This window comes from Corvus moneduloides, chromosome 2, assembly GCF_009650955.1.
Source record: "Corvus moneduloides isolate bCorMon1 chromosome 2, bCorMon1.pri, whole genome shotgun sequence".
NCBI lineage: Eukaryota > Metazoa > Chordata > Aves > Passeriformes > Corvidae > Corvus > Corvus moneduloides.
This window is the reverse complement of record NC_045477.1, coordinates 9,016,129-10,031,734: the sequence shown is the minus strand read 5'-3', so window position 1 is coordinate 10,031,734 and position 1,015,606 is coordinate 9,016,129. Positions and strand designations below refer to the sequence as shown.

The window sequence follows — 1,015,606 nt, the reverse complement described above, 5'->3', positions numbered from 1 at the left end:
AGCAAAATTAAAAACAAAACAAGGCATTTCAGATTCAGGGCACCTTAATGAGATATTGATGGCACAGAAATTGCCTACTCCTATGCAAGAGAAAAGGAGACTGAGAAACACAAAAACAATTAGGAAACAGATTTGGCCATCTAGGGTTTAATAGAAAGAGATGTGGCATAGCAGAGTACAATTAATCACCAATTGCCTGAAACACTTTCCCAAGCTACTGCAGACCTGTCTCCCCTGCTCCCAATCTTAAAATGACAGTCACCCAATCCAGTTTGTAGTGAAAATAAACCTCTCTGCCATTCCTTTCCCAGTCCCTCAGATCTTCCAGTGAATTGCAGACACTGATAAGTAAATATGTTTTATTTACTCTGGTGTCACAGGCTTCAAACTATCTTCAGCCTACCCACCCCCTTCTTCCTTCTCTTTTCCCACCAGGCATAAACTTGATCTGCATATTTTCCACCTTGTTGTTAGGCACATAATGAGGCTTTTCTATTTTTGTCCTTCTTTGCCCAGAAAGCTGTCTTAGCCACGTCATGCTTAGGGATGTATAAAAGTTCACTTTATATTAGATCTATGTGGGATGTGAGGTTTAAGTTTAAACTAGGTCACTGGGTGCCTTTAGAGCATTTGTAACTAAGGGAGAGCCACTGGCTGATGAGTCCTGATTTGAGTGGCTCAGCCCTGTGTGCAGAGCCTGAGAAACTCCAGGGGAATGATCACAGTTGCAGAGAGATTTCGGCAGTGTGTCACGACCCGGCTGTGCTGTGCCACGCGTGATTCCCTGCCTCAGCGTGCAGGTATTCACAGCAGCACAGAAATGCACCTCAAAACAGCTGAAACAGTAAGTCACTCTGAACAGTGATGACCTGCAAGCAGATCATGGGCCTGGCAAAATCTGTGGGAAAATTTTAGTATTTTCTTTAATCAAGATGAAGGATTAGTTTCTGTCGTGTATGAGCAGATTTTTGCCCGTCAAAGGACTGCCTTTCTACTCTGTGCACCTTGCAGCCCTGGGACATTCAAACATATTCTGATTTTCTCTACAAGGATGTTTGGGCACATAAAAACCTGTTTCCAAACATGGGGCTTTGAATTCCCTTCCATCACAGTCCATATGTTCTTTTAGATCTTTTGAGGGTTACCCAAATCCCAAGTGTTCTCAAAAGCACTTATGACTAAATAAGAATATCCAAATAACCCATTCCATATTTTCATATACTTTGCAGTCTCCTCCAGACCCATGAAAGAGAACAGATATGAATTTCAGCTTTTGATTGCTGATATGTTACACTTTGGATTTCATGGAGGGATTTAGGAGGCATGATTTTCATAGAAACTGATGTCAATTAGTTAATTGGAAGCTGAGAGTAAAAATACTAGACCTCTGAGATCTGGTAAGTACCCTTGTACTCTAGCTGAGAGTAAAACCTTTCAGTACTTGTACAACTACTTCTTCCTTAATTAATTGGATCATAGAATTACAGCATTTTGTAATATTTCTGGTAGAGTTTTCTGGGTGAAGAAACTTTACTTTGAAACTGAGTTGCTTTGATCAGAAACTCCTGCTTGGACCAATATATGGACTTTTTGTGGGACAAGTGAATCTCACATGCCTTTATAGCAGTAGCAGCACTCTTGGAGAAAAAAAAATAAAAGAGCAAAATCCAGGTAAACTCAGCACCCTTCAGTGAATTCCTGAAGTTTCCTTGATTTTGTTCTCTGCAGGTCACAAACCAGGAAATGTTTGTTTTGGCAGGGATGTCTTGTGCCTGCCCTGGCACCTCTCACCTCACTGGAGACACTCAGAGCTGGAGCAGCCATGGGAGTGGAGGGCAAGGAGAAGAAAAGGAAAGTGAGGGGAGAATAAAAGGACACGTAGTATTTCAACAACAGTTTTCAGGACAAAAAATAATTCCCAATTTTTCCAGATAGTTCTGTAGCACATTATGGATCTAGTGCACAGAATACTCCTTTTGCCCACAGCCCCTTCTCTCTCTTTAGATTTGGATGAATTTAAATACTCTCTCAGAAAAGAAAATTTCAGAAAAAAACCTTATGTTAAAAAACAAAACACTGTGGTTCTCAGTGCAGGCCTCTGACTACCAATATGAGGATATGTCAGTGAATTGATTATTGTTCATAAACTGTTCTAGTGCTGACAATAATAATGACAGAATGCTCTTAATTGGTCCCAGGGAACAAAAAAGAAATACAAAATTCTCCCTCTTTTTTTTTCTTTTTAATGGTAAATAGCTGCTTTTTTTTTCCTCTACTACTCAATATTTTCATTGTAGTCTTAAGGGTGTTTTGAAGCATCTTATGCTGTTCACTTTCTTAAATCTGTTTATTAAACTGAATGTTGTTGAACATGAGGCTGACATTTGGTGATTCTCACGCAGTTTCTAATAGCTGCAGGGTGCTCATTTTTGGAAGCAGTTTTATGAATGTCTTCTCTGCTTTTGCTGGCACATTTCATACCATATAGCTGAAGCTGGAGCTGTCAGGACAGCGTGTCTCCATTTAGCAGACCATTGTTTGTCATCGAACAGATATTCTTGGAGTTTTTTCAACTATAGCATTGTTGCCAATGGTTAAAATTTCAAAGCTTCATAAATGACTGTGCACAGGAAGATGAATCCAGCTGGCAAACTTTCTACTTTTACGATTTTTGTAAAAGTCATGAACAGGGATGCCAATAATTTTCACTCTCTGATGAAGCCTTCATTATGAAGTATCTGAAACCTTGTTGTAACGTGGATGACTTTGACTTTATATCTGCAGTTATGTGCTTGCACATCTAGTAGCACTCATGCAATGGGAATTGAGCACCACAAAGAGCCTCTGGAAACAGAGCAACTAAATTTTCCTCTGCGTTTATACAGTGAACAGGTTTAGGGAGATTCTCTCATGTTATTTACAATGTCTTTGTCAGATTCTTTTTATTTTAATTCCCAGGTATATAAAACCTGGCAAATGTCAGCACTTGTAACTATCAGCTCTCAATAAACATGATCTACAGGGATGTGAGTCATGTAGGACACGGAAAAGAGTAGGTCACTCCATAATGAACAACTGCAAAGGAAGGACAAGTTAGCTCAAGACACTTTCTGTGTTTGTCAGGTTTAATTTGAGGTTTTGTCTGTGCACAGATTCAGAAACATTTGTCACAAGTGGTCAAGACATGCGAAGAACAACTACAGTGAATAATAAGGTTGTTGTTCTATAATGGCATCATAACACCTGAAGCAGCCATGGTAGCTGTTGTTTCATCATTCTTCAGCATTGATGTTTTCATTCTGAAATGAAATTGTTACAACTTTGACCTGCTAGTGGATTCTGTGATATTGAGGAAATGTTAATAACTTTTTTCCCTCTGTTCCTCTTTTTTTTTTTCCCTTCTACTCCCCTGCAATACACTCAGGTTCATTTTACCTGAGGTGCAGCCAATTATCAGCACAATCCTGCTGATAAAGCACTCCTGGATGGCTGCACTGGAAAAAGAAACCAACAACAATAACAATTGGCCAGTACTGCTGAAAGAAGCTGTATCTCCTGTTTCTCTTTATAGAACTTGAACTTTTGTCAATTTTCACATCTCTTCAGAAAGGAATTTCTTATTCAGAAAAACAAATAAAGTTTTCCTTCAGAGAAATAATGTAGTCTAGGCATTAATTCACTGGCAGACAGGATCTGATCCTTATTCTTTCATATACTTTTACCAGCATCTTGCCTCCAGCAGTCCCAAACAATAAGTACGGTATACTCAGAGTGCAAAGTCTGTCTCATGCTGCTCACACAAGCCACCTGGACCTTCCTTATTCATGTAATTCACTTTTCACACCACTATTCTTAAATTTATTATTTCCTGCAGTCTGGACTGTAGCATTTGTAATGTATTCTGGCTTCAGTATTCTTAATTTTCTTACCCTTGGTTTTCCTTTTTTTTTTTTTTGTTAAAGACATGATTTTGTTCTTTGATCCCCCTCTACAGATTATACATGACTTCTTTGCTGTTTTCTTAAGGAAAATCAGAGCCTAATGTTCACCCAGAGCAGACTAATTTACAGGTTGCCTGCACCTGTGTATCTGTTAGGATACCTGTTGCCACTTTTACAGGTGTATCTGGTATGTGTGCAGATGTTCCTTCCTTAGGTAACTCATGTGATGTGAAAAATCCGGCCAAATAAAATTCTGACTTTGAGAAGCTTTTTCACATTTCCTTGACAAGCCTATCTCCTTTTGTGATATGTTATATTTGCTAAGTGCAACACAGCTCTGAAGAGTTTCACATTTTCTCCTCCAAAATTTTCCTTCAAGTAAAAGAGTTATACCTGGAAATTCAATAAACAGCTTCAGCCACTCTGAGCATGCATCCACATAGCCCATAAGGGATTTGGGATGGCTTGAGTTCAACACAGCTAGTTAGGGAGAGACAGAACATGGCCAGCATCCTCACTCAGCTGTGGTCATAAATCATCATACAACCTGGCATTGACAAATTGATCTTGGCCTAGAGCATCCAGGAGCTTTGTGAGAAACCTGTCCAGAGCAGGAGCTAAAACATTAGCAGCAGGCATCATGGGATATGCTTTCAAACTTCTGTATGGAGGAGATGTAAACAATATGCTTTGTAGGCAAATTTCCAGGAAAATCTATTGAAATTTTTAATTCATCTTCAATTACTTTTCCTTGAATTTTCTTTCAGTTCAGTTGCTGTCTTTGTTGTCCAAATGAGCGTGAGCAAGATGGATCTCGGGTGATAATCAGGCTCATCTGTCAGCACTCATATGAGAAAAATAGCAGGCCCACTGCAGTTCAGTGCACCAAACATGGCTGTTAAAGGGTAACCAGCTCATCAAACTTTGCTGAAAATGATGAGGCTTTTGGGTGGCAGTTTAGGCTGCTGGTAGCTGGAAAACTGTTCTAATCTGGCTCTGAGGCTGAGTAGCTGTCACATATGGTAAATCTCCACAGAGACTGAAAATAAGCTGAGAATTAATGAGCTGCTAATATCAAGACTGATGTCGCTTGAATATCTCCTTTCTTTCCCAGAGATTTTTTCCTTATCCCTTCTCTCCCCCTCCCCAATCTTATGCTTTCCTTTATACAAATTCCTTATCTCCCAAGCAGCCATTGCAGCACTTTTCTGCTCATGTGCCTGTGTGTGTACAATAGAGCTTAACCTGAATGGTACAAGGAGGCATTTTGGTATCTTAATCTACCAGCAAGTGATTGGCACAACTGGAGGGCTGGGGGGCCACAGCCCCAGTAAGCTATTCTGTGAGAAAATGCCATCAACTTTGCCCATAACAACACATTTCTTATTAATTAGTGTCATTGAAATGCTGCTATCTGAACATTTGAATTTTTCTGCCAGCTGCTAATCTTTGTCTCTCCACTTCAGCTTTCCCCCAGATTCTTTATTACATCTTCCAGTCTTCTCTTCTATGGGAGTTTTTCCTTCTTTTTCTAACTTCATGTTTTTGTTTTTGCCATTCTGCCTCCCCTCTACTAACCTTCTTCTCTGCTTTATCTAGGATTTCCAGCTCTCATCCTACTCTCCAACACCAGCCTTCCCACCATCTAATTTTCCAAGATTATTCGTTCCTCCATCTGCATTGCTAATGCGAAATTCACTGCTTCAAATATGTCATTCTAATATGTGAATAGCTAAATCTCTGAGCATGCACAGAGAAACTAGATGTCTTCAGAAAAATGAGGAGACTCAAATTCCCTTGACTGTGAATGTGACTGATGGCCCTGTTTTATCATCTTATTTCTGCTTGCTACAAAACCTTAAAGGATTTTCTTCCACCCTGTGTGTAGGTGTACTACCATAGGAGAGGAATTAACAATTTGCTACAAACACACCTGTTCTTAAAAAAGGTCTTGCAGGAAAACATCAATCTTTTTGAGGGGTGGAGGCAGAGCATGCTAGTAATGCCTATTTCTTTTTTGTGATCTCCATGGTGCTGTTACAGAAATATTTAGAATTGCTTACAGGTCTATTGGCTGGATGGTGTAAGACATGAGTACAGTAAAACAGTATTCTTTTTCCTCATTAAAGTATTGTGAGTCCCCTTTGACATAAAATCCATAAAACGTGTGGATTTGGGGAACTCTGAACCATTAATAACACAATGCTTGTTTGTGGAATAAATATAGGGAAGAGATGAAGTGGAAATTAAATGTAATTGAAAAGGAAGTTAATTTTTGCAAAGATAATATACCTTACCAGTATGTTTTAGTCTACTGGTTTAACTATAAAGGAGCAGAGATTAGCATCGTATTTTCACCCAGGTGATTTCAAGCATAGCTGAAAATACTGTTCTCATCCGCTGAGATTTTTTTGAAAATCAGCAGGCAAATTACCCCAGATTTGGGGCAGAGTTCAACTGGTGATGATTGGTGTCGCGGGTTCAGTTTGTAACCGGGCGGAAACGCCAATTTAGTGTAGTGGTTTGGTCCAAAATACTCATTACTGTTTATCTGCTGTGAGATAAGAATTAGGAGAAATGCAAAACAGGCACCAAACTTGAAAGAATATAAAGAAGTTTATTAACAGACCTAAAAGAAGAAAAAAAAAATTATACCACCTTCAGAACTCTCCTCCTCCCCCCACCTTCCTCCCTTCTCCCACTGACAATGTTCAAAGACAACCCTTAAGATGTTCAGTCTGTTTACCACTTCCATAATAACCTTGTTCAGTCCATTTAGAAAGAGAAGTCTCTTCTTGCTCATGCTATGAAAACATTATCACAATGAGACAGCCGCCCACTTCCAAATATTGTTCAGTCCATTTAGGAAGAGGAGTCTCTCTGCCTGCGTGTGAGTCCTTTCCCCCGACTTGCAGCTTTTCCTGCAACTGCTTTCGAGGGTCCACTCTTGAAGTTTTTTGGGGTACAATTTTAAGGTTGAGCCGTTCAGAAACAAAAACAGAGGCCCTTCTCCTTCCCTGGGAGCAAAGGGTCTTCATCATCTTCATCTTTAGGACTATCTCTGGGAGCATCTCTAGGAACTGAGGTTTTCTCCTTTCCCATCTGGAGCAAAAGTCCTCATCTGGTTCATCTCTACGGACTGAGGTTTTCTCCTTTCCCGTTTGGAGCAAAAGTCCTCATCTGGTTCATCTCTCCCTGTCCAAACTTCTCATGAAATTACAGCTGCGTCAGCATCTGCCTATCTCAGCGCAGGTGCTTCTGCTCACGAGTTGAACACTCCACCCCCCAGATCTTCATGAAATTACAACAGGATACTCTGATATATCATAGCTTCACAACAGACTTTCAGCTTTAAGCATCTCCTCTCTCTCTTCCCTCAGGTTTTCAGCTCTTCACAGCAATAAAAGGGTTAGTCTCACCTCAGCCTTGCAGCTTTACAGCTGGAATGTTGAATTTTTCTTATCGCAGTGGAGAGGGGGGAGAGCCGAGCCGCTCCGGCTGCCCACGGCAAGGCAGTGGGGGGGGGGTTCCACGGCTGGAACAGGTCCATCGGCTTCAGGATGGCCGTGGCCCGGCCCGGCCTGGCCCAAGCAGGGCCTGGCCGGGCCCGCTGGCCCCCGCACGGGGCCTGCAGCCGCCTGCCCCAGCGCCGGAAACGAGAGAGAGCTTGGAGGGGGAGTTTGCCTATTCTTAAATGTGGATCACAGAGGTGATCACAACTTTAAGTGGCTTAGAGAATTGTCCATATTCAAACTGGCCAGCTGATAGGTTCTATCAGTTCCCAGAGGAAACTGTAAGCACCCCTTAGCAAGGACGTCCCTTCCGGGACTATGCTTGCTAACCTATGACATTCTCCACCCCTCACCTCTGTGAAGACACATTTAAGAATTATTATCAAAATTACATTCAACTTCTACTATATTCCACCCCTAGATAGTTCAATACAATTACAATATAAGTTTCTCAATATCATGCTACTTAACTTACGACTTAATACTTGCTTTGCCCAGTATTCCTCCTAATTAATCATTATCTCACAGTTCTCATCAATTGCCCGCATTCTCCACCATTTTGTCGCGGGTTCAGTTTGTAACCGGGCGGAAACGCCAATTTAGTGTAGTGGTTTGGTCCAAAATACTCATTACTGTTTATCTGCTGTGAGATAAGAATTAGGAGAAATGCAAAACAGGCACCAAACTTGAAAGAATATAAAGAAGTTTATTAACAGACCTAAAAGAAGAAAAAAAAAAATTATACCACCTTCAGAACTCTCCTCCTCCCCCCACCTTCCTCCCTTCTCCCACTGACAATGTTCAAAGACAACCCTTAAGATGTTCAGTCTGTTTACCACTTCCATAATAACCTTGTTCAGTCCATTTAGAAAGAGAAGTCTCTTCTTGCTCATGCTATGAAAACATTATCACAATGAGACAGCCGCCCACTTCCAAATATTGTTCAGTCCATTTAGGAAGAGGAGTCTCTCTGCCTGCGTGTGAGTCCTTTCCCCCGACTTGCAGCTTTTCCTGCAACTGCTTTCGAGGGTCCACTCTTGAAGTTTTTTGGGGTACAATTTTAAGGTTGAGCCGTTCAGAAACAAAAACAGAGGCCCTTCTCCTTCCCTGGGAGCAAAGGGTCTTCATCATCTTCATCTTTAGGACTATCTCTGGGAGCATCTCTAGGAACTGAGGTTTTCTCCTTTCCCATCTGGAGCAAAAGTCCTCATCTGGTTCATCTCTACGGACTGAGGTTTTCTCCTTTCCCGTTTGGAGCAAAAGTCCTCATCTGGTTCATCTCTCCCTGTCCAAACTTCTCATGAAATTACAGCTGCGTCAGCATCTGCCTATCTCAGCGCAGGTGCTTCTGCTCACGAGTTGAACACTCCACCCCCCAGATCTTCATGAAATTACAACAGGATACTCTGATATATCATAGCTTCACAACAGACTTTCAGCTTTAAGCATCTCCTCTCTCTCTTCCCTCAGGTTTTCAGCTCTTCACAGCAATAAAAGGGTTAGTCTCACCTCAGCCTTGCAGCTTTACAGCTGGAATGTTGAATTTTTCTTATCGCAGTGGAGAGGGGGGAGAGCCGAGCCGCTCCGGCTGCCCACGGCAAGGCAGTGGGGGGGGGGTTCCACGGCTGGAACAGGTCCATCGGCTTCAGGATGGCCGTGGCCCGGCCCGGCCTGGCCCAAGCAGGGCCTGGCCGGGCCCGCTGGCCCCCGCACGGGGCCTGCAGCCGCCTGCCCCAGCGCCGGAAACGAGAGAGAGCTTGGAGGGGGAGTTTGCCTATTCTTAAATGTGGATCACAGAGGTGATCACAACTTTAAGTGGCTTAGAGAATTGTCCATATTCAAACTGGCCAGCTGATAGGTTCTATCAGTTCCCAGAGGAAACTGTAAGCACCCCTTAGCAAGGACGTCCCTTCCGGGACTATGCTTGCTAACCTATGACAATTGGACAGTCAGGTCTCTTGACAGTACCATGATCATCAGCAGGGCCACACAGGTAGTGGAGGAGTTACAGGACAACCTACGGGGCTTTAGCTCAGTTGTGTCAGGTTCCTATACACTGACTGCTCATTTGCTTCTCTTGGGCAAGGGGGAAGACAGTCTGAGCTTCTGTGTGTCCTGCATAATGCTGAGACAGGAAATGCCAGGTTTTGGTTTAATCCTTCTCCCTTCTGAGAGTTTGAAGAGTTGCTGTGGTTTTCATGGAAAAAGAGAGGCTTCTGCAAGTCTCCATCAGCTTCTTTGGTGTCTTTTGTCCCTGTAAGGCTGGATAAGGTGGAAAAGGGGGAAATACCTCAAATCAGGTTTTCTTTCCCTCATGCTACTTGCAGAGGCACCCAGGGTAAACCTGTAGAATAAGGAGGGCAATAAAATACTGGTTTTTGGGGGGACTGAGAGGCTATAGGGGTGCTGGAAACAAGGAAGCTGGATCTCCTTCCCTTTGTCCCATTTGCCAGGTCTTTCTTCTTCACTCCCACTGACTTCCAGGTTCTGTGGTGTGTGTGCCAATTGGTGTAAATTATGGAAATATTTCTTCTTTTGATTTTTTGCTGTTTGGGTGCTGAAAGGTAAGCCTCCTTGGTACAAAGATAAACAAAATAAATCACAGTATAGAGATGCTGTGTTCCCGTTTTCCTTTTTCCAGCATGAGATAATGGTTTCTGTGTAGACTGGGACCACAAAATTGCATTGACAGTTTCTGGGGTGCTCTTATCCTCTGGCACTGCTGGCTGGGAACACAGAGATTCCGCAAGCAAATCTTCATTTCCACGAGGTATTTAAATAATCTGCTAAAACATTTTATATCAGTGGGTAATGGGATTTTTTGACCATTTATTTTTTTGAGAGCTGCACTGCTGAACTTGAAGATTGGATGGATTTGTTGCTGGTATTTGTTGTTACATCAATTGCCTTATTCCAACCCTTCTGAAAAGTCCAAACGACTTTTCAGATGTGTGTATTGCAAATTGCTGGGCAAGTGTTTTCTGTTGACACCAGACTAGTGAAATGGAAGGTGGGTTGTTTCACAGAGTAGATTACAGACTGGCAGCACTGTATGGAAGGCTAGCAGAGTTACAGAAGTAGCCAGCTGATATTCACAGCATCATTTACCAGTAGTGGATGGGATCAGGTTAAACTGGGTCCCTCAAATTGGTTTTGGTCAAGGTTATACCATGAATTTATACCAAATCATGAAGATAAAGGAAGATTATACTACTAAAAATTACTTATTAAAAACATGCATTCTGTCTAATACATATCTGAATAATATAATATATGAATACACCAGCATTTTACAAAGATTCAGGGATAAAGTATGAAATAAAAATTGTTCCTCTCTGTTAGTTTGCTGTCAAGACTAAAACTAACAAAAACATGTTGAAGAGAGCCCTCACAACCTGAGCAAAATTCATATTTTGACAAAATAAGGCTCCTAGAAGCAGGTTTCATGAACCAATAAAGTAATCCAAGGATGTGTGAATTATAGAATTACCTATTAAATGAAAAAATAAACGCTAGAGGTTTTAGGGAACATTATGTTTCGTGTCATTGTCTGATAAATCTGTTTTAAAATGTAAAAGGATTTAAAAAGATCATTACTTAGGCTAGGATTAGTAATAAATAAGCAAAAGCTTTTTTGCTAAAGCCCTAGGTGAACAATGGCACTTGAAAATTGAACACTGGCAAGATGCCCATCTCCTCTGGGAAAAGGCGGGAGAGCCAGCAGTTCCTCTTCGTAAGCAAACAACCCACAGAACGCCAGCGTCTTCCTGGTGCATTAAGAGCGTGTCAACAGGGCACACTTTTTGTGTGGGTTTGTGATTACCTGTTTAATCATAAGTGATGGCTAAATTCAGAGGCAAATACAGGGCTGGTGTGTTTTTTCCATCTGCTCTTCGAGGGTCGTATGTTTACATCTAAGCTCATTTTTCCCTCTTCTCTGTGTATTTGGTTTTGGTTTCTTAATTTCCTCTTCCAAATGTGTCTCGCAAGAATGAAAAGATTGAAATGTGACCACAGACTTTAAGAACTGATTTTTCTCCCGCATGGTTTTAATTTTTTTTAAGATATGTCTTACTGGAATCAGGCACATTCCAGCACACACACGTACACACACACAGAGGGCAGAATTTCCTCCTGCCGTAGTTCTGGCACAAGATACGTGCACAGCTCCTCATAATCATCTGCCTGAATGGGGTGAAGAGGATCCACACATTAAAATAGATACAATGCCAAATTCAGCATTTTGAGTATGAAATATTTAATATTAGGAAGAAATTCTTTACTGTGAGTCATAGGAAGATGTTGCCCGTAGGAGTTGTGGATGCCCCATCCCTGGAAGTGTTCAAAGCCAGGTTGGATGGAGCTTGGAGCAACCTGGTCTGGTGGAAGGTGTCCCTGACTATGGCAGGAGAATTGGAACTAGATGGTCTTTAAGGTCCCTTCCAACACAAACCTTTCTATGATACTATGGAATGGGAAAAAGTTGATCATCCTGTGGTTTTTGGCAAAATGTAACTTGGATTGTGACTTGCATCCATAATTCCAGGTTAGGTTTTTGTGCAGAAGTAGGTTTTTTACGATCATGTATTTAAGTTTTTGATTAAAACAGCTAAAAGGTCATTTGATGCATACCCTTGAAAAGATCAGTGGCACCATAGCACGTATAAACATGGCAACAAGTCTCTGGAGTGCTCCCATATGGAATACAAACAGCCCTGTTTCACCAGTGTATGTCACTGGTGTTTAAACCCCATGAAATTAAAGACATCGCTTGCATCCATCATCTGTTATTTATGCCTGGTACTATTTAAAAGAAACTTGAGAGCTTAAAGACCAGGTCCCTCAGGGAGCTGAAGACCAGAGGAAGGAGCTCCACTACCCTGTAGTTCCTGCTGGCCCTCGAGAGCCTGAGGAAACCAACTGCACAGGTTTTTTTGGCAGCCATGGCCATTGGGCCAGAGCAGCGTAGAAGCAGCAGCAAGAGGAGTTCACTTCACAGTCTCTAAGGATTGTAGGGCAGGAGGAGTTGGTTTATCCTGGCCTGGCTAACCCATCAGCCTGGGGCAAGGACTGCTGGGTTGCTGTGCTCAGGCCAAGAGGGGGTCTGGAGGGAAGGATCCCCATGAGCATGGGTCACACACAGAGCATGTTGCACCTGTGGTGGTTCTCAGAGCAGGAGCTCTCTGGTTTCTTACGTGGAAATCTGAGCCAGAGTTTTCAACCTTGTTTGGCTTTTCAAGAAAAAAGTGGGTTTGTTTCTGCTTCCTGTGGGGTTCTGAGCCTCTGCTGATGCTGTAGAATCACCTCTACAAGGGTAACCAAAGAAGTATTGCTTTAATGCTTGGGATCTGGTTTGGGGAAAGACTGCATTTATTTCTACATGAAAAAAGCTCTTGGGAGGCTCATGCTTGTGACTTGCATACAAAAGAGGGGGTATGCTACCTTGGCTGTAAAAGTGGCTTGTGCTGAGGATCTGCACTGGGCACATCAGCACTGGGAACTGCATCTAGGACCAGCAATTCCCTGTCCTCTGGGCCAAGTGATGCAGAACGTTTGTATTTGTGCTGCTCTGCACCAGCGTCCTGCAGAGCCTGCTGACTGCTCCGCTTGGCTTCCTGTGGTATCTCCACAGTGCTGAAAGCTAATTATTTTCTGCAGGTTTCTTCTTGAGTTTACAGTGTCTGAAACACTGTGAGAATTGTGCTGTACCATGGACAACTTTATAGCCCAAAACTGAGGTACTTTGTGGGAGCATGGGACCTACAAGGCAGCAGAGGCACTTGGGACAGTGGTGAGAATATGTGTTTGTTTCAGAGGGAATTTTGTTTATATTGCTTAACTCTGATATGGAACAGAGTAGCAATATATTTAGATTATCCCTACAGCAAAAAAACAACAATTTCAAACCTCCCTGAAGTCAAAATACATCTTTTTCTAAATTTCTAGTGACAGATGGGAGGCTGTGTTACCCTCCTGGCTTTGACGGGGCCTCTGAGGATGTCCAGGCTCTGCAGTAATAAGGCTCTGAGTAACCTCAGAGGGGTGTCTGGCTCTGCAATAGTAGTCTGAATGCAACAGTGCTTTGGTCACCGCTGCTCCTGTTCCCCAAAATTGCTCCTATTTTAAGCTGTCAATTTTCAGACTTATACCACACTGGCTTTGTAATGGATACATATACTCTCCAAGCAGAAAATGTTTTCAGATAGGACGTCTCATCCACTTTCTGAGCCCAAAACACCTGGGTGACAGTGGCGTGACAATGCATAACAGCAGATTTTAGATTACCCCTAATAACTTCTGTAACTGGGTGCTTTAGCTACCCCAAACCAAGGAACAAGCACAGGGTTTTTGCATTCCAGGAAAATGGGTAGATCTCTTTTACTCTGTGTGTGTGTGGCACATTTGTAGTTTCTAAGGAACAGATCAGCGGAATGCTGTTATTATGCTCATGGAAAAAAAATTATATTTTCCACATGCCTCTGGTCCTATGGATTAAGAGAAAGTTTTAACATTTTTTTTTTCTGTTAAATTCAAACAGTTAGTTGCTTGTTGTGTCGTTTGTTGGGTTTTTTTTTTTAAATGGAACAGAATAATTTCTGTATTTATATCCTGCATTTCGTGTCTGAAGCTTTTGGTGTTAAGTATGCGTTGTGTGTGTGTTTTCCAATGACTGCCCCAACACACACACTCCACATATGTTTCCTCTCCTGATTTGAATAGAAATCTAACACTGCAAGTGAAGTATACTGAACTACTGTTTCACAAGCTGTCATTTAAGTGATAGATGGTAAATTGGAATTTTGCCATGCAAATTAGTTAATGCTCAGATGAAGCCAGTGTTTAACTATTCAAATAAGATCTCAGTCTTGATCAGCTGTTTCAGCTTATATCTCCACTGAAGCAGACAGCCAGCTTTTAACTGGAGCAGACAACTAGAACTCCACAAAACCATCAACTCCGCTCACTTAGAGCCATCTCAGTAGATCAAATGATGTTCAAACAGCACTGATCTGTAGCTATCAGCTGGAAACAGCCAGAGATGCTGTTTCTTCAGGCAAAAAATTGTGATAGTTGGTAGGATTTTGAAGGGAAAATTTACGTCTCTGGAATCCACTACATCCAGAAATGTAAAAATACAACAAAATCACAGTGTGACCTTTCTTTTAACAAGAACATATATAAAATTCACACACAAAGAATAGTATATTTAGAATCTTAGTGGGAGCCAGGAATAACTCCTATAGCAAAGTTCCCTAAGCCTACATTTTAAATGCACGTAACCTTTCTTTCAGCAGTTTGCTACTGCTTTTGTGCACAGGAGACCTTTGAAATCTGGGAGGAAGAAAGCCCCTTGGCTATACAAAATGCCCTGTCTTTACCTGAGAAAACTCGACGCTGTTCCACATTTATAGCACTTCATTTCAACTTATTTTTCTTGGATTCCTTAGGGAAATTTCAGCAACCTGTCAAGTAACTGAGAAGGAGACATCTACAGAGCCAATCCTACTTCCTCACCAGGAGACCTGCAGCAGCCTTGCTTGTCCTTGAGAGGTACCAAAGTCATTATAAGGATGGGGGGAAGGACAGCATCTTTCCCAGTGCAGATCTTCCTCATGGCCCTTCACTGGAGTCTCCTGGAAAGAACTGCCACAATCTTTTGGAGGTGAGGAAAAACTACAGCTGAATTTAACTGCTCCTGGCTCCTCATAGCTATTCTCAGCAGTTCAAGTGTTTGTCTTTCTCATGGGCCAGAGCGACAGCTGCTTTTCCAGCCTAGGCACTTGATCCTGCAGTACAGGCGATAGTGATCTGCGCTGGGAGTTCATAGTACGCCGCAGGTGATGATGGATGATGGGGAGTACAGCAAAAGTGTTGTGCTATTTCAAGAAAAGAGGGCACAGGAAAAAGGGGTTTCTCTCCTCTGTGAAAAAAATGAAATCTCATCACCTCTGCCTCCAACAGTGTGAGTGCCATGATGCATGTGACAGTGAGGGTGACATTTTGTCATCAATGCTGCTTTTTTTTCAACCTCCTCAAAAAACATTCAGATTTTCTCTAGAGAGGTTTATAGCATATATCGTCTAAAATTTTTAAGATATTGCCCACAGGAGAGACACACCTGGTCTTCTCTTAGGTCCCTCAAGACAACATCAAAAAGATGCCACAGAGTTTGGCAGGGACAGAAGGACCGGTCCCACCCACTCATTCTTCCTGAGGGGATGGGGTGTGCTGGCTGCCTCGGCTACTGTCAGCAGGGACAAGCCAAACAAGTTTCTGAAGCAGGACAGAGTGCTGGATTTTCCAGAAGAAGGGACCACTGAGGGAATCATGACAGAAAAAAAAATGCGGTGTCCATGAGTGGGCAGAGGTGGGAGGAGGAAGGCAAAGAGTGGGAGAAGCACCAGAAGAAAGGACTTACAGAGTGTGTGGTTAAGGGAATCAGCTCCAGGTTTTGTAAGCCTCCAAGGGGAGGGAGGAGACAAAGCAAATGATGCTTGGAAGGGGACACTGAACTCTATTTAAAGAGGAAGGCTGTTAGTTTATACAGTTAGCAATCCTAGCAATGTCCTTTGAACCATTCTTTTTTATGTAGTTTTATGTGTGTATGTATGGAATAGGCCATTTTCCTTTTCACTAACGTGTATTCTCATCACATCCCATTCTTTATAGGCATCTTAGCAGCATCTACACTCCAAAGACATCTGCTGAAAGTGATGTAGGTACCCAAATCAGTTTGGGCTAGCCTGGCATTTCTCCCAGTGTTCTGACTCAAAGATGAAATGTGTTGCTATCGTTTACAAGATATTCACAAAGCAACTCTGTACAAAAGGAGACTGTACAGCGTGCCACCATTTGAAATCTCTTTACAGTGTTTTTCCATTAAAACAACAAACCTTGGCAGCTACCATCTACTCTTTTCTGATTTGTAGCCAGCCAATTATATCACTTAGAATGCACTAGATTAGCAAGGATTCAAGTTCAAGGCACTGCCTTTGTGTAGTTCTAGTCATGCCTTAGGAAAAATTTACTTTTTTCTTCCCTTCTCTATGTTTATTTCCTTCACTGTTTTGGTTAATCCCTGCTACATACAACAGCTCCCTTGTAAGCATTATTTTAGCACTAACCGCAGAGCATTCTGAGTGCCTTCTAAAAGTCAGATATTAAAAGAATTCAGTTGCCTCAATCTCTTAGTGTGACCTTCAGCCATGGGAATAGGTCTGATGGTTTCAGTGGAAAGATCTGCAAGAGTGAAAACTGCTCCAGTGAATCAGAGCCTGACAAACCATATTCCGGTTTTTGTGGATTACCAGATGGAAGAGCTACTGTAAGGTCTGCAGTCAGGAGGGCAGACACACTGGCTATAAAGGGGATGGAAACAATAGGATGGCCTTCGGCATGGTCTAACCATCCAAGCACAGCCAAATGACCTTGTTGAGCATTTATGACGCATCGAGCCCACAGCAGAAGCCTGGTTTCTTTGTTCCCAAACCATAACTGCTCTATCTGGTGGGATGTGTCACCCTGTAAAGCTCAGTGAAGAGGAGGCTCACTGGGATTTAAGTGGCTCTGCCCCACAAACACACACACAAACACACATGCATCCCACGAACTGTGTTAGAATTGATGCCTGGCATAGTTATAGATACTAGGCTGTGGTTCAAAATTGTCATGCAAATATCACCGTTCAGGGCAGCTCTACATGAAAGGCTTTCTCGTTATAATGGGTTTTTTTCTCTTGGTGAAGTCATAATAATGATAAATTTCTTATGGCACAGACATTTTTATGGTTAACAAAGTGAGTGAAGATCAGAACTTCGTTTTCATGTAGTTTCAGTAAAAACAAGATCATAGATTGTGAAGAAAAAACCACATATATGTGTAGTGAGTGTTAACAAAATTTAGCAAAACAATGAAAGTTTCAATTTGGTGTTATTCAATATGATTTACTGAATCAAGGGGTTTAAGATTTTGCCTTGAGTCCTACAGATAAAATAAAAAAATACAGGTCTTCAGGTTTACTCTTTATCTAATCTGTTTTATGAAAATACATTTTTTTCCCCTCAAAAAAGCTCGTAAATATGTGCTTTCCTGCTCTACTGTCTTGTCTGATACATCTGGCATTCATGCCACATGAGATTTCAGTTTTGCAGTGGGAATTCTGCTTTTAACTTTGCTTGAGTATGTTCAAGACTTTCTGATTTAAACCTAATTCTCCTGCTTCTAAATAAGATTTAAGTATTAAACACTCTTAATCAAAACTGTATTTTCAACAGGGGGTCCCTGGCCAACTTTTTCTTTATGCATGTTCAGATTATATCACAGCGGCCCCAGGCCCTGACTGGTGACTGCCATAGGAAAATATGATAACAGTAATAAATTTCAGCTATGCATTCAGTCCTCCATGAAACCTTTCATTAGTCTCTCTCCCTGCTGTAGCACTGCAATTGGAAATGCCAGAATGAGAGCTGCCAGGAGGAGTAGGAACTAAAGTCTTGACAAGAGCCATAGAACTGCTTGACAGCGGACGGTGGCAGGAGTGAGGGGAGAGGTGGTTGGCAGTGGTGCTGCCTCCATGGGGTTTGCTTTGCACTTATTCCAACCAGACACCACAGACACACTGTCTGACCCACATGGTTTTGTCTCCTTCCCCTCTGCCCCACAGCAGTAAGTACAATATTCTCTGATTTCACACAATCACACAACAGGTGAGGCTGGAAGGGAACACTGTCTAGCTTCCCTGCTCAAGCAGGATTATCCTGGAGCTCACGGCACAGGATTGTGACCAATGGTTCTTTATTTCCAGTGAGGGAGACTCCACATCCTTTCTGGACAATCTGTTCCAGTGCTCAGTCACTGCATAGGAAAGACGTTCTTCCTCATGTTCAGGTGGAACTTCCTGGGCATCAGTTCCTGCCCAGTGCCTGGCACCACTGATCAGAGCCTGGCTCCATCCTCTTGACACCCTCCCTTCAGATACTGGTACAGTTCTACCTCCTTTTGTGCTGCTCATCTTCTTCAGTTGATGTGCTTTAGGAAAGAGCAGTGTGAGTCTGAAAATGTTATTTTCATGAAAATTGTTAACAACACTGTTAAAGACACCATCGAGCTTTCAGATGGAAAGTATAACCTGCATGAAAAGTATATGCAGAAAATAATTCAGGTGCTGATTCCTTTCTTAGTTCATGACACCTTTCTTTTGTCTTCAGCAGCAAGAACACTCTGCAGTGTGAAGTTTTCCTTTGTTTGTGGCTGCCTTCTGTACCATTTTTGTTTCATGTTGCCACACCCAAGAACAAATATGTTTGCAAGGAAAGGAGGGAAATAGACTGGATGTTTTTGGTTTTAAGCTAAATTTTTTCAGAAGTCCAAGCATCATAAAGAGTCCAATTTTAGGATTAAATCTGACTTGATTTTATCTCATTAAAAGGTTCAGTCAATTGATTTAGGGTGTCTTCTTCTATACTTGCTTTAGAGGTATTTTCTCAACAGATGGACATGACACTTTTCCATTTTATCTAATGTTTCTCATGAAGACTGTAGTAGTATGATCAATTGTCACTAGAAATAACTTTGAATTTTCTCATTACTGCAAGACATTAAGATGTCAGGGTATGATTTACTATGGCAAGTGACTTTTATGTCACCTATTTTTCCGAAATCCTGTGACTAGTTTAAATTTCCATTTCCCTGGCATGGTATCTATGTGTGTAGTGAAATAAAGAAAGAATTTACTAACACACTGAAAGCATTAAGCATTTGAATCTGCCCTGCTAGACAAATGCAACAGCAGCACAGTGCACCACATGAAACTGGAAGAGAAGGAGAGAAGAGCTCAGGCTATTAGCACAATCTTTGAAATCATTTTATCAGGAAAATACTTTTCTTTAGTTTGACTGCAAAGATAAGGAGTGACATGAAAGTGAAAAAAATTGAACATCCAGACACCTTAAAAGTCTGAAAATATGCAGTGTATTTCTTCTGGTCTTTTGCATCTGATATAACTTTTGTTGACTTCTGGGCAACAGAAATTTCTCCTTGATTATTAAAAGTGCAGTGAATGGCTATGTAAGAGCCAAACCATACCCATGAGTTAGCACACACCATACATCACACTCTGGAGTGGCTGTACTGTAGATTCCTCATGTTGCTGTTTGCTGGAGGAGGGCTCTGACAGATTAAGCTGGTGGTGACTGGTGGGTCTACCACACCAGGTACATGATATTTAACTGAGTTCACACAGGTAAAATGCAGTGGTGTGGCAGGAGTCAGGTGGGATTGGTGCTATTCATATCCAAAAAATTATTCCAACCAGACACCACAGACACACTGTCTGACCCACATGGTTTTGTCTCCTTCCCCTCTGCCCCACAGCAGTAAGTACAATATTCTCTGACTTCACACAATCACACAACAGGTGAGGCTGGAAGGGAACACTGTCTAGCTTCCCTGCTCAAGCAGGATTATCCTGGAGCTCATGGCACAGGATTGTGACCAGTGGTTCATTTCCAGTGAGGGAGACTCACTGAGAAATGACTCTGAGGAGAAAAACTTTAAATGAGTGAGTTATTTCTTGATTTAAACTCAGACCTCAATAGCTGCAAAATCTCTTGCTGATTTGAAAACCAAGGACATTCTGTTGCCTGACAGTCTGGTGTGTTCCCATGGGCACCTCCTTCAGCATCTCAGCCATGAAGCAGTTCCCCTTGGCTGCCTGGAAGAGGCATCCCTCCTGTCTGGGCATGTGTGGAGAACTGCTCTGCCAGCGGCAGTGCTGGCCATCCCTTCTGGAAGGGGATGTGTGGTTTCAGTCACTGGGCAAGACAGAGGTGGCTGTGGCAGTAATAAAGAGAAGAGTGTTGTTCCTGGCACCCAAAGGTGTTTTGTCAGGGGGTTTCATTTAGGAAACCGGCGGGGCACTGGTGTGTGGTGGGATGCGGCACCTGTCTGAAACCAATAAACAGATAAACAGATTTTCTGTTCAGGGTCACTTTCAGAAAGAGGAGCTCAAGTGCTGTTAGATTTCTGTGACTATTTAGCAATTAACTCGGCAATGAATTTTCATATCTACCTCTGTAATACTTGCATATCTGCTTTATTTTGCTTAAAGAGTTTAAGTCCCAAACCATAGGCAGCACCTTTACAATCTGAGCAAAGCATTATTTTAAATCATTTAACAGTTTCCTAGTGAGTGTTTTAAAAACAGACTTATAGCATTTAGGATTAATAGGCAAGAAAACTTCGTGTCAGCCAGATATAAAGCAACTATAATAGCACAAAAACCTCCTGGAACACAGAACGTTGTACCCTTAATTGGGTTGCAGGTGTACCTCAATAACTGATGGATTGCTCTGGATGCTGCTTGCATAGCAAGTTTCCCCTGCAGCTAGTGGAGAAAACGGCTTTCTGTCCCTAGTCTCTGTTTTGGTGAGACTGCACAGCTACCTGTGCAAAGACATATATTAAAACAAGGTGGAATTAGTCACTGAATGATGAAAGGATGCTCCACGGTGCAGTGTATCCAGAAGAAAAGCTGGATGAGATCTGTGCTCTCTGACAAATGGGCAGTGTTAGCAATTGGAACAAATAAATGTTTCCTTCTGAAACAAAAGTGGACATGAAGGGCACTTTCAGGTTTCTTCTCTCCATCAGATTCCCAGCCAGGAATGAGAACTGCAGGGTTTGTCATGGAGCAACACCTACTGCACAGCATGGACAGAGAACATTTGTGGCTTACTTGGAGCCGCCCAAATTGACCTGCCAAAAGAGCACCTGGGATAGTGAATATCTTATATGTTTCCCTTGCTTTTTATTTTCTCCCTGACACTTACCTTTTTCACAGAAATACCACACAAAAAACAAAAGCTGTCTCTTCACATAATTTTAGTGTTAACATGGCCCTGAACAGTTATTTTATAATGTACATTTTAAAGTGTTTAAACAGTCGGAAATACTGTGATAATCTGATGACTCTCTGGATATGTTTAGCTCGCCCAAAATATGGTCAAAGTAACAATTTAGACATATTTAGGGGAAAAATCGGCCATTAAAAGAGAATTAGAGTGTTATCATAGATAATATGGAAGAGTCTTGCAGAATATCAAGGCAGTACCTAGGCTTCATATACTGTTCATGAGGAGCTTTGTGTGCTGTTAAAATGCAGGACAATGAGTCAGTCACCTACAGAAGCTAGTGGGAAATACTGCTCTTGGGTAGGACATAATTAATGCACAGCTTTTTCTTCCCCTTGCACCCTTGAAATATCCCACAGAGGTTGGGTGAAAGTCTCTCCTTTTTAAAACCAGTGAGGAATTAGGACTATATTGTGAAACACTGGTGTGGGTGCTCCTTTTGTATGGTCTCTGGCTGATAAGGACACTCAGGATGCTCTTCAGCATTCTTTATCTGAGAGGATTTGAACTGAAACCTCCCAGGGGAGTGCCCTAATTAGCGCCCCGTGGGCTGGGCTGAGGTTTCACACACTCATTACCTTTTGGTGGAGCTGCTCTGACATCTGACAGATTTTATGTTTACGGAATTTACGTTTAAGCACCTGGACATGTCCTGACCATCAGGCCAGATGGTTGAGGTGTGAGACTGCTGCCTCATATCAAGGTATGTAGGGGATTATTCTGCTGGAAAGTTTGGGTTGCATGGCTGCGCAGTGTCATTAGGGCTAGGGGTGGTTTCTGAAGATATAAATCAGGCGCCTAATTGATAACTTTAGATGCCCAAATCTCTTTTAATTCCCCATGGGACATATTCTTGAGGTTTTCCCAAGAAAGACCTTCTTTTTCAGCCGAGTAAGAAAATTATGCAGAGAAACATTACCTACATGCTCATTATAAAGTCCTGACTGTGCAGTATAGATGCAGCTGCTTGCAATTCATCATCTAACTTTCCTGAAGTTCTGTTGGTGGGTGGCTTTAATAGACACATTTCTGCCAGTAGATGTAACACTGCTGTATTTATTTGCAATATTTAAAAATACATATGTACCTGGATAAAGCACACAGGGTCTATGTCTGTTGTGCTCTGTTTGAGGGGTTTTTTTGGGTTGGTTTGTTTTTGGCTTTGTTTGCTTTTTCTAATGTAAAAACGGCAGAAAATGGCACATTTTTGTCCACTTACAAAATGAAGCTCTAATTTTGTGGTCTATATGGAAAACCTGATTGGTATCAGTGAGATGCTATGGAGGCCTGGCTGTGTTTAAGACCATCTTCCCTCACTATTACCCTTATGCATGATATATGTTCTGTTTATTCTAGTTGAGGTGAGCAAAGCCTTCTAGTCAGCCTTATACTGAGGTGCTTTTTTGATTAGAATGGACTAACCAGATGACAAAAATTTATTGTACTGATACACCCTTGTGAACCAGTGGCCGGTTTTGAAATTTGAAAAAATAACTCAATAATTATTACATAATTTTGGTAATAATTTGTTAAGAACTTTCCTGCTGAATGACAGCACTTAAAAACAAGACATAATTCCTACCTTTGCCTCTGTGACTTAGATGACTTGTGAAAACTCCCATGCCGTGCTTCAAAATGGTTTCTCTCTGCATGTGCTGAACCAAGAGACTCCATTGCTCAGTCAGTTGAAAGTAATATGGAGAGAAACGCCATTCTTTTTCTTACAGGAAGTCTGAGCCTTTGACTATAGTAGTGACTTCTACACATGATGAGCTAAATCCTTGTTTTGATTGGTTATGAAAGAGGAAGTGCTTGTGGATGCAAAATTGGGCGTATTTTTCTGTTTAGAAAAAAGCTATGTTCGTTCCTCTTGCAGCCCTTGCTCATTTAGCACAGCCACAAGATAAATGGAGGGTAATGGCAAATAACTTACATGTGCAAGCTTCCTTTTTTCTCTTAGTGCAATGCACAGTGTATAAACTGGAGCTTCAGAGAGCTTGACTGATAAAGGACTTCATCTTGACCAGAAAAAAAACCTGAAATTGCCAATTATCTTTGGATGAAGCGTTTTCAGTATAGATTACGACTTATTCAGAAATCAACCCCAAACTTAATTTCTGTAATTAATCCTTTATGGATTTTCTTTTGTTATGCAATGCAACTGGCTAATGATTAATACCACCTGGGAGAAGGAGATTATGCAACACTAGAGTGGCATGGTGTCCATACACACTAGGTCTGTGTTAATTCACCATGCAGCTGTCCAGAAAAAAGCCAACCCAGCAAAAAGGCATATGGGTATGTATGTGGAAGGGAGGAGGGGAATAATGACAATTGTTTTGACAAGAAATAAAGTAAAGCTTTTGACATCTATGTATGCTTCTCCTGGGTAGGCAACCACTACACAGTGACATGTCATCAGTGGTTTCTTGGTATAGAGGAACATTTATACTCTCCAAATACCTGCAACATTTGTTCTTACACTGACTATGTAACAAGCATCTTACCCCACAACTTTTCCTGCAAAAGAAAAACACAATTCAGCCACAACTTCTACAGTAGCCAATGTACAATAAGCAATAAGCATTGTATAGCATTTCTATTGTGAGGAAAACCACTTATTGTCACGCAGCCTTAGTTTTAAAATCTCAGAACAGATGGCCATACTTCGAAATCATGAGTATTCTCCACAGACAAAGGGCTTTTGTCCAAATGGATCTGAGTGCAGAAGCAGGGCCTATATATATGGAAATACAAACTTGTACAATATTACACAACAGGGTCTGTTGATACACAGGGAGTGTAAGAACAGAACACAGCGCCACAGTCTAGATGACAGTATAAATGCCTTGAAGACTGTGCAAAGCTTATTTTTGTTTCAATATAAAGTCTCTTCATCCAGGGAAAAGTCTTACTGTGAGCTAAAAATTAGGGAAGAAGTCTTGCTGAGGAATTTTCTCCTCTCAAAACCAGTTCAATTATGCCAGAATTTGACTTACGGAATTAAGTCTATAGCAATTATGAAGAATAAAAGGGAATCTTGAGATTATAAATATGAAGGTTTTATGCAAAAATGAATACCATCATTTTTCACACTCATTTATTCTGGACTTCAGTCTCTTGAGTGAAAATGATATAAAGCCCTTAGGTGGTTTTTTTGTTATCCCCTTTTCATTTTGATCAAAGAAGTCATTATTCACCACAAATGTCAAGTTTTGCTCAGTGTGGTTTTCCCAGCTTTATTGGGGAATTAGAAATTACCTCAATTTTTAAATTTACATAGAAAACTGCCCAGATGTTTGGTGGGGTTTTGTTTGTTTGCTTGTGTTACGTTGTATAGCAGGGCTCAAGAAGGACAGATGAAGGAAATATTTGGAAAGTAGAGGGAATAGGAACTGGTGAATAACAAGGGGGGCAGTCCAAGCTCCCCAAATTGTGACTCTCTGAGGCAACTGCATGGTTAATATTCCTATTACAGGCGTACTCTTTTCTCTCCTTGTTGTCTCTTAAACATATCATAAACCAGTGATATTTTGGGAGAACAGTTCCTACCACTGATCCTGCTTTAAAATTTCTAAATAAAAACACATAAAAATTACTGGATCTGTGATTCCTGTTAAATTAGTAACCAACATCAAAATGCAAAGGGGAATGTGTGACTAAAAAATGTTTGAAGGTATTATAAGGCAAACATCTCCTGATAGATGGAGAGAAGAAATGAGTTGCCTTGTCTGTAAGTTTGTTTTTAAGTTGTAGAACTGCAAAAGACAGAATGACAAGTCAGTTTAAAGCTTTAGACAACTTCACAAAGTGTTTCCAAAGAGTAAGCTACATGCTTGTGTCCATTCTTACCAAGAAAATCATATAAACACCTGACAACATTTTTGTCACGTTCATAATTCTGTGAACTCCATATATACTTCAAATATTGGCTTTTAGTGATATGTGAATTTGGGAAGAACTTCTGATTTGGGACTCAGTTGAAGAAATTAACATTTACAGTTATTTTTACAGCACGGAGAACAATGTTCATACTTTTGGGAAATTACTGGAATAATCTGTTGTGATCTTCCAATAGAACAGCATTTTGTAGAGTTTTAATATTTTGTCAAAATAACTGAAGTACTTTCTTGTCCCATGGAAAATGTCTGAGAATTTGCTGCTTTTTAACGATGACAAACTAAATAGGATCTGCTAGTTTTATTTCAGGAACACAGTCCTTAAAATGTCAATTCACAAGATGTCTTACTGAAAAAAAAATGAATAAAAATGAGTATAGGATACAAGTCAGTGGGTATTCAACATCAGGCAGTTAATTTGATCGAAAGCTATTAATATTATCTCATTAGAAGCATTAGAAGAAACAACTCCCATTATTAGACTTCTAGATTTTCAAAAGGACTATGGCTAGGCAAGAGACACTCTTTTCCACTCCTGCATTTATTAAAATCTTCACTGAATACCTGTTTCTATATTTAGGTGATGATATCACAGCTCATTACCAGTGAACAAATTAGTTTGAATCAGAATCCAATCTACCTGTCGTTCAAGGGAATAGCGTGCATGGGAAGTGTTCTCCGTGGTGCTCTGCAAGGGATCACCTGCATTTTTGCTCACTAGAATAAGTCAGTAAGGGACAGGAGAGCACCAGCGATGTACTGGTTTTTTCCTCTGACCTGGGATGTGAACATTTTGAATGGAGAAAGTATTGCTGTTTTTTCATTAGCGTGAACTTTTTCTCTTCAAACTCTCCCTCTTAACATTTTCAGGATCAATCAAATCCTTTTTCAGAGCAAATGTTTTAGTCCTATGTGAGGAGTCTTTAATTAATGCTAACCAGCAGAGCAAAGACATGGCTATAGGTGCTGTGACAAAGCTGTAGGAGGTTTGATCAGCCTAGAACTGAGGTTGTTAAAAAGTAGGAGACTCAAATTCATTGAGCCCAGGCTTGGGGCACTGACACTTCAGCAACTCCAGTGCTGGGGCCACTTGTCATTGCTGAGAGAGATATTTTCATTCCTCTGGGCCCCAGTAAATATGTTACTACATCACACCATGTAGGAAAGCTATAAGCAGGGGGTCTTGGGAGAGATCATGGAGCCTGACGGCTGGGGCCTACCAGGAGCAGAAGATACGGGTCTAAGCAGAAGAGCAAAATAAACTTTTGTTCCTTCCATTTCCACCATGACTGTCCCAACCACAGTACTATTAAAACTGAGTCCCAGGCCTTCTGGCTTTCACAGGGAATGTGTATGTGTATGTATGTGTGTGTGTGTGAGAGAGAGAGAAATCCAGTAGAAATATTTGATGGATTTGACCCAGTTTTGGAACTATTTTTCAGGTCAGCTGAAGCTGTTCTTTTTTGATGAATAAATCATTTGTATACATTCCTCTGCTCTGCTCTAATGGGGTGAACAATTGATGGCGGTGAGGTGATGTATAACACCCATCCATCTTACTAGATGGTCACAATAACTGAGCTAAGTAGTTAATTAAGGTAGATGTGCCCCAGCACTGCATCCACTTCCACCAGTACAGCTTCACCCTTGAGCAAAGGCGAATGAAGGAATAGTGGAGGGCTGCTGAATGTTTTGGAGCTTTTGAAGGTTTCTTCAAGAGTGAGTGAACATCTTGACCAAGACCTTCCCAGTCTAAGCCAGCTGTCAGATGTCATACCACAGAAAATACTCAGAGGTCCAACTTTTCCTGAGCAATTGATTATTTGCAATCAAAGAAAATTTCTCTTTGAAATGCTCCTTCTCTCTTAATTGATGAAAAAATAAAGTATTTTAGTCATGCAATGAGTAAGACACTTGCTGAAAGATGACCACAATTTAAACATTTTGGGTTTTGGCTAAGTCACTGTGCATTGCAGATCATCCCAATTGAGTAACCAATTTCCTTTTCTGAGGTTTTGTATTTCTTTTACCTTGAAGTTTTGGGATAAAATAATCCTGGGAGAAAAAAAATGCAGAAAAATGATGATTTTTTTTCACTTAGTTCCAAGTAGCAGCAACTGGATTAGGGTCTTAGTCAAAACCTGAGACAAAAACAAAAGAAAAACAGGAAAGCAGGCACAATCGGTGTTGGGGGTTTTTCTAACAGGCTATTATTTAAAGTGAATGTGTGTTGTAATTGACAATCACATCTTACGTATACACAAACTTGAAATTGTTATGAAGATGTTTAGGCCTTATCACACCTTAATTTTCCTTTTTTCAGTTACAATGTAATGATGCATATCATGCAGTGATGAACAATGCAGATGGATTAGTCTTAAAATTGATGGACTAGTATTGTGAGAACACAGTGGGTTTTTTATGCCAAGCAAGTTATGAAACTATCATGATAAAGATGACTTATAGATTCATTAGTTTTTTGCAAGTGCTGTCTGTCAGGTAATGTCTAGTCAAAATAGACTCAAAATGAAAATAACAACAACAGCAATCTTTGCAATAAGAATTCTCTTAGAAGGGTAAAGGTACTTTGTTGACTAACTCAGGTAGACTACTCGTATTGGAATGCTCTTGGTTCATGCCCCTTCTTTGCCAAGGAGGGATTAGGCTAGCTGCTCAAAACAAAAGAATTATTTGAATCTGGATTTCCATCTCTCTTTGAGTTTGATTAATCTGCTCCTGTAGTAAAAAACGTTGATCTTTTGTGCTTTCCTATCACAAAAACGTAAATGTGTTTCAGGCTCAAATCTTAATGCAGGATATTTTCAGGCCATGCAGAAAGAAAAAAGTGACAATAAATTTGGTAACAATATCACCGATGTTGTGTTTCATGATCTTTTATATTAGTATTTAATTTGCATCCAGAGGTCTTATTTAAGGACAGCACTGTGGAAAGCACAGTATGAACACATGGCACTGTCCAAAAAGAGGTTATTATCTAAATAAAAATGTCAATAAAGAATGAAATGACTAGCCATAGGCCAGCTACCAGGGTTTTTGATTTCCATTTGTGTACTCTGACTCTCATCAGCTTTTGCAGCACACACCTCATATCTGCTCTGACTAATTTCTTCTGGGGAGGCAGGGGTAGCGTGAAATCATCTGTGCATTGCACGAGTGATCCAACCGTGGCTCATTTCTCTGATTTCCCTGAAAATAATTTTGATGTGATTACCCAAGCATGTAAAATGGTCAATAAGTAGAACATAGAAAATGTAGTTTTGGATACCAAATTCAGTTGTTCTGGTGATTATGAATAAACTTCTGAGTGAAATGAAATTATTTAGGTTTCTCTTGAGAACAGACCCAAAGTAAAACAATTAGCAGCATTCCAGAGAATGCAGAATTTGGAACATGTGAAGAATGGGAATTAGTTGTTGATGTTCCAAGAGCAATTGCTCCCAGGGACCCCATATCTCTTAAATCAGCTAGAAGACCATCTGCTCCAAAAGATTTATCAATTACTATATTTCTGTTTAAAGCAGTTTAAAGGATACAGTTTTACTTCTCTATGTCTCCTTTCTGTTGAAAAGCTTTATAGCTTTCGTGAAAGTTTTTAATGAAAAACTTCCATGATGAGCATCCAACTGACTGTGACTTGTCATTACCCACCCAGATGCAGGCTCCATTTTATAATGATTCCAAAATCTGTAGTGTCTGAAACATAAAATGTATAAAACTTATAACTGTTGTGAACTAAAAAAATACCACATTCCTATTGCATTTTGTCTTGTGTTAGGCAGTAGTGCAAGGAAAACAGGGCCAGCTTCTTGATTGGGTGCCTGGCTTATAATTCTTAAATACACAGGAAAGTCTATGTTTTCAAGCATCTGCTATTAAACTAATATTGGAAATTTTTCCACAAAACTTCTGCCCCAAAATGATTTCAGCCCACAATTATAAGATTTATACATTCTTACAAACTTACTTAAGCTGGACTTCTGGCCTCTTGTCAGTATTGAATATTATAGGTCATATAACTGAATTATGAAGGACATCTTTACATCCTACCGCTAGATCTCAGGGAACTAGGGGATTGGGCAGTAATGAAAGCACAGTCCTAAAAGCATTTATTACATAAACCATGTATTTTATATATATAGATCTGTTGTTTCTGCATGTAATCGTTACATCAAAATCTTTGCTATAAACACTTCATCTTTAGGATATCTCTCTTTCATCAAAGTTTTTGTGCTTGATCTCACTTCTTGTTTTAGCAGAACAGCAAAGGCATGTGTCCGTCCATACTGCTCGGGGCTGCGCTCTGGACTGCACCAGGAAATCCAGAGCCATCTGTCCTGGCACTTGGAGGATTTCATCCCAACCCATGTTGCTGGTTGGTTGTTTTCTGTTAAAAAACCATTTCTATTTATTAGGAAATGCGTGTTAGACACTTTGACACTAGAATTTGGCGCATATCTTTGGGTTAACTTGGCCAAAATGATATATAGCTGTTTGTTCATGACCAGCATCCATTAGTGGAAAATGCTGTCCAAGTAAAATCCCATGGGAGAGGAGCACAATGGGGCCTTGTTAGAAGCTATCTGCACAGCCAGCACCCCAGCCACCACTGAGTGCAGGCACAGTTACCTGACAGCCTTGCTCTGGACATGCAACTATACAGTTAGCGACCTTTTAAATTCTCTTCCTATTCTTATTTTGCCTTCCTGAATTTTCAGAGATGGATAGAATTCAGTCAGCAGCACTGAATAGCTGCTCTGCAGAAGGGGTGAGCCAAATTACAGACTGCAATCTGATGCTGTTCCAGCGATTAGCACCTGATCCTCGCGTAGTCCCATTAAAACTTCCTAATGTAGTAAGCATGAGTAAGCATATCATTATCCAATCCTGGCTGAACATGCACCCTTCACATCTGATGGCATCTCTCATTTAGTACAAATGAATGCTTCGTCCTGTACATTAAGTATGAGATGAGGGAGGGAGGAAAAGGGGCAGTAAATGGTCTTCCCCATGGTAGGCTGAAGAGAATGATTGGATCATAGCCTCTTTATCCTGTGGTAAAGTACTTTGTAAATAATATAGGAGCTAAAGTACGCTACAGGAAATTGGGGAGTTAAGAATGAAAATGGACCTCCTGAATAGATGCACATTACAGTAAGTGCTGACTGCCAATTTTGAGACAAGCTAGGTCATGACTGCCTTTTTACTTTCACTGTTTCATGACTAGGTAAAAGATTCCAGCAACATTGGAATATGTTCAGTGTCTTATAATGGAGTTTTCTCCTGCAGAATTGTGAAAGCAAATGGACTGATGCCTTGCCTACATTGATGGGAAACTTCTGACATGACAGGGCACTTTACATCCAGGATTATAGCTACTGGGCCTTGGGAATAAACAGGCAGAAGGGAAACACTGGCACCACCATTTTCAGTTCTATGACAAGTTATTAGTCTGAAAATAAGGATAGCAAGGTCCATCTCTGTAAAATTTAGTAATTTATGAAAGCTGTGGGTTTGGGATTTTGTTTTGTTTTGGATTTTTGTTGTTGTTTGGGTTTTGTTTGTTTTTGGGGGTTTTTGGTGGTTTTTTTTTTTGTTTGTTTTTGGGGTTTGTTTGTTTGGTTGGTTCATTGGGTTTTGGTTTTTTGGGTTCTTAAACTTGTTTGGGAATTTCTTAGCCAGAAAAATTACTTTGATCCCAACACCTTTAACCCTCTTATGTTTAACTCCCCTGCTAATCAATACTACTCTGGTTTCCAATTTACTTATTGGAGCTACAGAGATGTTTTGAAACCACAGTACATGTGGTTTTACCTAAGAATTTAAAACCAGACTTAAAAGATTTAACAAAAAAGGGTGTGTCAAGTGTCACAGTGGCCGCTAGTGACCGCTGCTGTCCACTGCCCAGGCTAGCGCCAGTGGTGTGTGACAGGAGTGGGGAGCAGCTGGAGGCACGGAGCTTTAGAGCTGCTCCTCTGAAGCCTCTGCTCTACCCTGCGGAGCACCGGCTCCAGACACTGTAGCAGCCAGCAGCCCTCGGTGAAGGGAGAGATAAAAAGTAGTGAGGAGGCTTGCCCCGAGGGCTAATCCAACTTTACTGAAGGGAATCCACAGAGGACAAGCAACAGTTTCAATGCTACCAAGCCAACACCAACTAGGGACCAATAAGCGGGTTAGGAGGGAGGGACGCCGGAGGGATGGACTCACACCTGGTCCAATGGTCTTGGTGGGTGGAGGGAGAGGGGTCACATGCCCCAATGGGGCGTCGAGGTTACTGACGGGGACCATATAAAGGTAATTATGGAGGGCTCAGGTGATGGATACCGAACTTTTGGGAACAACAGGAGGGGTTTGGGTGATTGATAGGGAAAGAGCCAGAACAAGGGGAGGGGATAACCACATTGGGAACACCGGGGGAGCGGCTTGGGTCTGGGGCAAACACACTGGGAGTGGGAGTGGGGAAGGTAGGGATGAACCATTGGGGTACAAAGAATATACAAAGAACATATAAAAACACAATAAAAATATCACATCACCGCAGTCAAGGAAGGAAAAAAAAAAACCCCTAACCTTCTATTGCCCTTCTCTCCTGGGCAAAGCTTTCACGCCATAACACTGGCCAGCTTACCTTGTATTCAGACATTTCTGTAAGTATTAAAACATATCTGTGCATAATAATACAGAAATATTGTAATAAGGAAAACAATTTAGAAGTTCACTAAAGAGAACCGCTTAAATATCTGCAACAAATATCTATATTTCACTTTTTTTCTACAGTTCCTTTATATTTAAGAAAGCATGCTGTACTTGAAAAAATTTATAAGGGTTTTTAAATGTCTTTAGCCTCAGTTCAAGGAAGTATATTCATATTTATAGTTATAGTTATATTTTTACGTATATGGTAGTTTCTTAACTGATAAAATCAGTTGTATTAGACCTGTGGTCTAATACAATAAGAAAAGCATGCACATGAATGCCAAAATACTTTTTTTTCTGTACTGTGGTCAAAGAAGTCCTCTCTATGTCATATGATATAGTTTCAGCATCTGTTTTTGATGTCTGAAAACGTTTCTTTCTCCAATGTCTGTCTCTTCCCTTGCTCTCTCCTCACACCTGAAGAAAAGCATTGACAGTAATTCATCTTGGTGTTCATTTTAAAAGCAACAGATTTTTTTTCTTTTTGGCTTCATAGAACAAAGTTTAATTAAAAAGGGAAAAAAAACCCAGTTGAAACTACTCAGTAAATACTTGGTGCACACAATAAATGCCTCTTGTGTGCACGAAAAAGGGAGAGAACAACTGGAATGGTTTCAAAAGGCCACCACATGAATAAAGGTGTCATCAAGAAACAGCAAATCACTTTGAGTACATTACAGGAATACTTCACCTTTCTCAGAAACACTAAGCATAGGCCATTTTCAAGAACCTCCCCAGAACTTGTTAATCTTAATTATGTGCCTTAGCCTACTTGCTAGGAAGACAGAGTCTTCAGAAATGTTTGCAACTGATGGCAATCACAAAACGGGAACAACTTGCACATGAATGTTTTGTAGCCTTGCAGTGTGAAAGGCTCTGATACTTTCAGTGGAAGATTAGTCTTTATTTTCAAATAGAATCAAGAAAGCTGTTATTGCTATTATTACATACACTTGCTGACTATGTGACAGCATAAAAATTGCATGGGAGTTTTATGGTATGTTGTGGCAGAAAACATAATTTTCAGCACAACAGATGAACAGTGTGTGTATCATATTACTTTGGTATGCAATTAATAGAAAACCTTGTGCTGTGTGTTTGATTTAGTGAGTTGTAATGCTTTGTAGCAGATAACTGGCTCACGAAGCCTTGCCCATGAAGTCCTGCTAGAAGTAGGTGCAGTGGTAAATCTCACTTTTGTCAATGAAACCTATTTAGGAGGAAAGATTTATGTTAAACTGCTTTGTGCTTGTAGCCCTTCTCAAAATTATAACCAGGTTTTCCTTGTTACCTGCTTTTCACATTGGAGTAGGTGTTGCTATCATAACCCCCCATTCCTGCCCCTTCCCCTCTGCTGTCTATTGTCTGTTTCCACACTCCTCCCTGCTTCATAATCGCTCACTCACACTCATTTATCACTGGCTTACTCTGTCCTGCCTACACTATCTCCCATTTTTGTCATGGTGCACTGGTACATTACAAATACAATTAAACCTTTTACGATACCGCAGCTTTTGGCTAATGCATCCCAGCTTCAAGGTTGAAAGATTTCTGATATTACCACTGATATCAGTTCTTTCCCATTTATCGGCAGTGTCCGGACTAATGCAGAAGTGTTGCATTAATTAAAGGAAGCATCCAGTAATGCTGCTGTTTTTGCCAGTCTGACACTGAATTGGAGCTTGATGCCTGCTCATGTTTTAAGAGCCATTCATCACACATGTCATCCCCAAGCAGCCAGCTGTCTGAGAAAAGCCTCATTTGCATTTCATCAGCTACACTCTCCCTCTTCTCCCTACCTTTTGTATGGAGCTTTGGCTTTTTTTAAAAGAGCATAGTCTTCAAAAGCAGCTTAGCTAAAATTAGTATTCCATTTAGAAAGATGATTTTCTTTAGTTCAGAGGTCTTAGAATTGATCTGAGTGGGAAAAAAGTGTCATACAAACATAGCCATGCAATCTGTCTGTATAAAGAAATTAATGCATTATGGGAGAAGACAAAGATTTTTATGATGATAATAGACTACACGTCTATTAGTTCTGTACATTAAGCTGTTAGAATTAATAAAACATTTCATTTATTTTGAAAGTTTCTCAAAGGGCATGGGATTTTAAAATCCCAGCAGCTCTGAATGATTCTGCATTTTGTATTTTGATTTCCTTTATTGTTAGACTGAAATTGTCTGTGTCAGGTTATATCGAAGCCATTTTAGGAGTCCAAGGAACATGTGAAACTCTCTCAGTGTGCTCAAACCAGCTGGAGAAAAGAGAAAAAAATGAAATTATATGCTCACACTTTCATTCAGTGACTGACTTGATGAACTAATTTTTTGCTTTTGTTGCCTTACTGAATAGTGCAGAATCTGTAAGCAAACATATCTACCATACAGCAAAATGGCCAAAATGCAAATCTGTCTGAAAACATCTTTATATTTTAAACACAAATGTTGTGAACCTATAGATACATGTATATGGTTATGTGTCTTAACTTCAATTTTTGTGCACTGTCAGGACTTGTTTAGGGGAAAAAAAAAATGGTTCAAATTTGGCTCCTATGTCCCTTTAGCTAAACAGCAATTATACAGAGAGGTTGTAGTTCAACATTATGTAGTTCCCAGTCTAAAATAAGGGTATACCTGTTTCTGCACTGTTTAAGATTTACAAATATTTTTTTCTCCTTTTCAGAAGCACTGAATATCTATTCTTCCACCCGGCAGAGGAGATGCATCACCCACAACCATTATGATTGAAGTTGTTATCTGTCACCAGTGGAGACAGACAGGGCTGTGTATGTACAATAGGTGTCTACAACTGAATCTAATTGGGGGGTTGGAACTAGATGATATTTAAGGTCCCTTCCAACCCAGACCATTCTGTGATTCTGTAATTCTAGGGGGAGGTGCTTTAGGGAGTGCTGGGCTGTGAGATGCGCCTTCCGGTTTGTCGGTCCAGAATGTACCTCCAGTCCAAACTAGCATGCAGAGGGGTATCTCAGTTCACCTGGATCTTACTCTGACTGCCTCTGGAAATGGCTGGTGTATGCATTTGGAAAGATCCTGAAGTTTTTACATAACTTGGACTAGATGTTTAACTGTTAAAGAACTCAAGATTCATTGTGTATTGTGTATGTTTTATGCTGAGCTATTGGTCAAAAACCCAATGCTTACCTGAATCTAGGTTAATATTAGCCAACAAATCCCTAACTTTATGTGTATATACTTAAGCCCTGTTCATCTTAATAAGGTTTACAAAGTGTTTTGCTGCATAGGCTGTATGGTTGAACCATTAAAAAGAAAATGTGTGTTTGAATTGGCAGTACAAATGTAACTTTTATTTATTCCGATTTTTCTTATTTTAGCTGTCCCATTTTACACTGAATTTTAAATAGCTGCTTTTAAATCCTAGCAAAACTTACTAGTTTTGGGATTACTAGTCAATGTCCAATCCCAGCAGAAGTAAAGGAAATGTAAACATTTCAGAAGTCTGACTTGTAATAATAAGTGTGCAAGGGATTCGCAGTTCAGAGCAGCTTTGTGGTGGGGTTCTCTGTGCTTTCTTGGTCACAGAGCAAATACAGGAAAGGGAATCTTGCTTCTCTCTTCTTCACAAACATGGCTTATTTAATTCTGTCTCCATGCTGACCAGTCAAGCACTGGGACCACCCTCAGGAAGCCAGAGAAGGGACTGGCAATGAAGTGAGATGTAGAGGAGGGAAGGTGTGGAAACAACCAGGAGCCCATGCCATTTCTTCTTTCCAGAAGTTCCAGAGTCAGAAGGTCGTGGTCATAGGTAGTGTCTCCTTTCCAGAGCTATGTTTATGATGCATTTAAGCATAGAGTTGCATCAGGGACATAGCTGTGTATGGAGATGATTTAGCTGTGTGCTTTGTCAGCCTTGGGAAAAGATCTCCACCTTAGTCAGGTGAGCACTGGACTCCGTCGCTGTTCCAAGTATAACAGCTTATTGTGCATGAGGTATGGGAATATTGTGCCTGCAATTCCAGGAGAAATTTCGACAAATTAAAAAAAGTAAAGGCAAGAAATATGTCTATACACAACTACAAGGTTTGCTCTGTTTATATTTCAGAGTGAGCAAACCGGAAAGAAGCATAGGTCTCACATATATTTTTTATAGCTTTTGATTTCTTTAAAGAATCATTTATCATTTTTAGTCAATAGGAAAAAGGACCCTCAGAGATATAATTTTTCTATGGTACATTTGGTTGCAGCCACTCCCTGTCCTATTCTTTCTTTTGTACAGTACCACAGCTGTTCTTTGTGTGACACTGTAGCTGCTCCTGCTATTTCTACCACAGACCTGGAAAAACAGCAATAGTTGGCTTAGGTTTTGTACATGGTTAAAATTTAATACATTTGTATCTGTTATTCCTTATATAGCTTCTCCACAAAGTTATTTAATATCACATTTGGGAGTGTGAAGGGCAAAAACTTGAACGTGCACTATAATACTTTAATGTTTCTTGTAATTTTTCAAATGAATGTCTTTTAAGTAGTATAGAGATAAAGATTTTTAAATAAAATTGATTTCAGTTTCCTGGTTTTAGCATATTATGGACTACCTCACCAATACCTTTAAACTAACCATGGGTACATGTACATCTTTATTGTAAAATAGTAAAAAGTATCATAGTGTCGTCTTTGGGGTTTGACACCTGTGTGAATTTAGAGCTTTTTCAGATTTTTTTTAACCAAGTCATCTCACTGGGTTAATCACTTATCTATCCCCCAAATTATACAACTTCTCCCTTGCTCTGACGTGCACTTAATTTGCTTTGCACTTTACAGATTATTTTCTGCTAATATGATTAGTGGGGGTTTTTTTAGGGATTATTACCGGAATCAGATCTGGTTTTAAATTCTTTAAAAGTTGTCATCTCTCTTTTGTCCAATTTATCAGATACACAATTATAGAACCATTTTGTTTTTCAATCTCAGAGCAAAATATATATACACGCAGGCTTATCTCTATTTCCAGATGGAAAATGGGAATTATTTGTAAAAGTAATTAAGAAGGATTGATTCCTAATCAAATTAAAATACTTGGAAGCCATATTCTGTGAACCCAATTGTCATTTAAATAGCATCTGGATTGGTACCTGAATAGACTAATAGTTCTGAAGGCAAAGAAATGAATTTTGGTCCTTTATAAAGCAATGACTTATAGGCCTGAGCAAATACGTGACAGCAGCAGCATCGTATATGAAGAGTTTACAGTCCCTGTGCAGACAAAGCATAGGGGCTTAGGGCCCGTCTGAGAGACAGAGTGGAGACAGCCTGGGAGGGAGAAGAATGAGCAGCAACTTCGGGAGCAATGTGTGGGGAAGCCACTTTCCATATAAAAGGGGGTCTGGAGAGGGAAGAGGGGGGTCCAGGGGGAGGGTGTCTGGCAGAGACCAGCTGGGAGGACAGTGAAGTGACCTGGACTGGGAGGAGAGGCAGACACCAGGATGTGAGCAGAAGAGAAGAATCAGGAGGAGCCACAGAACTCTTGTGGATGTCCCTGAGCGCTGCAGGTTTCAGCATGAGGTGATGTTTGTCTGGAAAGTGTTCCCACTGCCTAAAAAGACAGTGCTCCCTCCTAAAGAACTGATGCAGGGCAGCAAGGGAAGGTCACATGTACTCAGGGTCCCTCACATCATAGAGGGGTAAGAGGAAACTGTGGGTTGCCCCTGAAATGAGGAGGAACTGGTCAGAAATGCTCGTGCGTTTGCAATCCTAGAGAAATTTGCTGTGTTCCCATCCAAGCAATTTTATAGTGAGGTTTGTGGGGGGATTTCCCTGTTAAAGATCAAAGAATCAAAAGGTGTTGAAATGGCAATGGAAGGAACAACAACTGAGAGCGAGGGTGAGCCACAGGCACTGCGGTGTAGCCTGAGGCCTCTGAGATAAAGGAGGGGAAGAGAAGTGTCAAGGTCTGTGCCTGGCACCCAAAGAAGAGCATCAAGGACTTGTGGAACGAGTGCAGTAGCACTTTCTTCCTGCCTTCATACAGATTTATTTTTTTCCTCTCTCTCCAGCTTTGCCCATCCTCCATCTCTTTGACTGCTGAGGAATGAGGGTAGCCTGGACACTCAGGCAACACAGGGAAAGTATGACCGAGGGAGGCTGAGACGAGGTAAGAAAAGAACCTACACTGTGACAAGATGAACCAGGAAAATACAGCTGCTAGGAATCCTACAATCAGCTTTATGCAGCTGTTTCTTGTGCCCTACCCCGAGGGTGCTGTTTGGCCCAAATCTGCAAGCTCTTTGTATGTCGCTGTACTTACCAGCTTCTCACTTCCACCCTTCTGTTATCTTTCTCTCCTTGTATTTCCATCATCATATTTTTCTGGTTCTCCTTGATATTTATTTTTTTCTGATTCTTCAGAAAGAAGACCATAGGAGGCAGAGGTAGATAGAAACACGTAAAATTTTGCTGATTTTGGCCTAGATCAATTTCCCTTGGGTATATCCTCTTGTAAGTTTTCTTTCTAAAGAAAACTTTAGATTTCCAACTCCTGATTGTGCAATATGTAAATATAAAAGAGACTGTTGACAAAGAGGATTGGAAAGACTTAATTTATGTGAACAAAAAATTTGTGGATTAAATTGTCTTAAAAGCTTCTGCTTCTGTTTACATTTACATTTCATTCAGAATAAATTTTAGAAATTAAAACTTATATTAAACTATTAGGAATGAAACTACAACTCTGAATGATTGTCATGGAAATTTATTTTCTTCATAATTATATTTGTTTCAGTAGGAGACACAAAAATAAAAGTTGGAAAAAACCTCTTTCATTTGACAAAGCAAAACAGTTGCCATGACTTCTATAGGATAGTGGTCCAGACTGGTTAAAGCTCTGGAACAGTGAGATAATTTGCAAAGTAAAATGCATATGCAAATTAGTTGATCAAATCAGTACACTATTTTTCCATGTGTTTGAAGTGAAAGAAAGAAAGGGCAAGACAAACAGTAGCAGCATGACATAATATATGTTATTATTGTTAATGTAATTTAATAAATGTAATAAACACGAGGAAAATGAAATTTCCAGCCCTCGCGAGGCTATGGACAGCAGCAATTTCAGTGAAAATGCAGGGTATAGCTGAGATTGTACCTGGTGCACAAGCAACTAGGGATGGCATTTACTCCATCTGACTAACATCATCGGCAGTGTTGTCATCTGGGCTTCTCTTGCAGGCAACAGAGAGAAAACAGCTCATACAGGACAACAGCTCAGGCTGCACACGGCAGCTTGGTCCTCACAACCCTTGCTGGTTCTCAGTAGAATATTAGTAACTAGATTAATTCCAGCAACCTGGCAAATGTTAGGTGTTAATTACTGTTTGTTAGACTTTCACACCTTTATATGTAATGTCCTGGAGGTTTTTCTGGATCTTGCTATAAGGAAAACTTTCAATGAGCAGAAGGCCTATACTCATGTGACATTTCTATCTGCAATGAACAAGTCACTACTGAGATTAATTCCTTTTATTTTGAAACAAATGCCTACATTTTGTAGAAGAAAAAGCATATCTAGATTCCTAAAATTTGCTAAAATCAATTAATGTTTGGCAATATGCTCAGAAAATGATATTTTTGGTTTTATCTATACTAGGTCAAAAAGATGGCAGGTATTTATTGAAGTAGCTTTGGCTTGACTGGTATGTATGCTGAGGTATCTTATTGTGAAATTAAAATTGGTACTGGAGAGTGATCAATGGAGAACAATAAAAATGCCCATTTTGAGTAACAGACATGTTTATATTTTTATCTAGTGTCTGTTTTCCACTCCAGAAGTGGAATATGGCCAGGGAATTTTTATCTTTTGTTTGAAGACTTAAATAGCTACCTGGACATAATTAAATAAATAGTAATACTGTATTAATTTAAAAAACAATAGACTTCCAGGTCTCCACAACTGAAAAAATGTAGTTGTTGCAATTTTTAATGAAAATCCTTCTGCTCCACTGTTTACTCAATATGTTGTATCAGGTCCTTAAAAAAAGGTCTTTGGAGCTGAACTTAAAATCTCTGGAAAGCATTGTATCTGTATGGGGTTCTACAAACAGGATAAGATAATTTCTCATGCTGTGTACATGCCAAATGAATTAGCATTACTGACTTAAAAATTTTAATGGCACAAAAGGATGAGGTTCAGTTCTCCTGAGAAAACTCAGGGAAGGAAGTGGCCATCAAGCCAGACTTCATCACAGAAACAACTCTCATTAATTTTAAAAATCTGCTGACTTTTTGGAATGGTTACAGCAAATGACTTATGAAATGAAAAATTCTTTCCCAACCCAGTGAGCTTTTCAATCAATGTTCTCCATGATGTGCTGTTTGCTAGCTGTCGCAACTCAGCAATCCTAAAAATATTTAGCAATATAAATGTACATTTTAATAGCTTGCTCTGATCTCTCTTTTGATATCTGACTTTCATGATCTGCCTCTATTCATCCACAATCTCTGGTGCCATCAGCCGAAAAGTCACTTTCTCTCCAGGGTTCACCTGAAGGCGTTTGAACTACTCAGCTCCCCCCAGCCCCCACCTCAGCACTGCTTCACATCCCCATCAGTCTCACCAAATTTTCTTTACTTTTTTTTCCTCTCTCATGAAAAATATAATAACAGTTTCTTCCTGTGCATACTCCATGCCCTGAGGAGAAGATTAAATTAAATTAAAACTTAAAAGAGGCTTTACCGATGGCTTAAATTTCTAGTTAAACTGCCTGAGCTACAAATAAGTTTTATGGAGGTTATTGTTCTTTAGCTAAAGCACCGTTACTGTAAGCCTTTGTGGCAGACAGACTAATCACTGCTGAGGGAGAGAGGGTTTGTTTACTGGCTGGCCACAATGCTCCTTGCTGACTAACTTTTCCACCTTTTTCTGACTGTTTAACTCGTTCTTTTCTCAGTGGCCAAACAAGTAAGATCTGGGAAACCATCAGGTTCTGTCACTCTGGGGAAGGAGGGCATCTTGCACCAGGAATTAAGCTATTTGGGGCATATCCTTTACACAATTCACAGGAATCATCAGGGTCATGAAACAAGGTTTCCTATGTGTTTGCTCTGTGTTTTATTAATCGTTGCTGTTGGAGAGGTGTTTGTTTCTCAGCCAAACAATACAGGAGCCTGAACCAGCCTGGTGTAACCCCCAGCATCACAACTTCTGGTTTAGAGAAGCAGCAGGGAAGAGCAAAACCCCGTGGAGATGCTTTGAACAGGCCTGTGCTGTGCCGTGCACGAGCCCTGTAGCAAAGCTGGCTGCTTCAGCAGGAATCTCTCTGCCCCTGAATGGCACAGCTCCTCATCCTGGCAGGGAGGGAGACAGCCTTGCTGGGGTAACAGCACTGCTGGGGTGACAGCCCTGTGTGCTGAGGGAGCACACAGAGCAGAGGTGAGTACTTCAGATACAAAGGAGTTACAGCTTACATTTTCTCTTTGATTCTCTATTTCTTTTTCAGTAGTTTGTGGGATAAGCTAAGGTTCCCCAAGGCTAAGAGTGTCAGGGCCAGTCCTGTTCAATGCCTTTATTGATGATCTGGATGAGGGGATTGAATGTACCCTTCAGTAAGTTCACAGACAACACTAAGTTAGGTGAGAATGTTGATCTGCTGTAGGGTAGGAAGACTCTGCAGAGGGATCTGGACATGCTGGATTGATGGACCAAGGCCAACAGTGTAAAGTTCAGCAAGGTCAAGTGCTGGGTCCCACACTTGAGTCACAACAACCCAGGCAGCACTACAGGCTTGGAGAAGACTAGCTGGAAATCTGCCTAGTGGAAAAGGAGCTGGGGGTGCTGGTCAACAGCAGCTGAACACGAGCCAGCAGTGCCCAGGTGGCCAAGAGGGCCAATGGCACCTGTATCAGCAATAATGTGGCAGCAGGACCAGGGCAGTGATTGTCCCCCTGTGCTGGGCACTGGTGAGGCCAAACTTCAAATCCTGTGTCCAGCTGTGGGCCCCTCACTACAAGAAAGAGGTTGAGGGGCTGGAGCATGTCCAGAGAAGGGCAACAGAGCTAGGGAAGGGTCTGGAGCACAAGTCAAGAGCAGCTGAGGGAGCTGGGGGTGCTTAGCCTGGAGAAAAGGAGGACCTTATGACTCTCAACAACTCGCTCAAAGGAGGGTCTCTTCTACCAGGAAACAAATGATAGGGCTAGGAATTGGCCTCAAGTTGTGCCAGGGGAGGTTCAGGTCAGACATCAGGAATAATTTCTTCAAAGGAAGGGTTGAAAACCACTGGAACATGCTCCCCAAGGAGGTGGTGGAGTCACCATCCCTAAAGGTGTTCAAGAAATGACTGGACATGGCACTCAGTGCCTTGGCCTGGTTGACAAGGTGATCAGTCAAAGGTTAGACTCAATGATCTTGGAGCTCTTTTCTAACAAAATGATTCTGTGATTCTGTGTGTACATTGGAGGAAGACACTGGAGGATTATGTACCTTCAACACACAAAACCTGTGGAACAAATTTTTGCTGTGTAACACAGACCGGTTTCAGGTGCTGGGGGGTCTCAGAATTTTGCACTTGATTGCTGTGTATGTAGACTTCTGTCAGTCACCTTGGCTCTGGATGGTACGGGAAGACCACAGTCCTCCTTTTCTCACAAACATCAAAGGTATTTCTGCACTGATAAAAAATGAAAGCACATAGAGTTATGCCACTCTAATGAATAATAGAAATGTGTACCATTTGTGTATGTAATAAATATTACCTTTCTGTGCTAGGTAAATAAAACTGATTTTCTTGCAATGACTTACATCCTAGGCCATCATAAAAGAACATGTTAATAATAAATATGAACTGAGAAAATCTGAAGCAATAGGGATTGTCAGATAACTTTCAACAAAGTGAGCAAGCAAGATGAATTTTAAAACTTGCCCTAGTGTTTCAGTTATTCTGTGTATGAAGGATAAAATTTCGAACAATAGCTCCTTGATTGCATATCCCTGTAAGATGCATAGGAAGGTCAAAAGAGGCATGGAAAATTCAGGAATAAAAGAGCACAGAAGTTTGCACCTTTGCAATTTGTTGGCATGAAACTGAAGCAGAATCCTAAAAGTCTGCACTTGTTTGTCAGTGAGAAGAGTCTGTTTGGAAGTATAGCATGTGATAATATAATCCTTGTTATTAGTACAACGTGAATGATGTTCTGCTGTGGATTAAAGAGAAATGAGGAGAAACAGCAGGTTTCAGAGCTGCTGGCCGTGGCAGCATCAATTACCTGTCCTGCTTTGGTCCCAGGAGGTCTGGCATTTTCCCAGCTATAACTCCTTTTAGGCAACATCTCTGTGTTGGAGCTGAGAAGCATCACTGTGCTACCTGCCTGATGTGTGACAAAGTCCTTGTGCAACAAGTTAAGCTCGGTGTAAAATTATGCTGAAGGCAGCATGTGAGGCAGCACAAAATGATCTTAATGAAGTGGATTTTTTTCTCTTTTTTTGTGACAGCAATGGCCAGACGTTTTATCAAATCAAAAAAATGGCATTCAATAGACTGAGCCGGAATTTAAGCCTCACAGAATGTTTTGAGATTAATTGATTCAAACAACTGGTCTTTTTTTTCCTTTATCTTGTATATGAGCATACACAACAGCAAATACTAAATCCCCGAACTTGAACTGCTGGTTTAACCTTGTTGAAAAACACGAAACTTGATGCTGCTTACCTTTCCCTTGTTTCACAAAGGTGTTCTCTTACATAGGACACAACCTTAAAGTAAGAAAAAAGGATACCAGGTGTGGTTTGAAATGGTATCATCACATTTTAAAAGAATTTAGAGGGATATCATGTTCCAGGAGAAGAAATGTAAATCTGTCCCTGGACTTCGGATGACAGATCCCTTCCTGAGAAAAATGTCAGAGTCTATGCCAGTGATAATTTTCTCCAGAAATCTCCACTTGGTGTTTCTTTAAGTCTGGTGCTAACATTTTTTCTGTATCCTTTCCATTCTCTTTCATGATCCCTGAACTCCATGTTTCAGTCTCATCAGTCTTGCATTATGCTTACATATGTGCTACAGTAAACACATGCAGTGTTTTGTCCAAAGTCTTCCAGATTCTTGCAGTCTCGGGAGAGGAACATGAGGATGGCCTCAGGAAAGGAATCATAAATAGGTGCATATTTGCTCTTGTGACTGTATACTTTAATCTAATTGAGCATTCATGGAAAAAAAGATCTGCTTTATTACTTACCATAAATCCAAGATAATTCTATTTAATGTTCCTTTAACTGACAAAAAAGGATAAACATTGCTAACTATAAACATGACATAAATAAAATCTGGCATTCGTCCCATTCCCCACCCATTGTCCCAGCTGGCTATTTTATCATATCACTCGATATAAAATTTAACAGTATGGTATATAAATGATCCTTTTTTTTTTATTCTTTTGCATAATAATTGGATGGTTTCCAGTAATAAAGAATAGTAAAGCTACAATTTATTCCAAATCATAAACATCTTTTTTTTATATGTGTTTCTTTGTTTTTATTGTGGAGAAAACAATACAGCAGCCAACAGAGAGCTACATCAGTAGAAAGCAATAGTTGTTTGAAAAGAACTAGAGCCACTTGAATTCTCTCTGAATTTAGCTGACTTGGTGCCTTACTCCTTGGCTCAGGGAAGTAGAGGAAATGCTAAAATGGTGACACAAATTGATGTTAATAAATCAGTACGCTCATAAAAGGGGACTCCCAATTTTAGTGCTAACAGCACACCATTATATGCAGCATAATGTAGTTTAAAAGGCACACTGATAAGTGGCTGTATTCAAATCCATTTCTGTGCCCTTTTGTGTTCTTATCTACTCTGGTCCAGCAGACAATCCAGCTTTTCACTAACCTTTGGCACTCCACCATCAGCAATAATCCGTGCTCTCCTTTATATCCCCGTAGCTCCCGTAACGAGCATCACCTGTGGTATGTGACATTTGGAGCTGCAGCAGCAGCAAAAGGGACCTGCTCTGGTGCCTGCTGGTGGAAGAGGCTCCATTTCTCAGGGCCCATGGGAACCTGTCTGTGTGCCCCAAAGCAACACCAGGGAAATGGCTAAATACCCCTCATCTCCACCGAGCTGAGCCCCGGCCCCTAATCCTTGTAATTGCTGCTTGCTAAAAGGAAATCACCACACCGGGTCCTGAACTCACACAGGGTGCTTGGCCTGCCTCTGACAAAACTATAAGACAGCTTGCATTTGAGATAAATTCCTTATTTGAATCAAATAGATTACCATGGCAGAATCTCAGTTTTAAAGGACTTGATTTCCTTTAAATATTAATTTTAAGCGGGTATTTTTGCAATCATATGTATTTCTAAATTCCTCTTGTAATCATTCCTTTTGCAATCATATGTATTTTTAAATTCCTCCTCCACTGAAATTGGAGACTTTTTTCCTCTAGGAATTTATATATATTTATCAATAAATATGAGCATGAACATTCATGTGTATGTAAACAACTTTGAATTGTAGCAGCTCAGCAAGGGAATAAGTGGCCTTGTAATTTTTTTCAAAATAACAGTTGATAATGAACAGCACTTTGAAAATAATAGGTTTTATAGAGCTATAAGCAGAATACCAAAACCTAAGAAACAATAAAGCAGAATAAGAAAGCAGAAGAATAAGAAGCTGAATAAGAAAATAAGCAGAATACCAAAACCAGAAATATATACAGAAATGTCATTCCAATTGTCTGAACAGAGTGCTTTTAAATCCTTTCATTTTTTGTTTGGTGGGTTATTGTTTTGGTTTTTTTTTTCAGAAGAAAATCTAGCTGAGAAGTTTAATAAATATATTTTCTTAAAGCAAAGGTCAGTTTAGCACCAAGACTGTTATACTCATCTGTAAAATTAGAGACATGGTGTCAGGATTTTCAACATGGCAGCAAACATTCTTCCAAAACCACAAGCTTACCAAAATAAAAGCTTTTTGTTGCTGGACTGATATGTCGAAAGAAGTGGAATTCAAGTCAAGAAATGTCCCAGACTAAAACCAATTTCTCTAGTAGTAGAAATACAAGATTACCAGGGCTACAGAACAAAACTATTCTGTCTCATAATACAATTTGCAATAGAGGACGTAATATTATTTTCTCTTTCAGAAATTCACTGAGACAGACAGCAAAGAAATAATGTATTTTGAACTGTCAGATATGCTTACCATATTTTAGCATCTCATTTATGTATGTCTGACATCTGCTTTTGCTCTGGACTTCCCCAAAGAAATAGATGTATGGTCTCAAAATATTGCCTTTTAAAAAGAGAAAAATATTCAGTCATGCGATGAATCAGCAGATAACACAGGCAGAATATTCTGCCTCTTGAAACTGAGTGACTGACTGGTAATACTCCATAAATTGTAACCCTGCTCTGCACATCCTTTATTTTTTACTGGAGGAAGTGAACTAGTTGTCATGTTACAAGTACCACGTTAACTACTATCTATTGGTTGGTCGGGTTTTTTTGGGCTTGGGGTTTTTTTTTTAACTCATAGCAAGATAAGTGTATGGGGGTAAAAAACATAACAGAAGGACCACTCTGTGAACATGAAAATCTAAAATCTTTTACTAACTAAAGGAACTTGCTCCCTTACAGCTCGGAGTCCTGGACATTACTCATCAGAGAACACAAACAATAATACCAGGATTATAATGCCACCCACCAGTATTGAGGATTAGTATGGCAAAGGTTTGGTTCCCCCATACTGGTGCAAAATAATTCTGCCTAGCAGGAAAAAACAGACCTCTTTTAGCTAATGTGCTCATCTGCAAAGCAATTTATATAATTTATGTTGCTTCAGACTTTGCCCCTGGCTTGTGAGTACAGGAGTTGGGGCTCCTAATTATTTTAAAGACATTAAAAAAAAAGCTTTCTGTTAGATCACTTTGTTTTCTCATTTTTTATGACCACCTGACCGTTTTGAAAAGGTATAGGAGGGCTATAAAAACAGCCATCAAATGCAGCAGTGTTGCATTGCAAGGCCAGCCATGTTGCTATAGCACAGGGAGACATCCACTTACCACACGAATCTCAGAAAAGTCTCCTGAAACGTGGGGAAAATGGTTCTCTAGAAAAGAAAGGTAACAACAAAGAAAATATGTAGAGACCTGTCAAGAGTGTAGTCCCGTTGTGAGTGACTCTGGCTGTCCTGTGGTCAGTGATGTGTCTCTTAGCCTGACCAAGTTTTTTGACCGAATTTAGTGGAATACTTCAGATTTAGCTGTTCACAGGAATCAATCCAGATCACAATCAGTTGCTCCTTCAATTCCATGTGAGCAGGTGCAGCCACGAAGAAGGCATGATGGGGTGACAGTTGAAAGGAGATTCAGAGCCCCTTGATACTGGTTTCCACTTCTTGGTAAAAATTCAAGATTACAGTTTATGCGCTAACCCCTCTGTCCTTCTGAAACAGGAGAATTGGAGCTGCTCACACATAGCAAGCCTGCAGTCACAGTCAGTCACCAAATGCTGCCTGCAGCACACGAGCAGCAGGGCTGGGTGAAGCTGGATGTCCACAGAGATCCCTGGAGAAGGACACAACTGAGGTGGGTGTGAGAGGTTTTGTACATGGGACAGGAGGCTGATTGTCGCTAGTGGAGTTTTCTTCTCTTGTTGGTTAACTGCACAGAAATTTGTTCCTTTCACAAAGATCTACTTCCTTGGACCTTACTGATTTGTTAGGAGCCTCCTTCTCATGCATGGGATTTCTTTCGTGGGAGAAGAGACAAGAGTAGAAGGAATGGGAAATTGTTGTGTAAGCTGGGGTTGTGCAAAAATTGCAGGGTTCCAGTGCTGTTGTTACTTTAATTATTCAAATAAACAAGAGACATAAATTATCTTGACAGTGCCTGCTGGCCACCTGCCTAGCCAAATGTTGGAGAAAATATGTATGATATTCAAGGAGGAAATACAGTTGAAAATGGCATAGTACTCTTCCAGTAAGCTTTATCTGCTATTAGTGTTTAATTAGTAAAGAGATTTCTTCCTTAGCTATTGAGTGGGATTTTTAAATAGTGACTATACTAGGTAAGGATAATTAAGGGACTTTTCTGAGTATAATCTTGGCCTTAGTAAAGGTAGTAGGAATGTTTCTTCTTTCCTTCCCTTGTTTTTGGGTTGAAAGAAGCAAAATAAACGAAAATATGCTTAGTAAGCTTAATGAGACTTTAGTGGAAATACTTTTATCCTTAATAAAGAAAATAATTTCATTCAGTCAAAAACAAGCTGTAGACTTAAACTAATAGTTTTGCTACTGTTACACATTTATGTTTTTTCACCACTTCCCTGTATAAGTTGCCTCAAAATACTGAGGGGCTTTGTTAATTCTAGGAAGCCCCTACCCCCTGAACTCTTCTTTCTTGCTTACATCAACCTTTCAGTCTCATTGGTACCCTCATCCAGTATCCTTGCACAGACCAGGGAAAAGGTTCATTCTTGAAGTGCTGCTTCCTGCTGTCTTGTCCTCTCTCAGCTCACAAAGCTGGCTGCTCGTGCTGGAAAAATGGAGGATTTCTGTGGTGCAGCTGAAACAAAAGCCATACACAGTAAAACAACAAGATGACCTGCAGCAGCAGTATGCTTCTGTTGAGTTGAATAGCCTGACACGTGGTGATGGTTTTTGGCCAAATTAGCAGTGGCATGTCTTCTGGAAAGGGGGAAATCCTGTATTTTTATTATGAATATCAATAAAGAACTTTGCCTGCTTATCTTAACAATGTTGAAATGAGAAGAACAACAAGGCCAGGGTAGAAGAGAGAACCTTTAAGTGGAAACACTTTAGAGACTTAAATTATTTCCATTTCTAGACTTAGCTGTGAGCATATATTTGCTTATTAGAGATGCATGGGAGCAAAAATAAGCTGAGGTGGTTTTAGAATAAGCTGCCCAGAAGTAAATAGCTTTTGAATCTCTGTTTTTAAATATTAAAATTCCTCTCAGTTGTATTTGAAGTGTTTAATGAGAGAGAAAAAAAATGTAGTCTATTTCAATCTTTTCCCCAGCTGAGCTACAAATTTGCTTACAAACTTATTGTTATCATGAAGTTAATAATCACAGTGACAGCAGAGAACAGTTGGAGTGTGTGAGGCTTTCGTTTCTGCTGGGTTCAGAATCCTGCTAATGACTCCAATTCGCTCTTTCCTTCCCTCCTCTTCTGGAGCTGTGTCAGATGCCCACCACCTCTCAGAGCACATTAAACCTAATGTAGGATTCGAGAGCGTGCAGAGTGCTGCCCAATGTCAGAGCTCTCTGGCAGAGGAGTTGTTTGAATTAATATCACACATTAATTCTTTGGTGGAATTAAAATAAAAGTTAGAAAAAGAGAGGAAGAGAGCCTGACTGATTTCTTCCCAAGGGCTTTGGCAGCTCAGCGTCTGCACGCAGCCGTCAGACACGGCAGGTGCCTGACAGCAAGGGGAGCAGGAGAGAGCAGGAGTCAGGACTTCTGACTCTGAGAAATCTCTGATCACACTTGGTTCCACAACACGTGATCAAAATTATTTCGTGAAAACCCATAAACAAGTTGGAAAGTAAAAGAAAGGCTGGCTGGAGCCAAGCTGACCCCCTTCAATCACCTAGTAAAGTATACATGACTTGTATTCAAAAAGTTTCAGTCAACCCTGTAGCTGCTAGACCTTTCATATCACAAGTGAGAATTTTTAGTGATGAAGAAATATCTATGGTCTTTCATGTATGAAATGGAAATACTGCGTATTGAAATAAAAAGCAACCAACAACCGTGCAACCAATAAAAACATCCTGAGGTGTTCATGAATACAGCAGATATTTTTCCTCACTTAGGGAAAATGTTGTTGTAACATTCAAGTGAATGTCCTCTTTGTCTCATTCAGGAGCCAGCTCAGCTGATAGCGTACTAAAATTAAAACCTTTTTCCAGGATTATGACAGTAAATACAGCAGTTAGGAGCAGACTAAAGGTGCTTCCAACCCAGTATCTGGCCTCTAACAGGGTCAAATTAGGAGTGCTTTGGGAAAGGTCTTAAGAAACGGAAAACATGGGGTAATTTTTTCTCCAATATAGTCTCCAAATTCTGTAATTGGTCATTCATTTGCAAGTAAACTGTAGTTTGTGATTTGATGAACCAGAAGTTCAATTACATCACTGCATTTTATAGGTATTCATGGAGCTTTCTTTTATTTGATCTCATTTCTTTTTTACTCATTCACATTCTAAGCAGATTTAAAAAATGCTACTGCAATGAGTAACATCATCTAATTATAGCATGAGCAGTACTTTCTTTCACTGACTTCCCTCTCAATCTCATATTACAAACATGAATGTTTTCTTTTTTACTTTATCCAAGCCATTCATGATTTTGCGGCTGTTTGATTGTATTTTATTATTGTATTATAGTTGTTTTAGTTTATATTATATTATCTCATGCATGTTCTTTCATTTATCTCATTTCTAAACTGTAGGGTTATAGTTGACCTCAGTTCCCCTATAGAAAAGAAAGCATGACAGCCATTCTTTCTGCCCCTTCCCTGTACCTGGTCTTGCACTAAAATGTAGATTTTGAAATGGCATGACCAGGTTTGCACATGCCAGTCAGAACATGGACAGTCTTTGCTAGAAGAGGTGCAGTTTTACAAGGGAGTCCAATCCATTGTAGAAAATATGTTCTCAGACTATTATCCTGATTTGACTATGGCAAATAGATGATAGCAGGAGGGGACGAGGCATCAGCTGAAGACAAATCCTTCAATTTTTTGTTATGATTGCTTGATTTTACAACCTTAGTAATAATGTTCTAACACCTATTTTCATACCAGAAGGAGTTGTGACTTTTACAAAATGTGATGATTCACCAGAAGAGAAGTGTAATAAGAGGCTTAATGATCAGATTTTAAAAGCACTATTTCAGATCAATTCAACAAAAGTAAATATTCTGAATTTGGGGGTTAAAAAAAATGTAAGATGAGTAAGTTCCAACTGGAAGACAAATTTCAATTCTGCAGAAATTTAATTTCTCTGAAATTCTGAAGATTCATGTTGAATATGAACATTTATCTTGAATACATACAAAAGTATGATAAACTTGTCAAATCCACTATTCAGAAGTCAGGAAACAAAAAAGCCAAGATTGTGACTTGGTCCCTCTGCTATATATTTAGTAATATACTAATCTGTAATTGCATGAACATGTAAATTATGTCCATAGGATCCTTTCTTTATTCAGTGTACAAAATTAACAGCACTCCCTTACTGATTCAATATTTTGTTTCATCTTCCATCGTCAATACAAGGTCATAGGCTTTACTTAACTGCAGTCCATTAAAACTCTGCTCCAAAGCAAAAATTATTAATTCCTGAAGAGCTTTTCTCTCCTATCACCATTCTAATGTTTTAGTGTTTTAGACACATTAATGAATGTATCTTGCCTGTGCAGTCACTGAGGGATGTTGGGAGCTGGCTCACAGAGATAAAAGTTTAAAGTGTGCTCTCACTTTGGGGTTAAACTTCACATTTATAACTGGCTTTTGAGAGTGCTTAATGCTATTTTGGGTGTTAAAGCAAGAAAAATGTGGATTCAGCTGCAACTGTAGGGCTCAGTTCCATCTCCAAGAAGAAATGTCCAGCTAATCCTGGTCAACTGCTTGCCTAGGGCATGCAGGCAGGGCATGCACATCCTGGACAGGGCATTTCTCTCCACCCTGAACATGAAATTCACTTTGTCTCCCTGGCAAAAGGTTTATAGAAAAGTTGTTGATGCACTCCCAGAACAGGGGTTGTCCTCTGAGAACTTTGTTTCTGCTCTGCAAGGCTCAACATTCAACGTATTTTAGTTAAGTGAAGTCACACTTGCATTTACAAAAGTTATTTATTTGTGTAAATTGCTGTTGAATTGCAGAGGAAAAGCAAAAGAGATATCCAGTAAAATTGAAATCCAGTAATCAGTAAACCCCTTTCTAGCTATCATAAAACTGCTCTAAAAAACTGCAGATATCATTGGTGTTCAAAGAACCTTCACCAAGTTTTTCAGCTGGGTGAAGTATTATGTATCTTGCTGTAGAAATGGAAGAGATCTTTTCTATGAGAATTCAACTAGAATGGGAAAAACTCAATTTCGTTGGTTAAAGTTCAGCAAAATTACATGCTACTCAACAGGTATTACCATGGAAAATGAGAAAAAGCTTGAGCAGTGAGCAGTATTAACATGCTTAGCAATGAAAAATCATTGGAGTTCCGTGTGACTTTCTCTGGATGACGAACTTGATTTCCTGTGAAAAGTGTCCTATTGCAGCATTTAATTCAAACAAAGAGCTTCCGTATTTTCTACCCCCTCCAGGCGTTAGAATGTGCCCTTGAATTTTTGTGTTGTGTATTATGTAAATTTATTTGCTTATGGTTATATTTACGTCCTTATATTCTGTCTGAATCATCTAAATTACAAGCTGTAATTAATTCACTATTACTGCATTATGTGCTGAAAACATACATAAATAATGAATATATTTTGGATGTGTCTTGTTTGTTTTAAGCATTTCACCCAAGCCTTCAGAATTTCCTCAGGCCATCACTTGTGCTTTTGCTTCTTGCCAAGAAAATGTAATATTTAATAGTAGTATTCTTTTTTTTACTTCATTTGTTGCTGAGTTTTATGTTAGAAACTATGAGAGTTTTAGCACAGGAGTTGTTGATTTATTGGATTTGAATTTGAACACTGACTTACATTAAAACAGAAATGTTTTAATCAATTGCTCTAGAATTTCACAGGTAAATTTCAGAGTCATCTAATTTTCACAGAAATTAACCATGAACTAACTCAACTCACTTCCAAACATTTCAAATTACAAACATGGGCATAAATTAGGCTATGGCACACCTACTATAGCCTTTACTCCTGTAAAAACACCAGGACTCAAGCAGAAAAGATCTTCCCCTCCTGCAGTTGTTGGTCACCCCTCTCAATCAGGTTTCAACAAGCATGGCCACGATGAGTGCAAACCCCCCACACTGTGTTTTACACTCTCCAGTGTAGGGCTGTCTGGTTTTCCACCAGCAGAGAATTCCCCTGGCTTTCCTGCCCACCACATTATCCTGCTGCTTTGTTCGCTCTATTGTTTTTTCCTGCAGAGTGATGCATTGCTGTATCTTCTCTTGCTGCAACTGAAGTAGAGCCATCCATCATCCCAATCACTGGAACTAAGGACCTTATGGACTGGGAGTAAATTATGTAGCTTTGGGGAGGGAGAGAGGAAAAGAGCAAGAGTTTTTTTGTGTTTGGGCTGTGGGTTTTGTTTTGTTTATTTTCTCTCCCTGAACCTGCTTTTTTGTATTACTGTTTCCTTTTACGTTATAATTCTGCCTTGCTTAGGATCATGATAAGGTAAATGCAGCAGAAGTAGTTTCATTATTTCCAGAATGTAAGTTTAATCAATACAAATGCAGTTAGCAGCTCCATAGCTGACTCGACTGTTGCTTGGGCCTGAATTTGAGTTTCATTTGTGTCTTTCCCTTCAACTTTAATGTAATGCAGATGCAGACTTCACTAAAATAAATGCCCAGTAAACCATAAAATAATGCTGTATAGGTGTTGAGTCCAATTTGCTGTTACAAGCAAGCTCCTCTTCCCATTCAGATAAAATAAAATCCAAGAGAGGCTCCTGGTTTTAATTTTAAAGGCTACAAATTATTGAAACCTGAAACTTTGCCCTCAATCTAAGTCATATCTTGGCACTTAAAATTAAGTCTTAAATCTAACTCATAAACTAAACCAGAGCCCAAAATCTCAGCAGTATATCCTAGCTAACTAGGACCACTGAAAACAAAGGAGATGATTAGGCCTAATTTTCACTCCTATTCCTGAGTATTCCCGAGTGTCTCTTCCTTTTGCAGCCTTACAATATCTCTGGCCTTTCACTTCAAACTTCTGGCTTCACATCCCTCTCTCCACCTTGTCATCTCCCTGACAGGAGAAATGAAAAGTACTTCTTACCCTTCGAAATTTTTCAATGCTTTAAAGGGATTTTTCCAATTTGAATTAAGCTTCAAGTTTATACCAATTAAATTGCTTATAAGGATCCAAGGGACAGAGCTACATAGAGCACTGTAAGGTCTGGGTATTGAAGTGAGGATTTTTACTTCTAGCAAGGCCACACTAGGTTTGATATCCCAGTTACTCTTCAGATTGGCTCTTGATGTTCAAGTACATGTCTGAAATGATGGAACAAAGGAATAACGAAACTGCAGTTTAATGATAGAAGCACCTTGTTTTTCATAGCCTTTTCATGGAAATTGTGTAAAAATAAATTTGAGCAAGCTTTGTTAGTATACTTAATGAAACAATCAGAGATGCTCCTATAATCTCTTTGATAATTAACTGACAAGTCTTAATGTCATCGTCTATTCAGAGAACAATGAAATATCCTTTCTAGTGTTTCAAAGTAAAATGAATTTGCTCTGCATTTGGTAAACTTAGTTAGAATATCTGTTTCAAAATATGCTCAGAGGAGTTTCTTGTAAGTCCATCAGCTTTCATCTAAACCTTTCAGGAGAGACTGTACAAGGAGCTGCCCTGCTCTCACAGGTGATTTAAGCTTAGGTCCATCTGGGAAAAATTTGACTGGAAAATCACCTTCTCTGTGCCTTAAAGTCTGTTTTGTTGTGGGATGAGGCTGAGGAACTGGGTGCTGGTGGGCCATGAGGGAATCACGCCTCCATACTGAAGCTTTGGCATAATGTGTGAGGAATCATCTGTACATCTGGTTGCACACCAAGTGCTGGCATATTTACCTGAGAATTTACTTTCTTCTTTGTGGAAGGAAGTACATTTCTCTGGGGCTTTGTACAGCTTATAAAATGAACAGTACCATGAAATTGGCATTAGTTTCTTCTTTGCTAGAGTATGAGTAAAAACTATGTGCATGATGTCAAGGGGTTTTTTTTAATTCTCCTATAAAACTAAGATCTTTAGGTGGGTAAAACCTTTTTTCCCAGCTGTGATATTTTACACTTTTACTCAAATTCACTCTGGTTGACAGAACATAATGAGCCATGTTTGCTCCAGCCAAGGAATGCTACAGATATACTCAGACCCACAGAATGTGACCTAGTACCTCTGTGAAGTTGTACCTAGCTCCAAGGCCATGTCTAAGGATAGAGTATTGCTTTAAGGAATAAAACCAAGTACATCTACTTCTGTGATGGGTGTCATGCCTGTTGCTGATTCCTGAAAGAGAAGCTGGTAAAATGAGATTGTGCCTCTTCAATGTGTACAAGTTCTAGTCTAGATGCAGTATGCCTACCATTGGAGAGGTGGCAGTTACCTGTGGGGTTATAATGAAAAGTGATGGAGAATTTCACACAGTGGCCATCAATGTGTGTTAATTACCCACATGTATATAGTAGACTAAATTATATGCCGTCAATTAATTTCTCATATTAAGCCAAAAATATTTACTCTAAACTACTTAGAATTTATTTTTGTTAATGTCAATTCATGGGTGTAATTTCCAGAGAGAAATCCCTGAAGTCATTTCACACCCCCCACTGAACAGTCATCAGACTGTTTTGCTGATATTCTGGGCTAGATTTGGTGGTAAAAGCTGCCATGAAACACAGTTCGTGTCATTCACTGGATTCACTAGTCATCACATTTCCTCTTCAGTTGTCAAAGGCCGATATTTCCATTTCCTCGCCTTGTTCCTTGATGTCAGAAATGAAATTTGTTGTTTTACACTGATTGTTGGGCCCATATTTCCTTTTTTTACTTAATAAGAGTGGTTTGGTTTTTGTTGGTTTCTTTGGTTTTGTTTTGGTTTTTGTGGGTTTTTTTTCCTGACAATGTGTTTGTTTTGAATATTCATTTCTTTGCAGAATCTTGCAAATATACTTCTTACTGAAAACAGAATAATTACATCTCTTTCTGTTCCAGCTCTGCTGTTCTTGGACTCATTCTGTTTCTGAATTGACCTGACATATTCTTAGCTAAGTAAGGAATTCTAATGTGCTTCATTTGAAATCCACATGAAGAAGGAAAAAGTTTTAAAAGTATAAGGAAGAGTAAAATACTGATCCCTATAGGATAATCACTTTCAAAACAGAGGGAACATCATCACAGTTAGTCTTTTTCTTCTGGAAATCATTTTGCTTGAGAGAACAAAAGGATAAGGAGAAACAAGAGCTATTTAGCTTTATTTCTTTGTTTTCACACTGGTTTTCAGCCATTGTTCCCACAATGTTCCAGTTCCATAATCAGTACTCAATTATTACTCTTTCTGGTTTGGATTTATGTTTTCTATGTTCTTATGTGCTTTACAGTAAATTGTCCTGTGACACTCATTTTCCCCTTAAAGTGTCAGCTCCTGGGGTCAGGTTATTGTGTGAAACACACAAATGCATGAAACTTTTTTTTCCCTTTCTTTTCCTTTTTTTTTCCTTTCCTCTTTTTTTAAAGCAACTTTATCATCTCTCCCAGGTTGTTCTAAAAAGCTTTAAATGGTGAAGTTTCGTGCTCCCAGGACTCAAACTCAACATTTTCAGATTTTAAGACCCAAACCATAATTTGGGGACCTATGAGTACCTTAAATTTTTAAAACCTGGCATCTCTCTTGTCATCTACTGCATGTCTCTTTTGCCCATGAATGGCTGAATGGTAGAAGTTGTCATCATCATCATCAGTACCAAAATAAAGGGGTTATTATGCCATTTCTGATTTCAGGTGTGGCCATAAACACAGAGGAGGACTGGGGGAACTTGAGGTACCCTCTTGAGTTAATTTCTGTTGGCTCAGCTGGAAGCTCCTGCAAGAATTCGGGAAAATAATCTTTTTATCCACATCTAAAAAGACATTTTTATGGTGTTGAGTAACTAAGTTGTCTTCACATACCCTGTCTGGAATTTGGGCCAAGGGGAAGCCAGGCAAAGGGATAATCTTGCCAGTGTGTGAAAAAGAAAAAAGAGATTAATATTATTATATATGTCACTATTCTTTATTAATATTTCTATTTTTATTTTAGATCTGCCACCAGTTCAAATTTGCATATTTTGCTTATATGAAATTCTGACAAGACTCCTTTGTGACAGATGTATTTTGGTATTGACTAGAATTTCTTGTTTGCACCTTTTTTTCTGAATACAGAATGAAAATCAACATTTTAAGCCATAAATAGAAGCACTCTGATAATGCTCAGCTGGAAGAAGTGAGGGAGTAGAATGGTTTTATGAGGAAGTGTTCAGGTAATGAATACCTTGTGCTTCTCTGTTGCATTTAATGTCTAGACAGGGAGAACATACCAGTAGATATTTTTTATGTCTTTTTTTTTTTTCTCTCCTAAAGGCATATAGGTGTGTTTAGACCATGCAGACCCTTCTTTGATCTCTGCTGCCTACAGAAACTCACTGTTTTAGCTTCTGGTGCCTCATAAACTTTAACGCTTCCAACTTCAAATATCTCCATTCACTCCTCCTTTCCCCAGCAAGGATGGCACTTCTTTAATCCTTTTAAATATGGGGAGCTGAGTTTGGATTTTAACATCCTTGATTCCCAGAAACAAAAAAGAACAGCCTGGAGGGAAGGAATTCTGGCTTAGATTATTTTGTCTTAAATACAAACAGAACGAATGAATGGTATAGCACTAGGGACACACCTTTGGTTTGCCTCTCTCCATCCAGCAGCTGTCTTCAATATGAACAGCAACAATTTCAGCAGTAGTTTACAGCTCCCAAAAATTCTCAAGAGTGAACAGAAACTGACTTTTCTTATAAGTCACAGATAGACACTAGCTGCTGGACAAAAGTCCGGGGAAAGCTGATCTGGGATGAAGAGAGGAACATGCAGGGAGGAGAGGGGCTCAGAGACTGAGTCTTGCTGCTGTGTCACTGATGTGGGACTAGGGAAGAACCCTGGAGGCAGTGATCCAGCTGCTGCAATGGGTTCCTCCCTGGAAGCATGGATCCTCTGTCCTTCAGCTGCTGCTACCCACCCAGCTCTGGGTGACAGGGCAGTGCACGTTGCACTTTTCCAGAGTAGTTTTACTGGCTTAAGCATTGCCTGTTTTGCCTTTCACACAGCTGGCTTGAACAGTTTAGTAGGGAAATTGTTTTGTGGATGCATCAGGACCACATGGAGCAATTCCTATATTCACACAGCATCTCTGGGACAACTCCAGCCATTGTTCAAGGCAACTTCATATTAGGAGATGTTTAATGTCTTTTAGCTCTTTTTAATGTGATTTGGCACGAGAAAACAACTGAGACAGGATGCCATCAGCCAGTTCACTGCACCAGGGTTTGGAAATCTTGGCTATGTGGCACCTTTTGTCTCACACATGCACCTCCCAGCTTCAGTGAGCTCTGCCTGACCTGGCTCCTTTCACCCTCTGGACGGTGCCACAGCTTCTACTTCCCAAGCTGAAGTGGGCAACAGGACTCTGGTGTATTGGCTGGTGGCCCTGGGACCCCTTGGGGCTGCAGCTGAGCTCAGACCATGCCTTACCAGGTTTCTAAGCCCGTGCCTCATTGTCCTCACTGGGAAAGAGTAAGTATTCAGTTGGCTCATGTAGTTACAGCATGTTGTGCAGTTTACAGACTGTAATTTCTATTTGTTTGTGCCTGGTGTGACGTCCAGCTCTGGCTGGCTGTTATTTTGCCTACAATGGCAGATCTGAAGAGGGCTCAAGAGCCAGGTGCTCATCTGGGATAGATCAGCACTGATGTGTTTACATCAATGAAATGTTACTGTTTCAACATAGCTACAACATAACCCCTTTCTGAAAGTGTTTGTTCTAGGTAGAACCCATGGTGGTAATCACAGCATAGCTGTGCCTTGTTACTCACAAAGTGTCTTGCTTGCATTTATTACAGCCTTTCCACGTCCCACTCCCTGCTCCTGCTGTTTGGCTGTCGTTATTTATACAGCTCAGGAATGTTTTTCAACAAAACTTGTCTTTCCGAAACAGTCATTTAGGTTTGCCTGAGTTTTATGAGACTGACTCGGAAACGCTGAATAAAATTCTGACTTGCAATGCTGTCTGGACCTCTACTAAACCTACAGGGCATTGTGGATGAGAAGTGACAGCTTCTAAGATGAACTTTCTCTAAATAAGGTGTTTAATCCTCCTAAGAAAACCCTTACAAATCCAAAATGGTTATGTATTTCCTTAAACTGTTTGATCTATAAGCTTTTCTGGGTTCTTGTTCTCTGCAGGAAAGGGTTTGCCTCACATGTATTTACACTTTCATTTTTTCGCTCATGTTTCCTTGAATTTTTCACAGTAATGGCTTTGAAATGTGTGAAGATAACTAACTGTTGAGAGGTCTAACTACATATTCGGGGACTAAAGTACATGTAAAGTACGTGTTATTTAAAAGTTTGATTGTTTGCTAGAGAAGAGTGCTTTTTTCCCCTCTGAATTAATTAATTCTTTCAAGTAGCTGTGCAGGCAGGAAGGCCTTTCCCTGACTGAACTGCAGTTTAGGCTTTTTAATAATTTCGGCACGAGAATAGGTGAAGTGTAAATGCTTTATTGGTTTGACTGCTCTGTCTGCAATTTTATGCCCAAAATACGTTATCCAAAAAGTATTTTTTTTTTTTCTGAAAACTATGAATAGGCTGATCTGTAACACCCTATCCTGTAAAAGGAGCAGTGAGATGAACTCGCAGCCCAGAGAAACTTCTAGTTCCAGCAAGATAGTGCAGATCAGCTCAAGCTGGCCTGCTTTGCAGCGCCTGGAATATTTCTGTGGGGGGTCTCTGCTTGCCTTGATGAGAGGCAGAGGCTCCCCAGGATGCTGATGTTCAAAACAAAGCGGTGGTGGCATGGCACGGTGCTGCACAAAGGGCACCCACCTGAGCAGTGAAGAGTGCTGCGCTGATTTGTGACTGCTGGTGAGTGATGCAGCCCCACATCGCTCTGTATCAGCACTGCTCAGCTTTCCATCTGAATGAGGGTAGGAAAAAAGCCCCAATCCCATACCCACCCCTGCCCCTTTCCCCAGATAAAATGTTTCTTTTTAAGCTTTCAGGAGTCCCTGTTTTGAAGCAATACCCCACTGTGCCCAAGTTGCCTGCCCTCTGTACACACAGCAGAGACTTCAGCTGGCAAAAATCTGTTAGGATTGCTTTTCCATTGCACATCCTTGAGAGTCTCCCAGCTCATATTTTCCAGGCAGAAATAAATGCACCCAAAAAGTGCACATACACTGGGAATCTGAAGTGCTCAGGATGTGTCAGGACCTCTGCACAAGCTACGCAGGTTACAAAAGCGTGTGTAGCAAGGCAAAAACATCGCGGACAGACTGAATTTCCTGTGCATACACAAATTGTCTCCACAGCACACAGGAACTAGATGATCTGTCACAGATGAGCTATTGTCACTACACTTGCACTGCTGTGTTGAGATCTGGCTGGCTGTCAGCTCCCTCTAAGCTCATGCTTCTGGGAACCGCTGGCTGAAATAGATGAATGGAAAGTGCTGCCACGGCAGCAGAGGCTCAGAGCGTGGGCTCAGAGACTCAGAGGACTACCAGAGCCATAATAGGGACTAACAAAAATTCTCAGCTTCCCAAATTCTGATTAAATAGCTTACCCACTGGATTGTCTTGTGAAGATACATAATATCACAGTCTTTTGTTGTGTGTTCTAAAATACTTGGTGCAAAAGTAATTATTATGTACTGGGGAAAATACCACGTGGTAAGGATGCCATAAGAGAAATCAAGAGTCAGCAGCTCCTGTGATCTGTGGGATAGGGGGTGATTAACTGGAACAGATGCCTTCGGGAATCTTGCAAGGAACTTTTACGATGCTGAACAAAAAGGGAAAGAGCTGAGAACCGGGTATACTTTTTAAAGAAAGTTTTGCTGTGCCTTTTTCTTATGCTAGTTCCAGAAAAGTCAATAAGGAATGACCATAAACAGCTATTTATGATATCCCTTCTGCCTACAGATGGAGACACTAAAAGGACTCACCCTGCCACTGTAGGGCAAGTCACTTAGGTTCCTCTCCGCTCCACCACTCTATGGTGACACTGTGATGACTCTGTAAGTCTGTATGTCTGTTTTTGGGGTGTCTGCTCCTTCTTGGTCAGTCCCTTATAGCTGAGGGATACTCCTTTGTGTAAACTGTTGTTTCACTAGCGTGCTTCATAATTCTGTTTCAGATGTACATTTAGCAGAGCTTGAAGGCAAAAGCAAAACAGTCCCACTGGTCTAACATATCCTAATACCAAAATTAATGCTGTAGTTAAAACTTCATTCCTACACGGAGACTGCATGGAGGCATGTACAATGAAAAGCCAGCTGTCCAGAGTTCACCAATTTTTCAGAAAGGAGATTATCAACTCTGCATGCCAATACAAATAAAATAAATTGATACAGCAACCTCTGTTTAAATTACTTTTAAAACGTAAGTGTTGAGGGGATAAGGTGTAGATGGAAGTAGGCCCCTGCCTCAGAAACAGTCAACCCATCAGAATACAGAATACTGAAAAGGTCATCCTGAAATGGCATAGGACTGTATTTCATAAAATATAGGCATTACATTTCTGGAACCTCATTTGTGTAACAAAAACTGTGACAAGAACAGAGGTTGGCACAAAATCAATATACTCGGGCAAGGATGTAATAAATAATAAAAGTGAAGAACAGCATAAATTTTAACCAGTTTTCATTACAAGTTAAAGCTGGTCTGATTTCCTATGTGATCTCTTGAAGCTACATAATTTCCAAAGAAACATCAGCAGAGGTCTATTATTCATTTTGGATGAAAGCTGCTAAGGCAAATATCAGAGGGAGAGAGAGAGCGATGTGTATCACCTTTACTTGCACTTGGGTGTTACCAGCAGGACTGGAGGTGTGGAGGAAGGGGTAGGAGACAGGTGGGGGCTACCAAACTCCTTCCCAGTCAGAATTCTAGGGGGACTAAGGAACTTTGGCTGTTTTGGTGTTCTTCACCCCCAAGTAGTTTGTTTTACATAAGGCTGAGAAACTTCTCACCCATGAGCGGCTGTGCCATAGCAAAAGCCCCAATTTCAACCCTCTGTTTACAGAGACAGCTCAGCATCCACATCCTGATGCCTTCATTTTCTAGTCAAATGTACCAGAAATATCAATTAACAAGCATAATCCTCTTGTCATAATCTGTTGCTACTGCTGCAAAAGGATAAACCCATTAGTTGCAATTTTATCAGCCCAAATGGACACGAGCTCCTCCACTTGGCTCAGCCAAGGAGGCAATTGTCTCACTAAGGACTCCTTGGGCTGGAGGAGTGACTCAGCTCCTGTGGTATCCCTCCCTCGGGAAGGCCGGGAAAGCTGAGCCTGGTCCCTCCACAATATGTCTCCATTAAGATTGACAACTTCCCCTGACTGTGGGTTAACCTTGTTATGACAGCACAGCTGCAGTTGCCATCTCTCCCCTTCGCACACGAGAGCTCAGCCTTCCCCAAGTAACAGCAGCTCTCAGAATCATGGATTACAGTGTTTCATCTCTGTGTTCATCTCTGTCTGCTGTTGTTAGTTTGCCCCAAATCACTCTGGCATCAGTTTCTAATGGGGCAGATGTCCTTTTTACTGTTTTCTCTTGAGCAAGGGGCTAGCAGGGGACAGCGCCTGTTATACTGGCTCTGTTTTGTTACTTTCTAGTGAAAAATATGAACTGGTATCCAATCTCATGTATCTATTCGATAAGTGCTTTTTCACTTGAACACCATTTCTATCCTGGCATCAACAGTAATGGTGCTCAGTGTCATCTGTACATCACCATACATTGCATTTATTTCTGCCTGGACAAATTACATCTGTAATAAAAATCCTGTTTCAAAATTTTGTTTTTACTTGGCTTTCACAATTTTTTTTTTTAAAGTTAAAAGAGGGTTTGTTCATATTTTTGGTAGACAGAAAATAATGTGACAGACTGGTGGTACCTGTGAACAGTGGAGTTTTTATAGTGAAAATATTTCAGATAAAGGGCATGTTTAATTATAATCCTCATTTTTCAAATTACCCTTTAATATTTTCCTTCCATCACATTACAACCCTTGTCAAACACAACTCAGCTTTGCAAGATTTGAGCTCTGACCATTGATCATTTTCTACAAATGTTAGCAGACCACTGTGTTCTCTCTTTACCTTCTGGATATCTCCCTAGATAAATACACTTTCTGGATAAACATCACTCTACCTTCTGAGCAACTATTACATGATGTTCATAACTGCCCAAATGTCTATACAACGATTTTATGCACAAAAATCTGATAGTAACTCTGTGCCTTAGGACTGACTAATATTGGACAGAAATAACTTTTCTGAGTGGATATTTTTTAGAGTTGACAAATGTAGAGTGCAGCATTATTAAATTTGTTCGGTTGCCCTCTGTGTCTCAGGAATGTGCCAGACCCAGTGCAGTTTTTAATTGCTTCACTCTCTACTCAGTAATTTTCCTGCTGTTATGAGTGCAGGCTGCTCAGCAGCCACTTGGAGCCAAGACATTTGTAGGACATTTCCTTTGTGTAGTGTCTGTGTCCTGCCTCGTGCTCTGTAACACAGTTCTGCACATGGATTTCTGCTCTGCACCATAACTGGTTCCAACTGGCATTTCCAAGAACTTAGGGAAACCAATTTGCTTCATGAAACAGGACTTTTAGTTATAACTGAGCCTTATTTCTTAGATGAAGTGTGCAAGAAGAGCTGAAAATATTTGGGAGATCTGTTAACACGCTGCAGACATGTGGTGTTCAATCACATGGGTAGGGAAGAAACAGGAAGGGGAATAACACCACCCTGGGTTGGAGAATATTGGCCTGTACAGTCTTATCCATTGTACAGGTGTCTATATCTATCTATCTATCTCATGTAGAGTTGTAGTCTTTATAGCTATATTAAATGCAGAGGGGCATAAAATTCATCCAAATAAGGGCAAGTAAAGTACTAGAATATTTTTATACAATATAGCTAGGTTTCATTAAGTTTCAGATAACGTTCAGTTTATTGGAAGATGCAAATCTATACAACTCTCCTGACATAACCTCCTGTGGGAACATAATGATTAAGACTGATTTACAACAATATCCAAGCAATGGATGCACAGTAGTTGGACCAAATTCAATTTTTATTGTGAAGTTCAATGTTAGAAAAATGGGTCTACATAGCAGGGGGTACTGACTCAGCTGACAGCTTGTTGTCACTGTTCTGGACATAGTGTTGAATTCAGAGTGTCACAGCCTTTGGATTGTGGCAAATTATTTCAGTGCAGAATGGACAACAGGCTATGGAAGGACACAGCTGTGTGTCTCTGAAAAGCTGTAAAGCTCCCTCATATTGGAGGGAGGAAGGAAGGATTGGTTTCTTTCCTTGAGGCAACCAACACAAGCCAAAATGTAAATAAGAGAGCTTAGGCATTTTGGAGAGGTCCTTCAGAAATGCATATCATAATAGCAATGTCTTCTCTAATTGATTATGCAGTCTGAATCCTTGGCATTAAGTGCTTGGCAAAAGTATTACGCTCTAGCTCTCCCTACTGGATTATTATCATCACACAATTTCTGTGTTTAATGGGTGCAGTGTATTCCTGTGTTAAACAATTAAATAGATAATACAAGTATCTCACCACACTGTATAAATGCTTCATGCTTCATGTGCATTTCAACAGATATGGCTATGGTTTTTTACCTTTGCTTTGCTAAATCTTCTTATTTTGTAATATATCAGAAAGAATATGCTGGTGTCTCCTGCTGCACTTTTTGAGAAGTCATTAGAGAACATGAGAATACTTCTTTTGGCTATAATTTCCAAAACTACTCTTTGATTTTTAAAACTTAAGGTAATTTTCAAAAATTATTTAGGATCTTAGAAGCCTAAACATCAGTGGTTTTCACTGAAGCTTGGTTGTCGGTCTGAAAAATCCTTTAGTTATGTTTAACTGCTCTATTTCAATTGATTTTTCAAGGTTAATAGAGAGCCTAGTCCATACAGATTTCATGTTTCTGCCATGCCAGTTGTGGTTATCTACTTTTTCCAAGAGAAAAAGCAAGCAGAGTATTTTTAAGCGAGTTAAAAATGCATAGGGTGTAATTCACCTTTCTGTCCCAGTATGGCATTTGACATATCAGGACTAAGCTAAGGGAAGGTAAATTCTTCACTGATAAATATTTGATTGCAATATGTTTACCCACATTCTGCAATAAATTGGCCTTTACTGGCAGCAAGACCTCTTTGTGACTTATGCCGAAGAAAAAGGTGTGTATATACTTTTACCTGTATGCTGAGACATCACATCCACTGAGAAAGTTACAAATAATATAGTCATCTACTGTGGGTTGTAAATGCAACAATTCACTCTATAAGATGATTGAGGAGAAAAATTTCATTGTTTTTTCATTAATTGCTGCTTCACTGCAAAAACCTGTACAACAAAGAAAGCAAAACTTTTTTTGTGTGCACCTATGGTCCATAGTAAATATCACTTGAAGAACTGGAGCAATTTTATTATCACCATAAATCCATAGGCTTGAATTCACCAAGACTAAATCAAATAAGTAACCATGCTAAATTTAAAAAAAGACCAGAGACCAAGCCTATGTCTGAAAATTAAAAAACGGTCTAAAATAATGAAGAATATGGCAAGTGTGATCTAGGCAGTTTGATGGTGAGTGTTGAAACAAACTAAGGGAGTGAGAAAATTATGAAGAGTGGTGAGATCAGGTTCAGGTTTACTCTTTTAATCCTTTTTGGGTTTTTTGGGTTTGGATTTGTTTTTTGGTGCAGGGAGGAAGAAAGGGGCTTTTGTTTTTCTTTGGTTCTGATTAGTTGTTGGGGTTTTTTTTGTTTATTGTTTTGGGGATTTTGGTTTAGGTTTTGATTTATTTTTAAAGCACATTAGATATTCATAGGATCCCTAGAGGATTAAACCTTTAAATCTACACCATCAGATGACTGAGACCCTGATGCAGCCCTGTCCTCCTTATCATGCACAATGCAAGGCTGTCTTTCACAGCGAATCACCTCATTCCTTTTGGGAGGAAAACATGTTGCAGCTCTGGGAAATGGTCCTAGAACCACCCCTCTATCATATGGATGCAACTGCAGTAGCTTGGACTCCTTCAGCTCTCTGCACACCTCCAGCATGATTCCTGCAGTCTCTACGTTCTTATCAACTCATTCATAACTTGATGCTGCACCCAAAGAATTTTAGCTAAACCCTAGAAGGGATAATAATCTCGTGCAGTGTGGACATGGACCTTTTACCTGAGAGGGACATGGTCCATCCTGGGTAGTCAGGGGTCTCTCTGTGAATGGGCACCAAGAATTTTGCAGCGGAGTGAGTGCTTTCCATAGTATGAGTTTAGCCACAGGAAATGCCAGGTACAAACTGGGATTTTAGGTGGGCTGAATTTCTGAGAAGTCTGTTTCTCCATAAGCAGAACAAGGGCCCTTCTAGTTCAGGTGCTTTAGTTTGCTACTGGAGGACACATTTCCTGAATTTGGGCTATTGTAAAATTCAGCTCCTACACTAAAATTTCATTTATGTTTTACCTGATATGATTCTGTTTTAGCCTCAAAATATCTTAGCAGTGACATTACTGAAAAACATCAGGACCTATAAATGACTAGGTCTGTATAGAGACTCTAGTCCATTCTCTCTTTTTTAAATTTGCCTTGCCCCTTTAAATGTCTATTACATGTATTAACATGTTTTACTGGTAGAGGAAATTTGCATAAAATAAATCAGTCCATTAGCTCAATCAAAAAGATTTTTATTGCACCTCAATGTTTTTAAGATGTATTCAATAGTGCTAAAATATTGCTTTGGAGGACTGAGCTTTACCTCTGAAAAAATATTGTTTATCTACCATAGGTTTGTTCTAACAAGAGCAAGACATTAAAAAGCTAGAGAAGACACAGAGAAAGGAGAGGAAATAAAGCTAAACACTGAGTAAAAAAGTGCTGTGTATTTTGAAACATTATAGAAAACAACTTTAATTTGTGGGAAAGGAGTTTGAGAGATTGCCCTGATTATATTGATAATCTCTTCCAGTGGAAAAATGCCTACAGGTACTAAGTCCTCTGTAATAGGTAAAATGGAAAAGAGCCATATGTGCAAGCTATAGTTGCATGGATTAGCATGAGAAGTCACAGAAGTTTTGATGCAAAGGTGATTAATATGCATAATAAATCCATATGTAAGTGATAGGTTTCCATTTTCTGTTGTCTTTATTTTAGTCCTTATGAAAGAACCACGTGGCTTAAAGGCATTCACCTCAGCAGAGCTCTGCATTAGCACAGCTATGCCACCTCTGTGACAGCTGTTTCACTGCTGTTGGGCAGTACAGAAATGGATCCAAACCAATAATGAAATTAGTTTTGAGCCATAGTCATATGTTTGAGAGGAGAATCCAGCCTGGAGAGCAAATATATGAAGTCATCTTTCAAGACAGGCAGCTGAACTTGAAATGGGGTGTGTACATTTCTTGGCTGTTCCCAAACTGTAGGTCCTTAGCACCTTCCAGCTGATCTCATCATTATAATACCAGGTGCATGAAGAGGAAGTATAGATATAGGGCTATCACAAAAAGATATTAACTAGTACTTGATGATGAGCTTGGACTTTTTTTTTTTGAAGAATTTAAAAGTTGTTCCAAGCCTGTCTGTTGTCAATTGGGCAAGTTCCCTATGGATCCAGGAAAACTCCATTTGGTCTTTTTTTTTTGTCATTCTCCTTTCCAACTCCTTATTTTTTTTGCCTTAAGAATACTTTCCTCTCTTGGCATTCAAAGAGTAATATAACATTTATTCTGACCCAATCAGGATAAAGAGAGAGAAAGTAAATGGGGCAGAAAGGTTGCCATCCTACATAGGAGTTGTGCATGCGTAGAATTCGAGAGAATAATAACTAATTTTATTGCAAAGGAAAAAAATAAAGCCTGTGCTCTGAGTCTGAGCCTTTCCTTTCCTTTCCTTTCCTTTTCCTTTCCTTTACTTTCCTTTCCTTTTCCTTTCCTTTCCTTTCCTTCCTTTCCTTTCCTTTCCTTTCCTTCCTTTCTTCCTTTCCTTTCCTTTTCCTTTCCTTTCCTTTCCTTTCCTTTCCTTCCTTTCCTTTCCTTTCCTTTCCTTTCCTTTCCTTTCCTTTCCTTTCCTTTCCTTTCCTTTCCTCCTGTTCCTTTCCTTTCCTTTCCTTTCCTTTCCTTTCCATTTCCTTTCCTTTTCCTTTCCTTTCCTTTTCCCTTTCCTTTTCTTTTCCTTTCCTTTCCTTTCCTTCCTCCTTTTCCTTTCCTTTCCTTTCCTTTTCCTTTCCTTTCCTTTCTTCCTTCCTTTCCTTTCCTTTCCCTTTCCTTTCCCTTTCCCTTTCCCTTTCCCTTTCCCTTTCCCTTTCCTTTCCTTTCCCTTTCCTTTCCTTTTCCCTTTCCCTTTCCCTTTCCCTTTCCCTTTTTATTATGACTATGAGCTTCTGGATGAATGTGAAAATAATGAAGAGCTATGTTGAGCTGAAAGGAGCAAAGGCACCCCAACTAGAGTAATATGAAGAACCACCCACAGATATTATGGCTTTATTGAACAGACCCCCTAAGCTTGCACACAAACTCATCTGACATAGAATTATAGTGTTTAAAAGCAAAACTGTACACCTGCAAGAAATTGATGAGTGGAAGGACAGGTCCATGGAGCACTTCATCAACTGCCTGCCACTTTCAGTATAGCAACCAGTAAAAATGTCACTCATCCTGACAAAGAAAGAATAATTAAAAATATATACATCTGGTGGGGAACTGGGCTTAAGATGGCCTCCTAATGGCATCATATATCACTGCATGGCCTGGTGGTGGAAGAACGACCTGCAGAAAACACCCCTTTAAGAATATTTATAGGAGCTAAAGGAACTTTATTATATCATCAGAGATGTCATAAACACATCATAACAAGCATTTAGATAACCTATTTAAGGGAAATACTATTTTTAATGGTGTAATCTAAAAGAAAACAGTTAATGTGGACTTGAATTGAAACAATATTCAACAAAATAAGCCTATGAGAGCTGGACAATCACTTTGCTTTCAAAATCTCCCTGTCGCACTTTTATGATTAATATATTCTACTGTTGAATTGAGCCGATTTTATGATCCTTATATGTATTTATATAAAACCCACCTGCATGATGCTTATACCTATTTTGTGGAAAGCCTGGTAAATGACAAATTTTTGGTCTTCTTCTGCATGTAAGATATGGAAATGAAATATCTGTTGCCTGCTGGCTGATCTTTGATCCACGATCCCGAGTTGTAGAGCAGATTTGGACTTCAGTAAACAGAAATAGCAATCTGTGTGGGCTGTGACTAAACTCATTTCAACACATTTGGAGGGTGCTAAACAAGTCAGTCCTCATTTGCCGAGTTTCTGACTGGAGTCAGGAAAAGTGAGACAATGAGAAACAAGAACAAAATGTCCCTAAAACATATGCATGAGGCTTTTTTTTTCCCCTTTCTGCCATGGCTTACTGACAGAAGTGATGTGATTTATTACCACTGGTCATTCCAGTAAGTTCAAACAATATGTTTCTCACACAGTGAAAAAACGATAGCACATAAATATGTGGGTGTGCATTTGTTCTGAGCATAGACACAAAATATACAATGAATATATTAATCCAAATCAATCTTCCTTGAGAAGGAAAATGTGCTGTCAGCCAAGGACCATGTGCCTGTTCGACAGTTGTTCACAGGAGGGATGCTTCTAACACACCAGTCCAAGAGAATGGGAATTATTTGGCCCATTTCTTCAAGCTGTGGTTTTCTGGTGTGTTTGTTTCCTTTTTTTTCTTGTCTCCCTTTTAGCATATTGAAGATGGACACCAGGAACCGCTGTGCTGCTCACTCTATTCTACCACAAGTTTTGCAACAGTTTTGTTTCTCCTAAAGTCCTAATTAGCTGAAGGCCTATGATTATAATAAAATGTCAGCATTTATTTTATAGAGAAAAGAGAGATTTGAAGTCCTGTAGCAGCAGGAAGCACTTCAAAATAAGATCCTTCTGGCTTTAAAATGGAATGAGAGTAAAGTAAATGAAGTTCAGAAATTATTACAAAATTTTTGAGTGTACAACAGTCAAATGAATTTAGAGTAGGAAAAGAGAATAAAAATAATTTTATTTATCATTTTAAAAACTCTGGTGTATTGTAAGTCAGCCAAAGAAGAAGATCCAGAAGAAAGCAATCTGAAAAGATGCCTGAAGAGTTAAGGACATGGAAAAAAATACATGCCAGCCAGGGGACTGATAATGAACCCAGGGTACAGAAAGTGTTTGTATTCTTGTCCCAATCCATTACTCTGACCATATTTCTGATCTTTACCATCCTTAAAATAAAGCATGAAGACTCACTATATCCCAAATAAAACCTTGAAAGAAATGGTGAAGTAAGCCTGAGGGAAAGGAAGAAATAGTTGGGAGGCTTTTTGTCAAGTATCTAGTCTGGTACAGGAAAGAGAAAAAAATTGTTTTAAATTTTTCTGGGAAGGAAATGCAAGGTACCTTTACTCTGTGCATTTCCCCCTTTAGCAGAATAAGAGAGGAAGGGTAGACTGAGAGGAAGAATCACATTCTTATGCCACTCAGTGCAATATTAGACTGAGGCAAAACTTCTGTTTTTTTCCAGGTGTTCAAGTGGCCTTTCTCACTGATATGCAGGCATAGGTCCGAGAAGTGATGCTCTCCAGATATTAATTTCTCATTTGTGTATCCTGAAGTTTCAAGCATTCTTGGACAGGCAGAAAACTTCTTTTTAAAATTCACTGTCCTAGAATATTGTTCTGATATTTTACAGGGAAAGGAAATTCACTTTTCATGAATGAGGAGAAGAATTGCCTGATTTTGATACTTATTTTTCATTATCTATCTTTAAGGCCCACTAGTATTGGTGTGGTGCATGAGGACTGGTTGTATAGTTAAGTTTGTAGTACTAGAAATAGAAATTTCTGGCCTATGGCACATGAAGGAAGCAGTGAGGAAGTGCTTCTCACTGGCAGCCAAGTCATCAGAACACACCCATGATTTTCTTTAACGCTACTAAATTTAGAGAAGGAATGTGAAAAAACTGGCTTCCTGGCATGGTGTACCCTCTAAGGGACAAAATAAAAATGTAGATTGGACAGAAATAATTCACTTTCCTACTTTTTAGCCTGGGCTGCTAAAGAGGAAGTTTGTTTTTGCATGCTGTCCTGTGTCTCTGCTCTCCTTTCTGTTTTCCATTAACAATCTGAACCCATGGGTCAGTTTAACTAAACGGAAAGGCAGAGCTTTCCAAGATTATTTCAATTCTACAAGTTCATGATAACTGACAACTGTTGGGGGAGAGGTACTCAAATAAGTACTTCTAACCCAGGAAAACTTTGGATAACTTGTCTGTCTGTCCATATCTGTGTATGAATGTAATCAGCAATGTGTTGCTCCACATTCACCCAGTCCACCCTCACAAGGATATGGAAAAGGAGAGGGACAAGGAAGAGAGAGGAGCAGCAGCAAAAGCAATTTTCATGACAGTGTGCAAATATAAAGGGAATCAATCTCCAACACAGCAGCAGCTTACCAGTGTTTTTATTCAATTTTATATTCCCTTTATCATGTATATAGAACTGAATCTTCTACAGCGATTGGGGGTTTTAAACAGGGTTTTAGAAGAAGCTCCTCTTCTGAAGCCCAAGATCTTTGCCCTGTTGGTTCTGGAAAAAAATGAGTTTTGTTGTCATGTTTTTATTAAAACAAAACAACTTTAAAATGTTGATTTTAAATCAGTTCGTAAAAGAAACATACAGGCACATAAAGTCTATACAAGGTCTCAATAGTCTTTCTATTGACAATGGTTGTAAATATTTATTTTTATTTTACTAATACTGTTTACAAAACTTAGGGTAATGCCTGGTCATTCTTATTTGTGTAGTGTGTGCTGTCAGGACTAAATTAGGAATTCAGAAGACACCCTCTGCATCAGAATATTTCCTAAGGAAAATTGGGAAAGGTGGCACTGTGAGTTAATAACTCCTCTCAGCTTTTGTCAACGATTATTAAAAATGAAGGGGAATGTTGAAATTTGGACTTGGTTTAAATTGAAGTATTGAGGGGGAAGGAAAAATGTTTACCACCTGTGGTTCAGGGTAGGGAAGCACACTCAGAGATGGCTGAGAGCATTAGATTAGTGACTGCAGTGATATCTAGGGAATTTTAATTTGTATAATTTATTCAGTCATTAATAAGGAGGACTAGAGTTTCATGTAGAACTCATTTTTATATCAGTATGTGTTACAGGCAACTCAGCAAGGAAAAACTTCAGACTGAATTTTATTAAGTAAAATGGATATGGTAAGTACCATGATCATTAGGGATGGATTTTGGATACAAATACAGGTGTATTAACATGTAAATGTTCCAATTTAATACAATCAGAAATGTATTAAGTAAAATAGATTGGCAGTGTTTATGAGCGAAGAACTCTTGAGGACAAAAAAAAAAAGAGAATAATTTGCAAAAGGCTTGGGAGGGAAATACTGTTGAAGCAAAACCTGAAATATAAATTATTTAAAGCCTCTGTGGATGAGTGATAAGTTGTTAAGCTAATTGCAAGTAACAACAGAGAAGTAGAAAACCTCACAGAAGTCAAAAAACTTTGGTATAGATATAATGTTGTTAGAAGGGACAGAGGAAGTGTAGAAAAGAGCATTTGCAGAATGAGATAGAAAAATGAGTTTCTGTTGTCTGCCCTGGAGAGATGACCAGGGGGTGAAATATCACTGTGATTGAGCTGCCTTCAGTGAGTGGAGGATGAAGCAAGAAAAAGAATTAAAATGAGTAATAAAATAGAAAATGCAAGAGAAATTTAACCTTTTCCATAACCTAGGGGTCCTTGGTTACAACATTGCTTTTTGAGTCACTGTCTTCCTATAAAACTACAAACCACCATAGGGAAAGACTTATTCTTTTAAAGCATCACAGCATTTCTGTGTCTGTCCCAGTCAGGGATGTGCACCTCTAGGCAACTCTTTGAGTTTGAGGTTCTTAGACATCTGGAGATGAAAACCAGAAAACAATGTTTCGTGTGGTAAAGACGGCTTTCTTCCCCAAAGGGGAGGAGAAGTTGATCCAATTATTGCTGGGAACAAACACAGAGAGGAAACATTAGAGGTCTATGTATTTTCCAATATGTTCTTAAAAAAACCCAAACCCCACTCAGCAGTTGAAATGCATTTAGGGAAATACTGAATATCAAACTACTGAAAAGACATTGGACATAATCTCTTTAGTGCTTGACAAAGTTTTGCATGAGTCTTTTTGTATCTTTCCATGATTAAAAAAGAAGATGTTAAACATCTATAACAAAATGGGTTTTTCCAGGGTTCTAAGATGACAAATAAAGTTGTCAAACTCTAGCAGAGAACACAGGTACTTCTCATTTTTTTGCCACATCTAAATTGGTTTACTAGTGCTGGGCGTAAAGTGGAACACAACATAAAAGTTTTTTGCCATTCTCATTTTTGATTTTTTTTTTCTTTTTTGAAGCAGCATGCATTATAATAAAATTCAATGTCTGGAGACAAAAGCTGGATGTGGAGGAATTGGTAAAATTCCTATTTATTTCCAAAAGAGTCTTGAAGGGTATTCCTGATAGGAGCACAAGCTCTTCCTCCCTGTTCTCCAGGTTCTGTGACCAGGAGTGTGTTAGTTGGGGAGATAATGAATCTTGAGGTTATCTCTGCTTTTTTCTTAGCCAGCTTCTTGGACAGCACCTTATGGTCACTGGAAATGAAGTATTAATTAATGAAACATGGCCTGTATTGGAAATAAAATAAATAAAGTAGCAAGTTAAAGAGTGTGTACTGTATTGGATAATTGTGCTAATATCTTGGCAGATGTCTTGCTAATGCTAAATCAAATCATACCTAGGAGGGATTTTCCTTTAATCTTAGGAGAAGCTTCAGCTGCAGCCTTGTAAGAGGAGTGAGCTGTTTCTGTTCTGGCAGTAAGCATGGTCATATTTAATACGAAAAATATTAGGGAAAAAATTGTGTTTTTAGAAGGAAATAACTGGGAAATTTAGGCAATGAGTAAGGTTTTTACAATTGGAAGGAATGAAGAAGAGCCAGAAAAAGTTCTCATTTTAAAGGGTGTGAGGGAGGTGTTTTGTGAGAGTTTAATTCTGATATTCCAGATGAAAATTATGAAAGCTCAATTTGCCTGTTGTAATCTAAGTTTTAGCTGTGCAATAGACCTTGAGATTGCTGTTATGACCAAGAAACAAGGAAAATTTTGCATATCTCGAATGTGAATTTTCCAAGGCTTTAGTACCCCGATGACAAGCCAATGCTCTTCACAGAATTATTCAAGCTGCCCTCACAGCATCTTTTATCACATTTGTCTGCTTCACTGGTGCTTTTGCTCACTCTGTCATTCAGCTCATGTCTGTGCTGCAGGTGATCAGCAGGCAGCGACCCGAGCCTGCCCTGGCTCCATCCCCCTCCCAGGCTGGAGCCTTCCCTGCAGCACAGCCTGCGGCCAGCGGGGCCGTGGCCACGAGGATGGATGGTTAGATCTCCATCAGAGAGCAGGGACCCTGCAGCCATATATCCTCAGAGGAGAGGTCCCCACAGCAGGCGTGCCGAGTGCTGGGCTTCACAGTCACCAGGAGGTGGATTCCCTGTGGGGAAAAATAATAGTTACGTGGCTTGCAGTGCCCCAAATCAATTGTCTGTGACAGCCTTCACTGCTTCAGGCAGAAAATGGCAACATGCTGCTGCTCTGAAATTGTGCTGTCAGCTAGGCACACTGCTCCTTTAGAGCCCTTCATGCCCTGGCAAAGGTGGCAGGAATCCTGGATAGAGGACAAGGTCCTGACTTAAACATAAAAGATGTGTGAGGCATGGAAGCAGGGGCAGATGACCCGGGGTGAATATAGAGACACTGCCTAGGTGTGCAGAGACAGGGCTGGGATAGCCAAAGCTCACCAGGAGCTGGACCTGATAAGGGATTTGAATGGCCACAGAAAGGGTGTCTATAGATAATTCAACATGAAAATGTGGATCTGTTGCAAAAATGGCACAGGGGACCTGCTGACAGGACACATGGAAAACAGTGAGGTTCTCAGTGCCTTCTTCACCTTGATCTTCACTGGTAAGTTTTGCTCACTGGAATCCCAGGCCCCTGAGACCTGAGAAAAAGTCTGGGGCAAGCAGACTTACTCTTGTTGAGGAGCACCTGGTAAAGGAACACCTAAACAACCTGGATGTACACAAGTCCCTGGAACCTGATGGGATACAGCCAGGAGGTGCTGAGGGAGCTGTCCCATATCACTGCCAGTTCTCTGTCCATTAGTTGTGAAAGGTTGTGCCAATGATTAAGACTTCTAAGAATGGGAAGAAAACAAATATCACCTCTTTCTTCAAGGAGGATGCAGACTTCAATTCAGTCTTTCAGAAATCATTTCCAAACAAGGTGCTTTGGAGTAGCCAGTGTGGATTCATGAAGGGCAAATCATACCTGACCAACCTGAGAACCTTTCATGATGAAGTGATGGACTCAGTGAACAAGGGCGAGCAGTGGGTGTTGTTTACCTTGACTTCAGCAGGGCTTTTATCAGTGCGTATTGATTATATATATCTATATAAAATGTATATAAAAACCTGTTGAGGAAGTAAAGAAGGCAGAGTCAGACTTTTCTTGGTGTCTCCTACTAACAGGTCAAGGGCAACAGGCACCAGCTGAGATACAGCAAATCCCATGCAGCCATAAGAAAACACTTTATTTTGTGAAAGTGGTGGTTGGGCTGTGTCACAAGTTGCCCACAAAGGCTATGGAATCTCCATCCTTGGACATATTAAGAAGCCAACTTGACATGGTCCTCAGCAACCCCTGTAGGTGACCCTGCTCCAAGCAGGGATTTGGAGGTGCCTTCCCGTCCCTGTAGTTCTGTGGTTCTGTAATATAGCAAAGACATACCCTGGTTCAAATAACTTTTGTTTCTGCCTTTGGGAGCCTTATAAACTCTTAAAGGGAATGTATGAAAAATAAATGAATGAAATATTTTCATAATTAATTTTAATCATGGAAATATTTTTTTGTATAAAGAAATAAGCTGCCTGCAATCAAACAAGGCATGCATGTTTTTAAGAGCTGGAAATAGGGCTGAAAATTCCTGTGTTTAAAAGTTTCCATGCTGTCATTGCAATAAATTAAGTTTCTAATTAAACACATGCTCACATACACACTCTTGGATGGGAATGCTATGCTTGATCAATAGCCCCAGGCTACACAGTAGCAGGCAGAATTATAGCAAATGGAACTGGATGAATGGGTTTACTTAATGACCACAATATGATTTATTTCATTGGTGGGAAAGGGGGTAGGAAGACATCAAATTGCTAAAAATATTACCCGAGCAAATTAAGATATGATCTTACAGGAGATAGATTCCCCTGAGATCCTGTGTGAGTACAGTGGATCAGAGCTCAGACCACTGTAAAAGAATCATACTTGATGAAAGTGTATCAGCTAATCTGCATTCAGCTTGTTCGCCATTTATAATTAAGAAGGCTTTTTTGTTATGTTTTAATGTAGATGGCTTAACCGTGGACAACTGCTGACTTAATCCACCCATTTTCACAGCGTCATGGTTTTAGCTGTTGGAGGAGTCTTGGTACAAGGAACAAAATTAATGCAGATAATTCTCCATACAGTAAAACAGATCAAAATTCCATCTTTGAGTAAAGCTTCACGGAATTTAATATTTTGACCATAGCCCCTTTTTATTTGGCATTGGCACTCAGAGTTGAAGCAGCAGCCCCTGCAAGGCATGCCAGTGTGGGAATGTGCTGGAATCTTCTGGTGGTGAATCTAGGACTGGCAGCTGCATGCTTGTCCCTGCCACTGGGGATCTGCCACTGACCCTTTGACCAGTTACTTACCTTCCCAGTGAAGCCAATAAACCCAACCAGAGCTGAGACACAGAGAGACAGACTATGCAGTTTTCTGAGTTTTGACTTTGCTGTAAAGAAAGGTTTGTGTCATATGGCTTATGACTTAAAGTGAGCCAAAATTGAAAGACCTGACAAAACTGGCAGCAGAAGAAATCTTCTTCAGTCCCCCAAAACACAGTCACATACATATAGTAATTTTGGTTCTGGCTATTTTCAAATGTTCCTTCAGTTTCTCTTTCTCCCTGCTTATTTATCTGTGAAAAATGCAGAAACTGAATATAAATCAGGTTTTGACTTTTTCTATAATTGTGCTTTTCAAAGGAGATAATTAAATTTCTGCCTCTTTGGGAAAAGGTCAGTGTGTTGGGGTAACAAATATTCGTATCTCTAGGGCATTTGCCCTTATTAGCCATGAATCACTGTTTCATAAGCTTGGAGCCTTGGCTAGAATCCATCTAGCCTGAAATACTTTGAAAACCAATGAATTAACTGAGATCCACTTTAATAGTTCAACTTTATTACTAATTAACCTGTATATGCCCCTGTTTGTTATGCTGTAATTCAGAAACTAACACTATGGCTATTGTCTAGACATATATTAAATGTACAGTGCTACTTCTCCATTTACTTTAAGGATTTGTTGCTATGCTGATCACTTGTTTTGTACACAAGTTAAGGCTGTAGACAGTCTAAAGAGGTTAGTGAAGAAGCCTTTGAAAGGCTGATGGTTGACTTAATGTTGACCTCCAAATCAACTGGCTCATCTGCAGGGTACAGCCTGCATTTTTGATGCTGGAAAGCTTAGTCACAAACTGACAAACAGAGCAACTGTGGGAGAACACAGGGTTTGTGTCTTTTTTTATTTTACACAATTATTTCTGTGATTTTAACTCACAGTTTCTGTTAAGATTTTCAACAACTTTTGAGCTTTTGGGATGGCAAAGTTGCTTTTTTTTTCTCACCTGCAATTTCAGACAAGTATCATGACCAATCTCCATTTTCCTGTGGCTTGGACCAGATCCTTAAAACCTCTCCAGGCCTTCTGAAGTCTGCTGAGATGGCGCTGGAGCTGACACCAAGCTGGGAATTGCATATCTGTGCTGTTGGAAAACAGCTGGCACTCAATCACCCTGTGGGCAGTGGGACCAGCCTGGAGGGCTGCAGATGAGAGCCCAGAGCGTTGTGCTGGCCCAGCTGGAAGCATGGTGACACAAGCATGGCTTTGTGTGTCTTTGGCAGCAGGCCCCTGCTCATCTTAAGTGCTTAGACCTATCATGATTTAATGTGAAGTTTAGATAGTCAGGTGACCCCCACTCAGCTGCATCCTTTGCAGCAGGAGGTCACTAATTGCCATGGGGTTCTACTTAAGGGCTCAGAGACATGTAACTCTCTGGCTGCTTAGCCCAATTTAAAGCCCACTGACGTTGAAACTCTGAGTTGTCCTCACTTCTCTCACTGGTTGAGACTCTTCCTTAGAAGATACTTCTATATTCTGTTTGTGCAAAGCAAGAAAAAATAAATCTCCTCATATTCTGACCCTCATTTCCTCTGTGGATTAGCCACGTATGCTTCCAACAGTAACAGGTTTTGACACTTGAATCTTTCCTTTCTTCTTCTTTCCTTTTTGATTAATTACTTCACATAAGACTTAAACCCTGGTCTTTATGGTACTCTTCAGTCTTCATCCTTCCTGCTGAAACAGTTCTATGTGGTGTGGACCGCAGCTGGAGAGCTGTAAGCACACCTTGTACATTGTTATGACAGTGTTTGCTAAGAAGTCTGGTGTCCCTGTTGAAAATGCCAGCACAAGTTTAAGAGTTTTAAGTATGGATTGTAGCAGGAAGAGTAACAGCATGCCCTTTTTTTTCTAGACCCTAAGAGCGAACATATTGGGTCATGTTTCTGTTCAGGTGCTTGTTCACCCTCTCCTTCTGCTCTACTGAATATGGAATATTAATATTATATTTAATATTAAAATGGAGCAATCACAATAAGAGGGCATGAGAGCATCTGCTCTCACATAAGCCTGTCATATACTGATTCAAACCTTTATCTGCAAGGCGAGAGAAGTGGGTTCATGGCCCTTCAGAGGAAGGAATTGAAGCTGGGAGCATTAAACTTACATGTGTGAGAGCTCTTTCATGCAGGATTTCTATATTAAATGTGACAGTAACACATAGGTCATAAAAAGAACTGAAAATTTTGGTGATAGAGAACAAATAAAAGTGTGAGTGTGCCTAGTCATGCAAAGGAAGCAGATGTTAGCAATACATTAAATTTCAACTCCAGCACAGGCATACTCTGTCTTTTTTTAAATTTGCTATCGATCTTCAGACCACATAAAGCAAAAGCTTTCTCATAGTAATTTAGTATTTTTTCAAGTTCTGCCAAAGATATGACAAAATGCAATGAGTCTCTGATAATACGTAAGTGTGACTTTATCTGAACACTTAAAATGATCCCAATGTATGACATTAACTGAGCCGTAGAGCTGCCTAAAAGAATATAGGCCTCCTCACGGGGAGCAGAGGAAAATTTAGGTAAATTCAGGAGAAAATTTTGTACGTGTGACCTCACAGGAACAAAACTTACATCTTAAACCAACTTATTTAGAGCAGACCAACAGAAAACAGAAGTTGGTGCAAACCAACAGGTTTATGGAGCATGATATCCAGTATGGCAAAGTGTCCAGAAGCAATTGCTTCATAGAATGGAGAAGAAAATCTGAAATAAGAGGCTGTATAGGAAAATGGCTTAGTCATCTTTTCTAACCATACCAATAATTTCACTATTTCAATCCCATTTTCACTAGCTGTGCCTTCTCTATGTAAGGAGAAAAGGTGAAAAGAAGTCTTGATGTATACTCCACACAATTTACTATTTTGTTTGTTTTTATTACTTCTCCTATAATTTATCTCTGCTCAAAGATTCATGCTCTCCAGCCCTCTTTCCCAGAAGGAAAATAGAAATGGATTTTTCAATTTAAAGAAGCAAACAAACCCAAATCTTCCTCTGTGAAGACAACATTGAAAGTATACATAACTGATGCCAAGTAAATGGAGTTAAAAAAATAATCATCTCAGCTCCACTTCTGTGACTGGAAGGCCTTCAGTATACACCAGCATCTATATGTATTTATGTTTATGTACTTTAAAGAGAGGTGTGTGGGGTTTTTTGGTTCTGTTGGTTTTGGTATTTTTTTTCTATTTGGAGTATAACCTGAAGATTTTTGATAAACCCATAAAAACTTTTTCTATTTGAACGTTGCATAGTGAAGCACAATAAAATGAAAGAATTCTTCCTAATGGAAGTTTTGCTATACAGATGAAAAAGGAAGGATGAGAAAAGTGTTTTTCCCTTTAAAAGCATCCCTAGCAATGCATAGCTTGTCTTTCAGTGGTGCTAATTTAATATTTAGAGTGCTCTGATATCCGACTGTGTGACGTTCTCATTCGAAGGCATAGGGACTCACTGAACTTGGTGTCACAAGCCCTTTCCCTCACATTCACTTCTGACTGGACTCTGTCTTATACTGCTGGGAAAAAAGGGGCAATAATGCCACAGTTTTTTGGAGGATTAAAGGAAATGAAGAAAGCAAAGACAATAGCCCATCAGAGTTTGAAAGAGTTCTTTTTAAATATTCCCATGGGCTGTGTATCTTTGTAGACCAAGGCAGACTCAGAAATGTGTTGTGTTATAAGTTAATGATCTGTTAGAAGAAAAGAAGAATAAACATCAACAGTCATAAATCCAAATATTTTTTTTCTACTATTTGAATGTTACTTCCTTGTTAAAAAAGGGCTACAATTTTTTTGGCATTAAGATGCTGGGAAAACTTCTCTAACAGTAATGTTTTTCTACCCAAATTTTTATATAATATTTTCTTTTAAAGATTTACATATATAATTAAGCTTGACTTTTATAACTTCCTCTGTCCACCCAACCCTGTTCTTATCAACACTAGAGATGTTGAATCACTTCATAAAGTAAAAGCCATAATTTTCCATTTTGACTTTTCATGTAGCTCTCTGATGGTTACCTTGATGAAATTAAGCAATCTAGGATATTTTTCCAAACCCCTGTCTGCTTTTTGGACTATCCTTCAGGGCTCCATTGTGATAAAGCAACCAGTGTTCTCTAACCGCTTTCTGCAACACCTCCAGGGAAGTGAAATGACTTTTTCATGTCTGAAAAAAGTCCCAGTTCCTTATCCTATTGCCCTTGCCATGAGACAGGGCTTTGGCAATGCCTGTCAAAGCAGCCTTGTCTATGGTATCAGAAATATCAGTGTAAAAGCTGCCAGATTTTTGATCCTGTTGGCTGTGGGCATTTCTATTACCTCGTGGGGGTGTGTATTTTTTCAGCATATCCTTCATCTTAATGGAGTGTGATAGTTTATGAAAGCCAGCTTGACATTCATTACCACACAGATTTTTTTCCTTTGTCCACCAATAATATCTCCGTGATGGGAGTAGAAACTGTTTACATAAGAAAAGAATTGGAAAATGTTGATGATTTTGTAGGTACTTAGGGCAGTACATCCTTTTATTCATTGGAAGCAATAATATCGGGCATGCCCCTGTAAGAGTTCATACTCCTGCCATCTTAGGCTAACAAATTAACAACCCTTTGTCCTGCATAAGTCCTTCATTTACCTTGTATATGGCACAAAGCTGAAGCTTAGAAAATGAAATGTTCATCAATGGCCTCAGTACTGAGTGTTTAAATCCAACCCTTTCTGATAAAACACAGATGAAGAGATGGATTTCCCTGTCAATCTAACAATGAAAACATTTGTTCTGAATGCAGGAAATACAGGAACACATGTTTCAGGATCGTCACATGCCCAGTCTAACCTATTGGGCAATAAAACATTCCCTCAATTGTTTGCTACTCTGTTTTAGTACACACTGGAATATCAGTCTTGACTACTTCTTTACAATTTCTCTACACTTTTCTAATGATCTTTTATTCTGTCTTGTGAGGACTCAATTATTTCATGCACACTGAAAAATTTCAGCAGTGGAAGTGCCTCACATGCAATTTCCTGAGCCAGGCCACATCAAAACAGGGCTTGTAAAATCTGACAGCAGTGTTGCTTGAGGTTGCCTGCATGTTCAGGAGGAGGTCTTGTGACTGGCTGCTGACTGTAGTTACACACATCTTTCTGATTTTGTCCCTTAGCTTTCAAAGACAAGGTACAGGGCCTGGGGTTTATGTATTCAAAAACGGTGGGTAACTATAATTTGGGTAATGGCATGCTGACACCTTTGTGTCACGGAGGAAAAACATATTTAAATGGTGGAAAAGTATTCAAATAGGTGGGTAGAGAACACTTAATCGAAATGTCCTAGAACACAGATAAATGCTCTGTTGCTATGCTGTTGGGCAAAAGCATTCCCTTCCACATATCATCAAACCTTTTTATGGTGGGATGCAAGCAGTCAGTGCAGTTTTGCTCTTAGTTGCTTTTCCACTAGCAATACTTCAGGAATAGGGTTTAGGAATTTTTGAAATCCCAGCTTTGAGCTTTGTAGTTTTCTTGGGGTTTTGCCCCCAAGGCACTGTTGAGGATTTAGACTTTAGTGAACAATAGAAGTGAGCAACAGTCCTGCTGAATCAAGAGAGATGACCCTGTATTTAGGGGAACAATTTCTTGGCTTTGTATCCCATCCGGTGTGTTAGGGAAGCCAAATCAGTGCTTTTAAATTGATTTGTCACAGACCAAGGAACAGAATAAGACTCAGAACCTGCTACTTCAAATCCATCTCCCTCTGATACCTTCCCTAGACATTTTAATTAATATTCCTAAATGCTTAAAGATAAATGAAAGAAATCATGCCCTTTTAAAGTAAATAAATAAATGCAGTATTAGAATTTCCAACTGTCCCATTTAAGAGCAAGCAGATGGCTCATTGTGGTACTTTATTTTGTTATTTACAGAACAGCTAGCTTGTACTACAGTATCTCTTCATCTCCAGAATTTCTCTTCCAAGATTATGTATAGGCTCTGTCTTACTAGTAATATTTTAATTCATCACCATATATTTAGCCAACTCCTTCTTTTATCGCATGATGACAGAAGGGATTTTTTTCTCTGACATTTATTGCTTTTTAAACTGTATTTCTGGTAGGGTGCCAGGTTTCTCCCAAAATATTGTAAATAAATGTGAGTAATACAAATTTGGATTTATGAAGCATAATGGTTGGATGCTTTAGCTGTGAAGAGATGGTTCATCATAGTCTGCCAATATGTGGGGAAACTTTTTAAGACTTGCTTTCCTGCTTTATTTTACTACTATCCTTATAGGTTTTAAACCAAGTTGCTCTGAGGCTTGAACACAATTATAGTAACCAATCTGACATACACACAATGTGAATAAAATGCTTAATTATATACAGGCATTTTAACACTGATACATTCTACACACATAAAATAAAGGCACCTTGAAATAAAACTCTTATCTCCCTCACCTCACTTATCTACTAATTACATATAAACTCACACAATACAAAAAAAAAAAAGATTCCTGTATGTGTATCATTAAGGAATATAAAAGAAAGGCTTGTTATCTTCCTTCATGCTTATCTATAAGGCTCAGTAATGTTCCTATCTGTAAGAGTATATACTCTCTCTATATGTGTATGTTCATATATAGTTTATATATACAAATATAGCTCCCTTCAGACTCTGAATGATTAATACACTGGCTGGGGAACCGTTCTGTATTCACACTTTCTGCAATCAGAAATTCTTTATATGGAAAGCCCCCATTTCTTCCTTTGTAGGCGCTGCTTCATGAGACCATGAAATCAATCCTGCCACCCTTTTGGTTAAATTTTGATTCAAAATGAAAAATTGCCTCTCCTTTAATATCCTTATTCTCTTTCAGTCATTTATTTTTTTGTATGGTGGATTAAATGTGCTGGTAACAAAATTTGAAAAAATGGTGGCTAAGCAAAACCATCACTCCTTTGCATCACATTCCTTACATTTTCTTCACAGTGATACATTGTGTGGTTTACCTTGAAGAACATGAATGAACTTCAGTCCTGAAAAGAAAGCAAGTGCTTGGGAAAAAAAAGGGACATTTGTAAACAGTGCAAACTAAAGCCCCTGCCCAGCAACATGTGTAACATTCCCCTCCCACTCATGATATAGGTCTAGTTAACCTCTGAGCCCAGTGTGCTGCTGCTGAAGATGAACAGTATCAGCTTGGGCTGTGGTGGGTTCTGACAGAACCAGTCCGGGAATCCGGATTTGCCCCACTCCTGCCCCAGGGAAGAATAAAGGGCCTCTTGTGCTGCTGCCTGCTGGGGCTGGCGTCGCTTTTCATCCGCTCAGAGGACATATGCCACACGTCAGACATGATGCAGGAATGCAGGCAGCAGATCCCTTATCTGCTTTCCATTCTGATATTTAATGATTTCTCACTGGATCCAAATGTTGCATAAGACTTCCAAGCAGAAGAATGACCCAGATCAGAGAGATACCATCCAGCAACATTTCCCAAGTGCCTGTTTCATGGGGATGGGAAAGGAAGCAGATGTTTTCCATCAACAACTAATGCTGAAGAGCTACTATTACTCCCTCCCTAACCACAAGCTCTGTGCCATAATCATCTACTCCCTTCTTCTGCTTCTATAGATGTAACAGCAGCATGTGATAATTCAAATTCTGTCTTGTTGACACAGCTTCCTTGAGCTGTACAGAAAGCAAGTTGTTTGTTCACCAAATCTGTGGACACATCAGCACTTTGAAGAGAGTCTAAGAGGAGTTGCTGCTTACTTGATGGCAATTGCCTGCTTTCATCCAAGCCTCCTGGAAATCTGGGGCAGCACACTGGAATAGCCACACGAATTAAATTTCTGTCAATGTGGCATTATTATTTTTGTTAGACAGGACCAAAATTTCCCCCTGAAATATTCCCTGGAATAATCCATATTAAAAAAAATAAATAAATAAAAATCTTTCTTTAATTCAGGAAGCTGATCTCAAAAAATACTTCTTCATTTGCCTTGAGTAATTATGCTGGTATGAATTTGTAGGGCAGTTGTAGGAATTGCTTCAGTTGGGTCTGTGTCTCTGATGGGGAATGATCTATCATACACATCTGGCTTTGTAGAGAGGGGGAATAACAGGTATTCTGATGTATCAAGGTGGAAACTAATTGAATAAATATGAGGCCTAATGGATTACATTGGATTTAAAATACAGGCATGTGTGCAAGAATGTCCCATAGGGAATATGAAAGATTGAAAATAATGAAAAAAGTTAACAGGCATTAGTATATTAAAAGGGGACTAGGTCACCTGTTGAACTGAAAAAGTTTAGCTGAGGGACTAAAAAAATTAATTTTTGAATATAAACATGGTCGAGATGTCTATTCTGTGAGGATGAGCACTTTAATATTCTGTTTGGACAATTCAGCCAATATGATAGTTGTTATATATTTCCTCTCCTAAGGCACAGCTGTAGATCTTCCAAACTGGAAAGCAAAATCCTTAAGACCTCTCCCTTTGCAACCTCATAGAGACCTGCTACTCACAGAATCCTATGGAATCATGGAATCATAGAAAAACCCTGGTTGGGAAGGACCTTGAAAGATCCTCTTGTCCAATCTTTCATAGGAAAGGGAGCCTAGCTCAGATGATTATTCAGTCTTGTCCAACCACAGCTTGAGGACCTCCAGTGATGGGTAGTCCACCACGTCCCTGGGGAGGTTGCTGGAGTGAATGATAATTCTCACTAAAAAAATACTCTCTTACAACAGGAAGAAAACTTATTTAAAATCTCTGAAATGTTCCACAGTACAAAGCTTTGCTTTTCTTTTTTTTTTTCCTATCAAAAGGCTGCAGCTTAAAGTCAATGAGCCAAAGTTGACCCTAAATTCCTAGGAATCTTTGTCCACAGTGCAGGAAAGTCAGGACAATCCTGAGGTCACGTATAGGGGATGATACTATTCCTTCCATAGTGAGAGTTTTGGAAGAGACTGAACTCAGTATGTCACTATAAATATGAAGGATGTGAGACTGAGGAATGCCATGGGACTGTAAACCCTTCAGAAAAATGAGGGCTCCTCTTTGCTGCAACTGCATTATGTGTCTTGGATACCAATCCTGAAGAACAAGGAAGGATGATTAGTACTTTTACATATCTAGAATAAATCTAAAACCGCCATCTCATGAGAAAGTGAAGAAAAGGATGCTCAGAAAGAAAGGATAGGAGGGGAAGTTTTACCGCAGAGGAAAGGAAAGGAATACTTAGATGCTCCTGAAGCAAAGCAGATGGGGTGAAGAAGGCTATGCCACCAGCTCCCTACATTCATTTTAGAGGTCAGCTTTAAATGCTAGGAGTCAGGTGAGGAGGACTTTTTTCCCTCTTAAGACATACCACCAAGAAATCTTAGGAGACAGCAAGGAAAGGTGGTTGATGATGGGGTTTGTGGATTTTTTTTGCAGTATTTTTGTTTTTGTAATATTTTCCCCTAGATTTAACCATTACTTTGTAAGAATAAATCTTTCTAAGTTTCAGCTTTATTCGGGGGTCACAAATCTAAAATGTTCTTTTTTCTTGGGGCTAAAACTCCACTGGTTTCCAAGGAAACCCTTGTAGGAGCAATTCTTATGGAGGAAGGTTCCCTCAAAACTATGAAAGTTTGAGGACCTACAGGATCAAATGCTAGGATAAATTCTCTCCAGGCACACACAACCCAGGATCTTCCTTGTAAAAGATAGGAAAGGGGGGGGCAGCCTCTGTGCTGAATACTCCCAAATTTCTACAGCTGATCAGTGCAAATTTTCTTTGGTGGAAAGGTATGACAAGTGACAAGAGGGAGTGAAATGTTGCTTTGTTATTCTGATTTATCACTGACAAACGCAGATCAGCAGCATGTGTGAAAGGAACCTCAGAGCCTATGAAACAGGAGAGAGCTCAAGATATGATGTATAGACTTTTTTTCTTGCTTCATGGGGCTGCTGGGATATGAAAATGCCATTTTGGGGAAAGCTAATTGCCTGTTCAGCAACTAAAAGCAAGATACCTTTGTTCAGTGAGTTACAATTCCCTGAAGTACACTGCAGCAGCAAAGCAGTAATTACAATGCAGCATGTCTTAAAAGAGCACCATTATACGTTTCATGAAGAAAAGGGTAACTTAAGCATTGCTGCTCCCTGGTTAAAGAAGAAGATTTAAAACATCTTGAGCATGATCTTGTATGTTTTATGAATATAAATTTGTCTTCATGTCTCTTTCTAATGTTAAAACTGTGCTTGAAGCTTACTTACCCTTCTCAGACTGCTACCAAGCCAGGTTATGAGCTATTTTGTGCTGCTGGCAACAGTCCAATAATATAAAACACATTTTTAATTTTCTTCATTTACCCCATCCCCATCCCCACCCCCACCCCCCTTTTAATGTTTTCTTTCTGTCTCCAGAAAGAGAGCAAAAAGATATTGTCTCACCAGAATGGAATGACGTGGATAAGGTGGCCTGTATAAATTAAACCGGAGTCCTTGGCTGAAGAAGCACAATGAAGGTTCAGAAAATGATGGTGAAAAAGAGGAGTGCGAGCAGACAAAGGAAACCGGGCAAAAAATACAAAAGAATATGGATTTAATATATTTTTGATATCCAAAACAGAGTGAGCAAGGTTGCAGCATTCTGGAAATCATAAACACCTTAGAGAGTTAAGGCTACCTCATAAATGGGAATAGGTAATTTCTTGGGGATTATTTCTAAATCAGACTTTAATTAAAATGTTAGGAAAAGATGAACATATGCTTTAATAAATAGTTCATTATTAAATGTTAAATAATCACTTATTGATGACTACAATCATGCTATAACTATAGCATTTCTTAACCACTAATTATTTATTAACTTTTGACAAATGGAACATTTTCTATGCAGTATGAAATTGCCGAAGGAAGCTGGAAAGAAACAAGATATGAAATAGGATTTTGACAGAAATCAGTAAAGAAGGTAACTTGCACACCAATTACGTTGTGTTGCATTATAGGTTCCATACTCTCTCCTAACAACTATGTAATTTTCTCATGTCTCCATGGCACATATTTTGTGACTTTTTCGTTAAAAACCAACACAAACCCAATAATCTTTTGCCACATAATACATTATTAGAAGAACCATAAGGAGGGAGGATAAAGGAGCAATTTTAATAAATGCTGCAAAGCATACTACTGCTCCTGATGTTTGTGTTGGATTTCACATGATGTATGAGAAGCTGACATGTCCTGTGGGGGCTAGTTTACATTTTTTTTAATGAAAGGTTACAGTATTCTGGACCTATAGTTTATTTAGTTTTGCACTAGAGATGTAAATATTTATTAAGGCTTTGACTCATTACATTTTGTGCAAACCTTGCACTCCAAATCTCTGTGATTCACAGTATACTGAAAATAGAAGTAATACCCCTAAATCACACCTGTCTGTGAAGAGAAAATCTGCCAGTTCTTTCACTCCCAACTCATCACCTTGCGACAGGCAAGGAAAAAAAAAAGCCAGAAAGAAAACTAGCTGCTACTTAGAAATGAATTCACTGGAAAAATGTTCCTTTGTTAAGAAGTGCTTGGCTGGGACAGCTGGGGAAATGCAGGACTCAAAGGAGTCAACATGTTCTCAGGTCACCTAGCCCCTTATTTTGAAAAATAGCTGTACCCCTCCCTTTGTTTTACTATTTTTTTATTTACTTGTTTGGGAGTTTTGGAGGCTTGTTTGTTTGCTTGCTTGCTTATAGAGACATGTGTTCAAATTCTTTTATGTTAGGCAGATGTAAATCATGGCCTTATACCTCTTACTGCATCCATCTTTTAAACAAGTGTGTTTTCCACCTTATTTTGTGGTGAGATTGACCCTGTCATACTCTAAAAATACTTTGATGAGTCTCTTTCTAAATAAAAGATTACAGCCTTTGTGGAGCTCAAGTGGTCTCAAGGTTATGCAGTGTTAATCAGTTTTGTGGTTCTTAATTCTATTTTCAAATTTGGCTGTAGTAGTCTTTCAATTCACTTTTGTGGCACTTGATTGATTTTGTTATTAACATTACAAGTCATGGGATCAGATAGCAGTATGTTGAACAGATATGCACCAACAGTCTACTGAAACATATATTGATTTGCATCAGTGTTTTTAGTCTAGGAAAGTGTTTAAATTTGGGGGTTAAAATTACTCTTTATGTATTAAACAAAGATAAAAGTATTACAAGTATTTATGTGAATGCAATATATAAGAATAGGTATTATGTATCTTTCTGTTAAATGACATCTACTTACAGTTCTGCACTGTTACCTTATGCCTCCATAAAAACCGCAAAGCTGCTTTTCCCGAGTACAAGAAAATCCATCTTGAAACTTTAATTAAAGAATAATCTATCAATGACAAATTACCAGAGGATGGATATGTCACTCACAGTGTTGGCATGTCATTTCAAAGAACACAACTGAAATCACAGGAGATTAACAGATCTGGGTATTTGTTTGCACTTAACAGACAAGGGGAACAAAACTGATATAAAGCAATTTCTAGTGAGGTTCTATATTAAGATATTAGTCTGAAATTCCTTCACTCTGAAAGAAAAAGCAGCACTAGAGAAAATCTGCACCTCCTGTGAAGTCTGTAAAACCTCTACGAAAACAAGTAATCACTTGACATGGTTAAAACTACTAGTTTGTTTTTTTAAATTTTGCTCATGAAGTCTCCACACTGGATGAAAGCCTGAGTAGCTTTTTATTTGACTTCATGGAAACACTTCTTGTAACCCTATTTCAACTTATCTTTTAAAATAGTGTGAGAAGAGGCAGCTGTGAGAATTAGGAGCTTTTTTCCCTCAGTTCTGTAATTCAAATAAAATTAATCCTTACATCTGCTCCCAGTCAGCTGCATGTGCATTTTCTTGCATAGAGCCATTTATAAAATAGTGGCTCTATGTAGAGATCCTATGTAAATGATAGTAAAAGATCTTTAAAAAAACTAATTTTACAATTTACAATTACTCAATTTCCCATGAAACTGGGATTTTTTTTGTCCATGGGTTATTACTATAAGGCCTGTAACAAGATAGATTTCAAATGAGAGGCCTATGACCTCAGTATCAATAACCCTAATTTTAGCTTCTCCTGCTTAAGAGAAAACACCAGCATAGTAAAAATCATAGTGAACAATGATTATCAGTTTTTTATTCCTTCTCCACAGAGTATAGTTTTACCTTTATCTCATCCAGGAGAGATAAATCAGGTGGGACAATACTTCCATCAGAATCATATGGGAATTTCATATAACCTGAAAGCCACTTGCTGGCAAGACATAAACCTATTATCCTGGGCTATCTACCATCCCCTGATCACATCATGCACACATATCCCTTGGCTATAATACTGTATGTTTTCTGGTTATCATTATTTATTTTTAACTTTTTGTTGGATTGATTGGCTTCTCTTTTTGATTGCCAGATACCAGCTTTTTTTCTTATTTTTACCCCTGAAACATATCCAACCTTCTGTACCCCTCCAAGGATGTTAAGTATAAAATAAAAGCATAGAAATTCACATCTAAAGGTCAGAGCTACAATTCTATATTTAGAGTTGGTTGGAGTATATTTCTTTCAGGAACTACTTTTTAGTCTCCACCCAAAGGGATCCATTTATTCTCTATCATGTCCTTTGGCACAAATGCAGTTGTATTATGTTTCTCCCAAAATCTATTCATTTTTTCTATGTGAAGAAGGTATTGGAATAAAAAACTGAAATATTATAAAACTAATGAATTTAGCTCTCTTAATTAACTGCAGTGTTAATCAGGTTGTCGATTAGACTATTATTGACCAGAAACTCCCAGTCAAAGCGTTGACTGTCCAGCCACTGCTTACAAAACTTTCCATTATTTTGGCCTCAAGTCCTTGGTGAACTTCAAGTCATAGCCTTTCTTTTGGATCATTCACAATGCACGTGTGATATTTATGGGATCAAAAGCACAACAAAAGTGCAATATTGGAAGTTGTCAGAGTTGATTGTGTTCTGATGACTGCCTCCCTTCTTAGGTATTTTATCACATATTTTGGTACTTTCTGTACTGCTTTAACTGAATGGTACATAACTTTGTGATATTCTTCAAAAAGGAATTGTTTCTTTCAGCAGAGGAAACCATAGATATTATTCTGGAATTATCAATCTATCAAACCTCTACTCTTTGCCTAATGGCAGTCTCTTCCTTTCAGTTTTGAGGATTCCTTCCAGTCTGTGGCTTTCAGTGCAGAGGATGTTTAATGCCTTACAACAAATATTCCCTGTGTTTCAGACATCTGAGAGGACAACAGCTTAGTTTTCTGAATCTTCTGGAAAGAAATGGGATGGCTTATTTTTAAGGTTTTGCTTTTTTGTCTTGTTGATTCTTCTAACTTTCTTTATTACAGATTTCACTGGCTGATGATAAATACATGTCTTTGCAAACAAGACTCAGTGTTTGGGCAGAATAGCCAAACCTGAGCAACTCTAAATGGACTTTTTGTTCCTGAATAATCTTTTATTTACTAAATCCTCTAGAAAAATTGGTTTCAGGCTGAGAGTTACTTTTCACTTAAATTATTTTAATAGTAGTATCTTTATGTTACACATAGCACTATAAAAGGTCTTCAATAACAATCCCATAGTGCTTAAATAATTAATGAATTATATGGGAAAGAGCTTCCTAACAATGATATTATTCCATTGCATGACGAACATAATAGACCACAATTCTAGCAGGCTAGGCAATTTTAACAGCAAGCTTTGCTATGATCACTGGCTTTTGATTATTAGGAATTTTAATTTAACTATAAATAATAGTGTCAACACATATTGAGAGGGACAAAATTAGACTTTTAGAAAATAAAAAACCTCAGAGCAGTTATATAGCATTTAGTATAAATGATTTGAACTGGTAACATTTTGGTTCCAGGACTAAAATATCTTGATAGGATATAATTGCTTCTATTAAGGATATGGAAGGACTTTGTATGTGTAAATCAATACAAAACAAATAAGAAATACTGGTGGTCCTTCACTATGCAAAAAAAGACAAGCTACTATTTTCAGCTAAAAGCATTCTCACGGCTTATGATGAGTGACAGTACACAATAATGATGCCACTTATTGCTTGAAATCAAGATCAGAGGCTCAGGCTCAGGAGATTTCATAGAACTTTTGTTACGTGGCAAACAATTCTTAAGTTCACCTATGCATTCAGAGATGTTTGTCTTCATTTAAAAATGCAGAGGTGAAAAGGAAATGGATAGAAGTCGTGGAAATACCGTACTGATTTTAGTGGCACACACTATCCACCATGAACATCTAGCATACAGAGTCACACCTAAATACACTTTGTTACCTCTCTCTGCAGGACAGACTGTCTCAGGCTGTAGGCGGGCCTGCTTTCTTTTGTGAAATGTCTGTTTTGAAGTTGGCACAGTGGTAAGATTGGCTTATCTAGTTCTCTCTGTGCAGCCCAAATACACTTTTTTTGCTTGAAAACTGAGGGATGGTCCCTTCCTCGGGGGAAATTTTTTCTCTAGATGAATGAACTGTTTTCTTTTCCTGGGAACTATTTCCAAAGAGAATCACTTCAAACAGGTTACAGGAAAATATTAACTCTCAAGTCTGGCTGATTCCTTCAGGTGAGCAGCTCTGTGTTTGCCTGTTGAAGTGAACACTTCTGTAGGGTCTCAAGTCTGTTCATCTGAACAATCCTTATCTTGGAGAAGCCTGACCTGCCCTTTGCTCATATGCCCAGTTTCCTTCTGCCCACTTCCTCCATTTTTTTTCTGTAAGAAGGGAACAAAATCAGTATAAAATATGTATCTGGATTGTTTGAGCACAATTTTCTTTGGAAACTACTTGGCTGCCTTCCTGTGTTGCTCTTCAACAATTCATTTTTCCACCTAGGATGGCCAGTTACCAAATTCAAGTATTTATGGCATGATTATAAAATGTACAGAAGGTTTACTTTTTCCTCTGTCCTCCATGAGGACTTTAGAAGTTTTGAAAATTCAAACTCTAGATTGTCTAAACTGGACAGATAAAATTAATGCACAGGGGAGTTTTGTTTGTTTGTTTGGGTTTTATGGTGGGGTTTCTGCCACAAGTGGTTTGCCTGAAGTTACAGAGGGAAATGATGTTAGAGTCAGTCAGTATTCAAACATTTTCTTAAGAAAGATGTCAGAGTTTGCGATCTTGACATCTGGTCATCATTAACCATCGCTGTTCACACATGATATTTTACTTAGACTCAACCAGGAGGCAGACAGTAATTTATATCCTGCAGCCAGTGGGAAAAAGTCTGGTAAAACATATAAGTGATCATGAATAGAAGCCTCTAGCAGGTTCAGCTGAGGGGTAAGGTACGTGAGGAGACAGATTTAAAAAAGGAAATCACACTTTGGTGATTTTCCTGGCTTAGGATAAGGAGGCTCCACCTCAGCTCATCAGATGAGAAGTGGTGTTAAGGTACCTTTTTGACAGAATGTTGGGCTGTATGGAAAGAAATTTTGCAATACAAATGTTGAGCTTCTTTGTGGTTATCTTTTCTGTTATTTTTCTATGTCTATCTCTCTAAAATTTCTTGGGGAAAAAGATCTACAGCATTATTTCATTCAATTTCAGTTGGCATTGTGAAATGTTAGATTAATAGCTGTCAGGCAGTCAGTCAAATATCCCAAAAGTTTGCCTGCGTACTTCCTTAATTTTTCCAAAGATTAAAATGTCATCACTGCCACTAGGGACATTGGGCATGCTCTAAATTATTCTGTGGATTATACTTTTAAAAGTTTCAGCAGCTAAGTCTATTTCAAACATTCATTTCTTGTTCTCGGTATTTCAAAACTTTATTAATTTTCTTCCTGAACTCAGGTTAATAACTGATCAAAGACCACTAATTTAGCAGACCTCCACTTCAGAAATCCTATTTTAAACTTTAATTCCTTGTATCCATACCTTTTTAGTTTTTCATACCTTTACAGTCTTCAAGAGCTTTCTAAATTTGTACAAAGTTCAGGAAAGTCTCTGATACTGACACAGACTTGGGGAAAAGGATTAAACAGTGAGACTGATAAAGTGATCTTGTGGGATAAAAGAAGAGGTGGATGACATTGAAACTGAAAATGTTTCAAAATTCTGAAAAGTTTTTAAAAGGGAAGGGAAGGGAAGGGAAGGGAAGGGAAGGGAAGGGAAGGGAAGGGAAGGGAAGGGAAGGGAAGGGAAGGGAAGGGAAGGGAAGGGAAGGGAAGGGAAGGGAAGGGAAGGGAAGGGAAGGGAAGGGAAGGGAAGGGAAGGGAAGGGAAGGGAAGGGAAGGGAAGGGAAGGGATCCCACTGTTACCTTTCAGTATGAAGACAGCTATGGAAGTATAAGAAGGCAGGAGGGGGAGAAAATTAACGCATCTTTGTTTTCAGTTCTAAGAAATTTCAGTGCAAGGTGTAATGTCTCCACAAAGGTGTTCTCTACCCAACCCATCTTTTTGCTTCTGTGCACACCTAAACACCTGTATGTTGCCAGCTGTGCAAACTGGTGTGAGGGCACATCCTTGTATAGAGGCTTTTGAGAGTTTTGCTTTGCTTCCTTTCCAGAGAAGCAGTTCATGGCTTTCACTGTTTCAACTCGGTGTTGAAAAAAGCCTTCAAAATTTGTCCCCATATCTATTACAGAAGGAAAACACTCAAATGCCTCAGTATCTGATCAGTGTACCTATTTCATTGTCTTTACTCATAAACTGTGTCCTAATTTCATTAATATCTGGGCTTTTGGGGAGAACTATATTTGCATTCAATCATATTCTCCATACAGGCAAAATAGACATTGAAATTAATTTTGTTCCACTTCTCAGTGTTTTCCCTGTCGGCCTGACAGTCGGAAAAAATCTCACTGAGGTTGTGAACATACAGACTTTCCTCCAACTGTGATACACATATGAAGCAATTCTCTTTCCAGTGATCATCTCTGAGTGCACAGACACAGCAGATATAGGCAGCTAGAAACAGTTGAGGATCACTTGCAGAATAAACCCAAGGGGAAAAAAAAAATCTTTCTGGATATCGCGCTGCTGAAAACCTACCCCTAAAGAACCCCAAAACCACCCAACCTAACAAAGACAAACCTAACAAAGTCAGCTCTGGTGAGATTTCTGTGTTTAAGAAAGATTGGGGTTTACTGTGTTTTTTGTAAAATAAATATGATTATTGTAATTAATATTACCTTCTAACAGGAACAGCAGCAACTAGAACACCACCAAATGTTGACAAACAGCTAATATGGAAAGAACCAAAGGATTTTCATATTACAGACATTTTTGTTTCTGTGGTACTGGGCAATTTCATTTTCATTTTGAGTTTTTAGCTCATTCAGTGTCAAAAAAGTAGCACATTTTCAGCTGAAGAAACAAATGCACTTTATGACAAAGATGACATTAAGAAGTCCACCTTAAGAGTTAACAGTAGAAATTTTACTTGGAGCAGAAGGGTTGCTTCCGAAACTGAAATTATTAATGTAAGCTATTCAAAATAAAAGCAAACTCTGGTAAAAAAATTATATGATGGAATTGTGGATTTTTAAACTTTAGTTTTCACTTTGAAACAGTTTTCTTCTAATCTATATTCAAACTCACTACATGACAGTCAGAGCTCTTCATGTGTCTTCACATCCTGTATTTCCATTCCTCATCTAAGCATGAATATTTACAAGGTTAATCTTCAGCACAAAGAACATACAAAAAACTTTTTTTCAAGTATCAAGGAATTGTAGATAAGCCATGGTACTCCAGCAAAAACTATTAACTTTCAGCATCCTTAACACTGATTAGCTCTAAGGCAATTGAGATCAGTTAATGTCTCACTGGGACAAGAACCTTATTTTTTTCAAAGTCTATCATCAAAACTTCTGTCTGCATTGAGAACTCCAGGAACTGAATGGGATTCCATCTCATCTTCTGCATGTATTTTTTATAATTTTAAATTTAAATCTCTCTGGGATAGTCTCATTAAAATAGAGTGTTTCATTGGCTGTATAAGGGAGTAACAAAGCTGTTACCCCTTTCTGGTCAATTACATCGATTGCAATTCTGACATTTTCAAATGTATTTCTCCATTTACTCCAATTATACTAAGCAGATTGTTAAGAAGATTGTCTTGGACTTCGAAAGACATGCAATGAGCCAGCTCACTTGTACTTGTGTCAAAGTTAATTAATTTTTCTAAATCTAAAATGACCAGGGATGCATTCTGCTTTCTGTTTTGAATTAAAATCACTTTTTCACTGCTGTGTTATTCTGAGTTTGTATTGATTTTAGGTTCAAAGACCATTAACTTCAATTCTAAATTTTCTTTTAACCTGTAGAGAACATGGAGGCATCAGAAGCTCTGCTTAGAAATTCCCCCAAGGGGCTTATCCAAAGCTTAACAAAACATTTTCAGTAACTTAATTTCACTTGATGTCTTTGAAGAACTTTCTCTTTTATCCATCAGGGTCAATTTTTTGGGAATGCTTTTATTCAAATGCAAAACATCCCAAGCTAAGAGTAGTCTTCTTTTAGCTGGAATTATTTGAATATTTGCAAATGCCACAGAGTAAAAACAACAACAAAAAAAAACCCCAAAGTAGGTATTTTAGAGTAATTTTCATATTAAAAAAAAATCTGTGGTGGGTTCGCCTTGGCTGACAGCCAAAATCCCACCCAGCAGCTCAGTTAGCTCACTCAGTAGGTTGAGGGGAAGAAAACAGAAAGAACAAGAATAAGACAGCTCCTGTGTTCAGATAGGGACAGGGACATCAATTACCTTTGTGGACAGACACAAACTGCGTAATTTATTGTCAATTAAAATAAATATTTAATTGCTGACGCAGGTACTGGTAAAAAAAAAATATATATATATATATACAAACTTGAAAACAACAATTCCCCTGCTTTTCCCAGGGTCAGCTTCACATGTTCTCCCCAGACTCCACCACGTGAGCAGTGCAGACAGGCCAGGGGGGTCACAGAAAAAGCACGGCTGTTCCTCTCTGAGGTTTTCTCCTTCTCACATCTTTCCCCTGCTCCAGCTTGGGTTTTCCATGGAGGCAGCTCCTTTGGGAATGGCCATTTGCACAGGCTGAAGTGGGTGCCTTGTCTGGTGCCAGGTAGAAACTTCTCTTCTTCCTCCTCCTGCTGCTCCTCTGACCTTGCCTCTTCTGTTTCTGACTCTTTGTTCTCCGCCTCCATTTGTCCCTTTCAGCCCCTTCTATGTGGCTGCCACACTGGGTCAGTTGGAGTTGTCTGGAATCAGCTGTGTTGGGCACGGACAGCTCCAGCCAGTACTCACAGAGACTCATCCTTGACACCTGCACTCAGTACAAATTCAAAGGAAATATTTAAATCAAACCTTATTGCTCCAGCAGTTCTTCAAGATTTGGCTCCTATGGTGTTTTTGCACCTGCAGCTAATTCCAGCCAACAGGATCTGTAGCTGAAGGGGTGTGGAGGAGCCAGGACACTCAGCCTTCCAGCTTGCACCAGCAGCATGTCTTTTAGGAGGCTAATTTAGGGATCACCCCAATGTACTGTGCCATGGCTCACACTGTAGTGCAGGCTCAGAGTACCCAATCCAGGTTCCTTTGCAGCAGCGCCTCATCCTCAAGGGACAGCCCAGGATATCCCTGGCCCGGGCCCAGCCTCAGCACAGCCCTGGAGCAGGGCTCAGCTGGTCTGAGCAGCTGCGTGCACGACCAGGACACAGGCAGGGCATGAGCATGGACGCAGTCATGGACATGGGCATGGCATGGGCACGGCATGGACACAGGATGTCTGTCCACAGCTTTGCTGCTGTGCTGCACCCCTGGCCATGCACAGATGCACTGAGAGCAACAATCATGCCAGGGTTTGGTCTGGGATCTGTCAACTCCCCAAAGCATTCTGGCCAGTGTGATATGTTGCCTGCTTGCTGGACTAAATGCAAAGAGCTCAACAGTATCAATCTAAAATCCAGTGAGGCAGAAGCCCTGTGACCAAAAAAAGATAAAAAATACGAGTAGGTTTGACGCAGTAATTACCTCTGTGATAGCTCTTTCTAGGTAAAGTGAATTGATGATGACAACGTAGGGAAATTTGCCTTTCTAGTACTGTTTTCTGAATAAAATTCCCCACAGCTGTCAATCAGGTCATTTTATCCTCACACTAAATTAGCACCATTTATTTTAACAGTGTCTTTTGTACTGAAAGGTGAAACCATATTTTAATTCAACCTTGAGAATATTCTGGTGTGTTAAAAGTTCTTATTTTTGTGTAGTCTTTATTTATTTAAAAAAGGTGTTGGACATATGAGCTTCCCTCTCTCAACCTGGTCCTGGTCTGAAGACCATAACCTAGAAAGCACTTTTTATTCTTTTTACTTTATAAGTGAATTGTATTTTTCCTTTCATCATGGTTACATGATTTCATTTTCATCTTACTGTGTAGCTGGAAGATGCTGTCTCTTTCATATAGCACTTACCATACTTGGATATTTTATTTTATTAAAACAGTAAATGCCTTTTGAAATTAGTCTTGTGTCTCTCCTGTACTGTCAATAAAATGTTGTAAGATTGACTGATGCATGGGACCTTGCATAGACTTGTTACCACTACAGGCAATTTTGCAAAGAAGCTATGGCAACATAAAGCTGAGCATTTCAAAGGTGGTTCTCAGGCAAATGACTTTTCTTCTTGAAATAGGAGCTACAAAATACCGTGTGCTAAAGTATGCTAGGAAGTGGTCACTGAGTTCAAGGATGATTTTAAATTCCAATCCATCATGAAGGTTTAAATATTTTCATGAAAAGAGTGAAAGCTTGGATTTTCATTCCTATTCCAAGGACTTCTTTTATCTAATAATATTCATAGTTACTGCTTCAGGCAAAGACTGTACCCCGTGTTTCATCTTTCAGTGCCCTGATCCCTTGGCTGAAGACTCATGCTCCCTAAGGAGCAAGGAGAAGCTTTTCCAGGAAGCAGTACTGTGCCCACTGTTCTCCTCTTGTCTGACCCACAGTACATGAGCTGTGTTTGACAAAAAACCATGAAAGCTGGCAAAGTTTCTGTGTCACAAGTTAGGCCCTCCCAGACTTGTCTATAATCTACTGTGAAGGATGCTCTGAAACATAAGTGGGTTCCAGACCTGGAAATGCAACAGACTCGTCCTGGGTCTTTCAGTTTAGAAGGGCACAGCTTTGGGAAAGTGAAAACAGAAGGTAAGCACTTAACATTACTAGGTTTATAATAGATTAATAACCTTGAATATGTCTTTTTATTATTATTTTAAACACTTACGGTTGTCTCAGATCTGCTGGCTTTTCCTTGTACTAATATCAGGTGATCAGTTCCCATGAAATAAACTGAACCATTATGATGAGATTTGTACACAGTATGTTTAATCCAGTGCTTAAGTCTTCTGTGTCTGCCACATTCTTCCAGAGCTATCCACATGCACAGATTATGGATTTTATAAGCTTGAAAGTGTCTCAATGCCTGAGATTCCCTCATCTTCAGGCACAGATGCAGATGCCTGCGACTCACTGGAGCTACTTGGTGAGCCCAGGCAGAATTTAGCAGTAACACTGTGTTTCCTGAGGAGGCAGTGCCAGGTTCACATCTGGAGCCTGCTCAGCATGTCACAAACTGAATCACTTAGGGTTTGAAATGGTGGTGGTGTCATCACTACCTGCTAGTGAAGAATAAAAAAGACACACATAGTTCGAAAATGGTTTATAAATTGCTCCACATGGCCACTGCCTTCTCTGAGACAGAAAGAAAAACACGTCCAGAGCTTTCCCCGTGCTCACTCCCAACGCACATACAGGCAGGATCCACACTGGGTGCAGCTGGGGAGCAGGAGCATCTGCTGGCACAAGGACAAGCAAACCAGATAGTGGCTGATGGAAAAGAGAGGTGAGGCATCTTGCTATCACAGTGCAGGGATGGGGATCCCCTGCCTAGACAGATGTTTGAAGGTGTCCAGGGGGCAAGGAGGAGCAGCTGTTTGCCCCACACAGGCAGGTAGGTGTCTGCATTTCTATGAACAGGGGAAGGATCAGGCATCCTTGTGGGAATGGAGGGGAGAAGAGGCGCTGGCAGGGAGGTGAGGCAGGGGCTGCTCTGCAGGCAGCAGTAGGAAGGAGTCCCAGGGGCACACTTGGCACCAGATGTGAGTTGGACCACCCTGGACCTTATAAACTGTTGGTTTACTGAACTGTACAACCTCCATCCTGAACAGTCTGAGCTCTTCCTTAAAGCTCATCTTAACCGCTCTGGCCCCAGCTGAGCTTCACATAACCGCTTGGCGACAGGCTTGTGTGATTAAGGAAATTTGGTAGAGTCTCAGAGGTATCAGATAAACCTGAAAGTACTTTAAATTTGTAACTTAAGAAGGCTCTTCTTTCTGGTCTCTTGGTTAGAAAAAATAATGTTTAAAGAAAATTTCATTTGGATTTTTTTTTTCACTTTGTGAACACTCAGATTTCATTCCACACCACTTCCCTTTAATGAAACTTTTCATCAGACATACAAATTGGATAATGTCAGGCCTCCCTTTAAAAACTGAAATAAATGAGTGAGCCTTGGCTAGTGAGCAAACCTATTCAATCAGCTTCTGTGTAGAAGCAGTTTTCAACATTAGGAACTGGATACCTCCCGTTAGCATGACTTAGTGCAGCTGTGAAATGCTGCCAAACTTATGTAATACAATTATTATGTGGTGGCATTGCATAAAAAAAACCAGGGCTGCCACTGTAAGCTCTCATTTGTAACAATTCTGGTTTTAAAAGCTGATGAAGAACATCAGGCAATTCTGTGGTAAAAGGTAGATCTGGGAAAGCTCAAAGAGTCCCATGAGGATAAATAAAAAATTGCAGTACAAGACATCTTATCAAATTTACAGCCTGTCGCATTTCTGTGTTGGTTCTTGCTTTCCTAGAGAAAAATGGCAAAACATTCTTTTCTCTGCAATTAAATAAACATGAATTCTCAATGTAAGAAATCAGGCTGCAGAAACTTATTGTAATGCCTTAACAACTGCTCTGATTACAATAATGTACAAAAGCTTGTTCATTTAAATAAAATAAACTTTCTATTAGTCTAATCCTTTAAGCAAGGAGGCAAAAAGCAGAGAAGGTGTGGTTTAAATTATGGTGGGGTTTTTTCTACAAAAGTCAGGAGTCCAGAGAGTGCATGGGTAAATAGATGATTCAGAACAAACTCACCTGATGATGACTTTAAAAAAATATGTGAATCCAGCCAGGACTTCAGAAATTGTGTTTAAGACTAATAAATTGTGTTAATCCACGAAATCTTTACAATGCAGGTCATTCCAAGGCATTGACTCAGCTATGCAATTCTAACATTTAAAGATATGAATTTATTTCCCCCACATTAAAGTAATAACAAAAGGTATGCTCCCTCCCCACCTGTTAGCTCATTTAAGGTTTTAAGCTTTGTGGCCATATTTTGGAAGCATTGCTTAGGGCAGACCCCATTTGCTGCTGCAAATAAATCTTAATCTGTAACTTAGTGGAATTTTAGCAGCTCTGTTCCCTCTTTCTTTATTTTCTAAGTCTTTCCTCGTAGACCTTGTGTCTTTCACCATTCACTTAACTACCAAATATCACCTGAAAAGACAGATGAACTAAAAAAAATGTTCATTCAGTATGGATTTTTTTGCAAAATCACAACATTTATCTTTCTTTTTTTGGCTTTTGCTTTTCTTCATTTTTTTGATCCTTACTAAATAACACTGCTAGCTAGAGAATGTATCATTTAACTCTGTTTCTCACTGAAACCTTTCACTCCTTTACCGGATAAGTCCTTCACAGCACACTGTTTTCACTACCCTCATGTATTAAGAGGTAGAGATATGAGAAACAGTCATCTTGTGTTGAAGTGCCACATCCTGAAACTTAATATTTTGCTCTTTTTCTGCTCCCACTGTAGGATGAGCAGGATCACTTTGCTGTTAAGCCTTGCAAATTCTTACATGACCCACTTAATTTTCAGGACACAATACAGGGATCTCCAGGGGTCAAAACCTGGATAGCTCCATTGTTAGGCCCAGCTTGTTTCTGGAGCACTGCTATATTCTTCCTAAAAAGACCACACAACTTTTAGCTGAAAAGCAGAAGTGCTGGCTGTGGAGTTCTTTCTGCAGTCAGTTTGTCAAAAAAGGCTCTTTGTGCAAACCCTTGTGATTGAGCAGATGTGATCTCGTGGTTTGCTGCCAGATACTTTTCCACCACCCCCTGAGGCTGTAGAGTCCTGCCAGTCAACTTTTGCCACTTACAGACCACTGTGTGAGTCACTTTAACTCACTAAACAACGGGAACAGGATGTGGATTGATTTCTGCTGCGTTTGTGAACTCCAAGGAATGAAGCACAGCAACCCGGGCAGGGGCAGGGATTGTTTAATGGATAGGTGAAGGAAAAAAAATGGAGTTGAAGCAAGCTCACATCAGCCTGGGATCTTTCACAATTGTTTGTGAAAGAATTTAGGTACTAATTTACTCCTTAATCTGCTCAAAAAACCCCCAAAACAATCACATACCTCCTGACCCCCCCACCCCCCCAAAAAACCCTCATACAAAAACACTACCAAAAAACCCCACGATGACAAAAAAACCTTCAACAAGGATTTTGTGCTTTTATTCTCTGTGAGGGCTCCTGAAGCACAGTCTGTTATGTGTTTAGGAAGAATTAAAATGAGATGCAGAAAGAGGGAGGGTTAGCAGGGAATTATGTTTACTGTTTCATCACCATCACCTGGTTGCACTTATTTTCCCCATTTGAAGTCCATACTGTATGAGTTCTGTAAAGGTCAATTACTATGATCGTTTCTCTATTTTAATTAGCTTTGGTTTACATATTTGCATTTTTGTGAAATTTTACTATAATTGTTTCCTGCAATCTGGCAACTTCTCACCATCCCAGCTGCACAGTTGCTGAAGAGTCAAACTTGACAGGAAACCTGGCAGTTAATTTTGTCTATAGGGTGTCCTAAGTTGCCATAGAGATGGTGAGAGTTCTGGCCCTTAATATTTAACTGAAAAACCCCAGGAAAATGTTATGAGCATAAGGAACTGTGTTGTTCCAATGATCCCTAAAAGCTAGAATGGTCCCATGGGCCAAGGGCAGCCAGGTGCATCTTACATTTTGTCAGGAAACAGTGGTAGTAGGTCACTTTACTCACAAGTTTTGATGGCTTCAGTTTCTGGTAACTGTAAGAGTGGTGAAAAATCAGCTGGCCTTCAGACACGAGACTTCTCTAGCCATGGAGGAAACATGATGCAATTAAATCTCAGAACAAAAATATTTTAGAAACCCTTGTTGATTTACTGGAATAAACCTCTGAAATTCTGAACCATGGAAGTTTGGTCAGAAGATACAGTAATTGGTACTCCTTTTTTAGATTGCCTTTTTGTTACTTTCCAAACTTTGATTGACAAAACACATTTCCGGTCATACACATTGCACTGGGTTTGTGCTCATAAAAATAAAATAGTGGGGGGCTATGTTGCATATATGCTGAAGTTGAAGGAAGATCAAAATTGTAACTGAATACTGAGAATTTGGACCCTCAGAAAAACTTTGTCACAGAGTTTTGAAAAAAGACACATTTTTGAAAAGATATGCAGTCTACATATATTCTGCTTGCTGACTGTTCAGAGTTAAACTAGTTTACAGAAAATATATCTGTTTAAGTACTTGTTAGTGATAAAGTTATTTATAAGGTTATATTTGACTTAAATTTTGTTTTGGCAAACAACACAAGAAGCGGATCAGTTTTCGAACTGCTCTCCAAGGTGACAGGTTGGGGGACCTTTTGGAGATTGCCTTTACCCTGGCAATCTCTTGCTTCACATCCATGGACACAGCCTATTTTTAAAAAATTAGATTAGTGGGCTACCATAGATCTTTGATAGACCACACCACAGACCAAGCTACACCTTTGATGTTTCCTTTTGCTCTCAGGATGTTTGGTTATCTAAGTGAACTTTAGAAAATGCTCCCGATTTCTCTAATTTTCATGTCTAGCATTTCTCAAATGGTGAGTTTAATATGCTCTTACTACTTGGAAGACCTCCTAGACTCTAATGCTTTATAACAGCTGTGGACTCAACCTTGGGAAACTTTATTTTAAACTACAGGTTTGGTGTAATGATCACACATAGGCAAATACAAATACTTGGCAGAAATCAATAGGCCAAACACTGTTTTTTCATGTAAGTCTTCCAGCCCAAAACACACACTTTGAAATCAATGTGTTTATTATGAATTTACTGCTTATTCCATGGGTAGTCTGATGCAAAGATGTAGGATTGGGATTTGTTAGGGTTTATGTGTTGTGTCACTTGCCATACAATGCAGTTTAGGTGTCACTCCATAACATGTTCAGAGTAAAAAATCAGAACAGGTAAATCAAGCCTCTAAACATTTAAAATTAAACCTATTTGTAAATACTCTAAATAACTAGATTGAGATGGAAGCAATGGCATAACTACAGCAGATAGGATGGTATCCACAACTAATTCTTTAAGTTACTGCATGAAGAATGGTATCCACTAAAGCTCCTTTGTAATACAGATTTTTTTTTTTATTGTTAGGATAATTTAAGAGAATAAAACAGATATTTATCTATTCAACAAAAGAAATATCAGACTTGATACCTCATCCTTTTGTAATACATACTAAATTGCTCGTGCAATGTTTTCATACAATACTATCAGAAACCAAATTAAGAAAAATTGAATTCTAGATCAATATAAATTGTATTTGCAAGATATGATTTAACGGATTAGAAATGCAGTTAAAACAGTGTTACAGAACAATGATAAATCCAGGAGGACAAAACCCAGTCTCCATTAAATGGGGAAGTGCTACATGAGATAGATAAAGATTCGGAAGTTACGATCATGTATCAATAACTAAACAGGCCTTGGACCTGCCAATGTTTAGGTAGAAGAGCTCTAAGAAAAGCCAATTTGCTGCAGGAAATTTGAGTCACTGACCCTCTGAGACATCACTGGAACAAAGTTGCAACACTGGGCTAGGGAGTATACTAGGGAGCTGTGATTTGTCAGCATTCACAGATGTTATTGAAAATACTATTGATTTGTGTGCTGGGTTTATTTTTTCTTCAGCAGTCAAGTGTGTTAATTCTGTTTTCCTGCATAATTTCAAACCGCTAGTTACACTGAAGGCTATATAGAATAAAAGATGTGACTCATTTTACCCTGAAATATTGACTTTTTTCTGCCTTGTTTCAAAATTGTTATTGCAAAGTCAGATCAAGTTAGGCAAACTGATCTTATCACTCTTTTAAGAAAACTTTTTCTTACCTTTTCTGCACAAGGAAGAGCCAAGATGTTCTAATGCTACAGAGGTTCTTTTATAAAAGGAAAATATATTATTTTAAAACCCTAGCATTCTCATCACTTGGAAGCTAGATCGACAGATAGACTGGCCTTTATCAGAAATTTGCTTTACCTGTTAAAGACTTCTCAAACTTGCTGCATTTTTGGGAAATCACTGTGCATTCTTGGCAGGGATTTGTTAAATATTATAACAGTTACATATTCCCAAAAGTGACCATCTACACTGGCAATGCTCCTGCTGGGGATAAGAATGACTTTGGATCATCTTCTGAGACACTTCAGGTCATACCTGGTGCAGCCGATGCCTGAAATCTGAGTCTGTTCTGGTTCTCTCAGTGACATCCTGATAAGGACTCAGGGGGGATGCAGAAGGAAACCTCCCAGATCCAAATACAGGGATCATAAAATTGAGCAGTAGGATGAGAGGAAAGATCCCAGGGTCAAATAGGGAGAGACAGTGATGGAAATGGCAGTCCTGTGTGGAAAGGACTGTGGTTCTTAGGGAGCAATGGGAGAAGGGTGTGCGCCTGCAAGGTTACTGATGGTGGGACAAAGCCTGAGACACACGGACAGTGAGATGTGATAAAGGTCCCAAAGGGAAAGTCTGGGACTGGAGGCTACAAAGAGCATGGGGAAAGGGAGAGCAAGAGAGAAAGCGAATGAGAAAGCAGAGATGGAAACTGTGTATGCCTTATGAAACAAGCTTATTGTGTGACCTCGAGGTCAGGTAACATCCACACACTGAATCAGTTCCTGCAGCTTTAATGAACTCGACACTGGAGGAGAGACCACAAGCACCAAATCTAATCTTAGCTTCTTTATTTCTGAGCCTGGTACTCTAATCCCATTGGGATATCTCACCATCATTTAACCAGATCTGCCTTTCTTCCCCTAGGACCTCCTCTTAGAGGTTGACCTACCTCTTTCCTGGCCTTGAATGATTCATCCTCCCCAGAATTTTTCTACTTTTTGTCCATGAATCTCCCAGCAGACCTGGCTCCAAGTCAGATGTTCCATCTCACAACTTTTACACTCATTTCATTCTCTTTACTTGTGAAAACACTGCTGACACTGACACAGGCAATGCTTGGACATCCACACAACTCCTGGTGGCTTTATATTCAAAAAATATATTATGTTTATATTTATATTCAGTCTATTTTGCTGTGGACCACACAAAAATCCCCACAACTATCAGAAAATGACAACTAATAAATACATCCAAATTCTCCTTAAAAACAAACGAACAAAAATGTTCTTTTAAAGGTAGAAGGAGTAACTGTAATCTAGTTAAAGTAACTTCCAGAATTTAAGCGTACAACAGCTACTTACTGTAAATTCTTTTTCAGGTAACATATTCCCTTTAGAAAGCCAGACAGATGGAACCAACTGATGGCAATTTTCTTTTCTTTCTTTTCTTTTCTTTTTTTTTTTTCCCCCATGTCTGAGGAGAAGGAAAAACACACAGAGAAAGATGCAAAAATTCTAGACAGGTTACGGCTTGTTAGGCAAGAAGTACAAACTATATGACACAGAAGTGGGAATTCCATTCCTCACTTTTGAGCATAATTGTGAGCAAGCCCACTGACTTCTCTACACCTCTTTTCCTCCACCAACTTTGTTCTTTCTGCCTTCATTCAGCTGTGTGGAAAGCAGAGATGCATTTGGGGAATGTGTTGGGAGGCATTTGTAAGTAGATAACTTGCACATGACTGAAACAAAGCTCACTCTCAGCCTGTGGTGCCAACCTCTCCCTGCTCGTATTGCCTGAGATTTGAGAAGGAACTTAGCAGCAAACTTTGAAAACATTTACAGCAACTACATGGAAGTGAATAAAAAATCACTTCTGATAATCTTGCAGAAGAGGTGAGGACTGATGGCATGGAAAAAAAAATGACTGCGGGAGCTACTTTACTTGGCAAATGGGTACCCTTCAATCAAAACGTGTTTCATTCTGTCTCACCAAATGTCAGATAACAGACTGAGAAGTACAAGTTAAGCCTAGAGAATGGAGCAGTTTGCCTCAGAAAACAGTGACTCTAAAAGGAATTTAGGGGTCACAGTAGATATATGACTCCAAAATACTATTTGCAGAGCTGTTGGAAAAGGGTTAATGCCATCCATGGGTGTATAAACACAGGAGGAGAGGGAGGTGAACTTACCTCTGTGTGGTTGTTATTCTAACACTCTCTGCTGCTCTGGTCTCTGTATTTTTAAAGGATGTTGGCGAGGGTGTTAAAAAGAGCCATAAAAAGTATTTAATGGCTGGAGATGTAATGACTTACAGTGAGAAATTTAAAGCACTCATTTTGTTAAGCTTATAAAAAGAAAGATTGAAAGGTGATTTGATAATGGTTTATAACCATATGCATGGGGAAAAAAACACCGGGGAATAAAGGATTCTTCGATCTACTGGAGGAAAAAAAGAAATGTAGAAGGCGTTGATGACTGAAAGCTGAAACTGAAAATAAAAAAATACAATATATATTTTTAGCAGGAAAGGTAAAAATTAATGAAAATTAGCAGTGAAAATGGTGAACACTCTATCTCCTGGTGATTTTATATCAATCTCCTTCTGAAGCTGGCTGTAACTGAAGAAAATATTTAATTTTTAATTATGTTAATACAAGGAGGAAAATAGAAAAAAAATAAGGTCCTCATCAACTTCCAGTATTTTAGTTTGTTGGATTTTTTAAAATCAGCTTAGTAGGTTGCTTGAACCTCAGGATCATAGGCCTCTAGTGAATAGACAGTGCTGAGGGTCAACATCCAAATCATCTGGCTACAAACTTGAATTTAGCTCTGCAGAATAAACTGGGTAAGACAAGGATTTGTACGTAAATGGATATCAGCAAAAGTTTGTCACCACATTTATAGAACTTGTTGTAAGATATGCAGCAAATGACATCTCCCACTCCAACATTTATTTTGGAGGAATTTTCCCCAGCTGTCCAAAAAGCAAGAGGCAAAATGATATTTAGACTGAGCATTCCCTAATGGAGTTCATGAAGTTAAAGGACATTAAACTAAAATATCAGAGGAAAAATTCATAAAAGAAAACCCCTTAATATTTGAAAATAATTTCATGGGCACTTTGGTCTGACTTTGGATTTTACTTGCTGGTTTGCTTGTTCTCACCTTTCCCTTTTTGCTTCCTTTCTTCCCCATTTTTCTGGGTATTTCTATATGTCCTACACAAGGAAACCAGGCTGGAAAAGGTCCCTGACAGAGTCTGCTCTTGTTACAGCTCCTATTCCCCAGGCTGTCTACGATGCTGGCTGACTGCACCTCACCCTGCTTTAGAGACTGGAAGAGACCCTGGTCCTTGTTATTCTCCTTTAAGAGTGAGCAAATAATTCATAATGTATTGCTGATTGGGTTAATTTCACTCCCTCCTCCCTGTTTGTGAGTTATTTATGATTCTCATAAATACACTTGTTGAATAGTTCCTATTAACAATCGCGGCCTGCATCTCATTTCAGAGCACTTCACTGCAAGGCTTCCATGTGTGACATTTGAGCTGTGTTATCTGGTTTAAAGTAAGGATTCCTGGTATCCTTTTCCATCAGATGACTGAATTCCTGGGGTTTGCTTTTCTTAACAGCTTAGGATAGTCTATCAAAGGACAGCAAGGCTCCTCCCGTCACACACACTGTGATCTCTGACAACTATCGTCACCTTTCCCTGGCCTAGGTGTAAATTGGAGACAATACTTTCCTACTCAGCTTTCAAGCAGGTATTTTTGCCATAAAGTAATGTTCTCTTTATAAGCAGTGTGTTAAATGAAGCCTTTTCTGCTCTAGAAAATGATACCAGCTTTTTGTTTGTTTTGTTTTTTTCGTTCTGAGTTCCTCCATGTATTCCTGATGTTTCCCTGGATCTCCAGGTCCTTTTTCACCTGGCACCAGAGGAGGTGCTGCCTCCTTGCTTATTTCTTTACTGTAGTCACAATTTCTTTCCAATGCAGGAAAACAGGGGCAGACTCTAAACAAATTGCATGAAATCGTGCCCATAACATATTCCTCCAACAAGGAACAGAATATATCAGTGGTTTATGAACCTTGGGCCAGATTTTACTATGTGAGTTGCTGTGTAGTGCATTTATAGTGACCACAGTGTCACTGCTCATGTACCACTGAAACTCAGGGCATCTGAGAGCCCGAGGAACCAGAGCTGTAATACCTCCTCTGATGAAAATGGTAAATAGACCACCACCATATTTCTTCCCTGTTTTTCAGCCTGCAAGGAAAATGTGGCCCTGGCAAAAAAGCACAGGAAGAGGATTTATTCTCATAGGTTTGTCCTTCAGATTCATTGCAGTAATCACACGGTCCGTTCTTGCCACAATTCATGCTTCGTAAGATGGTTTCTGTCCCACATTTCCTGGTTTTATTCTCAAACATCACCTGCTAACAATGTTAGTGGGAGGGAAGACAAATATGTGTCAGAATCCAGGTGATACATGGGTGGAAAAGAACAAGGAAATTAATTGCTTGTTCATTGGTTCTAAACATCAAGGTAATAAGCACAAAGAACTGGAAATTCTCCTTGTAGAGAGGTGATCTGTTCTAACTTGCTGTGCTGAAAGCCAGTGAGAACAGTTGTATGGTTGTAAAGTGAAAAAAACACCCAAAAATACTGGCTACAATGTTTTTAGGAAGGACAAGACAGGAAGAATTTTCTGTGCTAAAAAACATTGCTAGTTCTCATTCAGAACTGGAGGGGCAGGAACACATAAATTAGTGCACAGTCTAGCAAGGTGAAGGGTGGCTGCTTGTTACAGATAAAAATTAAACCAGCAAAGAAAATGAGCTACAGTTTCAGCAGTTGTGTGAACAGAACCAAGTGATGTTACAAATCAAACCGCAGTGGGATAGACATGAATATTTCAGATAATTAAAGATAGTTTCCTTTAATAAAACTACAACATTAAGATTAACTAACCTCCTGTTCATCATGACAATGGACAAAGGTGAATTGATCCTCACACTGAAATTACAGTAGTTGCCCAAAACCTGCCCAGTTCTAGCCTGATAACATTCAATAAAGATGAACAGAGGCCTTTTTTTTAACTTTCTCACTTAAATTTGACAACTGAATTATCCAAATATTAAGAATGTTATATGTAAGGATTGGGAGGAAAAAGAAAGAAGTAAACCTCAACAAATAACAGTAAGGAATAGATATTTGCCAGTAGTTAGAAAGTAGCTTCTCTGCAAAGATATGGGCCTACCCTAAAGAATGCTTGTATTTAAATGACAGTTTAATCATTTGTTGTTCTTCATGTATTTATCAAAGGTACTGTTTGCAGAATGAGTCATAAGTAAGTTATAAGGAGCTTCTTATTAAAGTAATTTAGTTTCCATCACTTTTTATACCAACTTTTAACTTCTTTCTAATAACCCAGATAATAATTTACATATTATTATATTAATAAACTGAGTTCTTACATTATTGTTGCTATCCTCCCTGGAGCTTTTCTGTACTAACAAGTATTTTGGACCGTGGCAGATATCTCTGGGCTGTTTCCAGTGAAGAGAAAACCTACTAAAATGAATAGTTTCTCTAAATGCACTGTCTGAGCACATTCAGTAGAGTTATGTGAGATTTTACCTGCTAAAGTACCCTAGGCCTAATATAAATGTGGTGAAATAACTTTTGGAGGATTCTCTCATTTGTTACCTCTATCTCTTTGTTGATTGCAGGAGTCAGCCTTGTCAAACTGACCTAAAACTAGGTGTCTGAAAGATGTTTTTGTCAATTTACCCCCCCAATAAATAATTGCAATAAAAATGAATTTAACACATTATTTAAGTCCTAGCATAAAGCATTTAAAGTCTAGAAAGTAATAATACAAAATTCTGGTGAAAATTTCTTGTATTTTGACATAAATTATATGACATGTCTAAATTGCGTGGTCGTATTTTCCTTTTTCCTCTATGAGCTGTTTGCTGCAGCACTCACATAATCAGCAATTATTCAAGATGTCTTTAGTCGTTATTGCCCAATATATGTCTCTAGGATTTATTCACTGTACTCTGAAAAATCCTTTTTTGAAATCAGAAATATTAATTGCCCTGTGTAGTTTCTTTGATCTGATCTTTAGTTTAGCATCTGAATACTTCATAAACCATACCACAACCGATTTTTACAGCTGGAAATAGCATCAGAATTCAGAGATCAAAATAAAAATATTCTGTAATTTTAGAATAGCCAAATTTTACCTTATTCTTTGGGTGGTGGTATATTATCTACAAAATCAGTTGTACCACACACAGCTATGCCTGAGTCCTCTCAGTACTGTCAGTGGTGCTTATATATCTCTGCTCTGTCACCTCCCAGAAGTAATCTCTCCATGTCAGATTTAGGTCAGTTTAATGCTACTGAGAAATAGTTGCACTCTCACACTGCTCAGAAAATGAAGTCATATGCAAATGAATGGGAATCAGATTGCAGTGAAAGTCTTCAGACAAAATTTATTAGTCTCTGGCACATCAATCAGTGGCTGTGCATAAAAGATACATATCAGATTGAACCTTTCATAAAGCATGAAATTTACAGTACCTATAACATCCTTATGCATAAACTTAAACGTGAATTGTGAATGTTTGCAATTATCTAGGAAATGGCCTGCTCTTATAATTATTAAGGCAAATGTATAAACCCTGCATGAGAGAAAACACGGTTTTACTGCTATTAAGAGACAATTTAATGTATGAAATGACATTAGCATGCTCAAAAGATGGCTTTCAATCATTCACATGAATGTTACAAGCCCGTTGTATGAAACTTCAAAAAGAGGGTGGGCAATTTTGCAGGATAAACCTTAATGAGTACATTACTTGCACATTGCAAGTAGAGCACAACAGCTATCTCCTGTCCTAAGAAACCACCAACTGTACAAATTTCCTTCATATATCAAGGAGTGAAGCTACTTCTATAAAGCTGATACAAAAATTTTGTTTGAAAAACTAATGCCGATTTTCAAGTCTCATTACTTAATATTGCTTAGATGTTTCTCTCCCACTTCAGGAGCTGGGAGTCTGGGAAGAACAGGAGGGGAAGGAGTTTTGTTCCTGGGGCCTCTCAGCGCTCTGCAACAGAATGAGAGATGACTTAGACTCCCAGTTTCCTCTGGCTGGGTGAGCTAAAACCAGGGGCCAGACTGGTAACCAAACACTGGATACCTGGAGGGGACAGTGCAAACACGTGGAGTACAGACCTGTCTGAAAATGTCTGGGTTTATGTGCCTGTCTTTCTTCAGATGCCTCTCCCATAGCCACAGTCATCTTCCTCAGTTTTATCAAGAAGACTTCATCCTCTCTTTGAGGGTGAATACTTCAAAATTTTCATGCACTTCATCCTCAAAGAGAAGTTTAGAAAACTTCCCAGAGCTATTCCCTCTTTCCATGTGCCCTCCTGCCATACAGCTCCATAACTATTCCAGTTGGTACAACAGCTACAGTTTTTATCATAGCTCTAAGGCTGATGTCTGCTTTTTGGAAATGTACTTCCAAGTCCAGAAATAACAACAGCAGGAAAATCTACTTCTGACAGCATAGACCTGATCCTGAATTTTGAGGATTGGCTGGCTGTTAGTGTATTTTCACTAGAATGTTGCTTCTGCGAAAGTGACACATTTTCTTGGTTCAAGAGAGCCTGCATCAAATTCATAGGAAGGTATCCAGAGGGTAAGTGTGGAAAACCAGAGACCTCCTATAATTGAACATATTTCATATTGTCTTTTCTGTAAATACTTTGCCTTTTTCATTATGGATTATTTAATGTCTGTCAGAAGTCAAGAGCCAGTTGTGCTGTAGCTGTATTTCTGACTGCCTGATAAATATGAAATCCAGTTTAATTTATGAGAGGACAGGTAAGTGCAAGACCTTGATATAGAAGATACATGAATGACCAAGGTCAAAACCAGTAATCGACTTTTGTGTTTAGAGCTTAAATAATAACTCATAATCAGTAGAGATAGGAGAGGAAATGGAGGTCAAATACTGGTAGAAAGACTGTAGCAGCAAGTGCAGTTGTTATTCAAACTGACAAAATAAATATTATCTCAGTGAATGGTATTCACCTTTTTTTTCCCAGTTCCCATTTTTGATATGCAATAAAATGTTACCAGCCTGAACTAGAACTGCTTATCTGTTAAGTGAGGGAAAAGTGTTCATTTGAGACTCATACAGACACAACCTGAGAGGGAAATCTCATTTGTCTAGACAGGTTCCACCACTGAAAAATAACACCCAAGCTCAGTTTTCATTGTTGCATAAACATGGACAGATTTCAACTTCCATTTTCTACTTGAATTATCATCTATATCTCCAACCATAAAAAATTAAAATTATTTCCACATTATTAAAAAAAAATTCTGTCTTTCTGTGCTAGGGACTTCCATAGTTTCATATTCTCTGAACTTTGATAAGTCTCTATTTGAAAGAAATTTCTATTAGGAGGGAACCCCAGAGACTATCTGCCTCTGAAATTTTCTAGTGTTGTGAGATGGTATAGTTTAGATTCAATTAAGTTCATGAAAGAAGAGGTGCACGTCTTACCAAAGAAAATAGAATTAAGAGTATTTGTTCGTATTGTTTTCTTGGCCCATACATTGAATAAAGAGATTCAAATCTGTAGGAAGCCATTCTCAATCTGGTTGGTGCCTATATCAAGATGGACATTTATGATCCATAGCATAAGACCCCAGGAGAAAGACAAAGCCTCAAGCTAAAGTCTAGGTGTAATAGGCTATGAAAAGACCAAGGTGGAGCAACATAGAACAAAATCTATCTTTAGTCAGGGAAAAATCTGGAAAGATAAAGGATTTCTGAAGTGTTGGCTGAGTTGCAGACAGATATGCACAAGGATGAAGTGGTGCTTGAAGTGGTGCTCTGTTACTCAGAGTCGAGGCAAGAGAGGAGTATGAGCAAAAGTAGAATTAATACACTCACCTGGACACATCCCATAGGGCCTGCAAACATTGGAAGATCACTGAAAAATATGGAACAAAACCCAAGAAAATTATAAGAACAGAGAAGAGAGCAATAGGGCTCACTAACTCTCTGTATGTCACCCAGCAGCATGGCTGATATTCCCATTCAGAATGTGCTCAACAAAATATTTATAAAGGGAGCTTGGTCATTTATGCTTAAATAGCATAGGAAGAGATAAAGATTTGGAATTGATATAATGTCAAAATGCTTCTTCCTGGTATGTTGCCTCGTGCATTTTGGTTGAGATTTATTGCAAACATTAATATCAAACACATAAATTGTATGTGGAAAGTTCCAACAATAGAAAGAAAAGCTCTGCTGCCTTATGGATGGCGGTCTACTCTCTTCAGATTCTTGGTCACATAACGCAAAACAAAAACCCCAAACCAACACATTGCTGACCTGAATTACAATGAAAATAATCTCTTCACTGTGCAACTCTATCTACATGAAACATAGGATCCCTTAACCAAATATCAGAATGAGGGAATCAATCAATCAAATATTAATTGAGGAGAAGGATAAGAGTTATTTTGTCTGCAGTCAGTGCTTTAAAAGCAGATACAAACTGTATATCAGCAATATGGATGTCTGATATAATTGAATTTAACAGTCTTTTTCTTGTATCCAACATGCTGACAAGGTAAGACAAAAATCTGACCCAAATTTATTAGAATTAATAAAGTCATATCCTTGTTTGAGCTTAGAATATGGAGTGTATTGTGGACCAGTGTCACTTCTGGCATCACTCTACTGCTGATATCCTTTTAAATAAAGGAAATCAGAGAACACTAAAACTTGCACAAAAAGAAGCCCAGAGTAGACGAGCACAGAACACCAATCCAATAAGCTGTGGCAGGACAGCTGACATCAAAAGGAAATGCTTTGCTTCATTTTTGATGTCATCAGCTCTCCAAGCTGTCCTGGAGTTTATGAAAAGCAACTTGTATAATCAGTGAATATACACTGATTAGTAATGGATCCAACTCTACCCATCGAAAATTAATGATAAGATGTACAGAAGTGCACAAAATTGTTTGAGTGATGACTTGTGTGGAGAAGGGAATCATGATGATGTCTGAAATGCACATGTACTTTCCTTTGACTGCTTTCCAAATTATCCAAAACATCTTCAGGATACTTGCCAGCAGAAAAGTATTGTGCTATTTTTGACTGGCATATTCAAACAATAAGTTTCTCTCCTAAATAACAGAAGTTTGGAAAGCTAAGGTATAATGCAGAGTGGAGACCATCATCAGTAAGAACATCACAACCCATACTCTCAGTGAAGTTAGATCAAAACAGAATAATGGAATAATTCAGTCAGATTCAGAAGTCATAGAGTCCTGCTCCTCCACTTCAGGCAAGGTCATCTTCAAGTAATAATTAATTGCATTTTTGGAGAAGAGAGCTTCCTAAAATATCTCTGTATTCAGTGGCAAGGAAAAGAGTGGGAGTGCAAAAGAGAGAGAGGATCCTCCTTTCAGTCAAAATAGGGCTTCCTTTTATTTATTTCCACCTGTTCCAAGAAGGTCTTTTGCAAATTAGAGTTTAGTCTCTTAATGACTAAAGCTAATCTTTGTGAATATCTCCTCATGTTCCTAATATGTCGAGGATTTCAGAAAAAAAGTAGTTTTCAAACTATTAATTTTTTCTCATCTTTTAACAAAAACAAACAAGCAAACAAAAAATCCACAAAAAATCTTATTCTGATTTTTTTTTTTTTTTAATATTGTAGGTTCATTACTAATTTCATGCCCCCAAACTCCAAATGGGAGAATATTTTAATATTTAAGTAAAGGCAATGAAGGGAAGTTTGTGGCCTCCTTAACTTTTTGTAAGACTGCACTGTACAGTGGTTCCATGTACCAGGAATTCCAGAGAAGATACATCAAGTGGGGAAAACAAATTAGTATGGATATTATAGGCTAAGATGCTGATGACAGGTACAGTTAAGCATTTCCAGTGGGATTTAGGGTAGCAGTAGTCCAGAAGCTGTAAAAATTCTTACAGGATACTAATGGAAATCACACAGCTGGATCCTTCCAGAGAAATTCAGAAAACATAACCCTAAGAGCGGATTAAATTACTACTTTTAAGATATCTCTTATTGCTGTGCATTTTTCACATCTCTGGACAACAATATTAATGCTGTTGCCCCTGAGCCACACTTAGTGGAGCACCATTAACCTTCTTGTATCCTAGGAATCTGATCCCTGGCTCCCTGGTGGAGACCAGAGCACACATACATGCACGTGTACACACAGACACCTTTCACAGGCACACACACTCTTACAAGACCGTTGAAACAATGTGAGCAAAGTTTAAAATTTTTACCAGAGGCAGGCATTGTACTCAGATGGCAGCCAATAGATCTAATGCTGCTATCAAGTACACAAAGTGCATTTAATAAATCTTCAGTTTTCAAATTAATTTCAGGCAGCACTGCACACTCTTGCATCTACCACTCTCTTATGTACCTGGATTGTTTCTTTCTTTGACATAATGAATGCCAGAAAGTAACCCTGAAGCACTCATTTTGCATCATAAATCACAGTATCTTTTTAAAAGGGAAAGATAATTACAACAAAATAGCAGTTCAAAACTGCTTGGAATTTACTTCTTACCTTTGACAAATAGCAGAGAAAATAATTGCCTAAAGACAATGTACAACATTGATTTAAATGACTTGTTATGTACACATAGTGTATTCTGTGAAAACAACCTTCTTTCCAAAAAAAACCACCAAACCCAAAAACAACAAAAAAACCCCCACCAAACATGAGAACTCTTCAAGCTCCTGACAAATTAATTTGTTGAGGGCAAAACACTGCACATTTGTTATTCCTTCTCTATTTCTTAAAAGCCTGTGTGTCACATCTCTTCTACCCACTGTATGTATATCTGTGCTGCAGTTTATTTTAAAAAATGCTTCTTTTTTTCAGTCTGCTTTCTTATTGCTGCTCTTATTTTTCATAAGGGTTGGCTTTCCTTGGCTTTTTTCCTCTGTAGCTCTTTTAGTTTTGATGAAGATGCAACAAGATGCCATGGTTATATGAACCACTGTGTTCTTGTACTGTTTTGTTTGTTTACTCTCCTTCTGGTGTGGAATCTGTCTTTACAGATTCTGCTGCTTTTGCTGAAAGCTGTTTGAGGTCATATAAAGTTAAACTCGAATATACAATGATCTCCTCCAATTGCTGCCCCAGACAATGCAATATTATTTGAATCCCATAATAGCCATCAGATGGTACAAGACTTCCCATTATGAGCAGCCAAGGAGTGTTGCCTTGGTCTTATTTTAAAGGACTATGAGGGAAACAGAGGCAAAGTAATCACTGTCCAAGATTTCTAGCTTGAAGATAGTTCAGGTTTGTCTGTATGAGTCGTTGTTACTTTTGTAATTACTTCAGCTGTTATTTTTAGACAGCTGTGAAGACATACCCTGCATTATGTAGGGGTGGTGTTTTGCCTTTCCTCTGCTGTTCTTCATCCCCAGTCCTTTCTCTCCACCTTTCAGATCCCACATACAATGCCTGAAGTCTGTTTCTCTAGGCCAGCAGCTCCATTAAAATCACTGAGGTTTGCATCTTCAAGGAGTCTGGGCAAACACTCTGCTTTACAGGGCCAAGGTTTATGAGAAAAAGTTGTTCAGTGGCTCTTCAAGAGCTATCAGAGTGTGGCTGCTACTTAATCTGAAGGTCTTCAGATGCTGCTGAAGTGGAAACTACACAAAGGATGGAAAGGGCATACACAAAGTAGGTAAGAAGGTCCGCCTGCTACTTCCCTGAAGTGGGATATGGTCTGAGGGACCTGAACATAACTCTGTTCTCTTCCAAATGTTCTCTTTGCTTTCTTCCCCACAAGAAAACTCTCTTTGACCTCTTTTGTGGATTTGATCCTTAGGGGCAACCAACTTCATTCATGCACATACCAAGCTACCCAAACCTTCTTCCTCATCCACCCTTCTGTACAATGAATTTGCCACGGCAGATCCACCATACTCCGGAAACAATACTCAAACTGCAAAATAAAGAACATAAAGTAGTCTTTAGCATGTCAAGGTTTCACAAAATACTCTCAGCAGAGATTATTTAATTGTAATATTTTATTTTTCATAGAGGAAAACTACATGTGCCAATTAAAAAGACGAGAGGCCCTGGGCAGAAACAGATGCACAGGAAGTTCCACCTGAACATGAGGAAGAACTTCTTCCCTGTGCAGTGACCAAGCACTGGAACAGATTATCCAGAGAGGGTGTGGAGTCTCCCTCACTGTAGATATTCCAGAACCATCTGGGTGCAATCCTTTTCCATGTGCTCTGGGGTGACCCTGCTTGAGCAGAGAGATGGGACCTGATGACCAATTGTTGTGCCTTCCATCCTGACCCATTCTGTGATTCTGAGACAGCAACACAATGAAATACCTCTAAGAATTACACTTAGGTTTATGACTTATTAACCTAGTAGATTTATGTAATGAATTTACAAATGGTCTATAAATTCTTACAAACCGTTGAGTAACTATGAATTTAATAGTGATTACAAAATTATCTCTTACAATTTACACTATTATTCCTTTTAAACTTTACATGTGGTATTAAAAAATTATTACCCCTTCAAATTAGGAAAAAAAAAGACATTTTGAATTTATTATTATAACATCTACCCAAAGTAAATTTTGATTATGCAAGTACTTCTGGTTGGAGCAAGAGAAAATCATAAATATCAGTTTCTGCTAAACAGCTTGGTGTTACAGAGAAAAGCATCAAACTAGGCTTCATTTCCTGGACTGAAAATCAGAGGGGCAGGAATGTACTACCACAGGCATCAGTGAGAGAAGGAACTAAATTTTCTTCTTTGGGGGTCACTGAACAAAAGGGAAAAAAAAAAGGTACCCCATGGCACATGCACAAAGTTGGGTAATTTTGGAGATGAGCATTGTTGTAAATCCAGTGTTCACTGGAAGAGAATGCAGAGGGCAGGAAGGTGAGCTGATTAACCACCATGGGACAGTATTGAACAAAATAAATGTTGCAAAGGAAATTACTGAAAAATCCAGGAAGGGCAGAAGAACCAAACTTTAAAACCCAGCTGACAATCTTTTTCTGTTTAAGGTTTCATTAAATTCTTTTTAATCTTTTAATCTGTCCTTCCATAGTAATACTCTCAACATCCTACTGTTCTGTCAATGCACAGAAATCAAGCTTTATTAAAAAAAACAAGAAAATGGTTCATTGTCAGTATGCTCACAAGAGAAGAGTGTTCTACTTACAGTGAAACACAGTTGAAATAAAGCCCATTTTAAAGACTTTTTTTTTTAACAAAACAGCAACAGTCAAACAGAAGTGACAACAGTCAGAATACTAAAGTCACAATGGAAATGAGAGCTCCCAAATAATCTGCAAATATGGAAAGCAAAATTTATGTCCTTAGACATAGTACTACAAAATTCATCATTGCTGAGGCATCATTTTGGTGACATTTTGTAGCACAGCTTTTCATTAACAGGATGTTTCTTTTCCTTTGTTTATTTATTAGTTGTGTGGTTTAGCAACAACTATTATAAAAAAGTTCTCCAGAACAAAGTATCACATATTTTCTATTTTTTTTTTTTTTTTTTTTTTTTTTTTTGGGTATTAGAAGCAAACATAAATGAGGGTCTTTCTCCTTAGCTGTACAACTAATACTCAAAATAAGAAATTAACTGACAAATCAATGGCTCCTCTTGGACTGGGTCCCAGGGAACCCCTCTCTAGCACTGGCCACTTTCTGAGGCTAAATGCTCAGAAAAGAAACAGAATGACTTGCCTTAGACAAAGCTTCCTCCAGTCTGTGTTTTATGTCTGAAAGCGCAGGAGGGTTTTGCTTCCCCTCAAAAAAAAGCCAAACCAAACCAACCAACCAACCAAAAAAAGCCCCCACAAAGCAAATATACAATGTCACAGGATGCCTTTGTGACCTCTCTCAAAAACACCATAAAATACCTAATTTTGTGTCACAAAGCTCTCTGGCCTTACTGTGATCACGACAACATATTTTGACAGATACTTTGATCAGTGTAAATGTGTCACTCATCTAATAATTATGTTTGTGGAAACAATTTCTTGAAATCAAGTTAGGCGACAAATTAGAATTGGAAGTCAGTGCAGCAAGAAGTGGACATTAACCAAACAAAAAACAAAGGATCTAAACAAGTCTGAACTGCACATGGAGTTTAATTTCTGTACTTGAATCCAAATACTAACTCCACTACTATAAAGGACTGAAGAAGCATTCAAAGTGAGTATACTCAGACCTTGGAGCTCAGATTTTAAATTCATGCCTATAGGATTTAAACTGTCGTTCCTACAAGGTTAAGTGAAAACACTTCAAGTGACTTTCAGACAGGCATTACTTTGTTGAACATTGCTGCAGTGATTTCAGCAACAATAACAAAGAGAACATTCATGCTTGGCTGAAAACCTTCTAAGATTTACATGAATGATGTGCAAAAATGGTTGAGAAGAGAAACACTTGAACCAAATATATCTAAATCCTGATCTCCTGAGAATAGACAGACACCTTCGGGTTATGCCTGAATGATATTGAAAGGAATATTCTGTAGAATGTCCCCTCCTTCTCATATTGCAGAATGCTCTTTGACAAAGTGTTACTGTTACCTTCTCAGTCTCAAGTAGGTTAGGCATGTGTTTTTAACATATTGTTTGCATTTGAAGTGTTTTTAACACATATACAAGCACAGAATTACATCAGTAACCATGTTACATAAAATACAGGCCACACACCTTGATACAGGTTTGGCTAAGTAGTTCTGACAGGGAATAAAACAGCAGGAAAACTATCAGGAGTGGCAGAAAAAGTACAGCTTTCTGCAAGAACATATAGCAAAATGAATTATTCTGCAGTCAATAAAAATAGTATATATATTTCTTTGCCTTATTTAACTTCACCTGAAGACTACCTGGAATACCTGGCTCTTGAGTTTATGCTTATTGTTTCCAGCTGGCAAACCATTCCCATGCAAAACAAACAAAAAATTTGTTTCCTTGTAAGTTTATATACCATAGCAAACAAATTTCTATCCAGTCAATGTCACTTATTTCCTCCTAATTATGAAACGCTAAATAAGGCTGTTATTCTCTCCCACTCTGCTACCCAAAAGCCAAATTTACTAATTAAAGGATCCTTAACAAAACCAATTCTCCTTTTCTTAATCAGTTGGTTTCATAACGAATTTTTCTATCACATTCCAGATAACCCATTCTGACCCCAAATAAAATGTTCAGTTCTGTCCCCAGCATTCAGTAGTTCTCAGCCAGTTCAGCTTGTCAGTTCTTCCAGCTCCCCTTCCCTCCTCACACAATTATATCCAAGGCCACTTGTTCCCAAAGGAGTCAGCATCCAAAACTCCCACCTATGAAAACTTTACTCATGTAAGTAGTTTTTTGCAGCAAGATAAAACTAGGATACCAGGCATCTAGAAGGAAGTGAAACTGCAGCTAACTCTAAAAATACATATACTCTCAAACGACGTAAAATTTAAAGAGCATTTAGCTTCTTAAAAGCATGGCAAAATTATTCAACTAGAAGAAACAGGTCTCTATTAACTACCAGACAGTATAAAAGAAACTTTTCAGACCTACACAGAAACGATAAAAAGGCTTCGATCTTGGAGGAAATAAAACCACAGACTTCCTACTGTTTAAGAACAAAGTATGACAATCATGAGCAGTAGAGAAAATGTCATTGAAGTTCTATGTGGGAAAAGCCCTAAGTGTGTATCAATCAAGACAGTATCAGGGGGAAAATGGCTTCAAACCTCCAGTGGCTAAAACCCACAAGGTATACTTAGAAACAAATGCTCACCTTGAAAATCTAATGCAGAAAGGAAAAAGGTTTAAATAATCAGTTTGCATGCTTAGGGATTCCCAGAAAGGTTTTCAGCCCATCCTGTGTGAAAGTCTATGCTGGAGCATAGCTATGGCTCTTGCTGTCAGGGTGCATTCTCATGGAAATTTCTCACTGAATCACTCAGTGGGCACATTTACATGGCAAAAAGCTGTAGAAAAATCTCCCAAAGCCAGAGGGAAGTTATACTGCCAAAACTGTTAAGCCCTAAGTGGGTTTCCAAATAAAATTCAGTTGCTCTATTGGGTGCCACTTGAATGAGTCAACAATAAACTAAGACGCTAGTTAAAAAAAGGCTTTTTAATGTGGAAAAGTATCTTTCAGTTTCTGAATCAGCAATCCCCTTGGGAATAAACTGAAAGGTGAGACTTGTGAAAGGCTTTGTCCAGTTTCAGCCCAGTGCCTTTCATATATTTAGAGATGCATTCTACTGTTGCTGCATATCAAGTTTGCGGCTTTAGTGTCTTTTTCATCAGTTGCACAGAGCAAAAGAAACATTTCTTTGGACTTTAGACAGCTTTTTAACGTTTGCTGTATTGTGAGTAAACTTCTAACATACAGGCCCATTCATGGACCACTTTCACTCCCTCTCTGTTAACTTCATCTCACGCCTTTTCCCTCACAAGTTCGCCTGTTTGAGTACATGAAAAGTTCGCAGAAGGTAAGTTTAAAATGAACTTCCTTCAGTGAAGGGTTGTTGTGGAGTTCGCAATTAATTCCATATAGTAATGACTCTTTGGAGGCTCACTGTTTTTTCATAATGATCTTCATCATTGGTTTTGATCTGTAATACTTTATGGAAGTAAGGTTAAAAAGACTTTTTTTTCTAAGACCCAAACATCTGGGATCTCTGGTTGATATATTGTTGATGGCGACTTTATAAAACAAAAAAAAACACAATAAAAAATGCCAAAAAAACACCAAACAAAAAAACACCAACCAACCAAAAAACCCCAGAACCAACCCCCCCCCCAAAAAAAACCTCAAAAAATCAACCATGTACGCACAGCACTGTTGTTTGCAATGAATGCTACAAGACACTGGAGTTGAAAATACGTGCTGGGTTAAATTCTTCTCTAAAAATACCAGTAAAGTACTCAATATGAATCGTGAATCTTAAGGAATGCACTTATGTTAGCTCATCAAAATATTCCAAAATATTATTTCAACATTATTAAACAGTTAAAGAATTGGCCTTCCTACCCTTTACCTCTAACAGATATGTTATGTAAGAATATTTTCTCTTTGGTAACTTAAATAGTAAGAGCATTTAATCTTATCAAGGACTTCCAGCAGCTACAACCTAACATGAACAACTCCCTTGGTCTGCTGAAGTTCACCCTTAAAGACCACAAACACAGACTTCCATGGAGAATTTGCCCATGTGACTCTATGTTTCTCTCTGTGATATTTCATGTGCACTGTGACATTATTTCACATGTGTTAACCAGGCTGCCTACTTGTCATGTTTTACTAAGTTAGCAAGGCTGTAATTGGAGGGATGGCTCCTAAGAGATGCGAGATGTGGCCACATGTGAAGCCTAGTCTGGTTTGAGAAGGGGGCAATATTTGTGACAAATGCACATTTCAACCTCCCACAACATGATAAGTGTCAAAATCTCAAATTTCCTATTAAATGAAAAGCTTCATATGCAATATTACCCTATTTTATACTTAAATATATATATCTAAGTGTTTATTTATGACCTTTTCTTTCCATATAGGAAAGAATATTTTACATCAGTTACAATTGTGCAACTGGCCTTACATTCTGCCTAATATTCCATTTCATTACAACTTGGTTCTTTATAATCCTTTGTTTTCTGTTTAAATGTTTTGTTGCTATTTAAATTTCCCATTTACAGAACATAAAGTCTGGCTAATAACAGCAAGAATTGACATATACCCACATAAGAATAGGGCTGTATACATCATCCTTTCAAGCACAAATAAAATCCACTGCCAAATCTTCTTGATACTCACAGCAAGAGTTGAAAAAAGAAACCACCCATCTGCCATGAAAGGAATTTCTCATGTTGATTATTTCCCAGTCAAACAGGATAGATGGATAATAGCACTGAAAACAGTGAGTGAAAAAGGGACTAAGTTTTAAATAGCATAAATGATAGCAGCAGAGAGACAAGGTGGCTTTAATCAGTCAGCCAGCACTAGGCAATTTTAAAACCTGGCAGCTTGCAGTGGTTTTCTTAGCTTGTGGTATTTGAAGGACATTGATATACACATCAAACAGAATTTAGGACATGCATTGTGGAGGTGCCAGTTGAAGCTTTATGTGCAAGCTAAAGTTGGAATTCAATCCTTTTATCATACACAAGACACACAAAATCTCTCCTACCAACTTTCCACTCCTTTTGAATGAAGAACAATTTTTGTTGGAGGATTTACAGGTAAATGTGTTCATTAAAATCTGTTCTCTAAACCAAAAATTGTCACATACTCTACACCAAAGATTTAGTATGGCTCAAATTACAGGGCAAGCTTGCAGTGCTCGTGTCATTTTATTATTCATAAAATTTAACATTAATAATAAAGAAATGCCAAATTTCTTAAAGTGGCCCTATTAAAAACCACAAAAACACCCCGACCTCTTTTCCAGAGGTGGAAGGCATGAACAAATATAAATTCCCAAATCTTGTCTTCTATTTTCTTGTCTGCTTTAACCTTCCTGTTGCTTTCACCCTGCTCTTTCCACTTTGCATGTTTGAGCGCACACATACCCAAACCCTCTCCTCTTAGTGGTCACATTACCTCACTGGAAAATATTTCAACTCAAATCCTTCTGTCTTCCTGAGTGTGACCCTTACTGAAACAATAATTTTTGCCATCATTTTTAATAGTTAATCAGCCAATCAGCAGGAGTGGTTGCATAATCTCTTCTCCAGGAGACTGTCACAAAGGCTGTCTCCAACAGGTCTAAGGAAAATAGCAAAATTTCCTGTCCTCCTACAATAACCTCCTGAAAGCAAGTTGGTAACATCACTAGTATTGTTGAAAATGGAAGATGACAACCATTTTGAAATGTATTTCTTTGTGTACAATCTGTAAAACATCATTTTCCTGAAAACTACTGCTTAGGGGATGACAATGAAAGACTTAATGCATGTGTTCAGGTGGCTATGTTGTCCCATTTTCTCACGCTTATGAAGAAATGACATATTTCTCCTTGCATGGGAATTGCAAGATATCTTCCTGAAGGGATACATGCTAATGACAAACAAATAGAAGTCCCTGAAAATGAAGAAAGGCTCCAGCCCAAGCAGCCATTTCCCCAATCTGTGAACTGAACTCTTAAATCATCATATGCAGTCTTTATAGAAAAGCTGTGGTGCACCAAAAGTTATAAACTAAACCCTGTTGCTTCACATTTTATGTATTTTGCATTTGAAATATCAGGAAATATTTTTAATTTGTTTTTAATACTATCTGAGGGGAAAGAGTGGGTAAAAAATTTAACGCAACACACTTTAGGAAGAAAGGTAAGAATGATTTGGAAACAGACTTATAATGAATGCTTGAAAGATGAAAGATAATTACTTCTAGCTATGTTCTGAATGCTTCACCTGCCATGAAAGGGAGCAATAAACCTCTGGCAAATATGCTTGGGAAGATGTGACTAAGCGAAAGGGTTTGCCTCTAGAAATAAATTTAGGATATTGAGGTGCTTTGAAGATAGGAAATCCCATCATAGTTGCAGGTACAGTTGATCCCTGGGGGGGACTTGCAGCCCAAGATGTGGAGGGGGAACAGTGTCTCGTGCCAAAGTGTGCAGAGTGGGTGGAGGCTGGTCCTGCTGGTACCAGGCTCTGAAATGGGATTCCCCTCCATAGGCAGTGACCAGCAACCTCCTGCAAGGGCAACTGGCAGCCAACATCCACTTCTAGGCAAATGCACTACAAATTCCAAAATACTAAAAGTCTTTTTTTCAATATATTTAATGAGTCCTTCGTGACTCTTTTAAGCAGCCAAAGGATTTCAGTCAGGACTGCAGAGCAGTGGTTTTATATGTATGTAAAACTTTACTCCTTTCCCCAGGGGGGTAGCTGCTGCCCTCACCGTCAACAGGAGCCACAGGTGCTTCAACAGCAAATGCAAAGCTGTAGTCTTTTGAAAAGGAAATATAAATGCCTGAGTTTATTTCTGGCCTTTACCTTAGGCAACTGTTTCTGTAGATGTTTGTACCACCATGCTGCATAAAACTGGTGAAAAGCTAAGGAGTCTTTTGGATGGAAGGCATGATACAATTGTTAGAAATTATTATCTTTGTTCCCCAAATGTCACATAATCAGGAAGGGAAAATTTTCTGTGAGAAATATTACTGCTTCTAAAAGATCAACACTGATTAAAGAGAATAGCCAAACAAGACCCTAGCTATTCTAAATATGTTTTAACTTCCTGAGATCATGATTCTTGAACCTATACTATGAATACATTTTCTTATGCATATCAGCAGTACAGACTCAAGGGGAAGGGAAAAAGAAGAGAGAAAAGAGAAGAGAAGAGAAGAGAAGAGAAGAGAAGAGAAGAGATTAATTCCTTCCATCAAAACATAACATTTTGTACTGACTGCAGTACTTGGAAAACCAACGACTGTTAAAAAAATGAAACTTTCTGATTAGTCACAGACTCTAGTTACTGTGCAGTAAACTAGATTAGGCATTCATGGTGTGTTGGCTACTCCATTGAAATTTCTCAAGTTTTCAGCTTGCAAATGTTTAGCCTACAAAAAATGTGACAAGTAAGTTACCTGACTTGTTTGGATAGTAGCATGCACAGAGTTATTTCAAAGTCACTGATCTGTAACTTGTTTATCCTGTGGTGACTTAGAGTAGTTTGGAACAGTTTTGCTAGTTTGTCTGGTGGAGATCACTCAAAAAAAATTGATCTAAAGAAATTAAATACCTTTACTGTGGCTTTGATAAATCTCACTAAGTATTCACAGCTAACTGAAAATATTCATTTTAACTAAGTTGAATTTAATTTTTTTCACTTCCAAGAAAAGATCAGATTAAAAGCTATATAGAAATTGTTTCACTTACATAAACCGAGACAAAGATCAGATGAAGGAATAATCCTAAAACAAAACACTTTACAAGTGTATACTTTTGTCTCTTTAATTATCAGAAATCTTTATGGTTTCTCCTAAACTATCCTTACCTTCAGAGCACTGAGACATTTATTTGATTACTGTATGACTAACAGCAGCAAATAGTGCTGGATAAAAGCTAACTGGACAATAACTGCTGCGCTTCTCCCATCCTTCAAAGGAATGACTTGTCTTTAGGAGAGTCAAATTTATATTCACCAGCAACACAATCAATATTTGAAAATTTGCCAGTCTTTTTAATATTAGATTTGCTAAGGACAAGGCAGAAACACCCAGAGCCTGCAGCAGAAATGTGTGTAGTGTCCTCTAGCCTTTAAGAAGTCTGTTAACTACCTTAAGTCACTGGTGACCAATTAACCGATTTCAGAAAGGTCTCATGAAAAAATCCTCATCATGATACATCTGAAATATTTGCGCCTAGAACCATTTTCTCTGCAGAATGTATGGGTTTAAATATCACTGAAGCTCAGATAAACTTAAAGATTGGCTTTGGAACACAGCAAAATCATATTGTGGTGGTTAGGTGGCAAGACATTAGCAGAGGTTATCAATGTCAGCTGCTGTTATCCAGCACAAGTAGCTGCGAGGACAGAGCCCAGGTTTCCAAAAACATGCAGAGAATGTGCACAAACCTGGGCAGACACACAGAGTCATAGATACAGACCTATGTGAAGGCACATGCACACATTGCACATATCTGCATGGCCAAAAATGCACAGAGACTCATGCACACAGATGCACAAACACATACCCCATCCAGAAAGGCAGCAGAGGTTCTGGATCTGCCACAGAAGAATTCTGAACAGCATCCAATAGGCCTAAAATCCATAGAAAACCATGGTTCCTTTTGTGTCCCAATAAGTAAAAAAAAAACCACCACAAAAGAAAAAAAATTCAACCAACCAATCCAAAACAAACAAACAAGAAAAAGAACCAGAAATAAAAGCAAAATTACAGAACAAGTGGGGCACTTGTTTTTCCCATTTTTATACTATCTCTAGTGGCTGTCCCAAGTGATTTCTTTTTTTTTTTTTTTGTGATCTCTGTACTTGTGTCAGCCTGCACAGCTCCTTCCTTTAGTAGTCTTCATTTTAGTATGGAAAAGAATTACTTACTTTGCCTTTGGCTGTGGTTTCGCTTTTCAGAGGAAAACTGAATCTCATGCCAAATCTATTGCCCAACACACAGATCAGTAAAGGTGATGTGGCCAGTGACACTGATAAGGAGGGGCTGCAGGAGCCCTTCTGCTGTGCTGCTGGGCCCAGGAGTCCAGCCAGAGCTACAGCAGAAATGGCAGAAATGGGGAAACTGTGGCAGGACTGGGGAAACTCACAGAAATGGGAAAATGTAGCAGGACACAGCAGGCACCACAGGGAGAATTTCAGTGCTTGGGCTGATGTCACTGCCCTTGCAATCAGTCCTGATCTTTCCTAGGGAAAAGGCAGAGCACCAGAGGGAAGCAGTTCCTGGGTTTGATCCATGACATAACCTTGACCTAGACTATCCAGCTTTCACAAGAACAGCAGACAAGATTAGATACTTGAGAAAATTAATAAAAGCCCTAGTTTAATTGGCAGCTGCTACTGTTATTAAATAGATCATTTTAAAGAATGTGTTTCTGAATCAGTAAGGTTGAAATGTAATTGTGAATGTGCTTATGAGAAACATTTTTTGCAAAGCCTGTAAAACTGTGACGATTAGGCTGAAGTATCCAATGTGATCAATATCTTGCAATCGCATTAAGGCCTGAGGCGGCAGGGGCCTTCCTTCCTTTTCATTTCCCGTTTTCTGTTCCTAGGCACCATCATAGGCAATCAGAAATGAACAGAAAATGAATTTGCTACAAGCTAGTAGTATTGTAAGTGGCTTTGATATAAGTGGAACAAGGGTCGGTAACTTCTAAGCCCCAGTAGCCTGATAAGAATATTAAGTCTACCATTTATCCCCAATGAGTGCTTGATTAGCCATACAGTGCTCTGCTGACAGAGTTCACTAAAAATACATTATGCTAATAACACTTGAGTGCCAGCAAAACTGGGGAAGCCCCAGATTCAACACAAAGAATGAGTCATTATGGTATTTACCTGGCAGATACAGTTAGAGGTGAAAATATGGGCAAAAGAATGACGTTTCAGTCCTGTTTGCAAAGGCACAAATAGAAATAGAGGTGACTTCCTGAAGAATATTAGGATCAAAATCAATAGAAATAAATATCCCACATTGTCATGCCAGCATTTGGGAAATAAAGATGCTTAGTTTTTTAGAGCAGGCAGCTGTTAATGGAGGCAAATCACTTCTATGTATTTTTCTTTGTCTAAACTTTGTCGTGTGGCTCTACACCGGTGTATCTTTCTGCCTGGTTTAACACCAAATGTGTTCCCTCCTTGCTGCGTGCTTGGACCACAGTCTGGGATACCCACTGCACTCTCACAGCTTCCTCCTGTTCCCAACCCACTGCCATTGCCCCAGCACAGCGTTTACTCTCGTCTAAGGGAAGGATTTGTAGGCTTTCCTTCTGAGCATCAGCTACAGGTGTCACACATCCCAGCAACAATCCAAACCTTATTGAAAGTACAGGAGACAAGGGGATGGTCCACTGCTACTTCAAATTAACTCAATGAATCTGCTTTTTCCAGGCGCTGAACACCCCCGTCCTTCTCCCAGCTCTCCTGCCCTCTGCCAGCCTGCAATTAGCACCCTGCCTAGCGGGGCTCTGGGCTCCTCCACACAGACATTCTGCAGCCAGCCTGGCTGCCAGCTCCTGCACAGGCGAATTGGTGCACAGCACTTGGCCACGGCTCACAGCAAGAGCAAGCAATCATTTCACAGACATACAACTGAGAGCTTTGCAAAAAAAGGATCAAGCTTGGAAAAAAAAAAAAAGGCGTGATTAATCTGGCCATTAGAGCTGGTCATTTTTTTCCTCTCCAAATCTTTTACTAGCCAAGAATACTTTCTAAGCCCAGCCAAAATTAAGTCAAAAACAGTTTCAAAGAGCAAAGAAGACATTTCAAAAGACAGTAGAATGTCTCCTCAATTTTCAAAAGATTTGATTTTTTATATATTTTAGATCTGCCATATTAATGTTTTTAAGAGGTGTTAAAAGTTAAAACCAGAGGTGTACCTGAAACTTACCTTTATTGTTAGTGCTTCATTTTGCCCAGAGAATGGAAGATCAAAAAAATAGCTTGGGCCTCTACCAACTCTGAAAAATGCTGACAGTGAGCCAAAACCCTCAGCTACTCACAGTCAACTATTACAAGCCACCAAACAGTTTAAATGCAAAGGTACTAAAGAGCTAAGTAATCTGATCTATTGTAGCTGCTTGTGCATGAAGCAGTAATGTGAGAAAGGTCCAGGCAATGGAGAAAAGCAGGCACTTCCATGCCACAATTTGTCTCCTGCTGTTGTAAATGCCTAAAATAGCTCAGATGAATCATGCCTTAAAAATACCCATTTCTCTTCACTGACTAGGGGGGAAACAGGTGACTAGTGCTGGTGTAGCCTTCCACCTTATCAATGTCATCAGTGGGTGAGATGAATTTCTATATTTTAATCATTCGCAAAAAACTAAAATTTTGGTATGAAAGCCCTAAAACCTGGGTCCAGAAGCTGGGAAGATGGACCAATGGAGAGGAAATAAATTCTTTTTGCTTACCCTGGCATTCAACACTTCATGATCTACTTATTCTCCTGTGTTTGTCCTTGGTTTTTCTCTTTTCTTTCATTTAATGCTCTTATCTTCCTTTTTATCCATCCATCTTCTCTGTCTCTTTTTTCAAACCACACAGCCTTAGGATCTACTGTTGACAGTGTCCACCTGCTTCTGTCATCTGCTGGCTGTCTTTCATCACCATTGGAGAAGGAAAGGGAACACTTTAAAGACCATGAGCACTTATGCATGGTAGGATATGGGAATTCTCCCAAACTGGCAAACTGTATCCTCAGCAGGAGCTTACATTAGATGTGGCTCCAAGCAAGGATTGCTGTTTTTTCAGACTTTAACCCTGAAATTCTACTTTCGTTGCCCTCCATTTTTCAATTTATTTTCGGGACCCAGACCTCCCTTTGAAGTACTCAAATCAAGTATTCCAGGAATCTCAACCTCATTTTATTCGTGTCTTGCCCTTCAAAGGCCTCCTGTGAATTCCATATGCAATATTTTAAGTTTTAAATTCATCTAGCTTCCTTGCAAGCAAGAAAAAAACGTCCTTAATGGGCCCTTAGAATATCTTTTAATTGGTCCAAATCTGGCCAGTGATTTCACTGACTTCCATGTTAAGAGGACAGCAAGCAAATTAGAAAAATATAACTGATGAACCTAAGCAGAAGAGAATAATGTGTGGAGTTACTAACAATAGTATAGTGTTCATTCATTATATATGCATATGTATGTGTGCATTTAAATATGCAAATACTGCATCTACCTCTTAAATTTCATTTTACTTTTAGCTAGAGGTTTCTGATGCTTCTCACTATACCCTACAAAAGTAATCATAACAAAAATTAAAGGTAAACTATATTATTTCTAGCTGTAAATAATCATGTATTTGACAACAGCTCTGAGGAAAAAGAACTAAACCTGCATCATCCCACTCCATAAAAGCAGTTTACAGGCACCAGACAACTAATAAGAAAATATAATTCTGAAGGAACTCACTGTACTCCTGGATGACTGAACAGTTGATCACTTTGTCTGGCTGTACAGAAAGTTAAAGCAAGCTGAAAGTTTTCAATTTATAGTGAAGACTGTACTTAAGCAGCAGAAAATTATATACTTACTGTTCCACTCCAACTGTGTGCAATATATGAAGTACAATGAGCTCCAGTAAAAAAAGAAATGAAACCAGGTGGTAAATAATCAAACTATACTCTTCATTAGCCTTGGTATTTATTCTGCCATTGTGAAAGCATTAAGAAGCCACATGCAGTGTTAGTGCCTTTCATTTTCTACTGTCCTTTATTTTTTGCCATTTGTATTACTAATATTTTCCCTTGCATTTTCCATATCGTTCCTTTTTTTCTCCCCCTTCTGGGATTCTGACATTGTTATTCACCAAATTTACTTTCATGTTTAAAATTGCTTTGGTTTATAAAGTTAATTATCCGTCACTACAAACTTGCCAATGAGAGTTCTGTAGCTAATCACATGAAAGTCTGTCCTGTTAACCAAATAGTTATTTCCAGGAGTACAGGACAGGGCAGGAATTTTTGCTGAGCACTTCTGAATCTGATTTTTGGCAGTGGAAGGATGCATTTGGTTACATGCAAACCACATATGAGGCACAATAGTTGCATTCAGGTAAAATCCTGCCACTGATACCTCAGAATTTCATAATGGTGAGTCTGCAGAGACTTCAGTAGGTACTGAACATGAAGCAAATTAAAGACACTGCAGAATGAGGTTTCATGAAAGCAATCTATCATTCTACTTTCAGTTAAACGTGTAAAATGACTTTTGTGAAAATTTGTGACTCTGGCCCCTTTTTTGATTATTTAAAATCTCTTATCGTCTGTCTTTTTCACAATTCTGTGCTGTGCTCTTGGCAATAGCAGTGAGCATGTTACACTCAGAATCAGTAATTAGTATCTGTTCATACAAATGTTCTGGCCTGTTTTTTCTCATTACTCAAACTCCATACACAAGACATGTTTAGAAGCATAAATTGTTTCCCTACTGGGCTCCTAATTAACACTTCCATTAAGACCTAGGCAGAGAGCATGGAACATACTGAAAGAAACTGCTGTTTACAGAAACGGTGATAAAATGTATACAAATATGTCCTGCAAAGTGCAATCAAGCCAGCTTGCATGACATGTGGATGTGTTTCTCTGTATGTAGGCACAAACAGATGTGCTACACTCACATGCAAGACTAATTTCTTCATTAACATTAAAAAAAAACCCCTAGATGAATAACAGTCCGTTAATTTTTATAATTGCTTCTTGCATGCCCATATCATTGCTCAATTTAGTTTCTGAAGCCCTTGGTAGCTTCATATTTACTTCTTGGCATGATCACACTGGATACTTGAGTTCTCTTGCACTGGTTAGTAGATTGGATTTGCTTGGATTTTTATATATTTATACTTGATAATCCTCCACCCCTCTTCTTCTTCTATGGGAAATTTGAACAGCCTTAAACTAAGATAAAAGTAACAATTTATGTTTTTTCTTTTTTTTTTCTTGAAAGGCAGAATGAATCAATCAAATGGCTTGCTAAGCATCATAAATAGTTCTGGAATCCTAGAAGGTTTGCCTTAAGCCTTCGAATAAAAACACGCATAATCTTTTCAATTTTGCATATGTTCAGAGCAAGACCGAGAGAAAAAAACCTGGCAGCGGTAACTGAATTTCACCTGCAGAAATCCCATTGTGAGACTCAGAAGAGTCAATCCACGAGGAAAGAGATTACACAAATAGTCTTGTGACCTAAAGTGCAATAAGCTTTACACTGTGAGAGTAAGTTGGAAAGCCTGACAATTAACTGCAGCTCAGGGTTGGTGATAGGGGGATGTCGCTTTTGTTTTTAATTACATTTTATTGAACAACCAAGTGATAAGCATCAAAAGACAAGATTGTCTTGGATCATCAAAGATGGAGTGGGGGAGGTTGTTTGTTCTGTGAATTCAGGCAAGCTAAAAGAGCTTTTTCTATGTTTACCTGAGTAATTAATGAAAGACCAAATTGCTTTTGAGCCAGCAGGCTGCAGTTAATTGGAGTTATGTGCATTCAGTGAACTTAGTGATTTGGCTTAAAAAGGATTTACAGTGTAGGTGACAACCCTTTTCAGGGAAATACTGCAGCAAAGGCTGAATATTAGAAGACAGATTCCAGATGATGTAATTTATGTGGAGAGCTTTCTCTTTCAGTTAAAGTTTGAATGTGGAAGAAGTACTGGCTTATATGAGCAAAATGCTTGGAAAAAGCTCAATTAATAATAAGTTTAAATAGTGGGATACAGACATTCAGACTGTTACTATAATTTTTTAACTGGTAAGATCAGTGAATCCAGAGAGGATTGCCAGTCTACCCTAAGGAAAATTATGTTTGTAGGGACAGACATGCTCTAATTTCTGAAGTCCTTACCATGACTATTTTTCTAATATATCTCACTAAGGACTGGAGGCATACTGTGATGCTTTTTATCAGATGTAGTAACACCTAATGTTCTACCACTGTTACCAAATAAGAAGATGACAATTTGCTTTTAAGCGTACCATTCAAAATGCCAAGAATTATCAGCATTTGTCATTCTGTCAGTTATTTATTTTCTTTTTCAGACCTGGCTGAATGGATTCCCTGAAGTGTTCTTAGATACACCTGTGGACAGGTGGTCACATACTGCCTGATGGATAATCCTGCTGGGCTAAAGGACAAAGAGAAGGGGTGTTCCCCTTCACCCTTATGAATACTGTTAAGTTAAACAGAGAAGGTTCCTCTTGCTGTTTGCTTGCTCGAGTAAAACTAGAGTTGTTTTCTCTTCTTTCTCTTAACCAAAGAATTTTTCACTTATGCAAGAGCAAATCTAAAATAAAAAGGAGGAAGTGATCTGCCTTTCTTCCTGAAGGAATGAACTTTAAAGTATGTACACACTTTTGGATCCAGTTCTCACAAAGTAACCATGAGATGATCAGACCTCAGTCTCAGTACCCCTCATGAATTTATGCACTAAATATTTATATTATTAATCTGGATATCAAATTCAAGTTTTTCTCCTTCACCCCCTTTTTTTGCTTTCAAGGTTCAAAACAACCTGAGTTCTTTTGCCAAATAATTCCATTATATATTGTTGTAGGAGAAATGAATTCCCAGTTCTCACTGATCTGTGCCTAAAAACCTCTTATCCAGATTTCTAGGAGTCCAGAGTACTGCTGACTGGTGTCTCTTTCCATATAATTTTAATAATAAAAAATTTGAAATGTCATAATTGGTTCAATTTCACATGACCTTAAATGGACTTTTAAGCTTTATATTTTATCCATCTGAAATAAGAGAAGATAAAACATAGTCATTGTTCTCTGCTTTGAAAATTCATCATTTTACTCAGTCTTCCAGCCATGATTTTTTACAGGCAGTTTCAGAATTCTTTGTTCAAAGACAGTAATTGTAGTTCTCCCTCCCTATCTCACTTCCTTCTTTGTCTTCCTTGTCCTTTTCCAGTAGAAGTGCTGATGAGCTGTACTGGTATTTCCACATGCTTTCAAACATAAAGTGTAATCAAAGTAACATATGAAATCTCGTTGTCATCACTGGGTTAGGGATCAGGCCTGAATGCCTTTACCCTGAGTCCTGCTACTAAAATATCTGCAACACTTTGTGGGAGGCACTAAGATAATTCGACAGTTTTATTTTTAGACTCTCTGTTGGGACTAAAATTGTGCAGTGCATTAGAAAGCTTCTCTCAGCCTCAAGCTCTGTGTCTGTCTGCAGAGGCTGCAGTAGAATCTGTGTTTAAGTCGGTATGGGATAGATTTCCAGTAGTTTCCTTTCTAATTTAGTAAATCTAAGAGATCCTTTACATTTTAATACACATTTCAGGATTTAATAGAAAAACCTGGCATTTTCATAGAATTGTAACTGTATTGCCACTTTTGCCAGCATAATTATATCAGTTTTAGTGTGTACAATATTATTATTACAAAGAAGGTTCATAAATGACATTTGTTAAACCAAGGAATTCAGAAGAAGTAGCTGATACAGGTGAATACTGAATATTTAAGCACTCTGAAAAGCCAGATTTACTCTGAATAGCCAAACAGTTTTTGCAAGTCAGAGTTCTTGCAAACTACGCTCAGAGAAAAGAGATTTCATTGAATAATTTATTGCAGGGGGTTTTTTTACACAGAACTAATATTTGATATTATTAATCCTGTGAATATATTACTTCCCAACATAACACTTCTGCAGAATCTGTTGAATACGTGTTTCTAAGCTCATGCAAAAAAAAAATACATACACAAAGGAATTTTGTACTTTTCATGATCCAAAATCAGTGTAAAAGGCAATGTTTTTGATTCCCAGTCATCCACATACACGAGACTTCAGATATTTCTCTCCTGAAACTATCATGATATGTGGAATTAGCTGACAACTTATGGAAATGTTTCTTTTGTAATTATTTGCAATCATTACATTCTTCCCTTAGGTTCTACATAGAATTATATTTCCCATGCCACATGTTGAAGGTATATAGACAGGCCAGCAACAGTGAATTCAAAGAAGTGGAAACAGTTCAATTCAAAATGTGAACTGTGGGACCAGAATCCTAATTCTGAAATCCTAGGACAATAAACCTACAAACCAAATGACCTGATAGGCTACTGGGCTTACCATATCCCAAAGAGAAATGTAGAACTGCTGGCCTTTACCAAATAGATCCAGAAATTTAACTGAAAAATGCAACCTTTAGGGATTTGCATGCCCATTCCTTGCCCATTCTGCTGCATCACACAGGAATTAGGCTCTGGAGAGATGTCTTGGTGTTACAGCTTCCTTGCACAGAGGGTGAGGGTTGGAGAGAGGAGAGGAGAGGAGAGGAGAGGAGAGGAGAGGAGAGGAGAGGAGAGGAGAGGAGAGGAGAGGAGAGGAGAGGAGAGGGAGAGGGAGAGGGAGAGGGAGAGGGAGAGGGAGAGGGAGAGGGAGAGGGAGAGGGAGAGGGAGAGGAGAGGAGAGGAGAGGAGAGGAGAGGAGAGGAGAGGAGAGGAGAGGAGAGGAGAATCAATACATGGAATATGAATTCCAGGCACAAAATCCAGCTAGCAGGCTCATTTTCTTGTATGGCTTGTATAGGCCCATGTAGATGATTCAGAAATCATACTGCCAAGCCACATAATAAATAAAGCCCCAATTATACTCATCACCTCATATTTTGGCCAGTGCAACATTTGGTCTCATTCCATCCTATGGGATCATTTACATGTGAAACAAGCCAGAAGGCTTTGCAAAGGAGAAGTAGTTCCTAGGATGAAAGATTTGCAGAGTCCCAGAGTTCCTTTAAAGGCCTAACAATATGAGAAGTTACTCCAAAAGTGATTTGGGGATAAATATTTTTGTGGCTGCCTGATTTGTAGTGTAGAAAGAAACAAGAGACACAAGGGGTTTCTCTCACACACACCTACAGATCTCAACACATAATTTTGCTCCATACCTTCATAGGAAGCAAATGATGCTTCCTCAGTTATATTAAGAAAAGGAAAACACATGCAAAAGAAATTTTAAGTTCACAAAACAGTACAAGTGTGAAGAATTCTGTACATTTTCTGTACGTTTAAAAAGGAACCAGGAAAATACAATCCTTCTGAAGTTTTTCTGTCCTCCAAATCATGAAATATTTGAGAGACAAAGAAGGAGACAATGCAAGAAGGACAATTAATACATTAATAGTGCTGTCGTCATGGTAGAATTCAAATTTCTGCCCCATCAAAGATAGTTAAGTTTTTTATAAAATGTACAAAGGATTCAACAAGACAGATTGCAAGAGCCTTGAATCAGAATATGCTGCAATATGGTGATCAGAAAACGCAATCCAGTGTAGAAAAAATGAGCTGAAGTAACTGCAATATAATTTTACAGATAAGTTCTATAATCATTGAACTTTTGGGTAAAAAGAAGAAACCCTGCTCATCTCAGGTTTGTTTTCTGCCGATTTGGAATTTTTTGGGCACTGCTTACCAGATCAATTCCTCAAGTGGTCCACACAAAGATGCATCTACATTTGCAATTCTCTAGCTAGAAAGGGTTCAGTCTTGGCCTCTCTTTCCTTTTATACTTGAAAGAATATGTCTCTAATGTCCCAATGACAAAAGCTGTTTCTAAATCCCTCACATTAAGGCTATCAGATTTTTTTTTTTTTTTTTTTTCCATATAAATGAGTTTCCTGAAATTTAATGGAATGTAAAGGAAGAAGCTGTTCCTTCTCAGAAGCAAATTCTCAAATAATTTTCAATGGGCTATTATAGCACTCTATATGCAAAGTTGTAACAAACCAAATATTTAAAACCATTTAAATTTCTCATGTTACAGAAGTTTTAAAATTAAATCAATGCATTTGACAGAGGCTGTACGGAGAGGAAAGCAGCCCGAAGCCTAAAGCTAGGAATCTACTAATTAAGATATGCAATAAAAATGTTAATCAAGTAAACTTAGGGAGGATGGGGGAAAGCGATTACATAATCCTCTTGGCACTGTATAATGTCTCAGTGCTCTCACACAGGAAAATGATGAGTAGGTAAACAAGAGAGAAAAAAACCCAGGTCCTTTGATTGTGGGCCAAAGAAGAAACTGTTCCAAATGGCCTCTCTAACCAACATTAGCTGCTCAAGTAGAAAACATTCAGATCTAAGAGCTCTCTCTAGTGTGCCAGACTGGGGACAGCCAACAGAAACTAACAAAAGAGCCTGAGAAACTGGAGTATTTAAGATAATTCTTGGTAAGTGCGGCCATAGCAATGTCTTTTGTTATCCAAATTATAACTCTATTCCACATTTCAAAACTGTAAGTAAACAAGATACTTGACTCTGTGCTCTGTATTATAGATGTTGCTCTGCTAGCCAACAAGTAGGTACTTCATTCAGACTTGCACAGATCCTTAAAGTGAAGCCTTTGGAGTTAGGACAGTCGGTGGCCGTGTTGTCCTGTAGAGTGTTGTTTTTAACAGGCTTTGAGCTAGGATAATAACAAAACTCAGGCTCTGTCTGGACTTCTTTTGGCCTAGCTGGAGCCATATTTAGTCTTGTTTAGTAAGAACAACAATTATCTGCTAATCTGGAGACTATTATTTACTTTGTTTTAGCTTGTGAACAGCTGTATGGGGTAATATCAAGCAGGTACTCAGTGTAGAATGAGCTGTTTATGACTTTAGAATAAAACAAAGAAAAGGAGTACTGACAGGGGCTGATTGCAGGGGTGTTGAAACTATGGGCACAGGATGACACCAGGGGCCACAGGGCTATAAACATGTCACCAGCGGTCAGTTAACCCTAATTAAAGGAATGCAGCCATGGGAGCAGGGTAAAGATAGTTTTAAGGATAACAAAGAGGATAATGACCATGTCTCTAACATAAAAGTTAAATGTACTACGCACAAAGTAATGTGGAAATGTGAACCAGTGAAGAATCAGCAGGGCAAAGATCATATAAAACATATAAAATTTCTCCATCCAGACTCAAATGTGAGGAGGAAGGAAATCTACATTGATAGTCTTCCCAAAAAGGGGACTGTGATACTGATTCTTCTCTCTGTAGTCCTTCTCTCCTGCCCTGAACCAATGCCTCAACCTTAGGACCCAGAAACACGGTGGAAGGATGACAGTAATCCACGAGAAATGTGGAGTTACCAGACTGTTTATGTATACCAACCTTAACTGCAATTTGAACCATAAGTGTCAATACAATTGTATGTGGACTAAAGCAGGCATTCCAAAAAGGTGAAAAGACTCATATCCGCCAAGTTGTTTAGCCATTGTCTTGGGGTGACTTTGTGATGTATATCCCCTATTGCTGCCCCATGCCCTGAAAATAATTTTGTGCCTTTCTGTGTCTTTAAGCTGAGCCTGAGACGGGGGGAGAGACAAAACCGAGGGAACTTTCTAAGCAGTTTGTTTTCATGTTTTCAAGGACACAGAGACAGCGACGGCTTTGTGTTCAGCTGCGGCAGCAGAGCGAGAGTGGGGAAGGCACCCTGCTTGCTTTCGGCCAGTTTCTCAGCTCCTTTTTCTTTCTCTGGAGGGAGACAGAGAGTTGAACTTTTCTTTTCCTGGGACTTACATTTTTTCCTTTATTTTTTCCTCTGCTAGATGGTTTCAACATCAGAATACATCTGGAGGAATTTCCACCGAGGCCTTGGCCCTGGAGGTGGGCCCACCACGACCCAGCTCCAAGGAGGGGGAGAGAGAGATCTACAGAAGGACTCTGAAATTTTCCCAGGTTTTTCTCTCCACAGAGAGTAGTTTTATTATTATTTAGCATCATTATCCTTTTCCTGTGTGTTTGTTAAATAAATAGCTTTTATCTCTTTCGCCTTCCTTCGAGGAAAATTTATTCTTCCCGAACCTGGCAGGGGAGGGATGGCTGTAACCTGCCTTCTCTCAGAGGATATATTTCTAAATTTGGCCAAACCAGAACAGCCATTTTAGGAGATAAAAATAATATAAAATGCATACATAGAGAGAAGGCATCATCTCAAATTACCCAAGAATCCCTTGATTTGGAAGTAGGATAATAATGAAGAGCAAAACTGAAGGTTGTCCAAATTTCTTAATAGATGTGCAACTGCTGCCTTTGGCATCTGCAGCTCAAAGCGTGATGCTGGACTGAGGAGTGCTTAGAACCATCCGTCTGTCACAAATTCATATATTCATAAAATTCTTACCAAATTGTACAAGCATACATTTCAGAACACTTATCATTTTTTAATATAAATTATTTTTATTTAGAAAGTAAAACATTTAATCACAGCAACAGGCTGATTTCTGGCAGAAAATAAACTCTTTGGTACTAATTTTGATAAATTTCTTTTGTTACATTACTAACAGTGCAGCTTTAAACTTCCTGACCTGTTTTTTTTTTTTTTCATTATACTTATACTGAATTATTTTGTCCAATAGAAAAAATATTAAGAATTAGGCTTAAAGATATTATTCAGGTTGGGTGTAAGTCACTCTGTAAAGCTCCCACACTGTATTTATTCATTACCTGACTAAAGGTGCCTGCTGTTTAGGGGTCCTGTATATGGATTTCAGAGAGTTTGCCTTTTTAATTTATTCTAACAAACCTTCCAATTCTATCACTTATTTATCAAAATGGTAATAATGACTTGCAATGTGCAATTTTGGTTGCATTGGTGAAACTAGTATAGCTAATAGACATAATTATTTGCATGTGACCTCTCGCCTGGAAAACCCCCAAAAGTACGAGCAGTTTGACTTCATGAAACAAATTTGTGTGGGACCTGATTTTTTTTTAATATGAAAATATTCATACTTATATGGAAAGATTCCTTTTGTTTAGGTGTGGCAATGCAGTATCAGAATAATGAACAAAGAATTATATGAATTAAACATGACTTTCTAATACCTATGTGGAGATCACTCCTCATTATTTTTTTTAATCAACGTATTTTAAAGAAAAATATTGAAAGAGGGAAAAGAAAAATTAAATCTACACATTACATATACTGTAAAAAGAAAAAAAAACCCGTATGGTTTTTGTATCCAAGATAGTGAAATATGTATATCTTCTGCTAAAATTTAAAGGGATATGTCATAAAATCTATGAAAGTAGGGAAATGAAACAAATTAAAAATTTATCATTTTTTCCCCTAAGTATTAAAGTTAGCTATAATTATTGCTGTTTTATAAAGAAGGTACCCTAGGAACAGAAGAGGTATGTGAATGAATTGTTTACAGGCTTTTAATGCCCATTCATCCTGGTGCACAAAGGCAGTTCAGAAAGTCCATCTGAGCCATTGCACAATCTTACTTTTGATTTCAGTATCTTGGCTTTGTTTTGATTGGCAAAATGTAAAGTTTTCTGTACACAGGTGGTGTTTTTCATGCAGTCTTCAAGCAGATATGGATTTCAGCACAATGCAGGTATTTCCACAGGTGAAATACAGCCCCAATAGCATGAGGTTGGAAACAAATCATGTATATCAAGGAGAAGTCTGAAGAATTAGGCTATAAATACACAGAAACAATGACAAACCTCTAACCCTTAACTGTGTAGCACTACAGCCCAATACAATAATTTATGGTATCAATAAAACTGGATGGAATATCAGCTAAAAATGCCTGTAAGAAAGAAAAAAATTCTCTTCCCAAAAATATCAGTGACAAAGAAAAGGTTAAACTGAAATGAACATGCCTTTTTCCCTTTTCAATCTGGAGTTTTGAAGGAAAAAAAAAAAAGAAATTTACTCCACTAGCTAGTCAGTGATGTATATAATTAAATAGAAAGGTTTTGGAGGATGTGATTTTATGGTTACCGTAGCAACTAACACCTAGATGGTCCATATTCCTGTGCTCTTCTACCATGAAAAAAAAAAATCCATCTATGACCTACTTGAAAACAAATAGGTTTGTACTGCTCAAAGCCCCATTGTTCTTTGCAGGCATCTACTTTCACTCAGAATCAGGGGTAATCTTACGCTGGAAATATTCCAGTGGTTTTACCAAACAGCAATATGCACGTGGCTTGACCTATAGCCTAGCACTGGAAATCCTGTGCACAGTCACATGCCGCTTAATTTGGCCATGCATCTAATTCTGTATTGGGGAGAAAAAAGGAAGGGTTGAAATGGCTGATGAATTTCAGTAACTTAAGCTACTTATATATAGAAAAGTTTTCGATTTTGTTACCAGTGCACTCAACTACTTTTATCCCATCCCTTTAAGAACAACAAACCTTTGAAACCTTATTTATAGTGAGCAGAAGCAGAAAGTTTTCCCCCAAGCTCACCTTGGTGTTGTTCTAGCGTGAACTGAAGATGAACTAAAGCAGAAGTGCTGGTATTGCCAGAGAGAATTTTCTGGTGTTCCTGTTGCTAAGAAAATCTCCTCCCTTCTCTTAGGTTAAGAGAAAAGGGTCAGCAGAAGTGTGACAAAGTTATTATCTGTTGTGAACACTATTTAAATTATTTGCGCGGGGCTTAGAAGTTCTCTAATTTCAAATCTTTCTCATGTGAGTTTTTCAAAGGATACAATAATATTCAAGCATGAGAACAGAAATTCAGCCCAACAAATTACCATTTTATTAAGCTATCTGTTCTTCCAAAGGCCTCCAAGTGGTACTCCTAATTTTAAACGTAGTCTTTGACTCACCAGTAGCTCGCTTCTACTGTATGCACATGTGAAAGACATGTTAACGTTGTCAAAAAGGGAGAAAGATTTTGTTTTCTGTTTTCTATTCAAGTGTCTGGATATAACTACAAACAAATTTGAGAGCAATTTCTTAAAATATCTCTCTCTCCCTCTTTTAAATAAACATTTATTTCTGAAGTATCAGAGATGGAAAAATTCAAATAAACCAACATAGAGCACCTCTTTTATCACACATTAGTTTTAGGTCTTCTAATAATTGATGATAGAACACATCCAAATGTAATAGACTTTATTTATTTATTTATTAGCTACACATTTCTTGTTAGAATGACGGCCTCTCTTTTCACATTCCTTCACTGTTTTCCCTGTGGGCCTTCCAATTCTCACTTCTAGACATCTTAACTTTAAATCATAATAATTTCCACTCTGTGATCAGAATATAAATTCTCTGTACTGCCAAGTAGGCATACAAGAGACTACCTTGTTCTCCTCAATCAGTTCATCCTTTTAGAATAGCAGTGGGAAAAGGTCCAGTTTTAGAAATAGGACTGGGGAGAGGTTTTATACAGTGAATATATTTGCAAACTTCTCCATAAGCCTCCATGTACTCCAAGTCTTCACTGTACCTGCCAATCCATATGCAGGAGACAGGTGTTCATCTTTCCACTTTGTTAACTACCTTGTCACAATACATCACCATTTATGCATTATTTTGTGGAGGTTTGGTTTGCACAATTTAGTCTGCGTTTCCACCTGTGCTTGAGCAGGATTGGAGAAGTGCCTGTTAAAGCTACTGTATTACCTTAAGTTTACATAGCTGGTTTTAATCATCACATTTAATATTCATATTACATAGCAAATATTTCAAGCCTCTTCTGTGCTCACTGCAGGTAGCAAGTTTGCTGTTCTAAAACAGGGATCACCTGGCTGCCTGCAGGGGTTAGGCAATGTTTGCATTGTATTTTCCCTTGGGTAGACAGCTGGGATGGGTTACCTGTAAGTATGGAGAAACGACCAAGCCTCTGGCAGCCTTTTTGGCCTCACTCAGATGCACTCAGCTGTACCATGTATAGGCTCATCTGTGAATTTAAGGGAGATCACTGAGTCCCTGCACAGGAATTTGAAGAGTCATCATGTGTTATAAACTTACACCAGGATCAGTGTGTGGAATTTGATCCTAGCAGAGTGCTAGCAGAGACAACCTGTATAAAGTATCACAGAATCATGGAATATTTTAGGTTGGAAGGGACCTTAAAGATCATCTAATTCCAATTCGCCTTCCATGGACAGGGACACCTCCCACTAGACCAGGTTGCTCAGAGCCCCATCCAACCTGGCCTTGGACACTCCCAGGGATGGAGCAGACACAGCTTCTCTGGGCACCCTGTGCCAGGGCCTCACCACTGTCATAGTAAAGAATTTCTTTCTTATATCCAGTCTAGACCTGCCCTCTTTCAGTTTGCAGACATTCCCCCTTGTCCTGTCACACTCATAAATAGTCTCTCTCCGTCTTTCTCGTGGGTTCCCTTCAGGTACTGAAAAGGCTGCAATAAGGTCACCACAAAGTCTTTTTTTTCCAGCCAGAACAATCCCAGTTCTCTCAGCCTTTCCTCATGGCAGAGCTGCTCCATCCCTCTGATCATCTTTGTGGCCTCCTCTGGGCTGGCTCCAGCAGGTCCCTGTCCTTGCTGTGCTGGGACCCCAGAGCTGGATGCAGCACTGCAGGTGGGGTCTCAGCAGAGCGGGGCAGAGGGGCAGAATCCCCTCCCTGCCCTGCTGCCCACAGGGCTTTGGATGCAGCCCAGCACACGGGGGGTTTCTGGGCTCCCTGAGCACATTGTGTGCTCATGTCCAGCCTCTCACCCACCAGCACCCTCAAGACTTTCTCGGTGTCTGCTCTCGATCCGCTCATCCCCCAGCTTGTGTTGAAATTCAAAATAACTGGGTGAGGTGATCTTGGGCTCTCCTGTGACAGTGGTCAGCACAACACATGAGAGCCCAGCCCATGCACTGACATCAGGCATCAACTGACCAGATTCAGACCAAAAACTTAATGTTGTTCACACGCTTTACAGGACTCCTAAGGAGGGTTTGAAACCTTTGGTCTCGCTTTAATACAAATGTTATCGCTTTCCACCGTACCAAATAAAAATGCAAAATAAACAGCTCACATGGTTAATAAACAAAGGCAGATTTTCTGATACAGGCTGTTATTTGTCTTAGGTAAACTGCTTCTTATCTTTGACATATGTCCAGCACTACAGAAATGTGAAACATGCCGTGCCTCCTGACTTGCACTGCTGTGACTGAAAGTGGAATTGGAATTATGTGAGGGGAGTTTCAGATGCTTCACCTCCATTAAAACATACCCTGCCCTTTTTCTCATCAACATCAAATAGAACTCCAAATAGGAGGCTATTTAGCCTATGGAGTCATAAAACACAGACATAAATCACAGATATATGAAGAAATGCCAGAATTTCTGAAGCATGTCAACACTCCCTAAAGTATTCCTAACATTACCCTGTGCACAGTCAGATTCCAACCAAAATAAGAAAGGGGAAGTTGGGAGGCATGATGTTCACACACCATCAGTCCAAAGTTATTTAACACAATTGTTTCTGTAATTGCAGCTCCCTGAAATGTTCAGTGTTCAATGGTCCTCAAAAATCAGACTTCCAATTGGCTGATGATGGGTTTTGTTAAATGCACATGCTGAGTTGAGAAATTCAGCTGCACACATCAAGACCAGAGATTTTTCAACACTGTCACAGGTTTTGAGGTGAAGAGGGTCTTAACAGGACCTAAGGTATTTTTCTTCACACAAAGACACATCTCTCTCGCTGAATTAGTAACACATATGTAGGAATCTTAGCTACTGAAACTCAGTAACTGTTTTACACTGGAGTGAGAGAAAAAATTATGGTGGCAATAGGAAATACATTTTCTAAGAACAGTCTTAAGGAACTTAAAATTAGCCATTTATATACCATTAGCCTTGATGAGATAGTTAAGTCTAACTGGATATAACAGACATTAAAAAACTGAGGTTTTAGAAAAAACTTTGCAGACACATTTTTGTTTTAATTAGCAACATTTAAAAATCATCCCTCAATTCCTAATCAAGTTAAATGAGTTGACTTCAGGCTTTATCAACAAGAGTGGTGACATCCTCACAGGTGAGATAGCAGAGAAACTATAGGGCATTTTCTGCTGCAGGGGACATCTGATGGCAAGAGTCCTGCTTTAGTGGGGGAGACAGTGTCTTGGGACTGTAGACATAAACAAGAACATATCCCTTTCCCGGATCACAGACTGTCTCCACATCTGATGAATGGAGAAATCTCAGCAGGAACAAAGGAAAAAGTGGTGGACTGGTGCAAAGCTCCTCGAGGTTCTCCTGTATCCTAGCCCCTTCTAAATGCAAGATACAAAAATGACAAATCAGGGTGACAATTAAAGGTTACTTTACAGAGGCTTCCTTTCTGCAGCAACATAAAGTATTGCAGTCAATAACTTTGTTGCTTCAGGAAATATTGTGCTGGGCAAAATCATATCCTTGGGAGAACAGAACTCTGTGTTCAGACACTAGATCTTACTTTATAAATGAGGCAGTTCTGTGGCAGAAAAGAAAATTACAGTCCCTGTGTAGGAGCTGTTTGAAAGAGCATGTTATGAGTCTCAGGCAGGGGCTGAGGAGCTCTGCTGACCCTGGCAAGCAGGCTGTTGGAGGTAACTGAGATCTCTGTGGGTTCAGAGCTGCTGCTTTGACTTGGTGATAATACTCTGGAATATCAGCTCTGCAGGGTGAGGATGCTGATTCAACCTCCTTGTCAGGTGGAGCAATGGCAGCCGTGGAGGCCAGGGCATCGGCTCTGGAAATGAGATGCCCAGCTGTGCCAGAGATGTGATCTGTGAGCACACACAGCCTGAGAGAGGCAACACCAACACCTGCACCCTCCAATGAAAGAGTTCCAAATAGGCCACGATATGCACTTTGTTGGGCTAGTGCTTTAATAGCCATTATTCTTCCCAAAACAGATCACATCTATGTGTTACAGAGATGTGCCAGAGCAATAGACTGCCAAAAGGGGTCAAGCTCATAGGCACTCCCTAAACAATCTCTCCTGTTGCCTCCACAGTGAGACTGGCTACTGTGGCAGATGATCACAACAGCCAGGATATTCTTTTCCTTTTCCCGTCAGTCAAAACCTTCAACAGTAGTAAAAGCCATAGCAAAGACACCGGCAAATCAAATCCATTACTGATTGGTATATGAAGTTTAACAGAGACAACTTTGCCAAGAAATAAGCTGTGCAAACAAAGCTTTGTCTATCACCATCCCCTGCACGCTGCCTGTGTAATCTGCATATTTAACAAAGCTTCCTAGTATTCATGCCTGAAAGTACATACCGAGGGAAACTGGAGCCAGATGGTTGGATGTCACAGTGACTAAAAAACTGCTTTTAAAAAGGTAGGCTTCCAATAATTAATAGTCTGGATCTTCAGATAATGTAAATCACTGAAATGAATTGCACAGTTCTGATTTACACTGCCACGTAATCTAGTTGTGTGTGTTCAACCTTTATTCTCAAAACCACTTGGCACAGATTGCTTGGATAACTGATTCTCGAGGTGGGGAGGGGGGAACCTCACATCCGTTCGCTGAAAGCCGTTAAGGATGTGACATATTCTGAAGCACTCTAAAACATAACTATAACTATTGCTAATTAAAATTTCATAATTTTAAATAATATAGCAGGGAAAAGATATAACTCCAGCTGGAATGAGCATCCCACTCCACAGCGCAGACAGGGCAGATTTTCCAAAGGTACAAATGGCAGTAAGGCACCTCCCATTGAGAACAGGTGACAGCAGGTCGGGTCAGACATTCTACACTCCTCCTGTATCCTAATGGAAAGCTGTCAGAAAGCTTCTGAAGACAAAATGAGTGTCATAATTCTTTGCTGATCAAAGAAAAATTTACAGTTTAAGTTTCAGCTTAATTCTTAGCACTTGTAGAATGGTTAAAAGATATTATGCCTCTTCCCACCTGCTGAACTCTTGTGTTACACTATGCATGGCACTAATGAAGACAGATTAATGCTATTTATTTGCTGACACTGACAAGAGTAACCTGTCTTTTTTTTCCTGTATTTTATCATTGAAGTCTTGTTTTTCTTCCCCAAATAGCCCCAAGACAATGCACTGTATTAATTAAGCAGGAACAACATTAAAAAAAAAAAAAAAAACAGCCAAGAAAACCCCACCAACAATATTAATAGGCTGGATGAAATCAACAAAAAGCAACAAATTCTATTCAGTGCTGACAATCCAGCTTTAACATACTACCGAGGTAGGAAACAATAGAAGAAGATGGGTCTGGCTTTTTATAAAGGTTTCCCTCCTTTGAATTAATTTTCAGGGATCCCTGGATATCAGGCACTATAGGTGAATAATTAAAAAAAAACCATCCAAACCAAAACAATAACAGCAAAGCTGTGTGGGTTGTGCAGCACGGGAGCACATTGCACAGGGAGGCTGTCAAATCTGCAAATTAGTTTTTCACAACCCAGCTAGGCTAAGGAAGAGCTGATCTGATCCCACAGTGGCTACAGTCCTGATTTGTGCTGGGATTTTGACTAAAACACCTTCAATGCTCACTTCCCAGTGGTGTTTTGATGATTTGATGATTCTATGAAAACAGCTGAAAGATGCTATCCTGACACAGGATGTGCTTGGGCAGCCTAAACCTTGATAAGAGAAGAGTGCCACTGTGCCTTTATAATCTATGTGCACCCTGAGACTTTCCCTGTCTGCCAGGGGTGGTATAACTCTTACTGAAACTAGCAGGCAAAACATCCCCCAATGAAAATAGTCATACGTTTAAGTACAGTTTTAATTACAAAGACAAAGATCATTGATTTTCACCCATGGAAATAAATTTACTCTGATGCTTGTGCTTACAAGACCCAGACCATAAGTATGAAATTCTTGACTTGCTTCTTCTAAGTTCTTGAGCTGGCTGCTTTCATCTGTTTTATTTTTCTTTTATTAAAAATTAATTAAAGCTATCAAGCTTATCTTTCTGACTAAAGTCAACCTCCTCTGCTTGGGTAAGTATAGGCAATACTTAACAGCTGCAAGCAGTGTAAAGTCTATTTTAAAACAATTTTTGATTTTAAAGGGTCACTGCCAAGGTGATTAGCATGAAATCTAAATGAGCTTTCAACATCCCTGCTTCACTCTGACACTGATTTAACTAGTAAAATCTGGCCAGCAATACCAGTTTTAAAACCCAGCCTTCGAAGCCATGACACGGCAAGAGGCCTCTTGAAGTCCAAGGAGATTATGTCTGCTGTGGCACTCCTGTCAGCTGTCATTGCCCCTTCTTAGGAGAAGTTAATCAAATTTGTTCAGGCTGACCTCTACTTCAGCCAGCCTGGACCTGTCTAAGGCTACACGTGCCCGGTGCTCCCTGTCAGGGTCCTGCTCACCGCTGCAGCCAGGCTTGGCTCCCTCCCAAACAGGGGTGCCCGGTCAGCTCCCCTCCCTGCCTGGCCTCTCAGCTGCCTCCTCCAGCTGGCAGGGAGTCCAGCCTTTCTGCATCTTCTGTCCCTCTCCTTCCTCATCTAACTTAGGGATAATGGGCATTTCTGCTTAAATTTTTCCTCTGTGTGACAGGGTGGGTATGTATATCTTTCCCAAATTCAGTGGTTTCATGATTTCCACCACCACTGGCTGAAATAGGGCTGCAGGGACTAGGGGGACGGGAGGGCTGAAGACCTCCCCCAGCACTAGGTTGTAAAATCTTCCTTTCGTTTCAAATGCTTATTCACCATTAACTTCATTTTCTCTTGCTGAGATCAAGTGTGTTTATTATGTGGAGAGATGGTAGTGATGTTTTTAATTAAGGTTGTCTAATAATTTCCTTCATAGCATTTGGTTTTCAGTATAGTTTATAACCCCAGGAATGTTAATCATTTTGGGCGAAATTTTGCATGCTTTGTTTTTGCCTAAAGTGGAACTGAATATGAGATCATCAGCTACTCTGCTCCTGCATCCTATTTTTCTTCCCCAAAATATTCTCTTGCTGTAATAAAGTGCAGTAGTCTGGGAGCCAGATGATCATAAATTGCGCTTTCATAATTTCTACTCCATAATGCTAATAATTCTGTGCAATTGTATGTCTAATCAAGCAAGGTGTTATGCATTTTTTGCATAGAAAGCAGAAAACCATCAGTCCATCAGCTTAATCAGTGAAGCAATGGAGGTTTTCAAAGATTGTGCAAGGTCACCAGTGCAAACTAGGATTAAAACTTCATGGAACAAATATGATGTTGTCTGCCATACACAGTGCCTCTAGACTGCTTGCTTTTGCAAAATATTAAGCAGAAGAAGCCAAGACATGAAAAGAGCTTGTGTAGCCATCAGAGTTTTACACTGACAGCAGAGGACGTCATGCATACTATATAACACATCAGAGACTCCTAGCTGAGGTGGGGCTACTAGGCTTTTCCAGCACTTGAGATAGCCAGCTGAAAGCTAAAAGCAAGTTTGCCAGATCAGCATGGGGAGTAACATATCATTTCTAAAGGTTTAAACAGAAAAGTTATTGCAATTAAAAAAAAAAAATTCTAAATTTCCATTCTACTGGACATTTCAGTAGCAATGTTAAGCTGGAGTCTTGATAACCTTTCCCTTTTCCCTTTCCATTCCCCTCCTCCCTTTGTCTCTCTTTCCTTTTTTTACAAGGTTAAAATTACATGCAAAATGGAAATCCAGGATTTCAGATAAAATCTCACTCTTTTTTTTTTCTTCACTGTGTCCCCTTTGGGAAGAAGACTGCCCTCAAAAACTCTCCAGAACCTGTAAGATTCACTGCATTCTGGGGCAGACACAACTCTTAGGGCTTCTCAGCACCAGTAGTTTGGGTCTGAGCTCCAGCGAGAACTGTTCAGTTCTCAGAACTCCAAGAGTGAGGCTGCTCTCTTTTATTCTATTTACTTCTCATGTCTTCAAAGTATTGGCAGAAAGGCTTTCAAGCCTAGCCTATATTCTCCCAGCATCCACCAGTTCAGGTGTCTCACACCTTTCTTCTTTCAGTATTTGGGTGCTCAGAGGTCTAAAGGGGCAGAAATAGCTCAGCCAATGCTGAGCACTTCTGCTCTCGGTGGTGAAGCATGTGCAGCTGTGGCCCAACCCCATTTGCCTCAGCCACGAAGCAGTTTCATTGAAGTTACTCTTAAAGCACACAGGCTTTGCCCATTGTGAGGAAAGCTGCCTTCACCTTTGGCACCGAATGCAAGATCATTCACTCTCCTGCTTCTCCTATAATACTCAGGTCCAATGGATAAGGAAGACAGCCCAACTCGAAAGTCCTCCTATTCTGTGAGGTTAACCTCTACTTTAATCCTCATACTTTCCATTCATTTTGTGAGTGTGATTTCTTGAATATATCAGGTCACAATCTTCAGCAGCAGAAAGAGAAGGGATGAAAACCATTGTTAGACAAGAATGCTAATTCTGAGAGCGAGCATCGAAAGGTTGAGTCAGCCTGTGCCACATTGTGAGAGCTCGGCAATGCTCCATTCATTTGTGTGACAATCCTCATTATGAGGAAGCTTTTTAAAAGCAATTCATTCTGAGGAAGCTTTGGATACAGTTCCAAGAGCAGAAAATAAAACCTAGGAGAACAGGGGAAAGCAAAAAGAGCAGGCAGAAGAATCAGGCAGGAAGGCATACAGAAATCAGCTCTTTTGCAAGTTCATTTTTTCATTATGTTTGACATACTTTGGGAGACAGAACTGCTCTGCACACTTGTGGCCTCAGGCAGTGAAGCTGGAAGAAGATATTTCAAGAGCTGCAGAACACACACATAGCTGTATAGCAAAGAAAAGATATACAAATTGAATTGACAAGATTGTGATGCTAATTTGCTCCTGAATTACATCAGCCAAGGTAGCCTATTTTGAAGTAGAAAATTGCACATGGTTCTATTTTGCCACTTATTTGGACCTTTGGCTAGTGATGAAAAGATGTGGTATCTAGAGTTCAGCTGAAAAATAAAATTCAAGCCCAATACAAAGAGATTAGACAGATTTCCTGACGAAAACAAGCAGTACCTGCAAGTTGTGTGTGATTTTCTGGGAGATGAAAGATACCATCAGCAACAGTTCTGATCAGACAGCTAAAAAAATATATAACTTGATGAAGCCCTATGGGTTCTATCAACCTTTGTGACTGTCATTTTTAAGTTAATCTCACAATTACCAAGAAATTAGAAGAAAACAAAGTGTTCTGTGCTCCCTCTGCTGTTCTGGAGCAGCAGGTAGCTGACAAATGCTATATCCAGAGCTCTGATATTTGACAAAATTCAGTGATGAAGAAGCAGAAACATCAAACTCAGACTTTCAGCATGGTTTTGTATGTAGCTGGTTTTGTCGTTATTAAACAAGTGAACTAGAAAGGCAAAATATATTTTAGCTCCCTTTTAGAAGAAAAGACCATTTCTCTTTTTGAGATTGATAGAAAAATAATTTCTAATGTTTGTTGAACTACAAGGGACCTTTTAAAAATCCCTTTCTGGCCGATGCTTGGGGCAAGGCTGTGAGACTGAGTGGCAAATTGAATTGGCAAATTCTCTCCAAATACTTGTTATTAAGGTTTTCAATCTCAGTCTAAGCTAATGATTTCTTAGGCCTCAGCTAGACTTATTAGTCAAGTAGAATTGAGGATTTAACTCAGATGCTCAGAGAAGGCAAATACAAAAGACTTCCTATTAAAAATAATTTGAAAGATAAATAAATAAAATAGTGTTTTCATAAAAATGAAATTTGTGCTCATTGGGTTTACAGGAAAATACAAATGAGTTTGAGATAGGTTAAAGTGTTAAAGACCAGGCTGGATGGGGGCCTGAACACAGTTTAGTCCATGGCAGTGAGAACTAAATGGTCTTTAAGGTCCCTGCCAACCCAAGTCATTCTGTGATTCTCTGGTGTTCTGGCTTTGGTGCAAAGAAAGTTTTTTCTGTCCTTCACAGCATCCACATGTACTACCTTGAGGGATAATTCCTCTCACACAGCAGTGATGCTTCTGCTGTAGTTCCTGCAGGAAGAGGAAAGAGTGATGTCAGAGTAGAGGGTGACCTCATTAGTCTTTTTGGTAAAAAATGAAAAGAGATCAGAAGTCCGATGGGACTTCTGAGATGAGATAGATTTGATTTATACTGAAGGAAGCACCTCTTAACTTTCAGAAGAACAGAAGCTAACCTTCCTCACATTAAAATTGTACCAGTAGATTTTTTATATCTGATTAAAGATGGGTTTTGGTTCCATCAATAACTCAAGGGAAAATATTCATTGTAAATACAAAGTAGAATAAGGAAAGTACGTGCATAAATATCAGTGACACATATAACCCCAGCTTCCTCCCTGGGAACTTGTAATGTTCTAAAGCACCAAAATAACAACCAGCTTGATATTTGAATACATTCTTATGGTCCTAAAGCTATAAAATAGTATTCCTCTACCAGCACATGCATAATTGTACTACTTGGTCCTTTTTTGCTACTGTGTTCTACTACTTCTGCTCTGGAACTGCATTCATGCAATCCTTCTACATGGGCCGCAGTAGCAGAGGTCAGCTGGGGAGGTCTCCTTTGGTGGCATAACTGAAAACCAGCCTCGTCCCAAGGCAGACACAAGGCCCCCAAGGACAACAGGATCACATTAGCAGAGCACCTGTGTAAACAACTGGAGAACAAGGCCACCTTCTTGCTGCATCCCACACTTCTGACCTTATCACACTCTTCATCACTTATAGAATTGCTCTTAAAGGCAATTTCAGAGGGACATAAAATATCTTCCTTCAGCAAAGAAACTTGCATAAAATGACGTGAGAAAATTCTGCTGGCCTTTTGATTAACTCTAAGGAAGAGAACTTCCTAACATAATGAAGCATGACACATCATCAGGACACTGCATTTATCTGGAGAGGTGTCAAACAGCACAGTTTCATGAAGCATGAATAGTGTGCATTACGGAAAGAGAAAAAGATTTAAGTTTTATTTCAACCTCAGCTACCAGCCCACCAGCCCTAGGGTAGAGATACTTCCATATCCAAGATTGCATAGTTTAGAAAGCCACATAAAATGTTACAGCATGAATTACAATGAAAGCATCAAACCCAGACTTCTTGTTGTTGGAAAGAATAGGTAAATTCCATCCTTTCTCTGATAGTAGTTTTCTTTCTTTCTTTAAGGATATATTAAGAAAAATTGATGCACTCCTTAAAATAAAATGGACAATGAATAACATGAGAACTACTTACATTATTAATTTGATTCAATTTTATAAGAGAAAGGTAGGTTCAGGGAATATTTTCCTAGTGATTCTCTGAAAAATGTGTTTTTAATGGGATGTATATGCTTAAATGTTCTGGAGAGTTCAGGGTGATGATGTACAGCTGTGTCCTATTTCCGTCTGTGAAAATTACAACATCTATGAATTATGTTTGTAACATCCCAAAGCCAGAGAGAGAGATCAGATCTTGCAGCATTAGGGTCTAATTTTAGAATGCACCCAGATGCCTGATAATAATTTACACCAGAGAGGCTACTATGCTTTCTTATGAACTGCAGCTTATTGGTAATATAGTACAGAAAATAAACCCTTTCCTCATTTCTGCAATGATTTTGAATGTCTAGAGCCAGTAGAAAGGAGCCTGAGCTTCTGGAAAAACAGCTTTGATTCCAGGACTAAGATTCAGCTCAGGTCTTAAACCAGGTGATGGAAGTCACCTCACTGGGTCTGGGCCAGCTGCTGGCCTATTCTCCCCAAGAGACTGCAGAGGCTGTAACCTTCATGGTCACTTTTGGGCCATCCTCCCCTTCCTGTAGTACCACTTTCAGTCTGGTTTGGAACCCTGCTCCTGGCTTTTATTCCTTCTAAGCAGTGCCGTATTTAAAAATTATCTGGTTCCACACTTGTTTTTTTTTCTAGTCCCTTTTTACTCATCAGACATCACTATTTCTTATGAAAATATCCTTTACTGTCTTGAAGACTCTATATTTGGCTTTAGCACCACCCCAAAATGATGCAATGAGTCATTTTAATGAGAAAAGTCTCTACCAAATAGGCAACAGAGCTGCTAATATCTCCTTCTTAGCATTGTCACAATATTCATCAGGACTATGTAAAGATTTGGAATTAATTATTTCAAAGAGGTTTTGCTTCTGGAATTTTCAAGTGTCTTCATCACGGTTTGAGTAAAATATTCTTAGGTCATTACCTGAATTTCATCTTCTTAGAAACAAAAATTACACAACTGGAATAATAATAAGCAAAATTAAAAGGAGAAAAAAACCCCAAGCAACAAAGCAACAACCAAACCACAACTGTATATAGAGCAGGAACTAAGACTCTTTTTCACCTGAAATAATCAGACCAATTTCATTCCTTTTGTACCTAATCTACAACAAGTGGAAAGAAAACTTACATACCATCCTGAAAAGCTGCAGAAGAATTATGAGGGTAGCGATACTTGATCACGGTGCCCAGCTATTTTCTACGTATCAATTCCTGCACAGCATGGTCTGCTTGAGAGGTGTGAAAGATCAACAGCTGTAAAAACAGAGCAATAGCTGCACTGAAGTTTCACACCTGCATGCAGAGACTCCTTCATCAACTGCATGAACTTTGTCCTGTAACTATAAGGCAAAGGGGCTTTTTAAGTGTCATGCTGCTGTTTCCTTAGTAAACAATGGGCATAATTAAAGCTATTAAGTATCCTTCAGGAAAAAGGGTACCAGTATTAACTTGGAAAAAATATGACTTAACTGGCTAGATTTGTAATTCTTCTACTGGAGATGATAAAACACTACCAAATTAAAAAAAAATAGGTAGTAAATTTTTGTTAATCCGTGGAAAACAGCTACCATGCTCAGCTGTAAATGTAGTTCATAATGAAGTTTTATTAGTAAATAGGCTTTTGACAAGAAAAATTTAGTTTAGTACAGCATAATGTTTCACTGGATGGCATTACAGTTGGTAAACAGAGCTACCTACAGACCTGAAATAACTGTAGCTGGGAAAAAACGTGTGAGTTAGCAGGAGCACTTTGACACTGTGACTTTAAAACTAGAACTCCGTGATATAGCAATCACTTGCTGTTCTCAAAGGAGACTAAGAAGTAGAAGAAAAAGAGGTGTAATTTATCATTCTCTGAGCATTCTTTTTTAGTAGAAAAATGATGCCGACTGGAAGAATTTAGTTTGGGTTTTTCTTTTTTTTTCCAAAGCCATCAGCTATGTAAATGATACAGACCATATTGATAAACGGTTAAAATGGAATGGAACAAACCCAAAAATAGGAATCTGTAGCAACAGCTGTCCAAAACAGAATATCTTCATCTTTCATTTAGAAACCTCCAGCAGGTTGAGTGAGTTATTCCATGCTGCAGAAATGCCTTTGGGATGTGCTCCTACTGGAATCCCTGTACCACCTGCTTGGGAAGTGCTGTGCCATGGGCCTTAGCATTTGCACAGACTTCTGTGAGAGGAAAATGTCAGGTTCCATCTGATGTCTCAGTTTGTAGCTACAAGAGCTGTGCCTGCACGAGCTCTGGCCAGGTTTACGGAGGCAAGACGTACACGCAGAGAGAGCTCTGTGACTCTTATTTCAGGGAGGCAGGGAGCTGCATCCTGACTTTTCCATCCAGTAAAGTGATTATGTGGTGAATAAACAGTAGATTTCATGCATGTGAAATGAGACCTATTCTATACTAGCTACTAAATGGGGCTCCAGGAACGTTTCCCCCTCAACTTCAGCCTTAAGGCTTTAAAAGCTTCCTATTAGAAACACTTTTTTCCCCCCAAAATCTATTCAGTTACTGATATGTCTTCCTTTTAAAAATATTTCCCATGTCATGACTGAAATGATTTATGCAATGATAGACCTTATGTTCTCCCCCTGCTCTTTTTATAAACAATATTTTTACATTTCAGGGAAAGTGGTCTGAAAAAAAGGTTTATGTAGAGGGGAATTATTAGAGATAAGGTACCTGGAGAATAAAACTAACTGCACCCTACAGATTATAGAAAAACAAAAATATATAAAAAATAATCATTGAGAATTGGAGGGGCCAACAGAACTGAAATTGAAACTTAACACTTTAGGTAGAAAAAATGTGTACAACAATCCTGTATTGTGAGGGAACTATACTAAACTGTTATGGAAGCAGGTGGCTAGTGAAGTAAATAGTTTTCCATTTTGGTTATTACATTATCTTTGATGAAAAAATAATTTGTTTAGCACAGAATATCTTATAAGGAAGGCCACCAAAGCTCATATATACCAGTGTTTTACTGACATGGGACTTGTTCTTTCACCACAGGAAATATTTTACCTCTTTAACAGTAACATTTGGTCTGCTCTTTGATGCATCTGTGCCACATCTTATCCAGGACATCTACTGGTGTGTGCCCCATAATACTGAGTGCTGTAGCCAATTGCACTTCTATCACTAAACAACAGTTACTTCCTTCTCAGAGCAGGTGGCAGTGACAACTGAGAGTTTGAGAATCAGTATTTTAACTGAATCAGTATTTCAGAAATCTTACCATCTCCTTTGAGTACCCCTGACAGGACACAAAGCTCAGTATTCAGGGATGCAGTCAGGCAATCCTCTAAAAAATGAGTGTTTGTTAGGTATGGAATCATGGAATCATTTAGGTTGGAAATACCCTGTAAGATCATTGAGTCCAGCTATAAATCTGGCAGTGCCAAGTCCAACACTAAACCTTGTCCCCCAGTGCTATATCTACACCTCTTTTAGATACCTCCAAGGACGGCAACTCTACCGCTTCCCTGGGCAGACTCTTCCAATGCTTGGCAACCCTTTCTACAAAGAAATTTTCCATAAAATCTGACCTAAATCTCCCCGGGCACAACTTGAAGTGATTCCCTCTTGTCCTATTACCAGGAGATGAGACCAACCCCCACCTGGCTCCACCCTCCTTCCAGGGAGTTGTAGAGAGTGATAAGGTTCCCTCTGAATCTCCTTTTCTCCAGGCTGAGTCCCCCCAGCTCCCTCAGATGCTTCTCACAGGATTTGTGCTCCAGACCCTTCCCCAGCTCCATTTCCCTCCTCTGGACCTCCATGCCCCTCACCTCAATGTCTTTCCTGTAGTGAGGAGCCCAGAACAAAACACAGGATTCAAGGCGCTGCATCACCAGTGCCCAATACAGGGGACAAATAAGCATAGAATAAACAACAAAAAGGGAGGCCTGAACGCCTCTGAATGCCTCAAAGACATTAAAAAAGCCCAAACAACAAAACACATTGAATCCTCCTAGGAATACATAAGCTACCACACTAAAAGATAGTTTCTAAGCTTGGTACTTTATTGCAGAGAGAGCATGGGAGCAGATCCATCCTAGTAAGTAGTTACTTAATTTTTATGTTTTCCTGCTGTTCATTCCAATGAATTTACAGCAACTCACTTAAACTACATTCACTCTGAAAAATTAAGCCCTGGTGCTGCATTTCAATCTTAAGAATTTATTTCACTGCCAGATGTTAGAAGGACACAGGAAATAAACACTTGAAAGTAGACAGAAGCTGTTTGTGGCTGGCTTACTTTACAGCTCTAAGATTTTCTTTTTTGCACGTGCCATAAGCCTGTAAATCCCATATTCCAAGATTCCTAGAAATAATTTCCAAGTACCTGAGTATTTTTCTAAGATTCTGGTTACTTCTTTGTTGCTGGCAGCTGTGGTTTATTGCATTTAAGAAATAAACAAAGCAGTTTTAAACAACATAATTTTAAAGACAAATTACCTTTCTGAATCTCCAAAGAAGCAATCTCACTCAGACACAGGAAGATCTATCGTCCTCTCATCCCTAGGCACAACTTCTATTAAAGCAGATCAAGGAGGGAATACATTTTCTCGTAGTTAGATTTTTAAAACTATCTCAAATAAGGCCCATGAAGAATATTAAGGCCATTCTAGTGGACAAGCCATTGAAACAGAGAGCAAAGCACATGCATTTCATTGAGCAGAAATAGCAGTATGTGACACACAGGTTGCTATACTAGCACAACTCCATTTTACTGGCTTCAGCGTATTACCTTTGTCCAACAACACTGAGGTGAAAAACAAAAATAAAGCAAAAGAAAAAAAATCAGGGTGTTAGACTCTGGCCTGCAGCAGAAGACCAGCCATGGGTCTTATTGTGGGATCTCTGCAGGTAAATAGAAAAATCGTGGAAAGAAGTAAGAGGCGTAGATCTGTCAGGAACAATGTCCCATTCTCCTTGTAGATAATCTCCATTTAAAGCCCACTAACCTGGTCTGCCTCAGAATCCATAACACAGAAATTTTAACTTCTGTGATACAGTAAACATGAATATTAGGCTAATACAGAAATTTTTCTTCTTCCACCCTACAAGCCACAGATGTTTGTGGTTTTGTGTGCAACAGCTTCACAATCAGCTTCAGACAGAATTGGAACAGGTAGGAACTTCAAAAATGTATCACCACCAATTTGTACCCCAGGAAATGCTGACTTAATTTAGAAACATTCAGGGGAAAATAAGATAATGTCACCTTCTGCTTTTCTCACTTTTTAATGTGCTCCCAGAACAACCAGCAATGAATATACACACATAACATACAAATATACCCTACATACCCTTGTAATCTCTCTGCACTATTTCTTCCAAGAGGTGAACAAAGACCATTCAGTACTCTAAGCCTGACAGATATTCTCAGCACCCCAGAGTAACTGCCCTCCATGAGCTCCATTTGTTTTGGAATGGAGCCAGATAAAACACTCAAAGCTTAAGTTCATTTTTTCCCCCCAAATGCTTCTGTATTCTTTTACACTGTTATAAAGAAGAAAACACATTGTGTAGTGTCCTATTAATACTGTGGGTTCATTGTTCACAGACAGATTGAAAACTGTCTGGGAATAAATCAAAATAAAGATTTTTTACCAAGTCACTGAAATCTAAACATTTTTTGTTACAACTTTATACTTGACATATAGATCATTTATTTTATATAATATCAGTGTTCAAACTCTTTTATCCCCTGCTTCAGTTACCACATTTCAGAAGGGACAACAAAGCCCAATGTGTTCTAGCTTTTGACCAGCTTCCTTTGTGTTTATAGTACTTCATGTCGTACCTTTTGGGTTTGGATATGTTATTGAGAAAGAAAATTTTGCCCCATCCTGCTGGTACTTCTGTCTTTTGGCTCAACCAGTTAAATATTATCTTCTCTGGTGGATACACTCAACTCCTTAACCAAACTAGGAGCAGAACAACAAGCTCCATAGGAGGCAAAGGGCTGAGCTGTAACCAGGCCAAGAACATCTCCAGTTCCAATCTGTTGTCTGAAAACCCTCTCAGGAGCAGAGTGACACAGTGATCATCAATGCAGATGGGCTTGGAACAGGATCACGCGATCAGCACATAAATAGCGGGTGGCTTTTCCCAGACTCATTGATCAAGGAACAAAGAAACTTGTGGATGCAAGGAGTCTGATGCATACCTTTTCCACCCCATGTAATTTGACTACAAGCCAACCACTTTATTCCATAATTATGACAGTCTAAGTGAGTCTGAGTTCTCCCCGCTAAGTAGCCTGGCTGCACCAGTGATCTCCCCTTGAGCTGGGACACCTCTCAAGGTTCTCCTTGAAGCAGAGAGACCTTCTACCAACAGCAAGTCTTTGGTAAGGGACCAATATACTTGATAACCTTGTATTGTAGTGCAGTATGATTTTGTCTTTTTCTAATTTTGATTTTTGTCTTGTTCAAATGATTGTGCAATACAATAATGGTAATAACACCATTAAACTTTGTTAAGCCATGCTTTAACACCATATTTCAATTTAATAAAAAAGTCTGTGACACAGTAGCTTAACTGCTGGGAAGAATTACATATAATGACAGTTCGTTATTTCTTAGGTGAAATGTATTTAGCTTAGCCATTTAAAAAAAAAATTCACATAAAGAATTATTTCCCCAGAACTAGATGGCAAGAAGGAAAAAAATCATTTTCCTTCCAAACCATTTCCAAGCCTGTTTCTTAACAGCTTCTGTGTTCGAGAATAGCCCTCTTTCTCCAACAATAACAACAATCTCTTTTATATGAGAATTTTCTTCTCTCCAACCCATGAACAGGGCAGATTTATCTCCTTGTCTTCTGACTCTCTACTTCTGTATTGTGGTGTATAATATACAGCAAAATATTACTTATGTTCATCAAAGCCATTCCCATTTTACTCCCAATTCAGCACAGTGGTGGGATTAATAGCTGCTCTCATGCAACCACTCAACAAGTAGCCAGAAAAAAAAATGTTTTCAATTTCTAATGTCAATAGTGATTTTTTTTTGTCCAGTCTCTAACCCAGTCAGTGGTTGGCATGTAGGAGTGTGTGTATTTGCTGTAGACTGTGAAGTGTAAAGGACTTGTGATAACTTATTTGCATGGCCTCACCTGCTGATCTGATTTTGTAGTAACTCTGTGGACTAAGTTGTTTTGGTAAAACTCTCCCCAAGGATATTAAAATATGAGCAACTGTACCATTTGGTGCAATTCTTTATCTGAATCAGTCATATTAGCATATCATAAAATATTCCCTGACTTTTCACATGCATTATTTTCTTCATTGCATCATTCAAGAAAAGAGAACATACATATGAACAGTAAAATTAGAGACCTGAGCTTTGTTTAAGGTTCTTTCCGTAACTTCTGTGCTCTTTATGTTTGTCTTTTCTTTTTCTCCTAGGACAGGGAGCAGAAAAGACAGACAAGAGATTGAAATGAGAATGGATTACAAAAAGTAAAAGTATTATCCTTACATATAATTGGACACTATTGGCTTTTCTGCAGTGCTGGTGTTTTTTTTCAGATAGAAACAGTAGAGTTTTAATACCAAACCATATAGCTGAAAAGATATTATTTTTAAATATGGCTAAACTGCTTTGAAGTTTGACATTGTGGATACAGGTGTCTCATGCATACCTTTTCCACCCCATGTAATCTAACTGCAAGCCAACCACTTTATTCCATAATTATGCTAGTCTTTTGCCTCCTAAGTGGTTTAAGGGTTAAGAGATTTTTGGTATAAGGACAAATGCTGGTTAGTTGAAGTCACCTCATTGCTTTAAGTCAGGCATGAAAACGTTTCTCAAAAATGCCCCAGTGGCTTCAGCGTGAAGGCTTTCACTGCTAAAGAAGCACTGGGAAGAAATACTTGTTTAAGTGATCAAACCACAAATCTTTCTGTGTTAGAGCAATCCATAAGAAAACATTTTCATCACCCTTGGTCATACAGAAGAATTCAAGAGAGCTGGTCACATGGGACTTGGTGCTATTGCCTATTGCCATTGAAACAGTGGCTGTTTTGCTAATATGCTACAGATTTTGCCTTTGTGTTCCATGAGTTGCCTTTAACAGTAGGATTTAAAAAGACAAATCACATACTAAAGAACTGGCCCTTTTCCCTGGATGGGGAAGGTCTCATAGCTTAAGCAGTGACCCTGTTCCCAATACAGGGGGGCAGAGACATTCTGCCTTCACCAGCAGAAAGAAATTATACACCACCTTCCCCAGTACTGCCACTTAACACAAATATCCAGAAAATCATTATTTAAACCATATTAAACCATATTAACCATACATATTTTCCTCAGCTTTGCATTATATGCACTGTGCTAAACTGAATCCATTTCTTTTTATAATATGTAGTCCCATCTTCTGACTTGAGTTCTCTGGCAATTTTTTTTCTTTGTTGCAATATGATCCCTCCCAGTAAAGAAGGCTTCAGACTTTTTTAAAGAGGATGAAATTCTAGGTACTTTCATAAATAGAAATACTTCAACTATTCTTTGATTCTTTTGCACCTCTGTAACATGCTGGAATTTCATTTAGCAGACCATCTCTGTATAAAAACATATCATTTAGCAACCTCGATGCAGACTTTTCTTCTGTTTTGTGAAATATGCAGCTATTTCACCTATGTATTTTAACTCTACATTCTTTACCATCATTCTTTGGTTCACAAGCTTAAAAAAAAACGTTTTTAGATCTATTTCCCTGCTGTCATATTTTCCTTCAGATATATTCTGAAGAAAGCTTCTTTTTGTGAACTGAAAAATGTCATTGCATGCTTTGTACTGTCTAATTTTTCATCTTATTAATACCAATAGTATAATGCATTTGAACACCGCAATATTTTCATAAGATTCATTGGGGGTCTACCTTTTTCCAGCACTACTCTAATGTTCAGATAATGAAGCATGGGGGCTGAAATAGATAGCCTGCTGACCACCTGAACCCAGAAAGATTAAAATGTATGATTCAAAGCTGTTTGAGGGCTATACCTTCTGGAAGAAAGATTCCTGTAGTGCTCTATCATTAACATCTAGACACTTCGTACTGGAAAACTCTGATGAAAGCAGGAATTCAATTGCTTCACATAGCCAAAAATACAAATTCAGGCAAAATGCTAGGGAAAGGAATACGGGTCCTTCAAATAGCTATTAAGCTATTTGAAGACATTTATTTTCCTTCTGTAAAGATTAAACATTTAGGTAGCTCAAAAATGAACAAGTAACTGAAGCAAAATACCACCTCCGGTATTTCTCGTAAAAGAGGCAGAAAATGGCACCAACAAATATCAAACAGGAGAACAAATGCAATATGCTGATGATAATACTTCCTATGAAATTTTAACCTCTGGAAATTAGGTGTCAAGAAAAAGGAATAATTAATGAATTGTAATACAGGCAGTGGTAAGATCAACTACAGTAAATACATTGTTATCAGAAATTACTTTTTGCAAACATACCGGTGATAGAGAAGCGCAGGGGATTTTCAAAATTTCAGTTTGCAGGTTTTATGAGAGCTATGAAGTAGGTGGGAAACACAAAAGATTCAACAACAGTCATTTTCATCAAAATTGTGTTTAATAATGGAAGTAGTCAAAAACCTTAAAAGCAGAAAATTTTGTGCATGTCTAATTACTTTGAAATAGCTGTAGTCAATGAATTTGGAGGCAATACCTTGTCTTTGGTTTCTTCAAGACTCTTAGAAATTAAAGACTGTGTCCTGTGTCATAGCCTAAGTATTTTCTACAGACTGTCAGAAGGGATCCCCTCTCTCTTCCAACAGTCAAAGTCAAAAAACTCTTGGCTCTTTGTCAGGTGGCTTATTGACTTCACTGAGGCTGAGGCTTTACTGAATTTTCAAAATAAAATTTACAGACAGCTGAACAAGAGTATGACCTGTACTACTTTAAGGACATACTTGATTGTAAAAACACAACAACGTTAATAAATGCTATTTTGTTCCGAATGTAACTGTCCTTGGTTATATTAAATATTCTTTGTATCTCCTTGCCTTCTCACATCAAACACACATTGGGATTGCAAAGTGCAATCCTTCTGGCTTACTTCCTCAATGTTACGTCCAGATGTATTGCACAAACTCTCTGATGAGGACCATTTATTGTACCTGGAAGCCCTGAGAATTTGCTTCTGTATGGAATATTGCTGCCAAGACAGAGTCATCTGCACTTCATAGGAATATAAAGTGGTAAAAATCAAATTCTGTTTGACACCTTGATCGTGCCTTGAGGCTACAAATCTGATGGTTTTTGATTAGTGAAAAACATTATGGTTGTGAGAACAGGTGGAGTATGACAATTCAAGATGTTCCTAAAATGTAGTAAAAGATAAATAGACTTCAGTGTCTTTGACAGGTACTTCTAAGAGATAACTATAACCACTTCAGTCTCGAAGGCTTTTTGGCCACGAATGAAACTTTTGGTAATCCATAGGAATTATGACAAATCATCAGCTCTCCTGCATTATTTTTAGGCACACTGGAGTTCAACCTACCCTCTCTGCTCTGCGGGCTATTGGGAGACTTCTTTGGCAGTTGCAAAGTTGGATGGGTTGCTATTTATTTTGCTGTGAAATGGAGTTTTCTCACATAGCAAATCATCCTACAAGGTGTTAACATTTCCTGTTCCCACTCATCAAAACACTTACCACAAAACAGATGCACCAAAGACGAATCAAGTTTGAACTCATACTTTAGTTACCAGGCTTGACTCTCAACAGATCTATGTAGACCTGTTTAGACACAATTCAGATGAGCAGATAAAGCTGAGCAGACCAAAGAACAGAGACCTGCTGTCCTCTAAGTACAGCTTAAGTAAAGTTCTTTCTCTCCTGTATACTGAGACTGTATGCTGTTTTGCCCTGGCCAATCACAAGGAGAGGATACCAAGATTTGCTCTATTTTTATTAGCTGTTCATGGCCCCATGAGTTATTCCCTCCTACAGCACCAGTGCAGAATTTAAATGTTCTTTATGTAGGAGAGTTTTCACCGCTTCTGTGCCCTACCTCAGAGTAGGAACTCTCTGTTATGTGCAGAGCCACCAAGGAAAGACTGTGCTAAAAGATGGGGAGGAAATGCAAACAGTACAAAAACACGCAGTTGGATAGGTTTTCAAGGTAAAAAATGTGCTTATGAGTGAAAGAAAACAAAAAGTAACATCCAAGTTTAGTACCACCACCTAATATTCTCTTATTTGTAATAATTCATCTTGAAAGAGGCAAAAGATTTTGTTTGCCATAGCTGAACTGTTCTTGCTTCTTTTGAAGCATTTGTCCTGTTAATCCTCATAAACTCTTAGTAGTCTAAAATGATCATTATTGCCAGGTACATTAGCACATTATTACGAGGATGAATCCTTTCAGTTGTGAGTCCTCCAGGAATTATAGCAAAAAATGTTTGTCTAGGAAAGATCACAAATCAAAGCACCTTCTTTTCACTAATAAATTCACTAGGAATATCTTTCTTCAAAGCATAATAAGTAGTCATGAGCTTTTATCACTATGAGACTAAAGAGAACTAATTTGACAGTTCTGCCTTCAGTCCTCTTTGCACTTTTATATCAAAATAACTCCTCTGACTTCGCTGAGATTGCTGCTGCTTTGTACCAGGTTTTGAAAATTATCACATCCAAATTCTTTTATTTCAACAATGTCCTCATCCTTCTTACACATTTTATGAAATCCTGAAGGAACTCTGACTGGGACCACCCTTGGTATGTGTGTGCTCCTTTGAGCTGAAAAGCTAAGTTATACGCTGTGCAAACCCTCCATGGCTTGACAAGAAGGGGTATAATTTAGGCGTGCTTTTTTGGAAGATGTCTCTCTAACTTAAGGCCTTTCATTAGTACTAAGCAATCTTTTAATCAGTGCCTTCTGTCACTTACTTCTCATGTAAGTAAGTAAAAAACTCATCTGAGAAGCTGGTTGAGGATAGAGAGGACTGGCTTTTGCCAGCTCTGCAGTTACATGCCTGCATAACTTCTCTGCTTTGCTGCTTTGTGCACATGCACCTGAAGAGAAAAAGATGTCTCTGTAGGAGGTACTGCAGCCAATGCCATACCCAAAATACACCCAGGCACCTCAAGTGTCAGCACAGAGAAAGGGAACATTTCAGACTGTATCCTGGGCTGCATACAAGAGCTTGCTAACTATATTTATGCTTGATTAGTACATGTATAGGGTACTATTGATATAAATCAAACTGTAACAGGGCTGGATATTAATGCTGAAGCATTTAATATTAACATAAAGGGAAAAGGTTTACCTGGGAACTCTGAATGTAAAAAAACATGTTGAGAAACAGACTGCAGTCCTCATAGTTGAGAGAGCACATGGATGCATCTGTGCCTGTCCATGACGTGGGGACTCCCAAAGGAGTGTCCCCGTGATCCCCTGGTGGATTCATGCAGGTGCTGTTGCAAATTTCCTTCACTTTAGAAAGACATGCTTTATTGCCAGCAAATCCTCACTCTGTCTCTTCATATCAAATACCAAGCATTTAGGCCAAATATGCAATATGTCTGAAATTAGGAGAAAACCCCATAATTTGCCTAGCTTTTGTGGGGGCTGCTTACAATAATTTTAAGCCTAATATTATTTGATAACTATTTTCTTTCCACTGCTTTATGAAAAGACTCTCAAACAAAGCAGAGCTGGTGAAATTTCTTGTCTACAATCACTTCAGATAAATCAAATAAATTACATGGCCAAAAGGTTACACAAATTATTTAAACATGTGAGTTAAATCTTATGGGACTCATAAACATTTCTCAATGATGAAACATAACAATAAGAGTTTTCTTTGTGGAGGTTATGCTGAGGTTCTCTTGGATTCTTTATATATAAAACCATAAAAAGTGATTCCTGGGACATATATATTAAATGAGGTTCCCTCCACTCCTTACTCATAGCTAATATTTCACTAAAATCTAACAGCATTATAGCTATAAACAATACAATATTCTCCATACAGGGATATATTGAATGCTTACTAAAGCTCTGAAAAAATACTATTTGGTTATCTGACACAAAACAAAATAATAATGGAATATGAGCTACATATTATGATTTCTTTGAAACATTATCCGTCTATTTTTCAGTGTCTGAGTAGTGTGCAACACAAAAGGATTTTTAAACAGTAAAATACAATGGGAAATTCAAAAATTCAAAAATTAAAGCTGTTGCAGAACAGTTCATTTAAATTTCTATTCCTGTTCTTATTTCAAAGTTCCCAAGCATGGCATCATTTCCCTTTGTAGATGCAGTTTCCTCAGTAAGTACAAGCTAACATCCATCAAACATCATATGATGAATAAATGGCTTTAAAAACACCTTTCCCTTCTTCCCAGGCTAAATAGTTCCGTGGCTCACGAAATAAGATTAACAACACTAGCACATTAAACATGTTCTGCAACATCTAAACATTGGATTTGGATGTACAATAGGTATATGCAGAGATGGTGGTGAATGTTCAGATTACTACTTCCCAGAACCTGATCCTGCATCTTTGAAGAAAATAAGAACTAAATCACCATGTTTCCTGCAGAAAATGTCTGTCTTGTAAGGTCTTTATGCAGGATTAGTTGTTTTGTAGTCTTTGTAAGGGGTGAGGAGACTTGTGTCTCCAGCCACTGTTAACATATACACTCAGAGGTATTTATTCTTTTTATTTATAGACTTGATCACTTGCTCAGTGATTACTACAGATTTCAATATGTAGATGTTACAGTATCAATTATTTATGGAAGGAAATATTGAGAATAAATAACAAAACACAAGCAATCATGGAAAGATGTATAGAATCAACAAAGCTACTAAACTTTTTCTTGTTGCCTTGGACAAAAATTGCAAATAGAAAATAGTCACAAAATTAAAACCACTAAAATTCAAGCCCTAGTAAATGAAACTATTTTTTCTTGTCATCCCTCAGGACCACAATGTTATTACATAAGGGAAACAGAGGAATAAGACATATTGTTTCTACAACTAATTCTCAGAAACTATTTATGTATTTTATAAAAATCAGATCACCAAGGGGTTATTTTTCTCTAGATAGTAACATTAAATTTATTCACTCTAAATATATGTTTCCAATATTCTTGCTTTGAATAGACTGCTACATCTCACAAAAAAAATGTTTGAATGTCAGCTATTTTGTGTCATCCTGTTGATAATTTGCCACTTTTACTGTTGCACTTTCACACACAGGAACAAAGGAATTATTTCAATTGTTTATTTCTTGTCTAAAGCTAAATAATCTTTTGTGAAGGAAAGAAAACTTTTTCAGGAGGGTAAAATGTAGCAGGAGCTATATTGTCGCTAAATCATTTGGAAGTACCATATGTAAAGGTCATTTATCAGCAGAACATGTGCAGTAAAGCTGTACAATACTTGGCCTTTTTATTATTATTATTATTATTTCATTGCCTGTAAGATTCTAAAAATGAACTATTAGGTTCATCTATCTCATGAGCTAATTGAAACACTCAATGTTGCTGTAGTTGATGCACGCTCCTTTTCAGGTGGCCGCACCAGACTGTCACGTGCTCTGTTCAACACATTAAAATACACACCTTGGATTCTCTTTCAGGCAAGCAATTTACTGAGCAGATACTACCATTAAATTTCTTTGAAAGAGCATTAAATAGAGAAAGCATGAAGAAAAAACACTTAGTGTTTGAAATATGCAGAGTTTTTTCATTCAAATCTAGAACTAAATCCTATTCCTAAAATCTTATTGCCAAAATCTGGCTCAGAAGCATGAAAATACTTCTTTTGGATTAGAGATGCTTTGTGTCTGGCTCCTTAATGTGGCCACAACCCTACAGATCCTAATAACAAAGTGTACCTGATTTTTAGATCAGGATGAGCTTATTTTTAGTTTCCCTGTAGTTGTAAAACAGGAGTTTACATTGGTTACTGCTCTCTGACTCCTTGAAGCCCTTCACCTCATGAACACACAACTGTAATCCTTCACATAATTCTCATTTTTGCAACTGGCAATCTGTCAGTCAACAAGTCCCCACACTAGGATGAGTGTAGGAATTCAGTGAGAGAAGAGCTTTTCCCCATTCATCCAGATGACAACGATCCTGGCTTGATTTTACTCTACATCTTAAATGCTGGCCATACAGGTATAACAATGCATGAAAAAAACCAAACTGACACACTCACAGGTAGTTCTATCTATTTTTGGGTGGAATTGGGGCAGGGGATTTGTTGTTTTGTTTGTTTGTAATTCTTTTGTCATTGTTTTGTTTGTCAAGCCTTGATTCTAGCCAAGTGTTTTACATTAAGCAAGGACCTCACACTTGTTTGATAGCAAGCACAGCTGTCGCAAATATAACCAATCTTAACCTAAACATACCTGTAAATTTCCTTGTTAATATTACCAGGTTTGTGTAAAAGATTTAACTGTAAACAGAATCAGCTCAGCTCATCATCTACAGCAAAATATATCTCTAGTCAGTGGAGATGCAGGATTTCCATGCAGATTTTCTCTTTGCTTCTTACTTGGGAGGGACTCACTCAACCTTTGTCCATTCTGTCTTTGGCTTTCCAGCTGCATAGTAATTTTTCTGTCACTCCTACTCTTTGCAAACAACGCTGGGATGAACTGTTCCACTCATATTTGAACAATGAAAAAGATTGTTTTGTTTTGTTTTGCTTTTCACCAACCTGGCTATTTTATAACAGCTGGTGACAACCTCCAAAAAGCTTAGATCCAGCTGCCAATCTCACCAACTACCTTGTCCTTAGGTCCATTCATTAGTGGAAAAGCAGCATGTGAGTGCTGGTGTTTTTCTATAGCTCACATCCCCAAATACAATGAAAGCTGATGAATTTACTATATTGTCAAACTAATCTATTTTAATGAGCTGAATATAAATGTTTTACTTAAAACAGCTGTTTACCAGTTATGGCAATAGAGTTTTAGTGAATATTGAAAATGTGTACAATAAAAGGCAAGAACAAGGAAAGAAATCGTACAAGGGTTTTACCAAAAAGGTCTCCTGAGGCAGCACAAAGGAGCCACAATCACCCTCAGGAGCTCACCTTTTATGGATACATCCTCTATGGTGCATGCATGCCTTCCGTGGGAAACAAAACAGCCTGGAAAAATTAATCTGGAGACCACCAATACAGTCAAAGACATTTTTGAACAAGGTTTGCTTCTCATTGTCAAAATGTTTATGATCGTGTATCTCCTAAGCTAAAAATATTCCTGTTGCATGTGCAATGCACTTGGGGGAAAGGCAGGATGAAAACCAAGCATGCTGCTTCCTGGAAGAATTTGACCCAACCAAAGGATTTCCGGTTTCTTAAAAATTATTATTTTGGCTTGCCAGCTTTAGCATGGGATCCAGCCTGCTGACTACAAGTGATCCTACACTGGGGCAGTACTTGGTATTCAGTATCTTGGTGTACAGGGGGGAAACTGTACCACAGTCTGCCAAAAAAGGGAAGCTTATAACCCCAGCAAGAAGAAGCTGTTCCAGCGCATCATTGCCATCAGGCAATGATAATTGTTTTCCCATGGAATCCAGAACTCTCTGACAGCAGCATGAAATGAAACTGGCTCAAAACACAAGTTGTCCTGTGGTTCGCTTGGTTTCCTGATGAAATAGGCAGCCCCGTGCCACAAAAAAGTCTGTCTGCACATACACTGCAAACCCTTCTATTTACTTAGCTCTGGACAAATTATTTTCCTGTGGGCAGATTTTGAATATGAATTGAAGTCCAGATCTGGCATTCTTTGATGTGAGTAATCAGCACCGAGGCCAATTGCAGTTTCCTAGTAGAACTAAAAGAGCAGTACACAACCAACATCCTTAGCATCTGAAAGCTTTACCTTTAAGGAGCAGAAATTTATAGTGACAAGCTGTCACAGCTTGAGGAGCACCACAAAGGAAAATGGGAGATGAATGTCTCTGCACTTCTCCTGAAGTCAGAGAGCTGATACCACGCTGCATCCAGTGCTTATGTTGCCTATGAATCCACACTGTGCCTAACCCTACACTAGTCCTGCCATCAATAGGAAAAATATTCCAGAGTGGATAGAACAGCAGTTTTGGTATTACTGTCCTGATAGAAACACCTTTATATGTGGGTAGAGAGAGCATGGCACAGAATTGAAGAATAGTTGAGGCTGGAAGGGACCTTTTGAAATCAGCTAGTTCAAACCCTTGCTAAAGCAAGATCAGCTTGGGATTTTTCATTGTCTTAGGGATTTTTGTGTGTGTGTGCTTTGGTTTTGTTTAAACAAGTAACGCAGGATGCTTTCATGAGAAAAAATGAAATATCTGAGCATAGAGTCTGCAAGGATGGTACTGGAAGCTTGAGAAGAGAGGGTAAAACCCCACAGCTTCATCTGTATTATCTAAAAAAAAGTGCTCATGAAGAGTGATTCAGCCTGTCACGAGAACAAACCTGGATTCCTTCAAGAGCAGTCCTGGAATGAACCAGTGGAACAGACAACATGGGCTTCAAAATCCAGGGGTGACTGTTGTCAGTGCTCCAGGATTTTACCCCACAGACTCGTGGGGATGCACGACAGGGGCCTGCTGATGCACCAGCACCCATCTCCCTCTGCAAAAAGGGCTTTTCTCACTCTGACTGAGCTCTGTGTGAGCTTGATGCTTCCTGAGCATTTGTTACCCTCCGTGTGTGCTCACACAAGATGCCAGGGGCCTCAGTGCCAGAACAAGTGTCTTACTTGCTCTTCTGTCACCACAGCTTTGCCTTCACACTCCTGACTGAAATAGCTGTGCTGGCAGAATCCAGGGTAGATCTGTGCTTAGTTCCTGGAAACAAAGGAAAAGCACTTAAGGGAAAAGAATGTTTGAATAAATTTGAAACGTGCTGAAGACTGAAATACAGGATAAAATTTAGATCTCTATTGTTGTTGCATAGCTTGACATCTGAATTCTTGCTACTCTATTCAGGTTGAAAATCCCCCACCTCTTTGTGATCACTGAGTGCTTGTTGGCACAGGCTGAGATTTTCAAAGGACTGTAAGGAAGGACAAGTTTCAGTGAGATTTGCGCAGCTGATTCTTCCACAATACCTTGATAATGCCAGTACACAAAATAAATTTTTATTATTTTTTTAATTAGTTCTTATTTTATTCTGATTTTTTTTTTAAATGTTGTTAGGTTTCTAGCAGCAGAAATCAGTCCATGACACCGAGAAATTAATTTTGATGTTAAATCCCTTTCTAAAATTAACAACTGCATCACCAAACACGCAAGCACACACAGGACATACTGCTCTTATGAAAATCACAGTCCATTTGAGGGTAAGGAGAGATAATATTAAATAAACAGAAAAGGCCACTTTCAACAGTTTTTCCCCAGACTAAAATGCAGGACTAAGTTTGGGGAAAAAAAAAAAAAAAAAAAAATCACAGATGGAAAGGCTCCGGCTAAAGAAAATCTAGTTATAGCAAAGGAGGAAAACATACATTCCAAATACATCCTATAAATAGACTAGGTACTCTTATGGGATATTTCAGCATTCAAAACAGCAGCAATAGAAAAGACCAGGATAAATGTGCAGGTTTTAGGGGTTTTTTTGAGTCCCATCAGTCTCCTGCATGCATCTAGTGGTATTAAAGAAAGGTTTTTTTAATTTCATCATGTGTTTTAAAATTTAGTGTTTGATTCAGAATAAAGCTAATTTACATTGGCATAGTGACTTAACTCACTGGTGTACTGTTACTGTGTAAGCAGGTGTACCAGCAACTGCAAATAAAAGCTTGCTGATGGAATCCCAGCAGGATTTCTGATGAGTTTTCATTTTGTTGAACCTCACCCAGAAAATTATTGTGCAAAAAGCTTTGCTCTTAGTTCTTTGCCTGAAATATTATTTAGCTACACCTGGCCAAATTCATGGCAATTATAGTAACTATCCATAGAGGACAAAGGAAAAATCCCATCCCTTTTTAAATCATTGTCTCAAAACCCACGTATGAGCAGTGAAAATATCCCCCTCAGATTAATATGCACAATGAGATTTCTGATCCAAGTGCTGTTCACTCTATAACCTACATAGAGAACGATAAAACGAAAGCTTTAAGGTGGAATCTAGGATACTCACCACTGGAATATTCTAAGTGAAAGTATTTTAGAGTAAAATATGTCATTCAAAGCAAAAGTATTTCTTACTATGATGGTTTTGGCAAGAAATTTGATCGTGTTATTAGAGTTCATTTTCATTTCATTATTTGTTCGGAGAGCATCTCTGATTATTTTGCTCTTTGAGGCTTATTTGATTCAATTCAGAATACCTAAGAAACGCTGCAATGGGCACTGCATGTCCCACATTCTACAGTTTCCCGTGAAAGAGTTATTTAGGTCAATCTTTCTTACCTACAGTAAAAAGGAGGAAAAAAGTTTTCAGTAAAAGGCTGAAGAATAGCTATTGATGCTTTCATATAGATCCACAAGACTAACCACATACAAAGTCCACTGCTAATATTATATAAAGATTTGAAAGTCACCTTCAAACATTACCAGGGTGATTATTTGAAAGTCAACAAACAAGAATAAAATAAATATTTCCCTTTCCTTCACTAGCAAGTGACCATTTACCAAAGAGTTGGAATTGAAATAAATTTTCCTATTGCCATGAATGTTTATGAACTCTTCTAAGTGATAACGATGAAAATTACCATCCAGTGTAAAAAAATTGATGAAGTTCCTTTAAAAAGACTGCTATGAAAGGTTCTATAGAGGAACTGCACCAATATTTGCAAAGCATACTGACCTACTTTTTTTAAATTCCGCTCTAAAAAAAAAATTATACACTCAAGGCAATACAATTTTTTTTCCAGCTTAAAGCTAAATTTACCTTCCCGCTTAATTCCAAGATGACATTCTATTGTACAAAACTACTTACCAGTGATGTGTGAACGTCACTGGGCAGAGTTCCTGCAGCATCAGGAAGGGACCAGCATTAGGTGTTGCCTGCCAGCAGCTGGGGGAACTGGTGCCTTGGTATGATCTATAAGGGTGCCATTCTGTTCCATTCCATTCAGCATACCAAATTAAACAAAAAACGTAAAACATCTATTCTGTAAAATCTCTGCTTCACAGCTCAGCTTTTAGTACTTACAACTTTCAATACTACGGGAAGATTCACAGAACCATCTCACCTTGCTGAGAAACCCTGATTTGGAAGGACTACCTCCCTGAATCAGAGCAGAGATTATCGCAGGGGTCAAGCTTCTGGATATCCCTTCAAGATGCTTTTCAGCTGTGGAAATACTTATGCATGGCCAAAGGAAGAGAGGGAGTCTCTTCAATATCTACATACAGACCTAACTTCTTTGAAAACCTGTATGGAATACTTTGAGGAGGTTCCTACGTGCATAAAAAAAGTCACCATTTACTTTGGAAATGTAGAAGTCTCATATCTCAACTTCTTTTTCAAGGTTTATCATTGACTTGCCTTTCATTTTAAACAAGAAGCAGCATGTGAAGCAGAATATAGAGCACAAGGTGTTTTCAGGAAGCCATTATGTGGGTACTACCATTTCTAGGATGTGAATCGGGGTTTTTAACTTCATGGTGCCACCGCCACTCGACTGGGGAATAGTGCTGTAGGTGCCATCCTACAGGTGCCTTGGAAGGGCCTCTCCTGGGAGTCACCTGTGATTGCAGTCTCTCATCCCTCTAACAAGTACCAGCTTCTGTTTTTCAGCTCCTGCTGACCTCAGCACTCAGCTAAATGCCCTGTTCCCTGCAGGGGCTAGAATTCCATTTTCCCCAGAAAAACAGGCTCCTGATACCTTCTGGCTGCTGACTTGGATCTGCGGGAAACTTTCTCCCAGCTCTGTGATCCCATTCGCCTGCAAGTGGAGCAGGAGCAGGAACTGCTACGGCTCCTGCAAGTATAATTTCCATCTATTTACAGAGCCATGATTCACAAATCATGAGAACTCCAGATTTAGCAGAGCAAATTATAGAAAAACAGAAGTCCTGCCCCTTCTTCCCACTTTCCTTCAGGTCTCAAGAGAAGCCTGGGCCTCAGCAAAGGCATAAACCCACCAACTCACCAGGAGCCATGTGTGGGCTGGGGAAACCTTGCTTTAGAAGCAAATTTGGTTGTCTGGGTGGGGTGGGGGGGAGGGGGCGGGGGGTGCTGTGTGTGATTTCGCCTTTTTTTTAGTAGTTGGGGTTTTTTTTTAGTTTAATTAGTAAAGTAATGAGAAAGCAAGCATGTGAAACATACAGTTCATTTAAGAAGAAACATATAAACAGAAGATGTGATTGTTACCTGGACAAAAATGCTTTATCTCCCTCACTGGGATCTGCACGATAGACTGACTGGCAGAGCTATTAATTGATTCTTTGTATTTCTGATCTCACTAGGGCCAGCAAGCATTCCTAATGGTTTCTAATTCCTCATCATGACACCCATTATGTTCACCTCTGAGATGTCTGAATGAATTCCGTGTATAATGGCAATGTTATGTAAAATGCAACATGACAGGAATACTTAGAATTGTTCAAAGCTGTGCTGCGGAAACCAGCCTTATTTGTGCTAGCCTTCCAATACGGGATCTGCATGTTTAGGTTTTCTACAGGCACATTGAGAAACTCGACAGTGTAAGGGTTTAGACATTGCAGGTGGGATAGTGTTGTATCCCTTGTGGCTCCACAGAAAAACCAAACACAAACTAAAATAATCTATACAGGAAGAACAGGCATGCTGACTGAGATTGTTTGACATTAGAAAGGCACAGCTACAGCTGCCTACTCTTTGTTAAAATGTCTACAGTAAATCTGGGCTAATGCTCACACACGAAACAAAGAACTACCACAGGACACTTAAATAGGAGAAATAGATTCTGAAAGGTGTCAATTTAAGTAATTTAACTACAGCAAAGGAAAAATAAAACAGTCCTCTAAAATTTGAGCCTTTCAATTACAGAAAGCAGCTGTGAGAAAATCTCGCCTTTCTTTGAAGCAGAAAAACAGGACAACTGTATGATATAGGCAAGAAACTGTATTCCTAAAATATATTCCTTTGCTTATGTATTAAAATGTCAATAAAAGAATTCAAATCTATTCTTCCTTAACCCGAACTCTCAAGACACCAGGGTTGGACTAGATAATCTTTAAAAGTCTTTTCCAACCTAAGTCATGATTCTGTGAATCTATGCTATAGTTTCTAGCATGGAAAAATGACCTCTGTTCATAGAAACACACACAACTCATTGATTTATTTGCTCTGGTGCCAAACAGGAGCTCCCTCATGGGTCTTCCCAGCCTGGGAACGTAGGAGAAGAACCACCCACCATGTGAACAAATGGTAAAGTCCACAGGGCCTCTGCAGGTCATGGTTTCATAGGAAAATTGGCAAGACACCGTTTCAGGACTTGTAGGACTTGTAACTCAAAAGGTGCCCCAAACTATGCTGAAAATAAACTTAATTTATTCTTCTCCACTGAGAGGAGGGGATCCAAGTTTCTTTTGGGTTTACCAAACATCTGAGAACAACTTCCTGGTCTGAAAAACGCAATGTGAAGAACAAGATAAACACAAAATGAATATCTGTGATGCAACTTGAGTTCATATCTGAGAAAGAGACCCACAACATTGTTGACACTCCCGATTCATTCAGAAATAGATTAACTAGTAGAATAACTATATGAACATAGACAAACATTCCTTTTTGGTTTTATACTAATGTGTATGATCGCCCACGTATCTGCAAGCCATAACTTTTTTTTTGTCAGACAAACTGCTATTAAAAGGCTCCTTATTGAATTGAGAAAGAGATATTAAACCTATGCTACTTTAAGAGCACCTAGATCATTGGTTCCTTCATATCATCACCAAAAAAAATAGATCCTTTCCTAAAATATATCAAAGCAGAAATCTGTGAAGAACATCTGAGGGGCAGAACTGGAAAAATGTAAAGTGAGAGCAGAAAGATTAAATGATTTTTTCTGTATTTTGTTTTTTATTACAAATTTCGGAATTTCAATCTCACTGTAGTCTTTATCAGCAGAAGACCTGAATCAAATCAAAGTGCAGATAGAATAGCAGCAAATTGTCAGGTTCTTATGATATTTAGACAGCAATTTAACTGGAATTTTAATAATAAAATACCTTTGCTAAAACTAATAGTGTTGTATCATTTCTTTGCATTTCCATTGGATTACTGGGATGTAGCCAAATATCAAAAGGATTTGAGGATCTGACATCCATGAAAACTTCAAATTGATAAACCTACCAGGAAAATGAGTAGAAGCATTACCAAGGAGCAGATGGACTGCTGCACACACAGGAAAAGAAAAATCAACACACCCTTTGAAGGGGAAGTCCAGACTCACAGATTGTTAGATTTTTTTGGAGGAGTGAAAAGCATATGGATAAAAGAGGTGTTGTTGATGTTAATCTTCATGGCTCCCAGAAAAGTTCTCACCATAGGCTCTTAAGGAAAATATAAAATCATGAAATAAGAGAAAAGGTTCTTCCATAGATAAATAATCATTCAAAAGAAAGGAAAAAGGTAAGAGTAAATGGGAAGTTTTCATAGCAAATTAAAAGTCCACAGGGTTCTATCCTTTTGCTTTCCAGCATATTCATAAGTGATCTGGAAAAAGGCCATGACAAAATTTGCTGATGATACCAAATTATTAAGGATGGTCATACAGATTAAGTCTGAGTGAACCAAATGAGGCACTAACTAATAACAATGGCAGTTGAAATTCAAGACAGGTAAATGCAAAGCCTTGCACAATAATAATTCTAGCTTGATATACGAAATGTTCAGTTCTAAGATGCCTCTACTGTTCAGGAATGAGAAGTTGGAGGGATAGCAGTGTTTAACTGAATGCTTGCCAGTCTGTGGAAAAAAAAAAAAAAAAAACCCAAACAAATAGAAAAGAGAGCAAACCTGTATAAATCTGTAATACACATTCCATTAGGAATTATGTACAGGTCTGATCTTCTGTATCCTGTAAAGAATAACATGGAAGATATAAAGATTCAGGCAGGGACAAAAAGGAATGTGAAATGTGTGAAATTGTTTCTACAAAGGGATTTAATCATCTAGGACTCCTGAGTCTGAAAAATTGAAAACAATAGAAGATACAATCAATAAAATCATGAGTGGCATAAATAGAATTATGAAGAAATCATCATAACTTCCTACATAAGAAATAGGAAAGTAAATATTGAGTGAAAAACACAAAACAAAAGATCCTCTCCCCATTAAGGTGTGGGACCTAATGAAACAGGATGATGTGAATGGTGAAAATTCAGATGCCTCCTACAGGTTAAATTCTTGAGAGAAAGAAATTCCTTATATGAAAAGAAATAGCCTCTGACATAGGTAGTCCTTCAGCCACAAACTTTTAGAGTTTGAAAAGAAATTCTGCATTTAATGTAGAATTACTACACCCTTCAATTCACATATCATGGCCAGTGTCAAATGCTACCTCATTGAGCTGAAGTATTACACAGTATGACTATTCTTATGTCCTTATCCTAAAAATTTCTCAGGCAAATGAGGAAAATGAATCCAAGAAAGGGTAACAAATTAACCAGAGATTACAGAGCTGAAATGAAACATGTAAGATAAATGTAATTGTAAGACTATTTTAGTTTACTAGACATACTTCCCAAATAATTTGTATTGGATGTTTAATGACATTTATTTACTTCTTTTTTCAATATTTCTTAGCAGGAAGAAGTTGAATCTGGAGGTGAAGATGCTAAGGAAGGTCAGGTAAAGATCACAAAGAAAAGCAGCAAAGAAGATTTCCAGAACAGCTAGCTTATTCTGAGTTTAAAAGACCACGTGAAATGTAAGAATAGACGAAATATACAAATGCACAGCTGAGATTTATAAACAGAAAGGGTGAAGGAATTGTTAAAAAAACCCCGTTTTTTATCATTCTTTAGAATTGTGAATCTGAAACTACTTACATAAGAAAGGACAGACTAAACCCTTTCTTTTACCCTTCTCTTAAAAGCTTCAAGAAGATGCCTACAAAATTATTGAGGTAAATTGTTTCAAGAGCTTTCAGAGAAATCAAATTAAAACTTCAAATTTTAATGTATTCACACTTTCAACATTTGAGGACTAGAAACAAGTAAATCCGGCTTAGCAAATCCAGGCTTTATTTTTCCTTCCAGCTGCAATGTTCTTTTTGTCAAACACTTTTTAAAAATAGATTTCTGCAAGATTCTCTGCATAATCACATCACTGAAAATCCTGCTGGGCAGCTGCATAAGATAGTCACTTAAACTATCCTGCACAGGCACTGTGGGCTCTGTATATGTGTCATTTTCTACATCAAATTAATAGAAAAAAATAATTTTCATAGTCATTAGAGGTTTGATTGATGACAACAAAAACATTTAGTTTCTATTAAGTGAAGAATTATTGCATATATCTTTTGTAAAGACTAAAATCCTGTATATTTCATTAAAGCTGAAAAGGCAGAATCAGAACAGACACTGGAAATGTAAGGCTTTTTTTTTTTCCAAATACAAAGTCCTTGAATTAAGGAAAAGAAAAAAAGGAGAAACTTCTTAATTGTTACCTTGACAAACTCCCTGTATAGAATCAGAAAGAGAAAAACCTACAAGGAAGGAAGAAAATGGAAGACAATTGTCATAGCAACCAGTTAAGAATATATTCAACACAGGAAACAATCTGATTAATCTCCTTTTTTAAGAACCACAGGACATACAGAACCACCCAACTAAGTAACATGACATTTTTTTAGGATAGGATATTAAATCTCACTTTAAAATGTGTAGTTTATGTGCAGAGCTTTTGACTTATTCACTGCATATGCAGCCTATAGGGCCACAAACAAAAATAAAAGTAGCAAGGTCTTCTGTTTGTTTAAATTTTCTAGATCATAATTAAGGCCAAATACTTTTGTCAGGCAACAAAGAAAAGGTGATAATACTTTTTAAAATCAGTAGATACTTTTGCACTGAAAATAAGGGTATTAGAAGATTAAACTAGTCCAGGTGTAGAGACTAAAAGTATAATCCCAATTATCCTTTCCCATTTTGTTGCAAGCCAACCTCCTATGCTACAAAACTCTTGGTAGCTTGGAGTAATACCTTCAGTTCATAAAACCCCACTTTTGTTTCACTATTGACCTTCACTAAGCCATTGCCTTAGTTTCAGTCTCAGTTTTACCACATGCATTAATCAAACACTGCTACGTTTCGAGGTTTAAGATAAAACACAGACACTTATTTACTTTCCCTTTGGGTATAGTCCTGCTCCTAGTAACACTTTATGAGCTGTGCTTCTGAAGGACATACTTGCAGTCACTACACGTTCAAAGACTCATTAGCAGGTCTGGATGGAGAACATTGTTGCTCATTAGTGAAGCTTTATTGCAAACAGAAGAACAGGAGACAGCAAATATATAATAAATTTTTCCACCCTTCTCAAACAAAGCCAAAGTATTAAATATAGAAGAAGCCTATTCTTCTAAGAGAAAGCTAAAAATCTTGAAAAAAGGGAACAATTTATTCTGCTAGTAAATATTTTTGATATTTTTCCTATTTTTTCAGCACAGGAGAAGTTGCTCCAATAATAGACCATTTGCTATGCCTCAAGTTTTTAAAAACAAACTGCATTTTCTACAAATCCTTTCCACTGTGTAGCTATTAATACTTAAAAAGTCAAGCAAAAATACTGCATGAACTAAATAAAAAGGGTGTTTATTACATAATTGAAGGCTGCAATTACTTTCTAGTAAGTTAAATGCATCTATTTCAGATCCTTCAGGAAAAAGCCCTATTATTGCAACTATTAAACCCTGCATATTTCTGAAGCCTAAATTTTTCCCCTTAGGACTTTCTTCTTCAGCTGCAAGAAATCAAAAATGCATAAGGTTATTCCAGGAGAAAGGATGGGTTATAAATTTGATCTCATTCATTCATTTGCTCTAAAATGCTTTAACAGATCCTAAATTTTAAACCTCATTCTCAAATTCAACCCCAGGGCAGAGCCAGAGTGTTTACTGAAGCGGGAGGTTACATCCACTCATCTTCCCTCTCCTATACAAACCTCCTCTTTTTCCCTCCCCACTCCTATACTCGTATTCATCTCCCACATCTTTATTCTTGACCAGTCCTGGAAAGGAATTGAGTCGTGTTCTTGGAACTATCTAAGGCTCAGTTTTGAACTGAAACTTGAATCTGACTCAAAAAAGTGCCAATAAAGTACTATGATGGTAGCAGCTGAAACATGCATCATAAAATAGAAAAAGCTGTGGTTTCCGCTGATTCCTGACAAGTTCCATCATGCTTTTCTGTGAGTGAGCAGGGTGCTGGCCTAAAAGCACCAAGGCAGGAGTGGGAGGTTGGGAAAATCCATGGGGAAGTGCACGAGTGCATGAGTTGGGAGTGGAATGGCCATTTCAGTGGCAAAGAGAGTACTTAAGAAATCACTGTGAATTTCAGCAAAAATCCCAGTAATCTCACTCCCCAAGAACACACAGAGAATGGGAACAGGCTCTGGGCCTAGAGTTTGTCCATCACATGGAGTGAATGTAAAGACTTGTAAATACTTACGGCTCATACTCTAAACTGTCGGGTGCCTAAGACTCCTTCTGGTATTTTATATTCCCAACAAGAATAGTTCTTACTTAATGTGTTTAGCCTTTCATCTTGGAATAACTAATTCGTAAGTCAAATGCTCACTTATTGGATTTCAGTTTCATCATTTGTTGTTTCATGTCTTCTGAGGATTTTGTCAAATCTCTTGATAAAAAGTTCATGCTATTTTACTTTTGATACTTGACTGCATTTAATGAAGTTGCAACAAAGAATGTGTTTAAAGAACACTCATCTTCAACTATTGTTACTTCGTATTGTCCTCACCTTTCATGAGGGATAAAATGCTATTATTTATTTTCTGTGTAAACGCATTGATTTATGATAGATTTATGTTGTGCTTATACAAAATCAGGAATAGCTGAACATACTAGAGGGACAAAATGTCAGGCACAGAAGAAAAGAATTAAATTGCACAAGTGCCAAAATTGCAAATTGTTACCGGGGGAAAAAAAAAAGATTTAAAAAATCAAAAGCAATAATATTTTCTGCTTATTTCCCATAGTGGGAACTATGTATTATATATGAACACATACAGTGTAGATGAATCTCCAACCTGGAAACCCACAGGAAATTGAACTTACTTTCCAAAACCCTCAAAAGTTGGTGTTTTTTATTCTTTCATTTTGTTATTTTTATAAACTACAATACAGTAATTATTCTCCTTAGCTGCAGTTAGCCTAAGGATTATTGTAAACAAAAGCATCAGCAGAAATCTGTAATCAGCTCTAGAAGAATCCACATGAATTTATCTCCTGAAACTAAACAGAGGTTAATGAATGAACAGTCCTTGAACCTACATTGTATCTTGAGCATACTTGCAAATGAGGGAGACCTGCAAAACAGCAGAACACATTGGAACAACTTCCAAAGGGACTCAGAGAATTCCTGTGCCAAACAGTTCTCAGAACCAAAAGTCACACAAAGTCCAGCTGTAAAGAACATGGCCACTTTAAAGTGGTCACTAATAACAAACTTCCTACAGACATTTCTGTGAGAGCCTTGGAATACTTCAGGCCTATGAGTCCAGAAATTAATTAAGTTATGTACTTGTACATTGTCACAGCAAAGATCACTTGTAGGAACAAATCAGTGACCTATGACACTATTCACTGGCAAAATAATTTTTTAACAAAGCATGACTAGAGAGCTAATCAATGAAGGATTTGGCCTTTATATCTAAGGTCTAAGTTCTATGTATATGTCCTTTACCTCAAGTTTGTACTTTGTTTTTAAATGGTTAGCCATTTACACTTCCAGAAATAACAGAGAGATACAGTAAAAGAATCAATAAAAGGTGTATCATTTATTCCTCTGAGATTTCTATGTATTCTAGTTAGATCTTGTTAATATTTCTTCACTGATAACATTATAATCCATTAATTTAGCTTTCTGTAGTAATTTTTTTTTCTAAAACAGATACTATTTTCTGAAAAATAACCTAATAATCATCAAAGCAGTGAAATTTCAGTGTTCTGTGACTGGGAGAAATAACATCTGGAGCAAAACAGACAATGGAAAACTTATTATGTCACTACCTATATGGGATAAGTAAAAATACATTATAGTTTCAAATAAGCAGTAAAAAAAATCATATTATTTAAAAGAACATAATTACCAAGGATCTTGATTAAATGCTTATAAAAAGGTATGTGAAAACTTTCTGAAAAGTGAACCAAAATGCAGCATAAGGAAATAATCACAGTATTTGTTTTAAAACCCCACTGCTGTTACAACCTCTCAAAAAACCTGATGGAGGCACAACATTTAACCTTTTGTGGACACGGTCCCTACAGAAAAACTTTTTTACATATGTGTATATGTATGCAAGCATGTCTCTAATACCAACACACGATAAAATACTGGCTACTTTTAACCTAGAAAAAGTGAACTATCACTCAAAACATAGCACCAAAAGTGTTTAGAAACCAACCCATTTTTCTGTGTCATATAACCTTGCTCAGAGCAGGGTTTACTAATGGAGGTGAGGAGAGAGAAAAAAACCAGTATATTAGCATGAACAGTGTTGCATGCTACAAAATAGAATGGAAATATTTTTAAAAAGTCAGTAGGAACAGAGCATTACCACAGTGGCTCCATGGGCTGGATTAATAAAAACTGATTTCTTACTGTCCCTCATAGTACACGAATGCAGAAACAACAAAGAAACTTGGGAAGTAACAGATTTAAAACTGTGACAAGGAAGATGCTGCTCATACAATGTGGGCAAGAATTGCAGTATGTTGTTCCAAGGTGCTAAGGGTGCTTAAGGTTCATTTGAATTCAAAGGACAACTGAATAAATTCATAGAAGACATAGTGGTTGAGGGCTATTAAATATAGGAAAATATTTCACCAGTTTTGGAAGTCTCAACCACATACTGCAAAATAGTGTGCTGAAGTATTAAATTAAACTCCTGGAGATTTCCTACACAGAGGTCAAATCAACCTGTTTCAAGTGGGCTTTAGAAGACACAGGTCCAAATCCAATATAATATGAGTTTAAATATTCTTGTCTTTAGAATAATACTGTAAGCAAGTCTCATTTCAGGAGCATATTTTGAAGTTTTAAAACAGAGAAGTGTGCTGTCCTTTATTTTTTTTGGTACAACCGAACATAAAGTCACATTTTCTGAGCTAAATCAAAACCAAAAGAACAAAAGCAACTTGTTTTGTTTGGAGGCTTTGGTTGCTGGGAAGCGCTGGAGAGCTGAGACACTTGACTAAGTCAGACAGCACAATTCATGGTTCATTATGTCTCCTCTGTGCCACTGTGACAGCTCAGTCATATGTCTTTAAATCAGCAAGCAAGAAAAATATGTAGTTTTGTGAGTAGTAAAATTTAAGAAACTCACCTTCCTGTGTCTTCTTGTTTTATTTTTGAATTTTCCCAATCTGTCAGTTGTTTTTCCTTTTTCAGTGGGGCATTCACACTTCCACTGTAGAATCTGGTGTCTGATAAGGCAGTTGAGCTGGTGTGACAGTCTTTATCAGAACATATGGGTTCACAAAACTGTTTTGGAAAGATGCTCCAGAATTTAAGGTGAAGGAAGCCAACAGGTTTATAGAGGAACAATTCAAGCTATATCTATATGGTCCTTTTTGTGGGATTTTTTTGTTTGTTTGTTGATTTGTTTGGGATATTTTATCCATGACAACTGGTAGAAGATCCTGGGTCTAATTTCGCAGGACTAGAAGCATGGTACTATCTCTCAAAACAAAAAGCTGTGGTAAAGTTGTGCACAGGTGAACAGGAAAAATCCATGGGAAACAGTGTCAAAGGCTTTACTAAGGTTCAGGTAGAAACCATCCACAGCCTTTCTATCTTGCACTAATTGGGTCACCCAGTTGTAGAAGGAGATCAGAGGAGAAAAGATTCTACATAGTTATGTTTTTAATACATTTATATTTACAGAAATTTATAGAATGAAGCCACATGAGCCTAGCTTACCTACAGTAAAAACACATGCGCATACATACCTTTAAATCAAGAGTTCCAGGACAAAGGTCTGTTTATGGATTAAGCCCATTTTTACTAGGCTGTATGTCCAATTACTGTTATGTAATCTCCTGTCCTAGATTAATAAACTAATAATAGAAGCAGAAAAGTAAAGAATAAAATCTCTCTGTGTGAGAGTGTTTGAAAATCTTTCTGTATTTAGGCATGTTGGGAGTACTGGGCAGTGATTTGATTTCACAACACAAGTTGGACTGACAGCAGAGAACTCATTTATCCTTAACACGGAGCACAGAGTAAATATTCAGCCTTGTTGTTTGAATGTTCTGTCTGGACACACTGCTCACTTACTACATCTGACTGCATTGCTTTGAACAAGCTCAGCTACAACTACCAACAAACCTTTGCAATTTAAATTCCTCAATCATTTTTCTCTTTGTATCCTCCCCCACCACCCTTGGTATGGTTGTGGTGGGGTCTGCAACCCCCTGAACTGAGGAGGATGAGTCTGGGAACAAGATCAGCTCCTCTCCCAGTCTCAATCCTGTGTGATGGCAGTGCTGAAGAGCAGTACATTCACACTGAGCTGGGGACACACCACGATGCCACCGTGAGAAGGTTTGGTTTGCTGAAGGCTTAACAAGTTTTGTGGAAGGGCCTGAATGCCCTGGCCTGGTTTGAAAGCGAGAGACCTCCTCAAACCCTCTGGTCACCTCTGACACTTTCATGTTGGCACAACTCTAGGTGGGACCCTCTGTAGCAACTCCAGCTGGGCCTGAGATCTGCTGCTCCAGCAGGACTGCAAGCTCCCTCCTCCCTCCATCCCAGCCTCCTCCCACAGACTGGTAATTAGTGTGAGTGTAGGATTGTATTAATTGCAGCAATTGTCATGTTTAGATTCATGGGTTAATTGGTAATATCTGGTGTAATGTTTTCCCCTCTGGATATTTTTGATCACAGTAATTAACCTCCCCCATCCAGGGAAACAGATGCTCATTGCTGCACTCTCCAGCAGCCCCCAGTGAGGGTCCGGGGGGGATCCCTCTCCACAGGTGCCACAGTGGGCTCTGTGCTGCAGGGTGAGGATGCCCTGTGGCATGTCCCATCCATAGATTTACATGACATTTTCTCAGGAAGCTCAGGAAAGCAGCCATGCTATCTTGCCTTCGAACCAGGAGCTATAAAGTCACTGCCAGTGATGCATATATTTTGGAAGAGGTTGAATTGTTATGGCCAGCTCTGCTTTCTTATTATTTCTGTCAAGACAAATGGTAGTGGAGATGGGACCAGGAGTGCCTTCTGCTTCCCCTCCTGCAGTATTGATGGTAAATATTGATGAATGTCCCTCTCTGGCTGTAGCTGGGATTGGAGAGCAGGAGATGGGGGAAAAAATCAGGTTTGAAAAGGTCAGCTCAGCATTCCAGCATGCCTTACTGTCTACCCTGTGATAGGATCTGTAAAGGCAGGTTTGCTCTTCCCACATTTCCAAACCTACTCCCTCTTCCCAGCGTGGGGTACATCTCTGAGCAACACGTGCTCAGTGGCCAGAAAACCACCTCTTCAGCCAGCAGGTCTGCCTGGGTGATTTTTCTGTATTGCTAACAAGGATCTGGATTTTATTACATTTCCTCCCACCAGGCACAAACCAGGAACTGTAACTATGGCAGGAGAATGGATAACCCAGGACTATGGCTGTCGGCCTGGGCAGGAAAATCATCCTTTGGCATTCCTTGTGCTTCTAACTCAAGCCCAGGTGAAAGGCTGGGGTTTTCAAAGGTGTTGAACAGGGACCACTACAGGGCTTTCTTGCTCTTCAGTTCCAAGAGAGTGGGGGAACATCTTCTGAAAGCCCCAGCTTAATCTGAAAAAAGCACAACTTGCTTCTGCTTCACTTTCTAATTGCAGCTTTAGCCATTTTCTATCGTAAATTGGAGGTAAAGTGACAAATCATAGGAGCAGCTGTAATGGTATGGGCTGGGTATGCATCAGTGAGGGCTACAGTTCACAAAATTCTAGAAAATTCCATCAAAATAGCCCAAAATTCTGTCAGAATGATCCCAAAATCCCATGAAAATAGCCAAAAACTCCTCAAAATCCCATCAAAATAGCTCAAAAATCAGCAGAAATGACACCAAATACACATAAATCCACACCAAAACATCCTAAAATATCTCCAAATTCCCCAACATTCCATCAAATTTAACAAAATTCAACCAAAATACCCCAACTTCCCATCAAAATGCCCCCAAATAGACAAAAATCCCCATCCAAAATGTCCCAACATCCACACGAATTCACATAAACTTTCATAAACATATCCCAAAATATCCCAAGACTCCCATAAAAATCCACCAAATTCCATTCAAAATCCCATCAAATTCTCACCAAAATGCCCCTAAGTCACCCCAAATGTACAAAAAGGTCCTTAAAAATCACACAAATTCCCCCAAATCTATCTTAAACATTTCCAAATTCACATAAAATATTCCCAGTTCACTCCAAAATCCTACAAAATCCCCAAATTCCACCAACATCTGCTCAAAATACCACCAAATCCACCTAAAATCAGCAAAATCCATATAAAATTTCCCCAGGTTCACCACAAATATCTGAAAATTCATTTATAATATGTGAAAATTCCCAAAAAATCTCCCCACGTTCACCTAAAATGCCCCCAAATTTACCACAAATCTACATATAATTCCCCAAGTCATGAAAATTTCAACTAACTCCCCAAATTTCCCCCAAATATCTCAAAATCTCATGAAAAACCACCCAAATACCCTAAAATCACCAAAATTTGCCTCAGTCCCCTCAAATTCACCCCATTTCCTCCCCACCCCCCAATTTGGGCTCTAAAAATAAGGATTTCAGCCTTCAAACCAGTTTGAACCAGATGAATCAGTCAAATCCAGTTTGAACCAGCTGGAACTGGTTTGATAGGTTTAATCTTGTTTGACACAATTGGATTCAGTTTTAACTAGTTTGGAACTGACTGGATCAAGTTTGAACCTGTTGGATCAGGTGTGAACTGGTAGGATCTGGTTATATTGTGTCTGAGCCAGTTTGAACCTCTTCAAACTGGTTTTATCCCCTTTGAACCAGTGAGATACGATTAGAACTGGATTGAACTGGTTGGAGCTGGTTGGAATCGGCTGGAACCGGAAATAAAAAGTGAATGTGCCTGGAGCAAATAAAAAATACTCTTAATAAGATTGAGTTATAAATGCATTTAAGTGATTGATTTTCACATGTGTTTACCATCTAACCATACAGGCTGCTCATTAAAAAATGTGTGTCCCAAGAGTCCAGGTCTCCATATGAAATGCCAGCAAACACACCTTGGCACAAATGCCGAGTGACAAATACGAAAAGAAATTAGCCATCTAAATAGCATTTAATGAGGCTTAGATGACTAAAAGAAAAACAGTAGTAGTTGGAGAAGGTCAGGAAAAAAAGTCAGGCAAATCTCCATCTGGCTTTAGTACATGAAATAAAAATAACAGGTAAACAGAAATTCAGCAAAGAATAATCAATGAGCTGGAAGACAGAAGGTGGTTGGAGAGTAAGAAACGTCTGAGCTGTTTGTGTATGGTGTAAATGAAACAGAAAAATGAAATACCATTGTAAGGTGGAAGAGCGGGTAACAAAAAAACCCAGAACTATAATCAAGCATTGCAGGATTTCTTTTTAATTGGTTAGCATGATTAAACACTGGATTTCTCCTGGGCTTGGCTGTTTCTGAGTTTCTAGGATACCTATTTTGTGATTATAATTTCTGGACAATACAGCACCAGCTGTGGACTTCTAGAGAGAAAGTTCTGAGTCTACAAACCTGCCCAAGGAAAGAAAGGCTAAAACTGCTAAAACTAAAATTACAGTCACTAATAAGCATCAGCCATCAAACCTTGGTTTTAGACATAATTTTAAAGAAAAAATACAAAGTTTAATCCTAAAAAGCTTAATTATAACACAATTGTCAAAGTTTATATGCACTAGAAAGTAAAATGTGGAAGTAACAGAAACAGGGCAAGTAGTACAGACTGACTAATTAATGCTAAGTACAATTATAAAGTGCACGTATTTCAGGATGCAGTTGTAAATAGACCACCAAATACCTCCTGAGTCAGCAAGAGATGATTCTGTGGTATTTTTAGATGATGTTTTGGTAAGTGGCAAGGACAGAAAAGGAAAGCTAATTGCAGAAAATAACCTTGCATGGGGTGATCACGAGTGAATTCAGTTTAAACTGAGACTAATAAACTGTGGATTTCCATTTCGAAAAAACAGACTTTTGGATAGCAGAATCATCTGTGCTGCACTGATGACTGAATGTAGGAAATTCAGAACTTCTTTCAGTCAAACAGTGAAAGAAAAAATGCAGAATTTATGCCCTAAGGACAGGGTAGAACTCCAAACACAAAGGGTCTTCTCCCATTTGCACCAATTTGAATAGCTGCATCAAATCCCATGAGGATCCAAGATGTAATGTACCCACAACAGTTCTGTGTTTGCAGTGCTCTCTGTTTGTTTGTGTTTGTTCCTCTCAGAATGGCAAGATTGCTCTCAGAAAGCCCAAGATCTCTGTACTCTGTAAATAGGTTGGTTTTTTCTTAATATTAAAAAGCCTGATCTTGGCAAGTGTGTTCATGAGGCAGAGAGCCAGTCTTTGGAAAACAGTTAGTATTCATCATTTTCCACTTTACTGTGTCCTTGCATACTCACAAAGTAGTGGATGTTGAAAATATTCTCATGACTGACCACAAAGAAAGATTTTTTTTCCACTTCAATATATTAGACAGAAATGAAATGTCTGGAAACCATCTCTAGGCTGCACAGATTTTCCTGTATTCCAGTTGTTGCCATGAGACCTCTGGATTAACTGACCACATGCCAAAAATTCTCAAAACCCACTAATAGGCTAAAGCTGAATGGAAAAACTTGCTCTAAACAAATACATTATTAGCAGATGGAACATCACAAATCAGTAACAGAAGAGGATGATAACTTCTAAATGAACTCATTTATATTATATCAGTTTGCTCTGGGCTGTCAGGAAAAATTCTGTCATCTACCTGCCTGCCTTGTGAAGACCTGAGTGTGTAAGAAATACCGTTTGTGCCTACCTGACACAAATGTATACACAGCCAGAAAGTGACACTCTGCAGTAAGGGCCTTGATTACTTGTTTTTTTAAGTCAGAGACTATAAAGAAGAAAACAGGAATTCTGAATTACTGGACAATTGGTAGGCTGAATTAAAGTAGAACAGAAAGTAGAGGAACATATTTAGCCATTATCAGAGAAGTAGGAAAAAACCATTAGCTTGAAACCAGACACAAATTTATATTTTCTTTTTTACATAAGTTGTTATTCGTTGTTGTTGTTTTGAGGAAGCACTGTTTTGGGTAACAAATTTCCTGTCATTATCAAAGAAAAGGCAAGTGTGTTCACACAGGAGTGGACAAACTATGTGCCAAAAATGGCATCCAAACTAAGGGAGTTTGTTTTTCTTCACATTAAAAGGACATTTCAGTACAGTTTTGTATTTCTCCCAAATGGAAAAAATGCTAAATTCTGTATGAAACTATAAAAACATTTCACAGCTCAGGTACCAGTTCAAGATAGAACAGAATCACTGTCCTCTGGAAATCTCAAAATTAAGAAATAATCACTTTTTCTGTTATTTCATTATGCTGACATAACATCAATAAGAGTAAGTGTGAAGCCAAATATATTAATACAGCTGATACATCTTACTGTTACAACATCAATAAGTAATTGTGTCCCAGCTTTAATATATCAAATTGATAAAATATCAGTGACTAAACCATCACTGTAACCATCCTCTCTTGTAACTACAAACCTGTACTTGAGTTGAAACCTTCTCACAATTCACTGACTTTTCCTAGGATTATATATATTAAAAAAAAAAAAGAAAAAAATTGAAAAGATAAATAAATAAATAAATAAATGCTACAGACTTCAATACCAGCTATTTAATTCCATACTAAGGTTGCATGCCAAGCAGCCTTGACTTTTTCTTGACTATAGATGTATTTACAGGTCTTGTTATATAGTTTGCCATAATTTTAATAAATTATGCTAAAATATCAGGTTACTTGCTTTCAAAATTGTCAACTTTGGTATTAGCAGTAATGGCATAATTCCCACAGATTTAATAGACAGTCCAAAGCTCAGTGGCCAATCTGTCATTAATTTTAACAGGCAGTATGTCAGACCTCTGATGATGTAAACACCATATACGAAAACATTTTATCTCATAACCTAGAAACATAAAATGAGTAAATAGGATCCTGTCTTTTTTACTGTCATCCTCCTGATACCAAAAGAAAATCCTTTTACACTTTCCTGTCTTAATAATATAAATTAATTTACCATTTTATGCAACTGAAGCTGTGTGTCATATTTTCTATTCCTCTGTAAGCCAAATGTGAATATGGTTAAACTCACAGAGGGCATTTTAAGCTTATCTTTACAATCATAGCTGTGAGTGGCCTGAATGTAAAATTGCAAGCAAGAACATTGTCCTTATTTTGTGAAAAACTAAGCAATTCTCCTCAGCAGATGCTTTCAAAGGTGTGAATGAAACAGGTTTTTTTTCAATTGTTCAACATTTACTACTAAACCTTAAGTTAATCAACCAAAAAAAGCCCCTGTAAGCAGGCCATGGTCTCTAGGTTATTACTCCAGTTTATCTCCAGTGTGAAACGATCATCCTTGAAAGTACTCACTGTCTTCCTTCCAAATTGCCCTCAATGTTGTTTGCTCGAGATGTTCAGAAAACTGAGACTACTGCCTACCCTTTTCCTCTAAAAGAGCTGTACACTAATCTTTATTGCACTGCCTTGATTCACCTCTTTTTCATTTCAATCACTTCTCATTATTCTTAATACTTACAACATTTGGTTTTGAAACAGCAGTCTTGTGTTTTTCTGTTTTATGATCATCTTTTCAAGCTAAGGTACTGAACAAAGTCACTACATGACGGTGTAGTTCAGAAATCTTTTCCCCCCATGTGTAGATAGGCACAAATCATGTATCATATGCTTCTTTTAGAAATAAATATGTAACCAAGTTCCAAAACTACATCAGTGTTACCCACTTTTCATCTCTTGCACTGCTTAATACTTAGATTAGGACAGGGATTAGATGCCAATTTTGATGTAAATGGCTATTATTGTAATGCGTTTAGGAGAATTACAGATTCAGGAGAGCAAGGCAAGCAGCTCTGAGAACATAAGGAAAGAAGGAGCGAGAGGGTACTAAGCAGCCCCCAGAATGAAGTAAACTAGGTTGGGAACCAATAAGGAGAGACAAGGTGATTTGTTTCCATGTGCTGGGGAAGATATCTTCTCTCATTTAGTACAAACCCATCAGAAGAGACTGAAAGGAGGATTTTGCTTTCACTTGGATGTCAGTGTGAGGAAGAGGAACTGGTCTGGAAGATGTTCAAGTAGCTGCTCACCGGTAGTAGCCCACAGGTCCCACTAATGGAGGATTATGAGTTCCTAATGAAAACCGGATTTCTTCACTTCTCAGTGTGGTTTTACACAGCCAGAAAGAGCCCTACCAGCAACTTCTGCTTATTCATCATCTCTCCTTGATAGGGGGGAGAGAGAGGTCAAGAGGTCCTCAAGGATATGAAGAGGAAAATAAATGATGTGTTAGATAGGTGAATGCAGTCCTATACAGTTAGCCATGGCCTGTGAGCCCAGCCCCTCTGCTGTAACCCTGTCAGCACTCTGAGGCAGGGGATGGATTCCACCTGGGAAGAGTGTGCCACAGAGGAGCTGTGCTCCCCTGGGAATGCCTCTGCTGTCCATGGCCAGTGGGAATCCTCCCAGGGGAAAAGGGAGAAGGAATTCCTGCTCCTTAGTGAGCACAGGGGTGGTAACTGCTCACACAGGTGGAAGAAAACCCTTCAGGCACTCTTTGCATTCTCTTTCCCTTCTGACATTTTGTGTCGATAAAAAGTCTGCACAAAATGAGGCTCTTAAAAATGAAGCTGAGGATTTAAAATGAAGCAGTTACTATTACAGTCACGTTCCCACAGCTTCTGTCCTCACCCAGTAGCATTTCTTTGGAAAAGAACTTTGTGATACCTTGCTTGTAAATTGTGTGATATAAAATTAAGTTCTTTGCCCTTCCTTGGCAAAAGGAAATATAAAAATCACTACTATAAATACTGCATCCATCATTTAAAAAATGTATAGCTTTTAAGACTGTATCACACATGGTGAAAACAGATCAGGAAAACAGATTGGGGCTTTTTAAACCATTGGTTTTATCCTGCCAGCTGCACTTATTCCCACTGTCATTTACTATCAGCATTTTAGTGTTAAAAAAAAAGTGTAAAGGCTCAAACATATTCTTGAAAATAGTATAAGCTGCATGCTAATGAAGCCACTCTTCCTGAGGGTCTGTCTCCTGCTATTTGTCAATAAAGACATTTAAGTTTCTATAGTAAATAACGTCTGCTCCTAAGAACATATTGCAAAGAAGCAATAAGAAATAGGAGGATAACAAGTACCAGGCATTGTCACTTTGTTAAGAGAAACACTAGTGACTCCCTCCATCAATCACCACCTCTGTCCCTCCCGATCTCCTGAAATTAGCATCTAATTAATTGATGTATCATTCAAAAATTCCACAATATGGCAACACAAATATTATATAGAGGACAGATCATTATAACAGCAGAAATATTTGTGAACTGTAAATAATGAAAGAGAGAATAGGATTTTGCCATCATTCTCAGCAGCACATAGAGTAATTTTAAGAAGCTGAAGCTGACATCTGACTGACTTCTTAGCAAATATTACCCCTGGCTGCACTGGCAGATTCCACTGGAATGTCTGAGACTGAAACACTAACTGACTGCTGCCAAGCCAGGACTGAGCCTTGGCTTTTATATTGCTACTTGCTGTGTTTTGCTCTGGTTTTGTTTGTTGGTTGGTTGTTTTTCTTCAAAAATTAATAATTCGTGAAAGTACTTGCATTTCTGCTTTACTTTATCTCAACACATAGTAACTAAGAAAAATTAAAAAAACATGCAAATGCTCTCCAGTGGCCCAAATAAGATTTATATACTCTTATCTCTCAGCATTGTTGTTCTGTGCCATAAAAGCCATGAGAAATATGGGAGGGTATGAAGGAAGGGATAGCCAAGAGGATATACTAGTAATTTAATATTTATCCCAAAAATAAACAGCATCGTTGCAGTGTGCATAGATAAGCACTGCTCCGACTCCTTCAGGGGGTTATGCTGCTCTCTATATGGCATGATATTTATCATTCATTCAATGACCTTCAACCATTTGCTTTGCTACACTACCTTGGCTCCTTCCTAGAATAAAGGCCAAGTTTTACAAAATTAGAAAATATTAGTCTTTCTCTTCAGTAGCTTTACAGAGGTCCACATTTGCCCTTAGGGTAAAGCAGGACAACACACTTTCACTCGGATGCATCCACTCAGAGACCAAATGTTTCATTAGTAACCACAGGACTAAATACTGTCTTTAAAGTACTGATTGGAAATTTGTGTTACTCTGGGAATGAGGCACACATCCCCAGGGTGTTTGAGTACTGCAGGACTGGAAACAGCAAGTATTCATTCTGGTTCAGATGAATATATATGGGCATATCCAAGTGCATTTTAAACCCTTGCACAGTGGTTTGCTCCTGAAGCTCTCTGGAACTGTCCCAGAAGGATGAGCTGGCTTGCAGGAAGGTCCCACCTCTCCTTGGGTAGCAGTAGGACATTTCTGTCACTTGAGGACGTCACCTGGCTGAAGGCAGGTCTGTGAGTCACTCCTACTGAAATGACTTGTGTCAGCTGCACCTCTGTAAGAAGGGAAAGATAAAGCCATACGTGCTGGGATTTGAACAGAGAGATGTGATGTTGCCCTCAGGAGACTGCATGAAGCTGTTTTACTGAGATTAAAAGGAAGGGGAAAAAAAAGGCACACCAAACCACTTGGAACATATGAAGAAGTACAGCCTTTGCAGTCCCACTAGGTAGGATAACACTTACAAGGGCTATTAGCCTCCATATAAGAGATCAGCAGAAGAGGTCAGGGACATATTTCAGCAAAGCAGTATATCTCATCTCGGCAGAAGGAAGCATTTTAATCTTCTTTGGGCCATTCACTGGGCTAAATCAAAGGATATAAGCAATCATTACAGAGTTTAGGGAACAGGGCTGCACTTTAAGTCCCTGGATTTCTGCAGCTGTTGCCAGAAGTAAATCAAAATTAGGGGGCATCCCGAGTGCTAGAGAGAGTTTCCTTGAGAAAGACTGGGGGATTACTTTGGATGTTGGAAGTCAAAGAGAGGAGTCAGTCTGTTTCTGCAAGAGTTGAACAGACCTGCAATGGGGCTGAAAAGACAAAGAAATATTTAGAGAGGTTGTTTGTACTCTTTAATTTTAGTGATAGTGGTAAAATCATGAAAGAGCTTTTGTGTCATTTTTTTTTAAATCAAATTTACATTCAAACATAAGACTCAGAGAAGAGTTAAAAACAGACAATGAGGATATGTAAAGTATTTCATATTCCTCTAGTATTTAATTTAGGTTTTAAATAAAAAATTGCAAGGTTCAAAGTCAAATCACTGGTTTCAACATAATCTAATTTTATGCAATTTAGATCATTGTATGGATGCAAATTCTACTTTTCGACCCTCTCCAAATTGTAGGTGAGGGCAGGTAGGAGGGAGGGAAGATTTAGGGAGGGATAACAATCTAGCTAAACTGTCCCTCTGATTGGGGGAGCTGGGGGAAATATCCTCTCTGCAATGTCAAGAAAAGGCAGAAATCAAAATTACAATATTAAAAATAAATGTGACTCATACATTTTGAGAGGGATGATTTTGTCCTAGAGAAATGCAATAATATGAATTCCTGGTCAGTCCGGGATATTTATAAAGGTGTCTGTGTTTTTGTTTTCCTTTATGCATACTCATTGCCTGTTAGGAACATTTATTCAGTATCACAATAAACATTTCATGCCTGTGTGTCCTGCAAGGTCAACTCAGCTTATGAAAACCAAGCTGCCGTCTGTCTCCCTTACCTCATCACCAAATTCCCAGACAGAGCAGAAACTCCAAAACTCATCAAAACACTATCAGTTAGACTGGAGAGAATTAGAGCTGAATACTAATTTTAATACCTCTATTATGTATGCACAAGATAACTATACTTGAGGTAGAAATAAGCAATGCATCTTGAAGGACTCTTGTTTATTCAGTCTTCCCCAAAAGAAAAAAAGTAACGATTCCATCTAATGAAGTGAGAAGGTGAAGGTAGTTTTACTTTGAAAGTGAGATACTTAATGAGGCAATATCCTCTTGAATCTTTGAGATAAGCCCTAGGTCAAAAGTAGACAAATTAGCATAACATTCATATTAATATATTTCAGAATCAGATACAGAAACAACCTGCACTCTGAAACCTGCCTAATCACAGACAGCTAATTTTCAAAGGAGTTTTGGCACTCATTATGGTGATGGATGACAGAACTAAAAACATCAACATTTCCTTGAGATCTGCCATGCTTTGTAGGCACTTCTCTTATGTATTTCATGAATTGTATTTTATATTTTTCATAATTTATTTAGATAGTCAGAGAAGTAAAGAGAGATTCCTTGAGAAGGATATTTTGGCATGCTGCAACACTGCCTTTGTGTACTTGCAACACGGATAATCCAGCATGGTACCGTATTCCAATACCCAGAAGTTGCATTGCTGCTATTCTAAAGTTCTTATTATCTCATCACAAGGAGGAATACACACAGACATTTCTACAAACACACCCACATGCAAAATATTCTGTACAAGAAAGAAGCTGCTATTATTTATGAGCTTCATCATGCACTCATATATAGATGGATGCACACAAACACCTCTGCTCCCATAGCTGTGTACACAGACAGTAGCCACTAAATACAAATTATTAAATTACCTTCCTTTCCTCTGAAATGAATTTAAACATTGGTATGCCCCAAAACGTTGACAGCTACGGGTTAGCACTGCTGATGTTGTCCAGCAAAAACCAAAGAGGAGGGAAAGAATGTGTGGAAGACGCTACTAAAAAAAACCTCAAATAACAAAATCCAGGAGTGAAAACAAAAGGACTCCTATAATTGTTTCCTTAAGTTTTCTTAAGGAATAAATTCTGTTGATGAGACAGATTTAGGCTGCCTGCAGTTCTGTGGAGCTCATCTGGACTAGTCAACATAGTGATCTTGATTCTAGGACAAAGTGTATTCCTTGCAGCCTTAAAATTCACTGCTGCTGGAGAAAACTAATTTTTAAATATAGTATTAATCCTCAATAAGAATGAAATGCAGCTTTTTGCACTACAGGCACTGGGTTTGGATAAATAAGTATTCAGGGCTTCATCTCCAGAAGTGTGTTAAACATCTTTGGAGTCAATGAACACACTCAGTTTATGCTGCCTACAAGGGAAACTGATGTGTTTTGGCATCTTCTGCGCTCAGGCTCTTTTTGATTACAGTGAAAAGGAACACAAAGGGCTCATGCCTCAGGCAGCACAGATTGGCCAAAAGCGCATATGCCTAAAAATAAGAAATGACTGGAGAGTGCAAGGCAATGGCAGGGATGATGGGAAGATCTATCCTGCAACTTACTGGAAGACAAGCTGGCCATGGGCCTACAAGCAGCAGAAGCCAAGCCAAGGGAAGGGAGCATGTCTTATCAGACATGAGAGCAGACAGCGTGCTGACAGCTGCGGACCCAAACGTGACAGCTGTGACTCAGGTTACAGCTTCCCCTCTCCTGCCCCAGGACCTCCACTCTGCCTCTCCTTTGTGATAGGAGGAAAATGCAGCTCTCTGGGTGCCACAGCGATCGATGCTGCCACGGTGTTTGTTACAGTGGGCACCACTGGAAATGGCTTTAGCACCTAAATACTATTTCTGCACAGTTTCACAGCACTGTTTCTCTTGTCTGACCTTAAGACTCCTCCTCTTGCTGACTGTTTTCTGAACAAGTTCTAGCTATGGTCACCTGTGCCTTGGCTGTTGTAGTGCTGAGCAAGATACAGCACAACATAGTAGGTGAGACATCTCTAGGCCCCTTCAGGCACGGCCACACCAGTGAAACCATTGTACGGTGCCAAGAGCTCACCTCTGCTGGTACCTTCCTAATCTCTAATCTAATTGTTGTACTGGGTTTGCAGGACAAGGCTGTGACAGTAGAGAGGCTACAGGGGTCGCCTACCCTGGGAAAAAAAACCAAACAAACCAAACCCAAAGAAATCCCAACAAAAAAGCATTACTACACCAGAAAAAAATAAATTCAATAAATCTGATTCCCCCTTCCTGTGAAATTTCTCTGTGGCTAAAAAAATCGTTTGTGAAAACCATTCATTCTCCTCAGAGAGTAAATACTCACCCTTACTATAGGTGAGTAGAAATTTCCTATCAGTTATCTAGAAAGCTTGTAACACAGCAGAAAGAAAAACTCAGTTAATGGTTTAGGGATAGGTGGTGGCTTTTTTCCTCACTGTCTTTACAGTGTGTTTCATCTTGTATCTTTAAGCATTATAGATTCACAAGCATTATGCAAAACATTATGAGGATAATCGGCACAATGGGGGTTCACTATTTAATGAAAGTAACTCTCTTGTTTTTAATTATAGCATTTAAGATCATCTTATTGTCAAGTGAAATGCAGCCTTGTCTTTTTGTGGTTTGCCTAAGATTTAGGAAATATCCCATCACCTACTTCTTTAACAGTAAAGATCATCTCCCACATTTTCAGGTAACTTATATACATGTTAAACACTTTGGGAGCTATCTAAAGCCAGGACTAAAAAGCAAATAAATCAAAGGCCTTGTACAAACTTCCTACTGGAAAATATTTTACTAAGCTTAAAATACGGTAAAAGAAGTAGGGCAGAAGTTCAGTTTTAGGTATCTCATTCCAAGATGTTTTTAATTTCTGGAAAATATTGTTCCCCATTTTTTCCTCCTAAAAAGTAAGTTCCATGAATAAAACAGCCCCGGTGCTAGACTACTTGGAGCAGACACTTCAGCAGCAGGTAATTAGATTTCACACATTTTATATTTTCAATTATTTCATTTACACTATAATCAATGTTTTTCTCATGTAAGGAACACTATATTAGACTAGAGATTTGTATCTTGAAAGAAAAAAACAGCAAACAAAAGAACAAAAACCGTTATTAACAAAATGTTCCAAATCCTGTTTGCATAGAGATACGCACTATAATTCAGCACCAGAGGAAAGGAATTGTACCCAGACACACACACGTTTCAAGACCAAAAAGAAAACCATAATTGCTGTGTTTAATGCTTGTATCTTTTGTGTATATTTTAACCATATTTGCAATTTGCAGAGCTGTTTGCCTGATGGCATTATTATAAATCTATTAAATCCATCCTTTGAACAGATGGTGCTATAAAACACTATTGTATCTGGGAAGAGGTGTTTGAAGACATAGTATATGTGTAGGCATACATGTGATGACACCTAGAAAACCACAAAAGCTATGTAAAACAGATAAGTACACCAACTGGGAGGCCCAGTTTCCCAGCATGGCTGATCAGTGTGTCTTTTTCATAATATCAAATGCCATCTTTGCAGTGCTTGTAAAATAATACCCACTGGGTTTTGGAATAAAGATCTCTACTGGTACTTCAGCAGTATCTTTTTCCTGAAACTTCTATATTCCCTATGGATGATCTGTTTCAGCAGCAAAGAGATAAACAATGTGTCATGTTATTTAGTTTCTCAGCATTTTCAAGTGGATTTCCTTTAAAAAAAAAAATTGAATGATCTTTATTGGTATAAAAACCCAGTAAAAGTTTAAATATTTCTTTTCATCATAACAGTAGCAGTAACAATATTTACTCGTTGTCTTTGACACTATTTTTTTTCATGCAAATATGCAACAGAAATAATAAAAAGCCAATAGTATATTATTTGATTTGATGTATATAAGAAGCTGGCTCCAAGTGTTGAAATTTGTACAACATGTTGGCATAGTTCAAGGAGAGCAAATTTGCAATGAATGATGATAATTTGCACTGAAAGAAATTAGTGCCTATTTTGATTAGGAATTAGCCTTCTGTTCAAATTTCAGCAGAGTAATGTATTCATTCCTGGCTAGAGCATTAGCTGGGTTGAAAGGGTGAGAGAAAAGCTTATGGACAAAGGGAAAATTAAAAAGTAAAAAGGTCAAAGAGCTATTTCTGTAGTTCAGTAATAAGGTAACTTCTATGGTTCCAAAAAGCCACTACCAGTGTGTTACACTGAAATGCACATTTACTGTGGCACCCAACCTTTTCTGAGGTAGGAACTCCTATTGTTCTGTTTTTAGGATTACATTGTCCAGTTTTTGGGATTACATCATTCATTCTGCATTTTTGCACCTAATCACACCCAAATTGCTCAGTTTGAGAGGCAGGTAGAAATGCTGCCATAGGACAACATGCAGCAGTTGAGGATGGGGTGTAATAATTACATGCATACATACAAATACTGCACAGCTAAAATTTTGCTTCCTTCTCCCTAGCCCTGGTATGGAAAAACAATTCATCAATCATCTTAAAGCAATTCAAGTTAAACCTACAGAAGCAGGCTTCAGAGCTACTGAAATCTTCAGCTGCCCTGCTACAGTTGTTACCCAGGGAGCCACACTGGCCAGGGCTACAATTCTTTCAATTTCTATCCAGGAAAAACACATTTCCAGAAAGAACTGGCTTGAAATTCAGCTCTATGCATTAAAAATGCAGCAGAGAACAAATGAATCCTGAGCAATCTCTCCTCAGAAAAAGTCAAAGTGTTGACTATGATGAAGTGTAATCTGGAAGGGTTTGCCACTCAAGTGTGAAAGCTCTTTGAGGAGTTAATCTATGAGAAAAGCTTTAAAAAACACCAGTGTTTCTGTTGTGGTGCCAGCTGTCAGGGCTCTGACAGTTTACCTTGGCACTGAATCTTCAGAACAAAGGAACTAGGTCATGAAACAGAAAATTTAAGCATATTCCTCATGAAACTCACCTTAAAAGATGAGCATTCAGGTTACTAAGTCAAGGACTGAAAAGTCAGAAAATGACAAATCCAGGGCTGCATGTTCAATTTTAACTCTTCCTCTTTGTATATCTGCACTGTTGAACTACTTATTATATGACTGCAGAAATAATTGTATGTAAAGACCATACTTCAGCTGATGGCAAAAAGGACTGGTGTTATTTAATTTCAAACAATTAATCAAAACAGGGGCTTAAAATATCTCATTGAACACAGTACTTGTCCACCAGTGTTTGTATACCCTCCCCCACAGCCCTGATAAGTCTCTACCACCCCCAAGCTCCTTGCTGTAGTCACCCACCTGTCCTCTTTCACAGCCTCAGTTTCCCCACTGTCTCCGATCACAGTTCTGTTCTCTGGAGACCAGATCACTCTAACTCCAGTGCTGAGCAACACCTCTAAATCTGTTACTTTTTATTCTCTGTCCTGCTCTTTCTTCATCACTCCTACTGAAAGACAAAGGAAGGGGCAGCAGCAGAGGAAAGGGAATGCTCCCTCTGGAGGGAGCTGAGCTGATAGATCTCCTTTGCATTGTCTCCCTTGGACGACAAGTTCAGGAAAGCCAAGGCAAGGACTTTGACTGCCAACAGGGAGAGACATCCTTTTTCTGAAGACAAAATCATCGATTGCTCATAGCCAAAGGCTTTGACACAGGTCTCCCTCATTCAGTGTGAGCCAACTTCAATTTCCTTATGCAGATACACTTCAGTGGACAGCTCCCAGAGTAATTAAGAAGTTTGTAGTCAAGAGAGCGCAAGTTTCTAAATGCTACTCTCCACAAGAGTAGCAGTGCTCCTGGTTCCCTTCTGTCATGCTCCAGATGGCAAAGGAAAGACACAGTCTGTATTTCCCCTTGTATCTCAAAGTTAGCACAATGCATTTGCCTTGTTCCGCTTTCTACCTCACCACAAAATTTGTGTACTTGGCAAACACACCTAAGTTTTGCAAAGTTCTTTTCTCTGTGGGAAAAAATAATGCAGTGCTCCCATAAGTCAAACCTCATCCTTTAATGAATGGGCCATTTCAAAAGGAGGGACAAAATCTTTCATGAGGATAACAAAGCTGGGGAAAAAAACCAAAACATGGAAGCTTTCAGGAGTACATTCTACACACCACAATTTCTTTGGGTCATGGATTTATGGGTCAAGATATTTAAAAACACCAACAATGAGTGTATGGTACCATGTACAAGGCACAGAGAAGTGAGGCAGATTAGATCTACTATGTATTTACAAAGCCATTGCTCATAAACTGTTCAGAGAATAAATGTTTCCTAAAGCCATTTCAAGCATGCTGAAATATGCTCCCTGACAAACACATCCTTTACAACTTCTTCCAAGTCAGAAATGCTTTTCAATTCAAAAATAGGAGGTACAGTTTTCTAAAGCAGTCCAGAAGTGGCATATCCTTCTGCATAAAGTGCTTGCTTAGTGGAGATAATTGAGGATAGAAAATACATTATTTTTCTGTTCTATCTACAATAGCAATTAAAAACAACAATTAATTGTGTCAAGGTGCAAAATGATGATTTTAATTACACTACCAGAGTAACATAAGAGCCTCACATGCAGTGACTACTCCCTTGATTGGTCTACTACAGAGGAAAAGATAGGATTGCTTCCCTAGGGCAATGTTCTCCACCTCATTCAGGTTGATTTACTTCACAAATAACCTCAGTAACTTATTTTATTGACCTCCCTAGTAGCAGGTTTTTGAAAGTAAAACCAGGATGTCTTTTCTTGTTATGGAATTATTTTATTATTTTATTCTATTTTTAAACACTACTGAGAGAAGTGCCATATAGAGCATCATATTTTACAGTCTGTCTTGTAATTTAAAATTGCTTATGAATGTAACAGAAATAATCCTAAAAGAATGAAAAAGCTGATTTTCAACAACAATCACAGTACCATTCAGGTCTCGTGAAGTCCAGATATCTCGCTCCCGCAGCTATGGCACTGAAGCACACTCAGAAAGCAGAACACCAAAAAGACCCTCCTTTCTTTAATTATGCCTTTACCTCTCCCATCATTGAATAGCACACCCTGAGGCACTGTAGGAAGAAACAGCAAACTCTTTCCTGAAAAGTTCATAAAGCAAACATGATCCATATATCTAAGACTCTATTCCCCTTGTACCTTCAGGGAGAGAGGAATATTATTGAAATTATTAAGTTCATTTTACTGTCTAGTGCCTTTGAATAGTATTGTTAAATTGGAAAAAGAATGTCACTGCGGTCTTGAAGTCAGAGTCTCTAATCCAGTGCTAGAGGCACAGGGAACTGTACCCACATGCTGCAGAAGATAGATATATTCAGATTTATATTAGACATTTCAAACTGAAGAGGGCAGTTTCACACTAATGCAATATCCTAGCTTAAATGGCTTTGTCAAAAAAAGGTTTCCTCTGGTTTCTGACCTTTATTTTGGTTGAACAAAAACACAAATACAGAGATTGTCTTAATCCGTCTTGTTTTTATTCAAACACCTGTGCTGGGCCATATTCATAAAGATGCTTCTTATCCCATCATGCATCTTCCAGATGGTTTTTATTAAAGGTCTTTGGGAAGATTTTCCTCTTACCCCCTTCCTTGCTTCCTCAGAACAGTTAATTAAAATACTTCCATGGAGATGCACGACATGGACCCACCAACTAGTGTCAGTCATTGTGCAAAAAATGAGCCTGTTTGTTGGGTAACTGGTTATTGCAACCATTTTTTTTGTCATGGCAGCCTGTGTTCTTATTGTGATTCAGTAGAACTGCTGAGACATCAATTAGTGTGGTTTCTAAAAGCTTCTATAACTCATGTTTAAAATGCCAGCCTCAACCACAAAGCACAGCAGTCCCATAATCTACAAAATCAAATTTGGGGCTCAGTTTCCATTTACCTAAACTTCTGCAATAATAAAAGTGCGTCTGCTGAAGACATCTGTTAGAACTCGGTAACATCTAATTTTTATGGCAAATAATAGAGTTCAACTCCATAAGATTAGAGGTTATAGGCTCAGCCTTTTGCCTGGCTTGGCATTCCTGTTGAAATGTTCTGCCAGCCAACTTAATGTATGCATTAAAAAATCCCAATGACTTGATGATTTCCTCCTCCTCCTAAGATTCAAAATAAAACAATAGTTTCGTCTCCTAATGCTTTGCTCCATGGCATTGTTGAGCCTATGGCAGTGTCTGTTTGATGGGACTGACAATAATATTATTTCTTTTCACTAAAAATAGAGGCTTAATGAGGCGAAATCCAGAGTTAATTATATGTTGGAAACATACACTCTGCTGGAGAGGAGGTGGAGTTGCAAAAATCACTGTATTTCAGGCCAGCCCTGCTTGCATTCTGGGTTTCAGATACTGAACTTTGTCAATCCAAAGCTTGAGATTCAGGTTTTTTTCAGATCAAATTCAGTCTTCTAGCCCATGTGAATTGCAACATAGCACACAGCTATTGTAGAGGATGTTTCTGGAAAATAAAAATAACAACATTACCATTCATAAAAATCAAACCATATGTGACTTTTAACCAAAGTTTTGCATTCCTTTTTAATCCAAAACCCTGTGAGAGATATTTATGATTCCCCTGGGCAATATATACTAGTGAAATAAACAAATCTGAAATTTCTGTGAAAATAATGAGCAGAAAAAGGATAGTGTCATTTCATCTAGCTTCTAACAGAGAAGCCAGTGAACGACTAAGTAGAACTGCTCACTGGCACATGCATGCACAACACTGTGGAGAGCCATTCACCAAAGACTCAAATACTACTAAATAGGTCTCTGAAGACTCAGAAGAATCTGGGAAGATTGTGCCATTAAAATTAACATAACCTCTAGGAAGACTGGGTATCAGAAGCACAAGATTGGAACAAAAATGATCAGCCACCCTACAGACTTACTGCTGGTATTGCAGAGATCTAAGTGGCCTGCTGGGATTTTTGAAAGATAGGAGAGCATGGGCCAGGTCATGGTTTGCATTTTACTATCCTTCTGTGCCCAGCTTTCCCTTGGGGAATGAGCCCTTACTCCAACTGGCCCTTTCCCAGCTCAGCAGCTTTCATTCCTTCTCCTTCCTTTCTAGAAGGACTTACTACTCTGCTGTTTCTAAGAGACTATCCATGTACAGACAGTGATAAGGGGCGGAAGAATTATCAAATCTGCCACTTGAATGATTCATAAAATAAATAAATTGCAGTCCAGGAATGGGTGAGTGCCTGGAATAATTTCATAGACCTACTCCCCATCTATTGCCGTCCTTTCCTCAGCTATCACTCATTAGTAGCACTTTAGTATGCTATGGTCCTAGTTCCTCACTTTATCTCTTCTGGTACAGTTATGTGCAGCTCTACAAATTGAGTGAAAACCCAGTGGCAGATATTTTTATTTAATTTTAGTGGTGCTTTATGAACAAACCTATACTATAATGATTGGAAGTAATTTTGACCAAAACAACCAAAACCACCCATTTTTTTAAATTAAAGCTATAATCTAAACTATATAATCTATAAACTAAATCTATAGAGCAATCACACACCTCTCCAGAGCCTATTGGTCCTTCCTGTCTTCTTCTCTGTATTAGGACAAGGGCTAACCATGGGCACCCATGTCATCATGATGACACAGCTGATTGTGTGACCACAGGCACAAAAGGGGCAAGGGGACTGCAACCAAGGACAAAAGGATCCACAGTTACAGCAGTTTAGAGGCTCAGTAGGTTTAGTTTCAGACTTGAAACAGAACCAACCGAGCGCTCACCTCCATGGAAAGGGCTCGTACACCCACCCACACCACACCTCCCTTCTACTGGATCTGACACTCACCCAATCTCGAGGTACATGAGTTGTTGAGTATTTCCCTCTCTTTTAGGAAGTTACTGCACGTTCTCCTGATTCCTCCACCATGCTAAAGAAAAACAGCAGGAGCATGAGCCTGACAGGGAAGAGGTGGATGTGAGGAAGGGAGGAACCCCTTTTCAGAGATCACAATCAATTACATTACACGAAGACATGTCATGAAAACACATCTCCAGAGACTGGGGGATAATCCTGCAGATTTAGCTAAACAGTCAGGAGGATAAGAAATACTTACCTGCTATTCACTCTTCCCAGTGCAAGGCTAGGAAGCAGAAGAGGAGGAAAAGACAAGTGGGAGAAGCTCTGGTAATCTCTCTCTCTCTCTCTCTCTCTCTCTCTCTCTAGTCCTTAGGTAGAACAGCTGAAAACAGTGTTTACCAAATGGGATAAAACACTTACTCAGCACCCCAGAGCGGTGAAGGTTAAGAGAATATTGAAATCACAGACACAGTCACAGTCCATTCTCTCCTCTGCCCAGGGGTTAATTACCCATCTCCGTTTTATTTAGGACATGTTGTAAAACAACAGGCAACTCTTTACAAGTGGAGGATTATTTTTATCATTGTGGTTTTTTTAATGAACAAATATTAAGAAATACTGTTGTTTTCTTAGTGCTCCTCTGCTGTCTTTAATGAAGCTCTCTGTGTGCTGGATACACCTGCAGAGCTCTTTAGGAATGGAAGATTGGTCATCATCAAGCAAATCTTTCTTCACCTCTCATGGCTCTATTTATGATATACTGATTAATCAATCATCTGAGAGATTAAAGGCCATCTTTACAAAACAAATGGCTTATGGCTGCAGCAAATCATGGCTTTGAAATTTATTGGAAAAGGCTGTAAATTGTCAGTCATGTTATTACACAAATAAATCAGATAGTTACTGCAAATTGATTAACTGATTCCAATTTTTTTAGGAACAAATTGTTGCTCCAAACTATTTTTCTCTCTTCTTGGACACGATGATTGCTTTGTAGTCTGAGTGAATGATTGCCTGTGTGTCCAAGGCCACAGTTATTGCTTTAAGTTGCTTCACACACATTAATGTTTTTTTGAGTGTTGTTCACCACAATTTGTCTTCACATGAGCACCACTCTCTGTTTGAAAAGACTGAAAGGTACAACGGCTGTTTGAGATGTTGAAAATAACACTGCAACAGCATAATTAGCATTATATTAGGGTATGGAATGACCATACAATTAATTCAGATAGGTTTTTTCAAGTTTCACCATAAAAGTAGAGAATCAAAGTTAATTTCCTACACTGACAGAGACACATTTAAGAGCATCTCATTGTATATGGTTTGCTGTATCAGTGCTGTGGGGTGAAGAGTTTTAAAATTAAAAAACCAAGAATTTTAAAAAGTTTTTTAATTGAATGTTTCAGTAATGGAAAATAAAGTTGCCTGAAATTCAGGACTTTCATTGCTGAGATTACAATGAATTTTCTTAGTGAAAATAATGACATAGAGTAACATGAAATTAGAGATTAAGAGTTAACTAAGCATGTTTAATTTACTCTTATTCTCACTCCAGTTGCACCATCTGCATGTCTCTAATAAATCCCTCTGGATCGCATCTAGTGGACACATCAGTGGAATTTCCACTCTCAATTCAGATGCCTCTTTGTTTCATTTCAGTGTCTTCTTGCTGTGACCAACCACTCTGCAAGTCTGTGGGATCCCTTCTGGAGAAAAACAGGTAAATTCCTCTGACCAGAAAAACCCAGGCATGTCGCCATGGCTGGATCAGCCTAGGCACTGCTTAGACACACAGACAGGTCTGCAGCAGGTTTTTCTCCTGCTGCAGAAAGCTGTCCTATGCCTCTACCAAGTCCTGTACCCCCATGAATTTTCTTGTCATGTCGTGCCACAGGCACAGCATAAGTGTCACCTTATCAGAGCACAAATGCAAAAGGCTGTCATCTCTGCCCTATTGAAAGAAGTATAAAGTATTAAAATTCCTTAAAACAGCTAAAACATCTCAGGATCAGAGAATGCTTTTGCAGGGTCATGAGGCTCCTGCCTCAAAACACCCCAGAACTGGGCAGGAGGAAGAGGCATTCATAAACACAAGAGCCCTCGTGGCCACTTAGGGGAGGATGTATCAGCTCAGCTTATTGCTGAGAATTTTAGAATAGGCCACTGAAATCTGAAAAACTATAGGCATCCCACTTGAAGGTACATCCTGAAAATTAGTATGGATATATGAAAAGGATGGAACAGGCAAGTTTTATACACAGATTATATGACAGGCTACAGGAGCCTATGAGTGAAATACAGAAAGCTGTGTGATAGGTGTGAGCCTGGGATCATTCCATGTGCCATCCTCCGGCATTAGACAGGTCTCTCTAAAAGAGGCACACTTGTGCCACGTCTTCAATAAAAGGGACTTCATCATCTTGAATGTAATGTATCACTTTGTCATTGTGTATGTGATTGCAGTCATAAGATCAGTGGAAGGCTCAGATTAACAATGAAATATGCTATTCTGGTGTCAGGAAAAGTTTTGGCCCTTTAGGGCACAAGCTGTCAGTGTCACTGAAGTATGTTTCTGAAACACTTCCGTGAGAATACAAGGAGGTCTGTTGCCATTTCCTTCTCTCAGTGAGCAAGAAGAAAGCTACAATTCTTTAAAACAATGGTAGAATACAAAAAGAGTTCAACATATAAAGATGAAGCAGTTAAAGCAGGAAGAGGATCTTGAACAAAAATGGCTGGGGAAAATGTTTATGCTATCACGAAGCATCAGCTCTGGCAACGTGGACAGCAGACCTGATTAGCAAGTCTGATTCATCCCAGTACCTAATTAGAGTCTTACCTCTTTGCATATACAGTAACACAATAGCTCCTAAAACATCCACTTTGCCAACATGAATGCAGCTGAAAAGGAGATGTTGTTTGCTCTCCTACATGTTGGAGTTCCTGGTCTCTTGATACTGGAATGGCCTCAGCAGCTATGGGTTGTTAGTCATAAGACAGACAGGCTTGAGGATAAATATTTTATGGCAAAGATTTAACTGGCACCTGGTAGGCCCCGAAAGAAGAAGCAGAAAGATAACAGAAATGTCACATTTTCCCTTTTGAGCCTGCACAAAGCACAGTTCAGGCAAAACAGAGAACCTGGGCCAGACATTTAAAAAGTCTGGTCACCTCCCATCTAGGAAGGCAAAGCAAGGTATCAGGCATGCTGTGTCACCAACCACTGCTTGCCCTCCACTAAAGTGTTAATCTGTTTAGGAACTCTTGTTTTCAAGGAGGCACTGTGGGGAATTTGCTGCTGATTTTTCTGTAAACAAATTGATCTAAGGCCAGTTATTGACTTGGTTACTATGCAACAGCTTATAATTATTAAGGGGGCTAAAAATGTCCCCCAAAATGCTACACATTTGTTAATGTATTTAAAAACCAAAAGGCCATAGTGTTATCCATTGAAAAGATTCATCCGGTTAGGAGTTCATGTCATAAACACTAATGATTAAAAAAACAAGTCAAAATTTGCTGGTCTTAAAGAGTCAATAATACCTAGTAATTCCATTTAGGAATTTTTTAGGTCATTTCTTCCTGTGTACTGTCTCACATGCATCCTATACGCCTTATCTAGATACTTACTAAGATACTTCTCTGTTGTAAATGAGCCCTCTCCCATCAACTCAAAAGAGTCTGCCATTAGTTGGAGCTAGGCCTGCTGATGCCTGCAACACCAGCCAGCCAGTGTAAGGTTGCTGAATTCAATAGAGCAAGGCTGATTATCACCAGCTGAAAGCCCAATCCTTCCTATAAGGGTGACCAGGTATTTTGGGTAATATTTTTTTAGCTGTATCCTGAATACCTTTACAAAGTTTGACAAAAGTTTCGTGCTTTTTACAATGGATTGTAAAACATTTAAAATCTCTATAAATGTTTTAAAGATTTAACAAAGACAAATAAAAAAAAAAATCTCCACAGGTTGATCCGTTCCTATTCTGAAGTTCTCTGTGGGCACCCTGCTTCATAGAAATTCTTTTCCCAGTGTCACCGAGTATCCTTTTAATGCAAAAAGCTGTATTGTTATTCTTAACTCTTGGGCCAATATTTGCTTTAGTTACATCATAATGAAACCCTTTCTATAGAAGTCATCTGGGGCAAAAAAATTCCCCATGGAACTGTAACAAACAGAATGTGCCACCTAGCTCACTAATTTTAAAAGATCGCAGTTATTTTTTCTGATAAATCTAGTATGATGCCTGTAATATACTTTCAAGTAGCACCAAACAGAGCTGTTGAACTTTGCTTTTCAACACTCTTCTTTTCTTTTCTTTTTCCTGTTTTGCCCTGAACTTCTGAACTTTGGCAAGTATATGAAAGTCCTCAGAATCCCCATGATTTTCTCACTGTTTTTTCTGCTACACACCATTTTCTGGGTTACCACGAAAGAAAGTCACGCTGTTGTAAGCCAGCTATAAGTGCTCTACTGTCTCTTGACAATCAGTGACCCAAAGAGCTGAGCGAATATAACTGCAACTGAGCTCCCTTTAAGGTGTGCAAATATAGAAACATCCTTCAAAAGACCAGCAATAGAAAAAGCAAAATATTTTACTTAAAGAGAGGCTTCATTAACTTATTGCTCTGAATATTTAAAGGATAGGGAATAAGCAAAGCCATAATGTATTAGATTCCTGATATTGCTCAAGCAGCTTGAAGTCCAGTGGACCTATAAAACCCACTCATAAATGTTGCCAGAGAAGGGCATCTTTGGATGCATTGTCTGAATTTAGAAATTTAAATGCCATATTGTACAGTTATGATGCTATGATTTGATCATTTGAATGAGAGATTCACATGTCCTACTGACATATTCCAGGCTGAAAACTAAAAGTGCAGAAATAAATCCTAAGGCTGTTGAAGTCAATGGACAAATTTCCATTGCTTTCCAAAAGGATAAAGTATAAAGTTAACTAGGCTCTAACACACTGCAGAAACAACCATAGAGAAACAAGTTACAAAAGCTACTCTTCATTTGGCTTCAGACCACTCTACAATGACACACAATTTTTGTATTCCTTTGTTTAGCAAATGCATATCCTATTATTTTAATATAAAATCCAGCCAATCTTTAATATATCTCACTACTCCATGAAAGAGTTTGTCAGTTTAAAGAAAAATATTGTCTTTCCTTTAGTACAATTGGTTTTAATACTGTGTTAAGCTGTTTAAAAAAAAAGTCATAATAGCCTTTCTTAGGTTCTCTTCTTGGTGGCATTGCCACCACTGAGTTATTATGCAAATTATTGCAATCTGGTTAGCTCCTTCCATCTCTTTTCTTAACAAAAGGGGTCTGCAAGTGCTAATCAAAATGTTGTAATTTACATATTAATGAAGTTTTCATAATGGCATTTGCTTCATATGTAATATGAATGGTATAGAGACTTTTCACTCTTCTTTTGAGCAACCACTACATTTTGATTTCCTGAAGTAGCTGAGCTACATCTGAAAACAAACTGAGTGCATCACAGTACATCTCTTTATATCTATATATAAATATTTCTACATATCTTTGATATCAGAATGATACACTCCAGTGTTTGAATCTTAAATGTAGCCTCACTTATCCCTGTGAACTATTATTTACTCACATTCCTTTGAAGACTTTAGTTGCAATCATTCTGCAAAATGCTAAAGGCATATTTTTCTGCTGAGAGTGCAGAGCACAAATAAGCAGTGATTTTTTTTTTTTTTTTGTGGTTTCGAATAAGAGAATAAAGAGGAAGAGGGGGATGGATAGAGACAGAGAGAGAGAAAGTTTTAAAAATACAACCCACTCCTATGGAAAGTTGAAAGGTAAAAAACGTCCCTGCTGTGACAAATATCACATTAAAAAAAGCTGGATAGGGAAGAACATTGACTTTCTATTTTCCATTCTATTTTCTACTTTGCTGTTATTTTAAAATACAGCAACCACAAAAACTCTGTTTCATATTACATCTTTAAAGCTTTCTAATTAAAGATCTGGAATCACACCTGTTTGTGAATCAATACAGAGAACTGTCTCAATTTCTACTTTCACCTGAATAGTCAGTGTGAACAATGTTATGCCCCTTAAATTTAACATGTAAATTATTATGAAATCTCAAACAATATGTGGTATTCCAAGGGAAAAAATGACATCCATAGTCAAATTGAATGTCCAGTTGGTTCTTTTTATGGCTTTCAGTCATGGGATCTTGTTCTTTAACAAATCCCACCAAAAAAAAGGGAGATGAGATTAAATGTCTATTTGCTAAACGAAATGGACCATATAGAATCTCTCAGAACAATCCATTTTCTTTATTCTTATCTGAACCTTTTCCAGAATTTAACTGTTTCCTTCAGGAGTGGACCGTAAACTTGATCATTCCAGAAATGTCTATTCTCGGTCAGAAAACAATCATAATCTTCATCTGTTCCCCACGTTTCTGCTCTAAACCATCCCATTTTTTGGCTATAATTTCATCTGGGAGCTCATTTTCATTGGCACAGATACTTAGTTTCCTGAATTTGTAAGTCTAGGAGACTTTTTTTTTAAAGATGTTTTCAACACTCCAAGATAAAAGATTCTTTGTCATTATGAGACCTGATATTGGATTAGTTCCATCCTGGATGTTAAGTATTTTGAGCTTTAAACATTACTTAGATTTAAGACTTCATCAAAACAGAGATTTACCTGGGTTTTAATAAAACACTGTGAATGTGATTGATAGGTGTTCACAGAATTTTGCTATCATCCCCAGCTGGAGCAGGAGTTAGAGCTTTATCTGAGAACACTGACCCAGGAGCTTAAAAAAAAATTTCTCTCCAAATTTTCAGGAACAAAAATGAGGAATAAATTTTTTGTACAGAATTTCACTCATTATTTCTACTCACTCAATCCACAATTTGTCTTTTAAAGTCTAATCCAGAGCAAACAGATCCAACATTAAGACAGGTCTAATGGAAGATTGGATTTACATGGAAGATGTTTTCTATCATTGAAAAAGAGACCCTACTAATGGCTGTATCTAAAGTTTCATGATAAACACTTCAAAAGCAGATTAAAGACATGTGGGAGGCATGAAACAATATTAAAAAAAGGATAATTTACACTGAATCTCAGGAAAGCACTTGAGAATAAGATTGATTCAGCTACAGGGAATATTCCCAGGGGTGTTGATAAGTGTTTCATTGCTTTGAGTATTTAGAACTGATGCTAAAGAAAAAATATTATTTTTCTTTTTAGTTCAAAGCATTTGAAATTAAAGTCATGTTCATTTTTCTTTTTTGTTCTTCGTTTTGGAAACTGACGTATGATCAATATTTTTAATTTACTGAAATAGCTAGTGTTTGAAAAATGATATATTTCAATAACAATCATATATATTGCAATCGTATTTTCACTAAGCAGATCAGAATTAATTCAGAAAGGGCACACAAAATTGTCAGTCAAAATTTAATATTAAGATTTTAATTCCGTAGTTTTGAAAGTGACTTTTTTCACCCAGAAAACCCAACACATGAAAATGTAGAACATCTACATTTAGAATGAAGTTAAGCAATGCCTTGGAGATCATGCCTGCTCTCTGCATCTCCTATGCTGTTCTCAACATTTTATTCCCTGAAGGGAGAGGCAGGGACAATGTACAATGACAGCCATCGTGTCTCTGTCTCATAATGTTGTGCAAGGGAAAGATGAAAATGTTTTTGTGTACCTGTTCTCCTTACCAAGACAACTTATGACCCAATCAGAGACAGACAACTCTTCTAGCCACATGACCTTCGTACTAAAAACAAATAAAAACTCAGAAGCTGCAAGTTGGCCATCCTGATCTAACTCAGCACCAGCACCTAAAGCAGGAAATAACACAACCAGCATAATTTAGCACACATATTGCACAGAATGTCCGACAACATATAAGGAAGCAAACACTGAAATAGTGCTTTGAAACCTGTTTTTTTCCTCTATAAAACCTTGGTGAGGTGCATTCCAACCTTGTATAATTTCTGTGAAGACTTTTGGCAAGATGTTAATGCATCCTCATCTTATGGGCAGTTTATTTATCTTTAGAGACAGAAAATTACTAAATTTCCTGTTTTAATGAAGAAAATGCTCTCCCCTGTAAAGAGAGGAGTTCTGGTGTTTTAGTGGTCAGTGAAGAACTGTGTTGACTTTCTTTGCTATTTGGAACCAGAGGGAAAATTATATATGTTTATATACATGGCATCCATGCGCAGCAGCCCTCCTGTTCATATCCAGTTTACTAGCACAGATAAAACCATGTAGATATCCAAGGAGGAGAAGGATATTGGATGGTCTGTTTTCATAAAACCTAGGGTGGTTTTTTTTCTAGGATTCCCCCATCTTTAAAGGATTTTGAGTACTTTTTCCTGTCTGTAATGTACTCTTGAATATGGAGAGTCTTTTTATTTTTATTTATTTTCTTCCCCTTCATTTTTTTGCACACTTGGTGGCTTTTTCAAATATAAACCCAACCAGAATAAGGGGTTGCATGACTGCTGTGAAACAAAGAATTAACCTGAGAAAGTAGATATCACTCTGATTTCATGAGAGTAGTGGAAGTATTCTTCTCAAAACTGAAAGGCTCAGTTTTGAGGCATATCAATAATTTTTTGCAGCTTGCTCTTTATTCCAGAACACATGGCACATATTTCAAATCCTGGAAAACAAATTAAAAATTCACCTTTTGCTGTGATTACAGGGAAATATCAAACACAACAGTGTATAGGTACCCAGAGAAACAAAACACACAGTTTTGAGAAAAGTTCTCAATCAAGCATTCCTAAAGGGAAAAAATTCACTGATCCATACAGTCTCTGGTACTTCTCATCCCAGATCAAATGACCCACCAGAATTCTTTGTACAGATACTCTAAAAGACTTTACAGATAAAATGATTTTGAACCGAGCAGAACTGCCTTACAAAATTTTCTATTTTTGTACAGATCTGCACTACATTCTGCCTCTCAGAAAACTCCAGCAGAGTTCTTTCTGTAACATCAGCTATCTATCAGATTTGATCTGCTTAGAACAGATTTAGAAAGAAGTGGAAGAAAAACAGTGAAAGGTTTAAAAGCATTCCCTGGGAAATACACTCTACAGGGCAGCAGCATGAAATTACAGGGGAGGAAGGAAATGGGAGAGAGACACATTTTTAGGAAGGTGTTTCCTCTATGGCATGGATGGCTGAGGTGTGGGAGGGAACAATAAAGATTCACACTGGCCAGTCTTTACCCAAGAAGGCTCAAATAATTAAGCAATCCATTTGTGTGAGTATTGTAAAGATTAAAGGGTATGTGGTACAGAAGTGGTAGAAGTGGAAGGGAAGAGACAAAAGAGTGGGGCATGGTGGGGAACCTGGATCTGTAGTGGTGAGAGCAGCCTGGCTGGTGAAAGCAAAAACCCTTGTTAGGAAGTAATGAACCTCTCTGCACTTAGGAATTACAGGATATTAAGGTACATGTAACTAGTTCTGTGAAGCTCTGCTAGGGAAGATAACATAAACCTGGACCACCTGCGTTGACAATTTTCCTCACCATGGGAAATTTATCCCCCACTAAGTGTTGAAGCATATCTAGTACCAAATCCACCTCTGAAACAGGAATTTAAAAGTTCTCAGTAAACATATTTCTTACTTCTGTTACCCACCCTTCATATTTCATAAAGATAAATAAGTGATTTGAAGCTAGGTGCCATGGATTGGAAATGAGTCCTACGTTCCTCTCTGCTTTTACATGTAATGAAAGACAACTCCATGTTTCAATAAGATTAAGCTTGGAGTCCAGCCAGAAACTTTTTCTGTGCTGCAATTTCATTTAATTTAAGAGAGAGGTGCTTCTAGTTATAGCTTTGCAGCTATGGCCAGGAACACAAGGAAGAAAACAGAAGACTGACACTTAGAAGGGATATATGTCACTAGGACACCTGCTTGAGCAGGAAGATTGGACCAGATGACTCACTGTGGTCCCTTCCAACCTGACCCATTCTGCAATTCTGTGACTTGGGGTGAGCAGCAATGGCAGTCTGTTAATATACTCTCCTTGTAATTCAGCAGAAGTTCTTGTGTTTTCACATTTTAAAAATTGGCAAGTCTAATTTATGAGCAATGAGGAATTATGGCAGAAAATGTCAGTGAGCAAAAGGTGGTATTTGGAATTTATGATAAGAATTTGAAAAAGAGAATTTACCTGGAATCCTGAATGAACAGATTCTCTTTAAGGTGTTTGTCAGTCCCCCAGCTCTGGCTGGGGGATGCAGCTCTCTGACTTGGCTCTACATTTCAAATATATAAGCAAACAGAGAAGCATTTTGGGCCCATCCATCTGGAGACCAGTTGCTGTCCAAGACAATCACTTTCTCCCTTTTCTCTAACACTTCCCAAGTAAAGCTAAAAAGCCTATTTCAAGGCACCTCGCACCAGCTGCTGACAGAAATTTCTTGCTTTTCTATAGTATTTCTCTTGGAAACAATTGCCAAAGTGTCCAGACTTTTCAATCACAGGGAAGTTGAGGTTTAACCTTGGCAAGAAGCCATGTGATTGACATTTCCATTGCCAGAGTTTGTCCAAGTCATTTCGAGAGCCAGCTAGATTTCAGTTTGTCTTATCTGTGGGTTATCATTCTTACAAGAATCATCTCATTCTGGCAGGATCTTGATTTAAGGCTTTAAAAGTCAGCTAGGCTCAAACTGATTTTGCAAGGTCACAAACACTGCAGGTTTCTCTCCATAGTATGGAATTAGAAGATTGAGTGCCAGTCCTTTCAAGGTCCTAGCAACAGTTAGATGTGCCTTACAGTCTCATTCTCAATTAGGGCAATTTTTAAGGCTGTCAGCAGCTCACAATTTTAGCCCATGGTTCTCACCTCCATATTTTTTCCAGGTGCACAATCCTGAAAAAAAAATTTGCTTCCCTTCCATATGCAAGCTACTTGGAGTGCATTCCTTTGTGTCATATTTAGATAAGTACATACTCCAAATTTTCATCCAATCAAATAAAATTTCCCTTTTCAAAAAATATCTGCTGTTATAATTGCCTCTCTCACCCACGGGGGCACATAAGATGGAATGCCTGCTTGCATCACACTTGCTTATGAAGGATCAGCCATGCAAAATTGTTACCATGTTGGTTTTAATTGCCAATTGTTCTATTAATTGACAATAATTAGTTATTGTCAAATATATTGCTGCTTTTTACACTAAGCTGTTCCCCATAGAAACAAAATAAGCACTGAACTGTTGGTAAGTAATTGCAGGACATGGCTGTAATGGGCTTACTATGAAAACACTGTGAGTTAACTTGTAGATTTTGCCATTCTATGGTAAATGATTAGCCCCTTTGGCTAGTCATTTTTAAATTAATTTCTTTGAAAGATGGTAGGTCACACTAGATCCTAGGCAAGGAGTTGTCATACATGTGTGAAGTGGCTCTGAAATGCAGAAGTCCCACTGTGAGTGCAGCTCTGAACTGACACAGACTGCATGAATATGAGCCACAGATGTGATTAGGGGGTCCTGGAGTGGACTTCTTGTAGGTGAATCTGTCTGTGTTGGATCAATTATGTGGAGTAGGCACTGCATGGCTAGTCAGTCCTGGACATGAGAAACACTTCTAATGTGTCATATGTTTTGTGAACACCCTTTCTGGGTTAAAAAACTGAGACAAAAATCAGAGAGCCTTTTACTTAATAGATTTTTAGTTGGTGTTTATTTTTTTTAATTTCAAGCATTGGATAACAAACTTTAGTTGGACATTTCATGCCGACATACAGTTCTGTATACATGAGAAGTGTTATGTGAGGTAATGCCATTTACAGGGATGGGGGAAAGCCCAGTCCTATCAGATCTTAACTTTTGAGGTTAACAGTTATTTTTAAATCCCTTTGTTTATATTTACCATTGTTAATTTTTACTGCTTGATCTCTTCCCTTTTAGTTGTCCTGCTAATTGCTACTTGCAAGATGCTCATTAAGACCAAAAGAGAAAAATTGCAGGAAATAGTTTATTAACATTGTTTCAGAGCCTTGAAAGAGCCAGGCAAATCTATATAACCTAAAGTACCAAAAAGATGGTTTCTAACCAAAGGAGTCAACAAGCTACATAAAGTTTTATTTTGATAATGACTGTGAAATGGCACAATAATTACTACTACTCACTCTTTGCACTGCAGTAAAATCAACAGAAAGTTACAAATCCTTCCCCACAGAGCTTTGGTCCCAGTCCAGACATGCACTTAAATAAATATACAACTTCAGGTAAACGTACAGAATTCAAAATGCAACTCACATGCTTCATGTTAAATGATGTATTTAATAACTTTCCTCAGGAACTTAAAACCTTATGAATCTCTTTTTGGAGTTGATCAGTAATCAGCTATAAGATGCTTTATCTAATGAAGAATAAAAAAGGAAACTTCATTTATATTTTTCCTTCAGTCTTTTCCAGTAAGAGTAATTTCCATTTAGGTAAAAAATAGCTTCTTCCTAAAAAATACCCCACAAACATACATGTCAGGGACATCTACTGGATCATAAATATAACTATGCACAATACAGCCAGCCAGGCATAGTCCTGTTATTTATTATATACCATAAAGAACATCTTCTTCCTATCACTTTGAATTATACTTGATGTCATGCTCTGTACCTTCAGCAGGGCACTACTCTTTGTTAGAAAAAGACACTGAACCCAAATACGGTGAGCAAACTGAAGCCTAGCCAGGAGCCTGTATTCCAAACAATAGCATTTCAATTCCAGTATGCTGATGGAGACACCTCTATAGCTCGCTTATCTTTTCCAGTGCCATTCCATGCAGTTAGAAATTCAAGGACTGTTAGACAATAAAACTCCTTATTTGCTCTTTTCCCTTCAGTTTCCTATAGCTGTTATTATTTGTCATCCATTTCCTCTCACACACAAGCAAGCACTTTAGCCTTCTTGGGGCAGCTTCAGAAACAGGGGAAAAGGGGATATCAAGGCCATATTCACCATTATGAAGTTTTCTGAAGACAAAAATGTCTGAAGACAAAAATTAAAAATAGTATTTTTGGTGTTCTAACTAAATAAGTTAGATAATGTTTTCATCTGTTTGGACCAGTAATATGATATCTTCTGATCCTATTGCTAACCATTCCTTAAAATTTGCTTTGTTCATAGATTTGCTACCAGTAGTAAACTGTGCTAGAATAACCAGCGTTGCAACTGGCCAGTGTTCATCAGTCACATGGAAGAAGAGTTAGTCCATACTAACAGAACCCAGAGATGTTTCTGAGTGGAGTTCAGCTTAGAGACACTGCATGGGAGAAACAACTCTACCCCAGCCAAAACCAGCACATTATCCCCTCCTTTATTTCATACAACTTACATCACACTTAGGTCTCACACGTTTCAATGCAACCTCATTAACCACATCCCCACTTCCCATCCCTTCATATCATACATGTCATTCCCCTTAGTCTATGGAGCACCCCTGCAAAGTGTCCATAGAATGTCCATAGAATTCATTTAGTCCATGACTTTGGGCTCCCTCTGTTCCGGTGGTCACTCAGGACCACCACAGGAGAGGTGTGTGTTACGTGGAGCACCAAAACCAGCTCAGGCTGGGTCACTGCTGCACTTTCGCTGCTTCTTGTGAGGCTTGTTCTCCACTGGTTCAGGTGGCTCCTGCTACAGCAATTCCTGTAACACGCAACTCAAATCACGTGTTACAACAATTCAAAGCCATACCCATTGCAATCTCCACTCCTGGTCCTTTTGGGCCAAGTGTTATATATTGCAATTAACCCTTTCCCTTTCTCCCAGCCTGGCTGCAACAAGGGGTTCCTGCTACAGTAATTGCAGTCTCCAGTGTTAGTCCCCATGGGCTGCAGGGGGAGAGCCTGCTTCAGCTCATACATCTGGAAGCTTCACCTCATCGAATGGGAACATGCTCAGTCTTCAAAGGAAGAGGATAAGAATATCTTTGCTTTCTTCAGCAAGATAATTCCTGTGTGAAATTAATCACTGTCAAGGTAAAAATGGTATACATTAAAAAATAAAATTATGTCAATTCTTTCTATACCGAATGCAGACAAGGCTACATAATAAAAAATGGGGGGGAAATGACAATTGAATTAAGCCATATCAAACCCTCATAAATTTATGTTACATGTCTCTAAAGAAATTAAGTACCACAGCATGCTCCATCACTGACCCTACACATTTTTGCTAATATTTTTCCATAATTGATGTCACAGACCTATCTCAGACTAATGACATTATGTTTGCAAGTTTCTAGTGCTCTCATCAAGGAACTTGGAAAGTAATTTCCAAAAGACTTCATCTGTTTCTATCTTAATTTTCTTGAACTCTCATAACTGTGAATTATTTGCATTCTAGTAATTATCTTTCTCAAGATACTAGGAATTTTCCTTTATGATCAGGTTTATATCACAACGACTACGACCCTGAATCATTTAAGAACACCAACTTGTTCTCAAATTGAAGAAGATTAGTTGCCTTTTTGATACTGCTGGAAAAATTCACAGGAAAGAATTATAATTTTAAGTGATACATGTGTTTTACAAACCAAGGTCTGAATTTTTTCTCCTGGACTGTACAAGTCAGCTGGTGGTAGGAACACAGAAAGGAGGGTGGAAGAACAAAAGGAAGGATAGATGGAACCCTGCTTGCAGCTCAGACACACAGGTTGGGCTCTGTACGACACCCGCACATGCATTGGCTCTCCCCTAGTGAGTATGACCAGGTTGTCACCTCCTCAGATATCCCAAACTATTTCACGTGTTCCTGATTCCTACAGGAACCCGACATCCACTTCCTGCAAAGTACTACCATTAGGTGGGAACCTGCCCAATGGCTGGCACCACTGTGGCTGTGAAAGCTGTCTGCCAGTGTGGAAAGATTTGTAAGAAATGGAGAATTTATTCAATGTGACGTTAAGTGTTCATAATTGCTTTAATTAGGAAATGTAATCCTGACTCTGAGCAGCTTGCCATCTCCTGTCTCTTCTCAAAACCTGTTATTTTTTTATTTTTGGTTCTCCAATCTCCGTTTTAAGTAAATCACTTTCCCATTTTCTTTTTCATTTACTGTAAATACAACAGCAGAATTCTTTGTTAGTTGAAATACCCTTTACAATTCAACATTCAGTACTGCTAATTATGTTCTTGACTTACTTATTTTTAGAGATTTCCCAATCCACCTCTCACTACTTTTTGCATATATTTTTAAAGAAGCCTTCTGTTTATAATTATTTTTACATTGCCACTTGAACAAACTTGCATCTGTTGCCTTTTTTCCCTCTAGACTAAACCAGGATGGATTTTAATTGCATCACCAACTGTTTCTAAAACTCTTCTTAGAGTCTCCACTAGACTCCCTCTGCAAAATAAAATCTTGACCAACAAAATAATAACCAAAACCTGCTGGGGCAGTTCATGTTTTCTCAAAGTTAACTTTCTTGTGGTCCAGAATGTTCGCTTGGCTTCCACCAGCTCCCAAGAATAATTTGAACTAATGATACTGTAATGTCTGGGTGTTTCCTTGCTTCAGTCCTATTAATCATACTTGGTATATATCCTAGGACTTGGTCCAAAATAGCCTCTAACCATCTGAATGCTTCAATAAGCTGTGGAAGAAAGCAATCCTGAAATGCCTCTTAAAATGTGTTCCTCCTCTTCATTTTTTTTATTGAGTGGCATCCAAGTCAACATCTGAGTAATTAAAACTCTGCCAGGATCAAGCATCCTGCCTTGTTATAGAAATCTCCAATGTATAAAGACATTTGCTGATTCTGTGTTATTTTATTTTAACTACCCTAGAAATGTAAACTCTCTCTGTAGCATCCTAGAATCAACTTACCATTTCATGGCTCTAATTTCTATACAGATTTCTATGTCAGCCATAATATTTCCTTTCACAAATCAATCTTCTACCTAACCAGTTCACCTACCTACTGCTTTAATTTATTTAACCCTTTGACAGGTTCTGTATTCTTAATGTTATAAGATATTTCTTTGTAAAATTATTTTAAAATGTATCTTACTTATAAAATTGTATATATGTATATAAAGTATACAAAACATAAAAGCATAAGTGCACAGAAAAATATTGGCAAGATGTGCACACACAACAGAAAAGAATCTGAATAACAGCTTCAGAGTTTAATTTGATAGCCATGCTAAAGTCTCCCTGACTTCCTTAGTTGAATTACAGGGTTTGCAGTTACAGACTTATGATTCTTCCTCGCTGTTGGTAGAGATGGATATCTGTTTACCCTTTCAAGTGGAAAATGGGTGTTGATAGATCAGACAGACAGAGAAACAGAGATCAGAAGACAGTTTAATTAGATTTTAGAACGCAGAGTCATTGAAAAATGGGGGTGCATCTCTCAGGGTGCAATGCATCAGTGAGGGAGTCAGGGTATGGAGAGAGAAAAATATCCCAATCACTGAAGTAGGGCAGAGCTGAGAGCTGTCTCAGGCAGTGGAAGAGTGCGAAGACAGCTGGAATTGGAGGGAAGTTACCTGTCTGGGTAGGATGAAAAGCTTGCATAAAATCATGGGGGTTTTTGCAAGATTCAGTGCAAAATGAGCCAAATTTCAGAGGTTGATAAAAATGCTTGAAGTTGTGTACCCTGTGGTCCCTGACCATACTCGTGATTCTTCCCTACATTAATGCCATTTTCTTCTTTTGCTTTACCTACCATCAGCAAATAGGAATTTCTAAAGTAATTTTATTTGCATATTTTCCCTGTACTGCTCATTTCAGGAATCAAAATGGGCTGCAGGTTCATTCTTCTTGTTTCTTTCAACTCACTAATCAACCTTCTCATTATCTTCACTAGTATTTGGCCTGTGCTGAATAATCATCTTCCAATTAGGCTTATGTTTCTTTCTTAATTGGCTATCCATACACTAATCAGTTAACTCTGTTCTGGCAGAACTTCCACAGTGCCCATCTTGGCTCATGACATAATTCCAACCTTTTCTTCCTTCACTGCATGCATTCCCTTCCTCTGAGTTACTCACAAATGGCTACAAACTCTTCAGCCACTTGGACAATGAAGCTTTTTGCATCACTTTGCTAACCAGTGTCTCAGAGTCCAGCGATAGAGACGGATTTGGAAATAAAGCTTCAGATGAGTTCTGAATTTCAGGGAAATATCAGATCATTTTCATTCAGATACAGATGTTCCAAACTGATCACATTTTAAATCTTTAAAAATCCCATGACTTTAACGGGATAAGAACATCTTAGAAATACACTTGGAGAATTTCAGCATTGGGAATCCCCTACTTGGGACAGGCAACCTTTTTTTGCTTTTCTGGAGCTTGATCCTCCATGATCTGCCACTGCTCCTCCATGACACCTCTTCACTTTATTATGATTTTACCAACCTGAATGCTGATGGTAGTTTCAAACACACTGAAAAAAAAGATCTTGATAAATGTCTCAAATATAAACATCTTCCATGGAGCTTAGTTCACTTCTTCCAGAAAATAAAATAAAAAAAAAAACAAACACCAAAGAAACACCAAAAAACACCCCCAAAGACTCCTATACTGACAAAAATAAAACCACTGAACTTTGCCTTTACTCTGATCTAGTTAAATCGACTACATTTACTAGGTGCTAAAAACAAATGCTGGGTGGCAAGGGAGAGTCATCAAGAATCCTTTTTGGTTTTTATCACTGGCCTTTGTTCACATCATGATCATGGTGTAGACATGACCATGGAGCTCCCAGTCTGCAAATGCCCTGAAAATTACATTAATTGTCCACATTGTTCTTTTATCTATGCTAGCAAATTATCCACATCGAGTGGATGAATACTTATAAAACCAAAATCTAGCTGTCTTTGAAATTCTCATTTTTACTGTGATTTTAATTCAGTGTATACACTGGGGTTGAGAATACAGGACGAATTCATTTAAATTACTGCATTTCTTTTTATGTTACTGTTCAGGCTACCTGACAGTTATAACAGCTTTTAGTTGATTTTTTTTTTTATAATCCAGCAGGGAAAAAAATTGTCTTTTTAGCCTTTTGACTAAGTATTTTCTGCAAAATACAGATGCTGGGAAAAGTATTTCCCACATTTTGCCTCCTCTAATTTTTATAGCTATATTATAGCAAAGCACTTGTCTTCCTTTGATGAAAAAAAGGAAGGAGTAAAAAGGGAAGAAAGACATCTGGATTGCCTTCACATTTTACAGTATTATTGTTGGAAAGCCTTGTTATTTCAGCAAAGCTTATTTTAGTTAATTGTCAGTTTTGCCAGGACAGGACAACAGAGTCCAGAGATGTGGCACAGATACAGGAGGTCCCTACTCATTTTCAGCACTCTCAGTGCTAAGGCTTAGCAAAGGTCTTTCTGAGATGATTAATGGCAGGTTTGACTCTGGGAGGTAATTATAGGTTTTGACAAGAAGTTTGAGACTTTGGGGATGAAAGTGTCTGTGAAGGTTTCACTGAGGAAACCAACCCCTGACAGGCACAACATGCTCATTACAGAAATTCTGAAAAAGCACAGATATCTATAAAATAAGCTAGATGCAGAAGAACACATTTTTATTAACCCCACTGCTGCTGATGGCATATGCATCCTCCTTGTTGTTGGGGGCTAATGTGATTTTTAACCTCAGTAACTGCAGTCTTTTGAAGATACAGAGGTTCATTTGCTTATGAACTCCTTCTCATCCTCCCTCTTTCTCCCCTTTTCCTTCAAGGGTTAGGTGGAGGGAGTGGAGGGAGGGTATATCATAAGATAGTGTCATGAAAAATAAATTATGAGTGATCAGAAAGTTCTTCCCATAATACAACTAGTTTATTTGCTGCTATCTTTATTATTATTATTGTTGTTTGGGTTTCAGCACTTCTGTGAATAAAGAAAATATTGAAGTGGTATATGCACTTCTGATTGTCAGAACATTTATATTTAGTATTCTGAAACGTAACATCTGAGAACTGGAGCAAAGCCTAATTAAAGGACTTCCTCCAAGAAAAAGGTCCTTAAAGGCAGCAGGACTTCTGGTAGGAGCTCTTAGTGTCTTTAAGTGGTTTAGGCTCTTCAGAACAGCATCACACAGCTGCCTCAAACTGCTGTGGGGACTGACCATCAAACTAGAAAACTGAAAAATGCACTGACCAGAGTTTTACTACGGACTCCCTGACTTCCCAGCTCCTTTAGGGATGGAGTGGGATCAATCTGCATCACACAGCAGAGAGCAGAGCTCTGTGTCAATTCAGAACAGAACTTTTCCCCAAATAAATGTGGGGTTTTTTTAAATTCCAGTGAACATGAGCATCTAGCTCTAGGAAAGAGCCATGAGAAGACTTACTGTCAAATCTAAATGTATTTACAATTCATACACTGCTTTATACATCATGCCACTATGAGCTACAGACCTCGTTTCAGTAGTACTGTCTGGCTCCTTTGTGCCTTTTTGTCAACATAAAGCAGCTGTAAACCTGCCTGCTCTGGCCAATTAAGTTGTTTTGTATTTCTGGAGTGGCACAAAGGAAAGCTACCCCTCCTTCTCAGTATGGTTTCATAAAATAGGGATATATGGGGCACACAGGAATCACAAAAGTCAGAGTGGAACAAGAGTCATGGGCCAGATTCTTGAGCTGCAATAAAACAGTGTCAATCCAAGGGAGAGATGGCAAATTATGCTAGCTAGGAGTCTGCCTCTGAGATTCCACAAATGCTCTTCTGTCACAAAATAAAATGACATTACCAGGATGCTTGTTACCAACATTACCAAAAATATGTCTTCTCAAACCATTTGTGGAAGTCTATGCAAAGGGGGAGTAACTCCAAATTAATTTTATGAGCTCATTTGTATTACTTTGTATTAATTGTGAACAAATGCCCCCATGCAGCAGGGGCATATTAAGAGAGCCTGGGAACTGTCAAGTACCAAGAGGATATACCCTGGATCAGAGAGGCAGCATGGGGTCATTTTAGGAGGTTTTTAGTTAAAAACAAATCAGAAATTCGGCCTGGACTTGAGACCAGGAATTTATCTTACCTGCAAGTTCAATTAAAACTCTCATAAGCAGCAGTGAGGTAAGTAGCAGAGCTGACCCAGTGAAGCAACATAAATTTTGCTTCTCCAGGCAGAATTGGGTCCTTTTTGTTACTATCCAAACTCACATACTCTGCATATAAAAAAGACTGTGATGTAGATTAACTTATTGCATTTATTCATTTAACCTAAATTCAGATATCGGCAATGTAGAAATTTCCCCTTGAGCTGGCCACCTTAGCATTGCACTGCTTCAGGATAAAAAAGAGCATTGTCTAGAAATGCCCATTTCATTGGATCCTCTACATTTCAATTAGAGAAATTGTGGATTTGGCCTCCTGGTCTTCACCTGCAGTAAGCAATGAGAGCAAGCAAGGAGATCTAAAGAATAACCCAGAGTACTTGTAATCCGAATTCTCCCTGTGTGGTTCTTGTCTCTCTTTGTACTGACTGAAAAGAGAACCAAAACTGGCTGTTATCATGAAATAAACATTTTGAGAGTGAGGCTTACCTCTTGAGGCTCATGTAAAATTCTCAGTTAGGTGTCTGGAATTATGTGGTCAGTACCTTCTGTTCAATATAACTTGTGGACTACATAACTTGCATATGTTAATGATCTGTCTTTATAGAAAACACGTGAAGAACAAGAACAGATGAAGTATTGCAGCACCTAATTGTTTTTTGTGGTTCACCAGTGACCTTTAGTTTCACCTTCACTCCACAGTGAAGAAGCAGCTACTGGAAGATAATCATCTCAGGACCAGGAATGTGAACACGAGGACAAAGCAGATCACAGCATAAAGAGTAGGGAAAACTATGCAAAATGTGAAGCATCCAAGGCGAACTTAGTTAAAAACCTGAAAAGAATGTAAGTTTGAAATTTTAGAGAAAGTTATTTCATTCTGTACCTGCAGCAGCTTTCCACAGCTGACTAATATATTCTTTGGAAGTAACTTCAAAGTTATATACTTAATTGGCAGAAACCAACTTTTATGCCTGTACATAAAATGCTCACTTAAGAATTGCTTGTATTCTCATGCAGGCAGGGCACAAAGTACCATGGGATTCATGAGGCCAATTGCAGCTAATCAAGGATCAGATAAAAAGCATCCCATTTATTCCAGCAGAATTACAGTACATAGCTGCATTTTCAAATAGTCACTGTCAAGACATAAAATAAAAACTCAAAAAGACATCTGTCAAATAAAATTTTAATAACATATGAATCCGAATAAGTTGTGGCCTATTGTTTGAATATTCCAGCAGTAGAAAAGGAGGTTAAATTCAAATAAATTATTCATCAAGACTAGTTGCATATCCCTAGTATGCATCTGTATAATTTAAACAAAAACAAAAGTGTGCCACAGAATAAAATGAGATTTTATGGAAATACTTCCTTGAATCTGGATGATGCAATTCTCTATCTCATTCCAAAATAATTATTAAACACGTGGAAAACTGCTAATAGAGCATGAAAAATATATTCAATTGGCAGAAGACAAATACATTATTTATTACCTCAAGTTATTGATGAGCTTTCATGCCAACTCGTCATTCTGTTTTGCTCTGTCACTCATGAACTATAAGATTATCCGTACCTCATAATAAATAATTTATCTACAGCCAGTCTGTACCTTTGGGTAGCTGCCCTTATTTATCTGGATATATGCACCCAGATATGCACTTTTCTCACCAAGAGAAATGGTCAGCACATTAAACAATGCTGATTTGCAGAGGTTTCAAACTTACAAGAAGAGAATGAAAACAAGGGATTGAGGATATTACAGGGATTTTTTGTCTGTGTGGGTTTTTTCATGCTAAGAATGCATTGCTGAATGATATGCAAATAGGGGAGGTTATAAAGGATCTGTTCAAAGCATATGTATGGTAATTCAAAATCATAATGAAACTCTATTTTAACAGATTTGATACAAGCAAAGGGGGCAAAATTAATACAGAGATTGGTGTGACTATTGCACCAAAGAGCTGTACACCTTTGAATTTATGAATAATATTTGGTAAAGGTTAATAAAGGAAAATAAATTCAAGATGCAAGTAATTCTTACAAAAATGACAATTACCCACATTATTGAGTTGAACAGATGATATTAGTAAGAATAGATGGATTCTGCTACAATAACATCATTTATAAGTAAATCTCTTACACTGTTTCATCTGTAGTACAAGTATTCTTGAACATGTGCACTGAAACGCTGACACAGAGTGATCACTGATGAAAATGCCCTTTGTTTTGACCTGCACAGTATTTCAAAATTATATACAGTGCAGTTATTAACTCTTTTTCCAACTAATGAAGAATTAGGTTGCTTCCTGTCAACTATACAATAGTATTCAAAATGGTTAACCTGTTAACCTGAATTATAATTTGCATTTTCAAAAAGCAGCTGGAAGAGACATTTTCTACATGCTTTGTCTTTTAGGGAAAAGAATTGCTGGGGCCGGGTGCTAGAGTCTCCAACTCTATATGCTGTGTGCTGGATTACATATTTTTCTATTGTTCATCTACATTGCTTTATAACTTACTGTGCACAGTTAGTGTTTCTGAATGATGGAGGAGAAAATATGGGTATACTAACTACATAAGCTGGATGAATTGATTAAATGTATAAGTGGAATGACCATGAACGATCAGGGCATTTCCTATTTTAAAAAGGCTAATATGATCACATAACAATGTAAACCAAATATTTCCATAGGGAGATGCAATATTAAGCCTATCTTATAAGGTTTTGACAGCAATTTATGTAGAATATTGTAGTGATACTTTGCATAGTTCCAGTCACGTACATGCAAGGGAGACAGCTTCATACTGGAATAGAAAGAAGGATGTCTAGGTTTATAGGAGGACTAAAAGATCTTTCTTCTGTTTAGAGAACACAATTACTGTTCAAGTAAGTAGATATGTATATTTTGCAAGTGGGTGGGTGTGGGTGTGCGTGTGTGTGTGTTAGGGGCAGAGAAGAACAAATATTCAAAAGAAAAGCTATTTACACTAAAAGACAGTCTAGTCTTTGGCACATGAACAAAGAGGAGGAAAGCATGGTCAGGAATAAGCTTGCTCTGAAAATGAGGGGAATTCCAGAGGAGAGAAGTTTTAAAGCAAATTTCTAGTAGAAGTAAGAGGCAGCACAAGGAGTCTAACTGGAAAGGGAATTCAGCAAACCTGTGAATGTCATTAGATAGCACAATGCAGGCTGTGTCTGCCCCTGACAACCCCAGGAGTCTTTCCTATGCTCTTAGAGACCACCATATGGTTTCTCCTGAATAAAGGCTAACACAATTACATACAGAACCACAAGGTCTCATCTCTAAGTGGCCACAGGAAAAAATAAAAAAAGGAATCATTAAAAGAATTGCCTAATAAAAACAAATCAACCAAAGAAACAGCGAACCTCCCGGCTCTCAGCTGCTTTCTCCGTGCCCAGCACTCAGCCATATGGCTGGTGTCTTATCCTAGCAAGGCACAAAGAGCTACACTACCAATTTATTCTTTTCGTACAGCACCTTTCACCACAACTGAGAGGTGAGAGGTTGCTCAACAAGAAGAAACAAATACATAGGGCTTTTATATATTAAAAGAGGTGCTTATGGAAACAACAGTGACTCGCACCCACCGAAGTCAGCCGGTGCAGTAGCTGAACGCACAGAAATAAAGACTGCCATGCCAAAACCCCTCAGTGCTTCCCACTGACTTCAAAGACTTGTGTTAGGAGAAGGTCCAAATTAATTTTGTACGTGTTATTAAAGTTTTCCATCATCCAGGACAGAGATAGGCTGAGGCCTCAGGGCTGCAGTGAGCTCTATGCAGAATGTGTTCGCAGACTCGTTGAAGCTGGGAGGGGTCTGAGCACCCCGATCCAGACATTCCTGATGGAAACCTTGGCTTGTAAAGGCTTAGGGGCTGTGACACGCTGGAAATCAGAAACCAACCTGTGCTTTAGCAAAGTGGAGCAGCACAGTCCCCACACAGGAGCTCACTTCACACGGTGTGCATAAAGCAACCAGTTACAGCAGCAAGGCAGCTAAGTGTCTGTGCTTCTTCTTCGTAAGAATGAAACGAGCTACTTCAGTCCCCCACAGAATCTCATTCTTCTCCTTTTTGAATCTGATATCTGCTGTCATACCCAAAATTTTACTGTAGAAAACAGCAGCCTGGAATTTCTGAAATGTGTAAATTTTTCATCTTGCTCTGAGACTGCAGCAGCCTCACCTAACCAGCTGGATCTATCTGTCAGCTGCCAAGCAGCACTTGCAATTTGTTTACAGTCAACTGCAAGGAGATATATAAACTCCCCCAGATGAGGAAGATGTTGAATTTACAGAGACAAGTGACAAATGAGCTCGGAATGAGAATGCGTATAAGAATAGCCTACAGTGTGTCATTATATCATGACATAAATATATGACAACTACTCCAATCAGTGCCCACGGCAAATGTTTCTGAGTGTTACTGCCACTAGAGTAATTTCTCTGTTTCAGTTTTTTTCCCTTACTTTCTTTTTTCCTTGAATGAGGCATTCATTCTAAAGTAATAATAAGTACAAGAGGCATCTATTAAAACAGATCATAATGTACTGAATGAGTTTTGGGACAACAATCTGATTAATGCAGTTGATGCATCTCATTTCTCATGGAACAGTGTCCAGATACAAGTAATATGCTCCACCAGAAATACATATACACCCTGTGACATGTTATGAGATAAACTACAATCTCACTATGTCTATCATTACATCTAGGCTCAAATGATAACAAACAGAACAGCCCATCATACGCATCCGTAGAGTAATACAAACCAAAGCTTTCAGCACACATGGACAGCAGTCCTTTGTGAAAGGAGTGGATTCTGCACAAGTGTTAGCATGGTATTCGGGCTTCCTTCCGGCAAGTGGCATTTCCAGTTCTTTCAAAGCTCGAAAATCATGCCTCTGCAGAGAAACAAAACATAAATCCTCCGGGCACGAGTCAAATCTTCCCTGATCGCTCCATATCAAGCTTACATCACAAGAGAAGTTTCACAGATCTTGGGCTTATCTGCTGGAAGTGAAGGGCTGTCTTTGAACACAAGGAAAAAGTGACACCAACCATGGCAGCTTCCCCAGTCTCTACAGATTGTTTTTGGAGGTAAGACAGTTCCTTGTTCCAACCTCTGATACATTTAAGAGTCATCTTTCTGTGTTAGAGGGGGAACGTGTAGCCTATAAAATCTTCTATCCAGCACACACCACCCAGGAGTTTCAAAGAAAGGATCCCACCTTTTCTGATTGAAGCCCATCCCTGGTATTGACTATTCATCTCATTGCACTGTTCTACTAGGAACTTAAAATTTACTTGAAGATGGTTGAAAAAGCAGCACACCGTTGTTCAGAACAAATATATAAACCAAGTTTCTCTGCCAGAGAGAGCTGAAGCAGGAGTCACTGCCCAAATGCAGGCCAGCCAATAGTGGCTGAAATCTAATTAGTCATGAGTGAATGAGTTTGTTTGTTTTTGTTGTCAGAAGAATCCAAAACATCACATCAGGAAGTGGAAAAGGCAGCAAGAAAATAATCTGTTTCTCAAGAACACAAGTGGTAAAACCTAGAGAATGAAACCTCTAGATTAGATACTTGTAGGAAACAAGGTACTGTAAGCAAGGAGAATGAAACATAGATTTGAATCCTAAAGAACACAGAAAACTTGTCTCTCTCTCTTTTTTTTTCCTTTTTTTTTCTTTTTATCAAAGGAGGACACAGAAGAGAATGGACTAAGTCCATCAAGCACTTCCATCTCTAATGAATATAATACAGAGAACATATTTGGTTTAAAAGAGTTAGTTTTCTTCCCTGCCAGTAGACATGTCATTGATTTTTGATGTCTCATGCAACTGTCTACTAAAGACAAAGGAAAAGAGATCTGGAACTGTCCCCAAGTATCAGACAAGACACCTTCTCCGTGCCAAACATATCACAGGCTGCTGCCTGGTCTTTCTACTCTCATGCTACAGACAAATAATCAGGAAAGGCACTTGGGAAGGTGACATGACACATTTGGACCAAGATCTTATTGTGGTTAACCAGAGGTCTGGAACTTTATATTCAGCCTTGTTGTTTATTGTCCATTCAGTAAAGATCTGACTGTGGTTCAAGACACACATCTTGCATTGCTGTTTACTCACACTAACAGTTATGGTCTACACATGCAAACGGTGCAACAGAATCATCATTTCTGCCACAAAAGAACCCAAAAAACCCCCAAACCAAACGAAAAAACCAATAAGCTAGAAGATGGACAAGAGTGGCCTCAATTTATTCTAATAAAAAATATGCACTGAGGAGAAAGAAGCTTCATCATGCCCTTATACAAGTCATTGCAGGGAGCAATTTTCAGCTCCAAGAATAATATAATTTACATTTAGCCTTTCATAGTCCAGAAGAGCTGTCCCAGTTGCCAGGAAAAATCAGGGTAACTCAGGCACTCACTATCTTAGATACCCTTGAGTATTACCTCCAGCCTCGCCTCCAGCTGCCATGGATCTTCCCTAGTCTTATACCACATTCTCTGCCCTTGTGAAGGCGTCTCAGGTTTCTAAGGGCTTCTATCTGAAACACTCTACACACTTATGTCCAGTTTTGTTGTATTTTTTTGGGACTGTATTCCGACATCAATTGGTGAATCCCACTCATTACATTTTCCCTGTTTTTATGCTGGGTCAGTAAAGAAGATTATAGTCCATGCTCCTCGACAGCCTTGGGATATGTTCTATGTAAAAAAAGAACACTTTCTCCATCTCAACAACCCCTCTGTGTAAGAAGCAGCATAAAGAGGTCATATCAGAGCTGAAAATTGGGCCAAAGAGAGTATATTTTCCTCTGGATGCACAGTTATAATTGCTATTATGTTTAGGGAATTGGTCTTGATCACTGAATGGAAAACACTTTGCAATTAAGAGGGTTGAAAGCATAACTAGATTTGAATAATTGATGTTAATTTCCATTTGCAGAGATGACTATCACAATGTTGAATCCAAATGCCATGCAATCTTCTGGTCCATTCCCTCATTTCTTGTTTCCATAAATTGCAAGGTAATGCTAACTGGAGGGCCTTGTACAGAATTGCTATATGGATCACATCCCATTATACCTCTGAAATCAGGAAGAATCCATGCTTGCATCTCTCATGCTCACAAAGCAAGTTCTTTCCTTATTTGGCCATACAATTAACTTAAATGAAACTGAATGTAATGCCTTGAAAACAATACTAAATTAAATGGTAATGCAGTAATCCATCAATTACAACAGGGCAACTAATGGCTTGAAATAGCTTTGTACAAGAGTTTCTAGTTGGATTAATAATATAATTAATGCTATGTACTCACCATTAAAGTAGGAAATAAAATATTGTTTTAGTTAATCTCTTCTTGTCATTGATGCGGAAGTGCAATGCAACCAAAATTAATATTCATTGTAACATAGTGCCTAAGTATGCCAATATCTATCAAAAAAACCCCACCAAAACTTCAAAATTTGACAACCATTAAAACATAGTTCCTACTGGGATTGCTGTAAGTATCAGAAATGGTGAACAGATTTTTAATAATCTTATCTGTCCTAAATGCAATAATAGTTACAGTAGCTTTGTACAGGTTAGAGAGAGAAAGCAAGAACTGAGTGAGGCTGTGAGTCTGTAACCTCAGCATTCAGTCCGCTCAAGTCTTTCAAGGACACTCCCAGAAGCACAGAAAGTCGAAAAAAGATAGATGCAAATTATCTGGCCAGCTGTAGTGAGAAGGAACAGAACAGAATCTATATTTGGAGGACTGGAGGGAAGCTTGCTCCTCTGCTTTCTGATGTTACAGATGCAGATGATCAGTTACTTTAGATTTTCACACTTCCTACTGACATCAAACAAAGCCTGAGAACTGCAGGAATCCAAAGGCATGTGCATGTGTTTAGTGCTCTTCCCATGAGATTCATGCAAAGGGGTGCACGGCAGGCATCACCCTTTCTAGTCTCTTCCATCTGAACCTGGATCTGAGTTATGCCCGTCACCCTCCTGGTTTATTTAATTTACCAAGCAATCTGTTCCAGTGCTGGCAGTTGTGAAACAGCCACCAGTGCCACGGTACAGAGCAGAGTATCCATAGTTACTCAGCATACCCTGCAGCTTGACCACCACTGCCATCAGCCAAAGGCAGGTCCTGGGAGTGGAAGAAGGGTCAGGAGTGTAAAGGGAGGATGAGTGACCTCTCCCACCTGGATCCCACCACAGGGATGTGCTTTCAGGCCTTCAGGGAGGGAAGGGAGGCTTTTCTTCCCTTTATTTTGTCTCTCCTGTGGTTTGTGCTGCCATGCAGGGCTGCTCCCTTATGGCCAAAGCCAAGGGCACAGGGCTGCTCTCCAAGTGCTCCTGAGGGGGCAGAGGGGTGGGGGCCAAAGCCAGAGGGTGAACAGATGAGCCCACCCCATGACCCACTGCTAAAGCCGTCCTGCTCAAGTGATCCACAGATGGCAGAACTCCTAACGTTCACAGGGAAAGCCATTCTGAAGTGTGTGATGTGCATTTGCGTACTGGGACTGTAAAGCCTTACAACCCACTCCTTTGAATACCTTTAGATCAGAAAGCTGTTCACATAAGGCTGTATTTCACCAGTTGTTTAACACTTCCTATGCATCTCAAACATAGCAAGAAAAAGGAATTCAAAGCTCTGATTTCATGCTTTTTATGGAAAATTTACCCAAAAACCTGTTAGTATATGATGTGAGCTAAGGGCTCCAAGGTTTAAATGCTGTATCTATAAATAGAAGTAGGACAAAATATACATGCAGAGACATTACAATTCACCATTCTGTGTTTACAGTGGCCTCTGAAGCAGACATAAAAAATCTCCATTGCAATAGGAATTGCTCAGAGGCTCCCCAGGAGAAATGACTTTCTCCTACATGGCTTTGCACCGATGAACTGGAAAGCAAAGATAAGGGTACTGGCTCCTCCTTCTTTCACCTTTCCTTCTCCCAGGTTTTGTCTGGCCCAGTAGTTGAATAGAAACAGTTGTTTCTGGGCTGTGGAAAAGCAAGGGAATGGCTGTACTTCTTTGCTTTCCTAATGGTTTCCCCTGACTCCAGCAAAAGACCCTGTGGGCAAATATATTCAAATAGACTGTTAGCACATGCTACAGAGGTCACTTACAGAGTAAAAAGCTATCTTGTATTATTTACAAGAAGTATTAGATAACATTTTGGCCACAGAGACACAAAGAAGCACCGTGAGCTCATTAAAGCTCTAAAGTGCATGTAAAGCAGAAGGGTGTCTTTTTAAGAGGTTATCAAAGGATCCCACGTGTATCAAGCCGACTCCAATGGAAGCAAAAAGAAATATGCCTGTTAACATTAAAGGGAACTGCAGAGTAAGGAGAAAGGCATTCAATCCCAGTCTCTCTGAAAGCCAGAGGATGAGTATTTCAGTCATGCTGAGAGTTTAACTTGTGATTTAAAGGAATCTACACATTTAAGACAGGAAGCATACCTATTAGACATCATGCCTAATAATTTGAAAGCATTTAACATATCCATACAGATAGATTAGTCTTGTTGCTTTCTTTTAGAAGGGGGAAGGGTAGTGAGAAAAATCAGCTTTTCTTGCTGTATTTATTTTATGCTTGTTAGGGAAATGGAAGAAAACAACACAGGATACCATAAAACCCAAGGGGCCACTAGGAAAAAAAGGTTAAAATAACTGTATGGGACAGAGTCTTCATTGACCTTGTGCATTCTGTCCTTTAAATGTAAACACTGCCTTCCGAGCCAACATTATTTTGTATTTCATTAATGCCTGAGGAAGAACAATAAAAATGCAGAAAGTGTAAAAATCAGTCTTCTTCAAGAGAGCTTGAATGAGCTAAAATTAAGAGAATAACCTAGCCAATTAAGGGTTTCTTTTGTGCTACAGTCATGCCTAAGCATTTTCAAATATTGAAGGAGATGTTTATGGATATTTGTGGCTATACTTCTGTGTCACTCAAGAAGAAGAGAAACTGCATGAGAAGCTTGGGTTTGTGGGGAACCAGCACAGAAAAGGAAATGTAATGAAAAAAAGGAGGGTGGTAAGTGGAGGGAGAAAGAAGACATGAAGAGGGAGAAAAAAAGTAATTTTGAAGTCATTTGGTTTTGAGGAAAGATAAGGGAATTGCTTAAGGTTTGTTATTTTTTCTAATTGTTTGACTGCCTACAACACTCCTAGGTGTCCTCATGTCTGGAAAAGATTTGAATTATTAAGCATTAATAACTAGCAAAACAAACCCTCATTAAATTATAGAGGAATGTGTTTTAACCCTCCTTAGCATAAAAATATTCATTCTAGGAGAAATCTGTTCAAGTGTAGAACAGTGCCACTCAGAAAACACAATTCTCCTGCACTGCCTGGGATCTGTGAATAGTGGGATTCAGGGATGGGAAACTGGGAACAATCCTGTGTGACCACCTTCTACTATAATTTATTGAGTGCTGTCATGGCATGTGGTACTGTGCAAACACTGCCCTAGGGTGTTTATCCCCTAAATCAGACACAGATAATAGAAGTCAGACACAAAGTACCAGGGGAGAGGCTGAACCAGATGGAGATAATCCATTTTACATCAGATGTGGCTGTGACTTTCTCTTGTGCTGATTACTTCTCTTTAGAAGAGCTTCTTGCTCAAGCATCTAATTGAAAAGTGGCCGTCAGTCCTATCCAGACAAAGAGCTCCCTTGCAGGAGGTGCAGAGTGAGTGCAACAAGGTAAATGAGGCACAGGGAGACTACTCAGGGATACCCAGGGACTAAAGAGAGTTTGGCTGAAATTCTGGATGCAGCACGGCCACATCGTGTAGGGCCACCCTTGAGTAATTACTCCACTACAGAGTGGCTGGTTTTCATCTGCACAGCACAGAAAGCACTCTACACCAACCTGCTGCCTTGCTCAGAGCCAGCTTTTGTTTCTGTGCCTGGTTTTACACTGCACAGGCTGTATTCTACTCAGGAGAGAAGAAGGAAACTGAGTTATACTAGTGCAGTCTTGTGCCTGCCTCAGCTGTTTAGACTGCAAGCTCTTCATGGGTCTGACCATGTTTATGTATAGGAGGAGGATGTCACAATCTGACATGTGCTGAATAATTCCAGACCATAAATTTTGGAAAACTTGCTGACACACCTTTAAAATAATCATAATAAATATCCCCCAAACAGAGACATCAGGAACCCAGGGTCTGACAACTGCATTTCCCTCTGCACCAAAAGTCTTCACCAAGACAGTAACACACTAAAATTAACTCCTGGGAGATTATTAAAGTACAGAGAGCCCAAGTGACTCAAATGAGAGTATTTTCCGCAGAGCAACCACTCTCTCAGTGAACGCCCAGCCATGATCTCAGGAGGAATGTGTAAAACATTTCCAGACATGAACTTGGAAACTAAAGTTTTTGTAAATCTACTGAAAATTTCATAGCTCACACAGTTGTTAGTTTAAAAATTTTCCCAGCCTCATGCTCACTTGCATTTGTACAAATCTCTTTAAGTTCTGGAGGGTATGAACAATCCTTTTCTGTGTACTACCAGTGTTAGTAGAAGATGTTATCTGTCTCTGACTAAAAACTTACAGGGCAGAAAACTAAGCTCATCAAGAATTTCTGGAGGGGAAACTTTCAATTTATCCAGTTTTTCCACACATATATACCTTCATGAAAAGCAAAATAAATACTATTTCAAATATTTCCACTCTGTAAATGTTTCCTGTTACTGAACAGAGACAATACACTAGGCTGTATTTAGCCCATGAAGGAATTTCAACTCCAGTGTCATAAGGTCTCATCCTCCCTGATCAGCTCAGGTTTTTTTGCCAAATCACATATTTTCTGGCATACAGCCCTTCTTGTTCAAGAGCCCAGTGACTCTACACGGGACTCACATCCAGCCATTATGCACTAAAGGAGAAGTCATCAAAACAAAATGTATTTATTTGCTTCAATAATCACTGCAAACTGGATTCCTTGAATCCTCATTCACATTTGGCCTATTTTGCTCTGCAATTAGTTTCACTGGGAAGAATGGGACACTTGAAGTCTAATGCATGCCTCAGTGGGGGTAAGTATAGTGGAATCAGGCCACAGTGATGGATAAAGTAAACACATTCTTTTGTTGCCATCCATCCCGTTCTTAAAAACCCTCTTTAAAATAGCCATCAGACAAAGAAGATGATGAAAAGACACAAAATGAGGCCATGAATAACAACATAATTCCGATTAAGAATTCTAACCCAAATGGCCTTCAGAATTAATAGGCTATTCAAGGAAACAGAATACCCTCAATAAAAACAACTATTTGTGTGGAATCCTCCCTTTATACCCTTAATTTAGGCAGAGCTTTTCCTCCTGAGCTTCTGTTTTGCGTGAATCAATGTGCTGCAGTCCAGAAGGAAAGAGAAACGATGTGTTGTACATACTAGCAGATACAAAATTAGTAAGAAGCACTGCTGCAGTTACAGGACACTAAATCTGAGTTATGAAAACTGCATGGTTTATTTTGATTAGTGGCATATTAATACCTAGATAATCACAATATTTGGAAAATAATGACATTTATTTTGCAAGCAACTGGTAGCAAGAGAGAGTGTATGTTATGCATAAAGAAAATATTCAGGCATCTGTAAAGCATAATATTAAACTTTGTACTTACATACAAAAATCATTTCAATGCACGTTTTTCCCTTTATAATGCAGGTTAATTATAAAGTTTGCAAAATGATGCCATAATACTTTGGAAGATTGGGTGACTCACACTTTGTTGCAGGGCAGCAAAGACTCACTCTCAGTGGTGGCATTTTCCTGGAAAAGACTTTCACCAGCTGCTCTCAACTCTGTAATGATTGACAGTGTCCACACCATAGACTCTCGAGCAACTGGCTACTAAAATATCTTTTCTAACCATTTGCTGTGTTTTATCCCTGCAGTGTCTTATTCTTTATCTTTCTGAAAATCCTCTAGCCACAAAAAGTCTGTACAGCCTTACTGTTAGCAGGATTTTGTTCAAGTTGCACTGTCTTTTATTTGAGGAATGACTGATATTATTTCTGGTAACAGCTATGACATTCCTGATATACTTGAATTTTCTTAAAAGTTTTCTAGTTAATGCAGGTGAAAGAGAATAAGAATGAAAATCACTTAAAAAAACCAAAACAGCAAAATAGAGACTTAGTATGAAGCAAAGTGGGTTGTGTTTTGACTTGTTTTTCCCCACCATGTTGTTTCTCTATTTAAAAGCACTTGAATGTCTGAATATCTGAAAAATCATTTCAGAACTGGGGAAAAAATAAAGAAGAAGTGAGAAACTGTACTGAATCTGGAACTATGATTTCATCCAAAGAAAAGACCCAACTTGAAAAAGCAGGAAGTCTTTCAGAGTGAATTAACCAGGAACAGCAGTTGATAGAAAGAGCTCAGAAATCAAATAATTCATCCAAAATACTACAAGATGAGGCATCTGATGAAAAGAATCTCATATGCTGTGCAAAGCTGGAGTCTGTAAAAGATTGCACATGCTGCTGCAAAAGGAAAATGCCAAGGCAATATCCCTTAGTTAAAAGACAGAGCTGCATAAATTTTTTCAACACAGCAGGAATTTGTTAAATATACCAAGGGCAGAGTTCATGACCATTAAAGCAGATTATGCACGACATTCCTGAAAAGGAATAAGAAAAGATAAAACTCAGAATAATCTCAAAGGAGAAAACGTGCTTTTGTGGGTTAAGAACAAGCCAGTCCTTGGTCCACTAGAATCTTCAAGGTGCAATAAAGTCACTGGAGAAATTATCAGAAAGGCATAGAAATCATCTCAACAAATTATTGAGGGGATGTGAAGAATTAAGTGCTAAAGTCAATGGGCAAGTCCTCCTTTTTCTTGTGGCTTCAAGAAACAGAAAATAAAGACAAGGATCAAGACACTCAGTACCCTCCATGATCACTAAAATGTGGGAAGATTAAAAAAGTATAAAATACATATATAAAAAATTATATACATTGATAAATAGTCAAAAGCAGATACCTGAAACTGATTTTTTTCCTGACACCTTGAGCGTCAGGAATGACCTAGGAAGCACAAAGGATGAGATGCTGAAATATGAAATGAATTCTCATGAAGAGGGTAAGTTGGAGGATTCTAAGGCATTGGAAATAAAGGTGTCTAAAAGAAATTGTGAAATCTATTAGGGACTGAAACAAAACAAAACTATGAAAAGAAGGCTACAAGGTTCTGTGTTCATTTCAAATATACAAGAGATATTTTACAGCAAAAAATGAATCATGAATGGAGGTCTTTTTTTTACAAGAAAAATAGAAGGTAGTGGTTGACATTTTTATATCAATTGTAAGAGAGTGTGTCCTTGTCCAAGACTACTTAGACTCGCTTCTTTTAGTCAGCCTTACTAGACAATACTTCAATTCAACAGTTATTTTTGCTACCAGCTGTCCCTGAAATAGTGGGTATGACTATGCAATTTTCAGCAAATTGCATGTTCTGACACAAGCTACTGAAAATCTAAATACGAAACTTGGAAAACCACTCTAAAGCCAGACTTTTCTCCATATTTAGCAGTGCTGGATTACAGTTTGGGACTGGTGAAATATAGGTTGCAAGCTGATAACATCTGGTTTGACAGAAATCATAAAACAAGAATGTCTGCTCTTATGTGAGAAGTACTAGAGACTTCCAGATGCACAAGACAAAACTCTCACTGTGATTTGGAGGTGAGGAAACTTTCATTAATTCCTAGAAAAAGACAGTGAGTAGTTCTAAGGCCATGGACAGCAGAGACACCTGGGAATTAGCACCAGAGGCCCACGGATTGCTGTTCCAGTCTCACAGGCACTCCTGGAACAAGCAAATATCCCTTTCCACAGGGGGACAGGGGGGAAAGACCAGCAGTGATGTTCCTGCCATTCTGTCCAGCACAACAAACAGACACTGCTTGCCCTCAGGGCTTGGAGAGACCAGAAAAATAACACTGCTGGAGTTCATAGAGAAACAGAAATGTCTGTAGAGCAACATGTGGCACTTCAGAGGCTGCGAGAACGTTCCTGGTTTATGGGGGGGAACGTGTCTGTGAAATCCCAGCCTCCTGTTGGCTGTTGCTAGTTACCATCAGTGTGTTTGCCTGCAGAAAGCAGGAGTGGGAAGCTGCACCTGTAGAAAGCCACTGCTGGAGCTGGACCACTGGAGCTGAACTGCTGGAGCTATTGTGCTGTTTGGAGTGTAGGATTACACCAGAGCCAGCAGGCAGACTCTGCATGAAGCAAAGGCATCCCATCCTCTGGTTCAGAGGGACTATTGGCCAGATGTGCCATTAGCAAGCGGGCGGCAGCTCCGGGGACAGCTTAGCTCATCCAAAGCACATTGCTCCCATGAGGGGAAGGGCCCAAGGGCTCCTCCCCTTCCCCAGGGATCCATCCAGGGTTTTGTGGGAATTGCTAGCCATCCCTTATCCCTTAAGAAAGATATGTGGGTGGGGGTTTCTGAGGAAACCACGGGGTTAATTCTCCAGACAAGCTAAGGAGCGGGAACCCAGGCCCAGGATTACCAGGGGGAGTAGGAAAGGTGGGAATGAGGCCCCCACCCCCTTTCAGCAGCAAGGAGCTATTAATTTGCCTCAGCCATGTCTTGTGGAACAACAGCCCGCAATCAATCTCTGCTCAGCATTAACTGCAGCAGCAGAGCGTTTCTGACACACTAAATGCACACAATGAATGGCAAGCAGAGATAGCAGGCGCTTTTGCCATGCAGTTCTCCAACCTCCAAGTTCTGGAAATGGAAATACCAAGTGTTGCCGCACCCTGTTTCTGGAAAAAGGCCTCACATTCCTCTGACCAACGCAAACCCACGGAACACTGACATTTTTCACTGGGACAGAAGCAGCAGATAGTAATTATTAAGCATTACTCAGTATGGTTGCTGGCTCAACCACATCCATTCAGCAGAGGACGTGCTGCATTTGTGTGTGGGAGGCAGACATTGCTCTGCCACGGGACTGCACCGAGTGTCAAGTAACGCATATTCTTGTCACACCCTCTGAACAGATGTCATTTTGTCATAGCTGCTGACATAATTTTGAAGATAAGAAGATTTGGAGATTTAGACTGTGATGTTTTAAAGCTAAACACAGACAGGATTAAAGCTTTAAATTTAAACATAAGCTAGATATGGCCTTGCGACACAGGGTTGTATCAAACCTATCCCAAAAAACGTGGAAAAAAATCACCGAACAATTTTAATTTATTGTAATTGTGGTACTAATGTTACTTCAATTATTATTTTACCATCTCATACATTATTAACCACTCTTTTCACAGAATAATATAGCCAGAAAATCTGACCTAAGATTGCTGTTCTGGAAAAAAAAAGTAGAACTAATGAGGCTTGGTTTCCTTGGATTAAGTTTTATCGACTTTCACGTCTAGGATGATGTAAACTCCAATACAAGCTTTTCACTGGGAGTGGAACTGCTTAAATGAACATCTCCTGTGTGGATTCTCTGGTGTCTGGTGCGGTATGAGCTCATGCTCTAGTATTTTTTTTCAATCAAGGATATTACAGAGTTTCTCTTTTCCACATGCCTCAGACTCGTATTTCCAAACAGCTCCGAAGCATTAACAACTTTCAAATTTATGAATTGTGTTCAGTTTTGACTGGATTAGCCCAACAGTTTTGAATCTATTTGGTGTGAGAAAAGAGACATGGGCCCGTATCTGAAGACACAACGGTCACTGAAATACTATTTTGAATAGGAGACTTTTCGTAGGTTTATATTGAAAAGAGAAATACTATATAACAAATAAAGATGCAGTAGGAATTTTTTCAGCAATCTCCAAGTTACTTTTAAGCTAACTAGCTTGGGTAAGGTTATGGCTAGAGATAAAATGTGGAAATAAGTGCACAGATCAGGCAAACTAGAGGAAGGATAGCCCGTCCTGCTCTCTGGCTTACTACAGTTAACATACTGACACTCAAACTAATTTAGACCAGTTCCAAGGTTAGATATATCTTCATATCCAGATTAGTTGAACTTACACTTTTGACAACAATAGAGTTTGTACACACAAAGCTACGTCCCATTGTAGTCCCAATGTGTATCATCATCATATAAGTAAAATAATTTCAATAAAAGGAAATAATAGTCACTTCAGGGAAATGAGTCCAACTCAGACATGAGAATTTAAACTCTTATTGTAAAATAACTCTACTCTGTAATTCTGTGTCCAGGGAAAAGGAAATACTAAATACAGTTGTGACAAGTCTTTAAATACTGCTTGAAATTTTTCTTTACTCATTAAATAAACTTAGCAGAGAATTCTGTCTAGTTATCTAGAGTCTACATCAGACCAGCATTAGCTTTCTAATGAGGTTTGGTCATGCCCACATATACTATGACAGATTTCAAATACATCAAACCATGCCCGAGACAAATATTTCAGAATCAAATTAAAGTTTCACATTTGAAAGAGTAAAAGAAGGAGTCCTATTGCTTTTAACAGTGTCTGAACAGGTCTTGTGGGAGCTTTCAAATTATTTACTGATATCTACTCAAACCTCTTCTTCTAGACACAGAATCACTATTGAAAAAAATACTGCAAATTCTTCTCAGTGTCCATCACTTTTGATTCCTTTAACAAGACTTTCAAATGAAGACCTCACACAATCATGCCAATGGCCTAAGCTAATAAAAATAGTTTTATAAAACCTACAGTGAATAAGCCAAGCCCTCTGATTATCCTGCCTGTCATTAGACAGTTTAGTAACTTGTCCATGATCTCCTGACCACAGAGATCTTCATTGTTCATGATTATTTCTAGGGTGGAAAGTTTATCCTTCATGTTACTTTGTGTCTGCACCATTGCAACTGCAGTCCAGACAGTTTTGCAACTTACTGAAATATTAAGGGTAGATTTCTTATGGTGTAAAAGGCATTTCCTTTTGGGGGCTTCTAGGTACTGGGGTGAAGGTGAAAGAAACTGTTGTGTTGTTCTACAGAACTACTAATCCCTCAGGTGACTATCATCTCTCTGAGCTCAATACACAAGTAAAGGCTTGTATGCTGAATCTTAATTCATGTTTCTCTCTATTGATTTCTTGTTATTGAATTTTCAGAAACATGTGAATTAAGAGAAGCCTGTAGCTGTCATTTTATACTCAGGCAGATAAATGGTTAAAAATGAAACCATGACACAGTGAAAGCCTCATAATCTTAAGAAATGATTGTAAACTAAAATGTTTTTGACCTTAATTTGATTTTCAGGGTTCTTTTAATATCATTTTGGTCAGAGATGTTCTTTTCAGGAAAACAGATGAAGGTCTGAGAAAAGAAGCTCTGCAGTCTTGTTACCCTGCCTAGGATATGAAAGCTGTTTGCTAGTACAAAAAGGACAAACCAGTGTCTCCAAACTCCAGTTTTCACTGGGGTCATCACTCTCCAGTGTCCTAGCTGTAGCGGGAGAAGCATCACCTTTATTTGTTGCTGGTACCTCCATGGGAGGGTAGCATGTGTTTGGCCAAAAGGCAGGCTGGGGTTGTGTACACTGACCCCTGGATGGATCCTTACTTGTGTGTGCATGTGGCATCTGTGCAGCTCCAAGAATTCCTTTCTCCTCCATGTGTGCTGGTAGGGAGGAGAAAGGAGGCACATCCCCTGAAGGGACCCTGCTGTGGAACAGAGACTGAGGAATATTCAAGAAGTATCAACAGCAGGTACACATCCAGACCTTTAAAAGACAGCAGAGAACCCAGATGTTAACCTCCCAGATGTGGAGGTTTTCTGTACTGAAGAAGTCTAGGAAACCTTTCTGAACTGAGAACAAAGATGGCCTTCTTTGCAAGGGCACAATGGGTGAGACCTTGTCCTGCAGATCCTGTGTAAAATGAAAAAATTTTAGGTTGTCCTCCAGAAAAGCTTTGGTTTTGATGGTCAAAATTCCCATGATATGAAAATATTTTTTTCTTGAAGAGGGATTGGCAGGCCTACATTGTATTTGCCTTTTAAATGTTGTCCATCTATAGAAGCAGCTGAGCCAAAGGACTGGATTTTCATTTGTGGTGTTTTTGTCTTTCTGGATTGTTCAACATTTTTATGTTTTCCCCTTAATTAAGGAAATAGTACCTACTTACTACTATTTTATGACCAAAAAAGAACCATTTCTTTGGAATTGTGACTGTTGTCTTAGTATTACATCACACACATCACTGGACTCCAGTCCTTTTGAACAGAAGAATGTGATGCAAAATTATCTAAGTCCACAGGGTTAAAATCGTCCTTAACAGAAACACTCAGAGAAAGCAACCTGCTGTTCTCGGGAATCCCTCATAGAGGATAGACCTGGGTGAGGGTAGGAGACCACTGTCAGTGACAAGACTGAGTACACCAAGCATAGGCCTTTTGTTTCTTACGTTAGTTCTGTCTACCAGAAATAGCCTGGAAAGTGGAGTCAAACATGATGGCTGCAAGTTGCTTTGCATCTCTCTTATCCTGTGGGATACTGAAGAATTCCTTTTTTTTTTTTTTTTAAACCGTAAGTATTAAATAAGAATACAACCCCCAACAGCAAAGTGAAAGAATTCTTTTTCTGGGAAATAACACAGTGTTTTATAAATGATACTGTCTTAAGAACAAATAAATATGATCAAATGCTTCCACATACTGCTAAATTGAAAATATTTTGCTGTTCATGGGAAAAGAGCACTTCACCTTTTCATCATGCACCTCTGAACATGCCTGTCTACACACACTGATTTACGTGTCCATGTACATAACTCTGTACACATATACACAGAGAGCACACATTTGCAACAGTCAGCACAACATACTCATGTTTCCCATGACTTCCTATTGCCCAAGAGCAGACTGAATACATGTGGCTTCATAATAGCAAGCATAAAAATGACAACCGTTTTTTTATTGTAGAATAACACATTGTCAGATGTACCACCATCTGTGTTATTCAGGACTACTGCTCACTGCCTGCTGCCACCAGCATTGGCCCATTATTGGAAAAAATTACAGGAGGAGATGCCTGGCTTTATGAGAGAGCTTGAAACTGGTCCCAGAGTCAAGTGTGACATAGACCCCAAAACTGGACTTATGCATGTATTCAAATGGTGTCCCCCACTGTTACACAACCACAGAGATAGCCCAAGGGGATGGTCTCTGCTATTTCCTTGTCAGAGATCAATGAGTTAAAATAATCAAGGGCAGAAAATGATTTGCATGGTTGTGAGAGAGGAATTAAAAGATCCCAGTGACTCGTGCTTACTTTCAACATTTGCCTCTGCAGCTGTCATCACTGCAGAACTGCAGAAACACTCCTCACACCAAGCAAGAATCAGATGTCAAACCTGCATCAGCTCCCACAGCACTGCCAGATTCCAGTTATTATTGGGTGAATCATCACAACCCCAAAACCTCTGTCACAATCTGGGAACTGTCCTCTTCATTTTCTGTTACCAATTTCATTTACAATCATGCACTTATAAATGCTGGACAACAGCAATGTTAAAATAGACATGCTCAGTGCAGAGTAATAACTAAGGGGATGTTAAGACCTTCTATTCCTGTGTTCAGCTCTTTCTTTTCTTCTCTTTTCCCTCACAGCTCCATTGCTAACAAAGAATGCTTTCTGAAATGACAAATACTGTGGGTGGCAGTTTCATTTCTAGTAGACTAGTACCTGATTTTACTTTATTGCAGCAACTTCTGTTTTGAGAATGAAAAGGTTATAAAACCCATTATAAAATTAAAACATTGCAATACAGAGGGATATTTCCATAATCATAACATTTTAAATACCTAGGACAAAATCTAACCAAACAATTACCTTCAGTGAAAATACAGCGTAGTCAACAAAGATTCTGCAAGCCTTTGTTTGGCCTTTTTATTCATATGCATTCCTAATTAAACCCATCTCCTGCATAAAAAATAAAACCTGCCAGATGGACTAAAGATTTGAGGTAATAATTGCAGATTACACATGGACTAGGTATGGTCCCAGTTGTCCCATTCCACCTATGAGGGCCTGACAAAATGTAGGAGTGGTTCCTACACAGATAGTGCTTCCACGGTGTTAAAAAGGTACTTCAAGGCCATAATATTTTGATGTGGTTTTATCAGTGAAACCATAGCATAAAACTTCAGAATGGCTTAGCAGTGAGGCTACTTGCTATGAGCTCTCCATGGACTGGATAATTTTCACATAGCTTCCAAACAGTGCTATGGTATTAGCCTTCACCCATTCCTACATACTCCTCATCTGTGACAAGCTATATTCTTTTTTTTGTCATCCAGGTCTGAGCCCTTGAAAATTCTCAAGTCAATTGGCCTATGTTGTTCATCCACCACCAGTTTATCTAATGAGATACTTTATGATATATTGTAATAATAAATTCATGTAATAATTTCATACGATAATGCAATTTGATGCCCTCTTTTTCTTTGCTCTGAAAGAATTTATGAGTGAGGGCTGAAGTTTGATTTCAAAGTTTTGTATTTCGAATCTCTCTTTACTCTCTCCATCCAGCCCTGACATATGTCAAGAAAGTAGGGCAGTGTAGCTAGAGACACCTGTGTTATTTTCTTCCTTACAAGGTGTAATAATCTGACAATAATGGTATCCGTTTCATTGTCCATTCTCCTATTCAGAACAAATTTTAATTTCTTCAAACTGCTGTGAAAACCTTTCATATACTTGATAGAATCATGATAATATATCAACACCTCTTAGAATTAGGAAAAAAAAAGAAAAAGAAATAAAAATCTGAGCATGCAGTAAGCACGGTAAGCCATGTCTGAAATGACAAAACTGCAATCGATGTGGATCATAAGCCTGGAAGAAGGATGCATCAAGAACATAAGCAGGCATAAAAATCATGACCTCTGAAAATGCTTTAAATAGGTATAAAATTTCCATTATAATATTGAAACATATATATTTGATTGCTTTGTCTTTCGCTTTCTTATGTCTATTGCTATGGATAAAAAAGAAATGGATTTTAAAAGAGAAATCAAGAAAGCATAAAGCAGAAGATTAAATTACCCTTTTTTGGTTTAGTCTTACACAAACCCATCAAATTAAAGATATTAAAAGCTTTGTTGAATTTCCTTGAAAAAATAAAAGTAACTTTTGGTTAAAAAAAATTGACTAGCTAAATGAACTGAATGTAAAATCTTGAACCTGGTGTTTCTCACTGATATTTTAAAAGGAGACTCCAGGCATTAGAATGTCCAAAACCTTCCTTTAGGTTGTACATTGTTATGCTGTAGCTATTCCAATTCCATTTCTTTGTTTAAAAAATGGTTCTTCATCTCTATTCCTATTAGTAGAAAAGCATATGCAAACAATTGCACTTCTGCATTCTTAAAAATTTATGCATTTATTAAAAATGAAGTCCTGGTAAATCTGGAATATATTTAAAACGAATTTAGCTGTAAGAACGGAAAAAATAATACTAAGAACTTCACAGAGCATGAAAATTAACCATGTTATGTTAATTGAAGTTGGATTTCAAACAGAACATGGACTCTTGCAGAGCTTCAATTACGAAAATGGTACATTCAGTTCAGCATAATAACAGTGTTCATTCTACCCCACACTGAAGGGTTTTTGAACTCAAAAGTCAAGAATTGCTGAGAAATGTGAGCATCACATCTCACACAGTGTCTGCTGAGTATGGGTGTTTTCCAAGCACGAATAGGAGCAGTGTATTGTGTCAGTAGGAGAGGCTTAGCGAGCATCTTGCCACGGGAATCCATCTACTGCAGACTGCAAACATTACCACATTTAGAACAAATATTTGTCAAGGTTACTTCTACCAGCAGGTGTCTTTCAGGGCTGGATTGACAGTTTGACTAAGTCCATAATTTTCACAGCTGGAGTTTCATGATTTGTCATGCAATGATGGCCAGCCTGGCGCAGTGGGAAAGCCCATGATCCTGCAAATGCGCCAGAGGGTGTACCAGGATTTACCATGGATGTGCTGATCTGCTGGGACAGGGTCCAAGACACAAATCATTCTTTTCACAGGCAGGACAATATTGCTGCTCAACAACAGTACAAGGATACCATTCCAATCTGGAGGCTTACCTCTTGTTGTGCTGCAGTTTTTCTGTTTCTTTATACGTGTATATATATGTGGTGGCCGATACAGATACATGCTTGCATAGCTTATTGTGTTGACAGTGCAGGTACAGACAAGAAAATATTTAGCTCTGGAGTGAAAATAGCTCCTTGCATGCTCTTTGGTCTATAAGCTCAGCTAGTATTAATTCTGTGGGCTGTTAAGCAACCCCATCTCTACCAAGATAACTAAGAGAAAAGGGTGGTTGGCACCTGGCAGGTCTGGGATTTAAATGATTTATGAAAGCACAGTAGCTGCTTCTCTAATTCAGAACAATTTGTATTAAGTATGATTTTATGTGTGAAAAGGATTTACTGGTCATTATAAAGACAAAACATTGGACTGTAATGAGGATTGGCAAGGAAAGTAAGGAGAAAGAGCACAGTATAACGGAAAAGAAAATGGAAAAAGTGAAATATGTAAAAGAGTGAGGATGGCAGAGGGAAAAGAATCATTCCAGTTTTCTTTTAAAATGTCTTCTAGTGGGGTTTCCTTATGCCAGCTACAACATACTCATACAGCATCCCAAAACCCTTTTTCTTAGCAACCCCCATTGAAAGTTGTTGTTAGCAATGTGGTGATGACTAAAAATCCAATATTCTCCGGAGGCTGGTTAGGTTCCCAGCCTTACAGCTATTATTTCATCTTTCATTGTTACTCTGCTCATTTATGTGCACTTCTTTATTTTTCTTCTGGCAACATATCTCCTCCGCTCTAGGTTCATTTCAGTTCATGGACCAAGGAATCCTACATCATCTTCTTAAGTGGAACTCAGAGTAGTAGCTGAGACTACCAATTTACTCTTTTGACACAAATATTTCCTCTGGCCCAGGAGCCAACAGGAGCAAACTGCAGTGCAAAGGGGAGAGAAAGCAGAGGGAGGACAAAAAGTCAGGGAAATAAATGGCTGATAAACAAGTGCAACCCAAAGGTGAAACAAATTTGTGGGTAGCTGTTGCTCGATTAATGGAAGAAATAAAGTTAAAATACCAGCTCCAAGACAGAGAGCTGTCACAATGTCAGAGCTCAGGAAAGGCTTTTCCCAGACAGAACATAAAATAACTTCTCCCTTTCATAACAGGGACATCTTTGCAAGCTTTGTGTTACAAAGGAAGTCTGTTTCTTTAGGAGAAGAACAACATGCTTTTGTGACACAAAGACAGTACTGGAAGCTCCGGGGTAGGTAAAAGGGATGGCAACTCCAACCCTCCTTATTTTTATATTCCCCAAACTGCATCTGAGCAACTACTCAGCATCCCACTCTGCCTACTGGGGAGGGCTGCATTTTGGACTGAAAACTTACTAAGAGCCAAACCTATAAGTAGCTACCAAAAACATTATTCTTTCTTTCATCTCTGCATTGCTTACTGAATATTTATGTGGCTCTGACTTTCTACCACGATCAAAATTCCCCAGCCATATCCTGGCAACAAACCCCTGTTTCAGGATTTTTGACCTCATTTCTGCTCTGACAATTTCCTGGTGCCTTTTTATTCAATACATCACTCTACCATATTCTTTTTGTGGGGACAGGTTAAGTGCGCTCCTGTTCCATTATAGAGCTCCAGCGTAATACTACTCTTCCATAATTAAATATCTGCAAAAGAAGTGGACAGGCACGATGATGGATGCATCAGAGCATGGAGGAGCAATGGTGGGGTGGGCGCATCAGCAAGCAGCCAGTACTGGTGGGAGCCTACTCATGTGGGAAAACCAGAACGAGGAGAGATGCAGAAGTACTGTGGTTTGGTAGAAATGACTGTGCAGTCATTATTCAGATGAGATCTCTCCAGCCAAACAGAGTACTATAAATTACATAGCTGTGAAATAAGTGTACGGTTATGGGTCATTAAGCCAACAATATCTCTGTTCTCTGATGGGGGCAATATCATCTGACTGTAATTTTTAGAATGTTTGTGGTCACAGGAAGATTAGATTTTGTATTTGTCAGATCAATTGTTTCTTTCTTCCTTTCTTTGTTTTCTCTGTGAAGAAAGAAGTGTAAAATATTCCTGACCCAAGTATGTTGCGGTGACCCAGTCCACTGCGGGGCTGGGGCAGCGTGATGCTAATCAATCCCAGCCCATCCCCTGGATTGAGTTTCCCGAAGAGGCAGACTCAGAGGGTGGGTCGAGGGGCGGCTCAGAAGCCTAAGCTGCACCCCCCTGAGCGGTACCCGGGTACAAGCCGCCTCCCCCGGTTCGGGAAAATTCCCTGTTACTGGGTTGTTCACTGGTTCTCTGTTATAACTCCCGCCTCTTGGTTTCCCCCAGTGGCTCTTGTTACACTGTATCCTCCCCCTGGCTTGTACCTCATTGGTTGTTTTCCCCTTTCACCGCGGTTTTCAAATTCCCTATAAAACTGAGGACAAGCCTTGGGGGAGCATCCCATCGCATTCCATCCCTTCTGAGCTTGTTCGGGTTGCAAAACTTCTGACAATAAACCTGTTAGGAGTCGGACCAGAACAGCCTCTCTCTTCCTGCGTCTCCGAGCTAACGTGAGCAGATAGCATCAGCTCCTGCCGTGTTCCCTCTGCACAGAAGCCAGCGAGCTAGCTCAGCCAGCTGCTCTTTTCCTGATGCTGAGGTCACTTCTGCGATGCACAGAAGTAACGCAGTTGGGCTCTCTCTGACCTGGGGCACGCCAGAGCTCATTCCTCAAGCACAAGTACTGTGTTACAAATATAGATAGATAGCTAAAGTAGAGCTCAGATGTTTTCTTCAGCATCACGTGGTACTGTGTGAGTATGTTTTACTTAGGTTAATATAAGAAAGGGTGGAACAGCAGAACTGACCCTTTCCCTGCAGGTCAATAATTTATTATTGACAGTAACTTTTATTCAAGTACTACCTCTACCAACAAAGCTGTTTCTTGATCTAAGCAAAAACTACAGATGCTCATGGTTGGGAACTTCTAAAGATTTTGACCTTTCAGGGTAAAACAGCTTTCTCTTTTTTTTTTTTTTTTTTTTTTTTTTTAAATTAGGTATATCTAAATGTGATAGACTCTTGTCCATCATCACCTCACTTCTAAGTACTGCACAGCCAAACGCATGATTTAGTGTATTAAATTTTAAATAATTAAAATTTTGATTCATATCACTTGGGAAGAGAGATTTCTTCTCATGTCTTTATCACTTCAGAATCACAGTGCATATCTCATGCTGTACTAGTCTAGTTTGTCGAGGTTTGTGCCCTCATACCACTGTATCCTTGTGGTATGACTGTATCCTGTATGACTTATGCAAATATGGGAAAAAAACCCCAGCTCACTATTTGGGATTCAAAGTGTTTAGCTCATCAGTCTTGAAAACCCAAAGAGGCAAATCTCCTTAAGTTTTCCATGCTACACAAATGTGCACTAAGCTTACAGTTCTTACAGGGAAATTTTTAGCTTTACGAAACATTAATTTCTCTTTTGGATAAGAGTCACATAAACATTTTCAACTCCCTTATCTTTTCTGTCCCTCAGAAGAAGGAAACATCTTTCAGCTCTAGATGCAGGGCAGTACCACTAAGGGATTTCAGTATTGTGATAGCTCCCCAAAGCCCACCCATCAGTGCAGCAATGAAACACAAATCTTTGCATTATTAGTAATTCAGAATAACAATCAGCATGACCATTTTAATGGCTCCTACAGCTCTCAATTGGAACTTTGCTTGCCATCCATTCCTGTCAATCACCATGGAAAAGCTTTGCCTGAAAGCAGAACTGATTCTGCTCAGCGTGGAAGCTGAAAAATTCAGCTACAAGGCAGTTAGTGCCAATATGCTGCTAGAAATGACATTAAGACAGTGAAAAGTTCTGATAAATAAGAGTAAACAAATTAAAAGCCATGACAAAAACATGCTCATACATATACTTACAGTGGCTTAATTGACTGAGTAATATGTGACTTTTAGAAACACAGGGAAAACTGGCCTGCTTTTAAAGCCATACAAACAGATGTTTTAAAGTAAAAAACCCAGGGCCCTTCTGCAAGCTTTGTTTCACGGTTTTCTGTCTGTCCAGTCCTCATTTGTTCCATAAGATGCACCTTAAAATGCAATTGCCAGGATAAAGGATAGGATCTTTAACATAAACAAAGTCTTAAACAGATCTTCAGCCCTATTCTCTTGTTCCTGTGCTACATGTTCACTGGCTCATCTCAGACTGCAGTGATTATCAGTTAGTTACACCCTGCATTAGTCTGCACATAAGAAGCAAAAGAAAACTCTTCCCCTCAAGAGAAAGAGCAGAAATCGTTTTTTGCCCTCCGCCTCTCCTCCCTCTGGAAGTAGCAAGCATAGCTTCCCTCTTAGCTCAGGAGAAGAAGAGACAGTGAAAATTGCCCCTACAATTTGCTGCTGCAGTACCAGGGTTGCTTCAGTCTTCCCTTCAGGGGACCTGAGGGAGCACGGCTGGAGGGCAGTGAGGCCATGGAGGTGCACGAGGCAGACCAACCCTTTGGGACATTTTCTGTAATTGCCTCTTAAATGAAGAATCCAGAAGCGACAGGGTCTCTGCTAACTGGGTTAGACCTTGCTTCCTCCAGTACATTGCAGTGATGTCTTTACACCTTATGGATAGAGAAGTTTCTTCCTTTCCCTTGCTCTTGCTCTTCTGCTCACACTTTTCCTCTTTCCCTGCTGTCTTCCCTTCTCCCTTTCTCATCCTTTCTCTTTCATATCCTGATTCTCTTTCTGTTCCCTTCTCTTCTTTTTTTAGCTTGGTGTGGGATATATTCACGTCCCCCTTTCAACAGAGAAGAAATCACCGCCGTGAGTGCAAAAAGATTCTTTGATGCTGCTGCTAAGATGTTCAAGGGCACAGAAACATTTTGCTAAGTCTGTAGCAGCTCTTTTCCCTAGCAGGAGTAAAAGCAACTGGGGTAAAAAATACAGTGGAGATCCCTGCAGTTCATTCAGTGTTCTGGAAATTCGCTTGCAGTGGCTTATCTCACAGTTGTGCCTAAGTTCCAGGTAAGCTGGAAAAAGTAAGAAGACATACAAACCTCCTCTGTCTTCATCACCACCCACTAGATGAATGTTTATCCAACTATGGAAAATTCCCAGTTCAACTTTTTTGGAGAACAAATAAAACTATTACTTGATCGTTAATTCGTACAATACACCAAACCTGTGCCTGGAGCAAATTTTTACAGCTTGGTTATGAAACTTGAAAGGCAGAATCCATAAAGAAAATTATGACAGTGCCATTGTTCTGCTAATAATATAGTAATTTCAACCACTTAAAATAATACTGTGGCACAAAACCCCATAGAACTGCACCACCAGACAGCAAGCATGAGCGAGCACAGGTCAGTACAACCATATCATCAGACTCAATTGCTTGCTGCATGGTAAATATTTGAAATAATATAGATGGGATTCAGCCACATGATGACGACATTAATGGGACCCCACACAGCTAAATCCCCCCATGCAGCTACCCCCATATTTCTGATATGATAATTAAGCAGTGGGTTGCTCTGCTGCCTTCATTCCTGCCTATCCCGTGCACCTCACAATGGAAGCCAAGTCCCTCCAGCACAACCAGGTTCAGGGCACCAATACACAAATCTTGTACTCCTGCACGCTGTTGCTATTGGAAAATGAAAGCTGGGAACATTTACAGAGCTACCTGAGCACTGATGTTCTAGGCCGTAGCTGTGCTCAGCCCCATTATCTCCAGGCAAGTTCAGGGATGTGGATGGTGCTCGTAGCTCATGGATGGTTTGCTCAAGGCTTCCAGTCTGTCACAGATGACACAGATGATACAGGAGCTCATGACCTTTTTATAATCATGCAACGGTCCATTAAATAGAACTTTCACCAAAAATCCAGTAAATAATGTTCTGATTTTCCTTACGTTGTGCAACTAACCCTCCACCACCAGGTTTCCACCTGGAACCTCCTACCTCACCAGAGACGAATTTGGCTCAAATTCCCCAGACTTATAAAGATGCATTTTACTTCAATATTACTTCTGTGTTATTTTCTGTGTATTATTGAGGGTATCAGGCCTTCACAGAAAAGTTAGAAATAATTCTATATTTTAAAACGCACAAATCCATTTCTTTTTAAACAAGCTTTATTGATGTTTATTAGACTCTATTTTAGCTTCAAAACAGTGTATAGGCCACAAAAATCTGCCTATGCTAATACAGAAATGCCATAAGCCTAGAAAGTAAAAGCAACATAGATATTCTTCAAGCATTCACTAGGGATGAAATAACTTTGTTTCCATGATCACTAAATTAAAAAAAAAAATAAATAAAAAAAAAAAAAAAAAAAGAAAAGAAAAAAAGTCAAAATACCAAAATGTCAAATGTAACAGTAATCACCATCACCACTAATCAATGATAATCCACAGGAGCTCAAGTTCTTCTGAAACTAAGTAGAGGATTGTCTTCTAAGACTGCTTTGCTGTCCCTGCTAGGTGACTAATACAAGTGAGGAAGTACATGGGATAACAGGTCCAAAAGCAGATAGACAATATCTGAGCAGCAGAGTCTCTGACCCCAAGAGATTTGTAGGCAGAGACAGACCTAGACAAGACCAAAAAAAAATCTGAGATCAAAGAGTGGTAGAGAAGCTACAAGCTTGTCCTGCTTGCACAACTTGACATTAATACACAATATTTATTCATCACTAGGTATAAATCTGAATGATTCTGAGTGAGCTTAGCAGCAAGAGATTACTTGTCATTTAGCTATGTAGCTGACTCAAAAGGATTATTTTAATACTGATATCAGTATTACTTGGTTCACACAGGCTGAGTGTTTGCCATGCTGTGACTGGAATTGGGGACTACAGAGTGTATCTTGCTCTCCTAATGCCAGTTCCATGGCTTGTTTCTGTCAAAGAGGACTTGTCATTGTAAATTCTTGCTGTGATTGCAATGGGAACTATTATTACAAAGGCATGAGGGGAGAAGAGTACTGCTTTGCACTACTTGGAATCCAAATTGAGATCTGTTCAGTCAGAATTATTCTACTGGTAAACAGGTTTTTTTATCCATTAGTTTTTATGGCCTGAACATAGGAAATTATTAACAGAAGATGCACACAACTAGGGACTGCCACCCAGTTATTGAACCCAGTTGTGAAACAAAAATCGTGGGTGAGTGAGAAACAGAAAATGTGAGCTTTCTGCCCAGAGCAGAAAACACCAAAGCAACACTCACTGCCTGCTATAAAAGGTAATAATCTCTGTACCTCTTAGAAGAAATGTAAACAATAAATTAAATATCCACAATGATGAGCAGGGACTATATCAATAAGAAAATAACCAACCTAGAAAACAATCAAAGGCAGAAAAAAATCAAATTCTCAAAACCAGAAAAGCAGAATATTTGTGGAATAAAGGTACAATAAATATCCAGGGAGCATAGAGAACCTACGAAGTGCTGTCAGGTATATATATATAAATATATATATATATGCCTGACATATATGTATACGTGTGTGTGAGTGTGTGTGTATATATATATATAAAGATTTTTCTTCAGATCGACTGCTTTCTTGCTTGTGCAGCTTTCAGCTACAGATGTTATGTCAAGCATTTAGCAGACATTCTCATGACAGGAAATGTATTAAAAATAAATAAAGAAAACCTCTGTAAAAGTGACTAATGAATGCTGGCAGGTCTGTAAATATCACTGAATTACTATTTTGTAGTAAGCCCACACACCACAGCCAACAAATGAAATGCCTACATGCTATTGAAATATATTAACAAATATTTTGCTTTCCTATTGTCATGATGTTCAAAGCCATTTTGTGTTCAAGCACTGTGACTCTCTATCAAGGACCTCTACTGGTAATTTGGAGGGAAATCATCTATGCTTTAGTTTAGACAAAGCATTAATTTTTACATTCATGTAAAGGTCAACTATCATAGCCAGGTGCAGCTGTAAGGCAAACGTGTTCTGCTGAACAGTGAAATAGTTCTTTCCATATCCCATGTCAAACGCCTCTTTAAATGAGCTATATTAAAATTGCACCAAAAAAAAAGCAGCCACTAATCCTTCAACTGCCAGGTATGAGAGGGAATTAGTGAGATGTGAATTGCAGGACTCAAAACCCAGGAAAACAGCCCCAGAAAGAAAACACTTGAAAAATCTGATTTGTAATGAAGGTTGGGATTGCTTAAAGATAGTAAGGACTAAACTGTTATGGATAGCATTTTAATTGTGTACCAGATCTGTAGGTATTTATAGGGTTTATAGAATTTCAGCCACTGAACAGAACTTTTTAGAACAGAAGAGTAAAAAATTATTAACAGATTGGTAATAATGAAGAATTGAGAGAAATTTGAGCTTAAAATACCAGAGTGTTTGCAGTGTCCTGAAAGTAAAGGGTCTGCTCTAGTTTTTCTGTAACTTTGATGACCTCCTCATGAACTAGCCTCTCATAATCAGTTTGATGTGATACTAAGAACTGGGACAAAATTATTTATGAACGTGATTCAAATTTAGTAACATTAGGATCTCATTTTCCAGCTCTAAGTGAAAACATATTCTGAGCACTTAAAAAACGTTTTAAAAGTTATGGTCTATGTCACTAAGTGCTATGCATAATTGATAAATGTGTGTCTTATAATTGCCAAGTTCACACTGACTTTTAACAAAGTCATACTGAAGTATTTGCACAAGGAAATAAAAATTATGTTAAAATCTGAACTCTTGCTTAAGAGACAAAAACATTACCTGCTATAGTGTTTTTCTTCAGAAATAAACCTACCGAATTTGTACAGATTTGCTGTTAGAAACGTCTGTCTCCCTGTTGTCCTTGATGCCTTATTACAGATTATGATTCAGTTCAGTTTGAAGGGTAGCCTAAAAGACAGAGACATGGATCCAAGCAGCCTTCACATCATGAGAGTCTGGGAGCCACGCAGACATAGATTTTGAATGAAAACTCTGCTTAGAGGCCGTCAACCAAGATCAAGATTTCAATAGTATTTGCATTTGTAGAAAGCCAGAAGGGTTCAGCTGAAATTGTAGGCTTTCCTAAGCCAGCATTTTTAAGCTTCAGTGTCTCAAGAAATCCACAGCTAGACAGGAAACAGAATTCTTTTTGAGTTTATTTTAGTTCCCTGCAAGAACCAAGGGTTAGTTCACAAATTTTCCGCTGACGGGATTTGAGAAAACCCTCTAATAGCCCAGAGAATGTTGAAATCTTTCAAACCAATAGTGTTTCATTTTTGCTATGTTAACATGTAGTGACAAACCAGAATTGATACAAATGAGAAATTCTAAATAACTCATTTCAGCATTTTCCAAGAAAAATTGTCTTGAAACACAGCTCCATAAAACTTTCACCTCTCAGTAAACTAATGCTTCTGTTGCGTTTTTTTTTAGAATAGCAATTCTCATTATCCTAAGAAGAATGAAGGCAAAATAAGCAGCTTCAAAAAATAAAGTAAAATCAAAGTTCTTTTGAAGGAACTACTTGAGATGCTCAAATGTGAGTGTTTTGAAGTGCAGGGCTAAAAAGAAAGTTTGTATCTCAACACTGGAACTTTTTTTTAAGTAAAGATGAGAGGAACATCCAAGTTCAGTCATCAGGAGTGCAGATAGTAAAATTTGAGCTGGTCCTCCTGGGCTCCTGGCATAGACCATCAGTCAAGAGGAAAACACAGAGCCAGAGCATACTTTGGATATGGATCTTAGGATGAAATGGATCATACCAGGAAGGGGACATTTTCTCTCTCATACTGGGAGGCAGAACCTGGTCCCAGTACAGGTGCAGACTGCTGTGCTCATGCCAGAAGACTCTGATCCATGGGGTATAGATGACAACAAGAAAAGAAAGAGGAAGGTATGGCTGTCCTACTCGTTGAGCATGGATTTAATCCTGGCAATTAAAAAAGGTATGTGTCACCCACGCATGGAAATGCCCAGTTTACGTGAGGTTATTGCCTCAACACAGCAGCTGGAATGAAAAAACTCTTTTAGACAAGTTTGCCTTCTCCTTTGCTTTTTTCTTTCTCCTGAAGGACAACATAAGATGTAGCTTTGCAATTTAATTAAATGTGACATGTATTGCTATAAGCCGCATACTAGCAAGTACAGTATTTATGCCAAGTATGAGCAGTCCTGGAGTAATTATGGTTTGTGTTTTACTGAGGGCATGTCACTCAGCAGACAAGTTTCATGAAAGGACTGAGAAAAAGAAATGCCAAAAAAAGAAAAGGAAATTATGGGCCAGAGGATTTAAAGCTCCCAGATGAATAAAGTGAAACTGGAAAGTCTCTTAATGACAGAGAAGCAGATATGACAATAATGATAATAAAAAACTAGAGGTTAGAGTTTAAGGTCAGACTGCCAAACCAGACACTGTGCTCAGGCTGCTGAGAGGCAATTACTCCAAGACTTGCCAGGAAAAGTACTTTTTCCAAAGATCTGCTCCAGAGCCCTTGGGGTGTAATTCCCTTTCAATGCTACAAGCTGGATACGAAAGCCAATTTCAAGAGGTGGAGAAAGAGAAGCAATGTCTGCCAGGGGGATGCCTGGATGAGTTCATAGGTAGACTCTGTCTGAAAAATCCTGCTACAGCTTTCGTGTTCTGGTGCATAACATTGCTGGCTAAAGCCAGGTGAGAGATCGTGACAATCAAGAAAATACATATTTTGGTAGTGAGCACAATTTTCAAAAAGACTTAAATGCAAAATACACTTTTTAAATTTTTTTTTTTTTTGTCACAGAGTGAATATTCAATTCAGACTGGTTTATGAACTGCTTTATAAATTACTGTGATTACAATTGCACAGGCATTTAAGTATCATGCCACTGTACGGTACTCCAATATCAATAAAACTATTATAAATTATTGTAAGTCTTCTTCCCATTTCTATGTGACATTCAGCTGCGCAGGTAGTGACACTGCTACACTGAAATACTTGGAGAGGAGGTTATCTCGAACTACATTGAGATAGTAAATTGCACAACCATCATGTGAAGGGGCCTAAAATATTTGAATGCAGCATAGTGTGCTCAGGGGCTAAATCCTAGGCTTCTAAAGAATTCAAATATATTTGAAAATTATTTCTTTTCACACTTAACACCTCGGGTGAAAAAGATGTGCTCTCAGACACTGAATCACTTTAGCAGTCTCACAGAAAGGAATCAAAGCAATATATAACACCATGCAAAAAAACCCCACCAGAGTACAAAATTGCAGGTGGAGCCCAGGTGCCTTGATTATCTGCATTAAACTAACAAGTTTAAACCCTCCAGTTTGTGTATGGCAGTTACTTTCACAGTATTTACTCTCCCCAGATTCCTGGGGACTTCCATAATCTCAGAGTTGTCTTCTTTTGGTCTTCTGGACCATGCCACTGAGTGGTGTTCTTTCAGCTTTACTTTTGGAGGACTCATTTTTCTCCCTTCTCATATTCTCATTTTCACTTACATTTTTTCTCTGAGCTATCTCAGACATTCAAATTGGTCACAGCTGTCACCTTTGCAAACAGATTAAAATACCTCTAGTTTACATTCAATTTAGGGTGAAACATTCCACTTTGGATCCATCTCCAAAATATCAGTTACTACAGGAATGAAGTTCATTATTTTCTATCTATCCATTCAATTGTCTGAATAGTGAAACCAGGTTGACCACCATAGTTTATCTCAAGATATTGGTACTCTGCCATTTTTCTAAAACTGTTCAGATTTCTCTGTCTTTAAGGTTTAGATGGAAAAGCCTGACTCAAGTATTAACCTTAATGCCTTGCTCTGAAAGTGAACGTGATAATCACTTCAGCCAGTTTCAGAAGCAGAGTTTCAGATGTCAGGGGAAAAGCTGCATCCTGTGCTTTCATGACTTTCCTGATGAGTCCAGCTATCAACAGATTGCTACTGAAGAGTGAGCTTTCACTGAAATTTTAGACCAATTACACTGAAACCAAAGAGGAATCATTCTGGATTTTTCACACATAAACACATCAAAGAGCTGGTTTTTCCATGTGTTTATAATAGCTCCTACTAAAAAGTTGCACCATGCTATGGATGAAAGTCACTCCACTACAATCTTTCTGTTTACAAGGAGCAGATCTAATTATAGATCACAGATACTTGCAATTTTCTATAATTTCCCTGCAGCATCAGCTCCACAAACATCTAGATTTGGGCAGAGCATCCCATTTGTGTTTTTATAAGGGCTGAGACAATGACATCTGCATTTCTCTCTTTCTACTGGAACTATATTTTATTGGATATCTCAGGTTTACATTTATTTTGCTTTGTTTTTATTGGCATAATCTCAATGGGAGCTTCTAGAATTTTCAGTGATCAACAAATACGTCAGGCTTTTTTCTTCCTCACTGTTGTTTACAACTGATGAATTTCCAGCATATAATGGACATTTGTATTAATCCCTAAGAGCATGACTTTGCATAGTGAACTGCCTAATTTCCTGCTTTTTTGATCCTCCAGCCCTCAAGGTGACCCATTGCTCCCCCATAACGACAATTGCTCACAACTTCTGTGATCAGCACATTTCATTATCGGACTCCTACTTTTGAGCTAAGTACTCTAATGAAAATATTAAATAAGACTGCCCCAAAATTGATCCTCAAGGGGATCCACTGATAGTCTCCAAATATCATTAGGCCTTACATTTTAATACTAATTATATTGTAGCATTTGCATCAGGGCAGCAATGCTCCTGTAGCGCTGCTCCTGTACGGACTCATGGGAGAGAGCCCCTGCCTGTCCAAAGGAGCCAACCACCTGAACTGGCCAGACAAATGGAGCCAGGCTGGAAGCAGCATCCTACTGCTATGGGAGGCCAGGACCCAGACAATGTTATGGTAGAGTAATGAAGATTATCTAATAATATCAAATTGTTTAAAATTTTGATTTTTGCCACTTGCAGACTAAAGGAGTGGGAAAATACCCTGCCGTATCTTACTGAACTGCAGAAATGATGATCTAAAGTTAATAGGATATTGAAGCTTCAAAGCAGCTGATTAGAAAAGAGAAAGTGATAAAGATACTTTGCTGCCCATTATAATGCTTGAAAAAATATTCAGAATATTTCCTTTATGTTCTTCACAAATCTGTCACACAAGGCTTCTCTGGACGTCTTGAATGAGATTCTTAACCATTTAATAGAAACAGTTTTTAACATTAGTTTCAGTTTTTCTGGGAAAAAAATCTAACATGCCATCTTTCACCAACACAAAATTGGTTTGATGACAGCAATCAGAAATCCATGAAGAACTGTTTTCTTCCAATTGCTGAAGTATTTCTACCAGCATATACTTAAGGGAAAGTTCAATTTATATTTTTCATCTCAGTTATTTTCTTATCCTTTCTATAAATTGACGGCAATATAGAGATTATTTATTTTAAAAATTGATTAATTGAATCACAGACTCTGTTAAGAATTTGGTCAGTGTATCACTGATAGCAGCAAAGTTTTCCCTTTATAAGCTGGACTAACATCCTCCATAGTTTGCTGTCAACAAGAAGTATAAAGCAACTGAAATTAGTACATATGTGTTTTCCTGGCACTTGGAATCTGCATTTCCCCAGTGTGGGCATGATGTCAAAACATAGTGACAGTGTGCATGCATCCAAGAAAGCAAGCCTACAAGCAGTGAGCATGGAACAAAAAAAGAGAATCCACATAAAATCTATTTTTTGTTTTCTTTTTTTTTTTTCTGTAGTGCAGATTTATTGCACTTCAGTGGACTGGTTAACTAACTCAATAAAAGCTCTCCAAAAGCTATAGAGAAAACAGCCTGGCTGATTGCAAAGCAAAACTGACAGAAGTGCTCCTACTACTTACGGCTTACACAGAAACGTTCATATTCAGAGTGCTTGACAGACATTAAATTAATCCCACTGTATCTTAATTCTAATTGCCACAGGGATTCAGACTGTTCTGAGGCATATCTGCTGCAGAAGCTAAGTGTCTGTAGCACCCTCCTACTGCAGGAAATACAGTTAAGCTCATTTGTTATTTCAGTGAGAATATTCCTCCAAGGTTCTTTTCCTGCCTACATTTTAAAATGGGGCTCAGAGGTGCTCGTTGGTATCTTGTCAGCACAGCCTCTTTAATCTGTTAGCTCTGTAAAAAATGGATGTGGCTGAAATGTCTCATTTGAGAGTTTTATGATGGTTACTGTGGTAGCCAAAAATGGCAATCTCACCAGTTACTTGGTTTTTATGTTACTCCTGAGCTTTCATGTATGATAAAGTAGGAACGTAACAGCCTTTACTTGTTCTTCTTCCAGGGGAAAAAAAAAAATCCACCAAAACAAACCACAAAACATATGTCAGCGCAGTTTTAACCCCCCCTTTTCACTTCCCTTTTTCAACTTCAGACTCAAGGTTCAGTACATGTAACATTTCTGACCAACTCCTTTCCAAGCTCTTGCACACTCAATCACCTTACTGCAGGAGGACCAAACATTTTTGGGTTTGACAACCCAATTTTTCTCATGGTCCAAGACTAATATTATGGAAGTAAGTTTATTCAGCCCCTGTCACCTTAAATTGAGCTTCACATTGCTGTCCTACCTAACCTCCTCCTCAGAGCACAGTGGGCAAAGCCCTGTGACAGCCAAAGAATTACAAATGTCCACGTGGATGGAATAAAGAAGTGTAGCGGGTGCTGCATTCCCAGAGCATCAGTGGACTGAGCTTGTACTTGTGGCATTTATTAATGTGGAAAAAAGGAAAACGTTGCAGTCCTTCAGAAACTGAGCATCAGCCTTCTGCTAGCCTTTGTGATTTTGATAAATTCTCTGAAGTGCGACGTAGGCAGGACAGAGTGTCTGTAGCGTGTGCTCTGGATTTACTGCCTGCCTTCATGTTAGCCGGCCAAAGTGAGCTCACAAGGATTAGGTTCCCAGTGAAGATATGGTTTTAGTTTCACAGGACTATGCAGACTTTCAATGGAAAAATTAAATATTTCCCCTAAAGAGAAGCATTTGAAAAATACTCACCAAAATCAAACAGGTGCTCAACAAACATAAAGGGTTTTAGCAAACCAGACAGTCACAACCTGTGACTCAGGTTTTGTAGGAAAAAAGATATAGTGTGAGTGAAGAATGTCAAAATGCAAGCATAGAAGGGCAGGAAAATTTAGGTTGATGAACAAATGTACGTTCTTTTCCTTTACACCTTGTGCACATAAAGCTGATGATGATTCTTGTAAAGTCCTGCCAAAGAATTTAACCTACAGCAGCAGAAGCATAAAAATATACACGTCCCTCCTAAAGGAATCATGTAAGAATGAAATTATCTCCAGGAACTGACAGATAAAGCTATCTCTGTAGCCATTTGGCACTTATGAATTGTTTACGTGTCCCGAAATTGATTTTGCTTCCTGTAAGACTGGAGTCCATTGGCACCTTGCATTGTTACACTATTCCAGGTATTAGTACCCAAGAAATACAAACTTTGGGACTATGATGGGTTGTAAATTTTAAACTGCCTAAGCCATCAAATGCTGCCACCTTTGTAACATGATTAACAAAGGCTATGGGAACTAACACTTTGTTTCTATTTTAATTAGTAAGGTGAGCAGTCAGTGGGATAAAGACTTGGCATGCTGCTGACAACATTGTGGTCAGCTTCACTTTTTTCAGGCTTTTATGAGGTATGAGGAACTGCACTGCTCTGTACTCAGCTCAGTAGAACGCAATTTCTCGTACAAACATCATTTTCAGGGATATAATGAAATCTTTGATATTACGACAATTAACATAGCAGAAATAAAGGTTTTTGGCCATTATTTTCATGCTATCCGAATGCTTTAGAAATATCCTATTAGCTACCATTTGCTGAAAAAAGGGGTGGAGGGTTTTTCTTTTAATTTTTTTTATTTATTTTGCTTTTGTCCTTCTATGGATCAAAGCCCCTAAGGGCTCCTTTCCTGTTATCCCTTGCTGCTGACTTTGAACCACATCTGTGCTTTAAAACTGGTGGGAAGCCACAGAATAAAAGTCAATACTAAGTAGTTTTATTCTACATTTCCTGATGTTGCTTTTGCTAAAAATATCTTAGGCTTAAAAAAAAAAATCAATAAACACCATTTTTATCCTCATGGCTTTGATTGTCATGCTCCAAGAAAAATCTGAAAAGCAATTGGCTCCACTTTATGCCAGAGACTAGAACTGAGTAGGTCCCATCCTCTTCATCTCATGTGACAAACTGAAAACCATGGTGAATTAAAACCTCACTGTTTCTTCTAGTAGCTTAAAATGAGGCCATTTGGTGCATATTTAGCAAGGACTCTGAAAAAAATAAGCATGAAGCAAGGATTTCACTCTTCTTCCAGTGCTCATTGCACTGTGATGGCTATTCTTTGCCATTCTGTAAGAAGGTAATTCACTTCCAGAACAGTTCAATTCAACAGTACTTTGGCCATTAGTCTCAATGACATCTGAGTTCTTCGGTGCCTCAATTTTTTTTTCTCTTTATGTCCCTTGATTCATCTTCTCCAGCCTGCCTTCCTGCTTTTTAGCTTTCATAGAGACTGGATTCCAGTTTCATCAATTCCTCTTCCTTTTCTGAATAGGATGGAATTTTTTCACATCCTCAATATGGACAGCAAATGTAAAAGGATCCTCATTTCCATGGTGTCATCTCAAAATCTTTGAATGTTTCTGTGATCCAAAATTCAGTGGCTTGATAAAAAGAAAGGAGCAGTTTAAAAAAATAATAACCTTAATCTTCAAATGTTTCACTGCCACAGACAGCACTGACTTTTATGAAGAACATATTTATAGGCAACAGGAAAATCATCATAGACAAGGAAAAAAAAAAAACTAAAGGAAATCAAATCTGCGTAAACAGTTCACACTGAGATCCAAGTTGTTGCCAAGTTTAAAGATTCATTGTGTGACCTAAATTCTCAACTTTTCAGTCAGCCCAATACAAAACGAAGCTGTTGAAGGGCATGTCCAGTGAGGATGATGTCCATGGCAATACTGGGAGTTACTCACGTGTGGGCAAATCTCAAACACCCATAAACAAGTTTGCCTTTCATCTGAGTGTTTGGAAGACTCTCAGTTCCCAATCTTAATCTCAGCAAATAAAAAACTCCATACACATAAAAATCTGCATTTGCAAACATCAGTATCTCCCTGTGTACACACTAAACATATTATAATATACATAAGCAGTAGGACTTCCATTTGCTAAGAATTTTCATCTGTAACATAAGCAAAAACACTGTATAAAATAATTTTCTCCACTTGAAAGTAGATGCTTTAGTTAATTTGTAAACCTCGCAGAGGGGATATAGCATTTTTAATTTTTAATAGGTAGTTCTCTTGCTGACAGAAAATCTTTTAGGAGCTACGAATACAGAGGTGGGATGTTAGCTTTCAAAAACCATATTGCAGAACAGATGCTATGTTCGGCAGACCCTCCAGTTTTCCCATGGAAGCTCTTTCTTCATTAAGTTTTGAGGGAAGATAATAGATTAAAGAAAAATAAAGTAGTTAAAAACAAAACATTGTGTAAAATTTACATGCTAACTAAAGCTATAAATTAACCAGGTTGTTATTTTAACAAATAGCTGGTTCTGGAATACAAGAAGTGAGGTGGTATATACTTCAAATATATTTACAAGAATTGAAGCAAATTACATTGCTTAGGTTTCATGATCAGTTGCAGCTAACCTACTCCTCCTGTACAATTTTTGCAAATACAGATCTAGGGCATATTTGCATTATCTTAAAATAAAAGCACTTTGTCATTTATACATCAGAATAATTACTCATTGGAAAATAAACTCACTGGATAAAAAAATGATAAATACATGCAAGGCATTTGATACAATTTTATGAATGTTATTTTAGACCTCTTTCATAGTATAATAGTATTATTTTACTCCAAGTAAAGTCCAATTTAACAGGAACTCATACAGGATTTCAAAGGAAAAACTACAAGAAAAATAAAACGTCTACAACCATGATATTAACTCAGCACACAGAAGCTATGGATTTTCCACTAGAATACTTGCTTTTTCAGGTATAGAGCATAATCAAAACCTCTGAACACTACTTTGGTTGTGTTGGCTTTCCAATCACTTCATAATTCTTTGGGAAATGTAGCTATGTGCAAATGACCTCATTTTACTGTACCTCAATGGCAAAGACTAAACCAGGTGTGTCTCAATATTGACTAGCAGGAGTCATAATTTCAAGATCAAGCTTGTAAATATTTTCCTTAATGACATTGGTTTTGGAAAGACCAGAGTGCACCGAGAACCCAGTGTGGGTGCAAGAACCCTTGACAACTCTGTGACACACTGTTCAAGACACTGCCAGCTACAAGTGAATGCAATCAAAAAACAACCCAAAAAACCTCTTAGGGAACACCCACCAACAAATTTATAACAACTTCATATAAAACCTCATAGGGCAACATTTCCCACTTACTGCTGGCTGAGGTCAGAACTTCCAGTGAAACTACGCAGACGGACATGGATATGGCTGGGGATCCAGCATGGGATTTCCATTTTGTCACCGTGCCAGCAGAGAGTGAAGTGAGTACTTGTTATTTCAGTCATGCAGCACCAGGGTTTCTGGTCAGATACACCTTAGAGAGGTCTGCACAGGTCCCAGTATTGAGATGCAACAGAACACCTTTGGCAGCAAGTTAAGGTTTTGTGCCAAGGGGCTGACACACTCAGGGACACTTCTTCGAGCTCCACCTTGCCCCCTTCACCCTGCTGTGAGAATGGCTCACCTCAAACCAAAAGGCTGTTTCTGGTGCCAGGAAAGACATTCAGCTGTGCCCATGAAACCCACCTCTCCTGCCTCCTCCAAAGGAAAGGTGCAGGCAGGCCACATAGGTATCTCCTATCTGTGGGCTCCAGCCTGGATAATGTGGGCTCTAACACATGCTGCTCTGAGGTACGAGGACTGAAGACATCCGAAAAAAGTCAACACAGAAAGGTTACACATTTAACAATTCTACCTAATCTTCCTATGTGCTTCAAAGCTGCAGTTATGAAAAAACCTGTACCTGAGGCTCGTGCCTGGTAAGGCTCTAGCAGTGTTCTGTGGCTAGACAGCAGAGAAGTGTGTCAGTCAAAATCAGCAATTTTTACCTGGGGAGATGGGTAGAGGATAAGGAAAGGGTCATCAGTATGCAGGCTTATGAAAACAGAAGAGTGGAAAAGGGGCCATCACCTCCTTCACCATGATCCACAGCAGGGCTCTGCCAGCCACAGAATGGCTACAGCACAGGCCAGCAGGCAGGTCAGGAAACTTGGGATTTGTGCAGGTCCCAACAAACATATGACTTGTACCATTCATTCTCTTCAGTTACTTGGAACTTACTCCCTTTGCAGACAACGTGTCTCACCCCTGAGGTGAACACTTTTGTTGGTACAGATTTTCTTCATCAGCTCTCTCTGGAAATTGGCAGGCTGAGAGAAGTTTTCATTATCACAGTTCATGAAGTACCCAGAAATCAGATCTTTAAGGCAATCAATTGTAATTATGCAAAATCTTAGGCTGCATCCAGCTCTCCCACCTTGCTCATGCTACTGTAGCTGCATGATTACAGTGGAACAGATCCTGGCTCTTGCCAATAGAAACAAGATTAGAGTTGCCCCCAAAATTATGCTTCAGGGAACACAAGAAATTACGCAGGAAAGATAATGTATTTGAGAACATTTTTAATAAATAATGTGACAAAAATTACTTTTCTGATTATTGGATCCTCAGTATGCAAAATTATGGCTAAAATATGAGGTTTCTTACATGAACATAATGAAAACATTAATCACATGGATTTTTCCTTTAGTACTGCACACCCTTTCTATGGAACCTTTCTTTAAAAATTAGCTAAATGAAAAATTTCAGTCCTCGGTAAACACCAAAACACTTTTTTTTCTTTTTTTTTTCTTTTTTTTTTTTTTTCATTGGGGCTAGTCCTGATAGCTGTCAATAAACAAACACACATTTTTCCATTAGCACCAATGACAAAGAAATTTTATAATTACAAAAAAGATCAGAAAAATCTACAGACAGAGGACATCATTTGGCAAATTCAATGCAACTAATGCCTCTATTTCAGCTTTAATGATAATCCAATGTTGAGAGAGGACACAGAAAAATTGGTAATTTTCTGTAAGTCCAGGAAAAGTGAGAAGTGTTTTGATTATGGCCCACATTTACGTTTGTTACTTTACCATCTGTCATCATTCAAATATTCAAAATACAAACATAGAGCATTAACAAAAAGATGAAAAATATCCCAAAACAAATGCTTAACATTTTCAATAAGACAAAAAAAAAGATTAATAGTTACAATGGTTTACAAACAAAGTTTAGTGATTGTGCTTTTAAAACCAAAAAAAAAAAAAAGATAAGCAGTGCATTACAAAAAAATTCATTGCCAAGATCAAACAAAACTTCTTTAAGTGGCACTTCTTCTTTAAGGTGAATTGACACAAGTAGAGGTCTGAGATTTGGGCCAGTAACAGTTGATGATATTACCTAATCATTATTAAAAATGTCCATTGGTTTTCTTTTCATAAGCATTGTTGAGGCTGAAAATTAGAAAAAAGTTTCAGATAAACTTGCTCATGCTATGATTAGGCAAATAGCAATCACACTGGCTTACCTCCTACCTATCCCAAAGGACATTTTTAATAAGAATGTATTTAATGATGAAAATGGAAAGACAAATCAAAGTACCACAGGGGTTTAAAATGAGTACATATTTACAATAAGAGCCACCTTGTCCCAAATTAATTTTACTTTCATTTGTCAAACTGTATCATCTGCAAAAGGTTAGCAAGAGACTGGCAGAAAACAAGACACACAGTCTGTATTAAAACTGCAAGATACCATTTGCACTGGCTGCAGACTACAGTGAAACCCCGAGAACCACAGAATGTTCTGCAGCTCGTTCACTCTGGGGACCTCTCTGATCGCTGCCGTGTCACTTGCGCTGTTACCGACTGGCTCACTGGTGAGCAGGCAGTGCACTGAGCACCGCCTCGCTGGGGAGAAACCTTGGAGTGCCAGGCCCTGGCATTCCCTTCTGTTCTAATCCTGAAGCAGCAGCTGGCCCAAGCACCTCGAAGAGCAGCTTCCCTGCCTGCTCGGGCAGCAAAGGTGATGCGCTCATGGTTACGGAATAGGCGAGGGCCCTTCCTAGTGAGGAGGGTTTACAAAGAAAGAATAAAACAAAAACTAGCATTCTGATGGCATGAGGAAAAAGGAAAAATTGTACACTCTGATTGCACTGAACATTATTTCTGGCGTCAAACATCATCAGACTTGAGGCATCTTAAGTGATTTATTTTTTTTCTGATTAGATTTTAAAAGCCTGTTACAGTACATGTTGTTGTCTTCAGCTTTCTGTTTCCTGTATTAAAAAAAAGAGGACAAAAATTACTACATGTTAAACTTTATTATTTAAAATTTGGTTTACATACTTCTTAGAGATTTGCTACCTTTAAATGATAATTACTAATTTTAATTATGCACAGCAGTGTGACTGTATGTTGGCCACCCTATCTACAACCAGTATTTAAATTGAATCAATATCATCAGGCAGAAAAAGAAAAAAGTTCATGTCTCAATATCTAATAAAATCTACAATGATAAACTGTCAAAAGATGTGAAAAGCAATGTCATGGTATTCTTAGATGCTCTAGTTCTATATTTTCAGTTTTGAAAGAATCTGGGTAATGTGCTCTTCAAAATACTGTATTTCTGCAAGTTCTGTTCCATAAATTTTAGCGTGGTGACAATTACATTATACTATGTATTACTTGGTTTTTATGGTTTTGGCACATTCTTGAAGTTTATTTACTTGGATTGGGCACAACATTAATGGACAGCTAAATGCACTTATTTTCCTGAACAGAAATATTTCTGCTTCTAAAGTGTTTTTTCCTGGCATCTGTCTAAAAACAAAACCAGCCTTATTGTAGTCATCTTCAGTATTAAAACTGCAGTTACCTCCATCTCTTCTTCTTCTTCCTCTTCTCCTTGTTCATAGGCTCCCAGTACTTGCATTTCTGCAACATTCCTTCGGGCTAGATTTGCTTGATCCCTCTGTCTGCCTCCTGACCCTCTCGATGACATGGAGCTGGAGGAGCTGGGATCTCTCGGATTATTTGATGTTGGAAACGTTGGTCTAGAATATGGCAGGATGTCCTCTGTATAATTAAATGCACACATTGTTATGTTTACAAGCCCAGAGATAGTGAACCTAAAATTTCTGCATGCAGCTGATTTACTTTTTATGATTCTCAGGCGGTTGGAAGTGATGCCTGACAAGAACATGAAATATGCTGCTTCCATAACAGCATTACAGAAGCTTTCTCAAGGAAATTTATAGTCTTTACATGGTAACGTTCACCACAGAAAAACTAATTCATGATTAGTGTCCATTTCATTTCAATTTAGGATCCCTGGTCTGTGTTCTACAGGAAAATGAAAAGAACCCCACTCCCTGCAGTATATATTCAATGTGACAGAGTAAGAGGAAATGAGAATACACATATGATACAAGGAACTCAATCCACCTAAATACTGGACCCTGCATTTCTCAGGCTGAATTTGAGACACAATTAGTCACCATGCTTTAAAATTTCACCACCATCCTCTGTGGTAGCATTCTAATAACTTTTCTCTGTAGCAACCCACTGTAATCAAACTTCTATTCATGCACCCATTTAACCAACTTACTACCCAAATTCCCCTGATATTATCCCTAAATACCTGTAGGTAGAAAGGACCAGTCATTTGTATCAATCTGTGCTCTTAGTGAACACTTGGCACGTTCCATTAATGAGTAAACTTACCACTTTCCATATATAAGAGATTACTTTGCTCAGGGCTGGCTCGTATAATGCCATGCCAGTTAGTATTTATAATTAATCCACAACTACTAGGGCTTTCTTACTTTTGAAACAGGACCAGGCATCATTCTGGCCCTTTTGTCCTCTACAAATTGGCAAAATGGGCTAAGTGCTAATCCTTTTGTAGAAAAGTTAAGTTTCTTTCTTACAGATCTACGGTCTGACTTCACTCAGTTCCCTTATAAAGCAGATCATAATGAGAAACATTAAATATAACTAGACTACAAATGTGTGGTAGGAGCAGGGACACTGATCCTTACAACTCTTAAGGAATATTTCTTTCTGCTTTCCCCAGCATTAGCTTTAATACATGATGGGTCTGAGGGCAGCAAGATAGAAAAAGAATGTTTTGTAAGCTTGTAATGAGCTTGTATTTCTGTTCTCCCCCAACAAGAACCTGCCGTGTGACCCACATTAACTCTAGTGGCAATTCAGCAGCTCTAACTTCTCTTCAGCAGCCTGCCAAGTTCCCAGTGACCAACACCCAGCACCCCAGATAACCCCGAGCGGGCAGAATGACCTTGAAGAAGATGAGTTTTTGCTGGTGTGCCGTCTCGTTTTGGTGCTTTGCTTGCTCGCAGTTTGCCGTCGCCGGGCTGCTCCTGGGCTTCCCTGCGCTCCCCCGAGTGCGTGCGCCCGTCGGGATGCTGCCTGCCCTCCGCCCCGTCCCTCCCCTTGTAGCTCGCTCCTTTCCTCTCGGCCGACCTGTCTGTCCTCGCGTCCATGGCAGCGAGCTTGGGCAGCACGACCGGCCGCACCTCCAGCTGCGCCTTGGACTGGGCCGTCGGGGATTTTATGGCTGGAGGTGGCACAGGAGGAGGTGGCAAGTCTAGGAAGGTGAGAGAGAAGAGTCATTGCGGTGACATCACGCACCAGTGAAATGAAGAAATAATATTTAACTTGAACTGAAGAAACAGATGCTCTTGGTTATTTTCAGCCCTCCCTCTGCCCTTCTCTCTCCACCCCAAAAAGTATTATGCTACTGTTAAAACTGCTGATGGGTATTTTTTCAAAAGCTTGAGCTTTAAAAACACAAAGGAAGACCTCTAACTGCCTTTTCAAATCACAATATTTTCTTAAAAACCATTACTAAAAACTGCAATAAACTTTAGGCACTTGGATATTAACACCAGTTATGGGTATCAACAAAGAGTTAAGGATAATAACATATCCTTCCTGATATTTATCATATTTTGCTAAGTCCATTCAAGAATACAGCAGCTTGTGCTGCAGGTGCTCAAGGTCTTCAGTGTAGTGAGCATTAAAGCAAACAGGCTGGGATGTAAGAATGTGTATCAGATGCATTGCTGACATATGCAAGGATAAACTATATGTGGTATTGCACTCTTCTTTTAAAACAATAGGTTAAACTAACACACATATCCTTGGTGTCTGAGGGTATGTCATGACATACTAAAGAAAAAACCACAGTCAGTCAATGAAGTAATAAACTCTCAGAAAAAAACAAAAAAAGAAGAAAAGACACACAAAGACTTTGAATTTGGCTCTGTAAATTAGCACAACTTAAGGGGTTCTAAAATTCTGTATATTTTAAAATACTATTTATAAAACACACATATAATTTACTTAGTTATATTTTTCTATTCTTGCATTAGGACATAAAACTAGAATATGTAAAATGTTCATCAAGATACAACAGTGCTCTGTGGAATGTAAAATGTGAAGAAAAAAATATAGGAGCCAAGCAAGAAGTGGCAATACAAAAGCAGTTCACAATAAAGCTGTAGGCACAATTCACAGGGATATAAGAGAACAACAGGTTAAAAAAAGTGAGATGAGGTTAATATTCTCAACTGAAATTACTAGAAAAAAACCCTTCACTATTAAAAATTGTAACTTCAGCATTTTGTAATAGTGTGCATTTCTATTTCCACAAAAATCTGGAAGCAGCTGTGTTTTTCAAACACAATCACTATATATACAGTTAATTCTCAGTCTATTCAAGAGAATATTTCAACTGACATTTACATAAAATGGGTCAAAAATAAAGGTAACACTCCTGAGTAAGACAAAACAAGTCTCTAATATATACATATAAGTTCAGATATGGCACATGCCAGACATTTTTGAGAGGTTTTCCAGTGACACAAAGCATGAGTGACTTGAATCTGCCCTTTGGAAAGGTGAAGCAATGCAGAATTCCGTGCTCTGCAAGCTTACTAGGAACCATCAACCACGTTCACCTGGTGACATATCTTGGAATTATCCTTGACCTGTTTTAAACAAGACAGGAAATTTTATCAATTGGCTGGATTGGAATGATGAGGAAGAAAGATATCAAAAGGTATGGTTCATAAGGTTGGACATACTTCAGGGAAATGATATCCTGCTGCAGTAACTCCACTGTGTTGGTGGAAAAAAACCCAAAACAAACCAACCAAACAAAAAATCCCATCAGGGTAGTTTGTTTGTTGAACTTGAGCAGTTAGGGGAACATCAGTCTTGGAGAGCAGCTAAAGGTAAACAATTGAAATACTGAGACTTAATTTTAAGTATCTACTTAACACTCACTATTTGCAGATATATTTTAAGAAAAAGGACTGTCATTTTCAAAACCTAAGAAGGCATAATGTAAGCTTGGATAAACTAAGTGGCTGAATCAAAATGAAGGGGAGGTTTAGACTGGAAATGCTCTTTACCCAGAGAGTGGTTGGGCACTGGAACAGGCTCACAGGGAAGTGGTCACAGCACCAAGACTTACAACATACTTGTCAAGAAAGCACGGGATCAGTTATGTTGCATTCCTTTGTTATCTGTAACTGTTAAACATGGTTTAGAGAGGCAACCTCTGCTCAGTACACAGCCTCAGCAGTGAAAGTCTGTAATTCCAGCCATCAGAGTAGCACTCAGGCTACCTCTTCTAAAAATGGCCTGCGAGGTCCTGCCACCAAAGAGCAAACCAAACTACTTCTACTGGGCTGCCCAGCCCTGTAGATGCAAATTTGAATTTCTGGATCACAAAGACCCACAGCCAGATGATCTTAAGTGTCAGTATCTACTGCAAAAAGTGTTGGTCTGAAGAAGTATATAACCTCTTACAATTCAGCAACCACATGAAAATTCACGTGAAGTCTGCCTAAGGTCTCAGAGTTGTGTGTAGTATGCTCCTTGAAAGCCCAGTGCGTAAGACCATGTCAATCCAGACTAAAGCTTATTGAGCACAAGAACTGTTCTGCAAAAGCAAGGCTGGAGATGGACCTCATCTCTCACAGAACACTGATAGTGATTACAGAACTTGGACAAGGCTTAAAAGATAACACAAATTCTGAATTAGCCTGTGGAGATTCCAACAATACTTTCGTTCTTGAGGAAAATTTCCTTCTCACAGCATGTCTTCCCTCCGAAGAGGACACACTGATTTAGAAGTGGATGAAGATACTCAAACTCAGAAGTGTAGGCTTCTGGAACCACAGATGCTTTTCTTTAAACATACTCTTGTTGGATTTGTCCTTTTCTCAACCCTTTGGGGTGCATGTTGGGCACTAAAAACTACTGTCATGGTTTTAAACCCAGCTGGAGATGAATCTCCTCTCAGCTGCTCACTCGACCTCCCACCTCTCTTCTCCCACCCCAGTGGAATGGGGAGGAGAATCAAAGTAAAACTCGTATGTTGAGATAAGAATAGTTTAATAATTGAAAATAAAAGTAAAATAATATAATAATGGTAAACAATAATAATAATGATAATAATAAGGGAAAAAACAGGTGATACACAATGCAATTGCTCACCACCCACTGGTCACCCAATTGGTCACCACCCACTGACCAATGCCAGACCCCCTTCCTGAACCCAGATGGGCCCCTCTGGGTAAATCCCCAGTTTCTATACTGGACATGATGTTCTGTGGTGTGGAATATCCCTTGGGTCAGTTCGGGCCACCTGTCTGAGCTATGCTCCCTCCCAGTTTCTTCTGTGCACCTCCTCACCGGCAGAGCATGAGACAAGGAAAAAAAAAAAGGCTTTGACTTAGGATAAACACAGCTTGGCAAAAAACCATCATCACCACCATTCTCATTCTAAATCCAAAACAAAGCACCTTAACAGCTGCTGAGAAGAAATTAACTCTACCCCAGCAATGCAATATCATGTGTCTCAACATGCTCCACTAACTTTCTCTGTAATAAAGCACTGAATAGCCCTTCTCTTGAGCCTGCTGATGTAAAGGGAGCGTAGATATCCAACATCAGCCTTTTCAGCCACCCTAAGAGCCAGTGTCCAGCAGATGTGGCTTGGCGGTGCACTGGATAAATGAATACCAAAGGGAAGGAACATTCCTGTAGCCTATAAAATACAGCTTGGAACAAACTACTCTGTTCAAGAATCCTATCTGGCTACACAGGACAATGAACAAAGTGGTGTTGAATCTTGACTATGGAAAGGGAAGATGCATTGATATAAAAAGTTTCATAAACTGGCAGCAGCTCTATGGTACAGTAATAACTAAAGAAAATTGATATTCTCTTTCAAGAACATTTTTGCAACCTGCAGGGAAACTATAAAAATCTTCATTATAACACAGTACTTCTGACAGAGAAGAATCCTTTACAGAGGAAAAAAAAATCCCTTTCAGAGGTCAACACTATTACACCCCTGTGGTATTTATTTTAACAGCTCAGATCACAGAGAAAATCCAGATTCAATCTGCCTCCTCGAGTACAAACTGGCACACTTCTTATTAAAAGCAAAATGGAAGCTTCCATTGTAAGGAATAAAAAATAAATCACAAAGCAACATCAAACCAATACAAAGAACTCAGAAGTATTTGTTAAAGGTCAGCTGTGCTCACATGTTTCATTCATGTCTATGTATTGCTGTTACCCTGCTTCCCACGTAACTCAAACAATTAATGGATGCCATTTTGCAGCACAGCCTACAGCAGAAACCTTCCATGTGTGTCTTTTGAAAGGAGAGACCATAATTTTCTAAATGAGAACACATACAGGAACCACGGGATAAGCAAAACAGTATTGAGGAAAAATAATCTGCTAAATTAGTTTGATACTAAAGTGGAGAAGCCACAAATAAACACAAAAAAATTGTTAAGTAGTGACCAATGAGGGAATTAGGCTTCATAAGACAACTCTCTCTTTTAAACTCTATCAGCCCGCAGATTTTCAGAGTCACACCCTGAAGAAAACAGCAGCTACAGATTTGATGCAATACTGAAGACGATCCCTGGAAGTGTTCAAGGCCAGGCTGGATGGGGCTCTGAGCAACCTGGTCTAGTGGGAGCTGTCCCTGCCCATGGCAGGGGGGTTGGAAGCAGATAACCTTTGAGGTTCCTTCTAACCTAGGCCATTCTATCATTCTCTAAGATACAAAGTGACTTTTTTGCCTATTGCACATTCATGCCGGTGTGCAAAACTCAAGATTGTTCCTGACTTTAAAAAAACTTAGACAGCATTTAAGATTCCCAGACACGTCATAATCTGAGCTATTATTCATGTACTGAAGTTGTTTTCATGCTTTGTCTCTCAAGAAATATGGCTCACACTGTACAGAATAATTGGATGAACAAATCAATACAGCAAAACCCAAAGTGATGCATAAAAGCTGAGGGCTGTTGCTTTTTTTTTTTCTTTTAAGTACATTTGCATAATTATCAAAACAATTTTCACTCCAAAAAACCTCCCTCAAGTAACAAAATCAGTATTTACAAAATATCTCATAATGCACTCAGAAGTAAGGACTGAGAAGAGGGCAAGCATCTGAAAATTATTAAAATTCAATAACAAGCTGATTTTTAGCAGAGGTAAGAAATGCATTCCTCCTTATTTTCTACCTTGCTAAAATTTGCTTCATACAGAGTAGATTTTTTTGTACTGCACAGGCAGAGGGAGACAAAAGTACAAATGGTGTTGGCATGCATAAAGGCTTAACATTTCCAAGTGAATATTCGAGGAATATCTGGCAGATGTTCAATTGCCTTTTGTGAGAAATTCAGCTGCCCTCACATCATGTGATTGATAACACAGCTAAATAAATCAGTTACAGTCTCAGCCAGTTAGCTGAAAAACTGGTTAGTATTTTTTGTCACTCAGAGATTTAAAGAAGCATCAGGATTTAAAATCTCATGTGAACTGTGAATGGCATAACTTCTATTGAAAGACCTACTGAATCAGAACAATGGGAAAGTACTTTTATCCTTTTTATCTAAACACTTACAATTCTGAGGGCTTGTAACAACTGATAAATCAATTCAAGACAGTTCAGAAGAGACTCTCATATATATATATTTAGAAAAAACAAACGTATTTTTTAAAGTTTGGTTTTCTAAATTAAATATGTAAGTAGGTCAGACAAGGTTGAGAAGGAGGGTACATCTGCTAGTTGGTTCTTGTAATGCATTCTTAGTAAACTGTCTTAAAAGGCTAGATGAAGAGCAATTAAAAATGCATACATTTTAATCCTTACCACCTACTGAGCAAAGATTTTTAGCAACAAATATGAAGAACATTTCACTGCCTGGATGACTGTCAAGGAACAAAACAAGTGAGCTGAAATCCCATCCCACATGAAGGAGCAACTGACTTGAACCAGTGCTCACAGAAAATACATAATTTTTACTACTTGGACAATGCAGAGTAGATCATAGAGCACCCTCCTTTATTTAAAAATAGGTAGTAGTAGGTCTTTTATTGCTATGTTATTAAGAAACACACACCTTCAGAAAGACCAACCTCTTTCACAAATTTTTCTGTATGAAGAAAATAAAATAGAGAATTTTTTAAGACATATATATTGCTATTGATAATACTCCTAGCATTTTCAACCATTCATGAAAATCTTTAATTTATTTATATATCCTCCCTGTCAACTAATCGTTTAAATTCTTCATTACACCCGTATTTCATAGAAGCGTTAGCAAGTAATAATTCAGGTAATTTGGGAACAGTAGAAAATTCTTTATATACAATTCTTTAAAATTCCATTTTAAAGGCTGAGAAGGTAAAGAAGGAATGTATTTTTGTGTTTTTAGTATTTCTTGAATGCTTCTGCTTTTTTCCCCCTACTACTGCAAAAACATGCATGTTCACTCATTATGAGGAAAAAAAAGCAACTCTGTATGAGGCACTCCTTTATAAAAAAGATAAATAATAGTGTAACATCAATCCAGTATAAAAACCTAAGTATATCTCAGAAAGGTCAATTGTGCTGAAATGTTTCATTCATGCATCCATATGACTTTTCTCCACCTAAGGAAAACAATCAGTAGATGTTATTTTATAACTAATTCTGAAGGGTCACAATATTCTAGATGTGGCTATTAAAGTGAATGGTTAGAATCAACAGTAAGGTTCCAAATATGCTTATGCAAACAGACTGAGGGGGAAAAATAATAATTAAAAAGAAAAAATCTAAACCAAAAAAATCCTTCAACCTTTGAACTGATCTTATTAGATCTGCAGGAATTAAAGCCGTAATTTGCTATTCCCTGAATGACCACACTGTATTTCACTATAAAGAGGTTAGTGGAAATTCTTACCTAATTAGAAAATATGCTGAAGTAAGCAGGTGCTACATAACACAAAACAAATATTGATCATGATTGTCAAATCTATATTGCAATATCTAATAACAATGGCTCTATGATTTAGCTTTGTATAACTACTTTGACAAAAACCTGTCATCAAATACAGGTCCATCTCTCATTTATCCCTGTGTTAGAAGCAAATGGCCACATAAAACACCTTTATTTATTTATTTCTGATGTCCTAGCTATTGTGTTTGTATTGAGGCTTGATGCTTTGCCAATTACTCAGTTAAGAGCATTCTCTTCAAGAGAATAAAAGCTGATAAAATGTCAATAAAATCCTGTGAAACGCCATTACGAGAGTCTCATAAACGTAACGTTTCTGGTACAGTTTTGGGATTTACACCTTGTGTTGTCCTTTCACAGAAGCAAACATGCACAAAACCACTGTAATAACCCCTTGAAATCAGATAATATTCCAACAGCTCAGTTTCGCTGACAGAAGGGGCCTGGGCACAAGCCAAGAGGCCCAGGTGCACCGTGTCATGCCAGCATTTAACGCAGTCTAATATCAGATAGATGCTACTGAGAGAAAATACTCGGAATAAAGTACAGATAATGGCACGGACAACCACTCATTGCTAAATTACTTCTGCTCATCGTGCTTTGAGCTTTGTATTAAATTTTTTCGTCAAGTGGCAGGAATCACAGGGAGAAGTGGTTTCAAAACTCCCTTCTTGTAACCCTGGATAAGGATCTATAATATTAGGCTTTCATATGATAATGGCAAATGATGCCCCTCTTTGAAAAATTTCAGACTGGTAATGAAAGTCCTAATCAGATTGTTGTTGCAGAGAAGCAGGAGGTGGGGAGCTCTGCCCTTCTTTCCTTTTCCCTTCCCTCCCCTCCCCTTCCCCCACATCTCCCTCCTGTTAGCAAATTCAGCAAACTTGACAAGATGGGTTAAGTCTTGGGGAATTTATCTTACATGAATTTCCAACAAAGCCCACGGATTGTTTTATACAACTGGAAGGCAGTGCTTTAATAAAAGCTGCACCACCTGAGGCATTTTCATTAAAGGCTCTCTCTAGACAACATCACAATGTTTGCATTATCATCCTACACCCCCAAGAGAATACAAGCACTGCCTTTTCAGCAAGAGTTGATATTGTGTGTGAAGGCACGAGAGAAGATGATTAGATTTTGCTTTCACTCACAAAGTAACTGCTTGCAACAATGCTGTGGTCAGGATTACAATTCGCTGACCTGTGTTGTCCACCATTTGAATGGTGATTTGGTTTTTTTTCAGGAAAAGACACATACTGAAGGTTTTAATAGTCAGTCACATGAATGAAGATTTTAATCCTAACCACACATTATTCTCAATGACTGTACTATTTAAGCTATCTGGGCTCTTAAATAATGGCGGTAATTAGCCGATTAGGACACTATAGAAAACAGGTGCAAGGCTCTGGAGTGGAAGCATCAATGTACAGTATTAAGGAACTCTGGCATTTAAAATGATTAAACTGTTCAGTGTGTTTAGCAACAGGAAACACAAATCACTGAATTCTGAAACACAGCGTTATCTCTGTGGAAAAATTTCACACACACGCACTGAATGGATATTTAGAAAGGTTCACTGAGGCTCTCACCCATTTCAGTGGACTCACCATCTGTGTAGACTTCTCTGCGCAGATGTCCTGGCTGGTGTTTTTGCTTTTTGGCAGGTCGGACCTTCTGTATGACAACAGCACTCATGTTGCTGTCGGTGGATACAGGGCTGGTGGGTCTGGGACAGTGTGATGCATGAAAATGTCTACGGCCTGCAAGTGGTTATAGGACAATAGAAGTTATTTTTCTTACCTAAAATAAAACCTTTCATACTTTCTCTTTTCACATCAGAATGCTGTAGCTGTACAAAACCTAAAAATACACTGTCGAAACAATAGTAAAGCTCATCCAGTTTTAGAATGAGCTGTAACTAAATCGAAGCATTTGCTATCCTATCATTAGGCAGGCTGGCTTGGTTGAACAGAAATTATCCAGCTGCTTGGTAGCTGGTAGTTCCTGCCCCAGGAGCACGAAATCCATCAGCAGGCAAGCACGAGCAGGATTCCTACCCTGCCAGTTTCTGGAAAGAGCAGAATGTTTCCCTTTCAAGACAGGTTCCCCCTTCCCTAGCTCAGGCCACATGAGGTCATTCCCTGTCAAAAGCAGAGCAAGTCACCAGCAGGTCTCAGGTACTGAAGTCCCTGCTGCCACTTTGAGTGAATTTTCAGGAATGCATTGAGCCTGGATGACTGGCATTTTATCATAGATTATTTGCAGTAAGAAGGGTCACATTTTAAGGATATGCAGTCAGGCACATGTAATACCAATGTATACAAACTGCTGCATAGTATGAGCTTAACTGTTGCAAAAATATCAGCAACCAGATGTAAAAAGACCTTTTCTAAATACGTAAGTCTCTACACGTATTTATAGGAATTTCTGTGTACAAAATGGATTAAAATCCTGGCCCCGTGGGTACAAATGGGAGTTTTGCCACCTACTTCAACTGGTCAGGATTTAATCCAGAATTACTAAATTACCTCCCCTCTCACTCTTCATGATGAACAGCTGTGTTGAAATGAAACAAAGGACTGTTAACCGGGAGAGGATGTCAGAGATGGCAGGAAGGTTGAAAATCTGTGGAGTCAGGGTGGACACAGTTGTGACAGAGTACCTCTTCTCCAGGCCTGGCAGTTTAATAGGATTGATTGTCAAAACATTCATGGATCTGCCTGTAACTTGTATCCCAGCCTGCTGTGTTCTTATTTCTTAGTTGAACTATAAAAATATCCATTTGGCCTAGTCAGGTTACTGATTACCTGTATATAGCCAGTGTTACTAGTATCCAGCATGTTGTAAAAATGAAATATTTCAAATATCATGTCTTATATGTTCAGTGGTGATTCAGGAGAAAGGAAAAAGGAAAAAACCAAACATATGCATAAGGCTCTGCTGCATATGCACAACCTACAATCTAAAATGCTACTCATAACAGCTGTCAAAATATGAAACCAACACAAAGCCAGCTCATCCCAATAATACAACAGTAAAAGCCTGAACAGAATTCCTCAAAAGAAAAAAAAATTCCAATCCAGCGAAAATAGAACTCTAAAGGTTTACTATTTATTTGGACACTTCAATAGACAGGGATTAAATCTTCTCTTGTAGAGTGACTGAAAACACTGGGAGCCTTATACTGGGAAAAGATAGAATTCTGTAATCCTTTTTCTTTTCCCTTTCCTTCAGTTCTGAGTGTAAATCCACCAGCAGGATGGATGTTTGTCCACGATCAATGAGACCAAAGAACTAGGAACTACTTATGAAAAACAATGCAGAGCAGCAATTTATTTGAACTATTTCACCAAAACTCCTTTTCTGGCTCTTCCTGACTTATAAACACCCTAAGAACAGCAGTTCAGAACACGTCTGTGGACAGATTCATTTCACAATGGCCACTTTTTCAATTCTCCCATCGAGCAGAGGACCACTCACCTCCTGCTGCCTCGTGCATTTGCCGTCTGGCTACTTTGAGCCCTGCGTACTCCGCAGCTGCTGCCACAGCCTGTGCAAAATCGGCGTCGGTGAAAAACGATCCGTCAGAGGAGCTCACGCTGGAGCGCCCGCTGGAGATGTTGTCTTCTTCAGAGGCTGAACCCCAGCCATTGATCATGGACCCCGTCACGGAGCTCTCCAGATCCCCCACGCTGGAGGCAGGGGTCTGCTCCAGGCCACGCAAAAGGAGCCTCCTGTTCTGCATCTTGGCAACCTCGATGTCTGCCTCATCCTCCTCCTCTTCTGGGGCATCCGTATCCATGTCAGAGACCAAGGGCCCTGAGATGTATCCGTAGGTATGAGGTGGGGAGATGGGCCGTGGAGGGGGTGGAGGACTCACAGGTTGACGTCTGCATAAAAATACAAGGGCGAGAAGAATTGAAATCACATAATGAAGTCAGAGGAAATAGTAGATTGATGAAAATACTTCCTTTATTTCCCAGCAAGCTTGACCTGCCTTTTTAAATCAATCTAATTTATATCTGAAATGCTCGGGTTTGTTTTTTTAGTTTATATTTTTGCTGTAAATCAGAACTGACAGCTATGTACTTTGAAATCTATCACAAAGAAAGCTGATTTTTTTAAATACGGTTCCTTTATCACTGACTTTAATGATAAAGCTGTTCATTTTCCCTAAATAACACATGTAGAGCTAAGCAAAGAGCTGTTTGCAGGTCATGTGACTATTAAAAAAAACTATTTGTGCACCCTTGAGAGTATAAGCAAGAGAAATAATTGTAAACATATAGCTTGAAACTATCGATGCCAAGAGATGCATCTATCCAAACAGATTGCTCCATTAACATTATCTTCCCTCCACCCATCCTGGTGATTCAGAAAGATATGAAAAGAGAGACTGCAATTTCATTATTTTTTAAATTGATCTAGGTGGTGAAATAGAAGAATTTTCTACTGCAACGTTAGTTCTAGGCCTTAGGGGTACCAACATGCATATAGATCTATAGGTTAACTTATTTTGATCTTTATTTGTCAGTAATGGTATCTCCAGCTTAAGGAGGCAAAGTATAAGATATCAGATCAATGTTCAAGATTGGTTAATATTTCACTCAGAAGTTCCAGGTAGCAACATTGTCAACACGGGGCCACAGACACGCTCTTTGATTGCCATTTGTCTGGCAGGAAAACACACTTTCTGCAGTAATGGTTCTCCTGTTGGCTGTGCTCACCAGGAATTTCTACTTCAGTCTGCTTTGAAAAAAATTTCAAAGTAATTTTCCTTTGTCAACTTTGCTCTCTTATGATCTTATTGAGAAATGGTGACTCTCATAGTTAAATCGTCTCTTTCGTGAGGGCAATTTCGCAATTCTGGTTTTCTTTAAATTTTAATAAATGGGAATACATATTAATTCTGGAAAGAAATGTTAGCAAGGAAAAACCTAATACTGTATAGCAAGAGAAAATTGGATCTTCCCTGGACTACATAATCTAGCCACTGTTTTTCACTTGCTATATTAAGTACTGAACAGAATGAAGAATATCCAATAATCAATTTATAAAAGCACCCCCAAATCCCAGAATTTGTTGCTGCCTGGAATCTGTACTTGCTTTGACTAGAGACCTTGCCCAATAAAGTTTTACTGTCTTAATTTAAAGCTCTTGTGACAAATGTCCTTGTGATATATTTGCCTATTCTCTAGGTTTTGGTATTAGAAGACAGGCAACTGGTTACAAAATATGTTAGGGTTCTTGAAAATGTAGTTTGGCTGCCAGCCTTTAAGGATAGGTTAATTGAGAGCAGCTAGTTCACGGGTATAGAGAATTAACAATACTTCTTCCCCTTTATCTGATGCAGGTTCTCGCTTTAACAGTGACATTGTCTCCTATCTCAGCTCTGGCTTTAACACTGGTATCACCTGCTATCCCACTAAATCTTTAGTTTCTTGCTCTCCTTGTTGACTCTTCCAGAGCACAGGTTTCTATTTCAGTTTGCTATATTTCTAGCAAGCTCACCAGACAGAGAAATATTACAGTACACCATCACCACCAGAATCCTATTCTAGATGCCTGGTTCTGACCAGCAAATGAAATAATACCCACCAGAACTACGAGTAAACCTAATAAAAAGTATGACAAACAGTATTTCAGGCATTATTTTCACTATAAACCCACCATTTACAAGACACCCCAAATCAGTATGGGAAGGCACCACTTGGAATGTATTCTTAGTTTGAAGGTATTGCCACACCACATTTGAAACAGAACCCCACCCCTACCAGAACGGGTTACAGCTGTTGAGCACAGTACACCCAATTCCTCAACAGCAGCCCTGGGTCATATCAACACCAGTAGATGGAACAGGTAGTCAGGAAAGCCTTACAAATCAAATAAATAGAATTATATGACTCTTTTTAAACTGATGAGATGGATGCGGCAAAAAGGAAAGAAACAACGTTTGAAAAAGTAAAGTGGAAAAGACAAATTTAGTCACTAACAAATTCTAAGACTTTCAGCAAAGCTAGACTTAACCATGGTAGGAGGGACAAAATAAATATACATTTCATTTTTTCAGTCCACAAAGAGAGTAAGTTGTACGTCCTAGGAGCTTAAATTGGAGCATCCTTCCAGCTCCTTATGCCACTACTTTTTGATGGCATTGATGGTGACCAGCCATGAGTATTTGTGTTGAGCAAACTTTCTACTTTCCAGGCAGCTGCTGACTGGTTATGCATGTTTGTATACATCTGCTTTTTGTCTACTCCATTCTGTATGTCAGGACACATATCCTAATCTCCAGAAAATCACAGAGATTCTGGAAAGTCACTCATGACTATCGGTCACTTAGCTTCTCCCTTTTCCATTTGTGTCCAGCTACTTTAACCTCTTTAATATCCCAGAAAATGTAAGTGATTAAAATGAACACTTCTGCGGACCAGCGTACCAGGGCCAATGGAAACTACAGGAAATCAGCCATCCACTAATAAACAGAGTGATTTTAAAGACACAGGAAGATAGAGGAAAAGATGCACGGTACAAGTGTTACCATAAACAGTAAAGGAAACAAACCAAGGCAGATCAAGTAGTGGGGAGCTAAAGTAAAAGCAGATATAGGCTCCTTAAAAAAAAGATGCATAACTACTGCCTACTTAAAAAATGGGAGCCATAAAGATGAGCTAAATTTTAAAAAACATTCTGGAAAATACATCCATAAATATCCAGTAAGATATGTTGATAAAATCAGAGCTCTACAGTCTACTCAGAAAAATCATATAAATTTCATTGTAATAGGCTTGCATTTTACTAAAAATAGAAATTCTACACAGAATACTGCAGGTAAGTGTATATATTTGTGACAATAAACAATATGTGCAAACCACTGGCAGAAAAAAATAATAAAAGCTCATAATTTGGGATGGAAAAGCTGTGCCTTCTTAACAAAAGCCAAGAGAAGTAAGCACCATACATAAAAGGGCTCATTCAGAATTCACTGTTTTATGGGAGAGAAGCTGTGAGAGTTTATATGCAAAACAGTTGTAAAAGCAACTCAGAGAAGAAACAAGATTTCCCTGTAGCAAATATCTATCTTTATTAATGTTGGTCATTCCTTTAAATAAGGTTAGATGGAAATGTTAAGAAAATTTTGCAAGCAGTAATTTCCTGTATTAGGATTTATGAGAGGAGGAAAATCTATAGGTTATATAAATTGTATATTTATATATATTCATACATATTGGTGACAACTTAATTGCACAGTTACTGTGAAATAATGCATGCTATTTTATGGTAATAATGCAGTAAATCTATTGGAAACAATGGAACTGTAATTATATGGTAAGCTGTGTTAACGATACCACTTTAATAACCTGATGACTGTGAATTTAACTTATGTCAGCATCGTACGTACCCTAAAGTGATATACTGCATTCCTTCCCATGGTACAGTAATAAAGCAACTTAATTACCTATTTCTTAGGTTAAAATAGTTCTAGCATCCTGAATTAGAAGTTAAAGAGTAACAGAATAATGGGGAAATTGTTGGCCTCACTAAATTCAACAGGAGTTTTCAGTGGGGCTCAGACGACTCTTGTCACATCTCTCTCGCTACATTTGCATTCACACACCTCCGGTCAGGTTGGTGTTGTGTGTGTCCCAGATCCTCCTGACAGTCCTGTAACATGGGCTGGAGTTCTTCCTGGGGAGAGGGGGTGAGAGTGGCAGTTGACTGATGGCTATAGGAGACAGCGGCTGGAGAGGAAGCTGCTCCTCGGACAGGTGGAGTAGGACCTCGCTCATCTTCTTCCTCTTCCTCTAGCTCATCCTGCTGCAGATACATCCTTGCAGGTGGCACAGGACAAGGAATTTCTTGGTCATAGCTAAAATTAATTTTTTAAGAAAATAAGGACTTAAATTTGTACTGTGTAATTAGCATATCTGATACATGTATTAATAGCCCAGAAACAAACCATTGTTCTCTGTGCTCTTGAGAACAGCTCAGTGAGGATGTGCTGAGTGGACGCACACCACTGTCAGTAAGTGCTCTCCAAATTGCCACGCTACAGCTCAATGAGCAGCACCAGAACAGTGCTGGAGGAAGGTCTCACTGCCAGCTTGTAGGGCAAATTACAGTTCAATTAACTAGTGATTAAAGCAGGAGATGGAGGATGTCTTCATCTTTCTTACCTTTCATCCACTGAAAGACTGTAATCTTCACTGTTGCTGTGAGGAGGTGGATGTGCTGGAGGGGGTGGGAGAAGATCTGCCCAGTTCATGCCCGCTTGCTTGGGAGCCTTTGGGGTCCGAGCACCCTTCTTGTGCCCTTGACTCCCTGTGAATAAAAAGCAGCACACATGTGTAATGCTTTTAAGTCTCTCCTCAGCACCAGCTATGAAAACGGAAATAACTGTAGTCCCTCCCAGATGCTCTTGCATTCTTTGAGAATTTACTGTTTTGCTCAGTTTGGAGCAAACAGGCATTCCTCTTTTTTACACCAGTTTGTACTTGTAGCTTCTTCGTAGAATTAATCTACATTTTAAGCGGTTGAATTTAGCCAGAAACTTTACATAGCATGGAAAAAACCACATGGGATACAAAACTTTGATTTTTAAAATAAACAGTCAAAATGCGATAAAACCGTAAATGAATTTTACAAGCAATGTCATTAAGAGTGAGCTTCCTACTTCTGTTAATTACATTAAAGATTATCATCTAAAACAAATGAGCTGTAGACATATTTTCTGAAGTGCCTTTATCCTACTTAATTGCCAGAACCTAAAATACAATATGATACAGATATGATCTATTAAAGTTCTACTGTTGCATTAAGTCGCTGAATATAGGTAATTTGTACTTGTCCACTGAAACATTTTAGGCACAATGAAATTACTACTTTTAGTCTAAATGGCAGGTGCAGTTGAAAATAATTACTGGAAGAACTAAAATAACAGAAAAAAAAAATAAAGATCAATGAAGTATTTCACAAATGTTTTCAACTACTTTACTGGAAAATTACAGCTCATAATAGAGCAATGCACTTTAACAGTTCAAATAATTTTGAATAAGACCAATTATTCAGGTGGTCTCAAATTTTAAGTTTGGACATGGCTATGATGAGAACTGGCTCAACAATTGTTCCTTAGTATATATACATTTTAATTCTTTGCTATTGTAACTCCTTTATTGTAGATAAAGCTGCTGTAGTTCCGAGTATGTTTTAGACTCCTTCACATTTCTCTCTTAAACTGAGGCATGATTTTATATTATCACAGTAAAGCCTTATGCACATGATTAAATATGCTGCAGTGAGATTTAGGAAGCTTGTTTTTTTAACTTCTGCTGTCTCAGATTTTCCACTCTTACAGACAGCAGTTCTGTTTATTATTGTCCCACACTAGGTGCCAGATACACGTTTTAGCGACATAAAATTATTCTTCCGCTATCTCAGTATGTCAAGCAAGACCCTAACTATCCCAAGGCGACCTGCATTCTGTACCCTGAGCACCATGATATATACACAGTTCAACACAATTTATTTATTCCTTTGGTCACCTTGCTTCATTCCTCCTGGAGTCCTTAGCACAGGACTATAAATTGTTAGTTATGAATAACCCTAATAAGCGTCAGCATGGAGAACACCACCCTCTCATTTTTAATTTGAGTGGGTTCATACCCCTGAGATGTTTCATGCTGGATTTCAAGTCTTAACAGAGCATAGGCTCAGAACCACATCCTGATCTTGTAGACCTGGGAATGGGCAAAAGGCTGTCTCCCAGAACAAAACCACTGAGCAGCTGGGCGAATTGTGAGCTGTGCTTATCTCACCCCAGCCACTGAGAACTCAGATCATCCAGAAGCACAGCAGGGCTCATCAACATATTTATGTCTACTGTGCCTTGGTCAGAACTGGTCGGGACAAAGCATAGGCTGGGCTTAAGGCAACTGGACTATCAAAGGCAACAGCAGAACAGAATGGGAGAAGTCCTCATCTTGATTAGTAGATGTAAAGTTCAGGGCACTCATGGCTGTAACTCACCCTGTAACTGGTTTGATGTAAATAAACACAGCCTAACTACCAGACTTACAGTAAAGCCCCAAACCAAGCCCATGCGTAGTTTCTAGTTTAGCTCATATACCCCAACCAGAAATCAAACCTGGAAGTGAACAGGTAATACCACAATGATAAAGCATAACTTTTGAATTAAAACATATTCAGTGGTCCCAAAGTACAGAGTGCAATTTCAGTGCTCTGGTCAACACAAAAAGCTGTTTTGTTTCAAGATTTTTACAAAGGATTTTTTACATCATTTGTAGAGGAGATGCCAAAAAGAAACAAAATTTGTCTACTGTCTATATCTAAACAATGTACAAGAATAAATTTGACATAAAGGGACTGAAACCTATAAAAATTTTATGTATGCCTGAATGCTTTTTTACTCAATAAAATACATGGGTTTAATTTAAAAAGTGAAAAACTTCTTAAAGCAGCTCTGTTGGGTTATCACTCAGCTGCTGTGGTATCTTCAGCTGGTTCATGAACTGGGTAAGTAGACACAAGAGATGGGAAAAAACGACACTGAAGTACCAGGAAGGTAACACATAAATTAAAATCCTTTTTTTTTTTTTTTTTGGTGACAGTTGAGAAGAAATTTCTATGACTTGCTCATCTGGAAAATATAACATTAACCAGGAGGCCATTAGCATTTGGAAATCCAACCTCTATCCGAGTTCATGACTTTCACAACTTTGGAAAATCAGTCACTAACTGACATTTAGATGACATTAAGCAATCACGAGGATGCAACAGAAATATAGGCACCTATCGGGAGGACAGTTTTTGTGCTGTTCAACGTCTACTGTCAGTGGATTTCTCCCCATCACTCCTTCTCTAAGCCCAGTAAATATTGCCAATTACAGCTACAGCATCCAAACACCACAAAGCCTAAGGCTTGGAAAACCCTGCAGGTACTCACCAGACGTACTACTGCCTCTGTCTGAGCTGTTGTAGGATCCACCTGTATTCTGGTCATATGACTGGTTGTAGGGAATAGTTGGAGCAATGTTGTCATTTACTCGGTAATCTGCAAGTTTAATGGTATGGTTAATGCTGCCCTTCAGGAACACAACTACTTTTATATACTTGCTTTGTAACACAGAGTAAGATCTGAAAATAGCGAGGAAGAAACAAATTCATTTTTTGGAAGAAAAACCATCCTGCAATCATGTTTTAATTTTAGCTTGTCTCTAATTGAAAAATTAGGGGAAATCATGGGAACTTAGTAGCTGCACAGCTAAAATGCAGTAAAATGGAATTCTATGCACAGGGTTTTCACAAAGCCTCTGCAATGATCAAGTCTCAACAAATATATTTATGTATCTATATATATATATATGACCTGTGTGAGCATTTTGCATACAAATACTGTCACCTTGATTGATTTTCCATGGTCTCTGCCTAATTTAGGCACGCAGGGCAACCAATGGACTGCGGTAGCTACTTTTGGTCTTTCAAAGGTGACAAACCCACATAGGAGTCAGCCCTGTATAACAAGGGCTGCATGATCTGCTGGAGTAACGATGCAGCTCCAGCTGAATTTGGTTTACAGCAGAAGAGGTCTTTGTTTCAGGTCTGCTGGCTCCAAGAATATTTTTATTTACACTGGATCATGCAGGTTCTACAGGCAAAGCCTTTTTTGCTGATGGCTGTCACCATAACTTTCCTCTCCAGTTCTAAAGCACTTGGTACATACACTTAGTACTTTTAAATCTAGATTTGGCAACCAGATCTGTAAAACTTCATCAGGAAGTAAAATATTCATCTGGCAGAACAATACTCTCGTGCTAAAAAGCAATTGCAATTTACAGAGAACAGAAAGGAGGTAAGTTACTCTTCATACAGCAAATAAAACTGTGTCATAAACAGAACCACTGGACGTAAGGTAGTGACAGTGAAGCACAGCATGTAACTCATCAAAATGGTTACTCTCCATCACAAAAGCTAGAGGTATAATCAGCAGCAAGATGGCTTTGACTTAGGAAATGAGAAAACCAGGATCAGAATATCGACTCATAAAATAGCAAATCAAAACAAAAATAAACAAAACTAAGAATTCAGTCCCCATCTGCTGCAGAAATGCTTGTGATAATGTAAGCATGGGAAAAAGAGCAAAATGATAGATTCCACACCAGAGTGTATTCTGTAATAGTTTCTCAGCCTAGTTGCATTCCACAGACCACGCTGAAGCCCTACATACCACATATGTTTACACAGAGGATAAACAGTAAATCAGCACTCTGAAATATGTATATATGACTGTCAGCAGACAAGGCTTTAAGGGGGCCTTTCCACACTACAATATGCTAGAGAATATGCAGCTGTAATATACACACTTTGAAAGATGCAGTATCTCCCAGCACATAAAAACCAAACATGTTTTAATTCCCAAAGATGTACGTAATACACAGTTCATGGAAGAGAACAATTACAAAAAAATACAGCTTTCACCCTCTAGTAAGGAGTCAAACCCCTTGAATTTTCTTTTGGCATGTTTATGTCAAGGGAAGGTGTGACATTTTAAACTGCCCTTTGAACTCCTCTGTGAGTAGATGGGTCCGGTAGAGAAATCAACATTCCTGCAATGAAATGTTTCTTTTTACTGGATCACTTATCACTGTGTGATCACTTGAGTTACAACAATCAATGCAAAAAGTTCCAAGTTAGAATGGGTCCAGCTCCTAGGGACGCTGTTTTGCAAATCAGGTTATTAAAAGAGGTTGCATGGTAGCCTGGAGGACTAGAAAGAAGAAATCACATACCTATTTCTTTCAGCTCCCACACAGTATATTAAAGAAACATGCCTTCAAGGCCTCAAAAGCACATTCTGATGCTTCCCGTTAACACTGAAATCAATTTATTTTTAGCTTCTGGATCCACAGACTTCAGTCAGGGTAACACAGGAATTTAGTTTCCCAAATTATGTGCAGTAGCATTGCCTCTCAATATGAGAATTGAAGGCTTGCTAGGAACAAGTCTAAAATGAATTGGATCGCTCCATTTGTGTCCCCAGTGTACAACACAATACAATTTTACAGAGTTTGATATGCAAAATTTCATTCGTTTACACGAACATGTAGATTTAATGAGTCTCCATCCACGACTGGGAAGAGTGGGTTGACCTACTTAAAATTTAAGGTAGAGTATAATGTGACTACCATGCATCTGGCTTATGAATAAAATATCTGGCCTCTGTCCTAACCAATCCCTTAACTACTATTAAATTTAAATTAATCTCATATCCATAGGAAATGTATTTTATTTAACTCTTTTCTAAAGATACAGCTTGTTATTTTTTACAATAAATTCAGTATCTGAAAGGTTATTGTGGTGCTAATTAACTTTCTGACACTGCTAACCATGTATTTCTATATCTAAAGAGGCAGAAGTCTAAAAGCACCACAGAAGCCTGTAATTGCTGAACCCGAAAGCTTTAGACTCCTGGAACCAGAAGGTCAAAACTCCTCTGATGCCTAAAGAGGAGAAACAAGCTAAAAGCTCTTCACCTTTGTTTAATTTGTTTTGCTCCATAATGTTGTACTGTATGGGTGGAACCTCTTGCTTTTGCTGAACAGAGGGTTTCCAGTGTTTCTCATTCGTGTCCCCGCTGCCATTGTTAACATTATTGCTGATATTGGACTGGATGAGCTGAGTGGTGGCATAAGGAGTGGGCTGCCCAGGCTGGCTGACAAATCTTCCATCCTTTAGATTTGGACTATTGAAGGTTTTCATCTCATTGATTTTGTTGCTGAGGTCCACGTCCCCATACACAGTTGACTCAGGCAACATCAGGTTTGTCTGCTTGTTGTCCAGCTGATTGTTGTAATTTGCTATACAATCGGCTAACCACAGAGGAGAGAAAAGAGAAAAGGTCATTCTGTTCGCTCACACCAGACTTTCCATGAAACCCCCTCTAACATTTCCTTACTGCATAACTACATGGCTTGAATCCATGTAGCAGACACACTGAGGCAGAGATACTGCCATTAACTATAGAATTTACAGAATATTATTTACCTTATAAACTACTTCTCCAAAAGTAGGGTTCACTGTTCTGATTCACTGTAAATTCAGACCTTCTGAATTGTATTTACAATGACTTACCTTGCTGGGCTCTTCCGTAGTGGCCATATAAACATTTGTATTTTTGGACATTATTCTCATAGCAGTATAGATATTCAATTCATAATTTTGATTAAAATCATTTGAATTGCAAGGAAAATTCAACCAAAACTTAATAGCAGGAGTAACTAAAGAAGACAGGTCATTTCATGTCACCTAAACAGTATCTAGACACTCTTGTATTTGTCATAAGAAATAGATGTACAACAGGTTTTTATGAAACAGACTGAGAAATGATTACATATAAGAGAATTAAAGAAAAACAGCACAATGTAAAAAGGTAACTCAGTACCCAGTAGCAAGTCTTTATTTGATCATTGTTTCCTTGTACAATCTTATATTTTAACTTGAAACAAAAAGACAGAAAAGCAAGCTGGAACTTTTGCTGATTCTCATTTGCTTTGGATATTGCAAAATACATAATACCACAGTAATACCATTTTCCTGCATGCTAAAGATATATCGCATAGACAGCATGAATTCATTCTTCTGACATTGACTGCATCCTGAGATCACCACTTATTGCAGACAGGAAAACAACATGTGCTGATGCTCGGGCCACTGCTGCAATGTCCCTGCCTTGCCCCGATCTTTTGCCACTGTGTGACAGCAAGCCCACACATTTTTTCTTCTCCACATCCAGTCCACTGGGAGATACTGAATGAAGTAAAATAGTCTGTGGGTCAGCAGTTAGAAGACTCAGTGGAACTAGCATTCAATGATCCTTAAGCAGAAACTTTAATTTTCTAGTTGATTAATGCATCAATAATTACATAACACTCACTAGGAATACAGTTTTCCTCTTTTAAAAGATGTTGTATTTACGCTAAAGAATTTGATTCAAAACCTGAAGTCCGTTACCTGTGTCTACAACGAATTTACTGGAGAGGATGCCAAGTAAAACTGCATACAGAATTCAAGATTTCACCATTCTCTAAATGAAATAACTAGCAAACATACAGGATGTTCAATTTCAAAAATATTCCCTAACACATACATATTTTTAGAGATATATTACCTGAGAAAGGGGAATAAAATAATGCTTGTGTAAGAAAACCACCGATGCACATTTTCAGTGACTAACAAACAGTATCAGAACATGCCACATAGAACTTATCACTGCACATTTCATGCCCCCCAGCCTGTGGTTTTTTTGAAGGTTTTACTGTTTGATATATTTTTCTTTCTTATGTGAGGTGTTATTTATTGCCTCTGTTATTTATTGCTTCACAGTCTTCAACTTCTTGATTTCTAGTGTTTAAATTTTTTCATTTCTCTCACCTACTGAAACCATACTAGTCTTTCCTCCTTTCTAAGTCTATTGTATCATACTGGGCAATTATATACACAGTATATTCTTCACTCCTGATACCTCATGCTTTGCTACAATATCCTTGCAGAGTCACTTGTAACATATATTTTTACCTCCTTTCATTTGCAGCTACCTCTGATTTGTGTGTAAGGCAATATAATCAATACAGTATATGCAGTAGGTACATTTTTTACATAGACACATTAGAATTCCTCACAACAAGTACTTAAAACTGGTTTACCTACACAACAGAAGATTTATCCTGTCAGATCTTTTTTTATGGCATCTACTTTTGGAACAATACATTCCCATTCTGTAGACTTGGAAGACAGTGCTATACTTAAAATTAAAAATGCAGCTACTTTGCATTTTCACAGCTACTGAGGGGATATCCATCGCTGCTGCTTCACAGCATTAACCAGCCCACGATGACAGAATTAAGAATATTTGGCAGAATTTCCAGGAAAGAAGACACCACTCTGAACATACTGTCTGACCCACAAACTTCAGAGTTCTACTTGAAAGGAAAGAAACACTTTGCAACAGAACCAAGCTTAATCTGAAAGCTAAAATGAGGGAGAATCCCCTGCAGTTCAATACAAGATGTTATAATAGGCTGCAACCATCAAAAATGTGCATTCTCTTCCTTTTCTGAATTTGTTAAGTTTCAGTTACCAGAACTTGCTATGTCTGTTCTTGTAAGCCATCCCTGAATCACAAACCTTTTTTATACAGGTACTGGTGGACGTGATATCCTCAGCCAGAGTGAGATACAAGTCTCTAACGCCAAAATCTCTCACCTTGCTCCGAAGCACCTGGCAGTGCTCATTGTCAGGCAGCATTACTGCAGGAGATGAATTGCCATCACCACCACTCATGAATTACCAGCCATTAGAGCTGGCTTCACACAAATTACAGGAGGTAATGCTGCTTGGCACTTATGCAACTTTACATACTCCCTCTCTGAAATGCTAGGACATACTATTACCAAAACCAGCAAGAGGTGCTTGTAGTGGAAAAGCTTCATTTCATTCCTCACCAGTAATGCAAACTGGGTTAAACCAAAAGGAGCCTAAGGGCTGTTTAAAGCAAAATGTGCAACAATTAGAACTCTGATATATATTTCACAGATGTGTTACCATGGAACTCATGAGGTTTTCTTTCAGAGCTCTCTGAGTCCTACTCAAGCTCCCAGGAACTACTATTTAACCTAACATTTTGTAATTGCTTTAAGTGTATGAAGCTAACTTCTTTATTCACACACCCTACACAGAACACCAGCTATCCAATTTTGTACAGAATGGCACTGAAAGGGAAGTTCTGAGTGTGCCAAAACAGACTGACTTGTTGCAAGCACTGTAGCAATCTTTTATTTCTTGCTTCCCATCACATCCAAACCAGAAGGAAAATCTCATTAGCATTATTTTGGTATTTCTCCTCCATCCAAGCAACAAGGATGTACAGAACAACCTAAAAATGACCTTATCTGCTCTATTCAGAAGCTGAAACATATCAGTTCAGTGTGACTTTGGGGAGCATCAAACTGTGCAGGGGCTCCTTAAGCCTGCTACAACTATCCAAAGGGGACCGAGAAAGGATCCAGAAAGGGACCACAAGAATAATCATGACATAGAGGAGACATTACATTAAGTCTAAAACCACTGGAAATAAAAACCCAAACAAACCTGTACGCTCTCTCAGGTATTTAGAAGCACACACTCTGTAAAGAAGATTCCTTAGCAAGGTAGAAACATATCTAACCTGGTCGACTGTACGTTGTAAGGTTGCCATCACTGTTGCCATTGCCAGAGGTGCAGCAGTTGATGGAGCAGTCATTGTGATTGTTCCCTGTGTTAGGCCAAGTATCTGCTAACCATGGCTGAGTGGCTGGTTCACTGATGTTTAGGAGTCCAGGCCTTTAAAAACAAAGCTTGGTCACTTCAAAAATCAAACAAAAGCATTTTCACATTGCAGTTACACTCTTCTCAAACGGTGAGATATTACAAAATAATACCACGTATCGAAAGGCTTGAGCACTGAAAACACAGCTTGATTCAATTATTTAGACTTCTCTAGTCTCCTGTTTAACCTGTTCCTTGCTAAAACACTCAGGAGTGAGCAGTCAAGGGCAGTTCATTTTGCTGGACTATGCTGTATGCTGGTGTGCAACATTTACCTGACACTTTGGTTTTCATTCTTTAATTTGTTTTTCCTTAAGAGGTTACACTTTTATTTTTCTGCCTCTTCACCCTTTCTTAAAGAATGCAAGGTAAAAAAGAGGAAATTGGAAAGTCAAATAAACAAAAAAACTCACACATGGAAGCAGGATGGATGTGCATAAGAGCCAAATTTAAATATGAATACTCTCAAATTCTTGGTTATTTATGGAGCAAGTTCTCCTCCCCATCAGACAGTACTACTGTGGTGCATCAAAGGGAACAGCAGGGTAATAGAAACTTCTGTGGCTCGGGAGCATTTGGATTTCACCAACCATGCTGAGTAGGTGACACACAATTCTTCATGAGTAAGCCACTCAGCTCCTAAGAGATTTTAAGGTAATTGGGAATACTGACCACCTGAAAAATATCCAGATATGAATGCTGCATTTGGAATAAAGTGTATTCCTGCCATCAGCAGAAAGGAACAGGGTTCCCTGTTTTCCAAGCTGCTGAATTTTTGTAGTGAGTGTTGATGAATGTTCTGTAGAATTTTTGGTGGTTCTTCAGTTTCCACACTAACAATGCAGCGGCATGTTACAGTCCCTCACAATTTAAAATTGCCTTTGATACCTAAGGTCCTTTAAAAAAATAGATAATTTTAGCTACTGTCATATATACACAGTCCCCTCCTCATGGGATTTAACAGGCAACTTTCCATTTGAAAAAGTGCAGAAACTATTTTCCATAATATTAGATGTGATGATCTTCAAAAACAAAATATGCTAATCCTCCTTAACTGCAAGTTGAAAATACAAGCTGCATGCAGTTTTTTTTGGGGGGGTAGAGTCTGGCAGTGCTGCAGGCTTAAGTCATAGACTTAGAATGACATTTAAAAGATCTATACATATATGTGTGTATATATATTTCTGTACTGCATATGTCATCTGCCAATTTAACATAGGAGGTGATGAGGCTTGACTTGCTGTCAGGCTTACAAACCAGCCAATATGCATTCAGTAAAGAAGTTTTTTTTTTTTTTTTTTTTAAATCTGAAATAAATATACAGCTGTGTAGGCCTGTGAGCAGGCCAGCTGATTTGAAATTCCCTGTTTTTTTTCCCTACACTCTACTCTTACAATAAACCTACACCTGAAGGCATTTGGAGGAGACAAAGCATTCCAGAATGTTTCAGCACTTTAAAGACCTGTGTACTCGATTTTTGCATAGGGAGCTAAAGATCCTTTGTTTCTAAAATGTACTTTGCATTCACACCTGCTGTCATGTAAGAAATGTGGTGTGAGGTATATAAGCAGATGAGAATTCTACTAATTGGAGCCATTTATGTGGAAGTGTAGGCAAGAGATGCTTGCATTACAGCTCCATAGCCTGGTGATGATTTGAGATCATAATTTCCAAAGATCTCTAACCTTGGCAGCAAATTTCTTGAGTCCCTGAATTTCTGGACTGGGTCTGAGGCAGGGGTGGACAGAGCAAGTGGCTGTGGGGGTGCTGGCTGGAGTCAATCCAACACAATTACCATTACTCAAATCCTGTCTAGAAAAGGGATTGCCACAGAAATGGGTATTTTTTCAGCACCACACAAGTGGGGATTATGCTGAAATATATCACTGTGACATTTTGAAATCTGAAAAATGCTTTAACGTGCTCACATAACTGCACTTGGCAAAAATGCTAAACCTTTCCAAAACACTGCAAATATAAAGTAAGGAAGTGAAAACCTTAGGTTTGGATATCAAAGGATGGTTTCATATGCAAAAATAACTTTTTTTTTTTAACTCTGCCGAACTATGTTTCATATCCTACAAAATAAGTTACATCACACATGCTGTCAATGCTATATATGCAAATGAACAAAAGCAGCATAGATGTTTGCACCTTGAATCAATTACATTGTTAGATTCTGGCACTGCTGCTGACAACTAGGACAGCAAAATTGAAGTTCATTTTCTAGAAGTACCGAAATTACTGTGTACGATGTAGACATTTGTGGGTTCATTTCTGTCCTCTGTGTGAGTGTGCTCCATCTAGCCCGTGCTATGGGACGAGTGAGAAAGCACAGTGGCACAAACAACACAAGGGATGTTAGCTGAGTATCTTTCTGAACAACTCTCAGGGAAAGAGAGGGTTCATCTCTCTCCTCTCCTATTTTCTCACTATCCTGGAGTAAGGGCAGCAACCCAGCGATTTACAGATTTGTCCACTCAAAAATCACATAGTGACTGTTCTAGAGGCTTCCCTCCATGCTTCAATGGCCATGACAGCACAGCAGCACACCGTGCTGGGAGAGATATCTGCCATTGCTCAAAATATACCAGGTCCAGGTGCAGCAGGAGCTGAATAGCCTCACCTCTGCACAGCGCTCAGGTAGACTGGGAATGCTTTATTTTATGCCTAATCTTCACAATTACCAAATTTTTGCACAGTGTTGCAAATTAGGAATCACAAGATGACACTTGTGAACAGGCGTTGTTACAGGACTTTGTTGCCCAGCTGGTCTCTGAGATCTTAGCTTTTATTTCAGCATCATGCTGAATCTTTGAACGTGACCTAGAAAAAAAATGGTGTGCTACTAAAGCACCACTGCCCTGACCTGTCTTTTTTGCTAAACCACAATTTTTCTTCCTGAAGAAAACTTCACCTCTACAGAGGAAATGTAAATTACTGTTTTCTCCATGGCCATTCATTAAGTAATAACATAAACCCAGTGAACACGCCTTAGTTAAATCCTCAATGTGGAATGGGCTCGGTTCTCAGAGTGGGGGGCTGTAAATTTAAAACCTGTTTCCCTCTCCTTCAGTGCCTCATCTATTTTAAGCAATACTTTAACTGTTTTGCATTCACAGAAAGATTTTTTTTCTTAAGATGTCACCTTATAAGCCGTTTTTGTCTTCAACAATATTTTCCAATAAACATTTTCTTTCTTTGTAGTATTTGTGAAGCAGCTATATTTCTTAATCTTCATAAATGCCGCGACTTAATTACTTTTACTCCCTTAATCAGGTGGTAAGCCAGGTCTTTATTCTGAAGTTAAAGCACTCCCTCTGCTGCTCATTTTTTGAGATGCAGTTTTTACAGGTTAACAAAGCTGAAAGTATTTCAAAAAATGTTTTGGAAATCAACCTAAACATTCGAACCATATACCCTCCTTCTAAACAGAAAATATATGGCCAAAATGTATAAATTAATATATGAACTAAAACAACATATTTTTGCAGGCGATTATTCTGCCATCACTTACAAGGACAACTGAACTCCTGGAATCCTTGAATTTATTTGCACACAATTTATACCTATAAGAATAAAGCACATAATTACCTGCCTCCACTGCTTACGGCCTCTCCTCCTCTCTGATATGTTACTGAAATAGTTAAAGATAAAAAGAAGGAAAAAATTTAAAAATCATACAAGACTCCTTCAATAACAGTATTTATTTTGCCTTTGTTTCACTTTAGCTAAGACGATAGTTGTGCATTGTTTATACGTTAATCCTGAGTCTCATTCTGCAAGCTATTGCTTCAAATCCAAGTTTAGACACAGTACTTGTGTTGCTTGATAACTGCTAGTCCTAGCCCCAACAGGGTTTTATATTTCAGTTCTGTCCTGAACACACACACGCACACATGTATCGCTTAGGAAAGCAGGAAGCCATACATCAGGTTGAACTTATTCTTAACATAACTCTGCTGACTTCAGTGGAGTTACTCTGTGGAAGAATTTAGGTCATATATTTATTTCATGAATGGCTGGATGTTACAGCTTTGCTGTACCTTACTATTTTGGCAAGGTTAAAGAGGTAGCATGATTCTATAACAGACCTTACTTCCAATGTAAATAATGGCTCATTACAGCTGAAGCTACTGCAAAAACAAATGCTCTTTCTGAATGTTAGTGCAGTACACTCAGGGAACAAGCACACTCTAGAAGTTTGCAGAAGCTCCACATTTTATAACATTGTACAACTGGATTTATAAATTACACTAAATAATCTAAAATTTTAAATATATAAATCTTGGTTTAAAAACAGTCAAGCAGAAAGAATACTTTCCAAACTAGAAGGAATAGTCTTTCTAGCATTTCAGAATTACTCTACATTAACACAGTGGATGTCCACATGCATTTGTTTGGCTTGCACATCCTTCACAGGAAGGAAGATGTTTGAGAAGTTAGCTTTTCGGATGCAAACATCCAAGAAGAAACAGTGCTATAAATTTTGCACATTTGCATTGGGTTTGGCAAAGGGTTAAGGAGACTGCCTCCCTGCAAATGCTGATGGATTCTACACTTCCCAGCTAGGAATGTGCTGAAAACAAGCAGCCAAATTCTGCTCTTTAGAAGAACTCCAAACTGGGAGCCTGCAAGAGAGAGATAAATGCTGGCAGTGATTACAATAACAGGATTAAAATGTAGGATGCATTCCTACAGGTAAGTCTTTTACTGTAGGTAATGCTAAAGAGGAGGGCCTGGTTCCATTTAAAGTCAAAGTATGACTGAGATTCTGGATTGAAAAAAAAGGATTTTTTTCCTTTAAGTGTTTTACATGCTTTATGTTTTTCCCAATTTCTTCTTTAAAAATCTCAGGACTATTTATTTTGCAGCTCTGACATATCTGAAGAAACCCTGATAATTTCTTTTAATGTTAAGAATCCAACGGAGAGAATAGATGTTAGCTTCCAACCTCTGCAGAATTTCAGTGGCGTGCTACAGTGGAGATTACAATAGAGGCCCTCTGTTTAGCCAATTAAAGTAACAGCAAAATAATAAGAGTTTGAATTATTCTCCACTGAGGTACTCAAAGGCCTTCAGAAACTGAACTGAGGGCCACTCTGGCTCATGCTGAACAGGAAGCAACTCCAGTGAACAGAACAGGATGACTTCTGAGAGCAGGCACTCCTCAGTTTGATTAAAAGCACGTGGCTGAGACTCTAACCCAGCCCAGCCCGGTGTGTGTGGACGAGTGCAGGCACACAGGGTTTGCCTCCCCTGTGGTCCAGCCTGAAGGATGCAACTCAGCTGCTGCACAGAGGCCAAATCAGTACAGTGCTGATTACGAGCTAATATTCCCTGGGAAACTGCGTGTGCAGAGGAGGGGGTGGGTGGTTTCTACCCTGTCTGGATATACATGTCCTGCAAATCTCATAGCTCTCTTGTGAAAACGCAGGACTTAGAACAAAGGAGGAAGAAACAACCTGTCTGTTCACTCAGGCTGTAGCTAAAAGAAATGCACAATACTGGTGGGTACAGAATGTGTTGGATTTTATCTACTGTAGGGGATGAGCTTCTCAGCTGCCAGACTGTAGGACCCACTGAAGGTCAGCTCTACAGGATGGAAAGGCTCTCATGGGCACTGGTGGGCTATGGTTCAGATTATGTCATATTTTGCAAATTTCCAAACAAAACAAACCAGAAGGTGATTTTAAACTCACACTGAATTTGAAATGCACCTCTGTTTAAGCTGAACAGGGTAATTTAAAATTTCATAGCAAAATACCATTTAAGGCAGCAAGCAAAGAAATCTAACTGCTCTAACACTTTGATTTTCTGTATCTTCCAAAGCAGACAACTCCGAGGTCACTGGATTAATGCAGATTCAGAGGAAAGAAAAGGAGCAAATATTTCACCAACTATAATCCCACTGAATCCCTTTCAAGTCAGCATCTGAGCTCTGCTAAGTTATTCCTCCTCCATCAGAAGCACCTTTTGCATCACTAGATGTTGGAGGTCACACTACTCCATTGGAATATGCAGGAAGAGAGCCCAGGTTGTACAAACTGACAGGGTCATGCTACAAAATGGCATGCTGGCGTGGAATGGTGTGCTATGAAATGGTACACACAAATAGAAAACATTGTCAGCCACAAAGCAAATGCACACTACTTAGAGAACAAATAATGATACCTGTCATTAATGACATTGTTTAAAAAAAGCCCTTCAGAACAGCTGGGCTGGTTGGTTATGTCAGAGAAAGAGAAAAAGTACCACAAACACATGCTTAAGTAACAAAGAAGGGGGGAAAAGTGCAAATATATACCTGTTGGTGTGAAGGTAAAAGACGGGACTGAAAAATCAAAACAAAATACAAACTGGTTATTAAGCTGAAGAGAGAAAGGGAAACATACCACATTAGTATAAATCTAGCAGACAGCTGAACATAAAACAAATACATATAACTAATCCACTAGTTCAGTCACACTGATATAAAAATAAAACTAAAATTACAATTCAGAAAGAAGATTTTCTCTGCAGGTACTAGTCTGGAAAAAAAAAAAAAAAAAAGGCAAAAAAAGGCAAAAGCTTGATATTCTATTGTGCTCCTGAGGGGATGAGACTGTGGTGTAGCCTTTCAAATATCTTTCAGTTTGGTATTTTAAGTTTTTTCTGAAAATCCTAGCACAAACAAAACCCCCACACTTAATCATTCTAGAATGCAGAATGAAAAATTCCTTAACAAAGCCTTATCAAGGTCCTATTGAATCTTATCTGCAGTTCACTAAGTAAATGCTCATTACACTGAACTAATAGGCTCACTTAAGTATTCAGTAAGGAAATAATAATCATAAAAAGGAACAAAGAGAACTGCTGTTTTACTGCCTCTGAATCAAGAATGGCACCAACTCTCACTGTAATAAAGGCCCTAAAATCTACTGCAGCAATTAATTTTTGTTTTCAGAGATGAGACTGTTAAACAGAGTTATTATCTTTCTTTCTTAAATAATCACCAAAAAAAAAAAAAAAAAATCTCCCTAGACATAACACGTTCTACCTTTCAACCCTTGGCTTTAAGAGAGAAAGGTTAACAACAGAACAATGACACTGCTTGACAATCTTCTCTCTCACAGCTACTATAAATCCTCTTTGGATCAATAGGGTATCTAATCCAAATACAGAGCACCAGCATCTGCTCTTCCTATTAGCACATGCTCCCCCTCCTGTTGACAAGACAGTATCGTTTTCCTCTCACTGATGGCAGAACAAGGCTAACATCGCCCTTTCTGATCTAATGACAGCAAAAGGTAAGAGAAACAATCAAATATTCACTAAAACAGCCTGGAGAGAGGAGTTGATCAGCAAAGCCAGCACAGACAGAAAAGATTCTGGCAAAGAGAACAACTTCTTAATCTTATTTTTTTAATAACTCTAAAGTTTGCGGGGAGTGCAGTGTGTCTTGTTATAATTTAGGATATGTGGTAGATTTGCCCCCTTTTTACCAAGCCAATTTATTTCCAGGGATATGACACTATGCAAAGAAAGAAAAATGGAGCATTTGCCCACTTCAGGCTGCATTTGCAGCAAAGCTCTTTATCTTGGGAATACCATTGTATTTTCTTTGAGTTAGGCCTTTTCACATAGTCAAATTTAATTTAGTTACATTCAAAATATAGAACCATAGCAACAAGCTTTCATTAAAATAGAACGGGCATTTAAACCTGAGCTATTCAAAAGAGGATCAAGAATCTCAAAATTAATTTGCAATCACAGGGACATGAAAAATCCTAAACTACTGCCTCATTACTCTTCTGTGAGCTAAGTCCTAAACCTAGTTTAGTTTCTTAAGGAACTGAGGAACAGAGGTTCAACTAAAAGAAATCTTACTGCTACCATATGAAAGAATGACTTAATTCTTAGAGCTTCTATTAATAAACTCTTCCGAGTGTGTAAGACTGCTAGTAGAGTACGTATGTGTGGGAGTAGTGAAGTATTTTAACAGATGACAGGACTGAAGCTAAATATAAAAATAAATAAATGCAAGCCTGAAGAAAGTTTGGGCTTGCAGTGATGACTTGATGAACTGCAGAGTGGCAAACTACTTTGCAATTCATATTTCACTAAAGATAGGTTTTGTCTTTGAAGAATACTTGATACCAGAGATACAGACCCTACTTTTTTGTATACTTTCATTTAAATTCCCCCCAAATTACACAAAAGATATTTTTACAGATATTGAAAAACACAGCTGTTTTGAACAATAACTGATGTCACTGAAGTAACCAGTTTTAAGGACAAATTGTATGCCTTTTGCTTAATCATAGGTAGTGGTGAAAGCACAGTGATGTTAGTGTGATAGAGCTGTAGAAAGGCAGTGTGGCAGCATGCTATTAGTAAAACAAAACAGCACAGGCCAGTGCAGCACTACGTGGGGGGCTGTCCTACCTAAGAAATCCCAGCAGAACAGAATCAAGGGTGGAATTCCTTCCCCATTTCCTTGGCTGCAACTCCACTACAACCACTGTGCCTGGAGTCTATAGTGAGCATTGGTACTTTAGCAGCACGGAGGACATCTCAACTCTGCAACACTCTGGACTTAGTTCCATGTTTTCACTCACTCATTTGCTATTTTTAGCACTGCTTCTTTTACATGGCAACACATTGCTGCTGTTTAAAACCATTTGTGTTTGATTTGCCTGTGTTGCCCATAACACATTCATTCTTGAAGGGACTAAAGAATGTAATCTCATGATGCCGTTCATACATGAAGATGTGTCCACCTTTTAAACCTAGGCCTAACTTCTGACTGCTAAATGTCAAATATAATCCCTCTAGTTCTTCAAAAGAAGGATCTCCCATTTTCTGATTAATTCCAAAATTTACAGTTCTCACTCTACGAGTGCCTATGAGGGACTGCTTTGAGATGTAATGAACTGTAGGCTCAATGAATTCAGCTTTCATTTCCAGGATTAACCTGGAAATTATTTAATCTGGAGGAGTCAAGTTTGTTCCAGAAGATTTTCCAGGTAGAGATTCTAGTTTTGCTTGTCAGAGAGTATACTGCAAAGCACTGCTTGACCACTGACAATGTGATATATAAGAAGTATCAATAACGTGAAATAGCAGGAAAATGAGTGCTTTAAATTAGCCCCACTGCTGCCATTCTAACCAAATGCAGACGCAGGATGTGATAGTCCCAGAACTCAGTCCCAGCCAAGGGTCTCACAACAGCATTTATGAAAGGAGTCTTGGAAAGCAGACTGACTGTTGTGCTTTTGCAAACAGCCACACTCCCCCGGAACAGAAGAAATTCAAGTACACGCACCCAAAGTGTTACTGCAATGTACACCACTGTTAGCACTCCCAGCAGCAGGCAAAGCACTGAACAGGGGGACAAGGAGCTACCATCCACCTCGCTCCTCTTCAGATGGCAGAGTGTCAGAGAGCAAGGACCTATTGGAAGCTCCCAGCCTTAAACCCATCTTTACATTTCTCATTTGTAGGGGCATCTTTATTAAAAGCTACTCCAGGCATTCAGTTTAAGACTTAGGCTCTAAAGCCAGACTTAGCACATCATGTAAATATTGCTGCTCTCTGCACTGGCTCCCAACCCCCACTTCATGAAAGTGCTGAAGTAAGCTCATAATTCCTTATTCAAGCCTTAGGAGAACAAGAGACTGATAACAAACTAAATAGGCAGCAAACAGGCATTCAGCAGCCAGCAGACTGAAATAGATAACAGGGCACCTTTTCTGATACCAGCGTAAGTACTCGTGAGCCCGTTCCTCTTCTTCCTATGGCGATACAACCAGATGCTGAAGACCATGAGGATAATCCAACAGGCTGCACCAATTCCAGCAATAAAGGCAGGCTGCTTTACTACATCAGAAATCTGCTGGGCTAAACTGACTTGATCTTCTGAAGACACAGGGTTTCCACGAGAATCTGGAACAGAGACACCCGTAACAGCCAATTAATTTGAATGGACAGCTGTAAAAGGCTGCACGAAAAGAGCTGACATAACTGCAGTCCAGTTTCTCAAGGCAAAATCCTTAAGACTGCTCTTCAAATTCTCTTATTTACAGGCCTAAACAGAAATGGTTTTCCATACAAGACAGGTACCTCTGATATCACTGACTTTTGTTTGCTTACAAAAGCTGCAAAAATCAGGTACACAAATAGAAAGGCTCATACACTACACACTTGTGGACTGCTGCTTTTTCATTTTTCCTTCATTTTAGCAAAGGAACATCAGCTTCAGAAAATTATTCAAAAAATCTGCAAAGAACACACCAAGTAAAAGAAAGCTGTAGTATGAAACATGAGTAATGTGAATGGGTACAAGTCAGCTCCCCAAACATCTGCTCTCAGAACTGACAGTCACAGTTACAAATTTAAACTACATTCACATGAGGTTCATATTGAGGGAGATATTTTAGTTCCTGACAGATTACTTAAATCATGTATTACACAGTTTAATGTACTGCTTGCAGTCTCTCAGTCTCTCACTTTGACCTCAATTTAAAAAAGACTGAATATTTAAAAGTATGTAGAAAAGTAAAACTACAAAATAACCAATCCTTCCCCCTTAAATACGGATGAAAAACCAAAAGGATAACTAAAAAATTATTCATGAATTGCTAAAAACGGCCAAGGAGTCTCATTAGTAATGAACAAGCAGTGCTTTTCAAAGAAGTTTAGCCTTAAATATCCCACATCAAAATAAAGAACAGGTGTTTTTCCACATATTATTAATTTGTTTTTTTTTAATGAGACAGCACCTTTAAGAACTGGTCTTTTCTGCTCTTTCTGTACTGAACTTTTGCAGGAACCTTCTAGGAACAGCAGTACGAAGATCCAGTTAGTGACCAAGCTTTCTAACTGAAGTGAAGCAACTCAAAGCCAAAATACTGCCTTCCTGATGCTGTACCACCACAGAGAGTGCTCACTGGAAATTTCATTACTGCACAGGGCAAGGGCAAGAATTCAAAACTTTTACTCAGAGCAAATATTGCTTTACACATTCCACAGCCTGGTCTTTGAAATACCCACTTTTACTCCTGCATAGATCCAAGAGATAGTTGCTTTATACTATTGACAGTAGTGACATCAAATTCAGAATGAGAGATCAGTGTTTTAAGGAGAAAGGCGCTGTTATCAATCTAATTAATATGAACTATATAAGAAATGAAAACCTATTTGCTTAAAACCAGTATCTTTTCTCTATGAACTAAGCAGTGAATAGAATTTTTTTTTTTTGATGATGACATCTTGCATTATGCCAAAATATGCATAAATAAAATACAAGAAATTGCAATACAAACAAGAGATGGAATCACAACAAATGATACAAATAACAAACCTCCTCTGGAAAAGGATGCCTTTTTGAATGGAAATAGTTAAATTAATAACAGCTTTTTCCAGTGAAGGATTCCAAATTCCAGTTTTTGTGACCTTGAAGTCAAATATCTATTTTGCCGAGAAATCACCCCCGCCTTTGACTGCTACCTTATTGGAAATTTTATTTCATATTTCAGCTCTCTCTATCTTCTGTGATCCTAAGTGCACTGCCTAGTCTGAAAGTTCACCAGGCAGACTCATTCTTTTCTTACTAATACACTCTTTGTGTCTGCTGGGTTTATGAATTTCATGCCTATTTGTGCAAGGTTAAGATGGGTTGCTTCAGATTTTATGGAGACAGCCAAGTGAAGTTCCACACAAGTGGCCAGATGGGCTTAAATGTATAAAGTATACTGTGACCAATGAATTAAAGCTGTCATCTCATCTTTTGTCTCTCTGCAGCTGAGACCATATTAAGATATGAAAACTTGCATCATCAGTCTCCTTTTCAAAATGAGTAATTTCTGTGTTTTTAAACAGCTACAGTCCCTTATACAGCTTAATGGAATAGAATAAAACATTTATGGAGAGCCTCTGGTCCTGAATAAATAAGAGTGATAAATATTTTTTGTCTCATCCTTAAAATATATATTTTAAAACAATAAACCCAGGAGAAAAAATAATCACAAACTCAAAAAGCAAATAAGAATGTGTTCTAAACATGCCAGCAATTTATCTATACAGAAAGACAATATTTTTATACACATTTTGCATTGATCAGTCAACATGTGTCTGAATATTATAAAATCCTGAAGAATCTCTTCAAATGTTTATTATTCTGATTTTTAATTAACATTAATTTCATGCTGTGGTTTTACTTGCCATTGCAAGCGTTTGAACAGCATAATAATATAGTTGTTTTTAGGAAATCAGGCTCATGGTGCATAGAATATGGGTGGACTATTAGAGCCATTTCGTAAGCTGGTATATATCTATGCACATGGGAAAGAGAAAAATGCATCTATGTTCACATACAGTCAGACAAGCAGCATCAGAGAAGAGGAGATGGAAGGGCTTTCAAGAGGTCACATTTGACTACATCCTACTCCTCTTATAATTCAAAAATAGGAAGTAAGCTACATATAAAGAGAATGAAATTTAGTGACATCTTCATCACTAAAAACTTCCAGGAACATTATCTTGGAAGCCTTTCTTTAAGAAGGGCATCTTCCCTCTCCCTATTAGCCCTGTGAGATCCTGAATGATCAGTCATGAAAACAACTCTTGAACTTAAAAAAAAAAACAAAACCCCAAAACCCTACTTTTTCTTCATCCCAGGAAATTTCTGGAACTTTGATTTATAAATGGCTCATAATGAACATTCCTGTTCCTGCTTGTACTCTTCAGGAAGATGTGCCAAAATAATAAGCGAACATAAACATTCTATGGCAAAGTGCATCCTACTGCCAGAGCAGCAGCCGCAGCATTTAATGTACTTGAAAATGCCCCAGGAGTTGTTGGAGCAGGCTGATCCCACAACTCCCTGAAACCAGCATATTATCACAGTGACTCATCCCTTCTTCTACCCCAAGATAAGAGCTTTCTTTTTAATCACAGATAATGTTGCTATGGCAGTTGCTCACAAGCAACTTGATTTGAATGTCTTGAAGCTCCAAGTTTCAAACTTCAATGAAAACTAATTAGAATTTATATAGAGAAGGACTGGAACCTCTAATCCTCCAATATTAAATATTCATATAAATAATAATAATAATGTGATAGCCAACATTTAAGTTGCTAAATGATAAATAAAAGATTAATATCCATTTAAGATTGGAATGACAAAGATTCAAAATAGACAGGAAATTCCAGGTTCACAGGTGTGCAAGCAACCTTAACTTTGCTTTGTGCACGTACAAGAGCCTATGGAATGGTACTTTTCCATATGCGTGCCTCATTCAGTATACAAACTGTACAAACAGTGAGTAGGAATATCTAAATGGTGGTGACATTGTTAATTTGGGCAATCAAAAACTTGAAAAACACCTGAAACCTGTAACATGTTGTCTGAGTGTGTTCTCAAATATATGTGCATGATGCACTATAAAAATTATTTGATAAGATATTAGCAAGGTAAGGATATGCTATTTTGTCTGCTTTCTAGATGTATGTTTCCCAAACTGATAAAATACCTTTTGTGCACTTCAGTCTTATACAGCTTGAGGAGACAGCACCAAACTGATTTGGAAGGGTTTGCCGTGAGGGTGAAAAATAAAGATTACTTTCTTGAAGTTGTTTGCAGGCCACAAACAAAAATATCAACAAAAAAACCCATACAACTATCACACTCACAGTACCTTAAGGGCTGACAGAGTAATATCCTGCAGGCATGCTAGCTAGTTCACAAATCACATCTCCTAAATGAAGCAATTAGAATAATAAAGATTCAATGAGACTTTCTTGTGTTTTGTACACTTGAGACATCTACTGGTTGAATAATACACTCAACATTCACAGTAACTGTGCAGACATCTCCTAATAAGTAACTGCATACCATATATTCACACAAATTATGTGTTTAAGAGTAACATTAGCTGTAGTTGTGGGACTTCTCAGAGCTGGTACTGGAAACAAAGTACGTCACAACCTGTTCCAGTGTCACTCCTTATTTGTCAACAAGCATAGGTAATACTGCCAAGCTATCACAGGTAGTGTCCCATCACTCTACAAAAGCTAGGCTAGAGATCAGTGAAAAAATTGCTTGCTAATTCTCATCTTTCTGTACACAGAATTTTTGTAAACAATGTCTTTAAGTTACATGTTGTAACAAGAAAAAAAAAAGTTCTATTGAAATTGTATGATTTTGTTTCTCCACAGCACATTGTTGTAGGCATAATGTAATGAGCTTTGGTTAGGTCTCACAAAGCTTTTTTCCTTAACACCAAAGCTTTTGCAGTCTTTCTTTATGTAAAACATCATCTTTTCTTTTAAAACAAACAAACAAACAAACATACATACATTTCTTCAGTCCTTGGTATTCCACAGAAAGCTTTAAAAGGTCATTCAAAAAGCCAAGAGGCAAATTCAGAAGCTTCATGCAGGGTGTTTTAAGAAGACACATAATTTTTCAGTTGATCTCATGATTTTATGAATAACAAGCAAATTATTTCGTTGGCTTGTCCCTGGTGGCACGGGAAGTCTGGGGTACCACAGCTCACTGAGCTGCTTCGTGTCAGCAGAGACGTGGAAAATGAAAGAGCTTCGAGATTACAATTTGTACCTGTCTTTGTAACAGGTTAAGTGTGTGCACAGGGTCATTTATCACAGCTCAGCTGATGCGTGGGACTGCGATTGCACGCCTCAGCTCCCAGGGAATCCAATGTCTCCTGTCCTCCCCTCTCGCTCTGGAAGGCGGCCCCCGAAAGGTGAAGCTTCCTCCTGTCACACACCCGGCTGAGACTCTGCCCAGGCATGTCCCGTAGCCACAAACCTGCGAGCATCCTCACAGAGGAGACCCAGAGCCAGCCAGTCGCATGTTCTCGTATGAAAAACACATTATAAGGAGATAGATGCGGGATTGTACTGAAAAGTACTTGTTAAAAAAGGGAACCTCAGAATCACACTGTATATGCTGTGTCAGAAATGCTGTAGCTGGAAGCTGTCCCACAGTTCTTAGAGCACACATGTACCGGCTGTCAGGACTGTTTCAAACCTTCTACAAGGAGCATCCGCAGTCCTCTTTCCTCCCCCTCCCTGGCCTCCCTTCCCTCCTTCTGTAACAATGTAATCTATTGCTGGTGAAAAGTGCCAATTGATGACATCAACAAATTAATTTTCTTTCCTCAGAAAGCTACCCAGAAAACTCTGCTCCACCCCCATGCTGGGAGCACTTCTAAGATCTAAGAATCTAATTCCTTGAGGGGGCTGGAGGAGAACTTGCATCACAGAGCAGAGCTGGATAATCTGCAGCCATTTTTCTACCTGGATGATTTTAGGTTGATCTGTACTACCAAAGAGTGCTACCTGTTAAATTTAAGCACTAATTTTCAGCAGCCTCCTGCAGTTGCTGAAAGGGTTGCAACACCATCTAGATACTTCTTTGTTCAGTTTCTTGTGGCATGGATCTCCACAGGACTCCTGTCTCCACATCTTTGCCATGTAACAACCAAATTATGGGATTTACTACAGTACACACAGATTTGGCCATTCCACTTACTTAGAGGCAAGCAGTGAAAGCAAACTCCAACCATGAGGAAATACGTGTATTCTACCAGACTTGCACATCTGAACACCTTTCAAGGTGTGGGATCACTTCTCGTTTTTATAATATAATGCCAATAAAGGCCAGGAACACAGAAGTGGGCAAAACCCTTACCCTGACAGTCTCATTTGTTTCTCTTCTCACTTAACAAAACCTTGAAGTTGTTATCATCAGACAAAAGGGGGAAAAAAAAGAGTGGTTATAGGGCCTCTGGCTTTGAACATTTGAAATTATCCTCATAAACCTCAGTAATGCAGCATATTCAAAAGCTAAGTTATACAGAATAAACTTGATTTTGACCGGTTATAGAAAGCTGTGGATGGTGGGAGGAACAATCTAACAAATAACTACAGGGTTTTCCAGTAATAATTCCATATTAAAGGAATATCATACAAGCTGTGTGCAATTTCATTGTAAAATCTCCGTCACTGTAATTGCGAATCATATACCTGTCAAATTTAAGTAAGATAAAGATGGCCTTTGTCTTAACACCTAAGGAAATGTACATGTAATTTTCCACATTAGTTGCTCTGTCTTGTTTCCACATGCTCTCAATTATAGATTTTTAAATACAACAAGTGAAATAAGAAGGTAGATCTACTAATGATACAGAGATAACGGGACATGAAGTCCAAAGCAACATGCTGAGCTTGCTTTCATAATTATATACTGTAATGATAAGGTATTTTGCTCCAGGCATACTAGTAAAGCAGCATATGACTATACTTAAAGCTACTTTAAATAATCTTCAACTAGCCAACAGCAAAGACGCATTTTTCCCAGAAATATTCAGGAGCAATGTCCCTGGTCAGCATTTATGACAGAGATGTTTGGTGTAAATGACATTAGAAGGTTGAATTATAGTAAATCATTTGTGTACATCTTTTTTCCTGTACTCAGATTATTTACTAGCTTTCACACATAGTTGATATTTATTGTGCCTAATTTTAGGACACTTGTTTTTTGCATCAATAATGATAAAATCTGATCAAGACAAATTACATCCCTAAAGTGAATCAACACCTAGTGATTCATACTCCCCTCCAAGTTTTATTTCACCAGTCTTAAGGGTGAAAATTCACTTTGAAAAGCCAACAAATGAAAAGCACTGCTGAACTGGGAGATTGAAAAAAAAACCAACCCTGTGTTGTTTTAATCCCATCTTTAGAATGCAGTTCTAAGGCAAGTTTAAAACCAGAAATGCCAAATCCTGCTATTCCAGAGATCAAGTAACACTATCTATTTCACTTGCCTTGAGAGTATTTCTGGTGCCATAAAAGATGAACGTAAACAGAAATCACCCAAACCAATAGGCAGGATTACCAGGAAGCTTACCTAACTGGATAAACTGGGGATCGCTTTTCACTCCAGGTCCTGCCCCAGTGCTTGCTGCCACTTCCACACTGTACCGGATACCAGGAACGAGGGAGGGGATGACTACGGAGAAGGTGGTTCCATCCACTGTCTTGTTTATATGGTATCGACTTTCATTGCCAAGGCACCAGACCTGCAGGGAAGTAAATGCATGGTACATGTAAATGTTCAAAATTCAGTGCTGAAGGATGAGAAGAAGGACAGTTGGCACATTCTTTTCTCCTGGATAAAGAAATTTACACTTTGTCACTGTTCTAACATCTGCAGCTGTGGACTGCTGTCCTAGGCACTCTATGAATACTGACAAGGTACTTCTTGTTCCAAAGAGCAGCTCCAACTACTACCATTATTGATGAGTTTATCACAATTCATTTAGAGTTCAACAAGTGCTAACGAAACTACAAGCATTCATACTAGAGAAGAAATGAGGGAAGCCCCACAGCCAAGAACTATTCACATGAACAACAAAGTAAGAGCATTCAGTTAAATGAATTTGCAATTCTCTTCTTCAGGAATTGTGTGTTGCTCAAGTGCACAAGCAAGTCTTTCATCACATGACACCCTAAGAGAACTGATGTCACGCTGGAATCCAAAAGGTTTTGGTTTTTCTTTTTTTTTTTTTTAGATGGCAGCAAGAGGCAAATATGGAATGGTATGCTGTCTTCTAATTGAGACAACAGCATGACATCAGATTTCAGTTTTTGGTTGAGTCCAACATACAGGTCTAGTGACTTCAAATCACTACATTATATATTACATCAGTGACATTAAATGGCTGGGGGAAACAATATGATGAGATATCTTTATCTCTTTAGGCCTGAAGCATTGATGTGGCAAATGCTTTTAGGAGGATGGTTGAACTCCCAACTGCTATTTAAGGCGAGGTAGCAGCTAATCTACATCTGCTAAAAAAACCCGTGAAGCTTTATTATTTCCTTTTTGTCCCCTTTTCACAAGAGTATTCCTCCACAAAGAACATTTATCCAGAAAGTTAAATGAGTTAAATTCAATACTTTATCTGTAAAGAAGCAAACTTGGCTGAGAACAACAGCGTATCTGAACCTGGGCTGATTGTAGACAGGAGGGAAGATTTTGCTTTCAACATATGGAGCTCCTAAAAGATTTAGTACCCAGATAGCTGCTTTAAATCCCTTGTGCAATTCTGCTGCTGTGGAGATTGCCAGGTGAGGGGGATAGACTTTCACATGTAGAACAATTGCTACAGGCCTTTCTGTGCAGCCCTTTCTGCCTGGACACTGGAAATTTTATCTCACCTTCAGGACATTGTAAAGACCCTCTTTCCTTCTCTGGATGCCAGACTGAAGCAAGGCTAGTGGGACACTGTGAGGATGTGAAATGTATTTTAAGTTCCTTTAAAATCGAATCCCAACACAGGATACACGTAAATGCTGCTGCAGAGCAGGTCAGAGCAAATGAAGAGAAACTCCTCTTTGTATTCTGATACTGTACAGAGACTGTTTCAATCTAGGAGTAAAACTATTACTAATACTGCTCTTGTATCCTAAACGATGGTCATGAAAATGCTCTTATGTAAATAAGAACTCAATTAAGTGAGGAACAAAAGACTTAAATCTCCATTTTGATTTAGGTAATTTTCACAGAAATTAATACTGCCACCTTGTAAAATGCTGCATGTGCAAACAATGAAAACCATTTGTTTTGTACTTGTAATCATGAATTACTAATTCAGAAAAAAAGTTTTTGTTCTTAGGCACTCAAGTGCATGGGGAAGTGCATGAAATGAGACTGTCAGGTTAAACATCAAGTTGTTCAGCACTTGCCCTCCTACATTTCATTGCATATATAAATAGGCAAGTGAAAATGAACATTTGGAAAATTATAAAAGAAGAATGAATTATAACAGGCACATAAGGAAGAATTAGTATAACGAGTTTTCTAACTTTGTGTTAGGGCAAGAGAAAATTACTTATATGCTATGCATTTGAATTTCTGGGGGTTTGCGTGTGCTACTGACACTTCTTCAATTAAGACAGTACCCTTCTTCCTATTTATTTTATCCTTTAAAGTAGGTACACTCTTGCCTTTGATCTGGGGTGCTGAGAAAATAATGAACTGCCCCACATATGCATATCTTTTTATTCTTTATTTTCTAAGAGAAAACAGAAGATAGAAAAACAAAAATGAAAGAAAAAAGATAAAATTTCACAAGACTTCCATTTGAATTTTTTCTTGGTATTAGTTTTTAATCTCAAATCAGTAGTTCTGCATTTATTTCATTTTCTTGACAAAACCTGTAATTACATATAGCAACGTGAGTAGAAATGGAATATATATTTTCACATATATATTTTTTATGTCTGTTTTCTGTCCATGGTGAAAAGCACAAAGGAAAATACGGGCATCAGTGCAACAAATATAGATGCAAAAAGTGGCAGTGTGCCATCTGCTGCTACACAAGCACTACAAGGTGCTTGCTCCAGCACCTGGTAGCCTGTCACCTCAAAATCCTCGGAGGTGGGGTAGGGATTATATCCACTCAGAAATGTAAATTTCCTGACTTTTATCGTTGTGTCCTTGCAACTGTAACATTCCTCTGATTCAGTTTCTTACTGGAAATAATTCCATCTCTCCAGCTCAAGGTCTATCTTTAAATGGAAAAACTTCCCAAGTATTTTTTTCCGATTACATTATATTATATACCTGAAACTAGGCCATAAACAGATTTTTTTTACCAGTTGACCAGGTTCTGAAAAGGGTTTTATTATTCTAAATTGACCTTGAAGCTTAGCAATCTCTTCCCTTTCCCATTTTTACTGAGAGGAGAAAAAAAATTAGAATGAGTTTTGATAGCTAGGAATATGTTTATAGCACCGTGTTTAAACCTGAAAAATAGCCAAGATATTCTCATTTAGAAGATTTTCTCAAAAATGTGCATTTTTGGTTTCAGCACAGGGGCTGAAACCAAAGTTCCTGCCTCTCCATGGCTACAAAGCTTACTTGATATCCACAACTAAACATTTAAAACATCTCTAGCTTGCTTAAGAAAATAAACATCATTTACTTTGCTATGTAAATTATCACCAAAAAATTTGAACTGCAAACAGTCTATGTTCATAAATGAATAGCAAACAATAAATATTTTTAATGCACTTTCAATTTGTTAAAAATTAAACAACATAATGAGAACTGTGTTTGGAAGAAAAGAAAAATTTCTATGCACTAATAGATTTATTATCATAGAAGCACATTCTTGCCTTGAAAGTTTTCCATTTGTTTTAACTACCCAGTTACGCGTAATTTACTCAGATCTTAACACTGTTAATTATTATCCCTGAGCTTTTCAACTCATTAAGCCTGTTTATATTTACTACCTACCTTGGCCAATGTCTTAAGAGTCACAAAATGGTTCTCCAACAGGTATGGTTCCCTCTCTCCTTGTGTGTGCATTTCCCAAGTTATAAAGAAGGCAAGGAGGGAGCTGTTTTAATTAAGTGTTGACCCCTTGCTTTGATTTATGGAGGCTATTTTAATTGCCTTCCACCACCTAGGCAGAATCACTAAATACGGAGTTTGATTCCAAGCAGTGATTTTTCTCTCCCATTTTCTCTGAGTAACCAGAAGATGGAGCCAAGCATCCACGAACAGCCCATCTCCTCACTACCTGGCCACGCTCCCTCTGCCAGGGGACCAAGCCATGGCAGCAGTACCTTATATTCTTGAACCATCCCGTTCTGGTTGTCCTCGGGGGGTGGCTGCCAGGTGACCACGATTGCTGTCCCGTTCCCATCGTTCTTAGTTACTGAAACACTCTGAGGTGGAGCGCTAGGAGCTGTTTGTTCAGAAAGAAAGACTGAATGGTTATGCTTGCCACACCCACAAGAGAGTTTGTTTAAGTGGAAGATGGTTTCTGGGGTCTACAAATGCAATCTTTTATGCCTCACCCTTCACCGAGGGCAGTTTGTGCCCACAAGATAAAATGATACAGAAGGAAAATGTATAAACCAACAACGAGGCTCTGAGTTCTGCCGTAGTCTTGCTGTGCAGGCCAGGAAAAGTAACACTCCAAATTACACTTTCCAAGCTCAGACACCCGTTACCTGCATGTCACAGTCCCAAGCACTGAGTTCCTCACTGCTCTCAAATCACCTCACCTAGGATCAACAGTTTTGAAAAATAAATCCTATAAATAGTCCCCTGATCTAGTTCCTTTAATGTGTAAAAAATAATGAGTAATACAAAAATTTTTAAAGTCAGGGCGAAATGTGTTAGTATTAACATATTTATAATAATAATTTATGTTTTGCATTTGAAATAGTCCTTCTAAAAAGTGGATGCTTAGCTGATGCTTAGGATGAATGCAGCTATGCACACCTTTTGAACCACTTGCAGCAATAAACTGGAGCTGCACAGCACTTCTAATGGAGAAGGAAGATAGAAAGGGGAAGGTTGCTCATCCTAGCAGAAGCACCAAAATCCCTATTCAGAGGCAGTGGCCACCTTGCATACTTGCCTGTGCAGCAACAAAAGGAAGAGCTTTATGAACCTTGTCTTTTTAGCACATGTATGAGATAGAAATACATAATTTAGGCCACTATATCTGTTGCCCTCATTCATCTTTCCATTTGGTCTCGCTGATTGATCCAGATATAAAAGCCTTCTAAAAACCATGGTCTCCATTCCCCAGCTACACTGCTTTGATGATTTCTGTACTGTCTGCTATCTACTCAAGATAGTGATTAGCAAGTGCTTGAATCTGACAGAAGTCACTTGTGACCAGCCCATGAACTCAGCAGGGAGGAGTGCACACACTGCAGGGAAGATAAAAAAGCGGATTTCCCATTGTGTGTTGGAGGGATTTTTTGCACATCCTTCTCTCTCTGTCTCTCATGCCTGGCTCAGAATATTTACTTCTGTGTCACCAAACAATTCACATAATGATCAGTCCGACACAGCCTCCTCTGCCACAGATTGCTGCTCTCAAACAGCATGCACTTCAAACAAGATCAAATAATGAACATATCAGAGGGAAGCCGGCCAGGCTGCTACTTCAAAAAGGAAAGATGAAGACAGTCTAGCTCCTACTTGCCTTCTTCCAGGGTCTTTGCAAATTTGACTTCACTATCTGCTCCCTGAAACTCATTAAAGAAAGGGCGGGCCTTGATTTCGTAGTTTACACCTTTCTTCAGCTCCGGAATGATAACACTGTTTTTGGTTGGAGTCCTCACTTCAAAGATTAACCACTCTGATTCTCCATAAGATGCTGGTGTAGGCCGGTACAGAATTTTATATCCTTGAATATACTGGGATTGCTGATCCACCTGGCAAGACAGCAGAACACAGAACACATCCATAAACAGACAGGAACCAGGGGTGATGCCCGTGACACCGTGCACGGCTCCTGGACTATCCCTCATGTTATTCAAAGTAAACATCACTGCCAAAGCAGATAAAGGCTCCTTGCATTACAACAAATTACAGGCCTGATTCACAAGTGCATTAATCTCTTTGATGCTGGTAGAACTGTGCTGGTTTCCCTGAATTTAGGAAGGCATTAAAGGGGGATAACAGAGTTGTATAATATGCCCCAGCTCCATGAAATGAACAGTCTTCGTATCCATGGAGCAAAAGAGCTCAGCACAGGTCAGACTGCTGCCCACCTGAATCTGCACAGCAGGGCTGGGGGCACATGGGGAAAGGGAGATTTATAGTGCCACAGCTCAGGGTGATGAATATGGAGATCAAAGAGAGAGCCTGTCAACTCTCCTGACGTGTGGAAGCTTCCCAAAACCCGTGAAATGAGCACTGCTTCCTGCCTGCTTCTTTTTGGAGAAAGCAAATTGAGAGGGTGGCCAGCTGGCACTGTCTCCATTGCTGTGGCTGGGCTCTGTCAGAGGGCAGATCTCTCCAAAGACTTCCCCCACATCCACCCACTCAGTGGGAGGCTCTCTGCTGGAAAGAAAGGGCCAGGTTCCAGGAGGGAACATAAAACTCAGTACAGCAGCATGGATGAGACTTGGAAAAGTGGATCAAGCTGATGGCTCAATGGTCCGGAGCACTTTGTTCAAACTAAGGCAATTTTATACCAAATATATGGAGAAAGAGATCTGAATGGAAACAAGGGCAGATCCAATATGTTTGCCTATAGCTGAAATAGAAAGCTACCTTATTCAAGTGATCTGTTATGGAGCATTCACTATCTTTTTAACTACTGGTTTCAATTTCTGATGAATAAGGAAGCCCAATAACAACCACAATAAAGTTTTTAAAATGCATCAGATTTTCCCTGTTTTCAAAAATCTCATACAGTGGTGTAGTAAAACCATGTGGCTGCAATTTTACTCCAAAGAGCAACACATTTCATTTTTAATAATCACATAAAGAATGCATGTGTTAGCTGAAACTGAGGTAATGCTTATTTTTGAAATTGCAGAGAAGCCACAGGCCACCCAAGAGACTGACAAAAGCTGCCTGTCTGAAAAGGTTGTTCTGTAAGTAAAGGTCAAAAAGAATTAGCAAGGAACCTCAAAGATGTTTTAATGTATTAGTTAAAACAGGAGATTGCCTGCTGCAGGTGGCCATACTGCAGGTGGGAGTGTAATTACTGTGCAACATAGCAGATACTATTGGTGTTCTTGCAGCATTGAGGAGCCCTGGTTGTGGATCAGGACTCCTTTGGGCTACAGCTCTTCTACAAAGTCAAAATGCCTTTTGTTCCTGTTCAAAATATTCTGCCATGGCATGGCAGGAGCTACAGCCCATGCTGTCCCACACTATCCCTGCCAATATACTGGAATGTTCAGATGGAAGTCACACAAAGACCTCAAAGCTCACTCCTTATGGCTTTATTTCTGTACGTGGCATAATTATATCCCCAACTTTTTCTTAATTCTGCATTCCATTTTAAAACTGATCTTTGAGTTACATTCCTCAATCCCTCATTTCCTCTGCTATATCCTCCACGTGGCCAAATTCCTGCTTTCCTGCTGCCAGAGCAACATCAATATCACATTGCCTTTTACATCTCTTCTCCCTGCACCACGTGTACTCAGCGCACGGTAGGAAAGGATAGGTTCAGATGAGGCTATCTGATTTGGGTGTGTTTGTCAGTGTGTCTGTAGGCTGGAGGTAACACTTTCAAACAGAATTATGCAGTATTTCTCTCTGCAGGTGACTGACAGACAGGGAATTGCCCATGTTATCTCATTAAGGGACTGATACACGTCCTACTGAAAACAGTGCAAAGGCTTCAAATGATATGACTTAGGAGGGCTTTGATCACTCCTTTAGCTTCCAGAGGAGGACTCTGAAACCCTCACCATATTGTAAACAGCACTCTCTATGGAGACAAAGATGGAGAAAATGGGACAAAATTTAATGAAGTAGAAAAGCAGAGCACAAGCAGCACTCTTCCCGGAGAAAACCATTTGCAATCATACAAACTACACAGCTTCTTAAAGTGTGTCCCCACTGCAGCCAAAGCAGTACATCCCAGCAGCACACAGATTTATACTCACAGTCCAATGAACTTCAATTGAGGAGGAAGAAAGGATAGTAGGGTTGTGCAGATGTAGCACCACGTCACCCAGCTCTCTCTGGACCTGCTTGTGATCCACACCTTGACTTGTTGGCGGAACATCTGCAACAATTTAAGATTCCATTCTCACAAGTACACACGATTGGTGAAATAAGTACATGTAAATACAAATGGGTATGTCAGAAAGTATGTGATGCTATCACTAATAAAGTTTACCCCAAGTACTTCCTAATCATGTAAGAAAAAACCACATGAAGTATTTTCTTGAGCAAATCACCAATGCTTAGGTAATACCAACTCAAGTCACTGCACTTCCTTTGACAGAGAGAAACATGAGGGTAATGAGCACAAAAAGACACACCACGTTCATGGATTTGGTAAAGAGCTACAGCAGCATATCTTTATTCTTTCCTGCTGGGAAGAGAAAATGTTCTGTTGCCCACTGCCCATTCCAAGAGACCAGGAAACCTATACAGAACAGGAAAAGCAGAAGCTGTATCTTTAGATAAATTCATGACAAACTTACTTGGAGTTACTACAAAATAATGTTAACAACCAGAGAAAACAAAAATTAGTCATATGGCTGCAGCTTCTCTAATGGCAAGAGGCTTCTGTAAACGGGAGGCAGAGCACAGCTGAGGGCTGTCTGGATCGTCTGATATTTGGTCTATCCTATAGCTGGAAGGATTATTCATATGCATGAAGGGACAAATTCCTCTCAAAACACACAATGGTACAATGAAAACACATAGTTTTTGCATATTGAGCCCTTGGAAAGCATTTAACTGAAATTGAATGACTGTCAGATGTGTAAAATTTACAGGGTAATCACTAAGAGGGCATCTAAAACGTACTGTGGAAAGCAGAGTAACATAGTTTCTGTTTTGAGTTCACATCTCAACTCCTTGATCACTTCATTTTAAACAAATACCATGCTGACTATGGCTAAAATGCTATGACTGGAAATTCATGAAAAGTACTTGTAGTGATTTCTGCTGAGGTTAATGTGTAGTCAGTGAGTGACAAATCTGGATTCTTAGCAAGCAACATCAGTAAAAACAAAACCAAAAAAAAAGCCTCTACTGTGTCCCTGCTATATCCTCATGCAGTATGTTCTGCAAACAGTCCACAGTCACAGTATTTCCCTCCTCCCAAAGTTTGAAAGCATTAAAAATAAAAGCTTCTGTTTGGGAGCATTGCCTAAATATCACCCTTCTCAGAACAGGGAACAGTAACAGGAAAGCCAGTGGAATACTTAGTTCTAGCTTTGCTAGTCAAAAAAGATGAGTCATCCACAAAAAAAAAATCAAACTATTCCCAGGCTCAGCCACTTGTACATCTGTGCTATACAATGACACTTGTGCTCTCTTGTTTAAGCTCCAAGCTTCCAAGACAGGGACTGCCAGTGAAAACACCTAAGAATGTGGTTGTTAATGTTTGTAAAGTGCAAAGATGAAGGCAGTAGGAAGGCAGTACTGAAGGGATGAAGGCACTGAAGGTAGTAACCTACATTCATCTTCGTTCGTGGACTGAACATGCATTTAGGACTACACCACCCTCTAGACAAAAGTGAACTGGGAAATTGTTGCTTAGAGAGACCACAACTTAAACAAAAATGAAATGGTATTGGAAGAGGAGTAGAACTGCTTTAAAGAACTTGACACTTGATTACATTTCCTACGATTGGAGAAAATTTTATGTGTTAGTTGTTATTGTCACTGATGTATTATGTGGCTCCTGGGTTTTCAGCTCTACTAGGTGCCCAGAGAACAGTGAAGCTTTTCCACGTCATTATAAACCATTCAGTTGAGTGAACAGAACATTTACTGTTTCTCAGAATCAGCTCAGTAATCAGTTAGTTTGGGACAGACACAATACCTCTTCTCATCTCCAAAAATGAAACTACACTACATGAGAAACAGGCTCGTGCAGTTCTATTCCCAGAAATCAGGAATCACTAAAAGGTTACTAAATCTTTCCTTGGTAGCAGACTTGGGAACCTGCACAATCCTGATTTTCCATGGGGCTGTGACTCTGCTGTCTATACATATCCACTGAAATTGTCACCCATCAGGAGAAATGCATAATACCAAAAGACAGCAATGTGAAACTGGTCACTCCCCAGGGGAGATAAGACAGACTTGCTTTCAGACCAACTACACAAAACATGAGAAGTCACCAAAGAAAAACGCTTTGTTTCCTTTAGACAACTTCCTTTCAAAAACCAACATGTTCTTACTTGTGCAAACAAAGAAACAAACATACAACACAGACACTCTTAATAAGCCAGTGGGTCAATTTCTCCAGTAAGTAGGAAGATCAGAAAAACAAACAAACAAAAAAAAAATACGATCTCTATCACTTTTCTTTGAAAAAGAGTGTGTCTAGTTTTCCCCTTCTTAAGAATCTAAGCTTTTCTACTGGAAAAATGCAGGCTTCAGAGCTGCAATGCATTATTCCCTGTACATCACCCTAAGTATCATTTATTGGCTAGAGTGAACACAAAGATAGCTTTAATTTTACGTAGCTGGACTCAGCCCATAGCTGGACTTCAGTCACAGCTGGAGTCAGTGGATGACTCCTTCATTCACTTCTACCCAGACTTTTCTCCCACTTGGCTGTGTGTAAGCACTGCTTTCTACCCTGTTTTACTTCCAACAGTTGTACTATGGAAATACGTCTAACATACTGCCAAAACCTCTTTACAGGTTCATGATGCCAAATTTCTTCAAATTTTCAACTTTTCTCTTTCCTAATACAGCAGAAATCAACTTAGTTTACATGCTGTTTCTCCCCCTGTCTCAGTCTTAAGCCTTATTTGATTCACTGGACATAGTAATAACATTTCCATGGAATTTGAGGATTTGTGTGGGAACTCAAAAAAACCAGGGATTACCTTGGTTGCTAGCAAGAGCTATTCTGCAAGTTGGAACTATCTTTGGATAAGAGATACTAGAGTTCCCTTAGGCAATGCAACATGCTGTCAGAGTCTGTGTTATAGAGAAATACAAGTTTAAACTCTGTATTTTATGTAGTATATATTATAGCCAGGCTAGGTAGACAGTCCAAAGCTACCAGAATTCCTGCATCTGGTATTGCTTAGCCAACTTGTGACAGCTGCTGTGGACACCCAAAATGTTCAGTATCAAGAAGTTACCTTGAGTTTTCACTGGATCAGATATTTGGCTTGGGTCGCTCAGCCCGTACGCATTGGCTGCTCTCACAAGGAAGAGATAAATTGCATTTGGTTTTAGCCCTTTAACTGCAAAACTCTCCGTTTTCACATTTTCAGCCACAGTTTGCCAGCTGCTCCCTGATGCATGGCTAGAGATAAAACACACAACAGCAGGTTAGCATGTGGTTCTTTAGCAACGCATTACACGTAAAGATACAGACAGCAAGATCACACAAGACTCATATACCTGAAGGCCTCAATTATGTAAGAGGTTGGTGTTGCACCTGAATTCAAATTAGGTTGCCATGACAACGTTACTGTATTTCTGCTGACATCTGTAACCTCAGGCTTTGATGGAGCACTAGGAATCAAGTTTGGGTCAGTGGGTCTTGGTGGCTGCACTGGGACTCCAAACTCTAACAAAAGGAGAGAGAAATGCTGAGTATGGACAGGAAGCAGCTGTCAGCTAAATGCTGCTCATATCTGCACCGGCAATTTATGACAGAGTCAGATAAGTTCTGCATTTCAATTGCTGTTTTTTCTTCATGTACTTTCTCCACAGAGAGGAACCCTAATGGATTTACCTTGAACCTCTATGTATGCACTCCATGTCGCTTCGCCACTCGGGGTTGAAGCAATGCAGGTGTACCGGCCGGTGTCGCCCAGCTGAACGGGAGAGGAGAAGAATAAATATTTGCAACAATCAGGCACTCAGGGTGCTAGAGAAGTAATTATGGCTCTTTGTGTTCCCCCATGAATATGGATAAATGTATTAGCCCGCAAAAACTTCGCACCAGAAACTTCTTCCATTAGAAGTTACGATTTTGACAAAACAAAAATGGGTATTTATTTCTGAGCAGTCACAAAATAAATGCTGCAGATTCTAATTTAATATTAACTAATCTGTGATGAGCAAACTGAAGGCCATTTCCTGTAGCATTTATTCCTTACTCTGCAGAGGTCCTAACAAATAAATTGAGAAGGAACTCAGATGACAAGACCTCATGCAACTGTCAACCTTCTACATAAATAATGCCAGGGGATTTATCGGGACTGGAGCACCGGAGAACATGTCATCCTTAAAGCAAAGCTTAAATATTGCAGAGGCTACATATGGGGCTCCCTGTGTTAGTATAAATTTCACTCTGCAGCAGACCCGAAAAAGAATCTCCATATGCTATCCTCATCCAGTTCTGAATGTTTGATTATTTGTCCATATGTGACTTAATCACATTTCAAAAGAGTTTCTTTTTTTGCTCCCAAAAAAGAAATGCTATCCTCCTCAGGTCCCAGCCTCAGCAGACAAACTGAATGGAAGTGATCAAAAATCAGAGGTTCTAAGCCAGTCTAACTTGTAATTGGCAGCAGGACAACTCAAGGGAATGTGGTAAAGTGATGTATTCAGCCTAATTTAAAACAAACTTACTACATTTCAAACCACAGATAAGATAGCAGAGAACAGCCAGGATGCTACAACTTCACATTTTAGAACATTTTAGACCGTGCAATGCATGACTAGCAGCAATACTGGCCAGGTACTATAACTCCCTGAGGAAGCCAGGTATTTGACAGGTGGTTAACCATCTTAAGCTTTGTTACACTGTACTAGTGAGCATGTTTAAACACTGAAAACTCCTCTGAAAAAGCTGTGTACAGGGCTCTATTACTGCATATGCTAAACAAAGATTTTCTTTAACAACATTTGAATTAACTACATCATTTTAATCTATTAGTGCTAAAGCCCAAATAATGTAATGATTTGTCTTACTGAAATATTCCCCTTCATGTTTTAAGTACCAAGTAATTCCCTTAATTAATACCTCTAAAGAGCATTTTTCCTTATGAAATCAGAAATAATGTGCCCTAGGCAGGTGTTACGCATAAAGAATATACTATCTGAAAACATGAAGTATCAAATATTTTAGTACATTTATGTAACATTTCATTAATTCTAAATGTAGGGTTTACTACATCAGAAATGCCTGGAGGTGAAGGCACAAACTGAAACAACCAACCAGAAAACCCATTTGCCAGTTCAGGCTACCTTGGCATATCGGATCTGCAGTGCTCCTGTCTCCAGCTGCTTGATGCGAGAGTCTTGGGTGGAAATGAGGATCCCATCCTTCTTCCAGAGGATAGTGGGCATTAAAGTGCCTGTGGCCACACAGTTCAGTACTAAAGTACCATCTACAGCTACAGTCTGATTCACAGGACCCTGCCGAATGACAGGGGGAGGCCGGTCTGCAATCACTGCCAGGAGGAACAACAGGAAAGACATTTCTGAAACTGGAAGCAATTTTCTAATCATCTAAGCAACAGCAGTTGCTCGAGGCTTTGAAACAAACTAAAAATAATTAAACAAGTAATTAAAGTGGGAGGCATGCATTATTCAGGGCAGGGTGCATTATAATGATGCGCAGCTACGGAAGTTTAAAATGATACACAACACAGTATTTTCAGAACAGAGAAGTATTGCATATTATACACTGGTATCCTCCAGGCATTCTCCAAGCCCAATGTCTTTATGAAGCGATAATGGGAAAAGAAAGGACTTCCCAGATTCTTTGGCAAGGCACAGACTTCACCTTTTCCACCTTTTACCACTGGCAGGCCTGTATAACACAGCTCATACTTCCAGCATTTAAAGACAGAGAAAAAGGAGGTAGGCAATCAGGGGAAAACCTGACAAATACCTACTGCTTAAATAACCATTTTTTATGTGGCACCAACTCATCTTGGTGCTGTTCCTTAATCGTGAGATGCCAAGCAGTAGGGTAAAGCAAACGCAAATGGATAGAACCGTATCGGAAAAATCTCATCTACAAAAGATTTTTCCAGTAGTTTCTGACTTTTATGATGACTTCAAAGCCACAAAGAAAATCCCACAGTGTGTCTATGTCAATTATAATGCATCTTTCACACAATGGAAATTAAATGCTATTGATAGGCTATTTAATTCTACTGCACAGAAAAATATAAACCGGTCTCAGCATTCACAGAAAAAAGAATGACTGTCTTCCATTATCCAAAAAAAAGAGGTAAAAGTTATCTTGTGTTTTGGGAATCTGCTCTACCTGTACCATCCAAGATGACATGGATTGATGACCTGAAAATAGCCATAATTTTAAATGTCATAAATCTGCTCAGCAGTGGCATGGGGCTCATGTAACTTAAAAACTGGTTTGGTGGCTGAAATAGAAACCTGAAGTTCTGATAACTTGTGAACATCAGATATTTCTCAATTACTTTTCATAACAACAGACAGGATGTTAGCACTGCTTTTTTTGGCTAAATTCCAACTCCCATAATTTCATTTGCATGTTCAAACAACACTCTGTTTTCAACTGCTTTATTTATCCATTAGTTCTTGTCCCAGCCTGTTGGTACACACTTTGAGGCCATTACGACTTTTCTCTGTAGAGACAGTCAAAATAAGCCCACTTATAATTTGTACTTGACTTTGACAAGTTTGTCAAGAGCTTTGCAGCTGGCAAAGGTAAGGAGTTGATTGATCTGTACTTTATAGAAGAAATCTAATGACACTGAAATTCATGGCTAGTTTTAGTGCCACTGAAGCTGACGACAACTCCTCCTACCTTTAGGAAAACCATTCATAAAGGTATTCTAATACCTTTAGGAATATTCAGCATATTCTGCCTTCACTTTTATAGAAGTACCAGAAACTGTCCCAAGACACTACAAAAAACAACTACTCACCAGATCAATCCAGAGCATATAGTAAAAAAAATGCATTTAAATTGATTATTTCCAAGTTCAGATGGCGTAAGTCATTAGCAGAAAACCATTTTAACATCCTTAATTTTCTATTTTAAATTTATTTCTCACCTTCCCATGGCCTTCTCCCCATTGAAAAAATGGAAAGAAGAGGATTAGGAAATGTGGCTTACAACTTGTGAGGAAGCAGAAGGGATGTAGTCCTATTCCTCCAATCTCAATCCAGGGGGAGGGGGAGATAAATAAACAATTTAATCCTACAGGCTCACTGCATGTTTCTAGAATTTTACTAGTTTTGTTTTCTATAGGGCGAAGGGCTACTTTATGGAAACTCTTCTCAGACAAGAGCTTCCCTCTGCTCAAATTCTCTGCTCTTACCCTCCTTCTCTGTAAATGCTAAGATTAGTATTTTCCCTGTGTATATACTCTGCTGTTAAAAATAAGAAGTATTTCTGATAATTGGCAAACTGGCCTCACATCAGCACCTATTACTGCTTGTAGACATGCTCCCTGTAGCTTTTTCATCTTATATTTTTTCCCAACCACTCCTTAAAAAGGATGTACAATTTCTATGTTTTTCTGCTGATCTCCATACAGGTTGATATTTTTTCCTTGCTAAAACATAATATTAAGAAACAAGGAAAAAACCAGGTAAATGGAAATGCTATGCAAATGGCCACACAATAAAAGGGATAAAGAACCAGGCAGTAAGCAATCTGAAAGTAAATTAAATCCAGTGGGGGAAGCTAAAAAGGAGTCAGATAAAAATTAACAGATCCGACCAAAATCCATAAACTGAATATACTTACCAATATAAAACGGAAATATAGTGTTACACATTATCCAGAATTTTAAACCCCTGACAGAGGTGGCTAAAACAGGATTTTTATGTTCAAAGAAACATGAAATCCACATTTATGCAAAACAGATTTCAAAGTAGTGTCACATAACCGCACTGCTGTCTTCAAATAAAAATAAAAAACTTGGAAATGATAAAATGAATCTATGATTACCATCTGTAACTTCCAAGTAGGCTTTTGTTATGATACTTCCTGCAACATTTAAAGTCTGGCAGATGTAGTACCCAACATCAGATCTCTGGACATTGGTGATGGTGAGGTCTCCTGTCTGGGAAACTGAAAATCGGCTGGATGACTGAGGGGGCTGGTATGAGAAAAGCAGATTCTAAAAGATGTACAGGAAAGAAAGAGGGGAAAAAACAAGTTAAATAAGTTCAAACATCAATAAGCATAACTTCAATATAACTAAACAAATGAATCTTTTCACATTATACAGAAAACATTCTGCTCTTCATGTCTTAAGCATGTCTATACCACAATGGGAATAGCTGCTGTAGGATTTTTTTATGATAAAATAGGTGCAGATATGCACATAGAATTGTGTAAGACTTCTTGGATTGCAATAACACTCTCTAGGATCAATACTGGACTTTGCACAAAGTATAACAGAGTCTAGTGAAGATGTGAAATGTACAGATACCGCAATGGTGCAAGCAACTGTGGTGAACCTCAGTCATTTGCTTTAATGTTCTTTTTAGAACTTGCTCCAAGGCATTCGTTTTCTTTCATTTAAATGCAGATGGTGGTTTATTTATCTGTATTTTAACATTTGCCTTCCTACCAATGGAGCAGTTTTTAAAAAAGAGATGTTCTGTAGGTCTCTCTGAACAGAGTGCTTGTGTTTTATGAGAAGTCTTATAACACAGAATTAAATCCTATGCCTATTTAGATAGTTTGTGTATAAAGTACGTAGTATTTACCAAAAATCAGTTGAGGGTTGAATTCCTACCTCTGGCTGAACAACTTGTGAACGAGAATACTTCAGGATCACAGAGGTTATATTTATCTCTTTTTCTTGGCTAACTAAATTTTGCATTTTCAAAAACTGTCCAAAAGAATTGGACACAATATTCTCCATATCAGCAAACCCTATTCATTGACCTCCTCTTTCATTTCTCTCAATCATCACAAGTGGTCACCACTCAGCAGAGTCAAAAATGAGAAAAAAAAACCAAAACCAAACAAAGATGTACTAGACAACATATGGCTAAATAAATAAATAAATAAATGGAATAGAAGCATAATATACTGCTATAAATACACCACTGAAGATTACCATCTAAATTTAGTTAGCAGTCTAGTTGTACTTAGGTATTCAGACAGAAATGTTGCAAATGGAGTAAAGAAGCCCATTTCCAAGTGTTCTCAATTTCTCTGCCCTATTGTTTCGTAACACAAAGAACCCTGTCATATACTCTTGCACCATTCATTCCTTCATTCACAGGAGAACCAGAATCCCATATTCCTTCTTTCCTTCCAATAAAGAATACTTTGTGTCACATCCCTCCTTCAAAAGATGACTTTGAAAGAAAACTGCAATTCTCTTTCTGTGCTGTATTGTGTTTCATCCACTGGCTTTCAAGATCCTTTACAAAGAAGATGAAAATAATTTTCCCTCCCATTCAAATAAGGAACCTGGGAGAAAAAGTGACCTATTCAGGTATGGTCTGTCAGTCAACTGATAGAGTGGGAAAGTAGTTCTCCTCAGCCCAGAACTAGAGTCCTACCCATGCAGTGATGGAGATCAATGGAGCAAATGGTTTAGTTTGCCAGAAACTCAAAAACACGTGGCAAACTAACAGCTGCACCATAAACCCAAAGCCAAACTTTCTGAAAATCTGGCAGTGTTTGGGGGTTCAACCAATTTCAGCATAAGTCATCTCTCCATTTCTTAGAAGTTCTCCCTGTTAGGTGAAAGACATTATCGGAGTAGTGAAACATGGAATGTTTCCAGTTGATTCACAGATTTATTTTTACATTCATGGAGAAAATGGGAGACAGCAAAACATAGATAACCTTTCCACTAAGGCTGACATCACTTAGCATGCATGTGACTTAGAAGTAAAGAATAAGTATCCAGCATCTCCAAGCTCTAAGCTTGTTTTCCACATCTTTAAAACAATAATTAAAATACTCTTCTCTCATGTGAAATCATCTCTTCAAGAAACTGCCAGGAAGGAGGACAGAAGGGCTTTTTTACCTGACTCCCTTCTCTCCGCCAGAAGATGGCTGGCTGAGGGTTTCCAGTTGCTTCACACTGGAAAGTCACTGTTCTCCCCAGTGCAGCTACCTGGTCTCGAGGCTTTACAACAAACTGTGGAGGCTCTGAAAGGAAAACACCAAAAAAGAAATAAATCACACTGCCATCAGCTCATTTGAAAGAACAATTTTCCTCCTGACTTTAAATGGTATAAACCAGAACAGTGAAGTCTCTTTAATAAGGAGAGGCAGCACAAAGACACCACCAGTCTCTAACAGCCACAGCTTCAGCACCAGTCAGATCATCTTTTCTGTGTCTGGACCTCCCAGTTAAAACTCTGACTGTGCAACATGTGCTTTTAGTGCTGACCCGGGGTACACGGAAATAAGTCCCACCAGCTTGATGAGACAACTTGCAGAGCAACAGTCACCAATACAAACAAATCTGTTACAATTTGGTTCTTAAAGGAGGAATAGGGCTGCAAGCCAGAATGGAGAAATCTTTGAGAGACAACTGGCCCAGGGGCCATACTTTGTTAAGGGCTGCAAGACACACTGCTGAGTAACTATGAATTCAGGCTTACACACACAAAACTCATCATCTCTGGCTTAGGAAAGTTGAGCAGAGAAAAAGCCCTTAAGTGCTTATATAACAGACTTTTGATGTAGTCATAGTCTCAAAAAAACTTGAAGTCAAAAGCCCAAGAAATACTATTCAAATTATAACCACTTAAAATCTCCAGTTCAAACACACTGAGAAGGACTGAATTTAAAGGAACAGCAGAGCTAAATGTCTTCCTCATTTACATAGGTAAGAGCATGTTCAAACAAAATATAAATGCAAATGAAGGCAAATTTGAAACATCTGCTCAGCCTAACATTATAAATACTGCCAGTATTGTTTGATTTATACTGACTTCAACAACCCCTTCATCCAGTAGTAAAGAGAATGTCAAAAAATCGTGTCAGTCACATGAAAAAAAAAAATCAGCATAGATGATATTAGATAGCTTGGTGATGCTAGCAGAGGAAAAAATCTAGCGTGTTCTATAGGCTGTTAACTCCTGCTTCTTGAAAAAATGTGCATTAAATGAAAGCCCATTTATTTATTAATTTCCAATTCCTTCTGATCATCTGTCTGAAACTAATTATGCTCTCCCTCTTCTCTGGATTGAGAATAAAGGGCATGTTTTGTATCTGACTTTAAGAAATCAAGCGATTTTTGTTTAATTCCTTTTTTTTCCCTTGTGAACAATGATGTTTCCACAAGATTTTCCCTTAAAAACAACGTAACATATGTAATGCAAAGATGTGTTTTATAAACACCCAGCAGTAGTAGCTTTATCTAGAATAGATTCAATAACACTTAAGTCTTTAAAAAAAAAAATCTCTTTCAGTGTTTCTGTGGGCCAATTTTTGCAGTTATCTGTTCCCCATGCCTTGTTTCTGCTTCCTGGCGAGTTCATATCAGAATATATTCTTCCTACGACACTCCTGCTTTGAGAGGAATTTTTGAAGCATAAAACTGCTGTCTACATTTGGATGCAAATGCTTCCTTTCCTAGCATTTCCTTAGATAAGAAACTATGCATGTTTGCCAAGTGAAGCCAAGATTGACCTACTGTAATTAGCAGACTTCAAAACATTTAGCTCCGAGACATTCAACCAGTACTTTGGAAGAAGATGTGGGAAGGCTTTGACATGACAGCACGTTTCATTTGGAAGGGAGGGAGAACTGGCTGGGGGTTTGCCACAGGGTTGTGAGGCATGAGGGGGAAATGGAGATGAGGGTGAAGCACCTTTGTTATGCTGCTAGATTCTAATAACAAGAATAAATTTAGCATATAGTTAAATTTAGGGCTTGGCTGGTTCTGCACTAGTCTGTGACACAATGCCACACAATATGGAACTGAGGGTTTCTAAATCCTGTGCTAGTGCAGAGGATTGATGAGGTTTCAGATTTCATTGAACTTCAGGACAGGTGCAACTATAAAGAGATTGAAATGGTTCTGACCACCGGAGAAATAGTTGAATGGTTGTGGTTACAGTACCTCAAGATGACCATTCAGGGACTACTTAACACAAAAAAGAAGGGGGAATTTAGTCTCTCATAGGCAGCCATGGTAGAATTTATGAAATGTAAGTAGGTACATCTTTCTCTTATTTTAAATACATATTTTGTATGGATACTACTCTAAATATATATGCATATTGCCCATATGCGTATTATTCTAAATCTATTGCCATTAAGGTAAATAATAAAAATCTTACTAGCTTCAATGTTAGAAGAATTAAACAGGGTTAAGTGAAACTATTATTAAATTCCATTCTATGTTAACTGTACTGGAAACTTTTTCATTGCCTTTTGTTTTTAATATCAGTCTGATTTCACACCTTGGGTCACATACATGTGGTATGCAATGATGAGACTTTAAAAGATGCCAAGAAATTAATCTCTATAAGAAAAGAACAACTTTTATCCCAGAAAACTTTTAACCAAATGCGATTTTTTTAGCACACTCTGAAGCTCAACCCGTGCAGTCACTGAAAAGAGGAGGCATTAGGATTTGACTCGTTACATCATATAAAAACAGACAGAAAGTTTGCAACCCATTACCTTTCTCTTTGCCATTAAGTTACCCATACTTCATGCAGAATTTATTCTGTTCGATGTGTCTTGCCAATAACAAGTAAAGGATGGGAGCTGACTGGTTGGAGGACATGGAGGGGGATGGATGGGAAGGGGAGGAGAAGTTCCCGTCACAGTGATACGATGACTAGAAGATGGCCAATAAAATTTCAACTTACCAGACACAACTAAAAACAAAAACAAAACAAAAAGAAAACATGGAATAAATAAAATTGAACAGACATGAAACAAAGCAAAGAATAAAGCAAAATTTGAAAAAAAAAAAAAAAAAAAATGGATCCTTGGTAAGGACCTTAGAAAGCAAACATATATTCTGATATATGAAAAATAGGTTTAAAATGTTGAACAACATATTTTCAATTTGATTTTTAAGCAGCAGTCTCTATCAAATACTGAAAGTAGGTGGTAGAGGAAAATGGGGGACTGAAATACTCGTCAGTCAGTCTGGGTTCTACTCCAAGCCTTTCTAATGAACTGATGTGTACCTGGAGTATCTTTTTTTCCACATTATCATTATTTCTCTGCACCAAGATCTTTCTACGGTAAAATTAACTTAAAATCTCCAGTAAGTATCAATCTGCAACATTGCTGAAATAGAACAGTAACATTTACAGCCTTTCTTAAGCATCCAAACATTTACAAATGGAATATATTTTTCTGAGGTTAATATCTATTAAAAAAGAAAGTTTATTAAAAAAATTAATAATATGCTAAGGCATTTAGGCCACACATGAATCTCTTTAGTATAGGATTGCTGTGTCACAGTCATAAGGCTCACTATTAAATTGTAAATGCAAAGTAAACCACAATTAAAACTAGTTTGAAAAGATTCTTAACCCTTTTTTTTTGTCCCCAAAATCTGAATGTCATTAAAATATTCAAAACCAAACATTTACTGCAAAATACTAGATTTTTCAATGGAAATCGTCACTGGTAAATTATAAAATGTTAAATTATTCTTCAACCATCATAGTTCAAAATTTTCATAAACTTTGCAATGGCTCAGATCCTGGTAAGGTAACTTTGCTTATAAAAGAAAGGCCTGTTAGAAAGTATTCCAACTTCATCTTAGTGACAGAAAGAACAGATAGAAAATCAAAAGCAAGAAGCAATGCATTTTGAAAACATACACTAACCAAAAAAAAAAAAAAAAAAAGTAAATAAAATAAGGTTAATTGGTGATAGTTGCAGTAAAGGTCAAAAAATATATAGTTTTTAAAAGCATGCTTCACTTTGGTCTTATCATTTTATGCTGAGAGTAAACCCACTCTTGTTCAGCAAGGGCACACTTTCGCATTGAGTAGCTAAGCACCCTCAAATCACCATCCCCTGATAAACACATATAGAAAATCAGTAACATCCACTTTGCCAACATTCATCAGGCATGAGGAATCCTGGCCTCCTGCTTTGATAAATACAGAGGACTCCAGCTGTATTATGAAAATGAAGCAGAAAGAGAATCAGATATAATATTGGAATTTGGAACATGCTGAACACAAGAAGCTGCAACTGCATATGCCAAACCCAGATCAAATAGATTTGAGTTTTATATCATAAGAGACTTTTTTTTTAGGGAAATAATCTGAAATAGAGGAAGATGAAATTACCATTTTCCAAAGATTTGAGTTTTAAAGAATTGTTCTGGATGTGCACTAGCCTTAAGTGGTATTTCTCAAAAAGAAAATCAGCATGCATTACTCTGCTTGGATTATCTGCAAGTCTGCAATTCCTAAGAGCAATGGCCAAGAAATACTACACACGAATTCCTGAGAGAAATCTGCTCTTCCCAAGGTTCAGCTCCCAGGTGCTCTTGTTCTTGTGTAACTCTATTTCCCAGTAATCATTACTTTTTAACTGAAAAACTCTTTGCTAAACTTGCAATTGCAATCTGACGTACTCTGGAATTAGAAATGATTCTCCATAAAACACAACTCATTGTACATGAAACAGCCTGATAAGAGACTTAATGGAATGCAATTCTTCCACAGAGGAAACAACTCTGAATTATCTGGTTTCCATTAGTTAAGTAGTGCCAAGAAAAGTTCAGCCTCCTCAGTAGCAATGCAGAGCTGCTCAAGTCCTCTTCTGAAAACTCACTGGAAAAGGCCTAACAGAGAGAAACCTTTCTTGGGTGCTCAATTATATTTCTACAAATTAAATTAACTTTGAAGTGCTGAATTTCCCCTTTTCTTTTTATTAGACATTTCTTACTATAGGCCAAAAATAACCCTGTCAAGCAAATGTTTTTTTGCCCACCTGTGAAAACAGAGGGGATACTGATACATGAAAGTAAATCCCTGTAGAAACAGGGAATCACATTGGTTGCAAATCTGTGGAAAGGGTGAAGTTTCATAGAAAAATTTAAACAATTCTGTCAGAGGGATATCATGTGGTTTAAAAGAACAACAATAATAGCAACATCTACAACAAAGACCACATTCTTAGTTTGATTTGCAGGCTATTGATATCTAAGGTTACTAAAACTGAGAAACGAATAGCTTTTCCTCTATTATAGCATATTTTATTTGACACCACTTTCAATTACAAAGTAAATTAATTTTCCCTGTGTTAATCATGGCTTTTCACATGGCAATTAGGTGGAATAACCTGTTTGTAAAGACAGGAAGTCAGCATGTGAAACCACAACTACCAAAGGAATAGTATTTTTGGCCTTTCATATAATTTCCTTGACATGCAAGGCTTTTCAGGGAAGACGTGTCCAGTCACTGAACAAAAACCAAAAGAAAAGTGGTTTCCAGACCAGTGACGTGATCTTTTAATGCCTTATTCTTTCCAGCAATCCCATCAACCTCACTGGGACTATTGGTATCATTAAATCCGCTCACAGGAGTAGGGATTTGCAGTTTTAGGACTTAAACTATAGCCTAGTACAGTTGCCAGATGTTAATGGAGCAACTATTAAATTTGACAGATGTAGCTTTGCAGGTTCCTATGATAATCAGGTTGGAAGCAACCTCAGAGGTCTCCATTCCAACCTCCTGCTCAAGAGGGTCAGATACAGGGTGAGTCAGGGATTGATCCAGTCAGGGCCTGAAAAATTTCAAGGAATAACAATGCACAGACTCTGGCAACCCACTCTGCTGCTTGGCTGTCCAGCCAGTGAAGAAATGCCTTCTCATGTGCAGCCTCAATCTGCCTTGTTTCAACTTAAATCCATTGTCTCTTGTGCTCCCTCCATGCATGGCTGGGATGAGCCTGGGTCTGTCTCACCCTGGGTGTCTCTCATATGAGACCTCAACATGCTGTGTGCAATGCCTACATCTCAAAAAGACATGTTTTGTAGCTCTCCTGACAGAGGTGAATGCAAATGTTGGTCTAGTGTTTCTCAAGAACTCACTGGTTTCCTTATATTTAGAACAAAACATTACAGTGTTGCGTCCATTTCTTAGTCTGACATTAGGCAAGCTAGAAACCTCAAGTACCCCATACTTGATAGCTGTGGCAGCAATTATCTGTCTCAAAAGGAGTAAAATTACAGGAATTTTCATTTCTGTATACTAATAAGATGCTTTTGAGATCTTAAGATCCAAGGTGGTACTTAACCACTAAAGAGTATTTTGTTCAGCATGTTAAATACTCATTAATTACTGTTCTCACTATTACTATTTACAAATACCTTCCAGGTGCTCAGGAGATACCCTGTTATTTAACTGACACAAGCTGAATACTTTTGATTTAAGATCCATGTGTTTCACTTCTGATTATTAAAAAAAAATCTTCATGTCTTCAAGGACTGCTGGACATTCATAGAGGTTATTATAAAAGAAGCAAGGAAGTATAACTGTGCACCAGAGAAACTAAACATTTTCCATTTTCAGGCCAGTAATGACCTACAACAATCATACCAAATCATTAGCTTATGTATCAATCCTTGGCCATTGTGACTAATCTAGGAACTGGTAGTCACAATGAAATTCAGATTCCTTTCAAGTAATTTTGTGATACATTAATCCCAGTTCAAGTGAAATATAGCAGAGATTGAATGTGCTGTAGAAACAAAGTGGTAGGAGATGGAAGAGGAGCATGAGCAGATGTGCTGGAGTACACAGGGGAATGAGGAGCTGGAATTTCCAATGGGATTGGCTGGGTACAGACTAGACAGTGAGAGGGGAGAAACTGCAGAGCTAGAAACAGAGATAGCACCGAGATTGCTGTGTTATCCGTCAGGGAGCTGAAACTCAGCTGTCTGTCATCGTCATATGAAATAAACATCTGAGAAACCCACAGTTTATGACCTCTGTCTGAAATGTGTGGGTACAGAAAATTTGGGTACTAGAGTCACATGTAGAGGAAATGTGAGAGTCTGAGTATGTTCAGCAAACTGGTCAAACTGACTTTTCACCCCTTAAAAAACCAACAAACAAAAAATTCTGAACAATCCCGAACAAAAACTCAGCAAAAAAGCTGCCAACATCTTATATTCAAAAATAAGTTTAATTGCTAATCCTGCTAAACTCTGAAATCTAATGAAATACTTTTTATGTTCAAGTATCTGAATGAGGACCGTTGAGTGCCTCCCTGCAACATGACTAACAGATATTTATGTTGGTGTTTTGCAAAAACTATTATTAAGGGAGATAGTTTAAGACAATGTGCCATGTTCCATTTCCTATCTGGTGATTTGTAGGCTATTTGTTCTTATCAAAGCAATCTGAAACTCTCAATATCCTTGATATGCACATCTCTCTGCAGTCATTTATGGGAAGTATCACTTTCTACAGAGAAATAAACAAAGGCCTGAATCTCTTGTCCTGAAAAAAGATATAAATGCTGCCATTCAGCTGCCTCCTGGCTTCAGCCTGTGAAAAATACAGGAAAGTAACACCAGGTACAGTACACAAGAATCGGGGTGTATCACTTTTCATCCTAACTGGACTCTCTATTTTCAGCTGTCACTTCTTGAGGTGCACATACATATACACACAGTTCATATTTTCCCAGATTTTCTGCTAAAGTTCACGTTCATGTAAGACAGCCTGGGCCATCCTTACTCACCATGAATGCTTTCACAGTGCATGGTCCCAGAGCATCAAGTCTGACACAGTGCAGCACAAACTTCTGAGGAAAGGTCTGTCTCACAGTCTGGCGCCAAGCACGCCACAGCCACAGAGCTGAGGCAAAATGTTTACATGAGATTTTTGATGTCTCAAATCAAAAGTGATGACATGTAACTCCAAACCCCCAGCAAGGGAGTGATCGTGGTTTATTCTATTTATGATGAGTGGAAAAATTCTACTTTAGATTGCTGATTTGTCAAACAAGCACTTCTTAAGTTTAAAGGAATAAGTGACTACAGCAACTTCAAATTTACCAAACCCAAGAAGATAAAAATCTGATCGGAACAAAAAGAGATTAATTGTCTTCTGTAATTGTAATGTGAAGAATGAAATTAAGAGAGAAACAGGTGACTTATCAGTTGGAAAAATAATTCCGATATTAAGGTCACCTTTAGAATTAAATCTAGAAACCTATAAAAATGTTTCAGGTTTAGACAGAAAAGTTAACACAGGGAAAATACCAGTATCAATTAGGTGCTGCTTTCCTCAACATACTTCCCAGGAGTTTTGTAGGGTTTTTTTAAATTTGTATTTATTTATTTTTGTTTACAATTGATCCACATTTCCTCTTCTGTCTGAACACTGAAGACCAGTCAGGTTGTCCTGGTTCTGGCTGGGATTGAGTTAATTTTCTTCTTAGTGGCTGGTGCAGTGCGGAGTTTTGGATTCAGTATGAGAGTAATGCTGATAACACAGCGATGCTTTGGTTGTTGCTGAGCAGTGCTTATCCCAAGTCAAGGGCTTCTCAGTGTCTCATGCTCTGCCTGTGAGGAGGGGCACAAGAAGCTGGGAGGGAGCATGGACAGGACAGCTGACCTGAACTGGCCAAAGGGATGCTGTATGATATAGAACATGATGCCCAGTATTTAAACTGGTGACAACTGGGTGGGAGCTGCTGACTGCTGTTCAGGGGGAAGTTGGTCATCAGTCAGCAGATGGTGAGCAATTGTACTGTGCATCACTTGATTCTCTTGGATTTTATTTTTTTCTCTCTCTTCATTGCTATTATTGGTTTTGTTATCATTAGTATTATTAGCATATTTTACTTTGTTTCAATTATTAAAGTGTTCTTAACTCACGAATTTCTGGGTTTTGTTTGTTTGCTTGATATGTTTTTTTCTGATTCCCCTCCCCATCCCACTTGGTGGAGGGGCATTGAGGAGCTGTGTGGTACTTTGTTGTCAGCTGGGTTAAACCACAACACTTGTGCTGGGCAGTAACACAGAGACAGACTGGGTCGAGTTTATGCCCTGCACTGAAAGTGCCACTCTCAGGGTACTGGGGGGCTGCCAGCTGCACTTGTCACTGTGCACTTCCTCCAGAAGCCTCAAGGCAGCTGCAGTCTGGAAACTCGCTAGTCACATCATCATCCTGACACTGCCTCTGACCATGTGGACAGAATACACAGTCTCCTTCTCAGCACATGGCACATGCCTGGATTTAGTCTGCGCCTCTGGACTTGAAACCCAAAGGAAAAGAGCCGGCGCCTGTGTGCACTCAGGAGAGCTGGTGTGCTCCAGGGGAAAGTGGTCTGACCAGGAAAAAAGGCAAGTGTCGCTCCTTGGTGCTGACAGGACAGACAGAGCCTTGGAAATATAAGTGCTTCTGGAGCTGCTGCACATACCACAGAGAGAGACAGACCAGGCTAAGGCTTTGAAACACCCCTAAACATGGACAACTTAACACATGCAGCCTGGCGGCTCAACATCATCAACTCCAGAAACAATTTGAGAGATGAGCTTCAAGCACCATGGATCCAAAATCAGTGATTCTCTCTCCTGTGCCTGCTCCCAGCTTTGCAGCAGAAGCAAAAAGCAATTGTTTTCAAGAGCTTTTAGTTTTCCCTATTGACATTAAATTGTCTCAAAGCTCCTCTTCTCTCTTTGGTGGTTTAAACCCCACCCTCTGCTAATAAACACCACAAGATCTGTGCATTAATCAAACCTCCTTCTTGGGTGCTATTCTCATTTTAAGAGCAATCAAATGGCATTGACTCCTTATGGATTTCTGGCCATTCTGAGACTTAACTTAAGCTGAGAGGTGTTTCCTTCTTCAACTCTGATTCAAGGGGCTGGACAGTAAAATCTGGCTCTATTTCAGCTGTGTATCAATCATGTAACTGTATTATCTTAAAATCTGATTCACAGCAGGGTAATAAATTTTCCCTTTAAAAAATCACAATGAAAAGGGCTACACAAGTGTGCCTGTTTGTCCACACATGTGTGAGAGGAACCTTCAGAGAAAAATTTGTATGAAGATAACAGCGTGTGAAATGTACTCATATGAGACTTTTTGCTTTGCAATTGATACTAGCAAAAAAATAAGACGGATCATAATCTGTCCTCCTGCAAGATTCAGTGAAGATTTCTATGATAAAAACCAAAAAAGTGGAAATAGGCTTTGCAATGCAGCCTACAGGCAGCACTTCTCAGGTTAATACATGTAGTACACAATTTAAAACGTGTATAGATCCTGTAGTCATTGCCTTGACGTGACAAATGGAAATCTGAAACACAGAGGGTAGAAGAAAGAGAGGGAGAGAGGGGGATTTAAGATTTTCCAGAAGTTCTTCTCTTAGTCTGCCTTCCCCCTTCCTTGCTCTGGATCCTCCTAAAGCACACTGTAAACCAAGTATAACTTAGAGAGCACTCTTATGAGGAGTCTGATTCTATCTATTTAAAAACTAGAGTAATGTGGTAAACTGTGAAGTCCTGTTTCCCAGGCTTCTCTTTTCAGTTGTCTTCCCCCGAGTTCTAAATGAACTGAGGTAATTTTAGGCACTGGTGCAATCTAAGTAGTCGTGACTACAAATATTTATACTAAAGCCTTTTAAAAGAGTGAAAAAAGATGAATTTTAAATAAACTGTGTAGAAGTACAAAAAGATTATGATAGATAGATACTATTTGAAGAATTCTTAGGAGCTTCCTACTGCATTTTTTTGACTTATAGTTAAAGATAGTAGAGCTGAAAAGGAAACTGAGTAGGATTTTTTCCCCAGCTGTTTATGATAGCACAGAGCACTTCTTGGAAAGGAGAACTTGAAATCCATAGCAACCTTCTTATAACAAGTTAAAGCTATTTGTGAAAAGTGGCCAAGGCCCATGATCAACGGATACCAACACACTCTAAAAATGGAAGGACAATAAATCTCTGCAGTGCACTAACTTGTGATCATTAAAAAATGTTGTTTTGGGCATGCAATACTCAGTGAGGAATACCGTCAACTGAAACATATTATTTCAAAATAAATCTGGATTTCTTCTCATGGGGATGCCATACCCCCCACATAGAAACAACCCAAGCCTACACTAACAGCCCAACTTACTTTTCAATAATGTTAACAGGAAGGTAACCGTGACATATTAACAAATTTTAATTATAGGTAGCAAAAATTACCACATACAAGAATTCTATGCAAGCCAGACTACCCACCACATACCAGGAAGTTTTACTGTCATAGAGGCAGAAATGGGAAATGGGAAGATGCTTTAGGAAATAAGGATGATCAGCAAAAACAAAGTAAAACTAAAAAATCCAGGGACAGTTAGCCTGATTTTCATACAGCTCTCTGTCAAAAGATGACAATGCTATCCAAAGTTGCTGGTAGTCTGAAACAAAAGTGTTGCTGCAGCTATGATGGTCTAGAGACACTAGCAAAGATATTCTGCACTTTAGACTTTAGTTAGGTTATATGCTTCAAAGAAAATATCTGGCAAGTTCTTAGCAGTGAAGAACTCTGGAAGAAGAGGTACAGAAAGGGCCATCAGACCTTGCTGGTGGTGGACAGCTGGACAAAACCAGAACTCTCAGGTGACTTCCTTCTCTGTACTGAGACCCAATGTGTGACCTTAACTGTGTCAAAAGAGAGCAGCTGTCTAATTTGAGGAGGTGCAATTCCTAAGTGGGCTCTCACAGGCCAGAGAACGATGAAAAGAGAACAAGATCCCCTTTAGTGCTGTGTTTAGAGAGCACAGAGCATTTATGAGAACAAAACAAGCAATCTGGTCCATCCAGACAGTTTTGTTTTTCTGTTTCTCTGTCCTGTCACCCTATTTCATACTTAAAAGGATTTTAAAAAACAGTCATCCCAAACTTTGGGAATTAGTGTGTGGTCATAGGGACAAGAAGAGCATGAAAATACCTGCTGCAGAAAATAATAATTTATATTTAAAAATTTAGCCTGACCAAGGAATTTCTTTTCTTACACTGGAAGATTCTGATACTGAGCATACGCGGCAATCAAGTCCACATATAAAGACAGCAAAATTCTTTACTACCAGTTCTTCAGTGTTATTCAGCACCTAGCAACAAAGCATTTTAGTGTTCAAACAAAACACAACTTATACTAACAAATGGCACTCAAAACAGCTTATTAAAATAATGTTTGAATGCACTGTCATTCAGCATTTTTAATTTTTTTTCTTAAAACCAGTTTAGAGATGACTGACTTCACTGATGCATGTAAACTAACAAAAGTAAGGGAATGTACTGCAATCACTGTATTACTCACAGGCTATGACCAAGGCAAAAATAAAGTGTGTATTACCTTTTTATGGATGTTCAGCACAATTTAATAAAGCCGATGTTTACTTCAGAAAGAACGTATGGCAGAAGTACTGTTTACTGAACAACCAATTTAAGTTATTATTCCTTGCATTCTATTTAATTTTATTCATAAAATCAAAAATCTTTAAACTCAACAACTTGTAGTAAAATTCTACTTTGTCTATTCCAAAGACAGAATTATTGAAATGTGACTGTGAACAGCAGTCAGAAAGTAAAGTCTGCAGCAGTGAAACCTGATACAAAAACAATTGCTTTTTCCATAGCCATGGGATTTAGGAAATTTCAGACACTAGAAAAAAACCTTCAGATTTTTGTTGCTACTTTTTTTTTAATTGAGTGCTGAAGTATGCTACACAAACCTACTTGCTTCAATTCTCTTCACTGAGTGATTAAAATGCACAAATTTTGAGAACTATACAGTAAATAAACCCCTTCCAGCAGGAAATAGCCTCTAGCTTCAACTTATTTCTGTAGTAACATTTCTCCAAATTATTTGGAGTCCTTCTGTTCTACTTTTTCAGAAACATCTGTCTCAAGTCCTTGTTTCAAAGTACCAAACTGCAGGAATGAATCTCAAAAGTTTTTATGTGTTATATTCCTGTATGATATTGTTATCACTGTTGCATGACTCTACGTAAAAAAACCAAACCAAACCAAATAAAAAAAGCCAACATCCATTTAAAACATAAAAAACATAGATGCAGTTATTTATTAAAATATTTACAGATTCCTCCTTTTATCCCTATTTTAGAAATGCTTCAGGAATCTTAGTGTTCATCGCTTGCACCAGTAATACAAGAACCTTCAGGGTTCTAATCTCTTCTTCAGACAGTTCTCTCATTTCCTCCTAATTAACTTTTAAGATTTCTATTCTTTCACCAGAAATTGGTGCCAGTCAAACTCCTCAGATCCTTGATGGAAATCTGACATGCTATCAGGGTTTACAGCAGTCATTAAGGGGGAAATGGGCTCTTTAAGCTATAGCAATCACAGGAGATGGTCTCCTCCATTCATCCTACTAAAAGTTTACTAATTAAAAAAATCCTGAAGTTCATTGGACAATCATTATTCTTCCTTCCTTTTTCACAGGACTGAAGACAGAATATGGCATCAAATCAGTTCTTTCAAAGGAAGAAACACTGATTTAAAAAGAGAACACGTAGACGAGTTCAGATTTAAATCCAAATCCTAGTTTTAAAATTCCACTGGTTAAATTCACCCCTGATACTGTGAGGGGTTCACTACAATACATAATAATTGCTGTACACCTCAACAGCATTTCTGTAATCCCATAAAATTCTGAATTTTGTCCTTGTTGTTTTAATGTTTAATGTAATTACATTTACAGCCGACTTATAATGTGTAGCAGCAGCCTGACACAGTGGAAACATTTATATGCTATCAGACAGATGAAAGAGCAAACCTTATTCCTTTTCATTCCAGGTGGTATTCTCAGCCCTTCCCAATAGCCTTATCAAATAGATGTCTTTTACTGTGTGCCTTGAAGCTACTTTGCACAAAGAGGAGGTGGAAGGAGGAGGAAATTCCAGACCTGAAGCATGTGCCACCTTTTCAGATTAAAATTCCTTGTGATTTGACTCGTACAGTAAAATCACAGCTGGGAGTCACTTATCAAAAGTTCCACTCACTATCTACCTTGCAGACAAGCTCTGTTGACCCTAAAATTAAAGACATCATAATCTAAAAAGGCTTGGTATCAGAGACTGCCACTGTAAAATATGAACTGGCCGGTATAATTTCCATAGGAATTCTTCTTTTTTCCTGCCAAACTGATAACACCAAATGTGTTTAGTGCCTTTGAATGGCAAAATTTACATTTTACAGTTCAGTCGCTGCTGCTGCAGCTATAGCTGTGTATTAGGCAGGGCCCTGTACCAAGTATTGCACGCTCCTCCAGAGCCTCTACTCGAGGAAGGAGAGCTAAGAAGACCTCAAAGATTACTGCTCACTACCAGTCTGCTGCTGACTGACCACAGTCACCTACAGCCACGGTTTTGGTGTCACTCTTGTGAAGTCCTGAAGTCAACTGACCCACTCAAGCTGTTTCTCCCAACTCCTGCTGAGTCTTACCTACACTGTCACTGCAATAATGGCTCCTGGCCAGCTGCACAGTAGGGCTGCCACTGGAGCCATGACTTACACTTGTTTCAGAAAGAACAGCTTGTTTCACCAGAAATTATAAACTTATTATAAAATTAGATGTCAGAAAAGCCCAATTAAGTACTGCAAATGGGAGCAAAGCAAATGGAAGTAGGTGAAAATATGTAAAACCTTTGGTTCTTAGATTTGCTTGAAAGCATTTTCATGGTTAAATGTGAAATTTGCAGATTCTTGAAGAAGCCCTAATTCTATTTGCATTAATGGTAAAACTAATTCTCTTTTAGTACTGAAGTTCTGAAGTCTGCATTTTTGGTAATTTTGTGTGTCTTAGGAACATTGTTTTCAATTATATATGTAATAATGAAATATATAATATTATACTTCTTACAGTCCTGCTTTGAGGCATAAAACTAAGCAAGTCACATAATAGAAACCTACACAAAACATGAAAAGCATATGCATCAAATACAATACAATATAAATACAATAAATATACCCAGTTTGCTTAGTGCTAGAGCAAGAGAGAAGTCCACTGGTTCCAGTAATGCCATTTTTCTGGCATTTTTTTCCTTTTCTGAAGCACATCAGCTACTTGGTAAAATATAATGTGTTGGCAAAATATAATGTATTGTACTCCGGGCTGCTTCCTGGCATTATGTATTGACTGAGGTATTTATTTAATAATTAATCATCTCCTGAACGAAACGTTTCCACATGTATTTAGCAATGTCTCTGGATGCCTTACAGATGCAGTACACATTGCTGCAAAACGAAAACAGAGGGCTCAACTCTCCAATTTTAGGTATATGGAAACAACATCAGGATTACATTTCCTTAACTATTTAATTTTCCGAGGAGACAATAAGATAACTTGACAGTTTTAGGGATGGAAATGCTTCCTAGCTGCAGGACTAGAACACTAAATGAAGGGTTCAAACTTCACTATGTCAATACAGAACTCCAAATCTGGCTTATGGATATGGCTGAAGTCACAATAAAAATACAACATCTGCATATAGGAAACACTTATGATCCCCAAAGTTAGGAGCCTGTATAGAAGAAAACAGTAATTCCAGCAACCAGCATCTGTGACACCAGTGCCATGAGCAGGAAGAACAATAAAAAGGAACTGATATTCCCACCCCTCTCCTGTATTTTCTACAGTTAACAGTTTATTATAGAGAAAGAGGGAGAATTGAGCTATCTGAGCTGACAGTTCCTAGTCCAGGGACATGGCCTGGACCAGCTCCCAGCTCAGAGGCAGCGCCGTGGCTGTGCAGCATTCCCAAGAGCATTCCCGAGACAGAGAACCATGCATGGACCATGCAGGGTCTGCTCCACGGAGCAGAGGCAGAGCTGAGCAGGAGGAAGGGGTCCTGCTGGAGCCAGGGCAGCTCCCTGTGAGACCCCAGGCTAGCTGTTTACCACATCCCATCCACACCTCTCTGACAGCTGCGTATCTCAATTGCCCTGGTGCTGCACGCTGCGCCTTTTAGAACCCCAGATAACCCCCCACAGGAGAAAGCACACACGGGTCAGTCACAGTGTGAGTGGAAATGATGAGTAGGGAAGAAGATTAATCCTTTTCTTAGCAGTGCTGCCAGCCCTGAGGATCTGAAGAGCACTGCTCACAGCCCTGTCTGCTGGGGTGCCACGTTTCACTCTCTGCCACAGCCCTACAGTGCAGACACTTGACAGATGGGGACGGTCTCTTTCCTGCCACGGACACACATCTGGGGTCACCACTGACAGCTCTCATATTCCTTCTCTGGCATAGAAACACCACAGCTTGTTGCTGAGATACTGAAGAGGAAAAAACCCAAACCAAAGCTCCACAAATAACCCTAACCCATTCAAACCCATGCCAAGACCCCTCCTTGCCCTTTGCTTAATCTAACATGCCTGCACAGTGGCAGCTCAAATGTCTGAGGCTGTGATTTCTAATGCAGCCCTCTGTTTACAAATATGTAACAAAAATAACTCAATTTGGCACAGCAGAGCACACATTTACTAAACTCTACAGTCAACAGATCATGTGATGATAACCAGAAATGCAGAAAAGACTTGTCATTTCCATTCCTTAAATCACAACCCCAAAAAATCATAAAATTATAAAAAACAAACAACCAACCAAAAATTCAAAGACCCGTGTGTGCACAGTCAGGACAATGTTATTTTGGTATTGAAACAAGATCAGTCTACTTTTCTAGATGGAGCATAGTCAAAAAGCTGGCCCTTTAGGAAAAAAAACAAAAAAAGTTATAACAAGGGAAGAGGAGAGGAGGGAAAAAGAGGAGAAGGCAAAAAAAGGAGGAAAAATGTGAAAAAATCTGAATGGAAAATGCATTTTCTAGAGGAGTATTTTTTCCTCCCATAAAACTCGGTCTCTCAGATACGCTAATAAATGGATTTTGATCGTAATTTATTTCATTACCAACTACAAATTGTCCTTATACATTACAGTTTCTCACATCAATCCCTCCTACGAAGACATTAGTGCAGACAAATGGCTCAGGAGGCAATCCATTCACACTGGGAAACAAATCATCCCATAACAATATCCTCAGAGCAAAGCTGCCACAATGTAAATATCTACTGGGTAATACGAGCACTTAAAAAATCTTGATGAATCAGGACTTAGGCTATGATCTTAAAAATACCTTAAAAATACCAGTTTATTATCAAAGATCTCACTCGATTTCTAACATCTGCATACTTATGTCATTTTATATCTATTAGCACCATTAACCTAAATGGGATTTCAAGTATCTTTTTGTTTATTATTTTGAATAGACTATGAAAGATTAGGGCTACCAAGAGCTTATTTCCAGAAATGTAACTGCACAACCAGTCATTAAAGCAAATTTTCTTAATAGTAACATTTTACAGGATTAAGTTAATTTAAGACACGATCTTCAGAACAAATCACCATTTAAAAAAATAATTCAGCCTTCTTCCTTTGAATGAACTGTGCTTACTGCTCACAAGTTTATCTTTTATTCTACAACACTGAGCATGAGAGCTGGTTATTTTACAAACATAAGGTATCAGTTTTGATGTATAAACATCATGGTGACGAACAAAACAGAACATCTCAAAATTCTTGGTTTTATGAGAGCCTCAACAAAAGAATTCAATACTTTCCTAACAGAGGGACACCAAATGTTTCTGGTGGAATAAAGGAGAGCAGGGTAAGGACAAGACCTTTCCTGTTACAGTAAATGTGTCAAAATAGAGGCCTGTTACCAAATAAAATACTTTTAAGCCTATACTTCCCCAGAACTCCATAATCACTAATTCCCACTGAACAGAGAAAAGGACAGAAGGACCATCAGTGCCTAGAAAAAAGCACCAGGATGACATCATTGCCTGTCTGCTAGCCAGAAAAGGAAGAGAGGGATTATCTGAATAGTGAACATCTGGATTGTGTATACAAAGGCAGCGAAGGATTTTTATACATATTAGTTCACTGAGCTCTACTGAATTTTTATCTTACAAAGAAACAGTAGTGCTACGATACGCTTCTATAATGAAAAAGCAACAGGAATTCCAGTGGTCTGGGTTAGTGTATTAAAAGACACACAAACAGATTTATCATTCACTGCTTCTCTACTATATTTAATTGAAAAAACTTGGCAGATACTTGAACTTGCAACTCCTTGAATTAAAACAATGCATCTTATAACACTGACCTTCTTCTTTCTGTTAGCTTTTCAGATACAAAGATTGCAAATGACATGATTCTGAACTTGAAGAACTGAAATTCAAAACATACTCAGTTCCCCATCCCAGTATTGTAAAGACTGCTTAAAAAAATCTTACACGTGAAGTGTTTCCATTTCCTTGGAATACAACCCAAGCCAAATTTGTATTTTCACATTTTTTATTTCTACAGTTGTTGCAAAAAAAAAAAAAAAAAAAAAAAAAAAAAAAAAAAAAAAAAAAAAAAATCAACTTTATTCTAATACAACTTTATTCAACTTTATTCTTGTACAACTTTATTCAACTTTATTCTTTGCAAAGAAACATTCTTACCTTGAACTGTTAAAGTTGCTGACGCCTCAGCTTTTCCAACCATATTTTCTGCAACACAAGTATACGATCCCATGTCTCCTGCCATAACTTTCTTGATTTTCAAGGTATGATCATCACGGATTTCGTATCTTTAAATATAGATAGCAGTTAACAATGAATAGGAATAACAGAACTTTGTACAATTTCTGCAAAGGGTAAAAATATGGGGGATTTGCTCTCAAATATTCTTATTTCTGTATTTCCCATAAGGGAAAAAAAGTATCAATACTTATTAACTGATAATGTAAAATAAAGTTTTAAAAACAAAATATATCCAAGCATTTGAAAACCTTATTCTGATATTATATGCACACAATCACAAAGCCCTAATGCAGAACATCTTGTTAGAATTCTTTTAACAAGTAAATATAATAATAGCTATTACTCCTCAACTGAATGAAAGATTTTTATTAATATGGTTGACAAGAAAATACTGTTCCCAAGAAGGTCAGAATTGCTTGAAAGCCAAGATAAATCACAATTCATTTTTTTTGTTCTTCCTAAAGAACATAGTGGCCTTTTACCAATTTCTCTCCCTTCATCACCTTTCTCTCTTTTTTGTATAATGCAGTCACTGTGTTTCTGTTTATGGTAAGTCGATTTTTCTCCTAAAAACGGTAGTTTTCATTAAAGCTATAGACTAAACTATCAAGAAGTTGGATTGGTTGGCTGAATCCAACTGTTAAAGGGTTTCTTCTTTCAATCCATTCCCCTGAAAGTTTTTAAACAGATAATTAGCATTTCAAGGTAAGTAAATAACTATTTAATCTATCTCTATATCTATCTATCACAGGATGTATTTATTTTTAATAAGATGTTTTACTTTTTGGCCTTAATTACAGCAATGACAAAAAAATAAGTTAATTGCAAACCTAGTAACAAATACATGTATAACCAAGGCAGCTCTTTACATTACCAGACTACATTTTATATCCGTTGCAATTCCAATACATACCTCTTGATGTTGAAATGTCTTTTACTATTACACATTCTCCAAAACTTTTAGTAATCACAAGAGACTCTTCAGGTGAAGAATTAATCTGTATCTGACATTACTGACTGAACTTGGTTATTTTATGTTATATTTGCCATGTGTTGTTACAACAAAAAACTTGAGACCAGGATGTTCTTAAGTTTCAAAATAAATTGTAGCTTCAACTAGAGCACAATGGTAATTAGAAATGTCTTACTGGATCAAGCCAGGCCTTTTGTATTCAAGACAAAGAAATGCTAGCTGTCAATCACTGAATGGCCCCATCATATACCAAACTAGATGTCATAAAAAGGGTAACTCCAAGTACTGCACCTTGCTTTTGGTAGCTCCCCATCATCTTTTCTCCATCTCACTGTAGGGACTGGGTCACCTCTTGCCTCACACTTGAACTCCGCACTGTCATCCACAGTTACCGCCAAATTGCTTGGTCTCTTCACAAAAGATGGCCTCTCTAAAGGGAAAGGAAAGGAAAACAAGGATTAATCCAGCAGCTCTGTGTCTGAGTTGCACAGGATCTCTGTGAGGCTGCTCGCAGGTGTCAGTAGGAGCAAGTGTTCCATGCAATAATTTCCAGTGCTGCATTAGAAAGGCAACATTTTCTTTCACCAGCACACATGAAGTAAAACAAGTCAAAAAAGCCCCAGAATGTCCTCTTTGTAGTTTTTGTTTATAAAAACTGCTGCTATCCCTGACTTAATTTGCAGGACATGGATGATCCAAGTCCTGGCTCACCAGAGTCAGATTAATTGCTGCATACTTATGCTCAGACTTTCTGGAACAAAAGGGGATCTCAGTACAGGCTGTGTCATTTTGGCAAACCCTGCAAATTTCAGGAAAGGTATTGATACACTTTCATACCTGTAACAGGTTCAAAGCTGTAGGTTGCTGGACTATTGATACATTCATAGTTCTACACCAGGCTGCAGTACAGTGAGGTTTGCACACTCCCAAGGAAAAAAGCAGTTTTAAACAATTTCTGGAATATTCCAGGAATGACCCATCTAGAAGAGCAGCACTAGATGACAACAGCATGTCCATAAAAGAACTGGGAAAGTTTAACAGGAGAGTGTTTGGCAGGTTCCTTTGCCTAAGGCAGATGAACTTTTTGTCTATAAACCTGTGAAAGCTCTGAGGGAGTTGAGAAGGCAGTTGCATGTTTTGACTTGTATGTATTAAAGATATAAATATCATCCCCCTGGAACTGGAAGAGTCTGAAGCCATTGGCACCATCAGGAAGCGTGAATACCCAAAAATACACCACAAATTTCTCACAGGAGTACAAAACGACCAGACAGAAGGATAAAGAGAAAATCCCATGCTCTTCATGTCTCACATTTGTGTTTGAAAAAAGCAGTTCTAAATATTACTCTGGCTTTGCAGATATAGAGATTCAGTATTGCAAAAAGTTAATGGTTCAAAAAAGATATGTGAACTGAACAAAACCTCATTAAAAAAACCCTTTATTCTCAAGGATGTCCAGACCAGCTGAACACTTGTGTGGTAGAAAACTTAACTTTGCTGGCAATGCCAGGAAACAATGTTAAATGAAACAGCAAGATGATCTTTAAGCTGTCAGTTCTAGCCTGGGTTCACATACAAGAAGTGAGAAATAAAACAGATCTACAGGCATAAATCTAACTGGGCATTAAAAAGATACAAATATAGACCATCCCCTGTCCTGGCCCCTTTCTTGTAGATGCCGAAAAAACGAAACCTGAATGTAAGAAAAGAACATTCCAGATTAAACGTCAGGGTAGGAGCAGTTTGGGGAAGAATATTTAACTTAACTATGCAAGAGAAAAAGGACTGATCTGGTAAGCCCAGGACTGCCGCGCAACTGCAAAACCCACAAGAGGTGCATTGTTCTCCAGATCAGTTTCCTAAAGGAAGAGTAATGGACTTCCAGGAGTTTTTGTCTGCCCATTCATAACACTCTTATTCAAATGCAGAAACGGATAAGGGAAATCAGCACTGATTTAAGGATCTATCTTTGTCACACAATTATTTGGTACATACAAGGAAAGCTTAGCAAGGATCACTTTGAAACTTTCTAATATTACAGTTTCTGGCACGCAATCCTCCCTCTGATCTAAAGCAGAGACCTAAAAGCAAAAGTTCAACTTCTAAATAACCAAACTTCATAAATAGAAGATTAATGTAGAAAAATTTTAATATATGAAGTCAGCATATTTCTCGTGCTTTTTCACGCATATCCAAGTCTGAGTTGAAAGAATAAGGCATATTAAAGATTTCTAGACATAGACTAGTAAGACATTCAAAGCTTTACTGCCCCATTTGAAAACAAAACCTCACTAGTCTCCCCAGGCTGAAAATCTGAAATATGTCTGAAAGGAACAAGAGATGAGGAAAAAGCCAGACAGAGCTCTGCCTGCAATGCATCCCTCTTACAGGTGTTTAGCAGGAGTGGTGTTTTTTCAGCCTAAATTACCAAACGGTCCAGCCCATGATTCCTTGGCTGGCAGCAGACTCGTGATGAGCTATTAACTGGTACAGTTAATTAGGAGCCTGGTGCTGCAGGACTTTACTCATGACTTTCAAGTTTAGATTTTGCTTGAAAGTTCTGAAAGTCTATTTGACAATAAACTCCCTCCCCTAGAGCTTCAAAAGTGTTTATACAAAACCAAAATAAAACAGTACAGGGGATCAGAAAGTCTTCCTCAGTTTCTAAAGGGTTACGCACTACTTTCTTCCTGGATACTCAGTTTGAACAATTTTAAGATGGTGTAAAAGCTTGTTTCATTAAGGAAACCCCTGCTTCACATGAAACTCTGAACAGTGATCCAGCCATGGACACTGGAATTATTTTCAGTTTGAGAATTAAGTACAAAAGCATCTTCTGATAGGAAAATTGTCCCAGCTGGGCTGCAGAGCCATTAACTTCCTCTTAATTTGCTAGAACACAACCACGAGAAAAACATTTTCAACACAGAAAAGGAAACAGATAAGAATGATCTCTTAAAAAAAAAGCTCACTAGGAAAAACAAAAGTTGGACAATTTCACCAACATTTGCATTTTAAAGGAGTTCTTACCTAAAACAGTGAGCTCTGCAACTTCGCTTTCACGTTCTCCCACCATATTTGTTCCAACACAAACGTATTTGCCAGCGTCATTCTTTCTTGTGTATGTGATCATAAGCTTTCCTCCTCTGATCTAGGACAAGTCAAGGATAACAAAAACACTTTAATATGAATTATCAATTTAATAATAATAACAACTTGAAAAATATTTTGTTACAGATAATGAAACAGAACAAGCCATCAGTAATTCTCCATATCACATAAAAAAGTGGAAAAAAATTAATTTTGGCTTAATTTCCTTCTCTTATGCAAAAACCTCGTGTTTTAGTTCCACATCAGTATTTTAAAATCTCTGAGATTTGGACCCTTGTTAGTTTTTTCTTCATTCTGTGTAATGTAATGCTGGCTGTTCACCAGTCTGTTTAATGCCTGTTAGCCAGAAGGACTACAACTCCTTCCCATGTACTGATACAATCAGGTGGAGAGTAAAATTAGCACGAGACATAAATCTCATTTTTACGTCAAGTGCTGCAATTACTTTTTCTTGACAAGAAATATGTGCACGCTATCCTGCTGCTGTCGTGCTCATTATTATTCATGCATTTTGTGTTTGTTTTGGTTTTCATTTCTAAAGGAAGTGAAGGAAATTATTTATTCTTTAGTTCTTCTCACCTTTAAATAAGTAACTTTTAAGGCTGATAAGCAGATGAGCGGAAGCAATTAAATTCTTACAGGGAAATGAATAACATTCTGCTCTTAATTTTGAATTCAACTTTTGGGAGATAATGGAATTCCAATGATCCCCAAATCACAAAACACACTTACCTTTGTGATTCTGAATCTTATTACGTTATATAAAAATATACATTAAATGCTTATGAAAGTATCTTATCTTCCTTTAAAAGGATTTATTCTCCTGTTTTATTGACCAAATGGTCGAACAAGTTTCAGTTCACCAAATGCAGCAAAATTTGCGTAGGCAGCTGAGTAAGTACCATGTTTACTTTGACATACAAAGAAAGTTTCTTAATTACATAAACTACATTTTGAAGTGCACATATGCTTATGGGCCAAATCACTTATGAAAACCACTGCTGTTCAAGGCAGGAGCGGAAGTGGACAATAAATAAAAGCCACATATGAAGCTACAGGAAAGGGTCTAATGTGGTCAGTGACAAGGAGGAGAGTGTTCTCAATATGAGGTATTTAGCTTGAGTTGCCTGCAGCTAGAAATCTGTCCCTGGAAATTTGACATCTTGAGCAGCGTTGGGCTCTGATTGTCATTGTAGGATGTACAGGCACAAAGATGACAGTCAGTTATTGAGATAAATGGACACACACGTGGAACATAGATAGTGTTGCATACAAATTTCATTCTGTTGCCTTTGGCACTCATTGCTTGAGAGCACAAGATATACGTCCTTTATCATTCAGAAAGCTGGTAATGCTGAAATTTCAATGGAGATTTGAGGCATGAGGAATGAAAAAATAAAGGTGACCTGCAAACACACATTTTTCAAGAATCTATGTGCATTTTAAGATTGCTGACTGCCTGAACTGGTAAGCAGGAAAAGGGAATGCAAAATATAACTAGAAGTCTATCTATATTGCTGTTTTACATCTCCCTAAATCACATAAAGCAATTTATTTTCCAAATAATGTATGCAAAGGATTTAAAAATCCCACAATTTTTGAATGACTTCCACTTGCATTTTGGGATTGTTGTATATCCAGATACATATGCAGAAATATATACGTTTTATGTGTATAAATACTGACCACACTGGCTATAACAAAGAAATGTATTTATGTATCACAAGAATTTGCCAACTTAAAAACCCATGTAAACTGAAATCAGTGATGTTCGTGCATGTCTTCAGAGCCTAAATCCTAAAGACATCCAGTAGCATTTGTGCTCCTCTGTTATTTTATCACTTTAGAAAATCCCATTCAAATCCACCACAATACGACACAACTGCGTATCTTGCACAAATTGTAACCTTAAGCAGGAACAATCCTAGGAATTTCTTGCAAGAATCGCTACAAGACTCTCTTCAAAGCATAGATGGAGAGAAGCATTAAAGCAGAAACATAGAAAAACTAAAAAGTCATTGAAAGCTTCTTTTCTTGCAAGTTATTTGAGATTTAGATAAAGGAGACACAGAGGAAACATTCCCTCATGGATGTTGAGGCAGACTTCCTAAGATGTGACATGCATGCTGAAGGAAGCTGTGCGTACAAGATAGAATTCTGAATGCATTTACAAAGGGGTTTCTTTTGTTTGCTTGGTTGGTTTTCTTAAAACATGAGAAGGGTTTAGAACTTTAGCTACAATGATGGCTATTCCACGTGGAATTCTGATGAATTACACAGCTACAATAAAATGTGCTACCACTAGATATGGAATTACACATGTCTGCAACTGGAGCAGTCACAGATGGCTACAAGGAAGTGAACATCCCCAGGTGGGTAACTACCAAAATTCTTCATTGCATTTTAAACAATTAGGTACTCACCATTTCAATAAGACTCGTCAGTACCTTCAGTTTATTAACATGACATTGCAAATGAAAACTGCAAATGAAAACTATGCAGCTGTGAAAAACTTATGCTGTCTATGTGCAATATTTCTTCTCAATAGGCAATCCCAGAAATACCCATGGACTGTAGACCAATGGCTTTAAGTAAAAAAAGTACACAATGAAAGACATCCATGTGAAATTTGGTAGGAACACATAAAGAAACTCTGCTGAGTTTGTCTTACTAAGTTCATACCCAGTAAGTCCACTTCACATCCAGTATTTAGAGATGTAAGCAGTCAAATCACCTTTGGAGACAATATATGAAATCTTGCAAATTAGAACTATTCATAGTCTGTGTATACTTAACAGTTAATGAAAGCATTTTAATTTGAGTGCTCTGGCTCTTCTCACATTTTTACCCCTGCTCCAGAATACACCAGCTGGACTTTATAGCAGCAAATGATATAATGGTTTGCAAAAGTGACAGGCAGTGTACCATTATACCCCAAACCTCTTGAAGAGTTGTGACGATGCTGAATACCAAGAGAAGTCCTTTCTTCCTAGTAAGCAAGATACAGAAAACAGTTTTGTTCCACCACTCTAGTAGATATGGTTGTGTCGTGGGAAAAGAATGGCTTTGCTAACTGCCAGAGCTTAAAGTCTAATTCTGAAACTAAGTGTCATGTTTCATTTATACCAAAATGAAGACAAGGCACTTTTTGACTTTTCATGCCTCTTCAGGATTTTGTTCTGCGCCTACCAGCAAATCTATCAGGGCTTTGCAAGTAGGATAATACAAGAATAGCACTGAATTCTAATAAGAGAAAAAGATTGTGATCAGCATTTCACAGATGATCTTCAGCTGCCTGTAACATGTATGGATTATTGTATGTATGCAAACAAAATATATGATGGTATGGTGACTTACAAAGACTTATTGAAAGCTGTTTTCTATGACCTGCCTGCCTGACCATATTTTGCTCCTCATCAGTAAATTGTTCATTCAAGCAAGTCCACTTCATTTATTTCTTTAAACAATAGTTGGAGATGTTCATACAGAAAACTCTAGGCACCCACAGAGTTAACTAGGTCCAGAATTGTAAATTATGGCCACCCAGCAGCAAAAAATCATATACAAATCATGAATCAACTCAGCCAATAAATCAAATCCATAAAAACTTACCCAAGGGTTCTACAACATACCACCAAGAATTCAGTATAGCTGTACACACATATATTCTTATTCTAAGACCGTATTTTATATACCTATGTGCGTTGTGTATATGTGTGTAAATTTCTGTATGTATAAATCCATGCCCATCTGTTTGTGTTATGAAATATTTTTATATATGTGGGTGATTCATTTGCTTTTCACAGAAATGTGGTATGAAATATGAGACAGAATGAAGCCATAAGAGAAATGCTTGGGAAGTCCAAATATAAATGTGAATGACATTTTTTTTAAACTTTCTTTCAGTTCCTAGTTTAATTCTATTTAATAAATGAAATCTGCTCTGTTGCAAAATAATTCTAAAGCAAACAAATTCATAGGAAAATCAAATTTAGACTGCAGAATGAAATACTGACTTTTGGTTGTATAGCCAGGGTTTCTGCATATGTGATATCACAAATTTCATATATTTCAGTCTTCTAGAGTACAGCATACACAACAACTCATTTTCTTTAAATTGAAAGTGGTGGGCATGTGATATTAACTTGCTGCTTTAAAAGTGTACCATTTAATTACAAATAACAATATAACAGTCGAAGTACGAGGTGAGTTCAGGCAATTGCAATTAATAGTGTCACCAGCTGGTATATCCAGCTTTTATTTCTTAGTTAAGAAACAAGAGAGTTTGTTCATTTCCCTCTGTCTGGGTCTAGCATCCCAAAATATCCATATGACAACTCACCACTGCGACAGAGGCTCTGAGGCATGGAACGTCAGCAATAGAAGGCAGCTTTGCAGTTTGAACAAAGTTAAACAAAAAAGAGTACAAATGACTATCTATCTCAAATTTCTATTTAAAAATTCATATCTTGTTCCAAGCCTTGTGAATCCCATGTATTCTTCCCTACCTATTATAGCATGCTTAAATATCAGACACTAGACATCAAAATGTGTTTGGAGCAGGTCTTCGACAATGATTAAAGTTTGTTCTTGTTTAACTTCAAAGTTCAGACAGAGGAGTCTGTCCTGCTTTCTGTTCCATTCTCTGGGACCCCAGGAAGGTACATGCTGCCTCCTCCAGATCAAACACATGAAAAATTCTATTTGAAAGTAGTCTGAAACATTCTTTCAAGTGGTCTTCCTGTGCTGTAAATCTGTCATGACAAAGTGCAAGCCAATTGTTCCCCCCACCATACAGACCAACAAAACAGCTTTGCAATACAGACAGGCCTGAAGGTAGCCTAAAGGAAGGTGCAAAATGCATAGGAAGGTGGCTTTACGTAAAAAGAAAGTACTTAAGGGAGATAAAATGACAATAGATTCAAGCTGCTGCCTCTGGCACCCCTGCCAATCCAGCTAGGATACATCAGAGGCAGAATCAGATTCAAGTCCGCTCATAAGACTCCTTTTCTCACTTTTCTGGCCTCATTATTAATGGCTGTAACTACAAGAAGATGGATATCTACAAAGGCATAAGGGTTATCTGTGTCCTGAATTGCTTGGTGAATTCAGAGGCAGCTGAGAGTTATTCAGCCCTTGGCATTAATCACAAGTCACCAAATATCAGAATTACCATATGTATTTGATACTTCACCCATTGAAACTGTAGAAACGGCCAAGATACATGCAGAATGTCATAAATGAAATTCAGAAAAGAAAAATCCATGCCTCAGCATATGCAATTTTCAGAAGTTTAAAACTGTAACAATTCCAAATTAACTTTCTACAAACATTTGGCTTTTGTTAATCACAAAGGAAGATTTAATTCCTAGTAATCCGTATTGGCTCACATTAGTCAAAACTCATTTCTGAACAGACAGCTATGTTTATATGACAATATTTGAACCAGTAAAATACTTCCCTGAAATGCTTTCATAGCTACAGTACAAAACATTTTCTATGCAATACTTCCTTTCTTATTATAAACCAAGATTAAAATCTTACGACAAAAGCATGTTACAATTATCTTCATGGTCTTGAATCTGTTCTACAAGGATCACAAAAAAAAGACAAAAAAGAAGCAAAGGCTTCATAAAGTGTTTTTTACATCGTTATTTACTAAGTACAGAAAACACACTAAACTTAACTAATGGTCAACACATAGGAACATTCTACGGGTCACTTAAATTATATCTGGAACTAGCAATCTTTCTGCAACATCCAAAGGCCCAGCATGGGAATGATGTGTTTACAATGACAACTGTGAAATTTCTGTAAAACTGTAAATTTAACCCCATGCATAAATCTCCCCTGGATGCACTGCTGCATATGTAGCTTTCACTACAATCAGTGATTGAAATCAGAAATAAAAGTGAACTTGAACTGAACTCCATGTCTGGTATGTCTTCATTTCTCTCCCCTTAAGCAAGTCAGATGATTTGAAGTATCAGTTACACATGAATTTTCTTTTAAGCATCCCCACTACTGTGCTATTCACACACTTCCAAGGATAAAATCTCAGACTAGCCAGGGTTAATTTGCCATACAAAATCTCTCAGTTTTTAATTACGTTACCTAAAGAATCACAAATGCAATAAGGAATAATACTAACATAATAATAATACTAACAATCCACAAATTTAAAAACATATTTAAAAATCCTACCTGGTAACCATAAAAGAAACAACATAACCCAAATCTCCAGGGGAATTTAGCAGCCTGTTTCCCACTGAGAGCGCCCACACTGTAAAAGACAGACTAAGGTCACTCTGAGGGGCTGTGTTAAAGTCACCAAGGATGAAGCCAAGGGCCCACCTACATGACCAGACCTGACTCTGCATGTGGCAGATCACACCTAAACCCTGCAGACAGCACCAGGGGTGGAGTGAGGAGAGTACAACCACCATGACTTTCCAAGGGGGTCCAGATTCTGCTGCTGATTCCAAGGGGATTTCATTTCCTGACTGTCATTGCAGATATTGACAATATTGCCTTACTTTTCTGAGTCTGGAGCTAATGTTGGCAGGGTGAAAACATGGATGGATTTAAGACAACTGTATATCGTGGGGTGTATTTCATCAATAGGAAATTTCCTACTTTCCCCTAAGAAAAGAGCAGCTGTGCAGAGCGTGAGTCTTCAACAGCAGAACCCTAACTTTCAATTTCAAACTTTAGAAGGACGGGTAGGTGAAACTTCACCAAGACTTGTAATCTGATGAAAGACATTTCTCAGAGATCTCTCACAGCCACTGTGCTAAAATATGGGATTTTTCAGGGTCCTTATGCAGGGTTTTCTGAAGGGAACTTTTCTGACAGGACTCAAGTTATCAAGAGATTTGAAGCAGAAGTTCATAGGTCTTCTTTAACCGTGAGCTCCCACAAGAAAATGAAAGTCCTTCAAGATGCAAAACCAAGGTTCTCCTAGACTTACAAGTACAATTGTGAAGCAACAACAACATCCTCACAGTTTGAGAGGAGGGAATAGAAATGAATTATTCACATTTTTTTCCTGGCTGGTCTGTGCAGCAGGTCATTATTTTCAGCTGTGGCTTCATTCACTCAGTGACCTTCTGAGATGCAGCAGCTTTGGCTCAGACTCCCACTTGTCTCGAAGAGAAGGCACATCCCCTCTCAGCCTGGCTGCCCACTGCTGGCTCCTCACTCAAGGGATGCAAATCTCAGGCTCCCGGATCCTTCCCGTGACCGCTGCACTTCCTGCACTAAATTGCCTGTGAAAGCTTTCCTCCCTGGAGCTGGCACAGCAGCTTCCCAAGGGAAGAAGGATTTTCTGAGTTCCTCTGGGGCTAAACCTGAGCTCTTTATGGCAGAGAACATGAACTGAGAACCAAACTAAGCAAATAAAATTAGTCACAGGTGACTAAAATGCAGTGGATTCTTTTATACATGTCCAAGTTTGTATTTTAACAGTTTTAAATTTTGAGACAGACTTGACTTCTCATTCAAAATATTTTCTTTCAAAACTTTATAATCAAGTTAACTTACAAAGACGTTTTGGCCCTGCCAACTAAACACTACAAATAAACTAGTATTTTGCAAAACTAACCTTGAAAAAAATATAAAATGTTTTCTAACATAACTAAAAACCTAGTGATTCTCTGTCTTTTGACCAAGATGACGTGCCATGGAAATGAGACCACACTTCAAAAGGAGCATATTAGATAACAGGGTTAACTCACGTTAAGTTTCTATTGCATTTATCTCTGACTGAGCCTAAGCTTAGTAGAACTCTTTTATAGTAAATGCTGGACACACAAAGTTGTGAAAACATTAAACCTTTCCCATCATTTGTGGAGCACTGTCAAAAAGAGGAGCATATGCACCACAATGCTGATTTTTCATGAACAGTTAAACACAAAAGTCATATATTAATCTGCCACATTTCACTCTTCCATCACCGTTCACTACAGCTCTCGTGACTGCAGCACATGCAAATCATAAATCACAGATTTCCTTGTGTTTTTTGTGGTCTGCACACAAGCCTCGTGTTACAGGACTGAGGTGAAAACCTGCAGTCATAGGCAACCACAAGCAAATCTTGAGTGTAACTTTCATTTCTATTGAAGGAGCACTGAAAAACCCCTGGGCTAGACATTAGTGATACAGAAAGGCCTCTCTGCTTGGAAGATGCTAAAATTTAAACTTACAAAGAACAAGGAGGAGAATGTATGCACAGAGAAGCAAAGAGCAAATCCCCCAATTTCCCCAGCTCACAGAGCAGCCCAGAACCATTATTTTTATGCTCAACTTCAGATCCTCCAGAGAGACTCCACAGGCAGGGAATGACCTGCCGCTCTTGGTCTGCTCGCAAACATTCAGCCCTCTGTTGCCACAGACTTTACAACACAGGCTGATCTTCAGCAACACACAGCGAAGCCAGGAGCTACTCGGAGTTTCTCTGACTCATAAAATAAGGCAGCACAGGTTGCAGTCAAGCAGAACAAAGCACACACTGTTCCCATTCTCTATCTGCACTGGGAGCAGCGCTCCCTGATGCTCGCGCGCTTCTCGCTGCTGTCCTTGGACTGTGATACCCCGTGAGCGCTGCTGTTCGTGGGCTGCTGCCGGGCTGGACACTGAGGAACACGCTCCAGTGGCAGCAGGAACAGGCTGCCATCCAGTCAGGCTCTTCTCACTCAGCCCTTGCCTTTGGAGCTGCAAACCCTTACTGCTCAGTGCATAAATGGAAGTGGTTACCTTATGAAAAAGCCGAGAATGAAGAGACTGAAGCCTGAAAAGCAAAGCCTCTTGCCTTGCCTTGTCTGCTCGCGGCTGGGGGCTGCCTGAGCTATTCAGGGGGGCTTTGGAGCCCTGCTGGGATAATTGCTTCCTTTGCAGCAGTTCCTGGCTATTCTTCTCAGATGCCACAGTGGGTTTAAACTCCTGGCACAGTTCTTGTTGTTGTTAAAAGGGTATTGTAAACTGCACCAATGGAAAAGGCTGAGACAGAAATGTGGCTGGAAGGGGGGGAGAAAGTGTTCTGGACACTGAAAATACTAGCTGCTTGACTTTTCACATTTGTATTTGCAAAGTAAAGTGAACTACAATCTAGCCAGGCAGGTTCTGTATGGAAATCAGTCTCCTGTTTGCTGATGTTTGCTATTATTGGAACAGGCTTGTAAAAATGGCAGAGAAATTTAAATTACTCTGCACTTTATTTTCCTGTTTTATCTTGTGTCTATGTGCGTGCCTTTTTTAGAATTAGTACTATCCTAACATAAATGAGAAGCTTTGATGTCTTCTGTGTGAGCAGCGTAAAAAGAACATCATGAATAAGAAGCAATCTTTACAGAAAACTAAAAGTGTTACTTGATCAGATTTCAGTTCACTTGGTACAAATTACCTTTTTTATGACAGTGACAGGAAGTTAAAATCTGCAATATGCACTCCCACAGTATACTTTCTTCCCCCAAAAACACAGAAAGAGCCCACACTATGCTTCCAAAACATACAAACACAAATATTGAGACTGAAGTAAACACTTAACTTTTAAAGACATTACTGCTTCTTTACCAGCTACTTAGCATGACAAACAGAAAAAAAAAAAAAAAAAAAGTTATACTTTTGCACTTAAAAGACTCATCTACATCACATTCTGGCTGAATTTTTCAAAAGAAGATGGCAAAATTTAGGAGTCCATGGCTGCTGCAGAAGGTGTGGGGTAGACAGCATTTCTGCCTGTCAGATGGACAAACTGATATGTCCAGGTAGTTGAATTTGCAATTCCACTTTCCAAACCTGGTCCTGAATGTTGATCACCAAAAACATGCTGCCTGTAGCCCTTGGCATGCAATGCACTGAGTGCCACTGTGACCCATGGAGACCATTTACAAATGGGACAACTGGGAGCTGCCCTCCGCAGAAAGTCTGAACTCACCACTCCTGAGACACTCTCTGACTCCAATCAGTGTCCCAAATATGTACAAATATTTACAGGGAAAATATTTTAGAGCAGCATTTCTTTGTGTTGTAAGAAAAATGATGCAAAAAACCACACTAAAGAGTGCCAGGGAAAGTTGACCCATGTGAACAGGCAAGGAAGACAGTTTCTAAAGGACTGTCTTGATAACATCCATGCAAACAAAAGACCTTATCAATAAACTTCCTTAGTCTTCTTGTCTCCTTTTCCAACACAAGTACTAACAGGATCGACCCCTATTGCAATTACAGTATGTCACATCAATACCCTGATGTCTGCACCAAGGTATAAGCTTAGAGAAAAGTTTGTTGACAATAAAGATCACCCTTGTTTATCTTAGAGGATACAGATCCACTGTTTTCATTTATTTATATCTAGAAAAGATAAATAATTGATATTTGCTACTCTTGCCAATTAATTTTTAATGGAAGACTCACAATATGGTTTTCAACTTTGAATAAACATTCAGAATTAAAAGGAAAAGATCTGATCTAAGAAATATTCAGCTAATCTAAGAAATAATCAAGTAGGCATAGTATATTGCATTGCACTATTAGTGACTATCCTTCATGAGTTTCAATCAGACTTTTTCTAAGACAGCCATACTGATGACTTTGGAAGACAAAAGAAAGCCAAGTTCTACTGAAAATGGAAGTTAATCATAACCAGAAAATAATAATTTCAGAGAACGTTTGATGAAGAGGGTAAAAGAAGTGTTCTGATGATTCTCTTCTCCTTTCAAGTAGTTCCATGTGTTATTGCACATTTGACCGAAGTGCCATAAAATCTTAAATAGTTTTGTCCTTTGATGAGATTCACTTTCAGTGGATTGCAATGAAATACTGCATGTTTTCCCAGATCTAAAGTTTGGCAAACAATGTTTAGTAGAATATATCATGAATATTTTTACTGTATTTCAGAAGAATGCTTAAATATTCTGAAAGTTTCTGAAAACAGGAATTCTGGACAATCCTACTAGATTCAAAATTTTGTTTGAGATCTGGCAGAACTAATGCATAAATGCTGTATTACAGATATTATTACTGGCACTTTCAAACATGCATGCCAAGAACAATCTGATATGCAGGCCATTCTATGCATGGAATATTAAAATATTTGCTGTATTTAGAGCCTTTAATAATGTGTTAGATTTGGATCTTGGCTCACTGTGCAAACTAATTTCATAGTGAGATTGCCTGGAAATTTACCACAAAGGTATTACTTTATGATCCTTTAGTTTATGATTAGTTTATGAACTTTTCAACAAATGCTTAAAAGAAATTCACCTTGAGGCAGAGGACTGGGCCTGACATACTTGCAGCCCAAGCAGCAACTCTGTCCCTGAGGCATGAGAGGAGGCAAAAACCAAAGCAGAAAGAGGGATTTAACGAGATGCACACTTCCTTGAGGAGCAAAAGAACAGAAGCTCATTAAGTGTGGACTTGGAAGAAAGAAGGTATACACACAGGATTCCACTGGAAAGGAATTTCATATACTAAGTTAGTCAGGTAGGCACACAGATATCAGAGTAGCTTCAAGTGTTTCTTTTTCTGTACAATCATGTGGCTGAAAAAACAATACTTTGCCTTTTCAGAAATCTCTTTCGTGGAACTGTCAACTACTCTTCCAACACTTCCCAAGGGAAAAACCTTTGGATCACACCTAACTGGAGTTAGCATAATCGTTACACTATTCAAAGTTTTCAGACAAGTCTAAGAGAAGGAAAATTACATAAATCTAATTGAAAGGAGTGTTTTTTAAGGCTTTTTACCTAAAAGACTGTGTTCAAAGTGTTAATAGAGAGGACAGAATAGGATACAACCCTGTGCCAGTATCATCTCAGCTCTCCCAGCTGAATGTAAAGTGGACAGAGACAACTTTGTAAATAATTTGAATGCTGCAGACTGGTACCTAGGTACAATGTTTGTAGACTTATTTTCAAGACTGCATTTTGTAGCAAGTAAGATGCAAAGAATACAAAGGCAAAAACTATTAGACTGTGGGCTGCTTGGGGTTAAGAGTAATCTCCTCTATGAGCAGAAACAAAAAATCCCTTTGCATTTTCCACAGCACCTGAATAAATACATCATCTTTACCTTATAAAACTTGTCAACACTAGTACTATCAATTCTCCAATGAGAATTTGTGGAAGTCCTTTGAAACAATGCTCAGAGAGAGAATTAATTGATTTTGGCGTCTCTTGGTTTCATTGTTTCATGAACACAAAACTGATGGCCATTAACAGCATCCAGAAGTAGGTCTGGCCAATCAAACGGCCTACGTGTTTTATCAGAGGACAATCTCAGAAAAAAAAAAATGAACTCTGCTAAGAGCACATGAGCACATTAAGAATCATAAAATTGTTAAGGTTGGAAAAGATCTTCAAGATCAGTGAGTCCAACTGTTAGCATAGAATATATTAAAACAGTATTGTAATACAACTTGGAAAATCTGTGTCAACAGGCTTCTCTTATGAAAGAGCTCCCTTGGCTAGTTATCAGTGCCACAGACAAGTATTTGTAGATACCATTTTCTGGATTAGGAAAACCAATCCTGTTTTAATTAAAATCAGTTTATTAGCCAGTGTGATACCTTGGTAAGAAAATTCCAAATAAAAGGTCCTTAACCTGTCAGTAACTAGAACTTATTCCACAGAACCAATACTTAATGCTGTTATTTTGTCTGGCACCACACACTTTTTTGCACTGTGCAGTAGGTATGAACATGCCCATTTTCAAATTTAAATAGAAAATGCTTCTTCACCTTTTTATTTTTATTTGTAGTCATACGGTTGCTGTTTTGATAATTAAGGAAAAGCAGAGCTAAAGCTGGAAGTTTTAAAATTTCACATCTATTTTAACACAAAATTAGGAAGAAATACAATTCTCTCTCAAAAATCAACAAGACATATTCCTATGAGAAAGCAATGAGGGACTGAGATGGGTGTTTAAGTTGTGTGAAAGAGTGTAGGTTGATAAAGGCTCCAAATGCACAAGTATCCCTAACATCACAAGCTGTAATGATGTGTTAACCTTGGTGACAGTCAGAAGAGAAGGGTCAAAGGTTCAGCTGGCATCCCTGGGGGGGATCCTTCAAGGTGAATTTGAGACTCATTGACAGGGCAGCACAGTAAAACTGACACTGCCGTCTGAGAAACGTACATGCTACAAAGAGCAAGAACTGCCTTTTTCTTGAACTTGCTGTTCACAGCAGTAGAAAAAATGGTCTTTGTTGAGATGGTTAAAGCAGGGAGAACACAGCTCGCTACCAGATGAGATCCTAAAAGAGAAGAGTTATAAAGATTACGCCTCTTTTTGAACTGAAAATAATTATTAGAGCAGGTTTGCCATTTAATTTATTCTGGTTGATCCAGCTACTCTTAATTTTGCCTATTTTAGAAGTTATTTCCCCATGTCCTACTTAAAAAGGTTCAGATTGCTAAATTTAAAATTTCACCTCCTGCTGAAAAACCCATTACAACTACCTACCTTTATCAATTTCAAGAATAACAGATACAACAGATGACCTCTTACAACACCAAAGCCTTGGATTATCCATGGCAAAAGCAGAGCAACAATAGTCACCGCCAGTTGCGTAATTTCTAATATTCAAGAATGACAATGCAAAAGATACTGGCAAGACATGGGAATTTTCTCAGCAGACAGTCTCACTAGAACAAAAATTGAGAATCAATATGCACTATGTCCACAAAACTCCAGCTGGAATACCTTAAGTAAAGTCCTTTAACAACAAACAAGTCAATAAAAACAAGTGAAGCAGTAACAACATTAGCAACAAAAAAGAGAAGAACGTAGATTCCTTTAGCACTTCAAAAAGAGGCTTCTCTCTCACTATAAATGATACTGTGTATTTTCTTGGAAAGTATTAGTCTCAGGAAAGACAGTGGTAAAACTCCCACTGATTTCAGTAATGCCAGAATTCCACCCTGAGAGTTCAGGATGTGTGCAAAGAGTATTCCAGTGAAATATGCTAACCATGCAAATTTCCCAGGAGTTATAATCATGCAAAGTACCTGCTCTGTAGACATTCCTAAATTATTACAAACCCTTGAGATCCTTGAATACAAGGGACAATAATCTCAAAACCACTCCAACACCTCAGCATATAGCTTGAATGATAGAGATGTTTTCTTTATGATCACAGAAGACCTCCAAGTATTTGTAGCTGGGCTAGATCCTGCAAGTATTACACAATCACAAACACCTGGAGTGGAGCATGGCCTGAATATGAAAGTGAGGATATGATGCTACTGTTGTGTCTAGAGAGCCTATTTATGATTTAGGATGCAATAACACTTTGCAAGGTGGCACAACACAGCTTTGTTGCAAGTGTCAGGCTGCTTTACATGTATGAAATAATTCAGGTCCACAACTCATGAAATGCTGAATAAGAAGAACTGAACAACTTCAAGGTTTGTCCAAAATCACACAGGAAAATTGCAGCAGCCCAGCAATCTGCTCTGCTTAGCTTGCAGACTCTCTACCTCCAGGCAACCTTTCACTTACTGCACAATAATTTTCTCCGTAGGAAAATGTTCTGCAGTGCACTGCTAGAAATCTTGTTGCAATGACTGTATAGTCTCATGGCAAAAACAGGTCTTCTGTGATTCTATCCAGTGTACAGGTCTGCCAGAGAGCACAAACACTCATTTCTGGAATACCTGCTATGCACCATGAAATTGCTTCAATCAGGTACCTGCAGCTTCTGCGGTAACACTTTATCCGGAACGAGCAATTTTTTTTTTTTTTCCTTCTTGATTTTCATTAGGTCTTACTCCAAGAGAAATGCTCAAACTGAACGCCAGAGTTCAAAGAAGTCCTAAGAGACAAATGATTTCATATGAATGGGGAGAGCAAGATGTGCAGAGTTTGAAATGTGAGGCATGCTGGAGTGAACCCCAAACCATCATGTCAACATCTTTCACTTTCAAAAACTTTACATTCTGAATGGCATAGACACTCTGGAAAACAGTGATGCAAAACTCCCCCAAACTTACAGTTAAGAGATCTTGATTCATCATCCTTTTGTTCAAGGAACCAAATTTCTTATTTTGTGAGGGAAGGCAAATTACTTAAGCATAGTTATCTCTATGGCTAGTTTCAAAATTCAATATATTCCATGTAGCAGTAGAAATATTTTGAGATATACACCAGGAAAGCTTTTCACTTGCTCATGCTTTACTTTTTTAACAGCATTATTTCCTCCCCTGCCAAATTTGTGGGGTTTATTTACTCTTAAACTTATTCACTTTTGGCCTTCTTCTCTCTGCGTTATTTATTCTTCCCTGTGCAGCCAGAACCAGGAGGCTGAGCAGAGGCAAGCAGACAATTGACAACAGCAGCAGAGGCAAAAGCAAAGCTGCTGAGTTAGAAAAAATCAAGATGAGTATAAATATATCCAAGTTTAACTAACCACCCACACTTCCATGTTAAACAAAGCAACAATCTTCAACAATCTCCATGTGCCAAATAGATTCTTGTTAGATAATGATTTTTCAGAAGGAAAAAAAAAAAAATCAATTAATTGCTCAGTACAACATGAGTATTAGCAAGAATTATCCTATAGCTAGATAAAGAGAAAAAGCAGCTTTTTTTTTCCCCTTTCCCTTTTAAGGAGGACAACCTCAAGCAGGCAGACTTGGCCCTGCATAATATTACACAGGAGTCTGGAATAAGACCCTGCAATATGTGTGTGAATCCCCCACTACTGCACGTGGTGAATATCTGAACTTGGCAGTAAGTAATTGTGAGTATATTATTACCTGGAGAGAGAGAAGTACTCTGTTGGGTTGAGGAAACCCAAGAAATGAAAAATTATTATTTTTGAAGTGCTGTGATTTGGACTAGACTTTTCATATAACCAGAAGCATCACAGGAAACTCAGTAAGGCAAAACTATCCAAACAAAGTGAAATAAGCAAAAGTGAAGTTGACAGAACTTTCAAAAAGTAGACCAAAAAATCAAAGCAAACCAAACAAGAAGCTCTAATCACTTACAGCTGTTCAAGGCTCCAAAAACGGGCACTGTTCTTCTCTATTATTTTTATTCTACATTTTTCTTTTGATTATGAGAACATAATATGTGCAAACTCAGCACACAGATTGTTGAGGCTTTATTAAACATGCTTTTAGCGTTAGTGTCATTTTTACTTTACAAAAGTAATTCCTAAAATAAGCATGATACACAATAAAGTCTCAGTTAGCAGTTATCCGATATTTAGATTTTAAGTGACAACATGTGGCTGCTGTGGTGTGCAAGCAGCTAGGAATATCAAAAATGCCAAGTACAATCAAACTTATAAGGTCCACTAGAGACTGTCAAGAAAAAAAATGTACCTTTTTTTTTTTTCTCTCTCCCATCCCCCAAAATGGAGAGGGTTTCAGTGTTTGGAAAAGAGTGAACACAGTGAGGAGCTGGGTTGCTTCACTTCACTGTACAGACTTGCCACAAATAATACATTGATTTCTGCAGGATATCTGCTTATTAGACGGTCTTTCATGCTTTACCAATGGAAATATCTCTGTATAAGAGTATAAAATAAACCTCAATACAGTAAAAATAAAGGCTGACAGGTCCAGGAGTCTGCAGGAAAGAACCTTGGAAGACAGGAAATTTGTAGTGCTGTTCTGCACATTTGATCTGTAGGGATCCTAAGTCCCATGTGCAGTGGAATCTACTCCGAACACTTTTTCTGCCTGTACACAGGTTGCCCACTTCCACTGTGAGTCCTAATGTTAGGTGTGTCAGACTCCTAAAAACCTCTGAAAGCCTATTTTTTTCAGTATTGCTTTGCCACTCATTGTTTTTGCTCCTGAGGAGGAATCAGAGATGACACAGCAGTCATTAAGGGGCTGGAGAGAACAGTGTTTCCCAGGGGATTTTTAACTTAGAGGAAGATGTCCACAGTCTACATGTAAGATTTCCCTGCAGCTGATGAAGGGAGGGGAAGAGAAGAATTAGCTTTCTAAGCCCAGTCTTCATCTTTATTGTCTGTAATATAAGCAAAGGCTCCTCTCCTGACTGCTTAAAAAAACTAACCAAACAAAAATGTTTCTTTTTCATTAGCAGAATAAAATGAATGAAGAAATAATTTCCCTCCCACATCCTTTTTTTCATCTTTCTTATTCATCCAAAAAACCCCCAACAACGAGATTGTCAGCCAAACAAAACAAAGAATTTACTTTCTCAGCATAATAAATCACCTTTGCTCCTAACCATCCAAATCATAAAGTCCTACACACCCTGGATAGCTCAAGTAATCTAGTCTGAGATAACAACCACCTGGCTTTTTATTATTTTTTAGGGAGAAGCTTCCCAGACACCATTTCTATAATTTCAGATGGTCCCAGAGGTTCAAAACTCTCAATAAGCCATTTTAACAAGAAAATCCTGATAGTCTAATATCTAGGTCTGTGAATGTCCCAAAACTCAGATATCTTACACATACTCTATTTGCTCCAGGCATTTATTTTCTTTTACTATCTAGGTCATCAGTTCATGAGTAGGGACAAAAGAAATCCATAGAGAATTTTGACTCAATGAGAAGTTTTCAAATTCTTTTAAGTCCACAGAGTATCTGCAAAAGAGCCCCATTCTTCTTTCCTTTGCTTTCACAATTGAAAGTAGGAATCGGTCTAAAACAAAGCTGACCGTAGAAAAAGACACTTAATTCAGGTTAAAGGAGTGTTTTTCACTGCTGCTGGGTGAAACAATACTGCGAAACCATAGTTATGCATGTCTAATGCTGAACTTCTTAAGTGGTGAGAAGAGAAATATAGCTGGAGCAAAGGACATCACTGATGCAAAAGAACATTTTTGAAAGTTGCGAGAAAAACCAGAAGGAACAGATACCCTTCCAGCTCTAGGGTCAAATATGATCAGCAGTTACTTGGTTTAAAATGCCAGCAAATGAACGACCATAGGAGCCTTTTAATCTAACACTGAATTATGATGAGTTTTAATTCCAGTACTTTTGTTTAGCGTGAGCACACTCTATAAATCTGATAACCTCACATAGTGGATTGCACTACTACCAGGCATGCCCTTGGGAACAGAGGAGGTCAGTTTGGTCCTAAACACAAAATCTAGTCCCTGTGATAGCCAGCACAAGCCTACAGACCGTGGTGTTCTCCTCAGCCCACAGATGTTAGATGTTGGGCCACCTTTTGCCCTGTGTCATGAGGCTCCTTCCCTTTCCCCTAATTCCAGAGACCAACATTATTCTTTGGAGATGTCTGCTGGGAAGACATAATCACATCAAGCGTCAACCTATGCATGGTTTACCCTATCCAGCACAGAAGATTCAGGGTTAATAATGAGCCATTTAAACCACATTAGAACAATGCTGGGCATTGAGCATGTCCCAAACACTTGAGACTGATGGGCTTTTTGCTCACCATTTTCTTACAGCAAATGGAGAAAGCACCTCATCCCCCAGAGAAGCATTCGGGACTGTTGACTGTAAGAGCTGCAGAGAAGAAGGGAACATGCACACGGGCATTTTCACGACGTGTGCCTTGGTTTGGCACGTGGATGGAGACGTCAAGCCCCTCTCCCCTCGGTGCCACAGGAGCTGTGTGGCCGCGTTAGCCCCGTGCGGTGCTGGCGCGCTCGAGCCTGTCTCGCAGCAGGCCTCATTAGCCCGGGCTCGGCGCCACATTAACCGCTGCCATATGGCTGCCGGGCGAGCCACAGCGAGCCGAGAGCTCACATCTGCCTGACAGCATCTGCACAGCTACGCCCCTTCAAATGGCAAACCTGAAATGCAATCTGCCAGGGGAGAATCTTGTAATAGGTTAGGATTTCCAATCCACACCGACATGTAGAATTCGAGCTCTTGCTCTTGGCAGCTGTGGTCACGGCTGGAAAGTGCTTGTGGATGTGTTAGAGATGAGAAGTTTTGTTTCAAGGAGCTGAGTCTGAAAAATGAAGTGAGGATGGTCAGACTCCAAGTCGGATGGAAGAAGCGAAAGAGGAAAATGGATACAAAAATAAAAGCCTGTGTGATATTCCTCCACTTCATGTTAGCCCAGGCTATTAATCAGATTTTTTACAACCTTCCAAAGTAAGCGCAGTCCTCTGTAGAAAGTAAAGTTCTTTAGGGCTCAGACAAAAACCCCACATACAACACACAAAACGATGTGACAAATGATAATCAAAGAGTAATGCACGACTGAAAAGAGCTTGGGTATGCCTATGATAATAAAAAAAAAAAACGTTACATGGGAAGTAGCAGTATAGCAGAAGATTCCCTGAGAACCCTTTGTCTTAACAGAGAGTGGTTGTGCAGATGTGGAAACCTGAGTGGTTTAGACACAGCAGGGGAAGAGGCAGGCATGCACACAGAACTGAGGGGAAAAATGGGAAAGGTGTCCTCATGATAAGGCAGGAGACAGCACAAGCACATGGCACAGAAAAGAAGGGAGAGGTGATCCAGAAGACACATTTTGAAAGATTTGTGGAATCTGGAGAGCAGAGAGATTTCAGCAGGAGCAACAGGGACCTTGAAACAGAGCTTTAAGTGGGAACACAGAACAACAATGTCACATTTTGGAAAAACCAAGGGGAAGAAACAGCAGGGTTTAGAGGCATTCTCAGTATCCTCTGGGACAGCTGTGTGGTTTCAAATTATTTTTCACAATTTTTTACATTTTTTTCCCTCTTGGGGTGCCAAGTTAACTCACAGCGGCTCCAGCTGTGTCACCCGGGGAAACTATATTGAGAGCAGAAGAAATATAAATCAGCAAAAAAACTACTCTTAATCCTTGAGTAAGCCACCATTGCAGGGATCAGCATCTGAAGTAAAAAGAGAGGTAAGAGTGGGAAGCCAACCCTCCCAGGGAGTAAGAAAAAGGACTTGGAAGAAAGGAAATTGCTGGGGGGCAGCAAATACATACTGGGAATCAGAAGAAAAAATACACTTCTCTTTCTAACCCTCTTGGGGCCTATAGGAAATTGCTGCTTGCCCTTTAATCTGCCCCAAAAAAGAAAAACAATTAAAATGAAATAAAACCCTGAACTGCAAGTCCTTGCTGCCTGCCTTCCCCTCACCCCCATTGCTTTGTGTGCTGGGCACCCAGGCCATGATCTCTCATGCAGATCTCCATAGCAGAGACAACATTACCATCAGAATTACAGTTTCTGCAGGAATGTGCATTCTTTTGCTGTGTATCTAAAGTACGTAATTTGGGGAAACGAAGGTGTTAAGCAATCAATAAATCAATGAAAAAGAGAGGAGGCTTAAAAAAAAACCCAAAGAGAAATGGAGAAGAAAGAAATAAGGATAAACATCTTGAATTAATTTGTATTGGCACTGCAACCGTATGGTTTCTGTCAGGAACATTGCTGCAGTAATGGGTTAAGACTGTTACACCACACAAAACACCCCAACAAATTCAATCAGTTTTTGTTTCATTTCTATTGATTCATCTCCCCATTGCAATTCTTCCCTGCAATTTAACTTTGGAAAGAAAGACCGTTTCCTAAAGAGGGAATTAATTTCAGCTCTTTCCACTGTTCCCTCCAATACTAACAACACTTTCTCTTTTCCTTTTTAACTGACAGTCATAGCACTTTCTTCCACTTCCTTGTTTCTTTCTTCTTATGATCAAGGTGATGCTGGGATCCACCTATGTAGTTTTAGACTTGCCAAAGCACAGTGAGGCTATGACTGGTCTCCACCAAGAAAAACGAACACAGTTCTCTTCGACAATTCATTAAGAGAAAGATTGGGGCAAACACATGAAACACCTTCCTGTGGATGGTACTGTTAAGGAGGTTTTCCTGTCATGACAGAATATCAGAAGGCTTTGTTTCCACACTTTGTAAAAACATTTTCATCACTCACTCATGTAAAAATAGCATTGTGTAAGATGCAACAAATGCTGTGCATTTGTGATGTACTATTTAAGGGCCAGGAAAGGAGATGGGAATTGGAAATTTAAGTTGCAACTCATCTAAAATAAGAGTGTAAGTCATTCAAAACTGCTGATGTCACAAGACAGCCACACAAAAAAGGAATGAAAACCTGTATGCATTATTCATCTTGTAACTTTGATCTTTAAAGCTAAGAAACTTGAACAAGGAAAGATAAATGGCTTCTCAAGCTTTTTCTTTTAAAAATCAAATGAGGATGATTCAGGATAAATGAGAGATAAGAGTTAATACGAAAGAGGGGGAAATTGCAATCACACTGCTGCATGGAAGTTTCAATGCAAAGGCTTTGCTTTTTGTATTCAATTACAAAGGATTTCTTTCTTAGGTACCAGCATCCTTTTTCATGTATATGTAAAAGATTTTACCTATTAAAATTTAATGTTCACTATGCATAGCTTTTTTCTTCTACCACCTATACCATGACTTGATGTGAGCAATTAGGAAGCTTTCTGAAGCATGGGCTACTAGTGGTCATGGGGCAGGAACAGACCCAGCTATGAAATCCTGACCCCCAAACCTGGCTCAAACATCAGCTTGGTCTGGAACTTATGCAAGATATGTATATTTTCTCCCACTGGGAAAGCACTGATAATTACAGGCACTCTGACTGCATCTTGATTTCACTGAGGCGTAGTCAATTATGCAGGCATTGCTGCTAAAATATAAGACAAATTGATAGATCCAAAAGCACATGGAGGTTACCCTGTCTAGATGGCAGAGCCAAAAAATCCTCTTTGAACACTTTGCGCTCCTGAGAGTCTGTAATTATTGCCAGTTTTTGCCTAAAGATATGCTCAAAGGCCCCACCATCTTGGTTAGATTACTGGAGTCAGCATCTTACAGAGAGGCAGCTGTATTTGGGATTCACAAAGAAGACAGAGCAGCAACACAGCTCCTTGACGGAGGCTCTGAGCAAACCTAACACAGGCAGACACCGCCACAGCCATCAGAAATCACAGCACTCCAGCCATTTCCAGCAACAGCAAAGCCCAGGGAAGAATGCCTTGACTTCACAGCATGCTGCTGCAGGGGGGTTTGCTTATCTGAGCTTCCAAATTGTTACCTCCACACAAGCAGGTATCACTAATCAGGTGACAGAGCCAGACAGGCTGGACGGATGTGAGCACACGTTGTGAGATGGAAGAAATGGTCAGGGAACGAGGTGAAAATTTCATGGTGTGGTGTGTGGTAGGAAGGCACTGAAAACAGCATTTGAAAAGTAGTGGGAGGCTTCTGGAGTACAGCAGGAAAATGGGTGAGAAGTGAATGGAGGCACACTGAATTCACAGGCCTACAAGCAACCAATACTCACTGTGATTACTGCGAGTGCCTGAGCAAGTCATTGCTAATGGCACTCGCAGCCACTGACACTCTGCCAACTGCATCCAGACAAAATACATTTGGAAAGACCGAACCCAGAATTACAGCAGTCAGCAGAAACTACACTGATTGCACTTCCTCCTCAGCCCCAGGGAATGCAAACTCACAGCTTTTGGCACCAAGGTGACACACGTGGCTCCCTCCTAATGACACTGTGCTGCCATGCAGAAAGGATGGCTAGACTGGTGGGGCTGGGAGCAGGGCTGTTCCTGGTGAGGATGCCTGGAGCCCTGGCCTAGATCCTTGCTCCAGGCAACGGGCGGGTCTGCGAATTTCACCACTGCCAAACATGTAAACACCATGAACAGCTGGAAACAGAACCAGGAACTTCCCCACCCTGGTGCTCTCCCTTTCTCTCTTGCTCACAGACAAGGCCTTGCACCTTCTTTCTCCACCAAGTCTCAGCTCCAAGAGGAGTGTCACACAGCCTCTCCTAGTGCAGATGGATCATATAAGAAATTAGAAAAATACATTTAAGCTTTACAATGTTTGCACTGAAAAGTTAGAGCTATTCACAGGATTGAGCTGAGGCTCTCCTTTTCAGATGTGTATATATATATATATATATATACATATATTACAGGAGGGATTCCTCATTCCACAGTAATCCCAGGAGAAAAATTAACTAGATGAGCACAGAATCACACTAGTTCTGCTCTGTCCTCATGATAACTGCTTTTCAAATCAATAAATTAAGCTAAAGGTAAGTGATTGCTTCACAGGCAAGACTGTTCCAGCTTCGTTTGTAATATTGGGAGAGGGATTAGCCAGATCAAGCATTTGCTTTCATAAGCCCTAATGCACTGAGAAAACTATTTATAGACAACACACTCAAGAGTAGAGAGAAAAAATAGTTTGGTGATGATTCTCCATCAGGTGCACCCAGTAGACATTTGTGCACTGAAGAGCCTACACCAGGTCTCTGAAACTGAGCACTGCTGGGAGAGCTGTGCTCAAATAAAATCTCTGCTTCTATAATCCCCTTCACAGATGGCTCTGCCCTCACCCTTAACTTTCATTTCCTATTTGTTCCATTCACTAGTTTGTAACCTGACAGACATACAAAATTTTTTCTCCAAATTGCATTTATTTGCCCTACCAATGGACCAAAAATATGAAAAGGCTGATTTTTATTATCTCACCTACATAAACACATTGATTTCCTTAACTCTACCCAGGATAAAATAATATCTTCTTTTTATTGCATTCCTGAGGAAGTCATGCCTTAACTTGGATCTTATTTATCTGCTATTTAGCTACATCTTTTACTTCAAACTCTCAGCCAGGAATGGAGCTTCCAGCTCTGTTTCTCTGGCACTCTTAGTGCTCATTCTGAAAAGTCCAGTTTTTCTGTCTCATAGATGATACTGTCATCTATGAGTAGAGAAGAAAAAAAGCTTCCAAATATTAAAAATAAGGTTGCTTCATGAAGATATCATCTTTTTGAAGAAAATATAGATATGAACAGAAAAAGAGATGTCAAGCATCACTCCTTATTCAGAAAAAGTACTGTCTTAATGTTTATTTTAAATCTCTTGTCAGAAAGAAAAGCATTAATATGAAATGCTTCTAATAGCCTTTGACACTTACAGAACTCTTAAAACTGCAAGGAGTCAAAGATCAACAAACCTATAAGAATGAAAACAATTGGAAATGCTTTAGAAGTGGAGCCACCAAAGCTTTTTCATTTGTTAAAGGTCTACTGGTATTACGTATGTATTGAACACCAAGACATATAGTTTGACATTTCCTGATATGCTAATTTCATGGCTTAGAAAGAGGAAAGTCACACTTGTATTACGGAAATGTACTGCCACTGAGTCAATCAAAATTTTGCTGCCACATGAAGGTAGGTGCTCATTTTATATATAGATGCTTAATTAGAAAAAGAAAAGAAACCTGTCACTTAAAACCCATCAAATTCATCCTTATTTCAGCTTTTGTACTCTTGTAGGGGTTTTTTATTCGTGTTGCCAAACTGAAATAGAAATGCCTTTAAAGAGATAAATGAACAGAAATGGAATAATTCTAAGTCAAGTTTCACAATTAGCATTTCATTCCCATCTGCCCTTTAGCAGGTTGTCCATTCCAGGTCCCAGTCTCCCCTCCCTGCCCAGCCACTAGCAAGATCATACAGATGTTGCTGCAAAGCTGTAAAGAGGTACATCTGAATGCAGATTCATCCACTTGGCAAGATCCTGCTACAGCTGTAAGAAGGTGCAAATCTGCATCACAATGTTGCTTCAGGCTCTCTCTTGCCTGTGTGAGGAAGCACCCATGGTATCAAGAGCACTGCTCAGGACAATGCCAGGCACATACGATGTCAATGGACACGGCTAAGCTGGGCTGTGGCAGCTCTGTTGTTTACACCTCTGGAAACAAGCACTCATTTGGGTACCTGAAACAAGTGTGTATCTACACCTACATCAAAACTCACTTCCATTTGTTTGTTTTTGGCAGGAGATGCTGATAACACACGATAGCTCTGCCAGATGACATGGTGAAAGAATACTGTGTGGGTGAGTATTTGAAACAAACACCAGAAAATAAAACCAAACTGACGGGCTTTATTTCATCCTAAGAGCAGCTTTAATGACTACAGGTGACACTGCCAGTCAGTGATAGCTACTCTTGTTCTGGGTATGTCTTTGTTCCAGCAGCTGGAACAGTTTTCATGTATAACAAAAGAAATGTACTTAATAGGCAACACCTGAAAAATCCTTCAAGAGAATACACTATAGCAATAGAAAATGCAAGTTTAGAAAGCACTTCCTGGGGAAAAAAACCCCACAGGTAGCACTGGAATCTTCTCTTTATCTCAGGTCAATTGACTTGTCATGGTTGGAAGGAGATTTGAAAAGGAAATTGCAAGTTCTTAGCAAGTAAGATTGGAGGAACAGAGTTAATAGCCAGCAATCAGTATAGGTTGGGTAGGGTACTTAAAAATTGAAATGTATGCATACGCCACAACAGCAGAATGCCTGGGCTTTGTCTTGTTTGTAAAACATAAATGGAATAACAGGCAATTTCGATCTCAAATCAAACTGGTAATTTTATACTTAGGTGGCTGGGGTTTAAGAGTACTTTCATTAAACATTTCCCTCATTTCAGTATGTGATTGAGGCATGTAAATGGTATGTGCCTCTGATCTTGCTTTACACTAGTGATCTTTCTAGCACCAACAGGATGGTATGTGCTTTCAGATGATACAGTTACTCTCCTGTGGAAACATGTTTCTTGCGTCTTCAAGCTGGCAGCAAATACGAGATTTTTGAACTCAATTTTTCATTGCCATTTCTGCAAGACATTAGGCTCACTAGCTTATTGCTTCACATGTCAGAAACTAAAAAGAAAAAGATAGTTTTATGATTTGAGAAGCTGCTTTATCCATACTCTTGAATAGTCATGCACTGTATTCAGCAAGCTACAGATACAACACTTCTAATGAGAAAACAGATTTATTTGAGATGGCAGGATAAGCCATTATCTCTCCAAAGAAATGTGTCTATATCCCCAAACCCTTTTTATCCTTTCTAATACAATGCACAACTTTTCTGCGTGTATTATTTTCAACAGAACTACAACAGAATATCTCAACAAGACTACTCGTAGTTGCTCTTTCCAACCAAAGAAGGCAGGTATTACAGGTTGAAGAAATTTGTAGGTGGATAAAAGGTAAGAAAATTACAGGACAGTGATGAGTATAATGAATTTCATTTCCACAAGCTTCTAATTCTTCTGAGGAAGAGAAGAACACAGGTTTTGCTTAGGCCTCTTTAACAAACATGCATACCCTGCAATGAAGTACCATGAGATGAGAGGTTACATTCCAAGCTAAATGCAGACTAGCCCTTGCCTCTGAGGCAAGGAAAGAACATATCCTAGAAAAGACAGCACAGCCAGATGCTCACATGCTCAAGACACAAGTAATTTTAGATTAGTTGATTCTCATGTTGTTTGGAAAAACTTTTTATACTTACTGTAATTCTCTCATCTTTGTCATCTAGAGGGGTCCCATCTTTCTTCCATGATATAGTGGGTTCTGGGTGACCTCTAGGGGGCTGGCATTCCATCACTGCAGGTTCCCCCACAGCTACCATGACATCTGATGGATTTTGTCTAAAGTCATCCCGTAGAACTGAAAGAATAAAGACAATGAAGCAAAAAAATTACTCAACAATATACTAATGGCACAGCAAAGTGTTTTGTATTGGCCTTTAATGGTGTCTGTTGTCATTGTATTTTATATTAATGAACAGATCAGTTAATCAATATCATCTGTTGATGGTCTCTAGTACTTCCATGCAGTAACACAGAAAACCCATGTGCAACCCTAATTTAACTTCCAACATACAAGCCGAGTAAAAGAGGCTGAGAGAGCTCCCACAGAAGAGCTGCCTCACTGGTAGCACTTGGCATAAAGTCTGTGAGCACAGAAGTCAGTCTCACCCCTGTGCCCACCAGGATCATGGAGCAGATCATCCTGGAAACTATGCTAAGGCACAGGGAAAATAAGGAGGTGACATGGTAACATTGTTTCACTAAGGGCAAATCACACCACAAATTTGGTGGCCTTCTACAATGGGGTTACAGCAGTGGTGAATTAGGGGAGAGCAATGGACGTCATCTACTAGACTTGTGCAAAGCATTTGACACTGGCCTACATGACATCCTGGTCTCCAAACTGGAGAGACATGGATTTGACAGATGGACCACTCTGTATACAAGGAATTGGCTGGATGGTGGCACTCAAAGATTTGCAGTCAATGGCTCAATGTCCAAGTGGAGACTGGTGACAAATCCTGTTCTTCAGGGTCAGTACTGGGACCAGCACTTTTTAACATCTTTGTTGGTGATATGGACAATGGGATCAATGGGTGGGATTGGGCACCCCCAGCAAGTTTGCCAATGACACTTTGAACTGAAAGAGAACAGGTTTTAATTAGATATTAGGAAGAAATTCTTTACTGTGAGGATGATGAGGCCCTGGCACAGGTTGCCCGGAGAAGCTGTGGATGCCCCAGCCCTGGAAGTGTCCAAGGTTGGATGAATCTCTGAGCAACCTGGTCTAGTGGAAGGTGTCCCTGCCTATGGCAGGGGGTTGGAACGAGATGACCTTTAAGGTCCATTCCAAAACAAAACATTTAGTGATTCCTATCACAGTTGAAGATGGCACAGTAACTTCTGCTCAGGTAGAATGTGACTTGGGGGTAAGAATTGCAGAGGTTGCTCTCTGTCCCTTTTTTCCTGAGACACAAGGTCAGCCTGCCAGTAACTCAGAGGTTTATGGTTAAAGATTGGCCACTGGCCATATGAATTGTACCCATCCCTGAATTTAGGGCAAAAATTAATGAACTAACTAAACTTCCCAGTTCTTTGATGACATTACAAATCACTAAACATTGGCCCAGCCTTAGCCAAACTCATCTTTGCAATTTGGCTTGTGTCTTTTTAAAGCAAAAATATTAAAAATCTTTCCTGATCTCTGGCAGTCATCACTTAGTCTAAGCCAGGATCACATCCTTTATTTAGAAGTCAATTTTACCACCTTTACACAGCAAGAAACGTTTTTATTGCACCTTCATTACTAGAATTTGTTCTTTCTCATCATTTGGCCCAGCCCAGGCCTAGGAAACTCCTCGTTTCCTCCAGTCATCTACTATGAATTTTATCAATAGCTGTGTGATTATTTTTCTTTCTAGGAGAGGAGAGACCTCATACTGTGCCCAGAAGACCACTACACAAGGACACGTTTAACAGAAGAACGGCATTCCTAAGCCTTGCCAAGTAAGTGGCATTAGGTTTAATCTAAAAATAAATAACACAAATGATAACAAATACAACGTTCTAGTCCTCTCCACTGCCCTTCCTCCATCCACACTGAACAAAGGATAGGCTAATGGAAAAGCACACTACAACCAAAGGGCTCTCAGGATTTTTACAGAGCTGTATGTCACTCGTGCTACCTGCAACAATCTTGTGTCAACAGTAAATAATGCCAAGAAGCTTCAGCAAAAAATACATCTATACCTCCCAAGCCATGGACCCCAGATACATGGACATTCACTACCGAATAGGGGCTTGGTTGTTAATGCTGCTTCAAAGGGAGGTGAGATTTATTGTCAGCTGTTAAGGAATGTGGTTGTTCTTACAGGTACAGTGCTACCACCAAACCATCCCTCTCTGTAAGGTCCTTCATGCCGGTCTGAGGGCAAATGGGTCACCTGCTTTGGGAGAGAGGTATATATACCTTGCTCACACCTGCTTTTATTATAACGTAATACACGACAGAGAAAGTTCCACATTGATACAGAAGTGTAGGCCGGAATCAAAAACAATAAATAAAGAATATTTCGCCACTATTGTAGAAAAAGGACATAAATTCCAGAAGTAACAAAGAACATCTGTGTGTCAAAAAGACTTAAATATAGTACAGATCTCACCAAACATTTGAATTTACTAATCCCCTTCCATTCTGAAGCACACACATTTCTAATATTTCAGTTCAATTATTGAAACTCCTGGATGCCCTGGAAGCAGTACTTACTGTTGCTCTGAAAGAGTATAATCAAGGATAACATGTCTATATCACTTTAACAATACATACTAATAGAACAGAATTATAGGACTTAAGGAAGAAATTATGGAATAATTTAGATTGGAAGGAACCCCTGGAGGTCAAGTCTACAGCGAGGTGCTCTTGAATGAACATGTTCTCTTGGACAGACTAGGTCTCTTGAACAAACCTAGTGCAGAGAGTTTATTAAAAAAACAACCCAAAACCCAACCCAACAAATAAAACATGCACCTATTGCTTAGTGTACAAAAGCCTGAGAAAGCATGCTCCAATCAAGAGCAAAGTATTTCTCTCTCTAAAAGGCAAAATGCATGGATATTTTCCTTCTGTGAACTTGGGAAAAAATTGAAAATATTTTCAGCTATAACATCATGTTTTTAAAAAGGGGAATGATGTCATTTTAAGTTATTCAGAAAGGTAGGTCAAAAGACGAATCCTTTGAATTCCCCTCTGCTTTCAACAAAACTTTGTTAAGTTTAACCCACATTCCCTTATATCCTCCTTACTATATCCCCCTATATATTGATGCACGAAAATTGGATAGTTCGGATTAATTTTTGGTTATGGAAGTGTTAAAACACTTCTCCCAGACACTGAAAACATTAAATATCCTTGTTCCGCTTACACTGAATGTGGTGTTAACAGCCAGAGACAATTTCTTGTGTTCCCAAGCAACCCTCAAGACATCCAGACACATGGATCACTGTAAACCATATCCTGCAAATGGATAGCTGGACACTGCTTCTACTGAAGTCCAAGAATTTTTTTCTATTTAATACCGTAGAGACTTAATCTGGCTTGGAGCCACTGAACATATTATTACTTCTTTTTTATTTTTTTTTAATCACTTCTCCAAATTAAAGAACATTAAAAGAAGAGGACACAGAAGTTGCCCTAAGTTACTAACCCCTCCCTCCCATAGCTCCAGTTCCCAGTGCCAACAGCACATGAAAGTGCAGAAGAGGTTGCTACGCCACAGTTCTTTTGCAACACAAAAAAGTGTTTTGACCATGAGTAAGAAGCCTCTCATTACTGCTGAAGATTGTATCATTTGGATAAATTTAAGATACATATAAAAAGAAGCAGCCTGAAGTTTAATAAAAATTAAATCAAGTGATCTTAATAAAGCATAAGTGCTTTTCAAGTCTGAAAGACCTCATAAATCTAAGAGAAAAGACTATCAGATAGCACCTCAGATGGCTTTAGCACCCCTGAAGAAACAAAGAAGTCCAGTACTTACATAATAAAACCAAATTACTTCTGTAATTTCTACACTCCTTAGTCTTATAATAGCTTTACAAGCATAGTACCTTGCCTGCAAACCAAGACCTTTCACAAATTAACCAGTTCTTAGGAGAATGCCTAGGAGGACATCAAAGGTCCAGGCCACAGATACTTCAAAACAAGTATTTTTTTTCCCATTTACTATAAATTATTTTGGCTCTAACATCACATCATGAAATGCTAACAAAATGTAATCCATTAGAGATTACTCCACAGATAGTCATCGCAATTATTTTCGCAGCTGTAAAGTAGATACATGCTCTGTTTTGTTTGCCTCAGGCCCTGGCAATATTGCATAAAGTTATAAATCTAAAATTTTCATCCCTTACTGAAAAAACCCTTATTTTTTCTTTGCTGTCCTTCACAGTCAAGGCTCACTGTAAATTGAGAAAACATTTCCTTTTTAAGTTATATTAGAAGCATACTTTGCAATCCACTAAAGCAAATGCTTTCTGTCACCCAACAGTGAAATTTCACCTCTTTCTACATATATGCAGCTGGAATGAAAAAAAGATATATCAAGAGGACATTTGCCTTTTTTTTTTTTTTTTTTTTTAAAGAATCTTCATAGATGTAACACCCTCCTCCCCATTTCTGACAGACCTTGGTTACGGTTTTCTAGCATTTTACCTAATATTTTCTGAAATACAATGAAGAATGACTGTAACCATCATCACAGCACAGCTGGGACAACTCCATGATCTTGCTGTGTGAACATGCTGAACTAATCAGGTTCAAAAGCTCCATGTAAAAGTCAACTTCTCACACAACTACTTCATATCGTGTACTCTTCAATTCATTAAAGAGTTTTACCTTCCCCAGAGACTCTTTCTCAGAGAATAAGGGAACTGGCAACCACTTGAGGATAAATTTTTATTGCTAAGTAGAGATGGCACCAAAACACTGCTTTGCAAAATGCAGCACCCAGTGCTTTTTTTTCCTTTGTTGCCTTCTATGAAAAAGAGTAGGGAGACACTACTGGGTGAAATGAGAGGAAGGTAGGCAGGATTGTTTTTGCCTATATAAACTGTAGATAATTCAGAAAGATTATTGTTGCAGTAATCTTTAAGTAACTGTGATTCGAAAGGGATATAGAAAACACAAGATAAAATAAACCAACCAGAAAGTTCTAGTCAATACCTGAAAAGAATGAATTTGTAAGGTAATTACCATCAGACATTGTGGATATCATGCCTTAACAGGTGGTATCTTTTAAGATCTGGAAATCAGAAAATTTCCTGAAAATTTTGATTACAGGTCTATTCTAGTCCAGACACCTCGTGCACAGTTCAAAGCACTGCAGCAAAATATATCCAGGATCCCTAATCAACCAAGATCTTATAGCCATGGTCAACTCAGTGAACAGAGGAAGAGGGAAATGATGATGCTTGTGGTGCAAGTTTCTGAATCAGACCAAAGCAATTTTAATCCATTTCAATTCTTTTAAAAAGGCATCACTCAGACTTGCTTTCCATTAACTCTCTTGCACCATCCCACACAAAACACACTATTTTGCAAGTCTACTTCTTAGAGAGAGATGGTGAGCCAAAGTATGAAACAATTATTTAACAGAAGAGATCCCAACAAGCTCCACTCTTTCAGCATGAAGATAATTTGAATCTTTCTTTGAATAAGAGCAGGTGCCTCAAAAATGGTGGAAAAAGAAAGTGAAATAAATGGAAGAAATACTCATCACATTTCTTTGAAAAACAACTAGACCTCAGCTAATGAGCAAGTTTCCAACAGCAAACAAAACCCTCCTGACATCAAACAAGCTAAAGCTGAGCTATGCAACCTTAATGGCCCGCTGCCCTGCCTTTTTGGCTAATTTTGTTAAAAACTGAAATAGATTTTAAATCTTTTTTAATACCCACCAATTCTATTATTTTCATTCCTTTACATATATATAAAGTATTTCCATGTTTCCCTTTTCCTCCCCAACAAAAGAGCAGTATTTACAAACTAAGTTCTCACCTAATACTTCATCTGACTAATAAAATATGATGAACAAAACAACAAAAATGAGAGCTTGCTTTAAAAACCTATAAAATTAGGAAAACAAAAATAGGATTCAGGAGGTTATATAAGTCATCTAATCCCATGAAGCTGTAATCAAAGAGAAACTAATTATTGCTTAGTCAGGATTGAGCTGTTATTCAAAAGCAGAACTCTTCCTGTAATTTAGGATCAGCAATGTTCCCTTTTCCCCACTACCTACTGAACATGTACTTCAAATTTACTGAGAAGCACCAGACATGTTTGGCATTCAAATATAAGATGGTTGTCAGTTGGAACAGTGCTTCAAACCAGGTGCTTAATTTTAATTACAACTAACTTAAGCATCAGCCAGAATTACGGTACCTTGTTTAAAGACTTTGCTGGCATGAAATTTATACAGATGTCAGGATATAATTTTTAATACATGCGTGCCACTAACAGGAAAGTGTTAGAGCACCTAATTAAGCAAAAATGAAACAAAAAAAGGTATGCATTATCGAATTTAAGTCAGCCCATGTGTTACCATATAATATTTTAGACCTCATTAAACTGTTACCTGGTTTGACCAAAAAACTTGATCATTTACACAAATGAGAAATATTTTTTTGGAAGAGACCTCCCTAAAAGTCTCCATACAGTCATAAAAAGTTAAAGGAAAAACTTATTCCCTGAAAAAATGCTTTCTTTTCCTTTCTGAAGGTGTTAAAACCAGGTTAACATTGGTGTTAAACAGTCATTAAAATGGAACAGAAGGAGTAGGGCTATAAATAGTCAGAAATTACTGTTGTGATCATCTAACAAGACCACTCATGTAATGCAGGCAATAATTTTATGCAGTGACCGAGTCCAGCAGCGCTGTATGGAATGTTTCAAAAGATGTCTACACTTCTACAAGGCTCCAAGAGGCTGGAAGTCTCATCCAGCACGCCTAGGGCTCCTCACTTCCCATCATTTCCAGTTCTCTTATGTTGCTCCTACCTTGCAGCACTTTGACCTCTTGCTACCCCTTGCTCAGTCAGACTGAAAGCCTTCTACAGACAAGCAGATGCCAATCAGTTCAGTATCCACATCTCTAATATTCCCTCAGCCTTCTCTGAGCTTCAAAAGCTACAGAAGCACTGGACACGAGGCCACTGCTCCAACCACAGCAGCTCTGACTGCACAGTCTGAGAATCCACATCAAACAGGTCTCCAGACAGAGGAGGCTGCTCATGGCAAAGAGGCCAGTTATAAAGCAATGACCACCACTTCACATCATCACAGCAGAAATCTATTTTTAAGCCTTGGCTCTACATTTATGACAACACATTCAACATCATGCATTCATACAGTGCTGTCCTGCTTGGCTTTGAACTCTGCCCATTAGCAAACCCTACCACCCTCAGAGTCTGAAGAAACAAAAGCACTTTAAAATCAAATGGCTTTTTGCTTAGTAGTCATATGTATATGTATGAGTTAGTTCAGACCTTTACCTGGGTCTACATAATTGATATCACAACATTATATATATTTCTATCTCAAGATCTCCTTTAGTGAAAGGAAACAACCATTAAAACTGCTCAGTAAAACAACTGTTTTTTCTACTTTATTACCACTGAAATCAACTAATTTAGTTTATACAGCTCGCTCATAAATGCTTCCTCCATGATGTCACTATGGAAGATACTGAAGGGTTAATGAATGCAAGAAAAGTTTTCCAAAGGCCTTTCTTCGAGACATTGAAACAATTTAAGAAATGCCTTTTATTATTACGCTCATTCTCATATTGCCAAGGATTTATTTTTAAATTTGAAATTACACCACTTTTAAGATTTTGGTAGACATTTCAAGAGGCATGTAGAAATTTTAACAGTGATTTAAATTTGGAAGAGTTAAAGAGTGCTGAAGAATAGCATTACTTAACTTGAATGAGTGAAAAAGAATTACTTAAAGAATTAATGAAAGCATGAATGGCATACATGGAACGTTTTAGTTCAGAAAATTTGCATTCCTACTACCCAGCAGAGTAACACAGAATTTCCAGCAATGGGAAATTGCCTATTACTCATGAAACATGAAGATCTGCTAAAGATTTTACTGAATCTTGTACCACATTCTACTGCAAGGATGTTAACAGATTAAAGGTGTCAGAAAGCAGCACTAAGTTCGTGTTACCAGCCTATGTAATTTAGTACTAACATTATTAGTACCACCTGGCTGATGACATCAGCAGAGAGCACAGACAGTCAAAGCAAAAAAGAAACATGGCTTTGTTTTAGCACTGACAAACAGAACCAAGACAATAGAGTTAAATAGTAGTGATAGATGTACAAAACAGCAGCAGTGAAATTAGATCACACTTCTAAAATGTTAGCAAAATGTACTGTCTCCATTACTGTAACCTTTAAGTTGTTGTAAAACAGATTCTCTCTAAAGAATTATGGTTTTGATTGCCTTTTCTCTGCCCATCGAAGAAGGACCTGGGGGATGCTGGTTGACAGCAGCTGAACTTGAGCCAGTTTGTGCTCAGATGGCCAAGAAGGCCAATGGCATCTGGCCTGAATAAGGAACAGTGACCAGCAGGATCAGGGCAGTGACTGTCCCCCTGTACATGGCAATGACGATGACGTGGCACCTTGAATCCTGTGTCCAGTCTTGGGCCCCTCACTCCAAGAAGGGCATTGAGGGTCTGGAGAGTGTCCAGAGAAGGGCAGTGGAGCTGGGGAAGGGTCTGGAGCACAAGTCTGATGAGGAGCAGCCGAGGGAGCTGGCGGGGCTCAGCCTGGAGAAAAGGAGGCTGGGGGGGGGGAAACCTTATCACTCTACAGCTCCCTGACAGGAGGGTGGAGCCAGGTGGGGGGTGGGTTCTGCTCCAGGTAACAAGAGACAGGACAACAGGAAATGGCCTCAAATTGCACCAGGGGAAGGTTTGGGCTGAGTATTGGGAAAGAGATTCTTCACTGAAATGGTGTTCAGACATTGGAATATGCTGCTCAGGGCAGTGGTGGAGTCACCATGCCTGGGGGGATTTAGAAGACGTGCACATGTGGCACTTGGGACATGGTTTAGTGGTGAACTTGTCAGTGCTGAGTTAACAGCTGGATTCAATGATCTTAAAGGTCTTTTCCAACCTAAACCATTTGATGATTCAGCACAGCATCATCAAATTAGGATCTTCATATCTACTGAAGGTTAATAATTACCATCTCTGGAAAAGTGTCCTTCCCTAAGACACTCAGCAACACATATCAGCAAATAAAAGACCAGCCTGCTTCTAATCCATTAAAATAGAAGGAAATCAAGGACTGCTGCACCACTTGGATCACACATTTAAAAGGTGCTGATGGCAAATACAAGTCATATGCTTGAATCAAGCAGTATGTTACACTGCAAAAGCAATTAAATATTTAGGCATTTGGCAATAAACTTACGACTGCACAGAAAGAGTTTAAAGTAAATATATTTATTGTGATTCATTACTGCCATTAAGAAACTTGCAATTGTTAATAGAAAGAAAGGCAGGCTTAAGAAGCAGGATCCAAAAAAAAAAAAAAAAAAAAAAGAAAAGGAAAGAAAAAGAAAAAAGACTTCTGTAAAAACCATTGGCTGAAGTTACTGAAAACCATTACAAAAATTTATGGAAACCACTCAAGAGTGTCTGAATTTATTTCACTCATTTAAGATTTGGGTTTTAAGTACTGCCTGGAATCTTACTGGGCAACATAGTTGTCAGCCTATAACAGCATTTCCACATGTGGAAAGGAAATTGTAAATGGATTAGATGATGAATTGAGAATCAATTAAATGACCAAATCTGATAAGTCATATAAAGAGTAATTTTAACTCCTGGGAGAAAGGGTAACTGACAGGCCTCAGAGAGCATGCTGCAGCACTGGGAAACCTAATTAAATCCTGAAGGATCTGTGATGCCTCAGGCACGCAGCTCTGAGAGTATCCCTTAGTTTGATTGAAAATTGAAAATAGATAAGGAGAAGGGACCTAATTATTAATTTGACTGACTGTGTAGGAAAAGTAATCCCTCTCAACATCTTCCGCATATTATGCTCCAGGACAAGGCATCTACTACCTGTAACTAAGAATTTACCTCCTGGAAGAATAGATTAATTTCTACAGACTGCAGAGATTATTTCCCTTCACTTGTCCTAAATATGAAATATTTTCGGGCATTTTCTGGTAGTAGTAGTAGTACATTTTGCATTTTGTATTGGGGTTATTTGAATCATGCTGGATTACAGACAATATTTTCAGCATGACTAACACAGCACATTTCCAAACTTATGGACACAAACCAAGGGGTTTTAGACACAGCTCAGCCAAGAACTGTCTTTCAGACATCACAAATTAGTTTTCATAAGGCAAAGAAGAGTGTGCATCTTTAGATCCAAGGATTTGACGGCATTCTGTAAATAAAAATTTCTCTCTCGACACTCCAAAGTAAGATTCTGATGTTTAGTTTGCAAGGAACTGTTGGCTGCACTGGCCTTCTTTCAAATCGGATTATAATGGAGAAAAAGAACCAGATTACTTGCTGCAGCAAGACCCTGTCTTGGCCACCCAAATTCCATCATAAAGAGATAACTGAAATCAAAGAAGAGATATAATGACCAGACAAGGAAAGAGAAATGGTGAGAACACACTTCACCAGAGCTCCAATGTCTTCCTTAACTACTCACCAAACTTATTTCACAAGCAGAACAGAATTCTTTTTAAAGAAAGAGTACAAGAACCAACCCAGAAATGCCTCTGTCATCTAACTCAGCATAAAGGAATACAGGTAGCAAGGACAGAAGAAAACATTTAGCCAGTTTACAATGAAAGGTTAAAGCTAAGATGGCAAATGAAGCTAGATTGCAATTGATTTAAAATGTGTTGCTCTCCAATAGCAAGTGACACTGGGTTGTGTTGTGAAAAACTTACTCTCATCCCATAGTTCCTAAGATGGAAAATCCCTCAGCTGGCCAAATCCAAAGGAACCGCATTTGTTGTAATCTGTGCTGTTAAAATGGCAGAAGCAACTGCTCCAGAGACCTGCCAATGGAACTGGCAGCACTTCCTGTAGTACGGGAAAGACTTAAATGCTGACCATACTTGTATATTTGCTTACAATCATCCTTTCACTCTGAAGGAGTCAAAAACTTATCAGAGGAGACATTTGCAAAGAAATAAAGATTTCCATGCCCTTGATAAGAAGTTTTCTGCAGTAGTTCTAAATCTGCATATGCCCTATGTTATTGTTCTGCTAAAGATGCTGCCTCCACACAACAATTTTAGCCCTGTCCTTCTGCTTAGCATGCAAATTCTAGGGTGTTATAGCTATACCACTACCATCAACATTTTTTTGAAAGAACTCTTATTTCCATGAAAAAAATCCCCATTATGCTCTTAAAGTGGTTGAAAAAAATGACACTTTAATATCAGAGAATATACAGTATCATTATCACACTCAAACAGCTAAGTCGCTTCTTTAATATTCCGGAAAATTATATTCCCCCATTACACATGAGGTCAAGCCTGAAACATCAGTCAGAAGGGGCAAGATGCAGGCACTTCATATGGCTGAGTGGCTCACTCTAAATAACAGCAGAGCTAAGAACAGCATTTGTTGGCGCCACACACTACAGCAAGGCCACACAGCTCAGAAATGTTGCTGAACTATTACATACACTTTCATTCTGTTCTATTTTTCTCTTATTGTATACCATTTTATTGTCTTGGCAGAATCTACAGACCACAGAGCTCCACTGTCTTTGTTCAGCTCTCCAGACTGCTGTACGGCAGGACATACCTCAGTTAGATAGTAGATGTTTCATCAGTTATACCCTGCATTCCCAAATGCGTGAATGCGTCATCCTTATGGTAATGCTATCTTGGTTTTTTACCTCCTAATACATTCGAGATGTAAATTGACAAGAGATTGCCACAGCAGAAATGGATAAACCATTTCAAAATTACATTTATGCCAAATATCATGTACTTTCCAAATTACTTTTGCTGGTTTTAGAAAACAATGCAGGGAATCACCTCAGGGGAAAATGGCAGACAGCCTTACACAGAGGTCATAGAGAAATAGAGTCTTCATCTAATTCAATTAACTGCTTTCAGTTAGATCCCAAATGGTACAGGCAAACATTTGTTCTATTTCAGGCATATTCTAAGAAATGAATCATTCTCCTTTCCCACTACACACAGGCACGGCAAAATATCACACACTCAATTATTTTATTGTTCAGAATTTGAAAAATCTCAAGACAGACGTCTTTATGATTTACAGTGACATCTCATAATTTAGGAAACCATCTGAAGGCTTCAAATATTGTAAAATTCTACAAAGAGCATTACAAAAAGTAGCAAAGTTAATAGCTACAACAATGAAAAATGGTTTTGAAAGCAAATAGACACACCAAATTCACCAAGCTGGAACTCTGAATTACAGCTTTTGGAGATTTATACGCTATCATAAATGGCAAAAGACAGTAAAATCACACAGAAAAGTACTTCTGCATTTGGACCCTCATGCTGGCTTCAATCCCTATGAGATATTCGAAGGCAAAGTGCCAATTGATCAATATGTTACTATTTAATGTGCAGTAAGTGCTACTGAGGAAAAATCAGAGAAACATTGCCTGTTAGCAGAGTCTGCTGTACTGCTGGCAGGAAGGAGTGCACGAAGTTGTGGATCACCCCATGTGGTAAGACAGCAGCCAGAAGTCTGATTCAGAATTAACAAAAGGAAACAGAGGGCGATGCTCAGCGTGAACACAAACGCGTATAAAGCCAGGCAGATTTCATTACTGAAGATTTTAATTTTGATTAAATGCTTCCTTTTATATCAGGTCACATTCATTGTTTTCTACCCTGTGTTTTCTTTAATACTTTAATACACAGGGAACATTAAGTTGCATAACTTCAGTGTTGCAGCGGAAGATAGCATCTTTAATAACAGCAACAAAAGAGGTGCTGGCATCCACCACTGTCCAACTTTGGGATGCTCTGAGGCAGTGTGGGCTGGCAGGGGCTTTGTGGCATGCAGGACAACACATCAGCACTAACCACCAAAGCAAAAGGAAAGTGGATGACTGCAAGGTGAGCTTAGGCTGTTTGAAATGGGAACTTGCAAATGCATCCAAGGCAAAGCAAACCAACGTGATGGAAAGGGCTGTGAAAGGCAGAAAGTATCAAGGTGGTGAGTACATTTGGGGGAAATACTGCATTTCCCTTTCTTTCACAGCCTGTGAGAAACTGCAGTACAGGGCAAATCCTCAAAAACTTCCCAGGAAACTATGGCAGTAAAGAAATTTTAACATGTAATTTTAGTAATTTGACAGTTGTCTTTTTTCCCCCTTGTTTTTGGTGTTTCTACCTACACACAATGAAACTTAAGTCTGGATAAAATTCAACAGACAACATTCTTCTTGATTCCATATGAGTATGGGTACCCTCAGCAGTACCTACACTCAATTTCCCTTGCCCCTACAAACCTGAGCTGTGGAGTGCATGGTGCACTCACTCTTACAAAGACCCACCAACTCTGTTAATTAAATTCCCACCCATGCTGAGCAGCCCCTAAAGGTTAATTTCCTAGATTTCCATTCAGAATTGTTATAGAGAAAAAAAGCAAAAGTCTTATTGTGCGAGACGAGGATCCTTTCAATTCTCCATGAACTCTGAATTAATTCTCAAGTCAGTTCAGTGGCCTGGTTCTTTTCTGTATGTTTAAGCACAAAAAGTAAGGTTGAAAACATTATGAGACTTGGTCTAGACTGCCAGTACATGCATAAAAATTAATGCCATATGTTTTCAAGACCGTTTTAAAAAAGTAAATTAACTGCTATTAATTTTGGTAAAGAGGATATGTAGAAGCCACTAAACTTGCAAGATAAAGCTACTGATATCTTCTAATAGTTCACTCAGAAACAACAGAGTTAAGGGAAGAAAAACCAAAACAACCACCCCCAAAAAGTATCTGGATTGCCAAAATCCTTACACTTGTTTTTCTGATACACAATGTGACAACAGGTTTTTGTTGTTACAGGACTTTCTAGTAAATGAAAACTCCAGTGGGTGATGGATGAAACTAGAGCAGAAGATGAACAGACCCCCAACAGACCCCAACTGGAGTCTTCCTGAAATGTGCGCAGTGTGGACATTGCTTCTCAGGAAAACTGTTTCTCTCTATAAGTACACCTCTTTTGGGTTGGAGTACTTGAAACTCCTTTCTGCACACATAACGAATATACAGTAGAGCTAACAATACCTGATATCTTAAAAATTCCTTATTAATAGCCACTGTAACAATCTCAGAAATGTCAGATTAAGTTTTAAGTTCACATTACAGTGCATTTATTTCTTAGACTTTGGGTAGTGATTACAAAACCACCAGGAGCAAGAGGGCTATGCAAGCCTTATCTTGTCAGGAAACAAGAAAACACAAGTCAGCAAATAAGAATCTTCAAAGTCACCCTGTTCATTTATATATGAGAATCTAAAGCAAAAAAAAAAAAAAAAGATTTATTCTCTTTTCTAAAGAAAGTGCTTTGCTTCTGTTTGTGTGCTTGAATGCAATTGTTTGCCATCTTTCAGTGGGTTACCATGACAAGTCACCACTAAGAAGCTTTCCTGAACTTTCAGACTGAGGCACTACAGCTACTTCGTTCAGAAAATGCTTTTAAATAGTGAACGTTCCTAGTGTTTATACAAACTGTAAGGTGCATATAAGTATACTTATATATAATATAAGTGGTCTTCTTTGCTGTATTTCTTGTTGGCTTCACTGCAATGAGATACTTGTCTCAGAACTGAAATACTTAGAATGCTATGTAGTACCAAACCCACAATTTATGTGCACTACTGCTGCATGTTAAAACCTATTTGTGTATCTTGGATTTTTTAGGGGTAAGAAGCTGTGTCCTTATTAAAGCCACTGAAATAATATTATATACCCACAAATCCACTGAATTGATGTACTTGGTCTAAAATGGGAACCCTTAAGAGTATAACAGTAAGCAGGGAAAAACAGAGTTATAAAAGAGTTACCAAAGAGTTTATAAAAGTTATAAAGACACCAGCTATCAGAAGTAAGAAGTGTCGCTAGCATTTATTCCCATTATCGTGTCAAACTTCTCTTATCACTATGTCTGTACACATAATGCCTCGGTAGCCTTTGCTATTCTAACATATAAAACTGTATGACAGGCAAAACGATCTAATCTCTCAGAGGAAAACAATTTAAAGAGGAAAGGGGTAACTCTATACATATTCATCTAAAAAAAGCCAGTACTAAATACCTCACTAAACTCTGCCAAGGCTCATGGAAACAATTGGGATTTGTATATACATCATTTGGATATAGGCCATTATCAAACTATCTAGAGAATTAATCAAGAGAGGACACTCTCAGCAAAAGAAGACTGATGCTACATAATCAGAAACACCAGAGCTGTAAACAATGGGAATGCACATTATTCCCAAACAGCATAAATAATTTAAGACTTCCAGAACTGAAATTAATCTACATACCATTTGAAGCACACAGATCCACCAATTCAGACAGAATAATGAAAGGTAAGGGGAAAACAGATGGATAATTAAAAAGATACTTTTCAAGTGGGAATAGTCTTAGCTTCACACTGCTGGTACCAAGAAATAAATATCAAGAAAATCCTATTACATGCATGTATATATTTTATATGATTGGGTTTTTTTCCAGAAGGGATTGGTTTTGAGTTTTTTTTTCCCTACAGTCTGATTGGACAGTGAACCTGCTATATCTATCAACATCTGTCTGATTAACTCTTCATCTCTTTGAAGCATCATTGTTTTATAGGGCACTATTTGCAGAGAGATGGAAACAATCTCATTTGCCCGTATTTGAGATGGGCATTCTTCCCTCAAACCCCCACTGCCCTACAAGTCAGCACCCTTTCATCCCCAGATGAAGTCTCCACAGTGTACTTCAAAGGAAAAAGATACTTATGGTGTCTTAACCTTTCCTTTGAAACTGAATCTGTAGATCCAATATCACCTAGCAAGGCTAATTGCATAGTATGCAAGGGAATTACTATTATTTCAATATAACCCACCACAGAGAAATGATGAAAGCTGAGGCACTGTTGTAACAGGCTTTACATAAAGACAGCACCACAAACACACTATCAAAGGCAAGTACCTTGCACAAACACAAGCACAACAGGAAAATGTCACAAATTATCTGTATAATCTGAAAAATTACTTTCAAATATCAGCCAGCTTACCCTGCAAAGAAAACCTTGGGAGGAGAGGAAAAATAGTGAAGAAAAGAAAAGAGAGAGGGTATGTGATTTCACGGTTAGATGTTACCATACTTCTTTCATCTTATTAACTTGCTATACTCCGTGTTTTATGTTCTAATCTCCTTACCCTCTGCAAGTTTTACATTTTCCTATAACACAGATCTAAATTAATTTAAAAGCTGATTTAAAATAAAGTAGAAAAACATGGAAATCCAACGGAGGAACTAATAGGAGCATTTAATCATTTAAAAAAATATATATTTCTCATGCAGAAAGCAACAGTGCTAAAAAAGAGTAGCATGTGCAAAAGTAGAAGTATGACCTAAACAGTTTGGAAAACTTTTACTGCATGAAACAGCTTCTACTGCAAGAATGCAAAGGAAAGGTAACTAATTTGGAGACAACTATCATTTTTAAATTAGAAGAACAGTAACCTTCTATGCCTCATCACGAAAATTCATATATTCCATTAGTTCCATTAATGCAAAAATAAAACAGAAATATTGAAAACTAAGTTAGAAAAGTGCTTAAGCATGTCCCAGTGTTTCTGGAGCAATAATAAGTTAAAGATAATGCTTAAAAGTTTTCTTCAGTCAGGGAGAGGTTGGTCAGTTCTCCCTCTAAATGCCAAAAGCAGAGAAAAGGTCTTGAATCTGGTAAAAGTGCATGAACAGTGTTCAGGTGAAAACCCAAACTAAGCCAAAACCCGTCAAAACCAAAACACAACAGAAAAATAAAACCCTCAAAAACCTTAAATAACACTACCAACCGTATTTTTTATAGGATGGGAGCTATCTTCTCTATTACTTCCTTACCAAAGAGTGGAGAGGTGCAATTACATGACCTGCATTCAGCATTGCTTTGTGTCACCTGTGATTTTACACCAGGGACCACCTGAGTCAGAATGCAGCAGTTAAGCCTAAATTCACCACAGCCTAGAATGCAGTAAGAGGATCCAGCCCCACGTGAGGTACCAGGGATTGAAAACAGCTTTGTCCATTTATGAAATACAGCACACAATATTTATTTTTGTTGTTACATTTACCATATGAGGTTGGAAATCAGTACAGTAGTACTTTTTGCACACACACATCGATATATATATATATATATATGTATTTATGTATTTCCACACTGTCCACATACTCTATCAAGATAAACACCTTTTGTTTCCCACATTCCCAAATAAATGTAGAGTACTAACGTGTGTATGTGTTGTTTATCCCTAAATAAAATGCATCTAGAATTTATATATGTTTACTTTAGGCAACATGATCAGTCAGTAGCAATCAGTCATGTTTTCAAATGCAGCCAGATTCTTCAGGAACGGGCTGGATGTTACTCAGTAACTTCAATTATTTTTCCACGTGAGCCTATTAGTAGCACCTACATTCAGCCAACACTGAAACAATCATCGAGTATTTTTAAAGATATCTGATGTCAGATGTAAAAGTTTCAGAGGCAACAACTATGAAAAAGAGCACAGAAAATAAGGTTACTTTTAATTATACACAGAAATAATTATCTAGCAGAGAATAACACTATATTGATGTGGTAATTAAAATATTGTATTCTGAAAGATAAATATATTAGCAAGCCAGAAGGACCTGGTCTGATTTTATTATACTTTAATAGAGAGGAAATAGAGTTAAACAGATGGCACTCAGTATTTCTCAATGAATTCAGCATCTGTGAGTACATGTTGCATAAATGCCAATTAAAATGTGTCCGAGTAAATTTAATTCCCTTGCTGATAGAATGTAAGCCAACCTAGCTGGCTAAAGATCAAGGTTAACCTTAATCGTCTGCTCAACTTGTAGCAAGTTGCTCTAAAATTGTACAGAAATTCCCAGTGAAATAATAAAACAGTGTTCCTATTGATTTGTGTTCATTTACATTCATAATTCTCTTCTCAAGTGTTGGGCCAACGCACAAAGGGGAAAAAAATATAGTACTCTGTGAATCGTTTGACAAGTCTAAACTGAAAAAATATTTCTTTGGTTTAAAAAGCTTCTGCAGAAATATTCTGCAGAACTTCTCCTTTGGGTAATTTTATGAAGTAATTATTTTAGAAGTGACCTGATTATTTTTATGAACTACACAAGACACTTTTTAATTTCCTCTGCTCTATTACTGGCAAACTACCACTATCTTATATTAGGTTGTCATCTAATTTTGTCATAGAATGCAAAGTGAATTTCTAGTATTATACAATCAAATACAAATTAAAAAGACTATATTGAAAAGATAAAGCAATACTGTTATGCAACCCTATAGCAGTTCTAATTTAATTTAGCATTTTAGTGTCTTGTAATAAGGCAGAGAAGAACAGAACACCTTAGGTATAAAAAAAAGAAAAAAACCCCACCAAACACCATCCAAAGGCAAAACTCTGAAAACTTGGAGATTTTGCCATATATTTCAAGAATTGCAAAGTGCAGTGTAGTGGGTTTGCACCCAGGAAAACTAGGCATCCACCCTTATGAGAAAAAAGAAGGCAATTTTGTGATGTGCTGAGCCATCCATAAAAATTTGTTATCATTGACTAAACTGGGGCAAATGTACACCAAGCAAAGCTTGGATCTTTTGCAAAGCTAATCAATTAAGTCCCTTTATACATAATCCATGTGTGCAGTCTTTTCCCATACCAATTATTTCATGCTGGCAGCATTCTGTTGAGGGAAAAGCCAGTCAGAAACTATAAAACATACAGCCCAACAGCAAATGAAATTAAATGCCAGAAGTGCAAATTACTATCTAGGAAATGAAATCTGAACTATTCATGCATGTATACATACTAGCAATAAATTAAATTACGGCAGTCAGGGAAAAGACTGAAATGTCATCAGAAAGAGTGCAATGGAAACAGTGGTGCCACAATCAGCAAGAATAAAAGAAAAGCTTTCCCTGAAAGTGGGAAAACAAAAGGTTTACCTCTGTTCTCTACAACAGCAGGAATAAAATGACTCAGCAAGACCTCAACGCATTTTTAGATTACAGAAATCATACTGGATTTTGAACAGTTCACTAATTCAGCAAAATCCACTTCTTGGGCAGTTCTGCAAGATGGCATCATCATGTCTTTTATAGGAGGTCAGTGCTCAACAATGCCCAAAAGGAGCCTCATTTTCAGACCTATTAATCAGTGCTGAGGAGCACCTTGGAAAATCAGGTCCCTAACCATTTTAAGAACCACAGATAGTGGTACAGGAGAAGAAAGGAAATAAAAATAAAAACACCCAACGCAAAGCCAGGGTCAACAACAGACATGCTTCCTAAATTAAATTATGAATGGGGTAATGTCAGCAGAATTTTCAGATAATGATTTAAATAAGTAGGGACAGTGCCCTACTCCTGACTGCTTTTTCACTGGTAGTCCTTTATTGCAACAGAGACCACAGAAGGAACAGTAAAATACTAAAATCTTGAGGTAGTCAGAGGTTCTGTAGTACATGTCTGACTATATAATGTACTGGGGAAAGACTCACATGGTCCAAAAATCAGAAAACTTGTCATTTAAAATACCACTAGAAGGTAAGATAAATTCAGAGCACAGTCAGCATTCAGCACAGGGGAAGGCTGATGAAAAGGAAGACAGATGGACAGGGCAACTTGAGGGTGAGCAAACAAATAATGGTGTCCACTTCAAGCCCTTCCTGGTTGCTACCTTTACCTTTAGGGAGAAGCATTTTTGCTTGACTTACCTGAAAAGAGGATTTGTGGGGAAGAACAAATTCCAAGGGACAAATGAACAGCCCCCAATCATCAGATTTGTTTTAATCCCCTGCAGGAGTGCACCAGCAAAGAGGAAGAAGAGGCCTGTGTTCTGTGTCCTCCTTTTGTACCTCTTTGGCTGTGCAGTTATTATTCCTGATTGCACCTGTGCTTGATTTCTGCACCTGGCTAAGTTTCCAACCCTTTTCAGAGGCTTTATATCCTTGAACTTAAAAGTTTCAAAGACAGGATGGGTCCGTTCCCCCAATCAGTTGACAACACTGAATGTCACGTACATCACAGCAAACTACAAGACTTTTGAGAGTGGATTCTGAGCTTTTGATAGCAGAAGTATCTCCAGCTTCACACATAAGATTCGCTACTGTTGATTCAGACATATTTTTCTCAAAGTTCTTGGAAAACAAAAGGCAGACAGACCACCTAACAGGATGGATCAGGCCCTACCAAGCAATAATCCTCACGATGATTGTAGTGATACTTAGATTAGATTCTTTACTCCAGCTTGCAATGTGTGAAATAATATGATTCAACAGTTGCTGTAATTTGCACAAAAACTAAGCACTTAAAGATTCAACTGAGCAGCTTTCATTGTCTTCTACTGTAACTATTACTCCATTTAGTCAGAAGAGGTGACCTTCTAGTAACCTTGTACAGTGGCTATAAATGAATGGAAATTTGACCTCACTTTAAGACCTCCATAAAAAGAATTATACTGCAATGATTTTGCATCTTTATGTCAGCATGTCAGATAAATATTTTATTCAGTTGCTAACTGGATAATGCATTTTCAAAACAACTCTCAGTGCTGAATGCATTTTTTAAATATATTGCTAAATGAAGCACAAATTCAACTAATTTTTAAATATTTAAATATATTTGACATTTAAGAAATATTGGACATATTTTCCTTAGTACAAACGCATTACGCATTTAAAAAGTTTTAGCTGCCATTAGGAAGAAGTCCCTATGAATAATACATCTTTTTCTAACGTCTTTTTACGTACACAAAAACATCATTTTGTACCTGGCTTAAAAGAAATCTAAATTACAGGTAAGCCATCTAATGTGTCCCTTACTACCTTTTGGCAAGATTAGTCTAATCAGACTTTTTCCACTAAATTACCCAGATCAACAGAAACCCTGCACAATTGTATCCTGCTCTCTAAAACAGCACATGATCTTTGCTCATGTGGGTAATTGCCAGGGTGGAAAATTGCAGTGAGGATGATGGTACAGATGTTCTTTTTCAGTTGACCAAACAAAATGAAAGAAAACAAGGAATTCCTGTTTCATAATGAATTATATTTAAAATGCACTGGTTTATACACATTTGCACACACATAAACAAATATAATGGGGATTTTCAACAGATTTTTCTAATGGAAGATTACATTCTTCTGTTGATGGTATAGGAAAAGATTAGGTTTGAAGGAAGGGAAAGTATTAAGAAAGCATCAACATGTGAAAAACAAATGTTCAATGTTGACAACTTACAAGAATGCACACTAGGATACTTATTAAGATGAAGTTCTTGAAGGGGATTTCAAAGCAGGATAGTTACACTGGAGCCAGTCTTGTTCACTTGTGTGCAAGGACAAAAGAAAAGCAACCTTATCACTGACAGGAGAAAAAAATGATTTGCCTGCACCCGTTATTAGTGCTGCATTTACTGATCCCCATGGCTGAAACCAGCAATGGCACTTCAGGGGAATGAAGGGAGGTCACTGAGTGATGTCCTCTGTATTCACCAGAGACTGCTGCAGAGCCACGCTCACAGAAAGGACAGCCCATGAAATCTGTTTTCCAGACCTCACAACCCCCTGCCCTCCTCCCATCTTGCTCTCCTCTCCCCACAGGTACTCCTGGCTCTGTACGCCTTTGGGAGCAGTTCTCTGTTATATATTTGTTCAGTGAGGTTTTACCAAATCGTGGTGGTGTTCTGCTTTTTTTTTCCTTACCATTAACTGTTTTAAATTGTACCCAACGCCTATCCTTAAGCAAAACTGCTGTTACAGCTGAGCATTTTTAACATTTAGGTTATTTCCAGAACTGCCCTGCCCCTCTCAAATACAAGTCAAGCAAACAAACAAGGCCTAGCAATTTCTTTGCACTGGTTGCACCAATGGCAATACAGAGTGATAGAGGTTTTTCTACATTACAAGGACTCCCAACAACAAAAAAAAGGAGACATGGAACCAGGCAATGGTGGTGGAGAGCTTAGAAGAGCACCTATCTGAAGCCAGAACTCCACAGAATTGCTTAATGTAAGTGACATGATTTTGCAATATTATATGCACTGTTATGTATGCATATCCTGTATAATCTCTAACCAGGAACAGCGATGGAACTGTTCTTCCTATCAACCTCAAGAATGTGTTTTATTTATCCTCAGTTAGAAAAAAGTAATTGAAAACATCTGAGAAGTGCTTTAACAGTAACAAAGAAATAATTACTGAGAGTTACAGATGGAAAGTGTAAATACACTATTTTCGAGCACTTCCTAGTGTTACCTGTAGGGAGGAGAGTCAGTTCCCATTTGTTTCCTCTACTGAGCACATAGCCATAATTACAGGCTGGGCTCACTCTCTTTTTTGCAGTTCAGCTTTATGGGCAACTAAGACAAAAGCATTGCATGTTTTGGGCTACGTTTGTCTCTAAACCAGCCTGTCAAGGATCCATCACACAGGGCAGGTTCCTGAGATTGCTGACCATCTCTCAAATCAGCAAGTGACAAAGAGTCAGAAAACCCATTTCATTTCTATGTAAAAGCCTAACACCAAGAGACTTAGTTGATGACTACAGGATCTATCATCCTCTTACACTTTCAAATATTTGCTGCAAGAGAAAGGAAGAGAGAAGGACAACGTAGAGAGTGACTTATTCACTGCCTCATAATGAAAGAAAGTAATTTGGATTATCTTTCCCTCTTCCCCAATCCAAACCCCAGCCTGTGGTGCAGGATTTTAGCCACTTGTGTCTGGTTGAGCTAAACACTGAATAGTGTGTTTCCCGTTGCCTTGCCCTGGCTACAGCTCTGAGAAGAGCTGAAAAAAACCTTTTTCTGCAAAAGATATCGGACTATTTGTGAACTATTTCTTGATCTGAATTGAATCACTGAATAACTTGAACAAATATATGTTTAAATTTCAAGAATGTCATAATAATAATATTTTAACTGTCCCCCATGCAACACTGGGAAGGAAAGGGTATTAGAACTGGCACCCACAATATATATGTTGGTGGCACACACAGGTTACCTCTCATACCCAAGAGGTCAGCAATTAAATTTATTTCTACATGTGATTCATGGAGAAACTTTTAATACTTTTAATGTCTTTCTGAACAATGTCTCAAACACCAAGCATTTGGTTTATGTAAGCAATAAAATTGGCAGCTCCATCCTATGCTTATTTGTGAGTTGTGTTCTCCACAAAAAGTTAGGCATCCTACCAGAGTAATTTAGTTTGCAGCAGATTTAGGCTTCAAGCTGCTCTAAGTATATGGTGTTGAAAATAATCTTGTTTTACAGTGATACTGTCAAAATTCTTTCCCTTACCAAACATGTCAGCATTTAATTTACTAAGTAGTACTTGTAGCTTATAATAAAACTATCACATTTTTGATGCCATGTTCATAGGAACAGCTGGATGTGCACACTACAGAATTCACCAGTATTCACATGATGCTTCACGATGCAAAGATGAACTAAAAATTTGGTTCTTTCAATAAAAGTGAAGTTTAATCAAGAAGTATATAATTATCCATACCAAAATGAGAATACTAGGACTCATTCAGGTTAATTTACTGATGTTTCATGGTTTTGTCTAAAAGATTGCAAAAAATCAGCAATGGTAGAAATGGATCATGTGGGGTTATTGTCCAGGTCCAAAATCTGTGACGCCCTGTAACTCAGCACCTGAAGTGACAAAACCACTTGTCAGCATTTGCAAACAGAACCACACTGATTGACTGTATTGTGCAAACCTGCCCTTGCTTTCCCTAGTCCCAGTTTCCTGGCTGAAATAAACACATGGCTTTCCACACAGCCAAAGGTCACAAAACATTAGAAACATGAAGGCTGTATGAAAACCTCAAATAGATGTAGAGCATGACCTAGATCTAGACGTAAATACTGAGAGGATTTAGCTCACTGAGCCCTTCAGAAACTAAAATGGGTTTATGTTAATGAAAATCCTTCCATCCTCTTCATACTGCCACAAGTCTATTCACATATGTTAAGAAATTCAACTTATGCATAGCTTTCTGTTCTTAGTGTCCTATGGTTGCCACAGACAGATACATCTTGAACACATTATTGATGTTAACCTGAGAAAATATTAACAAGATACTTCCACAGTATTTTTATACCCACATTAAATTCTGAAATGAAAGTCTCAAACCAAACCATTAAACAGATTTAAATAATACTGAAATTGTACAACTAAGATTTTTCTGTGGCCTGTTTATAACATAAAAAGCATTTAGATATGGATCCGGTAATTTCCATTCACCTGTTCTAATGGGAGCATGAGGTTAATAAAAGATGCAGATTTAAATAAGAAGTACCATAATTGGAACCTCATCTTTAGGTTTGCTCTCATACTATCAAATCCCGAAGAGAAAATGGCTGTCAGATTCCTGGGGCAAAATATATAAGGACTTCATATCACTGACTTTTATTGGATAATGAGGCTGCTGTCATACCTGGGTCTAGGCAACCATTTTATGTGCGCTCAAATTAAATTTACATTCTTTAACAAGCTCCTTGAAGCCCTGTTGACATTAGGTGTACTCTAATTATTGCTGGACTTTAAAGTTTTAAGTAATCGCATTAGCTTGAATTCAAGTCAGATTGTTAAAGTTAAGGAACAGCTACAAGAGATGACAGGAAGAAAGAGGACTGCAGCTCAAAATATTCACAGAGATGTACTACACACAAGCAATATACTCTTCCATAGGTTTCTATGTTTTCAAATTGCCTAAATATTGATAATTTTCAGTGAAAAGACAAAAAATTTAAATCTTCTCAGAATCTGCACCCACTATTCAATTCCGACCACAAGCTGAAGAAATCATTTTATTGCCTCCCATCCCTTTCTCACAAACAAAACCCCCAAACTAAGAATCAACAGTTCCACATACTTAAAAATTACATATTTATATATGCATATTTATACACAAACAAATATGCACATGCTCACTACTTGTTTGTCAGCAGTCCTAAAAAATCAGGAGATCCCCCAAAAGTCCTGGCACCTCCCAAGATCTCGACAGTGGCTCTGTGCCCTGATTTCAGATGAGGCCTTGGGGTTGTAACAACTACGCAAGGACCAATACAAGCATCTGATTCTAAGCAAACCTGCCTGCAAGCATATTGTGGGTTTTTTTGGTTTGTTTTTTTTTTTTTTCCCCTGGTTTGCTGTTGATTTTATAAAAATAATTTTAAAAGCCTCATTCACAGGCCAGCTCCTATGTAATTTACCTGAGAGCACTTTTCAGCTAAATCATGACTGCTCCCATGGTTGTGGCTGTGACTCTGTAACACTGCTGCAAACTGATTGCAAGACACTGTAATGCAGGATTTTCATTTAAAGAAAGGCATGGAGAAGAAAAGAGGAACTGATAAAGTAATGCCAATCACCAAACTTATGCCAACAAAGCAAATTCAAAATCGAAGATGAAATGTAATTCCTTGTTTATTGCATAGAATAATTATCTATGATTTTATAATTGGGCACACTCATAGAGACGATACCAAATTTAAAAGCATTGTATAAAACCACCTCCACAAAACAGACAGATGTTCTTTTACAGCTGTTCTTTTTGTTTCCTTTGGTGGAAAAGGTTAGCCTGTTATGATTTTGAAGTGGTTAAGAACTGTTTCCTTACACAAACTTGTAGCCCAAGGACAAATGCATTCTTATGTGTAGTAAGTGCAATGTGTTTCTAACAAAACCAATAAACTTTCGTGCTAAAGTGTTTTACCACCACTAACAGATGATTCCAATATTCTATGAATTAATTCATTTTACTTATGCTAGTACGTATTCTTATGGATTTTTAAAAACTCAGACTCTGGTCTACCATTAGTTTTGCATCAGGCAGTTGTAATCAAGCGATCAAATAGTTTTCTGAACTAAAATTAAGCTAATACCTAGATAAAATGAGTGAATCTTCGGTTTGTAACAGCGGAATCTCCACAGAAAGAGAGCCAAACCAGTAACTTGTAAAACTCAACTCCATTTCAGTGACACTGAAATAACACAAGGATTTATGAATAGTTTCTCTCCTTGTTACACCCAGATTACTGTGTCATCTGGGTAAGGCTGAAGACTTAAAGAACATTTCATCTAAACTAATAAAGCTATTTACTGATTCTGAACTAAGTGCTGAAGTTTACTTCTAATGAGTGTTGACTGATCTTGGCAAAGAAAGTGAATTAGAATACACATAGCTGAGCCAGACAAGTCATCACTAGTCAGTAAGACCCCCGGGACAGAATGAAGAAAAATTGTCTCTCAGCTTATTTTTTTTCTGAAGGATCACCACAAACGCTCGTGTTGATAGTAGCACTATCTTGACATCCTTTCAGAGCTGTTCTTAGCACTGGTAATATCTTGCCCTGATGAGAATTTTTTTACAAGTTAAAAAATGAAGCCATTTTAACAGTTCATTTTTTTTTTATCTACCCAAACACTTATAACACACTCATCACCCCCATGTTTGCAAGCCTGAGATTTGAGTGTTGTCACACAAAGAATTAGTGTGCAAATCCCTCAGGGCCTCGAGTGCTCCATGTCAAACTGGCTTCCAGTGAAGCAGCTCTGGGGTGGCAAAGGGCTCTGCTCCAAGGGGTGCTGGACTGGTGGTCTGAGGATCCAGCTGGTTTGACTCAGCTTTTCCTGACACCCTCAACAACTCAAGTCTCATCTCTCTGCCTTAGTCTCCAAACAGAACAGAAGCAGTGATCTCTCTCAAAACCTGTGTCTAGAAAGCCTAAATAAAAACTCTGTCTCCATGAGCATTCTCAATAAAAATGAACTAAATATCACTCAAAGGTTCAAGGTGTTATCATATCTAATTGCGTCCACGAAAAAGCAATGCTGTAAGGATTTTATGAATGTCACCAGCACTGTCACTCTCGTGAAATGAAAATATGAAAAATAATCCCAACCTAACAAACATGAAGTACCCTGCAGATGAAAGCTTTGCTCCTTTCACTCAGTTAAAGTTCATGAAACTCTCAAAGAACAGCAAGGCAGAGGGACAACGCTCTGATGTTGTCACTTGATTTACAGTTTCATGTGTGCTTACATTTGTTCTGTTTTAATTTTAGTTTTGGTAAATTTAACATCCACTGACCTCTCATAATTTTCTCCACAGTTCAGCTGTATTTAAAATAAAGAAATTTCATGTACAGTGCAATAGAGAAGTGTTGCTAGAGCCAGATAAATCAAGCCTTCTGTAAAACTTTTCAGGTGTGAAATCAGAATGAAAACAAGACAAATTCTCCCAAAACAATATTTAAAGGTTTAGTCTTATATTTCATTTGTGTAAGTTGCAGGCTCCAATGACATTTGGCTAAAACAAAGCAAAACAAAACCACAGTAAAAAAAACCCCAAACGCCTCAAACCCTCTATTTGGCAATGACAGGTATTAGAGGCAGATGATTTGGAACACAACATTTCTGGGATCGCATTATTCTACTGACCTTAGCACCACACAGGAAGCTGGAACTGCTCAAAAACTATTTTAGAGACATCAAAAACATTCTCAGCCTAATATTATGATGATAATAATAATAAAAAAAGTATTTCCCTTAAATAATAAAAACAGTATTTCCCTTAAAGTAAGCGTGCATCTGCTTAGCCTCTCTGTGCAAAGGACTCAGCTCCTTTGCTCCCTGGAGATTTTCAGCCGAGCCATGTATTTGCTTGAATACTCATAGAAATAAGCAATTATCACCTGCCATGAATCTTTTTAAAATACATTTTGAGATGGTCCTGGTTCTCTTTAACTATGCTTTTTGTTACCCCTCTGTTTCCCAGATTAGGATCCAAGACCAAAAGATTTTGGTTAAAAATAAAAAGCCCCTCAATGTTGGTGAAGTGTTGGAGAAGGTAATTAGCATGCCCTTTGCATACAAGTTTCAGAGAACCTGGGAAAAGAAGAAGGAATTGGGTTCTCCTCTAATTGAAACCTAGTATCCAGATAAACTTGCATACATCTAACCTTTGTTCTCTTACTACAAAGCTGCTCAATTACACATGGAAAATGGGGCACAATAAAAGCTATGGCATCTACTCACACCACAGGAATCCAGTTTAATTATTCCCACTAGCAGATATAAAGTATTTCCTAATGCAAACACTGGACTTTCAGTACACTGACATCAAGGACCTGCACTTCACAGGGATGAGGTATAAAAAGGGTTGCATTTTACACTCAGTTTAAGCACAGCATTCTTCGATGATTCTGCTATGGAATTGAAAAGACAAATATCTAAGTTTTCAGTAAAGTCCTTGCAGATTTTCTAACAGGACATATGAATATGCATATCAGATTACAGCAAAATGTATCCATTTCTGTAAACAGCCACAGAAACATAACACAGTACACTCTGTATTCATTCATTCATGGATCTGCCATTGAGATACAAGGACCTTCCTGCAGGCCTCAAGCATTTTAGTGCTTTCATGAATGTTTTAAACAAGAGAGTAAATTGATTTGTATCAACAAGTCAAAAGATCTTTATGGCATAAAATTGAGAACTGGAGATTCAACCTGAGTCAAATTCTTATCTTTAAAGTCCCTTCCAACCCAAACCATCCTATGACTCTGACTTATGGCAAACACTGAATGAAACCTCTAAGTAGAGGAGTTCCATCCCTGCTTTCTGCCAGTGCTCCACATTTGACCTCGCCCATGGGCACCTCTATGTTCCCTCTCATCAGCTGCTCTCACAGGCCTCCTTTTCTGCTCTCAAGTCATCTCCAGCGTCTTCTCAGGTGAGTACACAGAGGCAGTCTCCAGGCAGTGACTACAGGATGGTAACCGCAAGTACTGGAGAAATTCAAATTTATTATTGTCTGTTATTTTAAACTAAATAGATAAAAATAAATATGAGGGGAATAAGGTCCTGAATTTACAGACTGCCTTGAATCTTCTCAGAGTCTGTGGATTCTATGTGAAGTCCCCTGAAGCAGTGACTGAGTGCCAAGGCACACATCTGCCATGAGCAAAAGCTTTTATTCCAGTGACAGAATGGGAAATAGATTTTAGGAAAATATCTGTGTATTTTCATTAAAAGCACGTGTGTCATATGATCCTGGGAGGAAAAAGGATCATGATTAGGCTATACTAAAAAAAAAGTCACAAAGTTTAATTTCAGAGGAAAATCGGGATTTACACAGTCCTCCATTCTGTGCTGGCAATCCAAACATTCTCCCTTGTACCAGAAATGGTTTGGTTGCAGATCACACTTATAAAAGTAAATTTATTCTCAGTGTCTGTGGTGAACAAAATATATGCATATGTAAATTATATATGTGCATATATATTTCTTCATCCAAAATATGAGAGCTAATATAGGGTCTCTGTTGAGAACCATGTTCAAAGGTACACTTAAACACAAAGAAGCCTTTTAAATATTACATTTTTAACTTGATATATAATTCAAAAAGATGTTGGATAAATGAAATGTTTTAGACAAATGTGTAAGATTCACCAGTTTAACTTCTGTACAGAGATATATACACATCTTTGCCATACACACATCTTTGCCATACACACATCTTAAAATTACTACCATGTGCCAAATAAACTTTTACAGATGTTCAGCAGCAGAGTTCAAAGAAACTGCATTGTGTCTTCATTGATATATACCAGCCAAATATGTAAAAACAAAGAGATGTCAAGATATCAAATGAAGTGTCCATTTGCTGACGTTCAGATAAATGAGAGATGCAGGGCTGCTAATATTCTTTCTTTCCCATTACTTGAATTACATTCAAACGATACTCTGCAGCTATTTTGAGCTTCCATCATGAAGCATTCCAGCTAAGCTATGACATGTTTTAAAGTGACTTTTTCTACAAAAACTGGGTATTTCTACATGTGTGAAATCCTCCTCTGAGAAACTTTTGTGTGCACACATAGAAACTGTCTCTCAGCATTATATGCATTCTTGAGGGAAAAACACACTCCTTTTGGGGTGCAGTCACTTCTTGAAATTTGATCACAAAAAACAATTAGGGTTTTTGCTTGGTAAAACCAGTAATATCCTAGAAAAGGTAAGCCTTAATAAGGCATCACCTCTGCTTTTATTTTTTATTGCTTTGAAGGCAATTACTCTGCAAATTCATGTAATAAATCTAAAAATCTTCTAATTAAGCCTGTAACTGTACATTAAGTTTAATTCATCATGTCCTGTTGACCACTCACGTGTTCCATACTTGTGTTCCCATTAATGCATTTTCCCTAAGGCCTTTTCTAACATTCCTACCTTTTGAACATTTCAGCATCTCCGATTACTTAAAAAAAATATATATAAAAAAACCCCACGAAACTTTCCCCCTTCACCAGGAAATGTTTCCTTTCTTTCTCTTCACTGTGGATTTCCCACTTGTATTTCTATCCCTAAAACACCCCCATGCACACACATTTCCCTGAGGTACAGGACAAGCAAGATTCAGTCTCAGAATAGTGACAGGTTTAAAGTATAATATTTCACAGCCTGTCAGGGCTGGAAAGAAAGGCTTTTTTGCATTTAGTGAGCTACAAATTCTCTTTTCAATAGGAAAGATCCTTCTGCTACTCTGTTATTCACTTTCTCACTCTCTATACCCATGTACATATATATATAGATATAGGTATGAACTCAATCTAATATACATCTCAATCACAGGTAGATTAGGCAACTTTTAAAGATTTCTACAATTTATTGCTTACAATTTTCCTTTATTTTCTAGTATCACACAGGTGGATTTGTTCCATAGGAGAGAAAAGATGAGAAATAACACCGATGCAACCATGAAATAATTCAAGGGAGTTTTCTGAAGCTAGATTTTTCTTTCATGCAAGTTTTCTGGTACGTAGCAAATTCATGTAACATAAAAGATGTAACTTAATGGTTTTATTCTCCTTTCCTTAGGATGAACTGCAGAAGTAATTTACGGCTTTCACACCCAATACCAGCCAAAGCTTTTGCCAATAAAAACTAGCACTAACCCTTCATGCTTTCTTCCTCTCTTAAATCTAAAATTTCTTCTCCTAAGACACAGACTACAGTTATTAATACTGAAAAAATGCCCTTTTCTTTTATGTTTGGGTTTTTTTTTAATAAAATGACAATTCATTAGAAACCACAGTTTTGTGAACAGTTAAATTAATGAAGTCAGATTCCTTGCAGATTTCCCTCTCACAGCCAGTTCCTCCAGTACCCAACAAGGTAGCCTTCCATTCGTTTGGTAATTTCCAACATCTCTGTTCCCTGGTGCCTCACAAGGGCTGAACTCCTGCACACTACTTCCTCCAAAGTCTCTCATTCTCCATCTGTCTTTCCTAGGTGCCTGCATTTCAGGAAATTTGTAGAAACAGATTGTCTCAGCAACTAGGCCTTGTCTTCAGATTTGGCTGAAATTGGCCAGTGAGTTAAAAACTGTCCTTGTGGGAAACACTCACATTCATGTGGATGCACGTGTGCACGCACACCCAGGCACACACAGTATAATCACATAAAACTCATTTCCTTCGGAAACCAGGCTAAAAACGATTTAGCAACAGCAGATGTGAACACGGTTATGAAAAGCAGCTGCATGAGCTTTCCGTGAAACAAACAAACATAAGGTCAACACACATGCAGGCTCCTTTAACAAAGCTCAACTGGCAAGCCTTTGAAATATTTACATAGATATTTTAAATACCCTCTTTCTGTGGGGCAGAGGGCATACATCTTGACATCAGTTCATGTAAGGCATGTTTCTTATTTTCTCTGGGTCAAATTCTTACCAACTGAAGTCAACAGAAGCTTTATCTTTGACTTTTAGATCTACAGTCAGGATTTCTTTTTCTGAGTATATTGATATAATTTATCTGGGTGTGCTCATACCTCCCCTTTCTCTGACTGCACTTATACAAAGAATGTTTTCATATATATTTCATGCAATGAATATATTTGAGCTATTCCAAAATCTATCACTGACAAAATACGTAAGAAAATCTTTGTAAAAAAATGAATTAGAACCCAGAGACATTTGGAAAAAAGTATCCCCACAAAACAGCCCTGTGGTTTTAACTAGGGAGATGAGCTTTTCACTGCTTGTGACAATGGAACACAGTTTGGGCTCTCTTCTGAGAGCCATTTAGCAAATACTTTGTTACATCCAACTTCAAAAGCCATCTGGAAATTATACTGGGGCATGTGTCATGCTGGTAACACAAAAACAGAAAGCTGTGAGGGATCCTGAGGGGCAACAGAATCCAGCCCTATTGTCTCCTCTTTCACTATGCATGAGACATTTAATCCAGAGAAGTCCACAGTACACCCACCTTTTATACTCCACAGTTCTCTCATCAAGGAAAAGAAACCAAAGCAAGGCTCTAATTGACCACCCCCCTCAAGATATCTCATGCTCAAGAAGCTGTGCCAAGTATTAGTTTATACTTGGTTTGACAATATTGGGTCCCAGTACCACATGAGCTACATTTCCTTTTCAAGTGTTCCTCAAGGAAAGGAAGTTCCTGCACTGAACTTCCAAATTTTGAATGCTTCACCTAACAACAGCACCACTTGCTGGATTTATACCACTTCCAGAGGTAAGAAGGGTTATCTTAATCTATGACAAATGCAAGAAAACATAGAAAAATTGCAACTACATTTTGAAATACTTTACTACTAAGGGCTCAGTTTTGCAATGTACTGACCAGTTTCATAGGAGATGAGAGGGTTTGGGCTGTTACTTTTAGCTCTGTGGCTGATGTCTTGATGAATAAAATACCTACCCCCCTCTCCCAACTGGATCTAGAAATAATAACAATTTTTAAAAAATAAACAACCAGAATTTTAACAGCTACCTCAGTTATGGGGTGCTTTCCCAAATCTCCTTTTTGTACTAAGTGAGACCCAAATAAAACTTAAATCACCTCTGCAATGTAGATCTGGGTAAAAGTTAAAAGAGATGAAGAGAGAAATGCACCCACTATTGAGTGCACTGCCAATCACATCTCCTCAGCCTACAACCTGAAAATAACAACCATTATTAGGATTTACAGTGAAGCACAGATAACCTATAATACCACAACTTCTCAGTCTCAGAAAACAAATAGTCTAAGTTTAGAACAACCTGGGTGATTACCAGCCATAGTTAACTGGGATCAGTTATCTAAACTGAAATATATTCAGCTCACTCTGAAGTTTCCAAACACTGCTTTGCTCTTTTAAAAAGAAAAAAAGGGCCATGTGCTTTTACTGGTCCAATTTCTATTTGGTAGAACAGACAGTATTTTTCCAGATTTGAATGAATAAACCAGTTGTTGAGACAAGGCCTCTGAAACTGAGTGAAACCCTCTTAAGTGCCTGCATATATCCCTGCTTGAAACACCATTCTCAGTTTTACTCCTTTTTCCCATTCTGTCACATTTGATCTTTCACGTAAGAATTAGAATAGTAAACATTTCTTAACAACATGTGAGATTTAAAGTACTTCAGCAGAGTCAGTAGAGATGACAATGCAGTAAGAGCTTTGCCTGGTAAAATGCATGCCACCTCCAAGGTGAGCACTTGCTGCTCCCTTTACTTAGGAAGGGGAGGGAAAGGCAAGTTCAAGTCAGAAAACGAAGATATGAAATGTATACAACAACATTAACTCCATCTAGGATGACCTACTAACGTTTTAATTGCATTTTCAGCAAAACACAACTCATCATTAATGAGGCCACCAAATTTGCAGAGACACAAGTAGAGTGCCCAGAGTAGCTCTGAAGGCTTGTTTGCTGCCAGTGTTTATCTGATGTATCAGGAACATAATTAGAAGCCAGTAATCATGGAAGGAGGTCGATCTGAGAACTTGGTCTGCAGTGTGCATACTTGAGAGATGTTATCAGTGCTCCCTGTTGAGGAAGATTACTAGTACCCAATATTGTTTAGTGTTCAGGATAATAATTGTGTTCTAATGACATCTTCTTGACTTTTTTTTCAAATGGAGATTCTAATTTTGTAAGCATGTGCCTATTTTTTTACTTTGCTAGAAGAATATACTTTGTGTCTGTAATCATGTAAGATAAGAGAAAGACTAATGTGATCTGACAGTCATCAAACACATTATTTCCTAGAAAGATATCCCCACCACACCTTGAAACATGTTAATATTATCAGGTGACTTTTGTCCTCCCAGATGTGTTCTGGATTCTTGGAATCAGGGTGTGGCTTTTAGTTTGAGACTGCTGTCAGAGCGATGAAATGCTGCCTCCACTGCAGCACACAAACTGATACACAGCTGCATGTACTGGAGAACAAAGCCAGGTCACAATGCCAGCAGCACCACTTTGACCTTGCAAGGCAGTTGTTTACCTCATTGAAAAGTTTAGCAATACTTCCTACAGTTTATTTGAAAGAAGAGGAAAAAAAAATCTGCCCCCAATTGTTTTGGTCAGCTTTATTCTGGGTACTCATGCATACAGAAAGTATTAAAAATTGTCCTAGTATGCATTTCTCTGCAGCAGAACTCACACAAAATGGTTTTTTTTGGTCATCCAAATGTTAGTCCAGCCCCTATCTAAAGAAGTAATGGCTACACATTTTTCCTAGTTTACAAAAGCAAAAGTAAACCAAAACTTAAAATGAAGGAAAAGTTCTGCTTCCTTAAGTGACTCCTTAAGGTAAAGAAAATAAAACTGATTTTCTTTTTTTTTTTCCCCCCACATCTGCCTCAGGATTGGCACATTCTGGCAGCTTGCCAGTGCTTGGCTGCTTAGTTGACTAGATGGAAAAAATTAAAAAATAATTAAAAAAAAATATATTAAAAAAAAGGAATTAAAAAAAAACCTCTTTGGTTCTAGCAAAGGTTTTTCCCTCCTGGAAGCCTTCCCAATAGTTGTGAGTCCTGATATCTTTTTGTATGGAGAGCTCAGACGTCTCTGGACTAGCCCACCTTCTGCAGTCCTCTCTGTTTCTTTGCTCTGCTTCTTGGATCAAGCTCCCAAACTCTTACATTCCTAAGCATTCTCACAATTCAGCCTTTTGCATGGCTTCTGGGCTGATTCTGGCACCGTTTTTTTCTCAGTTCTTTTCCAGCCATGAGTCAATCTGTGGTGCAGCACAAGTCTCAGCACAGCAGCTGCCCTCATCTTCCTCGTATTTTAACAAGCAATACTCTGCTTAGCATCTCACACAAGGCCAAGCTTTAAAATGAGTTGTAGAGCCCAGCAGCAGCTTTTGTCTGGAGTTCAGGATTCCTCCAAGGCTTGTTCCTCCTTCTCAAGTAGTGCTCCAACACGGAGAGATTTTCTTTACCTTTCCAGCAAGTTTTTAAATGTAGGTGCCTACTTAGATGGCAGAGCCAACAGCTGAGATGTTTGCAGTTTGATAAGAAAATATGGCACAGCATACTTGAAAGATGGGAGGTTGCTTTAGATTTCATCTACCAAAAAACAGTACTCACCTGCACATGCACATTTCTCTATTTTTTTTAACTTGAAAATTCAGTGTAGGCATGGAATGAATCTAATTTTGTATCCTAATGGCCCCAATAGTATAAACCTGGTTTCTTCTGATTTGCATCTGCTCAACCTTAATGAATTTAAGGAAGACAGGAATTCTTCTATGAAACCTATGATGTTAGTATGATACAGAAACTAGAGGAAAAATAACTTCATAGGAGGTAGAAAAGAAAATTTATTGTTGTACAGACAAGATACCTGACTTATAAATCCAGAAATATGTATGTATAATACTTTTGTTTGCTGCTGTTACAGAATGACCTCTTAGAAGAAAAAATCTTAAAGAAAGACCTTAAAGAAAGACCACTTAAAGGCAGTTCTTCCGTATAATTTAGAACAAAACCCACACATCCTATTATTTTCCTGTGCCATCACATATCCATTCACTTTGGAATTCAGCAATAGTCACAAAGCCACTGCTGAAGCCCTGAGATAACAAGGAACATCACGCACCAAACTTCAAGAATGGAAGGAGCCCATTTATCTTAATGTGGAGCACAGGTGTCACTGGCCCATGTTATCAGTTCAACGTGCTATTTTATGCTTTCAAATATTGAAGATACCAGTGCCACCATGAAGATGGAAACAAGTCTTCCTTTATAGTTCCTTACACAGCTTTTTCCTTTTTTGTGCACTACAATGCAACAGTTCATATCCTATCAATCCTGCTTTCATGCCTTCCTTATTAAAATACCTTTTCCCGGATAAAATATTTTTTTAATTAGTCAATCTTTTCGGATACCCTGAATTGTCATATCACAAGAAGATGTGTATGAGATTAGGAGTTGAAGTGGAAGCCAACATTGGATTCTGGCATTTGAAGGTTATTTGTCATATGGAGATTCATGCCATATCAGCCATTTTATGCATGGCTACAAGGGAAACATCTGCAAGGTCTAAGAGTGATAAGGAGTAACCTGCCCTGCTGCTAAAAAAAAAGGGAAGACTGCATTCTATTCAAAGGCTGTAGATAAGACTTAATGAACTGAGATTTCATAATGAAGAAATGATGGATAATGTAGACCTAATATATTCCACATTCACAAAAGCATCAAGAAAATATGTCAAAAAGAGAATCTTAAGCTCTTTTTTTTTCCTTCCCCTCAGAGGTATTTGCAGCCCAGAATAAAATAGGCTAAAACAATTTTAAACAAGTCTCAATATCAACTTTTCCAGAGATTCTATTTTTAAATTCTGATCTTGTGATTCCACTCCCTCTCCTACACATGCTTTTGCAAGCATTACTAAAACACACTATTTTAAACCACAATGGAGAATGCAGAAAGGGCACTGAAATATTAGCTTTGCTGGCCATTTTCACAGAGAAGAGGTTAAGCCACATAAATTTTAATTGTACTCTAGCTGGTCATTTCAGAAAGAAACAAAGCTAGTTGGTGGCATGGAAAAGAAGGATGGTATTAGAAGCTAAAGGACGAGAAAACAGAAAAACCTTTTCACTGACAATAAACAACAAGCTTGACCTTTAGGAGGAGGGTACTCGTTCCTAACACTGCATCTCAAATGAGCTGAAAAGAAGATCTTAGCAGCACAGAATGATTTATAAAATGGTGAATCCTGCAGCAGGAGAGAAGAGGGAGCCCAAATGACAATGGACAAAGGAATTAATCCCCAGGACTGCGGGCAGTGCTTCACTTCTAGTGAAGTCTGCAATCAAAGGCAATTGCATCTGCATCCTGACTGAAGTCCTTTGCAGCTCTGTTTAGCAAAGGCCTCACTTTGCATCTCCACTGGAATGAAATGAAACCCAGATATTGCTAAGTAAGTCCCTCACACTTCATCTGGCTACAGCCAGTACTGTATAGGCTGGTTTTAGTTTTGGAGGTATAGAGACATGTGAGTTTCAAAGCCAACAGAAATCTCGGAAACAAACAGAACTTCCATTCCTGATCAAGCCCGTTGCACCACAGCCCTTCAAAATACTTTGCAGCCTTGTCAACAGTTTTCCTTTCAAAATATATTGCCGAATCCAAGAGTTAATCTAAAACATTTTAGTTGGCCGGGAACTGCTACTTCTCAACCCAACCCTAATTGCGCCAACATTTTTTTTTCTTGTCTCAGTAACTTCGAGCTATATTCTTGAAAAGATTGTTAAAATATGTTACAAGACTTGTCCTTCACAGCAGTGATATCAGAGTAGTAAGCAAAGAGGCTTTCATCATGTAACAACTCTTAGCTGCCAGCTTGCTTCACTGCAGAGTAGTGAATAAAATGGGATAACCACGTGTTGTACAAGTATAATTGGCTGAAGTGATCAATATGATTGGCTTCCACTCGTGTGGTTTTTGTAGCCACACAAATCAGTTTGCATTTGCCTAATCTCTCAGTTGGCGTTAAATAACCAAATGTGTAATTTGGGATTGGCGTTTAAAAAACATTAAAACCAATTAAGGGCAATAAATGCTCCTAGGAATGCCAAAGGAAAAGCTTGGTACCAAGATTTCTAAATCAGACATTAAAGACATAAAACAAAAAACAAAACAAACCAAAAAAACCAAGGAAAAAACCTTATGTAAGCAAATGTATCTGGTGAAAAAATTATTCTGTAAAATGCATTGGAAAAGTTACTTTGTTTTGTAACTACTTTCATAATTCAGCTCTTATGTTACCCGTAATGCTCCCAGGTCTGTGTAGGACAAAGGGAACTCTGCATCCAAAAAAGTGATACATATGGTTTTAATTGCTTTTCGCAGGAAAGTCAGGGTCCAATGTAAAGAAAAGTTATTCCAAACTCCAGCTTGCAAACCAGGTTTTCATGTGAAAATTTCCAGTTAAAAAGCAGCAACAGATGTCGCTGGGGCTATAAACTGGCTTGGGACATTTTTTTTCAGTCTGTCCACTCCCAGTCAACTACCATCCACTTCTGCCTAATCAACACTGGTTTCACTCAGCGCAGTCAAGGCTTCCCTCACAAAATCTCAGAAAGAATCAGCTGTACTTACAGCAATGTCCAATACCTTCCTTTTCCTTCAGTTCTCTTTTTTAAAAGTCGTATATGCCTGATTCTGTCTGAAATCATTCACTCCTGAAATCATAGATTTGATATATAGTATCATTTTAAAATAAGGTGGTGGAATACAGAAAGCTACTGCACAGCAATGAAGCTGTCTCTTGTGACACTAAGCAGAGCAAAAGAAATCAACTTTGAACGTCTATAAAATGTAACCAGCGTTTTCCTAATTTGATTCCTTGGTCTTGGCTACAGTCAGGGCATTAGGCAGTGAGTAAACCTTCACTTACAGGAATCGTATGCAAGTACACAGTACAGCTTTAATGCCCTCAGAATAAATGCTACCTTTTTAAAAAATAAATTAATCTAAGAATTTCCAAAAGTGAGGAGTGTCTGCTGTTATGTCCTCTACTCTTCCAACTACCTGTAATGTGTTTAATTCTTCACTTCACTCTTCTGTGAAGGGAAAGCAGAGGAATGTAGACTATGCAAAGCTAAATGTTGGGGCCAGTGTAAAGGTTAGCAGAGGAAATGGGAAGAAGTATTTCAAACTGCAAGAAAGAAGAAAGATGATGTAAGAGATAATAAAGGTATTAACATAGCAAGAAGAAGGTAAATATCGTATTACGAATGAAAGATAAGGTTTCTTAGGTCTAATAAATAGAATAAGCACACCAGAATGAAATAAAAATATATATAAATAATAAAAATAACAATAAACAAACCTGCTCAGCTTGTTGAAATTTTACAAAGCACTGACAACTAAATTTATAGAAGATAGTTACTATTTGGTAAAAATTTCCTGTCAAACTATATTTTGGTTTGTCATGATTCACAGAAGGTCTGAATTGTTAGCATCTGTGATGGATACAGAACAAGCAACTACAGCACAAGAATTCAGTTAAAATGCTAATACATTTTGTGGTTGCAAGCAGCCACTACAAAATGGCATCTGAATGAACTCCCTCCAGAACAAATCTTCGCTTGTATTTTCAATAAAAGTATGGATGTGATGGTAAAAGTATGGAGTGGAGGAAACATTTGCTGTAAAGGTGCATTTATTCAGGCTTTTGTTTTTCTGTGATTGGATTCTTTAACTGTTACATACATAGGAATGGAATTATACACTTCTCAGGTACTTTTAATCTATTTTTCTGACATGTTATTAAATATGTTCAAAATTTAGACTTTCAAAACAACATTCCATTTATAACCAAGGAATAACCCCCCCCCCAAAAAAAACAAACAAAAAACCAAAGCCCAAAGAAAAGAAAACCAAACAGAAATGAAAACATGGTAAATGCTGACTTAATATGCAACCCCCTGAAAATGTATAAAAAGAGGTTTATTTTAACCTATAGTCAACTTAATGTAACTTAGGTATCTTGCATTTTATGAAAGAGCATTTACCAGTTACATCCAAGTGAACTGGAGAGTATGAAATTCCCTAAAAAGCAATGAGGCTTTCCTTTCCTGCATACTACTACACCACTATGTAGGTGGCTCAGCACGAGAGAGCTTTTCACACGAGAACACCTGAACAGACCCTTTAGATACACAATGCTTTTTCTGTGATCAAAATTTTTGGTAGTCATCTCAATAACAAAACACCAGAGTTTTTCAATTTGAAACAGAACTCAGAGAGTATTATATGTGAAAAGGTAGCCCAAAATTGATCTGATGAGTTGTGCAGTCCAGCAAGTTGAATCAATAGCAGTGATATATTTAAAGACAATCTGAGAAACAGTTTTTGCCATTCCTCTTAAGTAAGTTTGCACTCGGTTCTCTTAAGGCTTAGAATAAAAAGCAAGAAAAGAAAGGAACAGACAAAATTCCCAAGGCTTTCAGATACTTTTCATGTTAACATTTCTAGTTCTTCAAGGGCCATTCACAATCTATGTATAATTCTTCTACAATTCAATGACCTAAAATCGTGAATCCTACCTATGACTGCATCTTCAATCTGAAAGAAAAAACTCTCAGCTGCCAATACATATGTTGTTAACTATGTCTTTTCAGTTGGTTTTAAAGCACAGTAATGGTATTAACTCAAATTAATAGATGTTGGCATGTAAAAAAACAAAAACCAAAAAACAAAGCAGTCTAACATAGCCATCTTTAAGGTTGTTCAAGAAACATTCCTAGTAAATTTAACACACTTTTAAAAGGAATTTCCTGGATGTAACTGGTGATAGCCAGCTCTTTGGAGACTGCAGAAATGTGTATCCTCTTGAGCATTAATTTGGCTGGAGGTTGGAAATATCAACAGTTTATGGACGAAAGCACAAGAACGAGAAAAAAGAAATCTTGTTTATAAGAACACAGCAGCCATCAGACATTTGTTAATGTTCTATAAAGGGCTCCCAAAGTTCATTAAAAAGTATATAAGCCTTTCTGCTCCCTTTTTGAGAAAAGGCATGTTGCCTCTGTACGTGATGACAAGGGTGTACTGGAAAGGTTTTTTTGGTATCTACAAATTCTTCCAAGAAGAACAGTAACAATGACTCCATCGTGCTCTCAGAGAGAGGTTGCTTATTAATTGGCCAATGGGATTTGCGTAACAACTGATAACATTAAAAAACTTTTGCAATACATCCCTGCTGTTACTTTCATTTTCTGTGCCTCTGTTTCTCCTCTGTCTGCCTCTGCAGCAACATTTAAATAGCCCTTCTCCTAGTAGGAAAGTGTCACACAGGAGCAGACTTTGGATCTGAAAGTACAATAGGTGTGTGGGCAAGTGTCTTATCCTTGTGCTTTACAGTCACCAGGGCCAAACATATAAAATTACAGAATAATGTTATGTCATGCAAGTTCTACAACTGCCCCACACCACCTGTGAGGCTGGTGGTTTAATATTTACAGTGCTTGCCTAGAGGATTTCTTGGGACAAACAGCAGCAGAAGCCAGAGAAGAGACTTTTATAGCAAGAAACTTTGCAGGGTCTAAATCTGAGGAAGGGAACCAGGCTATCTTCTGTCTATGGGAGCCTCTACTGACTTCCAGGGAAAACGGGCAAACAAGAAATCTTGCTCCAATACCTTCACATTTTATTTTAAGACAATTCCTCAACTCCATGTTCTTATTTTATTTGAATACAGGCACTTTTATTTCATATGAGATGAAAATAAATATCTGGAAAGAAAAAATAATGTCCTATGGTCTAGAGAAAAGTCAAAAAGACTTGACCTTCACCTGTGTGAAAGGCTTAGGTTAAAGAACCTCTATGCAGTAAGTCATGTGTACAAATACGTACATTTTCAACTCTTCCTTTAATACAAATCGAATTTCTAAACATCTAAAATGTGTGTAACTTCACCATGTGAGGTCTTCTGATGTGAATGTTCCTAAAGTCAGCATTGTGCCTGAGAAATTCTCTGAAACCCACTCTTAATAAAAGCCATGAACTGAAGTATACTAAGAAAGTGCTTAATTTTACTCACATATGATAGAAAACTTTTTATTGAACAAAGGAACAGAAGCAGTTCAGATAATTCCCCCCAAAATAATTACAAAACATTGGTGTTACCATGGGGCAATAACAGAGTGGCTGAAATGATGACAAATTTGCATTTGTTCAACTGAAATGAATAATTTAAAATCCTGATTCTGCTACTCTGAACACTTGGTTGTGGGATCTTGCTACTTTCTGTAAGTAAGTTTCAGGACATGTGTGGGGTGACCACTTTACAATTTTTTTGTTTTCTGCTAAAAAGGAATTGCTTTCTTTTTTTCTTTCAATGGAAGTTTTTCTATGCCAATTTATTCACAATGATTTTATATTCCAACTACATGATCTACATGATTTACTTGCAGAGCCTATTTCAATTATCCAAGCATGATGTTTTCCTTCTAACTTCTGAAACTCACAGTCCTCATTACAACATGTACATCAACATTAAAGAATTTACTTTATCTTTTGTTATAAAATAAAAAAAAATTCTACAATGCTGTCTTTATTGTTTTTGGGTTTTTTTTAGTTAACACTCAAGATTCTAACAATATCGTTTTTCTTTCCCTAATTTTCTTTCCTATCTGAAAAACCTAATACCATAGCATTTCTCTATTTCTCATGTGGCTGCAACAAAATACAGTGGGAAATATTTGATTTTATAGCTTCACAATTAAGATAAGTGAAGCTGAATAAAGAATTGGTCCTATAAAACTAAAGAAAACCAAAGAAAGATATGTAATTAGTATGGGCTCATAACGATACTACAGAGAAAAGTACATTTTTGTACATTATAAAACATTCTTCTAAGGCCAATGCAAATTAATATTTACAAATTGTTCTGAATCTTTTTTTCTAAGTATACAATAGTTCACTTGTTAACACTGACATATTTATCTGGCCTCTCCCAGTTGTAGGAAAAAATTATGTCAATTTTCCCTCAGACTGCCTTCCTATTCTGTCACACACATTATTTCATGAAACATGAATCCAAATGTTCTGTTTCTTTTCAATTTCCTTTCACCACAAATTCCAGAGTCCCCCTCTTCATGGCTTTTAGTAACAATTCAGCCTTTCTAGTCTAATGGCAAAAACTCAATACTGCTGTCTTTAATCAGGCTACTTTTCACTTCAATGTCTTCAATACCGAAGATTCAACCCTTTGTTAGAACTACTTTTTTTCCAGGTCAGATGTTATGTCTGTGATTCCACATTAAGGGTCTATTCTCATAACAAACAGCAAGCCTTGACAACATGTCTGAAAAACACAGACACAGAAGAAAATAAAGTAATAAGATTTTATTAAAGAACATCTTTTAAAAGTTGCAATAATCAAGTAGTCAGGCACTTTTAAAAGACTCAGGTGATTTTGGATATGGATAAGGATGGACATTACAATTATAGTTCATGCAAAGCTAACCCATATTACTTGGAAAAGAAAAAAGAAAAAAAAGTGATGTTTAACTAATTAGAGGGAGTGGAGTATGTTTGTCTCTTTCCTTTCTAAATCAAAGATCCATTGGTTAGTTGGTTCAAACCAGCTATGACCACAAGTTCGTGTCAGACTTGTGACAGCTGAATAAAGTCCAAAGAAGCTGCGCTCAAATTATGATCACAAAACTGGCATGATCCTGATACTTTCTATCCTAATGAGCTCACTAACAGAAGATGTGACAGACTGTACAAAAAAGGGGACACCATTTACTCATGCACTGAGGACAAAAACAAGTATGTGGATTTTCTTATTTCACAAGCTGTGGCTTCTGAATGGTGTGTTCTGTGGGCACCGTACTGCAAACTGTAACCTCAGTGTGACCACATGAGCCACAGTACACAGGCAAATCTCTCTGAAAGCAAAGAACAGAAAATCATTTGATGAGAAGAAATAGCTGCCTTTCACATACTGCAAAAAGCCAAGTCCCCAGCCTGCGACAGATTTTGATAGAGGCTGAATAGGCAGCTCCTACTGTGTAACTCATCTATGAGCATCCTTGACTGCGAAGAACAACCTCCCTCGATCATCCATGTCTCTCGATCCCAAGGAATGAAATACTCCAAAGAAATATCACATACCTCCAGAAAGTCCACATACGAATAGAACATAGTAGCAACCAGTATGTAAGAGACATAAAAAAGTCTATACTACAAACTGAAAATAGCCTAAGTAGCAGACCTCAGGATAACTCAACATAAAAAACCCCAGGGACATTGTCTGTTCCTTTGGATTGTGTACATGCTGAGATTCTGCTCCAGAAGAACCAGATGTCTGGTATTAATACCGATATATTAAGCTCAAAATTGGTTACATAATGAACAGCAGTGCTGATTCAGATGTGTTTATAAACACAGAGGTTATGCTGAAAGATACACGGGCATTTAGAAATGCTATGTATATTTGTGTATGATTATCTGCATGTAAACTGGCCTCAAGTGTTATGCTTTGATTAATCCCTCTAAGTCACACTTTCAAAACTAAGGACAATTTACAGTAACAGAAACCATAGAAATGATACAGGAAAATAAAAGGTTTACCTATGGAAAATATTTGTTTCTTTAAAACTAAGGATTCAAGTCAGATATCCTTCTGCAGTATCATGCCCTTCTAAGGACACAGGTGGTAGGAACAGATTTGCTTCAGCAGTGTCAATATCAGTAGAAGATTAGGAAAATCATGATAAATATGGCTCTTCAGCATTCAAAACATGTAGCACCTCACAGAGCCACTAGCAAACAAAAACCACAGTTTGTGTCTTAAATGGGTAGGACTACATACTGGTTGGAAATCAGCTAAACTCTTCTGGGTTTTATCTAACCAGGTGACCTGGAGTCTGTTCAAATCAAACTATTACTTCATCGGATATAAGCAGTATGTTTTAAAACTGCAGCACATTAGGCATCACAAATATTCACCACACTCACCCTGTCCCAAGGGATCATCAGGCAAAACAAGAACACAGCTGAAAAGATTCTAAGATAACTCATCAGGGAAAACTAAATACCAGTTTCTTAAGGGGGCACACAAATTACCTCTCAGTCACTGGTGTGCAGATAGACTTGATTTTCAGTGGTTCGAAATTCTTGCCTTTGATGGCAATTGGTTGCTTTAGGATTGAGTTTTAAAATCAGGTATATGACCCTAATGCATAGCCATAGCTCCTTTTCACATATTGATCATTATTGGCCCAGTTAATTTGTTTATATAGCTGTAGTTTTGGAACAGCAACAATGAATGGTTCCACTTTTCTACATTCTCCAATGGCAAAGATATTTTCATATATTTAAAACAAAGGAAGAAAAAATAAATATGGAACTCTGGAAGCTGTCTTGGACTGAAAAGGACTCCTGAGGTCACTGCTATATTAGAAACACGACTCTCATGAGTCAAAGAATTAAGGCAAAGTAAGTGACATACTGTAACCAGGTTACTGCACTTAGATCTGATCCTAAAGATGACAGAGAAAAAAACTTTTGAAATGCTAGCATCAATAACGTTGAAGGCAGTTATTAAAAGGTAGAGAACTTGTACGGAATTATATAAGAAGGCTGTAATGGAATATACCACGATTCCCTATTTCCTATTAAAAGATTTAAGGGATATTTGAAAAGACCAAGCACCTTTTGTTGCTATGTTTAAGCAGATTCTCACGTTTCCAATCCCCTGTTAGAAATTAAAGTGCCAAAGTTCCTGGTAAATCTTAATAAGACCATACAATCAAATTCATCTCCAGGTGAACAAATGGGAAGGAAATATTCATCTCACAGTGAACAAATGGGAACAGAAAGGAAGGGAAATATTATGCTAGGAATGCTATTCAGTTCTTAGAGCTTTCCAGAAGACAGATGTCTGAGTACTGTATTTAGGGCCAAGAAGGATTTTCACAACATACATCCAGGGTGTGCAAAACTCACTGTGTATGATAGGAAAAGGGCATTGCTCTGATCTTCCTTGTCACGTACTTGCAGGCTGCAAAATAGTATTATGGCTAAGAAAACAGTTTTGTATGTTTTCTACAGACAGAGAGGTCTGAAGCACATGGGATCCAACATGTCCACAGTCACACAAATTGTTGATGAATAGGGAAATCAGGACAACCAAGCATCAGATGAGCCTTCCAACTCTTCTGTTTTGGAGACCCCAGAAGAGCTTCTCAGCACTCACAGAGAACCAAGTCTGGAGAGTACCCACTGTGCTATTTTAATTCACTTTACGGTAAGTTTTGTACTATCCTAATCTGAAGATAAATTAGATGTAAAAGTGATGACTGCAAAAAGGATCTGTTAGTCTATTAAGGATTGAATTAAGCACTCTATTTGGAACAAGACTGAACAGATTTTTTCACAGGGTAAAGTTCCATGTTCTGTTGATCATACAAACCCAAACCCAACTAAAATTTCACCCAGAGTTTTTAGCATATTCAGCCATGACAAGTTTCAAGCACAAGAACCTGTTTTGTCTCTCTATCTGCCTGGCATCATATGAATGCACAGTACACCTTGTGCATTGAGATCCATGTATGACTGAGTCTCAAAATTTTACATTGTCTAACAGGCATGGACAGAGGCTTCCTATTTAACTTGATCCAGAAAGCTACAACCTCACCTTATTTACATATGCACAGCTTAACTGAAATCAGTGCAGCTCCCTCTGTTTGCTCAGGCTAAGAATAGGGGCTAAGATTTATACTATAATAAGCCTCCAAGTGCCTCACCTCAGCTGTGCAAACCCACTTTTACCAGATACACTGATCATTGATTCTTTTTCGAAGTGTTAGGCTGTGCCTACACAAATGACCCCATTCTGCTTCCTCGCTTTTCCTTAGATTTTGCTGCTAGCAACCCAAAACTCCCTCCCACCATCTCTTACTCATGTTTCTGGTACCAGCAATCCCAGATCCACTCCATAAAACTCAACCCATGTCAAAGACCTACTCTGAGTGCTCTGACTTGGCTTTAAGCCAATAAGATTATTTTGCAGGAAACAGACAAAACTGGAACATATTTTCTATTTACACTGACAAAGTCAGTCAGCTGGAACATATTACAGAATTTGCTGCTGCTAAATTAAATTTTCTAGTAACTGCATCACCTGAATGGAAGCAACAGAATTTCTCAAATTGTAATGGTTTTATCTGTAGACCTGTTTCTTTCAGATTTTATGACCAAAATGATGAGAAAACTTCAACCCTGCTTGGTGCTCTACAGCTCAAAATCAAGCTTATGCTCTTTTGTGGCTTGGAGTGAAACTGCACTCAATTTTAAATTATCTATGATAAGAAGTATTTGCTAGTATACTTGTCAGCATTACTCTGTTTACAGCAAGAGTGAAAGTAAGGGTTTTTTTCAATAATTAATTCATATTTACAGATGCTGAGTTTTAATTTTCATATACATTATTAGAAGAAGTGAAATGCGATAAATGTAATAGAAGATTTGATTTTTTAAGAAATAAATTACAGTCCTCTAGGAAAAATATGGAGCTACTGAGACAAATTGCAGTAGACATGCTACTGAATAAAGATTTTTAAATTTTCCAGCCTAATTTCTAACTTTTCTATCTACCTGTATAGCTGAAAGTAATTTAAAATATTGGAAGACATACACTAGTAAAAAAAAAAAAAAAAAAGAAGGCCGGAAAAAGAAAAGCCAAGAAAATACTATTAAGCAGTAAAACCCCAAATACTCAAACCTTGGAAAGTATAAACAAGTAAAGTATATTCATTGTTCTAAGAATAAGTACTTAGGGCCTACAAATATCAATAATGTCAACCAGCAGGACTAGCAACCAATCTGTTATACTTTTGTGATGGTGTTAGTGGTCTCTGTTGTGTCGATATCTTAGATTTTCATTTCCAACTTAATAGCTGAGCTTGATTTTATTAAATACTTGCATTATATATTTTCTTTTTTATGCCTTTTTGGCTCACAAAGAACAAAAAGAAGTGCTTTAAGGTCCCTAGCGACCTGTTCTTAGTACATTGCTATTTCCAACTGGTTTGGTTGTGGGTTTGATTTGTTGGGTTCATTGTTGGGTGGCTTTTTTTTTTTGTTGGAAACAATGATCTAAACATAAAATCCCTATTGAGAGCATGCAGATGACAGAGAGCTTAGTAAGTACATAAATAATTAAAGAGTTAAAGCAACTTGGCTACTGCTACAATATAACCTACCAGGTTAAACAAATGCAACTCAGCATAATATACTTTATACTGACAAATAAAAAATAACAGTTTGAGATTAAAATATAACTCATGTAACAAGAGAATAAAAAACTAAAGCTTGGAAGGTCTTCACAGAGCACAACTAAAACAATATAGACTGCAAGCCCCCAAATAAACTACTGCTGGATGGGGAAGAAGCCCAGTCACAGTGGCGTGGCTCCGAGCCAGAGCCAAACTAACCTTGGCACAGAACGCTGGGAGAGACAATCTGGTCACCAGCAAGTGAGACTAATCCAGCATTACACCACCGCTGTAAAAGAGTTACAAATTTCTCCACTTCTGGCCAGGAGGCAGCTGCAGTGCTCCTCGTGGGGCCTCGGATCAGCTCGGCGAGTCCAATGGAGACAAGGGCGGTTTTATTTCTTCCCTGGTAGATTTGGTCAGATGAGCAGACTTGATTCACCATGAGAGTGCAAGAGCCAAGGCAAGCAGGAGAAATGGGAACATCTAGCTGTGGCTGAGGCAAGAACAGCCCGTTCCCTTCAGCAGCAGCACAGGCTTTGACCAGCTTCTGAGCCAACAAATAGCTACACTGCTTCCAGAACCACATCAAGACAAACACGCCGTGCAGCAATGCTTGGAGACCACTGCCATAACATGTGTTTCTGATGTAAAACTGACCAAAAAAGAAGGGGAACAAAAAAAAAAAGATGCAGCAATACAGCAATCACTGGTTGTACACAAAGAGAAGCTGCAAATGCAAGTGAAGAACTGGCTACACCTTTACATAATGGTAGAAGACAACCCACCAGTTCTGGCTCGCCAAGCTCCAGCCAGAGAGGCAGTCCTCACGTTAAAGTCTTAAGAGAGAATCTATTTTCCCAGGCTAAACTTACAGCTTTAAGGAAATCCCATTTCATTCCCAGCAAATCTATGTAAAAGTGATCATACACATTCTGGTCTAATTGATAAAATTTTTCACCTTTTATTATTCTTCTTAATTTCTGGGAGGTGGAAAGAAAGAATTAAAGGAAAAACCTTAATTCCTTTATGATTTTATATATTGGTCACCAAGTACTGAAGAAATACTGTTCCTAGATAGATGCCTGTGTGCACTGCTTGCCCATGGGGGGTCATGGTGATCCCCCCATGTATAATCAGATGGGATGCATACCACAGGTCTGACTGACAGGAAGGGAGGGAGGAAACAAATCATCTCCCCTTTCAGCATGCACGAGGGCACACCTGCTGAGATCATCCTAGCAAACTAATCACCTGGCACAGACCCCGAAAACTACTAATGTTCTACTCTCTGCTTAAAAAAATAATTTTATTTATATAAAGTTGCCAGTCTTAGCATGCAAAGGTGGGTGAAATTTCACTGGGTGAAATTTAGCAGATGTGACATGCAAGGTCCCGATGAGACTAAATGGTTTATTGATCCTTTCCAGTCCTAAACATTATGAAAGCCAGACCCTGTGTGCATGGCAGACAGATCTGAATTATGATGAATTCCCAGGTGAAAACAACAATTGTGGCTAATGAGAATTGGGGGGTGGAGGTGGGGGGGGAATCAATGCAATATAAAATAATTTCCACTTTAAGTAATTTCATTTGCCTGAGCATGCAGCCAGATGGATCCCATGGAGTTTGAGAAGCTTTTTGCTGCCTGTACACTTAGAGGAGTACATGGAGATATGTGTGCCATCAGGGGGAATTCACAAACCACTGCGTGTCCCTCGCTTCCTCTAATGACACTCATCAAATTAAAATAGCTGAGTCACAGTCAGCGGCACAGGGGACAGCAAAAGACTGAATATATGCCAGTTTGGTTTGGTTCAACATGTACAAATTAAGAAAAAAAAAAAAAAATTAAACCAGAAAAGGACAATTTCCATAAACATTTTCCTTGCTCCTGTTTTGACATCACACAGGCCGTGCACTGTTCTTGCTGCATTGGTACAGGATTGAGCACAACAACGTCCTGGCCATACAGAAATCCCTAAGGCCTGCTGTAATATATGTAATGAGTGGTAATGCAGTCTCCTGCTGTTTCCTGAGTCTCGAGCTGCTACACTGACCTTCTTCTCTTGATACTGCACATGTCAGCTGGCTCCATTTGCTTCTGGAATTAGCATTAAAATGGCAATCCTTAGAGATTATGCTACAGCCACAGCAATGACAATGGAGATTTTTAAATATTTTCTAGGGGGTTTTGTTGCATATTTTAAAAATACAACACTTTTCCTATGAACATAGGAAGCAAAGCTAAAACTCACTGTTTTCTTTAAAAATAATAAAAGATTACTTTTAGAAATTTATGTCAGGATATATATTTCTCCATCTCCATCCCTTGTTGCCAAGACAGCCTGTGAATATATTTATCAGAGCAATAACTAGATTTTATTGTGAGTTTATTTTAATTAAAAGAAAGAGTGTTTTTTTCCTTTCTAAAATAACTGCAACAGACATGAAAATTCCTGTAATCTTTCATCAGATATTAAAATAAAGAGACAGATTAGATTAGTTTAAAAATCTGATCAGTACTTCTAAGAGAGGTGGAAGGAACATAATACTTGATAAACAATAATTTTCAGGTACTGAAGTGATTGGCTAATGAGATTTTGCACAGGCATTGCATTTAGAAGGATTCCTGTCATGCTATATGTCAAAGTTGTTCTATATTAAATCTAATTCCTTCTATTGCACTAAACTGCGTTTCTTACATTTGTATTGCCTGCCCTTTACCTGAAACTCAGTAGGAAATATTGTCACAACAGATTTATAAGACCATATAAAAGTTCAGGGAGAAATACGATTAAGAAATAGAACACAACAAAGCCTGTAAAACAAAACCTTTTTTGCTCTAAAATGAACCTTATTGTTTAAAACTCTGAAATTAATCTTATTCTGTATATTCCTTTTTTCTTGTGAATATATATATTTCTTTTTCATATATTTATGATGTATGGAAAATAAAAGCAAACACACTGAATTTGCACCACAAGATATTAACAATTTAAAGAAATACAGTGATGCAGTTAAATACTGCACTTACTGAATTTTTTTAACATCATCATCATTATGTTTGCAGCATGTCAAACCTAAACCACTATTTCCTAGTGAAGTATCAGAAAACAGGAATATTTCTAGTTAAACAAACAAAAAAGTATAATCTGGCAAACAGAAAGATAAAGTCCAGTTGCTGAAAGTTGTAATTGGTCGAATTCAGTCCAGAAAATAGAGATCACTCCACAGTCAAGGAATGTAGTAGATTCTCCCTTATTTTAAATCTTTTAATTAAGACTGGATGTCTGTCTTTAAGATATGCCCTAGCTCAACCACAAATTGCAGGTTGGATGTTGAAATTACTGAGTGACATTCTAAAGCCTGTGTTATTCAGGAGGTCCATTTCTGGTCTACATTTCCACTGAGATGAAAGGCACTCTAAAACTAAGTAGCACTTAATTTGATTTCTGTGAATTCTGAAGTCAATGCATGTTCTCAGGGGTCAGAAGGAGAGAAAGGATGCAGGCACACACACTGCAGTTTCTTTCTCCTAAATGAACAGGGCATTTTGCCCTTCTTTAAAGACAACACTATTATGATTGTAGTAGCAGTAGTATATATGCTTTAGGAAATGTGTTAGTTCATGAGAAAAACCCATTGGCAGCATTTTTAAAACGGGAATATATGTTACTTATCTGATTTGTCATTGTGTCATTCAGGCACCATCTCAGCTAACTACTCTACCAACCTGAGGAACAGCTTAGAGCAATATTTCTGCTTTAAAGACCATGGGATTACCACTTTAAATACTTGTAGGTATGCATTTTCTTTTCCATTAACAGAAAACAGAATTAAACTGGATTTCTAATAAATGCACGCAAGATACAAGGATTATAATCTCTTTCTATACAGTGCTGAGTGTGTTATGGAGAGAACATTCCACGCAATAAGTCAGAAGTATCCCAATAAATACCAATAAGAATTTGAGGGCAACAATAAAAATCTATCTAAAGACTTAAGAGGAACTTTTATGCAGAAGTATGCACACACACAGACCAACCTCTTCCTTCGCTAAGACAAGAGGGAATGGAACTACCATGAAAACTCTCTGGGTGTCCAGGGCAGAAAGGAGAGGGCTTGCTTAGACTGCACGAGTCCAGTAGCCTTATTTACAGCCACAGACACGCTGAGCTTTGAACTTTAGGCTGAGGCTCAGAAGTCCCATCCACTCTTAAAGGCTGGCTGTGGCTCAGGGAGCCCCCAGACGCCGTGAGGCCGGAGGGGATCCCGGCTGGACTGACTCAGCTCTGTGCTGTGTACATGGCTGCCCTCAGCCCCACGGGTTACAACACCCTGGCCTCCCCCTCCACTCCTGTCCTCTGACTGTGGGCCGGCACCAGGCTGGCAGCTGCAGGCAGCTCAGCCCTATTCAGCTATCAGAAGGATGTGGAGACAGGATAAGCAACACCAGTCTTGCAGGAGACTGTGCCCATGTAATTAGCAGCACTCCAGAAACAGCCAGCTCAGGATAACCTGTTCTCCCAGGTTAACTTCCCATGCTGCTCGCCAGCCTCTGTAGCTCATCTCCGAGCCACTGTGGCCCAAAAGCCCTCCTTTTCATCCCCTCCATCCAGCACTTGTTTGTTTTTCCCTGCTGCTTCCCATCTCTGGCCTCTGCTTCTTGATATGTCAGCTTCTGAAATATCCACCGGAGCACAGAGAGAGGGAATTTGCTGTGCAGACAAAAGAATAATGAAGAGAAAGAACAAGGTTTAGGGTTGACTATGTGTGCAAGTCCTCAGCCCTGGCCCAGCCTGTGTGGACACGCCAGCAGTAAAAGCCTGGCTGCAGTTGCTGTCTTATCAACAACTCCTGGGCCAACACTGTCCCCAGCCCTGGCCAGCCCTACCAAACTGTCCCCAGCACCAGCAGCCCCCTCAAGCACATGGACCCATGGGACCCAGTCTGCCAGGAGCCACGGGCTGTGCAGAGCATCCCGCTCCTGAGGGCAGGGCAGAGGACTCTCACATAATGTGCAATCAGCCTGTGGAAAGCTGCTCCAGTGATGTGAAAGATGCACTGATGTTTAAGTAATTTAAACATCAATTTAATTACTTTCCCTTGGGAAGTAACTGCACTGGTGATGGGACGATCTAACAAGTTTCTCTCTCCTCTGTGAGCCTTTGGAAGGAAAAGCATCATATTTTAAAATGCTTGCTTGCCAGTGCTATGGTATTATCACCTCTGATCATTGTTACGTTACCAGCACCGTTTCCCTATTCCTACTCAACTTTTAACTAAGGCGTCAAAACTGTAATTTTCACCAATAAATAAAAATGCAATGCATTTTGAAATGGCAGAATTACTCATTAACTTCACAGACTCCCTTATCTACTACTGAATGGCCATCCCTGAGCTGTCTAACTGAGATCGCCTTAGGGAGTTGCTCCACTATCAGCTGAAGTCACAAAGTCTTTGAAGTCCTTCTCTTGTAACATCAAGTTAAAAAGAAAACATTGCCTCCAAGGAATTCTAATTACAGTATTTCATTTCCAGGAACATAGTTTTATACTGACCCAATGGTTCAAGGTACCCAGATCTTTTTCTTGTCACTATGACAAATTAACAAAGCAAAATATATTTTAAATGTTTCCCAGGCCAGAAGGCTTTAAATACATGGGTTTAAAAAAAAAAAAAAAAAAAAAAAAAAAAATTCAAGGTCAGAAACCATCTCCAATAAAAGAAATTAAACTGTAATGAGGATTAAAAATGAGGTCATTCATCCGCTTTGCAGTTCTATTTACAGTGTGTCTAGGTAGAATATTTACTAAAGTGGGTATACAAACAGATTAATGGGAGTGGAAAAGAATACCATAAAATCAGTAACAAGGAGAATGTCGAAAGTTTGGGTTACGGTTTTTGTTGCTATAGCTAAATACAAAACACTTAAACAGGTTGTATAAAGCTTTATTTCTTTATGAAAGGCTACTTTAGCCTTTTTTTAACTGCAATCAAATAATGGAAATATGTCTCACTAAAATCTACATTCGTTAATTTGGTAGTTGGGAATGCATTTTAAGGATTCTGCCTTTCTGAACAACTCAAAGAAAAACTTTTCATTAAATCTTCAGCAATGACTTTGTGTGGACAGGTTCTAGTGAACAGAAGCAAAAGTTCCCAGAGAAAACATTATTCCTGTTTAGAAAATTTTGTCCACTGACTTTAAAAAAAGTGATTCAGTGTCATATGCTTCACAATCATTTTTATGAATATGGCAGAAACACAAAGAAGACTGAACTAACGCTATATAAGACTATATTGTTTACGTTACGAGACGACACTCTAATTTTTCTACAGGGAGCACTTAGTGTTAAATTATAAAGCAATAATTTTTTACATAAAAATCCTACTGGGAAATGATATGAGCTGAGTATTACAGAGGCAGTGTGCCTAACTGATTAATTGTACCAACTTGAGAATTCTAAGTTGCCTGTATGTAACCGACTGGGAAATGCACATTTCATTGTATTTTTAATGCTGTATTAATCTCCAGTATTTCCATTTACTCAGGCAGTCAAATTAAACATTTTGGAACAGTGCAGTGATAGATCTTAAAACTGCATTAAAGATATTCCCTCCTGTGAAAGCTTTAGTATTTATTAGGAAGTCAGGTGCAGTAGAAAGAACCGATTAATTAAAAAACAAAAGGTATTTGGTTTGACTACTTTTTGGAAAGAAAGAGGAAAAAAGAAAGCAACAGAAGACAATGGGATGTGCTCAGTAATAGTTAGTTGCCACTTTTACAACAAGTTACTTACATGACAAGTATGACAAGTTCTGCTGAGCAAACCCAGCTCCCCAAAAATTCCATCTCACTCCCACTATTCTTCTGGTCTTAAAACCTGCATCAGCCTGGGCACAACAAGAAGCCATTTGTGTTTCACAAGATTTAGGAACAAAACTTCTCTTTACTGCCCCACTGCCTCAAACGGACTTGGGTATCAGCAGGTGTCCTTTTGTGAAAACGTCACATGTAGAAGAGCTGTGGGACAGCCCCACAGAACCCAGATCACGGACAGAACAATGTTAGACAATGGAGGAAATGAAGAAGAAAAAGGGAGAAAGTTCAGCAATCCCTGTTTCTGGAGACATTTTCCTACACAGATGTTCATGAACCCAGGTGTAAATGGCCCACTAGTCATAAATTTTCCACAAATTCTGACTTGAGTAGGTGGCAGTGTTTGCCAGCTATGATATTATTCATATTATTTAGATATGTTCCTATGTATTTAGGAACCTACCAACCAACAACACATATTTGAAGAGTAATATTTCATAAAAGAATACCAGAAAGTAGATTAACAAAACCAGGAAATTTCCATCAACTTTGTAAAAGCAATAGTCCTTTTCATCTCTCCCCTCCATACTGTTCTCTCAACTAAAGAATTCAGTAAATATATCCATATCTCATCCAACTTTGTCATAAATTCAAAAACTCTAGTTGTCTCCTGAAACATCTTAAACACTAATCAATTAGTCTGGCAGGGTTCTAGCTGGAAATTGAGCTTTGCCATCATACTTTAGAAAAGATATCAGCTAAATATAGAGTTTAAAAGAGAGCAGAAAAGGATAACATAGAAGTCTAGATGTGTCTTTAGAAGAAAAGAAGCAACAGTGCTCTAAAGAACGGGTAAGACTGAAAGGGAGACATGGTAAGCCCTTGTTTATGCAAAAATTCCATTCCTGTAACCCGGTAATATATCAGAGAGATTTCAGTTTGTTAAACACTGCTCAGAAGTATTACTTGGACACAGTTATCTGTAGTGAGATTCAGGAGCAGACCCAATGGGAAGGGTGGAAGACAAGTTATCTTAGGCCTTCTGCATCTTATTACAAAGCATGCCTCGTCTGACTCACATGCAAAATGTGAAGAGTAAAATTACTGTACAGCCAAACTTATTTTGGATCCTCAAGTGTCAAAACCTTTGCTTAATTTTAATTCTTCAAGTTCAAACTTTCTGTCAGAATGACCCCTTGAGGCTTGGTCTTTTTGAAGGTATGGATAAGAAGAATGACCCAAAAATGCTGCCATAAAATTAATTAAACTTTTGAATTGTGTAATGCAGAAAATGTGGCTTCTGTGATATTTTCTTTAAGTGTTTTTCATAGCTTTATTTTGAATCACAAACTAAAAAAAAAAATCTAAACCCATATTTTTTTCATAAACAAGTCACTGATAGAGTTAGTCTCAACTTCCATGAACTGGATCCCATAATGCTTTGCAATGACTCCAAGTAAACTCAGTTTTGCCTGTCATGACAGTATCTGGAGACAGAAGACTGATTTTTTTATTATTATTATTTTTACTTATTTCTTAATTTATTCTGGATTAACCTGAAGATATGTCAGCAAGTTAACAGATGTTAAATGCTAATTTCAGACATTTCACAATAGTTTGAAAAATCACTATATTGAAAGGTTTAACAAGTTTTATGCAGAGAGATATGTAATGCAACAGACCTGACAGGGATGAGAATTCCAAAGACTTTCTTCATATTAGAAGTCATTGCAGACTGACATTTCACATTTGCATGTGCATGTGCACGTATGTGTGTGAGAGTGATTAAAAAGTCCTCAAACATCAGCAATACGATGACGGAAAAACACAGGTCTAGACAAATATGCCTGAAGGAACAATATTTATGTCAATGGTAGAATCAAAGTTACCTGAAGAAGTGAACTTTTTCCAAGTACAGTACTATTCCTATGAGGCCCCTTTGCATCCAAACGTGTTTTCACCAGGCATTTTCCTCTTTATTGCAAACATACAATAAAAAGGAATTCATAAGAATAACCAAGTCAAATATGATACTGCTACATCATCCTTTCAGTAAGGGGTTACGAGAAACACACTCTGTGACTTTGCCTAATGCAAAACTCTGAGACGCTTCAATGGTAAAGGCACTCCAAAAACATACACAAGGCAGAACTTTCCGTAATGAAGACTTAAAATATTGCCATTGCTGCAGGGGATATTTCCACCCTACAGGATACTGTCTGTAAGAACAAGTTCCTACACATTTCCTACCTATTATAGCTGCAGGACATAATGAGATTTCAAAGACTTGGTGTTGTGTGAGTGATGCTTTCAAACAGAAGCAGCGTTCTTAAAGCAGGAAGGTTTATATGGATAGATTGCCTACCTGTCTGCTTACCTGTCTCCTTCTAACAACTTTGTGGAATACAGTAACTTTCAAACAAATTTAACATCAAGCCATAGTGTCCAAGATAATCACGCTCCTTCAAGTTCTGTGAAAATGAGCAGCTAGAGCCAGAAAAATCTGTATCAGTGTTTCCAGCAAGAAAAGTGCAATCAGAGCTTTGGCTCAGCAACCAGCAGGCACATATATCAATCACAACAGCCTCATGGCTCACCTGGGCATCACAGAACACACAGCATTTAAGTGGAGTCACATGTGCACACGGTGAGAAAGAATCAGTAAACAACCATCAGAATTTGTTTTTCCTCTCAACAGTATTTTTGCCTGTGATTGCCTGTAGATTTGGGGTTTTAACAGCAGAGCTCTGGACACCAGGACAGAGCATTCCAGTGTAAAACTGATGTTGGAAAGTTTTCCATGATGCTTCTTTACAGCCACCAGGAGAGGCAGAAAACGCCTCTGACTAACCTCTCTTCCCAACACCTTTCTCTGCTGCTATAGGAAGCTCAGCTCCATTCAGAGTAACAGATTCTACAGCAAATGCAAGGTAAAATTAAATAAACATAAGATACTACTGACATTTCAAAAGCATCAAACCAATAGAATAGTAACATTTTGGGTTTAATGGATTGACTACTTTGTGTTATTGTGCTGTAAATGGTACCGCGTTTCAGTGAGCACATGAAATGAGAAAAGGATAGGCCAACAAGGAAATCTTGTGTACCTTTAAATGCAATTATACATACAACAGTCCACATCTACCTAGACCAGTTTTCCAATTTTCTTAATTAAAAGCAGCAAATTACGACAGTCAATTGACACGCTTTGTTGGGGTCATTTTCCAAAGAAGAATGTTTTGTCTTACTAGTTTGACATGTTCAGCATCAGTTAACAATTGGACCTCAAAAGGGCATCTTCTGCTACAAAGTTCAATTTCAGATCCCTTCCAAAGCCTAATAACAAAAAACCTGTGGACCGAAACCTTGCTTATGTTCAAAATGTAAAGCAACAAGCCTGATAGAGATAGCTACATTTTATCCAAAAAGGACTGGGAAATAATTAAACAGCAGATTTGAGTAAAAGTATTACTTGCTTTTTAGCATGTCACGCTCCATCTTTCTCAAAGACTATGGAAGATACTCATAAACTATCCCTGAATCAAATGATCCTGTCAAACCCACAGCATGAAACACTAGAGATGCCACTTTTTGTCTTGAAAGCAAGAGTGTGCCTCATAGCTGCAGCACTGTGCCCACAAGGATAATTCTATCCTCTCCATGAGAATACAGATTATTTTAAGGCCATACAGTACAACCATTGATGCACTATACCCCATCATACAGATGTTATTCAAAGGGGTTTTTTCTTAATATAGATTTAATTTTAACCATAATTAAGCAATTTACATTAATAGTAGAAAATAAGAATAGGAGAAAACTATTTCCGTCAAGTTTAATACTTGTAATACTTATATCCTCTTAAGATCACGGATAGAGTTTCATTCAACTGTTGAACTAAACCACTGCTTTACAGCCCATGAAAAACTATCAGTTTAAAAATATGTCTGGAGTATCACTGATTGTCTTTTTTTCTTTTCTATCTACACGCGAAAAACTGTATCAGGATCTCGTGCTGTATTTTAGTTAACTTTTAAATTACTTTTAAATATGCACTATCTCTACCATGGCCATGACTTGGAAATTTCTATTATTAAGGAACACAATGAAGTTAGATTAAAGCAGTAAAATGACTTCATACCTTAGTGCTATAGCATTCGAAAAAAGCCTGTTTCAAGAACTTTCAATTTTACCACGCCTGATAAGCCTTTGCAGAAAAAAATGAAGATTAAAGCAAAGCACAGTAAGTAGCCAAAAGACGTGAATTTGCTCAAGGTGCAAAAAGATCTATGCTACTCATTAGAGCAAACACAGGGCTCATTTTCCAGGTCCCTTAATGAGTAAGTGTTCAAGGAGCTGAAACCAGTTTTAGTCATTTGACTCTGGTTACAGTCAAGTAGAGTCTTGTTGCTAAAACCTCAATTACCACTTTGAGAATTGAAGTGTTGATGGAGGCTTCGTTTATGCCGTGTGCCTTCTGAAGGCTGTCTGTAGCAAGACACTGTCTTCTTCATGGAGCAAACAACTTGGACCCAAACAGCAGGACAATGACCATGGTACTTTTCTTGAGCTTTTAACTGCTCTGGTCAATGCTGAGTATCTCGATATAAATTATAACCCTGGAATTCTAACAGGAATACAACATTTTGAAATTGCATTGTTAAGGTGAAATGTCCTTTTTGCTTCTGGTCTGTCTCGAATAGAAAGCTTTAGTAGTGGCAGTGGTCCAAACACATGGCAAACCCCTTCTAACAGAGAATATATACAAGTTAAGAAGTGACCCAAAATATGTATTTTACACCACCCCAAACCCAAAATATTTGGGTACAAAGGCTGAAATAGGCAGTAACTACAGTACTTGACTACTTACCAATTTAGCAAATATTTCTACAGCAGTGCAATGAAATTAAGCATTTGGCCTTTTATCTTAATTCTCTGATAAGCCAATTAGAATGATTCCAAAAGGCAAAATTACTTTCACACAATTTCTTATGCCATACCAAAGATCATTTCATTCCTGCTGTAACATACATTCCCTTATTCAGCTGTTGTAGAGTGATAAAGACAAATATATATGGACAATAGCTAAAACCACCTGAACTATGTCTAACAGACACATGAAAATATATGTATAGACAATGACAGCAAGACAGCTTGATGTGGTTCTGTGATCCTACCTACTGCTGTAATAAAAATAAAACATCCAAGTATTATCCTTGTTATGTCAGAAAGAAATTTCTGTATGTACCAACATACACCACAACCCCCAAATACCTATTCTTTGTGTACTTGGCTACACACACAAAACCTGATTGTAAAGCTGTGATTTGAGACAGGGTAAAGTAATACTACATTATTTAAGAATATTAAAGAATATCAAGAAAACTGAAAAAAAAAATCTACACATCATCATGCACATGATATATTAGATAGAAAAGAAGGTGTCATTACAAAGGACAGGGGGAACCTAGACTGATGCCTTGTTATTTTTAACTCCTCTTTGACATCTACTGTTTATACAGTCAGAGTATTTGCTACCAAATTAGGATGGGGTTTTCAAAAGCTCTCAATGTTGGTTAAATCTGCTACCACTGAAGTTAATGGGGGCCAGATTCACAGATGGTGTAAAGCGGCTTAATCCTATAAAATCCAGCTTTGAGTATTTTATCACTAACTTCACTGAGTACAGATGAGGCCACTGCTGAGTCTTTTGAAAATCCCACTCCTTAATTCTTCTGCACACAGTAAATTTAAAGCCCAGTAATTAAAAAAAAAAAAAAAAAAAATTAAAAAATTCTAGGCGAAACAAGGCTACTAGCTCCAGAGGACTCCACTTGTCCTCTCAATGAGCATCTCAGCTGAAGCCTGTAATCCCAGTTTTCAAAGACACACACCTATATATATATTATTATTAAATAGAATCCTGGCCTTTTCTAAGGGAAGTAGAAATATGCTGACAAATTCACAATCAGCTACACACTTGTGAACTAAATATTCTCAAAGTTATTTGATAAAATCAAGGGAGGGCAACAACAAGTACAATAGCTAGTTTTTATACTCTTTATCTGATTCAAATTAAACTGTAATTATAATGTATTCATCTCATGATGCAACTGCACAACTGAAAATACTCGTTCACTTCATTTACCATCAACTTTAAGAAGGTGTAAATCCCTTTGTAAATAATAAATTGAAAGCAAAGAAAGGGTCTGTTTGTCATAATAGCAAGAGGGATGATGTCCTCTGTGAGGGTATCAACCTTTGGGGGAATAAATTTCACAGTGCAGAAGGAGAAGTGAACATTGCACGTGTACTGTTAATTTTCACTTCTATAGTGTAATAGCAAAACCAATGGCTTCAACTAGGCCACAACACTTCCCTTTATTAGAAACAATTTTGTTCCACAGACAAAGAACTGGAGAGATTGAACTGCTTGCTGAAGTACTGAAATGTCAATGAACAGATTAGGTAACCTGATCAGGACTCTATTGGGCATAGTTTATATTTCACACTGTTTGGAAAAGCAAAACCCTTTTTGCAATCCCTCCCTGTTACAGCAGGCCACACCTTCCCACCTTGTTTGCAAACCCTTACTCTGCATGTTCAATCATTTTCATCTTAAGTATTAGATTATAGGGTACCAACCAGATTTGTAGGAAGTGTGGGTTTGGTCCCATCACAGTGCTCAATGCCTCTCTCTGAAGATATTTTGATATTCCAGACCCAAAGTGGAAAATGAATAACAAAGAATAAAATGCATTTGATCATGTGTGTATCAGGGAACAGTCTAAGCTCCTGGCTGAGTGAGAACAGTCATTGACTGAAGGGTCAGGCTTATGAGAAGGCTGGAGGCAACACAAGAAACTCTATTCTCCCCAGGGCCCCTGAAGCAAATGCAAGTATTTCCCAGGGCTGTCTCTCTTGGGAAAAACATAATGTCAATTGTAAGCATTGCAAACCAAGGTGTTTTCTCGCAGTTCGAAGGACACTGCTCCCGCTCTATACACATGTGACTTCCTTACTCTTCTGTGACATTTTCTCCATGCTAAATGTCTCCAAAATAAGTGAGAAAGTTATACAGATGACTTGGAGGTTTTCATGTTATAAAAACACGGAACATGATAGGAAAACTGATTCTGAGGTTTTCACACTAATTTAGTTAAATGCTGTCAGATGGTGTATCATCATCATCGTATGTCAGTGGCACATCATCATGGCTCTGGCACAGAAAAACAAAGTATTCCTTAACTGAGACTGAAGATATGAAATGACAATTTCAACCTCATCATTCTATGAGGCTGAAACCTGTCCCACAACCTGTTTTACAATAGGAGTCAGATAATCTAGCCTCTCCCTCTTTATCCCCTCTTGAGTTTAGTCACACAATTGAAGGGTGCATGTGTCATTTTTGCAGTTTTATTATGACAACAGCTCAAATGTTATTCTCTGTCATAACTTTTGAGGCCCCTTAACATCTTACACATCCATCTGTCCTCTGCTTAATGAATAGTCCCTTTACTCTATTTTTCCCCACAGACAACTTAACTGTGACTTCTAAATAGCATCCCTATAAAAAGTAATGCTTCACACAAAACATGCTCAAAGTCACAAAGTGCTTTTATTGAAGTTGTGCTGTTGCAATACTTACACAGAACTCAAAAATTGCTGGGCTGCTGATGGGCTGACATCATCACATACCATTTACTTCTTTCATTATTAGCTTGTATTCCCTCTGATTGTTTTCTCTTTATCCATCTACTACTACCTGACATTACCTGTACTCTGCATGGTCTCATACACAGCACACACAGCATTAAGTTTCTCCTCCTGTTTTCCTTCTCTCTTTAGCAATTGAAATGACTAAACTACAGCAACTGTTCATTGCAGTGCTAATAAATGATAGCAGGGCAAGTGCCCCTCCCAAAATCAAGAACCATCTTTAACACCCACATTCAAATTGCATTGTCTAACCTGTTGGCAAGTAAAACTTCTGAAATCTATCACACGAGGAGGTCATACCAAACTAGAGCAGGAAGAGGTGTTTGATTTTCATTTGTAAGTGTACCTTTGCACCTAACTCCAGTGAATAACAGACTCCTTGATTTCAGTGCTTTCAGAGCTTGTAGTCCATAGCAACACATAGTAATGAACATTCAAGTTCCTTCTTCTTTGCCTTCCAGGGAAATAATGAAGAAGGGGCAAATCTAGTTGCAAAGGAATCAAACAAGATCTCTACCATGATGCACTGCTTGTTAACTACATGTGTTCCAAAGCTGCTTATTAAAGGTGAGATTTCAGAACTCTGTTGAATGTTGGTCTCCATAGGAAGTACAATAAACTTTGCTATAGTGTTCATAGGGATTTACATACAAAATCCAGAACAGAAATTAAAAAAAAAAAAAAAAAAAAAAACAAACCTCTCTCAGGCGTTAAATCTTTAATCCTTGATTATTTGTCCAGCAAGGTGACAGATGGCAAATCTACTGCTATTATTAAAGCTCTTCCTCTGCATTGGCATCTGTTTTCCCTGGGGTGAGTAGGATGAGGGAGTTTGCCTGCCTAACCAAATCAGCCAAGGCTAGATATGACTCCTCCAGTATATTAATACTGCACAGAGCTACATATCCTCACACTGTCTTCTAGCACTGTGACTGCTAGTTATATATTGGATTGTCATGGTAGTCTGTTCCAGTCTTTCCATAAAGGAGAATCTAAACTGATACTAATTTAAACCTATCTACATATTCCTAGTACATGAATTGCTGACACAAGTAGGCATCAAATTTACCAATCTCAGAGACCTGCAATTGTAGTCATGGAAACAAGAGCCAAGCATCAATTTGAATTTGGAATTCAAAACGAATTATCATTAAAAGAAGGTTAGTATTGACAAACTCTTTGATACAGCCGTGTGTTCCTGCAAGCGTATCTAATCCCCTATCATACAGACCTAGACTGAGTCCTAGGTAAAAATGAAGCTGCAAGGATTCATCCATTGATGAATCTATGGATGGGCAATCTGAGGTGGGGGTAATGCAGTGCCCAGGTTTCAGAACTGCATTAATAACAGAGTCATTTTCAATAGCAAGAGTATTCCTGAAGGTACTAGGAGAGTTACCTGTGCTTTATAAGAAGATTTGCCATACAACTTAAAGGAAACAAGAGAACACTTGTTTCTTCATGTAAACTATGTAAAAAAAGCCAGTGAAATAAAACAAACCTGGTGAGTTTTTCCTCACAGTCAATCCTTTTACTTCTGTTGAGGCATATGCAAACTCTGGGTGGTGTCTGGCAGGAGTATGGAATAGTTCTGTTATCTATTGTTTCAGAAGGAGAAACTACGATCAAGTTCAGAAGTCTGCCAGTTAAAGGTTCTGTTTCTCTAAATTACATTCTTCCCTTCAAAATACAAAAGTTAAATTTTGCTCTAAATGATGCATAGCAATGATGGAAATTTTGTCCACATTATAATGAAAGTATTTTTCACTCCTAAATGTGTAATGTTAGAATAAAATCATAAACTAAAAGATACTAAGCTTTGAGATGCTGATGATTATTACATGCATAATGCTACATTTCCACACAACCCCAACTATAATACTGTAACCTACTTTCCAGAAACAAACAACTGGTATTCAATGTACAAAATCACTCTTTTTTTTCTTTTGTGGGGGGGGAGGAGAGGGGAGAGAGCAGGGCAAGGACTATAATTCATTCCCATCAGTTCCATTAACAGCCTTTTACAAACAATTTCAAACAAACCAAATAGAGACAAAGCAAAGCAAAGAAGCCATCTGCACAATTAAATGGTCGGTCAGCACATTTAATTTATATAAGCCATATTACTGCACAATGTAAACACTATCTCCCTGGGCTGATGTCCTGGCAAAAAAAAAATACGCATCTTTCATGTGTTGGAGGTTAAAGCTGCTGTGAAGTGGTCTACCTTGCTTTAGAGAAGAGGGCAAACATTACTTTATCTGTGAAGAAGAAATGGGAAGGAAACAGATCCTCTCAGCGGTGTTCTGTTTGTGGGCAAGATTAAAAAGAGGGAAGCTTAAAACATGAAAAAAACGCAGCAATCAGGATCTTGTCTACCTTTTATTTTTCCCCCCCACTTGGTACAGATGTGAGATGAAAGACAAGTAAGAAGGAAGAAAAATGCACATGGTAACAGAAGGCAGCTACCCATTGTGAAACATGCACATTTTACGGTCTCCTGAAAAAACTCATTGTTCAATTCTGAGAAACACTTCTGGCAGTCAGGTTTTCTGAACTTCTTAATTATGGACAATTTGCTTTCTCCTGACACTTAGATTATTAAACTGGCTGATTTATTTAGAATGAGTCTTCTGGCCTTTTGCATATCGAAAAAAAACCTATGAAGCAGTAGGACTCAAGCATGTGTCATAATTTTTCCAGCAACAATACAAAAGGTCAAAGGCTGAGCTTAGAATTGACAGGTTAGCTGTGCTGTAAATCAATACCAGCCTTTGTTGACCACAGCGATCGCTTTATGGATAAAGGTCAAATCATTTAGAAGGTTCAAAGAATAGTAATGAAACCTTGTGCTTAAATCCATACATTTTTCTACGCTCCCAAAATACACTTTTCCTTTATTGGTCCTTTGTTGAATGGGAATATGACGTGATTAGCGATAAATCATTCTGTTACCAGTCATAAATGGGAGAGAGACAGAAATCATCATCCATAAACTCCAAAAGTTCCCCTGACACCAGAAATTAAGAGGATGATGCCTTTTCCTGCTGGCCTAAGAGAGTGACTACGAGTGCTGTGCTAGCGCTGTAAAATACCACTTAATTTGGAATTCACCATGAGACTACTAATTGGGTCAATAGCCAGAAAGTGAAAGTCAGCAGTGACAGTCTGTCAGTCAAGCATGCTTTTGCTATGTGCTCAGAGACATTTCATGCATCTGAAAGAAGCCACCAGCAATGGGATGCAGCTGCAATGACAGGAGGAGAAGCAGAGACTGAAGCAATAGTGGCTGAACCTGTATGGAGGATGTGGGGTCTGTACACTGCAAACCTCCTGGTACCCAGCTCATGTTTTCCATAGCACTGCCTCCCTGATCATCCCAGCACAAAGCAGTGCTCTGAGCCAAACAGGGGAAAGTTCATGGCTGGGCTAGAAGACAATTTATTTTGAAAACAGAAGGGTCTCAGTGAACCCAGAGTGGCTCCGACTGTCCTTTGTGGGACAGAAACATGTTCATTGTCTACACTGGAAAGATAGAGCTAATTCACACATATCTTTTCAAACAGACTCATCTTGAGATAAAGTGCTGCAAATAATTAGATAAAATTAAATCCTGAAACATTTAATTATATAACCTTCAGAGAGTCATCACTGGTTCCTATCCGTACAAATGCTGTTTCTGGGGTTTCCAGTGTTTACTTTGCAAATACATTCAGAAAAGCAGCACCTTGTCTGATCATTTCTTTTGATCTATTAAAGTTTGATAAATTTCAACAATTTTTTGCTTGTGGCTTAGCATCCTGATTAGTTACCACTCAGTCACTAGCCCACTGACACATTCCTATTAGCAAGAGTTTAAGCCACTTTGTCACTACACTGCAGGGAGAGGCTTTCTCCTGTATTTCGTCAGCTTGGTAATCACAGATTTAGGAATTGGAAGAAAAGACAGATGCTTTTCTCTGTTTTGATGAAGGTCAGCAGCAGGAATTTATCCCTTCCTGGAAAGTCTGGTACTACTACTATTTTACACTTCACTGGAGTCAGTCAAGAAAGGTTAAAAAGTCTGAGATTCCCTCTGAGGTCAGAAACATCAAGAAGCAAGTAAAGCACATGGTCTTACCATGAGGTCTCAAAAGCTCTCCTCCCACTGCTTCACTTTTGTTTAATGCATTTCTGCCCATCCTGACAATGCAACTTCTAAATGTTTGTATGTCTTTAAGGAAGGTTTTCTTCTCTTTAAAGCAAAACTGTGTCTGAAATACAATTCTGCATGCAACCCGACTCAAAGGTCATACCCTTATATGCGACTACCAAAAAGATTTAAACAAACCTCCTAAGCTCAGTCTTTACATGCCATCTGCCCTGCTGGAATCACTGCCTTTTCTTCCTCATTTAAAAAAGAGCAACAAAATTCCTAACCTGGCTGTAGGATGGGTCTGCCAGTTGACAACAAACATCATGCACAGACTACCTTAAAATGGAAGCATTCGTTTCAAACAGACAACACTATCTAAAAAATAATAATAGTACGAAAAAAACCCAAAACCACGAACCAATCTTCCCTAAAACCTTCCTGCGGTTTTCCAAAAGCATTCCAACGAGGTTACTTACACTGCTTTGAAATTGGTTTGAGTTATGGGAAGGCCACAGCCCGAGACCGGCAGCTGAGACAGCAACAGAGATGAAAGTTTTTTAGCTTCCAGATCCAAGGGGGAACGCAGCTGCTCCAGCTGGTCCCCTCAGATCTCAACACTTACTAGAGCGATCGAGAAAGCGATAAAGTTTTATGTCTCAGTTTGAAGAATGCATTAATAAAACCAGTCCTGAAATAGAATGAAAAAAACTCCAAAATAATTAATCAAACCCTAAGCTTTCAGCTCTGGAAATTGAAGTGGGCTGATTTTAGGGAAGCTTGGTTTTGTTACATACAGAATTACCCCCTCTGCATGAAGCTCCAGTTGGTGTGAGTCAGCACTAATTTTTTTTTTTAATGATAGTCACTTGTTACTGTTAACCTCACAAATGAATTTAATTGAAATTGAGCAGCAGCATATATGTGAAATGATCACAGAAGTTTTTTTACAGAATACTAGGGGGAAAAAAAAAAATGATGCCATTAGATGGACCAAGGCAGAAATAATAGGCAAGAGTGATATGAAGCACATTTTCAAAGAAAACCAGCAGTAATAACCTAAAGGAAAAGGACTGGAGATCTCAAAGATCAACAGTGATTCTGTGATATTTTTACAATCCCCTCTGAGAACTTCATGAGAAAGCTGGAAGATGAGAGAGTGAAAATACACAAATTTTGGAGAATACAAGCATCCTATTTCCGATGCATAATTTCAACAACACTGCTAATTTCAGAATTTACCAACAACCAACCACCTGTTTAAAAATAAAATGGCATCGTGGTTACAGTTGTTGTTGAAGTATCCAGCTCTATTTAAACTCAATTTATCCAGATTCTGGAACAGAAAACATCTTTTTTAAAGCATAGAGGAAAGTAAGAAGCCAGAAACTCAAATTCAAATTTTCAGGCTTGGTTTACAAAAAGGTTTTAGTTCCCAACTGAGGGCAATGTAAACCACTGAACACAAAGTAAAAATGATAATGATGATGATATTAGTTCAATTTAGGAGTTTAAAAATGAACAGAGCATCTTTGGGAACTTGCTTTCTGTACTGCTGTGTTCTTGGTCAGTGGTTTTGGCTGGGACAGAGTTCATTTTCCTCAGTGCAGCCAGTACAGGGCTGTGTTTTGGATTTGTGGCCAAAAGTGTTGATAACACAGGGACATTCCAGCTGAGCTGCACTTACACAACGCCAAGGCGCCTTCTGCTCCTCCCCTGGCCCACCAAAGAGTGGGCTTGGGGTACACAAGGTCTTGGGAGGGGACAGGTGACCCCACATGACCCCAGGGATATCCCAGACCATCTGGCATTGTGCTCAGCACAGCAAGCCAGGGGAAGAAGGAGGAACACAAGGACATAGGGAGTGATGCCGTTTGTCTTCCCCCGTCATTGTGATGCGTGATGGAGCTCTGCTCTCCCGGGGATGGCTGAACACCTGCCCAGCCATGGCAGGTGGGGAATCAATTCCTTATTTTGCTTTACTTGCCCACGCACTTTTTGCTTTACTTATTGAACTGCCTTTATCTCAACCCACAAGTTTTCTCACTTTTACCCTTCCAAATCTCTCCCACATCCCTCTGAGGGGAATGAACAAGTTGCTGGGTGCCTGCCGGGATTAACCCACAACAGTCAGGAACAAAGTACCTTTAAAGAATAAACAGTCTTCAAAAACGTAATACTGCTAGAATTATTTCATACTGTATTGTAAACAACTTTATGAAGAAGAATGTATTTCAAATGTGGCGTCCTTTTTTAACACAAAAACTGTTCTTTTAAAGGAGATTAAAAATTATTTTTGTATGGAAGTTTTTTTGGAAGAATACTATCCAGCCAAAATTCTGGAAAAACTTGAGGACTGAAATTCAACAGTACTTGAAGGATGATATGATGACATTGCATCAGATCTATCAGAAAACTGTATTTTCTTTCTTCAGTCATCTCGTCTATCATGTAATACTTAGGAAGCTGAAGATTCCTCTGCCATCAGCTGAATTAACAACATTTTATTGTATCTGAACTTACCCCTAATTAATTTATTAATTTTAAGGGCCTTTTTTTTTTTTTTTTCCATAAACTCATCAGTGGCTATGAGAAAAGGTATCCTTCAAGACTTTATTCAGAAATTCTCTCTTTCCCAATAGTGGAAAAGCTGAAAGCAAATGACCATTTGTATCAAAGCAGTTACAGTTCTATTGAGTTAGCTAAACCACAAAGGCAGCTGGAAATCAATAGGAACTAAGAGATGAGAGTCAGTATGCAGGAAAGCACACATTTAGACAGTCAAGGCTCCAAAACTATTTACTGACAATTTGCTTGTTAACTGTAATATGATCAGCGTTGCTTTACGTCACAGGATGGATAATGGAATTGTACAAAATCATCACTCTTGCTTCATGATGATTAATTAACACAGTAAACAAATGAAAAGTCCCTCTCCACAGTAAACCTCATTTAAGAATCACCAGGCAACAGGTATGGCATAAAGTACTGCTTTAACACAAACAAACCTGATATGTTTAATTATGTACCACACACATAAATCTTAAGCTGTTTTGTTTGAATATCCTGTAATCTGTCTTGTCTGAAACGAATCCAATCATGTTTTTTTCCCCTCCATAAAGCAGGCTTTAAAATAAACAGAAATTAGCCTTTTTTCCCCTTTTCTAAATTACATACCTTTTTTTTATAAAGCAGAATCTCTGTGTCTACAAAAGGATTTTGTACATTTTATTGCAAATGCTCAAGAAATTAAGTTCACAAAGAAGTTAGTGCTAATTATTATATGCTTTCAAATGCAGGTGCAAATTCTGAAGCTTTTGTTTCAGCATTGTGGGAAGTGATTCATTTTTGTGTTGGTTTTAATCAGCCTATATTTGGAAAATGGATTTCAGAGCTTTCATACACAACCTCCAATTTTAAGAGTTAGTCAGGGAAAAAAAAAACACACACAACCTTCCTGAGTAAAGTGGGCATAGGAAGTAAATATTAATTAATTTACAGTAGGATTTCAGGATGTAATTAAGTCAACAATTGGCTATTGTGGGCCTAGAATTTCCTTCTAACCTTCAAAAGTATATTTCTTTCTAAGCTCACCTCTAAACCTCATATTTTGGACTCTCTTACTTTAGACTTCAGAAGCTTCCTGTATCAATATGGCAGCACTGCGGGTACTTCGCTGCGAAAGACAAAGCATCCACAGAAGGGGATTTATCCCATCCAGCAGTCTGTAGAAAAGTACAATATTGTTTATTTCAGTTGTTATCTATAACAAACCGTGCCAATACCTAAGCAGAGGTCACAAGGCACCAGCCAGAAAGAAGAGAGTGTCACAGAAGAGCTGGGCAGGTCCTACAGAGCAGAGAGCATCTGGCTCTGACAGGGAAAAAAACCTGGGGAAGTCTGCAGAAGTTCCATTTCCCGTAGGATACATGTGCAGTTCACACTGCTCATGTTCTAACTCCCCTGGGAGTTAGAAACCTGGCAAAAAGCCTGGCAAAAGACCAGTCACACCCAAGAGCTCTTAAGTCTTACGGAAGACTGCTGCTCTACCTAAATTTTCAGTAAGGGTCACACTCAGTTCTCACCACTTGAATTCCTGGGCAGCCAGTGATCCCATCTTAGAACAATATTACGGCAGCAGATATTAATGAAAATCAAAAAAAGAACCCCAAAAACCCAAACTATTTTTTCAATCTCATACACTGTGCTGTACATCCAGGCACAGCTTCAAATCTTATCTGAGGAATAAATACCACAAAAAGTATTTGAATTCAGAGGGCCAGAACATTAACATGTCATACCCTTAATAATTCCTTTGAACACCTGACATTAAAATACTATTCCTTAAATGTGCAGTGGCTGAACAGGTTTGAAAAAATTACCGTTCTGCCTTACCAAAAATAACTGTTACATCGATTTTATATTCCTTGTAAATCAAGGGTGGCAGCAGCAGGTAATTCTATTTGGCTACTGAACATTAAATGTGATATTTTCAGTTAGGAATGCTTCAAGACAATTACATTACCTCCTTCAGAACTCACATTTGGGATACACCCAACAGTTTACTACCACAACAACAGTAAGAGTACTTAGAATTAAGAACCAAAAGAAAATCCCCACGACTTCAATGTAAGAATTGGTAAATAAAATAGCAATAAATACTCTTTTATTTTCTCAATACTTACTTAGATCTATTTATATTAATGTAATATATTATTATTAGATCACTTATTTGCAACAACAGTTTAAGTTTCTAAAATAAAGCAACTAATTTTCCTAATCTTAAAATAACTGAAAACAATGAGGTTATTGTATATGATAGTGAAATTGATTTACTGGAGTGTCAAACATGCCAGAAAAATCCTAACTTCAGAAAATTTGGTAAAACTACCTGTGAAACTTAGATGAAATAATGGAAAGAACTAGTCTAAAATTATGCCACTTAATTTAATCAGTTATAAGATAGAATTCAGCAATTAGTATCAGGTAATTTTAGGAAAATTATCCTATTAATTACACATTTACTGGAATTTAGGTCAGAATTACATATTACATGAAGCACTATCAGCAAAAAGACAAGAGCTCATACCATTTATATTAAGAACAAAAGCACTGCTCTACCTGAGAGTTTGTAAACTAGAGCACAGAGCTTTTTTTTAAAAGGTTTTATACTTTCCTACTAAAAACATGCAGCTATTTTTCTTAAATAAGGCCTTTGCAATTCAAGTGCTTGCTCGAAAAGTGTTAGACTTCCAGTAACTCTCTAGGATTCACAGGAGACTCAAACTCATCTCTCCTACATCTTACAATCTTCCTGAGCAAGCATTCTAGTATACCAATGAAAATTGGCTTTTACAGACATTATCATTCTAAAATGAGGGTCATTATTGATGAAGATGCCATGCTTTAGGACCCATCCCACATAAAGGGGATAATCCCAGGCACCAGATTTTCAGACAGCACAGCAGCATTTAGTTTGCATTTCCCAAGCAACTGTAGACATAAACTCAAAATCAGATGCTCAGCAGTTGTGAGTCCCCACTATAGTAAAAAAGTAGACAGCTGATAAAAGCATGGGCTACCAGCAACTTGGCAGAGCTTTTCTGGAAATATTTATATGGGTTAAGAACAAAAACTCTGGTGAAATTTTGTAGATTCAGCTCTCAGATATCACCAATACAATTTAAGTAATTGTTTTAAAATATTTGTACTGCTTTCCCTTTTGGTAAGTACCAGCATGATAATAATTAAACTGCACATTACCATCAGCTACAGCACATAGTTTGCCAGCACTTTTTCTATGAAGTTAAGATGCATCTTCAAGCTTTGTGATTGCTTTTACAGCATCTTGTGGGCAGCAGAAAAACTCTCCCTAATTAAACCAATGCCACACTACTGCTGAGTCAAATGCCTGAAAATAAATCCAAACCTTAAGAAAGTCAGGAAATCCCATTATTTGTGGAAAAATATGACCTCAATTCTGGTATTATTCATGACCAAAAACTTGAAACTGGGGGCAAAAAAGTCATGTACTGGGAGATGGAGATGAATACCAGAGACAGAACTTTGTCTTCCTTCTTTAGTTCTCAGGAGGCTTTGCCATGGGAAAGCAGTTGAAAGCTCCTTCTCATCTCACCCTCAGTGTCAAAAGACAAATACTGGCTAAGCCCAAACCTGTGATGGACTGAAGAAGGATCTGATCAGTGCTAGATGCCAAACCTAACAATTGGGATCACGAGGACACTGGTCTTTGCATGAGGTTATGGCCCCCAGACTTTTATCTACCATGTTTTGAAGTTCTTCCCATAAAACTACACTTTTTATTCAGACCAAGCAGATCATTCTCCAAGTGGATGATCCCAATGTTTCTTTTCTAGGATAATTCATTAAAATAACAGTTTCTGTAATGATATAGACTGAAGTTTAACAAGCTAATGAAGAACTTGAACTGAAGTCAATGCTAAAGGAACGACTTTATCAGATTTTTGCTTGCGATCATACAAAATCTGCTAACTCTAAACAGGTTCCAAAAGCAAGTGAATGGGATAAGCCAATCTGCCACAGACCTTACAACCACACTCCAAATCTGTGCGTGAAGGACAGAAAAATAAAAGGTGTCAATCAAACGTTAGGCAAAAGGTAGAACTATAGTCAGAACAACTTCTTCATTAAGTAATCTTCATTTACTTTTTTCCTCCTCTGAAAAGCCTAAAATACTGAGATATTCTAAGTGCCCCAGCCTCATTTCCAGGCAGCACAGAATCAATCTGAAATACCATACCTTTTAAAAAGTCATCTGTAAAAGAAAGCCATATAAAGAACTAAATGCATGAGAATCTCATTGGTTAACATCTGTAACTAATTTTTTTTTTCCCAAGTAAGTTCTTCAAAAAAACCTGTAACATTAAACAGGTCTATTTCTTTCATAACTAAGAATTTCTTATAAATATTACAACTTACTCACAAATGTTCTGCATTATATATATTACATGATACTAAAGCCTCTTGCTATGGTTCAAATGGCCTTTCTGCAAATCAATAATGGATTTTAATCTGGTGCAAGAAGCTGGCAAAGGAGACGCTTCTGGTAAGCAGTCCAACCTTTTGATGCTTTCTACCAATTTGCAGCCACCCTTGAAGCCATGTCAGGTTCTTATTTAGAACTATGCCATATTTATATTTAATGTAAATGATTTAGTATGTTTTATAGAAGGTTGAAAAAATCATTTATCAAAACACTCTTTTCCTCTCAAAATATATTTGTCTGATTCATTTCCAATTAAATCCCATTGATTATCACCCTGAATGTTCCCTTTTTTTAGCTGTTACATTTGTTTTTATTGCGTGATGAATATTTTTAAAGTAACATTAAGACTGTAAATGATACAGTAAATATTTTTAGCACACTAACAACAAAACAACCTATATATGTTTTCAAGGGAAACAAATTCTGAGAGAAGATTATATCTACAAGTGATCCAAAAGTCATCAAAATGAATAGCAATACTATGGCTCAGGTCCCTGACTTCAATCCTGGAAAATAAAAATATTTAAAGTCTTCTAAGTCATTCTTTTTGCCCTCCTTTCAACAATTCTCTCACAATGACTGCAGCTATTTGATGAAAGCCCGGAAATGAGCATTTTCTATTCACTCATTTACATCCAAAAGTTTATCATCATCTAAATAAATAAACCGTGTGCTTTCACTAGAGATAATAAAACTATCATTAATTTCAATCAACAATGAATTTTAATCATGTAGACCTGCAGTTGTTTCAAAACTCACTTGCAATTTCAAAAGCATTTATCACTGTCATCATTTGTATATATTTTTAGACTTCAGTCCTGTAAAAATTTACTCATGAGAAACGTGTTCCAGTGCTGGTTTTTAATTCCATTAGAAAAAAGTCATGATCTGTACTTAAAGTCTGTAGCATGTACTTAAAACTCCAAAATATAATTAAATTATAATGGAGTTGTTCCAGTTTTTTAAAGCAAACTAAGGCAAAATCAGTAAACTATTTGTAGTGTTTTCTTGGTTTAAAACATTTAAAAGGTCTATTACCCCTTTTTGTGGTTTGATATGAGAATGTAGACATGGAGACCATGTCAGCTTTTGCCTACGTAGAGAAGTAATGACCAATGGTTTAGTGCAGGCTCTAAAATTTACAGGCTGGAGCATACCTTGTATAAACAAGTATAAACAAGAAAACCAGTTAAAGAATCAGGTAGGTGTTGCCTTTCCAGCCTGGACAGGTGAGTTGCTGGTCAGACGACAGAGCAGTGCTGGCAACTGGCTCAGAGGGCTGTGGCAGCCATCTCTTCCTACCTGGGAGGAAATCACCTCACAGTCAGCTCTTGAGAAACAAAATTCGCCCTTTTGTTATTTACAGGCAGGCTCTTTTTCCCTCCAGGTACTCTCTGATGATAGCCCAGGACTCCTGATCTCATTGAGCCACATGTTAAGTGACTACACTGTCCTTATCAAGACAAACATGGTAGTTCATTGTGGACTAACTGATACGAAGTTATATATATTTATTTTATATACTATAAACTAATGTAAATTAGGATTTGTGTACAGTCTATTACATCATTCATAAGACATCAGCGATACCATGTTATCAAAATAAACATTCTGTTTAAATGAACAAAATATCAGCATTCATATAGAACCATTATAGATATTTAAAAATATAATAGTTCAAGTCCAACCAAACTCCTTTGAAGTACGCGAGTAATGTTTTGCTAGTACGCAAAAAGAAAAAGAGAAAACAAATGTGAATTTGGACATGCTGTTTCTTCTATTTTATACCTCAGCTGAAGTTCAGCCCTGTGGAGCACTATGGTGCAGACAGGTGAACATAACCATACCAGAATAACCACTTAAAGAAATACCAAAAGGAGAGAGAAACATTACATGACTGTTTCAGGAAAACAAGTCTGACCATCTCTCATAATTACCTGTACAACTCAACCAGATAAGAAGATAGAAACTGCATTGTCTAACAAAGGTATTACACTCTTTGCTTCATACTTCTGAAATAAACGGATAAAGAAATTTTAATTTTATTAAAAACTATGTGTAGCATTAGCCTGAGGTACTTAAGGGCTTTTATGTATTTAAGATGGTTTTGTAAAGCATTAAAATAAAAAACCATGTAATTTAAATTATATATAATTTACAAATAATCATATAGCAGAAATTATATTCAAAAGAAGGCGCAATCAAAGTCCTCATTGTGAACATGTCAACAGCAGTGTTTTTTATTATTTTTTATGTTTTTAAATAAAGGGTTTGTAGACTGTGGGGCAAAGATTTAAAGGGTAAAAATGGAGAGGAAGACTTGGCAAAATGGAGAGTGGTTCATTGGAACACAAGGAACTAAGAGGGAAAGTAAATTCTGCCATGGAAACAGGATGCCCGCTAACAAGATGCAGAGAAAAGGACAGTAAGTGTGTTTAGAAATGAGGTAACAGACTTGGAAAGAAACCACAGAATGACAATTGATAAAAAGACTGAATACTAATATTTTCTTTGGCTGTGAGACACTCCCAGAAAAATTACAAGTAATGTCTCTTCCCTCCTAAAAAGCACACTAATGTGATTAATCTGTACAATTTTAAAACCAATCCAAATCAAACCAAACATAGTCAAAAATAGATCAGATATTTGAGCACTCTCCTACATGAGAGTAATAAATTCTCATTTTTTAGACGTTGAAGCTTGGAGTAATAGCAATTGAGCTGTAAGGCTTACATTTTTCATGTGTAGAAGAGCAAGTGCTTGTACTGATTTGAGGAGACCGCTAAGTGAAAGTTGTAGCACTTTCATTAAAATGTGTCATGGCTATTGTCCAAAAGGACTTGAGCACTGCTCTTATCTCTAATTAAAATGTAACAATTTATTCACTGTATCTGTCAGTTCAGAAAGGATAGGATCCTTGTGAAGGATCAAAGGACACCGCAACTAGAAAATGCATGAGGGTTCAGAAACAGCAACAACTGCCAAAGAGCCGCCCTGCAGTTCATCATCTCTGGGTTAGTACGTTGTCATTGCAGCAGCAGAGTACAGGGAGCGTACTTGCAAAAAATAAACCAGGCAAAAAAATACTTCAGGAAACAAATGACAGTTGACAACATATTTCTCTTCCATGTGCATGTACAAGAGAGCAAGAGAGATGGAAGACACAACATCCTAAGAGGAATGGGAGCGTGAATATTTTGCTTGACACTCAGGGTAATGTTTCCTTCCTAGAAGGCTGTCTCAGTTGTACAACTCATTTGTGGAATTTTGCCAAAGACTAATGAGGCAAAACTTTCACCCACTGGGATACCATTCTTTTTGGGTTGAAAAGAAAGAAAAAACTGAAAAGTGGTAAAACCCCTCTGATCCTCCAGCCAGTCTTCCACAACATCCCTACTGCAGGACACATCAGGGTGTACTTTGCCATAATATGTAACAATTTTGTGTGCAAAGCACCACATGTGTCTACAAAGTATTAGGCTGTGGCTTTAATTACTGGTAATTACTTTCTGTAAAAACATATTTCTTAATATTATAATGTTGCACAAGAGTATTTTATAATTATGTAAATATCTGAACCTAAAGGTGTTTTTATATTGCACAAAAGTACAATGGAACTGCTACAAAAGCACCCTGGTCTACCAGCAGGAAGTGGGTCTCTGTCTCCAGGCAAGACTTACCAATCTCTGATGTTCAAAATGGGTAAACACCATTTTTCCCACTACTAAAAGGTTCAATTCATTTACAGATCAGCAATTTTACACAAAATATCTGAAGTCAAATCACACACCATCACGGATGTGCACAGATATTTCAAGACTTACTCCATGACTGCCTGGAGGACTCCTCCCTTATCCAGGAACTGGTTAGAGAGAAATGCTGCAATATTTACATTTGCTGAGATGATGAAAGAGCAGTGAGGCATGATGGAGTGTATGACTTTGGAATTCAGACTGTGATTTAGTGGATTTTGCATGAACAAAGCATTCTGAAATCAGCGCCTGCCACATGGATCACTGATGACTCAGAAAATATTTCAGTGGAAATGATACACATAGGCCCTTGTTAACATTTTGGCAACAGACCACTGCAGTTTTTCTGCCAGACGTGCAGAAGCTGAACTGGCACAACATCATGCTACACCCTGTACATCCTGCACGTATCTTTCAGCTGTGATTGCTCTGCTATAACAAATGGCATCTGAGAGCCCATAAATATCAGTAAACAGTTCCAGCCTATTAATAGCTTGTCTCCCTCTTTAATTTGGCATTTCATACAAATAACATCAGGCTATTTCTGCTGCTCTGAATAGAGGGTATTTGCTTTTGGGAAAGACAGAAAGAAGGACATTAAAAAGAATACTCAAATGAAAAAGAAGAATGACACACAGCTTGCTTTTTCTAATACCACTGAATATATGAAGGATTTAACTCCTTGGTCATTGCTTTACATATGTAACTGAGTGATTGAGTGCAACTAGGATAGAACAAACACTTAAATTTTTGCCACTACTTCCAGACAGGAAGCTGTAAAGCCACATGCACTCCACAGGCTGTGAGGAAACCCAGTCAAGACGTGTGGCAAAGCCTCTACTGCTTTATCACATACATTCATTTTTACCTGCATTGCTGTTGCAAACCCAGCAGCCAGTGTACAAAAAGTCTAAATCTCCTTCCATCCAGTGCTCAACGTCATTAAATGTCATAAAATGTTTCCAAACGGAGAAAGCGGAAAGGGCAAGGTTCATAATAGGATTTACAGAACAAAACATCCCTTTCATTCACTGTAACTTGGGACAACATTTGTACCGAAAAAAGAAACAAACCCACCACCAAACAACTCCCTAAACGATCTGTGGAAGAAGTTCAGTCATCTGACTGCCCTAAACGCTGTTAAACAAACCCCATAAAGCCAACCTATTAATCCTCCAGCAGGGCTACTGTAGAAAATAATAATTTATGCAAGCCCCCTGGTTACTCTGATGTCTTTATCTGTGGAAGTGCAGTGACCCCTGAACGTCTCTGACCTGCTAAGTGCTAACAAATCAAACACTCAACGGCTTTTAATATATTTTCAGGCTGGAGTCCTTCTAATCAGATGCTGACTCTTGAATTCTCCAGCAATGAATATTTCATAATATTCAGCCAAATAGTGTTAGAGTCAGAAAGTATCAGCTCCTGTGGATTATATGCAATCTATTCTCTGCATACAATTATAATAATTTTGTTTCCTAAGTTCTTATCATTTGGCAATATCAAGTGAATGGCAGGAATGAGACCAGGCATGGCAATAATACTTAAATAATAAATCACTATGAAAAATATATGGAAATTTTCAGTCTGTAGAATTACATACAGTTATTTCTTAAGCAATTTTTCTTTATACCTGAAAGGTACGTTTGATATATTACATTCAGAAGTTTACACTGACAGGAAGTATGAAGTGAAAATACTAAACTTTTTTCCACTGCAATTCCATGTCTATGCATTTATCATATTGGCAAGGAAATACACTACTCTTAGTGTACAGCCCCAAATGTGATATCATTTTCCAAAAAATAAAGACATTTAATTATAAATTTACCAACTCTACTTTATCAAAATGTAAAAAAAAGATAGAAGTGCAATAAAACAAAAGCTGAGTGGAAATTAATGATAAAAGATTATCCAGCACAAAAAACTAATGACTGTAAAAGAGATTATTTTCTTAGGTTGTTGTCTTCAATTGCCAAAGCCAAAGCAATCAATTTAACTGGTCCCAAACATTATAAATTTTGTTAATTATTTAGTTATGAAGGTTTCCTTTATCTTATGACCCAGGGTATAAAAAGGGCTTTGTAAGGAAGAATTTAGAAAAGACCACAACAAAAGTTCATTGGAAGCTACTTAAATGTGCAATGAAAAGTAAGAATTGCCATTCCCCATACTAAACACAACCCAGCAGATCATCCTTCCTTCACTTCACTGTTACTGTCATGGGAAGCACCCTGTTATTTCAAGCTTGTCTCTACCTAGCAGAAATTAAATGCTAATAATGTTTAATGACTCATTTTCCAGTTAATCTACTACTTGAATGCAAAAATACTACACTAAGTAAAATCCTTCCGAACGTGCATATTAAATAAAGCCACAGCATTCAAAACCGGGATTGAGAAGGCAAACATAATTTGCAATGTGTGCCAGTAAGTAGCTTACCTTCTCATGAACTCAGATTTGATGATTGTTTCATTGGTTTCTCAAGCCAAAAATGGCTTGTGCTTTAGCAGTTTGCCAGAGGGAAAACAAACTACAGTATTTTGTGAAGTGCAACAACAGAAGAACAAGCAAGTGCTAATTTGAACAGTCACTAAGCTGAGTTATCAATAAATCATCAATCCTCTCTAAAAAGACACATTATTGGTCTCTCATTTTAATATGGAAAGTATATTAACTTTTGAACAACCTCTTACTGAATTAGTTTTGTCCATTCAAGTTTTAACAATGCAGCTTAAAATGGAAAAAAATGAACTTGAACTTTGGGCTTTGTTTCCCTTCCATGCACACACTGGGATGATTATAAAAAATTCACAGCCTGACTTATCCTTATTGTCTCATCCTGCTGAAACCTAACTGCCCACATTCACTCACAACATCTGTCCAAAAGGAAAGCTGCTACAGGAGACAACCTTCAACACATCATTTGCTACTCATACCTCACATTATGACTTGCATTGAACAGGTTTGCAGGCTCAGCTGAACCTCCTTCCCCCTAACCTCCCCCCCTGTAGAAATACGGTCCCAGAGAAAAGGAACAGGCAGCAGCAGCCATATTCTCTTTTCCTAATGCATGGAATAACCATTTCTTAGGAGCCAGAAGGGGAACTCAAGTTTTGATCTCTAGCTGAAGAATGCCCTTTTTGAAACATGGATTTCTAGCTCTTTTCAAACCATTAAAGCTGTCCCAAGTTGCTCTAGATGAAGTTGTACTTTCTATGATGGTAGCATCTCCTGCATTTCTGGAATTTATATAGAGTGAGAAAATAGCAGGAAGCACAAATAAGTAAGTCCTTTGAGACCTACTTATGAACAACAGTTACACCTTCACAGTAATTAAATAATATTCACAGTTAGTGCAATAAAACTAACAATGTGAAAAGTAGCCCATGAAAATGATTGGGCTTTCCACAGCTAACTCAACACTTCACATTGTTTGTGTTCAAAATCTAAACTTGCTTTTCATTGTTAGTGTTTGATTAAAAGAAAGATTTCCCAACTCAACATTGCCAGTTGCATGGGATGATTTTCTAAGGTATAAGGGGAACTTTTACTGAAAACAGGGGGCAGATAAGTACAGCCTCCATTTATGCATTTGAAAGTATCCCTCTTGTAAAGCCTTGATAAAAACAAATGTGAAATACTCCTGAACATTGCTGTTCACTGCTGAGAAGAAGGGAAATAATGTATTTCACTAGTGCTGCAAATGCAACGATTCTCATAATGACCTAAAGGAAGCCTGATAGAGAAGACTTGTCTCATGAAAAGTATAATAGCTAAAGTCCAGGCCCTCTAATTGTTCTCCTATGAGTACCACCCTCCACTGAGGCCAAATTTGTAAGCTTCTGGCTAAAAGGAAGCTGTGTTTTTCTGGCTCATTCGAGATGAGCCTGTAGGACTCCGTTGCAGCTGGCAGGAGACTAAACTGAAGCCTCTCCAAACATTTCAATTCAGAAAATATTCGTTTGGACTTGAAAGAATGTACTTTCCAAATCCTGGGGGAAAAATGGCTTTTCCTCTAGATGAAAGAAGCAAAGCTTAGAACAGAGCAACAGACCTGAAATATTTGGCTTTTCTGTCTAACAAGTAGAGGTTTTCTGAAGTATTGCTAGAGTGTAAAAGACAGTCTGGCAAGTACCAGCATCACAAGCAACTGGTTGAACCTGTGACCTTGGCCAAACATCTTACAGCAAGTCCTAGAAGGCAGTATGACAGAATACCAGAGCAAAGTTCCTGTTTTCCCATGTGTTAAATCTCATCCCATATCCAAACTGGTTTTATTTCCCATTTAAAAGCTGTCAGAAACAAATAATACCTATCATTTTTAACATCTCTACTCAGCAAAGACCTTTGATTACCTTTTTGCTACCTTAGCATGAAGACTGATATTGAAACAAGACGTACCACAAAGCTTGTTGGCACTGCATGCGAAGCAATGCCTTTAGCTCAAAAGCATAAAATGTGTAATACCATAAACTACACAGGAACCACATCTCTTTTGTGCTGTTTTTGATTAACCCCTCATGATGTGGAAATAAGAAAATGCTTTCTCAGTGCTTATGTGCTAATACCAGTTTCTGCCAGAAATACGTTCAGATGTACCTTGTTGAGATTCAGATGTACCTTGTTAACCTTTAGGTAACAGACTTGCATCTTTATCCATAGTAGAAGGTATTAATTCATTGATATACAAATTACCATGAACCATCTCTCTGAAATAAGTATGAAAGACAGAAGCTAAATTGTACCAATACTACTTTTATTTGTCTCCATGCAGAAACACTTTTAAAATAGGCTTTAAATAATTTAAATACCATGGAAAATAATTAGGAAAGAAAAGAAATGAGTAATCTATGGCACTAAAAAAGATTTATCTTTATTAAAACAAAATTATTTAACTGTATTAAATGAAATTGCAAACATCTGATTCAACATTTTAGAGACAACTTTCATGAAAGGCCCATGGCAGAGATTTGGATAGGTTCAGTGTTCTCTACATTATTCCAATTTCGCAGCAAACACAGTAGAATTATTCTTTATTCTTCTAGTAAGAAATAAAAACCATATATATTTCTGAATAATTGAGTCTGGAAAATGGATCTGAACTATTATGTGCTTTGTCTTCCTCACAGTTTTTCAATTTCCAAAGAAGCATAGAACAGAACACCATGTTGGAAGGGAACTTAAGGATCATCTTGTCCTAACCTTCTTGGGAAAAAAAAAAAAAAATCATACTACAATTTAAAAAACCATACTATCATTTTCTACTCCTACTGTAAAATAAACATGAAATGCCTTCATGTGACATTTAGCTTAAGTGAAACCCTTCAGATGTGAATAGCTACTGTTGAGATTTTCCTCTTCACTGCAGCAGATGATGACAAGTCAGGCAGAAGAGAAATTGCAGTTGCAATTCCACACATGTTGGAATTGCAACCAATGTACTTCAGGGCCTGCAGGGTTTACACCGTAGCATCAACTTTATTATTATAATATCATTATCAAAATTCAAAACACAACCCTGAGGTTCTTCAGACACGGATCCTTAACATAAATAGTAACACTTTGTGGTAAGTTGTATATTTTTATAACAAACCTAAGCACTAAAAACGTATTAAAATCTTGAGATAACTTCTTTATTCTTGTCAAAGGCAAAGATATTTCCCTCTTGGATGAGGCCAACAAACCCAGAAAGAATGAGAAGCTTAAAAGCCATAAATTTAGCAGAGGTGAAGAGTGGCTATTCTCAGTTTGAAAGGATATGCACATGTGCACAGGCACACACACACACACACAAAATCTTTTCTTTATTAGGTTCATCCTTTCTTCTCCAGCCTCGAAGAAGGTGCCTCACTAACCAACAGAGTGACAAGCCATCACATCAAGATACAAGGTCCCCAGATACATTTGCCCTACCAAATACTGCACACACTTGGAACTGCCAGAAAATAGTTTCTGCAAGATGAAAGTCTACCTCAAATTGCTGGTTGAAAATTCCATCTCACGCTCAGTGAGCAGACAAAAAAATGCTGAACATGCTGGAAAATGAGCACATTCAGCTGCATCTTCCCTGCATTATTTTACATAAATATTGGATTTGGGGTTTTGACAGTGCCTTTGTGGGGGTTTCAGCCAAAAAAAAAAAAAAAAAAAGAAGAAAAAGTCATTAAGTTGAGAGGAGGATGGGAGACAGAGATGGACCAAACATATACGTGTTCTTATAAGCTGGAATCCACTACTGGAATGCACAGCATTAGCCGGGAAGAGGAGACATCCTCTGATTCTCACTGGATTGTTTCGTACCACAGCATCTTCCAAGCTTTATCCAATTCCTTGCTACGCAAGTTTTTACACTTCAATAATGAGAAACAGCCTATCTACTTGGTCCAAGATGAGTGCCAGTCAGGTGCTGGCTGAGAGCCCTGGGAAGAGGCTGACAAAAACCTGAATATTTCTATGGGCTTGAATGCTGATCAGTTGGCAACACACTTTTAGAAGTATTTTTGTCCGACTTAGATAATTATCCACTCACCTAAATGCCCACTAAGGCATTTTTGAAGTCACACATGACATCTACCCACATATAGCAGAAGGTCCCTAAGTGTCTTTAAATATCTCAACATTCTACATTACAGGTCACTTTTGTGTAAAGCATTTGTGAAAAGCCATGACTACACCTTCAGAAATTTAGTTATCAACAATGCTTCAACTACAGGGATAAATACAATTCAATCAATCAACCTAATTACTGGAGCTGCAAAATCAAACTGGAATCTGACATGCAAGCTCTAGATTCTTCACCTTGCATACGCTAATCCAAGTTTTATAATTTATTGTGGTTTTTTTCCCCCTCAGTGATAACTGTATAACTGTATAACTGTACTGTCCACAAAGGCATTCCCTTGTGATGCTGGGAATAGCATCCTTGATATCAATGAAGTTAACTGTCTAAAATTCATGTTAATTTTGCAGGCCAAAACCAACCAACACACCTGTGACATACCATCTCCAAATCTACAGAGCAGATTTGAAAAGACAAGTCCACTTTTCTGAGAGAACAGATCTACACATGTACTGCGATGTACTCAGACTCAAAACTCTGAGAAGTTCATAAAAGCAGTACATAGGAAGAGAAAGTTAAAAAAAAAAAAAAAAGGCAAGACAGGCTGCAACATTTAAATTTAGGAAGACTTCAAAACAGTAATAGGTCTAACAGAACAATGGCACCTTACTGTGCATGGAAGTACCATCCATATTAACATTGTGAACAGCCTAAAATTAGTTATTACTTGAAAGATATATGAGCAAAACCTTCAAATGTAACCTGCATGCATTAAATTAGGTAAGCAATTACTATGACGTTAACACAAGTTCTGTCTGTAATTTTCATTATCTTACTGTGCAAGTTCTTCCTTCTCTTAATAACCAATCATGCATTCTGAAAAGAACATAGGAAAACTTTTCCAATCCACTTCCTACAAAACGTGTGAAATGCAGTAGTGAAAACAAGATTTTATATTGTTTTATATTTATATATATTCTATTAAGTATATTTATATTATATATATGTGTGTGTGTGTATATACACACATATATGAAAGCTTAATAGTATGTTTTCTACCTTAAAACTTTTATCTTCTTTAGGCTGAACACCTATGTTACTCCCATCCTTTAAGGAGAGAACACAAAGTGGGAGGGAAGAAGGGAAAGTAGGAGGGAAATAATGAAAGACTGAGGGAGGGAACTAAGCAAAAATTCCAGTGTTTGTAGCCTTTTCACCTCGATGGGAAGGAGAAGGAACTTTCTGGCTTTGTTTTTTCCCTTCAGTTGTGACTGATTTAGCTGCAAAGAAAATAACCACATGTGCCTGTACATATTTCATGTTTTATGTATCAACAAGCACACACCTCGATGCTTAGGGACGCATTTAACATTCCCAGATGTCTTCTGTTATAATTGCTGCTCAAAAACATATCCCACTGATTTTAGCATCCATATCAGTAGCTGTAACAAAAGGCCTGGATCTCATGAAGATTTCTCTTCTTTTCTAAACTCTCACGGCATAATCCTCCCAGCAATGAGCTATTCAACAAAACAATTCTCCCTCCCTCTAGAAAGATACCAGTCAGGAAGTCAGATATTTCATCAGGCAGCCCCTAAACCAGACCACCCTCCTAGCCACCACATTAGATACCAGTTCTTTGGAAGCCACTACTAAAATGCTAAAAGCCCAATCTGCAAAAAATTGGTTCCAGGAGACAGGAACGGAAACATCTGACTTAGCCTGTCTGTGGTACATAGAACTGAGATTTTCCCTGTCATCTCAGCCGAGTCCATGCTGTGCTGGCAGACAATGGGACTATTCTGAGAATGCCTCTATTAAGCTGTGCAATTATAGCAAACTGCCAAGTGAAAAACAGATTTGTTTATGTGCAAGCCTAAACATTATTTATCAATCAGATGGGAAGTATCCTGCAGTTAAGTTTCCTCTCTAACTAGGTTTGCTCTTTGCAGAAGAGTTTCCAAGTGCTCCTGTTAATGTGATCAAAATACAGCATTTCTTTTTTTCTGTCCTTAAACTCTGTTCTGCTTTGTAAGGCAGCTGACAAAGTCAGCTTACAGCACTACTGTCAGCTCTCGCTTTGCTTTCTTCACAAGTGCAAGACAAAACCCAAGTAAGCTGCTCTTTGAGCTGGTGTTAAACACATCACGGTGCTACAAAAAAAGGCTTCAGCTCTGAGATGATGCTTTATTATGTTCCTTTATACAATTTCAGTAACAGTTCAGTTCTTGCTGGGATTGTCCACGAGCTGTCCTCTCCAACTCTGCATGTTTCCTTCTATGTTGCTCTCAAGAAACAAGCTCACAAGACTCCAGCTCATCAAACCAACTAACAAACAATTACTTGTCTTACTAAAACAAGCACCTTCTCATGGCATTCAGCAAGGTGAATTCCTAGGCATAAACTACTCTTTTTAGTAGAGAAAAAAGCAGGTTTTTGAAAACTGAAGTTCAGCCTAATTCTTTTCTACATCTCCCTATAAACTTTGTCTTACTCAGATTTTCATCTCTAGAGGTCAAAGATATTCTATTCTAGTGGTTGGGTTTCAGCCAGGCACACCACCAAACACTGTGAACATTCATTAAATAACCAACAATATAAGCCATTTCTCTTCAGAAATGACCATTTATGACACTGGCTGACACAAGGGATTTAATAGTTTAATTTTAATTAAACAATTGCATTAAAAAAATCCCTATTAAACCTTGAAAAATATTCATTGGAACAAGATTAGTAATAAAAGGACAGACTTTCGAAGAAAGTTTTCTTCTCAAGTGAGTTCCCTACCACTTATTTCTGCTTCTGAAGTTTCAATTTTGACATATAATTAATCAAGCAAAGGCCCACAGTAAATATAAAATAGGAATGAATGGCACTTGTGAGGTGAAAAGTGTAAATACAAACACAAAGGGACAGTCTCAGCACTAAGTGAAGCTATTTATCATTACCACTTTGTCATACTAGACTATCCTGATATGCAGAGAGAGTAACAGCTTCCCTACATTTAACCTGAAACTTTAGCTGAATTTGTGAAAGGGAGTTCTTAAAAATATCCAAAAAACTCAAAAAAAACCCATCAAAAAATCTGATGCATATGGGTTTTTCATCAAAAACTGCTAAACAAAACAAAACCCAAGTACCAAGCCTATGCCTGCCTGAAACTTTCTCATTTATATATCCTTATCATAAAAACTTGTTACCTTCCCCTTCTAAAAAAACTAAGGAAATCACCACAACTGAACTACATTTGCTGTCATGAACAGCTGAATACAACTGTGAATTTAGCAGTGTGCTTCCCCCTGCTTTGGAGGAAACAGGATAGGAAGACTTCGGTACTTTTTCCATTTCAGTTCTTGTGCACGAACTGAAAGCTGCATTAGAATCAGAATTACTTTTTTTGAGAGTACCACCCTCTCAGCTAGAAAATGCTATATGCAGGAAAGCTATCAGGATACAACCATTAAAATGCTCAATAGAGAGTTTTACATGAAACTTTATGAAATGGTGATTACAAAGAAACCAGCAACCATACTAAACAAATTATACTTAATGTTCAGCGATAAATAGGAACAATCAGCTCAAATTTTACCTACATATGATATTTTTCTTCGAGGTTTTAATGTCTAGAATATGTGTTTGTTGGATTGGATCCATTTAAGTAAACTCTCCTTCCAGAAAGCCTATTAACTCACATTAATAACTTAGTTAATCAATTAACTAAGACTCACGTGCATCTGCAATAGAGTCACATATAACCATCCACGGCAAACTTACAGTCGGGTAAGACAGAATAAATAAATACTTTGATTAATGGATCATTTTCTTTCTACAAACACAGAAAATTAAAAGCACCTGGAATCTGCAGGATGGCTCTGTACATAAGGCAGTCTTACTACAAGTTCCATCAATGCAGAAAGAATTTATCCTGCACTTTATTTGACAGAGGTGACTAAACTTTCTGACTGAGGTGACCAGGTTACTCAAACAGTTATCCAGACTTCCATTAGCATGAAACAAAAGAAATACTGGGCCCCTCATATCTCTGGAGTTTTTTTAAAGGATGGACACCAAAGTTTGACTAGACATACAGAGTAGATAAATACACGAAAAGCAGAAACAAATTGAAAAAATTATTGAATTTATTTACTTGAATATGCACCATAAGCATCTCAGAGCTACCCAACAAAACAGGCATATAAGGAATATGACGGTGCCAAAGACAGTGCCATCTTCTTTCAAAATGAAATGTCTCTATTAAAAAAAGAGTAATTATAAAATGACCTGTGCGTGTAGGGTCTCACAGACCACTACCCCAAAATTTTAAAGTGTGCTATTAAAAGACAAAGCAAAAAATAGCAAACCTGTTAAAGGCAGCAGAAGAAAAATAAGAAGGAAATACTGGGCTTACAATGGAATTTTAGTTGTACCTTTAAGTACAGGTTTTACACTCGGACAGAAGATAAAAGGGATGCTTGGTACATCACTGCTGCTTTCCATTACCTGTAATTATCCGTGTTCAGACCACACAGGGAAAAAGACAGATACATGGGACAACTGTTACTCTTTCCAATACATGGTGCTCACTTACCCATGAAAATCCTCCTTGAAGGATACAAGGTTTTGCTTTACAGTGTGTATGTTTTAACTAAATGCAAGTTAAATAAGGCAAGTTTTAAAAAGTCTATTGTTTTTTAGATAGGTCCCTTGTTAAATTTTATTCAAGGATGTATCCTTACAATCATGTACTTCATAACAACAGCCAATTAGTACAGATGCTCTGAATCAATGAGGCTAGATCTCAGTTTCAAAACTAAGTATGCCAACTTTCTAATATAATTATTGAGATCTGTTTTAGAAAGCAACACTTCTGTCCTCGATATTTTAGGCAAAAAATCGGCTTCAAAATGCTCACATCTTTTATAATTAAACCTCCATTCTGAAGTTCCAGTCAGGTTTTATTTAGAATCGTTTTCTATTCATTTGTTTTTAGGTAAAATCTGGGGGTTTTAACTGTAAGGAAATACCTTCCTTTTCTACATCAGTCATACAATATAGATTTTTTAGCTCTCAATTTCACTAGGCCAAGCAAAGCTGCTCTTACAGTATCTTCTTACAACCCTAATTCATCATGCTTCCAGTCATTCTTGTAGCTCTCCTTAGTATTAGTTCTATTCACAATTCATGTCTCCGGAACACGTGAGATAAAAGTTGTACACAGTATTTCAGACGAGTTCTCACCCAGTCTTTCTACAATGGCACAAATGTGTCCTTACCTACTTAACAGTAACGTTTTAAGCTGATTTCCAACAGATGACCAGTCATCTTTTGATACCCTCACAGACCTAATTTTCAGTCACTTTTGCTTCCTAAGATCATTGATTGTATTTGACAATCTGTTATTCCCCTTAAATGCACACATTTCTGTTCATCATTCGAGCACAGGGCTAGAAGTTTTGAACAATACTGAATTTAATCTGTTTTTACCCTATCTGCTGGATGAAGTCCTAATCTGTAGATTCATGTTCTTATGTAAAACCAAAGCTGAAAATGTTCTGAAGCTAAAATTAGGGGGGAAATGGCATTTAATGACAGACTAACATGTCTTTTCCTTAAAATATACCATCATTAAGAGGAAGAGGTAATAAAGTATGATTAAGTTTCCACCTGTTAATTTTGTTTAACATCCCAAACAATTTCCAAAACTGAAAGCCTAAGACCTTATACACTGACTCTCCCTCCCACCTCTGTATGATTTGATAGTGCCACTGCCATACTCACTATTGAAACAAAACCCCAAAAACAAGGGTTATGGTAACTCAGACATCTTCAATGCTGGGTTAATCTCTTTCCCTTAAAGTAAAATGCAGCAGTTTTCACCAGACACTACCGATAGAGTAAAAACATCTTTGTGGTAGGAGGCCAAGAAGTCATTATACTGAATAAAAAAACAACAACAAAAAAAAGTTAACATGTTCAGCAGAGAAAGTTCCCTGTCACTAAGTAACAGAAATGCTGAGGAAAACAATCTTAAGCCCCACCACTAAAGCAGGCACCTTGGATTCTCCTTTTGCAAGGAAGATTCTGGCCAGCAGCTTACAAAGACTCCAATTCATAATAACGGCTCACTACTATAAACCACAGACTAATTTAAAGACAGACTGGCCTTTTGGGGTTTGGTTCACTCTTGAGAACATAAACCTCACATTTTTCATGCTATCACTGCTGTAGAGCAGAGGAGGATTTGTATGTAACATCACCTCTTCTCAAGCTACAATTGCAAGACGTCCTTTCCATAAAATTCCGACCTACTTCGTGGTTTCAAACTTGGCCTTCCCACTTGTAGAACTATGTCCCAGCTTCTGCTGTGGCAAATCAAAGGCATTCAATTCAATGTCTAGCATACTGAGAGAATTACAGAAATCATGTGCAGGATAACTATTCCTTCTCACATTTAAAGTAGATTTTAAAGTTTTCCTACCAGGAACTATTTCTGCTGATGCTGTACACTTTTCAAACTCTGCTTTTTAAAACCAGTTTCTTTATAGCTTTCCTTGCTGTTGCGTAAGGCTGAAAATACTTTTCTCCTCTTCCTAATTTACACAGCAACAGCCATAAAGTTTCCTTTTTCTGTAGATGATTTTATAAGTTAGCTATCTAATTTTACTTCAGTTTTCCTGTAATATCCTTCAGTACTGTGGGAGAAAGGACACAGAGCTAAAATATTTGGCCATAGTCCCCTTCTCACTTCATCTTTCCTCAAAAATTCTTTAAACATTAAATTATTCATAAAACCATCGGATTAAACCATCAGACCCAATTAAAAATATCTTCCCTCTTCCCATTTTCTTCTATCTGAATGTTCTCCTTCCTTTACAAGAGATAAACCACTCGACAAAGAGTGTTATTCTTACGTGTCTGATTTATTTTATTCACCTTTCAAGAGAACTGAGGTAACTGTGACTTTCAGAAGGATTTATTGTCTCGTTTGCACTATTATCTCCCTCTGGAGATATCAAATTTTGCTGTCTCTCTTCCACCAAAATAGAAGTAGATGGGCTAGCTGAACTCTTAGATCTGATTTCTGGCTTGTCCGTATTCCTTTGTCCATCGACTGAAGCTCTGTCTGCAGCAGCAAGCCTGCACCAGGTCTCCTTCTTTTCCCAGGCTACTGTATAAGCATTTCAATACCACTGGGACCACTGAACAATTGCCTGAAAAGTTCATCAGTTTCAAGGTTCCTATCATGCTTATATCCAGCCCTGAGAGTTCTTTACTTAGATTAAAAATCAGACACCTAAATAGCAAAGGCCTGGTCAACAACCTTCCAAATCAGCAGCATGTGACATCCAACACAGTGTAGAGATCTTCCTCTCGCCCAGTATGACCACATTCAAATGTCCTAAATCACCTTCATTCAATATGCTCATTACATAATACAAGTATTTTACCCCCCCAGTGAATGATTCTACAATTCTGGCATAGTCCCATGCTTGTTACTGTGCCGTAAGTTTTGCTATTTTTTCACTTCCATTGTTTCCAAACAGTTTTTTAATGCTTAAAAGTGAGCTAAGAAAGCCTTTGCAGTTCCACTCACCAGCTCACTATACTGGGATCTTTTTGACAAAACAGATTCCACTGGAATGATTTCAGTACTGGTATATCACACAAGCAGAATATTCTGGAGGGATACTGAATGGTAATACTATGAAAGAGAATGCTACATCCCTCTTTTGCCTCACCGAAAGCCCATTGTTTCTCACATCTTCCCAGATGATCACAATTACAAACCAGAGCTGTGCTTTCAAAAGTTTACTTATCTATGCAAAAAATGTGTTCCTGCTTTTGCTATTGTAACCACTGCACAAGACTTGTGAAATCAGATTGATGCAAATTATATTAATCTTTCAAAATGTCTCAGTAGCTGGGAGAAAAGTGATGTAGGGCCATGACAGCAGTTTTCAAATATGCCAACGTTGCTGCAAAGAGAATGAGGACAATTCTCAGTGCCCCTAGTGGACTGGACAAAGAGTAAAGCACTGAAATTAGAGCAAGGATAATTCAGAAGAGATGCCAGGGAATGAAATAATGAAACAATAGAATGTACTGCACTTGGGAAACAGTGGAGTCTCCAACACTGCCAGTCTTTCAGAACAGACAGTAACTCCTGTTGGCACTTTCTCCCAGGCTTACCCTTCAGCTAGGTGAAAAAATATGGCATTTCTGGAGGTACTTAAAAGACAAGTAGATGTGGAACTTAAGAGACATGGTTTAGTGGAGGATTTGGCAGTGTTGGGTTAACGACTGAACTCTTGAAGGGTCTTTTCCAACCAAAATGATTCTAAAATGTATTCTTATGACTGTAAAGGATTTAATGGTAACCACAAACACTCTATTTGTGAATCTGGTCATTTAAATGGCAGTTTATTTATTTTTTTACCTATTCTAATTGCAGTTCTACACAGTTCAAAAAGTCTAGAACATCACTGTGTTACACATTCTCATGAGATACCGTTATAGCCTTCAACTTCCTGGTATTTTTGGCACAATATCTAAATTTTACAGGTGATAAGACTGGTGTCCACATCCCTTTTGCCCTGACCCCTACACTACAACTGCTCTTTCTGCCTCACTGTTAAGTACAATAACACTCATCTTTCTTACCTGCAGCAGGACATCTGTTAATGCCACTCTTTTTCTCAACATGCATCACTACTTCTCTGTTCATCCAGAAACTCCACACTCTATTGTTAAAAAATACCAGAACCTAAATAATTTTCTCAAATTCTGCTAGTACTGGATTCAGGACATTTGGTTACAACTGTTATTTCTTGGATTGTCTTTACCTCTCCTTTTCTTCTGCTTCTGCCCTCTGGATGTTCCTTGCATGTCTTTTTTTTCCCTTTTATTTGTTCCTTTGAAGTTCTTATGAGAATCTCTCTGACACTTCAAGTATGTTCAGTAACAGTAACAAAACTCGGTAAATCAGTGTTTTATCAAAACAATGTGGAAAAATCCAATTTCATTTACTCAAAGGCCATGTTGGACAATTTAAAGGCTGCAACTTGATTCCAACTGCACCCTATAAATGCCAGACAGTACAAGGAACTGCCACTATAATTGGCAAGTTTGATATAAATATAAACACAGCAAGCCTCTGCTTTTATAATGGCTCACTTCTTTGTTATCTCTTGGTTCTGTGGGTGTTGCACAAGAAAATGAAAAACACTGCCACCAGTGGAGTAATTTTTAAGGCAAGTATGTAATTTTTCTTATACATAAAATTGAGGCCATTTACGTGATAAGATTACCAGATGACTTCCCAATGCAAGTGCTTTACAATAATGCATCTCCCTCTAACACCTACATTATATAATCCCTTTGTCCAAAATGCTTTAATTAGTCTAGAGGAGATTATATCTTTATAATTTTATTTATTATTTATCTTTAAAATACCATATATTTTAAAGCTGCAAACTCAGTATGTCTTTATCAGCATATATTATTCAAAACAAAACTAAAACATAGCTTCTTTATATACATACTCTTGGATAAACCATTGGGATGAGTGCAACAATACAAGCTTTACTGAATTTTCCTACTTGGGGTCAATGACTGAGATAATGAAAAACTTGTTGCGCTGTCACAAATACCACTACAGTGGTGCAATGCATTTACTAATTTATTGCATACTGCAAAATGATTTGGTAAGAACTCCACTGTGTACTTAGGTTCAATTTCACATTTGTTTCCATCCAGTGGTCTGGCCCAAGCGCAAGGTTAAGAAATATGCAAGCAAAACCTACATAGCATGTTTGATCTTATAAAAAATTCATGAATATTGTTACCACATGCTTTCTTCACACAGAAAAAGGAATCTAAATACCATCTGTGCAAGACAGTCTAATTAGAGGATTAGGACCACAGAAGTTCTGCTTGCTTACGTGTTCCAGCTCCTGCTCCCTCAGCCACTGAGGCAAAAATGTAAGAGAAGAAAAGGGACAGCAGCACCCTTCTGGCTCCAGTGCAGACAGGAGTTAACTACCCTCCCAGAATTAAGTTGTGCAGCTCTACCCACGGGAGTTTGCATTTTTCTCCCTTGATGTATAATGCCTGGCCCAGCACAAGGCCTGTGAATAAACTTGGCACCAGATGAATCACATTTTAATAAGTTCAAATGATATTCCGCAACCAACTGGTATTTAATGGCTGCAGCATACCACTGGGACCAATTTTTCAGGATTTGGCAGCAACAAGAGAAAACTAAATGATAAAAGCACATAAGTAGTTCTTAAACAAAATAAATGAGGTATAAACATAAGTAAAGGCTGTACTGAATATATAAAAAGTCTGACTACACACGAAACCAAAGATCCATTTGGAACCACACAACTTTAGAAATAGAAGTGATAAATGTACAAAGCAATGCTCTACTACAATAGTCCCTAACATGCTTCCCCATCACTTTAAAACTGTTTGTTTCCCATGTCATTTTTCTTAATCACAGGACAATTTATGAATGCTAGTAACAACACGCAACCAAAACCCTTAAAGGAAAATCAGATCCTTTTATTTTGAACATGAATTCTGACAAGTTTCAACAGCTTATATCATATTTAACAATTTGACTGAAATTTGTAGACCTAAGCAATGAACTGCCCCAGAAAAATGTATTCAAAACTTTTTTTTTTGTTCCTTTGGCTCACCAAGTGCTCACAAACAGATGGATTCTATTTGTTTAACATATTTAATACTTTTATTTTCTTGTTTATTTTTTTTTTTTTACCATTTCTGTAGTGGCTGCTGATAGTCCACCTCGACTAAAGAAAAATCAAAATGTGAGGCTGGTCATGAATCATAATTATGCAACTAGTCTGCTTTTTGACTGAATGCACATGCGTATCTCATGTATCACCAACTACCATTTGTATTCTCAAAACATTTTCCAAAATGAAGCTAAGTCAGAATATCTTTGTGAAGTAGTATATTTTTTCCAGACTGTGGAAATATTAGCTGTCATGCCCACTGCTGGGCTGATCTTAGGGTTAGGAGAATGCCTATGGAAAGTCAAAGTGATACAGCAACGTTGTACAGGATAACCAAGCAGGGAGGGAACACCAGGTCTCCAGGACCTTGCAGTAGTACTGCCAAGATTGGATCAGGTCTTTACCACTGCTCAAATAAAGCACAAATACCTTTTAAAAGCACAGCTTAATAATAAAGATGATCAGTGTTGTGTAATAATTATGTTGGAGAAGGAAATTACTCAACTCAGTAAGTGTTGAGGTATTTAACATGATTACATCACTGACCCGAATTTTGATTTTCAATGCTCTCTTGTTTAGTCTAGCACTGCTGTGGAAAAGCAAAGACTGATTACAAGGAATAATGTCTTAAAGTGATTTGCCAAGATCCAGCTGGCCATCCAGAGGAAAAGCAAATCCCCAAACATTATTTATTTAATTACTTAAGCTAGATTTTAAAGTAGCTCTGAAATATCAGGGCTCTACTAACTTTCCTGGAAAAATTTGCTTTGATTGGAATTTCGGTAAATTCACTAAAACCCCCCAAAAAGCCCCAATTCTTTAATCAAGTAAATATTAAGTAATTGGCCAAGCCAGAATAGACAGGCTTTTCCCAGCATAATGATCTTAGGTTTTCCAGCTGAATTCCACAAGTACTGGAGAAAGAGAAGACAACAAATATCATATCCATATTCTACCATGTGAGCAGTTGACTCAAAGCGCCCACATCCAGAGCTCTCACTTGTTAGTGACTGGTGCTCCTGCTCCCATTCCGGACAGTCTGATGTCTCCTCAGACACCGGATTCCTTACGGCACTCACGCTGCCAACAGATGTGAGGGTGCTGCTTACTCAGCTTATGAACGCTTGCCAGAACTGCTCTGCCGCTTCAGGCTGCACTAAATTAACCCCAGCAAAGGCAAGGTTTATTTGCTTCTCCAAGAGTTTCAACAAAACACTGATGGCACAGTTCTGAGCAAGGCTAAGGCTAACTGAGCGCTGGAGATAGCCTTGGAAAAGCCAGAGCTCTGCTGGAATGCTCTTTCAAGTCCACATTACCTATAGGGTATTCACCTCAGAAAATCCACTTACCCTTTACAAGATACTGCTGTTTGCTCTTCAAATGTTTACACAGAGAAAATTCTTAGTAACAGTGCATATACACATTGAAGTCAAGGACACAGAGGTAGCCAGTGAGGGTAATAAAATCAAACAAAGGGCAAGCTACGGAACCTTTTTCCCAAAGCTCTAAACTAGAAGGAAGACAACATTTTTTTCAGCAGAAATTCTTTTCAAGATGACTGCCATTCTCACAAATTCAACTTTTGCAAAATTGAGTTTGTTTTGGATTTTTATGATCATAAAATCAAATCTAAAATAACAAAGGCAGACCAGCTTTGCTTCCATTTTCACCTAGAAGAAAAGTCCTGCTCTATACTGGGAAAGCGAAGTTTTCCTGTCTGTTCTGAAAGCCAGTAACACTCCTGGTGTTACTAAACTCATTCTTCTTCCCTTTTACCTGCCTGGTGAATCCTGCTACAAATGGAGCTCTGGATGCTGCTTTCCTGTCTTTTGCCTACCAGATTGCATATGTTGAAATACCTTACATATCTACACCACAGCAAAATTCTAACAGGCACCTGAAAAAGCCACCACAGCAATAAGTTGAGGCTTGTTAACCTAATACAACTTAATTATTTTAAATACGATTTTTAGTTGGACAGTCAGAATCAGCAACACAGGAAAGAAATATGAAGAACATACAACAAACTCTGAATAATTGCAAATAACTCGTATTAAGAAAGCTGAAATCTGATATTTCAAACTGCAAGTACTGCCTGTGAGAAAGAACTTCTCTCCAGCAACATTTATCATATGCTGATAAAGGGATTACTACCAGTGTGAGACTCAAATGCTCAAATGTAGGCTAGGCAACATTAAAAAGCTACTCTGCTCCAGCGGAAGGAAGGATGGAAGGAAGGACAGAAGGATGGAAGGAAGGAAGGATAGTTCTATGCTCAACTTTTATTTTATTAATGTACACATGGATTTTCTACACCCAAGCTACACAAAACGTATTTGAACAATATCCAACAGTGCAATATAGAACTTGTACAATATTTTTGGTTCCAGGAAATTTTCAGCTTCCTGAGTAGTACTTTTTTTGGGTTGTTGTTTTTTTGTTTTTTTTTTTTTTTTGGTTCAGCCTTGACCTGCATTTGCAGCTTTTCCATGGCCACTTATAAAAAATATTCTCACAGAGCAAAAATTTCTGAAGGGCACTCTGAGAGCTGACATGTGGGAAGAAATGGAACTCTAAGTTCTGTCTGCGAGATAACTGAAGGGCAAATCTTTTCAATCTTTTAAATAATTATCTTCAGTGCTGAAGATACAAAATAATGTCATGTTTATTCATAAATAACATGAAATAAACATAAACATTATGAATGTTTATTCACAAATAAATTTTTAGTCAGTAGTTTTTGGACTTCATATTAAAAAAACCCATCTTAACCGGTCTTGAAATATCCACTAACTCAAACCAGCACCTTATTCAGAAACCTGTTGGAAGTCATTATTTCTAAATTCTTAAGTTTCAACAGAAAGAAATATTCTACAGGTGAGCTGGATCCTAATTATTTCTTTTTTTTCTGATCCTGCCAAGCGTGCTTTTCAACTGACACACTCAGTTTTACACTTATCTTCAAGGAATTGCTCATTACAATCTTTTTCAGCCCGAGCTTCCTGATATTTACAACTTCATATAATTATTTTCTCAGAAATACAGCAGTAAAAAAGTTTTCAAGCTAGATAAATGAACTATTTACAGCTGAAACAAATCTGACAGATTCTACTTCCTCCACCAACACTGTTTGTTGGAGTTCCACAGTCATGAGTTTGCCACAGAGGGCCTCAGCAGGGTTTAATGAGAATGTCAAGTGTTGGTACTCAAGCCTCGTGGCAGGAGCAGTGAGAATGAGTGGAAAACAAAGCAACAAGACAGTGTTGCCTTATTTTCCCTTCTCCCAAAGGCAAATTGGTATAAGGAAGATGAGTTAGGCTGAAGTTATCAAGCTACAGGAAATTAAATTCATGAACAACAGAAACATGGGAGAATTTCACCACTTCTCCCTGTAGATCGCCTCTAGAAGTCACCAACTCCTAAATTTTAATAATATACCCCATCTCTTTTCAATCATGTTTCTGAAACACTAGCTCTGAACTTTCTTTTAAAAATGCTACTGTGTTTAGTTCAGTAGCTGAGAATGCTGTATGGAGGCTCCTGAAATTCTGCACCCTTGGGAAAACTGGCACAGCAGTGGACCCAGCAGGAGAGCTCAGGAATGAAACAGAGCCCAAGGCGATGGAGGGTCGGAAACCTCAAAGACCTTCTAAAGCCACTTCACTTTGACTCCAGGCTCTTTATGCCCCTTTTTGAACTCTCCTGAATATTTAAAAAATGCCACATACTTAAAGTTTCCTTTTTTGTTTCTCCATTAACCTCTGCAGAAAAATATCTCTCCCAACAAAACATCAGAACATAAAATATTTCATCCCTTGCAGGACTAGGCTCAAATTCTGCTTTCCCTCAGTACTGCATCCCCATCAGTGGTGAGCTGCAGATGCTTGAGTAACAGATTTAATAGAATTATTGTTTTCCTAATACACAGAGTTAGGCTTCTGGCAGCCAGAAACTGTGGTTTGAAAGAGTTTGCATCTGGACTTACGTATTTAGTAGCCATTGACAGACCTATTCCTCAGTTATTTATTTCCTTTAGGAAACAGTTTGTACCAGTATATTGCACCATTTCATCATGCCAGAAGGAGAAAAAAAAGCAGGCTGAGATTTTCCAATTCACTAAGCTGGCAATTTTTTTTCAGAGTTTCTCCAGAACAATGCCTCAATTAAGCAAAATGATAAATCATTCTCTATTTAATGGGAGTGAGAGAATAGGCACAAAAACCATTTTCTGACAGTCATCTCAGAAAACATGCAATCTTTAAACATTACATTCTAATTAGAAATGATAACTCAAAAGAAGCAATGGAATTTTTCTTGATTTTCACATGCTGGTTGTCAAAACACAGGAAAACCTTAGAAAATGTGCTTTTGCGTTCCGCACCCATATTGGACCCTTAAGCCTTTTGCTCCTTAAACTGCTTAATCTGGCCAAATGAACAAAATCTCCCTTTCCAAGGCATTTCCAAGAAGCAAATTCTACAAGCTCCTCCTTGAATAGAGCTTTTTGAAAAATGTTACCATGGTTGTTATTCCAATGAAAAAGAATCTTATCAATTTACCCGGAAGTAGGCAGTCAATAAATCATTCATCACATTGCTTTGCAACAGCCATTTCATATATTAAAATTTTAGGGTTTATGAGGCAATCCCCAGTAAAGGGGAGGATGAGCAGACAATGAAGACAAGAAGGTCTTAATCATAATTCTACCATATACATAGCTCGGCTGCTCTCTGACTTTCTTTAAAAGCAAATATGCAGAAAAACACAAAAAAAACCCACACCAAACAAATAAGCAAATAAAACTAGCTCAGCTATGGGGCACAATGGTCTAATGCTTCACACAGCAGAATCATCCAAAATATTTTGGTGGTCTTCTTCCAGAAGAGAGAGAGGAAACAAAGGAAAGGCAACAAAATTTTATCAAAGGTTTAAGAAAAATTGATGACATCTTCCCTAAAAAAAAAAAATCTCATTTCTCTCAATTGAATAATTGATAGGAATGTTAATTTTTTATTGAAGATGTGTCATTCAAATTTATACACTTATTACTGGCTAGTTTAACTGCCAGTATGTCTGGCAAGGGGTCAGTGCTACCAAAAATCCTTCATCTCATAGTAGCCTAGAATTTCGACTACAAGAGCTGATAGAATTACTACAACTGAAACACCTCTGTAAAATCCCCTCAGCTCCAGAGCTAATTTGGAATAATAACTGTCCCTGTTCTTCCATGCCAGGACCTATCCCCTGTTCCCTACTAGTACATCCTATTCATTTTCTTACTGCTTTTCCATCAACAATACAACTGTTTCTATCCTCAGCTTCTTTGTGATGTAGATGTGTAGCAGTCTCAAAACCAATGTGCTTCACAGATACTCCCTTAGACCAGGTGTAATTAATTTTCATACACTGGACAAATCCTGAAGTGAGTTCCTTAGAAAGCACTAGCTAATTTAAAAGAAAGAAAGAAAACCCTTCAGAGGGTTTGACCTTCCTAGAACCTTGCTTTTTCTTTACAAATCTAGTGCAAGCAACAAAGAAAGGAGGACAGTTCATCAGCTGCCTTCCTGGACACATAAAGAGTTATCTGAAAACTTTATCAACATTTTTGAAGAGACTTCTCTTTAAAAACCAAGTTCCCACCACTTCCTTTGTGGTTCCACTCAAACAGTGGGAAACAGCATTAATTAAAACCAGTCAGCCAGATTTAGAGTATGCGCTCTGTTTGTTGTTTTAAATTGTTGAATATCAATTACCTTATTATTTTGTGATTAGCATCAAACATATGCATCTATGTCTTGTGGCTTTTGGCAGTGACTTAAAAAAAATTCAGCAACTTTGCATAAGGCTGTAAACCAGCATGTTTCCAGGCATTTTTAGCGCTGACTAGAGCCATTCTCAATCTGCTCACCAGCATGAAGTTAATTAGGAGAGGCATGAAGCTTATGGCTGGGTGCAGAAATCAGCAATGGAGCAAAATTATCCTTTTTTTGGCATCAACCAGTAACTGCCACTGTGTCTACATGATTTTTTTTTTTTTTTAAAACGCTTTCACTGTTAAGTATCAGTTTAAGCTTTAACTTTGTATCTTATCCAATTTCCTAAATCCTTCAATGAATGTAAATTGATGAACATATGAAAATGTAGAGAGCTAATTATGTGGAGCTGAGGGAGGTACAATAATGTACTAATTTCCAGAAAATCCAGTTTCAGACATGGCCTTGGGATTCCTTTATCTGCAGCTCATTTTTGACCAGAGTGCAACTGGCCACTTTTATTCACAGAATGCCAAGCCAAGCTTGAGCTGCAACACAAACCCCTTACCAGAATATCCATGTAAAAGGGAAACTCCCTGAATGCATCATTACAGTCCACGCAGGATAAAAATATCCTTGCACCCTTGGATAAGTGGATTTCATCAAGGCCCCATCTATTTTTCTTGTTACAAGATCGCAGTGAAAGCAGAGGAAAATGATGAAAGAGACGTAGATAGGAAAATCTTCCTACAGGTGTCCCTAGTAAAATATTTTATTCCTTATATCATATTAGATCAGGGATTTATTAGGAGAGAGGGTGCATTAAACAAACAAACAATAATCTAGGACTAGATGAAACTCAAACTCCTTTGTTTTAAATTTATTTTGCAAACTAAGGATGAATTTCCCTGGCTAGGTCATCTTTTACAGTAAAAAGGACCTCTCAGCTACATAATAAGGCATTTGTTACCCCGATACGCCTCAAAATGTGTGCATATGTTAGTTTTTCAATTTAGACAGTCTGCTTTTGAAATTACTCCCAAACATCCCCCTCCGTACTGTATTTCAGTTTGGTGTGGGGCAGTCCTGCAGCATGTGAACTGGATTCCCTGCAGATGAAGCCAAGACAGAGGACAAGGTCCTGGAGAGCAGCTAAGGTCATTCAGGCCAAACATCTGGACACGACCTTGTTTAAAGCAGAAGCCCCAAAAGCCACAAACAGCTGATGGATGCTGGGGCCTTACCCCAACCCGTTCACTACTATTGCAATGAGCATTTGTCAACATCAATATAAACTGGATCTTGTTAGTTGTCCTTTGGTTTATGCTGGCAGAGTTTCATCAGAGAAGGCTGAACCTCGTATCCAATACAGTTCTCACACATCAAGGAGACAACATCAGCTGGGTGCATGAGGGCACATGGGAGGATGGAGTAACAGGAGTTCAGATGCATTCAACAGGAAGAGAACTGGGGTATTCCAAGTCAGCCCCTTTGCTGTCTTCTTTAGAAAAGAAATATTATAATGGCTTTTTTTTTGAAAAGTGCTGTTGTCTCTTCCAACACTGAAATGTTTCTATTCAGAGTACTTCTTTAGGAAGTGCCATGAGCTTATCACATTCGAAAAAAGACCATTTTGTTAAGTCAACCTTTCTCTGATTGTTTAATCCTCAAAACAGTTCTCTGAAAGAGGATCCACACTCTTTGGAACATTGATTCCAAATGACACAGAGTACTAAATACCAAAACCCAGGAGATTTAAGATGGAGTCCCAGCCTCTCAAAGCAAAATGTATTCAGCACGTTGACATCTCTTGCATCAACCACTACCTGTGTACTTCAAAGCACAAAACAGGACTTGGACTTTGAAACTAGATACAAGTTCAGACAGAACCACCAGGTTATTTCAAAACTTCATAATTACAGCATTCCATCATGTCAAATTCACATTAAAACATAATTAGAACATTAACATTTTGCTAGATAAATACAAAAGATGAATTTTATAATGGGCACATCAATCAAATATTGGTATGTCTGACCTTAAATTTTTCTCTACTTTGAAGAAGATTTAAAGACACAAGTCAGGATATCACAAGCAAAAAAACTCCAAAATGTTACCCACAAGTGGGAACTAAGATAGCCCTACAAAACATGTGGGTTTCCAAAGGAAAAAATGTCACCAATAAAGCAGATGAATACTGAAGACTAGGAGAGCAAAAGGAATCAGAATTTTGAGTTACAAATTACATTAAATCCCATTATTTTTACTGTGTCTTGATTGTGGTAAAAACAGGCTTATCTCTGATAAAGTTTTGCAAAGAAATACAAATAATTTTCCCTCTTTTACTGATTATTCAAACAAGGAATCATTGATGAATTCTGGATTTGGGGACAAGATAAACACACAGAGGAAGCTGCTGCATTTTTCTAAATTCAAAATTAACATTAGAGCTTTGAAGAAGAACAAATTAATTAAATAGTGAAAGCGCATTCCTGAAACAATGAAAACTGTGGAACCCAGTGAAACTTCGGGCTCTAATTTAAAACACCTTGATATTGTTAATTCTTCTGAAGGCAGAGATAATAAAAAATATTCATGTGTACTCAAGACAATAATATAAATATATGTCCCATGAGTGACTAAATAGAAAGAAAACACACCATATTTACCACTATAGTTACCAATTCCAGCAGAAATGTTTGCCTACAAATATGATGGAAATGCAGTAATTAACACAATTTGAGTACTGTACAAATACTGCATCAAGTACATTATAAATACACCCAAAATACAAACAAGCATGCACGTTACTGATCATAGAAAAATCACATTAGACTGCAGGCATTTCTATGCATATGAGGGGTTTTTAAAGATACTATCCCCTTATTTCTTCTTCTGTCAGATGAAACAATTTTTTGACAACTTCTTGATTTTTTTTGTCAAGCAAAAGGAAGGATTCAAGCTGCTTGCTGGTAAGGTAAAAAGTTTTTATACTACATTCTTGGCATTTTGAAAAAACAGTTTTCTCTATCCTGGCTCTAACATTAAGTTTGAGATTAGCTGATTTTACTAAGTAGTCAGTGCTTTGTAGTAATCATTTTATATTCAGGAAGGAGCTGTCATTTTATAGCTATTTTTACACAACCTTAAATTCTATATGAAGACAATTACAAATAAGGTAGTGGAAAGCATGGACGGGTTTTAAAAAGGGTAACAATACTCTTCTGTTCTGTGTTGGCTTTGCTCCACTAATTGGCTGAATTGTGCAGGATTGCTGGGAAGATTAATTGAGGCTAATGAACTGAGGTGCCTGCAAAGGGCAGGAAAGGCCCAACTCTCCAAGGCTGGTCACAGGGGCTGCTTTCAGAGCAGCAGGAACATACAAATAACCCCAAGTTAGGAACAGGAACTCGTCACAAGGTGAGAGAATAACCCAATTTGCATAACCCCATTCCTTACCTCTACATGCTTTTCCAAACCTAAAATGAAAATTGGGGAAAAAAAAAAAAAAAAAATTCTAACCAAAACCAACCAGCTCGCTCTGAATTTAGTCTAAGTCATGTAGTCACCTGCCAGCTGAAGCTGTTCATCCATTTAGACCTATGAGGCTTAGATTATGTATCAAATACTGCTTGGGAGCCCTGGCTGCAGGTGGCCTGGTGGCTGTGAGGACCATGGCTGGAACACGTGCCACCAGCTCTCCAGAGCAGAGAGCCAGATTCCCAAAGGCTCTCATCAGCCCTTCAGGTTGAGGCCAAAGAGCTGCCTGAAGTTCTGCTAATCAATTAGCCCAGCTCCAGCCCAGCCCAGAAAGGGAATGATTCAAAGGGAAGGGTGGGGAGCAGCAAGACAAAGCTACCTCTTGCACTAGAAGAGTGCAATTTCACGTGTCTCTGTGCCTCGAGCATTGTTCTGCCACCAAAAAGCTGCATTAATCAATGTTCAGGGCTGCTTTAAGTACAGAAGTACAGAGCTGGCTATTCACTGGTGATTTACTGCCAGGCCCAACATGCAGCCAACATGAAACGCACTGGTCCTTGGGAAGCTGCCACCAACAGACGGGAGGAGAAGGGGGACGAGGCACCTCCGTGGGACAGCCACGCGAGGGGAGCGCAGCATCAGCCACCGCCTCACAGAGCGTCCCCAGGGAACGGGGCCTCGCTTGGATTAGCAGAATTGTAGAATTGCTGAGAATCCACAAAACTAAAGCTCGTGCAGCCACGAATGCTGCCATTATATACACATAATGTCCTCAGTGTCATTTAGAAGTGCCTGGAACTGAGGCTATAAATTAAAATATCCACATCTCCCTCTGAACGTTATGGATGTTTTAGGGCTGTGGGTCCTTATCTAGAGGAAAATAAAACCAGTTTTCCATGTTTCTGTGGCTCTAGACATATTCTATAAGCTGTTTTAATTTAACCCTGAGAGAGGAGTTTCAAAAGCATCTTTCATTGATGAGGGAATTTCTATTTAAAACTTTAACCAAAATTATCTCGGTTATCTCTGAAACCTTTTCTCTGGTCATATACCCCAGAGCACATATGACAATGGAGTATCTTCTCAACAAATCCAGTCCTCTTAAATATTACTCAAGATGAGGGACAAAGAGCACTCTGACCTAAATGACTTTGAAATTCTAATTTCTTATTTTTCCTCATGAATGCTAGAAATAACAATTGCACATTTCTTATTATATTGTTATTACAGGGCAGTTAGTACTTATATTTTATGCTGAGATATACAGATACATTCAAAACAAAAGTAGTACTGCAGCAGACCTCATATTTAGGGTGTTCTTGCATAAGATACAAATTATTACCATGCAAACAAAAAGAACATAAATGACATGGCAGAATTCTTAACACACATTCATTGCTCAAAGAAGAAACAATGAGAAGCTGTTCCAGGAAGAAGAAGGAAATCACTGCAACTCAAAATACAAAGACCATGACAGCAGCCAAAGGTCACAAGTTTAAAAGTGTGCCAAAAAAGCTCTGACACCAGCCCAAAATAGGCATGCTGCAAAGTGCCATCTGTGCAATGTATGTAAATGTAAATGTTTTTGTGATCTGTCTGAAAACTCAAAGGAAATATAACCACAGCCTGTGGACAATTACACTTTGCTATTTCTAGGAAATTCAGGTGTGGGATCTCTATTCAAGGAGTGAGTCTTCACACTGGCTTGTATTTTATTTTAAAGGACACAACCCCTCTGATAATTCTGCTTTGAATACAACACACACACAGAATCTTCAGTGCCTTTGCTGGCTGTCAAAAAAAACACTGCAAAACTAGATGTAGCATTTGGCTGTACAGCATTAAACCTACTAATATTACATTAACTGGATCTGCCTCAGTGTCTACTGAGTGTCCTTAAAATAAATCTAAAATTTTTAGAACGCACTCTTCTTCCCAAATTCCACATCATCTGATCCAATGTTTTCATCCAATAAAGTACTCTGAGTTTTTGTGTTAAGTCCTCACAATACATTTATTTCCACAAAGCTTTAGAGGAATACTTTATATCCTAAATAAATACGGCTTCAGAAAAAAAATCTGAAAACTTTTCTTAAAACAACAGCAATGAATTTCTTAGCCTGAAGAGCTCATTCATGAATTTTCATCCAAAATTCTCTTTCAAGATATTTTACACAAAAGAAAAAAAAAAAAAAAGGAACGAAACCCTGAAACCTTCTCTAGGCTTTTTATTTCTAAGTTTTACTTGAAAAAACATTGTAAGTAGACACAAGTGTATATAAAGCATAATACATAATACACCAATTTTTTTAAATTGCACTGCAACTCTATTGACTCAGAGTCCTACAATTACAACATTAACCCAAGTACTAAGTTTCAGCGCAATGGCTGGTTAGAGTAATACTGTACTTCAACTGACCTGAAGGTTTAAAATATTCCCCCAAGAAAGGACGTCACTCAGAATTAAAGACTAAAGCAATTTAAATTTTATGGCATTTTTCTAAAATTACCCAAATTAAATATGAGAAAGTGAAAAAGTATGTCAAGGACTTGGCTACGAAAGTTACATCACAATTTATCAGTAAATCTTAATATATACACACACACATATATATACATATGCTTTTAAATACCTTAACCTACTTGTCAGGGGAAGCATAAAACAAGGTATAGTAATTTAAAAAATAATAATAAACATGAGTTGCAGAAATTAGAAAAAATTATCTCCCTGGGGAACAGCAAATTTAGGTCTTACAAAGCCCTGGAAGAAAGGAGGACTGTAGTCATATTTGCAAATGATGTGGAATCAAGGAAAATAAAAGCATTGAAGAACAAAAGCAGAAAATCATCAGCTCTGAAGAAATGTATGAACAAAATCAAGCATGTGGGTGGAATACATTCTGCATTGAGGTTAAAGAAACATATTCACTTTAACTATGAACTATAGGGGGAAAACTGGAATGAGCCTGGAAAACGTTCAGCATATTCACAAGAAAAACTTGCATGAAGAAAAGAGTGGTGATTCCAGGAGGATTACAGGCTTCAGGCAGCCATTAGTAAAATTATAAAGTATTCTAGAGGAGGATTCATTAGCTAAAATAGTATTTACTTGGTTCAAAGAGAAACGAGAAAGGACACAAGTGTAAGATCCTCTACTACAACTGAGTGTACAAATTGGAATCATTATGAGACAAAATGCAGAGAGTATTATTTGGGTCAATTTGCAGTTGATGCAAATCTGGATGGAGTTACTTACTATGGTGTTTATTTAAATAATCTAGTTTTTGAATGATGGAAACACAAAAAAAAAGGGAAGAAAACCAGAGCAAGTCTCAGGCCTATCATGTATAAAGTACACAGACTTTGAAATCAGCCATAAAGAATATGTATTAATTACTCCAGTGACAGCAGTCTGAGAGGGGGAAAAAGGCAAGAAGGAAAAGGATTATAAAAGGCCAAGAATCCATTGTTTAGCTAAGCATGAAGCAATTTAAAAACAAGTGTCCTTTTCAAAACCAGATCACAGGATGAAGTATGAAAACAGAGGATAAAATTTATTAAATCTCTTGTAATGCTTCGAAATCAAAGCTCCAGCCATAAGAAATCATGGTAATTCAATCTAAGTTCTCCAAATAAAAAGATGTTTACCTCACTTAACTAGATAAGTTAGTCTATAGCCTTAGCTGGTTCTGTAGCTCCCTGCTGGAATTAAGGGTGCAGGACAGGAAACTCAAGGCTGAAGCTTTGGATGCACACACAGTTTGCTGTTTTACTATAAAAAGATGTTTTACAGCTAAATGCACATCAGTGTTTCAGGGAGACTTGAAGGGGAGTGGTCTGGTTCAGTTCTAGACCAAGCAGACCATGTCCACTGTACGGAGCCCAGTGAGAAATAAGGCAGTGAGGCAGCTGCTGGGCTGTGCAGCCCTTCCAGCCAGCTCATGGTCTCTTAAACAGCTCAATTAAAAACTTAAAATTATCAGTGGGACCACTGGTCCTTGGGAAATCCAGATGGTTCATAACTGGCCATTACCCTTACAGTTCAATTTACTGATGCAAAAGTTGTAGGGACAAGTGACCATCACAACCTCCCCTAAACAAACTCAGACATGGCTCAATGTATGTGCTGTTTTTCCAATGTCATTAAATCTTACCCAGAAATATGGGGTGGGGGAACCCACTCTTAATCTCATCTATTTGTCTTGCCTACTCTGTATTTGGGTTGATCTAATTTTTCTGGAAGAAATGCACCCATCATTTGAAGGGAAAACACATGGATCTGTCATTGAAGTAGTTCAGGATTGTAGAACCTACAAATAACATCTGAGGAAACACTTTACTAAGAAAAAAAAAAAAAACCTATGATGTATTCAAATGGGCATGAGATTATTTTTTTCCTGTGCCATATACACAAGCATGGTTTTAGCTCAGTAATGGATGAAGAAATTGTAAGCGAATTTTTTTGGTTAGTTTTTGGGTTTTTTAATGGGAGTCTCTTTACTATTCTGAATCTTTAAAGAACTGTGATTGCAGCCTCCCAATTTCAGAACTGTTATTAGTTCTTGAAACAACGTCAGTAATTCATAAAAGCTGCAACACAGTCTTTATTGCCTGGGCTGTCATGGGAGAAGCATTACAAAAGCTCTCACCGCAGGCACATGCTTCAGTCACAAAACAATTCAGATGATTTTACTGATACTACTCAGAGGAGTAAGAGTTACAGGAAGACTGCTAACCCTGCCTGTAAATCAAGACTACCATAACATTTCTATCTGTAAGAAACACAGAAATAAATTAAGTAATAAAAAATAATCTTTCAAAAACAGAACAAGAGCAGCTACTGGCCTTGCCTCATATCCTGCTAGCGTAAAGAATTCCCGCTCACAAGAAAAACAGTCCATGTTGGAAGCAAGCAGAGAGGCCTGTGGGAATTTCAAAAGTGTAAGGCTATTATTTCTAGGCTTTCATTGCCAGAAATGTGATCAGAGCTCCAGGAAAACGCAGAAACCAGAAGACCAGGCAGTTTCAATGTTAACCACAAGAACTCCAAAAGTCTAGTTATGCATAGCTGTGGCTCTTGAAATCATATCAGCATTACCACATAAGCCTTCATAAAACAGATAAATATTTAATTTTAGTCCAAGAAAGGTCCCTTCTTGGCAAGGCAGCCAGTTCTCCAAAATGCATAGAATGAACTCAGGTATGTATCCAGAAAAAAACCAACTAATCTATTTGCTGGTTAGTAAATGGATGATTTTTTTATTTTCCTACCTGAAGATTAACACAAAAATATGTTGAAAAGTACAGATTTGAATTCATTATTTCATTCTCAGTTCTGGTACTACTAGCAAAGATTTGAAGGGTGAGGAGGCAGACAAGTTGTCCAAAGAACATCCTTAAAGAAACAGCAGTCTAGTCCACATACAGAGTTGGACTGTTTTAATAAATCAGTTCAACTTCACATGTTGACACGTTTTAATGGCTCTACCACTGACTTGTATATTTTAACATGTGCCCGTAAATACACAGAAATAAGCCAAGCTGACACAGGCAGTTTGAAACCAGTACAAATATTCAGCTGGGATACTAAACTTATTCAGTTAAGTCAGCTTCAAAGCCTACTTTAAAAAGTAAACAAAGCTTAGCAAGTGCATATGCGTGACTGTAAAACACTTATAAACCCCCCATGAGTCCAAATCCTAAATGTGCCAGAAGTCCAGCTAGGGTGCAGCTTCTACAAAAAAAGTGAGAAAGGGTTTTTGGGTTTGAGCACGTTTCAAATGTATTTGAATAGAAAAACACCAGTACATGACATCCTTGTTTCTTTAATTTACTGTTAAAAGGCTACCAAAAAAAAAATTATTTCAAGTTTCTCTTCAAAACAGCTGTGCTAACAAGCCTTTGACAAAATATCATCCCTAACTACACAAAATAATTATGCAAAGTGACATCAACAGTAGGCCCCTGTCTCTCCTGCACACTGCTCTACTTTACTGAAACCCCCTCAATCCTCCATGGTACTGGTATGTATTCCTCATGATGTCTCCTGACTTCACATATAATCATGCTTTTTTTTTTTTTTTAATCTCAGAAGACAGACAATGTTTCCTCCTCTTATCAGCTGGCTTTAAAAAACCAAAAAACAAATCAAAGTAATTTAAAAACACACACAAAAACCAACAACAAAAAAAAACTTTATACAGATGGTTCCTGAGTTTGAAAATGTGACCTGCAAGACCAACCAAACCAAAAACCTAGGACTGACTGACCAAAGGAGAATTCCATTCACCTAGTGTAACAAAGACAAAACTATTTCATTATTATTCACTTTTAACAAGTGCAAAGGATTTTTCCAAATTACGCTAATCTAGGAAAAATTATTTTACATTATTAAATTAAAACAACAGTAGAAATCTATTACCTGAAACCTCAGAACAAATGTTTGTATTTTCTATGTAATCTAACCAAAAAGAAGACAGAAATAAATAAGAATAGGGACCTTCATAAATATTTGCTTTATTGTCTTACATTTTCTCTTTCTTTCACAATATCCTCCCCTCCAATTATTGTCATATCATTAGAGTGGAAATTGCTTCCTATATAAATCATTATTTAAGGTAAAATCATAGATGTATCTTTTAGGTTAATTGCTGATATGAAAACCTAATACTGCAGATATTGTAGTGTAGATATTCCAGCAGGATCCCCAGGACCCAGAGGCATCAAGTCAGCATGGGATCTCAGAAGTTCCCTGTGACAGGAGCTCACACCCAGAGCTGTGTCAGGACTTGATGGCCATGAGAAGTGACAGTCATTTCTGCACGTCATGGAGAGCTGATCAACCAGCTCCACTTCATTAAAGTACAGCCTTGCAATGCCATTCATTATCAGAACAGAAGGGAAAAACCCTGCCTCATGTTAAACACAATACTTTGCAAAAGAAGAAATTTTGAGAAGATTGCAGCAAAGACAAAAAAATCTTTTGTTACAGGACTCAAATTTGAAAAGTCGTTTTCAAAACGATGGAACAGCAGCATCTAGAAACTAAAATCCAGCTCAACACAGAATTCTCGTTGAGGCGGGGGAAAACATTCTCGCACAGAAATTCTTTAAACCCCAAAAATGTCAGCCTGACAAGCATGAATTGGCTCCGGCCTTCTGATATGTACGAGACACGAGCCATCATTTCTTCACCAGTACCTTTGGTAAATTAGGCCACATCAAGTGTCTCCTGTAATAACTTTTCTGATAGCCCAATTTCCCCTCTGTGATGGCCATTTTCATGCTTGTTTTCTTTCTCTCATTATGTCAGTTTTTCCCTTGTCGGCATCATCCTCCCCCAGTGCTGGTTTAATAATAAAGAAAGAAATAAAGAAATAAATTCAATAGTTGATGGCCACGTCCAAGGGAAAGTGAATAGCTATTTGATTTGCTTATCAACATTTTAAAAACAGAACACAGAAAATACTTACTCTTTTTCTAGTCACCAGGCCAACCTTTGTAGACTAAACACTTTTCCTATTAATTAATCTTTCACGTAAAGATCCACCAAGCTCAAGAAGAAAAAAAAGTAAATCAAGTTTTCAGAAAAAGTCCAAAACATCGAGAAAGAATCATTAAAAATTAAACACACCTATTAACTGTACCATCCTATAAATATTAAATTGGTCTAAATATAACCTATTTATTGACCAGAATTTTTAGAGATGGATTTTTTTTTTTTTAAATCTAGTTAGAGTGCACATACTAGAACAGGATGTACTTAGTATTAAGCAACCCTATATCAGATCAAAGGATTTCAGAGCCATTTCTAGCCAGAGAATGACATTATTTATACTACTGTCTCCACAGAGGATAAATCCATTTCTTGTTTGAAAAGGTTAGGCAATAAAGGGAGATTTATAAAACTAGTACAAATAATTGGTTTCCTTTTCCTTATCCCCTGTTGGCTTCAGTACTTGTTGGATAACCTTAAACCTCCACCCAGTCTGAAGCAAAAATATTTTTACTGAGATTTTACAGTACTGTTTTTCTAAAAGATCTACATAATTATCATTATGTTTCTACTGAATCAAGCCCCTATTTTAAGGGGAGGTCCATCTACATATACTTTTTCCACAGTGTCCCAAAATTCTCATTCTATAAAACTGATTTTTCACAAAGTCAGCTGTACTATTTCACTCTTCTCTGGAAAATAACAGTTACAAGTATGCAAGAGACAAAAGATGGGAAGATATTTCTAGTTTATAAACACTGATTTTAAGAATTTATTTAGAAGACAGTGAAAGGCTGCAAAAAATAAGAAGATAAACAGAGACCTTCATTATCTCTGAAATCTGTAAACTCATACTAGGTTTTATTACAGTTTACTTTTTAGTTTAGTTCTTGCTTAACATCAGTGTTAGAGACAATTAAAACAAAACAGAACAAAAATTTAATTTGTTAGCTAGAGGTAGCCCTTTGGAAAAAAAAAAAAAAAAGGTTTGACATGCTGTGGCAGCCATTAAGAAAATTTCCGAATAACATTTGTAAATCAAGAGTTCCAAGATTTTATTGCATTTCACACAATGTCAACTGATATTATCACCAATAGCTACAACCTATTTTTAAAAGCATGTCAGACTTGATGACTATCACCGAATGCACTACATGAATAAAATCACTGAAAATTGCTTTTAAATAAATATGAAGAGATGAGACTCTGAATGAAAGTTTGTGTTCTATTTATCCATAACGGAGGCAGAACAATGCCAGCAAAGAACAAGAATTCTTTTTCTGTGTAATTAAAAATGAAGTCCAGCTAAACCATAATTGTACAGGAGGAATATCTCAGCAAAATGGCTCCGTGCTAGTTTTCATGATCTCATTCAGCAATTTGATCCTGCTCAGCAAAAGACCTGGATACTTACTTATTTAGAAGTTTCACATACTTAAAACTTTTTGATTTCCAAGCGACAGAAGAATGAACTTCAAAATTTTGCAAAATTGCTACTTAAATATTTGCTGTTTCACTGATGACAGGTTGTGAATTAATGCAAATTACTACAGCACTTAATGCACAACTTTAACACCTGGGCACCAGAAATCAGGGAATATTCACTTACTTCACACAGGCCTTGAAGCAATAAATCAGGCACAATGGCTAGAGTGCAACTTCTTACTTAAAATGGACAAATGGAATAGAACAAAAGAACAAAAGAATAACTTGCCTATAAATAAATGCAGTTTTTGAAGATTTATTACTCTCTATTGGAAATACTCAATGAATATCCAGCCAAAGGAATGATGCAAAAATCACAGATGTTAGGAGTGAGAGTGTCCCCTTATTCTTCTCAACTAAATATGTGAATATTCAATTCCCCCATATAATATATATAACAAATTGCAAACTAACCATAGGTTAGTGAAACTAATAGAAATCTAGTCAAGCACATTTGACATTAGGCTCAGAATCCTGAAAGAAAGTGCTATTATTCCAAAAAATGTGAAGAAGCAACTGTGGAGTTGGTCACAAGCACAGGAGAATCTCTGAAGAACTACTTAAATACAGTGACCATGACAAAATACATTTCACATGCAAAGGGGGAAATAATGAACGAGAATGAAGAGGTGTACTACAGAAATCAAAGAGAAGTGTATTTTTGCAAAAAGAACATCAGGACAGAACTTGGACAGGTAAAATGCTTGTACCTGACACAGAACTATTCAAAGATCCCACGACAGATTCCTCTTATTTTGGCACTTTTAACCGAATAACTGTGTATGCCAACAAAAACACCAGAGAGGACAGATGCTCTTTTCTTTTTCAAAGTAAGTTTTGTGGGTTTGTTTTGTTTGTAATCACTTTACATTCTGTCAACAGCTCTACAATGCCAATAGGCACAGAGGGTGGAAGACACCTCTCAAATCTTCCAGTCCAACCTTCCTGATGAAGCATGGTCAGCTTGAACAGGGTGCTCAGGTCAACTACATCCAGTCAGGTTTGGAGTATCTCCACAGACAGAGACTTCACAACCTCTCCAGGCATCCTGCTTCCCCCTCACAGTAGAAGTGTGAGTTCTTCTGTTCAGACGGAATTTTGTGTGCTTTCGTTTGTGCCATTGTCTCTTCTCCTGTCACTGGGCACTACTGAGAAGAGTTTGGCTTCCTCTTACTCATTCCTTTCCAGCAGGTATATTCAAACATGGATAAAAAAAGATCCTCCTGAGCCTGCAGGCCTAATCTCTTCTGAAATAGAACAGCTCTCCCACATTTTTAGTGGTAACAGTCCTACCTGATCTCCACTTTCCAACTCTCTCAGTAATAACTCCTACTGACCCTACTATTTACCTGAATTATTGAAGCCTCTTCTCACTCATTCAGCTGTTCAATACTGGAAAATATCTACAGTGGCTTTCCAGTGCTATACAATTCTATTCCAGTCTACTTTCTTCAAAGTATTATTAAGTCATCAAATCTGAACAAAACCTCTGAAACTGTAACCAGCAGCATATTACACAGTACCTCCAGTATATTACACATGGGACCTATTTCTGATATTACCTTTCCCTTGAAGTACTCCACCATTCAGACAGAAGCATGCAGCACAGTTTCTAGCTGTATGTTTAGTTTTGCTCAAATATAAATTGATTAAATGGACCATTTTTAAACTCAGAATCAAAACCATCAAACTTGATAGTAAAGCATTTTTTTCTGAGCAAGACTACCAAGCAAAACAAACAACAAACAAACAAACCCCCTAAAATCACCTTTTTTTCTTCTTTAATCCCCTTTTAATTATCTTCCAGCTAATGGAAGTCTACTCCAAATTCTATTTTCTTCTATTGTGTTTCCTTTCAGCTAAACTGCAGTGCTCATCTTGGCTAATAGATGTCTGCAAATCAACCAGGCTGTCTGTCTCTCCCAGTATCTACTGACCAGAAGGTATAACCCAAAAGCTAATGAGCTGCTAAACATTGCTGCCGTTGAAGAGAGATGGATTGTGAATTTGCAACTTTGCCAAACACCACGCACATAACTGATGATTCCTGTCAGTAGCTGTAGTGTGAGCTCACGATTGACTCCAAGATAACAATTAAAATGGAATACATTAAGCAACTCGTTAGGGATAGGAGCAGCAGAAAGCTTGTCACTGACTATGGCTTCATTTCTCTGATGCAGACACCTCATGAAAGCCTTAATGATTTGCCAGGTATTATAGATGATCAGTCCATGTATAAAACTTATTTGGAATAGTCTATAGCTTTGTTCTACTGCAGGGAAATCACTTTTTTTTTTATTTTGGCATATAAATCTCCTTCATGCCCAGACAGAATAATGGCTAAATCATTCAGAAGAAAAGTATTACCATACAGTCATTTTGCTCATACAATTAAAGACCTGATTTACAAAAGGACTTCTTATTTTCCAAGAGTTTGAATTCCACACTGGACTTTACTGCCATGTGCCTTAGTTCCCATTTTACTGCAGAAGAGGAAAAGAACCAGACTCACACCAAAGGGTTTTGATAAATGCACTCCTGGACTCAGTACACAAATCCTGGTTATAACTTTCTTTAAACACCAAAGCCCTTTCATGAAGCTACATGTTCACTAAAACTTTCACGACAGGAGAAGCTGCGCAAGCAGAACATGAAATTTCATAATTTTAGACATTTTTCACTGTATTCATACACCATAACTGTCTAGTTTTAGATGCTAAAGATGCATCTTTTGCAAGAAAAAGGGAGAGATTCTTTCCAAATATAGCAATATTTGAAAGTGTCCTTTATTTACATTCAGTAACTCGGCGGTCAAAGCTCGTGCCATATGTCATTGCATCCTCAGAGACTATCTCCCTAATCATCTGGACTGCTACAAGAAAGGGTCAGAGATGTTTATTTTTGTTTATTCATTTAAAATAAACAAATAATTACAATTTTTAAAAGATAGTTCATTCATGACCACTTCAAAATAATATTCACATTCACTTTGCACTCTGTCAGTGAACCTGTCCAGAATGTCAGGCTGCAGATTTCAGTATGTTCTTCCAATTATAACTTTTCATGCCACTTGAGTTCTGAGGTGCAGTGGATTTTACATAATGAAAAGAAAGCTGCAATGGCACAAAGCTCAGGCTTCTTTGGAAGGCTGCTAGTTTAAAATGAGAAATGAAAACAAGACAGAAACAAAACCAGACACATTTCAAATCAGAGGTAAAAAATAAAGCCATACACCAAGGTGACTTCAGAAATTTTCTCTTTATAATGTACTTTAACTCCTCAAACTAGAGCTGATAGATCTGGAGGTCCTAAAATTGTGTATTTTTAAAATGATTATTCTTAGTACTAGTTTGCTGTGCTTCATCAGATAAATTCCAATCTTGACTTTTTGCACCTAACAAAGCATAAAAGACTAAATCTATGAACCACTGCTTTCATTATACTCTCCCTTATAAGGCCAAAACCCAGCTTTCAAGCAGCACTGAACATTATCTAAGTGCAGTGGTTCATGAAATACTGGACATTAAAATCAATCAGTTTATCCTGGGAGTCTAGACATAAAGTGAGATGTTTCTCATGTAACTTTTAGAAATGAAAAAGAAGAATTTTCATCATTGTAGCTGATCATCACTGCATGGGTGAAAAACACACGGACAGAACAGTACAGACATTCTTCTGCTTAGGAAATACCTGTTAAATGTGGATCTGTGAACAGTAATCAGACGGGGGAAAAAAAAAGCATTCTCCAAGGATACATACAATTAACAAGCTGGAACCAATTAAAGTCAAGTGAAATCCATTAGAACAGAAGTTCCTCAAAGTTCTGTTCATGCCTCTCTGAGTGGCCATGTGCTGCCTAGATACGTACCTGCAAAAATCTAATGTTTCAAGTAATACTACAAAACCACCCTAGATGATACTCTGTGCTGGAACTTTAATTTCAGCGTGTTTGAAAAGCAAAAATCACTCTTTGGTGACATGAACTTAAAAAAAAAAGCCATCCACAAACCCCAATATTTCTATTTATTTAATCAGACAATATTTTTCATAGATGTTCTTTTTATTCCACGATGATTTGTAATAAAGATATATATTGGAAAAAAAAAAAAATCTGTCTTTGGTAATATCTTTAAAAGGTTAACTTGAAAAATCAGAAATCCATACCTAAACTTGAAAATAATGTTGGCATTTTCTAACTTAACTTGTTTAGAAGAAAATCATATCTACAGTGGTCTTTTATTCTGAAGGTTAGTTGCAACAGTTCTTTTATCTGATGTTTCTTCTACCCTAAGTTTAAAAGAAAAAAAAAGGTTTTACCAAATTACAATTAACCAGACAAAATGCTGCCAAATTTTGTTAACTTTGCAAAGAAATTTCATTTTATCTCCTCTATTACAGACTCTCTAGGTAATCATTTCACTCTAGCAAAGCCATCAAAACACCTTTTCCAACTCTTCTGCAGGGTACTACATGTGGCAGCTCACGAAGACTTCAAAGTTGAGGCCACTTTCTTGACTGATATGAAGGTTTCCAGTTCTAAAGTTAACACACCGTAATTTCTGCAGAATTTCTGGTTTTGCCTGTCTCCTCTCCATTGGAAACTCAAGCTTCAACAGCACTCTGCTAGGCTACAACTGCACAAAGCTCATGCTCCTCTTCCGGACAGAATCTTTCTGCTGTTGCTTCGAATCTGGGGAGGGTTTTTTTTCCTTCAAGTTTATTACATTCATTTTTATTAATAGTCAAAAAAAATTTAAAAAAACCAATATCCAACCATAAACATGGTTTCTAAAACAACAAGCACTACCACTAGTGGTCCATTCAGATGAAGACATGAAATTATTTTTAGTTGGGGATAAAAAAGAAACTGTCTGAACACCGACCTCCCTCAGACTCTGCAGTAGCTGCATTTCCCTCACATCCTCTGTCTCATCCATCCTTCAGTAGGTGTTCCCTTCTCCCTTCCACCATGACTGGTGTCAGCTGATCTCACAGACATGGCTTTAAAGACCACTTCTGTGATGGTAATTCCTAGAGCTTCCTCCCACTCCTTACCCATCCACGCCATCTCCTGTAACACTACGGCAGCTCAACATTACCCAAGCTCATCTGGGGCTCCAACCACAACATTAGGTGTGATGAAATAATCCAAGGCTGGATCATTTTATCAATTAACTGAACACAGCCACATGTAGAGACTGGCAAATGTGGCTCTCACTGGCCAGGGCCCAGAAGCAGTGGCAGAGTCTCACGGGAGCTGTGTCCGCTGCCTTTCATGGAGCATCAATACCTGTTTGCCCCACAGCCTAGAGAGTTGCTAAATGTTTAAGAGAAAAAACAGCTCTGACTAATAAAGTTCTCCTTAGAAAGAAGTGGAAAAAAAAAAAAAAAAAAAAAAAAAAAAGAAAGCATCATACTCACGCTGGGAACCAAATTAGTGTGTTCAGAAAGGAGAAGTTACACATAGCTGAATATTAAGCAATATGGCTGGAAGTAAATACAAGTGAAGCTACAAAACAGTTTTATTTCTCTTTCATAAGACCTTTCAGATTCTCCTGAACTAAATGAAAGAGGCTTGATTCTCAAACCATCCTTCAGTACGGAACTTTATCAGACATTTACAACAAAAAACCTACATGAATTATAAACTTAAGATTTTTATCTACCATCTGCTGATAAATATCATCACAGTGGTCAGAAAGCCAAGATGAACACAGCTCTGTTACTAGAAATATTAAATCACCAAGCTTACACACAGGTAGTCTGACACTTCCCCCTTTGGAAATCAAACAGAAGTAGATCAAAGGGTTAATATACACTTGGTATTGTTCTAACAAGCGGGATATCAGCTGGTAGGTGAGACCAGAAAGGCAGTACAGAAAGGCAGCACTGACGCCCAAGAAAAATACCAGCTGTCTCTGCTCAGAGAAGACAGATTACCACCTGTCCCCGTTATCTTCCACACACAATACAAGGCACGTTGGCCATTTTAACAGGGATAACTGCACCCATATGCTGTTTAATTTTGAACTGCACTCTCCCTACTTGTAAATACTCGTGATGGATCAGTCTAAATTGTAGATTAGCTCAGTGGTGATGTTTAGCTAGAGGCTGAACTTCACACTTTAGCTCCCAAAGCCTTAATGTGCAGTGCGCTGTATTAGCATCACCACTTTAGGCAAACAGCAGAAAGCAAACACATATGCACACGTTTGTGCACACACATACATGCACAAAGAGGAGAAAAGAATTCAAAAGAATATTAGTATTTTAAAAATACTTTGTAGAAATATTGTTTTAAGCAGCATTCTGGCAAAAGAGCTTTGTTTTATGTACTGTGAGAAGCCCTGCTTACCTTTTAAGCAATACATGAAATAGTGGTGTTACAAAATCATAAATATTGCTAGAGATTTCAAAACAAGAAAAAAAAGACAAAAAAGAAAATCTTCCCGCAATCTATACAATTAGGAAAAAAAATATGTCTGTTCCAGTAAGTTTTACAGAGGCATTTATGGCACAAATGCATAAATGGCCTTTTTTTTAAAAGAGCAAATAACTAGAATCTCAGCAACAACTTTCTGTTGGTTTGGACATTTGATTCTTGCAAGTTAACTGGGTGTTTTTATGTTTGAAACATGGCTCTGAATAATTACCTTTATGACACAATTTGAGTTTATAAAGAAATAAGAAAAAGAACAACAAGAATCATCTACACTGCCACCTTCACAATCACAGCTCTTCCAAAAAAAAAAAAAAAAAAAGCAGACTCAACCCAAATCCTCAAGTCCCATAGGAGCAGCAAACTTTATTAGAATATTCTGGCTCTTCTTTTTATTCTGTTTCAGCCATTCTGTGTGTTGAAGCCACACAAAAAAACCAGCCAACCAACCAAAAATCGACACCAAAAACTCACCGAACAAACAAATGAAAAAAACCTCCAAGAATAAAAGCACTTCAGAATTGCTGGCATGGAACACAGCTGCCTGCTGTCCATCAGCCAGATGTCAGTGGCCAAAAGCTCCATCACTTGCAGGGAATAGCAAGGATGTATGACTAGCAGGCAGGAATACATCAACGAGCAGTGGGATGAAGGACCTCAAATTGTGAGTGCCTCTGAAGCTTCAGAGATTTGCAGAGCTCTCTAGTCTTGCTCAACGCCTGTGAATACTTTGCCCTAGCAGCTGTCCAGATGTTTGTTTGAATAAATTTTTCTAAAAATGTTGAAATAATTATTTTATATAAAGCACTTGCATCATGGTCTAGGCTGCTAGTTATTGCAGGGCTCTGAGACAATGCACTGTGGTTTTGACCCAGAATCAAGTATTCACTTACGCTGCTTTTTGTTTTAGAAAAAGTTGAAAGACTCAGAGACATGAAAGATTCACACTGAAAGCAAAGGATCACAGATTTCCTCTGGTCACTCACTCCTTCAACTCACTCTATTCCATCAGGCGTGAAATTCGTGATAGTTGAGCAGAAACTTTACACCATATCCATCTCCATTTTTTTTTGCTAAAAAACCAACACACATCAAAAATCCACCACTAATCTTTTCAGTATTTCAAAGTTCTCAATTTTTCAAACAATAAATTTTTCACCACGTTAGTTCATAATAAACATTTTAACGCCTTCCATGTTGGCACTTACTTGGTATTAAATTGCTGAGCAAACATGGGAAAAAAAAAAAATTAAAGAATTCCTACCTAAAAATCCCAAACCTACAGAACAACATGATTTTCAACAGTGACATATGATTTCTTATTAGAAATTCACTGGCTAGAAAACTTAAATTTTTTATAAAATTAAACGAAGGGAACTTTTAATTTTTAAACATGATTGAAGAGATGCACAATTTATTGATGAATTGTCTAAAGACAGCTACTCATTTAATTAGCTCCCACTTCACTGAAGCTGGTGAAAATTTATTTTACTCTCAGATGAAGCAAGCCAAGGCTTTTCTTGTGCTGATCTACAGAAAACTGTGTTGCCTTTAATGAAGACTCAAATGCTCTGAAGATGTGTTTCTTTAAATATAAATGAATTTACCTTCTTAAATTTGTTCCCCTGTCTTGCAGAGGAAGTATACAACCCTTAAATTAAATTTTTAAATAGTATTTGTAAATCTACCGAAAGAGTATTCATATCTGAACTTCAGACACATCATTCATTTATACTCTATGTCCAGAAAAATTAGGTTGACCATTAAAAAATTTATATTATTTCACAAGTTTCATATGTAAGTGTTTATTCCCTATAGAAGAGTCCTATTAATTTGACCTAAATCCCTGCAGTGCGATGCAACATCATTATACTAAACAGTAAATACTGTAAACACAGATTTATTCTGTTAGCTACTACAGTAAATGTTTTTACAGTTGGTCCTAACAAACTCTCTTTCCACATGGTTTTATGAATTGACAAATTCTTTTTAGTTTAGGCACTCTGAGAGAATAAATCTTTCATACAGTGAAAATTTGACTGCCTCAGCCTAATTAGACTTTTGTTTCAAATAAGCAAACACAGTTGTGTAATCCAGCCAAAAAACATTAGTCTCTATGAAATGTCATTACTTAAGGTTTATATAGCAGGTGAAAATAGCAGGAACATCAATAGGTGGAATTCTAAAAGTTCAGTTGATCATTAGGCTAAAGTCAAAAAAAGAAAATGCACTCATAGGCATAAATACTGCATTGAAAGAGAGAAGTCACCAAAAAGATGACAGAGCCTGAAGGCATATTATTTTTTCACACCTTTACCAAGTACATACTTACAGTGTGGCAGCAATATGCCACAGACCTCCCTGCTTGTAGCAGTATTTTTCTGTGAGAAATGCCTGGAATCCACCACCTATATTACACTGGTAATTAAGGAAGAATACTGCATGCAAACTTAGTATCCTTATTTATGAAAGAATGCTGAAGAAATGCAAAATGTGAAGAAGTACTGCAAAATAAACCCTCAAAAATCAATGAAGTCCCCACAAAAGTCACTGTGCCAGAAGTCAGAATTTCATCCAGTTTCCTCAAAAGAAGAATGAGGGGGCAATGACCTAGTTCCAGTCATGGAGAAATGCTGGATATTAAATGGTTCTTCTGACTTGGAGAAAGCATAACAGTAAAGTGTTTCCTAGCCTGGAATTGAAATCCAAGAAAGATATACAGGAGGCCAATTTATAAATTTTACATGGAAAGAGATTAATCTAAGGGAAGTGAGAGAATATATAAATGTGTTCTGGTTGTCTCAGGCACATGGAGTTTTTTCTTTCTAAAATTGTTTGAGAACAACCCAAGTTATTAAATTCAATAGAGCACATGGTGTGATTCTTGCAGTGTCCCGTGCAGGATCAGGAGCTGGACTTCATGATCCTTGTGGGTCCCTTCCAGCTCATGATATCCTATGATTCTATGCAACTCTCGACAGCAAGATGAGATTCCCACCTTCATCTTCTTATTCATACTCCTTTACCAGGAGCTCTGCTCCCTGATAAATACGTGTTGAAATACGTTAGCCTAAATGCAGGCTAAGTATCAGCCAGCACACAGCCTTTTCCTAACTATGTTGTGTCAAAACAATTCTGTACAGTTTACATAGGATGATTCAACTCAGATTTTCTCAAAACAGGTTGCCTTGACAAGCAGCTGCACATGCAGTCAGGCTGCCTCCAAGCAGGGATGTTATAATGGTAGGGAAGGACAGAGGCAAAGAGCTGGAACCAAGACCTCTTAACTTGGCTAAGCTGTATCCATAAGAGCACATCTGACCTAATCTGACAAAAAAAACCAGTTGATGTCCCATCAGCCAGCTCTCCACCTCCGTGGGGCTGCACATACAGAGGAAAGGGATGAGGTTATCCTGCACTCCCCACTTTCTGAGCCACGCAGTAACAAGAGCAACTGCAGGACAGGGATAATGCAGCCTAATACTTCAGCAGCTGCAATCCAGAGAAGTGAACTCCACAGTACTAGAATTGCTTGTGCACTCAAAATAGTCTGTGCTGGCTGCACATTTCTACATGTAAGAAATCCCTTTTTGTTTTTTTTTATTCTTTGAGAAGACCTACAAAGAAAGGGTAAGCATCTGAAAAAGAATAGTCTGCTTCTGCTGCAGCTCTTTTTTAAGCCTATATAAACTCTCAAATATTTAATTACCTCTTATATTGTGCATATATATAATTACCTATTATATAGATTACACCAGGTTTATGTGTTGTGAGTGAGATAGAGCAACCCAGAGCAGCAGGAGGCTACACCCAGTCCCTTTACTGGTAGGTATTCATTGCAGCCTTGACAAAGTGCACAGACATCCACACTGAGCTCTCTCACATGAAACTAGTAACAAAATAAACCTTTCCAAACTATAGTCAGGTTATTTATTTTAGATCATTCCCATTAAATCTCCTCTATCTTCTTCTCATTCATGACAATGTCCATGTGCACAAACTGCACAAGGAATTGCTGATCTTGCCACACACAAAGCGAGACCTGCAACAGTAGGGTGGTTTAGTCTGCATCTGAGCTGAAAAATCCTGCAGATCCAAGCAGTAAACCAGCTCTGGACCATGTCTGGGACTCACTTCAGGTGAGAAGCACAATTGGCTGAAAACTGGCGGGAAGAATTTAAAGGGCAAAGCCCAAGTTCAATATCCAAAGGCTGGAACTTGGTACCTCTGCCTGGGAAAGTGTCTACAACAGCGCTTTTAAAGTACAACACAGCCACTCCCTGCAGCTTATTCAACTCTCCCTTACCCTCTCCTTCAACATGTTCATTCCCAGTCTAGGCTGTAAGCTCTTTTTGATCCTGGGAATGCTGGATTTCATTCTATGGTCAGTACAGAGAAGGGTGAAAACCAAGCAAGTTGTCTTAATGCTTTCTTGACTTGCTCAGTTATCTATACCTATGAACTGAAGGGGAGGAGAGGGGGTGGTGGTACATGTTTGACATACTAATTAATACTCTTTTAGGAGGGAAACTAAAAACAAAACCAAAAATGCATTAGAAGACAGTTCTTAAAATTATATTTTCATACTGAAGAATTTTCTTACAGATAGATAAGAAGAGAATTAACAGTTTTGTCAGATATCATAATATGAACACAATCAAGTAAACATAAATAAGCCAACAAAAGACATTACAACCAGAGTAAAGGCAATGATTTTTTCCTTGTAATATGTGACTTTTGAAACTCTGGGAAAGGTTATATGTCATATTTTTACAAAACTTCACCTAGGAAATTAAGTATTTTCTCCTGTTGCCCAGTATAACATAGGCAGAAGAAAAATATATTTGTAAGTGGTTTATACTTTTGTCTATTTAATTTCTTTGAAATAATCATTATACATTTTCAAACAAAAATTTAATATCTTTTTAAAGAATCTCATTTAATTAGCAGAAAAGGGAAGGCAATCTCACACTGCATTTACCAGAACTTTCATTTTCTCAAAAGCAACTGTGTGCACAAATAAAAAAATCCACTAAGAAAAGTCTGAGAGAGTACAACTCTAAAAAGACCTCCTGGAACAATATCGACTTTCATCAGTGCATCTCTTGATTTCCCCGCTAAGAAAGAAAGTAGTGAAGTAAGCTATGAGGAACAGCTAAGAGAGTTGCTTTATTGCATCAGATTTATGACAACCTGAAAGCTATTACTTTCCCTTATAAACTCAGGCATAGTTTGGCACTGACATTATTTTGAACTCTTTCCATATGATTAAAAGCTGACAGGCTTTGAGGAAGGGGGGGCTGGACGACACATTCTCCAGAGAAACCTTTCAACCATGGTGATTCTGAGGCCACTAAAGATACATCTTAAAACACGTTACTAAAAGTACTTCTGGATTTATTTTCAACTACTATTCTTAATAAACAAACCTTGCTGCAAAGACCTTCATGCACACTAGGAAACAGATTATTCAGTGATGTTCAAAGGCTAGAAACATGCAAGGCCACATCACACCAACTTGAATCAATGACCTTCACTAGCTGTCTGTAGAAAGAGACAATGCACAACCAACCTCTGTAAATGTCACAGTGAGAGCATTTGCTTATTTCAAATATAAAACAAACTAAACTGAAATTTGTACTAATGGTGTACAAATGAGAAAACAGGCCAGTGCTGACCACTCTGAAAACACAGACTGCAAAGTATCTAGGATATTTTTGCTAACCATCTAAAATGGAAAATATCTCCATTACTTGGCTTGCTAAATGCTGACTGATGGGATCAAAAATTACCCTGAGCTTTCCAAAGTCAAGTAAGCGAGGTAAGTAACTGAGCACTGCCCTTCCAGCAGGTGATCTGCTGCTTCAGGAAACTGTCTGTCAATGTGCCACCTAATAGAGATGTTTACAGCCCACCTGGAGTAACAAACAGCCCAGAGATCTGATACAACACTGCCTCTGTAACGATATGTAATGACAGAGGCTATGAATGTGCAGCAGTTTGATTGAACTTTGGTGCAGACACAGCCTTCCTTCTCAGGTAATTTATGTTTCTTTTGCAAATATTCCATATCAAACCAAGATAATAGTTTGTAGACTTCGTACCAGTCTATTTATACGGACTAATTTAATATAGATCACTTCATGGAGAGATAAACCCCAGCTGGGGGAACAAAAATATGTAAAGAAAGAAAAATAGCAAATGAAAGTGAACCTTAAGGATAGACAAGTTTCTCAAGATAACTAGGTCTTCAAAAGACAAATGAAAAATAGTAGTAATAATAGAGATTAACAGTTCCTTTACTGGAAGTGTGCCCAAGGCTGAGGTAAAAGCAAGGTACAGGATTCCATGAATAAAAGCCAAATATTCTCCCCATCATTAAAATAAATTAAAATCTTTCACATTAGAATTTCCCTTTCTTAACTAAAGAGGAAAAAACCTCAGGCTATTTCTCTATCCTACTTACCAGAAAACGATTAAATAAATGAAAAGTTACTGGATTTAAAATTAACTTTCTCTCCCCTCACTAACAGGAAGAACATCTTTGTATCACCTAATGACTGAACACAAATCAGTTTTGTCCTCATCTACAGCCTTTTCTCCTCCCATCTTGAACCAGAATCCAGGAATTCTGAACAGTAAGATTTCCTGCCTCCTTAAATTTATCCTAACATCTATGCTGAAATGGCAGCCAAAGGAGAATCCACATTACACTTCCCCCAAAATCTTCCTGTGCATTACAAACACTCGATGCAGAACTGCAGGGATTTGGCCTCTGCTGCACTAATGAACAAGTTCAGGTGCCCACAGTCACACCATAAAGCCAACTTTCCCCAGGACATACTCAGTACATCCCATAGAGACTTTTATTGGCTAACAAGTCTTATTTCACACCACCACTAATCCTTACCCCAGAACAAAGCTGCAAGAGAAACAGTAATGCTCTACCCGGGAACCTTTTATTAGGAATCAGCTCCAAATTATCATGACTATTTTTCTAAACAAAATGGCAAAGCATGCTCCAAAAGCATTTGTGGAATTTGACCATCCTAACAACCACCACTGAAATTGCATGCTAAACAATATTTAGAAAAAATTTTACTACACTACCCAAAGAAATCATCCTACCTTATATTCCACGGCTGTCACAAAGAAACAATTACCTTCCCACCACCATAAAGCCACTTCTCCCCACTGTAACAAAGCACAGCATCTGCCAGCATTAACTTTATTTCAATCCATAAAAAGGGTGAGGGCTTTCAGACAGTGCTTTCCGATATATTTTGAATAAAATCCTCTTTCATAATGAGTGCTTCTCTCCCTCTAATGAGCCCTAGTGTAGCACTACTCCTTTCCAAGTCTTGTTGCAGAGGCTCTCTTATTTCCACGCACACCTTGAACTTCCTCAAGAAGGTGAAATCTGTACCATTTCCCAGTCAGTGCCTTAAAAATAAAGCTGCAAAGCCTGCCATAACTTTTTATAGTGACCATATTACTTCTTTTATAGGTGATACAGTAAATCTAAGATACAAAAATAAAATGCACAGGCTCATAAAAGATCTTTATTGCATGCAGTAATCGAAAATACATTTTGTGTTTTATTTTTTTAAGGTAGAATTTCTCTGTGTATTAAATTAACAGAGTTTTGAACAAGATGCCTGAATAAATTTCTGCAGAATTTTTATTTCAAGTGAGATATACGCAAAACTTACATAACGCACACATGTATGTTTAATTAAACAATTTAAATCATAATGCTAGTATATGTTTAATTTAGAAGATCAAAGGTATAAAGTTAAAATGTTTATTACTTCAAGCAATTGAATCTATATGAACACTGACATACCTTAATGTTCCATTCAGTTGCTTCCCTTGTAATTAAAAAAGCAATGCCATGTGTTCCAAAGTTTGACACTCTGCTAGGCTTATAGAACAGCCTACCTGTGATTTTTTATTCCCACTATGCACGTATATTTCACGTTCAGTTTCTACTCATCAACCAGAAGAGTCTCCAATACATCTACAGTGGGAACAATTAGATGCAAATAATCATCAGGCATTAGGCACACTAAGCTATGTATCTCAACAAATCATCTTAGCCAAACTAATACCCTCCAAGGGAAGTTATTTTCTCTCCAAATCATTTAAACAGAAAGACAGAAGCTCAAATAATTAAAAGTCAGGAATAAAGAGATCATTACTCTTAATGTACTTTCCTGTGCTTTAGGTCTCAGCCACAACCCAGTGCTGAACTTAGAGCCATCACCACACATCATCAGGAACAATAACCTGTTCACTTTTATAGGGGTAGAAGTTACCAAATTCCAGAAGGGCTGTTGACACAGCTTCAAAAAATACAAATCCTTGAAAATAACAGATGCACAAAATTTTACCTCGCTTGGACAGATCCATTAAAAATAGTTTCCTTGGTTTCTTGCAGGTAACAATCTCATTTTCAGGCCTGCCCTCTGAGTAGCTTTCCCTTCTCTCCCTAAACCCTCTGGGCAGCATCTGCTTCAGGAGCCCTTGTCCCAAGTTAAGCCACTGCAACTGCAGGGCAGCCAAGTCACATTTCTACACTCCAAAGAACACCAAAAACCCTGAGATCCAGAAGAGAAGGCATAAGGTGCCTCATTAAGGACTGAAACTGCAGGTAAAACAAACAGCACTGACAGAAAACAGGTAAAATTTTAAGAGCCCCCAGAAAAAGGGGAAGAGGTGAGAAAAGTGAGGAGACATGGAGCCCTGAGGGACTGGCACCTTCTGCCACTGGGCAAGACTCTTCGTTTTCTTACACAATCCCAGCTGGCAGATCTGATGAAGCTGAGTGCCCACAGGCTGAGGAATAAAAAAACTTTACCTGCTTTGTGCTGCGCACACATCAAGACACTTTTAAACAAAATCTGCTGAGCAAGACTAGCGTGTAACCAGCTCCTTTCAACTGTTTCCTGCTCTTTTGGTGGTCTATGGCTTTTACAAGATGCCATCAAGATGAATTACAGACAGAGACAGTAACTAAAGTCTGGTGAATACCTAATGTCTTTGGATATAGACCAGAGACCAATTCAAGCTTTCTGCTCTCCTCTAACTCTAAAGATACCACACAGAGCTTCATCCAGTCTTGTGTATCAGTTCATTTCAATATAGGAATACTTCAAGCAAACGTTTGAAAAACAAAACAAACCCAAAGACTTAAAAATGCACATTTCCTCATTTCAGTATGATACGGCCTAAGGAATTAACATCTCCCATAAAACAAAAGCTTATTAAAAGCTACCACTCTTTTCCAGCAAGTTGTGTTTCAAGTTCTCTTCTGCCCCTTCTGCTTTGCTTAGATTCACTAAAGAATAACCATGTATTTCTTCAACAAATGAATGTTTCTTAGGAAGCCTAAGTAGTCTGAGCATCAAACTGTACACCTCTTTTCTCATCCTGTGACTTCCCTTACTGTATTCTTAATTGAAGAATAAATAACAGTAGTGAAATAAACTCCAGTGCTGATTTAAATTCCCAAAGCAGTATGAAAGCTTAAGTACAGCAAAGTAAACAGTGTTTTACCTACTGACTGACTTCGTAGGCACACGAAGTTATACCTTCTTCAAGCTGTAGCTGTGGTCAGGGTAGCACACATATATATATACAGCTTAATAGACACAGAATCCCTGCATCTATGGTCATGAAATTATAGTCCCCACTGGCACTTCTATTCAGTATGAGTTGACTTGTAGCCTCAGGTTAACTCTGAACATTTGCTTTAATAAAACTATACTAGGTTGAGCAGAAGTCTCATGTATCCCAAGCTTTTCAGATCTGGAATAATCTGTGCAACTTTTCTGAGCCCGTTCCAACGTCCTTTTTTTTATACATTTGAGTGGATTCACATTCCAGTAATGGTCTCACTGATGAGTCAGCTGTACCTTACCTCTCTGCTTGTATTTCACAGCTCAACTAAACATCTAGTTAGACTATCTAATGTGATTCCAAGTCCTTTTCAGCATCATCATTTCCTTACAGATTATGGTCCCATAATGCAAAACTTCTGAACATATACTTTTCATATTCAGACATATGATGTGGCATTTTAATGCAAGCATACACTTGCCAGGCCATTCAGTTCAAATACAGAGAGTGGACTTAGCTTTACCACTACTGGTTTATCTGGGTTCTTTATCTTGTTAATCTTACTTGTCTTATGTGCAAATCCTGCAAATTGTGACTGATGATTATTGGGTAAATGCATTTTGAGCTATGTCAATGTACTCTTTCCACCTCTACTAACCCAGTGGGTCTGTGTGTGTCTTTAGGGGAAAGGGTCACTGCTTGACTCTTTCTGCAAAGCAGTCAGATAATTTGAAGAAAAGTAAATCGGTATTTTTACTGTTAGTTTACACTGCTCTTCTACAGACGAGCTCTCCTCACACTCATCTAATCCTCTAGGAAGACTGGTTTAAATCAGATTTCTTTTTTGTCATAATTGAAGTCAGGAAAAAATTAAGCTTACTTTCTTCTTTCCAGCAACAAAACATTTAAATGATGACAGCACACTGAAGGAGCAAAACCAGGGACTGTAACTGCTAATTACTGCTGCCATTTTCTACCCTCCTAACTTTGAAGCTCTGCATCTATTCCATGACATAGAGCAGAAATATGCATGAGTTGCAATTCTCCCTCTACGACAGGGATAACTAACTGACAGCCTGAAGGCTGAATCCAGCTCTGCAAGATGGTTTTACTTGGATCCCACGATGGCCTAGAGCAAAGACTGCACATCATGTACTGTGCTAAACAATTTGCTTAGCCCACAGGAGAGAGGGAAAGAAAGAAAGGGAGTGAGGAGAAGTAGGGAGTGGGAGGAACAAAAGAACGTGGGTGATGGCTGAGGGGCTAGAATGGAAGTGCAACAGTTCCAGCACTTTCCCACCTTCCCAAGTTGCCTGTCCAGAGAGCAGCTTGAGTGGGGCAGAGCTGGAGCAGGCTGGGTCCTTCAGAGCATCTGCCCCTAGCTGGGCTAAGCCAGAGGAGGGACCACAACCTCATCAGGCTCTCGAGCTCAGACACCTTTTGTGACGAGCTTTTCAGAGATAGTTTTGCCACATCTACTACATAAGCAGGGAAGAGCATGCGTAAACTGGTGCCCCAAGAAGCCCTAGAACAGGGGAGGAAAGCAGCACCACTCCCTCATGGGAGCTACAATCTCTGCAACAGGAGGTCACACAGCTGGAGCAGATAGTCTGGAAGGCCTGGTCTAGGCACAAAATCTTCGCATCCTCTACCACAGAATGAACTAGGTTGGAAAAGACCTTTGAGATCATTAAATCCAACCTGACCTAACATTACCTTAATAGCTAAACCATGGCACTGAGTGCCTCATTGAGTCTATGTAGTAAAGCAACGGGCCTAAATTTGAATTTAGACGCTATCCCTGAGCATCAGTGAAATTAAAATCAGTGACTCTCATCTGCTTCTGCAGGAACATTCCTGAGCCCAGGAGGAACACAGTAAACTGAAGGCAGAAAAACAAGTGTCCCTGTTTCCAGCATCTCCTACACCACCTACATATTGTGCTCTTTTGGCCTTTGCTCTCTGGGCAACAGAAGGTTAAAGACTCAATCATCTTGAGATATTCATCTGAGACATGAGCAGCTGGCAGGGAGAAAACAAAAAAAATAAGATAACAGAAAAACAGGCTCTAGAGGAATAAATCCAGGAAAATGGAAAATTACAAGTTAGAGAACTCATTTTTTTATCCCAGCACCACCCAAATGGGGTAATTTTTGGAACATTTCAAAGGGTTTCCAAAGTTATTTGTAATTAGTGCTAAAAATTGCTATGAACCATTTCACTTAGTCCTTAAAACACAGCAATGAAAAGCAGTCTTGTGAGGAACAAACAGAACTGCAAGAGAACTCCCAGTCTCTCCAGAGCTGACAGATTTTTTTTGTGATCCTCTGAGATCAAGATTTAATTTCTTCCTGCCTCAGTTTTTCTGTCTAGGAAACAGCAAGACCACCTTCATTCCCAAATATGGGCACATTTAAATATTATAAAATGCCTTTAAGAACTTCTTTTGAAACACCTACTTATAGATAGAGGAGAGAGGACTTTTCATGGTATTCTTGCAAAAGGAAAACAACGCTAAGGTGCTGGAATTGAAGTATCCCTTGGTCCTTTTTCTTCTATATAGAGACAAAATTTACTAAAGTAAGCTGACCTTTATGATTTTGTTTTCTTACTTTGGGAAAATATTGTGACTATTTTTGGGTATAAAAACCTAATTAATTCAGTTACCACATTAAAATGAAATAATTTGCAATGCTTACCATCACACCTTTTATTAATATCAAAGGACTGGTTCAGCCCATTAAGAGTGAGAGAGCTACAAATTGAGGAGATTTTTATTGTATTTTACTAGCTAATTCTATTATGGCAGTTTTGAATATTTCAGTGTCCACTTCTTCAATAATTATTATTACATGTCTAATACATTTTATTTTATAAAGAAACTTTGCCATCATATCAAGTATTTTGCCGAAAATTACCTTTACACTGGATTTTATGTTTATTTAGAAAGAGAAACATCTGTAAGTTTTCATATATTTTGAGGAAAACTTGACCTATTAATAAACCAAAATCATAGGTATTACAAAGAGCAGTCTAGAAGACACCACTTTAACTGAGATTTTTTTTAAGTCACTTTATCAGTGGAGCCTTTCTTGTTTTAAAACCACACCACATAATACACCAAAGAACTAATTCCACTAATAAAACTGGAGCCATACAAATTCTCTTCAGATAAAGATGTCTACAAGAGAGACTTGCTAGTGTCTGATGAAAAATTTAAGAACAGCATGGTATTCAAGGAATCTGCTTAATTATTGCCATCTTACTCTTGCAGAATTTTTAGTCTACATATTCTGTCTACTTGCAGGTGAAGAAAGTAATCAATTTCTTTTAACATCAGAGAAAAGCCTGCAGGTTTTTTATGAAACAGTCTATCAGTAGTACTATTGTTGAGTAAGGATAAGGCATTGAGTTGAAAACCAGACTTTTAACACTAATAGTTTCTGCCAGAAAAGCATTTACTAACAGGAACTGAGGAACAAAAGCAACCAAAAATGCCTTTGCATCTGGAAATGGTTACCAAAATGGCAACTATGTATAAAGTAGCACAATCACATAACCCTAAGACTTTTTTTTTTCTTTTAAAAACAAGCGTTACAAAAATATTTGACACTTCCCCATTTTTTCCCCCCCTTAAACTAAAATACTTTAAAATTTTAAATTAATTAAAAACTAACAAACAAGGGGTTTTTTTGTGTGTTTTTTTCCCCTCCTACTTATTGTGACATTTTGGAACTGAATTATATAGCATATATATAGGTAACTAATTACATTTCAGTCTAGCCAGTTCTAACGCACAGCTCCTCTCCCCAATCAATTTTGATAGCATAGAAGCACAAAGAAGCCCAGTTTAGAGAGTCCACATGTGTTTAATCTTTGATTAATTGAACCAAAACTAAGCGCCTCCAGACATATTTCTTTTAATCACAGGAAAGATATCTTTTCAGTCGCTTTGCTAGTAGGACAGAGTCAGCAGATGTCTGCCAGGTCTAAAGGGAATTTCTCTTTCTCTGGAGAAAACAGTTTAAATAGGAGAGGAACAGACATATGCTGACTATGCACTGCTTAACAGATGACGTAGAGAAGCATCTACTACCTCAGGGAGTGGAAAGGGGCAGTTTTCAAATTAAATTTCTTTCAAATTCAAAGTGATCAGCTGAAATCAATTTACATACAGGATACAAGTCAAGTCAGACAATTCTCACCAAAAGAGCTCACAGACACAAAGATGCAAATCTGTCTTTGTCAGCAGTATGATCTCAAAGAAAGGTTTTAACCTGATGACAGTAAAAAAGAAAAACCAAAATGAATTTCTTCATCATTTTAAACACAGAAGATACTTTTGTTTCCTGGGGAATGAGAATTCAAAATAATGTTTCGTTAATATGGAGTATTTACCAAATATTCTCAATTTGTATGCAAAATATATTGGCACACTGCAAATTTATCTCCAAATACCAGCTCAGAAGCAAGTCTTCCAAAACTTCAGAAAAACTTTTTTCAAAGTGTCATACTGGGGAAGAAAGCATCAGAACAACCAATACATGAGGATTACGAGTCAGCATTTTACTTGTCTGACTTTATACTTCTCCTCCAGGCGTACGTCCTGCATCACCAGCTAGGAAATGGAAACACTCGTAAAAATAGGAACGCTCTTCGCTTTGTCTAGTTCTACCACCATGTCTTGGGGGAGGGAGAAGGAGGAGCGGTGGAGGTGGGGGAAGAGAGATCAAGACTCTAAAGCAGAAACTGGGAGAAAATCTATTGGACATCTATTAGACAAAAACACCATATAAAGACTCCCTTGGACCTGAGGAAGCTCACAAGCAGGAAAAAAGAGGAGATAGCCAGTGGTGCCAGTGAATTTGATAACTTGCACCAAGGAGTTCCCTCCAAACTCTGCTTGAGGCTCAGCCATGGGCACACAGGCTGGAGGCCTATTAAACAGCACATCACTTAGTGCTGTGGGAAAGGAGAAGCAGCAGCATCAGACACCGAAAATAGACTGTAGTACCAAAGCCTCCTTTTCCTTCTTCATGCAATTAGGATACCTGTTGTTATTCGCATTTATACTTGATGCTAGCAGTCCAAATTGTCTTCCACAGGCCTCTGAAAAGCAAAACTAAGGAGAACTTCGGTATCAATTCACTATGTTGGCTGGAGTCAAGAAAAATACCTCAATAGTTGTCTCAGGCTCATGCTTGAAATAGTAGAGCCCTTCAACCAGAACAACTCTGATTCAATTTTTTTCTCTAAAACTAACAACTTGATGATGAAATGTGCAAAGCACAGCTTTCACCTCATTTTAAGAGCCAAATCCCCCAGTTTTGGTTCAAGGTTTCAGATAATCTTTTACCCATAAGAGCTGCCATTCCACAAAAAGACTGCCACCACGTTGTTTGATTTATGAATTTGCTGAGCAGCACAGCAATTTCTGGCAAGAGTATAAAACATCCAATTTTGCTTAATCATCCATCCCAGCATGGCCATCATAACACCCTAAATTAGTCATCAGTTTAAGAATAATCTGTTTATTCACAGTATCACAACCCATCAAGAACTCTACTCCTAATTTCCTACGCAGTTTCTGAGAAAACACAGACATGTAAAAACAGTTTTCAGGCAAGGTGTGCATTATTTTGCCCTGACTTGGCATGATTGCATTGAATAGGACCCTTTTATTTATGTGCTCTGTTTTCACAGTGGTTGAAAGTCTCATGTAACAGCATTCATGACAAATTTTCATTTTTCAAGTATTGTTGTTATCCACTGACAATAACACTCACCTGTGAACTCTTTTGATACAGAATTAGCTATAATGCTCAAATATGTTGATGCACATCCTCAGTGAAAGTCCTCACAGTCTGCTTCCAAAATCTAGTGAAACTTAGCACTTCAGATGTAGTATGAACAGGCTTCCAAACATCCCCACAGAACAACCAAAACCCTGAAATACGAATCTTACAACTCATGATTTTTAAGACTTTTAAGAACTAATCTTACAAATTTCCAAATACATACAAGCTGCATTTTAGATAATAAACATGGAAATTTCCTTTAATAATAGACTTAGATGTTCTAACTGTAAAATGAAGTTCTGCCATACCAAACTTAGAAGCACATTTAAGTTACGGCATTTCCAGTCAAACTTCACTGCTTTGGTTTTCTCTAGGTTCTGTTTTGGTTTTTTTTTTAATCTCTAGGGTTTTGTTTTTTTAAATCTGTACATAAGTTTATTCCTTAATGCAAAAATTAATCTTGTAACCCTCTCTAAAGCATGCACAGCCTGTAATTCTATTATTTTATCCATTTATTTCATGAGTGCAGCCAAAAGACCCCAAAAAGAAAGACCTTTTGTGACACCTTAGAACTAACCACATACTTGAAACAAAGCCCTGACTTTTGGGAGGCTTTGCCAAGTAAAATTGTAAGCAACATAAACAGCACATGTTTGCCATGCACATGGGTGCCTCAAATGATGGAAGTTCTGATGCGCATCCAAAATGTTTTATTCATTGTCATGCAGCTGAAGGGAGTCACCTGTTGTTTGTCCCATTCTCTTAACACACCAGTGGATTACACATAAGGTCCATTTACACAAATTTAATTGTTTGACTTTTGACAATGTTACATAACTTGAAGGTAGTAACACAAACAATAACACAGGAAGACTGTATATTGCCTAAAATTAATGCAAAGTGAGGAAGAATTTTGCAGCTATTTGAGGAGCTCATATTCTGCCTAACAGGAAAGTGAACTACAGGGAAATCATCACTGATCTTCAGATTCTATAATCTTAAAACTGTAACAAAGCATTTTTAAAACTAAACCAGTCATCTAGTATATATTGAAGATTATGTTATGATGATGACAAAGCTACACGTGAAAGAATCATGCCAAGTACCCTGGTCATAAATATACCCCTTCTCTAAAAACTCACTCTGACAAGGCAAGGGGTGAGAGGAAAAAACTTTTGTGGTAAAAGAGAAATATGTTTGTCTCAGAGAAATATGATTTGCAAAACAGATTTGCAGAGCCCCTGACTAGCAAACATAACCAGCTTCATTTGCATTTTATTTTTTCTTAACAGCCCAGAAAATCTCTACAGCGGGGAAAGGAAGATGAATATACTCCTTGCAGCTATTGCTGCCACTCTCGACATGAGTAGGCTTCTACAAAATTGTTACTCAACAGATATCTGCACGATCCAGAGGTACAATTTTTCTCAAAAAGGAATTACAGAAAAAAAAAAATTAAACACTTGCATCAAACTATCACACACCAATAGCTGAATTTGGTGTTAATCAGGTGGATCCATTCACCAGACAGTCCTGAGAGATTCAAACATATGAAGCAGCTTGCAGCCACTTTCCAGTCGGATAATGCACTTTTTCAAAACTGTATTTCTCTACTCTGAAAAATGACTTTGTTTTCCAGCTGTTTATGTGATAGCCAAAACAGTCTTCAGCCTTTACTCTGAGGATGTATGATTCCACTTTCTTCTCCCACCTGACATTTATAGAGAGAATTAGCCAGCTTCATTTTGACAGGGACATGCCCTTTCCACATTCTTTGGGACCTTTCACCACCAGAGAACGTGTCACTGGTAGGCAGTAACCCAAAACCAGCTACATTCCTCCAAAACAAAACATGGAGATAATTTAAGCAGGTCTCCAGTGATCAAAAGGCTGAGTTCAGGAAGTCAGGAAGAGGGAGGGAAATGGGACTTGGAAGAGCCTCAGTCTGGAGGATGCCTCCAGCCTGTTACCTGATTATCCCATCGCTCTCCCCTTCTGGGCTACACTGCAGAAACTGCATGCTTCTGGAAATTAACTCTGAACACATACAGCCAGTCTCCATTTCAAAAAAATTCTGGAAATGGGATTTCAAATACAAATGAAACCAGTCAACTTAAAAAAAAAAATTAAAAATCCCCCAGTTAAAAAGGAGTTACATCCCTTGTTTGACTGACTTGCAATTCCCATTTCTGTTGCGTTCCTTTTTATGCCAATTGATCTCCTTCCCATTTATGAAGATATTACAGATCCAAATTGCAAAGAAAATGTCACGTAATATTAAATTACAAAGCTTCTTTGCACAGAGCTGTGTAACAGAGAGCAGTTTTACTACTCTCTAAAGTGTCTGAAAGATTTTAATTCCTGAAATATCAAGTGGCTGGCTAAAGAACATGTTTGGTAGATTTAGGATACCACTCTTCGCCAGCCAGAGGATCACCTTGTTTTTTAAGGATTTTTAGGGGATGGGGCATAGTTTCAAAGAAATAACCATAGAAACTTAAGGAAATACAGCTGCACAAATACTTTTATATAAAATAAAATAGCATTATGGAGAAGATATAACAAATCCTCAATGCTGTGAGTAGACACACGACATCTTCAAACATTCTGGAAGGGCCACAAGAGGCAGAGACTGAATACGAGACTTATTTAATTCAATTTGCTGATAATAAATGGTATTTAGGTCATGTTCAATGGTATTAATTGAGGACTAACACTATCATTACTGAGATATATATCAGTGGAAGAAAATGCAGCACCCTCTGGATTAAATGACATGCAAATGTCAGTCAAGTCACCAAAGAGAGGTTGATGACTAGAAAGTGACAAAGCACAGGGAAAACTACCTTCAGTTCTATGATTTAAGTCCCTACTCCCTTGTGGTAATCAAATCTAATGCTGTTTCGCAAGTTCTTAAAATACACAGGTATTTAAAAAGATAAAATGGCTTTTAATACAGTGCAATCTTCTGAAATCTTTGTAGCTTTGAAATCCCACTACATTTCCTTCTTTGCTACTACGGAATCTATGCACAGTGCTATTAAGGAAAATGTCCACCTAATCAAATAGGCAACAAATTCTCTTTGTGGGCAAATCTCAAAAGATGAGCATTGGAACTGCTTAAAAAGCTAAAAAATAATTGCAGGAAGGCATACAGACATGAAAATTTACTTTAATATTAACCTGAATCTAAAGTCAAATGTAAAACATCCATTGAAAATGTTATTATATGAGATGATGGAAGAAGGGTGATAAATTGCCTATCATGTTGTGAAACAAACTGGTGCAGACATGAGCTGCCTCTTCCAGGGAGAGTTAGCAGCTACACTGCAAAACATGATGCTGTTTCCTGTTTCACAAAAGGTTTTTGGGTAAAATTGCAGCATCAAAGCAAATAACGAGTACTCAATGATCTTCTGTACTTTGTGGAAAGTAGACATCAAATAAAGGCAATTTGGCTCTGTAAACATACAAAAATTAAACTGTAACATAAGGATTTCTAAACCAGCAACTGTGTATGACTAGAGGTATACAAATGTAAATGCTCTGGTGCTCAGAACAGGTGTGCTGAGAACTAATCAGAGCAGTTTGCTGATTTGCAGCAATCCGCTGTGAACCTAGCTCCAGTTTATAATGACGATAGCATTACCCCTATAATGCAGAGCTTTTTAATTTAATGCAAATTTATTCCAGCAGCCTTCAACTCTTTCCTTGTTCCTCACCTCTTCTGCGCTATTTAAAGTGTTTTGGTGCTATTGCACTGTCACATCACTACCTTTTCTACTAAAATAATAACCTTTACTGTTAAAATTCTTTGTCTATGGTGTCCTGGTATGCAATTAAAACTGTATGCCATAATACCTACAAATTTTATTTCCAAATATTAATTGTGATTTTCTTTTTTCCCTGACAGCACTGTTGGTGGTTATTTTTTGATACTACCCCTTCATACAAGAGCTAGTGAGATCCACTTTGAGGTGGATTAAGAATTTACTGCTACACTATTGTTAAATGGTGTACATTTACATGCTTGTAAGAAGATACTTTTTTGTCTTGAGTGTTGGCAGAAACTCTCAAAAAACTTGTGACAATATCGGTATTTTGCATTCAGATCCTGTTGGTCAGACTGTAGTATAATCACATGAAAATTACTTGAGCCAGGGGTGACAAACACATTTAACAATTATGTACCAGTTGAATTGCTGCATGCCACAGTGCATCAGCCATTGAAGAGTCCACCTCACGTTTCTGGGTTCTGATGAAAAGTTGTCGAAGACACAGAAACACTACGTGTATTTCACACATTGCTTCAAGGTACATCACAAACCAAAAGAATGTGAAATAAGCACAGAACATTAAAACCCATTCTAAGAACCAACATGAAGTGCTATAAATGAAATAGCAATTAGATAAAAATCAAGATCTTAGACATTAAATGCCCACTCAAAATTACACTTAACAAGATTACACTTTTACTGGATAAGCATCCTTCCAGCTACCCAGACACTGATTACTTTTATCACTAGAAGTGGTTAACGAGGAAACAGCATGATCTTAGTCATGTATATCCACTTTGTTATATGTGAAGCTTGAAATCCTTCTGGTGTAGTTATTAAAGTCCTTGGGATTGTCTTAAATATGCAAGACTAGATGGAGGGCTCAAGCAAATGCACAAATTTATAGTTTATTCCTTGGCCTTCGGTGAGACTTATGAAAATTTAACCTTTCTTCCAAAATTATACACCAAGGGTGGCACTTAACGTATCTAAGAGATAAGAGCCTCTTCAGAGCTAGTTAACAACATGAATCATTCAGTCAACAGAGATCACTGTTTTCAGAGTGACTCACCCAGTTCTGTGCTGCTCTTCAACAGGACACCAGGTGAATTGCTACACATTACAAAGGAAGCCTATAAAAGCCACTTCAAAACAGATACCTAACTTTGAATTGCAAGGTTTCCTCTCATACTTCAGTAACCCCCAAAACTGATTTTTTTTGACCTACACTTGGCCCTCCATACAAATGCTTAAACCACTTTAATGCACACTCTCTTCCTCTAAAACAAGTAGAGTTTAAAGGATACACAGGAAGAGATAAGCATTACAAAGTGATGCGAACATACTTGACTGCTCCTTCCGTTGGCCAAATACTTAAAACCAGAAAGATAATTTTGTGGGCCAGTTCCTTCAGAGAAAAAAAAAAAAAAATTGTTTCTAAATCTGCCATTCTTCCTAGTGTTTATTTGTGCAACAACAATTACCCTGTTAGATCAAATCGTGGCTATCCTACCTCCTATTACACACTGTAAATTGCATGGTTATCTGGAGAGGAAAAAACATGTATAAATTGAAACTAAGTGTACAGGATGTTACAAACAGTAAGCAATCATAATTTCATGGAAGCATAAAAGTAGTGAGCACAAAATCATCTGAACTTCTCCAGTGCTATGATACATCTTCTGACTCTCCTATTTTCCTATCTCAGTATAAATAATAATTAACCGTGTAATTCCTTCATTGCTTTTAAGTCACTGCCTCAGAGGCAGCTCACACTTATTTTTATCTTCAAGTAACATCAAAGCAAGCGGCTCTTACCAAAGAGTGGGGGGGGGGGAATGTACTTACTTGCCACCTCCAGTGATGCATTGTGACTTACAGCTTCCCCGAGGTAATTCCTTGCCACACACACATAGACCCCTTCATCCGGCCGGCTCTTGCGCCCGTGCACGATGCGCAGGAAAAATAAAGATCCGCTGGGCAGCAGCATCCGGTGGGAGCGCGGATCATCCTTGTCCGTTTCCACCCGCTCGCCCCCCTTGTACCACTCGATGGTGGGGGTCGGCCTTCCCTCTGCTTTGCAGTTCAGAGTGGCTGGTTCTCCTTTGGAAACAATCAAATCGGAGGGGTGTTCCACAATTCGAGGTGGGAAATCTTCCTGTCGAAGACGGGAACCTGCAAGGTAAAAATGTAAAGTTTTCTTAGGGAATCACTGCCAGGTACAGTCACGGTCTCGTAGCATAGCATTTGATAAGAGCAGCTATTAACATCCCGAAGTGTACAAAAGAAAAATGCACTTCACTGTGTGCAAGGTTCTCCCAGGTGAGTATGTTCAAAAGCATTTTTTCAACAGGGGACTTATGTTAGTGAACTGCCATATTCCTAAATCACATCAATCTTTACATGGATCTATTCATGTACATAAATTTATACATACATGCATATGCATATCTAGAATTACAAAAACTAGTCCTACAGATACTCCACAGAGATCAGACCATCTCAACCAGCAGAACTGGAACTGCTCTAATCCATAACCCAAAGCCATAGCCAACCTCATGCAGCCTTTCAAAAAGGCCATTAATTCATGCAGCGTCTACAGAGTAACTTAACATTTCTACTGCCCACAAAGTTGCTTTATTTCACTACTACTACTACTTTATTTCACTCTGAAGTTCCCTGTTACGTAGTGCATAGAGATGTAAATGCATGGAGGGCCTGAGGGCTTCTTATGCCTCCTGCATCAAGGAAAATTTTACTTTATAAAATTCTAGATATCTCCAACCTAGAAAAAACTGAGACAAGAGTATCCAGAAGAAAAGCTACAAACAAAGAAGATACTCTTCCAGACAAGCTACTCCTAAACAAGATGCTCTTCTAGAAAAGCATTCCATTTCAAACTATTTCAAAATTCAAGCTGATAACTGGCATATCAAAAAAAAAAAAAAACAAACCAAAACCACCCAAAAATGAACAAAACAACCAAAAAAGACCAGCCAAACAAAACAAAACAAAACCCCAACCAACAAACAATAACAGTCTTCATAGATATATACTACAGATGAACATAACAACCAACTGGGTACTCAAGAATTCCAAACTGGGAATAAACAGCTATCAAAACTTTCAGGGTTTTAAAATGTTGACTCATATTCAAATTACTGTTTTCCTTATTTCTCTAAGCACAACTTTGCCATGGATAAAAATTAGTCTCTTGGGTCACTAATTCCTGATTATTAAAATCTCAGATGCCAAGATTCTTTATTAACATTAATAACATGGGGTTTGAACAGCTGCGAAGCACCAGAAAGAAACACAAGATCTATTCACTGCAGGTTAATAGACCATAAATTGATATGGAAACAGGGAAGGGAGACAAGAAGAGGAGTGGTCAAGGGACTTCTGTTTTAAATATATGCCAAATATGTCCCATATATATACATATATATATTTATGTATATGAAATGAAAATATTCTAAAATGTACAATTTTCATTTTATTTCACATTTTCTTCATCTCAAGATAATTATATGTTAAACTAATCAGCTAGCACTGCCACACACTCTCAAATCTCTCACAGTATGGCCAGACTACACTGAAATACATTTGCATTCTGTATGTAGTAAAACAGGGTAGTTTTACATGAACATTACAGATCATTAAATACAAAACATTTCAAACAGCAATAAACCTACTCTTCAGATAAGGTTTGGGTAGAGAGAACAGAGGCAAGGAGCTTCCAAACCCTTTTGCTGGCTACACACCCCTGCACAGCCCAAGTCTGCACATCGCTCCAAACCCAGATTTTAAGCAGCATCTCCAAGAGGTTTGGCACAGGCCAAACCCAGTGAAAGGAGAGCTAAGAGCACAAGTAAAGAAAATTGTGCCTACCAGCACTGGCCTTTTGCAGCAGCTAAAAAAGCCTCTAATATACTTCTGTGTTCCCAGAGAACACGTCCCAGTCACTGCAAAGCTGCATTTGTGTCCATTCATCCTGAACTTTTACACAGCTTTTGTGAAAAGCCCCTCATTCAATACTTCTGCCCTCACATTTGGGCTCGCCAATTTCAAATCCCTCTTTCCAAGGTAGAAATGCCTAGAGAGCGATTAAAAACCTTATTTTGTTTGTATTTTTACTCTCTTCCTATGTAACTCCCAAGGAAAGGCATAGAAACAAAGGATTACAGAGCTAAAATCAATTGCTCTAAGTCACTCTGGAAAAATAAAAAGCCAATTTCAATGTAAGATGTTTAAAGGCAGTTAAGAATTCGTTTAAAAACCAAAGTTTTGACATATGCTCATATGTACCATGTTTGTATTTTCACAGGCAATGCTAGCCAGCCAGCACACAATACAGTACAAGCCTCCTATTGTTTCTTCCAGCCTGGCCCAGACCACAAATAAATGAAATACCATTTTCAGACATATTGTATGCAAGCTTTCCACACTGACATTTAACTGGCTGTACATGTACTTCAAGTACTGTACAGAATGAAAGCATAAAGACTGACCTCTAAACTTTCTTGAAAACTGAGATTCAAAACCCTAAGCGGGGGGAAAAAAAAATCCTTCAGGATCATCCAGGAATGCTCATATATATTTTTATCTTTGCTGGATATTACTGGAGAAGATAAATGACAGAAATGTCCACTAAATTAATGGGGTTTTTTTTTTAATCTTAGCATTTTATAAAGTAACATTTCTCTAGCAAATTTCATAAAACTGCTTAAATCGGGAAGGGACAAAAGTAGCATGATTAGTTGACTGGCACATAGTGAGCATTAACCACAGATTCAGTGACAACTGCCTGAGGGGTATAATGGCCTTGACAGGCAAGTTACAATCTTTCTACATATCTACACATTTTTCTTTTTCTTTTTTTAATCTTTCTTTTCTTTTAGCTAGTTATTTAAGCTGCATTTACGTTTTATTGAGAAGAAGCAGCTTCAATTATCAACATAAATCTTAGAGTGGGCACCAATCCTGTAATTTTCCTGTCAAAAATCCTTCCCAGAGGATATTTGATAAAAAAAAAAAAAACCACCTCTAGAAGCTGAGCACCTAATACATACTGGATCTGCCATTAAAAATACAACAGAGCTGCTTTTTCTTTCCCCCAAAGATGACAGCACTGGGTTATAGGAACTAACCAACTTGTGTTCTCTGCTTTTATTACAATTCAAGTATTTCATAAAAAGTCAACTGGATGCCACCAATTAAAGCATGCCATACTAATTATTTCATGCTGCTACTTAAAAGAACAATTATATGAAATCATGTTCCCAGTTTCTTGGACTGTGTCACAACACTTTTTACAAGAATTCAAACAATGACATAAACAGATGTGAAGGTTCAAAGACAACTTGCATTAAATGAATAGCAAACTCACAGAAGCTAAGATTTGCCTTTATTCCCACCTTAAAACTTCTTGTTGGTAGCATATGCAAACAAAACTTACTGAAAAACAGCAGAGAGTGTATTTAAATATGAAAGCTGCTGCTACCAGGGGTTCAAACACTGTGTACCCCTTGTGTACAAACACTTTCTCCTTCAGGGGGAAAACAAAAAAGTTTTGTGCTATTGGAACAAACTGCATCAGTCCATCTAAACCTGAGCTCATATGCATATGGAAAACCTCATTTCCCAAGATCTATATATCTAAATAGTAATTTATCATAAGTATTATAAAATACTGTGTGACAGACTGCATCCTTAGCCAAATTCCTGAGGGCCAGTATAGTCTTGGCCCAAGTTCTTTTCCACTGCACAAATACAGCATTAACACTGATTTTCAAAGCACGAGAACCTTGCTCTTTTTTTCTCATTACTGAAACCCTATGTAAGATCTGAGTAACTGGCCTAATTGCTATCAAAGTTATTAGTAAAATGCTAACAAACAAAACCACAAGTTAAACAGCAGTGTTAGGTGATCCTTGCAAACAATTATACTTATTTAGAACCTAAGAGTTTCCCCAATTCCCCAGTGTTTCCTGTACTAACTTAACATATTTCAGAAACTTTTCAGGAAGTGGAGGGGAGTATCTTTGTGGTTTTATGTAAGTTGACTGGAGAGATGTTCCATAAGTCTCTCACTCTAGTGGTTAGAAATCTTTGCCTAATCCTCAGGTTAAACATATCCCCAAATAGTAAATATCTCGTTCTCCCTGTGCTGAATTATAATTATAAAGTGCCCTATAATTCAGATCTCTCCACAAACTTCTTGAAATTTTATGCCTTTGACATGCAATTGCAACCTTTTCCTTTTTTACCATCCTCTTGGATTCTGTGTTGCTGCTGCTCTTAAAAGTCACAAACCTAATTTCATCTGGTTTTCCCCTCATAAGATTTGCTCCCCCTTTTCGTTGTCTTAAATTCTAGTTTGAGTTTCTCCTTTTTGAAGATGGAAAACCCAAACCATATACACTCCAGAGGCAAGCAGACTTTGAGTACCATTTCAAGCACACACTGCAAACCAATATCACATCATGCTACAGGGCAAAAAATAACTACAAGATAAATCAAAGTACTTTTCTGAAAGTGGCTTTTCCACCCCTATACCTGCAGCTAACCTAACCTACTGGGTTTGCCTTGTTGCACAGACAACAAATAATTTTCAAGGAGAAACAACAGAAGTAGGAAGATCCACTGAGATTTTGTCCCATTCATTTTCTTTCTCTCAACTTCTCCATTCTTTTAATATTCCTATGCTTTGTATACTACCCTTGTGCAGCTTCAATAAAACACCTGATTTCCTGAGCTTTGATGTCTACAAGAACATCACATATCAAAAAGCAACCATTTTGACATTTCCTTTTCAGGTGTTGCAGTCGTACCTTCATAACCAAAGATATGAAGTAATTAATAAAGACAGTGATGCTGGGCCTATTTGAATTTTCCCAAAGTAGTCAGCTGCATTGGAAGAGAAATTTCACTGTCTAATTCTACTTTGCTATAAAGCAAAAGAGTAAAAACTGCATTTAACTGATATTTCTGAAACACTGATTGGAGAATAGCACTGGTGTCACTTTGGACTGAGGAAGTAGGTCTTTGACAGAGTTTTATTTACAACAGCTGTTCATTTCTAACAGCAGAGCATTAAACATATATTCTAGAAAAACAAAGTTACACTTTTTACCTAAATCCTGCCATTATTTTGCACAGTCATAACTGTGAACATTTCCAAAACTCTTTCAAAAGGATGCCACCTTTACAAACAAAAATGTTCACCTGCAAGTGAGAGAGTATTCGCACACTAAGGAGGAAAAGGCATAGTTGGAATGTAACAGCACTGTCGCATCAGCTGATTAATGCCTACCCGGGACTACAGGATTATTGAAATGCATTTCAAGACATGGTAAATGGTTCTAAATACTGATCTGGGAATAGGTCCAGCTCTTTTCAACAGATATCATAAAATGTGACAAGCAAGGCTCTGACTTTGGATCAGGAGAACCTGCAATTTCCCTACATCTTCCCAATGAAGAGAAATGCCCCATTTCTTTTGCTGAGAACACAGAGGAAAAGAGGTGAGCAAGATGTAACTGAAAAGAAAAGCCCTGAACACTACCTGATCACTCCCACCAGGAAACCACACTGATGTTCCCTGAAAAAGAAGTTGTTCTTATCTCAGTTTACATCAATATGTCAAGGAATCCTTTTGTTTCCCTCCCTTAATCGCTACTGAAATTTCTGTTCCTAATAATAGATGAAATTATTAAAATATTTTCCTTTTAATTATTTCTTCCACTAAGGGATATTTTGGGGTAAAGCAAGTTGTACTTTAAATATGAAATCTGATTACAAAATGTGGGCCATGGTTTTTAAAATAAATTTGTAGACACCCACAAAATGTTTTTCCTGCTTAAAAAGACAGCAACAAAAAACACTTCAAGGTTAAGACACCATGAATTACAATTGCATTTCTGTCATAGCAACCACACTATCAGGAGATGTCAGAAACCAATAATTTACTGTACACTTTTGGCTGGAAAAAAACCCAGGGTAATGACAGAGCGCCTGGAGTTTTAAGCCACGTCTGTCTGTCTCTTTGAAATAAGAGATTAAACGGGAGCTGTACTAAAAATGCCTCAAATCCAGACTGATCTCGTGCCTGGCTCTTACACTGAGAGATGTAACCCAAACACTGGAAGCTAGAGACATTCAATTTGCACAATATTCATGACCTGGTCAACTGAACAGGAGCTAGTTGCAGTATTGTAGCAATAGGCTAAATAAACAAAGACAAAAGATAATTTTTTAAGAAGTTTATATATCATTGGTGTAAATGGTTTGTTTCTGTTCCTTATTCTGCAGTAATTCTGGACATATGTGATTACGTCAGAAAAAGCCGTAAGTGTCAAGGCAAAAAGTCTTCTGGAAAGAGGTATATTATCTTAGAGTTATTTAAATACTGTGCCTGGTGGGAATGGGGAAAAAAACCTGGCAAATACGGCATTGCTCAGATATTAACACTGAGTCTCCATTTTAGTTCCTAAAGACATATTTCCCAGGGGATGCTAAGAGAGACTTGCTCTCTGAAATAATCACTTTTAACAAAGGAGCCCGAAGTGGCAACAGTAAGAGTCATGCTTCAGTTTCTTAATCCAAAATTAAATTCAACTCTTCCAAATTGCTCTCGAACAAACCACTTATTTTCAAGAGACTCAGCTTTACACTCAATCTTTGTTACACAAACACATGCTACTGGTTTGTGCAGCAGTTAGCATAAATAAGTCCTGACCTGGTTATTCATTAAATTAACTAGAATATAAATTTAAAATAATAATATTTATATTGCGTCATGTAAGAGGCTGACATTTACATAAAGCCCCAGGCAATAGTTAATGTTCCCAGGGTAAGAAACTGGTCAGTTTTATTTTTTCTTTCCCTCAGTTTTGTTTTCTGGTATGGTATTTATCTCTTCTGACTTTGGTGGATGCTGGAATAGTCTGAGATATCAGTATCTAGAGCAGTGACTTTTGAAACTAAAACTCCCTCAATAAAAACAACAACATCCCACACCAAACTGCTAAGTTGGGAATAGTATTTTCCCTTAAGGGAAACGTTAATGAAATTACAGAAATACCTTCATTAATAATGCAGAATTAACTATGACCCAGTGAGCAACTCCACTATATTCAAAAACAAAACCAAGCACAATGGTAATAAAGCCTATTTCATTACTCCTTTTGTCTTTGAAAGGGCTGGAGTGATGCTGGGAGATATTTTCCACACTGGGATGACACTGAGAAGTGCATTGCAGCAAGACTGAGAATGGCTGAGCTGTATGTGAAGGCAAGCTGGTCTCTGGAGATTTGGATGTGACAAGCTGGCAATGACCACACCAAACTGCAGGATGAGTGAGGCAGCGAGGTCAGGCAGGTACACAAAGAGCATGACACTGTGGGAGCTGCACAGGCCCTGCAATGGCTCTCAAGAGCGTAAGGGAAAAGAAGTGGCAAAGGATTATGGAAAGGATGCAAATGTTAAGTAGAGCTGAAGTAAAGAGACACTGGAAGACCACTAGGGAAACAGATACTTGAACTATATTAAAGTAATAGGATTTGATGATAATTGAATAATTCTGTGGACAACAGAGCTAGAAAGATACTGAAAATGACCACTGGTTAAACAGAGGACTGGGGACACAGTGGGAAGATCTGAGACAGCTCAGAGCAATCACTTCTGCCCTGCCCTCCTCCTTCCCTGGCAGATGGCATTCCCTACAAAGGCAGGACTGACAGCTCTGGTCTGCTGTCAGCAGCTTGGGAAGAGACAAGAGAGTAAATGGGAAAGTGCAGGGACTGAGGCTGGTGTGAGTTACATAAGAATTGCCAGTCCCAGGGCTTGGTTTTCTATTGAGCAGGGAGGGAGGGAGGATTAGGAAACAAAGAAGAGGCAGTCAGGCTCTCCTCTATCTTCAGTCGTTGTCCTTGATCATGTTCCACCCCAGACTAGAAGAGTATCTCGTTGGCTGTGAGTCACTGGTTTGCCATTTGGGACAGGAAAACAGAACTTGAGGAAAAACAATGAGAGTGCACCAAACCAAAGGAGGACTCGTAGCTGCACTGAAGGAGCCAAACGAACTTCCAATTGAGTAACAATGCCTACAACTCAAAATTATGTAGATACATTATATAAACAATTATTACATTAATATAGTTATATGTTTTACATAGTATAGATTTTCTTCGTATTGTGTTGATAAATCAGATTTCAGACATACTGATGCAGAAATTTTTTACTTCACCTGTAGGTTTGTCCGTAATCAGTGTCAAAGATTTCACCTATTTGTGGCATGATTACAGCATATTAGGCTATTTTATTCCAAAACTTAACCTATATGGACAAACAAAACACAAAATATCCTTTTGGATGATCATACTCATCCAAAAAAAAAAGATCTAAAGATATATGTGGTTTGGGGGTTACTCTTTTCTAAAGTCATGCAGTCACAAAAACTCAATGCTTTCTCTTTGTTGTATTTCAGATGAGTTGCCCCCACATTCTTCCAGACTTTTCAAAGTCACCTCCTACCATCCTTCGAAACTAATTTCCACTTCCAGATAGTGTGAGATTGAATCTGATATTGATCAACTGCATGTTCAAATGTCTGAGATGCTGAGAGAAGGGAAAAAGGATCCTCATTTCTCCAGGGCTATTGGGAAGCCAGAGAAACAGCAATTCTCAATAGGACCAGGGGTTTTCTCTTCTCAGCAACATTCCTCAACTCTGAGACAGCACAAGTATTGTAACACCCCAGCCAACAGCACTCCTAGGCTGTGCCTGGGCCCATTTTGCTACATCTCATACAACTGATACTGCCTTTTTTTTTCTTGTTCCCAAACTGGATTTAAAGAGAAATAATGATTCAAAACACCTGTCCAAAATCACACTTTTTAAGATGATTGTAAATCTGTTTCAGATGCAAGGGTGAATGAATGAATGAAACATGAAAACTGCCCTCATGAATCCTAATGTTAGGTATTTACAGGAGATGTATGCCAGCTGAGAAATAAGTTTGAATTTAAATACTCAGTGATTAATTAATTTAGAAATTATTAATGAGGAAACAAAAAGAATTATAATTAAGCAGTTCAGTTTCCCTATTCTTAATATTATTTTAATGGCCTAAAAATTTGAATTAAAACAGCTTTCTTTCACTCTATTTAATACATTTGACTTTTTGCATGACATTAAGTTTGGACAATTAAAAAAGTCCAGATATTTTGAATTACAAGTTGTTACTGATGTAACAACATTGGCATGTTTGAGTTGCAAAAGCAAGGATGGAAGTTTACATCCAAATTAAAAAAAAAATTTTCAATGAGTTGTGTACAATTACATAAAATGTACAGATCACTATAAATTAGAACTATTTTATCATAGTTTAAAAAATTTAAATCAAATAACCCCTTACTGAAAACTTGTCTATCCCTACCCTTTTTTTAATACATACTTTTATTCAAATATAAAGCTAAGGAAATAAGCATGAAAAGCACGGAAGATAGCATGCTTTCAGAGAAACGCAATAAATACCTCCTCCCAAGTTACTCTGCATAGCAATCAACATGGTGTATTCACTGAAGGATGACTGAAGATATTTTTTTATTCCTACTTTTCCCAAATACAAAGATTTGTCAAAACAGCAAAATTTGACCACTTCTATCCATCAATACCATCAAAATAATATTTTGCCGAGAAAAAGTGTGAAGTTTTCCCTTTGACTGTGATTGAATTTCTTGTCCCTCAAAAGGCCAGAAAATCACACAATCACAGAATCTTTTGGGTTGGGAAAGACCTCTGAGATCATCAAGTCCAACTTAGGACCGACCTCCACCTCGTCAACCAGACCACGGCACTGCACGTAGTCTTTTGTTGAAGACCTCCAGGGTTGGTGACTCCACCACCTCCCTGGGCAGCCCATTCCAATGTTTAACAGCCCTTTCAGTGAAGAAATTCCTCCTAAAGTCCAGCCTGAACCTACGTGGGTGCAGCTTGAAACTGTCCTCTTGTCCTGTCAATTGTAACCTGGGAGAAGAGACTGACCCCCACCTGGCTACAACCTCCTGTCAGGGAGTTCTACAGATGGATAAGGTCTCCCCTGAGCTGCTTCTCTCCAGGCGGAACACCCCCAGCTCCCTCAGCTGCTCCCCATCAGACTTGGGCACCAGGCCCTTCCCTGAAGCTTTGCTGCCCTTCTCTGGACTCATGCCAGCACATCAGTTTCTTTGTCTTGAGAGGTCCAAAACTGAACACAGCACTCAAGGTGTGACCTCACCGATGCTGAGTACAAGGGGAGTCCACTGGGTTTGGTTTTTGTTCCTTCAAAAGGTTTCTTTGGTTCCAAAATCAAACCTGAAATCTTCCACATGGCTGTTTCTTTTACCACTGTTCCCACTTACACCTTTGCATAAAGCATCACTTTGCAATGCTCAGTTGAATCCAGCTGCAGGTGGATGGCATCACACGCAGAAAGCCACATCCCAGGACTTCCTTAAATGTACAAAAGTATGGGCCCAGAAGACTATCATGCACCGAGTTTTCTTCTCTGATGGATGAAGAACCATTACTATCTACAAGTCTGAATTCCTACCCCACAGCAGGACTGCTGAAAACCTGGTGAAAAATCATCAAAAAAGTCATCCAATGTCTCTGCCACCCTTTTCTCTTTCCAGCTGGATTTTAGTTCTGCTTGTGTGAAAATTGTACAGCCACCTGAATACACCACAGTGGCTGAAAACAGGGCCTCTATATTAAATTGACACACAAAAAAAATGCATATTTATCAAGTTGTTTTGGATGAAAGAAATGGGAAAAAGAATTATTACCAGATTATTTTCCTGAATATTCATAGTGAATTCTTCAGAAAACTTGTGGCTAATAGCCTAGGTGTTCAGCCTAGTATATTTAAACATGTAAAGCAAAGCTTTTGAGATGTTCTATATGGTAAGCATACTCAAGGAAGATATTTAAGTAACACCAGTTTTCAGCAAGTTATTGACTTTTTCAAGACAAAGTAGTGAGCCACAATTTAAGGGATAGTTGTCTGAAGTAATTTATACTTTAAAGAAAACAAAATATTTGAAATGGCCTTTTAAAGGATTAGTAACAAATCCCTAGAGGAATGCAGCCCACCTCAGTCAATTTTCACCCTTAAAAGCAAATTCTGACATATCCAGAACATTAATGAAGACAATGTTTATGCCTTACATAGCAAGCTAAGTGTGAGAACTCTACAGATAAACAAAAATGCTGTTGAATGTCTACTGAAGCTCAGAATGGAATGCAAAAAAAAGTTGAAAAACGGCAGTAGCTTATGGTTGTTGATAAGATTTAGGGAAATGAAGAACATTATTAACAGTAGGAGAAAAAGTTAAAAATTAAATTATTTGATTAAGTTTAAAAAGTCAGGGGTCTATTTCCCATTATTTTAATTATTTTATAATTATTTTTTAATAGCTCACTCAACGATTAGCTTTTGAATAACTATTATAAGGGGTTCCGGTGAAAGGATCAGAGAGAAACACAGATCAATATTCAGTGGTCATAAATGGAAACAGGAAGGAGAAGGGAGAGGTAAGAGAAAAATAGTGCTACACAACCATGAGGCTGAGTCAAAAGCACAGAGGAATACTCAAGCATGGAAAAAGACACAGACCTCAAGAGTTCTGTCGATCTGTGCAAGAAAGATTAAAAAAAAACCCAGTAAGTGAAATGAGAAGAATGGAGCTGTATGATATGAGAGCATTTTAATGCATAATGTAACATCACCACAAGCAAGCAGGCAGAGGTTTGTGTGGTTTACACATATAAATGCAAATGCTGACAAAGCCTTCAAAATTATTAAGGAGAATAGCTGTTTGAAAACAAGGGAAAAGAATAATTACTTTTATTATTACTTCTAGCAGCAATCCCTGTGACAGGGGTGAGGGTTCAACCAGCAAAAAATAGGTCATTGCCAGAAATGAATAAACCTTAGAGGAATCTGTGTGCCCAGAAATGTTATCTTTCTTTTTTTTCAACTTTATCAATAGTTCTGGTAGAAGAGATTACTACTCTGCATAAGGCTTGTTTCACTAGTTAAGATATCCCCACACAGGGAGGCAAGTAGAAAAACAGTAGCAGCCACCTATAAAAACAGGCAGCTAGATTAAAAGAATTCAACTAAGTATGCTCCATCAGCTGAGGAAAGCTATCACTCTCCATTCTGCAAGACTATAAGGTATGATTATATTTTGGAGTTTCCCTTCTATAAAATTAAACTGTATTTTACAAGGATGTAGAAATGCTGATTAAAAAAAAAAAAAAAGCTACTTGTATTTATTCATATAAAGAAACAAATTTTATCTTGTGTACAAGTATCTCTGCTTGGGATTATGGTAATACTTCTAGTATGCAGGAAGCTACCTGTTCACTAAATTTGTAATAAACTGGAGAGGAGAATGCAAAGTGGACTACTTTTAATTACCACCTCCATGCCCTGCTTCTGTCTCTCCTTTCTCCTATGGTTAGTTACTCCATGTAGGATTTGGTCAGTGCTTCCTGAGAGGTGGAAGCTGGCTGGGACCTTTACTGCCAGCATGTAATATAAATATCACTACAAACTGACACTGTTCAAGCAGCTACATCCATCTCTGCTACCGCCCTGTCCAGCATGGCTGGGCAGGTGGGTACAAGGAACCAGAGGATTTGTTTGTTTTTATCCTTGCAAAGCACTATCCAAGGTTTTAAGTATTCTTTTTTTTTTTTTGCAACAGGGTTTTCAAGGCTAAACTGCTTTTTCTTTCTGTACCATGATTATAATTACAGCATAGTTTCCAAATGTTAAAAAGCAACCAGTATACAGACTTTTCCACTTTGTGTAAAGAGCTATTTGAAACAAAACCCTAAATTAAGGCTTCCTGAAAGCTGAAAGTCTTCAGTGGGACTAATTAGACAGAACCACTAGGCCTTGAGGCTCACAGCTGCTCACCAGTACCCTCTGCAAAGACTGAGAATTAAACACATGGTTAGGGGTTTAAATTGATTAACGGGCATCAGTTGTTCCTCCTCTACAGGTAAAACCCTAATATCAATCTTTTTATTTTCTAATATACCATTATGTGACTAATTAGTAGGCATTATGGCACATCTATCAGTTTAAATGAATTTTTAATGACAATTAATCTTCCCTCTTTTAAAATTCTTATTTTAAATAAATGGGCAATTCTCCTCTAGTGTTTTGATTAAAAACAAAAGCTAAGCAGTGCTAAAAAAAAAGTCAATTAAAAATGAATGGATCTTTTTGTGAGAGACTGTACTGCAAATTGTCAGTCTTCTATGTGTTACACGGGAATTCTACTCTTAATTTGTTCTATAATTTTGTGGTTGCTGCAAGTATTTATAAGCTGATATATCTGCATTAGGAACACCACACTGGAATAGCTGCAGGACTTTACAAACAGAAGTGAATTATAAGTAGTCAAGATACACAGGACACAAGATTAGACAGTATTTGATTCTTCACAAGGACAGTGGTAAACCACTCACTATCAAGACTATCAGGTAGGAAACACCGGGGAAGGGCTTGGAAATCTTTATTTCCATCAACTGCATCAATCTGCCAACACAGCACACCATGATCACTGAGAAACACTATCAAGAGAGCAACTGGGTTAATTAATCAACTTTGAAAATAATGATCTAACAAAAAATAAATGAAGAAGAAACCAGTGCATAAGACTTAGAAGAAGGGAAGAAAAAGGTCTCTAAAATACATCAGCCCAAATCCCGTATTTTATCATTGGGTTTCAAGGATAGTTCAAAGCTCTCACAAAAGATTGTGTGCCACTCAACCCCATGTTCTTCTTTCAGCTCGAGAGTGATGTGGTGAAAAGCCACTCCATGTCCTCTCATGATAATGCCCCTAAGGGGAACCACTGTATGCAAACACCAGGTGCATGGCCTTGGCAGTATGTTTTTTTTAAGTGTCTATATATAAAAATAAAATAATTTAGATTTTCTACTAGGTACATGTAATGCCTACAGAGTGCAGAGGAAAGACAAAATGACTCATTATAAAACATATATATTTTTTTAACATTCTAAGCAGAAAATTATGCAGAATTAGCCTGCTTGGTGTGAAACTGCCTAACCAAGCCAAAATCAAATCTCTCGTTTCTTCATGCCTTGCCACTTTAGTAATGGTAAATTAGTCACTTCCTTCCATCTGGAATGAGCAGTCCACAGACTTCAGGTGTCTTTGGGGTGTTTAAGCCCTTTCCTTCAAACCCAGACAAGAATACTTATTCCCAAGAAGGATTTGAGAAAGGTGATGGGGGGCTGTTTGTATCAACCATTACAGAAGTCCAGCAAATAGAGAAATTTCTGCACTAAGGGTATTAATCAATTTTACCCAAAGCAATCAAAACACCAATTTTAGAAGAAAGCAGTTGTGACTTTTTACAAAACCCAGTCTGGTAGGTCTGAGGCAGTTACAGAATGTGCTAGTGGATAGAATGTCCTCAAGACCATAAGAATAATAGCAGGCATGTGGGGAATGTGAAGCTCAAAGGCAGCCTGGGCTGCAGTGACCATGAAATTGTGGAGTCTGAGATCCTTGGGGCAGTAAGGAGGGTGAGAAGTGTGCTCACTACCCTGGACTTCAGGAGAGCAGAGGGTATCTTCAAGGATCTCCTTGGCAGAGTGCCAGGGGATAGAGCCCTGGTGGGAAGAGGGGCCCAAGAGAGCTGGAAGACGCTCAAGGACTGCCTCCTCCAGGCTCAAGAACAATGCACCCCTACAAAGAAAGTCAGGGAAGATTGCCAGGAGGTCTCCATGGTGAACAAGGAGCTCCCAGACAAACACAGACAGGTAGCTTAGTGAGGGTGGAAGCAGGGATCATTAGGAAAGTTAAAGCACTGGCAGAAGCAAATCTGGCCCAGGACACCAACAGTAACAAAAAAAAAACCTTTTAAGGTGTATCAGCAATAAAAGAAAGACTAGGAAAAATGTTGAGTCCCCTCAGGACGAATATGGGACACCTGGCTACCCAGGACATGGAGAAGGCTGAGGAACTCAACAACCTTTTTTTCCCCAGTCTTCACCTGCAAGTTTTCCAGCCACAGTGACTAAATTGCAGAAGGTGAAAGCAGGGACTGGGAGAATGAAGTACCACCCACTGTAGAAGACCAGGTCTGAGAATGTCAAAGAAACCTGAAGGTGCACAAGTCCACGGGACCTGATGAGATACATCCTTGGGTCCTAAGGGAACTGGTGGATGATGCGGCTAAGCCACTATATTTGAGAATACAGCAGTCTACTGAAGCTCCCACTGACTAGAAAAGGGGAAACAACCCTCGTTTTTGAAAAGGGAAATAGGGGAGAACCAGGGAAACTCAGGCCAGTCAGTATCATGTCAGTGCCTGGCAAGATCATGGAGCAGATCCTCCTGGAAACTATGCTAAGGTACAGGGAGAATAAGGAGGTGATTGGTGACAACCAACATGGCTTCACTAATGGCAAATCATTCCTGACAAATTTGGTGACTTTCTACAGTGGGGTTTACAGCAGTGATGGGCAAGGAAAGGACAAGAGATGTCATCTTCCTGACTTGTGCAAAGCATTTTACAGTGTGCCACATGAGATCCTTGTCTCTGAGCTGGAGAGCCATGGATTTGACAGATAGACCTCTTGGTGGATAAGGAATGGTCTGGATGGTCACAATCAAGAGCTGCAGTCAATGTTTAAATGCCCAGATTGAAAGTAGTGACCAGTGATGTTCCTCAGGGGTCCGACTGCTGTTTAAAATCTTTGTTGGTGACACAGACAGTAGAATTGATATGTACCCATAAATCCAACTTTATAACTAAACACAAACTTAATCACTACTTTAAAGCAAAGCAACAGATCCCAAAAATGTCTTCCATCCTAGTTTAAGTAAATGTCTTTAATGTTTAAAAGCAAAAGGAATGCTCATATAAACACATAGCACTACGCCATAGTAGAGATCATCCCTGACCTTGAAAAAAGCCTTTCTTCGTATACTTCAGGAGGAAAAAAAGGACCATTTTCCTGTTAATGCTGTCATAAAGCCCACAGTGAATTACTAAAAATCATTACTTTTATGTTAAAAGCTCTCACAATGACAAGAATGAATTAGCAGGGGATGGCAAGTAAAAAGACAAGTAATGCTTAAGAGGCCATCTCCACAAAACACTGCTGGGAATGCAAATGTCTAAAGCTTTGCGCGCTTATTAATATTGCTCATTGTAGTCCCTTCTCTTTGCAACAATTTACCTGCTCTCCTTTGCTAATGTACAATCTCCTTCCCCCCCACACCCATTAGGAAGACTCCCTTCCTTATAAATATCTGTCACTCACCCCACAGCATGCTGGCTCTCCACTGACACAGAACTCTGCTAATAATGCTATTAATAACTACTGGTGAAAAAAAACCTGCAGGGGTAGACAAAATTGTAGTGGCAAATAATGCATTGTTTCCAGCGTAGATAAGACAGTACCCTACTAGGGACAATAAGCCAGAGGAACTGAAGTTTAAGTCCTGGAAAAAGGAATCTACTCCTAAGAATTATTTCATGTGAGGGGGAGAAGGAAAAGACAAATTCCAGCAACTGAATACAGGACCTGTTCAAAATTTGAAGTAATTAGTATCCTTCCTCCACTGAGTATTACAAAACCAAACTTCTGTAAGAAATTCTGCAAAGAAGCCTGTACACGTTCACCAGAAACTACTATTGAATAGTAATCCATACAACTTAAGAGATTTCTATAAATCATAAAAGGTAAACATTACTAAAGTAAAACATAACCTAGTGACAGTAAAGCTTTTTTCCTCCAAGTAAATATGTTTTTAAGTTGATGTTTCAATCAGAATATGATAGATGGCATTATAATTAGGTATTGTTTTCAGGATGAAAGATGTCTTCACACAGCTGAAAAAAGAACAGACATTCACAACAGGGAATCCTTTAAAAAAAACCCCTAAAATTTCCTTTATACACTTTCCATTTCTATTTTTAAGGTCAACAAATTGCTGCATTCACTTATCTGCAAAAAAGATTTTTATTCATTACACCAAAGCTTTATACTTTAAAAACCCACATTTTTTCTTGTCCTCCCCAAAAGCACTCCCAAAACAATTGTTATAGGACCTTCTCAGTTCTGTAGAACCAAATGCAGAGAGAGATCAGACCCATACATTTTTTTCATACCAATGTCCAAAATATAATGTCTGCTTAAACAAACAAGGGGAAAAGACGTAAGATGGAGCTACAAAGACATCTATTATGTCTTCATATTGCTCCTGTCATCATGCCCAGTAGCTAATTTTAGTGCCATAGATGAGTGAATTTAGCACAGTAGCTTTCCAAATCTAGCAGGACGAAGAAATCCCATGAACTGTCGGCAGGAACAGCAGGTCAACCAATTCTCTGGGACAGGAGAACAAGAACCCAGGGATAGTGTAACATTGTCATGAGGAAGATCAGTACAGGAACCCCAGAAAGAATTTATAATTTGGTTGTTTGCCTGTGATCCTTGAAGAAACTCGATGGAAACAAACAACAGCCATTTTCAAGTAATTTACTGCAAATAACATTCATAGGGTTAGAACAGACTTGTGGAATAGAGTTGTGCACAGTACTAATAAATACTTGTTATCCTTGTATTTTTGTTAAGAAACAAGTACAGTCTTGCAGAACTTGTCAGCAGATGAACTTAGATTTCTCATTACCATTAAATTACATGGGTCAGGTGGCTCATTTCAATTGAACAAGTACCTACAACATCACTATTACAGACTTCCTAACTTAAAGACTCAGATTGTCTAATATTAACCCAAGTTAAACATTATAAAAGAATCACACAACAGCCAAACACATGAAACTTGTTCATAATGAACAATTAAACCCGAAGTCATTACCTGAGAGAAGCTGTCTCCCCTTCCCATAACCTCCAGCACTCACAATGGCATCATCACCTCACTGCCACTGAGCATAGTTGCCATAGGTTGGACCTTTATCTAACTTGCTTTTCTTCTGCTTTACCCCCCACCCCTTTTTTTTTTTTTAAATAAAACTCCTCAGATAAATTCACAATAGAACTATTCTCCTGTCTTTATTCTCCTACCTTGACCAAGTCCTCCTTTGCAAAGCACAAATTTTGCTTGGACTGGACTCAAGTTTCAGCAAAAAGAAGTGATCATTATTGCTCTGGAGACTGATCTTCTATTACTTTCATTTCATAGATATTGGTAAATGGCTCAGTGAACCACAAACAAAAGCACCACCATGCTTCAGCACATCCTCTTTACACAAGTATACATTTTAATAAAAATGTATTTAAATATCCCTCTAAATCATCACCGTTAATAACAAAATTTGCTTAGAGCTTTAAGGTGTTTCTGCCAGCCACAAATGGCAAGACTGAGCAGTGTTGGTTACTACTGGAACCATATCAACCTACGTGTGCTCTCCTCCTCTCCCACATCCTTACTCTCAACTAGAATAATTTTTGAAGAAATGGATATTCCAACTCCCACTGGCCAAAATAGGTCTTTCTGCCACTGAACAGAAACATTTCAGAAGACACACTATTAAATCTGGTTAATGCACCATCAGTCAGTTGTAAAAACTTTTATCTACATACATCAAATAGTTTCCAAAAGAACGAAACAATTTAAAAGAATTATCTGCAAAATTAGCTATTCATGTTTTATTTCTGTCCAGATTGCCCTACAGCTTCTATAGTGTGACATAACTTGCCAACATATCATACAATACTGGAGGATCAACAGAGAAATTTACTGGATGTACAAAAGGAAAGGGAAGTTGAGGGAAATTCCAGTGTGAATCACCACTGAGGATCCTTGGGAGGGGAAGGGGAACAGAAGGGTAAAGAGGAACAGAAATAGTTTCTCCTATAAAGAATGCTTTTCAATTGAAAACTAAACCAGAGTTGGAAAGAGTGGCAGTGGATTCCTCAGACAGATGGTGTCAATAGATCTGTCTATTAGTCACTTTGGCAGCAACAGTATGGTGATGGGGCTCACAAAAAGCCACTTAAAAACTCCATATAAACAAAAGAGAAGTACATGAAGAAGTTAATTCAACTTTCCAGTATGAGACATTGTTTCCCACATATCGCATAAAACCAGCTACTGTTCATTCCAGTTCGCAGTTTCTGCTGCAGTTTTACAGACTCTGGTAGATGTGGACTCAAAGTAAATCCCCATGTGAGGCAGTTGGGCTTCCCAGATGAAAAGCTGAGGGCTTTCCTAAGTCCTTCTGCACCTTTGTTTTTGTGTAGGAACTCACAATACGCAGTGCTCTTTCCTCAGTGATGTGACGCTTCAAATCGGAAGTCATGGTGGCCAGTGCTTCTCCCTCTGATACTGAAGGATGTTTAGTTCCTACTAATGTGATCCCAGAATCATTTAAGTTGAAAAAGACCTTTAAGAACATCGAGTCCAGCTAGCACTGCCAAGTCCACCACTAAACTATGTCCCTAAGTGCCACATCTACACATCTTTTAAATACCTCCAGGGATGGCAAGTCCACCACCTCCCCAGACAGCCTGTTCTGCCCTTTCTGTGAAAAATTTTTCCTAGTAGCCAATCTAAACCTTCTCTGTCCCAGTTTGAGGCCATTTCACCTTGTCCTATCTTTTGTGACCTGAGGGAAGAGACCCACTCCCTAAATAAAAAAATTAAAAAAAATTAGGATTACAATATTACTATTGTAAAAAAAAAAAAATTTCATGTAACATGGTAGGTTAAAAATAGCTAAGTCTGACAAAATAGCTAAATCCATTAGGAACAAATTAAACTTTGTATTACAAATTCAGCTTTGACTTATGCATTAGCTATTAATTGGCATCCATCTGTTTCAGTTCAACAAGTATATCTTACTCTATCAGAAATTAAATATACTTTAAAAATACATATTCTTAGGATTACTCTCTTCCTCTCTGTTGGTTCGCTGATTAAAATAAGCTGTAGCAATAATGTTAAACAGTCCTTTTGGTGGCAAGGAACTCAAAGATGCATTTTTAATTCTCAGAAATATTTAGAACATTCAGGAAGTCAGAGTCCATCCCACTGCCCTACTTTATCCCTCCAATAAGAAATTTAACTGAGAGAAGCAGTAGTTGAATCCTGGTTTGGTTTTTTTAAGCAGAGGCAGATGTTTAACACACATCACCCATCCTCAGAGAGGACAGACATCTAGTTCCAACAATCTCGGTTGCCAGGCATGTAGAAAGGAATGCCTAAGTCAAACAAAGACAAGGTTGGTCTTATCACAGGTGATGCCTATGGTCAGAAAACTTCTTGGAAAACGATCAAGAACTAAGAGCCGAAGAAGTATAATTTAATTACCCGCAACAAAGCATTCCACCTGCCTAGCACAAAATCTGAGTCATGCAGTTGCTGCTTTAATTAAAGAAGATTCATTGGTTTTAACTCTGCCTGCACTAGCATGGCAAATGTATCTTCAAGAACATCTTCCCTCTCTTTGCTACTGTGCTAGAAGGGAAAGCTCCTCTGAAAGAATCCACAAGGCACACTTGAAGACAGGCCATAGCTCCTGGAGGTGAGCACAGAGTCACACTCAGGCTAAGGAAGGCTGCAAGACCTTAGCCTGCTTGTAAGATCTAAGTCTGACCAAACAACAGATACTCATGGAGAAAACACAGTATGTAAAGTAGCGGTGACATAGGTCTCCAAAAGTCCTTTCTGCCACTCTCTGTCACTGAAGTCCATCTTTGGTCTTTTCTTGAAGTTGGATCCCGACCTGCAAGCCCCACACGAGGCTATTCTTAGAGAATCAGTCTGATAATGGGGAACCATCATCACCTTTACAGTGTTTTTCATTAAAACTAATTATAAGGGGTTTATATAGTCATGTACCGGATTTGTTTGCATTTACATAGGATGTTAATCCAAGAAAGGTAAAAAACACTTTCTATACTTTAAGACTATCGCTATAAACAATTTGTGAAATACTACACTGCTACTTTCATCAATCATCTTACAAAACTTAATTCCAGGCTTTGTGTGTCTTTTGAAGCCAACTATGTTTACCTGAAAAATAATTTGGTTTCTACTGAACCACAACCTGAAAGAGACACACACACACACACACACAAAAGGCAGCTGCTGGCATTTCCTGCTGTTTATACTAAAGGTAAAAGCAACACTGCTCTGTAACCAGTGTTATGCTAAATTGCAATTCATTCAGTTTTATGCTGTTGGACATGCACTTCCTTTAGGGAAAGGGAAGGAATATGAGCAGCGTGGCCTTAAGTCCACACAGCAGAATCAAGCCAGGTAGAGCAGTAAGAGAAGAGGATGTGGATGCAGGGGGAAGAGCGGCATTTCCTGAGCAAACTGCAGCATTACCATAGCAATGCTCCAATTAGTGCCTCAAACAGATGTAAAAGGAATCAAACAAAAAATGCTTAGCAATGTGGATGGGAGGGACAATGAAGTGCTTGCCATTATATATATATATTTAAATGGCATCTTCTATTCGAAGGGAAGAGAAATTTCATTTCATAAACAACATTCTCCTCTCTGAAATGTCCCGAAATTGTAGCAAGCTGTTTAAATATACATATTCAAGCTACACCTTTTTTTTCTAAATAAACATAAGCTTCATTATTTTAATAACACTCTTCTTTTTTTCTTTAAGGCTGAATATTTTCTCAGAGAAAACATTCCCCCCCCTCTAGCATGCCTAAACCTGTGTTTGTAATGAAGGAGACAGGCAGTAGTAGAGGATTAAAGGCTTGTCTAAAAGGAGTTGCTGAGAATTGTCAAAACTATTGGCTATTCATGAGAAAGATAAATGTGCTAGGGTAAAAAAAAAAGAATGACAACAGACTTATTTGTATGCTGTGCAAGGATGAATCTATTTCACACTAAATAACGGGGTATCATGAACATAAAATATGGCAGTTTGTGATCTGGAAGAACAAGTACAACCTCACACCTATCTCAGAGAAAAGAATTTGAAGCAAGACAAAGATTTTGGAAGTAAAATATAGAAACTTTTACCTCAGGACAATGGATTTGCATTCAGGATTCAAGGATCCAATAAATAACCTAGCTCCACAGCTAGAACACTAGTGCACCAAAGAAGTAAGAAATATAATTGCCTATTATCTTTAAGAAACATTCCTTATAATATAGTAAGCTCTGCTACTTCAATGTATTACAAACAATATATTTGTATGCTCAGGAAATACCAAAATAAACCAGCAAAATTTATTTCCTTTCTACAAAAGCCTTTGGATAAAAGACAACAGGTGAAGAAAGCTGCCCAAGACAAAGTCATGAGCATCTGCATTCACCAATCAAAAAAAATCCATATAACAGAGGGAAAGCTGAAACTTACAAAGGACTCGAAACAGGCAATAGACCAATAACTGGCTATTTATGTACCTGTTAAAAAATACTAGAAAGCTTCAGCTATCTACCCTGAAATATCTTGGACCTGAAAACTCATACTAGATTAGTCATGTTAGCAATTCCCAAAACCAGCTCTCTCTCAATTCTGACACACACTGAAATATGAGTGCATCAAAACAAACTGCCATATGGAGCCTCTGACTTGACTGTTCTAACAAGTACTTAATGATTTTTGCATGATTTTATTTATCAAAATTACAAACTGAACTTTGAAGTCTATTCCCACGACAAATTGTTTTCATTTCATAGAAGGCAAGGAGAGAAAGAGCTTATCTTTAGAAACTAATATAATTCCTGCTTACCAGGTTTACTCCTTAAGACTGTGCAGAGTGAAAAAGTAAGATGAAAAAATATAATCAAAATAGTTAAGATTTTATCACTGTGGTGAGGGTATGTTAATACAGTGAGAGGAAATATATTACTAAATATAACCTAGAGAATTCTTGTCTTCTTGCTGCTCTTGAAATTGAAAAATGCTCTTTTATAATTATGTTGAGAAATGTGTAATTTTGTAGACTTCAATCACAAATATTGTAGTAAAAGTTACATGATTAGTACCAACACATTCCAAGCAGATGTGACACTTCCTACACAATTCCAAAATGATAAGGTAGTAACAAATATTACTACATAAAAGCTAGAATTTTTGCTGTTGGAAGCTGTTCTAACTATTGTAAACCAAACGTCATGCCAGCACTCCTATCACGGACAAATCAATCCAATCCATATTTCCAACTACACGTGAAAGTATCCAAACATTACCACAGGAAGAGCACTTGTAACATTTTAACAATCCAATGTCATGTTTCCTCTAATACAAATCAGCAGGGAAGATTAAGTGAATATTCAATACTTCTCAATAATCCCTAATAGAAGATAAATGCAGTGAGGATAGATAAAGAATTCTGTGGCGTTTTTATTGTTTTTCAGGGGTCTTTTTGTTGTTTTTCTTTTTAAATATTTAAAAGCACACACATACACAGAAAAACAAACTGAACTAGTGCTTCATTGTTAAAGGATATAAAAAATATTTATCCCTAGCACAACATTCCTTCAACTGCGAGACTGAAACCACTTCCTTATGATGGCAAGATAACATTGGCTACACTCTAATTTTCCATTCAAGTTGCTGAATGGAGTCTTGTTCCAGGGCTACACCCAAAAAGGTAGAATTATTTCAGAAGTCAGTATGTAGCTATTTTAATAAATCTTGTTCTTCAGACTCTCTATCAAGTTCTTTCATGCTAGGAATATTTCCTTAAAAACCAAATACAGCTAGAGAAGCACCTACTTTTTAGGGAATGCACATAATTAAAGGTGGCCACTGTATCAGAGAGGCCTAATACAGAGGAATTAATTAGCTCAAGTGTTGAATACTTCCCAGATTACTATTGCTTCTGATGGCTGGGTGCTGTGATCTTCTTCCATGGCTTTCATGGCATTCTAATTGGTGATTATTTAATCCCATTAAAACAAACACACACAGTAACCCCAAAGAAAACCCCCCAAAAACAACAACAACAATCACCAAACCACAACACAACCACAAAAAGCAACACAAAAGCAACCTGAATCTTAGGTTAAACAGGTGGCTATTTACACCAGGTCAAACCAAAAGAGCCCATAAAATCATCTTTATTCAGTCAATGCAAAACAAAAGTGAAGAAAAATCCTGAATGATTAATCTTTCTAGATTGCAGCTAATTAAAACATACGCTCCTTAAATTACAGCTCTGTTGACATCCCACACATAACACACTAGCAAGAAGAGGTGAATACATGACATCAACAGCTGTTTAAATGCACAGTTTCCAAAATAATCTGTTTGAAAATTCTGACGCCCTGTATCAGGTTCCAATTCAGAAATAAACTTCAATTCACTCTTCACCTTTTTCCCCTAATTTCTTTTCATTGATGAGGAGAATTTTTTTAAAGTTTCATGGTTTTTAAGTCTATATGCTTTACAAGCCTAACATATTCTCTGAAACTGAATCATATCTATGGAAACCGAGAAACTCTCTATGCAATCTTTCAGGTGTGTGAACACACTAGCACACACCTTTTGACACTTGTCACACCCAAACTGTGGAAACATTCATAGAATGGCCTGGGTTTGAAGGAACCTTCAACAACATCCTGTTCCAGTTGCCTGCCATGGGCAGGGACACCTTCCCACTAGACCAGGTTGATCAGAGCCCCATCCATCCTGGCCTTGAACACTGCTTCCTTTAGTTTAATTCACCCCAGAAACAAACAGGCCTCTAATACTCTTACTTGGTGTGTAATGACACAGAAAACAAAGTTTGGGAGGAAAGGAGTTTGGTTTGACACCTGCCCTGAAAATGGGTATTAGTCCTCAAGACAGACAAGTCATTTCACTGGCTACAAATATTAGCAAAATAGCAGTATTAACACCGACAATATTTAACCCAACTTCTTAAATAGAAATGGCTTTTGATCGTACTTTATCCCCAAGGGTATTGCTTCATATTTAAAAAAAAATAATTAACTTGGTATGTAACTTAAGACTAAAATAATAATTTCCTACACTACAATATACATAAAGGCATAATTTTGCTTAACAGTTGCCAGGGAACTATGTACGTTCCAAAACATACCAGATACATTATATAATATCTGACTTTCAAAACAAAATACATATGTATTTCAGAGACATACCTTAACATGTTCAAAGAAAAGTTAACTCAAGCTGTAATTAAAATAAGTAGGGCAGGGCAAGCAAGACGTCTGGAATAGACTGCTTAAAAGAAAAAAAACAAAACTAAGTGAAGCACTAAATGACAGAGCAATCACACAACCAACAAGCCAAACCAAGAAATTTTTCTGTTGTTATCTCCCACAACATTATCCATGCTAAGGAGCCTCAGATCAGGAAGGAAGTAACTGTCGAGGAAGTCCTGCACACAAGGCTTGTTTCTGACTAATTAGCGGAGATCACGTGTCGCTGAGGTCCTCTCTGTCTCTAACCCTCTGTCACCCTTCCATCACACTTGCTGTGTTAAGCACTGCTTCACAATCTGCTGACATCCAGCTGCCTTCAAATCCCCACTGGTCTGGAGCTAGAAAATTACTTCCTAATCAGCAGGCACACAGCTCAGGGCAGACCTTTGGACCACCACCACTGCTGCTGTCCAGTTGATGTACAGAAGGCAAGAGAATTCTCATGCTGTGAAGAAGACACCAAACAAAACAGGTACCTGTGCTGGAGGATGTGCCCTCATTACAGACAAATGTCATAGAGACCTGACTTAGCTCTGACTGCAGCCCTTGCGAATTTAAGGCCATGCTTAGGTTACCCAAAACACAAAACTACATAGAATCCGGCTTCCTTATATATACAAAGCACATTACAGAGCTGGGAAAAAAGAAATATTGAGGAGACTCTCTTTGCATTTGACTTTCTTTACAACCTTGAATTCATACAGCCACCAGATTAAATGTCTGTGACTCAAAGATTCTCTTACGAGTCCCAAATACAAATGGCAACTAGTCTTACACAGTCAACCAGGGTGCAATTCACAAAAAAACCCCACCAAAAAAAAAAAAACCCCAAACAAAACACAAAAACAAAACCCCCACAACATGATATTCTCGATACCATTTTGAATTATCCAGAAAAAAATTCAGGCTAAACATTTAATTTGAAGTGCTTGTGGAAGGGGGAAAGTAGCAAAGCTCCTGATTATGTGTTTATGAATGTTTAAAAAGTAAAACGATGCCATATTCCCAGAGCTATTTGATCACAAAAACAGGAAATACACACTAAAGAGTAAACATCTTGCATAGTTGCACCTAGTATAAATACAGAGCAATTGGTATGCAAAGCACCTCAGTAAGAAACTTCAATGCATCTGCTTACAGGGGGAACCAAAGTACTGGGCAGTGAAGAGCTGCAATTCAAACTGAACAAAACAAAATTTTCCAGGCCTGCAAATAACATTAAAACCAGGTAACCACATCATCTCATCAGTTGGAAGAGTTTAGTCTTAGAGTCCCTGGCTAGAGCTGAATCGTTAAGGACAACAACAACACTGAGTCGCTTGGCGTCATGTTCCCTCATTTAATGCACACTCTTCCAACAGGTGTGTATGCAGTACACTGTGGAATTCATTTTTTCTTTTTATTTGTACCTTTTTTAAGTAGTGCACAGTCTAGTCACTAAAAGCATCTGACTCCTCTTAAAAGCCTTACAAGACAGCATTGCTTGATGACATTAGATTAGGAAACTAATGGCTGAGCTGCTCTGACATGGCTTTTGCAGTCACCAGATTTGTCATCTAGCTTGCCAGAACAGCCAGAGTTTTCATTTGATCCGTAAGGTTATTATTTTTTGAACAATAGAAAATTGTGTTACCGGTCTTGCAATTTCCTGTGACATACATTTGCATCTGTAAGGACCAGGCTGACCCAAGCCTGCCTTTGATGAAGTAGTTTTGAATGCACAGAGCATACAGCCTCATGAGGCTCATCAAAGGTGTAACCAGTCTACATTCTGTTCTTTTACTATTTAAGAGCATCAAGTAAACACTAACTACGACACAGCCATGTAAGCTTTTGGGGTTAAACACAGCGTTTATTTAATTTTCACTAATATTAAAACCCCTGGGGTCCGTGATGCCTCTGGTTCTGTGAGCAAGGCAAGGTAGAGTTAGCAGTCTCCGCCAAAAGCAATCTTCAGCCTCCTCCAGCTAGAAGCTGTTAATTATGTCAGTCATGCTGAATGCTGACTGACAATTTTGTGTTGTGAAGTGATACCCACTCATTTTATTAGCAAAGAGAGGATCTGGAGTGCGAAGCTGAAACACCTATTATCCCTTTATTTCCAAAACAGCAACAGTTTACAAGCTTTCTCTAGGTGAATAAAACTCTACTTTCACTAAACACCATTGGGATGTAGGAATGTTAACTTCTTCCTCAGAAGAGAGGGAGAAGAAAACTAATAGAAAACACCTCACTGGTTTTGAACTTCTCTTGCTGGATAAGCACTTCCCTTTGAGTTTTCCAGTTGCTCATCTACTTGGGGCAGATTCTCAAGTGAAGTAAATTAACAGCGGCTCATTGACTTCACTAGAACTACACTCATTTACAACAGTTAAAGCTGACCTACATTAAAGCAGCATTTCACACCAAGGAAGAGCTGCTTGGAGCCAGTTGGAGCCAGGAACTGCAGGGTGTTTCTTCCTCATACTTAGTCATTATATTGAACACCCATCTTCCTCTTCTGCAAGAGCCTGAAGACCTCTTTAGTGACAGCTCATATAACCAGACATTTCTAACTGGGCAACCCCAGCCAGCTCTCAGCTGGGAAATGGCTGCACAAAGCCTCTGAAAGCCTGAGCAACTGCCCTGGAAACTTCTGTGAGGGAGTGGTGCCTCTGCTTGCCAGACTAAGTTCCAGAACTCCATTTCCAATTCAAGTCTCATGGGTTTTGCCAGCCCTCCTTCTTTAGCCAGTCAGGGACATGTTCTGTCTGGAGCTGCTGGTTTGCCCTGACTGTTGATGTACCATAATGAAAAGAGGCTCAACACAAGGAGTCAGAGATGAGTCAAAGGGAAAAGAAACAAAATTCCTGTCATTCAGAAGGGAGAACTGTACCCCTATACCCTAGAATTTCTTCTCTACCGTGCATAAATGTGAGTCTGAATACATAATCCAAACCACTAACGAAGAAAACAATCAAACCCCACAACCACTGGAACTAAATGAAGATGTATTATACTTGGGGAGATATACCACAACACTCAAGGTCAGGTTAGACAGAGCTCTGAGCAACCTGATGAAGTTGAAGATGTCCCTGCTCACTGAGGGGGGAGTTGGACAAGTGATCTTCAGAAGGTCCCTTCCAATTCAAACTATTCTATGATTCATGAGTGCAAGAAATATATAAACACTCCCCAGCAAATAAAAATAATATTCAATGGACATAAATAGAAATACAAAATTTTGTGGAGAAGCCTCAGTTTGAACCAGAGGCAAAACCAAACACTGCCTACCCACAAATTTTTAAGGAATAGGCTCAGGGAAAGCTACAGAGATGTTAACTGCACAAAGCCAAACACCACAGAATCACTCAGGAGAAACAGGCATCCCCAAGAGAAGCCTGTACTTCACACTTTTCACCTTTCCCCATCAACTGGTTAGAAGAGGATATGGAAGCTGCACTCAAATTTTGATATCAAATGAGCACGCCCTTGTTCTGGATTTCTTTTCTTTTGGTTTTTTTTTTTTTTTTTTTTTTTTTTTTTTGTTTGTTTGTTTTTTTTTAATCTGAGGGGTTTTGTTGCTGTTGTTTGGGGTTTTTTTTTTTTTAATTATCTTAACCTAGTTAAATCAATTCTTACACTTACCAAGGCATGACATTGTTTACATAGGACTAAGTGCAAAACCCTGACCTCTGTATTTCCACCATGACCTCAGAGAATAGAGCCCACTCACCCTACCCCAGTTCTTACAACTTTAATTATGTTCGACAAGGCTGCTGTGCTTTAAAGGTATCATTTACCGAGACTAAAAGATGTTTATTTTTATTCCCGTTAATCACTTCCCTTTTGTTTCATTCCATTTATACACCCTGGCTTTTGCACTCAGAATTGCTATCAGATTAGATCACTTCAGATGCAGCTGAACTGAACAGCTTCTTATGCTACTATATAGTCCCATAAAAATCCACACTATTTAACTTTTAGCCAATGTAAATAGAATTGATCACAGAAATTCAAAAGAGTTTCCCAATTGCTAGGCTATTTAAGAAATCTTTAAGGGTAAGTGAGGGCAATACCTGGACAGGGCACAGGGACAGGCCCTACCTGTCTCATTAGTTACAATTTTGACATCATAAATTGGGCTGATACCTTGAAAAAAAATTCCAGCCTTTCTGCATAACTTCCCTGTCATCCAAAAAATGGCCATTCTCTTCCCACATGCTGTTGAACTTACACTTTCAGGAATATGGTTTAGTCAGAAAATTGAGTGAAAATCCAAGGTATCAATGCTACTTTAGAACTATCTATAAGAAAAGTTTAAACACTCTAGGAGAGTTTTATGTGTTACCTCAACAGGTTCTTCGAATTATTTAATGGCATTATGAGGAAATCTACAAAAATACATTAATGCGAAAAGTTAAGCTACAATAGTTTAAAGCCATTATCATTTAGTTTATCATTATCACTTAGTTTAAAGCCATTATCCTTTCACTTTATATTTAGATGATGAAGAGCCCAAAGAGAAGTTATTAGATTCAGCCTATTTAATGGAACTTCTAAATTGAAGTAAAAAGTGTGTAGTTTTAACTTTATGGCAAACTGCACAATATTCCTGTTTTTTTTTCTGTACCACAAGCTACTTGCTCATTAGACACAAATGGGTAGAAAACAAGACTTTCTTTGTTTGCATACATTAACTTAAAGCTGTAAAACTCATTCAGCCAAACTTTCACCTTTAAACCTTAACCTGATTTGTAACAACATTTGTAGCCTCTAAAGTTACACTGCATGCACCCAGACAGAGTTAATCACCCTTCACTTTTGATACGTAGAATAATGATCTACCACTTAAACTTGAGCCCTTAAAAGCCTGAAGAAAGCTATGTACATATCTGTGTCTTAAATCAGTAGCAAAATAACGAAACTCTACCTAGCAGTGACCAGTTGAAAAGCAAAACAAAAAGAAACATACAACTTGTAGCTCATGGAAGTTGTAAATAAGTGCATTTCAAGTCTCCTCAGACGAAATTCTTGCTTCCCAGCACATGCTATTGATCAGACACCTGGTACTTCTAGGGAAAAGGACAAGTCACAGGGGAAGGTCTGGTTTTATTTTTTGTGTAATTTAAAACTTTGTAAGGAAATTAAAAAAAATTAGTAGAGATTTGAAAATAACGTTCTAAAAGCTGATGAGCTTATTGTCCTTATTGTCATTTTAAATTTAGAATACATTATGGCTCCCTTCAAACACTGTCTAGTAGGAACCAGATTGTATTAGTTTTCAAAACTGAGCAACAGTGACAGTTGAGGATTTTTGGTATCTAAAAAAATCACAACTATGGGAAACAAACTCTTGGATTTATGCATTATACTTCCCTAAATGCTACCAAAAAAAAAAATATACTGTACAGCACAGGAAAATTCCAAACCAGAAATGTTTTGAAAAAGCTATTAGAGACAAACATACCAAAAAAAAAAAAAAAAAAAAAAAAAAAAAAAAAAAAAAACAAAAAAACCAGACAAAAATGAGGAGCTAAAACGAAACCAGTTTGGCTGTTCTGGAAGCACAGGAAAGATTGACTACCACATAAAAAACACCAACAGCACCAACAACACACAAGAAATCCAATCTTGCAATCAACAAAAAAAGGGAACCTAAATCACAAAATTTTATAAGCCATTAAATGCTTCTCATTTTTTAAGTTAAGAATGCTTCTCATTTTAAGTTAAGAAGAACAGTTAGTAATCATCTCTTTCCCCATTATTAAGGTTTCTATGTAACATCATGTAGAGTAAGTGACACACAACTTGAGCTTCTGCAAAGTAAGATAAAAACTGACATCAATAGCCAAACCTCCTCCGACTTTAAGGGGCTGAAAACTCATCCAGATTTTATTTCCTCAGGCCACAAAAGGAATGAGTTGCTGCTTCTCTTTCATTTATGCTACTAAAGAAGAGGGAGCTATTTTTATTTTCTCTTTATTACTGCTTTAAAAAAAAGAAAAACAAAAAAGGAATCCTCAATTTAAAACAAGTTTTAACAAGTACGATAAAGTCTGCACACATAATACACTGGGTGGAGTAAAAGCCCTCAGAAACACTGCACAGAGCCAATAATGGACTTGTCGCCAACACCCTGTGATTTCATGACTGCCAGAACAAAAACAAATGCCACGTTCAGTTCATTGCAAAGAAAGGGACTCATTAACTTGATGTGGCTTTTTACTTGACCTTAGTAAGGTGAGTAAAATAAAATTTCATTTTATGAGATTCGAAATGATCAGCTGCATGCCTACAGGAATTGTGATGAAATGACCAAGTGAAATTACTAACTCTGCTTAACTCTAATTATTACTAGACTGTAGGTCACTGTGAATTTCTAGCTGAGAGGTTGCTGCTTTCCTTCCTGTAATGAGGTAACAGACAAATAAACTCTAAGTGTCTTTCTGGAAACTGATGTAAAATAAAATGTAAATTTCTGTCAAAGACAGAAATATCAATCCTGAAGACACAATAATTTCAGTGCAGACTTTAATCTAATCTTTTTGGAATAATAATCAACTTCATAGACATTTAAACAGTCATTTCCCCCCCAAAAAAATTCAGAGTTATTATTCAAAAATCAAACAAACATTCACACTATCAATAAGCCTTAAAGTAAAACAATTAAAAAAAACAAACAACAAAAAAACCAAACAAAAAACCCCCACCACCACGAACACAAACGAACAGAAAACCCAACAACAACAACACAAAACAAACAAACAAACAAAAAAAAACAACAAAAAAAAAACCAACAAGCAAACAACCCCAAGTTTCCTGTGAAAATAATGCTCACTCTTTTTGGTCACAACATTAAAGCACCAGGTCAACCTCCCTACCTTGGCTGTCCCAGCAAATGCAGGGGGAAAAAACTAATCCCCATCTGATATGAGGCACTGGAGGGTGGATGAGGATTAAAAAGTCTTCCACATTATGGTCATGAGAACCACATTAGAGTCTGAATGAAAAGATTAAAAAAAAAAAAAACCCAAACTTTCTTATTTTCTGCTGAACACCCCACCATCCCCTCCCCAAATAAAAGCAAGATAGTCACTAAACAAGTAAAAAAAAAATAGCAATCCAGAAGCCAAAACTGTTGTGAGCAGAGATTTTTCAGCAGTGCACTTAGGGAACTTCATCCCCTAGCAGGTAGAAATTAAAGTGGAATTCTATTTGAGCTCCAGAGGGATAATACCTTACTCTAGCTCCCTTTTATTTTTTACCTAGATGAACTTGCTGTGGAAAGGTCAACCATTTTAAGCAATAGTACCATTAACGATGCCACTATTTGTTTCTTTTCGCAATTCTGAAAAAAATCCCCATCTAACACTCGAACACACACTTCAATAGTTTCTGTACTTGCTCTATTAAAAACTTGAAAGTAAACAGAAGTGTGTGTACTGTAATCCTCCTACAGAGTAACAGCCTTTGAGCATTTTGAACATTTATTCCTGATATGACACCAAACTGTATCACCATTCAGCTCAGCAACTGCCAGAATCATGCTCAAGGAAAGTTAAAGTGCTCACTACGTCCCTAAGCTTGTTTCACTTTATATGTTTCAATATTTGCTTTCTGCACAGGTAACAGAGATTAACATTCATGAGTGGGAGAGAAAACAGAAATCACTATTTTCTGAAGTCTTCTAAAAAGCAAAGTACTCACCAGCAGCATAATCTCATCCTGCATACTCCTTCCCATTTCAAGGCCTGCATTGCTACATACACGTTTGAAAAGTCACAAAACTCTCCTCAAAACAATTACTCAGAAGTTCATCTCTTAGTTTCTAAGCTTAACAGCAGCACTTAACAGATTTCTCCTTGTATCAAAGGGTAGGGAAGACTTCATTCCACCCTCTGTATTCAAGAGGTAAATAGCAGCATTGGTTCCTTCTTTCTGCTTTGTATCTACTTTTACATTTCTCCTTTTAATTTTTAAAGGCTGTATAACCTGAGCAATGAGCCTCATTAATCACTACTGAATGATTTAACCCAGCCATTCAGTTCCAGATGCCACTCGGTGCTAGAGATATGCTAATTCCTTCCAAGCTTCACGTCCTTTTGCAGTTGAAACCATAATTTTCCACATTGGTGAAGACAAGATTTTACTCCACACATGGGGCCTCCTGCCAATCACTTTTATGCCTAGCATAGTGCAAGTTTCATTCCACAGCTACATCAGGCCTTTTTGTCAAACCTGTTCATTATAAACATCCTCACTCCTACATTCTGCTGCTACAGCATCATAGTCCCACAAACTCAACCCTCTCCTGTGCCAACTCCTGCATCGGGAAGCAAACAGTAAAGCAGGTTGTTACTATCCCTACTTACTTTGTTTCCTTTTCTTCTTGTTTCCTCACACTACTTTTAATTTTTTTCCCCTTCATCACCTCCTACCATTAAACACTTTGATTATGAAGTACCTGTCAGCTGCAGCTCCTAGGGCCTTAGATATATTCCAAACCCGAAAAGTTGCACTGACAGAGTTGTTTTGCGAGTGGGAGGCGAGGGGAGAAGCATTCAGAATTTGCAAATTCCAGTTCTGAACCTGCCTGGCATCCAAGAGATCTCCTAGCACAAAGCTAGGCCAGGTGCCAAGCTTAATACCAGGTTCCAAAAGGTGATGATAGAAGAAAAAGCTTGGTGACATTGCTGAGCACTTGATCTAAAAATAGGATTTTGAGACCTTGTATTACGCTTTCAGCACATAAATACAGGCCCAACTGTAGATTTGGGGGCTGCTATCCTCATCTTGGGTTTACGTGCTTGGGCTTATTTGGCCAACAGAAGATGTCTGGGTTGAAAAGTCTGCTTTTGACCAGTGTTAGTAAAATGCCCTACAAAAGTGGCAAGCTGAAAAGTTTCTAAAAGAATACCTACTCAAACACATTTTTGACTGGCTTCTCACCCTTCACAGAGCTAAAGAGGCCCATGCAAATTCAAAGTTATACAGCTTTTTTAAGTTAATTGGCTCTTAAGTCAATGTTCACTACAATCTCAACTTTCAGACAGGCTAAGAACCCACAATGATCCACAAACATTTGCAACTGAAGATAAAATCAAACACTTTAGGAAACTTAATTTAAACACTAGAATCAAGATTTTCAACAGGTACTACTGATTTTAAGTGGCTCCAAATTTAGACTGTAGGTTCCCAACTTGAACAACTCACAATGCCCTGGAATCCAAAAATCTGAGGTCCAGTGACTACTGAAATCCAAGCCATTCTTGCAAGCATGTCCATCTGGTCACTATCAAACACCATTTCTTTCTCCTTTCACCTACTTCCAGAACAAAGTAAAGTTGAGCCAATGCACATCTTTAGGCCTACATTAAATTCTTACCCATGTATCAAAACCTAATTTCTAAGACAAAAACTGTTCATGTCTATTATGTTACTGTAGAAGCAAATAGTAAAATTTAAGTCTTCTATACACGAGTTTATAACCATGAACTGCTCTATGTGTCTAATCTTCAATATAAAGGCATCTAAGCAATTAGATGAGATGCAATATAACTGACCCAGAATCTAAAATAAATACCTTGCCTGAGGACATGCAAATTTCAGAAGGCACAAAAATGCCAGCCAAGCAAGTTTTAATGCAATACTAGCATGAAACAGTTTAACAGTACTACAGAAATCACAATTCTGATTTATGTACAAGACAGTCAAGGGAGCAAAAGACAAAGACTACAGAATTGAGCAACATGAAAAGAATACAGACTATACAGTTCTCTCAGATGGCTGTCATGGATGACTCCAGCCTGCACTGGTAAGACACTCATCCCTGCCATACGCTGCACTGCATGTCTGGAAATATAGGTTGTTCCACAACTGAGCTTATTCCACTGCTAATTCACTGGGCAGGATGAAGAAAATAAAATATCAAGTTTAAGATTTTAAATCCAGAGCTCAGCACAGGCTTGTCAGATTTACAGATCTTTAATCTACAGTCAGGGGTGTTCATATTATTTTAATCATTCACAATATTAGCATTAGACTTAAGGTAATGCAATACCATATTGAGCAAATACTTCCCAACCAAAAAGGGCAGCTTGAATAATTTTGCATATCTGACTATTCATTTCTTCAAAGAACGTATATGCATTTCAAAAATGCAACAGTCCAGACAACAGGCTTGTTTTCCGATTAAGAATATTCATACCACTTCAATAATAATAATGCATTCAACTACCCATTTTGGTCTAAGCTGAATTTATAGCAAGTTGTACTAAAATGAAACGCTCTCTTAATCTCATTTACAGTTATTTACTTAAATGTAAATAAATATAAACATTTAACATAGTACAAAAAGCTCTATGCCCTACAGAGGTGTAAAGTCTGGTGGCAGAAAACAAGATTTAAATGGGAGTACCTCGTGGAACTTACCTCTACCACCAGTGAACAAACCCATAGAGGTTCTCTCCTATTGTTTAGATATGGAATACAGTACTTTTTTATGGAATTTCTTTGAATGCTAAGTAAGGAAGAAATCTTCAGCAATACATTTACTATTACATGAAAGTACAGACGCTAATACAAGAATTCTATACATGTCAGCCTTCTGAATGAGAAGATAAATACCTAAGATGCCTTTATTTAAAAACAGAAAAAGTTTTACGCACTAGTTGTTTAGAGTTTATATATACAAAAAATCCCTTAAGATAAAGCCCAAATGTGTTAAAAATTAGGTAGGAGATGACATCCATGGTATTGCTGTTACCAAAATCCATGTACTGAATATTTACATCTGAAGGTGAAGGCATGCCCAAGTTGCACCATGAGGACCTTCACTCCTCCAACAGCACATTTTTTCACTAAAACCTAGATGGAAAAGTACTCAAGTTTTGTGTAGGTCTTTGGATAGTGGTGCTGAAAGAAACTGTGAGTAAGCCTGAGGACCTGAAATGCAGTTTTCACAAGGACACAAAATTGCATTATAAACTCTTAAAACAAACTGATCTTTTATTTAAATCCACAAGCGCATTCTCTGCCTATTACCAGTAGAGTCTCCTTCCTAATTTTCCATGTTTCTGCTTCCAGAAAACACAATTAACGTTATTTCCCACTAAAATAAAAGGCAAAAGGTTTTCTCTTCTCCTCCTCTGCATAGTTTGCCTCCTTTTGGTAAGGCCACCTTAAGATCATACCATCCCACAAACCATTCTGTCCTCAGCAAAGGTGAAATGACTTGGCTGCTCACGGGTGTGAGCAGAGCACTCTGCACCTTCCCCTTGGCTGCAGTTGCTCAGATGGCAAGCAGGCTCTAATTAAAAAGACTGGCCTGACGCCACTCACAAATCTCATTACTGTCAATTTATCAATTTTGTTTTAATCAGTCATACACAGACACACATAGACACATGAGTCTTAGTCAGAAATTTTCCTAAGCTTCAGAACAAGAGAGGCATGGAAAATACCTACAAGTCTGAGAACAGTTCTCAGTATTTGACAGTATTTAACTTCATTGGTTGATTATATACTCCTTTACTTTCTCACAAAAAATAGTTTCCTCACTTTTTTTTCAAAAGACACGAAAAGAAATAGAATATACTTTCCCTAAGTCTCTCTTCATTGTTTCACTGAACTGTAGGCCATTTCCCCTTCTACTTACACCTGAGATGGACAATCCCACATACACATCTTTCCCTGTGTGCTCTTGTTTTAACACCAATTATATCATACACATTCGTGGTCGGAAAGGCCTACCCTCATGATGTTCCAGAACCATATTCTATCATTTTTGTGGACAAATCTGGGTAAATGCACTATTTTTTCCTAATAAATAGCAAACCAACAAATTATTTCTGACATCCAGAATTAACTTCATCCCCTTCTTACTTCAGTAAAACTTACCATCACCTTCAGGGTAAGGTAACTCACAGTATTGGCTTACATTAATAATTAGGATACCAAAAGAATTAGCTCTTTAAAAACCAGAACTCAAGACCAACAACAGAATAACACAGCTCTGCACACCTGACTGAAACCAGAAGTCATTATTAGCTTCCCAGGTGTTTCACTTTTTCCCCTGTTGAGGTCTTCCTTAGTACCAAGTCTCAGCTGTGTGAGTCCAACATAGCTGGCTGCATCTATGTCGGCAATACAAAACATTTGTGCTCCTAAGACATTTTCTGTCTTCACATAAAATCTCCTTCTGCTCACAGCAATTCAGTGCCGATGCTAAGGCTGACACAGTCAGCCAAGAGACATCAGTGTATGACAGATATATATGTATGTGCATAAATACATGTGTACATACATATGCACACCTTCCTTCTCCTAAAGAAAATACAAACTAGCAAACTATCTGCCCTTAAAAGCATCTCTAGCTTTCAATATTTAAAAATATCTCTTTGCTGCTCTACTCTCACCTTTTGGTCAAGCTTCTCATCACTAACAGAAAAATACTCTTACTTCCCCTGTTTACACAATTTATTGGACTTAAAATACACCTTGGTTGCTACTTCAGTTACGTCACTATTTACCTTACAATTTTATGAAGAGGCACTCAGGTGTAAAGCTAAGGAAGGTTATCACCACCAAATGAGATTATATAACTGAGTACACAAATAAAATGTGTCGGGACCTCAGCATATGAAATTCTTAAGTGCCCTTTCATTTGCTTGGAAAGAGCAAGGCTCCTACTAAATTCCTGGTCACAAAGTAACCCTGAAATATTAACAACTATTGACAGCAAAATGACTCATTCCTAACTATTCAAGTACATAAAGCTCACAACAAATTCACAGCTTAAAACACTGACTGTGGGAATCTTCATTATGAAAGGAAAATTTTGAAGAAGAATCTAAGCCAGCTACCAGGACACCAAGCCAAGTGACCGTTATCCACCCAGCGCATTTAACAACAACAGAAATATTACACTGAGAATTGCAGCAACTGACTGGACTTGCTAGACCCAGCAAATTATTATTATATTCATTAGCGAAAGCTATCCCATAATGAGACATAATATTACAGTTGTTTAGGACTGTGAAAAAAAAACTCTTCCAGTTATTTAGGAAAATTAAGTGCCAACCAAAACCAATGTTATTTGAGAGTGAGGGAACAGGTTCTCAGATTCTTAAGTAAAACTGTAGATTTTTCTGTCTTGAATTTCTAAATTTTTTCTCTTTCCACCTTCTAATGAAAACTAAAGTGGTTTTGATTCCTTATGGAATCTCTCTAGCCATCACTTCCAAAGCATTTTATGCTAAAGCATCATTTGGCAAGCATTTAATGTCTAATATTAACATGTGATAACACTGCTACCTGTGTGTCACTGGTTTCTGATATTTGTAATGGCCCATCTATCTTTGTAGATCCAATCAAAACCTTTATCATGTAGACTCAGGAGTATTCTTTACATAAATTCATGTTTTCTAATAAAATCTTATGGACAGTACACATGATTCCCCCAAAATTCAGTACCCCAAACATTACAGATGATCCCTGCTAATGAAGTTACTGTGTAACTTCAACAAAAAACATCTGACAACCAACACTGACTGCAGTGAGCAAAAATCAGCTTGAGTGTTTTTCTGGTTTAAACTAACTTAAGTGCCAGGCAATAGGGGAAAAAAAAAAAAAGTGCCTCTTTCTAGGTAAAAGGTAACAAAATCTGCATTTATACAAAGTGAAAAAAAAAGAAGTTTGCTCTCCACAGATACTATCAGTACTCATAGGGATAAGTGGTTTTGAATCCAACACCTGGATACTTGGGGAATATTTCATCACAAGTAAGGAATTATCAATTTTACAGCATGTGGTTATTTCTCTGCTAGCTTCGTCTTCCGACACAATACAAGCGTGGCCAGCTTCTTCAGCTCTAAGCAGCTGGCTCAATCCTTCTTAAATATTCTTACAGTAGAATTACTTAGAACAGCACACAATGCATTAGGGGATAGGTGAAAAATGCAGTTTTTAAGTTTTCCTGGGTGACTTACTTGCTTTTACGGATTAGGAACTTAATACTTTCATAATCCTTTGAATTACCCTGTATTTTTTTAAAAAAAGCTCTCCTGATTTATTACTGTTAGACAGAAAATACGTAAAAGGAGTAGAAACATTTCCAGAAATGGTCTAGCACTTCATGAGGGAGCTTTTAAGTCCAAACTTCTGAAACAAACAAACAAAATGTATCAAGGTAATGGCTGATTTATTTACTCCAATAGGTAGGTTAGTCAGCTGGAAAGGACTTTGGGGACACTCCATGGACACCCTTAAACTATTAACCATCAGAAGACAACTCTCCCATGAAGGAATACAAGAGACAATTTTGCCCTCCACTGGCTAGAACTATCACTGAAAAACAGGCCTGCCTCACTGTGTCAGCAGTGCCTGTTCCACACAGCATGAAAAAACCTCTTGAGCAAATGTACCAATCCCATTGGAAGTACAATAATTAGTAAGGGATAACATGGACAGGAAAGGGGGAAAGGGTGGGTGTTGAGCAGATGGGAATCAGCAAGGCAATGAAATAACTCGTCAAAATATAAAGATTTCCATGGAGGGAAACAGAAAAATCACACAGTGACATATTTAGCCTTGAGAATTGCTAGAGCAGTGAACACCCATGTGGAAAACCAGAACCTTGACACTCGTTCCCAGCAAAAATGTTCTGCATGTTGCCCTTCAGATAAGTGAAAGCTTTTCTTTCCCAAACATATTCATTTGATGATGCTGCTTACTGGGGAGTGGAGACATGAAAAATCCATGCATTCTGAAGCAAATTCTGCCTCAGAATGAAGGAAAAAGGGCAGAATGCAGGTAAATACTCAAGAAAACAAGGATACCAGAGAAGTATCCCTTAAAGCAATTTTTATTCTCTATGCAAAGAAGCACTGAAATTACACTGGGAGAATAAGAGAGGAAAGCCGCTATATTCCAATTTTCAACACTATTCAAATTTAAATTTATTCAACATTTATTAACCACAGGCTTACATGAAAGAAGGTACTTCACAGGATTCCACAGAGACAACACCAGGGTAAAAATTAGGGGTTTTAAATTCTAAGTGGTTTACCAATTACTGTTTCAACAAACACTAACCCACTTACTTTTCTATTATTAAATTTTTTTCTCTTTCCCATCCCCCAATTATTTCCCACCTCTCAGCAGAAGTTTCTAACATGCCATTTAGAGTGTGGCCACACAAACCATTGATTCAGTAGTGGGTGTAAGTGAGGGAAGTGAGAACCTTCAGGGGAAGAGGGAGGAAAGGATCAATCAACTTGCAAGATCAGCTGTCAGCAGAACTCAAAGGATTTCAGTGTGAAAACTGGTGTAGATGACTCCTGTCCTTCCTTCTGCACGGCAGCCATCTGCCCTCAAACTTCATCCTGCCAAAGGTTTCTGGCATCTCCATTGTTCCAGACACAAGACTAACTACTTGACCACACCGTAGTTGAGGGGAAAAAGAAATTCCTCTGGTGAAGGATTTGGAACAGAGTTATTATCTGGTGCTTGTCTCTTATCTCTCTTACTGAATTTGTTTACATGACAAAATTAAAAACCTCCATAAAAATTCATTACTTTCTTCTTTTTTTTTCTCCTCGCCAACTCAGCTGGAATCAACATTATTAGAGAGAGCATCCCCATCCTGAAGGGAAAGAAAAAAAATTGAAAAAAAAAAAAAAAACTTGCATGCAACTTAACTCTGTTGAGCATTTATATGATAAGTAGATAAGAGAATTCAAAAATAAATTGAATAAAATTGTTTCTAAACTTGGAACTTAAAACACCCCAATACAGAAGCTATCTATGAAATCAACTTTTCTAAGGTGGGGATGATTGCCATGAAAGATTCAGAAAGAGCAAAGGGGTGCAAAGGCTCTTCCCCATTCCATTTGTTTCTTCCACCACATGAAGGAGGCAACACAGAGAAAAATCAAATTAAAGATGGCATGACTGACATGGTCAAAAGTGAACAGGGTGAGAGCTACTCAGGGATGCAAAGTTTTCCACATCCAAAGCCACAAGGAGCAAACTAATACCTAAGAGCAAAAAATTAATAGTTAAATTTATGATATAATCTAGAAACAGACATAAGTTACTACATTCAGTGACATAATTAAGACTTAAAGCTTGAGGCAGTGTACTTAAGTCTTTCAAAAACTTCATTCATTCATTCACTGACCGGATGTCTCATGCTACCATAACTTTAATGACTCAAAGGGGTCCTCCGCAAATTTATAAAAATCAATTAAGGTAGAAAAGTTAGTGCCCAAACCTTCACTATGGCACAAGGATTTACTGCGCTCACTTAGCGTGTGACACAAGGCGTTCCTAAGAACGAGAAACAATACTGCAGGGAGATAAACCCGGCCTCCTGTGAGAAACAGGGTCCTTGCGTAGAGACAAACCCGAAAAGCTCCCGAGCCCCCCACGCCCACCGCGGCCACATGCGCGCCCCGCGGGCGCCGGGAGCGCCGCACCCGCCCCGAGCCCAGCGCCGCTCTCCACGGGGCGCCCAGAGCCAAACCTGCCCTCCACAATGCCCTATCACTGCCGCCCTATCTGTAACCTACAGGCACCGTAAGATGCCCCAACACGGATAAACCCCGCGCAAACTGTGCCTAATGACCATTAATCCCCCCCTATCTCCTCGGCCATCTCCCCCACTCCCACTTAGCACGGTGGCGCTTCACTTCACACACGTGGGTAACTTTAATCGTCAAGGTGAAGCAAAACCCATCCCCAAGCCCTCCCTCCTCCTCCTCCTCACCGCCGTGGTCCCCCCCAGTGGCGGCTGCGCGGGGTTTGACCCGGCCCGAGGGCTGGGAGGGGGCGATGCTCCAGGGTCCGCCCGGCGGAGGGTGCGCGGTACCCGCGGGCAGCCGCGCCGAGCGGCGGGCGCAGCCACCTCCCGCGGGAGAAGGGGGTCCCTGCCCGCCGCCCCCTCGGCTCAGCAGCAGCCGTGGTTACATCAATCGACCCTCAGGAGCAGCCGGCGGCGGGAGCCCTGGGACCGAGACCGGACCCGGAGCCGCGCATCCCCCCACACCCGGCTCCCCGCGCCCGGCCCCGGGCAGCCCCCACGGCCGGCGGCAGCTCCCGGGGCAAACGCGGTCCGGGCGCCCACAGGCTGGAAGCTGAGCTTCGGTTTCCGAGCAAAGGAGGGGGCCGGGAAGCGCAGAGGGGCCAAACGGGGGGTGGGAAGAGGGAAGGAGGAGAGCGGCTGCGGGAGCGCTGCCACCGCCGCGGCCGCGTATCTGACCCGCCCGCGTGCGGTGGTTACCTGAGGTGACACATATGAATCCAAAGAGGTAAAAGTGAGCAAACTCCGCGATCATTGTCCTCGGGTGGCGCCTGCAAGCAGTCTCATGCCAGAAGAGCGGGGGGAGAAACGAAGAGCCCCCAGTTGTAATTCCACAGAAGCTTAACGTAAGCGAGGTTCTCTAATCCCGCCGGACTCCCGGGGCGAGCCCCCTCCGGGCACGGCGCTGTCAGGTCCGCGGGGCTCCAGCCGCACGCCAACTCCGGCCGGCCTCCCCCCTTCTGGCCCGGGCTTTGCTCAGCGGCGCCTTGACACTTCCCAGGACTATCCAAAGCGATAGAGAAAACAAAAGATCCTCGAGTTCCCGCAGCCGAGGTCCGCCGCCTCCCGAGCACAAGTTGCTGCCCCGGCCACAGACCCCGCTCTGGGCGCCCGGGACGAGCCGGTAACGGAGCGCAGCCGGGACGGGCACGGACCGGCCACCGCCGCCCTCGGCGAAGGCGAGGGGCGGGCAAGGAGCTCCACGAAGTGTCCCCGCCGAGTCACTGCGCGCCCGGCGAGCGGCGGGCAGAGCGCGGCGGCGGAGCGGCGGCAGCGCCCGCTCCCATGGCGGGGGAAGGAGGCGGGCGCGTCGGGGGCCGCGGCGGAGCGCGGCCGCGGTCAGGCGGGGCGGCGGGCAGGGGAGCCCCGGCGGCAGCCCCGAGCCCAGCCCAGCATCGCCGCCGCCCCCGCCCCGACACGCGGGAATCCCACACTCGCCCCCGCCCCAGCGCCGGAGGAGGGCACAAGAGGGGCGATGGGAGCAAAGAAGAAAGAAAGGGGAAAGAGAGAGGGCGAGCAAAACTTCCCCGGGCCAACGCCCCCGAGCCACCCACCCCAACCGCCCGCCCTCGGTGCGGCGGCTGCGGGAGGAGGAGAGGGAGGAGGAGGAGGAGCGGCTCCTCGCCTTGTCGGGGCAGGGGTGCACGAGTCAGGCGGGGCCGAGCCCGCCGCGCCTGAACTTTCTGGTGTCACGTCGAGCCGCTCGCCTCCGCCGCGGGTTTCCCCTTCCCCCTCCCGGCCGCCTCCGCCTGCTGCCCGCGCTGCCGCCGCCGCGGCAGGTCTGGTGCCGCCTCGGGACACCTTAAAGGAGCCGCACCTACGCGGCCCCCGCACGCCCCGAGCGGCGCTGCCCGGCCCGGCGCATCCCGCCCGGCCCCGCCCCGCGCGGAGCCGGCGCCGCCTCCCGCCCCTTCCCCCGCCGAAGGTAACGCGCGGGGCGGCTCCCGGAGCCGACCGTGCCCTGGGCACGGCGCAGCCAGGACTCGGGGAGGGGATGGGGGCAGCCTCGGGCACAGAAGAAGTTTCGATCTCCCCCGGCCACCCCCGCCGAAAACAAACGAGCACACAAAACCCCCGCCCGGGTCTCCACTGGCATTCCCGACGGAGCGAGGAAACAACGCTTCCCTGGATGATTCGCATCGCCTGTGGCCTGGCCGTGCTCCAGGCGTGGACCAAATCTCCAGGAGAAGCATCCTCAAGTCCTCGCTCCTGCACAGTGCACAGATAAATACTACAGGAACGACTCCGCATGGCCATGTCAGCTTTATGTCACACCACGAGAGGTAGTGGTGGGGGAAGAAGGGGAAGAACACTGCAGGGGAAGAGGGAAGGTGTACTTGGAAGAAGTAGCACTACCACCTCACAGCAAAGTTCCAGCTATTCCTAGATTTGATTCGCTAAGTTATGAGGATTGAATGAGACATCAGAAATTTCATTTCCAAGCAGTGTATTGAATATATTAACCTCATTGCAAGCAAGTCTGCAGTGGGATAATAAAACTCTAGAGAAAGACCCTTGATGTACTTCCTGTCACAGGATTTATGACCCCACACTGTTCTCAGCCAAACAGGTTCGGGTGCTCACAGGCACCATCAGTCAACACAAGGCATGTCACTGGGTTTGCCCCGTTTTGTGTCCCTCAGAGGAAACTGACCAAAACTCCCAACAGCAGAAAGGTCCTACGGATTGCACTGAATCTGTTTTAGTCTGCTTTTATGTGTACAAGGTCTGTAAAGACAAATTTTCAATAATGCAAAGCAAAACTGGTTTACATTGGGAAAAGAAGCTCGTGGTTATATGAATACAGTGTATCTATGTCATCAGCAACCAAACTGGTGAGATTTTCTTCTAAAACTGATGGGAATTGATGAAACATTAGAACACCCAAAAGTTAGAAAAACAATCCAGTGCTTTAACATCAATCAGACATTAATTTTCACAGGAAAAAACAAATTAGTGTCCTACTTCAAACACATTTAGAAAGCAATCATAATTGTGGAATCAATAACAGTGAATACTTTTGAATATGAGCAGATTTCTTCAAGGTGTACCTAGCCAACCATTTCTCTTCCTGTTGTGACCTCATGCATCATGCTGCACTTCATGAAAGAAAAATGTATTTGCACCTCCGGAGTTAAAACCACACTGCAAAAACAGTGAAGAGGCCTGAGATAATCCTTGAATTCTATTGAGAAGTTTTAGATTTCAATATATTAGATTTGGGGTTGTTCTTCTATAATTAATTAAATAAACGAGAGTCACATGCAGGGCTGAAAATGAGCTGCAAGAGTTCATTTGTTTCACCTCTGTTCCCAGAGAGGGTCAAGTATAAGTAGACCCTCACTAGCAGGTATTTTGTAATCCCATTACTATCCATTTCTAATGACTGAAATTTAATACTATTTTTGGGTAACCTGTTCCAGTTCCTATACAGTCAGAGTTCTTTTTTTTTTAAGCCTAGACTAAATAGTCTTCCAGAGGAAAACACACCACCAGCACCACCAATAACATTTTGAAGGCCTTTTTTTTTTATTCCTTCTGTGGTATCAATACTTGACAGACTCACATTGTACTAAGTTACATATTTTAATTGATTGCATCTCTTAAAAAAGCAAATACACACATCGACCAGTAGGCCACTCTAAAGGGAATAAATGGGTTCACTTATTCTGTGAATGTATGTACACACATCTTTTATGTACACATGTATTTATTTACTTGTGTCATTCTTATGTATTCCTCTGTTTATATGGGATGTATAATTTTTCCTCTAATCTCTAATTATAAAACATAATTCTAATGCATTTCTATGGCATATGTATTATCTAGCAACATAAATTAATCCATTTACTTTGTAACTGGCAGCAAACATATACAAGGTGTACAGAAGGTAAATAAAACATTTTCCTAATTCCCAGAGAGTTTTCTCTACTCAAGATGAATCTGTTTCCTGTTCATTAGTGCAATAGTAGGTTTCTAGATTCACACACACTTTTGCTTAGGTAAATTTAAAACAAGGACCGGTAAAATTTTATGCCATGTCAAAGTCTTGTGTATGCTGGCTGCTAATTTCAAATTCACATGCAGAGAAATTCTACATACAGCAGTGGATTAAAGCTCTGGAGCTTGAATGACCTTACCATGTGATCACGAGATGAGCCTACGTAAAACAGTTTAAAGCTTTTGTGCCGCAGCAACCCCATCTTTAATGAGCCTCTAGGACTGTTTCAATCACTATAAAGAAATTTTTATCTTTTGAGAAGAACAGAGTCATTCTACTTTAGGTACCTATAGTGAAAGTACAGTAGAGCTTCAAAGGCTTGTTCAATTTGTACTGTCTCAGATACTTCATAATGTAATGTTTAGCTGTCAGTGCTTTCTTCGGAAAAATTGCTAGGAGTGAATGTATACTGCTCTAATTATCTTTCTTAAAATTCGTTTAGATTGTAATAATATATAACAGCTGCACAGCTGAGTGAATCTCTTCAAATTGTAAGCCTACAGAATTTCATCAGAATGTCTTGTAAGTAATTGACATCATCTTTAATTCTGCAGATGTTCTTACAAAATGTGTGCTATTAAAGCACCCTTATTGTCCGTGATACTGAGACATGCAAACATTCCTATGAGACACACACATGTATGTGTATCTGTCAGAAAATGTTTCTAGGAAGAGAAATATGGCTTTAACCTTTTCAGATGTGGGGAACAGTACGTGTATGAGTATTATACAGCGGATGTACTTGCTGTGTTTATTCTGTAATATGTAATACCATTTTTAAAACTTACACAAACATGTAATTTCTGGGAGAACAGAATCACCAAGCACAAGATTAAAGATGCTGCCTGAGTTTGAGGCGCAGGAGTTGGTCATGAAACCTCAAACAAAAAAGGAAAGGTTCTAGAGAACTGATAGTTGTGATTCAGCAGATGGCACTCTTCCCTCAAAGTGACTAAAATCAGTGCTGCCTCTGATACAAGGGATGATGTTCTTTGAGAGATTATTCAGAAGAACTTGAACTTCTGTAAGTACTGAAGATCCCAGGCACTTCCCTCCAAGGGTAGAGATATGCACATGACGTCTTGGATGTGTTGTGGGGGCAAACTCTCTCTCTCCACAAACCTTTTTGAACTTCAAATGACTCTCCCCCTTCCTGATCTCCAAAGTGCCGTGTAGCCTTCCGGTTATCTGCGGCGCTGGCTGCCAGGAATACCTCTGTGTGCACATTACACGGTCACACACGCTCGTGTCTGCAGAAACTCATGGAGTTTATCGTTCCGAGCCTGGCAGCCAGGATTACTGAATCAGTACCTTTATTCTATAGGCTACAACTAAGCTTCCATTGACATCATAGGGATTATAGAGATATAACTAAGTTTCAAAAACTCTTTCTTCCAGACTGTTTAGGGCACCGTGGAAATGATCGGTTGCATTATTTAGTAAACGGTCTGAAAAAACTATTACATTTTTTCTAAGTGTAAGCTGAAATTAAATGGAAAAATATGAGGAATTATATATACATCTCGCTTTGTATATTTGTCTCTAAGCATATAATGGGCCTTAACCATGGTAGGAACCCTAGCTGAAGTCAATAAACATATCTGATAGCAGAAGAGTATATTATTTCAATGATATTTTCATTAGTAAATAAACTGGGTTTTTCTACATTAGATCTGAACAAGCACTGAAATTGTTAGAAGAAGGAGTACTGTAAAGGGCAGCTGAGTATAAAAAGTGCACGTATAGCAAAAGCTTGAAAACCTACAGTTGCCATATAATTAATTGGGATAATTATTATGAGCAAACAAGAAACGCTATGATTTCCATACCCATATAAGTCAATTTCTGTCTCTTTCTTGACCTGTCTGGTTACTGTTTAAACATGCTGTTCAAAGACATTGTTTTCTTATGTTTGATTGCTAGGGCCTTACCATGATTTTGCTTTTATTTACATTAATTTTGTGATGTAATTCTTATTTTCTTTGATGTTACTCTTAATTACACTGCAAGTGAATTCAGACTTCCAGTGTCTTTCACTACATACAGCATTCAGAATAGTACTCGAGTCATTGCAGAGCAAGGAATAATAGCAATAAAATACAGTATTTTATTTTCTATGATGAATTCACAGATAGAGACCCTAAAGAAGCTCAAGCCTCATTATGCTAGGTGTATAAAAACAAGATAAAAGATGCTTTCTTCAAAGGATTTATAAAGCATCATTATCAACATAAAGAACTTCAAGAAAAAATCACCACTGGCACAAACATGCAAAATTCCATTGAATTCTATCCTTTAATATTCCTTTATATTAGGGGTGAATGGGTCTTTTCATTTCTGTTCAAAGATGCTATAGCCCATCCCCTCTGGAAAAAAAAAAAAAAATCACTGAAGCTCTATTCCTTCTGTTGCCCCCGTAAAAAATGCTAAAGGCATATTTGCTATTCAGTCTACTCAGCAGACTAGCTTTATGCTTTAAAAAAAATATTATAATTACAGGAAATATTGCATACAACTCCTGCTTTGTGGTTTTGTTCTTGTTAGCGACAAAATGCTAATCTGCTTAATATGTAATTTATATACAAACAACACAGTATTTATTACAAAACCAGTGTTATCTCTGATATTGCTAAACAAAGAGAGACCTGTCCCTGAAATCTCAGTATTTGCTTTAAATGTTTAACAAATGAACCATTCAGTACTCACTATCTCCTTGCCTCAATACGAGGAGTATGAGGGTGTCACCTAGTGGATTGTTCTGACTGCCTGAAGAGAGCTCACAAGCCAAATCACCCAAATGGCATTGAATGAACTAACAAAATGAAAGAGAAAGGCTTCTTTTTCCTTTACTTAATTACTCCAGGAATTGTGAGAGCTTCAACAGAGTGTTATTGTTCTGTAATATCTGCCTTTGGGTTCCCATTCATGCCACAGAATCTGTTGGCACTGAAAAGGGCTGTAAGAATGATGCATCCAAAATTTTGAAGAGAAAATTACCTATGTTCCTGCATCAGAGGAAAGGTTTGATATTACCACAGACAACCATTTTAAATGAGTTGCACAAAATTTTTGTTTAAGATTACAAATAATAACTGGAAGAAAGGATCTACTGTGCTTGTAAGTTTCATCAATTATATTTTAAAAGAAGGAACTATTCCATGGTTTTCAACAGGCCATCAAAAAAAGGGGGGTTTGCATGTATTAATTTGAGATTGCTGTATGCATTTATAATTCATGAATAGTTAAGGTTAGCAATCTGGAGATGAAAAGGATTACATAAACTATCCATCTTATTTCTTTGATTGAATTACTGCACATATTTAAAGCAGATGCCACTTAGGAACTGAATACCTGCCGTGAATTAACTCAGTCAAATGCAAAGCAGATACCCAGCCAGCTCACCCAGTACCATTTCAATTGCATGTTGAAATTTAAAATAACCAGCATACAATTTATAATTGCATGATGAAAGCCTATCTGATCCCATATATTTAACTTCTTTTAATTAAAAAAAATGCTTACTACAGTTTTAATATTGCATTCTGCCCTTGAGTGGAGGAAGGGAAGAAAGCAAGGATGGAACTACAGATGATAAAGACATACTGTTTTCGTGCCTAGAGTGTGCATTTGAATTACACCCCCTGACATTTTTGAGTGTGTGCTGTGTGACCAGCATGGGAAGAGGAGAAAGTCTTTGCCCCATGATGGTGTGCTTATTCTTTGGTGTCAGAAGTACATCCTACCTGTCAGCAGATGCAGTATGCTACTGGAAGCAGCAGCAAAAATCTTACATTAGCAGTACACTTTGCTGTTGGTCCCCTGGCATAATATGCCTGTTTTAATGAACAAGTGGATCTATCTTCCTCTGTATATGATGGCTAGCACATCCTTAGCCTTTTTTGCACGTACAAAATACACAGTCAATCTAAAATGCCTTGCAAAATACCCCAGCAATACTTATCCATATTAAAAGCTCTCAAAACCACACTTCAAGAGAACTGTGAAAATGTACATTACTTAATTTAATTAGAAAAGGAAAATGTATAAACGTATTTCAATTGTTTGACTAAAATCAAACTACCTCTACTTTTTGAGGTAGGAAATGGAGGAAAAAAGGAAAAAAAAGATCAGTTAAATCCCTCACCCTCAAAACAGAGAACAGAGTTCTGTTGATCAGAAGCATCTTATTCTGCTAGATATTAAATGTTTTCTGGCCCTTAGAAGCATTTCTCCACTCTTTGGAACATAGAATTATTTGGGGGTATTCTTTTTAATGTATTTTGTCTTGTCAAAACTCTTGGTCTAGATCCTAATGGATTCTGATGTGAAGTGCCCAGGTGATGTACATTGTGGAGTTCAGTAGCAGACACTGACAAAGTACTAAACCTGCAGGGCAAGTAAGGATTACTGCTGAGGGAGAGAATACTGTCAATGAGCCTTGTATACCCATTCATACAGCAGGCTATTTTATTTTAAAACAGTTCCTTCCAGCAGCAGTACCAGGCTCCCATACCTCATACATCTCCTTTTGCACAGAAGGTCAGACTACCTTCAGAAGGGGGGGAAAAAAAGGAAAACAAACTAGAGGGAAGGCCTTGGGCCCCAGCTAAATATTTCATTAAAAGAAAACTGGTCTTGCATGTGTTCTCTTTAAAGCCTCCCAAAGGACAAATCATGTCTACATAGTTAGGAGCATCCAGTAACACAACTATTCCTCCCACTCTCCGAGATGGCCTGACACGAGCCAGCTCCAGTGCAGAAGCTGAGTAAATATTCTGTGCTGGTGCCAAGCCTGAGCTAACACAGGTTGTGTCTCAACAGGCCCTATTAGCTCAGGCTCATTAGTGTAATAACACGGCTGCGCTGCTCTGCAGCTGGCTCTGTGTGCCGGGCCTGCCCCGCGCGAGGAGCGGGCTCAAGGACCTGCCCCTGGCTGTGGAGACATGCCGTCAGCGCCTTCCTCCTCTTCTTCCCGGAGATCCTGGCACTGCATTTAAAGCCAGCAGCTGCTCCTCTCAAAAAACTGCCCTGGCGTACATCGACCATTTCAAAACCAGTGGGTTAGTGGAAGGGTGTGAAGTGCTGGCTGCCTCTGGCAGGTCGGAGGATCAGCCCTGCTACACTGCAGTGGCATTTTCCCAAGTACAAAGCACAACCTTAGGCAAGGATCAGATAGGTATATAACTTCCACTTTCCTCTTCTATCACCTCTTAACAGAGAAAATGTGAGAGTAGATTACACACTGAGCACTGGAGGAGGCCTTAAAAACGCAGCAGTCTGCTTTCAAATAAAAAGTTGAAAACTCACCCTTTTCCTTTATATAAATAGGCTAGTTTTGTACTGTCCTAGTTGTTACTGAGTAAACACAATTTATCTGCTTTTACCCTCAGCTGCACTGCTGGACAAACAACCTACTGTTCAGCTGGAGTGCACAGTCAGAGCTTCATGGGCTCACAAAACGCACTTCAAAGAACACAACAAGAACAGAAAAATTGCTTTTTAAATCTTACTGCTGTCCAGGCACAGGACCAGCATGGCAGTTCAGATGGCAATATCAGATAGACTGAAAAAATAATAAGACTGTTTTAAGTTTCAGGCAAAGTTCCTATAGACTGCAATAGGAGATAATATTATCTGGGATCTACACCTTCCACATATGATCCCTGTAGCTGTAGCTCTTAGGTGAGTAAGTGAGAGCAGCAGTGAGACACAAAACATTATGTGTCAAAAACATCATTTGAAATCTACACCTACACACAAAGATGAAGAAAATGATTCCAACTTATTTTACATTATTTATTTATTAAATTATTTCAGGTTTTAGCTTCAACTGGCATTTTTAGGTGTTGCTTCGTAATGATAGAGGCTGAGAAACAGTCTGCTTTTGCATGTTTAAAACTGATAGTCTCACATAGAAGTAATAACCATTGGCCAGGGGAGATTTCCTTGCCAGTAAGAGAGTTTTTAATATTGAAATTTTGCATATTGCTGTGGAAAGTTTCTAATAACCAAGAGGGAACTGTTTTTTAACTGGTAGGGTAAACTGTTCACCTGAGTAGAAATGTGAGAGATTTCATTCAAGCATATTCAGTTCATTCTCATGAACAACTTTATATTTAATTGTAAAATTTTATATTTGCTTCCCAGCTTTTAAGAAGTTACTTACTTTTTTGGGGCACATTTTGGTATGCAATACTACTTGTGTTGCAAGATTTGCATTTTGGTTTATTGAAGCAAACAAGGTTTAAAACCCCTGATTTTTTTTATTATAATGGGGAAATCCTCTCAATCAATTCAATGTGATGATAAATACAGGTCTTTCAGTAAAGTACTTATCAAACCTCCAATGTACTTTGTTCTTATCTGGAGTGATTCCAGAATATAACAGTTTTAAGTGAACTATGCTGTAATGCCCTCTGCTGGTACTGAGTTGGTAAAAACACTCTAAATTTCTTCTGTAGTTAATTTGAAAAGGTACAAAAATGGGTTCAAACCATCATAAACTTCTACCCATACCCTAGGCTGGTTACAGGCTCTCATAGAACATATTTTAAGTAAAACCAGCCAAGTCGATCTTAAGAAATACCACATTTGACATAAACTTTTTACAAAGTTGCCAAGACCTTCAAGGTTTCTCAAGAAAGAATATTTGCTAAATTCTCAAAATTCAATGAAAAACTTCATAACTAAAGGAACAAACTATTAAGAGTGTCAACTGACATTCGTTTAACTTCAAGAAGTTGATACTGCATTGGGAAATCAAGACTGAAAATCTTACCAGAGTGGTAATGTTAGATTTTAGAATTTCAAACAGAATTTCAAAGCTCTTGGCTTATATTGTACCCATCCAACACATGGCAATAACCATAGGCTGAAGCCACTCTTTCGGCAAGGAACTGAATATATGCCCTAGGACTTACATTGTAACTTTGGTTGATATTTTAAATAGCTTTAAAAAAAAAATAGGAATGACCATTCAGACAGTGAAGCACACCTATACCGGAGGATCCTGCTTCAATACTTTTATGGCATGAATACATGGAAAAAAGAAAATACTGAAAAGTCAACTTAAGATTTTTTTCCTGCCCAGCTTACTACTGCCTGACAGAGGGCTTAGTGAGATGCTACTACCCATTCCCAAGGAGTTAATTAGTACCTTCTGTGAATAAATATCAAACACACCAACACTTTATATGCAGCAAGATTAAACAAGTAGTGTTTTTAAAGTTCCGGATCTTTTGAAGTATGCTTGGTTAAAATTGCCTTAATTAGATAGCATAATGCTAAAATAAGGTCTAGGGTATTCTTGTTGTCTTCCTGTTCTCTCGGAACACAGAGTAAAAATTATAAACCTGGCCCAAATTTGGCCTCATGGAAACGTGAATGAGATTTTCAAAAGTGCTTTGCAGAAGGGGATGTTCAACTGCCACTGAAAGAACTCCCCCTGGTATTTTTGAAAATCCCACCCTTAACCCTTTATTAAGAATCCCTTGAGAGAGATTTTTGCTTGAAGCCATAAATCTGCCCATCAGATATGCAGGGCGAATCACCAATTAACAGGAGACATGAAGGATTTTCTTGATTACAGTTTGGACAAGCATTTCTCTGGAGAGCTGCTGCTTTTGTTCAGAATCAGCCTGTCTCCTCCATGTTTGAGCACGCTGTGTGGTTCACAATCAGAACCCAGAGAATTTTAGTGCAACAGAAACACGGGTTTGAATGGCCTAAAATGTTCCTATTATACAATAGGCAAAATCTTATTGTTGCTTCACATCATTTGGGGTGGCAAAACCTGGCAGTTGAAATGATGCTCTGCTTTTGTGGGTCACACTGGCATTGGATCCAAATGATGAATGCATGGAACGTGGTAATAAACACGTTGAAAGCAAACATTTGCACTCAAAACTGTTGTGTAGATTCAGCCTAATCCTTAGAGGATTTCAGGTTCTTGGATCTGCCATGTCCTAAGCTGGCAGTTGCTTGAGGTGACAACCCGCTGCCTGAGAGCAGGTGTGGGAGGCATGCCTGCCACTTTCTAGGTATGTAGGAAAAGCTGGAGTCTATCTGTTTTCTTCTTCCCCAGCATTTTTAATGATTTGCCATATCTCTGATTAGCTATGTTGTTTAAGCCACAGTGAAGACAAGAGTAGAGGCAAGTTTTAAATAGCATAATGTAGTTCTCTTTGAAATCTGCTTCATTATGATAAAGATTGTGGTGACTTTGATTTCTTCTGTTTGGGTTTATGTTTGGATCTTAACTTACTAACTCCAGGAAACAGTTTCATCAGTGATCAGATTTCCTATCAATGAAATAATGTGATGCCTACCTAGCCTGTGAGAAATTTCCTTTATTGCTACTCTGGAAGACATTGCCCAATGTAGTCTAGAAAAGTAACATTTATGAATTTTCTCTTATCACTACTCTATTAAATACTGTATTACAGGTAATCCTACTCCCTATTATATGTAATCGTTTCCTGCTTAAGACGTTTGTATTCTGTCCAGTGGTTAAAACAAGATATTCTGAAGAAATAGCCTATTCTTTTACTACCCACTGGATTCAGGAAAAACTATTGATTTCACACTGAATTCTCACTTAAATGGCAGAGAGACTGAGGTCCACAATGAAAAACCCATCATACAGAGAGGACAGGAAGTATTTCTAGAATTTTGCTGCACAAGCATAGATTGGTGCAGAACTTTAACAACATAATTAAAGTGTAGCAATCCTATAACATCCTCCTCAAATGCTCCCATGCTCGTCATGACACTACACAGAGCATAGGTCTAAGTTCTGAATAACAATAAAAGAAATCTGTCTTGGAGTAAACTTTGCTGTTCCAGGGATGGCAGCTGTTCTCATGGCACAGCAATATTCCCTGTCTAACAAACAAACACACACTAACAGCAACAGGCAGAGGGGAAGATAGAAAGGCATTGGCCACTCAGTGCCCTGTTGTTAAGCAGGTGACAACCCCGTAAATCTGAGATTCCGTGGCCATAAGCTGGATCCAGAAAATCAGTAAGATCCAAAATCCTTATGTTCTGTCTGCTCATACTTCAGACGTTTGCCATCTGAAACACTGCCATGTCCAAATAAGAACACAACAGTTCTACCTCATGACGCCTGAGGTCATGAGTTGTGGGGTAATGTCAAAGTCTTATTTCTGTCATATCCTGCAAAACCAGGACCAATGTGTATGTACCCACAGGAAAAAAAGAAACAACAGCAGATAAATAGTTTTTTGGGCACATTTATGCCTATCTGTTAACAAGTTCAGTAAGACATGAAATAAATCTCTACTTTAAAATCAGACAGCAGCTTCAAGAAGTGGTATTTACAAACAAATTATTAGTACAAACAGCCTCTAATAACACAGTACTGAAGAGTCAAGGGAAGAAGTGGAATTTTCATTTCTTGATCCCTGCAAATTAAGATAAGGTGCTTTTCTGGAAGCCTTAAGCAAATACCACTGTGTCTTATGGAGCCCAGTAGAGGGGTTACATGGGTGAAATTTAAATGTCTTTTATTACAATTAATCAAGTGGGGTTTTTTAAAATCATAAATGTCACAAATCAACTGATACTAGACAATATATTATTTATGAGATGAACATGAGTATTTTAAAAAATGTATATATTACAATGGATTTAAAAGGTTTTATTTATCTCTGTAAGTATAACCATGCCACGGCTTGCAAAAGATTCTTTTCTATTCTATTGACAAAAATGAACATAGATCCAAAACATGACAGCCCATACCCACAAAATGGGAATGAATTACTCCTTTGTCACCCCTTCAGTTTGTGGTTTGCAGACTACAACACAAGCTGATTATATTGACGTTCCTAATTATGAAAGTTAGGGGAGTTTTCATATCTTTCACTGGAGTATTGTCTTCAGTTGATTACAAGTAAGATTGGAAAAAAATATTTTAATGAAATATGCAGCACAGAGTTGTACTAAATACAATCACACATTGCTCAGCAAAGCTGCCAATAAAGTGAAACAAATACAACTCCTCAAAGATTTCAATGAAATAAGTAATTAACAGTTTTCTAATATGGAGCTTCATGGAGTACAAAGAATAAATCTCATAAAATAAAGGCAAAACACTGACAACCCAATTTCATGCAGAATTCCAACTCCTGAAAGGTCTGAAGCCTCAGGCACTTAGAATTTACTGTTCTCATTCACAGAAATGATTTGCAGACCTAAATGAATATTTTAGGGTTTTTTCTTTGAGTCAAATGATCCATCTGTTTACTAAAACAATTCACTGCAAAGCCAAAGAGGTCATTTCAGGGTAAAACCTCCATCTTAGCAAAGGGTAAACCAAACAGGGTGTCAAGTTGAACTATTTAAAGTATAAAGTAACATCAGATAACGTTTGATGATGGTCAGATTTTATGAACTTTCTGCTCCAGAATTTTTAAGACTGAGATACAAAGAGTCATTTTCTTGGAAGGTATTAAATTAACAGAGATCTATATTTCTATGGCATTATCCCAGTTTTACACTGTTGACTAGTGTTGATAATGAATATTATATGTAAAAATGAATATGCTCTCCAACTTACAGCCACACCATCAGACATGGGAGTGTTTTCAGTAGGCTATGAATTTGTAAGTTGAATCAAGGCCACACCATTTTTTTCATCTTATCCCATGAGAGAAGATGAATGGGAAAAGATTAGTGGAAGAATGAGAATGAGAGATACTATTTATTTCAGATTGTTGATTTGAAGTAAAATTTCAATGTTTTATGTGGGACTTGGTGGTAGGGGAAAAAGAATAAAACATATTCAGTAGGAAAATGTTTGTCTGAACTGAAACAATACCATATCTCCTAAATTTAGCATTACCAAAAATTTCAGTGGTGTTAGGTTACAATGTAGCTTCTGCTGTAAAAGGGAGAACTCCCTTCAAATGGCTATATTCTCAAAATTAGAATATATTGCTTCCTAAATTATAAAAAAGCAAGAGAGTAGGTACCATGATTCCAACTACTATCACCATTTCCAAGGATTACCAGAATCTTTAGAAAATAAAATCTGTTCTCAGTGAGCTGATTCCCTCCACCTGTGGTGCTTCTTTTTCCTAATCCTTGCATTAGAAACAGGCAGGTGTAAATGCTGTATTAGGTCACAATGTTTTGAATTGGAAGAGACCCACAAGAATCATCAAGTCCAAGTCTTAAGTGAATGGCTCATTTGGAGACCAAACCCACAACAGTATAGTTAGTGTCTAGTGGAAAGAAATAAATTAAGCACAAAACCTGCATTGACAGTATGGTGCATAATCTTCCAACTTACAACCTTATCTGATGGGTAAAAGTACAGCACTGGGTCCTAGAGTTTATTGATGCATTTGCAACAACACAGCTCCATGGACCCCAGGGCCTATTCTGGTTAACTCAGATTTCCTTGCCATGAACATAAATGCCAGTCATCACCTCTATCACAAAATTCCAAGATAATTTGTTTGACTCACATTTTTTTTTAAAAGGTTTTTTTCTAAAGCCACAGTGGAAATTTGTAGAGCATTTTCTTTTTTTTTTTTTTTTTTTTTTCACCAAAGGGTTCCATGTACCTGATTTGGAACAGTGTTTCAGAGGTCAGCTGTTATAAGCAAGTTCTGTGCTGGTTCCATCTGCAGCCAACACAAGAAATGGGCTACTCCAGAGGCTCTCTAATGGATGATCTCAACATTTGTTTTAGAGCTGATGAATTATGTTCTGCAAGTGCCTGTTTCTACCCTCTCACTGCAAGACTGGTTTAGACGTTTCATACACCCGAAGTTAGGCAAGATAAGTCCAATCTTTATGTGTAATACTGGAGTGAAGGACTTTGATAGACTTGGGAAAGGTTTTCACAGAAAGGTGTCTTTAATATCTCATTCTAGATTTATTTAACACAGGCCTTTGAGTTAGCAGTCTTTGCTGCAAAGTCTGTGAACTTTTAAAATCAGTGAAACTTTAAACTAAGAGCTCCGAACTCGAGGAGTTTGGCTGAATCATGGACCATCTGATTGGATCATCTGAATCAAGCAGCTTCCTTGATTATTTTCACAGAAAATTCTACAACAGTTGTTTGCATACAATTAATTAGAAACTTAAGTGGGTATAAAAAAGGGATGGACTAATTACTCTGAAGTTTCCTGTAACACTGTAACAATTCTCCTACTACTATGCAAAGGACAGACAATTTCTTTTCCTGTTCAGAAGTTTTGCAGTGCAAGAGGAAATTGCTCAAGCCACAGTAAAGGACTTTTGTTGAGTCTTACATGTACACAATGTGTGCACTTCTCTCTGCCTCCTTTGTCTTTTACCCATTCTTTTATTTCAGAAGGAAACCATGAGCTCTCTGTGAAATTAAGATCTTCTCCTAATGTCTGTATTAGAGCTTTCAACTCCTTTTCAACTTCTCTTTTAAAAAAATGCTTAATTAAATTTGCTTTACAGTGGCTGGCTCCCTGATGTTGAACACCATAACAGTCTATCAGCAGGAAAATTCTTTTCATGTTTTTCTATAAACTTGCACCTCTTTTTTGGCTTATAGAAATTGTATTATCGATGAGCAAAAATTGCATCAACTGTCTAATAAAACAGACAGGGCACATGACGCTATTATGCATTGTTCCAGTAAAAATAACTAGAATGACTTTTTGTTGCCATGACCCTGGAATTGCAGGAGATCCTTTATCGGGAAAATGTTGTTTTTTCTTGTACCTGTTCTGAAAAATGCATTTTCCTTTGAAATTCATGAAAATGATGACAAATTGTAGTGAATCTATGTAAAATATCAGCATCAAAATCAAGTCTTATTCTCCAAACATGTTACATATTAGACACTAAGCAGAAAAATGGAAAGGAAGGGCAGGTGGGTGAGAGAGAAAGAGGGAGGGAGGAAGGGAGGGAGGGAGGAAGGAAAGAGGGAAGGGAAGGGAAGGGAAGGGAAGGGAAGGGAAGGGAAGGGAAGGGAAGGGAAGGGAAGGGAAGGGAAGGGAAGGGAAGGGAAGGGAAGGGAAGGGAAGGGAAGGGAAGGGAAGGGAAGGGAAGGGAAGGGAAGGGAAGGGAAGGGAAGGGAAGGGAAGGGAAGGGAAGGGAAGGGAAGGGAAGGGAAGGGAAGGGAAGGGAAGGGAAGGGAAGGGAAGGGAAGGGAAGGGAAGGGAAGGGAAGGGAAGGGAAGGGAAGGGAAGGGAAGGGAAGGAAGGGAAGGGAAGGGAAGGGAGGGAAGGAAGGGAAGGAAGGGAAGGAAGGGAAGGAAGGAAGGAAAGAATCTATCTGTCTCTTCCGGCTATGAAAACCAGTAGAGTTTCCTGTGTTCTGCCATATTCTGTACAGTACATATGAAGTGAGATGATGGTGATGATGATGTTGGTAAGGAGTTGATTCTTGCTTTAATCTGTTTTCAGATCTCTCTTGAGTGCTAACACCTAGACAAGTGTTTAATCCTTACGTCTTGCTTTCAAAGCCACAGACAGATTCTTACAAAGGTCTTTAGATAAACAGTAAAAGGGCTGAATGTTGTGAAAACATACGCGTTTTTTCTTTCAGATCCATTCCTTTGTGCACTTCTATTTATTAGTTTTGAGATTATTAGACACACCGGCTAGAGATAAAATCCTGATATTACATAGATTTAATCTCATAAGAAAACAGATGCCATCTTTAAAATGATTTAAACCATACAGGTGCTTTATATTAATCAAATTCTTTCTAGCTTTGAGTATAACTATGTCAATTTGAGGTGCTTATCTGTTCATGTTCTGTTCAAATAAATTACTGCTAATCGTGTTTGAGGGCATGTTTAAGAGTTTTTAGACTGGTAATAGATATTACACCTTTTCAAAACGATAATAAATATACTCTAACAGCTGTAGTGCATCTGGATAACATTCATCGAATTGAATTGATTCATAATCATTGCCACCTACTGTGCTGCAGTAACCAAGCCTAAAAGCATATTGTTATTAGACTGTGCAGAGTACACTTGAACTATACAGTAAATAATTTTGAGCTGGGTCCCACAGCCTCACCCATTTGACAATCGCTGTCAAATCGCTGTAATATTCGTGTATTACAGTTGTTAAGTACTTATTGCAAGATTGTAGTCTGTGCTGTATATTCAGACTTTTCCACTTGTGGGAGTAGGCTGTTAGCAGGAGAGGCAAAAGAACCAAAGACATGATTTTCATTTCTCATTGGGAAACACAGCTTTAAACTGGGAGAGGACACCAGGAATCAAATTTATTCAGGTGAAAAAATCAAACCTTTTTTGACTCAAAACACAGAGGTTCATGTGAGGTACTTGCACTGAGCTGTAACCCTGCTGTTTTAAGTATCACCAACTAAATTATTTTCAGAATGGAAAGATGATCAAATTGAGACTACAAAAAACCTTTGCAAGTGGCAAAGAACACACTGGAAAAGATACAGTGTGATCTGGCTGATGTTGCAAGGTAGGCCCATACAAAGTATTTGCTGAGAGAAGGGAGTAGGAGAGGGAAAAATGAATCAGAAAACTTGGCCATGAATTTCACACGAGGGTATTATGCTATCAGAAGGAGACAAGGGGAAGAGTGAGGGAGGGGAAATGGGAGAAGTAATAATAAAGAGAGTTCAGTTAGCATATATTGAAGGAAACCAGGGAACAGGCAGATGCAGAAGCCAAGAAAAAGTGACAGCCATGCTCTAATGAGAAGTGGAAAGGATTAGAATAGCTTCACTCAGTCTAGCAGCATAGCATTAACCCTGAGAAACCTAATGACATTTGGGAACTTAAACAAGGCCTCATATCTAGTCTGAATGCTATCAAGGTAAATGAAAATCTTTAGCAGCAGCACCACTTGAGTTCTTACTCCAGTGTTCATGACAGTTACAGTTCATCAAAAGACTGCACTGTTGAGAGGAGGACTGGCTTATGCATTAAATATCTGAATAGAAAAAAAACCTCATCTTCTGAGCATTCAGGAGTTCCTATCCCTTTCTAAATAATACTCCCCTCCTTATTTTCTTTGACAGGAGTCAAAATGTTCAGCGTTTGACAGGGACTCAGCCTTAAGAATCGTCTCAAATCATCGCTGTCTTTTTACTTTCTTCTTGGCTGCCTATCTCTGAAATATGATTTCCCAAGCCCAGTGCCAGCCACCAGTGTTCTTCAATCAAATTCTTCGTAGAGACTCACAAGTGTCACATCAACCAGTCCAGCACCTCATTATAAAACCCAGGGTGAAACATTGGGAAAAGAAAGCAAACAGAAAAGAAAAATGTAAATAGCATCACTTCTTGGTTACTAGGTGCATTTTATCTTATCTCTCTGTCTCCCAGGCTGTAAATTCCTTAGGGATAAGGGCTGCTTTAACAAGTGCTTTTTCCAGTGTTTATCACAGCATCATGCATGTGTTCTAGCGCAGTGACAAATCCGTCACAGAGCTACTTCTCAGCTCTTGTGTATTGTCTTATGCAATAATATTTTGAGATAATTAATTATTATGTCACATGATTTCTTGTTTTTCCATGGCAAAACAAAAATCAAGAAATTTGGATTACATTGTCCCTTTTCTAGGAGAAAACCCTGGAGATTCGTGCCAAGCCTAACTTCTCATCAACCCACAACATGAGGCAATGCATGAACAAAATGAGTATTTAATTTGTTCCCTTTCAGCTTCTTTATGCTGAGATTTTCTGCTGCTTTGTTGAATTTCACCGTGCTGGTCAGATTACATGAGATTTAGCAAACTGAACTGTCTTTATACCAAATTGCAGAACTTTTCTAAAAATTGTCCTAAAGTCAGGACTTGCCTTAGAGCCCTGCATAGTGAGCAATAGTGTTCACCTAGTAGTCAACAGCAGACATTCAAAACGTGTACTTTTATGTGTCCATCCAGTTTCTGCTTGGCTGTATTCCCACATAACATTTTCACTTTAATTGTGCTGATTTCCGGTGACGTCAATGTAATTTAATTCCAAACTCATGGCATATTGGCCATTTTTAATCAAGCCCTTTCTAATACTTATCACTTGGGCAAAGGTACGTGGGTAAGAACTTTCTTTGCACTGTTTATAGCCCAAATTTGCATTTTTTCCTCCACCTAACAGGAACTGAAACTAAAGGAGGAATCTGCCATGTTTGCTTCTTCTGGTACACTGATCCTTTACACTTTCTATTCATATTCCAAAATTTCAGTGGTGATATTTCTCATTTAATTTATTTATTTTCTACAGTTTCTTAATCTCCTTTTCTGATTATCTCAGTGAAGTAGGAAGGTTGTATAAGTAGAAAGAATTTTTTCCTAGTGGCTTAATACATTGTGTTGGATGGTAAAAGAAGGATGGCTTAAGGTCTGGGATTAGCCCTGAGAGACCACAGTTTAAGAAGGTAAACTCCAATCAACTTTTACATCAGCATCTACATATATAAAGTGGAATTGCAATTTGCATACAAGCCTAACAGTCCACTTACAAAACTATCTGTTTAATACATGTTTTATTCCTTCAGGTAAACCAGTGCATGTTCATGTCAGGACCATGTGACAACAGGTCATATTGCTTGTATTCCACCAGTGAATGAGAGCAATATTTCATATTTGAGCTAACAAGACACAGGAGAGCTGTTCAACAACTCCAGACCTCTTTTTTCTCGTGTATAGACTTCAGAGCAGCTGGTATTAAGAGCAGAGCTAACCCCAAAGTTTCAGTGAGCTAACAAGCAATGCCACTCGTGTCACTCCATTTCCTTGGAGAGGAAATGGGTGTGCTATTGGATAACTTCCCTCCGCATCCATGTGGAACAGAGTTACGTGGCCTCAGTATTTGTGCCACCATTTTGTGGCCAGTCTTAGGAAGAAAATACACACCCTTCATGTGTGCCAGAACATGTCCATGCACTTTCCAGTGATAAAAAGCAGCAGGGAATTTGGGGCTGTATATTTTTTTCTTCCTAAACATCAGGTTTTAGCATCCTAGTTCTTCTAAAGCTACTTCAAATGAAAAGTGCCACTGTTAACCAGATTTGCTAAGTCACACTACTTTCCAAAACCAGGAGGTCTGAAATTATTGATTACTTAAAAGGACTAATTTAGCACCAGCTGCAGGCTACTGAGAAATAGTGCAAATGCAACCAATGGCTTATTTTGTTAGAGTTTGGTTGGTTATTTTCTTAGATGCTGTGTATGGAAGATTTAGGCAGCTGTAAGGAGAGAGCTGAGATTTCCTCTCATCTGGTGTGGGGAAACCTAGCCAGGGAGTTAGTGTAGGATAAAACAGGCTCTCCAGTCAGGTTTTCTCCGGTAATTGCCATGAGGAAGTAAGGACTCACTAGAATCTACATTTTGCTGTACATCCCCCATACGGAAGGGGTAAAGCAAAGGTAATGCTTATTTAACAAGGATCCATGCCTATGAATAACATTTTCTGCCTCTGACTGAATTCCAGGTCTCAACATACATGACAGAAATGTATTCATTTACTACAGGATGAAACACTACACCTGACCTATAATCACTAGAAAGCTTATTTTTCAAAACTCTCCATTTGGCACTGCTATAAAGACATTTTCCCTTTAAAATGAAAGAAGACTAAAGACATCATGCTGAGGAAATTATGCAAATTAAACAAAGTCCATACAAACCAATTAGTTTCAAGATCAGAGGTGACATATTTTCTAATTAATGCCAGTTTAAGCTTCTATTTATGAGCCTATAAATAAATACACCCTCACAGGAACATGTATGAGAGAAGACAGAGTATCTACAGAAGAGGACCAGGTTAATTTTCATACTGCTATGTTATACTAATAAATAATAACCTCCGAAGAATAGCTTATTGATAATTTACAGAATTTCTATTATTGTCCTGTGTTTATGAGTTTACATAGGAGTTACAGACTCCAAATTTGCTAAGACCATGGACATAATGGCTAGATCCCTGGGGAGCCCTATAACAGAGCCTTTGATTCAGGATATACTACAGCAAGCATTCATTTGGGGGCTTTCCTGGTGTCCACAGTAACACCACCTGCCTTAAAATGGCTGCTTTGAGCCAGCTCTCCCCCAGAGCAGGCAGTCGACTACTGCTCTCCAGTGCATTGCTGCCTCTTAATAGCCATGCACTACTTTTTCCTAAATTCCACAGCATCTATTAATTTGGGAATCTGTGGTAAGCTGGACCGAGGCCAGAGAGTAGTCCCCCTGCTCTGACTGCTTCTGGCAGAATGGCCATCCACAAACCTGCTGCTTTGGGCAGGATTACTAGAGGTGTGTGGAAGTTGCACTCATGGCTTCAAAAGGAACTTGCAACTCTCTATTTTTTACTGTTCAGGGAAATAATAGAAAGAATGCACAAAGCCTGAAATATTTGGTGGCTGAAGAGAACGTTCTTTAAATTTTGTCTTTACTACTGAAGTACATAATCAGTTCCATGAGAAGCATTTGAAAAAGGAAGACTTAAATACCTTACTCAATCCTGCTCCTATTAAATCACTGTATTTTTATTTTCTCTTTTTACTCTCTTTAGAATTTTTTTGACTCCTCTGGTATGTTTTGATTTTGATAAATCACCATTTCAAAGGAAAAATTGTTTTACTAAACATTAATTCCCATTTCACATGTTAACTTTCCTGCCAAAGAATTTGATTTTGCACCAGCTATCCCTGTAGGAAGGCTGTGCCAGAATTCTACTCCTCTGATGCATAGATTCATTTTTTAAATTTATAAGTATATTTTTAGCCATTTTACGCCTTCTTAGCATTGTGCCAGCATTGTCTTTATGTTTGATCATTACCTTCTCTTTCTCTGATGTATGCTTTTGGGAACAAACCTTCTCCCTCAACTTTGTTTCTGCATCACTGTTTACCAGTTGTCATTTTGTGATTGATGTGTACACTCAGGTGTTTTTACTTTATCATTTCACAATCGTGAATTCTCAAATTTGTGGTAGATAATGTAAGGCCTCTAGTTTATGACCTTGTTCATCACGTATTCAGTCTCACTTCAGTTTTGGTAGCCCTCGTGGTCAATACAAATTTCTGTAAATGTTGTTCTGATATTCTTCTGTATTTATGATATCTCCAAGTCTTGCCATACATCACATTCTTATACAAGGATGGTTAGGCAAAATAGCAACCTAGGACAGAAAAAAGGCAAATTTTTGAAAGATAACTCCACTGTTACTTTACTTCAGCTTCAATATTTCTATAGTTCACCCTTCAGAACCATCCTTTGAGTTGCTTACTCAACTTACTGATATTAATACTAATTTCAGTCTTCTGCAGTGTACTTAAAGTTTTGCTTATGTTGAATAGAAAAAAATGTACCCAAGTCCAGGTATATAGTCTCTGCTTTTCTTTCATCTCAAGGAATCCGTTATTAAAGAAAAATATGGCATCTCCTAATTTGTCTTCACAGTCGTCAGTTATGTAAAATCCTATCTCACTTTCCTTTTCCCCCCTCCCTTTCTCAGTCATAAATATGAATCTCATTTAGCAAGACTATGATCACAGTGTTTTTCACAGTAAAAATCCACGTCCCTGTCAACACACAGTCTTTTTCTATCCACCATACTCTAAACGCAAACCTTGTGAACCCACAGTTCCTCTTCAGTTTAGACCCAATACTACCAGTGCACAGATTTGAATGTGTCAGGCAAGTGTGGGGAACTGAAAGACATCTCCCACCTTGAGTTCCAGCTTCCTGCCAAACCTTCCACACTGTCCCTGGTCTTCTATCACCATATCCTTTCTACTTTATTTTTTTACCTCCCTCAGAGAACCTCAAGCCAATGCCCACTCCCTCTGCGTCCATCAGAATTCCTACTGCTCATGTCTCCTCCCAGGAACCAAGTTCTGCACCTTCCACATTTCACTGCCTTGGATCATGATTCTGTACCCTCAGCTGCTGGAGGAAAGCACTTGTGGGAAGGGGAAAACTCATGCCCCTCACCAAAACTTTGCTTCTAAACATACTTTTACTCAGAATGAGCCTCTTGCATTTTCCAGGCATCCACGTAAACGTTTGTGGAGTCTGGCAAAAAAATCTGTTAAATCTGTTTTTAATATAAAAGGAGCTGAAACTGAAATATAAGATTGAGCTGAAGTATTCTTTCCAAATTTGGTCTTTCCAGGAAGTTTGCTTTTCTTGTACCAGGTCCTTTTTAAGTCTTCTATCAAAGCCAGCATATCAAAAGGAACGGGCTGTAGCACCAGATGAGATCTCTTATTGTTCCTTATTCAAATTAATTAAAAATAAATCTGAAAAATTTCAGCACAGAAGAAAATGGAAATAAACAGGGTAGATAAAGAATCATTCTCATGGTTTCTGTAACTAAACAGCAGGACTTTGATACCACAAGAATTTTTTCCCCCCAAACCAACAACTTGTTTTTAGCATCCCCCCCCCCCCCCCCAAAATTCTACAAGTATTCCAAGGCACCTTGTGGTCTTTGCAATGGTAGATTCTGTAGGACAGTGGAACAGCTAAAGCTTCTGAAAAGGCCTGATCCTTTGGGAAACGAATAATCCATGTTTGCTTTGCCTGCCTGATTTTGTATTCTTGTGAAAGATGAGACTCCAAGAAAACTGCAGAGTAACACCCCCACAACACACACACACTAAAAACACTGCCACTGGCTTAGGGACCAGCAGAATAGGCCAATGATTTTGGGGGCATCCCATCCCTTAGAGCAGTTCCCACACTCAGATGCGTGTCAATGGTGGTGCCAGTGAACCGTTACGCAAAGCCCCCCAAACACTTTGTAAACTCGGATCCGGCAGGACAATGGCAAAGTTCAGTCCTGGAAAGAGATAATGTGCTGAATGCACAATGCCAAGCTTTGTCTGCGGGGGCTTCTGTCGAGGGAGAGGGCTACTTAATCTCCCCACTTGCCCTGGGGATTCTGGCTGTTTTAATGTGTCCTTTTTGAGAGCCTGTGAACTGTAGAATATAGGCTGGTAACAACTTTCTTTAGGACTGCCTCGGCAGAACCAAAAGCTGCCAACACAGAATACCAGCACACTGGTGTTAATGAGCACAAAGAAGACCTTTAACTGTTTTTACAGCTACCATGGCTAGAGTTTCATGTCATTCCTTGGTGAAGGAACTAATTCTTTGGCTTGTTTTATACGAGCCTAGCTTCTATCACGCTGCAGAGGATGGCCTCTTCACCCATTTTTCTTTTTCTTTCCCTCTTTTTTGAATGATAATAAAGCCTGATGCATCTTTAATGAACTGTGGGGCTTTCAGACCTGAGGTTATTGAAGGAGTCCTATGTATAAGCATACCAACCCAAGGGCTTTCCCCTGCCCCACCAAAAATGCTTTCTTTATTACATACCACATTACCTATCTGTGGACATAAAAAGTATAAATCATTTTCACTTTAGGCTCTGTGAATGGTTCTGCATCAATCTACTGGCTGCACTTGTCCATTCACCCACAATAGTCTACACGAACATTTGTGTTTGACTGTTCTCTCCTTCCCTCCAGGTATCCAGACACCATTTGAAACCTGCATGTGCATATTGGTCTCTGAATATCCTTTTGTTTTCTTTTCATCCTCCTTCACTTTCCTTTTCCTTTCTACTTCACTCTGAATTTTTGCATTAAAAATTAAATAGATACAGCGCAACTAAGGTTGAAGTGTTAATGAGCTACCCAGGGCAAAGGACACATTCAAAAGCTGCAGTAAGTAGCTTTTTGTTGCAGTAACATAAGACAGAGAGGTACAGTTGTTCTTTGTATGTATATTAGCACTTCATATCAAATAATAAATGGACTGTAAGCAAGGGATTCTTGCATATGAAAGCCCGAAATGCAGCTGCGCACCTCAGTGCTCACTAGCTTCTGCTGTGTCTTTGTGAATGAATACACTTTATGGTCTCATGAGAAATCACAGATACTTGATCATATAACCAAATCAAAAGCAGGTTGATCAGATTGAATCCACGAGAAATGCATGTGGCTGTTAATCTGGAAGCATTAAATTAACTTTACTTTTAGTACTTTGGGGCTTTCTCTATCTAGAATCATTTAACTTTTTATGTGGAAAGCTTGGCTGTGAAGCAAACCTGCTTTAACATATCCTGATTCCTCCTGAGGCTCACCAGCGAGGTGAGAACTCATGCTGGGACACTGGCTTTACACCTGTATGTCACGAGCCAAATTCACAACCTATTTTAGTAAATTGTTGCACACTTCACACATAACAGCACAAGATGGTCGATGAGGTCAATTAAATAATATGGTTAAGAAGGAAAAAAATAATGAATAAAAAGCTGTAAAAATTTCCTTCTAGTTTATACTAGAATCGTGGGATACAGATTTAGGTATTTAGCAAAAAGATAAACTATGCATGAGATTTTACAGGCAACAGAGTTTTGATTGGCAGCAAGCATTTACTGAGAACCAGAAGGTCATACAGAACCAGTAACTCAGTCCTGTTGTAGAAACTCAGATAAACTGTTTTGCTCAAGAATTTCTAGGGAACTAAACCAAGTTCTACAGGGTTGATATTCAAAGATGTCTTTATGCAGCTAGCCTGACAGCTTAGACTTTCCCTAGAAATTGTTGTCTCAAGTCAAGCACAAGCCAGTTGCTCTCATTTACTTTTTCCTAATGGTATTTTGAACCAAACCTGTTCCTATGAAATGTTACTGACTTTCAAGGATGACTCCAAAATACATAGCTAAGATAGCAATAACGTTAAGTGATGCCAGTATTTAATTAGTCACAACCTCAAACTCAACAAAACAGAACAAAGCAAAACAGAACAAAGCAAAACAGAGCGTGTTGGTTTTTGAAGACAAGAGGGGACATGCAAACATGATCTAATGCAATAAACTACTAATGAAAAACATGGCACTCATTATTAAACTTCACAGGTAAGTGTAGGTTATCTAATCCATGTAAAAACTGTTGGATGAACCTGCAGAACAGGAGGGAAACACCTATTGTTTGGCTTCCACATGGCATAAAAAGTCACAAAGAACTATAAATGCAGTTAAGTGTCTTTGTAGTGCCATTATGCCACTGGGTTAGCTTATATCTGTCTGGAGAAAACGAGCACCAAAAGATGTGATTGGTGTAGGAGTCATCAGGGGCATGACATTTCTAAGGCAGGTTTTATGTCACTTGTACTCACAGGCCCTGGGGTAGCAGAGCAGCAGTAAATATTTGGTGAAAGGAGGATGAATGTGGCTGGAGCGAGGTCATGTCCATCGGCTGGCAGGACATAAAGTGGGTGGATTGATATATGTCATCACGTTTGATTACCTTGTGGAGGAGAGACTGCTTTGGATAGCAAAGGCTAAAGGAAAAATCTGTTCTCCAGGCTTCAGCAGTGAAAATTAATCTTTATATTAGCAGTTTAATTTCTGACCTAAAATGAAAAGTTAGTTGGCCACAAGAGATTGAGTCTGGATTCTCATGAAACAGGCAAAAAAGTGAAGAGGCAGAGAAAGGGAAATTAATTATATGAAAGTTATATCCACATTTCCCTTTCTGAAGCTGAAGTCCAAATGGAAAAGCTTCTGTGGCTTTGCTTTCCATGGAGCCAATGACTGTTACTCTCTGGGGGTACAGGGAGCCCTAGGTGACTATAAATTGCAGATACCTGCATGAATGCAAATATAGCTACATTCACACATCTGTGTTTTATTAGATCAGTGTTGGTTGCCAAAATAAGTATTATGATTTCCACTAATAAATAAATAGCATTCTTAGGACTAGACGAATGTGAACTCAATTTTAAGACAACTCTGCTTACATAGAAAAAAGCTAAGGCCTTGTACCCATTATTTTTATGTACAGAAAGTTATTTGATAGTGGAGCAATACAGTTTCCAGAAATTATCTGCAGCAGAATCTTACTAATTCATCCTAATAAACAGCATTGTTATTTGTGATTTATATCTTGTCTATATGAGGAAATGAATGCACTGTGAACTAGCATGTGAATTAAAAGTATACTTGCTACTCAACACCAAGTCCTTGTATGGATATGCTAAGATCTAGATTCATCCACCTAATTTTGGGCATGTAACTGAAGAATCCAACTTAGGAGTGTAATCTTGCAGTGTTTCTCTGTTGCTGGTGAAGAATCCATTTGAAATATCACTTACGCTCTAGAAGAATTTTTCCTTAGCTATTACCCACAGAGAGTAAGTAAATAGGTAGCCTCAAATTAAATACCCAAAGTTAGGTGAGATGTATGCTGGTGGGAGGGTGCTCTGACATAGTGAGACAAATGTATGCAAAGAGGCATCTTGTGTAGGTGTTGGGCTGGCTCCAGAATAGTTCCCTTTGTCTCCATCTCAGCAGTGAACAGGGGTTGGTTACTGTGACTGCTTGTGTTGTGCTGGCTCTCTCCATGAAAAGAAGAGTTCTGTCTTTGGGGCTGTCAAATCAATACTTGTTTTACAAGCTTCAAAAGTTTGCAGATTTCTATGGAAGGAATATAAAAAACGAAAGTAAAATCCTCAGGCCCTTTCCCTCTTTCACTCCCACTCCAAAGAACATCAGTATGTTCTGTCTGGTCTCTTTCAGCTTTAACATTTCCTGCTACACTCAGTGAAATTTAAACAAAATCACTTTTACAAACATTTAAATGGAAAAGTATGGAGTTTTGTCATTTCCCTCCTTGTGTAGCACTAATTAACAAAGTCTTTTTGTGAAAGCAAAAAGCTTTCCTTTTTTAGAACTGGCATGCTCCTCCTTACTGATTCCCAACTGTGGTGGCACAATCCAGTATTTTTGAACAATGATGAGAACAGAAATAGATGGAATTCAATAGAAGCATGAATAATGGCAACCAGAAACAGAGTGGTGACATAATCTGTCTTCCAAACTGCCTTGAGATATAGTCAAGAAAACACCACATTGTATCTTGTATGTTGTGATCATCTCTGATAGGTATCACCAAATAGTTTTCAGGACAGATTTATCCACTCCAGTTAGCCATTTAAACAGTTTTTTAATGAAAGCTAGCTTACACACTTATGTCATATATGCCTTCAGTTCCCACTTCCTAATGATTATCAGCTGTTTATTTTCCCTCTTATGCTTGAAAAAAGTGGAGGTTCTATAGTGTTTTCCATGTAGTGGTTTCTGAAAACACACTCGGGAGGGATAAGCCACATAAAACCCATATTGAACAAACATGTTCAAGGGGGCTAAAGAGAAGTAATGCTCAGAAAGTACAAAGATGCATGAATCTACAGCAGAATACAAAGGAAGAACCAGAATGTGGTAGGAGGCTGTTAAGATTCCAACATTGAAGGAGGTAGATGAATTTGTATTCGAGAGAACAAGCCCTGTTTCCAGCTGATGCTGTTTTTGTTCCAGCACCAAGCTTTAAGCATGTTTTCTCAATACTATTTTAGGGTATCAGAAAGATGAGAATATTTTTAAAAGTGGTATCTTTTTGCAAGTCTTTTTTTGTGTAATAAAAAACCACCCTAATCCATTACTAGTAAAACTAGTAACGCAGTGAAGATGCAAAGTATTTAAATACTGATTGAATTTACAGTGGTCAGAGGGATATGAACCCTTACAATTTGCCTATTATTACAGCTTTTAGGGGAACAAGAGATGCATGGCAGTTAAAGCTGTACCATGATTTATCACAGTACCCTGTTTTCATTTGTTTGTGACTTTCTGAAAGAGTCTTTTTTTGGGCTGAGACCTCTGTAATTGGTCTCAGCACAATGGAACTCTTCCTTACTCATCCCTCTTCCTTTCCCATCCCCCTGCATTCAATCTGTTCAGCATTTTTTTGTTAGTGGTGAGTGGAAAAAAATAGCACTTATTAGAGACTTTTTTCAGGCTTCACTGTGATTCAAAAGCTGTCTAAAAAGAAACCGAGAATTTTTATTTGGCACAGAGAACAGTGCAAGCTGCCCAGTTTAAAGGTGCAGTTGAAATACACTGGCCAAGTGCCCTAGGAGATGTTTTGTTATTTTTGCCAGAGACAGGTAAAATCCTTCCAGTTCCTTCCTGCTCACCGACATAACATCATTCCCACAACTCTAGAACTTTTCTGATTGCAATAGCCAAAATCACCCCAAATTACTGGGAGCACACAAACGTCAATAAAGCAGCAAGTTCAAATAGAGCACAGTGGAAGGAAAGGCGTATTTGGAGCTACTGCAATGGTTTTCCAGCTCTTTATGTAAAGACTTCTCCCATTTCTTTCAGATGGATCTGTACATGATTTTCATCTCCATTTCCTTTACATGCAGCAAGTACTGCAGTTGACCTGTCCTCCATCTTTTTACCTTCTTCCCATCATTTCATTCTGATCTTTCTTCTCCCTTTTCTTCTACCCCCTTAAGAGATTTGCTCCTTGGACTTTGGTCTTTTTCACTTGCAAAAGCCATTCCATTTGGTTTTGTTCTACTGCCAGTGTCAGTTCATAAGGGGTTACATGCAGCCCATAGTAACACACCCTCCAAAAACTGTAGGGCTCCATTACACTGATAAAAAAGGCAGCTCTGAAAGAGAGTTCATACCCCTGCCAAAGGGTTTGAACTACAGTTCAACCATACAGATCTAAAACAGGACTGCACCGGAGGGCTATCAGAATCATAGAATCGTTCAGGTTGGAAAAGGCCTCTAAGAGCCTCGAGTCCAATTGTTAACCCAGCACCACCATGTTCACCGCTAAACCTTCACCCCAAGTGCCACATCCAGATGGTTTTTTGAACACTTCCAGGGATGGAAATTCTACCACTTCCCTGGGCACCTTGTTCTAATGCCTAGCCATCTTTCAGTGAAGAAAGTTTTCCTAATAATCAGTGTAAACCTCCCCTGGGGCAATTTGAGGCCATTTCCTCTTCTCCTGTCACTTGCTACCTGGGAGAAGAGCCCAATCCCCACCTGGCTACACCCTCCTTTCAGGGAGTTGTAGAAAGTGATCAGGTCCTTCCCTGAGCCTCCTTTTCTCCAGCTAAACACCCTCAGCTCCATCAGCTGCTTCTCATCAGACTTTTGCTCCAGACCCTTCCCCAGCCCTGTTGCCCTGTGGATACAAAAATGCTGTTAGCAAGAAATTTTCCTGCTCCTTTCTAAGCCCGTGAGATACTTTTCTCTCTCATGAAGATATTAGCACAGTTCTATAAACTATGAACGCCTGCGACCTTGCAAAGCCTTGTTTATGGTACAGTAGAAAAATATTTTGACAATGGACGTTTTAGGATTTTAGCCAATCACCCCAAGGGGTGGCTGATCCTTTGTCCAATTAGACTATTGTGTTGGGTTAACCCTGAGTTGATGGACAGTCTTTAAGACCAACTACGCTTCTCACAATTTACATATTTAAACCACACAGAAAGGGACTTCCCCTTTTGTCGGAGCTCGCCTGCTGGACGGTGCGGGGGGCTCCGAGCCTCCCGGCCCCGCTGGGCCGGGCCGGGGCCACTGCCCCTTTCCCCCTTTCTCAGCACCACGGCACGGACCCTGGGTCGCTGGGGGGAACTGTCCCAGAGCCGCAGGCAGCTAAAACCAGCCATGGACTGCTCACAGCTAAACCCATCCAGCGCGGCTTCTGGGGACAGGCGGGTCCCTCTCCTCTCCATGCGGAGCCGGCGGAGTCAACAGGAGCCGGCAGAGCCTCCTGTCTGCAGCCAGCACACTTCGTGCTGAACTGAAGAGGACACCACGCAGCCAGCAGCACAAAGGGAGCGAGGCTTTCCCCACCGTAAAGCCTGAACGGGAGCACTCTTCAACATGGCGGCATCAGAGTCAGAGAGAAAGAGAAGTGAGTCCTGTGGGACGGAACTGAGCATGGCGACGGGAGAAAAGAGGGCGGTGCCGCGATTCTGGCGCGCAGCTTAAAAGAAACCTTCTTGCATGCCGTGGTAAGAAACTGTAATACCACAAACTGTTTGTCTCTTTAATCCATTTGAAGAACATGGGGGGATGGAGTATCCTCGTGTGCCTATGAAGTTTATGAAGAGTGCCTATGCCAGGCTATATAGAAGTAGTAAGAGGCTGTTAGAGACTTGTGGCGGAGAAAAGCCTCTGTGTGCAGGCCAAAATAACTTATCCTTAAAAAGATGAATAACCCCATGTGATGGCCCATGTTTTGTAGTATGAAAGAACTGTGAAATTCTTCATGGGAGAGATGTTCTACACACAGCAGACTGTTTGTTTCCGGGCGGGTCTGCTATTAGTGGCAGTTTGGGAACCACGTGCAACTGAAGGAAAACCTTTTCTTCCTTAAGCATAAGAGAAAGACTTTTCAAGAACTGCAACACTGACTAACATCCCATGTTCTGTTATCCCTTGTGTGAGCTGGATAAAAGGAGAGAAGTGCTGGAAAGGGGGGGGGGGGGGGAATTTACTTTAATTTTGTTTTGTTGTTTTCTCTTTACTTTTAATTCTGTTAGTAATAAAGCTCTTTCATTGTACTGCAACTGTTTAAGGTTTGTGCCTGCTTTGCTTTTCTCCTAATTCTTATCTCACAGAAGAAAAATAAGTAAATAATGGATATTTTGAATCAAAACCACTACATTTAATTGGTGTTTCTGCCCGGTTTCGAACTCAACCCGCTACAACTATGAAGAAAAAAGTCTATAAAAGAGTTTGTAAAATAATTAAATAAATCAATCTTGCTGCACAATTCCTGCCTGCTGGATCTCTCTCCTCTCCTCCCTACAGCTGTGGGATACTGTAATATTGCCCTTCTCTGGATGCTCCAGTGCCTCAAAGTTGTTCTTGTACTGAGGAGCCCTAAACTGAGCACAGGTTTTGAGGTGCAGCCTCACCAATGCTGAGTATGGGGGGGAAGTATATGTCCAGATTGATTGGTAACTTCTTTTGCACCCTAAAGCACATGCTAACCTTTGTCTGTAATAACTGGCAACTTTTTGGAATGGTTCCTCAGTATATGGAAGTGAAAGGTTTAGGACAAGAAGACACTGCTTTTATTTGGGATCCGGTGATATGATTTCCTTGCCTATAATTAATCAGTGTAAAGTTTGATGTGGGTTCAAACTTAAGACTTGCTCCTCTTTTTCCTCTCTCTCGAGTATTGAGAAGTCATTTGGGAAAAGATGGGCCCTGGAGTCTTCTTGCATGCCAGGTCTGCACCAGTGGAATGGCCCACATTTCTCTTACATTCCTCCTCAGCTGGATGAGGTCAAGGGGAGAAATACTCACAGTGCTGTGTTGCTTGCACTTGATTAAATACACTGACACTATCATTAATCAAAGTTATGTTTTAATGGTAACTTCACAGTGAAATATATGATTAATGCTCTTGATATCAGAAGAATAACTTTCTGTTATCTTGCAACCACTTTGTCTTCTTTAGAATGATTGGCAATTTGTATTTGAGGGTACACATGAATGAATGCATATGTGTATTTATTAACAGCTTTTAGGTATTTATCTACAGTATCTGTAATGCAGATTTACTTCTGTGTGTCTCAGGCTGCCACATGTGATATGTGCAGAAGCAATTTTGTTATTTACATGTGTGAATCACCAGCAGATGCTCTCAGAGCAGCTCACCACACCCTTCCCTGGCTCCCAAGGAAAGTCTGGGGTAACTGAGTCCCAGCCCCCTGCAGCAGGAGCTGGGGGACATTCTACTTCAGGGAACTCCACTTCTCTGGAGGCACAAAACAGGAGTGTGAAGAAACGAGCATATTTGGCATGACATTGATTTGTGGGGTGCAATGTACTCCTTCTGCATACCAAACACAGAGTGCAGGCTGGCGTGGAGATTAGGGGAGGTGAGGCCATACTGTACTTCCTGTCCCCTTGAGAGTCTGCTGGCCCAGTAAGGATGGGGGATAAAGAACTCTCTGTAAACACCTGTTTCTCTGTTTTTCCCTTTTCCTTCTGCACTGTTGTTATAACCAGGAACAATTTAGCCCATATATTAATACAACTTATTAAAAAAAAAAAAAATTGCAATCTATAAGGAACAGGTTTAGCAAGCAAACAAATTACATTCCTAGCTGTTCTCTAATGGGCCTGCTTCAAGGCTTTGTAATTCCAGTCCCTGTGTTTACTACATACACTTCTTTTCCCTAAAGGAACTGACAGAATTTGTCTTGGTTTCTGAAAACAGATGTTTGTAGCACATGCATCATGTTTTACAGCTCTGTTGCATGAAAAACTGTGGAGAAACAATTCAAGTTTCATCTCATGCAGAGTTTATAGGATTCCACTAGAGGGAGATCAGTAGATAGCAGAAAAAACCATTCTCTATTCAGAAAGAATGAGAGCAGCATGATCCTATTTTTCCCTAAACTGGCAGTTGTAGGTCTGTTGCTCTTTCTGCGTTCTTGAGTAACTACAATCTACATATATGTACTTTTAAAGGTGTTTTCATATTTATGCTAGAATTTATGGATTTCAGTTATTTAAAAATTGTCTTCTCTATGAAACTAAACTATGAAAGTAAAATACCTACAATGAAGACCTCATGTTTAGCTTTTTGTGTGGAAATTTTGGTTTGTATGTGTCTTATAATTGAAAAATACATATCAATAATCAAGAAATACAGCTACTGGATCACACCGATGTTTTGCTTTTTTCTGACCTCCCTACCTTTTATGGCATATACTTCAATTTGAGATTTCAGGAGATAAACATGTAAAATACTCTATATTTATCTATTTTAGATTATCTTCCTTATGAAAAGAAGTAGATAATTCTCTGAAGGAGAAGAAATCACTTCAATCCTTTTAGCATTTAGAATATATAAACAGCAATAAGAATTTGAAATTTTTCTTCATAACTACATATCTTAGAGTTGATAAAGGAAAGTCAACACAACACAGACATGGTGTAGGAAAGTAGAGAATGCTGTATAATAATGTCCTGGAATTTACAATTTTCACTCCTTGCTACCATTCAGTTATAATCACATTGTTGGTGTGCTGTCCTTTAGGAGCAGAATATGTACCGGGGCTCTGCGTGTATTCACATGTTTTTCTAACATCCATGCAAGAATAACCTCCTCTCTTAAAAGTAGGGGCACAGACCTCACCATAATGACTCTGTTGGCTGTTACTTCTGACTACTTCAGGCAATAGTCTGAATCTGGCCTGGCTTGCACCCAGAACAGCTATAATTTTTAAGATAAAGTAACTGGAAAAAGGAAGAATTCTTTCATGGGCAGTTTCAAGCTAGGTCCTTTGCCCACAAACAGGAAATAATTTCTGATGTTCTAAAAATGTAAAAGTCTCTTGTTCTTATCAAACACAGCCTATCTAGTCTGGGAGCTGGTCTCTGGGACTGATGAGTAACAGGGAACAAAAACTAAAGTTACTTCATACTAGACAATTTATTCAATGCTACAGAAGAAAATATGGGCAGTTAGTTCAGCTTGGGAAACATGGTCTAATATTTTCAATAAACTGCTTCTTCTAAATTTATTATCTAAAGGTGTTTGTGTATTTTTACATTCCATCCTAAAATAAGAATTTTTTATATAGTTGTGCTAGTTTAATCTTTATTTCATCCAACCTCAGTTGTTCTATCAGAACTGAAATGACATCAGGCTTTTTATTTTTTAAATTCTATTGTCTTAATGCTAATGCCTGTTTTATTTCTAGTACCTGTATTACCACACAAATAGAAGTAATACAGACAGCTAGTAGATCTATCCATGGCTATGTGAGTTTCTGCAGGAATAAAACAGATTATGTCACTTGGAAAGGACCTCCAGCAATCCTCTAGGCCAGCTGCCTGACCAGTTCAAGGCTGAGCAAAAGTTAAACCGTGTTGTTAAGGTCACTGCCCAAATGCCTCTTAAACACTGGCAGGCTGGGAGCATTGGCCACCTCTCCAGGAAGTTCCAGTGTTTGACCAGCCTCTGGGTAAAGAAATGCTTCCTAACGTCCAGTCTGAACCTTCCTTGGAACAGCTTCAAACCACTCCCACACATTGTATCACTGGATCCCAGGGAGAAGAGATCAGCACCTCCCTCCCCACTCTCCCTCCTCAAAAACCTGTAGAGAACAACAAGGTTGTCCCTCAGGCTCCTTTTATCCAAACCTGACAAACCCAAAGTCCTCAGCAGCTCCTCACAGGACCTTCCTTCCAGCCCTTTCACGGCTTTGTTGCTGTACTCTGGACGCATTCCAGGGCCTTCACATCCTGCCTAAATTGTGGGCTCAGAACTGCACCCAACACTCAGGTGAGGCCACAGCAATAGTGAATGCAGTGGGACAATCACCTCACTTGACCAGCTCATTATGCTGTGTTTGATGCACCCCAGGAAGTGGTCCCTTTCTGCAAAGCTGTTCTCCAGGCACGCCATCCCAATTTATATTTGTGCCTGATGTTACTCCATTGTGGGTAAAGAATCCAGCATTTGGGCTTGTTAAATTTCATCCCATTAAGCACTGCCCCTTGCTCCAATCTATCTGGACCCCTCCGCAAAGCTTTTTGTCCCTGAAGAGAGTCCACAGCACCTCTCAGTTGGTTTAATCAGCAAACTGTTTTGTTCCTCACATTTCTGTGAGTTCTGTAAAGATGAGGGACTCACTTCCCCACACTTTGGACCACACCTTTCCCAGGATCTCCAAATCCTTTTTCCCCCTCCTTCCAATAGGCTTAGTAGAGGCACTGTTCTTTTTTTAGCAAGTAATATAATAATGAGGGATATGAAAATGACGGTGTAAAATGTGAGGGTGTAAAACTCCTCCTTTGCCAGGCACATTGCCTCAAGGTACGGTCAGTCAGGTAATTAATGGGAACATATCTGTGGAGATATTGGCTTCCCACTCAGAATTGCTTGGGAACCCAGTGGCTGCCCTTGTAATGTCATAGGTACAAGACTCTAACTTGCTCCTGTGGCAGGCAGCGACTCCAGCCTGTCCCAGCAGCAAACACCAGTGCCACGAATAGCACCAGGGCACTCATGATGACACGTTCAGGAGTGTCCCCACTCCTACTGTGCCTCCCAGCAGCTACAGCTGTGGGACAGGCGATGGATGCACTTCACTGTAAGTTCTTCAGAAGAGCCCAGAAACTGAGTCAGCAAGAGTAAATTCACAGTTTGTAATGAAGCGCGCGAGGGACAATGCATTCTGGAAGGCAGATGGCTAAAGTTTTGTTAAACAAAGCTATGTGAGATCAATTGGGTTCTCTCCCTGGTAAACAGATGTATTTTTCAAAAGCTGAGGTCTCTGCCTGGCTGTCTTTCCTTGTCTCACTCAAGCAATAGCACACACATGGCTAGCAGTAGATTTTGCTAATTTTTATGCTACTTAGATCTGGGACAGTTGATGCTCAAGTGGTATCCTAAATCTTGATTTCTGGGAGTATAAACTTGTGTTTCCTGAAAGCTCTTCTTTAAAAAAACCTATTTTGAAACCTGTTTTGCATTTTTAGTTGCAAATTTTATGTTATGAGTTCAGAATTAGAAACTTCTTAGAATGGAGAGGTATCAATGAGAAACAGTCTCAGCTCAGCTCAGTCTTAGCTCAGCTAATTCATGTTGGAAATTTATGTGTTATCAAATCAATGTATAGGGGAAAATCTGGTAGGAATGACCAGGTTTAAAGAGCTAAGGAGAGAAATGCTATGATGAATTAAATTTGCTCTAAATAAAAGCAGAGTTCGTAAGAGAATAAAATACAAAAAATTCCCAGTGCTTCAGCCCATGTAGCACCTCTGTGGCTGAAACACCTTTCCCTATTAGCAATACCTAACATTCCAGATTTTCTTTGGAAGGTCTGCAGGTAAAATGATTGGGGCTTGTACGAGCATAGTAATTTCCTTCATCGGTATTCAATGTCTACCTTTTTTGACAAATCTGTGAACATTTTTATGTAGTACAGTAAGAATACAAAAAAACCCTGATGCAAAAAGGCAAGCTTTAAAAAGAATGCCAGGGAGAGGAATCAAATAATTTGCCCATCTAAAAAGTGACAGAGGTAACCTGGAAAAATTAGCATGCAAATGACAATTTTTATATACACACACACATATATATACACATTATATTATATATAATGCAAATTCATTTTTGCTTCTATTTACATTCACATTCAGATAGACGATTCATCAGTTTCATTCCACCATGTGTGTTGGGAATGTTGATAGGAAAATAACCAAAGTATAGCTGAAAAAAGGTGCAGTGCTACCTGCCAGTGGAGATAGATTTTTTTACTCTCCCTTGGGAACTACAGTTTTCAGAAGCATGAAACATGCATGTACTCCACTTGGCTGATTCCTGAACATATTAATCCATAGATATGGGTACTGGCACTACTATACATTCACAGAGGTGTCTCATTATTTATAGCACTGTATGTATATTATTTGTGGTACTGTAGCTTACAAACATCACAGTGCACAAAATGTCTACAACAGATCACTGCAAGATATAGCAGGAAGAGTAAAAGTTCCACTAATTTGGTTTAGGAGAGATAGTATTAAGTCAGTTTCACTTATGCAGTGATTCTCATCCAGCTTGCAGTAGGTGCTTACACACAAATCTTTCAGCTGAAGCTGTGTCAGCTGAAGAAGATTTATCCATGAGTCACTGCCTAACGCTTCCCAGCTGGAAGTTGGATTCCTATCCAGTTGCCCCCTAACCTGTTCAGTGAAAATGAATGATGTGAGCTGAAGCAGTGACTTGCACATTCACTTATTGATTTGGGAGTGTTTGCAGGAGCAGCTGAGCCAGCAGCTTGCTGGGGGCCATGCCGTCCATACTTTCCAGCAAGGTGAAACATGGAGAAGACATGGAAAACCAAAGGTGTTGGCTGAAGATGTATGAGCAAGGCCAACCAGTTCAGGTAGATTCAGTTGTCACCACCAGTAGACTGTGAGACTGATGTAAAGATTTGGGTGCATGTGCTCAATGAATATGCCTGCCTCTTCTACAGTACGTCTGCATGGCATCCTGCAGGAAAGCACCAGCCATGGAACATCCTGGCGCAGTCTAGGTCACTAAAACTTAGCAAGAGCACGGCAACACTGGCTGTTATTTAATTGCGAAGATTGTGAAACCCTCTAAATTATGTAACATAGAATCACAGAATCATTTGTGTTGGAAGAGACCTCCAATATTCTTGAGACCAGCCTCTGAGCCATCACATTTTGTCAGCTAGACCATGGCACTGAGTGCCACATCCAGTCATTTCTGGAACACTTCCAGGGACCTCCCTGGGCAGCCTGTTCCAATGTTTAACAATCCTTTCCATGAAGAAATTCCTCCTGATGTCCAACTGAACCACAGCAGCTTGAGGCTGTTGTCATCCTGTCCTGTCACTAGTTGCCTGGGAGAAGAGGCCGACCCCCATAAAAATAAAAGAGCCATTTAATTTTATGCTTTTTTTCTGAAACCTGCTCTTAATAATAACCTGCATCCCAGAATGAACTGCACTTCACATTTTAAGCATTTGAAATGTGGAATGATGAGGAATTCAGTGCTTATTTGGTCATTTTGTTAAAATGTGTTACTTCTTTCTCAATCAAATGTCTGGTTTTAACCACCATTCACTGTTCTGCTCTGTGCTGCCACATTCCACATCAAGAGCCATTTAGTGAGGATGGTAATACACAGTGACCAAATTTCTCCTTGATCTTACTTTAACAATTAAGCTAAATAAACTCAGCTATTAGGCTTCCAGTAAGAAATATAGAACAGACTGATGCTCTCCTGCATCAAGTTTTTCAATATCTTCTGATAACAAATATTTAAAAACCCCCAAATATAGGACTTCTTTAATCCTGTGGGTTTGCATCTAAAATCCCAAACTACATAAATTGTATCACAGACAGAGTGAATGGACACAAAAGGACAGTTTATCAGGCTTTCTCTCTGTTTCAGATTTTGAAATACCCTTTTCAGGCTGGAGACATTTGTTTCATTCATCTACCTTCTAAAGCTGCAAGCGGGAGAGTGTGTCATATACCAGCTATAGTGATAGGCATTTTGTGGATGTATAATTATATTGTTTGATGTAAAATTATAATAATCAAGCATAAGGGGTGGATCATTCTGTAGTTTGAATACACAAGTGCTGTCTAGAATGAAGAGTGAGATCTTAGACTCACTGAAACAAATGGAAAAATCCTGTTGACTTCATGGGATAAATAGTTAACATTTCTAATGTCCCAGAGAATTATTAACAGCAAAAGAATTAATTATTTTCAGGGTTTTATTGTGTTCTTACTGTACTACATAAAAATGTTCACAGATTTGTCAAAAAAGGTAGACATTGAATACCGATGAAGGAAATCACTATGCTCGTACAAGCCCCAATCATTTTACCTGCAGACCTTCCAAAGAAAATCTGGAATGTTAGGTATTGCTAATAGGGAAAGGTGTTTCAGCCACAGAGGTGCTACATGGGCTGAAGCACTGGGAATTTTTTGTATTTTATTCTCTTACGAACTCTGCTTTTATTTAGAGCAAATTTAATTCATCATAGCATTTCTCTCCTTAGCTCTTTAAACCTGGTCATTCCTACCAGATTTTCCCCTATACATTGATTTGATAACACATAAATTTCCAACATGAATTAGCTGAGCCACAAAGACTGTTTATAATTGATACCTTTCCAATCTGAACCAAGCCTAGAAATACATCAATTTTTTTTTCCAGCAAGTCAATTTTTATCCTATAAGCCAATTGAACCAAATATTTTATTTTTCTTTAATAATGGTATACTCCTGTTTTAATCTCTTAACTACACACAACATTTCAAATAAAGCTGTGAAAATTCAAGACCACTAATAATATGATGGGTCTCCTGTTCCCACAACAGCAACAAGAAAAAAAGAACACCTGTATGACTTTTAAGCCACAAAACTGAATCATTTGGCAAGAGATCAAACAGAGCAGCCAATTGTTTCCAATTGGTATTCATTTATGTGCTGCCAAAACGCATTATACTGCTTTAAAAGTGTCATGCTGATTACCACTTCCAAAGAAGATTGCATTTCTACAGGTGATGAGCTCTGCTTCACTGACTGTGAAAAATGAGCACTTGCATTGTTAATTCTCTCTCTCTCTCTCAGGTTCTAAAACACATAAAAGGGCTTACCAAGTTTGTCAAAAATATGACTAAGATTATTTGTTAGTTTTTGTTAGTATGAAATCTAGAAAGCTTAATCTAAATAGCACCTAGGCAGGTGTTGTGATGTAACTTTGTAGTTTTCTGAAAGATTGTGGGTTTGAGACAACCGTGACTGACATCAACAGATAATTTAACAGTGCATTTTCAGTCAAGCCCATAAAACTCTTCCCAAATGAGCCGTATAATTAAGCGTATGAATGGATTGATTTTATTTGTATGGCTGAAATTGTACATGGGAATTGGTGTTTTCATGAACTACACCTTCAGCTTTTAAATTTTCTGACTAGTCACATCTTCAGAACTTCAGCACACCTATGAGTAAATTAAGATTATTCAGACACTCATAGCTATGCACTTACATGACTTGCAATTACAATGTGCCTATGATTTTTGGACTTGTAAGTGTTGAATTCCCAACATCCACTCAAATTGCAGGGCATCTGCCTCTTGACTAAAGGGTTAATGCTAAGAAGTGTCAATTGAATAAAATGAAAATACAGCATTTCAACACTAATTTACACATTGTATCTAAGTAATTTTCATGAGCAGCATAATCTTATAAAGCAGGTGTAGCTTTCACAGCTAGATTATGTTTTGTGGGTCAAACTGAAGGAAGAATATGTCAGTGAACTGCTGACATGCAGAGCAGCAGGAAGGATTTGTCATGAAGCATAAAAGAGGTTACAAAATATAACAAGGTCCATCTTTTCAAAACAGACCTTCTGTTGCTTACTTTTCAATAAAATAAAATTATTTTAAAAAATCAAAATAAAACCACAACAAAACAACTTTCTTCCATGGACTTATGGCATACTTTTATAGTATGAAAGAGAACAGAAAAAATACTTAGTTTCCTAGTAGTCCACAGCCAGCCAAGATTGTAAGCAAGACTTTCAAAGTGTGAAGAAGACATTATAAAATGACAGCCGTAAAAAGCTGTCATAGGTAGTCTACAAAATATTTTACAGTTATGATTCTTTCTCTACAGAGTTCCTAATCTTTGAGACAACTAAGGATGAACAGCAGTGGAGGAAGAGAAAACTATTTCAAACAGAATTACCATGGCGTCTCTTTGCCACAATAATTTCTGGTTGCCTGAGTCACGTCGTTACAATATGTGAAAATCTTATGTTTTTCAACAGGGTTTTCATAAGAGCCGAAAGTTGAATGTTCATCACACAAAGCTGGTAAGGCAAAGAAATCACTTAGCAAAAGTTGATCAAATTGAAGTTATCTAATTTTTTTTCCTACTACAGTTACATGTCTCTGCACACTTAGAACTGATTTGCTTTCATTGTCACATCAAGTAAAAACTACATATAGTAGAGAACCAATTGAAAAAATAGATTGAACATAGTCAAAATACACTTTCTTTAACTGAAATTTCCATATTTTCAGTAAGAAGTCAAAGACTCCTTCAAGTGAAAGTTTCTATAAAAAAATATCTGAAAACACGATCTTGTTTAAAATAGTGTTGCAAGAAAAGTTCAGTCTGACATAATAAGAGCCTAACCGTACTCATCAGAAATAGATATGCATAAATGAAGAGCACATCTGTTCAGAAAATAAACTCGTTTGGGATAAATCAAAGTTTAAAAAATTTCCAACTACTATATTTCCAAAATTTAGGGTTATCTACTACATTCTACAGCAAGCTCATTTACACTCATATCGGGACAACAAATATTATTTACCCCACAGAATTCATGAAAGATTGTGGGGAAATTACTTTTTGTTAACTATTCTAAGCCAAAAATTGTATCACATCACACTTTGGGGGGTTTCAGATCTAATTTCCCTAGAATGTAGCACGTATCTAGATGTACTCATGGGAAATGTTAAATGTCAGGATCTGCCCTAAGGATTTTTCTTCTGGGACCCACCCAAACTGGGGACACAGACTCTTCTCCTGATCTGTTTTGGCCAGCTGTTTTCAGAGTCTTCAGACTAAGATAAAAGAAAACTCAAAGGAATTAATGACCTCATGAGATTTCCACTCCTTAGGGTAGAAGCCTACTAAGAGCAGTTTATGATATTTCCCAGCTGTCAAAGTCATAAGGAAAGCCTTGCATTAAACAATTTAATATAAACCTCCAGACTCCATAGGCTAGGCTAATATCAAGTGTGCATGTAAAGATGTTCCAAAAGCCAAAAATCTGAGTTCATTTTCTACGAATATATGTGCATTGATTCCACAAAATATAAGCTTTACAGAAAACATTTGACATTTCTTTCCAGAATGTATCTGTTTTAATTAGCTGAATGTGATAATGGAACTGTGTCAGTTTTCAGGTTTATAGCATTTAAACCAAATATTTTAGTTCACAAGGATGGGAGCTGCTCTGTGGGATATTTCTGTGGCAGGTGGCAGCCTGCTTTCTTTCAACACACACCACGCATGCATTCATTAATAAAAAAAAGAAAAAAGAGAGAAAGCACTGAATAAATTCCAATTTGGCATGATTATGTGATGTGTGGCCCTGTGTGCATGGAAACTCTCACCTATTGGCACTTGCAATTTTAGTATCATGTAATTAAATTGATTTTTTTGTCAAGTCAGTTTTAAACTATGTCTTTGAGGTAAAAGGCCAGTGCATTAATCCACTGTGGTATTTATTATTTAAATACTAATCAAGAGGTCAATTAATGTTTTCATTGCTTTTGCAAATGAGTAATGGAGTACTGTTCAGAGCTCTTGGGAGAGTCTACTGTTAAATAGGAAACCAATTTCATTCCTTCTTTTCAAATGGCCGTAAATGTATTTATTATGCAGCTCTTACCTTTTTTGTAAGTGACTGGAGTGTTTCACTTGAGCTCTAATTCCTATACTGCACATCCAAAAGCTTCTCAAATATTCTAGGATTCTAGTTCCACTTTGCAAGTCCATATCTATTTTCCTATAAAAGGGTGTGATGAATATACAGATGATTTAAATGTAAGAATGAAAGTGTCTCCCTGTGCCAGACATGAACTAGGAAATTTCGATTTGATTCATATTATCTGCAATATTGAACAGAAGGGAACTTAATTCAGCAAGGAATGATTAGCCTCTTTGCTAGAATTGATTTATGTATATGGAAAAAGAGGTTTTGATATATACATCCCTGAGTTTACTAAACATCTCTATAAGCTCTATTTCTCCCTCTTCATTAGGGATAATGTTATTTAATGCATTTTGCATTAAAGCCAGAATTTCAGTTCCTTTATCCTACAGGAGTCAAGCTTGCACAGCTACTTCATCACATAACGAAACTCCACACTGCTATAAAGTGATTACGATGTAATGGTCTTCTCCTCGTGGTTATCTGTTTAATGATAAATTGTAAAAATCTTTTGGCCCCAAAGCATGCTGGTTATCCCAGCTTGGAGCAGAGATGCCAGATGTCAGCACAGGAGAGGAAAAGGTTCAAGATCCTCATCCTAGCACAGTCTTCCTCAGTGTCTCTGGCATCTGTTACTTTTTGCTCTATTTCCTTTTTCCTCTTGTGCTATGTAGAAAAACCAGATAAACAGGGAGACACTGATACCACTTTCTGTGTAGATCATATAGAACTTTTTAGGAAGTCATACCTAATTTCCTCCTGCTGTTGCGTTTGGGAACAAAGTTGATTGCCCAGCTAAAATCTGATTTCACTACTACCTCTAATGTTATACAAGCAAGGAAAAGCTACAAACATCGCCTAGACTCTCTTAAATTGCTCAAATGCATTCTTCAAGTTAGGTCTCTTTTATGATGTTGATAAATTTGGCAGTTAGACTAGATTTTTTTATCTAAATGAGTAACAGTAAGTAATGACAAACAAAATTTGCTTCTCTGTAACATTTTAGTGATTACAATTATTAAAGTCCCGTAAAATACAGTTCAGATGCCATCACTACTATGCTGAGAAATAAATCATACCCAGAAATATATATACCTATAAGTGAGAGTTTGGGAAGAATTTAAAGGATTTTAGCCCCTCAGAATATAAGCTTTACCATGGTAGAGAAGAGAGTAGGATGCAAGCATGACCACTTAAAAAGGAATGGGAAAAAAATGGACGCTGAAGAACAGGGAACATGATTGAGCTCTGCACTTAGACCAAAAGAAGACAGAAAATTTCCTTCATGTACTTTGTGTAAAACAAACCCTTTTGCTTAAGTCAAGCTGCAGACTGTCTGCCTCTTTTTTGACCTTGCTCATCCAGCCCTCACCTCTGATGTATGAAGTGTGAGGTGAGGTGCTGAAATGCAAATAGGACTCCAAATGAGGATCACGTCTGTGCGTGGGATGCTGGGACCTTCAAAGAGGCTCTAAGAGCAGATCTACTACAGAAATCCAGCATTACTGCTACTCATCAGGACAGGCATGCTCTCACAGCAATCAAGGAGGTTGTCTATCACTTAGCAGAGGTAGTTAATTGGCAGTTCTCCACATCCACTTGAAGAAGGGTGCTCAATAATAGGATTTTCTGTCTTCGTGTAAGGGATGAAGCTTCACCACTGGGCAACAGATTTTTTTTTTTTTTTTCATTGAACTTTTGTCTGGAACTGAAGCTTTGAAATCTAGGGTCCTGCTGTCAGGCTTATTTCTTTTATTGGTTCTTGCTCCCTTTCAGACTAAAGCAACACAAAAAATTGAAACTGACCATTTTTTTTATTACTAATGTATTTTTCACAGTTTTTGACCTTCATATTCAAAGGTTTGTTCTCACAGGAGAAGAAAATCATGTTCAATTTATATCACAGTCAGACCCAAACCTTACTTTCAGCCAAATGCAATATGATTCTCTTAAAAAGACAATTTTACAGTATTTCCAACAGTTCTATTTCTGAGTGTGCTGAATGCTTAGCCAAGATACAATCTGACAAATGAGGTTCAGAATATGACTACTGCTAATTAGAAGCTGTTAACAACTGAAGAGAAGCATGTGGTACCAATGCTTCAATGCCAAGAGAGGGAAGGGCTTCCTGTGTGATGAGAGGTTACTCACAGGGTTGCTCTGGTTCCCTGAGCAAGTCTATTGTTGTTGGCACCCATGCTGGAGGGACAAAGATCTTATGGGTTGAGTGCAGGCACAAAGCCATCCCGACAGATGGCTTCTGTTGTGGGTAGAACATGTGTGTTGTGTCCAATATGTCAGGGCAATGATGCCCACTTAGGACAAGTGAAGTGTCTGCTTCACCTTGATTTTCCACACTGCCATTAACTCGGTTCTGAAGTCAATGCATTTTAAAAACCTGTTCCTAGAGAGATTTGTAGTATTCCTGGACTTGGCAGAGAGCTCAAGAGGCAAGAAGGGTAACAATGACAATCCCATCACCACCTTTCATCCTTCAGCTAGAAGAATCCAGTGGTACAAGCCAAAAATTTTTCGTAGGCCTGCCAAGGTTTGTAAATATGTCAAGAAGGGGAGGAAAACGTGTGACAGACCCTGTGCTTGAACGAAAATCACATGTGTACAATTGACTCTCTAGTGCTTTCAGGGGAGAGAGGTTTCTGAGTAACTGCTGCTGCACTGGGGCAAAGCAGTTCTAGACACTGGAGATATTTTAACTAGGTGTGCTTATTCTCCGGTAAGAAACAATACTATACTGAAAGCGTTATTCCTGATGTTTTGTCTATTTACCTGCTTCACAGCAGAGAGTAATATAGTGCCCCTGGAAAAAAACAAAAGTCCCTAAAACCGAGAATGGATAAATTATTTTCCTTAATATGATGATAACTAGCTTTCTTTCAAATTATGTAGTAATTGCCCGGTGCTATTGACCATGAATAATACATGTCAGCTCATGGCATGAGAACAAATGGCTTCCTGCACAACCAGATCAATGAAGTCTGGTTCTCTAAGAATTTGCCTCTTGCCTCCTCTCCCAGCATTTACGTTGCCACAATTTGGAGTTTGCTGTTGTTGTGCTCTCAACATTGTGCACGGTGTAACGCACCCTCACCAGTTCTCCCACAGTGTTCCTTGTGCATCAAAATATTCAGCTCCCTCCTCTGTCTTGCTTTTACCATTTTGGAGATGCTGGCTGGCCAAGAGCCAGTCTGTGCTTGAAGGAAGTCTGCACCTACAGATCTGTTCTTTTGTCAAGCAATCCGAACAGAGTGGGATCAGCCTTCTGGAGAAAAACCAGGATCTTCCTCCTCTGTCAAATTTAGTTTACATTCAAATGTGAAAAGCAAGACTGCAATCACAGATGTTTTGTTCATGTAAAAACGCAGACAAATAAAGACTGCATTTGGCCTTAAATCTAAAATACTTGTTTTATTTTTATGTATTATTCTGCCTTTGAAGCAACTCTACATTCACTTTTTCTTTGCTACTTAACATGCCATCATAAACATTTTATAATGTTTTATAATAATCCAGAATGTCTGATTATTATGGTTTACGTACTGTACAGAAGCAGCCCCTGACACTCTTCCTTTGCTTTTCAATAGAGATTTACTTGAAAAGGCTGAAGAGCAGTGTTAGGGAGGCCTTGGGATTTCCAGTATATCATGATTCTGAGCATTTATTCCATTGTCATAACTGTGCTTTCTAAACAAACTCTCTGTCATATAACAAAATGTAATGTACCTTTAATAAATATTTTCCTTTCATTTAGATTCTTTTTACTCCAATGTGCAACAATTGCAACCATAATTTAAAAGGAGGTTTTCCTTCAGAAGGAGGAATATAAGAGGCTCTTTCCTATTCTATTGGAATTATATGGATCATAAAGTCAAGAAAAAATGGAAATTGAATTAAATTGTGAAACACAACCTTCTTATGAACTCTTGTAATTTAGTGCTTGTGGAGATCATTCTTATTTAACCAAAACCCAAGGGAGAGTATTCCAGACACAGAATGTAAAGCTCCTTACTGTACACCTTGCTGTGGAACGTGATACTGTATAAAACCTATAACATTATTAGATTACCAGTAGCTTGTTGAAGTCAATAAGGAGAGAAGATGTTTTCTGATGTTTGTTCCACTGGAGAAGCTTATTCTTGGTTTCTTTTGATTCGGCCTGATGTATGGCAGCTATATCAGGAAATGTTCTATTCTCTGAGTTCTAAACAAGGATTACTTGGGAAACTTCATGCATTTGTCTTACCATTTTATGTGATTATCTACGAAAATCATGTTTAATATTTTTAATATAAATAGCCAAGCATCCTCCATCTACTGTACCACTTTCAATGCTCAAAGCAAATATAAATCCATTCATTCTGACATACAAAGAAACAATATTAATTTCTGTTTATGTTTACTGTTCATCAATGGAAATGTATTTATGTAATGCAGTCATCTGTGAAATTCCACATGGTTTAGTCCACAGCTTCATTTGTTTAGTGTTCTGGACCAATAATATGTGTACTGTCTTGTAATAAAGTGTATGTGTGAAAATTAACTACTCTAAAACCTTATTCACCTTGCACAGAGGTTATTTATCTAGGTCTTTCTATTTTGCCTTCCTTATTTTTATTCTTTTTCATAACCAATGCCTGTATTTTAAGAGGAGAAACCTTATTTATTCTAAGACAAAAACGTTACAGTTTACCAGCTGAACACATTCCTGGGTATTCATTCCTCTCTACTCTCAGAGGTTGCTAAAGGAGTAGAAAACTGGTAGCTGCAGAGTAAATGAGATGTTCACCACTTCAGTCAGACAACTAATTACTCTTATATTTGCACACCTATCGTGGCAAAATTCCTATTGATTTAAACCCAACTAGATCTATTTCTGCTAGTTTTGCTATAGAATATATTTGAGGAAGGGGTGTGGAGTTTGGCAGAGGTCAGATCCATAGTTAGATGGAATTTTAGTCATGGATCCATATAAAACTTTGTAAGACTTAACCCTTCGTTTGAGCAGTACTGAGTGAAGGACTCGTAATCAAAAGCAATACCCCCTGAATTTCTGGCCACTTGGAACTGAACCACAGCTCCATAAACAGTTGTGAATTCATTTGTAACTCTATAGGTTAGAATAATCAATATAAGTGGGACCCTGGCATTTAGTAACACACATGCAGCATTTTAGTATGGAATAATTCAAGACAGCACTTGGCAAAGATCAACAGGCCCAATCTAACTAAATTTACCCATGCCAAAGGGGGTCTTTAATGAGATTTGGATGCCATGTAGTAACTTTTGCCAAAATAATGCTTCATCTACTGGCATTTCATAGAAATCATAATGATTTCCCAAAGATGTAAAAAAATTATATCCTCATGTTCAGCATTCTATTTTTTTCAACTGCTTGATAAAAAAGAAACCCCTAGGACTTTTACTGAGAAATCCTTGTATTCTTACTTTATAAGTGGCAGCTAATAATACCAGCCCTTCAATACTCCACTCACTTGAACACAGTGAAAACCTCTGGAGAGATCATTTAAAAAAAATTAATGATATGGAGCTACCACATAAAATTCTGAGTATCCTGAATGGGTTTTTTGAAAGACATTTTTGATATATATCAGGCATTACAGTAAAATCTCTTTAGTGAATTAGAGTTTTCCATCCTATCACACTGAGAGCCATACAACGTGTAACAAAAAGGTATTATGCTTGATTTGGTAGCCATGAGGAACTTGTATCTATCAATCACAAATGGACTGAATACAACACACACACCAGGCACCTTTGGGGAACATAAAGCTGTGAAATGTAGTTAGATGTAGCAGCACAGTTAATTTCTACTATTTTAGTGTTATATTCCCAGGCTGTCTTTAGAAAATCATTCTTTAAAGGAAATTTAATTGTTTCAAATCCCTTATGATTCTTGCCTGTACATGAAAGGACACATTGAAAATAAAAACAATTTCAGAATGACACAGAGCTACTGCTTACTGTTTTTATTCTGTGGCACTATTCTTGGCTTATTTGAATATTATGTATTTAACTATTTTTTTCTCTGCCAGAGGAGGTACTTGTGCTGCCCATAGGTAATTTAAATTAGAAAGAACACACATAGGAAGTAATTCTCAGATTAGAGAAGCATGGAAGGCATGCTGGCCTAATTTTTTTGCATCCTTAGATTTTGCTAAAAGACCTTTCAATGTTGAAACACTGAAGGATCAGCTTCAGTGGAACTATTTTAAAGAATATTTATGTGGTAGGTCTATTTATTGCATTTTAAATGAAGACCAATTAAAAAATAGTATTTTATTTACTAAATTGAAGTTAATGCTTTTCTTATATATATATTTTTTTATATATTTATAAATAGTATTTTACCCTTTCACTTAAAAAACCTTGATAATGAAATGTATACATTTTTATGTATAAAATTTTATATATATTTTTATACATCATAAATAACATACTTAGTCTTCACTCAGATTATTTTCTGAATGCTCTTAATCAAGGAATTCATTGATTTGGAAAAGAAAAAAGGTGTGTTATTGTTTTCATTTAGTAGCTAATAAGATAGATTAATAGACTCCATTCTAAAGAAAATGGATCATCTGTGGAGATTTTTTTTTCCTTTTCTGTCTCAGGAAAGTAGAGTTAGTTGTGCTAATGGCAGCTTATTTTACGTATTTCTATTAATCTGATATCCTTGAACAGATAAAGGAGAATAGTTGTAAAAAAAAAAAATAGAGAAGATCTACTACTAGATGTATTAGAGTAAGATTTCATTTCCCAAAAGAAGGTGATCTTTTCTAATTCCCTGAAAAACTATTTAAATGGGGTCTCATTAGCCTCAGTGATTGGTGCTCAAGGTGTTCTGCTAGGTTTGCTAACCTTTTGATGAAATCCCCGGAGATCCCTGACCTAGTTCTTCTGTGCTGACCATCTAAAATATGTTCTGATGCTTGCTGTTGTTAAGGTAGTCCCAGTACCAGTATAATTAGTGAGCCTTAAGCTATTTAGAGCTTGAAAAGACAAGAAACCATTCATATGGAAACTCACACCCTTGCTGTCTCTCCAAAGGGAATCAACAATCATTGGGTGTGACCCTGGGAGCTTTTAAAATACCTTACCAGATTAATTTCCTATTTAACTCTCTTACTTAAAAAAAAAAAAAAAAATTGAAGTTTATAAATACAAAAAATTATAATTATGTAGACAGAGTTGGATGTTATTAGTAATGGTGTAAAGAAAGAGCATGAGAATAGTAATTGATAGCATTTTTTAAAATGCAATTTGTTATTTAATTGTGTTGGGAACAAAAGATATTCAAATACTATGAAGATATTTGAATTTTGGTAGGTTTTACGTATGTTGGAAAGAAGTAGTCATCTCTGGCTAAATAAAAAGAACTCCCTCTAGGCTTTGTTTTGAGCAATGTCACTGAATGCTACAGAAAATTCAAGTCAAGTTATGGCTTGTGTATGAGTTTAATTTATAGAAACAAAGAGTCATAGAAGTTTTTAGGTTTAAAGGCTCCTTAAAAATCATCATCATAAAGTTCCAGCCCCCTGCCATAGGCAGGGACACCTTTCACTAGACTAAGATACTCAAAACCCCCATCCAACCTGGCCTTGAGCACTTCCCAGGATGGGGCATCCACAACTTCTATGAGCAACCTGTTTGTTATAGACCACTATTCTTAATATATACAAGTATAAGTATATAATTATATATAAATATATATATTAATAGATATATAAATAAAGAAACCTGTAAACCAGATGACTGCATACAATATTTGTCATGAGTCTTAACTAGCTTTTCTATTTGCACTTCTACAAAATACAAAAAAGTACAGAAAACATCCAAACTGTTCCAGTCCTCTTCAGTTTCACCCCCAGACTCTCATTTTTCTCCTATTCGTGTAGTGGCACTAAGAAGCCAAACTCACTGACTCAGAAGGCAATGCTTACTAAACAATTTGTAAGGAGTCCTTTTGCAAAGAAAAGACCAGCGAATCACTCAAGCTCTTCTCCACTGCTGCTCCATTACAGTAGAAGAGGCACAGTGGGTATTGTCACTGCTTCACTCACTGATTTCTCTGTAAGATGTAAATAAATATAAGATTCCACTTATTTGGAATATTTCACTTTATTCTATACTACAGATTGTTTTACAAGAGGCTGGATATAATCTGAGTTCTTGTCCTTTTTGAGTGGTTGAGTATCGTCCTGAATGTTCTTTATCCCTACCGGAAAAGACAAATAAATAAGCAAACAAAAAACTCTAATTAAGGAATGCTCCATACCTCACGGGACAGGACTTTCCACATCATGGTAAAAAAGGAAGGAAACTATATTTGAGAAGCTGCTAGAGGACTTAGAGCCCTGTGTTGTTCTAGTTGGGCTCATTCTCTTAACTCGGTTTTAAGGTTTTTTTTTTCAAACCTTCCCATGGATAGTATTTACTGAATCCACTGCTTGCTGAAATAATTCAAGTGTACTTGGATGGGCATTGGATCAGTCTTACCGTGAACAGATGTGTTATGGCTAGAGGGAAATTAATATAAGCAGCAAGAGATTGTAGTGAATCATAATTTCTCACTATATTCGGTTCAAGCTGTGTCCTGACGGATGTACAACACTTCCTAGCACTGTGTGCTCTGCCAGCAGCACTGCAGAGCATATCACAGGGACACAGTTTGGGGAATGCTAACTCAGCCTTTTCAAACTGCATCCCTTTGATACACTTGTCTGCCTAAATACAGCCATCCTGCTTTGATCAGGCTGCCAAAATAACTGTGTCGTGATGCTTTTTCTTTATCTCTGTTCAGCTTCTGGACAGCAGATTTTAAGAGCATCTGCAGCTACAAAAAGACCTTAACCTTAATACAAGGACATTTCCCAACAAAATAAGCAGAAAATTTATAAAGATGCCATCTGGGTATTACAAAAGAATTAATATTCAGATTTGAAAACTAGATCCATTCACTCTTCAGAGAACTTTTATAGACCTAGATAAGAAGGAGATCTCAACAGTTTTTTTTCTTTCTAGGTATTATATTTACCATCACATGAGTTTAAATTAGAAATAAATCATTTATCCTCTCTATTCTGTTTTCCTCTAAGACCCTACTCTCTTGATAATATTTGTAGCTGCCTTGGTTTGGATCAATATTCAGCATGCTGGTAAGCACAGAAACACAGAGACAAGCTATCCTGAAACAGTTGAGTGTATACAGACAAATAAGCCTATAATTAACATATTGAAATTATATATAGATTAATTAGTTTATAAAGCACATGAACTAGAGAAGCATATTCTAACACACTTGCAAGGCAAAAGCACATTGCTCTCAATAAGTTATAGGGCTCTATAACTCTAGCTTGTGCTCCTGGAAGACAGAGCAAACAGCTCCCAATCTTGGTGATGTTTTCCATCTTTTTCTGGAAAGAAAATGCGTCTGCATTCTGGACTTAAAGGGCAGACAAATAACCTTGCAGTTCCTAACATTTTATAAGTTTTAGTTTTTCAAGGAACATTTTTGGCCAAAAAAATAGTTATCTTCATGTAGGTTAAGATCTGCAAAGCTTCTTTTCTGTGGAAGTTTGTACATTATAGGATCACAGTCTGATTGAGCTTGGTAGCGACCTACAAAGGTGATCTTGTCCAGTCCCTCTTTTCAAGCAGGGCCACCTATAGCTGGGTGCCCAGGACTGTGACCAAGTGACTACTGATTATCTCCAAGGATGGAGATTCCACAGCCTCTCTGGGCAGCCTCTGCCGGAGTTCAGCCATCCTCACAGTGAACAAGCATCTCCTGATGTTCACAGAGAACCTCCTACGTTTCAGTTTGTGCCCATTGCCTCTGGTTCTGTCACTGAGCACCACTAAAAGAGCCTGGCTCTGTCCTCTTTTCACCCTCTCTTTGGGTAGTTATCTACATTGATAAGATGCCCACCTATCATTACAAACTAGTGAACTTTTAAGTCATTACTGTCTATTCTTAATAAGTTAAAATGGCTCTCTGTGCTGCTGTGCTGAAGTGACGCCTAGATTGTGACTACCCCGCTGTTAGTAGTGTGCTACATGTAATCCCATCTGTTAAGAAAGTGCACACCTCCTTTGCCTAAACAAACATCTCTGAATGTTTCTCACTTCATTATGAAGTTTTCCCTTTGGGATGATTAGGCTGTTTGCATGGCTTGTATATCCTTAAAAGATCTTGAATTTATAAGAATTTTCATCAGGAACTGTGTGGAATCAAAAGACTGTGCTACTGAGAACTTTATTTTCTTCCTCCAAATCTTCAATTCTTGCAAAGCCGTCCAAATATATGTGTGTGTATCAAATGCTGGGTGTGATATCTGTATCAGCTCTCTTTTAAAACTTCTTTTTTTTTTTTTTTTTTACAACAGGTTTATTTAATTTGTTTTTGAATACTATCTGGGTTTTTTTTGATCATGTTCTAGATATAATTGTATTAATTCTTAATACAGCCAGAAATAGAAATACTTATATGTATGCATCTAAATTTTGCATAAAAATCCAGTTAATGCATGGGTGATACTGTGTGCTGAAGAACTGAAAATCATTTGAGTGCATATTGCACAAGAGTGTTCACAGTATTCCCACAAATTTCTACAGTATATAAGCTTCCTATTTGATCTATCTAATAATGGTCTGGAAGATATAATTAAACGGCTGGAAGCTTGAAGGAAAAAATAACCCTAAAGCCATTTTCAGCCTCCTGTCTTACTTACTGTCCAGTAAAAATGGTCTATAAACTATCTGTAATACTTGAACTCTGCACAGTAGTTTTTCCAAGTGAAACAGGCATCCTCCTCCCCACCAGACTCTTATGTTAAATTTGCCTTTTGAGGTTGTGGAAAAAATCCAGAACACTAACTTTGTAATCAATAAGCTTGTGTTCCTTTCACCTTCTTTTTCCTTCGTCTTGAGCTTCCTGTCAAAGATTATAATTTCCATTGATGGAAAGACTGCAATAATATCCACTTGTTTTTAATAAAAAAATTAAGTAATCTACATATGAAATAATGAAAGGCCTCATTACACACCAGAGCACAAGTAAAACACCTTGATGAAATGGAAGAAATTATACTTTGCTACAAAAGTTTAAATCTACTGAAAAGTGATTTGGTCTCCCTTGGGCAGTACCTACTGCTAAAAGAAAAAGGAAAATTTTATATTTGATTTTGCACTACTCTATAAAAAAGACAAAGAAATTTATTCTGCTAAAGATTAGACAGAAATAAATACAGAAAATGATTTTTCAGTGGTTTTTTGAGTGAGTAAGTTAGGAGTGTTTGAGTGGGCTGTTATTTTATTCCAAGTTTAGCCAAAATGCAACCCTTTTCTGATTGTTATTCAGAAACAAACCATGAAATTAGGAAAATAAAATTAAAGAAAAGGGAAGGAGGATGAAGCAACTGGAACTTATTACCTCACAGGGACCATCTGATGGGAATTAAAGGAAGAGTATAAGCAGGGGCAGAGAATCTAATAAAAAAGCTAATGATTTGGAAGACATTATTTCAAAGTCCTCACAGTTAAAAAAAACAGGGTTCTGCTTATATTTAGGAGTGAAAAATAGTTTGGGATTTTCTGCAATAAAGAAAGCAGCAGTGAGTTTTAGTAGTAGTTTTTTCACTGCCTTTTAGGAAGTATTAGACAAAGGCTTATAAATAATATGTTCCCCAGTAAATTGTACCACAGCAAAAATGTCTCCCTTCTTATACAAGGGTCACTGAAAATCAATACAGATCCTTCTGAAAAGCTCTCTACAATGTTTTAACACTTGTAGGTGATGGTTCAAGTTGTTATGGTTTATGGATAAGCGACACACAGGAATCACATACACAAAGCACTGAAAATAAATGTCTGGCAGCACTTCCAGAGGGTTCTGACAAAAATAACTACTGATCTTCTGATAGATGTTAATGTATTAACTCGGGGACAAGAGTTCCAGTTAAAAACTGCAAACAGGGGAGATTAGTTTTGATGGGAAATCCTAAACTATTTGTGTTTTTAGACTCCCAAGTATCGGGTTCAACACTGTCTTCCACAAAATTCCTGTATCCAAGCAGGGATGTTATGGTCTGGATGGGTGAACCACCAGATGAGCGAAAACTTGACGACACACCATGTCAAAAGTCAATGGCTGATGGGCTGCAGCCTACCTGGAGAACAGGAACAAAAGAGGGACCCTCCAGGTGTGTCCTGAGACCTGCTTAAGGTCCTTATCAGCCACCTGGAGGAGGGGAGTGAAGGCACTTTCCTCATGCTGACAGGCAAAACCAAGCTGGGGGAACCAGTCCACATGTCCAACCGCAGGGCTGCCACCTGCAGGGAGCCAGGCTGGAGGAATGGCCCAATTTAATGAAATTTAACAAGGACAGATACAAAGTCCTGCTGTAGGAAGGAAGGCAGGAAGAAAGACCCCCTTGCATCCATACAGGCTGGGGAGTAGCTCTGCTGGGAGGGCCCTCAGGCTCTGGGCCAGCAGCAAGTTCAGCCTGGCCTGGCAGCAGGGATGGCCAGCACATCCTGGGCTGTGGCAGTGCACAGGGGTAGATCAAGGAGTGGGATTATACCCCTCTACTCAGCACCCACCTGGAGTACTGCATCCAAGCTTTGGCCTGCCAGTAAAATCACTGACAAACTGGGCTGAGTTCAACGGAGGGCCAAGTAGGATGCTCAGGGCTGGAGCTGGGAGGCCGAAGAACCAGGGCTTGTTTAGCCTCGGAAGAGGCAATTCCAGGGGGACTGAAGAGCCACAGCTCAGCCTCCCCGCCTCTACTAACGGCAGGGGGGATCTCTGAGCAGATGGAGACCTGCTCTTCACAGTGGTCCGTGGCCGGACAAGAGACAACAGGCATAAGTCAAAGCAAGAGAGGTTGAGACTGACCAGGAGAAATTGTTTCCCTATGAGGACAGGCAGCCAGGAGAGCAGGCTGCCCAGAGAGGCTGTGCCAGCTCTCTTCTTGGAAGTTTTCAAGACCTAAGTGGGTGAAGCCCTGAGCAGACTGGTCTGACCTCATACCTGACCCTGCTTGTTCAGCAAGTTGGACTTGAGACCTCCAGTCATTGCTTCCAACTCGAATTAGCCTGTACATCCCCGATCCTATACAGTAATTATTATTATGATAAATGACCAACAATGCTAATACCTAAATTATAGAAAATTAATTTCAATGTTTTTCTTTTCCTGTACTACTCATGAAAGCACATTATTGTAGGCACAATAAATTAATGTCATCTATGCAGGGCATTTCGTTGCTATTCATTTAATGTAATCATGTCCATTACTAACTTCCTGCTTCTTTAAATAAAACAATTTGCCTGACTAAAATCAAAGACTAACTTGTCTAACACCCTGATGAAGATGGGGAATGATGTCCTCTTACCTTGCTCATCCTGTGATAATTCATACTCTTTTGACCTACTGGCAGAAATTTGCACTTCAGAACATCTTCACAAATTGCTTTGCATACTTAATTCACTGAACTGACAGCAGTATCTGAGGATAATTTGCTCTGTCTTTGGTCTTACTAGGAGGCCCTCAGCAGAAAGCCTCTCATCAACTCCAGGGGTTCCTGTCTGTGACAGCCCAAATGGAAAAGAGAAACTATAATACGCTGTGAATGCATTTTATTTTGATATTACTTGTCTCATAATTAATTAGGAACACACGAACTCAAGATTAAAATGCTCATCCTGGAGAATCAAATCGAGTATGCCCAGCCTCTCATAGCCTATCACAAATTTAAATATTTGGAAAGGAGATTTCAAACTGCTGGCTGAGAAATGCTGTAGAATCTGCTCCTGTATCACATCCTAAATTTCTATCCTAAATTAACTAAAGCCCATTTTTTAGCTGCTTCATCTTTTGTCAAGTGGTAATATGAATAAAAGCCTAGAATCCCCTATTACAAAAGCCCACATTTTGAGTACTGTTTGAAGATAGGCTCTTTGTCAATAACTAGATTTCTCCAAGTTGGATAAGCAATGTGCTTTTTTTCTGTTTGTTCTCTAAAATCACAAAGCTGGCAACAAATTCCAGTCACATTTCCCTTTCATTAAGGCCTCCATCAAAATAAGCTTTCTATTCCCTAACTATTTTAATAGCTCTTTCCTGCACCTTCTCAAGCTCAAATTAATCTTCCTGAGATATGGTTGTTTAGAAAAATTCCTAGCACCTCAACTATATAGAGGCATTTTCTGCTGCTAAAGTCAGTATTAGACAAATTCTTCACACAATATTTTGGCTCTCACTGATTGAGAAGCATGAGACATTGTCATAGCTTCCTGTTTTAATAAAAACTCTGCCTTGAAGTTTAACACAATATTTGGAGGAGGAGATTTTCTGTAAACTTCTCCATAAAAATTGGCAGTGGAAGATTTATGTAACTGGGACTACTTGTGCTCCAATATTGCTAATATGTGTTTTGATTGAATTATTATTGCCTCAATATCAATGTTGCCTGCTCTCATTGCCAGGCAATCCTGTTGATTGGTGTTATGTTTATATTTTAATACATATTAAAAATGAATCCTCAGTATCTGTGTCAGAAGAATGCCTGCAAAAAGAAGGATAAAACTGAAAGGACTTTTCTGACTGTTTAGATTGACACGGGAAACAGAGAGCTTTGCTGATAGACAAGAGCAGGGGATTTTTTTTCCTCTTTCTTTTTTTTTTTTTTTAAATAGGCATAACAGTACCCATCTGTCCCTGGATTTAGATTGCAGATGAACTCTAAGAAGTAACTTTGTAAAATTGGTATCATGGGGCTTTATGTTCATTCTTCCAGTGACTCAAGAGCACGCTTGCTCAGTTAGCAAGTTTTAAAAAAGAGAAGGTCTGGGAAAACTGCAAACTTTTTACATATCCCTGAGATGTAAAAGTCAAGTTGAAATCTACTGTGTATTACCACTAGCAATAAGGATTCTGTGACTGCAAATAAATTAATGTTGCTGCTATCTGATCTTGTGATTCATTCAGCCCTGTCAGATATCTGTTGGTTCAGCAGTGCAAGTGTTTGTTTTTCTCTACAGGTGGTTGCCACGATGAATGCAGTGCAACATGAGAGATGCCAATAGCTCACTTGGAATTGTATGGAAATAAGGTTTTTGTTTTGTTCAGACATCACTAGCTACCTGCTTCCCATCCAAAATTACAGCCTCCTCCAAATAAAAAATATCCACACTCTGCAACCTACACCTTCATCCATCACTATTTGCAACCCATTAGCCAAACTGCTTTTTGCTGTGTGGTTTTTGTCCCCAATGTTGATCTTTTTTTCTAAGTCAAACAAAAGATGATAATTTAGAAGGAATATCAAATAGCAGATATTTCTTTCCAACATTTTTATTTCTCATCCTGTTGCATATCACAGCTTTTTTTCCTCTCCACTCTTCCTCTCAGACACAAAATCTGTATGCACTTTTACTACCTCTACTAATCTTAAAAAAAAAAAAAAAAAACAGAAAAAAAAAAAGTGAAACATACTTCCATTTATCACAGGGTAACTATTAGTGTAGACTGCTGCCTTTGATTTCAAAGAAATGTTTTCTTGAACATGTTTCCTGAACTACCACTTTTCAAAACAAGCACCCTCTAATACATAGCATAACCTATGCAAAATAACTGAACAAAATGGAAGAAATGTCTCAGACATGGCCATGAAATGAAGATAGAGTTCCCCTTCATTTCATAAAATACTCTCCAAGGCCAACCTGTCTTATTTGACATGGGGCAAGCAGTGATCCCCTAAGAACAATTCTCCTGATGACATAACAACATAGTAGTAAAGAAGAAAGGCAATGAGAGAAAAAAATGAGTCTTTAGTTATACAAAAGAATATCACCACAATATTTTCATGATTAAAATCAGGGAGAAAAAAATTGAAGACTAACTTTGGGTCACCGTTGGGAACCACAGGATTTCTTTGCATACTGGAAGAGTTGTTGGAAAAAATGAGGAATAGAAAAGTATTTGGAAATATCCCTTTAAAAAGTCACAACTCTACTTAATGACGAGTGGTGATCCTTGCCTGCAAATGTTTGACTGTATAGCGTTAATTTAACAAGCCATCATTCTGGTCGCTGTAGCACAAGCGATACTCTGTGATCTGTTAAATGATCCCCGATATTTATGTCACAGTTGATTTAACAGGAAATGTGCTACTTCCTGGGATAGCCTGCCTGCGCACACTTCAATAGCACAGCACAATGCAATCTCAGAGATTACTCTGCAGCCATTGATTATGTGGAAAGTAACTGAGGCTCATACTTGACACCTACTGCCTTTGCACTATCTTGGGGAGGAAACAAGAAGCCTGTGAGCCAAGAGGAAACATTTTTTTTACTGTTATGGCTGGCACACCACGTGATATTTGATGTGGAAATATTAATTAGTTTAGTCTTTTCTTGAAAATCTGCTCTGACAGTAAATATCAAACAGAGAAATATGTTTAGTAGCTTTAGTCAAGATGGTTTTATCCTACGCTTGTCAGGTTTCCTTACTCCCTGGTGCAGAGTTGTGGCTCTCAAAGCTTCTCCAGAACTACTGGACATCACTCAACACTTCATCTCTTCCATTTGGTGGCTAACTACAAGCCCTTCTCTTGGAAACCCTGAGTTTTTAAAGGCATTTCTTCTATGATGTTTGTTTCTAAATTCTCCATCCCCTGAGTTCCTCCAGTATCTTATTCAGATGTTTTTCCATATTCTTTCTCTGATATACAGTGACAACTCTGCGAGATCTTTTTCCTTGATTCCTTTCCTCTTCTGTTTGTCCCTATTCTTTTCTCCAGGATTTAAATTTAAAAAAAAAAAAAAAAAAAAAAAAGCGCAACTATTGGTAACTTTAGAGTTTCTTTCCCCTCTAAAGTACCTGTCCAAACAATAGCTTGGTCTGACATCTCCACCCCCTAAACCTGACAAAGAACTGAATTCCTACCTGCATCTTCCATTCCCCTGCCTTCCTTTGGTGTTCAAATTAAATTTCATTATATTCTCTGGTGCACACTCCTATAACCTGCCTCACCTTTCTGAACTTGGATCCAAGCTGCTGGGGACGTGAAATTACTTGCAATCATTTTAAAGTATCTACATCACTGCTAGTCATCTAACGTCCCCGTAAGCTCTGTAGGAAGAGAAACAAGCGTGCTCATGCAGCATTTTAGAAAGCTACTTTGGGTGTCTTCCTTAGGACAAATTAAATACAACACAAAATATCTAACTCATATGCTTTTATCCTGTTGAATCTCACTATGATTTGGCCTGTTCTTTATCCACATGGTTTAAATAGGTATTCAGATTTTTGCTGTTACACATCTTAAGTATGCAATTATTTTCCAATCTGACCATGATACTGTAAAACTGATCTTTTGTGAAGATGCAGACAAGGTAATCTTCCTGCCTCAATTATTTAAACTGACAGAGTTACAGTTAAAAGTTCTTATCTTTTTAACCCTAAATTATTTGCTGAATCAATCCAGCTATATCTAGCATTTTTAATATGCTGCCAATGGGGTCACAACAGCTTTTACATGTGTTTTTTTATTCTTTAGTATTTCTCTGGTATTAAATATGCAGGAAAAAAAACCTTCTTATAAACTCCTTCGGTCTAATATCAGTGTCATGCATATGGAACAATCCTTAGTGGCTGAACTTCTTTTCTTGATTCTGTGATTTATTCAGCCCCTACTTATGCATGTTACAAATGCTTTTTGAAAGTGATCATCTTTAACATAGATTCATATAAAGTCTCTTGAGCTGTGTCTACAGTTAATAACTATTAATAATTATTTTGATTATAAAACCCTGATGATCTATAAAAAGTGTAACATCTACTGGATGTCACTTTACTGTAATGATTAAAAAAAATCTAGAGTTCAGTCCTATAACATATCGAAATCATGAAAAGTCAAATAGGAGCTCACCATTTCCCTGCTGTAACAATCTTGAAATGTATTAACAACTTCAGACTTTATCTGAAACATTTTGGGTTTCCATGTCCTCTTACCCCCCTGAAATTGATGAGTTTACTGTTTGGTGTGAGGTTACTTCTCAAATCAAGTGCTCACATCCACAGTGGAGACAACAAAACTAATGGGACACCAAAAATTCTCCTGGTTTAGTGATTTAGGAGAATGAATAATAGTGACAAAGGGGGCTTTAGGACAGCACACTGAAACCCTCCCTATGAGTCATGTACATCCGCTTAAAAACAGTACAAAACAGCTGCATATATTCACCATGAGAAACGTCTAGGGAAAGAAAAAGATGTAGGAAAAAGTTATAATCTCTAATCCTGAAACTTCCCATACAAGCAAATGTTTAGTTTCCATACCTCACAGCTAAACTTATATGGAATGGAAGACATGCCCTGCAGATGTGTCAGTGCTCTCAGTACGAGCAAAAATGTACAGTCCTATGGTATGACAGCAGTTACCAACTTGTGTGCATTTTGTCCATTCAGGCACCACCTGAAGATAGAAACATGATTGAAAAATATACTGCTCTTTATTTTACCCCTGGGTCCAGGCATCCCAGACTTAATCCAAGTGATTTTAGGAGAGTCAGAGAATTTTCAGTACAAACAAGCTTCTGAAATGGCTTTCCTTTTGGAGAATAGAATTCTAAAGATAAGAGAGAACAAAAATGATCTAAGAATACTTCTGTAAAATCCAGGAATTCCGTATAACGCCCATATGAATGAGCCCACGATTGGGGAAAAAAAAAAAAAGTAACTTTACTTGTAAGGTTGCATTCCAATGAATATTATTTTTAAAATCTCTTACTGATTACTACAGAAACCTGTTGGACTAATTTTCGTAAATACCTCAGAGTTCTTCCATATAGACCAAGGTAAACACACATAGTGTTACTGATTACTATTACATAGTGGAGAAAAAATACTGGATCATTAAATCTTTAAACATGAAAAACTTGGTCTTTCATTCAAATAGAAGCACAAAATCTCCAATTAAACAAAACCAGTCACCTTCTAGGTTTTAATTTTTGTTCAGCTTGTGTTTGCCTCTAACTTGATCCTGACTTTTGTGCCTACTTGGAAAATGCCTACTAAAATATGGCCTAGAGCTAAGAAGTGGAGCCTCTGGGGAGCTACTAGAGCAGGGGTTGACTTTGTCAGTCCTCCCAAATGACCCCATTAGTCCCAGAGAGGCAGGTTAAACAGCTGCAACATCCTGCAGAGGCCTTTCCTGGGATGCCCAGCTGCTCGTGTGCACCTTGGTATGGGAGAAGGATCCTCAGGGGTGGACAGATGCAAAAGGGTCTGTGCTCTGCTTGGGACATTGTCCCATGCCCCCAGGCTCAGAGAGGAGATTTGTCTTAAACGCTGCCTTATTTGCCTTAAATACTGGAGCAGGACTGCCTGCAGCCCTTGCACCCTCTGCCTGCCATCACCCACCCAGTGCACTTGTCATGGCAGGGCCTGTGTCAAACCTCCAGCCCCTCTCCAGGGGGAAAAAGGATGGAGTCTCCCTCTAAATTCTTACCCCCGTTGCTCTTGTGCCTAAGGGGGATTTTGGAGGGCGCATACAGGGCCCCTCTCCTTCCTCGTGGGAAGGTGGGAGGCTGTCGAGCACCAGCCCTGGGCCAGGGATGGGTGAGGAGGCTGGAGGGGAACCGATTGCTCATCTCCAGGTAAAACTAAGCCAATTTTTTATTAAAAGACTCTGACTCGCTGTTCCAAGTAAATTAGTGGCTGTTTAAACACAAGACCCGGGGATCACGGTTCTCAGCCCTGTTTTCTGAAAGCAAAAGTCTAACTTACAGCAAGGAAAAATCCATTCTTTAAGCTATATTTTGTCAATATGATGATCCCACAAGCACCAGAGAATGTACATGTCACAAACTTGGAGAGTGCAAGGGAAAGAATTTAGAACAAAATTAATAGGAATATTCAGAAGGTAGAAAAGTCGAAATAATCCACATGCAGCAGGATTCATGCTATGTTTTCCTAAAAAGGCACCTATCTTGACTGAGGGGAAATTTGTATTGCTTTAGCTTTTTTACCTTTTTAGAAAAAAATAAAAAGTATTTTAAACTGAAATAAAATTATGTATCAAGGTTTTAAACCACATGCAGAGATGATTGTGAGGAGTAGGTGATGAAAGCTGCAATCACTATAAGTGGCATATAACAGGAACTGAAGTTTTTTGAACAGACAAGTTGCTATCTCTCTCACTCTCTATCTTATATACCTGCCTATCCTCTTCTTGTACCCTGCAAGACTGTCTCATTTAGGAATATCTGAGTCACACTGGACCACCAGCTGTTCATGAAAAACCATGACTGCAGATGAGACTGGGCTGTGGTCAGTGACTCCTGGAGCTGGGTAACATTTCAGGCTGCAGAAGAGTTACAGAATTGAGTTCCTCAGGGATCACTGCTGTATGGTGCTGCTTATTCTGTGGCTTTTCTTATTTGGCCTAGAGACACATTTCTTTAGTTTATGCAAAGCAGAAGTGAATGAAACATACTCTTCTCCAATCACAGTTTAGTCTCATTTGGGTTTTCTTCCCTGCTGCAATGTATTTTACTTTTGTTTATAATAGAAACAAAGCAAAAAAAATCCCCAAATAAACAAGTGGAAAAATCCCCTAGGTCTTTGGAAAAATTTCTTTGAGCTTATATATTTCCTCATGCACTAATATATACAGTTCAAAGGAAAATAATAGGTGCATTGTCTCAACAAGGCAAATTTAAACATTTAAATCATTGACATGTACTAACATACACAGGGACAGTCATCTTGGTTAGTTAAAAGACACAATAGTATTTCCCAACAGTACTAACAACGTTGAACTTCTAAAAGTGATGGTGACAGAGAGCCAGCTAGCAAAGATGATTAAAAGAACGTGTACAGGTGGCAATGGCAGATGTAGGTGGAAAGTGTCAGAAGGAGGCAGTCAGGAATATTTCGGAAAGGTGCACTCTACCTGTGTAGCCCAGTGAATTGTCGCCGTTATCAGAGGTGGGGAGTGGTGTCCCGCTGTCGTTCCCCCTCTCTAGGTCTTCGGAGTCTGTCGGAAACAACACCAGAGCTGCTGATGGGGTCACAGGAGTAACAGTAGTTGCCATTTTGATCACAACACGTCCAGACACAATTAAATCCACAAATGACAGCAAGAGCCACAGTGCCAGCACACGGCACACCTTGTCCTTCCCCCGCCTGCGTGGCGGAGCCTGGAGAGACAGGGCCGGGAGCATTGTCCACAGTGTCCCCAGAAAGCTGCCTGCTCTCCCCCTCTGCCCACTCTCAGTGTCACTCTGCAGCCCACCAGGCACAGTGGCCACCCTGCTAACCAGCCAGCACAGGCTGCGGGGAGCATATGGGGATGGGAAGGCAGGGGAGCTGAATGCTAGCATTGCTAATTTTCCACCTTATTGTTAATCAAAGCTATTGACTGTGATCACTCCCCATCATCGCTTCATCTCCTGGCAATTACAGACTCAGGGGACTTCACCTCTTTGTGGGGAGGAGGCGGGGGGACGACTGGGGCTTGGTGAGCACAGAGGGGGGCTGCTCTACCTCTGCTGGGAGATGGGGCAGGGGAAAGGGGTAGAGACCTCTGTGAAAAGGCAACAGTTTAGCATCGCACGGAGTAAGATGCGTTTTCCGCTAAAAGATCCTTGCTAGGAATCACTCCATTTTAATGTCACATTGGAAAAAGGAAAAAAGGGAAGGCAGCTGGTCAGCTAAACACATAAATGAACACATGTTTTAAGGCCCCAAGATAAATTGCTGATCAAAACACCATAAAGCACCACGAAGAAAACTCATAATAATGAACTAAATCATTCGAAACAAGAAAGTAAAATAAAATCCCAGTTGCTCTGAAAACAAACAACATAACCCAAAGGAATTTGTCGCCAATACTGCTAGATCTTTTTACTCTTAGTGTAAAACTGTTTATTAATCTAAAATCTTATTTTAATTTACTTTTGATAGTGCACTGTCCAACAGATAATATGTAAAAAGAAACATTCATATTTTGTTCATAAGAAAACTGCAAGAAGCATCTGCAAAAATAACACTGCCACAACAATAGGCTGCTTATTTCCTTTTTTCTCTGTTGACAGGTGTCAGATAATTTATTAATTATTGCAAAGACGTGTTTTGCTCTCTCAGACATAGTCTGGACTTCTATAATGACTGAAAGTACCTGTTCATTTTCAACAGAATCCACACACATTGTTAAAAATTACTCTGAACTTTCACAAAACACCTAAAGCAATTGTGTATGTAACTAAACTGGAAAAAGAAAAACGTAAGTGGATTTTTTTTTTTTTTTTCTGGATAGTTAATTTTACTAGCTCAGTCACTCTCATTTTTAAAACTCAATGCCAAATATTCATTTTTTCTATTTGTTTTCTAAATTGTCTTATAGACAATATCTTTACAAATCAAAATCTTTTTAATGAGTTGCAAAGGAAAGACTTTAAGAAGACCAAAATCCTCAAGACCAACCCACTCAAGGGGACTTATTGGAAAAAAATATTTCTTTAGAAAAGTCAATTAAAGGATTGATAGCATGCCTTTCAAAATACTGTCGTGCAAATTAAGAAAATAAAAGACCAAACAACAAAAAGCAACTGAACACCAAGATGATGTTTCATCTTGGCAGATGAAAGAAGTGAAATATGTTCGTTTATTGGCTCATTCATCTTTTCTGGCTCACTAATGGCCAATGTCACGTACATCTTTAAAATCTGCTCTGAAAATGGCTGTAGATTGACTGGATCAACACTCTGCTTCTCCAGATTGCTCACTCATTTGCATTCAGGGGTTGATTGGGTCAAAGTTTTAAATTACTGCAGTAAAGGACAGAAGGATGGGACTTTTTATTAATTTAAGTGGCAGAGGCTGTGCCTGCCTTTTTTAGTGCAAAGGTTTATAATCGACTACAGAGAGCCCAGACCAAATTTAACCAATGAACCTGCTGATCATCATCTTGAGAGATTGATGGCATTCTAGGAGATTTAACCACACACTATTCAAAATGATGGAGGAGGAAGAAGATGCACCGAAAGCTACCGGACATGTTCTGTGTGTCAGTGTAGTGTTTGGTGTCATGTGGAAAATATAATTGCACAACAACTCAGAATTTTTACCCAAGATAGCCCCTCAGATATGGAATTCCAAGCGTTGGGCCATCCTCCCCACAGCACCTCACAACCAACCAATGCTAATGCCCCTAGAAAAGCTCACTTAAGAGTTTTAGCACGATCAGTCTCCAATTCAGAAATGCTGTGCATTCAATAAAGCCAACAAGCTAGGAGAGCATCAGCTTTAAAAACCAGGCTACAACTACTTACAGCTATTTAGGCTTGCAAATCTTGGCTTCAATCACTCAGTGGAGGTAAATGAGGGAATTAATCTCTTTTTGACACTACTGATACTTACATGATATCTGTTAGAGACAATGCACTTGTTATTTACAATCTAAAACTATACAGGTGCTGTTCACTCTCTCATTCTTTGAGAAATGCTACTTTTCAACCTGATATTGAAGATGATATTCAGTTAATGTTAAATTATGGTCTCTGGCTGGAAATGACTCACTAAAGATGAATTCTACCCATTTGAACAGTAAGTGCTACATTTTGGGCTGTTGCCCTCTGTGCTGGGCTGAATTTAATTTCAGCTCTGTCACAAGTTCCAGCTTTGCTTGGGAGTCCCTGTAAATACTCAACAGAAGTAAGTACTGTTGACTTAAATAACACATTTCACTGTAGGACTGCTGTGAAGGCACTCTGTTGAATGGCTAGTAAAAGTCCTGAATGTTAAGACATGATGTATTTCTTATGACTACCATGCTGTAGGATCAGGGGATTTTCAACTTGGCTCTCTTAAATATAATAAACAATTTTACATCATTACCCTTTTTGAACTAGTTACAATGCCAAAAAATGTGAAGCAAATAAACTATAAACCCAAGAGCAATTCACCTGATGTATGAAGAATTTACAGTTCAGTCTGAGTCAAAGCAGAGGCTGAACCTCATGCCTCATCTCTCAAAGAAATGTCATAACCAGTCCTTAAGAGGTTTCACAGAAGTGACAGAGAGAGATGCCCCTTAAAATACTCTCCAATATGGCTGGACATCTTGGTTGAATTTCTGTATCAGACAAGAAACATTTAAACCAAGGTTTCTATTTTTTCTTAGTTGCTCAAAGAAAAGGAGCCCATTTTTCATTGAAATAAAATTGTAACCTTTAAAAAGACGCCTAGGCATTGGTTGATTCATTTTTGCGGTGACCCAGCCCACTGCGGGGCTGGGGCAGCATGATGCTAATCAATCCCAGCCCAACCCCTGGATCGAGTTTCCCGAAGAGGCAGACTCAGAGGGTGGGTCGATGGGCAGCTCAGGAGCCTAAGCTGCACTCGCCCGGGCAGTGCCCGGGTACAAGCCGCCTCCCCCGGTTCGGGAAAATTCCCTGTTACTGGGTTGTTCACTGGTTCTCTGTTATAACTCCCGCCTCTCGGTTTCCCCCAGTGGCTCTTGTTACACTGTATCCTCCCCCTGGCTTGTACCTCATTGGTTGTTTTCCCCTTTCACTGCGGTTTTCAAATTCCCTATAAAACTGAGGACAAGCCTCAAGGGAGAATCCCATCATTCCCATCATATCCCATCACATTCCGTCCCTTCCGAGCTTGTTCGGGTGGCGAAACTTCTGACAATAAACCTGTTAGGAGTCGGACCAGAACAGCCTCTCTCTTCCTGTGTCTCCATGCTAATGTGAGCCGATCCCATCGGCTCCTGCCGTGTTCCCTCTGCACAGAAGCCAGCGAGCTAGCTCAGCCAGCAGCTCTTTTCCTGATGCTGAGGTCACTTCTGCGATGCACAGAGGAACGCAGCTGGACTCGCTCTGATTGAGGCCACACCAGAGCTCGTGCCTCGAGCACAAGAACTGTGTTAATTCATTACATAAAAAAACCCCCCAAACGACAAAAACAACCAAACAAGCCCAAAAAACCAACACAGTGCACCCCTCCCCCCGCCAAACAAAATTAAACAGAAAAAATACTTTTACCTATAAGTATACAAAACCTCAGGATGAAGTCAAAAGAAGTCCCCCTCCTTTTTTTTTTTTTTTTAATTAAATGTAGTTCCAAATGAGTTTATTTGGGAAAAGGAAGTTGAAAAGTAAAGCCTTGACTAACAAAAAAATAAGGGTCCTGCCGCCGCTTTGCAATTGACACTACACTATTCTCTCACAGGACCACTTGAGACACTCCTTATTTGAGAGGGGGAGCACCCTCATTATGATGAAAAATATCCCCTCTTTCCAGAGAAATTTCCAGAGCCACAATTCATTAAGCTGGGCAAGACATTTAAAAAAAACAAACAAACAAAAAAAACCCAACAAACATCTACTTGGACTTGGCAGGAGAGCGCTAAGTTTACTAGCGCTTAGGGCTCCAGCTTTTTGGTGGAATATTTTCAGGCTTAGTCAGCCCAAGCACACATGACCCCTTCAAAGCATAAAGAGGATTTTGCATAATCATACAGGGTTCATAAAAATTTTAGGTGCCAATGGCAGTTGGACAGCACAGAAGATTTACATGGATGTGAGGAGACTTTTCCAATGAAATTTCCACTGAAATCTCCAAGTTATTCCATTTTATCAGATGGCCACACCATTCATACTTTAATTTACATATCTTTAGCTCTTCAAAATTATCAGAAAATCCAAAATGTAAATATTTGCTCTTGTTATTCATTCTCTTAACTCCTAGAACACCTCAAACCAGACAGACACACTTATTTTCACAGCCACTTACATTCAAGTGCATTTTACAATTCTAACCTCAAAAATTATATTAAACATGCTTTTAACCATGGCTTTGGTCTTCATAAAAAAGTCACCAGTGACTTTTTTTCCCACTGCTAAGAGAAAGTGATGCCATCAGTTATTGCTTCTTTTGAACCAGGAGATGTATCTGGATGACACATTTTATTGATGAAGCATCCTTAAAAATCCCCAGATGATTCAGTATTGATGCCCTGGCCCAGCCTCCTGGTGGACATAAAGAAAAATTGAAAAGACCTAAACAGACACAACTTCTTACTGCTGTAAGAATCTCATGGGTCTGACTTTCTGCACTGGTCTTTGTTTATCTGAAATTAAAGTCGACTACTGAAAAATGTCTGACTATAATATCAGTAACTGTTACTTGTTATGTTTCTCTAAATTTCATTATCATCATCAGCTTGGTGGAACAAAACTGGGAGAAACAGCATGAACAGCATTTTGCAAATGAGCATTAATAAAAGATTAGGGTGAAGCAAATGAATATAAACTACTATCAATATTAGAATTGTGTTCTACAAATTGGATCAATTCCCATTGATTCCTTTCTAGTGATCTAGATGAACTCAGGAAGACACATCAGAAAAAAAGCCCAACTGGGACTGCATCAAACCACAGCCTAAGATGAGGAACTAAATTAGTAGCCAAGTTTTTTTGCATTATTTTGATTTATTCTAGGTTTTCTTTGGAGCTACAGTAGAAATACACTATAATATGTCTTAAGAAATATTTGATTTGTTCCTATTTTTTCACTTGGTTATACATAATGACAAAACAGTTTGTATTATCAGGATATAAGTAAGTAAGGATAGCACCTAAAGGAGAACTACTGATTAAAGTCAAATCATTAAATCCATGAGAAGCAACTTTTGTACAGGGAAGTACTATCTAATGTCATATGTTTATTTAGAAAAATACACACAAGCTTTCAAGAATGTAGACCTATTCTTCAGATCTGGAACAAAAAGGAAAAACTTCAGGCTATGTGCAGAATTAGGAATAATTAGGCCACCTTTAGACGATCGCAGCTTGGTGAACACTCACATGTCTGTATCAGAAACCTGTATAGCACAAGGCTGGTTAATCTGATGAATATCCTTACCAATATTTCATAATAGCTCAAAGGAAATATTCTTTTTCGTAAGACTTAATACAGCATCTTTCTAGAGACTTTTATATTCAGCCAGATAACTTGTTTACTTTGGATAACTAAGGGAGTTATAACCACTTTCATCAGCTAAGAGTCTCCACAAGTAATAAGTACTTCTTCATTAAAAATTTACACTGCTCAGCTGCCTCATTTGAGAAGTTAAGAAAGATCCAAGATAAGGGAAAAAGGCAAGAAATTGCTCTCATAATGTCCTTAATGTGAGGAGCTGGCTCAAGCAAATTATAAATAAATCCACAAGGATGCTTTTTTATTAATAGCTTGTACAAGTGTGTTCTAGCAATTCAATAAGTATTCTAAAAATAAAATATGCACTTATGCACAGGTACAGAAATGATATTCCTTATGCTCAAAATACATTCTTCTGATGAGAGAACACTTTGTAGTGTAAAAGAAACCCCTTAGAAATAGATTTTTCTAAACCAAGGAAGAATAAAGCATTTATTTAATGGTTTGAGTATCTTTTTTTTTATTGTCTTCAAAGAACAGAGCATGACTGAAATCCTGACAAAACCTCAGTAGTGGATGCTATTTAAAAACCTTTCCTTCCCTTTATTTTCATAATTCACTCAGCCTTTAACTAAGGAAAAAAGTAAATTAGTGAGGATTTATTATGCGTAAGCATGAGACGACCTTGTTGTATCTTTGCAATTAATTAATTTATTTAGGTGTTCAGCAACACAGATTCAGCAAACATATTTTACTGAGTAGCAGAACCATAAGCTGAATGTGGGATCAGTCACCCTATGAATCCAATTACACAGAAACATTTCTGACTGAACACCTAAATTCTCAAAACTTGGTATTTGGCAGAGAGCACAACAAACTTGCGCTGCAGGACTTTGATGCTGCCAAACCTGCCTACTGCCCTCTCTCCACCTGCCCTTGCTCTTTGACTTCTGGCTTTTCCTTGTATTTCTTGGGCTGTCCCCTGTAGCGCTCTCTCCTGTTTGGCATCTGCTCCCATTTCTTTCCTTGCCAGATAAATCCGAAGGTAACAGCCACTGAGACTATTTAAATGGTGCTGGAAGTGAGTTAACAGGTGGTGGCCCCAGCTGCTTTAGTTGCAGAGGTAGATAAGAGACCCATCAGTAGCCTATGCAAGGCACTATGATTAATTAGGACAAGAATCCATTTTCTAGGAAGAGAGAACCAGATTTATAACAGAATTTTCTACTCCAAGGTAATGAGCAATGTTTCTTCAGAAAATGCAGAAATAAATTAATTTTTTGTGAAGTGCTCACCAGTCATCTTGACTATGTTCAATGTGGCATACGCATAAGACCTACTTGACATCGATTTCTTAGCATCAGTATTTTGAATCTTCTCTTTACTGCAAACTATGAGTTTTAACTTGCTTCAGGAAATGTTCTCTCCCTTAGAAGACCTCTTATTTTGTTTTCTTCCAAGTAAACTTACATGTTTGTCTAGAAAGTTCTGATTGCTGTGGGAACTACTATCAAGACATTTAAATAATAGCAACTAATACCATGTACAGCTGCAGAACTGGTTATGCAAGCTTCCCATGCAATCATCCAACTCCACTGGACTTCTTGCAGTAATCCCCTAACTACTGAATTAAACTCTGAGACTACACTTAGTCCTCCAGGCATTAACCCCTGGAGCTCCTCTTCCATAGCTTCAGCCCTGCAAGTATGTTTTGAGGCTGAAATATGCAGCTGCTTTACAAGTAGCTGCCCCAAAATAGCAGCAGAGAACTGGGTTCACTTGCTCTTTGCTGTAGAGCTGGAACACAGCAAGAAACCCACCATGCTTAATTACCCCTTATTTTTTTCAGCTGAGTGGTGAACTTTGGGAAGGTGATGAATTTCCCTCATTAATGACAATTACAGACAAGAAAAATGCAGGAACTTATTCAGCATATCAGCAGCCTTGCAGTGACATGATTTGAAATTAAAACTACCATAACAATGAATATTGAAGGAGATGTACACAATCCAAGAGCTGAGAACATCCTTTCTCCTTCCTTTGCCTTTCTGAATATGCAAAGTCGTCTTCTGAGTTGTCAGAGATATATCTGCAACACAACTGTGTCATTTGCATTCTGCCAGTCTATCTGCAGAGCTCAGCACGGAGAATAATATTAAATCAATGCATGTCAATGGTTGCTTAAAGAAAGACTAGACATACTTGCACTAATACACTGTCCAGCAGGGCAGTACACCGGCACATTAACTCAGCCTACTAAAGCAGATACTTAAGCAAGAAAGTCTCTCTGGTATCACAAGAATCACAGGTTATTCGCCTTCAGAACAGATTCCTATCTATTCTGGTTTGGTTTGACTCCCCCTCCTTTTAAAAGGGCAACATTTTGAACCATTTTGCTGTTTCCAACACATGTTTTCTACCTTCCAGCAATGACTTCAGCCCCATTGTGATTACTGATACCCTTAGCATATGGATTTCTTCGAGGAAATATGTCCAGTTGTTACTCTTCTTTGCTTTCCCTTCCTTTTTGCCTCCCACATCCCAGCTCTTTCACTATGACAAAGAAGCCAGCAGACAGGACAGGCTGTAAAGATCCCTGTCCTTCCACATTTAAAGTCAGTCACATTCTATTTACTTTATCCTCTGTACAAAGCAAAAACATACTATAGCCTATGGAGTGATTTAAGGATTTAAAAAAATCAAGGTTTAACCCTGTTGTAGTTGACAATTAAAATCACTGTGGCCTATCAAGAAAGTATTTGGTAGGTAATGTACAGGGATGGCTTTGAAGTGAAATGAAAAGGTGACTTGCAAGGTAAAAAGATATTCACACTGACTTGTAAAAAGGCATGGAGTTGAAAGACATGCCATGCCAATCAGTGCTTCTCTACAAGGATAAATTTCCATCAAGCTACAAGCATCATCAAACCACACATACATATCCATACAACATCGTAGTCATTCAAGACTGTCCAGAATTCCCTTTTCTATTCACCTTCTAAATGTATTAAATGTAACTCACTTGCAACAATACTCTTTTTTTCTAATCCAAAGATTAAAAATAATTGTTCTTTTTTATTCATACTAAGTAGAGGTAAGGACTTCAGGGAAGTTTTTTCCTTTTGTTATTTGATCACAAGCATTCTCTCTGTAAAGCTCTTATGAAGAACTTCTGCTTTTTGCAGCATAATGAAATGCTTTTTACAAAGAAGCTTTTTGAGTTTGTGCCTTGGAGAGAAGTTGTACAACAGGTGTTCCTGCTTGCTTTGTTTACCTGAGCTGATTATTCACTGCTCAAAATCATATCCTTAAGAAAACAAATGATGGAGCATGTAAGCATTTGCCTGGAAAATTTGATATTAGGCTTGAAGCCCTTTCTTGTTAAAGCAGCAAAATGCTCTCATTGACTGTATGCAGGGTTCTGTTAGCACAGCTGTGAATACTTCAGGGAAGTGGGAGAAAGAGCCACAAATAAAGAATTAGCAATTATTATCTAGCTCATAATGGAACATACAGATATGTCCCAATAAGCTTAATAATTCTCAGTCTGAACTGGGAAAGATAAAATAGTGGTAAGTTAATTTAATAGTTCCTAATGGTTCTTTAGCATCTTCCAGCTGGGAATCTCATTTCTCAGAATGATTAATGTCAGCCTCAAAAGAAAGCACAAGGTCAAAAATTACTCCAAGTTTATGAACTTAAACTCCAGACAAAATAGAACAAAGATGAAATGAAATAGCTGAGGAGGAGAACAATCAATAACTCTTCTATCTTGTCAGAATTCAGCTTTGCAAAATTTGTACCAGATAAGAAATCATACAACACAGCAAGGGGTACTTGGGCTTACAAGGATCTACAGATTTCTCTAAATATTGTTAATTTGTAATACTGTGTACATTGAGTATAGGAATTACTAGCTAGAGGCAGTAATTTTGAAACAAAAAGGGGCCTTCAATAGATCCACAGGAATCACAGAAATAATTAGAGCTATTACTGGAAGCACAAAGCCCAAAACAATCAAGGATGAACCTTGAAGAAGGATAAGTTTAAACTACAGAAATATGATGAGAACAATGCCAGTGTCAATAACAAAAGCAGCCGCATCAAAATTTTGATGGATGAGACTATCAAGATGGTAAAGATTAACCAAATCACACATCTATGTTCAAAAACCAACCAGACCTTTGAGATAAGTAGACAGAAAGACATAACTTTATCAGAAGCTTCAGTTTGTGTATCAGGAGATACAGAAAAACAACTAAATAGCAAATGGAAGGAAATAGCTATGCCCCCCCCTTAAAAAGCAAAACCAAAACCCCCATAGTGCTAGAGACCAGGAAATTAGGCTTCTCATAATAAGGGACTCATTTATCACCAGTAATGAACTGAAAGTGGAAGCACAGATGACTAAGAATTCATTGTGTCAGATTTACGTGTAGAAAGTTTCCCAAGTATATAATTGCTGACTGGGTCACAGCTTTAATATCACTGACCTAAAGTACAACACTGCAAGAGTGACAGCTTGATAAAAGAAAAATTTCTTTATCAAGCCTCAACTGTTTGTTTGTCCTACCTTCATTTAATGTGTTGGTGCAGCTGCTTCGGGCAGGAAATAAAAAATACTTCTGAAGCAACATTATACATCTCATGTGTTTCTAGCGTGATTGGTTCCATATTGTTGGGGGCCTCAAGCGCCTCTAGCAGAGATCCTCAACAAATTTAAACATGTCAAACTGGATAAAATAAGAAATAGATGCTTCATCCCTACAGGCTAGGATGACTGCTACCCAGCACTGAAATTCCAACAGGGAAGATGATGCCCTGGCTTCAATCTGAGCACTGCATGCTCCCACAGGCTGCTGATATGAGCGCAGGGCCTGAGCCCTGAGGCGGCCGTCAGCAGCCCCTGCCCAGCTCTTCCATGCCCTGGTGCCCGTGGGGCTTCTCTCTGGTCCTGGCTGAGACCTCAGCCCAGGGGTGCCCCAGCAGTGACACCACTGACAGTGGAGGCAGCAGCCCCAACCCTGGCTGGCTGCCGCTGATGGGCAGCAGGTTTAGGGCACTGCAGATGTGACACCACACCAAGAAAATGTCCTTCAGCAACAGTTTTACTGTCTGGTCAGTGGGGAAGCTTAGACTCTGCTTAGGTCTCCAGTGGAAAACTTTAGTTCACTACAAAGAGCCTAAACCTAAATAGGTGGAGCAGAGTATAGCTGTCTAACAGAGTATTTCAGAAGATCAAGGCACTGATAACCCCAGAGCCAACGATCCAGACCTGTATAAATTACCTATCAATCACAAACTTCTGAGGTGGCTCACAACTCAGCGACACACCACTACTGCTACTGAATTTAAACAACTGCATGCTGTATTTAAGGGTTTGCTACCTTGATACTTCAGCATATTATGATACTAAAGATTTTTAGGTATATCCAAGATTATCCTAACTAGTCTACTAAATTTCTGCTACAAAACAGAACAAAATGAGAAGGCATTTAATACTTTTACTGGCTTCAGGTTTATTTTATTTGTTTTGGTGGGAATATAGGTATGAAAATTATGGAAAAAGGAGACAGGAGAAAAATACAAAAGCATAAGAACCTTAGAGAAAGAAAAGCATATTTAGCGTATTGAAGGCAATTAATCGTATTTCCTTTTAGGAGGCCAGACTACAGAAAATTCCTGGAAAAGCACTGCAATTTCAGAAGGTGCTGGGTATGAAAAAATGAGAGTAACACATTGGATCAAATAACACATCCAGCTAGAGACCCATCTGCCACTGAAAACAGTTAGAAAGTAAAACAACACAGAACACTATTATTTTATATTTAAAATAGGAAAAAAATTCTCAGAATATAGTGAGAAAATTTAAACTTTAAACCAAAAGAGACTACTGAGTTTACCCCATCATTCCTATTACTCGAGTGGTACAGTTTATTCAACTCTACCAAAACTTGTGTTGCTGTTCTACAACTGTAGAGTGACAGAAGAGACGTGATACAATCTTGAAAGCTTAACATTGGAGGTAAATAAGCTGTAAGGGCACATAAATGCTCAAAACTGAACAGAACTGAAGCATTAAACAAGTCAGTGAGAAAGACTTCACACCTGAAGTGAAGACTATTTCAAATGCACTTCAGGAAAAGCTTCTAAAACTGTTAAACATTTCAGAACTTTTATCTTAGCTACAAAACACCAAGCAATAAAAACAAACTTTTTTTTTTTTGTTAGAAATAATATAATTGAAACCAATCTAAGATGTTTTCCTTATAGTTTTTATTTTTCTAATGGCTCTGATTTTGAAAATGCATTTAGTCTCAGAAAAGTGATATATAAAATACAAAGAAAATTATGTTCAATGATGAAAGGAAAACTGGGTAAAAAATTGAAATAAATAAATAAAATCTCCCATAAGCATTGACTGAAATGTTAACTAGTTTTACACTGATTGGCATTCATGACTAAGAAGGCTCCCTAGGTAAGCTCCTATTTAAGCTTTTCTCCTCAGCTTGAAACTTGAACATAATTATGTTTGACTAGATTCAGGCTGAGTGTCTTAGGGTCCTGCCTCCCCCCCCCCAGTCATCCCAATCAAAGTCCTAGACAAAACCTTTCCCACTTTCCTTGAGGCCTCCCACCACAGGTATCTTTCTTCTGTCTCAAAAGACAGAAGTTTGTGTATAGCAGAATCTTGTCCTAATATGCAGACAAAATGCAACTGCACCTCACAGCCCCTGGTTCAGGTATAGCTTTAAGACTCCTTCCATCTTTATAAAAGATGTTAATTAAGATTAGCAAGTGAATTCAGAAAAGACTAGAGCAGGAGATAAAACAGATGCTGACTCCGATTGCAGAAACCTTATTCTGTAGAAAATTAGACTAAAGTAAAACACTTCCAAGCCCTTCCTCATGCCATTCAGCTTATTTCATCAATATATGTTTCATAATCTGAATGTTTCACATTAATAGAAATTTCGTATTTCATATTTCTTAAACATGAATGACTAATTCCACTCTTTGGATTCTTACAGTTGAAAATAAAAGCCATTCATAAGTAGAAAAAAAATGCAGTTGATGAAAAATGCTATAGGCCCAGGAAGATTTTTCTGATGATATACTATCAAGAAAAATTTAGTGGAATTTAAACTGGCCCCTCATTTATCATATCCTGTGGGCAAGTCAGTTAATGGCTATATTGATTCTCTTTTGCGTTCATTCTGATATACATCATCCAACCAAGGTGAAAGTAACCATGAGATATTAATTTTAGAGAAAAATATTTCAATGATAAATGTTTGAAATTGCAGTTTAGGAATTATTATTACACAATGGATTTGCTGTTCTTAAATTATAGGACATATAGATATAATCACACCAGGAAATATCAAATTAATAAATACTAAGTGATCCCTGGAAGTGCTGTGCTGCTAGGAGCTAAAAGGGACTTGAACAGAATTCTATCAGTTGAGGATCTGATACATGTTGAGAGCCACTTTCACACAAAACTCAGGGGTACTGGACTGCCTGTGAACCTTTGCTCAGTCAAAGGGCAAAACAAAATAGGTATCTGAGACCATGGTTTGTTTGGCCTGCCAGTATCTGAGGATTAGAAGAGGGAAAAATACTCCATTTCTGCGCACATCTGATTTCACAGGCAACTTAAAAGGTGTTTGTTTTTTGCTCGCACTGACATGTAAAGAGCAAAGCATATGACTCCCACCCTAGTGTTTGGCTGTTCTGAAGAAGGATGATCAATGAAAGAAAGGGAAATTATCTTCTTCCAAGGGCAGAAAGGATGGACTGCACTTGGTGCAAATGGCTTCAATTTTTTTTTTTCTGTGAGAAAAAGTGTAGAGCAGACTGAACTAGTACACAACCAAAATACAACTCAACAAATTGAATACTACCCTATTAACACAATGTGTCTCTGAAAAGTTCTAGAAGCAGTGTAACTTTTTTTTTTCTTTGGCCTCCTCCTTACAAAATGTAACTATTCTCGTGCAACTGGTTTTCGTTTTTCAACTTGACAGTTCAGCTAATGATCAATGCTTCATTTCTAGACCAATTCAATCAGTTATTATTTTACTCAGTGTGCATTTAGGAAGTTTAATCTTTGCAAGGAACTTTTTGATATTTTCTGTATTTAAAAAACCTCTTTCTCAACTGCAAACATGTTCCCCCATCAAGCCTGAAGACTCCTGGCATTTTTTTCAATGCTTCAGGTTGTTCAGTACTCCAAGTTTTGTTAGCAGAAAATAAGACAAAGTTTACGATGCATGTGTGTGAAAAACGTGTTCACACAGGCTTCCCTTAGCTGCTTCAAGGTCAAGGGAAGCTGCAAGGTGGGAGGTGAAGCTTATCTTACTACCTTATTTAATCTCTTTGGAGAAAAGAGAAAAGGGGCAGAGAGAGCACACATTTGGCCCAGCCTGTGGCTCCTTTTAAGAAAACAATTGATTTCTTTTGTATTTTTATTACTGGAAAAAGTGAAAACAGATATCTGAGGAAAACAGAACCAGATCTCCTGTTGCAAGGACACTTGGTGAAATCCAGCTGGTGTCTCATGCAGTGCTCAACCACAGGGAAAGCCTGGGCTTGAGAAGAGCCCCCGACTGCTGCAGCTGAGGCTGGAGCCCCAGCGGGGTCAGGGAGGTGCCTCCGGGGAGAGCTTCCAGGGGCCCTTTGGAGCTGAGCTACAGCTGCTGCTGCTGGGAGGGGAGGAGATGGAATTATAGCGTGGAAAGGGGAGGCTGGCGGGACAGAAAAGCAGAAAGTCTGAAGGGATGAAAACACAGAGTTTCACTTTCATCCCTCTAATATTCTCAGGAATCCCTTTAGGGGGATGAAAGCCATCCCTTGTAAGTCTGATTCCTCTGTCTTTATGTTTTGCGGGCATCTATAGACAACAGAAATAAATGGTAATGAACAAGAATTGGAAACAGTACAGACGGCTGCCTGAGTCTCTTTGAAATGAGCAGCAAGACACACGCTCCTTCAACAAAACTTGTGACAGTTATTTTAGTCAACAGCAACAACTAATATACAGTTTTGATATGACACCCTTTCCTACTCCCAACCAAAAACCTCTGCAAGTAAAAAACTGCTGTAAGCTCTTATGGTCACAAAGCCATGAACTTGAAACTTAGGAAATTGTAGAAGTGAAGCTGCGTGACTGATCTTACTATAACTTCCCAAGACACCCCTTAGTCATTAATTCCATGACCCTTTCAGAATGTTCTCCCAGTCCAGAGATTAGATAACAAGTGAAGTACAAAATGTTTGAGGTGTACAGACACTGACTGATGATCAGGAATCAGACTTCTTTAAAACCAATAAATTCACAGACACCACTGCCAAAAGCTCTCCAACAGTGAACTAACATATTTTCCTCAGAAGTCTGCAAGGTGGAGAAGGTAGTGTTATCATCTGCATTTTGAAGCTGGACATCTGAGATGTCACTGTGGCTAGAGACAAGTTATATCTGAAGGAAGTTACTCTCCAGATTTCCACAACTACGTCTTCCAGCCCCATGTTTAGAAGCCTGTGGTGCTGGAGCCAATACAGGGAGAAAAAGAACACTGGTGAATGTCTCAAAACCCTGATGATCTTTCGGAGCTTTCAGTTGCTGTCTGACTGCACAAGGTTGACTAGTTTCAAAGTTTAACCTAAGTAGCCCAAGGCATCAAGCAAGCCAAAGGTATTATAAAGCCTAAATGAGGACATCTTCTGGCTTCATGAACATTTCCAGGCCAATAAATAACTAGCTGATGAGCACACAAAGGAGCATTTTCAATTCTTATTAAAGGATCAGTAAGCATGTAATAAATTTTTCCCTTCCACTGATTCTATTTACATAATGTAATAGTTAATCTGTAATATTCTGAATAAGACACAAGTTTAATGTCTGCTTTTTCAAAACACATTTAACTGTTATATTAATTAAAAAAAAAATCTAGGTTTATGTTTATATGACTAACATGAAATCAAATACAAAATGCAGGCTTTGATTGCTGTCTTCTATTTTTCTCTCTTCTTCCTAGTCCCTCTCCCAGCAAAGCAAAATGTAAACCCTATTGCCATTTTTAAGTATGCATGTGAAAGAAAATTGATTGCTGAGGCAAAGTTCTCTATGTGCTGCAGAAAATAAGGTCATGCTTACAAAAGTTCTTCTAATTTACAGGAAACAGTTTGTGACTGATTGCTTGGGAAGAAAACAAAGGAAAATTTACTTTAGAGAATGCTCTGGCTCCTGGAATCAAGACAGCTTAAAGAAGAGGAAATCTTAAGGACTGACAGACGTTTTGAAAGGAAGACTACTAGCCTGGAAACATTCTCAGCTGCTTACTTTTGAAATTAAATATCTTAATCTGTCACTTTCTTGCTGAGTTACCATGATCAGATCAAAAGCACTCAAATCCAGACAGGTACTAAGATGCCAGAGACCTCTGTGGATCTATTCCTGAGCCTCTCTTTACCCATTCTATCAAATGGAAATAAAAGAACAATGAATTATACAATTTGCATGTGCATAGCAAATTGAAATGTGTCTTCATATCTTTGCTATTACTATAAATTAAATATACAAAATGGTTTGGTAAAAATCTGGAAGTTTGTAAAGTTATGAAGCATAAATTTATCTAAGACATTTCTTAACAACTGAAACTTTCAATACTTAAGAAGGTTAAGAATTGTGTAAGCACAATTCTTGTCTTACTACTCCTATACTTTAGAGGACATTGTATTTGCATTGTGATGACATCTTCAGAAAAATCAACTGCTGCAGCCTAAAAAGAAATAGTTTTTGTGAGCCTAAACTTGCCACTACTCCAGAAACCCAGTGCTTTTAGGAGTCTGTATAGGTATTCTCTGTTTCATAAAATAATGATTTATCTCACATAGCACCATTCACATCTTAGAAATGACGACAGGGATTTTCTTTAGCAAAAAGAGAAATATTAATATGTTAAGCATTCAAAATAATTTTTTTCTGTAATTCTCTCAAATTATTAGCAACAACTTAGTCTGACAAACTCAGCTTTCTTAGTATGAGACAACTAAGCTACAAAATAGAACTTTGCCTACTAAATAAAGACACAAAATCTTAACAGATTAGGTTTTGTCATTACTATAAACTAATGTCAAAATGGTTTCTGGTATTTCTGTGATACTACAGAAGCCCCCAGAAGAATTAAAACAAGATGTTTTGCAATACCACTGTGTCCTGAAATGATACACACTAGATATATTTCTCTTCTTCCCAGTGTCTCACTGCACCCATACCCGCATTTGCAGCTTCTAAGACTTTTGGCTCAGGTTCTGCTAATTATGAAATTAACTACAAAATGAGCAGTGTTTTGTTCTCTGTTATGTCAAAGCAGCCCTTGTCACCCACCAAACTGATTTATGGGATCATGTCTAGGTGAAGAAGCTACAACAGCTTGCTCTTTTGTATTTTAAGAAGTTAGTGACATTTTAAATATAGCAAAAAGTCTAATTTGGAAAGAATAAATAATGTGGTTTAAATATTTTTATTTCATGAAGCTGGGCTAGCTGTAGCACACCCAGGTTATTCTCAAGACAAAGAAGTCCAGACAAAAAAATCTTGGCATCTACAACTGCCATATGGAGGGTCCATGTGTCATTGTTGTGTGGCCAAATTATCTTCCCATTTTTTTTCCCTACTTATTTATAATGTATTGACATTTTTCCCACTCTTTTTCTTTCAAATCTGAGAGGAGGAGAGTCACATTATTTTTGAATCCAGAAGCAGAGAAAAATAAAATTAGCTTGAAAAACTCCAGCTAAAACCTGAAATGGCTTTTACAGGCATAAAAACAACTTCTCATTAAGGCCTAGTGTTGTGGGACTGTCCATGGCTTGAGGCTAATGATCTTCCCAAGCAGAGCTGAGGGTCCATCCTTTCTCATGGTTTGATGCTCCTGTTTCTAACCTTCATGATTTGTTAGCCAGGTGACCTTCAACCTTTGATCCTGAGGAGACTATTAGTGGTGTAACCAGATTTGCCTCAGGAGCACTGCTGCAGGGGAGCAGTCCCAGGTGCACTATAAATGTACCTTATCACATCATTCTACAGTTAATCACTGGGATATCAAAATACACTCAGAATGTGCATATATAAATATATTATAAATATATACATGTGAATATAAATAAAAATTGGCATTTAGGGGGTAGATAAGTCAAGCTACAGCCATTATACTGTTGTGACCCACTTTTATGCATGTATTCCTCACTTATTCTAATCCAAAATAAGATTTAGGTGAGTACTTTGCTGCAAACAAAATCTTGGTGCCATGACTGGGGAGTGTTCTTTAAATAAAACTGTAGAATCAATGACACAAACTTCTAGAGAAATTATCTATATGTTGCAGAAGCTTTTGTTGGATTGGGGTATAATCCCAGCTCTTTTGAATACAAACTGACATTTCAAAACTTGGGACAGGTTTGACTACATGTCAGGGAAACAATTCAACACCTGCCATATTTGGGGCATTATTGTAACAGCGATAATAAATTACATCCCAGAGCCTAGAGCTGTTTAAAAAAAATTGCATCGAGAAACAAAAAAAAATTTGTACTTCTTTTTCATTGTAATTCCCTCTGTTTCTTCCCTTCCAGATTTGCATGGGTGTCCTCTAAAAGATTTCTTTCGGGATAAAAGACTAAAAGGAAGCTTTCTATGGGGAAAAAAATTCACTAGTTAAATTCTGCTGTGCTAGATGCAGCTGTAAAATGAAAACATACTTGATGTAGGAAAGCTCTATCTAAATAAAAATTTGAAAAAAAATCCTAGAATCACACTTTTTTCCCCTTCTATTTAAACCATAATGAAAATGAAAGTATATGCCTAAGACAGGAAGAATAATAGCTATGACAATAAAAGATCCAAAGAATATGCCAAAATACCATGATTCTTAAAGCGAGTAAGACAAAACAGTATTGTTTTACTGAGCTTGTGGAATTTGAAATATATGTTTCATACACAACACGCCATGATTCAAAACAGCTGACCTATTCTGAAAGAGAGTCAAGAAAAGATTTTACTGACAATTGCAACTTAAAATGGCTCCATTGACAAAACTGTAATATGAACCAAAAGCCTCATCTTACAAAGTCTTTTGTCCTTTTTATAATGTGCTGTGGGAAGTCCCATTGACCTCCTGGCTTCACAGGTTAAGCAGGCAACTAAGTCTTCTTCTCTTTATAGCTGAGTTTGCCTGTGATCCAGTAAATGAAGAACTGAGAACTGCCAGGCTCAAAACTCTGCATTTTCATTTGAGGGCCAATAATTATGTGTATTCAAAGGAAGGAAATAATAGATAAAGAGAGTAGAGTCACAAGGAGATAAGAGGGAAGAAAAAAAATTGCTGAGAAATGAGCTCCAGCCACTGACTCATAGAAGCATTTCTCAATAAAGTTCATGAGGATGTTGCATAGAGATTCAGTATGTGTATGTGACAGCTGAATAATCCATGGATTAGGAGTCATAGATACAGTTAACATCCTTCCTGAGCTTTTAAATTGTAATGATTATCAAGCATGAAAGTTTTCCTTTCTATTTTTTTTTAACAAGAAAATTTATGGACTGTATTATACACACTTAGAGTCTCTAGGGACTTCCCATACCTATTTTGGCTGTCTGTATTACTCTTTTGTAATATTGTTATATAAATAATCATAAAAAAAGGGTAAAAAAACCCAAACCTTTTTCCAGAGTATTTTTGTGAACTTAAGCAGTTAGAAATAAGTATTAAATCTACATAACAGATACCTTCCTCAGAACTGAGGGAAAGATAAACTCTAAAAAAGTATTAAACCAGCCTCCAGCTTTCTCCTCCTCATATTCCACTATTCCCAGCAACACAGGCAAAACCTTTCTTGAAATTTCTCAATCATTACTAATAGGGCTGCATCCCTGACAACACCACAGTTTAAAAACACCGGGACTGTCATCAACATCCTTTGATACAGTCTCCATTAGCATCTAGTCATATGACGAGATGCTTAAAATACTACAACTTCAACAGAATATTGAGGTTTGTGCCTTAAAACAGCAGTTAGGCACATATTTTGTTCATTTCAATAGGCCTTAGCCTTGTTAAACGAGGAGGAAAATGCTGAGAAATTAATATTGGTTCTATGTTTGAATTTCCAGGTGTCTTAAAAAAGACAGACTTTGGAAAGGGTTTGTAAATACATTAATTTATTATTACATATTCACTAATAGACTTGTTCTGGCGAGTCCTATAATAGTACAGTGCACATTCCTCAGATTATGCAAAAAAATCAAAATACCTATTATATGCAATGTCTTTCATGTAAAATGATATGCCAACTTCCATAATCATTTCCTATTCTCTCTTTAGAAAAATTTGATATCTTTTAAACCTCCTAATTATAATAACAAATAAAAAGACCTTTTTAGTAATAAGGAAGGAAACTGGCACAGAATCATAATAAAGAAAAGCCAGCTGAGGAGCCTGCTAGAAAACAATACTATGTATAATTGGTGTTTAATTATGCAGAATTAACAAATGGCAGCAGCACTGGTTGTATTACTTGACCAGGGCTCTTTGCCAAGTCAACAAGCTGGTTTTAATGTAGGAAGTAACCCATTCAGTTATCTGTGCCTTTGAGCAGGGCCCTGACTGCTGTGTTCTCCGTCTGCGTTGCCAAAAACATTTAGCAGAAGAAAGAAATCTGTTGATTTGCTAAAGCAAGATAAATTTTGGTCATTGATAAGGGTGAATGCACCAATAAGATCATAAAAAAGTTTTCTAAACATTTTATTCATCTGGTGCCAATGGTTTAGTAACACTATGAGAGCTCAAAATACTAATTAGTACGAGTTTGCAGGGTTGATATATTATACAATAGAATATCGAACATGTTTATTTGAATATATTGCCTCCACTAAACCCTCCCCTCTGCACACACACATATTTGAATGTATTTAAAAACACAGTTAAATATTTATGTTCTCTAGAGCCCCATTACATGATTTTCTCCTATGGTAAGCAATTAATTTGCATTTTGGAATGAACACAACTATGATGATAAGTAGCAGAAATTAATGGAAAGAATCTTCCAATGTGCCCACACTCACAACTAACCCCTGTGACAAACTTGAGCACTGCCTCACCAGCAGCATTTACTACTAAACGCAGATGAGAAAAACCTTTGGGGGAAGGAGAAGGCAACAGAAACTCTTGGAGATCCCCAAAAGCATGTAGCAGTCTGCCCTTGCTTCTGAAGTTCTCTTTCATGTGTAGGTTTCTTTGGGGGTTCTCACCGTTACAACAATGACAGTAGCAGATGTACCGGCAAATGAATGAGAACCTTCAAACAGAACTGCATTGACACATATATTTGTGCTCCATACTTATTTTGTTTGCAGGAAGGCACAAAACCTACTGAAAGCCATGGAGAGAAAAGCAGAATTTGGGGTCTGATAGAACAGAGAAGGCAGATTTAAACTAAAGAATTGGGAAAGTTTCTGTCACCCAAACTGCTCTACAGATTCAGGTTCACCTGGAGTTGGTATTGTTAAATCCTAACTGGTTTTCTCTTAGGTCAGTCCAGGATTTAGCAAGATATGGTGAGCTACTCTCATCTGAAACTCTGAGAGAAAGGTTAATTTTGCCTGATCTTTGTCATGAAGAATCATTATCACAGAAATATGGTTGCAACTGAAGAAAAATTAAGAACAGAAGATTGGTCTTGGCTTTCAGTATTTCTCAGGATGAAAGAGTGCATGCAAACCAAGGACAGCAACCTGCTGAGCACCAAATGTGACACAGGACTAAATGGGGTCCTCTTTTACATCTTTAAAATAATGGGCTTTAGCATTCAATATTCCTTTTAACCCCCACTTTTACTGACAAAGAACAGCAGTTTTCTCCTTTTTTTTTTGCCGTACTTTTTCAGTGACATTCAGCATCATAAAAATCAATTCTTAAGTCCACATCACGTTATGTTTGGAAAGAGAAAGTTAAATAAAAATGCTCCTCCTTGTGTGCACGTACATCAGTACATGACTTTACAAAGCTGAGCTATTTCCAGTGCAAACACAAGTAAATCTGGACATCCTCATATATTCACTATTTTATAGGCCCAGTAAAACTTGATCAAAATCCACTTATACTTGTTGGGTGTGTGACTTAACCTTTCGGGTAGATTAATTAGATTAACAGACCACATACTGTAGATTCCAGTACTTCCTCAATGGCTATTAAATTACACAGAAGGAATTATGTTTTAAAGTCCTGCTTCCTTAAATCAAATTCCAACCGTCACCTTTCTTTCATTTATTACACTGAAAAGCTCTTGTTCCTTTCTTAATAAAAACTGAACCTCTGTTAAATTCCATCCTTAGTACTTGACATTATTCGTCATTTCTGTGCTTAGGATCAGATAACTACAGAACCTGATCTACAGATTGAAAACCTGAGAATCTACTGAGAATCTCAGTCTACACTGAGAAAATACACTTAAAAACAGGTATTCCACCAAAGGAGTGAAAAAGGTGGCACTTTATTTGTGAAGAGTCAGAGCAGCAGAGTATTAGTACTTTTAAGTGACCAGTTTCAAAATGTTGTCCAGACAGTGAATGAAAATTCTGTATGCTTTCCTAATATTCCCAGACACTAGGGAGCCTGGGGATGTCCATGAACCTGAGCAGAATATCCAGTATTTCTCAAAAAGCACCAAACTGTACTCACAACACAACAAGGTGAGCTTTCTTGCACTTGCATCTACATATAGACTGTTCCCAGGGTGTTACAAACAGCACAACAATTAAGAAAATATGCCAAACTTTAAGATCTGAGCTGAGATCTCTGTTCTGAAAAGGCTGTACAGCTGGGAGGAATATAATAATAGCAGTGCCAAGGGAAGGTCAGCCCTCTGCACGCCTTTGCTGCAAGAAGGGAGAAGAAGATGGAATCGAAAGATCTGTGCCACAAGAACATTACTATGGATATAGAATCTACTGCACACCTGCTGATGCACACTCTTGCACCCAAAATGCCAGCATCCTCCTGCTGTCAGTATTCCTAGAAACACTGAAAAAGTACAGAAGAGTCTGCCACAGAGTATTTTTTTAAGCTTTCAGTATGCCAACAGCAGCTTTGATGCAGTGCCACACAGTGCACCACTAAGCACCCTGATGTGCACCCAACCTTGGTCCCCATTAGTGGTCCAGGCATCCAGGACTGTCCCATAAGGACACCAGAAGTGCTTGTTATCATCAGGACACCGCAGTCTCATTCTTTTTCTGCAGCTCCTTTCTGGCTTGTGATTAATTTTACAGCACACTCCCAGATTTCTCACTGCATTTCTGCCAACAGGGCTCTTTCTGTGCTCCCCATAGTGCTGGAAGTGGGTGCTGGCAAGTGCCTTTACAGGCAGTACAGTTGCTTTAGCAGCAAGGCCAATCCATGGCTCCCAGTGTCAGGCCAATTGTCTTTCAGGGTAGCAACTTTAACCACAATTGTATTTCTCCAAATCTATGTAATTAAATCCATATGGCTTCAGTAAACAGCAAAGCAGTCTTGGAGAAAAAGCTTGATGAATAAAGACAAAAGAATCCTTCACCTTTCACTAAGTGTCACCTACTTGTACACATATTTAAGACAGAAATTTCATTCCTAGCAGGCAGGCAGAGCCTCCAAGCAGCCTGAGACAAAGAGGGTTTGGAGCAATGGATGATAAAGCAAATCCTGACAACCCTGCACTTGTGTGATCAGGTAGCAGAGCTCAGGAGGGGAGCCTGCTAAGGCAATTAAGAGCAGGTGACACTTGCCAAGAGAGACTTCAGTCTTTAGGCAATTCATGTTAAGAGAGACTTTGACAGATCCTACAGAGAAACCCAAAGCTGCCCCAAACTGCTCAAAACTTCTTCAGGATATGAATGGAGTCCCATGTCTGGCACAAAGTATGACAGGCTTTGAAGTGTTCTTACCATAAGCACGGCAGTGCATAAAAAACATTTTAAAATAGTGTTATTTTATTCTATTGGACTTTTATGGCCTGCTGATGCTGACATCTTTGTGCTTTGCACAGCAGGAAAAGGAAGTGTACATATTTTACACTATCTATCCCTGCCATCCTAATTTGGATGCCATCTACCCCCTCCATAGTGATCTGAAGCACCTAAAGTAAAACTACCAATGGAAGAGCCTGTCCTCATTTATCAAGTACTTTTCAGCTAGAGATAAGCAGCTGAAATTGCATGTCTAAAACAGTTGACGTGATATTGCACTGTAAATAATCCTAGAGGGTTTCTGCCCCCAAATATTTACAGCTCTAAACCAGAAAACAAGCAAAACAGAGAGGCTTAATTTGCTGTATTCCACAAGTTAGCAGCAGAGAGGGAAACAGTACCCAAAGCCTGTTCTCTATTCGCTAGACTTCATTTGCACAGCCAAAAGTCTTTGTAGAATCACATTTTGAAGTTCAGCAAAAAATTCCTTCCTAAAGAAAATTTTACCATGAATATTAGGAAAAAAAATCCCAAGAAAAACATCCTTCTCTTTTCCTTGCATGCATGAAAAATAAAATTCTTTAATGCCTTCATCTTCTCACTTGAGGTAGAAATGTGCATTCTGGACTCTCTTTTTCACCCATTTGATTACCATATTGAATCTGGGGGGGAAAAGGCACACAGTGAAAGATACATTCTTTGAATGAAAAAAGGAAAAAATTCTTAGTGTCACAGATGGCTGTCAGGATGAAACGAAGCTTGTGTCTGCTGAGGGAATCAGACCTTAGTGTGAAATCTGAATAGAAAGGAACATAGCAGAAGGCAACATTTCAAAAGGAGTTCAGCACCAACTGGCATTGTGAGGGTTAATTTACTGCCAGGAACTGCTGGGCTTTTCATTCTTAGTAGACACACAATAGACAGCTCCCAAAAGTACCCATCATAATCACAGATGCTGGGGATTAATGCTAAAATGAAAGCTTCATGAATATTAAAAATATCAAAACTGCTAATGATGTAGCAGAGTTTGGAATAACAACCAATCTGAAAATCTAAGAATGTGCCATGCGGACATAGTGAGACAGTGTCTTTTTAAAACTGATTAAACCTACTCAATTTGTAACAGAAAGAGGCTTATGCATATTAGGAGCTGAATTGAGTGACAAACTTTACAAATTGCACAGGCTAATTACCATAATTAAGCTTTGGATTGGAGAAGAAAATTCCATTTATCTCAGAATGACTCAGTGGAACTTCAACAAAGAAGGCAAAGTACATCAGATGGTTTGGCCTTTTTTTTCCTTTTTTTTTTTTTTTTTTTGTGCACCTAAGTGGTGTTTCAAAAGCAGCCACGAAAAAAATAGAGTGAGAGAATAAATATACTTTCCCTTGAAAGACTGGAAAATAAATCACAGTATAGGGATCTGACTTTAGAACTTGTTGTAAACCCTCCTCTACAAACTAGTACAGTAAAATTTGTCCTATTTTTCAAATAGAAAAGCCAAGGAGAGGACACTGGGGAGCTGTTTGACCCACTGGACTCTCCGGCTGCTATGCTGACCTCCTGTTTGCCCTCATGCTGATGCAGAGAAGTTATCTTGAAGGATGAAATATCAGCTACATTTTGTGATAAAGATTACATGTTATTGTATTACTCTGAGCAGGATCCAAAGACTTCCACTAATCTCAGATGGGATTTGGATCTTTTCCGTAGGGAATGCTTAGTCTGCGAGCAATCACAGCGCAGCTGTGAAAACTTTATTATAGGGAACAGAAAAATGTCTTATTCGATTTCCTTTCCTATTTCAATTTAGGAAAAAAATATGACATAAAGTCTTCCTTAAACTCACCTAGACTTTTAAATCAAATATGTGTGAAACCACACGTGTACACAGAAGCATAGTGAAAATGAGAATGCTGAGATACTGAGGGAGGATTAATCCTCCCACGTACAATGTGACTGACTTTGCAGCCGTCAGTTACTTTAGTTTTGGTTGCATTTATCTTACTTTTGCTTCTATGGTGATGGCTATACATTTTCAGTTCTCTTTACAGATTGAATGCCTTGAAAAAAATAGTCCTGAAAACGGCATGTACAGGTTTATTTCTAGAAAATAAGCTCTAAATGCATAAAAAAAATCCAACAAAGCAAATTAACCAGAATTGCATTTCATTCACTGTAGAATTCAGGACAGCTGTAATAGATCTACCATTCCAGACATGCTGTAAATACTTGTAAAAATAATTATGGATTAAAAACACAGGTAAACATATGACAGAAAACCAGGCAAAGTTAAAGAGATCTCCTTGTTTAAACATAATTTATGCATCTAGTTCAGAAGAATCATGGGGCCATCAGAACAGAACTCTGCAAAGGGAGGCCAGAAACAATTTCGAAATGCAGCTGGCTAAAAGTGATATGTGTGACACAAAAGAACAGGAGAAGAATCTAGGGATCCTTGTCTATCAGCATAAGTGCTTGCTGGAGCACATCTTTTTTAAAGAATCACTAAAATTATAAAAGAACATACTCATATGTAAGCAAGAGAGAAGAAACTACAGCAAATTCTAGTTCAGTATTTGCATCCGTCAAGACCAATTCAAAATTTTAATGTGATATTACTCATCTCATTTATTCAAACCACACACAGCTTAGAAGGTCTAATCTTGTGTAACAGCTAAGACACAAAAATTACTACCACATTTATTTACTGTGGAATCAACAGATATTATATTAAACCACCAGATCATGGTTTCTTATAAAAAAGCCTTCCATCTATGTCTGCCATGCCTGTCTCTCTTTTATGTGGCTCAACCAACTCTGAGATAGCCATCAACTGAAATTCCCCACTATGTAGACTCATCACCCTGGCAGAAACCCGACTCTACATTCTGAATAATCAGAAAGCATTCACTTCACATGCTCAAAATAAGGCTTGTGTTACTTTGTGTGGTGTCAGAAGAAAGAAAGACAAGTTGTGGAGACCCTCTCATCATGAGGAATTTCCAGAACTGGGATATGCAAGCGGTTATGCTGAAGCTGCACATGCGTGAGTTTTGTCTGTTACCAATTTTGTACATAGAAATGTATCACACACCTTGTATAAACTGGCAACGTATTCTTCAGACATAGTAGAAATACAAGTAGTAAAGGCATAAGAATCACAGATTTACACCACTTTCATGCTTTTCTTATGCTCATCATTAAAAAAGGAAAATGCATTAATTAATGTACATCACGAGAAAGATTATCCTTTCTCTTTTTACATCATTATAAGGATTTTCTTGTTCTTGTATGGAGCTATTCCAGAAACAGGCAGCTGTTACCACATGGGATAGTAATATAAAAAGTTGCACTTTAAACTGTCCTAATATAATTGTGTCTGATTCTTTTTATATCAATCTGCTATCAGAGACTCCATTTCCTGTTTTTTCTCAACAGCCCTGTGTCCAGTAGGAAGCTTGGCGGCCTGAAACAGCACCAGCAGCTTGTGTCAGGCAAACCACTGAGATGCTCAAGCTCTGCTTTTTGTCTTCCTCTGGCATAAGAGTTTTCTCCACAGTAGAATAAATTGCTGAGTGGCTTCTAGAGACAAAAATATACTCTTTCATTATTCAGATAGTAAGACACTTGTTGACTGAATCGGAAATCACCAGAAGTTCAATACCTTGGTATAAAATGCCAGCACCTAAGATGTGTCCCTGCTTTATCTGATCTTTTGTTTGGTGAACCATTCCTTGAGTAGTTGTGGCTAGAATGAACTTCATATTGATAAAATATATTAATAAAAATTTCTCTGTGCTTCCTCAGAAAATTTTTCATTGCCCTCACTTTAGGGCCAAAGAAAAATATTTTTATTCATAGGCTTGAAAACAAGGTCTTAAAACCCATATTACTTGATGTTTACCACCATTCAACAAAAACATCCATGTTCAAGATGCCCTACTGTAGGTAATTCCTACTGTTTATTCTTCAGATAAGAACAGGAAAGACAAATTCTAAGTTTTGAGTGACTGATTGCTCAGTTAATGATTCAAAGCTTCACATAGTCAGTTCCTTTACATTTGCCTGTTTGTTTTCAGTTTTTTGTCTAAACTAGCAAAACCACTCAAAATACCTTAATCCAATCTATAATCTTGAGGAATAGGCACAGGAAAAAAAAGCTACAGTTCCACCATTTATTACCTGCAGGAAAAAAGCCTTCAAAATATTTAAAATTAGTAAGGATACAAGAACTGTGTCTTGTTGAAACTACATTATTAAAGTAATTAAATTCAAATAATTGTTCTATATTTTGCACTTCTAGAACTAAAATAAAGGTGTATGTACATTTTTTTAGAAACTGCAAAGTTAAAAAAGAAATAACCAAAACAGCCACAAACACGGTGGAGTCCTAAATATTGATGTTTCACCAGCTTAACAAAAAGTAAGGACCTTTAGAGGCGGGTATGTTTTTACTCAAGAATTATTACAGTTTATGTCTTTTACTTCTAGAATCATTCCGGATTTTCTTTAGTTTTCTTTACATATAAACATGTCCAGTGAAGATGGGCTGAAATCTTCAAGCCTTGCTCCGGTGTTTGCAATGAAAATGCTGAAGAACCAACCCTGCTCCTTCAAAGGGCTAAAATAACCTGGAATATGCCTCTGTTAAAAACTCTCATTCTTGTGCTGGCCTAGAAGGAACATGGCAATTCTACCACCTGATGCTAACGAGGCTCTGGAAGACTTCCAAAAAGTATACTATGGAATTGAATGCTTGAATGTTAACCTGTCAGCACAGTAGAGCACAGACACAGAGGTTTTAAAATTCTTGCTTATTTTTAAAGTTTTTCCAGACATAGAATAGGAAAAATGTCACTCAAATCACCTTGACCCTTTAGTATGAAAAAGTGTAGACATGATCTAAAAGATATATGTAATGACCTTTAGAGGGAGAAATTTGGGAAATACCCCCAAAGAGTAGAGTAGAATTTGGAAGAGAACATATCTTTATATTGAACTGTGGACTATAAATATGCTGAAATGTCATTTTTCCTGAATCTTGAATTATGAACAGAATAGTGGCAGGGTCCAAATACTCACAGAATTAAGGAATATATTGCCTATCACCTATAGGTTACTGGTTCAAATTCTGTCAGTTAAATAGTGACAGAAAGTCAATACAAGGCAGAGGCTGTTCCATGAACTACATGTGAATCAGGTAAATAGTCCGAGAGTAGATCCTGGTACTGTAAAATTCCTGATGAGTAACAGCTGGCACTTGTAGGAAAATGGTGAAACTGAACTCTCTAACAATGACTCGTGTTGTGAAAGTATGCATTTGAAAGCAGGGGCTGCACATCATTTATGCTGTAGGTTCCAAAATCCATTTACCTTCAGATGCTGTTAATGTGGCATGAACACATATACAAAATCAATATCATCAGGCATCGTATTCCAGAACTCTGCAGAGATCGCTTTTGCTGTCCAGGGAAATGCATTAACTTCACAGAAATGTTCACTTCAATGAATGGTATTCACCAAGGCTCTTTCTTCCAAAGCAATTAATGAAAATGATAATTTCAAAAAGGATGTATTAGTATTTGATGACTATTGTAATGATAACAATATAAAAACAATGCAAAGATAACACTATTAGAGTTTTTCATTCTAATACAGCTCTTATTTATACTAGTAGGGTTTTTAAAACTTAAAAAAATTAAAAGCTTTAAGAAATTTTTTTTGAAAGTTGAGAAAAAAAGGAGGGAAGAAAAGGCAGGAAGATGATAGATCACATGTGACTTTTTATTTTTTTCAAAGAGATGATTATTAGCAGCAATTTTCTGATTTTAAGATTTTTTCATTCTGGAAGTTCATTTCTCGTATATTTCAATGAATTACAAGTTTCAAGTTAGTTTCACTCCCAGGAAGCCCAAAGTAAAACCTTTTTGGTGCTAGTGTGGCCAGAGCCTTGGGGAATATGTCACGGAAGTAAATTCACTGGTGCCATAAATCAAGCTGTTCTCTAAATTTAATTTCCCATGCTGGCCAGAGTTTTTTAGAAAATAAAAAAACCAGCTATTTACCACCTACACTGCAGATAATGCAAAGGATTCTGCTAATACCATCTAGAAGCACAGCTAAAAACTTAAATTATTTAAGTAATCAGAATTTAAAGGACATGTTTTTGAAACAGATTTAAGTGGCTCCAAAAGGAAAAAAGAATTAAAATTAATAGGTGCCAAATAAAAAAAAAAAAATTAGAAAAATGAGTGATATTATCAATGCTATTATTCATACTGAACACATCATTGTCCTCTTAATGCTACATTTTCACTTTTAACTTCTCTCAGATTTGTATAAATTGCTGTTTATTTCAGAACCTCAGTCACATGACTAATATAATACAGTTGTCCACTAACTTCAAGGCAACAGCTCTCATAATGTGCATTTTTAAAAGAACCTCAGATATTTACTCAGTGAAAATCCTTGGATTTTTAAGTTGCCCCTTTTTAAAAGACCTAGCTGCTTCTCTGCAAATTGTCTACCTCTTCCACGAGTTACAGTTTCTATTAGTTCAAAGACAAAGAAATAAATCTCTTCCATATTTTTATCACTGAACTTCTTCAGGGGGGCTGAGCTGCAGTTTTACCCAAACAACTTTTTGTACTACAAAGAGAGCCTAAGTATATATATAGATATATATAGATATATATATATATATATACATATATATGTGTATCTTGATTATAGCATAGGAGAAATGCTTTGAAGGAGCTGAGGAGTACTTGCAATACATTTAAAATGATAATGCAAAATACATGGAATATTTAGGAAAAACCTCAAAAAAAAAAACACCCAACAAAAAAAATTGAACAACATGGCCCTTCCACAAACAGTTTATTTTGTGGGAAAGGACAACCTAATTTGTAATATCCTGTGAATTCAATGTGCACCTACTTAGCAAAACCTCTTTTCAAACCACAAAAAAATTGCAGATATCTGTACCAAGGCTAGCTACTATTCTCCAATAGTGGACAATAATATTAAACACCTGCTTTTACAGCCTACTGGATGAATATGGCTGCTTCTGACAGACAAGTACTGGAACTAAACCATCAAATTACAAACCCAGTTGATCTCAGGAGGAACAGAAGAGAGGGAGAGAGTGGAAAAGGATACAAATGTCAATCTGTGAGTAAGCAAGTGATAAATCATGAAGCACAACATTATTTCCTGGCATCTTTTTATAATGTGGCTAGAGACTGATGAAATACAGGACCAGCCGTAGTAAATCTGATTCTGGTTCTATCAAGCCCAGATTTGTGTCTGTGCTGGCTGTTCAGAGAGCTAAAACATGCCTAATTGACAGCATTAGAGATGCAAGAATACTTCTTATAATCTATTTACACTTGGAAGAATGAGCTAACTTTTTTATTTAAGAAAAAAGCCCAAAAAGAAAAGTTATAAAGAAACTAAATACACTGCACATGAGAGGGACACCAAACATTTCAGCAACCGTTGCTGATAGGAGTCCCAAACAACACACTTGGAGTGGAAATCACTGCCACATGTTAAATGTATTGAGGATGTGATGCAGAAGGGCAAGATTAGTACAAATATTCTAAATATGCATGGGGAAGGAGATAACCCCTAAGGAATTTCAGCTCCACATAATAAAGGTGCAACTGCTCTGCTCAGGTTTCTCCAGGCTGGCTGCTGCTACATCTGTGTTGCTATTCCCACCACTGGTTTCATGTGCAGCTGCACCAAAACCTAAATGTGAGGAGAACCCAAGAACCCATCTGTGTTTAGCACAATATCGCCACAGGCACTGGAGTGGGAAACATGCAAATGAGATGATTAATCAGGAGGTAATTACGCTTGGGTTACTCTTTCTGTTGCAGGACTGCTTTGATAGGAAGATTAGGTATTATACATAGGAATAGCTCGTAGGGGGAAATGTTACTGTACCCTGTGAGACAGTTTAAAACCCTTTACAAGCTCATTTTCTGTAATATTTAGATGAATGCTTCATTTATGAGAATAAGTTGTCATGAACAAAGTGTGTCTTGACAGTAAGAAGCAAGTCTATAAAATAATAATAAATCCAAAATAAAATCCAAAATAAAACGTTAACATGGCGCCTCCATGAGCCTACAGCTGAGGTAATTCCCTGCCATGTAGTATAATCTATTTACTAATTTCCTTCAAGGACTTTTTTCTGAAATTCTGTGAGCCTCAAATCTTTCCATCTCTTAGGACTCTGCTGCTGCAAAACAAAGCAGGATTCACTAATGAAAGAATACCTTTAAAAAAACCCCAAAACAATAAGATGGAATGACCATCTTCACTCACTGTAAAAACATCTTGGTTATGAATTCAGATATGTTAAGTCAAAAAGCAAGATTGCTGTAGTAGTTAAGTTGAAGAGTAATATGCAAAATTTTTGTGCCCAGAGCATAAATGTAAGGCACTGGAGAATTTCTATCTCCAATTTTGAGAAAAATTGCTCTAGAGAACCTCCAGTGATAGATATCCCTGGCTGCAACTCATGGATCAGAAGCTGGCTTATTGACTGCTCTACCTCCTTGGTGGCTCCTCTGTGAGCAGCAGGAGTTGCTGCACTTTGGGATTGGGTGTTATTCTGCTGTACTATAGTGAATCTAAGTACATTCTCAAGACGTGTTACTCTTATATTACTTAGCATTCAAAACACAGCTGACATTTAACATCCATTTCTGTAAATTGTTTAATTCCCTGCATGCTTCCATGCACACACTTCCTACTTTTGAACTTTTATAGGATCTGGACATAGACTTCAGGAATCAGTGGAGCAATATACATGTGACAGCTAATTCACAAGACAAAGACTTCAGTGCTTAGTTGCACTGAGGACAGTAAATCTTTATGGACTCAAGCCTAGGTTGTCTCTATCAGTTAAGGCCATTTTCCCTGCTGAGAAGATTTAGTGCGCTTCGCTGCGAGGGCAGTGTGCCCAAGGAGGAAGCAGACTTTCACAGATGTCAAACACAATAGCCTGTTCACAGGTGAGAGTTACACCATGATTAGAATCACAATAGTAGAGGTTCTTGTTTCTGGAGGGACTATTAAATGCCCCAGGATCCATTACTTATAACAAAAATATTTATATATGCACAGGTATCGTGTTCGGCTTGCCCCTCCTGGAGGGCCTGGCTTTGCAGAGCAAACTGAGCTGAGGCACGGGGACTCCAGCACAGTCAGAGGCAGCCCAGCACGTCCATCCCTCTCTACCCAGGCACCTGCAACCCTGCATACTTTCAGTGGGGAGAAATCTTGAAAGAGTTGTACCCAATATTAGATATTCCAAGAAAATAAGGATGAGATGGATACACCTAAAATATATTTTTCCTCTGCAAAGACCTCCTCTGTCTTGACTCTGCAGTGAGATGTCTGTGAAGGGTGTTTAAGGAGGGGTGTGTGATTACTGCACTCTGGCACTCACACAAAGGCAGCCCGTGCAGGTTAACTACAACATTCCTCTAAAACACTTCAGTGTTCAGCCCCTTTTCCTGTTGCCTGGCCTGCTCACTCATGTGGCCGATTACACCTCTGATGAAAAGCTTTGCCAGTGATTTTCCACTGGGCTTGTTCAGAGACTGGAAGTTGGTTGCAAACATCAGTCAGTTTGGAACCTAGCTAATTCCAGCTGGGTGTTGGAACCTCACATTCACCTTGGGTCTGGCCTTATTTAAAAGAAAAAGCTAAAATGGGTACAGCAGCAGTGATTGCTGACAGTAAAAGACAACCTTTCTTGTGGACAGCCTCATGGCAGCTGTCTGGCTTGGGAGTCTTTCAGTACCTGGAATTGCTGGATCAGCCTCTGCTGTGGCTGGGGTAAGGTTGGTGATCCACTGGATCCTTGCATTATAAATAAGCTCCTTTGAAATCATAAACTCTTCAGTTCTTTCACCTGAGTGCCTAGGCATTAGCCTGTTTTCCACAGAATGTTACACGAATTAGGGAGATGAAGAAACACTGAAATCATTGTAAAATTCAGAGCTTTTGTTAAGGGAGAGGCTCTCACACCTCCCAGATGCTTGCTGGCACCTTTGAAACAATACTAACTTCTTTATCAACCAGCAGAAGAAGAAAAGTAGCAAACAAAGGTAAAAATATTGCTTCTCCAAAATATTGTTCAGTGCTTTGTTATCAACTGTGGCATTCAAAGGTAATTGCACACTTATAATTCACTGCAACTCCCTAACAACCCAAGCTAAATAAGATCTATAAATAAACTCACATGAAACAAGTAATATTGGACAACTACTTTAATACCCCCGCTGAGTAGACAGGCCAGGTTGTCTTACAAAAACTCAAACAACTTCATTTTGTGGAAAGATGAAAAAGAAATACATTTGGAGTTGTGGTGTTCCATCACTTGAGCTTTTCTTACACAGTGGGATGGGACAGACCTTTAGGGTGAATATGTCTGCAACCCTGTCTTACGTTGAGTACCAGGGTGGTATAGAGGATCGAGAAAATAGGTTTTATTCAAATAAAACCTTCAATATTTAAGAGAGAAAGCTCTGCGGACAGAACAGAAATGCAAAAAGTGACAGATAATTCACACTGCTCTCTTTGCTGTGGCATGTTTCCTTTGCCCTTTGTTTCACACACTTTTTCATAAAATCACCTCTGATCAGTCTGTGGTGATCCCTGGAAAGTTATTTCTATCCCTCTGACTGGCCATAATTGATTTTTTTTTTTTTTTTTTTGGCATGAGCTCCCACTTGTATCTGTGCTGTGACTATCTGCTTTTCCTTTTCCTGACATTCACCCACCTTTGTGAAACTCCTTTTCCTTACAATAACAATCTATTGACAAAACAAGTATCTTTTTGTTCATCATAGCTGTAAATCCCAAAGAAAAAATATTCTCTGTGAAGACACTTGTAGCATTTGAAATCTTAGCAAAAGTTTCACACAAGATGTGTTAAAAGTCAACTGAAAAAAAATAAGATGAATTAAAGAATGACAGTTAAAGGATTGTGCTAAGTCAGGCTTTACAAGCACAAGTTTTGCCAAGAGTGGATTATATGTAATGGATTTCTGTGGAAAAAAAACAGTAGAACACAGTATTCTACTTTGTGTTAAAACTTCTTAAAACAGTTTTACAGAAAACAAGAATCCCACCACCTTTAGAAGACTAAAACTACACAATCGTGCTAAGGCTCTACACAGGTGCAGCCAGGGGGTTTTGTTTTTCACCAACATAAATCAATAGGGCATTTCAAAAGATTTGGCTCAATTTGTCTGCCTAAATTCGGTAAAAGGAGAGTCCATATTTTTTCAAAGTGCCAAATCAGCCAAAAGGATAAAAGTTATTATAGTCATAAGTAATCCCAGAAAATACAAGGCTTAAAGTTTACCTTTCTCACTGACTCTGTATAAATTATACTACTTTTAAAACATGGTGCATTACACACCTTTTTCCTTATCCAGAAATCTATTCAGATTAATTCTGAATATAGTAATTCACAGCACATACATTAGGATTTTGGTTCAGCTAAAGAATAATAATGATGTGATTAAAAATGATTGTAAAATAATATAATTAAAGCTTTTACGTGATCTCTAGAAGCTGCACTAAAGCACTTTGAAAGCACTCAAGCCACAAATATCTTTCTGAAAAAAATACTGAGAATATACTTATTTAAATATATTTTAATTTAATTTCTTGGCTATTAAAGAAAACAGCATAAACCTCCCCACACCATTTATGCTTAGTTTGCTTTCAACAAATGTAGCTTTCATCAGATATATATGAATTTGATACAAATATAATATAGAAATACCATAGAAATAACAAATATTGCCAACTGCCTTGTAATATTTTCCTGCGAGTGGATGGTTATAATAAAGTGTGGGTAGATTTTTTTAAATGAAAATAGTTAAATTTGTCAGTATTGTTAGCTTAAATAGTGAAATAGTTGCCAGACTGTAGAGAGTTGTTAAAGAAGTGATAATGAGGCAGCCCTATGAACAACTGAATACCATAATATTTGTTATTTATTCTTAACAGGCTGAAATGATGTGGAAATAGAACTGAAACCACACCAATATAACAGCCCAGGGAAGGCTGACTTTAAGTGATTTTTTTTTTTTTTTAATCAGCATTATAAGCAGCTTCTGATACTTTAACTAAAGCCCGCTGTTGATTCGCCTGTGAATTTTAGCCAACTGGACAGAATGCTCTTTCAGGTTATTGATGTCAGAGGCCCCAAAGGAAAAATTGGCATTTTTTTCGCCTTTTTACATGGATTAGAGCTCAGGTCTTCCCAGCATAACCTGTTATGTACTGTTTACAATGTGCAAATCACAAGTGGAAATCGTGAAACACTGGTTGGTGCTTTTCTCAGCTTGGACAGCATCTGATGCTCAGCCATGTCATTCACTCCCTTTCATGCAATTCAGTTTGCGCCAGGAACTCAGCATTTAGTGGCTGAGCAGCAGCCTCTGTACTGTGCATGGAACGCAGTACATCAATGATCACAGTTTTTTTTTCTCTCTTACAACTGGATTTTAATAAAGGAAAGCTGGAGAAAATTCTTAGGTCATCAAGTGCAGCCCCTTGGCATTACAGACAACCACTTTTTGTAATCCCTTATGTAAACTGATGAAGCCCCCTCAAATCCGTAATATTTTTATGACCTTCAGAGATGGTAGCAGTGTATTTATTTCCTTTTTTTTAAACGCTGCGTGAATTCTTCCTAGCTTTTGCTATAGCCAAAAACTTAGCTCCCTCCTGTAACAAAAGCAACAGAATTTAAGAAAAAACAGTACCAAGTGTACTAAAAAGTAGCTGTCTCAATGTTAACCAAATACTTTTGTGTGCTGAAAAAAAAAATCTAGTACCATGCTGTGCTAATATTTCTGGTAAAGTATAAAAAAAATACACACCTGTAATCACAAAATCATATTGAAATGTGAATTTTTGCTAAGAACTCTGCCATTCCAAGATGAAGTTACCACTACAATTAGGAATGGGGCTGAACAGTCAAATTTAATTCAAAGCATTTGTGAAGCTGAAGTAGTTCAAAGATTCCAAGATTTGCCCAAAATCCAGCTTAATTTGATTTTATCTAATATATGGAATCATCCCTACTGAAACCAGAAGGAAAAGGATAAACAATACATTGCACACCAGAGTGATTCAGCATCAGAAGAATAGCCTAATGAGACAGTATTATAAGTTACATCCGGAAAATACTCTCATGTAGAATTTAAATTTGTATGTGTTGATGCCATCTTTCAAGCCAAATCCAAAAGTTTAAGACCTGGGAATAGGAGTGGCAGAAGGTATTTCTGAACAAAGGCTAAATAAGAACATTAGGGGTAAAAAAAGAGGAAGGACGACTGAAACAAAACATACAATTTTTCCATGGGCAATGAAGAACTGATAATTATCGGCAGTAGTATGTCAGATGTTCTTTAAATAAAGTATATTGAATGGAACATTTATTTATATTTTCAGATAACGCTTTTGTGTTGTTTAGAAAGCTGTCTAAAGAAAACCAAACACCTGCTCTACTTGTGTTTGCAGAACAACAGCTTTATTTGTGGTCTCATGAAATACCTCACATCTTGCCAATGACAGAAAAATGCCAGAACTTCGTGCTCAAAGGCAAGCTGAAAAATCAGGACTTTGGAGCAGCAAATATGTAATAAAATGGTTAGGTCCAAATTATGACTTTAGAAAGCACATGCTCAGTTTTCTATAAGCGGGATCTGCAAAGGCTTTTCTTAGCTGTAAGGTAATTAATTACATATTATAGCCTTCTCCATACAGATTGACCTGAGGAGGGAAAGGGTCCCAGACCTGGCACCTGACAGCAGGGGAAGGGGTGGTGCAGTGTGGGGAGTAACATCTGTGCTGTATGTGCTTAGCAAGACTACCTTCAGAGGCAAATTCAGAGGATCAAGCTCAATTTTTTTGCAAAGATTGTGATGTTGCGCTGGGGAGAGGAAGACATTTGACCTCCTGGCTGTTACTGTCAATCTCTGGGCTTGGAAAAATCCACAGCATAGCAGCAGTAGCTGCAGCATCCTTTCCTTTGCTCTCAGTTTTTTTGTTGTACTGCATCTCAGTCATTCATGTTCCTGGGAAGTGATGGGAGGATGAACTTTGCTAACATTTACAGCCACCTTTACCTGGTGCCCTCAAATCCATCCAAAAGCAATAGTCAGGAGTGCAAGAGACCGTGCTGAGCCATCTCATATGAGCTTCAGTTCTGTCAAGCACTCCAAACATATTTAATAACTAAGCTATGATAGCCTTGCTTCTATGGTTCTAAAGCTGTAAAAACCACTTCAAAAAAAAAAAAAAAAGTGGTGTGAAAACAAGGGCCAACAGCCAAATTCAGGCCATTGCAGCTCTTGAAATACCAGCTTCAACTTTTATTGAGAAACACAGATATCTCACCCAGCAATCGGGCTGTATTTGTTTTGCAATTTGAGTGAGTCAGACACATAAATATTTAAGTTTTAATTCAATTGCCTCTCCTGCGGTCGATGAGTCACTACTACTCTGATATCTGAGGAGTCTCACTAGGGGAGGTCCTGGAAATGTGTTATGACTCCCAAGTGGGTTCCAGCCGGAAAGTCTGTGAGCTGTACTTTTAAAATGTATAAACTTATTTTCCTTTCAAACACTCAAAATATATGTAATGAAGTAGAATGTGTTTGCTTCCTGGACAGCAAACAATCTTGCAGCCAGAAAAAATGTTTACTTTGTAAACACTGTTTTCTTTTCAAAAAACTGTTTTAGCAAGAGGTTCCATGATGAAAAACAGTTTAGGTCATAAAAGACCTAAAAGAAATAGAAAGTGTCACACTTTTCCTTCTAAACTCCTAAAACTCTAAACTCCTGAAATTAACTTAGAAGAACTTACAGTCACTCTAATGTGCTAAAAATACAGAACATACTTTATAAAAATGGATGATGCAAAATAATTTCAAAAAGCCTTTGCTCAAATATGGGATATTATGAATATTTCCATACACAAGCTGCAAAAAAAGACTAATTACAAACTAAAAAGCTATATTCCATTGGCATACACTTTACAAATCAAGTGGGGAAGTCAGCTGTGAAGCAAAGTTTACTTCATAGTTTACTACATGGTTACTATTTTACTTCAGTTTACTATGAAGTAAAAATAATTAATGGAAAGGTGTAAGAGGTGCACTCAATTTTCTGTACAACACTGTAATGTTCCTGTAACCCTCTTGAGCTACCTTACCACCACTTTGCACAGAATGGGCCATCATTTACTCACTTCTCACAGTGCCTGTTTTGATTAATACTGGATATAACATGGGGTCCATACCAAAGAAGCAGATAAATACTGAACTCAGTTTCTGCTCTGAATTCAGGAGAATCCATGTGTTTCATCTGTGGGGCTACAGGGGAGAGAAGAGCAACCACGAGGGAGCTCAACAAGTCCAAAGCAACGACAATGGCAAAGCAAAAGACAAATCTTCATGGCCTTCCTGGCTTTGTAAGCCTTGCAGCCCCTGAGACTCCTGACCCTAGCTGTGAACCAAGCCAGCTACTTTGCAGATAAAAATTAAACCTGCTGCAGATGTCCTGACACAAACCAAACCCCCCAGGTCTCCAGCTGCAAGCCATGGAGCCTGTGCAAATAAGCTCCCTGTGGCCTACATTTGACAATTCCCAGTCCCCTAAAAGAGGTTCTTCACACACCTCGTGGGGACGAGGCCCAGAGAAGCACAACTGTGCTCCACATCTGTTAGCGTGGAAATATTAGGTGTGAGCACAGGATTATTAAATCTTCCCCCACCAATAACCATCTGTTGTTATACCCACTAACCAAACTCTGTGTTTGTACATGAAATGCGAGGACATGCACATGCTCTATGTACTTCACCCCTAAAACAGGGACAAAGCCCTTTGGTTTGCGCTTCACTAACATTTGAAACTAGGATTGGTGTTTACACAAAATCCAGGCAGTCACAGGTTGGTTGCTACATTTTGTGACAGCTCAGGTGTCACCATCTAATGCCTCATATTTATGGAAGCACTGTTTTCTTTGCTCAGAAACACCCAAAACCTCCCTATTTTTACAGAATGCAAAAGCCCCTTTTACTACACATGTAGCAAGCCTTGCACATTCTTCTTCATTTTTCTTTTCCTCCTGCCAACCTGTATTAATGAGGTGGTAGATATAGGAAGGAAATTACATACTGCCTACACATGTTATTTCAGAATAAGGATTCCAAGAAGAACTTGGAATAAAATGTCCCCCACATGCTTCAGTTTAAACCCATCTCTCTTCTCTAATGGTTGTTAGATTGGCTTCTCTTTTTCACTTTGCAAGAGGCATATCAATTTTCTGGATGCTACAGTGCTCTTACATGGTGTTTTGTTCCTAACCATTGCATCCACCTTCCATCAATTGCATTTTTCTGAGGTACTGACAGGGAGCAGCCACTTTCCTGAACACAAGGAGAGGGAAATACATGCCATGGGTAATTTCATGGACATGGAACCACATCATGCCACTGGTGCCTGAAATTTAGCAGTTAACTGTGGGTGCTGCAGGGCTGCTTTTTATCACGGGTGTCAAATTTACAAGAATTTTACCACAGAATGCCTTTAATGTTGGCTACAGTTTTCAGTTCTGGAAAGTATCAGAGGGATGCAGGGCAATGTATCCCTCCTCAAGTACAGGGATTTGTCTTTCAAAGCTGGAGCTATTACTGATGATGGGCTGTAGTTCACCAACAATCAAGATGTCACAGAACTACAAAGCATTTCTTTCCTTGCATGTCACACAAATAAGATAAAATTGAATTTTAAGCTAAATAATTATTTTGGGGTTTTTTTCCTTTCACTAATTTAATGTTCAGATCTTGATGGTGACTTCTAACTCCACAGACTAAAGAAATTAAGTGACATAATTTCATCACTTGGGACCTACACAATCTTATTCTCCATTCTCATGCAAGAAAACCCAAAATATTTGAGTTCAGATAACTACAACTATGCTACAGTTGCCTCCAAAAATGTACTTTTATTCATTAGAAATACAGGTCTAGAGTATTATCATGCATATATTAACCTTTTTCCATCAATAACCACGGACACTGTCCAATTTAAAATAACAAAGTAACTAGTTTATTAACTAAATATCCAAATTAAAACAGTTGGAAAAAAGTATTTGAGTATGACTTATTACCACTGTAGCAAGAGTAGGGATTTTACATGCATTAATTTGGCAAGATTTGACATACAGTAGTTGTATTTTCCCAAAGGGAGAGCCAAAATCTGGCCAGATCTGTCATGGTTTTGTAAGTGTGCCAGATATGACACAGAATAGATGTGATTAATTATCTGAAGAATTATACGTGTGTGTATTTCCATGAAGCAGCCACAATCCCCCTTATACAAATTCTACCAACAGCCATCTTGCTGGGCAATCAGAGAATCTCACAGAAGCAATAAGGTTCTACCATGTAATAAAAACCAAAAAAAGCAAAAAACACCCAAACCCAAACCAAACAGAAATAAAATTAAAAAAAGAACCCAAACCAAACTTTACTGACATTTATTTCTCATTTTAGAGTGAATTTTAAATTGCTTCCTTGTTCAGTTTTTCCTTATTTTCCCCTTGATATACAACTATACGTAAGAAGCAGCTTGAATATTAAACAATCCAAGCAAAAAATGTGTGTTTCAAGAATTTATTATGAAGGCAACGTTTTCATTGGAAACTCCTTTTTAAAATGCTCTTTTTTCAATCTCTCCTTTCCTTACCAACTGCCATAATTAAAAATACTTTTTTCTCCTGTTTTTTGTTGTCTCTAGGAAAGGAATACAATAGCTTTCCAAACTAAGCCACATAAATAATTGTCATAATAAGTCATAAAGATTATGACAAAAATTACGTAAATTTAAAGATTGTATTTTAGCAGATTTGACACCTAAACACTGTGTGTTTTATATATATATTTTAATATACACACTCTATATATTGTTAGATGATAATTTCCAATTAAGCTTGAGTTACAGGAAAACAGTGTTTTAGACATGTTACCGTGCAGCCTCAGTGTTACTGTGACTATAAAGGAATTCCAGAATTCCTTAGGCACAGTTCTGATTTTTGTGCCTTGGGGAAGACATAAAACAATTGTTTTATGGTCAATCAGTGAAGTCTTTAGAAGGCCCTGCTGGGGAAACTGCTACTGCCATCTGTAGTGAAACTGTATAGGCATAACTAAAATGGAGCACAAGATATTCTTCCTTCATAAACTCAGACCTGCTGAAGTAATTCCTGTGAACAGCCACCTGCTCCTACAAGCCATTTGTTCCATTTGTAAAATGGATGTAAGCTCCATTTTAACTTCTAAATGAAAAAATCATTATGTTGGCCAACCATTCACGCAGCATTTCGTTGCGAACATCACGAATGTTCCTGCACTTCAAAATAATAATAATACGTCATTCAGTTGTCATCCCTCTTAGATGGTACCATGGAAACATTCAAACTGCAAGACATGGGTATGTGAGACAAAAGGATATTAGAAAAACAGATTTTGTTGATATTTTTTTAAACCACATTTATAGTAGCCTCTACCCAACCCTCCATGGTCATCTCATAGCCTTTGAAGCCATAAGAACATCCCGCAGCCACAGCAGACAAGAAGCTTCATCCTTAGCTATTCCAGACGGATCAACCACTCTGAACTTTGGCATTTTCCCCCTAGGGAATGACATCATCAAACTGCCTTCAGACACCACCAGTTGTTTCCATCAGACAGTGTGAGGCCACTTTGGATCTGCACTTCAGCTGTCTCCGTGCTGAGCTGCATCCCTATGGCTCCTCTCAAAGTGCTGAAATTCCTCTCAAAGTGCTGAAGTTGTGCTCCAAAGTGGAAAAGCAAAACACACTTGAAACAGGTCAATTGCATAAGTTACACATTTAGTTTTGCCTCCTTCTGAATATGCAACAAATGTCAGAGACTGCCTGGTAATGTTAAGTGGGAATTTTCTGGCTATGAACTACAGTCAGCATGTAGAGTAAATCTACATCATGGTAGGGGAAGTATGGAGGAGAAAGGAGCAGGGTAAGGTGTAGTTCATATCTGCAATGGCAATCCTTGTCTGCAGTGTGGTATTTCTGGGACTGAGGGCCAAAAGTGAAATCTAGCACTTCCAGCCAGTCCCAAATGCATCACAGGACCTGGAAACATTGCTGGGCCTGAGAGTGCCAAGTCCTGGCACTCACTCTTCAAGCCAGTGTGCCAATGGCACTTTAGTGCCAGCATGTAAACAAAGATCATGACCTTTTTTGTCTGTAGTTGAATGAAAGTGAAATTCCACATTACATGATAGTCAAACTCAATAAATAGAATCTTTACTAAGGACCAACTGTAAATAAAAAACTGTTTCCTCACTTCATGCAGACTCTAAGATACAAATGTCCCTTTTTGTCCTGTTTCTGCACATTTACCCTCCTCTAATACCTAGAATTAACACTCTAAAATCACTGTTCACCTTGCAGTATGTTCCCAGGAGCTGATCCCAAACAAAAGAATACAGATCTGTTCATAAAGGATGTCCAGGTACTTTTTATTCATATGACACTGCTTTCTAAGTGGTGGAATTAAAAAAGATGGAAGGTAAAAATCAATTTCAAAACTTTTTCTCACCAAAACACACTTACTAAATCACAAATATTAATTCAACAGTACATTTTCAAGAATGTGATCTGATGCAATAGATGGATTTGATGCTAGAAATATGTCATATGTTTTTGATGTCCACGATGTGAAATGTTCTGTTGGCTGTGTCCTTCCTATCACCCAAACAGGAAAAGAGCATTTTAAATCCTTTTTAAAATTTTGTTATATTTACTGTGTGCTCTCAACAGGAGGTGAACACTCAGCCCCAGCTGGTTACCAAATCACATTCATCACATTATTTTTAAAGTAGTAACAATGTCACTTCTCTTTTTTTTGTTAAATAATAAATAGTTTATGTCTTCAGAATTAACTTTTTAAATCCTAAAATATTGTTCTTGTTTCAGTGCCTAGATGTCTGGAATTATTTCTAGGCACTGGTCTGAATACTTGCAAAAGCAACAGAGGTGAATTAGCAGACCATATTTATCCAACAAGTAACAACTTCTATAAAGATCTTTCTATTTTGAGAGTACTTATAGTGAACAGCCTTATCGCTGCTATAAAAAGACATAAAATCATGCCCTTTGGGGGTTTGGATCATTTGTACTTGTAAGAAACATCACACGTGCTTTCATGGATGGTAGGCACAACTGGGAAATTTGGTGCAGCTCCTTTTGCCTTGGAAAGAGCTGGCAGGCAGCACACCATTGGAGCGAGGTAGCTGCAGATGCCAAAACTAAAAGCAGGTTTCTAAATTCCCCCTTCTCCTTCCCATTTTTTAAAATGCCTCTGTTTTTCTCTGTTCAAACACTCTGCAATTGCAGGAAACTTGAATATAGAAAGGATGAGCAACAACTAAGGAAAAACTCCAAGGCCCCCTTGTCCTCAAAAGAAAAGAGTGAAACTGTCAGGATTGGGGCCTTAGCCTGATGAAATTCAGAATTAAGACACAGACTTTCTGTCTGACCTTGAAAAAAATCCCTTTTCTTCTGAATGAGGTCCTAAAGTGGGAGTATTGACACACTCTCCTTCATTATCGATAGGGCCTGAAAGTCTGTCAGATACCCTGGGAACAGAAACTGTTAAAGTACATTAACATCAGTGTGACTTTACTGAAATGGATGACTTCAAATGGATCCCCACTTTACTCACTGGGGCTTTACTTTTAAATACATACAGAAGTACACACATTCATCTCTTTATAAAAAATACTTTCCCCAGGTGTATGTTTTTGTATTTCCCCGAAACTCTCTGAAGTGTACTGTTGGAAATCAAAATATGAATTGTCTCTGGTATTTTTTTTCCTCTCTACCCTTACCTTCTGAGAGGCCACATTAACTGTCACTTACATGCACAATTCTAGTTATGTTTTGTTTATGGCTTTTCAGCAGCTCTGTAATCCTAGAGGATGAAAATATTTTCCATTTGCCACAGTGACACGTGCTGCGGAGAAAAAATACGAACAGCTGCAGACTTCCCTAATGGAGGGATCAGATAACACACTCTTCAGGATTTTGGGTTATCTTTTTTCCTTAAAGGAAAAAGCAGGTTGTCTGGTTTAGGAATCTCCATGTGTGACTACATCAGGAGATGATCTCTGATCTCTTCTGATCTCTGGATCAGAAGCAAGGGCTTCTAAAGGAAACGTTTCTACACTATGTGGCTGAGGGACTCACTGGTACAGAATCAGCCTATTTTAACCATCTTCTCCTGACCCAAACTTGCTGGCTTTAAATTAGCCATATGTGCTGTATGGGAGTACTCAAGACTTCCATCCTTTGCAGTTAAACAAACTCTTCAGAAGAAAAGCAGCCTGCAGGTCAATGAAACTGAGGTGGTGAGTTACCATTCCCTTACTGGAGAGCTTTCAGTATTTGTCAGTGATATATTAGGTTCATAAAAAATAAAATATCATTATTTAGGATGTTTACTTTAGCTTGGCTCCAAGAGGCATTTGTGACCTTACAGAAGTACTTCATTGGAGGTCATTATTTAGACTAAATTCCAGATACAGAAAACAAAGAGCTCTATTCATAACAACTAAGACAGCAAAGTATTCACAAGAGAAATAAGCAAGGATTTCAAAATGTAGACTAAATAAAGGTCCCAATCTAGGAAAGTAACCCTGTAAAGCTAACTCTTTAAGCATAGAATTATTTTCATTCTAGGCAGCAGTGTATTCCACATAACTTTAAAAACACTTTAAAATCATTTCTTCAGTTGGAGGCTAGAATTCCTCTCAGGTTCCTTGATTACACATAGGATACACTTTTTTAGAAAACAAAAAGCCCCACTACAGTATCAGTCACCACTGCAGCTATCAAGAACATCTTATTCATGGCTCAGACTTAAATTGTTCTTGTCCAATTGCTAGAAGCACATGGGTCAGAAAGTGATGCAGCTTGCAGACAGGCAACTGGAATTCATTGAATCAACAATAAATGAGTGAGCCTAAAGGGGGAAGTTTGTATTCCCAGGATATGCTGTAGCAGGAGAGTCTGTAAAACCTTGAGATCTGAATGAGCAGATCAGTTTTTAATGAATAATTCATCTTTCTATCTTTTGAGCAATCAGCCCTACTGAAAATATCAAGCAAAAAGAACAAGCATTATTGGGGCAAGGACACTGTTCTGTTTTGTCATGAAAGATACATCAGTCTTTCCTAAGGAATACATAAGCATCACTCACCTCAGGTGATCTCAGAAATATTGATGTATTTCAAGGTACTTGCGAACAGTCTCCAGACTAACAAGACAAGTGGAACAAAAAAATTGAGAAGAGAATTGCTAAAGGCCAGAAACTGCACAAAGGCAGTGGACTTTTGACTGACTTCACTTCCCTTTATGGAAGCCAAGAAAAATGGGTCAATGGCTGGAGAGGCCCTGAAGACTGGTTTGTCAGTGAACATCAAGTCTAGAAAAAGTGGGGTATCTTTTCTGACAGTCACCTCAAGTAAACACCCACTGATCATCAGCAGCTTCCTCTTACATGAAATGGAAATCCCTGTTAGTGCTGTGTAGTCTTACACAAATTGATCTGGTTGTGAAAAAAAATGAATCTGTAAATTTCACCTTTGTTCTTGAAGACATAAAAGAATAACAAAAGTTCTCACTTTTGAGAACCAAGCCAGCTTTGGATTAAATAAACTCTGCCATTAAAATATTACCCTGAAAGATCTTCAACAAATACCATTTTAGGTAAACACCAGTGATTTACAAATGGAATATTTTATCTTCTTCTTAAGTTGCTTCCTTTTCCATTCCTTTCAGCTCTGTATGCCTTTACAACCTGAAGGCTTTGTATAGAAATGGTTATTAAATGGTTGTTATACATCCTGCACCAAAGGGCTTACAAAACCTTGGAGATATTTGTGGTATTGTGCTAATAATTGGTGAGACATGATACCAGGAATAAGTGACTTTCTAAAGAACATCCTTGGAAACCCAACCTTCTTTCCGTCCTTGTTGAATGTGGGGGTTGAAAAGCATTACAAAGAGAAAGGAAATAGTTTTCACTTCTACAGACATGGTAAAATGAAACCTATGTAATGCTTATGGGACACACATTTCTGCATCTGTATTTATTATTTTTAAGCCTTCACACTATATAAAGACCATTGCTTTAGCAATGTGACCCAGATTAAAAAACAAAGTTAATTCAATTTAAAGGAGGTTAATTTTATTTAAAATCACAGATTGTTTTTTCTGTCACAGCCTGCTTAAGGGGAAGAAGGTCTTCTATTCTCTTATAAATTATACTAATATATTTTACTATATTATTTGTAGTCATTATAGCAGATCTCCTGATCCTGCTGGATTTTTGTGTATGACCATCATTTTTACACTGGAGTGATGTTGATCCTGTAAAGAAGGAATGCTAACAGAAAATTGAAAAACCTCTTTTTCTTGCTTTGAAGGGAGAGAGGAAAAGCTAACAGCTCGGATGGAGCCAAGAACATACTTTGCCCTGTGTGTTCTTCACCGAATACAGTTGTTTTGTTGTTAACAAGTCCCTTTGCCATTGTTTTGGGGACTCAATGGTTCACATTTACCAATTGGCTTGGTCAATGTGAGGAAACCCTGACTTCACTCACAAGTATTTACAAAACTCTAAATCCTCATTCTGTGCAATCATCACAGGAAACATATATATAAATATAAAAAAGAATTAATCTCAAAGTTCTTCAGGAAAAAAAACCCACAGTCATTAATAACATGTATGCTTGCAGTGCAATATGTTGCAGTACAAGTAATAAGGAATTTAATACATTTGCAACAGAATATTTATATATTAAAATTCTATTTGAAACTCTCGGAGATACCATAAAATTTTGGATTGCTTTTTGACCTGTCTGGGCATTTTCTGAAAGTCTAAGATTCAGCATTCTTAAACTGACGGATATTTCTGCACCGTCTAAAACAAATTAAAAATCAAAACCAACCCTGAGTAATTACACTGGTCTGATATAAGAAAACATAAAATCCAAAAGGAAAATTGGATTAAAGAAATAGATTCCTATACATGCAGGAACATGAGAAGCTGAAAAGCACAGAATTCATTTAAGCACAGTTTCACTCTACAGCTGAAGTGTATTACAAGTACCTAAAAAAACTTTAATCCTAGCTGCAGCTATTCCTCTACCCTGTGGAGTCTGAATTATCGAAGCGCATGATACTAATTTTAACCATGTTTTACTCTCCTTTTCAGGGAGCCACAAAAATTTCAATTTGCTGGTGCACAGATCTACTGAATACAGATCCCAATTTCTGAACACAGATCCCTATTTCCAGATCTCACTGTATCTATTGTACAAGCTAACAGGATTAGCTAGCATTAGCCCAGCATCCACAGGAAGTGTGATGCACACTAAGACCTGAGGAATTCTCCAGGGAGGCAAAAGGTCCAAGTTGAGGCATGCATGATTTCAAAGCAAATCTTGGCACAATTAACTGCATGACCTGCAAGATGAACAAGCATTTCATTTAATTAATTGCCCACCTTTTCTGAGCCACACTGTTCATTTTTTTTTTAATAAGTGTATGATAATATATTGCTACCAGTTTTCATGGAGACAATCAAAGAAATCACACTTTAAGTTGCCTGGCGATGAATCAGGATTGCATTTCACATTGCCCTCAGTCTCTCCCATCAACTCTGCTGATGTGAGAGAAATATTTATGTTACTTAATATTGCTGCAAAAATGAAGCAACTCTAATAATATAGAGGTACTTCTAGTTCTTACAGAGGTTCCATATTTTTTTGTCTCCTTGAAAATAAAGGTAGAAAAATAAACTGAGAAAAAAAAAGATTTTAAAATCCTTGATTAGGGAAGATGTGAAATACCCAAATAATTCTGTTCTATAAATAGTTTCGGTCACTTTTGGACTCCACCAAAAATAATCTATGCTGACATCTGTGCAGTCTAGAGCCTGGAAATCAGAACAAGAAACAAGCCTTTTTCTCCCTACATAAGTAAATAAAAGGAATTTTATCCATTTTTTTCCTATAGATACACACACATTTCTAATTATTTCTTTAACTGGTATCTGCTTAGAAGCAGAAACATGTCTTCTTTGGATTAGTGGCACACAATGCATTTGAAAATCTATTTTTAACTTACAGTATGCACAAGGAGGCACATATGCTTTGATAATTTTAGATAGTAGCTTATAAAATGATGGCCAAGGATCATAAGAAAAAACTTATGGAAAATGACAATTTCTTGTCCAATTTCTTGTTCCTTTATGCAGTAAGTTTACAAACAGAAGACCTCCTTCACTGAGCTCTTATGATTTTCATTTTCACAAAACACGTAGATGTTTTTTTAGTCTACTGGACAATTTTAGAGGACTTTGTGGCTTGTCCCACCCTGGTAAGATTCCACCTGGAATACCATGTCTAGCTCGAGTTCTCAGAACAAGACAGACATAGACCTGTTGGGGCAGGTCCAAAGGAGGCTGCAAAAATGGTCAAAGGGATGAAGCACCTCTCCTGTGAGGAGAGGCTGAGACCATTTGGGCTCTTCACCATGGAGAGCAGAAGGCTACAAGGAGAATTTACTGTGGCCCTCCATCTTACAGCCGTTCCCCCTTTTCCTGTCACTGAATGCCCTTGTGAAAAGTCCTTCTCCAGCCTTCTTGTAACCTCCCTTTACTGGAAGGCAACAATAAAGTTTCCCCAAATCCTTCTCTTTTCCAGGCTGAACAACCCCTACTCTTTTGGCCTGTTTTCATGGCAGAGCTGCTCCATCCCTCTGATCACCTTGGTGGCCTCCTCTGGGCTGGCTCCAGCAGGTCCCTGTCCTTGCTGTGCTGGGACCCCAGAGCTGGATGCAGCACTGCAGGTGGGGTCTCAGCAGAGCGGGGCAGAGGGGCAGAATCCCCTCCCTGCCCTGCTGCCCATGGGGCTTTGGATGCAGCCCAGCACATGGAGGTTATGGTTGCCCTTTGGGCTGCAAATGTACGTTGTCAAGCCATGTTGAGCTTTTAACTTACAAACATGCCGGAGTACTTCTCCCCCCAAAAAACAAAGTAGAGACTTTCTAGTAGGGCCTGTAGTGACAGAATGAGTCAGATAGCAATGGTTTTAACCTAAAAGAGGGTCAGTTCAGAGTAGACAAGAGCAATTAAATTTTCACGAGGAAAGTGGTGAAACACTGGAACAGAAAATTATCCCATCCCTGGAAATATTCAAGGGGTCAGTTTCGATGGGACTTTGAGCAACCTGGTTTACTTAAAGATGGCCCTGCTCATTGAAGGGAGGGGCTGGATTTTATAACCTTTAAAGATCCCTTTCAACCTAAGCATTCTATGATACTATGATTTAAGCAAAACCATCCTAAAGATATGCTTTACTCACAAAGCTGGGAAGATCTAGGAAAATGGTTCTGTGCTATTGGGAAATAAAGTTTTTAGTAATCAAAATTCTGCCTTGGAGTCTCTACAGCTATGTCAGAAGTTCTAGGCAGCCCTATAGTACACACATTAACACTTTGTCAGGTTCTTATTAATTGCCTGTAGTTTTTCAGTCAAATTAGTTTTAAAAAGTGAGTAGTCACCAACAACTGTTTTTTAATTTACAGCATTTCTTTTAATTATTTTTGGACTATACTGTTTTATTGCAGTTCTTTCTCCCCATCAATAAACATATAAAATTCCTAGCTCATACCACCTGCATGAAGCTCATTATAAATATAACATGAATGAAAGAGTATTTGAACAACTACTTTACTTAATGTCTTTACATGCCTAAATTTAGCAAATAAAAAATTATGGCTGCTTGATGTTCTCTTCCCTAATTCTCCTAAAAGACAAAGCAGAGACCCATCTGTGTTTTGTTTCATTTAGTCATTTAGAAGAGGTTACACTTTTTTCTTGTTTTTTTTTTTTTTGTTTTTTAATAACCATGTCTTTGTATAATTTAGATGGTAAGTGATGAAATAGTTTTTTCTTTTCTTTGTAGAAATGTGTGTATTTCTAGAACTGTAGAAATAACAGAACACTCACAAGAAGCCTCTAGCAATAATATTTTTTTTTTAACACTAACATTTTAGTCTAAATAATTTCTCTTTGATCAAACAGGATCAATCTGTTGCAAAACCTGTTGCTTTTAAGAGCTAGTGAAAGCATAACAAATTTTCAGGATAGCTTAAAAGTTTACTAAGGAATATATGAAGATAGTGCAAATAGCACTGACTTTAATAAAAATGTAGTAGAAATTGGGCAGGGAGATAAGCTGCAGGGATGAATGGGAGTCTACATGTCTTAAGAGACTGAGGAAGCCAGCCTTTGGTAGCTCTTTGGTCTCAGAACTATTCTTCCTGACAGCAAGAGATTTGCTATTAAAAGCATTTCACTCTTCTCAGTACTTATCATTTACAAAGCATTAAAGATTTTCTATGACCTTATCAAGTCTCCACTTGCTCACATTCACCTCTGCTCTAAAAACTACCAACAAGAGTTTTCTCTTTAATTCCCTAATATAATTAAGTTAAGCTTGAAGCAACTCTTCTCTTCTGTGATTAGCTTAAAGTTTTCTGTTTCTGACCTTGGTGCCTGACAGCCAAGGAATCTGTAGTTTCCAACTGTGTCACCTAGTCTAATAAAGAACTTAAGAATCCCCAACAAGCCCTGTCCCTGGAGCCAAAACTCTCACCCAATTCAAAGTGATTTATAAATATACATTACTTCTTAAAGTGAAGCCCTTAACACACTCTAATGCTTTGAAACTAACAGGTTGATGATCTGAAGAACAGCCTTTTCACAGTTAAATTATCATGGAAACTGACAGACATCAAGATCCCAGTGAAATATACCAGGAACATGTAAACAACACCAGGCAACAAATGGCAGGAAGGCTCCTGTAAAATAAAGCAGGTTTCTACACAAGTACATCTGAAGGAGGTAAAAGAAGGAGTACCTCTAAAAACAAAACCTTTTTCTATGGTGTCCAGTTTTTTTCTTCCTCCACCCCTCTTTGTTTACACATACTTAATCACGGGGCCTACTGATGTCACAAGAGATCAGAAATTATCAGCCTGCACTGCCACTCCTTTTAGCTTACAAGCCTGATGGAGTCAAGACAGAAAAGTAGCCTTGGGCTGCCTCCTGTTCTCTGATTGCTGGTGTCTTGTGGTCAAGAATATTCATCAGTAGCACAGACAAACCCACTAATGGCATGCAACCCATCCATACCCCCCTGTCAAATATTGGAAAGGCAGCCCATTGATTTGTGCAGGTCACTGATCAACTTCTAGCAATGCAACATCACATAAAGAAGGACAAGCAGGAACTCTGATAAATGAGCCAAATCTGTAGAAAAGGGAGTAATAACATTTTTCTACTTCCTAGCTATCCAATAGCTTGATCTTCCTATACTTGAACCTATTACTAGCAGGTACAAATGCCAACATAGTTGACATATATTCTGTTTACTGTCAGACTTGTGCATTTATTTCAACTAGGTGCAAATAAGATAGAAGATGACTTTTACTAGTTGGAAATCCTGTGTGGATACGAAATACCTTATGAATATTCCTATGAGTTTTTTACCTGCCTTAAGGTCAATGACTAAAATTCCACAACTTCCATCACTGTCCCCATTGCAAGAGTCACAAAACATAAGCTGTGAAAATCCACAGGGAATAGTGTGGCACATTTTGAACAAAGCAGAAAACTCTTTTGTTTCTTATGAAAGAAACAAAAGAAAGAAAAGCATTTTAGTTTGTTGCATGCCTGCCAGATGTCTTTTGACATAAAACCCAGCACCCTAATGCTGCTTTTAGAAAGAAAAAATGATTGGTGCATTTAATTAGTTAAGGTAAAGAAACTTCCTGAAGAGCACAAACATATCTGTCTGCTTTGTGATGTTCATTGCATCTTCACAAAAAGGGGAGTAGACCTCCACATTTTCATCCCCTCAAAATCTGGGGGAAAGTAAAGATAATTTTTTTCACACAATCTTTCATGCTTTTACATTTTCAGTAGAACTACTGACATTTTGTGCCCAGTGCAGACATGGGAGAGGTTTCCAGGCCACTTCTGTGAGGGGAACCTGTGGCTGCCCTGTGCCGGACACAGCGAGGTCACAGGGGCAATTACTGTAAGGACATCAAGACTGACAAATAAAAAGAACAAAAATATACAGGTAAAAGAAAAAAGGCAGGGCATAGGAATGAAAAGCCTGCTATGTAGCCTTTGTATTTAGGGTGAATTTCTTGGGACACTTCACCCCACCAAAAACAGTTTGGCTGCTTCTCTTCAATCTTTCAACAGCTTCCATGGAGGTCTAAATCTTAGTCCCTTAACACAAAACTAGCACAAACACAAAACCCCACAATACAAAAACAGAAACCCAGAAGTTTCTTTTTAGTTGGACCAGATTTTGTATATGGCAGAAGATGTGCCCACACAGCAGAACTAAGTGTGGTACTGGGAAAGAACCAAGTTTGCAGACCAAAGTAGAAAGAAAGATGAGTTGGATCATTTCCTCTAGTGGTCCATTCTGCCTTTAAAGAGATCCCAGCTGCTTATGAGATCCACATCCCCACAAAAATGTCAGGTACAATTCTGAAAAGTACATTTTGTGAAACTGTGTGCAGCTCCCAGGCAGAATTGGTCAAGTTTGTCACCTGAATTCAATCTACAATACATGGGGAGAGCTAAATTCACAATAATATTTACAACAATCAGTAGCAAGAACAGAGCTTATTTTAAGTAAGTAATTATGAAATCCTGGAGAAGTCCTCTTCATCCCCAGACATAATCAAAACCTGATGGGATATGGCCCTGAACAACCTGCTCTGGCTGACCTTGCTCTGAGCAGGAGATTGGACCAGGTATAACCTCCAAAGGTGCCTTCCTGCCTTGACTACTCTGTGACTGCCAGTGGAATTCACCCCACTGAGACACCTTTAGGAAGTTGTGCAAGTGATGGAAATCAACATCCCACAGCCACAGAAGTTTGCGGGTTCCTATCACTTTCATTCTGAAAAATACCTTCTATCTGGTAAAAAGTAACTTGTATTAGAGAAATTGTCAGGACTTGTACATTTTGTTTCCTGACAAGTAAACGTACTACTCTATTTCCAGTAGTAAGATTTTAACTTTATTTTTAATACTGTTCCAACATGTTAATTTAGGATTAGGAATACAAAAGACCAAAGCTATTTTTATTCTAACAGATATCAAACAAACAAACCAGAAAAACCCACCCAACCTAATGCATTTTCAAACAAGACTTACAACTTTCAGGCTACACATTCTTTCTCATAAAGTTGCAACGATTTAGTGCTTTCATGAAACTTTTTAGTACAACTTCAATCTCAAAAGAATGCTATTTTATATTCAGTACTACTTCTGACAGTCCTTTAAACTACTCATTCTTTGACTTACAGAGCTATCAGTCACTGTTTAAAAGTCCTCAATAAACTAAATCGACTACCCTGAAAGAAATCCATCAATCATATTGACTAGAGCTGAGAAAGGCCAACACCACGTTAATTGCATGCAAAATTAACAGGAATTTGCAAGTGATTTTCTCAAGCAGAATCCCTCCTTTGCTTTGCATGTCTTGAATTCCTGAGTATTCTTACCAGAAGAAATAGCTCAATATATTATCAAATATTATCAATAATATTATTACTTAATATTATCAAAACAGAGAAAAAAACAGTTGGAGATGAAGAAGTTTTTCTTTTAAAAGCCTTGACTGCATCAAATAATAGCTACCACCCTTCTCTGAGGTTTTAGGGCAGGGCTGCTTGCAGTGTCTGTGCACCTCCCAACATCCCAACAGCTGCTGCAGTCTCAGACATGAGGCTCACAGATAACATTGGCCAACTGATTGTCAGTGTTCAAAATGCAAGGAGCAGTAGTATAACATACTTAAACAAGCATGAGGTGTTCAAATTTGCTGAGAAAAACCCCTACCCCCACACCCCTGCTATTGTTGTATTTCTAAATTCCAGAAATGTCCACTTTGGTGATCACACGATTAGTTTTGTAGGAGTCTTAGCATAATTCCTTATGAACAGCATTAAAGTTGTACACACAGCTGTATCCATTTTAGTCTGACAAGCCTTTGTTCTTAGTTTCAACCCTCTACTTTTTCCAGATTATAACTTGGGGGGATATTCTCATATTGATGAGTTCAATGTTTCTTCTATAACTCACTGTGCAGGAGAAGATAATTATCCTCTGAATAAGGTCTGACACCTTTCTCCCCCCACCTTTTTCTTTTTTTTTAAAGGAGTGGGTAGATGAAAGCATGCTTTTTGAATTTTATATTGTATGTAAAATAATCATACTTCTTTCCCATTTGATCTATATAATCTTTATCTAGCATCAGTCACATAAGCTTAAAAAACAACAGGAGCAGATCACATGAAAGCATTCTAGAGGGGCAGATGTGGAGATTAACAGCTACGAGAAGGATACATTTTCACCAGCCTTCCAGACAGATCATAATGTCTTTTAAGACAGATTTTTAATCCTGCAAGTAACAGACCGATGACCTGAAACATTCTTAAAGCGTAATATTTTGTAGGCATCTACATGTGTTGGGGTAGTTTAAATCCAAAAACATACAAAATCAAGTGTGAGTTTTGGGTGGTTTGGACTTTTGTTTGTTTTAAAAGCAGCCTGTCAGCACTTCACGGTCTGTTAAGAGAGTGATTTTGCTTTCTAGCTCAAATTCTATTTCTTCTGGGAGACTTTTCTCAGGAACAAGATGGGCCAGATTGTGGGTCACACTCTCCTCACTGCATGTCTGTGTTGGCATGAGAAGGCTATAAAATTAAGAGCCATGGCAGACAAGACAGCTCAGCTGACCTAAAAGGCTACTGTAAGTGACAGTTCACCTACTCCTTCACTGTCCCCTGATTATCCCTCTTTTAATACCAGACATGTGCCTGTGCCTCTCTCACACTGACTGTGGTACTGATCTGACTTCACAGCAAGCTGATATGGCTCATCACTAGTTCCCTCAAATGTTTATTACTTTTCTGTTCCACTCAGAATTGCTTTGGTTTACTGAGGGGTCAACCAAGCATCAGCTTGATCAGCTTCACCCTTGTTTTCCAGTTACATCCTAATTCACCTAATTTCAAAAGCTGAGAACCAGCAAATGGAATATACTGGTAAAGCAAGGCTCTCTAGAGAACATGGCTGGCTGCAGTCATAGACTCACAGAATCATTTAGACTGAAAGAGAGCTTTAAAAGTCATCTAGTTCCAGCCCCCTACAGTGATCAGGGACATCTTCAGCTAGATCAGATTGCCCAGCTGGAGTCCACCCTCATCATGACTCTAAGGCAGAAGAATGAGTCTTACAGATTGCTCTTCCAAAAGGGGGTTGCCAGGTGTGCTGGAGTCCTTTAGAGTCAGAGGAAATGGATCACGGACAGAAAAGCTGTGTTCCAAGAGACAGTAACTGTGCTCTGAAGTTCCCTTTAAACTAACTTTCAGGAAAAGAAAACTAATACAAGCAATCCAAAACTTTGAAATTGAGTCTGAAAACAGGCCTCAATACCTAGAAATCAAGTGATGATAAATCTGCTCCATCTTGCATTCTACTAGTTCAGCTTTTCTGAACCCTACAGTTTGAAGTTCTGCATCCACCTATAGCAAGAGACATTGATAATATTACTAAAAGATGCATCCAATTAACAAGTACATTTATCAGAGGACATGGAAAAGAAACATAATCCTTAATGGTAAAGAGTGAGAAAAGTAGTGTGTTTGGAAAAATTGCAACAGTCTTTGAAAGACCAAGCTGAAGACATGGTCTATTCAAGAATCCAGTTAAATCAAACACATTCAGGAGGTCTGAGATCTAGACATTATATATTTTATAAATCAATAAAAAGTGAGCCTCCTGAGAGGCAACTCTGCTACTCTCCCAGGTAATTTGATGATTTTCCCTGTACAAAGTTACACCACTTACAAAGATCACTCTGCTACTGGCTCTCCTGGGGAGCAGAGCAGGAACAGCTGAATGCACTGATAATATCAAAGTATTGATTTGTCAGTCCAAACAAACTCACTAGCCTTCAATACCTTTCACAAAGGAGTTTCATGGGCAGAAATTCTGCCTGAAATCTGCTTTCAAACCTGTTTGCCAGGCAGCAGCAGTACTGACTGAAAACTTCTCTGCTCCCACGCGGTGTGTCCTTGGTCAGGCCAGGACAGTAGTACTGGCACCATGAGAGCCACACTCGATAGTGGACTCAGGCTCCCAAAAATGGTTTTGTGCATGTCTTCTTCCTTCCTTTGAATAAATTTTCTTAGTAAGTTACTTAATTTTACAGAACATAATGTCTCTAATGTGGTCGAACTAAACCAGATTTTTCTAACTGGAAGAAAAAAAGCTGCTGGTTCAGTCCCTGTTCAAGGCTCTACCCACAGCCCTTTTTGAAAAGAAAAAACTGCAACAATTTGGTTTCATTACAGCATCACTAACTACATGTGCCCTATACACTAAGAGCTCAGAGAAGTAAACTAAACCTTAATGAAGGATTTAATTAAGTATCCTCTTTAACTTGTTGCATGTGTATTTTAACCATAGCACTGACTACATAAGACTGACAATTCCAGCAACACAGGAGTCTCCTTGAAAATACTGACACCTTCAGTGAAGTACTGGGAATTAAATAAATACAGTATACTACAGTGAGACTTTCCCTGCTTTAACCCATATATGCCTGCAGTAGAGCAAGCACAGACTCAGAATAACAGACTACTGTTTTAAGATCACTAAAGGATAAAGAGATGTTAAGAAAACAAGTCCAAAAGCTGAAATCACAAGAAAGATGAATGGATTAAGTACACTTTGTTAGGCTAAAACACCACTGCAGGACTCAAAATTGTCATGATTAAATTAGCATTCTCCATTCACGAAATTAAGAAAAAATCCACATCAACCATTAAGGCACTAAACATATGAACCCCTTCCTCTATACAATCTTATTACTGGAAATGGACAACCCACTCTGCTGGACTGGACTTCTTCCCACTGTAGTATTTGTCACTAAATGCTTCTCTAGCACCCATGCTGAAGGGGAACCTCCTACTACAGACATGGGGATATGGCACATAAACGGCAGGAATCCAATTATCCCAGAGGATCGTCTCCTGCAGCAAACAGGGGAGCTCAGTTTTGGGGAGCACAAGTACAGGACTACTTAAATAAATGAGGCAACTTTTTCTACCACCTCTTCTGCGTAGGAATTCAGTGAAAAATGCACTAGGTTACTTATTGAAGTTTTCCTCCTTTAGGATAACCCCCTCAGGCTTGCTTTTGCAATAGCACGAAATTTGAGCTTGATGAAGGGCAGAGCTGGCTGCAGTCAAATGGAATCCACATGCTTGTGAAACATGAAAAGGCAGAATAATAGAAAGAAGTTACTACATGTCATGACTGTAGAGTTTCCAGCCCAACTTCCTCCCAATTTTCCTTACTGTCTGTCTCATTCTCATTCACATCACAACTCTCTAAAAAATAAATAAAACCAGCTGGGCTTCTTTCTGCAGCATTATATCCAGGAAAGTATAGCTAAACCCAGTGTTCAAGTTACACGAATTTAGATCAGCTCAGGATGAGGTCCATAAAACTTCTGAAGTAACTCACCAGTATCATAAAAGCTCAAAACCACTGGCCAAGCCAAAAGGTCTTAAAACACTGGGAAGCAGCTGAAGCTGGCAAAATTATAAGCAATTGAAAACAGACGTGGTAACAGAAAGTGTTAAGAAACTTTAGCTATAGACATTGCTGCCAACTCCAGCTATAAATCAGACAAGTAAAATGGGAGGGAAACTTCAACAGTCTGTTCAGAGCTTTTTAGAATAAGAGTATGTCTGTTTATATACTTTTGCACGGTGTTAGAAAAATATGGTACTTCAAATGGAAATACTACATTTTGCTTTACACTCAGAAAATTAGAGTTCTTCAGAATTTACAGAAAAAGACAAAATCACAGAGCTAAAGATTTCCTTTCAATTTTTCAGTGTTCTCTAAGGTTGCGTTAGAGTGCCAAAATTTGGAACAAGCTACATCTCCCATGCAGGTTTGTTGAAAGTGTCAGCAAAGCATGCTCACCTCGGTCTAGAATACCAGCAATGTTCTTAATGAATTTCATTGCAATCATCAAGCTTAAGTCTTCAAGAATAGGAGAATTTTTGTACAGAACTAAGGAACAGCTTATGTGTATCACAGGGTTAAGAGTGAGGTGAATGAGCAAGGCTACACCTAATTCTGGTCTTTGTGGTTAACCTTCCTCAGATCTGGTCCAGAATTTTTTTCTTTTTTTATTTTCTGACAAAATAATACTGCTTGCCTCTTTCAGTGTTTATACCTAAGATCCATGGACTCATCACAGAAATGCTGTCATTCCTCACCCTGCAGAGGAGGAACAAAGTGATTTACCCTGCTTCTTCAGCAACTCAATAGTTAGGCTGAACAAATGGATCAAAATAATCCAAGCAAGAAACCCACAAACCCCCTCCCTCTGCTACTCTCCCACACCTAAGTGGCTCCACTCCCTGCTCCTCACAGGATTGCCCTCATATTGTTCTTCCTGCTGCTGGCAGCTCACTCTACTCATAGTTTTTTATGAGTTTTGATAATGCCAGTCCTAGATAACCGCTGTGAGTGACACTTCAGCAATGACAAGCTTTGTTCCACACCCACCACCCTTGAGCTTTTCCAACAAGCCAGAAGCAGGCAGAGAAAAGCTGTGATGAGGATGACAGAGAGTGGAAAGAAAGTGAAAGGGGAGGGCAGAGGCCTTGTAGTTCACTTCTTAGTACTGGTGATTCAATGATTACGAATTCTAAACCAACTTTGTTATTCATGAAAATAAGAGGTATTTCTAAAATTTAATTTGCCCTCAGCCAGGATTTCTACCATTAAGGCCTTTATTGAAAATATAAAAAGAAAGGGGTTGTAGGAAAACATATGCAGTTAAGTTTTTATGAACTTCTTTATTCATTTTCATTAATGACTTAATAATAATAATAGTATTTATTCTCCCCCAGATGGCTTGATAATAAAATGCATTATTAGTTTTAAATAATTCCAGATTATCCTAAAGGTTTTTTCTGTAAAAGCTAAAGTAAATCTCTCACTAACCTTGACAGGAGATTTAAGTCAACTAAGCCTTTTATTAATTTTTCAAATTCTTATCCCATTTCTCCTAAACTATATCTCTGTGTTTGATTGGATAGCTAAATACAAAGTAAAGCTCTGAAGTCTACCTATTTATTTCAGCCAGCTTCTCCCACACACCTGTTACTTGGAAAGTTTCTTCCATATATATTTTAAGAATCCTGTATTTCTTGCTCAAAACTACTGGAAATACAAAACACTCAAGCACCTCTTATTTACTGTAGTCTGCAGCCAGGACAATAAAGAAATGATGGTTCAATGCTTCTTAGACATGTTTGAGTTTCTATTGGATGCGATTCAGTGAATTCAAGAATACATTGATATACAGAGACTAATTTTGGGTTTGCTCAACTAACACGTGTAAAAAAATTCTCTTACATGAAAAGTACTACTATAAGGGACAGTTTCACTTTGATTTAATCAGAAATAAAGGATTTTTAAGATTTAGACCTGAAAAGCCTAAAATTAGTCCCATTCACTTTGAAATAAATCAGATAAACTCTAGATGGCACAGTATAGAACTCTTTAATCCAGAAGACTAGTTAAAAAAATTTAGTATCTATATTAGAATACATGGAATTGTCTAGAATAGATGTAGTTAGTAATGAAGTGTGAGATTAAATTGCAATAAGAACAGCAGAAACATTGCAGGAAGCGCACACCAATTTTATATCCAAACACAGTTTAAGATTCAGTGTGGAAAAAAAACTTTCCATGCTTTAATTCACTGTGAAAGATGTACAGGTAGTGAGAGGTACAGGAGTGAGAATATATAGAGTAAAAGAGCTCAGAATGTGTTTTTTTGGTTTGGTTTTTTCTGCCAGTGATACAAATTAAACAGTTAAATGAGGAAAATAACAGTGCAATAGTGAACTGTACTGTTTTCTTTAATTTTGAGCTTGGCAATGCTTTTAACAAGCAGGAAAGGGGAACCACTGGACCAGCATGTATTTAAACAATCAGCTTGATCAAGGTCAGCATGCTCAGCGTTTGCCAGGACTGAAAGGAATTCAGAGCTAAATAACACTATTTTCCTTCCTAAATTATACTCCCCAGCCACAGTGGGAAAACACAAGGCAAGGTATTACTAAACAAGGATTAATATATCATAACTTATTAATTTACCACTTATTACTGATTAGAGGGGCAGATGGCTCTGACCCAGTAGTGACACACTTGTGACATATGATATCCGTGCCTACCTCCTATGTTTCCTTATGCATCCCAACTCCAGCTCTGTGTGTCAGTCACTCTCTCCTGGTACATGAATCCAGGCTCACAGGACAAGTTTGTAGCAGCAGGCAGCTGCAGGGCAGCACCAGTACCAAACACTGAATCAGTTCAGCCCATCTCAGCCGCTGGCACTAGCTGGGCAGAGCCTGGCTTGGCCAAATTTGGCACAAAGGACAGGTTCACGCCAGGGGACAAGGGGACCCGGCACTGTGGTTCTGTGCTGCATCAGTGCAGAGCCAAGGGGACATTGTGCCACCCTGAGTAACCTGACAAGTGCAGAAGGACCCAGCTCATGGCTAGTTTAGTTAGTTTCCCTGTCAACCTGAAATAACTCTCCCTGGGGAAATTGGGCTTCTACCCAGCACTGCACAGCACATGCCATAGGATTCTATTATCTTGAATAAAGGAACATACAAAAATAAGATTACCTTGAATGGCAGGAAACTTTCTCCTTCAAAAGAAGGCCCTAGAAATATTATGTAAACTTATGAAAGGGTGGAAGGTAATGCAAAGGAGGAGCAGAAAAAGGGTCTAAAAACTGTGGGTTTGTTTAAAATGAGTATGTTTTGTTTTCTTTCTTAGACTAACCAGCTCCTTATACTTCTCTAGCATGTATTATCAAACATGCTTTTGACTTGACTAAATATCCTCCTTCTGTGCTAGAATGATTAGACTAATAGAATTCCATTACAGTTATTATTTACAGAGCACATGGGAACAGCTTAGCAAAAGTTCAGGTTGAACAAAGCTCAAAAGATGACTATTTTTGGCACTTGTCTTGTTTGCAGAAGAAACAGTATCTAAGGAAGTGAAGTTAATGAAAGGAGTCTGTTTAATCAGCATAAAATAAACAGCTAAAAGCAGGTTGCACAGGGAGAGGCAATAAAAGAACAAGTGACTCGCTATGGTATTGTTTTCTTTTCAAGCTCTGCTCACAACAGAAGGTTTTCAACAACTGTACTTAAATGCCTTGGTTTCAACACTGAATTCCATAAGGAAGGAAAGAAAAGCTTTCAGTCCTTTTTACTACAGTGCTCACAAGCCACCCTGGATCTTCCGTAAGCCTCATGACATGCTTCTCTAGTAAAAGGTAAAAGAACAAAATCTATAAAAAAGGACACAATTTGTACAGCAGATGCAAGCAAAAACACTAATGGAGCATAAAGACTGATTTTTAACTGAAAAGATATGTTCTCTGAAGCAATAAGCTCCTCTTAACACTACATATGTAGACTGAAGAGTACACACTGAATTTGGGAACATGCTGTTCTGCTGGAAATCTTTATATGATCGAATCCTTTTACCTCAGTGAGAGTTACAAAATGAAACTCTAGATTTTCTTCCAATAGTAAACAGTAATGATGCTATTTTGATCTTAAGCTGCTACGAGAACCAGGCATAAATAATGCATATAACTGTCTTTGGAATAATAAACACAAAACCCCAAATCAAAACAACAAACAACAACAAAGCCAAACTCTTTTTCCTTTTCAGCAGCTTCTCTTTTTAGAAGAGGTAAAAATAATCTGAAATTTTACTAAGTCACCAGAAGCACAGGACTGCAAAATTCCAGTTTTAAACAAAACTTTCTTTTGCGAATTCCTTTATTAAGATAACAAGGCTTCAAATGCAACTCTTCCTAGGAAATTAGATTGAATTACATTTCCATCATTAAAAGAAATGTGCACCATACAAAAACCACTTTCTTCATCTCCTGAGCTCTCTCTGGAGGCATCACATGCAGGAGTCAGCAGAATCAGCTGAAGTATCCAACTGAGCTATAACAACATGGTACACATGAGTTTGTCTCTTACTGCTATAATCACGTTAACAATCTCAACTGCCTCTGGTTCTGTGATCTGGAACAACAGTTTCATACTACATATATGTGTCTGGAGTGTGTTTCTTCATACTAGAAGATATTCTTCTGCAGAATATTTTGGTTTTCAACTGTAGTTTAAGCTTTAAAGTACAGTGAAACTGGTTTCATTGGCAATTTGTCAGAGAAGCAAAAAGAAAACATAGATAAAAGTTTTTCCTTAACACCTGTCCAGCAAGGTTTTGAGTAAGAAGTAGGGCCAAGGATGAAGACCATGATCATCTTTAAGAGAGATGAATAAAATGAGTCACATGTCATGCCACAGCACAATGAAAAACAGTACAGATAAAACCTCTGAGATTTTCAGCCCATTGTATCTCACACAACACAGGAACAAGAGGACGAAGTGGGAAGCTGAGAGCAGCTGAAAGAGAACTTATTCACCACGAAAAGAGACACTGAAAATCACTGCCCAAACTGAGAATTCACTTAGGAGACTTGGAAGATAAAGTTTTCTCCTTTTCCTATTAGTTTGTTAAGGTGATCATGTCCAATGCTAATGGTCTCTGGTGCTGCAGATGATTCTTTTCCTGTGGCCCATCTTGAAATTTTTTATGCTTTCATTATTCAGGCAAAGGTTGTTTTGCCAGATATAGCTGCAGAATCAAAGCCTTTCAGATCTGTAATAATCTTGAAGAGTGTCAATATAAGTCCATATCATGGAGTTTAAGATTTCTGAATTTTGTTCTCAGTTCCTTTCCTTAAAAAAACCCAAGCAACCAAACAAGAAAAACAACAAAAAGTCCCTACAGTTTTTCCCTCAAATCACTCATAGCATTTAAATGAATCACTGATTACCAATGACATTCCATGCTCTAAAAAAAGAGCCAGAATTGGACAAAGGAAACTTCTGTCAGCTTAATTTTTTCAAAAATGTAAAGCTGAATACTGAATGTCTAGAAATATTTATTCCTTTTATTTCTAAAAAAAAAAAAAAAAAGTTTTGCAAATAGAAATGAAATTAATAATGTTCTATTCATGTGAATAAGGAGTCTAGGATATAATCTATAATTAGCCTGAAGAGCCTGGAAGGTAGAAAAATGGTAAATACCCACCGTCCACCAGCACAGCACAGAAGAAATGAGAAAACTGTGATGTTAAAAGAACCATTGCTTCAAAGCACATATGTTCTCCCATGAAGCAAGGGAGGGCAACATGTGGTGATTTTTTCCTAGTAACTAAACACAGCAGAAGTAAAACTGACTGTAATTGTAGTGCTCTGTACTGACTGAACAGCTGCACACTCAGAGAGCCTGGACTGGGGCTTGTACAGGAAACTCAGAAGTTCATGGAGCAGTTGCTGTGACGTGCATCATCTGAATTTAAAGTAGAACATGGAATAAAGCTGTGCCACAGATAAACCATGTTCAATGTTCTTTGGTTCAAAATAACCACAATACCTGTTATACCATAGGGCATTAGTGCTGTAGTGGCATATAGATGCAGTTCCACTATGTCTCTGGTTTTTTGGGATTTTTTTTCCATTAGGGTATAGGTTTCTGATTACCATCTGGAATCTTTGATTTAGAGGTATTCTTGTATGCTGAGTTAGTAGTAAGTTTTTCCCTTCTGTGGGAGGTAAAGGAAGAAAGGAAAGGAAGGGAGGGAAGGAAGAGAAGAAAGGGAGGGAAGGAAGGAAAGAGAGGGAAGGAAGGAAAGGAAGGGAAGGAATTTTTTTTAAAGCAAGACTTTTAGGAAAATGGCTCACTGTTGAAGAAAATTCCCATGGGTAAATACATCTTAATTTTAACGTTTTGCTTAAGGAAATGAAGGTTTTCACAATTTGGTCTTGCATTTTAGTTATTTTTTACAGTTAAAAATGTATTACCTTACATTTATTTTTGATCATGCTGGGTATGTTTACATTTTAAATGTATATACATTTCAACATAGAGTTCTGCCAATTTGTTTTCAGACCAAGAGACACTTGGGAGAAAAAAGGGGGAATATTTTACTTAGTAGCAGCTGTCCACAATTATTTCAAAAATTTATAGAAATAGAAATAAATAAGAGAACATTTTGTGACATTATGACGTGATAGTATACCTTTGTCCTATGGTTATACACAAAGAAATAGAAAAAATGTGACCTATACAGAGTGAAATGGTATTTTAAAAATCTAGAGTAAAATTCACTAACTTTTTTTTTAAACTCTTTTCTATCATTTCCTTTTTACGAAAAATATAAGCATCTTTAATTCTGAAGAAAATTAAAATAGTGAAAAACAAAGGATTTCTAGCAGCTGAAACTACACTAGGTGTTACTAAGCCAACTTTAAATCTATACATATAAAGATGTATAGAGGCTTACCAAAAATCCTATCTGACTGCCCTGCTTTAGAAATGAAACAGACAGACAGAAATGCATATTATCAGTTCAGTAATTGATGGAATCTGAAATGATAAATAACAAGCTCCTCAATAAATAACTCAGGACTAATGCAGACCAATTTAGTAGCCACATCTTTGGAAAGAGGATCCATAAGCTGTCCCTGCTTCTGCAGCTTAGTGCTGAAGAGCAGCAAGTCAGGGGGCAGAGAAAGTCTTTTTCCACACCAGTGCTTTGCCTTATCAGCTCCAAACTCTCTCAAAACCACATTAGAAGGATGCCTGCTTCCAACATTGACTTGTGCCTTTTGCTGCCAATGCCAGAACACAAGAATTGTCCAGGTCCCTGATTTTAAGATTTGTCATCAGATACCTCTAGCTTGGCAGCCTTGACACCCAGGATATGTTACAGTAGAAGAAATTAAGAAATGTATTAATTATACTTAAAATATCAAGTGTGAGGAGATCTACAGCAAGGCATATGTGTACAGAGGGCTTTGGTTTAGATGACCTTTAAAAGGCCCCTCCCAATTCAGACTATCCTATAATTCTATATAAGGAAACAAACCTTAAAAATACTTGCATTCACAGTTAATTCCCCAGAAGCTTCATTCCTGCTTTATCCAGCTAACCAGCTGCTATAAATGATGATCAGAGAGAGACTCACAGCTTGGATCCAGGATGCCCAACCTTCACCTGGAGACATTTTTCCATCAGAGCACATCTTTGCTAGAATACACAGAAACCTTCACCTTCAAAGCCTCCCCAGGACGCGACTCAGATGCAGACCTTTCACCCGTGAATATTTCACAATTCATAACTTAATCAAGTCAATTTTATCACTTTTCTAACAAAACTATCAACTGTCTTGGCCTAATTTAAGAAATATGTGTTCCTATTGGAAACGGCAAGTTGGAACCAATAAATCTGTATCATATTAAAATATGTGGACTCTTTTTAAAATTGAAATCAATCTCATACTAACATATGAATATAATGTACGGTATAGTCCTATGCAGAAAAAAAAAAGATACATAGGCTTAATTCTCTTTTATTTTGGGAGTGAAAAGCACTTATTAATTTAGGGTGAATAATCTCTTAACCCAATTTTTATTTCTACTACTTCCTTGTGATGCTTTGGTTTGGGGAGATACAAGTTTTTTTTTCCACAAAAGATATCCATATAATGGATTTTGTAGATTAGTGCAATTTAAGGAGTGTCAGAATTCATTACATAATTCTTTATAACTATTTCAACTGTAAAAGCTGTTAAAGACAGACTCTGTAGAAGGAATAAAAAGGTTAAAAATCTCAGGCTGTAATTTATAGCATAGAAGGCTACCATGAATGAAAAAAAGACTCATAATTTCATACTGTTTTTTAAAAAGCATAACTTAGGAAAGAAGGTGCTAGGGGAATTTACTAGAAATGAAAGAATATCTTTGCCTTGTAGCCATGCTTAATGAAGGTATTAAATTTTTCTCTTCTGAGGCTGTCAACTTACCTTGCTGAGGTTCACAAATTCTCTCTTAAGGGACATTTGTGTAGCATGCGTATCAAGAAAATGAGCTGGAAGATGGATATGAAGAAGTGTGTCTCGTGAACAGCATATGGGGAGCTGAATAAAACACTGGATTTGGCTGCTACAGTGTTGTTTTCTCCCCTTGCTTTGTTAAGATACCACCATTGCTCTTGCACAGACTTAAAAGACCAGATGAAAGTTAGGGAAGGCTGAGTATGCCAGTGGGTAAAAAGGAAAAATTCATGAAACAGAGGATACAGATACAAAAAACCCTGGGAATTAATATGAGAGGCAAATGAAAACAGACATGAAAATAGCAGAAGACTATGTAGTAAAAAAGTGGTAAGGGAGACAGGAAAGAACTAGATACAACCGGAAAAATTGAAAGATAGCAAGATTTTAAAGAGTACAAAAGTGAGTTTGGAACATAAATAACTTGAAGTGATTAGCTTAATATTTAGTTCAATGGTTCTTCAAGTGAAAAGGCTTTTAAGTAATTATATCTTCTGACTATGGGACTTGAGCTACTTTGAAAGTTTTATTCAAGGACAGAAATTATCTTGAGGAAAGGAAAGGGATTTTTTGGAGAGAGTAACAGCTTTAAACAACATGTACAGCTAGAGAAAGGTTAAAATGGAAAAATGAACTAAAAAAAGGATCAAAGAGAAATTAAGATAAGAAAGTCAGCAAGAATAAGGAACTTTTAAAGCTTTTACACATACAGAATGAAGAAACGGAACAAGAAATGAATGCAAATCAGGGACTTTCTTGACACAACAAAGTTGAGCATTAAAGGCAAATCTGTCATCTCAAACCCATGTGTTTGCACTCAGTTTGGGTACTTTAATTTTTAGACATGACATTGAAATAGAGAATTCTCATCAAATTAGTGACTTTGAACAAAATACATCTCTTAATTCAGCAGGTTACTGGGGCAAAATTGTGTTTTAAGTTAGCCTGATACATGTGCCAGCATGTCAATACATTGCTTCAAAAATCAGTCCAAGAACAGGAGAGTGGCTCAGCTATGTAAAACTTTCCTATCTTCTAGTTGGCAGGCAGGATGAAGTACTACCGTTGGCTATTAAAAAAAAAAAAAAAATTCCATTTAATTTTGTAGGAATACACAAGTTCAAGTTCGAACAAACTTAGTCCGCAACAGAGCAGAATAAATGTGCTGCTTTTTGTCCTCAGTTTTCTTCAGTAGTTTCCAGAACACCAGGATAAATAACCGAGGAGCTCCAGCCAGTGAAAGCTGACTCGTCCCTCTCCTGACTTCAGGGCATGCAGAAAAAGGGACTGCAGGAAGGCTGTGTGGAGTCAGTGACCTTTCTAATTTCTAACATAAGGTTGCAAGAGGTAAGTCTTGAAAGTATTTGTTGAACTACCCTAACAAACTAATATTTCAAAATGTCAAGATATACCAGTGAAAGTGTTCTGTAGCAGTAAATATTTCAAACAATTTCTTTCACACTATCTTAAAAATAGATTTTAAAAAATTGGCTTTCATAAGGATGTTTTGTTCATCTACATTAAAGTAAAGGATTTAAGTCAGGAACCACAATCAGTGGTAGCAGTCTTGGTTATAGTTTGTAGGAAAATAGTCTAGAGCCAAAGAATAAAAAAAAAAGATGGGCAGAGGCAGCCTGAAGAACAAACAGGAGAAACCACGACCTGTGGAGGCAACGGCAACTTAACAACCTCCCAGATCAGCAAAAAACTTCTGTGACTGGAAGTGATGCAGAATCAGTAGGGTCTATAGAGCCATGGTGCACAAACCCAATCTGTATTTATGGAAGGTGATTAGATAATCCACCACCAGGACATCTGCTATCCTATCAGTCAGGGCTAAGAAATGACACAGCAGTGTAGGCAAGCCTTTAATGTACAGTAAGGATTCAGTCCCCCCCACCCTTCCCTTTTTTTTTTTTTTTACCAGCTTGCATGATTTTGATAATCATTTCCATCTGTTTTAAAACTGCTTGTAATGTAACATTGCAAATGAAAGCATATCTAGAGTCCTGCTTCTGCAATTACATTTTCAGCATATCTGAAACCAGAAGCAAAACCTTGATGACAGAATTCACAGAGCGAAATCTTATTTTAACCTTGGGAAGATGAAAATACCTTCATTTAATATTCATTGACCCACCATCCTAGTTTTGATCAATATTAATTTCTGATGCTAATAAATCTTTACACTCTGCCAAGGACAGGGGAGTCAATAATTGCTTATGATAGTTAGAAATGAAAATATAATCTGGCATTTTTATTCATTTCACACACAGCAATTATCAGGCAGCATTAAAGTTTATAAAAACATCTGTCTCAAGATCCACCAGGTAAAAAACAACTTAAAACTTCCTAGACAACCATGGTTGATTTAAACACTATGGAAAATTTGAGTTTATGCTCAATGAGCCACCAAGTACCACATCATTTAATACCTGTTATGTTGCAAGGAGATTATTTCATATGGACAATCCATAGACATATCCCAAAACAGCTTCTCATGGAGAAACTGTTTCATAGACTTGGACCTTATAAATGAACACTGTTCTTAAATTTTTAGGCTAAACACTTCTTTTCAAGATCTCATTCCCTACATCCACTTAGGCGTCAGCCATTGAAAGGAGTCCCTGACTATTCTTAAGGCAGTGCCAAATCTCTTATTGATTTCAACTGTGACAGAGTCCCTCTTTTGGGAAATGACGATGACTGTCAGCAATATTGGGAGAAAAGTCAGAAGGCTCAAGCAGCCAGTAGTGAATAATTGTATTTAATTTCAAAAGTATACTGGTTTTGCCTCTAAAAACTAATGCCTGCTCTATCAGTGTCACTTCTGGCCAGCACCAGCGAATGAATATATTTTAATGGGATGGTGGTGTCATGATAGCAGGTCATGCAGATGAGAAGGCAATATATAATGACTTGACATATTGATGACTTGGTTCCTCTAATTTCACTCCTAAAAGGAATTTTTAAGCCCACATGTAAGGCTATACACAAATCTTACTGCACAATTAACTTGAGCTGGCAAGTCCACATTTTCAGTTGGATTCCATATAAGTTAGTGACTTTTGACTTTGATGATTAAGCATTTCAATGGGATGCCACACGTTCACAGGGGCAGACAATCAATCAGTGCAATATTCAAACCGTTTCATCAATGACTGCAGCAATTGCTTTTTACCACACAGTCAGCAATTTCCTGCTCTTAGCCATCAGCCACACAAGAGCAGCTTTTGTCCCCTGCCATTTTTGCCTCTTTGACACATCATAGTGTGTCATTTTTACTTAACTAGAAAAGAGGCAGTTATGGATTCTCAGTTTTCTGATACTAGTCTTTTGGTAGAATCTTTGTCTTTTCACTAAAAAAATGAAATTGTCATCCAATTTTACTGAAATCTAATTTATACTTATGTTAATTATGCAGCCAACGAGCCTCAAGGGATTATATGGTACATTCTTTATCATCATAAATATTGTATTACTTCAAATGCACTTTGGAAATTCCATTCTCAGCATTTCTTAATGATATTCAGAATTCCAGGACACAGCAGACTCTGATCATCCAATGTTACAAGAAGTTCTACTGCTTATGTATTATTTTTCAATTTGTGCAATATCAATCTTCTTTTATATTTCAATAATCCAGTAAAAATTAATATTATTCTTGCTAATCAAAAGGTTAATGAAATTTCTATTTAAATGCTTTTTGATGAAAAAAATGTTAACAGTTGCAAAGCTTTTACCATTGGAAGAAAAGGCCTGTACATATCTTAATTAAAGCAAATCCACGAGTTGTGGAGGGAGATTTAGTACAGAAAGTAATTTAAGTGCAGTAATTATTTTATATAGAAGGGGTTTTTAATAGACCTCTAATCATGATTCCCTTTACTATCTTTCTCAAGTTGACTTGCCACAGCTTCTTCATTTTTAGGGACATGCTTGCTCCTGAAACTGCTAGTCTTCTTAATTACTGAAATGCTGTTAATTGCTGAGTGCTGACAATAAAAAAAAAAAAAAAAAAAGAAAAAAAAAAAGAAAAAAAAAAAAGCCAAAAAACACCTTCATGCAAACACCTGATGTGCATTCCTTTGCCTTTATGGCCATTAATCTGTAAACGAAAAAATGGAATTTGTTTCTACTATAAAGCAAATAATTCAAGTACTCTAAAAGGTAAGAGAAATGCAAATCACCTAGCTCCAGGCAGAATAGAGAAATCACCTGTAAATTGCATTTTCTGTTTAAACTCACTACTGTTCATTATGAGGGTTCACAACAGAAAACGTGAGCTGAGGAAATAATGAAAAAGACACAGTGAGAGTGTCATATAGAATTCCACCCGAGTGTTTGGTGATGGACTGCACAGAGCACACGCGAAGCTGTGCTGCAGAAGGGTCACAGACTTGCTGTGCACTGCAGATTGCTTTCATACTCTACAGTTTACGTACCTCTCACTTATGGAAATGCTGGTTTGCCTTGCCATAAACCACATTAAAACCCTGACCCACAGCTGTGGCTTCCTCCTTGGTTCTTCAGGGGCTGGACAAGGGTTGGGAGCAGAATAGGACTTTGCCTTCGTGGCTTCCCTCTGACCCCCTCGGCACATACGTGCGGTTTCCTCTCAGCTGCACACTGGTCTGATAAGCACAACTAGTGGGACTAATCATACCCCAAAAGCCCTGTGGAACCAGCGCTGAAAGCTTCTTAAAACTCGTGACACCTCCCCTTGCATTTCAGAAACATTGTGGCGAAGAGGAGATCACTTTATAAAGAACATCTTTTTTATGTAGGTTGAAATGGATATATCCCTTGCTCCAAACCAACACAGAACAGCACAGCAATTGTGAATTCAACACCGCATTAGAGGGACAGTGTCTAGAAATCTTTAAGATATTGTGTCCCTGTCATAACTCAAGCTGCAAGTAGAAGTCATGTGTCTCGAAGAGGAGATGGAAAGAATGAAGCATGCGGTGTTTCTGAAATTAATTTAAGACAAAGTTCCAAATGGAGTGAGTTCTCTAGTCTCACTTGCTTATCAATTCTTACACCCACTCTATTTGCATCAGCACACTTCAGATTTCAATGTAAAGTTAACTGTATTTCATCTGAAGTGTGACAACTAAAATTATTCAGGTGATTTAAAGTGCATGTTTAAGGTTTAGTTGTGCAACAGGAGATAATAAACAAGTAATAAGAAAATGAAAGTGCAATGGTAAAAGCAAACACATTTACAGAAATGAAGATTTTTCTCCACATTCCAAATTTGGAAGTTGTTTTTTTAAAAAGGACTTTTGTTTCTGCAGTTAAACAGAGAAGGCTCCGTTTAGGTTTTCCCTATACTTTTAGATAGAGGCTACTTCTTTATAGAAACTTATTAATCATAACAGAACCACATTCAATATTAGTCAAATGGAGACTTCCATGACAGAGGTGAGAGACTGCACTGTAAAGAGGTGGAAAGAATATTTTCTCTTTTAAATGCAAAATTACTTCAGTTTTAGAAGGTTCTTGTAGTGTCCTTCATTTGTTGGGATACCACATTGCATTTCTTCATCTTCAGGAACCCTAGATATCTTCATCTCAGGACACTGTCTATCTGCACAATATGGTCATCTGTTAATTTCACCGTCTAGAGCAGTTCTTCAGGATTTTACTCTCTAATTTATTATTTATTCTTTATTAGATGCTCTTTTCTAAATTAGTATGATTTTGGTGTGGTATCTATTCCGGCAGGGAAAGTTGCAAATAACCTGGGGGTTATTTCACAGGTCAATCAGGATTGAAAGTCCTAAAAACTGCAGAAAAAGACCCAAATTTTAGCTACACAGTAGAAAACTGCTGAGAAATCATCAAAAACTTGAGACAGAGACTGGGAAATGTTCATTGTAAGAGTTGTATGACCACAATGTGAGCTACTAATCTGTCACAGAATTGCTGATTCAACATCCTAATGCTCTCCATAAGTTCTCAGAGTCTTTCTTGATTTGTGCTGATGTTGTGCTTTTTATACTGCATACCTCTTCCTTTATTATATATTGATTTTTATTCCTATTAACTATACAATTGTTTTCATCTTTTTTATTTTCCTTTATAAGATGCTTATGTCACATTAATTCATCTGTCACAGTTGGAGGCAGTCTACTTCAATAAATTATGATTGACTTCTAATATGTGAAAACAGTGATTTTGTCCAACATTCTGCTTGTATGAAACAACAGCAGAAGTTAAAGAAATTATAAGTGCTTTGATGAGAATGTAAATAGTTTCAAACTGTGTTCTTTTACACAGCTTAAGTATTATACTTTAAAATATAGTAGGCACTATTACTGGTTACTTTAATAGTGATGAAGAATGAAGAGTTCAAGTCCTACTCTCTGTAAACACCAAGACATGATGATTTGAATTCTGCAGTTAACACCACAACTTTATTGTGGTGAGCATAACATATGTTTTTGAAAGTACATAAATAACTAGCATTTAAATCACATCAAATTTCTGAATGCTAAGCTCTTGGACAGCTTTAAAATGTAATGCTGTGGGTTGTCTCTGTCAGGCATAAATTGAAAGTGAGATGGGATGGAAAGTTACAAAGCATAAAATATTCTGATAATAATTCTATTTTGAGATCATTAGATAATATTGTAGTTAAGGATTTTCACAAGTGAATGGGCGTGTAAGGCAGAACACAAGGAGACAGCCAGGAGGAAGAGGTATCAGTGAATGACCAACTCTCATCCAACACTCTTTGCAGTAACTCCTCCCTAGTGATTCTGAAATCAGCTGGGCCTTCTCTGCTGCAATTTGAACTTTGGACCCTCAGCACATGCAATATACATTTCTTTAAAAATTTGGACATGAAAACCTAGATTAACATTAATGAATGAGGAAACAGAATAATCCCTGAACTAAAAAAATGCTCTATTTCATTGCATGCTGTGTGGTATTATTGAAAAGTGAGACTTTGAAATTACCTTAAATGTCTCTGATCAGCTTTGGGGTGAACAAACAATATGATCTTTGCATATTTGTGATTGTTTTCTCCGTGCCCTCTGAACCTGCACCAAACTGAAAACCCGGAGGGCGAGAGTGTGTCTTACTGCTTTGGTAAGCAGGTTTTCCTCTCTTCCTTTCATCCAAGATAAGCACTCAGCTATTTCCACATCCTTTACGAAGCCAGACTTGGGCAAGTGGGACTTGTGTCCCGCTCCTTTAGATGCCAGAATACAATCCTTGTCTCTGGACAAGGGAAGTGGGTGTTCCCTCGCTCAGGGTCACCACATTGGCATTTTGGCTTCAACCCTTCAAGACCACTGATCACTAAAAGAGCAGTGTCCCAGGGTGCCTACCAATCTAAGCTTCATGGCATGAGTATCCTAATTTTGCTTTAAATAAATTATCCAGCGTTTCTAGGGTAATAATAAAAATCTCACAAGAAAAAATATAGACTTTTAAAAATACTGAATTTTATCAGCTATTTCTATAATTTCACAAATCAACCAGGTTAATGCAGCTTAATTAATAATATTGCAGGAAATTAGATTTGGGCATCTAATGATCCAGAAGAGAAGAGTTTTGAATAAAAATAATATTTTTCTTTGAAAACTGCTTTGTACACTAAATTGTAGCAAATGATTTCTCCTATCTGAGAATTTTCCTATTACAACCTTCACAAGAGGACATTCTAGCAGTTCTAACCACCAATTTTAAATACCTTTGAGGACACAACTCCAAGTTAATGAAAACATTAAGGAAGGCAAAATAGTCTACTAACCAGAAATCCTGCTAGGCAAATATTGAAACATCCACAGATCCTGTCTGCTTACAGCGGTACTATAGATAGGTGCTATCCAAAACCACTATTTGACACCAAGAAGTAAAAATGGAGACCCAGCTATTTTCAAGTTTGGTGTCAGGAGAAAGAAGCTGCAGAACTGGAAGTGAACAGGACAGTTTGCACAGTTTGGTGTGATTAGATTTTTTTTCCCCACCTCTTTCCCACCCCACCACCCTGGAGTAGAAATGTAACTCATTCAGAATCTCTGCTTACTGTGAGTCAGGGGTGGGAAAAGAACAAGGCTAGAGCCTGACTAGAGCATCACTTCCCTGCTACAGCTATTTAGAGTTGTAGATGCACATATAACAAAGAAAATAAGTCTATTTTTCTTTTGCAGCCTAAAGGACCATCTGTGTTCTACTGGTACCTCAAGTCTGACTGACCCACCCTTGAGATTAAGACCATTTTTCCCAGAAGTCTGTCACTTTTCTCATTACCTGTGGTCAGGAGCTCAAATCTTGCCACTTTGATTTTGCCTTGGGAGCTTGGAGAATATAACACAAATATTTGGATTAAAATCAGTAGTCATACAGAATAGCCCCAATCTTATTTACTAATTAGATGCCAGATGTACATTCCATGCAGATATTTCCCACTAAATGAAGATATTATTTTGATGAATGCACCATTAAGGATTTCACCTAATAATCACACTCGAAATTGTTAAAAAAAAAAGACACCATAGGAGATACAACCAATGACTGCATCTACATCAAAAACACTCACTTAATGTTTGGTATTTGAAAAGTATCTTAAGCCCACTGTTACAAAAAAAAAATAAATTACTTTAATTCAACATCATCCATCTGCTAATTATGTTGCTAAGATATTAACAGGAAAGAATTTTGTTCTATGGCTCCTAAAAGCTCGATTGTTAAATTCATAATAATATAAGACCTGTCTTTCATTCGGTAGAGGAAAATGAAAACCAACAAAAACCAGATCGCTAAGATGAATATGTACAGTTGAGGAGCCTAGTTTACTGTCACTGAGTTTTATTCTCCTTTTCATTTTCAGTAATTGCAGCAAAATAGCTGCTCTTCAGGGACATATTAGGAAAAGAATAGTAATTAAGCTTAGGAAGGTATAATCTGTATAAGAATGAATTACAACTGACTCAGTCTAAAACTAATGTATTACAGATTCAAATGAAAACCTAGCTGTACCCTGTGAATAGCTTATTCAAAAACACTTCCAGATTTCTAGATGTCAGCTCTGTCATTTTGGGCACATTTATTATCCTCTTCAAAATGTATAACCCTTCAATGTGAAAAATGACATCACTGAGGAGTCAACACTTTCCTTCCCGAAGGAGCCATGCCTGGGAATACAAGCAAAAATCCTAAAAACAGATAAATAAAAGCTTTCTTTATGAATGAGCGTTCATGGTTTGTCAAGAGAACCACTTAAACGGCCCACATTATTTTAGCAAAACACATAACCCAGCCAGAAGGAGAGAAATCAACATCCCAAGGGCTTTTATAAGTTAGTTTTCCAGCACCAGACTTTGAATTGAAGCCTTTTATTAAAAAAAAAATAAATTCACCGATGAATAGCTCCTATACTTGGTTTCCAGAGAGTGGCCAGCAAAAGGAGGACTAACAATCCACAAACAGTCAGGAGATTTAGCACAAAACGTGCTTGACAAAGCAAAGCAGTGAAACATGTAGCTGGATGCATATTATGGGAACATCACTCACGCTCCATAGAAACTGAACAAAAATATTTGTGGATTATTACAATATACATTATCTACCAAAATTTCACAAAATGGCACAAACATCATGAAATGTACCATCAAGTTCACCAGCCTTTATATTCCTGTGAGGTCAGAAGAGGTGTACTTCCAGCTTTATATGACATTGGGAGAGAGGAAAACAACATTCTTTCAACTCCAGTTTTAGGCCTTCCCTTTTTTATGGGATTAGAAGCCCGCAACTTATTCTGCCAAGTCTAAATACTAGATTTATCATTAAAATCATTTTAGTCAATATTTGCACAGAAGAAAATAAAATGGCTTTAAACAAACCTCTTGGATTTCTTTGCTATAAATTATAAAACCAGAAATCAAATTAAACAGAAAGCAAAATAAAGCATGACCCTCCCTAACCACTAAATCATCTATGGCAACCTGTACAGATGGATGTATTTTGGAATGTTCCCAAAGCCAAACTGTTGAAGCTAGCTTTAAAACAAGATATGAATTAGCTTGGCATGCTCCACCCTTGACTTAACCCTCAAGGATGTAGTCAAAAATTTACTAGACAAGCAGTGAGGGAGGTAAGAGCTGTGTTGCTGTGAACAACTAATACAATTTCTTCCCTAGAGTTTTGCAAAGCCCTGCCCTCTGTGTGGGAAATTTAAGAAACAAAGCACATGAAATTCTCTACTACACCCAGAAAAATATCTTGAGAAATGATATTACTGCTTAATTTTAATTGAAAGATATATTTTGATGATTATCATGTTACATTGCATTTCTGAGCATCATGCACTATTTTCAACTTCCATCTTTGAATAACATGTGAAAATCCTGTGCATAAAAATTGATAAACCAGTAGAGAAAACAGTCCAGAACAGCTTCTAGGATACAGCCCTAAGGCTTAGAAAATGCATGATATTGTGGATGAAACTATTGCAAGCAAGTAGGGGTAGTAAAGATTTACTATCAAATTAGAAATACCGGTTTTAATTACTCCAAGAACATTTGCAGCAGAATTGTCTAAAAACAAGGAGATCTGAAAGGCTGTGCAGTAACATTCTGGTCTACGGATACATGCACAGAACAGCTCTGGGTCCCTTAATGCTGATGGATGAGACACTGGCACAGTTCCAACCTGACACACATGGGCATTCATTAAAGCAGGGCCTGGAGCACAGGCAGTTGGTTTGGAGAATGCAGGACTAGAGAAGATCTACCTTCTGTAGAACACAAGACAGTAAAAGAGGTTTAAAATATAACAAGGAGTCCATAAAGTAGTCTTAGTTTTATTTATTAAACACTTGGCAATGGATATCAAATGCTGGAGTATATCACAAGTGATTTGACTGCATCATTTATTTGTAGTGCAATACAAAATGAGAAACATGCCCCAGCTCCTTATTGTATGTTAATATTAAATCATTACACGTGGCAGCTGTTTTGTGTTCCATGTGGTTTTCAGTTTCTTGCTGACAGGTGTCCAAATCACAGAAACTATCCCCACATGTAGTGGCAGCTGGCCACACTGTCATCTCTGAGATACCAGAAGTGAATAAAGAAGCAGTTTGTATACTGGAATGATTAATGCAATCATTAGCTGGTGCTCTGTTTGGTTTGAAAACCAAGAAGAATTTAGAGGAGTGTATTTTTAAGTGTTCAAGAAAACCTTTCTGAAAGTGTAAGCAGGATCTTGGTTTTGTATAGGGAAAAAAAAATAAAAAACCAAAACCCCTGATAACCACTTGAAATATTTGGTCAAAATATGATACATAATTTGCAGAGTTTTCCTTTGACTTAGTAACTTTTCCATAACATGATTGTGCTCAAGGTGGGTAATCCTATCATTGTAAGAATTCTTTATAGTACACAAATACACCATGTCACTCCTACATGTCCAAATCCAGATTGCTGTGTACCTTTGGAGGATGTAGTCATTTTTCTGATAATTGAGAAGAGTTAGAAGAAGAAAGAGGCTTAAATTACAAAGTAGCTCTAGGTCAAACGTGTATTGTCATGTTTTTACTTCACTTGCAATGGGCACACAAATCAGCACTATTATTTTCAGCTGCCTTTTGTAGCAACAGCCTAATGCACAAGAACTGCTGATATGCCCTAAAAGATATAAATACAGCAACACTTTCAACTCCCCATAAGGCACAAGAAGAGCCCTGGGGGCTTGGTGGAACCTCCCACATGGTGCTGTCCTTGAGACCAAGTGGTGGGATGCCATTGCAATGAAAAAAGGGACAGACCTCGACTGGCTTTATAGGAACAGAGCTCAGTGAAGGAACAGGGGCTGAAGAGAAAACCTTGGACTGCTTCACTGAGCAGCCTTTCCCAAACATGGTTTCTGCCCAAAGTGCCACTATCCAAGCTTTTCCAAAGCTTAAAATTAGAAAAAAGTATTTGAAGGCCAAATGGGCTTCAATTCATACAGAAATTTCTCTGTTTTCCCTGTTAACTTCCAGGCTTTAAAGGGTTTAGCAAACTGTTAGCCATCTTGGTTGCAGTCTCAGTCCCTTAAGAAATTCTAAACCTGATATTGCAGAAAGGCATGGATATTTCATCCTCACACCTGCTAACCCTGGAGGGAAATATCTTTAAAACAATCTTCTGGGAATGCTTAAAAAAAAAATTAAAAAAAAAAATCCTTAGAGCACATTCCCAAGAAATTTTAGCAATCTTCAAGCAACACTGTGCCTTTGAAAAGAAAAGGAAGCAAAAACCCCGAGCAAAAAAAAGGCGAGTTAATTCAAAGCATATTTTGGAGTATCAGATGTGCTCAAATGTACTAACTTTTGCTTCTATCACATAAAGTTACAGCTGAGCAGTGCCATTGACATGCACATTAAAAAAAAAAAAAACACCCTAAGTAAAAAAAAATAGCTTACTTTTTAAGTGGTTACAAGAGAAATGAGTGGGCTCTTCTTAAACACTGGTTCTAATTTTGCTAATAGGCATGTGTATAAGAATTAATGAATTCTGATTATCTGTAGTGCCCTGTGAATGTAGTTCTCTGTTTACAATTGCTTTTCAAAACGCACAGAAATTTCTACAACTGCAGTTCACAAAATATGCTACTTTTTACTCAGATTTATGTTTAGAAATTACATACATTTATTATTCTGGGGAAGTTTTTAATTAAAAGGTACTTACATTTATAATCAGCACTGAGGAATCTACTAAATATGCCAGGAGCCCAAATACGTAAATGGTGCTCAGGTGCATACTATTTACAGACCATTTCTAGACAGAGAAGGGAGAAGCAGGTCTCCCTTTTTTCCTGAGTATTTGCTATGGCAGATGCATGACACATGCAGGGAACTCCTCAGTGGCATTATATTCCTTCCCTCAATCCAGTGTCAGCTACAGCTACATCAGGAATCATTCCTCAATATGCTATCAGCCATTTAGCAGAGAAATCAGCATTTCTGCTACAAACACACACTATTTGACCTGATGAAATCACAGTCCCAGAGTGCTTGCTGTGTCTGTGCCTTATAAAGAGATAAATCATGTACCTACAAAAGACAGAGAGGAACAAGCTCGGATGGGAATTGCTCCTCAGTAGTCGAAGTCACGTGCTGATAAGCAATCCAAAACTCCGGTTTTGGATCCATATGAAACCAAAGTGAACAGATGCAGAATCCACTGGTCTGGCAATAAATCTCCCCTGCCCCCCAGCACTGTGGTTTGCTTTATTGAACTGGTTCCCTTAGAAGTTCACAGCTGCCCCCCTAGCCTGACCTTCAACCTTCTGCCCGAGTTGGTGTTGCAAGTATATTAACATTTGCACTTTTAGTGCACTTCAGCAGTTCTTATATTATATTTTTATTTTTTGGAACTTACTCTTTTCTCTCTCAAGCAGAAACATATCTGTTACACATGCCATAAACATTCAAGTAATCATTGCAGCCCCACTCATGAGTGTGTCCTGAAAAGGGGCACTGCTGCTTGGCATGTTTAATATCATAGATCAGACTGAATGCAGTGAGAACAGCCTGTTATGTGAGTACAGGAAGCCCATTCCTATGGGCCACTGAGAACAAGATGTGCAAATGCAAATCAGAAATTAAAAAAAAATTCACATCAAATCAGAAAAAAATCTGTTTATTTATTTAAATTATAATACCCAGAAAAGACTGCTGACTCTTCCCAGTGCCCCCACCCTTGACGATGAAAACAAATGCATAGGAAACAAGAGCACACTTTCTGTCCTCACTGTTGATATAGAACCCTCACAGATACAGAATCTGAGGCAGAACAGTAAATCTTGCAATCACTAGTCCCAAACAGTCCAGGCAGGTTTCAGATTACCTGACCACATCCTGTATATGATGATGTTTCGATTAAGAATTTTTTTTTTTTTTTTTTTCCAGTAGTGCAACTCTGGTTTATCTGACAAAGCTGGAGAAACTCACAGCACTACCTACTGAGGAGAGAGACACTCCATTTTTTTGCCATTACAAAGTTATCTTTTTGCTTTCATAACGGTTTTACACCTTTTTGTATATATCATTAGTAACCATTTATAAGTATTAAAGAAAAAGACATGAGTAAATAATGTATTTTACATAAATCTATGGTTCCGTTTGTTTAAACTGATTGGCAATATAATCTGATTCTAAACTATAAATATTTTTTCTGATTCTGAACATACACTCACTCTAATTTTGTTTGCAATATAACAATTATCCACCTCTATCCCGGCATATGCTTTAAAGCATATTCTTTCTCCATATATGAAAATAGCTACTTAAACTTTTACTTTCCATGAATGCATAATTCAAAATTGTTTACTAGATGTTTTATACTAGTTCTCTGTGGCCAGAAGAAGAGATTTAAGCAACAGGACAAGGAAATTAATCTGTAGACTCAGCTTGCCATTTTAAAATACCCCAATATATCTCTATTAGGCCAAAGTCAAAAGTCAACAGAAGTGCAGTCTGCCTAACCTCCTTATTCCTACATTAATCAAATCTCATCCTGCTTAATTTTCTTTTTGGAATAGGAAAAAAGTGAAATAAGAGAGAAGCTAAAAAAAGAAAAAAGAGATGATTACACAAACATACACTTCAAGGAGATAGACCCTCTGTAGCTACACTGTTGAAAAATATTCAATAAAATAAGGTAGGATAATGCTTTCTTTATGTAAAGGAAAGATCAGTCACATTAATGAAATAGCCAAATGGAACCTTCAGGCCTAATGTAGTAAATCTCCAGTAAATTCCAGTTTGTATTGAAGTAATAATTCTGGAAATGATTTTTCTCCTTTTAAGTAATGCATATACTTAGAGAAATTAAAAAAAAAAAAAAAAAAAAAAACAAACCTTGGATGACTTGGATGCCGTCAAGAATCAGGTCTTTAGACAGCTGAATTCATCATTTATACATACTGCATAATTCAAAATATGTCTTTAAAAAAACAAACAAACCAAAACCAAACCAACAACAAATGCACACATCAGTAAATAAGTACCATAATGTTGGCCCTTGGAATGGTGCCATTTGATGGCCACTTTCAAGCTGGCAGTGCCTCTCGCTGACAAATAAAACATTCTATACTCAGGAGCAGAGAAGTCACCGATGTAAATGGAAGCCTTAAATGAAACAAAAGAATAATAATACAAAAACAAACAAACAAACAAACACAAAAAAACCCCAAAACAGAAATCATCAGCCATGTTGATGCTTTGTGAAACACTGTATAAATATGCTAAAATTATCTCTGATGAAGAGAGGGTTTTCAAAAAATACTTTGTGCAAAATTAATTTTTGAAAACTTTGTTAAATAAAGGTATTATAAAATATCAAAATTTGTAACCAAATGATGCTCACATTCTAGTAGGTAAGTGCTATAGATTTTTGAAGATACTATGATGAACATTCTTTACCACAAGTGAACCTAGGACCTGACTCCAGCTGGATCAAGTGATGGTGAAACTGGAAGACAGAGATGATTATCACTCTCTTTCCAATATTCCTACTCCATTCTCATATGTGTAACACAAAGGTGGAAAGAAATCCTAGATTAACCTTGATCAGAGACAAAATCTTATGGAATTCATAAGAATCAAGACTTCACGCCCAGGTCTGGACATGAAGTCCTAAGTTGAGAGGCTCAACTCCAGACACAACTACCCTTTTTAATTTACTGTTCTGCACAGTTTTGCACAACACAGCACACACCCACACAACAAACACAATAAACAATCCAATAAATCACCTAATACCTATGATCAGTAAAATAAATAATAAAGGTTCCTCTTCCCTCACCTTTGCTTTCTTTCCACATGATGGCCAGTAAATCAGAGCTAATGCAAAGAAAAGACTGCCCAAGAAAATCTGCCCCCAGAAGGGACAAAAAAGAGTCTATACATCCTTCCCAAGACTTCCCCATAGCAGGCTTTTCACCTTTTCTGTGGACTTTGCCATAAAAGCAGTCCAATCACAGACCAGAATAAAACAGTAGCTGTTTACCTCTTCCCAGCTGCTCTAATAATTTAATTTTTTTAGACAGTATAGACTGAAAACCACTCATTGCACTCCTTTATCTGCTTCTGTAGACATGTTTAACACTGAAAGGAAGATGGGTTTAACTCTTGCTGCTCCTCAGCACCTTGCGTTTATGCCAGCTCACTGCTGCGTTCCTCCAGAGACCTGGGTGCTCACAGATTGCATTTTTATGTCACTGTGATTTACAGAGTGCAAGGGGGACAATTACATAACTGTTTACCTAAACTCATAATTTCTTGGAAGCCCTACACAATCCTTTTGTTATCATAATCTCCAACGGGCATAAGTAGCATGGATATATCATGGCCTGAAACTGGATATAGCTGACTTTGCCTGTCTGACTGGTGACTTACGGAGCCCTGCGTGTCTGAACTTCTGGGAAACAGCTGCTGGTCCCACACTGAAATTAGAACATTTGAGCTCGTCTGATTTATGTTAATTCCCGTGGGAACAATGACATGAAAAATGAACACCACTTGTAAATAAAGTACCAGTTCTCTCAGCGGTGAAAAAAAATATATGAAATAATCTATTTCAGTACACACTGATCTATTTACCACCTTGCTGCTCTGAAATGTAGACAGTCTAATGGTTCTCATAAAAAAAGAGAGCCTTGAATATACAGCTATTCAAAGGTTATCTGTCCCTATCTTGCCCTTATTTGAAGAATTAGTTTGCAATAGTTATCAGGCTGGTTTTGGTTGAAGAAGAAATATTTTGATGTTGTCAGGCATGAAGGAGGTGAGTAGAAATGAAGTTTATGTGAAAAAAGGCAAGGATAGGAAATACGTTCAAGTGACCCAATTGTCAAGGAGCGCATATTGTCCAAAAACTAGAAGCCATTACAGTTTTTCTAGTTCTGATTGCTCAGCCTGACAGGTCAAACATTTGAAATCTGCTTTTTTAACATACCAGGCTCTCATGGGATACTCCACACAACATTATATTGTCCATAGATCAAAGCTGGTATTCATAAGACCAAAACCAAGGAGACTGGAAATGATTCCTTAAGGATTTAAGAGTTTTCCTGTAGATGAGAAGAATAATCCCTACAAATATTTAGTGTACTCACAAAAAGCAGTTTAAGCAAAGCAATCAGTTGCCTCTGAGAGCAGACTGGATAATATGGTAGCACAGCTGAGATGCTACACGTGTAACAGTGGTGATATCTTCATTTGGTGACCTTTTATCATTCAGGATTTGTTACTTCTGAAGTACTAGCAAGAAAACCTCTAGCAAAAAGCCTTAAAATTTCACCTACTGAGCACAGACAGCCTTTAACTGACTTTGGAGATCCTGCTGTCTGAATTACATGAGTTAGCAGAGCGCAGGCAGGATTACTTAACAAGAAATTACTCTTAATTAAAGGAACTACTCTTCATGACAAAGTTCTTTGCTAGGCTAGCTTGGAAAAGGGGGTCAGGGAAAGAAAGAGGAACAGTCAATGTGTTTGCAGCTACAGGTAGAGCCATTTCAAAGGACAGAGCACTAGCAGACTCTCATTAGTTTGCATTTCCTTTTGAGTTTTCCACATCAGGGCAAAAGCTGCTTCCCATCCCCCAGGTTTGCTGTCCTCAAAATTTCATTTCATTTGTCACCTTCATGTTTGAAAAGGTGTAAGATACACAGAAGAAACCTACAATGATAAATTTATGAAAATTGCAGATTGTTTACTTCAGGACCTCCATGAAAAGTTCTTAGGTTTCATGTCTAAAATTTGAAAGTGACAGATGACAATTTTGTTTTGGTGTGTAAGTGCTGATATGGAAATGACCACTGAAGCCAAAAAGCAGCAATCAACAGTCGTACCTTCATAAAATGTGCTGATATACTGTAATGCTTAAAAAAGTCGTGCCCCCACCCCCCAAAAAAAAAAAAAAATAGATATAAGACTGACTGACTGAATGCCTCCATGTTCTGTAGCTCTTTGGATGAGACTGTTGCAGGCACAGGATGACCTGAATTTAAATTTTGATGTTGTCTGGCACAGTATAATTTGAAAGCCTAGTTGACTCAGCTGCAATGGCATTACTGCAAACAGCTCTGAAAAGGAAAGGAGGAGGAGATGGCTTTGCTAAAGGAGCGAGGAAACCTACAAATATCAAAGGACTGAAGCAAGGGCAAGGGAACAAGATACAGCACTTCATACAGATGTTTCATTAATGATTGCCAATCCAATTGTGTCCCTCCTCAACGTGCTAAAGGAGATTAAAGACTTTACTGCAGTCTTCAGGGTTTGGAGGTAAATTAATGTGAAATAGGACTTACGGGGACTGGGAATTGGACTAAAACAAAATATAAACAGAGGGAAACTAGTATCAATAGAGGATATTATTAACAACTGAAATTTGGATTTTTAATTTTGGTTTTAATTTTTTTTCAATAACTGCACCGACTGAGGAGAATAAGGAACAGAACATATATGCTGGAAAGAAAGCAAAACAGAAAGGAAGAAGAATCTACTGTCATTTTAAATCTTAGTGCCCCAATTTTCCTCAAAAATGTAGGAATGGCGAGATGTAACACAACTGCTTAGTTATTTCGGGATGTAAACCATGGGGGAATCAGTTGGGTATAACATTATTTTGAAATGCATAATAATAATTTGTAACATTATTTTAATATTTACAAGCTTTCCTCTTCAGAATTTCCAGCAAAAGAAAGGGGAGAAGGTGGGAGGCAGAACAGACACATATGACCCACACAAACATTCAATTCACCTCTGTTTCACTACCCACACACTACTTTTTATAGTTTCCCTAAAATTACATTTCATACTACATGATGTCAGCTTTCCAATCTCTAAAAATTGTATAAAAGGGGTTTTTGTCTACTGCATTTTGAAAAAAACTTAAAGGAATATTTCTTAGACCAGCAGTACAAGTTCTTATTCTTTCTTTTCCTGTGTGCATCTACTTAAGAACTACATAAATGTTGAAGTACCTCACAGTCATCACGATGCTGTTCCTGGGCACAGATGGCTTCCTTGCTTTTATCCATAGAAAAATTCCTCAGGAACTCAGAACCACAGAATTATGAGATAAATCCCTCCAGAAGCTTCATTTTGAGCCTTTGTGTCAGCACAGATTTTGAGAGAACACATTTTGTGCTTGACTGTCACACGTGGCATCCTCTCGCTGATGAAGCATTCCAGTCAGCAACAAAGGAATATAGATACTTTATACATATATTACCCATTAAACTAATAGTTTTCTACTTTTTTTTGGTAAGTAGTAAAACAATTCTCCCTTCAGTAACTAGTCCAGAAGTACAGCAATTAGAGCTTATGCTCTAATTAGTGCTTATGCACTTCATTAAGGATGCTGGAGTCCATTTGCTCATTGACAATGCAATAGCTACAAATCTGAGGAGTGAAGACTAGATTTGTTTTCTTGTGTCCTAGTGCTTTTTTTTCTTCAGAAACAATGCCCAAAAAGCAAATTTCATGGAAATTCACACATCACTTCTTCAGCTTTTGGATAAGGCACAACAGAAACAATTACACTGCAGAATTCTGTCAGTTCTTATCCCTGTTGTCTCGCAGGGAAGATATATGAGGGAAAGAGTTATTTTTGAGAACAATGAGACATTAAAATTTTATGTCCTTAAGTCGACTTAAACTTCAGAAGTAGAAATATCCAGCTCCATTTATTTCATGGCCAATGCAGCTGTGCCATTACATGAGCACTCATACAGACAAATCCTGTTACTGGATTCACTGGGGTAAAGTGTAGCAGACCAGCAGCATGTGGTTTTTCTAGATTTACTTGAACTGCTGGAGTAGCTAAATAGGAGAAGGGATTAGCAAAATGAAAAGAACCAGAGAAAGCCATCCTTGTGCTTAGCAGATAATGCTATCCAAAGTCATTCACTTTCAGAAACTGGTTACAGATTCCTGGGCTGCAATTTAACAGTTGAAAGTATGTTTACAAAAATCAAGGTGCTGAACAGACCATAGAATTAGAAAAAAAAAAACCAAAACACCCTCAAAAATTCCACCAAACAAAAACTACCCCACCCCTAATATTCAGACCAAATTAAAGAAATACCCTTAAATATTCCTTCTTGTACAACAGGTGTGGTGATGCCCTTATCTGGGTAACACTACACAGCAACAGCACAAAGTGTTCCCCTCTCTTTTGCTCCATTTATATTCAGGACATATTATATATTATATATTATTATAGGACATATTTTATATATATATATATATATATATATATATATATAAAAAATATATTCAGGACATTTATATTCATATCCATATATATAGGACATATTTCCTGTAATGCTCCAGAAAAGAAAGTTAATAGTCTGTGTTTCCTTTTTTTATTAAGTGCTGAGGGCAAATTCTAAGATGAAAATACTGATGGAAACAATTTTTAAAATTTTATCCAAGTATTAATGATTAGACTATGCAAACAGTTTTAATTACAAATTGACAGGTATGCGTGCTTCTATTGTGCTTGCTTTCAGAGATTATTACTCAATGTAGTCGAATATTGAGCATTTTCTTCTTCAAACTGCAATTAGTGCTCCATCATAACAGGGAGAATAAGTTACTAAGAACAGGACTGATTTTTTTTCTTTTAATTCTTGCTTTCCAATAAATCTTGAGACAAGATTTCCTGTATTCTGTTTTAAGTAGTTAAGTCTATGGTTAATACTGAGAAGATTTTTTTTATTAATTTCTTTTCAAATAATTTATTTTCTTCAGCTTAGATAAGACCCTTGAATTTTTCAGTATACTGCTTTGCTTTAACAAACATAACAGCTTTTACATGAGACCTTCTTATACAAGGGATGTTTTATTTGTTAAGATGAAACAGGCAGCCGTGGTGGTGAAGCACACACCTGCATGACACACAATCCTCCTTTCTCTCCTCTCTGCTTGGAAAACTGTTGTTTCCACGAGATGCACCTTCCCCAAGCTCATGGGAAACCACTTTATCATCTAATAATGCAACTAACACTCAGCGTCTCACTTTTCCTTCAAGAAAGCCATCCTCATCTTTTTTTGTTTTTTTAGCATTTCAATTTTGTAAATCTCTACTAGTCTTCACTTGAGGGCTGATAAGACTTCCAAGGAACTATGATTAACCATATTTTTCCTGTATCTTTCACATCTTAAAAGTGCTCCTGGAGCAAAAAAGAAATGGAAAGATGCATGCCTATAACTAACACATCAATATTCCTGCTTTGTCTTGATCCAATATCCTACTATGGCTGCTGTAATTCCTGACATTTATGATGCAATTATAATCCAGTTGCTCCCAGCAGAATAATCTTTTGTTTCTACCCTACTCCCATAAATAGAGCTACTTGGATGCAGCTATAAGTAGTCCAGAAATGCAGTGAGAGGAAAAAAGGACACTGAGCTGAAAGACCAATGATATAATTTTCACAAGCCCTGGTGAAAGAAACTTTGAGGTGAAATATGTAGGATTCATCCCTTCTTCTCTTTGCCTCTCAGAGTCTTGAGTTTTGACCAAAACCAACAATTTTTCTACAGATTAAGACTACTAAACAACTTCCTGCTTGTACTTCTAACAACATTCCAGGTACTGTCTTGCAAGGGAAATTATAAATAAAGTATATCCTTAACCTGATCTGTACTTTTTGCACACAGTGCTACTCAGCTCTTCCTCAGAGCCTTTCCCTTTCAAACAGACATTAATCTTGCTGCCAGAGAGCAAACATCCAATATTGTGCTCACTGTCTTTTTTTCAGAGTGATTCTCTTTGGCTTCGGCGTCCTCAATATGGAGGAGATGCCCAGGAAAATACAGGAATAGAGTTCATCCTTGAACACAGTCCTAGTTTAAAAACAAACAAAGAGAGAAAAAAAGCCTAAACCCCACAAAACAAACATACCAATGAAGAACTAACACTCAGAAGTCTGCCACATCAGCTGAAGTCCTTCACACATATTAAGTATTTTTTTCCCCACTGTAATTTGCTGAGGAAAAACAAAGTCCAGTGGAAGGAAAACAGAAGACAAAATATTATGTCCTGCCTTCTCACATGAAATATTGATCATAAATCATGTGGAAACAACTATAATGTTGAAGTTTATCAGCACTTGACACATGATACATTCTAAGTAATTAGGAATTACTGTAGGTGATAAATAGACCAGACCACAGTGTCAATAGGAAGGGTCAGTGTCACAGCAGCCTTAACCTGAGCAGGCACAGTCACAAAGAAATATGTTACCAATGTGAATTTCCCATTGAAAAGATAAAAGAAGAAAAAATCCACACACCAGCAGTTTTTCTTTCCAAGTGAGGCTTGATTCACACAGGATACCAAAAAGAACAGGAAGACTGACAAAACCGCAAATGCCTTTACATGGAGATCAAGGTTTCAGTGGCTCCCACTCCAAATTAATTAGAAATAATTTTAAGAAAATATATGGGACTGGCAAAATCTTTTAAAAACTATTCAGCTGTGGAATCAAAGAGTATCTTCTTACCCTCTTCTATCTTTATCTAACCTCTCCTGTCTTTACAGAAGGGTTAGGAAATTAGAGCGATTCATAGACTGGCTAATAATCTTAGAATGTCAAGTTCTGAAGAAAATAAGTTTTAAATCATATTAAATATATATTTTTGATATTGTTGAGTACAAAAATTTAGAATATTTTGGAAGGTACAGAGGTGCATAGAAGTTAAGAGATTCATTTCTCTAATTCTGAAGTGGATTATCTGAATAAATACATAGTATAGAAAAAAATTGATGGTCTTTACAATACTTAACAAAATAAGCAGTAAGGCTGTTATGCAAATTTTTAAGAGATTGCTTAAATAGACCATGGAAACATCTGCCTGTGTATTTTTCACTGAGTTTTTAAAAGGAATGTTGACTCTACAAATAGCTTCCTGTGAAATGTCCTTGTTTTTTTACAGAAATAAGTGTTCTCAAATAAGAGCCATTCTTTTCCATCAGTTACTGCACAGACCTGACTCTCATCATTATCTGTTCCCTTCTCCATAGACTCTTGGAATAGTTAATTCTCCAAAATGCATTTGATCACTGTATGGTATTTATAATTTAGGGACGGGAGATGGAAAGGACAAATTCTTAGAGATCTTTTCTAAGAACAAAAGTTATTGGACATTGTTTGAACACAACCAAGCAGTAGGCCTGCAGCTTTTATATTAAACAATGTTATTTACAGCATATATTGAGTCATCAGCACAAAGGGATAATAACTGAGTGTCAGGGATCCTTTTCAAACCTGCTGAATAAACAAGTTAGGCTTTCTTCAAAAAAGTCTCAGCTTGGAGTCCCTTGAGTGTGATTGTTTGTAAAAAAGAAGGACAGAGCACACACAGACCTGGCACAAAGACCTGGCAGAGCCTTATAGGCAGACAGAAGTGAGCACGTCCTGCAGGTCTGGACACAGCTCCCACTGAAACGGGAGTGTGGGAACAGCCACACACAGCTGCCTGCCGCTGGCTAACTTGGCCTTGCTTGGGTTGCCTTTGCCGGCCTCCTGTGTGTGCCGTGCAGCTGACAGAGACTTGCACGGACCATGCAAGGCTGCAAATCAGAGCAAAGGGCCTGGTGACTAACCCCAAACAGCTGCCATTCCTCACACAACTCCCTCCTGCTTCCAGCGTGCTCCAGCTCCTGCTGTCTGGATGGGTGGGGAGGGCTGTGTTGCTGTCGGACAGCCAGAACTAAAAATAGCCATGCTCGTGTTGTCTGGCCACACACTCAAATCTCAGCCACTCAATATTTTGAAATTTAAACCAAAACCTCCAGAAAGATATATGGGATCAATGCAGTTGTGTGCAATTCAGGGGTGAGGATTTTTGCATTTTTATTTGAATTTTCATTTCCCAAGCAGTTACAGCTATTGCTAAATCAGCACAAGAGAGGTTCAACATAATTATTTGCCATCTCTCAGGTTGTCTTCCTAGGCTTGCTCACTCAGGGGGGATTAGACAGGCAAGTGAGAGCCTTCTGGCAGTAGATCAAAGAGTTGCCCTGCTTGCTTGAAATGTGTAGAAGTCAGAAGCGTCCAGGACTTTCATTAAGACAGTGAAGGTTTTTCCTGTTCCACTTCTTAGCTGGCCATTGAAATGACTGCTGATTACCTGAGGGAGGCACAGGTCAGGAGACAAGGAGGGTATGCACAAAGAAACCTGTCGTTCCATCCATCAGGCAAAAAACATCCAGCCAGTGATGGTTTCGCAAACCAGCAATTAATTGACATGAATTTTGTACAGCTCTGCATTTATTTGGCTACTGCTACAAAAGCAAGTCACAGCATTTTGTGTTTCTGTTTTTGAAGTGTGTAGTGTGTGCAGATGCCCAGGGGCTGACACAGGACAGGCTGCCAGGTGGCCCCTGTGAGGAGGGGCTGGGATCACCCTATGCCAGACATGGATGGTTCCAGACAACCCTGCACAGGGCACAGCTGATCCCACAGCTCAGCTTTTCCCACAGGGAAAGCCTGAGTAAGGAAAGGCAGAACACAGCTCAGACCCAGGGGTGAGGGAAAAAATGTGACAAACAGGAGAGGCAACGCAGACTGAAGTCAGTGAAGGAGGAGATGTTCCATGGTGCCCAAGCAGAGGATCCACTCCAGTTGTACCCACGTGGGTACAGGGCAAATCTGTGAAAGGGAAGAAGTTTCAGGGAAATCTCTGTGCTGACTGTACCCTCCCTACAACCCTGTGCAGGCTGCTCAGGGCTGAAGGCAGAGAATTTGGGAGCCAAGGACTGATGCTGGGCCTGGGAAGAAGAGGCAGCATGGAGAGAGGCTGGTTTGGATTTTGTCTTTGTTTCTCAAACTTTAACTCTATTTTTCATTGTCATTATATATTTAATTTATTTTCCCAAGCCAGACTATGTTGCCTGTGACAGTACCTGGTAAGACACCTTGCTGTCTTTCTCCTCTTGTGTTCTCCCTGTCCTGCTCATCATAGGGAGATGTGGTGGGAGAGGTGGTGGGCATTGGGCTGCTGGTCCCGGCTAATCCAACGCCACACAGATGTTATGGCCATGTTGTTCTGCACAGTGAAAAAGCTTCACAGATCTCACACAGGCTTTTCAAATTCAACTTGGGTAATGAGCAGAATAAAGGAATTCTTAAGGAATGTTTTTGAAAAATGTGGAAAAATCTAGATGAAAAATATGTTGCAATATTGGAATTCCCTGTAGACTGGGAAAAAGTCAGTGATCTCCATCACTAACACATGCTAAGCAGTGCAGGTTTAGGCTCAGAACCTCTCTCATTCATGCATACATGTGCATGCTACATGCAAGAGAAACATTCTGCGTTCAAAGCAGAACTCTCCACAATAGTAGCAATTTTCAGCACATTTCGTGATTGTATGAATGACTTCTCATGGTAGAGTGAGAACTCCTGTTTTACAACAAAGAATCTCATTGCAGAGATGGTATTATAAAAAGAAATTAATGAATTCAGATCCATAAATTCTGCACCAGAGGAAAAGGGAGATCAGAACTGTGCAAACTGGGCATGACACAATCCATGGTAATTTATGATAATTTATAAGACCATATGTCAAGTCATACTTAGAAATGAAGGTACCACAGTCCCTAGAATGAAAAAGCCACTCCACTGCACTTTGATTGCTTGATATTGATAGATGAGAGCTAGAAAATATGGCCACCACATTACATATATCATACTGCAGATTGATGCATGCACATACTGCACTTTGGAAAACATCCACAGTATTTTTGCCTCATGACAAAATAATCTAGGAGCCCCTTGCCTTGCAGTATATCAAGATAAGCTGTGACAAGCAAAGCTAACATCAAACAAACAAACAGCTTATTTCTATATATTTAGCAAATCTCCATTAATCAAATCCATCAAGATATCGAAAATTCATATAGGTTTTCTTTGATCCATGTGCAACTGTCACGTGCCTTTTTTTTTCCCTTTATATGCACAGCTGTCTAATTGAGCATTAACAATCTAATAAGATACACAACAGGACCTGAAATGCAACTTTTCTTTCAGGCCCAGCAGTGCACAGGTTCTGCATCGCTCCCAGCTTTTCAATTAGATCATAATTATAACATGCCTCATTTAGAGCTACAGGAACCCTGACCTTGTCAACAGTACTGGACCATAACGTGTCTGTCTTAATTAGATCTGATTAGTTCTGGGCCCAGATTTCATTGTGAATCTCAGCTCCGTTAAGAACTGCTCATCTGTTTGGCAGCTGTGGGTGTTGCTGAGCCTTTTCCATCACCCTGCATGGGTGTGCTTGGCTCTTCCCAACTCTCCTGAGACAGCAGGACACTTTTGCTGGGCCCTCAGAACAAGGCAAATTATGGAAAGTAAAGGAAAAAGAGGTAAAAGCCTTAACTGCTTTATGGGCAATTTCATACCTTATCACACAGGGCAATTACTGCATAAAAAGGTTTGAAATCTGTAGCAACAAGTCATATATGGGGGAAAAAGGAAGGGTTTTTGTAAAAATTATCACAGATATATTGAGGTTGAAGACAAACGACAATAAAAGATCACATACATCATCTATGGGTACACAAATAAGTGGTGTGGTGTTTTGGTGTTCTGTTGTTGTTTGGGGAGCTGTTGGTTTGGGTTTTTTTTTCCTGTTTTTTGCTTGTTTTTAACATCAAAGGTAATAAAAATTACCAGCATTAAAATTCATAGGTGGTATTTCCCTACTGCAATATTTTGATCATATTTTAATAAACTTAGCACTTATAAAACCCTTTGTTTTCTATACTGACTTAATCTAATCTTGAATTTTTACAACATACAATTGATACAAAGAAGAGAAATCACATCCTTTTAATACTCTTTCCCTCTTCTAAATTGTAATGGTTGCCTTTTCTTCTGTATCACATTTTTGGGGTGATATTGAAAGACCAGTATGATTTTTCCTCTTATTGAGATAACAATTATAACAGGCATTTCCTCTGAATTAGTTAGGACTCTATACCAAAAGCCCTATTTCCACAATTAACTTTAATGACCAGTGTGCTAATGAAAAATTAGCAAATTACAAAAACTTAGTTTACAAAAAAAAAATCCTGCTACAATCTTGTGCTGTTAAAATTTATTCCATCTCCAACCACTTTGACTGCAAATGCCCCTTTCTTAAATCCCACAGTGATTCTCTTGTACTGGCTGTAATTGCAGTGGAAAGCTGAAAAGTCCTCAGCATTATAAATACAGACTTCAAAGCTGTCACTGTGTACAATATGCCTACAAATGCATTGGCCAGGAAAGGCATTTCCAAGAGCTTCTACTATTGTCAAAAATACAGACTTTTATTTAAATAAACAGACAGCTCGGGCCCCTCACAGAAGGCTTTTCTGTACTACAGACAAGAAGCGTCATTCTCAGACAAGAGCTGTAGTTTTCAAACCTCACTTTCTGCACATCTCATCTTCTTAGGAAGTGAGGAGAAGTCCTACGTGCTAATGGATTGTTTAAATTTAGTCTGTATCACAGCAAGACTAATTTGCATCTATCCAAATATAACTAATTTAGTATGAATTCCCAAAGTTTATAAAAGTTAGGAGTATCTGAATAACTTCACTTGTGGAAGCATAGTATCAGAAAACTTACTGTTCTAATTAAAGTTTAAGAATGAATAAAAGTTGTAATTAGACATTTTTCAGAAGTCAGAGCTAATCAATACCTAACTCTAAGTCAGCATAAGAGATTAAATCAGAGTAAGACCAGTTTGTTTTAAAAACCCCACAAATACTAGCACATGCTTTATTATCAAGGCCACAGATGTCTGAATTTAAAAGTCTGGACTTTCTTAATTCTGTTTTCTTCATAAAGCTACTCAATTCTTTTGGTGGGGGGTTTCTATCCTCTATACATCACAATAGGTGCTGCAGGAAGTATAAAAAGCCTCATTTACAGAGCTTTCATAGCTCCCAGAAGCCCATCTTGTGAGCAGGAGGTAAGGAAGAGTAATATTTAACTACCACCATAGTATCTGCGTAAAAACAATTAAGATAAAGCATGTGAACTACAGGGGTTGCAGGCATGTTAAAGAGTAATTACAGTTTTGCTACTGACCCAGATGAGTTGCAAGTGCTAATTTAGGGAACATTCTAATCTTATGTGCATTAAAGGGGTCACCATTAAAATCCATACAAATTATTTTACAAGTAATTACAAACATAATATTTATTTGGTATTAAACACACAGAATGCCATGGTAATCTTTGCATGTTTACCCCAGCGAATAAATATGAATCATTGTACATCTGTGCAGAGTTCTGCCTGCTCTCTATTAAGAGTGTCATAATGTTTGCAGAAACAGAATATTTACCAGATTCCATGCATGGAACTTACTATAAATTAACACAAATCTATTTCGAATAATGAGATCACCAATTTTGCAAAACATTGCTGTAAACATTAAAAGTTAAATAACTCACTACTTTAAGATACTGTGACATCACTACAGGAAGTTTCATAAAAGTAGAAAGAATGTTGCCAAGTTTTATGCAATACTTATTACTATTAATCATAGAAAAATAAATTTTTGCATGGAAAGATCCATATGTTTTGTTCAATAAACTGTAAATAAGTGATCATTATAAATCACTGGGAATTATTTTCTTGAATTTATATTAACTGACAAAATACAGCACAAGGTTTTACTCAAGGAATAAAAACCAGAACTCTAGCTGTATTTGGTTAGTTTATTTATCTCCATTCCTTTTGGTTCTGTTGGAACTTCAGTAGTATTGTTTTCCATGCATTCTTAATTTCAGCTGACAGTGCCATGCTCAAGCACTTAGTGCTCTAAACAGTAGCTCACAATCACAGAATGGGGGGGTTGAAAGGGACCTCTCAAGATGACCTAGCCCAACCTCCCTGCAGGTTCACTTTCAGCAGGTTGCACAGCAGTTTCCAGATGGGTTTTGAATCTCTTCAGAGGAGACTCTACAACACCTCTGGGCAGCCTTAGTGCTCTGTCACCCACAACTAAAAAACAAAACCAACGAAAAGATTTTCCTTCTATTCAGAGGGACTTCCCCGTGTTTCAGTTTGTGCCAGTTGCCCCTTGTCTGGTCCCTGGGCATCACTGAAAGAGTTTAGTTGCTTCTTCTTGATCCCCACCTTTAAGGAACTGGCAGGCATTGACAAGATCCAGGCTACACAGCTCCAGTTCCCTCAGTGTCTCCTCACAAGAGAGATGCTCCCATTTCCTAACCACCTTCCACTGGACCCCCTCCAGTAATTCCTTGTATTTCTCATACTGAAGAGCCCAGAACTTGACACAGCATGACAGGTGAGGCCTCATCAGGGTTGAGCAGAGGGGTGGAGTCACCTCCCTGACCTGCTGGCACTGGTCTTCCTAATGCACCTCATGATATCATTGGACTTCTTGACCACAGGGACACCCTGCTGGCTCAGAGAGCCACCAGCACCACCAGGTCCTTTTCCACAGAAACTGTACTGGTGCCTGGGGTTATTCTTCCTCAGGTGCAGGACCCTGCCTTTGCCTTTGTTGAATTCCATGAAGTTCCTTGCTGCCTGTTGTCCAGCCTATCCAGGTCTTCTTCAATGGCAGTGTGGCTTTCTGCTGGATCAGCCACTCCTCCCAGTTTTGTATCATCAGCAGGCCTGGTGCAGGTACTCTCTGTCCCTTTATCCAGGTCTGTCGCTTCATTCCAGGTCACTGAGGAATAAGTAGAAAAGGACTGGACTCAGGAATGCCCCCTGAGGGACACTGCTAACCCCAGCTGCACTCTGTGCTGCTGATCAAGCCTCTGAGCTGATAAAGCACAAGTCTGTCAGAGGTAAGAGCATGGGATTTTTTCCAGTAAAAACTTTCAGAACTATCTTTGAAGGCAGCACACTGGACACCTCCACGCTAAATCCAAAGTAAAGAAAGTGAATTTGGAAGTATGAATGTCTTATGCCCAGATGAGCGGGTGAGATTTATTGAGAATATGATCCATTTTTGGTGGTGTATGGCTTCCTGGGATGAGCATTCAGCCACTCTATCACTTATTCCTACAATACCTCATCTGCAGGTTTGGCACTGACCAGGGAAGGAGGGTTGACATCAGAAACTAGAACACCAGCAAAGGATAATTTAGTCCTGAAGATTCTGCCATCCCTTTCGACAGTGTAATGAACACCCCATTTGGATAAAAGTTTCATTTGATGGAAAAAAATACTAGTTATAAAAAGTGCTATGTTTGTCCCCCAGTGATACAAATATTTGGCGTGGCAAGTAGGCAGGGATGTGGGGGAAGAAATGCAGGGACCAAATATGTGGAATTTTTTTCTTTTTGTTCCCTTAAAGGTAAGGCAAGACCACAGTGTTTGAGTCAATAAGCTATTAAAATTGCCTATGAACTACTGAAGCAAGAAAACATCTTGATGATAAAATAAATTAGAACAGTACTGTCAATTTCTCTCCACTGTTAATTTAAAATATTCCAAGAATTACCATTAGGAAATGCCAAGCCTCTTTCCCTTATTACTGTTGTCATCATCTCTTTCATACCCCCAGCATTCCCTTTCTCTTTCTTCCCTGCCTACATAAAAACAAAAATGCAAAACTAAAGAAGCCATCTCCAGCCAAGAGAACAAAAACCATACTGGCTAAATCTAAATATACTTGTAAATGAAAAAAATACCTACAAGGGCGGAGAGGGGTGGCACATCGGGGTTTTAATTTGTTTTCTTTGTGGGTTTTCTGTTGTTTGCTTTGTGTTTTTGTTTAGTTGTTGTTGGTTTGGGGTATTTTTTTAAACATAAAGGTGATCACAGAAATGTGTTTTAATCCATAACATGGTGTACAGAATAAATTCAGATGTATTTTAAATGTTAAGGATTTGTTAGATTTATATATTGCCACTCTCACTGTTATTCCCCCAAAATGCATGTCAGGCTTCATCTATGTAAATATAGAGCAAAAATAAAACTGATCCATCATAAGGGAAATTAAATTGTCCTTAAAATATAAGGACTTCTGGAAATGATGAGAAAGAGAGTTCTGACAGTCAGATTAATAGTGTGATAATAAATTAAACATAAAGCTCCAATCCCAGCTGCCTGTGATCTAATGGTCACTCAGGGACACTGCAGAGCTTTAACATCTGGTGCAAAGAGGGCAAAATTACCACTACACTGGCCTTTCACCTTCTAAAGATGCTGGGATTGCATATGGCACAGTTGCATGTGTGCCAGATGCTCACTTAAGATGTGCAGCAAACCCTTCCTAGCAAACCCACACAGTTTAAGTGACTTTAGTACAAGGTAAATCACAATGATTTTTAAAGAAAGCAAAACCAGAATACTACTTTTCCCACATAATATTTCCTACTTGGGAGATCTATGCTTAGATAAGAGAGGTACTTGTTTCCCTGCAGGTCAGATGAGAGGACTGGTGATTAAATCCTGGGAAAAAGCTTTGCAAAGCATTGTATGACAGTTGGGTCACTTTAGAACATTTTCAGTATATCCTTTTCAAATGAAAATGGCTATGCTTGAAAGCACAAAGTTGCAATTTAAAAAACTAATGCCACAGCATGCAAAAATAATGCTGTCCAAAGCAATAAAAATGTAAATCCAAATATAATGGGAGATTAAATACATAGGGAAATTAACATTAATACAATTTTATCTTGCATACAATATACTATGCTTCATTCTTTCTTAACATTTGGGAAAAGAAACGTGTCTAAGAGATTGACTGACAATACCGTGTAATATGCCATTGTGCTCAGTATTTCTGCAGCATTTAATCCTTATATAATGGCTTTTTTCTGTTCACCACCCAAATTATAACTTGTATCAACATGACACTGCTATATCAGACTGGAATTACTTGCGTTGATTAAGTCTGACCTTCATCAATAAGAATGGGAATATTACAGGCTTTTGTCTTTTTCCTTCTTTTCTTAAAACTGTGTGCTTTTTGGAATATCTTATTACTCAAGCTCTGCTTTATTATTTAGCCAACAATTAACTGCCTTTCTAACTATTAATACTAATAACTAACTGATTCAACTGACAAGGTAAAAATTAGTTGGACAAAAAAGTAAATTCTTAATGATGCCTTCCCAAGCTGAACAAACAGATCCCACCCCTACAGGCCCATGAGTGTTTTGTACTACATGGCAATAGGACTTCATTTCAAACGTGCTTCTGGATGGGCATGACTTCTGTGAGAACTTTATGCACAATTGACTTCATGGAAAAGGTGGTTTAAGACTACGTAAATCTTTCCAGAAATCGCATAAAAGCTCAATTTGTTTTCTCATTATGAGTTTTCTTCTCGTCATTTATTGCAGTATTTGTACAGCACCTTACATAATGGAAATACATTGGGCCTAGGTAACCATTTGTAATACCACATTATAAAAAGAAATCCAAACATTTCTGTTGGTGAAGAACTGCAGACAAACACGGGAATATTTGCTTCCATGCCACAAAATGTGTTAAGACAAGCATTTTGTTAATCATGTCAAATATCAAGCTTCTAAACTTGAAAGATTGTGAAATCACCAGAATTTAGTTGACTCCTCCAAAAGAAGAGATGGAAAACTCCATTTTTAACTCTTCCTCTTTTTTTGGGGAGATGATGAGAGGGAGGGATACGTGTTTTGTGGGGGAGAAAAAAGGCCTTACAAAACTGTAATTGTTGAATTACAGACCTTTTAGGAGACAGTACCCAACATTTTTATTTGTTTTTTTTTTTTCCTTACTTGATGTGCAAAACATAACTAGGAAGCCTTAAAAAATAAAGACATACTTCAGAACCATCTTCCCCCAAAAGCCCTAATGCAGCGCAGTGCACATGAAAAGTGAGCCTATTAGACTCAGTAACTAAGCCAAAACCAATTTTGTTACAGATGTAGTTAATCTCTAATTCAGAACATTGCCTAGTATAGTTCAATACAGTACTTGTCTGCATCACCATCAAAAATTAATGCAGGCATACAACTATCCTGCACTGCTCAGTTGTTTACCAGGTGTTTATCACTGTGGGCCACCATTTCCTCAAAATCAAAGATGGAGGCTTCAGTATTGACAAGACTGAGGTGGTCATTGATCAAATAATGATTTTAAAATTATCGTGCATTACTCTCTGAGATCTTGCAGCACTGTCTAAAGTATGTTTTGCATTTAATATTCTAAAATTTGTATGTTCAAAAGCAAGTGCCATACAACTGAAGGTAAAATTTTGAGTAATATATTTTTCAAACTGGAAGACACTCAGACTCCTGTGTTTACTCCCCATTATTTGAGATCACTCAAGTAAAATCCCACCATACTAGTTGGGTTTTCTCACCAAGAACATGTGCAGACCTGAATTGTAAAAGAAAATAATTTTGAATTGAAAATAGGAAGGGAAGGGACTATCACAGCAATCAAAACCAAACAAGTTTTTACCATCTCTTGTTGGGTTTTATTTTATTCTTGTTTCATGGTTTCTTGTGGAATCATATTACTAATGGAATGCTTTGCATATGAGCTAAATGCATGAGACAACATCTGGATGTTACATTCCACCTAATAGCATTTGCAGAGATGGGCTGTTGGGATGGATCTCCCTCATGGTGAGACTCTCTCCATTTTATTTTTGGGCTCCTGTATAAAAATGCCTGGGCAAACAACATGAGTTGAAGGATGTGCAAGAAGGCAGCAAGTTTTCTCCTTCTATATGTTTGTGTTACATTAGGAAAAAATAGATCTACACCACATTTAGTGTACTGTAATGCACCTCAAGAGAGGTGACAAATGTTAGTGAAGTTCTAATTTCAAGGACTTTTGCTTAGCCCTTTGACTTCCATGTGACTCACTAACTCTGCAGAACACCAAGAAAATTGAATGCTTCTAGACTACGTACTCCAAACAGCAAAGTCCTTCAAAGCTAGGAATCAAGACAGCAAAGTGTCTTGATATATTGTCTTAAGATATTCCAAAAAGCACAGGGTTTTAAGAAAAGAAGGAAAAAAAAAAATCACAAAAGACAAAAGCCTGTAATATTCCCATGCTTATTGATGAAGATCAGACTTATTCAAAGATGTGCAATTAGTTACACTTTCTCAGACTGCTGTAAATATTTGGTCAATTTTTATGACATTTTGGTTGTTCTACCAGAAGACAATGACAACTTCATGATTTTCTAAAAATTAGTTACCTCTTGTATAACTAAGCTTTCAAGTACACAATGTGTTTCCAAAAATTATTATCATATAATAATTTATAGTCCCTTTTAAAATATTTTTCAATACAAATACTAGAAACAATATAATGCTTTAATGGGTTACCAACACTCATCTGCTTGGGTTTGATGGAGGTTTTTTTATTGTTATTATTTTAACCTCCATACATAGATGTTTCCATGATAAAAACACAGATATTTCATATTTCAGAAAAGTAAATCGGGGAGTGGGAAGTACAAATGCTAGAATAGAAAAATCAGAAATAATCTCATTTGGGCTTGACAGCAGCTTCCTCCCTTATAGACCTCAAAGGCGCTTGATTTTGATGCTCCTGTTGAAACATAACCAAGTGACTAACCAGCAACTTTTCAGCCATAGTCTGAAAAGGATTGGGGGATCAGGGATCACAAGGAAACCAAACACAAACCCACAGAGCATTATAAAATCATTTCTATCAGTCATCTGAATACAGAAGGATAACATTGAAATATGTAGAGGTTAAGGACACAATATATGAAATAGACTATCTATATGCCCTCATATCTCATATTTAGCTGCGGTATGATTTTCAAAGCCATCACTTCAACCTTTCCTTTTTGTTGCTGCTTACATCGCCACTGGGCATCCAAATCTTTACTTCAGTCAACATGGGCACACCTGAACAGAGAAAGGCAGCATTTCTCAAAGCTTGAGAAAAAAAAAAAAAAAAAAACCAACAAAAAAGGAAGAAATAAAAGACACTGTGCTAGCTGAGATGCATGTAAGAACCTGGATGAGAATTTTAGCTACTTGTGCAAAGAGCAATTACTACACTTAGGTACAAACAGGTGATCACAACAAAGAGTTACCGTGGCTTCTCCAGCTATTGTTTGGTAGCTGAGCAGTAATACCTGAGCACACACAAACTCCCAGCTTGCTCCAAGTACAAACTCTGGTGTTCTCACCAGGGGACATGCACCAGCAGGCTTGCACTCAGCCTGACACAAGGCTCGCTGCTGACCTCTCAGCTAGGAATGATCTGTCACTGACATGAAAACATCGTGTTAGAGCTTGTGCATTCTGGCAGGCACACTTAAGTACATCCCCTTGATCTTTGAGGTACCTAACTGATTTTTGCAAGGAAAAACAAAACAAAATCACCTTAGAGGTGTCTCAATGCTGCCATTTGCCACATGCAGGTCAATTTGCCCTGAACATAGAGTGCCAACACATTTCTCTTTGAATTGGCCCCCTCAAGATGAAGAAAACAAGAACTTTCCGCTGTATGAACGCTAAAATCACAAGGAAGAAGAGAACTGTTGAAAACAAGGTATTTTACTTTGGGTGCTCCTGGCTTCTTTATAATCATAGGAGAGTTAAATATTTCCAAATTAAAACTACTTCATGTGGGAAACCTGGTCTTTATTTATTGCTTTTATTTCAGTAAACACAAAAAATGATACTGAATCTGTTCATTCTTACTTGCCTTCAAGATTAACTGTGGCGAGTTCGGTTGCAAACACTGTACATGAATTTGGCAACTTCTGTCACAGATTAAGTAATTTCTTTGAAGAAATGAAGGAGCACTGATAAAATTCACTTATACATTCCACTTGCATACAGTAATGCCATCAATAATACATGCCTAGAGACTTTTGGGTTTCTATTTTATGCAGTATGAGTAACCACTTCTTGTATATTTATTGTAATCAGGAAATTTTAGAACAGAAACTTTTCACAGCTCCTTTATCAATGAGAAAGTAAACCTTTTTTTGGGGGGGGAGGGTGGGTGGAAAATGCCAATATTGGACAAAGCAATCATTTCACCAAAGTGAAACAAAATGTAAGGTTTTCATTATTGAAAGTGGCTATCAAAGCTTTGTCAGGTAGGAGCAACATCAGTCTAGGCTGTATGAAAAACCACAGAGGGAGACAGAAGGGCCTGGGATCCCAGCAGGGGAAGGCAGCCTGGCACCTGGAGAGAAGCACTGGGGTGCAGGTGTTCAAGAAGAAGGCAGCAAGCCTGGATGCCCATCAGGTCCAAGTATCCAGACAAGTCAACTAAAACAAGTTTGGTGAGCATGACAAACAGAAAAGCTGTGCAAGATGCCTGGATCTTGTATTACAGTGTATTTTCTTTTAATTTTTTTTCTCCTTTCCATTTGACCTTTTTATGGTTCTTCTCAGAGGCCTTCAGCTTTTGCTGGTACAGATTGTTTCCAGGGCCCAAGCCAATCTGTGCTGTCCCCCAAAAATACAGCATCGTGAAAGCTTAGACTTATTCTTCAAAGAAAAAGTAAATGGCATTAACAACAACCACCTGACCTTCTCAGAGGTGCAGCTACTTGGAGGTCTGTGCCTTCCAGCCCTGCAGCAGCTCTTGAGCAGCACAGACCTGTTCTGGCCAGTACTTTGGTACAGGCTGAGCTCTGTTTGAGCAACAGCTCCCAGAAATGTACCCGTCTTACATTGCAGAACTGACAGGGTGGGGAGTCTTTCCCTTCCTTGGCACACAGAGAAGGGAAATACTGTCATACATCAGGAATAAATACGTGCATTTGAAACGTAAAGCTTTTTACCACACTGGCTGTTGGGAACGTCACTCTCCAACACTCCTTTCTTGGCATAAACAGAAAACAAGTTAAGATGGATCCTAGGCTTGGCCTTCATGGTTTTGCACACCTTACAACCACCACACAGCTTCATTTAAGTTTCTAACTTCATATAGCTCATTAGCACTAATATTTATTTAAAATGCTATATTGGAAACAGTTTTTCCTAGAGGTGTTTACAGTAAAGATTATTTCAATGCACAATATTAACTCTATTGTTGATTATTCAGATGTTAGTCACAAAATTTTTCCTAAGCCCCTTAATTCCTGGACAACTGTCTAAAGTTTGAGGCAAACAGAGAATCTGAAAGTTTCAGCATATTACCTGGGGAGAAGAGCATGGAAAAATTACTTCTAGCACATAGACCATATGATATATTGAAAGCATCCATAAATAATGGCTTGAAGTACTTTAATTATCATTTATGATTCTTAATATTACTGATTTCCTGGTGCCTCCTTCAATCTTCTGCTTTGCAAAATGAGTAACATTTCTTCCAGTCTAAACCCTGCTTACTAGCACTGGGACCAATATTTGGCCATTAGGTCCTAAAAGATTAAAAATACTTTATATGAGTGAATTTCCCTTCAAGAAAGAAAGAACCCTCAATCAATAACAAACGTGGAAGGAGTTACATAGCAGGCCTGTGTGTTAACCAGAAACAGACATCAGAAATCTTACAGCTGCTTGTATACATGAGATTACTTTATGATCAGCAGTAATTTTTATTCACAGAGGTTACTTCCCAATAGACAAATGAATTCAAGAAAATTGCATTCTATTCACTACTCTTCTTCCACTATTGAATTCAAGAAATTCCATCTTTATCTGCTGAAGTACTTCCAAAGCAAAAAAAAAAAAAAAAAAAAAAAAAAAAAAAAAAAAAAAAAAAAAAAATTAACATCCAAACCTCAAAAATTTTCTCTTTCCTAATGCCCTGACCCCATACAGAGGCTGATTTAATGTAAACTAAATACATAAGTAATAACTATATTAAGTCTTCAACCATCAAGTAATCTTAAAAAAAAAAAAAAAAATCGGGAATTAAATAATTTAATTTGATTGTTTTCATGAGAACCTAACATTTGTATCATGGGAAAACCAGACCACAAATGTGCACTTGGGGAAGCATTTCCAAAGTCAGTGATAGTATAACCTAAACAACAGCGCACAATTATTTAGGGCTGTCTTTAAGCCCCAAGAGTGAAGTTATTTAAAACTAATTTTTCCTCAGTGCACCTTCTAGATCCTTTGCTCACTAAAAGAAAAACTTAAAAAAACTGTTCTTGTAACCTGTTTGTTCCTACAACATTATTCATGCTCCTTACAAAGGAATGATTTTAGATACACTACATGTAGTATTTCTAATGTTGGTTAAGTCTTATACATTTTGGTTTTTGAGTTTTTAAAATATATCTGCTGTTCCTAAAAAAAAAAAAAAAAAAAAAAATCAGCAGGAAAGTTTTATAATGAAGAGTTTTTCAGTCAAAAATATAGTTTTGCCTTCAAAATCTATATCTGATAAGAATCAAGTAATAACTTGGCTTCTTCAAAGAATTTTTTTGTAAGTCTCCTTTAGCACAAATCCACAATCAGGTGTGTATTGATTAGGATTTAACACAGCCTTTATCATGGAATAACACTTTTCTACAGATGTACAAAATTATTTTACACATTTTATCATGTTCCAATTTCCTAAACAGAAAAATAAAACCAATACCAATGTTCCTAAACAACATAATTTTCTCAAGTTTAAAATGTCCTTCATCACAGACAGAAGGTGATGACCAGCAGCAGACCAGCAGAGATAAGGATGGAGCATTTCTACATTTGGCAAGCAGAAAGAATATTCAGTCTCTAGGGTGTTTCATTACTGATGCCCATAAAATTTGAGGAGAGCATGAAAGGTAGCACAGAAAAAGCAGAAGAAAGGCAAAACAAAGGTGTTTACTATGATCACTAATTTTTGCTGCCTGTCTACACATCAGAAACTGCACAGGCAAATATGTACCAGGACCTACAGAAAGGGACAAAAATAACCAGGAATAGGTCTATGGGAGATGAGCACTCTCATCTGTACAGAGTACAGCTCTAGGTTGTACAAGACACATCAACTTGGCAGTTCCTCTGCTACTGGGGAAGTTGAAGGGCTGTGATCTCCTCTGATGCAACAGATAATTGCTTAAATACATAGAGGGGGAGCTGTATCTTACAGATATTTCCTCCTGGCAAATTACTACAGCCAGCTAACATGCTAACCTGGTGTTCAAAATGGCCAGACACCCAAAACAATGTCCTATTTGGTTCCTCAAAGGGAATGCGCTCCTGGAATGCTCCAAGAATCTCTTCCAAACTCTGCTCTCAGTCATAGTCCCGAAGTCCATTCCCCCCTCATAAACCCTTTCTAACACAGGCAACATTCCCCCACAGGTTAATAGGTTTCTCTTCTGACCAACTGAAAACAGAGGGTGAATGAAATGAAGATTTTTTTTTTTTTTTTTTTTTTTGCATAATGCCTAATCTAAAACATGCTTTCACGTCAAGTCAGGCTCCGTGCTACCTGCACTTTCTTAAACCAAATTATAAACCACTTTCTGCAGCTATATTCCATGTCATTTGGCATCAGCCTGCAGCTAAGAAAGTTTCCTGATCCTTCCCTGCAAAGCAAGACATTTTAATGAACTGATATCTCATCATCTCTAAAGGGGAATATCAGAAGCTGTCTTAAGCCCTCTCTTCTTGGCTATAAGCCTGCTTTTTAAGCTTGCAAACTTGGCTTCATTAAGTACAGTCCAGCATTGTTTTAACTTCCTGCTTAGTTCCTTTAAGAGATTTCTATGAAAATAAGTTAATAAATGAAGAAACAATTTGCAGCAAAACTTGCTGGTTTGCTGTTTAAAACACAATTAATGCAAAAATTTCCCTTTGTGTACAACCTGCTGGGAGAAGCCCTTACATACATATTGCTTGCAAATAACTTCAAATTAAAAAACCTCCCCCTGTGAGGGCTAATTGATTATTTGAGCAACTAATTGTACACATGACAGATACATGCAGGAATAGGCTGCTTTATTTAAAATTAGTAGGTGTAGCCAACATACTTAAAATACCATGAGTGTGTTTCTAATAGAAAGCACAAAAATAATTCTAGTTTTAAACCCTTCCCTCATCTAGGCTTGGTTGTAGTAAACAACCATCAATAAAATGCACTGCAGAACCTATTGTTTTCTACAGTTGTTGAGTCCCCTTATTTTCCATAGAGAAAATGAACTGTTATAATGGGCACAAACAAGATCTATAAAGAAAGCAGAAACCCAGGCATTAGGCATGGAGTTGTTCAGTAAACAACATTAAATCCAGAGGCCTATATCAAACACCTCTCAACTATAAGTGCAGGAAACAATTAGCTAAAGTTAAAAAAACCCTGAAGAACTTTGGCAAGGTACAGGAAAAACTGTGTTTCACTCATTGTACACAATTTCAGATCAAACGTGTGAGAAAAGCCTAATTCACTTGAGATTCAAGCTGAAAAAAAGGTGACTTTTTCTCCTTTGGTGGACATGAATCAGAGCTCTTTGCAAAAGCTTATGAAGATGGTGCTCCTGGGTTCCCTCAGTAATCAGGAGAGAAACAACCCTAATCGTGTCCTAGAGAGCTTCCCTCCAACTGCTTTGAAAGAGATGAATCCTGCCCTTAGTGGCCATTAAGCACGAGCACTTCCTCGAGTGGTATGACCTCCTGAACCTCGAGCAGCCCGGCCTCCTGTTGTGAGCTGTGGGACCTGCACCACGTGGGGCATAAAGAACATACCAAACTCCTAACTCTACACCAAAAATAAAAGCAAGGCTGAAGTCAGTGATTAAAGCCAAGGGTGATGTATGAGGAGGAGTCGGCACCTCAGGTCTCTGGTTGTAGTTACCACAGTAACATAAATTGCAGCAATGTCCCGTATATACTATGGTAGTCTTGCAAATAATTTTCTGTGCTAGGAGCAAAGAATTCAGGCACATTAAAGCCTGTTCTGTGATATAATAAATATCTTCTTTATATTTGAATGGAAAGGCAGTAATGTAACATGCAATCCCACGTGACATGATTTACTGTCCTGCCATGCCAAAATCCCCATTACCAGCACCATGTGGAAGACCATCAGAGCCATTCCTTAAAATCCTTACTTTTTATTTTGTACATCAGCTGTCACCATGGACTGATGGGGATTTCCAAGACAGGTTCCCAAATCCCATTCTATCTCTGCTGTTAGAGTTATTTCTGTGAGGACTGATGGCATTACAAGACTGCATTTTGCCCTCTTTTCTACCATGTATGTATAGACTACCTCCATCTGGTACAGAAATTAGAGTATAAATGTTATTAACTGAAGTGCCGCAAGGTGACTGTGAACAAGACTCCAGTGGTTTAAGTATCAAAGTCTGCCACTGCTGAATGTGATCTGACTCTATGATAAAAGAGGCCTCGGTTCCTTCTGGGGTATGGAGTTCAGCAGTTTTTCATATCACAGTTTCTCCTCTTTCCCAGAGCACTGATTTTAAACAAAGGAAACATTACATCTGCTATTCTGCTTATCACTCCAGTAACATCCCTTTGATAAGCACACTGCCCTCGAAAAGAATAACATCAAGTAAAAAGTTGAATATTCTAGAATTTATAATATTTTCTGGCTATAACAAAACATTCTAAACCATAGAAGTATGGTTTAAAAAATAGGAAGGAATTTTACTTAGGCAAAGATCATAACTGCTTCATTTTCCTTGAAATATCATACAAAGTTCAAGTAGAATTGAATTGAGAGCTATAAGAGAACTCTCAATGGAAACCAGCAAGAGCCAAACAGAAACAAGAAAATTACTATGCATACTCCAGCCTGTTGTACAGATGCCCATGAAAAACACATTTTTATGGCAGCTGTTACATAAAAGTAGTGCTACTTCAAGATGTCACAACTGGTTTTGTTGGAGCGCACTCTTGCACTTTGGAAAATACATATCAAGACAATTTATCAGTATATTCTCTTATATTCCACTGTTCTTACAAAGTCTTCAGCATTTTGACTAAAAAAAGCAGCATGAATGAAGAAAAAAAAAAAACAGACACCACTCCATATAAATCTATGGAAAAAGATATAACAAGGATATTCTAGAGTGATTGAGACATTTGGGGTCACATGGTAAAAATCCACAGCCACCCAAGCTGGGTGCAGTTGAGCTTATCCAAATCAGCTTTGGAGAAAAACTAAAAGTCAAACAGGACTCCAAAAAAGCCTGTTTAAAAAAGGAATGCCTACTGCACACATTATGGTAACCCTTTACACAATGTGTGATCTTCTATTCTCCTATCAGATACAGAGGATAATTTTTTATTCAGACAAGGAACAATGCACAATTGCAAAAAAAAAAAAAAAAGACAAATATTTAAGTTCTCAGCCCCCTACATATAAACCTGCCTATCAGGTTGTATCCTTGATTTAGAACAAGATCAACTTGCTTTAGGTTCTGCTCAACCCACACTAAAATTACTTGATAATAAGGCAGTAATTTGTTTGCCTGTTCAGCATTTTAAGAGAGATTAATCTGCTAGTGACATTTAATGGAAATTAAATCACAGGCATATTACAGGATAATTGGGAAGCATCAAAGGAATTGCTCAACTATAGTCATGCACATCCTGTTCTTCAAAATTACAGTACCAGGGACTTGTCAGAGTTTCTTTGAATTTTTCTGTGAAGAGAATGCAGTAGAATTTAGTGCCTAAATGTTGTAAGTGACTGTTCAAGACCAAAACACAGAACACAGCTTGCAGTTGGCTGCTCCAGGAAGCAGCAGGACATCTGCTGAGGGAAGTGGGCAGTGTGTCCACCCTCCTGCTGGACCGGGGTGGGGAGCACGGCCAGCTCCCAGCTGAGCCAAGGACAGGCACATTCTGCACGGACACCATGCTGTTGAACTCTTGGTGTTTTCATTCTTTCTCACCAAGGACATTCCAGTTTTTTGAGTTATTTAAATGGTTAAATGATCTAGTTTACATTGTGATGAAACTTGATCTGTTAGCGTTCGAAAGCATTTTGGTCAATCTCAGGGCTGATTGACTGAAAAAAAATCTAACACAGGCTTCTACACAGTTGTTAACTCCTTCACGACCAGAACTCTGCCTTTGCAAACCCAAAGTCTAATACAGACTACTGATACTTTTATCTCCTTCACATCTTCAGATAAACAGACCCTTCTGAAATTTCAGTTGAAAAAGACACAAAAGACTATGTATTTAATTACCCACCTCCTGAAAATGATTTGCAGTCTTCTCAAAACACAGAAACTTGATACAGCCCTCTTTGATACCCTTGATTATTAACAGAAAGCAGTTTTCAATCCTGATTAAATAGTGAAACAAATCTGAGACAAGTCTGAGACAAAAACATAGTGCATCTCAGGTACATGAAAAACTTTCAACAATTTCTTTGGCCCCATGTTCCATTTGCACATCATTGTTTTAATGCTTCTATAATAAGAAAATAATAAGAAGAAAAAAAGAAAAAATTATTTTGAAGTAGAGCTAGTCGACTTGCAGTCAAGACAGAATGATGATAGCCTGGAGGGAGAATGATGATAAACAGTACAGAGTAAAGAATATTGCAAAAATTTTGATGCAAGTTTGATACTCGGGAAGAGAGAGGTGGGGCAGAAGGCAGGACTACTCTTCTGCCTGTGTGAAGCCTGAATGAAGGCAGAAACAGTTGCTGTTTTGGGTGCAGCCTCCTTCGATGGTGGTACCCAAGGAAGCCAGACCTGTGACTCTTAGATAAGATGGATAAAACACAGATGAGTCTGAAAGCCCGGTTAGAACAGGTGGATGCAGTTTCTCGTGCCCTCTTGCAAGGTGCATTAGCAGTGATTCTTTGCCTTTATGGCTCAGTATCTTTAATTGTTATCCTGCTGTAAATAACAACTTGTCCTCCAAACCACACATCCAGGCAAAATCTGAACTTCAGTAAGAATAACGAAAAATACAGCTAAGAAAACACCAACAGATATCAATATATTTAAATTTAAATGGAATGAGATTTGGAAATTGCCTTCCATTCTTTTGCCTTGTAGCAGCATAACACCAGCTACAAACTGGAGTAAGCACAGCAAGACTTGCTTTGACCTCATCTCCGTGCAAGCAGCACTCTCGTGGATGGTCATCAGCTTGCACACCATATGCACAAGGAGGGTGGTTACAGGTCAGGAATGCTGTGCCTTGGTAAGATTGCGTGGGAAAACACATATGGCACCTGCTGACACCCTACAGGTGCTTTCCAATACCTTGCTCCTCCAAGAACACTACATAAACAAGTTAAATTCCTCATTCTGAGATTTACAACTTACGGGTGGGCAGATTGCTGTGCCCACATGGTGCCTCACTGAAGCCAGCATGGCTCTGTACAGGTGCAGCTGTCCATATGCATGTAGTAAACTGCAGGCTCAGAGCTCATACTTACTCTTATAAAACAGAAATAGAATCAAAGACACAAAAAGAAAAGAAAGAAACTGCTTTACACTTTCCCTGCACTCTAAATAAATGAATTTTTTTGGAGAGAAATAACAGAACTGATGCTGGTTCAATTTCTCTTTCTCTCTGGATAGATGCCTGAGGAAATGTCTCCCCAGAGTAGCTTGAAAAAGGCAGCAGCACATATTTTTGCTTGCAAACGAAGGATATTGGAGTAATGGTAATCTAGTCAGAGCAAACTATAAAGAAGTATGATTCACTACTGCTGAATCTATTTTGACTTCTTTATGTATACATGGATCCTTACAAAGAAAAGATTTTGGCTGCAATATGCCTCACTTTGTTAGGTCCTCCAAGTTTGGCTCAGGGAATGCGTGGGAGTGGCATAAAGCAGACAGCTGTTTCTATAATCTTCACTAACCTCCTGTTTCGTAACTGCTAGGTCACATTATACAGAAAGCACATTGTAAGTATTACCTTTCAAAGCAACTCTGGCTATACAGTTGTTGCTATAAGGATACTCTATGCTGGCATACGGCACACAAAGCAGAGCTTCTGCAGTCTGAAGAAGAAAGAAAATGGGTCAGAACCTCTGTCTCCTCTCACACTTTTAGAGAATACAAGTCCCATTTTAGCCACCTGAACTCTCAGTTCTGAGGCTGGAAGTCACAGACTGCAGACTCATTAAAACAAAGTGTTTCAGTATGCTGTTCCCTTTGAATCATGCCAGTTCATCACCTTAGCATTGATTCAGAAGCCCCTTCCCATGAGCCAGCAAAGACTCGCAGAACTTATTTCATCAGTTTTCGCATTTAATTACTTAGTCTCATTTGGTGCTCTGGTGTTTGAGAAACCTCAGGAGACAGCAAAGCTTAGTGTCATGACAGAAGCCATTTTCAAAGCAAGATTATCTCCCCCCCTTTTCTTCCAACTGCATATAATTTCCAGTTTTTAAGAGGGGGGGAAAAGAAAAGAAAAAAGAAAAGAAACCAACAGAAAGCAACCCAGCCAGCAGCCAGGCACATGTCACCCTGATATTAGGGATGCAGCATCATTGTTCTCATACACCCCCTCAGCATTCTTATGTGGATTTCCAATATAGGCAGATTTTCAAAACAGTTTTCCTCAAATAACATCTTTGTTATAACAGAGATAGCAAGGCTCTGACATTCATACATGGCAAAGTTAAGCAACAACCTTTGCAGCCACTTCCACATTTCATCTTTGTGGCAGATATGCAACCAGACTCTCTCCCAATACGTTTGAAGTTAATATACAGGGAAATTTATTCTTTTCCCACTCCAACATATGCATGACAGATAATGCAGAGAATGCCAGGGCAGATCATGACTCCACTCTGTCATGGTTCCATAACACAAGGGCAGCTCAGAAAGACCATATACCATTCTCCAGCCACTTTGTGTATTAAATATATATTGCTCAAATGAATTAGATTTAAGAGTTTTTGCTTCACTAGGTTTTTAACAGCCAGAATAACACTTGTGGATTAGAAGACAGTTCAGACAGGCTTAGCTGCAACAGTAGGGCAGAGCACAGACCACAGACCTGCATGCGGCCTCCACCAGCATTCCTTTCCCCTTGCCTGAAGAGTAATCCGTCATGAAAGCTTGTTTGATTTCCATAATAGAAAACAGTTCAAGAATATAGCAAAATATTTTCCAGTCCCTCAGTTGAAACTGAGTATTTTCTGGTTTAAAAAAAGTTGTCGAAGTGTTTTGTGAGAAAGTCTGTTAAGCCCGTTGTTTGGGGACTACTTTTAAGCCCCTGTTCTTCAATTTCCTGAGTCGTGCCTTAAGCGGCAGGTTGTAATCACTTCCATACTTCACAATATTTTAAATATGCCTATTTCAATCTACAGTCATAAAAAAAAGAAGACAAAAACAGTGAAGTACAGCAAGTTTGATTTTCTAGCCATTAGCCATTTTACAAACAATATGGAAAGGGTATGACCTGCAACAGCTTTTTTTTTTTTCCAACTCCTTTTTAATAATGTTTTATATAACAAGTACAAGACACTTGAAAGAGTACAGCATTTAAGATGTCTTTTCTGTTAGATATTCATTGAACAAGAAGACTGGTAAAAGTCACATTTTCATATTTTTTACCCTCCCAATAACTTCTTTTTCTCCAAGTGAAAAAATAGGCTTGCTGCTATTTTGTTTCCCCTTCTGGAATTAGTTTTTTTATGAGCTAAAGATGCAGAAGAGTATCAAATCATCCACTAAAGCTCAGAGCTCAAGAGGAAGAGAAAACAAAAGCTTTACTGTGTCTATGATTCTTCCTCCCTTCCAGACCAAAAGCTTCTGAAAAAATTTTAGTTTTTTATTCAATGATCAAAAAAGTCAACAATAAGTTTTATCCACTGGTGTCTTGTACAGGAAAAAAGCTAATCTATATTTATACAAAAATGTATAAGATGTCAGCAAAAACAACTGCAACATTCTTAAGAAAGTGGAGTAATTTGAAGACATGGACTACATAAAATCAAGTCTAATTGTCCTCCTGTGCATGTTTATCTTTGAAAATTTGGACTCAATTATCAAAATCTTGAGGGTAAGTCCAATAACACTTAAAACACTTCCAGTTAAGAGCTTTTGGACTGAATTTTGAACACGGTTTAAAGCGCAAGATGAAAGAACTTGAACAGCCTGAAGTAGCGCAAGTGCAAAAGTGGTTGCATTTTATAGTGACCCAGTTAAAACTTCTTTCTCCATGAAAACCTGAATAAAGAGGGTGTTCTATGTTTCTAATATTCAGAGAAACAGGCTTCAAGCATATCACTCATCTGTTATATTGGTCTGCCATCTGTAGGCCACCGAGAAAATTCTTTCCTCCTGGCATTTCAGATCGCTTTGTTCGTTTCTCTGCATTTGTGAGTAGGTAGTAATTAGAAGCACTACCACCAGTAGTATCCTGTACACATCACAAAGAGCTGATTTGCAAATCATTCCAGATATTTGATCATCACTTGGCACTTAACACTCCCCACCCAAGAAACCCCAAGGATGCACAGTTATTCTGTTAGCCTCAGCTCTAAGGGCATCCCAGGATAATTAAGGTGTAAGCTAGAGAAGGAAAGGCCATTAATACTTTCTGAGCTCCATGTCTTTAGGCATTTTATCCTTGCTGTGCTGAATTGTACTTTTATTATATATATATATATATATATATATATATATGTATGTATGTAGATATAAAAGCACATTCTTGCCTCCCACATGATTTCCCTGCAGCTTTCTCCTGAGTGTCACACAGAATGTTTTTGAGAGATGCCACATGAATAAAAGAAAAATCCGACAGCCTTATGATGCAAAATACTCTCTCTCTATTGAATGTCCTCAGTCAACCTCAGCTGCAATTAGTCACAAGCACTCAGATTCTGCAGCAAACACGAACTGCTGCGTCTGCATGTCATGCTCACAGATGTCACTTAGACTGCTTGGGTAGGAGCAAGTGTTCCCTTGGAGATTACTCCCTTCCTATCTGTCATGATAGAAGAAGATAAAAAAAACCATCCAGAATAGTTGAGACTAGGCACAGGTAGAAGGCTCAGTGCCAGGATCTCCCAGATTTGGGCAGGTTGTCTAGCACATTACAGGGTGTAAATTAAGTTATGGTCCACTGGGATTGTTGTGTATTCTCCTTGGATTCACGTGTTCTGCATTACAGTGACAAGCTATTTAAGGATAAATTACTTGGAGGAACTTTCCTTCCATATTTCACAGCCTTTCTGGAATGAAATGCGAAGGACTGTTTAGGTTTACAAATTGGTGGATAGTTTCAGGCAATATGAAGTTGTTCATCAGTGATAATCAGCAAATGTAATGATCACGGCTCCAGTGCTGAACTACGGAAGAAACTGGATACAGATTTACAATCTGTAAAATCGGAAACTCTAAACAATGCTGTGGTGCTGCTGAAGCAAGAGATGATCCTTTTGTTCAGACATTTCAGACCACTAAAATCTACTCTACACAGTCTTGCCAAGTTTCATACAGCAAAGAACATCTGCACTGCACCATATCTTATTGATCTGTGTGCAGAAATGTCTTGGCTAGTGCTGAACAGCTGAATCACTGGGGATGTAGAAGTAGCTGAGAAGTCCCTGCTCAGACCAGTTCCAGTGGGATTAGGCTCCTTCCATGGCTTTAGCCACGACTGCTGCCTAAAGCTGTGTTGCACAGCACTGACGCATAAACATTCACTTGGAGCAGCTTGTATTTCCAACACACAGATTTTTTTTTTCCTGTGTATTGTGCTTTTACTGTCTCTTTGTGTGTATTGACAGCTGGTAGATGTGGTCAGCACAGTCGGAATTTGTGCCCAAGTCTGAAAGAAGTCAACTATTTGAAAGGAGCAAAGAGGATAAAAATCCCTACACACAAACCCTCCAAAAGTTACACCCTCCTTTGTGATTCCCCACATGCATTTCTTCATATAATAGACTGCATTTTTCAGAAACATAGCTGTGTGTTGCTGAAAATATAGACCACCATCTGTTATTCCAGCCTTTACTCCCTAAAATTTAAAGGTGAAATATTTAGTCAATTCACCTACTTCAAAGCATACTGCCATCTTTTCTTTCTGAAAGCTGCATTGAACCCCTCATCCAGAAATGCATTTTAAACCCAAGGCATAGAAAGGATAGGCCATACTACTAATTTATCCAAAAAAATCAGAAGAAAACCCTACCAAGCTTAATGTCACCAATAGTGTGGGCTCAGTTCTGCTTGGATGGCAGAAGCTGGAATTCAACCTCACTTTTAAAAGCGCATAAGACGGGTTTTCCCACACTTCCATAAATCAAAGAAGTACCCCAGAGGAAGGAAAAAGGGGGTCAATATTCCCACAGCTCATCCTGAATTATAACTTCCAGGGATTATCACCATCATTAGCAGAAGTGAGTACAGACTGCGTCTATCAATTGGGCTTCCTCATTCTTTAGGGCACTTTGGGCTTATTATTTATCAAGAAAAAAGAATATAACTTCCCAGTCCCATATGAACACCTTAGCAGTAAGATGGATTTAACGCCAAATTAATTTAGAAAATCTTTTTGTATTGGCATGGTCTCAAAAAAAGGTGAGTAAATATTAAAATGAGGACTGACCAGTAAATCAGATCAAAGAGACAAGTACCCCCTTTTCAGGCAGGTGTCCAGGAAACTTTCTGCACTTCAATACAGAACTGAAACTCTGCATGAACTATCGGTATCCATACATGGCGATAAGCTCTAGAGATACTTACTTCGCCAGAGTAATATTTTATTAAATGTTCTCAGGGCTTTGTTTCTTTCCTTCCTTCTGTGCAGTCCTAAACATATTGTTTTCAGAACTTGTTTGGGCTCCTGCTAGTTTCCAGCCTCCAAACTCTCCTTTGGAATGGAATTCTACAGTGCAACTGCTTCTGGCAGCAGAAGAATATACTTTCAGGCATTAAATAAATAAATAAATTGTAATTTAAAAATCTCCTCTTTCTCACCATGCTCTACCCTGCCAAAACCCCAAAATTAAAAACCCAACACAAGCCCTGGTTGTTACCTGATGTCTTCTGGACCTTGGACTGGAGGATTGCACTGTGCAGGCAACTGAGCACTTTGTCTTAGACTGCCAGACAAGTTTTTTTAATCTAATCCTAAATTGCCTCAGGAACAAAGAGTGTTTCAAAATACAGACTGCCATAGCCAAAATACAAATTTAGCCCTAATGCGGAGAAATGTTAAATCCAGAGGAGGATTTTCTATTGTGCAGAGCACAGCTGTGGGCTGAAGTGTCCCACAACAAGACACAGCATGTGTGCAGTCCACAGCTCCAGCATGAATGTGGCTCATGTCCTGGCCAGTGACAAAACACTCCTAGTGACTACCACATGATTGTATCTGTCAGAAATCCCTAGCTGAACAGGAGAAAATCTGGGTCTGGAAATTTGAAATATCATTCAAAACTTGAGACAATGAGGTATGTTTCCAATCATTCCACTTTTCAAACAGTCTTGTTTTCCTGTAGAAGCCTGCCTATGGCAAATAAATTGGAAACAAATCTGAAAGTTATATCATTGCACACCTGTGAGGTAAGTGAGCCTCTGCAACTCTATTCTCACAGCTTGAAAGCTGAGAGCACATAAACCTGCTATGATCTCAGGTGAGATGAGGTGATCTCTGATGAAGGACCGATTGGATCATTATAAACAAGTAGCATTTAAGATTAGGCTTTTTCCTAAAACATCACTATAAACACGAATTATGGGGTTCAGTGTGGGGATATCTGGGCAACTACTCTGTTGTTTGTACTCTTTGTTTGTAGGGAAAGTTAGACTAAGTTTTCTGATTATTTTTTTGGAAATAACTCCTCTATAATTTCTTCTGTATTTAAATATAAATTATATATAAATATTTAAATATATATATGTACACACGCAGACTTGCTGGTCAATACAGGTGCCCTGTGGCTTAAATAAAAAACGCTTCATGATTAGATGGAAAATAAGAGCAGTATTAACTTTGTCAAGAGGACAAAAAATTGTCCAAATTTTCACAATTTCTCTGGTCACAAAAGTGACAGACCCCAATATATTCCAATACTTGACTGTTCCAGCTGTGAAAACAAACTTTTCAAAGTTCTCAAACAGCAGGCTTTCACATTTCTGGGAAATGAAACACTACTAGTTGTTTTATTTATGGTATCTTTGCTTTATGACAGTTAATGAGCTGTAATTTTATAAAAGAGAACAAAAACAATACTTCATGCCATCACAAATAACCATCAGCATTATTTATTGCAGATGTTTTAATCTATTGTGGTAATAATGAAACATTAATTGTTTTGCTACCCTGAGCTATCTGTGAGAAATTTAAAATGACAAAAGCTCGCCCTCCCTTTCCCCCCCTGAAGCTTTTGCTCCTTTCCAGAAGGTTCTGTTGTGGAAAGGATAATGACGCGCTTGGCAAAAATCAACATACTCGAGGAAACAGCCAATGTACAAAAATAGTTTCCTGATGAAGTCTAACCAATGCCTTCTGCAGAATGCAACTGTTTGGTAGACAAACAGGACATTATAGTTGTGATTCAAATATATTAAGTCCTCAACTCCCTAATATTAGTGTAAAAGAAAGTTTCACAGCATTTAGTCAGTGGTTTTAGTTTTGTAACTTGAAGACTTCAAAGAGCAAGTCAAAAACCATCAATTCAGATGCATCCAGCCTCTGCTCTGATTAGGAACTCCCATGGCTGTTCAGTGATGTTATCAAAGCCAAGGAGACAGGCTCATGCATGCAAGAAAATACCTGCCATGCTAACAAAGAACAGTACATTGACCCAGTGTCCCCAAACTTAGCCAGCAGCTCTGCACTATAACCCGCCTCGAGTCAGCAAAGAGCAGCGCTGGAACCTGCAAAAAGGCAGCTCCTTCATGGTGCTCCTTTGGCTTCCCATCTAGCAATCAATGACAGAGAGAAATCTGGGATGATTTTACTGCTTGAGCTGCATCTACTTTCACTCAAAATCATCAGGGGCAAATAAAACCCAATCAAAACCAACCATGTCCCTGAAGACTTGCAGGACCAAGGTTTTGGATCATGTTCCAGTGAACATTCCACATCATTCCCCTTATTTCTCAGCTCAAATATTGACTAATGCACCCCACTCGCCTGATAAAACAAGTAGACAACTTAATTTATAGCAGGTTTAGCATCTGTCAGGCAAGTAACAAGACAATCATTCACAAGGCTCTACACCTAAGAGTGCAGGCAATTACTCAGATGTCTGGAAAAGACAAAAGGAAAACTGAGAAATTTTGTGTGGTGAGCTCATGTTCCAGTGGTTGGTTTCCTGCAATAACATTAAGGAGCAGGGAGCCCAACTTCCACAGCTTTCCAGTGTTTGCCAGCATTGCAGCTTCACTTGAAGTCAAGTTTAATCACAGAGGAAACAGTGAGCTGCTGAAAATAGAGATGTATTGCAGAAGAAGACCTATAGCCTAGATGAAGCTGTCTTGATATCTTCATTACATTCTTATTGTTATAATCCAGGCATAAGGAAATTGATAATTTGTTTGTATCACAGCTAAAACCTAAATCTTCAAAGATCATTGTATGAATGACTTATTCCAGTTTCCCAGAAAATAGCCCCTATGTTACAGCTGCAAGAATGCAACACTCATGCTCACAGGATGCAAAAGCTTACATTCAGCTCCTTGCTCAAATGAGTTCCCAGCAAGGATCAGCTCCTTGACCATGTGTCCCAGACCTGTCTTGTACCCGTGAATCTTAGCCAGAGTGACTGAAAGGGCGAGATGAAGCACAATCCTCCAAGCCTACATTCCTACCCCAACCCTTCATTTCCACTGCTCATACCAACCAGACAGTGCAAGGGGAGCACTGAGGAACCAGAGATCTTGCTCTTCATCACAGCTCAACGGAAAGAGTCTTTAAGACCCAAAGAATTCACTTGGCATTCAGCATTAGGGAAAGAAAAATCAAGTCTTGTGAAAGAAAGCTGCAGCATCAAAAGATCATGTTACCTTAAAAAGTGCTGTCTTTTTCTCTTAACAGGTTCTGCAGCAGCTATAGATAGAATTTAACTGTGAATCCTGCTCAAATAAAATGGCGATTAAGCTCAGTATTGTTATAGTTGAACTGCACTGCATTTCTTAAAGCATGTCCAAATATTTCAGGTACTATTTCACATACTTTCACCCTAGCCATAAAATAGGTAACATCTCAGGATAGCCTGGCCTACTTTTCCAAGTGGATTAAAAGCCACAATCACCTAGCAACTTCCTTTGCTGTATTTCCCTCATTAAAACCAAGTCTCAGGTATGTCCTCATACTGTCCTTATCTACCTCCACAACAGCCATATCTCCATAGCTAATTTCCCCTTTGAACAGCTCAGTGATGCTATCTGCTGCAGAAATACCTCGTCTCTTTAGTTTCAGGTTCCACAAAACTAACTTAAAAAATTAGTAATATTCATGCTGCAACAGAGATCTGGGCCTTGATGTTTGATTTACAGCTTCCTAGAGCTGGTTTGCCTGAGCCAAGAGATCTTTAAACAGGTGATTTGCATAGAGGTCTTTCACAGACTGCTTCCAATAGGGATGCTTTCAAATGGAAAACAAGGTAAACGCTGCCGACCATTATCATTAGGGGAAGGAGACACCCTCCCTGAACCAGATGAAGCTCTTCAAGAGAGTTAATTACGTTGCTAATGGGATAAAAAGACAAAGCAACAAAAGTGACCTTAAAGCAACCACCGTGATGCAGAATATGTAAACAGCACTCATCGCCCCCTTTTACTTGAGGCAAGACTAGGGATATTTCCTAGTGTTATGAGTAACAAGTCTAACTTTATTTTCTTTAAACCAAGGAACCTGTGCTCCCACAGGTGAGCGAATGCTGGAGAGCAAGACCACCAAATAGTCAGGTTCAGTAAAGACTTCTCATAAGCATGAATACTTAACAGAGAATGTTGTTAAAGGTAGAGACTTAAAGATAGCCAGGGAAGAGGTTCTGACAGTGTTTAAGATACATCAGAATTAAAGGGCACTGTTCCCTGTAGGAATACTGTAATTTGCTTTGCAAGATAGTAAGAAATATGATTTAAGAGCTGTAAGTTTGAATTCCAGTGCCCAAACCCTTAGTTAAACGCATGCAATGCAAAGCCATCATTGCATGCAAAGAGACTACTACAGCACTAAGAAAAAAAACAACCACAAAACAAAACCAAACCAAAAAAAAAAAAAAAAAAACAGTAAGCCAGGTGGTAACTGTGCCACACACCTTGCAGAAACACCTAGATTCCAAACATAAGACTGCAGAGGATTCATTATCATCACAAGCAGAAAGCGACGAAGGATGAAGGCTTAGTCATGAGTAAGTGCCCCTCAGAAGTAGGAGGGTCAATCTCATGCTTCACAAAACTCTGATGACTACTTGGAGATGCTTTTTGAGACAGCAGATCTTGACATGAAAAACAAAGTAAAGAAAACAAAATAGAATACACCAGCAGGTAATCCTAAATTGTTGTTAGAAGAGGTAATTGTTAAAGAGATCCTTAGATATCTTTATGTAAAATTTCACACCCAAACCAATTACCTACAAACATGCTGCCTTCAGCTGGAAAATAGCAAACCTGGAAAAGCAGCAGTTTTGTGAAACCACCCCTTGAACTTTTATAAATGTTTTCGTAGGAAGGAAAATAGAGGATTTTCCAGTACAACGAGGATTGCTGTTCCCATAGCTTCCCAATATGAGCAACCTAATACACCGTGCATTATCCTTTAAGAACTTTTAGCATAACTATTTGTAGCATTTATATAGCATGCAAAAATTATTAGGAAGACACTACAGACAATGAAGTTAAATGCAATTATGATTTACCCACCTAAAGATTAAAGGCAAGATACAACTTTGACTGCTCTTTGCTAAATGGTATATAACTTATTCAGCTGAGAGGGCCCCAGTTTTATCTGTTAAATGTTAAAACCATCAAGTGGCACCTCAATCTCTTGTAATCAAAAGGGGTGTTTTGCTTTTCAGCTTAATCACTTCAGTGAGATCAAGAAGACTCAAAGTCTGTTAGATACTACTTTCATAAAGCTCAGTGGAGAAAGCTTTGTAAAGACTCACTTTGATATTCTGCACTCAGTAACAACAAAAGTTTTGGCTCTAGATTGACAAGATCAGAACTCGATATATGCCATGAGCTCTGTTAAGCCTCACCACGCCTAGAGCCCTGCAACTAAAGTAAGACAGCAGTAAAAAAACCCCAAAACAGCCAGCCAACCAATGAAAACCAGTCCACAAAGTAAGCTTTAACCACAGATGTTTGAACAACACAGAGAAAAATATTAAAGACCAACAATGAATAAAAGAAGAAGTTATTTTAGCTTTGTCTACCCAGGCAATTTAAACTACTAACTCAAGGCTAAAACAGTGCTATTATTTCCTCAGAAAAAGCTACCTGGGCAACCTGTTCCCACTTCACTGTTTTCATCTCCCTGTCCCTGCAAGGGGCCACACACTAAGATTTCCTCCTTCTCAGATTATTTCATCTGTTTCCCAGTGCAGTTCAACAGTAATCTCTCCAGACTGGATGACAAATATCCACCAGCTAATCATCACCACTAGGGCTATAGTATTTTTAAAAAAAGCCCAAAACCAAACCAATCCCAGACTGGAAAATTATTAGTGAAAGCCATCAAGCCAAAAATAAACACATAGTATTTTCATAAGAAAAGTAAGATATCCCTCTGTTTTACCAAACAGTTCTGTAACACTTACCTTCAGATCCTACATCATTCTAAAGTGTTCAATTCTGCAAGACCAGGCTACTGATGAGCTGTTGTCTCTACTGCCACTCTTCTCTCACAGTGAGACAGCTCCACAACTGGTATAAATCAATCTCATCATTAAATTTATTCCTGCCAGCTGAGGAAGGGGCCTCTTTTTTCTCTGTAGCTTGGAGTACACTTCATCTACTGCGCCATTTGTCATCTCTTATGCAGCAGCCTTAGCCCAGAAATGGTTTTGTTTCTGATAGACAGCCACTCTCCTTACTTTAAATGGCACCTGACAACACATTTGCCTGTCGAACTCTTGACAGTAAAAGTAATTTAAAGATCTGTGAAGATACATATTATAGTTATTGAAATCAGATGCAAGTCTTGAATGTGACAAGTAGGGGTTTATTACTTCAGACTGAGAGTATTCTTACACTTATTTCTCTCCATAGATGGACTGGAGATAATTCACAACTGTGAATCAAAACACTTGGCCACTTTAACAGCAATCTTTCATTCTCATTCATAAAGTGTGCACAAACTCTCCACTCATTTAGAACCCAGAACCCTTATAAATAGCTGACTACCCCAAAGTCTGAAAATTCCTGAACCATTCCTTTCCCCATCACCTCTCTTTGTGGTTTGATGGTCATATGAATCCTGTTGCATAAACAACACATTTAAAAAGGGCAATTCCTGGTTTAAGATTAGTACCTTCTGATACTCATCCTATTAAATATACTACTGGCATTGCCATGAGATGGGAACACAGTGAGCTGTTTCCTGCACCAGGAACCTGGAAGGCTTTTTCTCTCAGATGTTAAAATGCAGCTGTCTAAGTAAGTATTCTGTACAAAGTGAGACTTACAGTGTAACTTTATACTGCACATGAATAACAACATTATAAAGAATTCATGCACAAATGGAGCTTTTCTACATTTTGATCATCCTTCTGAAATTCAGACTTATAAACTTTGCACACACTTTTTGGCAAATTAAGAAAACTTTCTGTGCACCTGTAAGTTGATTTCAGCTCACCAGAATAACAATTGCAGCTGACAGTTATGTAGCTGGAATGGCTAAGGACCTAGACAAAATGTTTTCTTGCTTGCTGTTTGAGATTTAAATTTTTTTTTGACTTTTATATATGCATTTTACTATAAACTACTGAGGCTGAGGACAAAAATAAAAACAAACTTTCTCACAGTAATCAAAGTATCTCATTGAAATAAAAGTGCCTTTCTATTCTATAACATATTATCTCAACAATCTTACAGTCATTAACAAATATTCTTTAAATAGTTCTTAACTCCTTTCAGTCTCATCTCTGCACTTTCTAACTCTTAAATGAATTTGTTAGTTGTCAGAAATGTATGAGTACTATTGATAACAACCAAAGTTGCAACCTGGCAAAATTGAACAACTGTTCCCTTTTAGTGCCTTTTTTTTTTTGCCAAGAACTAATAACTTTTTTAGAACTTTCACCACTGAGGTCTTGATATTTTACCATGATGCCATCCCACATGAAAGTGAGTAGTTTTAATTAAGCCAAAATGGCTTTATTCCTTTTGAATGAAAGAACTATTTTTCTGTGCTAGTAACCACACAAGTATGTTTCCTTTGAATAACTGGAGCAGGTGTAGTCTGGAAGATAAAATCTCCCATGGCCATATATTTCAGCAAATACTTGTGTCCACCCAGCTCTGGAAGTTACTGGTTCTGTTACTGTTTGAAAATATGGAAATTGTCCACTAAATACAAAAAATACAGTTAGACTCAATGATCTTCAGGGTCCTTTCCAACCTAAATATTTCTATTATTCTATGAAACTGTGATTCTTTCTCTGAACTTGGAAATTATATCTGAAGAATGTGCTGTGTGAGGATGCAGGGATAATTTGGCTGCACAAGTGAACTGTTAATATTAGGTATTTGCGTTTTTCTGAATGGGTAAAAACACTTGAGTTACCTTAGGCTTCTTTCAGATGCTGGAGCACAAGGTGAGAAAGGATTGAAGAAGTGCAAAAAGTTTGAAAAAGTTTTTAAAAAGCAAAGAAATTGTATAGAACGAGCCACAGAGATTTTTTTCAGGCATTTAAACTGACAAAAGGGGTTGAGAAAAGAGTACATTTAAAAAGAAATCTAATTAAAACTTATTTTATGAATATTCCCCCTCTTCAGGACTGCAGACTGTGTCTATAACCGCTGTGCTGAAGTACTGTAGTTACACACAGTGTCAAGCAAAGAGCTTGAACATGTCTTTATGAATATTCACAGAGCAGAAAGAGTTGTATGATCAAAGGCAGTTGGATAATGCAAATATAAACCAAATGCTGGAATTTAATCTGAATTCTGGCATTTTCTGAGAGTGCTCATTAACAATTACATTTGTAGCATTTTGAGTATCTGAACATGAAATCAAATTCAATGTACTTGGCAGCTTCATTGTGCTCTTTAGTAATTCATAGTTTTGCTCCAAATGCTAACCTTCTGAAAGAGGTGTAACTCAGCTGCAAGGCACTGACATTTGTATTTAAAATACCATACCTGTAAGAATACAACATATTTTCCAAGAGCTCAACAAATAATCAGGAACACACTGCTAGGCTGGTGCTGTGTGTATACATATAAGGGATTTGGGCTCTTGGGCTCTACTTGTCTTCAAGATCAAAACTCTCAAGTGACTACCTATAACATTTCACTCTAAGGAAATGGTAGAATTAAGGGTCACGTCAGGCAAAGCTGGGCTCAGACTGGCTAAACTGGAGAGGTTAAGGAGGTGTTTTTTGCTAAGTAGAACCAAAGGCGTTTTAACAAGCTATTGCTTAAAGCAGCTTTAACACTTCTCTGCTGAATCTCAGTTGAAAATAATACCAAAAAAACCCAAATATAGTATGAAAGCTGCTGATAAAAGCAGACAGATGAACATGCCACATCTGATACCACATCTTAAAATTTCATGCAGATGTATTAATACTTTATTTATATTTTTCTAACTCCTGCTAAACTGGAGAGGTTTAATCCTAACACTTACATGTTTGGAAACATACATATTCAGATCTTTTCTAACCAACTAATGAGAAGCTGCTTTCTGCTGCTTTTTATTCCAGAGCCTCATTTTGTCCTACTGAGTTTATAGCTTACGACTTTTCTCTAGAGAAAGTAGCAATTATCCAAGTACTGAGTAAATGTTTCTGGTATATGAGAGAGACATATATGCTGCCGTGCATGCTTCACAAGTACTATAAATTAGTTTTTCCAGCTCTATCACAGAAGAATTAATTCCTTTTGGTAATTAATTACTCAGCTATTGAGCAGGTTCTACTTGGCAGACTACTTACCATCAGAATCTGCTTTTTAAAACATTTAGTTCTCTATATAAGTGATGGAGAAGGCTGTGTGTAATCTTAAGCCTGATGTATTGTTTGGTAATACCTTATTCTTGCTTAGTGAGTAATATCACTTAAATGCAAAGCAGGACTTTTTATAAGAGCACAGAGACTCAGAATTTCTAAGGTGGTTTCAGTATGCTATTGTGTAACTGCATTCTTCAAGGTCACATGTCAGTGAGATTGATCTGACTGAAAGCATTCAGTTCCCTAAGAAACACTCTTTATTGCATATTTTCTCTGTGTCTGAGAACCCTTTTCCTGGCTGCTTTGGATTTATGTATTCCTAGATACATTCTTGGCTCTTGGGACATTTTCTGTTTCATTGAGGACCCCAGGCCCATAGAAGAGATATGATGTAAATAAATGTTGTTGCACGTTGAGTGGTCCAAAGGCAAATTTTACCCTAATGAGCTTAATTTCCCTGGGCTCCCCTTACTGGCTCCTGCAGCGGAAACTCTCTGCTGAGAAGCTTTAGATAGCGAGGCTAAAATCAGCCTTTACAGAAACACCACCCTTATTTAGTTACTATCTTAATTGACTTATACATCTGGTCTCTTGGACTCCAAACAAAATGTTAAATCATTTGAGTCTTTTGTAACCAAGAGAAAACACATTTTCCTCCATTGTGAAAAAGTTGCTGTAGTTTTGCAAAGCTGCTTAAGTCCTGAAATTATAACTTAAATTTTTATTTTCTTGCTTATCTGTTCCTCATGAGTTGCTATCATTGTGAGAAGAACTAGGTACTGAAAAGCATTCGTGCACAGTAGGAGACAACATGCTGCTGTATATACACACAATTACGTAGAACTATCACCAGAAACTGTGTTAAAGAAGTTTTATCAATAAAGAAATGCTTGAGCTAATCCAGAGTTACATTTGCTTTCTACCTCTGCTGCCATGTCCTCAAAAGCCCACATATGCCCAGATATTTATGGATTGCCCCTATTTCCCTAGCTGCTCATAACATATGGCAACACTGTCAGTAATCATCATAAAATACATCGAGAGCCAAGAACACGTACAAGGGATACCCATATATAGACTTTGCACTCTACACTGACATATCAATTCATCATTTTTTTTAGCAACACCATGTTCTCATGAGCAAGAATCTCATGACAAGAATCTGTAAGGCTACTAATTTTCTGTGTGGCTTTTGCAAATTCTCACACACGTTTTGTCTATCATTGAATTAATCCATGAAGTAAAGACAACAAACACAGACCAATTTATAGCACCTGGCATGGACATGAAGAAAATGGATCAATTAATGTCTTTAGACACTACAGTTCCTGTGAGGTTGCTATATTATATTTCCTGGGCTGGAGCTACTTCAGAAACAAAATGCTTTTGATAAAATACTATCACAAAAGGAAGCTGAATCCCAGGATGAACTAACTCTTCAAATTGCCCTTCAAGGAAGTACTGTTAGGTGACCATTGATGATTCCCATAGTTAAATTAAGTAGTGACAATGAGTTAGAAAAGGAAAATTGGTTCATTCTGATGGAACACATTTTCACAGAGCAGAAGGTGCTGCAGCTGCAGAGAGAAAGAGGGAGAACTTCTCAAAGAATATGTCAGGAAACAAATCAGTTGCTTTTGCTGTTTTCTAGATACAGGATGAATCCCTCAAAAGTAAATATGGTATAGACCAAGACGTCTACAGCAGCAGAATGACGGACAATACTTTACACAATATGATGATATATTGAACATACATCAAAATTCACAGATCTAACCTTACCTGACTCCCAGTTCAAGACTTTAATATTTAATATTTTAAGAGGTGTGAACTTTCTGATCTGAGTGGGATATAATGCATGTCAAAGATTTGCTTTGGCACCTGCCTCATCATTTTCATATTTCTCTAACAGTTCATATGAAAAGGGTTTCTGAAATACAGCAGACACTCCTGGGAGACAATCTGACAAACAGGCTCAAGTCTGCATCCCCCAGCACAATAGCATCATTGCTTCTCAGTCTACAATTTCCACATTATCTGGGAGGTGCTTATGTACACAGACTATCAGATGTCCAATTAAAGCTTAAAGGTGCTGCATATAAAATGCAAACTAAAATGTTTACAGTCATTAAAAAGAAGACATTAATGTCGTAGTGTTATATGAAACTAAGCAGGCTTTGCTAAAAAAAACAAACGCTGCTATTCAGGGCCATGTGATTTTTAAATCAAATATTGGATATAAACCCATCAGAAGCTGGCATGTAAAACTGTTATATTCCCAGTGATCTCAAGAAAAAAGAAAACCTAAGTCAGTGAGAGTTTATTTTCAATGAAACAAGTAGTAAATTCTTATGTTGCTGAACACACACACAAATGGAAAAAAAAATCTTTATTGGTACCTGAACATTAACAAATCACACCAACATATGTTAAACCAGAAATTGATTGTGAGAAAAATATTGTCTTTGGATATTGTTGGAAAGGGACAACTGGTGTGAAGAAAGAAAAAAAGTATATTTGTAAAATGTTATTGAACTAAAAAGAGCAAAAAGAATAGGAATATATATTCATTAGTTTCTTTGGTTTTGAGGTTTGTTTTTTTTTAAGGAAGACATACACAGACACTCTATATTGGACAGAGTAAGTTAAAAACTCATTTTAAGGACTATCTTAAACAACAAGCATAAAATTAACATCTTATTACAATGTCCTGTAACCTACTCTGTTTTTATTCCTAATGTTATGTGTTGGTTTCTCTTTACACAAAACAGTAGTCTTTCTCCATTAACAATACACAGGCCCCATCTGTTTCTCATTAAATACCCTACTTTTTCTGTAGTGGGCTGTGTTTCTGTTGCTGAAATCTCTCTGAGAAAAAAGGGTTCCATAACTAAGGATTTAGGTAAATTCTCAAAGCCTCCTCAGCTCTAATTCACACAGAAAAAGAAGGGTCAGCAGTTAGGAGACGATTCATTCTCACTGACTCTAAAGAATCCCCACATCACCTCAACCTGCACCAGCCAAACGTACCCCAAGTAGCCCCAAAACATGAAGGGACTTCTCCGCACTGTAGGAGAGTCAAGATTTGTTTTGGGAGAGTAGGGACAAAGGCAAGATAGAGAGGGAGACCTCCACAAGCTAGCTCCTTTCAGCAAAGCCTGTTAGGGAGAAATTGCAAATAAAAATGGAGGGAAGAAAAGCAGGTCCGTTTTCTGGACTGCAATATGTCAGAGGAAGCATTCCACAGGGGTAACTTCCCAGTTTGACAATTCAGCCCATTGGGCAGGCTGAAACTTAAAAAAATCTTGATAAAAGGCAGTATAATTGACAGTGGCAAACTGATTGATTCTGAACACATGGAAAAGAATAGCAAATAAATGTATTTGTAACAGCTACAGTTTTCAGCTCAAGTCATCACAGGCAGATGTTTCACACTAAGATTTACTAGACAGCATACCCAGGATTTAATTTGTGTATTTCAAGTATTTTTCACACTTATTACTCAAATATAGACTTTTAGTATGTTGTGACTGCTCAGTGCCTATCTCCACTCAAGTATGTGGTTTTGTTTTTATTTTATATGATACTCAGTCTTGAGTAAAAAGACATTGACTCACCAAAGACTGTTCAGGGCAAAAGCCATGTTACAAAAGATAAAAAGCATTTTGCCTTAGTCAGTTTGCATCACAGAAATGACATACAATGTACCAAGTAGCACTGGTGATGGCAAATAAATGATCTCATGCACTCTTTATTATCTAAGACGCAATCCTGATTTTTAGAAATATATTGCTTGTAAACATAGACAATTCACTTCTGGAGACTGCATATGTGTTGTAAAATCCATGTTCATTAATATCTGTATAGAGTTTCTTTAGGTAGCATGCAACTGAACTAACATACTGTTATGATCCAGTTTTAAAGTTCTTAGAAATGCCTCTGCCCGAATTAAGGTGCAAACGAGACCATATGCCAGTGACAATAGTATGGGTTTTATTTGATGGTAAATATTAGAGAAAGAAAGAAGTAGAAAATAGTTGGCAGGGGATAGAAAGAGTGACAGGGACAGAATAAGGAAAATATCACCACTCCGTGGATCCCAATGATATTCGTTGATCCTCTCCAGCTGGTGTGCTTGGTGGTGAAGGTCCCCCCAGAAGGCACAGAATTGGATGGGTTTATATGCTTAGGCTGGGTGGGCATGTCTGGCCATGTCCCCCTGGGGTGGGGGGGGCAGTCTCTCACAGCAGACTCTGGGTCTGTTGCATCACGTGCAGTCCTGTGGGGCCAAGCCTCTCTCATGTGGAAGTCCTGTGGCTGTGGCCTGTGGGGTTGGGAGTTCCACAGCTGGGCCAGTTTGTGTAATGGAGGATGGGTGTTCAGTGCCTCTGACCAGAGGTTGCACCACGCACCCAAAACCTCCTCCTCCCCCCTCGGTTCAGGGAGAGTCTGTGTAAACCTGGCTTCTGTGAGCTGTGCTCTCCCCTCACCCCAAACTCAGCCTGGGATAGTTGCAGCTGGTAGCTTTGGCCTTTTGTGGATGCACACCTTTCCTTCAGCCTGAGATGATTGAACAATGCCTTTCCCTTTATCTAATCAACAGTGTGACTTTCAGTTCAAAGTCCCACTCTTCAGGGAAGCTTCTTTGGTTGTAGCTTCTTTATAAGGAGAAAAACTTCAAATCAATGTTTGAGGCATGAACTATTTTCAGTGTCTGACACATACTACAGGTTTTGGTTCCTATTTGGATGGCAAGCTTTTAAATATAGTGAGAACAGTTGAAATACTTGTCATTTATTACTCACAAGAATGCAAATATGGGTAATTATACAAAGAACAGCCATTCCTTAATTGTTTGTGGAGGACCCCAGTTTAAATGGGTGTTTGCAGAAAACCAAGCAAGTCACATCACTGGTGGGGCCACTGAACAAGTATTTAGAAAATAAACTTAAGGTCACAAACCCTTCTTCAGTATTTGTGCCAAGTTGTTTGCCTAGAGCTTGCTCTCCTCTAGTTTGGGAATAGTGAAAGAAAGAAATGCAACGTTATCAACCACCTCCACTTTTGGAAGAGTCTGATTTGGTGATTTTTTAGTCTAACACAAAAATCCAAAGATTGCCCAGGAAAGATAAAGTACATATTACCCTGGAGATGCTCTATATAGAGAAAGCTTTGTGTTTATTATTTTGTTTCACTATTTTTCCTATGTGCATCCTTTTACAATGCAGAAATACCTCATGGCTGACACTGAGTTCTGTTTCTAAAAAAAAATGCATACACATTATCTAGACTTGACTGTGGTATCTTCATTAATCCCTCACATAAAAATAAATAGTTCTATGAGTATTCTTATATTGCCATACAGAATTCTTTTCTTTCATCTGTTACAGCAGAGACACTTTTATAACATCAGTAGTCCAGCATCATGTCATCATAAAGCAATAATTTCACTGGAGGGCAGACCTGAAGCAAGACATGATGAATCAGGCAACTGTTCATTTTTAAGAATGTCAAAGTGGCACATCAGAAAGATATTTGTTACCTATAAAAATAAAAAGAATAAGCAGCTAAATCTATACTTGTTTTCTGGAAGAACATGCTTATATAAATAATATAAGCAAAAAGGAAGGACTTTTTGTCAAGATGCCAATGTATTCTGATGCCTGCCTCACTCTTGAAGCTTTCAGACAGGTATTGGCAACCATCATCATCTACAGAATCCATGTAAACAAAATAACTCCCCATAGACCCACTCATGGTCAACTCATGACATGGGAATCAAGACTTTTGTAAAAAAATACCCCAAAATTATAAGGAAATAATTGTATTTTGGATAAACTTCTCTCTCAGCCAAAACAAGTAAACCTAACCTCCCACCATGTTCTAACTTGATTTTTTTCAGTGGCAGCCAAATTTTCCAATATCTCAACCTCTAACCAAAAGTTTCCATCTTGCTGGAATTCTACAGGTACTTTGGAAAACCCCATAAAGTAACCCTGATGTTACAGTCAAGACCCCAGTTCTTCAAGGGACAGGAAGTAGCATTCCAAGGATAGACCAGAACCTTGATCACAGCAGTACCAGGTTGCTTGTTTTCATGGGAATGCTGGCTGACCCAGGGCTCTCTGCCACATGGGTTGGCAACACTCACAAAAGGTACTGGAAGAGATGCAATAGATTAGAAAAGCTTGAAGAAGCTTAAAAAAATGTCAGCTGGGGAACCAGAAAATGGTGTGGTAGAGAAGAGGTCACAAAGGAAAGGGAGAAGGGAAATTAATGCATGAGGTGAAGGGATAAAGATACTCCCAGGTACATGCCCAGACAATACAGCATTGTTCTAGTTCCAGTTGCTATTCCCTTGGTGGGTATGGAGCAATTAAGAGGCTCCTTTCCTTTTGCTTGATGTGGGAAAGTAGGCTAAGAGTGAGATTCCAGATTCACATGAAGAGAGGACACGCCATCAAAAGGAAAGCATCCCTTGAAGAAAAAAAGGAAATAAGATAAAGTGCCATGATTCTGAAACACTTGGCCCCTACTCATAAGCAATGCACCTGTGACTCCCATTGCAGGCCACTTCCTGGGCTTTCATCAGCAGTGGGACACAAAAGGTGTCCCAGTTACAGGTCTCGGCCCTGGAGGTGAGCAGTGACTGTTTCGATCTTCCGTGAGTTGGGAAAGAGCCTGAAAATGGAGGTGCTGAGTGCAAGTACAAGGCTTTAAGATTACCCTAAGAGGAAAAAGAGGGAGCTTCTCTTTTCTATTTCTTAAGACTTCTTAATCATGGTTTTAGATATTTGGAGCTAATAATAGTGCTCTTGGCAGGAAAGCCAAGAATTGGAGCACCATAATCTGCTTATCTAGGTACTGGGTGGTCCTCAAGTTCCTCTCTGAATACTTGCACCTCATGATTCCATATATCTCCAAGCAAAGAGCCAGAGAGAGATGAATTATTGGTGAACCTGACTATCTAAGTTAAGACTAAAGAAAGGAATGCGGTCTGGAGGATTTTAGTAGAGACCATGTAGAGAATTGTGTTAACTCTTACATTGTCCTTAGATCACAGCTAAAATAAAGTGTTAAGAATAAAAAAGGATAAAGTTACTCTTGTAGGTGGTAGGAAATACATATAAAATTTTATGAGTCAACTACAAAGTGATTTAAAGTAAATTATCAGCAAATATGTTTAAAGGAGAACATACACAGGCTGGCTTTCAAAAATGGTACAGAAAGGTCCACAAAGGAAAATGGGCAATTATCTCTCAACATAACTAAATCATAAAAAGAACACCTTTTTTGCTGTTATTCAGAAATAAGAAATGAAAAATAAAGTTTCTAAAAATTTATAATCAAATAACTTTGCACAAAAATAGACTAAAGAGGAGAAATTATGTTTTCTTCTCTTCAAGTAAGAACTTCAAAATCATTCTAAGGGACCTCTTGAAATTGTGGAGTGTCTTACAGAGATATAATCTCAGAGCAGCTTCACTGCCTATCTGTCATATGCTACACTGCACACTGAAATTCAATTCAATCCCAGACAAATTTATTAAAGGTCAAAAGTTCTGGGGCACTAAATATTCCAAATTTTAATTACTCCAAAATCTTTATGCTTTTATGAATCAATGTCATCCACTTCGGTTTTAACTATAAAATCTCACTGAAGCAATTTTAAAATAAAATAGTTCATTTTGTCCTTATAACTTAGATAAATTAAAGTTCCAAATAAATTTATTTCTTTACATAAGAGGTCATTTCTCAGATGCTACAGACAGCATGATGGAAGTGGGACATTCAGGTTAATACCACCGACTAAGCAGTTTGCATGAGAAACTGCAAATTAGTTAAATGTTAACTGCAGAAATAGTTTGTTTTATGCTCTTCCAGATTCTCTTTTCTCCTTCTTATCTTTCTTTTCCCTTTTCTTTACTTTCCTTTGGCCTTCAGCTATTTAACTGTCACCTATTTGTTTGCTTCCAATTCTCTCTTCTTTTTCTCCTGTTAAAAATATCTATTCTTCTTTTCTTTATGTCTATTTTCACCATTCCTTTAAGTTTCTTATCAGCCACATCTACTTAAGGAGAAGAAAGGGTTCCAGTATCTAAGGGCAACTATCTTTTTTGTTCATAGTTCTTTTTAGATACTGAGTTACTTGACATTAAAATGACTGTGGTAAAACACTTTCCCCTGTGTGAAGCAAGATTTCTTGTAAGAAATACAACTACCTGCAAGGAAAAAAAAAAAGGACTTTGAAAGTGGCTTCAAGGTTAGGAAAGGCTGGTTAAACCTTCCTGGTTACACTTTGACACCAAAGATCACTAAGTGGTTTTGATTTGCTGTTCTGTTTAAAGCTTCCAAAGAAGCCTCTAGTGCAAAATGATAATATTAATACGCAAACACGCAGTTAAATTATTTGGTACATGATAGGGTTAAATACTGTAATAAAGAGCAAATTTGAACATCAAAGACCACTCTAGCTGTCCAAGAAGAACAAATGTTTTACTCTCTTCTGTAAGATAAGGAACTTGCTGGTTTCCTTAAAAGAACACCTATTTTTAGCAATATATCTTACAATTTTTTTCATCAAATCAAGATAATTTGTCTTGGCAGAGAAATTAATCTCCTGTTGGTGATGTGCTTCCAGCAGGTATTTGTCTGGGAATCCCAGCAGTCACTGGCACGTGGAGAGATGGGCACACAGGCAGTGATGTCCCTGGGCAGTGTCACCTGAGACCTCCTAATCTGTTTCAGTACTGGCTTGATCCTTTTCTTTACAAGCACATTTTTACTTGAGGCAGCAACGTTACTGTTAAATCTGCTTTTTGTTTTAAAGGATCCAAACAGGTAAAGCCACATGTTGGAATCCTTTTTCGCTTTACCAAAACTTTTTGAAAGATATATTTATTTGACAGTTAAGTATAAACCATGGAATAACTTGCAATATTTAATCCAAATGCACTTCAACTTGTCTAAATCACACTGAGTCTGAGGAAACTTGGAAAGAAACAGCTAGATTTTGCTTTATGACAATTTTAGGACCGTGTTGCTTTTTCCATAGAGGACAGGTAGAAATTATGAGTACCAAATACCATAAGAAATTCACAACCTATCAACCAATCAATGAACAGCAGTATGACACATTTAGCAAAAAAAAAAAGTTAACAATTTCAGCATATTCTGTCTACCTGGGAAACACAGGACTGAGACTCACTGGGTAATGACTGATATGCTGCTGACAGGCTTTTAGCACCAACACAGAACATAGCTGAAGCTTTTAACAGAGTAAAGTAGATCTTTATGTGCCCACACGTACATATGTATGTATCTATCTATATATATATATCTATATATATCTATTTCAACAAAGAATCAGCAAGAACAGGTTTCATTCTTCTTTACCAGTGATATATTTGTGGCATTCCTAATAATAATAATGGTTAAACAATGACGACAGTATTTGTTATTTCTAGTGCCAACTACAGTAAATAAGCCAATTATGCTGATCCTAAGTTCTTTGCCTGAAATGCAAAATGAATTGAACAATAGAAAGAATAGTTCTAATGCCTTGCATAATCTAAAAATGTCATAACTCTGTTTCTACCAGAAATATGAAAGACACATATCTGCTGCAGCTGTTCACTCTGGGACAACTTTAAAGTCTGACCCTTACATATGACATCCAAAACCTGCCCAGAAATTTATGATTTTATTCCCTATAAAATGAAAAAGAATTTATTCACAGATTAAGAAATTTTGATCCAGTTTTCCTAAAAAGGAAGATTACACATAGTACAGGCAAAAATATGCAAAGTTATAAATGTCAGAAAATATGCTTGTACAGTCTTCAGTGTAAACATTATATGCAGTATATAGCAGTTAATAATAACCAAGGTATTGCTCTGTAATTCTGTTTTCTGAGAGATAGTAGGACAGTCTTAATACATTGCCATTTTGGTATCAAACAATGAAATTTCTTTGTATAATTTCCGGGGATCATAGGCATGTAAATCATAAAATAAAGGCATTCAAACAATAATTGTTGGATTTCTTAAACATGAAGTGAATACAAAAAAAGTAACAACATGTCAGAAGACATGTTAATGCACTGAATAAGCAATTAAGCAGTGTTATCTTTTATATATTTAAATAGTTTAATATTGCCTCCAAGATATGTGCTGTTCCTCCTTGTCCCCAACCCTACCCAAACACTGTTATAATGGAAAGTACAGATTCATATGGGAATAAATCCCCTTATTTTCCTTCTACACTATTTTTTGTTGCAGTTCTACTTGTCAGAAATCATAATTTCTTTCCATTCTCATGACTTCACTCATTTGAGCTGCGATGGAGCAGAACCAGGCTACAGATTTCTCAGTCCCAAGATCCCCTATGGAAAAGTAAAGAACAAAACTTCATCTGATGAGGTGTAAGCTCAGATAAAGCAAATGCCAGCCAAAAAAATGAAGTTTTGTTGTAGTCCTTGCTGGACCTTGAGAAGAATGACTAAAATTGGATCATGACAGTTTTTCTGGAAAACTTCTTATGCCCCTTAATATACCATGATCTTTTTTGAAGAAGCATCACAGAGAACCTAAAGAACTGCAAAGTTATTCCATCTTCTAAAAGATCGCTTGGAGCAAAAATATTTCAAAATCTCTCTATATTGTAAATACAGAATGCTTTTAAAGCATTGCTAAACTGCTGCATCTGAATGCTTTAGTGAAAATTTGTTGAATTTTTGCAGAAACCAGCAATATCCCCTTTCATTTAATGTCATATTTTTTGGTTTTGATTATGGAATTTAAGTGCAACCCAATTAAATAGAAACACATATTACACAATCACAAGCCTTTTCAGAATATTTTTCCATTAGAATTTTAACTATGATGTGCAAAAATGAACCAGCAAGAGAACATCTTCAAGTACTTTGTCAGCCAAGAGGCAAATATGCAGCATTAATAGCAATCAACAAGTAATCCATCAACTATAATTACACAACATTTTCTGTCTCAGAAATGGGCTCTCTACTGCTCAGAGTATCCAGCTCTGCATGATATCTGCATCCCACTACTAGAGAAATTTTGACATCATGAATAGCAAAGACAAATAGTGTACAATGAGTGGCATTCCTGTAAAATCTCTCTTGTTCTTAGTGAGACTGCTGCTAGAATTTAAATAAAAGAAACACTAAAGTCTACTCTAAACATCTTAATCAAGGAGAGCTGATTCAGGTTAATAACTTTTAACATGTTCAACAACTGATCTCTCTAAGGACTTAAGTAACACAATATCAAGGCACTATAACAACTAATTTGCAACCTATTTTTCCTTTAACCAAATATTAGCAATGTGCTAATGTGCTGGCTTGAGAGCACCCTGTTCTGAGAGAAGAAAGCAAGTAATTTGAATCAATAAGGTCTAATAGCTAATACAGGTGACATGATTAGTTACAAAACAATTTCCAAACAGGGGGTGGTCTTAAATTTCTGAATGTTTCCATAATTTACCTATCATGGCTAAATGCTATCCCAAGCTGATTAACTTTATTAATGCTTTTGTGAGACATTAATATCTATATCACCATCTATTTCAATTCTTCATAGAGAAAACATCAGAACGACTGCTCAGAATCGGACATTTTCAAATATTTGAAAGCCAATTGATCAAAACTGAATATGCAGTATTTTTACCCTGGGAACTGGCTTTTTTCATAAAAGATGCAGACTTCACACAGATAATTTTAGATGACCTTTTTACTGAGCCAGAAACATACTGTTGAAAAATTTCAATCAACATATTTCAGTTGTGCCTCAGTTTCCACGACCATTAAATTAAAGCGCTCTTTTATTCATAATTAGTTCATATGTTCAAATATTTATAAACTGTAGGCTGCTTTTTTTGTGTGTCACTTATGCACACATTCATGCCCTGGTAGTTTGGGCAGTGTGTGCTTTAGATGTAAAGTACCTGTAACTGGACAAGGCAGTTCTCAGTTCCACTGAGTCCATCATGTCTTTCCTTAATGCTACTGATAAGGGGACTGAGAGAAGCAGCAGATTTATTGATATGTATGTTTGTACTTTAGGAAAAAAATATTGCTCAAGCTGCAGATCAGCTTCCAGATAACAGGACTGACAAAATAATACTTATTCCAAGGATACCAACAGCCACCCCTCCAAGTTCTGGTTATTTTAAGGACTTTCATCACATGGGTTTTCCAAGCAACCACATCACATTTAGCTGAATTAAACAGAAAACCTTCATTCCATTTTCAATACTCCTTCTCTTTTTTTAGTAATCTAAGTGTTTCTAAAAAAAACCCCAAACAAACCCCAAACAAAACCACAGCAAAAAATTTACAGGCATAATGATAATATTATGCTGCCCATCATGGGCATTTTTGTTTATAAATAGCTGGACAGGAATAAGGAATAATGTCAGCGAGAACTGAGTTGCCCTTTAAATAGAAATAATCATCTGGTTATTTCAGTCAAGCAGCTGTGTATGCAGTAGGAAGTCTCACTCCCAAATATTATGATGACTCATCTACTTTCCTTTTCTAATAGTAAATGCTCTTTTCTCTTTTTAAGTGCAGCATTGATAAACCCTTCACAAGCTGCAATTCTACCTTACATCCCCTTATCTAAATCTGCAGATTTTAAAGTGCAGTTATGCATTTATATCCATAAAATTATCTACTATAATCACTGGTGTTACAAGGTTCTTTCACACAAACTGCAGACCTGTGAGATTTGCTGCCTTTATTAAAGCTAACATCTGAAATAGCATGCAAAATGCTAAGACTACAAATAGAAAAGGTACAGCCTGGACATCTCCCAAGTCCTTGGAAGGAGAGGAGTTAATCAGCACAGGCTGATTAATCGGAGAGCTTGCAGTGAGACACAGGACTGTACTGCAGATGTGTGGAGCACACTGAAGGTGTGGCCCGTGCTTTCCACATGCATATTTAAATACTTAAATTACATGGCCTTAAGGCTGCTATTAGAGAACAACCTCACGGAGAGGAAGAATTATACAGCGAAATGAGGCCTAACACATTTCTTCAAATAGAGAGCTGAGAAGAAGAGAAGGAAAAGCCCGGGTTACTCACGATTCTTTTCACCTCTCCACCTTGACCCCGCTTTTATTCTAGGTGCAACGTCCACGGCAGCAGTTATGTCTATTAGCCCAAGCAGCAGCAGCAGTGACAGCACAGCCATGCCAGGTAACAAAAAAAAAAAAAATCACCTCTACCTGGAGTACTGCTAGAGATGAATTAGAGAAGACTTTCCTTAGTAATAAACAATTGGAGCTAACAGCACTTACTCAGCAGAGGCAGAGCGAGATGTAAAATACTATTCCTACTAGAAATGTTTATTAAAAATTTCCATTGCATCGCTTATTTCCTTTATCCAGGGAATGCAAAAACAGAAGAGTTGTAAAGGTTTCCCCTAACTAGGAGCCTCTGGCACTCAGACGCAGGAGAAGATGCAGTAGCAGCTTTCTCTGGTCCCTCAGAAGCCACCGGCTCCTCACCTGCCTCTGCCACCTCTCAGCCCTTCCCAGTGTTTATCAACATTCCCCACAGCACCCTAGCAGGGGACACAGCCAGGCTGAAAACTGAGTTTTTTCTCCCTCACTTCCATATTTCACTGCAGATTCACAGAGCTGATGACACGGAACATTTTAATGTTGACACTCAAATCTCATTACGTTTATCAATGGGCACAGTTTGTCAAGCTTCCCCCCCTTACCCACAGAGGGGGGCAAAGGCAAAAAATAACATATCCAAGACAAAAAATAAATGCTTAAAAAAGAAACTTTTTTTCTAAGCTGTGCAGTAACTCTGTCTCTTATTCAGCACAAGTATCTTCTATTTCTAGGGAAAATAACACAAACAATGCCACCTCCCACACAGGTTTCTGTCAGCAGATGCTGCAAAAATGGAGCAGTTCATCGGCGGTAAGAGAAGCTCTGAGAAATTGTGTATAGGATCTGTGTTATCTAACAAACCTTCCCCCAGCAGCCCAGCAGCCTCGGGGCACCCAGCACCCAGTGCAAGCAAATTCCAGCGCTTGCAGCAGCGCTGTTGGCAGAGATTTAACCCTGGATCTGTCAGTACCAGGGAGCCAGATCACGAACTTCCCCATGGTCATTGAAACAGTCTCAAGGAAAAGCTGGAACACAAATTATCTTCTACCCCTTTCACCACAATCATGAAATCATTCCACACAACTCGTGAAGACCCAGAAAAGCTTCATCCTGAGAGATCCTGAAAATCACTATAAGAAGACCAGAGGGCTTTCCGTTCATGGTGACAGAGGGCTTTAGTCTGCACAAAGTCTATATTTATATCCAATAAAAATAAATGCAAAATTTCTAGTTCTTTAGCACTATAAGCATCAGACTCAGGAATACTTAAAATTGTTACTTATACAGTGAAACTTACTTTCTTCACAGAACAGCAATGAAATAGCATTCTCCAAGCTGATCTGCCTCACACATTGCATGTTGTCTGTTGTGTATGGATATAACCGAGCTGCAGAATTGAGGGCTTTTTTTGAATAAAGTACTGGAGTAAATTTCTAGATACAATTTCAATTACCAGGAAAGGGAAGACAAAGTAAGTTATTTCCATTTTAATAATGCATCTATTAATTTATAATGTTCACAAACACTGTTCTTTTTGAAATTTGAACTCCAAATGCTTAGTTCAATTGAAATACCACACAACAAGCAGTTAAGAGGTAACCACCTGAAGACACTAATTTCTATACATCCTCATGTCAGTGATAGGAACTTTCCAAAAGAGGGCAGTAAGAATTTTATCACCGAGAGCTGGTAGACCTCAAATGATCACAAGAAAGTTTCAACGGTTATTAAAGTAGTTATCCACAAACTCTTTAAAAGAGATGCTCTTTTTCTTTGGACCAGTTGGAGAAAATAGGAAGACAGATATGCCCTTATTTCAATTTGGGCGAGCTTCATTCCATACCAAAAGCAAAGTATTTATGGCATAGGATATAAAGAACCTGTGATCTGCCAAATCTCCTGCATGTTACATATTATAAGCAGCCTTCAGTTTTGCTCTGACCCCAGCACCACTGGTGGCTGTTCCCTCTGGAGAGATGACCAGAAGGGGGTGATTTCCACATATGGACCCAGTACTGGGGGAGTCAACACATCCTTGTCTCAGCAGGATTTCCCAATGAAAAATTTTGGGTTTTTTGTGGTAATTTTATTTGACAGGAGTCACATCTATGGACTGAAAAACAATTGAGCATCACTCCTATACATGCTGTTGGGCCTTTGCTCCACAGCAAAAATAACTCCTGTGGTAACATATAGTGTGAAAAGAAATGGTTGGGGGGGTTCAGATTGTGTTTTTTTAAAACACTTTCTAAGTGCACATTTTTCACGATGTGAACTCGTGCCAGTTCAGTCCATAGTCACTCTCTAAACATGAGTCACCACGTTGCTGGTTATGTAAGACACCTGAATGTGCCCAATTGTTCACTGCACCAAAATACAGCAAAGGAAAAAAACCCCTCAGGTAATATAAGGCAGCCCTTTGGGAGCACATGAGCAGTAATGCAGAATGGTGTAGTTAATTGTGAACGCAGAAAAATTGATTTTTCAAAGGACAGCTGCAGTTTTGAGCACCGAAACCAAAAGGCTTTGCAATCTCACAGTTGATAGTGAACTGTTTGAAGGACAGAGGATAAAGCTTTTCAAAGAAAAAAGAAAAGCCAAAGCAAAGTATGAAATTCCAGAACGAAAAAAAATTAATCTGAGCTAAAAATTCGAGCTGCCTCCTAGAAGAATCCCCTGCCTTGTAGTTAGTACTTGTTATCCTTTATCTGGTCCAAGATCCAAACTTCACTGAGCCTTGTGCTGGGCAAAAGTAAACTGGTGCATCAAATTTGTATTTTGGCAGATGTTGGCTGAGCTCTCAAGCCACACAGTTGTTTTGTCTAACAGGGAATCCCAGGTTACAGTGGGAAATCCTACACAGAGTTAATGGAAAATTTCAGAACTGTAGGCCAGATGGCTTTTTATCTTACAAGATTAATGGAAGGGTACTTTTATGGACACAAACACTTGCATGGACAATTTTGCACAGGTTGCCCCCATTTATCCTGTCATAGCAGAAGGAGCTGCTGCCTTCAGAAAAGCTACTCCATACCCTGAGGAGTGTGAAGGGATGCCCAAAGCAGTATCTCATGAGTGACCATTTTCATTCACACAAAGAAATGCAGACAGGGAAAAGTGATCACCAAAAGAGCTTTTCTATCACTCTGTCTAACACAGCGCCTCATGCACTGGTTAGCAGGGCAGTGGGCAATTACTGCCATCAAAGAAATGCCAGTCCACTGCCTTCCCCACTGGAGTAATAGCAAGTAAAACCAAACCAATTAAGCATTCAGAGGTGTGAAGCCAAATAAAAGGTGGCCTGCTCCTACATGATTCAGTATTTTATAGCTCATTTAACTACTTTCAGTTTCTGCTGTATAATTTCTGTTCATGTGAGTTCCTCAGCTATTTGAAGGCTTATTCAAAAGCAATATAATTAATTCTGGAATTAGCCATGTGGACAAATTTTTCAGAGATGCAGTGGACCACTTGAAGATGTTGCACCAAGACTTGATGCCTTCCTGACTTATATGCTACAGTTCAGTCAAGAGGACCTGAAGATAAAATTACATAATGAATTCATGGTCTGTGTTACGCTAGTTCTATCTATCTTCTATCTTTAATACACATCATTCTCTCAAATGATGTGTATTAAATGTTCAGATGTATTTAATTTCTTTTCTCCTCAGCTTTCATTATGTCCGAGACTTTTAATTTCTGGTTTAGTGTGCCACAGATAAAAGTCACTCGCAATTTACTGCACAGATCTTTCCTTGGATCAAGTAGCTTCCACAGAGCTTTTTATCCATAATAGGCAGAACTTTCTTTCTAAAGTTCTCTCTCCCTTCGTTAGAGACTTCACCTTCTTTTAACTGGTAGCAGAGCTCTACAGCATCTTGGCATGGGCTTCCAGGAAGGGTTTCAAACAACTTTCATCTGCATTCATTCACAAAGATATGATCAAAGCTACAGCCTCTCTCCCTGGAAGAGCAGCTATCCTTTGAACATCAGTTCCTCTTATACACAGAGGTTCTTCTCCACTCCTCAAAGCCAAAGCCACTTCCTTGCACAGGGACGTCTCTGTCGCTTCTGAAGAACCTACCACTGACTGTGTTGGAAACTGATGACCTGGGAAAGCTTTTTTTGCCACAGAAGTCAGGTGCTGGTTTAGGGCTAAGGAGGACAGACTGACAAGGAAGACCCTGGCTAGGCACCATGCCATGGGCTCATGAGTCATCCTCTCCTCAAAGTCACACAAGGACTGCCTCAACCTGTGAGTAAGGGCAGCTCTGGCTCCCTCCCCTTCTTATCATGCAGGGTAATGAGCTGCCCTTTCGAGTCCTTGATTCTAAGGCATCTTTATCAAATTTGCAAAACAAAGCAGGTCTCTATTTCTGCAGTATGAGCTCTACTTAAATAGCTGCCACATACAGTTCTTACACTGCCTTTGATGCACTTCTGCAACAGCCTCCCCTTTTAAAAGAAAAACTCAATCCGGGCGCCCTCAGGGAGCCTCTGTGAGGCAGCCATACAGAGACTTTGGGGCATGACAGGACAACAGTCACAGAACTCATTAAAGCTAAACATTACCCAAGTTTTATTTTACAAGCTTTATAACTCTAAAAACTCCAGGGAGATCAACTCAGATGCAGAAATGTTTGCCATGAAAACACTGTAGTGCTGTGAAGTGAAGGACACACACACATAATTCAGCAGTGTGTGTGTGGAACAGACCCACACACCATTGTACCCCTGCAGTCTTGGGGAAACACTCAAGTTCCCAGATCAGCTTGGCGAAATTTTTTGTGGTTCTGATTGTAATACAGATCTAATTAATATATTAATAGAACAAAGATCCTGAATCTGACTGGGTTTTTAAACCTTTCAAATGCATAAAATTGAAATAACTTGCCAAATTCACCATTCTAACATACCCGTTATTTTTTTCTGTTTAATTATAGAACAGCAACAGTGCACTCAGCACTGTATACATATAAACTAACATTACCTCTCCTCTAAAGACTTCATGGTCCAGCACGACCGAGTCTTAAAAGTCATCACTTCTCTGAGGGCATATGTTTGTTCCACTTTGCCTGCAGCTGGTGCATGGTAAGGGATGTGGTACACCCACTCAGTGCCATGTTCTCTAGCCCAGGTGTTCTTGAAATGAGTCCCATTGTCAGACTCGATTCTCTCAGGGGTGCCATGCCTCCAAAGGATTTGCTTTTCAAGGCCCAGGATGGTGTTCCGGACTGTATCATGAGGCACAGGGTAGGTCTTCAGCCATCCAGTGGTGGCTTCTACCATTGTGAGCACACAGTGCTTGCCTTGGTGGGTTTGAGGCAGTGTGATGTAATCAATCTGCCAGGCCTCCCCATACTTGTATTTGGGCCATCGCCCACCATACAACAGAGGCTTCACCCGCTTGGCCTGCTTGATCGCAGCAGATGTCTCACAATCATGGATCGCCTGGGAGATACTGTCCACTGATCCACCCCTCGGTCTCGTGCCCACTTATAGGTGGCATCTCTGCCCTGATGGCCTGAGGCATCATGGGCCCATCGAGCTAGGAGCAACTCTCCCTTGTGCTGCCAATCCAAATCTATCTGGGACACCTCTATCTTCACAGCCTGATCAACCCGTTTGTTGTTTCAGTGTTCCTCATCAGCCCGACTCTTAGGGACGTGAGCATCTACATGATGGACCTTCACAGGTAGCTTCTCTACCCGAGTGGCAATGTCTTTCCACTCCTCAGCAGCCCAGATTGGTTTTCCCTTACGCTGCCAGTTGGCCTTTTTCCACCCTTCCAGCCACCCCCACAGAGCATTGCCTACCATCTACAAATCGGTGTAGAGTTTTGGCCACTTCTCTCTCTCAGCAATGTCTAGAGCCAACTGGATGCCTTTGAGTTCAGCAAGTTGGCTTGATCCACCTTCTCCTTCAGTAGCTGCTGTGACCTGTCGTATGGGGCTCCATACGGCTGCTTTCCACTTTCGTTTCATCCCTACGATGTGACAAGAACCATCGGTGAAAAGAGCATAACGTGTTTCTTCTGATGGCAGTTGGTTGTACGGTGGAGCTTCCTCAGCGCGTGTCACTTGTTCTTGTTCCTCTTCATCAGTGAGACCAAAGCTTCCACCTTCAGGCCAATTAGTGATTATTTCTAAGATCCCAGGGCAATTTGGGCTTCCAATACAGGTGTGTTGTGTTATGAGGGCAATCCACTTGCTCCATGTGGCATTGGTGGCATAGTGGGTAGAGGGAACCTTTGCTTTGAACATCCACCCCAGCACCGGTAGTTGGGGTGCCAGGAGGAGTTGTGCTTCACTGCCAATGACCTCTGAGGCTGTTTGGATTCCTTCATAGGCGGCCAAGATTTCATTCTCTGTGGGAGTGTAGTTGGCTTCAGACCCTCTGTAGCTTCTGCTCCAGAATCCCAGTGGTCGGCCCCGAGTCTCACCAGGCACCTTCTGCCAGAGGCTCCAGGACAGCCCATTGCTCCCGGCTGCAGAGTAGAGCACGTTCTTCACCTCTGGTCCTGTCCTGACTGGGCCAAGGGCTACCGCATGAGTGATTTCCTGTTTGATCTGGGTGAAGGCTTGCTGCTGTTCAGGGCTCCAGTAGAAATCGTTTTTCTTATGGGTAACCAGATAGAGAGGACTCACAATTTGACTATATTCAGGAATGTGCATCCTCCAGAAGCCTATGGCACCTAGGAAAGCTTGTGTTTCTTTTTTGTTGGTCAGTGGAGATATCGTGATGATTTTACTGATGACCTCAGTGGGAATCTGACATCGTCTGTCTTGCCACTTCACCCCCAGGAACTGGATCTCTCGGGCAGGTCCCTTGGCTTTGTTCTTGATGGCAAAGCCAGCTTTCAGGAGAATCTGGATGATCTTCTCTCCTTTCCCAAATACCTCTGATGCCGTGTTCCCCCACACAATGATGTCATCAATGTACTGCAGATGTTCTGGAGCCTCACCCTTTTCTAGTGCACTCTGGATTAGTCCATGACAAATGGTGGGACTGTGCTTCCACCCCTGGGGCAGTCGGTTCCAGGGGTACTGCACATCCCTCCAGGTGAAGGCAAACTGAGGCCTGCACTCTGCTGCCAGAGGAATGGAGAAAAACGCATTTGCAATGTCAACGGTGGTGTGCCATTTTGCTGCTTTGGACTCCAGCTTGTACTGGAGTTCCAACATGTCCGGCACAGCAGCGCTCAATGGTGGAGTCACTTCATTCAAGCCACTGTAGTCCACTGTCAATCTCCATTCCCCTTCAGACTTGCCTACAGACCAGATGGGGCTGTTGAGGGGTGAGTGGGCCTTGATGACCACCCCTTGGCTCTCCAGCTCACGAATGATCATGTGAATCACAGCATCTCTATTTGTCCGGTACTGCTGGCGATGCACTGTTGAGGTGGCATTGGCACTCGCTCTTTCACCTTCAGGAGCCCGACTGCAGAAGGATTTTTGGTCAGCCCAGGCAAGGTGTTCAATTGCCTAATGCCCTCTGTCTCCACAGCAGCTATTCCGAAGGCCCACCTGAGTCCTTTCGGGTCTTTGAAATACCTGCTATGGAGGAAGTCTATGCCCAGAATACACGGGGCTTCTGGGCCAGTCACAATAGGACGTTTCTTCCATTCTTGTCCAGTTAGGCTCATGTCGGCTTCAAGCAGTGTCAACTGCTGCGATCCCCCTGTCACTCCAGAAATAGAAACCGGTCCTGCATCCACGTGTCTTGATGAAATCAAGATGAACTGCATGTCCGGGTCAACCAAGGCTTCATGTTTCTGTGGTTCTGATGTGCCAGGCCATCAAACCCACACTGTCCAAAAGACGCAATTTTTCCTGGCCTCTACCTGGCTAGAGGCAGGGTCCCTCTAGTCCTGGTTATGATTTGAAGCTCTAGCTACTTCCCTTCTGGTGGAGCTCCCTCTCTCAGCATTACCATCCTTCAATTCACGCACCTGTGCTCCCAGGACAGAAGTTGGTTTTCCATCCCACCTTCTCATGTCTTTCCCACTGTCACACAGGAAGAACCACAGCTCAGCTCGTGGGGTGTACCCTCTCTTCCTAGCCGTGGGATGTCTGCTTCTGGTAACAGGGTCTCTGGTCTGCACTGATGCGATTTGGAGAAGGCCCTCTTTCAGCTCCTTCCCGAGTTTCTGATGACTCTTGTCCATCCTATCTTCCATCTTCTGTATGGTCTCTGACAGACTCTTTTCCACAGCTGCGATTCCTGCTTGTGTTGGGCCGTGCACAGCGTCTGCATATGCCTGGAGCCTCCTCACCATAGAACTCACTGTCTCATCCCCATCATTCCACGTCATCATTGCTAAAGCAGGGGCGTATTCTGGTGGCGCGTGTTCAGCAAGTTTCAGCCACATCACCAGTGTACATTTTACCATGTCAGGGCTCCTAATTGCTTGGTCATCTGAGAATATGATCTCTATCACTGCCAGTTCTCTCAGGCATTGAATCCCTTGTTCCATGGTGTTCCAGGGGTTTAGCTGCAGCTGGAGATCTTCCCAGCACAGGTATCTTTCCTTCACACTTTTTAAGAGCCGTGTCCAGAGACTGAGCGCTTCAGGATCCCTTGTCATCCCTTGGTCAATATTTCAATCACGTGACAGGGATCCCAAATGCCTCCCTTCAGTGCCATCCAGAATTGTACCATTGCCTGTAGCATCCCAGATTCAGACCATCTTAATATAGTTTCATCAGGCCGTTGGGTGTAATCTTTCCTCAGGTTATGAAGGCTCTCTATGGACGGGGACTCAGTAATGATTTTGGGTTCCAATTCCTCTGCTGGCTGTGAAGGTCCTGGCTGCCCTTCATTATCCACTGGGCGAATGGATTTGGCTTTGTGTTTCTTTCTCTGGACAGGGGCAATTGTTATTGGTTTAGGCTCCCCATCTTCTTTAGCTGCAGCTGGAGTGATTGGGGTGTCTGCTGGCTTATTCTCCTGCTCCTCTGGCTGTATCTTCTGCCCTACAGTATCTAGCAGCGTGTGGTAAGCATTAGCCAGGACCCAGCACATGGCAATGAGCTTTTTCTTTTCACCCACACTGTTATTGCAGTTTTCCTTCAGATACTTCCCCACCTCAGCTGGATTCTGAATTTGTTCAGGGGGGAAGTTCCAGGCTACTGGATCAGAAAACTGCTTCAGGGTCTGGCCTATGTCCTCCCATACCCCACACCACTTAGGATTTTCTATAACTGGGGCAGGTGTCTGGGCAACCCCTCTGGAAATCTCAGCCCTTATTTTAGACAAGCTGGAGACCATATAGAGAAACCCTGCTAGATAACATAATAAGAAAATGGTATCTTAAATATCCAGGGAAAACTGGACACTTTCAAAAGGTGACGTGCCAGATTTGAAGGGGAAGGAGATGACGGGCTGGGAATTATCATCCCCTGCTTTTCCCCTAACAAACTGGGTGTAATTACTAATACATTCCAAAAGGAAACTACCAAGGCCAGAATGGAAGAACAACATGACATACACCTTCTCAACGGTTTCCATCATGTCAGCCAAACTTCTAGAGATCACTAGCACCAGGCATATCAAAATGGCAGTCCTGATTCTTATTCCTGACTTATAAAAAGTGTAAGCCAGGGACCCGACTGCCCATAGCTGTGGATATGTACTTATGGTTAGGTTCCACAGAAGAATTATTAAATCAAACAGCGTGGTCTTACTGCTATACCTCAATATGAAGTGCTTCAAACCAAAATGTTGGGGTTTTTTCCCACTTTCACGTGCCCCTTAAGTTGGGTGCCAAATTTATGTCTCAGTTTTGGAGACAAAACTTCAGGAGGAAAAGGCCTCCCCTTTTCCTCCACCAATAAGACAAGTGGGTCACAAGAAGTGAAAGTGGGAAAAAGAAACCAAACTGTTTATTAACACACAAACAAAACAGGGTAGAACAGGATTTAAAAAAACCCTCAAAATACAACAAATTCACAGAGAGGGAACAGACTGTGGGCTCGGACCAGCCGGAGCCACCCCGCAGGCCTGCCAGGGCCACCTCCGCAGGCTCCCCAGACCAGCGAGAAGGGAAGGGAGGCAGTGAGGCAAGGGGAAGGAAGGGGGAAAAAAACCAAAAAAAAACCAACAGAACCTTTTCCCAGCTAGCTGGAACACAAAGGAGACCCAGAAAAGCAGCACAGTGCTCCCAGCGCACTCCCTCCCGAGTCCCGCTGAGCCCCTGGAGCCCTTGGGCTGAGCCGTTCAACGCCCCCTCGGGTCCGTGGCTCCGGCCCCGCCCCCGGGTCCATCGTAAAGGCACAGCATCCCTGGGCGTTGACCGGACAGTTAAGGAATAAAGCGGCTTCATAACATCACCCCAGGACAAGAGATGATCTGTTTTTTTGAGGGAAAACGTATCTTTTTCTTACCCATGTACCTTATCAATTTGCCATCTATTCTCACGCCTTCAAGGCAACACAGATTTTGATTTTTATTTTTTTTCAGAGACTTCAATTTTCCTAGATTTATTTTTTCCATGTGGCTGCAGAAGAGTAGGCACTAGAGAAAGCCTGTAAAGTTAAGTCAGGAGCTACTATGACTTTTACAAGAAATTCCCCATTACAGGCCTAGCTAGTAGGAAAAAAGCAAGAATTAAGATTTTGGTTTTCTTCTTATTTCATAACACATTATTTTTTCTCTTTGTTTGTAAAAGATGACTTAAGTCCTTCAGGAAGTAAATTAAAAAAAAAAAAAAAAAGGCAAACTGATCTAGGAACACGTAATAAAGAACGTATTTTTTTCTTGTTAAAAATGCAGAGTGAGTTCCTATGAGATATCTCTAAGCTTGCTCTTGGGCAAAGGAATCATCCTTCCTAAACAAGCTAGACAAATCAGACATTGTAACTGGATAAAGCCTAATGAGAGAACATCTCTTAAAGGCTGCTGTTCAAGCTGGAGGTGGCACCTTGTCCTTCATACCAGGAGAGTTTATGCATTTACAGTCACTACTGGGAAAAAATTAAAAAAAAAATAAAGTGAAATAGCCAAAAAGCTAAGGACCAGAAGAGCAGGGCACTCCAACCCCAGTTGACCCAGGGTATCTGAGTGATGCTGATGCTACTACAGCCTAGTAAGTCTCCTTCTTGCACCACCTCCCCCTACAGCACAAATTGCTTTTGAACAAGAGAACTAATTCTTCTTTAAAAGCAGAAAGTACCAGCAGACTCTGGATCCCAATACACCATCAGTGAAGGAAGCACGGCTTTCATGAAAGCATCACATCTCAATATGCCTTCTTAGCCCTGGCACTAAATCAGCAAAACCCCTGAGCGCATCTCAAGTGTTCTCAGGACCCTCAACCACAGCACTTCAGGCTTTTAAAGACTCTCTGTCTCCTACTGCTGTGATCCCACACCAGCAGCCAGAGCGTGCCTTCTTCTAATGATATTTAGCATTTTTATGTGTGACTGCACAACTAACAGTTCTTCACGGTTCTATGTGAGCTGATACTTCGACACAGCCAGTGTTTTATGTCAGCATAAATGAGAAGCTGTATGAGACTACCGCAAGAATGCTTCCCAGATCATGTTGATAGTAAAATTTTATAAGATAATGTTGGCTATTTTAACATCAAACTTATGGATTAAATATATCCCAAACACATTTAATGTATTCAAGTCATTTATCATTATCTGTTCTAACAAACTGGCAGTATTTATCCTATTAATTCAGGCAAATGCAGGACTGTTTACTGAGTGGTGGAGAATTATAAGGATATGTTCAGACAAAAATAAACACAAGAAACTAAAGTGAATATTGTTTAATGTAAAAATGTGCCATCCTACTCAGCTCTCAAAATAAACTGCTAAACTGTTGTCGGCCTTCTGGTTTTCAAAAAAACTGATTGTTAGGCTAATCTGTCAGGCCTGATTTGCATTTCTATATTTACTTTTTCTCACACATTTAAAATATAATCTTAGTGGGTTTCAGGGAAACATTCAGAGAAGACCTGGACATTTTATGATTGCGAGATCAAATACACAGGTTATTGCATTTTTTCTTCTTATTTATGCTTCTGAAACGTCTTTCCTTTTTTCTAATGGGTCTTTACTGAAGTCTGATTTTCCTTTCCACTGAGCTCTGACTCTCTCCATACTCCATCTCAGTGTACTACTCCCTTTTTTTCCAGCTTATCATTCCTCATCTCCTTCTATCTGTACCTCCAGTTAACCATGCCCTGTTTGGCCGTGAGGAACTGCCTGGAAGAGGTGCAAAGGAAAAGGTAGTTGAGCTGAGAACTGTGCCAACAAGAGTGAGTAACTGATGATGAGAAACCCAGGCGAGTGTGGCATTGTCTCAGCAGGTGATTTTGAGTACATAACATGAGATAAACAAGTATTTTTTAAACTGGCCCTGTGCTACAGTTCAGCTCAAAAACCTAGAAGCTGGAGCCAGCCTGCCAAGTGCATAAACCTCCATGAAGTTTATCCCAGAAGATGGAAATATTCCTGGTATTCACCCTGTTCATTTTAGAAAAGAAATTGCTTTCTACACATGCTTGCTGAAGAGGGCGTGATGTGGGAATACAAAATCAGCTAATTTTTCCTAGGGTGGGTGGCACTAGAAGCATGGGAAACTATCTTGGCAGATGGGCAGAGGAATTATGACAAAATGCCTAAAAGCATGTACAAGAGTCTGGTTACACTTTTTCTGGTCCTGCCAACCCAAACTGCAATGCAGTGAAGACTTTACAATATCTTCATCCAAGCGTGTGAGGACATTTCCTCTGCAGTGTTTCCATACTGACCTTCAGAATAGGAATCAAGGTCAATGTCTCACAGCCTAATAAGAAAAAATTTCTGTTGAAGGTCAACTTTATCAGGCAGTTGCATTGGTGTTAATGAATCAGGGTTTTTTTTTTTAACTTTTTCAGTTTTCCATTTTGTCAGGGAAAACTTAATTCTCCAGTGCTGAATCTTGTTATTAGGAGACTAAGTAACGTATAATAATTTTAGCAATGACATGGCTTGTGTCCGAAATGGCGCAAACAATTCACTGACTGTAGTGGATCTATAGCAAACTGTGAGCATCTGGCCTCCTCTGCTTTGATCAACTTTTTCAAAGCCTACTTGAGAAAGATGGAGGCTCTTTCCTATTAAGAGAACAATGGGAACTGGGTTTCTCTGTACCCAGAGAGAAGGCAGTAATACAATTTTCAGCAGTCAGTGGAAGTTAGTGGTCTGACTTCTATTTGTGCCTTTGAAAATCTCCCCAGTGAGATTCTTTGGGTGAATTAGAGCTATGGGGTAATCTCCTAAATTGGAACAGAATCAATAAGCTAAATGAAAACATTTACCTCAAACTCTAATTTAAGCCCTGAGCTGATGGATTAAAAATGTCATATCTTTAATAGATGTACAGAAATAAAAGCGTCACCATTAACTGATATGTCATAACGAGCATGGGGTAAAATTACCATTTAAAACCTCATGCAAACTCTACAGTCAAGTGAAATAAAACACAAACACATCCAATATGTTTTTCTATGGGTTGGGATACAGCAATAGTAGGAACACAGGCCACTGTGCCTTTTGTTTATATTTCAAACTAAAAAATACATTCTTAGCTGATTCAGGGCAACATTTTACTTTATGTTTCATGTTGTCCTACTGTACACAGACGTGTTAATGGAAATCAGCCCAAAACCAAAAGTGTGTGTTTTTAATGAGTTCCATGCTTTCTAAACTAGAAAATCACCATCATAATATATTGGAGTTTAGAGCAATGTCATAATAACTTAGACACAGGAAAATAAACATTCCTAAGTATATGAGCTACTTGAAATTAATAACCTCAGTAATAAAACCAATACTTTCCTCATAGTTCTTAGTAGTTGCTTCCAATATTGATTTTTTTTTTTTTTTTTTTTTGATAAGGCACTGTAAGGCTTGCTTAACTTTTGGATTACTGATATTGTTTTTATCTGTCATAAAGAGAAACATTTTTCTGGAAAAAAACATTGAAAATATGTTAAATAACCAAGGACCAACTGGAAACAACAAAGTGACCATTTTAAAGATTAAAAAACCAAAATTTGGAGACATCTAATCCTGAATAATTTTCCTTCCAAAAAAATTGAAATACCCATAAAATGCAAGTGTACCGTTAAGTTACTGGTAGAAGTTTGTTACGGGAATAAAAAATTGTACATTAAAGTGTAAGATGTGGCTTTAACAAAAACTGTGACTGTAATTACCAAATTCTCCTCTCTAGTACCAGGATTAAACATAATAAATCATGATAAAGAAAAGATGAATTTCTGAGAGGCAGGGCTATGTAACAAAATTTTTTACAGATAAGATGGATGTATTATGTATAACACAAAAATAAGTTGTAACAATCGAAACAAAATAAAAAGAACCTAACTTTATTAAGGGCAGATGAGAGAGTAATTATTATAATTTCTCATTAGATTGGAGTGATGATTATCACCTTTCAGAATTAACAGTATAAATCTCCGTTTATTCAAACAAATACAACCTGAATGCGTTAAAATGGTTTCACCAACTTCAGGTGTTGCCTCTCACAGGAAAAAAAAAAAAATCTAATTAGTCAGTCTAGTCTATTCCTCTCCTCTTCCTTTTTCTTTGTCCCTATTTTTTTGTTTTCCATGTTAGCTAAGTTAACACATTCATTTCTTACATGGGGACCAGTTGTCTGATCCATTTCACAGATCTCTGCTCTGTTGACAGCTACCCTAGGTGCATTCAGAGTTATTTTAAAGCGGAAAGCTTTTAACACTACTTTCTCAAACATGACAGCTAAGACAATAGTTTAAAATTTTAAAGAGCCTGTAAAATCCTCCACTAAAAAAAATAAAGCCAAAACCAAAACACTAAAAGAAAGTTTAATCAGATTTTAAAAATATTAGCAGTCACAGAAATATTGATAGCTTTTTAGATAAAAGACTAATTTTGAAGTATAAAAACCATATTGCTGTTAAGGATTAGCATAAAATCAAAGTATATTTGCCTGTGTAACATGGAAAGTTTTTGCAAAGAGTAAAAATTAACCTCTGAAACCTACTGGGCTTGCATGTAGTGCATTTTCACTGCAGTGAATAGGGAATCTGTAGTCTGTAAAAAATGAAGCCTGTAAAACCTGCAGTATGACAGCCTGCCCGTGCCTCCCTCTTGTCTTCTCAAACTGAAACATTAGCAAAAATAAAGACCAAAAGTGCCACGAAGGAGGTGAGTGAGTGCAAAAGGTGAGTGGCAGTCCTTGGGAAGGGTGGGCACCTGTGCAGGCTCCAGCCTGACACACTGGCAGGGGATGGATGCTCATACTGGAAACTGCCTGAATATGATTTTTTGTGGGGCCCTTGAAGTAGGTGAAAGCATTCCTGGCTGACTCCCACTCCACATTTCTTTCTCTCCACTGTGGATTGCTGCAATTTGGCTCAAAATGTCTAACACAAGCCCAGAGGGCTGGGTCAAAAGTTTTTTGGTAGTTTCAGACTTTATATACACTCAATGTCCATTGCATAAATGAGTCTCAGCCTCACTGTACTAGGACACCTTTAACATTTCCACTGACTTTGGAATGAACAACTGCCTCTAAAAGTAGTGTTTTCCCCCCACCATATTCTAAGACCTATGATTAGGTTCTGCTGTGCAATGGGACTTCATGAATTTGAGTTTTAAAAAATAAAATCACCCAAAGAGAAGCCACAGTCAACTCTAATGTAAACAAACTCCACAGAAATTAAAAGCATTTGGTTCACAAACCTCAGGGCAGATTTCAATCCCACATCACTATGACATCTGGAAAGAAGGAAAGAGGGGAGAGAAAACCCTGTAAGAACAGCACAGAGCTCTTCCCTTTGCTCATCATTGTTTTCATTCCCTCATCCTTTTTTCCTCATTTTCTCCTTCTCTCCATCCTCTACATTTCTTCACACAGCACACACTTAACTGGACAGCTAGGGCAAGTCACATGGCAGAACTTCATATATGCCAATTCAGTTTATCTAAATAATTTACTAGGTTAACATGAAGTTCATTGGTTTATCAGACTACACATTTGGAGGATTTTTTTACATAAAGATTTGTCCTCAATTGAATTAACAAACCCATCCTCCTCACACTATCTTTGCAGGGATTCTTTAACAATTTGCTCTTTTCCTCTCTTTCAGGTCATTTTCTTGGAATGTAGTACATCTTTATATATAAATAAATGCAATATATACTAGGATATTTTTACTAATTTTTTATAGCAAGGAAATAGATGGAGAAAAAATTGAAACAAATACCTAACATCTTGTTTTGTAAGGTGATATCTTCTCGTCTAACTAGCTGCCACACTCTGTAGAAATTGAAGAAATTGCAAGGCCACCTGTGGATCCATTCCCAGTTATCTGTAATTTAGCCTATTAGCCCTAACACTACATGACATAATTCTCTGCTTACAACATATGTTGGCAGTTTCACTCTGTGAGGTCCATTTACTGAGTCTAAAGTGCCAGCACACAGCAAAACTGGGCAGTGTACACACAGAAATCCCCAGAGTAACTTGATATTTGTAACCCGTAATGCTGCTTGATTTGTTTTGAATTAGATATATTTTAAATTCATGATTCTGAAATGTGTCTAACTGCTTCATGACTACCATGCTCACTGTGCCCATTATGCAATACAAGGCTACCTAAACCAGGAAGTAGGAACTGTAACTTGCTGTCACAGTTTAGAAAATGGCATAAAAGAAAACCCCAAACAAACAAAACACCCGGCTGAAGTAGGAAAATGGAACTCAGTATTTCTGGAACTCAACAGGAGTTATAACCAAAGTACTTAACAGAGCAATGAAACAATCTAACAAATTTGCAGCTACTGGAAGATGTCTGAACTTTATTTTGTGACTAACTCCAACTCATCATATTGGCTTTTAAAAGATAATCTCAAAGAAAGCTTGGAAAAAGATCGGTTCTGAAAACTGATTTTTGAAACCGCTTTTTACGTTTTGTTTAATTTAGATTGTAGATGTCACTGTATCAGCTGTTGCTAAAGCCAATACTAGTAATTATAAGTGACACCAATAGAGCCAGATTAATTTTAAACAACAGAATTTTAACAGGAAGAAATAACAATTTTCATTTGTATAGGTTTTAAATAATTAAATTTAAGAACATTTGGATCCAAAGTATGCAGCCATTTTAAATGAAGGCTATGACAGGGGACTGTAGGCATTATGAAGATTATTACTCAAAATTAAACATTTTTTCAGACTATGATACAGAAATGTGAAGGGCTTCAGGCATACTTTCTAAATCCTTTGCTATCAAATACTGACTTGGCTCTGGTACCTCAAATTCCAAAGGTAAGGATTCAGCAGACCTGTAAATACTCCTTTGGTGTACAGGAATATTTTTAATTTCTGCAAGACAGAAGAATTGATTAATTAGTACTTGCAAAAGTATTAAGGTCTCTGGATAAAATTTGCTCTAGGATAGAAGCATGTGCTTCTAAACCTGAACAACCAGACACCGATGAATTCGATATTTGGCTTTGTATTAACTTGTGAAGCTCTGCGTCAGCATTTTACAATTGCAGCACATATTTCAATTTCATTGGCAAACCACAACTCATTAGAAGTCTAATTTATACATAGCCAAGTGGTATGGCTTGTCAAATAGGAACATATGAACTTGGAAATAGCCAACATTTTCCAGTAATTTCAGAACTTTTCAGTCTTCTTGAAAGGGAGAGTTAACAGTTTTAATATTTTCTAGAGTACATCTGAATAATTTCAGGAGCCCTGTGTTTCAGTGCCAGCACAAGGTTCCTTCAAAACCATCCTCCCAGTTTTTTTCTTGAAATAATACTCCATGCAAGACTTCTGGTTTTGGCAGCAGAACATCCGTATTTTCTTTTATTCTTCTTTGAATCTTAAGAATTTCTCCAGCTCCTCATAAAAAAAGATCATGAGAACATTTTATTCTCTCAAGCACACAGAAGAGAACTGTAGACAGGAAAATCGTAAGGCAGAATTTGAAAATAAAATGGTAAGAAGGATTAATGAAGAATGAAGAGAGTTGTAATGCTCTAATTCAAAGTGAAAATCAAAAGAGGAAAAAAATTCAGTAGAAAAAGAAGACTTATTTTTGGTCAGATTTTTGTCAGGAACTTTTCTCAAGCTGCGAAGCTGATAAACTACTCCAAATGGTCTATGACAAAAAAAAAAAAAAAAAAAGAAAATGTGAAGTTTGAGAGCCAAGAAACCTAAAATATACTGATCAGTTGCAGTGTGCTCACCACTCCTGCCTGAACCTCCCTTTTTAATTTACAGAAGTTAAAAACATTAAAGCTGCAATAATATTCTTTTCTCTTTATAGGTGAAATACCTGAATTGAAATACCTGCTCAAAACCTTCTTATTTTAGGGCTTTTAATTTGCCTGAAATCCACAAGCAAAAAATTATTATTTAGTGTTCTTTTTACAGGAATTCTTTCAAACAAAATTCTTCTAGACATTTTATATCAAAATTTTTTTCTGAAACAGTCTGCATGGCTATAACAGTCTATAATTAAGCCAAATATAAAACTAAAGTAATTTACTACAGTCTATATAATGTTTGTAGCTTTGTTTACCAAGAAGTTTTCAAGAGCAATATTATTCGCTCAAACCATAACATACCTGCTTTGTCATGGCTCTTGGCAGATAAAGCAGAATGCACAGGTATGTGTACACTACTCACTAGACAGGAGCAAGACTACATTTAATTTATTACAGCCTTTAAAATAGCTCTACTGTGTATTGCACAAAATGTCAGTCCAAAAGTTTCAATGGAAGTCTAATAAAGTTTTTCATCCCTATGACTTCACTGTACCTTTTGTTCTGAGAAATGTGCACATAGTTTGCTTGTTTGTTATTTTTTTTAAAAAAATGAATCCAATACATTGAATTGATTTTTATTCCTGATTTTCCAATATTGACTTTAGTATGGAATAGAATAATTTCCAGTTAGGAATGATAAAACATATCATTATTCTCATTAGTTCCAGGTTTTAATGCTCAGTATGTATTGAACAAGGTATGCTGCTGCAGCTAATAGTGATTAATAGTAGTTTATGCTCCCATTTTAATTTTATTAGAATGCCACCTACGCTGAATAATATCACATTGGACTATTCATTTTTGCTCCAGCCACGGAATGGAGTTTGGGTCATCCGCCTCCTGGAGAACAGGAACACAGCAGCAAGTCTCCCATTAGCCATGGGGGCTGCTCCCAGCCCCATAAACACGAAACCAAAACCAGATGTCAGAGATCTGCAGTGCAGATTTGAGGATATCTTGTGGTTCTCAGACAAAAAAATAAAGCACCAATGAATTTTTTTAAAATGAGGCAGTAGGACTAAATTATCACAAAATGCTCGCAGAGAATATTGTAAGTTGTTTCTACCTCATGCAATGTCAAAACCAATCCAAGCATCTTAAATGTGGATACTATTCCAAATTTATTTCCTCACCCTCCCTCATTATCTCTAAATATATGAAAATGAAAGTTATACAATAATAAAAATTGGATTTCCAAGATAATTATCCAAAGTAAAATACATAAAACTTCTTTTACTATGGAGCAAGGTTCAAGATATTTTTCTGTCAAATGAAATTCTGTTTAGCTTCAACTGATCTTCTCTTGCTTAAAAAGTGTTACACAAACATTTTGAAAGAGAGGATCTACAATAAAGATGGTGCTAAGCTGAGAAGCTCCACACATGTGAATTAATTATGTAGCTGACAGGCTCAAAAATATCCTTAAACAATATTTCACGCTTAGAGATAATTTTGCCATGTGGACGTCGATGGAAGTTTTTCCTTTGTCTCATATAGAATTTAGTCCAAATCTTTGACAAAAACAATGTCAGTGTCTCAGAAAGGCCTTTAAATAAGATGACTGGGGAAGAAGAAAAGCACAGCTTTGCTCAGAAACTATAAATTCTAGAAAATATACATGCAATTAAAATCCCAACTCATGCTGAAGCATTAAGATTAAAGTCCTAAAATATAGTATGTCTTTCCTCAAGCAAAAAGACCATGAACCTGCTTTGACAAACTTTAGTCTTGTACAAAAATGAGAATTTATTTTAAAGTCTTAGATTGTTCCAGTTTTCTTTTAATATAGACTGTGAGAGGTTAATCTAATCTCTACCTATTTTAGAAAGATTCAAAAAAGAATCTCAAGCAGTTAAAGCTTGTGTGACGAAATTTATAACTTAATGTTTCATAATAAATACTTGCTAGAGTTAATTCATTTTCTGTATTCTACAAGAATCATAGACAGCTGCAAAATTATAAAAGGGATTATTAAAACTGCTGAAGTAGTTTTCTCTTACTTTAAGTCTGACAGTCCTACAATGCTTTTTTTTTCATCGGTGTGCAGGCTAAGGAAAGAAGATGCAGTCTTCCGAATATAATTTTAAGGATTATTTCACTAGCTCATCCTTCTGAAATCTTGTATATGTTCCACCTACTATTACAGTCAATACTGAAGTAATTTACAATAATGCATCTGATGTCTTTGTTTACCAAGAAAATTTTCAAAGCAGTATTATTTACTTAAACTTCAATCCGATTTGCTATTTTTTTTTCTAAATGATTTTTTTCAACAGAAACCTCATCCATGGTTCTTGTTACTGATATCTTCCTCCTCCAAATAATTTAATACAGGAGAATATGTTACAGTCTTCCTTGTTCCTAAAGCAATTCCTAATTCTTATTTAGTGGGCTTTGCAATGAACAATATACTGACAAAACACATTCCTATTATATTAAACAATGACTTTGATGTTTAAGTTCTTGTTCATTAAGAGTTTTAAAATGTAACCCTTATCCGTGAAGATGTTTAGATGCAAGACTTAAGTGGACTAATTCTTACAGCAGAACTTGCAGATACCTAAATAAAAATGCCCCTTAACAAAATTTTTGTGTAGGTTCCGTAGTAAATAATTAAAAATATCTCTCCAGAAGCAAGATGAAGGATAAACCACATACATCTGCCACAGACAGTCCTCAGTGGATTAAAAGTGGAAACTTCAGGTGGATTGATACTGTCAGTCTTGAAAAAAACCCCTGAGAACTCACAAAGTGTCTACTGTACAATGACCTAATGTACAGAAAATGAAAGAAAAGTCTTGAAAATAACCTGTAGATATAGCTTTCTTGCAGAAGAAAATTTCTGTTCTCAACATAACTTACAGAATACAGAAGATAAATTGGTAAAGATAACAGTAAACTGATAAAAGCACAATTGATAAAAGAGAGATGATCTCTCTTAAATTACCACTTACAATAAACTCAGGCAAGACAAATGAGGTTTTGAATTGATACATCACAGAAGTCAGGGGTGTCAAAACTGCATTTTCTAAGAGTTCATTATGAAATGTAACTAAGACTGAAATTAATCTTTGTGGTCTTCAGAAATTACATTACAACACATAGCTCAGGGATGTAGTGAACTGCTTTGTATCTGTCCACAGACAGCAGAAGTGCCCTTTTGGAGTCATTAGTCAGCCTTGGACAAGAAAAAGCCCAAGAATTGTATTTATAAGAGAAGATATGTTACCACGGGAAAGCTTATCTGTTTATTTCCTATCAGCTTCATCCATCTCTTCTGGCTAACTAAAACCAAATCAGCTCACAGATGTCATAGTCTGGAGTCCTGTGTTTCACTGTGAAAGGGTACTGCAAAACAGGCCATAGCCGCTTGACATGCAGCTTATCCAGCTTCATGAGGACAGAAAGGTGAGAGTAGCAATGCTTTGCCATATGATTGTCATGTCTTTTGTTTCTATGTCAACCCATGGGAAACGCCGCAGCTCACTTCTGTTCCTCGGTTTCAGTCAGTCACTTCCGTCAGCCAAGTTCTGAGCTCTGCTTGTCCTACCATCCCCGTGATCATACACAGACTGGAGGATCAGGAATGACACTCCCTTAACATCTTTGAAGGTGTCCTCCTAACCCCAGACTGGGTACATTGAGCCTGGAAGGAGATCAGCACCAGCTAACCCGCTTAAACTTTCATAAGCCACTTGCACAGGCTTTGGGCTGCCAGAGCTAACAAGTACAGACCAAAAGTTTATGACCAAAAGCTTCTGAGTCTCTGCACTTAGCCATGCCGCACAATAAGTCTTTGACCTTGAAAATATTTGAGTGCCAGGACACCTCGACACTAGAGTAGAGATTCTGAGTGATTAAGAATCCAAGATTTTGCCAGAGTTACTCAGTTACAGGTACATGACACACCACACAAATTCTGAAAGTCCTCATGTGATAAATAGGAATAAACTGAAAATTGTTTTAATGACCATATCCACATGTTTTTAAGTTGTGAATGCATAATGCCACAGCAAAGAGAAACCCAAACTCAACATTATATTCACCAAGAGAAAAAAATAATGCAGTTATAAGCCAGCAGAACTGTAACATATGAAGCAGATAGCTACTGCCTGTCAATATAATCTTCTAGGAATAAGGTTCTTAAGCTCCATCCTTCTGGGCATGTAGGAAAAAGAAGTCACTACAGCAGTGAGAAGGGACAATATTATTCTTTAAGGTCAGAGGGGCAACTCCTATTTGTTGGCAAAAAGACTCATGATAAAGCACGATATGATTAAAGGGACAATCCAGAACAAAGCCAAGGCACAATTGCCTGGCTTTCTAATGTCACATACACTGAAGTGAATGTGAGATTAAAAGAACACAGTATTAGGCAGCACACGACCTCCACATCTTGTACATGTACAATACCTTGCTAAGAATATTAAAATATTACTGTTGCTCCTGTGATGTGTGCTATTAGAAGGGCAAAACCTGATTACAAAGAAGGCCCTGCCCCTGCAGAGTCTTGTGCACATTGCACGTGGTATATTAAAAATGGAATTCTGCAACAGCTGAAGGACAGGGAAATGAGGACTGGGGGAAAAAAAAAGAGAAGGAGTCAGGGAAATGTAGACCCCTAGGCACACACAACAATTTATTCAACCTGCCTGCTAGCTGTTGGGTACTTCAAGCTCACTGGAATATGTTCCAGTACTGATAAAAAAAATGTGTCACATGGAGGTGGAGGAAAAATAGAAAAGCGTGTTGAAATTTGTGGTCAGAATTCATAATCCCTATTCAGCAATGCCCAGTAAATGAAAAAAGAACAAGCAGCAGCAAATAGTTTTTACCTGACCTTCAGACAGGATTTTTTTATTATTGTTGGGATGGTTTGAGAGACTGGTAAATTTGCACCTTTTTTCAACATCTGCATCTCATCTCCTCTTTTTGCTTTATGAATTCCTTGCATCCACAAAATAGTTTTAGGCATTTAGTGTCCAAATTTCAGCTGTATATTCAAATATTTGCTGGTTTTGCTTGGTATTCTTTCTCTGTCCTGGCTAAGCATGTAAAAGAATACTGAAAAAAAAAAAAAAAAATTAGAAGCATCAAACAAATCTATGCTTTTTTGCATAAATCTGTGCAACATGTGTTTGCACAAACAAATTACATTTCCTTTTCTTGATACAATTTTCTAGGAGGAAAAAAATATCTAGAAGAGCTCTGGGAAGAATTCAGATATGAACAATACTTCTATTTATCTATGACTGCATTCTTGTCATTTATTAATACACACTTACAAATCTGCAGTGTCTTTTTTTCTAGTTAGATTACTTTCATTCCCTAGTTTATCAGCCAAATATCTGCCCATAGCTGGTGTTTCCTAAAGGTGTTTCCCTGTGTTTGTAAGCCAACAAAGTTATAGCATAAGGAATTGGTGGCAGTTTGGTGTTTTTTCCCCCCTTGTGACAAGTAATACCTCGCAACAGATGCTATTAATTTCTTCTGGGTGAGCTTGGTTCTTACTGGGTTTGCAAGGTAATACAGGGAATGGATTGATGAATAGTGTAAAAGCAAATGAGTTGAGAAAAGTAATACTTTAGGAAAACAGAAATGGAGCTGGGGTGTGAAAATGGTAGAGACAAAAGTGTCTGTGGTTAATGAAGAAAATAATTGGAAAGGGTAAGTTTTATGGCCTGCCTTGGCTGCTCCTATTAGAAGATCCAATCTCCCATATCCACAGGATGACAACTTAAAAGAGATCTTGGAGGCTGACAAAGCCCTCAGTGTTACACCATAATGCTACTTTCACAAAGAATTTATGAGGACATGGCAGTGAAAAACTGGAGTCCTTTCCTTCTTCTGACAGAGAGCAGGAAGATTAGAAAGACAAAAAACCCAGCATCACACACAAATAACCCACATGCACAAAACTAAGTTACAGTGTCTAACGCAACACTCCTGCAAGCACGCTTGAACACCAGGTGCTAATAATGGTGAGTTTGAACAAAACTGTTGAATTGTGGCTAAAGCATGTAAAACAGGATTTTCAGAGGCACTCAGTGTAGATTTAATTGGTTTGCCAAAAGCAGCAGGGATTTTTGATGCTGCTTCAACAGAAAACAGAGCTGAATCATGTTTTCCTTTTGATACCTTTTGAAAACTAATAATTGGTCTTTGACAAACTGCACAACTTTTCTGCAACATATAATTAGCCACACAAATACTCATGGCTTTGATGCCTGAGTATTTCATTGCCATAAATAGCATGTTAGGCAAAATGTCACACTGAAATCGAGGTAAACTTAAACCACTGCTGCTTTTGGGGACCTTCTGGTGATAGTGGATTTCCACTTGGGGTGTTACATCAGTGCTCTGGGCAGTGCCAAGGAATAAACTGGGAGGATTCAATGTGTTGGGTTTAATTAGAAAAGTCTCAAACGGTCTAAGAATATGCTTAAATGGGAATGTGCCTTTGTGTGATAAATACCTGCAACTATTTCAGCATGAACAGAAGGACTCTGGTGGTTTGCATTCATTTGGTGAAAGTGCAGATGAAAAATTGGTGTGGCGGCCCCCTGACCATGCCCTTACCTCTGTAACTTTCCGAGGATGTGGGAGAAGAGGCAGCTAACACTCAGAAAAAGCAGAGCTATCATTAGTTTTAGCATGATTATGGTTTCCTTCTATGCTGTTTGGTTTGCACTCGTAATTGTAGATTCCAAATTATGGTGGTAATCCAGAATTTGGGATAGACATTCTCCCCATCGCTTCCAGCACTACAACATTTAACTGATTCTACAAACACAGAATGACTGAAGTTGAAGCACATCATAGAAGAATTCGTCAACAATGAAGAACATTTCCCTGTCGAAAATTGACTTATCTTTTTTTGGATCACAGTTGTATTATCAGAGGATAAATGTCTCTTGCTTGTACTAAATTTTCAGAGGCTAAAGGCATGTAATAGATTTGATTTCTCACCTTACTGTACCTGCTAATATATGATCAGAAAATACCTTTGGTTTAAAGTGTTATACCTTCAGCAAAATAAATATGTCTTGAAGTACTACTCCTAGATTTAACAGTAATTCTCTTGAAGCAGGTACTGTGTAATATTTTACATCAATCTTTTTATTCTTCCAGGAAATTAACAGAGTTAATTGTAGATTAGATGACCTAGGTGCTTTGCCTTTTCTTTTGCAATCTTTATGAGACTAATCTGTCAAAAGAATTAAGGTAAAAATTCAAGATGAAAGGAAAAGCACACCTGCCAAAATGCCTCACTAATTAGAAATAATTTAAAAAGACGGCTATTAAATACAATTTGTTCTGCATTTCATGACAATGAAATATACTTAAACATTTCAAATCCTTTCTCACCATTTTTTCTAATCAGAACTTCCTACGTTGTCACAACTTGGGAATCCCAATGCATTATTTTTGGAAGTGCACACATCTGCATAAAAAGTGACTATTCAATTTATATCATCACTGCTGTGCCCTATCATTGTTCCCACTACTGAAGAAAATGTTCTGTCAGTGTGATGATAGATGGCCTGGAGAAAGAACAGTGCAATTAACCTTTCTAAAGCTTATTCTTGTTTAAGTGAGATAATAGAATTTGATTTATCTTTTCAGAGACTTCTGAGTTTTAAAAATTATTTTACATTATGCAGAAGCCAAGCTCTTTCTATGTTTCTTATGAAACAATTTTACAATTTTTGTATTATGCATTTGTTTGTCATTCAAAAGAAATGCAACTCACTATAATTAGTCCACAAAAATATAGCCCTAAATAAAAAGACCTCCTGAATAATAAAATACAGTTCAGATTTTGCATTCTAGTTTGTTTTCTGGTTTCTGGTGATGACTTTAAAATGCATTGTCCTGAAGTTTTTAAGCATTCCTCTGAAAGCTTACTCTACAAGAGAGTTGAAAATTCTTCTCTAAAATAAGAATTAAATAAGGGTTTAAAATTCTGGTGTTGTTAACATGGGCTAGGAGCTGATGGGAATTTCAGCTTGAAGCAGAAGTGGAAGAGGTGGAAGTGTTGATTAACATGCACACATCTTTTACTGGACACGCAAAAAGGTCCACTTGTGACAGCTCCTGTTTAAAAAGGCTAAGTGACTTTTCAAAGTCACACAGGGGTGACTTTGCCTTCTGATTTTTGTTCCCTTGCTCCATTAGATCTCCACAGTGCTCCACACTCATCCTGACAGGAGGATGTGCATGAGCTCATTGTGACTGACAGCTCGTTGTACTGTCACCCTACATAAGGAATATTAAAAGAAAAAAGGAACTACAGTCCTTAAAGCAGGTTGTGGAAAACCTTGAAATACTATTTCCCACCATTATAAATACCTCGCAATGTCAGTTAAAGGCATAATTTTATCCTGGAAACATGTGGTTGCACATTTAGCTTTCTATTTTTATCTTAGTGGGAAGAGAAAATTAATGTCTCTCGGCATAGCAAACCTTGAAAATATTTGCCCAGGTGAAAAAGTGCACGGGTTTTGTTTTACACTTTGGGTAATCCCACTGGGATTAATTTCATAGAACAAAATGTTATCAGGTAATTTGTCCAAATGAATACTTAAATTGGCCCATATTGGTCAGAGCATTTCCTTATGCTGGTCAGCATGACTCAGATTCAATAGAAAAACCTGCTGTGCTGTATTGCAGGAGAGTTGTTATCTGTGGAACATTATCCTATTCCTGGTATAAAAGAGCCAGGACATCACAAAATAGCTGTAGAGGCTGCATGGTGAGTATGGGAGGTCATCCTGCTACAGGCAGTCAGCAATGAGGCTGATTCTCTACAGCCCCTGAAGTTTGTACAGCCGAAGAAAATATCCAGGGAAATAGAACAGGCAGCTCAGAGGCAGAAACAGGGAACCTTCCTCCAAGAACTGAGCAGGATATTGGAATAAAAAAATTTAGCCTCTGGCTAAAGATTCAGCAATGCTCACCTGAGCATCACTCCAGACCCCTGGCACAACAGTCCTGGCTGACCAAGCTATCAGTGAGCACTTCCCGGAGACCAGGCTGGGCCCCAGAGCTCTCTTTGCTCCTTCGTAACCAGCGCTCGAAGAAACTGGGTTCACTTGATAGAGCAAGGATTACCAGGAGGAGCTAGAAGAGCACACAAGGGGTCTAACAGTGGGAATAAAACAGGAGAGCATTAAATGGATCCTTAAGAAATGCATTTACTGCTGAAAGGTACTGCTGGGATCCACCATTTGTAGAGTTTTTTTCCCAAGACTAATGTGAATGGACATTTATTAATTCTTTCTTGCCAAAGCACTGCAGTGTTAAGTGCAGAAAGGAGCACTAGTGCTTACTTGCAGTGCCTGAAAAGAAGTATGAACTAAATTCACGTATCTTTGTGTATAGTAAAAATTAAGATACGTAGTTTAACTGATGTTTCCTTGCCTTACATAATGGTAGGTTTTGTTTTTCAGGATCTGAAATTTATCTTATTACTTGTCTCTTAATTGCATATCTCCTTTATTTTGCATTACTGAACAATTAAAGACTGCTGATGGTCCACCTGAATGCATGCACAGAAAAATAGAAAATGCATTATTTGATTTTTCTTTGCTCAAAGAAGTAGAAGCAAAAGCATGTTTTACATGTTCTTTGTATGGTTTGACAGATGAGGCAGAGTTGAGAAAATGTCATGTTTTGCAGCTTCCTACACAATTTAATTAATCCTTCACACCACTATGAGTAAAGTAATGCATAATCCAACAGGATTTTGCTGATAATTTATCATCAATTATTGTTCCTCATTGTAGTGTTAAATAATACCAACCTCATTCAACTTGTGAAATGAGTCCCATTGATTCCTTTGTCTTTGTAATTGAAAGGGACAGTCCCATCAGTTTCATTAGAGGTTATTTGTCCTCTAGCATCAAACAAGATTTAGAGTTTAAATATTGGGGGAAAAAAAAAATCCATTCCAAAACACAAATAAACCCAAAGGTAAAATTTATAAGGTCAGTGAAATACTAATATTAGGTTCAGCTGCCCAAGCATCCCAGAGACAGATAACATATTAGCAGCTGGTACACGATTTCCCTGTGAAAATTGCAATAAAAGAAATGGCTGTAACTTAAAATCAATGCTAATACAGAGAAGTATGACAATACACATTGCAGGCCAGTGTACATTTCTGAAAAATGTACTTTCATAACTGCAGTATCAGTAGCTTTGCCAGTCACACTCGTGTCACGGTCCGATTTAGGACCGACAGCAGGAGCATCACTATTCAATCATATTATTTTTGGCTTAGGGAGAGAACATGCTTTTTAAGGAAGCAATCCAAGCCATAGATAAAAATCAGTCCTCCTTAAATAAGTACTGGAATTGCCAAAGGAGCTTAGAAATATGAGAAAACACATTTACTGGTCAGGGCAGTTAACTTTTTATGCCGGAAAGGCATGAAAGTAATGCAATAACATCAGGACCTATGCAGATGCTCAAGAGCTGTAGTAGGTTAGAAATATATAAGCAATTATTTATTTCATATTCAGAGGCTTTGTTCATTATTATCCATTGTTTCTAGGATATTTTAGTTGTGTTCTTCAACAACATGATGCACTATCTTGAGGAGAAATTGCAAAGCAGAAAAGAAAAATAACGCTCAGCTGTCTTGGAGAAACCAATCTCCAGTGTATTCGTTGAGTTCAGTATTATTATTCAGGCCTGAAAGAGCTACTTGTGAAAAGCAGTTATGGATTAGAATTGATTCCTCACATTAGGCTTCCAGAATGAACCTTTGCCTTTAAGGTGGTATGTGTTTCCCTGGTGCAAGAGCCCAGTTTTCTTCCTCCGCTCTATGGAGAGGAAAGGAAGCGAGGCAGAGCTGCATCTGTAATGTATTGTTACCTTGAGATTCCAATCTCTCCTGCAACCCAAACCCACAGATTATCTTCACCCTTCCTATATTGGTTCACTTCTGCCTCTCCTGGCAAGAAAATACATTTACAGGGTAAGGACCAGCTCACACCTGAGCTTTTCTTTTAGGGGAAGGATGAGATGGAGTGGTTCAAGCCCAGTTATCTCAAGCAATGCAGATATATTGCCTTCAGTTTGAGAAAGATGAGAAAAGAATGATAAAAACCATTTAGCAATTAGTATGTCACAACCAAAAAGATGAACTTTTACAAACTAGTCAAACACACAAGTAAAAGAGAATAGCTTAATATTTTATAGCACACTTGTCCTGTTTGGCATCTGAATGTTTTAGTTACTGCACCAAGGATGTGTCTCCTTAGCAAGGCCTTTGCAGTTAACAAGAACTCTTCTCCTTACATAGTGTGCTTTGTGGTAAATTTCTTTCTTGGAAGACCAATGTGCAGTGAATATTTGTATGACCTAAGGCTTAGCTTGAAAACTTTGGACCTGAACACCCTTTTAATCTTATCTGTGTTTTATTTTCTCTGAAAACACGTTAAACATATGTTTCTGTAAGTATTTGTTCTCCTTTCCTTAGATATCCTTAAAAAGATGGACTTTTTTTACACAAAAGCGGTAGTGAGGACGTTTTCTGGACAATTTAATGCATACAGTGAATATCTAAGAGTTAATTTCTTTTTTATGAAGCAACAACTCACCTTCATTCAAAGACTCAAGCCAAATTAGCAATAGCTAGTGAGCCTTGGGATACAGAATAATGGCACAAATGCCTGTTTACTTCTATAGCTTTATCTAAATAATAAAGCTATTCTATATTTCATATTCTAGGTTCTCTCACCAACATTTTAATAGAATATATTTAGCGTATCTTTAAACACAAAGGACCAACAGGAAGGAAATAGCACAGACAAAATTTTTCCCAGCCCTTGAATTCTGGAGGAAAAAAGGGAAACAACCTTTTTTCTTACTTAGACATCTACACAGCAGTGTTTCAGGTTTTCCCACCTTCTATGCAATACTGAATCAAGAGCTTTATGGGATGGTCAATAATAGTCTTAGGCTACTTGAGGAAACATTTCAAATGGAGACTTTGGTATGAAACTTCAGTGATCCCTGGCACCAAAACAGACTTTCCCCCTGCCCTGTAACGCCTCCAGCATGACCCCGATACAGAGTCGTCATCTGCTTTAGCTGCCCCTCTGGCCAGGAAGCAGAAAGGAAATCTCAGGTAAAGGTCTTCAGGCTTTTACACAAAGCAACTGCTATAATTTCCATCTGGGAGTTTGAAACAGAAAGTTGAGACTGAAATTCAGCATGTAATCTATAAATCAAACTGCAGACACAGCAGTAACATGAAAAGAAAAAGAAAGGCAAGAGAAGATGGTGATTTAGGGCATTAAAAAAAAAATAAAAGGAGCTAATAAATAACAGCAGAACAGAGAATAAGAACAAAGAAAACAAGGTGGGGAGTGAGGTGACTAAAGGGTGTGCTGAATGGAAAGTAGACACAAAATTAAGAATTTTGCGTCCTCTCTCTCGTTTTTGACAGCACAGAAATGTTTGCAATGTTTCTATCACACTTTACCAGTGTGGATTTTGTGACTTCTTGGTCTTTAAACATTTTTCTAAATACTACCTCTAATTTTCATTTTCATGACCATGCTATGTTCAAGGTACTGTCTAAAAATTTGTGCTACAATACTCTGGCACCAGCTTAAATAATTATTTCAATATTTATTTAATTAATTATTTTCTGCATTCAGGAATGAGTCTTAAAAGCATAAGGCACAAAACAGTCTTTATGTTTGGGATGTCGACTAACCTCAAAATAAACATGTTCTGTTGTCTTGAGTGCCACAGAATGGTCAGTATATTCCCTGGATTACAAATAGATGCTTTTGTTTTTCTGCTCAGTTTCCTACCTTCAAAAAATATTGAGTCTATGCAAGAACTTCCCACACATCAAATGAAATTATGGATTTACAATATACCACATCTTTTGCACTAATTCCTTTTTTTTTGTACAACCTAGCTGGACAAGGTAGAATGATGCAAGGTACTGCATATAAATGCATTTTTAGAGGGTGCTAGAATTAGATAGCTTTCTATTAATTAATATATTACATTATTTTGTAGTATTTTCCTTGTGTTCCTTGATAACAGAAGCAAATGGAAAGTGATGGGTGTGTTGTACTTGGAATCTGAAGGAGACTTTGTGTTTGCTATTGTTCCTTTTACTGTCCCAGTAGGGTTTCTCCAGGATATGTAGTCAGCATTCTGAATTTCATTAAGTCTGCTGGACTAGACTATGAAATATGAAACCATATAAGCAGAAATAAAAAAAATTCTTAACTCCTTTCTGTCCATTTCTTTCTATTCAATAAGAAACATTGATGCCACCTCAGAATCTAGATATTATATCTATATTTTTGTATGTATTGAGTATGTTTTGCTGTATTGCAAGTGCAGCTTTAATAACACAAAAGAGGATTTCAAAAAAAAATTCAGTTGTGTCCATCCAGAATCTGTAAGAAAATCCAGAATATAGAATTTGAAACACTCCCTCAGCTAAAGGATGATCCTCCCTTGGATATTTCATTTGTAGAGACAACAATTCATTCCTCACATTCATCTCTTTTTTCTTTGAAAAGGGAGTATGCATTTCAAATTCACTAGGAATACAAAGGTCAGTATCACTGTGCTCAGCCATTAGCTCTAAGAGAGAAACATAATAATCCTACCAAACTAAAAATGGAAAAGTTCTTAATTGACATAAATAAAATTTCAGTTTTGGTTACAGAATTTAGCCCTTTTTGTGACCCTTTGAAAGTTCCTGACTTCCTAAATATCCTTTTAATTTTTCACCAGCTTCTTATGGTCCATGAATATTATCCTTCTATATAGAAGCGCCTTACTTTTTTTATTCCATTCTCCTGGTAATGACACCAGGAAAATACCAGATGGTATGATGTTTTTCATGCAAATCAAAATGAGTAGATTTTTATCCAAATTACAGAATTTTGAATATTTGTTTTTAATTTCTATGTGATTATTTTTAAACCTAAGGGAATCAAATTGAGGAGTAAGATTTTTCACTTCTCAGCAGTGGTTTCAAGCCAAACACAGACTTCATCATTATATACTGATATGTTTATTAGCCATGAATTCCACGGAGCCCCACTAATGTATAAAAGCTAATGATCTTCTCAAAATTTTACAAATATGCTTTTTTAGCTTTGCAGAAAAGGACCTGTGGGCCTGGTAGACAAGTTGAACATGAGCCAGCAACATGCCTTTGCTGAAAAGAACGCCAATGGCATCCTGGGCTGCATTAGGAGGAGTTTTGACAGCAGGGAGGTGATCCTACCCCTCTGCCCAGAAGTAAAAAACCACTGACAAGGCCACACCTGGACTGCTGGGTCTTGTTATGGACTCCCCAGCCTGAGACAGAGATGGACATACTGGAGAGACACCAGCCTGACTTAGTCTAAAGGAACAGACATTCTTCATTTTTACATAAATACAGGCAGAATATGTAAAAAAGGGTTACTGAACTCCAGCATCTCCATGGCCTTCAGAACTTCAAATTCCTCAGGCTCTTTAAACTGCTAAGCCGTATCTCAAATATAGTCCATGTTCTTTGTAGTAAATACCTTATAGAATCCCAAGGTTTATCTTCTTTAAATTAAGCTAGCCCTCAGAAGCTTAAAGTTTAAATCAGGATTACTTCTCCACCAAACCAACACAGGCTGCACTTGAATATTCCAAATCAATGCATGACTAACAGGATTTTTCCTTCCGCAGACTGACTAAATTCAAATATAATCTTAGCTTCTGCTTCCTTTCTACTGATTACAGTCAAGGATGCAGCAACCTTTGCTGCTTGGGTGAACTCTTTCTGATATCTTAATGCAATTTACAGTACACCCTGGGATAATCCTTTGTTCGATATTGCTGAAGTGGCTTTTTCATTGACCAGTGGTTTGAGAAAAGCTCAAGATGTTACTAGTGAGCTATCATTAATTAAAACAGTTTACTTTTAAAATCATTTAGTACACATAACTGAAAAAATGGCTTTAGATATTTCATTCTGTGAATATTAATGTTTTTTAAAAAAATCATTAAAATAATTCATTTTATCCAGACTATCAATTTATTACCTTATTCAAAGGAAATTCAGTCAAACATGTATGCACATTTTTGTACACGGAAGAACTGTATTTAGAAATTTCAAGGTAAATGTCTATATCTGATATATATTGGTATCATATATATCATATACTGGCAGAATTGATAGACAGCCCTGGGGTCCCCAGTACAGGAAGGACATTGACCTCTTTGAGTGAGTACAGAGGAGGCCACCAAGGTGACCACAGGTCTGGAACACCTATGAGGAAAGGCTGAGAGAGTTGGGATTGTTCAGCCTGGAAAAGGGAAGGTTTTGGAGTGATCAAATTGTGGCCTTCCAGCGTGTGAAAGGAGCTACAAGAAGGATGGAGATGGACTATTTACAAGGGCCTGGAGTGATAGGACAAGGAGGAATGGCTTCACACTGAAAGAAAGCAGGGTTAGATTAAGTATTAGGAATAAATTCTTTACTGTGAAGGTGGTGAGGCCCTGGAACAGGTTGCCCATAGAAGCTGTAGATGCCCCATCCCTGTCTAAGACCAGGTTGGATGGGGCTCTGAGCAACCTGGTATAGAGGAAGGTGTCCCTGCCCATGGCAGGCAGGTTGGAGATGATCTTTAAGGTCCCTTCCAACCTAAACCACTCTGTGATTCTGTGAAACATCCTCCAGCTTTGCCATCAGATGAAGAACTACTTAATGTGACTGACCAGCTCTGCATCACACTCCCCCCTTACAAGACATCTCCTCCTTCTGGTGGTTCTTCCTCTTCCCTGCCCAGCAGGTGAGCGAAGGCAACTTCTCTGGAAGTGCAGAGATCAACTCACATATTTTGGCTGCAACTGAAGTGCCTTTCATCCATGTTGTAGTTTGAGGACAACATTTGCAGGATACCTCAGGTTTTACATTCCAGTTGGTAAAGGAGCCACAATTCCTTAAGAGCAGGTCAAACCAGACACACTCCTCAGCTATTCCACCCTTCCCAGAACAGGCAGTAAAGGCAGGTAACAGCTCATGCTTTTAACAGCTGATATGAATGTTGCAATTGTTCCCTTTTTATGTAATAACAATAAAAAAAAATCCTGTTAGATCTTATTATATATAAATATGATATTATATACCATTCTGTCACTTTTACACTGAGCTGAACTCATCTGGGAGGCTGAATAATGACGGCTGTCTCCTAGCCCCTGCACTAGGCAGCTAAAGAATTGTTGATGAAACAGCCTGCTTACTCCCTTTTGTCTCTTTTCTGTCCTCCACATGCCTTGGCCAAATAAAACAATCTTTTTCATCCTTTCAGAGACTATTTTGCATGTGTACTCACAGCTTTGCCTTCTGTGTTTGGGGACAATGGCTATTTATGAGAATTCTCTGGCAGCCTCTCTCCACCCTGGGCTCTGCTGGATACCTAAGCATGGGAAGTTACAGCTCCATCACTGCTGTGTAAGGGCAGATGGAAGGCATTCCTGGGACTATTCCTTTCACTTTCCTTTAAAATTCTTAGAATCTGACTTATCTATTTTCCTGACTTTCAAGACTCCCCTCACTACAGTATCTGAGCACCATATCACTTTTGCAACCTACTTATGACACACCTGTGAGAAGGGAAGTATTTTTATTCTCCTTGAACTAACCTGGACATCAGATATGGAAAGTCTAATGGAAAAAATCCCACAGCTTTATAGGGAATTTCCCAATTCTGTAAGCCTTTCAATGCATTAAGATAGGAAAGGAAATAAAATTATTAATTGCATCTATTCTTCTCTTCCAGAACAAATCATGAGAGTACCTGAGAGATAACACCAAGGTGCTTTTGGATGAGGGACATTAGATGCTAATAAACTGTGTTTCCACAGTGTTATGGTCAACATGTAAAACCTTCAATTAGAGGAAGACTACATCAAAAAACTCAAAGCTGAACTAAAGTTATAGTATTCTGAAATGCTGCAACTAGCTAATTCTATAAGCACAGAAAAGTTATTTGTTTTCTGGGCAAAAAGTACTTCAACATTTTAGTTATGTAAGTAACGGATAAGATGACATTTTGGACCAGAAACTGTACAGTAAAACACTCAGGAGATTATTTTCTGCATTTTCCAAAGTAGCTTAGCACAAAGTCATGCTCCAACTTTTTATTTTCTGTTTTACAAGTGGGAGTTTCCTTCCCATTCTCTTGTTAAGCAGCTGGGGAAGGTCAGAAGCTCCCGGGTGGCCATCTTTTGAAGGCAACCTTCACTCTTGTTCCTCCGAGCTCTTTTATATCAGCACACACCAATGTCAAACGTAATTACTGAAAATAAAAAATTTCCTAATCGATGAGAAAGTCTAAACCGAAATAAATGGGTGGAACTAAGCCATTAACTGAGCACTGCTCAGCATAGGAAGTGTTCTGCAATATATGTTGCAATAGGGATTAACTTGAGGTATTAGCAATGAGAAAACCCAAGATCATGTCTGCCAAATTATAAATTAATTTGTTCCAAAGAAGAAAAATTAGATGGAACAGATATTTCCATTACAGTGAAATCTCAAGCTAGTTGTAAGGGGCTCCTTTTGCTCTTATGGACATTTCTTTGCACTAATTTCTAATTTTAAAGCAGATCAACCTAAGGTTATCAGCAAAGAGAGCAGAGATTTTCTCACAGTACATTTTACATCCATGGAGTTAAGAAAAGGAAGCTTCAATTCATTTCAGTTCTTACCCATTACTAAAATGGAGAGAGTGGAATAGATTTTGGCAAATAATGGCACGGTCAGTCTACAGGTGGAAACAAGTACAGAGGGCTCCCCCTGTAGCTGTGATCAGTGAACAAACATATCTGCGCTGCAACAACCTCATTGAAAATACAGAAAAAATCCGTAAACCCCCACTTTAATTAGAGACTTCACCCAGGAGGAAGGCTTTGTATCACCTGGAAGACATCCTCGTTCTGATAATCAGGACAGAAGGTCAGAATACATTATACAAAGATCATCTGTAAAACTCAGTTTAGCCTGCAGTGAAGTATAAAGTAAGAACTTCTGGGCTGTGGATGTCTACCCAACCGTTTTCACAGAAAGTATCTTGAAAAGTGTTAAAGCCAAGATTCATATGAAAAACTGGTATTAAGTCAAGCCCAAAGTAGTTCAGTCCTTTGTTTAGTTACCAAAATTCAAGGTGAGTTATGTAAGCTGGGGAAGAGCAGTTGCAGATTTTCACTTCTTGTTTTTCATTTCCTTGTAGCAGACATTTTCTGTAATGTTCATAACTACCTTATCTGTATCTTCAAGATTCATAAACTTACAACTGAGTAAGTACTATTCCTTTCCATAAAAACTCAACCTGCTACTGAAATTACAGAGAAAATTTATTATGATGGACTTCCCACTTATGTAAGAGCAAACTTTAAGAAATGTACTATAATATACTCTCACACTTAATTTTCATCTGCTGGATAGATTGCTGTGGCAAATATGTTGAAAAGTATCCCATATGTTATATTAAGGACTGATGGCATTTTCACTACTGGCAGAACTGATGGTAAACATCTATCAGCAGTAGAGGGGGACTGGCCTGACCAGAGGCTATGTGGATTTGCTTAAACTGATTATATAAAATCAGAGCATGTGGTCAGCTGCAGAGATGAGAAAGGAGAATTACTCCTACGGTGGTGCAGGTCAAAGTGACCATGCCACTGAAAAATACAGATATCCCCATGCAGTATTAGGTTTTACTGAATGCTTAGTTTCTTTCAGAGAACTAAAGAGAGCAAGCTCCTTGGGGAATAGTCAAGGGATCTTTTCAGGCACTGCCCTCAGAGCCTGCAACACCTTCTGAGTTACAGGACAAAGCCGCATATTAATATCGCTACGTTATAGCCAGGGGTAAGGGCAGCTTTTCCACAGGTACTACTAATAACCAATTAGTTATGTTTCCAGGTTGCTGGCTGAAGTTGTATAAGGATTTCCCCAACTTCAGAAAGAGAAAGCTTATAAAATACAATCAGTATCTGTGCACAGTCTCTGCTCTGACAGACAACAAACCACTTGTGGAGCTTTTTGGTGCTGTGCAAGGGGCTGTTAGCCATGGCATCTGTTCAGCTGGGGCCCTGGGCTGGACTGTGGCTGTGCAAATCTGGGATAATCAATTAGGTAGGGTGTCAGCGTGCCAGCACAGATGTCCTCAGTCAATTGCAGATAATCATCGCGTTCTTTGAAATTTCCAGAGGAGATTGCATTACTCTTGGGACAGCCTTGACCTGCCATCAGGAAAGGTTTCCCAGATAAGAAAAATAAAAGGATCATATCTTTTTCCTAGTGCAGCAATATATATTGCAGGCTATTCATAACCTTGAAAGGGTTAGAGTGATGCACTGAGAGCTGCGTGCATACTGCAGGACACAGGACCAGAGCTCCGCTCTCCCTCCCTCCCTCCCCAGAATGAAATAAATACTACAGCACGTTATGAAATACATCCAGGCACTTACTACAAGATATTTCTCCATGAACTACCTATCGTGACAGCCTGTCAATGAGGAATAAACTGTGCCATCAGTGATACCAGCAGACATTCTTTACCCAGGAAGACCAGAAGCTTTCTGGGTGTGTAGCTTTTGCAAAGTCACACAAAGGGAGAAGGTTTCTAATTTCAGTCCATGCTTATTCAAGATGGACTATAAAGAACTGTTTGTAGAAAAATGAGATGAAACTTCATCTCACAGGGACTAAAAGAAGCAATTTTTCAGTTCTTCAAATTTTACTAGTACTGGCTTCAAAAACTTCCTAAGTGGGAATAAAATAAACCTAATAAAGTTCTTCCATATCATCCAGCTTCTAATATGCTGTTAGAAATTTTTTAGAGCTGATCAAGGTATCAGCGGTGAGAGCTTGGAAACAAAGCTTGATTTCATTAGAAGCAGAGGACAAATTTTGAATCTGGAAGAATACTTAGTGAGAAAACACAAATGAAGTTCATTTTGCTTAATCCATCACTGCACAAAGGACAATTGCTGCAGAAACAAAGGCCAAAAATGGCTATGATACCAAGGAAAGGGAGCTGGATTCAGAGGACTATTTTGAACTCTGGTGACCATATTCTGATTTGTAGTAAAATTATGTTATATATTGATATTTTTTTTAAATAAAAGTTGTAGGACGAGCAATAGCATCAAGAACTTGTCCACATGGGAAAGGACATGCAAGCAGAAGAGTCTTTTATTCAGCTGAGGTGCATCTGGAAGACCTAGGGATAGAGGAACCCTCACTTCTGCTTGAGACACAGTTTCAACACCCAGGTAACTGCTGAGTGGACCAGGAGGCTGCAAAAGCAGGTATTGGCTACTTGAGAAAACCCTAATTTCTCTGATTGACACTACTTCAGGAGAAAGCAAAGGAAAAGTAACGCTTCGAAAGAAAAAGAAAAAAAATTACATCAAGACTCCTAGGCAACAATGATAAATACAGCAAACGAGGTATGCTGGAGTTAGTCATGTCTACATTGCAGTCAGGGCTGTGTAGCTGAGAGATAAACCTGCCAGTCTTTATCTGGCTTGGGTTTCAGTAGTCAAACTGTTGTGACAGCACAGAGCTCATCAATTCATACACAAATAGCTGCTGTGACTGTATTTTAAATATCTGTGGGCTTACTTGGGCATGCACTGTGTCTCCTGTACTCTGAGTTTATTCACTCTCCATGCACTCTTTTATCACATGGTTGACCTAAAGCAGTGTGTTGGGGAAGATGAAACAGGAAAGCCTTGTAAATATGATTGCCTGACAAAAGATTTTGGGAATATGAAAACTACAGGCAACATCGAAATGAAAGCCACTTTTGAAATACCAAGTCTTAGTTACTGAACAACTGGAAAACAATGGTATGGCCACTGAAGATAATCCCCTCTTGATGGAACAATACCCTCTGCTTGCAAGCGGTCCAAGGGTCAGAGCAGACCCTACTAGCTCAGCAGAAGGGGTCCAAAGAGTAGTTTTTAGAAGTTAAGATGTAACACTCTACGGTAATATAAGAACTCTTATAGGCTGTATGTAAATGCTATAGGATTTGTATCTTGTATTAGATTGGTTAGTGACAATTAGAATATTCAGTACAGAAGATGATTTATTGTATTGTAACCAGGACTTCAGACACTTCCATTCCTTTCCTCACTTCCATTCCATTCCTTCCTTACTACTTCTTCCACTCTTACTCTTACACTCTCTCTCTCTCTCTCCCACTTACTCTCTTGCTTTCTTGGGCCTGCTCAGAGCTGAGTCAAACAGCTCTGAGCAGTGCCCCTATACCCAAGCCTTTTACAATAAACCCCATGTGTCCCAAGACCTGCCTATAGAGATCTCTCTGTCTCTGTCCCGACCGAACCCGCCCCGAAACCTACACAGTGAGTTCCCATATTGAATGGTATACAGTTTATTACTTTTGTTCTATTAAGCATTACTCAAAGTGAAATAAAACAAAAAAAGCAGAATTCTTGGTCTGCTGTTCCTGGAGGCTTTGGATAGGTTGCATTAACTTTTCCAGCAAATTTTTGCCCATTTCAGTGAGACTACTAGGAAAAGGATGAAGCCAGTTTGAGTGCCCTATGAAGGCAATAATGGCTGTCCCTGCTCCTAAGTAGTGATATAAAGGGTCAGACATTCCAAGAAAATGTTCATCACACAGTCAGGCTGAAGTTACAAGTCTTTGAAAAAGAAGTATTTCACATACATTAAAGAAATTGTTTTCCAGAGTTTGAGCATCCTACTGCATTGGTCATTTTTTATGACCATAATATATAACAGTACTGCCAATTTTGACCCTGAAATATGGATGTATCTATTCCTCTAAAAGTTATGTAAAAATGTATGTAAAAATGTTCACACTAGAAATTGAAAAGTTTGACTTGCTCACTCATCATAAAGAGAAAAATAAATATGCTCACCCCTTAGATGTGAGCCCTGAGACTCTGAAGAAACCTACAAAACTTTGAGTTTTATGCCAATGCCATTGATCAGATGTCAATGTCCTGTAGGACTGATTTAATTGCTTTGGATCAGGTTGGACCACCCTGATTCTATCAAGAGTGTAATTGATTTTACTGTGATGACTTGCAGAGAAAAGTCCTATCTAGTGTGTGTAAGAAATTCAGGCTCCTGGCACAGTGAGCAAATTGGCTAATTAGACAAAAAATGCACTTCCACCGTTACAATTTGGGGCTTTTTTACATAGTCTGCAGAGATTCCAACCTTTAGCTGTGTAAAATGGTGTGGTTGGGTGGTTTTTTCCGTCAAGAACCCTCCCAACATTGTCATAATCTACTCCAACATGAGTATTAGCATATGCTCTGCTAACGTGTGACCTTCCAACACCACACGCTTCCCTTAGCCATGAAGGCATCCCCAATACAAAAATGCTTCTGTTAAGACAGCCCAAGTGATAAACGAAATGCAGATTAAGCCTTAATTGTAATTAATTATAAGCACACATAACAACACCCATATTCAGCACCATATAAAATCGGATTGGTTTCTGTGAACACCTATCAATGTGTAAGGTTTAGATAACAGCACAAATTCACCCTGGAGAATGCTAAATACAATATCAGTGAACTTCATCCAGGTCTGGACTAATGAAAGGATTTTAATAATACCTTCGTAGTTAAAAGCCTGGTACATGTTGCCCTCTTGTGGAAGCCGTGATAAAGTACAAGTTCCTTTGAATTTATCAGGATTTTGCAGTGATATTTTAATGCCTGGAATGTAATGATTTATTAAATTCACGATGTGAGTAGTTTATCATGTTAAGCACTGAATATATTTCGTAAGTGGCTGCACTTGACAAGCCAACCTAGGTAATTAAATCTGCTAAATCAGGCTCGTGCACAGCAAATTGCGTGGCCGTAACATATGTTTCATATGTTTCATTTGGAAAATAGGAAAAGAAAATAAATATAATATGTAATTTTAGATCCTGGTCGAAGTTAAAGTTTTTTCTAGCCATTCAAAATTGGTTTCAGAATTTCTTAGCTGTTTGTTATTGAAAAACCCAGGCTTACCTCACCTATGAGTACCTGTTTTACATATGACATAAATAGAATCCCTTGGATGCTTCATAGTTCACTATCAAATCACTCACATTCTTTAAATGCAGAGTAATTAAAATACTTTCAAAGAACAACACATTTATTCACATTTTATCAATACGTATTTAAGATACAAATATATTTCTTATCAACTAAGAAGAAAATCATTAAGCCTGAATTAAAAATTTGAACAAATATCAGAGAAATAGGAAGTCGATTTTAATGAAGCTAAAGAGAAGAACCAAGAACTTCAAAGGCAGTTTAACACACTATCTGGATACTTTAAGTGTTAAACATTGAATGGTACCTGAATTTTTCATGGGATATGCTGCTCATATAAAAATACAAATATTTTAATTCCTTTTGAATGTTTGCTGACAGAAGACAAGTTATATTTGACACACATACATAGCATTGTATTTAGGGCAACTTCAGGTACTTCTAAGCGGTTGTCTTTGTTGTTTGTTTGGGCTTTGGGGGTTTTCTTTTGCCATTTCAGTTTGATTTCAGACATGAGACAGTTTAGTACAAACTTGTAGCCTTGATCAAAGATTTCCATCAGCTGTGGACAAAGGTCAGGTGTCCATGCTAATGTTATCAGCGGTCTCTGATACTGCTGACAGCTAAGTGTCACTGATATGTCTGCAGGATCTGATGGATTTGGTGTGATTGCTTTATTCTTCACCCACTGAGGTTTTATTTAGTTTAGAAAAAGGGGCTGAAGGGAGGTTGTGATTAGCTAACACATTTCAGCTCACCCTGTCCCGTGACCCTTTTTCTAGTCCTGGCACAAACAAAACATTTTATTTGATTTGCTTGGATGAAATCAATCCAGGAGGCAGGTGGCTTCAAAGTTTAACTGGTTGATATCCCTGGACTGTCTCACACAAAAAAAGTAAATTTACAAGATGTTTGAATTCTTTCAATGTATGGGATCATTTATAGAAACTGCAAATGACTTGAGGCCACAGTGTCATTGATAAATATTTGGATGAATGGAAGTCTTCAAGCTTTTTTTTTCCCTAGCAGCTCCCTCTTTTCTCTCATGTGCAGTTTTTGGCTATAGCTTCTGCCTGCTTTAGGAAAACAATGATTAATGAGCATCCTATAAACTGAAGCTGTGTTGACTGGTAAGGCCCTAAGCCACTGGCTAACATCCTGAAAGGATTTTCCCATATTTCTTCAAGACCACTTTTCTAAGTAGACTCTTGTATTTCTTGGACTTTTACCTCAGACTTTTATCTAAAACATCCCTTAAACCTGGTTCTGTGCTTTTGCAGTATTAGGATCCATAGGCTTGTGTTTAGAAATAGATATTATATGCCTTCTAACATATGTTCATACATGCTTATTGGATGTAAATTACTTGAGTTACCCTTGCTTCACACAAGTGTGCTACAGGAAAACAGCTTCTGCAAGTTTTAATGCACTATGGCTTATCTATATTCAAACTCATTACAAAATATAATCTCAATAAGATTAGTATAGACACAAAACTATTTCATAAAGCTTATGTCAATATGAAATACACTGATCTGGAAAGCAATTTGCTGTTTTTTAGAGTTCATTTTTTGGGGCTGGCCTGATCAATTCTTGGAGCTGGCTGACCATGCAGCTCCACACACATTAGTGCTGGCTCAAGGCAGGCAGAAGGGTTGCCTGGCAAAGAACACTGGGGAAAACACAACCACTGCTTCTGCCAACAGCCTCGATTTACTTTGACTTGATTGAGATGTGAAGCAACACCACAGCTAGATGACCTAGGTAAATTGAGGCTTTAGCACTTTGAGGTCAATAAGGCCCAGACTTGAAACCCCAAACCACTTACACGTATCACAAAGCATTAGGCTCACGTGTTCACAGAGAGCAGCAGCACTGATGCAGCCCCTGCCCTTCCGACAGGCTCCTGGGACTTTATTCATGAAGGAGCATCCTGTAGCAGAGCTCATCTCCACACCAGAAAGTTATGGATCATGAAACTTTAGCAGCACTCACCATAACATCCAAACCGAGGATAAATGAGAACAATATATTAAGGTGACTGCTTTTATATTCTTGCTCAAAAGCAGATGTAAATACAGCACCAGTAACTAGTAATAGCCAGGGTGGCAACTTCTCTCATTTTAAATAGCAAAACATTGTTTCTTCTGGTTTCTCACCTAGGCAATTATACCTCCATCTTAGCTGGTAAATCATTTTGGAAAAGTACCATTTACCAGAGTCACGAAGGCACTGACAAGGTACTTGATATTTCTGTTGATTCTGAGAAATTATTCATAGAGAGAAGAAAACAATCAGTACAAAAAAGGTTTTATCCATGGAAAAAAAAAAAAAAACAAACCAGAGAAATGTGAAAAAACGTCAAAACTTAGAGTCCTTCATATGCAGCATATATACAGCTGCACATACACAGGAAACTAAGTGGAATTTCTAAAATAGCTTTTGGGATCTTTGCAATCCAGATACAGGCAAATCAGCATCAGCAGTTTGAGTCTTGACCAGCCTGATGGCTTGTTCAGTCCAAGCTTTCATAATTTTAGTGCAATTAGAACTTCACAGTGGGGCTGCCTTGTCTTCAGGTTACGTCTGCAGAGGAGAATTAGAGAGTTGTAGCTTCCGAAAATTAAGGGTGAAGGTGTTTGGTGTGAAACTCTCCAAGGAAAAAATGTAAGCAGTAGCCAATACTGCCATCATTGTGGGGAAAGGATCCTAAACCTGAGCATCTCTGCATTCTCCTTTGTTTCCTCATAGCTTTAGGTGAAAAATGCTACAGATTGTGCACACATAAGCCTAAAATTCACGAGTTATATGAGAAGAAAAGGATAAATCTTACAAAGCTTATCTACACTTGAATGCAAAAGAAAAGAAAAAAAGATGGGATTCTAAAATCATGCTTAGCAAGTCAATGGTCAGGATTAAACTTGTTGCAATCAAAAATTAAGATGACAGTCATACTAGATTTGAATTTCACCACTGCAAATTAGTGCAGTGGTAACTAGTGTGGCTGGTGAAATTTTCACTGATACCTGTGTTAGCAATTTATTAAGTGATGAAGGGATGACTGTGTGAGATGTATAAAAACATTACCTGATTTGCTCTTACAACATGGCCATAGCATCTTACATATTCTGAAAATCAGGTTTTTGAGCAGAGAAAGCACAAGTGCTTTCTGGTTTCTATCTGTCACTGAGTAATGCAGAAACACAAGTTGTTACTTGTAAGACCCTTTTACTAATACATTACTTAGCCCAAGGACTATTAGAAAAGTCTGCTAACAGTCCCTTTGAGGAACAAATAAAAATCACTCTGTGTACACACAGTACTTTCAGTTGAATAAAATATTTCATGGGTCATGATCAATGTTTCATATCCCGATAAATTTAGATTAGCAGCCATACTCCTTTACAAAGGTGGGTGAAAAAAGCTGCTTGTTCAATAGACCTTCCAAAGGCTGGAGGTCTCAAAAAGCTTCTAAAATTGCTTTTCCTTTTTTTTTCTTTACTCCAGAAATCGATATGCTTTAAAACATTTTACCTTCAAGAGTTATAGCACTTTAAAAAGGATGAATTAAAAGCAGGACTGTTCCCCAATATGTTTTTTTTTTAATTTAGCTTCTCCATATACAGTGTTATTATATTCCAAAATTTGAACCCAACAATTAAGGTTCAAAATGTATATTCCTCTGTCATAGACAAATTTTTACTTTTGATGCAGAACTCAAATGAAATATCTTTATTTCACACACTTCAGGGGAGGTAGGAAGGGGTGAGATCCCACAAGATTATCCCTACTGCATTCTTTTTTGCTTCCCAGCTAGTCTAAGATTTATGTGGTACTTCAGTCTTCTGCTGAATTCACTTCATAGTGAATGTACATATATAGCAACTTTACAGACAAAATCAGTGTAAAACTTGCAGATCTCATTTTATTTGTTAGTCTGTTAACACAAAACTCATCTTTACAGTCACGTCTTGGCAGAGCAACACTTAATACTTTTTGTTATATTGAATGTGATTTTAATTATCTTAATACAAAGCCTATATGAAGAAGGAGTAACTGCAACTTACTAAAATATTTCATCCTGTTTCTCCTTTAAAACTGAACCATGAGAACAATGATTTCTAGCAAACCTGATTAGGAATACAACAAGGACAAGGAATATCATCAGCATTTGGCCTGAACTCTCCACAAAGTCATTAAAATCAGTAGGTTCTGAATTAATACCTCCAGCATCATCCAAGGATTAAAATGAACCTAAAACCCTGTATCAAAAGGTTACATCTCTTTAAACATGGGATTTATAGATTCTCTGTCATTTCTTACAGATATCTGCAGTTTCTGTATTTTACGCTCTTCCATGTTGTCCCATTAACTCTTCCACGTCCACTAGACACAGTTGGTGACAGGAGCCATAATCACAGTTTGAGGGAACCATGTCAGACCAATTAAGAGGTACATGAACAATATGATGAAGATGATGTCCTGAGCAAAATATAGCAGGATCCATCACCATTTGACAGCTACTTACATAGGCCTCAAAATGTAAATTTTAAATTGACAAAATTATTTACAGAAACTGTTACTTTATTCACTCATATCAAGACAACATTAAAAGGGATGGGAAAAGCTTGCCCAGGCCAGCCCTCCCTGTCCCTGGAAAGAACAAATGTGGGGCTGCTGAGTTGTTAGCCTGTGTCACAGTCCTGGAAAACTAGTCCAGGTGCTGGTCAAAGGGAGAGGGTAGGGCCAGTGGTGGTAGCAGGCTCTGCTGGCAGAATGCATCTCTCATTTTCAATTTTTCACTCACAGGATGAGAGCAGCCTTATACCTTTTGCTGGCTATTAGCATGGCCAGCATAAAGCTACGTTTTTTCTCTTTGCTCTTCAGCCAGCACTCTGTCAGAGCTCTACTCCACAGCAGCTGGGAGAGGGAAATATGTTTTTGCCTACATTGTTGAGAAGCCCTGAGTCAGCTCTGCTAGAATGATCCCTCATGATAAAAAATTTATGACTTTTGCTTTGCCTCCCTCCCTGCCTTTTAATATCCTTCTCTTTTCCCCACAGTGTTTTTTCCCAATTGGATTTGGCAATCTCCCCAGTTCCTGTTTTACATTCTCCATCATCATTTTCAAAATAAATGTATCTAGCCCCATGCCTCCATTTCAAGACCTCTATCCTTTGTTTTAAGACTGATGGATTTTAAAGGGTGAGCCAAATTCCTAAATGCCCTAAATCAATATTTTTAAGAGTCACTTTAATCACTTAGATGAGGCACCTGTTTCTGGCAAACTTGTGGAAGGAGTGAGCTACACAAGACAACGCCATCAGATGTGAAGTGCTGTCACCATCTAGAGATGTTGGAACGTGCACAACCATCTAAAAATAGTCAGCAAAGCACAAAAATTGACTATGAAATAAGGAAGAAAATCAAGTAATCCCTCTCTTTCCAGCTGCCTGCAAATTAACATTCTCTCCACCCACCACAGGGCTCCAGCCCACTAGGGTTGATGACAATCAGCAACCTGGATAAGAGAATGGAGCTTCCTTCCCATCACTGCCATCTGTACAAGTGCGAAACAGGGAAGGGTCAGCCAACCAATCTACTTGCTGGTACAGTTAATGAGCACTAAGAAAGTCAGGGTAAAACTACCACTGCGTTTACTCCAGAATTTTGTGAGCTTAATTTAGGAGGAAATTTTCCATCTCAGAAGAAAGACATAGCTTAAAGAAATGTTTAAAATAATTGTTTGTTCCAGCAAAGTATTTTAGAAAAAAAGCTACATAAAAACCAGATACAAACATTTTCCTCTGCTTTGCCTGGGGATTTCTCCAGATCTCATTTTGGTCTCTGTACTTTTCCCTCGCACTGGTTTATAAAAATGTCTTTGTCTATGATCTCCAGGAGTGTTTCTGCCACATCAACAAGCAAACAAGAAGAACTGACCTAGATGCTAACACACTTTTACATACTCTTCTTATTCATTTTTATGTATATTACTTGTTTACGAGTAGCACAAAAGTAACTCCTGTTCCCACTCCACCTCCTCTTGCCTTTGGAACAGAGGAATGCTGCATCTGTGCTCAGAGGATGCCAGATTGCCGCATGTGCCTTCCTAGATTTGGCTGGCAGGCAGCCCGCTGGGGTGGCACTGCAGCTGGTAGGAGTTGGGGCAATCCTTCAAGTTTCAGCTTTTTTCCTAAAACTGCACCAGCCATTGTCAGGATGTAGCCAAAATCTCTCAATTATCCTAAGTTATGTGTTCACAGAACATCCTAAGTTGGAAGGGACACACAAGAACCCACACCTCCTGGTCCAAGAATCCCAGTGTGTGCCTGAGAGCATTGTCCAAGCCCTTCTTGAAATCTGAGGCTTTGTGCTGTGACCACTGCCCTGGGAAGCCTGTAGCAGTGCCCAACTGTCCTCTGGGAGAAGAAATTTTCCTAATATCCAGCATAAACTTTCCCTGGCATGGCTTCATGCTGTTTCATCAGGTCCTGTCACTGGTCAACAGAGAAGAGATCAGTGCCTACCCTTCTGCTTCCCCTCGTGAGGAAGCTGTACATGGCAGTGAGGTCTCCCCTCAGTAGTTACTGAGTAACATGTAGTTACTAAAAGCCAATGGAATGCTGATTCCAAAGGAATATGTAGTATTCCAAAACTGTCATTTGTGAAATTTCAGGTATCTGTATCAGCCATTAACAGATTGCCTGTGTTAGCAGAAACATGTCAAGCACTGATTCACTCTTTTCTTTCTTCCTAAAAATAGGTTGTAAGAAACAGTCTGAAGATCCCTCATCTGCCTCACCAAGGACAGAGACTGAACACAGGAGTCCTGGCCTGGCTGAGGTGGGATGTCTGCCAAGTGTTGCCTGCAGGTGTGCCCACTGGGAACTGGTACGCATTCCTGAGGAAATTAGTGCAGGTCGCAATGGACTGCGCCGTTCTTGCTGCCCAGGCGGGAAGGACTGCGCTGAAGCGGAAAGGAATGACCTGTCCTGTACACCTCTCCGGTACACCTGTCTTGTACGTCTGTCCTGTACCACTTTCCCGAAGCAACGGACCCCATAACAACGGCTGTAGATTTCCCCACCTCTTGTCCAGTTGCCCCTCACTTCTGAAAAGGACTATAAAGGGACTTTCTGAAATAACTGAGATCGAGATCTCCCCACGGAAGGAAGATGAATCTATTGGCAGAAAACCATGAGGACTTTGTCTCATGTATTGGTAGCTATTGCCCCCCCTTTCTTCCTCTCTACTTTTACTTTGTTTTTCTTTATCTCTCTCTCTCCCCTCTATTGCATTACCGTGTTGCGGTCACTTAATAAAGGTGCACTGTTCTGATTAAAACTGAAATCCCTTGTGTCCTTTTGCACTCTGAGATCTATAAACGAACCATCACGACCCCCGCTTGTATTAGCAGATTGTGACATAGGTCCAGAACCTTTAATGAAGGACTAGTTTCAGTTCAAAGATAGACATTTCAAATGAGTCATAAACAAGTGGTTACACCAGGTAGCAGAGCTGCCTGTGCACCTTCTGGGCACTGGGAATCAGCTTTTGGGGGACTGTATGGAGCTGGCTCCCAGCTGGAACCTCCAAGTGAACTGGAAACAAGGCCACATGCATTATGGGACCCACCCGTAAAGACACTGAGCAGAGACAACTTTACAGAACCTTCTTATTTTTGTTGTATTTGACCACAGCACGAGTACTTCAAGAAAAGCATCTTGAAATACACTACACCTTAATTCAGTAGTAAGAAAACCTGTCCTCTAAACAACAACAGTAAAGTGAGATCAGCACATAAATCTCCCAAGCAGGAGAAAATGAAACATTCTGTATTCTGCCTGTCCAAGTAGATACTCTGAGTCAGCATTCACCCGACCTTCACACAGAGTAGGTAATGTCTAGCAGCAGTGTTAGGGTTGAACATCAAAATAATCTCATTTCTGATTACTGATCTGTGGACAGAGGGAGAGATTCAGAGAACAAATAATACCAAAAAGAATATCAGCAAACTAAGATATTTAATTTAGTGTAAGATATATTTTTATCTTTACTGACTGATCCATGTATCTGCTAAGCTAGTATTCCAGAAATGCTGCTAACAAGGAGAACATCCTTGTTTCTATCAAGAGGAGCATATTTTGCCTTCATGGACTTACTGATGAAGGCAATAACTTTTACAGGAAAGCGAGTTGTAAGGTTTTTTTATTAGTTAGCTAATTTCATGCTTTTAAAAGAAAGAACACCTCTTTAAGTGGAAGTGTTGTCTGTAAGATTTGCATTTCATCAAAGTGGTTTTTTTTTTTTATAATTAACATTACAAATGTTTCAGACAATTGAAAAAGGTGCCAGTAACACTGATGTTGTGATAATGATAAAACTTTGGCTGTAAAAAAATAGAGATTAGAACTGAGTAGGTGCATTGCTGACAACTTGGAGGGTCAAATACAAAAGTGTATTTGTTTCATTCTGTAAATAAAATAGACTTATTAAAATTTCTTGCCCACACAAGAGAATGCAAAATAGAATCCAAAGATGGCAAAGTGATTTTAAAAATACATTTTTACCAATAGTCAAACAATGTAGTCAGAACTATGATTATTTACCATTTACAGCTTTGTTACTGTAACTTGGAATTAATAATACATTTGAGTGTTCTGAATCAGCCAAAGAGGCACCTGAGCTTGTAAACCTGAAATTGTGGAATATGTTTGAAATATGATGATGAAATCATTGTAAGGATTAAAATACAATAAAATTATTTGCACTTTGGATTTACAGTTTTTAAAAACTAACATGCTGGGGGGAAATAAGGCTTTTCAATTACTACTGACTAGAGCACGCAAGGAACTGATATGAATTTTTTAGCAGTCTTTTCCCTTCTTGAAGAGCAATATGTACTCAAGAAAGAGAAAAAAAAGAAATCATATTTTACTTTCTTTTTTTCCCCTTCTCATTTTCCTTCCCACCACACCCTCTGCTGGTGTGTTTCTCTGCTCTCCCCCTCATCCCTTTCATGTTCACTCCCATGCCCAATAAGCACGGACACCTCTGCCTCAGGTTGCTGCTCTTCTCTCCCTACAGGATTATCAGCATAATTTGAGGCTCTAAAGTGACAATGAGGACAGAGAAAATATGCAAAATAAAGTCAACATGCTTCCTCATCTGCAGTCACTTGAAGGCAGGTGTTGGGCAAGGAGGCAGCAAGAAATCTGGGCCAGACAAGCTTTGCGTGTTGGCATAGGTCCTTTTTTATCTGCTGCTTTATGATAAATGACTGTTGTCCTGAACTGAAGGCAGAATATTCCCTCCCTTCTTTTTTCTTGTACCCATTTAGAGTTACATCGTGGTTGCTTAAAGTTTTCTGCAGAATACAGGCTGTATATTTGCCCAAACATATGTGTTTTCTTTGTGCCAAAGAACGGTGAGGAGAGCACTCTCACTGAAGGGCCCTTGCCCTCTCTCACAGAGAAAACATTCCCCTACTCTGGAAAAGAGCATGAAAGTCTGTTATTTTAGCATTATTAAAATGGACATCAAAACATCTTTAAGCCTTTTGTAAGATGGAAATTGAAATGTAGGTTTTTTCGTCTTTTTCTTCTTCTCCATTAGTTGAAATTATGCAATCTTTTTTCTTTTTTATTTTTTTTCGTGAATGTGGACAATTATTAAGATGCATACATTGAAAATTTTGATTCAAAATGGCAAAGCAATAGGGTGTGCATAATGGCAGCCAAAAGGGATTTGAGATTACTGTATGGCAAATAGAGCAGTTCTTTTTGAGATGCAAATTTCCACATTAAATGTAAAAATTGTCTGTGGCCAACTAGAAAAATATCAGAGCTATGTTGTGCCATTTCAATACAGAGTTGAACAAACTTATCCATCAGAGTTTTTACTACTGCATAAAGAATGTATTCATACTTGACAGTTCCAAATAGGTGTGCTGATTTTGACTTAAAAAACCAAATAATCCTGTTTATCCGTGAAGAACAGGAATATGACTGAATGCTGAGAAGTTATTGTGAAAGGAATAAAGACAAAACTGGATGCTGAGTCTTACAAAATTCAGACTCAATAGGATATTTTTTTGACCTCTGAACCATGATAAAATCCATTGACTTGTTGCAAGGATACATTCACAAAGACCTGGGTTATAGGATAAGGGCCTTCTGCAGCAGCAAAATGCAATTTTCTGAGATAACTTGCAAGCGCACCAAACATGAGCATACTGTCCCTGATTTTTATGTAGTAGTTTTTTTTTTTCTTTTGGTCATAAGTTACTTCATACCAGAAAATAATAAGGAAAAGGTTGAACATGGAATGCTTTATAACAGAAATAAATGTCACATTTGAAGGTACAAATAGGAGCAAAGACCCTGTTCTACAAACATAAAATGAGCTGTAAATTTTATGAGCTGCATCTGACAGAAAACAGAACAAAGCAGCCTTTTTCTTTTACTTCATAGATATACAGCATATAAATAGCAGAAGACAGGATCATATTTTCCAGAAAGCAGAAAAAAACCCCCAAACCACTTAAAGCCTGTGGATTACAATTCAGAGGTGAACTTCTGCAGAGCTTTTGCGTGCTCTAACGCTGTTGGGGGTGTAGCTGAAGTTTTTTGAGGATAAGCACTCCAGGTACCAAAGGAGAAGAAAGATAGAATGCTTGAGGTATGCTTGGACAAAGAAAGTGTGTGAAACATGAACTTATCATTCAAAATGTTAAAAAATACAATGAGAAGTCGGCAAACATTATTTTCTTGCTTCTCTTCAAAATAGGACAGAAAACTCAAGTATCACTACTGACATTCTAAAAGTGCTGAGAATATTTTTTACCTTTTGAAAGGGAAGGACGTTCAAAACTTTTTATGTCCCTAATTCTTCAAGTTACCACAAAGACCAAAAAGGATCCAGATCTAAAGGAAATGTGAAATCTTGGTCTCACAGAAGAGATATGATGTACAATTTCCTGATCCATCCTTCTCATGGAGATTTGTGCTATACTGTGCTGCTCAACATGCCAACAGGACATTTTAATCCATATATTTGTCAGAGCTATCAACAGATCTCTGGTAATAATAATGTTTTCGTTATCACCTTTCAGCTTTCTTATGCTTTTAGAGGACGGTGCCCAGAGACTGATCAGAGATAGTATTAAAATTGGACAAAGAAGACTAGGGGCACCTTGGAGCATCCATCATGCATATCAAACTACATATTCTTTAGGCACTTTATGGAATTATTTTATGCATTCTTACTTTATCAGCAAATTTGGACAACGCTGCAACATATGGAGAGAATTTCAGATTTTGAAATGGGAGATGAGTCTACTTAGGGCTGTAGAAATGGTCTTCCGCCAATTGCAAAGTAGTGTAAGCCCACTGAAATGAAAATATGGAATGGAGTATGGAATCTGATCCTTATTAAGCATAAAATGTTGAAATTGTGTATTTTTATAGCTTTGTATTCCTTTTATTTTTCCCCTGAAATTTCTCTCTCTGTCTCTTTAAAACCTAGTTTTTCCTCCCATCATTTTCTTTGCCTCTCAGCACCGAGATAATACTATTCCCAAGTATTCCCACTACTTCCGTTCTTGTTGTCTAAAGTTCAACCATGATTCCTTGCATGTGATTTACTCACAGTCTGAAAATAATCGTCATTTAACACCTAGAAAGGCACAGCACAGCTCAGTTTCCCAGACAAATCAAACTCTGGTTCCCAAAAAGGCCAACACCTTTCCCTCACTTTGCCATGGTCAAATGTATTATTACTGCAAAAGTGAGGGCACCCTTCTTCTTCCCATCCTCCCCCTTTCCTCAGATGTTTACCGAAATGATACAGGCTTGCTCTTTAAGAGCTCTCTGCTATACTTTACATTTCTGAAAATGTTTATTTGCTTTCTTTTTTCCTCAGTCATAACACTATTAAAATTTGACACAAGTTTGTAAACAAGCAAATAGCTCCCTCCCTCTCCCTCCAAAGAAACCAAACAAACGAGGAAAACCAACACAGAAAAGCAACCAGCCAATTAAGTAGAAGTTACTGGTGGAAAATAGTGGCTGTGCAACATTTGAAGAGGTCACTAAGAATCATTTTACTAACCAGAAGATGAAATTAGCTGTAAACAAAGTACAATGAAACAATGCACTTAATTGATACGTGTTTTGTTCCAGAGTTTAACAGGGATCCCATCAACACAGTTTTGTACTATAACTTGCACTTTAATAGGTTTCCATGCCATTCCTAGGCAGAGATAATTTGTCTGATAAAGAACATCTTGTATGGTCTGAAAGAGAACTAATAATTTTCTAGCATTAAGAGCCCAGATAATCAACTAATTATTCAGATGTCAACCAGTCAAAAATAAATAATCTGAACCAACCCCCACCCCCAAAAATAAAAAATCTGAGCAGTAATTATCCAAAGTGTCTGGTGCCTAATTATAACAGCAGATACATGGTAAGAAACAGCTGGATTCACTGTTAAAATTAATTTGCTCTTACCTAAACAAAGGAGAATCCGAAATTGTGGGACTAATACAAATCTTTACGTCTCTGCCAGTGAAAAATGTTAACCTAGATGAGGACCCGTTAATTTACTCTCTACAAGAGCAATTCTATTTAGAATGAAAATAGTGCCATTTGTATTGAGTCTTTCCCCATTTGTGCTACATTCTTTTCACACTAAGAAATGCTATTTTTTCACCTTCTTTTAAAGTGTATTCTTGTTCCCTAAAATATACTTCAAAATCACTTTGCTGAAGTGAAACTGACTACGTTAAACGCTAGATGGCAGAACAAGGCTGGAGCTGAACATCTGAAAAGGCTTGACTTCAAGCTCATCTGCATTTCCAGAGGTACCACTTGAACTATTTCACCTGGTTCTTCCTATGAAGGAACCTCGTCTGTGGCTACATAAAAATAATCTCCATATATAATAATCTTTGTATACGCACGCTGTTTTCATTCCCTGAAAAAGAAAAGCCAAGGGCAGCCTCCTGGCACTTCCCTCCTGTGCCCGGTTGCCCGAGACCAGGAGCGCTCACTGTCCTGGGACCTGTGCAGGACCACAGAGCTGCAAGGTCAGGTCTCGAAGCCAAATCTTTGAAGGGCTGCATGCCTAAGTTAAAAATGACCAAGAACTCAATGTAGAAATTGGGCTGAAGTACAGATCAGAGAAAAGGATTTACTTTTCAGGCTGGTCAAAGAATCTAACAGTAGGGCACACAGAAACAATACAAGGACATAAAACATTCAAACAAAGAAAGGAACATATATATTTAAAAGAGCTGTTCTACTCTTTATTTTAAAATTTGAAATTGTTCTTTATAAACAATATAAATGGAATTAAGAGTTTAACAGAAATTAAATTTGAGTGGCCTTCCAGTACCTGAAGGGGGCTGACAGGAAAGATGGAGACAGATTTTTTACAAGAGCATGTAGTGACAGGACAATGGCAAATGGTTTCAAACTGATAATAAATTTAGATGGAATATTAGGAGGAAACTCTTTACTGTGAGGGTGCCAAAACAGTGGAACAGGCTGCCCAGAGAGGTTGTGGGTGCCCCATCCCTGGAAGTGTTCAAGGCCAGGCTGGATGGAGCTCTGAGCAACCTGGTCTAGTGGAAGGTGTCCCTGCCCATGGCAGGGGGTTGAAACAAGATGATCTTTAAAGTTCCTTCCAACACAAACTATTCTATGATTCTATGAAATTGAGAGATTAACACATAAACTAATTCACCTTCATGCTTAAAAGGATATGACAAACAAATGCACCTAAACAAATTAATAAAAGCAAGGTGCAATTCAGTTGTATTGCCACTGAAAATTATTAAGATATCATTGTGTTCACAATCAGGCTCATAGGCTCCTGTATCCCACTGTGTCTATGACAAATCCCACTGAATCACTTCAGTGGAGCACCTCACATTTTGGGTAAGTGGGTGTCAGAGACTGAAATATTATAGTTTATGACTTAAACATTTTCTTAAAGGACTTTTAAAACTGTATTACAAAAGCTGAAGACTACTGCACCCTGAATGGGGCCTTGACTGAGGCCTTACACCGCCCACTGATGAAAATAAGATAAAGTAACAACTCAGGGCTGGGGACATTCACAAAGCACAGGCTTAACACCTCCAAGGTGGAGACCACAGCCCCAGGGCTATCAGCTGCCAGGCTCGAACAGACCTGGGGTAGCAAGGGGTGCAGGGAGGAGAGGCTTTGGGTATCTGGGAAAAGCCTCTGGTCAGAGGTGCAGTGACTGCCCATCCTCCCCTGTGCAGAGGAGCCCAGCTGAGGGGTCCTCACCGGGGGAGGGGGGGAAGCTTTTCCACAGCAGGAGGGGGTGACATGGCCCATCACAGGGGCCCCTCTCAAAGGGGTCCCCAGACCCTGCCCCAGAGCACCAGAGATGATGCAACAGACCCTCAGTGTTGCAAGGGACAGTGTCAAGCTGGCCCCTGCAGGGGAGACATGTGGGCGTTCCCACCTGGCCCACAGCGTGTATTAATCCACGGGATTCTGTGCTCTGTGGCAGCGTGGCCACAGCAGCGACAGGGGACCCTCACCACCAGCAGAGCAGATGGAGGGGAGCAACGAGGTGTCATTGGGACCCTCAGATGGGTGATTTGCTTCCACCTAACCCCTGTCACCTCTCCCTGTTCCCCTACCCTGCCCACTTCTTTTTCTATTTCTTTCTTTCTTTCTTTCTTTCTTTCTCTTCCCTTCTCTTTGCCTCTTTTACTATTAAATAAAATTTTTTGGCATCAACATCTAACCTCGTTTGGTTTTAATCTCGTTTCTGGGAATATTTTGAACCTTCTAAGTTCTTTCTGGTTTATGCACAGAGACTTAGCTTGCTTTGCTTTTCTGGGTTTAAACCAGATTGTAACAGTGGATAAAGTGGAAAAAACCCACGTGTTGGTTCTCTGAGAAGTTTCATCCAGCTGAACTTGAGGAGTGTCAGATGTGATTTTCTGCTAACAGCACTGGCAGTAGGTTGCAGATGGGACAGCAAATTTCACTGAGGCTGCACTACAACTCTGCCTTTGATTCTTGCATAGGAAGAGTCAGCTGTGGCAGCCAAAGGCTTTGCAGATGAGCAGCAATGCACCCACTACAGCCCAAGATATGTTGGGCAGCTTCACAAAACAAGCCATGCGTACACATATTATCCCCTACCGTCAGCCCTCTCCGTGCCACATTATTTTTCTCCCCACTCCTAGATTTATACTCTAGAAGTTCCAGTCTTCCAGATTTTGGAAGAGCTCTGCTCTGCAGTCCCTCACGAGGTCTCTGAATGTACACAGAAATGTTCCTAACTATGGCAACAAATGGCTGTGGAGGGCTGCTGAGCTGCTGCTCCAGGGAAGGCAGAGCAGCTGCTCAGAGCTTGCCTGTCTAACTCAGAGCTGCCTCTGAATGTGCATCAGGAATAACTTGGGCAACAGCCTGGCTACCATTTGTAATCGAATATGTAATCCACATTGCATTATTTCAGGCTTGTAATATCAGATATATAATATTTCAGGCTTCATGCTGAATGATAGGCTGAGGATTGCTGCTTTGGGAGGATGAAATTTTATCATCTAAGAATCACTGTACAAGCATGTAAACTACAGATTAAAGATAGGTAAGGGGAGGGAGAAGGAGGAGAGGAAGAGAGTGAGTGAGGAGAAAAACTCACTCACTGGCTCTTTTGTTCCAGTTTTGCCTCATTCTGAAAATGACGCATTTAACTGGCTTTAAGCAGGAATTTCAGGCCAAATGGATTGAAGTGAGAATATGTCTGGCCTGCTGACTCCCCTGTCCCATGGGCAGCTATGCCCATGGCACTGCAGCAGCAATACCCCACCATTCCCAGAGGTCTGTTTTTCCTGCCATCCCTCTTTACCCAGCTCCCCCCTGCAGCTCAAACATCCAGAAATGGAAGCAAGCTCTAAAATAGCAGAGAAAAGAAAGGGAAAATCAGATGATTCTACCCCAAATAGTACATGGTTGTTTTCCTTGTCCTCACAGATGCCTTGGCACAGCACAAGGTTATTTCAGCAAAAAGGATGCCATGGTAAATTAACAGGAATTTCCTTTCATTGTTGTTCACACCTGAGCTATGCAGGCCTTTATGTCTGGAGTTTGTTATTGCTCAGGTTAATGAGGCAGTGCAAGTTTCCCCTTCATATGCTTTAAAGGCAGAACAAGAGGTGTTTTCTCACCTCTAGTCATAAATCGCAAAATGCCAAAATACAAATATATAATACAGATTAATTTCTTACATTTTTTTCTCTGGGATTAATTAGCTGTTTATCAACTGAAATCAGTCAAGCTAGCATAAAAGTACCACAAGGGGCAGGAGACCCAAAATCTTCATAACTAAGTAGGTTTTGGATGGCTCAATTTTTGTATCATTTTTCGGCTTTCCTATGTCTCATCTTATGTACAAACATCCTTACATATATACTCAGAAATCCATCTCACTGCTCTCTTTCAGCCCTTTCTTTACCATCCAAGATCACTGCACAAACCCTGCGGTGAAGGTAATTTCACAGCATCTCACATTGCTCCCAGCTGTTTCTGACCTTGGGCTCTTTTTCACCCCGTGAGAACAAACCTACTCATTTTTCACCTCAGACTCCAGTCTTTTTGAAGCAGTTGCCAGGTTTTTTCCAGTATCTGGATTACTTTGTTGGCGTTAAAAGAAAAAGAATACGTATATGTGAGTATACATATGCACAAAGATGCACAAATATATATCTATTGTATATATATAAATATATGTATCTATAATATATATAAATATCTATATCTATATATATTTGAAAAATAACAAGGCTACTTGTAGGTTTTCTGTTTGAGTGTGAGCATTACACAGATGAACCAAAACATGACCCTGACTATGCATCATCAATGCAAAAACTGCTGGGAACACACTGATGACCCCAGCTTTTACTTATATATCTATATCTATATATATATATCTGCTATGTTCAAGAGCCTTCACACTTTATTGAGCACAACAGCCTCTTTCATTGTCAGAAATATCAGCTTTCTAGCCTGTTGACTGGATTAAAAATAGTAATACATATGAAGAGTTTATTCAAGGATAGGAAGGCTATTCCCTAGATATAGCACAAGAGGCACAGAGCAGCAAAAGCAGGTGACAGCAGGTGACAGATTTATATCTTTTGAGGACTTTTCTTCTCAAAAGGCAAAGAAGATGTTGCACTGACTGACATAAAACAGAAATGATGCTAAAAGTTTATATATCAAAAACATTTAGACAAATAAATGGACAACACCCACCCCCACAAAAGACTATTAAAGGCACTACCTTGGGCTGGGAAATCCCTTGGAGTTTTTTTGGGTGGGCTTTCTTTGTGCTTGTATTGCACATGCATTTGCTGTTGGCAATTTTGGATTTCGGGCATCAAAAGGGATGGGGCCTGTGATAGCCTTTTCTACATTCTTGTAAATCTTCAGTGTATTTTGAGGAGTGACATGTCAACCTATACCAATTATTTCAATGATTACCATTGAATTTAGTTAAAGAAACACAATTTTACGTTTGTTGATTTTAGAGAAAATACTTCATTAATAATACTTGTTTATTATGCTGTCCCTGATTACTCAGACAGTAAAGCAAAATCACTAGCTTTTCTTGGCTTTCCTGCCTTTTTTTTGTATTTTCATTCAGATTAGGGCAAGTTCCTGAGTAAATGGAATTACTCGTGAGTGCAGCACTCAAATAATGGGGAAAAACATGTCATCCTCACTAATAGTGAACATAAACAGAAACAGCTTTAGTTTCATTAAACTAAGTAAGACCTCTTAGACAGTAAAATATTATTTAAGCTGATTAAGCATAGCAGAATCAGTTAGTGTATGAGTTAGCTCAGATTATTTTTATATTGCCTTTCTGAACATGGAAAGAATAACTTCAGCTGCAATTTACTATTGAAAGCTGATAGCTGTTTCTGACTTAAAAGAAAGAAATGATCCTGCTAGTCATTTACAGGAGCTTTGCTGCTTTATTTTGAAAAGAAACATCTTGTCACTGCTAGTTACAGAAACTGCCTACAGTCTTCAGTTTTGTAAAAAAAATTTAGGCCCACTTAAACTTCTAGAACAGTCCCCATAAATAAACACAACAAAAATCAAATCCCCCTGGAAAACCTTGTATATTAGAGTCTGACATGGGGATCTAAATGGTCATTTTCTCCTGTGCTGCTCTAGATAAACAATGGCTTAAACTCATGAGCAGGGATAGGGTTGGGGCAGGCACAAAGCACCAAAATAGAACAGGGGAAAAGCCAAAGCTCTGCAGGCAGGGATGTGTTGCTCAGGTGGGAATGTGACAAGAGCATCTCACATGGAATACTGGCACACCTGGAGACCAGAATATGGTTCCCTCTGCTGACCCTTTTGAGCGACAAATTCCCACAAATGCCCATGCACTCAGTTATTCTGAACCCTAGCAACCAAATGGCTGAAATTAGACGCACCCTGGGTTGAATGAAGTTTCAATTATGAAATTCTAAATGTTAGATAACACTACTTCTGTGTATATCTCTGTCTAAACAGAGGATATATTTTAAAAAATCCATCAAAGGGATATATTTTAATTTTAATGTGCAGGGGAGTCATATACATAACCATTATTAACAGCAGCACATATTGTAGGGAAAATCTTCATATACTAAGAACAGATTCTATTTTTATTAGTCATACTGTATTTTATCATCTGTCTCATTACAATCAATCAATAAGCGTGTCTGACAAAAAATATGATTGTGAAAGGCATATAATCACAAATTCAGCCCTTATTACAAATATAAGAAGGTATCATAGCCATTCCGAAATAGTACCAATTCTATTTTTTATCATCTAAATTGAGACATTACAATGGTAGGTAGGTTCATGAGCCATGGAGACTTGAAAGAAGACCAGCTGAAAGTGAAAACCAGCTTTAGAGAATTGGAACTATTTAAAAACAAAACAAAACAAATAAACCAAACATGAAATTGTGTACTCTGCTAACATTTTTCTTGCCTTGATTCTGAGTTGGGATTCTAAATGAAAAAAATAATGTGAAGAGAGAAACAAAGTATGTTCCTTGTAAGGACATAAGGAAGAATTTTTACTGTCGAACTATTGAGTCCTGTTTCCAGACCTGGACATTGGGACCTCCAGCTCCAAGTGTTTTTTAAACAGGCTGCATGAATCTGTTCTGCTCTGAAGGGCAACCCCACCACTCACGCACTCAGAAGCAACTTATTGCTTTCACAATATCACTAAAAATCAGTGGGACTATTGAAGCACTTGTTGAACACAAGTAATGGCATTGAGTCCATCCCTAAGCAGTCAAAAGCAGAGAAAGATGAAAAAAAACCCCACTGCCCATTTGCCAGTGCTGAACTGTGGTGCTGGGTGGTGCATTCCCCACAGTTTGCAAGAAATTGATGGCAGGAGCAAGAGCTGCCTGCAGCTCTCCTGAGTCTCAGCCCAATATCTGTACCACCACACAAACACCACTAATGCGTTGCAGGTACTCACAGCTTTGTTCTCCTGGGGAGGTCAGTGCACAGTGCCACTTCTTTCCCAATGAATGCTTCAAAAAGCAATCATCTCTCTCATTGACAGATATTTCTCTCTGTCAAACTGTTTTTAATGGCTCTCCATGTATTCTTGGCTATTTACATTTTCTCTACCTCCCTAGAAAACATATTTTTAGAATTGTGTGGTGCTACCCAACAGAGATAAGTCACAGCAGAGGTAAGGGAAAAGAATATTTTGCTTGCCCATCTCCAGGGGAGATTACAGCCACTAGCCTAGGAGATTTATTGTCTTGGATTGTAAACAGCATGCTGTAGCCTGCAGTAAAGACCCCTTGTAAAACAGCAAGGCATTCTGCTTTAATATTCTCTTACACATACTGCTGTCAGCCAGGACAAATTCACTGAAGTCAATTTTCACTGATATAAAACCACACAATAGAAAACAGTAAAGCTCTAAATACTCTGGTATTGTACCAAAGAATTGAAAAAAAACAACCAAAAACATCAACAACAACAACAAAAACCCAAAACAAAGCAAAAAACTACACAAGCATAATGATAGAAAAGTTTCATCAAATGAGAACAAGATATTCTTTCATTCCCCACTAGGAAGCAGTATAACCATGTTTCCAACAATCTGGAAATAATAACTATTCAAGTCAGACTTCTGGAATATTTAAAGAGAAGACCACAAGACAAAAAAAGCCATTTCAATCTGATGACTACATCAACTACTCGTGACACCAAATGCCCCTGCAGGACAGTAAAACTGAAGAGAATTCTGAACATGATGGAAAAGCTTCATGGAAGATATTTTTCTCATGATTAAAGGAAATAAATCTTTGCAATCTCTCTTGCATCATTCCTGCACATGATTAGCAAGCAAAAAATAGACAAAAGGCACAGAACCTCTGCTACTTTACTGTATTGCACCAGGCAAGCTGCTCAGTTACAGCTTTTGAAACTTTCTCACGTCTTTGTAGAATGCTTTTATAAAAGTCTGGGTGGTGTGGTGCATTTATAAAAACATGAAAAAGAATGACAATATCATCCTAAAAATCTATGGGACGAGCTTTACCAGATTGGATTTGGGGCTAGATTAGTGTTTAGGAGATGGAAATGGTGATAACTCTTGCTACATATATATATACTTTGTGATAAGGTGTTTTGCATTTGTCTTTAGCGAGAAAAGGAGTGGAAAATACTTAATCTCTGTCTATAGGGTCAATGAGTCCATAATCCTCCTGACCCTGAAGTCCTAAAGATGTCCTAATTATTTCAGTAATGTCATATTCTTAACTGAGATTTCATTAGCAAAAAATATCTGAAGGTTTAGATTCTCCTGCAATTCAAATATCGCAACAAGATTACTTATTGTGGTAATAGCGCTTAAAATTTACATCCCCTCATTCATCAGCTACTTCACAAACATCAGCTAATAAGGCAGACTTGGAGGTGTTTATTTTCTTTACCTTCTAGACTAGAAATCCAATCCAGGGAAGTGATTCATTAGTCAAGAGCAATGAGTGCCAAAGCCCACAATGTTACTTTCTCCAGCCCTTTTTTGCTACCTGAAACCACTCTGTTACACTTCTTGGTGCATATCATGTTTCAGGACATTGCTAAAGTGAATGTACTGCTTTAATTTCTAACATATTTAGTACTTTCCAGAGTATCAAATACAGTTTTCTTACATCTTAATCTCCATTTAGAAGGTTGGTTATTTTTGAAATATTACCAAATGAAAATGTTAGTTTGATAACTACTTCATAATTTTCACAATTTACAAATATGTTACTGTTTTATACTGATACAAATAATGTTTCTCTCCCTTACATCTTTTCTAGGCAGAAAGTTTCAAAAATAGATGTTTTGTACAAAATGGTGGGGTTTTTTCAATCCTGAATTGTACTCTCTAAAACCTGTACTCCAAGTGATGATACTACAAACACTTCTCAGCTCTTCTGAATCTTTCATATTTCTCTTTCTTGCACATCAAGACATTTCCCTTGCTCTAATTTAATTCTGTCAGTTTGGAAGACTGCTGACCAAGCCCTTGGCAAAACATCCTGTTGGTATTTACTCTAGCCTTAATGTAAAATGTCATTGAAATTCGCACACACACAAAGGATCAGCACAGACATCGCCTAAGAGAGTTTACATGACCCCCTAGGCAGAAGGGTCATCACTAGAAGGCAGGTTAGGTTGGGCTGGATAAACAGACTCACCCACTCCCATTTCATGCCAGTCTCTGCAATCATGCAAAACACATGCTGTCAAGTTAGCAGCACTAAAACTCTTTTAATTAAGGAAAGGATTGCAGGAAAACATACATTCTTATGGAAGCATAAAAACTTTAATATTGGGTAGGTCGATGCTGGAGATTCTGTAAGCCAAACTGGTACCTGATGGAAAGCTACAAACAACACAGGCCAAACATAACAAAGGAGGGAGAGGATAAAGATACTCTGGGACTGCATCTCGGGGCCTCAGTGAAGGCAGTAGCAAAAATTGCTAAAACTGCAGACTTAGGACTTCATTCTGACTTAAGACTTCACAGTTCTCCCCAGGCCTTTTGGTGAGCTTGCTCTGAGCCTTTTGGAGCAGGAGGAGGGAAGAGTCCTTTCTAAAAGCATTTTCAAATTTATGTTTCATAGTAATAATAAAACACACTCTCTAAAGCAGAAATGCTAGGATTTCTCCCCCCTCAATGAACGCATTTAAATATAGAAAATAGGATGAAAATATAGTACCATGCATCACAGCCAGCAGTATAAATGATACAGAAATGAAATATAGCCTGGCTGGCAGCATTCCAGCCTTCTTGGCTACTTATCAACTCTCTGATGTGATGATATGTTGCATGAGATTTGCCTCCCTATCTTCTACACATAACCCTTATCTGACTGGGCCCTAAACAATGGCCTTCGGAGGAAAAGGATTATGAATGCAGCAGTTTGCACTTCAAGCTAAATTCCACAATTAAGTATAATTATGTGCCATATGTTTTCATCCTTTCAATTTTAGGTTGTCTTAAAAACTAAGTAAGTAAATATGTAGGCCCATAAAATAATGGGCTGTGTCACTGCCCTGATGCAGCATCTGTGGTACGCTTCTGCAATTCTAAAATGAAAATACAGTCAATTAAATTATTCTAAACTAAGCTATCAGAATTACAGGGTGGTTACCATATGTATGTGGAACAGTTTTGAAAGTTTTCCCACTTTTACTTCCTGCTATATTCAGCTGCCATTTCAAACCTCCTAAATGTTGAAGATCACAAAGGAACCAACAACAGTGCTCCCTAAGCCAGTACAATTTGCCCAGAAAACGAATGAAGGTACAACCTCTGCTCATATATTCACAATGAGCATTACTGAGAACTATAATTTCATTTCTATAAACCTCTAAATTCAAGTACTTTTATTTTATTTCTTTGTTTGGACTTGGTTTTGGGGTGATTTTTGAAGCATTTACTCAATTAGGAATAAGCTCGCATTTAATTAACTAATTCTCAGATACTCAAGAAAATATGATATTTTCTCCTTTAAAATAAAGAATTTTTTAATACTGTGCAAGCACTACAATGAAGAATACACCTCTGAAACCCTAAGAATTGGAAAGCTGTTTCAATTACAGAAACTAAGTCTCCAAGACTGAAAATTAGGTATTTTAAAAGAAGATAATTCTAGTAGAGCAGACATGTAAACAATTAACTTAGTTGACAGTGCAGCAAACAAATTGTCCTTATAAACTTAATCTATATTTATAGATAAAATATATAACTATGCAGTTTTAATGGAACATGAAAAATAGCCAACAAGCCCTATACATGCACAATGTTGCCTTACTTCCAGTAAGATAATTATTAAAGGATGTCCTTTTTTGACTTTTAAGAATTGTGCAAAAAATGGACTCATAATGGAAGTGCTACAGCAACCAGTTGGGGTTGGATGTATTTCCTCAAAAGAAACCCCACTCTAATGATTTTTATCTGATACTTTAGATGGCACATTTAGGTCCAGCTTTAAAATAAAAAATATGCAGAGCCATGCTTTTATCAAATGTTTGTGAAGCTATAACTTTTTTCCAGATCTTGATTATTTCTGAGAAAAGAAACCCACCACACACACACAGCTTGAAAAATCACAGAAACTGATTTCTAGTCCTATTTCCCATTACCCTTCCCACATTAACTCCTTATACAAATACAGGCTTAGAGTAAGCACCTTCACCAGGTGTGTCATTAGGATGAACAAAGAGATGAATGAATACAAGGGGGAGATTCTAGAAAGATTTTTAAGAATTCAGAGCTGTTGTCACTCATCTAGTTCTTTGACCATTTGAAAATGTCTTTTATGATTAAAACCTTCCCCCCCCCAACATTCCCCAAGGAATATAATTGAAGACTCTGCTAATTAAGCATTAAGGGCTCTCTGTGACTAGCGGTTTTCTTTTTCCTCAAGTAGTTTTCTATTGACAACTACATAGCTGTTGTTAGCTGTTGATGCTAATAACAATTAACATTCACTATGGCAGTTTGTGTACACAGTAACATATAAAAAGATATTCCTACCAATGGAATAAGACTGCAGAACAAACCAACAATGCTCCGTTGTCTAAATCCGCAATGAAAGACAAAAAATGCACCTTTAAAGACATTTGGAAATATTTCTTCCATAGTGTATATAGGTCCTGGAGTGCTGCTTTTTTAGTTTTTAGAAATTCACACTAGAAATAATATTCTAGGAAAGAAAACAGCAAACAATGAAGATAAATTCTCTTTGGTGACCTTGGAGTCCTAACACAGTTAACACTCTTGCTACAGATAAGCACCAGTAAACTATAATTTTAAATTAAGACTGTGAAGAAATGTACCACAAGTATGAATCAAAAATTATTTTTCATTCCTATTTAAAGATGCATTATAGCATCCAGAAGCTGGCTACAGATAAGAAAAACTCTTGTTTTCAGAGTTTGAACAACTGATACTCTTGGTCTCTTGCAATGTCCAACTACCACCCCAAATCCCATTCATTCTTGACCTCTACTCCAATAACAATCTTCACAATCTTCTTTGAGCATTTTATTATGGAATAGACCAATTGAAGATTATTATTATTATCACTGACTTTATTGAAGCACTGCACTTCCATTAAGCTAATATGCTTCTGCTGAATTTTTACAGTTAGCCTAAAATGCTGCACTTATTTTATAAAAATAATACATCTCACTCTTCACCTTGCAAGAGATTCTTAAATGAACCAAAGCTCAAGAGTGAACTTCCCAAATACATTCTAAAAGTTCTTTTCCTGATCTTGCACAAGCTGCTCCTTCAAAAAAGTAGTAAAGATAGCACATGTGTGGGGAAAAAGGGCAAGAGTAAATCAAAGAGGTAAGAGAAACGGGAAAAAAATTAGCAAAGTCACAAGAGAATGAATCAAGCAGAATGAGCCAAAGAAAATTTGGGGCTCAGCCAGGAATCAGGAGATTCCTGTAGCATGCGTGCAGCTGTATATCTAATATGACAGAAAGAAAAAGTAGAACCTTATAAAATGATATGATTTCAGATAATGCAAGTGATTAGTCCAACATTCTCAGCATTTTCAGACACCACATGGTGTGCACATCCTGCAGATTCTCTAGAGAGATACATATCTCCCTCCCACTCTTACTCTAGTAGAGAGTCCATGCTATCCTGAAACAAGAACATGCCTGGTGGCCAACAGCAGAGTTCAAGAAGCATTTCATGGCTCAGAGCCCGAACTGAGAGCTCTCAGTCAGCCTGGTCTCTCACTGGTAATCCTAAACCTTGACTCTGTTGCATAAATCTTTAAATAGCTTAAACTCTCTTTCCATTGATCACTGACAAAGTATTTAACAAGTTTTGTCCAGGGAAACATTCACTGCCCATGATCTCTTTAGACTATAAAGAAGGAAATAATTGATGATGTAGTAAACACATAAATTTATGATTACCTGGAGCAGGTTTCTCTAATTACTAGCAGAAGGTTATGTCAGCTTCTGTACCACCTTGTTTGTTTGCTTGTTTACAAATAAAGGCCATAAAGCCTCCACTTTCTGCTGTCCTTCAGTATTTCTATTTAGGGTACTAAAAGCAGTTGGAGCTGCAAGGGCAAAGGCTGTGCCACAGTGAAATGGAAATTAAATTCTATGGTCTTGGCTGGGCTGTGAAGTGATGCACATAAGAATCAGAAAGCAGAACAAGGTATCATGAGATGTGCGCAGTGACAGTTTGCTGCTTTTACAGCGCTGTATGGATCAGCCAGGGAGGCATTTTGCACAGAACATTTTGCTGGGGATACCTCTTGGTTTTTCCTCTCTCAGTTCTCACAAGTGATGGAACAAAATAGAGCAGGTGGCTTGGGCTCCATCTGGATCCAGTGCTTAGCATTATTATTCCACAGTAAAAAACCATAGTGAGTCCACATCTTGGGTACTATGTACAAATCAAAGGTAGTGCATGGCACAAATAGAAATAATACAGGAAAGAGCAACAAAATTGATGGGAGACAGACAGCAGAGTTTGCATGAGGAGGGATAAGGTAGCCTAGGATTTTTCAGGTGGTTTTGATTCTGAGAGTTGACCATTTATTTGATGCTGTTGATTTATTTTGAAATAATTTCCTGCGTATTTTTATTTTTATGCCTTTCAACCTTTATTTCCTAATAATCAACAAAAATAAGCTCTTTTTCATAAACTCATTTCATTGTTTAAATTACAGCGCTCCTTGTCACAAAACGTTGGGAACATCAAAAATAAAAATTGTGACTGCAATTCCCTGCAGTGGAAGACAGTTCTGAGGAGACAAACATGGGCTTTGTGTTTGTGACACTCATGACGGGATGTGGGAAGGGATTGTCCACTCCTGATGCAATGAAACTGAGCTGACCTCAACACAGAAGGGTCTGGAGAGCAGCTTTTAGGCTACCTCAGATGGTGAGGTGCAAGTTAACAAAGGAGTCCAACACAGACTACAAAAGCAAACAACTAACAGAACCTGGAGGAGAGCAAACGGCTTGTGATGGTTTGAGTCCATGTTCTCCTTCCCAGCTATTCCCATCTGGGAACACCTAGCCATTTTACTGGGATTTACTTTAGCTGTGCATTTCAATTCTGACATCAACCTTTATTTGATTACAAGTACTACTGCAGCACTGTACTAAATCAAAATCCCAAATCACATCAGATAATCCCAAATAAGTAAATCTGATCTTAAATTTCAAACCCTTCATATGGGGAATATAAAAAAAAGTTGGTCAGAGAGAAGCGAACTTGATTTTAATGCAGTCCGGTATGGTCTGATCACTTAGTCTAAGGATCTTTAAGGACTATTAAACACCATTGTTCAGTACAATAATTCACCTGAAATTCCCTAATCTGCATATGAGGGGAAATACCATCTTACAGCAGTTCTTCTTCCCTAGGCTGCTAGTCAGAAAAAAACCCAAGCTGATCCTTTAGCCTATTCTGGTACATTGTTCTTGCATGGGATGGTTCAGAAACTCTAAAATAGGTCTCTCTGTTTACTTAGGATCTTTGTTTATTGGTGGTGCAAGGGGTTGACAGCAAAATCTGGTCATTTATTCTCAATTTTCATCTTCTGTATCTAAGTCAGTTTTTGTTATGACACAACACAACACTTACAGCTTGCATCCCATGACTATTCAATATTTTTGTTAAGTGTTGCAAGATCTCTTCAAAGTCTCGGAGGAGTCTAAACAAAATGTCAGTTATGATCTTCTTAATATGCTCATTTATTAATGTGCTTGTAAAAATTCAACAGATCAAGAAGGGAGAGTTGTTCTTTTTCACACAGCCTTTCCTGCTTAGGATTGTCACGTAGTTGTCTCCCAGGTTTTCCCTTGCCCTAACAGACAAGGTTGACATGCATGGTTTGGGGGCCTGTAATCCTTTGGCTCAAACACAGATCTCTGTAAAATGTGGATGCGATATCTGTCACTCCTCCAAATAAGAAAAACCCACATTTTTAATAGCCTCTTGCTCATTTTATACTCCCCTTTTTTTAGCAGATTTGAATTTGCCCTATTTGATTTTAAGTGTGAATAGTCCCAGAAGCTCCTCAAATTCTCAGATTTTATTGCCAGAAAAGGGAGGTATTTCCTCATATCCATGGGTCAGAAAGTCATGCATACAGTTCGTTTAGCTGCTTACCACTTTCCATTGCTCCCATAATTTCCATTTCTACATAATCAACACATTTCTTACTTAAACATCATAGAAAGGTTTCCATATGAACTCTCTGTGTAAGACAATAGCTCTTTTAATGTGTTTAAATGAATCTCAATTAGTTCTAAATGACAACATTAGGAATCCATTTTCTACTACCTTTTAGCAGTTATCAAGATTGGCTTTGCCACTGGTGCATACACTGGTACAAGAACTCCAGCTAAAAAGGAGTTTAGCTGTTATTGTGGCAGAGGAGTTTTATATCATCACTGCTGAAGACATAGGTAAATGTCAAACACTCTCTGACATTAGAATAACTATACTTCTTATTAAAAATTGAATTTAATATTGTTAAAAAAGAAACCACTCAAAGACTAAACTAGACAGAAAACAAATGCAATTCCACCTTATTTTCCGGCAGTTAATAAATAAACTTTAAACAAATTAGTACATGTGCTCAGAACAGGTCTGTTTGAAAAAGAATCTTCTGAGCTCATGGGAAGTGATGGTTTAGTGAACAAACTTAATTTCCATGTTTTCACAAAGACGAAGAATGAAACCAAATACTTCCTGCATGCATCTATGGACTCACACCTTCAAGTTAAATCCTGCCATAGTCAACAAGCAGAACATTCGACAAATTCCATTTGCCATTTCTTCTTCTTTTTTTTTTTTAATCTCTTGCCACTCTGCAATTCATCATGCTAAAATCTTGATCCCTAACACTGAGCAGACATGAATTTCCTAAATGACTGAAACTTATGGGTAAGTGTTTCCTTTTAGAGCTGTATGTAAATGCAATGTTAAATTTTATTTTTGTAATCTCTTTAATCAGAAACAAGGGAATTAGCCAGCTGTTTGGAACTGGTGTTAAGATCTAATTAAGCATCTGATTGGATTTCTGCGCATATCAAACAGCAAAGGCTGGTATTTGCACACAAGACCGATTGCTTTCATTAAAATAAAAATCCCACCAAATGACAACAGAAAGGGTTTACTCCAATAGTTTGCCTCAGAGATATCCCTCCACAAGAAAGCATACATCAGAATGGCAAAAAATTTTGCTTTATGTGTCAATCACACCAACAGGATCCCTTACTGAGTGACACCTAGCTTTCCCTTACATCTGTACTGCATGCTCCTGCAATACGCCAAGGAATTGCCTGTCTTGAAGGCTTCACACAGGAAAAAAAAATCCCCACAAATTGTCAATTACTCCAGTGTGGAAAGAACCTTTACTGCCACCTGTGCACATTTCATTTTTCTTTATTTATTTGGTGTGCTTTTTGGTTTTGGGGAATGCTTTTTGGTTTTTAATTGCTAGTGAAGACCTATTTAAAAGGATTGCTGTTGAGGTTTATGTATTTATACCACATATTGCCAGAATTATTATGTGTGGTAAAGCAAAAACCAAGTTTTCCCCTTTTCATGGGATAATGTCCAGAGATGAGTACTAAGAAAGATGAAAATGTATCCTGTTTTTTAATTCTAACAGGTAAGTACAATAATGAGCTAAATTTCAAACACAGTTTTATGTTATAGGATAAAACTTGTTAAATTATTGGAGAAAACTGCCTTTTTAAGCAGTTTCACCCAAAGAAAAGCAGGAGCATCTCCCTGACTATTGCAATCAACTCTGACTTGGGTCATAGCACCCATATTCCCTATGTGCTAACTAGGAACACATCAGTGGCAGGAAGGAGTGCCATTAAAGCAGGGCAGTTAATCTCCTTTTGTCTCCTCAGTTTCCAAGAGTGGATTAGGGTTAAACCACCGAGATTGGTTTAAAAATTCAAAGGATTGTACAAAGTTTTCCAAAGAATAGCCAAAGTGGTTCTCACTAGGAAATAACTGTTCAGTTTATAGCAGAAAATTCTATCTGGTCTAGTTATTATAAACAAGGTATTTATTCCTAAAAAGAATAACACTCATATTACTACATGTTATAACAATGTTGATGAGATTGAGCTTTAAATTCTTGAGCAACTATTATTGTTTATACCAAATATCTACATAGCCATGAGCCAGTGCCATGGATGAAAGAAGGAATTTCTTCCACAAAACAAGCAGGCCATATGTAAGCTCCAACAAAGGATATTTTGTCCATTCCAAACACACTGAATATTCTCCACCATAAAGCACTAAGAGCAAACAATATTTCCTAAGATAAAAACCACCTGGGATGGAATATTTGAGCTCTTTAAAAAGTACCCCAAGCAAACACAACCTCCTCCAGAATGGATGATACTGAAATTGAATGTACGTAGAGAAACTGTATAACCTTCTGTCTAGCAATATATAGAAGTACATTAGACACACACACACATTTGTTTATACCTACAAATAATTCTCAGCACTGTTTTTTTCAAAATCCAAAGCATAATATCAACCTGGTTGTCTAAAAAGATGAGAAGACTTCCTCTCAGCACACCCAGCCATGCCAATCAGAATTCTATTCATAATATGTCTCTGATTGCAAACAATCTGTGACTTAATATGTGGTTATTAGTCTCTGAGTTCTTTATGTAAGTAACAGAATATCCTTTCTATCTGTTCTGTTTTCTCATTAAAGTTCCCTTCTTCTTTCCCAGCTACTGAAGGGTTTAGAAACTAATATTCTTGATGATAGCAAATGATGGCTAAATAGACTTCTTGTGGCAAAATCAGTTCCAAGCCAGTTCTGATTGTTACTTATCAATTATGGTTCATAAACTAATTGTTGGAATTTTTCCTTTTTTCCTTCTTCTGTAGAAAAAACATTAGATAAATTCTCTTATACAAAATAACCTACACACAAACTTGAAGTTACACTCATAGCTACTCTCTTGCACAACAGCAAACTGCTCTGAAAGTAAAATACAGTGGCAGATAAGATTTGCTTTCCTCAAATTCTCCACTTTAAATATTATCCTAAAACAACAATTACTATCATAGTATAGACATTACTCAGTCAATTTGTAGAAGGAATTCTTCAAAAAGTAACTATGTTTTCACATGGTAACTTTGACTAAAACACTTCTTAAGGTTTGTTCTGTGTGAAGAGAGTTTAGAAAACCCACTTTACACATATAGCTCTCCATGCCTTTAATTTGAAAAAACTCGATTTAAAAATGAGGGAGTCAGCTATTTTGCATGTGTTCACTGGCCTTTTCCTGAGATTTGGACAGGGTTCCATTCAGTCTAGATCTCTGTGGTCTTTGCTCGGAGACTGATTCCACTACTCATTGTTTGTGGAACACTAACACCTGGATCTCTTTTGATGGAACAGGGTCCAGACAAGAGCTATCTCAGTAAGCAGCATGAAGAAAACTGCCCCATTGCTATGAAGCTAGGAATTTAGCTGAAACTGCCCCACATTTCATTAGAGCTTTAAATCCTCAGGTTCTGAAGTCACATGATTCTGCCAAGCTCTCAATCTTCATTAATTTGTCTGAAAAGACTGAAAAAAAATTGGAAAAAATACAAAGAATTTAAATAGCTGGAAAGAAAAATAAAAGTCATTTTTTCTCAGCCTATCTCATGATTTTTTAAAGCTTTGGGTAGGCAGTGTTGGATGTGAGTGATATTTTCAGCTTTAACTTTTTATATTAATAATAAATGTTATTACAGTTTCCAAGGGAAGAGGAAAAAAAAACCAACAAATCCCAAGTATCAACTGTGATGCAACCACACTTCAGAATAGACAGGGAACCCTCACATAGCCCACACTGACTGTAACAATGGTTCTGTAAATCAGCTATGAAGCAGCATTGACTGCATAAAACCATGTGCTCAGAAAATGACCTTGTAGAAAGAAATCAGACAAGGTAACATTCACCTAGGAACTCTGATATTTTCATAGCCTATAGTGGGACTCAATGATCTTAAAGCTCTTTTGCAACCTAAATAATTCTATGCTTCTAATTATTATTGAACAGAAGGTCTAAACACATTTCCTGAATTCTCAGTTCAGAGAAAATTTCCTTTTCCCTAGTTGTTATCAATATTTGCCCATAAATAGTTTTCCCAAGCCAAAACAATACACAAGAGTCTTTATCTTTCTCATACTACCTTAAAATTCAGATTAAGCATTTGTCCACAGCTGAGTATAATTTTTGCCAGTATATCTGAAATCAATTCATGGCCTGCTGGCTGGAGACTAAACTGTCTTAATACTCACAGGTATTAAGAGTAGAGCTTTTAATTCAATTTAATTTCAGACGAAGTTGATTTCATTCTAAGTGTAGACAACCACATGTCCCTGTGCAATGGCATCATAGGCATTTCAGTCACACTTCACCTTGGAGGCTCAAGTACTTGTTGCCTTGGCAACACCATGCTTAATGTGTTTCATTTTGCCTCTTTTCTTTTGTGATTATGAACTTAAAATGGAGGAGAAAGTAATAGATCACACCTTTTTCTAACCAAAATCCTATTAAAGTAAATGCTAATTAAAGCCATCACAGGAGTGATCACTTCATAGACAAACCATGAGAACAGTATATGTTTATAGAAAAAAGACAACCTGCTCTCTCAGAAATGAACTCAGCTATTCAGGTTTTTAGCTTATTGTCAGCACTAGATGCCATTTCCCTCAGAGAATAAGAATGAAAAACATCTTTTTTCCCTCTGTTGGAGAAATGCTATTAATTTTATAATATTTTTATAACTCTCTACACACATGCATACTGTATTTTAATAAATGTTAAAATAATTTCTTAACATTTCAGATTTTAGAATGATGTCAGTACCTTCAGTCAGATCACTGACAACCTTCAGAACCTGCAGCATCTTTGCTGCTCTGACAACACCTTTTAATAATGGATAGGCCGATGGCACCGTATATCTGCACAAAAAGATGCACATACTCTTGCCCATTGCTCACACTCAGTTTTACACACCTATGTAACACCTGCACTCGCAGCTGCAACTGAACACAAAGAGATCAGAGCTCTTAATTCTTCAACAGGTACAAAAATTAGGTCCAAGTGGAAGACACAATGGAGGCACTTCTGATCTAATCCTCTCAGCATCTCAGTTCCTCATTTACAAATCAGGATGATGCATCTCTTTTACCTTGTTGGAGTCACCTGAATGTAAGTTCAGTGGTATTTCTAAATCACTCAGATATGTTTGTAATGAGCAAACTGGGAGAGAACATTATAAAATTAATTGCTGTTTTCAAAGCTAAGCAGTGAATTCAGCCTGTGTCCATAAAACCATGAATATTGAATACTACCAGTAGTTTTAATCATCCTTCAAATTTGCCCCATTTCTGTCCTTTAGAAGAGCTACTGGTTTTACGTGAACATTTCAGAAAGAGTAGTGGATGACATGGTCTGGCACACAGATTTTATGAGTGTGCAGTTGGCATTGTCACTCATGGGTGGCTATGCCAGACATTAATTGTATAGATGAGCCTGAACAAATGCAAACAAAATGTTTCTGGTGCACTGTTGTGTGTTTTCTATGTAAAGAACAGAACAGTATTTGAATGAGCTGTTTGACAAGGACCTAAGAGGTTTCAGTAATTTTTAGTTTTAACTGTTATACTTACCTCACTACATGCAATATAATTTAGACAGACGTGCAGGTTATTGCAGAAATAATTTTTCTATGTCTGCAATTGACACACAATGTTTACTTGAGTCTACTTGACTTGGCCTGGCTGGAAGAAAAGGATCTAAATGAAAAAGGTTTTTCCTCTATTTAAAATATGGAAGAGATAGTGTTATTACCTTTATTTAAATACAATTAATGTTTTATTTGGAGACACTTCCAGGCTGCAGCATCTCCCCACTACCACTACAGTGAATGCTGCGTATGCTCTGTTGGAAACTGAGATCCTATTTTAACATTCAAGGTATCATCCAATTCACATAATCTTTATTAAAAAAAAAAAAAGATCAATTACTCCTTTACTCCTAAAACCTCATATTTTTCCCCATTTCCATTTCCTTGGTTTTATCTTACGGTTACAAAAGCCATATTAATTTCAATACAAACTTAACAAAACCATGGTGGTATCTAATGCTCCTGCCTGTTTTCTTTTGGGGACAACACCCAAACTTTGAAAAAGTTCTTAGACTTTTTGCCAAAGTCAATACTCTGCTCACCATGTTCTCTCTCCCTATCACACACCCCGGTGCATATGCCTGTACACACAAAGAAAAAAACACTTCTAGCATCAAGCAAGCAAAAATATTAAGCGTTTTTGAAATGAAATGACATATTTTAGCTCTGCAGGGTTATGTATTTAACCAACTGGACTAAATCTCAGTTCATATAAAAATAACTACCCTACACCCAGCAATTATTAAGGCAGTGCTGATCTTTAATGGTGAATTTGATCAACCATTTACATCCTCACCCTAAACCAGTACGAACTGACACAAAGAGAAGTTCTATGGTTTTATGCACTATATACAATTTGCTGGTAGTTTTTGCCAATGTACCCAACAACAACAGCTTTCTTCCATCAGCAAAGTTTCTAGCAGCAAACTGGACATGGAGTGTCTTTAATGTTGACTTATGGGGACAGACAGTTAAATATCCTATTATTTGGGCTTGACCATATACCTTTAAATGCATAAAATACAATGAAGATAGAAGATGCAGAACAGCATATTTTCCAGAAAGCATCCCACTGAAACATTTCATCTTTGCTATTAAAGGCATGATACAAGTGTCATGAAAAAGTTGCTCATACATTTATGCTGTCACCAAATTGATTAATGATGAAGAGGAGGTGAACAGTTCAGCAGAGTTAAGGCTGAATCTAATACATACCAAGGCACAGATATTTGCTGAACAAAAACGATCTTGTTTTTATTAGTTAGGTTCAGATTTGATGGGATGAACCATTCAGCCAGACACAGTCGTAACTCAAGAGAACTATAAGCAGCAATAAAGTGTCTCTTCTACTACGGCATTTTATATCTAAATGTACAGATATAACATGGGTCAAATCCTACCCTTTATAATTAAAATGCTTGACAATAGATTTTCAAAAATATTATTAAATGAATATACTCTCATCTGAGTAGAAGTACTTGCCTACCATAATGCTGCACAGTTTTCCCATTCAATCTTCTCAGGAAAAGATGTAATTCAAATAAGGATTTTTTTGAAGATAAGTAATGGAACAGGGAATTTTCATAACTACAAGAAGCCTATGCACAATCCGTAGGCTTAAATTTCACAACACCCTTGGGTTTCTTTGCCCACGGAGCACTGGGCCATCGAGTTTGCCTCCTCACATATTTTTGGATGTGAGGAAATGAGTAAGGAGGACATTTGCCCAATTTTTTCCTTATTTCTCTCCCTCTCTCTCTCACTGAAGCTCATGAAATATGCAGAATCTAACAAATGAATGTTTAAAGGGCATTGAAAGGATAATTTAGGAGCATATTTGCAGTTCCTAGAAAGATGTTTTTAATCACTCATCATTAAGTACAGTTATCACATTAATCTGTAGTAGTGTGAACCAGCAAGGACATGGACCATGGCCAAGTACACTGGTAGAGGAATTAAAGGGCCAATGAAAATTGAGAAGGAAAACAACAAAACTATATTTTATGATCAAGACCAACAGAGGTAAAATCTGACAATTGAAATGTTTAAATATTCTTAAATGATGGAAATTTCCAACTGAAAAAGTATGAAATAAAGAAAATATATTTCAAGGTATATTATCACAAACTTTTTAATGAATTTTCAGTTGTTAGTGATTTTACGTGTACCATAAATTTAATGTTATTAATAATTTTCAATAATTAATAATTAAAACTATTAATAATTAATTTGCTTATTGGCAAGGGATCAGTGCCTATTATTATCTATTTTAAGCAGCAGTAATTGTCAGGATGCTCTTGCCTCCCAAGACTGGTAAATATTATTCATTTCTTTATGTGATTATAATTATTTGTTTAAGGGCAGATATTGCAGTTTTTAACTAGAAGCATTGTGATAGATACTATGTAAGCACACTTATATCTGATGTGATCCTTGCCTGGAAACTTTGACATTCTAGCTGAAAGGAACAATAGAATGATTATAAAACAAACAAGGGGAAAATGAAGACAGAGTTCAATAACAAATCTTTTTCCTTACAAAAGCAACAATATGCATAAATAATATATTCTCTACCCTTTAATGTATTCTATTTTCAAACTCCAGCTTCTATTTGATCTGCTTTTCACTGGTTTCTCACTAATATCACTGCTGAAATAGATGTTCATGCAAACTAATATCCCCAGTAAAAAGAGAACAACTTCTATGTGTAATTTGGAAACTTTGTGAACTTCAGGTTTTAGTAGACCTCTCTTAAAGAAAGTGTGTGCACTGCAGTTACAATGTAAAACACGGCCAAAAGTGACTCTATGGTCATTATAGCTAAGCCTCATCCAAATAAAAATCTACTTAACATTCGAGAACCAGATCAGTCTATTAACCAGGACATACATACAGATGTGTATCCTGTGGTACTTAAAGACATTAAATAAATTCCAATAACCGACTTAAATTAACATGCAGAAATTATGCATGAATATCTGAAAGTACTTTAAACATGATTAATGAAGTCTGGATGATAATTACTTTAGGAAACCAGTAGCATTAAACAAAGATAATTCTGTGTAAAAGAACAAAATTCATCAAAAATTTTAACAAATGGGTGAAAGATTAAAGACAAAAATCCAACTCAATTACAGTCTATGGCCCCAATCCAGCAAACCACTTAGAGCTTAAGTTTAGTTTTATCAAAGTTAACAGATCTCATCAGTCTAAAGATAACCATCTGCTTCAGGCACTTTCTAAACTGGGGCCTGTGGACTCTGTGCAACTGCACCAAAACACAACATATTTGCCTGGCAATAGTTACATATTTGACTATTAATTCAAATGCTACCTTTGTTCAAAGAAAGCATACTCTAACAGGTTTCAGTGAAACACAAATGATTATGTTTCTAGCACTGGTACACACAGCATGATCTGGAGCATTTTCCAGGAAGGTAAGAGGTCTCTGATCTCTAATCGTAGAAAGAGACAATGAGTTTTACAATCTTCTTTTTGTTTTTTTCTTATAATATGGGCCTCTTAGAAACACATTTAACTATTGAAAAAAAATTCCAAGATGGTTGAATGAAATTTAAGCATAGCCACTCTGACATCATTTAGCATTTACTTCAACTTTTTAGAATGAAAGAAATCTCCTAAACAAAAGGCACAGTCTTTTGGGATAGTGATAAGAACACTATCATGGGCTCTGGATATCAGTAGAGAGCTCTGCTGAAAATTGGGGAGCAAATCTTATTAATAATTATGTTGGAGATACGGCTTAGGGAACAAATAGTGCCCTTGGGAGTAGGCCTAACTGCATGTGAAATTTGATGATCTCTTCACCACTGAATCACCAGCTCCTGACACATTTTTAGACATGGGTTCAATAAGAAAAATAAAAAAACAGAACAGGGTAGTTTAAAAATAAACTTGATTAATTATATGTTGATTAACTGTTAAGAACAGGTACATAATATAAAATGAACCTGTAAACAAATGTTTAATCATAGTCAACTCAATACAGAGCAAAGTGCAATCTAAAAACTCAAAAATCAGACTGTGATATTGCTCTGGAATGTTGAAGACAAAGAAGGAAAACAATACCAGAGACTGTTTTCTAGGTAAGAGGTACCTCTATCAGAGAATGAGCAGAGGAAGGACTAGCTGAACAATAGCAGGCATATTTTCTTAGAATTGCTTCTTGAGGGCATAAAAATTGGTAAAATCTGAAAAATTGTGACTACATTAAAATATATTTTTGCGGGTTTTGATAGTAATTGAAAATGTAATACAATTTTACATTGATATTTCACTTGAATTATTTTTTTCCCCTTTGGTAATTACAAAAGGGCAAACAAATAAGGGCTGACTTCACCCACTGTCTTGATGACTCAAGATTTGATTCACTAAGGAGAAAGTGGATGTTGATGAAGTGCTGGTGAGTCGAAGTGTGGTGTTGCTTGTCTTCTCTTCTTATAAAAATCCAATATCAAGAGCAGAAAATTCCTAACAAATGTTTCAATTTCTTCTCAGTTTGAACAGTTTCAACACATGAGATCTTATCTCAGGGAGTGAGAGGTGTTTGAAGTACTAATGATGGTAGGACTAATGCTGAAGTACTAATGATGGACTGGACATGTTCCCAATTCAATCCTTTTAAAAAGGAGCAGGGCTAAAGCACATAGTTTGGAAACAATATTCTAACCAGCAGATTAGAAAAAAAATGTCTTCTAAAACGCAGACATTGTCACAAGAACACCAGAGCACAGACATTTATGATGGGTTGGCCATGGCTGGGTGTCAGCTGCCCACCAAAGTGGCTCTCTCACTCCCCTCCTCACTGGACACGGGAGAGAAAATAAAACCAAAGGTTTGTGGGCCAAGGTAAGGACAAAGAGAGATCACTCACCAGTTACCATCATGGACAAAACAGACCTGACCTGAGGAATTTAACTGGATTGATTCCAAATCAAATTAGATTATGGTAATAAGAAATAAAGGCATTCTTAAAACACCTTCCCCCGTTCCTCTCTTCTTGCTGGGCTTAATTTTATTCTTGATCTCCACCTCCTCCTCCCCAGTGTTGCAGGGGAATGGGGTTCATCACACATTGCTTCTGCCTCTGCTTCCTCTGCAGGGTAGGACTCCTCACACTTTTCCCCTGCACAGGGTGGGGCCCCTCCTACAGGGGACTGTCCTTCTGCTCCAGCACTGGCCCCTCCATGGGGTGCAGTCCTTCAGGAATGGACTGCTCCAGCATGGGTTCTCTATGAGGTCACAAGTCCTGCCAGCAAATTTGCTCCAGCATGGTATCTTCTCTCTATGGGCCCATAGGTCCTATCCAGGAGCCAGCTCCAGTGCAGGTCTCCCCTGGGGTCAGAGACTCCTTTGGGCATCCGCCTGCTCCTCTGTGGGCTGCAGGAGCACAGAGCCTCACAATGGTCTTCATGGGCTGCCGGGGAATCTCAGCTCCTGGAGCACTTTCACCCCCTCCTTCTTCACTGACCTTGAGGCTGTTCCTCTCCCATATCCTCAGCCCCTCTCCAGCTACAGTTTATGTTGCACAGTTTTGTCCTCCCCTTCTTAAATACATTATTCCAGGGGCACTAGACTGCCACTGATGGGTTTGGCCTTGGCCACTGGCAGGCCCGTCTTGGAGTCTCCTGGCATTGTCTCCATCAGACAATAAGGGAAGCTTCTGGCAGCTTTTCACAGAAGCCACCCCTGGAGCCCACCCATCACCAAAACCTCACTACTCAAACTCAATACAACATTTTCACTCAGTTGCATACAGGGGTTCATTTCATATAATAGAGATTCTTTTGCTTTGCATAGTATCATGTATAGCACAGCCATAATTTGAAAATATATAGAAAAATTTCAGTTAATCAAAATGTTGGAACAATAAAATGTGTGCAAAAAAAATACACAAAATGTTAGTCACCAGCCATACGGAAGAAGACTGTGCACAATACTTAGATTAATTCACTGGACATAGTTGAAGCAGCTTACCATTAAATCTTCAAAAATGAACATTCATCCTAAAAATTTTATTCCACATTTCAGCTAAATTTTTGATAATTTCCAACTTATGTGAGTAATAATTTTGGTAACTTGCAAAAAAAACTTCATGGGTAGGACTCAGGCAACGTGTTCAGTCAGTGAAACTTGGATGTAACAGTTCTCTCTTTTTAGCTGGTGGCAAGACAGAAAACAATACTGTCATGATGCAGTTCCAGGGATGTATATAATCAGGAACTGTCAATCCTGCCCCACAAAAACCCACTTAATAATGTGCAATTCTATTTGAGATCCCTGGCTGTGAAATCACTGTTTGTCTACACTGATAATATTAAATTGATTACTCTAGAAAGCATCTGGGTTAAGCTGTCATTCTTCAACTTATGCATATTTCTTTCAACTCTAAAAAAAATTCTCTCTAAATAAATGTCAAGAAATAAATGGGTGAACTCACCATGAAATCAAGCATATATATCTATTATTCTTCACTTGCAGAATTATAACAATTCTATAATTTAGTGCATCAGATACACTATGTTGAAGTATTTCCCTTTTAAGAACCAGAACACTTTTATTGTTTCAACAAGTTCTTACTCATAGAACGTTTACAAAGACTGCAATATCTTTTTCAACAACAACTTTTTTTTTTTTTTTTTTTTTTTTTAATAGAGTAAGCATAACTTTCAAACAAAATCCAGAATTCACTTTGTCTCAGGTTCCCCCAGCTGGATTTTAAATTTTTTTTAGCCTATTTAGTTATAATTGAGAAAAAATATGATGTCAGATAAACACATGGAAGCCTGGCTTTTTAAGGGTTTCATTCCTTCCTGTTGCAAGTCAGAGACTGCTAGTTCAGCAGGTGTGAAATTCCAGTTTAAGTACAAGCTACTCTAATTTCACAGTTGAATCACAGAGTTGCCACAGAGTCTCCATTGAGAAAATTCCACGTTTGCATGCATTCAAGGTCATTACTGAAGGTGATTGAAATGAGACTCGACATCTCCATTTATTTATTGTCAGAGAATGGGTCTGAAATTTGCGCTGGCTCTAATCACTCTGATTCCACGTCTCAGTCAAGGTTACTGCAGTCTCATCCTGCCTTGTCAAAGAAGAATTTCCACTTCTAAAACCCTGGCTTCCAATAACTCCCATCTTTGATCAGATTTCAAGCTCAATAATTCAGACACAGGTACCACACAATCTGCTTGTACATCTCTTCACCGATTAATATTATTACCTCTCATTGGATTAAACCAGTATCTTTTTCTTTCCTTTACTATATTCCTGAATGCTTCATTCAATGAGGCACCTCAGCATCTTATATAACACAGAACAAAGTTTAAAATAGATGTATACTTGTGCCTGTGTTTAACAAGACAACTCCTTCTTTGCATAAATATATTTACACATATAGGCATATGGTATATATAACATATATTCATAAAAATGCAAACATGCATCTAGAGAGACTCATATAATGAGAGAATTTAGACTTTACACCCAGATAGAAAAGAAACAATGTGTGATGACTAACAGCAATTTGAATCATGGTTACACTAGAAGCTCTATAATGAGAATGAAAATCATCCAAATATCGAAGAGTACTGAAAATCTTACTAATTATTTAAAATGAAAAATAATTATGCCCAATAACTGTTTTGGAAAGTGAAGTCCTGAACCTCTGAAAAATATGTTATTGAAAAAACCCAGCATATTTAGTTTCAGTTTGAATAGTCTTAAAATAATAAAATTTCAAAGGTCTATGAGCAGTTCATATGAATGGGACTGTTTTACCTCCATTACATAGATAGAAAAATTTATGCACAGAAAAATTACCATACTTGTCCAAAATGACACATTAATCCAGAAATGTTGAGAAGTCACCACAGACTGTAAAATTCCTTACTCTAAAAATTATATGATTATAACCTCGTACTATTCCTTTCAGAGCTTGATCAAGTCCTAGGAATCATTAATTTCCTTTCTTCTCTAGCATCCTGATGCAGCTCCTGAAGTCTACAGGTTTGTTGGTTTGATTTAATGGCATATTTTTCAGGCTTTGAACTTGAACTTGGAACATGCCTAATTTAGTCTATGATTGATCATATGTAGTTATTATGAAATGAATTTATTATGTCAGACTAATTCATGAAGTCAACCCACCCTAACTTGAAAGGTCCAGCTATATTTTCTTGGCTTAACTTCCATGGCTAGATCATCTCTAAACAGACTGGAGAGGCAACTGCTATCAATTGATTTCCTTTCACTCATTAAAAAGCTTTCTGTTGATCTGAAAAATAAGCAGTGAATTGATAAGTGTGAAATCAATTCCTTTTTACTCTTTGCAGGCCAAAGATAAATACTTGTAATAGACTTGGAAGTTACAGCATATGGCTAACTTTTGATCTTTGTACTCCCTGTACTGCACTATATGCCAGAGTTATCAATCAGAGTTTGTCTGATTCACAGATCCATTTCTCTTCCCTAAAAAAAGATTAAGTTAAAATGTCACAATAAGGGAGCATAAAGAAGAATATCAATAGTTAATTTGGTCACACTTATATAAACTGGTCTTCCACTGGGTATTTTCCTGAGATTAATACAGTGTATTCTTCATGTTACATGTTTAAGATTTTTTTCTAGCTATGCAGAAATAGATAATGATTTTAGTATCAGACTTTTTCAGGTACTATTGTTTTTATTCTCATGTATACCTATAATTCAGGAGTATTACTATCTAACTTTACAGAATAACAGAAAATAACATAGGAGTATTAAATGTACTTAATTTAGCTGCACAAGCAGGCTGCACAAAGGCCAAGGAAAGAATACCCAGCATTGAGGGCTTTACCCGTGAACATTTACTGACACTTCCTCTGGGAGACATTATTTATCCATCAAGGGAGTGTCCAGTACAAGTTCCCAGAACAGGGAAAACATTCCTTCAATACAACACAGTTTTTAAACCTGTTTCTAAATAAATATTTTAATTGATGTTTAATTAATTGTTCCACTCTTGAAAAATTTAAAATAATGACTTAATTAAATAAATTTAGGTATAGATCTTTTCTGGTTTCAGTCCATTCAAAAGGAAAGATTGGATTTCTTAATCTTGTTTCAACTATTCTAAGAAAACTTGTTTCTCCTGGCTGTAGAGCTACAGAAAAAAATCTTATGCAGAAAGGGAATTCTGGCTACAAAGGGCAGAGAAACACCCCAACTATCCTCTGGTCCCTTTCCAGCTGCCCTTTAGTAACACCACTTCAACACTTTAGGATATTCCATAGCTGAAATTAACACTGATCTCTAAAAGGTGCTATCTGATTTCCTGATGAACTTTAAGTATTTCTGAGATTCAGATTTCTTCTTTTAAGAAACAGATAACTATAATAGTGTTTATAAATTCTTTCAGGGACTTGTGATTCTTGTGTGCCTACAATAGGGAATTAAACACTCCACTGAGGTCCTTCCACATGGTGCAAGCCCCATCTGTGCTACCAAACTGTTTCAGTCTCCAAGGGATGGACAACTGCAGGGACTGTTCTCTGGACAATGTTAATATCCAGTCACGACTCTTTTTCAGGATATTTAGTTTGTAAAACCCTAAACTGAGCTTTGACTTTCAGAAACTCAGCACATTCTCCCATTGATACATAATGTACTAAATGATTTCTCAAGCTAGAATTCTCTTATCAGCGCTGAATATCATTCTTGAAACTATTATTCAGCTAGTAGTATATGCTAACAATAAGCTAAGAGTTGTAGGGAGTGTCTGTAATTTTACTTTAAGTCTGCAAGGCCCTTAAGTTTCTAGTTTAAAGGATTAAAAGATTACAAATAAATATTACAAAAAACCTAAATACTCAACAGGTTTCAACAACTTAAGATGACTTTGGATGCCAGCTGCCAGGTGATTATTAGATTATATTAATATCTGATAGAAGTGTACCTAAGTAATATGACATTTTGTCTTTTTCTATAAAGAAAAACCTAAAAAAAATGAAAAAAAATGAAATCAAATACAAGCCATACAAAGTCCTAAAATGTGCTCATGTTATAAAATTCCTTTTCATGAAAAACCAGCTGAGAACTTGCTTCTGAATGTTGTTTGTCATTCTGAATGACATGATATCCTTTTTTAAAAAGACATAAGATTGTGGGTCACAAACACTACTCTTCTTTTTAAAATACACTGAGGATAATGATAAACTAATTCTTGAAGTCCTGACAACTTATTTTCTGAGTCTAAAATTGATTCATGTTCCTTGCCCACTGATTTTATGACACAAAGGTGAGAAATTTATCTGGGGTGCATTGATATTTAATGATTTGAAGGAAAATGTATCTTTTGAATATAAACATCAAGTTTTATCTTGTCTACCTGTTGCTCCAAGGGGTTTTTGCTACTTTGCTTTTGAAAAATGAACATTTTTAACTTCAGTTCTAGGTTGCACTTTTCCAAAGTAGAAATGCAACATACAGAAGTCTATGAAGGAAAAACTCCTTGAAAAATACACACAAAAAAATTCAAGCTGTCTCAGCAAGCCAGCAAGCAAATAGCATCTTTACAACAGGATTTACAGAAATCTGCCTTGACTCATTTTCTTGCTGCCACACAAAGCCAGTGGTTTTTGTCTTTCCTCCTTTGCCCTGAAGAAGAGGCTACCCAGACTTTCCCCAAAAATTGCTTCAGCGTAATGTAGAGCAGCCATACCCCAAGATAAGCACTGTGCCTAAAGTATCTCCCTCCTGCTTTATGTATTTATCTTCACAACACACCTGCCACGAAGTATTGTACAGTTCTACCTTTATGATACAAAAGCCAGTCAAAGGTATAGTCCAGTTAAAAAACTTTGGGACATACACTAAGTAGAACTGAGGTGACTGAAATTTGGTGTTCTTTTCTTCCAAGAGGGGAAGAAATGAAGCTGGTTATGTATTTGGTTTTGAAGTCCTCGGGAGTCTGCAACTACACTTCTAAAAACACCCAGAGCAGCCTCTAACCAAGAAGCCCATGAAGATCAGTTCAACTCATCAAGACTACTCAGACAGGATCAGGTCAACATGGGTTTATTTCATGACATAATATTTCCTATTCAGAGATCAGTACCCCTCCAGCCTGTGTGAGAACCTTTCCTTCAAGCCTGACTGAAGAATGTCACCTGGGCAGGAGCTACCTGCAGAACCACCATCTACTGTGATTTCAGCCCATGCAGAGAGGATTCAATGGACAAACATCTTTCAACAAAACAGTAATGTTAAAAGATGTACATTATTATCTTCATTGCAAGAGTGAAATAGCTACAAGAGACTATATGCTGCAAAACATTGTGTAAAGGACTCTTCAGATACATCCTCACCACATGCAGCGAGTGGGCTCGTGCTGCTTCTGGGCCATGCTATGGACCTGAGTAGAAATGGTTTAGTCCTGCATGACCAGAATGAATATCTTGGATAGGAAAAAAGGCCCTCACTATACATCTTTCAGGTGTCAGAAACTCTGTACAGGAGTTATAAAGACACCAATCCATGTTATTGCTCACATTTTCCTGCTTGTCTTATCATGCACAGTATGAAGAAAACAAAACATATTTCTGTCATCCTGCGATCTCCTGGACAATTTTTTGGTTCATCTGCTTCCAACCTCACTGTTGTTTTCCCATAAAGATGACACTACATTCTAACACATACATTTACTTGTCAAATTGTTACATACACTGTAAAACCACTGAGACACAGACACACTGAAAGCACATTGCTTGCCAGGTAAAGAGTGAATTATTGAAAAAAGGTATAGTGCTCCTTCCCTAATACGTTTCCCCTATATTCTGCAATTACCAGGTCATAGACTTTCAGTGTTAAAAGTAGCATTTAGTATGGAAGGGGGTTTTTTAATCCATTAGTTTTTCCAGTTAATTTCTAACACATCTTGTGGTAAGAAGTCTCTCAGGCTGACTAAATGTTACATAAAAGAAAAACAAGGTGATTTGCTTGTTCATTTTTGTCATGGATTTTGTGGTTTTTTTTTTTTTTTTTTTTTTTTTTTGATCAATAACTCTTGCTTAAAACAAATTAAGTACAATTAAAAACAGAAGAGAAGAAACATTTAATTTAACTAACAAGTTTGCCTTTTCTTAAGTTTTGGGCAGGCAGAAATACATGTGAAAAAAAATGTACTGGCTTTATAATTCTGCTATTAGCAGTCTTTCCTAGCTCAGAGAACTCTTTCAACTATTAAGTTGCAAACTACAGAGCTGCAAATGCACATTACCAATCACAGCCTATGTAGCAGCTGAAGGAGATAGTTGATTCCCACATTGAAAGGCAGGTATTGTTGTGTTTGCTGCTTGTGGCTTATTTCTGCTTCAACTGAAATCAAAAGTGAAATATCCATTGACTTCAGTTGAACTGAATCAAATGGAAGTGCATGTGTTAATATAAATGCAAAATAGAACTAGCACAGAAAGGGGTTGCATGAACACAAGGAAGGGAAAGCTCAAAGAAATCTGTAGAATGAGCCCTGAAAAGGTAAAACTTTAGTAAGTTCATGAGCAAGTCTGAACAATCTGAAGTATTCAAGAGTGCTGTGTTTCAAAAGAGCAACAAAACTATTTTGGTGCCTTGGTGATCATAAGAGCTTCTAATAATTGCTTTAATCATTTTTTTTTTCTAAACATTAAATTTGTCAGAGATAGAAAGGGGAAAAATTCAGGTAACCAGTTACTATATACCACCAGCAAAGGCAGACTCAGCAATCTGCATAACTGCTGTTTTAGCTATTACTTTAACACACAGTCTCTGAAAAATTTTATACATATTAGTTCCTGGCATCAAAAAAGCAAAAATAATTGTTATCATAAAACTGGCACTTATTAAAGTTTAAGCTCAGAACTTTACATTTAGCTGTGCAGCCAGTGGAAAAAATAGCTGTAACATAAAAAAACAGGAAGGTGGTTTTATACAAGACTTGCCTGAAATCCCATCTTATATAAGAACAGCTCACCGAGGTCTTGGTTCCTGCCTCCACTGCAGACAGTGATCAATGTCCATCAAAGCACATCTCTGGGCAAAGGAAAAGTGCTCCTTCCCTAATGTGCTTTCCCTGTAGTCAGAAATTACCAGGTCATGGACTAAAAGTAGTGTTTAGTCTGCAAGAGCACTTTTTCCTCCCTTAATTCTTCCAGTCAATTTTTGACATGGCATCTTGTGGTAATGCGTTCTCCAGGCTGACTGTTACAGAAATGAAGAAATGTTGCATAAAAGAAGAACAAGGTGGTTTGTTCATGGAGGTTTTATTGTTATTTTTTCTGCAAATTTTTCTCCTGTAAATAATACTGAATGTTTCCGGTTCTTGAAGAAAATCTAGTGGGCAATCACTCCAAACTCAGTTTCTCTGTTACAACTATATTTTCTAAATCTCCGTCCTTTCTACCTTTAACTGTCTTTCTCAAGGGCTGAATAGTTCTCAATTGATAAGTCACTCTGTTCTTCTATTCAATCACACTCACTGTTTTTCTCCATTTTCCAGCCCCACTACAGACCCTAGAGATGATAGGACTAGAACCAACTTCAGACAGTACTCAAAATAGAGATTTTTATATATGCATATCAATGTCATTTGCCTTATGCTAGATTCCTTTCCTAATAACACCTAACATTTCATTTGCCTTTTTCTTGGATGTTACTGAGCTCTGAACAGACATTTTCACAGAACTATCAATCATAACTCCAAAATCTCATTTGCTCATTTCCATGTGATAATAGTCAGCTCGGAATCCACCATTACATGTGCAAAGTTGGAATTGTTTCTTTCCCATGTGCATCACTTCATGTTTATCTAGGTTACATTTCATCTGCTGTTTTACTGCAGTTTACTTTGCATGGTAATATCCTTCCCTTCATCATAGTCAGCCCTTGTTTCTATTACCTTGAAAAACTTGGTGTCAGTAAATTCTGTCTGCTCACACACACCCACTTTTTCAGTACTAACGAAAATGTTGAACAACCCAGACAGGTGTGACTCTGCTGGTGACCTCCCTCCTCGCTCAAGAGAAACCTTTTATTCCTATCTTCTCTTTCCTGACTGATGCTGCCTGGAGACTGCAATTCTGCCCTTTATTTTTCAGACCTTTCCCTTGCCCTGTTTTCATTATTTTGCTAAAATCTCTTCAACATCATCCTATAACATTCTACACTGATGTCCAGATGCCTTCTACAACAAAACCAAAAACAGCTAAAATAGGTAACTTCTGGATAGCAGAATTGGAACTGTTCTCACATGGATGTGTAACAAGCCTAACCTTTATTGTGTGTATTTTTTGATAGTTATTATGGGGGTAAGCAACAAAAACCCCACACATAAATCCCCAAAATGTTTTATAACCATCAGATACATACAAATGAAATCTCCCTGTCAGATGTAATGAGCCTAAAATGACTGGTGCAAACTGCAATAACATCACCATGTTAAAGAACTGGGACAATTACTCAGTGAAGAGCCACATATTGTGCCACTTATTTTTCCTCTTTTAATGCCTTGCCAATTTCTTTATGAGAGTTACACTCATTGTGAATCATGTTTCATCTGTACCCTTTTAGAATGTGGGCAACTCCAGCTTCAACATCTGATTATTAAAAACATTTCGAAACATTCTGCAGCAGTTTTCAAGAGTGTGTAAATACTTATATATAGTATGACTGACACTCTCATTATAACGCATTTACAATATTAATGTATAACAAGATAGATTTCCCTCCCTTCAGCTTTTATTTGGATATCTATGAGACTTTCAAATTTTATCTACTTACGGTAAGTACTGGGATAAAAACGGAGATTCTTTTTCCTATTCCCTTGCTCAGGCGGATTCTAACACCAAAATGAAGGTACCTGGGTTTGCTTCCTTGCAAAGTGGTCCATTTAATTTTCTTATATGTACTGGAGGTTTTAAATTGCTTCACACGAAGATGTAAGGTTCTATACTGCTGCTCCCATCTTCATGCTTTTTTTGTTTTGCTTGCCCATCCTTCTCACCTCTCTTGCAAGAAGAATCAGAAGAAAGAGTGCATTTTATCGGTGGTGTTATTGCCTTTTTCACCTCTGAGATCAGTACCTGTACAATCTACACTACTGTCCACATATCTTAACTCTCACACCAGCCTTGGCATACCCTACACTGACGTAAATAATAAGCCTTGGCCAGGATGGCACACACCTTCCCTGTTCAGTGACTTTAGAAAAATCACTACACCAAATACCCCTGAAAAACCCACTTCCATATAAAAGTGAGAATACTATTTTTCAAGTATTTTTAAGAAATGTAACAGATACTTTCAAAATGCATTGAATCCATTGCTTTTTTTTCACCTCATTGAGCACTTGAGATTTTTAGTTATCATGGTTATTTTTGTATGTGTACGAGGAGGCTTTGAATATCATTTGTGAAGTGCTTTCTATGTTTTCCTTATTCCACTATTAGAGTTTCCTTTACTTGCTATTCAAAAGTCATTAAAGCCAGAAAGCACTGAGCTATCTTGCATTTGACAGTTCATTTAAAATAATCTAGTATGACAGCTTATATCACATCTCACATTTGTAGAGAAAAACACAAATTGTGCATCCCAGCAATTTTATGAATTTTCCTGGGTGATTTATCCACACCAGTAATTTGTACACCTGAATGCATCCCCAAAAGAATATGTAAAACCATTTCAGCGTCTCAGCTCTCTTCTTACTAATCTTTTAAATGGATTTTACTAGCACTCCTTCATTGCTCCCTAAATATAGAGGCATGAAGCTGGAGTCTGCATCACTAAATACACTAAGTAACAGATAATGCAGGTATTAAACACAAATATTCATATGGAGATCCAGTCTCTTCTCTGCTCATAAACTCTCACAGGAAACAGAACCAGTAGCAACATAATAGGTATTAAACATAGCTACATTGAATCTCAATTATTTAAAGATTAACTTTTTAAAAAGTTACTACAATAAAATTTGCAACATGGCACACAAGCACCTGAAATGGTAGAAAAGAAATTTTCTTTTCTAATCACAGGCACAGGCTCAATCTTGTGAGTGAGTACAATTCATCTTTCACTTGAAATCTCCTTTAAAGTCTAGAATTAAAAGGAACAGATGAAAGAGTCTATCCCATCAACCTTTTCCCACCCTGTACATTAGATAGGCCACAGTAGGTAAACTGAAAGAGGTAGTATTTCACCCAATTAATTTCACAGCATGAATATTAGAAAGTGGGTCATAGTAGCTGAGTAGTAATTCTGCATTCTCTTAATTTTAATGAAAAAATAAGACAAATTGACACAGTTCAGTACTTCTCAATATGATCGGCATCTAAACATGTTGTACATGTCTTCTTTTATTAAAAATATGGGTTAATTGCTAACAAAGTATCATTATCTTTCTGCTATATGACAGTCCTATATTGGAAAGACTGTGTGTGACCACTAAGTATATGGTGATAAGCCATGTTACAAGCTCCCATTAAAATATTATACAGAATTATCAGTAAAGGTATTCAATTGATTCTTCTTGCTCTTGTAAAAGCTACAGAACATTTTTTCTGACATTACTGGCCAATCTACTGGTGGTGCACTAAAATAGCTCAGGATCCATTAATAAGGAGGGAAGCACTTTGCAGTGACAGGAAAATGGAGGTTAACAGACATGAACTGAAAAGAAAGATGTTTGGACTGGATACAAGAAAAAGCTTTCCCCCCATGAAGTCAGTCAAGCCTTGGAGAAGGTTTCCCAGGCAGGTTGTGCAAATTGAGTCTGGAGATTTCCAAGAAGTGACTGCAAGGCTTGTCTGACCTGGTGGCTGGCCCTTTTTTGAACAGTGACATCCCAAGCCTGTTCCAACATGAACTATTCCACATTCCTGTGACTGTTCCCTCTGTCTACGAGCTGGTGATGTCATCAGGCTCCCACCTGGAGCACAATCTTGGGTCCTTACCAAGACCAACCCAGCTCCTGGGTGCCCAGCAATGCTGGCACACCTGTGTGGGTGTGTACACAAACACACACACTACACACACTCTCTGCTTTAATGATACCCAATGCAACCAGAGTTTCCTCCAGCACCTGGTGGTACTGGGTACCATGTTCTGACTTAGTTTACACATGTATTCAAGTACATGGGAGTTAACTTGAACAGAAGCACTGTCTGTAAATGTCTTGTCACTTGACTGCGTTTTGATATCTTCTAGGGTGGGTGGGGAATTTGAATATCAAGGTAACAAGAATAACACATTAATATATTTTGGAAGGAGATGTCCCTTCATATGGTGACTTCACACTGATCTAGTGGACTGAAAGAATAGAAGGATAAGACTTTTAAGCTTTTAAACTATGCCAAATCTTCCCACCTTTACCCAAAGTATTTAGGTAGCTTAGTCTGCAGACTGGAATCATTTACCCGACTGTGGAAAAAGTGTGTCAGGGTAGTATTAATTAACAGAAATCATGATGAAACACATTCTGAATTGTCAGATTGACAATAAAATACATTTTTAAAACTATATAGAATATGTACTAATGACAATTTAGAACAAGTATATAAAAGTAATTGATGGTCCATTCTCACATTTTCCATGGCTCTCTTTTCCATATCCAAGTCTTTCCTGCTCTTGGCTTAAGTGATCAAGATTGCTTTGTTACTACCTGGCACTTCACTGCTGCCTTCTCTGAATCTTTATTTTTATACCCTTGCACTACATTGTGTTTCCTCTCAGATAAAAGACCTTTCTTTGTTGTTTCCCCACCCTTCTTTATCCCTCACTGCATTTACAAGGAGAGAAAGCACTTTCTCCATTAATACTTGCAATTACATCTGGCAACTCCCCAGTCTGATTTAATTTCACTACAGAGTTCTATAGAAACAAAGAGTATTCATCCCATAAACAAGTATCTTTTAGAATGAGCTCTTTGCTGAGGTTTCCTCTTTTTTTCAGAGCCTATCAGGAAATTTCAGCTTATAAAGTTGTGGTTTATATGAAAAGCTCAGGAAATTCTCAAACACAACTTCTTGAAAATGTCCTGCTGAGCCATGATGTAAAATCTGAGCTACCTTGGAAGTCAGTGTTGGTATAAGCTGATGGAAACTTGGCTGGGGAAGAAGAAATCTCACATTAAGTGAGGCTCTTCATTGCAGATGGTGGATTTCAACATTTATTACTGTGTAATCAAATAACTGAACTTACACTGGATTCTTCTTTTACTCATTTTCTGATCCACAAGACTTCCTCATTGCTGACTCTACTCCTTAAAAAGATATATCCAGGTGAAGGCTAGGAGAATATTTATTCGTCATGGAGCTCCTTTATGAATTTTCAACAGTTCCTTGCCACATTGGTGATTTTAAGAAGATAAAGACAGCATGAAATTATTTTAATTTCAACATAATTCAGTCTCTAGATGTGGAAAATACTACAAGACATCTATGACCCTGTGGTTCTTTCAGTGTCCTGAGAATAGTGGCTCAGAATATCAGAACGGTGAATCTGTGCATCTCTGAACAGTGCCCTTGATCAACTCATTTTATGTTAGTTCTGAGACCTGTACTAAGAAGGGATGTGTAGTTTTCTTTGTGGTCTCTGCTGAAAGTGACTTTTTATGTGGTTAAAAAGGGATAATTTTTAGTATGCCCTACAGGAGATTTTTCTATTCCTACATCTTGTGTTAATTTTTTTAATACTATTTAGTTCAGGCAAAGAGCCTCTCAAAGAACAAAAGAGGTATTAAATAAAAGGATCATAAAGGTAGCATCACTGCACATGAAAGGAAAATTACAACATAAAGAACTATTTTGAAATTATATCTGACTTTCTTGCAACCAATCAGTTTATCTATTTGTTCTAAATAATAATCCTTTGATTACGGCAGACATTTCTCTAAGCCAGACCCAGGCACAAAACTCATAGGTCTTCTTCTGCAGGGACAAAATTTAGTAATATCCATTCATCATCTCACTTTGTCTCAAGCTGGCCTTATGTTGATGCCTTTTCCTGGTCTTAAAATCAAGAGTCACGCACGGTTAGAAGGGGAAAAGGGATTTTACCTTGGTATTTATTTTAAGGATCCTTAGGTGCACATGTCCAGGTCTAATGCACCTAAATGCACCCTGCAAAATGCCCATCCCAAGATATCAGGTATAACATTATAGGTGTTACTAATTAGCAGATCTATCAAAGATTCCCCAATGAGAGGCTCGAATCAGCCCCCCTCCCCAAGGAATCTTCCCCTGGATGGGTCTATCTCAGTTTACAGAATGTGTTCTGGAGAGGACCTTGGGGTCTGGGGCACACTGATCCCTAACTACAAAGCTTCTAAAATGTTGAGTCTCCTAGCTGAACAAACAAGTCCAAGAAAGTAGGCAAAAAGCACTAAGAACACAGAAGTTGTAAAAAGGTATAACAGGGGTATAAAAGAAAAGGCAAATAATCTTCATGGCAAAAATGTTACAGCTTCAACAGTAAAAATACTAACCCCCAGCTTTTTAAAATGTTTTTTAAAAACTTCTCAATTCCTTGTTACTGCAATAACTGAGACAGTACACAATTTATTATTCTGAATTCATATAAATTCAGATAAACTCGATAATAAAGTCATTTTTGGAGGAATCCATTTAGAAGCACTTTTTCTTGCACAGTTACCTGAAAGCACAGGTAGTTGCCTGAGCTACTGATGTGTTTTGATATAAAAGTATTAAAAAGATAGAGTGACTCTAGTGACTTCTGAGAAAGACTCAGTGGCTGTCTGACATGTTTGAATTGCACTGTAAGCACTAAAAAGTCTCCCTGAGTGGCACACAGGAGGTTAATTCATGTCACCAGTCATGTCACCACACAGAGCTGAATCCTTTAGTCAAACGTTCTTTTTACTGCAGTTTCCTCTTAGAAAGTAAATGTGTTATTCCTGGGGCTCCTTTCTCCTTTTCTCTTGCCTTTGGGCTACAGCTCTAATTCTCATGTTCGTTCTTGAGTTCTCAGGCTGCTCACTCTAAATTTTAACAGCTAGTGAGCATGTGCCTCAAATATTGCTATAAGGATACAACTTGTAGGACTTCTACCTTTTATTCTCTCTCCTCTCTGTTACTGCATTTCTTTCATTTCACAGATGTGTTTAGTAAAAACCTCTCCGCTATTAATCTAGCAATTTCCCTCATCCTTAACAGGTAATCCCCCAAATGCATGTATTTTCTCTGCTCTTTGTCCTCCGAGTTCAGAGAGTAGGGCTCCACAGTAAAAGGAATCTGCTCTTCCTTTCAACACATGCTTTGTCAAAGACTTGGACACAGCAAGAGCAGAAACTCTTCTCTCTCAGAATTTACTCAGCCCGTAATAAAAATTAGATGCTACTTGATGGATTTTATGCATCTGTAAAAATTTCAGTCTTACAAAGCTATCAATAATAGCTCAGCAAAAGCACCATTCAGTACCCCAAAAACAACAGTCAAAGCCCAAAACCATCACAGAATAATAGCACTTGAATGATTAAAAAAATGGCAGCTTGCCTGTAGTGAAAACCATCCATCTCCTTTTCATTATCAGTGTGTAAACTGGGATCACTGCTCCATTATTCACATGAGAGTTTAAAATTTGATGGTTCACTTGTGCAATATAATTTTCAGAAATCAGTAAGTAATTTGGCGTTTCTTATCCTTAGGTAAGGATGCTCACTGCTACAGCAAACAACTGCACTGAATTATAGCCCTAACATGGAAATTACACCTGAACCATGCTGGGGCAATGACTTCTGTATGTGCAAATTACAGACGCTTTTAATAATAGGGAAATAAAATCTTTCATGCAGAAGTCTGTGTAATAAACAGGATCAAAATCACAGCAATAATAATATTATTTTTACTATGCTTGCAACATTGGATGATAACTACATCTATAATTCACAAAGCGTGTAAAAATGCAGGAACAATAAAACATTAACATCAACATTCTGAGTCATTAATCAGAAGATAACTTCAATTTATGAGTAGCAATTAATTGTAAAGGACTGTGATCTCTGTTGGTCCAACAACAATTCCAGAGGTAAGACCCTGAATATTTTTAGACTCCAAAGAACACCAAATATTTATAAAAACGAGTATGGAAAACATTAAATTTCTACATTCCATTTCACTTCAGTGAGCCAGTCTGTGGTTTCTAAATACCACGGGCCTTTGATAATTCATGTGAGAAATCATGAGAAATATTGAGAAGTTCTAAACATTTTCAAGGGTGGTTTGGAGTGCAGGAGAAATTAAAAAACAAGACATCAAGCAACAAAACATTGTTGTGGGACTAAAATACCTGTATGTAAAATTATGCAAATGCTATCTGCATGTGCTATAAATTAGGGAATTGGGATGTGCTTGTAAAGTTGGAATATGAAGGTTTATTTTCATGCTTGTGAAATGAGTAGATTGATATTTGAATTACAAGCAGCATGTAAGATTAAGTACTTCCTATATATTCTTTCTCAATTTAAATTTAAATTAGTTCAATTAAATAGTTTTAAAATAATTATGTTCGTTCTAATTATTATTAAACCCATTTTTCCATACCTTTTTTGAAGTCCTTCCCTGGATCAAGTCTTGATATGACCAGGCATGCCCAAACCTATTTTTGTGTACAGTTTTACAAATCTTAAGACACCAGTGATTAAAAAAAACTGCAGCATAAAACAGAATTTAAAATGACATTTTAAAATGAAACATTCTCATCTTTTCTAACTACCATCCAGAAAAAAATCCCACTATATTATTACTCTGGCAAATGCATGCAGTCTAACAGGAAACCTTGGTTCTTAGTTCTGCAGTGATCTGTTCCCCTGTCCTGTGCCAAGATTTCACAATTTTATTGTAATGGTATTTTATAGCAGAAAACGCCAAGTAACTTTCAAAATAGATGACTTCAACCTCAACATTATTTTACTGGCCTTCTGCAAAACTAAGATATTTTACATGAGTTTATGGTGTTTTTTTAATTTTATTTAAAGAGCAATTAAAAAGTGAAATTCCACATTTAGGAAATGTCAGCAAAATAATTCTATGCAGAACCTTAATTTCTTCTTATTCTTTTCTTTTCTATATATTAAGTTTATTCACATGGTAGAATATATCTTCCAGTACAAAGGCTGAAGATTGGTCACAATACCTAGCTGCAATACTTCATTTTGTTGTCTTCTTTAAAACTGTGAACCCATTTTATTTAAGGCAAAGCCTGGTAATAAATTACTTTTTCTAGTGGTTCCTATGTTGATCTCAAACTACATCCTTAAGCAATTTTTTAATTTTTTTTTTTTTTAATTCCTGAAAGAGGAGAAAAGTAGTCCCAAGAAGAAATAGTTTGCAATTTAATCTAACACTTTTTCAGTACATGCACATTCTGAGACAAAAATAGAATGAGGCAATGCAGAATTGTCCTCAGATCCTGACAGCTGAAAAAGCTTGGGGATCTGAGGAGTGTGAAAAGAATTGCAATATCCTACATTAGAGCAAGTGATGTCAAGGCTCCTTCACAATGTTGGTGATATTTCTTATGTAGCATATACATTTCCTAGCTCAACAGAAAATGTGAACACAGTTGTTAGCCTGGAGAGTGTATCTGGATTTTCACTAAGTCTCATCACCATCTAGATGAGAAATCTACTCAAATTTGATCCAAAATCAGACACGCCGCCATATCATTACTGTTTCCTTCTGTAGCCAATGGTGAGACACAGGTAGTCAAGGAATAATTCAGCCCACTTCCACCCTGGCTGCAAGGGTGCCCTTAGTCAGGTGTCCCCACTTAAGAGAAGCTGAAATTAATTCAGACCCTCATAATAACTCCCTAATTTATTTCCTTGAGCTTTACATGGTTGAGCTTTTGTCTCCTGTGACTGGTTAACTTTCAGGCACCGTGCCCAGAGTTAAAGCTCCAGGCATAACTCTCTTTCCTCTTCTGAGATCCGAGACGCTCTCATCCAGCAGCTGAAGCTTGTGACTCACAATTCAAGCTTTTCAGCAGACTCACTCCAGAGTCCTTTCCAAGAGGATGCTGAAGACTTCACAAAGACTTTAAGTTTTCCTCATTTCTTAGACCATCATGTTCAAATGATGCCATGGAAATATGTCATGTGCTCCCAAAGCCTTGTTTACCTCAGAAAATGCCAGTGAATCCCTACTACTTTCAGTCTGCACTAGTGTTACAAGCCTTCTGCATAATTTGGAACTGCTGTCAGAATAAGTTAGAAAAGGTACTTTTATATATCATCTTTAGGTCTCATCAGCTTGACAATGAAACCAGTCTCACATTTAAAATCTAGAGACTTCTATGCTACAACAAAATTAGTGGGTCTAGTAGTACATCCTCAGACTGACCCCAGCTTCAGGCAAGAGCTAGGAGCCTTTTTCCTACACTTTGGTTTTCCTGGAAAGAAAACAGGAACATGCAGGACTACAGCACAGCCACAGCATAATTTGCCTTGACCATCCATTTGGAAAATTATAGGACAAAGAGGTGCAAGATAAACAACAGCATACCCACTGTTTAGTCTAGAGGCAGCCCAGTCATCAGAAGAGAATTAACAGACTCCAAGGATGGGATTTATCTGACCAAAGGTAAACCCATACTCTTTAGTTTAGTAGAGGGAGAGAACAGACAACTAGAGAGGCCAACCCGCAACAGTACACCTAGAATGCCTCAACTCTACTCTGAATTGCCTCAGACTATGGAGTAGAAATTATTTAGAGCCTAAGCAACCAGTTCAGGTGCAAGTATCTACAGCATTACGTATGTGTCTGTGGTGCTGGCTAGATGGATGAGGGCCATCAAATGTCAGCACAGAGATGGAAAACCTGCATGTTTGAAGGGTCCAAACAATTTCTTGCAACCTTGCACTGTGCTACAAAACACAGTGAGATTTCTTGGTTAACATATTGCTCAAAAACGTTAATTTTTTTTTTTTCCCAAATATTTGGGTATTTGTTAAGTTTGTAGACAAAAGTTACAGTACTGTTAGGCTGCTGTTCTCGAGCAGTTACATTCAGAGTTCTGCATACAGCAGTACTGAAGCTTAATTATTGGTAAACGCCTATTTGGTTTTTTTTTTCCCCTAAAATCTGTAAAAAAAAAAAATCAATGAATATGCAAAAATATACAACAATGCAAGGGAATTTTTTACTGTATTATTTAATATTGCCACAGTACACTATACTCGCAAACTATGTGAACGTCATCATTTTCCCCCCGTAAAACATTATTTCTTCCCTTACACAAAGATGGAAAGTACAGGGAACTACTACCCCTAATACCAAGAATTTCCACCAATACTGCACGGATAAACTGCAACACAGTAAGTCTCATTTTTAAAGAATATTTCACACCTTAACAATCTTATTTTGTGGTGAAAAATGTGATTATATGTAATTCTAATGGCGAATGCTCAGACCTGCTGGAAAATGTGTTCATGGGAGTCAAATGAGATATGTCATGGTATGAGATGTGGACTATTAATGCCTGTGAGTTGGCAGTTTGTTTGAAGTCTCTTGTGCAGCAGCACTTGGGAAACCTGTGGCAGATGCAAGGATGGTCTCCAGTTCTCCATGGCTGCACAAGAAATAAGACAGGCACTGTAAAACCAGCAGGTTTTTTTTATATTACCCTGACTGCAGTTCAGGAGCACTGTCCACTCAAAGATGGGGGGGATATTGTAGAAAAATATACTGTTCCATAAGCCATAAATCCAACAAAGCACAGCATTCTCTCCTCTTACATTCTCCCAACATGATATTCCCAGCTCTTTATGAAATACTCTCTGAAATCCTTTCTGCAGTGACTTAATTTCTGCTCCAGTCTGTCTGCACCCTTCTCTACATAGCCCAATTCTCATGTGAAAGTCTCATCTCTTCAAATTCTCTTTTCCTGTAACATCCAAAAAAGCTGGTGAATAGATTGCAAGACTAGTGAAGGAAGGAGGATTAAAGAAAATAAGAGAAGAATTGCAGACTTTATTAGCCTGCATATGTACACTACTATCAGATAAGCTAAATCACACACAGAATATCACAGTGCACAGTAACGTGCCTGCAGCAGGAGTATTGATAGCACGGACACAGAGCAGATAGCATGTAATGCTAACTCATGTCCTACTAAACAGGATAATGATATGAAATAAACAGGCTTTGAGCACAGATGTACTCAACTAACACAGCATGTTCTCATTATTTTCCTTACTCCTTAATGCAACCATCCTGTGATTTTTCCACACTGATTTCACTAGATTGGCTCTTCCATTCAACACCTCCCTCCTGGAAATTTATTTGACATCACCTTAAGAACACAAAAGATTGGGTAATCTTCCTGATCACTTTAGCAAAGTCCAGCTCTTATTCTTCAGGAGTAATGATCATAGGATTGAAAAGACTTTCCCCTTCTAATCTGAGAACACTGAAAGACTTTTTTTCAAATTCCATCAATATATCAAATACGAGATTGGCTGCTAAACATGAGAATTCATGGGCATATACAACTGCAGTATATTTGAACTAACCTTTCTAAGAACTGACAAGATGTCAAGCAAGCCCCATGGTCAGTTTTAAATTCTTGCTCCAAAATGTTAAGGATTTATTAGTAAGGGTAAAAAAGTCCTTTTTTCTGAACTTATTTGGAAAACAAATAAACAAACAAACAAAAGGCCACACTAAACCCAACAACCCTGAGCCTCTTCTCTAACATTAAACAAACATATGGATTTGGTTCACCTGGAAATATGGAAAATTCAATCTAAATTATTAAGCTAGGCAAATGATAGGTCCTAATAATTGAAGCTATCTATATGGTCAAGTCCATTACTTTATCACTACTGAAGACTGAAATAAACTTTCCAGGTGATGGAGAACTTTACTGTATGGTTGGAACTGAACAGGAAGAAAAAAAAAAATTAAAAGTTATTTGCACTTGATAAAAATATCATGCTACTCCTGCATATATTACTTACTTACACAAGGCTGGAAAAAAAAAATAAGTCTTTCTGTAGACAAATGTGAGATAAAGCAAATGTAAGGAGATGAGGTAGGAATGAAGAATTCTGCAGGGAAAATGCAGCAAACCAGTCTTTTAGAGCTGGGAAGTTAAACAGGTTGTACCTCTATGAGGCTGAATGGAGACATATTAAAGATTAAAATAGGAGGCAAGACAAAGGCTTCCACTGAAGATGACTCAGAACACTTAATTCCTGACTGAAAGAAGTCAGTTCATTTATAAGTTTTAATGGTGATTGCCAGTGTCCTATGGCCCTTTAGGGGAATTTTTTACCTTTGTTAGAGTAGTATTAAAGTATTGCTTATGCCTAGTTACTTACATGACTACTTATGTCATCAACTGTCAGAATAAGGATTTTACACAATTGGCCAGAATCGAATAGTTTTACTCTAGATCTTCCTTCAGATTCAAAAAATGGGGAAAATGTGCTTTTATGAATTCCAAACATATTACTCTAGCCATATACATCATACATGCTTTTGCCTTTTTTTTTTTTTGAAAAGAGGATAGACTAGTTGGTTTATTTCTAGTCGTGCCAGTCTTCCTGAATTAGCCAAATAGACTGCTCTGCAAGTGCTGATCAAGGGATTTCAGTTATTTCTTACAAGGTGACTGCAACACAGATGGATTGGAATTTCTGCAGTAATAGAAAAGCTAAATATTTCGAACTAGAGCTCAAAGCCAGGCTTGACACTGACTGAGTACCTTCATAAGCTACAACTGACCTCAGACCATCATTTTTCTCATTGTACTAGCTCCTTTGAAATAGTAGATGATGCAGACTTTCCTGCTGAAGCACACAAAACTTATAATGTTTATAAAACCTCTCTGCACAGCCTTTCAAAAGCCATGGGAGACAAAATCCCTTAATAATGGAATATTTCTGGGGGAGAAAAAAATCAGGAATTAGAAGCCAATTTCATTTACAAACTATATTATAACTTCTAAAATGTCTACAGTAGGACAAAACCACCATGGAGTCTTGCAAGAAAAGCAGCACTATGAAATAAAGACAGCAGACAGTGAAAGAACAGAGACTGCAATGTAAAGTCAAGGGGCCAGGCTAGCTTTAAATAAGCTCACTCAGGTCCCAGAAGTAATCTAGCCATGACAGCAGGGAGCTCAATTTGGGTAAGCTGTCTGAATGCTGGAAAGAGCTGAACCTAAGTTAACATTTTGACCTCTCCATGTAGCAAGCACTTTCAAGGACAGCGAAATTTCATTAAAAAGAAAAAATACTTTGAAGGGATGGAAAATAAACCAGGTAGGCAGTAATCATTGTCCTCTTCCCAGTCCTAAGTTTCATGCATTTAGTTAAAATTCAGAATTGTCTGTAGGTTTTGGAAATTTTTAATTAAATTCGCACAGCAGTTGTGAACAGTGTGTCAGATTGCCAGAATTAACATATGAGAGCAGTCCAACTACCTTCTTCATCCCAAGTGCTAAAACAAAGTTATTGCCTAAGAAGCTTTTACTCCTGCAAACCAGAAACCCTCCATGAGTGTTATTTCAGAAACAGGCCACCAAAGAGCTGAAATCTAAAACCAGATGTTACCTACTTTTGCAAGTGGCCTGAAGGAAACCTGATGTCTGCTGTAAAGCAAATCACAGCTCTTTCAGACTGTAAATTGTAAACAAATCTAAAAATTGAAAGCTAAAATTCTAGCATGTTTAAACAACTGATAAAAGCAAATGAAATTGTAACATATAGAAAATAAACCAATAAGAATGGAAAAGAATAAATTGCTATAGAAGTTACAGATAGATCAGATTAAAGAAACAGCTGAACATATGCAGCCAAGAGGTATTTAGGTCTGTCTTAACCATCTCTAAACTCTTTCCCAATCTTTCTCAGTGGAAGATGTAGCTGTGAACATTCACAAGGGCTCTGATCATACTCCTAACTCCAATTCTGAATTAGCACAACCCCCAGTCTTGACTTCATAGCCAGATAAAGCCCAGCTGATCAGCTCCTGCTCATGAGCAAAGATGTGCTTAAGAGAGGTGGCAGAAAGAGAAGATAGAAACTAATGAACAGAAGCGGTCATGGGCACCACATCCTTCAAAAACACCACACTTGTTTATGTGCTACAGGTCAAACAATCAAAGAGGTCTAAGTGTGCATCAAATTTCAAGTGTTAACCTGTCCTAGACATTTTAAGTACCATATATTCAAAGACAACACACTTACATATTAAGTATTTTCAAAAAGCAGAAGTGATCAACTCTGTGCTAGGTCAGTGCCATGGCCTTTGATGAGTGTTAGTGACATAACAAAGCATGTCTTCTGAAATGGTATTACACATGAACCGAACATTTAAATTTTCACCTCTATTTTTAAGTGCCAGATGGATAGAAGGAGAACTGGAAATTGTTTAATCTTACTGTAAGTACTGTATGTGAACGCAATCTTGAAGGGCATAACTGATCCATTTTGCAAAGACAGAGGGAAAGGAAGAAAAAAGCTGCACAAGAATCCTTTTGTTGCTTACCAAAAACTGCCTTCTTATTTTCATATTTTCATATATTAAAAGTGTGACCTTGGTGGTTGTCTGTGTGTCAAAATGAAGTAGGCTTAAAACCTCAGTCATTTATGATCTGATTTAAAAACCAAGTTCTAAATAACATCATTAAATTTTACCCTTAGGGTAACGTTGGGAAGAGAATTAAAAAAAATAACCAAACACAAAGAAAAAACACACCCAAAATGTAATTAAAGCAATGTCTAAACATGAGAACTTAACAGCAAATGGCTAACCAGATGTGCTTTCCAGCACTTTTAAGGGTTCTTTTATCTTTGTGGTAGCCTGTAACAATGCCTTGAGCAGAACACATTTGTAAAGGATAGGTGCTTCTTTGTTTTCATGCAGCAGAGGAAAGGGGACTGACTTAGTAGTAGTGAATACATAGAATACATATAGTAACAATAATATTCTAACACACAGAATATTTGATGCTATTTTAATCATTAGTATACAATAATTAATGTAGGAAAAATATTTAATATCTATTAACAAAAAAAGAAACTCACTGAAACTTGCAGTAGCTACAGCCTTATACTGCTAAATTTATCAAATGTAAAGTATTGACTCCTCTGAATATGGGCCATATACAAGTTTTCTTCTGGGTCAAAAATAATATGTGGTGATTCTTAAACCTTTACTTTTAGAGAAAAGTAAAGGATTTTTATAAACATTTATAAAATGCTGTAAAAATGTTTGGAATACAGAAGATGCAGAATAGTTATTTACACAATGGTGTACTGATAATACCATCACAATATAAATACTTAGAATAAAGTTATTGTCAATCTAACTCAACAGTTAAGGTTGCAAAATAAGCTTAAAATAAGACTTGTTTCTTTCACCAATCTCACTTTGATTTAAAATTCAGATTAGCCAAAAGGGAGTAATTTCCTGTTTCATTTATGCAAAAATAAGGTGGCAGACTGACAAAAGGATATTTTTTTTTCTGCATATGCAGATACAGGTGCATATAAATCACCCTCTGTCAGGGCAGGAATTCTGCAAATATGTTCAACACTTATTAAAATATCTAACAAAGCATCTCTAGACACTCTATTTCACAGCACTGAAAATAAATTAGCAAGTCTAGATATGTCTACTGTAACCCCTTGAGTAGTCATAAGTGAAAACACCCTTGTAAATTGTTACATTCTTTTACTGATATGACTGAAATTAGTTTTATAATTGATGTTAAAGACATGAAATTGCTTTGAAGCATTAACAGATTGATCATCTAAATAAATATTAGATTCAATAGAGACTATGCCATTTTGTGCTCTACTTTTCTAACTGAAAATTATTCTCAGGATAATTGAAAAATTACATAAAGAAACACCTATCCTTGTTGATTTTAAAACAGGTAGAACTACTTCTTGAGAAATTTCTATTTATATTATCTCCAAATATACACAGAGCATTTATGCCAGTTTCTCCATTAACCATATGAAACATAATCTTTATTAAAGAATTTAAGCAAATGTATTATTCTTAAATTCTCATGTGCAAATGCCTGTATAGTAACCTTGCTATCAAATTAGGAGGGTCACAGAGCTATGTAAACTAGAAAAGCTTTGCAACCTAAGTTTATAAGGCATATAAAAGGTATACAAAATCTGATTATGTCATTGCCATAATCAGTATATTTTTGTTGCCAAGAACCTAAGTGCTTCAAGTAAAACTATTCATGAAACAAGGAATAAGTATTTACCAAAAATTTTACCAATACAAACTTCAGATTCTGGTCTACACATTTACAAAATCCTTAGCTGTGGCCAACCAAGTCCATATAGAAAAACTGATTACATCCTTACTATATGTACTTAAACTTTTTTATATCTCCATGATTGTTATTGAAATTTTTTTCTTCTTGTTTATCTTAAAATTTATGTTAGTGGGCAGCCTTCCCAAATCCTGATTTTGACATCAGTTTTGGTGAATGCTCTGCCAGTGCATCCAAAACAAGTAGAATATCAGTATATTTTGAGTAAAAATCACAGACATCAGCTTCTTGAGAAAAAAAAAGGGATGAAATGCCTCTGAGATTACATCCTTGAAAAGCAAAAGAAAAGAAAGACAAACAAAGCGAAGTGCTCCTTCTTACACACAAACAGCTCATAAAGGCACCTACCTACAGGCACAATGACAGCAGCTGTAGCATCTCACCTCTATCAGTCATAATCTAGAACAGTGCCACTTTCTATTAACCAAGCAATAGAGGAACTAAAATTACTTATACTGGTCTACGCAAGTCACTCCGGTTGCTCCAGTGCATTTTGATGACTTAATTAGGAAGACGGTGCAGCACATGTGGTTTTCCAGCCAGGTTCATCACAAAGGCCACATCATCAAAGCACAAGAGTTGTGTCTTCTACAGCTAGATTAAAAACAGGGATTTCTTCATTAAGTGTCTTGCAGCTGACTGTGCCTCTTGGTTTGTCTCCATCTATTCAGACAATTAAATAAAGCATCATGCTTTATTTATTTCTTTTTAAAGGCTAATAAAGAAGCTGTGAATTGAAGTACAGCTGGCAATCTTTTTATTTATTAAGACCTCAGTGTACACAGTGACAATCTCTGGAAGGCAAGGCACGTGCTGGGTTTTTTTTTTTTTCCCCTTTTAATATATGTGCTCTTTGCAGGCACAATATTTCTACTAATAGGTATTAGAAACCTTTGTCATCCTGTCCAAAGGTTTCTAAAGGGAGAGGAGCCAGAAAAAAATAATCACAAAAAGCCCAAAACAATGAAAAAAACAAGACAAAACTAACCCTACTACTCAATAGGGAAAACCTAAGATCACACAAAAAAAGCCCACAAATGTGAACGTTCTGAATACTTTGAAAAAGGTGGATAAATGACAAAACTGTAAAATACAGCCGGCATATAATCTGATTGAGTCAGAAAGTATTTAAAATTTGGTAACAATATTCCAAATTATTTTAAAAAATAGCTATTTGCTTTTACTTCTATCGGTAGGGATGGATTACTAGAAAAATTACATGAGTGCTGTGCAGGTATATTAACTGAAAATATTCTACGAGATTTACTACTCACTTTTCATTTCCTGATAACAAGAAATTATTATCTCTTGTGTTCTTAATTAATCTCATTTGAACAGCCATAACGGAAATTATGCATGGTAATATCATACCATGGAAACATCATAATATTTCCTTGATAACAAATACATTGTATCACAACATAATGGGGTCTAGCATTAGTTCATGAATATTAGGACATTTAAAAAATATTCTAAAAGGATGACATATTGTTCTGCACTTCAAAAAAAGCTGAATGTTCCATGAAGCAAGATGACTTTCCAGTCTTAAGAGTTACTAACTGATAATTGTATGCCATTACGTATATTTACAAAGGCATAGCACACACATACAAGAAAAGCTGTGGTCAAATGAAACTATCTCAGTTGGCAGTTCTTTCTTCCTCCAAGAGGTTTCAGGATGGCCTACGAACGTTGCAGGGATAAAAGAGATGGAAAAGGCAGATGTGAACACAAACATGGTCTTTACGGGAGCAGAGATTGCAGTTTGTCTCAATTTCTTAATTTTCTTTTTATTTACTCAGAACCCCTTTTTGGGGGGGTCTAGCAAAAATGTGAGTGGTGTTTGGGTTTTGGTTTATTTTTTTATTTTTTCAGTTTTGAATTGACAACTATTTTCTGTCTGTTCCAAGTTAATTGGATGTGCATGATAGAAGCACATCCTTCCACATGTTCCTTGACCCCAAGCAAGGCCTAAACTGTCTGTCTACTCTCCCTGAATTTGACCTTGACTTCCACAATCTACAAACTTGGTGGCACTTACAAGTGGAAGCAATACATTAAATCATCACCCCTTGCTACACAACACTTACAGATGCATTTGTCACTGTTATATTAAATTAGGATCACAAAAATGTAATTTATGGCCAAGATTGACATTTCATAAAGGCTGTGAAAACAAAATTACCAGAGAACATGCACCAAAACGCAGTATTTCTTGCCACTCCAGTCTGTCAACAGAACACATCCTCCATGATTATGCTCTCTACAGTAGAAGTTATGTGATGGAAAGTGAAGAGCATGACAAGATGAATCTGGGAGCCTGGTTGGTGAGCTGGATTTGAGCTGGCACTGTGCCCTTGACCTAGGGAAGGCTACCAACGTACTGGGATGTTTTAGTGAGAGCACAGCCAGCAGGGCAAGGGGTGATGAATTCTCTCCAGTTGTCATTCATGAGTGCACATGGAGGGAAAAGAAAGAGTGTATCCAGACTAAATGACTTCGATGTGCCATTAAATTTAATGACTCCCCTGATTCCATGAGTGTTTCTACATCCGAGCTACACACTTCCACTCATATCTATGGGCATGTATTTAATAAAAAAATAGATAAAGGTTATCTTCACTTGGGCTCAGATTCAAGGAAAGATGTGGAATTTGCATGGAATTTGAGGACCTATTTTTAAAAATCTGACTCTCTTAAATTGTATCCTTCCTTCTTCAGAGTTAACATTACTCTGGGGTTTATAGCTCTGTACCTGAGAAGGTGCAGCTTTATCTAAGTTTTTGTTTGGTTTTTTTTAATCCTTCTGTCATTTGCCTTATTTTCTCTGTGACCTAAAAATCAAGCTTTGGAAGGCTTAGTGGTTCATCTCAAAATAGTTACAAACATCACTTTACTTTCAAACAATACAAATTTATAACAAGAAAAAAAAAAAAAAAAACAAAACCCCTGCCATCTTTTTTTAATATGAGCTTAGCTCTTGGATCACTTACTCAGAAAAGGTGAAAACTATCCTCAAGTACCTCCCCACTGAAGGAATTTCAACCCATATCCACCACTCTTCAAGAAGTTTCAAGAGAGCACTGATCACTGAATTTCCTTTGCTCAGTGAGTCTTCCCTCTTCCTTCACATCTTTATGATCAGGAAATTTAAGCATTCGGTTCTCTTTGCCTCTCAGCCTGTGCCAAAAGACAGCCAATAGATAAACTATGGGTTGGTTGAGCTTGGCTGAACATTTCCTTTTTTAAACATTATTCCCAGAAAAAGACCTGCATAACCACAAAACTAGCTAAATCCTTTGTCTGAACTATTCAATGCCTTGTTCAGTCATTGACAGATTTATTTTGAATATTTGATTGAAAATCCATTCAGCCATTTAAAAAAAGTACAGGAGAATGCCTGAATGCACATTACAAGACCCTGATTTTCTTTATGAAGCAGCAAATTAAGATCTTCCAGTGCTAGGAACCGTTTATTCAAGGTACCTTCACAAGCTGCAGGGAAACTAGAAGAATATAGAATTTCTTGTCAAAATGTATCAATCAGACATATAAATCCCAAGTATCATATTCAGAGAACAAGTTCAGCAAAGTTACATGTAGGTCAAAAATGCAAATCTTGTTTCCTCTAGCCAGATGACAAAGTTTGGAGTACTAAGAAGTTAACAGTGATTTAAAAGAACCAAAAAGATGATACCTAACAACTCAGTTACTTATGTTACTGAATTATGATTGACTTGACAAAAGTTCTAATGAAAGAGTATTCAGTTTCCAAAAAGACAGCCTCTGTTTCATTGCCTCTAAGACGCTACAGTGCAAGCAGTCTGAATTTATGGGAGTTTCATTATGAACAACCTTCTCCTGTTGAAAACAGGCAAATAAGGTAGGATGGGAATTTATTTCCTGTAGTGTTTCATTAATAAGCCAGGAAGTATTAAGGAAAAAGAAATTTAAAATAATACTTTCTGCCCCAGGAAAAGTCAAATCCTGAACTGATTCTCTTCAGTAAGCTTCTATGACTGCCAAAGAGGGTTGTTTATTTTATATTTTTTTGCCCTTACTCCCATGAATAATTTACCAAATTTATATTTAGTGATGTATGCTATATATATCTTATGCTTTGTTATATATCTGCATCTCTTAAAGGAAATGTCTTTTCTGGAGAAACAATGCACAGTACTTGTAAATCACAGAGGTCTAGAAGCTCCTATCAAAATGTCTAAAAATCTGGGTTCAAAAGAGGTATTTTCCTCATCCTCCTCTACATAAGATCTACAAAGATTTCTATTGCAAAAATCTATTGTAGTCTATCAGGAGCATTCCAAATTTTTCCTTGTTTATTTTTGTCATTGTTGACAAATTTGTCATGTTTTTACAAGGCTTTCTTTGTGCAGGTATCTCTGTGAAGCTCAGGATTAATGGGACAACATAAGTGGCAACTGTTCCAGTTCAGATGGAGAACCCTTCCACAACACTCACTGCTAAAGAACCAGGTTCCAAACCCAGCCAAATTCAGCAGGAATGTTCATATTGTCCTTATTAGCAGTCCAAAAATTTGTAAATGTGCAGTTATTGATGTCAAAATGAAAAAAAAAAAAAAAGTTTAAATTATTAACATCTTTAGCTGTATGTCAGATGAATAGGGGTTTTTTTGTTTGTTTGTTTTTTTTGACAATCTGGTAACTGGTGACTTTAAAACACTTTAAAGACTTAAATGAAAACACAGAACTCAACATATGCATCTAAACATAACAGGGCATTAGTTAATGCCATGTTTTCTTAGATCAGTGCACTTTAAAATCAGCTATCAAGTTTTTCACCTTTTAAATATGCAGAGCAACTGGCAAGGAAAAAAAAAAAAAATCACATTTTTCCCAGATAATGTTCAATCCCTGATTAAATAAAGATGTGCCAAGGCAGAGATACTTTATGCCTCAGGAGACAGCCATAGTGGAATTGTGAGTGTATTTTATATGTGAATTAGGGGTAAGATGTAATGACATGAGATGAAAGGCTCAGCCGTGATTTTAAAAAAGGGGGGAGACAGTGCTTCCCTGCGGACCCCATATGCAAAAGAGTGAGACTCAACAAGAATATATGAAACGATTCAGCAAAAAAACTACAACAAATGTTTCAAAGTTATGAGACCACCATTAAAATTCATCACATTTTACTGAAGCTGAGCATTCCAGATCTGAGGGTAAGCTCTAACACATTTCTGATAGCTTTAATTTCATATGACAGACTATGTCATCAGTAAGGCTGGAACAATTTCAATTCATTCTAGGTAAGATGGAATTGGAGAGTTTGAAATCATAACATTTCATTTTTTAGAGGTTCCTAATAACATGATCTAAAAATAAATAAATTTAATTTGTTATTTTAAAAGCATGTTTTTTATTGAAATAAAATATCACAATTTAGTAGTACTATGATGGCATATTTCAGCTGCTTTTAGCAATCCTCAGGAAAACTGTTACCTATTGCTGTACTGATTTTTTTTTTTTTTATGGCTATATCAGAATTCTAAAGAACCATTATTTCTTTTTCCCCTATTAAATTAAGGAAAAAGTTTGAGATTTTTCACAGTTCTCTCTCTTTCTGTACATTGAAAAAAAAAATTAAAAGAGACATGCCTGTGTAAGGAATAGACATGAAAAGAGCAAAATGAATGGGATGAACTACTTAAAGGAAAAAAAAAAAATCCTTCTTTATTTGATCTTTTGTGATAATCACACTCCTGGCACCCTGCCAGCAAGGCTCAGCATGCTGATGTCTGGCCAAGTACAGTAATCTCTTGGTTCAAGTCTGAGGTCTGTGATGAAAATAACAAAGCAGGGACAAAAATCAAAATGCCACCTGTGATTTTATTCTGAAACTAATTTGATGGAAAAAGTAATACAATGAAAACAGTCTTTTTAGTATAGAATACAAAACTATGACTAAATTGAAACCAATGCAAGTGGATGGAGGTAGCTATCATGCAAATACATTTGGATCTGCAGGCAGTCCTTTTAAAGTGAGCAGTAGATGTCTTTGTGACAGGTAAATTGCTTTGAGATTATGTTTGAAGTCTGAGGTCAAACTTTTAAAATGATAATTTTAACTTACATCTTCCTTTATTCTGGAGTCTTTCTGCATTTGAAACCAACAAAACCAGGGGAAAAAAATAACAGTTCAGTTCCTTATTTTATTTTCTGTGAACCACCACTAGATAGAGGCGAACAAATCCTTGAGGAAATCTTTTTCCTATCTCTTTTCATTCAGTAGTCTATTTGAGCTAGCTGCCCAGAGACATAGGGAAAAGAATTGTATAGCCACAAAATTCTCATGCACAATGTATTCAACCTAGAAATTCAGCCAACAAAGTCTTCTAAATTATTATTCAGATTCAAAGCAGAAAAAGCAACCAGTAAAAACCAGCATGTCACTTTTTTTCTATACAGTTGTTGAGTTTTCCTGAAAGGTTGTACATCATTAGCAGCACTGATCAAAGTTTGTTTGGATTTTTCTTTACAAATATTGAAACTTATTCAGAATTACTTGGAAGGTGCTTTTACAGATTTATTCTTAAAGAAAGCCCAATACAACAAAACACATTTGGTTTCATGTTACTAGAACAAAAATCCACTGTTTGCTGAAGTGATACAGATTCTCTATTTAACCACCACCACCTTTATGAAGAGTATGTTGCCATTTTTATACACACTACTCCTCTCTGCACTAGCAAGAATTGCCATACACAAGCACCAAAACAATCCCTGATCTCTAGGGCCTCCCTGAAACACCGCATCTCAGCACTTCCCAGTTGCTATTTTACTCCTTCATCAGGAAGGTTCTCTATAGATTTCCAATTCTCTTTGATATAGAAGTCTGTTTCTGCACTCTATATCTTCCCCCCACCAACAGTGCTAATCAAAGGAATGCTTTAATAGCCACCTAAACCTTCTCATATTTTTACACCACTCCTTTTCCACATTCTCCTTTACAGTCAAAAAAACCCCAACCCTTACAGCACAGACAATACAATTAAATTATCAAATTCTGTGTGTTACACATGCAGATACACTCACAACTTTCTTAACTCCACACATACGCACGTGTTTTAACACCCAGAGAGAACATCAGGTATATTCATGCACACACTCACATGGAGAGCATAAAACCACGAACATATTTTTTGAAGGAAAAGGTACCTACCTGGAATGAGCTGACCCAGTAACTGATGGCATCTGGAAAGGCTGAATACAGCTACCACAGCCAGAAGAGGATAATGTTTCCATTTCATGATGTGTCCCTCCTTGCATTACACCAGCTCGGCAGTGCTAACGTAAATGCCACCTGCAATACACAATGGAAATAAGAACAGAAGAATTAATGATAAATTGAGGTACTTCCAAACGGTTTTGTCTATGAAGAATGTTGGTTTCAATACAGCTTTAGCTATTAAAATAATGTTAAATTACCTAACAGTTAGGCAGTTGAAAACCACAACCAGAATATTAACTATGCTTGTAGAGCAGACAACCCAAACCCAGATGTTTTAAAGGGAGACATGAGGATCCCCATAGTGCACACATGTATTTTAAAATGCCGCATGTTGTTAAGTTATTAAAGAAATTGCTCACTTCAGCAAGATAATTAAGTGCATGTTTAATCCATCACAGTACAAGGAAATACTTGAACTCTTGCATAAGTTGAAAACACTGTTAAGGATTTCAGCTATTCAAGTTACTATGAAAGCAGGGTTAAAACTTTACTTTAGTCCTCTTTTGAAATTATGTTTTGCTAAATGAGGATTAGGGATAATTTTACCCAATAATAACTTGAACAATTAAGACAACCTTCTGGTGAATTTCAATGTTCTTAAGGGTGGAAAATTTTCATCTGACTGAGAAGAAAATGGAATCTTATGAAGGAAGACAACATTTTGAATTAAAAAAAAATGAATATACTTGTAACAAAAATATGGCTTTCAGACTCATTTTTCTGACCAGCACACCTGTAGATTAAAAAGCATTCACAGCTCTACCAGTGCTTAATAGTCATCTCTGCTCATCCTACTAATTTTTTTATTCTTCACCTATGTTAGCGTTTAGTATAGAACTGTCCAGAAATCACAGAATTGTTATGGTTGGAAGGGACCTCTGGAGATCATCCAGTCCCACTCCCCTGCCAAAGAGGGTCACCTGGAGCAGGTTACAGAGGAATGCATCCATGTGGGTTTGGAATGTCCCCAGAGAGGGAGACCCCACGGCCTCCAGGCCTCTCCTCTAAAGCTTTCCAAAATACATTTTTCTGATTATTTCAGTAGCTTTCTAAGAACAGTAAGATGTTTTCTAGATAATTAAATAAACACAATTTGAAATCTGATTTACTGTTTTGCTTTGGGGGAGGTTTATTAAAGGGCCCTTCTATCAATACAAACCCAAATGCATGAGAATGTAGTATTCCATATGTTCCATAGTATGCAGGGTTCACATCAAGTTCCCCATGACAAAAAGAGACACTATTTTAAGTGTCTGACAAGTTATGAGGTGTGTTAAATTGCCTGACCCTAACCAACAACTAGAGACCACCAAACAACTGTAAATCTGATTTACATTGACACATCAAAATCTACTCCAGCAATAAATAACTGTTATACCTTGATAACTTTACAACTACACTTCTTATTTCCCTCTCCTGCCGCTAATGCATACTCAGGGATGACCAGTTTGGATTATGACTCCTATATTACCCAAATGCCAGCAGACATAATCATAATAGTGAAGAAAACTATAGTGACACCAGTCACTTGTTCAATCTGTTGGGACAGGGGAGTTTCATCTGTAAACCTAATACATATTTAATGACTACAGATTGAAGAGTTGTGTGATTACTGGGAGCATTCAGTGCCACCTGACACCTTTGGATGTTCAAAAATGCATAAATAAGTGTAATGTGAACAGATTCAATCTCTTACACAAGGCACATTTTAAATTTTCTTTTTTGTGTTGTACCTGTGCTTCTATTATCTTAGCAACTAGAAATAATAGCACTCCATTTCCTATTACAGTTGCCTGTATCCTACAAAATATTTTACTTTTTTTTCTTATTTCAGCCACAGTGCACACAAAAACTCCAGGTTCCTTCCATTCCCATTCTTTTAATTCCCTTATCACTTGTATGGCTGCTCTTCTGTTGCAAGCAGCTTGACAGCTCTTAATGGCGGAGTTAACAGCAATTAATGGCCAAGGTGTTACATGCTGCTCTAAATGCTATTCATGACTCCAAGACTGAAATAAGGATTTGCAAGCTCAGGCCCTTAGAAAATCCATCTCTTTCTCTGCTCAGTAATACAGGTTTACTCTGTAAAACTATTTACTACTTTGGTTTCAGACTCCCATGGTTTCTTCACCTTTACTTTCTGCTGCAAACACAAGACTGAATTGCTTCTAACACAAAGCAGAAGAGGCAGCCCTTTGATCTTGCTTCATCAAACAAAAGCCAAGAAAACCACTTTCACTTCAAGATTTACTTTTTTCATTATATTGTGAGGTAAAGCAACACTGAGGTGAAGGCAGGAGGAGAGAGAAGAGGTGCTCCAGGTGCCTGAACAGATTCCTGTGCATGCCCTGGAGAGGACTGTGCTGGAGGGCAGGTATACGTACTGCATCCCATGGAGGGGCCCCAGGTGAATGTTCCCTGGAGAAAGCTGCAGTCCATTCAGGAACAGGTTTGTCATGAAGGATTGCAGCCCACGGGAAGTAACTACTCTCGAGCAGAGGGAAAGTGTGAGGAGGAAGAAGGAGAGACATAGAGGAGCTCTTATGCACCAACCACAATCTCCTATCCCCCATCTCCCTGACCCGCTCCAGAAAGAGGTGGGGTAGCAGAGGTAGAGGAGTTGAGGATGAAGGGATGGAGTTGAATCTAGGAAAAACAGGAAGAGCGGGAGGGGGAGAGTTTTAATTTTTGTCTTTTTTTCTCACCATCCAACTCTATTTTAATCAGAAATAAATTTTGCTCTTTAGCCAAGGTCAGCTCACCCCAACTGTAAAATTGCGGGGGAGAGATGAATCCCAGGAACATACTTTAGGGCACTCACCTTCTCTGTGAAGGTATGTCGTGCATGAATCCAACACTTTCTCTTTCCATACCTCTCTCTTGCATTTACTTAACTGGTAGATTATGACATCTTTTTAATCCCTGTATATGACAGGGCTCCACAGGGATCTCTGACCATGAATGCTTGGCTGTTTAGTCAAAAGTTTTTCCACCCTCTTATTCTGCCTGTGAGCTTATGTTTGAAATATATTTCATTCTAACACCTGAAATTATCTGAATGTTACTAAAAATATTATTCTTACAGAAAATTTCAGTGAGGGTACCTTTCATGACACCAAATCATTTTGATATGAAAATAAAGGTTTTTAACCTACAGTTTAAAAACAATTCCTGTAGAAATTCCTTGAAAAGGATCCTGAATAGGAGGCTAACTCTCTTTATTTGGGCTACAGTGCATCTGAAAGAGTAGCCCTGATCACAGGAAAGATAAAGTAGAAAGAGTTATCATCAGAATGGTTTGCAGATAGAAACTGAGTCCTGCAAAAGAGAAACAGGACTTTCTTTTCATCATCTACTGCCACAGTGCCACAATCCTTGCACTACACTAAAATGGAAGAAACACCTAGAAATATACTGCAGTCAAAGGGACTCAGATGCAATTCTCTGCAATTAGTCTTTCAGTGTCTGACCCACAAAACTAATACTGCAGAATAAGAACCGGCACTAATTAGGTGTTGCCAGTGACAGGCGAAAGATGCACTCATCACAGACACTTCAGTTGGCTTGAGACCTCAGCTCACTCTGTATGAAATGGCCACAGACCTACACCAGAATGTGCAAGAAAAGATTCAGATCCAGTGCCTTGTCCAGAGTGCACAATGAAGATAAACACTGGCTTCTCTATGACATTGTAATCATTAAAGAATCAATGGCAAATTAAACTGCACAAGCCCAGAGGGGAAAGAAGTACTATAGCAAATGCAGAGAAAAGGTCTAATCAATTATTTTCTTCCACTTCCAAAGTCTAGTGCTATTTATCACTATGGCCAGTGCAGAAGCAAAGACACAGACAAGATCAAAACCAATGCTGGTTTTATTTTCATATCTTTGGAGTTTTTAAAAGAATTTGGTAACTATTGATGCTTCTCTTATGTAACCAGCTTACTAAGACTAGATTTTCACAGTCTCTTGAGTAGAGAGATGTCGTGGGTTCTGTTTGTAACCGGGCAGAAACACCAATTTAGTGTAGTGGTTTGATCCAAAATACTCATTACTATTTATCTGCTGTGAGATAAGAATTAGGAGAAATGCAAAGCAGTCACCAAATTTGAAAGAATATAAAGAAGTTTATTAACAGACCTAAAAGAAGGGAGAAAAGAAAAAAAAAAAATTATACCACCTTCAGAACTCTCCTCCTCCCCCACCTTCCTCCCTTCTCCCACTGACAATGTAAAAAGACAACCCTTAAGATGTTCAGTCTGTTTACCACTTCCATAATAACCTTGTTCAGTTCATTTAGAAAGAGAAGTCTCTTCTTGCTCATGCTATGAAAACATTATCACAACGAGACAGCCGCCCACTTCCAAATATTGTTCAGTCCATTTAGGAAGAGGAGTCTCTCTGCCTGCGTGTGAGTCCTTTCCCCCGACTTGCAGCTTTTCCCGCAACTGCTTTCGAGGGTCCACTCTTGAAGTTTTTTGGGGTACAATTTTAAGGTTGAGCCGTTCAGGAACAAAAACAGAGGCCCTTCTCCTTCCCTGGGAGCAAAGGGTCTTCATCATCTTCATCTTTAGGACTATCTCTGGGAGCATCTTTAGGAAATGAGGTTTTCTCCTTTCCCATTTGGAGCAAAAGTCCTCATCTGGTTCATCTCTAGGGACTGAGGTTTTCTCCTTTCCCGTTTGGAGCAAAAGTCCTCATCTGGTTCATCTCTCCCTGTCCAAACTTCTCATGAAATTACAGCTGCGTCAGCATCTGCCTATCTCAGCGCAGGTGCTTTTGCTCATGAGCTGAACACTCCACCCTCCAGATCTTCATGAAATTACAACAGGATACTCTGATATATCATAGCTTCGCAACAGAATTTCAGCTTTAAGCATCTCCTCTCTCTCTTCCCTCAGGTTTTCAGCTCTTCACAGCAATAAAAGGGTTAATCTCACCTCGGCCTTGCAGCTTTGCAGCTGGAATGTTGAATTTTTCTTATCGCAGTGGAGAGGGGGGAGAGCCGAGCCGCTCCGGCTGCCCACGGCAAGGCAGTGGGGGGGGTTCCATGGCTGGAACAGGTCCATGGCTTCAGGATGGCCGTGGCCCGGCCCGGCCTGGCCCAAGCAGGGCCTGGCCGGGCCCGCTGGCCCCCACTCGGGGCCTGCAGCCACCTGTGCCAGCGCCGGAAACGAGAGAGAGCTTGGAGGGGGAGTTTGCCTATTCTTAAATGTGGATCACAGAGGTGATCACAACTTTAAGTGGCTTAGAGAATTGTCCATATTCAAACTGGCCAGCTGATAGGTTCTATCAGTTCCCAGAGGAAACTGTAAGCACCCCTTAGCAAGGACGTCCCTTCCGGGACTATGCTTGCTAACCTATGACAAGAGAATAGACACAAAAGTCAGGTGATTAAGATTCTAACTTATAAAAATAACTTCCCTTTATAAAATCTGTGTATTTTGGTAAATATTATGCTAAAGAAGATTGTTTATCTACAGAAGGAGACAGAATTTTCACTTGCCATGTACCTGAACATTTAGGAGTAGAGTGGCAAAATTTCACGGAACAGTGAAAAAAAGTATTGAAAATCTTCCTTTTGAAGCAAGGTTAACTATTGTTGGAAGTGGAATTTTTTAAAGCTTGTCATGCATTGTTAGGCCTGCAGGTAAGGCATGGTCCTTCCCATACTTCCAATCCCCTTGCCATTAGTCAGACACATGGTTATCATCTCTGATAATCTCATCATCTCTGTTTAGACTGATACTACTCCTGAACTTACTCCTTCTGTGCATTACTATCAGTACAGTTATAGATCACTGAAATGAAGAACTTCCCTCTACTATTTTAAACATCCTATGTTAAACTAAATTTATTTAAAGTTCCAGGAGAATGAGAAAGAAACACTGTCGTACAATGTCTCAACTGCGTCCATTTAGGACCAAAAATAGCTAGGATTTGATGAATTAGGGGAAAAAGTCTGGCTAGCTCATTTTCTGCTATAAAGTATATCTACTCTATCAAGATCAAAGCAGCTCAAAAACATAAATCTATTTAAACCAGAGTAGTTACCAGTACAATATATCTATGGATCTGAACCATGATCCTTTCAGTCACAGTTTCAGCAGACATTCATGAAGCTCACCTCATTTAATCTTTTAGTACTCCCAAATATTTGCTTTTTAAGAATCAATTGTTAACAATTGGTTTTAACAATTATGATGCAAGATTTGCACTTTACTTTGAGCTGTGACTTGTCTTTTTTTTAATGCAGTGAGAAACCCAAGAGTAAAATATTTATTGTTATTAATGATGGTAATGTATTGAATGTGCTCAATTTACATTTCTAAGCTGGCAGATGACAAACTTGTATGTAAAACAGTCTCAGCCAGACTGTAACTGACTTGATCTCTGTATGGTATATTTACTACCTAAGCAGTACCACAGGAATAGTTCACCTACTATGATTCAAATTAAAAGGAAGCTGTGTCCATGCTCATCCCCTTGTACTTAAGTTCAGTGTAAGGAGCCAAATATATGACAAAAGAAACACTTTTTCTGCCACCAGTCTCAGTCTCACAAACAATTTCTCCACCAGAAATTCTGCTAATCTCTAATGTTTCCTTCATGTCTGACCATACAAACTGAGGTTAATGTTGTTTAAAGGACAACTTGAACAAAGAAGCCTTCCTCAGGGAGGAGTACATCAGTGAGACAGGGAGCAGAAGAACAGGATTTCTGTGTAAGGAAGCAGTACATTTATAATGTAATATAAATGTGCGATGAAAGGTATGGAACATGAAGTGGACTCTTAAGGAGTGTAAATAGAATGAAAAAAAATTATCCCATTAATTGCATTATCTGTGTCTAGGTTTTTAAAATGACTCTTCAGGTGCATTAGAAGCAATTTCATCTGGTTTTTTTTTTCAGAAATACACATATTTGTGTATTTGGTGTCTCATATGTGACACCAAAAAAAAAAAAAAAAATAGGCCAGGTAGGGCTCTTCCCTTAAAGGGGTTGATGCTTATCACTCAACAGAATCAAAATAGAACCAAACTTCCCAAGCAATCCATTCTAAGGGATTCCCCAAGACTCCAGATTCTCTGGTCGTGTGTCACGTTCTCCCCACCACCACTGCCATTCACACTGCAGCTGCCCTGCAGCAGCAAAGAGGAGTTGGTATCCATTCCCCATTGGCTGACACTAAGCAAAAATCAACTCAATGTAAAGACTGAATAAAATGGAAAAAATTGCTGCACGGGGGTTTTGCCGTAGTCTTCAGGAAAGAATTGAGAACACTTGAGAAAAGTGACAGTGCTCTGCAGGCTCCTGCCCTTGCCTGACCCCCAGAGTGCTGGTCTCTCTCAAGGACTCAAATTAGGTTACCAAGTGCTTCCTGCTCTCTGTCTTTGCTGCCTGCTCTGTCAGCAGCAATATAGTCAGTGTCTGAGCATGCAGGGAAAACAAAGCCCACCTGGAAGGTGGTCTGACAAGGTATATGAAGGGCAGCAAGAAGGACCCTTGCAAATACATAAACAGCAAAAGAAAGACCAGGGAGATGAGATGGGGGACCTGGAGACAAAGGACATGAAAAAGACTGAGGTACTTGGGGCCTTCTTTTATCTCAGTTTTTGTTGGAAAGACCAGCTTCCAGGAATCCCAGGACCCTAGAACTGGAAGAGAAGTCTGAACTAAGGAATATTTGCTCTCCGTGGAGGTTGATCAGGTTAGGAAGCACTTAAACCAGCTGGAAACACACACACCCCCACCAGTTCCTGGGACCTGACAGATGCACAGGAGAGACTCCTGAGAACTAAAAGAAGGCAAATGTTGCCACTGTCTTCAGGATGAAGGATTCAGGGAAGAGCAGGCCTGTTAGCCTCATCTCAAACCCTGAGAAGGTGAGGGATGAACCCATTCTGGAGACCATCTCCAGATGCTTGGAAGGGTGAGAAGTGATCAGTAATCAATGAGGTTTTGTAAAGAGAAAATCATGTTTAACTAACCTGAAAGCCTGCTGTGATGAGTTGATTGGCTCGGTAGATAAGGGGAGACAAGTGGGTATTGTTCATCTTGACTATAAGAAGGTCTTTGGCACTTCCTTCCATAAGATCCTCATAAAGAAGCTAATGAGGTACAAACTAGATCAGCAGAGAGGATTGTTATCAGCATCACAAAGTCCAGCTGTACATCCAGTCCCTTGCAGTACGTCCCAGGGGTTGCTACTGGGTCCAACAGTGTTTAACATCTCTACCAGTTACCCGGACAGTAAGTCTGAGTACACCCTCAGCAAGTCTGCAGGTGACACAGAACCAGGAGGAGTGGAAGATGGTTGTACCACTATCCAGAGGGACCTCTGCTGGTTGGAACTTCTCACGAAATTCAAAGGGTAATCACAAATCCTGCACATGGTGAGGAATAATCCAAGGCACCAGTATACCCTAGAGGGCAACTGGCTGGAAAGCAGCTCTGCCAAGAAGGACTCAGTGCTCCTCCTGGACAAAAAGTTGAGTAGCACTGTGTCTTGCAGAAAAGAAGGCCAAAGGTATCCTGGTCTACTCTGGGAAAGTGCGTACAGCGGGTAGGAGGAGGGGGTCCTTCTCCCTCTCCTAAGCAGAGGTGAGGCCACACCTGAAGTGTTGGGTCCAGCACTGGTCTCCCCAGCACAAGACTGACAGTGGAGCAAATTCAGCAGAGGGGCACAAAAATGTTTAAGAGTTAGGAACATCTGTCATTTGGGGAGAGGCTGGAACTTCTCAGTCAGGGAAGATCAGGGGAATCTGAGCCATGTGGAAAAATCCTTGCTGTGATGGAATGAAAAAGAATGCACCAAGCTCTTGTCAGTGGTGGCCATTGACAGGGCTAAAAGCAGAAATGGAAACACAGAAACACAAAGATTCCACTTAGATATAAGAAAAAAAACTTCTCTACTGCAAGGGTGAATGCACAGTGGAATAGGTAGCCCAGATAAACATGAAGACTCCATCCTGATATACAAAACCTGACAAGACACAGTCCAGAGCAACTAAATTATCACTTTCCTGCCTCATCTGTGATTATCCTGCTTCCATTCTTAGGAACCATTGAACCAAAATCAACAATCCATATTCTGTTTTGGGAAACAGGATGTTACAAAGTGTCCTGCACAGAATGAGGAAAGGCTAACCTCTCACTAAAAACTGGTCACAAAATGCTCAGGAGCTGTAGTGCAGGGTAACTAGAAAAGCAGTCAGCATCAAATGGTCCTGGAGTGGGGGCAGACTGAAGATAGCCTGCCAGGGAGGTCTTTTAGGGCTTAAAGGAAAAAAAAAATTAAAAATAATATGAATTCAAAAAAAATCACTTATCCTGTGAAAAGTCCTCAATTCACAGTCAATAAATAGAAATTTGAGGAGGCTTGTGGCGACATTTTTAGGGGAATAACCTTATGATCCCACAGGGAAAGAGAACAAGCAGAGAGATGAATGCTTAAATATGCTGTGCAGCATTGTAAGCTATGGCCTGTCATCACTGTGATAGTTGTGTTTAGGTTGATTATTCCCCTGGAATGCAAAAATCAATTCTAACTTGCAGACTATTATTTTGCACAGACCCTGGCTATTGCAGATTTTGTTCTCTATTTTATATTCAGTCACTCTCAGGGGAGCAATCAGAGGCCAAAAGGTAATTGGTAACAGTCACCAGTGAATTCACTGAACAAAACTTTCCTCAAATCCAGAAAGTGATTTCATTCTGCTAATTAGCCTTTTTTTTTTTTTTTTTTTTTTTGTGGAAACTGCTGATATAGCTAAAAGCTGGGGGAAGAGATGGGAGAAGTGAAGATGTGTGTGTCATCACTCTCAATAAGCTATTCAAGAGAGGGAGAGGGAAAGACATCAAGGTCTTAGCTAAGAGTTTTACAGTGGAAGATAGTCTGTGAGTGCACACAAGTGCCTGTGTGAGAGGAAAATGTGATGTAGCTTTAGAGATCTTTAATCTGATAAAATTTACTTGTGCTTCAAACTTAGAGGAAGGTGCCACTTCGGGCTGTCCGTCCCAATAGTGACCAGGAAGCCTCACATAATTCATGCTCAGACAACAGGGAATTTCTCTATAATTAAAATAAGCCTGCCAAAGGAGCAGAACTACCATCAAAAGGAGCTTCAGCTGACTTGCTCCATGCAGCTGTAAAATACAAGACTTTTGAAACAGCTGTTTGGGGTGTTTTTTAATGCGGTTTCATATTTTTCAAAATTTTATTGCCTGTAATCAGCCTGGGTCTCCCTTTCTGCATAATTGGGCACTGTCTATTAATATGGGTGAGCGAGCAAATGGGAAACAAACCCTGTAGTAACTAAAAGCACTACAGAAAGCCCTATGAGAAAGTGAATGGAATTCAGACCTGGATTTGGATGTGGTACCATATACAAAATTAAAGCAGGGAGGGCAAAGAAAAAGCCAACAAATCTTGGTTAGTAGCTGGTTAGTAACTGAGGCAAGGTATCTGCAAAGAAATTGCAGATAGTCATAAGAATAAAAATGATAACAAAAGGAATGAATTATCTGTAAGATTGCTATCTTTTAAATGCTTGGCCTTGTTATAGTGAGATTTTTCCTTTTCCGACTGTAATTCAACAACCAGGAAGTAAAACTGCAACATTATTCTGAACCTAAATTACAAGACTGCCAAGCATCACATACTAGTTTATACCTACTCAGAAGAAGGCAACATGTATGATATGAAATATTTTTCTCCTAATTTCTCAAGCCTGGAAGTTTCTCACTTCAGAAGTCTCCTACTTGTGAATGTCAGGAAGAAAGAAAGTGGTGCTCTACTCCTATTATATCAGTCAATTCCACCTTTCCATTCTACAAACTCCTTTTGCACATAAGTGGTACAAGAATTAAGTACCTCCAGTTCAAACTTCAACAGGTTCCTTCAAGGAGGTCTGAACTTCTTGAAAGAAATACTGTGTTTTGAAAATAAGCTAATTGTATGAGAAATTCAGTAACAGTGTAATGAGGCCTGTGTTGTCCAACAGAAAACTCTTAAAACCTGGCAAAATGTTTAAAAATTTTGTGCACAACCAAGGATTGATCTAAATAAAGCAAAAACTCTCATACCTTATATTGTTGATGCACTATCTCCTTTTGTTCTTTAGCAAATTAAACAAAAGACTCGTGTCTCAGCTACCAAGACTTTCAAGACAGTGTTTGGGAACTGTGTTTTCTAGAACTATACACTCATCACTTTTTTAACAGAAAAAAATAAATTAGTAATGTCTTGATGTAATTAGTAGTTTCTTGATTTGTAAGAAATACTAACATTTTTCAAACACTATTAAGTGGCGGATATTTGAAGAAGTGGTTGTTGTCAAAAGTGTTTCCAAGTACAGCTGCGTTGGAAAAGAAACAATATTTGTTGGAGAGAAAATCCAGTATCTGAAAGGTTAAAAAAAAAAAAGCCCCAAATCACTCCTTTAACTGCATTTTGACTCCTCTTCTATACCTGATGTAGAAAAGCAAGGGTTTTTCAAAGGCATTAAGCTTTAAACATTCACAGTATCTTTGAATGTCCTCAGCAGCACCAGAAAAGAGGGATTCAATTTTCAAAGATAATTGTGTCAGATAACTGTCTCATCCCTTTTCAGGAACAATCTGATAAATACCTAATTACCAGCCAAGTGATTTCAGAGCCACACAGCTGGGCCTGAGAAAAGGCTACAGGGAATGACAAGGTCCCCTAAAGCCATCAAGAGCAAGAGACATTTGGTTTGTGAATTACTTCATTTATTCAGCTGATAAAATGCATAGAAAATCCCCAGAGACAACAAAATATTCATAAAATGTTGAAATAATAAATAGAACCAATATTTAACCAGAGAAGCAAAATATTTTCAAATAACACAGAATTGCATACTACAGAACAATTACATTCCAAAATCCACAATGGTAATTATTCAAGTCCTTAAAAACACCCATTTTTTTTTTCCAGAAAGCATTTGTGCACTACTCAGACTAACCTTGTCCTTACTTGATACTTTTGTATAATAGGAAAATTGCTTTACAGTTAATTTATTTTGCAATTTTGTTGCAAACTCGAAAAGTGTTCTGATCTTAAACAATTATAGTCCTAGCTGTCAAAAAAGAAAGAATTTCTAAATTTTCACCAATGTTAAAGAACTCTCTCATTCTTCTTAAAAACTGCTAATACAGCAACTCTTTCTGAAAATACCAAGTTGCTTCACTTTTAAATTACCTTCACCAATTAAAAAACCCCACAGGTATACCATGTAGCACCTCAGATTCCAGTGAATCTTTTTAAAATCTGCGTTGGAAAACCCAATCCTATAATCTTGCTGAATTCCTTTTACTTGTATAAGTGTTGGCCCCTATTACATATCCTAAATGTTAATGGATTGGAGAACATGAAATATCAAAGTAATGATATGGAGTTCAGAATCACAGATGGGAAGGAGAAGATTACTGATAACGCTTCTACAATATTAAGTTGACCAAGTTATATATTCCTCAGGCTTTATGTGAAAATTCCTGGGGTGGTGATCTCAAAAGTATCTATTTCTGACCTAACTCTGCTCCCAGACGGGAGCAAACTGATTGGAATTCTGAAAATGCAACGAAACAAGGATGGATCTATGCAATTCTGTGAATCTCACTCATATAATTTAAAAATGAGGACACAAAAAAATCTTGCATTTACATACCAGAGATGCGAGTCAATGGCTAATGTGAGGGATCAGGGCTGCCCAGGAAAGTGCTGGAGTCACCATCCCTGGAGGTATTTAAAAGACATGTTGATGTGGCACTTTGAGACACGGTTTAGTGGTGACCTTGGCAGTGCTGACTTAACAGATTGAGTTGGACTCAATCTTAGGGGTCTTTTACAGTCTAAACAATTCTACAGTTCTTTGACAAAGATTTAAACTAAGCTGGTTTGCCTTTGCTACATCACAGTAGTGATCACACAATCAACAGTGTGACAGTTTTCAAACCTGCTCCTTTTAGATTCTCAGCTAGTAAGTTCCAGCATTTCTGCACGTGTCATTATTCACCTTGCACATAAACATGAAATAAAGCTGTCTGGGAAGAGCTGACACTCCGTTAGCATTTAAGTTCCAGCAGTCAGGCGTGCATATTCAGTGGGGCCCGCAGCAAAAGTCCCAGGGTCTTGCTTGTTTCAAAATTAAGACTTGACCTCAGGTCACAGCTTTGGCATAACCACTGTTCTGAAACTGTTTAAATTATGGAAGTAAAATTCTTGGATAAATTCTCCCCCCCCCCTCCCCGGCTAGAACTGAGAAAACAGACCTGAGTGCAAATCACAGTGAAAAGAAAAACCCAGACTCCACTTCAGTACATGGTGAAATCTTTGTGTTCATCTAGTTTTCAAATTTCTTAGGCTTCCATCTATCATGACAGGCAGGGACATTAAATGCCCTCTCAAAAAATAAACTCTGTGAAATAAAAAAAAAAAAGAAAAAGAATTCTAGACAAAACAGGGACTGCTTTCTACTGCAAAGCTATGAAACAATAAGCATTTTAGGACTGCGAACTGCAGCTTCTGCAGCAAAAGGCTTGCTGGAATTATTTTCCACTTGAGATTCAACTTAGAAGGAAAGAAAAATAGCTTGGCTTTTGCCATTAGTAATAACAAGTGCAATTAGAAAGGATTTCCACAACCTGCGTCACCTACAAGCCTTCTCAGAAACAGAAAGGTACACCAGGATTCAAAGAATATTCAGCTGTCCCCTAGAGCACACTCATCCTTCTGGAGTCACCAGTAAAGGTGAAGCTTACACAGTGCAAGGACTTTCAACCTTGTCTGCTTCTTGGTTAAAGAGACTTCTGTGAAATGCTAACTCCTTGGGGGAAAGGAAGAAGATGCCAGCTTTCATGAAGCTATTGGAAGAGTGGCAGAATCCCTTTGAAACTGAGACTGATCTGATAAGGTCGTTATGGTTGTTAATAGCAACTCTTTCCTTCTTTGGAGGAGACTGTGGCATTTAGTGGCAGTTCAGGGCAGCCAGCAGCCGAGCTGTCATTGCAGGGCTGTGACTCTGAAAGCCCCATCCTGTCCATATCTAGCAGACAAAAGAGCTTCTCCCTGTAAATGAGGAGTACTAAAGCCTCCTATTGTTTCTGGAACCAGCTAGTAGCTTTTTGTTATGCCTCATACTTAAAGCAGATTTGGCCATCTCACTGATTTTGTTCCCACTGGCTGTTAAATCAGGAGTCCAGAGAAACAAAAAGATTTAAAGTAATTGCATATCTACAGCTCCTGAGACTGTAAATCTTTGGGTTAAATGTAAAAATCCTGAATGTCACCACTCCCAGCCCCAAGAGGAATGCAGGGAGGATGTAACCCTTACCTTTTCTGTCTGGCTAAGGGGCTCATGCAAAATCCCACACTATTTCCAGGGCAGAGGGATGCAGAGCAGTGGTGGGCCTAAAGTACATGGGTGAGAATGAAAACAGAGGTCTGGGATTATTTCAAAGAGAAAGTTTAGTGGATCCAGGAATCCTTCAGACCTTGCTATTTTTGTTTCAAACTCCTATGAAGAGAAGAGCCAACTGGCAGTGGGACCACAGACTACATATGCAAGAAAATGCTATTCTGTAAACCCTAATAATCCCTCGAAGATGCTTTATGAAAGGCATTTGTTTAGCGTATGTGCTGACAACAGCCTATGAAAGGTTAAGGTATCACCAGCAACCTCCTCCCAGAAATGGGCTTCCTGTTCTTAGAAATAGAAGGAAAGTTAAAATCTGAGGCAAGACCTGAAAACTCATTTTTAATGTGTCTATGAAGTCACAGACAAAATATATTTAAAAGATGCACTAAATTTGATCAAGAGCAGGATATGCAAAAGACACTTCCTTCATAATCTAAACAGTAATTTGAAAATTAAGATCACTCCTAAAAATAATATCGTCCTCCTTCTTCCCCCACTCCTCTTCCTCTTTAGTTTTTTCCTTTTAAGAAAGTCCTTTGCAGCATATTTTTAGTCATATGTCTCATATTCTAGAGTTTCAGCTATTCAAACAGTACAGTAACCCAAAATATCATACATATTTTCTCCTATCAATACAATGCACTGTTCTGCCAGAAAACATTCAAACAAAAGGGATTTTATCAGAATATATATATAATATACTAAAAATTCAGATTTACTGGCTATTATTTTGACAGGTCTGCAGTTCCTAGCATGGATCCTCAGGCATTTTGCATCTGTCAGATGCATGATCAGATGCTCACACATCTACCACACTCCCTGTAAGTACAAGAGACACGGGATATAAACATATTTTAAAAGTTATGGATGTGCCTGACATAACTGCTGTGACCTTTCCTGATAGAGGAACTGCTGTATAATCACTCTCGTGTGGGCAAGAAAATACAACAACATCTTGAATCACCAAATTCAGTCGCATCAGCAGGAATTTGGAAACATAGACCAAGTAACTAAACTATGTCAGCTCCCAAACCTTCAGAGGCTAAAAGAGTTGAAACTCAAGTATTCCCAAGCCGGACAGAAACAATTAGAAGCTTCTAGAGGTGGACAACTGACTTCCTAGCAGTAAACCATAATGATGACACCAACCTTTAGTGGATGAATAACTAGTTAGGGGTAGAGAAAAAAATGACTGAATCCTCAGGAATTGTATATTCATGACCTAATAGTCAGCTGCATTTCTGCATATTTTATTTAAATGGTTTTTGTGATCTTGAACTACTAGAGGAGTAGGTATTGTGAGAGTGTAATCTTAAAAAGGCTAGGAGTGATTCAAGAGATGTATCATTATCTTTGGCTCTAGAAAATTCTTTATTTTCTTTCATTGAAGCAGCTTTGAAAATACCCGAAATAATTTTTTCTAACATTCATTAATTTTCTAAGAAGTCCTGTGCTATTAGAAATAAGATGCCAGTGAAGCAGGAGAACAATACCATGTGCTTTACCTCTGAACTGGAAACTGAAATGAAGAACGCTAATTTGATAATAAAGAAAATTGCATATGTGCTCATTTGTGCTACTGGTACTTTTGGAAGGCAATATTGTTTTTCTAGGACCCAAAGAAAGGCAACATTAACTTAACTCAACAAACAAAAGTCACTGTAAAAAATGACTCAAGGTATTTTTACCTCATTCACCCCTAGATAAAGTCAGAATTTTGTTCTAATATTTCCATTGGCTTGGCTTTCCAGCACCCACCCATTCCCTCCTTTCCTTTCAGGTAAGCCCATGTAGATGGGTGCTTTGCAGCACGCTAATGCTGCCACCAGTGAGAAGGCAGTAGATTAGATGTTCATATGGCTGCAGTGTAAATTTGTTCACGTTTTGAGCATATGATTCATCATAGAGTCAGATGAACTAATCAGTATTGATGAAGAGGTTCATAATATGCCTCCAAGTCACATTCCTAGCACACATTGAACTGATTCAGAGCTACTTTTCTCCAGTTATTTTCCTGTTAGTGAAAGGGAAATAAATTTATTTTAAATCCTAGCTCTCATCTGTGCCAACCTGTATCACAACCATTCATTTCCATTCATTTCCTGATAAATGAATACTTAATTTGTTTTCAGCCTACCTTGGAGATCTCCAGTATGTATTGACAGACAAAAAGCTAATGTGTTGAATGTCACAAAAGGCACATTCTATAGAAAAAAAGTATTAAACTTTGTCACTAGAAAAAAATAACAGCTAATAATATTTTCTCAGAAAAATTAGAATGTAATATCATTTTTGTATGTGCTTACAGTATAAGACTGTGTCTTGCACAGCAAGCACTAAAATTTAAACCTCTAACAATATATGATCACAATTAATAAATTCACACCAGTAAATCATCTTTTAACCTCAAAGCAGTTCAAGAATTTTTGTATCTGAACCAAAATATTTAAATTATTCCCTGGTACTCTTCCTATTTCTTTTATGTCACCCTCTGTGCATACTTTTACTTGTGCCTTTTTCACAGGTAGCAGCATCATGACTCTTGGTCAAACTTTGCTGACTGAACTTTACTGACATCTTTTCCATGGGATGATCTGCTCTTTAGCACAAAATCTACAACTATCCTAGTCTTTGCACAATAGTTTATATCTTTTGTTTATAAACAGTTCCTCCCCCTCAATAACAACTTAAATAACTCAGTTTTCCCCTCCCAGCTGAGGCAAGGCTGCCATGAAAAACTGTTTCTCAGTTCCTCAGAAGTCTCCCAGTTCCACAAAAGCTCAGCTTATTCAAAGTACTCAAATAGCTCCAGAGCTAAGAACTGAAGTGCCAGCAGATGACAAATCAAAAATCTCGTTTTCATAAAATGAACACTACCTCTCCTGGCATTTAAAGTTCTTGTCAGAATTAACTTTGATGAAATAAGAAAGTTAAATTGAAGCCAAGGAGAAAGAGCATGCTAAAGTACATTGTTATGCTCACCAGTGGACCAACGAAGGGACCAACACAGAGGGACACATCAAAAACACTTGTGTGTTTTGGAAGAAAACACCTTCATTAGTACACTGGGAAAAATTTTGCACTCAATAATGCCTACAAAAAACTCTCTGCTTCTCTCCTCCAGAAAAATCACCTTAAAAGATATCCTCACAGATAAAACATAACCAAACACAAAATAATTCATGGCTGACAAGTTGCTGACATTCTTCAAAGCAATAGATGCTGCTCTACTACTGCAAGCAAGGAAGACTAAGACAAATAAAAATACAGGGCATGAATAGAAATGACAGCAGGTTTGATTACAGTGAAAAATAAGGAAATCCAAAGCTCCTGAAAAATTGTTTGAAAACCAACATTCCTTGGTAAGAAAGGAAAAAAAAAAAAACACAAACCCAAAACACAACCTGTTTCTCAAATGACATTCAGAAAATGAAATTTCCCTGCAAAAAACTTTTCCTTTTAAAATATTCAGACTCCAATCTTCAAAAGCCAATATTTATGAGACTCCTCTTCTAGCAATTTGCTGCAATAATCTAAAATAGCATTGCTCACATCTACATATAAATTACGCCATCATCACATTCTTTAAGCAGTTTATTTACTGTGTACTTGGCAAAGCTGCTGTTATAGTTTTCCATAAAATAGAAAATATCATATAGAAAAACATACATTTTCTCTGAACATGGAAATGGAATAAATTCAACTGTAGGCTTGGTGTGATACAGCAGATTCAGAATACAACATCAGAAGAAAGGAAGTTGAAAAACAGTGCAGGAATGACAGATTATATTTTTACTTCCATTTAGTGCAACCTGTCAGTCTAACTGTGAGCCTAAACCCCTCAATTCCACATAGGAAGGTCAGTCTGATCTGTTAGGCAAACATTCTGGCAATTTATTTTAATGGACCACTGTCTCCATTCAAACATGAACCAAACCCTGTGTTGTCAGCAATAGAAGATACAAGAACAACTTCTGGTAGCAGATTCAGCTCTGAGTCATGAAACCTGCAGTAAATGCACCCTTTAATAAAAATATCTTGTCGCTGTCAATGGCTTTTGAGGGGTTTTTGCGGTTCTGGTACAGGCCTAATAGAAGTATTTACTAAACAGAATACACGAGCAGCTGTATTGACAAATCCCAGATTAACCTCTCCACTTCTGACCTTTCCTGTACCCAATCTCCTACCTCAGCTGTCTCATCGATACCTCACCTAGCTGGCATGCCATCAGCTTAACATGGCCAAAATTGACCTCTTTGTCTTCCCACCAAAGCACTGCATCACCAGCATCCCCCTGTCAGTCAAGCCTGTAATAAAAATGTCATTTTTGTTTCACCTTTCCCTAGCCTTCCTAATCCAGATCATAAATAAATCTTACTGCTGCTTCTCCTACACATTAAAGATAACTTTCTTCCTTTTTGCCTGCACGGCTAAATGCTCACTTAAGCTCATGATTCTCATTTTGATTCATTTATTCTCAAGCTCCATTACATCGTATCAACCATTCCCTCTCAGCCCATTCTAAATGCAGGTTTTAGTTTTATCTGCATTTAGGTTTCATCACAATGGGTAAAAATTCCAAAAGCGTAAAACAGTCTAAAACACAAAGATCCTTGAATCCATTTAGGATCTTAAATGAATACAGGTTATTTTTGCAAGCATTCAAGCAGCTCAAGATGCAGATTATTATCAGACACATGAACATCTACAAAAGTTTCTCCTCCTGACAATGGCACATAAGCCCCTAAGTATCTTGGAAATTGGACAATTTTACACTCTCATCCACTCTTGTAATCCTTCTGCCATCTTCTTACATATCACACATCCATTTTTTGGGGGTATAATTTCTTAATTCTGTCCTTTATTGCCTCATTTTCTCACTCAGCATTTTAAATTATACTTCTTCTGTTGCCATCTGTTTTATATAATGTTTTGCCACCTTGTCCCATAAATATCTAAAATTCCATTTCACATCATGCTTTTGGCATAAAACATCTTCAGTGTACTTCCTCCTTAATGGCACACCTAACTCTAAGTAGCAGTTCACTAATGCCAGCTCTTTAAGATACAATAGTAACAAAGCAAGGAACTATTCAAATAAAGAATGTGTATGTACATAAACAACATATATCTGATGGCATATTGTCACTCTGCTTGACATTCTAATCCATGTCATTTTTGTGTTGTACCATGAGACTGAGTCTTCACTGGAAACAATAAATCATCTATCTGTGGGTATATTGAACCCATAACTTCCAATAATTCATGCACAGAGACTCTATAGAAAATTATCAAACACTCAACACTAAAATTTTAAAGCCAAGCATACAGAAGTATAAATGAACAGTATTTCATTCTTTCCTGATTGTTTCTGCCTGAGACTCCCCTCTCTCATATATTACAGTAAAATTTTGCTGAATTTACCATTAGAAATCTAAATTTTGGAGAGCAAATGAATAAAAAAAAAGAAAGTGTTAAAGTAGAGAGAAGTATTTTTATGTTTTTTAGCTAGAGAAATTGCATGAGGATCCTGCAGTGTGCCCTGAGGCAGCAGCAGATTAACAACAGGGGTTCTCAACTGACTCAAAGAACTAAGTGAACCAGAATCTGTTGATGTTCCAACAGCCTGTTCTGAGTACATGTGCTGAATGTCACAGAGGGATGTTTCTGGGATGTGAAAGACACCGGGCCCTGTGTTGTGCTGAAGTGGCAAGTGGTGACAGGACTGGTGATCTGTGGGCCATGGCCCTCAGCCAACATCCATCCACTTCCACTCTGGAAGGGCAACAGGATTCAATCACTAGGAACAGTGTGGTTTTGAAGTTTTGTCAAAAATTTTGTCCTTGGAGTCCAAATAAACACAAACCACCCATGACATCAAAATTCCAACAGCAGTTTCTCCTGTTTGGTGGCCTGTCCTGTTCCCTGTGCCCTGAACTAGCACCTTGCTAGGCTTTGTTTTCAATGGGTCAAAGTCCCTATCCCTGTAATAAAAGGCCATCGCCAAGCTGCTTGCTCAGCTCTGGTGATGTAATTCCTGCAAGCATCCAGCTAGACACTTCCTTTTCATTGGATAAGGCTTCCACTCAGTCTATGGTTTAGCTTCACAAATGCTGCAGGGAGCATGACAGGCATAATCAGAGTAGGCAGCCATGACTGTGGAAGAGGAAGGAAGGAATTCCTTCTGCTGACATTTGTGTCAAACTAAATGACTGTATGGCCATGGCTTTAGACCATGGCCAAATCAAACTCTAACTTGTCAGATATCCTTAATAACAAATCTCTACCTTCTGGATGAATTTTTGAGGCATACATATGCAAATAAAGCACAGCACAACAACAACAACAAAACAACATGGAAAAGGTATTTAACAGCCTTTACAGGTAAGCTTTATACATAATTAAATTACTTAAGAAAAAATGCAGAGTTATTTTCTAGCCACAACAGAAAATACATTTGATCTTCTATTTATATATTCATTTCACAGCTATAAAATAAAGGAATATTTAATTATTCTAATCAAAACATAAGCGCTTCTTATTTAGTAAATGCTGTTGCATTTTTATGGCTGTTGCTATTAGAATGTTTTTGATAAACGCTAAATGCGACAGCAAAAACTATCATGTCTATTTTATAGAAAGAATTCTACCTTAAAGCCTATATAAATTCATCCCATAAAATACTTGGAATTTTTCTTTCAAAGAGGTACTAAAACTTCCCCCTTTAATTCATTAGTTTTCATTCAACTTTGATTGCTGCTATAAAATGCTATTCCTTTTTTATGATACCATGATCAGGTTTTTTGGCTTACCATAAAGGAAGAGAACATCAATCATTCGTATTATTCTATCATGATCAGTGCTCAGGTGGGAATGCTCAAGTAATTTTATTAAATCATGCATTACCTGCAGCCTTCAGTTAAAGAAAAACAAACCACTGAATCTAAAACTCTAGTTAGCAAAGAAATATGAATTGCCCTTTTCTATATGTATTATTAAGAATCCTGAACAAACAATAGCCTAGTACTGAAGCCAAAAATGATTCACATTAGATACACTTAGGGATGAAGCACTAAGAAATTTCTGGCAGAAATGTTAATTCAGCACATTTAATAGAGGAATAAAATGGCCAGCACAAGTATTAATCACCTGATATTATCTTTTGTATAACAGCACCTACTCCTCTCCCTTTAATTGTTGCTAGCTGCAAAGGCATTTGAGCTGAGCAGAGACATGAGGATTAAGGTCATAATGATATACACCCAGAACTGCTTTGCCAGGTGTTCTGCTGAGTATATCTTGGCCACGATTGTCAAGGCCCCGCTTCTGCTAAAAGTTGTAATCAAAACACCCAGACAGCAAAATATATAAAAATGACCCCCTCTAAGAGGCATGTCCCAGTTTCTCATGAAAAAGCATTTTTAGCCAACAGATCAAGAATGAATATGACCAAGAATGTGTTTTCCTTCTGTTTCATGGCAGAAGGAGTAACCGTGAGCACAAGACAGTTTTGCACATGGGAGTATCACTACTAACAACTCACTCAAAGATGTTCCTCATGCTAGGCTTCATGCACTCGTATATCTGTCCAGAAACTTGGAAGCTTCCTTCACATTCCTCCCTTTACGTTTTGGTGAACGTAGTTCCCACAAATGCTGCTGGATACTCAGCCCTGCATATGACTTGGTTACTTTGTCCTGTGCTGTGACAAAAAGCATTACAAATACTGCCAGTAACACCACCAGCTTGTTTTCAGTGGGTCCCAAACTTTAGCTGCATGTCTGTGGGAGTAAAATTATGGACTATTCTGCATGATCCTTGGATGTGCATTTTTGTTAAGGTTAATTATCTTCTAGCTCTCAAAATTAAAATGGGAACATGCAAGCATGCCTCTACATTCAAAACATTTTTATTGAAGAGAAAGAAGGGGTTAAAGCCAGGGAAAAGGAAGTAAGACAAGTTAAAAAGACAAGTAAAAACAATATAATTAAACACATTTATCCTCTTGCCTGTAAAGATACTGTGCTAACAAATTTATGAAAATGAGTGTAACTCACGAGTTGAGAAAAGTGGCCGATTAGTTGCTTGCATATTTAAAAGAGGATGAGGGAGGAAACAACCAGGCTTGAACCCCTGGAGATGTACAGAGAATCTCTGCATCTAAAAAACCACAGTTGTCTGGGGATTTGGCCTGGGAAAGATCCAATTTTGTAGAAGTGGTGAAATACATCCCCCAAGTCATACTACATACCCCTGCCTCTAAGGAGCACCTTCTAACAGGAAAGCCATGGCACTGTTCAGTTTTGGTGATACCTGGGTTGGTATTACAGGAGTATTTCCTAGAGCAGCACTCTTCCCATATTTTTTGTGGGCTGCATGTACTGAGCTGTTTTAATCCCTCTTTCCTTTGCCATTTGGCTCGGGGTGGCTCACATCCACATTGCTCTGTGAAACCTCTCCATGGCTGCAGTTACACCACATGGAGTTCCAAGTAGTCTCTGTATTGGTCCGTATAGCACAGATCTTCAGGCATTGGCATCTTTAGCACATTTGCAACTGCTCAACAACCACTGAATTTTGTCTAGTGATGCCCGTGCCATATCACACAGGGGTCAGGGAGTGATGTGGCATCATGGAATGAAGATGATCCAGGGCACAGGTGTCCAGAATGAAAGAGGGAGGAATGCCACCTGAACCACAAAAGCAGGAGGGATAGCTAGGAATGTACTGAATCCATTTATCAGACCTGGACAGATGTGTAACACAAACTACAGTAACAAAGCAATGTGATTGATATGCTGGCCCATCTTACAAATCCTATTTGTTTTCCAAAAGGCATGTCAAATAATGAATCAACCTCTAAAAGACATTCTTGTTCTAGACATTCTAAATTGAAAAGGAATCAAGGTGTTAAGTTTTAACAAACTCAATAAAACTAAAACCTACGTACAACATTTATCTTCTCAGAAGTTATTAAATGTTTTCCACATAACAAAAGGCCAAATTCAAGTCAAGCTGGGGAGAGTCTACAGCAACTGACTCTAGGAAAAGGTTATTTAAAGTTCCTTAGAAAAAGTAGGCCTGTTTTTCAAGTATGTTTGGCACTGACAATATTAAATTACTCACAAATTCCATCAGGAATCAATAATTTTTTTTCTCACCACGTTCATATACTCAGCTGGTGAAATGGTTAATCCTTACTGAGACTGGGTACTTATGTTGTGGTAAGTGTAGCAAATGAAAATCAAGTTACCAAAATACCTTGAGAGATTGTATAAGATTTTACAACTAGCAACAGAGTAAGCAAAGCAGCATTTTGAAGATGCAACTCACACACTCGTATGGGTAAAAAATTCCTCTTATTTATTTCCATATTTATATGTTAGCTTTCCATAATTCAAGGGGGAAAAAAAGGAAATAAATAAATAAAAATATCATAAATAACTGAAAATTCTTACTTTTTTTTTGGTAAATGTCACCTATTGGATTTCTGCAGGGAAAGTTCCAAAGCACACCTTGCATATCTTTGTCCCTATATTAGTTATTTACTTGTGCAGAGTTTTGTGCATGTAGGGATAAGATTTTCAGGTAGTTAGGAGCTGAGATAGTTAAGGGTCAAAAGTGCCACATTTTAGGGCTGCCAGGGTTGTGTCTACCTGAGGGGACCCCCTCGCCCAGGGGGTTGCATTTCCTCTTCCAGGCAGCACCATCCACTTCCCTCTGCTGGGTTTTGTGTTGGCATGTGCATCACTATGCTCAGCACAGGAGGGAAATAAGACCCAAAAAAATGGTTATAGACATCTGGACCTCTCTGCCCCCACAGAAAGACTTGGCTCACCTACCACTCTTGGGCACATTCCTCCCATACTTTTCCTGAAGGAGTTTGAGACAGGTGGTCTGACTCTCTCTCTCCCTTCCTCTGTGGCCTCCCTCAGTTTATAACATGGGCATGGCATATTCTGGCAAAACAATTACAGCCTTGCTAGTACAGTGCTTGGCAGAGGAAGTAGGCAAAACTTTCTCACTTGCCTACATAATTCTAAAAATTTGCCTCAGGATTAAGCGAAGACCTTTATTTTAATAGCCGTGAAATAGAACAAAGTGTCAAGAGCTTTGAAGTTAGTCCTGACTTGAGCAGGAGGTTGAACTGGCTGCCAAGTACTGAAGTTTGAGCATCATCTTATGCGCATATGTTCCAACTACAAAGACATGGGGAAACAATCTCCCTTTTCCTCATGGTTGCAGCTCATTAATCCCTACTCTCTGCTTGTCACCTGACCAAAAAGAAGATACTTAGAAGCTTTTAGTTTTCAAGTCCTACTGTCTGAGAAACAGAAGACAATATGCATTCATTTGAGCAGTGTGTCTGAAGTAAAGAAGATTATCTTCCTCAGCAGATATCCTACACTGCAACATTAATACAGATAATTCTGATGTAAATCCATTTACATAATTTCATATTGCTTTACCCGGGCCTTCCTAAAGTTTTGGTACTGTATGTGCAATTGTTACCTGAGCTTGGTAGACTTATAATCTAATCATATAAATTTCAACATTTTAATAGGAATAGTTGGAATCTGAAATAATTTATGGTTAAGTTGAAAGTACACAACCCGTTGACCTAAGAAACTTGCTAAAATTATTTTAAGAAATTTGGTAATCTTATTTTGGTCTTCCTATTTTGATTGAGTTTGAATACAGTGTCATAAATTACTGTTCTAGAACTAGGATTATATCCTGTATATATGTGGAGTAGTTGCTACTTACCTCATGGGAAAAGAGTTAGTGCTTAATATTTGTCCCTGAAAGAATAAGAATACTAGTGAGCTGAAAAATGGATGTCTTAAACAGAGAAGAGAGGCAGCTTCAAGAAAGGGTCTGAGATGCTAGAAAGCAGTAGCCAGAGTAACTGCGGTCTCATCACTTCCCATGTTTCTAAAAATAACTACTTTCAGAAATAATTTTTACTGCAATATTGGTAGAGGTTGCTTTAAAGCACTGCACTCTTGCTAGATGGGCAATAGGTCACACACACCTAGGAATGTCTTTGCATCCACTCAAAATAAGTGTACATAAAGCTCATTTATCATGCTTTGGTAAAAGGCAGGTCTTCCAGCCTGCTCTTATTTCTCTTTTTAATCATGTTAACAAGAAAGCAACCAGAACATCACCACAAAAAAAGCTCCAAACCACACCACAACCTGTATGGACTGCATACAAAACTTGCTGAATCTCCCTCTTTATCAGTCTGCATTTATGCAGTTCTCCACACTTTATTTGCATATCTCTGTTCCCAGTAGTAACTTTGGCACTGGAGAGTTTTCTATTAAGGAAAGCAGTGCTGATTGATTGCTGCCAGCTCCCCCCACTGCTCCCCATGCCAAGCCCCTCACAATGGGCTCATTGCTTCCTTCCATCACCTTAGCCTGAATGCCTGAAGCAATGTATCTGTATCTAAGCTTCAGATCAGGTTTTCAAGGAGCAAAGGACCTAATTAAATCAACTGGAAAAGGAGTTGAATCAATAGCAAGCTATAAGCTCACATCTTTGTTTTATCTACAAATACATAAATTACAAAAGAAAAGTTGAATGCAGCAAAAGAGATTGAGAGAAGCACTATCCAATCTACAATTTCCAATGTTTCCATTAAATTAAGCCTCAAACTATTAAAAAGAATAGCTTGAATTTCAATCAGGAAATGCAAGATTCATTGTATGCTTTGATTGAGGTAGGTGAAAAACTATAATTTATTCCCTGTTTCCATCTTATTTCAGCTTGCAATTTCTGCTCTTTAACAAACCTTTCCTTCAGCTATTCGAGGTACAAAATTCTTTTCAATTTCCAGTAGTGTTAATCATATACTGCAATATCTGTCTTTGCCCATTAGATTTGGAATGCAACATAATAGATACATATTCTGGTCAAATATATCTTCATTATTCACAGTTTTCACAGCACTCTTTTAAAATATTGTGTGCAATGTGTTACCTACACAGCACACAGGCTTTTCTGTGCTGTTAAAAGGGACTTTGGCCACCCAGGCAGGCTTGATAAACAGAAGTACCCCTGTGGTTTCCTCTTTACATGAAAGTTGTTCAGGTTTTCTGCTCTGTTCACATTGTTCTTACCATCTGTGCCTTTGTAAGCACAGGCTCTTTTACTGTTTTCATGTTTGTAAGCTCCTGATTTAGACTCCACCAGGTTGAAGCAATGGTGAGCTCCATCCCAACACCATGCCACCCACACATGGTGTCCAACACCATGCACCACACGCAGACATGCTTGGTCTTAAGCAATTTCTTAAAGAGAAAAAAGTGCATTTTAAAAAGTTCAGAGTCCAATCTATATAGAGGGCATAACTCAATCCTCAATTTCCAGTCCATCCCACTGTGCCTGCTTTGCTCAACTTTGCAAAGCACTAAGCAAACATTCTTCTCAAACTTGCCTTCTTTTATCAACATGCTGATACCTTCATATGCAAAATAAAAAATAAAGGATTTCATATTTCTAAAATATCACAGTATTTACCTAAGGAACCTTCCATCCTAGATATGCAGCTTGCTTTCCATAGATCTATATGGAGATTCACTTCTTCTAGTCAGAATTTGTCTCAAATCCCATGGAAACAAATAAATCTGAACGTAGTTTTCACTTCTACTTAAACCAAGCACCAAATTGGCATGGAAATGGCAGTAAAAATGTACCTGGATAGGTGAATATAATCTATAAATAATAATAACATTTTTTTCCTGCTAATAGCAGTCTAAACCAAAATAAATAAACCTGACTCCTTTTTCCCCTCCTGGCATCCTTCGAAGCAAGATTTATGCAATCATATGCCATATCTCTAAATCCAAAATCATGGCAGGTATTGAATCTACTCATAAACTGCAACCAAGTTTGAGAGGTGGAGTCTCATAGATAATCTGCTCCTGGGTGGCCTTCAGGAGAGCACTAATGTCTGCTTTCAGGTGCCCATTTCCACCACATGGTAATGCAGCAGGTTCTCTCCTCACCAAACATCCCCCCTGCCCGGCCCAGCCCAGCCAGTTAATGAACACATCTGACTCTGGGCTCGCCAGCACTGCCTCATGCTGTCAAAACTGCAGGTAGGGAAGGAGGGACTAGGCACCCACCAGGTAACATCTACTTTGGAGGGGTGAGGTTACATTCAGAGGTGGAGCTGTCAGGATTGGCTTGTGACAGGAGAAGCAAAAGCCCGGAAGAACATGCTTGATTTCCCAACAAAGGGACTAAATAATGTTTGCCAAAAACAAGCAAACAAAAAAGTCAAATAATGTTTCAAAGGAATATTATTCTGCTAGTGACAAACAGCAATTCAGTTTTTCCATCATCCTTAATTCTGCAAGGAAGCCACAACAAGACACAAATCAAAATCTGTACCTATTGCTACAGTAATCAAGTTTTTTTACAATAAAACTTCACAAAAACCTTAGATAAGCAGCAGAGACAGATGTTCGGTTGAACAAAATAGATCATTCAAAAAAAGTATTTGCTGCATAGCATTGACCCAGTATTTTTTTCAAGCTGTTATTCATCTCCAAAAAAACTTAAGAACCCCATTGCTCTATTTGACCTACAAATCACTGACTTACATTAAGCCTGCAGTAGTATTTTCTCCTCTTCCCATATTGCAGTGCTCATTTTATTACTGCCTATATAAAAAAAAAGTGGAGAAATACAACTTCACATTTTAAGCCTTGCTTAATTAATTAAGTGTAAAGGACTCTATATCTTCCCACAAAACCTCCATCTTATTTATGGTTACAGCCTTGCCATTTGGATATGTAATTTCAGAAAGAGAATGAGGAAGAGACTTGCCCTTAGTTTCTAGTTATTAACATCAGCAAAAAAAAGTCACTCAGAACAGTAAAGAAAAGAATAAATAATTCTAGGGAAAGTTATTTAAAATTTATTTTAAACCCAGCTTTATTCAGTAAAAATCACTTAATAATGTTTTTAGGCAAATAGAAGAATGAAATTATGTCAGGCTTATAACTGATAAAGAGAAGAAATAATTTAAATCTTCAGTAAATGAACAATTAGGCCCATGGCAAAACATTTTCACTTCTGCAAGACAAATTGGAAAAAGGAACATCTGAAACCCAACTTCCATCCTCAACTGGCAGCTATGAAAAATAACTGATATACCTGCAAACTGCTTCACTTTGCACATTAAGAGTTGAAATTATTCTTTTGCTGTTTTCTTTCTTTGACAAGTTTGAACTAAAAAGAAAATTTGCACTTTTGATGAAGATGGCAAAAAAATCAAAAGGGTAAATTAAAATGTACAGCATGCAGTCACTTGTGCTGTTTTCAAGTTACAGTAAACAACAAATCATCAATTTCTTCAGGTGCCTGTATATAAGACTAATCACATAGTGAAGAACTGAGCTTTCGTCTTGAAAATTTAATCAACAGTAAAATCAGAGACACTTTAAAAAAGCAGACTTAGTGTTGGGTTTTCTTTGTTTTGTCTCTCATCTCTAGGTAGAAATGTCTGTGGAAAGGAAACTCTTCTATATAATGATCACGAGCTATTTTCACTTTGGATCCTGTTTGCAATTAAACCTTGGGTCACTTACAAATTGTAAGAAAATAATTGTTACATGCCTACACTGAGAATCTGGCTTGTGTATTCAGTTTGAAAGCTGCAATCATTTTTAAGGAAGTAACTCTTTAGTCTTTTGAGCCAAAAACATTAACAGGGAGATCCTTCCAAGCATATGTCCCTAAAAAAATTAAACTAACTAAATGGCAGAAGTGTTAAAGCCGCATTAAAAAGTGTTTGAGGAACAGAAAAGAAGCCTAAAATTCTCATTATATGCAGAACAACATGCTACTTCAAAATAAACACTTCATGATGGTAGTTCAAGAAAATGCCAAGAGACTACAACTGTTGACATTTATATAAACAATTAAATGTGATTAATGAAAGGCAGCATAGCTAAATCAAATCTAGTTTATGATCACTAATTTCCAAGTTCTGATAATGTATTGGCTGCATTTTTTATTTTGAAGAAGTGAGTTTTTAATGTCTGTTGTTAACTCCTGTAAAACGACCAGGTTTCTACCACATCTGGCTTCTAATTACACATAAAGAGCAGCTGCTAAGATGTGCTCTACCATTTGAGACAGGAGATGTCACTTTTGCTCACAAACATATCCATTCTATGCATCATTTTTGTTTCGTAACAGCCAAGACCTCTTCAAAATTACATTTCCCTATTCCTAGCAGCTGGGTTGGGCTTGTGTTAATCTGAAGAGCCTTTACAAGATGCACCAAAGAGCAAAATGAGCCTACATGGATCTACTCCTCCTGAAGTACCAGTCTGAACCTCACAAAACACTGAACACTTGCAAGGCCTGTTGAAGTAAACAGGATGTACAGATACTTGGCAGTGCAAGAAACTGATAAACTAATTTAAAACAAATGTGAAGACTTAAAGCAAATTTTAACCCATTTAATATTGCTGTGGTTTGAGGAATAGAAGAGACACTCAAGTTCCCAAATGACATGGAAAAATGGCAGTATTTTTCACTTTTTATTTTAAAAAAGAATCCTGCACAAAGAAATTTTAATCTTATATTTCCCAATCAAAAACCAGAAAATAGACCAGAACTGTGATATTGATGATGTGTGTGTAAGTATTTCCTTGGTTTACTTTGCCCCATTTGTGTAACAATTGACTTGGGTATTTTTGCAGATTTTTTTGGATGGAAGAATGAAAGAAAAAAAGATTATGCCTCATTCTAATGTTTTCTCACTTACAGCCCAGACTTTTCTTCCAGGGTTTTTATTATGTTGTTTGTTTTTTTTTTTTTTAATCTTCTAGAATCAAGCCCATGAATTTTAGTTCCTTCAAACAGTTCTGAAATTTTCTGATTGTGAAAATCTAAGTCCATAAATCCCAATGTAATTGTTCTTCTGTGATCAATTGATGCTACATATAATATAGACACACATCTAACTTACTATTTGAAACATTGCAAAGTAAAAACACAGTTATTTGTTGTTATAATCACAGTATTTATATAAATACTAAACCTGTTCAAGCATGTTGTTCTTAACTTTAATTTGTACACACAATAGTGTAACCTAAGAATTTTGGAAGTTATGGCATTGAACTGACACCACCACCTCAGGGCTATGAATTCAAAGGAAATACTTTTGTTTGCCTTTCAAACTTTTAAATTTTTAATCTGTTTTTCAAAGTTAATATGTAATTTTTACTCTATATTTACTCATTAAAAACATCCAGCAAAGCTTAGTTACACCAAGGTCTATGTTGTCTCTTTGCTATCCTCAATTACCAAGTAACTCAACACTGCAAATGGCAGGGGGAGGTGATACCTTTCTCACAGTGGCTTTCAAATATCCTTCAACTTTGTCCCATACTGTAATATCTAAAGAATGGGAAAGTTCAAGTGTTCTTTACATTTGGGATTGTAATACCTCCCTTCGGTGTCTGCAAGGGTAAAACAAATGATTAATATCCCTGTGCAAATTATGATCGTCTGTAGGATGTCAACGTTTGGATAGCTAGAAGCCAGAGAAACTAGATTGTGACTATTTTCCCATTTCTCATGGATTATGGAACAGCTGTCAGATGCTAACAACTTACACTATTAAGCTAGTCTGCATTTGAACTGGTGACCTAGGATTGAAATATTCTCTCTCTCATGATCGTTCATTCTCTCATAAACAAGGCCCCTGAGTCTTTTGCTTTCCACTGAATAGTTCTTCCTTTTTTATTTCTTTTTCTTTTTTTTTCCCAAGTCAAATATATTTTCCTGATTATCCAGTAGGATCACTCCAACTGGTGCATCTCTTTCAGACATCCAGGGACAGAACTGCTGGCTAGAGACTTAAAATGGAAAAGGTAAAAGACAATGAAGAATACGTACGTTGCACCACATAGGTGAGATACAGATTGTAAATAATTTGAAGACTAAAATTCAAAATGAAGGCAAGGATGTAAAGCATAATGCTGCATTTTTACAGATGTACATATCCACACACTCACACTGCCTATGCCATGTTTGTCAGCACTGAGACTGCGAAGAAAAGCAGAGCTCATCCTGATGGAAAAACACTGAGTTCAAAGAAGATATATATCAATATATCTGCCAAAATGCCACAGTGGATGAACAACCTGTCCTATAAATATCACACATTCTTTCTTTCCAAGTCCTGTAAAATTATTAACAAGCTGATACCTCTTAAAGACTCAACAAACTCCTGCAGGATTTTACTGAACATGCCCTGAGGCAACGGATGTTATAGAACTATAAAAATCACAGGAAGATATACTAGAGAGAAAAAAACCCTACAACCCCACTATCAAAAGACACAAAACTGTCAAAGTGACTATATATTTATTCACTAGAGATGCAGAAAACTAGGAGAAATATAAAAGAGGAATAGCAACCACTTAATCCTCAAAGCAATGAAGAGTGGATGACAGCCAAACATAGAGGAACAAGAAGCATAAAAATAAACTATCATTAGGAAAGGATAGAAAGGATAACAGGCATTTAGTAGACCCAAATCACAGCTATGTTTTCATTCATCCTTCTTATCATAATGGACTAATAGGAAAGTGGAATGGCAAAAAGGGAAGGAAGAGTCACAGCAGTTACCTATATTTAAAAGACTTGGCATAGCTAGTTCCATGGATGTGCAAGATTATATAGGATTTAGCAGTAGAAGAGTAACACAATAGTAGGCTAGAAATTCTAAACCACACTGTTGTCAATGTTTGTTACAAAAACAAAATAAATAAATAAGTGGTTACTGGCTTCTGTTATTTTGTATAAGCAGATTTTACAAAGAAGCATAAAAAGAAGTTCCCAACCAATATATAACAACACCATATATAAATATAAACTTATGTCATTCAGCAAAGGGTCTGACCAGAGGCACATAAACCAGGCATCTTTTTTCAGGCAAGTAAAATTAAATCTGGACACTCTCACAAGGGAAGGTGCCACTTTTTGTTTCAACATTTAAACAGGAATTCCAAGTGCGTTGGTTTCTCTGCAAGCTAGGGGTTAAATTACTCTCTCCTGTGTTTGCACCATAACCAAAAAGCATTTTATGAGTGCAATAATGCACTTCAATAAATGTAGCTCACAATGGATACTCACTTCTCTGGGGAATGAAGAAAACTTGTGTTCTCTTTCTGCCTCACAACACATTGGCAGTCTAAGGTATCCTTCGAAGGCACACAGCCTGTTGTATATTACTGGATATATTTCACTAATATAGATGCAGGAAGCAGTTCAGCACAGCCCCTCACCTAAGGTCTAACTATTCTCATCTCTCCAACTGTCACCTTTCTTACTTGTGCAGAAACTAACATATCTTAACTCCATCTGAGTTCTCATTTCAATTTTGGGAAAAAAATTGTGAGGTAATCATTGAAAAGGGACTTGAAGTTAAACCCCATATGTATAAATTGTCTTATTTATTCTACAATAGCCATTCTATTACCATAATAATAGGCATATGAATATAAATAAATGCTTCACTTCATTTTCGTCAGCATTTGCAGAAAATAATATGACAGAGAGCAGGGCTCCAGGGACTCACCTGACATTATTGAACAACCTCTTTGCCTAGGATGTGCCTGTAGCTGCCCTGCTACAGACAGATTACACAAAGGAAGATCTACTGTTGGGTTTTGAATGGAAGTCTCAGAGACTGATCTCTGCTACACAAAGAATTTGCTAATAGGAATGCAAATAGTATAGAGCAAAATAAAAAAATAGAGCAAAATAAAAAAAACCCAAAGCAAGAAAATCCCCACAATTTAGCACTCAGACAAAGATTTTCTAGAGAACATTTCTCTGAAGGGATCCTTGTGAAGTCTCTTTCTGCATACAGCTCAAGGAGCAATGGCTGACATTTCCCATCTAAAATTTATGTTAAATTTTTATCATTCCATTTCAAAAGCAATGAAATACAAGAGAAGTTTTTTAGCTTCAGAGGCCATAAAACTTAACAATAATGAAGCCTACCCTAAAATATAAGGGTGGCTTGTATCCACATTAGTGGATACAACTCACCAAACTAATTTCTGAAAAATATAGTAGCAACCTGCATGTGGTAAAACTACCAAACTCATTTTAAACAATTATTTTTAATGGAAGTGAACCATATATTGTAGACCACTTTAAAGGTTCAAGAAATCTGCTGCAAAAGGATTTCCAGTATTCCAGTTTGGGAATATCCTACGCTGTTCATGAGGAGTGATGCTCCAGGAAAGAGCTTGTTATCACTTTAAACTGCAGAACAAAAAGAAGGGATGTGGGGGCAAATCAAGCCTCCCAGCGGGGCTCCTTTAAGGATAGACTCCCGCTAGTCCGGGGCATACTGGATAGCACCTCATACCCTGAGAAAAATCAGGAAGGTCAGAGTCGTTATTCATAGCAGAAGGCTACTAAAGTAAAGATTTAGAAAGTCATTAGAGATCATTTAAACAATAGCCTTTAGTTTATTCAGCAAAATAAGGGGCACTCTCATTTCCACATGTAATCACTTGAGACAGATACAGCCCTGCAGCTTACAAGTTAAAAATAACTTTTAATTATTCTTTTAAATGAAATGTGGCCAATTACCTGCTTTTTATATTTTGCATTTCAAGTGCACTTAAATGTCAAAAAAATCACAAATTTCCAATTCTTATAATGTCCCACGAGGGGAAAAAAAAAAAGAAATTTAAATAACTAGAGTATTAACAGCCTGACCCATAAATTTGTTTAAAATTAACATGGGAGGAGCCATCCCCATAAAACCTATGGATCATATGGCACACCTGAGGCCTTCCAGGTAGAACTACAAGACAAAGGTTCCATGCAAAATTTCCCTGAATGAATGAAGTTAAGGTACAATCACAGCTCAGAAGGGAGTACTTTTTTGACTTTTCAAAAATTATTAATAACTTGATATGAAGAATTCATTTAAAGTCATAATGTCAGAGCTGTATTTTTACACTGTTCCACTGCTGATCTTATTAGCTTTTTCGCTGTGCATCAATTGAGGATGAATTTAGAAAGAAAAAAGCCAACTAGAAAGTTACATGGCTGTATAAAATGGCAGTATAAGAAAGACATTTATGAATATATTAGGCCTGACCTTAAACAGGTGTGAATCCACAAAGCTTCATTTTACACCAGCTGAAAATCTGACCTATTGAACTTAAGGTGACATTTCCCATCAATTTTTTTTTTTTTTCACATTTTCTATGTATTGTATGAACCGATGTGAACTAAATCTATTAGCTACTGTATGCAAGCATCAGCATGATGATATGAGAAATAATAAGGACCAAGTTCAGCTCTTTCTTTCCTTTTTTTCCTCCTTTGGCATGATTTACAATTCTCTTTCAGAACTTGATAATTCCTCTTGGAACCATTCAGGCTACCTTTTCTTATTTCAATAAATAAAACAATCTGAAAATTAAAGTGGAGCACGTAGAAAGAAAGTTAGAGATTAAAGATAAATTGAAGATGCTCTAAAGCAGTAAAAATAAGTTGATTTTTATTGCAATGAAACCACCTCTAATAGGCTGCTTCAGCAATGCTGTACCATGTGATAAAAGCCTGACCTGCCCACACATCAAAGCACAGGGGGTGAGGTTCACTGCAAAGCCTCTTCTCAGCTGAGGTCCATCCTTGGCACAGGTGGGAGGAGAATGCTGGGAGGCCTGGCCCCTGCCTGCAGCATTCCTACATACGCAGTAAGGCTGGTATAGAATTTGTACTCCCTTGGAAAAGCAAAAAACAAACAGGAGATTACCTGCATTTTGATTTTACTTTTATTTCCTAGGAGCATTGGAGATACTACCTTTTATTTGGGGTGAATGATGGGACAACCATCACGTGCAGGAAGATCTCAGATGTGGAATACAAGCGTATAAAAAGAAGAGAGTAACAAGGAAAAGAAGATAGTATAAGAAATTCGCATGTGAACTGCTGATGAAGAACAGAATCAACACATTAAGGAAAACAACCTTCTTCTGCAATTGGGTACAGTCAGTACCCATTTATTCTACAATAAAAAGTTTAGCCTAAAATGCTTATTCGGCCTGTGGCTTTGCAGCAGTACAGGGCCACATCTGGAAAGCTGAAGCTGAGGAGATAGTTCAAATGGACTACAACTTACTAACTGACAAACTGCACTAAAAGAAACTGTAGTGAATCCTTGCGTTGTGCCACTGGATATTACTCCCTGCCATTAATTTGACAGTGCATCTACATTTCGGTGCACTCAAAGCTGCAAAATTGAATATATCACAGAATGCGGTAAAGGGAAGTAGGAGATTGTGGCAGCTGTGAAGGAAGCAGTTTGCACATAGCATTTGGGAGCAAATTAACAGATAATACAAAGTAGCTAATTGATCATTGGGAATGCACTCTCATGTCAAGAATCTTGGCTAGTAAGAAAAGCTGATGAGGGTATAAAACCAATCTCACTTGGCTGTAGCTCTTGGGCTTCCAACATCTGTTACAAATAAATTGACCCTGCTTTCTGATGAAGTTTATCCTCTTACCCTCAAGAGCACTCAAAAACTGGTCTTTGAATGTTGGAAAATCAAGTACAAGTTCTTGAACCTTCCACATCCCAGTCCTAATCTGTGAGCTCCAGCCTCAACTCCTTAGATTGCTGAGGTATTATAGATCTCTCATCCAACTCCAATCTATACATATCCTCAGTAAACATTTAATCTCAATAGCACATCATGTTTATTGCACAGGTACTTTTCTTGAAGAAGATTCCGCTTCCTAAATACAATAATTCATTTCACAGCTGTATTTAGTCTTGAAAAGAAACAGCAACAAAAACACACAACAAAAAAAAAAAAATCCAGCAAAACAAGGAAAACAACCCAAATGTTTATCAGTTCCCATATATTGGAAAAAATAACTCCATGGGCATAAAATTTTCAGGTAAGACAACATATCCTGAAACTCCATCTTCTGCCTTTCTTTGAGCACAGGTAAGAGTGGCTTTTAACTAACCTTAATTTAAGTGTCTATAATCAATAAAGAGATACAGGTACCTTCAGGTATGTGACTCACCTTACCTGTTTTAGGAGGAACCAACTCTCTGGACACAGTCATTGCTCCCTACTGACTTTCTGGTCAAGTTGTTAAGAGTTTGACAGAGCAAGCCTTTCCTGAAGATAACTGACTTGGGATGGCAGATTCCTTCCCACTGTGGACATTTGGTTGAGATTTCAGTATGATTTAAGGAAGGAAGGAAATTGATAAGGAATATTGAAGGAAATAAAGCTGTTCTTCTCAATACTTCCAGAAGACATCTGACATGCAGCCTGCAAGGGAGTCCATCAGAAAACTGTTAAAGCAGATGGTTTTCTCCTCCATTCTCTGCATATCGAAGGCTTTGCTCATTCCCAGTCGGTTCCTCACTGTCACTCATCTGTGACTTCACTCTCCATCTGTATTGCCGTATGCTGAGTGATAAGGTCATATCAAAATCCTAACCATGATTTTTTTTAAAAACCCTGCTATGTAGCAGCTTAGGCAAACAAGATAAAATTTAACAGCTGTATTAAAAAATTCCCCTAATTCCCCTCTCAGATAAAAACATAACCGCTCTAAAATTACATGAGTGTAAAACTAGAGTTGCATTCAGATTCTGCCTGTGTTCAAGCTCATGGCTCTCAAACATCAATACTCTGGATTGCTTTAGGGTTCTTCTTTGTCAAATATGATGAAGAGGTTTTTTTCTCTTTATCATACATTCTTGTACAAAGAAATAATAGACTATCAGATATTCTTTATAGTAACCATATCTAGACAAAAAAAGAAACCTGCAAACCAGCTGAAGTAAACTATTTCACAGCATAAGGGTTTTCCTTCTCTCTCTGTCACATGTTACTGCCTCACCCCAGCATTCTAAAATATCCAACAAAATGGTGGTGAAATTTATGTAGATACTCAGACCTCCGATGTCCCTAAAATTGCTGACACAATATCCTTCTCTCAGGATGCTACTTCTCATGGGTGATGAAGCAAAGAACACCTTAATCTGCACATGTCAAGATAAGTAAAATTCATGTCAGCCCTTGTAAAACAAAACTACTGGTGCAGAAGGTCACTAACCACTTCAGGCCAAACACTGAACCAAGGAACTAACTCTGCAAACTTTTCCATGACAACTCAGAGTCAACAGGGAACATGAAGAATATCTGAAAGCAGGTGAGGATAAGCCCTTGTCCCAGGCCTTTTGCATGAACAGGAAGTATTATCCTGCAAATTTACTGTTCTGGAATTTTGAAATTGGGTTACGTATTAAAGGCTGTTAGTTACTCCCCTCATAACCCTGGAAGAATTGTGTGTGTGAGTATAGACAAAGGAATACCAGTTCAGCAAAGCATTTAACCTTGTGCTCTACAACTATCCCTACTCAGCAAACTCCCTTGCCTCAGATGAAAATTTTAAATCCTCTAGATAATAAACAGCAGTGGAGATAGCCACTAGACACTGAAATTATGAGCTATAGGGGATCGTTTTGATGCCTGCGCAAACTAATGGCAGTACTTGAAATAACATTGGTCCACAAAGTCAACCAACAGCTATATAACTGCAAAATAAGAAGGAAGAAACAGCTGAAGTAAAAAAAAAACCCAAAATATATATATAAACCATAAACCAGCTAAAATGCTTCAAATCAGAGGTTTTTCTAACTTAGTACTGAGCACATCGATGAGGAAAAGGAAGGACAAGAACAGTTTGGGTTCACAGAATTGCTTCTCTGGTGTGACTGCCCAACTTGTAGCAGTTCTTGGCTGAGGACGTTCCTAAACTTGAAGTCAAACCTTTATCTTGACTCCTTATATTTAGTACAGATTTTTTTCCCCTTAACTTATTCAAAATGATATTTTAATCCATTTTGGCCATTGCAGCATTTGCCAATGCAGTCCATGTGCTACAGAAGAAATTCCTTTACATTTCATAAATATGCTGTTTAAAAAGATACATCAGATTGCATGAACCAAACCAGTATTTGGTTAGTTTGGTGCTCCTTATGGACAGAAAGCCCTCCAGTTGCTGAGTTCAGTATGGATGCACCAGGGCTGCTCAGTGGGCCCACAGGTATCACGATGCCATTCCTGGCTTTTTCTAAAGCTGTGTGAGAAGCAGGAAACTTCTACATTTGTGTCTTTTCAAATGCTTTGTTCTTCTGCTTCTAACACAAATCTAAGTGTATTCCCTTAGCACGCGAGTGAAAAGGACAGTGGGTCAGGACCTGTGGGCTGTTTTTGTCAATCTCCCTCCTGCTGCTTTCAATGTAAAGGGAGGGCTGAAGCACTTCACACTGAGGCCACCTCAGATCTATAAATGGAGACGGTAAAGCAGGTGTCCCTGCACTGTTCTGTCTCCACAGCTGCAGACTAGGAAGCAGGAAAGCATTGATATTGATTGTGATACTTTTGGGTTTCCCATGGGAAATAGCTTCTTCCAAAAAATACAGAAATTTCTTGGGCATGCCAAAAATTCTTTGTATTTGTTATCACAAGAGATAGTCTTCCAGATAGATGAATTATTACTGAGATTAAAAACAAAAAAGCAATTTTGCCTTCAGCATCTGTCTCCTCTCAGTATCCCTCATGAGTTGCAACCTGAGATGAGCATAAAATTAGAGAAGAGGAAAAACCCTAAACTTCTCTGTATTAAATAGCAAAGTCAGCATAAAGAAATGGACTTCTTTTAAAAGTGCACAGAAAATGGCAGAATTAAAACCATAAATGTAAATTTAAAATTAAGAAGACACTTTCAAGTCTTCATCTACAGAGTCCAATAATCACCAACAAGCTAGCTACAGACTGCTCTGAAGTGGATGCTATTTCTATGTCAGGGTTTTCACTTTCTTGATTTTTATACGACCTCAGACATCAGGGCTAGCTAACACAAAACAAAATCTTTTGTTTTGGGGCAGGCAGGCAGAGGAGGAAATTACATGAATAGCACAAGCCAACAAACTGTGGAGTTTTGCAATCATAAAATACCACATCACAATGCTCATGAAAATTTTGCATGTAATCAGGGCTAACCCAAATTTGGTAAGAAAAAACCCTCAAAATACTTAAACTGAGTTAGTTACTTTTTTTAAGTCTTAAATTACTATGAAGTATGTTATTACACTTCAGGTAATTTCAGATTTTCAGGAATGGTAAGCATGGATTTGTGAATGAGTCTTATTTAGCTTCACAAAGAGCAAGTAATGAACAACAAGCCTGACTGTATCTTAAGACTTGATTAATATTAGTTAGTTTATTTAATTAAAACCTTGCAATTTCAGGGTGATTGAAAATTTGAGATTTTCACTTAATTTGACCTTTTGTTCATTGGAGAAGTAGCATATTTCTATGGGACAGTGGGCAGATTTCAAAGGCAGTGAAAAAGGGTAGGATTCTCATCCTCTCAGGGATTTTCAGCAGCAGTTGGTCTAAATTCTCTCCAAAATCCCTTTGTATGCAGATTAACACTCTCATTTACATAAGAAAATCTTTCCCTCAAATCTCGCAGTTGTCATGCACAGTAGCGACTCCGGGCTGTCCCTTTGATTACATTATAAATTAATATTTGTCCTTGGTTTCCAACCAATAGGAAAGAGTATTTTGTCAAAAGGCACGCTGTTGGTGACACTCGAGCATATTCATGAGGGCTTAGCAGTGATTATGGTGCTCGGGCACAGGCAGCAGCAGAGCTGCTCTCACCCGTGCTTTGTGTGCACTGCACCTTGCATCCTTCCTGGAGATTTTCCATAGGCTCTAATAGCTCCCAGAAGGCCTCCCCATGGCAGACATTCGCACAGCTGGGAAGCCGACGTTGCTATGGAGCACCACCACCATTACTGAACAAAGGTGCAAAACAGTGCATTACAGCTGACATGCAGCTCTGGAAGGCATTAAGTGTCTTTACCGAGCTGTCACTTGCAGCCCTGTGGGAGACAGAGGCAAGTCACGGGTCCAGGAGAATAATATAGTGCATTAGCAATAACTGTGACAGAAAGCTGAAGGGGTTACGCAGAATTAGTTATACCACATATGGCCACACTTGGCAAAGGTTGACTGAACTAATATTGACTGTTTCAAAGCATACAGCTCTGCACCAGCCTCTCAGAAACTTACACGTGTTGCTAGAATGATGATCTGACAAAGAGTTATTACCTCTATTAAATATAGTTACATATTATATGTGTGTATAAAATAGATGCATATCTATTAATTTATCTGTATGAGAGTGAATCACACTCTTTTGAAACTTATACATGCCAGCCTTATTCACTGCCTAGGAGTTGTGAATGCACATCCCTACACCACAGTTTATGCCTTATAAGCACATATAAGTAAGCCAAGTAGTGCTCTTCACTATTTTATGTTTCTGACACTCTCTTCTGTAAGTTGAAAAAATTTCCATAGAGTCAAATGCAGTAAATTAGACAACATTATGATCTATCAAGTGTCCCTGATGCTGTCAACATCTTCAGTTCTTGAAGTCTACCTACAAAATATGCTTATTCTTATCCATTTTAATCACAGGACAGGAAACACAGACTTGTTCTTTCTCCTACAAATTTTTTCAGAGGAGCACTATCAACAGGCAGGTGGCCAACAAAACTCATCAGTTATCGCTTGATAACAAGACAAAAACTGCTCTTGTATTAAAATATAACTTACTTTGTGTAATCCTTTGCAGTTTAAGGCCCATATTCCTTTTACCTAAGTTTGAAATCTCTTATTAAATAAAATGCTCCCCTGGGATGCAAGTTTGCATGCATCATACATAGACACACAGGAAATCCTGATCTGCATATGACCCTGGGAATGTACTCACTCTACACACATTTGGGTCAGAGAATAATTTTAGGGTTACTGTTATAGCTGTGGTTACAGGTTACCTTTTACTTAACATTTTGGATCCGGGGTTGTATCAGGTATGAATTCAGCTGACAAGTACAATTTGGTACAGTGGAAAACAGCTTCTGATCAAACTAAGACATTACTCTTGTACTATAATTTCTGCAAGCAACACCATCCATATCAATCCATGAATAATTACTACTATAGATCACCATGTATTACTCCCTTAGATCACCATACACAGCAATATTAGCTTATCCATTCGGGGTTTTACTGCATTCTGGTAATATTTAGATGTTTCCCCTAGATCAGGGCCTTTTCCTGTGCAACACAGACAGTGGAAGCAAAGAGTTTTACCTCCCAAAGATTCCAAGATTTTTTTTTTTTTTTTTTTTTTTGCAAAGGCTTCTTGTTTATATTCATCATGGCTGGATATTATGTCATTATTCCAGAGTGGGTTTTGTTGGTCAGGGTTTTTGTTTGTTTTTTAAATGCAAAGTAGGTCTTTGCTACAGCTAATGACAAGAATCAAGGAGTTGAGGGGCTTATTTTAAACCTCAAAAAAGTGGGGAGATTTGCTTTTACAAGAAATCACTTCCATTTTAAGGACCAGACAGATAACACTTTGCAGATCTGTGGAAATGTAAACTTGCTCCCCTATTCTCAGCTAACAAAAAGACACACAACATGGGGTTAAATTGTATCTCCACTGCAAAAACAGCAAATGAAATCAGACTGTTTTAAATCTATGATGAGCTTAATTCAATCTTCAACGAAGTTATTGCAAGGACAAGCATAGGCAGACCTTTAAATAGAAAAAAGTGAACAAATTCAAACGTATAAGTTATGCTTAGTCGGTAAAACCCGGCACAAATGCAAACAGTGGCTGGATTCTGACTTGAAAAAGAATTCCCAAGCTTAAATAAAAATTCAGCAGGGGGAAATCACATGGTGTTATATATTTAACAGGGGATGAAGAAAGCAACTCTCCTTTCTCCAAGCACAGCTCCTTTCAGTGTCCCTACTGGAGGTGTACAGGAGTTATTTCACACCTCTGGCTTCCTGCACATCACAGGATGCTTTGATGCACCCTGGTCAAGCTTTTTTTCTGCTGTTCACATTTACCCATAGTCTGACATCACGATCCACTACAAAAAGTCCTGCTAAAAGAAAGCGTACACACACAATTCATGGAGTGCTGTGTTCCAAAGGACGTAGAGGGAGACCTGGTCAAGTGTTACCTAAAACCTGTTAGTTTTGATTTTCAAATACTTAATAGAACAGCACTTCTGTGATACAAAAACTTACAACTATACTTATATGGTTAAAAAAAAGGAGAGTTTGGATCGATATTACCTATGAAGGTGATGTTGCTTGACACCACATTAATTCGGTTGTCTCCAGGGGAACAAGACACCGCAGTGGTGCAATGAATAGGACTACTACAATAAGAAGTTTTTTAATCATTTCTGATAATTCAATAATTTCAAGGCATGCTTTGAAGACGGTATGGCTATGAGTAATTAATATTTTATATCAATGTTTAAGGGATTTTTTTTGTTACTTCTTATGGGATTGGCATGAAACAAAACCACACCTTTTAAGAATTTTAAACTGAGGCTTCCTAAACCATTGAAAGAAGCAAACAAGAGTTACACAGTGGCCAAACTTTCTCCTAAAGTTCGATTGTCTTCCTATTAATAAAATAATTCAAGTCCACTACTACGAGCCAAATGGAGGGGGTTTTGTTAAATTTTGGGGTTTAATTACATAATACCTTTATTTTAGCATTTGCCCAAATAATTCAAATCAACACTGGTGAAAAAAAAATGACAGATGCCCATTAGCATAACTGACGGATCGAAAAATAACATTAATGCCTTATTACTTATAACATATTCACCCAAATGTCTCATTAACTTCATAATGTAATATTAATGAGAAAGATAACTAAAATTTTCTGGACACAGCAAGTGCAAACTGCCAGCTAATCATTAAATTCCAGCTCTCCTTTCACTTAGTTTCATCTGCACAGGTTCCTCACAAATTCCCATTCACAGATCACAAAAGAACAATTTGGGTTACTTCAAGAATTAATTAGACATTTGTATGAAAGCCACTAGAACAACTGCTCCTCCTGCGAGTTCATAAAGCTGTTTAATTTGCTCTTGTATTTTCATTCAGAGAAGCTGGCAACACCACAATAAAACGCAGCATGCAGAGATAGCAAGCCAAATTTCTTACTTAATTGTTCACTTTCATTTACTATGCTCATTTAAAAGAACCAAGCACTAACACCTTTTAACCTCAGCAGTGACACAGCTGGGGCACTCTTCACACATAATACGGAGTGACTTGGAATAACGCGCCCCTTGTCAATCTGTAAAGAGCATTCAGGTTGAGATTTAAAGTCTGTACTTGCATTAGCAAAAGGCTGAAAACCCCTCTCTTGTACAGTTTAGCTTTTATTATGTTTATGTCTTGGCAGCTAATTGCCTGAAGAAAGGAAAAGAAGCGCTGAACAGGAAGTATTGAAATGCGTATTAAATGCTGAAGAATAATAAGACAGCATAATTACTGATTTCTTTTCTTTTTCTTTTCTGGAACATCTTACCTTCTTCACTGAGGAGTTAAATAGCCATTTGAATGATGCTCTTTTGCAAAACTGTCTTTATAAAGCTTCTATTGAGCAGAAGTAATAGACAGGCTCCTATATGGGACACAGGACAGATCGGATTTCTGTATTCAGCAGAGCTATTCTGCAAGAAACTTGGCTTAGCCATGGAAATAATGTCACTGAAAAGTCAGAGTGTGCCCTGTGGAGAGCTAATCGAGGGTGGAGATGAAGATAATCCTCCCTCTGAACAGCAGCCCTGGCTAAACATAGTTAAATATCTGCTTTGTGCTACTGCAATATATTTTCCTAGTCTCCGACCATGGAGCTGGAAAGCACTGGTGCATCCTTTCCACTTCAACATGGAAGTCCTTTTAAGATTTTCAAATTTGCTGCCTGCAAAGGAAAATGTAGTCACTCAGTATCATGTGCAATGTGAAAACTGGCTGGAGCATACCAGCACTGATGTCCATCTGTCAGCATGGCACTTAGCCCACAGACAAGGTGGGACGCCAGTTTCAGTAGGGCATAGGTGCCAATTAAATACAAATTTAGAGTGATAGCCTGCAGAAGGCAGAAAATAGCAGAGATTCTGCAAAGAGGCATTTCTGACTGTAAATACTGCCAAATGTTTTATTATAAGGGATCACTTGTGTTTATGACAGCAGGCATTACGAGTCAGATCCAAATCCCATGAAAGTCAAAGTAGCCTTCCAAACACTGCAGAAAGTATACATATGTAATACACATCACAGTCTGCTCTTACTAACTTGAATAGCAAGACTACTTAATTCATCAGAACAACTGAGGCCTTAGAGAACGTGCCTTTTCCCAATCAATCTGCATGACAGTGAGAACTCTCTGTGCACAGAAAGTACTAATTATGTGTGATTGACAAGGTAAAAAGAAAGACGACAATAGTTACCCTAAAAAAACCCCACAACACAAAATACACTAAAAGAAAAGCTTGGCTGATTGTAACTCTGTCTTCATCCTTCCCTATGGCAAACAGGTTGCAATTAAGTAATATTCATTGCAGGTATCTCCTAAATAATTTCTGAAACAAATATGTTACCAAGATAAATAAAATCTGGAAATTTGCATTTATTCTTCAGTGAATAGTGTTCAAGGAATAAATAAAAAGCATTAAGGCATCACTATTCATAGACAAAAATACTCTCTAATTTCCTTCTCCATTCCCTCCTCCTTTGTTTCACTACCTACCTTCCAATCTCTGCTACTCCAGCCTTTCACTCCTCTAGAGACAAAGAAAGATGGAAAACAGCACAACAAAAACCCCAATGGTTTCTGTGAACTGTGAGAGGTAAGAAGGGAAGAGCTGCAAAGGCAGGATATAGAGAGGCAGCAGTGGAGGACCAGCTGATATCAAACAAGTCAGATCTCACAGGTGTGAATCCAAATTAAGAGCTATTGGAAGCAGCTGAGTGTGGGAGGAACTGAGAGGACAGAGGCTCAGAGAGGTCAAGCCACAAGCAGTTGTGAGTTGTCAGGGTTATGGACTGTGGTGTTGGACAGTGCTTTTCTTCAACCGCGCTTCTGGAGATCCGTGGTGCCAGCCTTGGAAGAGAGGGACATGGAGCATATAAGAGGGTTTCTCCTTCCCAGGAACATGGACCACATCACACCAGGCTTTCAGACACAACCACCCTCCCAAATGCAATCAGTTCTTCCTCACTTATTCCTCACTTACAACCTCTTACCTAACCCTGCTCCCCTCCATCCATGTCTGTCATCCCCAGGTGTTTGCAAGTGTTGCCAATAAGCACAGATAAGCTGTTCTGAAAGTTTGCAAAAGAGATAGTACTCTGTTTTATGCAGCACTTAAGCTTATCCTGCCACTTTAAATGGAAATATGTTGCACAGACACAATGTTACAGTAGGAGGTTGAATGTCTTGGTGTCAATATAGTTCTTATGGCTTGTTTCTGTGAGGTATATCACTCAAACAACCTTCCCCTTCCCAAGCTTTAACTTGAAATTGTCTGAACAGGGAAATAACACCTAATTTCCAATGCCTGTCTTTGTTCTTCTGTCAAAAATTACAGCATTTCAAAGTGTCAAATTCAGCTATCGGGAACATTTCTGCCACTACGACAGAGTAATTTTTCTCTTCTGTCTCGTTGTTGTTGCTGTATTATTCAGAGACAGAAAAATTCAAAAACCCAACATTCTAAATAAAAATAATATATGCAATCTCTTCAGAGTACATTTAATAAAATATCCAACATTAATTTTCATTAATTCATGTAGGACAATTGCTAGTGTCTGTTTTACAAGGAACTGAACTTTAGAGGGGTGTGTAAATGTCCTGCATTAGAAAAAGACATAAGAAGGGTTTTTCAGAATCCTTAACATCAAATGTTTGATATACCTAGCATCTTCAGGTGTTGGACTGGGGTGCTTTTTATATTCAAATCTCCTCCCTTAGAGAATCCTTGAAGAATTAATTTCATATTAAAAAAAAAAAGAAAATTTAATAACTCTGCATTTGCTTTCCATTTTCTTTCTCTCCTAGAGCAACCCCATCACTTTCCTTCTCTCTCTGAAAAATATTAACTGCAGCACACTTTATACTGTGTAATAGAGTCTCATTTACTGAAAATAGTTTGGGGGAGATGAGTTTCTGGAAGGTTTAGGGATGGAGGATTGCAATCTGATTGACAGTTCCTGCAAAGACCCTGGTAAAAGTCACTTTTGCTGAATTCATCACTGAAAAGCACAGAACAAGTTATCTCCAACTAATATACAGAACCTTAGGTAATATTCCAGCACAGAACAAAATTAATCATGCTCTAAACCACACGAGAGCTTAAAAAAAGAGAAATAATAAAATAATCTGTCAAACACTGGAATGCAAACTGAAGATGGGTATCAGAAACAGCAACCAGTTAGTAACAAAGAACTATAAAGGTACAATGCAGTCCTTCAGTGTGACCTAAGCAGTGCATGTCTTCAAATTCGTCAGTGAGTTGTAAAACCAAAGGTCTGTTACTGAAATCATCTTGCAGATGAGGCTTCCCTTGCATTCCTTCTATATAATTCCTAATTCCTTCTAACATACATTCATGGCTTAACAGATTTAAACTTCCCAGACAGGAGAGAAACTGTGTTCTAATTTAACAGGATCCCAAACCATTAAAGCTCATTAAACTATAACGACAGAAAATTTTAGTTGAATCCGCAGTGTTAATACACAGTGTAAAGTACAGAATTTTGATAGAGGATAATTTTCTGCCTTTAATATGCCTAAATCTGAGTAACGAGTTTGAAGAATACATGTAAATTTTAGCATTCCATTGTACATATCCACCCTCCCCCAAAATCAAGACCTGAAATTTTATGAAAGTCTTAATTCCTTATATTACTTATTTCCCTATATTTTCTCATATCAAGAACTCTTATCATTGTGTGTGCTGTCTTTAGGACAGCAAAAAGGCCCCTTTCCTTCCAAGTGACAGGGTGTGAGCACAAATTTCCTGGTAGAGGCTCACAGAGCCTTCCCTAGAGTTTAAAGAACATCTGCCATGCTTTTCCATAAGTAGATGAGTTAAGAGAGGAATATTAAATGGTATCAAATCAGAGTGCCCTAATTTGGCTGCCTTGAAAGCAGACAAAGGGCAATCTCTCAAAGAACATACAAAGTATGGAGATGGATTATTATGAATACTAATTTTGATATTCATTATCAATAATAATTAAGGTTAATAAAAATAACAATAATAATATGACTCCTATTATCCATTAAGGAAATACAGCCTCTTTTCTGTCACAAATGAGTAAACTAGAATCTCTAAAAACTAACTTGGCCAGGAAATGACATGTACTAAAATGATCACCAGCCAATATTTCCTGTGTCAGCATCTGAACTAAAATGGAGGTTTGTTACTTGAAGGGCTGCAATTGGAGACAGATGTTATTGAAGCAATAGACAAATCCATAGATTGAGGGACTCATTTAATGATCTGTCTGGATGCAAGACTCCTAGATGAAAGGTGTTTCACAAATGGACTTCAGGTAGTCTAAGCCATTCTCTTAGCTTTAGATCATTAGATCATTTAGATCATTCTCTTGCCGTCCTCAGTTCTGACTGCACAGCAGCCTGACAATCCTTTTGCCATTGGTATGATCTGCAGAAGCGTCAGAGAGCTACAAAATGAATGCATTAACAATGGCATAATGTCTTGCTTGTGCCTGTGTGTCACAAGCAGAAGAAAATCATGCTAGGAATCTGGAAAGACCTGCTCTGCACTACCAGGGCATTTGTGAATGCCGGCTTCGACGCAAGCCCTTAGAACCAAATCCCACCCAGACAAAAATAAACCCAGTTTCTGACTTCTTAAACCTCCACCTACTAAAATACTGCTTTTGCTCAGTATTTGCTCTTTGGGAGAAACTTAAAAGGAGTACAAGCTTTCCAAAATCTCAGCCTTATCACCACTTCTTGTAGCCTCTGCTGCACAGCCACTGTAGTATGAAACACTGAGTTTTACTTACATACAGTCTCCCTAGTACTGGACTACCACATAAAGAGTCTCTTTTTCTGCCTGTTTAACTATTCCTTAGGGAAAACTGCCCAAGCAGAGGCTCTTCCTGAGATGGGGCTGTTGCAATGGGTTCACGGTTCTTTATATCCTCCCCTCTCCTCTGAGCAGAAGGTGTTGTATCAACAGTGCACCAAGCAGGGGCTGTTTCCCATCCTGCCTGCTGTTTAACTCCAAGTCATGAGACACTCTGAAACCCAAGTAACTCTAGGTATGCCTGTGGTCATTGCCCTCATCCCACATTGCCAAAGAAAAGAGTTAACTGAGGATCAAGCACTTCACTGTTTGAAGGAAAACTGATGTTCTTCAAGCGGTAAATCCAGAACGTCCCTCTTGGTACCAGAGATCAGGCAGGTGTAAATTAATCAGCCCTTTCCTGCTTTGGGAGGTGTTGCATAATTTTAGAAGCACACTGTGAGTACGAGTGACTGTCAAAAAGAAAGTGCTAGCCTAGCTGAACCAGAGCCAAACTGTGCCAGGGAAACTCCCATTGCTCCTTAAGCTACAAAGATGAAAACCTTCAGTCAGGTTATTCAAGGTACTGAAAAGAAAAAGAAGAAAAAAGAAATCTATATTTCGCAGTTAGAAGGCAAGAAGTTTTACCAACAGGCCACATAATGGATCATTAACCAATACATCCATATTCAGAACCCAACAGATTTAGTGAGGCACTGTACAGCTCATTAGCACTAGAGATAATAGCCGTTGATTAAAAACTTACACATTGATCATTTGTTCAGGTTTTTGATTTGCCCAAAGCTTCCACACAATTTCTTACAGTCTCTTGCAGCATTTTATCCCCTAGATCATGAAAACTGTGGTTTCAGCTTCATGAACACACATCCGTAGTCCATCTATTTATGGTATTTATGCAGCATGTCAGTTGATAGGTTCCTGCCCATATAATTTAGTCATAAAATCTTGCCAGGCCCATGACATGATTTGCTTCAAATTATTAAACCACTTTGTTCATTATTTATTATTGCAATATTGTTTGCCCTGTAACAGCTAAGGTTATGTTAGCATTTCCATTACAAACACAGATACATCAAGGGATTTAAAACTTGACTGTAAAAATCTTGCTTTAGGCTGGGAGTCTGCAGACAAGGTTTCAGCTGACAAGAGATTTTTTTTTTAAACACTTTGTGCTAAGAATGAAAACAAAATCCATCTCCCAACAATTTGGCTATAGCAATAAGGAAGAAAATAATTGCCATTTACTATCAAATCACTTTCACACAGACATTTTCCTAAATTAAGAATTTTATAGCATACCCTGGGTCATTTTGTTGTATTTCAAAATTATAAGGCAATTCAACTCTGTAAAGCTGGCCACTAAATCTTCGTAATAGTTTCATATTTTATGTATGGAACTCAGAAATTGTACAAAAGCATCATTCCCTGCACATGTAAATGTAACAAATTGCTATTTAAGGACATATAATGGGCATTTTTTCACCTCAATATCCATACAGAGGGGTTTCAATATAACTTTGCAACCAAATCGAAAATCCCAAATTAATAATAACATTTTTCAATACTGAATAATTTATTGCTTCTCCATAAAGTGCTGATCCTAGTGCCTATGCCCACCTCATCAGTGTTTATTGGACTAGTGTAAATTTTTTAAAAGTGTGGCTGTTATTTGTGTATAGATGCAAATGCCCAACACAGTATGAAATTATAGTTCTTACCTGCATTAAGATTAAAAGAAGGAAAGACTTCAATTCTGACAGCGCATTTGCTCGTAATTCAGATGCACAGCACATCCTGTTCTGATGGATTAGAGAGACAGACAACTCACCTTCAAAGAAGGCGGAAGTAATCTTTGCTTGAGGCACAGCAAATTCCAATAGAATTCACTTTTTCTATTAATGCATAAGCAGATATATGATAAGGGTTAGTAATAAGGCCATATGGACTCCTGCACTAGGTTGTCTCAGGAATTTTAGGCAGAATTTCTCCATTTGCTTTTTTATGCAGGTACCTATCCGTAAGTCGGTCATGGGTTACCTCAATTTAATATTTAATGTATCAAATATTTTCAGTTGCAATGATTTAATGGACCTACCCCAGAAATGGGAAGCTGAAATTTTAAGTAATCATTTGTTTTAGACTTCTAAGGACTGCTACCTTATGCTCAAAAGGATTCTGTATTGCACACGATTGCAGTTTGTGGAGTGTGAATTTGAGATTGAAATGGAAAAAGAGGAAGAAGTTCAAGCTCACATGTGGTCATGCTTCAGTTTTGAATTTCATTTCTATGACAGCTACCTGAAGTAACCAGAAAACTACTATTTTTAATAATGGAAAATTACAGCAAAAATGTAAGTAAAATTTTGAAATCCACCTTTAAAAAAAAAAAAAGCTTGGTAGATACACTGATCCAGAGATAACTAGAACAATACAACATTTTCATCTTGCAACAGCAAAAAGGAACATGAAGACTCTACATATTCAAGAAAAAAAAAAATCGTTTGAGTCACATCTCAGAACTCTTTTTTCTATGATTTAACATATTATGTACTTTTTCATCTAGAGTCAATTATGCTTGCATGGGAACAAATTTAGCTACACTTTGGAAAGATTGGCTTTAGGGTTAGGTACAGACATTTTACAGTCACTAAAGCTGCATTTGTGAACTTATCCTTTCTTTGTTCTCTGTGGTTACCAAATTTATGCAAATTACCAAATTTAGCATTTTCAAATAAAATGCTATCATTTGTCTTTGATGCACTTCTTCCCAAATCTTTTTCACACTCCACTCTGACCTTCCTTTAGCCTTCACAGTCACGCACAAAAAAAAGCAGAGGATAAGACAACAAGAAATGATTCAGTGTAGCCCTCTGAGAGAAGGCTGCAGCAAATATAGAATCACAGAATGGTTTGTGGTGGAAGATACCTAAAAGATCGTCTTGTTCCAACTCCCCTGCCTTGGGCAGTGGCACCTTCCACTTGACCAGGTTGCTCAGAGCCCCATCCAACCTGGCCTTGAACATATCCAGGGATGGGGCATCCAAAAATTCTCTGGGCAACCTCTTCCAGTGCCTCACCACCCTCACAGCAAATTTCTCCTAAAGAAACTTCTTGCTATATCGTTTCTCCCTGATATACCTCAAGGCATCTGGGAACAGATACGTTCCCAACCTATTCTTGAGGCTTGTATATCATGAATAACCCACAGTTTCCCCAACCAATCTATTTCAGAGTTTCACCATCTCTATCATTGCAAAGACTTGCCAGACATACAGAGAAGTCTTCCACGTTGTCATGGAGGAGAATTTATTTGCATCTGCCTGCATATGCAAAGACTGATGGGATGACTCTCAGTTTTCTCACCTCTGGAGTCAACAGTCTATTACCTCCCTCTTTACTTCAAAATCTTGTTCCTGAGCTCATCTGACTGCTTTCCTCTGCATAATTCCACTTCCTTGGAAATGCATTTTCATATGTACCCACCCCAGCAGATTCTCAGGCTCATTCTGAATAGTTTAATTTGATCTTGAAAAGGCTGAAAAGCCTTTACCCTCCTCCCACAGAGCTCTTTCCCCTTTCCTTTCTAAAGCAACCCAAAACCACGCAAGTCCCAAAGAAGGGAACTTCCTGACTGTCACTTTTGTGACAATAATAAGGTTCCTACTAATCTCCTTGTCAAGTAGGCCACAAAAATGAGATGGCACGTATTTAGATTCATCAAGATGGGAGAAACAAAGAAGGAAAAAAAAAAGATTTTATTTCCTTTTTATTTTCTATGAAGTACAGTTCTGTCCAAAAAGCTTCTTAGAAATATTTAACATATTTAAAAATGAATGCTTTACCAAACTTTGCAGTTCAGTGGAAGCCACTTACCTATTAGCTTGCTTCATGGTCCAGCAGAGCTGATGTGATGTAGCCCATTAATAGAGGGCAGTGGTCCAGGTGGGGCTGGATAATAATGTGCTGAAAGCTTGGCTATTACTAGGGGCACTAAGCGTGTATCTTCAAATTGATTTGCAGTTCACCTTTCTGTAAGCAGTATACTCTAACTCTGTTCTCCTACCTTTCTTAGTTAACTTTTCCAAATACTCCCAGTGAGTGGGGAGAGGGAGAAAATATCAGAGACATCAATCCCCATTAGCCATGTAGCTCCACGGAAGACAGTGAATTTTATCTGCTTACTTTAGATGAGAAACAGCTTCTTTTCAGAAAATACCTCCAGTTAGTTTTCCACATCTTCCAATTTTATTTTCTTCCCCTCCACCCCACCCTGGCTTTTAAGTAGTTTAAATATTTTACCACTCAAAAGCTGTTAGGGGGGTGTACACTGGATGTGCAAGAGCAGCACAGATCACAGATATGGTTCAAAAAGAATCCAGCCCAGGTAGCTCAACCAGAGGAACTACAATAACAAGACTCTTTCACCCTCACTGCTGGCTTCTGCCCCTGCTCTGGTGTGTTTCAGAGTCAGCACAAGCTGCTTCATAGTGACAGGGCTCTTCCCTCTGAAGAGAGGAAGGGTTAACTGGTGCTCAAGGCACTTGTTTGCAGCTCTAGAAACCACAGCACCCATGGCTTTCCTGCCCTACCTTATGCAAGTCACTTCAGTTCCCTTGGAAAAATCAGTCTGTGGATATACACATGCTATAATATGGTGGAAAAAAAATAATTCCAAGATCGATTTTGACTTCCAAAGAAGATCATTAAAGCCAGGACCAGTAATCAGGTGCTTCAAAAACTCTCATTAAGCATCTTCAAGTAACTGAACGTTTGAAATTTGAAAACGCATCAATAACTATTTCAGTTTCAACCACGCTTCCGGCAACACAGTGGAGGTGACAGATACACACAGTAGCTATTGATCTGGAGAATTTAGTTTCTGCTCCTTCTCTGGGCTTATCCCTTTTGACTGATTTACAGAAAGACATTTCCACTATTTTTCTTGTCAACAGGATACTATGTTATTAAAGGAGAGGTTATTGATTGAAAGCCACGAGAGCCTGGGCATCCCAGTAAATTTTCACTGAGAAGGTTTTAAATTACTTTGTGAATGTATTCCAATCTGGAAATCCAAAATAGTGTTTGAAATCATTAGGCAGATTTAAAATTAAGATTCTGAAAAGTTTGTTGCCAGCAACAAAATCCAATGCCTACTAAGCTCTTTTCATATTTTCTGTTTGCTTGTTTTAAGTAGTTTTTTTCTCAAAGTGTTCTTCATGCCTGTTAGCTAAGCTGTGAAAGAACTGCCTGGAGACTTTGGGAGTAAAATTCAAACTTGTTTTGTGAGGCAGCATCTATTTCCCTGTCAGAAGGAACTACCGCGGGACCTCCTTCATGCCTCTCAGCACAGACATGAGATTAAAGTTTTCTTTACAACACCCAGGAGGAACACTCCAGAAAGCAGTTTAAAATTTAAACAGATAATTCAAAAGGAAGCCATGATGCACTGGGAGGGTCCACTTGGATGCTGAAGGGGAAGTGGGTTAACCAAGGGCTAGAAAACTCCCCCTTTGGAGTACAGTTCTTTCCCACAGGACCTCCCTGATATGTGCTGGAGGTACAGGGATGTGTTTCAGGGAAGACCCTAATTGATCCCAGAGCTGGGTGGCCTCTTGGCCCAGAGGAGATAAGAACTGGACTACAGGAGAAAGGCATAGAAAGGTACAACATTAAAAAGCATTAGGTTTTAGAAATGACCAAAGTTGGGTTTACTTACTAGTATTGATTACTTCTAGATACCTAAAAATAATTTCGTATTTTGAAAAAAAAGCCACTTAGGAAAGGCACTTCTTTGTAGGAGTTTAATTATCCTCAAAGTCTATAACACAGCAGCCTGAGAAATGGCTGTGTTTGAGACAGAGTGGGCAGGTAAGTGGGAACCCTTTAGCTTGTACTGCCACTGATATTTGTCTCTCATCCAGCCACAGCTTGGATGGTCAGTCCTGATACCACATGAACACTAATCCAATCAAGTGGCTTTTGGATGGTTTAAAAGTAAACTCCAAATTAACAATTAACATTTTTTTTCCTTATAATATGCTGCCAGTCCTGCACAGATCCAAACCAGAAATGGTCTAGTCTACATAAATTTAATCAGCTTATCTGCAATCACAGTGTTAAACAATACAAGCCTCAAGTTGATATTCTTAATTTCATTCAGATGAAGTCATATTGATTTACCTTGCATTGGTAAATTGACAGTCACAGGCTGTAACTGTTCAAAATCTGACACCTCAGTCATTCAACTAAACTGGTGTTTAAATCTAGTTTGGGTCAATTGGTGAAAAATATCTTTTTAGACTTTTTAGATTGCTGATTTGAAATGGAAGGAACAGCTGTATTCACGCCAGAATCAGACCTTTCTTGAAACCCATTTGTCTGCTCTTCATTCCCTTTCCGTCTTTTCATTTCTTATACAATACTGTTTTATGTATTCCTCCCTAAGGCATAAAAACATATCATATGTCATGTGTGAACTTATAAACTCTTGCGAGATACAGGGATAGTAAATTCTGAACAGTATCATTTTTAATGTCTGAATAACTCTACTGAACAAACCATCTGTCGAGCACACAAGAAAACATCCTCCACAAGGTAAGAATTAGATGAAGAAATAAAACTTGTCTTACTTACCTAGCAGTCAGCTCTTGTAACAAATACACCTATTTATTCATAGTAAAGTGTAAATAGTTTTTACATTCATACTTAAAATGGTGTCTCAGTCGTCATGGTATACAGATAATCCATGTACCATATGGAAGGACACTACTGATTATTCCACCAGCAGCTACACCACAAAAATCAAGCCCCATGGGCCTACAGAAAGTCTAAATGATTCTCTCTTATTGTTATCCTTAAATCCAGGAGCAGCACTCTTATAAAAAAAATGATTTCTATTAAAGATAAACATTGATTCTCAATTACACTATGATGAGAAAATTTCATAGAATGATAGAACGATTTGGATTGGAAGGGACGTTGAGGATCATCTAGTTCCAGCCTCCAGCTAAGGAAACTTCCCAATGTGACCATTCACTAGACTCTCTGGCAGCCACACTCCCAATGCCACAGACTGGCACTGCTGGCACTGAGGCCCATTCCCAGGTTCGGCTCCAGTGACCCAGCAGGTCCCTGCTGCACTCCCTGCACACCCACTCACAGCCAGACCAGGTTTCCTCACTGGCTCAGTCCCAGGTTTCCCAAAGCAGAGTATCACAGGTCTCATTCCACAAAGCCATTTATCCACAGAGCAGTAACACAGGAACAGCCTGAGCTGGTGCCTCCATGGAGGGACCCTGAACAAAGGAACCCCTGGGCTTTCATCCACTCACAGTCCAAGAGCATCAAAGTCCTGTTCTTCCTCCTGAGCCATCGAGCCAAGGGCTCCTGCCGTGCCTCTCAGTGTCCCTCACCTGGCTGTGCCACAGGTCCCTGTGCCCTTTGTTGTGCCAAGGGTGGCAGTTCATGGCCTCTTGTCTCAGGCTCCCACCCAGAGATGGTCCATCTGCAGCTGCACCCTGAGCTCCTTGCACAGAATGTGTTCCTCAACCCCCCTGCCATGAGGAGGAGCACTTTTGACTAGACCAGGTTACTCCAGGCCCTATCATCCTGGCCCTGAGCACTTCCAGGGATGGGGCATCCACAGCTTCTCTGGGCAACCTGTTCCAGTGCCTCATCAAACTCACAGTAAGGAAGTTTTTACTAATATTTAATTTAAAGTGAGTCTCTTTCAGTTTGAAGCCATTGCCCGTTGTCCTATCACTATATGTGCTTGTAAGAAGGGCACTCACTCTCCAGCTCTCTTGTAGGCTCTCTTCAGGTACTGAAAGACTTCTATAAGTTCTCTTATAGAGAACCTTCCCTTCTCCAGGCTGAACAGCTCCAGCTCCCTCATCCTGTCTTCACAGGGAAGGGGCTCCAACCCTCTGAGCATCCTTGTGACTCTCCTCTGGACTCACTCCAACATCTCTGTGTCCTTCTTATGTTTGGGGGTCCCAGAGCTGGACACAGCGCTCCAGGTGGGGTCTCATAAGAGCAGATTCTATTACGTTGACGCAATCAGAAAAACGTATTCAAGGTACTCATACTGAACCACAGACAACACTTAAAAAGTGTTTAAAGAATTTAAAAATAACTAATTTTTAATTCATAATGGGTTGGGCTAATTTGTCACGCACTTACAAAGAAGCATCTTCAAACCATAAGAGGTTTATTGCATTTTGTATCAGTAAGGATGTCATGTACAACCATTTTTTGGTTGGTAAATCAGCACACCAATGATTTCTATTACGTTCATTACTGTATGTGAAAGTGGGACAGTAGTATCTTTACAGATCATTACTTCCTAGATGTTTATTCAACTAATTATAATCATCCTTTAAGGAGATGCAATCCATCATTTTAATAGGTAAAAGTCTCTCTTTTTTTTTTTCCTGCGCTGCAAACAAGCCAGATGAAATATTAGGTTTCAATTTCACACAGAGATCTTTACTTTAAAATATGTAATGATGGCAGAAGCACTTGTCCATGAATATTTATTAGCTGTCAGCCGCAGAGATTTCTGCGATTAACTGTGCACGGTGACTGCTTTGCCCTGTACACCTTGGTAGGCTTGACCCCCTTGTGGATTTGGTTGGGGGACTTGAGTCCCTGACAGCAAAGTTTCCAGAAGGCTCCAAAGCTCTTCTTTCTCCTTGCTTGCTTGGATGAGGTGTCCTGGACTGCCCTGGCTGGGATAGAATGTGGGCTTGAGCCCCAACGCGACAGGAAGGGCTGGGAAGGGAAGGGGTCCGGTTCCAGCTTTGGCTGGGCCAGGGAGGGGAGGGGCTTGGTTGCTTGGGTTTCCTTCAGGGCTTAGTTGTTTATCTTTGTTTTTCCTCCCCAATACTCAAATTGGTCATTAGAAGCTTGTGTTAATTGGCAACAAATTAAGTAAACTATCCCAGGGCTAAGGCCATTTTGCTTCTCCAATATGTTAGACACTTTTATAGCTCGTTGGGTGTTAAGTGCCAAAGAAGGAGGGAGCATTGTTACAAAAGGCTCTTATCTAGACTTCAGCTCGTTATTGTTGGCCCTATTCATACCCCATATCCTAAAAAGATGAGTGAATTGCAATCTGAGGACTGATACCTGTCTGCAAACTTTGCAACGGATTAACTGGGCACACTGACTGTGAACACACCAGCCAGACCTCCTCGCCAGGAGGGATGATGGAATTCGCCCTCACAGGAGAATTAAAAGTGATGACAGTGGTAACACAGAAACATTGAAAAAGCAGATGGCTAAAAAAGACAGATAAAACTAATTTTAGAAATATTTCATTTTATTTTCCTTCTGTTTAGCTATTTTTTAGTGCCCAACTAAAATCTGGGGTCTGTTGAGCATGGCAATTTTACCAGTAGGGATTCAAAAATATTTCCATTCTGTTTACTCACATAAATTAACAAGAAATGCACTTTCACTTCTGTTAAGTTGGTTTTGTCAACTTGGTCAAAGTCAGATCTAATGCAATTGATGTTAAAAGCAAAGACCAAAGTATCCCCAACATCTTAAAGAAACAGATTAAAAACTCAATGAATCACATGGTTCCAGAGCATCAAACCCAAAAAGCTCCCTGTAATGAATGTATGACACCTCTTCAAATGCCTTTAGGGAGATTAAATAGTTAAAACATAATTTCTTCTCAATATGTCCTTCACTAAGGTGATTTGAACTTTCCAGAATCTTAATATAGCATAAAAATTAGTCAAAGAATCATGATTCTTATGAAATAAGAAAGGACAAAGAACTCACCACAGAAATGCATCCTCAATATTTCAATAATTCACAGAGAATCACAAAATATAACACCGGTAATTTGCAAATTACATTGTAAATTGACCACCCTGAAAATACTTTAAAATTATGCATCATATAATTCTCAGCTCTCATTAGCCCTACTGAGTTTAACTCTCCCAACACCTGAAATAATCAGTGCAGACACATGGTTCACCAACAGGGCTGCTGAAAAGTTTCAGACATTAATTATTAGAATGAAGAAATCCTGGAAGGTTGTTTGTTTTGTTTTATTCTGGCTATTATCTATGCTCATAGCAGCTGAGATCAATGGAAACATCTCCAAAGTTCCAAATCTTACGGAGGTTTCAACCGAACTCCTGAAAGAAGAGGATGATTTGACAGGTTTGTGATTCTCTTTCATGTAGAAAACAACAATAAAAAAACAACATGAAGTTTGCTGTGCACACAATAGTAATATGAATGATAAAATAAGACAAGACAAGCTTCCCCACCAGCTTTTAATATTAAAACTAGAAGTGTAAGCACAGTATGTTTAAAGCATTTGTTTAAATATCAATATCCTGTCTGCTTCAGCAGTGATGCAGGCTTTTGTGTCACTTCTCCTGACTACTATCGATTAAACAATCATGATTGCTAATGAGGAAGCAAAAGGCACTATTTTTAATTCCACACTCATTTTTAACTCTACTGTTTCAAATGTGGAATTATCTTTGTTGTTTTAAAAATCAGTGTGTTCTTTATTATAGACTCTGAAAACTATAAGCATGTACATTACATTATCTCTCAATAATTCACGCTCACCAAAAGCTCATCCAAAGGTTATTTTTCCCTCCCCTCAGAATTCAATTAGTCTTAATGAATTGCCCTACCACAGGCTGTCAGTGAAGCAGAACACATAATCACTATGAATGAAGTTTTCAGAGAAGGCGAGGTCTAAATATTCAAGTGCAGTCTGTTCACCCTCACACCAGCAGGGGTAAGGAAAGATTATGTAGCTAAAACCCATATATTCTGTTTGCTGGAGGCATTGGAAAATGTCAGTACATGATGTTCTTCCTCCATATTTCTATGGAAGAGGTTTCATTCATCCCTTAATACAGGTAATAAAGTCATTTACCATTTTGTCTTGTGACAGAAATGTGGTACATGAGCAGATGACACCAAACTGATGTCCTGGGTTATGGAAGGCGAGTAACTTCTCTTTTTATTCAAGCACTATCTGTACACCCCAATGTTGCCTCATTTCTAATGAATATTAAGAAAAACATGCAAGCTATGAATCCTGGAGGCAAATAATTTAGCAAGGCAGTGTTTCCAAGACATAAATAATCAAAGTAGGCTTGGAAGTTGTAAAACATTTCCCTTTATCTCATTGGAGTTGGGAGCTGGGTTTTTTTGGGTTATTATGTTGGTAAATAAAGTGATAAATTTCCATGTAAATGTGACTGTTACAAAGAATTTTATTGGGAGGGCAGTATTTTTGATATTTTAGCAGGATCTTACTACTTGATTCTCTCCTCCCTTCTGGGAACTCACTTCCAATGATTCAAGAGACTTTCAGACAGAACGTATCAAGCGGTTTATTTCTTCATGTCAGGAGGATGATCTCTTAAGGGTTTATCTCAAGTACTGCTGCTGTACTGAGACCTTACTCTGGTCTCAGAGGCCTTAAAAAGACTTTGTAGTACATGAAAAGCATTTTTTGTAGTATGAATTGACGTGGATGCTCAATAAAGTCAGCCAGACAGCGACAATTTGCTGTAGACCCAACATGCTTTGGCCTATAGAGGATAAATACAGTTCAGCTTCTGACAGCAGTTTTACAAAAGAAGTTGGAGAACAGTTACAACATGGAATTATGTGACTGATTACTGGAAAACTCAGTCTAATATAATCCATAAAATATTAGACACAAAAAGTAAAACACACATGTCTCAAGCAGTACTAAAGTTCAGTGAGGAAAAAATTAACTGGGTAGCAAATTATTCCTTCCAACTATAAACAACTGTCTCAAGAGCTCTGAAGGCAGCACTGGTGGCACCTTCTATGGTGTAAAATCCACACAGGTGGATTAAATGGTTATTCCAAAACATTTATTTTGGTCAAAACGTGCATAAAATACATGCCGGGCTGTAGCACAAGACAGGTTGTGATGGTTTGTGATGCAATTTACAGCACCACACTTAACCACATCTGCTCTCAGCTTTATTTCCTACTGTCTTGAATTCCCTAAAGTTACTAAAGGTGAGCTTCAGGTGTGTACAGGAGCACCACACCTGCAGAGTGCTGTTTCTTTCAGATGGGGTCAGACAGCACAGTGTGGATGAGCTGCTGGAAGGAGAGTAGCAGATTCCTGCTAGTGCAGGGATACCACCACCCTGGGGCTATGTCAAAAACTTTCTAGTGCAGCAAGTGGGACAAGAAGAAGCTATTCCAGAGCTTGTCAGTTTCTTACCAGAATGCCTCGCTCCCAGAGTGTCCTGACATGGGGATTAGCTCCTAGTATCCACAGCAGCCCTCTGCTAGATATACTTCCTGTATGGAGCCATTATCTTTCATTGATCTGTTCTCCAGGACTCCTCCTGACTCAGATGAGGATTCATATCGTATTTGAGCATTCCCTGCATCTCCCTGGCCCCCCACAGGGTATTTTCTGGAGAACAGAGTTGCCAAAATGATTTAACATGGTGTGTGGTATGCCACTTGAGGCTGGGACTAGAAACACTTCGTATCATGAAAATCTTAACATGCTATAGTAAAACAAAATGCAGTGCCATGACCACCACAGAAGAAGCTGAAAGACTGTTCATGGAGAGGCACACAATTCCTTTCTCCAGTTTTGCTGCTCTTCCCTGAAAAGTACCTTAAATCATTGGCAAAGACGCCTCTCCATTACCACCTCCAGAGATTTTACAGAGAACAGGTAAATCAAAGATCCATAAACACCCAGTCAGACTGATTACATTTCACTGAAGGCCAGATCTTTTTAAAAAACCCTGTATTTATGCCATGCACATAAAAAATGAATTAAAACCAGAACATTTTAAAGCGTTTAACATAACTACCATAAATTGTTACCAGGAATGCAGAAGCTTTTAGTTTTTCACCTAGTGGAGTGTGGTCAATTTTCTCATCTATCATAGCATGTGATTAACTGGTTAAATTCCTACAGTTACAGTTTTAGCTTTGAAAAAGGAATAATTTATGAAAACCATTTACTCAAAATTGCTCAAGAGAAAACCGTGCAAAAAGTCTTCACTAGAGTTTCATGTCTTATTCAAAAAATTTTAGTGCTTCAGAGCAAATCCACTCTTCTGAAGCTGCTTGAGAGAGTTAGTTTGGCTTATCTGTAAAACTCTGCACCATATTCCGTGTAGAGATATACCATATCATGCCTTATTTGTGATGAACTGCCCATGCTCTGTGCTTGATTGAGTTACCTGTTATTCACACTGATAAGGCATTATATGTCATCATTCTGTTTGGTAATCATTTAATGTTGCCCACTAAATCATTTTCCATTACTTGTGCTATGTCACTTATAGTATAACTCAGATTAAAAATATATTTTCACATTTCTAGATTTTTATCTAGAAAATTTTATTCTATTATCAAGAATGCCAGCTGTCGTTTGAACTCCTGAAAGCTGATATGGCTCATACTGCATTCAGATATATAAGCAGTAGATATAGAAGTTATATACATAGGATGAAACCATTGCTTTTCATGTCCTAATGAGTCCATGTTGTTAATGCTTTGTATAATGTAGGGTCCACTACAGGGAGTGTGTTCAAGCAGATCATGTCCAGTGAGAGACCATTGTTTGTGCAGAAACTTTGAACACAAATTTGTGCATCATCTTATCTACAAATGGAAAAGGAAAAGGCAGGGGTAGGATGGGGAACAGCAAGCCCAGCACAACATTTAAAATATAGCTATCCAAATATAGGGTAAACGCGTGCTACTTATCCATCCAGCTTGATGTATCTTGAAGTACTAACAATAAAAGTGCCCATAGGAAGGTGTGGCTGTTTGGCACACTAGAAATCAAGGATAAACTCATGAGGGCTCTGGGTAAGTAGCTCAAGTTGAAGCCCAGTCAATCACATTGTTGCCATGAACCACATTATCTGTGAAAACTGGCATACAGACAGATGCTACAATCATGAGGATTTTGGCTATATATCAGTTGTTCTGCTAGACACTTTTTTTAAGGTCATTAAAGACAGTGGTGAAAACAGCAGTTACGTCTTAAATTTTATTTAGAAAGTCAAGCCAAGCAAAAAACCATGCTGCTTGAAGTGTTCTTATTAAATGTAAACATTTTTCACCTTGTTATTTTTCTCTTTAAATTATCTGCTCCAGTCATTCAGACCTGCCTTATTGTTAAGACAGGAAAATTAATTTTAGATTTCTGGACTATTTAAGATTCAGAATTTAAGTGTATATATTTCAGTAGTTCTAAACTGAAAACTCCAAATGTATGAAGATGTTGGGGGATTTCCACAAGGTCCAAATCTGCACACAAAGCCCAGCTTTGCATTCGCAATGGGCTGCTGTGGAGGTATGAAATGCTGATACAGATCCTACACTTAGAATCATTCTTTTTTTCCTCAAGTGACTTTTCAAAGGCAAGTGATTCTGGCTCTTCTATCTTTTGCTGTGCTGAGTAAACCTGCTGTGGGAGGGGTGATCTGTAGACAAGAACACCAGTGAAAATGTGGTAACAGGTCCCTGTATAATACTGAATAATGATTAGAATCTGCTCATGTGTTGTTAACAGGAATTTAATCAGAGGAAGAGATACAGACAGACAACCCTGCCAGTTGTTAATTTGTGAAGAGAAGGAGTAGAATAGAGAAGTCCCAACAAACTCCCCAACTTTCCAAATATTATTAAATAAGTATGTAAAGCTGGTCTATCTACAGTGCATGCGAGCCAGAGCTGGTCTTTAGGAGTTCTGCATTGTGCCTTAAGTGCATTAAAATGTCATTATCCATACTCACCAAAGTACCTTTCTCACTTTCTTTCTTTAAACCTTTTTGTAAGCTATAATTACAATTAAGCAAAGACATGTTTATTGTCACAAAATGTATGCCAACAGCTCACACTAATGCAATCCAAACATTAGTATGAAACATTTTTCCAATTACTGCACAGACTCCCTATAGTGTTTCAAGCTGTTTTATGACATTTTAAACTCCGCATATAATGCAGTCCTTTAGAAAGCTGCAAAATCTTTCTATTTCCTTCTTATGACCCGAGAAAACCTAAATCTATTAAAAGCACATTTTCATAGCAACAGGATAAAAATGTTTTTACTACATTTATCTTCAAAATTGGTGGTGTTAAATAGTGCCAGGGGATAAATAACCATAAAATATCACATTAGTGTACAGGGTACTGCTCTAACTAGGCATGAGGGGATGTCTCTCTACCCTTTCATTTCTCCTTTCTATTTGTCCCATTAGAGCTGTGCAATCATTCATCAGTCACTGTGGCAAGCAGTGCTGCTCCATCCCGACTCCTGCCTAAAACAAGACCTAAGAAATAAAGCCACAGAGAGAAAATAGAGTTCACACCATTCCAGAGATGTCCACACCTACATTCATGACTGATTTTCTGCCATAACACTCTTGCTATTTATGGAAATAATGTTTTAACAGTGTCACATACTAAGTCTTGAACTTATATGAGAGAAACACTTGTTTTGCACATTAGATAGAACTAGCAAAAAAGTCCGAATTGTTAAAAACCATGCCAAAACTCCCAACTTTCAGCTCTAATTTAAAACCCAGAGGTTGCAATCAGCTTCTGTTAATCTAATTCTGCTTCAGACTCCTGGCACATCCAGCAAACTTATGATAACTTAGCACAGATGAGCTGTTAAATTGTTTGAGCTTAAGGCAGATGCTATTATTCCAATCAAAATACCAAAGCAGTAGCATTGGATCCTAAAATAAACTTAATAAAAAATTGAACAAAGCATAATATTTATCCATGGTAAAGTCACATTTTTTTATACTAAGAATGTTGGGAAAAACAACACAGTTTGTGGAAAAGTATTGACATATTTTTTGATAATAATGCATCTAGCAGTTCTTTATCTATTATGCATCCCCCAACATCCCCCAAGTAAATAGAGAGGAGTAACTCACAAGAACATTGGACACATTTTTTCCATATATTATCTTGCAGGAATCAACCAGAACATTCACTTTCTCACTAAAGAGTATTTTTCAGCAAAAAATATGAAAGATAAGTGTCTGAATGTGGGAGCAAAACTAGAGTATTTGCTATGTGTCTCACAGAAATCAATAATACCACCTTATGGTTCATACATGTTCTTTGTTTTTCGAAGGATAGCATATATCCTAAAATACTTTGAAATACTGAAATTGATGTTCAGAAGATTAGGCTTCCTCAGGAAATCTTGCAAAGGAAGATTTCCTTAAAGGACTGAAAACTGCACATTCATGTTGTTTATTCCTTCAGACACTCATTAAGCACATACTCATTCCAAATATGCCTCTAACAGATGTTTTAAAGAAAATAGACTTCTTAAGGAAAAAACTAAACAATAAAACCCCTGAACTGTTAAGCTCTGAATAAAATGCAGAAAGAACTGAAAAAGTATAGAGTCTTCCTTTCAAAGATTAAGCAATTTATTGAATTTGTAGCTACTGGGAGCTCTAAACCATCTGGATTTTGTTAATCTAAATTATTTATGAAATCAAGGAAAAGAAGTATCATACTTCAAACCCATGATGTATGAAGTATAGAGGTCGGTAGACATGCATTTCTAAATAACTCTAGCAAGACTGAGTCTGACTCATAAAATTACCATTTTCTTTCACTGAAATTAAGGAGTGATCTCGCCAAAATAAACAGCAGAAAGCCTATGTTGAAACTCCCCATTTTCATGTTAAGGTCAAGAGTCAACATACCTGTAGCCTTGATGACCTCATGGACACAGTACATGCTTTAGATTTTTTACTTGTTAACTGCTTCTGAGTCAAAGCCTAAATCCACCAATGCAATGAGCCTAACAAAGTCAGGGATTTATTTTAAATTTAAAGTGATTTTTTTTCAGCTAACATGAGCCAGAGACCTTGGAGACAAGTGGAATAGTCATAATGGCAACTCTTCAACATTCAGATCACTGGCAGTAAGGGATAAAGGAAATTCAAGAGCAAAGCAGAAAGAACAGTCTCATCTGAAATATTTCATCCGCAAATTCATACATTTTGTATTGACACTGCATCTGTTGCTGCAGTGGATTTTATGAAGTGTCTCAAAGCAACTTGGAGATGGCCCTTTTGTCATAGGGAGTGCCAGATAAAATTAAGAGGACTGAAATTATGGACAGTCACTTTGCAGATAGAAAAACATACCTTCCTCATTTTCTCTCCAAGCCTGACACTCATGCTTCACTGAAATTTGTGTCTGTGCAGATGTAGGAGTTTACTGCATTCCACAGTTCAAATGTTTGGATGGAAAGAAAAGCATAATATTTAACTGAACTTGTTTAAAAGAGCAGCAGACCTCTAGGAAGCTATGAAATATACGGTGTGTCAAACATGGAGAATTTAATACACAACAATCTTCGAGTACTCCATCGTAAAATAAGCAATAGAACAAAAATAAAGTCCACATCAGCCTTACAGTAGGAATGTTTCACCAGTATTATCAGGAGACAGACTGTTTCACAAACTTTTGAGAGCAGTTACGCCTGTTCCCTTGTTATCCAATACAGCCACAGCAAAATAAGAAATCTGAGGTGTTTGATCCCATTGTGAACAACCACCATTCCCTCAGTCCAGAATTCAGCCAATACATTAAGTGTGAATATATATGTTGAAAACTTCCAGCAGCAAAGCTTAATTAGAACTAGAAACAGATCTTCATTTTTTACCTTCATCATTCAGCTGCTAATCAAGCAACACCTGAAGGTCTGGGTCATCCCATCAGAATGGGAAACCAAGAGCCCAACCTGCTGGCAACATCTGAGAAGCACATACGAGCTGCATGCATTTGGGAGAGCCTGCTCCAAAATTACAGTAACACTCTATACTTAACATAAATCAACTCTTGGGGAAATAAATTTCAGCACTAGCTGGCTCCAATGACTATAGTTGAATATGTGGTAAATTGCCATTCAAACTGGTTTCACTGTATTTTTATTTATACTCTCCAGATCCAAATGCTATATGGCTCACAAAAAACTACTTCTATAGGCTGTTCAAATCTTTGGCTTTTCTCCAAGAGTTCTGCTGGTTTAGATTCTATGCACCCAGGAGGAACTATTCGCGCTTCAGACATTTATATTAGCACTGTAAATATTCTGTAATGGAGAGAAAAAGTCAGGGCATTTCACAGGAAACTATTCCAGAGTTTCATAGTCAAAAAGGATATCTCTGCTGCTCTCTTTTCCATGTTACTTCATTTTTTATGAATGACACTAAGGATGTAAAATAATGTCTCCACATAAATATTCAGTAATGGATTTTTGACCAGCTGAACTGAGACACAGCATGTTTATTCCTTAATCGGAGCCTCATGATGATGGCAACCTTTAATCTTGGGAGAGGGGTCACTAAAACACAAATGCTGTTCCTAAGACAACACAGCCTTTCAACTGACTTCAATAAGGATTTAGAGATGGGGACAACTGATTTAAGGGATACTATTATCCATACTAGTATCAGATTTTGGTGGGGGGTAAGGAAGTTGTATGGGCTTTTTGTTTCTTGGTATTGAGAAAGATAAATGAAATATCACACTGAATCTTTTTGCAGAACCTTTCAAGTTTAAAACACTCCAAGTTTTCTTTAAAAAAAGAATCTGATATGACAGCACCTGACTAAAGGCAGACCAACCCAATCTGTACACAGAAGTTGAAATCCAGTATATTTCATGCGTATTTTCTGACCACAGGCTCTAGCAATATTTCACATGTAGAAAACAAAGCTTTCTCCTATATTTAGCAAAACCCTGAAAAGTTCATGGGACACAGGATGGGGCTCGATTTTGAATTCTTTTTCATATCGTTTTGGGGTTATATAGAGAGGATGATTCCCATGATACATGTACAACTTTTGCTCTGTCACAGGAATCATGTGATTTTGCTTCTTGGGTAGGAAATATGATCTCATATGAACAGCAAAATATGACATCAACAAGCACATTGCTTATAAACTTGTAACCTCCATTATACAATATGGATGAAACTTCATGTTGTCAATGCAAAATAGCTTCAATTTCTGAATATTAAAATCCTTTCTTTAATCTTGAAAAGTTTTTTCACTGAGTTTTTCTCTGAAAAGAACTGGACACTGGTACAGATTTATGATGAAAAAGAGTCAAAATCTATGGTTCTAGGACCCTCTTTTGTCCTCATTTAACCAGCAACAGTTTTCAGTTACACAAGCACAGTAAAGAAAAATTAGTTTTATCTACCAAACATGTAGATCAGGATCAGAGGCCATTACCAGATGCTGTCTTGTGTTTTCAAATGTATAGAACACTTCATTTGCTATAAAATGATGCCCTTTACTTCATTCATAGTTCATTCATGATCACAAAGAGAAGTATCACAGTCTTGCTGCTTATTGTCCAGATCAAGCAAAAGAAATTAATTTCATAGACAGATTTTATATCTACTTTGAAAATTTCCTAACATTTGTTGTCTCAGTCAACACTAACTGATATTTATCTAGACTCAAAATTAAGGGTTCTTTTTCTTCTTACGTAGATGACTCCTCTGCAAGCACTTAGATCATCTATAAAAAGTTTTAAAATGACAAAACCAATGTTTCATTATTTTTCTATGTATTATAGCCACTAAAGATCTAAATCATTCTTCTGGAGAAACAACATTATTTTGCATAACTGTTATACAAATATACAAGTTCTACATATAAAGCAAATACAAATTCATTTTCTATTTCCTTATTGCCACCTCTCTTCCCCTGCTTCCCCCTTTAAGACATTTGTGAAACTGTCAATGCGTTTCAACCAAATTGTCTTTGACAGTGTTTATATTCTTGCAGTCACTTGGAGCCCAAATTAAGAGAGAACTGATTCACTCTAGAATGCTTCTGGTTTATGCCAGCCAGAAACAGGATCTGCACTATGTGGTGTCACAGAGGTGTGGGTTATCCAGCCCACAACACAGCACTCTAGGACAAGACTGTGATTCATGCTCCACCCCCAAAACTGAAATTGCAAGAAATGCAGGCCCTGTTGATACATTTTTAATCATTATTTTTTTAATCTTAACCAGAATTCAGTTTAAAACAATAATTATTTAGTCTCTTCTGTCTTCAATATATTGAACTCCCTATCTAGAGAATATTTGTTCCATTAAGTAAGTTTTACTTTTTGTCTAGACACTGTGGTTTAGAGAACAACATCCTAAAAAGGAAGAATGCTGTATGAAATGTCTAAGTTAGCAGAAGAATCTGAATACTGCATGGTCCTAAATGATGTCTTCTATTAAGCAAATTATCAAGTTAGCTGAATATGAAAAATAAGGAAAAAAAGAAGAAAAAAGAAAAATATTTTCATTTTTCAAAACAAAATGAAGGCTAGATGCTATTGGCAATGTAAAAATTTTCTATTGAGTTAAAAACCTGCAAAGTCAAAGTTGAAGGAATTTTTTAAGGATTTTTTCCCCAACTTCATCTTAGTTGCATACTTACTAGGAAGCTTTCCTATTTAGATGAAAATTCTCTTTTTCAGGAATACAAACACTGGTCTTCATGTTCTACAAATAAACCATTTTTAAATACCTCTTGATGTAGTTTGTGACTTTGTTTTTTCTTTCCCAAAGTGAGTATTGTCCAACATTTAACTGCTTTTCTGATAGAAGTTACTGTCTAAAATGAAAATATTTTCTGTTTTTTTTCAAAAATTCAGTGGGAATATGTATTGGGTTAACTGCAGTGAATGTTTATTACATCTACTCAGCAACTTATTTGTTTAGATTACTTTCATAGAAGAACAATTTTTTAATCTTTGTGAACATCACAAAGTGAAGAACGCACACTTAAGTTTCTGATGCAAGACAGGAATGCTGAACATTTAGAAAACAAAACGGTCTATGGAAACATTCCTGTAATACACGTGGCCACAAGTGGTCTTAAAAAAAAAAAATTAGCCAAATTAACTTTTCTACCTCAACTGGGTTGGGTTGGTTGGTTGATTGGTTTTTATGTGGTTGGGTTTTTTAATCTTGTAGTGGCTCTGTAGTTCCAGCAAGTTAAGCTTTTGATGTTGGTGGATAGAAGGATGGATGGATGGATGGATGGATGGATGGATGGATAGATGGATGGATGGATGGATATAAAATATTTTCAGAAATCATGATCAGATTTCACTTACAATTTTTTTAGGAAAACTTACTTTTCTCCAAAAGCACTGAACAAGCAACTTGCTGATACATAATCGTGAGACACAATGACATATGCACTTCCACGTCCAGAAACTTCTCTGACAAAACCTAGTGTGTTTCTATCTTGTGTTACCACCAGTGAACATCTTGATTAAGTTAAACATGAAATACAACACACATGTCCTTAATCTACATACTCTAGTATCTAGTTCTTGGTTTCATAAGCCACCTTTCTCCTGAGATGTATCCACTTAGGTCATGACTAGATAAAGTGGGGATTATTCTGAGGTTAATTCATTCAGTAGAAACTTCCAGATACTCAGCTTTATGATTCTGGCATGCCAAAGTTTTCTTTTCTAAGTGGTCTTAATAGAAGACAGAGCCAGAAGTTTTCATGGCTCCATTTAAACCATTCAAAGTCACAAACTGAAGTTTGTAAGCAGAATACATCCTAGAAAGCCGTAGTGAAGGAAACTGGTTTCATGTCATCCTAAGATCTATGATTTGGACAAGAGAGAGGGAGGTTTTAAAAAAATACAGCAGGAAAAATTTCTTTCCTCCCATTGTATCAGAGCAGTTTATTCTCATTAGGCTGCCTCTGGCTGCTGATTCTGCCTGCCAATACATTGCTGGTCTACCCCAAATTCTTTTTTAACAATGTTTCATCCTTTTGGTCTGGTTTTCATTTATTAACAGGAACAGGAAAAGAAAACCAAGGAAAAACCAAACCCTAAAAAAATATATCTATACATTGGCTCAGAAAATAAACCATAACAAATTCCACATAGAAAATAATAACATTTTACTATTCTATTACCCCAAAATACCAATTAAAAAAAGAGACTGAATGGCAAATATAAGTTATTAAAGTGAAGTATATTTATGAACCTTATGAAAGTAAAGTTGGGTAATAGCAGTGTCTTTTAGAAAATCTTGTTTTTGGAAAATATAGTGTAATTTCCATTTTAACTGGACATCTAAAACTGGAAGAATATGTACTCCTACAACTTTAATTAGGGAATCAGACAAACTAATGAGAAATAATTTGTCCTACTGCAGGGGCCCACTAAGTTACCCTTTACACAGATCAAGTTAAGCACACAATCAGGTTTTTTCAGAATACGAGAGAGGCTGAATAATTTCATTCTAAGGATATAAGCAACACTATAATTTATTATACATTTCTTAAAAGCTCAAGTTTCAATGCTCCTGTGGCAGGCATTTGAAGGTTGGGTGTTGGAGCAGATGGAATGTTTTACAGCAAGACTTTAATTCTCAGTCCAAAAGGCATTGCTTTTGCTTCTGGTCAAAGGTGAATTTATTCCCTCTGCTAGCTCTGTCCTGGGGCTCTCCCTAGGCAAGGTCTGTCAACTGTTCCATGCCTCTGCCAAATTACGTGATGATTTTGTCATGTGGGCTAATATTCCCCAGTCATTCAGTTTTAATCAAATGCATGGAAGTGAAGCATTGCTGAACAGCGTGGTAACAAAACCAAGCGCTTTCGCAAGATATGGAAGAAGTACAGTTGGGTTTTAAAACTTGTGTGAAGGTAAAAATCCTTCCCCAACTCAGAAAGGCTCTGCAAAGAAGTTACTACAGACAGGATCTCACATTTATAAGTGACTTTATAAATCTGTAACCTTTCTCACTGCGATAATAGAAAATATAATTCATGTTGAAATTTAATGTGCGGAGCAAGGGATTGAGCTCCATATGGGTGAATTTTAGGCCTGCTGCTTCCTACATGCTCCAACTACATTCACCAGCTTAGTAGAATTTTACAGCAGCTTGAATAATAATCTATTCAAGTGCTGGGATAAGGTTTTAAAAGACAATGGCAGCAGCAAGAGATGGCTCAGACCACAGAAGTGAGCTTCTGCTGAGGGATACAGATCATGCAGGTTTTGCAACAGTCTAATATTATACAGTAATGAAGGTGTTATAATTGACTGTCTCACTGAATACATTGAAAAACTTATTTTGTGCTGCACTATAGTAGTGCCTGCTATGGTTGTGTAGGAACGATGTCCAACCCTTCACAGAGAATCATAAATAAAACAAAAACTGAAATAAAATAAAGTAAAATAAATTACAAAAATTCAAAGGCCATTTCTAGATTAGCAGATGGTTTATAGATGGATAGTGGCAACCCTGTGGAGAGAAACAGTTGATGCTGACAACACGTGTCCATAATGTACACCTTTCAAGGCTTTTTATTTCAGATTAACTCTAGTCTGGCTCTCTGGACTGAATGCCCATTTGCAGCTGGAGTGCATTAGTTACACTCCTGGAGTGTGCTAAATCTTCCAAATCTGAATCCTAGTTTCATCTGAAAGGAATCAAGTCGAGGCACTGCAAAAGCTCCACATGACATGAACCAAAGCTCAATAAGAAAGAAAGAAAAATATGCACTTCAAAAGCATGCTCTTGATTCAAACTAACACACTAACAAAGATGTGCCTTTAAAATACATATGCATATCTCAGCCCACACACATATGTATAGAAATATATATGTATTACTAGCTTAAAAAAACCAAAAACAACAAAACATTTCTAGCATAAATTAGTGGATATCATTTATCTGTTTTCCTTATGAGTTAATTTTCTTTGTTTACTACAAACCAGCATGGCTCTACCAGGATTAATTTGCCCAGTACTTTTTTTAAAGCTTCAGTCTAATTAAATTTTAAATCTTTTAATGAGCCTTATCATACAATTTTTTCCTCCATTAAAATTTGATCTCAGAATAGTGATCCAGTAATTTGAAACTAGTTAAAATTGTTCATTAGCATGGAATTTTGAATACTGAATTAGATGTTGCACATACTTGTAAAACAAATGTTGCATGTTAAACAAGGTGGTATTCTGTAATAGCACACAGCTTATCAGGGAAGCTATCTGTGTACATTTAGCTTACAGTCTTGCCAAGTACACCAGTTGATTGCCTTGGCAATAACTTTATCTTTATAAATAACAAGACATTTATTTCTAAGCAACAATGGAAAAAATAGCTTTGAGTCTGATTCTACAACAATAAACTCGGGGATGCACATGTGAAAATACTTAGAAATAAGAAGGTACAGACCCACAGAACCTTCAAGTACTACTGAAAAGACTAACAAACATAAACTCTCATTTATAGGGATAGGGGAAGAAGGGCTTGTGTATTTTGTCATTGACACACACACTACAGCAGAGTTAGAAGACAGAATTTAGGGATATAAAATTCAAGATTTTTTTTTCTGGTATTCAAGATTTCTGTGTTGGTTTAGAAGACCATTTGCTCAGTTACAGCCAGCAAATATTTTGATTTTTTTTTAAACTCAGGTGTATTTCTCATTTCCCAACAGACAGTTTCCAATAAGCATCTAGAGCACTTACTAACTGAAAAATGTTTTATTTTTAAGTGTGCTCTACTGCTCAGAGTTTTACATTGCACAGCTTGGGAACACATCTCCTTTCCTTTACATTTGTGCATCCTGAAGAGTGTGTGCTCAGTAGATACAGGACTGTACACTGAAAAAAGAGCAATGTAATTGCACTGTGCTACAGTAGACACTCCAGAAAGCACCTTCTTCAGCACATCACCACTTCTTACAGAAAGCAACTCTGTTTATCCCTAAGGACTTCAGTTGGCTGATGCAGAGTAGGTCCACATCTTATTAGGATGTCTTCATTGAATAAGTATCCCAGAAAAATCAGGACCTAGCCTTAAATTCTCTGCTACTCTGCTACTTTAAAATAGTTTGTGTTTCTGCCTGTATGTACAGGCTGTGTACTCCACAATAATATTTATGTATCCATCCCATAGTAGCAGAATATTTTAGACACCTTGATGCTCTGATATTTCAGATGCTCAGAATCATTTGATGTTTACAGCAGTCAATGACATGTGGGATATGGTGATAGGTGAGCACCAGCTTTGAAAAGCTCTTGTCCACAGTACAAGTCCACAAGTCTCTTCAGCTGACAGCATTGCTGGGAATGAAGGCAGTTGCATTTAACATGGAAAATGTTTTCCATGAAGTTGTGAACGAAGAATTGTCCTGAAAATGCATTTTTTATGTATACCAAAGAAGCAAAGCAATGACAAAAGCTAACATTTAAAATGCAAAACAGCCAGTGCTGTGTGACACAGTGTGAGATGTATCTGAAAGTCTTAAGGTTGACTAATTGAATTGCCATTGATAAGATGTCACTTAAAGAGACATCTCTGCAGTGAAACATGGGCTTGCTGTAAATGACCTGTCATTAGAGCCATGGGTAATGTCCGTGTCCAGACTGAAAAATATTGTCGCTCCCAGCAATATGCTCAGTAGGAATTAAAACAGCAAGAATGCTAAGAAGTCAGTGTACACGAACCACCAGAGAATTATGCCTCAGGTGCTACGTTAATTTACTTGTTGGCATACATTAATTGAAACCAATCAATAAGGCCGGTGGTACAACAGAGGGAATGCAAAAGAAGTAATCGATTGCCACACTTATTCATTTCAAACTTGGAAAACAGGAATAATTTAGTCTAAGATTTTTCATTTCTGTCAATACAGATAATGGGATTACTTATTTATTTTCTATTCTTTCAGCACTAATTATAATAACTATGATGCCTTTCAACAATCTTCGTGTAAACCCCAGTATTCTGATTAGCAGCTGTTAACTTGCTTATAATGGGAGTGACTTCTTCCATCTGAGAAATTAGAAATTATATGTTTTTGCTATTGCAAATAATGTTAATTATTTTGTCACAGTGAAAGCAATTATATATTTTAATAGTTATAAACTTGAATTCAATTTGATTTTTCCATTTTTGGCATACTAGCTTTTAGAATTTTTCATTCCCAAAGATAAATATGTTCAAAGTAATTTTGTAAGAACAGAAAGAGCCGTGCTTCTGATTTGTTTTTTATTCAATTCTCTCTAATGTATTCATTCTATATGTCCAGTGTTGACTGGTATACCATATAATTTGATTTTTAATGCAGGTTATTTTTAAGGTGGGTTGCCAGGGCTTTTCTTTTTCTTTTTTCTTTTTTTTTTTCTTCTGTTGTCTTATTTTCTACAATTATTTCTGTGAGCTCCAGCAGTCAGTTCTCAAGACCACACTGCCTAAAAAGATAAATAAATAGGACCATTGTTTCCTATGTTGCATTTATCACCCTCTTTTCACAAAAACTGCTCATCCTTACTGATCTTCTGTTCCCAGAGAGATCAGTGGAAATCAGCACACTGTTATTCATAACTTTTGCACAAGGAATAGGAATTTATTTTGTGGTAAACATGGTGCCAGATACTGTCATTATGTCTTTGGTGACATTGAGTTTTCATAACATTTGTCTGTAAATGAATAAAACCTGAAAATTTAGCCTTTACAAATCTGTAACAGCATTACTTTCCTTCTGATAATGCTCAAAGGCATTAACTCCGCATAATAGTGCTCAATTCAACCTCCAGACAAAGAATGGATCTGCAACTGTCCTTGTGTTCACTGAAGCCATGGATGTACAGAATTGGAACAAGATGGGTCAGTAAACATTGTTTGCATGGTTTTGGAGGAGTGCAGGCAAGCCATGAAAGATGCTGCACAGAAAAAAAAAAAAGACAAATTAACCTATGCTGATTGATGGGCAGGATGCTTATTTGGGGGTTGCCCACATCTGGCAGATTTTTCCCACACTGATGTGTTTAGCTTGTAAGTGAACTGAACCATCTAGCTGCAAGTTCTATGTACATGTATTTGTCTCCAAACTCTTGCTTAATTTGGTTCTTAAACATCACTTCTACAGGATTATTTTCTAGTGCAGTCTAATTACTCCTTATTCTTGGAGGAAAACCCCCCAAACAACACAGCAAAACAAAATGATAGGGAAAAATCACCCACAACTATTACCTTTTTGTTAGACTGAAGATAACATAACCCTGCAGGTGTCACTTTTGCTGGAGACTGGAAATATTGGTGAGTACTAGAAATGTAGACAGTGAGGATGGTGTTCCTGCTAAACAAGTGTGAAAGCAAAATAGTAATTAACACCCAACTGGCACACCAATTTTCTGTTTACTCAAGTAAGTTTACTGCAGGCCTTTAAAATTACCTCTTGACTACTAATGTGGCAGAGATGTGTGAAACACTGAGAAACAGTAACAAACTCACTTAGGTCCTTTTCCAGGACAATGCTCTACAACGGTGTGGAGTTATGGATTATACATTTTTCAACAGTTCTCCGGCCAAAGGTTAATTCAATTCCCAGAAAGGACAAAGTCCTGTCTGCCAATTACTGTGTAATGTGTGAGACTGAAACCAAGCACTGAATCCCAGGTTGCTGCTTTGGGAATTCAAAGTCAGGCTGAAGCTTATTTTCCCTCTCATATTCTCTAAATCTTATTCACGATTAAGAATTTCTATAGTTTGAAGTAGTTTGAGCTTTTCATTTTGAAGCTTGAAAGTAAGAATAGTGACATTTCCTGTCATAAGAAGTTAGAATTGAAATATACATATCATAATTATAAAAGTGGAAGTAGATACTTCCATCTCAAACTTTATAATTTTTTTTTAAACGTTGGTAAAAGGAAAAGCTCTATAGCAGGCAAAAGAAATAAAGTATCCTACATCGGACTGCTCAAAGTTTTTGCTGTTTTCTTGCAGCTGCAGTGTAAGATTCAGAGACAGCTATTGAATAGGTCTATTAAAGTAAAAAAAAAATCACCTTTATGTAATTTGCACTACTCATTTAAGACATTAACCATGTACAATAACAGGTAAAGACATAACAATTCTCCTTTCTTGCAGTCATAAAGGCTAAATGCTTTGCATTTGATAAGTCCTATGTAATTGCTCAAATCCAGAACTAAGATTATCTCATATAGCTTCTATTTGAATGGAGAGATTTAGTAGCTGCATTTGTGAGGGACGGAGCAACAGCCAATTTATGGATTTGTTTCCTGTCAGTAAATCTAGGGGCTGCTCTCTCATTTTCAGGAGCTACTACTGATAGCAACTACACCTGATTTTCTCTCTGTTTTACCCCTCAACACCCCTTCCTTTTCCTTTGAAAGTTGTGCCATTCAGCTTCTTCTGGAACAATGTCATAGGCTGTCCCTGTGGATGCCTGCAATAAACAGCTTGTGCTGTGAAGGTTCCCTTCCTAAAGATTCAGGTCCTAAATCCCTTCTCTGGCTCTATTACCACAATGCTAGTTTCAATTCCTCTTCCTTCCAGCCACAGTGGAAAATGGTGCATACCATCAGGTCAGCTCCACATTTCCCAGTTTCCCACCAGCACATGCCCAAGTCATGTGGAGGGACAAAATAGGAAAGGATCTGGGACTGGTCTGGAGCAGCTTGTTTCTCATTAGCCAGCCAAGAAGTACACACTGCTCAGTCACTCAGTGAGACTCAGAATAAATAAATACTGTGGTCATGTGGACCTTAATTTGGGTCTCTCTCTTTTCCTTGGCTACTTGTAGGAATTTAGTTATCTATGAGACCTCGCAAGCAAACTGAACTGCAAAGTCAGGCAGCAGATTCCAAGATTAGCCATGAACAGAGACTGGCTGTCATTGTAATTGCTCAAATGTTTTGTCTTTTCCTGTTTGAAGCATGTGAGAAGGGGACAATATAAAATCATCCCAATTTCAGGCACAAGACCCCCACCTATGTTGGCCAACACCACTGTGAAAACCAGCTTGAGAACCAGTGTGACTGGTCCCCTCTTTTCAGATAAGTTTTATCTTAAAGACTATGGCTTTATCAAGTATGTATTAAATAGAATAACTTTGCAAAGAAGCTAGCAAAATGTATCCTACCCTGAGCTGTTAAGCATCCTAAGATAAACAATGAAAGAACAGATTTCTTATCAAAAGGAGACAAAATGGACAGACAGGGGCCAAAGGGATAGTAATAATATTATTGAAGGCTTACTGCACCAACACTTGTCCAAGTCAGGTTTGCTAAAAAGCCCCAACAAACCACTAGCAGCTTTGCAAAGAGATGGCAAAGGCTGGAATTTACCCAGAGTGCTTCAGCTGTACTTTGTCTTTTAATATACAATAATTCATAGAAGTCTCACTTGAGAGGGAAAAGTATCCTGTAAGCAAGTGCACTGTTTCTGTAGGACATATAATGCTTGAGGATCCTCAACCCAGTGTCTCAAGTTTTTGTTCAAAGATCCATTTTTAAAGCATTGTATAAATGGCTTCACAATTTAATTAAAGGCTTATAAGCTTTATTGAATGAACTCTTCAGCATGCTCTGCTCACCAGCTTATGACTACAGAGACATTATTTAGGGAACATTAACCTCAATCTTTCATTTGAATCAAAACTTACAATTTTAAACTTTTAAAGGCAACTTATCTTCCACATAAAATTACAAACAAAAAGTGGATTTCGAACACAATATAAAATAACTGCCTATCAATCTTCCCTACCAGACCTTCCACGCTCATACTATCTTAGCCTGCAGATCCAATTATCCTCCAACATTTGCTGCTCAACCATGCTGAGATTATTCACCAGCCCTCCAGTTAGACTGTAATAAGAGGTCTGTGGGTGCATTTACACTCAGAGAAATAAGGTATAAATGCTGGAATTGCCGTCACATCTTTTTGAGTTACATGCACAGCCATAAACTGTACAGTAATGAATCAGACTATTTCCAGCTGCTTTATCCATTCATTTGCATGATATTTGGACTTGGTAATTAAAAAAAAAAAAAAAAAAAAAAAAGGTGCAGCATGCCTTCAAGATGATACAGCTCTTGACCTAAAGGCCTTACAAACAATGTGCTAATATCACATGGAAGATATTTCCTCCTGTGCCCAGACAGCCAAAGCTCCAACACGGATATGCGATTACCCTCTGTAAAGGCAATCTCTGCCCCTTACTATTTTTATTCTTTTTTTAAGCTTTACATCTTAAGAAAGTAATTGTACACACTGAAACTGTGTTGACCTCAAAGATAAGTTCTGCACAAAATTTGGCAGACTTTCTGCTGCTCAGCAAAAAAATATAACAGCAGATTAATGATGAAATGGTTTCTGATACTCCAGTCCTCATGGTGTTTGCTCACTGCAGTATCTGTACATCACGGTGAAAGAAAAGCCCTCTGCCACAGGACATCAGTATACATTGCCAAAAACGTCAGAACCACAGTTTTCAGCCCAAAGCTGCAACTACTTGAGCTACAGGAGTCATTTCATTAGCTGACAGCTGTAATAAGCTGTTCTTTCTCTGTGTGGAGAAGCTACTGGTAAGAGGTACAATTCACACAGGCAGCCTCCATAAATCATATACCACTTTAAGAAAAATATACTTAAGGAAACATTCACAAAGTAATGTGAAGTATTTTTCCTATTTATTATCCATATGTTCTTAGGGCAATCATGCATTAATATTTTGCATTTCAAAAGCTCTCAACAGACTTTCAAGACACGGACAAATTTCAGGAAAATTCAAACATTTTGTTCCCATTTGTACTATTATTTCTGATACAGAGAATCTAGAGCCTTGCTGTTTCTTGATGACCTGTTTCTAGTGAATATATTCCTATTGACCCAGAGAAAACAAAATTAGGTGCTTTAGTTACAGGTGGAAACCATGATGCTCGTGTTTATTTACTGTGTTGCTACTATGTAAGGTAATAAAAAATTGTAACTGGAAATGTAATCAGCTGGAAAAGCCACTAAGACATTTCAAAACCATGTGGTAATAATGAAATGCAGTGTATCATTGAATAATTAACATACATAGACATTTTCTAGTCTTTAATGCTGTGATAACCGTTCGTTTCCTAAATGTCTAAGGAAAGCCATGAAGGTGGTGGGAAGAGGCTTCAGTGTCACAAACAAGTGTTTGCCAGCTACTGCTGAGCCAGGCAAGTAATAGGTCCTCAGATCTACCTCTTCAAATGGTTTTTCATTCAAACACTTTTCATGGAAACCATTGAAAATTGCTGGTAGGTAATAATGCAACTGAACACCCAGCTTTGTTTTGTTTCTTTAAATCCAAGTTACATTCCCTCCACTAACCCAAATCAGGTGTGTAATCTCCATTTTCATAGCGAATCTCCTCTATTCTTCACCAGTAGCTTATTGTTAAAGAAGCAGAAATACTATGATTGAACAAAAATAACATTAATAGAAAGATGGGTTGTGTAATATTTGATATTGCATTTATGGCACTATTTTTTTTTATCACATAGCACTATACAAGCAATTACACAGCTTGTAGTTTCGGTTTGAGGTTTTGTTTGTTTTTCTTTGTTTTGTTTGTTTCACTGTTCTTTGGTTTGGTTTTTTTTTAAATTTGGAAGCACACTGGAAAGGATTTATCTGGCATTTTACTTTAGATGATTAGTACCAATCAATTAAAAAACTACTGCAGTTGAAGCAGAGTCTTGGAGAGGGGCGTTGCATCTCTGTGGCAGACACATAATTAGCTGTCACATCCACAGAGTATTCCCTAGCACCAAGGAAAAACAACAAAGCAGAGCAAAACCAGCACCTCATTCCTGCACTCCAGCAATGGCTCTAACCAGCAGGTGGTCCAGGTGGAGCAGCATTTAAGTTGTCTTAGATGCCTATGGAAGCAGTTCTTATCCATTAAGTTTTCTGAGCCATTTTAAGATGTCATAAAGAAAAAAAATACACTGTCAAGGTTATGTATTTCCATTACTTTTTTCCAGAATTACTGATGAGAAGAGTTATCTGTTCCACTAGAGGGAGGAGCAGGCTCAGGAACTGAATTTCCAACTAATGTTTCAGTGCCACCTACAACAGACTTATTGCTTCATGAAGGATGGTCTGTTGTCAGAAAGTGTTGAAAGGGCAAAACTGGAATAGGAAGTTTTGTAGCAACAAAAATAAAAGAAAAGCAAAAAAGGAAGAATCCCACCTGAGGTAATTTGGATTTCTTATTTTGTCCCTGTTTATCTGGAAAAGGGATGTTGTTTTAGTTATAAATCATGTATTTCATAATATATTTAGATTTCTAGATCATGCTTTTCTTTGACATAGAGCTAGTTACCTGGAGCAGAGCAGCAATTTGTGTCTTATCTCCTTTCTTGTAAAGCTCTTCATGTAGATGTTTTCTTGTATTCAGTCTTATTTCATCTTATTGCTAAGATTTGGTAACAAGACAGTATCGTTAAGTATGGTATATTTAAGAACTTATAGATCATTCATACCTTTTAAGTATGAAGATATTAATACTTCTGATTCTAGTGTTTTTTCCCTGAAATATAATTGAGATAGAACAGACCTAGAGATTTCAAAATTTCAATTTTTCCCAAAGAAAACTCAAGAAATGCAAAGCCTCCATGTCAGAGCTTCTATCTGTTTGCCTCCATATAACTATAGAGCAAATCATTGTCATGAAAAGATTAAGGTCACTCACCACAGAAACTATTTTTAGTGACTTTGGTTGGGACAAGTCCCGTGCAGCATAAGGAGACAAAGGAACAGCTGTATCTTATGCAGACAAGCAAGGCTACAAGGAGACATGGCTTTAGTCCAACCTATCCATCTTACCTGCCAGAGAATGACTGTCCAGAATAGGGGGACACTCATGGAAAAGCTGGAACCAGCCATGCATTCCTCTCCGCCTCCTCCCACCCTGAAGCAGTGCTCAGACTGATGTTCAATTTTTCCTTTAGGGCATTTTGTGATGCCATCCATGCAGGTGACTTACACACAGTACTAAGCATGTTTCTGTCTTCTGGTTGGGTTTGACCAGCAGCTGCCACATTTGACTCTCTCTCTGAGAGACAGTCTTGACACAAACAAACAAACCCCCTCTGTGTTGTGAATTCAATCTAGACAAGACTCCGGCAAAGAGGAGTGTTGTATTCAGAGAGGAAGGTGCACTTAAATGTTGGTTCTCAAGTCCCCAGGGAATTGGTTTCATAGTGCTTTAGCACACACCCCTAGAAAATCTTGTTCCTTGCAGAAGTTTTACTGTAGCACATTCCATGAGGCCAGAAGGAGACATTATCTACAGAGCTTGAAAAATTCTGTTTATCCTGGACCAAAGACGTTAAACTCCCTGGTTATTAAGACAGAAGCCTTGAACTTGATGGGATGCAAAGAGTAGGGTCAACATGCTTCTGGCAGCCCCAGCAGGAAATGTGCTGCATGATTTTATATTGCCTAGTGTTTTCTAAATATTTAGTCTCTCATGCTTCTCATTACTGTAGCTCAGCCAAGAATCAATGAAAGTCCGAGTAACTGAGGTCAGCTGAAATTTTCCTGCCTTCCCAGAGATGTGTGAGAGTTTGAACCATTCTGCACAGCAACATGTAAAATTATAGTCAGAATAAAACCAGAAAGATCTTTAGAATCACCCATGATCACCTCAGCAGAAAAGGGCAGAACTGTCTTGTACTAAACTGCAAGAAATATCTTGAGGTTGTCTTATTATAGGTTATTCCTGACATCAGGATAAGAAGACGTGTGTAGTCCGAGATTAGGAATGCATTGCAGAGTCATACAGAGGTCAGTGAGAAGAAATTTGCATTATTTTTCTATTTCCAAAGTATATAGATTTCCCTTCTGACTGTCTCGATCTGTGATGATAAACAGATGAGCAGAGAAGCTGTAGAATTCACACTTGGTTCCTGTTGTCAGAAAAAACCATTCTGAATAATATCTTCCATCTATGGTTGGGCTCTCTCTGGATCAATGCAAAGTTATGGCCACTGCCTCTTTTGATCTCTGCTGATTAGCACAGAACTTGTGTCTCATTAGTCAGAGGTGGGTGATGCTGGGCACTGAGGGCACTTTAGCAGCAGCAGATTATGAACTATGCAGCCTTACAAAAAGTATCACAATAAAATGGATGTATTTCACTTTGCAGTATTCTGCATGTCTTGGTATAGGTCAAGATCAGTTTCACCCCATTTCATCTTTTAAAGTGCTGCCTACTGCTGCGAGTTGCATGAAGTGAAATTGTTTCATTGGCATGAATCAATGGGAAGAGGAACAAAAGAATTATTGTACTTGTACTTAAAATTATTTATCAAGCCAAGCAAATACATACCATTATGAATTGTCCTAAAATAACCAAGGAGGGTAACCATCAGCAAAAAATTCAGGCAGCCACTTCAAGCCTACAGGCATTTTTTTTCCTTGCATATAAATATCTGTGACCTCAGATAATAAACAAGAAATTTACCCTAATGAAAGTAGAAACCTATTCTAGCAGATTTAAGATAACCTTTCTTGAAAAACAGGGTGCAACATTTAAATAAACAATATTCAAAATGCTTGTTTATACAGAAATACAGTTGTGAACTATTTTGCCAGTATGAATGGGCTATGGCATAATTGCACATTGGCTCTGTCACACATGACAATAAAGGAATGATATTGAGAGAGGATAAAGAAATCTTTCAGACCACCTACTTCAAATTTCTCCTAGCAGAGATTTTGAGAGACTTATTTCTTATTTGAAATAAAGTTCACAGTCAGGATGGTTCCTCATATTATGGATATATTGTGAGAAATTGAAAAAAAAGGAAGAAATAACACATTAGCAATCTACATGCAAACACAAGCAAAAACACTTCAATTACACAAGCTACTGATAGAAACACAACACCCCTCTGCAATCAAGTTTAGGTATGGCAAGGCATGAAAATGTCCATCCTTTCTCTTAGCCATCATGCTTACTACATAATATTTGTAATCAGAACTTTTAAGATGAAAATACCTCACTATCTCAGAACACGTCCAAGACCAAAACTTTGTATCTTATATCTTACATATACATTTCAAGATTGAAAACTTTGTTCTTCTTGAGTTGAACTGTTATGGACAGAACTCTGTTCATTTGATTAAAGCATGGTTTTGATCTTTTTCAACCAAGATAATGCTTCAAGGTAGAGAAATACCAATTATCCTACACATTGTTGAGGAAGTAGAAAATTAAAATTCTGGTTTGGGTAATGTGTTGAACACAACTCAAGTGATGTAATGCTCTTCATTCCACCATGGCTGTAAAATTATGGAAAATGTAGTATTTTCCCCTTAGAAGAGAACTACTTCTTGGTTTTGCTTGCCATCTAGTCATTATCATTATTTAGATATATGTTATTTATTTGGTGGTCCTCTCCTTACTGTGGCTGTTTTCTGATATGAGGTTCACTAATACACACAGGCTGTGGGTTACTCCAAAATACACTTCAGCAAATAGAGTTAAATTTAACTCACAGTATCAAATCTCTGTGCAAGATGAAGAATATTTGGACCCTGTAATTCCTTCTGCCATACTTTCCATTCTCTCATTCCTCTCATATTTCACCCAGAGGAAGTGTTCCTATCTTTGCATAACAGAATGGAGATAGTTCAAAAGAGTGCCTTGCTTTCATCCATGTACAGCACACCCAATCTGAAAGTTATTTGAAATAGCTTCTTCAGTGCCTCATTATGATGCCATGGGCAGTTAAACTTGATAATCATACCTTAGTATGGGAAACAGTGACACTTTTTGAATTTCCTTAGAGCTTATGGGTGCAATGTTGTTAAGAACAGCTTTTTTCTTCTTTATAAAAACAGTCAGAAGGGCTGTTAGCCAAAAATACTTATCTGTATCAGGGGTGTATCTAGGGACTGAAGTTGGCTTTATCATATTCAAATATTTCAGTTAGAACTGTTTGCAGTCCTGTCTGCTTACAGACAATTTGTTTAATTTTCCTGTTCAATTTTTAATGCAAAAAGGATTTTTTGTTTCAGTTGCCAGCTATAAAAACTCGGGTTCAAAGAGTAAAACCTTAAATTCATTTATCACTAATAAAGTTCTTTACACAGTTAGGGTGGATTTGAGACATAAACTTGCAGAGTAATTTATGTGAGTCACAACTACCACTGGTAATAAAGGAGAGTGAAAGAAAAGCATTTGACTTTCACATATTAAGTTGGGTGTGGCAGGAATTGCAGTTAGAAGAAGTTTTGAAAATTTGGAAAGTTTTATAATGAATCAAAATGAGTTTACAGCTCTTTTGTCCAGCTGTTCTTATTAAAATCCTTAAGTATTTGCATTCTTGGAACAAGAACAAGTTACAAACACAGTTGCAATTTGCTTAGATTTCCATATTTGCCCAGGGCAGCACCATATGCAGTAAATCTCTCCTGTAGTTAGGTAACTTGTTCTTACATCTGTATTGGTTTGGAGGATCACTTTACCTTTCATTTTTAGGGATTTTTTTGGTGCTTTCTATCACTATTTTATTTTGAGTGTGAAAGTCTTAATGAAGACTTGAAAAAAGTTCCTTAAGCCTTGGGGTTTTTTTAGAATGTACTGCAGGACACTAAAAAGTTGATTTAAGCAATACAACACACGTACGCTCACAGCAAGTGCCTTGCAATGACAAAATTTCTTCCATTATCTTTCTGCAGTTGCTTTTAGAAAGAAAAGAGATGGAAGAACTTAAAAAAAAAGTAAATAAAATAAACCAAGAGTTTAATTGATAATTGTTTTTGAGTTCAAGCAACCACATATAATACTAGAAACATCAAAGTGTGATATATTAGATCATATAGTCATATATGTTTGGTTTTGAATATATAGTCACCATTATAGCAAACTTATTAGTGTGAAAAGTCACCATTGTTGGCAACTGAATCCTATTTTAACAGATAAGTCCAATTCTTTCTCATGACACTTTTAGGAGCAGAACAGGCTTAATTGTTATGGGTGAATAACAAAGATGCACACTTAAGTTCATTTCTTGTGCCTTTCCATTTCTTCTCTCCCACAGAGGCTCTGAGAGGGAAATCCAGAGCATGCAATGGAATTTATGCAGAATAATTTCCCCTAAACTGAAGAAAGAGATATAGAAAAAGCCACATTCTAATTGCTTCTTAAGCTGTTTCTTTCTTCAGCCTGAAAATTTCTCTAGAGGAATGGGGATGATTCAGAACTTTCTCAGGTAGGGAACTTAGATCAACGTGGAGTGATGCAGAATTAGCATGAAAGGACTTTTGAGCTCAGTGCCATGCCTTGGTTGAAGGAAGCCCTGTGCTCTGAACCAGGTGAAGATCCAAGCAGCCTGAATTACAGTTTAAACCATGGCAGTTTCTTTACTTCAAAAGACTGAGGAGAAAAAGAAGGAGTGATATATTGGGCTGGAATTGCTTCATGTGGAATTGAGGGCCCTCAATTCCAGCTCTTGCCAGGTCTTGTGACTCTGTTTTAGGTCTCTGATACCTCCTCAGCCCTAAGAACCTATTGAGTGTTATGGTTCAAGGAAGGTTAATGGAAGATGGACAAGGAACATCTTCCATCTCTGTTGTGCAAGGAGAAAAGGATGACATTTGGGGCCCTAGCCCCAAGTAAGAAAGTTTGTGGCTCAGAAGCTCAAGCACTTGTCTGAAGACAAGGCTTTCAGGGCTCTGCCTCCTACTCTCCTTAGATCAAATCTCAATGTTATAACTGCACAGTATTTGTCTGAAGCCAGTTGTACTACACACCGCTCTTGCCTGACAGCTCATTTTCTCCTGCCACACTTATATTGTTGGTAAATAGATCAACTAACTTACTCTGGGGAACAAGAGATGAGTTGAGTGTGGAAAGAGGACAAATACACTCAATGTGTTTACTACTGACAAAGGAAAAATCTAGAGGACACTTGGGGAAACAAATTTACTGTACGAGAAGACGACTTGGCAGACCTTGAGAACAGATTTGGAAATGGTTAAGAAAAGATGGATGATAAAGGATTAGAAACAAAGAAAAATGTCCTTATGGAAGGCACACAGAGATGGCCAGGGAAGATAGGAGAATGGTCCACACTTGGACATCACTATGAACAAGGACAGATTAATCAGTGGAGAAGTTTGGAGGACAGAGTTAATTGAAGGAAAGGATTGATGTGTTTGGCAAACTATAAATTGGCAATGGTGAGAGAGAACTGATGGGGTGGATGATTAGAAGGACAGGGAATTAAAGATTTATGGACTGAGCAGTTTAGACAGAGAGAATATTACAGGGGAAACATAGGATGTCTACTAAGTCTCTTGTAGATTGGAAGAAACCTTTCATTGTATCTCCCAACATGCTGGGGGAGGATTACTTGAGTCTTGTAAAACCTAATGGTGCTGTTTAACCTACATGCTCAAGTATAGATCCTTGCTTTACAATTCTTTCAAGGGCTTTAGGGTTATTCATTTTCCCTGTCCTTTCTACAGCTTTTTTTTTTTTTAAGTCTATCATGTAATTGTTGTGGAGGACACACAACGATTCTCTTTGTATTTCTGTTGTGTGGTGGATCACTTTGATGAATGTAGAAATTTGAAATTGTCTAAACTTTCCTTGAGGAGACCCTTTTCCCTATAATACAGGCAAATATGTGTACAAATCCACTCAACTTGCTTGAGTTATCGTGTCATGAAACATGGAAAGAGGTGGAAGAAACATTAGACCATAAGCTCCTCCTGAACCTAGAACCAAGGGATGAATTATTTCCACAGGGCTTGATGAATACACTTTATTTTAAGTGTTGGAAAATAGTGTTACCCAGAAATTTTAGTATTGATACGCAATTACTCTAATATTTTCCTCAATAGAAGAGATAAAAATATGTAAAATTCCTGATCTTGTATGTTAACAAAGAAGTAGTTAAGAACATAACAAGGCCATACAGAAATACATTAGTACAAGGACATACACGATATAAGTTTAAAAAAAATTTGCATTTTAAGACACAGAAAAGGGCATCTGGAAAAGACATCCAAGTAGAAAAAGTCAAGTTTAAGCCCACTATCTAAATCTCCACCTCTTTCTTTCACAAGCACGGGCTTGTAGTCTCAGATGGAGTCACACATCACACACAAAACTTCTGCCACCTGCCACCTGGGAGTCCAGGTCTGGTTCTAAAGAAAAGCAACATGAGATTGCTATGTGGTTCTGAGGACACAGAACACACTCAAAAGGGCAAGTGCAAAATCTGGGCAAACAAAAATCACAGTTTCCTAATAATTTTCATGGTTTTACCTAAAGACTCATTTGCTTGACAGCTGATTCCACCACAGAAACATCACAGCCCATGGAATTCCTCTCACATAAAAGGTCTAGAAAATACAAATCCCTTCCTTTCTCCCATCATCATTTTTTCTTTCTTTCTCCTTTTTTACACAGTTACCTGTTGACCTACACAAGTTTGCTAAATTATGCCACAGCTAACACGTCAGAGAATCCCAGACAGAAGAAGACAGACTTCTCAACTCTCAGTTCACTTAATACTTTACACATGAGTAAAGTATATTGCATGTGCTTATTGGTATACATTGAAATTTCTTATGGTTTCCTAAAAACCAATAAAATCTGAGCCTCCTGTGAATAACATATTTGCCTCTGTTTCTTAGATTGAAATTTGGTTGTGCACATACACCTTGAAAAGCTACTTGAAGGAAATATTTTGTATTTATAAGGTCCATGTGGATTATGTTGCTTATTGTGGTCCAAACCCAATTGCATCAGAGACAACATGAAAAGTCCACAGAGTGGGAAAAGAGAAAAAAAGCCTCAAACAAAAGAAATAAAGAAAAGCATCAGAACTCAAATAGCCTTCCCTCTTTTTAAAAACCTATTGGGAGACTCTGTCTAATAAACCTTTTGTTTATGCCCTGCATATGCCTCGTTGTAGAACTGGTTGAGTCCTCCTCATTTCTCCAATATTCAACTGGTCAATACTCAATATCAAGGATTCAATATTACCAGGGAAAGCAAGAGGAAAGGGTTGAAATTTCCTTTCACTGACTAAAAAGTCAATAAACAATCACCAAGCTAAGCTGTTTCACGTTTTCACAATGGCATCTTTTGTTTTTATGAGGGTTCTTATGGAAATCAGTGCAGCTTCTAGGCAAGTGTCAGCCATGGTACCAAAAATGCTTGCAGAAATCTGGTATTGTAGAGGGTTGGGACACAATTGCTGTACAATTTGCAGAAGTTTGGCTGTGTTTGCTGGAAGACTGAAAAGCTATAAATTACTCTGAGAAGCACTAGGATAATTTAACTAGCTTTCTGCCTTCTTTCCTTGTCCCTAATCACCAAAAGCTGTATCTCTTTCCACACTGCTAGAGCCTCTTTATGCCAGTGCAATGCCCCTGGAATGTACAGCAGTACAAGATATAAGTAGAAGACACCCATACAGACAAATATAAAATGAATGAAGAAAAGCAGCACGTAGTAAAAGTCAGATGTGATGTTTGAAGATTAGTCTTACTACTCCATAATACAGCAGGACATTCCTAATCTGTTTTGTCTACAAAGTGCGTCCAACAAAGGCTTATTTTCCTTAAGTGAGGAGGGTGAACTTCAGCTTAACAAGAAACCTTCACAAATGCCAGCTCTTGCCTATCAGTTGAACCTCGATGTTTATCTACACACAGTGGTCTAGGATTAGAGAATTGCTCCTTCTACCCGCACATCTGCCAAACACGGGTAGGACGCAAATCGTTTTTCCCTCAAAAGAGAAAAAAAAAGCCTCTAAAGGTCTTCAGCTTACCCAGCATAACCACCAACTTAAAAAAACCCCAAACAATTCTTTTTATAACTGAAACGTGAAATAGAAATGAAAAACATCTTAACTCCATTTAAATCCATTTTTGAGTCATCGATCATTAATTAACCCTAATACATCCCAACGAACACGAGGGAAAAAAAAAACCCAAAAAATTGGATTCTGATCTTGTTATAAGTAAAGTTGTATTATTGCATCCTGAATTTCGCATGTGTGTTTTGCACTTCTCTCTTCATATGTTTTTATGGCGGGTTTTTGGGTTTTTCTTTTGTTTTTTGTTTTGATTTTTTTTTTTTTTTTAATACCTTCTCACTCAGGTGCGGCAACATTCCTACTGCCAGCCCTGCACCGAAGGAGCGGTTCTTGGTCCACCCCCCCGCGTGGCAGAACGGCGCAGGGACCGAGGGAAGCCGGCCGGGAGCCTCCCCCCCGCATCGGGACAGGGTCCGGTTCCCTCCAGCGGCGGCGAGGGCGCGGTACTCTCCGCCGTCTGCGCCGGGCACCGCGTCGAGCATCCTCCGCGAGGGCGATGCCCCGCGGGGCGGGGGCGACGCGGGTCTGCGGCACTGCAGCAGCAGGAGCAGCTGCTGCAGCGGAGCCGGAGACGACCTCCCTCCTTCTCGTCCTCCTCCTCCTCCTCCTCCTTCTCGTCCTCCTCCCCCCGCCCCGCCGTGCCGGGCGCCCTCCATTGTGCGGGGAGGCGGCCGCACACCCGCGGGATGCGCATCCCCTCCGAGCGCCGCAGCGTAGAGAGAGAGGCGCTCCCCCGCCCACGGCTGGCGGGAGCGCTGTCACACCCCCCTCCCGTGCTGCGCTTTCCATTCCCAAAGATACTTATGCACCTACCTACATATATATATATATATATATACACCTATGAACAAATATATATGCACATTTCCCCCCTCCCGCTGAATTGCGCTCTCCGCCCCGCGGGGAATCGGCGGGGGTAGAGGAATCGGCGCTTCCCCCGCAGCGCTGCTCCTCAGCGGCGGCATCCCCACCAGAAGGGAAAAGGTTACTGCAAGCGCGGCGAAAACAAAGCCGGCGCTCCTCGCCCCGGCTGCGAGGACCGACCCGCCAGAAGTTGCGGCGCGGCTCCCCCGCCCCGCTCCGCGGCGGCGGGACAGCCGGAGAGGCAGCCCGAGATCGCCCGCGGGCGGCGGGCACGGCGAGGGATGCCTGCTGCGCAGCGGTCAAACTTCTTTGTTAATCACACCCGAGCCCGCGGGCGGCGAGAGCGTGGGGGATGCATCCCGCAGAGCCCCCGGCAACTTTTCCCGACAACGCGCTCGCCGCCGGTACCCGCGCGGAAACTTGTTGGACCGCTAACCCTGCGCACTCGCGACTTTCGCATCCCCGCTCCCGCGGTGACCTCTCCCGGCGCCTCCGGGAAACTGTTGCCTCCCTCGCTCGGTGCCGGTGCCCGGGAGCGTGGAGCGGCCATCCTGTCCCTGCGGCTGCTGGCCAGACCCCGGCACCGGCCGCTACTTCGGGAGTTGGGGGACTCACCCTGCGGGATCAGGCGGCTCTCAGAAAACTAGCGGTTCCATCATCCAGGCAGTCCTTCCCAACTTTCCTTGCATAGGGCGAGGACAGAGCTCCGTGTATTTATATGGAGAGGGAGAGAGAGGGTGAGAGAGAGAGAGAGGAAGCGCGCTGAAGTCGACAAGCTGTTCAGCAGACTTTTGAATAAAAGGGGGATGAAACCGGATTCTTCCCAGTATCAGGACCCTGGAAAATCAAATCCTTCTCCGGAAAGGGATTCTTTCGGCCCCGTTCTCCGTGTTACTCTTAGGGCGCGGAGCGGGAGGCATTGCATACAAATAGAGCCCGGCAGCGGCCGCGGTTCGGCGGCGGCGGCGCCCCCCGGGTCCTACAGCCCCGGCGCCGGGGAGCGACAAAGCCGAGCGGCGGCGGCGGCGGCTCCGGGGCGGGCACGGGCTGGGGGACGGCGGCGGGGGCGAGTCCCGCTTAATTGATTCGTTACCTCGCCCATTGTGATACACGTCGCAATGTTCGAGCGGGAGAAAGGCACATTCTAAACGGATGTCATGCCATCTCCCCTTCCCGAACTGCTCTTGCAGGGCTATTGTGCGGCGTGGTATGAGAAATGTGTCTGATTTTTAAAAACGGGGCTTTATTTGTCTACAGCCTTGTTTCTTTTCTTTTTTCTTTTTTTTTTTTCCCCTTCTCCTGAGCTGTCAAAATTATCCGTCACGTTCCCTGATAATTATGTAGTTACTTCAGCAATCAATTATTCATTGAATTCCACTTCCCTATGCTTTTCCTTTCTCAAGTTATGGCTTTCCAAGGGCACATCTGCTACTCTGTGCAAAGAGGGTAAACAAACATTCTCTAAAATTAAGCAACTTATTCCTAATTAAAAGAGAATAAGAGTAAAAAAACCAGTTATCTGGGTAAGTTTTCTCCATTATAGAATACAAAGACAGACAATTAATAATATTTAAATTACGGTCCATTTTTGGGTGCAAGGAGTCACTGGACTACAGAAAAAAAGAAAAAAATTGAAAAATCCAGGCAGTGAAAAGAACAAAAAACAGATGCAGCATTTGTGTATCGACTGCTACATGGAAGGTAAACGTGAGATAATGACAACATAGGTCAACATAATGAGAAATGAAAGCAAAGTAAACACTTATGTATATGCAGGAGTATCACACATAGCTAAACTTCTATTACTGCCTGTAGATAATATACTTTATATAATAAGCATACACGTAGATAATGACAATTATTAGGCTTAAAACTCTGTATGTAATGAACTCTTTTAAATAGTGTATGAAGATTATCTGGGAATAAAGCCTGCAATATATTGCAAAGCACAATGCAGCTGAAAGTCTAAACATGCCACTAGTCCTACGGGGAAGACTGGGAATCAGTGACCAGGGCACAAAACGTCCAGTGTGCAAGGTGTTGTTTATATGGCAAGGTCTTCACAGTCTAGTTAATATAGATATTACAAGTATTATTGACAAGTCATACATAGAGCAAAAGGTTATTTGCCACTACCCCATTATTTCACCAGGTGTACAGACAGAAAGAGACAGGACAAATAGAACATGGAGGAAAACCGAGTGTTTAAACTACTCTTGCACTCTCAGAATCACTCTTTGAGTGAAGTACACTGTACACCTTGGAACAGAGCAACAAAGAGGGCAGGAGGAAATCAGCATTTTGTGCATCAGTAGGCTCTGACAAGAGAAATGTTGATGAGTATGGGATCAAAATCAGGTCTTCAGTGCTGCAATTAAGATCTACCTCACAGCTTGAATATTTAAGAGCTTGCATCTTGTTGCAAGAAGCCTCTAACTCTCTGTTCTTTGAATTCTGTTGCTGCTTTGACTGGGGTATTTAATCTTTTAGATAAATGCTACAAACAAGTAGCATTTCTGTTGTCAGAGGAGGTATACTAGAATAATTAATAAACAGCTTCTACGAATACACATCTTCAGTTATCACTTTAGCTACACATAAATACTTTTTTCCTGTTAAATAGAAGGAATTTAAGTTCCAGTTAGGTTACTTTGATATCAGCTGTGTATTGCACTAGTAAATACAAGTTGTAAAGGAAGATATTGTAGTTGTTTGCAGTTTTGACCAAATGCTGTTCCACTGTTTTGCTTTTGTTTTTCTATAGGTCTACTTGGGACAAATTGTGTTCACCTGAGAGTTCAGGATATGCCTCTCATAGTTTATTAATTCTGTTACACTTGCCATCATCACCTCAAGGAGATTTCTGATTAACATCAGTTTAAAAGATAACAGGCTCTGGGCTATTGTATTTAACAAAGTAATGTGAAATCATTGGCAAATCTAACAAAAAGAGTGGATTAGTATAAGTGCAGATGAAGGAGGCAATAACCAACGCTATCACAATTAAGAAATTGCCCTGTGAAGGAGAGGAATTACTATGCCCATTGTAGAGTCTACAGAGATTAATGGAATATGGCTGTGAAACTGTTTTAATAGATAAATTGGGTGGGTGGTTAAACATCTGAGCGACGATGATTACTTTGTAGTGAAACAAAACAAAGAGGAATAAATCACAATGCTGCTCTATTACCACAATTAAAATGCAATTGCTTGATCAATTATCACTCCAGCTAATAGCTTGATGGAAGACAAGCAAATAAATAAAACATTATGCTAACCAAAGTTCTTTGAAATATAGTAGTAATATCTGTACACTTATATGGTCCTTGTTTACATGCATTTATGCCTAATACATGTATACTACATTACATGACATAAAAAAGGCTGTATATATTGTGTTTAGATATTCCTTTGTAGTTTAAGGGTAAACATCAATGATACATAATCATGATAATGCATGCAGTGGGTAAATATCCAACACATGTTTAGATAACTGCAACATTTCATTATTTTCTAGATCTCTAAGTATCTTCTTGTTTTACATACGTAACAGCCAAAGGTGATTTGGAAGAGTTTCCCTTTGGAATAGTTTCCAAGGTCAGCATATGTGATGACACATGTTGGTTTCCAGTTTGCCCTTGGAAAATGACTGGAGTTTATGTGGGCAGGGGGAGGCAGTAAAGCAAACTGTGGCTGTCATATATCAGCATTACATTTTTATATCCAGTAATCAGCAAAGCGTGCATTCCTGTGCAGGAAGGTAAGTGGTAACACGTATGTTTGTATGAAATAAAGCCTAGGGTGTAAAGGTGAATAACTTGTACACAGTGAGCACCCAGTGATAACCTGATCCAAAGTCACTGGCAATGAGTAGACCTGTCCCCTTGGCCCAAAGTCCTGGTCAAATATAATATTTGATTTCTCTGTAGAAGTATTCATATAGTTTGAATATGTAGGGAACAAACACTTTGTAATGGTTATTGAGCATGGGGAAAAAAAAAGTATAGCTATTGACTAATTACAATACAGATTCTGTTAGAACTTGAGTAATATATAAGAAGATGCTTCAGTGAGTTTCTCAGCTATAAAAATGTAAGTAAATGGCAAGTAGCTCCTAGATCCAGTTGTGCAGAGTTATGTCTGGGATTTCTTTTTAACATTTTAAAGCTTTTTTTAATGCAAAAACATTACACATGTTTGGCAAACTTGTTTTGCCTTTCCTGGGGCAAGAGTAATCAGAAAGAATAAAAGGCATATGGACACATTTAAAGTGAGCAGTGTATATGCTGTAAATAGGTAGGTATTGCTAGAGTCTACTAATGAAAGAGCAGAATTTGTGCTCTCCCTAAAGCCATAAGAGACCTCACCAGATCCCTTGTGCTCTGTTTTTGTCCCAAATATAGGTGGCACCTACATTAAATCCTTTCACTTCTGTTCTTGCAGTTAATTTTTATTCTTGTTTGTCTATATTCAGCAGTTTATTTGAAGAAAAGTCTGAGACACTACTGCCATCTCATCACTTCTGGATGAAGCAATTTGAAGCATGGGGACTCCTTCCTTTCAGCTTTCCTATTCATAAAGGCAAGAGATGCCACCTGACTATCAGAAAAAATCTACTGATGAAGGCAGAAATTCAGTGTAGGGAAATTTTGCGAGGGAAACAGTAGAATGGTCTCTGAAGAACAGTATTTGAGTGGGAAATTGGACTTCAAAGTTCTCCTAGAATTATGGGCTGGACCTTTCTCAAGTAGCCTGTATTAGCCAACACCCTAAAAATGTAGGATGGAAGGAAAGGGAATGGAGAAAATAAAATTCAGAATGACTAAAACGAGATTTCAAAAAGGACTTGGATAGAATCAGAGAAGGGTTTGGATCGGAAAGGATGGTAAAGATCACCTCTTTCCAATCCCAGCCATGGAAGAGACACCTTCCACTATCCCAGGTTGTGCAAAGCCCTGTCCAACCTGGCCTTGAACACTTCCAGGGATGGGGCAGCCCCAGCTTCTCTGGGAAACCTGTGCCAGGGCCTCACCACTCTCACAGTAAAGAATTTCTCCCTAATAGCAAATCTAAGCCTACTCTCAGCTTAAAGCCTTTTCCCCTTGTCATATCACTACATGCCCAAACCTACATATATAGGAAAATTATACTGCATTGAACAGAAACATTGGTCTGTAGCTAAGAGTAAACAATAATGTAAAAATCCCAAGCTTCCTTACAACAGATGTGCAGGAAAGACAACCGTAGGACTAAGGACTGATTTCATGAACTCAAGCTGGCAGTTGTCTTTGTTGCAGTGCATGAAGGATATAATTGAAGAGGAACAGTCATTCAGCACCTCATCCCCTTATAGGGTCACATACCTAGCCCCCCCATACAATCCTTTTATTCCAAAGCCCAAGACACTTTCAGTCTGATTGACAGCCATTAGCAGCAGATTGGAATGGCTGCAGATCACAACTCCATGGGTCTCTTGCATTTTGGAAGAGTGAGGGCTTTCTGTTCCTATTTTTTTTTTTTTTTTTAATATGGAGGAGAAATTAACTGTTTGGATGTTTTCTGCTGCAGTTCTGTATTATTATCTATTGTGATGTATTGTGAAATTGGAGACCTGATCATTCTATATGCTACATGTTTAGTGTTTTTTCAGAACTTAAAAAAAACAAACAAATAAACATAAAAAAACAAAGACAAAGCCATGAGCTGTAGTGGTGCATAAAGACTGAAGGTTAAAGTGAACTTAAAGTAAATGTGAAAAATAGGAACGCTACGTATATACACTTAGCAAGGGCTGCAGGGAAAAGATAATGTCAGGAAAAAGCTAAATGAGTTAATGCATTCCAAAAACTATAGAAAATAAAAAAATCAAAAGTGTTTATCATAGGAAAGTGGAGTGTCAGGGAATAACTGTTGCTGTCACCAAAGGAAGAACAAAATAAATATTGAAGAAAATTGATTCAGACACCAGTGTCTTTAATTTCCTATATACTTTTTCCTTCTGCTAAAGAAATCCAAAGAGTCATTCTAAAAAGAGTTTTGATGGAGCTTCAACCAAAAGTTTAAAAAGTATGCCTAAAGAGATTGGATCTATGGAAGATATCAGTTCTGGATTATATCACATTTGATTTTAAGAGAGTAAACATAGAAAGATATAATATCTTTAACTAGACCCACATCTCATTCACATCCATAGACCTTGACAGCTTCAGCAACAGGAAAACTTGCATTTTGTTTGAAATATGAACTTGACTTGCTTGGTCATCAAGTCTTCCTTACAACGCTGGAGGAAATCTTGACAATTTGTCTCCAATTTAAAGTGTACCAAAGCAAGTGGAAATAGAAAACTCAGTGCGATCTTTTTCTACGCGATGTAGATAATGCTGGTTTCAATATAAACTGAAACAACAGTATAGAAAGCATATACAACATCCACTATAACAGCACAAGGCTTCAGGTGTACATAAGATTTTGAACTACTGCAGACATCTGAACTGAGGGTTAGTGCCTCCTGAGGGCAGGGAGTGTATATGGAGCAGAGGATACCTGGATTCTAATTGCTCTGTGCTCTACGGGAGTGTATGATCTCCTGCTGTCGCTGCTAACATGGTCCTTCAGCAAAACCTGGGCTCTTTCTGGAGCAGCAAGAGATGTGAAAAGGGTGGCAACTCTAAATTTTTTCTCTCTGTTATTTTTACACTTGCTTTTCGCTGACAGAGGGTAAGCAGGTTGTGCTGTTCGCACTAGTGCACCCTGTGAATCAATGATTTGTAAAGGATGACTCACCCCAGCCACACTTGATCCTATTTGAAAGGCCTCTAAGTGTGTATGGCAGGAGAGATTTTGTCAGGAATTCAATAAAACACTTAAAAAGTTAGTGAAGTTCTTTGGTTTTTTGTTTGTGTGTGGATATATCAAGGGGCTGGAATACAAAGTAATTATGTCAGCAAGTTTACTGCTGGGTATAAAATAAAGTCCTACCTTGTCTCAGATCTGCATTGCTTGGAAGTGGTGAAAGAATGGAAGGTTTTCATTAAAACTATGTTAAATTTAGAAGGCAGTTCTTTCTCCACCAATGTATGTTTACCGGTTGGTCAATAATGTTTTGCTAAGGCAATATTTTGGGGAGGGAATTGAGTATCTAACAAACAAAAAGGTAGATATATTTTAGGGAAACATTAATTTCCTATCAAACACACAAACTCTAGAAAAGCCAAAAATGTTAACCAAATCCTTAAATCCAGAAGCACTACTTTTGTATCTCCCTAGTACAGCTGCAATGTTTCTGCATCACTTTTGTTTTAGTTTCTCAGCCATGCTTCATTATGGCCTGTACATTCCTTATGCACAGAAAAGTATTTTTTGAATAGAAAATAAGTTTTTATTAGCTCCAGGGTCTGCACACATGAGAGAGGAGGAAGATTTTAGTAGGTTTTTTTTTTTTTTTAGGAGTTGTGACATGTGGGAGGAAATTATCTTAGTCAATAGGAAGGCAGGTGTGGATGGGAGGTTGTCATAGCTGCCTTTAAGTGACACTATCTTTCTTTCAAAACCTGGAATTTATTTTTAGCTGCACCATATGACATATAGGAAGAATAAATCCAGAGCTAGGAGACAGTAAAGGGTCTTCCTGTTCTTAACCAACCTCCTGAGATGAATCATTGATGGGAAAATGCTGATTAAGTCACTGATGATGTGTGCAGGTGTTTCCTTTTTGTTTGGGAAACCTTAAGAGAGACCCATGGGAGGGAAGGGGTAGAGTTGGAGAGTGTTTGTAGAAGGAGTGTTGTATCTGAGAGCATGTGAAGGCAAGTATGTGGATAATGTAGGCTGTTTATGAGCCTTTTTTTAATTTATGTTACTGTGGTATATAAGAGTTTGTTGAATCTGTAAGCTTTGAGGAGGGAATTGTTTGCTACTTTGTGGGAGAAGTGAATAATTCATTCTGGTTAACTTAGCTAAACTAGTTCAATCTAGTTTATGTTAAGAATTTGATTATGCTGGCAAATGGATTTCATTTTCTAAGATATTTCTCAAGCATGAAAAAGCTATGTAAATAGTGGGAGGCAAGGATAAAAACTGGAAACAAAAAGCACAAGGAAAGAAATCAAGATGGTCAGCTAGAATATGAGTATGTTTGAAAGAATGAAAATGAGCAATACAATATCTGGAAGGGTTCCCAGGAACTAGGTTTGTTAGGTGAGGAAAAAGGAACTAAAAAAACTTAAACACCTGAAAAAAGTTTCTTTGACATATTTGTGATTATTCTGCAAAAATCATTTAACAAGTGTTTGATAGGGAGCAATTCTATATTTTTAAACGTTTTTATAAAGTGACTACTTGAAAGCTATACCCTGTGTAACTCTAAGAATTCTTCTCTTTACTTTTGATTTTTTTTTTTCTAAAATACTGTCTTTTACAATAATTTATGTTTTTAGATTTAATTTTTTTATTTTTATTTCTTTTGTAAATGATAGTTTGGAAGGGGCCTTCCAATTTATTTTGAGTGCTCCCTCAATTTTCATCCCTGACTTGTACCTTGGAGAAAGTAATGTTTTCTAGGAAACTTTAAATCCACTTTTCAATAAAACAGTGAAGAACTATTAAAAGCAAGAATTAACTCTTTTCCATTTAAAAAAAACTGTGTTTCGGAATTTTTCTGAAGATGCTCTGAGGTTCTGTGCCACAGGGGAACAAAAACTTTCTCTCAAAAGGACTTACTGAAGCACTTTTAAAGCAAATTGGCATGGTTTGGTCATCAGCCAAACCATTCCTAAGCCATAACCTTAAATTTTATCCCCAAAACAAATCTTACACTGCACCACTGAAAGACATTTTTGCTTTTCTTTTTTTTTTTTTTTTTTCTGTTGTGGTTTTGTTTTGCTTTTTTTTCTTCTCACTGGAATACATTTGCTGTGCTGTGGTTACAAAGTCATATGTTGTTTCTTCAAAACCTGGAACTGTGTTTTTGGCTATGTCTTCTACCAATCAGACTTTTATTAAGGCAGTCTCAAGAATACAGACTTTTTTGGGTTTTTTTTGGTTTGGTTTTGTTTTGTTTAAGGTTATCAGGCACTCACAAGAAATCAGTAAACACTCTCTATATCTATGTCAGCTGATTGGATTAAATGAAGTTACATTCCCTTTTCCACATCTGTTTCTCTACTCTTTTGACACTGATACTCTCAAATGCGTACAAAAGTTTGGGCTGTGCTTAGTGCACAAGGGTTGCTGAAGCATTAGATGTTGTTATTGGGTGCTGTATTAGAAAATAATTAATTAGATAATAATTAATGCTGCTGGAAAGACAACCCAGACTTCATTTGAGCTACATGGAGAAGCCCATGTTTATATGGGGACTGTGTGTTCTCAAAGTTTTGTCTAATTTTAGGGATAAGTCTAAAAGAAGATTTCTTGTGTTTTCACTAAATTTTTGGGGGGTGTAGTAACATGAAGCCAAGATATTTATTTCAGTGATATACCAAGCAGAAACAAACCCCAAAATTCTGCATGCAAATATGATTTAAGATGACTTAAAAAATATATGTATGTGTAAGTCTAAATTACACTGTTTTTTCCCTTACTGCTGTTTTCTTCTCTTTGTCCAATTAAATACTGCTCGCTAATCCTCCCTGTTTTCCAGTTATGTGAAGAGATTAAGTCATCGAATACAGAAGATATATTTTACCAGCTTACCAAAATTTGAAGCTATTTATAACAGTTGCTTTTTGTAGAAGAATGATGATTGGTTTTGCTAGTTTTTCTTCATAATTAGGGTTGTTTGGCTGGTTTTGAGGCTGGGAAGAACATGAATAACAAGTGATATTTTAAAGAAAAAGTGTCTATTTCCACATGATACCACCATATAGTCACTTATTCTGAGGTCTTCTTCCTTACTTTCATGGTAGTCTCTAGAAAATGAATATAAATTTCTCTTTGCTCTCTTTTGCTCATTTTGAACCTCGTGTTTTTGCTTCTAGTGGGAAGAAAAATAGCATGAAAATGAGACACAACTCAATCTGAGTGAAAAACCAATTATCAATTTTCTGTTGTCTTTCTTTTATTGCAGTTTTTAGTCTTTTTTAAATTTAAAAAAAATCATGTAGAGTAGTACAGCGATCCAAAGGCAAAGAGATATATTGCCTAGAAGGCTTCTGGAAAACTGCATCATGTAAACTTGTTTGAAACTGGGAACCAAGCAGAGTTTGTAACTATGGAAGTATCTCCCATACCCAGTTTCTGTAAAATGCCTGTTACCCATGCAGACCTTTCAGCAGTAGGGATGTGCCCATCTGTTCATGAGCTGGACAAACATACGACTCTTCCTTCAGTGAAGATTTACAGGAGAACTAAGCCCTGACACTTCTGAAAAAACCTGTGCTTTTCCCACTGGCAACTTGTACTGATGATGAGAGACTTGACTGCTTGGGAAGGTGAAGGGAGCTCTTGGGAAGTCAAGAACTGAAACTCCAGCTTGCATATGAGGTGATTTTCAAGGTGGTTTTGAAAGTGACTAAAAACAGCCCTTGATTTTTAGGAAAGGAATGGAGGCATCCCAAGTGGTGAGTGATAGGTGGAGGGCAAAGGAATAAAAAGATGGAAAAAAGTTAAGAGTCCAACATCAGCCTGCAGAGAGAGATCTGCGGTGGGCAAGGGAGCCTGTTGGACTGACTGCTCACAGAGGTCACACTACAGCAGAGAGAGAGCACAGGTGGAGGAGATGAATAATGACTAGTGAGAGGCAAGTGTGATCTCTCTGGGCTTCAGCAGGAAAACTGAACAGTGAGGAGCACTGACAAGCAGAATCCCTCAGAAAGAAATGATGATGTCCAAACCAGGGAAGGGAATGGGGCATGATGTCAAGCCCATGGTAAGACTTGAGGTACAAATAAGTTTCCTTTTTAAAACCACACATATGACAAATGATGAAAACACTAACCCTAATGATGGCTTCTGCAGTGAGTATTTTGCATATGAGGGGAAAAGTAACAATTTTCTGTGTCTTGAGACAGATCTCCAAGTTAGTAAATGGAGAATAAGCACAGCACTGCAGTGCTTTATGAGTAGGTTGTATTCAATAACTGTGTTGTGTGTAGGAGGACCGTGACTGATGACTTCAATTAGTAGAGTCTCCTCAGAGAAAAATGTTAATAGAAATATTTTGATCAATAAGGTTAAAATTTATTTTTTAATTAATGTAAATATAGTTCTTACACAGTTGCTGAATTTAAAGCTTCTGCTTGTATAAATATGTAGAAATAAGATTTTTACTATCTATGCAGTGAGTAGTTTGGGAAAAGTTGCTATTATCTCACTTCCCTCCTTCACCTGCACAAATCCAGTGAAGTTAGGTCAATTAAATAAGGTATATATGTATAACTAATACTGCCCTTGATATTACAGCACTTATGCCTGAAGTTAAACCTGGATGCAAGAGTTTTGGCAGCTAAACTAAAACACTTTAAATGAGAAAGAAAGAAATTAGACATCTAATGATTGGCGCATCCACTATTACAAAAGAGGAATAGTAAGAATACTGCAAATTCTTACATTATAATTAGCAAAACTTTTTTGTAAAACTTTTATAATTTCAGTTTTACTGGTGCTTTCAACAGTGAGATAAATGTGTTTTAATGAAAACCATATCTGCCTATTTTAAAAGCTTCAGATAGACAGATTAAGTGGAGTCAATGTTGCTGGAGGTGATGAAACGATTGATGAATAAAGCATCTGGGAAATCCTTGAAGTAACTGTTAAACAAAGGTCTACAATAGAACCTGAAATCTCCATTTGAATAGAAACTTTGGTAGAAGAGGGAAAACCTGTATGGAAAGTCGGGTTTTCATAGTTTTACAATGAATTTTACAAGAATAGCTGCCCGATTCTGATGTACAACTGGAGATTGCTGCTATCAATGCTGATACTCCCATCACTAACAGCACTAAAACCTATTTTGCTGGTTTTATGTCAGTTCTCAGGTTCTTGGAACATTTGTTTTCTTTGTGCTAATTAAAACCTAAAACTTCATTTTACAGAATAAAATGAAATTTTAGTGGATCTAGGAGGAAAAAAAAGGCTTCAGTTTTGAGTGGGGAGGTTAATATCTTGCCCCACGTGTCAGCAATAGCATCTGGAAGGTGAAAGCAGCATCTTGACCCTGCTTGAGCAGGGAGGTTGGCCTAGATGACCCATTGTGGTCCCTTCCAACTTGACCCATTCTGTGATTCCTTGATTTGTTTTCCTTGCTGAAAATGCTGCAACAGAGCTGCTGTCAAGCCAGCTGAATCACAGCTGGGGTGTAACATCCTCTATACCCACCATTTCATGGGAGATCCTTGGAGGCCTCCACAGCTACTTTTGATGTGGATTGTATATATTATTATTCATGTAGCATTGCACAATAGCTGGATGTGGATAAAAGTATCCCTAGAAGAGCCAGACATTTTGAAAAGCTAGATTTACAAACAAGATACAGAAGCATATTTGGTACAAGGGCTTCCCATCTAATCTTGCTTAGAACAGATTAATCTCTGTCACTCTCAGGCTTCAGTTGTTGAGTATACAGACACCAAAAATAAACTTGCAAAGACTGAAACTTATTAAAGCTTTAATATGTACTTTAAGTATATAAAAGGAAGCCTTTTTTGTCTGGCTTTTTTTTTTGTAAAATTTTATATCAGCTGATTCAATTTAAACTGAATTTCAATCTTAAACCTAGCATGACTTGCTCACTTCAGGGATTTTAACATTTTTCAATAAACAGCTATAAAAATAACTCCCAGATACATTGGCTAAGTTTATCTGAGATCTGCAGGCTTTGACACTCAAGCCTGTAGTGTTAAATGTTTTGCTTAATTCCATTAAAATTCTTAATCACCCAGTTTATTTGTGAACACTAAGTAGCTCTAATTAATATGCATTAATGGACTATTGCATTCCCCAATAACGTGGGTGGTGCAGGAGTCCATGGCACATACCAACCTCTAATCACCTAAGAATTTCTGGAACATGAAAGAATAACTGAAACAAAGCAACATAATGAGCTGGGCTTTGTTTTATTCAGTTCATTGTTATGACCAAACTTCTATTGGATTTTCATGAAGATTGCCTCAGTCTGCATTTGCATTACAAATTTTTATTCTTATTGGTGTTAAATAGATATATAATACTCACATGGCCATAACAATGAGCTTACAGGCTCACTTATTTTATTTTATAATTCAGTACTATAGCAGAACAAAAAGCAAATATTTTGCTATAATGGTTATGCTAATTGACTTTTAATGTTGTTTTATTTTCCAGCTACTCACCAGCAGTCTCCCAAGTTTAATAAAGCTCAAACATTTAATTTTATCGCCTTGGAGTATTGATTATCTGTTTAACACTAAGAACAATGTGATCTCTTGTCTTTGCCTTGCTGGTTGTCTGAATTATCTTGAAGAAATAAGAGATGTGCATGAGGAGAATCTCATGCAGTAAAAAAAAGTCACTTGTATGGATTACTCATGGCTATTGTACAAAACCCACAAGACTTAAATCTCAGACTCACAAGGGAAAGAAATTTTACTGTTTCACAACTGAACTCAATATTCCCTCAGGCATTACACCCCCATTTATGTTTCTTTCTTGATTTTTATTGCCAACATAAGCTTATTTAAAGGAATGAATAGCATGCTGTCTAGTTTGAGACAAATATTTAAATTATACTTTAAAAACCCTACTAGATTTATTAGAGAGGGTATTTTTTTCAATCTTAGAGGTTATATTGTTGAGGAAAACAACATCTGTTTCAAAGAAATAACAGAAAGAAAGAAAAATAAGAACAATGGAAGGCTGCATCCATTCCACTAGTAGGAAATATTTTTCACTTATGTGCCTATGAAAACTTGGAGAGAGGGGAGAGTAAAACAAGCTGTTCACAAGAAATAATGAGTAACTCTTTAGATATCATAATCAAAAGGAAACCATGTCTTGCAATGCTTTGGAGTGCAGCATTTTATGACAACTATCAAAATTTGTGTGGGTATATTTTCACTATGTGTTAATCACATGCTTGGAAAGAACTAGTCACTTCTGCCAAATGTATGGAATTTCTGTCTTATTGTGCAATTAATTCTTTTGAAAACTGCCATGGTATTGACTGTGCTGCATCAGTTTTCTGTTTGCGAAGTCGAACAAATTCCAGGTGTTGTGGTAGCAGATGTTTTACTATCAGTGAGTTCATAGAAACTGCCATTCTAGTGAATCACCAAGTGTGATCTTGTGCTCAGTCAGCTGGAACAAATCACAAGTGTTTCATGCTGCCTTTATTTTAAGTGTATCACATGTTGTGTCTCCAAATTTTTTTGAGAAGTGTGTGAGGCTTAACAGGGATCCCTCATTTTTCTACATATCTGTAAGTGCTTGACACTGTTACTGGGAATATCCACTGAATTCATTGGAGAGAGGAAAATAAATGAGAAAGCAGATCACCTGGGATATTACTTTTCAGGCAGTAAATGAAGGTGGATGTGTACAGAATGTGTTGGTTGTTATTAGGATCTCTATCTTGTTAAGAAAATCCATGTTTGGAAATCCATGTTTTGTTTCCATATATCCTAGAATATTAATATATCCTGTTTAGCCAGAACAATGTTGAAGACTGACTGAAATGCAGTATTAACAGTTGTGGAGCTTCTAGAGTTAAGAAATGGAAAGTATCATCAATTCCATTTTAAAAATCCTTTCCCCTCTCAGTTAAATATTACTTTTAAGATTATACTGTCAGGAAAATGGAACACAAAACCATGGAATTGTTTGGGTTGGAAGGGACCTTTAAAGATCATTTAGTCTAACTGGCCCTGCAATGAGCAGGGACTTCTTCAATTAGATCAGGTTGCTCAGAAACCCATCCAACCTGACCTTGAATGTGTCCAGGGATGGGGCATCTGCAGCCTGTTCCTGGGTTTTACCAGCTATGATGTGTAAACCTATATAAGAAAACAACACTGTGGTCCAGATTTGGACTAATCTTATCCTGCCTATGTTTTTTTCTTGTAAAGGAAAAGAAAATTATCAACAAAAGGCATTAGTAAAGACCGTGATGTTTTCTAAGTCCAAAATGGGCTGCATGCTTTTATTTTGTGACAACCTTTTGACCAATTCTAATAAAGGCTAATAGTTCCTGAAAAATATAGGTTTGAAATTGAGTGTTGGGGCCTTCCTTTTCAATAATTTGGCGTTTGGTTTGTCTCTTAGATTTGTGGAGAAATTATAGAAAGTTCTAGAACTCGATTTCCTAGTATTTAAATTGAGGGACAGTGGACCAATTTTCTTCCTCAGCAAAGCTTATTTTTTGGTTCCATCTCTGTCAGGAGAGCCTTTGAATCATGTTACATCCATAAACTCCCTTCAGAAATCATTCTTAACAAATCCTTTGTGAGCCAGAGTTTTGAATGTGCATGACATATTGGGTAATTTTTATAAAGACCATCTGATTATTTTGGAAATATATCAGAGGGAGTTTTTTGCATAACCTTTTGACCTACATGGAAATATTTTCAGTGTTTCTTAGTCTCTTCTACTTAGAAATAAAATTTAAAAATAGAGCAGTGATTTATCAATCACTTTTATCTTGGAGGTTATATAAATTTTTCTTTTTGAAGGTGACACTTAAGCATGGACAACATGCCAATTTATAAGGATTTTTGGGTTTGCTTGTTTTGTTGTGGTTTTTTGTTGTTGGCTTTTTTTTTATTTTCCTGGAGAAAAATGTTTTATCAGCTCTTGCAAGAGTTTTTTTACCTTACATAGAAGTTGAACTGAGAACCCCTTGGTAACACCAGTTCTTGATATCCAGACATCTCTCTGCAAGTTTGTAAATGTTAGCATTCTTGGTGAAACCTGTTAAAAATATTTCAGGAAATATTGTTTTCCGTGTACATTACACCTGGGCTTAGTAGGAGCCAAAATGGACTGAAGTGAATTGTTTCCTTCTTTGGACAACAGACAAATCAGTAAGACAGTGATTGCAATTATTGATTTGAAGTGTTTTCACTGTTATTGTATTGTAATAGTCTTAATATATAAATGTTGTAAATACACAAAAGAAAATTGGATTTCAGTCATATACAGTTGCTCTTTGCAAGAAAATTAGTTTAGAAACTTGAGGAAAAATAATAAGTTGATATAAAATATTTAACATGAACATTTTGAGATATATATTGTTTTAGCTGAGTATTGATTATTTTCTTGTGCTTTGAATATCATAATTATTACATATTTTTACAATAGTTTTACATTTTTATAAGATAACATAAATATGAAAGTATTTGGCTCAAAAGAGGAAAGAATATTTCAGTGTAAGAGTACTTAGGCTGCTTTAGAAGTTAGGACTCATAAATTTTAATGGAGTATCTAATGGGCCACCAAAAATATCTTTGTTTTTTTCTGTGTCAGCTGCAGTAATTTTCTAACCAATGTGTATATATTATTTTAATATGGCCCATAAGATTGAAACAGAACAAGTTATAGCACTGTGTGACAAAACTGCCCATAAAACACCTGCAAAACCAGAAGAGTTGATCTTAAGAATTTGCATTTTTTACCCTGTGAGATTCTGATAATGGCAATTATTTTGTGGTGGCTCTGATCCCCTGTTTGTTGAACAGAGGAAATTGTGCTTTTAAGAACGCTTTCTGCCTGCCTGTCATGTTGACTCAGCTGTCGATGTAAGTCTGTGTTACTCCTGCAATCCCTCCGTCCATCCACCCCTGTGGCAACGGTTCTCTCACACTTCTGCGACACTGTGAAGTGTTGGAGAGGAAGATGCAAAATACAGAGCAGAACTGCCAAGCATCATCCTCATGGCAGGAGTATGAGAGTGCAGCGCCCACCCAGACGAGTGTGTTGTGGCAGGTGTTGGGTTTCTCTGTCCTTTTTTAATCAGATGCTGTGAGGAGGTGAGAGGTGAAGGTGAGGGTAGGAAGAAGAAAGGTGTGAGGTCCAGATCTCTTCCCCTTGTTGCTCCAAGGCAGGGAAATTAAAAAATTATACAAAAAGGTCATGGATAAGATGAAAAAAACCTGGTTGATGGCTTAGAAGGCAAACAAGGTTTCCCTCATTTTCTGTGAGCATGGATGGACACTGGAACAGATTTCCCTGAGCAGTTGGTGGATGTCCCATTACTGAAAGTGCTCAAGGCCACATTGGATGAGGCTCTGAGCAACCTAGTCTGGTGGAAGGTGTCCCTGCCCATAGCAAGGGGTTGGAACAAGATGATCTTGAGGGCCCCTTCCAACTCAAACCATTCCATGAGTCGAAATGAGCAGCACACTTACAAGTGTGCTCTGATGCGAGTGTTGGGCCACTTCTTGTCCTTTCCTCTCTGAGCTCACGGCAAGCCTGGCACCACAAGCCCTGGAGTCATGGACGCTGGAGCCTGCTTGAGGGACCTTCAGGGAGTCCAGGATATGGTGTGGTGAGCCCATGCTTTGAAAAGCTTCCATGACCTCTCCTTGCTTCAGAATCATCAGTGGTTTGGGGTATTTCCGAAAAATCTTCTCTCAGTGCTGCTGCCTGGCTGTGGCCTGCGTGCTTCAAGAAGCTCTGGAATAAAAGTCACCCCAGATGTTGAGTTAGAAAAAATAAGCAATTGCAAGTGCAAAGGAGGTGAAAATATGGGAATTTATACTGGTTCAATTCATTTAATGCAACCTCTTGTCATTCTTGTGTGTGTAGCGTTAATCAGCAACTTTTGGCTGGCTTTCACCAGAAGTCTCAGAGAAACTTACAGAAAGGGTATTATCTTATTCCACTGGGAATCTGAATGGAAAAGTGATTCAATTATTTTTTTGGAGTTTGTTGAAGGCAGAGCCGGGGATATTCTTGTGTTTATGAGACTTTGACCTTTATTTACTAGATGACAACATTATCAGAAATAAGGTTAAATTCTGAGATACAGCTCCCATTACACTGTTAATTCAAATATTTCTATAAACTTGTTTACAGGTACACTAGGAAAAGGATATCAGTTAGGATCATCCAGTATTCTCTAACATATATGTCCTACAAGTGCTGTAGTTCTTCTTTTGCCTTATCAGAGTTTTACTAGCAGTTAAAATAATTTGGGGGGGAATGCTTAATATAGTGAGCTTGATCTATTTTGCAGGTGGAAACTTTTAAAAAAAATTAATTTTGTAATAGTTTTGAATTGTAAATCATACCTTTAAACAGGTCAGACTTGACTTGCTGTGTTTGAGTGGATTCACAGTTTACATTCAGAGCTTTTCTTCTTACTCTCTCTTGCATGTACTTTTTCTCTCTGTTCTTTGTGTGATTCTAAAATCTGAAAAAAAAAAAGTGATTGCTTTGCAGATTAAAACTGAAAATTGTTTATCTCATGAAATAAATAGAGAACCACGCTTGGCATTTTTATTCTTGGAAGGATAACATTTGAATTGCTATTGATCAGAAAAAAAAAAAAAAGAACAAGGGTAAACTCAAGCTTATTTGCTGAGGCTTTGTAAACAATTTAGATCCATAACAGGCCCTTAACAGAAAAATCTGTTTGCTGAAAGCCATTGGGTTTTGTTAACTCTGTAATGCTCTCAACTTTTTAAATGTCTGACGTTAAATTATAATTTTGAATCTTGTTTAATTAAAAGTTAAAATCATAGAAGAGGGAACTAAGGCCTTGTTGTGGTTTGACCTCAGCCAGCAATGAAATACCACACAGCCAATTGCTTCCTTCCTCCCTCCTGTTGTTGGAATCAGGAAGAGAATCAGGGGAAAAAACAACCAAACAAAAAGCCCAAACCAAAAAGCATTTATGGGTTGAGATAAGAACAGGTCAATAAAAATACTAATGGTAATAGTAGTAATAAAAAGGAGAGAGATAAAATACAAGCACAAGTGGTGCACAATACCCCTCACTGCCAGTTCTCCCCACTTTGTGTACTGGGCATGATGTTCTCTGGTATGGAATATCCCTTTGGCCAGTTCAGGTCAGCTGTCCTGTCCATGCTCCCTCCCAGCTTCTTGTGCCCCTCCTCACAGGCAGAGCATGAGACGCTGAACAGTCCTTGACTTAGGGCTGCTCAGCAACAACCAAAACATCGCTGTGCTATCAGCATTATTCTCATACAGAATCCAAAACTCAGCACTGCACCAGCCACTAAGAAGAAAATTGACTTTATCCAAGTAGAAAAGAGAACAGGCCTTAAATTCGGAACTATTTATTTCTGAAGTTAGGGATATGCAGTTGAGTAGGTTACTTTTTGCTTTTATTTTGTTACTTGTTTTTTTTAGAAGGCCAAAACCTGGAAAAAATTGTGATGTGCATGATTTTCCTGGAAGGTGAATGTTTCTCCATATTCCATGGAAAAAACTGGGTTTATTTCTGTTCTTGAACCTCTTGCCCTGCAGAACAGCAGGTGATTGGAATGCTCTGAAGCAACTGCTGGCACTTTTGGAAGGTGTTAGTGCCCTTTGGTGCTGAGCCATCACATGTTAGTGGCACTTTCAGACTGTTAGGGAGTAGTTCTTAAAATATTTTTATCCCAAAGGGTTATTGTTGTATTGACCTCGTTGCTTCTAAAAAAAAAAAAAAAAAATCAAGGCTAACAAACAAAAAATGTCTCACTCTTACAAGGGATCTGAAAGATCTGGTATTTGTTTAACATCCTTGTTGACTGAAAAGACTCCCCACATTGCTTGGTTTTCCATGGCTAGAATGTTTCTATTATGGTAACTATGGCTTTCTCTTTCCATTTTAATCTGTATGGGGTTTTTTTAGACAAAAATTGAATGCCTTTCAATAATTTTAGAACATTAATAATAGTGCAGTTTTAGTTTTAGTCTGAATAAAAAACAGTCTTAATATTTCATTCTTTTGGTTGCAGTGTGTATTTTTATGCTAAATTGGCTTTCTGAAGTACTTGTAGAAAGGTATAAAGAAGCTCCCAGAAGGGACCTTTTAGTTCTAAAAAAGGTAGGGATTTCAGTGCACTTATCTTTGCTTTTAAAAGCTGCCTCTCCATTTTTATTTTTTCTCTCTCATTTTTTCCCCAATGTGTTTCATCTTGCTGTTTATTGTTTTCATCCTGCCTCTGCTTTGCCTTTTTTGCTGTGCTGCAAATGCACTGTGTGTGTTAGGGCTCCGTTGTTCCTTCCTCTGAAGCCTCTGGGGTAGGTTAATGTTAAGGTTAGGCTGGTACAGTGGGTGAATTTGTGCTCTGCCTAAAACATAGGCAGAGAATTAATTTTCATCAGCGATTCTGTTTGAAATAGATAAAACTCAGCCCTTTTCAGCGTGTCATTGCTCTAATAGTGTGCAAGTTTTTAGGTTATATATGCCTTTATAAAAACAGATCAGCATTCAAGGTGCAAGATATAGGGTGGTCTTGGCTTGAGACTGAATTTTTTGGCTTTAAAGCTTAGAATTTTCCTGAAATAAGGAAGAAACAAGGGAAGAAGGAAAGGAGAAGTCAAAAAGACACACTAAATTTGTCAGTTTTGAGGTTTTGGGGGCTCAGGTGAGTTATTTAACACTTCTTATTGTCAGTAATGTAGAGGGACTTGTCCTGAGTCTGCTCTATGATTATTTATGCATAAAGGTAGATTGCCGGGGTTTGGAGACATTTTGCCCTTGTCCTTCTATTACATGTTTTTGTTTCCATGGATACAGACAGTTACCTGAAAGGTCCAGAAATATTATATAACCCAATCTGATAGACACCAAAATTATAATTTTGAACCAAAATGACCTTGATTTAATGAAATTCTCCTCAACAGGCACAGCGAAGTTTGAGCTGTTATTCATCCGAGGGTGTGAGCTGTACTATTGCAAAGATATACTGATCCAAGTGCATGGTGATGAGGATTTTATGACCCCCTCATTTCTTTAATATCTTAAGTAGGATGAGGCAATTGGCTGACTAATGAGATCTTAATGGGTCTAGTGGTCTGAGTGAGGGGAGTGTAGAACTGTCTCCATTTAGGCTAAATCTGTCCTGCTTAGAAACTCACTGTCTTGAGAATTTTTCTTGTAATACTGCAGAACTGGTACTGACAAGATTAGCAGTATATGTAATGGTGTCTAAAGGGGCAAAGACAGCAACAGAAAAAGTAATCTTAGCAAATGTAACATTGCTGGTGAGGTTTTTTTGAGGGGAGCTGCATAATTTCAGGAACCAGACAGAATTTTCTTTTGTTAAACTAGAGGACTGTAAATCTCTATGGCCTAAGAGACAAACTTAATAAATAATTTTCCTTGGTTAAGGTAATAGCTTTCATTTTAGTTTTATACCAGACATGCAATAAAATGTAGGAGCATAGTGAAAGAAATCTTAGTTACATGGGCTCTTGTTTGTGTCCTCTAGTTTTATCTTTTAATTCACTCCTATTGCTTCCTATCTTTTTTCCCCCCTAACTTCTGATAGAGCTTTTCACTTGAACAGTTTACTTTTAGCTGATGTGTCTTTTCTACTTTAAAAAATTGGTTTTGCTCTCTCTTTTTCCATCTTATCCATTTCCATCTGATTCTTCCAAGTCTGTTAACGCACCAACATAGTAGCTATGACTCACAGTTTATATTTACTTTCATTTCCCTTTTGGTTTAAAATTGCTTTCACAGATGCCTCTTTTACTGCTGTGTGCTTTGAAGTTTAACATCTTCAGGTCAATTAGGTTCCTGAAATTTATGTAACATTTGGTTGCAGCAGCAGTACTACAGTAGCTGTTATGCTCTACAAGATTTTGGCTGGGAGTAGCATCTTCGACCAACCAGTGTAGTCAGGAGGAAAATCTGCAGCTTGTAGGGATATGTGTTGTTCTTGTCTGAAACAGAAACAGCAATCATTAAAACTAAATACTAGTTGAAAACAATTATTCTAACTTAATTAGCTGCGTTACTTAGACCATGGGATAATAGATTATTGGCATCTATAAGGAGGTGTTAACCATGTCCTTGCCTTTTTTCCAGAATTACAAAGAAAAATTCTCTCTCTCCCTATATCACCTGTGGGATGTTGTTGGTTAAAAGAGGAAAATTGCAGTGTCCCACAAAGGCAGTGCTTCTATAGTTCCTAATTGTGAGTATCCTCTAGTGTTATGAATTCCAGTTTTCAGTTTGCATGTGAATTAGTTCACCTTTCACAGGCTTTTGGGGAGCCTCCCTGGTGGGGAGGAGAAGGGAGTCAGAGCTGACTCAGGATAAATGCCCTGCCCTGGAATCTTGTGCCCTTCATCCACTGTCTTTGCAATGTCACTGTGAGGCTGTTCCATGCAAGCTGTCTGAGGAGCACTGTTGGTGTTTTGGATGGTGTACCCTGCATTTTGGAGAGGGTGTGGACGGGGCATGGGATGATTTTTCCCACTGAGAGGTATCTCCTGTGTGTGTCTAGATTTGTGCTTTTTTCCCTAGGTGTGAGCAGGTCACATTTCATGCATACCATGTATTTGGAGGGTTTAATGATAAAAAGGGCTGTTTGAAAGGTAGGAGTTTCTGGAAAATATCTCTTAAGATTGAAAATTCTTCTAGCACAGGTTGCAAGTTTTCAAATGTTATATTTTTGTGAAAAAGAATTGTCCATAGGAGAGGTTTTCCAAGAGCATTGCTCTAGTCAAATAAAAATCCTGTTCAGGTAGCTAACTGGTATCACAGCAGTTCTCCTCAGAAGATATGGTGGTATTCAAAGGGTGTCTCATATTTATAATTTTTATCTATATTCTTAAAATTAGTTTATGTTGGATGATTAGAACAGTTAATACTGCTACTTTTATAGTAATAGTATCAACAAGTAATAATTCTTGGTACATAGTACATGTGTTGAAGTCTTTTTTCATCGGGTTGGAAAGATTGCTGTATTGTTGGAGGTACAAATTAGTCTGAGAAAACTCTTGACTATTTTCTGCTGGATCTTTTCATTCAGAGGGGATAAGAGTCCTAAAAAGAGGTTCAATATTCTCCAGTTTCCTCAGGGTGTTTTTAATGTCTTTAGAATGACAGTTTGAGTATAGACCACTGGTACACAGAAGGGACAGAAATATAACACTTTTAAAAAGTTTGTTGCAGTGAATAATCTCAGAGCTGCTTGCCAGTCTCATTGATGTATTCTTCCCATTTCATGATTACTACCTCTTTTCTTTTGTTTGCTAATTTAATTGCTATTTGATGGTTATGGACACTATGGATTTTCCCTCTGAAAGGTAACAACCTTTTTCTCTTCTAGAGTGCTTTCTGCTTTCTAGTCAGAAAACATCTTTCACATGGTCTGACTAATATTTACAGTTAAACTTAATTGTTTGCAATTTGTATGCAGCTTTTAAATTTCCTCTGCTTCAAATCTGAAGAGCTTGTGCACCTGAAAGTCTATTTTCTTTTCCTGATAAAGGCTCCTTCTCTGTAAATCTTGTGTGGGAATCTGCCTCTCAGGCAGCAGCAGAGATGGAAGTGAAGGAACTGTTGGTAGTATGCTTTCTGTGTGATTACATATCAGCTGAAGTGCATAAACTAGTCCTCAGAGTGGGTTTGCAATTGGAGTCTTCCACTCTCAATGAGATGAGTATCTTTATCATGAAAATAAAGGGTTGTAGGCTGTTTTCTCTACAGTGTGGCATGATCACTACAACCGAGCAGAAGTCCAGAAAACAGAGTAGGAGAATAAGGACCACAAGGTCTATAATTATGCTTTTTGATAATTTTTTTCCCTATGCTGAATTAACAAGTTTTATATTGTAAGTGCAAGCACACATCAGGCCATCTGGAGGAACAGCAACCACTTGAAGAAAACCAAGATGAACATCAACACTAACTTTCCTGGATATAGCTACAAATATTGCTGCTGATAGTATTATGCAGCAGAAATAGGAAGTCCTACTCTGTTATTGGCAGTGGGGAAAAAAATAACAGTAACAACAAGAACAAATGAAAGGAAACGGATTCACTATAATTACTAAACAGGTGGGAAGAGGAGAGTTTGACAAGAGTTTGCCTCGTGGTCACAAAGACATTAATGTGCAGAGCCAGCAGTTAAGGACAGATATCCACCAGGAGAGAAAATAGTCTTATTTTTCATGTAGTTTAGGCCACTTACAACAACCTCTGCTTCTTGTGTGGTGTTTTATTTGCCTTCGAATCTTCCCAACAACCTGAAGCAGAACCTCTCTGAGACACTTTAGATTCTTCTAATTTATGGTTGAGTTCAAAACTGTAAGATGTGTTTCTTTTTGCTGCAGTAATAGATTGAGTTAAAAGGAATGTTGGTTTTTTTTGATAGCAATTTATATTGTTTATAGTTTCACCTCTAATTACTTGTTTAAATGATTTTTATGTATCTCTAGAATATATGACCGGTCTGGTCCCACTCTTTTTAGTCAGATTGCTGTAATCTTCCAATCCATTTTTGTTTTGGCACTCAGTTTGTAACTCTATTAAGTCTGTCAAACCTTTTGACAGCCAGCTCTAAGCATTTGCCAAGCTATCTTTAATTTGAGGAAGGAAACGCTGATAGAGATGGTTTTCTCTGCAAGTGTTGATGATTTTCTTTAGAAGGACTAGTTCCAGACAGTGACTCGTGCATGTCTTTGGGAAGCAGTCTATACATCACATTAGCCAACAGGAGTGACTACTTTATCAGGAATAGGGTGAAATCTAATGCTGCAAAACACTATAGAATTTTTTTCACTTAAGTAAGCAGTAATCTTAATTTTGTGATAATACACATACTATAGTATAGCTAATTAAATGTGTCATCTTGCTAGAGATAAATTTCTTTCATGCTAAGAGTCTTGATGTAGCTGATGAAAACTGGTTTTTATTCAATGGAGTTAATTTATACTGTTTCCAGATCTGATCAATTATATTCTGCTTATGTCACCTCGGAAGAGGAATATAACAAGGACTAAATTCATAACCTCGTTTCTCATTAAGTAAAGCAGCAAACATTAAAAAGTTCATTAAATAATAATTCTATTTAACTAAGCAAGCTTATCTGTGGTTGAAGATACAGATAGAATGCATGCATAATTGACAAGAAAGGAAAACAAATTACAACGAGGGCAAGTTCAGCATAACCTCAAGAATGTGTTAGAATTCATTCAAACTCACTGTTGGGAGTTATGGGGGAATACCTCCATTTTTACCTCACTTGAGGAAATAGAGTGCACTAAGACAACTAAGCCAAAGGCAAAAACCTTGATATTAACAAATAAGCCTTCAAATAGTCACATGCAACAACTTCTATAAATTTTTGGTGATGTGGCTACCCTTGTCACTATTTCCATATTGATAGACTGTTTAATATCTTATAAAAGGAATGTGGGCTGAAATGTGCTTTTTTTAAATCACAAATGATGAGGAAAGCAATGTAGTATTGGAGATTTACCAGCATATACTTGTGATAATTTGAGGTGTTTGAGATGCTAAATCTGAATGTTTTTTGAATAAGACTGGGATTAATTAAGGATTGAAAATCCAGCATGTTATCAGATTTTATCGGGCTGCTGTCTCAATATAGGCAAATAGGTAAACAGTACTTTCTCCTCTACCTTGGAGAAAAATGCAGTGCTATGTGGTTTTTGGACTGAGTTCCATCATTTTATTTCTTTTCTCTGCCTAATGTCTGCAATAAAAAAAAGTAACATTTAATTAGAAGTAGTTATTAGGAAACACTACTTAGCTAATTTTTAGAATTATAACCTGGCTATTTTGTGGTTGGTATTCTTCCTTTTACATGTAAATTACAATTTCTTCCCGGTTATCAAGTTTGGCTACATGGCATTCTGGTTTATGTGCAGCAGTATTTCTTCAGTACACTGCTCCCTGTGCTGCCAGAGCTAGAACTTTGGGTAGACAGGACTGCTCTAAATCAGCCTGAATTATTCTAAACTTTGCCTTTTGTCTACTTGATTATAGATGCAGGAAATAACATAGTGGAGAATTAAATACATTTTCTAAGTTCTTTAAAAGATTGGGGTTTGACTTTATTAAGTGACCAAGGTTTTCAAAACCGTTTTCTTTATGGCACAGGTGTGGCTATATCTTGTACCTGCCAATATCCTATATCTCTTTGCTAATTATGAAGTTAATTTCTATTTCAGCTGCAGTGGCTAATCTTTTTATCTGAATAGATACAAGGGTACACGCTGTCTAAGTCAGTGTCCTTCAGAGGTTGATCCCAAATTCTCTCTACCTGTCACCACTCAAAGTCTAAATGGTGAGTATTAATTCATTTCTGGGCTTACTTTACTCACTAGAATGTATCCTTTCTAGTCTTTTTGTTCTCCCTTACTTCTTAATCAAATGGATACCTTTCACTACTGCAGATGAAATTATCTACTAATATCTGTCTGTAGTGATCAGAATAATGAGCAAATGATATTTCTAATACAGGTAGCTGTGATTTTGAGCTTCTATTCAAACTAAGCGGAGTATTAAATTAAACAATGATTGAATTTCGGGGAAGGCATTGTACCAGCTAAATTTTAAACTGGCTTTTAATAATGTATTTCTAGTAAACTTTTGAAGAGTTGTCTAATATTCTTCAGGCATTTTGAAGTTTTCTGAATCACCAGAGACACATTAAATGTCATTTTAGGCTGTTTATACTGGTGAACTTTTCAATACTGCTTCTTAAATAAAATGTGTACCCTCAGTTTGAGGTCACTTTATACATTTTGTGCCATAATCTCTTCTGGAGTACGGATCAAAATTTTTTAGATAAAAGTTATAACTTACTTGTGAATAAGATTGCAATTTGCAGAAACCTGATTTCTTATTTGTCTTTGTTTTTGACATTTCTCTTGTAGATTTGTTTAAAGATAGAGGTGCATTTTTCTATCGATATAGCCTGAAATCTTTTCCTTAGGAGTGTGGATTCTTAATTTTTTATTTTTTACTAGCGCACTAATGGTTCCTGAAATAAATTCAAGTCTTTTCCTGATTAAAAGCTCTCACACCTTAGAGAAAAGAGAAGTAGTTGTCTGAGGTCACAAGCTGTGTGCTGCAACTTTGTATGGAAACTGTTTGTGGGAGTGATTTGGTTTGGTGGTTTTTTTTGTTTGGTTTTTTTTCATAAGCAGCAATGGAAAAATTTCAAAGCAGGAGTTCAGAGTTGGGTTTTTATTCATTTTCAGATGGGAAGGTTGAGGCCAGCCTGGTGACTGGCCCACTGCCACCAGCCATGCCAGTCACTGGTAACAGCACTGACAGAGGTCTCGTACTCAAGACAAGGTGTCTGCTTGGCCAGAATGCCTTTGAGTTGAAAGTTGTTTGCAGCTTGAATGAGGGTTGACTCCTCTTATCCTTTGTTCAGAGAAGTTATTAATGATCTTATTCAGCCTGCTGTCTTGGTAATATCAAGGATTAATAAAAATATGCAGTCTTGCACACTCATCATTCTTCTTGAGAAAGAGAATATGTATGATAAAAGCAAGATGGTTTACAGACATCTGGAGTATGCCAATTTTGGAAGTGGGGGGATAGCATGCTATACAGATGGATGTAGAAAAAAACACATGTAAGGGGTAAATAAGGGAGTGCTAAAACACAGCAGCAGGATAGGATGAAAGCAGGTGGAAGTCTGTAAGTCCATTTGGAGCCAAATCTCCTGAACTGTTTACTATGAACTGTTAGTATATCTGCAAATATTATCGATAAACCAAAGTTGGAATACTTCTAATCAAGATCCTGAAAATTTAAGAAAGTTAATGCCTAGAATATAAAAGTTAGAAATGTCCTTCTAAATTAAAAATTGAAAAGTGTCATATTTGTCATTAAAGAATGAGACACATTACTTTTACTCCCACTTGCAAGGACCAGTGGATGGAAAAGATTAGCAGTAAGCAGCAAAAGCTTGAGGGGAAAAATGACCAATGTCACCTTTCAAGCCACAAAAGCTGCAGCAACTGAATTTTTATGTTGCTTCCCAGCTCCCCACGATGACTTACAGTTAACATTTGCAGCAGAGGCTGCTGAGAACTAAAGGCTTACTCAGCAGAAGTAACCTAAGGTGAATGTGCAGTGCTCACTTGTATGGGGTCAGCCTGAGCTGAAAATGCTTCACACCTCACCATCATCAATATTGCCAGATAGGGAATGCAACCACATGATAACAGGGCTGGCTGTGACCTTGGTGTAAGTGACAAACACCCCACATTGCAGCAGTTCACAAGTGGCAATAAGTAATAGGGCTCGCAGAGGTGGCCATCAAATATAAGTAATTAACTGGAGCAATGCAGAGAGAATGCATGAGCCTGGGAAATGGTCCAAGGGAGAAGTATTAAAAATACCCAGACAAACTGGAGGAAAAAGACATTTTTGTTTTAAGATGAGAGTCTTATGAAGGTTGCTGATAGCGTCCTGGACTGGCTGGGAAGTGGAGATAAGTTGGATGAGTGCTATATAAAAAAATAAATATCTTGCATGCCTTGGATAGCATCACACTGGCAGAATTGGTATTTTCTTTCCTGCTCACAAGTGAAGCATATAGCAAACTAATACATAGCTCATGGGAGGGGGGAGGGAAGGGCATGTCTGGACTAAGGCTTAAAACATAAATACATCCAGGGCCAACATCCTGGGCTTACAGTAAAAAATTATAACCTTAGCTTTCATTTTAAGTACTTTCTTTTTCTTATTCTCACCAATGTGAAGGGAAAGGGATGAGACTTGAAAACATCTCCAGCATGTAATTGAAGTAGTGGTGTCTTCCTGAGTCAGCAGCTGAGGGGTGTGGTGGGCAAAACTGGAATTAAAAGAGACTATTGTAGTGCAGAGGTGTCAGCACTAAGGTCACGCAGAAAGGATTAGTCCTGCAGAGGCATTTCTAGCAATGAAGCGTGTCTTGTAGATTTTTTTCAAGCATGTGCACCCCTATTAAAAGTATAAATTCAGAAGAAAGCCATTTCTGCTAGCTTTGTCTCCAAGTATCTATCACTTTCCAAAGCTTTGAAATCTTCTGTGATGGAAGCTCAACCTCTAAACTGTTTCAGTCTCTCACTGTGAGAGGAGAGTGCTATCTTACAAATATCAAAATATTTCATTTTTTTTTCACAGTAGATCAAACTTTATTATCTGTCTTCTTCATATTCTGCTCTCCACCTTTTCTAAAAACTGGATTTTATTAAGTAGACAAAGAACATTTGCAGTTTCCTGCAGTAGGGAAGAGCCACACACTATACAGCTGTTAAATCCAAGATTTTATACCTATACAGTTCTTAAATCCAAGACTTTGAACCTCCATTTTGTGTAACCTGTGGAGAACACTAGAATTGAAAAATAGAAGAAAAATATAACATACCTGTTTTTCACCTTCTTTGTGCTTTACAGGTACAGCAGCAAAATAGGGCATGTTGTTTCAGCCCTTTGGGTAGGTCTGGGGCAAATGATAAGAAAGTTGTAAGTAGATAATTTGTTTGCAAATCTCTTTTTTTTTTTTTTTTTTTTTTTGTATTTGAACAATCTCATTTGGCGACAAGTACTTTTGTGTGCAGTGAGAAAATTTATTGAACTATTACTCCACTTTTCTAGGAATTCCATAACTGGACAAGGAAGCAGGCAATGTTCCCCCCCTCCCCCCCCCCTCCCTTTGTGTTTTCCCCTTTCAATTTAATAAGCTGGGGCAGCCTTAAACAGGTGCCATGGAAAAGAAACAACAATTGCTTAAGATTGTCCTGTGACTCATATCAAAGGTGCTTCTGAAACTACATGACAAGAAGAGAGATTTGAGCAAGAGACAGAAATAGAACTTCTTCAGAGGCTGTGACTGAAGAGAGGTGACCCAGGGAACATAGGATCAGTTCATAATCATAAAGAACTGGTTTCTTTAACTGGAGTGGTAGGCTTTTTCTTCTATACCAGATTTTCTTTTTAACCTGACATGTGGGTTTGAAGGTGTTCAACGTTTGGAAATGGGCCAGAATTTCTTAAGCGCTCAGTATTCAATGTGCAAATTCTGTTTACAAGTAGCTGCTTTCCCTGAAGTTAAACCAGTTGAGTGCTCTTTAAAGTCAAGCCCAGACTCTTACAAAAAGTAAGGACAATTTTATCTTATGTGCATTAGCAGCACAATGACTGCAAATACCACAAAAAAGTGGAGCTTGGTGTGTTCAGCCTGGTGATTTTCAGCATTTCTTAAAGAAAGTAAAGAACAATAGTAATGAGGTTGCCCATGAATAAGTCTGAGAACAATTGAGAAGTGGAGATAATTATGATTGCCCTGGAAATCTTCTGTTTTGGTTTGTCTACATGTTAGAAGTCAACCAGTTACAAAAAGGAATATGCACTGTTGAAAAACTTTGGCTACTAACTGTTCGAAGATGCTTTATCAATAAGTCAGATGCTTTTTGTGATATCTAAATCCCACAGCAAAGGCCAGATAGCAAAATCACTGGAGGATTTAAATAACACAGTTTCAAAGGACTCCAGAAAATGAGATGTTTATAGGCATTTCTATGCTTTTGAAAATCTGCTCCTGAATACTACTGTTAAGAGATGCATACGGCACCTAAATAAATAAATTATATGGAACGTACCACATGCAATTTAAAGGTAAATTCCATGAACAATTCTTGAGTATTATCTATCAAATAAGTATTGATGTATATACTTCTTCAGTAGCTACAAACTCTTGTTCTCGTTTTTTTTTTAGGGATGTACCACACTGGATAATGGTAAGTAAGTTTCTCTTTTCTTGAACACATTCCTAGCTGGAAATCACATTGAAAATAACAGTGTCATTGACCTCGTTCACATCATCTATGGAATCATTCGTCTTTGCTTAGGTTTAGAAACTGGCTGGTCATGTTGAATTTTATTCTGGTAAAAGTCTGTAAGAAACTTTGGAACTGTTGTGGAAACTTTCAAGTGAGAGCTGGTAAGTTTGCTGCAAGCACACGGTTTTCACTGGCCACCTTTAATTCCTGAATTCCTGACTCTCTCTTCATTTTATCCAGTTCCCTAAAATGTAAGTTTCTCTCAATGATTAGACTTCTGTGGACGTGTGCATATGGTTCTTCCCAAGATAGGCACCTTTTCAGAAGAGAGAAGACACTGTTTCAGGATGAAACCACCCAGAACAGTTGCTAGAACATATTTCCATCTATAACTGATGGCCAGCTGGCAATGGCTCCTTGCTGGCTGCTGCTACTTGCCAGAACTAAATGTGGTTTTTTCCTCCCTGCCTTCCAATGTTTCTCTCTTTATTTTAATATTTCCTTTGTTTCTAATATTTCAGAATCATCTACCCCGTGACCCTTTGTAAAGCACATACAAGGACACGCCACTCTTTCCTTTAATATGTATTGCTGGGGCCAAACAAGTATTCATCAACTGGATTGGAAAGTAAGATATCAGTATTTTATACTTGATGCTGCACTTCCTTTATATTCAAATCACAGTTCATTTAGTGATGAAGTTTCTACTGAAATGTTTATCAGCTATTTCCCTAACTAATATTCTGTTTATTTTAATAATATTTTTAGAATATGTTATTTATCTCTTGACAATTCTTTGGTGCATAATATATATTCAATTTACAGAACTCATGATATCTTTCAGGATGCTGAGCATTGCCACTAGCATTAGTTAAAGAAGCATAGAAGAATTTAGTAGGCAATACAAACCAGATTTTTTTTTTTTTGCTCCCATGGGGAAAAAAAAAACCAACCATGAGTCTGACTACTAATAGAAACTACAACTTTTATGAATTTTGGAGGGAAGTAAGTGTTTAGTCTGACATTTGGTGCTTCCTTGCATTGTAGTGCTCTTAAAAATGGACATTTGCTGTAGATATTATGGAGAGTTAACTCATACTGCAGTGCGCTTAACTTTGAAAAATGTTTATTTAAACCTTTTAAATCAGTAGAAACATCTTATTTCAGATGCATCTATTTAAATTTATTACAGAAAATGGCAGTAAACAACTGTTTCGTGCAAACTAGCAGTAACACAACTGCACTCTAAAAAAAAATTTGCATTTCATATTAACTCCTTAGAAATGATCAGAAAAACAATGCAGTATTAGTTCTGGAAATTGCTATGGCTGGTCGCTGTAAATTATTTCTGGAACACTTTAAACTGTTTTTTGCTAAGTTCGCAACATGTTCAAAACCGTTTCCATGTGCTCTAATAATTTATATACCCCAAATGTTATCTTGATTAGAACTACAGATAGCAAGTAGGGTATGGTTTACTTTGAGTAGCATTCACTGTCTACATGTAAATCTGGGTAGCAGTTTTACAAAAATAATTTTTTACAAATTTATTTTACTTGCAGGTTATTGGGTCTGAGACACATTAAAGATGTAAGTTTTAAACTCTGTCATTATATAAAATTTTACCCATGGCTCTCTAGATGAGTTTTGAGAGGTTATGCATACAAAAAGAGAAGCTACAAGGCTGTTAGACCTTTTTGGCCCCTGAAGTGAAAATAAAAGTGGCAAAAAGGGGAATACTGAATCTGAAACTTGCATGCAGCAGGGCAGTGGGATTTCTTTTGAAGGGTATCAGGGGGGTAATGATCTTAAAAAACCTCCTCTGTGCCTGAATAAGGAGGTATCAAAAAGTAGTAATGATGAGTGAGGAGAAAAAGGAGAGGAAGCAAGGTTATTAAAAACTAGTCATAAATTAGCAGTGCAGATTGATAATGATGTGCCACAACAAGAGAGAGGAGATAACTCAAAGGATGATAGTGAAGGAGGAAAGAAAGAAAAGGTCAAGGTTTCCTACTCTCCTACGCTGCATCTACTGTAAGCCTTGGTCTCTTTGGTCCCTTGCAGGCACTTTGGGAAGTGCAGCCCTCGTTTGTCCTGGTCTGGAGGCTCCAGAGGATGGGGACAGAAAGATCTTCTTTGCCTTGTGTTTGCAGAGGTCTGGCACTGTGAGGCATAATATTCACCTAACTGGCAAAAATTCCTGGGTTTTGGGTTGACGCTTTTAGTCCTTTTTTGTAACATGAGACCAAATATGTGTTGTTTTTGCATGGTGGTCACAGAGCAAAGACATGGGAGATGGCACAGAGAGGGAGAGAGTATCGAACTTGGTGTAGTCAGCCTCTGGACAGTTTGAAAGTGGCAGATAAGAGCAAAACAGGGACCAAATCAAAGTGGTGTTGTAAACACATACAGGAGCATTCCACGTTTCCTCTATAGTCCAGCATAATATCAAGCTCCAAATATTTTCCTGTGTTTTCCTACGGGGTTGTGAATTTTTGGTGCTCACCAGTGAAAGTATGGAACAGGTGCATTCTCAGAAAAATGAAAATAATGATAAATATTTGAAATTTGAAAAAAAAGTGTAAAACGTTCGCTTCAAAGACTTCACACCGTGTTATTGAAATTAAAGCCTAAGGTTTATTCAGATCTCACTCATTATGTTTGTCTTGTGTTGAGTAGCGATGATTACACGACACTGAGGCGTGCACTAGTATTCTAATAGATTTTTAATTGAACTGAGGAAAATACTTGTGGGGTCAAAGTTTTTAACGAATGAGCAGATTAAATGTCCCATGAAAGGTACCATATGGTTTTTTAAAATCTGAAAATTAGTTGCAAAGTCACAGTTAATTTAATTATATGGTCTCTCTGTCTTGGGATAATAAAGTAGGCTGAGAATTATAATAGAGAATAAAACCTTTGCCATTGAGAGACCTTTTCAAAAAGAAATGTTTGGATAACTGCTTTTAAATTACTCTACTCATATTTATGGGGCTTTTATTTTGAAGATAATGTATTTAGGTCTTAATACAGTAGTGATTGGTGGTGTGTCATCTTCTGAGTTGGACCTTCTTGTTGTGCCAGTATCGCTCTGTATGAGTGACACCGGCGCATGCATGCAGTAAAGCCAGGATACTCTTGTAAACACATGGGAAGTAAATATTTTGGGTTTCCTGGTTTTAAGTACACTGACTAAACTTTTTGACCAGTATAGACTGACTTTTACAGAACATTCTTTTAAGAAAGCAGCTGCCTTTCAATGCACCTGAAACAGTCATGAAAATGTTTTGTTTAAAAAAAAAAAAAGTTTATGTATACAATATCCCTGATTTTACCACAGTCTTTCTTGACCGTGTATGATTTATGTTCATAATTTTTGAAAATTTCAAATGTCTATTCTTCTTTCCAACATGGTGATGTTTACCAGCTATGATCACCACCAACATATCTTTTTTTTTTAAATGCAATTTCTTGACCAGCATTGGTTTTCTTCTTCCCAGGTAGATTACAAGTAAAGTCAAGTCTTTGATTCATTAACCTGAATACCTGTGAAGATCATGGATCAAGGTTTATCTTGTGGTTAGAAGATAAAATGGAACTTACATAAGGAATTAAACAGGATTATTCACACAAACAATTCTCTACACCAGTGAATATTCTGTGTTTAACAAAGCAGAGAAATTAGAAGTCTATTCAGCGCAAAGTCAGTCACTGGTAAGAAATAAGGCTGGTTCTGATTGCATTTTTTTCAGATATAGTGTGAAAAAATTCTTTTAAATGTAGGTTTCATTTTATTTTGGCCAAGTAACTTTCTTGAAGATGTACACTCAAGACATTAAGACATGAAATCAACTTTTGTATTCTTCTGAAATTGGTTAATTTATTTATGGTGTCTGGAGAACCATAGTCTCAGAAATCTTATTAATAATTGTCAAAGAAGTAAATACATAATAAGAGAGAATTAATTGCTTATAATTAATTAATGAAAAATACATTTTTAAAATATTTCATAAAAGTAGATAGAGAAAACATAGTCAAATTTCCGTGATCAGCAAGATCTATCTTATTGCTCTTTCTTTTTTTTACTAACAGCTTGATGAAGTGTGTATCTTTTCAAATAGATCGATCAGAATCTTTAAGTATCCATTCTGACTTCTTATACCAAAATGAAATGATAACAAAAGGCTAGAAGTTGTCTTGCTTCAACACTTCTTGAATAGAAAAAAACCCTGGTTTGAAATAGTGAATACCCAGAGGAAACTGGAATAGATAACCTGAGTCATTAAACTGCATTGTTAAAGGAGATTTAATTATTTTCTTTTCCTAATCTCCTCTATTTTCAGGGGCAGAGGTGTTTCTATAGACTTGTGATATTGTCTTGTACTAGACAATTTCCTCCTCAAACCTCTTGGCCTTTCTTTTTAAAATGAGCAGTTTTGAATAATTTCAGTCACAAGTGTTCATAGTAGGATAATATAGTGAATCTCATTGATTATACTTGTGGTGAAATATTTCCTATTTCTTGTTGTATTATTAAATAATGCAACACAGGAACTTTTATGACCTAAAGGGAACTACATATGAAAACAATTTTTGCTGATCTAAATGACTGTGCTACTGAGAATTAAAAGCGTATTTTATGGGAGATAAAGGAATTGGAGTGCTCCTCTGTGCAAAATAGTTTTGTTACATAGGAAGCACTTAGTTTTTTTGCTCCAAAAATTTTGCACTGAGGACAAGATTTGAAGACAGATTGATTAGCATAGAAAAACAGTTTGGGTTTTATTCATGCGCCCTAGGATATAAATTATTCTCAACTACCACTTGCCTGAATCTCAGTCCCTTGAAACCTATACCCTAAAAACATTAATACTAAGCACATGAAAAGGTGAGGCTAAAAATTTCAAAATCTTTTTGCATGGAGCTGGTTGGATAGAAACTTATGGAAAATACTTTAAAAAGTAATATCTTAAAAATTGAGAATTTTGACATGATTTATTGCCTGCAGAGTTAGGGAGAAAGGAGTAGCAGTAGACTTGTGTCTAGTGCCCTGAAGCAGAGGTGTATCCAGCCCAGTTATTCCATGTAGATGGAAGGCCCATGTCTCCTCTGGCCTGCAGTCACCTCACTTCCTGAGCTGACTTTGACCTTAGTCTTGTGTTGGGGAACTCAGCTTCAACACTGCAGTGCTTGTTCTCACTTAGAGCGTGCAGTACTTCTGATGTACATTTGCTCTGTAAATACCTTTAACTTCTAAGTTGTTTTTTTTTTATTTTTAAAACCGTTAGACTGGTATAAAAGTAATTTTTTAGACAGTGGCTCTTCAATTCTGCCCACCTTAATGAGTAATAACTGTGACCGGTCTTACATTAAATGCAGTCTTTGGTTTGATGTATGCCATTTGCAGTAGCTGGGAAGCTTGAAAGTAGATTTAAATTGATCAAAAATAGCCAATTGATGTTCTTACATGTGAAGTGCTTTTTTTTTTTTTTTTTTTTTTTTTGGTAATAGCTGAAATCCAAGAGAACTCTGGGCATATGTTTCTACCCTTGGGAGGCCCCTTACATGCAATAAGAATGGAAGAATATTTAAATCTGGATTAGAAGCAGGTAAAATGCAATGAGAACATGAAAGAGTCAGTAGAGGAGAAGTGGAAAAAAGTTATTTTTATACTGACATACCATGAGTCAATAATATCAAAGTGTTTGATGTTGACATTACATTACTATAGGAAACAAATATTTGGGTTACTTATGATATAATAATTTTATGTTAAATCTAATGTAAATCATCTTTAAATCCTGGTTTTAAAATTAAAAAACAAAAGAACAAATAACCAAAATGTAATACTTAAACGTTGTTGAAAAACAGGCTTTCATTCTCTGTTAATTTTGTTACTTATTACATCTGACTATATCTGTTGATAGCCATAAGGAAGATCACCCTTTCTGATGAGTTATTGCAGTTGTACCTTCTTTATACTATTGGGTGTTGTTTTGTTTAAATTAGACTTTGTAATTCTTCAGATTATAGATCTCTGCAACTAAATAATTCTGATAGATTCTGTGGGTTCATGTGCTTTTTAAGGAGTCTACATGACACCAAGTGCTCTGCTTATTACCCATCATAACTACTTGGAATTATATATCCAGTAAAAAATCCCCAAACCAGACTGTAACAATAAAGAAATAGACAATTGATATTTCAAATAATTGCTGAAGAAGGTGTTCTGGTGAAATCATCAGGGTTGGAACGCTTTGGTTGCAACCAACAGTGAGGGAAGAGGAGGGAAGTTTATTCAAGTAGAAGTTTCTTAACTGAAAATCAAAATAAGCAAGCTGATCAGAGAGAGAACAAGGGGGCAAGTCTCTATTCCTTGATAAAGGCACACCATCTTGACTGAAGGACAAACGGTGAAAAAAGCCAACTTAGCACAAAAGTCAGATTCTGATTTCTGGACTTTTGACTGTACAGAAGGTAAGGCAACTGATCTCTAACCAGTTGCATGTATGAAGGTAGCTTGGCAATGAGTGACTGATAGACACAGTGTTGTTTTCACCTACACTGTCCTCCTCTCCAGACTACAGGGAGACTTTGTTAGACTGCTCACGCAGCAGCTGTGTTTGTCACCTTCAACTCTTCTGGTACTACAGGGTGAATTTATTCAGAAGCACCTACATGTTTACTGTCTGATCCTGAAAACATGAACACAAATAAATTTCTGCATGAGGCCTCTCCCACTGGAAAGTTATGCTTAAAGTGAATTTCACATCTGGAATTGTTCTTGTGAACAAGGATTTGCAAGTGGAAAGGAGGTGATATTTCCCAAAGGGATATTCCACACCCCATGACATGTTTAGTACATAAAGCAGGGGAGAGAAGGAGGAAGAAAAGGATGTTGGGAGTGATATTTGTATTCCCAAGTCACAGTTAGGTGTGATGGAGCCCTGCTTTCCTATGGTTGGCTGAACACCTGCCTGCCCACGGGAAGAGCTGAATGAATTCCTTGTTTGGCTTTGCTTGTATGCCTGGCTTTTATTTGACTTGTTATTTGGCTGTCTTTACCTGAACCCCCTGAGTGTTCTCACTTTTATTCTTCTGAGTCTTTCCCCCATCCCAACATGAAGAGAGTGAGCAAGTAGCTGGGTGGTGCTGGGGTCAAACCACAACATTTCTCTTTTTTTTTTTTTTTTTTTTTTACCAAAAAAGCACCCTAAATTTTATGGAAAGGGTTCAGTTTCATGAGTCTATTAAAGAAGCAAATGAAAACCAAGAAGTGACATTTCATAGGTCACCTGAATGGCTGGAACATGCTAAAACCATTTTATGGATGTTTGCTACCAGACCTAACAGGGGAACTAATAAGAGTAGCAGCTTACCCTTTTTGTGTGCAAACTGTTACTGGACTTACTCAGCTGGTGCATTTCATAAATATTTTCTGATAGCTTTAGGCAAATGCTACAGTAAGCATCACTTTGAAGCATTTTAAGTGGATGTTCTGGTGACTGCACATCTCAAATCCTATAATAAAGCCAAAATGTATTGCATAGAAAATTGGTGTGTTCATAAATTTTACACTCCTCTTCCCTTTTATGTAACTTTGCTTCTGCAGCTCCATGTTCACAAGGAACAAACCAGAAGGTGCCTTTTTTGTGCTCTTCAGTTTGCACACATCCCTTTCAGGTTCTTCATCTCAATCCTTGTTCAAGATTTTTGCAAAGTCTCCTTGTCTTGATAGCACTCCTTTTTACTTCCCTTTCTTTCCAGCCCGATGGCCTTGTTCAATTATAGTCTCAAACTTCAGACATGAATCTAATCTTATGCTTTCTCAGTTACTACTTCTCCCCCCCCCCCCCCACCAATTTCCTGTATTTACCAGAACCATGGATCTTTTCTGAGTTAGCTCCCATTTTTTTCATGCTAGCTACCGACCTATTTTTATTCTGATAGCTCCCATTCAAATCCCCTTTTTATTTGTTTACAACAACCATTTTTGCCTGTTTATCACCCAAAGAGCTGTGGGACATTTTGCAAAATTCAGCTTTTCTAAATGAGACTGTTATTCTCCCTTGCATTAGGATATTAATTTCTCAAATGCTTTGGAGATGCACATAATTTAAGAAAATCCCCAGTAAGCATAATATTGTTTCCTTTTTATCCCATTTATAAGATTTCTGCTAGGTAAAGTGATATTGCTTGTGAAGAAAGTAACAGCTTGACAAGTTTGAAGCAACTGGTGTGTGTGACTTGTTTCTGCTATTCTTTTTCATATCACGGTGCGTCAGCATACAAAAGATATCTTTTTTTTTTTCCTTTTCCTAAATGTGGAGGATTGCCAGTAGTAACTCCATATTTGCTGGCATTAGGAGGACAGGCTCAGCAGTGCTAGGATGCTGAGGCAGCTTGCCTATGCATTTCCAATTAATCCCAGCAGGTTGTCTCTCTGTGGCAGGATAACACATAAAGTGCACTGCAGGATTGTGGTACTTTTATGGAAAAGAAAATACTTGTCTGTACTTCAGATCCAGAGCTAGACAGAGCTTACCTGTAGTCTTTTATCCATGAATACATTGTGAACATTCTCAAGTGTACAACGCAATCCAGCAGGTGCTCTTTCCCAGCTGATGGTCCCATGACTTATTTTGAAAATCAAACAGAAAACCTGTGCACACGCTGGCAAAAGAGTGAAATCCTAAGAGTCAAAGCAGATGAAATGAATCTTCTAAAGTTACCATAGCAGACTGGATTTTTTTTTTTTCCTTGGCACATCTATTATTGATATGCTTGTTGTGCAGATGCTATTCATATAAATACACAAATGAGTTGTACTGAGGTATCAGAATTGCTGGTGCCTGCCCTACTTTGATGATGAATAAATGAAAGCACTGATTCCTGTTACTGCTAAAGAAGGGCTAAATGATGTACTCACATGTACAGAGTCTTATAATTTCTTTAAATTATGAACTATTACAGTTTGATTTTATTTTTTAGACAGAGGGCTCATTAATCAACACTCCTAAACTATCAAAGTCATTATTGAATGATATTTTATTATAATAGATTGTATTTCTTACACAGTGAGAGCATGATGCAGGCGTTTTGAATTTCAAATGAATAGCTGCACATCTTTGGGATCTGTTAATGCACACCAGCTCAGAGCCAAATAGCCACCAGCTATTCAGATAGAGTGTGACATTTCTGAGTTGCCTTGTTTTCTCTTACAATCACTTTTGCAGAAGTGAAAGCAGTTAACACAGTAAACATTTTTCTTTAATGATTTTGTCAGCTGTACTGAAACCCTTTTTACTTAAAGGCAGAAATGTTTTTCCTAATTTTCATGTGTTTAGAAAAATGTAGGTATTACACCTGTATAATGATTCAAAATTGTATGTATATATATGTATTTATAGATTCTATATATTCTTCTGTATATGATTCAACCCTTCTCTTAGCATTTACTTGCCTGTGATTTAGATAAAAAGTCATGTTTCCTCCCCAGATCTGCTAATTTGCATAGAACGTGTAATTGTCTCCTGGAAAGAAATAAAAAGCTATTTGATGTTTAACATTGGTGTGCTGACAGATTAAAAAAAAATTGTAAATTAAAAAATGTTACTTTCAGACATAGTTAAAAATAACTTCAACCTTTCTCTGCTATTAAAAAGTATATATGTACTTACATGTTTTTTTCTATGGTTAGAAAAAAAAGACTTCTATGAATTACTGCATATTCATTACTGAAATGTGTTCCTGAGGTCTCATTTTGTAGTGAAGGTGTATAGTGGGTGACTAAGCTTTAGAGGTAAGAACAGGATATTCCATTCAGTGTGTAAACTTGAGGCTTCAGTACAGTGATAAGATAAATATTCTTGCTGGTAGCAGCAGGAAATGCTCTTTGATGTGTTCTCTGGCAGTTCAGTACAAATGGGCCTATCATGAACACTGATGGAATTGAAAACTATCTAGAGGAGTCAGCCTCAAGAACATATCCCTTTACTATCCTGTTTTGGCAATAGAAGCATAGTGTTTTTAAATAAGGAAATAAATCAGACTCTCCAATCTTATATTACTAGTGTATACAATGAATAATTTTCAGAAAATGCTATTAAGATCTTTCTGGAAGAAATATTAGGTTTAAAGCTAAAAGTCATTGAGGTTTTTGAATAGTGAAATTGTAATCTATCCAGACACTAGTTTTTCAAAAGGTGCATTGTTTTCAGACAGGACAAGAAATTAAGATTCACATTTCTCAGGAAAATCTAAAGATTTATTAAAACTATTGATATTTCATTAGTATTGTTCTTGGGATAGAACATTTAAAACAGATACACAATTTTTTTGACGTCAGCTTTGTAAAATGAGTTGAAAGACTTTGGTTTTCTATATTATAATATTGAACTTCCATCTCCATGTACTTCCCTGGTATTTCAGAACATATATAGAGCATCTTTGTATGCTATGCTCAATCCAGGTACATTTCCCAATATATGTAATAACCAACTTCCTCCTCTCACAAAGACCAAGGAATATTCCCAGACACCATGATACATGTACTTCAGCCGAGACAAGCCAAACACTTTTTTCTAAAAAAATGCTATAGTAGATTAACGAAAAAATGTGTGTCTTGTTGGAGCTGAACTTATTCTTCAACCTACAAAAAATTTTGGCCTTTAAATGTTTAAAGAAAGTGTTTATAAGAAAGATGGGAACAGGTATTTTAGCAGAGCCTGTTGCAATAGGACAAGTTGTAATGTTTTCAGAATAATAGAGGGTGTATTTAGACTAGATACAAGGAAGAAATTTTTTACAACTGGCACAGGTCGCCCAAGGGAGGTGGTGGATGCCCTGTTCCTGTAAAAATTCAAGGCCGTGCTGGTCATGGCTCTGAGGAAATGTCCCTGCTCATTGCAGGGTGTTGGATGAGGTGACCTTTAAAGGTCCCTTCCAACCCAAACTGTTCTGTGATTTCATCCAAACACAAATGCAGGCTTGAGCGAGAGCAATATACTTTACATCCTGTGTAGAATACATGATTTTTATTTATGTGTTTTCCTGGCTGCATAACCATACAAATGGAAGAGCTTGGAATAATTTATTTGAAGGAAAACATATATACACTATTTCTAATTTATAAATGACTACATTGTTTAAATAGCAAAAACCAAGCCACTTGCAGAGAAAATTGAACCTGGAAATAAAATAGATGCACTCTTGTCCTTGGGGAGAAGTTTGGGTCCCATGAATGCTTTACTGCTTGAGAATATTTTGCTAGAGACAGAAATTGTCCTTGCTAGGGAAGCATCAGAAGATTACAGATTTTACATTTTATAAAATTCCATATTGCAGAGAGGGACAAGAATATATTGATATGAATTTCACTAGTTTTTGAAATAATCACTGCCTCTAAATTGGAGTGTTTTAAAGAAGATTAAGAAGCTGTTCCTGGTTGCCGAAGGTGAGGCATCCCCAACTACAGGTGCTAGTGACTCACACAGCAACATCAGGAAGCTTTGGGTTTAATGTTCACTTGGGAAAGAGGATTGTCATAGAGGGAATATGGTCCTGGATTTGAAATTTACAGATGTTGAAGACAAATTTCCTTCATCATCTAGGGGAATAATTTTAATTAATTTATTTTTGTTTTCCCATGGTTTTGTGGATCATGTTTCAATTATAATGGCTGGAAGTACCATGGTTACTAGAAAGCAGTGTGTTCTGCTTCACTGCAGGCTTTTTGTGTCTGTATTTTGGCTCTGAAATGATTCAGGCTATTAAATAAATGCAACCTACAATATCTATTCTGAAGAAAAAAAATATTGAAGTATGGGAACCAGTGATAATAAAGGGGAAGAGATTTAGCAGTACTTTTTGCTTCAATAAGGGTTTCAGAACTGGTTGCTAAATTTGTTCATTGAACGAGTAGAATTGGCTGGAGGAGAAAATGAGCAAATAAAAGTTTAGAGGCTTACCTAATAACAAACTCATGTGTCATCACTTCTGAATGATGACAGTTTTACACAGCTAGATATTTTAATGTAGCACTAGTAATACAGCTAATGTTCTCCTGACTATGGAGAAGTCAAAAATCTTTCCTCTATTAATTTGTCACAGCGCTCTGCCAGCAGGAATCTACTTAATTATATCTTAATTTGTAGCTTTAATGAATGCCATGACGTTGGTTTCTGCCTTGCCTTTTTTTTTTTTTGGATAAGAGTACTCACTACATTCTAAAAAAATTGAGTTACAATGTGCATGATATAATTTTTTTTTAATGAATATGTTGAAAAATAATGTATGATCCTAAATCTATGCTTTAAACAACTGTCTAAAGAAACTCTAAGGAGTTTTTGGTCTAAAGATTGGGTTTCATATGCAGATTAAACTTTGGCCACATGTCAATTGAGAAAAAAATTCAGATCTTCTTCAAAAAGTCAGGCAGAATAAACCCCAAATTGTTGCATTAAAAGAAACAGAAAAAATAAAATAAATACATTTTGTGTATCACTAATAATTTTAAAATTATATAGGTATTTAATTGCACATCCTTATAAAAACAGTTCTATAATGTTGTTTTGTAACTATATACCTTCCATGATTTTACAAGATGTAAGTTGCTTTATCAATTAATTATTTTTTTCTTATAACAATTGATTCAGAAAATATTTCTCTCTTACTGTTTCCTTATACTCCTTTTAGGCGGATGGAATGCAGCAATGTTGAGGTAAGTTAATGCCACTGAAATCAGTCCATAAGCAGTTTCTCAGAATAAGAAAACTAGGAAGAATGAACAAAACTAACTTAGAGCAGTCTGTTATTTTCATCTTTCAACACGTACTCCAGAAAAAGGTATTGAGGCACCAGAGTTTATTTGCAGCGGAACTAAAATTTTTCTTCACATTGATGTTTGCTCTTTCCTGTTACTCTCTGAAAGAAAATGAAGTTCCTTGCTACATGAAATCTGTAATATTCATTCATAGTATAAATGGCTCCCACATGATTATTTAAGCCAAACAAGGTTTCATTGTCACCAGGGAGTGTCAAGCAAGGTCTTGGGATTTGCATAATAATTGGTTTGAAGCAAGTGATATTCCATACAGTACTATGTATACAGAGAGTAATGAATATGGTAGCCACAGTTTGTGAGATCAGTATCAGCACCATAATGAAAACTGAATATTTTTCAGTCTTTGGAGGTTTTCAAACATCCATAAAGCTAATGAGCTAATTTAGATAAGCATTAAACATGAATTTAATCACATTACTGGTAATTATTAGCAGACACACAATATGAAGGTCTTAGTTTCCAAAAGTTGTAATTAACCATAAAAAAAATAGTTTGACCTAATGCACTGCATATAAATGACTCAACTAAAGACTTTTAGATTTAACAGCTTAGAGTAATTTTTCCTTATATACTTTTTAGCTGACAGTAAAAGTGTGTTTTTTCCCACATATTAACTTAAGAGCAAAATCACATGTGTCTGCAAATGTTACTGAAATCCAAACCCATTTCCTAAAAGTACACAGCATAGCTTTATCTGATCCATGGCCTCACTCCTATGCTGGTCATGAGTTAGCAGGTAAGCACCTGCTGCCAGTAATCTCCCCAGCTCCTGGGAAATATTTAAGGTTAAGCATGTGAGCAAGAGTCTTGAGTTTTAGAATAAAACTGTGCTCAAATAAGAATTGGAGTTGTGCCTGTCCATATGTGCCAAGAAAAACCTGACCCAAAACTCTTTGGAGGGACCAAAAAGGTTTCTTCTTTGGCTGCCTAGACCAGGCAAGAGGCTACATTCCCAAAGCATTTCAGTGAAAAAAGGTAATGGTTGGAGCATAAAAAAGAAGTATATATATATATATTTTTTTTTAAAAGGATTGTGAGTTAAAGCTTCCAGCCCTAGAAATGTGTGAACAAACAAATATTTTTAGTTTGCCTTTATTAAAGTAGAAGTGGCTCTTGCACAAAGTCTTAAAGCTCGAATATATAGAGTCTGGTCCCTGAAGTTATGATTCTGGAAAGAAATGCTTAATAATCTAATTTCAAATAATGGAAGAGAACTGTTTTTTGAAAGCTGGCAAATTACTGTGACTCCTCAATTTCTCTCAGGCAGAAGGAAAGGGCTTTCTTATTTAACAGAGTGGTGAACTCATCTACTTTTTCATTTTTCAATGGACCATTGCTCAAGAACACATCTTCCATGCCTTTACTCATGTTGCACAGAAGTTACACTCTTTCAGCAATGTTGAAAAATGGAGATTTATATGAAAAGAGAAAAAATGCCTTTTTTCCAATGGATTATCACTGATATAAAATTATTATCTTTTCAGAGGCTTGTAGAAAGCCATATTTTTCACTGTAAAAATTGGCAGTGAAACCATTTTCTGTATAATAAATTTTCAGTAAAAGGTGTTCAGCCACCTCTCTGCCTAGCTATGCTATCTGTGCCTGTGATTAAGCTGAAGCCTTTTCTGGGCTCTTGCAGGTTAGCTCTCCACCTAGGCTGGAATGTGTTTTTGCACACAACAATGTGGGTAAGGAGGAATCAAGTCAACTTTTCCTGTCTGAGAAATAAATAACAAAATGAGCCA

The 1,015,606-nt window shown here is 38.2% G+C and overlaps 1 protein-coding gene and 1 long non-coding RNA gene across 9 annotated transcripts; both read right to left on the bottom strand.

Moving 5' to 3' along the window:
• Window positions 1–111,748: 111,748 nt before the first annotated feature.
• On the bottom strand, window positions 111,749–122,302 carry LOC116438247. The gene is made up of 2 exons (XR_004237649.1): window positions 122,166–122,302; window positions 111,749–118,320 (listed from the first exon to the last, which is right to left on the bottom strand). It is a non-coding gene; the product is annotated as an uncharacterized LOC116438247 (long non-coding RNA).
• A 147,109-nt stretch (window positions 122,303–269,411) lies between these two features.
• ROBO1 (roundabout guidance receptor 1) lies at window positions 269,412–971,267 on the bottom strand. 8 transcript variants are annotated; one of them, XM_032096989.1, is made up of 32 exons: window positions 970,943–971,267; window positions 880,148–880,288; window positions 628,393–628,476; window positions 521,596–521,922; window positions 380,925–381,082; window positions 354,553–354,673; window positions 351,814–351,952; window positions 350,469–350,596; window positions 334,826–334,834; window positions 332,020–332,144; window positions 329,973–330,144; window positions 327,269–327,474; window positions 325,809–325,890; window positions 325,472–325,640; window positions 325,207–325,373; window positions 322,030–322,151; window positions 319,602–319,833; window positions 318,223–318,344; window positions 314,495–314,666; window positions 307,306–307,503; window positions 303,884–303,910; window positions 301,171–301,213; window positions 297,437–297,591; window positions 293,748–294,083; window positions 291,161–291,268; window positions 288,375–288,519; window positions 287,816–288,067; window positions 283,678–284,087; window positions 281,805–281,957; window positions 273,156–273,464; window positions 271,731–271,930; window positions 269,412–271,131 (listed from the first exon to the last, which is right to left on the bottom strand). In XM_032096989.1, exons 2-32 carry the CDS (start codon window positions 880,233–880,235, stop codon window positions 271,117–271,119), a joined length of 4,974 nt encoding a protein of 1,657 aa, XP_031952880.1. In that variant the 5' UTR covers window positions 880,236–880,288; window positions 970,943–971,267; the 3' UTR covers window positions 269,412–271,116. The 8 variants fall into 8 exon arrangements, with proteins under 8 accessions (XP_031952880.1, XP_031952862.1, XP_031952919.1 ...); XM_032096971.1 differs by lacking the exons at window positions 880,148–880,288; window positions 970,943–971,267 and adding an exon at window positions 767,786–768,200; XM_032097028.1 differs by lacking the exons at window positions 293,748–294,083; window positions 880,148–880,288; window positions 970,943–971,267 and adding an exon at window positions 767,786–768,206.
• Between the last annotated feature and the right edge of the window lie 44,339 nt (window positions 971,268–1,015,606).

Coding starts and splice junctions, on each gene's coding strand:
- ROBO1 (XM_032096971.1), bottom strand. CDS start 767,894: ATGGCTGTGCTGTCACTGCTGCTGCTGCTTGGGCTAATAGACATAACT. Junction 319,834..322,029: donor CAATTGAAGTTCATTGGACT/GTGAGTATAAAT, acceptor CTGTCTTGCCAG/GTGGATCAGCAATCCCAGTA. Junction 301,214..303,883: donor TTTTACCTTCACACCAACAG/GTATATATTTGC, acceptor TAACTATTTCAG/TAACATATCAGAGAGGAGGA.